Source organism: Topomyia yanbarensis, chromosome 1 (genome assembly GCF_030247195.1).
Source record: "Topomyia yanbarensis strain Yona2022 chromosome 1, ASM3024719v1, whole genome shotgun sequence".
Taxonomy (NCBI): Eukaryota; Metazoa; Arthropoda; class Insecta; order Diptera; family Culicidae; genus Topomyia; species Topomyia yanbarensis.
In genome coordinates, this window is record NC_080670.1 from 149,404,280 (window position 1) to 150,291,349 (window position 887,070).

The window sequence follows — 887,070 nt, forward strand, 5'->3', positions numbered from 1 at the left end:
TTGCGCCCGTTGACACGTGCCGTACGTCAAAACGTCCCGTGCCGTTGATGTGTGTGAATGCCTCCATTTAACCAACGACACGACTAGACACTGGAAGGAAGTGTATCGCAAATCTGACTACCCCTCAGTGACTCAGGTAACTGGTACTGTCAAAATTGGTATTTGATTAGAAAATGCATAAAACTAGCAACGCTGATGAATCTGTTGTTAAGGTTGTTATTTTTTTCATACAGCACACCCTTTCAACCCATGGTTACGGTTTGTTGTGGCGATGAGTTTGTGCAAAAAAGTGAGATGTTTTTCTCTTTGTATCGTTAGAGGATGTTCGCCAAGATTTTCTAAATTTTATGTACTGGAGATGTAAACCCCAGAAAGGATTTTTCTCTTGCGAGATATCCTACTTGGTATTTTAATCTAGGTACGGTAAGTGTACGTGAATTTTCGAACTAGAATGTTTCATTTTTGCTTTTAAAAACGACCCTGCAGATCAGCCCGGAAACGTTTGCAGAAAAAAAAAAACTTCGATGAACTGGGTGTCCCGTCGAAAGAAGTGAAGACAAACATTAGCCGGAAGCTAAACTCAAAGCCAAATAGTGGCCGAATTGTGACATAAACAATGCTAATAGAAAGTCAGGTTTTTGGTAATAATCTTAACATTAAATCTATGTAAATAATGATAGGTGCTACGTACAGCCGATAAGTAATGTACAATGGGTATATGTATTGTACATAGGTTGTTGAGGCATCCCGAGCGCATGCTGAAAAATTTAAACAAAGCCTTCCAGTGAATAAAGGTGGATTTATTTAAAGAGTGAATACACATGATTCAAATTTGTTTTATTATAGAAGGACGGGTGAACAAATTTATTTTTGAATTTTGTATATTTACGTACGCTTTATAATCGTGGGTGAACAATCCGGGTGTTTCTAATCGCGGCCGAATGTATAACAGAATTCCAAGTTGTTTCGACAGTCACTTCCATTTTCACCACCGTATATTCCTCGATGATCCCCATAATTATTATTTTGCTTGTTCGCAGGATCCCATGTTTGGTTTACCACTAGACGAAAAGCATGATATGGTCTATCAAGTCTGTGTTGTACCGAGCTAATCGAATAGATAGTAAATTTTTTCTAATTGTGCTAGAGAAACGAAACGCAGAGTGTGCAAACGAGTGGTAGTGTGTTACGAATCTTCTATTGATTGCATGTAAGATTGTTTCTATCACCTACGATTTCAAGGTGCAATTTGTGCCTCAAGATCTTTCCGTGTCACACTTCTGTAACAAAAATAAGGTAAAATCTCAAACATACCAGCGCGGTGATTTGAAACAATAACTGGTACGTTCAAGAGGCATGATGACTGAACCAGATCTATTTTGTATCATATATTTCATTTCATACTTATTTCTAATATTTCTTGCAACTTCTACCCTACGGCCACAATAATTTTCATCTAAATTTCTCATTTAACCTTGTCGCAACCGTTGCTTTGATGGGTTTATGCTGTCTTTGCTTGAGAAAAACAACCAGTTTTAAAACTAATTCTGTTTCAACTCCTACAAAAACAACTTTCCCTAATAAACACACTAAAACATATTATTGCCTCAGTAGATCTGCAAATTTTTGTGTTGAGATACCTAAAAAAGATAAAAGTTTGAGCCATCATTACGTTCGATGTATGTAAAGTTTTATTTCATTCGAGACATACCCGATCTTTGTCTAGAAAAAGTCCTTTTGAGTATACCGTTAACTATCTCTTCCGTACTCCTACAATCCAACGAATTATGAAGTTAATTGGGCAAAGATACAATTTTATTTTACATAAAACTTACGGTTCTATTTCATTGAGCAAACTCTTCGTAATGGCACCTTTTTGAAGATTTCGAACTGTTCCAATGGATCTATTTGCATAATCTAACACATTTGACTCATTGTTTGAATATGTTTTTCATAATTCTATTAGTTTATAATCCGTAATGTGCCAGTTTTTCCGCGCATCTCTGGCCTTGATATTTTAATCAAAAATGCTTTGATACGGTGATAACAGGTCCTTTGGGATATAATTGTCTAGTTTACGTCGGCTTTGTATTTTATGCGCTAGTTAGTTCGTACAGCTGAAGTCCGCAAGGTACACTTTTACAAGATCGGTTTTTATTCATCCATTGCACATTAAAGAGCTGAAACGCAGAAAACAAAACCGTGTTTGCTAGGCGTATATATATATATATATATATATATATATATATATATATATATATATATATATATATATATATATATATATATATATATATATATATATATATATATATATATATATATATATATATATATATATATATATATATATATATATATATATATATATATATATATATATATATATATATATATATATATATATATATATATATATATATATATATATATATATATATATATATATATATATATATATATATATATATATATATATATATATATATATATATATATATATATATATATATATATATATATATATATATATATATGTTATTGGCATCACTGTTTGCTATATTCCGGTCGTCAGTAGAGCTGATAGTTTTTTTTTTGATTTTTTAGTGTTTTACACTCGCGATTATTTTTATTCTCGTTTTGTCTGTATATCGTTTTATTCGGTAGTACGTGTGTATTGAAATTTCGTGACTTCAAGCACGATTATATCTACCGGTGTGATTCGTGAAAGTGATTGTTTTTGGTTGTGATTTTTGTTTTCACTTGACATTATCACTGCACAGACGTTACGCTCAATTTTTTCGCCAAAAGCGACATCTGCTGGTGGGTAGTTGAGTTGTCGCACGTTGCGTGCAAGTTCGCTTCCATTGACGCACGTTACCCGTTAGCGTTTTCCTGCGCATATTGCATACCCGCTAGGCGTTATTTCTACATCAACAGCATGGCTTGTAAGAACTGCTCGAAAGTGGTTAATGATTCTGATCGAATCACATGTCGTGGATACTGCGGAAATTCGTTCCACATGATATGCGTCAAGATGGATTATGATGTTCGTGACGTTCTGGGAACCCACCCACGGAATCTATTCTGGATGTGCGACGGCTGTGCTGACTTATTCTCGAATGATAATTTCCGTAGAATGGCTTCGCGTTGTTGCGACATAGTGCCTGACAACAATTCTCTGAAATCTATAAAGAACGACATAGCTGATTTGAAAGATGTCGTCAAAGCTCTCTCGGTTAAAGTTGACTCAAAACCGCTATCCCCAACTATAACGCCTTGGAATCGAATTGCTGAATATAATCCAGTTTCAAACACGCCTAAGCGCAAACGGGAAGATGATTCGCTCAAAACAAAAATTCCAAATATTCGTGGATCCAAAGCTGCGTTTGAAACAATAAAAACAATTTCACCACCTGAGGAGCTGTTATGGGTTTACTTGTCAGCATTCGATCCCAGCACGACGGATGATGAAGTTTCTACCCTTGTGAAAGATTGTCTGGGGGAGAATCTGCAACCGAGAATAGTTCGTCTAGTTCCTAAGGACAAGGATCTCTCAACTTTGAGCTTCATTACTTTCAAAGTTGGCGTTAGCAAATCATACAGGGATAAGGCTCTGTCCAAAGACTCTTGGCCGGAGAACATCTACTTTCGTGAATTTGTGACCAATTCAAAAATCCAACGACCTATCATCAGGATTGCGGCGGAGAAGAATCCATCTGGTGGTGGACAGTAGCGCCAAGCTGTTCCGGATAAACTCATCTGTCCAACTTCTTGTATCCCGGCGAGCGATTTAGGTTTACCTGGCGAATCGGCGACTTCTTCTGTGTCAGGTAAAGCCAAGAAGGGTATATGTCCTTCCGAAGCAATACAAGATGCTGCACGCCCTCAATGTAAATTTCACTTACAGTCTGCTGATGAACACAACTCTACCGCCGCTGTGAATCTTCAATGTCAAAAACAAAATTTGGATCCCATCGTAACGAGCACGTCTCTTCATAGCACATTCGGCTCTACAACGATCACAGAAGGACTAAGCACTCTATGCTATGCTGGTATGACTCATCGCACCCTGGGACGCACTGCAGCTAGCACTATGGAAGCCCTAGATCCCCCTGCCATAGTCGAGCCATTGCAGCCAGCGTTCACCAGTCGTCCCGGTCCTGTGTGCAGGAGTGGTGAAGGGGTCTTCCAAATCGATACCAACGGCAATCAATCGCGGCATTCAAACCTACAAATATATTACCAGAATGCCGGTGGTATGAATTCAGTAATCGAAGATTATTTGGTAGCAAGTTCGGATGAATGCTTCGACATAATCGCCCTCACAGAGACGTGGCTTAGCGATAGCACTCTGTCAGTGCAAGCATTTGGTGCCAACTACGATGTTTTCCGAACTGATCGCAGCTCACGTAACAGTCTCAAGGCTACCGGCGGCGGGGTACTTGTGGCTATCCATCGTCGATTGAAAGCGCAACTGATTGACGATACTTTGGGGGTCTGTGTCGAGCAGGTGTGGGTGCGAATCAAACTGGCTGGCTACGCACTTTTTCTTTGCGTGGTTTATCTTCCACCGGACCGCACTCGCGATTCGACATTGATTGATTCACATACTGAGTCACTGGAACGGATTTCCGCTCAAGCAAGCCCGGTTGATGAGATCCTGATTGTTGGTGATTTCAATTTCTCCGGATTAAAATGGCGCTCTGCTTCTGACGGATTTATGTTCGCTGATCCCGAATTGTCATCTTTTCATGCTGGTATCACCAGTTTGCTTGACTGCTACAGTCTAAATCTGCTGCGCCAAACGAATAATGTGGTGAACGAGAACAACAGAATCCTTGATCTCTGTTTTTCGAGCAAATCTGACTACGCGCCAAAAGTTACCGCAGCACCGTTCCCCCTGGTAAAGACTGTTAGACATCACCCTCCCCTGCATATATTGCTTGAAGCGATTCGAGTGAAGCATGACTGCTATGCTTCTGACACCGTCAGCTATAATTTTAGAAAAGCCAACTATAATAGCATTATTGACTTCCTGTCGAATATCCACTGGACTGAAATTCTCGACAATGATGATGTCAACGTTGCAGTGCAGACCTTCTCCAATGTTATGAGCTATGCTATCGATCGCTATGTACCCAAAAGAAGTGGCCTTCAATCTAAGCACCCAGCGTGGCAGACTGCCGAGCTGAGACGGTTAAAAGCGACTAAAAGAGCCGCTCTGAAGAAGTACTCCAAGTTTGGGGGCTACGTGCTGCGACAACACTACGTTCATGTTAACCAAGTCTATAAAAAGACATCGAAGCGTTGCCATGCCGATTACTTGCGAAACGTGCAACGTAAGTTGAAGTCCGAACCTAAAACATTCTGGAAGCATGTAAACGAGCAAAGAAAGGAATCCGGGTTGCCTTCAACGATGAGCTATGGAGGACGTATGAGCTCTAGTTTACAGGAGATCTGCCAACTATTCTCTGAAAGGTTCGCGAGTGTTTTCTCCAACGAGAAACTGACATCGACCCAGGCTTCACGCGCGGCTCTCAATGTACCTCAATCATACCAGTCTTTGAACTCTATCAATATCGACAATAATATGGTACAACTGGCGATTAGGAAAATGAAGGCTTCAACCTCGGCAGGCCCAGATGGTATACCAACTATTATTCTAAAAAAATGCTCTGCCGGTCTAATTGAACCTCTTTGTCATCTGTTTCAATTGTCGCTAACAACCGGAGTATTTCCCGAACTCTGGAAATCCTCCTTCATGTTTCCAGTTCACAAAAAAGGTGATAAAAAGGTAGTTGACAACTACCGTGGTATTACAACGCTAAGCGCAGTTCCTAAGCTGTTTGAAATGGCTGTGTTGGAACCCATCTCCAGCCACTGCAAACAGTATATCTCCGAGACTCAGCATGGATTTATGCCGAAACGTTCAACATCTACGAATCTTCTGTCGTTCACAACATATGTTACAGATGCTATGTCGGACGGCCTTCAAACTGACGTTATCTACACGGATCTTTCCGCTGCTTTTGACAAGATAAATCACGCTATTGCAGTGGCAAAATTGGATAGACTTGGCTTTGGTACTAATATTCTCCGTTGGATGCAATCGTATCTCAGTGATCGTCGTCTAGCAGTCAAGATAGGTGATTGTGTATCCGAAGAGTTCTTTGCTTCATCTGGTATTCCGCAAGGCAGCCATCTCGGTCCATTGATTTTTCTTCTGTATTTCAACGACGTTAACTTTTGTTTAGAAGGACCACGGTTGTCTTTCGCCGACGACCTCAAGTTATACCATAGAATACGGAATACTGATGATGCAGCTTTCCTTCAACGCCAACTGGAAACGTTTGCGGAATGGTGCGAGATCAACCGAATGACCCTAAACCCCAAGAAATGTACGGTCATTACGTTCTCGAGGAAAAAAACGCCAATTCGATTCAATTACTGTCTAGCTGAATCCACAATTGACAGAGCGAATTGCGTCAAAGATCTTGGAGTTTTTCTCGATGAACAACTGACGTTTAAACAGCATATCAGCTATATTGTCGCAAAGGCGTCACGCTGTTTGGGGTTCATAATGAGAATATCTAAGCACTTTTCAGATATTTACTGCTTGAAATCTCTCTACTGCTCACTCGTTCGATCAACTCTGGAATATTGTTCAGTTGTGTGGAACCCTCATTATCTCAACGGTGTCCATCGAATTGAGACAGTACAGCGCAGATTTGTTCGGTTTGCCCTTCGTCGATTGCCTTGGAGCAACCCTCACCAGCTGCCAAGTTATGAAAGCCGGGGTTTGCTTATTGGACTCGATACATTGCAAGTGCGACGGGATCTATTCCGTGCTATGACGATTTCGGATATTTTGCAAGATCGAATTGACTGCCCCGAGCTTCTCAGTGCGATAAATTTGAACGTTCGCCCTCGCGCCCTTCGCAATAATTTATTCCTCCGATTACCTCTTCGCCGGACTAACTATGGAGTAAACGGTGCCATCATTGGTTTGCAGCGGACCTTCAACAGAGTGTCATCCGAGTTCGATCTTCACATTCCACGTAGCAGATTACATGTTGACTTTTTAAATAGATTAAGAAATTATCATTAGGACCATACTGTGTCTGTTGATATTAATTAATTATAAATAAATAAATAAATTGAATGGAGTAATATATATATATATATATATATATATATATATATATATATATATATATATATATATATATATATATATATATATATATATATATATATATATATATATATATATATATATATATATATATATATATATATATATATATATATATATATATATATATATATATATATATATATATATATATATATATATATATATATATATATATAATTCGATCCCCTCCTTTTGGTATCGGAGTGCTATTTAGGGGAGACTGAGGAGACTTGATCCCATCATTGTAACTCAAAGGCGGATCAGAATACATTAATCGAATATACTATAAAGTTGCATAGTTTTATCTAAACATAAATTTCATAAACACAGAAAAAAGAAATTGGACTTTTGTGTAACCGAATTTTTACCGATTTAAAAAAAAAGTCTCAGAAGAACTGAAGAAGATTTATTTTTCAAATTTTCAAACTTTTATAAAATTGATAAAATCACCCACTACATACTCTACTTTTGCATACAGAATTACAGGAGAATGTCAATTATATGAATACGTTATGATTGAGCTGATTCTTTTGTTCAACTATATTTTTACTAAAGTTTGCTGAAATATATGCTATGGGTTCACTTGATCCCTTCAAATTCGTGGAGATTTGATCCACTTCGCCATACTTCATACACACCACTGCAAATTACCAAATTCACACCAGAACAATTGAAGTCATTGTTCACATAAAAAAATGTCAAAAATGAACACTTCATCGTAAAGTAACATAACTGTAAATGTTTACTACAGTATATGTAGCAATCATTCATCCCATATTTGACGTTCCTCAACCATAATAAAGACAGCTTTCAAATAATTGCACGGAGATTTGGAGAATTCGTAAAAAAATCAGGTGAGAGATGCGTAATATGTAGTAACAAAAATAACAATATCTAATCATAACAATTTAATCAATACTACAATCCATTTATAAAATTGAATGGGGTAATTTACCCGTTTTTGCCCTATTAAGAAGGGTACCACATTATTACTACAATAATTTTATTATTTCAGTTTCTTTGATTTGTTATTAAGGTCCATTTTTTTATTTCAATTATAGAGGTTTTAACGTTAAGGTCATTCGCCTCTTATTAAGAGCCAATATAATAACAAAATTGTCTTGAGAATGGTGAAAATCTTCTGTTTGAGCGCAGCAAAATCTCTAATCGAGTACCCCCATTATCGCAATACCATTTGAGTCAATGCGTTGAGCAAAGATGGCAGATGCTGCTCTAACCAAAGGCTTCAGATGGGTAGGATGATAGTAGAAACAGGGCAGAAATAGGCTTTTACCCTACATGCTCTTTTAAACACGTTTTCATAAAGGAATCAAGTGTCCCCAAATTAGGGATCGAGTCTCCACTAATCTAAGAATTTTCCATTTTTTGTTGTGTTCCAGAAATGCTCATAGCTCATATCCAGTATAATATTTCCATGTAATTTTTTTATGATTATTAGTCATCCCTAGAAACAATATAAAACTACAAAAAAATACATAGTTTTTTATCATTCCACGGAGTTGGACTGAAAAATAAAAAAGGGGATCAAGTCTCCTCAGTCTCCCCTACTGATTTGTGTAATATAAGCCAAGATCCTCGGTTCCGTATTTAACCCAACATGCTTTTTCATAGGAACTTCTTCGTTTTAACTTCCTTTGTAGATAAAATTTGTTACCTTCCTGTCGCTAAAAGGTTGTGATAAACAAACATAATATTAGGTTTTACACCAACCGACATAACCCCACAAAACGAGCCGGATGAACTTCTTTTGGCAATTCTCGGTGGTTTGTTTACATGGAAGTTACGTGAGTTCGAATGTAACAAATGAGCAACCGTTGCGCTCGCACTCACGCATCTGACAAAGTAAACAAACCACCGAGAATTGTCAAACATGAACTTCATTCATTATGAGTTCATTCGTGCCGTCATCTTGTAGAACTCAATTGTTGCTATGTAACAACTGAAAATCAATAGAAGAATGGTTGCTGGAGAAATTATTTTTCTATCCGTATCGAGGGGTCACTCAATTGTGTGGTAACTAGCGGTAAATGATTCGGACACTTTTTTTTTCGAAATGTTTCATGAAGTTTCAGGTCGTGTCGTTGATTTAACTGCTTGTAACTTATCCTAACGGAACGGTGACGTTTCGTTGACGTTGACGGAAGCTGACGTATCGTCTGGATCGTCCTTTAGACGTCAAATACTATGGGAAGTCAATCAGAATTCGAAAACAAATGTTTGGGACTTTGGTAAATACAAAACGGTTTGCTTTGCTCAAAATGAAATTCTACAACCGTACTTGCCGAAAAAAGTTTATAAGTAAAATTAATATGAGGAAACCTTTGACTTTTGTTAAGTCCTACTTTTCAGTATCGCATATGAACGATGACAAAGGGCCCATTTATAAATTACGTATCGTAAGAATTGCCCAAAATTAACTCTCTTCCCGCATGTAACAAATTGTCACAAATTTTTCTATCCCTATATTACGAAACTAATCCTTTGAATTTTTTTTGTTCAGTGAAAATATCTTAAGTAACGTTCTAGCTTGCTCCCACTCCCCAATATGAACCAACATGGGGAGAGGGTGCGCCCCGATTAAAGGGTTGCGTAATTTATGAATTTTCCCTTATCGCACCGGAGTTCTGTCATTTTCAAGTAGGTATACTTCATTTTATTGGATATGGGAAATATATTCTCTACCGCACCCACAACCTTGTCGTTGTACACGTAAGATGGTCTGTTTTGCGAAATATTCTCAAAATAAAACTTTTGGGCACCAACACTAAGTGTCCAATTCTAATGAGATGAAGTCGAACTTCTTTGATATCAATATATCAATAAATTCGAATTTCTGCAATTTTAACAACACCCTACAGAGTTACAAATGATTGAGCGAACCATTTTTTGGAATACTTCTTTCCCCATTGCGATGCCCTCAAAAACCCGAAACCCATAGCCCTTACCCAATGCAAATATGCATACAGGCGGAGTTTTCCACCACTGGTAAAGCTGGATGTAAAAAAATCCAGCGCGTTGTGATCAACGTCGGGGAACAATCTATCCCATCGAAGCGTTAGTTGAAGCATCAGGGTGTGATGGTCAACGAGTGGGTAAACTACAACAGCCATGTTGTTTATTGTGTATGTGAGAAGGCTGCGAGGATAACTAACATATTGGCGAATAGTGGAGAATCAATATGCAGCACGAAAGGTCTCCTGGCGGGTGTCTCATCCTCGATACTGAGGCATGACGTGCCGGCCTGGGCTGCTATGCTAAACTCAAGAGGAATGCGCGAACTGCACGGAGACTGGGCAGTGCGGACTCGAACTAAGTGGCAGCAAGAGCTAGACAACGCGAAGAATGGAAGGTGGACCCACCGACTCATCATAGATATGTCGGCTTGGATGAATAGGAAGCATGGAGAGGTGAATTTCCATTTGACGCAGTTTTGTCCGTGTTCGGATGCTTCCGACAGTACTTATATCGGTTTGTATATGCTTCGTCACCCCTTTTCCCGGAATGTGTGAACGTGCAAGAGACGCCTGAATACGTGGTCATCGAATGCCTTACATTCGAAGAGGTTCGAAGGGGTATGTCTGGTGTGGCAATATCGTTAGATAGTTGTGCCACGTCGAGCATATCTGGGATGCTGTCAACAGAGTAGTTACCAGTTTACTCTCCGAGCTGCAGAGAAGGCGATGAAGAGACCAATCAAGTACCGCCACCGGCTACGAAGCCGCCGTGAGACCACAACTCGGGTCTGAGTAGTGTTAAGTAGTGCGCGACTTAGCACCGGATTCGGGTCGTCGGTGCGCCAGCGAACCGGACATCAGGTTTCACCGGAATCACTGGACCGACCACGACACGCTACCGGGTAGCTCGTGAGTAGGCTAGATTCAGCGAACTAGTGCAAGTAGATCGCGTCGAACAGCTAGCAGTGGGTCGTTGAACATTGAACCGGAAGCTACGCTCCACCCGGAACCGCTGAACAGACCTCAGCACCTACTGGTTGGACTATTGAGTAAGCAAGGTCCATCACTGGTGACTAGATCGAGTAGATCGGGATGAAGTGGGGAGCTAAATGGTTCATGGAAGCGAACATCAGTACCTACTGCCGGGGAATTTACAGTAGGTTAGATTCACCGCCGTGGACTATCCGACTATACCGTGACAAAAATGGGAGCCCATTGGCTCACGAAACAGTCTCCTGGACCGAGAGAAATTCCGCCGCCAGGGATCCTTCAGTCGGAGTAGGGTAAGTACACCGCCGGGGACTAACCGAGTAGAGCGGGATAAGGCTGGGAGCTGCATGACTCACTGGACCAGGAGCTAAATATCAACGTAATAGATGGAGACATAGAGTAAAAGGAGATTCGAGTTTAATGGCTCAAAGGTTGAGGCTTTTCATGGAGCAAGTGAAGCTCCGGGATAACTGCGGAAAACTCGTGAGCGAAAGAAAGAGGTGCGACGAAAACACAACGAGCCCCCACGAAGAAATTCCTCGATGTAGTTCCATGGGGAAGAAGGGCAAAAAAGAGTAAGGGTATTTTAGTGTTTAAGCACGAAAGTTAGTTGAGTCCTAAACAGTGCCAATGCACTACAGACCAGCTTTTTAAAGCTTTTGAAAGCTTTTAACCTTACTATAAAACAACTATCTAATGCTAACATAAAAGTTTCAACTTATGACAATTTTTGAGGTCGAGCATCTCAAAGGTATGTGCAATGATTTTGGAATTTATTAAATAAGGTATCCAGAGATCTCACTACATAATTCTCGTCCATGAGGGAAGAAGATGACCTGGGTTTTTGTCTCATTCAAAACAATTTCACAGCTCGTGAAATGTTCAGTTATCGAATTCAGGCCCCCCTGTAATCTATTCTTCAGAGCGTTGATGATACGACCATTATACAGGATAGCTGTATCGTCAGCGAACGGTGACAGGACTCCAGCCCCGTTAGACTTCGGACTTGTACAGAGTGGATCTATGGATACTGCATTGTGGCAAACCAACAGGGATGAAAAATATATCCGACGGAACATTTTTGAGATAAACCTGAAATGCTCTATTTAAAAGATACTTTTTATGATCTTTGCCAGTCAAGTCGGAAAATTGTATCTTGTTTAGGCACCAGTCCATCACGCCACATATTGTCTAATGCCTTTGTCCAAGATCGCTATTGCGCCACATCGACTCGTTCCGCTGAATGATGTTGATGAATGGTTGATATTCCTTTGTGGAACCCATTCCTTTGTCCCCCTTGAGGGACAAAGAAAACACCATGCTCATTGTCGAAGGAAATCAACTCTTCTTCGGATTGATTTCACAGACAGTTGGGAAGAGCTGTCTAGCTTTTAGAAATAGAACGATCTTTTTCCGGGATCCAGACTGTAATAACTTTTTCTACAGTTTCTGCACTGAACGTGAAGGGGAAAGTGCCCCATATTACGAACTACTCGGTGCGGTTGCAAGGCGAGACATTGTACTGCAGTGAAGGACGGAGGAGGTATTTTGAGGGCGATATGGCTGATTGTTGACTGTCATCTTTTGGTGAATGTCGATGAATTCCGCACGTTTTTGCGGCTGCAGTTGGCAAATAATACGCAGTTCACTTCAATTAATATGCTTCGAGTCGTTTTCCTTATTTGGAGTGAGTCTTTGTTTTTTCCCTTCTTAAGGATTTTTTATGAACGTGTCCACTGGAAAACAGACAGAGAAAGAATTACCGGAACGGTGAGAATGAAGAAACGGTGAAAACTCACCTTTATTGAAAACACTGAGAAAAGATATGTCCTCAAGCAGGAATCGAGCCTGCGATCTCCCAGTCTCTAGTTGGGTGCGTTAACCTCTCCGCCATCGAGGAACTGTGATAATGCCATCACATGTTCCCAACAGTTTTTGTGATCACCGCTGCAGCCTCCAATACCTCCTAATTGACCTATCGACCCCCAATGTCTCCTATAAGCAGATCGTCACCTCTTCCTCTCACCGATCGGGCCAAATCTCTCTCGTTATCTATTTTTAGGTCCAGTGGACTGCGCTCAAGGCTTGAAATATTTATTATCACTGTTTGCCCCATTTCCTACTTTCAGTCGCCACCAGACAGTTCCCTAGAAAACGTAAAGTCCATAATACCCCCATGCTCATGGGGCTTGACATGGGTGTTTGAAATGGGTTCAACCCATGAAAACACCATCACCATGGTCCGGTAGATCCCATATAAAATACCATATGTTGGTATATTCATGGGTTATTGAGACCATTTTATGGTGTCTTGATGGTTGTGAATTTTGGCACGGACCATGTTTAAGATCTTTTCAAGGGGCTATGTGGTGTTTGAACCCATGAGTATTTGCTCGGGTTGGCAGTGAAAGAGCTATGGAGGGGCATGTTGATGTCTGCCCTCAAGCCTATCGGCAGAAGCTAACGACAAATCCAGCCGTTGGTGGAATTTTATATTTTCCTTGTTTGGAGTGAGTCTTTGTTTTTTCCTTTCTTAAGGATTTTTTATGCACGTTTCCACTGGAAAACAGACAGAGAAAGAATGACCGGAACGGTGAGAATGAAGAAACGATGAAAACTCACCTTTATTGAAAACACTGAGAAAAGATATGCCCTCAAGCAGGAATCGAACCTGCGATCTCCTCGTCTCTAGTTGGGTGCGTTAACCACTCCGCCATCGAGGAACTGTGATGATGCCATTACATGTTCCCAACAGCTTTGAGCGCAGTCCAGTGGACCTAAAAATAGATAACGAGAGAGATTTGGCCCGATCGGTGAGAAGGAGAGGTGACGATCTGCTTGAAGACATTGGGGGTGGATAGGTCAAATAGGAGGTATTGGAGACTGCAGCGGTGATCACAAAAACTGTTGGGAACATGTGATGGCATCATCACAGTTCCTCGATGGCGGAGTGGTTAACGCACCCAACTAGAGACTGGGAGATCGCAGGTTCGATTCCTGCTTGAGGACATATCTTTTCTCAGTGTTTCCAATAAAGGTGAGCTTTCACCGTTTCTTCATTCTCACTGTTCCGGTCATTCTTTCTCTGTCTGTTTTCCAGTGGACACGTTCATAAAAAATCCTTCGAGTCGTTGTTATCGGATTTTCCACATGCCTCAGTAAGATGATCCTTTGCATAATAATTTTAGAGTAGTTCTATGGCCAAATTCAAGACCGTTTGTGCACTGCATTACGTTGCAATACTGCGATCAGTATGACTCCCACGAGACGTTTTCTTGAAATAAGTCCCAAATACCTCCCAGAGCGCCGATTGCAGTGCACTAGAAACACATGCTCGCAGTAGCTTTTGTGGCCATCAGCTAGCGGTTTTTGACCTCAGTTTTGACAGCTGCTGCATCGAATGATGGCAATCCAGAAACACTTGTAGATGCTTTGCCAATGGTAAATCGTGCGTAGAAAACTGCATGTCACTTGTCTTGAGCAATCTTCCATCTTTTGCGTACTCCTCTAAATTGGAAGACACAATTTCGTACCAATGCTACAAAACTCCAAAAAATGCTTGAAACTCTGCTAGTCAAACTCACTGCTGAGTATGGTAATGTCTTTCACGGGAGTAAGGAGCGGAGAATCCGCTCTTTTCTTGTAATGATTTCGCTACTACCTCTGGTACACCCAAAACTCGGTCGTAATACCTTTATGGTAATAAGAAAAAATGCTCTAATAGCAAGGCGTTTCATGCAAAAATAGTCACAACAAAAAATTCCTCAAACGGCAATACCAACACATTCAAATCTTCTCTGCGTCGCACTCATGTTTCATCAATTCTTATTCAATAAATATTATCGCGTCGGATTGTCTGGAAGTGGGTAGCACTTCGCTTGTCATTGTATTGCGCATCAAGTGAAGTGAACACTATGTGGACAAAGACGAGATTCGATTTTCTCTACACGACACATTCCGTATTTGAAGATCGGCTCACACTCGGCTAGCTTCAAAGCACAGTCAGAAAAAATGACTCGGAATAGTGGTGGGGTATTTCGGCTGGTGTTAAATTGAAATTTCTTTTCTAACACGGACGTTAACAGCAAGATAGCGACTGCACAAAACATAAACAGTCCTTCCCGTTATGTACGGGAAGCAAGACCTATGGTTGGGATCCACGTATCTTGGTAAGGGGAAAAGGGGATGGGCTAGATCCGGGTACTGGTCCGGGAGCTGGTTCGGATCTGGGCACGTGTCTGGATCCGGGAGGTCTGGATTTGGGGACTGGTCCGGATCTGGTAGCTAGGCCGGATTCGGAAACCGCCTAAACTTTTTATTCCACTATCCAACCTACCCAGTAAAAAATCCGTAATTCTGGCTGGTTTCTACCAATATTGGGGCATATTCCAGCCTGAATTTGGTCAGAGATCCGGCAGGATTTCGGTTGGTTTGACTCGGTACTAATACTATCATAGCAATCGACCGAACTATCCTACATCCGAACAGAGCCGAGGTTGACACATACTGAAAAAGTGTTTGATTGTGTGATGCGCATACATGAACAGCAACCGAAATTCGTCATTCCACCGTTTACTACCTTTGCGGGAATATGAGTTTAATACCGCAATGAGCAATTGCGTGGTCTGTTACCGAAAACAATAGAATCTTACCCAAAAGTAATAGAAACATACCCGTCGGATTTTGGGTGTAGTATCTCGTTCTGGTTGCACTGCAGAAGTCGCTTTCCCGCATCGTTTGAAAATGCATTGTGCCACCAGATTCCTCGCTGAGATGATCACCTCCCATGTTCTTATCTTTGAAGAGACTGATCAAGCTTACCAAAGCGCACGATCCTGACGGTATTTCTGCGTTGGGAAATCGAGCGGACTAGCGAATAAAACTGCGAAGGAGTTAAAAACACATCTGAACTGCTCGTGCTAAACATGAAGTCAGAATTATTTGCCAATATGCTATTTTTATATGCGAGCCAACGTACGAAAACATCAGAAGGAGCGTTGCTAACATACTGTAACCATGGTAGTCTGCCGATCGAATAGTACGGACTAATCATGGCGCTGTTAATTAATGTTTTTACAAAGTCCATTGTTTCGGTAATTTATAGTAGTTATATATCTGAAGGATTTTGATACAAAATGGCTGCACATGTTCAGATCCGATGGTGCAAAATAATTTATATCGTTCAGTACAGCGAAAGTTATTCGCATGCAAAAAACTGGGAAAGCACTCCAGCAGAATTTTTTAAAATGTCTATATGGAAACGATAAAAGTATTCTACTTGAAAAAGTGAATTTGATTACCCATTGAAAAATATTTTCCACCATTTGTGCATAACAAACAATTCACAAACGACTAAATAGAGTAATCTATATTCGAACGATTATTTTTCCAAACTAACAAGCAAAGAGTCATTCCAAATCATAAAACACATTCAAACTGTGCACAAGTCCCCACCAGCTGTCGGAATATAACATTTGAGCCTTTTTTTACATTGGCAACACCAGTTCGACGTTACGAAGCTTTGAATACAAATTGACACTAATTAGAGCGTACGGTCGAGTGAAGAACACCGGAGGATAGTTCGTCCCTGAAAATACCTTTCTAGGTCACACTTTTACTACCTTTGCGGGAATATGAGTTTAATACCGCAATGAGCAATTGCGTGGTCTGTTACCGAAAACAATAGAATCTTACCCAAAAGTAATAGAAACATACCCGTCGGATTTTGGGTGTAGTATCTCGTTCTGGTTGCACTGCAGAAGTCGCTTTCCCGCATCGTTTGAAAATGCATTGTGCCACCAGATTCCTCGCTGAGATGATCACCTCCCATGTTCTTATCTTTGAAGAGACTGATCAAGCTTACCAAAGCGCACGATCCTGACGGTATTTCTGCGTTGGGAAATCGAGCGGACTAGCGAATAAAACTGCGAAGGAGTTAAAAACACATCTGAACTGCTCGTGCTAAACATGAAGTCAGAATTATTTGCCAATATGCTATTTTTATATGCGAGCCAACGTACGAAAACATCAGAAGGAGCGTTGCTAACATACTGTAACCATGGTAGTCTGCCGATCGAATAGTACGGACTAATCATGGCGCTGTTAATTAATGTTTTTACAAAGTCCATTGTTTCGGTAATTTATAGTAGTTATATATCTGAAGGATTTTGATACAAAATGGCTGCACATGTTCAGATCCGATGGTGCAAAATAATTTATATCGTTCAGTACAGCGAAAGTTATTCGCATGCAAAAAACTGGGAAAGCACTCCAGCAGAATTTTTTAAAATGTCTATATGGAAACGATAAAAGTATTCTACTTGAAAAAGTGAATTTGATTACCCATTGAAAAATATTTTCCACCATTTGTGCATAACAAACAATTCACAAACGACTAAATAGAGTAATCTATATTCGAACGATTATTTTTCCAAACTAACAAGCAAAGAGTCATTCCAAATCATAAAACACATTCAAACTGTGCACAAGTCCCCACCAGCTGTCGGAATATAACATTTGAGCCTTTTTTTACATTGGCAACACCAGTTCGACGTTACGAAGCTTTGAATACAAATTGACACTAATTAGAGCGTACGGTCGAGTGAAGAACACCGGAGGATAGTTCGTCCCTGAAAATACCTTTCTAGGTCACACTTTGTCCCTTTTGCATTTCACAGCCATTTTTTACATCTCCACTCTGCATAAAAAGCACCCATCACAAGCCAATCAAGCTGGCAGGTTTACTGTCACTGCTGACTGATTAGAATAATTTCGCGATTCGGATGATTGCTGCTCAGGGGTGGATCAATTTAAATTAATTCAGACCGATTAGACCAGTCCCTTCATTCCAGCGCGCACGACCATCTCGCCACGTTCATGCTGTAATCTAACAGCAACTCTTCCACTTTTTCTTATTATATCTCTTGTCATAGTTGAGGATAGGACATTTCATGCTGTTTCAACCATTTTGAAATGATTTTACAACTGCTTTGTACCGCACTCGCTGCCGGAGAAGTCCCTGTGCCAAAAGGTAAAATTAAATCAATTAAGCCGTTGCAGACCATACATCTTGATCCGCGTGAACAGCGAGAAGCCCCACTGCTGAGACAGTTACCTTTTCGTAGACGGTGTTATAGTCCTAGTCATTTGTAGGGTAATTATAAGCCGTTTGTCTTTTGTAAGTTCTGCCTGTTCTACCTTGAAGGCCCTTTGTTCTGTTTTGGGAAGTGGTAATAAATTTAAGGTGAAGGAAAATTTCAGCCAAGATGAAGAACGATATTTTAGTTGTTAAATTGCTTGTTTCTAGGCAATCTACAAGAAATCTAATAATTTTGTTTTTCTTATAAAAGAAATGTATAACATTCTTTCATAGTTTTAGCGAGTTCCGGAAAGCTGAGTTATATATATTCTAACCGACTTAGTTCAAAAACTAAGGACAATATCTGTATGTAATTCTCAGACGTGTATCTTGGGAATGGTTGGACGTACCTTAGTAGAAGCTCCTTAAAATATGTAAATGTTTGCGAGACGACATGTTCAAAGACGTTACACCTTTGCCGCCAAGTCATTTCTTCAATTTTGAAAATAAGAAGTCACAGGGGTAAATTTGATGAACACAATGGATGTTATAATTATTGAAACCTTTATTCCACAATTTAAGTCATATCAACTGAGCACTTGTCTTGATGAGACAACTCCATTTTGTCCAGTAGTGTACAAAAACATGATTAGGGCGTATAAACCAACTGTCAAAATTGTCTTTGAAGGAAAATTTCAGATAAACCGTTATTGGCCGAACACTGTTCACATCACACAATTTTATGAAAAATGTGATTGGTTTATCTGTAATTTCCACTTAAAGTGAATTTGGAGAGTTGGCTCATACGCCCTAATCATATGTTTGTCGCGAAACGTTTCGTGTAAAAGTGGCTGCGCTTTGTAATATGTCTGTGGCCTCAACGTACACTGTAGATTTTGTCAATCTTTACAAGGTTAGACAGGTTGTTCAAAGGCCGTTCATCTTTTGTGGCCAAACCAAAGTTCTCATCCAGTTATAAACTGTTGCAAGGAGATGTGCCATGAACCTCATCCGGTGGATTCCATCGGCGATGAATCTTTTAAACACAAGTGGTTAAACCCCGCTTGAAAGTCACTTTTGTCCATTGTCACAACCAAATGACAGTTTTTTACTTCAATCGACATGAAAAAGTAAAAATGAAGTTTTGGGACGGTGACCTTGGTTCAGTGGTAGGTGTGGCAACTCCTCACCCCAGTGGGTCTGGGTTCAATCCCAGACATAGTCGTTGAGATTTTTTTGAGATGGAAAATCTGTGGTCGTGTGTTCATTCGGAAGGGAAGTAAAGCAGTTGGTCCCGGTTCATGTTCTGATGGACCGATAAAAATGAAAAATTGACTTTCGATGTTTACATGCCAATTTCTCGAACTACTTTATTAATAATCCTCGTATTTTGAAATGAAATGTATAACAATCGGATAGAGGATGTAAAAAAGATAGGTCTTCGGAATCTGTTTCAATTGAAAAATTTGAGGAGTTTGAGGATAGTTTATTTTTCTTGCACTCTACTATAAATTTCATTTTCTATAGCAAAACAACTTCAAGTAGGTTGTTTTCTTTATTATATTTTAGAACCTTTTTTCTGAAGAAAGGCTACACAATCACTCCAAAAATAGACTTTTGAACCGAAGCCCGTACGGCCGAGTGGCATATACCATTCGATTCAGTTCGTCGAAATCGGAAAATGTCTGTGTGCGTATGTATGTGTTTTTAGTGAACTTCAAAAAGCTTCAAAAGCTTTACTTGCACTGTGTGGGACTCACTACTCACGTTCATGCCACTTACTCCTTACTTTTTTACGCCCTTAGATAATCTCCGACGGGGAACTCACCCTACTCCGACCGATAGTTCCCCGATGGAGGAATTTCCCCCGACACCGATACCCGCTTTCTTGAGCCATTTAGCTCCCAGATCGAGATAAACTCGGATATTGATCTACTCCGATTGAGAGTTCCGTGGCAACGGAGTTTCTTTCGGTACGGTTTGTTTCGTGAGCCAATTAGCTCCCATTTTCGTCATGATTCTGTCGGGTTTCGTCTGTCACGGCGGCGAATCTACCCTACCGTGATTTTCCCAGCAGAAGATTACTCTCTATACCGATGTTCGTTTTTGTGAGCCATTTAGCTCCCCGCTTCGTTCCGATCTACTCGATCTAGTCCCCAGCGATGGACCTAACCTACACAACGGGCCAGTCAGTAGGTGCTCAGGTCCATCCAGCGATCCCTGGTGGAGCGTAGTTTCCGGTTCACTGGCCCTCCAACGAATCACTGCTAGCTATTCGACGCGGTCTAATCCCCAGCAGTGGATCTAGTCTACTCACGAACTACCCGGTAGGGTGTCGAGGTCGGTCCGGCGATTTCTCCCACATGATCCAGTGCACGTTTCGATGTAATCACGTGTACTTCGATTCGTCGATTTGCATCCGCTGCGCACTTCCGTCTTGTGGTAAGCTACTTGTAGCTTTATCCCGTTCATCCAGCTCTCGATCGCGTCTATTGTCTCCGTCACCGACACCTCCACTTCTTCAAGTGTCTCATCCATCACCGTTAGTGATGCGTCGTTCGCGAAACTCACAATTTTCACTTTCCTGAGCAGTCACAGTGCTAAGACCCCATCGTACATTCCGTTCCAAAGAGTTGGACCGATAATGGAGCTCTGAGGAATGCACGCTGTAACTCGCTTTGACTTCTGCCCTTCGCTCGTCTCGTACAGCTGCACTCTGCTCTGGAAGTAGTTCTTCAGGATCTGGAATAGATAGTCGGGAACCCTCTATCTCAATGTAGCGCTGCAGCGGTGACTTGTCAGCTGGCGTTGTCAAATGCTTTCTTCATATCTATCGTGACCACAGCGCATTGTCGATCTCCTCCCCGTTTCTGTTTAGATGCCTTCTCAGCCCTCTCGAGCTCTGTTCGAATTGCATCCACTATCGATGCTCCTTTGCGGAATCCGAACTGCATCTTGGACAGTCCGCGCTCACCTTCCGTGAATTTCGTCAACCTGTTAAGGATGTTCCTTTTCATGAGTTTTCGCGTGTATCCAGCAGACATGTCTTCTCTGGCTTCAGCAGCAACACCAACTTCTAGACCTTCCATGTTTTGGGGAAGTTGCCTTCATTTAGACACTTCTGCAGCACCATTCTAAACTTGTCCGGAAATACCAGGATGGTATCTATCAGTACCACGTTTGGAATTCCATCCGGAGCGAGGGCTTTCTTTGATTTCAGGCGCTTCGATGCTTCTCGTTAATCATTTGCCGATCGTCCGTGCTGGCTCCTTTTTCTTCGCCGTACGGTGTTGGTGGCCAGATAGTTGGGTCATGCTTCAAGAAAAGATCCTCGACGATTATCTTCAGCTAACTCGGGCACATTTCGGCTGGCGTCGTCGAGCCCTCCATTTTCGCCATCACGACTCCGTACACGTCACTTCAGGGATTGGCGTCTACTTCTCGGCATAGCTCCTTGTGGCAATCTGACTAAGCTTTTGCAAGCCCCTGCAAAATGTGTAAAGCCCAGTTGAAGCAGTTCTCCGCTTGTTTATTTACTCGTGGGGCAGCTCTCAATAAACATCTCGACCATCCTACCGTAACTTTGCCTACCTCCAGTGCCTTGTCTGCAGCGGTTATGGTAAACGAATCCCTGTTTTAACCGAATCGTCATGTGTACCTCCCAAAGTTACATTGCTATTTCAGTGCACCTCTCAGCTCGTCTTTCGTCGTGATTTTATACAGGTCCTTGCATACAGTCACCATCTCCGGGTTTAAGGATTTAACTTCTGCCTTTTCACCCATTGATTTGGTGAAAATCATCTGTCGAGCTGCTAGTCGTGGAATTCTCCTTCAGCTCAAGGAGCATCTCGTCTTTTTGGGTACGCCTGGCTCTTACCACTTTTTCCCCCAAATCCATCAGCTCCGGGTCCTCTCTGACCTTCTTCAGCAGCGCTGCATACGTTATCGCGTCATTGGCTGAAATCATGATCATCGTTTAACTATCGGCTGTGTATTCTCAAATTATGAACAAAAACTAAACATGTCCAGGGAACAACATAAGTAACCCAACCAAACATTCGAATGTAACGCCATGTATATATCCGGGGCGAACTAGTTTTTGTAAACACAAATAGTTTCAAGAATTCGAGTTTATGATTTATGAACATGGTTATGGTTGTCGTAAATCGTTCAGTTCACGAAATCGTGATATTTTCTTCCTGAATAGTGAGAAAGTGCGTTTCATCTGCTTTATCGGTATTTTTGAGGTGGGAAAGATCCGAAGCACGATTCGTCAGAAATACTACACGAACGTTTATTCCAGGCGGAATCAATCGAGTCGGGTTCATAGTTCCGTTAACATAGTCCAGTCCCGCTAAAGAACTTTTGTCTGTTGTGACACGAGTGTGAGTTTGGTCAAACGAATCAAGGCGGTAGCTGCACTCGAGAAGAAAGGCTTGTATCGACTAAATCGAATGGCAAGTATAAGTCCAGCGAATAACCTTTCAACCTGCGTTGCGTTGTTGTACTGATGAGTCTCTCATTCTACTTTCGCTCTTACCTGTTAGATTTTGTGAAGAAGAAGATATTTAGATTTTTGTCAAGATCTTGCGACGTGATCGATAAATCTCAGCTATGAATATGTATGAATCTTTAGAGTAAATTCACAATAATAACATAAAGAGCGAAAAGCAGTTCTGTTACACTTAAACAGCGACCAAATTCTCCTAAAACATTGAAACAAACAATCGGGTTTTAATGAGCATAGAGTATCAAATTCGTTTGGATCCGTCGTACTTCGTATACTTACTTCAGAATCATTAACTTGTCATTTTCTGGGTAACTGTCTTCCCTGACTCTTCTATTTACTTTAGACTATCCAATCCACAAGAGTTAATCTCTTCTATAGCACCACTCAATCTCGGGAGTGTTTTCCACTTTTTCCCTTCTAGGTCGCTTGGTAAATCTGGATTGACAAAACACAAACTCGGCAAATAAATCCACTTGGCAATGCCAACGAATTCGTTTCCTTTCATCAATGGGACACAGGTTAGGAAAAAACTGGATTTTTCATCTTCTTAAAATGGAATCTCAGCGGACAGGACGCTGGCACGGTGAAGTGAAGAAAAATGATAGATTTCCAGAAACGTTGCCGGCAGCAATGAAAAGAAAATGTCAATGATCTCTTAAGCAGCTTTCAGCGAAATACACTTTTTTCAATTTTTCAACATCCGTTCGGACCGCTTACTTTCTTCAGGACGAGTTTCACCCATCAGTCACCGTTTTTGCCAGCACTTCTTGAAAACAGCAGCTTTATCTTCTTCTAGTTGCGTTATAAAAATCTGTTTTTCTTTGCAGTCCTACTGAGAAAATCAGTCTCGGAGGCTCGGTGAAAACTTGAACAGAGCCCAAAGTCCTGATATAAAGCACACAGTTCCATCGAAAATATTTTCCAATCTGTCTTCCTTTTTGGGCAGATTCGCACCAGGCGAAAACGCTCGACGGAAAGCTCGGTTTTGTAGAGCAACCAGACTGATCATCATGAAGTGATTTAGTGCAGATCTCCACAAGTTCTTAGAGCACCGTCGACGTTGCTACTAAATGCGAGCGGTTTTGTCATGGATTATATTTTGCTTTCCCCGCTCATCTGCCGAGAAAACTGCAAGAGGAAATGAAAGTGTCGCAAAGTGACAACAAATCTGGTGAAACCACACAGACAGGGATTAGCAAATGGGATAAAACTTGTTTGTGCCCAATGGTGCAAAGCAAAAGCGAGCTGGGGTCAATCTGGTTTTCGGGTTGCTGTCGATTTTGGAAGCGGAAAAGTTTTCGTCGGTTCCTTCAGGATAGGGTATCAGGCATTTGATTCACTGTAGAAGTTTAAGCTGTCTGGCGGAATTTTATGCGAGAGCTTTAATTGTTCATCAACTTTTCATGATTTTGGCTAGAAGAGTGTAATGTTACGCCATTTTTGTGTTGATGAATGTTCAAATATGAATTTCAAGCGAGTTTAGCTAAAACTGCAATCGTTGAAGAAGATTGCAACTTACAGTAAACACATGCCTTCAAATTTCCAGTTCATAAAGAATTTCGTGCGACTCCTGCAAATCATTCAAAATTAGAAATTCTGTAGACTCTGATCAGTTATTCTCATATGTGCTTCTAAACAAGCGCTATTTAGGGACAACCGAGCTCGTCGCTATTAGGCAATAACCCGCATATGACTATGCAGAGTTCAGAAGAAATCAGCACCTGAAAATTTTTCCAAGCGCCAACGACACCGAAAGTTACCTCCATTACTGCAAGTGTGAGATAAGGCAAAAGTTTTCCAGTCTTAACTATCCTGTACACCTGAAACAATCTTCGGTGTGATGTGGTGCATCCCTGCACTGCTACATGCTACCGTATTTATGGTGAGCTTGGGAACAACTAGTGAGTTTAATAATTTATTCAGGTAATCGAGGTGAGATTTGCCGTCTCAGGTGATTGTGGACAAAGTTTTGCTGACTAGTTGAAGGCGAAACATTCCGTGCAGTGCTGTGCCCCAGCTTTTGTTGAATCGAGACAGTCATATTGCTCTACACAATAATAAGACTGAACACGTTAATAAATAATAGCAGCATGAGAAGTTGAAATATTGATTATACACTACATATTGTCAGAATTTGTTTCAACATAGAGCTCTGAGAAACGTGTTTAATTAATGCATTGTATCAATCATTGTCGTTATAATCTGTTAAATGAGATCAAATTTTATATACCGGTCAAAGTGGTCGGTTGCAGGATGCTAGATGATGCACCTGGTTCACAGCATTACTCTTCGTCTTGTATCAGAATTATTTCAAAGGTGACGTCTAACTAATTTCCTTTCATCATTCTGATGACCCATTCCAGTTCATCGTCGAGTTAACATTATATACGTTCTATACTGAGGAATTTCAACATCGTCTAGTTATGTTTAACACAAAAATTCTCAATCAGTCCGCTATAAGAATTTCCGCTAAAAAATCACACATTTAAATGGCTTCTGTCCTATTTTTAAAAGATTTTTACGGTGTTTTTGATAGAAAAAATTTATTCAAAAAAAAAATTTGGCCTATTTAAAACTTCAGGATATGAAAGAATGTAGTTTTTCCTTTCATTTGCAATTAAAAGTAAACTAATCGGACAACGTTTAATCGACCACTACATGCGGGATGTTAGCTTGGGCGAACATCCGCTGCATACAATGCAACATGCATATCAGCAAGGGAAGTCTACAAACACCCTGTTACACGATGTTGTCTACAACATTAAAAAAGCTTTTCCACAAAAGAAATCAAGTTTAGAAATTCTTCTCGATATTGAAGGTTGTTTTGACAACGTGTCTTTCGAAACCATTTTGAATCCAGCACGAGGTTATGAAGTATCTTCATATATCACGAACTGGATAGACGCAATACTTAACAACCGACTCAAGGCGATGTGCTGTCACCACTTCTTTTCGCCGATGGCTTGTTTAGAAAACTTCAAGAGCTAGGGTTTCCGACATATGGTTTCACCGATAATTATTATATAATGATCACCGGTATTTGCATGAACACACTTTTTGATTTGATGCACAAAGCCTTATATGTTGTTGAGCAATGGTGTCTTCATGTTGGATTATCAGTTAATCCAAATAAACCATCAATAGTACTTTTCACGCAACGAAAGATTACAACTGGAGCTCGGCCATTGCAGTTTTTTAACTCTGAAATTATTGTCGCAGATCGAGTTTAGTACGCTGAGGAAATTCTTGACTGAAAACTTAACTGGACAGCTCACATCGATTTCAGGATCAAGAAAGCTTGCATGGCCTTCAGCCAATGTAAACGGGTTTTCTGCAAATCTTGGGTACTCAAACCTATGTATATTCAGTGGATTTACACAACAATTGTTAAACCAATACTGGCTTCCGGGTGCCTTGTTTGGTGGCAGACGGGAGAAGTTATGACAATCCAATCAAAGCTAAACCATTTTCAGAGGATGATTTTGACGGTGATGACTGGTGCGCTCTCGACAACACCTACTGCTGCTCTAGAGGCACTCTTGAACACTATATGTGTTTCTGGAATAAGAAGCACTTTCTGGTGCATACCGTCTTAAGGTTAGTGGGCTCTGGAACAGTTACCCAATAGATCGTGCAACTAGCCACACAAGACTGTGGCCCCAAATGGAAACTTGGGATGAGTATACACTTGCTCCCAGCGACACTCACATGTAGTTTTCCATTTAAAACTTTCATTGTGAGAATTCCTTGTAGCGATGAATGGCTGTCAGGCTGGAAGGAGCGACAACTTGGAGAATACATAGTTTGTTATATTGACGGTTTTTTATTGGATGGCGGTGCTGGTGTCTATTGTCGTGAAATGGGATTAAACCAATCTCATTCACTTGGTAGATACTGTACCGTATTCTAAGCAGAAATATTAGCGATTCTGCGTGGCGTACAATCGGATCTTCAACAGGTAATTTGCGATAAAATAATACATTTTTGCTCTGACAGCCAAGCTGCCCTGAAAGCACTTAGTTCAGTAGATTCGAGATCGAAATTAGTAATCACATGTCGAACTCAAATCGAAGAACTTAGTATTTCAAATACTATCTACCATCTGTGGGCACCCGATCATTCCAGTATTACTGGAAATAAACGGGCTTCATCCTTGGTTAGAGCTGGCGCTGTGACTGATTGCGTTGGTCCAGAATCAGTTCAACCACTGTCCATAAGTTGGATAAACCACAAGATTCGCTCTTCGGCTGCATCCGAATATGTCAACTATTGGCCTAGCTTGCAAACTTGTGTTCAAACAAAAACTTTTCTGCCGGATGTGAGTGCGAAAATGTCAAAGAATTTTTTTCGCATTTTTCCAAGAACAACAGCAGTATTCTAGTCAGGGCACTGACTGGACATTACAAATTCAATTATCACAAGGCTACTATTCAGCGTGCTGAGTATTATTCATGTGATCTTTGTGAATCCAATTACGGAACTTCTCATTGGATATGCAGCTGCTCTGTAGTACTGCAATTACGTATCCGAATTTTTGGTTCTCCATACATAGATTTACCTATGTACAGAAAGCTAAAACTCAAGGATATGCTATTGTTTCTGACCTAGTGCGGTAAAGAGCTATAGTTTAAGCCGTATTTGAATGACAGTATCTCTTCGAGGGTGTTGTCGTTCTGTTATCTCAATACCCCCTCGGGGGTGTTGATATATCCGCCCACTGTTTAAATAAATATTGTAAATCCCTACGGAGGTAGGAAGTTTTATTGCTGTTATTGTAGCACCGATAAAGCGTTCAGCATCCTTCCGGGGGTGCAGAATGCTCTGTTTTAATTGTTCTACGTCGTTATTTCTTTTACCCCAAACTTTACCACTGTCCCAGTCCTTCCCATCAGGGAAATGATGAAAAGACGATTCATGGCAAGGCACAATTCTCCGATCTACATGGGGAACGTGCCATTTGAATCAGACGCTACTGATTTCTGATTCCTGTTCATGATACATTTCGTCAAAGATAGCCATTATAAACATTACTACTCTGACGGCCGTTCGGGACCTGTTCCGAGTCATCATGTTATGGAAGCCATACAGACTTCATCATCGCGATATAACACAGTGCACGAACTGCCTTGAGTTTGGCCACCGAACAAAATAATGTGATATGAATCCACGCCTCGACAATTGTACGAAGGTTCATGTTACAGGGGCATGTGGGCAACCTGGAGACACCAACCGGAAATGTGTAAATTGTGGTAAAACGATTATGCTACGAACCGCAGCTGCCAAAAAATGTGCGGAATTCTCCAGCATCCGTAACAAGGCGACAGTTAAGAACCAGCTTGGTCTTCGTTGAAATGCCTTACAGGTACCCGCCTTACAGGTACCCCGAGTAGTTTCGAATGTGGAGCCCTTTCCCCTCAACAGCTAACGAGTGTCCAATGGTCAGACACGTTGCACGGCTCAGCCTCGCCTCACAGCTGCAGCTACCCGGGGTTATCGTATGCCGGTGCTGTATTCAATAATACCGGCGAATCCCCACTGCGGACGAGCTAAAGACTTTGGTGTCCAAGGTCGTCATCAACTCTGTAATCTGGCACTTAATCATATTCATCGAATGTAAGTCCTTATCTGTTCAAGTCTGTTCAACTATAGGAGCCACTTCGTTCAATAAGGCCCAAGGGCCCCGAGTGCTCTTAAGATGGCCCTGCTCTGTTTATGTTATCAACAGTGCTATTGACTGTGACAATAAAACTATCGCGAGTTGAATATAAGACATGCGTCTCTTCACAAGAATTTCACGTGGATTTGCCATGCCATTTTTGTTGAAAGCTAAGAGGACGGAGTTAGGTAGCTTTCAAATAAGAAGTTTTTCCTTCCTGCACAAGGCGATATAGATTCATAATTACTGTACGTTTCTAGTGGATATTATTTTGTGCTGCTCTAACCATGGTTGATCAGAATACTAAACATTTCATCGCCAGCACTTATTATACAGCCACTAGATGACACCAAACATGTTTCGCTTATAACCGTGTATAGCCCGAAATTGGTATTAGGGACAAGATCATCATTTGAATCGCATAGGATTTGCGAAACATAAAACATCCATTGTGTCAGAAATTCGCTTGACATAGCAACTGGCATATTTTAGTCCAGCCAACCATTCAGTCTTCAGTACGGAGAAACACCTTGACCTGGAGACCCCCGTTTTTAGTCGCCTCTTACGACATGGGTGCAGGCACCCAGTGGATCAATGCTTCGTTGAGATACTTCAACCCGGCGGATGCCACACGGACTCTTCTGGGCTGGTTTTGTCCAGAGAAAGATAAAAGGCTGGTATCAACTTCCTAGTGAACCCCAGCTAGGCAACACTCCCATTTATTATGATTTCAACAATAGAATTTTGACAATTGCATCCGCAGGTTAAACACCTATTACTTTTGGTTTTTGGTATATTTAGACAAGAATTGCTCCCAAAAAAACAAGTAAGGTTAATAAATGTGACTATTACCTTTGATTTGAGAACTAACAGTTACAAATACTACCTATAGAACTGAAGTTATTACATTTAGTCTGATTGGAGTCTGATGGAACAGTGCTGCTAGGGACAATTTACGTTGATGATCAAAAATTAAATTTTGGCATATCTTCGAAATTTTGCAATATTATTGAAAAATGATAAAACCTATTAATTTAGATTGTCTTCGACTACATATCGTAAAAATTATAGGAAAATTGCATCAAGCATTGAAAGGAAAAACTTGAGCCGCTTCTAGCACTGCGATGATCTATCTTAACACTCGGAATACCAAGGGGGTAAAAAAATGGGAACGCTTACTTTGACCGGTCATATCTCAGCCGCTACATAATCGATTTTAAATCTGTCTTCACCAATAGAAAGATATGTCTTTTGTGAATACGTCAAATTAAAAAATAGAAGAATAGAGTTGCCTACCGTAAGTTACAGTAAAAAGAGTATAACAAAGTCAGTGAGAAAAAAATGGGAACGCTTCTTTGACTTGCCATATCTTAGCTGTTTGCTCACCAATTTTAATTCTTTCTTCACCATTGGATAGGTAAATCTTTTATAAAAACAGTGAACAAAGAATGATGGAAAACAAATTTGTGTATCTGAAGTAATTGTAAAAACAGTAATTGAAAGTCAGTACAGACGAAATGAGTTTTTCTGTTCAAACAATCGTATCACGACCGTTTGTCAACCAATTTCAATTTTCCTTACACCAATGCAATCCTTAGAGCTTCTAGACTTGTAATATATGCAATAAATAGTAGATTTTCAAAAATTACTATACTTTTTCGAGTTTTTAGGAGATAGGATTTTTACAATGTACGTAGCATACGGTTGATTGAAATTCTTTGCGACTTGTTAGTTTTACGGTTTGAAAATTACCTGTTTACTCAATAGTTCTACATATTATACATGGATATTATTATATCAAAATGATTGCACGAACGTGGAGAAGCACATTATTGTATGTAAGTTACTAAATAATAGAGTGTGTTAGGACGATTCAGTAAATACGAAGAAGCTCAGAATTTTAAAATATTCGTCATATAACTTTGAATTTGAAGCGATGACCTATACATTTTAATACACCAGTCGATTGTAATTGATGGCGGCTACAATTTCTGAGAAAACACATTTTTATATTTTCACAAAAAATAGCCAAAAGTACGTAGAAGTACAGAAATTTCATTTAGTTGGCAAAAAACGTCGAATTAAAAGCGATGGCCTATACCTTTTTATATACCAATCGATTATAATAATTTGTTCCCCCTTTTGTGTACCAAACTATATTGTTAGTTTTAAGATAACTGTAAATATTTCCTAAAAAACTATTACTATTGAATTCCTTGTTTTAAAATTTTTCATAAAAAAAATCTTTTGCTCCCTCTCTTGTATATAGAATCTTATTTCTAGTCTTAAGATAGCTGTAAAATTTTTCTTTTAAAAAAAAAATATTTCACCATTGTAACCTCCTAGTTTTAAAATATCCAAAATGTAAAAAAAAATATTTCACCATTGTAACCTCCTAGTTTTAAAATATCCAAAATGTAAAAACAAAAGAATTTGGCACCGCCAAGCTAACGCATTTGTGCCTATCAAATAAACGAAATGAATAAAAAAAAAATCGATTATAATTGATTTTGGTTACAATTTCTGGAAGAACGATTTTTATATTTTCTCAAAAAATAGACAAAAGTACGTAGAACTACAGTAATTTCATTTAGTTGACAAATAGCTTCAAGTATTCAAAGCTATCACCTATTCCATTTATACACCAATCGATTGTAATTGATTTTGGCTACAATTTCTTAAAGAACAAATTTTTATATATTCTAAAAAAATAGCCAAAAATACGTACAAGTACAGAAATTTCATTTAGTGGGCAAATAACGACGAATTCTAAAGGCCTAAACGCAATGGCAACGGAAGCGGAACGGCAACGGAAAGCGGCTGTCAATTATAATTTTGAATACATGCAAGTTAATGCGGTTGTCCACAATGATGGCGGAACGGTAAACGCGGCGTTGTACTAAAAGAACAAAACCGCGTTTTTTTTTTGAAAAAATTCAAAAAGAGCGGCAGTCGAAAACGCGGTAAACAGATTGTTTTAATTCAAATTCACCGGATTCCATATTCAGTGAATCTAACGTATTGTATTGCGGAGATTTAGGTTGGACCACAGATAACAGACGTTTAGGCTAGAATAAAATTTCTTCAAAAACCTGTGTAAACTTTCAAATTGATATGCGTTGAAAATCCGTGTTTCACTATTGCCATCTGCGCAACTGTTTGCTACACGTCTTTGACAGCTGCACTCTAACTGCATTATAGGGATCACTGCGCCATCTGCAAACGTTTGCCAAACATGTTTCAGACGTCTGATTTATTCGGAATTTCAGTAACGGGTATTTACACACGATTCAAATCGAGCCTAAACGTCTGTTATCTGTGGTTGGACAGAGAGTGAACTTAATAGCTGCTTTTTTGTTTCGTTCGTTTTAGAGGTTTTAACCTTAGGGTCATTCGTCTTTTTTGGGGTAGAAAAAAGCTACCTAAAAATCTCCAATCATATGTGCGGGTTTGGGAATCGAACCCAAGTAAGCAATTTTCGTGTGCCGTACTAATGGACCAGAAGAAATTCAAAGATGGCGGCATGAAAAACATGAACGAAATTCACTGTTGAAACTGTATGCATTAGAAAAGATCTCTGTTACTTTTTGTTCTTTTAACGAACAGTTTTGTGAATTAGTGCATACAAAAGATAATAAAAAGCTGGGAAAAGATAAGAAACGATTGTTTAACAAGAATAAAAGATAGTTTGTTTGTTCTAGCATATCTGGTATAACGTCAATACACTTTGGATTCTGCGTACTGTTGATTTATCGACGTCTACCAAACGAACCATTGTACAGATGCCACTAGTGTAACAACGTATTTTAATTTAAACAATTAGGACAACTGGCGCATTAGTTATTCTCTTTAGTACGTCGGTGGGCATACTATGGACCCGTGGTTATTTTATCTACTAGACAGCTACGTTTCTTGTTACTCTATAATATATACGCGAACGGAGGTCTTAGTGGAATGTACGTAATGTTTCAAAGGTTTTCTTCCATTTAATGCCACTATGTTTTTACAGTTAAATGCACTTGCACTTCACTATTTAACAGATACCGGTATTTCGATTACTACTTGTATCTTCTTTAGTGTTCATAGACTGATACAAACACTGAAAAAGATTACAAGTAGTAATCGAAATACCGGTATCTGTTAAATAGTGCAGTGCAAGTGCATTTAACTATAAAAACATAGTGGAATTAAATGGAAGAAAACCTTTGAAACATTGTTACTCTAGTTTTGTTCACAGTTTACGTTCTGACGAATGCGAAAAATCATTTGGATGCACAGACCAACTTCGTAAGCCACTTTGCCATCAAGTGTACAAAGCAATCAATTGACGCTATCCATAATTTATATTTTTATCCAAATCTACATTGCGACCCCGCAGCAGATGAAGCGATTGCAATCAATCACCAGATATCTAATATATTCCCCCTTCAGTGAAAGCATCAAGGACAGTCTAACAAAAATATTTCACATGATTAAACCAGGTTTATATTATTCGAGCATGCAATGATTAAACCAATTTTGTATTAGAATCCGTGAACAAGGTTGTCGCATTGTAGTTCGACTATCGGACGGATAGTATCGGTATTCCTGCACTCTTAGAAAAAATGAAAATTACATTTGACTTAAACAATGTAGCGACGTATTTTTCTGTCTGATACTAGGATTTTACATACTCTGATATGTAAAATTAAATTTTGTGACTCTTTTGATGTAAAATTCAGACTGACTGACCCAGGGAAAGCCGAACAACTCACATTTTTACATGTAATTAAATGTAAATTGATGTGAATTGGGACGCTCCTTTTATGTGCATCTGGAAAGACGTAAAGTTACATGATTTTTTTTTTGCTGTGTGTGCCATTATTTACTACATCATTGCTGTATTAATCAAGGAATCGAGTGGACCAACCACGATTCATAAAGCAGACATTCACTGCGATGAGCTTTGTAAAAGGAAAGTCGCTTTGGTTTGGTCCAAATTTGTCAACAAAGAAATGTCAAGCGCTAACCGCGCTCTAACCGCTGATGTTCATTGCGTTTTGAATACGCGGCAATGGTCGCGGTTTTTTTTAGTACAAACCGCAACAATTCCGCGTACCGTTGCCGTTCCGCTTCCGTCGCCATTGTGTTTGGGCCTTAAGGGATGATTTATACTTTTTTATACACCAATCGATTGTAATTGATGGCGGCTACAATTTTTGAAAGAACATATTTTTATATTTTCTCAAAAAATAGACAAAATACGTAGAAGTACGGAAATTTGATGTAGTTGGCAAATAAGGTCAAATTCAAAGTGATGACTACACATTTATATATATATATATATATATATATATATATATATATATATATATATATATATATATATATATATATATATATATATATATATATATATATATATATATATATATATATATATATATATATATATATATATATATATATATATATATATATATATATATATATATATATATATATATATATATATATATATATATATATATATATATATATATATATATATATATATATATATATATATATACCAATCGATTGTAATTGATTTCGGCTACAATTGTTGCAAGATAAACTTTTCATATTTTCCCAAAAAACGACAAAAATACGTAGAAGTACAGAAATTTCATCTGATTGGCACATAACTACAAATTTCCGTACTTCTACGTATTTTTGGCTAATTTTTGAGAAAATATAAACAATTGTTCTATCAGAAATTGTAGCCGCTATCAATTACAATAGATTGGTGTATAAATAGTGTAGGTCATCCCTTTTAATTTGCAGTTATTTGTCAATCAAACGAAATTTCTGTACTTCTACGTATTTTTGTCGTTTCTTTAAGAAAATATAAAAAGTTTAACTTGCAACAATTGTAGCCGAAATCAATTACAATCGATTGGTATATATATAAAAGTGTAGTCATCACTTTTAATTTGACCTTACTTGCCAACTAAATCAAATTTCCGTACTTCTACATATTTTGTCTATTTAAAAAAAAATGTGCCCTTTCAGAAATTGTAGCCACCATTAATTACAATCGATTGGTGTATAAAAAAGTATAAATCATCCCTTAAAATTTGACGTTATTTACCCACTAAATGAAATTTCTGTGCTTATACGTAGTTATGGCGATTTTTTTTAGAAAATATGAAAATATGTTCTTTCAGAAATTGTAGCCAAAATCAATTACAATCGATTGGTGTATAAATTGCATAGGTGATAGCTTTAAATACTTGAAGTTATTTGTCAACTAAATGAAATTACTGTAGTTCTACGTACTTTTGTCTATTTTTGAGAAAATATAAAAATCGTTCTTCCAGAAATTGTAACCAAAATCAATTATAATCGATTGGTATATAAAAGGTATAGGCCATCACTTTGAACTCGACGTTGTTTGCCAACTAAATGGAATTTCTGTACTTCTACGTACTTTTGGCTATTTTTTGAGAAAATATAAAAATGTGTTTTTTTTCAGAAATTGTAGCCGCCATCAACTACAATCGACTGGTGTATTAAAATGTATAGGTCATCGCTTCAAATTTAAAGTTATATGACGAATATTTTAAAATTCTGAACTTCTTCGTATTTACTGAATCGTCCTAACACACTCTATTATTTAGTAACTTACATACAATAATGTGCTTCTCCACGTTCGTGCAATCATTTTGATATAATAATATCCATGTATAATATGTAGAAATATTGAGTAAACAGGTAATTTTCAAACAGTAAATCTAACAAGTCGCAAAGAATTTCAATCAACCGTATGCTACGTACATTGTAAAAATCCTATCTCCTAAAAACTCGAAAAAGTATAGTAATTTTTGAAAATCTACTATTTATTGCATATATTACAAGTCTAGAAGCTCTAAGGATTGCATTGGCGTAAGGAAAATTGAAATTGGTGACAAACGGTCGTGATACGATTGTTTGAACAGAAAAAGTCATTTCGTCTGTACTGACTCTCAATTACTGTTTTTACAATTACTTCAGATACACAAATTTGATTTCCATCATTCTTTGTTCACTGTTTTTATAAAAGATTTACCTATCCAATGGTGAAGGAAGAATTAAAATTGGTGAGCAAACAGCTAAGATATGGCAAGTCAAAGAAGCGTTCCCATTTTTTTTGCTCACTGACTTTGTTACTCTTTTTACTGTAACTTACAGTAGACAACTCTATTCTTCTATTTTTTAATTTGACGTATTCACAAAAGACATATCTTTCTATTGGTGAAGACAGATTTAAAATCGATTATATGACGGCTGAGATATGACCGGTCAAAGTAAGCGTTCCCATTTTTTTAGACCCCCTTGGTAGTCCGCGTAACTTTTTACCACCTTGGTATTCTGAGTGTGAAAAAACCCTTCTCGTGTTTCTTGACTTGACTATTTTTAAGGAAAAATAGTTTTGGATATGTACAAAAAAAGTTGGGATGAAAGGGTTAATGCTCAGGATTATGTTATAATTACCAAAAATAATTACCAAAAATTTCAACTGCATCGATTTTTTGCTATTTTAGACAAATTGAAAACTAAGAGAAACAAAAGATATGAAAATTGAAAACCAAATATGATATATTCACCTTATAGACATAATTTGACAAAGAATCTTACGAACATTTAAGTTCATGTACGATTGGATGTTCAATACTTCCCTTCCGTTGAATTAGCTATAAACAATATCTATATTTTACTTTCCACGATTGATCTGTACAATAAAGTATTATAAGACTTGTTTCACTTCCTATTCTCTATCCTAAACCATTTATACGTTTCACAGGATCAAACCTTATTTCGGAAGTAAAGTGATGGGGAAACAATGTTTTATCACAAATCTGATTTAGAGATTTGGTCGCACTAGAATACTCGTTTAGGGATTTACTCAAATTTATTTTGCATATGCAATTCAATGCGTAGACGCTCGTGACAGAGATCGCCTGCCTAAATTACTGCGGTATTTGTAATATGTGTCAGACGCACAAGAACATATATACCAACAAAATTTACCGTCACATGCGATTTTTCCACCACCCGGTTTGATAGCTGTACCTACTAGGTGCGACTGAGTTGTCCCGATTCGGAAAATTCATTTCAATACACGCACAACGGCAGAGCTCACGCACCGACATAGCTTCACCTGGTTGGTGTGGATTCTTCTCTAGGTTTCTAGGTGCAGACCGACAGCAGGAATCGGTATTTTATCCGCAGTTGGGCATGTTTTGGAGTTAGCACTTTTTCATTCGAAACGTCATCGTCCTTCGCATTGTGTTTGGATCCTTTTCGTGGCCAAACTGGAATATGTTGCGCTAACACAAGCCAATGAGTCCTCAACAAGTTGGGCATCGAATCCAGTTTGCCGAAATATGGAAGGATGTTCTGTTATTTGCTCAATTTTGTTCAATTCTTTGGGGTCGTTCTATTGCAATAAATTATTTGGTTTTAGCTGACATAGGAACAAATGCGTAACTAGTTCGCGAAGCCGAGTAACGAATTTCAACAAATGAGTGGTGAAAGATTGCCAAATTGATACACCAGATTATAAATATTTGTATGATGCGAAGCCACTAATTGCATGCTAGTTGCTACATATTTCACCATTATGTGATAGAAATTGAATACATCAAATTATCTTGAGCCAATCGAAAATGAACATATTACGTAGAAAAACTTACTTTGAATAAAACTAGGAATGTTTATTTCTATCATGCAAGAATATTAACTTTTTTACCTCGCTTTCTCTATCAAGATCATTCAATTACCGCATACATAAATTCTAACTTATCGAACGTCCCAAATTATGGCACCCACAATTACCCATTGCAGCTGCGAACTTCCAGCGTTTATCCAGGTTAATAGCGCAATAAAATTATTATTGCCCATTCTGAGGTGACAATTAAGCAGTGCGCCTGCTAAAGTACAGCACCCACGGATCCCTGCTTCTAGTACCGGGATCACGAGGGTGTTATCTTTCTGCACCCATTATGTGCTCTCGAACGACCAGAGGTAAATATGGTATCGATAATGGAACTAATAAAGTAATAATTGCATTTAATCGAGCTCTTGCTGCTTGACCTCGTCCAGATAGTGGCGGATAGAAATTAGATAAAGCTCACAAGGATCAATCAACGGAATCGGCAATCAATATTGTTGCCCCACGCAACTGGAGTAACTATCTTGTGTCGTAAATTTACTCGTTTATCAGGATAAAACAAACTAGCAATCAATTTAAGTGTTCGGCACAACCAATGTTATAGATGAAATTTAATGCGGAGTTCAGTTTATCGAACTGGAGCAAAGTTTATAGAGGACTTAAACGAATTTTAGTTGCACACTTCCAACTTGTCCAAATATGTTCTTCGTTCTAGGGGAAAGTGCGATACGATAGTAGGAAAGTACTATATGGATAGGACAGATAGACACTTTACGTATCTAAATCTACCATATTATAAAGTTCAATCAAAATTCGATGATGAGACTAAATCGACATGTGTTAAACATATTATAGGTATTGCGCTTTTCAAACTGGGGAGTTAAATTCATTTTTACCCATTTTTTTCTGTAGCGACCATTCATAAATTACTTTACGTAAACATTTGTTCCCCCGTTCTGTCACAGAATGACTTCTCAAAGGGCCAACTTGACAGCTCCTATACAAATCGTTGAAACCATTTATTTGGTCTGTGGATCTAAAATGGCGGATCAATCTTTATTCAAGACCAATTTCAAAAAAGCGTAAACTTGCTTGTTTGCAGTTTGCAGAAAACGCACAATTCTCAGCGTAAACTAGTTTGCAGTAAACATTTTCTTATCACATTTTTTTTACTTTCGATAATTCATTTTTGAAGACTTTTTAGGCGTTTGGTGTTGTTTTGTTATAAAAATAATGCATTTGTATTCCCATCAATCTGCTGCCGATCTGCTTATAGGTGACATTAGGGGTCTATGGGTCAATTAGGAGGTATTGGAGGCTTCGGCGGTGATCACAAAAAACTGTTGGGAACATGTGATGGCATCATCATCGAAAAAATAGTAATTTTTGGTTGCAGTGCTGCCAAATACGCTGTATTTCCAGTTTATAGCTTAAACGGCATTTTTTCACTATTCGTGAATTTTTATTTAGAAAATGATTATGCTATTGTGTTCCTCAAATAGTTTTAAACAGAAAAACGTTTCATACATCAAGATAACTTGAGCCAATCCCCAGATACAGTCATTGGAAGCAGAAAACGCACAATTTCTCAGCACTCACTATATCTCAATAACCAAGCAGAATGTAAAAATTCTGAAATCGCGACTTTGTAGAGATTTTTCTGACAAGTAATGTGGCATATCTAACTCAGTTTACCCCAAAATGGCGTTTGTCAAAAGCTAGCACAACAGCGACGAGTTGTAGTGTAGTGCTATCAGGGTGGCTCTCCGCCAAAGCAGATTTTGTAAGTAAATTATTTCTATAGACTGGACCAGTATCGAGGTGCTCTCGACGGAGATGTTGTGGAGACAGTTGGTTTTGCTGCTGGTGTGGTCGGGAATTGGAGCATCCTTTTACCTGCATGACCATGTCGGTGATTTTCACCGACGACCTTCAAAAGGTATTTTTAGCAGATCGAACTGTTGCCTCTTAGGGTCCTCAGCAATGAGGAGCGCAAGGCGGAGAAATTTACTACTGAATGCCAGCTGAAGTACTTGCTGAGGATACCGTTTCTCGATGGGCTTTGTCCTTATAAAGCCCCAGAAATTCTAAAAAAATAAAATACAATACAATAAAATGAAATAAAATTGTCTGATTAGTGTGTACTCTGCTTCTAGAAGTTGCACAGTAGAGAGAAACGAAACCTCCTTTCGATCGTGCTTTTCTTTACGAAGAAGCTTCATCAACTGTAGTCAGTACGCAGCCCGACAAATCACATCAGTCCAGTTCGATTCATTGCACCAAAAGTTATTCTCCAAGATGCCTTCTGGCGATATTCCCCTAGAAATGAAGTCTGTCGGATGTTTGACTCTAGAACCGTGTACACAGGAGCATCTTTCGGTTATGGTATGTATTTTTGCCACACGATTAGCAACACGGGTGACCCAAGTTGTTAGAGTGGCTTGAATCCATCGTTGGACGCACGTAACATTCGTCCAGAAGTAGGTTTTCAAACTCATTTTGATTGAATTGTAGTCCTTTTCGTAGAGCGAAGCTGCTAGGAGAGCATCTCAAAGCTCTAACTTTCGTGGAATAGTTTGGCTTTTCACTAGGAAAACCTTCGATTTTGAGGTGAGAAGTCGTCCCAAAAGTTCTCTCTGTGAGTGCCAAGCTCCGCAGATACAGGCATACTCCGGAAATCTCTTCTGAAGCACCATACAAGCATTGTATATCAACCGATATGTTCCTCGAATGATCACCAATCGTTATTGAATAGCGATAGTTGATCATGGTACTTTCTCCAAACTTCACCTACTGTGGAAGATAGCGGCTGATTCCATTCCTGCTTTACACTATTTTAATCTGTCTGTCCACAGTTACAGCATAAATATTTTGCCGTACTGATGGCTAGAGATGGTCGGGTTCGGGTTTTTGGACCCGAAACCCGGACCCGACCCGTAGCCGACGGGAGCTTCTCGGATTCGGGCCGTGTGCCGGGTTTTCAAATTAGAAATTATCGGGTTCGGGCCGGGTTTTTGAAATTTTGAACTTCCGGGCTCAGGTCGGGTTCGGGTTTTTCAAATTACAAATTATCGGGGACGGATCGGGTTCGGGTTTGAAACAAAACAACCCAACCATTTTTTGACGCTGTTTGCGTCTGTGTACAAAACGCAGTCTCTTTTTGTAGTAGTGAATTATACTTCGTGATACGAATGGATGACACATAAAACCGTACCAAATGTTAGCACCTTTGAATCGCTAGAAATCGTCGCATATTCTGGTGTTCAAATATTGTATTTTTTCATTCTTGCATAAAATTCCGTCTCTTCAGATTCGCTGAATTATTTACTTTCGCGCATTCAACAATACGCGTTTCACGTATCTAAAATCTCTGCGATTTATTTTCCATGATAATTAGTAATAAACCAAGTCAACAGGAATTTATCGGATAATATCGGTTCTTCAACTTTCTATTATGGAATATAAATTTCGACAGGTACTTTAAAACCGACACTTAGATCGCGGCGACTTTTCCTCTACGTATACAGTTTTGTGGGGTACATTCGTACAATATGCTACAATCGCTTTAATATGTCTAATTTTTATTAAATTTTTTATTAAATTGGATAGTTCTATTCTAAAATCATTCGTAAAATAATCTGTTGTGTTTTGATTATTTAATTATGTAATATGACATTTACATACGTCAAAATTCCCTTGCTATAACTACGGTAGTTTCAAACCGCTTTTGACTATCTATACGGCGTTGTAAAGCTTATTAAGTTTCCTGTTGAACAAAATTATTGTGTTTTTATTCCGATGCTTTTTTGAATACCAAACACCAATACAAACGGTAAAATTATAGCAATAAACAGTAACGGAGATGAAACAGGAAGGCGTCAAAGAAACAGGTAGAGCCGGTGCATTGTACGTGTATATAAAGTAAGTATGATCCAGAGCCTGGGCTGCAGAAGATGATGAATCGAATGGTGCGTCTTACATACTATATACAAATCATATTCGTGAATGTGTTTTGCCTCTTTCATCCGCAAATGCAAAAATTACGATACCGATCCAAGCCCATTTTCTAGTTACTTTGCTATAGTGCTTTGTTATATCAAATAACAGATTCTATTATTCGGCAGAGTTGGAACTTATAAAATTTTACACAAGTTTCTCGCTTACTATGTGTCAATATTTTGCTTTTAAAAAAAGATTTAATAAATTTTCCGAATTATGTACACATGACAAAACACTAACGTGTGTACCCCAAAAAAACTTTAAGCGAGCACTGTTAAGTTGGTCAAATGTAACAAATAAGTTGTACCTGCTTTAACGAAAGTTTTATAATCAAATTGATTTATGATAAAGATTGCTTGCAATTAAAATGAACTGTAACGAAATAACAAGGATTTGAACTCACAAGTTTGGTGGTACTTTGGTGGCATTATGGCGGCTTAAATTTAAAAAGAATACAATATTTTTTTAAAAGCAGATATTGTAAGCCAATTTATTTTCTAGAGACTATCTTTGTTCCATCAGACCTAAACCTAGCTTTTAACGGATTGGAGATGTCGAAGCATCTCTACTGGCGCGCTTACCGTATAATCTGAAGCATAAAATAACTTAGATACCCCATCATAGATCGTCCTAATGATGGGACATCAAGAACACGTCAGAGAATCTTGATACAAGTTTGACCGTACCAACCAGTAACGTGGGTGACGTCATTTAAACTGTCGAATACGAATTGCCAATTGCCGACGGGCAAGGTTGTTTGAAACTGTGATCATTAAGCTTTCTGTTTCCCCATGAGTTAGTCACCGATTTAACCTAATTTCCGTTTAAGATATCGATGATTTATAAATTTCTCAGAACATTACAAATTCGGCGTTCAATAATAGTAAATATAAATGCGGATTCTACTCGCCAGTGATTCGTTTTGCCATAGGCAGATATAACTCAATGCGTATGGTGCTATGTCACATTTTAATATCTATCTGTTACTTATGTTGGGAACGCATTTTTCCAGCGTTGGGACGTTCTAATTAAATTTTTTATGTGTGTGCTAGAAATTTTGTTTTGGCACAAGGAATTTTTCACGGGTACACTATTAACACTACTCAACGATTGCCTCAAAACGCTAGAAAATGCGTCCCTAACAAAAGCGACAGATAGATATTTTCCTTGAAAAAGGCCGCCAAAAACGGCCGAAACGTCGGATCATTCAAAACCAAGTCGTTTGATTTATATAAATACAAGACTTAGAAAGCCAATCATTAAGCAGGAATCATAACAGTCGAACAATTTAAAATTTTCGGGTTCGGGTTTTCAAATTTTAAAATTCTCGGGGTCGGGTCGGGTTCGGGTTTTACAAAATTTTCATTCTCGGGTACGAGTCGGGTTCGGGTTTTTAAGTTTTAAAATGTGCGGGCTCTGGTCGGGTTCGAAAAAATTGAAGCCCGGCCATCTCTACAGATGGCTGCTCCTAGCAATGTCAACGGGTGAAATATTGTAGCCATATCTGACGCTTCGAAAGATCGGAATCTTCTTCCAACTCGAGAATGTTGAATTCGAGCCTTAGTCAATCGAGTTTTGGCAGGCACGTTAGGCTTAGATTTTTTACGAACGGCATTGGATCCAGAGAAATCTCCTAGAAATCTCGAATAGCCAAACCATCTGGTGGGACATCGTCTAGTAGCTTGAATAGTTTGAAGCCCATTTTCTGAGTCTAATTCCCACCCTTGACACCATCTTGTCCAGTTTAAATTGCTGTTCATATTTTCGTTAGCAGCTCTCGCTGCAAGTGGAATTCATTCTTCCTCCTCCGTTGCCTACTTGCTCTCCGATATCAGCACGCCATAAGATGCACTGAAGCTGTTTGTCTTCCGGACTGACGTTGATCTGGCGGAACATTTTCTCAGCATTTGTTGAGTTCGACACCGCAAGACTATGGACCGTAAGTCGTCTTGCATTACTGGCCAAGCATCACGTCGTTCAATGACCTCCCTGAAAAAAGTACATGAAGCAGTAAAGACTGCTCGCACCGTAATGGTGGTACTGGCCTCTTCGACCAGTGCAGTGCAGAGGAGCTTATTCGACGTTCCGCGTGCGACCCAACTGAAGATGCTCATCTATGACAGCGTTATACTGCTCACGCAAAGTGGCGTCCTTTCTCGATCTGCGTTCCGTTCCCAGAAGACGTCGGAAGGCTATGTCCCTTAACTCGTTCAATCGGAGAAGTACGCCTTCATTTTATGGGAGCACGAAGGTGTATCGATTACTATCTTCGCACCAAATAATTTGCTGAAACAGCTCCTCACAACGGTTTTGCTCCAGAAAATAGGCTTTGCTAGATTCCATAACTTCAATGGTTCAAAAGCATTCCATCAAGGCGTCTAAATTTTCATGGGAAGCTACGTTGCCATTAGTGCGAAGTGAATTCAATGTACTAGATACACCACCGCAAACAACTCAACCGACTACTGTATGATTGCGTTTTGCCTGTTGCTCTCTCTCTCTGTCTCTCTCTCTCTGCGAGATCCGCATTTTCAGTATCGAAGAAAACGAAGAAATTCTCGATTCCGAGTACCATATCCATCCACTTGGATTCGGAAAAAGTGGGATCGAGCAGCTCGATCGCATTTGGAATTGACCATGAATCAAATTTGATTTCGAACTTGGGGAGTTGCAAAAGATCCAAATCTTTTAAGAACTTGGAAATCCGCCAGCGTACCATAGTTTGAATCCTGTGTTTGACTATTGTCGCCGCTAAACCACCACCTTATCTCGAATATCCTTCGAATGCTGACACTAACGTTCCGTGATAAAATTGCTCTCAGATCCCAAATCTAAAAGACAGTCTTCATCGTCTTCCAGTAGAATACGGGAGGAATATTTGTACGCAGTATTGCATGTTCAAATGCTGGAGCTATATTGGCCACTTGAGAGAAAGTTCAAGTAGAAGGTTCCTTACTAGAAGATGAATTGTCCATTGGATCGTTGGCTTGATGACCTATTTGGAAATAGCTCCGGCAAAGGGACAAGTGGGTCTTCAAAATGGCGTCTCTATCTAACACAGACATTCGTTGAAAAACTGCATTGGAAGAGCAGATGATTGGATGAGCAAACCACACAGCGTCCCCACACTTGAACTGTATTGAAACTAGTCAGTAATTGCGGCTGGTACAGTTTTAGAGGTTGAAGAGGCTACTGGAAACCCCTAGTGTCCATGGGATTTGATGAAGCGACGATCAAAAAAGTTTATAAGGTCTGTCAAAATGTTCTGCTCATTATGCGACAAAAACTCCTCCAATCTTCTACGATTCACAGTATCGAGACGTGCTGTAAGGATGTTTTCCAGTGAAATGGTTGGACCACCTGGTCAAATGTTTGCCCAACACGCTCGAAACATTTTAAGAGCCCATGAAATTCACTGGCAGATTCCTTGAGGAGCGTAGGTAGCGCTAACAACGACTGAACTTGCCGCTTTTTAAACTGCTTGCTGTTATTGTAGCAGTTTAGTAGCATTTCTCATGCTACTTCGTAGTTCACCTTGGTTTACACCAGAAGCTAAATACACCCCGCGTGTTTATAGCAAAGCACGCGTGTTGCTTGGTTTCTTAAATACGCCAGTAACAGCAAAGCCTCGGGGTTCGTGTAGTTAAAATGCAACTGCACAACCTATTCCATCTCACTTTTTTTTAATTATTTATTTGGCACGGCTCAATGCGTTAGCTTAGAGGAGCCATGGGTCTTTTATATATTTACAAGAAGTAAAAAATAAAAATAACAATAAATTTTATTTTGAGCCTGTAAGATCCCGTGCGCGCAACTTGCTATTGCAAGCGGAGATCTTTTTTTGCGTCGGGAAGATGTTCCTTCTTTCGTCAACTTCGTGGTTACCCATGTTTGTCTCGTTGTTGCTTACGTCGGTATCCTCATCTTGATCACTGCCGTGATACTAGCGATCAGATCTTCTTTCTGGCTTCTTGCCCTTGCGGGTCCCGAATGTGAACATTCCATCCTTGGTGGTAGCTTCTTCACTGGTGGTATTAGTTAAGTTTGAAGCTTTTGCAGTTGTCATTATTGCTTTAACTGCAGCCACAAATTTGGCAACCGATTGTGGTTCAGGTAAAGATATTGGGGCTTGGGTGTTGGCATTTTTTCTGCAACTGAGCTTTTCTTAGCAGTTTCTGGGCAGGGTTGGCCGTAGTGCGCCGTTCGTTCACAGAATTGGCACGTATTAGTTTGTCCCTGATATGTACAAAGAGTTCGCTGTGTAATGGTATCACCCCCTTCTGTGTTGTACTGTAGAGTAAGGTAGGAGGGAATGGGTTGGTCTACCCGCATTCCACAGTGGTCCAGATCGCTAATTTAGGAGGAATTTTTACTTTCTGACAAACCTGTATAATTTAGCCGTATCATGTCTTAGGATGAATTTGTGTACTTTAGAAGATGCTTCTTTTTATTGGAATAGTTATTAGGGTGGTTCTAATTTATCTAAAATACGAAAATAAACTTTTTACTGATGAAAGATAGAGCTCCACAGTCTTCCACAAAGTTGTAAAGTAACTTATTTTGAATAAATTTGTTGAACATATTAAAGCTCTATCTCTTTTAGTTTTTGTTATACAAGAAATTTAAAAAAAAAGATTAGGGTGTTCTTTCTTTAAAAAGTTATGGACACTTTTCGTTAAAAAAAATAGCCTATTTCAAGGCTCAATATCGCTGATGCGGGCACCTAAAATTGAATTCTGTTTCCACCACATGAAAGACCATACTTATTAGTATATTTGAGCAAAAATTGGCGAATACGATATTTTTTTAAAATTTGCAATTTAGATTTAAAATTTGTAGTTTTGCAGGTTCAACGCATTAAAGCATTTACACACATATCGTTGTATTATGAAAAAAGCCACTTTCAAATACCATTCTCTCATCGCAGCAAGCTTTGCATAAGTGAAACGACTGTCAAAAAAGGTTTCTGATTTTATTCGTTTTAAATAAAACTAGTAAATATGGATATTAGTCGAAGAGAGTTGGCGAATTAAAATGGTTAAAAGACAGATGAACTGCTTAAGTTCATTACAAGTAGTAATCCAAATGTAAAATTGAGACTTGTTAGTGCTCGGAAGAAAATAAAAATCTTCATGTTGGAATTTAGAAGGTTGTGGATTCGGAGTAAGCGCACGCAAATTCGGTTTGAGCTGGAAAATTTTGTGTGGCTTGAAGGAAAGCTAAGATTCGAAGTCGAAGGTAAAGGTAAAGGCCGAAAGAGGAAACCATTTTCCGAAATATGTCGCAGAGCCAAAATAAAAAGATTAGGAAAGTTGCGCGATAAGTATTCCACGGAAGAACTTGGTTTAGCGTCAGCCGTCAACGCTAATTCTACTGGTTTCCGTTTAGTTGGCAGACAAATCGAACGATTGTCGAAAAGTCCCGTCAGATCTACCGTAGAGAATTTAGGATCTATGGCTGTCCCGATTGCAGAAGCGTTTACTGCGGAGGAGGCACTTAGATTTATTTGTGAAAATGATTTTTCTAAGGCGCAGTACCAAACCATACGCAGCTCAGTTATGCAGAAGGGTTTGGACATTTATCCCGCGTATAATAAAATAGTAGAAGAAAAGAAACTATGCTATCCGATCGGTATGTACTATTCTCAAAGATTCGTCCCTGAATCAACAATTTTTTTCAGGAATTTCTGTTCAGCCTTCTTGTGCGTATGTTCCCCTTCAAGCTCTTGTTAACCATACCGTGGAACGACTCATCTCGTTTCTGAATATTGGAGTTCTACCACTGCATCCTGAGGATAATACGTTTGTTATCTTTAAGTGGGGCTGCGATGGAAGCAGCAACCATTCCCGGTAGGCAACATTATTTTTCTTCTAAACTTTGACTGACAGTCTCTTTTCCACTTGAACATAGATACAAGCAAATGTGCGTTGACGAAGATGAAAATGGAGAACTATTCGAGTATAACGATTCGCATATATTTGCTCTATCTATAGTACCTTTACGTGTAGTTAGTCTGTATGGTTGGTACGCTCTCTCACCAACCGTGCATAAACTCCTGGTCCATGGAGGAAGCATTATTCAACATAACATGCTGCCAGTAGGTATGTGCAGTGAAGAAGTTCAAGAAACCAGGAATAAAAGTATTCGCAGATTCCGAGAATTCCACGCACGCAAATTCGATCGACTCGTCAATCTTGATGACGTTTTCAAGAGACTTCTTGTTTCATCAGATCCTATAATTTCTCTTAAATGTAAACGTCGAATTCAACGAGCACCGCTGGATATACCTGAAAATGCAATGCATCTACTTTTGAATTAATTGGCATTGAATAAATTCTCCTTATATAAATCATAAATTGTTGTCATAGCCAAATTATTTTTAATGAACACATTGTTGATATGTAAGCAAAACAGAAAAGGAAATACAAAGGCTTTAGGCAATTTCTTTTATGTCGCTATGCGATAAAATTTAAAACTTTGGTTAGTAAATTTAAAATTACATGCTTAAAAAAAATAATATTTTCCAATTTTTGCTCAAATATACTTAAAAGTATGTTCTTTTCTATGGTTCAATCCGAACTTACTTTTATTTGCCCCAATCAGAGATAATGACATTTGAAAAAGGGCTATTTATGAGCGAAAAGTTTCCATAACTTTTGAAAGTATAAAGTTAGACTTTCAGAGTTATGAAAAAACGTGGATTGAAGTTTTCTAAAAGCTGTTCAAAGGTTGTTTTAACAAAATATAAAATTTCTTTCGAACATTAACAAGTCTCAATTTTACATTTGGATTACTACTTGAAATGAACTTAAGCAGTTCATCTGTCTTTTTACCAGCAATAAGCAAATTCGCCAACTCTCTTCGACTAATATCCATATTTACTAGTTTTATTTAAAACGAATAAAATCAGAAACCTTTTTTGACAGTCGTTTCACTTATGCAAAGCTTGCTGCGATGAGAGAATGATATTTGAAAGTGGCTTTTTTCATAATACAACGATATGTGTGTAAATGCTTTAATGCGTTGAACCTGCAAAACTATAAACTTTAAATCTAAATTGCAAATTTTAAAAAAATATCGTATTCGCCAATTTTTGCTCAAATATACTAATAAGTATGGTCTTTCATGTGGTGGAAACAGAATTCAATTTTAGGTGCCCGCATCAGCGATATTGAGCCTTGAAATAGGCTATTTTTTTAACGAAAAGTGTCCATAACTTTTTAAAGAAAAAAGTTAGACCTTCGGTGTCTTGGAGAAAAATACTCGGCTTGAAGTTTTCAATAAGCTGTTCAAAGGTTGTGTTAACAAAAAGTAAAAGATACGAAAGTTATACTAAAAAAACGTTTTTTTCAGGAACACCCTAATCTTTTTTTTTAAATTTCTTGTATAACAAAAACTAAAAGAGATATGGCTTTAATATGTTCAACAAATTTATGCAAAATAAGTTACTTTACAACTTTGTGAAAGACTGTGGAGCTCTATCTTTCATCAGTAAAAAGTTTATTTTCGTATTTTAGATAAATTAGAACCACCCTAATAACTATTCCAATAAAAAGAAGCATCTTCTAAAGTACACAAATTCATCCTAAGACATGATACGGCTAAATTATACAGGTTTGTCAGAAAGTAAAAATTCCTCCTAAATTAGCGATCTGGACCACTGTGCATTCTCACCACAAGGACGCCATTTGACATACCTGGGAAGTAGTTTCTCCATGTATCCTCCGTAATAGATTCCACTGCTCCATAATGCGACATGAATCTTTTAATTGCCACTTTGCAAGTAAGTGGAGATAAATCATGTAATTTCACTTCAATATTCCCTTTATCCATGTATACAGGGATCTTGATTTCAGCGTTGTCACAAATAAGCACGTGTTTTAAGTTGTTCTTCGAAATGAATCTTTTCGCCTGGGCGAATTTGTTGAAGGTTATCAGCACCGCATGCCTGACGTGCTCAAGCTGTATGCAGGTGATTTCTGAAAACCGAAGCTGCATTTTCTCCTTCAGCAGATGTTCCACATCACGAATACTTGGTCTTATGCGAAAAGACCTGAAGTCAATGGCCACTGTATTAGGCCGAATAATCACGTTTTGTTGATGAGACTCAGTCATCTTGATAGAACACACAAGAATAAAAATAACGGTATCCTTTGTTGTTCGGACAATGCACACAAGTAACTGTTTTTTTTCGTTCGCTTTGCACTGGCTCGGACAGAAGCAGGAGCACACTGGATATTGTGACCGATGCCTTTGATGGTGAAAATAGACTGATTCCATCTCACTTGACCTTCGAATGCAAATCCGCTCCAGGTATCACCTACATTCAAAGAACCCATAACCCGGGCAGACGCCCGCTTGACAATTATGATACCAAACGGCACACTGCGGTAAACCATGCGCCAGAACTGCTAAGGATAATGGAACTACTACTTCCAATGCTAAACCACAGATGGTCCAACGATAATCATCGATAACCCTAAGCCAACATTCAGTACACCCAGCGAAGGAATAACCAAGACCGATACACCAAAGTCACTCAGAAATACAAGAAGCATCAAATAAAAACCGAGAACAACAACTGCTCTAGCAATAACGACATGGACGTACACAAGAGGGAGGGAGAGGACACACACATCAACCAAGAAGCAGCAAACGGTAAAGGCAATAACGCTTTGCCTCTAAGAAAGATTATGCGATACAGCAAGCAGTGGGCCCAAGGTAGACGATCGCAATAATTTTCACATATTTTCGAATTAACAATTTGAAATGTATATTATCACTGAAAGGGTGAATTACCCTTGCTTGCTATTAAAACCTTTACAAATAAATATCAAATCTCGAAAGTTCTTAGGCTCCTCTTTAAGTGATACTTTTAAATAATGGAACGCTTCATCCTCGGAGAATCGGACTTCAATGAATGAAGTAGGTGAATAGGTCTTGAAAGCTCAACCAATCTTCGATATTCCCACTGAAACTCTGCACGTGGTCTGAGATTTTTCCCAGCAGTGCATTAATCTTACATAACGGCTGACCATGTTTCTATCTGATAGTTTACTTTAATGAAACTACCTTCATATGCATACTTTAATTTGTTGGTTCAACTTAGTTGTTTTAACTGATACAACTCTTCAGTCAATAGGAAAATAATTAATGATACGCTCTAGATGAAATTGTAGTCTTTCTCAAGTATTCTTGTAAAATTTTCTCATACAAACGGATGCACGATGGAGTGGCTCGACATATGCCATTCTCCAGCACAGAACTTTTTGAGTTTCTTGTTTGGTATATTGTGTAAATTTTGGTGGCGGTTGGTTGCGCTCCAATTTAGTGCATTGCGTTTAAAGTTTGTATGGAAATTAGTATGAGAAAAATTACTTTTCCACACGTTCACTCAAATTGAAAAACCAATCCTATAACAAATTTAGAATGTGGTTATCAAGTTTGCCGAAAACCATAGCTAGAATTTTTCATAAAAATATTGAAACGATTTTTTTTCCTTTGCTGAAATTTTATATTTCTGAAAACATTGCAAATGTACCACCAATTTCTGCATTTCAAACCTAAATATCTCAAAATACACTGAGCGAAAAAAATACAAGGACAAATTTTTAATGGTTATTATCCTATAGATAATAATTGCAACCATTCTACTTACTTTGAATTGACAACTGTAAACAAGGAACTACACAAGAAATGCAATGGTTTGGAATATTTTATTATAGTTCAGTATGTATTTAAAAATAAATGAAAAATCTTTCGTTATAAATAAGTAAATAAAAGGACAAAATTATGTTTTCAACAAAAACACTTGATTGAGCAAATGCAAATATCACATGTAATGTAATTCATGAAATGTAATTCCGACACTATTGGAATAGTTCGATCTCACTGTAAGCTGAGTTAAGTCAGATTTATGACTTCCCGACTACGTTTATGTAATTCAGAAATTTTTTCTGAAAAATGTTTTCGATGATTTTAAAAACTTGGTGGAAAACAAGTTTTGAGATATTTAAGATTGAAACGTAAATGCTGGTTGTACAATTGCAGTGTTGGCAGAACTAATAAATTTCATCGATTATTTTGATCACTCTTTCTAAAATATTAATAACATTAAAAAATGCTAGTAAGTTACAGTTTTCGGCAATGTTGTCAATCATATTTTTTTATTGCATTGATTTTTCACTTTGAGTAAAAAAGAGATCTGTGTAGGCAAAGATGCTAAAAAGTACACTTTTCCTTATTATTTCCCAGACAAACTTTAAACCTAATGCGCAAATCACATTTGAGACTGCAAATAGAACTCAAAAAGTGCTGTGTTTACTGATTAGGATCATTTTCAACTATCCATTCAAACTTGAACCAGTCTAGTGCACATGTACCTATTACTATTACAATCGCCGTCTGCCTATGACAACCGTACAGAAGTTCATCCCACCGGCTAAATGAGCCCTGAAATTCTCCCAGCATTCACACCCTGGGTAGCCGCGAAGGAATGTAGAGGATGCTTCCAGCGGTGGTAGCTTTCGGGTAAAACTTTTTGTTTATTGCTATTTCAAATCATAAAGCTCGCCGAAAACGTGCCAGATACTGTAAACTGAATTACAGCAGCTACAAGCGTAAAAGTTTCTCCTTCTTGTTAGTCAAAATTGTTTTCCTTCCTCAAGAACATAATCCCATCTCTGCTGCTTGATTGTCTGCAGAACTCATCCTACCCCACCGCCAGAAGGCAGCGTTTTGCAGGACGTTGTTTCGTCATGGATGGATTAATTTCATTTCGGAAATAGTTTCCATTCTTTCCATCAGCTTTCAGGTATGCTTTTTGCTACAGGAAGAAATTTAATCCCATTTACGTTTTACGGCAAGTTTAAATCAAGTGTGGGAACATTATCACAGTTTGTGGCACTTGGTCGGTTGTAGTTTGGTTTAATTGTCAGTGCATGAATTTTCCAGATGTGGGCTGAAAGTTCGGTGTAAACCATGTGCTTCAATTCAGAAAAGTCGTTGGGGATTTTAGCGTAATTGTAGCTCTTTTCAATTTACTCTGCAGTAAGAAATAAAGGTGAGTATGTGACAAAGTGAGTGATTGATTGTCCATTGATTTGCAGGTATGATTTAGTCGAAATGTTACATGAACTGGATACACCAAGTGAAGAAAAAATAACAACCATCAAAACAGTAAGTCTCAGGCTAAAGTTCCAAAAAAAAAATTTCAAAAATTTTGTTACCATAAGACAATTATAAGATATGTTTCCAAAAGCAAAAATAATAATAAATAATCTCAAGGTTAGTCACAATTAACCGCTCAGCACTCGCACCGTTGCATTTAGTACAACGCCTTCAGAAACTGACGAAAGCTCTTTGAGAATCAGCGGCTGCTTATTAGGGGAGCCATTCACGCGTGTAAAATCGAGATAAAAAATAAAATATTTAGCGATTATTTTTTTAATTTTTCTTCACTCAGAATTAATGGACACAGATCATAAGCTGGATTTAATGGGTTTATTATCCGTCGGCTTCTGTCTGCATTGAACTTCTATTACCGACGGTAGAGAAGTGACTCCCCCATCTGGACCCCCGATATCGGCATATCCACACATGGATCGGGGCCAATGTCTTTACTCCCCTTCCGAAGGAAGACACGAGCACAGATTTTTTGCTTCAGAAAATCTTAATGACCTCGCCTGGTCATCCAAGCCTACAGGCGGTCCAATAGTTTGTTAAGCCTTACAAAATATCATATTTACAGTTACTTTGGGAACAAAGACATTTTTGATAGCTTGAACGAAAATTCTAGAACGCACCAAATTTGCATGAAGTAAAAAACATTTCGAAATATCAAAAAGCTTTGAAAGTGGCTGAAACGAATTCCGTAAAATCGCTAAATTTATTTGATCGCAATGGAAATGATGACAATGCAATTTAAACATGATTTTTCAATATTGCTTAACAACGTCCATGAAAAAGGTAATGGGAGAATTAGTCACTGAAAGCAGATGTTACTTCGACATAGTTATTATCAATTTCGCCGTCATTTACAATGAGAACAAATAAAGGGTGTTACGACAAAAAATTGGTCAATTCCAACTTGGCACACAGCGCATTTAAAAAACTGCTCATCCCTCATTTTAACCCTCCGGAAGTCGCGCAAATGGCCCAGTGAACGAACCGCCGCAGGTGCGCTAAGACGATTTCGCTAGATTTTCAGAGCAACGTGCACTCAGTGCACTAGCACGACTGTCGGAAGGTTAAATATGTATGTGTGTCATATATTATGCCTCCTGTTTTTTGCTCACGCGTCGTGAAAATCCGAACTACTCGCCCGTCAAGAAATTGGTGAATATGGCCAAATCAGCTGTCACTAAAAGTTTTCAGAAAACGTTTGCCATCAACCAGGAGACTGGATCGGAGAGAAATCAAACGCCAAGAAAAAATACAAAAAAGTAGCCACCTGTTTCAAACGGAATCCCATCCTCTTCGTCCGAGATGTCGTAAGCAAGCTTGGAGTGCTGTCTATAACCGTGCATTGAGCTAAAAATGAGCGGCATTATTGACTTACATGAAGGTGGTGTTCTCATGGGCTGTGCTAAATTTGATAGCAGGAGTCAAACGAAAGTCCCGCCAATTCGCATTCACTAAATAGAAAGCTTGAGTGAATATTTTTTCATTATTCAATATGAATTGAACCCATTCTTGTTTGACCAATTTTCAATCCTAGCACCCTTTAGGAGTAGGGGTACTCATCCCAATAATTGTCTTCACAACGCGACGCTGGTTTCAGGCGAGAAATTGTAACGTCCCAACGTAAGGTCATAACACGACACCGCACCGGCGGTTGGGAAATGGAAACTTATCGTTTCGTTTTACAGCGAGTGTCTATATTTGGTAACTTCTTCCAACCGACGCCAACGTTGCTATTCGCAGAATGGAGGCAAAACAAAGGAAAATGTAAAAAATAGGATCTCGCGATAAATGTTATGCAAAAGTGTTCTGCGTGAATTTTGATTCGACTCGTGAAAGATTTTTATTTTAAATAAAATTATGGATTGAGCTCAATAAATAAAACTATCTGTTGTGAGACAATAAATTATTTGATTGAATTCAATAACATTTTTTTAAAGTTTACAGAAATTAAAACAATTATTGAAATTAAAAGTTTATTGTAACTTTAATGAAAATATACTTTCAAACCTCGATTCACACCAATTATTTTGTCGTTTGATACAATTAACAGTATTTGTTTGTATTCAATTACCCACAGTTTTGATTTTGCTCTATGTTTTCTGCGTGGAAGTAAAAACTAGTGCATCTAAGCAGCTTTGATTGAACTGGAAGATGTAGCATTATGTCAAGCTGGGCATGATGTGTCCCAGGATCCGATTGATGGGATACTAGCAAGAAGCGGAATTTCATTGGCTTTGAAGCTTGTAAAAGCCCGAAAATTTTTATATGTGGAAGCCAATACGAAAGCTAATGATAGTGTCCAACGAAAATCGAATATCGCTGCGAACAAATGGTGATGATTGTGGGGACTGTGGAAACTAAGATTCGAGAAGAAAGAAAATGCGTGTATTTTTCTCGCGCAGTTTTTAATTCAGGACCAGTAGTAAAAAGAAGATCACAACGATAATGGTTTATCATACACTCTGCAGCGCTTAGTTCAAAAACGCTTGATTTAAATGCTAATAGGTGGTACGCATGGCAGGACACAGATCACACCTGTTACATCATCACCATCTCATTTCATCCGGTGGTTCATCATATTGTCGAGGGATAATATTGTGTTGTGGTGTACAGTCGTGATTCGCTGGTTGGACACTTTTTAACTGGACCGCTTTTTAGTTGGACCTCCGCTAGTTGGACCATTGTCCAACTAAAAAGCATCTGAACGTCAAAATCTCTTGCCAAATTTACTTTGACAATCAATCTGACAATATTTAGAGATAGGAACAGATGCATTTACACTGCCAACATCTCCTTTGAAGAGTTTTTCACATTTGTCAGTCGGTCCAACTTGATTCGCTAGTTGGACCGACTGACAATTCGTTAGTCGGACAAGGCTGTGGCCCAACCAGCGAATCACGACTGTATACTACCCAAGATCGCTTATTTGCCCCGTTTTCTATGGGATTTCCTATCTTCATGGGACTGACTTGCGATCATAGGCAGTATAGTGAAATGTATGAACGTGAATGCACTTGGAATTCAATTCACTTAGTCTGTAAATAAGGGGAGGGCGGGAGTAGACGGGGTTGGGTGGTTGTACTTAACTTATAAAAATGATATTTTTAATACATTTTAACATTTCTAATATTGTTCTTAGAAACAGTAACACGAAATGCTAATTAACTTTATAATTTATTGTTGGACAATGAAATTGCTTGTTTCAAGACGTTTATTATAAATTTACTAAAAGTATTCCGCGTCGAACAATGTGGAAGTGTCCTATAATTCTAGGATAGCCACATTTGTTAATTCGTTGCAATAGTTTTTGACTTACTCCGACAATTTTATGCAAACTGTGGATACATGGATGTGGATTTGATTTGGTAAGCAGCGAACGTCACGTTCAAAAATTTTCGAACGTTCCACTGTTTAACCTACCTATGATTAAGACCCGTGTCAGGCCATGACAAACACCTGATGATGCTTTGGTTCGTTCTAAGCACAGACAAACAAATATTACAATTCGAAGACTGATTTGGGAAATACATCGATGATATTCAAAAGAGCACTTCTAAACATTACATTACATTATTTTCGCTTCAGCTCATCGCATCGATGCTAATGCATTTGACAGGCGAAGATCTAATAGAATTTCAAATTATTTGAGTTAAAAGTTGGAGGCACAGTAGGGGACTGAAGATACTTGATCTCCTTTTTTATATTTCAGTCCAACTCCGTGGAATGATAAAAATCTATGTATTTTTTGTAGTTTTTAAAAAAAAAGTAGCGTATGTAGTGGGTGATTTTATCAATTTTATAAAAGTTTGAAAATTTAGAAAATAAATCTTCAGTTCTTCTGAGATTTTTTTTCTTAAATCGGTAAAAATTCGGTTACACAAAAGTCCAATTTCTTTTTTCTGTGTTAATGAAATTCTTGTTTAGATAAAACTACGCAACTTTATAGTATATTCGATTAATGTATTCTGATCCGCCTTTGAGTTACTATGATGGGATCAAGTCTCCCCGGGGATCAAGTCTCCTCAGTCTCCCCTACGCTACTTCGAATTATGAAAAAAATCTTATCGCTGACGCTCGGAATTTGGCACTACCCCGCAGGACCGTTGTTTGAAAACAAGATTCCGTGTTATGTCATTTGCCATACTGATAAATTGGAATCAAATTTATAATTTTTGAGCAATAACTCATTATTTGATTCCATCTTTGGAATTACCGTATCGACGACAAAATGATGAATTCAGTTAATATATATCTGTATTAACTTGCCACAAATTCGTGTGTACCAATTTGCTCCAGGGTACGCACTTAATGTTTATTTCTTGAAGTAGATGTAGTTGTAGTTAGTATTTCAGCTCCAGCGATACAACCGATTATAATTAGAATTAGTTGTGTTATTGGCGCCGGAATACTACACAGTTAAGCTTTTTCGGGAAATCAGCCGGAATACGAATTACGAATACGAATTAGAACCAACCAGAATTTCCGATTGAACTTTGCTTTACCCATAGGTGCACGCAAAGTTCATATATCGATTACTGGAAGCCTATTGGCCGATAGTAGCGCCGGCTAGCGGCTACTTGTTGTTTATGTTATAAAGGCTCGCACAGAGTGAACCCAAATCTACCTATCAGTCAGATGGCTACCTATCGTGCAAAGTAAACAAATATTCTTCTTTCGGAGAACATGCAAGAAATGTATTAGTTAGTTAATATCATGGCGAAATATTTCAATCGTCGAAACAAGACACTGTATTCAGTTTATTATGCTTTTTTGTATCAATGTAAAATAAATTACATGGAATAGTATCAAGAATAAAGCCACGAAACAGTGGGTTTTCAATTCACTCCATATTAATTTATAGGTTTGTTCCAGTACATGGAAATTACTCCCTGTTGCTCCGAAGCAAAAAATTCTTGCTCCTTTTCACTCCGGTTTGCCACCAGAAGAAGAAAAAAGAGAAGAAGATAGTACAGGAACGATTTTCTCCCTGTTTGCTCCGGAGTACTTCCAGTTTCTCCTGGTACTGGAACAAACCTTATTGTGTAACTCGGTTGAAGTCACTCAAAGTTACAGCAAAAACTATGGGTGCCAGAAACAAAGAAGATGGCATCATTTTAGGCAGTGTTGCGCATTCCTCTGTACGGGACTCTATAATACTACAGACACTAATTGTTGTTTGCTTAAAAATGATAGTTATATGTTTTACACATACAATCTGAATTGGATGTCATTTATTAATAGCAAAAGTAAAATTACTTTTGGTATGGGTCAAAATCTAGGGGCAGATCACTCTAGGAATGTATAAAAAATTTGCATCAAATTAGAAAAAATGCATTTAATTTCCATTTTTGCATCAACTTTGCACTCCCTCGCAGAAAAGTTTGTTCAAAAAACGTCCTACGCTGATCCACTTTGTTCGACGTTTTGTGGAATGTAGGGCAAGTTTTTTCGTAGGGTTTTGACGTCTTACACGCAACTCACGCAACGCAAAATGCATTATGAATTTCTATTTTGATGGAAATAAATGCATTTAATTTCGCTGATTTTTAAAAATGCATCACAAGTGATCTGCCCCTAGGTCAAAATCCACATTGAGGGGAAATTCCGGAGAAACTATTGTTGGTTCAGCGCAATTCAAAGCAGTCACGAAAGAGTTGACGATACTCCTTTTGTTGACGAGCACTAGATGTGTTTGGTGAATATTGGTTTGGAACTTCCTCTCAACGTGAATTTTGATAATTGTCTTTTAAGCACAAATCTCCGATCAACATGGGGAACGTGCTATTTGAACCAGTCGCTACTGATTCCTGATTCTAGTTCTAGGTTAGTTAGATGAGATATGATTACTATAACAACGTGCTCCGTGTATCAACCTAGGAAAACAACGCATTTTACGCAAGTTAATATTATTATTGAAGCCACACATAACATACTATCACTTCATTATTTTTGTTTTACTGTATACTGTTCTGCCCAAGTTGTACAGTAATGTTTTCATTTCGAATGGTTACAGTCCAGCGTACCAACTATTCATGAATAAGCCCACTATTCTGCGATTCAAAATTGCCTTTAAATATACTTAAAACCCAGATATGTTTACCCGGCTATGCTGTCTACAATATGACCACAGCTGATGGACATTTGGGCTACAAAATTTATGTAAAAATCAGTGTAAACGTGTATTACCTGGGGTATGGCAGTATTCTCACATCCATTAACGCGCAATTTTTCTCCCATCCGAATATATTTGACTGCAGCGTCTGAAGGACGTACGTCAGATGGCTTCCGTATAATTTGGTAAAACCCAACTTTCTCTGGCTTTTCAATATAGTATTAGCTCCTCTTCAAAGGCTTCGAAATACATAAAAACGAAAGCGTATTCTAAACTGATCGTTCGTATAAACTGTTTCCGCAAAACAATCGTTGAATGGTCGTAAAGGTTCCTTCTCCGCAAGTTTATTTGTAATGTCTAGCATGAGATCCTTTTCATTACACTCCTGATTCAGAGCGGCCGTAGTATGTGCTTCAGACAATAACTTCTGGGTAAATATTAGTTATTAGAATTCGTTGTCCGTTCCGAACCCATAACATTTCTTAGAATTTTTATTACATAGAGAATTTTAGCATATTTGAACAAAAAATGTCTTATTCAATTCAATAATACAATGTTTATTACTTCAAATTAATGGTATGAGCATTTTTTCCTTGAAACAATAATTAACTTTTAATCTCAATAAACATTTCCAGTTTGAATAATTTTACAATCATTGCAATAAAATATTTTTAGAAAAGAGAACGATGTTTGTTACTGAAATGGTTTTATTGAATTCAATAAATAAATGTATTTGCTTTCTAGCAATATTTTTTTCACTGAATAAAGTCCATATCATTAAAAAAACGATTATTTTATTGCATGATTGCAAAAAAATGTAACGTAACTATAATAACAACTACCGGTGTAAAAACAGATTATTATTTTGGCAACCTATTTACCAACGACCGGTGCCAAAACGGGTGCCTAAAAAAAATATTATCGTTTAGCGTAATCAAAATACACACGCATTTGCTTACGCACCGGTGCTGATAGTCTAACCAATGATCTTCATCGAGGTAATGGATCATTGCATGCAGCTGCTAAAATTAAACGCAAACCTGTGCAACCTGTTTTGCGAGTATCGCAGGGACCCTTTAAATCTTCCAGTACTGTATTGTACGGGATCGACGGTATTTTCAATTGATCGCGTGATTATCATTGCGCTGGTACCAAAGCACTATAGTGCACCATGGTTCGACGAACAGGACTACAATAGGGCCATTGTTCACTAGAGTGGGACATGGTTATATGAAAAAAATAAAATTTCGCTCCGAGTAACTTTTCGGGTCCCATTTAGCTCCCAGAACAACTCTGTAAATTTTTAGTTCGATCGGTGAAACGATATTTTTGCGCCCATGGTTAAAAGTTTACATGGGATTTCGTATGGGGAAATCTACTTTTGCAAAATAATTCTTCCAAGAGTCTCCCGTTATCACCTAAAAATATTTATGACTTATGATGACTGATTTTTATAGGAAATTTGTCAAGGAAACAAAGTCTAGAAGACCACGAAACGATCTGATGCTTGTGGAAAAAGTTATTAAGAAAAAACCGATTGATGCCCTGAAGATCGATGAAATTTTCACTTTTCATAGCATCACTGCTGCTCAAGCATGGCAAAAGCACCGAACGGTGCTGCACGGTGGGCACTTCTACCAATACACACGCCACCAAGAGCATTGAAGTTGGCACGCCGTACCGGCGCTCAACAGCAGACACCGGTCGCCGATACCAAGGCACCGGTGTCGGTGCCAGCGCATGCTATTTAACCACCGTGCTCGTTGCTTCGGCAAAGCACCGACCCGAGTGTTTCTGACTTCGGTAGGCACCGTAACTGAGGTGCATCTCACATCGGCAGGCACCGCAACCGAGGTGTTTCTGACATCGGCTGGCACCGTACCGAGTGTTTTTAAATTCGTAAAACACGGCAGCTTATATTTCGGTAGCGATTATCGCCGCGCTATTGCTGTCGCTTGGTAAGTGGCTCAAAGCAATTTGGTGCGTTCATATGCATGAACGATCTTGGTACTTTGTGAAGAATCTGTAATGCATTATACAGTAAGGAAGGATTAAGTAGGTATGCAAGTAGGAATTATAAATGGATAAATGAATGGATTCAAAAATGGCATTGGTACTGGAGTCGAATTGTACATCTTAGCCAACTCTTACATCAAACAACCTCAGGCCGAGTATTACGTCTGAAGACCATAACTGACTTTTATTCAGTATCAAAATTAAAAAGATTTTTCTGCACTTCGAAATTTAAATATCGTCCGGTCATTTGTACGCTTTAAAAATAAGAGAAAATTCTCTTCCAAAAACTAAAAAAATTAATATTGCGACTATCTATTTAACGATTAATAGCGATTGGATTGTAAACTCCACATTTGTATTACTAAAAGTATCATTGAAAGACTAAAGTGTCAAAGTTTTCCGCTACTTAGTACTAGATAGCTCAGTTTGAAAATTTTATTCAGGTATGGAAATACATATGCGCCTAAATTAAATTGAAAAGCAAATTGGAAAGCGTGATAGAAAAAATGTTGATTTTAAATATTTTTATTCGGTCAACACCTTTCATATGTTTTGCATAATTTTAAGACTTTTGACTCCAAATTGTTAAAATTATAATTACCGCCAAATTTACATTAGCAGAGGAAGTCAGAATTGTTGCAAGTTCCCAGTTTGACGGTTGTATTTTTTTATTTGTCTCGAAATGCTCAAAATAATGTCCCGTCATTATAAAATTAATAAAAATATGATTTCTGAAAATGTAGTATAAGTCAAGGTCGTTAAGTATCCTGTAAAGTATTCAGCTTTAGTCATAATTTCAAAAAGAAATTATGTTTCCAGCCATCAGTCTGGAAAGTGAATATGTCACTGATTGAGAAAACATATTAGTTTTTAACTCTAGGTACAAAGATCAATATTTAAAATCTATGGAAATAGTGAATTCTCTTTGGTTTCCGCATAGGTAAAATCAAATATGAAATTGTAGTATTTTAGTAAAATTTCTAAAGTGGCGGCTTCAGCTACCATCAAATGACTTCATGAGTGCCGTGTATGAATTAAACAAAAACTTTAGTACCAATATTTTCAGTCTACCTTTCCGGCAAATGTGAGTGGATCCAACTAGTTTGTATTACAATTTTTATATCTTGGTTTTTGTTCAATACAAATTATCATATTTTGTCATTCTAATAAATTCAATCAAATATACTGTTCATTTGTCAAAATTTACAGTAAAAGTAAAAAGAAACAACTTATCATATGATAATATGCAAGCGAATAAAGTCAACTCGCGTGGGAACATATCATTTACATACGCGTTTAAATTTCTATGACTTACACAAACTCAACACAAATTATACCGATGGTCTATTGACGAACCAAGGCAAATTCAAGTATCATTTCTTAAGAATGTTGTTCACATCTTATAGATGCAAAGTATGCACACATATTTTTTTTTTGATTTTGCTGTGAAATAAGGGAAATTTATTCCAAATAATAAACAGGTCAGATTCGAATATCCGGGGATTTAAAAAATCTTACCCCGGGTAATCGAATCTAAAATAAAATATGGTAAATATAAATGTATCAATTTGGCTCTATTCAATTTGGAAAATTCCAAGGTGTGATTTGTCTTTTCAGTTGATTTTCATTTATTTAATATATTGTTAACGGGTTCATGATATATTTCCGTTTTGTATAGCTATTTGTGCATGAATTCTCAAACAAACTTAAGGTGTATTTAATGCATTACAGGTCGCGTTATCCGGGAAATCATTTGTCTGTTATTTGATTTTCTGGTGTAAGTCAATTAATTTTTCAACTACTAAAAAAGTAAAGTAAATTAAAGAGCTGTTCGTTGTTGTTGTGGTGTTACATGCTTTAACTAACTTCTCAACGTTCAAGTGAGAGGAGTTTCTTCATGTGCGTAGTGCTTACACAAAGCATAGCTTCATTGACCAATATTGTACTGGATGGTCTAGTGGTCAATATGCTTTTAGTTTACACAAACTTTCCAACTCATGTTTGCCATCTCCGACGGACTATAAAAAGTTATGTCGATGATAGATGCCCGACCATATCAGCAAACATCATCGCATATCCTTACATCGATCACTGTTTCCAGTACAGTTATACTCTCTATGATTGGTAAGTCTACTTACCCACTATACCATGCAAGAATTGAAATCTCCTTAGAGAGTCAAAAAAAATTATGCATCTAAAATGCATGCAGAAATTAAATTTTGCCGAGCAAATTGTAAAAACCTATTTGAAGCTGGCTTTTGTATACCTTAAAGCAGAATAGATATAAAAAGGACAAGGTATCGGATCAATTATTAAAAATGCAGAATATAGCAAGGCAACAATCTAGTCTTCAGAATGTGGTTTGGGTGATCACTTACCATCTTGTCAACTAAATTTGTCTTTGTTTTATTGAGTTTACATGCGGAATGATGAATATAGCTTATATAGTATAACTATCGAAGAACTGATAAGGACTAGGACACTAGCTAGCGATATTTATGATAACGTAGATTTTTCTAAATTAATTCTCTATAAGTCTATAAGTACAGCGAACCAAACGGCACGTCAACACACGGACGCCGTTGGATGTGCCAGAAACGTAATGAAGTCCGGCCAAAATTCATTTCTTTGCATTGTGCTGAGTTAGAAGTTTTGTAATGGCACTGGCAATGACGTATAATGCGGCAATAAATCGTATGGGCGCACTCGATTGTGCCCTAACGCCTTTACATACGATAACGTGTTTCAAGTAATTTTGAAAATTGAAGTTCTCTGCAGTAGGTAACTTGCTACAAATGATATGAACAATTCCAGTTCCATTAAGGGACCATTCATAAATTACGTAACACAAAAATTGCCCAAAATTGACTCCCCCTCCCCCTATGTAACAAATTGTCACAAATTTCTCCATCCCCCCTTCCCCTGTTACGTAACAAATTCCAAGAAAAATTTTTTTTCTTCGATGAAAACATGTTACGTAACGATCTAGTTAACACCCCCTCCCCCCTATGTCACAACTTGTCGTACCCCCTCCCCCCCTAAATGCGTTACGTAATTTATGAATGGTCCCTTAGAGTAAAGCAAAGCCTCCCTCCCTTTTGACTTACCAGGCCGGGGTGCTTGGAATTAATATAAAATATTTGAGAAACATGATCATACATGACCTTGTTTTAGCGAAGGGCCACAATTTTATATGAGATTAGCTCCTCTGAAAATACGTTTTATTACCGCAATGATAAAATTAGTACTGTAATTTGACATTCTAATTGAAATTAATTCTTTTTTCAAAACAACCTGGTAACCCATTCACTTTCCCAGAATAATCGACTTACAGGTAATAGCATCACCGGACAAACTGATTTTTTCAGTGTCTCCATTTTGTCAGCCTAAAAAGCACTATGAGGCAGTTCATCACTATTTTAGCTAAATATTGTAATAGAGTTTGCGACACGAAATGACTCAATACTTTATTATTACGACCAGCAATAGATAGAATATATAAAAATTGGTACCAAAGTTTCGTATAATAAAAATTATCCAAATGCTGTGAAATACTTGTGATTGATTGATCGAAAATTCGAAACATGTGCCCAATTCTAACGCCATAATAAGATTGAGTTGTATAGAAATACCAACTAAATGGCGCCAATAGGAATAGATTCAAATTGAGCTAAGCACCATATGTGCGTTATCCGTATAGATTGGGATCATAAAAAAAATAAAAAACATGTTTATCGATGGCAAAGTTCCTATCTTTTGCTTTCAATTAGATATACATTTGCAAGAAGATAAAGAAATAGAATTTTCATTGACTAGTATTTCCAAGACGCAAAATTAAAAAAAATCCACTATCCGCGATCTATACTTGTATCGACTTTGGATATTTTCTAATTACATATTTAACTAAAAATCAAACTGCCGTGATTATAGAAGTATATTTTGTGTTCTCTTTTATTCCGTCGCACCGAAAAATCTTTCTTTCTTTCTTTTTGTGCATATGCTAGCGGACTTAAACATTCTCGCTTTGATACGGGTGCAAAGTCAAAGAGTTTCCGAGGTGTTATCCGAAGTTGAAAGCGCTCGGCTCCGGTGCTTCAGAAATTTCAAAGCACCCGGCCCGAGTGTTTTCCGAAGCATCCAAGCACCGGGTCGAAAATGTAACACCGCCACCGACACAGGTGCTTCGTTTATCGTGCATCGGTGCTTCGCATCAAGCACTGGCTTGGGGTGCTCATTTCAATACACTCGGTTGTGGTGTTAAAATGCAGCACGCGGTGCCGTGGCGTGTTTGGACATGCCTGTGCTGACGGTCGAATTATATACAAAAATTTTAACTTTCTCTTATTATGTACAAAAGAAGCCCCAATTTATCCCCCAAAACCCTTGCGAAGTGGCCAAACAGCATAGATAAGTAATTTAAACACATTAAGAGAAGATCAAAACAAAATTGCATAGAATTGGAAAACCAACAGAAAAAATGAACATTTTATCAATCGTCAGAGCATCAATCGGTTTCTACTTAATAACTTTTTTGTCAAGCGTCAGATCGTTTCGTGGTTTTCGAGACTTCGTTTCTTTGTTAAATTTCCTATAAAAGCCACATAACGATTTATTTTTAGGAAGCAATGGGCGACTTCCGGAGGAATTATTTTGTGAAAGTTAGTTTTTCCATGCAAAATCCCATGTAAACTTTAAACAGTGGGCGCAAAAATATAGTTTCAGGGATCGAGCTGGATTCTATTTTTTGTCCCACCCTATTGTTCACTGCGACGACCCTAGCTGTGGCAAGTTCGCCTGCTGAGCTGTAATACTGCTGCTGACGTATTCCCGCTAGTGGCAACCAATGCTACATTTCTGCTGCTGATCGAACTCGGTAGTGTTACTGATGACTCGATATTTTCGTGTCAACGCTTTTCGGGAATCGTCGCAGGCTTGTACGATTTATCACTCTACGTAGCTGTACGGAAGGTACTATATTTGGTTTATGTTGGCTGAAAAAATACAAAGCACATATTTGTAATGGAAAAAGTGAGTCTCTTTCCCAATTTTTTTCTATTCCTCCTGTGGGTCTACTGTTGTATTTCGTTTTGCAGGTTATTTTGTTCCTGGTTTACTACGTGCTTGATACCTGTTAATCGATTTCCCCTCGTATTTCTTCTACTCTTTCTGCCATCAAGCTATCAACAATTTCTTTGCTTGATTGCGATGGTGACTACATGTAATGGCTTTCATTCCACGATACTTTCTTGGCGTTGATTCACACGAACACTGAAGTCCCCGATATTCAGAAATTCAACTAATTGAGGGTAGCTGTCAAAAAGAAAGCTGCTCAGCTGAAGGAGCGTCAATTGTCGACAGTGTTGGACATTTCAAGAATTAAGAAATAATATGCTGCTGCGCTTCACGGGCTGGTGGACGAGCCAAACACTAAGATTCTTCCACACGAGAGTACTATTTTAGAACATCTGCTATGCATACGTTTGCAGGATGGCTATTTGAAGACATGGAAAGACCATTAATCTACCGTCGATAATCCGGATTACACTTGTCTCATAAATTTGTTTTAACGAATAACTGGATCCTGACCCAACAGCTCATTCGTCGACGAGACCGTTCTATTCCCAGCTTCGTCACTCTTCTTGTAATTACACAGCGAGTTTATCAGTAACAAATTTTGGGTGAGAAATGTGTACTCTGCAGCCAATCCCATTTACAAATGTGATGCCAGTCAAATCAAAACGGTTGTGCCATAACTGATGCACAAAGTAACGGTGAGCCTTTCATCGCAAAGACTTGTTTTTGTAGATCTTTATTACAAAAAAAGTTAGCTAATCGACATAGTTCTAGGTTCTTGCCGAGGGCAGCCCACTTGAAGCTGGGCAGAAACTTTTCTCTACTTATAAACTGAAGACACTCGTTGGATTATATCGGTTTCAGTAAGCCATGATTCCCATCCGCAAGAGCCACCATCCACCGCTATGGTTGTTTCGATGATTTTTGAAGGACAACATAGAGTGTTTCTGGAGAACTAATGAGCTGACTACCAAGAACCACTACTCCGTCGAAGAAATGCACTGTGAATCGGTCTACCAATTAACCGTATCTCGTAATCCTGCAGGACGCTACATCGTTTGGTATCTCGGTAAACCGAATTTAACGTGATGCTTGGTGGGATGAAGAGCACCGCGCAGCGTTACTTAGGACTTCTTGAAGAGTATGGACTCGTTCCATTTCTTTACACGAGAGTATCTCTCTCCTTTGGCGGCTTGTCCAAGTGGCTAACAAACGTATCTCTCAAGCCTACTGTCTACCACACCACCCCGTAATTAAGAAAACAAGTACGACGACCAAGGATCGGATCCTATTTAACGGCTCTGCTCCTACTGGCTTTATTCTCGACGAAACTGTTTGCGTAGATCCCGTGGTACAAGACGATCTTTTGACCATCATTTTGCGGTTTCGCGCCTTTTCGATCGCCCTGTTCAAGAACATAGCCGAAATGTACCAATATGAACTTGATCACCCATACCAATCTTCTGTACAACTCACCATTCGGAGACTTTCAGTTCAAAATAAAACGCTTCTACGTGGACGATTTATTCATGGAGTTGAAACCGTGGAAGAAGCGATCCAACTTCGCCTATAACTCGGCGAGTTGTTCGAAAAAGAAGTTCTACAGGACCTTACCGATAATTAGATTGGCACGCAATTCGCTTTGCATTTCTGTCCAAATAAAACCATCAAGACATTAGGTACTAGTTGGGAATCTGAAGCTGATTTGCTCCGATTTGATGCCTAGATTCGACATAGCGATGACCATCCGGCAAAGCGGACAATTCTCTCCGACATTTCAAACCACAATTCCTACACTAGAATTTTTGCTCGGACAACGACCGGGGCAATTAATCCTAGAGGGATTAATTGCCGCAGTCGTCGTCCGACCGAAAATTCTTATGCAGGAATTTTGGGGGTCAATCGTGAACATGAGATAATCGTGTGACAATTGACCGTCAAGTTCAAGTGGGAAAATACCATCGAGAGATTATTTCAAAGATTTCGGGACACTGTGTAGACAGATATTATCACACGACTGATTACAAAAATCTATCTGTTACCTTACTCAACGGTGGCCCTAGAAACAAAAGAATGGCCAACAATCGGCCCATCGGAGCTCGTATACATCTATAGAATAAGCCGAAAATATAAAAATGTTTAAAAGAAGTGAAAATTCGTTTTAAATGAGGCCGTCATGCAAAGTATAGTTTTCGGTACAGTTAATGCTCATTTTGGGCCGCCCAAAATTATTTCAAATTCTCTTCATAAATAAAACCGAGTGTTTCTCTTGTAGCTTCGATTTGTTTACTATCCTCGATTATTTTTTTCGATACTGACTTTGCTAGTTTTCGTTCTATAAAAATATTTCGAAAAAAATATCGATTGAGTATGTTTCAAGACATTTTCTTGCTATTTAACGTGAAGTTCAAGCTTGACGAAAACTAAAACAATCTGAAAATGATCATTGAAGTGTAAGTAAAATGTAATACTCCCAATGGCCGGCTGTCCGAAGTCAAGTTACTCTTTTACATTCTAGGAAATTGATTGTCTACCAAGACATACCTTCTGATCTTTTCCCTTCCCTACTAACGCAATTCCTTTCCTGAGATGCTCGTGGAGATGCAGAGGTAGTCTCGGTCTCTGTCAACAGCGAGTATCGAACTAACATTCCTTTTCGTCCCTGGTAAAACAGCATTGAACGTGACCGGCGTTGTTATTGGCCATTACATGAAAATGCTGGGTGAGTGAAACATACCTTTTTTGGTTCGTTGTGCATTTTCATTCATTCGCTCAATCACGAAGTCCAGCTACGGGTAGCGTATCTAAGCTAAGCTAACCTAAGCTAAGTGAAAATCTATTTTAAATTTAGCTTGATGTATTTTTCCGGGCAATGATAATGGAGTTCGTGTGGTGAAAATTTAGTTTGCCTGACCTTTGGGAACCCTGACTTATTGGTATTTCCAATCATCTAATTATCCCAGGTTGCGAAAATAAGACCACAACGTGCGAGTTCTGTGCACAAACTATTCTCTGCGGATTCCGCTGAGGAAAAAACGAAAGTACATTAGAGCACTAACAGAGATTTGCCAACAATTTGTATTCACCGTTAACTGTATTCATCAGTCATTATACAGAATTTCTTTAGATAGGCAATAGGTTTTCAAAAACAATCAAATTTGACTCAAAAATACACTGCATAATGGTGTGCAGACATTGTTTATAGTTATGTCAAGTGCCGCAATCAGACGTTGTAATTCTCTCTCACTCACGCGAGAAGAAGCTTGTGCGATGTCCATTTTTTCCGAGATAAGATGAGTCGCAAAATTTTCCGTCTCCACAAATAGCCTGAGAATAATTTTCCGGCTAAAATTTATTTGATTTTTTCCTTCTCACCGGAGAAGGTGATAATAGTTTTGTGGAAATCAATGAAAGCGTCAAAATATATACTTAATTTCAAAGAAGTACGATAGACTTGTTTTTCGCGTTTTGGAATAGCAACAGCAAGGCATCCAGCGCAAAAAGGATATCGTGATAAACTCATTCGCTCGGTTTTATTTATCCGGAGAAATAACATGTTGTATTTATCCGGAGAAGTTGCGTGACTGCCAATAACTTTTCGTGTGAAAATGTGAGTTTTTATTGTCGCAGTAGCAAATTATCCGGACGCATTTACTCATATGAGCGACAAATGCAATGCCTGGCCACAATAAATACCAACTATTCACTACACAATTATTTTTTTTGCCTAATGCGCAAAATGCTTAGTGTGGAAATTACCCAACACTTAACTTTTTATAGGGGACCATTAATATATTACGTAACGCAAAAATTGCCCAAAATTGACTCCCCCTCCCCCCATGTAACAAATTGTCACAAATTTCTGCATCCCCCCTCCCCTATTAATTGCAAGAAATTTTTTTTCTTCGGTGAAAACGTGTTACAAAACGATCTAGCTAACTCCCCCTCCCCCCTATGTCACAACATGTCACAACTTGTCGTAACCCCTCCCACCCTAAAAGCGTTACGTAGTTTATGAATGGTCCCTAGGTCCCGATAATATAATACACTGTTATGGTATGCCGAAGTTTAGGGCACACTACTTGAAAAATTATCTCGAAAACTCAACGCAGGGATTAGACATTTTTTACATATAATGTGCATGCAAAATTATAAATATTTCATTAGGTGGTTTTTGAATGGCAGTTAACACCGCAAATCGTGCATTTTCCAGAGAAACTCCACAGAAAGCTTCGTCACCGAGTCGATATTTTTATATTGAAAATTTACAGAACGGCAATGAAATGATACATAATAATATTCAAAAGATTTGGTCAATTCATTTCACCCAAAGTTCTAAAAAAATTCACAAAAAAGGGTTTTTATCACGCTGAAACCCTGCCTCTCCCTCCTTTATGACTCAAAATTGCGTGGAACCATATTACGTGCACGCAATGTATTCCGTCCCTTTCTAATGGTGCATTCACTTCGGTATTGTATTTCTAAGAGAGTTTTTTCATCATTTCGAAATATTTAATATTTTGCACATGTTTGAATATTTTGCAAAGCATAATGATTTCATTTATTGAGAAACATACCACATTCTCGCGACATACCCAACCAAAACATTCAAAGAAAAATTTCTACTCAACATTAATATGCCCGCCACGCATCACTGACTCCGTTTCAAATACGTATGACCCACATCACCGGATCAGAATTCCTTTCGTATCGCGGAGAATTCACACAGCCATGTTCCCACCTTTTCCGGTTCACCCAGATTACTTGCCATTTTCAATCACACTCTATACTAGAGCGGACTGTAAGGTGTAGGTACCCCTGTTCTCCTCACTGGCTGGTTGGCTGCTACGCCGCTATAGTGATGTGCTGCCTCACAATCTGTGCAAATAAATGTTGACGGGAGAAGACGGTGGCGCCATATCCAAATATAGAATTTCCCATGCTTCACCGCATACTTCCACAAGTGGCGCAGCTGTGAGCTTACTTGTTTCACGTACGATCAGAACGGGTATGGTTATTGCACTGGCCGATCATTTCATGGCATTATTCACCGCATCATCCTCACGTGATAAGCAACGGAAAACAAACGGGAATCGGGTTACGTCCATACCTCTACTACACACTATGCTAGGTCTAGGGAAGAACCTGTCAGAGTCAATTACAGAGATGTTACCTGAAGCAGTTGACTATCCCAATCAAAATGCATTTGATTTTCAATGATCTCAAAAGTGGGGAACGTGGGGTTACCTATTTCGACGTGTGTTTATTTGTAATTGAAACTAGGTGCAATTATTATTCAACCAATTGAAATGCTTACTGTCCAGTTAACTAAGGATGGTGAGTTATGCTAACAACGAGAGAGCCTTTCAATCTTTTGTGCGCAGTCCTGCGGGAAAAGTACTTCAGTTCATCGCATTATGCTGGTCGTAATTTTGCGCAATTATTATTTTCTGTACCACTTCCTTCGCAGGCCAGGCAGCGCCGATCTATGTTAATTCAGCAGTAATAAATTTGTTGGTGGAATTACTGCAGCAAGTGCGAGCATTCGTAAAAGCGCGGGCAAGGGTAATTGGTGCTGATACTACAATGCTTTTATCAATTAAAGTGCAGGAAACTATTTTTGCCTTCCTCAATGGAAAGGTATTGCAATTGCTCTGAAAACCGACTTTTTAACGGAGACCCTTTTTCAGTTCAATATTTCCGTGGCTGTTTTTTCTTTTACAAAATTTTAGAACTCGAATAATGATTTTTTTTCTTGTATATTTGTCATGTCATGTATAATAATAAAATGTAATATATGCAGCTTTTAATGAATATAAACAACGCAAACATTCTCGTGTTCATGATTGAGAAAGGCACACTTGCACCGCTAGGTGGATTAGACAGGTTTTTTGATCTGAGTAATGCTCCTCATTGAATACGATATCTGCTCCATGTCTATACTGTTGCGGATCCAAATTTATATGCTCAAACAGTTAAAAATAAACCGTAGGCTTCTTTTCACATCTATTATTTTTCTATGTAAATTGAACGTAGTTATAAAGTAATGGGTTTTCTAAAATTTCGATATTCGGTGTTATTCAAAAGTTTTCGAATAATTTGGATTTTCGTTGGTTGATGGTTGAATAATTTCCTTTAATTTTCTATTGAAAATAATTGATATTCTACCGGTAGGTGATAGAAATATCAATAAATTTAAAAAAAATCGATTCATTTGTATGGGTCAAAATTAACAGTTATGTGTCCAACAAAAAAACATACCTTTAACAGGCCAACGAGGGTATCCGGGTACCCACAAATTGAAATGCTCATAACTTTGGCTTCCTTTAACTGATTTGGACACTTAGATGTTTTGGTTTCAGAAACTCGTCCACTCTTTAATTCTGTAAAATTGGACCGGATAACAGATTTGTTTATATTGTCATTCATATTGAACTGTCTAATTCGAGCGGAGCATCTCCTCAATAAACTGTTCCATAACGAGAAAAAAATATTTGTGATCAGCGCGAAGCAAAAAAAAAATAAATAAAGTATTCAACCGAAGCTTGTTCGATAAAATTTTGGTTCTTGGTTTCCATCAATTTCATGCACCCAGCTGCAAATATTGAACTTAATAATTCTTATTTCAGTCGAAGCCTGCTGTTCAAGGTTTGTTTCCAAAATGTAGTGAAAGTTCAACTTAAGCGATCCTAGATAATTTGGCAAAAAGTATCATTTGACCAAAATAAGTCTATGATTGTCTATTTTTATTGCAGGCATATCTTAAAATAATAAAATCCTAAGGTCGTTGATTTAAATTCGAAATAGCAACGCTTGGATTCGGTGATATGATCTAACGTAAAGCGTTCCAGTTTTTTATGTTCACGAGCAAAGTGCACTAGCGATAGCGTTAATTTCTTAGTAAATCAAAGTCATAACAGAAGTGACGTAGAATACACACCCAAGTGACAATTGAAGTTTTATAGCATGCTACAAGTGCGAATCTAAGTTTTATGAGTGGCTATAAAACCACTATAAAACCTCGATTGTTACTAGGGAATTGAGTTGTTGATTCGAGTGGTGAAACGTTTAGGTATATATTATTCGGAAATGTATTATTAAAATTAGATATTTCGGAATTTTATAGGTTCATCGAAATAGAAAATATTCAAACATTTTCTTTGGTTTCTCATATGGTAGCCCTGAATAGGGTATTCAAAGATAGTTATCGATTATTTTCAGCAACAAAAGAAAACTCTGGGTTCGCATTCGATTTCAAATGGCATTAGCTATCCAGCTTTGCTATGTGCCACAATGGTCTGCCAATGTCATACATCACATCCCATATCCGGGTGATTCACAGTAAAGATCAATCTTATGAGATTAGATCATTAAAGAAACCGATGCTCAAAATGAGACGTATGAGTACTCACTTCGCAAAGTCTCAACGGGTTGATGAATTTGAATTGGAAAATCCTTGCAAACAGAAATACTACGAGCGACGTCATCAAGATGCATGGCAATGGTCAAAAGCAATATTAAAACTTCAGAACGTCAGGTGGGTTATAAAATCTTTCAATCCTTCCAGATAACTGTGCATGAATGGAATATTTCCAGTACTGATTCCTAAATGGTTGAGAATTTGTGTACCACATCTGGTACGGATTTATAAATGAAGTTATACCTTAGCATACATGCCGGTATGCTGGAGGAGAGTCAGAGTAGAGTTGAAGCCAAAGGCAGGTAGGTCAACCAAAAGCGCACAGACCAATCAGCCTTATGTGATTTCTTCTGAATAGTATGGAAAAAGTATTACACTCGCATATAACAATTGAATCGCTCTTCATCGATATTAAGAAAGCCTTCGACAATACTGCTTTCGATTCGATACGGCATACTGTCGAATCAACAGGGATAGAGCGTTCTACTTATTATTATTATGATTTATATGATGTTACATCAATTAATTTGATAAAATCTGATCAACAATTCTTCTACATAAAACTCGGTTCGCGGCTGTCTCTCTCCACCCACGGTTGCATCAGATACCTTCCAGATCTTGCTGCACCTGATCAGCCCACCTAGCCCGCTGTGCCTCTCGTCGTCTTGTACCTGCCGGATTTGAGCAGAACACAATTTTAGCAGGGTTGTTGTCCGACATTCTCGCAACGTGCCCTGCCCGTCGTATCCTTCCGGCTTTGGCTACCTTCTTGATACTTGTTTCGCCGTAGAGCCTGGCGAGCTCGGGGTTTATCCTTCGCCTCCACACACCGTTTTCCTGCACGCCGCCAATGATATTCCTAAGCACACGGCGCTCGAAGACTCCGAGTACTTGCAGGTCCTCCTCGAGCATGGTCCATGTTTCGTGCTCGTAGAGGACCACCGGTCTTATCAGCGTTCTGTACATGGCACATTTAGTGCGTGGGTGATTTTTTTTATCGCTATTTCTTTTGGAGCCCATAGTAGACACGACTTCCATTGATGATGCGTCTTCGGATTTCTTGACTGTTATTATTATCAACCTTTAGCAGAAGTCCGAAGTATATGAATTCCTCCATTACCTCGTATACATACCCGCCGATCGTAGCACTGCTACCTAGGCGGGATCTATCCCGTTCGGTCCCTCCTTTTAGCATGTACTTTGTTTTAGACGCGTTCACCACCAATCCAACTTTTGCTGCTTCTCGTTTCAAAGCTCAGGCACCGTTTCAAATGTTCTCCCAATAAGGTCCATGTCATCCACAAAGCATACAAATCATTGCCGTTAAAGTATTCAAAGCAGTGTTGCTTCCACCTTTCAGTCACCTCTCGTCCAACCGTCCGAATGTTTCCATCCTTAGCCCTACAGATTTCGGCTCGCGGCACGAAGCCTTTACGGGATGCGTTGAGCTTCTGATAGAATTTTCGGGTTTCTTGAGAGTGGTACAACTGTTCCATTTCCTCACACTCTGCTTCTTCCAGACGGCGTTTTTTTCTTCTGAAATAGGCGGGTCTGTTGCTTCCGCTTCAGTCGATATCGTTCTACGTTCAGCCGCGTTCCATGCTGCAGCATCTATGCCCACGCTGTGTCCTTCTCTTCTAGAATCTCTCTACACTCCTCGTCAAACCAGTCGTTCCGTTAACTTCGCTCCACATACCCGATGACGCTTTCAGCTGTATTGTTTATGGCTGCTTTGATAATGTTCCAGCAGTCCTCAAGAGGGGCCGCATCGAGCGCACCCTTATACGGCAACGCTGCCTCCAGATTCTGCGCGTATTTTGCGCCGACTTCTGGTTTGTTCAGTCGTCCAAGATCATACCGCGGTGGCGTCGGTATCGTACTTTGTTAGTTACGGAGAGTTTTGGGCGCAGTTTTACTATTACCAGGTTTTGACGTTGATGATGTCAGAGAAGTGCCGTTCATCGATCAAAACGCGGTCGATTTGTGATTCAGTCTGTTGTGGTGACCTCCAGGGGTACTTATATGGGTGGCTGTGCTTAAAATAGGTACTACGTATGGCCATATTCTTGGAGGCGACGAAATCAATTAGTCGTAGACCGTTGTTGTTCGTCAGTTGGTGTGCGCTAAACCTTTCAATAGTCGGTCTAAATTCCTCCTCCTGGCTAACCTGAGCGTTTAGATTACCTATGATGATTTTGACGTCGTGGCTTGGGCAGCTGGCGTATTTGTGCTCGAGCTGCGCGTAGAATGCGTCGTTATCATCATCAGTGCTTCCGGAGTGTGGGCTGTGCACATTAATTATGCTGAAATTGAAGAACAGACCCTTGATCTTCAACCTGCACATTCTTTCATTGATCGGCCACCACCCGATCACGCGCTTCTGCATTTCGCATATTACGATTAAAACTGTTCCCAGCTCGTGTGTGTTGCCGCAACTCTGGTAGATGGTGTGATTACCTCTAAACGTTCACACCATTGATCCTTTCCAGCAAACCTCCTGCAACGCTACTATGCCGAATTCGCGATCCTGCAATCGGAAAGTATGCGGGTGCTTCCGATGAAGTTGGGAGACCTACAGTTCCACGTCTCGAGTTTCCAATCGATAGTCTTTATTCTTTGCCTTGGTCTTCGCCGATTGTGCCTGTCCGTATAATCTCGTTAATTTTTTTTATGGCTAGCATACAAAGCCTGACACCAACCCCCTAAATTTCCGGGAGTCCATGGTGCATCGTTTAGCTTAGAGTCCCTCGCTATCACTCGGACAATGATCAGCCACCCCTAACATGGGGAACAGACGCTGTTGTGGGCCGCTCCTAACATGAAGAACAGACGCTCTGTTCCAGGTTTGCCAAAGCAAACCACCTCTTTCCTGTCTGCGTAGGACAATAGTTTCCACTGGGGTAGGTTACCCGATCTCCACTATAGTTGCTCGTACCCCGGCCAGTACCGCACGGAGGTAAGGATAGGCGTAAGCTAAGGACCACGTGTGGAGTCTATTTTATTCATTCAGATACGCAATACCCAGCCCTTTACCAATCATAGCGTTCTACTGTCGAATGAATTATTGAAATTTTGTGTTGCTGAACTGTCACAGAATCGTTGGGAGGCGAGACTATAACCACGACAATCACTAGAAGCTGTCCTCGAAAAGCAGTGCTCTCACCCTTTCAGCAGTTCATGGTAATATACGGACTCCTGAATGAACTAGAAGGTTTAGACATTTGAAGTGGCAAGTTCGAGATTCTCATCACTGTTAGGGGCAAGGATGATCATGACGTGGTAATGGGTGTAAAAGGGAGAATCTTGGCATAAATCCCAATCACCACAATCCCATTTAAAAGAAAAGGAGAGTCAAAATGAAAGTACGAAAGTAAAACATCTTGGAGTAATAATAATAGATCCGAAAATTGATTTTCAAGAGGCGTAAAGGTAGCCAAAAAACTGCTTTTTCGTTTTCAAAGATAGCTGCTTTGTGATGCTTTCTCAGTTGAACCTTAATTTGATGATATTAATGAAAGCTGAAAGTGATGATGTTAACGGAATTGTTTACATTTATAATTTTACCAATTCGTTATTCTTTGTCAAGGATCTCACGAGGCACGAACAATCTAAGTGACTTTACGCATCTAAATCAATCTAGTTAGCTTTCTATCGTCGAGTCGTAAAGAGTTTATGTCGATCCACATCACCATTGCACTCTGCTATTTATGGTAAGCCGTACCTTGAACTTTTAACCAGCTCGACAGGTGTATTCGCTATCAGAGTTTGCTATCAAATACAGCGAGAAGTTAAATTGCTCAAGATAAATTTTAAAAAGCGAACAAAATCTGTCTTCTCCTCTTAGCAGTACCAAAGCGAAGTTAGGTGATGGCTATCTTAATTATTAATTGTGCTTCTTAATCGAACCCATGGGCAAATGTCTAATAGCCATATTTTATCATACGTTTCTCTAGAGATATAGAACTGGTTGCTGCCAATTAGCATCGAGTGTCGGCGCTTGGTAGTGCGCATTTTGTTGACTGATGCTGCTTGTCGAGAAGCGTTGGACCGGACAGAACGCAATGGTAAATGAAAACAGGATCTAGATCAGTCAAGCAGCAGCCTGACGATGCCTCTATCGTGATGGTTTCCACTGATAGACTGGAGTTGGTCTTTCCTAGTGGAAGACATCACGTGCGTTCACGTTTGATAAATCTGTTATCTGAAAAATCCATTTAAATCGCGCATATAAACAAGTGATAATTAATGGGCTAGGCGGAAAGATTAATCGCTGGTAAATGCCGATCATATTATCCCACGTTGGCCTAATTAGGAAAACCTTTCACTCTTTTAAAATATGTTCAGAAATAAACACTAACCAACATCAACATAAATAACGAAATTTGCGAACCGTTTGAATAAAGTGTTCTATCTGTCAAATAAATCAGCATGTTAATAGCAAAACATGAAATAAATTAATAAAAACGAACCAATCTAAATGTTTGTGGTTCAAACACTACCGTTAATTTGAAACCATCAGTTCGTGTTAGGCTGTTCTGCGAAGCAGACGTGATTTCGCAAACTTTACTTTGAAAAATACTAAGCTATTGCCGTCTATTGAAATAATAGTACAATAGGAGTCGGTTGAATCTAAATTACTATCGGAACCTGAAATGGCTGATCTCAATCCTTACGTTTACGTTTTGAGCGTGGTAGTAGGGTTCGTCGCGGTTGCGGTAATTACCGCAACCGCGCGGTTTTTACCGCATCCGCACCGCAAAATGTGCGGTGCGGTGAGACGCTTTTTCCCGCAGATGCGGTGCGGGAAAGAGCTTTTACCGCGCGGTTTTACCGCAACCGCACCGCAAAAAATAATTGATGAAGTGATAATTTTGATTATTCTAAATTGATAAACAGACTGCTATTACGAAAGAAAATCTAGCTGTGTCTGAAATATTTTGACGCTATTATTTTTACGACATATTTTGGACTAGTTATTTGATACTTCTAAGTAAAAATTCACAAACTAACCATTTCAAATACATGAAATGCAAGATCCAAATAGAGACAAAATTATTAGATCATTTAAAAACAATAAATTTGTACTCTTAAATCCAATTTAAAAGTGCATCACTTCTCCCGATTTCTGTTGGTAATCGTGGATTTATGAATCGTATACGATATCAATTTTTCAGTTGCGAATTTTGACTAATTTAAAGGAATTAGAAATCAACTAATTATGCTGGGACTTAAACACAATCCAAAGAATATATTTATCTTCGTCAAACCAAACGAATTTGCAATAATTGGCAGTAAAGGATACAAATGTATGAAAGCGTCCAAAATAAGGAGGGATCCAAATTTGGATGATTATTCTATCATTCGATCCTCAACATCGTATTTCTATCTTCTTTGATTGCTGTGTAAATTCAATGTAAATTTTTCTACAGTCAATTTTAATGGACTCTTTCTCAAAAAGTATACTACATAACTTTTTTTCGCGTACTTCCATTCAAATTTACTATAATTTTCTACCAAAATAAGTCCTAATATTTTTCAGTTAAGACTATTTTGTAGCTTTTTTGAAGCTTTTTTTTGCCAAATACCACATAGTTTGACTCCCGTTCACTGCAATTGAAGTTTTTGCCTTTGGCTTATTGGTAAAATATTAGAGAAAAATACATTAAATGCTACTTTCGAACTAGCCTTAGGAAAAATATACTTCATACATTTTTAAAGGGAGCAATCTTAGTTTTTGAATGAGAATACATCTGTTTCTTGAAGAAAAGCCGTGTGGTGTCCGGCGGGCTGAAATCTTTTTGCACTATTTCAACCAAGAATAGAACCTCTGGGAACTGCTCCCATGTCGTAAGAGGCGACTAACAACATGCTAGGAGTTCCTAGGCCGAGGTTTTGTTCCGTACCGAAGACTTAATCTGGGCGGACCTTAAGGTTTTCCATATTACCCTCTTTCCAGTCTGTATTTAGTGAATCACTGACATATACCTTTTCTGATTCGCCTTTCTTGATTGTGTACCAACGTTTTAAGTTTCTTCTGGCGGTTGTATATTAGCCGTAAATGACGAAATCTAATTCTACACTAAGTAACAGAATATATTAATATACCGGCACTTCCACGCCAAGGTTTAACTTCCAAAGCTTTGGCTTAAAAACCGTTTTTAAAAAATGGAAACTTTCATGCAGGAAATTTATTGAATTGGCCTAAGATGGAGCTGTCGAATTTCACAAAAAGCTTTTTATGTTGCAAGTGATCTGTAGTTGTGTTAAATTAGGTATTTTTCTATTATATTTGGAACCGTCTACCGACAAATCTACATTTACAAATACCTCCAAAAGTGACTTCTTGAGGTCTCATGAAGGCCTGACACTAGCTTTATGATACTTTTGCTTTTCTAAACAGTAATAAAAATCTCAACATTCAAGAACTTCACTTTGTCAGAAAATGTAGGGCCATCGGAAGCTAAAACTTCGTAAAATCGCACTCCTGGTCCTTTTTTCAGTGCAGTACTCTACGTCACTCGTTCAAATTTGCACCGCTCTTATGGTAGTCGGTATTTGCTAGTATTACTGTTCTCCCATCCATTCTGGTAGTCAAACGGTGGGATAGCAGGATTCTTACAGGTTTCCTGTTTCATGCCTCCACGCGATTCTGGGTCTATTGATGACATTTGGTCCTTGGACCGCAGAATGAGAGGGTGCGAACAGAATGAGAGGGTGCGAACGGATCTAGTCGAGAAAACATTGCCGTGGGGATGAATAGTTGATCGGAAGTTGGCCCCAATACGACTGATCTGACTAGTATCTATGAACACGGCTCAATACGTATTGAAAATTCGCCGCGTCTGTTTTTATGAACCTAATTTAAAGCTCCGTTATTACTAACAAGCCCGTGCATCAGATTAACAATCCTTTATATTTCCCTTCAGTGTTCGGTATTATCGCTCGTATACTTGTATTCCACAAACAATCCGATATGGAAAATAAGAAATACTTTCCTTGATTTATAACATCTCGCGCTATTTTTGCCAGTATAATATGCTGTCACTTGGTAGTTTTCAAGCCAATAAATATATCGTAGAGGAGAAGTAGCGAGTTCTGTCCAAATACTGTTGCAATAAATAGTGATCCGGCCCATTACGCAGATAAGATTAGCTTTTCCAGGCAATGCTCCCACGATCGGCTGTGTGGAGTTCAAATTGTTTTTGTTTAGGGAACATAGTATACTCTCGGTAGCCGGCTGCCCAGAGTTTAAAAATAACCAAAAACTAAACAAGATCATCTCTTTTTCGAGTGATCGTGCACTCGAAGACTAACTAAACAACTACCTAATAAAATATGCTTAACAGGTCGCATCGTTTGCTTGGAGCGAATCCTAGACCTGATACCCTTCCAAACCACCAACTCCGCGACACCTATGGAAGAGTCTTATGAATCGTCGTCCTTCCGTTAAGTAGGTGGAGCATCAACACTTCCTGTCTACCTTATCCTTTATCCTTCCCCGTGAACGATGGAGATGGGGGCGGCCGGCAATGATGGCTATCATGCTGTTGAGGTTTTAATATGGGTCGGATTGGTATGAATTCCTACTTACCACTTCCTAAGCAACTCTTATTAGATAATCAGCAGTCAAACATGATGAAGTCAGTGTGCAATCCGCCAAAATCATCGTCACAACGCAACGCAACGCAACGCAACGAGAATACATATGTTTCTTGAAGAATGCGGAAGTTAGAGTTTTGAGATATATTGTCCGTAAAACCCCCTATTTTTAAAAATCATTTTTGCTGTATGCTAAATCATACATTTTTTGCAGTTTTTCTAATGTTCAATAATTCTGTAACGGTTGAGACCGGACACCTGATTAGATGTAATGTATAGAGCAATTTTTTCGTCAAATATGGCGTCGTTCTTATTGATGAAATACAATATGTTTTTAATTCACTGTATTGGAATATACGCGCTACTATATAGAAGTACTGGTATTTCGACTTTAAATTTTTGTTGGTGAAATTCCTTTAAGAATGAAAGATGGTTTTACTACGTAAATGCGAAAATCATCCATTTTATTTTCATATGTCAAAAGAATTGAAAATTTAAAGAAAAAAATGTGCAACTTCATTTCTTATTACATTTTTATTCCCCTTTTTTCAATTAACTGAAGGGTTGCTAAAATAAAAGTTTTCCTATTACTGCAGTAGAACCTTTTTTGAATGTATAATGTTTGCCTTAAAATGAACGGAATTTTATTAATAGAAAATGCAAAAGTTGATTTTTTCATAAACATTACATTCTGAGGAGTCTCTTAAAGTTAAATTTCGTGTGAATAAAAATAACATTTTATTATATATGGTTACACAAATGAACAATTTTCCAACACTATTTTTTAAAAACATAAAAATTTTACCGCATTTACCGCATTACCGCGCGGTGCGGTGCGGTAAATAAAGTGCGGTTGCGGTAAGCGGTGCGGTTTTATTATTTTTTTGCGGTTGCGGTGCGGACAATCCATTTACCGCCCACATCCGCACCGCGACGAACCCTACGTGGTAGTGCTGAACCTACAGATACGGATATTTTCGTGTTCATGAAAGATAAAATGAAATTGCGGAGCGATGATCTATTATCCATGTACAAAGACAAAATCTCGATGTCAGTGATTATAAAGTTTAAAACAGAAGAGGACATGATGAGGACACTGGACAGTTTACCCGGATCAATGGATTTTGCATATGACAAGGATCGAAGCTGCACAGTACAATTATCAGCTGCGAACAGTGTGATTAGGTATATAAGGCTCTTCAATTTGCCGCCGGAAGTTGAGGACAAGGACATTTGGGATGTAATGGCCAAGTATGGAAAGATACAACGTATGATACGAGAGAAATATGGTGTTGAAACCGGGTTTCCGATATGGACCTCAGCTCGAGGGTTGTACTTGGAGCTAAAGGAAGGAGCAGAAATTCCAGGAATTGTGAACGTAAGAAACATGCAAGCATGTGTGTATTACGAAGGTCTGGTGAATAAGTGTTCCCAATGCGGTAGTCCGGAACATATCAAGATGGATTGCCCGGCGCGCCGGTCAGTTAATGAGAGGCTTCGAGTAAATCAAAGCGGTTCATACAGTGCTGCTTTGAAAGGGAACTGGTCCAAAGCGCAAAAGAAACATGACTATGAGGTTGGTGACACAATGACGAATCTGAACAAGTTGCTTGCATCGAACTCATCGCAACAAGAAGATCAATCAACGAGGGAGAATGTTAAGCCTAGCGTTGATCAGTTCTTAACTTCTAGCAGCGCGAGCCCTTCATGCTTGCCTAAACACGTGGTAGACAACGAGATGGGAAATAGGAAACCAGGAGACATCGAACAAACGCGCATGGAGGCAGACAACGCGGTACACGCATTGAGACCGGAAACAGATACATCATTACGCACACAAATAATTTCGATGGAGACGACTGACGGATCACACACCAGTCAATGCAAGAACTTTACACATACACAGATGGAGACGGATGAGTTTTCACTGAAGCGATCGAGGGATGACGGACAGCAAGGAAATAAAGGGGAAAGCGATGAAAGCTCGTTGTCGGACACATCGGACACTAAGTCCCATTCGACTAGTTCTACTATCAGCGAGTGGCAGAAAATCATAACGAGAAATCGGAGCAAGCAGATAAAGCTTTCTAAAGAGGAAAGAAGAAGCAGATCTGCTAGTAAAAAGCGGTCTGTTGTTTAGCTCTAATTGGAAGGTAATTGCTAGTATTTGTTATATTAAGTATATTCACGGTAGTGGTATTATATCTCAAGAAAATGAACTTTGTAGTTAGCGTTGGGTCAATTAATCTGAATAGCTCTACTAATACAATCAACAAATGTCTTTTGGGGGATTTTGTGAAAAATAATGATATTGATATAGTTTTTTGCAGGAAGTTTGCTATGCTAATTTTTCGTTTTTTCCGTCTCATAAAAGTCGAAAGTCGTTTGAATTCAGTCAGCCTTTAATGGATCCGAATGGGAGAATATCCTCTGTGATAGTTAACAAGGTTAACTATATAAACGTATACGCATATTCAGGTAGTAATAGAAAGAAAAAAAGAGATCAATTGTTCGTAAATGATTTGACTGTGCACATTAGCAAAGGTGGGAAACACTTTGATGTTATTGGCGGAGATTTCAACTGCATTCTGAATAGCTTTGATTCAAATAGTTCAATGAAGAATTTTTCCACGGGATTAAAGAAACTTGTAGATATGTTCCACTTAAAAGATGTTGCTTTGGAGTTAAAGAAGAACGCGCCCACGTTCATAAGAAATGGTTCTTCAGCAAGGTTAGATCGATTCTATGCCCGTTGTGTCTCGCGAAGGATGTTCATAGCTTTTCCACGATTCCTGTAGTTTTTTCGGACCACTTCGGGATTCTAATGACTATTAAAGGGACGTTTGATGATGTTGCGCCTGTAGGTAGAGGATACTGGAAAGTGAATAGTTCACTAATAAAAGATAACAGTATTTGTGAGCAATTGGCGGTAAAATACGATGGATGGAAAGCGCGTGAGTGTTATTGGTCGGACAGAAGTAGGTGGTGGAGCGAGGTGGGAAAGTATAAAATTAAACAGTTTTTTAAGCGGGTAGGCTTTCTCTTAAACAGCCGTATCTCCAGTGAGAAAAAGTATTTCTATGGTAAAATGAATGAGTGGATGGATAAACAAAATGCAAGTCAGGAAACGCTGTTGGACATAAAATTAATTAAATCGCGGCTGATGGAAATAGAACATGCAAGGTTGACACATTTAGGAAATCATATGGAAGGGTACAGTTGCATGCAGGGTGAAATGATTAACATATTTCAGGTTGCAGCGCAAATTAAACTTGTTCAAAGTAATGGAAGTATCAAAATCCGCAAAGATAACATTTTAGTTATAGATCCCGTGCAAATTGGGAAATTAGCGTTCGATTACTTCTCAAAAGTATTTCAACCAGATTTGACAAGTGCGGTTGAACTGACTGATGTAGAGTCATGTTAAAAGATTTTTATCAGATGATGATCGTGCTGACTTGGTGAGACAAATAACAGAGGAAGAATTAAAAAAAGTTCTACTCAATTGCAGTAAGAAAAAATCACCTGGACCTGATGGTCTTACATATGAGCTTTATCTGAATAATTTTGATACTTGCAAACAGGATTTACTCCACATTTTTAATTTATATATGACAGGCACAGTTAGCCCCCCAAAAGTTTTGCCGATGGTATTATTACGTTGATCCCCAAAAATAACAGTAGTCGGACAACTTTCGATGACCCGATAAGTTTGCTTAATTGTGACTATAAAATGTTCATGAAAATATTAGCAGGCAGGATAACGAAGTTTCTTGATAAATTGCTGGGACCAGAACAAGCTGCCTGTATATCGAATATGTCATGTTTAAATAATTTAAAAGAAATTAGAAAGTTAGTTACTAGATCGATTGAAACGAAAAAATTTAAGGGTTGTATAGCAAGTTTAGATTTAAATAAGGCCTTCGATAGAGTAAATCACGTTTACTTGTGGAAAATACAGCAAAAATTTCTGTTTCCCCAAACCTTCATTGATTGTTTGAAGAACATTTACATGAACGCATCCTCTCGAATTTCAATTAATGGATTTCTTTCTCAAGAAATTAAAATTAATACTTCGGTTCGTCAGGGATGTCCCATGAGTATGGTGCTCTTTGCTCTTTACATTGAGCCCTTAATAAGGCAAGTAGCAGATAGCATTCCAGGAGTACTTGTATATGACAAGTTCATCAATGTAATCGCTTATGCAGATGATATTGTTGTAAGGAATGATTTTGAATTCGATCGATTGCTATCAATCTTTGATTCATATGACAGATTTGCTCAAATTAGACTTAATTTAATGAAATCATCATACATGCGGTTGAATAATGTTAGGGTGGGCCCTCAAAAAATAAAGGAGGTGTCAAACGTGAAAATTTTAGGAGTCTGTTTTGAAAAAAGCTGGAGTTCTATGGTGGAATCAAACTATAGAAGACTTGTAACAAATGTTAAAGCACACTTGCAGATCCACAATGTTCGCCAACTGCACATTTTTGAACGTAGCGTAGTGTTAAATGTATTTATCTTATCCAAGCTATGGTATGTGGCACAGATTATTCCGCCATCAAACCGACATTTGGCTCAATTAAAGTCGGCATGTGGAAAGTTTATTTGGAACGGTTTTATTTTCAAATTGGCCAGGAATCAGCTGTATTTGGATTGTCAAAAAGGAGGTGTTCATCTTGTTGACCCTGAAGCTAAATCGAAAGCTCTATTTCTCAAAAATATATTCGATAATGGTAACCACATGAAGGAAAACTATCTATTGAACAGCCAATTATATGCGAAGTTTTCTCGTAACGCTAGAGAGTGGATAAAGGAAGGAATAATTCTGAAGAACGATTTTAATTTGCAAACAACAAAATTATTGCATAGTTATTTTATTGATAATAACAAGACAGTTCCTGCAATTGAAGCTAAATATCAGCTTGATTGGATGAACGTGTGGGAGAACCTAAGTGTAAACTTCTTGCCACTTCAAGACCGCGCGTATCTGTACATGTTCGTAAATGACCTTATCCCAAATAGAGAAAAACTCAAGGCTTACAACATCGGAAACTTGAATTCAACCAAATGTGAGAAGTGTGTTTTGTCTGATACCAATGAACATCGAATCAAGTATTGTACGAAAGCTAAGATAATATGGGATTGGTGCAGCCAAACCATTATCGAACGAATGAAAGTTAATGTAGCGGACATAGAGGATGTTCTCCAACTAAAAATCCCACCTTCTTCGAAGCAATTAAAAGCTGCTTTATGGCTGACTGTAAGGGCGACTTCGTTTAATTTGAGGGCACACGAACCTTCTCTGTATGTTTTAAAAAAGAGATAAGAGAGATGAGATGGAACAAGCGAGAGAGGTTTATTGTCGATTTCGGAAATTTTTTTAGACATTTGTTGATCCAAAAAAAGCTTTGAAATTTTTTTAGACATTTGTTGGTAGTGCTACGTAGACTAATTCTTTGTATTTTTTTGGCTAAAAATGAATTGTATTCGACTGCTTAATATTAAATAAATTTAATTTAAAAAAACCTATTTTAATCCACCTAGCGGTGCAATTGTGCCTTTCTCAATCATGGATCACGAGAATGCGTGCGTTGTTTATATTCATTAAAAACTTTTAAATGCATATATTACATTTTATTATTATACAACACATGACAACTATATACAAGAAAATAAATCATTATTCGAGTTCTAAAATTTTGCAAAAGAAAAAAACAGCCACGGTAATATTGAATTGAAAAAAAAGGTGCGAAATCGGCAAAGTCCCAAAAAGTCGATTTTTAGAAAAAAAATTTTTTTTCGAGATAACATAAAATCTCGACGTTTCATGCATTTTAAAGATGTTTGGCATCAAAAATACGAATTCGATTTCTGAAATTTCATGAGGTCCCCCCTTTGAAAAAAAAAATTTGAGTTCCGGCTTATATGGGAATTTCATATGTGACCGGACGATTTAGTCTATATTTCCGGACCCATATAAGCGATCCGTGCGAAATTTTATTGACATCTATGGGGATATTATAGCTATCATTTAGGACTAAGTTTGTGAAAATCGGCCAAACCATTTTCGGGAAACTGATGTGAGTTCGTAAATTTTGAAAGATGGCCGCTTTTCCCGGGCACTTCCGGAACCGTCTATGGTGGTCGATGTAGTCAACGAAAGTTTCGTTGGCCGTCGGTGACCTAGAACAGCAAATTTAAGTTGTTTGAGAGACATTTTAGCGAAATTTTTACCTTTTTTGCTTTCATCGGAGTATCGGTTTGAATCACAATTTGCTATGTGATCGCACGCCACAACCTGTAACTCCGGAACCGGAAGTCGGATCGGGATGAAATTAAATAGCCATTTAAGGGGACGCAATACCTTTCATTTGAGGCCAAGCTTAGTCGAATCGGTCTAGCCATCTCCGAGAAACCGATGTGACTGTTATTCTGAATTTAGATACTTCCGCCGGGGCTTCCGGAACCGATGATGGTGGCCAATGTGGCCAAATAGACTTTGAATGGATGTTAGTGACCTAATACTACAAATCGAAGCAGTTGTGGTCATATTTTGGAAAAAAATTCACCTTTATACATTCATTGCAGAATTTATTAAAATCGACATTTTCTGCGTGTTCGTACTCATCACCCTGTAATTCCGGAACCGGAAGTCGGATCCATTAGAAATTCAATAGCAGTCTATGGGAACGTTGCACCTTTCATTTGAGACTAAGTTTGTCAAAATCGGTTCAGCCATCTCTGAGAAAAATGAGTGACATTTTTGGTCACATACACACACACATACGCACATACACACATATACATACATACATACACACATACATACACACACACAGACATTTGCCGAACTGAATCGAATGGTATATGTCACTCGGCCCTCCGGGCCTCCGTTAAAAAGTCGGTTTTCAGAGCAATTGCAATACCTTTCTATTGAGAAAGGCAAAACCATTGTTACGAAGAAAATTAATGATCAAACAAATTGGTCAAAAGCTTTCACGAACTTTTTTATATAACATGAAAGTCTGTTTAAAATTAAGTGAAAATGAATTAGTTAACCCTTTCATGCCCAACTTTTTTTCTGGTGCATGTAGGGTTTCAAAACTATATTTCATCGAAAACGGTGAAGAAACTCGAAAAACTTTTTTTTAATAAAGGTAGGTGCTTTCCTTGCAGTGCTAGAAGCTGCTCATTTTTTACCTACCAATGGTCAGTACAATTCTCCTAGAGTATTTATAGTAGTCCAACTGCGTGGAAAACGTAACCAAAAAGAATCTAAAATGATAAGTTTTATCAGTTTTCACTAATATTGCAACATAACGAAGTTATATGAATAATCCATTTCCGTCCTAAACGTACACGGTCCCTGGCAGCACTGCTTCATCGGAGTTCAATCAGACTAATTGCAATAACTTCAGTTATAGAGCTGCTCTTTACAACTGTTACTACTCAAATGTAAGACAATAGTCACATTTATTAGTGTTACTTGTTTTTGTGAGCAATTCTTGCCTCAATCAAAAGTTATAGCTGTTTAAAAACTTTGTTGTCCACAAACAACATGGACATGAATGGGTGAAAACAAGTGAAACGTGACAATATGAACTGGATCATGAAAGAGTAGCCGATTGTCGATATCCTGTTTTGTGAACTACATATTTCACGAATAGTATTTGGGATTCTAAGTGGCGTAGCAGCGGGAGGGGTTTTGGGGACAACCCCCCCCCCCTAATATTTTGAATAAATTTAAAAAAAGTGAATATGTTTAACAAAAATATGTCTAATATTTTAAAAGGATTTCTCGAAGTTTCTTGTTATATTTCCTTGTAGTGAAAATTGGCGACAGACCTCGACACCTAACGGTTGGCTCGTTTTGGAGGCTAGGTCTACCGGCCGGCAAGCTAAAGTGGAAGACGAAAGTTTTTAACAAAAACCTCTTTGTTCAGTCCCTTCAACGAACAGCGGAATCAAGTACGTTGATGCTGCTGATCTAACTAGAAGGATTGTGACGTTACAATACCACGAAAACTAGAGCCATGCAGTAGACGGCGTGCAGCTTACTGGTTAAATGAGTAGCTCAGTATGCTACACGCTGCTTGCCTTAGAAACAGAAGGCGAGCTCAGAGAGCAAGATCGGAGAGTAAGGCAGAAGCGCAAGCGGCGTTTCGAGAAGGCAGGGACGCTTCGAATCGGGAGATCAAACTTAGCAAGCCAGTATGCCACAAGTAGCTGTACTGAGAAGTAGACGCAAATCCCGTAATGACAAAGATGAGGGCTCGTCGACACCAGCTGAAATATGCCCGGATAAGCTAAAGATAATCGTTGAGGGTCTCTTCTCTAAGCACGATCAAACTACTTGGTCACCGACACCGTACGGCGAAGAAGAAGAAGCAAACACAGCCGAGTGGCAAGCGGCTAACAACGAGCTCAAAGAAGCGTCGATGCGAAAATCAAAGAAAGCCCTCGGTCCGGATGGAATACCAACATGGCGCTGAGCGCTGTGATCCTGGCATATCCGTCCGGACATATTCAGGTGCTACTGCAGAAGTATTCAGATGATGAAAATTTCCCCGAAATGTGGAAGGTACAAAAGCTGGTGTTGCTGTCAAAGTCAGGGAAGTTACCGGGCCATGCAGCCTCATATAAGCCAATGCCGATGCTACAGCGCTGCTCATGAGAATGAGCCAATTTCCTGAAGAGCTACTTCCGAAGGGTCCGTACACAAATGACGTAGCTTTTTTTTGGCGATTTTTGAACCATCCCTCCCCCCTCGTAGCATTTGGTCACAAAATTCTAACCTCCTCCTCGTAAACAACGGAGCATTTACCTACCCCCTCCACCTCGACCCATGCAAAGCGCCCAGATGATGAAAAAAAAATTACATATGTTTTTCAATTATTTTAAATACATTGTCCTTTCACAATGTTTGACGACTTTTATCAACATTTTCATTATAACAGCAAATTGCGAGCAAAATAAACCCATTTCATGACAAATGTAGTGTTGATAGTTTTGTTTTGAATTTTATATGTCAGGGGGACCATGTAGACAAGTTCTCTCAGTTCACAATCGTGCAGCTGCCAATGATTCTCAGAACTATACGTTCATCTAATTTTGTTTGGTTGAATCTGAAGTGAAATTTAATTCAGCTTCCAAATTAAGTCTACTGGTTAGCAACATTAGCTAACTAATGTAGCAAGTTAAATCCGCATACAAAATCTTTTCATATTTTTGCGAACTTGCAAATCGTAAAATTTACCTCATGAAAAACCGCATCAAAAGTAACTTGTTTGAATTTAAATTCTTTTCTCTTGGGAATGGAGGATCATTAAATTATTTTCTCTAAGCTTAATGCTACGTCACACAACTTCTGACCCTACCCTCCCTCTCGTCACACTTCGTCACAAATTTGGTATACCCTCCCTACCCCCCAAAATGCTACGTCATTTATGGATGGCCCCGAAGTAGATTACTGCTGAACGGGACGAACGAATGGCAGAAGTCAATGCGAGTTGCAGTGGGCGTTCCTCAGGGCTGCATTCACGGTCCAACTCTTTGAAGCGGGATGTACAATGGGGTCTTAACACTGCGGCTGCCCGGGAAATTGAAAATCGTGCGTTTTGCGGACGACGTGTCACTAACGGTGATGAGTGAGACACTTGGAGAAGTGGAGGTGTCGGTGACGGAGACAATAGACGCGATCGATAGCTGGATGAACGGGATCAAGCTGCAAATAGCTCACCACAAGACGGATGTGTTGCTGGTCAGTAGCTGCAAAGCGGTTCAGCGGATACAGATCGTCGTCGAAGGGCACGTGATTGTATCGAACCGTGCACTAAAGCAATTGGGAGTAATAACCTTGATTACACCTGCGAAAAGTTGGTCTGTTATCTAGTGTTTCGTCATCGACACTGCGATATGAGGTTTCTGTCCGGGGTGTGGCGTTGAAAACCAAGCGAAACCGCGAAAAGCTGAACAGGACGTTCCGGCTGGTGGACGTGCGAGTTGCGATGACGCACAGAATAATATCTCCGGAGGCAGTATACGTTATCACCGAGATGATTCCCATCTGCATCACCCTGGCGGAGGATACCAAGTACTACAATCAGTGAAACGCCTGAAACGTGAGGAAAATTATAAGAATTGATTCGATGGTGACGTGGTAGTAGGAATGGGACAATACGGAGAAAGGAAAGTGGAGGGATGACCTTCCATCTGAAACAGCTCCTGTCGGGCCACGGCTGCTTCAGGAAGTATCTTCATCTGTTCGGGTTCGCAACGTCACTACTGTACCCGGAGTGTGAGAACATCGAGGAGAAACCGGAGGATGTCACGCCGGGGCTCCAACGAACCGGACGCCCTACTCCAGCGGAATCGTTGAACTAACCTCGGCACCTAGCTGGTTAGCTTGCTTTCGAACTCTTCGTCGGAGTAGACTAGATCCATCGTCAGGGACTAGACCGAGTAGTTCGCGAACAAGTCGGAATTTCAACGAGGAAGTGGTACTAAATGGCACAAGGGAACCGAAGGGCTCAGTAAATTAAACAGTCTGAAGCTTGCCGCCCAGCTTGTCCCCGTAAAGGAAGAGCACTAATTCTAGACCCACATCTAACTCTCCTACTACCATACAGAAATTGCCACGTTGTGTGGACAGTCAAAAACTGGTAGTGTGTCGAGGATGGGTGCTGTAACCCTACTGAAAATACTAACTACTAAGTAGTTGAATAGGAGTGTGTGCTGTGTACACAAAAAACTTCTTCCCGAAGTAATTACGTTAGGTAATGCCTCGAAGGAATCAGGTTCCGTGCAAGAGTACTTGTATTATCGGGTCGGGTGACTACCCAAACCCGTTCCCTGAGTTGTGATTTTTTACATTTTTTTTCCTGCTCAGGTTGTTTTTGAACATTTTTACTGCTATCTAAAAACATATATACATGCATATACATGGTATATTTTTAAATATTACAATATATATTACAAAAAATATTCATATCCCCCCACCCAAACATTTTATTACTACGCCACTTCTCTAATGTATTTTTGGCGCTCAAATCCGTTTTCGTTTTTTTTCGGATATCCTACTGAACCTTAAAAATGAAAAACGATGTTCAAGGCTCTAGAAGTTTTGCAGTATGTATTGGACACAACAATGCTATATTTCATGAAACAATTTACTGAACATCCCCATGAATGATTTTCGAAATTTTGTGAAATGGTTCACGTGAAAATTTTTAAATCAAGTGTAGAGTGTGAATGATTTGGAATGTATTCCAAATGTATCGAGCACGTAAGATATTATGATCGTCAATTATTTACTATGAACCAGTCCACGATTTCATGAATATTTTATGGTTTAGTAAAATATCTCAAGAGTACTAATAATGAGTTGGTTTACGAATCTATGAATAACATCATGAATTTCTGAACCACTTGACTAGTGCGAATGGCATGTCGTGACTAATATACTAGAATTCATGAACCTGTTCACGCCTACTTTACTAATATTGTGAGTTGAGTCGGGCGAAAATATTAGTATCATGCACAAGTAATATATTTTTTGAAAACATAAACATATCACTCTCTGAAGTCACAAAATGTCTTACTGTTATGATTTTAAAATTATACTGCGTTGGTTTTTTTAGATCAGAAAGGTTTTTGCGACATAAGTTGTTTTATATATTAATTTATTAATTATTATTTTTTTGCTGTTAAAATACACAAATTTGTCAAATCAGAGGCTCTTCCCATATAAATATTTACGTTGAAAATTGTCTAATTCTGCCAGCAATACAATACAAAACAAAACTCGCCTTTGTTCGTGCATGTTCGAGTTGAAAACCTATTTACTTCACATATGAATTGAAAATCATGTGAGAAGCAACCCGAGGTTTGTGAGAGTCTGAGTGTAAGTTTACGAATTTGTTTGCAGATTTCAAACAAATCCAAAATGTATTCAGTATTCGTAGACATACACTTCCTTATATACATTTTCCCAAAGAACTGAACCGATTTTGTACACAAAGTCAGTTTTGCTTTAGTTATCCAAATCTGCTATAATTTCAGAAAAAAAGTTTGTGCAATCTCTATTATGATTGTTGACGATGAATATTCATAGGTTTATGCTCTTATAGCCTTACAATTCCTTCTTGATACTTTAAAGAAATTTTAGAGTTCTCATTTCATATAAATATATTTGTAAAAATTTAATCTATTTACGTAGTACATCGATAGAAAGGTCTAAACCACTTCAAACTAAGCCCGCAAAAATGCACTCTCAAATTCTAATTTTGAATTCTAAAAAAACATCGGAATTAATCTGGATATAGTATACTGTTCTTTTGGATGTGCCTATGGGTCATTCCACGCCAGATTTACAACCAATATTTTGACACCTTCCAAATTTTTTTCTAGCATGCTTTAGCTAAAAATAATTGACACATATTTTTTATTTTGACTGAATATGATATTTTTTCAGGTTATTAGTTTTTGAACTTTTGAAGTTTAATAAATTAAACATTTTTCAATCACTGAAAACTCAGAAGCCAAAATTTTTTTTAGCGCATCCCTAAAAAAATTTTGCTTGTAGCATTTGGAGAATACATAAATTAAATAACAAAAACGAAAACGCAACTTTTATTATGTAATGCTTTTTTCTACTAATCTAATAGTTTCTAAGTTATCGGGGATAGGAAAATGTTCAATTTTATTAAATTTATGAAATTTAATAAAATATTTTATAAAGTTCCAAAACTCATAACTTGAAAAACGTATCAAATTCAGCCAAAGCTAAAAATTCGTGTCAATAATTTTTAGCAAAAGAAAGCAAAAATAATTTGGAGGGAACCACAATTAAAGTTGTAAATTTGATGTGGAATGACTTGTAGTATGCAAATATATGAATTAAATAAGCAAAATAGACACATTACGCTACCAATTTATTTTGATCCTATATTTTTGTCGGTCATCAAAAGCCGTCTGCCATAAAACAACCATCACCGTAAAGCTGGTTTCGATGTTTCGTTGATTCATCGCAATGCTGCGTCTGCCCAGTTCATGAAACATTCCCTGGCGTTTGTCTTACGATGGTAGCGAGTTCATTCTCTCCACTCCACACAATAACAGGTTTGTTTTTGGATCAGTTCCTCTACTTCTCGTTTGCTGATTCGCATCATCGGTTGGCTGGAATCAGCGACCGTCATCGGTATCATTGCAACTTGTTTCAGTAACTAACTGCAGCATTCAGTCTGCTGCTTCACCCCCACAACACCCCCCGAACATGCGACGGCCCCAACGGCTGACTGGTAGCAAAGAGCGATTGTGTTGGTGAGGTTCGGGGCACGCGCAACTTCGACTGCGATTCGGGTCGTGTGCTACGATGGTGGCCAGCCAGACACGAGCGCCTGATTTTCGCAGCTCTATGCCCAGAGATTATTCCGACTGGCTGGCTGAATGACGGACGACGAGCAGCTCAGCTCTATGACTGCCGAAGGCTTCCCCCAAAAACTCGGGGTTGACGCAGTTCAAAATCTAGAGCATAATTTAGTTAGCATACAACTGTCGATGCAATGAATTTTTGCTCGTACTCAGTGCCCGGACAGACAGGACCTGTAGCAGCATAGCTAGACGAGGACATCGCCAAGGGGACGGAGTGATTTGTGTTTTCAATGGTGGGTCCCAAACCCGTGGTCTCGGTCGTCGCGCGTGGTTGTTCGCGTCAATCGATTTCCCCCTTCAGTTTTCTTTCCCTTTTGCTAAAGTTCATCGTCCATCGTTTAGAACTTACACGACTGTAGGATAGCAGCATAAATAAATTGTACAGTACAAAGAGGTTCTGTTCGGTCTATGTTGCTGCCAATTGACTGTGGGAAAAGTTTCCCTTTCGTCATTTCAGTGGGTCAGACAATAACTCAAAATAAAGTCTGAGACTTGCAAGGTTTTATGTGACAACACGGCAAAACGTACTGGTATGAGAATCAGCTTGCAGTTTTCAGAGGATAAAGTTAAACAGACTGTAGGATTTGTTGTACGTACGTAAGGTAATCCACACCACTCGTCGCTGCAGTGTACGTCGCAGGGGAACTACGGAAAAAGTCCCATGGGTGCAGTGTAATTAATTATTAAACGCTCTTTGTAAGGATTTCCGAACCTCGTTCCGCACGTGAAGGACCGCTTTACCGGCAAATGTGCTACGGCCGTCTAGTGAACAAGAGGCAACGAACCAGACGAACTACGACCGAAACATTGCACTAAATGATGGCGTTCCTTTAAAAGGAAACTATGTAACAAGACCACATGTGCGTATCTGGTTGTGTTCGAGGGTGTGTGTGTGTATGTGTGCTGAAGAGAATGTTGTGCTTATCAAATGGAAATCGTCCTTTGCGTCGGCAGTGGATAAACCTGGTGTAAAGGGGTTAGTGGAGGAGCTAATTGCTGTTTTCCTTGAATCTCCTTTCACAGGAGTGGCGACATCGTCCTAACGAAATCGATTGTTTTCCTGGTTCATTATGCTGATTGTATGACAAGATTGCACAGACGGAAGAGAAGATACGTATCTCATCAGTTGGAGGAAGTTGTTCACGTGCAATTGGCTACGTAGTGTGCACAAATTATGATGCGATTCAAGTGATTCAAGGAAACGTGCAGTGCATGAAATAGATGAATGGATTAGAAGTTGGAAGTGGAACGAGGCATTGATTGGGGAAGCTCTAGTGAAACTACATCATCAATTGATGCTATTCGGGATGCATTATTGAGGTAAGACGTTTGTAGCATTTAGATGTGATATGGGTTTTATCGCGTCATCCGTTTAATTTTAGCACTTCGAACACAGGCAATTTAAAACAAAAACTCGTTTTCTGTACCATTTGATAATTTTATCTTTGAACTAAACTTTTGCGACTTTGCGATAGTTGACGCGGTTTGTTCGTATTGTGTTGTTATCTTTTCCGATTGGCCCTTCATTACTTTTTTACATGGGTACGTCGAGGTGCGGATGTGGGTAACTTCTTCCGCTGTAACCACGAATAAATTATTGAAGACCTCACCGCATTCTGCAACTACTCTGTGTTTTCTGCGAGGCACTATTATACAAAAAATATGTAATACGAATATGATTAATCTCAGCGAAAGGAGTTGTAATAATGCCTTTAGTTTTTGAAGCATGCCTAATCTATTACACTCGGTTCATCTTCATGTGCCTGTTAGGCTACTAGAGAACATTTACAGATTTTAGTTGCCTAAAGAGTATGAAATATTCAGAACTATGGTAATTTAGAACCAATTCCTAAACTTGTGTATGTTTTGTGCTGAAGTTCTACTAAAGTGAACCGGATGAGTGTGCCTGATTCCCAAAAATTGTGATATCTGAGACATATCACTATACTATTGGTGAATTTCATTTGAATCCTAGTAATAAAACTTTAGAAATTGCTTCAGAAAATGGCGTCTTATGATGGGGCTATCTAACGATTTAACCCTAGAACGATATATACAGAACTAGTTCCGGTGGGACCATACGTGAATCTTTAACTACCTAAGTTGGATCATTTTTGTTATGCTAGTATTCGGGTAGGCTGGTCTGTTAAAAGTATTTTTGTTGGACACATAGCGATTAATCACTATTAAAACTGTAATAAAGCCAGTTTTTCTTTAACCGGTTGTAGTATAAATTATGCTTTTGTGAAAAACTAGTTATTATACAGTCCACTACACCGCACAGTTGGCCAATAACGGAAACTCCAAACTTGTTCAATATTCCGCGGGCTTGTACACCAGAAGGAGGTTTTTGTTTTGCCTTATTTTGGTATCACAATATTTTTTCCTCGATTCGGTAGTGTTTAAACCATTGAAAATTATGTAATCCAACTATTGACATTTCGACAAATAGTTGAAAAATATATAGCAAAGTAAGTTGAATTTCACGGAAAATGGCACCTAAATTATTGACTTCTAAGAAAAGTTCTATTTTATGAAACTATTATTGAAATTATTATCTGTTCAAAGTAATTTGTTCGTTATTGAGTGTAGAATAATAAAACTAGAAAGATTTTTTTCTTGATTTGACCACTAATACTTTTTGAACTAATAGAAGTTTTGGTTGTTTCTGCGTTGTAACGTCACGAAAAATGCCTATTTTTTAATTTTATTAAAAAACTGAAATTTTGTTTAAATTTATATTCCGGATTCTCTTTGTGTTAAAAAATACTTTTCTAAAAAGCCTACAATTTCTTTTATTGGATGTGGGGAACTAAAGTTAGAACAGGATACACTTTGCGTTGTAACGTCACGTAAATTAAATTTTATCAGACGCTTGAATGATTTATCAGATATAGTGTCAAATTTTACTTCGTATGGTTTATTGAAACGCTTTAATGATGTTTCGTGAACAGGAAATTATACTAGCATGATATTCATAAATTCAGAATGTATATCCTTAAGTGCTTAAGGTGTTATATACCATCGACACATTCTTTCGTGACGTTACAACGATTTGACCATCCTTCATTCTCTGTTACAACTTTTTCAAATGAACTCTGAACTGAATAGGTTCAGAAAATAAAGAATATTTTATATAAGATTTGATCTACAACACTGGAGGAGGTATTTTTAATAAACGATTGAACAACGTCACATTATATTTCTTTAAAAGTCCACCTACGCTGTACTCTCCTAAACGCTGGCCATATGGTACGTTCCGATGCAATCGCGCTAACAGTAACGTAGTCCAAGACATGCGATGGAAGGTTGTGAGGGAATGTCCGAACTTTATTCTCGGGTTAGTATTTAGCCATGAATAATAATGCGTTCCCTGAATATTTCTTTCCACACTTCGCCATCATCGACGAGACGCCCGATATAAGGTTATCCGCAACCTTCCGATCAGAATGAAATAACAAGATTATAACAAAACACAATTTTTGTAACATATTGTGTTATAAATTAGTTATTAGTTAAAATAACAGAAAATAACAAGTAACAATGCGAGATATAGTTTTGAAAGATTTCTGTTATGTGTTTCTGATCGAGCTCCGTTGTAGTCGCACGTGCCGTCATTTAGTAACTAACATATACATCGTCAAAGCAGCTACATTATCGAAATGCCTGAGGTATTAAATCCAATATAGACGGATATCTATTCATATTTACGGGAGGTTGTAAAGATATAATTGGGTCTACAGAGACATATCTGGGTGACCGCACTAAATCGTCTGAATTGCTTAGAGTGGGATAAAAAGTCTTTGGCACAAATGAGCTCAAAAAGATAGATGAGGGAGTGTTTATTGGTGTTTGCAGACATTTAAAAACCCGTCGAATTTTCGATTGGATGTAACACATTGTTTCGTAACATCACGGCGATGTGACGTGTTCGTTATCTTTGAATCTTTGCAACTATAATATATACAATATTTCAGTACACTTAGGGACCATTCATAAATTACGTAACGCTTTTAGGGGGGTGGGGGGAGGGGGTACGACAAGTTGTGACATAGGGGGGAGAGATCGTTACGTAACATGTATTCAGCGAAGAAAAAAAAATTTCAATGAATTTGTTACGTAATAGAGGAGGGGGATGGAGACATTTGTGACAATTTGTTACATGTCGATTGTCTGGCGCTTAAATTGTGCTCGCATTATCATATAAATCCACTTGATTAAGCCCAACAATACAAATATCATACTATAAACTCGGATCGGGAAACTGATTCCTTACCAAATTAAATAAAGCAATACTGCCAGTTTACTTTGGTTGTGAAATATGTGTTAAAAGCTGCTATTCTGGCTCCGTTAAACTACCAGATTCAGCCCTGTCAAATAATTTAATGTGTCAAATGTCTCAAATCTATCAACAACATATATGAGAACAAATTTCTTGGCTTGATCAATTATTTTTGCTACAATTAAAAAAAATAAACTGTAGCGTGATTTTTCGACTACCCCATATTGTAATTCGAATAAATTATCATTAAACGGTTAAATGTGATAAATATTTAAAATTTTGCTCAAAACAATAGCACCAGCGTAACTTACAGAGTTATAGATAAGTTGAAGATTTTCGTGACGTTACAACGCAATGAGATATCGCTTTTCTGAAAAAGGAGTGTTGTAACCTCACGAAAGTTAAAGGATGCTTAATAAGAAACAAAACGATAAAAAATATTTTTAATAACACCTAGTTATTCGTATGCTATTTATTACATCATAGAAGATTTGTACTTGATAAAAAATCTTATAGAGCAGATATTTTGACTTTTATAGAAATACGTTGGAAGTTCTAATTTATGACGCGTTGTAACGTCACGTTACATTATCGGTCATAAAACAATCCTCTTCCAGTATATTCGATTTATGTTTATTGAATCCTTGGTGAAATTTTGTCTACTTTCCGAATCTGTAATAAGTTTTGATGTAGGCGTTCATTTGATAAAGTTATAGCGTATTAATGGAATGAAGAATCGTCAAATCGTTGTAACGTCACGAAAGAATGTGTCCTTCTAATCCAACATGACTTGCTTTGGACATGAATAGCTACTACATAGTTTGGAAGCCTTATTTTATTAATTTATTTCATCTACAACAAGCTTGAGCTGTCAGAATTAGAATAAAATAAAAGCGATGAATTGCCGTCAAAATGTCAAGATATTTACCTTCTCTCAAGTGAATCAATATTATCTATCGGCTAGTCGTAAAGTATCTGCTAAATCCATTGGTATGTATATTGAAAAATCGAAATTAACCACATAGTTAAATGAATATGACACAGTGGCGTAGTCAGAGGGGAGGGGGGTTTGGAGCTTACCCCCCCCCCCCCCAACCAAATTTAATTGGACTGAAAAAATGACTTGCTGGCAAATTTTATAAAATATTGTGCAAAAATAATTTTGGAAGCAAATTTTTTATCCTTACATTGAGAACCTATTGTATTGAGCATCATATCATTTGAAAAATTATGGGAATTGGATCTTATAACTGATCTCTCAGCCGAGGTCCATAGTTGTCATTGTCATTATCATGAGCTCTTTTTTGTAGAGATGTTCTGGAATATGGATTAGTGACAATGATTCGAAAAAAACCTATAAGAAGGGTTGGAAATTTTTTTTTTTTTAAATATTTCAAGTTAGTTGCCACTAATTATGTATGCTTGAGTGTTGAATTGAATGGTGTAATAATTTTGTATATAAGGACTCGTTCGGGTTGTGAGCTTTAGTAGTGAAAACAAGTAAAATTAATGCTCGAAAACATTTGTTTACGGCCGCGATCACATTAATTCGAAACAGTCAACTTTAGATGTTTAGTATTTTCGAAGAATATAACAACGTTAAACAGCACCTCTCCTAATAAAATAATTTTGGCGATTAATCCTCCTAGAATTAATTATAAAGTATTTATTCTACAAACAAATTTGGTTGGAGATTTAATGTCTTCAGTAAAGTTTTCGAAAATGCTATTTCAAGCAACTTTTTTGAATAAGGTGGGCAAACCGCAATTGGTGAGCCGATTGCCTTGTACACAGCTCACCTAGGTTCAATTCCCAATCCCCGTTAGAAATTTATCTAACTTAAAAAAAGAGCCAAAAGTGCTTAAGGTTAAAGCATCAATAATCACAATTAAAAAAAACTTTGTTGAAGACATTCCATAATTTTGTTTTATGACATGAATACTTCGTATATTCAGAACATAGAAATATAGTAGGCTATATGTAAAAGAAAACCTTTAAAACAAGTTAGGGACCATCCATAAACGACGTAGCATTTTTTGAGTGATTTTTAGCACCTCCCTCCCCTATCGTAGCATTTCGTCACAAACTTCTAAATACCCCCTGGTAATTACGTACCTTGACGGTAACTCTCCCCCCCCCTTGTCCCCGTATTTTTTAAATTAAAAACGACGTTAGTTATTCCCCTTTAAAAAGACACATGACCCCCTACCCCCCTGTCGTCACACATCATCACAAAATACAAAACTCTCCCCTCCCCCATATAATGCTACGTCATTTATGGACGGTCCCTTATTCTAATATTAATGTAATTAATATATCTCTTCTGCTCTATATAAGCCGAGGGGAACGACACTCCATGATTTGTTGATGAAATCAACTTATAATTTAAAAGCCTGATTGGATTGATAAAGAATGGTACTGTTTACTTCGAAATGGAATCGAATTTCCAACATTACTTGATAATGGTTTGAAATTGCCGAAGATTGTTTGTGATGGCGTCGATGGTTGAGTGGTAAGCGTGACCACCACTCTTTTCAGTTGGTCTGCGTTCAATCCCAGCCGAGGTCGTTGAGATTTGTCAGTGGTGGAAAAATCTGTGGTCACGTCTTCCTTCGAAAAGGAAGTAAAGCCGTTGGTCCCCGATCCATGAGTTGATGGATCGATATCTAGTTCAGATAATGGAGTCAGCTCTCTGGCGTCGGTAATGAAGAAGTAGAATCCACCTTCTATATTTACTAACAAATATCCCACTCCCGTGATACTTGTGGAGTGCGCAATAGTATATAAGCAAGTATCCATTATAACATTCCTAAGTAACTGCTTTTTCAATTTATTGAATCGATTAGTCTACTTTCAGAGAATATCTGTGCAAAATTCGAGCGTTTTATTTCGAATGTTTTAAGTGATTAAGAGTTTTGTAGGAAACAAACGGGATACGAATCACGGGCAGCAAAACGGCATCCTTTTCTCGGAACGATGCTTTCGATTCATTCGGGTACTGTCACAGAATGTTACAACCGCATTTTAACCCTCAAAAAGGCAAGGGGAGAGGCCCGACTAGTTACGGTTTTCTAGTTTCAATGGACTTGTAATACAAATGGACGAGCGTTTCCGGGCTTTCGATTCTCTCACTGATAAAACGACAGAAATGAGGCTTTTGATTACTTAGGGTCTTATGGGCGTTTCTTCTTGTAGTCATAATTTGCCTTTTTGAGGGTAAAGATGGCTTGCCTATAGATATTCGTAATCTTTGTGAAATAAGTAGGCAGCAAACTTATTTCACATTAATTAGGGGAGTGTTTTCAGTTTTCATTTTTTTACCGCTTTGATTTTGGCAGATCTTGCAAAATAGAACACGTTGCATGAAAGCAGAGAAGAGAAGGGCCACTCAAAATCAAAACTTCTCACAATTCTTTTTAAAATCACTAGCGGCACGTGGTGTCGAAGCCCTGCAAAATACACTGTTAATCAACACATTAGCTCAAAATTATACGACGTTACTGGTATAAAATATCTAGCAAATTCATCCCCGATAATCCGACAAGTGGTCAGAATATGTTCTACCAAATAGAAATTGTCATGCAATAATTAACCCAGCTTTCAAACATTAACTGCGTTTTTGGGTTGCAACGGATATTTTACTTTAAAAAATAACCAATCTTTTTCCATCGAAAAACTCTCTGATGAAAGGGTAGACTGTTGGCAACATCTCTGAATTTTACTGTATCGATTTTGTTGGCTATTTTCGGTAAATTTGAGACTAAGAGAAACGAAAGCAATGAAATTGAAAGACGGATAGGTATTCTAGAGCGAATCAGTTATAAACTTAGAACGGAAAACTAGAACTAGGCAGGCTCATATTGGCATGATCGAAAGGAAATGTGAAGACGCCGGCAAATGTAGAAATAAAGAGGCTCTTTAGTGTGTATCTTGGTCCCACGCGCACTTAAGTAGAGAAGGCAACCAAAAAACATTTTTAAAACGTTCTTCCGGTCAAACTTTATCTGAATTGTAGTTTGATTCGCCTTCTTACCTGCTTTCCAGTGAGGGGAGGCACAAAAAAGTGGCTCTTCAAGGTGACTCTTTGAACGAAATTGTGCAACTCTTGGTGCACAGATCTTACTCTTTTTCGTTTTCAAGTGTCTCTTTGTGCGGTCGTTCTGCACATCGCAGAGTTTTTGTGCTGCTCTATTTTCAATCGGTGTATTTCGCTCTTTGTGGCTCATTGTGTGAGCAAATAACAAGCCTGCTAGAGACAAAAATATGTGACGCGGAAAAGAGTAACGCTGCAAAAGACCGTGACTGACGCATAGTGTTTAGCCAGCAGGCGAAGGGGAAAAGCAGTGGCAGACGGAAAAAGAGAAGGAACAGGAGAAGAAAGAAAAACGCAAGCCTGCTCGGAAGAGACACAAGGGCATCGAAGCGAATGAAAAGACAACATACAACAAATCCATAATCGACGTAACATTTTAGTGAACAGTTCACATATAGCGACTACCAAGCGATCCATTACACCAGTCGTTTGCGGAGATGTACTGTAGTACTGGCGAGCGAAAGTGGACGATAAACGGCTTCGACCATGACCCTTTTTTAAAAACACTTCATGCAGACAGCATCGCTCCAATTCTGAAGGCCTATGAGCTGTCAGAAACAGTAATGTTGGCGTGTGACGTAACAATGAAGAGGAAAATGGAGCCTAGGAACTACCGATGTCCAGTGTATTGCTGGAACGAGAAGCTTCCGTGCTGTCTGTCTAAAAGCCTGAAGACGCGTTCAGAGAGTAAGATCTGAGGCAGCCAGATTTCAGGATAGTTCGAAAAACTACCTGGACAAAGGCTATTTCGCGGATAGATGAAAAATCCAGAAACTTGTGTTGCTACCAAACCAAATCGCATCGGCCAGTATGCCTACTGAATATTTTTGGTAACCTGCTGGGTTAGGGTTATCCTCAACAGGTTGGCGAACTTCGCTGAAAGCGATAACGGTCTACCGCAGAGGTAGTTTGGTCATCGCGAGGGCGGAAACTCGAATCTCTCGAATCAAAAGAGAAGGGGTACTACTGTACCGTGAAAACGTTTGACACCAGTTGGGTGGCTATCGCCGTAGCGCTCTACAGAAAGCTGGTTCTTGTGGTATCCGGCCTAGAATTGAGCCACTGGAGTCCTGCTCCCATGTCGTAGGAGGCGACTGAAAGTAGGAGACCCTAAGTCAAGGTGTAGTTCCGTGCCGAGGACTTAATGACTGAAGGGTCTAAAATATGCCAGTCGGGCACGGAGCATTTTGGGTTTTGCCCTTACTGTGTTATGCGAATCTCTGACACAGTGGACCATTATTTTCTTCGCAAATCGTGGGAATTAAATTATCATGTCCCATTTAAACCTGATATGGCTCGCTATATGCGTTAAAATGTACAGTTCTCTAATCAACAATGGTTAGAATAGCACAAATCAATCTCCAACATAAACGTACAGCAACTATGAATTTATCTCAACTCATGCAGGAAGGTAAAGCTTCCATAGCATTGGTTCAAGAACCGTATTTCCATAAAGGAAACTTCTATTTTCGAAAGTTACTTAACACTGCCTTCATTGCTTACAACAAGACAGGCATGACTAACCCACGTGAAATGCCTCGTGCATGCATTCTTGCAAATAAGGCTATTGATGCGTGTCTCATATCGGAGCTCACAACTCGTGATATCTGTGTTGTCACAGTTACACTGACTGTCGGAAACGTAGACAAAAAATATATATATATTGTTCAGCATACCTACCGCATAACGAATCATCTCCTTCTGATGATTTCAAAAGCGTTGTATCATATTGTAGCAGAAATGGGCTTCCGCTCATTATCGGCAGTGATGCGAATGCTCATCACATCATTTGGGGCAGCCCGGACATCAATCTGAGAGGCTCTGAACTGATGGAGTACATAAGTAGTACAAATCTCCATATTCTGAATGTGGGAAACCGACCAACTTTTGCGAGGTCTGGGAGGGAGGAGGTGTTAGACATAACACTTTGCTCTGATAGAATTTTGCATGAACTGGGAAATTGGCAGGTTCCAAATGAAACTGAACCGTCTCTATCCGATCATAAATATATATTTTTCGATCATTTTGATGTCACCTTCAATGTGGTGACATATCGTAATCCTAAATCTACAAACTGGGACCTCTTTTTGGAAAACTTGGCGACTAAATTTCATGGATATTTTCCAACAATTAGTCAACTAGACGACTTAGATGACGTCGTGGATACGACAAACTCATTCATATTAGCATCCTACGAAGAAGCTTGTCCACTTCGTACTGTTAAATCGACTAGGGGAACCCCTTGGTGGAGGGCTGAGCTTGAAAGAATGAAGAAAGTTACGAGAAGAGCTTGGAACCGGCGTCAGCGTGATGACTCCAGGGCTTTCAGGTCAGCTCGTAGTGCATATAAGAAATGTCTTAGATCTGCAGAACGGGCTGGCTGGCAAAGCCTATGCACTAATGTCTCTAGTCTGAACGAGGCTAGCAGATTAAATAAAATTCTCTCCAAATCGAATGATTTTCAGATGAACTCCTTAAAAACCAGAGATGGTGTTTATGTGACGGACGAAAAAGATGTTCTTAATTGTCTTTTCGACACACACTTTCCAGGTTGTATCGATCCGGAGTTGAACAATGTTCACAGATCTCTTTCTGGTGATTCGGACTCGTGGGCGTTAGCACGCACATTGGTCTCCACTGAATCGGTCAAGTGGGCAGTTGACAGCTTTGCTCCATACAAATCACCCGGAAAAGCTGGAATACTTCCCGTGCTACTACAAAAGGGATTTGATATTCTCAAACATGTCTTGAAAAAGATTATGCTTTCCAGTCTTGCTACCGGGTATATCCCGAAAGCATGGCGAGAAATAACTGTTAGATTTATTCCCAAAGGGGGGCGCTCAAGCTATGAAGAAGCCAAGAGTTTTAGGCCTATCAGCTTAAGTTCTTTTCTTCTGAAAGCTTTGGAACGGATAATCGATCATCACATCAGGAACGTTAGTTTAGTTGAATATCCACTGCACAAAATGCAACATGCATATCAGTGTGGGAAATCCACGATCACTCTGCTTCACGATGTTGTTTACAACATTGAGAAAGCCTTCTCGCTCAAGCAATCTAGCTTGGGTGTATTCCTAGATATTGAGGGTGCTTTTGACAATGTGTCCTTCCAGTCTATTCTGGAAGCGACGCGCGGTCATGGGATACCTGCATGTATCTCAGGTTGGATAAACGCAATGCTTAGTAACCGCATACTTTGCTCGTCACTGCGACAGGCTGAGATACAGAAGTTGAGTATTTGCGGTTGTCCTCAGGGCGGCGTTCTGTCACCTTTGTTATGGAACTTAGTAGCTGACGGCTTGTTGAAGAAACTCAATGAGCTTGGATTTCGAACCTACGGGTTTGGTGACGATTACCAAATACTAATTACTGGATTTTGCATCGGAACAATCTTTGACTTAATGCAACAAGCATTAAGAGCCGTCGAACAGTGGTGTCGACAAGTTAAACTATCAGTTAACCCAAGCAAAACTTCAATGGTTCTTTTCACGAAGAAGCGAATAACAACCGGGGTTCGTCTCTTGCAGTTCTTTGATTCTGAGCTACTGTGTGCAGATCAAGTCAAATACGTTGGAGTCATATTGGATTCCAAACTGAATTGGTCTGCTCACATTGAGTTCAGAGTCAAGAAAGCGTGCATGGCCTTCGGGCAGTGCAGACGAACTTTTGGAAAGACCTGGGGTCTCAAACCTAAATACATCTATTGGATTTACACGACAATTGTACGTCCAATACTGTCATACGGATGCCTTGTGTGGTGGCAGAGGGGAGGGGTGGTGACAGTCCAGTCAAAGCTAAACCATCTGCAAAGAATGGCGCTCATGGCGTTGACTGGTGCTTTCACCACGACTCTGACTGCTGCTCTTGAGGCACTTTTAAATATCAAACCATTACACATACACTTAAAACAAGAAGCACTATCATGTGCATACAGACTGCAGGTTACTGGGCTTTGGAACAGTAATCATGTTGATCTTGCTACCAGTCATACACGATTGTGATCACAAATGGTTACATGGGGTGAAGATATTCTTGCTCCCAGCGATATTACACTCACTTGTAGTTTTCCTTACAGGACATTCCATGTGAAGATTCCCTCTCGAGAGGAGTGGTTGTCTGGCTTTATGGAAAGACAACAACAAACGCAAGTAGTCTGTTACACTGACGGTTCTCTGATGGAGGGACGTGCCGGTGCCGGTGTCTACTGTCGTGAAATGAGATTGGAACAATCTCACTCACTAGGTAGATACTGTACTGTATTCCAAGCAGAAATCTTTGCGATTATGTGCGGGGTGCAATCGGCCCTTCAACTGAGTTTGTCCGGCAGAGTTATAAACTTCTGCTCCGATAGTCAGGCTGCAATCAAGGCCCTTAGCTCAGACAAATCCCGGTCCAAGCTAGTGATCGCGTGCCGAACCCAAATCGAAGAACTAAGCATTGTCAACACTATCTACCTTGTCTGGGTGCCCGGACATTGCGGTATTACTGGAAATGAATGGGCTGACGAATTGGCCAGGGCAGGTTCAGCGATTGACTTCGTTGGTCCTGAGCCCGCGCTGCCAATTTCGACAAGTTGGATACGGGAAAAAATACGGTCCTGGGCTTCGTCCGAGCACCGCAATTATTGGAGAAATTTACAAACGTGTCGCCAAACAAAGGCGTTTCTAGAACAACCATGCCCAGTGGTTTCGAAAAAATCTCTTACATTTTTCGAAGCTCCACTGCGGCATGCTGACCAGGGCTTTAACCGGCCACTGCAAACTCAATTATCACATGGGAACTATTCAGCGCGCTGAGTCTTTTTCATGTGATCTTTGTGAATCCGACTATGGAACCTCATATCATCTGATATGCAACTGTCCAGCGGTAGCGCAATTGCGATTTCGAGTCTTCAGCCGTCCTTATATAGACGAAACCATGTTTGGTCGACTGAAACTCAGAGACATACTAAAGTTTCTTATCCAATGTGGTAAAGAGCTTTAGGCTTATTCGCAGGCAAGTTGAACTACTTGTGAGTTTAACTTACCTGTTGTTTATTTTTGTTTTGTGCTGTTATTTTTCCCACCCTTCCAATTCTACTTCCCCACACCTCCTTGTCCTTTCCTTCCGCTCAGGAAATGATGAAAACACACGGCAAGGCACAAATCCCCGACTATGTACGGGGAACGTGCCATTTGAGCCAATATATTCTGATTCCTGATTCCTGAAGGTTCTGAAAAGTTACTTTCAGAACCGTTTACTGGTATACAAAACAAACATGTGACAGAGCTCGATTAGGGTCATGTCGGGAATACCTAAGGGCTCCATACTCGGTCCAAAGCTGTGGAATATTTTAACACTGGAACCCGCCAGCTGAATCGAGATCGTCTGTTTTGCAGACTTTGTTCTGGCAATAACTGGCGAGACTCTGGAGGAAGGGAAATTGAATGGCTGATATCAAATTGCATGTGGCTCATAACAAAACGGATGTGGGCTGCTCAGCAACCGTAAAAAATTCAGCACGTCGTGATCAGCTTCGTTGGACACTCAATCCCATCGATGCGGGCTCTGAGGTACCATTGTGTGATGGCCGAGATCAATTAAATTGCCACAGCCATGTCTAATATGTATGTGAAGAGGTGTGTACAGAACGAATCGTCGGAGGTAATATACGTAAATACCCTGATGAGCTCCATCTGAATCACTCTAGCTGAAGATATAGAATGGTGGTAGTAACGGAGGAATACACGAAATGTAAGAAGACTGGTCAGAGTGGACACGCTGACTAAGTGGCAGTAAGAGTGAGGTCCACTATACTATTGGTCAGCGGCTAGGATGCATGGACAGGTGTAGGGGAGAGAGGGTAACAATGAAACACATTTTTTCTACAATTTAATTTTGATGATAATACATGTTATTTGTGTAATCTAAAGTGATACATAGTGCCACTATGTTGTTAACTAATACATATATTTTTTCCAGCTGGTAAAATTCACGGGAAATAACATTTTTTGGATAATAAACAGTTGGTGGTAAAATGTATCAGTGTGCCCCATGGGTAGGAACTATGAAACACGATGTCATGTATAGTGAAATATTCTACTTATAAATTTTATTCTTTTGTTTTGACGAAGAATGATCCTAACGCTTTGAATTAAAGTTATATTGAGGCGAAAATCGTTTGTTTACGAAAGAATCCACTATATCATCGCGTAACATCGAACCACCATATATGCATATTAGCTGCAATCCTGAAATAAGAGACAATTTCTACAAAATTTGGCCAAATTTACTAATTTTGCACTATATGAGTAGTATTTAGTGTGGAAAATCGGAACCCGTTGACATTTTGAGACAGACCACAAAAACAAACAAAAATCACTGTTCCCCATACGCCATCGTTTCACAGTTACCCAATGGGTCTATTCATGAAAATTGTGAAATCACACAGAACCATGAGTAGTTACCAAAAAACTTTGTTCGCGGCAAATGTTGAGCATAAAATTTGCTATAAATAGCAATAGACTAAACATTTATTCAATGAATGGTAATTCATAAAGATGGAATAATGTTTATCATTGCAAATTTACTCTGGCTATCACAAAACAAACAAATATCCATTAAAAGAGATAGAGTTATCAGATCTCTTCCAAAATATAGCAACACGTGTAAAGAATTAGAAATTGTGAAATATGAGGGAATTAGACGATTCCGATCATGCATTGTGATTTTATTGCGAATGTTTCATAGTTCCTGCTGATCCACTGTTACCCTCTCTCCCCTACTTCCATTTAGCGTAGATTTTTGTTCGGGGAAATTTAAGAATGCGCAAGAGACACCGCCGGAACACCTGGTCTTTGAACGCCCTAAGTTCAAAAGGATATGGCCGGCACACCGTGACAGTCGGCAATATTGTCGAAGAGATGTCCCACGATGAGCATATGTGGAATGCTATCAACAGAATAGTGATGAGTATACTCCTCGAGCTGCAAAATAAGTGATTAGTAGCAAGGCCGGCTTGAAAACCGTCGTGAACGAACAAATCCGGTTCGGTACAAATTCACTCGACGGGGAACGCTCCGTTGAAGTAAACTAGATTCACCACTGGAGACCAGTTGAGTATCGCGCTACGTAGCACCAGGTTTGGGTCGTCGGGCGCCAGCGAAACGGACGTCAGGCTCTACCGGAATCGTCGGCCTGATCTCCATATCTTACCGGGTAGCTAGTGAGCAGGTTAGATCAACTGCCGGGGACTAGAGCGAGTAGATCGCGCCAAACAGCCAACAGCGGGTCGTTGGGCGCCTAGTAGATCTCGATGAAACTGAGCGCTCAATGACTCAAGAAAACGGATATCGGTTTCGAGGTAAATTCCTCCGTCAGAAAACTCTCAGTAGGAGCAGAGTAAGATCACTGCCGGGTGCTATCATGATAAAGCTGGGAGCTAAATGGCTCACGAAAACTATTGACAAATGGCTCATGGAAACCGGAGCTAAACAGTTTGCGACATTTTACCGCTTGGGTGCATCCGAGTGAATTTCGGGGCTAAATGGTTCAAGTACGCAAAGGATCTAAGAGGCTTATAGAAGGAGACGGAAAGCTGGAGAAGAGTGAGGAGTTAAATGGCTAAACAAACTCGCGAGTCCAAGAAATTCGAAGCATAACGTTTGTAACTGAGATATTGTATAAAGGAATGTAACCCCGTAAGTTGTTTATATTACTCCAATTTATCTCTGGATTGTAGAATAGTAACAATCTAGAAATAAGAATGATTTAATAAAAATCGTGAATTCAATCTTGTAAATGTCTAGAATTTATTGGTTCCTTGAGTACATGCCAAAACCTAAAAAAACAATCCTTTATTTCTTATTGAAAAAAGGAGTTCTAGGAGTCGAATTAGTCAGCGCAATCTCCTTCACCCTTCCAGCATTCGCATCGTTGTACTTAGCACAACGCCTCAAAAAACTGAAAAGATATATTCTTCGAGCTTCAGCGGCTGCTCAGTTTCGTCACGCGGTACAATTATATATAACTTCAGTTCAATTTTTTAGAAATGAGATAAATACCATAAATTGGTTATAATAAACCCCGCATTCATAGTATAACTATTGAATATATTTATTTGCATAGACAAATATTTTAAAAGCTTTTTCCTTTTACCTTTTGTCTCAACTTTCATTCATTTGGCTTTATTTTTGGAAGAAAATCCGGGTGTCAAAAAAACAACACCAGGAATCAGGAATCAGAATATATTGGCTTAAATGGCACGTTCCCTGTATGTAGTCGGGGATTTGTGCCTTGCCGTGTGTTTTCATCATTTCCTGAGCGGAAGGAAAGGATAAGGAGGTGTGGGGATTCTACTTTCCCACACCCTCCTGGAAGGGTGGGAAAAATAACAGCACAAAACAAAAATAAACAACAGGTAAGTTAAACTCACAAGTAGTTCAACTTGATATGAGGTTCCGTAGTCGGATTCACAAAGATCACATGAAAAAGACTCAGCGCGCTGAATAGTTGCCATGTAATAATTGAGTTTGCGGTGGCCGGTTAAAGCCCTGGTCAGCATGCCGCAGTGGAGCTTCGAAAAATGTAGGAGATTTTTCGAAACCACTGAGTATGGTTGTTCTAGAAACGCCTTTGTTTGGCGACACATTTGTAGATTTCTCCAATTTCTCCGCATCCATTGAATAACTATTGAATAAATCTATTTGCATAGAAAAATATTTCAAAAGCCTTTTCCTTTTACCTTTTGTCTCAACTTTCAGTCATTTGGCTTTATTTTTGGAAGAAAATTCGGGTGTCAAAAAACAACACCAAGGAGTAGTTAACCTGTCTGCCTTCGCCCTCTTGAAAGGCTCGAATACATACGATAAATACTCGACTACCAAAGCGCGGCTTACAAAACTTTCTAAATAAACGTATAGAATCTCTACAAACTTTTGGAGTCACTTTGTTAGAATACTCGTTACGATAGAATAAGCAATGGGAAAAAACTTTTCACTTAACAAATTGTTCAAAGGCACGACGTCAATCACTTTCACGAATGGTCTCATCCTCACCCTTGCTCATGATGGGTCATTACATTCACGATACAAACATCCAGCGTCTAATTGAAGCGATTGAACTTTTCCGGGAAATTGAGCAAGCAAGAAAACAGTACATAGGTGAAAAAATAACCTTGAAACCTCAACAGACAGCTTTGATGTTCTATGTGTTCAAATTAGATGGAAGGAGCGTTGAGTTTCACCAAACTTCCATCACGTCTACAAACAACAAGAACATCCAAATGGAAACACAAACCAGGGGCTGTGAACTGTGTCGACGAGGCGAAACTTCCTGACGCTACCTATTTATAAATTGATTCTTGCTTTCCGAGCAATGTAACTGACGAATCATCATTATATGTATAGCAAACTTTCACTTCATCATCAAGCACACCCACACTCAGTATGTCAGCAATAGGAGCAAAAGCAAGCAGAACATGAAATTTTAACATTGGCAGCGGTACCGACATAACCACCGCAATAGATTCACTCCATGTTCGTCTTCATCCTATATACACTTTAACGCTTCCGCCCGTCTCGTAGAAAAGAAGGTCACATAGCTGAGGTGTAAGCCACATTCGCCCCAATAGCAAGAACAGTCAGTCAATAGAGAAGTGCTCTTGGTGAGGCATAGGTATGCGCCATAGTTCACTTCAGTGACAGGCGGAGAAAGGCCTGCGGCTTCCCCAAAGTGACGCGGTGTTGGAAATTAATTATTAATAATTAGAGGAAAATTAGTAGCTAAACAACGTCAGTTCAACGCGGAATACCGTTGAGGTAGTCGAATGCCATCAAAGCATTCTAAGAACGATGGGGGTGGCTTGCACAGTCAGTTGGTGCGGAGCGGAGTGGCAGCTGATAATAGCATTTATTCAAACATAACCGGGGGGCGAAGCAGCTACACAATCGTTTCGTGTCCTTGGTGACTTGTGTGCGAAGTTGCAGGAGAATGATTAAGAAAAAGGTGCTGCCCACCTCGGACAAAAAACATTCCCACCTTGTTTTCTCCTACCCACCTGTACCGATGCGATGTCTGGCACTCACCCCATCTAGTTCAAGTTAGTTTTTCGCCTTCATCGGAGAATGATTTACCGCCGCTTGAGCTGATGTAACAGCAAAAGCGCTTCCTGTCAGGGCAAAGGTGTTGCTCGGAAAAGGTGCAACGCTCTTCCTGACTTGGATCGATTTTTCTCGCAGTTCGTTTTTCTGTGTATGATTGATTAGCGCTGGCGTTCGATTGGCACGTTAGGAACATCCATTCGGTTCACAAGAATGCATGTTGGGTCTTGGGTTTGGTGGGCTAAAATGTTTGAATCGACAAACAGAAACAGTCTTTTTTTTCGGTGAGCAGAACCTATTCCATCGATTGATGCTTGTTTATTTTCTTTGTGCTTTCAATTCGACGATGTGATCAAATTATTAAAGGTCGAAAAGGTAAGGAAAAGGCACAGACTAACAGGTATAACACTAGAAATAAATTTTCTAGTTACTCATATTCCATTTTCACTAATTTTTTTACAACTAAGCGATCGCGACGGTGTTAGTGGAAACTATCCAATTAATGAATTTTAGGTATAGAGTGAACGATGCATAAAGAGCGTAGTATGCTTGTTAATCTATGGCAAAGGTCTAAACAGAATGCTTACTTTCGCAGCGTCAATTTCGGTTTGAAAACCACTTTATCCAGGGATTGTTTATTGTATTGAGTAAAGCAATATTATTCACACAATATTATTTCTTGATCTCAACGTTGAATTATAGACGGAGCATGTTTTTCTATGTTTTTGCATGAAACTTTAAAAAAAATATGTGTATGTATTGCTAAATAAATTCACTTATTACTGATAAATATTCCATTAAGGTACCGTCAAACGAGGTTACTTGCAATGCTTCTCAACTTCAAAACAGAATAACTAAAATACTGAAATTTTAGAATAATATGTCATATGTGGAAGCTCTAATGGAAGTATGAATGGTAACTTGCAATACACGATCTTCGTTAAAAAAAATTTTCATCGCTAAAAGTTCAAACTTCACAATACAAACCGACACCTTTCACCTAATTTCACAACAATTCAAAATTTAATCATTGAACGATTCTTCACTAAATTCAAAATTTAACCATTGAACGATTCTTCACTAAATTCCGAAGAAAACATTCACTTCAATAATTTGAAATAGTTTATTTACGATAAGTAAATAATGAGATGATTTTGTTTTAAATTTTTATTTGATTTTTCCATTTCAAAATACTAATTACACACACACTACAAAGCAGTAGTTTTCAACCCTTTCGTCACTTACGAATACCTTTTAGAATATTGATCTCCACCATGTACCCCTTTCTGAAAATGGCTAACCCCCACTACTGTCAGCAAAGAAGAAATGATTTTCAATTGGATTTACTCCATATTTTTGTCAATTATTAACCTGTTCCTGAACACTCTCAACTAGCACCTTCTTGGCACCTCGCAACAATATGTGAAGACATATATCTGACAGGAATATCAGAATAACAAGGTAGAATTTATCACACATAATTCACCCATTACACAAGTCTAAGGTTAAGACCGTTGCTCTAAAGCATGCAAAATGTTGCCAAAGTGATATGATATACGATCCCAATCAAAAAGGGCAAGTTGCTGGCTAACGGGGGGCTATTTGCCATCTTGGATGCGCTAATTGCCCTTCAATTTGCCAGCAAATTGCTGGCAATTGGGGGACTATTTCAAATGCAACATTTGGGCGATTTGCCGCCGTCATTTTCTTGACGCCCAACCCGCCCTTACATCGCCCCCAAATCGCCCACAGAGCGCGCCTTTTAATCGCTCTTAATTGCCTAACATGAAAATTAAAAAAATAATACTTGTTTTCGGATTCATTATCTACTCACATATAATTACCAGTATACTAGGTAATCACCACCAAATTATAGGAAGAATCAATGGTGAAATTTATATTGCATTCCAAAACTTACCACAATCTGACGTTCATTAAGACTTTAAGTCAGAGATCTTGTTCCACTATACTTACACACGATTCCACAATTTCGCACATTCTTTGGCTAAATGAAGTGCACTAGACAAACAAAGTACAAGGGAAAACACACCAATTGTTCAAAAAACAATTTCAAGCTTAAGTCAAACATGAACCGCCATGTTTGAAAAACGCGAAAAACAACCAAGTCCATTTCAGCCGCCAAAAAATTTGTCTAAGTATTGAAATTGCCTTAAAATCGCATTCGCAAATTGTATTTGTTCCGAGGGGCAATTAGCACAGGCGAGTTGAATCAAACGTCATACGCCTGACCATGTTCGTCCGCATTTTTTTGACAGGGATTGTTGATTTTCGTCAACAATTTCAAACAGCATGTCAATAATTCACTTTTTTTGGTTCAGTGTATTCTTACCGATTAGTTGTTTACATCAATCGTTCCAGCTATTTTTAATTGTTGACGAGATTTGTGAAGTTTTATCGTATTATTTGACTGGGAATTTGGTTTTTACCGTTGTTATTGTGTAGTGTAAAAGTGTCTCCAGATTACTTTTGTGTTATGGAAAATCAAGCGAAGAACGCAATTGAGTGAACTTCTGCGACTTAACCACCAAAACATTCCACCGAACGCAGCGTCATCTATATTTCATTGTTGGCATTCTCAGATCGGTACGCATTATGGCAAGTCGTTCTTGAGAAAACTTGCGCAAAACCCAAATTTATTTTGGATGTGCAATGAATGTGTCATTCTGATGAAGTTTGCTCGCTTTCGCGACACCGTTTCTTTGCTTGGATGTGTTATCGCTGGGAAAACGGCCTTTGCGAAACTAAAGGTTGAGCCATCCAAAAATTATCAGCAAATTTTACGCCTCATTAGAAAGGTTTCAACAGCTACTTCAGTCCGGCCAAATAGCGGTACCTCTCGACCATCTCAGAAACGTCGTCACGAATATGGCCCTGATTCGAACAATATTGTTGTTGGCGATGGAAAGCTAGCCGATAATAGAAACATTATTACGGTCCCACCTCCCACGCCGTTGCTCTAGTTGTATCTTTCCTGTTTTCCTGACTGTTGAAAAAATCCTAAAGAAGGACTAAATTGCAACGAGGAGATAAAGGTTATTCCGCATGTTAAAAAAGGCATCAACGTCATTACTTTGAGCTTCATATATTTTAAAGTTGGAGTTCACCCAAAGTATCGTTATACAGCTATTAACCCTGTCACATGGCCACAAGGCATACTGTTTAGGTAATTTGCGGATAGCCGTACCCAGAACATTTCGTGCCCGTCGACTTATTTTTTTTTCTTGCCTCCAGAAGAAGCATGTACTTCACTAATGCAACCCGGCCCATCAATGGTCCTGCAGAGGACTCCGTAACGATTGGCAATATCACTATAGCAAGCTATACCGCCATTGTGAAGGAGTCTATCGCATACTGGGACGCAACGCAATTGGTCCTATAGAAGTCCTAGATCCCCCCGCTACAGTTGGGCCCTTGTCGCCAGCGTCCAGTAGTCGTCCCGGTCCTGTATGTGTGGGTGGAGTAGGGCTCTTCCAAGCCGTATTATACAAATTGTAACGATACAACGGATGAACCGATTCACGTTTCTAGCTCATTATCTGACTCTCGCCGTAAGCTGCTATCGTCCCGATCCTGCTCTTTGTATCGCACCATCGGATTTCAACGCATACGACGCACCACAGTTAGCACTATTGAAGCCCGCGATCCCCAAACCGCAGTCGAGCAATTGTAGCCAGCGATCATCAATCGTCCCGGGTCTGTGTGGGATGGGTGAAAGGAGCTTCCAATTCACCACAAAAGGCAAGTATACATCTGATCCGAACACTTCAAGCGCTGATGTTTTCTTCGCTTCCAGTATTTTGTCTTTTGCTCCGATATGTTGTGATTAGATGTCAACTATTTCTCTCGCCATATTCTGGGGCGCGACGCAGTTGATTCGGGATGCCTCCAATCTCCCACCACAGTCAACTAAGTGACCGTGAGCCGTTCTGATACTGTTCGTGGGATTGACGAAAGGATCTACCTACATGCTCAAAACGACAACATGGCTTCGCTCTTTGCTGAATTTGATCCGTCCTCCAACACCATCGAGGTTTACTACCAAAATGTTGATGGCTTAAACTCATCAACGGACAGCTATTTGCTCGCAACCAAGGGCTGCTGTTATGACGCTATCGCCTTGACCGAAGCGTGGCTTGACAACCGTACTCTGTCTCACCAGGTGTTTGATTCAACATTCGATGTCTACCGCTGTGACCGAAACACCCTCGCGAGCCACAAGACATCAGGTTGTGGTGTGCTCATCGCCATTCGCCATGGTATAAAAGCCAGAGTGATCAACGATGACCGGTGGGCGAGCTCCAAACAAGTGTGGATTCCAGTAAAACTTGTCAATCGCAAACTGTTTCTATGTGTCGTGTATTTTCCACTTTGTAGAATTCGTGATTTCAGTCTGATCGATGTACACCTGTGGCGTATCCGACATTAACGCCATCATACTGAACATGAGGGTAACCCTAATAAAACCCAACACATACACATTATCGATTACACATCACACGATACTATATATTGTAAATATATTTTAGTTCTGATAAGACAACCGAACGCGACAGTCTATATCGTCCGAACGAAGCCCGTAAACCCTTCGAACTGTGTATCTACAACTGGTGACCCCGACTTGATTTTCGCGTAAGTTATTCGACCGGTGAATTTATCGACGTACATATCGAGCCGCGAACGCGAAAGTTTCGTTACTTACGGAGAAAAATCGAGAAATTCCGACGCGAACCGCGTGTGTAAAATCGCAATGGCGACAGGTAACAATGGCGAACAGTCCGGCATCGTGAAAGCCGAAAATGATGACGCCAAAGAACCAACGGTTATCGCCAAAATTAACTTTCCGGATTTTGATCCCGATGACATTGAGACCTGGTTCATATGTCTCGAAGCAGCATTTAGCTTGAATTCTATTAAAAATGATAAATTCAAGTTTAATGCAGTGATTGTCGCTCTCGGCTCGCGCGCTAAATTCGTGCATTCCGTTATAGCAAGATGCAATGAAGCCAACGCTAACGATAGGTATGATGTCCTCAAATCTGCCGTAATAGCACATTTCCGACCGTCGGAAACGTTACGTTTGACCAGCCTCCTATCAGGAATATCGCTGGGAGACCAAAAGCCGAGCGTCCTTCTATCTTAGATGCGCCGCTTGGGCGGAGCTGGTTGCACCGACAATGTGCTCTCGAATCTGTGGCTGCGAGCCCTTCCCAACACAGCTCGATCCATAATCGCTGCCATGCCTACGGCCACACTCGACGAGCAAGCAAAAGTAGCTGACAAAATTTTAGAAGCGCCTCGTGATCAAATCTCCGCTGTACAGACATTCGAAGCACCAACCACATCGTCAGTCGAGCAGAAAATCGAAGCCCTTTCGCGCCGCCTGGATGAAGCACTATCAGGAAATTTTCGTGGACGAGATCGACACAATAGCCGTCCGCGCACTCGTTCATTCAGCCGACGCGATGGAAAACCAGCAAGAAGTAAGACGCCACGTCGATGGATTTGCTGGTTTCACTATCGTCACGGTGCGCAAGCTCGAAAGTGCGAGAAGAATAAAGGTGAAAATCCAAATATCAAATGTATTTTTTTCGATGGGAATATCGAGGTCTACACACGACCGAGAGAAGATTAGAGCAAGACGCCAATAACAATAAACCACCCGCATCTATCAGCGAACCCATTCACGACCTGAAGACCAGCAGTATCCCGAGCAAATCAGCAAACGTCCAGCGAATTCACATACACGACCTGAAAACGTCAAATCGATACCTCATCGACACCGGAGCAGATATATCTGTCATACCATTCTCAGCAAGAGAACGTCTCAACCCAACTGCATCACACCAGCTTTTCGCCGCTAATGGTACCGCCATTCAGACATACGGCACCAAACGTCTAACCGTAGAACTTGGCCTACGAAGACCATTCGTATGGGTTTTCGTCATCGCTGATGTGAAATCGCCTATCATTGGTGCGGATTTTCTAAAACACTACGATCTACTCGTGGATCTGCGGAGAAACAAGTTGATCGATAACACTACCCGATTGGTAATCGAAAATATCAATGCATCATCGGAACCAACTATCACCACGTTCGACATGAATTCACCTTTCGCCGAGATTCTCGCAGAATATCAAGATATCACTATCCTGAATATAAAGCACAAACCAACAACAGCAAGCACCGTGCACCAGATCATCACTACCGGCCAACCTGTATTTTGCCGACCGCGCCGGCTACCTTTGGACAAACTGAAGGAAGCAAAGGCTGAGTTCCAATTTCTCATTGAACAGGGGATTTGTCAACCCTCAAAAAGCAGCTGGGCCAGCCCGCTGCATTTAGTTAAAAAATCAAATGGCAAGTGGCGACCATGTGGTGATTACCGCAATCTGAATGCCATTACTGTTCCAGATTGGTACCCCGTGCCATACATTCAAGATTTTTCTAGCATCTTACACGGTAAGCAAATATTTTCGTGCATAGATTTACAGCGCGCATACCACCAAATCCCAGTTGCGCCAGATGATATTCCGAAGACAGCAATCACAACCCCTTTTGGGCTTTTTGTGTTTAAATATATGACCTTCGGATTGCGAAATGCCGGTCAAACTCTCCAAAGGCATCTACACGCCATATTAGGTGACCTTGATTTTGTTTATCCCTACATCGACGACCTGTGCATAGCATCAGATAACGTGGAACAACACAAGCAACATCTTCGTACGGTGTTCGAGCGATTGAGACAAAATGGACTTGTCATCAATGCAGCAAAATGCCAGATTGGCAAACCTACCGTTGAGTTTCTGGGCCATCTAATTACGCCGGAGGGAATCAAGCCGACACCCAGCAAAGTGCAAGCCATCCTGGATTTTCCGAGACCAACAATCGCCAAGCAGCTAAAAAGATTCCTCGGTACAATTAATTTTTATGGACGCTTTATCCCACGAGCAGCAGTAAATCAGCAAATTCTGCAGGCAATGATCGCTGGAAATACTCGCAACGACACCACCATCCTTGTGTGGGACGAAGCAGCAAACACAGCATTCGAGCAATGCAAGCAGGATTTAGCAAATGCAACCCTTCTTGCTCATCCTTCTTCAGAAGCAAAACTAGCCCTGGACGTCGACGCTTCGGGCACAGCCATCGGAGCAGTTTTACACCAGATCACGAAAAATGGTCCTGAACCCCTTGCTTTCTTTTCTCGCAAGTTGAATGAGAGCCAACGGAAAGCCAACAACGTCTCGGATCGATTCATTTGGCCTTCGCTTCGCCGTGACTGCAAGCAGTTCGTCACTCATTGTATTCCTTGCCAAAAAACAAAAATTCAACGGCACAACAGAACACCGATATCCAGAATAATCGTGCTAGATACCCGTTTCACACACATCCATATGGATCTGATCGGTCCCCTTCCACCGTCAGAACAAAATATGTATTGTCTCACGATCATCGATAAATTCACACGATGGCCTGAGATAGTACCACTACCGAACATGACAGCCCTCACAGTAGCTCGTGCCTTTATCAACGTTTGGATCGCACGGTTCGGTGTCCCGACAAATGTGACTACTGATTGTGGTAGGCAGTTCGAATCAGAACTGTTTCGCACACTAACAAGGATGCTCGGAATTACACATTTACGTACAACGCCTTATCACCCGCAGGCAAACGGTCAAATTGAGCGAACACACCGTCAGCTCAAATCATCGATCATGTGCCATCAACATTCTCGTTGGACCGAAATTCTTCCCATCGTACTTCTTGGGATCCGGTCGTCGCTGAAGGAGGATCTGCAAGCAACAGCCGCTGAGCTTACATACGGTACATCACTTAGACTGCCAGGTGAATTCTTCATCTCCGACAGCTGTAAAAAACCAACGCCAGAGTTTGTCACCGACATGAAGGCAACGATGTCAAAACTACGACCAACGCAAACCACCAACCACTCCAACCAGAACGCCTTCGTACAAAAGCACTTGTCTACATGCAGCCATGTCTTTGTGAAGGTGGGAGCTATCAAACCACCCCTTACACAACCCTATGATGGACCGTATCGGGTGATCCGCCGAAGGAAAAAAGTTTTCATAGTGGATGTAAACGGCAAGTCCACTGAGATATCGATCGATCGTTTGAAAGCTGCCTTCACACAAGCCGACGAACATCACCTCGATACAAACCAGCCAGAGCCAACAGTAGAGCAGACTGCCTACACAACACGTTCAGGACGTAGAGTGAGAATCCCCCGCCGGTATTGGTAAATCCACGGGGGAGTGATGTGACGTATCCGACATTAACGCCATCATACTGAACATGAGGGTAACCCTAATAAAACCCAACACATACACATTATCGATTACACATCACACGATACTATATATTGTAAATATATTTTAGTTCTGATAAGACAACCGAACGCGACAGTCTATATCGTCCGAACGAAGCCCGTAAACCCTTCGAACTGTGTACCTACACACCTTTCGTCCGTTTCTTTCATCATCCTGATCGCCGCCCCGTCTGACCAAATTGTTACCCTGGGTTACTTCAACTTACTCTGACTTGGTGCCAGGCAAGTAATGGATTTCTACGATTGGATATCGAAAAATATCCTCTTATCAACAATTCCAGTTATATTTTGGACAACTACAGCAGCGCATTTATTCGGCAAATTATAATGTCATCAACGAGAGTGGACGTACCTCCGCTTTGTAAGTACCGGGACTACGCTCCGTACTGCTGCACTGCTCAGACTCCTTTAGTCCAGCATGTGCGTCATCATCCTCCACTACATATTGTTCTCGCTGGAAACCTAGGAGTGAATTTTGCAGACGTCTCAAGCTCTATTGTCTATGATTTTAAAAACCTCGATTAAGCGAAGTAAAAACTGCCAAACGAGCTGCATTCAAAAAATCTCGAAACATAAGACACTTGCATTACGAAACCACTACTCTTAACTCATACATTCTTGCAGCAAATTCTAAACTATCGCCGTAAAATTTTGAAATAACCTAATTTAAACTTAGAGAAAACTAAAATAAATATTTGCAAAAGAATAAGAGAAATTTGCTCGCTTGAGTTTTATCACACATAGTGCCACTGTGCGCGGAGACACCAAGCACGAATTGCAACATCAACTCTCAGTAAACCATTAAATGTTGACTATTTTGACTATTCTTACACCGACAACTTATCTCTATTCAAGGAAATAAATGTCTTAAATAAGCAATCCTTGCCGGTGCCTTAGTGGTTACCCCTGCACTGACCCTTGACTGGGTCGGACTACGATAGAAAAGCTTTGGTATATTGCATAGAAAACTATTACGATGCGATGACAATGTTGTCTCTGCTATGGATTCTCCTACTGTTCTCGCAATGAGAGAGAAAGTGGAAAAAAAGTTTGTGTCTATATGCCGGTTTAAGGAAATTCGTCTGTAGGCGGTTGCAGGCAGGAATGTGGTGGGAAATGAAATAAAATTATCTAAATTAAAAATCTTAATTGAAAACTGAACGATTTCGTCTCTACTGGATGCTAGCTTCGATGAAGCACAACTCACTCTCTAGCGACTACAAGCAAGAGTTGCAAAAATCATTGGCTACACAATCCTCTATATTCCTTTTTGTCTCTAGCAGTAAGTATTTGAAGAAAGCGAAGCTTCCGGTTAGGTAATTGCATGGTGGCTTCTTCGTCTGAACTTTCGTTAAGGATGGAGCAACTGCTTTGCTGAGAAGTAGGATACATAACGTTATAATCTTGGACATCATTTTATGAATATTGTATAGAAGGTTCAGGATATTTCCTAAGGACTGTCGCTTGTGCAAACAATTAACATAAATTAGTCAAATTAATGGTTCACAGTGAGAACGGAAGCATTAGAACAAAATTGACACAATCCGGATTATCAGTTCAGAAGAAAGTATTCTACTACGAAAATGAGAATGAGCATGATAACCATACAATTTGTGTTTGCTACTCCGTGATTGATCAGAGCAAGCGAAATTGCAACGAATGAGACCTGGGAGTACCTAACCATTCTCAATGTGCAAGTCTCGAGAGTTCTATACATACTTTAAAATGGCGTTGGTCACGTCCTTATTATTTAGTAAGGTTTAAAAAGCTTCAAAAGCCTGTCCTGTAGTGTATTGGCACTGTGTGGTACTGGACTCACTTTCGTGCCTAATCACTAAAAACACTCCTTGCTCTTTACGCCTTACTTCCTCACGGAACTACGTCAAGGTATTATTTCGTGGGGGACCTCGTTGTGCTTTTGTCACAACTCTTTCTTCTGCTCTTTCTCGAGGTTGGTTCGAGAAATGGTTCGATCTTTGAGCTTTGATTTAACACTCGACTCTTCTATTGCTTCTTGTCTCCATCTATCACGTCGCCGTTTAGCTCTCGTCCCCATGAGCCGTTTAGGTGCTGGTTCTTTAGTCATTTAGCTCTTGTTTCCGTGAGTCATTCAACTCCCGATAGTCCCCAACGGTGAACTGACCCTACTCCGACCGATAGTTCCCCGACGGAAGAATTTCCTCCTGCAACGATATCTGCTCCTTTGAGCCATTTAGCTCTTATCTATATCGAGATCAACTAGGATATTATCAAACTTTGACTGAGAGTTCCCCAGTAGCGGAATTTCTCTCGATGCCGGTGTTTGTTTCGTGAGCCAATCAGCTCCTCGTTTCGTCACGATTCTGTCAGGTAGTCCACGGCAGCGAATCTTCTCTACAGTGCATTCCCCGGCGGTAGATTGCTCCCGATACCGATTTTCTTTTCTGTGAGCCATTTAGCTCTCCGCTTCTTCTACTCGATTTAATTCCCGGCGGTGGACCTAGCCTACTCAACGGGCCAGTCAATAGGTGCTGAGATCCCTCCAGCGATTCCAGGTAAAGCGTAGCTTCCGGTTCACTGGCGCTCCAACGACCCACTGCTAGCTATTGGATGCGGTCCATTTGGTCTGATCTCCGGCGGTGGATCTAGCCTACTCACGAACTATCCAGTAGGGTGTCGAGGTCGGTCCGACGATTCAGGTGAAGCCTGACGTCCGGTTCATTGGTGCCCGACGACCCGAACCAGGGGCTACGTTGCGTACTACTCAACTGGTCCCAGGCGATTTATTCAGTCTACACCGTCGGAGAGTTCCTCGGCGGCGGAATTTATCCCTAAACCTGATTTGTGGCGGCGGTGTTCCAACCAATGGCGCTACTTTGTTGGTCCCTTCGCCAACTCCGCTGTAGCTTGGAGAGTATACTCGTAACCACTCTGTTAACAGCGTCACAGATATGGTCGTCGTGGCACATCTCTTCGACGATATTATCCACTGTGATACCAGGCATACCCCTTCGGACTTCTTCGAACCAAGGGAATTCGAAGACCACGTGTCTTTTGCACGTTCACACGCTCCGGGCAAAGGGGTGACGGAGCGTGTCCAAACCGATGCAGGTACTTCTGGAAGCATCCATGCCCGTACAAAAACTGCGTCAAATGGAACTTCACCTCTCTATGTTTCCTATGTACCCAAGCAGACTCATTTGGAATAAGTTGGTGGGCCCAACTTCCATTCTCCGCGTTGTCTCACTCTTGCTGCCACTTAGCCAACGAGTCCGCGCAGACCAGTCTCCTTGCATTACGTGCATTTCTCCGCTGGTAGCATTCCACGTCCTCAGCCAGAGTAATGCATCATCCCGGCAATTACGCATACCGCCTCCGACGATATCGTTCTGTACGCGCTCGCATCTCGAGCAGCCATTAGGTGAAACGGGCTTACCAACATCGTCCGGTTGCTTTGAGTTCTGCGCATCAACCCAGGTCGAAACGCCATACCTCAGTATTGGAGATAAGACACCCGCCAAGAGACGTCTCGTGCTGCCTCTTGCTCCTCCGTGATTCGACATGATCCCTGCCAATGCGTTTGTTGTCCTTAAAGCATTCTCACATACATAGTCGACATGGCACACACATCGATGAGATGCATTGTCCTCCGATGCTGATCTCGACATAATGAAATATACACTGCTTGCCCAACAATGATTGTATCGATGATGGTTTTATCTTTGCAGCCATATGTGTTTTTCTTTCATCCCATCTGCTCCTCTTTAAGGAAAACTATTCTGCTCACAACGTGACAATTCGTATGTGGTGATGATCGTGCTTAGGATCTTATGCAGACTTGATAGACTACCTGTCTTGGTCTCTACTTTGATGGGTTGGACGTATTGCTATCCTTGGGGAGGAGAATTGTTGGGCTGATGAAATCAGTAAGGCAGTAAGCGTGGCTTGCGTAACGTCCCGTTGAAACAGACAGCCATCATGGGATATGCAACGACACCGCCCGGTCCAGGTCCAACCAAATTCCAAGGATACAGCTTAATCTAGCCTACATTATTCGTTTCGACGATGACAGCTGGCATCTTTTCAGTTTTTTCCCTCCCAAATATCGGCCTAAAAGCTTGTGACATCGCCGATATTCGGAAGACCTGCAGTGAAATCGGGCTTCTAGTAGCCGATTTTGTCATTGAACGTTCGCTGGCTATCAGTGAACATCCGATTTTATTGTTGTCGCTTCGCAGGCTCAGTGTAACGCCTTGATCTTTTTGATAAGACACTTAATTGCACTACTAGTCTGTCGAGTTTCCCCGTCAACTCCCAGCATGCAAAGTTCAATAGGTGCAATGATCGCAGCCATATGACGGCATAATTCCGACGATCTTTTACCGTCTTAGTACGCGATTAGTCTTCCAGCAACGGTACGTTTGTTCCAAATCCGACTCTTCAATCTCCACTACCATGGAGTTACTCGTCTTTTCCGGTGATGTTGGTTTGCATCCTAAACAGCTCGATGTCAGAACTGTGGCCCAGTACACTATCAGCAGCAGATCTTGCAGGTCCAAACAAACCCCTTCTGCATTGACAGAACGTTTCCATTCATAACTTGAAGTGGAAGGTTCTCTTAAAAGAATACTACAGCTTTGAGATCCTGGTGCGACATTGGGTTCGTTTCGCGATACTGTGCCACTGCTTCGTTCATATTCAAGACCAAATCGTGTAGTTGGTACCGATCAAGGGGTGGGTTTTCTGCTACAGAAGTCTCCACCAGCGCTACGGGTTCACGGCCTTCACTCGCAAATGACACGCTCAACCTTATTAAGGCGACCATCGTAGTTGAGTTAGAAAGTTTCGAACCACCGTGATTGAACGACGTAGTGTGTTTTCGTCCCGTTCAAACATTTTTCCGCTGGAGCAATCCGGCCCGTTTTAGTATGCGGATTCCCGTGAAAGTGCTGGCTCGTGGTTCGAGAACTAGTGTTTTGGTGTCGGGTCGCCGGAAAAGGATGCTGAACGCTAAGGAGCAACTCGTAGACCCAGAAGACGTCATTCCGCTCTCGCTGTGAAGGATCAGCCGAACGAGCCTAGCTCTCCTTCACAGCTAAACGTCATGGAGAGCGAAACAGGGCTACCAAAGGTTCCCCTAAGATTTCTCGCGGGAAGCGAGAAGATCTTGCGATAATTCGGCATCGTTGCTAGGGTGGGTCCAACAAAGGAGCAAAGCTCATCTCCCTAGCTAACAGTGAAGGACCGCTGCCGAAGCAGTCGATGAAAACCGAAAGACGCGGCCGTTGCTAACCCGACCAGTCGGAAGGAGTCACCCACCTGCCCATCTTGAACGGTATCCAGCGATCACCAGAAGTTGTTGACAGCAGAGGGAGTAGGTGAATATACACAATGAAATTTATATGTTTGTTGTGTTACGAAAATCCGAAATTCCGGTAGAAGATCCTAGGGCGCCCTGACAAGAGTCCGCTGGAAAAACAAAAACCCAAGTAGTGGGCAACCCGATACTTACACACTACGCCTTGCGTTCATCGCGTTCTGGTACAAATCTCCGACTACATGCGGAGAACGTACCATTTAAGCCAATATATTCTGATTCCTGAAGCCTGTGTTCCCGTGATGGTCAGTGACTGGCGTCTCCTAATCGCAGTGTCCTTTACAGGTACATCGTTCCTTGCTGTGTGTTGTCTATGGCAAAGCATTCTTCCTTTCGAGCATGTCCATATGAGCCTGCTTTCATGAATTATTAGAAATAGGCCATGAAGGACGCAAACGAAAATAGCTGACCACCAGAGAGTATTCTACTACGAAATTTTATTAAAAGGAATCACGAGAACAATATGAAATACCTACTGTTTGTCTTGACGGTACAACAAAGTACAATGCGTCTCCACCAACAAAGTAAATTAAGATTACAGTTTTGTGAGACTGTACTAAGTTTTGATAATTTAACTTATATTCTAATTAAAGGCAAGTAACATTTATTCATCACAACAAGTGAACCCAATCGGATCGAACTGACACGAAGTGTGCCAATGTTTGCTATATCGATTTCTCGTTTTTGGCTCTTCCATCTGACTGAATTCGAATTTTACTGATGCTATTCACCCGGAAAATGTATCACGGCTGAGTGAATAAATACCCACACATTTTCGAGAACTGAAATGAAATAAAATATATACAACGCAAACTTGCTGATAGTGTATCCCTTTGTGGACTTACTAAGATTTCCCTCCCATAAACGAAAAAATCAAACATTCAGCACTCATTCAATTTAATGAAATTCTTCAATATCATGTTTTGAATGGATTGAAATGAAGGTTAAATCGTCGAAAAAAAAGCTTTCAACTCTCGATCCGAATAAAGCAGGTTTCTGCCATATTCACCGCGTATACTGCAAGGGGGTAATGTAAAATTATTTTCGTTTCCTTCGGACGCTGGCATTTGTGACAGCTCTGGGGTTGTGAGTTCTTTCAATAAAGAAATACACTAAAAGTCACGTCGAACACTACTGCCGGCACGTGTGAAAGTAGGTACTTGATCTCTCCTGTGGGACAGCTAACAAAGCGGAAAGGATTGCTTTTTAAAAGGGGAACTTTTGCCGGTGAAATGTGCCACACGTGGCTGCTCTCGCTTTGAATAGGTCGTTTGACTGCTTTGAATATGTGCGTTGCAGTCCCATTTTTCGACGGCCGATTCCCATCAGCGCAAAGTTCGATACAAGGCAGATCTCGGATACTGCTGGCTCATCCGACTTGAGGCATTTAGAGATTGCTGTCAGTTTGAATTTTCTTATAATCTTTATAAGGAATCGTAGCGATGTACATGGTCCAACACTAGTATAGCGCACAAGGGACGTTATCTCCGAAGAGATATTTAAAAATTATCACTAAGCCTTTCACGACCATTACTTATAAACAGCAATAAAATTGCCATGAATCTGATAGTTTACTCTTACTCATAACAACTGGCAAGATCAGTAACTGGAAGCATTATCTTCGAATTGATTACCAACGGTTATTAACATTATATGTAGATCTGTAGTTTTTGATTTTAATTTGATTGGTTACTTATGTACTGTCCGAGAAAGTGCAGGAAAAACAAAGCATTGATATAATTTTAATATATTGTAATATTAATTCAAACTAGTAACGACCTTCGCCTTACTTTTTGTTTACATTTGGACTATTCTAAATAGATTAGGAAAATTGTAATTAGCATCGGATAGCGAAAATTGAGCAGATTCTAAAACGGCGATGCACATATATTTAGGGTTCGTCGCGGTGCGGATGTGGGCGGTAAATGGATAGTCCGCACCGCAACCGCAAAAAAATAGTAAAACCGCACCGCTTACCGCAACCGCATTGCATTTACCGCACCGCACCGCGCGGTAATGCGGTAAATGCGGTAAAAATCATGTATTTTAAAAATTGATGTATAGCCATTATTTGTATAGCCATATATAGTAAAATGTTATTCTTATTTACACGAAAATTATCTTTGACGGACTCCTCAGAATGTAACATTTATGAAAATATTCAACTTTTATTAAGAGGGGTAAGGGTTTTGGCGTGTAAAAAACACTTTTTTCTCGATTTTTTTAAAACTTTGCGTGAAGCGAACTGATCAAAACTTTTGTACATTATAGTGTATCATTTCAATAACATGCTGTAATTTTTTCATGCAAAAATATCGACAAACGACTCGGTGACGAAGCTTTTTGTAGAACGTCTCTGGAAAAACATGATTCGCGGTGTTACCTGCCATTCAAAAACTACGTAACCCCTACGTTACGTTTCGAACGCGAAAAAAAATTCTTCCAAATTCGTTTGGTTTGATGATGATAATTACATTCTTTGGATTGTTTTTAAGTCGTAGTATCATTAGTTCATCTCTAAGTTCTCCAAAATAATCAAAATTCACAGTTGAGAATATGTCATCGAAAACGATTCATAATTCCACAATTGCCAAGAGGAATCAGGAGAAATGATGCATTTGATAATTGGATTTGACAGTAAAATTCAATTGTTTTCAAAGATTGGATTTTACGTTTTATGTATTTGAAAAGGTTCGTTTCTAATTTTTTTCTTTGAAGTATAAAATAAATAGTTTTCGAAATATGTCGTAAAAATAATGATGCCGACACAGCTTATAGATTTTTTTCTTAGTAACAGTATGTTTTATCATATTGGAATGACCGAAATGTAAAAATCTAGTAGCTATAAGTCGAAAACAGATTATATTCGGATTTCTTTTCAAATCATTATCAAGTCTATGGAAATTAGAGCAATTAAATGTTTTTAATGTTTCTCTATTGTAGGGTAATAAATAAAACTCGAACGTTCTGATAGAGAGATTCCTAATAATGACATTGCTAAGCATTCGTTCAGAAAATAAATCTAGTTACGCCTTTCTCAAATGGTAAAAGTCATAGTTTTAATTCACTTTTTGAAGCAGACTGTAGACTTTATCAATTATTTTTTTAAGTGCGGTTGCGGTAATACCGCGCGGTAAAAGTTCATTTCCCGCACCGCATCCGCGGGAAAAAGTTTCTCACCGCACCGCAGTTTTTGCGGTGCGGGTGCGGTAAATACCGCGCGGTTGCGGTAATTACCGCAACCGCGACGAACCCTACATATATTGCCATTTTGTTGTGTTTTTGACTCTATAAGTGTAAGATAAAATATTTTCGGAACATCCTACAAATCGTATAAGAAATTGAACATGAAATGGTCGAATTTTCACACATGTTGATTGCAACCCTGATCATCTCACCATTTAAATCGTACAATTTTCACTTCTACATCCTCAGCAGGATTCTGTTCTGATTTTCTTCGATTATAACAGTATTAATCGAATTCCTCAATCCAAATCTTGACTAAATCGATGAGAATCGACCTAGGTATCTTGAACAACTAAGAAAGCAGCAAGCCGGGTCCGGTATCATAACGTATTTCTCCAGATTTCGATTTCTGCCTCCGAGGAGCTGTTTCCCCGTTGGGCACTCATCCGGAGCAAATATGTGCCAGACCCCCGCAGACAGACAGACACTGCTTTCGATTAGACTGTTTGCTTATTGGTGGGGGCGTCCCTGGAATTGAAAGCGGAAAAAAAACATTTCTAGCATCCGAGAAGACTAAGAAGATGTAAATTGCTCCGGGATATTATACACCCAGAAGCTTTTTTTCTTGTGTGTGCTCTACTAACACCAGGACAGCGAAACGAGAAAATTTCCGTTTTTTGATTTCACTTTTATTACCCTGTGGCACTCGATCCGTCCGTTATTTTATATTCGAGCCCTTTTATCTGCAGTCTTAAACACTCGCCAAAGCAGACTATCTGGGGAGATATCTTCTTTCTCACACTATGTGTGATGGTTCAATTTTCCGACTCATAAATGATGGTTAGGTTGGGAACAGGAAAGGGGTTTTGTAAGAAATCTACAACTCTCGGTTGCACCAGGAAGGGGCCAGGAAGCTAAAGGCCACGGCGGATGAGCAAAAGGAAACAATGCCAGCATCGTGAGACTCTTCATTCCCTTGTTAGCATTTTTATGTGATGATTTTACATCGTTTTGCTTTCTATTTCTTACTCTGTGTAGCGGACAAAATTTTCCAGGACGGAAACTCTTTCGTCGCTCTTCCTCGCGGTAACGGCGCAGGGAAAGTAATAAATTAATTGGAAGAAAAGAGTGCTTCCTTTCGAAAACATGATATCATCATTCTGCGAGTTTCCAGAAATGCTTTTATGAGCTGAGTTTACTTTTGACCCATGCCGTGAGTGACATGGCCTGTGGTTTCGTTGACAGTGTCCTGTAGTTTCCACATCGATGTAATAACAGCCCGCTGGCAAAGGCCTTCCTGAAAATATATATCTGAATTGCGATTAAGAAACTAACAAAATTATGTAATGTAGAGTTTTAAAAATTCATTCTCATGCATGAGACACAGAAACTGTCCATGCAGCAAGCATTTTTGTAATAACACGTCGAGAAATAATTATTTTTCTCGCAAAATCGAGTGATTATATTGTATTGTACAGACATTATGCTGCCACCTACAATATTTAACAGTTTTTGTGCTACAAAACTACAACTTTAAAAAGATTTTTAATAAAAAGTTGTACGGTCTGCAAAATTAATGTCAAAAAGTTATCCGAAATGTAGGGAAACCCGGGGCTATTCGGACCTACCTAAGCTCTTTTAGATGGATAGATGTGAAATAATTTATCAGTCAAGGGTACCAATTGTTAGTTCGAAACCTTAGCTACGTTTTGGTGCCAAAAAATTAATTTGGACCACTCCATGGCAGCGCTAGGCGACGATTTGCAAAACTCTACGGTTTTCCACCCTTTTTCAATGTATGGGTAATTCAAACCTCTCTACGGGACAATTCAGACCGTTAATTTTTCCTTATTATTACGATATAATTATGTTTACCTATGAAATATTTGTTGGAGAAACTCCTTAAGAAGCAAAACAAATATAAATAGCGTAACAAAAAATTTAATTTGGTTAGTCACAGCTGTCGATAGGATCATGATGTATTTAATTTGCTATGGCGTGTACAATCGTATGCGTAGCTGCAAGCCGCTGAACGGTGGTTGATGGAATAGCGGGTCCGAATAGCCCCGCATGCTCATTTCGCACAAAAGTATTTAGCGTCTTGAAAATATCGGTGCTTTCACCCAAACAAAAATTATTCCTTCAAATAGGAGCCCCAAGCTTTCCAAATTACTTAGCAATGTTTTTTCACTTTTATTTGTTGCTTTAATCGTGATTTTACAGTTATAATGATTTTTGTTGGATGGCAAAAAATTGACTTTTGTTGACAAAAAAAAATTAAACACGTTGCATCTCCTTTTCAAAAAAATAGATTCAACTGTCAAAATTCATTTTTTAGAATGGCGGTCCCACAAATATATTCGACAGTCAGAAAGTCTTACAATTTTCTGAGAAATCGAGGGGGTCCGATCCACACAGAGAGGAGAAGTGGGAAATAAGGACCTTTTTGTGAAAGAACTTTGTGCTGACAGCCGCGCTCGAATCTCGAATGCCGATGAGCTGGTGGAAACATTAGAGCGACGTTTCAATGCCGAGGAAAATGAGCCGAGAAACTTCCGGCGTCCGGCATATTGGTGGAACGAAAAGTTCAGCATCCTCCGTGCTGCCTGCCTGAAAGCCAGAATACACAATCAGAGAGCAACAGCTGAGGCAGTCAGAGAAGAGTAACATTCCGAGCGGCTAGGTAAAAGGTTACCAGGTCATCCTCAACAGGCTAACGAACTACGCTGAAAGCGAGAACGGACTATTGCAGAGGCAGGTCGGATTCCGGGAAAGGGATCTCGACGGTAGACGCCATTCGCACAGTCATGCGAATACGGGTCCCGGACTATTTGTGCAAGAATCTGAAAAGTTACTTTCAGAATCGAGTACTGGTCTACGAAACGAACATGGGGCAGAGGTCGATTAGGGTTACTGCGGGGGTATCTCAGGGCTGCATACTCGGTCCAATGCATTGGGTGCGTTGCCACGCTCTGGGCGGAGGGTTTACACTGAAACTGCCCAAGGGAATCTAGATCGTCGGCTTTGCGGATGACGTTGTGCTGACGATAACCGGCGATACCCTTGAGGAAGTGGAGATGTTGCGGCAGTGACAATCGGCATCATGGTAACCTGGATGGCTGATGTCAAGTTGTAACTGGATTACCTCAAAACGGAACTAGTGCTGGTCACTAACTGTAAAAATAATCCAGCGTGTCGTGATCAATATCAGCGGACACTCAATTCCAGCGACACGTGCGCTGAAACACCTGAATGTGGTGGTCTACGATCAGGTGAATTACAACAGCCATGTCGACTAAGTATGTGAAAAGGCTTCGAGGACAACTAACGTAGTACAGATTGATACCGTCGGAGGAGGTATCCTTCATTGCCGGGGTGATACTTATCTGCATCGATCAATCTGGCTGATGCAAGGAGAGTAGTCTGAGCGGACTCGTTGGCTAAGTGGCAGCAAGAGTGGGAAAATGCAGAGAAAGAAACAAATGAGTCCGCATGGGTGCATAGAAAGCATGGAATGGTGAATTTCCAATTGACGCGGTTTTTGTCCGTACATGGATGCTTCCGGACGTACCTGTATTGCTTTGTCCGGAATGTGTGAACATGAGAAACACGCCGAAACACATATTTTTCGAAGATTCGAACAAATTAGAAGAGGTGACAGTCGACAATATCGTCGAAGAGATATGCCAAAATGAGCATATCTGGGATGCGATCAACAGAGTAGTGAAGAGCAGCTGTAGACGAAGTGGTGAAGGGACCAACAAAGCAGTGCTACCGAGTAGAAAGTTGCCGTGAAACAACAAATTGGAAAACATTTCACCGGAGTAGACTATAGCCACCGCAGAGGACCTCAACATTCTACCGGGTATCTGGTTAGTAGGATCTACCGCCGGGCACTAGTTGGAGTAGATTGCGTCGAACAGCCAGCAGAGTTACTTTGGGGCGTCAGTGAACCGGAAGCTACGCGCCACCTGGAATCGCAAGACAGACCTCATCACCTACTAGCTGGCGCGTTGATCAGGTTGGGTTTACTGCCAGGGACTAGATCGAGTAGATCGAGATGAAGCAGGGTAGATTCTAAGTAGCTGGGAGCTAATTGATACAGAAACAAACATCGGTACCGAGAGAAATTCCGCCGCTTGGGAACCCTCAGTCGGAGTAGGGTAGTTTCATCCCTGGATAATTTCTAAGAAGATTTCGCTAAAGCTGAGAGCTAAATAGCACAAGAAAGCGAGTATCGTGAGATTCTTCCCTCAGGGAACTCTCTATCAATAGAATGAGTATATCGTCGAGGACTATCCGAGTAGATCGTTATAAGGCCCCGATCAGAAGGGCATAACTGATTTATAGCAACTGGAGTTATTTATTTCAAAAATATTTTGAAACAGCATGTGTTATAAATCCGGCTGGTTAGTTGTTAAAATAACAAAAAATAAAACAAAAAACTGGGTAATGATAACAAAATTGTAACAAAAGAATTATTAGAAATAGAGGGTTCAGGAAAATGCTCCTATTGAAATGCTAAGAATGGTTGCTTTAAACAAAGGTATAAACTGTAATTTTCCGAGTGCTATTTCAAAAGTTATGGCATTTAATAGATTTTTTCCTCGTATTTTCCCATAGTACCAATGTCTAAAATTGCATTTTGATGTTTGTCACGATATGATAAATGTCAAAGTAAGCTTACTTTGAGATACAACTTTTTTTTTTGATATGCCCTCGTGCACTGCTGGGCCCCATGCAAAACTGACTCATACATCACTTCGCTAAAAGTTCAATAGCTTCTTTTAACAAAGTCGGATTGGCCAGCAGTCTTCGAGAAAGTAGTAGACAATTAAATTATCTTCTTTTATTATCACTTACAGTGTTAATACGATGTAGATGATGATGATGTTGTTTATTATAGAGGATTTAACCCTAAGGGTCATTCTCCTCCGGCGATGTAGCTAAACTTATCCGATTTGCTTCAAATTTGATGCTAGTACTCCTGGTGGGACCAGGAATCAACTCAGGGGTGGACCGATAGGGATAATTTTTTTCTTCTCACTCTAATGTACACGCTATATAAAAGTTATGCTTTGGAAATTCTTCAAAAATGTTTCGAAATCATCAAATTGAAAATGGCTTGTAAAAACTAACTACATCAATCAAAACGATTATTAATTTTCAGCAAGAGCACATTGGGGTTGGTTGTTAATACATTACCTACCAACAGCAACCAATCAGATTTAGAATTTTATGTAATCATTTACCAACAGGTTAGTATGTCCCATCTGGTGTACTCATGATGAAGTAAATCAAACAAATCGGTATTCAAACGATCCGCTCACCTGATCTAGCTACAGGTGAAAGCTCCCATATATTCACAATTGCACATCACACTCCTGGGAGTGGTACAGTTCACACTGTCGACAGATTACTTTCATCTCGCAGAGCAAACTAAATTTGATCGTGCTGAAAAAGCGAAAATCTCGCCCAATCAAACTCAAAACTAACAGTTCCAGTTACCTTCAGCACCTTCATCCAGTCTATACAAACCATCAGAAGCGCCACCCCACAATCATATCTCGCCTCTTCGACCAACCCTTCGAAATTGCTTCTGTTGTTCTGTTTTATGCTTTGTCCTACTCTCGGTCGCCACAATCTCTTGTCGCTCTACGGTCTGCTAAATTGAGTGTGAACTGTGTATGGAGAAAACACTGAACCAGGCAGCTTACACCAGACTATGGTGTTGATGAGGATGGCAGCCGGCCAGAAGATTCCACGAGAGCTCGGTGCAAGATGAACGAGCAAAGTTATCCCGATTTTCCTCTTTGTTATTCAAATGTAATTTCCACCGGGCGTGAATATCGGAGAATCGGAGAATGCCATAATGTTGCTGGGGCTAGTTCTAATACTTGAGATATGGATGGATGGTGGATGTTGGAGGCAAACTACACGACACAGTTATTGGTGGGTGGGGGGGGGGGGGTTCAACGGATGTTCGATTCATAGAATATTTAGTTAGCAACATCGAGCACTATTTATTTTGTTTTGTGCTGTTCGGAAAAAATAATCTTTTCCTATACTCTTTTAACTTTCCAATAAAGTTGATAACTGATTTGCTCAGTTTCATGATAAATTTTTCTGCGTTTAGAACCAACAACAAGCGAATCACTCGAATAAACAAGTTACCAACATTGCTATAACATATTGACTGACTGCTGCTGAGTGTGGTCCTGTGAAGTGGAAATTGTATATTCAACCAGGCGGTGCAGTGAAGCGTCACGTCAGTGAGCAGCAAAACAAAACAACCAGCGTGATGGAGAAGGAGGAATCGTTATTGTTTGGCCCTTGAATAAATAAAGGGACGTTGTGAAAAACGCTAGCATATCGTTGTCCTCCCACTATTTACAAAATTATTGCCAGCGAGGCGAACGTGTGACAGTTCATGGGTTTTATCGATTCTCGATAATTCTGTGGCTTTAGAATATTTATATCCAGACGAATCAAATGTTGGAGGATGATGTGATAAAGCCACACGCCGCCGTGCATGAGCTCACAACTGTGAAAAAGAGGAATAATGTTCTTTCAACTACAAATTGCAAATAGAACATATTGATTTTAAATAAAATTCTGTTAGAGGGAAAATAGATTGGAATAAAATACCGTACGCCTCCATGAGTGCTGAGCTTTGCATTGAATATTTCTCAACCAATGTTTAGTGAAAATTTATCAGAAACAAAATAATAAAATTAACAAATATAAAATTCCACGTAACGGTGCATGAATTCGAATTTGAGTTACTGTAGCTATTTGGGAGCTCAAAAAGAAACTAAAATAATATACAATAAAGGTAAGCAAAGCTACCTAGCCCTAATTTCATTGCAAACGAGTGAAAAAGAATACTTCCTATTTTAAAACCGTAATGCAATTGAAAACTATTCTGCGCAAAAGTTCCTAACGAATGCTCAAGTAGAGAATAAGCCTAATGTGCGACTTTCTTCCGCACCCGGAAAAATCCAAAAACATCCACCTACAGCTTTGTGTTTTCGCGTGTGTCGAATCTCCTGCCTAGTTTAGCTGTTTTGCCATTCAGTTATCCTACCACCGCCGCCGCCGCCGTGACCCTTCCCCAACACGATCGGCAGCTCGATCCATTTCCCTTCGAGACTGAGCAGCAGTTTGAGCACGAGGCATTCAAATTTTATCCATTAAAAGATTAGCCCCGGTTGAAACTTATTCCAATCGGCTTATGTAAATTTTTTACGCTTCCATTACCACCGAAATACGGTGCACGAACTGCCAGGCTCCGTCCGACCGATGACGGTGCGGTGGTGGGTAAATACTTTTTCGCTTGCCAGATCTCGCCTCACCAGACCAGCCACAGTGTGTGCCAGCTACCTTTCCCCACAAACCATGGTAAAATCTGTCAAGGCTGTGTTCATAAAGCCGCTGTGTTGACTGTGGTTGAGGCGAAGGCTGAGTCTTCTAGCTTTTCGTTGATGCAAAAATCAAGCGCAGGGAGCTGGATCGTACGAGACGGTTGGAACAATGTCGTACTTGAATTTTTTTTAAATAGATAAAGTGCTGGTTGGTTAGTCAAACTATATGGTTTATCGGAATCTTCCGAAAGAGTGACTAAACCGCATGGATCGATTATTTCCGAATAATCGATACTGATTATTATGGTGCGCAAGTGTTTCCCATCGTTAGAGAAACGCCTTTGCATGGTGCGATGAGATGCGAGTTTCTTTTTTGAAGTACCTACATTTCTAACATAGAGTGTTAATGTTCTTTTATGAGTATTACATATTTAAACTCAATTGTATGTAAATGGTTATGTAATACACATTACAATAAATTTAAAAAAAATGGTAGTATTTGCAATTGCGTAACGTAAATGTTACAATTCATCTGAAAACTCAAATTGTGGTGATGTGACGGAATTTCCTGCAACACTTTTTTTTATTTTGAGTACGATTTTACATACTTTAATGTAAAAAAGCGGATGACTGAGATTGACTCTGTCGTTATTAAAAGACCATGCGTCTCCGTTGCAATGCACTCCTATTCCTATGGTAGGATGCACGAATGGAACTTTTAGGTTTCCTCTTAGCAGTGCAATCGCTTTACCGTGATGCATCGAAATCAGGCCACTTTAGGAAACGCCCTGCATTGGTTGCATGTAAAGCATAGTTGTTTTCTACTTTGATAAAAAATGGTACGACAGATTTACTACCCTATTTGTAATTCATACGAATATTTTTACTCCTTAGCGAAAAAATCGACACTTATTGTTTTGCCTTTCTCATATAAAGAAAGGCTATACAATCACTGTAAAAATCGACTTTTTAACCGATGCCCGGAGGGCCGAGTGTCATACACCATTCGATTCAGTTCGTCGAGATCGGCAAATGTCTGTGTGTATGTATGTGTGTGTATGTGTGTGTGTGTATGTGTGTGTCATTTAAACTCACACAATTTACTCAGAGATTGCTGAACCGATTTTCGCAAACTTAGTTTCATCTGAAAGGTATAACGTTCCCATAAGCTGCTATTGAATTTTTAGTTGATCCGACTTCCGGTTCCGGAGTTACGGGTTGAAGAGTGCGGTCACACAGCAAATTCCCATATAAACTGGTACCACCATGATGTTCAAATGATGTAAAACATATTACAATTGATGTAACATTACTCTAGTTTGCGGGTCTGGATCACTAATGATCAATCAAAGCAGCTTTGACCACATTGGCCACCTATGACGGTTCATGACGCCCCCGGGGAACCCGCCAAGTTCCTAAGCTAATATCACACCCATTCCACAACGAATTCTCTACCGATTTTTACAAACTTGATTTCAAATGAAAGATACAGTAATACCATTGACTTCTGCTGAATTTCATTCGGTTCTGACTTTTGCTTCCGGAGTTACAGGGGTGTTAGTAAGGATGCACTGGAATTTCCCATATAAATCGGTACAATCGTAATACCTCAGAGGCTAAAAACTATTGAAATGGTCATCAAATTACTTCTAATCGCAGATCTAGATCACTGATTACCAATCAAACATTCTTTGAATATATTGTCCACTATCGAAGATTCCGGAAGTCCGGAATTCCGGGCATATTCCACAATTAAAGTCACATCGGTTCTTCGGTGATGACTGAACCGATTTTCTCAAACCAAGTCTCAATTGGAAGGCAAAATATGCAATTGAGTATTGTGTCGCCGTCCCTCCCCCCGCCTTGCCATTACACCTCCCTCCTTCATCACTCCCCTCCTCTTGGACCACCCTCACGCCCACATTTCCTTCATCCACCCCGTATACCGAAATAAGATGAAGGATTTCTGAGGCATCCTCCACTCCCACTCTACTAACCCCCCATTCCATACATGTTCAAACCCATTCCACCAACCTTTCCAAATTATAATCACATGAAGATAACATTGAACTCATGCTTATTAAGCTAATATAATATTATTCTTTTTCCTTTCTTATATAGAAAGGTTATGCAATTGCTCCAAAAACCGACTTTCTAACCGAGGCCCGGAGGGCCAAGTCTCATATAACATTCGACTCGATTCGCCGAGATCGCAAAATATCTGTGTGTATGTATGTTTGTATGTATGTATGTATGTATGTATGTATGTATGTATGTATGTAGGTATGTGTGTATGTGCAGTTCGAGCTGGAGAGCCGATATGAAAGGTTGTTTTTTGCTGAGCGGTAGTGTGTTTCTCTGTTGCGTGAAAGTAGCAGGGCTACGCCATCCGCGCGTCGGGAATTTTTTTTATTATGTTAGTGATAGAGTTGGTGGTGATATGAATCCTATGAATGTGAAAATTGTGGGTTCGAGTAGTTTCTTGTGAATATTAATGAAAGATAGAAAATCAAGAGAAGTCCCAGGAGTAATATTACTTCGTTGTGCCAGTTGCTACAGAGAAAATGGTCGAGTATGGATATTCGGGTGAGCTCGTTCTAATTACTTAGTACCTTTCTATCATTAATAAGATTATACATGCGCAGTCAGCCTTTTAAAAATAATATGAAACCCGACACAAATTGCATATAATTTTCCAGATAGCTCTTGTGAATAAATTGCTTGTATGTGTGTGTACTATGGCAAATGACGGCGCTGCTTCCCAGTTAAACTCATTCCGGAACCGGTTCGGATTTCTGAATGGAGTCATTATGGATTCCGGATCAAATGCAACAACCGATTCCGACTCAGAATCGGTTGTTGCATTTGATTTGGAATCCATACTGAATCCATTCAGGATTCCGAATCAGGTTCCGAATGGTTTGACCGGGTTTCGGCTTGCTGGGATTGAGTACACATCATTCAAATAGGCATTTAGTGATGTTTACTCGATCCGTCAGTTACTCGTCAGCGGAACGTCAACGTTAGTGCAGTTCTTTTGAAGACATCTACACACAACGTCAATGACGTGGAACGTTTTAACGTATATGGAAAGGGCAAATTCGAGCACGAAAAAATGCAGTCAATTTACTCTAATCTGACGTGATGACTATGATATGCTGTTCCGTCGTTGGCGGCTAATGTAACGTATGAATCGTACTTGGATGTAGTGCTGTGTATAGTAGTGAGTGTGGGTTTTTTTCTGCGTATTGACCGTATATACCCGGCACGGTGCAACGCGGTCCGATTTGGAGTGTGGTTTTGCGAGAGAGCTCATTTTGGTGAGCGTCCGTTCGGCTCATCGAAGTAGGCCGAGTGCAGAGTGGTTGTTTTGCTGCCAGCATACATCTCTTAGGCATACATTTGCACCGTTCCTTTTCTAGTTGTATTCTGCGAATTCTTCGATGGCGGGACAGGAGGGGGTGAACGGGAGAGACCCACGTGGCAGACATATTGACAATAAGGGTATTGAAGTGACTACATCAATACGTCAGTCCTACTTGCTTTCTGTTTGTTGAATGTTTTCAAGTGGGTATTACAATATAGTGATCAATAGTTGGATAATTGTTAATGTGTTTGCTCGTGTAGCGTTCTCTATAGTCTTTTCAGTCACTCTTTTACGGACCGAAGATAAACAGAAGACGCGTCATGCTCGTGATATTAGGAATTCCTTGCGTCTGTTTGTGTTCGTTGAGTGCATGCTTTCTCACTCTTTTATATATAGATTTGTATGTTTGTATGGCAGATTTACATCGTATACTCAACGTGTCGTTGATGTTATTTTTCAGCTTTTTTCGCTTCGTTCGCTGCCGAGTTTGTCTACTTTGACTATTAACCCTTAAATGCATACTGTTAACGCCTCAACAAGAGGCATGCATCGTGTCCATCATCCATCTTTGCAATCATGATATATTTACTAAATGCACTAGGGTGATGTGCCTATTATGGCAGTAGAGCCTATTGTGACCCTATTTCGTACCCCTTGGTTTCGAACCAAGCATATGAGATAATGACACTATCGATTTGGCTAAAGCAGGTGAGAAAAAATAAGCTCAAGTTATATTCTTTATTTGTTGTGCACATATGTATTTAGAACTATCCTCTAATTCCAACTTTTAATTAAAACAAAATCACCTTATTGAAATATCTACTAATCCGCCTCACTCACGTAGTGAACCGAAACTGGATGCAACGGCGCTTAGCAAAATAAACACTTACGAGCCAGCATTTACCGCCTCATATCTCGTTATTCCGGCACAAATATACTAAACATTGCACTGATACATACCTTTAATTTAGCTGGAGAATCTTTTTACGATAATTTCACTTTAAAATCACTCGTCAAACACTAGAATAGGCCTAGTGTTATAATAGGATAAAACTAAATACGGGGGTTCCTATTATTGGCATGTTTTGCTGATACACTACCACAATCAAAACCAACTTTTTGTATCCATCATACAGAAAAAGAATCACCAGTGCGGCCAAACCAAAACATGAACTTGTAAATATAATGTAATGCAATTTCAGGTATAAGTAATCAATTACTTCAAGTTATTCAACTAATTGTTGATTGCAGATATTTTGTTTTCATCTGCACATACAATTCGGATCGGGAGAAAGCAATGTGTGATGTGAAATTTGTCATTCCAGTTACTAACCTTCGAATGGTTTTTTTCTGCGTGCGCAATTCTGGGCGCTCTTCTACTAACAGCTGATGAGTTTCATTGATGTGCGTGATGTTTACGTTTGTTTTGATCGGCTGAAAAAAGCAGAATGATTCGTTTTACAAATCACACGTTGGCGTCCATGATCTGGATACCTAGTTAGAATCGACGCAATTGGAATATGAGGCATTGCGTTTCAACTAGATTGTTTGTCGATGAGGTGGAAATTGGCACACCCATGAGGCGATAATTGGATCGTTGAGGTGGGAATAGATGCACAGAATGGAACATTTATTTTCATTTATGCTGAAAATCGAGGCAATTCTGCTAAATAAGCATTATGTAGATGTTTAAGAAACAGTACACTGATACTTTATGCTGAGAAAGGTTATAGATAATATGGCTTCTTTTAAAGTTGTTCAAAAAATAGTGCGATCCTCTCCCTAATGTGCCAAAATAGGCTCATCACCCTATATAATTTACGTTGAATTCATCGATTTCTCAACTGTACATTATTTTTATTCAATTCAACATTATTCCTATTATACTTGTTATACGTATTATATTCATTATTTTCATTATATTAACATGAAATACCATTAGGTCATTAGGCACCAGATTATCATTCTAGTTTCAACTTGGATGTCGTGGATCGCCAGCTTCTAGTCACAAGATAAGAATAGAGTATTCACTGATCGCATAATTCTTTGGGATAATGCGGTTGTTGTTAACATTCTTAACTGACAAGCGGTAACAGGATTAACGCGCTTTTCTCACACAAATCATCAGGCAGTGCATTTAAGCATACTGGCAGGGTTCGCTTTGGGCGGAATTCCGGACGGACCGTAAATCGCTGAGAACGGATGCTAGCATTTTATGAAGGAGAAAAACTTTCACTTTCGTTGACTGCTGTGGTCTTTAATCGGCGAGTAGTGATTTGCTCGGCATTTCTCCTCGGGGTGAATTTTGGCAGTGTGCTTGATGGCCCTTTTCGGGAAGCGCGTAAATTGTACCTATATTATTTACATCTAATAATTAAAATTAGGTTTCCCGGTTCTTATAGTCTGATGGCAATAATACATACGTTTAGCGGGTCATGCTGAGCGAATAGATTAAATTAGCACCTATCCTTTTTTCAACATATTAATTTATATTTTCCGATGCACCCAACATGTTTATTATATGCCTTGTAAATATTATTATTATATTTATGTATTTATAATATTCATTATTTTAATTAAGTGTCATTTTTTACAGTTTTTATTATTTATTTCAATTAGGTATGAACACAATATATTTATCGATATTGAGCTTTTTGTCCACTATGCTATATTATATCATATACAATAAATTTAATGCACTATATAACATTGAAAATTGGGAGGGGCTGGGAGCACCAGGGTATCATATAAATTGAGGACTGGACGAAGGAACATGGATAGCCAGCCTAAGTCACTTGAAGAAAACTTGTTTTTTTCAAAAGGTCTGATATGAGTTTGACGCACCCTTCTCAAAACAAACCATCAGGTGGGTAAAGCAGGTATAGCGAAATTTTTTATCTTTTGACTGGAGTATTATTGTTGGAAGGGACTCTTTTTTACCAGCGGGGTGCGTGTATGTGCTTCTGCTTACGGACACGCCCAAACCTTTTGATTTCCCTTCATTAACAGCAATAATGCAAAGGTTTCACGATAAACTATTTTGGGGCTACCGTAAGTCTACCCGCATTCATTGGAAAAACCTTGAGCTGATGGTGGCTTAATATCACATCACATCACATCATGTAGGTATGTGTGTATGTGCGGATTTGTTAACAAAATATACACATCGGTTTCTCGGAGATGGCTGAACCGATTTTTACAAACTAAGATTCAAATGAATGGTATAATATTCCCATAGGTTACTATTGAATTTCATTTTCAACCGACATCTTGTTCCGGATTACGAGTTGAAGAGTATGGTTACAAAATAATTTGTCCACATCGGTTTCTCGGAATTTTCTGAACCGATTTTGACATACTTAATTTTAAATGAAAGGTCCATCAGCTGCTGTTGAATTTTGTGTGGATCCGAGTTCTGGTTCCTGAATTACAGGGTGATACGTACGATCACGCAGAAAATCCCGATTCTAACGAATTCTGCGATGAATGTAAAAAGGTGAAATTTTTTCCAAAATGGAAACACAACTGTTGAATTTGTAGATCTAGGTCCCTAACAGTCATTCAAAATCTCTTTGGCCACACTGGCCACCATCGACGGATCCTGAAGTATCCAAATTCAGAATAACGGTTATATTGGTTTCTCGAAAATGGTTAGACCGATTTGATCAACTTAGTCTCAAATGAAAGGTGTTGCGTCCCCGGAAACTGATATTAAATTCCATCTCCATCCGACTTCCGGCTCCGGAGTTACGGGTTGTGGAGTGCGATCACATAGAAAACTCCGATTCAAACCGATACCGCGATGAATGCAAAAAGGTGCTCTTATAATATAAGAGTATATTATATATATATATATATATATATATATATATATATATATATATATATATATATATATATATATATATATATATATATATATATATATATATATATATATATATATATATATATATATATATATATATATATATATATATATATATATATATATATTATATACTTACCAAGTGTAATAAGAATGAAAGACATTTCCATAATGTTATATTGTACGAACCAGCTATTATATCATAGTTTGGAGAAATGAGAAAGGCACAATTGCACCTCTAGGTGGATTAAAACAGGTTTTTTAAAACACTGATAACTCGTAAACTAATTGATGCATGAAAATTTTGTTCAGTTAATAAAGGTTGCGATTTCAAATGAGCTTACTGGAGAATTGCTTGAGATATTTTTTTGTTGATTAATTTATAAATTATTCAATTGTTAAGTAAATATTTTGAATCATTCTGAGATAGTTAATTATGTGTTAATTTCAAAGCGCTCTTCGAAATACTTTACGAAACATTTCAATTAACAGTTGCGGCGCGAGGCTTTTTGCCCCAAGTTTAGTTTGCCCCCCATATTATCAACGAACCAAGCTACCTTATAAATGCAGATTGCAAGTATTCAAACATTGTTGCAAAATAGATAATAACTAGAAATTTATCTTGTTTTTTTTCACTGTATTGTTCTCATGAAAATTAATAAAGAAAAATACGAGATTTTCTCGAAATATTACTGGATTGTAAATTCTTTGATTCTTTGGCGGTGCAACCACGAATTTCATTTTTGGCAGATTTTTTGTAACTATTTAATAATCTTACGGAATTAAACCATTTCCTGTCATTTTCACAATAATACAAGCTGTAGAGCTAGGTTCTAGGAACGGCTTTCCGTTAGAATAATTCACTACAATTGCAAACGAGACAGGAAATGTCACCTACTAAAACACTGCTAAAGACCATTTGCAGCAAACCGTGATTCTGAATGTGATATTCATTGTACGGTTGTGATATATGCGGGTGTATTATCGCGAACGACTCGAGCGTTTTTACGTTAACGTGTTCGACCGCGTATGCGTTTGTATGTCACGTGTGCTAACGTGTTTGTAACTTCGCATGTGTAAACTCTATTTTAAAATCGTGTGTCCATTCGCATATTCGCGTGTGTTCTTGGCTGATAGCGCGCGGATCGTGAATCTGATACCTGATTTTCAGTGCGGGATTAAGATACTAGAAGTAAGTAAGATCTTCCATATCACTAGAGCACCCAATCATGTCGCCATAAAATGTGGATATGTGCATAATTTTTTTCTGATTGGTGTAACTGAAGGCATTGTATTTGTCCCCAGTCGAAATTAGTATTTGTATTTGTATATGTATTTAAACAATTTCAGTCCAATTGACTCTGAGTCTTATTTAACTATAACTAAACTATACATAGTTAACTTAAAGTGTTGCGCATTTTAGTCAGCAGCAGTGTTCGAGGACGAAAGACACGGGTTGGTGCGTACAGGTTAATTTGTAATAGGAGATCGAAAACATCATATTCATCCAGAAGAAGTTTAGATACGAAGGTAGCTTGAGAGGCGTGTCTACGATCTTTTAAGGAGTGTAGTCCTAACAGTCGACAACGGTCTTCTTATGGTGGCAAGTTCAGCGCATCATTCCAAGGTAATTGACGTAATGCATATCGTATGAATCAGCGCTGGATTGCATAATTGTGTGGTAGGGGCCCCAGACGTCGTTTGCGAATTCCAGCTGTGAACAATATAACGCTTTGAAATATAAATTCGGAATTCGTTGAATATTTTGAACATAAAACCTAGTAGACGATTTGCTTTGTCAATGATCACTGAGAAGCAGTGTTTCAAAAATCACTCCAATCAGCATGCGTTAAAAAAAACCATAGTTTGATAAATCATAAAAATCCATGATTTCATCACTCATGGTTTTTTTGGCTCCTGAGGAGTGAAAACCGCCAAGGAGTGAAAACAGGTTACTAGATTATAATTGCATCATACAGTTTAAAAGTCCGAGCTCAATTTAATTTTTCAATTTTCATTTCATCAAGCACAAAAGCAAAACAGATCCTTGGTACAGTTCATGGCGAAAGCTTCTTTTCGATAGACCTTGAAGGTCAGCATTCAATTGTTAGCGTACTAGTCTAGCCTCGGGCCATTGCAGTAATAAATAGTACACCTGCTTTGCAACCTTCCACTATGCATTTGAACTTTTGGATTTCATCACTTCAGCCGAAACATTTTTACACCGGATTTGAGATATGTTTGCCCGTTATTATTGTTATAATAATATATTTGTTAAAGAAAATTAAATTGAAAACAAATGACTTGTTTCAATATATACAGGGTGCGCCATCTGGATGTATCCTATTTCAACATTGAACAACTCCGCCATTTTCCAGCCGATTTTGACAGATAAACACATGTCTGAAACATCATTTAGTGCCATTTTAGCTATAAGTCGTTTTACACCAAAAGAACGCACTGAAATCGTAGCGCTTTACATTGAAAACGATCGTTCAATAGTGAAAACTGTGCGTGCTTACCGTAAAAAATATGGCAGGCTCACTTCACACTTTCCGGCGGAATAAATAAACAAAATTGTCGAATTTGGGGGACACAGAACCCGCTCGTTATACATCAAACACCACTTCATGACCAGAAAGTAACTGTTTGGGCCGGAGTGTGCTCCAAAACAATTGCTGCGATTAAGCCCGACATGCTGTCCAATGTCATGCAAAATGCCCGCAAAAGATCTACTTTTTGTGTATAAAATGGTGGTACGATAACTGGTCATTTAATGCTCATTTAATGGTCATTTGGTCATTAAATCGACGTTGTATTCTAAACCTGGTTTATAATAAATTGCAAAAAATGTACTTATTTAGTACATTTTTGCAATTTGTTTTTTTTAAACGGTTAAAAAATGGCGGAGTTGTTCAATGTTCAAAAAAGATACATCCAGCTGGCGCATCCTGTACCTTCTGCTGGCATAATTGAGAAATTATACATACAAATTTTGAAGACCTGTTAGCAAAGTTTGAAATTAAATTAGGTCTATAAGCGGCGACAGAACAAGAATCACAAACCGGAGCCAAAACTAGGAGTGAAAACCTAAGAGTCAAAACCCACTTGGATTGCTTTGATTTTTTTACTCACTCCCAGAAACGTGCATAACAATGATTGGTTTCCACCGCTCCTTTGGAAACAGGCTCCTTGGTGTGAAATGTGTGGTTTATTTGAAACACTGCTGAGAAGTGATGGGTGTACGTTAGTCTTTCTTCTAAAATGACGCACAAATCTTTTACATGATCAACGCGTTGCAGCTGAGTTCCAACAATGTTGTAGTTAAAAGTAAACATGTTCCTCGTTCGATAAAAGCTAATATCAAAGCATTTAGCAACACCGAGATTCATCATATTTCTTTTACACCAACTGTAAAAGGTATCAACGAGATACTGTAGCTCACGGAAATCGGCTTCTTTCCTTATAACTAGAAATATTTTAAGTCATCGACGAAGAACAGTTATCCTCCACACATAAAGATGAAAACCACATCATTCACGAACAGTGAAAACAGGAGAGGACCAAGCGTACCACCTTGAGGAACTCCAGAATTGTTGGAAACGGATTAAGATACATTGTCACCAATTTGAACAACGACTTAACGGTGAACAAGGTATAGTCGAAGCCAACGGCAGAATCGGGCAGTTCATCCAAGTTTATCAAGCTTGGTTAACAGTATCTCATGGTTAACAGTAAGATCTATGTAGATCGTGTCCACCTGCAGTTGTTTGGACAGTTGTTCTGTGCTGAAGGACTTAAAAGAAACCAGCTTCGTCTTAACCGATCTACCAGGGAGAAGCCGTGCTTACAAGTGCTAATGTAGTGTCGGCAAGCTGAGAAAACATTTGACTCGACTTGGAATGAAGTAATTCCACGATAATTTTCAATGTTGTATGTGTCACCGCTTTTGTACACCGGAAACATCACCGAACACTTCAATTCATTAGGAAATTTTTGCTGCTGAAGTGACATGTTGGAAAGGTGTGTCAGTGAGATCGCCTAAATATTGGAACATTTTTTCAGTACAGTAGAGGGTATAGCACTTAGGCCTGTAGTAAACGATGATTTAGTTTTCCGCATTGCAGAGAGAATCGATTGGTCTGAAATTGTGAATACATCCATGTCCACAACATCAACGGGAATATTACGAACCGCATTTTCGACCTCGATAACAGATGGCATTTCAGTCGTCAACAAATTCGAGAAGTAACTGGCAAATAAGCTGCATTTTGTCGCAGTTGTTGTCGCTATTTCGTCATTGCAAACCATCTTGGATGAAAGACTACATTCTTTTCTTTTTGTGTTAACGGAAGACCAGAAGCCTTTCAGATTTTTTCGTAAGTTTTCTTGGATTCGATTCACTTATCCTTTGTACAGCAGTTTATTGTAACTAACTTGCAAAGAAACGCTTAAGAAAAGGACATCGTCGATTTGTGTACGCACGAACAGCGTTGGCACGAGTACAAACGTAGATTCCGAAGCATGACGTTTGACCTTGGAGGCTTCCTAGGAGGTTGGCTTTTTCAATGTTTCAACACAGTCAAGCAGTAGTCGGTTGTAAAAGTCAACGGTAGCATCTACATCCACTTGATCATGTAGTACACTCCAATCGATCAGCAACAGGGAGCGGTGCAATGTAGCTAGATCAGTTTTGCGAATATTACGACGATCCACAACTAGAGCTTCTTCGTATTGCAGGGTGCTACTGGTAGAAAATGTTATTTTCAATGCGGGATTCCAAGGGAACGATCACACTAGAAGCTTCACTCACAGAACACTCTAGCTGAGCAATCCCATTTACGAAGACGAGATCATGAAAACGAGATTGGTGGTTGGAGATCGTGCTTATTTGATTTAGTCCGTGGAAATCCATCCCGTCCAGTAGTAAATGGCTGGCAGGATTAGTTGTCGAAAATGACGGGCAAGGGTAAGCGTATCCACACCCAGAAGCTACCCACATAAGTCCTGGTTGGTTGAAATCACCAAGTACTATCATAAACTTAGGCTGCTAGGGATAAAAATAAGAACTTCCACATGAAACCAATTTGCAATCGCGCGAATACTCGTGTTTGTAGGTTCATTCTGAATCCCGCGCTTGTAAATTTATAAACTGTAAAAACGGTCACTATGTCACTGGGTCACCTGTTTGCGAGACCGTGGGCGCGTGGATAACCGCGAAAGGCTGACGCGTTTGTATGTTAACGTGTTTATCCCGAGTGCTACCGTGTATGTAATTTTATAACTGTGTGGCCATTCGCGTATTTGCCTGTATTCTAGAATGATCGCTAGTGGACCGTGAATCTGATACTTAATTTTTAGCGTATGGTTCCGAAGCTAGAAGAGAGAAAGTTTCCCCATATCACTAAAGTTCCCGGGTATGTCGCCATGGGACGTGTTGTCTGGCTGATATGAGCGACATTTCTTATTGGGTCATTCGCACGTGACCGATTCATGATCGCGCTTTAGACCGCGTTTGTAAATTTAGAAGTGCTAAAACTTAATTACCGCGGCGTTTTTATGTTGGCGAGATCGCAGGCTAAAGTATTTGTGAATGTTTGCCATTGCATGTTCGCGTTGATGGCCAGCTTTGTGTTATCGCGAAGGCCACGAGCGTTTTTTTTTCGTTTGGAATGAGAGAGTAAGTACATATGAGAGAATATACAATTGATTGTGTTAGTGTGTGTGTAAGTATGAATCTAATTTAAGATATAGTAATAAAAGGAAAAATAAGATTCCGAATAAAGCAAAATAGATTCAATGAGATTAAGTAGAAGCGTATAAATTGACTAAATGCCAGCATTAGACAAGTTCAAGTAGTCTAGTCTTTACGAGTAGCGACAATTGCCTTCTGTTAGAATTTTTTAATGATATACTAACCGAGAATGGATGATTCATTAATCGTACCTTAATTTATCCAATCAGATCTTCTCGAATGAGTCGAGTCGAATACACGAATTGAACACCGGTAATGAGTGAGCAACGAATCCTAGCAAGGGTTACCCACTGATCTATCATATACATAATATCTAACAGCTATGCTCGTGCTATACGTGGAAATACGCGCAGCAGCTAGAGACGGCACTACCAACGGAAGAATAGCTCGGTGTGGCAACTCTTGAGGATGGCGAACCACCATTGGTTGCACTACTGACTTGAAGAGATGGTTACAGCATGGGCGAGAATGGAGCAACGCCGTATGAAGGTGAACGAGGAACGATACAGACAAGCGCGGATCATACATAACTCGATATTCCGATGAAAGAAACGGTAAATCATGATAACGAGGCAATCCCGATCAGAACATCATAACAGAAAACTATCAAATTTATATCTCATGTTGATATTTATTACTCTCTGTGTTATCTTTATGATATACCGATCAGGAATGCAAGGAAACTTATATCAAGATTATATCTTCTGGTGCTATCATTGGTTTAATAATATGATGTTTATATACGCATACAACTATGATGTTACAGTAAGTTATATATTATTTCACAATTATCTTTGAACACTAACGGTTACACAAATGACAGTTTATTTGCATATACATTGAAGTCTCTTTTTATGCGTCGTAATTCAACTTTTTAAAGTGAATTTTCGAAGGTTTTGATTTGTGTTTTGCACATGGATTTTCAAAATTCCGCGTATTTAGTATGGATAGTTTTAGATGTAAGTGGTCGGAGAACGTGTCAATAACGTGTTTGATTGACTTACTTGGTTGCAGTTGGATTAAGAGTTGTTGGGGTTTTTTTTAACATTCCAAACTTATCCAGTTTGTGGGTTTCTAGTTTGCGCATTTTTTAAAATTTTAAACTATCGTGACTTTTTTGTTTAATCCTCCGCATAAAAAGTGTTTGAGTTTACTTGAGTATTATATCTTTTTATTCCCCGTAAGATAAGTTTGATATTTAATGTTTGCACTAACAAGTGATTTGAATGCGTTTTAGATAATCCTTGAAATATCTAAAAACTTCAATGCAAAATTTTTGTTAATTTCCTCCTTAAAATTTAATCAAATTTGGATTTTTGTTTAGTTTAGTTTTATTTACGTGACTTTAAATTGGAATATTCATTCGTCACGTAATCAAATTTGGAAGAAAATGTGTAACAGAAAAAACATGAAATATTCTAGAATTCGTCCCATCGAAGAAGCATCAACAATTTCTCGAATTTTCTCATATATCTGTTACATTTGCAGTTGATAGATATAACTTCTGTGGAAGATTTGCATTTCTAGCAATTTATTAGGTGCGAGATAATTATACTGGTTTGTTTAGTCTTCCCCATATCAAAAATGCCAATAACAAGTCCCCAATTGTTGCTTTGAATCTATGCGGAATCCTAAATAAGATTTGTCGTATTCTCCGTAAAGTAATGTACGTAAAATATCCGATCAATGTTACCATGTCGCATCGACATTATTTCTAAAAACCATGTAAAACACGTTAACGTACAAGGCAAGCGCCAAAGCGCACTATTTAGAATCTAAAAATAGCCCCTCTTTCCTAATCTGAAAAGATATTATAAAGCTATTCAGTCAATCATCGTATAGGCAGCTGTATTAGTGAGTAAAACTGAAGAAAAACAAAGCGTATGACACCAGGAAAACAAGCAGCACTTAGGCTTGGGCAAAGTTCAATGTGTGCGTTCTGGAAACGTCTTCTACATCTATAATCGTTTTGCCCTTGACGGATGCGTGGAATATTATGCTAACATTAAACACCAGTCGAAAACAACGTCGTTGGTTCATACAGGAAACTTTCCCATCAAACTCGGAATACCCAGGTTCAAAGCGGGGCAATATCGACAAATAATAATCTGCGTGTCATATATATATTCACTATAAAAATCAGCCAGCAAGTATGCAATCATTTGGCAATGCTATAAAAGCTTTTGCTTGCATGAAGCTTTTTGCTCCCAAGCAAAAAGCGCCCTAATGTATGCTTTATTTTTCTCGTATTCTATTTTTAGACGTGCACGCTAAAATCGTTGATATTATACAATAAGTAATACACGCTATGTTGGGTTTAATTATGCTATCTCAAGTTGTTATGATCGTGTTATATTGCTATCAACGTTTGTTATAAATGTGATATTCGTAGAGAATTTTTTGTTAGAATTTTTGTTATTTTAACACCTAACGGTTTCTACTTTATAACAAAATTTGATAGGATTTTTTTCGTAACAAAATATCAGCATGAGTTATAATTGTGTTTTTTCCTTCTGATCGGGAATGGGGCTATACCACTATATTGAGACATGGAAGTTGTACGAGACGGTGAATCTTTCTCGCAATGGCAATGCAAGTGCATAAGTACAAGGAATGGAAACCTTCTAACGAACGAGTTTGAAGTGAGCGATAGGTGGAAGCAGTGTTATGACGTACATCTAATTGGCAAATCGGTTGACGATGAAAGTAAGGTGCAATTCAACCCGTGGACGCACGTGCAGCCGACGACAGTTTCCCAACACAGGATCTAGTTGAGGTTCAGGAAGAGATCCGTATGGTTGAGGAATAATAAAAATAAACTAAAATGTGATCTGCTGTAACACGGAGAGTGCTTGGGGTTGCAGCGCTCTTCGCTTTCTCCTAGCGCCACCATTGTAACTCAGTGCTAAACTTACGAGAAATTGGGAGATTCAAGACTATAACGTTCCCAAACTTCATCGTCGATTTAGATTGCCACACCGTCAATTTTAACTAAGTGATCGGGCATGTAGACGCGGCAGTCCTTTATAGAGGACATGTTCGCCAGTAATGTAATTTTCTTGTTTTAGACGGGATATCATAATTCTACGCTTATCTGCGTGAACTTTCGATATATGTGTCAAGGCTGAACATTTCTTTAACAGTTAGCGTCAACTGATTTCACGAAATAACAGAACCAGATTTGCAGCTGGAATTTACATGAAATGAGTGACAGTCTATCACAAACGTGCTTCGGTTGATTTTTTTTTTTTGAAATGGGTTTTTCAGTGTTTTTTACAAGTTTCCAAACATAAACTTTTCAAATTGTTGTAAAGTAAACCGATCTGCATGTACAAATCCTCCGTTCATAGCCTTCAGACACCTAGCGTGAACTGATTTCACAAAGCCTTCCGTAAAAATGGTAAAAATCGCCGTCAGACATTTAATTTCGAATAATAGTGAAGACAAATCTGCAGTGAACTTATCTAAAGCATGTCCTAATCCATATTACTGGTTTAGATTTTCAGAACCGCTTTCTAAAGATTTTCTCAAACCCAGCTTCCGTGTTTTTTTTATAAAAATCATTCATAATTAATTGGAAATTAAGTGAACGGTGATTAAAGTTTCGCCGACTGATGTGTTTATTCGGCCTAGCGATCTGCTAGTGACATCATTCCCATCGTGCTGTACGCCATACAATTTATTCGTGTGGAAGTACTTCTTGAACTTGTGTGCGAGATTTTCCCATAGGAACTCATTTACAAGGTCTAGGCACACTTGTACAGAAATAGGAAGTCAACCGGGCAAACACGATGAAAAGGAAATGGATACGAGTGCTTGAGTTCAAGCGTGGCATATCGAGTTTGTACACATGTTTGGACATCAACTTCATCTGGTTTTGCTCGTTGACCGATGAATCATAAGACAGTTGCACGAGGTCCCTTCGTTGTAGACGGATCTTTGTTGAGAATACCCTTCTTTGATTCAAATACGGCGACCTGCGGTTTGTGATCGGTATGCTGGGTGAATTCCCTTCCGTAGATAAACCGATGAAATTTGGTAATCTTGAATATAACTGACAGTACCTCCTTCTCCACCTGACCGTAAAGTTGTTCTGCTGGAGTGAACGTTCGGGAGTCGTGACATACGATCTTCACAGAACTGTCTGGATACGGATGCATAAGGCAAGCTCCTACACCGTTGTGTGATGCATTGTAATTGTAATGTAGCAAGATGCAAGTCCGAACGAAGTAGTAATTTGAATTGTTCAAATAAGTGGTGGCAACTTTCGTTCCAATCCCACCTTGACTCTCTTGTTAGGAGAGCATCCAATGGACGTCGACGGTCAGACATGCTGCGAACAAACTTGACATAATTGTTTATAGCGCAAGGTACTCACATTGGACGGAGGCGGTATGTAACATATTGCTGCTGTCTTCGATGGGTCAGATCGGATTCCTAGATGGTTAACGATGAATTTCAGACAGCGGATGCGATGCAAAAGCTTCAAGATACGACTTTGATATTTCTTGCCGTGTACCAGTACGTCATCGAGATAGGTTTCGGGTGCCTCCCGACAAGCTACTGCTTTGAGGGGCATGTTTGACGATAGGGGACAGATGATTGAACTCATACAAGCCACGACAAGTATTAGCGAACTTAAGATATCGTCCGGAGTCTTTCTCGACTGGTATTTGCAAATAGGCATCCGTCAAGACCACTTGGCGACAATCTCAGGTGATAATTGGACTGAATGTCACCGTTAAGGCCGATAGAATAGTCAGCGCACTCTCTTACCTTTGATAGCAGACCGTCGACTGCTTTCTTCCGGATAGCCAAAATTGGCGAAGCCCAGTCAAAGAATGCTACCGACGAAATAATTTCCAATCGGTTCAACTCGGTCTTGATCGATTCCAATGCAGCAAATGGGACAAGTGTATCGACGCGGAAAACTGGTTGCCACAAGTACAATTTCGCTTTTGTCTTATTACAACAACCTAATGAAACGGAGAAAAGGGCGGGGTACAATGCTTTCAGACACTGCACAGTGGGACAGAACGAAAATTAGCAAGACAAAACCTTTAGCGCTTTTGGTGTGCGTTTTTTAGTCGCTGTGTTCAGCAAAAAGTAATGGTTTTATCTGCGCTTTATTTTAATGATGTGAATTAGTTTGTATTTTCACTGCCTAGGTGGTGCTGCGACACAAACTTTTTATTTCGCTTCCCAGAGATTGGTGTCTTCGGTAAAGTTTTCGAATGTTCAAAACTATAACAAGTTATCGAAGATAGTCAGTGGCGGATCCAGAGGGGACCCCCCGAAATTTTTTAACTTCATGAGAAATTTTTAAAGTAGTTTCTATTTTAAATTCATTCTAAATTCTAAAACATTCCAAATCAGATTCGTTCACCAAAGCTGATTTTAATTAAATGAGGGTATTACATATTACTTATTTTACAATGAACATTTCAAAATCGAAATTTCGGACCCCCTCCGAAATTTTTTTCTGGATCCACTCCTGAAGATGTCTTAAGCTTAAGAAGTTAAGCTTTATGTCTTCTTCAAGTAACGAAGTTATAGCGATTACTATAACATTTCACTAAAAATCATGTCTTTTGTACTATTTTCTTAGTATTCGTTAAATTTATCACGTTAACTTAACGATAATTTACGTCTACTATAAAATATTTTGAAGACGTTCAAGAAGCAGAAAAAAAATGATTAATTCAAGCGCAAAACACATATCATTACCACAGCTCATTTCGCTCATCAACTTATTTTATTTATTCAACCCTTATCGCCGCCTTAGGGGTTGTTTATCCAAACGGAATAGAAGTAGATAAACCTATTAGAAAGGATTGAATCCAAGATTGTTTGTATTCATTTTTCCAACCATATCTAGATCTGTCCCAGCTGTCAATACTTTTTGAACTATTCCAAATAAAACTCACGTTTAGAACCCTAACAATCTTGGGATCAAGAGCATAACCTTTTCTTTTTTTCCAGTAATGTTACTTAGCTTCGAGGATTTATCTGACAACTTTCACTTAGGTACGAAAACAGTGAGTTTTTAAATTAATGAATTAAATCTCTGAGTAATCAATACTTTCAAAAATATATCAACGTCGGTTCTCCCGTCAATTCCAGCGATAATCATGAAAACTTCCATCCGTGATTAATTACCATTCACAATTTGTACTTCGCACATTTCACGGTGTGTTGCCACCTACCGAAAGTCATATATACCTGGCAACCGGTCTCATTTGTTAGTATCTCAGCACTAGCTGTGCACATCGACCAGATGGCACAATAAACGCACCTCGAAAATTTTCCGTGCCTGTTCACCATTACTCATTCCCAGCTTCGATCTCATCTTGATTTACCTCATCAACCGGGCGTGTTTGCAAATAATGGGAACGTACCGGGAATTGCTACACCGGTTCTCTATATGAAAATTAACACTCAGACAGAACTCGGTCAAAATTTATTTTTGTTTTGTTTCTCCTTTCTCCTGCCATTACTGGGCGAAATAGTTTCCAACCCTTTGAATTTGTTTATTCGTGCGGGGAAAGAGGAATTTACATGAAATTATGTTTCAAATGTTTTCGTTGATTTTTGGGGCAAGGTGAATATTTTTTTACTATTTAGAGAATTACACACCTAAACGTTTAGATGTTTTCAGCATAAACACTACTCAAATACTCTACTAGTCGATCGTATCATCTAGTTGTTAATTACAGGTGTTGTTTGATAGCAACTTTTGCATCAGCATTCATCATTGGACATGCGGGGTCGTTTTTCGGTATATGTGACCAAATAAGTCAATTGAATCCGGGATTGTGCCATCCCATCCATCCATTGGGGCTAGCCACTATAATCTAGACATACAATGTTAGTCAAAACAATAAGACAACTAGTTTTAGCATTGCCAACCTCCACATTATGGTTAAGATGTTGCCATATTGCGGCGCTAGTACTGATAAACCAGCAACCTTGTTGCATAAAGAATAAAGTAGTGCAAGCGAAAGTCACACGTGCGCATCGCCTGCCTAATAAACTATTTTTTTCGGAAATTGACTGATTTTTCTGCTTGACCTTGTCCTTTATGACGCAATCAAAATTGTTCAACAATGATGTGTTCATTTTACGCTGTGTTTCGCTTGTCATCTTGATTAGGTGTCGCTCTAATTGAACGTTGACAGCTTGGCTCGTTTTTGGCTCTTCGCACTCAGTTGTGAAAGGTTAGGATTTCGTTGGAAAATTCTGGCCACCCTATTTCAGGCTACTGCGGCACTCTGATTTTTGTCAAATCAACAAATAATGACACAACGATTAGAGACGGAATTTAAAGAACACTGAAAAGTCGACTCAGGACTTTGCACAAATGGCCGATTTTGGCGAAAAACTCAAAAATCTATTCTCGTGATCAAAACAATTTCGGTCACGTTTCTGGTTCTTTGGAAACACTGTGAGCTGAGGTTAACTAGTCCAGTGTGCGGAAAATGATGGCAAGAACTCCAAAGGAAGTCCCAGAATTGAACCGAACGCCATCAGATTAATCCTGCGTTTTCTTTAAGAAAGTTCCATGAAATGTTTGATTTCATTCCATATTATATTATTAAATCTTGTCTTATTCTATACCAAAAACATTATGTGGTACTTTCGATTGAAAGCACACTGATTCTTAATTGACAGAGCTTTACTTGCTTTGGAAACAGAAGAAATATCATATCAAGTGTAATCAATTGATTCTCGATGTTCTGTGGTATAGCTGTCCGGTACCAGAAGAAAACATCGTTAAACTGTTTTGATGCGCTTCGTTACAATTCTAACTAGCAAAAACATTCATTACGCTACATACTTTCAGCGTTCTTCATTTAATTGGTTTCAAAACCATCGCGGAATTGTAGCAGTGAAACTCCCTGCCTGAACTCACAGCATCGAAAGCTTTCAAGCGATTCAATTCAAAAAGATTGTTCGGTATACCTGGCACCGGAGGGAGTCTTTGGCTTTGAACGTCCGGGAAATACTTACCTGCTGCTGTCTGTCTGTAGGAAATCGCTGCTTTCACCATTGCGTTAGGTCGTAAATAAACGGTACATGAAGCTGGAAAGAAAAAAAGGAAACAGAGCAAGAGTTGGCTCCAATCCAACCCAGCCGGAAGGTGTGTACAACACATCACAGCGGGAGGATCATTACAACGGAAGGTGAGAATCGAGCGGGTAAAAAAAACGTTTGTGTTTGATTTTTCCTCAGCCAACCCCCATCCCAATCGTATTACCACCACCGGAAGGGCCCGTTGGATCTACGAAATCGTTTATGGTGTAAGTGGAGAGAAATAAGAAATCAATTCCTGTCTGTTGCACAGAATTCACCCGGATTCCATCGACAACAACGAACAAGGGTAACGGAATCAGTTCTCGCCACGGACCGTTTTAATCATTACTCATTCTAATTCCGCATAAATCGTGCAGATCTAATGTTAGCATTTAATTTAAAATAAGAATCGAGCGAGTTAAATGTGAAAATTGGCACTCCACCTTACCAGCTGTACTGCGACGAAAAAAAGTACCGTGGATAGAAAATCTCTTTCCTACGTCATATTTGATTTGGCGCTGTTTTCCTTTCCAATGCGATCGTTATTTCCACCAGCTGATTTCCCCTTGTCGAATGACCTGTCTTGTTTGCGCACTAGGAAAACATAAATTGATAACACCCCAACCGTTAGACGGATTATTCCACGATGAGATGAGAATTGGTGAGGACGCTTCCAATGATGGCGGTGATATTTTGCGAAAAGCGAGCGAAATTTTAAACGGGATAAAGATTCTGCCCTTTCCTCCTTACGGCTGCTGGTTCGGTGGGTTGATATTCGATATCGCTTTTCAACTGAGGGAAATTTTGATCAAATTTGCACAATTAACTACCTGCAGGCAATCTGTCTGCTATGTATACTATGGAGTTTGATCATTAACGTTCGAGTGAAGAACATTTTCGATCGGAGCATCAATTAATTCGATTTCTGTTATATTTGGCTCAAGATTTAATCAAATAGGAAAAGGATTACTAGCTTTGATAAAATTTAATATTTGTTTGTGGGGTATTTGCACTTTTCAAAGCATTCTGATATTACAAATCTCATCATGAACACTTATACTACCAGCAATAATTGTAAGTAGCGGTTTCACAATCGTCTGAGCTCTCGATCGAAGCAGATCGTTTTTCTTGTGCTGTGCATAGAGGAAATCACTATATATACATTGTGAAGGTCAACCATTGTTTGAGGCTGGCTTTGTTCGCCGGTGCCTAGGTTGGTGAAGTGAATAGTGGAATAACCGGACAAGCCGCTAAATAAGCTAAGTATCTTTTTTTTTTTTCATTTCCCTTTCCCCCGATCGGTCGCTACTTCTTAGATCCCTTTCCCCTGAATATAAGTTTCATCTCTCGTTTACACCACGTGCTATCCTCGTGCCTAAATGGCCGAGGGCGAAGTAACATTGGATGGGAATGATATTCCCATGGATATACCGAATAAACCCGAAATTACTCCCTCCCCTGATTCCCCCAGTCCTCCTCGTATTAAAACATACCCAGCCAGTTCGACTGGACCCTGGGTGGTCTATTTCCGGCCCATCACGAAATCGCTTAATATTTTAGAAATCTCACGGGAGCTGACTACTAACTACCCGGCCGTAGCTCAGATAACACGTGCTAGAGGTAATAAGATACGCATATTAGTGAATGACCTCGACCAGGCAAACCACATTGCTCGCAGCGAACGTTTTACAAAGCAATTTAAAGCGTATATTCCTTGTTTAGCAGTGGAGATCGACGGGGTCGTCGCCGAACCGGGTTTGAAGTGCGAAGACGTGTTGAAGTTCGGAGTTGGTTGCTTTAAGGACCCCTCACTTGAACATGTGAAGATTCTGGAATGCAAGCAATTGTATTCCGCAAAAACTGAGAATAATAAGACAACTTATTCATTGTCAGACTCGCTTCGGGTGACTTTCTCCGGGTCTTCCCTCCCCAACTATCTCCTCCTGGATAAGGTTCGTCTACCTGTTCGCCTGTTTGTACCGCGGGTAATGAACTGCAGCAATTGCAAGCAGCTGGGCCACACAGCCACCTATTGTGGCAATAAGAAAAAGTGCGGCAAATGCGAGGGAGAACATGAGGATGACTCTTGCGGTGGAGAAACTGAAAAGTGTATTTACTGCGGGGGCCTTCCGCATGATCTTAAATCATGCCCCGCGTACAAACAGCGCGGGGATAAAATTAAGCGCTCCCTTAAGGAACGCTCGAAGCGCTCTTATGCAGAAATTCTTAAGAATGCTTCGCCATCTATCCCTTCCGAAAATTCCTTTGCTCTTTTGGCTGGCGTTGAGCAAGAATCTGACGACCCACAAGAGGGAACATCTTTGGTTGCCTCAGGGGAGTCCAGGAAGAGGAAAAATTTAGCCTCCCCTAGATTGCCTCGTAAGGGTGCCAAGGTGTCGTCCACTCAGAGTGCGCCAATTACAATCAATAAATCCAATGGAAATGATGCACTAAAGCCGAAGCAAGTTGCTCCAGGACTTGGAAATTTTAATTCTAACAAGGAGTATCCACCACTTCCAGGGGCACCAAAAACCCCAAGTGTTCCCTTTTTTCAAACAGATACTCAGTCCAGTAGCGGACTAATGAAATTTTCTGATATAGTGGACTAAATTTTCACAGCTTTCAATGTTACTGATCCTCTTAAAAGCATTCTGATACATTTTCTCCCTATGGTGCAAACATTTTTGAAACAGTTGACTGCTAAATGGCCCCTCCTTGCAGCGATCGTATCCTTCGATGGCTAAGTCATCAAACGAGGTCACTGATTCGATCACTGTCCTACAGTGGAATTGCAGAAGTATCCTCCCGGAAATCGATTCCTTCAAATTCTTACTAAACAGTTTAAAATGTGATGCTTTCGCATTATGTGAAACCTGGTTAACTTCTGATATAAATCTCAACTTCCACGACTTTAATATAATCCGCCTGGATCGAGAAAACCCTTATGGAGGAGTACTTTTGGGGATCAAAAAGTGCTATTCTTTCAACCGAATTAACCTCCCTTCGACACCAGGCATTGAAATTGTCGCTTGTCAAGTTTTAATCAAAGGTAAAAACCTTTGCATTGCTTCCATCTACATTCCTCCTAGAGCCTCGGTAGGGCACCGAACGCTTTGTAATATCACGGAATCTTTACCGGCACCGCGGCTAGTTCTGGGAGACTTTAACTCGCACGGTACGGTATGGGGCTGTCTTCATGATGATAATATATCAACATTAATCCAAGATCTTTGCGATAATTTCAACATGGCCATCTTAAACACGGGAGAAATGACGCGGATTCCTACACCACCAGCACGCGCAAGCGCGTTGGATTTATCGCTTTGCTCGACATCGCTACAGTTAGATTGCAGGTGGAAGGTGATCCCTGATCCCCACGGTAGCGATCATTTGCCTATCGTGATTTCAATTGCTAACGGTTCAAGACCATCGGAAACAATCAATGTCTCGTATGACCTCACACGGAACATTGATTGGAAGAGTTACGCGACCGCGATATCCGTTGAAATCGAATCCACTCAAGAACTTCCTCCGGAGGAAGAGTACAGGTTTTTGGCTGGCTTGATTCTCGACAGTGCGAATCAAGCTCAGACTAAACCAGTACCCAGCGCGAATACCCATGGACGGTCTCCCACCCTGTGGTGGGATAAAGAGTGCTCAGAGCTGTACGCGGAAAAGTCCACTGCATATAAGGCCTTCCGGGAAAACGGGTTACCCGCTAGCTATCTACAGTACGTGTCGTTAGAAAGGCGAATGAAGAGTCTAATGAAAGCCAAAAAACGCAGTTATTGGCGCCGGTTCGTCGACGGGTTAACGAGAGAAACAGCGATGAGCACTCTTTGGGGTACGGCTCGACGTATGCGTAACCGTAATAGTACCAACGAGAACGTGGAATATTCAAACCGTTGGATATTTGCTTTCGCCAAGAAGATCTGTCCGGACTCTGTCCCGGTACAGAAAACGTACCGCGCCGCGTCTCCTCACGATACCGCGAACGAAACACCGTTTTCGATGGTGGAGTTCTCACTTGCTCTCTTATCGTGCAACAATAACCCCCCAGGGTTAGACAGAATCAAATTCAACTTGCTGAAGAATCTACCTGACACTGCAAAAAGGCGCTTGTTGAATTTATTTAACAAGTTTCTTGAGGGTAACATTGTCCCTCATGACTGGAGGCAAGTGAAGGTCATCGCCATCCAAAAACCAGGAAAACCAGCCTCCGACCACAACTCGTATCAGCCGATTGCAATGCTGTCCTGTATTCGGAAGTTGTTCGAGAAAATGATCTTGTTTCGCCTCGACAATTGGGTTGAAGCAAATGGCTTACTGTCAGATACACAATTTGGCTTCCGCAAAGGCAAAGGGATGAACGATTGCCTTGCGTTGCTTTCTACAGAAATCCAAATGGCCTATGCTAACAAAGAGCAGATGGCATCAGTCTTCTTGGATATTAAGGGGGCTTTTGACTCAGTTTCTATCAACATTCTGTCAGAGAAGCTGCACCAGCATGGTCTTTCGCCAATTTTAAATAACTTTTTGCTAAACCTGTTGTCTGAAAAGCACATGCACTTTTCGCATGGCGATTTAACAACATCGCGATTTAGCTACATGGGTCTTCCCCAGGGCTCATGTCTAAGTCCCCTGCTCTACAATTTCTACGTGAATGACATTGACGATTGTCTTGCCAATTCATGCACGCTAAGGCAACTTGCAGACGACGGCGTGGTCTCTGTTACAGGGCCCAAAGCTGCCGACTTGCAAGGACCATTACAAAATACCTTGGACAATTTGTCTGCTTGGGCTCTTCAGCTGGGTATTGAGTTCTCCACGGAGAAAACTGAGTTGGTTGTTTTTTCTAGGAAGCGTGAGCCGGCGCAACTCCAGCTTCTATTAATGGGTGCAACGATCAACCAGGTTTTCACATTTAAATATCTCGGGGTCTGGTTCGACTCTAAAGGTACCTGGGGATTAGGTATCTGAAACAGAAATGCCAACAAAGGATCAATTTTCTCCGAACAATAACTGGAACATGGTGGGGTGCTCACCCAGGAGACCTGATCAGGTTATACCAAACAACGATATTGTCGGTGATGGAGTACGGGTGTTTCTGTTTCCGCTCCGCTGCGAACATACACTTCATTAAACTGGAGAGAATCCAGTATCGTTGCTTGCGTATTGCCTTGGGTTGCATGCACTCGACCCATACGATGAGTCTCGAAGTGCTAGGGGGCCTTCTTCCGCTAAAAAATCGATTTTGGGAACTCTCATATCGATTGCTCATCCGATGCGACATTCTGAACCCGTTGGTGATTGAAAACTTCGAGAGGCTCGTCGAGCTTAATTCTCAAACCCGATTTATGGCCTTGTACTTCGACTACATGGCACAGAGCATTAATCCTTCTTCATATACTCCCAACTGTGTTCGTTTCCTAGATACTTCTGATTCTACTGTATTCTTCGACACATCCATGAAGGAAGAGATTCGTGGAATCCCGGACCATATACGCCCGCAGGTGATCCCCAATATATTTTATAATAAATTCCGAGAAGTCGACTGTGACAAAATGTTCTACACTGACGGATCAAATCTCGATGGGTCCACTGGTTTCGGTATCTTCAACAATACTATCACCGCTTCATTCAAGCTCAATGATCCCGCTTCAGTTTACGTCGCAGAGTTAGCTGCAATTCAGTACACCCTTGGGATCATCGACACTCTGCCCACAGATCAATACTTTATCATTTCGGACAGCCTCAGCTCCATCGAGGCTCTTCGTGCGATGAAGCCCAAACAGCAATTCCCATATTTCCTGGGGAAAATACGGGAGTCCTTGTGTACGTTATCTGAAAAATCTTATCAAATTACCTTTGTTTGGGTCCCCTCTCATTGCTCTATCCCGGGCAATGAAAAGGCCGACTCATTAGCAAAGGTGGGCGCATTAAATGGTGACATATACGAAAGACCAATCTGCTTCAACGAATTTTTTAGTATTTGTCGTCAGAGGACACTCAACAGTTGGCAAACCTCGTGGAGCAATGGTGAACTTGGACGATGGCTACATTCCATTATCCCAAAGGTATCAACGAAGCCTTGGTTCAGGGGGATGGATGTGGGTCGGGATTTTATTCGTGTAATGTCCCGACTTATGTCCAACCACTACACCTTGGATGCGCATTTGCGGCGTATTGGGCTTGAGGAGAGTAGTCTGTGCGCTTGTGACGAGGGCTATCACGACATCGAGCACGTTGTCTGGGTATGCGCCGGGTACTTGGACGCCAGGTCTCAGTTAAAGGATTCCCTTCGGGCCCGAGGTAGACCACCCAATGTCCCAGTCCGAGATATAATGGCAAATCGTGATTTCCCCTATATGTCCCTTATTTATACTTTCATAAAAACGACAAATATCCCATTTTAGCCCCTCTCTTTTTATTTCTCGTTTTAGAAGCTTTCTCCTGCCTTGTGGGACCGATCAGCTCCAGACTGCAACTATGTAACCGCCGTCGCACTTACCACTACGGAAACTGAAGCGAGAGCGACTCAAGGTCCGATGACTTTTGAAGGATTCCCCGCGGGTCCGAAGAATACCATCCGCCAATCCGACCTACTAGACTAAGGCGGTAATCTTTCGCTGATCTCCCGTTTGCCCGAAAGTTGCAAGTTTTGCTCTTCTCTCCCGGTCACCATCTACGCGTTCTCTCCCCTGTCCTTGATGCAACTGCTTCTACAGCCCCCCTCTGAATATCTTGACCAAGCATAAGTCTCCGCTAAAAAAAGTTCAAATTTGTATTCTGTATTCCTAGTTTTAAGATAGTTGTAATTTTACCTCTTTGTTAAAACTATTGTCTCCCATCTTGTAAATAGAATTGTATCCCTAGTCTTAAAACACCTGCGAATTTTCTCATAAATACTTGTTCCCCCTTTTATGTACCAAACTATATTGTTAGTTTTAAGATAACTGTAAATATTTCCTAAAAATTATTACTATTGAATTCCTTGTTTTAAAATTTTTTCATAAAAAAATCTTTTGCTCCCTCTCTTGTATATAGAATCTTATTTCTAGTCTTAAGATAGCTGTAAATTTTTTCTTTTTAAAAAAAATATTTCAACATTGTAACCTCCTAGTTTTAAAATATCCAAAATGTAAAAACAAAAGAATTTGGCACCGCCAAGCTAACGCATTTGTGCCTATCAAATAAACGAAATGAATAAAAAAAAGTAGCGGTTTGCCCACTACTCGGGTTCCTGTTTGCCCGGCGGACCCTTCTTTTCAGGGCGGCCTAGGTGCTCCTAACGGAATTTCGGATTTTCATATATAAACAAACAACAAAGAAAAAACAAATAAACAAAATTTTTACCGTGTTTTTTAACCTCCGATCCACTCTCCCTTCACTGCTCTATACTGCTGCTACTCGAACTGCTGCTACTGGCGAAGCAGGGCGAACAGCGCAGCGGCTCCCCCTGGGAAGAATACTGCTGTGTCTTGCGGGTTTCTTTGCGGGGAGCAAAGAATCCGGTGATTCGTCACCACCGTCGCTAGGGAGGTTCCAACAAATGAGCCTTGCTCACCTCCCTAGCTAATAGACAAGGACCGCTGCCGGAGCAGCCAGCCTAAGATACGACCGAAGGAGAACGGGTTACATAATAAAGATACTTAATTCCAAGTATGTTGACCTTTTTGGACGGTTCCAGAAACCTAGATGTGGCCCAGTATTATGTTTATGTTTATGTTTATTACCTTCACCAACAGGCCCCTTGGCCCCAATGGTGTTTTCCTAAACTAATTACATTTTAAAATTGCTAACATTTTCGCTTTTATCGCATTCCGCGTCTGGTTGAAATCAAAGGCCGTCGCAACACTGTTAAAAATTCGCTGGAGTCCGGTAACAGTGCTCTGGCAACCATAGTTGGTTCTCCTGAACGGAACTCTCAGAAAAGAGTTATTACGTAGAGCTCGAACGCGGGCTTGAAGATCCAGACGTCCAAGGATTGTAGGGCAATCCACTCTGGCAGAGAGTAAGTCCGAGACGAACAAGGCTCGAGAGCAGTCCCTCCGAATGCTGAGTGTATTGAGGTGTATTAGCTGGCAACGGTTTTCATAGCTCGGCAGCTGAAATCTGTTTCGGCATCTCCCATTTGCCGAAGGGCGAAGCGTATAAACCTGCGTTGAACAGCCTGTCAATCCCGTTCTGGTAGTACGGATTCCAAACAGCCGAACAATATTCTAACGTTGAGCGGACCAACGCACAGTAAAGCGATTTAAGACAATATACGTCCCTGAAGTTTTTCGCTATTCGGAAGATGAACCCAAGCTGTCGTGATGCCTAATCCACAATGTATGAAGTATATGGTTTGAATGTTAGTGCCGAATCCATGATGACTCCGAGATCTTTGATGTAAAAGTGTCTTGGAATACTCGAGCCGAAGAAATGGTAGTTAAACTGAGTCGGATGGCGTTTCCGCGTGAACGTAACGATTGAGCATTTGCTCGGGTTTAAAACCATTCTGTTTAGATCACACCACGTACTAAAGCTGTCCAGTTCCCTCTGAAGAAGCTCGGGATCGGTTTTATCCCGTATTTGTTGAAAAATTTCCATGTCGTCGGCGGAAGAAAGGCGGGGTTCTTGTTATGTGAAATTGACGTCATTAAAGTAGAGGAGGAATATTACTGGACCGAGATGGCTTCCTTGTGGTATGCCGGATGGACAGTCCTTAATGCTGATTTGGAGTTGCCTTCCATAGAGGTAGGAACGAAACCAACGCAGAAGTTGTCCATGAATGCCGAGTTTGTCCAGCTTCGCTATTGCGATATCGTGGTTGTTTGTTATCCGGCGCAGACGCGCGATAATATATTTAATGCCTATTTAACATTTTTACTTTTCGGGCGTAAGCGTGTTGAAACGTGGTATCGGGTAGCAAACCGTTTGCTTCCACCCAATTGTAAAGACGTCGTAGAATAGTTTTCTTCTGACGCTTGATAGCATTATAAGCAGATGATGCTCGGATGCTAGTTTTCCCGGATTAGGAACGATAACTTTCTTTTGTGTTCAGTTACGTGGTATCTTATTATGTCCAAGTAATCTGCTACCATTTGGCCATTAAGTCGCGTTCGCGACTCTCGTGATAATGATTCTGTACGTACTGCTCAGTTTCCTTCGATTCCGTTGTGTTTCCATTGCCGAAACCCGAACGGAACCTCTGTGTCGACGATGCTACGCTAGACAGAAAACGCCTCTTGCTACTACTTGACCCGGTGCTGGTCGACATAGTTCTGGCCAGAGCGTTGATAGCGTTGGTCACCTTCTCGCAAGCATAGTCAGCCTGTCACCAATCAATACACCTGGCTATTTCAGCGCCCACTTCGTGACTATTATATGTCCCTTCATTGATTTCAGCGCACTGCAGCGCTTTGTAGTTGATGAACAGTAGCACCTTCGTTTTGTGGTATACTATCTGCAACTATTGCATCAAGTTTCCTATAATGTCGATGGTCGAGCAAAGCCAGTACAGCTCGAATTGGAACGAGGCCGAAGGGAATTGTTTAGCGAAGATCTTACGCCGTAATACTAGACACACGACCAGATGATACGTTTAATGTCGCAATAACCGTCACCACAAGCGCAAAATCTACTCTTCGCGACTCATATACACCGCAGATGCGCATCCAACGGATAATAATTGGTCACGATCCGAGATATCCCCCGAACGAAGACACTACCCTCATCCATCCCCTTGAAGCAAGGTTTGTTGATACTTTCGGGACTCCTTAATTTTCCTGATTTCATCCTTTTTTTTCAATTTTCGAGCATCCTCTGACAAAGTAATATTTTTAATGTCCAAGTGTCTTCTCATTATCTGGAAAGGATAAATGCAAATGAACCCAAAATTAGCAAACCTGGTATGGTGGCAACACCGTGTGTAGTCGACTCCCGTACGAGGCTGATGTGTTTTTTCGCCGTGCCTTCAAAATTGTGTAATTTGCGCTAATATTAAGTGATCGAAGTGAAGCCATAAGTCATTCGGGAAATATTGTTAAATTGTCAGTTGCAAGAAGTTGTTTTGTAGAGATCTTTTCCGTGTAAAACCGAAAAAAGAATCATTTGCAACCTTTGCCTCTACTAGCCTATTATAGACAATAGGAACGAACCACTTCTCTCTACCAAAGCCGCCGAGATGATTTGCAGAAAATGCGCCGTATGTATTACACCGGTCGAGCACAGTATTGCGTGTGGTGGTTTCTGCCCAGACCGATACCATGCTGAATGTGTTGCGTTAAGTATCTCAGAAGTGACGAGTTGTAATAAGCATCGCAATATTCACTGGATGTGCACACCATGTACCGATATTTTGAGCGATGTTTGTCATATCCAAGCGTTTCGTGATAAGCGTGAACTGCTGTCCGACGCTGCTGCGATTATTCCTATTCGTGCCCCTTCTATTGCTTTTCATGCACAATCCCAGACGGAAGATTCAGCATTGCTCGAAGAGGTTTGTAAATTGAAAAAGCAAATTGAAGATATTCAACAAACTGTAGCTGTAATTTCCCGCTCGCACACTGATCTACGCACACGAGAGGACTCTTTTTCCGTTCAATCATCTCCTTTATCTTCGACGAGACTGCTGCAAGGCACTGGAAATGGATCTAACTATGGCCACTCATCAATGTCAAGTCCTTCTTTATGTTGGTTATTCTTTACAAGAGTCAAAAATTCTACGAGCGAAACAGATATCTCCAATATGGTTGCTGCCGCACTTGGACCTACCGCAGTAGTAGTGAAAAAGTTAGTGCCAGATTGGAAGGAAGAAACTTTGATGCCTTTTATTTCGTTCAAAGTGGGAATAGACGCTAAACTAAAACAAATCGCACTACGCCCATCAACCTGGCCACGGGGAATTTGTTTTCGCGAATTTCACGATCAATATGGAGTGTGGAGTCCGAACGATGTACGCTAAAACAAATGTGATATGTAATTACCAATTTTGTAAACTATTCCGTAGAGTTAACCGTTATATATTGTTTGTTTTGTGCGCCTTTGTTAAATAATATTAAGTTTGAGTTCTATATTTTAAGTTGTAATCTGTATGCGCTTGTCGCAAAGATGAAATAAATAAATAAATAAATAATTTTTCAGATAAAGCCCTTAAGAACTCCCATATTTTCCCAGGAAATACAAGAAGTGCTTTTCACTCTCCATCGAACGGAGAACTTTCATGGACCTGTAACGGCGTAGGCATGGTCGTTGATAGATAAATATAAAACAATCAGTTTTTATGGAGAATGTTGCAGCACAGCCTCTTTTAGGGTAACCCTTACCACTACCGTCGTAATAATTAGCATCGAAGCGATGCGTAACTATCATCATCTCACGTACGTTACAGTGATATGCGCACTACATTGCTTAGCGTGAGCATCTTTACTGTCCGATAAAATTGTGTGTTTAAAAAGTAATCATTACGTTAATATGTGGTAATATCTTTTCATCGTGAAACGTGATTTGATTGTGGTTCTACATAGAATGCTTCTGCCTCCGAAGTTTTAAGTTTTCATCAAGTGTTTCATTTGCGTATCTGACATCGAGTATATTCGAGCGATCTGACGTTCAAGAAGTCCTTGTAGGACTTTTTCGCGTGCATATCTAAACACTCTCTGTCCCATCACGGTGTGGCAGACCTCCACTGGTGCTTAAGCCGGGTACTCGTTTCGTCTGACCTTTAATCGCAGTTTCGATAATCAAGGCAACTAAAACCTTGAGTTCTTCCACCGGATGCATTTCTTGTTTTCAATGGTTTCAGATGGAGTGGTCTTGTAATTTTTTCCATTAATTCCTCTCCACATTTTCAAAATTGTTTTGAAATATACATGGGTCAGCTAAGATTTTTGTTCTAGGTGTGAATTTAGATTTAGAAGTGTCTCCAATCAAAAATCGTGATTTTGCTATGTTTCCATAGGAAAATCACTTACACTCTGATTTAATAGGCCCTACATGCTCGTAAATCATTAAAGGTTGTTCTTCAGACATATCTTAACATGTTATAACAAGTGAACATAGCTCTAATCGCAATAGAAAATTAGTTAACTGGATTTTTATGTAGAAAAAAACATCAAGACCAAGAAAAACTACTACTAATTTTCCTTGGTTTTGATGTACTTTTCTGTATAAAAAAACAGTAAACCAATTTTCTATTGCGATTAGAGCTATGTTCACCTATTAAAATATGTTAGGATATGTCTAAGGAACAAGTGTAAGTGATTTTCCTACGGATACATAGCAAAAACACGATTTTTGATTGGAGACACTTCTAAATCATGTCCAAATTAAGTCATTTTTGGCGAAAGTTTTTAAAATCACACCTAGAACCAAAAGTTGAGTTGACACATGTATATTTCAAAACTTTTTCAAAATGTGGAGAGGTCTAATGGGTACACTCTAACTGTAGCGAGGTCGAGTACAATAATAAATCTAACGCACTTGGGTGCCGCTAGTGTTGTAAAAATTCGTGAAATTTCTCTCGTATTCAAGATCATTCGAGGTAATATTAAACTTGTTGCAAATATCATGCGTCAGGTAAATCGGTTATCATCGTGAAGACAACTCTATGATAAACTGTGGGAGCTGAAGTTCTCTAGAATCATCTGAGGTGCGAGTAGGGTTTTGGTGCTGCCTGGAAGGCTTCGGCGGAATGTATATGGTAGCAATGCAAAGGATTTTACTGTTGATCCAGACTAGACAAGAGACAACTTTAATACCTGGTACCGAGCAAAAATTAATTCGATTGAAAGAGAAGTCGAGGGGCAAGCAATCTTCAATACCACGCAGTGCCAGAAGTCTTACATAATTAGTTACTTTAAGTACCATTAAGTACATTAAGTACCGCAAAGATTTAAAAAAGTACGCGTCAAATTGATAGTACTCAATTACTGAAACGATTTTAAGTACATCGCCTACGTACTTTAAACACACAAAATATTTTTATTACCGAGATGTACTTTAAGGACGTACACATCGACATTAATTACATTAACTGCCTTATTGAGTACAACAGAAGTATTTTTAAATACTTTCATTACATACTTTACTTATATTCAAAATAAGTTGGTATTTTCAATACGACGCACTTAAACCTGCTAGTGCTTGCCCCTCGAGAATAGCACATTTTGATCCCTGAAACCGCTCTTTGATAGTGTTTTCTCGGTCCTGGTGAATAATGTTAACATTGTGAAAGTAAAGACCTACATCGGAAGTCAACCATATTCCCAAAATGAAAATGCTGCAAATTGTTTATTAAATGTTTCAAAGAATCGATTATACTTCTGTAAACAGTGCTGCGTAGACTGCGTTCAATGAATTAGCCATCTAAGGATACGATCACTCAAGGAGAGACATTTAGTAGGAAAGTCCTAGTTTCTAAGGCTTCCGAACCACTTTCTTCCGTTTTGTAACAGCGTTTACTCGAGTTAATATATTTGGAGGCCCACCAAGGGACACCCTCGGGCCTTTACGAGGGAGCTTAAGGCAGTACCGGAGCGAAAAAAATCGGATGGCGACCTTGTGCTGGTTAAACTCATTTTTCACAAAAACTATAGCAAATTTCTTCTCCAGAATGACTCATTCCCTAAGTTAGTATATTGCGCAATTTTTGAGATCTTTTCCGCATAGATTGGTTCAGTATAAGTCCCGGCGTGTTGTCGCGAAATTTGAACATCAATAGTCAAAATCCAAAATTCTGATTTTGTATGGCAAAACAGGACAGCGCTGTGTTCCGATCGCCTTAGCTAGTAAACGGTAGCTCAGATCCACACCAAAATGCTTCATTCCCTAATTGAGACATTGGGGAATCCGATAGAGTGAATATCACATCGATATATTGTTCCGAATTCAAGATTTGTTGTCGCGAAATTTTGTAATCAATAGTAAAAATCTCTGCGGACATTGGCAACCATTATTTCAACAGATTTTGTTGCGAGCACCATGCGTGAATTGCGATAAATTGGTCAAAGAAGTAATCAACCAGAGCAGGTCATGCTTTTTACCGCCTATTTTAGTCATAACAATGCACGTTTATTTTTGATTGTATGCAACTAGTAAAAGGTGGGATATGGCGTCCATTACTGACTTGAGAAACATTGAAAAAATAAAGAAACAGAAAACATTTTGGTTTGGCCAATTGTACAGAATTCATTTTGGTGTGCATATTAGGTCAGATTTCATGCGTGCTACATTGCGGAGTAACATTGCGCAGTTGTTTATGTCGCATTGTTATGTAGTTGTTGTGCATATGACTATCTTTAGGAGTAATTTCTCGGCATGAACGATAAATAAGAAGTCATTTAGGAGATTATCTGCGTTTACATAGAATAGTTTTATGAGTAAGCAAGATTGTTATTGTACTTTATGTTGTACATATCAGTAAATATTAAATAATAGCTGTCATTGCTAAAGACATTCATTCAAGAACTATTATAAGATTATGATGAATTTGTTATACTAATACTGCGCGGTGAAATAAGTAAAAATAAAAAGCAAGAACAAAACAAAACTATTTATAATATTATATAGCTATTATCACTAGCACATACAATGTATTAGATTTTGGCCACTTCCGTCAATTATTTTGGAATAACCTGAAGTAGCTAGGGAATAATTAGCTGAAGTAGCTAATGTTGAATATTTTTTAGGGATTTCCAAGAAGTAGAAATGGTAATCGACTGCAATTTTTTTTGACTAGATTTAGAAATTTGTTAAATTTATTGATGCAGTGTGTTGATGACGCATTGCTTCGCAAATTTTTGATAAGGGAAGTTATGAATCGATCTGACAGACAGCAACCCAATTGGCTCTATCGATTACATACCCGCATGCCATACTGACTATTACATTGACTTACGGCAAGAACATCGAGAAAAGCCGGAGGGCTGTGCGTTCATAATGCTTCCAAAGCGGCATGGCAGTAGTAGGTTGGTCGGCCGAAGTACGAATGTTGGTCTTTCGTAATGGTTTTATTTTGTCATTGCAAATCAGACTATTTTTCATCTCTGGTTTCATATACCAATAAGATGATTGTATCCTATTGCCTTTTATTCACCCTACCTATTTGATGACATTTGTTAGAGCAGTTCGGTTCAACGCAGAACAAATTTTCGAATCAAACACGAATAAATATATTACATTTTTACGCCAGTTTTATTATGGCGTTTTCGTTTCCACCTGGCGATACATAGACATAGATGCAAAAAAGAGATAGACAGATTACACCCTGGTTTGAGTCAGTGTAAGATCGACTACACCGGTGCAGTGCACTGTCAATAACGAAAGTCAATTTCACCGAAAATATGCTATAAACCATCATCAAACTAAATGGCCGCCGATCGTATCGCTAGCTAATTTTAGATTGCTACTTGTTGCTGTTATTTCAAAACGACAGTTATATTTCTTACACTTATTGAAAACATTAGTCCTTAGTATAACTTATACTAGTCAAAAAGTCTGGGTTTTTTTCCGAACAATGCTCGAATGCATTGCGTATTTCCAGATCTTGTGTCACCACTCCCTGCATTCCTGCTTACACACGCGACCTTCTGGAGACAGTGAGTTTAGGAATGAATGGTAGGAAGCTTCAACACTTCAACGCTTAGATCAAACTCAGTCGAGCACGGAACCAGTAGAGCACCATGGCACACTCTACAGTATCTTTGCCTTTACCCTTTCAAGTGGAGCTCTGACGTGTTTTTTCTTGTTTATTTGACACGGCTCAATGCATTAGCATAACTGAGCCGTGGGTCTTTTATGATTTTTACAATATGTAAAAAATAAAAATTAATTTTCACTAAGGCTATCCATCGGGTCTTGTTCACGCAGCTTGCTGCTGCGTGTTGGGATCTTCTTCCTAGGCGGTGAAACAGCTGCATTGTCTATCATAACTAGAGTCATTCAGTTCGCTTTCTCTCGCGTTTTCGTTCACGTCCATGTCGTTATCGGTACTACATTCAAGTTGCTCACGGTCGGTTTTTCTTATTTGTTATTTGTGCTTATGGGTCTCTGTTGTAGATCGGTCTTCATCGGCATCTGATTTATTTTTGGTAGTGTTGGTTATCGGTTTGGAAGCATCTGGTATAATCGTTGTAATTTCACTGTTCGTAACGGTAGTTGGTTTAGTGGTCCTGGACCATATCGTTGAGTTAGTGTTTGTTAATGCGCGGACCGCAGTCGTTGGTTTACCAACCGGTTGTGGTTTAGCATACGACGACTGTGTACTGGTCTTGGTCGTAGCATATTGACTTTCTTTAGCAGCTTCCAAGCAAGGTTTTCCGTGGTGTAGCGGTTGATCACAGAAGTGGTACGTAGGAATCACCCCTGGGCACGTGACCAATGTTCGCTGAATAAATGTAACACCTTGTGTTTTGCCATAAATGGTCAGATATGAAGGGATAGGTATTGTCGGCCGCATTCTCACCACAAGCACTCCGTTGCGGAGATCTGGGAAGAAGTTCCTCCATGTGTCTTCCGAAAAGGATTCCAATTCACCGTATTTTGGCATGTGTTGTTTGATAACAGCAGGATTGGTACGCGGGGCCAAGCCATGCATTTTAACTTCAATATGCGTATGTTGGGATGCTGTATAAAATGTCATTACATTCGACAACGTGCTTCAAGTTGTTCTGCGTAGCAAATGATTCTGCTTGTTTTATGTTTTGGAACGTAATCAGTACCTCATGACGTAGATGATCGAATTACACATCATTGACTTCTGCTATGTTGAGCTTCATGTTCACCTTCAACAATTGCTCTACGTCACGGGTCGCTAGTCTTACCGGACATTTAGAAAAGTCAAAATAGTTCGGCCGAACTGGGCTATAAACTGGCTTGGCATTGTTACTCATTATTTGATCACGTTTCACACACTAGGTAGTAGATATCGAATTTTGTTTTTGCAACTAGATAATGTAGCGCACGGGTAAACTTTGATTGCCTGTCCTGCTTGTATTGTATTCGTGGAAACTAAAGGAAAAAAACAACGGTGAAGATAAATTAAGGGATGATTGCAACGGTGGAGGTAGAAGAATTGCGCGGAAAAATTTGTTGAGCTAAGTTGCTAGAGAACACAAGAGTTGCGATCAAGCCCTGGGAAGGCGTTATGTTGGAGGTTGTTGGGCATTATTACATTGGCTATTTCCCGGTAGCATCGAGTGGTCAGACTACTGAACAGAAGCGTAGTCCTCAAAACTGTAGAGGTCCTGTTTCAGTACCACTAGTAACTTCCCAGAACAATCAACAGATCTACGTTTTGAGAAGAATGCGCCAGCTGAAGGGAGCACCGGTCTTCGCCGAAATAGACTAGACTCCCATGGGTGGCCAATTGCGGACAAACCAGATCTCTGCTCATGGCAAGCTTGCTGCAACGGTGAGGCGTGTATCCTCAACAATCGCATTACGCCTAATGGAAAACTTCACCTTCCTTCCTTTATTCATTGTGCCATTCGACTAGCAGCCTTCCCTGCAAAACCGATAAAGCTCTTCTGCATACGTTGATCCATTTAGCTACCAACTTTGACGGATAATTCCCGGCGGCGTATATACTCTACTCCAATGAAGTTGAACATTTCTATGGAGACCGATAACAATTTTTATGAGCCTAACTTGGTATCAATCTACTCAGATAGTTCTCGACGACGAATATTCGACTTTGTGTTGTTCATTCGTCTATGTTTTCACTCCTCGTTCATATGTCCTTGTTGGTTGAAGTTACTATTGCTGTTCGTTTCGCCATTTTCGCTGGAGTTTCGATAGTATGAGTGTCACTATTCTACACAAAAAAAAATGTTCCCGAAATCGCGAATGATGTACTTTCATTCTGGAACAATCACGTTTTTACGTTACGAAAACAGGATCATGAACAAAAATCATGTATTTTATAATATTGTTCAATTTATTTTCAGTAATGCATAACGCCTTTATTAGTGGAAATATTTGTTTTTATATTGTAAACTGCAGTCATGGTTTTCTGTACATGAACTAGTTCACAACTTTATTAACATTATTCGTAAACCAAAGGTTGACTCGTGATTGTATTCATGGATTTAGGAAGATGATTCCGAGTCCAACTATTATTCATAAATACTTACATTCCTCGTGAACATTTATCAGTCCTAATTTAATAGTCATGATACAATATCCGTGCTCGTGAAATAGTTCATAAAATATTATTCATGGATTAGTGCATTAGTTCATGATTCCTAGCGTATTAGTCACGTCTCACCATTCATGATCATGAAATAGTTCACATAATCATAAAATATTAATGAATTAGTGAACTGGCTCATGATTTATAGTACGTGATTCACGATCTATCTTGTGTGCTTATTTTGTTTAGAAAATATTCCTAATAATTTTCAATTTCATGCAACTTTGCACATGCTCATGGAATTTTCACGTGAACTATTTCACAAAATTTGGATTATTGTTCATGGAATCATTTTTGTTCTAAGAGCTTTTTCGTGAAATATGATATACTTGTCTCCAGTTACAGCGACCAGTAATAAGTACGAGCAGCAGATATAAGAAAACTGCCAGAACCTCGTTATTCATTTAATAAGGTTCGGTGTGATGTCCGAAAGAAAGCGAAAACTGCACTGAACACCAAAAATACATTAAAGAACCACAAATCGTGTTCGTGGTAAGGTGTACAAAACAATATGCAGTGAATCAGTAATGATGTTCATAGTGTTCAATTTCTCCGCGTAAAAAATCCGATAATAGCAATCAAACAGGGGCGGCGAAAAACTTTACGCCCGAGTGGGTAGAAAGCATAAGGTGAGGGGTCCATTAGTAATGATTTTTCCCTTTTCGCAATGCACACGCTTACATTAGATTCACATTAAATCACGTTCGTTTATGCAAATGGAATTGTGGTACATCGATGTTTTCAAACGTGTGTAGTGCGAGATACATGCGTTGCGCATCTAAATTTTTTGAAATGGTTCAAAATTTCGAGTGGGTAATAACTCACTCGGTTATTTTCGGTATGGGTAGTACTACCCATACTACCCACGGTTTCCGCCGGCCCTGCAATTAAATAACATATGACGATAAGGCGAAAAGAAATTGCGAATATCATGATAAACCACATTCGTACGATGACTCTCGGAACGAGCATTCGATCTTTCCAGTCCGTGCGGTTTAAAGCGATAAAAAGTGGTGCTAATCCGCTTTTATGGTTAAGTTGTGTATTCTTTGCCTCTTCGAGGTTTTGAACTTATTTCTTCTTTTGTGTGTGCGCGTTAACCGCCAATCGACCAGCAGAGCATTTGCAGTATTTCGTTTCTTGTGAGCTGCCTGGTTACTAAAATCCAAGATAGAAAGAAACGTATACAATTCATAAATGTTAACTCTTAGACTATATAATAGTGATATTTTCATGATCGAACATTACTTAATATCTTAATAAAACAACGAAAACTTACTTTTGCTAATTTTTTGTAGTGTGTTTACCGTAAATACTCAACCACTTATTTAACGTAGTTGGCTTGTATTGGAGGGTTTATGGGTACGATATAAACAAAACAAATGCATTATTGTTTTACCCCTAACGGTACTGTTTCGCTAGTAATCTCCTCTGTTTCAAATCTCCTCGGCTTCCCCTATATGATAACTATCGGCCAAACTATACGTTGGAAACCCAAGCTCATTAAGTTTCTCCAACAAGCAATCGGCGACAAAGTTCCATAGAAGTAGTGACAGTACACCACTTTGAGGACATCCGTAGACACTCAGTTTCCTTATCTTTACTTGTCTTAACGATGAGCACAGATGTCGGTTGCTTAGCATTGCGTGTATCCAGTTCGTGATATATGAAGGTACTCCATGACCTCGGGCTGCTTCCGAAATGAATTCGAAAGATACGATCAAAAGCACCTTCAATATCGAGAAAAACTCCTAAACTTGATTACCTTTGTGGTAAGCTTTTTCAATGTTGTAGACAATATTGTGTAACAGGGTGGTAGTAGACTTTCCCCGCTGAAATGCATGTTGCATTGCATGCAACGCCCAAGCTAACATCTCGAATATAGTGGTCGAATAAACGCTCCACTGATTTGAGAAGGAAGGAGGTCAGACTGATCGGTCTACAACTCTTTGCCTCCTCATACGTGAAGCGGCCACCTTTGGGAATGAATTTGACAGGTATTTCCCGCCACGCTAATGGAATGTATCCTGTTGTAAGACTATAAGTAAGAATCTTTTTCAAAATATGCTTGAAGCGTTCATATGCTGTTTGTAGTAGAAATGTAATGATTCCATCCTTTCCAGGCGACTTATACGGAGCAAAACTTTCAATCTCCCGTTTGGTAGATTCGGTTGTCACGGTTGGTTGTCGAGCAAATACCCAAGAATCAGAACTACCTGAAAAGAACTCAGAGGCAGTCGTCAGTGATGGCTCTGTACAGCGTGGAAAGTGTGTGTCAAAAAACAGCTGAGTACTACATCTTTGTCAGACAAGTATTCACCATTAGCAGTTCTAATCGAACTGACATCAAAGTCTTTCGATTTCGAAAGTATCTTATTTATGTTACTATGAGTGAGCTTGTTTTATCCACGACCTCATCCAAGTCACTTGGAGATAACGACGGTTTGAGCTCGTTCGGTACGAGCCAGTTTACCAACTCATGCGTAATACCGTCAGAGCAGACAGGTACATCTAACACTTCTTCTCTGACAGCTCGTGCAAAGGTTTGGCGGTTTCATGCATTAAGTATGTGCAGTTTTGTGCTACTTAAGTATTCCATTAATTCGGTGCATCTCAAATTGATAACTGAGTTGTCCCAAATTATGTGGTGGGTGATTATGAAAGGAAACCCATTTCTGCCACAATATGATACAACCCTTATATGATACAACCCTTTTGAAATTATCAGTAGGCGATGGTTCATTATCCGGCAAATATGCCTAACAATAGACGTATTTCTTTTTTATGTTATCAACAGTCGTATTTACCGTGACACCAAAAATTTGCGAAGAAAAAAACGTCGACTGTGTCAGAGATTCGCTTAACACAGCAAGGGTAAGACCCACGACACTCTGTGCGCGACTGGCATATTTTAGTACTGCCAGCCATTCAGTCCTCGGCACGGAGAAACACCTTGACTTGACGACTCTTGTTTTCAGTCTCCTCTTACGACATGGGAACAGGAACCCAGTGGCTGGCTTAATTCTCGATACTGGACATGACTGGAGGAAAGTGGAGGTCCGCGCCATAAAAAAAAACCAGGAAAACCAGCCTCCAACCACAACTCGTATCGACCGATTTCTACTGTCCAGCATCCGAAAGTTGTTCGAGAAAATGATCTTACTCCGCCTTGACAATTGGGAAGCAAATGGCTTACTATCAGATACACAATTTGGCTTCCGCAAAGGCAAAGGGACGAATGATTGTCTTGCGTTGCTCTCAACGGAAATTCATATGGCCTATGCTAGCAAAGAGCAGATGGCATCAGTTTTTTTTATTCAAATCGTTTATTTGATAAGGCACGTTGCGTTAGCTTAAAGGTGCCATTTTTTTTTCTTTTTCATTTTAATTGCTTAAAACTAGGGGATTACGTATTGATTTTTTTAAAATGAAACTAATGCGATTTTATAGCTATCTTATATATCTACACAAGGGGATAATATTATTTTCGTAAGGGGTCATTTAGTTTTTGTGGCAATATGGTTTGACATTTTTATCAGTGAGATTATTGGAGCAAATAATGTTTAACTAAGGGGGACAATTTTTTACGACTATCTTAAAAGTAGGAATAACTAGAGGGCATGATTGAATTTTGTAAAGATTCGTAATTATAGTTATTTTTGTGGGTAGTAGAGTTGGGCATTTTCAACGAGATTATATAATATAATAGTTAAAACTAGAAGAGACAAGAAGAGCTAAATGCTTCGTGATGATATTGGGGGGGGGGGGGTAGGGGTGTTACTTCTGGGTATAAGAGTCAGGGGAGGGAGGGTAGACAAAGATGGCAGGGAGAGAAAATTATTTCAGTTTCAGGCATCGTGAGATCAACGGATGGATTACAAACTCGGGTGGCTTTCATCAGGGGAATCATGTACTGGGACGCCGGATGGTCCTCCTCAAGATGGCAGGGGTTTTTCCAGACGATTTCGTAGTACGGCTCAGATGTGGATCAGCTACATTTCGAGTTAAGCGTGTTATGTTCGTGCCGTAGGTCCCGTGTTTGTTGGCTCATTCGATACAGATGCTTTGATACAGGTGGAAGAGAGTTCTGAGAATGATAAGGAAAATAAGAAGGGGTAGTTAGACTTGTATGTTGATGGTTTTGAGGAACGTGTATATAAGGGACATATAGAGGACATCGCGGCTTGCCAGCACGTCTCGAACCGGGACGTTGGTTGGTCTTCCTCGGGCCCGCAGGGTATCCATTAGCCGAGACCTGGCGGAACTGTACTCGGTGCACGCCCAGACAATGTGCTCGATGTCGTGATAGCCGTCGCCACAAGAGTAGATACCACTATCCACGAGCCCAATACGCCGGAGATGTGCATCCAGCGTGTAATGGTTTGCCATAAGTCGGGACATCACACGAATGATGTCACGACCCACATCCATACCCTTGAACCAAGGTTTCATCGATACCTTAGGGATTATCGAATGTAGCCACCTTCCCAGCTCCCCACTGCTCCACGAAGTTTGCCAACTTTCGAGGGTTCTCTGATGAGTAGTAAACGTCTCCTTCTAAGGCACCCACCTTAGCTAAGGAGTCTGCCTTCTCATTGCCCGGAATGGAGCAATGAGAAGGGACCCATACCAAGGTAATCTGGAAAGAGTTGTCAGATAAAGCACTCAGTAGCTCCCGTATTTTCCCCAAAAAATACGAGGAGTGCCATGTTTCATCGAGCGAATAGCGTCAATGGAACTGAGGCTATCCGAAACGATGAAGTAATGGCCTTCGGGTAATGATTCAATGACTCCAAGGGTATACTGAATGGCAGCTAGTTCTGCGGCGTAAACTGAAGCAGGGTGTGGCATCAGTTTTCTTGGATATTATGGGACTTTTGATTCAATTTCTTTCATGATTTTTTTCTGAGAAGCTGCACCATCATGGTCCTTAATCGATTTTAAACAACTTTTTGCCAAACTTGTCTCTAATAAACTCATGCATTTTCCGCATGGTCCCGAATTAGTTGCATGGCTCTTTCACAGGGCTCATGTCTAAGCTCCCTACTCTGCAACTTTTACGTGAATGACATTCACGAATGTCTTGCCGATTACTACATGCTTAGGCATCTTGCAGATGACGGCGTGGTCTCTATACAGGTCCCTAAGCTGTCGATTTGGAAGGACTATTGCAAGATATCTTGGACAATTTGTCAATTTGTTTAGAAGTAGAAAAAAAATCGTTCTCATTTACGCTATTTTTTATAGATTTGATTTTTATTTTTTATAGTTTTTCAAAACAATGGTTCGTAGGTATAATTTGCGCACAGTAACTGCTGTAACAGTAAGGGTGCGTGTTACTAATGTATTACTGGCCAGAAATAATTTTTTCATTGCAATTTCCGCTCCATTTCTTGGTATTTTCCAAAACCCGATTTTTCTTCCTTCACTCTTCCAAATAATTGCACTTTTTCAGAAATATCGAAATTCCATTGTATACCGTTATACTAGAAACATTTGATTTTTTTCAAATCGGTTGAAAATTCGCAAATTTATAGTAATTTTTGTGAAAAAAATCAAAACCAGAAAATTTAACTTTTTTGTTCAATCTAATTTATGTATCATTGATTCAATAAATTTCGATAGATTCAATAAATCTCGTATATGACTGCACCCGTAGTTGAGTGGTCAGCGTGACCGCCACTCATTCCATTTGGCCTGGGTTCAATTCCAGCCTATGTCGTTGAGATTTTTCTGAGGTGCAAATATCTGTGGTCACGTCTTCCTTCGGAAGGGAAGTAAAGCCGTTGGTCCCCGGACCATGAAATTGGTGGATCGATGTCTAGTACAGGTAGTGGAATCACTTCTCTGACTTCGGTAGAGAAGAAGTAGATCCACCGTCTACACTCTTACTAACAAAAATATCCTCCCGTGATACTTGTGGAGTGCGCAGTAGTATATACGGCCTCTAGCAAAATCAAGTATCGGACTAACCATTCCTTCCCTTTCCTTCCGCGATCTACGTTCGGGCCTGGCCGGCATCGGTATTGATCAAAAACACTTTAGGATTACCAGGAGTTGCACATTGAAAGATGTTTCGCTACTACCAAGCATAATTATCTACTGATTCCTTGTGCAACTTCAGCCAGTACCGATCGATAACGGAGTAGCAGCCAGGGGTTGTCGCACAAGCTCAATCTCAAGCTCATTGATTCAATAAATTCCGTACATTCAATTTCACAGCTATTTTCGCAATTAAAAAAGAATAAAATGATATATATATTTCTTTCGTTTGCATTTTTACCTGCGAAAATTGCAATCAAACGCGTGGGGTACGTTTGTACCCCAGTGCAATGTTCTAAGGTAGAAAAAGTAAGTGTAACGTTCTTGTGTTAATGATTTGTAACAGATGTGCCAACAAAGGATCAACTTTCTCCGTACAATAACCGTTACATGGCGGGGTGCCCATTCAGGATACCTGATCAGGCTGTACCAAACTACAATATTGTCGGTGATAGATTACGGGCGTTTCTGTTTTCGTGCCACTGCGAACATACACTTCACCAAACTGGGGCGAATTCAGTATTGCTGGTTGCGCATTGCTTTGAGTTGCATGCATTCGACCCATACGATGAGTCTAGAAGTGTTGGCGGGCGTCCTTCCGCTGAAAAATCAATTTTGGGATCTCTCATATCGAATGCTCATTCGATCTAATATCTTGAACCCGTTGGCAATTGCAAATTTTGAGACGCTTGTCGAGTTCAATTCCTACACCAGATTTATGTTCTTATACTTCGATTACATGGCACAAAATATCAATTCCCAAACGTGTCAATCTCACTCATGCTTTTGATTCAACTGTATTTTTCGATACATCCATGAAAGATAAGATTCGTGAAATCCCAGACTACATACGTCCGTAAGTGAACCCAAACATCTTTCATAGTAAATTTCGAGAAGTCGACTGCAACGATATGTTTTATTTATTTATTTATTTATTTATTTATTTATTTATTTATTTATTTATTTATTTATTTATTTATTTATTTATTTATTTATTTATTTATTTATTTATTTATTTATTTATTTATTTATTTATTTATTTATTTATTTATTTATTTATTTATTTATTCATTTATTTATTTATTTATTTATTTATTTATTTATTTACTTACAGTTAATATCAACAGACACAGTATGGTCCTAATTATTATTTCTTAAAATAGTTTAAAAAAATGTTTGTATTCTACTACGTGGGATGTGAAAGTCAAATCCGGATGAAACTCTGTTGAATGTCCGCTGCAAACCAATGACGGCACAGTTGGCTCCATAGTTAGTCCGGCGAAGAGGTAGTCGGAGGAATAAATTATTGCGGAGAGCATGAGGACGAGTGTTCATATTAGGGCATTGCAAAAAAAAACTTTTTTTTTAATTCTCAAAGGCCCCCCCCCTCCCATATTGTGACAAATGTCAAAGTAAGCTCAGATGCCAAATTTCAGATCATTTGGACAATTCTAGACCACCGTCCACTTCGCTTGAAATTTTTGAAATTGGTACTATGGGGAACTATAGAGGAAAAATATACTAAATGCTATAATTTTTGAAGTAGCTATCAGAAAATTACAATTTATACCTCTTTTTAAAGGAAATGACCTAAGTCTTTGAAGGGAGATATTCCTCTTTCTAGAAAAATAGGGGAAAGTGGAGTACTGGGTCATTTTGGCCACAAAATCCCCTATTTTTCATAATTTTTCTGCTTTGTGATGCAAATCATACATTTTTTGGAGTTTTTCTAATGTGAACAAATCTCAGAAATCGAATGGAACCATTTTGACCCTTGTCCGAATACGGGTAGTTGGGGTTATAGGACCTTTTGTCATTAATATTAAATTTTATAATTTTCTCGTGCATATATCTCTATTATTCTTCAATCAATTTTCATGAAATCTAGCTTGTTGAACGCGGAAAATTCTTATGAATACAACAAAAATAAATTCGTTAGTGGTAAAATCAAATCAAAAAAACCTGTTTTAATCCACCTAGAGGTGCAATTGTGCCTTTCTCATTTCTCCAAACTATGATATAATAGCTGGTTCGTACAATATAACATTACGGAAATATCTTTCATTCTTATTACACTTGGTAAGTATATATAAGAGCACCTTTTTGCATTCATCGCGGTATCGGTTTGAATCGGAGTTTTCTATGTGATCGCACTTCACAACCCGTAACTCCGGAGCCGGAAGTCCGATGGAGATGGAATTTGATATCAGTTTCCGGGGACGCAACACCTTTAATTTGAGACTAAGTTGATCAAATCGGTCTAGCTATTTTCGAGAAACCAATATAACCGTTATTTTGAATTTGGATGCTTCCGGATCCGTCGATGGTGGACAGTGTGGCCAAAGAGACTTTGAATGACTGTTGGTGACCTAGATCTACAAATTCAACAGTTCTGTTTACATTTTGGAAAAAATTTCACCTTTTTACATTCATCGCAGAATTCGTTAGAATCGGGATTTGCTGCGTGATCGTACGTATCACCCTGTAATTCAGGAACCAGAACTCGGATCCTCACAAAATTCAACAGCAGCTGATCGACCTTTCATTTAAAATCAAGTTTGTCAAAATCGGTTCAGAAAATTCTGAGAAACCGATGTGGACAAATCAACAAATTTTGTTTTGTAACCATACTCTTCAACTCGTAATCCGGAACAAGATGTCGGTTGAAAATGAAATTCAATAGCAACCTATGGGAATATTATATCTTTTATTTTAATCTTAGTTTGTAAAAATCGGTTCAGCCATCTCCGAGAAACCGATGTGGACATTTTGTTAACAAATCCGCACATACACACACATACATACATACATACATACATACATACATACATACATACACACAGATATTTTGCGATCTCGGCGAACTCGACTAATGTTATGTGAGACTCGGCCCTCCGGGCCTCGGTTAGAAAATCGGTTTTTGAAGCAATTGCATAACCTTTCTAAATGAGAAAGGCAAAAGAATAATATTTAATTAGCTTAATAAGCATGAGTTCAATGTTTTCTTCATGTGATTATAATTTGGAAAGGTTGGTGGAATGGGTTTGAACGTGTAGGGAATGGGGGGTTAGTAGAGTGGGAGTGGAGGATGCGTCAGAAATCCTTCATCTTATTTCGGTATACGGGATGGATGAAGGAAATGCGGGCGTGAGGGTGGTCAAAGAGGAGGGGAGTGATGAAGGAGGGAGGTGTAAGGGCAAGACGGGGGGGGGGGGGGGGGGGGGCGACGCAATACTCAACTGCATATTTTGCCTTCCATTTGAGACTTGGTTTGAGAAAATCGGTTCAGTCATCACCGAAGAACCGATTTGACTTTAATTGTGGAATATGCCCGGAATTCCGGACTTCCGGAATCGTCGATAGTGGACAATATATTCAAAGAATGTTTGATTGGCAATCAGTGAACTAGATCTGCGATTAGAAGTTATTTGGTGACCATTTCAATAGTTTTTAGCCTCTGAGGTATTACGATTGTACCGATTTATATGGGAAATTCCAGTGTATGCTTACTAACACCCCTGTAACTCCGGAAGCAAGAGTCAGAACCGAATGAAATTCAGCAGCAGTCAATGGCATTACTGTATCTTTCATTTGAAATCAAGTTTGTAAAATCGGTTAAGAATTCGTTGGGGAATGGGTGTGATATTAGCTTAGGAACTTGGCGGGTTCCCCGGGGGCGTCATGAACCGTCATAGGTGGCCAATGTGGTCAAAGCTACTTTGATTGATCATTAGTGATCCAGACCCGCAAACTAGAGTAATGTTACATCAATTTTAATATGTTTTACATCATTTGAACATCATGGTGGTACCAGTTTATATGGGAATTTGCTGTGTGACCGCACTCTTCAACCCGTAACTCCGGAACCAGAAGTCGGATCAACTAAAAATTCAATAGCAGGTTATGGGAGCGTTATACCTTTCAGATGAAACTAAGTTTGCGAAAATCGGTTCAGCCATCTCTGAGAAAATTGTGTGAGTTTAAATGACACACACACACATACACACACACATACACACACATACATACACACACACACAGACATTTGCCGATCTCGACGAACTGAATCGAATGGTGTATGACACTCGGCCCTCCGGGCCTCGGTTAAAAAGTCGATTTTTACAGTGATTGCATAGCCTTTCTTTATATGAGAAAGGCAAAACATCAAATTTTTGGACATTAACTCTACAAATCACATTTTTTTTTCGTTAAATGTCCTAATACCTCAACTTCTCCTATTTTTCCAGGATGGAAACTTTTCTCATGCGATCCTCAAGCGTATTTTACACTAAAAGTAGTAAATTTAATAAGAATTTTGTTGTTAAATGGAGTTAATATGTGCAATTTTATGATAAAAATGTGAAATCGAGACTATATATAAGATAATTTAATGTTTCTGAATTTTACCGATAACGAATCTATTTTTATTGTGTTCCTAAGGATTTTTCACGTTTAACAAGGTACATTTTATGAGAATTGATTGAAGAATAATAGAGATATATGCATGAGAAAATGGTAAAATTTAATATTAATGACAAAAGGCCCTATAACCCCAACTTCCCATATTCGGACAAAGGTCAAAAAGGTTCCGTTCGATTTCTGAGATTTTTTTACATTAGAAAAACTCCAACATATGTATGATTTGCATCATGGAGCAGAAAAATTATTAAAAATAGGGAATTTTGAGGCCAAAATGACCCAGTACCCCACTTTCCCCAATTTGTCTAGAAACAGGAATGTCTTTCTTTAAATACTAAGGTTATTTACTTTAAAAAGAAGTATAAATATTAATTTTCTGATTGTTACTTCAAAAGTTATAGCATTTAATATATTTTTCATCCATATTTTCCCGTATTACCAATTTCAACAATTTCAAGCGAAGTGGGCGGGGCTCTAAAATTGTCCAAATGATGTGAAATTTGGCATCTGAGCTTACTTTGACATTTGTCTCAATATGAGAGGGGGGGCCTTTGAGAATTCAAAAAAAATTTTTTTTTGCAATGCCCTAGTTCATATTTATCGCACTAAGAAGCTCGAGATAATGATTGCACAGGACAGGTCCCGCCGCACTTGCAATGTATCGAGTCCGATCAGCTGTCCGCGACTTTCGTAACTTGGCAGCTGGTGTGGGTTGCTCCAAGGCAACTGGCGGAGGGCAAACCGAACAAACCTGCGCTGTACTGACTCAATTCGGTGGACACCGTTGAGGTAATGAGGGTTCCACACAACAGAGCAATATTCCAATGTTGATCGAGCGAGTGAGCAATAAAGAGGCATCAAGCAGTAAATATCTGAAAAGTTCTTAGATATTCTCATTATGAACTCCAAACAGCGTGATGCTTTTGCGACAATATAGCTGATATGCTGCTTAAATGTCAATTGTTCATCGAGAAAAACTCCGAGATCTTTGACACAATTTGCTCTGTCAATCGTGGATTCTGCTAGACAGTATTCGAATCGAATTTGCGTTTTTTCCTCGAAAACGTAATGATCGTGCATTTTTTAGGATTTAGGGTTATTCGGTTGATTTCACACCAATCCGCAAAGTTTACTAATTGACGTTGAAGGAAAGCTGCGTCATCAGTATTCCGGATTTTGTGGTATAACTTAATGTCATCAACGAATGACAACCTTCTAGGAAAAAGTTAACGTCGTTGAAATACAGGAGAAAAATCAAAGGACCGAGATGACTGCCTTGCGGAATACCAGATGTAGCGAAGAATTCTTCGGATACACAACCACCTATTTTGACAGCCAGACGACGATTACTGAGATACGATTGCATCCAACGGAGTACATTGGTACCAAAGCCAAGTCTATCCAATTTTGCCACTGCAATAGCGTGATTAATCTTGTCGAAAGCAGCTGAAAGGTCCGTATAGATTACGTCAGTTTGAAGGCCATCAGACATGGCATCTGTCATATAGGACGTGAACGACAGAAGATTCGTAGATCTTGAACGTTTCGGCATAAATCTATGTTGAGTCTCAATGATGTAGTGTTTGCAGTGATTGAAGATGGGTTCCAACACGACCATTTCAAATAGCTTAGGAATTGCGCTTAGCGTAGTAATACCAAGGTAGTTGTCAACATCTTTTTTATCTCCTTTTTTGTAAACAGGCAACATGAAGGAGGATTTCTAGAGCTCGGGAAATACTCCGGTTGAGAGCGACAAACGAAATAGATGTCAAGGAGGTTCCAATACACCGACAGAGCATTTTTTAAGAATAATAGCTGGTATACCATCTAAGCCTGCAGAGGTTGAAGCCTTCACTTTACCAATCGCCAGTTGTACCATATTATTGTCGATATTGACAGAATTCAACAACTGATATGACTGTGGAACATCAAGTGCCGCACGGGAAACCTGGGACGGTGTCAATTTCGTTTAAGATAACCCGGACTCCTTTCTTTACTCGTTTACATGCTTCCAGAATGTTTTAGGATCGGACTTCAATCTGCGTTGAACGTTCCGCAAATAATTAGCATGGCACCGCTTAGCTGTCTTTTTATACACTTCGTTAACATATACGAAATGTTGTCGTAGCACGTAACCCCCATGCTTAGAGTACTTTTTCAGTGCGGCCCTTTTAGTCGCTTTTAATCGTTTCAGCTCGGCCGTTAGCCATACTGGGTGCCTAGAGTGATGGCCGGTACTTTTGGGTATATAGCGATCAATAGCATAGCTCAATACGTTGGAAAAATTCTGGGCTGCTGCGTTGACATCATCATTGTCCAGAATTTCGTTCCAGTGAATATTCGACAGAAAATCAATAATGCTATAGAAGTCCACTCTTCTAAAATTATAGCTGACTGTGTCGAAAGTGTCGCAGTCATACTCCACACGATTCGCTTCAAGCACAATATGCAGGAGAGGGTGGTGTCTAACAATCTTCACCAGGGGGAACGGTGCTGCGGTTAATGTTGGCGCATAGTCAGATTTGCTCGAAAAGCAGAGATCGAGGATTCTGTTGTTCTCGTTCACCACGTTATTCATTTGGCGCAGAAGATTTAGTCTGTAGCAGTCAAGCAAACTGGTAATGCCAGCATGGAAAGTTGACAGTTCGAGATCCGCGAACATGAATCCGTCAGTTGCGGTGGACCATTTCAATCCGGAGAAGTTAAAATCACCCACGATCAAAATCTCGTCAAGAGGGTTTGCCTGAATGGAGATACGTTCAAGTGACTGAGTATGTGCATCAATCAATGATAGATCGCATGTCCGGTCAGGTGGAAAATAAACCACACAAAGAAAGAGTGCGTAGCCAGCCAGTTTGATTCTCACCCAGACCTGTTCGACACAGGCCACTAGAGTATCCTCGAGCAGTTGACTTTTAAACGACGATGGATCGCGACAAGCACCTCGCCGCCGTCAGTCTTGTGACTGTTGCGTGAGCTACGATCAGTACGGAAGACGTCATAGTTTGTGCCAAATGCTTGCACTGAAAGAGTGCTTGCACTTAGTCTCTGTGAGGGCAATTATATCGTAAAACTAATTATTATTTGGTAGCAAGTTCGGATAACTTGCTACCAAATAATTATCAATTCCGGTGTTCATACCGCCAACGTTCTGATAATATATTTGCAGGTTACAATACCGCGATTGGCTGGAAGCAAGGAGCGGATCAGTGCTCGCATTGAAAAAATCGGTTTCGTACTTGCCGTTTGCATCGATCTGGAAGATCCCTTCACCGCTCCCGCACACAGCACCGGGACGACTGGTGAACGCTGGCTGCAATTGCTCGATTGTGGCGGGGGGATCCAGGGCTTCCATAATGTTCGCTGCGGTGCGTCCTAGTGTGCTATGAGTCCTGCCATCATAGCATAGAGTGCCTCGTCCGTCTGTGCTCGCTGTCGAACCGAATGTGCTGTGATGAGACGTGCTACTTGGTATTGCAGATTCCGGGTTACATACTGAACGTGCTGGGTCATTCGACCTCAAGCTGCAGTCAAATAAATGGCTATGGGGGAAGCACATTTCATTATTTTTTTGATGTTCATTAAAACAAAGTAACATAACTGGTCCACCGGTGGTTGAGTTTTTAATCTTCTTGCGAGTCCGTCACAAGCAGTGCTGAAGTTGCTGCCGTTTGGGATGATAACGGTGTCTCTATTCGGGGTACCTTCGATGCACTCGGTCCCCAAATATCCTGAAAACGCTGTCCATCATGAAATGCACGAAAGTATATCCCTTTTGGCCAAATCGAGGAGTCCAGAGCTTTGTCCCTATATGTCAGATCGACGCCGACTTTGAAAGACACAAACGCTAATGTTTTTAAATCAGTGTCCTTTTTTACCAATTTCTTCACAACAGGCTGGAAGTCAGGTAAACACTCGCGAACCAAGGCAGCAATATCATCCTATGAAACCTTCGGTGCAATACGGGATAGGTACACCCAATACTTGTCCGCTGGTTTTGGTACTGTTTCGATGACTTTCGGTAGATTTTCAATTAACCGAGTTTCACTAGTAAGGATGAGCGCAGGTCTTCTCTCCGGCAAATCCTTGGTGACAAGTTCACGAGGGCGCTTTATATTCGGATAAAGTGATCTTGGAACATTTACACTTTTACACCGACGAGTCAGGTTTCGACGGCTCTTTGGCTCCAGTATATTCAATCAAAACCTCACCGCCTCATTCAAACTCAATGATCCTTTTTCAGCTTACGGCGCATAACTCGCTGCTATGCAGTATATCCTCGGGATTATTGATACTTTGCCCACAGATTATTATTTAATTGTTTAGGTCAGCCTCAACTCAAATACCTTGAAAGCACATTGTATATTTTCTGGAAAATTATGAGAGCTTCTGCGTGCTTTGTCTGTAAGGTCGTATAAGATTACCTTAGTTTGGGTTCCCTCGTTTTGCTCCATGCCAGGTAATGAATATTTTGAAGGAAGGCGAAGCTTACAGATTTTCGGTTCAAGAATATTTCCAAAAGAAAATCTGCAGTAGCCTGTGATATTTGGGATCTTACGACAGTTTGACAACTTGACCCTTTTCTGATGGTGGTGTAACATTCGCGCAAGACTGTCCAGCAACACCGATTCCAAGGACTATTTGATGGTTCACTCACCAAGTAAAAGGCATGATTCCGTGCAATATCATGTGTAAGTTCGGATTAGTCCTATGTTCCTCAGATTTATTGATAAAGGATAAAAAAACATTCCAATATTCACTAAACATTCCAATTTTCCATTTCCAGTGTCTATTGGTAGTTCCGGTTCATGTTTTATACGTGACCGCAATTATAAATTCTTATTCATGTAATAAGGACTTTCCTATAAAAAACATTGCAGCTTTCGGGGTTGCTACAAACTCATTTGTGGATATATTTTGTTGAATGGAAATACGCGCTAACGTACCTATGTAACATATTTCTGCATGAATTGGGTTATAAAATTGAGTTTTGTATTGATTGCATAGCCGTTGTAGTACAAGAAAGGTATGAAATAAATTTGAAAATACTACGGAAAAAAACGAAACGTAGGTAGCAACAAGTATTTCAAATAAACTTCCTCAGCCGCTTCGCCCACTTTCATGGGCACACCATATATGATATATAACATGCGGTCATAACTGACTGAAAAATCAGCAGATGTTCATCAACAATATATATTTGATTGAAGTTCATCTTTCGTTCCATAAACCAAACGAATTATCTATTTCGTTTTCCAAATCAATGTAACAATTCACAAGTAAAAGTCACTAAGTAAAGTCTACATTTTCAACAAATATCATCCATTGACCGTTTAGAAATGATTTCTTAACAATGTGCTTGTGCAGAGAAACTAGTTTGTCTCTTACAGTCGTTCTATACTAAGTCATTCCATACTAAGTTGGGTCAATGGACTATGGAATGCCACAAATTTCTGACCAAAGGGTATCTTTCTGTGAAGTATATAATATATTTTATATTGTGTTGCGAGCTTTCGTAAAAAATATTCAGATTGCATTTTGATATTTTTGTACAGGTACGAAACATTTGCATTTTTCCGTACAATCATTAGCCACACTAAGTGCAAGCTTATTGCATTTCTCACTGCGCACGCAACATTAGTGCAACATGTGCTGAATATACATTTAGGCGTTTATTGTCAGCAACATTTTGTTTGAAGATTGTTCTGTATTAGCATATTCCTAGCGATCTGAATATGTAAAATCTCTGAAGAATTATGGAGATTTGATAGCTTCAAATCAATATGAACATAAATCATTCATGATGAATGCAAAGTTTTCCAAAGTTTTTTTTTCTTTTTACGCAAATTCATCTCCTCTTCGTTGCAAATTTTTGGGTCAAACTGAAAAGTGGGCACATGACTGTTGGTTCATTGAGCATGTTTACTCATTCGGTCAATCACGAAGTGATATTACGGGCAGTATACCTAAGCTAACCTAAGCAAACTGAAAAGTGGGCACATGGTCTTCGGAAATGAAATCTTATTTATTTGATGAGTTATTTATAGGCAGTGTATAACGATACACTGCCTATAATCGCAAGACAGTCCCATGTTTTACGAGATCCCCTATCTACATGGGACTGACTTGCGATTGTAGGCAGTGTATCAATATACTTACTAGGACACTTAGAAGACGTTTGGGTGCTAAACGCTTCCTGGACTGATGGTATCAAGGAAAAATGGTCTCATATTGCCACGAGGCGAAATCGCTATGTGTTTTTAGTACAAATAGGATTGTCAGGAGAAGATTGGAGTTCCACAATGAAAGTGGTGAATCAAACCTTTGCTTTATCTCCGTGATTGTTCCAAATTTGGTAGATCAACTATTTATCTGACCGATACACCATACCTAATTGTTTTTCCTGCTAGCAATCATGATTTACTTAGAATCGCTACTGGAGTAGTTCATACATTGGCGGATTATTTGGTTTCTGTTATAATATACTATGTAGCAGATGAACCTTGTATAATGAAGCGACTCTACAAAATCGATGAATCTAGCCTGTTCGTTGCATACATATAACACTTGATTTGTATAACCAGTGGTTTACCTAGGAGCCAGCACTGATAGGGCGCCATCATCACAATATTGATTCCTAAATAACATAACGACATACTTTTTGCAAGCAATTCAATTCATATTTCATAAAATCAGAAGCATGCTGGAGTATTTCTGAATAGTTGAAACTTTGCAATGGGTGAGTATTTTACAGATTTGTTGTATAGAAACATTATAAAATAACGCTAATCAGATCTGATGAATGAAACTTTGTTATCGAGAATATTGCATTTATGAAAGAAGACTATTCATGGGTCTCTATATCGCTGATAAAAATGTGTTATACTTGTTGCATTCTTGCTCTTTTTACTCACGACATACTCTACAACATTTAGTATGTTGCGCAACGTGTCAAGTGATGCTGGTTTATTTTATTACTTTTTATGCTCATTTCCCACTCCGGTACTCCCTTAAGAGAGGAAATCTTTTTTCCTCTTTCGAAAATGTATAGGTACATTAGAAGATGTTCCGTCAATGGGATTGTCAGAGTCACGCTCATTCGTGAACAAGGGAGCGTAGAAATTGATTGTGGTCGGTTGCAAAGCTCTTCTCAGCATTTTTTCTCAGAGCTTTCCTTTGTAAGTGGGATATATCAAGAGATCATGTGCAGAGTCTCTCCACAGTAGAAAGACTTTTAAGCATCCCCATTGCAGCAATAATGTTCATGAACCGTGCCTTGTATCTCAAATTGGTAGTTGTATGGGCCAATTGTTTTAAACAATGCCAGTTCATGCCCCATGTCACAAAAAGACGAACAGGTAGACAAGCCAGTTCAAAAGTACAAAGTTTGGAAGAGCAGATCCGACGAAAGGTTCGAAATGAGGTTAATGAAAAATAAGTCATTTTCTTATATATCTCAATTTTTTCTGAACGCGATTGCTTACAATCCAGAATTTTCACTGACTGAAGTAGATGGTTTTTGAAGGATACAATTAAGGCCCATGTCGGAGACTACATCATCAATCTCTACGTCTCAGGCGCATCCGTAGACTAGGTACTTCTTCGTAAAAACCTTTCAGCGAGCAAGCATATTTACCTGTTTAAGGTTGAATAGAGAATTGGCAAAAATCGATAACGAAGAAAGCAGTTTTTTCTACACCGTGTCTTAGATCTTCATAAAAATCAATCAGTAGTACTGTAACTACATTCTACATAAGCTGATTGATTTGTATGAAGATCTAGCACACGGTGTGGAAAAAAACTGCTTTTTTCGTTTTCGATTTTTGTCCATTCTCTGTCCAACCTTAAGGTTGCTCACAGATCACTTATGTCCATCTGATCAGACCATGGCGATATCGGTCACGGTCGAGTATTGTTTAGTTAGATATCGCGAAATATCGATGTTGTTATAGAGTTTATCTTTGGTCCGGAAGTAGACAATCCAGGACCCTTATCGGCATTATTTTCGCCAATATTTTTCAAGAGGAGAGGAATACGCTCGCATTTTTACATTTTTTTTAATAAAAAATAAAAACTCACGTTTGTTCACCTTTAAACTTGAACACGTATAAGTCGAGAGGGCCTGGTACTTCAAAGCTGTATATCAACTATTAGCGTCACGAAGTGAAAGTCAAAGAGCTAAGCTTTCCGAAGGTTTTATTTCATGTTTGGCAATTCTATAAGCAAGATGCTTCAGTAAACACTCAGTAAATAACATAGAGCATGTACAGATTTTTATTTACGGAAATTTATTTATTCGTTTTCATTTATTCGTTGGTTGATATTTCGAGATTGCCGTCAAAACAAATTTATCTTGGCACTACTTTGCCGATAAAACCTGCGAGTGTACATGCAATCCCTATTTGTTAAACAACACAGAAAACGACTTACGCCTTTGGGAATTGCATTACAAAACACAACTATTGCAAATTTTGAATTACTTTTCTCACCAAAATGACGCCATTAGCTTAGAGTTTAAAAAAAATAATAAAGCGTATTTTGAAAAATTGACGGTAATACGACTTTGAACATCCACCCTTCATTTATCGTCACTTGGAATCCCAGTGCTTGCTGGACATAATTTTGGGGTTCATCCATCGACACGGGTCGCATCACGCATTGAGTTTGGGGCAGACTAAGGGCTCGGAATGGAGTTGGAAGGAATACTGCTAGGAGCGGAATAGGATATGGAAGGCGTGGTGGAATACAGCTAGCTTAGAATATTTGTAAGCTAAACCCTTAAAAGAGGCAGATTTGTGCTGATGCTTTGTGAAGCAGGTCACGGATTCGTCACTTAGAGGCCTGCTGAACGGCATTTTGGTATCTCGCAACTAGGAGGCATAATCAATAAAATGGTACCCTTGAACACAAATTTCTTAAAAATATAAATTTAAAAGTATATTACTGAATGTGGGGTCCGCTATACATCTAGATTAATACGCTTGTTGTGATATTGAACACAATTGTACAGATAAAACTGTTGAATGCCGAATGTTTACCGTGATACGAGAAAAGTCCTATCCCATGATTAGGTGAATTAAGTCAAACTTAAATTATTTTCATCGAGTTATGTTCGCGAAACATAATACATTCAAAATACATACTAATACTATACGAATACTAATTGTTGCGGAAGGGTACCCAAGTAAACTAGAAGCTCATAATACCCCCATGCTCATGGGTTTTAACATATATGTTTAAAATGGGTTTAACCCATGCAAAACCATCACCAAGGGTTGGTAGAGTCCCTATAAAAACGATATTTTGGTGCATTTATGTGGTAATGAGACCAATCTTAGGGTATTCTGACTGTTGCGAAATTTGGCAATGACCATCTTTATATTCTTTTCAAGGGGTTTTATTGTGCTTCAACTCAACTTTGAACCCTTAACCCTTGGCAATGACCATCTTTATATTCTTTTCAAGGGGTTTTATTGTGCTTCAACTCACTTTGAACCCTTAAGAATTCAGCTTTGAACCCTTGAGAATTTGATCGGGTAATAAGTTTATTAGCGGAGGTGCGGAAACTCGAAACGAGTGCCCCAATTTTTGCCCCACCATTTGAGCTCTAACCAAAGGTTACTAATAGAAAAGAAAATAACAGCAACCGCGCCAAAATAGGCTCGTGATCCTATATTCTACCCAGAATATCATCTGAAATGACAACACTAGAACAGGGAGAACTCGAACGGAGTAGATTGGGCATACCTACCGAATTAAATAAAACAACTACCCACACACGGGCAAGCAAGAGCCCAATTTGAATTCAACCAATAAAATAAATTAAAAACCAACAAACCCACACGGAGCCACACCTCCACTTTGATATGTCATCTCTAAAGCCCAATCTGGAAAACCGCATCAGACGGGGGCACGGGCGAACATGCCGCGACCGAGTGCGAGTTCAGTGAAAGAACCGACGATGGTGCCCAATTTCCATTTGTGCAGCCAGATAATTTGGATATGATAACACTTCCTCTTTTATGATTTCACGCTTGTTTCTCCTGACGTTTGGCAAGTCAAACAGGTTCAAGTATTTTTTTGTTCGATCGAACTGACAGGTAGTCAGATAGGGTTTACACTCTACCAGCGCAAAAAAAACTCGGATGCGGTTCTAGAGCAGTGGGAGGTAAAAAAATGCGCGCTTTCTTGTGTTGATGCGAGCATAATAAAATTAGGGGCGAAATATCAAAGTGATGTCGCTCGTTTGCGGTTGACGTCGAAGAAACGGTACCTGTTTATGGTGGAGAGGGGGGGGGGGGGGGGCTCATTCGCTGTTAAAAGCCGGGATCGTGTATGCATACTTAGTTATAGGTTTTTATTTGATATTTGCCTGATACATGACACCGGAGCCGGAGCTGATCAAAATTGTTCGATATATCGTCATAATTTGCATAACGTAAAAAGAAGAAGGTAAATATTTGGAATCATTTTTTTGAAAACCCTGGAGCGTGGGTAGGAACAGTCAATTTCTTCTATTTTTGAGCACTTTTTTGTTTGTTTCGAAAGGAATCACGTTTAGAACAACACTTTGATGCTTTCGGATTGCGATGTAACCTGGAGCAGGATGCTCATGTTTGTTTTGTGAACGGATTGGACTCTTTAAGGAATCGAGCCATGTGAGAACCAATATGGATCTATTATGCCTTTGAAACTTAAACACATTAAAGGTTTTTTTTATTTGGTGATATATCAATGATGTGGTTGTGAAATTATTATCTGAGCGGTCTAAATTTACCAGTTCTGCCTTTCTTATACATTTTCAACTCAAACAGACGAAAATTTTTTTTTGTTTAAATTGTGTAAAAATATTTTCACAATTTAAACAAAAAAATATTTTTTTTTAAACACTACTACGATAATTCTGAAATGTTTTTCACAATGTTGTAAAAAATTCTTTGCGCATTTAAGGGATGATCTATGAATAAGAATAATAGTCTTCATCAAATTTGAGAGTTTATAGTGCAATACAATTACACCAGTATCCTTTGAAATTTTAACTCACTTTAAGCAACTGGTTAATAATTCAATGACCTCAACGGTACAAATGAAGCAATTTTCGAAACACGCCGGTTTGCCATTGTTTAATATTACGGCAATAATGCCTAACATAATGAGAAATGTGTTAAACAAATTGATACGCTTATCCTTCTGCATCTCTGTACAGCACTCTTACGATCATCTTATCATCAAGTTATCGCTTTGATGTTTTGGGTACAGGAAGTTCGGTTTAAAACTAACTTAATAAAAGGAGAATTATGGTTAAAACCGACACCTAACGCTTAACACTTTTTCTGGGTTGCCACAAAACCAATAAAATTATAATTTCTATGCAGAATTCTTTTTCAGAAAATTCTTAACAAGGCTTAATTTTGTCAGCGATTCAAAAAATTAATTTTATTAAAAATTATTGGTTGCAAAACTTGGAAAATAAAGTGACTTCTTGTAGGCACTGCGAGTAAAACCGACACCCCCGAAAAAAAGCGAGTAAAACCAAAAAGTGTCATTAAGAAAAAAATAAAAATTTTATTTCTAGGGAAAATTGTGGGGTGTCGGTTTTTCCCACAATTCCCCTATACCGATAACCAACTTCATTAAGTACCGTAAAACGGGGAACATTGGTCATTTTAAAGTCGTTTTCCGAACAATTTTCCAGAAATCAAGCAGTGGTAATAGTTTGTGTTTTTTTCAAAACATGTACTGGTAACCACAGATTAAAAACGTTCCAATTATTGGGTGATTCATTTAGGGTGATTCATTCAAGTTTTATTATCAATATAAATAAATTTTCTTTTCAAGTTTTAATTTGGTACCTTTGATCAGCACAAACCTATTTTAATCCACCTAGCGGTGTAATTGTGCCTTTCTCAATCATGAATCACGAGAATGTGTGCATTGTTTATATTCATTAAAAACTTTTAAATGCATATATTACATTTTATTATTATACATCACATGACAACTATATACAGGAAAATAAATCATTATTCGAGTTATAAAATTTTGAAAAAGAAAAAACAGCCACGGTAATATTGAACTGAAAAAAGGTGCGAAATCGGAAAAGTCCTAAAAAGTCGATTTTTAAAAAAAATAATTTTTCGAAATCACATAAAATTTCGACGTTTCATGCATTTTAAAGATGTTTGGCATCAAAAATACGAATTCGATTTCTGAAATTTCATGGGGTCCCCCTTTGAAAAAAAATTAGAGTTCCGGCTTATATGGGAATTTCATATGTGACCGGACGATTTAGTCTATATTTCCGGACACATATAAGCGATCCGTACGAAATTTTATAGACATCTGTGGGGATATTATAGCTATCATTTGAGACTAAGTTTGTGAAAATCGGCCCAACCATTTCCGGGAAACTGATGTGAGTTCGTAAATTTTGAAAGATGGCCGCCTTACCCGGGCACTTCCGGAACCGTCTATGGTGGTCAATGTAGTCAACGAAAGTTTGGTTGGCCGTCGGTGACCTAGAACAGCAAATTTAAGTTGTTTGAGAGACATTTTAGCGAAATTTTTACCTTTTTGGCTTTCATCGGAGTATCGGTTTGAATCACAATTTGCTATGTGATCGCACGCCACAACCTGTAACACCGGAACCGGAAGTCGGATCGGGATGAAATTAAATAGCCATTTACGGGGACGCAATACATTTCATTTGAGGCCAAGTTTAGTAGAATCGGTCTAGCCATCTCCGCGAAACCGATGTGACTGTTATTCTGAATTTAGATACTTCCGCCGGGGCTTCCGGAACCGATGATGGTGGCCAATTTGGCCAAATAGACTTTGAATGGATGTTAGTGACCTAATACTACAAATCGAAGCAGTTGTGGTCATATTTTGGAAAAATTTTCACCTTTATGCATTAATTGCAGAATTTATTAAAATCAACATTTTCTGCGTGTTCGTACTCATCACCCTGTAATTCCGGAACCGGAAGTCGGATCCATTAGAAATTCAATAGCAGCCTATGGAAACGTTGCACCTTTCATTTGAGACTAAGTTTGTCAAAATCGGTTCAGCCATCTCTGAGAAAAATGAGTGACATTTTTGGTCACATACACGTACATACGCACATACACACACATACATACATACATACACACACAGACATTTGCCGAACTGAATCGAATGGTATATGTCACTCGGCCCTCCGGGTCTCCGTTAAAAAGTCGGTTTTCAGAGCAATTGCAATACCTTTCTCTTGAGAAAGGCAAAACATTAAATATATCGAAAAGAGAAATACCGCTTAAAATGTTGTGTAAATCGTATACCTATAGGCAATTTCATGCCCATTTATTATTACGTCCCAAAAGATAACAAATTTACCTGGTAGGATACAAAGCATTTTAACAAACTTTTTTGGGTAAATAGATAGCAAACATAATCGAAATTAAATAGATAGCAACCATTATCGATAGTTTTGTTTGAGGATTATTTGACAAGAATATTTAGGGTTTCCAAAAAACAGACCAGTTCAGTTTTATAGTGGCTTGATTTCAAGAATATGAAAGGCATTGTTTGAACTGATCGAAAAGATTTTTAATTCGAGTTTGTGTTCATAAAAAGTACAATAAATGACAAAATAATTACTGTTGATAGATGGTGAATGTATAGAAGCGACTTATTGTTTTGCCTTTCTCATATAGAAAGGTTATGCAATCACTCTGAAAAACGTCAACCTAATCCCGGCCCGGAGGGCCGAGTGTCATATCCCATTCGACTCAGTTCGTCGAGATCGGAAAAAGTCTGTATGTGTGTATGTATGTATGTATGTGTGTGTGTATGTGTGTGTATGTGTGTGTGTATGTGTGTGTGTATGTGTGTGTGTATGTGTGTGTGTATGTGTGTGTGTGTATGTATGTGCGTATGTGTCAAATAATGTCACTCATTTTTCTCAGAGATGGCTGGACCGATTTGCCCAAACTTAGTCTCAAATGAAAGGTGCAACCTTCCCATCGGCTGCTATTGAATTTTGGATCGATCGGAATTCTGGTTCCGGAATTACGGGTTTCAGAGTGCGGTCACACAGAAATTTCTCATATAAACTATAGGAAAAATTAAAAATAGAATCTTTATTTTTGATACTAAATGTGTTCAAGGTGCATGAAACGTCGAGATTTGATGCAAACTCAAAAAAAAATTTGACTACGATTCACTTTTTTGGATTTTGGCACATTTTTGCCTTTCTCATATAGAAAGGTTATGCAATCACTCTGAAAAACGTCAACCTAATCCCTAAAATTTTTTTTCGACTCGTTTAGGGTTTCTGGATTTTAACAGGGGCGTAGTTGATGGTTTTTCGGAGAGGGGTTACACCCCCCATCTACTGTTCGCGCCCCTCCTTTAAAAATCTCCTTAAATCACCCCTCAGACCACCACCCCATCCAGCCCTCATACTCCTCCCTTTCAACCCCATCATCTTTAAACCACCACTATATCACAAAGCATACCAATTTAAGCTGGGGAGTCGTTCGTTCATGGGACTTTCGCCCTCTTCACATACCCAGCCCCGCATGACAAAATGAGTTAGCAAGCAGATAACATTGATCTAATGCTGATTAGGCTAATGGAGTATGATATTTTTTTGTTTCAAGTGTTTCACCGTCGACACGTAGCTCATCAAGTTCGTGGCTGGCATGCCATTGTGTATAAGTGCAAAGTGTACTAAGAATGTAATGGACATTTCCACGATTATGTTGAACATAAAAAGCCTCCGTGCCATAGTTTAGAGAAATGAGAAAGGCACAATTGCACCGCTAGGTGGATTAAAACAGGTTTTTTTGGTTGGTTGTGTTTCGGCTTTATTGACTTTATTGAAACATACCAAACCAAACCGATACCAAATTTATGTCATTTCTTCTTCCGTGATCCTGCAACCTGGATCTGTTTATTATCAGACCACGCTGTGTACTTATGGCAATCAGTCTCCATAGTTTAATAAGGTAAACATTCTGCAAACTATGGAATACGTTACACGGGAGTACCTACGATTAAAAAACCAACTGTAGGTAACCAGAGCCGTCTTAAGACCACGCGGGGCCCCTGGGCACAATTGAGTTGAGGGGCCCCTATAATTGAACAGGCATATACCGTTGTAGAGTAGGATGATCAAAAAATGATCCTCAGCATCAGGGAGCCATATATGCCAACTTGAGATTTATTTTTCAAATTTAAGCCAAATCATTCAACCATGTGAAAGTATAAAAAGTGATAGATCTTAAAAGATATTAGCATCTCTGACCAATCTTACCAAAAGTGACAAAGAGCACAACATACTATATGCGGTTATGGGAGTTCGAACTCAGGTGAGCTGCGTACAGTGTAATGGATTTACCGGCTGCGCTATTTCCACCCCATATGATATAATCTGATCTTCATAGTTGTAAAACGTTGTTTGAGGCTGAAGAGTGCCTCCGTCAATAATGAGGAATGATTTAGTAAGGAGAGTTAAACGTCAACTTTACACTGTCGACGATTCATTCAATCATTGTCCTGACACTATGACAATCTAAGAAAAATATTTAGCAATATTCCAATAAAATTCAACTTGCTAATAGATGACGACTACATGATTTACAAAAGTTACATTGATTCGTACAAAGTTGTTCTCAATTTCTTACTGTTCCGGATACGATGCAGTTGGAAAAATGCAATTCCCAACGTTAAAAAAGCCACACTTTTTTCAATCATAATTCAACTATATTTACAGATGATAATATTGAACATTACAGCCATTGAAATCAATCGATATTATATCGAATTTAAGTGCGCGATTCGAGGTTCATTCTTTTTAGATATTCGTATATTTCGCTGCAAGATTCTTTGAAATAGTGTCTCTTCATACACAAATTACCGGTGAGGTAGATTTTTGTTATATATTTTAACAGAAGTTTTGTTCTTTCTTTTATAGTGAACGGTTCGGAGAGGTGAAGATAGCAAACAAATACGTATTTTCATATTCAACGAATTAGTATCTCAAAGGTGGCGCCGGTAGTGGCAAATGTAGGGTTTTGATGGTAGAGTCGCCTCTCTGATGTCGGTGATAAGCACTCAGTGCATAAGACAGAAAGAAAACAATAACAATAATTAGCCTTTTCAACTTTCGAAATTACTCGAGCCTATTAATATGAACAACACAGTTCATTCCAACAATTCACTACCACAACTATTCGCAGCTCATTCACAATCAGCCACAAACAGAAATGCAACCATCTACCAACGAAGCTCTTCAAATACTCAAAGCAAATGCTATCTCACTTTGACTGCAAAATTATACAAAATGTAAACCCAAACTTAAATGAATAAAAATTTAAGTTACAAAAAATTCATTTCAATACCAGTAATGTAAAACATTCAAAATAAGAAACACATCGAATGCACGTGGCCGTGAGGCACAAATTCTCGACTACTGATTCCTGATTCTGACGGCCTAAAATATTTTTGATAAGGCGGAGTGTCGTACAAAAATAACACAATTGATTCTGTACCAGACTACGACGACATAGTGGAAAATGCCTAATCTGGACGCGAAACTATCGTGAAATCTTAGTTTTAAGATAGTTGCCAAAAAATTAAAACAAACCTATTGTATATAGCATTGAGTTTCTAGTTTTGAGATAGCTGTAAAATTTCAACGTCTTCTTCTTCCACTTTCTGTACAGCCTCCTTGTGCATCCCAGGAGCTTAGAACCAAAGGATTGACATTAACCTTTTTAGCCAAATCACTCCCAACGATTTACCAAATCCCCATCAAATTGAAACGGTCGGGGGCCCTAAAAGCCCGGGGCCCCTGGCCCTGGCCCAATGGGTCCATGCGTAAAGACGGTACGGTAGGTGATGACAATAAATACAAAACTCCATCAGAAACTGTTTTGTACATTTTTCTCATTTATACCGGGTTTTCGATGAAGGAAATATTTTGAACCAAAAATAAAAATTTAAATCGGAAAGAATGGTTAAAGAGCATAAAGGATATCACGTGTCCAAATTGAAGAAATATTTTCCGGCTAATCAGGAGTCAGAGTATATTGGCACGTTCCCCGTATGTAGTCGGGGAGTTGTGCCTTGCCATGTCTTCTCATCATTTCCTGAGCGAAAAGAGGAGGAGGGAGGAATTAGAATTTGGAAGGAAATATTTTGAAATCAGTGCCAATTGCGAGAGAAATTTCAAATGTATTAACTCGAGTAAATACGTTGTTGTAGAAGTTTAACTACACCACTGCTTAAAACACCAAAATTAATAAACAAAAAATAAAAAAACAATCCACTTATTGTTAACAATCGTGTGTTTTAATGCTTAACTTTGACCATTTATGAACTTTTAAAGGTTCATGCATTTAATGGTCGTTGTATGTCTGCTAACTAGTGGTGACTCAGATGATAATTCACGATTGCGTCTTTGGAGCTGTTATTTTGGGATTTACCTAAAAAAATTCATGAGCTCAAAACTATATCTAAATATACGCAAGGAAAAACCATCTGTCAAGTTGCTTTTTTTGTCCAAAAAAATACGTGGGTTCTGGGTTAAATGGTCGCTTAAATAGTGGTTACCTCAGTAATGTACTAGCTGCGAAGTGTTTGTACAAATACATCTAGCCGAACCGACTAGTATTTTGAGAACCACTTTCTTTAAATCCCACTTTTAATTAAAAATACTAGAATAACTAAAAAAGCAAAGTCTACGTAGACTTTTGCATATAAAACCCTCCCTTCTCGTAGACTTTTGCTTCGTCCTTCATGAGTCTACGTGGTTTATGAACGGCCCCTAATGGGCATTTCAACTCTTCTCAATTTCAACTCACTTTGGCTTCTCCTACTCAATAAACACCTGCACTGATAATATATATTCGTAAGTATAATAAAATCGATCATGCAATGCACGAATTCATTCGTCGTTTTCTGCAACGAAGTATTTTCGTGCATTCTAAATAGTAGGTTTCGTTCATTTCATAAACAAGAATGGTCGCTTGGTGAACGAAAGCTTTCGTAAATTTTACACATTTAATGTACATTGCACGAATGTTATCGTTGATAACGAAATTATTTTTCTTGAATGAAACGAAATGTTTTGTTTATTTTAATAAACGTTTGTGTATATTGCGAACAATCTCGTTGGTCGTTTCGTATTAAGTAGCAAATTATTTTGGCTTTGCTCAGACAGAGAAAACTCAAACTATTTCATACAAAACCAACGAGCAGTTCGCGATGGCTCAACTGAATCCGTACTACTCCGGATTCTGGAACAACTGGAAGCGAAAGAAGTTCAGGAAATCTTCCTGAAACCGACGAACACGGATACGGCTACTAAATAGTCAGACCGAGACCGTCGTGATGATCGTATAGCAACAATAACTCCATATTGAAGCTTTTTGACGTTGACGGTTTGACGAATAATGCTCGTAAATATTATATATTATATTATATATTATGATATAGATATTATTCAGAAGCACATAGACTCAGCACTTGACATCGCAACTTCCATTCAACCGAACATGGCTCATCTACTGTTTGGTGACTATAATCAGCCAGGACTTCTTTGGAAGAGTACACCCTCCGGTTATGCCTTTCCAGATCCTTCTGAATCTATCTTTTCGAGAGCGAGTATTGCCTTATTGGACGGAATGTCTATATTGAACATGCTGCAAATGTGTACCGTAAATAACAGACGAAATCGAACCCTGGATCTCCTGTTCGTAAATGAAGAAGCTTCTATTAACTGCGCCGTTTCAGAAGCCCTTGAGCCATTAGTTGCCTGTGACGCATATCATCCTCCTCTTCTAGTAACGCAGATTTGTCCCCAGTTGGTTATTTTTGACGAAATTCTGGATGTCAGGGAGTTCAACTTTTCGAAGACTGATTTCTCTAGGCTTCAAAGTTCACTACAGGCAATTGATTGGGAGACTTTGTTAAATTCCGCGATCGATGTAGATGTTGCCGTAGAAAAACTTTCACTGGTCCTGAAACAGCTATTCAGAATAACAGTTCCCGCACCACGTCCCCGACCAAAACCGGCATGGTCCAATCGTCAGCTACGTAAGCTGAAAAGATTGCGAGCAGCTGCGCTTCGGCATTACACCAGCCGACGAAACCCTATTACAAAACGAGAGTTTATTCAAGCTAGCAACAGTTACAAGACATATAATCGGTTCCTCTATTCAAGACACGTAGCACAAACCCAATCAAACCTGAAACAAAATCCAAAGCAGTTTTGGTCTTTCGTTAACGGAAAACGCAAAGAAAATGGGCTTCCTTCCAGTATGTTCCTTGCAAGTGAAACATCAAGCACTCCAAGTGGCATCTGTGACCTATTCGCTCAACATTTCTCGAGTGTGTTTAAAAAGGACTCGGCTAACTCCACTCAGGTGGAATATGGCCTTCAGAATGTCCCTCATGATGTAATTAATGTAGGTAATATCCAATTTACTGACGAAGACATTCTAACTGCCATTAGAAAGCTAAAGTCTTCAACATCAGCAGGACCAGATGGTATTCCTTCCATTATACTGAAAAGATGCGCAAGCGCACGGTGTACGCCTTTAAGGCTAATTTTCAATCAATCACTATTGCAATCGGCGTTTCCCGTGTGTTGGAAAAAATCAGTTATGTTTCCCGTTTTTAAAAAAGGTGATAAGCAAAATATTGCGAACTATCGTGGCATAACCTCACTCTGTGCTGGATCAAAGTTATTTGAGATTTTAGTAGGAAACGTGCTGTTTCGTGAGACCAAAGCATACATATCGAAGGATCAACATGGCTTTTTTTCAGGCAGATCGACAACTACTAATCTAGCCCAATTCACTTCGCTCTGTATTAAAAATATTGAAGTTGGATCTCAGGTTGATACTGTATACACGGATCTCAAGGCGGCATTCGATCGTGTAGATCACTCTCTTCTACTGGCAAAGATAAAGCGGCTGGGCGCTTCGTCAAATTTCACAGGGTGGCTTAAATCATATCTCGTAAATCGTTCTCTATCTGTAAAATTAGGAAATAGCGAGTCATACAGCTTCATTAACTTGTCGGGAGTGCCTCAAGGGAGCAATCTAGGACCGTTGCTTTTTTCGTTGTTCTTCAACGACGTTTGCTATGTTATACCTCCAGGGTGTAAACTTATATACGCTGATGATCTCAAACTATTTCTCATTGTGCGGTCAATAGAAGATTGCGTGGCACTGCAGCGACACTTAGATGCTTTTTGTAATTGGTGTAGTCGCAACTTGCTGGCTCTCAGCGTGGCCAAATGTTCCATAATATCTTTTACTCGCAGAAAAAATCCAATACTCTGGAGCTACACCATCTCAGGGGAATCGCTAGAGAGAATGACAGTTATCAGAGACCTCGGAGTACTCCTGGACTCACAACTGACATTCAGAAATCATTACTCTCATGTTATAGCACAGGCAAATAGAAACCTCGGCTTCATTATAAGAATCGCCAAAGAATTCACTGATCCATATTGTTTACGGGCACTCTATTTCTCACTAGTTCGATCTGTCCTGGAAGCTTCAGCACCCATTTGGTGTCCTTATACGAACATTTGGATCAACCGAATAGAAGCAGTGCAGGCAAGATTCCTCCGTTTTGCTCTTAGAACTCTCCCATGGCGTAACCCAGCAGAGCTACCACCGTACATCGATCGCTGTCGTCTGCTCGATATGGAAACCCTAGCGAAAAGGCGGAACACATTTAGAGCAGTATTTGTTGGGAAGATATTAACTGGTCAAATAGATGCCCCAGATATTCTCTCACAAATAAATATCTATGTGCCCCCTAGAAATCTCAGATCGCATAACTTCTTAAGACTGGAATTTCAGCGCACAGAGTATGGTCAGAACGAACCCATTAGGGCGATGTGTAATGTTTTTAATAGTGTTTATGACCATTTTGACTTTTCTGTATCTTGTGATGTTTTCAAAAATAGACTAAGAAGGTTGACTTAGATTTTAAGATTCCATTTTTGTAATATTTGTAATTTTTGTTCTTGCAATACTGTGTACTATGTGATTAAGTTTAATTGTAGTGTAAAATCATTGTAATCAACTGTGAAAAATTTGAAAAGATGATGGGTTTTTACGCCCATTTGAGGATTGCTTCTGAAGCATATCCTGAAATGGGCTTTTCCCATTCTAGAAACATTTCATGTAGACCAACACAGGTCAGATGAAAAATAAGAATAAATAAATAAATAAATAAATAAATAAATAAAGATATTCGTATATAACAGCGAACAATTCGTTTGCCGAACGAAGCGGTTTCGTAATAAGCCAACGAAAGTCGTTTCGTGGTTTTCACGAAAGATTAGTAACAAAAAATAAATGTGTTTCAATAAAACTATGAACGATTCATGATACGTACGAAAAATTCGTATATTTTATGAAAATTTTCTGTACGAAACTAATGCCTAGCGATTTACGAATATATTCTATCAGTGTGTACACTTCATAATGATTTCAAAAAAAGTGTCAACGAAAGGGTTTCGCACTACGACGGGCACGTTACCTTACCACCGGGCCTTGCCTTCGAGCCGCCAGTACCCGGGCAATTGATCAATTATTACCACATTCAGTATAAAAAGCACCTAAAAGAAATCTGAATGTTCATTCAAACTGTAGCTTGGGAGAAATTTATTGTAATGGCAAACGAAACCGAAATACATTTGCTCAAAGCAGCTGAAACTATTTTAACATGTTTATGTTGAAAGTCTAAATGATAAAATTCATAAAACTGTGTCCTTGACATACATAGTGTACTCGTTCAATTGTATTTCTTTGCTTTGCTCTCAAGAAACAGTATAGAAACCAACGCGGTGAAATACCTATTTGTGGTTGAACGAAATGAAATATGTATCACATCGAGTACATAGTTTAGGCCAATTCGTTGAATGCTATTCTAACTGACTGCTTCGAAAGGGTTGGTATGGTGATGATATGAACAGGGTAAACATTGGATCAATACCCCACTTAACTATTTATTTAACCTTAATGCTTTCACATTTACTATTTCCTGACATCGCACTGTCAATGCTATAAAACCAAGAGAAGTATCATGCAAGCCCGATCGGAGCCTTATTCCACCAGCCCAAATATTTTCCTCGATATTATTGCCATGCGGCAAATGCTTAATCGCTGCTAGTCCTGACCCACGTCGTTATTGTCATTTATTCTGAAGACACAACAATCAATCATCCGCGAGGTCGTTTTTCTCCAGCCACTCCCACTTTGCGTTTTGTGTCCTGCTTTCCAACTTTTTGTTTTCACTTCAATCTTCATTTCAAGTCCGACCTCCCGTGCCTATCTCACCTCACATGATAACGAACGAAATGACCCACAGTTGCGATTACACAAGATTACGATATGGTAAAGCTTCATCCACAAGTCTTCTCTTTAAGAACACAGCCATCGAATTGTGGTTCAATATTTAATTTTAAAACTCGAAGATGTAGACTGCACGTCTCATTTTTCAAAGTTAAAGGGTTAAAATTAAAGCCGACCGAACTTACTGATGCACAATCTACCCTGCTTACCATTTACAAGCAGTCCCTCTTACCCCGAATGCAAAGAAATAACCTGTTTGTTACCTTGTTCGTACAACGCACCCATTAACATCACATTACGACCGACTGGAGACCTATTCGAGCACTGCAGTAATTTGTTAATTAAAAGGTAAATTTATCTGGATACCGCATTCTGCCTGCAAGGATATACTTCTTGTTCGATAAAGGGGCCAGCATAAATTGGACTCTGCGGTAGAGTGTATTTCTAGAATTGTGAAATAAAGGAACGTTGCTGGCTCGATCAGATACATAGTCAAAAATGGATTTGTGATAGCTTGTGACAATAATAGAATCTGCTACAAAAATACCACACTTTAAATGTTAGAATTTAATGAGATATATCATTAAAGCAAAAATTTATAAGAACAAGACTTCTAGTAAATACCAACTCTACTCTACATTGATGAGCGACAATATAGGTTTTATTGAGACTTGATGTACTCTGTTAAAGTCATCATAAGAATAGAAGTCTTGTTAATGTGCACGTAGAAAATATGGTGCGTTACGTCGCCTCGGTTTGTTTTTTATATATCTTTGGTTAAATTCTTGAATCTCTCAACACATTTGAGAGCTGCGTTTTTTCGGTCACTCAGATGTATTGCCTTCTGCAGTATAGTGGCATACATACCTAGTTATAAGAGAACTGGAAACGCAAATACTTTTTCTCCTCAAAGATAACGTGCGTGCCGAGTCAAATATACGAGGGGGTTCGGGACAAACTAAATCAGAGTTCCTGAAATCATTCATCTCATATTTTGGTCATTCTAAGCTATGTGTTTTGAATTGCTGAATTTAGTAATTTGTGCTGAATAAATCGAGTGAAAAACAGTCATGAATGCACATACGATAAGTGCTAACCATTAATTAAACTTGTTAATTGATTTCACTACTTAAGGGGAGCGTCTTGTGTAAATTGCTCAAAACGAAAGTTTTTTTGTTTTACGATTTTGAAGACAAGGCAACAATAGATCTTTTGTGTAATATTAGGATTCTTTGTAGTTAGTCGATGAACCACAAAAAATAGAAAAAAAAGTTCGAGTCTCGGAAAATGGCTTCATGAAAACCAAAAAATCTCATATTTTACTATAAAATTCGCTCGTTTTTCTTCAAGAGAACAGGGGGAATTTTTTTTTAAAGTTTTCTGTGGTACATCGACAGGCTACACATATTGGGCATCCTCACAAAAAAAACAAATCAATCCGTTGATTAGTTTTTGAGTTATCGTGTTTGCCAATTTGAAAAACGCGGTGTCGAGAAAAACGCTATGAAAGGGTGTCCCACATCAAATTGCATCACAGAAAAAACGCTGTAGAAAATGACCCATTGGGAATTTTCTATTGAAAATTTGGGTAGAAGTAGTTTAGGGTGTATTGTTTAGGGGAATTATGGTTAAAACCGACACCTTAAGCTTAACACTTTTTCTAAGTTGCCACAAAACCAATAAAATTATAATTTTTATGCAGAATTCTTCTTCAGAAAATTCTTAACAAGACTTAATTTTTTCAGCGCCTCCAAAAATTAATTTCATTAAAAATTATTGGTTGCAAAACTTGAAAAACAAAGTGACTTTTTGTAGGCACTGCGGGTAAAACCGACACCCCCTAGGGGTAAGATCGACACCCCCTTTAATTTATTTTCTCTCTACTTTATTAAAATCTTTATCATTATTAAAAATGAGATATATGCGTGATTAATAAAGTGTGAGTATGTATGATGCAAATATGTGCTTTTTGTTGCTTCATCATCTAGTGAGGGGAAGAAAGTTCGAAAGCATAGTACTATAAATAAGACTATTTTATGCTATAGGATTATTTATTGAGACGAGTATTTCCAAATAATCATTGCAACATCCGGTGTCATTTTATTTCGTAAGAGAATAAACGCAAGCGTTCTACGTTCTGCTAATTGGATTCATTCACTTATAAGTGACACACACACTTCTTAGTAAAACTATCTTTTTCAGATTTGATTTTTCGGACTCTGATCATCAACGATCTATTGGGGTATACATAAGATCATTGTCTCATTGTGATAAAGTTCGTCTATGACAAACCAAGAGAACACTAAAAATTCGGTTTCATGAGCTTTTTGCAGAAATAGCAAAAGCTTCGACAGAACCAGGTAAGCAAAAATTCCAATTTTTGATTTTTAAAGAGACTTACAAGAAATAAACACAGTAAAAGTTTTTCTGTGTATTTCTGCTAATACTATAGTGTTCTAATAGGCTAATTGCAGTGCCATAAAGATCCCCAGTATTTTGAAATTAATCGCAAGTATACACAACCATCTTAACAGCGTGTCGGTTTTACCCTAACCATAGGGTGTCGGTTTTACCCCAACAGCACACATATTTTTATAAAAGCAATTAAAAATATTGAATTTCTCAAACTCGTCTTCAATGTACCTAGTTGATCATAGGAAATGCCGATAAAAATAGGTACTGAAAAATGTGGTGATTTGAAAAGCTTTTGTTCGGTTAAAACCTTGAAATCTACCAACGAAATTTAACATCCAGACGAGTATGAACGCTGCTGTCGTATGTTTTGTTTATTTTTATGGCATTCGGCGCACTAACGTAAATCCATTTTTTCTTCAAATACTCTAAATAAACGTACTAATAATAATGTATCATTATGAAATGAATAAAAATTTGATTTCTAGGAAAAGTTTTGGGGTGTCGGTTTTACCCACAGTGTCGGTTTTTCCCACAATTCCCCTACACTGTATTTGTATCGCTGTCAGTTTTTCGAATCTGCGTGTGTTATAGCAAATTCGCGCGTGGAATGCATGGCTGTTTAAAACAAAAGATGTTCAGCATGGCCACCAATATTGCAAAAGACCTTTCTAGAGGTTCAATACTAACAATTAAGCGGATTAAAAAGAAGTTGATTATTTTTTCCCTCTGCACCAGACGCCCCCTTAAATGGATGATTATGCTGCTTGATTATTAGGAAGTTAAATGAACTATAAGAAATGTAAAAAGGTCTACAACGTATTTGAATTTTCGACCAGCAATAGCAAAATTAAATTGTTAGTGATGTTTACGAAGGAAAACGAAATCTAAATATTGACATTTAGTTTCGCAAATCATGCAAAAATTTCGTTGCACCAATTTGTGAACAACAAGTTTTTGCTCAACATTAGAAAATATGATACAGTTCAATTTGTATCAATTGGAAGAAAATATGACCGGTGCTTTCATTAATTTGCTTTCAAGATTCTTCACAGTTGTCCCTGCTGACACCGCTTCAGATAGCCCAACAAAAGTAGAGACAGAAACCACCAGAACGTGACGGCCAGTCACTTGCTGTTTATAATCATGTTTTAAACTCAGGCGCTATCGACTATCCCACTCACTAAGAAACTGTGAGCCATTCGTATACATGAATCGATATCGACGTGACATTTCTCGATGCAACAGCGTGACTGATGGAGCTAAATAGCAACGAGAAAAGAACCAACTGGCGTTTACTCGCGAGGCACATTTTTTCCACTCTATCCGTTTACTGATTGTTGAAGTTAGGGTAACGTACTTTACCAAAGCAACTACTTGCAACATTCATTACGAGTAATACTTGCAAACGGTCTACCATTGACCGGTTGGCCCTATTTCGCTACGAATATGCAGTAATCCGTCTCGAATCGAACATTATGGCCACCAACTGCAGTCTGTTGGTAGCGATGGCAGCTGATAGTTTGCTAAACCCAATGAAGATAGGCAACGGAATAGCTGGAAAAGGCCTGATGCTGCAAATCACAGCAGCAAAACATCAATTCACGATACGCTTGATAAAGTAGCTATATCGCACTTCACCGTCGGGCACCGATAAAAAGACAGATGGACGGACCACGCAGCAACGGAATGTCTGCCTTAGCGGATGCTAATTGTGAATGCAGCTGCTGTCGGACCGAGTCGGATTCTGTCCACAGCACAGCAGGACGACTTCATCAGTCAAATCAATGCAGGCAAAGTGAAGGCAGTCAGTGCGATACGATCCGATACGAGATCAATGCTTGCTGTCTAATGGTGTCGTTGTTTGAGTTAAGAGATTCTGTACTTAATTTCGGAATGCTCGTTGAGATTGAGGAATGATTCATGTCCTGCGCTACAAGCCGTTAGGCTCTTTATGTCGTCATGATTGAAGAATTTTTCCTTTGTTTGCTGGTACACGCGGAAATGGTTTAACGGACAGTTTCGCGAAGAATCCACTCTCAGTGATTGCGTATGGTTGTTTTCGAACAGAACACTCGTTTTCTCGGAAATGGCATCACCGATTTACATATAGTAGGTATGTCACGCAATAAATCGGTGGACGGTGGTTCATTCATGTATGCATCTAATCTTATATCTACCGTAAAGATAGAAATAGTTGGATGTTTTAAAACCGCAGTTTCTCGGCCAATGTGATATTAAGATCAAAGTAAAATATTTGCACAAGAGGAAGGATAACCCAAATAGGCGGTTCCACGCTATCTTGACAAAACATATCTTAGCTATGATTCAAAAACTAAACTTCGCATCTCGTATAACATGGCACGGTCCATATTCAAAAAAAGGAAAACGAATAATTAGATAAATAACACCGTCCTCGCACAAAAAAATATATTGTCTTTTCGTCATGGAGTCTAAGTTGTTATTATTTCTTTTTGCCATGGATACTAGAGTTGATATCTTTTGATGGAGTGTATTAAGATGCTAAAAAAGCTTCAATTTACATATAAAAGATTAGCTTATTAATCAATAAATTAAAATAAACATATTAGAGCGAAAAACAAAAACTTTCTTCTGACTGAATAGGAGGCACGTTCCCTCGTAAATTCGTAAATAGTGAATAAACTACGCCACAAAACCTGCAAAAGGTAAAGAAGTGAAGAACTCCGCAAGATCCAATAGTTGCATTTCTACAGATCCTACAGATGTGTGCCTCCGTTCCAATAGTTATGCTACCATGTGTTTCTTATCTACATGAAATATTTAGTATATTTTAACAATGCATTGTATTTTTAACAATGAAATGTAGTAATTAAAACATTCGACATTGTGATATTATTAGGAAAATAATTTGCAGTTATTTTGAAGTAAGAAGTATAAGGTAGACTGCCCTTCAGTTGCATAAAAAAAACGCAATGTAAGGTAGACTGCCCTTCAGTTGCACTTCGTGATTGACCGAATGAGTGAAAATGTACAATGAACCAAACAAAATATGTTTGGGATGAGCAAAACATTCTCACTTTGCATGTTTTACTGATCTCACATTTTCATAAAGTGGTCAGCAATTACGCCATCACGTCCAATGCTGTTCTAAACCGGGGAAGATCTGGAATGTTAGCTCGACACTCGCTGCTGATAGAGACCGAGACTACCTCTGCATTGCCACGAGCATCGCGAGAAAGAAATTGTGTTACAGTTAACTCTCTCTATGTCGATATTCTCTATGTCGATATTTTCTCTATCTCGATATCTCCCTATCTCGATGTACCTAGTTTTGTATTTGCCTGAATTATTCTCTCTCTATGTCGATGTGTTTTTTTTTCTCTCAGGACATCACAAAGCATATACATAATGAAATGAAAATTGGCGATCAGGGCGCAAAATCCTATATCAATATTCTGCATGTAGGGGCTATTAAATACATGATTTAGGGTAATGTGGATATTCAATGTTTTCCTACGAAAATTTTTAAAACGAATTTATCTTAAACTGCATATATCGAGATTTTCTAGAAATTATGAATTTTTAGGTTCAAAATTTTAACTTAAAAGTGCTATAAAAATATTTAAAATGCAGCCATCCGTAGCACGGAAATCATTCTACGTGGTCAAAACAATCTCAATTAGGGGAACATGGAGAGACTTGACCAAGCGCAGAATTCTATTATTGGCTGTGACGTATTCTATTAGGTTCTTTAAAAAATTTCAAAAATATTTTTATAGTAGTTTTGGTCCATCAAGGTAATTTTTAAAGTTTGGAACGAAAAATCCTTTCCTTATAGAAAATACTCCGTATTTAATAAATTTGCGTTAAATGATGTAATTTTGTATCAAACTTTGTATGGATATACTCGCTAAATAATTACTTCTAAAGTACTCATACATTTTTGCCTTTCTCAATAGAAAGGTATTGCAATTGCTCTGAAAACCGACTTTTTAACGGAGGCCCGGAGGGCCGAGTGACATATACCATTCGATTCAGTTCGTCGAGTTCGGCAAATGTCTGTGTGTGTGTATGTATGTGTGTATGTATGTATGTGTGTGTGTATGTGTGTGTGTATGTGACCAAAAATGTCACTCATTTTTCTCAGAGATGGCTGAACCGATTTTGACAAACTTAGTCTCAAATGAAAGGTGCAACGTTCCCATAGGCTGCTATTGAATTTCTAATGGATCCGACTTCCGGTTCCGGAATTACAGGGTGATAAGTACGAACACGCAGAAAATGTCGATTTTAATAAATTCTGCAATGAATGTATAAAGGTGAAAAATTTTCCAAAATATGACCACAACTGCTTCGATTTGTAGTATTAGGTCACTAACATCCATTCAAAGTCTATTTGGCCACATTGGCCACCATCCTCGGTTCCGGAAGCCCCGGCGGAAGTATCTAAATTCAGAATAACAGTCACATCGGTTTCTCGGAGATGGCTAGACCGATTCGACTAAACTTGGCCTCAAATGAAAGGTATTGCGTCCCCGTAAATGGCTATTTAATTTCATCCCGATCCGACTTCCGGTTCCGGAGTTACAGGTTGTGGCGTGCGATCACATAGCAAATTGTGATTCAAACCGATACTCCGATGAAAGCAAAAAAGGTAAAAATTTCGCTAAAATGTCTCTCAAACAACTTAAATTTGCTGTTCTAGGTCACCGACGGCCAACCAAACTTTCGTTGACTACATTAACCACCATAGACGGTTCCGGAAGTGCCCGGGAAAAGCGGCCATCTTTCAAAATTTACGAACTCACATCAGTTTCCCGGAAATGGTTGGGCCAATTTTCACAAACTTAGTCCCAAATGATAGCTATAATATCCCCATAGATGTCTATAAAATTTCGTACGGATCGCTTATATGGTTCCGGAAATATAGACTAAACCGTCCGGTCACATATGAAATTCCCATATAAGCCGGAACTCAAATTTTTTTTCAAAGGGGGGACCTCATGAAATTTCAGAAATCGAATTCTTATTTTTGATGCCAAACATCTTTAAAATGCATGAAACGTCGAGATTTTATGTTATCTCGAAAAAATTTTTTTTTTATAAAAATCGACTTTTTGGGACTTTGCCGATTTCGCACCTTTTTGCCTTTCTCAATAGAAAGGTATTGCAATTGCTCTGAAAACCGACTTTTTAACGGAGGCCCGGAGGGCCGAGTGACATATACCATTCGATTCAGTTCGTCGAGTTCGGCAAATGTCTGTGTGTGTGTATGTGTGTGTGTATGTATGTGTGTGTATGTGCGTCTGTGTGTGTGTACGCGAACACAATCTCACTCACTTTTCTCAGAGATGGATGAACCGAATTTTACAAACTTAGTCCCAAATGAAAGGTGCAACGTTCCCATAGGCTGCTATTGAATTTCTAATGGATCCGACTTCCGGTTCCGGAATTACAGGGTGATGAGTACGATCACGCAGAAAACGTCGATTTTAAGAAATTCTGCAATGAATGTATAATGGTGAAAATTTTTCCAAAATGTGACCACAACTGCTTCGATTTGTAGTACTAGGTCATTAACAGCCATTCAAAGTCTCTTTGGTCACATTGGCCACCATCATCGGTTCCGGAAGCCCCGGCGGAAGTATCCAAATTCAGAGTAACAGTCACATCGGTTTCTCGGAGATGGCTAGACCGATTCGACTAAACTTGACCTCAAATGAAAGGTATTGCGTCCCCGTAAGTGGCTATTAAATTTTATCCCCAACCGACTTCCGGTTCCGGAGTTACGGGTTGTGGCGTGCGATCACATAGCAAATTGTGATTCAAACCGATACCCCGATGGAAGCAAAAAAGGTAAAAATTTCGCTAAAATGTCTCTCAAATAACTTAACTTTGCAGTTCTAGGTCACCGACGGCCAAACAAACTTTCGTTGACTACATTGACCACCATAGACGGTTCCAGAAGTGCCCGGGAAAAGCGGCCATCTTTCATAACTAGCAAACTCATATCAGTGTGTGTGTGTGTGTGTTAACCATCCTATCTCCCACTAGCTGGTAGTGATTTACAGAAAAAAGATGTTTGCATGTATATAAACATTCATGCAAATAACTTGGTTCACGGATTAAGAAAGGTGTTAGCTCAATTGACTTTCCGATGACCCATTTCGTGTACAGTGCCAGACATGTTCCGAGGTCATCGTTCCATCAACTAGCCCCGCCTTACTGTAATGTTTGTATCAATTGGATTGTAACATTACAGTAAGACTTTCGATTCCATTTAAGCAGGAAATCGACGCGTATTTAGTATATTGGTTCAATTTGTATATATAACATAACACATGTGTATTAGAAAACTTACCATTTTTGCAGTTTTCTACCTTCATTTCTATCTCCCATTTATGTTTCCTTTGACTCTCATCCACATTTCTTGAATTCCTGCTTATTTAAAAAAGAAAAGGGGAAATAATAAAAAAGAACCAATAGACTCCGTGTTTTCCTCAATGCTTTCGTTTCTCTTAGTCTGGTGTGACTGCCTGTTGGACTTGTGTAAGATGTTCCATTGGAGATCTCCAAGGGGCTGTAATTGGAGGAAGATCTGACTTTTATCCAGAAGTATCAGTTTTTCACATTAATATATTATATGTGTGCACTACAAAACAATCCCGTGTATAATGCAACCATTTTTTGAACATTTGTACATATACCCACATATACACATACACACACACACACACACACACACCAAAAAATAATGAAATTTAAACGACATGTAAATCAATACGAATGTAAACATACAAAGCTTGAAACAAAAATTTGATTGACAATTAAGTTGAACTCGATGCACTCAATGGGATCATCAAAAAGCATATGATTTTACACTTACGTTCGTGTAATATTACATGTCATTTATTTTACAGCAATATTGAATTAAAAATACATTAAAGTGCATTGGTCGGTGTCAAGTTAGACCGGACTGAGCCGCAAAACATCAAAAAATGAGTTAATGATAGCACTAGATAAAGAATTTCTTCAGCTACATTCCACTTTTACCAGATTTGAAATATGAAACAATAAACAAGAATTATGGCAAAAATTATTTTCCAACTATAATGTAAAGGATGCTGCGATTCAAATTTTAAACGCGTTTTTCTCGAAATCATTGCATTGTCACTCAGTCCGGTCTGACCCAACACCGACCAATATGTGCACGAAAATAAATTTAAAATTACAAAATATTTTTTTTTCTGTGCATATATACATACATAGATACACACATGTATACATAAAAAATATACACATACATTCATACACACATACATATACAAATACCTACATACATATACGCATTGTAATACATGTATACATCCATACACCCTTATACACAATTACATACATATACTCGAGTTGAAGGAGGACCCCCATTTAATGCATCTAGCATTATTTTCCATTTTTCTTTTCATCCAACCGAGGTTATCAAACGGTGCTGCTTGAACAATTATGATTTGAAATCCATCCAGTTCTATTTCTTCAAGACACGAGACAGCGTCGTGTCTAACCTTCGACAACTTTCAGATCAACGGAAATTCCAGACCATTCCAAAAGCCAAGAAAATATTTCATGAAACTGTACAGTAGGCCCACTGATTCGACAACTGCAACGAAGCTCAGTGAAGTTTTAAATGGAATAAACTCCGCTGACTCCACGCCTGCTACCCGTTTTTTTATAAGAAGACCCACTTTCCACCGGGCTGGAAGAAAAGGCTTTGTAAAACTGATTGTCTCAGGCCCGCTACGCACACCCCTCAGATGGCAGACCCTGAACAAAAAACCCCTAGCAAACTCATATCAGTTTCTCGAAAATGGTTGGGCCGATTTTCACAAACTTAGTCCCAAATGATAGCTATATTATCCCCACAGATGTCTGTAAAATTTCGCACGGATCGCTTGTATGGTTCCGGAAATATAGACTGAACGGTCCGGTCACACATGAAATTCCCATATAAGCCGGAACTCAAAATTTTTTTTCAAAGGGGGGACCCCATGAAATTTCAGAAATCGAATTCGTATTTTTGATGCCAAAAATCTTTAAAATGCAAACGTCGAGATTTAATGTTATCTCGAAAAAAATTTTTTTATAAAAATCGACTTTTTGGGACTTTGCCGATTTCGCACCTTTTTTCAGTTCAATATTACCGTGGCTGTTTTTTCTTTTTCAAAATTTTAGAACTCGAATAATGATTTATTTTCCTGTATATAGTTGTCATGTGATGTATGAAAATAAAATGTAATATATGCATTTAAAAGTTTTTAATGAGTATAAACAACGCACACATTCTCGTGATTCATGATTGAGAAAGGCACAATTGCACCGCTAGGTGGATTAAAATAGGTTTTTTATACTTTATGAACTAGTGAAATGATTTTACATAAATCGGAACATTGAAATAGTTATTATTAAAATTTGCACGAGATTGAACGCAATAACTAATATTGGGGAGACTTGACCAAGATTTTATGGGGAGACATGACCAAGTGGCAATGAGCCGAAGAAGTTTTTCTGATATTTACTATGCTGTCGTACCTACTGTTAGTGTTAATCACGTCACAAAAAAATCCCACATCAAAAATCAGTCTATATCTTTTTCTACTAGTAAACAAAGTTAGTAGTTATATGACTGCTTTAGTGACGTGTTAATATGCAATGTAAGCAGTACAGTTGATCCTTAAAAGAAAATGCATTAAACACAGTCGAAATTTATGAAATGCAACCCTTTTATATTTTTTACTGCTACCTAATGACCTCGATAATATGGAAAAAAAGGATTACAGTATTATTTGTCATTATTTTTTGTTCTGATTTTTCAAAATTCTCTTGGTCAAGTCTCCTCAGGCCTAGGTCGTCTTCCCGCAGTGGGGAGACTTTACCAAAAAAAAAACGATCTCAGACAAACTTTTACAATTTTTGAAAAAGTAAATTAAAAATTCCGCGAAAAATTATGAACTCGAAACCTTTTTACATTATATCTCAATGACTTTGGAAGGATTGAAAACTTTTTTAGAGATTTATGCAGGTTTAGCTGAAAACCTGGTCAAGTCTCCCCATGCTCCCCTACATGTGGGACAGAATTATAAACTGCAAATAAGGGATTCCTTCTCAAACAGCAATACGTGCATCTATCTTCATTTCCCGGTATGCATTATGATGTCCTGAAGGAAAAGTTTGTCTCAAAGAAAATCATTGTGTTCTATATGTCGATCTCTCCCTATGTCGATGGTCCCTTCAATATCGACATAGAGAGAGTTAACTGTAGTAGGAAAGGAAAAAGATCAGGCAGTTTGTTTTGGTAGACAATATGATCATTGCAATATGTAAGAAAGTCGCACGCAATCAGTTTCCGAGAATTTAAAACGAGTAATTTTAACTCCGGATATCCGGCCATCGGGTGTGTTGCATCTTATTTACACTTCGATGATCATTTCCATATTTTTTTAGTGCTCGTTAATTTTGAGCTTGAACTCCACATTAAATAGATAGAAAATGTCTTGAAACATACTCAATCGTTTTTACATTTCTTATAAAAGAAATGTATAGAATTCGCTCAAACTTTCAAGATTTTTTCCGAGGCCCGGAGGGCCGAGTCTTATATACCAATCGACTCAGCTCGACGATTTGGGACAATGTCTGTGTGTGTGTGTGTCTGTGTGTGTGTGTATGTAACGGACAAATTCTCATTCGTGTTTCTCAGCAATGGCTGAACCGATCTTATCCAAACCAATTTTAAATGAAAGAACTAAAAAACAGTATGAACGCTATTAATTTGTTTTTGATTCTGATGTTTAGTTTCCAAGATATGAATGTTTGAATGCGTAAAAATGGCGTTTTTTGCATTTATATGTTTTTAGACAGCTTTAACGAATACCTTTCGAACAAGCTATAGATTGTTGAAATTGGACTATTATCAAAAGAGATATTTAACATTAAATGCGGACGAAAGATTTTTATCATTTCCCATTGCCAGAAATATGACCAAAAACATGTAATCTATTTTTAACGCCAAAACGGCTTATTTTAGGTCAATAGTATCTTCGGTGAATTTAATGGAGGCAATATGCCCTTTCTTTTGGTATTGTGCTTTTGCTGATTAATCCCCCTATGAGTGAGATATTTTCCCAAATTTTCTTGGAAGTGATTATATCGAAATGATGCCTTCAGCAAATTTGTAGCTCTTACTTTTGCAAATAACTTTACTGAAGTCTTCAAATATCTATTTTGAATACTTTAAAAGTTATGGCTTGTTGTTTGTGGATTACTCTTTGTCGCCTATTTATTGTTCAATATAGTAATAATACATTGAAATAAGCCAAACATTATTTCGATAAAACGAATTTTGTATTTCATTTTTCTATCTACAACCGCTAGAAATAATCACCGAACACTTCCAAGTTGTCTGGAAGGAACTTGATAACTTATCAGTGCAAAAATGTTCATTTGTGCGAACCTTCTGACTGCAATTTTTCTAATTCATGACCATCGGATCGATCTGAAACATATTGGAAAATGAAAAGCGAAATAACTAACTCCAAGCAACGGCGTAGCCAAGGGAAGGTTTTGGGGTTTAACACCATATAATGCCCCCCCCCCCCCCCCCACCACACCCACAAAAAAATTGGATTGAAGTTGAAAATTTATTGATGCAGACTGATTTAATTCAATATTACAATAACAATTATCTGATCCGTACATTGATATTCTGTTGTTGCAAACATCATGAGGACTTTTGATAAATTGTCGGAATGGGGTCCTGATATGTAACTGATCTTTTGGTCTTGATTTCACAGTTGTCTAATTGCATCAATATCAAAATCCTGCCTGAAAACATTCCAATAGAAAATTCCAGAGTTCTGTTTTCAATCATGATCCTCAGATTTCTTTTCAAATTGAGCTCGTTTTTGTAGAGATGTACTGTAATAAGGGTCTTTATTTAATAGGAAGCGAAGTAAAAATTGATTTAATGGCTATGGAATATAGAACTGCGCACCAAAAAATGCATAACTTTCAACATTTGCTAAAAATGTTTTTGCCTTTCTCATTCACTCTAAAATTCGTCAATCTAATCCCGACCGGGAGGGCCGAGTGTCATATGCCAATCGACTCAGTTCATCGAGATCGGAAAATGTCTGTGTGTATGTATGTGTGTATGTGGAAAAATATGTGTCTTCTGTTTCTCAGAGATGGCTGGATCGATTTGCACAAAGTTAGTCTCAAATGAAAGGTACAACCTTCCCATCGGCTGCAATTGATTTTTTATTGATTGGACTTCCGGTTCCGGAGTTACGAGTTGAAGAGTGCAATCACACAGAAAATTCCCATATAAACTGAAATGAAAAATTTTCTAAATCAAATTTGTATTTTTGATGCCAAATGACTTTATAATGCATGAAACATCGAGATTTGATGTAAACTCGAAAAAAAAAAATGTTTGACAAAAATTGATTTTTTTGGACTTTGGTACATTTTTGCCTTTCTTTTTTTTATTTCGATTATAGAGGTTTTAACCTTAAGGTCATTCGCCTCTTCGGGTTAGAAAAATCTCTTGTGAAAAATTTCTAACCCTATGTGCGGGGTCGGGACTCGAACCCAGGTGCGCTGCGTACAAGGCAATCGATTTACCAACTACGCCACGCCCACCCCCTTTTGCCTTTCTCATACAGAAAGGTTATGCAATCACTCTAAAAATCGTCAATCATACCGGCCCGGAGGGAGTATGCAGTGAGTGGTTGCTACTTTAAAAATAAAACTAGTTTAAAATTTCTTAACAAGTTGAAAATTTTCGGCAGGACCCGGACCTCCCGCTTACTATGTGATACTGAAACATCGCTTGAAACCAGCGGCGGTCAAGCGATGTTTCAGTATCACATAGTATCTCAAGATCGTGACTGTCGATCCATTGTATGTATGTGCAAATCGTACTGAACATGAAATATTCATTTCCACCATTTTATTGAACATAACCATAGTAGTCTGGACAAGTGAGACAAGCACAATTGCACCACTAGGTGGATTAAAACAGGTTTATATGTTGGGAATATGATTAATAACGAGGATAACACTTTCCGAATGTAGAGAGAAATTTATGAAAAATGACGATTTCCATTCGATTCTAGCAGGTCCTGATCGATTTTAATGAGAAATTGATTTTTATTGCATGACCAATTATATGTATAGGTCAAATGTTCAAAAACAGTAATTTAAGGTCAAGATAACATCATTTTTAAGCCGCCAATTTCGGAGGTTTAGTATCTTCGATGAGTTTTACAAACGTTAAACAGCGCATCATTTGATAAAATAATTTTGGCGGTATATCGTCCAAGAAGTATTTATGGTGAATTTTCTCAGGTTAATATTCATGACTACAATAAAGTCTCAACAAATTCGCTAAAAACACGAACTCTGTTACTATTTTCTGAAAAATTAATTCTGCATAATTTTAAAACTTCAAAAATTACGGTTTCGGAATTATGCCGTTTGGACAGTTAGATCGATTTTCACCAAACCCCCACCAATTGTAAAATTGGTATTGTAAAAAAAACGTAAGGGCGATACTTCAATGCTGATAGGTGGGACCGAAAAAGTAAACAATCGTCAAAGGGGCGATACTATCATTTTGTCAATTTCAATAGCAAACAAATTTTAATTTAATAATTACAAATACTTCATGAAGTTTTGGGTTTCGATCACTGAATCATGCAATCTAGGATGTAAAAAACACAATAGTTCTTAAATAGGAAATAAAACCAAGTCTGGAAATATTCACTGTTGATTTTCTTCGAATGGTGTCACTGCTAGTGTCGCTTTTTTCCAGAAAAAGCGTTGATTTTTAGGTCTCAGTCGCGTTGGAAATTGGAGTAAAGTATAAACTTCATTTCGATTCGAAAAAAAAATCAATTTTTTGGCTCAGTACAATATACATAACCCCTTTAGGAAAATTCAGTTTTCCCACCACAATGCATTGATTGAGGAATTTAGATATTTTATTAACAGAGCATTAGCAATAATTCGTTTGTATGTCTATTTTATGGGCCATTTTTTCGCTTTCCCATTGATTTGGTTTGAGATTTCTAGCACTGATGTTGTCCTATGCTGATTTGAGCGATTCTCTGAGTCCTGCCACTATCCCATGTAGTATGTGTTATCAAAAACATCGCGAAGCATCAAGTTTTAAATGTTCTCATACGATATAATATCAGAAGAGAGTGATAAGAGTTATAAGAAATGTCTCATCACACTGTTAGGTGGATTAAAAGCGTTTTTTTTAAATATTTCAAAATTATAAATATAAAATTAACGAAAGAAAATAATGATAGTCTCAAAAAAAAATTCGAGGGCAGTAAACAGACTGAAACTGCAACAAAAAACTACTTTATTTGTGAAGAGAATATGAAATAATTTCAAGCGGCCCAAAATGAACATTACCTGGACCGAAAGCTTTACATTGGATTTTCACTTCTCGTTTTGTTTCTATTTTCAACTTATTCTAAAGGTGTATCCGAACTCCGCTGGGTCGATTGTTCACCATTGTTTTGTTTCTAGGCCACCATTAAGAAAGGTATCACATAGATTTTTTAATCGGTCCTGTGATAATATCTGCCTACACGGTGTTCCGAAATTTTTGCTAACTCTCGATGGTAGTTTCCTCACTTGGACTTGATGGGCTCCGGTACAAGATCATCTCATGCATAGGATGAAAGCCGCAATTACTGCATCAGAATTTTCGCTCGCGCGGCGACGGGTCAATTAATCTAAGAGGAACCTTACTATGTCGGAGAGAATTGTTCTCGTTGTCGGATGTTCACCGCTATATCGAATCTAGGAATCGAAACGAAGCAAATTCGCTTCGGGTTCCCAACTAATAACCAAAGCCTCAATGGTTTTATTTGGACAGAAAGCGGATTGCGTGATAATTGGTAAGGCCCTGCATTACTTCGAGCCAATTGGAGATCCGATTGCGTAGAGTGATTTCTTCACAGGTATCAATGAAATACTGTAGCTCAAGGCAATCGGCTTCTTTCTTTATAACTAGAAATATTTTCAAGTCGTCCCTCAGAAAACCACATCATTCACGAAATTTAAAAAACGTAGCGGACCAAGCGTACTACCTTGAGGAACTCCAGAATGGTTGGAAAAGGACTCAGATACATTGTCACCAATTTGAACAACGACTTCACTGTAAACAAGGTATGATCGAAGCCAACGGCTAAAATCGGGCAGTGCATCCAAGTTTATCAAGCTTCGTTGGCTGGTGTCGAATGCAGTCGTGGTTAACAGTGTCGAATGCAGCCTTAAGATCTGCGCAGATCGTGTCCACCTGCTGTTGTTTGGACATTTGTTCTGTATTGAAAAGGTGTGCCAGTGAGATCGCTAAAATATCGGAATATTTTTTCAGAACAGCAGAGGGTATAGCACTTAGTCCTGTAGTATATGACGATTTAGTTTTCTGAATTACAGAGAGAACCGATTGATCTGAAATTGTGAATACATCCATGTCCACAACATCAACGGGAACATCATGAACCGCCTTTTCGACCTCGATAGCAGATGACATTTTAGTCGAGAAAACACTCGAGAAGTAATTGACAAATAGGCAGCATTTTGCCGCAGTCGTATTTCGTCATTATGAACCATCTTGGATGGAAGACCAGCTTCTTTTCTTTTCGTGTTAACGAAAGACCAGAAGCGTAAGTTTTCTTGGATTCGATTCACATATCCTTTGTACAGCAGCTTATTGTTACTGCGATACTCATTACTGACTATTGCAAAGAAGCGCTTAAGAAAAGGACATCGTCGATTTGTGTACATACGTAGAGCTTTGACACAGATGCATTTCAGATGCGACACGGATGCATTCGACCAAGGAGGCTTCCTGGGAGATTGAAAATTTGGAACGGAGTCTAGGAGTAATCGCTTATAGAGATCAACTGCAGCATCTGAATCCACTTGATCAAATAGTACACTCCAGTCGATCAGCAATAATGAGCGGCATAGAGCTAATAGATCAGTTTTGCGAAAATTACGACGATTCACAGCTAAAGTTTCTTCATATAGTGGTGAACCAATGATGGAAATAAATATTTCTAAAGGGGATGATAGTTATCCAAAGAAACTATAACACTGGAAGCTTCACTCACAGAACACTCAGGAGAAGCATTTTCATTAACGAAGACAAGGTCAAGAAAACGAGATTGATGGTTGGAAATCGTGCTTACTTGATTTAGTCCGTGAAAAGCCATCCCGTCCAGAAGTAAGCGGCTGGCAGGATTTGTTGTCGAGGATAACGAGTTAGGGTAAGCGTACCCACGTCCAAAAGAAACCCACATGAGTCCTGGTTGGTTGAAATCGCCAAGAACTATCATCACATCGATTTTGATTTTTTTAACGTTTATTTTAAAAGAAACGTACATAAACCCTCAAATTTTGAAGATTTTTTCAGATGCCTGGACCTAGTCATGTGAACCAAACGACTAAATTCAACAAATTGGGTAAATGTTTGTTATCGTGAAGGAGTCATCAAAAGACACCGCCGCATAGTGGTCGGAAGGCCCAAAAACGTGAACTTAATTCACTAGAGGTTGTAACAGGTCAGGGTAACAATTTAGCACTGAGTGGAAATATATCTATTTGTGGGTATACACTCCGTAGAATGTATTTGTTGACATGTAAAATTATGCTCACCGTTGTTCGATACCGTTCACTTTTTCATGTAAATTTTGTTCATTTTCGCGTAGGTGAACGGATTTGTTCGTGCAGCTAGGTTAGATGATTTTTGTTTTATGTTTGTAGATAAATAACATAGGGATTAGTTAAGTCACCGTTCTCATTTTGCTGTTCAATTGGTTGCTGGATATACTGCAAGGGCGATGACAGCTATGCACCGAGGCGGTTCGTCGGTTTTGTTTTGGTCGGGTGGAAGTTGGCCACCGCGGTGATATAGTTGGTGACAGACCACGGTATATGCAAGACGTCCTCGCTAAACCGTTCCAGGACAGTTAACAGCCACAACAGCAATTGTATGAAGTGCGCGTGTATGACGGAAGATATTCGTCTGAAAGTGCTGGCCCAAGGTTTGGGCACTCATATTGTGTGTGGTGCTGGATCGCCGTCGGGGGAAGCTAATTATAAAGGTGTTTTCGCTTCCCCGGTTAACCGCAAAGGATCCGGACGCACCATTCCGTCCTCGCTGAGAAGGATAAGCCGAACGAGCCTTGCTCTCTTTCCCAGCTAATAGCCAAGGAGGGCGAAGCAGGGTGGACAGCGGCTCCCTCTGCAAAGAATAATGCGATGTCTTCCGGGATTCTTTGCGGGGAGCAAAGAATCCGGTGATTCGTCACCCATGTCACTAGGGCGGTTCCGAAAAAGAAGCAAAGCTCCCAGCCGATTGGAAGCAACCGTCCGCCTTCCCACCATCGTCACCAGCAGCGGACCGTAAGAAACGACCAGTGAAGTGTTGAGGAAGAATACACGGTAAAAGTAATTTATTTATTTGTTCACTTTTTTGTTGTTACGAAAATCCGAAATTCTGTAGACGCACCTAGGCCGCCCTGAAAAGAAGGGTTCGCCGGGCAATCAGAACCCAAACTGCTACTTACAAGGTCAAACCATCGATTATATTCACAGGGTATCTTTGGACGAATTGTTTGTCAGAATATTCCCCAAAAACTGATAAAAATCAAAATTAGGCATGGCTATCGTAGTAAGATAAAAAAACTTTTTATACTGACGGGGTAGAAAGTTGGTGTCTTCGACAAAGTTTTAGAAATGCTCGTAATGAAGAATTTTGTTGAACAACTTGAACTTGTAGGACTTAAAGTTATCGATTTACCTCAAATTTGCCTCATTTCAATTTTTATCAGATTGTGGAGAATATTCATACGAACAATTCCTCCAAAGACACCTTGTGAATATATTCAATGGTTTGTCCTCTAGTGAACGTTTTTGGTATTTACGACCACTGTGCGCTGCCTGCTGGCTCGTGGTGGATTTGTAATGGTTTGTAGTAATTGTTAAGCCAACCGACTAAACTTAAACCTCTTGTATCTCGCAAATCTCATCCATCCAGGGTAACCGTTAAGTCTTACTTATTTTGTTTTGTGGTAATCATGTTTTTATCCATAGCTACTTTTCCTTACTTGCAGTCCAAACTTCGCGATACATCTGACCTGCTCAGATCTGCTGCAAATATCGTAACCTGTTGAGACATGAACCGATCCGGAGGTGTCGTCCAAAAGGATTTACATCTGTTTACAGCCACCTTCGCCGGGCTTCGTACCTTTCTTGGTGCAAGTCGTTTCTATTTATCTGCTAGCTGGTGCTGAGAACTTCTCGGCGGCGGTATTTCACCCTATACCGATGCCCATTTTCGCGATCCATTTCGAATAATGATCGGCGGTAAAATTTCTCTAGACTACGATATCCCGATTTTCTCCAACTTCGTGTTTTTTCCTCCTTACCTGCCGTTGCTAGCCGGCTGACCGACATCTGCTGTCTACTCACTACTGTTGCTAATATCGAAGCTTGTCGAAACGTGAACCGATCCTTCAGAGAAGCCGTCCAACTTGACATACATTCCTTTCCAGCCACCCTCGCAAAGTTTCGTCCTTGGTTTCTTCATTGACTTGTTTCTAGAGTGAACTAAAATGACATTTTATTTGTCAAAACGGTTTGCAGTATATATGAACAGGAAGTTAATACATTTATAAAAGTAATTCAAAACCTTCATGGGGGGGGGGGGGGTTTGAACCCCCAATCCCCCCTTGCGCACGGGCCTGGCGTAGTTGGTAAATCGATGGCCTTCAACGCAGCTCAGCTGGCTTCGATTCCCAACCCCGCACATAGGGTTAGATATTTTTCCAAAAGAGATTTCTCTAACCCGAAAAGAGGCGAATGACCCTAAGGTTAAAACCTCTATAAACAAAATAAAAAAATCAAACATATTTTCATATGAGGCTGATGCAATCGGTGATAAACAAAATCAGGGGCAGACAAAATCAAGGGCTGATAAAATTGGGTCTTCACTGTATCTCGTGAATTTACGATGGATTATCTACTGACATGATTTGAGGTAACGCTGATCTTTAATAATAAATCGTCTAAAGGTACAATGTGCCTCCCTTTTAGAGGATCGATTAGGACCAAGCAAATTGAAGCAACCAAAAAAGAGCACATCCAGCGGGGCAACATTCCCACGAGCAACCGAGAATTTGCTTCGGGGGTATCTTAACCCTCCGGCACTCGCGCGAATCGCTCCACGAATGAGCAGCCGCTGGTGCTGAAAGAAGATTTCACTAGATTTTCTGAAGGTGTTGCACAAAATACAACGGCGCGAGTTCCGGAGGGTTAAAAAGATACCTTCAGCAAACTATTCAGAAAGTTAATCGTTCTAAAACTTATTTGAATATAATATGGCTCTATCAAGAATGACTAAAATGACAATTTAATTTAAAATTCAATGGATGCAATGGATACGCATTAGAATTATGTAATACAATACTCAGGTTAAACCTTATCCGGTGATTGAGATAATGATCGATACACAGTTGAGATTATATTTATTTAAATAAAATTATCTTTTCCATGCGAGCGATGCCTACCGCATAATTTCATAATCATACAAAAAATACTTTATATTCATCGTAGGCTTAAAATTCCACAGAACAAAATAATAACTCACCACGTAAAAACAATCTCATAGAAAAGACTTGCGTGAATGTCGTCAATACGACGTTCCTTCAATCATGCATCTGCAATCGCATTAATATAGACACGCCGAGTTCCATTTCCCATTTCAGCAAATACTCTTCTTTGCGAACAGTATACAACTCTTTTGAAGGAATCTCATTTTACCGTTCCGCAAAGCTGCAGCCTTATATCGAAAGTTATTTTCTTTGTGAACTTCTACATAAGACTCCGCGCAGGTTGAAAACACAACTGAGATTCTGTTATTCGAAGAAAATTAGTTTGCCATTCCGTGCCACTCGGTGCTACATGAATATTTAATTATCAGCAAAGCATCAGGCGCCCGTGTGACGTTCAGAGTCAGGTGCTAATCCATCTACAGCTCTCGAATCTCGAAATCGATAGTCTCCAGGCGTAGCTTATTCGTCTTGAGCACAGGCAAGGTAATGGTTACGTGCACCAGCAGCAGCCCCAGCATCATCTACATCTGCCTGTCATTTTTCATACATTTCTTTCGCCCGAACTACCTATCCTTAATCTTCCAAATTCACCTGCACTGATTGAGTACCTGCAGGTGCATTGGCAGTGATTGAGTTGCCTTTTTGTTGCCGCTCCGCAGTGAAGCTGTTTTCGTACTCTACAAATAAGGGGAAAAGCGAAAGAGTGATGGACGAAAATCAAGAGCATTTGCTTGAAGGTGCAAATAGGATGTTTCTTGAATCGATATTATGTTTTATGGCACAATTTTGAGTATACATACAATATTTCAACGGTTGTAGTTGCAACGCATAAACTTTTGACTAGGTTGCACAAAAATGTTTATTCCTGTTTTTAAAATGTGTTTTCGTCACCACTGTTTATGCAAAAATATTAATCAAACAGATTTTACTTTTATATACCTATCTAAGGATCGTTGACAGCATACCACAATCTCGTTTTAGTTTCATTTGCATTTGAATTCGTCTTCCTAGACAAGACTTGTGGTTGTAAGACTAGTAGCACGTCGTTGGATGGATGGTTTCAACTAGTGGATTGGATGTGGAGAGGTGATCAACAAAAGTGTTCCGTTTCCAAAAAAAAGTTTAAGTTTCCACACAAAAATATATACATAGTGGTGACTTCCTGTTGAGAGCAATATTTTGAACTATCCACAAAGAAAAAAAAATGAATATGTACATTGTCGGTATAAGTGGATTATTTAACAAAAAGTCGACGAAAGTTTGTTTCGTGCCGTGGCACAGGCAGGGATGAGAAGTGAAAATTAATAATTCACAACCTCAAGCTAAAATTTTCGGAGAGCATTTGCAACCTGGTGGGTTCTGCAATACTCCCAGCTACGATGAAGCTTGAAAGGAATAGGTGTCTTTCTGGTTTGCTGGCTTTGTGGCTCCTTTGGCTGTATGTTCATTTTTTCCCCTGGAATATGGAAAAACTTGTAAAAGGCTATGAGTCTGAAACACGGACGAAACTTTGATGAGCCGGTTCTGTTGGGTGAACATTTCAGTTTGACATGTTTGACTAGGAAAATAGAAAGGATTAAAGAGGGAATGTTTCAGTTGTATGTATAATACTGTAGAATTTTATTACCGTGAATGGGTAAGGTAGAGGCTTGGGTACTAGCAGAACACAACGATGCCATTCTAGTAGCTACACTGCTGTGGACTGTTTGCGAACGGATTTACTGGAACAGGAGCATTGGGTTGATATTTGCAGAGCAGTTGACATCGATGATCCGATTAATTAGTAGAGTAGCTCCGAGTGTGTGTTGACATAACGATTAATGCGCAAATATACAGAAGTCAGTTTGAGTTTGTCAATCAGATGCGACGTGATTGATTTTGATGTTCAAATATTGACTGCTAGTAAATAATCATAACACAGTCGTTAATGATGATGTCATACTACGTCTAAGACTAGACATTTTGGTTTGGTTGAATGGAGAGACATTATGGACAAGACCGACGACTGAATATGATTCAATTATCAATCATATGGGTTTTCTTCAAAATTAATTAAGCAATTAAATTTAAATTAGAATCCTACTTAAATTCACCTAAGGGGGAGAATTATGAAAAAAGCTTTTGTTAGCGTAAAATAAGATTTCTCAAAAAAAAAAGCGACAAAATTTTCCAATCTGTTAAATGGCCGCTTAAGTAAACCGTAGTGTACTAAAAGCTTTAAATACATTTTTCTCTTAATCAATTTTTTGAGTTGAGACTCGAACACAAAGTTATTAAATATGAATAACTTCTGTTCTACCTACTGATTAAAATTGCAATATTTTTGCACTATCTGAACGGACATACGTGCACGTGTTTTGTATCAATTTAGCAAACTATGATTTAACTAGAAACGGATTGCCTGAAAATCTTTTGAAAACGACGAGTAAAATGCCTATTACAGGCAGAGCCGTCAAAAGGGAGCACCTAAGCGTTTCATCCAAAGACCTGCTAGGCACCCATTTTTCCTGGCCAACATCTGCTTTGGTAACAATCACAACAGCCAAAGTAAAGGCATGGGCTAACCCGCTCGGTCCACCATTTATCAACTACTGTCAAACGCTGTATATTGGCATAGCTTTGAGAAACAGAGAGCTCAGGAGCGGATCCAGAAAAAAATTACGGAGGGGATCAGAAATTTCGATTTTGAAATATTCATTGTACAATACGTATCATGTAATACCCGCATTTAATTAACATCAGTTTAGGTGGTCTAATCTGGTTTGTAATGGCTTTCAGTTTAGAATGAATTTAAAATAGAAACAATTTTAAAATTTCTCAAGAAGGTAAAAAATTGGGGGGCGTCCGGACCCCCAGGACCCTCCCCCTGGATCCGCCACTGAGAGAGCTGGTTTCATCACATAATGGAAGATTATTTATACAAGTTCAGCGTGTCCGCTTTATATCATTTGTCGCTTACATGCCAAACCAGCAACATGTTGACTTATTTTCCGGATATGGTACAATAAGCGGTAGACGATATTGGCATTTGTACACACTCGCACTTAAGTGACTCATATTAAATGCGGGTAGTTCACCAATAGAGGTGCAGCGTGATTGTTCCAATTATTCGTCAATCGAATGCCAAACGAGCAACATCATGCTTATATCGTCCGAACGGCTTAAGCTGGTGTTCTTATTTGTTTGAAATTCATACCACGTCATATTTTAAGCGTTACTGGAGCAAAGAGTATTGTGTTATAGTTTGTTTTATAATTTTGTTGTATGCCATAATGTAACAAATGGGAAGAGAAGAGTAAGCTATACCGTCACGTAGCATGTTCTTATTGCTACAATGGGTGGCTCTGTGTCCTAATTGTTTGCAATTAATTAATGTGACTGATGCTAAAAGCAAACTTTTGCAGTCCACTTTCTTCGCAAGCTAAAGCAAGGGATTTTTAAAGACAGTCAAACCCGTATTTCATCAGATACACATAATTCATACTCGAATCGGAAACCACGCCATCTCTTTCGATCCGGTTTGCTGTTACATATACTCTGTACTACTTCGCAAAAGACCCGTAGTCAGCATTGACAACATTTGTCTGCTTCAGACTATTTACCGCCACCCCAAGCTTATCTGGGTGAGTTCGATTAGTTTTTCACAGTCGAATACTACAATGCCAAGACCCTTAAAATTTCCAATAGATTCAAACACTTTTTCTCTCTGGACCGAAAAAAGGTCACGATTGAGGAGCATAGACATATTTTCAGCCAGGGAGTCGATTTCTTTCGACATCCATTTCTTCTTGATGCGAATTTTTTTCAGGGGAAGTTTTTTTGCATGGACCTAGAGCCTAGTGCAGGATGATAGGAGAGACAGGATTGAAGAAGGCAATATAATAGCAGTACTTTATGTTGTATAACAGTTTCAGGCGGCTCACAAGAAAAGAAGCACTGCTGCACGAGGTACGGTTACACACATGTTAGAAGAAGACGGAGATTTCAAATAATAACCTTGAAAGCGTATTACCAAACTTTACACTCTACATTGCAGCGTTACACTGCACGAACTGGGAAGCAGTACCATCTTCACGTGATTTTGGAGGCCCCGCGATAAAAACAAAAAAATATCTGAAAATTTGAGAAGAAAAAAACAGCCAAATATCTATTTGTTTCGAAAAATATTTTGATAAGCATTCTTCCTTTAATATACCGATCATAAGTAGAATATTCTTTGGCGGCTGATTTCAGTTTTGGTTAAACCGGACTACTGTCAAACGCAAAGACAAATTATGAATCACGGCGACAGGCACTTTTTTATTCTCGTTTATTTTCCGTCGATCTCTGTCTACACTGTGTGCCAATCGTCGATGTCAGAGAGGTGACTCCACCTTATAATATATAACGAAATAGAAAATCAAAAAAAAATATTTTGGATATTAGCCAGGAATTTGTTCTAGTTACTCCTCTGTGTGCTGCTTCGGATTCGGTATCTTGCCTAGATTTACTAAACTTCCAGGCAGTTTGATGTATTGTAGTCTAGGAAAAAAAATATCTCAATGATTGTATAGAACTCTAAAAATGATTTGCATAGGGCAAGATTTCAAATCAGGCCGAATCACCGAAGAACTACAATCTTTTCCAAAAGAGGTAGTCGACGTATTTGAAGGTACTCTTTGTGGTTAGTTTGTATTTCCGGTTGGGACATAAATTTGATTCCGTTTACCACAGCTGCTGATTGCTTTGCCAGACAAGATAATCCTGGCCAAGTTCGAATTATTGTTTGTTTATTTGATAGTAAAATTATCTCTGGCGGTTAAATATCAGGCACTCTCGTAACCATGGCATTCATTGCCCCGAATCGTTTCTGAGTTTGCGACGAGGAAATTTGCAATTCTTGCGAGGTGCGAGCAGAATTTACTTGCGTTTGCTTGGCTTAATTGTATGGTTATGTTAATTTATAGAAAAAAAAATCAACTAATTTTACCAGTTGCAACCTGTAAACTGTATTTCATCAAAATTTGGTTATTCGGAGAAGACGGACCTGCGGAGCAATTTTTTCCGTGTATTGCTTAATAGGGAAAAACCAAAAAAATCTGATGATGTAAGAACAAACAAAAATCAAAATGAACAATTATGACTTGTTACCGTATTTTGACAGCATTGAATGCATCATGAAAAAATTATACTTCAGCGGTGGACTTCTAAACTAGTAGTGTTCGCCCATTTATTAACATATAAAAGCATATATAATATGTGTTGATATATTTACGCAGTTCTACATAGCCGAGCGCATTGTTTACGCAAACAGCCTTAACCGTATGTATCCGACGCAGTACCCGGGTACCAATATTTGCGTTACCTAATTTATGAATGGTCCCTAAGAGAAACGCAATGCATACTTTTATTCCTGATTTGTTTCTTTATCTTTTCAATTGTCATTACAAAATGTCTCATTTTGGATCCTTTGTACTAAAATACGAAATGCCGATGTCAGCTCTGTGATGTGATGCTTAGTCATATTCATCGAATGTTATTCTTAATCTGTTTACGTCTGCTCAACTATAGGGGCGCTTTAGTTCAATAATGACCCCGAGGGGTCTTAAAACGGTCCTGCTGGGAAGAGCGTCCAAACGGTTCGAGATTGATGTACGAATGAGCGGAAGGCTTATAAATGTAAACTTCTCCGCCAACTGACCCTTGTCAATGCTTGTAATTTCCATCGTTCCTCCAATGCATATTGTCCTCGAAATGCTAGTTTATATAGATCATATGTACTTCAAATGCAGACTAACCTACGATGAAAAACTCGATATTTCAAGCAATATTAAGAAACTTACCGTGGCGTTATCCAATGAACTTGTCTCTATAGCCGATTATAGAAAACGACTGGGAATTGACACGTTACAATGCCATCGAAAAATACAACAACAAAAAGAATATAAAATTGAATATTGCGGAATACAACCATGCTTCAGCACAGATTCTGGCAACAGGTTTAAGCTATAAGAAATTGCCCAGAATGGAGAGTTTTACAAGCCGGACCTTTGCACCACTCGGCATGCGCAGGACCCCTATGTTAGTAAGTTTTTAAAATTAAGTTTACACAAACCGACATAACCCCACAAAATGAGCCGGATGTCCTTCGTTTGACAATACTCGGTGGTTTGTTTACATGGGAGTTGCGTGAGTACGAATGCAACAGATGAACATCCGTTAACATAAACTTTATTCATCGTCATGCTGTAGAACTCAATTGTTCAATTGTTTATTTGTGAGCGTATAAATTCATCTGGCAGATTGTCCTAATGAATATAAAATTGAAAAACTAATTCTCACGAACAACACGAACATGGTCAAGTAGTGGTTGACGAAACACGTTGGACGTCACATGAAAATCAAATGAATCTACAAATTCGTTGAGTCGCGAGCAAATGAATTTAGGCAGATTATACCGACCAAAACGCATTCACCGCGAGTCTTACTGTTGTTCTGGAGGACTGATCTATTCTAAAACTGATGTCCAAGTAACTGTGCGGAATAGATTTTGGTCGTTCAACCAACTTTCCGTTAGGATGATTATGCAAGCCTCAGCTTTCCAAACAGTCAAGAAAAATGCGTTTATTTTGGTCCTTAACCCACGTACGTTTTGGTAGTAAACGTGGGTACTGCTTGGACCACCACTGCTTGAATGCGAAAAAACGTCAGGTGCGGTTTAATACTATTATTATTATTATTATGGGATAGCAAGCAGGCAGTCTCCTCTGCTATCACCAACTTCAGGACCGGGATTATAAAGAAAAAGGTTAACGGAAGGCTCGTCTGTGTCACGAGGCGCGGAGGTTTCCTCAATGATTGTTAGTGGTTCTTGCGGGTTCATTGCATCATTCGCGTTAGGACTGCGTACTCAATGATAAGCAGCATCGAGTATAGCGTCGGAATGGCGAGCAGTGTTGTCGTCCAAAAGGTGAGCATGCTATAATATGGAGTGAATGAGTTTTAGAGTCGCAAGAAAAAAAATACAATACTTGCCTGTGATCCATGATATAACGCCTTGATTCAATGTTACTCATGAATAGTGATGTCCTCTGACTCCTTGAGATGTACAGGCGTACAGTGGCTGGAGGCTGGCCAAAACCTCAAAAATTTATTTTTGAAATATTGATGTTTTATATTTTTCCCAAATTTCCCATGTATTGAATGATGTATATTCAAAATTTTATGATCATTGGATAAGAACACGATTTTTAACATGAGTTTAAACGAAGCAAAGTCCGGACTTTTTAATGATTTTCATTTCCGAAACCACTTTAAATGCATGTTGCTCTTTTGATTTTGGTCCGATTTTAGCACAACTAGTTTCATTGTGTAGAGGAACAAAAGATTGGTTTGTGAATAAAATACATTAAGTAAATTTGCTTGGTTCTATGACTTTTTAGTTTAAATATGTTTGAGATGGTCAAATCAAAAATACTTTTTTCACTAATGTATTCTGTACAAATTTCGGAATCATTTCGGAACGGTCACATAGTATACATTCTATGGGAAATAACCACTACTTTTCGAATATCATGGTCTCGTTCTGCGCCTAGGTGCGCAAAAAGGTTTAAGGCGATTTTGAAGCTTTGTTGCTGAAATGGAGGTGCATGGTGTTTTGTGTAAAAAAGTTAGACAATCTACAGTAAACCAACACGTTATACAATGGTTTCAAAGTAAAGTTCTTCATTTTTATGATATTGCTGACATTGGTGAACAGTAACGGAAAATCTATCATGAAAAGGGTATCATATCTATAAGAAAGGTTCAATGACACTGTATGGAAAAATGCATTGAATATTTTACGACTATTGACATCAAAAATGAGCTCAGCACCTCAAAATTAGCTTACATTGTGTTTTTCAGCCAAATTAGGTAACATTTGAGGTTTTGTCCGACTTTTGTTTGAAGACCTGCCACTGTGCGGCGTAACGTTCACAAACGAAGATTTGCGAAATTTTGAAACAGAATATTCAGCAAATTGCTGAAACATAATCCCATCAGTCCAAGTCGATGAAACAATATTTTTCATTGTTTTCGCTTCAAGCTTCTTATATACTTTTTAAAATAATAATAATATAAGACAATTGAAACAGCAGCTCAAATCGTGCAGCGTCAAAATAACAATTCAATACACATGCTGATACGTCTAGGCTCCAGAAAGCGGATCATGAATCACTCCACATTAAGTTCCAGTCGCCCCAAATGTTAGCAACCAAATTGCAGGATTATCATTCGGTTGTACTGGGACGTATGAACACGGAACGGAACCGTTGATCAATGCATGCGAATCTCGTGTCTGGCTGACTGCGGCATAAGCGTAACTCAAGAAGAAACCCATTCAATGCCCAAAGCCGGAGTAAATGGGGGGAACAAGTCGTATAACAATGCTCATAAATACTGATTATTATCATTGAACACCCTCACACTCATCGGACAGTGTGAGAAGCCGGCTGCAGCAGACTGAGGCTTCCTATTGTTACCGGAGGATAATTATGCCGATACGACACGATGTCGAAGGATGGCAGCAAAATCGCCATTCCTGGCTTGTCCGTGTGTATGTTTATGTTTATTGTTCGGATTTCTTGTACAAATGTTGCGCTGTTGGAGTGGGAACTAGTAAATTCAATATGGTGAGACAGGTCCTTAACGATTATTGTATCAATAATAACAGACCAGTGATTTCTTCAGGAGGCTTTTCAAAGATTTACAGGATTGCTAAAGTGTACTTAATAATTATGGTTTCGGCTATCAGAAACTTTTCCGGTTTGTTTGGAAACTTTGTTTCGTGCAGGATTTAATTGAATTCGATAGACAAAGTTTCCAACTGATTTATTCAATAATTTTTTATGTTCATGTATTGATCGAAACGTTTCTGTACGGTTGCTATACTAATCCTGTAATTACCCTGTACGCTTAAACAACGGTCGTAAAGTTTGTCGACGTGATGTAGAATCAGTTTTGAATTATTGAACATTTAATCCTATTTTCATTATGCTAGACATGTTTTATGCACGTCATTATTCCGATCAATCAACTTCGGCTGCAAATAATACTTTGTAGCATCATTTACTATCGAATCATCTTTTCGGAAGATCAAAAGTTCCCATGGAAATGTGCACACACACTAGCTGTCATGTGACTTGATTTAGCACCAACAACTAACCAAATCTGCATTCCCCAAATCTGGCCGGCGTGGGGCCACCGACAACCACCGAAAGACCCCAGCCGGGAGTAATTATTTATTGCTCGGAAAAGCACAATCCGACAGTAAATTTCACACCACAAACAAATTTAATTAGGAAATTAACACACGTGGGCCACACTGTTTCAGGAGGACGCTGCTGTGTGCGTTCCGCATATTCGACCCGACTGTTGATTTGATTGGTGCGGTTGCACTGCGTGAAGTGGTGCAAACAACAATCGGCGATTTAGCATGGAATCGGCTACTGGACTGCGTTATTCACCAGGGTGTTGCGGCGTAAATACGAGTGAACCGCAATTTAATCGGGAATGTTCGATTGGATGGTACATGTATATTGCATATGAGCATTCTAAGGGTTATTAGCATCCGATATTGTTCGCTGAATGGCTGAGATTTGATTAGGGTTGACGAAACGTTTCCTGAACAGTACATACTAATATAGGTGTGATTTATCTCGGGAATTCAATGCAGCCACTATTGTAAGGCAATATCGTAAGTTATCAGGACTGTTTTTAATGAACCTGTCGCATTTAATTTCTGATCCGTACATTTCAAATACTTGCTCCCATGCTTGAGGACTATCGGTGTAAAATTTTCATAACTTTCTCCACTTAGTAACCTCTAACAAACTGAAGATCGTTGGAACAATAAATAAGAAAACCACGATTTTTTTCACCATGCTATATTTCTTCCTAAGGAGAAAAATTATAAAAAAAAAGAATGTCTTCACTAACTAAGTTAGAAATTCGTACAAAACCATATTCGCGCGTGAAGGAATCCAACAAAAAAACACCTTTAACAGGACAACGAGGGTACCCGGGTACCCACAAATTGAAATGCTCATAACTATGGTTTCCTTTAACTGATTTGGACACTTTTAAATATTTAGGATTCAGAAACTCGTCCACTTTTTAATTCTGTGGAATTGAACCGGATGAATGGATCTGGCTCTTGGGAATTCGGATTTTTCGGAGTAATGTTCCAGTACTAGGGCATGATTTGTAAATTTTAAAAATGTCTTAGCAATAGGAGTATCAAAACTCTTCAGATTGTCTCGGAAGTCTGTTATTTGTTGTTACGGGACCCTATGGCAGTTTGGAAAAAGGAATTAGAATGGAATAGCCACTCACGGTCCCACGGGAACCTACTCCGGAATGTACGTTCCGGGGTCAAATCATCAAAGGGTTCCAAAACCACGAGATATTGCCTACTGATGTAATTCCGAGAATTTTGATACCCATATTGCTAGTATTCCATTGAAATTCACGAATAGTATCCCAGCACTGCAACATGCTTCCGGAAATCCGGATTATCGGGCACCGAATCCTGGCATTAACTTGGACTCGGATTCTGAATTGACGACCAAATTCAGCCACTAATTTAGTAACTAGGTGTGATTGTGGTATATGGAGGAAAAGAGGAGTAAGAGAGAGCTTTACACAACTGCATATTATACATTATATTTGATACTTGGTTGGAGAAAATCCATTCAGTCATCAGCGAAGAACCTATGGGATTTTAATTCCGGAACATACTCGGAATCCAGGACTACCGAAATTATAGATAGTGCCTATATGTTCAAAGCATCTCTGATTGACCATCAGTGAACCAAACCTGAAAATCGAAGTAGTTTGTAATCCATTTTCTAAAGGTTTTCAATGTCTAAGGTATTACGATGTTACCGGTTTATATGAGAAATTGCTCTGTACCTGCAGTAACCAACCTGTAGCTCTGAAACCAAAAGTACGATCTGAAATTTAATAGCAGTCAATAGAAGTATTGTATCTTTCGTTAGAAATGAAGTTTGTAAAAATCGGTTAAGAGTTTGCTGAGAAATAGGGCTGACAATAATTTAAGAACTCAACAAATTTCCCGGGGCATCAAGAACCGTTAAAGGTGGCTAATGTGGTCAAATCAACTTTGATTAGTCTTTAGAGATCTAGACCCGCTAATTCAACTAAAATGCTAATATACAATACATCGTTTGGGCATCATGGTGGTACAAGTATATATACTCCGAAACCGGAACTCGGGGCATCTAGAAGTTCAATAGCAGCTTAATTTTTAATTTAATTTTTCTTTTATTCGAAATTAAGTTTATGAGAAACATTATGAGCAATAAATTCCCAAAAAGAAAATCGGACTGAACCGTTTTGCGCGTTAAGGGCACAAGACCAAATTTTAATTAAGTTTTGTTTTTTTTTATATTTTTTTGTGTCTAACTAGTGCTAATTTGGGTACTAGTTTAGATACATCGTCTAACTAGACACCCAGATGGTGCTAGTTACTGACGAGATAAATTCGAAACACAAAAACGGGACTTTTATGAGTTTAAATAACACTCACACATGCAGGGGCAGCAGGGACAGGATATCAGGCCCCCGGATCTGCTACGATCTGGAGAGTCTTGCTAGAATTTGGTGGGGTTTGGGCAGCATTGGGCTCTGCTGAACCTCTAAAAGCACCCAGAACTCCAATAGTAACTGCGACGGATCGAGTCTATGACGCTTCTGCTAAGATAATAACAAAGACCAAAGATCTTAGCAACAAAAGCACCCTAGCCCAACTGGAGTGGCAACATTAGGATCAATACCACTAAGAATCAAATTATGGCATACTGGATTTCATCTAAATTGAACCACGAACGGACAGCCGCGCCATTCCACTACCCTAGTAAGGATTGGTAACGCTTCCCCGAAACGGCTAGTGGGTTAATAGTACTGGTAACCCCCCGTTCCGTTAAAACACTCCGAGTACGTTCGAAACACGGCTCAGTTGAACGTTCCTGACTAGCACCGATCCGGCTCTGCTCGTGGTACCCCATGAAGGACCGCGTCAAAAATCTCATGCGACCTCGCTACTTGCAAAAGTGGGTTAATGAAGAGGCGACTACTTACTACTGGCGTGGATAACAGCTTATAGTTGGAATCCATAAAGCGTGGAAGAAGTTGAAAATAACAGAAATATAAAAAATATAATGCAGCAAGTGTGGTAAATCCGTTCGCCAAAGCAATGTCGTGCAAGAGAAAAAGATAAATCATTGATCGATCTCAAGCTTAAGGAGCTGAGAGAGAACGTAGTAAGAACCAGGCGCACTCAGAAAGCTGAAATGAGGAGTGTGCTAATATAGCAATGCAACTTGGAGAAAGAGATATCAATCAGGTTGAGGAAGGCGTATAGTGACACACAGACAGCAGTGATACGCTTATCACCAACCGCTGCCAACCAACTTATGTTGACCGGTAAGATCAAAGTCGGGTGGGCGGTGTGCTCGCTGCGATAGATTCCAAAAGTTACTAAACAAACGAAAAGGTGTTTCAGGTGCTTGGGTTTCGGCCATCACGCAAGAAATTGCAAAGGCCCGGACAGACCTGTCTATGCAGAAAATTTGGGAAGAAGGAACACATTGCTGGAGACTGCACAAAGCAACCGCAGCTCTTGTTCTGTACAAAGGAGGGCAGAAAGGAGCATACGACGGGGGGTTTCATATGCCCAGAGCACAGAAAGGCGAAGGCAGGCCAATAATGATGGAGATAACTCAGCTTAATCTCAAACATTGCGACATTGCACAGCAACTGTTGTGGCAGTCAACAACGAAGTGCGACGTTGCAATTATTGCCGAGCCATATCGTGTTACTTCCGATAACGATAACTGGCTGGTATATCGTGCAGAAAGCTCCCTGTCCAAGAGGGTGTAGATAACACACACGAATACTTCGTCATCGCCAGTATCAATGCCGCCAGCATCATCGTATTCGAACTAACCGGCTCGTTAGTCGAACAAACGGCGATTGTTATAGGAGGAGATTTTAGCGATTGGGCCGTGGAGCGGTGTAGCAGACTGACCAACGTAAGAAGTTTCAGCGTATTAGAAGCCCTGGCGAAACTGGACGTAAAACTGCGCGATAGAGGTTCCGCTATCACATTCCGTAATGACGGTCGGGAATCCATCATCTATGTAACATTCTCTAGTCCGTCGCTTATGGATAACATGAATTGGCGAGTTGGTGAGCAGAACACACATAACACCAAGAGATCCACTACAGAATCGGTCGGTGGAATTGAACTGTTACGCGGAGAGTGAGGACTGGTGAGCGGAAGTGGAGGATGAATGACCTCGACGAGGCCCTTTTTGTGAAAGCAATTCTTGTTGACAGCCTTGCTCTAATTTCGAATGCCAATGAGCGGTCGAAACGTTACCGAGGGCGTGTGACGTAACAATGCCGAGGCACTATCGACATCCAGCGTATTGGTGGAACGAAAGACTCAGCTTCCTCCGTGCTGCCTGCCTAAAATCCACAAGACTCGTTCGGAGAGCAAGATCTAAGGTAGTCAGAGAAAGGTAAAGTGTCATTCCGAGCGGCCAATGCCACTTTAAACGTGGTGTGATGCTTAGTAAATCCTCCTGCTACAAGGAGCTGTGCAGAGAATTAGACGCTAACTCACGGGCCTACGGTTACCGTGTCGTGATGACCAAGATCAACGGCTCAACGACATCAGCTGAAAGATGCACTCACAAACTGAAAATTTATCGTGGAAGTTCTTTTCCCGAAACTCGACTCAACTGCATGGTCATCTACACCGTACGTTGATGTAGATGCTGGAAATATTGGTGACGATAGAGTCTCCACCGACAAGCTCCTTATGATAGCAAAAGGTCTGAAAGCGAAGAAATCTCTTGGTCCGGACGGTAGCCTTAATATAGCACTGAAGACCGCGATCCTGGCGATTCCGGACATATTCTGAATAGTTCTTCTGAAATTCCTGGACGAAGGCTACTTCCCAGATAGATGGACAATCCAGAAGGCGGTGTTGCTGCCAAAACCAGGGAAACCACCAGGAGATCCAGAATTGTTTAGGATATATTTCTGCTGGACACTCTTACTAAACTTCTTGAAAGGGTTATCCTCATTAGGCTGGCGAACTATGCTGAAAATGAAACGGACTATCGCAGAAGCAGTTCAGATTCCGGTAAGGGCTGTCGACAGTGGATGCCATTTGCACAGTCATCGGGAGCGTGGAGAAAGCATCGAAGCAAAAGAGAAGGGGTAATTTTCACTGCACCGTGGTAACGATCGACATGAAGAACGCGTTCAACGGTGCTAGCTGGGTGGCTATCGCCGTAGTGCTGCATGGAATGCGGGTCCCGGACTATCTGTGCAAGGTTCTGAAATGTTACTCTACGAGACGAACATGGAGCAGATGTCGATTAGGGTTACGGCAGAGTACTTCAGGGTTCCATACTCGGCCCAACGCTCTGGATTATGATTTACAGCGGAGTGTTAACCCTGGAACTGCCCAGAGGAGTCAAGATTGTCGACTTTGCAAACGACGTTGTCCTGACGATAACCGGCGAGACCCTCGAGAAAGTGGAGATGTTGACGGTTGAAACAATAGGTATCCGGGAAACTTCGTGAGTAGGCTAGATCCACCGTTGGATCACCAGTGATCCGGTAGCTACGCTCCATCTGGAACCGCTGAACAGACCTCGGTTCCTACTGGCTGGCGCGTTGAGTAGGCTATGTCCACCGCCAAGCACTTGATCGAGTAGATCGGGACGAAGCGGGAAGCTAAATGACTCACGGAAAATAGCATCGGTTCCGATACACCACGGTGAATACACCGACGAGGAATTCACAATAGGGTAGATTCTAATTGTCTAGGAGCTAATTGGCTCACGAAACAGACATCATTACCGAGAGAAATTCCGCCGCCGGTAAACTCTCAGTCGGAGTAGAGTAGTTTCACCTCCGGAGAATATCCGAGTGGATCTCGATAAAGCTCAATGGCTCAAGAGAGGGGATATCGGTGTGGAGCAAAGGTCGAGCAATTTCATGCATCAAGTGTGGCTCCGAGATATCAGCGGAAAACTCGTGAGCAAAAGACAGAGGTGCACAAGAGAAGAGTAAGGTTTGTTTTAAGCGGTTAGACACAAAAGTGAGTCGTGAGTCCCACACAATACCTATACACTACAGGCCAGGCTTTTGAAGTTTTTTAAACCACACAGACATTTTCCGATCGCGATGAACTGAATCGAATGGTATATGACACTTGGCTCTCCGGCCTGACCTTTCTCTTCGTATGCAAACAAAAATTCCTTATTTTCTTATCGAAAACATGCAATAGGCGAAATTAGCAATAGGCACACTTGCAACGCATGTCATTATAATTTATCTTTCTTGCTAGCAATTTTTTGAAAGTTTCTGCAAACCTTGGAAATTAGAGTGTTTTTGCGTAGAACTGGATCTTGTCATTGAATCTATATTCAGAAATTTTGAATCTTTTATTGGCTCCTATTCTAATTTGGGGCCTTGCATAAATGACGTAGCATTTTGGGGGATAGGGAGGGTATACCAAATTTGTGACGAAGTATGACGAGGGGGAGGGTAGGGTCAGAAGTTGTGCGACGTAGCATTAAGTTCAAAACCCATTGTTTAGAGAAAATAATTTAATGATCATCCATTCCCAAGAGAAATAAATTTAAATTCAAACAAGTTACTTTTGATGCGGTTTTTCATGAGTTAAATTTTACGATTCGCGGAATTGCAAGTTCGCGAAAATACAAAAAGATTTTGTATGCGGATTTAACTTGCTACATTAGTTAGCTAATGTTGCTAATTAGTAGACTTAGTTTGAAAGCTGAACTAAATTTTCACTTCGGATTCAACCAAACAAAATTTAGTAATTTAGATGAACGTATGCTTCTTACAATCATTGGTGGCTGCACGATTGTGAACTGAGAGAGTTAGTGCTCCCTTTGAGTTATAAAATTCAAAACAAAACTATCAACACTATGTTTGTCATGAAATGGGCTTATTTTGCACACAATTTGCTGTTATAATGAAAATGTTGATAAAAGTCGTCAAACATTTTGAAAGGACATGTATTTAAAATAATTGAAAAACATATGTAATTTTTTTTCATCTCCAGGGCGCTTTGCATGGGACGAGGGGGAGGGGGTAGGTAAATGCTACGTTATTTACGAGGGGGAGGTTAGAATTTTGTGACCAAATGCTACGTGGCGGGAGGGAGGGGTCAAAAATCGCCGAAAAAAAGCTACGTCATTTGTGTACGGCCCCTTTTTTCATTCTAGTTCTAGTTAACCCTAGAACGGCACTACTTGAAATCCCTATCATTCTGTTACGGTTTATTTTACAACAAGCCTCCTGTACCTTATATCAATTTGATGTTAATAAACTAATCAGTAACACCGTGGTAAGGCGGTACCCCTCTCAATAATCTCGACATTGATATAAAGAATGATTATAACATTTGTTGAATATATGAAATTACGCTAACGCCGCCTGGTGGAACAATTCCGAATTATTATATCCCTCGTCTAGAAGCACTTGACTTCCTAAACAAGTTTTCTTGAGAACATCTTTCAAAATAATTTCAGGATTTCGTTACATTTCATGTTAATCTTTGTGTTATGCCCATTCAGTGATAATAGCATATACAACGAGAGGTTCGATTTATTTACTCTCTCTCAAAAAAGCACACTGGCGGCTCCTCAATCAATTGGCTATACGATTGCTCTACATTGTAAATCTAAGTAAGAACAACTTTTCTAAAGAAGGTATGGCGCTAAATGTTGACGCGGACGAAATATTCGGCCACATCCCCAGTTAGACTAATAAGTCTACTAGACGGATACCGCGCAGTAGGAATCCGCGTAATAGGAGACCCGTCTGTACACTTAACGTAATCTTCCAATTATACCAACTGATGTCTCTCTTCAATCTTTCAATGTTCCCTCATTATTTCTTATTTCAATTTCCATTTCTTAGATTGAAAAGTTAAACGAGACATGAATGGGATTTGTTATTGTTCTGGGTTTTTACTTGCCTGATCTGGCCACCCTACAACTTTTTCCAGCGTTTTCACAAAATTAATCCTGCGGTTCATTTTTGTCAATTTTTTATCCCTATCTTCAATCCCATTTTCGTCTTATATTCTCTATATTCGAAAATTCTGTGAGATTCTTAATCAATCCCAAAAGTGCCAATTTAGAAAAACAGTTCACCCGCTCCAGTTTCGAAAAATTCTGGCAGTCCTCATACCGGATCAAATCAAATAAAATTTAAAACCATGTTTGTCCAAATTCACGTGCAATCTGTTCAGTCACTATCCGGGTATGAATGGAACCGGCTGCAAACGACACGGAATCAGTTCCTAACCACAAACCATGGTCAGGGCAAGTTTGGCACGCGAAAAGCTGTATGATCAAAGGAACAGAGCTCGTTGTCAGGAGCGCGAACACAAACATGGCGCTGACGGAAGCGCCGAAAAACCACACTCACTGCTGTCTTGCGACAATGCAATGTGTTGATTCAACGAGCGTCGTGGATTCGTGAATGGTGACTGCTTTTGCCCGGGGGGGGGGGGGGATATTGAGGGGGCCTGGTAAAACGTGTCGAGCGGCGAAGAAGAATAATTGAATGCCAGCGAATGCGACAAAGAAAGAAACGAGGCGAGAAAAACTGTTGAAGTTTGAGAACAAACAGTGACAAACAAACATCCTGCCAGCGGATGGCATCGTGCTTGGCGGCGGAAGCGTGGTTCCAGAGCTGTGCGTGTGATATGCCACAGAAGAAAAACACGTTGCCGTTGTTGGTGGAGCGAAACGCGTGTAATCCCCCGTCACTCGCTGAAATGTTCGGTCTTTTCGTCTTCTGCTAAGGATATGCTTGAAATCGGGAATGGAAAGTACGAAAGGAGTATACGTATTGTCATGAAAAGTCTAACCTTTATTTGATTCCTTTCTTTCATGTTTGATTATGCGGTTTGTGCAACCTAATTTGGCAGAAAGCAAATCATAGCACTGTGTTCTATCACGCATCCGTGTGAAATGATAATAATCCAAACGTTTCACATAAACACGTAGCGTTATCCGATATATAAATGTAGGTAATTATGCATTCTTCGATTATCACCTAGGATTCATTAGTAATCGATTGCTGTTCGATTTCGTTTGTTACGTTCATCCGAATGACCAGCTTCGGTTATTATCAGGCGTGAATCGTTGACACTAATAAGCTAATTACTCGATTAATTAGTGATAATTTTCCGCTAAACTCATCAAAATGCCACTCACAGATGCGAAGGATTCCGTGACGGGAATCAGACATAGTCCAACAACTATTAGTATGTATGAATGCAGTTACACCCAGCGGACCACGGCAACCATGGTAGTTTCCCGGTTTGCCATTTTGTACCGATTTGATGCATCTCATATCGGGTGGTATCTATTGTAAATTGTTTATTACATCATACACACCACCACGCTACAACAGTACGTCAATTAGATAATAGTTAATGGAGGAAATAATCGTTAAGTTTTACGTACCTGCCAATATAACGTTAGTTTTAGTAATACGGCAGGGGAAATATAAATAGGAATGATGTAGTTAGTCACAATTTAAATAGTATGGGGAGTTCGTGAAATTGGATCGGTATAGCCTACAGAATCGGAAGCATTTGATTGCGAGCAATATAGAAAATGCTAAATCATATAATTTCGGGAATTTCACAAAATGAACATAGTGTAATAAGCCAACACTGATATAAGTAATCAAAACTAGGGATTTCCTTTACCGTATCTTTCCGTTCCACCTAAAGCCATTGCAGGGTGCTGCAGTAACTAGTATTGAACTTTTCAATTGAATAATAAGTATATATTCCGTTTGTTAAATATTTCAAAGATTGGAAGCCGAACATAACCCCTATAAAAAGAACTCCACCAACAGTCGTTAGTTTTCTCACAAACTCAATCGAATTTCTTTATCAGTGAAACTAGGACGTGCCTTTGGAAAAATGCTGCACCATTAGCATATTTTTCATGAAAAAATCCCAAAGAACCAGTAATTTTCATATTGTTGTCCTAAGATCGCACATATTTTCTCATAAAACTGTTTAATAAATCATACCATTAGAAAGGTCTTTTCTTCTTCTTTCCATAAAAAAATCCCAAAAAATGGTTTATTTACTCTAAATCAAAGGTTTAGGGGTATATTAAACTGATCAAACGTGGTTTTGTGTTACATTTTGCTAGTCCTATTGCTTATACAGTAAGATTCCGTTTTTGGCACGTTCCGATTTTTACAACAAATGCGTTCCGTTTTTGGAAACATTCTTGTTTTACATAATAAGTCTTTTCAAAATGTGCAATATATATTTTTTTTCTATCAGATGATAGCACATTCGACTTTATTTCCAAACATGGGAGTCATGTTAACCCTCAAAGGTGCAAATCATTTTTTTTTTTCAAATTTTGTGAAAATTGTCTCATAGTTTCAATACATTACTGTGATAATTTTGAGATGTTTTTGTAATGTTGTTCTAAAACAGCGTTATGCATTTAAGGGTTAACTATATTTTACACTATACGTGTTGTATTTAATGATTACAATAAGTATAGAAATGTATTACTTACTTGATACTCGATGGGCAACAATTCGCTTCGTTGAATCTACGCCGAGTGAAGAATTCTCCTCCACTGAATCCGGTCCAGGGCCAATCTCTTCCAGTCACCCTGGACATTGAGTGCTTTTAGGTCCTCTTCCACTGCAAACAGCTATCGTGTACGCGGCCTGCCGCAAAGTCGTCGGACTCTTCCCGGTTCTCTACTGAATATTATCTTCGCCTGTCGTTCTTCCGGCATTCGTGCCACATGACCAGCCCACTGCAGCCTGCCGTTTTTTATTAGCTTGACAATATCCACTCCTTTATATACTTGGTATAACTCGTGATTCATGCGACGCCGCCAGATGCCATTTTCTTCTTTACCGCCGAGTATTGTTCGCAGCACCTTACGTTCGAAGACACCGAACGCTCTACGATCAACTTCCTTTAACGTCCACGTTTCATGGCCGTGCAAGGCAACCGGAACTATCAATGTCTTGTAAAACGCGAATTTTGTCTTCGTCTGCAAACTACGGGACTTCAGCTGGCTACGAAGTCCGTAAAAAGCCCTATTTGCAGCTGCAAGACGCCTTTTCATCTCGCGGGTAACATCATTATCGCACGTCACTAGAGTTTCAAGGTACACAAATTCTTCCACTACTTCAAATTTATCACCACCTAGCATCACTTCACCACGAAAATCACTATTAGACCCACGTATTCTTCCAGCTATCATGTACTTCGTCCTGCTGGTGTTGTTTGTGAGACCAATTCTTGCTGTCTCCCTTTTAAAAGGCACGAATGCCTCTTCCACGGCTCGGCGGTCGATTCCAATGATATAAATATCGTCCGCAAATCCTAGGAGCATATGCAACCGAGTGACGATGGTACCGTTCCTTTGCACTCTTGCTCTCCTGATGGCACCTTCAAGAGCAATGTTGAACAGCAAGTTTGACAGCGCATCACCCTGCTTCAATCCGTCTAAGGTTACGAAGGACGTCGAAATCTCATCCGATACCCGAACACTTGATTTCGATCCATCCAGCGTTGCACGAATCAGCCTAATCAGTTTCGTCGGAAAACCATTATCTGCCATAACTCGTTTCTTTTCACTGAATTGTACGCCGCTTTGAAATCAATGAACAGATGGTGTATCTGCAAGTTGTATACCCGCAATTTATCTGAGATCTGTCGCAGGGTAAACATTTGATCCGTTGTTGATCGGCCTTCACGAAAACCACCTTGGTATTCGCCGACGAAAGACTCCTCCAACGGCCTCAATCTGTTGAACATAATACGTGGCATAATTTTGTACGCCAAATTGAGGAGCGATATTCCTCGATAATTGGCGCACTCCAGTCTGTGTCCCTTTTTGTATAAGGCACAAATGACGCCCTCTAGCCAGTCAGCAGATAGTTGTTCTTCTTCCCATACCTTCAAAAGAGTACGGTGAAGTATTTCGTGCAGCTGTTCACTACCGTGTTTGAAAAGTTCGGCCGGGAGCTCGTCCGTTCCAGCAGCCTTACAGTTTTTCAGCTCTTTGATTGCCTTTTCCACCTCTTCTAGCATTGGAGGCTCCACAGCTTGTCCATCGTCACTTATCCTTATTCTGTTCGTTGACGCGCTAACATTCTCTCCACTCAACAATGTCTCGAAGTGCTCTCTCCACCTGGCTGCTACCATAGTTTTATCTGTCAGCAAGTTACCTGTAGGGGAGACTGAGGAGACTTGATCCCCTTTTTTATTTTTCAGTCCAACTCCGTGGAATGATAAAAAACTATGTATTTTTTTGTAGTTTATTATTGTTTCTAGGGATGACTAATAATCATAAAAAAAATTACATGGAAATATTATACCGGACATGAGCTATGAGCATTTCTGGAAAACAACAAAAAAATGGAAAATTCTTAGATTAGTGGAGACTCGATCCCTAATTTGGGGACACTTGATTCCTTTATGAAAACGTGTTTAAAAGAGCATGTAGGGTATTAAGCCTATTTTTGGCCTTGTTTCTACTATCATCCTACCCATCTGAAGCCTTTGGTTAGAGCAGCGTCTGCCATCTTTGCTCAACGCATTGACTCAAATGGTATTGCGATAATGGGGGTACTCGATTAGAGATTTTGCTGCGCTCAAATAGAAGATTTCCACCATTCTCAAGACAATTTTGTTATTATATTGGCTCTTAATAAGAAGCGAATGACCTTAACGTTAAAACCTCTATAATCGAAATAAAAAAATGGACCTTAATAAAAAATCAAAGAAGCTGAAATAATAAAATTATTGTAGTAATAATGTGGTACCCTTCTTAATAGGGCAAAAACTGGTACATTACCCCATTCAATTTTATTAATGGTTTGTAGTATTGATTAAATTGTTATGATTAGATATTCTTATTTTTGTTACTACATATTACGCATCTCTCACCTGATTTTTATATGAATTCCCCAAATCTCCGTGCAATTATTTGAAAGCTGTCTTTATTATTGTTGAGGAACGTCAAATGTGGGATGAATGGTTGCTACGTATACTGTAGTAAACAATTACAGTTATGTTTCTTTACGATGAAGCGTTCATTTTTGACATTTTTTTATGACAACAATGACTTCAATTGTTCTGGTGTGAATTTGGTTATTTTCAGTGGTGTGTATGAAGTATAGCGAAGGGGATCAAATCTCCACGAATTTGAAGGGATCAAGTAAACCCATAGCATCTATTTCAGCAAACTTTAGTAAAAATATAGTTGAACAAAAGAATCAGCTCAATCATAACGTATTCATATAATTGACATTCTCCTGTAATTCTGTATGCAAAAGTAGAGTATGTAGTGGGTGATTTTATCAATTTTATAAAAGTTTGAAAATTTGAAAAATAAATCTTCTGAGACTTTTTTTTAGATCGGTAAAAATTCGGTTACACAAAAGTCCAATTTCTTTTTTCTGTGTTAATGAAATTTATGTTTAGATAAAACTACGCAACTTTATAGTATATTCGATTAATGTATTCTAATCCACCTTTGAGTTACAATGATAGGATCAAGTCTCCCCGGGGATCAAGTCTCCTCAGTCTCCCCTACGGTCATTATGGTACGGTTACACCTCCGTAATGAGAGACATTGTACTCGAGAAGTGTGCGAAGATTGTGAAAATTCGACTGGACAACGACTGAATTTGATGAATTTGCATGAATAAAATTGAATTTGCTTATTTTCTCTTTCTTCTCATTCCATTTCACAAACATTTGAAACATTTTTAAGTCGTAAATTGAAATTCTAAACTATAAAAATAAGGTTATATTTTTGGCATTGAAAAAAAAATTGTTGCCAAAAATGGAATCCTACTGTACTTGAGAAGTTCATTTAATGAGGCGTCTTCAGTAAATGGCCACGTGAACAAAATAAAGGAACTCAAACTATACCCTGTCTTGACCAGAGTTCAGGATAAAATGAAGGCTAAATCGAACTTCGACATTTCACAGGGCCGGCGAATGAGGTGGGTAGTACGGGTAGAACTACCCACTTGAGAATATTCGAGTGTGCAATTATCCACTCAAAACTTTGGAACAAATCTAATATTTACCACAAATGCATCTCGCTCTCAATGCACAATGCGCTCCTCTGGAATCCTCGATGTACGACGATTTCAATCTGGCCCGTGCCCGTGGTGTCATTTGACCGTCAATCTAAAGTTAGTTTCTCGTACTATTTTAGAATTCTGATGATATGTTTCTCAGGATTTTGACGGAATTATGTTTAGTATTCTGATATAATCCTTCACAGGAATCTGCTTGACTATTTTCCACAATTCTTAAAGGGATTCTGAAATAATCCTTGTTAGCATTCCGATGGAATCACCCTTGGCATTCCGATGGATTTCTTATCCATTTTTCTGTTCAGAATCTCGATAAATTCCTCTCGTGATTTCTTTCAGGATTCTGTTTACATTCATTTCAAAATTCCTGTGAAATTCTACTCAAGAGTAGTAGCCTGGTAGTAGCCTTTGCAGTATTCTGTTGTAAAACTTGTCAGAATTCTAGTGGAGCCCTTTTCATGATCACATTCTTTTTGGAAATAATGATTTACTCAGGATTCGGATAGAATTATACTAACATTGTTAATGAAATCCTGTCAATCATTCTGACGAAGACAGCGCCGGCAGTTGAACAGTAAGCGAGACCGCCAATCACCCCAGTAGATGTGGGTTCAATACCAACCGAGGGTGTTGAGATTTTCTGAGGTAAAAAATCTGTGGACACGTTATTTTCGGAAGGGAGGTAAATCCGTCGGTCCCGGCCCTTGTGTTGACGGACCGTTATCTAGAGTCCAGATGATGGAGGGGCCTCTCTGACGTGGATGATTGGCACAAAGTGTGGACAAAAGCCGATGTAAAAAACGAGATTCTGGCGGATATTTAATCATTGTTTCGACGACACACGATTCTGACATTATCCCGTTCAATCTTTTAATGAAACCCGAATCAGAATTTGAGTGTTATCTAGCTCGTGGAATCCTGCTCAGAATTTGTATGCTGTCTTCATCAGGGTTCTGATAGAGCAGGTTAATTTGTAAATAGCATAAAAACTGAGAAGGATTACATCGAAGTGCTAAGTAGAATTCCATCAGAATGTCCGGAAAGGTGCTCCAAAAAATTCTGGTTGAGCGTCACTTCCCTAGTATAGGTAAGGTACAGAATTGCTGCTGCTAAAACCAGGTAACCCTCCTTAGTAGTATTAATCATTATACTCGCTGCTATCGGGAAACTCATGAAGAGGATTATACTCAACAATATTATGGACACCATTAGGACAATGATCGAAAGAACGGAGACGTTGCAAAAATAGAGGAGAAGGAGAAATCGACAATGTACCGTGAAAACAATAGACGTTAAGAACGCATACAACAGCATTAATTAGGTAGCCATTGCTGAATCATTGCACAAAATCATTGTCTATAGGTACCTATGCAGAATTTTGAAGATATTCTTTCAGAGTTGGATTCTGGTCTACGAGACAGAGGACAGACATCATATAGATTCGAACTTGGATGCAAAGAGAGAAGTTGCACATAACCCACTACAAAACGAAAGTTCTACTGATCGGTAAGTGCAAAGTGCTGTAATGACCAGAAATAACCGTGCATTAAACCAGCTGGGTGTGATGATCGATGATCAACTGAAATTCAGCACTAGCTATGCCTGCGAGAAAGCAAGAGGCGTCTTTTGGACAGTATATCCTCATCGATACCGAGGTTCTGTATGGGCTTCAGTGCTGAAGACATAGTGGAATCGACTGTGGTTGCGCAGTACATTCAAGCTAACGGCCATGCGAGTCACGGTAGCGTATAGAATTGCTCCCGCACTAAATGATGAACACTGAAGGCTTAGAGCATTATTCAGGACTACTCGTAGGTCTAGAACAGATAAACTCAAACGAAATGGAAGCACAAATGCCTTTCCCCTCCCCCCCCCCCCCTTTATTCTACTCAGCTCGCTATAGAGCATACCAGAAAGAATCGGTGGTTGACTTCCGACTCAAAAATAAACCGCGCGGGAACTGACAAAACGGTACACGGCCGTGGCTGAAATTAAGAAGATACCTTCAGATCAGTGGTGCAAATTTTCATTTTCAAATGCCAACTTTCAGCTCAATCAAACCCAACCATGATTCAAATTCAAAGCCTCCCTTAATCATTCACTTTCAAGTTGGCGGGATTTTTATAACCGAAACGTACGTCTTCATTTCAAATTGATGCTTTTTCATTCACCAGCCAAAGTTGTTATCTGCTCTGTAGAGGCCAGTTTAAGTTAAATGTTGACATATTTTGCGTTTTCAAGCTTACATGAACAGCAAGAAGTATGTTCAGAGTAGTTTTGCTTGAAAAACCTAGTCAATATCCCATTACAGAGATATTCACAAGGTAAATGAAATCGAAAATGAATGGAAAATGATTGAACAGCTCGGCTGATGAATGAATGATGTAAACGAATAACTGCGAATTGAACATAGTAGGGCATGATGATTTGTTCTTCCTTCAAGTTCAAAACAACCTGGTGAAAATTTGCAGCTCTGCTTCAGATAAACTGCGCGTTGTCGTGACTGACCTGAAACAGACAGTAGCCTCTTCACGATGGAGTATCGCGTCTATATTCCTTTTCGCAATGTGGAGATTGACGGTGTAGTCAGTGATGCGGGTTCAACTGTCGATGTTCTGATGAAAGATGGAGTCGGCCGCTTTGGGAATTTTGACCTTCAATCAGTGAAGATATTAGAGTGCGCATAAATGCATTAAATGTCAACCGATGATGGGCAGTAGTATCCATCAGGCGCCGGATCCGCTTTGCCGAACTATGTTGAAGAAGAGTGGCTCGTCTACCTGTTCGTCTATTTATACTGTGGGTCATAAATTGTTCCAATTGCAAACAGTTAGGACATACGGCCACCTACTGTAGCAATAAGCTGCGGTGCGACAAGTGTGGGAAGACTATGCGGATGATGCCGACAGGAAGGATGCTGAAAAGCATATTTACAGTGGGGAGAGTCCGCATACACTTTTGACATGACGAACGGAGAAATGCTTAAAAGAGCTAGCCCACTTACCTTTGAAAACCCATACGTTCTCTTTGCAACTGGCGATAATACCTCTTACGACTCTTTCGAGGGGCATTCCTCGGCTCCGCGTGGCAACTCCACGTAACACCGAGCTTCTTCGTAAGGGTCAAAACAGTGGTACCAAATAAAAATCATTCAACGATTAGAAGTGCTGCTACAAATCCGAAGATAATACCTCCTGGTTTTTGAAATTGAGATAAATCCAGGAGTTTCCTGCACTTCTCACGGCACCAAAAATCTTAAATGCTTCCATCTTACAGTCAGAAACTCAACCTAAAACGGGATTCCTTAAACTTTCTGACATGGTGGACTGGATATTCACAGCTTTCAACATTCCTGATCCTCTGAAAAGTTTGCTGGTTGCTGTGCTACCAACAGAGAGATCTTTTTTTTAAACCGTTGACTGTATAATGGCACCTCCTTGCAGCGATCGTATCCTTCTGTTCGAGCGAGAGACTAAATGTTCAGTTAGGGATCATCCTTGATCATCCTCAATGTGATCCACACGTTGCGATCAAATCTCTCTCGCTTTCTCCCATGAGATCCTTTGGCCTGTTTCACTCCACGAGTGTAGGTAGTAAACTATCCAGTGCAAATGGGCCTTTTGACGTCGTGCTTTATCCGTCAGCCGGTCAGCTGGTCTATGTACAGTATGAAGAAGGAAAATCAGATCAAATAAACCGTCGTGACGATAAGATTATCTACCTTTCGTTCCGTGAAAATATAATTAGGTTTCGTTCGCGCAAATAAAGTTTTTTCCAGTAGTGAAAAATTATAGCTTCAAAGTGTCCGAAGAACCCGGTATAACGCGCGCGCGAGCACCTTCCATGGCTAACTTGTTAAACGGAACCACGGATCTGATCACTGTTTTACAGTGGAATTGCAGAAGTATCATCCACAAAATTGATTGATTAAAGCACTTGCTAGATTATAATAACTCATTAAAACACTTGCTAGATTATAATAACTCGATTCTATAAAACACTTGTTAGATTATAATAACTGTGATGCATTCTTCCTATGCGAAACATGGCTTATTTCTAATATTAACCTCAACTTGCACGATTTTAATATTATTCGTCTGGACCGAGAAGACTCCTATGAAGGATTACTTTTAGGGATCAAGAAGTGCTATTCCTTCAATCGAATCAACCTCCCTTCGACGCCAGGCATTAAAATTGTCGCTTGTGTATCCACAATCAAAAGTAGAGACCTCTGTATTGCTTCTATTTACATTCCTCCAAGAGTCATGATAGGGCACCGAAGTCTCCAGCCCGATTGAACTCCTTCCCACACAATGGCAGCTTATTGGAGACTTCAACTCCCACGGTACAGGATGGGGCTGCCTGTATGGCGAATATCTCTCTTCGACAACTCGAGATATTTACGACAACTTCCGTATGGCAATTTCGAACACAAAGGAATGGACACGGATCTCTAGACCGCCAGTGTAAGCAAGGGCGCTGGACATATCTCTATGCTCGACCTCGCTACGGTTAGATAGCGGTAGTGATTACCTGCCTATCGTGATTGTAATTATAAGAATCAACCAATGTCTCGTATGATCTCACGCGGAATATTGACTGGAAAAGCTAAGTGACCGCGATATCCGAAATTATCGACTCAATATAGGTACTTCCTCTGGAGGAAGAGTACAAGTTTCTGTCCGACTTGATATCGATACCGCGATTATATCTCAGACGAAACGAGTACCAAGCGCGAACACCCAAAATCGTTCTCCCAATCCGCAGAGAAGGCCGCCGCGTATAAAGCCTGCCGGGACGACTGGTTCGTCACTAATTATCGACAGTACGCGACCTTAGTAACGCGATTAAAGCGTTTGATGAAAGTCAAGAAACGTAGTTATTGACACCAGTTCGTCGACAGGTTAACGAGAGAAACGTCGATGAGCACTCTTTGAGGTACTACTCGACGTATGCGAAACCGAAACAGTACTAACGAGAGCGTGGAATATTCAAACCGATGGATATTCGATTCCGCTAAGAAGGTTGTCGGAACAGAAGATCCACATCACGCCGCATCCCTCCACAATAGCTCAAACGAAACACCTTTTTCGATCGTAAAGTTCTCATTTGCTCTCTTATCATGTAACAATAAAGCCCCGGGGCCAGACAGAATCAAATTCAACTTGATTTTATTCTAGTTATTCGCAGCAACGGCGTTGGAATAAGTAAAACAAAATCCTTATTGAATGTTTTTGTGGCATGTGTCCTGTCGCATCGTGTGCTTAATAGCGACAGTCGGGAGCAGACCAGCAATACGACAAAGGCTGAACATCGAACCGGTATTAGAATATTTGCCGCCATGGATCTATTTTTCGGAGTAGCGTAGAATCGTAGACGCAAATTATTCGAGTAGAGTTGGTCCAATCCCGAAAACAAACATCGGCTTCGAGAGAAATTTCGCCGTTTGGGAACTTCTCATTGAAGCAGATAGATTCACCATCAGGGACTATCCGAATAGATCACGAACAACCTAAGAACTAAATGGCTTAGTATGATCAGAGAAGATAATTTGTCCACATATGCAGGATACCTTAACTCTGCCCAAATTTTTGCTTTTTTACTTATCCTCAAAGCTTCAAATTTAAACCTCAAAGTCAGGGGCTGATCCAAATGGAGAATTCTGGGGGAACACTCCCGAGAATTTTCAACTTATTGAAAAAATTTAAATTAAATGAGGTTATTACGTATTACGTATTGTACAATGTTCATTCCAAAACTGTAATTTCCGATTTCCACAAAAAAACGGGAACAGTTTCTGGAAAATATCCACCGTCGGGGATATCTCTATCGTAGTAAGATAGATTCACCACAGAAGACTATGCTAGTAGATCACGCAAAAGTTGCACATTAAACCGGGCACCAGCTTGCAGAAAAATGGAACTAGTAATACGCAGCAGAATCTAGTCTGTCTCTAGCCTAGTCTCAACTTACGCAGAGGAGGCATATAACGCCACGTACGCAAAGGAGTTTAAAGAATAATTTAAGAAAGCAGAGTGCTAAATGGCACTATGGATGAAGTGCATTCAGTACACTATGGAACTGGATGGATCATAAAACGAGAAAAATTTTAATGCCTCAAGAGTATACGAGTTTATTGTAGAAAATTCGAGAAGATAACGAATATGTACAAATACACGAATTAGAACAGTGCCTAGCAAAGCGGTGACATAATATGAATGTTCAGTGTTTGTAATATTTTCTTAACTGGCTAAACTTTGACACATTAATAATGTTTACGTTTCGCAAATCGAGTTCACTCCACGAGAATTCGTCAACTAGTGAAAAAACACTGCCAACAACTAATAAAAAATATACTTCTTCACTGCCATCATAGTTCGCATGTAGTAGAAAGTCCTAATTACAATGATAGGTGAATTTGGATAGCTTTTGTCTCATTTCCTCACTCTCGACCAACAGCTTAGCGTGAAAACCTCTCCAAAGAACAAAAGCCCAGCTACTCAGTGTACGCTTTGTGCTTCCGTCGCTCGGTTCAGGCGTGAACCACCTCGCAGTCGGGAAACACGAGCAAGGCTCTCGTTCTTCTTGCACACTCATCTGATTGGCACTGTTGGTCCCGAGAACGGAACAGTGCAAAAGTTTCTCAATCACAGTCAGAAACTGTTGGTTGTTCTACTCTGTCGACGCTCGTGGCGTCTGATTTTGCCTCACTTGTAGGCTTTCGAAACAATTTCGCATCGACCTCGCTTTGAAATGTGTAAAGTGAGCCATTTTACTACAATGGCAGCATAGAGGAAAAATAGAAAAAAAGGAAACAGCTTCGACTCGGTCCTCCTAGAAGCAAAGCGCAAGTGAGAAGAGGCATTAAACTTGACATAAATAAAATCGCTTCATGGAAAATCATAATTTCATTTCGAGTTAATGCGAGGTATGAATTTTCATTTTCTCAAAACGAAGGAAAATTGCCTTCATTCTCGTTTTCACTTTCCGGGTGAGTTGCGTATAGAAAATAGGCAAAATAAGAATGTCTCGGTTCAGCAATTTCACGGCGGAAGGCGGAATTTGTGCGGATACTGAATCTTGATCCTGATGCGGCATTTTTATCGTCGCTCTTATGCTGGAGTGCTTTACCCATCATACCCGACGACGAGAGCGGAAGGCTGGTTGCTGCATTTTGGCCAATCATCATTGCTTTCCAACTGTTTGTCGGATTTTTTTTTCGAATAGAACCACAATGATGCCAACAGTGGGAAACTAGACGGATAAGGATTGGCAGGACGAGACGACCCGAAAAAAAAGTCCCGGCTAATGATATTGTTATTTAAAGGTAACGTAAAAGCAAAACCTCATCGAGGAAAATGTTTTTGTTCGCCTTCGTGGAAAATTACGTTGAATTTGAAGGATGAATTCTGGATGTCGGATTAGTGATGTTGATGCTACTTCGAAAAACACTTTTTGATTTGCACAAATGGATTATACTATGATCACAGTTTATGGAGGTTATTTGATCATTTGCCCTTTTGAATATGCAAATCGGACTGGTTAGAAATTTGGGCATTGGAAATTATCATAGTTTAGAAAAAAAATGTGGGCTAGGGTTGAGATGCTAGTAACGGTCTCCCTTCTAGATGTCTATAACAAGCAGAAGGGTTAAAATACTCATGAGCGAGCAATACATGATATATAATGGTTGATTTCAGGTAGCTTTCAAATGCTTTACAATATCGCGGCACTTGTATTAGCCTTTTGAAAAACCTATTGTTGTTGATGGCGAAATGCAAATCACTTATGAAAAGGTCGTAATAAAACAATTGTGTTGTTAAAACAAAATTGAAAATATCTCGAGAAATAGGACATTTCAAAAAAAAATGTTAGGAGTATTTCGATTTGAAATGGCGTTTGAAGTGATATTCAAAAAGAAAATTGAATTTTTGACTGCAAATAATATGAATTATAAAAATATGTCAAAAGTTGTTGTTAGGAAAAAAAAATTCACTGAAAGCTTTTCCATGGTCCAAATACACCGAATAGCTTCTTCCAAATGATAAACATTATATTTTGACATTTTATGATGGGAAACGCGAATAACTTTTAATAAGGGCATAATTACACGAGTTAATTGTTTTGTTGGAGCCAAATTCAAAATATCTCGACAACTATCGCATTTTGGAAGTTTTTTGTTAAATGTATTTTGATATAAAATCTAGAATCAAATTCTGTAATAAAATTATAGTTTTGTATGTCAATTAGTATGAAATTTAAAAACATATATAAAGTTATCGTCAGAAAACAAATTATCAATAAGTTCTCCATCATGCAATCACATTCAAAATCTTTCCTTTCTCGTTTGATGTATGTCGACAAAATATAAAAAATTAAAAAATAAATGGGTTTTTTCGCCATTTAAATTTTTAATGTAAATTTTTATTTTTGTGTGAAATGACGCAACATTTTTTCAGTTTATATTTTTTTCGTACAGAAGTGATAGCGTGTTTGTTGAGAAGGCCAATAAGCATACTGTCAAAATTCAATTTGAGAGGAAATTCTGGACAAACCATTGATCGTCGATTATAAATCACAGCAACAGATGAAAGAGAAAACTTTTCTCTTTCATAAAATATTAACCTCGGCGAGTTACGGTTTGTCCGGAATTTTCTCTCAAAGTTAATTTTGACAGCATGCTTATTGACCCTTCTCAAAAACATGCAAGAAGTATTCATTCCCTGTAACTCGTTCTCAGAGATTTTTGCTGTTTAAAATAAAGTAACAGAACAAAAAATTAAAATTAATGCACGCTCGAATGTCTACGCCCTTTTGAAAAATTGCTCTTGTATCAAAATATTATAATATTATAAAGAGATTTGTATTTCGATCGAATCGGCGATAGTCATATTTTGCGGTCGGCTGGTTTCTCATGGAATCCCTCACGCGTTACTGTAAAAATAACTATAAAAATAATTTTGTAAAACGCTCTCATAGTTGCTTGATCAATAATGTAATGAATAACTGTGCAAAATTTCAATGCGGTTGGTCCAGGTGATCTGGAATTTTGGCGCACACCGCAGTTTTTCGAGGTGCGTCCTGAAGATTCACTGTCAACTAATTTTCAACATTTTGCAATGGAAATATTAAAAAAAATATTGTTCAAATGTTGTTTGTTGTTCGGAAATTGAATGGTAGACTAACATTTTCTGTATAGCCAAAATATTTTCTTTTGTGAATGATATTTTTTTTTCAACGAAAATTTGAACTTCGGGAAGCCGGCCATCTGGTATTTTACTTCTTATTTACACTTTAATGATCATTTACAGATTTTTTCAATTTTCGTGAAGCTTGAGCTTTAACTTCACGTTAATTAGCGAGAAAATGGCAATAGCTTGAAACATACTGAGAATTTTTTCACATGTATTCTATAGAAGGAAAACTAACAAAGCAAAAGAATGAAATGGTCTCGAAAAAATTAATCGAGGATAGTGAACAAACCGAAACTACAACAGAAAAGTCGATTTTATTTGTGAAGTGAATCTGCAATAATTTTAAGCGGCCCAAAACAAGCGTTAACTGTACCGGAAGCTTTACTTTGTATGACGGATGTATTAAAAGTTCCATGCACTCGTCATTTGTTTCTCTTCTCTGACAGCATATGGCTCACAGATATTCACAAATGCACAATGGCGTAGTACGAAAAATTGGTGGGGGGATATATTTATATACATTTTGTGTAGGTACATAATATATGTCAATGTCAAAAAACCTTCAAACACTCTGATCTCATCACTCAGGAAGTGGGGTTGGCAGAAGCTTGACCTCCTAAAAACTCCACCCAAGTACTTCTGAGTGGTTTACTTGAATTACTTACTCTCCTTATGCCTCGGAATCACTGGAAGTGACTACTTCGGAGGAGAGTTGTGCTCATGCATTTACAACTCTCAATTCCCAGCTGTTACTGCTAGTTCATTAATTCCCTTCCCGCTCGTATCTGTACTGTGCACATTGTTTGTGCTAATTAGATTCCGAACGTTCACTCAACTCGCTTCGATAGAGAAACTGATGGCAGTTTGACGACATTTCACTGCACCGCTTGGACCAGTAATGCCATTCTCAGAAGCCTTGCTACTACTCTAAGGCATTCGTTCTTGCAGCAGCATTCTATGCCGAGGCCTGCAATTCCGGATGAGCAGTGGCGGAGCTAAGGAAGGGGCGAAGGGGGCAAGCGCCCCGAGCGGCAAAATCAGGGGGCGGCATTTTCTGCTCAACAAATTTTAATATTTTAATAATCGTTCAAGTTTCATCAATCTCGATAAAAATCAAGTGCGGGTGAAACGCTTGAATGTACGTTATTGTCGCGTCTGTGGACGATTAAAAAGGTAAGGGATCGGGACTGACGGATGCGATCGAACAAAACTATACACATATTCCTCAGTCTCAAAAGATTCAACTGAGATGAGTTTCCGAGCGCACTTGTAGTTGTGGGCATATGCAGACTAATTTGCTTTTGCTGGAATTAAACCAGGAAGCTCTACCATATACAGGGTGTTTGGTTCATCGTTAAGAATCTCTCGAGGGGTGATAAAGAATCATATTTGGCGTCAAAAATCATTTTACACAAACTGTCAATTCTCAACTGCTACAAAGTTATTCAACTTTTTCGGTAAACAGCTTCTTTGTCTATTAATGTCTCTAACTAAAAAATATACTTTGTGTTTTCAATCTTTTAATTCCATTGGAAAGGTGTTTCCTTTCCTGTTACGTATAACAGGTACGTTGGTCCAGCATAGTCGATAAGACAACCGGTCTAATCAGTCTCTACGCATCGCTCGATCGAGATAGAAGTGTTTTGTTTTCGGTCTGTTGGAAAAAGAACAGTGCAGTAATCCGCGTTCAAGGTTATTTTGCCATTCTCTGCCTCTTCGAGGTTTGGACTTTTATTTTCTTTTGTGCGTGTGTTAACCGTTAGGCCACATTCCTCAACCTTTTGTTCGTAAAGCGAGGATTGAACAATAACCAGCTATTTAAGCTGGACTGGTGCGTCGTGGGAAACGAGTATACAGATAAGTGAAATCTACCTTTTTGATACATTTACGGCTTTTTCCCGTCTGCGCGGGTGCTGACCCCGTGCGTTGACGGTGTCGATGGCTTCCTCCCCGGATGGCCAAATGGAGATCGAGTCGACTCCTAAGGCTCTCCCCCGACCCAAACAATATCCAGAGCTCTCGACCGGTCCCTTTGTGGTCTTCTTTCGGCCCAAAACAAAATCGCTGAATCTATTACAGATTTCAAAAGACCTGACGGAACGGTTCTCGGCTGTGATCGAAATAAAAAAGGTCCGCTCAGACAGGCTGAGGGTCGTGCTGACTAACTCAAAGCAGGCAAACGATATTGCTTGCTGCGAGCACTTTACGAAGGACTATCACGTGTATATTCCAGCTGTGAAAGTACAGTCTGAAGGCGTTGTCACCGATGACAGTTTGACATGCGAGGATCTGCTGCAGTACGGGGTTGGCCGTTTCAGAGACCGCTTACTTCAGCCAGTGAAAATACTCGAGTGCAAGCGTTTGCACTCAGTAGTAGTTGCGGGGGATGGTTCAAAAACTTACCCCCAATCAAACTCTTATCGGTTGACCTTCGCTGGTACCGCTTTGCCAAATTACGTCCTCTTGCACAAGGTTCGTCTGCCTGTGCGTCTGTTTGTGCCGCGGGTCATGAATTGCACAAAGTGTAAACAATTGGGTCACACAGCCACCCATTGTAGCAATAAGGCCCGCTGTGGAAAATGCGGGGAGAATCATCTAGATGATTCGTGCAGTAAGAATGCTGAGAAGTGTCCTTACTGTGCAGAGAATCTGCATGATATCTCGGCATGTCCCGCGTACAAACTACGCGGGGATAAACTAAAACGTTCCCTTGCTGGACGATCCGAACGTTCTTTCGCAGAAATGCTAAAGAAAGCTACACCACCAACCTCAACAAACATCTATGCTCACTTGCCTCCTAACGAGGGCGAGGCTGATGACCCACAAGAGGGAACATCTACTAGGGCGCCTAGAAGTTATAGGAAGAGGAGGAACATTTCCTCTCCTAAAGTTCGTTGTAAAGGCCAGAAGGTATCCCTTGACGGGACTCAGAAAGTCACATCTATTGGAAGTGTTGCAACCAAACCGAAGCAATTAGCTCCTGGTCTCGGAGGATTAAACTCAGAGAAGGAGTTCCCAGCACTTCCCGGAACATCAAAAATCCCAAGTGTTCCTCTGTTTCAGTTCGAGAATAATCGCGGCACTGGAATTATCAAACTCTCGGACATTGTGGACTGGATAATAAAAACTTTCAATATAACTGATCCTATTAAAAGTCTTATGTTAGCTTTTCTCCCTACAGTAAGAACATTTTTGAAGCAGTTGACTGCTAAATGGCCCCTCCTTTCAGCGATTGTATCCTTCGATGGCTAACTCATCGAACGAGGTCACGGATTTGATCACTGTTCTACAGTGGAATTGCAGAAGTATCATCCCGAAAATCGATTCCTTCAAAATTTTAATAAATAATTTGAGTTGCGATGCATTTGCATTATGTGAAACTTGGTTAACTTCCGACATAGATCTCAACTTCCACGACTTTAATATTATTCGCCTGGATCGAGACACCCCCTATGGAGGAGTGCTTTTGGGGATCAAAAAGCGCTATTCCTTCTACAGAATTAACCTTCCCTCGATAACAGGTATTGAAGTTGTCGCTTGTCAAGTAACAACCAAAGGCAAAGATCTTTGCATAGCTTCCATATATATTCCCCCCAACACCGCGATTGGGCATCGCCGGCTACATGACATCATAGAATCCCTGCCTGCACCGCGACTAGTTTTAGGCGACTTTAACTCTCACGGTACGGAATGGGGTTGCCTTTATGATGATAACCGTTCCTCTTTAATTCACAATATTTGCGACAACTTCAACATGACAATTCTAAACACGGGTGAAATGACACGGATTCCTCCCCCACCAGCGCGCCCAAGCGCATTAGATTTATCCCTTTGCTCGACCTCGCTAAAGTTAGAATGCGCGTGGAAGGTAATCCCTGATCCCCACGGTAGCGACCATCTGCCGATCGTAGTCTCAATCAATAACGGCTCAAGGCCATTGGAAACAATCAATATTTCGTATGACCTCACACGAAATATCGATTGGAAGAGCTATGCTGCCGCGATATCCGACAACATCGAATCTACTCAAGAACTTCCTCCGGAGGAAGAGTACAGCTTTTTGGCTGGCTTGATTCTCGACAGCGCGAATCAAGCTCAGACTAAGCCAGTACCCGGCGCGAACGTACAAAAACGTTCTCCCAATCCCTGGTGGGATAAAGAGTGCTCAGACGTGTACGCAGAGAAGGCCGCCGCGTTTAAGACCTTCCGGAACGACGGGTTACCCGCTAGTTTTCGACAGTACGCGACGTTAGACAAGCGAATGAAGAGTTTGCTGAAAGCCAAAAAACGCGGGTATTGGCGCCGGTTCGTCGACGGATTAACGAGAGAAACATCGATGAGCACTCTTTGGGGAACAGCCCGACGTATGCGAAATCGAAACAGTACTAATGAGAGCGTGGAATATTCAAACCGTTGGATATTCGATTTCGCCAAGAAGGTTTGTCCGGATTCCGCCCCGGCACAGAAGATCTACCGCGCCGCGTCCCGTCACGATAACGCGAACGAAACACCTTTTTCGATGGTAGAGTTCTCACTTGCTCTCTTGTCGTGTAACAATAAAGCTCCAGGGCCAGACAGAATCAAATTCAACTTGTTGAAGAATCTGCCAGACTCTGCCAAGAGACGCTTGTTGAACTTATTTAATAAGTTTCTCGAGGCTAACATTGTCCCACACGATTGGAGGCAAGTGAAGGTCATCGCCATCCAAAAACCAGGAAAACCAGCCTCCGACCACAATTCGTATCGACCGATCGCAATGCTATCTTGTATCCGGAAGTTGTTCGAGAAAATGATCCTATCCCGCCTCGACAATTGGGTCGAAGCAAATGGCTTACTGTCAGATACACAATTTGGCTTTCGCAAAGGCAAAGGGACGAACGATTGTCTTGCGTTGCTCTCAACCGAAATTCAAATGGCCTATGCTAGTAAAGAGCAGATGGCATCAGTGTTCCTAGATATAAAGGGGGCTTTTGATTCAGTTTCTATCAACATTCTTTCAGAGAAGCTGCACCAGCATGGTCTTTCAGCGACTTTAAACAACTTTTTACTAAACTTGTTGTCGGAAAAGCACATGCATTTTTCGCATGGTGACTTATCGACATCACGATTTAGCTACATGGGCCTTCCCCAGGGCTCATGTCTAAGCCCCCTGTTATACAATTTTTACGTCAACGACATTGATGAATGTCTTGACAATTCCTGCACGTTAAGACAACTTGCAGACGATGGCGTGGTGTCTGTTACAGGACCCAAAGCTGTCGATCTACAAGGACCATTACAGAATACCTTGGACAATTTGTCTGCATGGGCTATTAAGCTGGGTATCGAATTCTCCACGGAGAAAACTGAGCTAGTTGTATTTTCTAGGAAGCGTGAACCAGCACAACTACAGCTTCTATTAATGGGTCAAACTATAGCTCAGGTCTTCACAGTAAAATATCTAGGGGTCTGGTTCGACTCGAAAGGTACTTGGGGATGCCATATTCGGTATCTGAAACAGAAATGCCAGCAAAGGATCAACTTTCTTCGTACAATAACCGGAACGTGGTGGGGTGCCCACCCAGGAGACCTAATTAGGTTGTATCAAACAACGATACTGTCGGTACTGGAATACGGATGCTTCTGCTTTCGATCCGCCGCGAACATACATTTCATCAAACTCGAAAGAATTCAGTATCGTTGTTTGCGTATCGCCTTAGGGTGCATGCAGTCGACCCATACGATGAGTCTCGAAGTCCTGTCGGGCGTTCTCCCGCTGAAAAATCGATTTTGGGAACTCTCATATCGATTGCTCATTCGATGCGATATCTTGAACCCGTTGGTGATTGAAAATTTCGAAAGGCTTGTTGAGCTCAATTCTCAGACCCGTTTCATGTCCCTGTACTTTGACTACATGGCGCAGAATATTAACCCTTCTTCTTACAATCCCAACCGTGTGCATTTCATAAATACTTCTGAATCTACTGTTTTCTTCGACACATCCATGAAAGATGAGATTATTGGAATTCCGGACCATATACGCCCACAAGTGGTTCCAAATATTTTTTATAATAAATTCCGAGAAGTCGACTGTTCTAAGATGTTTTATGGCATCACTGTTTGCTATATTACGGTCGTCAGTAGAGCTGATAGTTTTTTTTTTTTGATTTTTTAGTGTTTTACACTCGCGATCATTTTTATTCTCGTTTTATCTGTATATCGTTTTATTCGGTAGTACGTGTGCATTGAAATTTCGTGACTTCAAGCACGATTATATCTGCCGTTGTGATTCGTGAAAGTGATTGTTTTTGGTTGAGATTTTTGTTTTCACTTGTCATTATCACTGCACAGACGTTACGCTCAATTTTTTCGCCAAAAGCGACATCTGCTGGTGGGTAGTTGAGTTGTCACACGTTGCGTGCAAGTTTGCTTCCATTGACGCACGTTACGTCTCCTGCGCATATTGCATACCCGCTAGGCGTTATTTCTACATCAAAGCATGGCTTGTAACAACTGCTCGAAAGTGGTTAATGATTCTGATCGAATCACATGTCGTGGATACTGCGGAAATTCGTTCCACATGATATGCGTCAAGATGGATTATGATGTTCGTGACGTCCTGGGAACCCACCCACGGAATTTATTCTGGATGTGTAATGGCTGTGCTGATTTATTCTCGAATGATAATTTCCGTAGAATGGCTTCGCGTTGTTGCGATATAGTGCCTGACGACAATTCTCTGAAATCTATAAAGAACGACATAGCTGATTTGAAAGATGTCGTCAAAGCACTCTCGGTTAAAGTTGACTCTAAACCGCTATCCCCAATTATAACGCCTTGGAATCGAATTGCTGAATATAATCCAGTTTCAAACACGCCTAAGCGCAAACGCGAAGATGATTCGCCCAAAACAAAAATTCCTAATATTCGTGGATCCAAAGCTGCGTTTGAAACAATAAAAACAATTTCACCACCTGAGGAGCTGTTATGGGTTTACTTGTCAGCATTCGATCCCAGCACGACGGATGACGAAGTTTCTACCCTTGTGAAAGATTGTCTGGGGGAGAATCTGCAACCGAGAATAGTTCGTCTAGTTCCTAAGGACAAGGATCTCTCATCTTTGAGCTTCATTACTTTCAAAGTTGGCGTTAGCAAATCATACAGGGATAAGGCTCTGTCCAAAGATTCTTGGCCGGAGAACATCTACTTCCGTGAATTTGTGACCAATTCAAAAATCCAACGACCTATCATCAGGATTGCGGCGGAGAAGAATCCATCTGGTGGTGGACAGTAGCGCCAAGCTGTTCCGGATAAACTCATCTGTCCAACTTCTTGTATCCCGGCGAGCGATTCAGGTCTACCTGGCGAATCGGCGACTTCTTCTGTGTCAGGTAAAGCCAAGAATGGTATATGTCCTTCCGAAGCAATACAAGATGCTGCACCCCCTCAATGTAAATTTCACTTACAGTCTGCTGATGAACACAACTCTACCGCCGCTGTGAATCTTCAATGTCAAAAACAAAATTTGGATCCCATCGTAACGAGCTCGTCTCTTCACAGCACACTCGGCTCTACAACGATCACAGAAGGACTAAGCACTCTATGCTATGCTGGTATGACTCATCGCACCCTGGGACGCACTGCAGCTAGCACTATGGAAGCCCTTGATCCCCCTGCCACAGTCGAGCCATTGCAGCCAGCGTTCACCAGTCGTCACGGTCCTGTGTGCAGGAGTGGTGAAGGGGTCTTCCAAATCGATACCAACGACAATCAATCGCGGCATTCAAACCTACAAATATATTACCAGAATGCCGGTGGTATGAATTCAGTAATCGAAGATTATCTGGTAGCAAGTTCAGATGAATGCTTCGACATAATCGCCCTCACAGAGACGTGGCTTAGCGATAGCACTCTGTCAGTGCAAGCATTTGGTGCCAACTACGATGTTTTCCGAACTGATCGCAGCTCACGCAACAGTCTCAAGGCTACCGGCGGCGGGGTACTTGTGGCTATCCATCGTCGATTGAAAGCGCAACTGGTTGACGATACTTTGGGGGTCTGTGTCGAGCAGGTGTGGGTGCGAATCAAACTGGCTGGCTACGCACTTTATCTTTGCGTGGTTTATCTTCCACCGGATCGCACTCGCGATTCGACATTGATTGATTCACATACTGAGTCACTGGAACGGATTTCCGCTCAAGCAAGCCCGGTTGATGAGATCCTGATTGTTGGTGATTTCAATTTCTCCGGATTAAAATGGCGCTCTGCTTCTGACGGATTTATGTTCGCTGATCCCGAAATGTCATCTTTTCATGCTGGTATCACCAGTTTGCTTGACTGCTACAGTCTAAATCTGCTGCGCCAAACGAATAATGTGGTGAACGAGAACAACAGAATCCTTGATCTCTGTTTTTCGAGCAAATCTGACTACGCGCCAAAAGTTACCGCAGCACCGTTCCCCCTGGTAAAGACTGTTAGACACCACCCTCCCCTGCATATATTGCTTGAAGCCATTCGAGTGAAGCATGACTGCAATGCTTCTGACACCGTCAGCTATAATTTTAGAAAAGCCAACTATAATAGCATTATTGACTTCCTGTCGAATATCCACTGGACTGAAATTCTCGACAATGATGATGTCAACGTTGCAGTGCAGACCTTCTCCAATGTTATGAGCTATGCTATCGATCGCTATGTACCCAAAAGAAGTGGCCTTCAATCTAAGCACCCAGCGTGGCACACTGCCGAGCTGAGACGGTTAAAAGCGACTAAAAGAGCCGCTCTGAAGAAGTACTCCAAGTTTGGGGGCTACGTGCTGCGACATCACTACGTTCATGTTAACCAAGTCTATAAAAAGACATCGAAGCGTTGCCATGCCGATTACTTGCGAAACGTGCAACGTAAGTTGAAGTCCGAACCTAAAACATTCTGGAAGCATGTAAACGAGCAAAGAAAGGAATCCGGGTTGCCTTCAACGATGAGCTATGGAGGACGTATGAGCTCTAGTTTACAGGAGATCTGCCAACTATTCTCTGAAAAGTTCGCGAGTGTTTTCTCCAACGAGAAGTTGACACCGACCCAGGCTTCACGCGCGGCTCTCAATATACCTCAATCATACCAGTCTTTGAACTCTATCAATATCGACAATAATATGGTACAACTGGCGGTTAGGAAAATGAAGGCTTCAACCTCGGCAGGCCCAGATGGTATACCAACTATTATTCTAAAAAAATGCTCTGCCGGTCTAATTGAACCTCTTTGTCATCTGTTTCAATTGTCGCTAACAACCGGAGTATTTCCCGAACTCTGGAAATCCTCCTTCATGTTTCCAGTTCACAAAAAAGGTGATAAAAAGGTAGTTGACAACTACCGTGGTATTACAACGCTAAGCGCAGTTCCTAAGCTGTTTGAAATGGCTGTGTTGGAACCCATCTCCAGCCACTGCAAACAGTATATCTCCGAGACTCAGCATGGATTTATGCCGAAACGTTCAACATCTACGAATCTTCTGTCGTTCACAACATATGTTACAGATGCTATGTCGGACGGCCTTCAAACTGACGTTATCTACACGGACCTTTCAGCTGCTTTTGACAAGATAAATCACGCTATTGCAGTGGCAAAATTGGATAGACTCGGCTTTGGTACTAATATTCTCCGTTGGATGCAATCGTATCTCAGTGATCGTCGTCTAGCAGTCAAGATAGGTGATTGTGTATCCGAAGAGTTCTGTGCTTCATCTGGTATTCCGCAAGGCAGCCATCTCGGTCCATTGATTTTTCTTCTGTATTTCAACGACGTTAACTTTTGTTTAGAAGGACCACGGTTGTCTTTCGCCGACGACCTCAAGTTATACCATAGAATCCGGAATACTCATGATGCAGCTTTCCTTCAACGCCAACTGGAAACCTTTGCGGAATGGTGCGAGATCAACCGAATGACCCTAAACCCCAAGAAATGTACGGTCATTACGTTCTCGAGGAAAAAAACGCCAATTCGATTCGATTACTGTCTAGCTGAATCCACAATTGACAGAGCGAATTGCGTCAAAGATCTCGGAGTTTTTCTCGATGAACAACTGACGTTTAAACAGCATATCAGCTATATTGTCGCAAAGGCATCACGCTGTTTGGGGTTCATAATGAGAATATCTAAGCACTTTTCAGATATTTACTGCTTGAAATCTCTCTACTGCTCACTCGTTCGATCAACTCTGGAATATTGTTCAGTTGTGTGGAACCCTCATTATCTCAACGGCGTCCATCGAATTGAGGCAGTACAGCGCAGATTTGTTCGGTTTGCCCTTCGTCGATTGCCTTGGAGCAACCCTCACCAGCTGCCAAGTTATGAAAGCCGGGGTTTGCTTATTGGACTCGATACATTGCAAGTGCGACGGGATCTATTCCGTGCTATGACGATTTCGGATATTTTGCAAGATCGAATTGACTGCCCCGAGCTTCTCAGTGCGATAAACATGAACGTTCGCCCTCGCGCCCTTCGCAATAATTTATTCCTCCGATTACCTCTTCGCCGGACTAACTATGGAGTGAACGGTGCCATCATTGGTTTGCAGCGGACTTTCAACAGAGTTTCATCCGAGTTCGATCTTCACATTCCACGTAGCAGATTACAATTTGACTTTTTAAATAGATTAAGAAATTATCATTAGGACCACACTGTGTCTGTTGATATTAATTATAAAATAAAATAAATAAAAAAATACTGACGGATCAAACCTCGAAGGGTCCACTGGCTTCGGTATTTTCAATCAAAAGTTCACCGCCTCCTACAAACTCAGTGACCCTGCTTCAGTTTACGTCGCAGAACTAGCTGCTATTCAGTATACCCTTGGAGTCATTGACACATTACCCGCAGACCATTACTTCATCGTCTCGGATAGTCTGAGTTCTATTGACGCTATTCGCTCGATGAAACATGGAAAGCATTCCTCGTATTTTTTGGGGAAAATACGGGAGCTACTGAGTGCTTTATCTGACAAATCTTTCCAGATTACCTTGGTGTGGGTCCCTTCTCATTGCTCCATTCCGGGCAATGAGAAAGCGGACTCCTTAGCTAAGGTGGGTGCTATTGAAGGTGACGTTTTTGAAAGACCAATTTGCTTCAACGAATTTTTCAGTATTACTCATCAGAGAACCCTCGAAAGTTGGCAAACCTCGTGGAGCAATGGGGAGCTAGGAAGGTGGCTACATTCGATAGTCCCTAAGGTATCGACGAAACCTTGGTTCAAGGGGATGGATGTGGGTCGTGACTTCATTCGTGTGATGTCCCGACTCATGGCGAACCATTACACGCTGGATGCACATCTCCGACGTATTGGGCTCGTGGAGAGTGGTATCTGCGCTTGTGGCGACGGTTATCACGATATAGAGCACATAGTCTGGGCGTGCACCGAGTACAGTTCCGCCAGGTCTCGGCTTATGGATACCCTCCGGGCCCGAGGAAGACCACCCAACGTCCCGGTTCGAGATGTGTTGGCAAGCCGCGATGTCCTCTATATGTCCCTTATATACACCTTCATAAAAACCATCAATATCCAACTTTAACTGCCCCTTTTCCTTATCATTCTCAGAAGCGCTCTCTTCCACCTGTACCATACACCCACGATGGTTTGATGCGACTCCAAGGCGACACAAAACATCCCTGTCGAATGAGCCAACAAACACGGGACCTAAAGCACGAACATCACACGCACAACTCGAAATGTAGCCGATCAACATCTGAGCCGCACTACGAAATCGTCTGGAGAAGCCCCTGCCATCTCGAGAACGACCACCCGGCGTCCCAGTACATGATTCTTCCTGATGAAGACCACCCTGATTCTGTAATCCATCCGTTGATCTCCCGAAGTCTGAAACTGAAATAATGTTCTCCCCCTGCCATGTTTGTCCACCCTACTTCCCCTGACTCTTATACACAGAAGTAACACCCCTTCCCCCCCCCCCCAAATATCTTCATGAAGCATTTAGCTCTTCTTGCCTTTTCTAGTTTTAACTATTATATTATATGATCTCGTTGAAAATGCCCAACTCTACTACCACATAAAATAACTCTAATTAATGTCTCCGAATCTTTACAAAATTTAATCACGCCCTCTAATTATTTCTACTTTTAAGATAGTCGTAAAAATTTTCCCCCTTAGTTAAACATTATTTGCTCCAATAATCTCATTGCTAAAAATGTCACACCATATTGCCATAAAAACTAAATGACCCCTCTAATCTTACGAAAATTATACTACCCCCTTGTGTATATGTATAGCTATAAATTAGCCTTAGTTTAATTTCAAAAATCAATATGTAAGCCCCTAGTTTTAAGTAATTTAAAATGTGAAACAAAACAAAATTGGCACCGTTAAGCTAACGCAAACCTGCCTTATCAAATAAACGAATTGAAAAAAAAAAAAAACAACCGGTCTAATAAGTGTTCTATAGAAGGCTAGTTTCGTGCGGTAGCGTACGTTTTTCGATCGAATGGTTTCTTTTTGGAACCGACGATTAGCAAAGGGGGGAAAAAAAACCAACATTTTTTGTTCACTGATTTCTAGACGGAAGATCTATCCATGAGCTTAAAAACGACAAGGCCGTTGGAAAGACAAGACGCACCCGGTGTTTGAATAAAATTTCTTTAGAAATTACTTTATAAATTTATTCTCAGTTCGAAATATCATATTTGAATTCAAAAACAAGAAAATATTTGCTATTTTTAGATTACTCAAAAATTTTCAAACCAACTAGAATTATTTCACTTGAATTATTTATTTTTTCCTTATTTTATGTTGCTGTAGAAAAAAAGCCCCACCTTGTCCCACATATTTCTCTTCGTAGTTATAATGTTAAAGGTACTACTCGTCACAAACAAAATTACAAATTGGGTTATTACAAATTTTGGGGAACATTTTTTTTTAATATTTATGATGAAAACACACTTTAAATGTCATGATAATATCTATCACTCTTAGAAACTTTTTCTATTATTGTATATTTTCGAAGATTTTGGAATAAAATATTTTAATCCAGAGATTTTTTGATAAAAAAATGTTCAAATTCATTTTCTCGAGTATTTTTCAATGTCATGTAGCGCCATCTACATAGGTTATAATGCAAAAGTGTCTTTGGTACATATGCAAAAAATATCAATACAAACAAGTTTGCCGAAGAAAGTTTTTTAATAGAACTCCTCTGTCAAAAGATAGAATTGATCTATATCAGTTTCTACTTATCATATCCATCCAAGATCCTTTACTGAAGACACCAATCCTCTAGGATACGCACCCAGGGCGCTAGAGTGTTTGAGCGTAGAAAATTGCATTCTGCCCCACTGTGTGCCGCCTACAAGGTAGTCCTCGTGTTCCAATGTGCTGGATTCTAAGGTGTGACAATGCTATTGCTCTCTCGCTCGGTCTCTGTAAAGCACGTGGATATATGGAAAATATATGGGGTCGAAATTTATTACGTGATAAATTTACAGAAATTGAGCGAGAGAGCAATATAGCATTGCCACACCATAGAATCCAGTACATTGCTCGTGTTCTGTTGAGGAGACTGCGCCTGTTGGCGAATATCAAAGCAACGGACCAAATGCGTCAAGTTCTGGATATATTCCGGGAATACAACTTGCGGACTCACTATCTGTTTGTGGATTGCACGGCGACATACGATTCAGTAAAACAAAATGAATTTCGATCAATATCGACATCATTGGCGTTGATCGCAAATCAGTGGAAGAGGCATTGTTGCCTTTTAAAAGGGAAGCTTCAAGAATCGGTCTGACTATAAACTTTGACAAGACAAAGTACATGGTAGCTGGTAGAGAACGTGCAGTCGTGTTGGGTTCGAGGTGGAAATCGATGGGGTACGCTACAACAAATTCATATATCTTAGAACACTAGTGACATATGATAACGATGTTAGCCGCGAAAGAAAAATTCGTGTTGCTGCTGCGAATATGGTTTACGTAGTCAGCTAAAGTCCCACAGTCTAAGGATGCGCGCAAAATTTGCTCTATTCAAATCGCTGATACTCCTTGTTGCTCTGTACGGCTATGAGGCATGGATGTTGTAGGAAGCAAGATATCGAGTGCTCGGTTTGTTTTGAGAAGAATTTTGCGTTCAATACCCGGCAGCACACCAGAAAATGGAGAATGGGGCAGACACATGAACCCCCAACGGTACCAAGTATACAACCATGCTGACATTGGAAGGCTATCAGCATGGTTGTATACTTAGCAGACTACAGTGAACTGGGCTTGTAGTGCGGAATGACCAAAGAGAAACCTGTTAAAGTTATGACCTGGAAGCAATTGTCGACTTCGGGGCATCCCCCGCTCTCGCTGGCTGTGCACAATTGAGGAAGATGCGCGTGCGGTGGGCGTCCATGGAACTGGCGGTCCATGATCGAAAAACCTTGAAATCTAAAATACATTCAATTATGATTCGGATTATCCGGATTGTTCGATCACTAGGTCACTAAGATAATGATGACGATTGTTAGTTTGTTTATGTAAATTCAAAAATATTACAGGCGCATCTTGGCCGCTCTTTCACCTAGGGACGTTTGGGAGCATATAGGACTCAATTTGTGACAAGCAATTTTTTACAAAGCTGAGGCACGAGGCGAATACTGGGAAGTATTCACCATTCGGCGACCTTGTCATTAGTATAAAAATACTACAAATACTATTAAAAATTTATCGACTCTTGTACTATAATGAATAATTACACGGTACCCCAAAATAAAAAAGAATGTAACTTTTCAAGTGATCCAGAAAATTTGTCAACCGTTTTTTCGGCATTTAATTAGCAAGGGACTGGAAGGTGAAGTATATTTTTCAATATTTAGAGCCATAGTACTCAAGGGAGAGCAAGGTGTTGAAAGGAGAAGGTTTAGAAAAGCGTGGAAGGATCATATATGCAAGCTTAGAGCTCACCGGCGACTTAACCTTTTGTCTGCTACCGTAGGGGTCAGGGTCTTTTGGCATTTGAAATGCGAATCACCTGAGTCTACGGCATGTCCGAACAAGCGTAAAGTAACTTGTTACTTCATGCTGTCGGAACCGACAAAAAGTTAAGTCACGGTAAACTTCCACACTAAGCATTTGCGACGTTGAAACTCATTGAATGAGCCAGTTTTGTTTGTTCCCTCACCAATTGCCTGCCTGAGTGATTTTATTTTATCGACTATTGTGACTGTCTCAGCGTGTGTGACAATATGGTCACATGTGTTGCTGATTTGCACGGTGTCGGCAGCTTTCACCCAACGCTGCAACGATGAATCCCCATCACGGTAAGTTCTATTTTTACCATTTTTTTGTTAACCATTTTTTGTTAACGACCTATTGAGTCAATTTGTCAACAGTTTTTTCGGCATTTAATTAGCAAGGGACTGGAAGGTGAAGTATATTTTTCAATATTTAGAGCCATAGTACTCAAGGGAGAGCAAGGTGTTGAAAGGAGAAAGTTTAGAAAAGCGTGGAAGTCAACAAGTTACTTTACGCTTGTTCGGACATGCCGTAGACTCAGGTGATTCGCATTTCTAATGCCAAAAGACCCTGACCCCTACGGTAGCAGACAAAAGGCTAAGTCGCCGGTGAGCTCTAAGCTTGCATATATGATCCTTCCACGCTTTTCTAAACTTTCTCCTTTCAACACCTTGCTCTCCCTTGAGTACTATGGCTCTAAATATTGAAAAATATACTTCACCTTCCAGTCCCTTGCTAATTAAATGCCGAAAAAACTGTTGACAAATTGACTCAATAGGTCGTTAACAAAAAATGGTTAACAAAAAAAAATGATCCAGAAAAGGTTGCAGGTCTGGTCAAATACAATACAAGCCTACGTTTGATCAAATTAATATACCCTTAATATATTGATTTATAGCAAAAAAATATTTCTCGGGTCTAAAAAATTAGTTGCGCGGTGGGCGTAGCGTAGTTGGTAAATCGATTGCCTTGTACGCAGCGCACCTGGGTTCGAGTCCCGACCCCGCATATAGGGTTAGAAATTTTTCATAAGAGATTTTTCTAACCCGAAACGGCGAATGACCTTAAGGTTAAAACTTCTATAATCGAAATGAAAAAAAAGTTACGCGATCATTTGTTATGTTTTTTGTTGAAAGTATTATGCGGTATTTTTCATAACAATCAGTTGAAAAATTCCAGTGTAACTGATTTTTTTCCAAATTATAAACTTGCTCGCATGAACTTTTAACGGGACGGTTTCATAATTTTTTTTTTCAAAAGATCGATTTTTTGCTCGATTACGTATACATTTAAAAGTATGTGTGTAAACTTTGAAGTTAAAATTAGGGAGAACAACGGATGTTATGATTATAGGATCCCATAGTGCGCGCATTGCCTCACTAATTTCTTAAGAGTTCATGCAAGCAAGTATCTAATTTAGAGAAATTAATTTTACCATTTTTAACCGGATGTGGCGATAAACAGATCGTTAAATGCAGAACCAAATCTCTCTAAATTTTTAATAAAATAAGAATGTTGAGAAATTTTCCTAATTTTCATGAAAAAAACGCAAAATATTGATTGTTGTCCCAAACCCGCAGAGTATTTTAAACGAAACAACATAACTTAGCATACCGTTGGAAAAGTCTTTTCTTTAGAACACAGAAATTGAAAATCGGTAAAAAATGACAGTGTAGAATTATTTTAGCGACAAAGGTCCGGAAAATACGATTTTTTTTTGCAATATATCAAGATTTTGAGGGAATACACAATTTTATATTACATTATTTTGAATTGCATTTGATGAGATCTACAACCTATTCTAGGTCACTTGAAAAGTACAAAATCTCTATAGCACTATCACTATTCATGTCCGACTTTTCCCTGGAGCATATACGGCTCCAAAACAATGTTTTATCAAAACTTTGGGGATCAAGGAGCATGAAAAACCTGTTTTAGGTTCTTCTTTCGCAGTGCTGCAAATTGCTCAAGTTTTACCATCCGATGCTCAATACAATTCCCCTACAATATTTACAATAATCAAATTGTATGGAAAAGGTAGTCGAAGACAGTCTAAATTGATAGGGTTTATCAGTTTTCAATAATAATTCGAGTCAACATAAATATATCAAAAATTTAGGTTACGCCCTTAACAGAAACTGTCCTTGGCAGCACTGCTCCAGCGGGATCTGGCTAGACAAATTACAATTACTTCAGTTCTACGAATAATACCTGTGCTAGCGCTCAAATGAAATTTAATAATCTCAATAATTGATTTTATGAGCTAGTCTTGCCTTAGCCTAAACTTATAATTATAGATAGAGATGGGTTTAATGGGTTAAAGGTATATAAAGATCGTTTTGCTAGAGAATTTAAAAAAAGACATCGCTAATCGGCAGTAATTCACAAGAATTACATTTTACAATGTTTTATCCCATCCGTTGATCAGTGCATTTAAATATGTAAGTTTTGAAAACACGTTAATTTTTTTTTAATTATTGTGATGTATTCAATAGGAACTTTATAGTACTTCGCGATCTTGCACTTCATACTTTGATTTTATATTTAGAGTAATTATAACTAATATCTTATATTTTATAGAGGATCCTACCAATAGCGTGGTGCGGACATGTGAGCGGAGTCGTAGCGCCACCTTTTCCTATGAAATTTATGCGCAGCACTACAGCCATGAAAAAATAGTGACAATAAAATGTGAAAAAGTTCATTTTCATGTAGACATTTTCTAATACTTTTATCATATATGTTTCATATAGGTGGGAAAAAATCGAACTCTTTTGAAAATTCATTATAAAAGGGGCGGCAAATTTAATTTTTGGCCCCGAGCGGCAAAACACCTCGCGCCGCCACTGCGGATGAGGCGTGATTTCCGGTATGCTGACGCCCCGACGATCCGTAACTATTACTTCGTCTCACTCCGCTAATCTAGTCTCCGGCGATAAACTTAGATTACACCGATGAAGAGTTTCCCGATGAGTCTGCTATCATCAGTTTCCTTGCATTTTGTGTATTTCTCCACATCCTCAGACAGAATGATTCAATGACGCATACCGCGTCCTACGGCATCATTATGTACACACTCGCGACACGAACAGTCATTAGGCGAAACATGCTTGTCAACTTCGTCCGGTTCCGCTTTGATTTCAGCGCAGCAGTCAGAGCCGGAACGTCATACCTTAGTATTGAGGATGAGACACCCGCCAGGAGAAGTCTCTTACTGCATCTTCTGCATCTTGCTCTGGATGTTCGGCATGATCCTTGCCACTGTGTTAGTTGTCCTCGCTGTTTTCGCACATAAATAGTCGAAGTGGCTATTGAAGCTTAACCGATTGTCGGTCATCCCACCCAGGGGATTCAGCGCACGTATCGATGGAATTGAAAATCCACCGGCACTGGTCACGGCATGTTGGATTTTTTATGGCTGTTGACCAGCACTATCTCCGTCTTGTTTTGAACAAGCTGCGACAGTATAGTATTACGGTGAAAGCGACTCAGCTGACGCTGTTAAACACATTCTTCATCTCACTCTACCGTTGAAATCCTTTTTCGGAATTCAAACTGCCTCTGCGATAGCTCGTACTTACTTTCAGCTCGCTAGCCTGTTGAGAATAACCCTTTCCAGAATTTTATTAAGAGTATCAGGCAGATATTTAGGCTGATATGCCTCCAGGCGGTTTCCCTGGTTTTGGCAACAACACCATCTTCTGAATCTTTCATTCACCTAGTAGATACCTTCGTTCAGGCTTTTCTTTAGTACTATCTTAAACATGTCTGTCCACGCTAGGATCGCGATCTACAGTGCCAAGGCAGTATGCGTTATCGCAAGGATGGTCTGCATTTGCACCACCTTGACAGAGGAGACCGTTGGGGAAACCGTCCGTACCGGGAGCTTTCTTTGCTTTATGGCCGTTTTCCACTGTAAGAAACTGTCTGTTGGAGACCCGATTGATACCTACACTTCCACCGTCTGCATCCGCGTTCGGTGTAGGCAACCATGTCGTTCGTTGGGTCGTTCGGTAAGAGACCTTCCACGATAGTCTTCAATTTGTCAGCGCACCTTTCAGTTCAGCTTTTTATAACTGGAGGACTTGCTTAACACTATCTGACGTTTAAAAGTGACCATTCCCGCCTGGAATATCACCTTACGTTCATCTCTAACTGCCCCGATCTTGCTATCTGAACACGTCATCTGGATTTTAGGCAGACAGCATGTAGGGTGTTGAGCCTTTCATTCCACCAAAAAGCTGGACGCCGGGAGTTCCTCTAGTGCTGCTTCTCGGGCCGCCAACATTTGACATGATTCTCGCTATTCCGTTCGTTGTTTTTACCCACTTCTTGCAGGCATAGTCGACGTGGTTGTTGATGCTGATCCGGTAGTCGGTTATTACTTGCATTTGCTTCAGATCACGATTCGAAGCAATCACGTGCCCTCCGACGTCGATCTACATCTGTGCTGTGTTTGCTGACCAGCAACACCTCCGTCTTGTGGAGAGCTACCTGCAGCTTGACACCGTTCATCCAGGTCTCGATCGCAGCTATTGTCTCCATCACCGATACCTCCACTTCATCAAATGTCTCTCTTATCACCATTAGTAACACGTTGTCCGCAAAACCCATGATTTTGACTTTTCTGGGCAACCGCAAGACCTCATCGTACATTCCGTTCCAAAGAATTTGCACTGAAGAACACTCGTCGTGCCTCGTATTGACTTCTGCCCTTCGTTTGTCTCGTACAGCAGTACTCTGCCCTGGGAGTAGCTGTACAGAATCTTACATAGATATCCTGGAACCCTCATTCTGTGCAGCGGTGCAGCGATGGCTTTACAGCTGGCGCTCATTAATGCATTCTTCACATCCATCTTGACCGGAGCGCAGTATCGATCTCCTCTTCGCTTCTGTATAGATGCCTTCTCAGCACTCTCGAGCACTGTCCGAATAGCATCCACTTTCGATGCTTCTTCGTGGGATCCGAACTACATCTTGGGTAGTACACGCTCGCTCTCCATGTATTTCGTTAACTTGTTAAAATAGTTCTTCCCAGTAGTTTTCCGAGTGTATCCAGAAAATATATAGACTTTACGAGGCCGGATCGCTCGGTGACTTTCCTGGCTTTGGCAACAACACCAGCTTCTGTACCTTCCACATTTCGGGGCAGTTACCTTCATCTAGACACTTCTACAGCACCATCCTGAACGTGGCCCATTATGCCAGGATCGCAGTTTTCAGCACCCATTTGGAACTTCATCCGAACCAGGGGCTTTATTTGATTTCGAGCTCATCGTTAGGCCCTTGTCGATCATCCGTGTTTGCTTCTTCTTTCGCTAGTAAGTTGGACACCGTATACTGCGTGGCTTCTATTTTCTCGGCATTGTGGCATCACAAGCTATCGCAATGCTTCTTGTAAGATCAACCGCATCAACGTTCTCGATATCGCAGTCCGGCCGAACTACCTTTGCGAAAAGGACTTTGTTGAAGGATTTTGTCTTCCATTTTCTCTAGCCGGTCGTCCTTCTCCGTGCTGTTACAGGGTTCCGTTGACCGATAAGCTAGCGAAACGCCTGGTGGTAGCTATTGGTATACTTCTCGCATACTGTCCAGTCAACGTTCGCCGTCAGTAAAGGACTGCAGAATGTGATGTCGATGATGGAACCTTCATTGCACAATCGCACGTCTAACTTTACTTACCTCGTGTGTTTATTACTCTACTACTCCACTCCAAATCACGGGCATTGAAGTTAAGACCAAATACTACCGGCTTTCGGCCGATCAACTGTTCGGTTACTGCTCCAGCATTATACTGAACTGTCCCACTGTTCACCTCGGCGTACGTAACAGCCGCATACGAAGACACCGTTGATTATGGAGAGTTTTCTGCAGTCAACTCTGAGCCTCACTTGATATATGAAATGGTTCGACCTTTCATCCATTTAGTTCCCGTTTTTGTTCTCATCACACTGAGGCATTTAGCTCCGGAATCTGTTAGTCATTTAGTTCTCAGCTTTTGATCGATTTATTCGGGTATTTTCCGCCGATGAAACTACCCTATGTCCGTTTCGTAAACCAATTAGCTTCTAGTTTTGTCACGATACACGTGAACCATTTAAATCCCCGCGATCTACGCAGAGTAGTCTTCGGCGGTGGACCTAGCCTCCACAACGAGCTAACCGGTAAGTGCCGAGGTCTACCGCCAATTTTCACTACAAGGAAATATTGTCAGAAGATAACTTTTACCAGAGAAATTTAGACCATTTAAAATGTTAAACTTCAAGATTGTTGTCTTGCATAGTCAATTTCAATAAATTATAAATAATGCAACTGATAATTTTGTCGCCATCCCGAGCACATTCACAGGGGGCTGAAACACCATACAGCGCTATAAAAAGACCATGAATATAATCCGAAGCAAATAACGAAACCACCAAAACACCATAAAATAGTCTCAACATTCCATAAATCCACCAACACATGGTTTTTATAAGAGATCTACCAGACCATTGTAATGGTGTCTTCATGGGTTGATTCCATTTCCACCACCACACACTGCATAGGTGTGAATTAGGACCATTAACATGGGAGTAGTATCGGTCTTCCGTATGCTCGGGATGGGAAAGGCAGAAATTGGTGCTGTTGCCGAAGCCCGGGAAGCCGCCAGGCGACCCATCGGCATACAGACCAATCTGCCTGATCGACACGACTGGCAAACTGCTTGAGAGGATCATCCTCAACAGGCTCACCCCGTACGCGGAAGGTACGGACGGTCTGTCAAGCAACCAGTTTGGCTTTCGGAAGGGTAAGTCCACAGTGGACGCTCTCAACTCAGTGATAAATACTGCCGAGATAGCGATCCAACGAAAAAGGCGAGGTATTCGATACTGTGCGTTAGTGACACTTGAAGTGAAGAACGCATTCAACAGCGCAAGCTGGGATGCCATCGCGCTCTCGTTACACCGGCTTAGCCTACCGGTGGGTCTGTACCGGATCCTGGAAAGTTACTTCCAAAACCGCGTACTGATATACGAGACCGATGCCGGTCAGAAAAGGGTTCCGATTACCGCCGGAGTCCCGCAGGGCTCGATCCTAGGCCCGGTGCTATGGAACCTCATGTATGACGGGGTTCTGAGACTGAAGTTCCCTCCTGGGGTCAAGATCGTCGGCTTTGCCGACGACGTAACCTTGGAGGTCTACGGGGAGTCAATTCCTGAGGTAGAACTAACCGCAGAACACGCGATTAGCAGGGTGGAGGAATGGATGAGCGCGAGAGGCCTGGAGCTCGCTCATCATAAGACGGAGGTAGTTATCGTCAACAACCGCAAGTCGGCACAACATGCAGTTATCCATGTGGGAGAAGTCGCTATCACTTCACAGCGAAGTCTGAAGTCTCTCGGAGTCATTATAGACAACAAGCTGACCTTCGGCAGCCATGTCGACTATACGTGCAAGAGAGCGTCGACTGCTGTTGCGGCTCTATCGAGAATGATGTCCAACAGCTCAAAGGTGTGCGCCAGTAGACGTAGGTTACTGACAGGCGTTGCCGTATCTATCCTCAGGTACGGCGGCCCGTCATGGTCAAAAGCACTGAGGGTAACCAGTTACCTACAGAAACTGGAGAGCACCTACCGCGTGATGTGCCTCAGAGTGATATCTGCCTACCGCACGGTATCACACGATGCATCCTCCGTGATAGCGAGCATGATGCCAGTCGGGCTGGTCATTCGTGAAGATGAGGAGTGCTTTGAGCTACGTGGAAATGGGGGAGCCCGCGAGCGTACCAGGGTGACCTCGGTCGCCAGATGGCAGCGTGAGTGTGACAATTCCTCGAAAGGTAGGTGGCTCCACCGGCTGATACCTAGCATATCGAGCTGGGTGGGAAGACCCCATGGGGAAGTTCACTTCCGCCTGACACAATTCCTGTCAGGCCATGGCTGTTTCCGTCAGTACCTCCACAGGTTCGGGCACGCGGAGGTCCCAGTCTGCCCAGACTGCCCAGGTGTAGATGAAACTGCCGAACACATACTGTTCGTATGTCCTCGGTTCGACGTCGAAAGAAGAGCAATGCTTGACGTTTGTGGCTGGGACACAACCCCTGATACCCTTATTCAGCGGATGTGTCAATCGGTGGAGAAGTGGAACGCAGTCTCGGCTGCTTCCATCCAGATTGCCAGAAGGCTACAGGTAATCTGGCGAACCGAGCAACAGACGACGGGCACGGCGAACTAGTGGAGCGAAAAAGGCTAAGCGCAAAAAAGGGAGTGAATGGTCTGTTCATGCCGAGGCAGGTTTGGCGCAGCGAATGGCAACCGCGTAAGGGGTAAAGCCAGCCACCCCGAAGCAAGACAGAAGAGTGAGTGTATAGGCGTATAAGTGAACTGCCTCATGCCAAGACGGGAGGGTCGTAGCGTAGTATGTTGGAACTTAGCTATCGATGCCTCATGGCGTGGCAGAGGAGTGAAAGGGTGAGCATCCAAGTCAGTCTCATACGGCATGTTAAGGGTGAGCACAAAAGTCAGCCTCACATGGTATGGTAGAGGCTAGCACAAAAGTCAGCCTAGCAAGGAATGCAAAAGGTGAGCCCACAAGTCAACCTCGCATGGTATGTCAGAAGTGGGGCCTAAGAAAAATGTCCCACATGGGATGCCAGGGGGAGTGACAAAGGTACAATAGAGTGGCACGATTGAGAGTGAATCAGGTGATAGGGTGAGCACACAAGTCAGCCTCACATGGTATGGGTGGGGCGAGCACAAAAGTAAGCCTAGCAAGGAATTAGTAAGGTGAGCACACAAGTCAGCCTCGCATGGAACGTAAAAGGTGAGCACAAAAATCAGCCTCATGTGGGAGTGTTTGAGAGTGAATCAAAGTGCGATTGAGAGAGCACCCAAGTAAGCCTCATACAGGATGTATGAACGCGTGAGTGAGAGTGAATGAGTACATTTAGTACAGCCATCCCCCCAGAAGTAATACCGAGAGGTAGTTCCTGGGAGAAATGATGGCGGAGCCCAATGGAGTTTAGTCGGTATTAATGGCTGGTCACCATTCGAGCCCGACACGCCCCCAGTGCACCCCGTGTGGTAGATTGGACCCTACCAATAGCACGTGTACTGGGCTAGGACGTAAAGGTCTTCTCCATTGTAAAAAACACACATACACACACACACATACAGACTTTTTCCGATCTCGACGAACTGAGTCGAATGGGATATGACACTCGGCCCTCCGGGCCGGGATTAGGTTGGCATTTTTCAGAGTGATTGCATAACCTTTCTATATGAGAAAGACAAAATGCCTATTTATTTCGATTCCCATTTCTTTATTTTATCTTTTATCTACTTCTTCCTCGAAAAAAGGCTTATGAAAAATTATATTATTTAAAAACTGATAACTCCGTTGTTCCAACAGTTTTTACTTTGAGTCAATCGCAGTTTATTTGCAGTTGCATATCAGACGATACACCCAATTTATTTTAACTTCCAACCACTTTGGCAAACAAACTTCATATCGATAAATGTTTCGACCATTTGTATGTAAAACATTTGAGAATTATCTATACTCAAAATAGCACACGTTAGGCAAGCAAAAATGCATATCTTCGAAAATTGGCTTAGAAAGGTCGAATCAAAAACGCACAAGGATACTTCAGTGTTTTAGCAAACAGATGATCATTTTTAAGATCTAACAATCGTTCAAAGCTTACCGTTAGTGTTCTAAAATAATTGCGAAAGAGTCTAACTCTTGATATAACATAATCGTTGTATTCGTTTAATATTATATGAATAATCCAATGATATCTCCAGGGGATTTAATTTCAATATATTTTTACTTTCATTGCAGATCGGTATATCATAGAAATAGTACAGTGAGTAATACATATCAACATGTATAAGTTTCTTTGCCCTAAAACTTTTGCGTTATTTTTGCTTCATTTTTAAATTTTGTCTCTGTGTATCAAACCTACATTGTTATGCTAAGTATGTGTAATAAATATTTTTTTTAAATAACCTACGAACCCAATACTATTTTTCCTGTGCTCTTGTCAAAACAAAGTAATGTATCACCAAATGCCCATTACATCGCAATAAATACAAGCTAATCCAGCTGACCAAGTATGCGTAAAAGAGGCTAGCTTTCCTACGAACCATCGTCTTATGGCTCATCGACCATTTCCCAGCCTCTGAGCAAACAATGTGGATGATAACATTTTATTACTATTGTGCCAGCAGACCATCTGTAAAAATTTTTGTCTAGTCTCCTCCCAATGTCAGCTTGATCCCTTAGAATAACATTGTCGAATTTATTCTGACAGCACTAATTCTGTCCCTCCCTGGGCCCGGATAACGATTACGACAATGACGATGACAACGATGACGATGATGGCGAGGAAGATGGTCCGGTATAGACATTACTTTCGCATTCCTCGTTCAATAGCCCAGCCATCAAGCGAACGTTGTTGGATGAAGCGTATTTTCATTTCCTTCGTTATTTCCGGGTAGCGCATTGAATGTCGGATCCCTTTCAGTGCTACAACAGTGCGATGATGTTTCTTCACAAAGGACATGCCCAAAAAGACACGTCGACGGTGTACTACACAGAAACTGATGATGTATCGAACATCAATCAGAAATGTCTGTCCGAATGCTGGATTTATTGGGTCACAAAGAGGCGAACGTGCGGCATAAGCAACAAAAGGATTTTCTGAGATATTTATTGCCCCTTCACTCTTTCTTCGTCAGTGTAGAAACTTGCAGGAAGTGCGCTTCGGGCCTCCACTCAATGCGACACGCTGACAGCGCAGAAATTCCTGCGGGTCGACTACACATTAAAAGTTTCGATTAACAGTGTTAAAGGACAAGAAGTGTGTCACACACGTGCACACAAATTTCTCGTTTCCCCCCAGAAAATTGCACGATAACGGCACAACCGGTTCACCACAATTAAGCACGTAAGCGCAAATTGATCGGTTGTATTGTTGTTCCATGCCATTTTTGGAAACGAGCTATCATATTGACCTTTATTATTACGACGTAATACGAAAAGGAGGGTCACATTATTTTGACTGATGTTTTGGACAAACACGTATCGTTGCGCTGTTTAAAATTGCATAACCATGAACATTGGTTTCAAAGTGTTTTTTTTTAATACTTGCCTATCAATTTCAAAATATTATTGACAATACTTCAGAGGATAATAAAAATTGAATTATTTTAACATTGGTTTTGAATGAAGGTTAAGGTGACTTTTGCACGACATGATATGCATCCCCTAATTGCATAACCATGAACATTGGTTTCAAAGTGTTTTTTTTTAATACTTGCCTATCAATTTCAAAATATTATTGACAATACTTCAGAGGATAATAAAAATTGAATTATTTTAACATTGGTTTTGAATGAAGGTTAAGGTGACTTTTGCACGACATGATATGCATCCCCTATTACACGAAAAGGTAATTTGAACGAATGGGTAAATAATATTTCATATTGGTTTTTTTTGGCAACCATTCGATTGCCATACCGATTCTGCAGTAGCTTTTTATGTAAACATTTGCCAACGGCACCGATTGATGATCAGTGTTTTGTTTTGCTTTCGTCTATTCCGACCACAAAGCTTCTTTGCATGCACACTCTGGTTATTGGAATGTAGCCAAATGTCAAGCTACTAAGCTACCCAACAAAACGACCGGAAGAATATTCCTATATGTATGCTTAATTTCACATTTCGCGGCTTATTTCGCCCCAGATAACGAAATAACTGACCCGAATTTGTTGAATTAAAAATAAATAAATAAAAAAGTACTACCTACAAATTATTTTACGAAAGGCGGATGAATCGTTTCCATCTATTAATATGTTTATCGTGACTATCGACTAACCTTTCCATAAGGATCCATACATAAATGACGTAGTTTTGTTTCGGATATTTTCAAAACTCACCCCTATGAACATGTTATTATAAAAATAATAATAAACAGTATTTTTAAAAAACTCTTGTAGTTACCTGAACAATGAGAAAGAACTATACAAAATTTCAGAACGATTGATCTAGGAGATTTTGAATTATGGTCTACACTGAATTTTTTCGACGTGCCTCCTGAATATTTAACTCAATTTTCAATCTTTTGCATTGAAAATTTAGGCAATTATTGTTCAAATGTTGCAATATTATATAGAATAGACAAAGACATCATCCAAAAAAAAAAATTGACGCGATTTTTTTGACGCCGAACATATTTTACAGCACAATGAAAGTGCATCCTGCAATAAAGCCATGAGCTTTCCACATATGAATATATTATGGCATACTGGCAGTAGAACACAACTAATTATAGCATACTGGCGGCAGAACACGGATTTCATCGAAATGAACCCCGGACCGACAGCCATGCCATTCTTCTACCATAGTAACCGAAACAGAGAGTGGGTTGATGGACCTGGCTGCCCCCCGTCCCGTTAAAACTTTCAGAGGCCTCCAAGTACGTTCGCAATCCGACACCTTAGCCGGATGAAGTAGGTTCAGGTGAACGTTCCTAACTAGTGCCGATCCAGCTCTGACACTGCTTGCAAAGGTGACCATGCGATCATAAACAGGCGACTACTTACTACGGGCGTAGATAGTGGTTAGGAGTTGAGACCCAAAGATCATGGCAGAAGTCAAAGCAACAAAAATTTAAAAAAAAAATTACATATAATGAAACAAGTGTGGTTAATCCGCCAACGGTGGGTTAGTGAGGTCACCGACCTACCAAACGACAGATGCGCACTAGAGTGACAGGAAAAAAAATTCCCCTATCGGCCCACTCCTGAGACGATTCCTAGTCCCACCAGGAGTATTTGCACCAAATTTGAAGCAAATCGGACAAGTCTAGCTACCGGACCAACGTGCCTGAAGTTTGTATGGGATTTTCCTACAATTTACATGCAGAAAACCCACTAGCTCGCATTTTCGCCGCTAGGTGGCACTGCATGCATCGTATTATCACTGTAAGTGAAATTAAGAAAAATAATTAAATTGTCTACAACTTTGCTGTAGACTGCTCGTCAATCCGGCTTTGTTAAAAGAAAGTATTAAACTTTCAACGAAGTGATTTGTGTATGTATAGTTCGCGGCCAGTTTTGTGTATGTATAGTTCGCGGGACTCGAGTGCTAATACACAATCATGCACTGCTAGGCCCCATGCAAAACTGACTCACACATCACTTCGTTAAATGTTTAATAAGTTCTTTTAACAAAGCCGGATTGACTAGCAGTCTTCGACAAAGTTGTATACAATTAAATTATCTTTCTTATTTTCACTTACAGTGACAATACGATGCAAATAGTGCCACCTAGCGCCGAAAATGCGAGTTCGTGCGTTTTCTCCATGTAAATTGTCGAAAAATCCCATACAAACTGGGACTAGGAATCGAATCAGGGGTGGGCCGATTGAGTTTTCAAAAAATCATTATTTTACTAGGCAGTCTTATGTGCACGCCAAATCAAGTATTACTCAAGAAGACCAGCAGTTTGGGTGCTCTACAAATTAATGCAAAGTAAGGGCCACGTGGACCGACAGATCAGAGTAGGGTTCGTCGCGGTTGCGGTAATTACCGCAACCGCGCGGTATTTACCGCACCCGCACCGCAAAAACTGCGGTGCGGTGAGACACTTTTTCCCGCGGATGCGGTGCGGGAAATGAGCTTTTACCGCGCGGTATTACCGCAACCGCGCTTCAAAAAATAATTGTCTGCAGTCTGCATTAAAAAGTGAATTAAAACTATGACTTTTACCATTTGAGAAGGACGCAACTAGATTTATTTTCTGAACGAATGCTTATCAATGTCATTATTAGGAAAATTCTTCTGTCAGAACGTTCGAGTCTTACTTATTACCCTACAATAGAGAAACATAATAAACGTTTAATTGCTCTAATTTCCATAGACTTGACAATGATTTGAGAAGAAATTCGAATATAATCTGTATTCGACCTATCGCAATTTGATTTTTTACATTTTGGTTATTCTAATATGACAAAATATACTATTACTAAGAAATAAAATCTATAAGCTGTGTCCAATATAATTTGGCACCATTATTTTTACGACATATTTTGAAAACTATTTATTTAATACTTCAAACTAAAAATTTACAAACGAGCCTTTTCAAATACATAAAACGCACAATCCAATCATTGAAAAACAATTGAATTGTGCTGTCAAATCCAATTAAAAATGCACCATTTCTCTCGATTTCTCTTGGAAATCGCGGAATTATGAATCGTTTTCGATGACATTTTCTCAACTGTGAATTTTGATTAATTTGGAGAACTTAAAGATGAACTAATAATACTTAGATTTAAAAACAACCCACAGAATGTAATTATCATCATCAAACCAAACGAATTCGGAGGATTTTTTTTCGCGTGCATCCATTGTTCGTCCAACTGGGAATTTTTTCTACCAAATTAATATTTTTCAGTTAGGAGTATTTTGTAAATTTTTTAAAGTAAAGCTTTCGAAGTGAGAGTAGGGCATTGCGATTTTTTTGTGTTTCTCAAAGCCTCGCCTCATACTGTGAAAAGTGTAAAAATATTCCCAGATGCCAAATTTTGCATAGTTTGGACAGTTTTTGCCTTAATTGAAAATTTATCTTGAAAACTCAGCGTAGGGGTTAGGTATTTTTTACATAGAATGTGTATGCAAAGTTTGAATGAAACCGCTTAAGTAGTTTTTGAATGGCAGGTACCACCGCAAACCATGTTTTTCCAGAAACGTTCTACAAAAAGCTTCGTCACCGAGTCGTTTGTCGACTGCATGGATTACAGCATGTTATTGAAATGATACACTATAATGTACAAAACTTTTTATCAATTCGCTTAACGCCAAGTTTAAAAAAATCGCAAAAAAGTATTTTTTTGCGCCAAAACCCTTACCCCTCCCCCCCTTAATAAAACTTTCAAAGTTGAATTTTTTCATAAATGTTACATTCTGAGGAGTCCGTAAAGGTAATTTTGGTGTAAATAAGAATAACATTTTATTATATATGGTTATACAAAATAAATGAATAATTTTTAAAAATATATGATTTTTACCGCATTTACCGCATTACCGCGCGGTGCGGTGCGGTAAATGCAATGTGGTTGCGGTATGCGGTGCGGTTTTATTATTTTTTTGCGGTTGCGGTGCGGACTATCCATTTACCGCCCACATCCGCACCGCGACGAACCCTAGATCAGAGATCTAGTGATTAGCATCAAATCCGTCATAGCAGCCGTCGAATGTGCTGAAAACAACGAAAAGACACTGAAGACCACGGAAGTAGCGAAAGCAGAAGCCTATGAAACAACGAAAGGTGGCCGCTATTCCCGCTCTGTGAAAAGAGTAAGCGAAACAGCGGGAAAGAAGAAGAAACCGGAGAAACCCATGAAGGTCGGTAAAGAACAGCGAAAAAGCCAACAAATGGAAAATAGATGGTGAACCGTAGAAAACGTTGAAGAAAGAAGAAAACAGAGAGAAAAGGAAAAAAAGAAGAAAGAAGACCTTGACTGCACCAGGAGAGGTATAAGGAAGACACTTAAGTCGTTAAAGCAAACGACGGCGTGACATACGGTGCGATCCTCAAAAGTGTCAGAGGGGATCGCAATCTGACGGAGCTGGGGGAGAACGTAGTAAGAACCAGGCGCCCTTAGTAAGATGACATGCTGTTCGAGCTGAAGAAGGATCCATTGATCAAGAGTTCGACCTATCGAGAGTTTTTGGCAAAAGCGTTGGGAGCAGAAGCGAACGTGGGAGTTTAAGTTCACGAAGCAATGCTCGAGTGTACACAAAAACTAAGGCAGGCACACAAAAAATAAGGCAGGCTAATGATGATGTAGTTAACCCAGCTTAATCTCAATCGTTGCGACATTGCACAGCAACTGTTGTGGCAGTCAACAACAGAAACGAAATGTAATGTTGCAATCATTGCAGAGCCGTAGTGGCGCTAATCCAAGTGATGGGCGGCTTCCATGTCCAAGAGGTGGTGGATAGCACACAGGATGCTGTTATGCTCCCCCAATGTGGGCACCAGAGCAGTACAAGCGGATATTGGACGCACTAACCGACTCATTAGTCGGACCAACGCCGGTGTTTATAGGAAGAAATTTTAACGCTTGGAGTGGTGTAGCAGGCTGACCAACGCTTGAGCTTACAGCCTGTTAGAAGCCCTGGCGAATCTGGATGTATTGCTGTGCAACAAAGGTTCCGCTAGCACAATCCGTAAATATGACCGGGAATCCATAATCGACGTAACATTCTGCAGTGCGTCGCTAATGGATAACATGACATGGCGAGTTAGTGAGCAGTACACACGTAGAGACCACCAGGCGATCCACTACACCATTGGTCGGTGGAATTTCACTATAACACGGAGCCTACTTGCTACGAGGAGCTGTGCAGAGAAGTAGACGCTAACCCCTGGAACAGCACTTACCGTGTCGTGATGGTCAAGATCAAGAGTCCAACGATGTCAGCTGAAATGTGTACCGACAAACTGAAAATTATCGTGGAGGGTCTTTTCCAGAAGCACCACCCAATCGCATGGCCGCCTACACCGTACAATGGAAATGCTGGTGACAATCGAGTTTCCAACGTCGAGCTACTTATAGTGGCAAAGGAACTGAAAGCCAAAAAAGCCCCCAGACCGGATACTTTCCCCAACATAGCACTGAAGACCACGATCTTGGCGTTTCCGAACATGTTCAGGATAGCTCTACAAAAATGCCTAAACGAAGGCTAGCTCCCGGATAAATGGAAGATTCAGCAGCTAGTGTTTCTGCCAAAACCGAGAAGTCACCAGAAGATCCAGTATCGTATCGGTGTACACTCTTGATAAAATTCTGTAAAAAGTCATTCTCAACAGGCTGACGAACTACGCTGAAAGTGGCAACGAACTATCACAGAAGCAGTTCGGATTCCGGAAAGGGATCACGGTGAAGGATGTTTTCACAGTCATCGCAAGCGGATAAAGCATCGAAGCAAAGGAGAGGGCATAATCGTTATTGTGCTGTGGTAATGATTGACGTGAAGAACGCATTCAACAGTGCCAGATTGGTGCCATAGCGTTGCGCAGAATGCGGGTATATTTTTGCAAGGTTCTGAAAAATAACTTATAGGAGCGAGTACTGATCTACGAGACAACATGGAGAAGAGGTCGATGGGGAGCACGGCGGGAGTACGTCAGGGCTTTATACTCGACACAACACTCTGGAATATAATGTACAACGGAGTGTTAGCACTGGAACTGCCCAGGGGAGTCGCAATCGTAGGATTTTCTGATGACATTGTCCTAACGATATCCGGCGGCAAGATAGGGACAACACGAAGAAAGAAAAGTAGACCCACCGACTCAACCCAAAGGAGTAGGCTCGAGTGCATAGGAAGAATGGAGAGGTAAACTTACATTTGACGCAGATTTTGTCCGGCCACGGATGCTTCCGGAAGTACCTGTTTCGGTTTGGATATGCTTCGTCACACCTTATCTCGGAATATGTGAACATGCAAGATACACTGAAACAAGTGGTCTTCGAATGCCCTAGGTTCGAAGAAGTTTGCAGGAGTATGCCCGGCATGGCAGTCGATAATATCGTCAAAGAGATATGCCACGATGAGCATATCTGGGATGCGGTCAACAAAATAGTGACGTGTATACTATCCTAGTTGCAAAGGATTTGGCGAATGGACCAACAAAATAGCGCAGACATCTAGAAAGCAGCCGTAGGAGGAGTTCATACTAGGGTAGATTCTAGTTGGTTAGGAGGTAATTGACTCTCGCCGGGTAACATCCGAGTAAATCCCCATAAATCGGAGAGCCAAATGGCTCAAGGAAGCGGATACCGGTGTCGGAAGAAGTTCCTCCGTCGGGCAACTCTCAGTCAGAGTAGGGTGAGTTTACCTCCGGGGACTATCCAAGTAGATAATGGTAACACTGGCATCTGAATGACTCACGTAAGTAGAAGCTAAATGGCTCAAGAAATCAGCACCTAAACGGCTTAAGGAGACAAGAATGAATTGGCAACATCGTAGATGGAGATGAAAAGCAAAAGAACAATAGAGAGCTCAATGGCTCAAAGGTCGAGAAATTTCATGGATCAAATCCGTTGATCAGAGCAGCTGGTAAGCGCTAGGATTAAATGTTATGGTAAAAATTGAAACACTCGATTCGAGCTTTCTTAGCTTTCCATCACGAAAATTTCATCATCTTCAGGATATTTTTGTTGCTATACTGGCTCTTTGAAAAGATACAAAGATATTGATTTATACGCATTCCATCGATTGTATGCCGACTAATTAACGAAGGAGTGCGGCATCCTGCATAATAGTACCAGCCAAAAATAGTACTTACAAAAAACACCACCTGTATCGTGAGACTGATTTTCGTTTGTTGAAAACATTAAAAATTTCCAACAGAGCAGAAGTGTTATTTAACAAACTTATTTACTTAATATCTTGAGGCCGCTTAATTTGCTCCATTCGGGTCTGTTTTCTGCCAGCCTTGTCGATATCCGGTTTCTTGAATGCGTCGCAATTAAAGCTCATTAACGCCAAATAATAATTAGGCTTCGCGGCATGCAGGATAGCATCGGAAATTCGTATCGTATTTCCTATCCGTCACCGATTCGATTCGACATTCAATAGCAACAATAAGAACCCATTTAACGCCTCTTGGTTATCGATTCCTTTTTTTTCGTTGCTGAAACCCCCGTTGTCGCCCACCTTCGCTTCGGCTTACATCGAATAGTGTCGACAGACGGAGCCAGACTGGTCATCGTACCAGCGAATTTATCGCACACCACCCTTCCAGGACTGCCGAAGCAAGCTGATATTATTATATTACGGCTTCACTGGCCATTTGGGGATATAATTCGATCGACACCGCACTAAGCTGAAATTCGTTTGAGGGGGCAACATTCCGAAACGTATCGCACGGGGAACCTTAATTCGCCATTGATGTGCCACATCTGCCATTAACAAAAGATGAATTGGTTTCAATGGCTTTTTCGACTGATTCGATTCGCACTGCTCTCTTTATTGCCCCGATCCATGACTATCATTTCGGTGGAACGTCTTCTCGATTTAAATCGTATCGATTCTTCTCTTGTTCAGGCTCTGTGGGAAAAAAACAAACGGTTCCCATAAACCATCCGTTAGTGTTTTTCTGGCACGGAGAGGGAACTGTCGGTAATTACAATGTACGGAAATGGTGAAATAATTTAGCTTGAACTCATTACCGATGGCGTGTTAAAGAGAGAAAACATAGACGGAGTATAAGTCTATCTAAAGATCTAGCAATATTCTTATCGAGGCGCTCTACGCTGTAGGAGGGGGGGGGGGGGGGCGGGCAGTTCATGTTTTGTGCTTGTAGCATCAACGTGTTTTTATTCGTAAATTTCAATACGATAAATGTTTTCCTTGCATAAATCTTATATAGAAGATAAACCGATTCAATACTCCTAAGGTTGACTCATTCATTATTATTTGCCTGAAATTTATATTAAATTGTTACAACTGTTTGGATTTAATTCATTTTAGGTTAACTTTCCAAATTTAGTTGCCAAACTTCATAATTTTAAATTCATTATAAGATACTCTAACACCCTAATAGCTGAAATACTAATAATAATTTACACATACATATGGCTAAACGTACACTCCTAATCAAATTATGTCGTATGTCTCAAAGCAATATAAATGCATGAAAAGTCGAAATTATATGATGTAGAGTGTGGAGACCATTTTCGCTCTATTTCCATTATCGCCCTACCCATTTGAAGCCGTTAGTTAGAGCAGCGTCTGCCATCTTTGCTCAACGCATTGGCTCAAATGGAAGTGCGATTCGAGTTTTCGGGGCGCTCAAACAGAAGTATTTCCCCATTTTCAGGACATTTTTGTTATTATATTGGTTCATGGGAATGAAGCAAGGATACTGATGCCAATTTATGCGCATTTTAGCATTGTAGGCTGCGTAATTAATAGAATAGTGTAGTTTCTCCCTAATGGGGCCAAAACTAGATCTTTACCCTACCAAAATAGTTTTTTTTTGACGAAAATCGATAAAAACTTTTTCAGGAAAATTTCTCCAAAGCATTATTTTTAGTGCCTGCTTCTGAGACGGGCTATATCCTTCTTCTAGGTATATCTGCAGTGCAATCTTGAACACTATCGGTTACGTCACTATAGCGCTTTCCAACACCGCGTTAAGAAGACGTTATGACCGATGATACATATCACCAATCAATGAACACTTCGGAACATGGTATAAGTGGTGTTAGAAGATTCCTTAGCCATTATTTCGAAGCATTTGTTTTTCTAAAGCAAAACTTTTTGAAAGTGATCGCTTCCCGTCCCGTTGTGCAGCTTTATCCGACTCAAAAAGTGTAGTAAAATAAACAAAACATTCATTATCAGACGGAAGTGGCGATCCAGTTACAAGAGCTATCGCATAGAACGCGACACCGCTACCAGATTCTGATTACGTCACGGATTGCTTCAGTAGCTGCTGCCTGTTTAAACGTGATTAATGTTGATTTGTTTTACCTTCCTTTAATTCAGCAGCCATCGTCTATTCGAAGAACAGATAACTTGGACCTTCTGTAGCGTGGTCGTCGCACGCTTTGTTTCTACAAATTAGATATTTCGCTGATTTCTTAATAACCCGTGCTTTGTCACACTCTTCACTGCATTTTTCGTACAGGTTAGCTGTTTACAGTGCTGCGCTAGATATTAATATTTGTGGCAACTGAAACACATATCTGGTTGCTTGGAGATGCTTAGCGGGCAGACCGACCAACCGATATCGATATCTCCCAACGCGCATTACACTCTCATGGTTGTCTTCATCTTGACTTTGGATAAAACCTCGTCCAAATATTCATAATGTAGGATCGCTATATTTACCATGTCGCCCACAAATCTCTCAGGTATGCTAATTATTTGCATTTGCATTATCTTTGTATGCTAATTATTTGCACGTCGACCACAGAACTGTGAATTCCCTCATAGTCAGTAGCACTTCAGCAGTCAAGTACTCACTCGCTTTAACAATAAGCTTAACCTACTTGTTATCAGAAATGATCCTCCGGTCCATGGCATTGTTTTATATCTTATGCTTCCTGGCTACCCGGCAGTGTGCGGTGCTATTATCGTCTTCTACTTCTTTGCGTCCGCCTTTAAAAGAGAGTTATTTTACACAATTGACCATTTCCCTTTACCTCTCTTGTTTGTTTTCAGTACACCATCAGCATAACTCGGGCGTCTTGTCCGCGGTTAACTCTACATCAGCGATCTGCATTAGGGTAGCCTGCTGCTTCTCAACCTCAACCAAGGGTAACTTTGTTATTCCTTAATATTTTTATGCATGTTGTTTGTGGAGGTGGAGGGCTTCATGAGCTTATTCGGTTTCGCAGTTTCGGGTTGAAGAGAACTGTCATACCTGAAACTCCCCAATTTGTTTACTTGTTGTACCTTCGCCAACAGACCCCTTGGCCCCAATTGGTGGTTGCTTAAACTAATTACATTTCAGAATAGACAAGATTTTATTGAATTCATCATCAGGTTGAAATCAAAAGCAGTAGCCACACTATTAAAAATACTCCGTTGTTCGGGTACAGCGCTCTGGCAACATAGTTAGTTCTCCTGAACGGAACTCGCAGAAGAGAGTTTTTGAATAGAGCTCGAACGCGGGCTTAAAGATTCAGGCGTCCGAGGATTGCAGGGTAATGCACCCTGGCAGGCAGCAAGCCCGAGACGAACAGGGCTCGAGAGCAGTCCCTCCGGATGCCTAGAGTGTCGAACTGTATTAACTGACAACGGTGTTTTGCCAAGGAAGATGTCGGAGTGCAAGTCCAATGAAGCGACATTGGACGGCCTTGATTCTGTCAACGCCGTTCTGGTACTACGGATTCCGAACAGCAGAACAACATCCTAGTGTTGAGCGAACCATTTAGAGTCACCAACAGAGTCATTTTAAGCAGAACGCGTCCCTAAAGTTTTTCGCTATTCGGAAGATGAACTCAAGCTGTCTAGATGCGTTATCCACGATATATGAAGTACGTGGTTTGAACGTTGGTGCCGAATTTATGATGACTACGAGACCTTTGACGTGAGAGTGCCTTAGAATGCTTGAATCAAAGATATGGTAGTTAAACTGAATCGAATGGAGTTTCCATGTGAAGGTAAGTATTGTGCATTTAATCGGGTTTAACACCTTTTTGTTTAGATCACACTACGTACTAAAGCTCTCCAGTTCATTCTGAAGATACCCAGCATCGGGTTTATCCCGTATTTGTCGAAAAATTTCATGTTGTCGGCCAAAGAAAGGCGGCGTCCTTGTAATTTGATATTGACGTGTTTTAAAGTAGAGGAGGAATATTACTGTGCCGAGATGGATTCCTTGTGGGATGCCGGATGTAGCGAAGAATGGTGAAGATAGATAGTCCTTAATGTTTCTTAGAAGTTGCCTTCCATCGAGGTAGAAACGAACCCAGCACAGAAGTTGTCCATAAATACCAACTTCGAACCCGCATCAACAACTTCGAACTCCAAACCATTCGTAAAACTAGGAGTGGGATCCGAAGTGATGACAAATACCAAGCCCCGCACGGAGCCTATGGGGAACCAGGGTGCACCCCACTCTAGCTATTCGTGAGAACCAAATGAAAAACACTAAGAACACTGCAAACATAAGTTTGGAGGAGATTGCGGCGATGGAGGTGGAAGAGATGAAGGATTACGTGGAAAGCAAACTTGGCGACTTCAACTCTCTAGATAGAAACGAGGACCGGACAGTGGTTAAGGAAGACACAGACCATACCGGCGGAACAACCGCGAAAAAAAACAAGAGGAGAACTCGTCACTTAAGCGAAGCCGTGAAGAGACGGTATGAGTTACTGCTGAGAAACTGGCATAAATCCGCGGTAGCGCTAGAGTTAACAAACATCTCAATAGGGAAGGCACCATCCAAGCGACAGCATTCGACGAACACGAAGTCGCCGAACAATAGTGAGTGCAGGAAGAAATTGCAAGCGAAAGAGATCAAGAAGCAAGGTCCTATACTAAAAACTGAGCAGAGCTCAACCTTCAATGAAATGGCCATATCGTACTCGAAGGCCATCATTCCGGTTTGGTACCCAGCGAATACCATCAGCCATGAACAGCTGAGTGCTACTCGATGTGGGCTGATCGATAGCGTCATGGAGCAGAGCTCAAGCAAAACGAGACACATGTTTAGGCAGTGCACGAGGATATCTCGAAATCGCCTGTGTAGATCAAGATAAAGCTAAGTGGCTGCAGGATGCCACAGCAGTGATCCAGCCCTGGGAAAGCGCTTCGTTGGAAGCCGTTGAAGCATCGCAGATTACAAAACAAGCGCTTTACATCGGGTATTTCCCAGACAGATTCGATGGGAACACTCTCCGCCTGATTCAGAATCAGAACGACATTTCTGCACAGAACAGGGTCGTAAAAAGAAACTCGGTCCTCAGAACGGGATCAATGGCGGATGATGCTAATTAGAAAAATTTGACCAATCTTCGATGCCATACATACGCCGTCTCTTTACATGTCAGTTTTATAACAAGAAGGCACACTGCGGAAGTTTGCTTTCTCATCTGGGAGAGATCAATAGTTAAAAAGCGCATCACTCACGAACAGCATAAAAAGAAAAAAAAATACTACCCACGCCGCGTATACATGTAACATATAGACACAGTAATGTTCCGTTCCAACGGCGAGCGAAATGAATGAACCACAAAATAAATTTTGCTTATTCTGGGAGAACACAATCGCGATTGACTTTTCGCAGACCCGTCTTAGACCTGCAATGCACGAGGTGGAATAGTTGATCAATGTGAAAATAAAACTTGTTCTTACAGAAGTTTCACACATACAGCTACATCATACGAGATAAGGAGTACTAATAACTCCTTAGTCGAGACAGAAAGCTTCGTAGCGAAGAACCACATGCAACAAGATGTCGAATATGAAAACGTCAAAGCCAAGATCCTAGCTTATGTGGACCTTAACCTAATGAAAATTCGCCTACAAGATTTGGCACCTCGTACTGGCAGGGGTTATATTAAAAGATCCATGTCGGGAAATAGAGGAGTGGAATTCGTCACTTGGAGAATTTTTTCCCTGGCATTTTCAGTAGTGTCCGGGTGGCGCAAATGCGGCTGACCCAACCAATAGCGTCTAACTTGACCTTCGAGGTCATTTCAAGGTTTAATCTATATACAAAGAACCCTTTGCACGTACTCTGGGCCGACGTCAACGTGCCAGTTCTGTAAAACATTTAAAGAAAATTCATCTACTACAACCAACACCATCAAACAACCTTCGACATCTGCTGATACACCACAGACAGCCAATCAAAAAATAAATGTCGAACAAATAATATTCCCAAACCAATAGTTAACATACCTAGGGATAAAAAAACAGAAATAGGACGGATATACCAGAGTCACTCGAGAACACCAAAAAAGCACCAAACATGTAATAGCGAAAATCAAAAGTCTAGCGACGATGACATGGACACAAACACAAGCGAGGGAGAAAGCAGACAGAATGATCAGCAAGAGACAGAGGGTGAACCTGACCATTGCTCACAGGGCCGGCGGAAAGCGTGGGTAGTATGGGTAGTACTACCCACTCGAAAATAACAGAGTGGGTAATTACCCACTTGAAATTTTGAACCATTTCAAAAAAGTTAAATGTGCAACGCATGTATCTCGCACTACGCACATTTGAAAACATCGATGAACCACAATTCCATTTGCATAAACGAACGAGATTTAATGTGAATGTAATGTAAGCGTGTGCATTGCGAAATGGAAAAAAATCCTTACTAATGGACCCCTCACCCTATGTTTTCTACCCACTCGGGCGTAAAGTGTTTCGCCGCCCCTGATTGCTCACCACCAAGAAAGAAAATTGACACACGATGTGGAAGCAGTACGTGAGGGAGAGACGACAGAAGCAATTTTCGATTTGTTTTCTTTTTTTTGCAAAAGCGATTCTAACGATACACCATGAACTGCAAGAAAATCTAACACGTACCCCTCATCAACTTCGACTATATTACACACAACCGTAGTTCCTACTAAGGCACCAACGAATGCCACAACCAAGGTGCTTTTATTTTCAGGTGATAATACGATACTCAAAAACGCCAATCAGTCATGTTGGTTTTAAAAACGACAGCTAACAACATTTTTTACTAGTTACTAGTGATGAAACATTCATATCGATATATGATAGCTTGGATTTCAGTTTGCACACAAAATGTATTCCATAAAAAAAAATTTCGATTTATTTACATGTAAATATTGAAAGACCCACGGCTCAGTAAAGCCATTGAACCGTGTTAAATAAACGAAATAAAAATAAATCGTTTACGGCTCCAAAATATATAACAATGTTTATATGTAACAATGGCACATCTATAAATAGTTTTAAAAAACTTTAAAATATGTGGAATAAATTATTAGTTCAACAAAAAGAACCACAGTTACAAGTTATTAGAGTAAGGTGGGGTGAAAGTGCGCGTGAGGCAAAAGTGCGTATAGGACTTTTAGAAGCACACAAGCGCTAGACCCTGGCAACTCTGTATGCATTTAGTGTATCATTAAGTCAAAATCGCACATATGAGCATGAAAGATTTGAATATAGTGGTTTGAAATTAAGAAGGAAGGACCATTTTTCGCTGCTATAATGTAATTTTTTGAATTTTGGGAATCATAAAGTGGCTATTTGAATAAATCAGGATCTATAAAACTACAGTAACCTAAAAATTTTCAACATATGGTTCGTTGCGAGATATATTTGATTTGATGAAAAAAATTCAGTAATTTTCGTAACAATTTAATAAGTTAAAAAACTGATGGGGTAAAAGTGCGCATAGCATATCCGCTCAATAAAAAGACGCGAATGAAGCTTTTTATATAAAAATTGAATTAATTCTTCCATGATTTAAAGAATGGACTAGCATCTTCAATAAATGCGAGCTCACCGGTCAAATTACAAGATATGAGCGGTTTAGGAACAAAAGCATCAGCATAACCGGTTTCAAGTAAAAATATAAAGTGCCGAAAGCTCAGAGTAATTAAAATAGAAACAAAAATTATGAATATGTAAATAAAGATGAATTTCCAATATAAATAGCATAATCGCACGAATTCTTGTAGTGATCTATCTAACCATTGCAAATAATGATGTTACCAGAGGTGACAGTTTGATCATGAACGATATTGTCTAAAAGATGAAACATCCAAGTTTTTTCAACATAATGGAACTGAACAACATCAACCGAGTCAGAGGGAGGGGTACTTTTTAGTTATGAAGGAAGAGTAAGAGGGGATGGATATCCTAAAATTGATTAGTTTAATTTATGGGCGGCTCTAGTTCGCTCTAGTTCTGTGCTCATCCTACACCATCATTTCGTGTGCAAACTCGAACGCGCTAATGCGTACCAAAACACGAGCACATGTACGTCTGCACAAACGAACCCCATGTACGTACGCGGTGTTCGTACACACAGGTTCTTGATACTAGTTTTCTCTTTCTTTCACCCATCATAACTAGCATTGACTCATTCTGTTTTGTGTGTGCCTTTCTTATGTACGCACACGGTGTACGCACACGATGTTTACACCTAAGTTTGCACATCGTTCACTTGGGTTCGGTGTTCGATGCGAACCTGTACACAAAGGCAAAGCATGTTTGAGGTTGAACGACTGCACGAAATTTTGTACACGGGTGCAAACTTGTCGATGTTCATGGGAATACTGACGGGCGGTAATAAATCGGCTATTTAATCAGTGCGAACTTTTGCCCCGTGATATGCGCACTCTTGCCACGACCATGGGGCAAAAGTGCGCATTTGAGTATTCATAAGAAAATAACTATTTCTCGGATTACAAGCAAAACCAAGAGATATCTAGTATTACGTTTTGATGATGTGCGATGAGAGTATTAATTTGTAACCATGCCGCTTTTCTAGTGCTTTTCTACCAATAGTTCTTTTACGAAAACTGTTATGTGCGCACTTTTTCCCACCTTACTCTACGCTTTATCTGTAGATATCAATACAGCTCTGCATTTTCTCAGTCCTCGTTATTTATTAATTGCATGTAACGAGCGTTTAATATTGTTCACCACCATCTCGACGGTGACGTACATCAAGTCAGATCACGATACAACCAATAACGAGAATGGATGACCATAAAAGCACGATGCGCATTAGAGTAACCAGAAAAATTCACCTCCACTGTTTCACCACTGAGTCAATTTCTATTCTCAGCTAGAGTGCCGGTCCAATTTTGAGCCAAATCGATCTACCGAATAGCTACCGGACCAACGTTTTAAAAATTTGAAGGGGATAATAATCTATATGAAAAAAAGTTACTTGTTCATCTTTGTTATTTCTGCCATTATGATACACTCTGGGATTCTAAACATCACCCGAACTGAGAGTCCGCAAAATAATTGTATTGCCTTTATTCTGCAAACGTCATTTAAGTTTAACGGAATAGTGTCGGCGTTAGTTCGGTACAGGGCAAATCACGCAATGTTACTTTAAGCTGAATGGTATGCTCGAAAGCATTTTAGTGCATGTTTTCAAAATGATTTTTTGATTCTTAAAATCCAGGGCTCGGATCGACAAGTCATCCCCACAAAAGCAAAATTGATGCATTCGCACTCGTAACAACACCGGTCATTGAAATAGCGGTTAATTTACATTGAAAAACTCCTGAGTCAAACCAAATAAAACCAGGAAGGAAAAAACTCACTAGAATCAGTCCTGACGTAATTATGTTGAAAACATATCTAAATCAGAAAATATATTTAAAAAATTGAACACTTTCATTAAAAAATTATACTACTCATAAAACATTTCCGCTACTACAGTAGGGGACATGGTTGGACCACAAATGTGCAGCGCCCGTTTTTACTTCTTCCTGTCGGTTAAATTAAATTTCTACACTTTTTGCTCCCACTTCCGGATAAATATTTTCATTTTTGTAATTGCCTAGGACCAAGCGTCTTTTCTTGACATTATTCGTTTCTGAGCTTCCTCGACACCATACAGCGCATAGTGCTGATGCATACTATAACGTTTCCTTTCCCCGGTACAGAACGAAACGGATTCATGGCCCAAGAGCAGTCAAACCCCGGAACTCCCGCATGTGAGGCAAAGTTATTCCCTCCCGCCTAAAGCCACCCGCTACATGCTCCTCACGCTATATCCAAACAACCCGAAAGAGTTGCTGACGCGATGAGCTACTGTACCTGCTGTAGTTTGTTATACAGAGCTACAGAATTTCCGCGCCAGTCCGAGAGTGAAAGTTATAGCAGGAAGTTTTCTAGCAATGAGCTTTTGGACGTTCAGCGTTGCCAGAATCTAGAAGCAACATTTAATTCCAAGCATAATATTATATCGATATATCTTCCTTATTCTCTTCACACGGCATGATTAGAACCGTACCTATGACCCATTTTTCACCAACTGTTGAACTAATTTGACGGCTTCCAAGCTTGGCAACACCGTTCAAACTATCCTTTCATCATCAAAAACACAGATAGACAGCGCTCTAGTGCAAACGCGATAAAGCATTTTTCAAAGCTCATGACACTCCGACGAACATACTCAGAGCTACTCAGTAGAAGCAGCAGAAACAGCAGCGGCTATACAGCAAACAAGGCAGAACGGGATCACACAATAACCCCCTTTTGATAGTGGATGCGATGCCATGAGCTCACGCAATCCGGGACAAGCGGAACTTTTCACCGAGGAAATGTGCTTCATGTTTGCTCAACCGGAGCATTTCCTTCTTGAACTATTTTTTTCTACTCCGCTCTGCGTTTGGTAAAATATAGAGAAATAAAAGCGGAAACTATTCAAGTTGTAAGGAGGGCCATGGGTGTTTCAAGAGTTGCCTGGATCGACTGACTGACGAGCTGACGATGCCTTTTCAGACGCTTCAAATTTAAATGACATTTGTTCCAGTTTGGGATTTTCGCTGCAATTAAAAAGTTGTCCGTTTGATAATCAAGTAGCAAACCAAATCTTACACTTGCTTTTTCGATAGAATAGAGTACAATGTTCGGCATGTCATCGTTTAACTGTATCAGTCTTCATTATATACCGGGTAAATATTTTTTTTCTCCAAAATGCGATAATACGAAAATATTTCTTTACAAGTTTCTTTTTCAAAAAACCCCGCATTTAGCTACATATTTTTATTTTTACCCCTTGTACCTCTGTATCCTCTTCCTCCCGGGGGCACCGTTAGGTATAACTTCGGGAGAGTGTCTGCGTTTTTATAGTAAAGTTTAAGAAGTCTGGCCTGTAGAATATTGGCACTGTGTGGGACTTAGGATTCACTTTCATGCTCAAAACACACCTTACTCTTTTTTCGCCCTTCTTCCCCACGGAACTACATCAAGGTATTATTTCGTGGTGGTTTCGCCGCACCTCTTTCTTTTGCTGACGAGTCATCGCAGCTATCTCAGAGCCTCACATGATCCATGAAGTGGCTCGACCTTTGAGCCATTCAACTCTCGACTCGCTCTTGCTTTCCGTCGCCATTTAGTTCAGTGAGTCGTTCAGCTCCCAGCCCTATCCCGCTCTACTTGAATAGTCCCCGGCGGTGAACTCACCTTACTCCGACCGAAAGATTCCTGATTGCGAAAGTTCTCTCGGTACCGGTGTCTGTTTCTGTGTCGATATAGTTGGATAGTCCACGACGGTAAATCAACCCTACTAGAAATTCCCCACCGGTGAATTTCTCGCGATACCATTGTTCGTTTCCGTGAGAGATGTAGCTCCCCATTTCGTCCCGATATACTCGATCTAGTCCCCGGAGGTGGCCTAGCCTACTCAACGGGTCAGCCAGTAGGTGCTAAGATCCATCCAGCGATTCCGAGTGGAGCGTAGCATCCGGTTCTCCGGCGCCCCAACGACCCGCTACTAGCCATTCGACGCGGTCTACTCGGTCTAATTCCTAGTGGCGGATCTAGTGGATCTACGTCGCGTCCTACTTAACTGTTCCCCAACGGTGGACCTAGTTTACACCGACGGAATGTTCCGGCAGCGACGGAATTTCTCTCTCATCCCGATTTGTGGTTTCACAGCGGCATTCTAGCCAATGGCGGTACTTTGTTGATCCCTTCGCCACTTCCTCTGCAGTTCGGAGAATATACTCGTAACCACTCTATTGACGCCCGTCGTGGCACATCTCTTCAATTATATTGTCCACTGTCACACCTGGCATAACTTCTTCGAACCTAGGGCATTCGAGGTGTTTCATGCACGTTCGCACACTCTGGCAAAGGGGTGACGAAGCATGTCCAAACCGATGCAAGTACTTCCGGAAGCATCCGTGTCCGGACAAAAACAGCGTTAAATGGAAGTTCAATTGTTCATGTTTCCTATGCACCCAAGCCAACATATTTGGGATGAAAACTCCGGTCGGTGGGTCCACCTTCCATTCCCCGCGATGTCTAACTCCTGCTGCCACATAGCCAACAAGTCTGCTCGGACCGGTCTCCTTGCATTACGTGCATTTCTCCGGTGGTAGCATTCCCCGTCCTCAGCCAGAGTGATGCTGGTGAGAATCATCCCGGCAATAACGCATACCGCCTCCTACGATATTGTTCAGTGCGCACTCACTACTCGTACGGCCATCAGCCGGAATGTCCTGTTCAGCTTTTCATGATTCCGCTTGGCGTTCAGCGCCTCATCCCAGGCAGGAACCTCATATCGGAGTATCGATGACGAAACAATAGATAGCGGACGTCTCGTGCTGCTTCTCGGACCGCCTACGTTTGGCAAGATTCTCGCTATTGCGTTCGTTGCCTTTGCCGAATTTTCGCAGGCGTAGTTGACGTGATTGTTGATGCTCAACCGATCGTCGCTTATCTCTTCCAATTGCTTCAGTGTGCGGTTCGATTCAATCACTTACCCTCTTACGTCGATCTGCATCTGATGCACTGCTTTGCAATTGCTGTCCAACAATATGTCCGTCTTGTGGTGAACAATTTGCAGTTTGACCCCGTTCATCCAGCTCTCAATCGCATCTATTGTCTCCTTCACTTCTTCAAGTGGCTCACATATCACCGTCAGTGACACGTATTCCGCGAAACCCATAATTTTCACTTTTATGAGCAGCCGCAGTGCTAAGACCCTATTGTACATCCCGTTCCAAAGTGTTGGACCTAGAATGGAGCCCAGAGGAACTCCCGAATTGACTTCTGCCTTTCGCTCGTCTCGTACAGCAGCACTCTGCTCTGGAAGTAGCTACTCAGGATCTGGCATAGAATCCTCATTCTGTGCAGCGCTGCAGCGATGGCTTCCTAGATGGTGCTGTTAAATGCATTCTTCACATCTATCGTAACTATAGCGCGGTATCGATCTTCTCTTCGCTTCTGTTTAGATGCCTTCTCAGCACTCCTTTGCGGAATCCGAACTGCATCTTGGACAGTCCGCGTTCATTCTCCGTGCACTTCACCAACCTGTTAAGGATGATTGTTTCCAGGAGTTTTCCGAGTGTATCCAGCAAATATATGGGCCTATACTAGGCCGGATCGCCCGGCCAGCTTCTGTACCTTCCTCATTTCGGGGAAGCGGGCTTCATTTAATCACTTCTGCAGCACCACCCTGAACATCGCAGCTTTCAGCTCCACGTTTGGTATTTTATCCGACCCGCATGCTTTCTTTGATTTCAGGCGCTTCGATGCTTCTGCGAGCTCGTCGTTAGTCACTTTCCGTTCGTCTGTGTTTGATCCTTCTTCTTCGCCGTACGGTGTCGATGGCAAGACAGTTGGATCGTCCTTCGGGAAAAGACTCTCGACGATTATCTTCAGCTTACCCAGGCACATTTCGGCTGGCGTCGTCCGCCTTCATTTTTGCCATCACGACTCGGTATGCGTCCCCCCATGGATTTGCATCTACTTCTCGGCACAGCTCCTTGTGCCCGCTGGTCTCAATTAATATCTCTTCAGCAAACTGACTTGCCGAGTGTTAAGGTTGGTCCGGCGATTCAGGTTGGAATGTAACGTCCGATTTATCGGTGCCTCGACGACCAGAAGCTCTGGTTGCTGCTTGTTGCTCTTCACGCCATCTTCGTTGCAACGCTGACATGATCTGAACGACTGTTCTGTTCACCACGTTGCATTTTTCTTCGGCCGCACACGTTCTTCATCTGCAGTGCCGTTATCCCTGCAGGTTCTGCGTATCTGATCACCGATGTGGAGACACCCGCCAGTAGTCGCCTTTTACTGCCGCTGATCCTCGAATTGTTAGGCATGATCCGAGATCATATTCACGGCCCTCCCGCATACGTGATCGAGGTTTAGCCGATCGTCTATCATCACTCCCAGTTGTCCAACCCCCCGCTTTGAGTTGATGATACATTCTCTGACCGGATTTATCGCCTGCTGCATTGCCTTTCGGTTAATTATAAAAACCATCTCGGTTTTGTGGGGAACTAACGCCAGCTTCTTCTCGCATATCCAGTCTTAGGGTGCTTACAGAGTGGCCGCGAGAAGCTGAACTGGCGCTGGAACTGACATTAGAATGCGTGATGCGAGAAACCTGCCTGCAGCAAAGTAAAGGGATGATGTCAGAGTGAAAGCGGGCAGTCGGTGCAGATCCGCTCGGCTTTCACTCTGACATCACCCATTTGGTTTGCAGTAAGCAGGCTTCTCGCATCTCGAATTCTAATGTCAGTTCCAGCCCCAGCTCAGCTTCTCGCCGCCACTCTGTAAGCGGCCTTAGGGTGCTTACAGAGTGGCCGCGAGAAGCTGACCTGGGGCTGGTACTGACATTAGAATGTGAGAAACCTGCTTGCTGCATTTCAAATGGAGCATGTCAGAGTAAAAGCAAGCAGTCGGTGCAGATCCGCTCGGCTTTCACTCTGACATCATCCCTTTGATTTGCAGTAAGCAGGTTTCTCGCATCTCGCATCTCGCATTCTAATGTCAGTTCCAGCCCCAGCTCAGCTACTCGCCGCCACTCTGTAAGCACCCTTACACAGCATATATCACCACGTGGCGACTACTTCTATTTGCTCTAGTGATTCACCAGTCACTAGGAACACCCCGTCGTTCTCAAATGCATCAACGGTTTCCTCTTCTCTTTTGCTTCTGCTTAGCCTTTACAGTTTCCACGACTATTCGTATGGCGTCCACAGTGGATCTACCTTTCTGGAAGCCGAACTGCATTCCCTCCCTCCATGTATGTTGTAAGCCTGATAAGGGGGGCGCCTGGTGTGGCGCGCAAAAATCACCGACTTTTTTTTATCCGCTTAATTTGTAGTATTAAACCTCTAGAATAGCCTCCCGCAATCTCGGTGACCACGCTGAATTTCTTTTGCTTTAAACAGCCATGAATTTCTCTCGCATATTCGCTATACCACAGGCAGATTTCAATCTATCGGCAGCAATTTTCGAAAAACTGACAGCGATAGAAATACAGTGTAAACAAAACACTCTAAACTACTTCTACCCCAAATTTTCAACAGAAAGTACTCAACGGGTATTTTTCTACAGCGTTTTTTTCGTGATGCAATTTGATGTGGGCAACTCTTTAATAGCGTTTTTCTTGAAACAGCGTTTTTCAAATTGGCGAACACGATAACTCAAAATTTAATCAACGGATTGACTTGATTTTTTATGAGAATGCACAATATGTGTAACCTGTCGATGAACCACAGAAAACCGAATAAAAAATTTTTTCTCCCTATTATTTTGAAGAAAAGTGAGCGAACTTTACAGTAAAATATGAGATTTTTCGATTATCATGAAGCCATTTTCCGAAACTGGAACTTTTTTCTATTTTTTATGGTTCATCGACTAACTACAAGTCCAAGCTTTACAAAACTTAGTGAATTTCCCGTATCAGACCATTTTATCGAGAGTTATCGTGTTCGCCGCGGCGCTCCTCGACGTGGAAATGGTTGGACGTCTACTCCTGGAACGCTCGTATGTGTGGCTCCGCGTGACTGAAAATATTTTGTTTTTGTGCGCTATGATTGTAGAAATAAATCATAACATTGCAAAAAGGATCCATTGGTACCTTGCCTTCAATATCGTAAACTAAAATAACCTTCGGTTTGAGCACTTTGCATCAGACGCCCCCCTTAAGGATTACTCTTTCAAGCACATTGCTGACTGTATCCAGGATGTATATCGGCCTAGAGTGTTAAGGCATTGTCACACGTAAGTTTAGAAAAACCTACATATTGATCTAAAACCTAAACTATGAAAACTAAATCGCTAAATCAAACTTAATATTCTAAATAAAACTAATTGAATTGCGTACGGGGGTGTCCGTGTGTTTTTTTTTTTTTTTTACAATGGAGAAGACCTTTATGTCCTAGCCCAGTACACGTGCTAACGGTAGGGTCCAATCTACCACACGGGGTGCACTGGGGGCGTGTCGGACTCGAATGGTGACCAGCCATTAATACCGACTAAACTCCATTGGGCTCCGCCATCATTCCTCCCAGGAACTACCTCTCGGTATTACTTCTGGGGGGATGGCTGTACTAAGTGTACTCATTCACTCTCACTCACGCGATCATACATCCTGTATGAGGCTTACTTGGGTGCTCTCTCAATCGCACTTTGATTCACTCTCAAACACTCCCACATGAGGCTGACTTTTGTGCTCACCTTTTACGTTCCATGCGAGGCTGACTTGTGTGCTCACCTTACTCATTCCTTGCTAGGCTGACTTTTGTGCTAGCCTCTACCAACCTGTGAGGCTGACTTTTATGCTCACCCTTAACATGCAGTGTGAGACTGACTTGGATGCTCACCCTTTCACTCCTCTGCCACGCCATGAGGCATCGATAGCTTAGTTCCAACATACTACGCTACGACCCTCCCGTCTTGGCATGAGGCAGTCCACTTATACGCCTATACACTCACTCTTCTGTCTTGCTTCGGGGTGGCTGGGTTTACCCCTTACGCGGTTGCCATTCGCTGCGCCAACCTACCTCGGCATGAACAGACCATTCACTCTCTTATTTTGCGCTTGGCCTTTTTCGCTCCAACTAACCAATCACTAGTTAGCCGTGCCCGCCGTCTGTTGCTCGGTTCGCCAGATTACCTGTAGCCTACTGGCAATCTGGATGGTAGCAGCCGAGACTGCGTTCCACTTCTCCACCGTTTGACACATCCGCTGAATAAGGGTATCCGGGGTTGTGTCCCAGCCACAGACGTCAAGCATTGCTCTTCTTTCGACGTCGAACCGATGACATACGAACAGTATGTGTTCGGCAGTTTCATCTACACCTGGGCAGTCCGGGCAGACTGGGACCTCCGCGTGTCCGAACCTGTGGAGGTACTGACGGAAACAGCCATGGCCTGACAGGAATTGTGTCAGGTGGAAGTGAACTTCCCCATGGGGTCTTCCCACCCAGCTCGATATGCTAGGTATCAGGTATCCACCTACCTTTCGAGGAGTTGTCCCACTCACGCTGCCATCTGGCGACCGAGGTCACCCTGGTGCGCTCGCGGGCTCCCCTATTTCCACGTAGCTCAAAGCACTCCTCATCTTCCCGAATGACCAGCCCGACTGGGGGGGTGTCCGTGTGTGTATGTTTGTGTATGTATGGGTGTATGTGTATGTCAAGTAATGTCACTCAATTTGCTGAACCGACTTGCACAAACTTAGTTTCAAATTAACGGTATAACGCCATAAGCTGCCATTGAAATGAAAGTTAATCTGACTTCCGGTTCTGGAGTTACTGATTGAAGAGTGAGGTCATGCAGCAAATTCCCATATAAACTGGCAACACTATGATGCAACACATTTGTTATGAGTGCATGGAATATTTTTTAAATGGCTGTGTGATCAAGATTATCATCTCCGTTGGCAAGAATCACTTTGGCGACCTGAACTCGAAGTACTTTTTGGGAACAGCTGAGTTTTAATATTAGTGCAGTTATTCATTTTATTTTATTTTCAAAGCAATTTTCTACATGGTTTGATGGGATTAAAAATATGGCCATATTCAATGGTACCTTCCTTACTGAACATCCCTAGTTCTCTATATAAACTTTGGGTTTAAATTACGAAGCACCGATCCAATTTATTAAAAGATCCAAAGAGATAAAATTTGTGTTTTCTGCTCACAAAAATTTTTCTACTTTCTACAACCTACATCGTAAAATAAAAAAGAAAACGTGTTGAAAATCCATTCACTTGAATCCAATGCAATACCATTAATCTAAAGCTTATTTCGGAAAACGCATTTCCTCGCACATGATTGCCTTAACCATGGGTCAAATAACTACAGCAAGTATCGCAAACTCTAGAGAAAGGAAGCACCTCCCGACGTCAAAGCATCGGAACGAGAACAGAAAAGGGCCCGGGGAGAGCACATGCACAACCGCTTTATGACCATTTTCAAGCTTACACAGAGCTACAGAGGCTGCCCCGTGTAAGTCGTTAGCAAAGTTCCCACGAAAACCTCCGGGGCGCGCTTTCCGAATGATGATGAAAATAATGCATTTTTCATGATTTACATATTTCAGCAACCGTGCAGAATAATGTATGGCCCGCTCGTATGGTCGCCATATTCCCTTTTCAGAACATGTGCCAGCTTGGTCTACGATCGAAACGTGGCCACTCGTGTACGTTGTTTTTGTTCCTATATGTAAAACCAGCCTTTAGCTACATTCTTACTCGGTTCACTTCGGATGGCTTTAATTAAATTTTCATGCGTTTTTTTCTAATTTCCTATTAAAATTGAAGCACCGGAATTTTTATTCGCCGGTTGCTAGAAGATCGTCTTTCCTTACGTGAAATCTATGCCCATTATTATAGGTAAGCGGGAAATTTATCTCTATTAGAAAGAATAAATTCCCCCCTTTTTGATAACTTTCCTCTGCAAAAAGAAATAAGAAAAGAGCTTCCTTTCAAAAAATTTAAACTTTCTACCTCTCAGCGGAAACAAATAGATTATGTATCATCTCTCAACCGTATGCAAAACGTAAAGCCACAGCTGGTGTCCCCGAAGGTAGCCCTGCTATGTATCTTACCGAAGATCGTACTAAGAATTTAACGTTTGCAAGTTTAATACGCCTCCAAAGAAGAAAAAACTCCGTGGCTCCTGTAGTTCATTGTCTAGAACATTTGCATAGAAAAGGATGTCCCCGCAGGAGCTTAGCGTCGGTTCCATGCACTTTTCTTTCCAGTATACAGTCTTAGCCTGGGACGGTTCAAAAGCGAAACAGTTGCTTTTTTATGGTGTTTGCAATTTTGTTCATATTTTAGATACTTTGTGCAGAATTATGTGCGAAGTCGACTTGGTGGTTTTACTGCTGGGCGATCCAAGCAGATTGTATTTCTAGATAAGATTATTTCCTGTTTTGGTGGATCTTTTTAAATGATTTTAAAATTGTAATAAGCTTGAAAACGAATGATTGAATAAGAAAATATCGAAGTTCTGACGTGATTAACGTTTCAAAAATCGCTATGTAAAAAATCGTATACGCTAAGGTAGTTTTAAGGTTTTCTAACTAGATGGGACAATTTCATAGTTATCTCAAAGCTGGAGTGGTAGCAATGGACTTTCTTCCTTGATTAACTTGTCTTTGTCATTGCTTTAAGGGGAAAAGGCAAACGGGTAGACCCGTAAGAAGATACATTTACGCGCTTTCTGGGAACAAGCATGGGAAAAATCGCATCGTGAACCGATCGTTCGCGCTTCGCAAGCAAGCTTTCTTCAGTTGAGATGCATTCTGTTAGCTTCGAAAATGATACATAGCAACCTGTCGTTACGGACACATGCGATTCAAAGCTATAACAACCAACGAAGAAGCACATCAGTTATGTTTTAATTCTTTCCTTCCCCAACGCGGATGCCTTCGTTCGCGAAGCTCTTCTCGAACGGTTCGCGGTTTGCATAGGATTTTCATTATACAGTTTTATTTCATTTTCATATTCGCACAATATAATTAATACTTGGAAAACCATATACCATTTTAAAACTAGCTGATAATCAATGGTTTTAAAAATTTGCAACAATGCAATGCTAAAAAATAGGCCGCAAGGAACTTCAGTAGATCAAATTGCTAGTAGTGTGTCATCAAACTACCCATAACGCGATCTGTCAGCAAAAAATCCAGTGCAAAAATAGGTACTATGTTTTAATCATGCATGAAGAAACCTTTGTGAGCTTCGCAAAGCTACGTGACAAACATTCACGAGCGAAGAATTGACGCTGCTCTTAATTTTTTTAAGCTTCACTTTTGATTCGCAGTTTGCCCATCTAGTGACCTGCTCTGAAGTTATTAGACTTTTCCCTTCGTGCGTTGATTATAGTTAATTAGTGAGCACAAAATTTTGACTACTTTGTGATCCACAGTTAGCAACCGTCGCGCGAGTGAACGAATTTTCCCATGCCTGTCTGGGAATATTATAAAAGATTCTTCTTCAAACACCTAATGCCACATGTGAAGCAAGCCATGATATAGAGAGATATCTCAATGAACGCGAAGACGAGCTTGCTTATTCTCCATGCATTGTTGAAAATAAGGAGCTATCAATCGCCTACTTGCATAACCACCTTTAACCATAGTTCCTTCGATATTGTTCTTCTATCATTATTGAATTCAGCTTTCTCGAAGATTTAGTATTTTTCTACAGGATAAAGCTCGAATTAATTCTGGGAGTTCAACTTATCGAAGAAAAGGCTTACAACATACCTCGCAACAGATACTAACTGTGCAGAGAAAATGTAGAGATGGTATGCTCCTTCGAACCGCTAAGAATCCCTCCTAGTGAGGGCTCAGTTACGACTTCTGGTTTATTGTGTGATGGATAAAATCCAAACAAACTTTGTATTGCACATAAATAAATAAAACAAATTAATTTTCCTGAAATGTTTATATATTTAAGTAAAGTTCCTCATTGGCACAATCCACAATAAAAATCATCTCCATACTGTGTTGCTTTCCTAAGTCTTTCAAGTAGTACCCTCTTATTTATTTATTTATTTATTTACATTTAATATCAACAGACGCAGTATGGTTCTAATCATAGTTTCTTAAAATAGTTAAAAAAGTTTGTTTATATTTTACTACGCGGGATGTGAAAGTCAAATCCAGATGAAACTCTGTTGAATGTCCGCTGCAAACCAATGACGGCACCGTTGGCTCCATAGTTAGTCCAGCGAAGAGGTAATCGAAGGAATAAATTATTGCAGAGAGCGCGAGGACGAGCGTTCATATTTATCGCACTAAGAAGCTCGGGGCAGTCAATTTGATTGTTTAGAATATCCGAAATCGTCATAGCACGGGACAGCTCTCGCCGCATTTGCAATGTATCGAGTCCGATAAGCTGCCCGCGACTTTCGTAACTTAGCAGCTGGTGTGGGTGGCTCCAAGGCAACTGGTGGAGAGCAAACCGAACAAATCTGCGCTGTACTGAGTCAATTCGATAGACACCGTTGAGATAATGAGGGTTCCACACAACAGAGCAATACTCCAATGTTGATCGAACGAGTGAGCAATAAAGAGACTTCAAGCAATAAATGTCTGAAAAGTTCTTAGATATTCTCATTATGAACCCCAAACAGCGTGATGCTTTTGCGACAATATAGCTGATATGCTGCTTAAATGTCAATTGTTCATCGAGAAAAACTCCGAGATCTTTGACACAATTTGCTCTGCCAATCGTGGATTCTGTTAGACAGTATTCGAATCGAACTGGCGTTTTTTTACTCGAAAACGTAATGATCGTGCATTTCTTAGGATTTAGGGTCATTCGGTTGATTTCACACCAATCCGCAAGGTTTACCAATTGACGTTGAAGAAAAGCTGCGTCGTCAATATTCCGGATTTTGTGGTATAACTTAAGCTCATCAGCGAATGACAACCGTGGCCCTTCTAAGAAAAAGTTAATGTCGTTGAAATACAGGAGAAAAATCAAAGGACCGAGATGAGTGCCTTGCGGAATACCAAAAGTAGCGAAGAACTCTTCGGATACACAAACACCTATCTTGACAGCCAGACGCGTATGAACCGCCGTTGGATGGCCTCGATTCTGTCAACACCATTCTGTTAGTACGGATTCCAAATACTAGAACAATATTCTAGTGTTGAGCGAACCAGTTCGCAATAGAGTGATTTTAAACAGTATTCATCCCTGAAGTTTTTCGCTATTCGGATGATGAGCCCAAATTGTCTTGATGCCTTATCCACAATGAATGATAAATGTGGTTTGAATGTTAGTGCCGAATCCATGATAACTCCGAGATGATAACTCGAGAAGAAAAAAGGGTCTAAAACAACCAGTTCGAATAGTTTTGATACGGCACTTAAACACGAGGATCCCAGATTGTTATCAATGTCCGATTTATTAATTTCTATGAACTGAAACATGTGCGCTGCCTTCCAGCAGGAAGGGAATTTTGCGATAGTGAGTGATGGCACGAAGACTCGCCGAAGTGGTTCAAGAAAGCCGCTGATGCACTTTTTGACAAAAATCGACGGAACGCCATCTAGGCCTGGAGAACTAGATGATTTCAGCTTGGAAGTTACTGCAAGAATGGCAGTATTATCCAAGGAAATTCGATTGATGGTTCGTCCTAGAGCAGGAGTTAGATTGACGGCGGCAGAGACTTGTTGTGGTGGAAAGCTTTAAAATTTGTCGGAAAAAAGTAGGCAAATTTCCTTAGTGTCGGAACCTACAACTCCATTAAATGACATACAAGATGGTAAGCCGGATTCTATTCACTACTCATTCACATTTCCAAAATGGATTGGGCTTAGATTTCAGTTGACGCTCGACTTTTCGCTGGTGTGTAAAAAGCGCGTCTGCTTGGCTGTCTGTATTCGTGGCTGAGTTAAAAATAGTTGTTTCGCGTCTTATTTTCCGAGATTTTTTTAAATGTAGCACGTAAGAAAGTTTTAAATCGTCTAAGGACGGTTGATTGTCAGGAAGGGTGTTCACTCCTAGGTTACCAGCGAGTTCAAGATGTAGCGAGGAATGATGACGCACAAGCTATAGGAGTCGGAGCGGTGCAGCAGTACGGAGCGTAGTCCTGGGCACATACAAAGCAGAGGTTCAATGTACGTCCATACTCGTTGATGACATTATTAATTTGCCGAAAAGTTACGCAGCTGTAATTGTCCAATATATAACTGGAATTGTTGATAAGCGCAGATTTTTCGATATCTAATCGTAGAAATCCATCACTTGCCTGGCACCACGTCAAGCCAGGTAAGTTGAAGTCGCCCAGTATAACAATATCATCAGACGTGTCAGCGATCGAGGTTATGAAAGAAAGGGAAGAAAGATGTACATCAATCAGGATAAAATCACTACTTCTGTCAGGTGCAAAATACATGACACACAGGAACAGATTGTGATCGGCAAGTTTCACTAATATCCCCACTTGCTTGGAGCTCGCCCACCGTTCATCGCTCATCGCTCGGGTTTTTATACGATGGCGAACGGCAATAAGTACAGCACCACCTGATGTCTTGTGGCTGTTGGGGGCGTTGCGGTCACATCGGATGTCGAACCAAACACTTGGCAAGACAGAGTACAGTTGTCGAGCCAAGTTTCGGTTAAGGCAATGACGTCATAACAGCAGCCCGTAATCGCGAGTAAATAGCTGTCCGTTGATTAATTTAAGCTACCAGCATTCTGGTAGTAAAGCACGATGCTATTGGATGACGGATCAGGTTCAGCAGAGAGCGAAGCCTCGTTGCCGTTTTGAGCGTGTTAGAAAATCCTTTCTTCAATCCTACGAACGGTATTAGAATCGTTTACGGTCGCTTGGTCGCCTATGGTGGGGGATTCGAGGCATCCCGAATCGATTGCGTTGTGCTCCGGAATGCGACGATCGTCGTCGGCGAAAGAAATGTTTGACATCTGGTCACAAGATGTCGAAGCAAAAGGCAAATTACTGGAAGCGAAGAATACATCGGCGCTTGAAGTGTTTGGATCAGATGTATACTTGCCATTTGTGGCGGTTTGGAAGACCGTTTCATCAATCCAACACACAGGACCGGGACAACTGATGATCGCTGGCGGCAATTGCTCGACTGTGGTGGGGGATCGATGGCTTCCATAGTGCAAACTGCAGTGCGTCCCAGTATTCGTTGAACCCCGATGGCGCGATGCGGAGAGCAGGAACGGTGATGATAGTAGCTTACAGCGAGAGTCGGACTATGAGCTGGAGGCGTGAATCGGTTCAACCGTTGTATCGTTACAATTTGTATAATACTTGACAAGAAAGGTGGCTTGGAAGATCCCTTCTCCACCCATACATATAGGACCGGGACGACTGCTGAACGCTGGCTGCAAGGGCTCGACTTTAGTAGGCGAATCGAGGGCTTCCACAGTATCAACTGCATTGCGTCCCAGTATGCGTTCAGCATCGACACTTCTTCACAATGGCAATTTAGCATGGTATAGTGGCATTGTCAATCGTTGCGGAGTCCTTTGCAGGGTTGTTGATGGGCCGGATTGTGTTAGCGGGGTACATTCTCCTTCTGGAGGTGAAGGAAAATCAGTCGGCGGGGACCAAACGTTCTGGGTACAGCTATCCTCAAATTCCCTGAACAATATGCTTTGCGGCCATGTGTCAGAATTAAGAACTGCATCACGGTACTTTAGGTGGATTCCAACTTTGAAGGATATGAAGTTCACTGCTATACCTTTTTTACAAGCGAAATAATCTTTACAAACCAGATACAACTAGAACAACGGTGTGGGAAGGTGAACCGTGAGAATGTTGCTATTATCGACAAGCTTTCGACCACCGACAAGAATAATGCTCGAATCATGACCATCATCGCAACGACGTTTCTGAGGTGGTCGAGAGGTACCGGGATTTGGCCGGACTGGAGTAGATGTTGAAAGCTTTCTGGCGAGGTGCATAATTTGCTGGTTGATTTTTGATAACACGGCCTTTACTTCAGTACAGATGTCATCCATTTTCCCAGCGATAGCAGCGATAACACATCCAAACAAAGAAACGGTGCAAACTTCATCAGCTTGACACATGTATTACCCATCCAAAATAAATTTGGGTTTTCCGCAAGTTTTTTCAAGAACAGCTTGTTAAGTTGTTTCCCGCACTGCATATGCACCACATTTTTACAAAATCCGATAAAGTCCTCGTCCGATTTGACGGTTTTCGCGCAGTTGTCGCATGCACTTGCATAATGCGTACCAATTTACTACCCGCCCTAGGTCTGGATTATAAGGGTGGGCGAAACTTTATTTTTTCGCAAATTGTCGGAACGAAACGAAACGAAACGAAATTTTTCGCAAACTTTGCGAAACGAAACGTTTAGGAAAATTTCGCTTAGGTTCGCAAATTTCGCCGAAATTTTGCGAATTTTTTTTGCCTGTTTCGCAAAGTTTGCGAAACTTTTCGAAATTTATCAATATTCAATTAATTTTGGAGTTGTATAATTGTTTCTTGGTTAAATCTATTTTACACAAAAATAATAACGAGTTATCTATTGAAAGGTGAACCGATGCATCCGAAGTTATTCTCAATTCTTAAAGTCGACTTGCGATGACTGGACAGATTCCGATAACTGATCGGAGCAACGATTTACCTGATATGGCATGCACATGGTGCACTAATGAAAAATTTATTCAAAGTAGACCTTACTCATTTTATACAATTATATCACAGAGAAAAGCTGTTCATCTCGAGCGTTAACGGCCTATTCAAAGGTCTGCACCAAGTTGACTAATTTACAAATTTAATAACACTAGTTTACAAATTTTGGGATCAGCTAAGCTACACTGATAGAATATATTCGTAAATTGCTAGGAATTAGATTCGTACAGAAAATTTTCATAAAATATACGAGTTTTTCGTACATATAATTAATCGTTCGTAGTTCTATTGAAACACTTTTATTTTTCATTACGATTGTTTAGTGAAAACCACGAAACGACTTTCGTTGGCTTATTACGAAATGCCTTCATTAGGCAAACACATTGTTCGCTGCTATATACGAATGTCTTTATTATATTTACGAGCACCATTCGTCAAACCGTCAACGTCAAAGGAGTTTCAATAGAGGTAGAATATGGAGTCATTGTTGCTATACGTCAGATAATTGTTGATCTTCACGACGGTCTCGGTTTGACTATTTAGTAGCCGTATCCGCATCCGTAGATTTCCTGAACCTCTTTCGGTTGATCCAGAATCCGGAGCAGTACGGATTCAGTCTAGCCATCGAACTGATCGTTGGTTTTGTATAAATAAGTTTGAGATTTTCTCTGCAGGAGCAATGTCAAAATAATACGCTATTTATTCGACAAATTCTCTTAGATGAACGAAATGAATTCGTGCGACCAACGAGATTGTTCGTAATATACACAAATGTTTATTAAAATAAACAAAACATTTCGTTTCATTCATGAAAAATAATGTCGTTTTCAACGACGACATTCGTGCAATGTACACTAAATTAGTAAAATTTACGAAAACTTTCGTTCATAAAGCGGCCATTTCTTCATACCACAATAAAATCGATCTGTGTCTTTTATTAAAAAAAACCGGTGTTGTCAAACATCGATCCCAAAAGGTCGAATGAAAAAATAAGAGGATAATAAATACGAAAACTTTTCTAAGATAGACGAAAATAATTCGTGCGACCAACGAAATCGTTCGTAATATACATATGCGTTTATTAAAATAAACGAAACATTTCGTTTCATTCACGAAAAATGATGTTGTTATCAACGATAACATTCGTGCACTGTACACCAAATAAGTAAAAGCTACGAAAACTTTCGTTCATCAAGCGGCCATTTCTTCGTACCACAAGAAAATCGATTTGGCCACATCGATTGTTTTAAATTAAAAAAAATCGATGTTGTCAAACATCGATCCCAAGAGATCGACTGAAAACAAGAGGCCAATAAATACGCAAACTTTTCTAAAATAAATAAAAGAAATGAATTCGTGCGACCAACGAAATCGTTCGTAATATACACACACGTTTATTAAAATAAACAAAACATTTCGTTTCATTCACGAAAAATAATGTTATCAACGATAACATTCGTGCGGTGTACATTAAATGTGTAACATTTACGAAAGCTTTCGTTCAGCAAGCGGATATTCTTGTACATGAAATGAACGAAACCTACTATTTACAATGCACGAAAATAATTCGTTGCAGAAAACGACGAATGGATTCGTGCATTGCATGATCGATTTCATTATATTTACGAATTCATATTATCAGTGTAAGAAAAAAGTTTTCATAATCGAGTTTGCGTCGCTTAACAAGAAAACAATACCCGTTTTCTTTTAAAAAAGGCGTTTTCGAGATTTTTTGAAAAGCTTTGGGTAACCTTTCCATTTATTCGTCAATATTTTGTTAAAAAAAATCAGATGAAACAGACTCACAGCTCGAAAGGTAATAATCTACCCTTTCCAAAAATGTGTAACGTGGGTAGATCAAATATAAATTTATTAAGGTTTCATGCAACTAAACTGTAGCAAGTATAATTTTTGATTATTCTTAATATTTTTATTTCGACTGTGGTCGCTTGTACAACTACATGTGATTTTATATTATTGGGAAGAGAACGTGCTTTGAACAGTTTATTGATTATTGATCGGGCAATTTTCACACGAAATAATGACCAAAAACCAAAGATATAATGAAATTGAATATTACGAAATAATTTTGTTTTTGTGCTCAGTAACCTAAAATGGGCCTAGAAGAGACTAGTACAATGAATGATACATATTTGCTGTCTTATAATTTCTGGGTATCTTCTATTTCTAGGTCTTGTTACTATAATAGAAGTTCCAGTAGAAATTTTCTACAAAATGCCGTTCAAACCTAATCTTTTTATGCTAAGAAATTTCATTTTTCGCATGTGGAGTTATGATGTGCGGAAAAGGTAGATTTTTCGAGTTGTTTGTTTTTTAATCTAACAATTATTACCCGAAAACGAATATTTGTTCCGTCATTAAATTTAGGTTGAGGAGCTTGAGCCTCAAACAAGGCTTAGATCGGGGCGGGCATAGCGTAGATAGCCTTGAACGCAACTCACCTGTGTTCGTGTCTCAACTTCGCGCATAGGGTTAGAATTTTCTCCAACCCGTACAAGAGGCAAATTACTAAGATTAAAAACTCTATAATCGAAACAAAAAAGGCTTAGATGTAACAGTTCAGAATTCGCTAGAATGCAAACTAAATGAGTTATAATTTTTTTTGCTAAATTGCTTCTGTGGTCCAGTAAGCCCGAGGCTAACTCGAAAAGAGATATTTGCTCTAATAATGTATATGGATTTTCTTGACTATTTTTTCAAATATGCTGTCACACATTTTTGAAAAATGTGTTTAATCTCCGATCGCTTATCATGAGTTAAAAATATTGTTCATAATTGGACACATTCAACTATACAAAAGTATTAAAAAGTACTAACTTTCCTTATATCATAAAATCTTTGAAAAATTTCGCAATAGTTCGCAAATGTTTTTGTCAAAATAGAATTTCGTGTTGCGAACAGCATCTACTATTACAATTTCGTTTCGTTTCGTATCGTTAAGAGAATACGGAAGAGTTATTCGTTTCGTTTCGTACCGTATAGACCAGAATCGCGTTTCGCCCACCCTTACTGGATTATCGTTTTCGTATCACTGTTCGCCAAGTTGTAAATTGTGAAAGACTTTCCGCTACCTGCGTGAGATAGCGAAGTGAGCGCGTGAATTTGTTGTGGGTAATTACACATAGGTCCAGTGATGTAAACAATCTGGAATATTCACTGGATCCTTCATGAAACAAAAAGAAACAGGAAACACTTTAAACTTCACAATATCACAAGCAAAGATAAAACGCTGAAACGACTGATGCGATAAACGACGATTAAACGGCACAAATCACGTCATATAACAAAAAATAACTGGAGCGATCAATACAAACCACTAATCGGTGGAGATACACTGAACCAAAAAAAGCGCGATGTAATGAAAACGAAACGAAATTAACTCGTCTTGCTGAATGTTAGGCGTTATGCTTGTAGTGTACAAAACGGTTTAATTAAATTATCTGCTTAGAAATAAAGTGGTAATAATTTAATTGAAATCATCAATGCATCGATAATTTGTCTCATATAATATCATAATAAGTGTAAAACTAACAAAAATGTTGTTACATACCATTGAATCAAGTTGTTTCTGGGAGCATAATTCATATCAGCTTATCTTTTGCGAGTTAGTACGCATCATTGAGTTATCTTAAGATTTCATTATGATGATTTATGATGATTTTGTACATCATGCATCCCTGTTACGAATCCGCGATAAATCCTTCCTTCATCGAAGACGAAGCCACTCCACCACGGTTGACGGTTGCTATTGTGTCATTATAAATGTTCCATCATGTAAAACCACACGTCTTCTCAGTATATCCAATCCTAACGAACAAACGAAAACATACACTGAATTGTGGCACATTGTGTGAATATGACGCGTTCCAGACGGTCCTTTCTTTAGCCGCAGCATAGCTCATAATCGTCACCACGTCGTTACGTCTGTAGCATTCTCTCCGATAGGGTTACTCCATCATCTAAAAGCAACGTCACATAAAGGCAAGCGTTTAATTTCGGAACTAGCGTGGATGTGTTATAGTAGAATAAAGCATTCGTCCGATGTGAATCAATTTGGGTTCAACAAAAACTCTTCAACTATAAAATGTTCACCAGAACCACACTAACGCGGTATAATTTCCTTTTGCTTTTGCTCTAACACTTTTCGTCCAGTTTTTATCCATCTATCTCAATGCTAGATGTACATATACGTAAACATTGCATATTGTCTGAAATATCAGACATCTTTGTGTTAATACTTTGGTAGAAGAGAACAGAGATGAGACTCAATCGGATCAAGTGCACGCATGCTTCCAACAGTGATAATGGCTATGAAAAATGATATTGATATAAGTAAAAATAAGAGATCTGTGAAATTGTCTGGCATTCCTACACCAACAGGAAAATTCGTCCTATACGAAAATGTTATTATTGACCTAATTGAAACAGCTTCTTTTCTTCAAATTGGGTAACTAGCTTTGGGAAACAATCTTGAAATCGAAATTCCTACCAACCATCGATTTATCACTCGATTGCTGAAATAGTGTTCTTTGACAACCCTTGCCGCAACTTCCAATGAATAAAAATGTGGAAATGATTCAATTTAGCCATCCGTCGACGGTAATGCCTTCCCATTTTCTGCACATCCGGACTCTGTCGCAACTTCTATTCTGAAGAAAAGCCATCTCCCCCGAGGCTGTGTTACAATCCAGCAAAACCAAACCTCAAATCCCAACCAGTGTCTTTTGCTCCGTGCGATTCACATACATATATCGAAATACTTTCCACTCCTGTGCACCGTACACGAGTTCGAAGCATAGATGGCGAAATTCGTGTTGTAGGGCACCGTCCCCCCCGCCACCAACCGCCATCCAGTAGTTATCTCTTTCTGCCTATGCTCGCTCCGGTTGGCACCCCACACTCGAGTGTGAAAATTTCCGAAGAATGCAAAAATTATTCTCAATTGGAAAATTCTTTCCCTTTTATTTCCGTCTCGTGTACGGTGCAAATCGTTCGCCAAAGTCGATCTGTGTATGTGGAACTATACATTGTAATTCAGGATGAAATTTTTCGGTACACAGTCACACATTGTTGTGCGCCATAAAATATGTACCCCGGGCGGAAATCTTCTTTATCTTTCCCGCTCCATCGTGTTCGAGGCAGGAATATTGAACATTCAGATGTTGGGATGTATGAAAAATCAATAAAATTTACACCATATCTCGTAGTCAAAAACTTGGTTTTGGTTTTTTTTCGTTGGTGAAACATGCGCTTGTGCTCAATTCATGTTTGTCCTCTTCTCTGATTTTTTCATCCCTCAAAGTGGCTACCCACATTGTGGCTTTTCACATTGTTCAGGTCAACATGGTTTATTAAAATCGTAGCTCGCATACGGAATGTTTTCAAATTAGTGAGTTACTAACAAATTTCTTGACCACTAACCAATTTTGCCAGTTTGAATCTCTGCGTAGACAAGAAAACTGCCCATAAAAGCATAAGAGTCCCATATAGATTTTTGTCGAAAATGAGTTATCTGTTGCATTGTATTCTGTATCACCACTGAATCACAATACACAAATAAGATTACCAGGTTTGTTTGAAAAATATCGTAAAAATACCAAAACATGGTTGTTCCATCCATAAGACTCAATGAAAATGTAAATTTTTAACATTGTTTTTCTCGGCTTGCTGTTTTTCCATATGGGACTCTTATGCTTTTATGGGCAGGAAAGTCGACTGTCAAAAGCCGCAATGCAACCGCCGTGATAACTATTAATTCAAACACTATACCGTTATTAAAATGGGGAGCATGTTCCGTAAAAAATACAGATAGAAATTATTTATTTTTTTAATTTGTTTATTTGATAAGGCACGTACGTTAGCTTAAAGGTGCCATTTTTTCATTGTTTTACATTTTGAATTTCTTAAAACTAGGGGGTTACACATTTCAATATTATTTTGTTTTATATAATGAAACTAAAAAAAACTTTACAGCTAACTTATACATATAAAAGAGGGTATAATATAATATTCGTAAGATTTGGGGGACGGGTCATTTTGTGTGTTCTTTTTATAGTAATTCACTTTATGATTTTTAGAAGGGAGATTGTAGGAGAAAATAATTATTAACTAAGTGGAACTAAGCTTATTAACTAGAAATAACTAGAAAGAGTGGTTCAAGATTAAGGGGAATTAATTAGGGCTATTTTAAAGTAGTGTTACTGTTGTGCATTTCTTAACGAGATTAAATATTGATCAACTAAAACTAGAAGATAGGGGGCACATAAGTTTTGGGAAGATATTCAGGGGGAGAAGGGGGTGAAGTCATACATCTGTGTATCAGAGACATGGGAGGGAGGGTGGACAAGGCTGAACGGGGGGGGGATATAAACTTTCAGTTTCCGGCATCAGGAATCAACGGCCAGGATTACAGATTCGAACGGATGTATCAAGTATTGGGACGCCGGGCGGTTTTCCTCGAGCCGGCAGGGGTTCCTCCAGACGATTTCGTAGTACGGCTCAGATACGGATCGGGAACACACCGCGCTGCGCGTGTGATGTTGTACTGTAGATCTCGTGTTGTTGGTTCATTCGACAGATGTTTTGTCTCATCTTGGAGTCGTATCAAACCATCGTTGGGGACGGTAGGCGGAAGAAGGCACTTCTGGGAATGATAAGAGAAAAGATAGGGGCATTTAAATTTGGATATTGATGGTTTTGAGGAACGTGTATATAAGGGACATGTAGAGAATATCGCGGCTTGCTAGTACATCTCGAACCGGGACATTGGGTGATCTTCCTCGGGCCCGAAGGAAATCGAATAGTTGAGATCTGGCAGAACAGTACTCGGCGCATGCCCAGACAACATGTTCGATTTCGTGATAACCGTTCCCACAAGCGCAGATACCGCTATCCACGAGCCCAATACGCCGGAGATGTGCGTGATTGGACATGAGCCGAGACATCACGCGAATGAAATCCCGACCCACATCCATCCCCCTGAACCAAGGTTTTGTCGATACCTTAGGGATTATCGAATGTAGCCACCTTCCCAGTTCACCATTGCTCCATGAAGTTTGCCAACTTTCGAGGGTTCTCTGATGAGTAATACTGAAAAATTCGCTGAAGCTAATTGGTCTTTCATATATGTCACCTTGTAAAGCGCCCGCCTTAGCTAAAAGTCCGCTTCTTCATTACCTGGAATGGAGCAATGCGAGGGAACCCAAACTAAGGTAATCTTGTTCGATCTTACAGACAAAGCACGCAGGCGCTCCCAGATTTTCCCCAGAAAATATGGAATGTGCTTTCTAGGTTTCATTGAACGGAGAGCCTCGATTGAGCTGAGGCTATCCCAGACAATAAAGTAATGATCGGTGGGCAAAGTATCAATGATCTCAAGGGTATAATGAATAGCAGCAAGTTCTGCGACGTAAACTGAAGCCGGATCATTGAATGAGGCGGTGAGGTTTTGATTGAATATACCGAAGCCAGTGGAGCCGTCGAGGTTTGACCCGTCGGTGTAAAACATCTTGTTGCAATCGACTTCTCGAAATTTACTATGAAAGATGCTTGGGATCACTTGCGGACGTATGTGATCCGGGATTCCACGAATCTCGTCTTTCATGGATGTGTCGAAGAATACAGTTGAATCAGAAGCATGAAAGAGATTGACACGGTTGGGATAGTATGAAGAAGGATTGATATTTTGTGCCATGTAATCGAAGTACAAGGACATATCAGAAAGTATTGGCTTAATGGCACGTTCCCCATGTTGTTCGGAGATTTGTACCTTGCCTCATAATACTTATGGTTTCATCATATTCCTGTGGGAAAGGATGGAGAAGGATAAGGGAAATCAGTGAATAAGGTCGAGGAATGGGAATATGACGCCACACACATGTAAAAACAGAAAAGATGTCAGTTTTCCAAACAGAGAAAGAAATCTTTCTGAAAGAGACTGCTACCGTGATACGCATAACAGTCCGCGACATAGGAAAACCATAGTTACGCGCATCACGACAGACATGCTCTACCACAATTGGGTTGAAATCAGATTTAGAGTACATTCATTTACGATGATGACGAAGACTGATTATCAGTCAAATCAGGCCCATAAAGATAGGAAATCCCACCGAAAATGGGACAAATATGCAAATATGGGCAGTATAGGTGGATTCACACACACACATACACACATCTCACACGATTTGGAGCAGTTAAACTGAAGCTGGAAGATCTATATTAAGAGAAAAATTATTTTCAAATCCAAACAATGTAGTCATTCAAAATATTTATTTCAATCATATGTTCGTTCAAAGAAATATTACAGTGGTAATCTGCCGTGATACATATAACAGTCCCACCTGCATAGGAAACCCATGGCAAATGGGACTGTTATGCGGATCACGGCAGTAATGTGCAGTGAAACTTAGTTTCTTTCGAAAATTTTCACGAAAATTAGCGACAAAGCATAGAATATGCGATTATTTTGATCAGATATCTGGGAAATTGAAGTTTCATCCAGTCCTATGATGATTTGCTGTTTGCCGTTTTCTGGAGGCAATACTTTTATTACCTTCCAATACTTGACGTTCAAATTTTTGTTCAACCTTGCGATCAAGCCAAGAACGCTTGCTTGTGGATTCTTTCCTAATCGAGGTACGACTGGAAGCGATATCAAGGCGCGACGAAGTGGAGGCACAGGTTTAAACGGCATAACCTCAAAAAGGGGTAAAGTACCCTCGTTTAATAGATTTGTTAACGACTTATTTAGCCAATTGTAGCTATGTTCATTCTTTGCAGCGAACCACGCAAGTCCTTGTGAGAACCCGGAACTGGTAAAGAGCGGTTGTTGCTCATCAAGCGGCACTACTTGCTGCAGAGTTGCAAGCTTTTGAGAAAGCTTGTTGAAGAAATCAGCATCAACATCACAATTGGGTCTCTTTATCGATATCTTCAATGCGTTTAGCATTTGAAAGCGCGCTCTTTTGTCTTCATTGAAGATAGGCGAGGCATGTGCCCGCTTCGATGATCCTTGTTCTAAAGATGAAGGAGTCTGCGTCCCTGTTTCTTCTTGAACAATGGCCAGAAGCTCATCTTCATTGTCCATAATCACAGGTGGGTACCTCTAAATATCGAAAAATCACTCGTGGCACACAAACCTCGCCTTTCGTTTATAACAGACTAACCACGAATAAAATTAACGTTTCCAATACTTGCTATTTTCACCATTCCTCTGTATAATGCTGATGTGATACAACACAACGATGACAACGTCTCACTACAAGCACAGAAGTCTGCACCTATCCTTGGACACATACAGAAACGACGCACCAGATCTAAAGCATCACGCACCCAAGCGCCAAGATCAAGCGATACCGATCACATGGATGTCGCACTCAAAACATCTCTCGGCCAGAGTGGTTACTGACTGACAGAGATAGAGAGAGCACTCACTCCACGACACAATACAAATACCGAAAGATTTGCATGCATACTAGAGTAGTTTCTAAATAAATAGGTTGATAAATTAAGCCGTTCAAGAGTAATGCTACCTATGAGTTCCAGACAGGGAGAAAGTGTTATAGTTTGTATCCATATAACTTGCACGATCAAACGTTGCCGATGTGTACCCTTCTTTAACTATGACCGCAGATGAGGCAACAGGACACACGCCACAGAGAAACATTCACTATGGATTTTGTTCCTGCTATTCACACGCTGTTGCCGTGGCCGCGTTAGAATAGCTAGACGAAAATCCACAGCGAACCCTCCCTGTAGCATGTGTCCTGTTGCATCCTCTGCAGATAGTTTAGACCTCCAACGCACAGTGCACCCTAAAAACAACACGATGGAAGGAAACCTCAGAATGAACGGTGTAAGAACGATCATCCATATTCTTCTCGCAATGCCTCTTTAAAAATGAGAGACAGGGCAGCACGTTTAAATTACGATCAAGTAGCTGCCGCCAGGGATATCACAAACCAGGGATCACAATACAGAAGAACAACATGTCTGATTGTATTTGAGGGTTATACACTAATGTAGATCAATATTGTATGCGTGTACTTATCTGAATAATTCACTGGACCATGGCGATCTCCGAAATGCAGAACGATATCGATGGTTTATAACTTGTTTAATTCCGATCAATGTGACAATTAACACTGCACTGATGAAAAGTCGCTAGACCTCACGATATGAGAAAAGTTAGAGAAAAAGAATCACTAATTCACTAGGGAAAACCGAAAATAACCGGAGCACATTATTCGTGCTTGGTATACACTAATACCAATTCGACCATCGAACGTCTAACTGAAGAAACGTATTGAAGATACGCAGCTCCGTTGACCTCCAAGCCCATCAGTATGATACTGTATCAATGATCTCAAGGGTATACTGAATAGCAGCAAGTTCTGCGACGTAAACTGAAGCCGGATCATTGAATGAGGCGGTGAGGTTTTGATTGAATATACCGAAGCCAGTGGAGCCGTCGAGGTTTGACCCGTCGGTGTAAAACATCTTGTTGCAGTCGACTTCTCGAAATTTACTATGAAAGATGCTTGGGATCACTTGCGGACGTATGTGATCCGGGATTCCACGAATCTCGTCTTTCATGGATGTGTCGAAGAATACAGTTGAATCAGAAGCATGAAAGACGCAACATAGTATAGGAGCATGAAAGAGATTGACACGGTTGGGATAGTATGAAGAAGGATTGATATTTTGTGGCATGTAATCGAAGTACAAGGACATAAATCGGGTTTGAGAATTGAGCTTGACAAGCCTTTCGAAATTTGCAATTACTAACGGGTTCAAGATATCGCATCGGATGAGCAATCGATATGAGAGTTCCCAAAATCGATTTTTCAGCGGAAGGACGCCCGCACTTCTAAACTCATCGTATGTGTCGAGTGCATGCAACCCAAAGCAATACGCAAACAACAATATTGGATTCGCTCTAGTTTGATGAAATGTATGTTCGCAGCGGAGCGAAAACAGAAACTCCCGTACTCCATCACCGACAATATTGTTGTTTGGTACAGCCTGATCAGGTCTCCTGGGGTGGCACCCCACCATGTTCCGGTTATTGTACGGAGAAAGTTGATCCTTTGCTGGCACTTCTGTTTCCGATACCTAATGTGACATCCCCAGGTTCCTTTAGAGTCGAACCAGACTCCGAGATATTTGAAAGTTGAAACCTGAGCAATAGTTTGACCACTTAATTGAAGCTGTAGTTGCGCTGGTTCACGCTTCCTTGAAAATACGACTAGCTCAGTTTTCTCCGTGGAGAACTCGATACCTAGCTGGAGGGCCCAAACAGACAAATTGTCCAAGGTATCTTGCAATGGTCCTTGCAGATCGACGGCTTTGGGACCTGCAATAGAGACCACACCGTCATCTGCAAGCTGCCTTAGCGTGCAGGAATTGACAAGACATTCGTCAATGTCATTCACGTAAAAGTTGTAGAGAAGGGGGCTTAGACATGAGCCCTGGGGAAGACCCATGTAGCTAATTCGTGATGTCGATAAATCACCATGCGAAAAATGCATATGTTTTTCAGACAGCAAGTTTAGCAAAAAGTAGTTTAGAGTCGCTGGTGCAGCTACTCAGAAAGAATTTTGATAGAAACTGAATCAAAAGCCCCCTTTACATCTAGGAAAACTGATGCCATCTGCTCTTTGCTAGCATAAGCCATTTGAATTTCTGTTGAGAGCAACGCAAGAGAATCGTTCGTCCCTTTGCCTTTGCGGAAACCAAATTGTGTATCTGACAGTAAGCCATTTGCTTCAACCCAATTATCGAGGCGAACCAAGATCATTTTCTCGAACAACTTTCGGATACAGGACAGCATCGCAATCGGTCGATACGAGTTGTGGTCGGAGGCTGGTTTTCCTGGTTTTTGAATAGCGATGACCTTAACTTGCCTCCAGTCATGAGGGACAATATTACCCTCAAGAAACTTATTAAATATATTCAACAAGCGTCTCTTGGCAGAGTCTGGCAGATTCTTTAACAAGTTAAATTTGATTCTCTCTGGCCCTGGGACTTTATTGTTACATGCTAAGAGAGCAAGTGAGAACTCCACCATCGAAAACGGTGTTTCGTTCGCGTTATTGTGAGGGGACGCGGCGCGGTAGATCTTCTGTGCCGGAGCGGAATCCGGACAAACCTTCTTGGCAAAATCGAATATCCAACGGTTTGAATATTCCACGCTCTCATTAGTACTGTTTCGGTTTCGTAAGCGCCGGGCCGTACTCCAAAGAGTGCTCATCGATGTTTCTCTCGTTAGTCCGTCGACGAACCGGTGCCAGTAGCTACGTTTTTGGCTTTTATCAAACTCTTCATGCGCGTTTCCGCCATCGCGTACTGTCGGTAGCTAGCTGGCAGCCCGTCGTCCCGGAAGGTCTTATACGCAGCGGCTTTCTCCGCGTACACGTCTGAGCACTCTTTGTCCCACCATGGATTGGGAGGACGCCCGCGTGAGTTCGCGTCTGGTACGCGTTTAGTCTGAGCTTGAATCGCGGTATCGAGAATCAAGCCAGCCAGGAACCCGTACTCTTCCTCCGGAGGAAGCTCTTGAGTGCACTCGATTTTGTCGGATATCGCGGACGCGTAGCTCTTCCAATCAATATTTCGTGTGAGGTCATACGAAACATTGATTGTATTCGGTGGCCCTGAACCGCTAGCAATATTAATTACGATTGGCAGATGGTCGCTGGCGTGGGGATCAGAGACTACCTTCCACATGCAATCTAACCGCAGCGATGTCGAGCAAAGGGACAGATCTAAGGCGCTCGGTCGCGCTGGAGGGGCAGGAATCCGTGTCATTTCACCCGTATTCAAAATAGTCATATTGAAGTTGTCGCAAAGCTCATGGAGTAGGGTAGATCGATTATCGTCATGAAGGCAACCCCATGCCGTGCCGTGGGAGTTGAAGTCACCTAAAACTAGCTTCGGTGCGGGGAGGAGTTCCGCAATATCGCAAAGCCGTCGGTGGCTAACTAAGGCTCTAGGGGGGATGAAGGTGGAAGCAATGCAAAGGTCTTTGCCTTTAATTCTGGTTTGGCAAGCGACAACTTCAATGCCTGGTGTCGAGGGAGGTCGATCCGATTGAAAGAATAGCACTTTTTGATCCCCAAAAGTACTCCTCCGTAAGAGTCTTCTCGATCCAAGCGAATAATATTAAAATCGTGAAAGTATAGGGTTATTTCTGAAGTGAGCCATGTCTCGCATAGGGCAAATGCATCGCATTTCAAATTATTTAGTAAGATGTTAAACGAATCGATTTTCGAGATAATGCTTCTGCAATTCCACTGTAGAACAGTGATTAAAGCCTTGACCTCGTTCGATGAATTAGCCATCGAAGGATACAATCGCTGAAAGAAGGGGCCATTTCGCAGTGAACTGCATCAAAAATGTTTTTACTGTGGGGAGAAAGCTTATCAATATACTTTTAAGGGGGCCAGAAGTGTTTAACGCTGTAAGAATACGGTCCACAATGTCAGAGAAATTTATTAAGCCAGCACTGTTTTTTTAATGTAGAATACATTTAAGTTCAATATAGGGGTCCCGTTTCAAAATATCGGCTGCGGCGCCGCGTCAGATTTTGAACGTTAATAACTTTTATCATACTTAACAGAATGATTTGATTTTTAGGCCAATATGTTGCAAATATGTTCCTCTATGCTGTATTAAAATTTGAAGTATATATAACATGTACTAATAAGAAAAATTGTGTTTTGAAAAATCTTTCGAAAACGACTCGGAAAAGTGAAAATTTTCAGCCCATCCCGCACAGAGCCGTCATTATGATAGACCAACCGAACAATAAAATAATGAAAAGTTTATATATAGGTCCACTACATGTTTGTTCCTATGATTATTCGCATTGGGTTGCTTGACGAGAGCAGTTGGTGGGGGAAAGACGGCATATTCCTTTGGTTAGGCCATTAGAAGCCGGACGGAAAGGAAAGGCTCATGCACGGCACGAGAACGAGCGAGAAAGCGATAGTAGTGCATATTAGCGCGATTATAAAAATATCTGTCGGTTGGTTTTTCTCATCATTCGTATTCGTTCAAGCACTAGCAAGCAGCCAGTCCACCGAAGGAAAGCAGTTGGCGATGACGACGGTCGGAAAAAGTGCCCCAGCTACTGGTCACTCATCGCAATCCGATCAGGAACTGTCGCCCTGCAAGAATTTCGCCCCAACTAAAGGGCAACAGAGAAACTAATCTGTGTTCTAATAAGAGTTAAACTGGCTCACTGTGTCCGCGGGGAGTGCGTCTGAATTATGCTCCCGCAATAAAACAATAAACGGTTCTTTACAGGACCAATTAATTGTGTTCTAATAAGAGTTAAACTGAAATTTACATTTTATGGTGTATAACAAATAATTTTCAGAAAGCTATTGACCATTGTATGAAATGCCTTAACCTCACAAATTTGACAGGTGCTGGTCCTTTTGTTTACAGTTTGTACTTAACAAATTTGAATTCCATTGAAATAAGCTTAGTGCTAATAATTAATTACCAAGAAATTTAACCGCAAAACTACTTCCCGATTCAGAGAACACTTGAAGTAATTGAAAAACAAATAATTAGTTCACTTATTAGATCTTTCATATACATTTTCGCACAGTAGGGAATAGTACAATTTAATTGTAAGGCGCTCTAGAGAACATTTATACTTCTAAAAATATGATTCCCAATATATTTTAAATGCTTCATTTTGAGAATACGAATAATCTCTAAATTCAAAATGTAATCAACAGGACCACCACCTGTCACATTTAATGCATGACGTCACTGTGCAGTGACCAATATAAGAAATACGATGTGTGGGAAGAAAGAAAGAGAATTTAAATTATCCTCCCTCGCTCGTTTTCGTGCACTGCTTTTCCATTCCTTTCTGCTGCTAATACCATCATAACAAACGAATGTGCGTATTCTCCCACCATCCCATGGCCAGTATCAGCGCTAACAAATAACACAAAAGAATTTAAATTTGTGAAAATCTTTTCCTTCCTTCTTTTCAAATCTGCAACATTCTTTGAAAATATTGTTGGAATGTTGTTATTGAAAAACTGAACATGCAAGTTTACTAGCACTGGCCACTAGATTGAAGGCGATTGAAAGACAGAATATTCGTTTTGGTTATGCTAGTATTGGTAGCCGAACGGAAAGGAATGGCACGAAAACGAGCGATATTAGTGCTTTTTCGTGTTTTCATATATGAATATTGGTCGGTCGGTTTTTCTCATCATTCGTATTCGTTCAAGCACTAGCAAGCAGTTTGTGGATACAAAATAGTGCGCCAAGTACGTAACTTTCTCGCAAAAGAAATCAAACTGGCTCACAGTGTCCGCTGGGAGTGGGCGTAAATTAATATAAAAGCAACGGTTCTTTTCAGGACCAATCAATTGTGTTCTAGTGAGAGTTAAACTGAAACTTTCATTTTAAGGTGTAACAAATTTTCAACAAGCAACATAATACGTTGTGTGGAAAGAAGTAGCTTGCACACGGAACAAAAATTTAAATTATCCTCTCGCTCGTTTCGTGCACTGCTTTTCCATTCCTTTCTACTGTTATTATCAGTATTACCAAAACGAATGTGTTATTGCATGTGTTTAAGAGAAACGTTGAAGTCGCATGCTTCTATTCGAGCTTTTTGGCAGTCTCCGTGAACTAACTGCATTAAATGATTTTTTTTGTGCAGCTCCGTGCTAGTAGCAAACAAAATGGCCCTACCAGTGTCTGATTCGTGAGATTGTGCAGGATTTCAAAGTCGAGCTAAGCTTATAAAGTTCAGCCGTAATGGTACCCGAATAAGCCAGTCTTGTCGTTTTGTTCGAGGCTACAAAACAGTTCGCCAGGCACGTAACTAGCATGCCAAAAATATCCAACGATCCAGCGCATCACCATCAACACCAACGCCGATACCAAAGGTTCTTTTCAGAACCACCATTATTACCATAGAGAATTATTTGAAAATTTCCAAAACGTGATTCTGTTGAATATTATTATCAAACGTGATTCTGTTGAATATTATTAGATTTAAATTAACGTCTCGAATTGAAATCACGACGCTCCGGTTATGTGACAGACATTACCCACCCATCTTTTTTTTATTGTGACCACGACTAACGGTTTAATATAGACACCCCATTTCAATATTTCTGAAGGAACAGAAGGTCGAGTTTGGAAAGTTTGTAACTTTCATTGTACTTAACCAAATTACACAATGGTTGCACTAATGATTCAGAAATATGATCAGGAATCTTCTATTAGATTTGTAAGTATGTATATTTTACATGAATAAAGAAAAATTGATTTTCAGGATTTGTTCTTCCATTGGCCAGTACTACGCGACTTCCTCATGCTAACAATTCATTTCATCGTTAGCTATCTCCCTCACCAAGGCCAACAACGCCAACAAAACTGGTCCTTTTCAGGACCACCATAATTTTTGTAAAGAATAATTTGAAATATTCCTCGCCCAAATCACTTTTTGTCCGAAAATTCCAATGAGTATCAACATATTTGAAGAACGTGTTCCTTATGTATTCTACATCTCTCCGGTTATGTCGCAGACATTACCCACCCATCTTTTTTCTCTGGCTGAGATATGGGAACACTTGTGGTTTTTGATGTTCCTGGAAGTGCTGGGAACTCCTTTTCTGAGCTCAGGTTACTGAGACCGGGAGCGACTTGCTTCGGTTTTGCACCAGTACTTCCTTGAGTAGTTATTTTAGGGGGACCATGAAGAGACACCTTCTGGCCTTTACGACGAAGCTTGGAAGAGGAAATGTTCTTCCTTTTTCTACTACTTCTAGGCACAGCAGAAGATGTTCCCTCCTGGGGTTCATCACAGTCGCCTTCGTCAGTAGACAAGTTGGTAAAGATGTTCGTAGAGACAGGTGGCGTAGCTATCTTAAGCATTTCTGCAAAAGATCGCTTAGAGCGTCCCTGAAGGGAACGCTTAAGATTTTCCTCGCGCTGTTTGTACGCGGGACATGAAGGGAGATCATGTGGGTTTCCCCCACAGTAAAGACACTTTTCGACATCTCTACCACAGGAATCATCCGCATGATTCCCACCGCATTTCCCACAGCGGGCTTTATTGCTACAATGGGAGGCTGTGTGTCCCAATTGTTTGCAATTAGTACAGTTCATGACCCGCGGCACAAAAAGGCGAACAGGTAGACGAACCTTGTCAAAGAGGAGGTAATTGGGCAGGGCAGAGCCGGCGAAGGTCACCCGATAAGAGTCTGAGTTGACGTATATTTTCTTGCCGTCAGCTGCGACTGATGCCGAATGCAAACGTTTGCATTCCAGAATCTTCACTGGCTTAAGCATGGGGTCTTTGAAACAGCCTGTCCCATATTTTAGCAGGTCCTCGCAATTCAGACTCGAATCGGAAACGACCCCACTGACTTCAACCCTGCTAGCTGGAATATACACCCTGTACTCCTTCGTAAAGGGCTCGTAGCCAGCAATATCGTTTGCCTGAGTTGAACTGTTAACCACCACCCGAAGCTTATCAGGGCGAATTTTCGATATTTCTGTCACGGCCGAATACCGATCCGTCAGAACTCGAGAAATCTGCAACAGATTCAAACAATTTTTTTCTTTGGTCCGAAAGAAGATCACAAATGGCCCGGTGGCCGAGCTCGGATATACCTTGAGCCGGGGAGCCGATTTTATTTCGACGTCCATCTCACCTTGAGATGAACCGCCGTCAGGGGAAGTCATTTTTGCACGGGCCTATTGCCCAGTGCACGTTATTAAGACAACCAAGAAGGGGAAACGAAAACTAATACTTAGCTTGTGTAGGTAACGGTATCCAGACGGCTTACTAGAAGAACACTGCTTCACTTCACTGACCGGCTAACGGTACACAGAAACAGAAACACAAAAGAAGGGAAAAAATACTGAAACCTCAACTAGGCGTAGAGTGTGCAAATAACCTTGAACGCGGATTAACACTATTTGTCGCTATAGAGTGTACGGACCGATGACAAAAGACTTCTATCTCGAATGAGTACTCGATAACGAATGAGATAGAAATACTTAGTTTCTTTAGAAGGAAAGCACGGATTCCAAATGGTCGGTGTTAAGTCAGACCGGACTAAGTCGCAAAACATCAAAAAATGAGATAATAATAGCATTGGATAAAAAATATCGTCAGCTACATTCGACTTTTGCCAGATTTGAAAAATGTAATAATAAACAAGAATTATGGCAAAAAATAATTTCCAATCATAATAAAGGATGCTGCGATTCAGACTTTAAACTCGTTTTTTTCGAAATCAATATTTTGTCACTAAGTCCGGTGTGACTTAACACCGACCAAATGTGCTGTTAGCTTTAAAATATGACTCAAAGCATGCAGTACCGTCAATACGCGTGGGCACATTGGGCCAGGGCCAAAGCCAGGGACCCACAATTTTAGGGGCCTGATACTAAGGATGAATCTGTTCATACTAAAGCCTGTGTTCGAAAAATATAAACACTCTTTAAAGCCTTGCAGAAGTTAGTTTATAGTCTAATGAATATGTTGTCAAAGTTTCATCAATAACTAGCAGCTTCATACCGAGGTAACGTGGTCATGACGTTCAAACAGCACCTGATAACTAAACGAGACGATGGAGGCGGCAGGAAACTCAGAGCAAAAAGGCCAGGATAGTATTGCACCAATTAGTCTGTCGAGCCAACATTTCAACCTTTTGAACTCCACGTTACGTCACGCTGCGTTGTGACGCTGAATTTGGCTGATTGCACACTGACTTCATCATGTTTGACTGCTAATTATCTAATAAGAGTTGCTTAGGAAATAGTATGTGGCAATTGATACCTATACGACCCATATTAAAACCTCAACAGTATGATAGCCACCATTACCGGCCGCCCCCATCTTCATCGTTGACGGGGAAGGATAAAGGATAAGATATACGGGAAGTGTCGATACTTCACCTATTTAAAGGAAGGCTTCTTCCATAGGTGTCGCAGAGTTTGTGGTTTGAAACGGTTTAAGGTCTAGAATTCGCTCCAAGCAAGCGATGCGACCTGTAAAGCAAGTTTATTATGTAGTTGATCAGTTAGTCTTCGAGTACACGAACACTCGAAAACGAAAAAAACCTTGTTCAGTTGTTGAGCTTTTTTAAGCTCTGGGTAGCCGACTACCGAGAGTATCCTATGTTCTCTAAACAAAGGTAATTTGAACTCCAAACAGACGACTGTAGGAGTATTGCCTGGAAAAACCAATCTTCTCCCCTTAATTGACTGGATCACTATTTATTGCAACAATGCTCAAACAGATTTCGTTATTTCTTCTCTACGATATTTTATTGGATTGAAAACCACCGAGTGATTACACGTAATGTAATCTACAGTAAGCCTATATTGTGCGAGTGAAATTTTGTAGTTCATTACGATGAGATCAGAGCTCACTGATATCCATTGGAAAGCAAAAGCAAAGCAAGATAATCAACGATTTCATGTTCTGAGTCTGATAAATTCTGTGAAGTATCCCAAAACTCTTAGGCCTTTGTAGCTTGGATTTCGTTGAGTTCTGAATTGTGATCGAGTTGAGCGGGTGTGTGGGTCTATCGGTTCGAAAGGCTCGTGGTTTGGTACACCCAGTTATTGATGGTTTCTGTTGATACTCACCCGTGTTACAGCTCTGCAGGCTGATCAAGACTGCTATGTAACGAAACTATGTAAGGTTTGCATGCTTATAACTCCGCTATTACAACAGATGGAGATGACTTTTGGTCACGGTTTTAGCAAATATTATTTTACTTTGTCTATCGTCTACGTTTCAAAGGTCTACGCTTTCATCTTCAGAGAAAAACTACATTTAACAACTTGATGACATATAACAATCATAGATCTACAAATAGTACAGAATTACTTACAACGGTTACAATAATATCATAGTCAAATAATTTTGGACATGGAATCTCAAAACGCAACACGCTACTCTATACTGTAATATCATTAGGTTTGTTTGAAATTAATTTTAAACGGAAACATTTAATTTATCGAAAAGCTTACATAAAGAAACAGTGGAGTCCATCCTAAAACTTGAGTTCCTGCGAAAATGCAGAAAATTTGGACTGCATCCAACACACATCCAGAACAGTTTCCGCTGCATCAACGCACTTCTTGAAGATGCCAGCCCATACCGAGGAAGCTTACAGAAGGCCATGGATCGCTTCAACAACCTAAGGAAACGTTTTGGAGTGACTCAGTTTTAGATTCATAATTTTAACAGTTCGATAACACAAAACAGAAAATTTAAAATTAGAACTTACTCTCCCCAGCTGTAGTTTGTTTTTTTTTAAGTTAAAAACTTTCATGTGGTGTTAGTATTTTATTCATTATTTAAAAATAATATTAATATTTACAAACTTTCTTGCAAGTGTCTACATTAAAATTATGTATTCATCAAAGTTGTAGAACAAGTTTTTACCAACAACTTCGCTGAAGACACAAAATCTTTGTTTTTAATATCTTCAACATTATTGTTGGTTGTTTGTGGATGATCCTTGTGAAGCCAATTTAGTAATATAACTTTTTAAATATATTTCTGGCAAGTTCGGTATTTTATTACAACAATGGCTTAACTCGTGTATTTTCAAAGTAATTTTATAGTTTTTGAAACATAAAGTGTTTCAAATGGTGACTTGTTGTTAGCTTGGAAACGGCAGAGTATGCATAAATAGTGTTTTCGAACAACTCATCAAAATAGCAATATTTGTCATTTTCTACTATGATCTTCTTGATTAATCCTCACATAAGTAAGATTTTTAAACATTTTTTCATTAAGTAAAAGAAATGAGTTAACGACAACCATGCCCAGTGGTTTCGAAAAATCTCTTACATTTTTCGAAGCTCCACTGCGGCATGCTGACCAGGGCTTTAACCGGCCACTGCAAACTCAATTATCACATGGCAACTATTCAGCGCGCTGAGTCTTTTTCATGTGATCTTTGTGAATCCGACTACGGAACCTCATATCATCTGATATGCAACTGTCCAGCGGTAGCGCAATTGCGATTTCGAGTCTTCAGCCGTCCTTATATAGACGAAACCATGTTTGGTCGACTGAAACTCAGAGACATACTAAAGTTTCTTATCCAATGTGGTAAAGAGCTTTAGGCTTATTCGCAGGCAAGTTGAACTACTTGTGAGTTTAACTTACCTGTTGTTTATTTTTGTTTTGTGCTGTTATTTTTCCCTCCCTTCCAATTCTACTTCCCCACACCTCCTTGTCCTTTCCTTCCGCTCAGGAAATGATGAAAACACACGGCAAGGCACAAATCCCCGACTACGTCCGGGGAACGTGCCATTTGAGCCAATATATTCTGATTCCTGATTCCTGATACATAACTTTTATTAACGCACAACTTTTCTTATCTCGAGTATTTTCGGATATATTGCACATTTTTTTACAAATGTTTTTTTTTTCAAATCATCTATAACTCTATTGGAGATAAGGAAACTGTATTGAGTTTTATAGCGTTGATGAACCATTTCTAATGTTGACTAGAGCTGGCTGCCCGTTCAAAAGTCATTACTTTCAAAATTTTTGCTAATTGTTCCAAAAATTACGCAAGAAATTACCTCTTCTGGAGAGATATGTATCTTGATAATACGAACAACTATCTCGAATATATTGAAATAGTAGATAACGATCTACGGTATTTAAAAAGTTATGCTGATAAAATGTTTTTCGGGGGTCATTTACAAATAACGGAGATTTTTTGGTCCACAGTCAAGATGTTCGCAAAAACAAGTTCTTTAATACTTTTGAATACTTCATCTTGTTTTTCATACTTTAAAAAAATTGTATCAAATATCTCATTTCAAGGGGAATAAATCACTATAACTATTCTATCAAAATGAAGGTCTTTGATCGTCATAAAAATTCCCAGAAGACATAATTGCTGTACGCTTTACCGTTTTCGTGTGAATAATTTTCACGCGTTTTTGGCGAAAAAACCCACTGTGCATATGGGTGCAGGAAAGAAAGCTATAACGTGACGTAGCACTGAAGACTATGTAGTCGCCAGCCCTGAAATGAGTCAATAGTTTTGATAGATTCAAATTCATTCGCAAATTATATTGCATGCTCTTGAAAGAAGTTATATTTTTAATGTTACCGTGGTCGTGTCCTGTATAGTATACAACCCTTTAACTTTTTCCTCGACGCTTTTCTCACGTTTGCAAAAGCGGCTTATGGTCACCCGTTGTCTACCTCAAATAAGTTGATAGGGTTCGTCACTTCACACGCACAGAGTCACTAGCTATTTTTCCCTACACTTAAATAGTGATGGGAACGCTTGGTAGTATAAGTTTGAATTTTGTGGGGAAAAACTTTCGAAGAATCGGTTTGTCTGGTATTTGCTATTTTGAAAATTTCTATTTTACACTCAATTTACGCGGGTCGGACCAGGAGCCGGCACTGCTTGTCACCTAAACAATTGTGTAGGTATTCTTGAATGACGCTAAACTTCTCACAGAGATCCGACTGGCGTAATACTGGTTTTCGGATAATTCAAAGAGAACTAGAGTTGAGAAGTAACTGACTGATCGCTACAAAAGCTTCGATCTGACTGATCACGAAATCCTCGAGTGACAATTTCAATAGTGCGTACAAATTTTACAATAAATTCTACAAAATGAAAACTGTACAATTGCGGATAGTGTATAAATTTATTGATATAAGAAAAGACTGTTCACACTGCTAGCTGAATTGAAATCCTTTTTATCTATCAATTGCACATCATTGAAACAGACCGTTTGCAAATATTCTCATGGGAATGGTTTTGATTTTATTGCTAAATTCATGAATAATATACCATTAACTGTGGAATAATCATGTTGTAACGTTACAAAAACAAAATCGTGAACAAAAATTAAGCGTGTTCTAAGTACGTTCAATTTTTTCTTCTAAACGCATGTTTACTATCTAATTAACAATTTCATGATCGTTTTTCAAAAACGTTAATTTTATTCACAGCTTTAGTAACATTATCCATGATGCCCAACTATACGAAGTGAACCGATTCATGTTTTATTACATCTTAATCATCATCAGGTTTTTGTTATTGTGAATTAGTTCAAGAAATCAAAACTGTATTAATATTTTCTCATAAGCTATTCCAGAAATACTACGCATGGATCCATTGTTGCCTCATGATCTGGCTCCTGATTCATATTATCTTAGCCACGATTCACAATTCATGCACGAGATATCTATCTATCTATATATCTAAAAGTCAATGTTTGTATGTATATGATTTATGGACTCCCAAACGGCTTAACCGATCGCCGTCAAAATTTATACGTAGAAGGCATTTGTTATGGAGCGTGTTTGTGTGCTATTGATTGGGAAGTTTCTGCCCGACAGATGGCGCTTCAGAACAATTTTATATGCTCGGTGTTTAGTCAGACCGAACTAAGTCACAAAATCTCAAAAAAGTGAAGTAATGAAGGACTGAATAAAAAATTTCTTGAGCTACATTAGACTTTTGTCAGATTTGGAGTATGTTATAATTCGTCGCTGTTGTGCAAGAACAATGGCAAAAGTGCATTTCGAATTATAACGCTACTGTTCAAATTTTAAACTTGTTTTTTTCTTGAAATTAATACAATGTCATCTAGTCCGGTCTGACTTGACACCGACCACATGCTAGAAAACTATCGGAAAGTTTTATGATAGCGTGTTAAGGTTGCACAGAGAAAGGGTAAAATTCGCAAACGAAAAAAGCAGTTTTTTTCCACACCGTATGTCAGATCTTCATAAAAAACAATCAGCGTATGTAGAATGTTGTTACAGTACTGCTGATTGATTTTTATGAAGATCTGACATACGGTGTGGAAAAAAACTGCTTTTTTCGTTTGCGAATTTTACGCTTTCTCTGTGCAACCTTAATATTCGAAGGAGGTTGTAAAGAAAAAGAGGTGCTAATCCGTACACATGACCATATCATAAAAATCAACAATTTATGTTCGTCTAGAATTGCATTGACTTTTTTTTCGCAAGTCTCGATTAAACGCCAAGATTATACTTTTTATCGCTTCGATACAATGATATACCTTCGCTGAATGCAAAACTTCAAACGAATGATATTCGATTAAATTGTCGACTGCGCCATTAAGAAGATACGTCGAATTCGATGGGTTTTGATTTATCGTTATGATTTTGTCGGCTCTGTACTGGTCTCAATAAAGCAAGTTGCAACGTATTCCTGCTTTTACTAACATACAATTTTACATGTCGTTTAATATTATTGTTCATTATTTTCGGATCACGCCTCACAAAGATTGTCAAAATATCCCAATCCGTTGTTGACACTTTTTCTTCAATCGACCCTACCATAATCACCCACCTTTTGGTCACCAACGAGCGGCGGTCGTACGCGGATACCACTTGTGTTTATGTGTGTATCGCTGGATAGGGTTGGTGTGCCCGGTTCTCTCTAAATCCATTTACGACACTTTACGTTCGGTTCCTTTATGAGCTGTCGTTAATGTTCGGGCATAGACGGTGAAGATTTTCGTTGGATCGGATCCGTTGAAGCACGCATTGGTGACTCTCGGCTGTCGTACAGTTCAGTGAAAGTCACCCATTCTCGAACTTGTTATGCCATAACCGTACATTGGCACCCGCATATGGCAATAAGCAATTTGCGGAAATAATAGAGGAAATAAACACATAATTTTATTATCGTTTACGCTTTTCATTCTCCGTAGTATTGTTATACGATTTCTAGTGAAACCGGGAGCAATAGACGCCAATCTTTCTATGAGTTGCTTCTTGTGCACTCTAATGCTTGGGAAATCGATTTTTTCAGGTTGAGACTTTACTAGAGACAATCTCGGGCAGTTATACCCGTTCACATCGAAGGAACCACTAAACAGTGATGACACGATTTGACTAGTCTTTTGTTTTGAATTCAACAAAATTTGATGTCCCTATGCTATTGAACGGTTCAATTTATTGAATTTGGTGTGATCAAATGGTTATTTTGATTGGCATGGACATCCATAAACAACTGCTGGTTTAACTGAGACAGTCCTTTTAAAAATTTTCAGCACACTTTGTGGTCAAAACTTGATAGAAACAACGGTATCATGGAACACAGTACAAGAATATTTAACTCAAATGAAAATACGTATACATGCTCATTTAAAGTGGTACAATCGTAACCCACGAACTGAGTAACTCAATTTTTTAACGTCCAGAAATTGCAAGACCGACTAGCTCGCAAATACCAATGGTTGACAAAATCAGGCCGTCACCACAGTCTATGTCTTTACTTTCCTCGAATTTCTCGATCGAAATCTGCCGCATAAAGTTTAATGCTTTCCATTTGTAACGCCGAATGGTTACGTTCGATAAGGGTCCGAGGCGCACGGTCCGGCCTCTCTGCCTTTCTTGTTTGCAAAACTAGGATACCGGTTGCTGCAAAGGGCTCCAAATACGAACGCACTTTACACTCACTACCAGACTGTCATTGGGAAAATTATAGCTCTGGGAGAATCCATGTGTTTACAGTCTGGATCCGTACTGCAGAAAAAACAATGGAGTCGTAAATTGTAATTTTGTTCCGAGTTTTGCGGCCATTTCCTCGATTGAACATGAAATCTACAACACCTGCATATTCTAAAGTCAATCGCATGAATCAGATAGATTCTTTACTAACTCTGCAAATTCGCTAGAAAATCTTATAAGATGTTAATTTAGCTTTGGAACGAATTAAAATTCTTTCGATCAAATGCTGATCTAATTCACCTGATAGGGAGTTCATATCGTAATAGTTTATATATTTCTTTACTTATTTAGCCCTTTGCTACACCACTTCTGGTTTACACGTAGTTACACCGCTCACCCGATTTGTTCCCTTTGTTTTTTTAAATAGAAGACCTTTTGTAAAGCGCTACTGGATTAGGCCAAGAATTAGCTTATTTACTTATTTGTCTATTTATTTATTTATTTATTTATTTATTCATTTATTTATTTATTTATTTATTTATTTATTTATTTATTTATTTATTTATTTATTTATTTATTTATTTATTTATTTATTTATTTATTTATTTATTTATTTATTTATTTATTTATTTATTTATTTATTCATTTATTTATTTATTTATTTATTTATTTATTTATTTATTTATCTATTTATTTATTTAATTATTTATTTATTTATTTATTCATTCATTCATTTATTTATTTATCTATTTGTTCCAAAATAGCTGGGACAACTAGATGACCTTGCAAATAGTCTTGCGGTATTCGTTGTGACGTATACAGTATGTCTTTTTTTTACAATGGAGAAGACCATTACGTCCTAGCCCAGTACACGTGCTATTGGTAGGGTCCAAGCTACCGCACGGGGTGCACTGGGGGCGTGTCGGGCTCGAATGGTGACGCTGCCATTAATACCGACTAAACTCCATTGGGCTCCGCCATCGTTCCTCCCAGGAACTACCTCTCGGTATTACTTCTGGGGAGATGGCTGTACTTAATCTACTCATTCACTCTCACTCACGCGTTCATACGTCCTGTATGAGGCTTACTTGGGTGCTCTCTCTATCGCACCTTGATTCACTCTCAAACACTGCTCACCTTTTTCGTTCCTTGCGAGGCTGACTTGTGTGCTCACCTTACTCATTCCTTGCTAGGCTTACTTTTGTGCTCGCCCCACCCATACCATGTGAGGCTGACTTGGGTGCTCACCCTATCATCTGATTCACTTTCGATCATGCCACTCTATTGTACCTCTGTCACTCCCCCTGGCATCCCATGTGGGACATTTTTCTTAGGCCCCACTTCTGACATACCATGCGAGGCTGACTTGTGTGCTCACCTTTTTCATTCCTTGCTAGGCTTATTTTTGTGCTAGCCTCTACCATACCATGTGAGGCTGACTTTTGTGCTCACCCTTAACATGCCGTGTGAGACTGACTTGGATGCTCATCCTTTCACTCCTCTGCCACGCCATGAGGCATCGATAGCTAAGTCCCAACATACTACGCTACGACCCTCCCGTCTTGGCATGAGGCAGTCCACTTATACGCCTGTACACTCACTCTTCTGTCTTGCTTTGGGGTGGCGGGGTTTACCCCTTACTCGGTTTCCAGTCGCTGCGCCATACCTGCCTCAGCATGGACAGACCATTCACTCACTTTTTTGCGCTCGGCCTTTTTCGCTCCAACTAACCAATCACTAGTTAGTCGTGCCCATCGTCTGTTGCTCGGTTCGCCAAATTACCTGTAGCCGACAGGCAATCTGGGTGGTAGCAGCCGAGACTGCATTCTACTTCTCCATCATTGCTCTTCTTTCGACGTCGAACCGAGGACATACGAACAGTATGTGTTCGGCAGTTTCGTCTACACCTGGACAGTCCGGGCAGGCTGGGACCTCCGCGTGCCCGAACCTGTGGAGGTACTGTCGGAAACAGACATGGCCTGAACCTAAGGAGGTACTGTCGGAAACAGCCATGGCCTGACAGGAATTATGTCAGATGGAAGTGAACTTCCCCATGGGGTCTTCCCACCCAGCTCGATATGTTAGGTATCAGCCGGTGGGTCCACCTACCTTTCGAGGAGTTGTCCCACTCACGCTGCCATCTGGCGACCGAGGTCACCCTGGTGCGCTCGCGGGCTCCTATATTTCCACGTAGCTCAAAGCACTCCTCATCTTCCCGAATGACCAGCCCGACTGGCATCATGCTGCGGTAGGCATATATCACTCTGAGGCACATCACGCGGTAGGTGCTCTCCAGTTTCTGTAGGTAACTGGTTACCCTCAGTGCTCTTGACCATGACGGGCCGCCGTACCTGAGGATAGATACGGCAACACCTGCCAGTAACCTACGTCTACTGGCGCACACCTTTGAGCTGTTGGACATCATTCTCGATAGAGCCGCAACAGCAGTCGACGCCCTCTTGCATGTATAGTCGACATGGCTGCTGAAGGTCAGCTTGTCGTCTATAATGACTCCGAGAGACTTCAGACTTCGCTTTGAAGTGATCGCGACTTCTCCCACATGGATAACTGCATGCTGTGCCGACTTGCGCTTGTTGACGATAACTACCTCCGTCTTATGATGAGCGAGCTCCAGGCCTCTCGCGCTTATCCATTCCTCCGCCGTGTTGATCGCGTGTTCTGCGGTTAGTTCTACCTCAGGAATTGACTCCCCGTAGACCTCCAAGGTTACGTCGTCAGCAAAGCCGACGATCTTGACCCCAGGAGGGAACTTCAGTCTCAGAACCCCGTCATACATGAGATTCCATAGCACCGGCCCTAGGATCGAGCCCTGTGGGACTCCGGCGGTAATCGGAACCCTTTTCTGACCGGCATCGATCTCGTATAATAGTACATGGTTCTGGAAGTAGCTTTCCAAGATCCGGTGCAGGCCCACCGGCAGACCAAGCCGGTGTAACGAGAGCGCGATGGCATCCCAGCTTGCGCTGTTGAATGCGTTCTTCACATCAAGTGTCACTAACGCACAATATCGAATACCTCGCCTTTTCCGTTGGATCGCTATCTCGGCCGTCCTTACCACTGAGTTGATAGCGTCCACCGTGGACTTTCCCTTTCGAAACCCGAACTGAATACTTGACAAGCCGTCCGTACCTTCTGCGTATAGAGTTAGCCTGTTGAGGATAATCCTCTCAAGCAATTTGCTCGTCGTGACAGTCAGAGAGATTGGTCTGTACGCCGATGGGTCGCCAGGCGGCTTCCCGGCCTTCGGCAGCAGTACCAGCTTCTGCCTTTTCCATCTATCCGGAAAACGGCATTCGTCAAGACATCTCTGCATAGCCAACCCGAACATGTTCGGGTTCGCCATGATTGCTGTCTTGAGAGCGCTGTTTGGAACTCCATCAGGCCCTGGAGCTTTGTTCGCCGCTAGAGAATTAGCTACTGCTCTTCATTCGTCACCGGAGCCACCATGTCGTCTGTACCCACCGTGCCTTGCGGCGCCGGGGGCCAGCGACTTATGGCTCGGGTCGGGAAGAGTACTTCGATAATTCTCGCCAACCGTTCTGGCGACCGTTCGGGGGGTGAGGAGCCCCCTTTGGTCTTTGACATCACTGTAGGTATCCTGTAGGAATCGGATTCACGTTGGCCTCCTCGCACAAATTGTCAAAACACGCTCTCTTGCTGCTCTTGCGATTTCGCAGCACGAAACACTTCACGTCGATCCACTCAAACCTCCTCAGTGCGGGCTCGCTGCATCCTACGTCTAGCTTGTAGGCAAGCTGATCCTAGGGCTGCGATCTCTGCACTCCACCAATATACCGAACGTCTGCCATTTCTTGGCAGGGGTTTCTTCGGCATAGTGGCGCAAATAGTCTTGCGGTATTCGTTGTGACATATACAGTATGTAAAAAAAGGAAAGACACCCCTTTATCGCTTCAGTATTTTTGTTCATAGTAAAGGTTTGTTGCATTGTACGATGAGCATAGGGGAGCCCGGGGCTAGTTGGCGGTTGTTGTAAGTCTGTGGAATTCCTTTTCCTCTGTTTCTATTAGACATATAGCGCTGCCTCTTCTTGTGTACCTCAAATTCAGTCTTCCCATGAACATCGACAAGTTTGCACCCGTGTACAAAATTTCGTGCACGCGTTCAACCTCAAACATACTTTGTTTTTGTGTACCGGTTCGCATCGAACACCAAACACAAGCGAAAGATGTGCAAACTTAGGCTTAAACACCGTGTACGTACACCGTGTGCGTAAAATAGAAAGGCACACACAAAACAGAATGAGTCAATATAAGATATAAATAAGAATGAGTCAATGCTAGTGATGATGGATGAGAGAAAGAGAAAACTAGTATCAAGAACCTGTGTGTACGAACACCAGGTACGTACATGAGGTTCGGTTGTGCAGACAAACATGTGCTCGTGCTAGCGCGTTCGAGTTTGCACACGAAATGATGGTGTAGGATGAGAACAGAACTAGAGCGAACATGGTGTTCGATGTTCATTTGGGAAGACTGCTCAAATTATGTAAAACCCGTTATCCAATATGTTTTTGTTGCAAAACGATTTATTTGGTGGAAGTTGTGGGTGATAATGTTTTTTCGAGCATACCAAGTAAATTTTCTAAATTTTAAATACCTTCCGTTATTTAGGGTGATTTTCAATCTATTTCCCGCATGATTATATTTTTCGAAAGCGCATGAAAAGAGCTTTCAGTATCCGTATAGATATTACATCTATCCACAAACAAAAGTTATTTTTTTAAAAGTTTTTAATAAAATATGCGGTTGGGGTAAATTGGCGGTGCTGGACGCGGGGCAAGTTGGCGATACTAATTACAGTGCAAAAAAGTCATCAAAAAATTTATTTTTGGAATTCACTCCAAAGTAAGACACTCTTTTTCTTGTGTATCTCGCCAATGTAGGAGACATTTATGCTGGCCAATTGCATGAAAAATTTCGAAAATTTGCTTTTGAATAGGGAGTACACGTCAAAGTCGAAATGCCGGGGTATTGAAACTGAAATATAATAGCAAATGTCGGTTAATATAGTTTTCTCGAAAAGACATTCAGCACGTTCCAAAAGTAATTCAATCTCCATTTGATTGCTTAGTTTTTGGCGTATTCTCACATACCGCCAACTTACCCCGGGGCTGGGGTTTTCGCGTCACATATTTTTGTCTCTAAAAATGAAGACAATGCATCAAACACTTTAAAAAAAATCAGAGATGTTGCCAACAGTCTACTCTATCATGCCGTGTGCTCTATTTTGCAAAAACTACTTACATCAAAGCGGTAAAAATTGAAAACTGGAAACACCGCCAACTAGCCCCGGTCTCCCTTACTTTTCGATTTTGGTTTATCGTTCCAAAACCAACGAATAAAAAATTAAATAAGTTTGTCGTCGTAATAAAGTGTGGCAGTCGAGTAGTTGCAATGGGATTAAAGAGGAAAAAACGCGGTCTTTTATTATTTTACATTTGTAGGGGATCCAATTGAATCAGTCGACACCGGTTTTCATAGCTAGGTAGTCGGGAAAGATCTCTCCACGGCAATCTACGAAGCGCGAAGCTTAAAAAGCGATGCTGAACGGTCTCTATTCTCTCAATGCCGTTATTGTAGTTTGGGCTCCACACTTCAGAGCAATATTCTAGGATTGATCGCTATAAAGAGTAGTAGAGCAGTTTGAGACAATAGATATCCGTAAAATTTTTTGGCTATCCTGAAAATTCATCCCAGTGTTAGAGATGCTTTACCAACTACATAGAAGACGTGTTGTTTATTTATTTATTTAAAGCGATTTATAAGCCACTTAGGATTATTTCAAATCTATTTAAAAAGTCAGATTGTAATCTGTTACGTGGAACATGAGGGTCGAACTCGGATGACACTCTGCAAACCAATGATGGCACCGTTTACTCCATAGTTAGTCCGTCGAAGAGGTAATCGGAGGAATATACTATTGCGAAGGGCACGAGGGCGAACGTTCATATTTATCGCACTGAGAAGCTCGGGGCAGTCAATTCGATCGTGCAAAATATCCGAAATCGTCATAGCACGGGATAGAACCCGCTGCACTTGCAATGTATCGAGTCCAATAAGCAAACCACGACTTTTGTAATTTGGCAGCTGGTGAGGGTTGTTCCAAGGCAGTCGAAGAAGGGTAAATCGAACAAATCTGCGCAGCACTGTCTCAATTCGATGGGCACCGTTGAGATAATGAGGGTTCCACACAACTGAACAATATTCCAGTGTTGAACGAAAGAATGAGCAGTAGAGAGATTTCAAGCAGTAAATATCTGAAAAGTGCTTAGATTTTCTCATTACGAACCCCAAACAGCGTGATGCCTTGCTACACTGTAGCTGATGCTCTGCTTAAACGTCAGTTATTCATCGCGAAAAACTACAAGATCTTTGACACAATTCGCTCTGTCGATCGTCGATTCTGCTAGCCAGCATTCGAATCGATTTTTTTTTCCTCGCGAACGTAATGAACGTGCATTTCTTGGGATTTAAGGTTATTCGATTGATTTCGCATCATTCCGCAAAGGTTACCAGTTGGCGTTGAAGGAATACTGCGTCATCAGTATTCCGGATTCTGTGATATAACATGATGTCGTCAGCGAATGACAACCGTGGTCCTTCTAAACAAAAGTTGATGTCGCTGAAATACAGGAGAAAAATCAATGTACCGAGGTGGCTGCCGTAACGTAAGATGAGATTCCAGAATCGCTCCCAGATCTTTAACTTGATTGACGCGTTTAATGTCTGTTTCTAGTAGACGGTAGTTAAAATGAATCGAATCCTTCTTCAGCAAAAATGATACTTCTGATAACTTCATCGGGTTTACACATATGCGGTTCGTGTTACACTAACCAGCACCAGCTGCTGTCGGAGAAATCTACAATCTTCAATGGACGAATCAGACGGAAAATCTTGAGATCAGCCGTGAAGTACAATCATGAATTCTTCAGAACTAGATGTACATCATTCAAGTATAGCAGAAACATCAACCGTCCCGTCAGTTTGAGCACATACTCTGTCATGTAGGATGTTAAACACAACAGAATAGACACAGCTGACAGTTCGGACGTAAAGCCGTGTTGATCGTCACTAAGGTACAGCTTACAGTGAGCCTTTTTTGTTAGGGGTAATTTGCCACTGCGACCACTATTCAGATTATCTTTTGTGGCTGCCCCTATTTGATCTACATGTTACAAATTGCCCGAACCCAATGTAGTTGAAAGCGAGTTGTTTGTTTGTCCACATGTATCATCCCCAACGGGTAGTACATCATTAATGTAGCTGAGGGTAGGGGACCATATCTCGTGAGGCGTTATAAGATGTCTTCCGAAGTATCTCTCCCTTCGAAGAAATAGTACTGCGCAATGACAGAGAATATGTTCCGAGCTCTCTGGCTCGTAGTTACAGAATCGACAAATGTCATCTTTACTTTTGCCATTTTTTTCAGGACAATGTCCCGTAAGTAAACCTGTGAGTCTTTTTGTTTAAGATCCATTAGTTTTTTTGGTTTCGTTGTATCTGGATGTTTGACTTTCTTAGCTTAACGTTACCCCAGTTGTTTAGTAGTTTGTCTTTTCTCCAAGCCAAGTTTCGCTTAAAAGGATAGGTAGGCATATCTAGAAATGGCTCTGGTCCTACAAATATGTTTGATGAACCACGTCGGGCACTTTGTTACCAATGATTCCTTGGTGGCCAGGTATCCAAAATATCATTACTTTATTCCGTGTTTTTATATTATAACGGTATTGGCAAGGGACTGGAAAGTGTGAATGAATTTTCAATATTAACGCATTAATGCCCATGTTGTTTGTGGACAACAACGTTTTTAAACGTTTTTTCTCTTGATGCACATGAGCTGTCGCAGCGTTCTCGTTAATCATTGAGGGCCGGTTTGTCGATGGTGAACTTTCTTCAGAACGTGCCTGTCACTAACGTACACCAGATCGTAGGAGTTTGAACTACGGTTTCGACATCTTCGAGGTACAGAATATTTTCCCAATCGATGGAAAGAAGGTATGTGATACTGCGATAGTCAGCTTTACGAAAATCGTAGGAGATGGAGAGCGGTGAAATCATGCATCACGGTGCTATCAATCGTGGCGATCAATGGAGGATGATGCGCCACTGGTTTTACTAAAGGACAGGAAGCCTTCACTATTCATGTGGCGGAAACCTGATCGCAGACAAAACAAAGGTCGAGGTGGCGGCATAGGCTAACAGACATAACACTATGAGGGAATTCCCTCAAAAACGTCGATCCGGCAATTTTCCCACAACACTAACTCCACCTTTTTTCACGGTCCCAAACACTCATTTGCTGGTGGGTTACCCCTCAGGTTTGGGAATAATTTTTTACTAGTGGTCTATCCCCCATATGTGTGTTCATATGTCAGTAGCGCCATAAATGCAAATGTGGCCACAGTCCCAACTACAAATGTATTTAAAATGACTAGTAAAGCGGCGAAGATTTGTTTTCGAGTGTTATGTCTGTTAGTCTGTGGTGGCGGCTATTCTCATTGGCAACAGGATTGAAAACGTAGTAACGTTGCTGAGCTGTAGCTGTCAAATAGTCTTATTGCACCTAGATATAGTCGGAATCCAGTCAAATAAATCTATTTCGGAAAGATTTCCATGAAATGCTAGAGAGATAAAAATCTCCTAGTACCATGATCTCATCAACTACATTAGCATCTTCGAGGATCGTAAAACATATTCGATGTCACAGGCGCGATAGAATTGAACGCACAACCTCCGGTCGCCAAGCTCGCTAATTGTGCAAACCTGCTCAAGGCAAACCCAATCAATGTTCTCTACAGCTCTTGCCTTTAAGCTGGAATTAACTGCTACTAATACGCCAACTCCAGTATATTTTCGGCTTTTGCTAGGTAGCCGGTACCGAACGTCTGACTGGAAAGCGTGTCATCGTTCAACCACGTTTCGACAAGAACAATGATGTCAAAACTCTTATCAGAGACTGCAACGCAATATTTTTCAACTATCCAACATTTTGGAAGTATAGCAGCAATTTGTCTTGTCGTTGACAAAGGCTGGAAGTCGAACAGCTTTCAGGCAAGAATGAGCTCAACTCTAAGGTCTTCTTCATGACTGGTGGCAATTGTGCGCCACGGTGATCGAAGATACAATATTTCGTGGAATGCAGCTGGACTATGTGCCTCTCGTAAACAACTGGGGGTCGGTGCAGGCCCGTAGCCAGGATTTTGTTTCGGGAGGGGCTTGAAAATTATTGCATAAATGTATAAATTCTGATGACTTGAGATAGTCACAGTAAACTGAATGTAATTATGAAATTTTCTTAGTGAAAACAATTCCATAACTAAGACAATAGACACTAAAAACCCTAAAAATATGTTGTCTGTTACAAGAAAAGCTATAGTGCATCGACGAATTAAATTTGATTATTATTAGTTTATAAGTTAGAAATTTCTCTCAAGATTCATCAAGAGATCAAAGTATTTAGGGCTGGTTGAAAATGCTACGCATTCTAGACTACACGTTTACAAGGTGTAGAAGACGCTAAATTGGAATGAGTACAAAAATATCCAAAAACCCGCCTAACGAAACTTTACACGCATTTGCTAAACAGGAGAACGAAACCAACGTTAAGGTTGTCTCCATGGATAGGAATATATCAGTGTGAAATCCAAGTTTATCGTTGCAAAGAATGTCCGAACAAAGTGAACTTCAACTCCTATTTTCATGATCAGGTTACTATTACTAGTTCTGTGACTTCATCCGAAGTATGCGTTAACTCAACTTTATGAAATTTCTGTTTAAATGATACTGATCATGTCGTAATTATAATCCTGAGAAAAACACATGTTTTTTCATTTGACTCTCGTGGGGAATGGGTTAAACGCTATCTTCGACAATATTATCAGGCAACTGAGAATAACTATCTATTTATTTATTTAAGTAGATTCTTTTTAGATACTTTCATATCATTGGACTTACGAATTAAAAATATCGTAGACTGATTTTCCTAGATCCCTGAAACTATAGTAAAAGTCAAAATGTAAAGTGAGTGCAAAAAACTACTTATTCCACTACAATGCAAGAATAAGATCATTAGCTCATTGACGTTCAGAATTTTGCAAAACCGTTGGAACTTGAGAAGATTACCTAGATTAAGTAAATATTATATTTGAACATTTGAAGGTATTATTTCGGATTTCATGGGTTTTTGGACAATGTAAAATATATATTTCAATGATTTAATCTACTAATGAAAACTACCCAGAATTTAATCTACTGAGCGAAACTGCTCAGAACTTGTTCACTAATCGAAAGAAAATTACTTAGCACTGATTCTGAATGCTTCTAATTTACGTAAAATTAGGTAAATATATCACCACCAAAATAACTAGAAACTATAAACACAGGTGAGCTTAATAATTTCAGCATCACTTGCTTCCGACACATGGAAGAGAACACATCGCACTTACATCTAATTTTCAAAAGAGGCTTTCTGTTAGAGTTGTCTGTTTTCAAATCACAGCAAATTATCCGTTTCCTGTGAAACTTTTGCAAAACTTTATGTCAATTTGTCAATTTTGCCTTTATGTTTGCGAATGTCTGATTTGTTACTCGATTCTCGCTCTCAATAATTATCCTTCCGAATGGATTCCATTTCTCCCAAATATGACATTAATCTGCGAGTAAGCGATATCCGATCTTGTAGCGGAACATTGATGTTCTCATCGTCCATATATAGAAGGATCTTAATTATAGCATTGTCACTTTCAACCACGTTTTTTAAGTTGTTCGAAATGAATGGTTTCATCTGGGCTAATTTGTTGAGCGCTTAATGCCTGACATGGTAGAACTCGCTTCCGAAAGTCCAACCTCTATTCACACCTTCAGGAAATGTTTCACATTATGAATACTCGGTCCTAAGCGAATCATCAATAATTTTATAATCACCGTATTTGGCTGGAGCACCACTTCTTGCTTCTCGACAGATTACTACAGCAACAATTATAGTAACAGTTTCTTTTATTCTTTAGGCAAGACACACAATATAAAAGTTACTATTTTTGTCGTTCGCGTCGCACTGGCTCGAGCAAAAGCATAAAGTGACTGAATTTCGTGACCATTGCCTTTGGTGGTTAGAAATAGCCTTCTTTAACTTTTTCTCAAAGATTTGTTCAAACCAAATGAGCAACAAATTTTGTTAAACATCGCCGGTTTTTGAAATTCATTTTTGAAAAATTTCGGGAGGGGCTTTAGCCCCCTAGCCCCCCCTCTGGCTACGTGCCTGGGTCGGTGACAGGAAATACGGCATCTGGTGCTGATATGAAGTAATTAACGATGAACTGGATTCGGGGAAATTCTAGCACTTGCATTATTCAAATGTTTGGAAGATCCTTTCTCCACTCCCACACACAGGACCGGGAGGACCGGTGAACGTTGGCTGCAGTCACAACTGTGCGGTGGAATCAAGGGTATACATAATACAAGCGGCGGTGCATCCCAGTATTCCATTAGCGAAATCTATTCTGCTTGGGCCGGTCAAAATTGAATTCCCGAACGAGCACTTCCGTCGGCCAATTGGACGCTTTTAGTGCGGTGTCCTTTAGTTCGCTCGGAAGCTTAACTCGGAAAGAAACGAAGTTGAATTTCGTTAGATCGGTGTCCTTCTTGACCAACAAAATTACTTTGTTTGTGTTCTGATTTCCCGCTAAATGGCTCTAGTACCTTGGCCTGAAAGTGAGTTTCAATGCGAGTAGAGAGATTTTAGACGACCGCGTTCAAATTACCTACAGCCTCACATAATTTTTCGTGTCCACAATGGGAGCAGCACAATCGGATTTCCGCACCCACTCGTTGAAACAGCGAGCACAATCGTCACACAGCCCGTACAGGTTGTTGTTGAAACTAGACAGCAGGTGTAGTTCCGATCGCAGCACACCGGAAATACAGGTACGGTGGAAAACCGATCCGCAATGGCTACGGTATACAATTTTCTCAACCCATTAACGAGAGAGTCGCGCAACTATAATTCATTGTTGATTTCAACCCACCCTATAACGGACTTTTTATTTCGTTTCGCTGTGCGCCAAGTTGAGAACACTTTCCACTACTCGTGTGCAGATGGCGAAGTGAGCGCGTAATGTTTTTGTGGGGAATTACACACAGGTTGCAGTGTCACAATTTCTCCATAGACTGGCAAAGTTTTCACAAATAAAGCACGTTTGCACAACAATTTTACTGGTAAGCAGCATTCAATTCAAAAAATGCTGGAATTTTTCAACGAACAAAGGGTATGTATAACACGTATAAAATAGAACTTTCACTATAGCCAAAATATGTTGTAAACAAACTCAAACGCTCAAAAACGATGAGATATATTTTTGGTTATATTCGAAAAACTTCCTTTAAAAGAAGTTATTTGGAAATTACTGATTGTTTGGCCTTGTTTGGCCTACAGCAACGTTGTTTAGAATAATGAAATACACATTTTCAACTAACAATATAAAATGTTTCAAAGAAAATAGGATTTCATAAAATTTTGTATTATTTTATACCTCAATACCCATAATACATAGAGCATTCTGGTCTTTGGAAAATATGTCTCTAAATAATGCATTTTGATGAGTAAACGCCCAAAAAATATTTTTAGGAAGATGAATTACCAACATGTGTTTTTCAATAGATTTTCTGTACAATGGTATAAAAATTCTTCGAAGACACTAAGCCTCCAAAGTTGACGGTTTCGAAATGATGCAATCTTGACCGTAAAAAAACTGCTTTTGAACATTAAATTTAGTATAATTGCTTTTAGAAGTGCATATCTTGCGAACGCACCCATCTATACAATATGAACTATGCCATCTATACACAATGAACCTACTATGCTTTGTTTATTTTGCTTAATTTTCAATCCCAATAATTTTTATGATTGATTATACAAACGAGTTAGAAACGGTAAACGCAATTTTGCATCCTTTATCTACTACTTTCCGAAAAACCATACCAAGTTGTTTTCTGTCGAAAGTGTAATTCGATTTTCTAATTTAGCCTATATTTACACTTGTTAAATAAAGTGTAGATATACACTATGTGAGTATAGGTAATGCTTTTTATTCGAACATCAAATATCTGATTTCTAATTCCATGCCTTTCAGCTACACAAGAAAACTACTGATGGCACATATTGATCATCTCATGTTGAGCCCTACCGTATATATTGACGCTTCTACCTCAAGTCACCAGCGAGGACAAGATGATGGCGTATTTTCTACAATCTCTTTAAACTGGCACATTAATTAGGGTAGACTTGTGAATTTTAACAAATCTCGTTATCTTCTTATACACGGTTGCTGCGCATGTTGCCTACATATTTTAGCAGGCAGCGGCAAATTGGATTAAATCAGGGGATTATTCTGCGGTAATGCCGTTCCTAAGTGATGACCCTATTTCAAACAAGATTGCAGAAGGTGTTGATTTTCTTTACTGAAAACGAAGGAAGTATTTGTACGTCGAATTCTTACCATACAATAGCTCGAAACAAAATTAAGCTTATTATTGTGCTTAGTAGTCATACAATAAGTGGAATGGGCTCACAACCCTGAGGACACTAAAATCACACGAGAACGAAATAGCACACAAATGCACCGCGCGCTCTGCTCATATATTACCGACGCTTGTACGATATTTCCCCAAAGCAAGCAAATTGGTGGATTTACCTGATGCTGTAGCGTTCGTCATAAATAAGCTATCTTTCAATCGGAATTTGATTTATCATCGGATTGGTAAGCTTAATTCAAATTACAGATTCGCCGATGATACTGTACCTATATGTAGCAGCAATTGATGTTGCTTGAATACATTCTCTGGAAGTTTAGTGTGATGACTCGACGGTTTCAAGCGATAGTTTATCGCCAGTAACTAGGTTCAATGTTGGTGTCGACGAATCTATTTAGCTACACAATTTGAATTATATCTAGATAGAGATATCCTAGTGTACATAGAATTGAGAAAATCACTATATCGTCGAATATCTTTGAAACTAGTGACACTGCGCTTGAATTGAAATCAATTTCTGCCTTGTCACACACCACGATGGAAAAGGAGTAGGTACATGGAAGTTTTCTACTCAGTATGTTCCGTTTCGCGATATACGATGTCCAGTAAAGTTATATATGTATCACTTAAATTATAATTAATTCTACACAGTAGCGTTGCCAGAAAACTGTCTTGCGGGTAGACTGAAGAAACCAAATTTATAATAAATTTTAAAACATTCGATGCAAAAAAACAAGTCTAACAGTGATGATCGTCGTAAACTCGTAAACCTGAATTACTAATTTAGAAGAGCTCTTTATTTCATTATACAAAATTTTATACCTAATATATTTCAAAGATAGATCAGTGGGTCAATAAAGATTTTCTACGAAAATTCCGTCCGAGAACAGGTTTTTAAAATTTTGATAACGCACAGAACAATGCATCGTACAATACATTGTATCCACTGCCGCCGTATTTCGAAGCAACATCAGTTATACAGCGGCAGTGGATTCAATCTAAGACAAGACGTGACAATCGGCTTCTTATTTTTCCTTCGACGTTCTTCATTTCACACATGTTCACCCTGCCGAAATCTTCCGAACAGTGTTGCTATTTTTAATAATGAAAATGGAGTCTTGTTTATTTACTTTATGGCGACAATATTTTGTATCTTTATTCCACTATATTGATAAGGGACACCGTTTTTCCATGTCACGGGTGTTTAGTAAGGTTTGATGAAACCATTTACTGAAAAATTATGGCGTGGTTTCTGTCTTATTTTTGTTAAAGTTAATCAACCAAGTATACGGTAAATGCATGATAAATACTTGTTTCACTTTGCCACACATTTTCTGTTCAATTTAGTCATTTTTACTTTTTTAACTGTAATAGTTTTATTTGTCAAAAGTAATGACAATCTTTTCCTATAAATATGGCAATACTGCCAACCATGATTTCGCTATCCCTGCAGTAACATTGCGTACGGTGCAAAAACTCAGAATCAACCAATCTGAAGCTGGACCATTCTGACGTAAAATTGGAACAAAAACGCCCTCCCCTCCTATTGTCTCGTTTTGTCCTAGGATTCAATGTGTTACAAGATGCATCCTTCTCCAAAGGTTTTGTCACGTCTGCATTCTGACAACTCGAACGCCGCTCGGAATATCGATGAACAAGTTTATCCAATTGTCTTTCGAAATAGATTTCACTTCTTCTTATTTCGGCATAATTTGTTTAATGTATGTGATTTGTCTTATTGCGCGGTGCTAGATTATGTATATGAATATCCGCCTTATCGTCTTACACTGGGTTAGATAGAACTAACAGCGCCGGCAAAAAATAAGACCTAAAGTTAGTGGCGCAAAAATCCTAAGAACCAATGATACCTAAAGGACCGTAGGAGATTTTTTTTTAGTTTTTGTTGATGGCTAACATATTTGATATTTAAGTGACACAGAATATTTTTTTCATCTTTAGTAAGGGAATGTAGTCTAGGTTGGGACGGGTTTGTTTAGAGGCTGATATCTTGTTTCCATGATAATATTATTTAGCTTGTAGTACACCACTTTGTTATTATGTGGCTTAATGTCTACGAATGGAAGATGTTTACTTGCAAGTTTAAATAAGACTTAGGATCAAACTTCTGCATGACGGCAAAATAGCCAAAAAAAATTGTATCGTATAGGTTGAAACACTTCAAACAATTTAAATAATCAAAGACAATTTAAACTTTAATGCATTAAATTTATTTTTTGGTTAATATTTTTTTGTTAATTGGTATTTTAGAATAAGAATAAGTAACTGAAAGACTTATTTACTTCCATTTGACAAAATTAATCTGATTCACAGTTTTTACGTGTAAAACTTGTACGCAATCTTGTACGCATGCGTAATTGCATGGTGTCCCAACCTATACGACACGCTTGCCCCAACCTATTTTCCAATTAAACTATTATTAAAAATCCAATGATTCACACGCAAAACCCTGATCGGTAATAACATTTCAGTTACTTAACAACACGTTAAAATTATTAACGTTACAATTTCGATGAAAAGATTCAATTTAAGATGGAACAAAAATCAGTAAAACAAAAAAAAATCGCTTGTTTTTGGACACTACTCAGCGCAGCTGTGACAAGAATAAACTATAACTTCAACTTGGCTTCAAAAGTGAGCTACGACCGAGTCTAGTATGTGCAAAAAATAACAGATGGCAACACTGAATAGGAACGAAAATATCGAGCTGTCCCAACCTACACGGATACGAAAAGCTACCAAAAGTTGAGCTCTTTTGACTCAATCTCGGGGTATTGTAGAATAAGGTAAAATTAGGTAAACCGTGTTGAAGATAGTTTCCCTTTAATTACGGCAAAAACTGCAACTCATTGACAGGTTTTTTATACTCAACCTTGAGTTAAATATGCCTAAATTTAAGTAGAATCTACCTAATTTTGAGTATATCTCAAACAACTCAAAAGTACCTTATTCCATGGAAGGCCTCGACTGAGTCGAATCTCTCTCTCTCTCTTTGTTTTGACAACACTAATAAGTGCGAAAGCAAGACTAAAAACTACCTAAATTTAAGTTAAACGAACTTATTCTGCGGGTTGTTTTATTTTTCCGTGTATACAGCGTCCCAACCCGAATAGAAATGTACAGTAACAAAACCATGATTTTAACTGTGACAGTACAGTAATTTTACAATAATTTACAGTAAGTTTTAGTGTTATGCTACAATACAAAAACAATAAACTTTAACGTTTTTACAGTAAATTTCAATGTAAAATAGACTTTTACAGTGAAAAAGGGGGGTGGTTATGTATCTTAACATTAAAAAAATCAATTCTTCTCCATACATTTTTTTCTCGAATACAGTAAAATTTAATGTGAATGCACTGTATCAGTTTTTTTGCTGAACAGCGTAATTTATTGTTACATGAAATTTTATTGTAAATCTACTGTGAGAACTTGGCATCGAACAATGTCTTTTTTTGGCAGCACTGCTCTTTGGTGGTTAACGCAAGTCATTTAGGGTTCCTACACTTTCGTTAATTTACGTGTGTTTTTTAAGTGTTTTGTTGGTGAAATATATGTCAATTAGTGTTTCATTATTTTCTGCAGTGATAGGAATAGGAGGCTGGTGTTATTTTGGTCGGTAAATAGTGTATTAAGTGCATGAATATCGGTTTCGCATTCGGCGTACCGCAATTCAACCATTTTTGAGTAGTGCGATAGTGTGATAGTGTATCTGTAGCGATCAGCTGTGTCAATTTGCCTATATTTGCCTCTCATATGAGCGGTCACAGTGGCGCAATCGGTGTATAGTGTAAGCGCTCATCTGCCGGGGTGTCTCTTGTATTCAGCCCGTACACATCTCATACTTGTGCTCTACCATCTGGCTAGGGCTTGCTCGCTACATACAACTAGCCAACTAGCCGGTGTGTTTTTGGGTTGGTTCTGGGTCAGCTCTGTGGATATAAGCAGGTAATTTGTGTATAAGGGACGGTTTCGGTGCGGCTAGGACTGTTTTCGCTGCGTACTGCTGTAATCAAACAGTTAGTAGGTGTGTGAGTAATTCTCTGTCGTTGTGCCAGACTGTCTCAACGTAGTGACTGTTATCATTTGCCCCCGGTGTTCAGCCATCATCGCAGCTGATTGTATCGCTCTGTGAGTGGCAACGATATTGTTATTTTTTTTCAGATGCATGTTATTTTTTTTCTGATCGGTGCAGGTGGGTATCGGACATCGCTTGCTCAAACTGGGCACTTCTGCACGGAAACCGAAATTGCATCGTGCCTGTTATTACTTTTCTTTCCAGCAAATATAGTGAAGTTTTTTTGTGTTTTGATGTACAATTTTAGTTTATTTGTTTAATCTAGTGTGCCTTGTGCTTTATTATTGTATTCTTTTTTGTCTTAATTGCGATGGATACTGATGATGTTATTTGCGTTGAATGTAAAAAAAGGGAGACTGACTCGAACAAACTGGTAACCTGCTTGTACTGCTTTAAAAGCGCTCATTACAAATGCCGCAATATCATTGGCAATGCCGTTCGTCGCGTAAAAGAAAATATGTACTTTTGCACACCCAACTGTTCGGACATTTATAAAAAGATTATTGAAATGAAAACTAACAAAAGTGATATTGTAGCCGCTCTCGGGTCAGAGCTGAAAATAACAGTCGCGAGTGCTGTGGCTTGTGAAATGCAGAACCTGAGGGCAGAATTTAGATCGATTACCTCTGCTATTGAAAATTCGCAAGATTTCCTATCTACGAAATTTGATTCAATTGTCTCAGACTTTCGAGATCTAAAATCTGAAAACGAGGCCCTAAAACAAGAGATAAGTTCCTTAAGAAAAAAACAATCTTGCCTTTATGAAAATGTAAACAAACTTGAGATGAACTTAGACAAAACTGTTCGGGATAACGTCTCAAACAATGCCATTTTTCTGGGAGTCCCCTTCCTCTGTAATGAAAATACCGTTGAATTAGTTATCAAAATTGCTCATTGCATTGGTGCTAACCTAGACCGTTCCTCAGTGGTGTCTGCCGAAAGGTTGTCACCAGGTAAAAAAGCAACAAATAGTTTGGTTCCCATAAAAGTGGTTTTCACAGATAGGACCGTGAAGGAGATTTTGTTCACCAAAAAAAAGGAGTTTGGTAGACTGATCTCTACTTCGATCGACGATTCCCTGGTCATCAATGGCAAACCTACAAATGTTGCGATTCGCGATGAGTTAACCCCACTTTGCTTAGAACTATTGAACGAAATGCGCGAGCGTCAGGAGTTTCTCAACATTAAATATGTCTGGTCCGGTCGAGGAGTTGTTCTTGTTAAGAAAAATGAAAAAGCAAAACCTGAAATAATTAGAAACCGGAATGATCTAAACCGCATAACTAGCCTATATTCAAATGGTTCTTCTGACGCTGCAGACTCGCTACCTGCGAATATTTCTCCATCACCCAAAAGAAAACGAACAAACAATATCCCGAGGGAATAGTGCTTCTTGCTTTTATAACATTTTGCTCTTTTGCATATAATTTACATTTCATTTCAATGGCTTATATAGAAAATTTCTTTCACGATGATATAGACAGTTATAATGCGAGTGTTTCAATGAATAATAGTAAATCGCTGAATATTTTGCAATGGAATATAAGGGGTATGAATGAGCTTTGTAAATTTGATCAAATCTTGCAAACATTGGATCGTTGCAATAAATTAATTGATGTGCTTGTTATCGGGGAAACGTGGATCAAGTCGGGCAATGAAGATATCTTTAAAATTAGGGGCTATAATGGGATTTTTTCCTGTAGAGAACAATCGAACGGTGGAGTAGCTATCTACGTCAGGAAAAATATTTCTCATAGAGTAGTGCTGAACACTGTTGTTAACGGCTTTCATCATGCTCACATCGAACTCTGCATAATGCAACATTATTTCGATGTGCATTGTTTTTATTGCCCTCCATCTTACGATATTGGTCAATTCCTTGCCAAGCTTGAAAGTGTTCTCGCTTCCGCTTCAAATTCGCGCCCCTGTTTCATTGTAGGAGATCTCAATATACCGGTTAACCTATCGAATAACAATGTCGTCTCACGTTATAAAACTCTCCTGGAATCGTATGGTTTCATATGTACGAACACATTTCCGACTCGCCCAGCTAGTTCAAATATTTTTGATCACGTTGTTTGTAGACTGGAGGATGCTGCTCGCTTACGAAACGACACGGTTTACACCATAGTTAGTGATCACGTTCAAATTATATCTTCATATAAACTTGCAGTAAAAAGAGAACCCGTTAATTTGACGAAATCAATAATCAATCATGAAAAACTCAATAACGACTTCCAAAATTTCATAGAAAACATCGAGTTGATTGATGATGTAGATGTATGTCTTACAAATATCATCACAACCTACAATTCTTTACTAGCGGAAAACACTAGAACGGTCTCCAAAACTTTTAAATGTAAAGGCGTTTTTTGCCCCTGGATCAATTTCGATTTGTGGACACTGATTAAAATCAAAAGTAATTATCTGAAACGAGTAAAAAATAACCCCAATGATGAAAACCTCAAAGCTCTTCTGCAACACATAACTAAAAAAGTTAATGTAATGAAAAAGTGGTGCAAAAAGGCCTACTTTGAAAACCTTCTATCCAACACAACTCATTCAAAACTTTGGAAAAATATTAATACCATTTTTGGTCGTTCAAAGTCGGATGTTCCCATCAGCCTAATTTCCAATGATATCAGAGTCACTGAGACTAAAGAAGTATGTAATGTTTTCAACGAATATTTCTCTAGTATTGGCAAAAAATTGTCTGACAATATTCCCACGAGTCCCAACTCAAATCCTATTACAAATATACAACGCGTCCAAGAAACAATCTTCTTGCGTCCTGCAACCATAAACGAAGTGATCCTTTTGATTAAAGGCCTCGAAAAAAATAACAGTTGTGGTCCTGATAAGATCCCCGCTAGTGTTCTTAAGAATAACTGTACCACTTTTGCAAATATCCTAACCAAAGCTTTTAATTTAATAATCCAAACCGGCAGGTACCCAGACTGTTTAAAAATAGCCCGAGTAATTCCAATTTTCAAAGCTGGTGATCCAAACCAACCTTCCAACTATAGACCAATTTCAACATTGTGCGTTTTCAATAAAATTCTTGAGAAATTGCTCATCACTCGACTACTCGAGTTTTTGAACAAACACAACATAATTTACAACTACCAGTATGGGTTCAGACAGAGCTGCAGCACTTTAATTGCAATGACCGAACTAATTGACTCCATCATTAGTCAAATTGATAGCAAAAGAATTGTTGGTGCCCTTTTTCTGGACCTAAAAAAAGCATTCGATACTCTGGATCACTCAATCCTGCTTAAGAAGTTAGAATGCTATGGTATCAGGGGATTAGCAAATCATATTATTCGTAGCTATCTGTCGCATAGGAACCAATTCGTATCTATTGGAGACTCGTGTAGCTCTTATAGACCAATAGAAATAGGAGTGCCCCAAGGCAGTAATATTGGGCCACTGTTATTTTTATTGTATATCAATGACCTAGGTAGACTCGGGTTAAAAGGGACTCCTCGTCTATTCGCGGATGACACCGCGTTGTTCTACCCGAACAACAACTGCCTGGATATTGTACGCGACATGGAATCGGATTTAAAAACACTAACGACGTATTTCAACGAAAACCTTCTTTCCTTGAACCTATCAAAAACTAAATATATGCTGTTTCGTTCATCTAGAAGAGCTATAGGCGTGCATCCAGACCCAAGAATGGGACAGTCTGTAATTCAAGAAACTAACTGCTTCAAATATTTAGGACTTCACTTAGACCCCACACTCTCCTGGATTGAGCATATAACATCTATAGAGAGAAAAGTTGCATCGTTATGTGGGGCTATGCGTAAAGTATGCTCTTTTGTTCCCCAGCATGTACTTCTAAAATTTTATTATGCGCACATCCACTCATTGCTGAACTACCTTGTATCTGTGTGGGGCCGTGCCAGTATTTCGAATCTGAAAAAGCTACAAACGCTTCAAAACAGATGTCTTAAAATTATTTATAAAAAACCATTTATGTACCCTACTATTTTGTTATACAATAATAATGCCCATAACATTTTACCTTTGCTTGGGTTGACTAACTACCAAACAATAATGTACATCCACAATGCTTTGCATAATACTATTGCTCATAATAATCTAGAATTTACGACAGGAATTCGAGCTCACAGCACCAGACAAGCCAATCATTTATTATACTCCAGAGTATCCACGAACCTTGGTCAAAGACGCATTTCTTTCATCGGACCTAAGCTATTCAACCAGCTTCCTACGGATTTAAAGCAAATAACATGTCGCACTCGTTTCCAAGCAAAATTGAAACTAATTTTAAAAAATAAAATAGGAGAATTTTTAATATAAACTTCGTTCACCACCAATCGAGCTTATTCCTTTAGCTATAATTGATTAACATTTTTTAAATAAAAACAATTGATAAATGCATTTTTTATAGCAATAAGTAATAAATAAATTTAAATTATTATGAGCTTCCTGCAAAGCTACGATGGGACCCTTAAAAGGATTCTTTTCCGCTGGGTACTCGCCGTAGCTTCTTGTCAAATTTTGTGTTTTGTCGGTCTCGTATTGTTTTTTTTTGTTCTCAGCGTTTCCGCGATTCATAACTTTGTTTTGTTGTGCTGACCTTTTTTTTTTGTACGCTGAGAACTGATGTGTCCACTACCAGGGGGCTCCGTTTGTGAGCTTTTTGGTGTGGGGGTAAGAGGCGGGCTATTAAAAAAAAAAAATAAAAAAAAAATAAAATAAAATAAAAAAATAAAAAAAAAAAAAAAATGTTGAAACAGTAATAACTATAATATTTATTGTTTTATGATTGTTTGTAGGGTAAATGCTATTGTAAAATTCTATCCGGGAACCTCTACAACAATCCCTTACTAGCTATTAGAAATTAATATTTAGAGTTTTAGACTAATTTGTCTTGAATAAGATGGACTACCTTGGTGGAATAGGTTCGTTGGTCCTTTAGACATTCGGATCTCTGCTTTATATCGAGATCTATTCGGATATTTATCGACGGTAAAACTTCTCTACGGACTGAGACTGCGGCGGCGAAATTTCTCTCGATGTCTGTTTCGTGACATAATTAACTCTTAGCTTTGCAATGATGTAATCCCCGGCGGTTGGCTTAGCCTACTCAGACGATTTCGGTCCGGCTAAATAGCGAAGACACCATAGCAGTCAGCCTTCTATTGTTTCCTGGACCACCAATGTTCGGCATTATTCTAACCACTGCGTTGGTCATCTTCGTCGCCTTCTCATATGTCTATCGACGTGGGTACTGTAGTTTAACCGATCGTCGATCATGACGATCGCAGTTCACGTTTCCATGCTAATGTTTTGTCTCCTACGGTGATCTGAACACGCTAAAGCACTTTGCAGTTTCTGACTAGCACCACCTCAGTCTTGACTCCATTTATCCAATTTTCGATTGTGTTGGTGCCGTCCGTTGAGAGTATTTCCATCTCATCCAGCGTCTGACCTGTTATCGTTAGAATAAATGTCATCGGCGAATTTTGACTCCTATTGGCAGCTTTAGCATTAGAACACCATTATATATGATGTCCCAAAGTGTTGGGCCAAGTAGGGAGCCTTGTGGTACTCCCGTCGTGATCCTCGTCGCATTCGGCCCCGAAACGGTTTCGTTGACCAGTTGAAAGCAGATCTTCGGAATATTGTACCGGTGACCAGTATTACGGGCCGGAGGCTCCAGCGAGATCGTTGTTTTGACTTCTATGTTTCTCAAATCCTATATTTTATCTATCGTGGTTGAGTCTATCCCTGTGAGTATTCTGACGGGCAGAATCACTTTGTTTCTTATGATCACTGTTGTAACTCCATAGTATGAATTCGAGCAGCGAGTTCAACTAATCTTCCTACACGGCAACATGGCTTCGCTCTCTGCTGTACCTGATCCGTCCTCCAACAACATCGAGGTTTACTACCAGAATGTTGGTGGCCTAAATTCATCAACGGACAGCTATTTGCTCGCGACCACGGGTTGCTCTTACGACGTTATCGCCTTGACCGAGACGTGGCTCGACAACCGTACTCTGTCTCGCCAGGTCTTTGGTTCAACATTCGATGTCTACCGCTGTGACCGTAATGCCCTCAACAGCCACAAGACATCAGGCGGTGGTGTGCTTATCGCCGTTCGGCGTGGTATAAAAGCCCGAGTGATCAACGATGACCGGTGGGCGAGCTCCGAGCAAGTGTGGATATCAGTGAAACTTGCCGATCGCAATCTGTTCCTGTGTGTTGTGTATTTTCCACCTGACAGAATTCGTGATTCCAGCCTGATCGATGTACATCTTTCCTCCGTTTCTTTTATCGCATCGATCGCCGCCCCGTCTGATGATATCGTTATACTGGGCGACTTCAACTTACCTGGCTTGACGTGGTGCCAAGCAAGTAATGGTTTTCTAAGATTGGATATCGAAAAATCTGCGCTTATTAACAATGCCAGTTGTATTTTGGACAACTACAGCAGCGCAACTCTTCGGCAAATTAATAATGTCACCAACGAGAATGGACGTACATTGGACCTCTGCTTTGTAAGTGCCCGGGACTGCGCTCCGTACTGCTGCACTGCACCGACTCCTTTAGTCAAGCAGGTGCGTCATCATCCCCCACTACATCTTGTATTCGCTGGTAACTTAGGAGTGAATTTTGAAAACGTCTCAAGCTCTATCGTCTACGATTTTAAAAACGCTGACTACGACAGCATCGTTAGCACGCTGTTGGATATAAACTGGGACGAAAATATTAACAATGACGACGCGAACGAAGCAGCGAAGACGTTTTCTAGTATTCTTAACTACCTTATCGACCGCCATGTACCAAAACGAACAATTAGTACCGATGAACACCCTCCCTGGCAATCAACCGTCCTAAGACGTTTAAAATCTGCCAAACGAGCTGCATTTAAAAAATTCTCGAAGCATAAGACACTTGCATTACGAAATCACTACTTTGAACTCAACCACGAATACAAACAACAAAGCAGACGCGCCTTTTTTAGACACCAGCGAAACGTCGAGCGTCAACTGAAATCCAAGCCCAAGTCGTTCTGGAAGTATGTTAACGAGCAGCGAAAGGAATCCGGTTTGCCATCTTGTATGTCGTTTAATGGAGTTTTAGGCACCGACACTAAGGAAATTTGCCAACTGTTCTCCGACAAATTTTCAAGCGTTTTTTCCAACGAGCGCTTGCCACCACAACAAGTCGCTGCCGCCGCTAATTTAACTCCTTCTCTAGGACGAACCATCAACCGAATTTGTGTCGATAATGCTGCCATTCTTGCAGCAAATGCCAAACTGAAAGCATCTTGTTCCCCAGGTCCAGATGGTGTTCCCTCGATTTTTGTCAAAAAGTGCATCAGCGGGCTTCTTGAACCACTTCGGCGAGTCTTCGAGCTATCACTCACTACTGGTACATTCCCTTCCTGCTGGAAAGCAGCGCACATGTTTCCAGTTCATAAAAAAGGAAACAAATCGAACATTGACAATTATCGGGGAATCTCGTGTTTAAGTGCTGTATCAAAACTGTTCGAGCTGGTTGTGTTAGATCCTATTTTCTATCACTGCAAACACTACATTGCAGATGACCAACACGGTTTCATGCCTAAACGATCGACAACGACAAACCTGCTCTCGTTCACAACATATGTAATGGATGGATTCGCTGACGGATTGCAAACCGATGCTATTTATATGGATCTATCTGCGGCCTTCGACAAAATCAACCATGATATCGCAATAGCGAAGCTGGACAAACTCGGCATTCATGGACAACTTCTGCGCTGGTTTCGTTCCTACCTCGATGGAAGGCAACTCCAAATCAGCATTAAGGACTGTCTATCTGCACCATTCTTCGCTACATCCGGCATACCACAAGGAAGCCATCTCGGTCCAGTAATATTCCTCCTCTACTTTAATGACGTCAATTTCACATTACAAGGACCCCGCCTTTCTTTCGCCGACGACATGAAAATTTTTCAACAAATACGAGATAAAACCGACGCCGAGATTCTTCAGAGGGATCTGGAAAGCTTTAGCACGTGGTGTGATCAAAACAGAATGGTTTTAAACCCGAGCAAATGCTCAATCGTTACGTTCACGCGGAAACGCCAACCGACTCAGTTTAACTACCATTTCTTCGGCTCGAGCATTCCAAGACACTCTCACATCAAAGATCTCGGAGTCATCATGGATTCGGCACTAACATTCAAACCACATACGTCATACATCGTGGATAAGGCATCACGACAGCTTGGGTTCATCTTCCGAATAGCGAAAAACTTCAGGGACGTATATTGTCTTAAATCGCTTTACTGCGCGTTGGTCCGCTCAACGTTAGAATATTGTTCAGCTGTTTGGAACCCGTACTACCAGAACGGGATTGACAGAATCGAGGCTGTCCAACGCAGGTTCATACGTTTTGCCCTTCGTCATCTCCCATGGCGAAACAGATTTCAGCTGCCGAGCTATGAAAACCGTTGCCAGCTTATACACCTCGATACACTCAGCATTCGGAGGGACTGCTCTCGAGCCCTGTTCGTCTCGGACTTACTCTCTGCCAGAGTGGATTGCCCTACAATCCTCGGACGTCTGGATCTTCAAGCCCGCGTTCGAGCTCTACGTAATAACTCCCTTCTGCGAGTTCCGTTCAGGAGAACCAACTATGGTTGCCAGAGCGCTGTAACCGGACTCCAACGAATTTTTAACAGTGTGGCGACGGCCTTCGACTTCGACCGGACGCGGAATGCTATAAAAGCGAAAATGTTGTCAATCTTAAAATGTAATTAGTTTAAGCAACCACCATTGGGGCCAAGGGGCTTGTTGGTGAAGGTAATAAACATAAACATAAACTAGTTGCCCTTTTTCCATTGCATGGGGACGAGCTTTTTTGAACAATTTTATAACGACTTGTGGGACTGACCCTGTGCAAAGATCCTATAGGGGTACACACGAAATAACCAGTTCAACTCAAACCGTGCGTACACATAATTATTAATCATAATTTTTCCATAAAGGATTTTTCTATTGTATAAATAATCAGCTACGTGATACCCGAGGAGAATCACGTATCTCTGCTTCCTATTAATAATATATGCTAAAATATTGAAAGTCATTCAATCAAAGGTTATCTCCAAATGATAAGTTGACGATTTTTAATAGCTTTAGAGTTACTTTTGGATTTATTACCTTCATTTTTCCATTTTTACCCTTGTGATGCGAGATTATAAAATTTTTGGAAATATTTATCAGTTTTGCTAAACACTAAATGATTTTGATTTAAAGGGGTTTCACTCCATACCCCTCCCACCTAGATACGCTACTGATTATTCGCTATCATATTCTATGTTCCTATGTATTAGAATGTAGAGCAGGTCATCTAACATGTATTTCCTGTATGCTGAATGGACGAAGATCTAAAAATTCCTACGACAAGGCCTATGATAATTATAATTATACATAGCATTGTATCACGAATCATATATTCCCTTTAATAATTCCACGTTGCTACCTTAAAGATACTACGTAGCAAAGTTGGTGATATCATTTGAAAAAGCCAAAATTATCATTAAAACTTAATGAACCATAATCTAGTCTTTGTACACCATCCGTCGCTTTTTCAAATCCACGCGGAAGCGAACAGCTTGTCTAGTCACCGCCATTATTCACCAGCCTGTTTGTGCACGGCTCATTGTTAACTGTCTGCAAGAAAAACGCTATGAAATATTAGCTTTAAATGATGTATTCTACAACCATCAGCACCGAAGAGTTCCATGAGGCACGCGACAATTTTTCTTGATCATGAATATTTTTGCTCTGGCATACAGTGAATGGAGGTCGTTGTATTCGTTCTCTTGTGTGATTCAATGTGATTTTATTTTAGATATAGAGCACTGTGTTTATATTTTCTTTATATGGATTCACAAAAAGGTTTAAAAAGTAAAAGTAGTTTGATTGCGTACGCTTATAATTATGCAATTTCACTTTGTTAAAAAAATTTCACCTTGACTTCGCTCACAAAAACAATAATATGCAATTGAAAATCTGATTCACCCCTTCCTATACATAGTGTTTATAAACAACAACGTTTTTAAACATCTACAACTGTTGCTTTAGACAAGTATTAATAACAAAAATAAGTAAGGCCAGCAATATTAATGACGACGATGATGCTTTATTCACTTGTGCTTACATCTTCCAAAGAACATATTGCTAACGTAAATACAACTTTTTTCAATTGAACCTCACAATTAACTTAAAAACTCCAATGTTTAACTAGCTACACAACCATACATGTCATGAATATTAATCTCGCTAAATTCAATCTTCCGACACCCCGTCATATCAAATACTAATTACTATTCACCGTGCATAGCAAATATTTGCTTCCTTAAAATATCGTGGATAGTAAATATACCGGTAGTAGCGCCGTAGTGGATAGATCAATAAAGTATAGTATTAATTTCTACTAATAATTCATAATAGGCACGCAACCATGAAAGCTTTAAACATTTCATTCCCGGTAGAACGCTTTTCTACACACATTGTACCTTAGTGACCTGAAGTAGAGGAGATCGGGGCGGCTTAAAAAATTCGGTCATGATAATACGGCCAGCAATAACTTCAATTCAAAACCACGCTTCCACGTCTATCACTTGTGGGTTAACTTAAAATACTCCAATACTTTTGCACGCTGATGAATCAGTTTAGTTAAAAATAGCTTTTACAGAACTTACTTTTTTCCCTTCAATTACCATGTGGAAAACGAAGCGATAAATCACATTTTGAAATAAGCGGTAAAATAAATAAATAAAATAAAATGCGATGAAAATCCTCGGATTCAATGAGTGCCGCGATATCCAAGTCAAGTTCTCAATGCATGTAAGAGAAATAACTTGCCTCTAGTCGGCGCTATGGTCGGCCAACAGAATTCCATCAATTGACTTACGGAAGTTGCGTGCAAACTTGGATACAGTGGTTATTCGCGTATGCGAAATTGCATGCGATGATGATTTGTAACGTATTTTAATTCGAATATTTACACAGGTTTTCCGGAAATAATTGATCTAACATATATGTCTGTTCTAAATTAAAGCTAATTTAGCTGTACGCTCTACGTTTAATCTCATTACACGCCACACATCTCTCGAAAACACAGAGAATTCGTCTGAGACGATACAGTTGCCTACAAGCTTATAACCTGAAAAATCAAAGCAGTATAGATTAGCCCCGGTACACCCTACATGTAAAATATGGATATACTGTTACGCAAACCAGGCTAATTTGAGGAAAGCTGCACAGAAAAAAAAACTCATTTACATATCGGAAGCAAACTGAGAGGACATTTGCTGACACTTCTACAAGTCACTGAATAACCGAGCTTTTCGCGCTAATGCGGCTTAATACGTCACATGCGAAACTGTCGCCTTTCCTTGCTAAACCAGCACACGACACCTCCGTTATAAATCTGTCAGTTATTATTTTATATTGTTACAGTTATTACGCATAAAATAAGCTTTATGCTTTCAATATTGTCACCAGAGCGCGGCTTCGCAAATGTCTGCAGCCACATTATCCCCTCTCGGTGTTGTTGTTGTTGATTGTTATGCTGCTACTGGTTGCCACCACCGCGGAAGCGCGTTTGTTTTCCTCGTGTATTTCTGTGCGATGGTATGCGGTATCGGTTCCCCCCGACGAAGAACCTCAAAACCGGGCCGCATCATCGTTAGCTTTGCCCCTTGAGTATAGGAACTGAAATGAAACTGGATAACCTCAACCGTGCGTCGTCGGTCGGGTTTTGCTAAAAGCTCAGGCGATGGATTCACGTCGGCACCGTTGGTTGGAGTGATAGAAGCTCAAAGCGCGCTGGTTTATGATAAAAGCGTACCATGATGGGCCGGTAATTGGAGAGTACAAGCCTTCGGCCATCTAATGTGTTTATGACAACCTCTACAATTTGCATTTCCGTGCGGAATTGGCTTCCCTTAAATAGTGCCATGTAATTTTAGCACGCGAAGCTCATGGTCACCTTTGCCGTAAACTGAGCACATCTTTTTATGGCTCTAAAAATTACACATACAAAAATTTTGGCGACGCACTAAAATAAGTAATTTTCATTATCTCACCGCATAAAGGGGATGGCGGGAGGTCAGGTTAATTCGGCAAAAAGGTACATGTAAAAAATGGTGTTGGCAATACAGAGTGTTATTATAGTATATTCATTCAATTTCCATAAAATAATGCCACAACTAAACAACTTTTTTTTTAATTTTCATAGCAAAATATTGAAAACTGGCTAATACCCGTCGCGCGTTGCTGCGACTTTCGTTGAAATATGAATAGAACACAATTTGTTCCGAAGCGCCATTAAGCCGTTTGAGAGTCCATAAATCATACACAGATATACCTAGTACGTACCCTCGTTAGTACGTACCCTCGATAGTACGTATCCTCGATAGTGTTTATTTTGCCTCGATACTGCATACACCCAACAATTTTTTTTTGTTTGATTTTGTAAACTTCAACAAAATGCGACAAATTTTATAGAAGTTTTACGGGTTTCAACTAAATTCTGCATACTTTAGAAAGGTTATGTCAGGGGTTATGTGCTACAAATTCTTAAAAGTCTTATAAATTTCGAGAGCTTGCTAGCTTACAAGGAGATTCTTAGAACTTCAGACAGTTTGTACGAAATTCTGATCGTTCAGTTTTTTGTCAAATTTTAGAGAATCTCAATGAACTTTAAGGAAGACACTTCGAAGGTTGTATGAAATTTAGGAAATTACTTCAAACTTCAGAGTATTTTTATGCACACAAACTACTTCAAATAAATAGCAGAGTGTTCACGATGTTTAAGCATATTTTACTACACTCGTGGTAATTCTGCGAACTTCAAAATATCCTACAGCCTAGGGTGAAATCTTTAAAATTTTTGGAAACTTCTCGAAGCTTCGAGAATTTTTAAAGGATTCCTGAAAAATCTTTCAAACATCAAGGGGTGCCTGCAAGTTTTACAAAAAAAGAATCAAACTTTAACGAAATTATTACGAACTTCAAGTAAATTTCCTAAAACTCACAGTTAACTTCAATGAAGTATTTCGAGAAAAACTTACAAATTAGGAAAGTTTGACCAAAAACTTCTGCATGCTTTGTCCCACAAGTATCAAAGAAGTATTACTTACTTTAAATTACCTGTAAAATTTAGAAATTTTTTCCGAAGTTCAAACAAGATTTTAGCAACTTTGAAGGTATACCAACTATCTCGAGCAATGATAAAACGAATTTTGCTAATTGATTTTCAAATATTATGTACATAAAATGTGAGTACCAAATTGTTTACATTCTAGCACTGCGGTTCTCAACCTTTTTCGTACCACGGACCCCTTAGAAATCACCCTGGGTTGCTGTGGACCCCCACGGATAAACATCGAATTTGTATGCTATTTTTAGTTTGTTTTCAAACAATACTTAAAATTTCATTCCGCACTCAGAAAATATATGTTTCTTCGCGGATCCCCAGCAACGTCTTCACGGCCCCCTAAGGGTTCGCGGACCCCAGGTTGAGAATCACTGTTCTAGGAGATACCATGTTTTGAATGGAATGTCTTTTTTTCGGATCAAGCACGCCTAGCGGATTCGATAAAGGCTCATATATTGTGTTTCGATAGTACGTACGATTCGATAGTACGAACACTAAACGAAGCGAAGGTGTACGTACTATCGAGGTATGCCTGTACACTACCCGTCATAAGTTTGGAATCGCTTCAATAAGTATTGCAACACCCGTATTGAATATTGTGACACCCCCCGAAAAGTTTAGCAACACCTAGGAAAGGGTCAATTCATGAGGCTGTATATCGAAATCCTGATTAGCTTCATTCTTACTCTCTTCTGCAGGGTTGTACTTTAGTCCAAGGGGTCTAGTAGAAACATTTTTGTTTAGAATTACGTCACTGGATGACACTAGTGTATCTGTGAAGTGGTGCTTTTTATCTTGTTCCATCTCGTTTTTCTAAAAGCCTACATTGTTAGACTATGAGCTTGAAAAATATAACAGTTGCACTCTACATCTTGCAAAATATTTAGTATTGGGTTCTGATTTTTTTGTAATACATTTTTAGATTGTTTATTTTTTAAGTAAACAATTAAAAAAACATATTTTTTTCATCTTGTGAAGCAGACCACATTATTAAGCGTACTCTACTACAGGCAAGAATATCGCCAATAACATTATTGATAAAACTGTTTCAATACGTCAATAATAACATATTATTCAATAATCGGTTTATTGTGATAGAATATTTGCAAAATGTTTTTTTCCTATTCAGTAACTGTACATCCAAATGATTTTCACTCTATTTTTAAGTGTTTCTAGAACTTAATATCTATATCATACAATGCTCGAGATGTTTCGTTTAGATCCAATTTATTTAAAATGTATTTAAAATTTCGTACGTTCACACGAACACTGGTGCAACATAATGATCTATCGAGCGCTTTTGAACAACGTTTAACTGAAGACGCGAACTTTCTAAATTTCCAGGTTCAACATAACAAGTTTAAAAGTTTATTATTTCTCATGTGCACTAACGCCCCGTAGTGACAGAGTTCCAATTGGAGCAAATGACTATCCATACGACATTCGCCTTCCTTTAATTTTATCCGCAGCATTGATCATTCCGGTTAATCACTTAGCAAAAAGTGGCAGAACGTGTTAACCATATGTATACTAGCACCACGTGGTGACTGCGTTTCGAACCAACATGACTATCATCCACACGACCATTTCATTTTGAGCAGCTTTGAAGAAGACATTATCTCTGCAAGCCGTTAGGAATGAAACAAGTTGAAAACGCACAAGTTTGCATGTACACTAGCGCTACGTAGTGACAGAATTATGATCTAAACTGTTCACCTAATGGACTCCATGGTCTATTAGAACAACTTCGCTAAAGAGAGTAGATACAGGCCAGATTCGATTATCCGTAAGGTGCTTCGGATAATCAAATCACTCGGATAGTCGAATCAAAACAAAGGTTTCTTTTCTTCATGAATTATATTAGTTATATGTTGGAAAACAGTATCTAAGGTACATGCATCAATGTTTGACTTATGGTACATGCATTAATGTTTGACTTTTGGACGAATATCGATCACTTTATATTCTCTAAAGTGAAAGTAAGACATGTAATAAGTTATATAGCCAACTTGTTTTATTTTAAAGTATTGTGTTTAATTTGGATTAATATACTTATGTCTGGTCTAATAATCAAGACGCATAAAACTAAATGCTCTGCGTGAAACTTCAGTCAACTTAATACTAGTTTTGATAAATTCAGACAGAAATAACCACTGAGTTTGAGATTACGCACCACTAGGTTGAATACAACAAAAAAACTTTGCGAGTCATCTAAGAGAACATGCTAGATTCCACTGAGAAGCCCAAAAATTTGTTTCAAAGCCATCCAACACAAGCCCAGTAATGGAAGCCTGCTGAGCGTCGCCCAATGTCGATCCAATAAAGAACCAGCATTCGACGATTTTGAAATATGGATTTCTAAGGGGGATGAATTTTGCACACGTTACAAGTAGGTATAAAAAATGCACAACTTTTTATGCGCACGATACCAAGAAGCGTGCGTTGTTCAATCAGCAGCAGTAAATATCATCATCGTCATCATGCGCTCTAGAGAGATTGTTTAGCGAGCTAATCAGAAACTAGCTGAATCTTGGTTGTTGGATATTTTAGCTCTAAATATACTTGTTCAAACGCATTAAGTGATTCAGTTTGTTACACATCGTGGCACAGTAAACTTTTTTCTCTTGTTTGCTTAGTGGAAACATCATCCAGGATGTTCATTTGGCCATGGTTCGGTGTTCTACCGAGTCGCTTATAGGCTCTTCAGTGCAGCTACTTCGTAAAGAATTATGAGCGCTGTTCTTTTCAGCCCGTTGCAAAGAACTGACTACAGTGAAGATCCTATTTTATTAGTCCTCATGTTTGTCCGCTGTCGAATTTTTCTACAACACACTTTGTCAGCTTTTTGACCCGATTTTGTCAGCTACATTTAAGAAAAAGTCTTCTGATTTAATTCCCCTATGTTACACGATGGAATTAAAGCGAAAGCCTTTGCGTAAGTGTGTTAAGAACTCAAAATATCGATGTTCTTAAAGTATTTATTTAAAAAACTACAAGAGGCAGCCCTATGGGGTTGCACGACCTGTAGACGTAGGACTGTACTACTTAATGCAAAATATTTATTTTATTAGTACATTTATAGCCGTAAGCTCAAACGCGTACTAACTATATTTAAACCGGACTAACTTTTAAACCGGCCTAAACTATTTTGTAAGCTTTAACCCAACGATGCTGTCATTTTTATGGCTGCGTTCTGATCTGCGATACACGACAATGTTAAAAAACAACAAATTTATGTTAAAGAAAATGAGTAAATTAGACAACACGGAGAATTGTTTTTCATTCCGATATTTTCTTGCAGTAAAATAGCTTTTCTTCGTCATATGTCTCGTTCCATAGCGTGTGAGAACAATTTTGTCACCATGTAACTGTTATGTTTCTGAACTTAGAACTTTAACTTGGTGGATAGTTTATAGTTGGCCGATGATGTACAGCTTTTAGTAGTGACATAATAATTAACGCACAAAAGAAAATTAGTTTGAAGTGGTTGAACAAAAGAGATTATAACTACTAGAGGGAGCAAAGCGCTACTGTCTCCATGTATTCACGGACTGAAACATGGGGTCTCGCTCTAACATATAGTATCCCATTACTTTGTCAGGTTTAAACCCGGGCAATATCAAACTAATGTGCCTAGCATATGTAAGAGCGAGATGATAAATTTTCAGTGTTAACAGCGACATGCGACCTCTAGTAGTTATAATCTCTTTTGGTTGAACCATCGTTTGTAACTGGTGCCATGATAGTTATTTTAAACTTTGATTAAAAAATTGGTTGAAATATTCCAATTTGAATTCAAAATAAACTGTGAATATCATTTTAATTGAACACGATACATGTCGACACGGGGGAGAATTTATATTCGTTTCAAGCTAATTTTCACAAGTTTGGAATAAATATCAATTATAAATAAAGGTTAGATCACACTCTGCGAATTAAAATTGTACACGTTTTTTTCAGCGAAGCTTAAATAAAAAGTAAACAAAGGTCAAACAAAAAATTAAACTTTGACAGAATGATCATAAGTGTTATATTTCATATTGTTGATTGAATATTTCTGTAATGCATCAATGCAGATTGGAACGATTTTATTTGCTAACAAAATTTCTACGATTTTATAAATAAACAGAAATGAAAGTTTTGAGCATACTAGTAATATATTTTTACGAACAAATATATTGATCGCCGTTGCGTTCGCAATCAATTATAAAATATTTTTATTTGCATGTTTTATATGAGTTTATTCATATAGGAAAAATGCGTATATTTAAAATCTTTTATTTAATATTTGCTTAGGGTATTTATAGAGTTACTTTGTAAGCAGTTAACATAACATTCTGATTCAATTTGTGAACTGGTAGTGAAAATAAGAAAATTTATAAAATAGTGCATTTTACGATCTACATCCGATTGTTATTTATTTGGATATATCCAATGGAAAAAAACTAATTTTTTCGTTATTCACCTTCTTTGATGTGAGATACGACGAGTATATGGGCAATAATTCGTGATAACATGTTATTGATTTATATTAAGGAATAAAATGATCCTACTTATTCTCACAGCGATATATAAAAGAAAAACAAAAACAATTCTTATTGCAGTTTTGATTCGAATTCGCAAAAACAACTTTGATCTGAATATGAGATAATCGATTCGATTTATCCAAATGCTCTCCTGTAACTCTTCGATGAGCAATTGGAATCAAGCGTGTAGAGAGAAGGAAAGAACAGAGAAATTAAAATACAGGTAAATATAGTTTGACGGTGCTTGCCTTTCCTACCTGTTAAAACTGGCTTATTGATTGCCATCTCTATTGCGAGCAAAGAGAGTCATATTGATCCAGAAGAAAGCCGAAGAAAGGATTGAAAATAACGAAGTATGCGCAAGAGGAGCATGTCATATTTTTGTCTTTTTCCGGTAACATAATGCTGCCATTTACATTACTGCGTTCTGATCGGCAGTTCAATGTTAAAAACCGTACAATGAGGTTAATAGAAAATTCACTGTTTATGCCATTTAATAGTCTGACGTATTTATATTTTGTTAAAATAATTTTGGAATCCTCGATTTAGCTTAAACAAAGTAACATAAGAATTATTTAAGATTCAAGTGGCTAATACTACGTTCACACAACAAGTAAACACGTGTTTTAACGCTATCTCGATGACATTTTTATTGTTGCTAATTATTATAACATGTTTTAACTCTGTACTGTGAACATGGTATACAACGTTATTTCACTATTTTGCTAATAATGGTGCATACTATCGTAAACTTTATAAAGTTGTTATAAAGTTGTAAACTAACAAACGAAAACAATTTTTATTTAATGCAGCTCTGCATCCAATTATAAAATTTCGTTCTGCGGTAAGTTTCAAAATGATTCGACTTCTGCTAACCTGCAATATAACTCTTCGACATGGCATTTTCAAATGAGCGTGCAGCACCTTATGGATAGGACGATAAAGAATATCAAAAAATGACATTTAAAACTCGATTATACCTGTTTTTCGTACGGGATAAAACTTGCTTACTTGCCCTCATAAGGTTTGTGTGCAACATGGGCCATAATATTGCACATAAAGGTCGAAAAGTTGATTCAAATTATTGAGATGTGTGCAAGAGGAATATGGCGCCCCTTTACACTGTTTTCATTTGGCTTCAGGATGCAGCCATTTCTGCAATGACAGGTACTAACGTGTTAGACCGGACTAAACTCAGGCCTAAAATCAAAGATAATACCGTGCGGCGGTACCAACTAGCTTCAAGCTTACCGCTATTAGTGTAATAATAAATCAAATATATTTCTTACGTATAGTTTAAGCACAACAAATCAACATCGAATGTTACATATTGAACCAAACATTCTTGGTTATCAGGTCATTTCATTTGTAGGAGGTGATCGAATCCGATTAAACTTATTTGAGAAGATCTGAAGAAAGAAGACAGGAAACCATGACCGAACTAATATCTGGAACTAAATCTTTATAGCATAACATTAGCTTGTAAAAACTTTTCGATTGCCTGTGGTAAAAAACCCGGACCAGTGAAGAAAAATCAAATTTTAGACAATATAATCACATTTCATGTATAGACCAAGCATTCTAGCAACATATGGCTTTTGGTCACGGTTTTAGCAAATATTATTTTATAGATAGATAGACAAAATAAAATTTGCTGAAACCGTGACCAAAAGCCAACGGTTTTTCAAGTGGCAGTGTATTCATTCATAAATAGGCTTTGTAGTATGTACCTATTAGTAGAATCAAAATACTATAGGCTGAGTGGAAATGAATCACGTGAAAGAGAAATTAATCAATGAATTGATCGAACGTAAATAATAAACTTTCGTTGTGCAATTTAGTAACAAATTAGATCTACCTATCTACACATTCGCTCAAACATTAAACCCAAGCGCACAAAGCAAAATGAATCAACGCTGATGGGTATAGCGAAAGAGACAACTAATACCACGACACTATGTTAACCGTGTTTGCAAATGGAGCTCGCATGTACAAACGATTTTGTGTACGAATAATTATACATAAAAGTGTACTGGAAACGAGCAAAAATACAAAAGATAGCAATACAAAAGCAGGCAACTGAGCTGGTTCGGCGAAATCCGTCCGTTTAAATAGTCGATGATGACGTGATTCATAGAAGCGTAGCGCGCTAGGTACACAAATCTGTCGTGCTGGACTAGGGAAGCGCTACCTTCTGTGTGTAAATGCGCGATATTTTGACTATGTTGTTCATTATTTAAATTTTTAATGCCATGATATCAAAAATCTTTGGGTTTATCTATTGGAATCTATTCTTAGAAGTATTTCGGGGCGATATGCGCAAAAAAATTTAAAATTTATCGTGAGATGGCTGAATTATATGCGTTTAAAATTGGACCACTTTTCGTTACATACCATTTTTGTAGAATTTGCAACGTGCACCCCTATATCGAAAACAAAGACGTAGTCCTATGTCAAAAATTTCGATTGTTTTTCAAACTGATACGATAATAGAGTGATTCTGAAGAGTATTCTAGGGTTTTATTTCATATCTTCGATAGTCTCAATACTGGATAGTCTCTGAAACCAATATGTTCAGATTTCGTCAGTCTTAAATACACAATGGGGTTGACAACATCGTTCATTGTATTCATTCTAAGAATTACAGAGAAAATAACAGGCATCTACAGAAAAATGCAGTTTGTAGCCAATCGATTAGGTGCATCAAATTGTATAGCACACTGCATTGAATTGAAATATTTGTTGATAAAATGAACCTCTTTATTTTCTTTATTGTAATTTTCAAAAGTTTAAAATTTCGTGCTTCCAGGAAATGTAGCTGATATCAATTTCAATAGATTTTAGTATTTAAATATTGGGATAGAAAAAAAAGATTTTTTTAAAATGCGAACATTCTGTATTTCCTCATATTTTTGTGAATATATTGTGAGAACATAAAATTCTGGTTTTCCATCAATTGTAATTGATTGGTGTACAAAAATATGTAAGTCATCGCATCGAGTTCAAAGTTATATGCTAATTAAGTAAAATTTCTGCATTTCTATGAAGTTTTCATAATTTTTTAGAAAATATTTATTCTTTCAGAAACTGTAGTTGTTATCAATTACAATTATAGGTGTATAATGTAGCTTTAGAATAAATAATATTCGAATAATTGAAACAATTTCTTCGGACTACGGATAATCGAGTCATTTTCTACGGATAATCGAGTCTACGAATAATCGAGACTACGGATAATCGAATATGGCCTGTGAATACAGATAAAACAAGAATTTGGAGAATGAGCGTCCGAATTTATCACTTTTAGGTGATGCTAAACTTATCGAGGTGTTGCAATACACAGTATGGGCGTTGCAATACTTATTGAAACGATTCCAAACTTTTGCCGGGTGTTGTATGTACACTAGCGCCATGTGATGACAGAGTTCCAAATCAAAACAATTATCATGACCATTTGGATGCTATTTCAGAAGTCACGTACTTTGTAGGTAGTTAGAAAAATGAAACGAAACAAGTGGAAATGCACAACTTCACATGTACACTAGGGCCATCCAGTGACATAATTCGAAACTAACATGATCACCTGCTGGATCCCCTGGACTTATAGAACAACTTTCCTGAAGAAAGCAAATATGAAGACAATCAGAATTTCGAGATACAGCCTCATTTCCTAGGTAATTCTAAACTTTTCCAGGTGTTGCAACATTCAATATGAGTGTTGCAATACTTTTTGAAGCGGTTCCAAACTTTGGACGGGTAGTGTACATGACAGCTTCGATAATTATAATTAATAATTATTAGACACATTCCACGCACTTGTATCGCTTACCTCATGAAAATAAATCTGCTAATATAAGTAAAAGTTGTTCTGAAATATGTTGGTATAGGTTTAAGGCTCCCAAATCATAGATATATATAAATTTTTTAAAAGAATTTTATGACGCTCGTCAATAAAACCAGTAATACATTTAAGACTCGTTTTTAATAATTGAACAGATTTTCCCGTGCCACACCGATATGCTCGTAATTAAAATAATTTGGAGTAATCTTAAATGCCATTTTATTGTATACATATTGTACAAAGATTTCATCTTTGGATGCAGATTTTTTGAGTAAATGTATTGCTGGATAAAAGGGGGGCAAAAATTGACCATTTTTGCGTTGTCCCCTAACGCAAAAATCATGTTTTTTTTTAAATTTTTCACGAAAACAAGGCACGATATCTATGAAATATTTTCAGAAGCTATTAGTATCAATACCTTTCTAAAAATGTGCTATTTGTATATAACAAACTTTGAAATCGTTCTTTCACAGGGGTGCACTGAAGTGTTGTCCCCTAACGCTTTCCGTTACATTACGGTAAATCCTTCTGCAAAGAGCCTACAGAACAGGATATAGACATAAAAGATATAAGCTACCTATTTCAGAAATATCGCAGCCATGCAGTGGTATGAGTGGCCTAATGGGTGGAAAGAGAGGGGGGGGGGGTTATGCCATTAAGGGGAGGCCTACCTTATAATATCACAAAATAATCGAGTATTTATTACATTTATCAATGGATAAACTATCTAAGAATAAATCAACAATTTCAGAACAGGGTTCAAAGATATGGAAGGGAACGCAATATGCCAAACAAGTATGAGAGCGCATGGAAGAATTTGGTCATAGGGAATAAAACTCACTTGTCCTCCTTAAATATTCTTTCAAATTGACGGGATAACACTGCTCAACATACGATCGGGGAGCAGAACCAAAAAAAATGGCGAAAGTTTTGGGTCCCAGGAAACCCCTGGCGAAGAAATTTTTGAAAAAAATTGGAACCGGGCTTCACAGTTTAAAACCAAAGTTTGTATGGAGAACTGGGGGTGTTCAGGAGGCAAGATATCAATGAAAATGGTCACCTTAAATTATCGCATAAAGTCTTACATAAAATGCTTATTAAATCGAAAAAGTAATCTATGCAAGTTTTTAGCTCAATCGGACATCATTAAGGGGTGCTGCGTTTGAATATTGTTTTCATAATACAAGAAAAAATCCAAAGGGGGAGTACATGAAATGTTGAAAATCGAAAAAAAAAAATTTGTCGAAATATGTCTGAAAATAGAATGAAGCATCAGCATCTAGCAACTGTTTTGAACAAACGAGAACCGCTGAAAACAAATTATAAATTTTTTTAGATCCAAGGACTTGGACTCGAAAATTTTACTGTAAAGCCCTACGATTGAAAAAAAAATTACCATCGAACTGGGCTTGGTAGCAGCACAAATAAAAAGATGGCAGGGATTTGGGGTTCCAACTAAATCACCGTGAAGGAGTTTTTGAAAAAAAATGGAACGGGACTTCACAGTTTAAAACCAAAGCTTTGTGTAATTGTTGAAAATTTGCATCTTTTAAGTGAAATGGACATTTTTGATCGAATTTTTCCAACGTACTAGGCTTGGGAGCAGAACAAATAAAAAGATGGTGGAGATTTACGGTTCCAACTAAGTCACCGTGGAGAAATTTTTGTAATAAAAATGGAACGGGACTTCACAGTTAATAATTATTGACCACTTGGAACAAACCACGGTTTGTCTTTTCGGAATTGATCTTCTACTACATGAACCAAACATCGTAGTTCAACACAACTTTTTAATGTTTTTATAGCACGTTAAAGTCAAAATTTTACTGAGGATACGCATTTCTCAGAATTCGCAAATAAAAGATACAATTTCACGAAATTCTCCAGTTTTCTATCATTTAGATAATTCAGTGACAAGCCGGCCAGCTGACCCATAAGACCGCAATTGTGTGCAAATTTTTAACAATTTTTTCATACTTAATATATCTAAATTTTCAAAAAGCTGCGTCCTTCCCTTCTTTTCCAAAAATCGCGTAAAACGGATGCATTTTGATTAATTTCCGCAATCATTACTATTAAGTGCCTTCTTGCAGATCTATTGTATACATAGAAACGGTTGAACAAACGCCAGAGGTTGAACTGGAAGGGCGATATTCTATTTCGAAATCTTTACTTCAACCGTATTACTGATTTTTCACGACATTATATACAATATGTAAATATCATAACTGCTTGACTGAGACTGAGTATTACCTTTGCTGAGTTGCTTCAGTGTCACATTTGTTTATTTTTAACGCAACAAGAAAATAAATATTGAACCACACTAATGACGTTTTTTGATCTGCCCTAATCAACAGTAAATTTTATTTTCAAGATTTTGTAATGTCAAAAAACAAATCCAGCGCATTAAAATTGCATGAAAAAACTTATTTGATCAACAAAATAAAAATTTGTTGAGTCACCCTAATAAACAGTTAATTTTATTTAATATATTTTCCAATGTCAATAATGTATTCAACTTGAACTTGAACTACTTGAAACCACCTTTTTCGAACCATTAGAAAGTGGCGATTATGGTCTACAATCTCTTCTATACCGGGCCACACTGTGGTATGCGGTGTGGCCTGTTCTCAATCCATATTAATTTGATTTCTAAATATCATTTGTAAAATACACATGAAGGTGAAACTAGAATAACATCTAGTTTGGCATTTCAAATCTTTGTTTTGAGTTATTTACATGTCTAGCGGTAATATACTTGGCTTGTTTGAGCTTCTACAAACACTTCGGTCGCGTTAGGGGACAACACTTCATATGCGACCGTTTGTGTTCATTTTGGTGTTGTCCTCTAACACAGCGTTTGCAACGGTCGTGAAAAAAATTTCATGAAAGCACAAAAATCTAACTATACAGTATTGTTTTGTGACTATCGATGATCAAATTCCTAGAACAAATAGATGCTCTCAAGTTTGAGATAGAGCAGGTATTTTGATAAATACAAGTGTAGGTTGGAAAATCAATATTTTGCTCTGTTGTCCCCTAACGCGACATTTTCACCTCTCAGAATGAAATGACAACCTGAAAAACATCGAACCCATAACATTAACGTTGTGTTAGGACTTAAAGAATTCAATTAGGTGTTTTGAGCGTACATCGTAGGATTTTTCAAACGACAAGCTGTTAACAGTTGCATAATGCGTGCAAACGTTGTCCCCTAACGCTGGAATGTGTCATTAGAGAGTTAACTCAAAATTTCGTAACTGTTTAACGCAAATGTCCGTTTGACAATACGATTTACTGAATAATCTATTGTCAAATCTGAAAATAAAGTGTCATGTCAGTTTGTCTGTGGTTAAAGATCGCTTATTTTCTGTTAGCGTATATGTACAAGTAAATATGCAATGAATGGAAGCATGTAGCATTTTAAATCAAACATCACGCGTCTCCATTAAAGGCGCATGACCCATGCTGTCCCGCGATATCGCATAAAACGAGCCACAACTATTGACATTTACCGCTGTGGGATTGGTATTTTCGCCAGACAGTCATCAAAACAATAACAATAATTGTATCATGGTTTTTACTCGTGCGTTCCGGAACATAAAAGAACTTTTTATTCGCTATCTACTCTCGCTAGGCATTCATAAATATAAAATAGGGATGTCCCTTCCAGAATGGCTTATTTCAAGAGTAACCACCAGAGAATGTTGGGGGAATAAAACACCTATAACAACAACAACAACAGCAGCAGCAGCACACACAAGTACCGTGTTGCTACTGTTTATTCGCTAAACAAAAGTTCGTAATGAGTGCAAAAAGTTGTGTCTTCGCCCAGCAGTCGTCCCTTCACAGTTTTACGTAATCCATTCTAGGCTGGAGTTCCAGATGAATTCACGTCGTCATGCTTATTGTGTCCGAACAGTCTGATGTAGCAGTCATGGGATAAAAAGTGAAGCAAAAGCACTCCCAGACGGTGCTATGTGGGGCGATAAAATGTCAGAAAATCAACTAGACAACAATTTGCAGGGAAACGCTAAGACAAATGTGAACGTAGCATGTGTTTTCTGTTTTCAGTTATCTGGTTGTAGCTTAGGGTGAAAATCAAAGACTTTGCGGGATTATATTATTGTGTTATTCTTGGTTATATGATGTAGAAACGCTGGTAGATAAATCTTATCAAATTAGACACTAAATATCAGTGCTACCCCACCCTCCAATAAGCGAAGTCTGGGACATTTTCAAGCATTGCTGTAATATCCTACACGGTCCATGAACAGCTATTCAAGAGCAAGTCTTCGACGGCCAGACTCCGTCCGGTGACCACACAATCGATTATCACGTAGCGACTATGCACATATTCGCGATATTCCCAAGAGAAGAACCTGCAACAAGCAATTTCGTTTGCTTGCCTCAGGTTACCGCAAACGCGTAGTTCACCTGTGCGGACCAAAATAATTCAGCCGGATACCGCAATGATTGCAACAAGAAGTATAAACTAGTTACAAACTCTCTATACTATGTAATATCTAATACAACAAAAGCATAAACAAGTAAATCACAAGTTCCATCCACCGGCTATATCCGTTAGTCGCCGGGGATACAGAAACATGTTTCAATTTGTAACATCCCCAGAGACAGAAAACTCGATGACTGGGAACCAACTTTCTGGCATTTATATACTTTCCTGAACTCTCCAAGAAAGTAGCAATGCAGTACAACTTCGACCGAAGATAATCAGAAAGAAATTATGACACATATTTCGCTGTCTTTGTTCGCTTGTTTTTCTATACGCACAGTTTGACTTCAATTGGTCTTCCGGAGCGTAGCGCCTCTTCTGCGTGGCCTCGAGCCCTAGCGATTCGCTAGCACTGTTATAAATCTGTGCTCTGGAGGCAAAACTTTTTCCCATTTGGCCGTACTTTTATTTGTCTTTAGTTACACCACACCCCGTAATCTGCTCGGTCAAGTGATGGTCAGAGGGAAACTTTCGAGAAAGGATTTGTACCTTCCTCTGGTTTAGGTTTGTGTGTGTAGCGATAGACATACAGTCAGGATTCGTTCATAACGTTGTTAGTGGCAGTGGTAAATTATGTCCTACGGAATCCGTGTGCAGGTGTTTACACCAATACTTTGTTAATAATCCACTCTAGGAATGATTTATTCCACGACAATAGAATCCGTTATCATCGATCGCACTGAACGGTTCCTGACTGTTCGAGTGCAAGGGATAGGGAAAAGTTTGCTATCTGTGGCTATTTCAAACATCCAGCTGCAGGACGAAGTGAAATTCTTCACTTGTGGTACCAAACTGCGGTTCCGTAATGGTGATAATAAAGAAAACTTGACTTTTGACTTGATGAGGAGAATGCGAATGCCATGTTTTGTGGTAGACCAATCCTGCCACGTACATTAATACGGATCTGTTGTGCTCTGCAGCCTCTCTAAATTGACTTCCGTACTGAAACGATTAGACAATTGTTCAAATAACTGTTGTGCTGCATGTCCGGATTATTGCTGGTGCAGTAAATACAGAAACTTTAATTGACACAAGGAAGGTAATGAGAAATCTTCCAAAATTGTTAAGAGAATAGATTTCATTTGAAACTAGCAAAAAATAAGCTGGTTTTAATCTGATAAATAAATAGAGTCGTTTGGCTTCAAAAGTCAATCGCTTCAGTTACTGGTTCTACTTGGAAATTTTTTCCCCACCACATACCAGTATAAAAGAGTAGCTAGTCCGTTGGAACTCGAAATCGACTTAATTAAAACCAGCTTTCTCTGTGATGCTTCCATAGTTTTATTTTCTCGAACAGAACCAAGTAGAGTCGGATGGCAAGTCGACAGAATAATTGACTAGTAGTAGTAGTAGTAGGAGAAATTTGGCATCTAGAAATTGGGTTGATTAAATTCCTTGATACGAAGGCTGCACAATCATTGTATGGGCGAGGTTTTTTGGAAGAATATAATTACAGTTTTCGCCAAAAATTCATCTCTCGCCATCAATTTCTTGCAGTTGTTGCGGTTCTATTTTTTTGTTTATTTATAAATGTTTACCGAAAATCGCTTATTTGATATCAAAACTTTTTTATGACACTAATTAAATTATTTTCCGTTTTTTGCAGATTTGAAGATGCAAATAATAATCTAACATCGAATATTGGTATGTTAATTTATATTATTAACAAAGTAGCTATATAATACATGTTTACATGTAAATTCCGATTACATTCATCAAACAATGCGCTAGGGCATTCATATGTGAAGTATATTATTTATTATTGTATCTGAAAATTCAACATAAGAAAAGAAACACGTCAAGCTTGTAGACTCACCACAAACCGGAGCAACTGGTGGTGCTCTACGCATTAATAGAATGTTACCATCGTTACCAGCCTTTCATTGCTTCTCGAGGTTTGCCAACTTTCTAGCGTTTTTTTTATGAAAAACATTGCAAAAATCATTTAAGCAAAATTGTTTTCCTATAATATAATATAATATAATATAATATAATATAATATAATATAATATAATATAATATAATATAATATAATATAATATAATATAATATAATATAATATAATATAATATAATATAATATAATATAATATAATATAATATAATATAATATAATATAATATAATATAATATAATATAATATAATATAATATAATATAATATAATATAATATAATATAATATAATATAATATAATATAATATAATATAATATAATATAATATAATATAATATAATATAATATAATATAATATAACTGACTGGCAACAAGGTTAGTCAATTCGGTTGGTTGTTTTTATTTCTCTGTGCTAATATTGTGTTTTATCGTTTTTTTCGGATTTATTCGTTGTGGATTATTTCATATCCGACGTATTTTTCATCACTGCATCGGTGTGGCTTGGAGTACAACATTGTTTGTTAAATTACATCGACAAATCGCCAAAAACTGCACCGCATTCGCTCTGTGTTGAGATCGTACGGAAAAAAGCAATGGAGCCTTTTTGTTGTGCTTGTACTCGCAGTATTGACGAGGCAGATGAAATAGTTTGCAATGGCTTTTGTAAATCATCTTTCCACCTCAAATGTGCTCACCAGTCAGCGGAAATTCGTGACGCTGTATCTGGATGTTCACAATTGTTTTGGATGTGCAAAGCTTGTACAAAAATGATGGCAAATGCTTGCTTTCGTCAAGTTATTGTATCGACGAACAACGCTATGCAGTCAATGGTTGAAGAGCAAAACAAGGTGCTGGACGAACTGAGGAATGAAGTTGCACTCAACACCACGAAAATCAATACAATACTTCAGCGAACGCCCTTTCCCACCACACCACGTAGAACACAACTAAACCCAAATTCACGCAAGAGACCACGGCTATTACTCCCGGATGAACCACCGCACCGCGATAACATTTTTGAAGGTACTAAAGATATCGAACCGGACGACGCTATACCATTGGTGGCAGCTAAAAAGGATAAACAGTTTTGGCTGTACTTATCTGGTTTCGATCCTCAGGCAACAGTGCATCAAATCGAAAAGCTGATCAGGAACAATTTGAAAACAGACACAGCTGTGAACGTTGTTAAACTTGTACCTAAAGGCAGAACACTTGATGAACTTTCATTCGTATCGTTCAAGGCTGGTATTGATTTGCAGCTGAAAGATTTATCCCTATCCAAATCAACATGGCAGAAGGGAATTGTTTTCCGACCATTTGATTTCCAGCCATCGTCGAACACACGTAATATTTTTCGCTTCTTGCCAACACCAGCAGACACTAAATCACAATAAGCCACTCTTCGCACGTTCCTACTGTCACACAGAAAGTTCTACTGATGCTCAAGAATTACCAGCGGATTTAACCTGCATCCGCACACCTCCGTCTGCACATCAGTTTTCTGCTACCAACTCCAACAGACGTGGTCCGAATCGTGAAAAAAGTTACCGTCCAATCTCGCTTTATTATCAGAACACTCGTGGAATCCGGACGAAGACAAATTTATTACTATTAAATATTTCTCAGTGCGATTATGACGTTATTGCCTTTACTGAAACTTGGCTGAATAACGACGTTTCAAACTCTGAGCTAGCTCTGAACTATACTATTTACCGTTGTGATAGAAACCCCCAAACCAGCCAGCACAGACGAGGAGGGGGGGTCCTGATAGCAGTAAAAAACGGCCTTCAGAGCTTTGCTATTTGTATTGCTGACTGTGATCAATTGGAGCAAATTATCGTTCGCATCTCATCACCAAACTTTGATATGATAGTGTGCTGTATATATCTGCCGCCCAACAGTGAGCCCCTGTTGTACGAGCAACATGCAATATGTGTAAAAAAATTAATTGATCTTGCGGGTGATCGTGGTGTGGTTTTGACTGTTGGGGATTATAATCTCCCTCAATTACGTTGGATGTCGGATGAAAATTTAAACTGTATGATACCGGTAAATGCTTCATCTGAACAGGAAATATCCTTGGTTGAGTCGGTTTTGGCAAACGGAATGTCTCAGATAAACGATCTCGAAAACGTAAACGCGAGACTTCTTGACTTAGCGTTCATTAGTGACACTGATTGTGTTGAATTGTGTGAGCCACCGTTACCATTGCTAAAGATCGACCAACATCACCGGCCTTTTATCTTGCTATTCGAGCTTGACGTTATTAAGCAAAACGCTCCTGGTATTGTTGTTGATTCCCTTGGCTTTGATTTTACCCGCTGTGATTTCGAGAGGCTCAACACATTGTTCGCCGAAGTTCATTGGGAGGAATTTCTTGTTGGTTGCAGTGTTAATGAAGCTGTGACAAATATGTATGACAAAATGTATGCAATATTTCGTGATGTTGTTCCTGTGAAGCGACCTCGTCGTCCGCGTGGTAAAAAGCAGCCTTGGTGGAATAATGAGCTACAGAATCTACGGAACCGTCTTCGCAAGGTTAGGAAACGATACTTTCGCTGGAGAGATGATCGGCACAAAGCTGAGCTGCATGCCATTGAGAGCGAATATAACTCTTTGCTTGCGCATTGCTTTCGTTGCTATATTCATCGCACGGAGGAGAACCTGAAGCAGGACCCAAATTCATTTTGGTCATTTGTAAGAAGCCGTAAGCAGTCGTCCGGAATCCCACAACGTGTTAGTTACAACGCAATTACAGCCGAGTCCCCGATTGAATCGGCAAATCTATTCTCATCCTTTTTTCAAAGTGTGCAAAGTAATAACCGACCACCTTTGTCTGAAGCGTATTTGAATAGCCTGCCGTTGTTCGATTTGAATATGTCGCTGAAGTTGCAGTCTATTGATGGTTCTAAGGGTGCTGGTCCGGATGGCTTACCGCCTATCTTCTTCAAGAGCTGTGCTGTAACGTTGGCTGTTCCTGCGAGTATAATTTTCAACAGGTCATTGTCCGAAGGAATTTTCCCGAGTGTCTGGAAGACAGCATCTATTACACCGATCCACAAGGCAGGTAGCATCCACGATGTTGAAAATTATCGAGCCATTTCAATTTTGAGCTGCTTACCGAAAATTTTTGAAAGCCTCGTTCATGATTTGCTGTACCCGAAGGTTCACCACATCATTTCCGAGTGGCAGCATGGATTTGTGAAAAAACGTTCGACGAGTACTAATCTTATGGCGTACGTTTCGTCACTTAGTAGCGCGCTTGGAAAACGTCAGCAGGTTGATGCCGTTTACGTTGATTTTGCAAAAGCGTTCGATAGGGTGCCTCATTTGTTAATCGTGGCCAAATTTGAGCGCATGGGACTTCCTGAGTGGTTGACACGGTGGATAATGTCATACCTCACCGAGCGTAGTGCTTTTGTGCGCATAGATGAAACGAGATCATCTCCGTTTGTGATAGAGTCGGGTGTGCCTCAGGGTAGTCATTTGGGCCCGCTACTGTTTATTTTATTCGTAAACGATTTGTGCTCCGCTATACAGTCTCCTAAGTATATGTTTGCTGATGATCTGAAATTTTTCCGTGTAATTGCGTCGGCAGTCGATTGCTGTGCTATTCAAGCTGATATTGATATGCTGCTAAATTGGTGTACTCATAACGGGATGGAAGTAAATGTGCAAAAGTGCAATGTGATATCGTTCTGTCGAAACAGGCATGTCCTGACATTTGATTATAGAATGGCAGAAAGCAGTATCAACCGAGTTAATACGATAAAGGACCTAGGCATTCTCATCGATAACAAACTAAATTTCGCGCAGCACATTGCAATGACTACAGCCAAGGCCTATGCCGTGCTGGGGTTCATTAAGCGAAACACGCAGCAATTCAGCGATATTTATTGCCTAAAAACGCTATTTTGTGCACTCGTGCGTAGCATCCTGGAGTACGGCGTGCTTGTGTGGGCACCCTACCATGCTGTTCAAATTAATCGCATCGAACGAATTCAGCGTCACTTTGTTCGTTACGCTCTGCGGTTACTACCTTGGACTGATCCTATTCGTCTACCGCCCTATGAACATCGATGCAATCTTCTACGTTTGCCAACTCTTGCAAGTCGGAGGATAATGCTGCAACGGCTCTTCGTGTTCGATCTTCTGGAAAACAATATAGATAGCCCGGAGTTGCTGAGCCAGCTCCGATTCAACGTACCACCTAGACCCACCAGACGAACTGATTTCTTTCGGTTACCGATGTATCGTACTCTTTTTTCCGTTCCGTTCAATGTATGCTGTCGTAATTTTAATGATGTAGCTGACAAGTATGATTTTAACATTGCTAAGACTACCTTTAAACATAGAATTATTATTAATTAAGGACCTGTCTGTACGAGAAAATCGAAGACCAGTATAAATAAATAAATAAATAAATAATATAATATAATATAATATAATATATAGATTCTATATATATATATATATATATATATATATATATATATATATATATATATATATATATATATATATATATATATATATATATATATATATATATATATATATATATATATATATATATATATATATATATATATATATATATATATATATATATATATATATATATATATATATAAAAATCAATGTATGTTTATATGTATGTCCGCTAACTACTTCTAAACTACAAGTCCGATCTTGATGAAATTTGGCATACGTATTCTTTTCCCCAAGAACATGTTCATGGCATGGTTTTTTTTGGGAAGGGGGGGGGGGTACACTGAGTTTAAGGGGGATGGGGTGTTTTTAGGCAAATAATTATTTATATCTCCAAATTTAGTAGTATTTGATATATGTATTTCTCCCACTGAGCAAATAGTTGAGAGGAGTGGACCACGAAAGGGGGGGCGGGGAAGAGAGTTCTGAAGTAAACCTTATCTATTCATTCAATGCGATTAGCGATGAATAAAATTTTGACATAAGTATTTCTTCCACTAAGGAGATGGTCATTGGGTGGTTTTTGTGCACGACGGGGAGGGTGAGTCGAGGTAAGGGAGAGAGAGGGGGGGGGGTGTACTGAAGAACTTTTTTTAGCTGTATATATTATATATGATCTGGCATAAGTATTTCTTCCACCAAGAAGGTGGGCATGTTGATTTCGGAATCAGAAGGAAAGGGAGAGTTTCTGATGCAATATCTATCAACTACTTCAAAAATCTACAATTTTGTTGCCAGCACATAAATGGAATGGCAAGAATTTATTTGATATAGATCTATTACGCGAATGCCAATATAATGCTGATAAATAGCATGAATTTATCGAAAATTGAAAATTAAGTTGAAAATTGTAATTGCGATCGCTTCATCTGAAGTTAAATCGACATTGCTGGATTATGGACGAACAGCTCTGCCCTAAAACAGCCACTAAATCTTGCGCTTGCGGAAAATGTTACTTACAATATCAATCAAAATTCGGATGTAAACAAAATGCTGAAAGAATGCAACACTGTTATATAGGACGAATTCACGAGGACCATAAAAGGAACTAATCGAATATTTGGTGGCGTGGTCCACGATCTTCGTTAAATTTTATCCGTTATTTTATTTTATCAGTTCTTGCTTAAGGGAGAAAGATTATTGTTGAAAAAAATATCGCACAAAAAAAAATTTACGATACCGAGAGTGTTAGTCTATTCAGTCAATAATGCAACATTTAAACAATATTTTCCTAAATGTTCACAGCAAAATATTGAAAATTGGGTGTGTAACAGTGAATCTTCAGGAGACACCTCGAATAAATGCGATGTACAGCATAACTCAAAATCTACTGAACCAAATTGTTTTAAATTTTGCACAGTTCTTCTTCATATCATAACATCATTAAAGATCATAACTTTGTTCTCAAAAATAAGTTTCATGAATTCTTTTAACGAAAATTGCATTTTTAGCTGCAGAATGCTACGAAAAATTCAAATATCAAGAAAAAATAGAAGCTTCGATCAATACCTGGAGATATGTAAAAGAACTGTGCAAACCTTGAAAGCGATTGGTCCAATATATTTTGATTTATGATGTACACTACAAAGCAAGTTTTCAACGAGATACCCCCAGAGATTCTCTGTCACTGGCTCAATTTTCAGTATGACATTTGAAGAATTATTGTTGAATTGTGCAGTGATTATATGGACAGTGAATGGATATAGGGGAACCCGGGGCTATTCGGACCTACTTAAACAAATCGCTCTTTCAGGTGGATAGATGTGAAAAAAGTTACCGGTCAAAAGTCCAAATTGTAAGTTTAAAATCTCAGCTACATTTTGGTGCCATAAGAAGATTATTTGCACCACTCAATGGCAGCGCTAGGCAACGCTTTGCAAACCTCTACGTTTTTCCATCCTTTTACAATGTAAGGGTAATTCGGACCTCCCTACAGGGCAATTCAGACCGTCATTTTTCTTTAATTTTTTAAAAATGGAATTATATTTACCTATGAATTAGTTACAAGAAACACTCCTTTAAAAGCGAAAAAAAAATTGCTTTACAAAAACCTAATCTGGTATGCCATAGTATGTCGTTTGGCGGACCATGTATTTGATTTGCTATGGCGTGTGCTATGGTGTACGCAGCCGCAAGCCGCTAAACGGTTGTTGACGGAATAGGGGGTCCGAATAGCCCCGTACGCTCATATCGCTCAAAAGTGGTGACCGTCTCGAAAATATCTCTGTTTTCTCCCAAACGAAAATCATCCCATAAATTAGGAGCCTCAAGCTTTCCAAAACACTTTTTCATTTTTATTTTTTGCTTTAATCACGGGTTTTCCATTACAATCATTTTTGTTTTGAGAATGGCAAAACAACGAAACGCGTTGTATCTCCTTTCTACAAAGAGCAAAGAATCAACTTCAGCTCTCGAAATTAATGTTTCAGAATAGCGGTTCCACGAATATGTACGATAGTCAGGAAGTCTTGCTATTTTCTGAGAAATCGAGGGGGTCCGAATTACCCCCACTGTCTTAATAGCCCCGGGTCCCCCGACTAACACTCTCTGTATCGCCAAAATATTTTTTTTAAATCTGCCATTTTTTATGAATTATTTTTATCCATGTCCGTCAGCACTCCGTTAGGTCTTCGTATCATTGGAAATATGTTTCGAAAACAAAACTTTCCAGTATATGTGCATTCTTTTATTGAATGATTGTTATAGTCACCTTCGTAGGTCAATTCCCAAAAAATGAAAGTAAAAGTTATATTAGAAAAATTGTTTTTAAGGGGTTTATCTCAAGCAAACCTACATATCTCGCTACTGTTACTATATAGAACTTCAGTATCCTCAGTAAAGTTTTTCATAATAATATTTTCTAGAACTTTACTGAAGACCGCGAACTTCTAGCTAAATTATTTGGGGACATAAATCTTCTATCTCACTTTTAGGGGGATTAATCACTCAATTCATTATATCAAAAGATGCGTCTATTTATGTCTAGAAGCTTTTTCGAAAAAATCCATTCTCCAAAACCAATGGTTCAGTAGTTATTGAATTTTGATCATGAAAACGTTGTTTTGTAACACTGTGCACCGCATGTGTTGCAATTGAAACTTTGTGTGCCTATTATATTAGTTACCGCGCAACATCGACCCACCACAACTGTGACGTGGTTGAAAAAATTCATTTAAGCGACCATTGTATCTACAAAATATAAAGGAGCAGATGTACTGCTACCTCGAATTCGAATGATACCAAGGGATTTCAAACGATTGTGTACAGGAAAATAGACCAATTTATTTAATTGTGCTCCAGGTGATCAAACCAAGAACATTGTCTATCTGCGAGAATTACAATAAGTTTCTTCTTTGTAACAAACATATTTGTTATTTTTGGTATATTTAAACTATTTTGTTTAGTCCTGATGGGTGTAGCGAAGCGCACCGGGTTATAGCTAGTAATATAATATAATATAATATAATATAATATAATATAATATAATATAATATAATATAATATAATATAATATAATATAATATAATATAATATAATATAATATAATATAATATAATATAATATAATATAATATAATATAATATAATATAATATAATATAATATAATATAATATAATATAATATAATATAATATAATATAATATAATATAATATAATATAATATAATATAATATAATATAATATAATATAGCTGAATAAAATATATTAATTTGAGCAAATGAATAAAAGCATGAACTTAAAACAACGCACAAAATAAATTAAATGGAAATGAATACAATGCATGACCAGAATGAATCCAAAGAAGTAAACGAAAATAATATAAAAGATGAAGCCCGATGAAGAAAATGAATAAAAAGTATGCTGAATAAAATAAATGATTAAAATGAAATGATCAAATATTGAAAATTAGCCACATATTCAAAATGAATGAAACGGTAAAAAAGATATATAGAATGAAATTTAAAGAAAGATTTAAATAAAGTAAATGAATAAATGAATTGCACGAAACCTGAAAGTCTTTGTTTCAGATAGTTCTGATTTTTTTTTTTGAAAATCCCATTATTTGAAAACGGCTAATCAATATACAATGCACTTCCTAGCGTTTCCATCTTTTTTTTGTTTTCACCTTTTCGTTTTGGTTCTTCTTTTCTTGCCAGCATCGCCCATGATAATCTGGTGCTTCTACTTTATTGTTGGATTATCATTAGTTAGGTGTGTGAGTTGCGGACAAAAAGAACCACATACCACAACCACATACATGCCACATACCACAACCACATACTACTTTTAGTACACTGAAACCTCCATTTACGAACTCTTTTTTTACGTAATATTCGATTTACGTAACTTTTTTTACGAACTAAATTCGAAATAACGAACTCTTTTTGGAAAGTTTGAGTTCGTATATTACAGCATGAAGTTATATACTTATGTATTCTTAGTTAATTCTTACTAATATAAGTTGAGTATTTTCGGAATGGGGTTGACGAGTGCATGACGGACATCGATGTCTTGAGCCATTTTGGAATCCAGGATAGCGATTTCCGGTTTAGATAAATTCTCTACAACCTCAACAATATGGGTATTTTAGGAATGGGGTTGACAAGTGCATGACGGAAATTAGATGTCTTGAGCCATTTTGGAATCCAAGATGGCGACTTCCGGTTTAGATAAATTCTCTATAACCTCAACAATATGGGTATTTTCGGAATGGGGTTGACAAGTGCATGGCGGAAGTCGATGTCTTGAGCCATTTTGGAATCCAAGATGGCGACTTCCGGTTTAGATAAATTCTCTATAACCTCAACAATATGGGTATTTTAGGAATGGGGTTGACAAGTGCATGACGGAAATTAGATGTCTTGAGCCATTTTGGAATCCAAGATGGCGACTTCCGGTTTAGATAAATTCTTTATAACCTCAACAATATGGGTATTTTCGGAATGGGGTTGACGAGTGCATGACGGAAATCGATGTCTTGAGCCATTTTGAAATCCAAGATGGCGACTTCCGGTGTAGATAAATTCTCTACAACTTCAACAATATGGGTATTTTAGGAATGGGGTTGACAAGTGCATGACGGAAATCGATGTCTTGAGCCATTTTGGAATCCAAGATGGCGACTTCCGGTTTAGATAAATTCTCTATAACCTCAGCAATATGGGTATTTTAGGAATAGGGTTGACGATTGCATGACGGAAATCGATGTATTGAACTATTTTGGAATCCAATTCTCTATAACCTCAGCAATATGGGTATGTTCGGGATAGGGTTGACGAGTGCATGACGGAAATAGAACCCATATTGTTCGTAATCAAGAATAATGCTCAACCGGCAATCGTCATATTGAACTTGGAAAAGTTTCCAATTATCCATTTTCAGCATCTACTTGGCAAGCCCATTCCAAAAATACCCATATTGTTAGGGTTATCGAGAATAATGCTCAACCGGAAGTCGCCATCTTGGATTTCGAAAATGTTCCAATTGTCCATTTTCAGTATCTACTTGTCAAGTCCGTTCCAAAAATACCCATATTGTCAGGGTTAACGAGAATATTGCTCAACCAACGAATATTAATAAGAATGTAAAGCAAACTTTTTTACGAACTAAATCCCAAAAAACGAACACTTTTTTTACGAACTAATTCAATTTACGAACCCCCGGTTTGGTTCGTAAATGGAGGTTTCAGTAAACCTAACAAAATAGGGGAGCCCGGGGCTAGTTGGCGGTTGGGGTAAGTTGGCGGAATCCCCTTTTCTCCGTTTCTATTAGACATAAAGCGCTGTCTCTCGTTGTGAATCTCAAGTAATGTGAAACGCATAATCCAATGTGTTTTTGTTGTAAAACATTTTGTTTTGTAGAAGCTGTGGACAACATTGTGTTTTGAGCGTACTTTGTAAATTTGCTTAATTTTAAATATTTTGTGTTATTTAAGGTGGTTTTCAATGTATTCGCCGAATGATTATATTTTTCGATAGTGCGTGAAAAGAGCTTTCAGTATCCGTATAAATATTACACCTATCCATACACATAAGCAATTTTTTAAATCCTTTTTTATAAAAAGTGCGGTTGGGGTAAATTGGCGGTGACGCACACGAGGCAAGTTGGCGGTACTACTTACAGTGCAAAAATAGTCATCAAATATTTTCATTTCTGGAATTCACTCCAAAGTAAGAGAAACTTTTTCTTGTGTCTCTCGTCAATGCAGGGGACAATATTTCGGCCAATTGTCTGAAGAATTTCAAAAATTTGCTTTTGAATATGGAGTACGCGTCAAAGTCAAAATGACAGGGTATTGAGACAGAAATATAATGAAAAGTGTCGAATAATTAACAGTTTTATTTCATAAGGAACATTTCATAAGGACCACTGATATAATCGAATTTCCATTTGATTGCTTATTTTTTGGCATTCCGCCATCTTACCCCACACATACCGCCAACTTACCCCGGGACTGGGATAAGTTGGCGGCTTTTCCGCGTCACATATTTTTGTCTCTAGAAATAAAGACAACGTATGAAACATTTTCATAAAATTCAGAGATGTTGCCAACAGTCTGCCCTTTCATGCAACGTGTTCTATTTTGCAAGATCTACCAAATTCAAAGCGGTAAAAAATGAAAACTGAAAACACCGCCAACTAACCCCGGTCTCCCCTACTGGTGAGAAAAAAATGGTTCGCTTTTTGTAACTATGTTAATCCACGCCGAACTTCACCACGCATGGATTTTTAATAGTGCACTATGGAGTGGCTAGAACAAAAAGTTTAGCAAAATAGGGATATTTTTTTAATTTTTGATCTAGCTATATTTTTAAAATATTATTTTCTGCATAGTTAATCTTTGAAATAATAACTAAAAAGTGTGATCTAAATTTGTGACACATCATTAAAAATGAACACTTTTTTTGCTACGACATCACGCAATACGAAACAGCCTCCACTACAATTGAACAATTCAACCAATGCAGTATTATTATACTATAAAACGTTGACAATGAACTATTTTAACTACTCTCATGGTGGAAATATCGAAATAATAAAGTTAATCTGTTTTGTTTTAAAAAATAGAAGTATTTGTTTATTTTATGATTTTAGTACTATTTCGCCTTATTGTGACTGTAATATTGAATGCATGCATACAAAGCTCTAGTATCTACATAAACAGTTAAAGATCACCAAGCTTTTGCCTTGAGAAAAATAACATAACAATGTTGTTAACAATCAAACAAGGTAGCTTATGTATTGTCCCCAATACCAAGACAAATATAAACTAGAAACTTATCCTACAAATGTATAGTTACCACCAATCACAATGGTTTCATTTAGGTTAGGTGTTTGAAGAAATATTACAAAAAATCAAATTTAACACCGTTAGGTGGATTTTTTATGGAAAATGCGCTCGACATCAATTGATTGAGCTTCCCTTGAATTGTAAATGCATAATAATACATACATTCAGGCAAAAAATACAGCGAATTTCATAGGTATTTCGCATAATTTTTAGCCACAAGTACTACGTGTGGAAATCATAAGATTATCTTATGAAATGGCATTTATTTTGTCAAATCGGTTTGCTATGACTTCATGTTCCATAAGACATCTTTGATTTATCATAAGGCAAAATTATACATTTCTCTTATGTTTATGAGAATCATAAGATGCTCGTATGAAATTCAAACAACTGGCATATGCTATACCGTATAAAATGTTAAGATAATCATAAAAGTTGTATGTTTTTCATATTAATCTTATGAAAATATAGTTTTTGTACTTTTCTATGCATCATAAGATAAATCTTATGAATTTCGCTATACGTTTTGATAAATCTTATGAATTTCGCTAAGACAGTGGCGTAGCCAGGGGGTTTTTGGGGGTTAAACCCCCCCCCCCCCCCCCAAACCAAAATTAATTGGATTGAAAAAAAAAATTGATGCTGACGAATTTAATTTAATATTCCACAAAATATTTTTGGAAAAATATTCTCTGATCACTACATTGGGAACTGTGTTAAAAGCGTCATGAGAACTTTTGGAAAATTATGGGAAGGGGATCTTGTAACTTATCTCTTAGCCAAAATCCCATAGTTGTCAAATTACTTCAATGTAAAATAAAATAACTGTCTGAATTATTATGAGCTCATTTTTGGAAAGATGCTTCAAAATATGGATTAGAGACAATTTTTCGAATGTGAATCTATTACGGGTATAATGAGCCATTTGCTAGTATGTGTCGTCTATTCAATCGTTGTTCTAATGTCTTTGATTTTCACTTGTCCCGAGATGTTGTAAAGCGATTGTTCCATAATACCCTGTCATATCGATAATAATCTCAGTGTTAGTTTGTAAGCGTAAATATTGTACTCGTAGTATTAGTTATAGTGAATCGTTTATATGTATCATTTGGATGTTTATAATCTGTTGGTAGAAAAGATGAGGAGGTTTTATGCCTGCTGGAGAACGAGATTGAAAGGATTTCAGCTCCAGCGGGCTTTTCCCTGCTCCCAAATAAAACAAAACAAACAAATAAATTTGAATAGGTTGATTGCATATAAAACATAAGCTTGTTTACCGAAAACTTACATACATTTCAACATTTGCTGAAAATGTATTTTTTTAGATTGTGTAGAGTTTAGACAACAATTCAATATGGTTAACAACAAGAATAACATTTCAGAAACTAGTTGAAAGCTGATGTAATTTTGTCTCTAGCAGGTCAGGATCGGTTTTATGAGCATTGGATTTTTGTTGTATTATCAACTATATGAATAGCCTCTTAGCAGGATGCAATGAATGGCGTACTAAAATTTTGTGTGCTACGTACTAGTACTGCAAGTTGTGAGGTTGACTAATGAAGAAAAGTAAAATTAATGCTCGATAAATTTTTAACGGTCACGATCACATTCATTCGAAACTGCCAAATTTCGATGATAAGTAACATTGAAGAATTTCAAAACGTAAAACTGTTCATCTGCTGATAGAATAATTTTGACGGTTAATCCTCCTAGAAGTAATTATAGACAAGAATTACTCTTCAACCAAATTTGGGTCGAGACTTAATGTCTCCAGCAAAGTTTTCGAAAGTGCTATTTCAAACAACTTTGTCAAAGACATAAATATCCCACATGTTCAGAGTATCGAAATATAGTAGTAGAAAACCTTTACAACAAGCTATTCTGAAATTACTGAAATTCTGCGGTAATTAAATAATAAATTCACATTGCGTTCAAGGTGCCTTTGAAGCTTACAAAAAATATAAGGGAACTGGATATAAAACAAATAATTCCCAGATATTAAAAGGACTCAAAAACACAAAGAGTGATTCCATTTTCAGGAGCTAGCATCAATTCGGCGCAAGCTTAGTCCGCCCACCAAGTTAGTGTCGGATTCTGATGAGATGAAGTCGAAACGCAAGTTTCAGTTCCATCCATCCATAATTTAGTTATAGGTTTTGTGTTCTCAACTCGCAATGATTGTTTCAAACAATTTTATCCGTAGCGCAGAAAAAATATTTTTCACCTAAATTTTTCTTCACTAAGAAGAAATATAACAGGCCCAGTCCATTTAAATCCCTATATGTTGAATTCATGTAGCCTTCATATTTTCAACAAAATTGTTTGAAATGACATTATCAAAAACTTTGCTGAAGGCACCATGTCTCTTAATATTTTTGAAAAATTAATTCACCATAATTACCTCTATGAGAGTTAATCACTAAAATTTCTATATCAAAGCAGGCGCTGTTTTATGTTGATAGCTTCCCGAAGTTGTCAAACCTGCAAAGTCAAGGATTATATTAGGTGATCTTGAACGTTGAAAATTTTTTAGATCATTTATCCCACTTTAAAAGATCGCAATTTTTGACTTCCTTCACATATTATACAAGAAAATAACCTATAGAGGTTAGAAAACTGTTCCAATGTGATTCTTCTTGTTTGTAGACTGGAATGACATCTGTTAGACTACTTATGTTTTTGAGTTTTCAATAATTTATCAAACTCATATTAAATTTTAGCATTTTTTCAAAAAATTTGCGATTTTCATCAAAACCCCCTCCAAACCAAATTTCTACCTACGCCACTGCGCTAAGATAAATCTTGTGAATTTCGCTATACGTTTTGCGTGAGTGTACAACAGCAGCAAATAATGTTGGCCAGCTTTTTGGCCTAGTAACCCCATAGTGTAGTGGATTTAAAGCACAAACAATTTGCGCACTCGCGATCCCGAATAGAGCAAAATGTCTGTTGCAGATTTTGTCGCACTGTCAAACGAAAATGAATGGCAAGCAAGTGTGGTAAACATTTATTCAGTCTGAATTCAAAATTCGAAACGATGATTTGTACATATCTATATATCGATCGATTGCGATTAATGCAGATTATAAGTTATGGAAGAAAGTTCTATGAAATTTATTGAAAACAGTCTAAAAATTAAACATATATGAAGAAGTTAAGAATTTTGACTTATTCAGCCAATATCTTATAATTCAACGCAAATAAATAGATCGAAATTATATAGCTCGTGAATGTAGTAAACTATACCACGCATATGATAGGTGATAAGTGTACCTACTATCAACGCAAGAATATTTATCATGTACAGTCATAGAATAATAGTTGAAAAAATGAGGCACAATTACACTATTAGCTGGGTTTGAATAATGTTCCTGTTTCATTTGACACGACGCAAATGAGCTTAACGGCGCAGTTTATTTATTATATATTTACCACAAATAGAACTGGTATCACTTTCCAACCACTGTTCCATTTTACTGAAGTGTAAAAATGTCAGTTAATTAGTTCGCCAATTATAGAGATATGATTGAATTAGTCTTTGAGAATATTTGTGAGTGTTCCAACATTTCTGAAATTATTCACGTTGCAACCAAATCTATCATTTTGAGTTATTTTGACCCCGCACTACATGGACGACGAACATGTGCGGGCTCGTTTCGCGTGTTAACTATGTTGTGTTGGCGGTGTGAAAAAAATCGATCCACATTTCAATGTCATACCGTGCTGCATAATACACGCAGCGCACAAAAGGCAGAGCCGGTCACTCGATGTAGATTGCAAGATGCACTAAACTTTTCAAAGTTCAATTGATACGCAATAAGATTTGTTAAAATATAAGATAGGTAAAAAGATTGGATGAAAGCATTACTCTGCGAATATCTGTTAGAAAAAAATCCAAATTGGAAATACGGAGAGATGTCTCCTTTCCGCCGTTTGCAAATATGCGATTAATTGTTCATTTTTGTTCGCTTTTTTGAGGATTCATTCATAAGATCTGAGTATATAATATATCTAAGAAAATTCAAATCGAAAATAAATCAAAACAATAATTAGCAGGGTTGTTCTTGAAAAATGAAATAAAAGCCATATTGAAATCCTATCGCGTTTGCATAGTACTATATTAATATTAATAACTAGAACTCGCTAGCCTTATTATACATTATTTCATCATTTTTTCAATTTCTGTTAAAGAAGAATGAAGACCAGTTAACGATCTATCAACAAAATCCGACCCTGCCCGTTAGGCGAAAGCAGAAAGCACCCCTGTTCGTGTCAGTCGTGAGAGGGAGGTGTTTGTGATTCATACCGTGCCAGTGAACCGACCAGAGCGTAGGATATGTAGAATGCAAAGGTTTTAACCCGTAAACCTCAGGTATGTTGGCATGGATGAATTGTTGAAAGCACAGAGCAATGACATTTCATACACACGAATTTGCGTGTGTGCGGGTGGGAGGGAAAGCATAAGGGAAATTTCCTGAGTGGGTTTGACTATGGCTTCTGTGCAGGACTAATTCGATCGGCTTGAAATTTGTAGCGTGCCGTTATCCTATTTGTAAAAAAATAGAAAAATGAAGAGGTGGTTCTACGTGATATGAGTGTTGGCAGTTGAGTGCATTGACTGCTGGGAATCTCGGAATCGCCCGTATCGTTTGATGGTGAAACAAAATAAATGATTTGTGAGAAAGTAGAGTTCATTGCGGTGTGGATGTGGGCGGTAAATGGATGTACCGCGCAGCAACCTTATCAAAATTTCGAAACTGCACCGCACGTCGCACCCTCACTGAATTTACCGCACCGGTAAAATTGATAAATGACCTATTTGGATAGTAGGAGCAGAGTTTTGATAATACCTGTACACTCAAATACGCTCTAGTTCACCTACAAGAGGTTTAAAGTTTCTATAGTAATATATATATATATATATATATATATATATATATATATATATATATATATATATATATATATATATATATATATATATATATATATATATATATATATATATATATATATATATATATATATATATATATATATATATATATATATATATATATATATATATATATATATATATATATATATATATATATATATATATATGGAAACTCGGAAATAAAAACTTAAATTCCAATAAAAAACCTGTGTTTTAATCCACCTAGCGGTGCAATTGTTCCTTTCTCATCTCTCTAAACTATGGCACGGAGGCTTTTTATGTTCAACATAATTGTGGAAATGTCCATTACATTCTTAGTACACTTTGCACTTATACACAATGGCATGCCACGAACTTGAGTTGACGGTGAAACACTTGAAACAAAAAAATATCATACTCCATTAGCCTAATCAGCATTAGATCAATGTTATCTGCTTGCTAACTCATTTTGTCATGCGGGGATGGGTATGTGAGGAGGGCGAAAGTCCCATGAACGAACGACTCCCCAGCTTAAATTGGTATGCTTTGTGATATAGTGGTGGTTGAAAGATGATGGGGTTGAAAGGGAGGGGTATGAGGTGGTGGTCTGAGGGGTGATTTAAGGAGATTTTTAAAGGAGGGGAGTGAACAGTAGAGGGGGGTGTAACCCCTCTCCGTAAACCATCAACTACGCCCCTGTTAAAATCCAGAAACCTTAGGCGAGTCGAAAAAAAAACTTGGCCGGGATTAGGTTGACGTTTTTCAGAGTGATTGCATAACCTTTCTATATGAGAAAGGCAAAAATGTGCAAAATCCAAAAAAGTGAATCTTCGTCAATTTTTTTTCGTGTTTGCATCAAATCTCGACGTTTTATGCACCTTGAATACATTTAGCATCAAAAATAAAAATTCTATTTTTAATTTTTCCTATAGTTTATATGAGAAATTTCTGTGTGGCCGCACTCTGAAACCCGTAATTCCGGAACCAGAATTCCGATCGATCCAAAATATATATATATATATATATATATATATATATATATATATATATATATATATATATATATATATATATATATATATATATATATATATATATATATATATATATATATATATATATATATATATATATATATATATATATATATATATATATATATATATATGGGAAGGTTGCACCTTTCATTTGAGACTAAGTTTGGGCAAATCGGTCCAGCCATCTCTGAGAAAAATGAGTGACATTATTTGACACATACGCACATACATACACACACACATACACACACATACACACACACATACAGACTTTTTCCGATCTCGACGAACTGAGTCGAATGGGATATGACACTCGGCCCTCCGGGCCGGGATTAGGTTGACGTTTTTCAGAGTGATTGCATAACCTTTCTATATGAGAAAGGCAAAAATCACAGTAACTCTGCGTACCTCAACACTTACGGTCACGAAGCATATTTTATAACGAATAGCTTTGTTGAAGATCGCATATTGGTTGGAGGTTCCCCTAAAAAGTTATTTAATTTTGAAGACCAAATAATTTTTCTTTTAATTTCCTATTCTAAGCATGTGCGAGAAAGAGAGGAAACACATAACTTTATAATTTTACTGCAAAATCGAATCAATTTGCAGTCTTCGACAAACCTTAAACGTTGACCCTTAAACCTTAAGCTATATATCTGCAGATTTATAGATGCACAAGATGATATTGGCATTTTGTACTGAATTAATTGTTTCAATTTCCTATTTTTCATATATTTTCACATGCAAACTTGAAAACTCTTGTAATTCATTGTCATTCATTCATTTTAATCATTTCATCCAAATTTGAAATTTGGCATAAATAAATTTATTAATATGGCTTATTTTTTATAAAGTAATTCATTTTATTTTTTCTTATCTCTTCTTTTATATTCAATATCATTTCTTTTCATATTTTTAATATTATTCATTGTATTCATTTTATCGATACCTATTATTAATTTTGTCCATATTATTTATTTGATTCATTCATATTATACATTTTGTTTATTTTTAAATTTAATACAGTTATTTTTAGCTTTATATAGATTTCCGGTGTCGCTGATTCTGATTCTGAAGTCGAAAATCTAAAATTCAAAATGGCGGATCCAATATGGCGACTGTGTTTGGCTAAATTTCATGTTTTGCCTTTCTCATATAGAAAGGTTATGCAATCACTCTGAAAAACGTCAACCTAATCCCGGCCCGGAGGGCCGAGTGTCATCTCCCATTCGACTCAGTTCGTCGAGATCGGAAAAAGTCTGTATGTGTGTGTGTGTATGTATGTATGTGTGTGTATGTGTGTGTGTATGTGTGTGTATGTGTGTGTGTGTATGTATGTGCGTATGTGTCAAATAATGTCACTCATTTTTCTCAGAGATGGCTGGACTGATTTGCCCAAACTTAGTCTCAAATGAAAGGTGCAACCTTCCCATCGGCTGCTATTGAATTTTGGATCGATCGGAATACTGGTTCCGGAATTACGGGTTTCAGAGTGCGGCCACACAGAAATTTCTCATATAAACTATAGGAAAAATTAAAAATAGAATTTTTATTTTTGATGTTAAATGTGTTCAAGGTGCATGAAACGTCGAGATTTGATGCAAACTCGAAAAAAAATTTGACGACGATTCACTTTTTTGGATTTTGGCACATTTTTGCCTTTCTCATATAGAAAGGTTATGCAATCACTCTGAAAAACGTCAACCTAATCCCGGCCCGGAGGGCCGAGTGTCATATCCCATTCGACTCAGTTCGTCGAGATCGGAAAAAGTCTGTATGTGTGTGTATGTATGTATGTGTGTGTGTATGTGTGTGTGTGTATGTATGTGCGTATGTGTCAAATAATGTCACTCATTTTTCTCAGAGATGGCTGGACCGATTTCCCCAAACTTAGTCTCAAATGAAAGGTGCAACCTTCCTATCGGCTGCTATTGAATTTTGGATCGATCGAAATACTGGTTCCGGAATTACGGGTTTCAGAGTGCGGCCACACAGAAATTTCTCATATAAACTATAGGAAAAATTAAAAATAGAATTTTTATTTTTGATGTTAAATCGTCGCTGTTGTGCTATCTTATGACAAACGCCATTTTGGGGTAAACGGAGTTAGATATGCCACATTACTTGTTTAAAAAATCTCTACAAAGTGGCGTTTTCAGATATTTGAAATTCTACTTGGTTACTTAGATATAGCGAGAAACATGATGAGAAATTATGAGCTTTTTGCTTCAAATCACTGTATCTACGAATATGCTCAAGTTATATTGAAGTTTTAGATGTTTTTATGTGTGAAAATGTCTGAGAAACACAATGGCTTAAACATTTTCAAAAGAAAATTACATGAGTTGTGAGAAAAACACAGTTTTAGTTTTAAACTGTAAATAAAGGATATTTGGCAACACTGTAACCAAAAATAACAATTTTTTCTAGATTCCCTGACTCATTTTCTTCAAAATGCATTTCACCGATTGTTTATAGGCCGTATGAACGCAAAGATATGAATAAAAATTAAAAATTGATGATTTTTTTCTATGGAAAATTTTCCATGTACGATTATGACACGTCATATAAATTTTGTCACCAATACACGCCTATGACACGTGCGAGTGCGACTTTTGTTTACATTCATAGTAAAAACTCGCAACATAGTCAACCGATCTTCGTAATATTTGAGAGATTAATGCAGAAAAGATAGAAGCATCGATTGTCTTTTTTGGATTGTTTATACCATTTGTAAGTTTCAAGATATTCAATTTCAAACTTTAAAAATCGTTTTTCTCGAAATGTGTTAAATGGCGCGTGTCATAAGATAGCACAACAGCGACGAAATGTGTTCAAGGTGCATGAAACGTCGAGATTTGATGCAAACTCGAAAAAAAATTTGACGACGATTCACTTTTTTGGATTTGGCACATTTTTGCCTTTCTCATATAGAAAGGTTATGCAATCACTCTGAAAAACGTCAACCTAATCCAAAATTTTTTTTCGACTCTCATAAGGTTTCTGGATTTTAACAGGGGCGTAGTTGATTGTTTACGGAGAGGGGTTACACCCCCCCTCTACTGTTCACTTCCCTCCTTTAAAAATCTCCTTAAATCACCCCTCAGACCACCACCCCATCCAGCCCTCATACCCCTCCCTTTCAACCCCATCATCTTTAAACCACCACTATATCACAAAGCATACCAATTTAAGCTCGGGAGTCGTTCGTTCATGGGACTTTCGCTCTCCTCACATACCCACCCCCGCATGACAAAATGAGTTAGCAAGCAGATAACATTGATCTAATGTTGATTAGGCTAATGGAGTATTATATTTTTTTATTTCAAGTGTTTCACCGTCAACTCAAGTTCGTGGCTGGCATGCCATTGTGTATAAGTGCAAAGTGTACTAAGAATGTAATGGACATTTCCACAATTATGTTGAACATAAAAAGCCTCCGTGCCATAGTTTAGAGAAATGAGAAAGGCACAATTGCACCGCTAGGTGGATTAAAACAGGTTTTTAATGTTGGCCCCAAACTTCTGACAAGGGGGTTTTCGGGGTCGCTGATTCTAATTCTGATGTCGAAAATGCAAAATTCGGTATGGCGGATCCAATATGGCGACCGTGCCTAACTAAATTTTATATTTTTGCCTTTCTCATACAGAAAGGTTATGCAATCACTCTGAAAAACGTCAACCTAATCCCGGCCCGGAGGGCCGAGTGTCATATCCCATTCGACTCAGTTCGTCGAGAACGGAAAAAGTCTGTATGTGTGTGTATGTGTGTGTATGTGTGTGTGTATGTGTGTGTATGTGTGTGTGTATGTGTGTGTGTATGTGTGTGTATGTATGTGCGTATGTGTCAAATAATGTCACTCATTTTTCTCAGAGATGGCCGGACCGATTTGCCCAAACTTAGTCTCAAATGAAAGGTGCAACCTTCCCATCGGCTGCTATTGAATTTTGGATCGATCGGAATTCTGGTTCCGGAATTACGGGTTTCAGAGTGCGGCCACACAGAAATTTCTCATAAAAACTGTAGGAAAAATTAAAAATAGAATTTTTATTTTTGATGCTAAATGTATTCAAGGTGCATAAAACGTCGAGATTTGATGCAAACTCGAAAAAAAATTTGACGACGATTCACTTTTTTGGATTTTGGCACATTTTTGCCTTTCTCTTCTTTTTTTTCGACTCGCATAGGGTTTCTGGATTTTAACAGGGGCGTAGTTGATGGTTTACGGAGAGGGGTTACACCCCCCCTCTACTGTTCGCGCCCCTCCTTTAAAAATCTCCTTAAATCACCCCTCATACCACCACCCCATCCAGCCCTCATACCCCTCCCTTTCAACCCCATCATCTTTAAACCACCACTATATCACAAAGCATACCAATTTAAGCTGGGGAGTCGTTCGTTCATGGGACTTTCGCCCTCCTCACATACCCACCCCCGCATGACAAAATGAGTTAGGAAGCAGATAACATTGATCTAATGCCGATTAGGCTAATGGAGTATGATATTTTTTTGTTTCAAGTGTTTCACCGTCGACAAGTAGCTCATCAAGTTCGTGGCTGGCATGCCATTGTGTATAAGTGCAAAGTGTACTAAGAAATTGTGGAACATAAGCAGCCTTCGAACCATAGTTTAGAGAAATGAGAAAGGCACAAAACAGGTTTTTTTATATTGGCCAAAAACGTCGTACGGTGTTTCGGTGTCGCTGATTCTGATTCTGATGTCAAAAACCTAAAATTCAAAATGGCGGATGGTGCTTGGGTAAATTTCGTGTTTTTTATATTGGTCTAAAACGTCTTACAGGGGGATTTTTGGAGTCACTGATTTTGATTCTGAAGTTAGAATTGTCAAATTAAAAATGGCGGATCTAAAGGGCGACTGGGTTTGGCTAAATTTAAATTTTTATGTTGACCTATAACGTATTCTAGGCAGTTTTTTGGTGATGGTGACGGTGACGATGGTGACGTTATAACTGTAAATTTCATGATGGCTGAGCGTCGTCGAATTGTAATTATAATATCAGAATCGAAATCAGCGACCAAAAAAACCTGCGTGAATCGAGTTTTAAACTGACTGTAACAAAAGTTGCCTATTTCATAAAACATGGCTGCCATTGTGTAGCCGCCATTTTGAATTTTCAAATTCTGTTATCAGAATCGTAATCAGCCACCTAAAAAACCACATGATCTATTTTATGCTAGTTGAGAAATTATCCCCATGCCTTAGATTCTTTTATAGACCAACATAATAATAAACTCCATTTATGCATATTTTGATAATTTTTGACGTAGAACTACGTCTTTGTTTTGGATACAGGGGTGCACGTTGCAAATTCAGCAAAAATGGTATGTAACGAAAAGTGGTCCAATTTTAAACGCATATAATTCAGCCATCTCACGATAAATTTTCAATTTTTTTGCACATATCGCCCCGAAATACTTCTAAGAATAGATTCCAATAGATAAACCCAAAGATTTTTGATATCATGGCATTAAAAATATAAATAATGAACAACCTAGTCAAAATATCGCGCATTTACACACAGAAGATAGCGCTTCCCTAGTCCAGCACGACAGATTTGTGTACCTAGCGCGCTACGCTTCTATGAATGACGTCATAATCGACTATTTAAACGGACGGATTTCGCCAGTGCAGCTCAGTTGCCTGTTGAGCGGCAGACGAAGCAGGTCACTGCGTTGTGTGTTTTCACAGCCAGTGTAGCTGAGTTAAAAGTCCGTTACACTGCTTGTGGAGGTACGCTACCCAGTGAATGCGACTGTGCTTGCCGTTTAAACGCTATGCTATCTTTTGTGTTGTGCTCGTTTCCAGCACACTTTTATGTATAATTATTCGTACACAAAATAGTTTGTACATGCGAGCTCCATTTGCAAACACGGTTAACAGTGTCGTGGTATTAGTTGTCTCTTTCGCTCTACCCATCATCATCAGCGTTGATTCATTTTGCTTTGTGCGCTTGGGTTTAATGTTTGAGGCGAATATGTAGGTAGGTAGATCTAATTTGTTACTAAATTGCACAACGAAAGTTTATTATTTACGTTTTATCAATTCATTGATTCTTTTCCCCTTCACGTGATTCATTTCCACTCAACCTATAGTATTTTAATTCTACTAATAGGTACATACTATAAAGCCTATTTATGAATGAATACACTGCCACTTGAAAAACCGTTGCAAAAACGCATCTTGTTCATATATAGAAATGTTTTCGATTCTTGTATATTTATAGTTTCGATATAAGTTCAATCCAATTCGATCACCTACTACAAATAAAATGACCTGATAACCAAGAAGGTTTGGTTCAATGTGTAATACTCGATGTTGATTGGTTGTGATTAAACCATACGTAAGAAATATATTTGATTTATTATTACTATAAATGTACTAAGAAAATAAATATTTTACATTAAGTAGTATAGTCCTACGTCTACATCTCGTGCAACCCCATAGGGCTGCCCCTTGTAGTTTTTTCGATAAAACTAACCTACGAATTAAAAATTCTATTATTTAGTTCAATGTTTGAGATACTTGCGAAAAAATAGTTCTCCATGACTTTAGGTACAGACACAGCCGAATTTATTGTAAAAAAACGAGATTTTCGAGTTTTAATTGTTTATAACTAATAAGTAAATTCACGTAATATTTTGTGCTAGTTGTACTCCTTACATCCCCAAGAGTTGAGTAAAAGATTGTTCGTATTTATATGTCAACGCTAACTAGAAATTCAAAAAAAAAAACTAGAGGGTGGGACGTATAAGTCCCACTGCGTCGCAAAGGGTTAATATGGACATGAATCCTCCTTACTTCAAATCAAAATCAAACAAGTAATTCCTTAATTTATTTTAATTGAATCACTGAATCCTTAAAGAGTCGATTATTTTGTGAGTGAATCGGACATGAATCGCTCATTAAACTGAAACGGTTTGTCCATCTCTAGTACACACTCGCCGTCTCCTGCAGTATTGAACTCAATCGAAACCCACCCTACCCTACTTATCCACGTTGCTAGTCATTGTGTGTACATGACTGGAACCTATCGCATTTTCATTTTCACGATTTTTCGCACCATGAATTTTGCACGAAGCAAGAAAACGGGTGCAAGTTATGCACGGCTCAATTGTGTGCGGGTTGCAGCAATACCCTAGCGTCTGCCGGTTATTGTACTATCCGGACAATATGGTCATGATGTTGCTCGTTTGGAACGCAAGCATCGACGGACTCAAACATACACGCTGCCCCTCTATTTATAATCTCTTGGTATTTTACGTTTATTGATTCGCTAGATGCTTCCTTTTGAGGGCTCTGCCAGGAACAGATTGAGTCATGCATGGGAGCTTTCACATTTTCTGATATCTATTCATTTCTACAGATTTTTCAATAGTGTACTATTAACATAAGCTATATAGCAAGAGATCATAATTTAAGTCCATCCGATTTATATGGAGGAAAAATACCATCCATAAATAACAGAGATATTAGCGTTCAAAAGAGTGTCGCAAAAACGACATGATTCGATTTTAGACTTTAGAATTACACCCAGCCCCAGTGCTGAAAGCTATTTTCATTGCCAAAAAATCGGTGTTGTCTAACGTCAATGCTAAATGTAAAAATGCGAAAACTTTTGTTCGATGAACAAAGATGCAATCATGTTACTAAAGAAATGTTCGTACTAGATTCAAACAATTAGAAAATGAACGAAACATTTCGTTTCACTCTCGAAAAATGAACGACAACTTTCGTGCAACGGAAACTTAATATGTAAAGTTACGAAAATTTTCGTTCATCAAGGCGCCATATTTTCAGGCCGTGAAATGAATGAAACCAACTATTTACAATGCACGAAATTACTTCGTTGCAGTAAACGGCGAACTCGTGCATATAGTTCATTTCTGTTCTATTTACGAATTCATTTAATCAGTGTAAATTTGGTACTCGCGAAATTGAATCTATGTGAAGTTAGTTAAGAATTTTAATAAATTTTCACTAGTTCGGTACGTTTATACGGTTTATTTGAAAAAAAGTACTCCGTCGAGCTGGTTTCTTATACCAGTTTCAAATACCGTAAGACTAAACGACACTAGTCTTTCCTCGACTGGATTGCAATCTTGCGAGCCCATACACGACGGAAGCTCGCCTTGCTTCCGACGAATATTAAATCATAAACCGAGCGTAAAAATCTAATATTCTCAACGCACTCTTGCATGCCATCTAAAGTCGGATTCCCGTCGAATAAAGCTATAAAACAATTCCACCGGTCATAAAAACTCATACTAACCAGCCGAAGCTCATATCGTGGTGTTGTACATTTTTTTTCTATTCCCAGTATCCTCCACGGCTCCCGATGTGAAGCTGAATATGATTTAGCGAGGATCCGTTTACCTCGTGCAACCTTCTAACCCACCATGGCAGAAGAACAGCGGTCGATCGTACTAGTTTCGCATATATAGAACGTGTAACACTGTTTGGCCGCGCCGCGCTGGTTCAGTAGGTGGTACGCGTATCATATTGTACACACGTCACTCTCGTGCTAGGAAGCTGCTCCTTGGAGCATGAATTATTGTTTTCAATATTAGGTTTTTGCAGCTTCGCATAACATCCCCTGGCTATATGAAACTCCATCATGGTGAAGCAGCCTGACAAGGCGTGACAATGACGAGCAACTCCACTAGCGAAAAAAATAGTTTTTCTTTACAATAGTGCTTACCAAGGATTCGACTTTAAATGAGGCAGATTGTTTTATAAAGTGTTATTACTTGAAGTAGCTAAGTGAAGAGTTAAAAGCTTGAAATAGATTGTAATGTATATTTCATGCCATAAATGGACTAAATTCAGTATGGGTTGCTGTTGAAGCATTGTGGTAGTTGTTTTGCTAATACATACTCTAGAAGGTGAGGTTAGTCTTGGTTGCGATAATTTAACAATAACATATAATTGGAAGAAGTTGATCGCAAAGAAAAATGAGACATTATGATGAAAATATGGAAGATATCCATTCGCCGCCCAGAATCGAACCATATCGAACCTTTCCAGAAGAATCAACATTCAGATTCTTTCTCTACCATGCTCAAAAAGTTGTACATTGAAGATTTTCAAATTTTTCATCATTCTGCTAGTGTATTTATTTTACATGAAATATTACCCCGTAGGGACAAGGGGGAAATATCCATTTCACTCGTCTGTCATTCTGTCGTAAGATGTTGACCACCTTTACCTCTATATTGTGGTTGTGAATATCTTCTTAGACACATCGCCATGCGACCATTGTCTATGTAAGAAGCAACAATTCAAATCTAACCAGAGCAACCACAGATTCCAAACACCAATTGGCCACCGTTCTGCTGGTCCAATAATCTCACCAAATAGCATCTCCCAAACGAAATGAGCATGGGCACCGAAACAAAACCTCATAACGTTCTTCTACGATTTCCCATCATCTATTTAGGCATCATTTCGGACATTATCATTATCGTCGCTTAAAGCGCCCAGAGAGCTACACCAAGCATATCTCGTTTGGCCACAAATAGCGCCAACTAAGCAACCTCTCGAGTAACCCCATTTGCCATAACAATGCAGGTCCTGTTGTACTATCTACCCTCCAATAAAACAGGCTTCCCTAAGCACGACACTCACTCATCGCAAGTATGCCACTATACCATCCATGCTGGTTCTACTTACACTGCCAGAGGTTTTGTTGCTGGGAATCGGAACAAGTATACATATCCAGAGTGAAACACTCTGACAGTGAATTGGCCAACTGCCTAAAAGCCTTTTCAAATCTAGTAAGGATACACGCAGCACGGTACGGTTTTGTGCATTTTGATACGTGAACAAGTTTGTTGTTTTGTTTCAATTAATCTACACTCTCAATCAAAAGTGTGGAATCAAGAGTAACGTCTTAATTAAATTCATCAAAAATATTGCGCGCCCTAAAAAACAAACAACTTGAAGTTAGTGGAAATAATTCCAATAAAAAAACCAAGTTCGAATTGCAATGTTAAGAACAGTGCCGTAAACCCTTAATTCTGAAGTAACGATTACTACCATCTTAATGTCAGACATGGTTGTGCAGAAAAGCCTCTTCCAGGACAACATGACCAACAAGTAACCTGATCGCAACCTGAAACACGAAACAAGGGTTCAAGTGAGCAATCAGTACAAAAGATGAATCCACATTCAATCCGTTCGGCTCGAACGTACCCTGCCGGACATCGTGCTGCTGTACGCCCTCTGTTGGAAAGGGGGTTTGGCTGACAAACAGCAAATAGAGCATCCCCATCAACTGAAGAATGCAGCCTGTCGAGAGAAGATTGTGTGTAATTGTCATTGTTGTCGAGCAAGCCGCATTTTGGTTTTTGAACTCGGACAGGGCGGCCACTTTGAATGGTCAATACAGGAAAGCTCCGGCAGTTTCTCATTATATGCGATGCATCGGCAATGTTCTGTGGTTGGGGCATTCAAATGTACAGGTGAGGTTTGGAATAGATTGTGGCCATTGAAGAATTGTTCAATTTGGTTGGGTTTGGCATACTGTACGTTGGCTGTCGAAAACCAGCATGATGAGCGTCATTCTTGCGCAAATAACGTTGATGGTTTTCTGAACGCTTGCATAAATTTTCTCTGAGACCCGTTTAAAGTAAAATAAAATCCCAAAAGTTACGTCAAAGTGTGCTTAAACTAATTTACTAAACGTTATAGAGCTTGGAAAATACAATCGATAATGGAACACGTACGATGGGAGAATAAAACAGAACATATTGTGTAAGGCAAACCGGAGCAACACCATACAAAGTTTGAGAGTTGCGAAATTTTCCAGTCGACCGACGAAATGCGGTGCTTCGAAATCGAACGATTAAATAACAGACTAAGTTAGGTATCGTCGGTAAACAATTTTCGCCAGCATATTAATCGCCAGATATAATTGGTGTAAAGCTGAATAAAATTCTAAACTAACAACTAATGGATCGATTTAGTTATTCGAAATAGACCGAATTCAACAGATTTCGTTGTTCATATTTAATCGGTTGTCGCGGATGCGCCGGCGCAAGCTGATCCAGCCAGTAGTCAAAAGGGAACGGAAGTCTTTATAAGAAAAAATCAATCATCGAAATTATTTTTTCCAGAAAAAAGGTTTCTTTAAAATTACATTTTGAATACCATAAGCGTAAATTCAAAACATCTCAACGAGCCCCACACTTTTGTTTGTTTTTTTGGCGAAATCAAATGCTTCTTTTTTCCTAACCAGGTCAATCGATCCAAAAATGTTATGGCTGTAGATTTTTTCAAAAATGTTGCATGTTAAAAATCATTTAGGGACCATCAAGTGATTTTGAAATGTCTGGTTGGTAACCAAGGTTATTCTTAAATTTCTAGCGTTTCAACATACCCCTTATTTTTACGCCCTTTTGGGTAAACAGAACTGCATACAGAGGGGCAATTTGGAAGGACGTTGTTTGTTTTAACATCCATTATTGTCTGCTAGAAGCCGACCAAGCAATTATTTTACCAGTAGTTACAAATATAATTTATGATTGTCTGTAATTTTCTGGGCAGCAGTGGTGCAAAATGTCAAACTCGTCGGATTATTTCTGTGTGAATTTATCGAAACCAACATTCATTCTCAACACTTCCTTTATTAATTCATTTTCAAGCTGACTGAAATTACACGCGGAATCGAATGCATTCAGAACAGAGAAAATATCAATTCATTAAAAAATATATAAACTCATTCACCTACCAAAGCATTGTTATATGTGGAGATCTTTTACATTTTGGAGGATAAGTAAACTCAATATATTGCCAGCATAGAAAAAAATCTAGTTTCTAATTGAAGGTAAATTTTATCCGAAAATAACTGAATGAATGCACTGCGGATGAAGCACAATACAACCAACTGGAACATTCTCTTCACGGCGGCGGGCGTGAGTTGAATTGTGTTGCTCATTGAAGCTTGTTACCGAACCATTCAAAACATTAAATCAGAGCCTGGAAGCAAGAGTGGATTAAAAGTTTGTTGCGAGCAAACACGGAATACGTTTTAAGCAAAACCGATTCAAGTACTAGTAAGAGCATAAATAGGATAAAAAGCAAAGCACGAAAATGGCTTATGATATGAGAAAGAATTCAGAAATTATTTATCTCACATCAGTCAAAAACATTATTAATATGGGTGTTATTTGGAAGGCTTTGGTCAGTTCACATCAGAAATAGATGATTTGCACCATTTTGAAATCCAAGATGGCGACTTCCGGTATCCAAAAAAATAGAGAGAACCATCATCAATAATATTCAAATGGTTCTGACCATGATTCATTATGAGGGTTTCCAGAGTTTTATAGTAACTGGAAGTAGAATTCCAAAAAGACATTAATAATCAATTTCCTTTTTATGGCGTCTACTTGCCACTCCCTTTCAAATGACATCCATATTGAAGACGGTTCTCGCTATGTTCTGGTAACCAGAAGTCGCCGTCTTAGATTTTAAATGACACTCATATTAATATTGGTTTTCTTAGTTTTTTTGGTAGCAGAAAGTCGCTATTTTGGATTTCCAAACGATTTTAATTATCAATTTCAGATGTCTACTGACCACCGCCTTTCAAATTACATCCACATGGATGATGCTATTCAGTACTTTGTGGTAACAGGCAGTTGCCATGTTGCGTTACACAATGGCGGTTAACCACCAATTTCCTATGTCTACTGACTATCCCCTTTCAAATGACACCAATATTGATGATGCTTCTTTCTATTCTCTGGTAACAGGAAGTGTTCATCTTGGATTTCAAAATGGTGTTAATCAATAATTTCCGTTGGCTACAGACTTATACGATTCCTAGGGCGTCGAAAAATTTACTGAAATTTCATCGCCTACAAATCCGAATAAGAAATATTCCTAATGCCTGTTATGAGCCTATGTATTATTTTCTTAACTCATAAATGGGTTAATACACTATACCTTTCTTGCCCTGAAAATTTTGTCGAACCATTTATGCTATAATTAATCTGGGCTGAGATTGTAATAAATATACCAACCATTTCCAATCTAACAGAATACTTTAACCCACGTTTAGTCTGTACAAAATTTTAACCCACTCTTACTCTCAGCCTCACAAATCATTCCTCATTAGGAAGGCCAAATTATACTTTCCGAACTCCCTTCTCAGGCGAGTATTTTGCTGTTTATGACGATCTGCTTCCCGAAAACCATTTGGTTTCTAGCTTGCCATTGAGTACATTACGTTCGGATAATATGCCGGGACACCTGTCTGGCGTTGACGGTTTGCGGTTGTACTATCAAAAGGTCAGAGGACAAAGGACGAAAATCGAGGACGTGTACTTGGCTGCAGCTGACGGCGACTACGATATTTACGTTCTGACAGAAGTTGGCTTGATGATCGTATTACATCTGTGCAGCTCTTCGGGGATGGTTACACGGTTTATCGTGCGGATCGGTGCGATAGCAACAGCATTCACGGTCTCGGCGGAGGAGTTTTGATAACTGTTTCTTCGCACTTGTCTCCTGTGAATTTGGTGTGGATTGTTCATCATTCATCGAAGCTGTTTATGGACGAAGATTACAACGTCGATGAAGTGCTACTTTATCTGTGCTGTTTACATTCTTCCAGAAAAACAATTTGATTACTCTATTACGCAGCTCCATCTAAACTCTACAGAATGCATTTCTTCTCAGGCAAATGCAAACGATGTGATGATAGTCCTTGGCGATTTCAACCAACCAGGACTCATGTGGGTTTCTTCTGGACGTAGGTACGCTTACCCTAGCCCGCCATCCTCGACAACTAATCCTGCCAGCCGCTTACTACTACGCGGGATGGCTTTCCACGGATTAAAAGAAGTAAGCACGATCTCCAAACACCAATCTCGTTTTCTGGACCTTGTATGCGTAAATGGGATTACTCTGCCTGAGTGTTCTGTGAGTGAAGCTTCTAATGTGTTCGTTCCTTTGGATAACTATCATCCCGCTATAGAAATAACAATTTCTACCAATAGCACTCTGCAATACGCAGAAGCTTTAATTGCGGATCGTTGTAATTTTCTGTTGATCGACTGGAGTGTACTATTTGATCATGTGGATGTGGATGTGAATGCTACAGTTGACCTTTACAACCGACTACTGCTTGACTGTGTTGAAATATTCGTGCCTAAATGCCAACCTCCTAGAAAGCCTCCATGGTCTTACGCCATGCTTCGGAATATAAAACGTACTCGTGCCAAAGCTCTTCGTGCGTACACAAATCGACGATGTCCTTTTCTCAAGCGTTTCTTTGCAGTAACCAGTAATGAATATCGTAGTTACAATAAACTGCTGTACAAACGATATGTGAACCGCATTCAACAAAACTTACGAAGATATCCGAAAGGCTTTTGGTCTTTCGTTAACACGAAAAGAAAAGAGACTGTCCTCCCATCTAAGATGGTTTATAATGACGAAATAGCGACTACGACTGCGGCAAAATGCTCACTATTTGCCAGTTACTTCTCGGTTGTTTTCACGACTGATGTGCCATCTGTTATCGAAAGCTCGAAAATGCGTTTCGTAATGTTCCCGTTGATGCTGTGGACATGGATATATTCACAATTTCAGAACAATCGGTTCTCTCTGCAATTCGGAAAACTAAATCGTCACTGGCACACCTTTTCAATATGTCACTTCAACAGCAAAAATTTCCTAATGAATGGAAGTGTTCGGTGATGTTTCCGGTGTACAAAAATGGTGACAAATGCAATATCGAAAACTATCGTGGTATAACTTCATTACGTTGATGAGCGATTCGAAGGTTTTCGAATCGCTCATCAACGAGGCGCTGTTTTCAGCTTGCCGACACTACATTAGTACTTGTCAACACGGTTTTTACCCCGGTAGGTCGGTTGAAATGAACCTGGTCTCTTTCACGTCCTTCTGCACAGACCAAATGTCCAAACAACTACAGGTGGACACGATCTACACAGATCTTAAGGCTGCGTTTGACACTGTTAACCATGAGATACTGTTAACGAAGCTTGAAAAACTTGGATGCACTGCTCGATTCTTCCGTTGGCTGTGATCATACCTTATTCACAGTGAAGTCGTTATCCAAATTGGTGACAATGTATCTGAACCCTTTTCCAACCATTTTGGAGTCCCTCAAGGTAGTACGCTTGGTCCGCCACTGTTTTCACTGTTCGTGAGTGATGTGGTTTTCATCTTAATGCGTGGAGAAAAACTGTCCTTCGCGGCGACTTGAAAATATTTCTAGTTATAAAGAAAGAAGCCGATTGCCGTGAGCTACAGAATCTCGTTTACAGTTGGCGTAAAAGAAACATGATGGTTTTTAGTGTTGCCAAATGCTTTGTTATCAGCTTTCATCGAACGAGGAACATGTTTACTTTCAACTACAACATCGCTGGAACTCAGCTATAACGCGTTGACCATATAAAAGATATGGGCGTCATCCTAGATGAAAAGCTAACGTACACCCTTCACTTCTCCGCGATCATTGACAAAGCAAATCGTCTACTAGGTTTCATGTTCAAAATATCCAATGAATTCCGGTATCCTTTATGTTTCAAAGCGTTATGCAGTTCACTGATGCGCTCACAGTTGGAATTCGCGAACGTCGTCTGGAGCCCCTACCATGCAACTTGGAGCCAAAGAATTGAAGCAGTCCAGCGTAGATTCATACGATATGTGTTACGTCAATTGCCTTGGAATGATCCGCTGAACTTGCTACATATGAAGACCGTTGTCGATTATTAGGACTACACACCTTCAATGACCGTAGGCACGCCTCGCAAACCACCTTCATATCTAAGCTTCTTCTAGCTGAATATGATGTTCCTAATCTCTTATCGCAAATTAAGCTATACGCACCAACCCGTGTCCTTCGTCCTCGAACACTGCTGCAGACTGAAATGTGCAACACTAACTACGCTGCCAACAGCCCGATATTAGCAATGGTCCGTCGCTTCAACGATTTTGCCGACAGCTTCGACTTCGTCATTAGTTCTGCACAGTTTCGGAACCGTTTGTTGTCACTTTAGGTTGATTATGTATAGTTTAGTTATAGTTCATTAAGACTCAGTGTCAGTTGGACTGAAATTGTTTAAATATAAATATAAATAAATACCATAGGACTAAATATTGCATTGTAATCAGCAGGATAAATTAATTTGTGGTAGAAGAAAGACACGTAGCTCTGCAAACCCACTCCGTTTGAACCCTAATTATAACCACGCTTACAGGATCCGCATATACGGCTCACATCCCTGCCGTATCTACATCACCTACACACCTAGAAAAAATAGTGTAAATTTACGTCTCCTGAGCCTGACATATACGAGCATCAAAAATGACTTCATTTTACGTTTGATTTTAATTTTACATGACGTTTAATTTCGGTAATCATGTAATTTTACTCCACATACAGCGTTTGTTCTGAATGGTAGGAAGTGTAATTTTATGTTATTGGGTATGTAAAGTATATGTTTCATGTAAAATTAAACGGAACACGGTAATGTTCCGTCATTTCGTAAATTACGTGTTGTTGAATTGTGTCATGTTTGCAATTACGTCAACGATAAAATTCAGATTTTTTTTATTCAGATTCAGGTAGCCCTGAACCATGAAGAAGCTGTTATCGATTGAATGCTGCAATGTTGTAGCGGTCATAAAACCAACTGGAAAGTTCATCTCATTGGATGCTCGTAAAATAAACGAGAGAACTGTACGTGACGCATATCCCTAGCCCCATCCAGGTCGGATTGTTGGACAACTGTCAAGGGCCAAGTACCTTAGTACAATAGACCTGTCGAAAGCATTTCTTCAAAATTAGTTGTAGAAGAGCTATACAGCGTTCGGTACCCAGGGCAAGGGCATGTTTCAATTTACCAGGTTGCCGTTCGGACTTGTGAACAATCCAGCTACTCTTTCCCGTCTGATGGACAGAGTCCTCGAAAACGGTGAATTGGAAACGAACGTCTTCATATACATTGGCGATACAGTTCCTTGTGGAAGTAGCGAAACGTCTGACAGAAGCGAACCTTTCTATAAACCATTGAGAAATAAAAGTTCAACGTTAATGAAAAGCCGTTTTTGGGATGCTTGTTGTGAACCGAAGGCCTTAGGACCAACCCGAAAAAAATCCGAGCCCTTGTAGATTAAGACTGGCTCAATACTGTGACTAAACTTCGACGGTTCCTAGGAATGGCAAATTACTATCACCCATTCATAGAGGACTTAAGCGAATTCACATCCCCTCTGACAGACTTGCTGATAACAAAACAGATGATATTGGGTTGGAAAGAAGCGGTTGAATAAGTAATCCACCTAATTAAGGCAAAGCTAATCTCATTCCCAGTGCTGACTTGTCCTGATTTCTCTAGGGAACCACCATTCAAACCGATGCCAGCGATGTTGCTGTCGCAGGAATCTTGACCCAAATTCAAGTGAAATTTGAAAGGGTGATTTTTCACGCAAGCTAACCACTCCGCGCAGGCGAAAAAGAAGCATTGACTGTCCTGTTGTCCATTGACGGTTTTAGAGGTTATATCGAGAGCTCCTCCATTTTACGCTTTAACACTAGTTTACAAATTTTTGGTTATTTGCATGAAGTTAAGAAAAAAGGTGTTTTCTAAGTCAATTTTGGGTCGCTAAGCACGAAAATCATATTCATTTTCTTTTTCAAAGAACCGTTTTTGTGATTTTTTAAAAAAGGTGTTTTAAGCACTTTTTGCAGTTTTTGGTCAATATCTCAGGAAAAAATCTTCCGATTACCACAAACGACTCACCATTCGAAAGGTATTGATGTGCCCATTCCAAAAATGTATAACATGCTAGTAATAAAATATCAATAATTTAGGGTTAAGAGCAACCAAAGTCAAAAAAGTAGTGTTTGGTAAAATTACAAATTTTTAGTTGATTTTTCATAAAAAAATAAATCAGCGAAAAAAATCTTTTAAAATCTTATGTGACAGGCAAACTTCTCACGTGAATTTTAAGCCTAAGATAACGAAAATCCGACAAAAACTGGTTATGTTATTAGGTACCGAGTGAAAATTGCTCTATTTTTCACATATCTCTTTTGGTCTTAAATAAGATTAGACTAGTTTACAAGAAAAATGAAGTTACGAGAAAAAGTGCTTTCTAGATTAATTTTGGGTCTCTGAATACGAAAATAATACTTTATTTCTCTTTCAAAGCAGTTCGAGCTTAAAAAAAATTTCTTTTGCTTCCGCTTTATTGTTTTTGCTCTATTTTTTATTACAGTAAAATAATTTTTCATATTTTCAGAATATAATGTGAAAAATTTTAACAATTTTAAGGTAATCGCGATAAGCTAAGAAGAAAGGTGTTTCCTCAGTTAATTTGGATCGCTGAATACGAAAACCAAGTCCATTTTTTTTTCAAAGAAGCATTTTCAAGATTTCTTTGAAAAAGATGTTTTTGGGCACTATTTTAGTTATTTGTCAATATCTTGTTCAAATAGGATCCGATTGAAACAGTTCGAAAGGTATTGATGTGCCCTTTCCGAACATGTATAATATGCGTAGATCAAGTCTCGACAAACATATGATTACAGCTTAAAAGCCAACTGTCAAAATTCTCTTTATAGTAAACAAAAGAAAAACGTTTTCTCTTGCATTAACTGCTATGAACTGCGTTTAGCGAGTAACGGTTTGTCCGGAATTTCCTTTCAAAGAGAATTTTGACAGTTGGTTTTTAAGCCGTAATCATATGTTTGTCGAGAAATGTACATTTATTATGATTACAATCGACCAAAGTAAAAAAAGTTCGACCTTTATTAAAAAAAAGCACATTTCTAGTAAATTTTTAATAAAAAATCAAGGACAGAAGAAAATTCTTTTAGAATCTAATTAGATAAATAATCTTATTGCGTAAATTTTAATCCAATGGTCACAAAAGTCGGGTGAAAAATGTAGATATGAAGGTATGGTGGTATGAAGCACTGAGTTAAAATTGTAACTTTTTATTTTTCGCACATTCATTCTTTCAACTTAAATAATCTTGTATACTTGATAGTTATTGTTTGTGTTTGATACTGTCTTCTCGAGCTTGCATCCATCCATCCTGCGGAATTTGAATGGTTTTGGATATTTCATTGTACAACTAAGTGCTCTTTTTAAAATGTGGAAATATCGTTGGAAAAGTTTTGTTTTGTCTGTTGTGAGTACATATTTTACAAATTAAAGGAATTTTAGCCTTCTGCTTCAACAGACTTCACAGCAGATTCTCAGTTCACAGAAAATTACGTGGCTAGTGCTACGATCCCACTGAGATTCCTTACCGATAGGGACTCGAATATTTGACGACTGGCTTATGAGACCAGTGCTACACCCTCTAAACAGCCGCACCAGGGCAGGTCCGCTAAAATCATACAATTTCTATTTCGCTCAATGTGCCATAGCATCAACATTTTTCATCCGATGTTAGTGATATTAGACTTAAAATTAACGTAATCATATTATTTGTAATCTTAGATTCTAAAAGGTCCGAAAAAATTGTTTTTCGGTAAAAAAATCATTTAAAAATGAGTAACTTTTGAAAATGGTCAAAAATGCACTTTTTTTAAACTTTGGTCGCTTGCAGCACTAAAAAATTTACATATGATCGACACATATTATATGTTTTTGGAAAGGGTATCTCGGAACCTTTCAACCTGCATATTGACTAAATTAATTGGATGATTTTGACACGAAATATTGACTAAAAACTACAAAAAGTGCTCAAAAACGAGATTTTTGAGAAAATCACAAAATCGCTTCTTTGAACAAAAAAATAAATATTGTTTTCGTGTTCAGCGACCCAAAATTAGTATAAAAAAACTTTATCTTGAAGCTTCATTTTTCTTGTAAACTAGTGTTATGATACCGAAGTGGAAAAACAGCTCGGTGTAGTCGATGGTGTCTGGAGTTACAGCATAACGATATGACGATTTGTCATCGTTGGGGCCATAAAAATGTGGTGACAGACACACTCTCACGAAATGTAGCAGTTGTCGTTGCAGACGCTGGTACAAGTACAGTCTCTCCTTCGTCTCCCACAAACAAACTGAACTCAAATTCTTTAAACTCAGCCGAGACGTTACATAACGATCTGCTGGAAATAGATTTCAGAGGAACCAGACGGAAATGTAGATTTTCAGATTCGGCAAGGGGTACTATACGAGTACGTCGCGAATCCTGGTGAACCGCACGATGAATGGTTCGACTAGAAAATATTCTTACATCATGCTGAAGGTCATCATTATATTCGAATGTCTGAATAATTCCGGCAGCACTGTACCAGATGGGGTATGTTCGCACTAGCGACAGCTTGTCAAACGACTGACGTCTCATCGAGATACGAACGGACTGTCAAGACGGAATTGGAAATCGAGAAAGATCGGTGAACACGTGCGGATTCTAGTAATATTTGCCAATTTCATTTTCTAGTATTCAATATTTATTTCATGCAGCCTTCATTGCTGTATACTATTCCATTGATATAACTAGCTTCAGGTACAGGTAAACTAACCCAATGAATTAAATATGGTAGCAGAAAGTATATACCATTTGCATTACCCCTTAGGTTATAAGCCATTATATTTGGAGAAAATAGAATTAACTGTAGTCTGGATTGTTCAGAAGACGAACGTAATTCGACAACAATATATTTTCCAAACACTATAATCACTGCAATAAAACTTTTATAGCTTTGAGCTTCTTAAACATAAACGGTTACTGCAAAGGGCTTCTTTCATTTCAACAAAACCCTCAATCGAATCCATCTGCGATATCATTGGCCTCGTATGGTACTTGACGTTGTCAGTAGGGTTCGTCGCGGTTGCGGTAATTACCGCAACCGCGCGGTATTTACCGCACCCGCACCGCGAAATCTTCGGTGCGGTGAGTCCATTTTTCCCGCAGATGCGGTGCGGGAAAGAGCTTTTACCGCGCGGTTTTACCGCAACCGCCCCGCAAAAAAATAATTGGTGAAGTGATAATTTTGATTATTCTAAATTGTTAAACAGACGTCTATTACGAAAGAAAATCTAGCTGTGTCCGAAATATTTTGACGCTATTATTTTTACGACATATTTTGGACTAGTTATTTGATACTTCTAAGTAAAAATTCACAAACTAACCATTTCAAATACATAAAATGCAAGATCCAAATAGAGACAAAATTGTTAGATCATTTAAAAACAATAAATTTGTACTCCTAAATCCAATTTAAAAGTGCATCACTTCTCCCGATTTCTGTTGGTAATCGTGGAATTATGAATCGTTTTCGGTATCAATTTTTCAATTGCGATTTTTGACTAAGGAATTAGAGATGAACTAATTATGCTGGGACTTAAACACAACCCAAAAAATATAATTATCTTCATCAAACCAAACGAATTTGCAATTATTGCCAGTAAAGGATACAAATTTATGAAAGTGTACAAGATAAGGAAGGGTCCAAATTAGAATGATTATTCTATCATTCGTTCATCAACATTGTATTTCTATCTTCTTTGACTGCTGTGTAAATTCAATGTGAATTTTTCTACAGTCAGTTTTATTGGACTCTTTCTCAAAAAGTATGCTACATAACTTTTTTTCTCGTACTTCCATTCAAATTTACTATAATTTTCTATTAAATTAAGTCCTAATATTTTTCAGTTAAGACTATTTTGTAGCTTTTTTGAAGCTTTTTTTGCCAAATACCACATAGTTCGACTCCTGTTTACTGCAATTGAAGTTTTTGCCTTTGGCTTATTAGCAAAATATTAGAGGAAAATACATTAAATGCTAGAACTTTCGAACTAGCCTTAGGAAAATTACACATCATACATTTTTAAAGGGAGCAATTTTAGTTTTTGAATGAGAATACATCTGTTTCTTGAAGAATGCTGAAGTTAGAGTTTTGAGATATATTATCCGTAAAACCCCCTTTTTTTAAAAATCATTTCTGCTGTATGCTACAAATCATACTTTTTTTGCAGTTTTGCTAATGTTCAATAATTCTGTACCGGTTGAGACCGGACACCTGATTAGATATAATGTATAGAGCAATTTTTTCGTCAAATATGGCGTAGCTCTTATTGATGAAATACAATATGTTTTTATTTCACTGTATTGGAATATATGTGCTACTATATAGAAGTACTGGTATTTCGATTTTAAATTTTTGTTGGTGAACTACGTAAATGCGAAAATCATACATTTTATTATCATATGTCAAAACCATTGAAAATATGAATATTTATAGTAAAAAATATGCAACTTCATTTCTTATTACATTTTTATTCCCCTTTTTTCAATTAACTGAAGGGTTACTAAAATAAAAGTTTTCCTATTACTGCAGTAGAACGTTTTTGAATGTATAATGTTTGCCTTAAAATAAACGAAATTTTATTAATAGAAAATGCAAAAGTTGATTTTTTCATAAACATTACATTCTGAGGAGTCTCATAAAGTTAAATTTTATTATATACTGTTACACAAATGAACAATTTTCCAATACTATTTTTAAAAAATATAAAAATTTTACCGCATTTACCGCATTACCGCGCGGTGCGGTGCGGTAAATAAAGTGCGGTTGCGGGAAGAGGTGCGGTTTTATTATTTTTTTGCGGTTGCGGTGCGGACAATCCATTTACCGCCCACATCCGCACCGCGACGAACCCTAGTTGTCAGTAGAAGTTTCCTCACAACTTGGGTTCTTGTTTGCCCAGCAAACCCTTTAAACAGGGCAGCCTATATACCTCTACCGAGAATTTCGGATTTTCGTTACCACAAAGAAAGCACAAAGGAAACAGACTAATTCAACTAATCTTGTCCAAATCCTCTTCTCCTTCATTGGTTGGCTTCGACCGACCGGCCGGCACTTCTGTAGAAATATATGTTGGCTTCCGCACATGCGGGTGGTTTCACAAGCTTCAATTTCACTCGTGGGCTGGTATCTTCCAGCAAAAACAGATTTCGCCGGAGTTCTCACTATACCGCGACATCGCATTGTTTTGACCACGGAAAAAACGATTTTCGAGCTATAGTGTCTTCTGCAAAGTTTGTCTATAAAATATTCCGTTTCTTATTAACGTATTAGTTTGGTGATTAGGCACTCTTGCGAAAAGAGGGCTAACTTTTTCGGTTGAAACTGCTGATTAAACAGCGGCATTCAACTGAAATCACAATCCATTCTTTTCAAGTATTACGGCTCGATGCATTTCTGTCGGATGTTTTAAAAGCGAACTTTTCGTTATATCTGCTACTTTCCAACCTTCGGAAATGAAAATAATCGTCTAGTAGCGCAGAACGACACAAACCAATTCTTATATTTAGGGATTGTACAGTACCTTGAGGAGATGCTTCGCTCACTTCAAATAGCTCAATAAGATTGATAATAGACACAAATCTTTAGCGGATCTTTCTTTAAAACTTTTCATCATTTAAGTGTTAGGTTGGTGTTTCATATTGCCGGCTCTGACCGGGATGGACTGGAAAATTTCCAGCCGCCTTCAAAAAAAATTTTGAAACACAGTTTACCGTTGATAATGCATGTCATACATATTCTAAAATTTTAAACATATTTTCGACAAAATGGCAAAAAATTGATTAATTTCATTCAGTACTACAAAATTTTTTTTGATACGTCGCACAGAGGCGTAACTGACTTCAAATCCTGGCCAAAATAGAAAACATATTCTTTTTGTTTATTTGTCCATATTTTTAGCTTGAATTATTCTTCGAAACATACTCTAACGTTTTGCTTAAAAAGAAGAGCGTTTTCGTTTGACTAGCAACTCTAGCAACTACAATCAATTGGGGTCAATTTTAGCTTTTCTTTGTCATTTTTGGATAAGTTTTATTTTGCTCACTTTTTTCAATTTTCAACATATTCGTTAGTTAAAAAGTAGCTTGTCGAGCAATGTCGTGTAAATCTGTTAAAAGGAGAAGATTATATGCAGTGTATTCTCACTGTTCCACAAAGAAAACATTCCCAATTAGTCCCATTCGGTTTTTTACAGCTGTTTGAAAATGGCGGTGAAGTGGCTTGGGGGTCATTCAGTCTGCCATCTCTCGCGTTATTGTTCCCGTCCATGTCATCATCGGTACTGCTTTCTTGCTGTTCACGATCAGAGGTTCTTATTTGTTTCTTGTTCTTATGGGTCGCTGTTGTAAATCCGTCTTCATCGGTATTAGCTTCTTTATTGGCGATGCTAGTTGTTGGTTTGGGAGCGGTTGTCGTGGTAGTTGTACCTGCATTATTGGTTAATGGATCGTTGTTTTTGGTTTATCTGATGGTGTTGGTGGCTGCTTGTCAGAGTTGGCTGTAGAAGATGAGTTTTGACTAGTTGCTTCGGCGCATATTTTTCCGTAGTGGACTGTATGGTTACAGAATTGGCATATTGGTGTCTGCCCGGGATATGTGATTGGCGTTGTTTGCTTATAGGTCACGCCATCCTTCGGTGATTTGCATTCGATAGTCATGTAAGAAGGTATTGGTTTAGTCACTCGCATCCTCACAATACGAACGCCGTTGGGAATGCCGGTGAAAAAATTTCTCCAGGTGTCATTCGTAATAGATTCTACTTCTCCATATTGCGACATGATTCGTTTGATGCAATCTTCCTTCGTACGCGGGGCTAAATCATGGATTCGCACGTCCACCATGTCGTTTTACATATGCACGGGGATCTTGATTCTGGTGTTATTAAATTCGACCTCGTGTTGCATGTTGTTCCTTTCAATGAAGTTTTCTGCCTGTGCTAAACTTCTAAACGTGATCAAAACACAGTTTTTAACGCGATGTAGCTGAATGTACGTAACTTCAGCGAGATTAAGCTCCATTTTAACTTTAACTAACTGCTCCACTCTCTGAACTGTGGTCTAACACGAGTTTTATTAAAGTTGATCGAAATCGCGTTATCCCGTAGCATGGGCACTTTTGTTTCATTTGGCAAACTCTTTTCACTTCGCAGCCGGGGCAACAATACAATATTGTTTGTGCACTGATATGATATGGACTGCTTGTTCGATAGGCACCGATCGGCTTGTAGGTAGAATTTGTTTCACTTGTGCGGGACGATTTTTAGCTTCTGCTCAGGGCGAGATGTGAAGACAAAACTGAAAATGTAGTGTTTTTTGCTCAAATTTAAGAGGTTGCTATTTAAAAAACCTGTTTTAATCCACCTAGAGGTGCAATTGTGCCTTTCTCATTTCTCCAAACTATGATTTAATAGCTGGTTCGTACAATATAACATTATGGAAATGTCTTTCATTATTATTACACTTGGTAAGTATATATAAGAGCACCTTTTTGCATTCATCGCGGTATCGGTTTGAATCGGAGTTTTCTATGTGATCGCACTCCACAACCCGTAACTCTGGAGCCGGAAGTCTGATGGAGATGGAATTTAATATCAGTTTCCGGGGACGCAACACTTTTCATTTGAGACTAAGTTGATCAAATCGGTCTAACCATTTTCGAGAAACCAATATAACCGTTATTCTGAATTTGGATGCTTCCGGATTCGTCGATGGTGGCCAGTGTGGCCAAAGAGACTTTGAATGACTGTTGGTGACCTAGATCTACAAATTCAACAGTTGTGTTTACATTTTGGAAAAAATTTCACCTTTTTACATTCATCGCAGAATTCGTTAGAATTGGGATTTGCTGCGTAATCGTACGTATCACCCTGTAATTCAGGAACCAGAACTCGGATCCACACAAATTTCAACAGCAGCTGATGGACCTTTCATTTAAAATCAAGTTTGTCAAAATCGGTTCAGAAAATTCCGAGAAACCGATGTGGACAAATCAACAAATTTTGGTTTGTAACCATACTCTTCAACTCGTAATCCGGAACAAGATGTCGGTTGAAAATGAAATTCAATAGCAACCTATGGGAATATTATACCTTTCATTTGAATCTTAGTTTGTAAAAATCGGTTCAGCCATCTCCGAAAAACCGATGTGGACATTTTGTTAACAAATTCGCACATACACACACACATACATACATACATACATACACACATACATACACACATACATACACATATACATACACACAGATATTTTGCGATCTCGGCGAACTGAGTCGAATGTTATATGATACTCGGCCCTCCGGGCCTCGGTTAGAAAGTCGGTTTTTGGAGCAATTGCATAACCTTTCTATATGGTCGGTGTTAAGTCAGACCGGACTAAGTGACAAAATATTGATTTCGAGAAAAACAGGTTTAAAGTTTGAATCGCCGCATCCTTTACATTATGATTGGAAATCAATTATTGCCATAACTCTAGTTTATTGTTACATATTTCAAATCTGGTAAAAGTCGAATGTAGCTGACGATATTCTTTATCCAGTGCTGTCATTATCTCATTTTTTTTATGTTTTGCGACTTAGTCCGGTCTGACTTAACACCGACCATATGAGAAAGGCAAAATAATAATATTTAATTAGCTTAATCAGCATGAGTTCAATGTTATCTTCATGTGATTATATTTTGAAATGTTGGTGGAATGGGGGGTTAGTAGAGTGGGAGTGGAGGATGCGCCAGAAATCCTTCATCTTATTTCGGTATACGGGGTGGATGAAGGAAATGCGGGCGTGAGGGTGGTCCAAGGGGAGGGGAGTGATGAAGGAGGGAGGTGTAAGGGCAAGGCGGGGGGGGGGGGCAGGTGCGGCGACGCAATACTCAACTGCATATTTTGCCTTCCATTTGAGACTTGGTTTGAGAAAATCGGTTCAGTCATCACCGAAGAACCGATGTGACTTTAATTGTGGAATATGCCCGGAATTCCAGACTTCCGGAATCGTCGATAGTGGACAATATATTCAAAGAATGTTTGATTGGCAATCAGTGATCTAGATCTGCAATTAGAAGTAATTTGGTGACCATTTCGATAGTTTTTAGCCTCTGAGGTATTACGATTGTACCGATTTATATGGGAAATTCCAGTGTATCCTTACTAACACCCCTGTAACTCTGGAATCAAGAGTCAGAACCGAATGAAATTCAGCAGCAGTCAATGGTATTACTGTATCTTTCATTTGAAATCAAGTTTGTAAAAATCGGTTGAAAATTCGTTGGGGAATGGGTGTGACATTAGCTTAGGAACTTGGCGGGTTCCCCGGGGGCGTCATGAACCGTCATAGGTGGCCAGTGTGGTCAAAGCTGCTTTGATTGATCATTAGTGATCCAGACCCGCAAACTAGAGTAATGTTACATCAATTTTAATATGTTTTACATCATTTGAACATCATGGTGGTACCAGTTTACATGGGAATTTGCTGTGTGACCGCACTCTTCAACCCGTAACTCCGGAACCGGAAGTCGGATCAACTAAAAATTCAATAGCAGCTTATGGGAGCGTTATACCTTTCAGATGAAACTAAGTTTGCGAAAATCGGTTCAGCCATTTCTGAGAAAATTGTGTGAGTTTAAATGACACACACACACATACATACACACAATGACATTTGCCGATCTCGACGAACTGAATCGAATGGTGTATGACACTCGGCCCTCCGGGCCTTGGTTAAAAAGTCGATTTTTACAGTGATTGCATAGCCTTTCTTTTTATGAGAAAGGCAAAAAAGAAAATCAAAATAAACATATGAACTTGAAACAAAATGTTTTAATTTATGAAAACAGTTGAAACAGACTAAATCTCAATGCGAGGTTTCCTCAAACTGATAGATTACTCTAAAAACACGTTTACATTGAAAAATAATAATGCTCGTGGAATTCTTTAATTTTCGGTTTTGCATTACACTGCAAGGAGGTTTAATATTTACATATTTTGGTCATAAATTGTCTAAAACCATGAAAAACCATTTTTCATCATTTGTTATCGTATAAAAAAGCTTTAAAACACGTGAAATAATTTTGGCCATGGATTTGATATAGTTACGCAACTGTGCGTCGTTCAAGTTTTTTGACTTTCTGAGTTGATCTAGTACTCCGAACCAATCACGTGGTCGCACATTTGCACGTAAAGGACACAAAACTTGTAACTAAATTAGTTATGGAATTTGCGTTCCGACTTCGTTTCATTAGAATCCAACACTAACTATGTGACAGAACTACCCGATTTTCTTCTTAGTGGTTTATTCTCATTAGTAGTGAAGTTTTTATCCTTAGGGAGAAATAAAACTTGGTACAAAAGTTATAAAACTAAAACCATTTTAAGAATCACCCCAATTATTTTTTGGAAATTTTCTTGTAACATGAATAGTGACATAGAGATTCAGTGTGTTTCACAAAGTGTTTAAAAATTAGGTTTTCTTCACTTTTCTGAAAGACTGCGAAATTGTATTTGGAACCATTAAAATGCTAATTTTCAAATTTCAATGAATTTAGTTCCACCGTGCCAACGATTTAAAAAAATAATAGAAAAGTCATGCAAAGTGCAAAATTTTATTGAGAAAATGATAAACTATCTCTTATGTTGCCCACCGTGAAAATAATACAATCACATTACCAATTCATGAAAAAACAAAATTTTAATATAACTTTTGCTGTTTTCATTTTTACTAACATATTTTTCATGCTTGTTGAACACGATTATTTTCTTCTAATTATTGACCTTAAATCATGACCTTATTTGTAGTGGTACATAAATTATCTTTCATTTGTCCCAATCAATGATATTGGCAGTCACATTTTTAGAAAAAAAAGTACGCATAACTTTTCAGCGATAATAGTTAGATATGTGGTGCCATGGAACGATTCATTCGTCCTAAAACAATCCAAAAATTGTCTGAAGACTTCAGATCCAAATCAATTCCTCAAAAACCATAAGAATAAAAAAGCTTTTCTAAGAAACATTAATATACACCGTTAATCTTGATTTTTAATTCCTTGTAATATGAAAAGTATGATAGAGCTCACATGTCTTCTGCAGATTGTTCTAAAATTTGTCGTGCTACAACTTCACTGAAGATGGTATGGTTTCATCTACAATGATCGAAAAGTTAATTTTTTGATATTGATGAAATTAAAACCACCCTAACTACTGTTTTGCCAAAAAGAAGCTCATAAACTATGGAAACTGTCCCAAAGACATTATAAGGCTAAATTGCATAGTTTTTGTAAATTTACATTCTGAACCACTGTGCAGTGTAATAACTAAATAATATTTATATACTGCCCATTATCGCATATCGGTCACGTTTTCTACGCGATTTCCTATCTTTATGGGACTGATTTACGATCATGAGCAGTATAGAATGTAGCAAATCATGGAATCCTAATATCCTAATCCTTTCAAACCTTAAAAGAGACTACTAATTGAATGGTTTGAGCATTGCCTATAATCAATGCAAACCTGGTTTTGGGTATGAAATTCCATGAACTAGGTTCAACAACCAAACGAAAAACCTGAGAATGAAATAAAATATACGCAAAAGTTTGTGACGCTCAAAATGATTCAGTGGTTACATTGTTTGCTAGTCTCATATGCTTCCAGGACATTGCAATAAATTCCAAATAAATGCCTATATCAATAAATCTTTACCACGTTTTGGACTTTTTATTGGTTTAGCTTTACACACCACTCTTCACCATCACTGACAAACAGTGTGGAGCCGGCATTAATTGAATACCCACCAACCTGGCGGCTTCCGAGCGGACAATTTCTCCGAACAGCCTATTTATCGTGGAGGCCTAAAAGCAATCACTGCTATCTTCCGGGAAAAACTTCACCATAACTGTATACAATAAGCTGCTAGTCATCCTCTGGTGGTCCCTCGTCAAAGGGTCTCGGTGCGGACAAGATCCTTTCCCAGGCAATGCCCGCTGTAATAGAGAAACAGATTGTTTGAATTATGTTTGGCCATTTATTTTTACTTGGCTTCTATCCCCAACTTGAAACTGGGACACATCTAGCAGGGCTGCAGGACTATTCCAGCAGGTCCTATGACGGTAACATTGAAGTACTTCACAGGATTCGTTTCTACAAATTCCGACCAAAAGTGTGGGTGTGTGAATGGAAATGTGTCCCCTATGTTTCGAATAAACATGAAAGCACATAACCCAGCACAATGATCTTTCACCTTCCTGTCCGGACGTAGGACCCGATAGGCTTTTCCTCGCCAGATTTGAATAGGATTTGGCACGTGAGTGTCAGTGTGCTTGGGGTGTCACCTAGATCTTTCTACTCATCCTCTCGATGCCTTTGGGTTTGAAAATTATTGATTCACTCAACGTACTTTCAACAGGGCCAGCCATCATCACAAAACCGTGACAGTCTCGAAAGGAGAGGTGGTAACAGCAGGGACAACACCGAAAAGGATCATCGTCACACTGCTAGCTCAGATGCTACCAGCACGGACAGCATTCATCTTTCGGCATATACGCAGTAGGACAACACAAAACAGTTCATCTACTTGGTCCCCGTATCTGAGGATAACATTTGTTTTTCCCTACACTGCTACTTTTTCCAGCGAAGAACAAGACCATTTCCTCTCGTCTTGTTTTCTTGTGTTTTTTCCTTCTTTATTTCCTGCCAAAGTACCCGAAAAAGGCTGGAAAATAACCATTAACAAGCAATTTGAGGGAGACTTCACACACTTCCCGTTCGGGCTAGCAAAATGGTGAGCCAGCTGTGGCAGCCCCGAGGGCTAAAAAAGCATCCGGTTAGGACGGACTGCTCGGATTTGGGTTTGGAGAAAGCAAATGTTTACCTTTCAGGCTGTGTGGACCAATGGCAGACAAACGGTGCCAAGGATGATAGCAGGAACAGGGATAGATACACGAGAAGGAAGAAAATTAAAACTCACTTTGTGGCCAAGAGGGCAAATTTCTAGTTGTGTAAAAACCGATTTAAAGGATATTGAGTAGAATCGCATTTGGTGCGGGATCCGGATTGTACGAGTCAGCAAGGTTGTTTTGTCACACAAAGTGTTGGCTAGTTTCTGGTGGTTGCTTGTCAACAAGTTGAAAGCTATTTCTTATATAACTCGGGTGCAATGGTAAAAAATCAAACTAGACCGAACAGGTTCCACAACAATAAAATCACTTTAGTTGATCACTTTCTTCTCTATAGGTGATTTAACGGGTCAAATATATATAAGCTAAATTAATTTAGTGGTGTAATTGTATCTTTGCCAATGAGGCAAAATGATTCGCATTGATTTTTACATTAATTTTAAAATTCATACTAACTGGCCTCCTTGTAGGAAATACGTTTGTCTCTTGGGGACTCACAGATTCTGTACAGTAGAGATTAAAAAATGTGGTTAAATACAAAATGGTACAGATGTCAGTCTTACTAAAATTGTGAAACGGAATCATTTTTTGGCATTTCAAGTAATATCGTAGATTTACTGAAAAAGTGTTTTCAAACGAAAATGTTTTGGCAGTGAAATTTAAGGCAAGCAGCCTTGATCAAAAAACTGAATTGAATAACAACGTAGTTGGATAAGCAGATGCACAGTTCCATGTCCTAGTGAGGCCTTCTGGAACTTCTGTGGGTAGTCAAAACGCCATTTGGATGGGCGGTCTCTGGTTCCGCGTCCAATAGATCTACCTGCATTCCCCAGATCCGCAATCTCTCTATTACCAATGAAGATTTCGAAACCTCACTTCAGAAATTTCAGGAGTTAGAAACGATTTCCACTGGTTCTATATACTCCCCCGAAGAAAATCACTGTGAATAGTTGTCCTCAATGGAGGAACGTGATTCGACTGGAAGATACATGGTATGTCTTCCTCGCCTCGAAAATCTAGAAGGGCCTTCAGAGTAATCGTAGAATGCCGTTTTCACAGCCTGGAGCACCGTTTGCAACGAAATCCTGCAATCAAGGAATCGTATCATCGCTTCATGGACTCATTGTTCTCTCCCACATCATCTCGTTTTCAAGGAGTCGAGCTTCAACACGAAGGCTCAGTCCAGCAAGACGGCGTCAAGATATGCCACGGTTTTGCTCGGACTCGTAGTTCAGCAAAATCTACTCTCCATCATGATGAGATTTCGAATGCATCACATCCCTATGGTTGCGGACATCGAGAAGATGTACCGGCAAGTATCAACCTTTTCAGTGAATTCTTTGGTGTACAGGCCCAGACGAACCCATCGCTACCTATGAACCAGTGTTGCCACAATTAAATCTGTACCGGGAGTTAAAAAACTTTTTTTTCTGTACTCTTCTATAGAAAAATCTGTACCTGATGCTGTACCCAAACAATAACAAGGTTGTTTTGAAAAAACATTTTTCTTATACATATTTTTCATCCGGGGAAATCAAATCAGAAATTCCGACTCGGATCGTTTTTTAGTTGAGCTGGAATTCCGTCTGAAACCTGCTAGAAAACCCAGTCAAGTGATGTCAATATCAGCTCCAGCTCGAATTCTCGCCGCCACTTTGTTTGCAACCTAAGGCCGCTTACAGAGTGGCGGCGAGAAGCTGAGCTGGGGCTGGTACTGACATTAGGATGTGAGAAAACTGCTTGCAGCAAATCAATCAATGGATCATGTCTGAGTAATCGCAGGAACTCCGAGAAGATTCGCTTGGCTTTCACTCAGATATCATGCCTTTGAATCGCTGGAAGCAGGTTTCTCGCATATCGCATTCTAATGTCAGTTTTAGTTCAGGCTTAGTCAGTACCAGCTCCACTTCAGATTCTCACCATCACTGTCAGTGGCCTCTCAACGTTTACCTGCTGTATACTGGGATGCATCGCAAGGTTAAATTATTTTACTCTTCTGTCATGTGAAGAAATCTGTACTAATCTTTACTTTATTACAAAAATCTGTAATCTGTACCGTACAGGCGGTGGTCAGCTATTTTCGTCCGCGTCCCTTATCACCTATTTTTATAAAGTGATTCATCAGCAGTGCTATCTTTGAAAATGAACCACCTTGGTTATGCAACTAATTTTTCCGGTCTTTTTTTAAATGCAAATAATTAAGCAATCTTCGTTATATTCTGAATTGCACATATTTTGTCGTATGTAATTTTAAATGTACTTTCATTTGATGGCATTGTAAGGGAACACGTATCCGCCGGTTGATGCTAATCGAGCTGACATTTCTTTAGACTGAGCAAACTAAGTTATTTGTTTGTTTAGTGTTTATTTGACCAACTAGGTAACGAATCCACTGGGTCTTTAATGCGTGTGGGAAATACGCATGGTCTTGTCTGAGTGTATGACTTTTGAATTATGTATGAGGGTGGAGAATTGACAATTCGCAAGATCAATTCAAATCCAATTACCAATTTGCGGCAATCATTTCAACATAAAATTTTTTTTATTGTCATATATAATGGTTTACTTTTAGTCCATTAACTCATCAGTTAATTATACTGAGCTGAGAATAAGTACGTACTATTTGGAAACGGGGGGTGTTTGATTCGTGCATCATTAATATCGTTTAGGAACGCAGCATTTATTCGAACGAGGTGGAAAATTTCAAGTTACGGGATCACAATATGCTTAAGGACGATTTATAAATTCTGCCACGCTATTAGGAGGAAGAGATATGACTAATTGTGACATAAATGGGAGGGAAGCACGTCATGTGCTTTGACGCAATCGGCCGTTTTACGCACGATTGCGCCATGTATATAGGAAATTCCATGGAACATGAACACTTTTGCAAGTAGCGGCATTAATGTGCTACTACAAAATGAAGGAAAAACTAAAATCATTTGATTCGTATTAGACCAAGGATAAAAATAACGTGGTAATATGACAGAGACTTAGTTAGTGTTGGGTAATCTTTGCGTGACATAATTTATGAATGTTCCACAATACCACTTTTAAACTCATTGTTTGCGGTCCATTTTACATTGTCGACAACACTCCCGACAGCCGGCTGTTCGGAGTTCAAGTTGTTTTCGATGAAACAATTTCGATAGACGATTACCCAGAGTTTAAACGCCTAGAACATTTACGTATCCTTCAGTCAATAAACTATTGAAACATCTTATGCACGAAAGTATATTCTCAGTCGCATCGCTTGCTTGAAGCGAATCCTGACTAACAACCCACCCACTACCCAATCCGTGGTACTTATGGGAGTGTCACTGAGTCGGGGCCTTCCGTTAAGTAAGTACCACATCAACACTTCCTTTCTCATCCCAAGTTACGGTAAAGATGGTCGTGGCCCGCAATGGTGGCTCTCAGGCGAAATTCTCGCTTGGACTGGATCAATTGTTATTCCCAAACAATGCTCCTCAAGTAGTCTGGCTGGAAATGAGAGTCATCAGTCTGCAATCTACGAAGTATACCGTGCTTACGCAACGCAACGCAACGCAAAATCTGTAATCTGTACCGTACAGAATCTGTACCAAAAACGCTACAAAAATCTGTACCTTTCAAGATAAATCTGTACTTGTGGCATCACTGCTATGAACCGCAAACAACCAACGTACGGAACAGCGAGCGCTCCGTACCTGGCTAAATGTAGTCTGCAGCAGATTGCACTGTATACCAGGCAGTCATATCCAATCTCGAGTGGGCCAGTCATGATGTATCGGAAATGCTAGCTTCTAATGGATTATCGCTCACGAAATGGGCATCCAATTCTCCTAAAGTTCTTGAGGATATACCACCTAATGATTTGGCAATTTTTCCATTCCGCAATTTTCAGGATGACCTGGCCGTCTCCACACTAGGCCTCATTTGGAAACTCATACATACTTCGGTTCAAGGTTCAGTTGCCGCTAGCCACATCCGTCCTGACAAAACGCAAGGTGATATCGTACATCGCCCAAACCTTTGATCCACTCGGACTCATGGGTTTAACGATCACCAAAGCTGCAGGCGGCTCTGGTCTCTGAAGCAGAATGGCGAAGCATGTGAATGAGGCATACCGCTCCCGTCAACACCCCAAGAAGAATGGAAACTGATGCATAACACAACTGTTAAGTAAAGTTCGCGTACCGTGCTTTATTTAGTTGCCCGACGCCGTCAGCATCCAGCTTCACTTCTTCTGTGATGCGTCTGAGCTGGCATATAGGACAGGCTGTTACAATAGAAACGAAGCACACGGTACAGTTTCGGCCCAGTTGTTGGCGTCTAACTTCAAGGTAGCTCCGCTTTCTATTCGGCATACAGTCACCAGATTGAAACTCTACAACGCGCGTCACCAGATTGAAACTCTACTACCCAGCTGTACAAGAAGCAGAACGCAACGCTGAAAGTTCCTGCAACTATCCTTTTCTGGACAGATTCCACTACTGTTCTCCAATGGATTCACAGGGACCCGAGTCACTGGAAGATTTTCGCCGCAAACCTGGTCTCGCAGATACAGTTACCAACCGATCTCAGCCAATGGAAGAATGTTCCTGGAGTCGACAATTCTGCTGACGACACTTCCCGAGAATTGAGTCCAGACAAATCTCCTGAACTACCCCAACTACCCGCCGAGTGACAGGTGACGGTTTACCGCACAAGAGCTCCAACACGCTAAGCTTTCGCTCTGTCATCTCGCGCAGGATAAACTTTTCGCCGAGAAGATTTCCAATTTCGCTAGTGGCGAACGTACTGCAAGGTTTTCCACGCTGAAGTGGTCAAACCCGTTCGTCGATCCCGAAGGCACCGTACGTGTTGGTGACTGGCTTCGCAAAGCCGCGCTATCCAATGCAAAGAAACACCACATCGTCCTCTCTGTCAAGTATCCACTCGATGTTCTGTTGGCTAATTTTTATCACACACATTCCCTCAACTCCTGCTAACCACTCTCCGCCCGAATTTTTGGATTCTAGGCGGAAGAAATTTCGTGAAATCCGTCTTTCACCGTTGCGACACTTACTTCCGTAGCAAGCCCACACTAATCCAACAGAACACGGCAATGTCTCCAACTCGGCCGTTTTCCGTCCGCGGAGTCCACTATTGCAGATCGTTTTACTTGAAGTACCGTAACCGTGGCCAAGGTGTACGTAGCCATATTCGTGTGCTTCTTTACGAAGGCAGTTCACATCGTGCTAGTGAGCGTTAGTAAACTCTAGCGTACCCAGCTGCACTCCATCGTCTGATCGTCCGTAGAGGAAAGGTGGTACAGTTACACTCTGACCACGCTACCGCTTTCAAAGGTGCTTCAAATGCGCTTAATCGTATCTACTGCATGCTGAAGGTCGATCAGTCTGATTGGAATCAGCTCTTCGAGCGGTGCTCCGATAATAAAATTCGGTGGAAGTTCATCCCAACTCAAACACCGCACTTTGGCGATCTTTGAGAGACTGTAGGGAAGTCATCGAAAACACACCTGCTGAATGCAACATGAACGTTCGTACGAGGACATACTCACACTGCTGGTGCAGATAAAGATGTGCCTCAATTCTCGCCTGGTGACTCCAATACCGGACGATCCGTCCGATCTCGAGGCCCTCATGCCAGGATATTTTCTCGTCGTGAGTAATCTCCAAGATGTTCCGGAAGCTGATTTGAAGGAGACTCCTGATAACCACTTGTACCACTAGGAATTGACCCAGAAACGACTGCAAAGAATATGGTCTCGCTGGTGCCCGGAATATCTGCAACAGCTACAGTCCCGTGCAACGAAGGGTTGAAACCTGCCTGCCTCCGTCGATGTTAGCAGGGTTGTCATCGTGAAGGAAGCCAACATCTCGCCAGCCAATTAGCCTCTCGGCCGCATCATCAGATGTCATCCCGGAGCCGATGGCATCGTCCGTGAGGTCACACTATGAACAGCTGCACTCAAGGAGTTTGTACGTCTCGTGACGAGAATCGCATTATTACCGACACCACCACAAATTCAACGAATCGACTAAGTGTTGTCATCCAAGTAGAGAAACTCGGGCGGGAAGAAATTGCTCGATGCGCACCTGCGAATTAGATAGGTAATTGCAATTCCAATTCCCTAACTCCAATCGTTTGATCTACCTGGTTTTTATTTTTTATCGGTCGATGCCAATGAACTCCAAGAGCTGGACTGGGCTGGACATTTAACGTGACCGTTCCAGCGCAAAACATACGCAATCTCAAGGTTCACATCCCCGAGTACCATCCGCTATCTTCAACCGAGTTCGCCAATATCCAACAACTGGAACACAATTACCAGCAGAACAAACACTCCTTTGAATTTTATTTGAAACACCGTCATGTTTCAAGGTGGCTGGAATGTTCGGCACATAAGCTAATGCTAAAGTTGTAAAGTATTAAATACTTAATGAACCTAAATTGCCTGAATTGCCTAAACGATGTACAACCAAATGAAATTCTAGTGCACTTCGTAATAATCGCCTTGCATTCAAATTATTATGCCAGCTACTCAGTCTGTGTAAATCAAAACGAATGGTACTATATGTATATACTGCAGTGTAGTTGGCAGAAAATGTGCGAAGAGAGCGAGAGGAGCAAAAAACCATCGTCGCGATCACGACTGATCGTATAATGGTATATAGTTAGTTATAAAATATATCTGGAGGTAGAAGATCGATTTGTAGGCAATTTGCACGTGTGGAAAGTTCGTGACAAACGAAATTGGAAAAGGACACGTGCACTTAAAAGAATGCCTCCAAAAGCCTTTACTTCGACTTTTGAGGTCTCACGATGGCCCTGGCGGGATTTAGTCTGGTGCTATTACTCGAAAGATGTTCTGGACTGGTACAAGACTAAGAAGGTCAATTTCGTGCCACAGGATCCTAATCCTCCGAATGCATCAAAATTGGTAACAATAACGAAATACTAGGTCATCATGAATATCCGTTAGGGCTAACGCCCATCATGTCTAACGTATATATGCCAAACGTCCGTAAACCTAACGTATTTATGCCTAACGAGGTTCACCGTCGCAAGACCTGTGGGAGAGTTTAAGGAATCGCCCACTTTCCATTGAATAAATGAAGCATTATCGTTTCTTCTCTGCAAAATCCTCAATTCTTTACTGTGTACGATTGAGCGGGGAGAGAGGGTGGAATAATGGTAATAATACTGTTGAGGTTGCCATATGGGTTGAAATGGAATTAGTTCCTAGTTACCACTTTCTAAGCAACACTACTAGTTAAGATTTAAATTTAGATATTCCCATTGCGTAAGCTATGTGAACTTTGTTAGCATTTTCTACTAGGACTTAGTAATAATGAGTGCTCGAAAACTCCAATGCAGTTATATATACCTATATAAACACATTTCGACCTAAAATGATTCTTAAATGATAATCTAAGGTGAATATACCGTTCTGCAACCCTGTCCCCTCCGAACGATTCGACGATAAATTCTAACAATCGATTTAATTTCGAATTTAGAGCTATATAAATTAATTTCGTCAATGAAGCTAAAAACCGAGGGCGACCACTCTACCTCAACAAAACTACTCAAACTATAGCAGCCAGCGATTAGTGCTGCGGCAGCATCATCGAAGAGCGCATTCTGGACCATACGCAATACGCCAGTCGGTGTCATCCTGCTACCATCCTTCCGCTTCTTCTCCGGACCATTCCATCAATACGATACTACCATACAGGACGACAACGGATCCGGCTAATAGCTTCGATGCCCCATTTTCATTACAGAAATCAATTAAAATAATACACGTTTCATCAGATTAAATTTTATGCACGGCTGTCCTGCTAGGACTGCACTGCCCCTCTGCAATAAGCGACTTTATCTTTCTCTCCCTTGTTCCATTGGAGTAATTCCGCTATCAACCTCGTCGATTCCATTCGAGAGGGTATTCCAACAGTCCGGACACTGCTGCTCTCTGCCACTTTTACTGGATCTGAAATATATACATAGCTAAATGCTTGGAATGGAAGAAATTTGCGACAAATTGAGTAATGAGGTAAGGCTGCAGTAGTCGTTGATTGGTGAGGGTCAGACAGGGGGGAAGATTGGGGTGGTTAATTACCATGCCCTTCCGGGTGTCCTTCAACTGCCTCACTGTATGTATAGGATAGGACACGATTCGTTGATGGAATAAAGATAGCTCAAATAATGCAATTAAATGTTACGGGGCATTGATGGCATTTATGGCTCTCGAAGTCTGCGTTTGATTCGAAACGAGACGATTCAAATGAACTTGGAATGTTTGACCGTCGGAATATGCGATTTATTAAATTCTAGGTTTTAGTATTCGCGTGATAACCTGACAACTGTTTTCGTTCGCGGCTAAAAAATATTCAAGAAGAGTTTTTGGAATATTACAGTCATATGTTATTAATGAGCGTTTCCGAGTGGAAAAGATAACAAAACACTATCTACTTTACACTTGTTAGTAAACAAATATCATTGGTTCTGTAGAAATCTTGTATTCTCAAGGTTTTGTAGTACGTGGTATAGGTCGTAGTCATCGGCGAAAGACAGTTTCTAATAGTTAAGGCTCTGATCATACAGTTAGAGAAGGAATATGGAGAGGTATTAGATGGCTGCCCTGAGAAACTCCAGCGCTGACGCCGATTGTAGATGTGTTGTAGTCCCAAAATTTACTGCCGCTTCGTGACATGTCAGATATAACTGAATCCAATTCACCACAGAACCACTGAATCCAAACTTATATATCTTTGATAGTTAGTCTTGACGAATGCTACAGAGAAATCGGTGTAAATAGTCAATCTGTTGAAGTCCATATACATGGAGTGAATAATAAGATATATGTACGATAATAGGTTCATGGGAGTTGATCGATTAGATACACTGGAAATTTTTTTCGTTATTTAGGATTTAGTTTGTAAAAAAGAGTTCGTTCTTTGGGATTTAGTTGGTCAAAAAGTTCGTTTCACATTTTTGTTAAATTTTGTTGGTTGAGCAATATTCTCAGTAACCCTAATAATATGGGTATATTGGAACGGGCAAGCAGATGTTGAACGTGGATGTTTTGAGCTATTTTGAAATCACAGATGGCGACTTTCGGCTCAGCAATATTCTCGATAGCCCTGACAATATGGATATTTTTGAAACGGGTGAATTCAAGATGGCGATGTTCGGTTGAGCAGAATACAGCGATGACCTGATTTTATCAACCCCGATTTAGTCTGCCCTCAATTTCGTCTACCCCTGTTTTTATCAGCTTTTTACCCCGGTTTCCTCAGCATCCTATTGATGATTTTCCAAGATGAATACGAGTAAATCCTTTTTTGAGCATATTTTTCTTATCTCAAAGATGTAAAATATGCAAAAATGAAAATTTCAATTTTTTAAACTTTGCACTGAGAGACCCCCTTAGGAGAAATTAATACTAAATAATCAGAAAACCCGACGTGACCGAGTCCGTGACATCGAATATGTTGACGCGCACTGCAGCTCAGTTTTTACCTTCCTCGAAGACGCTAAATCGGTTGATGAGATCATCGTACTAGGAAATATAAATCTCCTCAGCATTTCGTGGAGATCGTCTCGCGATGGATTTCTTTACCAGGGGCGGTGAGGCTTCTTGACAGCTACAGCTCAGCACGTTACTACAAATTAATCCTGTTGCCAACGAGAATAACCGCCACCTTGATCTTTGTTTTGTCAGCGATCAGGTTTCTGCTACATCAGTAGCGATGGCTCCCTCTCCTCTAGTGAAACCAACAGCACATCACCCACCATTGATCGCCACGATCGATCGCACCCTGGCGCACGAGTACAATGATCCTCCGGTCTCTGTCTCATACGACTTCCACAAAGCTGATCATCGCAGTATCGCAAACCTCTTCTCCACTCTCTATTGGCGAAATATTCTGGACCCCGAAGATACGGCAGTTCAAACATTTTCCAACGTTTTGGGCTATGTTATTGACAGGCACGTCCCGAAGATAGTTCATCATCAACAAATCTGCCCTCCTTGGCAAACGAGAACGATGCGACGGCTGAAGTCCATTAAGAGAGCTGCTCTGCGGAAGTTTGCCAAATATCGCACAATTCCACTTAGAAACTATTACGCCAGTCTCAACCATGCTTAAAAACGAGCTAGTCAGCATTGTTTCTTTCGATATCAGCAAAACATTCAGCGTAATCTCAAGTCGCACCTAAAACGTTTTTGGAAATATGTGAATGAGCAGCGCAAGGAATCCGGACTGCCGTCGTCTATGACTTTCAACGGCCGCACAGCTACCACATCCCAAGATATGTGCAGCCTTTTGACATTAAAAATGTCTTACTCCACTATCTGGGGCTAGGTGTCATTCTAAAATCTAAACTATTTCCCATGTAACGAAACTATGTAAGGTTTGCACGCTTATAACTCCGATATTACTAGATGGATTTTAATCATTCATACACCAACCGATTCAGAAACACCTAACTTAAATATTGGTAATAATTTAATATCTCCCCAATAAAAGTAGACTTTTGGAAATTGGTAAAATTAAAAAGTTCACGAAAAACGGGAAAAATACCATTCGTATGGCAGATTTCTCAGACACAGCCGTCAAAAGAGGGCAGCTTAGTTGCTCAATGAAACACGAAAAGTCATAAATAGAAGCAACGCATGTCCGTTTAAATCAGTTGTTGCTCTTATCCCACACGAGCAACGTCGTCTCCGGGCGATGCAATAAGCGCTTTTGATTTTCGGCAACGTTAGCATTTGCACACACTCGCACCTAAGCTAAGTGACTAAACCTAGGGGCAGATCACTTGTGATGCATTTTTAAAAATCAGCTAAATTAAATGCATTTCTTTCCATCAAAATAGAAATTCGTAATGTATTTTGCGTTGCGTGCAATGTATTTTGCGTTGCGTGTAAGACGTCAAAACCCTACAAAAAAATCAGCCCTACATTCAACAAAACGTCGAACAAAGTGAATCAGCGTAGGACGTTTGTTAAACAAAATTTTCTGCGAGGGAGTGCAAAGTTGATGCAAAAATGGAAATTAAATGCATTTTTTCTAATTTGTTGCAAATTTGGTATACATTTCTAGAGTGATCTGCCCCTAGGACTAAACCATATACGGTTAGTTTATAAATAGAGGTGACGCGTACCCGTTTGAATCAGTTTTTGTTCTTATGTCGAACGGGTAAGATCATGGCTGCAGCGTCTGGGCACTACAATAAGCGGTAGACGCTATGCATTTTCGGCAGCGGTGGTCGTGTGCGGATTTTTCGGGTACCAGCACGGTGTCACAGAATGATTTGCAAAGTGGGTGGGCGGGGTGGTTTGGATTTAATTCAATACGGTGTGTGCTGCTTAAGAGTGTTGCGTTTGAAAAAAATATATTTTTATGCATGCGTGTGCGTTGTAACTTGTTAATCCATGTTTACGGCGCTTTGTAGCTGCGTAGGGTAAAGAGCCTATTGGTTTTCATATTTCGGTTATATGTTTTTTATCAGTAAGGCATCTGAAAACGTGCTTCTGTAGTTATTGCACTGTTCAGCAGCGTAGTATTTTATATAGGAGAGTACACTCAGGTTTTTTTACGCGGATTTTGAAATTTACGCGGTTTTCATTAACGCGTTTTTTTTTAATTTACGCGGTTTTCATTTACACGGCCTCTATCCCCTGCGTGAAAAATCTGAGTGTAATTGCATCGGAAACAATCACATTCCCAGCAGAACTTTTTGTTTTCTAATTTCAAACACTTTTGTTTCGTACTGCACACAACGGAAAATTTTAAAACAGAACTTACCGTCCCAGCAGCAGTTGAAGCGGGTGTTCTTTTTCGATTCAAATTCATGCCATGTCTTAAGCGTTACTGGACTTAAAATTGTTTTCCCAGTTTAACCAGTCAGAATATCTGTCCTACCCTATGTATTTAAAACACAGTTCTAATTGCGTTTTAAGGTATACAACAAATACGGTTGGGTATACTAATTTAAATTTTAAAATAAATCTGTTTTAAATTATGAAACAAACCGCTGTACTGAAGATATAATTATGTCAGTCCTATTACCACATAAAACACCTATATAACATAAAACGCTGCAGAATTGGTTTAATAATACAATGTTTACACTACAGAGTTATAACACGTTTTAATAATTAGCAACAAGAAAAATGTCACCAAGATGGCATAAAAACCCGTTTTAACTGGTAGTGCGAACGTTGCATAACAATGTAATTTATCAAATAATTTCATTTTTCCACCACTAATCGATCAAGAAATACTTAAACTTAAGATTGTTTACTTAAGTTCATTGAAAATTTAAATGGAAAATGAAATTTCATATTTTATGGAGAATCTGTATATTTCCGTTGGCGGGCGTGGGTTTCCTCATCACAGCTCTCAATATGGAACTTTTCTTTTGAATATATTTTCTGGACAGACCAGCCTATTTTTACTAGATGGATCAGCCAAATAATGCCAATCACCTAGTGAGATACTTGATTAATTAATAGATTACCGTTAAAAGACCTTCAATAAATTATGTTTTAATGGGGAGGGTATATAGCAAATTGTAACATATGAAAACAGGCGAGTGAACAAGAACGTGTGTCGATATGTGTGATAGATAAAATTCATTTGCACGCTCTTGAAAAAAGCTATATTTTTAATGTCACCGTGGTCGTGTCCTGTACACAACCCTTTAATTTTTTTCGGATAAATTCGCGAATGTGTTCAGAGATGAGGCCTTAACAGTAGATCAAATTGAAGTCGCTGTTAGCCAAGTTCCGGTTGTGAGCCAAACTCTAGGCGCTATCGATGTCAATGAAACCATGATTACCAGAGCTTGCTCTCGGTTAAAATCGTCTTTCAATCCAGGCTTCCCTTCAGTTCTTTTGAAAAGGCACATCGACGTTTTAACGACTCCACTTCTTCGCATCTTTAGAGCATCTATTGCCAGTGCCATCTTTCCATCCTGCTGAAAGTCCGCGAATATGTTCCCAGTCCATAGAAAAGGTAATAAGCGAGACGTCGATAATTATCGGGGAATTACTTCATTGAGTACTGTCTCGAAGTTGTTCGAGCTGGTGATTATGGAACCTCTTCAGCCTCACTGCAAGCAGTACCTAAGTGACGATCAATATGGCTTCACGTGTGAGCGTTCGACAACGACTAACCTGCTTTGCCTAACATACTGCATAACAGAGAGTATGGAACGTCGCGCTCAAACCGATGCTATCTAGACAGAACTATCTGCCTCTTTTGACAAAGTGAACCATGACATAACAATCGCTAAAGTGGAGAGATTTGGAATTAACGGTAGTCTGTTGCAGTTATTTCGATCATACGTTTCAGGTCGAGTGGTTGTCATTGGAGATTGTCAGGCACATTTACTTCTACGTCAGGAGCCCCTGCGAAGGAATACAGCAAAGGCTTTGTTCGTTGCTGATGCTTTGCGAGGTCATCTGGATTGCCCAGCCATCTTGGAGCAAATTGATATAAATGTCGCACCTCGAACAACGCGTAACAACCTCATGCTCCGATTGCCATTTCGACGCACTAATAATAGCATGCACTGGCCTACAAAGGATCTTCAACCGAGTCTCATTAGCTTTTGACTTTAATTTGTCTCGCCCAACTCTACGTCTACGATTTTACAGAATCTTCAACGGACCCGCTAAGTTCGGCTGATTCCTGCATTGTTGTTTTTTTCGCTGTATTGTTATTATTTTTACCAAAATTTTTACCGATTTGACTGTTAGCAATAAGTTTAGCATTAAGACATCGTTGGGGCCTTGAATTGCCTGTTGGTGTATATATGACAAATACCAAAAAAATACAAATACAAAAAAAGAAAAGGTTATAAGGCTATCTCTACACACCAAAAAAATTAAAGGGTTGTGTACAGGACACGACCACGGTGATATTAAAAATATAGCTTTTTTATCTATCACACATATCGACACACGTTCTTGTTCACTCGCCTGTTTTCATATGTTACAATTTGCTATATACCCTCCCCATTAAAACATAATTTATTGAAGGTCTTTTAACGGTAATCTATTAATTAATCAAGTATCCCACTAGGTGATTGGCATTATTTGGCTGATCCATCTAGTAAAAATAGGCTGGTCTGTCCAGAAAATATATTCAAAAGAAAAGTTCCATATTGAGAGCTGTGATGAGGAAACCCACGCCCGCCAACGGAAATATACAGATTCTCCATAAAATATGAAATTTCATTTTCCATTTAAATTTTCAATAATGTACTAATGAACTTAAGTAAACAATCTTAAGTGTAAGCATTTCTTGATCGATTAGTGGTGGAAAAATGAAATTATTTGATAAATTACATTGTTATGCAACGTTCGCACTACCAGTTAAAACGGGTTTTTATGCTATCTTGGTGACATTTTTCTTGTTGCTAATTATTAAAACGTGTTATAACTGTGTAGTGTAAACATTGTATTATTAAACCAATTCTGCAGCGTTTTATGTTATATAGGTGTTTTATGTGGTAATAGGACTGACATAATTATATCTTCAGTACAGCGGTTTGTTTCATAATTTAAAACAGATTTATTTTAAAATTTAAATTAGTATACCCAACCGTATTTATTGTATACCTTAAAACGCAATTAGAACTGTGTTTTAAATACATAGGGTAGGACAGATATTCTGACTGGTTAAACTGGGAAAACAATTTTAAGTCCAGTAACGCTTAAGACATGGCTTGAATTTGAATCGAAAAAGAACACCCGCTTCAACTGCTGCTGGGACGGTAAGTTCTGTTTGTGTTTGAAATTAGAAAACAAAAAGTTCTGCTGGGAATGTGATTGTTTCCGATGCAATTACACTCAGATTTTTCACGCAGGGGATACAGGCCGTGTAAATGAAAACCGCGTAAATTTAAAAAAACGCGTTAATGAAAACCGCGTAAATTTCAAAATCCGCGTAAAAAACCTGAGTGTACTCTCCTATATAAAATACTACGCTGCTGAACAGTGCAATAACTACAGAAGCACGTTGTCAGATGCCTTACTGATAAAAAACATATAACCGAAATATGAAACATGAAAACCAATTGGCTCTTTACCCTACGCAGCTACAAAGCGCCGTAAACATGGATTAACAAGTTACAACGCACACGCATGCATAAAAATAAATATATTTTTTTCAAACGCAACACTCTTAAGCAGCACACACCGTATTGAATTAAATCCAAACCACCCCGCCCACCCACTTTGCAAATCATTCTGTGACACCATGCTGGTACCCGACAAATCCGCACACGGCCACCGCTGCCGAAAATGCATAGCGTCTACCGCTTATTGTAGTGCCCAGACGCTGCAGCCATGATCTCACCCGTTCGACATAAGAACAAAAACTGATTCAAACGGGTACGCGTCACCTCTATTTATAAACTAACCGTATATGGTTTAGTCACTTAGGTGCGAGTGTGTGCAAATGCCAACGTTACCGAAAATCGATAGCGCTTATTGCATCGCCCGGAGACGACGTTGCTCGTGTGGGATAAGAGCAACAACTGATTTAAACGGACATGCGTTGTTTCTATTTATGACTTTTCGTGTTTCATTGAGCAACTAAGCTGCCCTCTTTTGACGGCTGTGTCTGAGAAATCTGCCTCACGAATGGTATTTTTCCCGTTTTTTGTGAACTTTTTAATTTTACCAATTTCCAAAAGTCTACTTTTATTGGGGAGATATTAAATTATTACCAATATTTAAGTTAGGTGTTTCTGAATCGGTTGGTGTATGAATGATTAAAATCCATCTAGTAATATCGGAGTTATAAGCGTGCAAACCTTACATAGTTTCGTTACATGGGAGATAGTTTAGATTTTAGAATGACACCTAGCCCCAGATAGTGGAGTAAGACATTTTTAATGTCAAAATATGAATTTTATCGTTGACGTAATTTCAAGCATGACAGAATTTAACAAACCATAATTCACGTAATGACGAAATATAACCGTGATCCGAGTAATTTTACATGAAACATATACATTACATGCGCAATGACATAAAATTACACTTACTTCCATTCAGAACAAACGCTATATGTGGAATAAAATTACATGATTTACGAAATTCAACGTCATGTAAAATTAAAATCAAACTTAAAAGTAAATCATTTTTGATGCTCGTATGTGTCAGAGTCAGGAGACGTAAATTTTCACGATTTTTTTCTAGGTGTGTAGGAACAAAAGAATAATATATTAACAGCTTCGGTTTATTAAAGAGAAAGAAAAAATATGTCCCGATTTCGTCAATGTCCCTATTTGGTCAGCCTAAAATACACCATTGAGCTGATAAGAACGGGTCTTCACTGTACTCGATAACCCTAACAATATGGGTAGGGGAAAGTGGTCAGTTGTCGGCACCCCGACGTAACTATTTACAGAAAGCAGATATTCGCACGATATTTTTGTACCGATAGTTGAATCAAATAGACTTGTATGTTCTGTTCTACAACCAACATATATTTTGATCAAGTCAAAATCTTCTCCAAAGTATTGACTTAGTGTTATAAAAAGAACTAAATCTATCGAAAAAATATGCACATTAAATGTTTAAAGTGAAGTGAATTTGTTCTATAATGTGATTCAACATTAAATGGCGACGAAATGTTCGCCACAATTTTCGTTTCAGTTTTAAAAAAGGTTACTAAAATCGGTTGTCGACATCCAAACATGGTCGGTTGTCAGTATCTAATTTTTTGTGGCAAATGCTGAATCTATCTATCTATATATATATATATATATATATATATATATATATATATATATATATATATATATATATATATATATATATATATATATATATATATATATATATATATATATATATATATATATATATATATATATATATATATATATATATATATATATATATATATATATATATATATATATATATATATATATATATATATATATATATATATATATATATATATATATATATATATATATATATATATATATATATATATATATATATATATATATATATATATATATATTTATATATATATATATATATATATATATATATATATATATATATAAAAGTCAAAGTTTGTATGTATATGATTTATAGACTCCCAAACGGCTTAACCGATTTCCGTAAAAATTTGCACACAGTAGGTATTTGGTATGGGGCGTGTTTGTGTGCTATTAGTTGGAGATTATCTGCCCGCCAGATGGCGCTTTGGAATAAATTGTGTTTTCCTCCTATTTCGCAGAGTGTCGCAGCAACGCGCGATGGGTATTAGCTAGTCTATATATATATAAAAGTCAATGTTTGTATGTATATGATTTATGGACTCCCAAACGGCTTAACCGATTTCCATAAAAATTTATACACAGTAGGCTTTTGTTATGGAGCGTGTTTGTAAGCTATTAATTGGGAATTATCTGCCCACCAGATGGCGCTACAGAACAAATTGTGTTTTCCTCATATTTCGTTGCAAATCGCAGCAACGCGCGATGGGATTAGCTAGTTCTCTATAACCCAATCAATTTGAGTATTTTCGGAACGGGTTTGACGGAATTCTCTATATCCCAATAAATATTTATATCAATATGTTCCGACACGGTTTCATGAGTCGATGCCAAAAATCGATGTCTGACGCCATTTTTAAATCCAATATGACAACATCTCTATTCTAAAAGTATCCAGATTAGAGCTTTTCAGATTTGTCTATAGAAAATAATCCATCATATCTAAAACAGTTTTTAAAAAGCATCATGCCTTTTGGTTACCTGGGTGACAGCTTGACTTTTAACCCTTCGGAAGTCGCGCAAATGGCCAACTGAAAGCCGCTGGTGCGCTAAGACAATTTCGCTAGATTTTCAGAGCAGCGTGCACTGAGTGCACTAGCGCGACTTCCGGAAGGTGGATAAAAAATCTAACACTGTAAATAAAGATGTAAGTTGGTAATGTTCGAAAATCTTCAGGAAAATGGCACGGTTACGTTTGTCGTTGGACACACAGCTAGCCATGACGCTGTAAGGGATTTCTTGAAAATTTACATGGAGTAAACCCATCTAGTTGTATTTTCATCGCTGGGTTGTGCTGTATACACCAGATTGTCAAGTCCAGTGAGATTATCCTATTGTTTACAAATTTCAGTTTTTAGATTCGCGTCCATTTTTAATTTTTTCATAAAATTTGGGAGTGGGAGGGGGTACCCCCTAACCCCATCCTCCTCTGACTGCGTACCTACGTGGACTTTTGTATTATTTGTCTGAAGCTTCTGTCAAAAAACTGACCGTCTGAAACTCACTCAATTGCAATGAATGCGATCCGTCAGTGCGTTAGTGGCGCGTAGTATGCCTACCAGCTTTTCACATATACACATTCTGCTTCTGATGAGGAATGATTTTAAAAGTGCCTTTGATAGCTGTTGAAATAAATAAATTTCATTTTCTCTTTGAATGTTGGTGATTTTTCTTTATATTCTGCCATTTTTATTAAATTTTCTTTGTGAGTGACAACCGACCAAATTTTTCTAAATGTCAAAAAAGGATAATTTCGCTAAATTGTCAGTAACATTTTTCATATTGACGGAATAAATTAAATTTCTTTACCAGTTATTAGCTAAGGCATTTAGCTTTCCATTAGTATGCTTATATCCCTACATTACGCAATTTGAGAAATGTTATGAGCCAAAGGCAAAAAGGTGCCGACAACTGACCACATTCTCCTATTTTTGAAACGTGATTGACAAATAGATGATGGAAATGGATATTTGGAACCTTTTTGAAACCCAAAAAGGCGAATTACGCAAGTTAAGCAATATGTTCGATTACGCTAAAAATATGAATATTTTTGGAACGGGTTTGACGACTATATGATGAAATTGGTAGTTTAGTGCTATTTTAGAGGTCCTAGATCGCGGCTTCCAATTCAGCTAAATTTGGTATAACTTGGGTACTTTAGAAATAGATTTGATAGACGAATGACGGTATTTTGAATCATCACTAATCATTATATCTATACTGCCTATGGTCGCAAACCAGTCCCATAAATATAGGAAATACCATAGCAAATAGGACAAATATGCGACGATGACACGTGAATGTGGCGGCACCCCCTTGATAGTTATATAGGTATAACAAGAGATGAAATGATTTTATATAACTGCAAAATTTCAAGGAGCAAATTCATTGCAATCAACTAAGCAGTCTTCATTTTAATGTTCAGAGTTGCACATATTTTGTCGTATGTAATTTTGAATGTTTTTAACCCTCCGGAAGCCGCGCTTATGGCCCTCTGAACGAGCAGCCGCTGGTGTCCTAAGACGATTTCATTAGATTTTCAGAGTAGCGTGCACTCAGTGCACTAGCGCGACTTCCGGAAGGTTAATGGCACTGTAAAGGAACACGTAGCCACCGGGTGATGCAAATCGAATTGACATTTCTTTGGACTGAGCAAGCTCTGTTTGTTTTCTTGTTTATTTGACCTACTTGGGAACTAATTTAGTGTATGCAGAGAATACACATGGGCTTGTTTGAGTGAAATGATGACTTTTTAATCAGGTATGAGGATGGAGAATTAACAATTCGCGAGCAAAATCGAAAGCTCGGTTTGCAGTAGTCATATTGTCATGTTGTCATAATTGTATCATTGTCATATTCATTGGTATTTTTGGTCAATTAAATCGCTATTCAGTTACAATAATTGTTCTCATTGTATTGAGTACTTTCGTATATTTTGGAGTAGTATATACACTATATTATTGTCTTCATGAGTAGGTATAAAAATATTATAGCTTGATTATTGATGTGAGAATGAACTTAACTCTTCTTTATTGCTTACATTTGATCCATTTTATGGGCACATAGCTGTTTTAAATTAAATTAGTTTCTTTTCGTTCCCATTGCCTTCAATCTTGATCTAGTAATTAGCCTAAACAACTCGCGCGCATGTCACCGGTTATATATCCGCTTACAAAATTAGTCGTTTCAGGTATTTCGTTAGTGCTTATTTTATACCAGTTAAAATGCCCTCCAGTTAGTATAACAGCACATAACGAATACTGATATTATAAGAAGCGACACCTTATTCATAGGTTTGCGGAGAATTGTCACTTCATTTCGTATAACAATAATAGTAATGTGAATACACGATAAATAACACTTACATTAAATCTTTAATTACACAGACATTAGCATATCGATTTTGATGAATGAGACAGAACAGAACATTTCCAAATTAATTCAAAAACGATAAATCTATCAAATTCACGGCAGCCGGCTGCTCAGAGCAATAAACAAATGATAACACTTCTGACAGTCGCAAAGTCCATATCACTTATCAAGGTGAAACCAGATTTGTGTAACTTTTTAAATTATTTAACTTTAAATAAATGTATCTGCCATACACGAGCGGTGAGTGGCAAGTCTAGTTTACACTTGTATAACAATGGAACTATTCAAACAGGGTTGCTATGATTATTGATTGATTTAGTTAATAACTTTTCTTAGCGAATTTTCACAAACTTATAATGTTCCACGTATGTGTTCAGTTTTAGAATACCTTTAGAATTATATAGTGTTCTCATGAATTGATTGATGATATGATTTTTTAAGAATTTATTTACTTTATTTCACCGATTTTCCATACTAATTTCCATATAAACTTTGAAATTTTTGGAGGGTCCGTAGACACAACCGATCGGTAACAAAATTTGCACAATAGTCAAAAATTGAACCAGTCTACTGCATAACCCTAAAACATCGTCGGATAATGCCGAAAATCTCCGCTCGCACTGGTAAACTGGGTGCGAAGGATTCAATGGTAACACATTAAAAATCTTAGTTTTTATTGTTCAGTTTTTGTAAAAATATAAAAGACTCACGGCACTTTCAAGCTTATGGATCAAAACGTGCCACATAAACGAATTTAAAAAACTATCGTCCAATTTCTTTTTTATCGAATTCTAAACATTTCTAGATTGTTATAGCAAATGCAATCGAAACAGACCTGAAGTTTATGTTCAATAATTTTTCCCGTGCATCATAGGAGTGCAACTGTGGAATACGAAATGAATTGAATTCAAACCAAGAAATCCCATTTCACCGTAAGGTTGTTTGTTTTGACTCTGACATACAAAGTGTCTCCATCGGAAGTTAAAACCCCCGTCCCACCTGTTTGCAATGAAGATTTAACGCGCGCAGCCTGCATGACAGGAAAGTCCACCTCGTTTGAACAGCTGCGGTTCCTGCTGCTAGCTACCGAAGGCATCTGGTCCCTTGTTCTCATTATTTCCGTGCGTCCGCTTGATTAATGAGCGGAAGGGCGATGACTGAATGCGGGGCATTTTTTACCACCTTCATCTAGTTATGTACATATATACGCGCCAGGAATTATTACGACGAAATACTGAGCACAGCGAAAAGGTTCACGAGGAGGGAAGAAACTGTGATCCGCTCTGTGGGATGATTGATGGGAAAACTGTGAGCTGCTGCCTTTTCACCTTTTCCATCGGTTGACTGCGCTTGGTCGGATGGTTGTTGCTGCCGAACAACTTCCGGTCAACAAACCTTCATCATATTCTACAAAACGGAAGCCTTGATCCCGAAGAGTTAATAAGGTATCAAATACAGGAATTCGGGTACGATGGAGGTACACTGTTGCTAGAGGTAAGCACAAGCATTATAGAATAGCAATGCGGCAAAATTTAGAGCGAATTCTAATTAATTCAAAAAATGTACATTCACGCCATAATATTACCCAGATGTCTTAAAGGTCTAGCAGCTGTCACCTCATCAGCGCGAAATCGAAACGTAGAATGTGTTTTGGTTTCATTCAGGGGAGGTGATAGTAATAAGGATTATTTTTGAAAGCATTACCAACATTAGAGAACAATATGTATGGGCTTATTCAAACAAACATAATATTCTATGAAACTAGAATCGAGCAATGTTTCATTTAATTACTGAATGGAATGAGTATAGATTTTCAATATTGAGTGGTATGTATCAAATATAACAAATATTGAAACAATTACACTTCAACTTCCAGGAAGTACAATGTGAGTTGTTTTTTTAGTAACTCGTTAAGAAGGCTAATATAAAATTCTATTATTTCTCCCGAAGCGTGTGTACAAAAGCCCGACTCAAATTGGCCCATCTACCAGCCACACACACGCACATGCCATGACATGGAGCAGATTATGCGTGATGAGGGTGGTGTTTCTGTGGTTTGTGTGTTAGAGGTTCACACGTGGGGCCAACAGGACCAGTGACAGTTGTTGAAACTGAGAAGGGTATTCACACGGACATAACGGACCGGAAATGTGTGATTTTTTCGCATAGTTTCATCCCGATGGAACGCTGATGCACCGCTTCGGTGCTACGATTTCACATCCATACAACCGCCGTACCTTGATGGTTTGCCAGCCGACACCGGTTGGAAATACCAAGCACTTTGGCGGAGCTATCATTCCTGGACCCAAATAGCAAAAAAAAATGTAGCGAGTAGTTATGCACAGAGATGAATTCAGTTGGAGCATCATGGTTGAATGAGTTGATTGGTTTATGCACGTATCGAAATACCCTGTATCCGAAACATGAATTTACTGTGTCACTTTTAGGTTGGCTGGCAATCTAGCAACACACAGCAGGGATATGGGTTGTAATTCGTTCTAATTCACCCGTGCACTACACATGTGAGAATGGATATGAATATTGTTTTAGCCTTCCGATTGACAGCAATGATATGTCCAGTTTCTAAAGAGACAATGGACTGCTTTGACTATATTTCATTTATCATTAATAATTTTTCTCCAGTTTGCGACACAATTTTCATCAGTGGAAATATCTACTCACAAAATCTGTTCAATGACACGGTGTCAAGAGCGTCCTAAATGTCAATACAATCTTCTTTGCAATATATGTTCCTAAAATATATCTACTAAGGAGAGCTTCTTAAAACTATCTATCAAAATTAAAAAATCTTTTAAATGCGTAGCTTAATTCCGTATATTCCCGATAATTTATACGGAGCAAAAGCTTCCATCGTCATGATTATACGAATTAGAAATCCAAGGAATCCAAGGTCGCTATGTATTTACACAGCCTGGAAAGAGTACGTCGAAAATTCAATTCATTACTTAATTTGAGGTTTATACGCTTTTTGCAGTTCTTGTTAAGCTAGCACTATATTTCGATATAAACTTATTTTAGGGTCGATCATAGCGTTGTTGATAAGTTGATTGCTTTGTATGCAGCGCACCTCGGCTCGATTCCCTATCCCGCGATTTGGGTTAGAAATTTTAAGATAACGGAACTTATTTAATCTAATCGTCTGTCATAAAGACAATATAAATTAGTACACAGGTTTTGCGATTGGTCAATAAAACAATATCACTTTTGGATTCACGAATTGACTCCTCAAATTCATTGGTGATTTCAAGTCTTTCTGTAGCGGTTTTGAGTCCAGCGAATTCGGTATCCGACAGAGAGGCTCTATTCGAAGCATTTAAGCCTCGTTAAATTGTAGAAAATAGCCATGAAATCTAGTTTGAACCCGAGACCAGCGCTGCAACTCCACGAGCATCATGGGAAAATAAATATGCTAGTGGGACAGGGAAAAGATCAGATTGTATTTATTTGTAGACAACACGGTCTATCAATATGCAAAAAAGTCGTGGAGAGAGTCAGCATGATCTATTACCATGCCCTGGGTACAAAAGTGCGAATCTGAAGCGTTAGCTTTAAATACGCTCTGAGTACTCTTTTGCAAAAATTCCCAAAGAATCACCGCAACTCACCATCTGTCCACTTGCTTTAGGAATTTAACTCCGACTAACTTCCTCTCGTTTGGACCGCGTATGCATCTTTATGTTCGTATTGTTTACTTTATTTATATGTTGTGTTACCTCGTTGTGTTTTGTGTTTGTGTTATACGGATAATGTGCCTCTAAACAGTTAGTTCATATTCGTTCTATTTTCAGTACTTCAAATGTGAACTATTATAATTGACAGTTTTTAAGAGTGCACAAGAACTATTTTTCAACCTCTTATGTTGAATTTCATTCTTGTGGTTATGTAGATGCCATGTGTAATAACAATGTGATGAATATTTCTAAAATTATAATGAATATATCCACCCATGAAATAGTAGATCGAATAAATGAGAAAAACTCAATTTTTAGATTTCTTCCTGTTAGGGGAAGCTTTTTCATTTCGACCACTAAATAGATTTTCTTTCACGACTGCCAATGATTGCTATATATTGCTTTCTATACAAATTTGTGAAAAGTTGAGCGGGGAAATATTTGTTTTGTGTTTGATGTTAACCTTCCTCAAAAAAATCCCCTCTTGGAGTAGTGGTAGGTAACAATTACCTAGTTTTCTACAAGAACGCAGCCAACCACACAGCAGGCTTTTACCTTTACGCCAATGAAATCGAAAACATCGCGGGCTGTCAATGAGAGTGGCGATAAGCGCGAATAGGATGACTAATAAACCATCGATGGAAATGCTCGCTGTATGCACTGGGCGAGGGCAATGACCAACGGGATAAGAGAATGACCTCTTAATAAGATCGAAGTGATATATATGGAAAAACTTGCTTCTGATTCAACTGTATTCTTCGACACGTCCATGAAAGACGAGATTCGTGGAATCCCGGATCACATACGTCCGCAAGTGATCCCAAGCATCTTTCATAGTAAATTTCGAGAAGTCGACTGCAACAAGATGTTTTACACCGACGGGTCAAACCTCGACGGCTCCACTGGCTTCGGTATATTCAATCAAAACCTCACCGCCTCATTCAGACTCAATGATCCGGCTTCAGTTTACGTCGCAGAACTTGCTGCTATTCAGTATACCCTTGAGATCATTGATACTTTGCCCACCGATCATTACTTTATTGTCTGGGGTAGCCTCAGCTCAATCGAGGCTCTCCGTTCAATGAAACCTAGAAAGCACATTCCATATTTTCTGGGGAAAATCTGGGAGCGCCTGCATGCTTTGTCTGTAAGATCGTACAAGATTACCTCAGTTTGGGTTCCCTCGCATTGCTCCATTCCAGGTAATGAAGAAGCGGACTCTTTAGCTAAGGCGGGCGCTTTACAAGGTGACATATATGAAAGACCAATTAGCTTCAGCGAATTTTTCAGCATTACTCATCAGAGAACCCTCGAAAGTTGGCAAACTTCATGGAGCAATGGTGAACTGGGAAGGTGGCTACATTCGATAATCCCTAAGGTATCGACGAAACCTTGGTTTAGGGGGAGGGATGTGGGTCGGGATTTCATTTACGTGATGTCTCGGCTCATGTCCAATCACTACACGCTGGACGCACATCTCCGGCGTATTGGGCTCGTGGATAGCGGTATCTGCGCTTGTGGCAACGGTTATCACGAGATCGAACATGTTGTCTGGGCATGCGCCGAGTACTGTTCTACCAGATCTCAACTATTCGATTCCCTTCGGGCCCGAGGAAGATCACCCAATGTTCCGGTTCGAGATGTACTAGCAAGCCGCGATATTCTCTACATGTCCCTTATATACACGTTCCTCAAAACCATCAATATCCAAATTTAAATGCCCCTATCTTTTCTCTTATCATTCCCAGAAGAGGCCTCGTCCGCGTACCGTACCCCAACGATGGTCTGATACGACTCCAAGACGAGACAAAACATCTGTCGAATGAACCAACAACACGAGACCTACAGTACAACATCACACGCGCAATGCGGAGTGTTTCCGATCCGTATCTGAGCCGTACTACGAAATCGTCTGGAGGAACCCCTGCCGGATCGAGGAACACCGCTCGGCGTCCCAATATTCCGTTGATGCATCCGTTCTAATCTGTAATCCTGGCCGTTGATTCCTGATGCCGGAAACTGAAAGTTTATATCTACCCCCCCCCCCCCACCGTTCAGCCTTGTCCACCGTCTCTCCCATGTCTCTGATACACAGATTTATGACCTCACCCCCTTCTCCCCTTGAATATCTTCCCAAAACTTATGTGCCCCCCCTATCTTCTAGTTTTAGTTGATCAATATTTAATCTCGTTAAGAAATGCCCAACAGTACCAACAGTAATAGCCCTAATTAATCCCCCCCAATCTTAATAAAATTGATCCACTCCTAGTTTATAAGCTTGTAAAATGTTCCCCTTAGTTAATATTTAATTGCTCCAACAATCTCCCTTCTAAAAATCATAAAGTGCATTGCTATACAAAGAACACACAAAATCTTACGAATATTATATTATCCCCTCTTGTATATGTATAAGTTAGCTGTAAAATTCCTTTAGTTTCATTATATAAAAACAAAATTATATTAAATGTGTAACCTCCTAGTTTTAAGCAATTCAAAATGTAAAGCAAAGAAAAAATGGCACCTTTAAGCTAACGCAAACGTGCCTTATCAAATAAACGAATTGAATAAAAAAAAATTGGAAAAACTCAAGCCAAAAAGTCGTAAAATTGGACAGCTTACATTAAATTGTACGGTATATAGTGCCCTGTACAGTGAGTGCTGATCATTCTCCATCCGCCATTATGCCCAAATGTGCCCTCGCCAGACAACTTATGCATCGTTGCAAACCAACAGGACACCGTTATTCTGGTTATACGCCCTAACAAGCCAACCATCGCGGGACTGCCATTTAAAAACGTGCTCATTATTGCCGGGAATCATTGGCATTGGAAAGCTACCCTCAAGCCGCATTACGAACGAAGCAGATCAAGTTTGGTAACGGTGGAAGGGATCAGCTGAAACGACGACCGGAAAGCGGAAAGAGACAACGACGCAGAAGATGGAGAGTGAAAGGTATGTTGCAGAATACAACGGACCCGTCAAGAAAAAGGTTAGCTCGAAATAAGAAAGTGGGAAGAATTATCAGTGAAAGCGAATAAAAGTTGTAAAAAGTGAAAGGCGAGGGTTTTAGCATCGGCAAAAATAAGCATTTCCCTGCTACCCACGAAAATTAAGCATAAGCATACCGACGCTGAAGTTGTTCCAGGAAGTCCCAGTAGAGTTCGTGGCTGGGACTGAACGGTAACACACGTCTCAAAGTTGGCTCGAAAGAAGAAAATGCCAAAATTTTCCCACAAAAATTTCTGATCGGGAAGGCAATTTCAAGATGTGGCGCAACAGTTCAACTCTGATTTGGCCATACTTTTCCATTCAATATTCAAGGAGAAAAAAATATTCAAATTATTGTGGCCGTTTATTGGGCGCGCTGCTTGCTGTTGCGCGTGGGAATCGTTATTTCCATCATGTACTGCACGCTCTGCCGTTTGTTGGTTTTTCGGTCTGCCCTCGCCCTCCCTTGTATATCCTTGTCTTTATCGCCAGAACAGTTTCGGTTTTCACTGTTGGATGCTTTTTGACGCTTCTTGTGTTTCTGAATGACTCTGGCTTCTTTTTTGATTATTCCTTTGCAAGTTGTACTGGATGGTCATTTAGTATTGTCGAGGATTATTGTTTTAGCGACTGTCTACGGTTTAGCAGTCGAAAACTATTTGTTAGTGTCTGTTACAGTAGATCAGTTTTCTTTAGCAGTTTTGCAGTATGGTTTACCGTAGTTTTCCGGCTGGTTGCAGAACTGGTGGGCGTCTGTCCAGGATATGTGCATAGTGGTCTTTCAATGTGGGTGATACCTTAAGATAATTTGAATTCAAGGGTCAAATAAGAAGGAATAGGTTGGCATTCTAACCAGACTTCTCTTGAACGTAAACCAATTTGTACCTGTGTACAAAATTTCGTGCACGCGTTCAACCTCAAACATGTTTCGTCTCGATGTACAGGTTCGTCTCGGATATGGAGCCCAAGCGAACTATCTAGAAACTCTAGTTCAAACATCCGTGTACGTATATCGGGTGCGTACATGAGAACGATTCGCACAAGGAAAAAAGGCTACGCTAGTGATGACGAGAGTGAGAAAGAGAAAGCTGGTTCCACGCAGGGGCGGCGAAACACTTTACGCCCGAGTAGGTAGAAAGCATAGGGTGAGGGGCCCATTAGTAAGGATTTTTCCCTTTTCGCTATGCACACGCTTACATTACATTCACATTAAATCACGTACGTTTATGCAAATGGCATTGTGGTACATCGATGTTTTCAAATGTGTGTAGTGCGAGATACATGCGTTGTACATCTAATTTTTTTTGAAATGGTTCAAAATTTCGAGTGGGTAATTACCCACTCGGTTATTTTCGAGTGGGTAGTACTACCCATACTACCCACGCTTTCCGTTGGCCCTGGTTCCACGAATATGTGTGTACATACACCGTGTATGTACATGGGGTTCGGTTGTGCAGGCGAACATGTGCACGTGTTTTGGTACGAAATAGCCTGTTCGAGTTCGTACAAAAAATGTTGGTTTAATATGAGCATAGAACCAGGGTGAACATTGTGTACGATGTTCATTTGGGAAGACTGATTCTAACCACTCGAACCCCTTCAGGATGCCAGGGATTCAGTTTCTCCAAGTGTCATTCGTAACAAATTCCACTTCTCCGTATTTCGATATGAATTTTGTTAATGTGCTCGGCGTTGGTGCGCGGTGCCATATCATGTAGACAAATTTTAGTAATATCTTTGTTCATATATACGGCGATCTTGGTTTTAATGTTATCGTATTCGACGTTGTGGTGGTGTTTATTACTTTAAAGAGTTCTGCCTTAAATAGCCTATTGGACGTTATCAGTACCCCATTCCTTGTTTGATGTGGTGAGATATGGAACACTACCAGGAGATCAAGCCCCACTGCCACCTTTATCAACTGTTCCACCTCGCGCATTGTAGGTCTATTTTGAGTTTGCGTAAAGTCGGTTGCGACTGTATTTTCCATTAGTGGGTAAAGTTTGTTTTACGATTCACTCATCTTACTCACCGTAGAAAAGCAACGACATTTTTCTGACGAGTAATTTTTTTCTTGTGTTTTGCTGTAAACTAGTGGTGTATTTTAGCCTCTGGTCTATGCGAGATCAAAGGCTAGATTAATCGTGGTACTAAAATTTCCTTCCATAGATCCTCTTTTCAAATTGTTTTACTTTTCATTTCACTCAACTTTCGATCCCTGCAACAATGACCAGCGGCAGGCTTTATTTACTTGAACTTAAGGAGTATTACAAAGTGTGCGTCCTAACAATACCATTTTTTTCGAAGCGAATATGAGCACATTAGCTCTTTTGGCTTTGAACAAGACCAGTTGCATACTATTATAGTGTGTGCATTGTCTGAAGTGGTACGTCAGCCAAACATTTTGGCTATTGACTTCCGACTTTGTTCGCGTAAGACCACGCATTCGTCATGTAGCATTTTTAGTGTAGATGAAATGAAAATTAACGATGAAACGTCTACTTGTTCAAAAATGAAAAAATAATTACCAAACAAAGCCAACAAACCATTGAAATATGGCCTTTTGAAGTAAACATTCCGACTTTTATCCATATTTTTAATTTAGACATTATGTTTAACGTTTGGTAGACAACCCTATTTTCATATTTTTTTCATTTTACCATATAAATAACACCTTTTGTACATTATTTTTATGTATTTAAATGGTCAGGTTTAAAAACCGCGGCACGTATAAACGATCTAAATAGTCAATGGACAAATATGGATTCACGCTTGAAGTCTGGTAGAAAACCCATTTATGACCGCATACCACATCCAAACCGTTATAAATTTCGATTCCGTCAATGAAATATTTTCAAACTGGCAGGGGATATACTTGATTACTATATCTTTCGAATGTCATGTACTAAATAAGTAGACAAAAAAAATTTTGTTTGTAGAGATAGGAACAGGACCCACGGGGGTGTTTGCTGGTAGCCTTATGAAACGTGTCATAAAACTTCAAATTGCAATTTCTCTCGAATCCCTCGATGGATCATTTTGAAATTCACTGAGAAGATGCTTGGATACTGTATCTTTCGAATGCCGTATAACAAATTTATAGTCATTTTTTTTGTTAATAACGGATTTAGGAACACCGTGATCCACTTTTGTTAGAATTGTTACGACATGCTCAAGCGTATTAGATACGCCTACCGATGTCCTCAAGGTAGCCACCTATATACACTTATCTTTCTCTTATTCATTAACGATTTTTGCATCTTTTATGATCTGAAAATCTTTCATTCAATTGCATCAGAACTCGTTCCTGTTGTGCTCCAAGCTCATATAGTCAATATAGAGGGATAGTGCTTGCGAAATGACGTGCAGGTTAACGTTAAATGCAAAGTGATAAGTTTTGGGTGCTTGACAATTTTAAGGCAATGCGAAAATAGCGTTAAAGCCTGTACTATCGAGAGGGTCGATTCTAACCTTTTGCAACATTGACGTTTTTGAAACGAAGCACTGCTGGTTTTGAGGATTTATTTGCACTGAATTCTGTACACTGCGCACCAATCCGGAGCTTTTTGGAATACGCTGTACAAGTATAGGTGTCGTTCGAAGGTTCCGGGCGGAGCGAGTTCAAAGAAGCTTCATATGATTTTCTCTAAGAAAAGTTCCTTGGAACGAACCTATCTGTCTTCCGCGATAGATTTCTAGCAAATAATATTCATTTTGTCATGTTAAACTATATTGACTGCCCCGACCTTTTCTCAAGGATTAATTTGATTGTCCCTCCTCGTATTATAATGAATTGCCTGTTTCTGTGGTTTTTAGACACCATACAGCTTATTACCAAAATAATCCGGTAAACAGATGTTGTAAATTCAACGAAATTTCGTCAATCTCCAACAGCCGTACTACTAAATCTAGTTTCAAGATAGCAATAATTTAATATTTAACGTTTTGGTAATAGCATTAAGTGTAAACTGTACGGTATCAACCGAAAACGAAATAAATAAATAAATGGAATATAAATCCTGATAATAAAATGTGCAGTTCTAGGCAATGATTAACATAGCACAAATATACGTACAGCAACTAGGAAAATATCTCGCCTTGTGCAGGAAGGAAAAGCTTCCACAGCTTTGGTTCGAGGACCAGATTTCCATAAAAGTTCTATGCTGGAATGCTGCCTTGCCCCGTCTTTGTCGCTTTCAACAAAAATGGCATGACAAATCCAGGTGAAATGCCTCATGCATGTATACTTGCGGATGTTTGCACTTACCTTATATCATACTTCACCACATTTGTCCATATGACTGTTGATAACATAAATAGGAAATATTTTTTGTTCGTCATATTCAACGCCTATTGAATTTATTTTTATTAATATCAACAGACACGGTGTGGTCGTAATGATAATTTCTTAATCTATTTAAAAAGTCATATTGTAATCTGCTACGTGGAATGTGAACATCGCACTCGGATGACACTCTGTTGAAGGTTCGCTGCAAACCAATGATGGCACCGTTGGCTCTATAGTTTGTCCGGCGAAGAGGTAATCGGACGAATAAATAATTGCGAAGGGCGCGAGGGCGAACGTTCATATTTATCGCACTGAGAAGCTCGGGGCAGTCAATTCGATCTTGCAAAATATCCGAAATCGTCATAGAACGGAATAGATCCCGCCGCACTTGCAATGTATCGAGTCCAATAAGCAAAGCCCGGCTTTTATAACCTGGCAGCTGGTGAGGGTTGCTCCAAGGCAATCGACGAAGGGCAAACCGAACAAATCGGCGCTGTACTGTCTCAATTCGATGGACACCGTTGAGATAATGAGGGCTCCACACAACTGAACAATATTTTAGAATTGATCGAACGAGTGAGCAGTAGAGAGATTTCAAGCAGTAAATATCTGAAAAGTGCTTAGATATTCTCATTATGAACCCCAAACAGCGTGATGCCTTTGCGACAATATAGCTGATATGCTGTTTAAACGTCAGTTGTTCATCGAGAAAAACTCCGAGATCTTTGACACAATTCGCTCTGTCAATCGTGGATTCAGCTAGACAGTAATCGAATCGCATGGGCGTTTTGACGTAGGACTACGTCTTTGTTTTCGATATAGGGGTGCACTCTGCAAATTCTACAAAAATGGTATGTAACGAAAAGTGGTCCAATTTTAAACGCATATAATTCAGCCATCTCACAATAAATTTCCAAATTTTTTGCACAAATCGCCTTGAAATACTTCTAAGAATAGATTCCAATAGATAAACCCAAAGATTTTTGATATCATAGCATTAAAAAATTAAATAATATGCAACCTTGTCAAAATATCGCGCATTTACACACAGAAGATAGCGCTTCCCAAGCCCTGTACGACGGAATGGTGTACCTAGCGCGCAACGCTTCTATGAATGACGTCATCATCGACTATTTAAAGAACGGACTTGGCCAGACACGCTCAGTTCCCTGTTGAACGGCTGGCGAAGCAGATCACTGCGCTGTGTTTTTTACAGCCAGTGTAGCTGAGCTAGAAGTCCGTTACACTGGCTGTGGAGGGACGCTACCCTGTGTCGTCCAACAGGCGACCGCTCCAACTGCTTCCTAAATGCCGCTGTAATGTTGCCAGTAAATTTTTGGTTTAACTAGCACATGTATTTGCTATTTGCGCTTGAAATTAAGTAATGTAGTGGTAGTAATAAGCTTCCCATTTTAGTTTAAACGCAAGGACAGTTTTTTTTAAAACAGGATTTGATTAATTAGTTTAGCTCATCTAAGCAATTTTATCAATTCTGTAAATTAAAATGAATTTTACGGAACTTGGTGAATTTGGCCCCACTTGCAACTGGTATAAGGGACCATTCATAAATTACGTAACGCTTTTAGGGGGGGGAGGGGGTACGACAAGTTGTGACAAGTTGTGACATAGGGGGGAGGGGGTGTTAACTAGATCGTTACGTAACATGTTTTCGTCGAAGAAAAAAATTTTTTTCTTGGAATTTGTTACGTAACAGGGGAGGGGGGGATGGAAAAATTTGTGACAATTTGTTACATAGGGGGAGGGGGGGGTCAATTTTGGGCAATTTTTGCGTTACGTAATTTATGAATGGTCCCTAATCAACCTGCACAAAGTGTTGCATAACGCAGGGCTGTTTTTTGGAACAAAAAAACATTCAGCCCTTCGCTATGCAAAATCACGATATTATGACAGATGGGCTAAGCGCGGCCGTTTCTTTCAATCGGGAAAGGCCGCGTGGAATTTTGGTGAAACGCGCTAATAGTGGCACTAGTTGTCTCTTTCGCTCTACCCATCATCATCAGCGTTGACTCATTTTGCATTGTACGCTTGGGTTCAATATTTTGGGCGAATGTGTTGGTAGGTAGGGGAACCGGTGGTAAAATGAACACGTTAAACAAAGTCATTATTTTCTAACTAATAAGTGAATGAGATGTTACAATCACCTTATGTTTCTTGTTAGACATGTTTTGTACATATCTGGTAAAAATACTTCGTCATAAACACATTTTTTCAAACATGATTCTTGATTTCTAAACATGTCCAAAAATGAGACATGTTTATAGCGAGTGGGTAAAATGAACATGTGGCGGTGGTAAAATGAACAGCTTCTGGTGACCTGCAAAATGTCCTGTATGTATGCAATGCGCAGCGTTGGAAAGCATTTTCCGATCAATGCTAATATCCCAACAAAACATGAGCTTTGCATACACACAGGGCATTTCGCAGGCAAAAAATTGTCACGGAAGAATTGAATTTTCATGACGTAATATTAACCATTTTACAATCCTGCGGCATCGAAACACATCTACAAACTTGGTGTTATCCATGGGTGTTTGAACTTTTAGGATCTGTTTGAGAGCAACTAGAAAGCTTGTTCTATACATGAGATGTGATTATATTGTTTAAAATTTGATTTTTCTTCACCGGTCCGGGTGTTTTTTCCCACATACTAAGTACTAAGAAAATAAATATTTTACATTAAGTAGTATAGTCCTACGTCTACAGTTCGTGCAACCCCATAGGGCTGCCCCTTGTAGTTTTTTTCCTCGAGAACGTAATGACCGTACATTTCCTGGGGTTTAGGGTCATTCGGTTGATCTCGCACCATTCCGCAAAGGTTACCAGTTGGCGTTGAATCATCATCTTCTGATGATTTCACAAGCATTGTATTACACTGCGTCCGAAAAGGGTTTCCACTCATAATCTAAAGTGGTGCAAATGCTCAGCATGTAATCAGCGGTAGGTCAGATATTCATTTGAGAGGTACCGAATTGATGGAATACTTAACCAGTACAAATCTGCCTATACTCGATAGAGGAACTCGCCCAACTTTTCCACGGTATGGCAGGGAAGTGGTGTTAGATGAAACTCTCTGCTCAGAGAGTATTGCGAATGTGTTGGTAAATAGGCTCATCTGAACCTAGTAATTGGGACCTCGAAGATGGCTTGGCGACTTGATTTCACGGGTATTGACAACGATTAGAGCTCCAACGATTAGAGCTGGTCATGGATAAAACAAAATTACGCATAGCAGCAGCATACAAGATGCTTGTGCGCTTCAAGTTATGTGTGCTCGAATAGTTATGTGAATACTCGTTTGACGAAGATAAAGCACTACTTTTCAACATACACTTTCCAGGTTGTACGGAGCCAACATCGATGACTGTCCATGAATTTTTTCAGGTAGCTCTACTGCCCATGATCGCACTTTTCTCCCGTTCTCTTTGGGATTTCCTATCTTTATGGAGCTGATTTGCGATCATTGGCAATCTAGTTCTTGGGTATTTGCTCATAGAGTTATGACAACCGAATCGATCGTATAGGCGCTTGAAAGTTTTTCTACGTGTAAGTATACGGGAAATATGGATGAAGCACAAGATTCGCTCTAGGCCTGTATCCAAATATTGTCGTAGTTTGAAACTTGTTTTCAAACGAAAACTTTTCTGCCGCATGTGAGTCCGAAAATGTCATAGAATTTATTGCTTTTTTAAGAACAAATGCACTATTCTAGTCATGGCTGGACATTGCAAACTCAATTATCACATGGCAACTATTAAGCGTGTTGTGATTTTTTCCTGTTATCCGTTTACAGAACCTCGCACAATTTTATATGATACTGTCCTGCAGTAATGCTATTGCATATCCGGATTTTTGGTTCTCCATAGCTGAATCTATGCGTAGAGAGGTAAAACTCTAGAATATGGTATTTTTGCTAGCCCAGTGTGGTAAAGAGCTATAGGATTTATCAGTAAGAATCATTATTCCTACGGGAGTTAAGTATCCAGGCTGTTTACAGTTTTGTGTGGTTTTGTGCAATAGTTTGATTTAGTTATGCAATTTTCTGCAACATAAGAGCAGTCTACCAAACATGTTTAGAAAATATAGATTGACTCTACAGTATTTAATACTTACTTTTCTATCCAAACAATGCGTTACCCAAAATTTCGTGAATTGAAAAACCAGTTTTCTGTTCAAACAACCTGTTCAGGAATCTGCATAAAAGTATATAAGTGTACAATAATGAATTCTGATTGTAATTTTGATATTTAATTTTCTTGCGCCTAAACTATTGCAAAATCATTATTTATGAATGAGGCGACAACGAAAAAACTGCAGTTTTGACCCTTTCTGCTCAGAACAGTTCACTGAGTACAAAGCCAGCTAGGTCGTTGTAGAATTTTGACGAAATTTTTCGACAACCTTCAAAAAAGGATCTTAGGAATAAGGGATTGTTCATTACGAAGGAGAATATATTGTACAAACTGGAGCGTTATTTTTTTTCGGTTCTCGGTTACTACGCGAAAATAAGGTAAAGGCTTCTCGTTGTTGGGCTTCAAGAACATTACTACCTAAAATTACGCTCCATGAAAGATCGATAGCTTTAGTACCTACCACCTCTTATTACCTTCGACAATGTATTGATATGCAAGCTCTCACAATAAAAGTCGTTTGTGATTTGCTTCATTCATTATTTTGCTTAGTGCATTGACATAACCCACAAAAATCTTCAAAAACATTTGGTCATAAAATATTAGGTACCCAGCTTCTAACTCAAATAGCTTCAATGACAACTGCCACCCTCTGGTAGTTCAGAATCCATTCGCCGGAATAAGAAAACAACGCTGTAGGAAAAATCAACACTGAAAAGGAACAGTCATTTATCACCGCCAAAGTGGAGCGGTAACAAAAAAAACTTTCTCCCGAGGTCGGCTTACGCTTCCTACCTAACCGCGCCCGTCTCTAGGTCGAAGTTACTGGGTGCCGATAAGGACAATGTAGAACAAAAGTATTAGGTGTGCCATTTTCTTGCCCGTGTAAATTGTTGATGCTTGCATCCGCGGGGGTTCCAGACAAAGCATCCCTTCGCGATTCACGCGATACCTAGTTCAGTCCGTTGATTTACTACTGCGTTGGAGAGGAAAGGGAAAAGAAAGATCTTCATTCAGTGTCACACTTTTCCGGCACACCGGGAAGAACATGCTGGAAAAATGAAAATAAAATCGTGGTAACAATCCATCATCACCCCCGTTTTGAAACGAGATTGGGCGGAAACAGATGGTTTTGGGGGTCACGGTCTTTGAGACACAAGAATGTGCCAAATTTAGGGCCCCGTTAACACTCTCTTCAGCGTTGTTTTCGCCACCAATCAATCATTTTTACTTGGATATTATTCTAGATTGTCACAGTTGTTTCCCAGTTTTAACAAGCCGTGATTGTCTGTCGTCGTTTTTTCGATTCGCGCACTTGGAATGGAACTCAGTCCATCTTAGGTGAAATGTAGAACCATAGCGGTAAATTATTGTAAACATGTTGCACGGTCAATCGTTATTTCAAAAGTTCATGCATTACTCTGTACGGCACTCGTAGGGTATACAGACTCTAGTTGGTACATTTTTGAAAAAAAGTAAGCGAGATATGAACACTCAAACAGTGTTAGTACATAAATGGGAAGTGGGCGAGGGAATCTTTTTTATTCCGTTTACGAACAGTCCTCGTAGCGCAATCGCTGAACCGATGATCGGTTCTGGTTTCGCTAGCTAGCTACCCCTGTTCGTCTCGTCAGCATACATCAAACAGCCAGCTCAGCATAGCCCCACTAAATGTGCTGCAAGCTTTCATTCGTTTCAATTTGTTTCCTCAATCACATTAGAAACCTGCCAGAGTTTCGGACCGAGGACGACGCGGACGTAAATTATGGTCTCAGTGCGGCTACACTTTCAATCCGAAATATAGTCTCAAAACACATTTCAATGTCTGAACATGCCTGCGGGCCGGTGGGCCAACCGAATGAGTGTAGTAGGAGTAGCACGAAGAAAAAAAAACGGAAGCAGCTTTTATTGTTTCCTGTTCAAATCACCGTCATGCTTCGGTAAATTTACTTTTTTCACGACATCTGGGCATAAATTTTGAGGTATCGCACCAAAAAAGTACGTGCAAAATTGTGGCACCCGCCTGCCACAACTCAGTGCTGCGGGGGAAAGCCACCGGATGGGGGTCAGGTTTTGGCTTGTTATCGGACAGCTCTTATAACCAATCTCAAATGAAAAGTGAGGAAAACATGACAGAAGCGGAAACAGTGAACTTTCTCGTTTCTTAAATTGAAATTAAACAAGAAAAGTTGCAACTATTTTCTATACAGCTGCATGAGGAATGTTCTAAACCAACTCGAATTTCTTCCGGTTGCTTGTCCAAACGAGGGGTTGGTCCATGACATTAAATTATCATTTACAATAATGCCTAACCTTACGCTCTTTTCTACCATTACAAGAAGCCTGGCTCATAGCTGCCAGCCCGAACTTAATACCTCGCCGAGGTTCGGAATAACCATTCTTTCCAAAACAAACAGGAAAGTCAATAAAAATAAATCTCCGAAAGGAGTAACATGTTTGCCATGTATCTGCTTGCGATGGACCATTTGGAGGATATTGTGATGACTGATGATAGCGATGTCCTTTCAAATTTTAGTTGCTTTTAGCTTTTAGCTAGAAACTATAGGTAACATGCATCAAATACAAAAAGATTTTCTACGATTTCACGGTTACTGTACTGATAGACACGTATTTCGTTTACTATTTGTACTTGCTATGTCCATAAAACTTCATCAATTGAGATTCTTGGCTTACCAAATGCATAAAAAAACAGTAGTCGGTAAACGATTTATAGTTCATCGGCCAATTTGGAAGCATATGTCTACTTTAAACTTATAATTTGACATCACAGGAAAAACTACTCTACTTGGTGGGCTGGTTGATTTTGCATCTAGTACAACTGTTAGTGCAAAATAAGTATTTTCTTCGAAAATCATTAGGGGAATTATGGTTAAAACCGACACCTTAAGCTTAACACTTTTTCTAAGTTGCCACAAAACCAATAAAATTATAATTTTTATGCAGAATTCTTCTTCAGAAAATTCTTAACAAGACTTAATTTTTTCAGCGCTTCAAAAAATTAATTTCATTAAAAAATATTGGTTGTAAAACTTGGAAAACAAAGTGACTTTTTGTAAGCACTGCGGGTAAAACCGACACCCCATAGGGGTAAGATCGACACCCCCCTTAATTTATTTTCTCTCCACTTTATTAAAATCTTTATCTTTATTAAAAATGAGATATATGCGTGATTAAAAAAGTGTGAGTATGTATGATGCAAATATGTGCTTTTTATTGCTTCATCATGTAGTGAGGGGAAGAAAGTTCGAAAGCGTAGTACTATAAATAAGAGTATTTTATGCTATAGGATTATTTATTGATATGAGTATTTCCACATCCTTGCGCACATCATTGCAACCTCCAGTGTCATTTTATTTCATAAGAGAAGATTTTCAAGCGTTCTACGTTCTGCTAATTGGATTCATTCACTTATAAGTGACACACCCACAGTTCTTAGTAAAACTATCTTTTTCAGATTTGATTTTTCGGACTCTGATCATCAACGATCTATTGGGGTATACATAATATCATTGTCTCATTGTGATAAAATTCGTCTATGACAAACCAAGAGAACACTAGAAATTCGGTTTGATGACCTTTTTGCAGAAATAGCAAAAGCTTCGTTAGAATCAGATAAGCAAAAATTCCAATTTTTGATTTTTAAAGAGACTTACAAGAAATAAACACAATAAAAGTATTTCTGTGTATTTCTGCTAATACTGTAGTGTTCTAATAGGCTAATTGAAGTGTCACAAAGACCCCCAGTATTTTGAAATGAATCGCAACTATACACAACCATCTTAACAGGGTGTCGGTTTTACCCTAACCATAGAGTGTCGGTTTTACCCCAACAGCGCACATTTTTTTATAAAAGCAATTAAAAATATTGAATTTTTCAAACTCGTCTTCAATGCACCTAGTTGATCATAGGACAGGCTGATAATAATAGGTATTGAAAAATGGGGTGATTTGAAAAGCTTTCGTTCGGTTAAAACCTTAAAATCTACCAACGAAATTTTACATCCAGACCAGTATGAACGCTGCTGTCGAATGTTTTGTTAGTTTTTATGACATTCGGCGCACCAACGTAAATCCAATTTTTCTTCAAATGCTCTGAATAAACGTACTAATAATATTGTATCATTATGAAATGAATAAAAATTTGATTTCTAGGAAAAGTTGTGGGGTGTCGGTTTTACCCACAGTGTCGGTTTTTCCCACAATTCCCCTACTGTAAAGATAATACAAATTACTCGCATTCGCAACAAAAATTTGTCATCGTTCGCGTGTCTCATATCGGAAGGTTACGCCATTACTCCAAACTTCGATTATCTATTGGAAGCCCTGAGAGCTGAGTCCTATATAGCATTCGACTACGTTCGACAAAATAGAAAAACATATGTGTGAGTGCATGTGTGTTAGTTTTATGTATGTGATAAAAACGGTCACAAATTGTTCTCAGATGTGTCCCAATCGATTTGCACAAGCAGTTGTTCCAACAAAAGGTTAAGAATTTCCATGAGTTACGAATGAATTTGACTTCAGTTGAAGTTTCCAAGGGGTTTCCAACATCATTGATTACATGTCACTCCCGAAAAAAATTACCTAGATTACTTTATGGTTATAAAGATTACTACTTCTAAAAACGATTATTAATGAATTACTCGATTACTGTAAAATTCCTCGATTACTCTGGATTACTTCGAAGCAAAGCGAGTTCCTGTTGGAATTACTTTGGATTATTCAATTATTTTAAGCTGAAACTGTTCATGCTTAGCAAATTTATTGCTATTTTATTAGATGCAGTCTAGTTCTGTTGGATTATTCTCACAGTAAGAATCCCAATGCATGTGAACCGACAAAAAATTCAAAGCGACGATTCAGATAAATAGAAAGATTTCTTGTTCTTTTTTTATCATTTCACACAATTTTTATAATATTAGAAATGGCAAGCGGCATGCGTCTTACTTAGGGGTCATCACTTCGCCCCCTTTTGTACATTTTGCTTGTAAAAGACATTTATGAATATCTTGTAAATTTTAACACGCTAAGGCAACTTTCAGATGATGGAGAGGTCTCCGTAATAGGATTCAAAGCCATCGATCTGCAAGGTACTTTAGATAGTTTGTCTGCTTGGACTTATCAACCGGGTATAAGGTTTGCCATGAACAAAACAAAGCTAGTCGTATTTTCAATAAAACGTGATTCAGAATGAGTACAGCTTCTTTTAACGGGTCAAACTATCGATCAAGTCTCCACAGTAAAATATATTGTCATCAGGTTCGACTCGAAAACCACATTAGAAATTTGAAATAGAAGTGGCAACCAGGGATGCCATTATGTCAGATTTATCTGACACACCCAGAGTTTCTTGCAGCTTCCAGACAAAAAGACAAACCTCTCATTCTGCCAGATTTTTGAATTATAGAAGTGTTTGCACTCACATTTTGGAAATTTGGACATTTTTTCCCAATTTTTTTAAAAATCTGTTGAAAAATTTTGATGACTTTGAGGTCGCTGTTAAGTGACAGATTTTACCAGAAATTTTTAGATGATCTGCCAGATATTCTTTGAAAAATAGTGGCAACCCTGGTGGCAACATAGGATCAAATTTTTTCAATTCAATAACCAGAATATGGTGGGGTGCTCTGACTCATCAATACTCGTTGAGTCTCCTGACTTCGGCACATTCAATCAAAATTTCACCACTTTCCACCAACTGCTTCAGTTTATGTCTCAGAATTAGCCGTTATTTAGGATATCCTTGGGATCGTTGAAACCCTTCCTGTAGACCATTATTTCATCGTTACGGATAGTATAAGTCGTATAGAGTTCCGTTCGATGGAGCGTGGAAAGTACTCTTCGTATTTTCTGGGGAAAACACGGAAACTCCTGAGTGTTTTATCTGAGAAGTCATATCAGATTATCTTAGTTTGGGGCCCTTCCAATTGCTTCATTCCGGGTAATGAGAAGGCGCAAACTCTAGCTAAGGCGAGTGCATCAGAAGGTAATTTTTATGAAAGATCAATTCACTTCAACGAATTTTACAATATATTTTTCACTTCAAGGGACACTCGAAAGAAGGCAAAGCTCGTGGAGCAGTAGAGACTTAGGAAGGTGGCAACTTTGTTTAACCCTAAAAGTGTCGACGAACGCCTGCTTTAAGGGGATAGATATGGCTTGTAATTTAATTCGGGTGATGCCCATGTCAAATCATTATTTGTTGGATGCGCATTCCCGGTATATTGGGCTTGTGGAGAACGGTTTTTGAACTTGTGGGATTATCACGACATCGAACATGTTGTCTGGTCATGAGGCAAGCATTGTGGCGTCAGATCTCAGATAAACAATTTTTTTGGTTCTGGATGTGCTGGCGATGAATATCCAAACATAAGTTATTTCTTCTCTTTTTCTATCATTCTCTGATCTCTACTACAAGACTAGCAGAAAATCTATTGCTGCACTATTAAAAACCGAATGCAAATAATGGACTGGAAGTCGGGCTCCAGCCGAGTTGTCTTCTGTGTGCCATAATGATGCAAGTTTGTGTTCGTCTTGTTTCTGTCATCGTTGTCCGCTATCTCTTTGCTGTTTCTAATATGCTCTCTACTACTAAATTCCCCGAATGTCGCTCTTATGAATGACCCCGTTGTGAATGTATTTCCAAAGAATTGATCCCCGATGTGAATGTCTTTCCAAAGAATACTTTGCACGCCTACCAATTGCTGAAAAGTGTTTCTCCTAGTTTTAAATGTTAAATCTTGTTAAAATGCTAGGATGTATTCAATTGTTTATGATTGCCTCGCTAATTTTTAAATAAAATCAGTAGATATCTTAGGGCCTAAGAAATTCAGTTAACAATTTATGTATATTACCGATATTCTTAGTTTTAGAACGGCCATTGTATTAATATTAAAAAAAATTAAATTCCAAAAATATTTGGAGCTGAAACGCACTAGATTTAAAAATATTGAATTGTAAAACAATAAAATTGTTGGCACCGACTTTTTAACGTAAACGTGCCCGTTGAATAGAGCACTCATGGTGACATTATTTAATATGCTACCGATTGTCTTCATTGTTGCGTTGTTCCCAAATGCATTGTCAAAAGTTGTAATTATCTAGAAAAAAATTAATAATAGCTTGAAAATCTGAATACACCGTATTGTTTCGTACACATCTGCAACGTGGTAACATTCTGAAACTTTAAATAAATCAGAAATATTGATGAATGCAAGAGCAAATAGTAGATTCAATATATTGCTATGTTGTCCCCTAATGCGACATTTCATCACTGTATTTGTTACTTTCAAAACACCATGGAGTTATTGGAGACGAGTTGTTAAAAGTAGCATGAGGTGTGCAAACCTTTTCCTCTGTAGTTTCAAGGATCGAAATCAAGGGATTAATTTTTTTCCTAGAACTTTATTGAAATAGGTACATAGATAAAAATGGCCGAAAAGTTGTGTGTAAACACGAGAATAATGAGAATTAGTGGGTAAAACATTTTAAAGTAAGTAATTTTTATGTGACAACAGCCCGAAATGATGCGAAATTGAAAAACACAACGGGGAATGCATGTCAGAATGACCCATTAACAATTTATTTAATGCAAAATATGTTAAGTAAGCACAATCCTGTATTTGATCACATTGTTATATGATCCAGTTTATCATTAAACCCTTTCTGCCGACGATATTTATAAACAATAACATTTCTACTCTGGGAATTCCCCGAGAAATAATATAGCCAACGGGCGTAGTCTGCTAAACAGAACACGAAAGAGTACCATGTAGGCAACATTGAGGATCATTATTCCTCAATAATCATAACGCTCGAGTTTGTGGCCCAATTATTTTGATATACTCTGAATTAAAGGTTCCGACTGAAATTGAAGTAGGGGAGAGTAGACTAAGAAACTGTGGGTAAAATGGACAACTTCCGTTTCTTACAAACGGGAAAAAAGTTAAAATATACTGAAACTATATAATTTTTAGAGGATATCAAATGATTCTGAAAGATAATGCTATTATCTAATACGTGAATTATCAGATATTTAAGAAAAACAATACTGGTGTCATTTTGGATATGACAGACACAGTAGGGTAGGGAAATATGGGCATATTTGTTGGGTGAAACACAGCGGAATGCTGTTAAATTGTTTCAATCTTTACCAACGCCGTATGTCCATCTTACCCATGCCAGGTGTCCAACTTATCCATAGCACTTTTGAAATGACGATTTTGTGCTTCATTTTCACAACCACTTTAAACATCTTTCAGTTTGAATTTTTATTAGCATCAGTTACTATGTTGATGCAATATGATCTAAAATTACGGTTGGTGTACAATTTGCGAGAACTGCATCAATCGATGAGTCGAATTTGCTATTTAATCATAAGCTGTTCGTCTTAGGTACAGTTCCCCTAAGTCGCAAGTATCAGGAATCAGGAATCAGTAGCGTCTGGCTCAAATTTCACGTTTGTCGCAAGTAAAAGGTATTGTGAAATTCATATGTGGAATACCAAAAAAAAAATATTTAAAAAAGAAAGCAAAAATGTGAAAATCAAAATAGAATTGATCTTGTAGTAATGAATTACTTTGTGATTACTTTATGATTAATTGATTACATTGTATTTATGGTTGATTACGCGAATTATTTTAAGAATACAGACAATTACCATGCTTATTATTGATTACCAATGTAATCGACGGATTACCGAATTATTTCGAAAATCGAAGTAATTCTTAATTAAGTGTCACTATTTTGGCTTAATGGAAACCCCTTGGAAGTTTCACAAGTTGAAGAACTAGGCCGCTTAAAGAGTGGCCGCGAGAAGCTAAGCAGGGGCTGGTACTGACAATAGGATGCGAGAAACCTGCTTGTAGTATATCAAATGGACCCTGTCAGAGTAAAAGCAGGCTGTCGACGCAGATCCGCTTGGCTTTCACTCTGACATCATCCCTTTGGTCTGCACCAAGCAGGTTTCGTACATCTCGCATTTTAATGTCAGTTCCAGTCCCAGCTCAGCTTCTCGCCGCCACGCTGTAAGCAGCCTTAGAGCCGTAGTGTGGAGTTGACGAAATATGAACTTTTTTACCCAATGGTGTTTACTTTGGCTTTCCTTTTCAATTTGATATTCGAAGAGTAATTTAGAGTGTACCGTCAAATGGCATATTTTTCCTGACTCAGTACCGCATATGTACGCATGGGCACAATGGGCCTGGGCCAAGGTCCCCGCACTAATAAAAATCATATAGGGTGATGAGCCTATTTTCACCATACTAAGCAAGGTGCCGGTAATTTCTTGCTTAACAATCAATGCTTTTCTTCGTTGTTAAGAACCAGTATAATAACACAAATGCGTTGAAAACAGTAAAATTCTCGTGTTTGAGCACAATGAAAACTCGAATCGAGTGCCCCTATTGTTGCGCTATCATTTGACTCAATGCGTTGAACAAAGATGGCAGACACTGCTCTAACCAACGGCTTCAAATGGGTAGGGTGATAATAGAAACATAGCGCAAATAGGCTCGTCACCCTAACATTATATCAATGAATCGATAGCAAATCAGTTCTGAATCGCACATTGATTTATATCCCAGTGTGCAAACCATCAAAAAGCATCATATGACCAAGCAAAATGACACTAGCAGCAGGAAACGCATCACAGCTAGGTCAGGATAGCAAATTGATTTAGGTTTTTATGACATTTGGGACTAGGGTTACCACCCCTCCAGATTTGACCTGGACAATCCGGCTTCTGGAGGTAATCTCCGGACCTCCGTGTTTTTTCAATTTCTCCGGGTCTGGCAAGTCGACAGAAAATGTAATTTTTCTTGTACTGAATTTGTTTCATTACAAATATACAAACCAACTTTTTTACAACTTAAGAAAGAACATTCCGCTTTTTGCTAAAATTGAAAGGTTACATTCCACTAAGCTGCTCGAATGGTTTAAAAAAAGTAGACTTCCTTCAATTTCGCCAAATCATCTGACTGTTTTTGAGTTGCTTATTTGCTGTTGCTGCTTTTTAATAGGGCGGTTGTTCCAATCAAACTGGCTACTTCAACAGTTCTTCTGGTGATAAAATTTGCTGATCCTGCGGCGGACCTTGATTGTTGCTTAGAGAAATGCTTACTTATCTAAACTACAATCAAGGGTGCTGCTGTTAGCATTTGGACCCTTTGCCCCATACACCAGCACAATCGATGGGAGCAAAACGCGAGCAAGAGAGTTTGTTATATTGCAGTTCGATACGAACGTGCGCAACTTATAATGATGTCATAATGTATATATGGGCGTATAACAGTTAGGAGGAACTATGCGTCTTGGATAAAATGTATATAACGTTTCTTTTTATGTATAAATATTCTTTGTAATAATATAATAGTATTTAGGAGGAAAATTTAAAGTGAGCACAAGTAAATTATATATGAACGGTCTCAATAAATAATTAAGTGGTCATATGTAACACACGAACTCAAAACAAAATTCACACGCACGTTAGGAAAATTGAAAACGCTCTGGATTGAGACTCTATTGGAAAGTAGGAAATAAAGACTAACGGGAGAGGAAAATTGATTGCGAGTGAGAGGGAAACTGCTGGGTTAGGATAGACAGACTACAAATCGACTGCTTAACACGTCAAGAAAGGCAGACATCAAAGTTCAAAGTTAAAAGAAGATAAACCATTAGAAATATTTAAATAAAGGTGAATAATAGAGGAGTGATACAAAGTTAATTAAATAAACACCGAGAAGGAATCAGGTATGAAATGAAAATAAGAGCTTTCCCAGTAGCAAGCCTATGAAATTTCCCTCCCTCGTCAATATTATCCGCTTGCAGAACCCATTTTATTAACTCCTAAAGCCATCGGAGTAGCTTATAGTCCGAGCGTGGTGTCCCTGAACGGCCCGTCGTCGATAGTGGCACCATCATCGCTAAAAGCACATCCAAAGTGCCCACGAGCTCACTGAACCAGCCACGAGGTTCCATCGAGACCTCCGAGTCATCAGCTGGTAGCTGAAACCAGCTACGAGGTGCCAGAGTGCCCTTGAATCGCCGGCCTGTCGCCGAAAAACAGCCGTTAGAAACAGCAGTGATCGCCTATCGACGCGCCTGCCAGAAAGTGGCATCGCTGGTCGCATTGGACCCAGCCACCCAACAGCCCACGTGTGGCATCGCCACACCAACAGCCGACCATCGCAGCAGCATCCCGTCGTAGTAGACATCATAACAGCAGACGACCGTTTAGTTGTTCAGAGCCTAGAATCTCGGAAGACACTAAAGTGTGCTACCCAGGTAATACCACTACATCACTTTTCTTCTGTCGTTAGCAGTAGAGCAATGCTCATTTAGATTATTCTCCACAGCGAGAGTGGCTGGTGCTTTTAGATTCTTTGACGGTTAGCCGGAGAAGTGAAATTAAACACCTAAAACTAAACCGATAGTCCCGTTCACAAACGCAAAAAAAATGCATTTATGCTTTTCCAAAACACTACGATGAAGCAGTTCTAACTTTAGCACTGGTTTTTCCAACCAGTGCTAAAGTTAGAGAAGGAATGGTATAGGGTGTGTTTAGTTGTCCTTTTAACTCATTAGGCGGTACAAAGCGATTAAAGTGCACTAAAACGTTGAGGAATCTTTTAGAGTTGAGTTTCTGTCCGATTTAAACGTATACTCCTATTTTTGTTCAAGTCTACCCCCGTGACAGTCAAAATCTCCGGGTCAAAGTCACACTAGAAGTGGTAACCCTATTTGGGACCGTCAACGGACAAAAGTAAACCCTTCTAAGTTCCATTGTGTTCGAAACCTCTTAAACTAATACCGAATCAATAATGTTGTATTTGTTTTAACAGAGATCAATCTTCAAACATTCTATAACCTCGTCTTATCGTGCTAAAAAGGAGCGACCCCATTCTTTTTGTCAATAATAATAATATTTTTACTGATAATAAGAAATCTTGTGATACTGAAAAAAATTATTTAAATTTTATAATCTACTTTATATAAAACTTTTTAGTGGTATCCGATGGGGCAACTGATCGAAATGGTAAGTGAAGCGAAAGGAAGTGAAAAACATTCCCCCAAAGGCAGGATTCGAACCTTTGAGACTCCGGTCCAATGCACTAACCTTTATGCTATCCCTGGGCTATAATTACGTCCCAGAAAGAACATATGATTATCGCACTGGCTACAGTGATCGTACCCGGCCTGCAAAGCGAGATCACGCACAACCGCTAACCAGCACATTTGATCTATTTAATTTCCCCCGCTGGATACCAAGAGCCTAGTTTGATTTTCGTCTAATGTCTCCATTGGATACCACCAAAAAAGTCTTAGTGAAGCTATTACCGCTTATGTCAAAAACCAAATAAATGAGTTATTAGTATAAGTATTATAAAGTATGAGTATTATAAAGGTTAAATTCGAAACCTCAGTTTACGGTCAAACGAAGAATGCGATGTCAAAATGTGAGCCACTTTCCTTACGGAGGATGACTTGAATTTTTCATCTTAGAAAATCTAAGCGTCCTCTGCTAGTATTAAACTTAGACACGCTGGGGTAAGCAGAAATCAGGTATATTAGTTAACCACCGGTGCTCTGTATAAAATGTGATTTGGTAGTTGTTATTATTAAAAATGTATAATTTAGCTCATTTTCTGAATACGTCTTCCCAAGCCGTTATTTAACAAAATAAAACCTACCTCGACAAAAAATTCGTACACGTAGGAAAAATATTGCAAAGAGCCGTTATTTCTATTCCTACAGCGAAGATGGAACATGAATGAACCTCATGGCAATATGCGCACTTAGAATCAACATTATATCGATTGATTTCAAAGATGACAAGATTTGGCGAAGTGGAAAGTTCATTGGAAGAGAATATGTAGCGTTTCCGAAGTTGGATATCGACTCTGACCAGTTTCATTACATCCGGAATGCTGCATTGCTTATAATCAAGAAATTTTAAACAAATCTAAACGAGCCAATAGTACTGCGTAATATTTTAACCCTTGTAGTTTAGAAACTAGTTATCTTGATATTCTAATTTATTGTTTGCCTTTTAGGACCTACGGTCTATATCGTGCACGGTCAAATGGTCTTATTGCCTACTACTACTAGGCAAATGCATTTCCAATTCAGTTATATTAGCTCGCAGCAAAACACATCATTTCTTAATTCTTTAGCTTGAAATGAAAACTCCGAAAAAATAACGAAATAATAACCCGAGCAAACGAAAAGCCCATAATACCCCCATGCTCATGGGGTTTGTCATGGGTGTTTGAAATGGGTTCAACCCATGAAAACACCATCACCATGGTCCGGCAGATCCCATATAAAATACCATATGTTGGTGTATTTATGGGTTATTGAGACCATTTTATGGTGTTTTGATGGTTGTGAATTTTGGCACGGACCATGTTTAAGATCTTTTTAAGGGGCTATATGGTGTTTGAACCCATGAGTATTTGCTCGGGAATACAATAAACAATATACGAAAATACAAACATACAACGGTTAAAAATAAACAACAAATACTTCTTTCTATATTTTGTCAGTTTCTGTGCGAATTAGAATGTGTGATTACTTTACTTTACTTTACTTAATCCCCTAAAATATTAACATTCGCCCTTATATTAATGACGTTTGGCGCCTATAGTCTTGATGTTAAACAGTTCAGATTCAACATGTGAAAATCGCACCATTAAAAATAATTAATAAATAGAAACATTCGCGGTTTGTTTACGAAAGCCGCCCTAAGTTCATTTACGGAATACAATGATTTTTTTCTGGTCAAAACAGCCTTCACATGGTGGTACCCGCCCTACCTCAGCATTTCCCCTTGGCCAAATCACTTTTCATCCTCAAACAACGTCATGCAACTATGAAGATCAGATTACCACATGTCAATTCTGTCAGGTTACTGCTATATTGTGCAACTGCTAATAAGAGAAATGTCACTCAATATTTTTTTAACCTTCCAAGGTCCTTGTATCTTTCCAATAGATTTTACAATATATCTCTTTTTTGGAAATCTTAGATTGAAACAAGTTTCTTCTCTGCCATATTCTGATTTACCATTTTAAACGCTATTAACTCTACCTTAGAGTAGGGTTCGTCGCGGTTGCGGTAATTACCGGCGCGGTATTTGCCGCATCCGAACTGCAAAAACTGCGGTGCGGTGAGACACTTTTTCCCGCGGATGCGGTGTGGGAGCTTTTAACTTTAAATTGGAAAAGTTGATTTTTTCATAAATGTTACATTCTGAGGAGTCCGCCAAAGTTAATTTTCGTGTAAATAAGAATAACACTTTATTATATATGGTACAAAATAAATGAATAATTACAACACATTTTTTAAAAATGCATGAATTTTACCGCATTACCGCGCGGTGCGGTGAGGTAAATGCAGTGCGGTTGCGGTAATCGGTGCCGCAACGAACCCTACCTTAGAGTGTCCGGGATTTTGCTTTTTAAGGAAATTTAGTGCATAATAGTCTCACTTACCAATACATTTTTAGATCAACTCTGATCATCTAGCATGTATAATGTCACCTGGTGGTGGAATCTATAACCATGTTCTCTATTTATTTTGATCGCTTGTTGGCCTACTTGGCTGAAATTTGGAAGTCTTAGAGTGGCTTGGAGAACTATGCTACTACACAGCTATTTACACTTGTTCAATGGGGGGGGGGTTCCTTAGTTCAATAGTGCCCAGCGGCTTTAATAAGGCAGATCAAAACTTCTGCGCCCTCTTTATCTAATGCCCTTGGCATTGGTCTACGGCACGCTGCACAGTGGCACCTGTTCATATGAAGTTGTGACAAAATTATAAAAATTGGTTTTTATGGCTAAAAATCGGGTTTTTAACTAATTTTGTGTCGCTGAATCCATTTCTGCTATCCGTTTTAAAATGCCACAATTCTTCTTTTCGACTACTTTTACATAAACCCATTTGAAGGCGTTCGACGTTAAAGGGTTAATATACACGTTAATAATAGTAGTCAATCACAACGGATAGCAGAAATGGTTAACAAAACTAGTAAAATCTCTTTTTTCAGTAATATGATGTTCTTTAGGCAAGCAATTTGTAAGAAAATTTATGAGCTACAGGGCGTCTCCACTTGGGTATTTTCAAAAACATAGACATAACAACTTCGACGCAAAAATGCGCAAGATGAGGTTTTCATATCTTGAAACTAAACAAAATTTTGAGTCAGATTGATTTATTTTGTTAAAATGTCAGATTGATGATAAGTGACCATCTAAAAACTTGGAAGATTTATAAAGCTAAATTAATTAAATGACAGAATTTCTCAATTGCTTTTCCTTGATACAGAACAAACGAGAAACATTTTCGCACAAAAAGCGCACATCTGTAGTTTCTGCTGTCATTCTGCTTTCCAAAAAACTCAAAACTACCCCAATCGACCGTGTAGTTCTTGAGATATCGCCATTTGAAATTCGAAGGTACGAACAATTCTAATAAATTGAATTGAACAGAAATCCTCGACCTCACCTGCTTCAACGACATGTGAAAAATTCAGTATTCATCCGATTGTGGTAAAATTTTCAGATTCATTTATTGAAACTGGAAGAAAAATAAAATAAATAATTACAAAAGAATTACAAGACATTCATTTTTGGGGATTTGTCACTCGTCGTGCCAATGTGCGCTGTAGCCAAACCAAAACCGTTTAACATTTACAGCATGTTTGTGGCACGTTTACTATGCCAAAGATTGATATTTTCAAAAATAATTTGAAACAAAAGATTTTCAATTCAAAACTCTTCTAAAAATAGTTTTAGTTTACGTTAATTTATGACTAAATGAGTAAGACTAACAATTTTAATTGTATGTAGAATGCAAAAAAATGATTTCACAATGTTTTCCTCCACTCTATTAATTACTCCTACGGTTTCGATTCGATTGACCGTTTTTGCACAACTAGTTTTATAAGGTGTTTCTCAACATAACTTGGTTGCGTTCTTCAAGTGTTGTATTTTAATGAGCATCCAGCGTGCCTCATATGATGGAATAGGAAATGGGAAAATCTGTTTTTCCACCCCTTAATAGACTGGCCCAGATGCTCGCAAAACCGAAAATCTCGAAACTATGGTATTTTTTATCCGATCTGGACACATTTCAATGTTTTGGATTCAGGTACTCAACTACTTTTAGGATCTGTCAAAATTCATCTGCTTTCCAGTCATTCCGATTTCCGGAGCTATGCTCCAATACTGAGATATCATTTGTGAATTTCCATTGACTAGAAAGTGCTGCATTTGTGATTATTTACACCTTTTACCCACAAATAAAAAAAATTTAAAATTTGCTTTTGCAAGATATTCAAACAAAAGAATTTCAAACTTAGGAATTGAATTGAACATGATAGATGTTTATGATTGAACACTAATAGTCACCATCAACTTGAACCGCATACTCCACATTTGCCATAGATAAAAACTACAAGGGGCAGCCCTATGGGGTTGCACGAACTGTAGACGTAGGACTATACTACTTAATGTAAAATATTTATTTTCTTAGTACTTAGTATATGGGAAAAAACACCCGGACCGGTGAAGAAAAATCAAATTTTAAACAATATAATCACATCTCATGTATAGAACAAGCTTTCTAGTTGCTCTCAAACAGATCCTAAAAGTTCAAACACCCATGGATAACACCAAGTTTGTAGATGTGTTTCGATGCCGCAGGATTGTAAAATGGTTAATATTACGTCATGAAAATTCAATTCTTCCGTGACAATTTTTTGCCTGCGAAATGCCCTGTGTGTATGCAAAGCTCATGTTTTGTTGGGATATTAGCATTGATCGGAAAATGCTTTCCAACGCTGCGCATTGCATACATACAGGACATTTTGCAGGTCACCAGAAGCTGTTCATTTTACCACCGCCACATGTTCATTTTACCCACTCGCTATAAACATGTCTCATTTTTGGACATGTTTAGAAATCAAGAATCATGTTTGAAAAAATGTGTTTATGACGAAGTATTTTTACCAGATATGTACAAAACATGTCTAACAAGAAACATAAGGTGATTGTAACATCTCATTCACTTATTAGTTAGAAAATAATGACTTTGTTTAACGTGTTCATTTTACCACCGGTTCCCCTACCTACCAACACATTCGCCCAAAATATTGAACCCAAGCGTACAATGCAAAATGAGTCAACGCTGATGATGATGGGTAGAGCGAAAGAGACAACTAGTGCCACCACGACACTATTAGCGCGTTTCACCAAAATTCCACGCGGCCTTTCCCGATTGAAAGAAACGGCCGCGCTTAGCCCATCTGTCATAATATCGTGATTTTGCATAGCGAAGGGCTGAATGTTTTTTTGTTCCAAAAAACAGCCCTGCGTTATGCAACACTTTGTGCAGGTTGATTATACCAGTTGCAAGTGGGGCCAAATTCACCAAGTTCCGTAAAATTCATTTTAATTTACAGAATTGATAAAATTGCTTAGATGAGCTAAACTAATTAATCAAATCCTGTTTTAAAAAAAACTGTCCTTGCGTTTAAACTAAAATGGGAAGCTTATTACTACCACTACATTACTTAATTTCAAGCGCAAATAGCAAATACATGTGCTAGTTAAACCAAAAATTTACTGGCAACATTACAGCGGCATTTAGGAAGCAGTTGGAGCGGTCGCCTGTTGGACGACACAGGGTAGCGTCCCTCCACAGCCAGTGTAACGGACTTCTAGCTCAGCTACACTGGCTGTAAAAAACACAGCGCAGTGATCTGCTTCGCCAGCCGTTCAACAGGGAACTGAGCGTGTCTGGCCAAGTCCGTTCTTTAAATAGTCGATGATGACGTCATTCATAGAAGCGTCGCGCGCTAGGTACACCATTCCGTCGTACAGGGCTTGGGAAGCGCTATCTTCTGTGTGTAAATGCGCGATATTTTGACAAGGTTGCATATTATTTAATTTTTTAATGCTATGATATCAAAAATCTTTGGGTTTATCTATTGGAATCTATTCTTAGAAGTATTTCAAGGCGATTTGTGCAAAAAATTTGGAAATTTATTGTGAGATGGCTGAATTATATGCGTTTAAAATTGGACCACTTTTCGTTACATACAATTTTTGTAGAATTTGCAGAGTGCACCCCTATATCGAAAACAAAGACGTAGTCCTACGTCAAAAAATTAAAAATGCAACTTTTGTTTGTGAGCACTTGTAGCCAGTACGGATACATAAAAGCCTCCTCATGCTTCAACGAAAAGAATACCCGATCAGAAGAGCATAACAAAACAATAACACTATTATAACTATGGTTGATATTTATAACAACTAGAGTTATATTCAGATAAATGAATTGAAAGTGGATTGCGGACAGTTTTCTATACTATCAATATAATATAACATAATCTATTATGAGACCATCAATTTATGAATTGATCGTTTGTTACTAGGTCAGTGTCATTAGATGATTATATCTAATACAGTCCTTTTACAGAGGACGTATATGCTTTTGGAAAAAAAATATATCTCATTTAGTTTTAACTTTGATAAAATCATATCAAATTTTGTTACAATTTTGTTATCATTAGGTAGGGTTTTGTTTTATTTTTTGTTATTTTAAAAACTAACCAGCCGGATTTATAACAGGCTCTGTTTCAAAATATTTTAGAAATAAATAACTCCAGGTCTTATAAATAAGTTAAACCCTTCTGATCTGGTATTCATTCGTGGAATAATTTGAAACTCACCATAAATATCACAAACAACGTGAATTAAGAAAACTTTGCTTACAGCACTAGAAAACTTAATATCACCCGAAACTTCTACCGAATAAATCACAACAGAAACATACATTGGAGATTATATTTCAATATAACTAGAAATGCACAACGAGTACCACCTGCCCAAGACAAACGAAGCAATAAGGAACCCGCCAACTTTCCTTAACTGCCTACTAACCCCCGAACCTAATAACTTACAACGATTGCTGTTACTTTGTCCAGAGAAAATACTGCGATAAAATGTCAAATTACTTTTTTTCGACAGTACCCTCGATTCGGAAAGATGAAATTTCGAAAGACCAAAACGAGTCAATCAATCAACGTTCTGTCTGGCTTCCTCGCTAACCTGTTGGAACAATTGCTCATACCTGTGGAAAACCCATATTCGATGCTTACCGTACATCCATGCTGTATCTGTCTCTTTTTCAAACATACTAATACTGAATAGTCACGGAATGTATTTGCAATCCACTCAATCAACTCAATAAAAAAAATTGTAATAAAACCAATCGATTGTTGCCTTCGACACAGTTATTGAAAATTTAAAGCCGAAAGTTATCCTCTCCCAGACTGTACTAAAGGCGAAGCTTCCTTCAACCAAGTCCATACGAATAGCACCACCGCCGTTCGCTATCTTATCGTCTGCGAAAATTCACCTGAAATACACTTTATTTTCGCGTCGGTTCGGTTGGAAAATTGGGAAAACAACCGAATCAGTCCTTCGCAGCCAATTTCGCTAATGCCTACTCGTAAAGTGTCTGCCTTTGAAATCGTAAATAAGTTTCAACGAGCCGATTGGGACCAATAAAAGCAGGCACTTTGAATTATTATTATAATTATTATTTTTATTACTGCCATCACCGTCGTCTTTCGCGCGTTAACTAAAGTGAACCGATTCTGAGGATTCCATTTCGTATTCCCTCTCTCGTATCCTCAGAGATTCTAGAATATTGCTGTTAAATGAATGTTGAACTTCGTCCGATAAGGTTAGTGGAAAAAGTTTTCATTTGAGTACTACCGCTATATGCATAACTGTCCCATATTCTATGGAATCCCCTATATACGTGGGATTCCTTATATTCAACCGGCAATTATGCGTCGAACGGTAGAGTAAACATAATTAAATTTACCAACAACTTCTTGGTTTAAGTACAATGTAAATTGTACATACACAGATCGAAGAAATGTTGATATTAACACAATTTTCATGTTTTTTTAAACAAATCATTAGTAAAATTCTGTGCAGATTTATATTTCATGTGACATCCTGAGTTTCCTGAAGGCAAAATTATGTAGTCTCCGACCTGCTAAACTATAAAACAAATATCGTGTTTGGTTAAGAAAAAAATGAAAAAAGAGATGTGACAAAATTGGTCAATTTTGCTTCACTTATCTTTATTCTGTGACTGCAAATCAAAACATTTTCCCAGTAAGATATAAAAAATTTGGAAAATACAAACAAACATGCATTATGTGGAGTTTAATGTTATGAGTTAGGGTTTATTTTTACAACATTATAATATAGCACTTTGACTCTAGTTCCATATAATCTACATAAAACAGTACTGAAACGTACCGGTGACGGGGATTAAATTCTCTTCTCCGTGAAATATGACGGAAATTTATGCGATGATTTAAGAATAAGGTTAAAACGAGGCCTACCGCAAACCCCACACTATTTAGCGCAAGCAAACACCCCGGGAACGATCAAGTAACAACCCTCATTATTTAGCCTGCCCACCAGAAGTATCTGATAAGCTCATTACCATCGAAATTTATTAAATTCCAGACCAGGAAAGGCTTTCGGTCCGTTTGATAAGTCAACAAACCGCTATCCTGCAATTAAAACATCCCAACCACATTCCACCCTTCGACTCGCAATAATGTTTCCTGCCTCTTGGTCTTTCTGCTTTCCGGTACTGGCTGCAGTAGCGCGAAAGAAAATTCTAAGCTTTGGCAGTAGCATTAGAAATCTGTTGATGAAAATGGAAACGCTATTGTCGGGCAAATATTTTCTAATTAAATAGAAGTGACCGGACCATTTGCTGTGGATAAGCATTCGAAATTAATTTTAGTCCAATTGTGGAAGATGGTACATTCCTGTATTGCAGGCTATCAATAGACAAAGGCAAAACAATGGAGTTATACTTTTCCGAATCGGTAAACTAGAATATTGCCATGACAAGAGAACTGGCTTCATAAGTAATGAAATTGGTTTAGGTATATTTTTAGTCTGGAGTTTTTAATCGAATTTGAACCGTTTTAGAACCATTGTGGTTCCTTGTGATATCCTTTTCTTAAAATAATTTCAGCGCATCGTCTTAACGAACTCGATCTGGTGGTGAAAAAGTGAGCCATTTTGATAAAAAATTTGACAACGAAAATGACACGATTTGTAAAAAAGTAGCTACGTCTTTCCCAGTAACGTGATTGATTTGGGAATAATGCCAGAAAAGTTCTAGTATCCTTCTAGTAATACCACAATAAAAATTGTAAGTTCCTGCTAACAAAACCGGAAGCGGCACTGCACTCGGTCGTCTATCGCATCGTCAACTTCTGCCGGTGGAAAAGAGAAGAAGAAGCAGAAGTGGTAGGATAAAATCAACGGGATGGAGCCTATTGAACTACTAGTCCACCGGAGTGTTCCGGTAAAAGGCAAGGTGACAAGAATTTTTTCTAACCTGAAAAAGCGAATGACCCTATGATTAAAACCTCTATATACGAATTAAAAATAATAATAAAAAGAGCGACATCGGTTGGTCAGTTGTTCCTTCCACTCAGTTTTCTCAACACTTTCTGCTGAATAATGTCGATTTCCGCGAGTATCCGGTCGTCCGAATATGTCGGTCTCAAGCACTGTGCAGAGATATTAGGCGGGGATAACGAATTTGTTCGTTCTCCATCGTCCACATGATCCTACGCCTGTATGTTCCCGCGAGGGTGAGCGACTGGCGTCTCCTAGTCGCAACATTCATCACAGGTGCAACGTCCCTTACTGTGTGTGTGAATGGCTGCTCTCCCCGTCCGTTAGTAGCGGTAGCTCTTGGGACTCCTCCCTCCTGGAAGCCCGCTGTCCCACTTCCAGTCTCCGGTCATTCACATTGTGTCCCATACTATGATCAACAGTAATTTGGGGTGCCTTCTTCAGATGATCGCATGGCCAAAATTCTTCTTGTTCGTAGCCCCATAGTTGGGTTGTTATCATAAGCCGTGACGTAGATAGAGGCACTCACCCGATTCCCCCTTCCATCTCAGCGTACTACCATAGATTCCACAAGTCTATTCCAGTGGTAGGAATAAGGCTCAGAGGTGAATGACCGCTTGTAGGACTTCAAATGACTCAATAATACAGCTTTACCAGTCTATTGAGCTTCGCATGCCGGGAACTCACCAGCCGACGAAAAAACTCGACACACTTGTCCAGCAAACCAGTGTCTTATCAAAAACGCTGACTCTGTGAAGCATCGACAACAGAATTGGATGATCAGTGAGAACAAGCGAGCGTTCTATGACCAAATAAACCACGAGAAGCCCGATTTCAGCGAAGGTCTACCGGATATTTCGCAATAGCACTAGCACTTGGGAGGCGCCCGTATGTGGCAATCGTCGCTAAGGCGCGAGGAGGAACGGAGAGGTGAAGAAATTGACAATATGGCAGCTGTCACCGTCAAAATCAATGATGTACGCGAGGCTACCTAAGGTACCAAGATATTAGGCTGCACTTGGACCAGACGGTGTCCAAAACTTTTAGTACAAGAATCTGACCATTGGATATACCAAGATGGTTGCATATTTCAACAGGGTGTTACACAAATCACGCTTAATGCCGAATTGAACTTCATCACCCGTAGTACCACAATTCACCTCCAAAGAACAGTAACATGTCCAATCAATCAATGTACAATGCAATAACCTGTCTATCAAATCTGTATAAGATCCTGACCACCATCTACACCACATACGTATGGGCCCATTGTGAACAGAATACTTTCCTGACTGAGGAGCAGAAGGGAAGAAAGAAAAACACTCACGGCCGCACATCATTGATGCAGTTATTGTTGGACAAGCAATGTGTAACCAATGGAACCGTAGAATGGCCTATATCGATTACAGGAAGGCATTCGACTCCATACCTCACTCGTCCTTCATCAAAGTGTTAGAGATGTATGCAGTCAATCCTGTGGTCGTGAGGTTTCTGCGGCAGGCGTTGGAAATGTGGACGACTACATTACAGCTCAGAAGTGGAGAAGACGTGTTGTTGAACACTCCGCATCTTAAGGGGAGTATTCTAAGGCGATTCAGTCAGCCCGCTTTGATTTTGGTTTGCGATGATTCCTCTCAGTAGGACAATCAATCGAAACGGGCATGGCATGGCTATGAGATAAGTCATGAAGTAAACTCACCGGAACCCACCTTACAATGACGATCTCAGATCTATGCTAATTCGACGGAACGACTGGGTGTAGTCATCAAACTAGTCGAAAGTATTAGCGACGACATCGGCATGGAGTCAGGTCTAGAGAAATGCCGTTCTGTTCAGCTATCATCTGGGCAATTGATCGACACTGGGGGCTACGAGATCTACGAAGCCGGGATTAATCCGGGCATAATTCGTGGCGAAACGTATAAGTATTTTGGATTCCGGCAGCTCCCCGGGGCTCGCCACAGAAACATCCGAGCTCTGAGATAGGTTCTTTAGTCGAGTGAACTGTGTCTAAAAATCTTTCTTGAATGCGGGTAATAAGGACATAGCGATCAACACGTTTGCTGTCGCCATTTTGACCTACAGTTTCGGCGTCATCAAATGGAGCCGGACTGACCTGAAAAATCTTCAGAGAAGATTGAGGAAGGCGTTTACACAAGCAGGAATGTGCCAGTCACAGTCGGTATTGGAAAGATTAACATTGTCGTTGGATGAAGGAAGACAAGAAATAATCGACATCCACGTACTATGAGTAGCGCAGGTGAGACGACTGCGAGAATACTTTGTGGGGATGCTAACTGACATGGAGTATATCAAGCAGTTTGTGCTGCGGACCGCAACTATAGCGCACTTCATCTAACGCAAGCGAACTACCACCTTAACTACAATATGCAGACTGCAGAGGGCAAGATTACAGAGGGAAGCAGAATGCCGTGCACAGTGCCCACCATCATATGGAGCAGCTGTACGTCGACAAGGCTGCATCGAATCTCAGGCTCAAGCGAAGTGAGATCTTTTAATTATTGAGGCCGACATTACAGCCATTCAGGACAGGATAATGTCGACGAGGAATTGCAGGAGATGTTGTTTGGCACCAAGACGTCGAGGATATATGCCGGATATGTCATTCCATGCAAGAGACCATCGACCACATTATGGCAGGCTGCTGCTTAATAGCCAACGCAGTCTATACCAAGCGTTACAACAGCTAGCAACTAGCTAGATTTTGCAGCAGCAATTGATGCTGCAACATGTTCTTTTAAAAAAGATTGTGCCGAACTACGTTACCTTCCTGTACTTGTTCTGGAAAAGCCCATTTCAAGCATTACTGGGATCGCACTGTTCTATCGAATTGAACAACAATCTGATGGATACTCACGTTGAAAAAATTGCCAAATCTCTCCCACTGGCCGTAGAGATGAAAAAATGTGATGGTTAGATGGAGTTCCGAGAATTGTTACTGTTGTACTTTCGACGACTGGAGTCGTTTCGAGGTGGCTACTGGAGGCGCTGAAAGAGCTGAAGTTGGAGAAGGAGCTGACTGCTACCCAGAATTCGGGGGTGTCAGCACCTGCGTGATCTTCCGAGAGCTTTTGAGGCGGGACGATATACTGCTTCTTGAGGATTAGCTCAACAAAGTTTTAATGTATTTTATGTAAAATTTTGAAATGTTTGTGCTATGTAATCGGGGCGTTAACGAAGAAGCTGCAAACAGCTTAAAAGAAGTTCTATTGCTATTTATGAACTCATCCCTGCTTGGTAACTATGGATACCTGACAAATGTTACGGCATGGAGACCATCTCGCTCGATAAGTGGCTGATTGCTATGATTTACGCGCCAACCACGAATACAAGTCACAGTTTTTGGGATGCTTCAACCGTTCATCATGCATGAATGGATGTGCATCAACCACTAAAAATGCCGAGCTCACGTTCGATGTTCAATATTTGAGGATCTGATAGATATGACATCCGATTCCCCTGCAGGAAAGTTCTACCATCTGCATAAATAATTGATGGGCTGGTCCTATTAACTTTGCTGTTTTAATTTACGCAAATAAAAATATAGCAAAAATTACTGCATGGGAAATTCTAGAGGAATGGAAAAAACCACATGTACGTACTTTTGAATTCTAAGACCAAGCAAAATCATCCATTGATCGACGTCACATTTTATTCAATGCAATAACCACAAAAGGCAAGATGAAGCACTGAATCCAAGTTTCTGTTTTGCTTGCGAATATTTTATTAGTTACCGCACTGTTTCTTCGGAACGAAGCATATAAACTAATACCAGTTTTAATTATTTTAAGCCTAATATCTAAGAAATAGTTATTCTTATTAGGATCAAAATTGGTTCACCATTCAAAATAAATTAAAAGGAAACATGACAATGGTCACGATACTCAGTGACCCTTCTACTTCTGCTTAAGCCAGTGCAAATCGAACGACCAAAACCTGTTTTAATCCACCTAGCGGTGCAATTGTGCCTTTCTCATTTATCCAAACTACATAAAAAATAGGCTCCCTAAATCACGATGTGCCATGAATCCTGGAACAATCACGTTTTTACGTTATGAAAACAGGACCATGAATAAAAATCATGTGTTTTATAATTATGTTCAATTCCCCTTGAGTAACGCTCGCATAACGCTTATTTTAATGGAACTATTTGTTTTTGTTTTGTAAACTGTAGTCACGGTTTCCGCCAAGCCATTCCTAATGCGATTTTCAGTACGCGAACTAGTTCACAACATTAGGAACATTATTCATAAAACCAAAGGTTGACTCATGATGATTTTCATATATATAGGAGCCTTAGCTCACAAAATCAAAATATTCTAGATATGTTCTCGTGAACTATTTCGCGATATTCAAAATTGTATTCATGACTCCATTTAATTCTCGTGAACTAATTCATGATCTCTAATATATTAGGTGCGATTCAATATCCGTACTCGTGAAATAGTTCAAAAAATCATCAAATATTATTAATGTATTCGTGAGCTGATTCAGGATTCCTAGTATATGTCACTATCCAATATCCGTGCTCGTGAAATAGTTCACGAAATCATGAAATATAGTTCATGTATTCGTTAACTGGTTCATGATGCCTAGTACATGATTTACAATCTATTATGCGTGCTTTTGATATTTGGAAGATATCGCTATTCATTTACAATTTCATGCAACATGATAATGAAATTTTCCCGTGAACTCATTTACATATTTATTCCACGCACTGTTTTATGAAATGCCCAGCTGCTAGCGACCATAGCAATAGACATGAGCATTAGATACAAAAAAAAAACAATTAGGACCTCGAACATCATTATTCGTTTGATAAGGTTAATGGTGACGTCTGGATATAAAATAAAACTGCGCTAAAAATCTCAAATAGTGCGCGAGATATAATTCACAGAACAAGATATCAGTCACATTTTTATGATCCAGTTCATACTTTCACGTTATTCCGAATAAAAAACCGATAGTAACCAAAAAGTAATAGATCACAATTAGGCGAAGAGAATTTACGAATACCATGATAAAACTGCTGATATCATAAACAATAGTCATATTACTCTTTGTGTCAAATCTGGCGGAAAGTTTTAAAATAAAACATTACAATAACAAGAACAGAAATTACTAAAATCATTACTAAGATCGTGAAATCATGAATTTAAATCCCGCTAGTCTGACAGAAAAATGCGATAGTAAACTCATGAATAAGATAGCACAGTAACGTGATGAGAAATAACAAGAATCGCGAATAAGCTCTTGAAATCATGAACAACATTTGACCGTCGGTTGTATGTTCCCAAATCATGAACTAGAATCACAAGAAAAATTGAACATGTCCAGGGAACAACGACAGTACCCTACCAAACATTCTAACGTAACGCCATGTATATATTCGAGGCGAACTAGTTTTTTGAAAACACCAATATTTCCATGAATTCGAGGTAAATTATTCAAAATTTCAGGAACTTGGTCATGGTTTTCGTAAATCATTCAGTTCACGAAATCATAACCTTTTGTTCATGCATTTATGACTGGTTTTTTCGTGTACGATTCCATGGTTGGTTATGATTAATATAATGGTAGAAATATCCATTACATATTTAGTACGATTTGCACATACATACAACGGATCGACAGCCACGAACTTGAGAAGCTATGTGTCGAAGCTGAAACACTTGAATCCAGGAGGAGGGTTCGGAGGGTCCGGATCGCGCCAAAAATGTTCAACTTGTAAACAAATTTTAAATTAGTTTTCAAACTCAAAATCATTCAAAACCAAATTTTTCACTTGATTTTACAGACCTACTAGGGAAGTTTATTTTGGAGGAACTAGAAAAATATTGTTCGGGGGGGGGGGGGGATTGATCAGGGTAGGTAGGTTTAGAAAAGGGTGGTGTAAGATGGGGGGATAGACCGGGATTAGGTTTGCGATGTTCATAGTGATTGCATAACCTTTCTATATGAGAAAGGCAAAAAAGTAAGTTGAACTTATAAATATAGAACATCACTACTATAACAAATGAACAAAACGCACCAGTGGTTCTAAATTTCGAGAAACATCGTTGATTAAGCTTCAAAACAAACGCCAAAAATTTCGTGCAGTTTGCTTGAACAGAAAAAAAATATTCTGAAAAATTAGGGTGAACGTATAAGTAGGGGGACACACTGTATATTTCCATGGAACTAATGTCAAAAACTTTAAGTGGGCGGAGGTCTAAAGTTGTCCAAATGATATAAAATTTGGCATCTTAGCTTACTTTTCTATTTGTCACCATTGGAGGTTTTTGAGATTTCAAAAATGAGTATTTTTGCAATGCCCTAATGCCGGACAGAGGGTGGCCGTGGGGGGGGGGGGGGGGGGTTGATAAAAGGTGGAGGTATTAGAGTAAGTAGGGGCGATACTACACCAAACTACATATTATACCTTCCATTTGAGACTTGTTTTGAGAAAATCGGTTCGGTTATCTCCGAGTAATCGATGCGCAATTGTTGGTAACACACATACACACAGGCATACATACATACGCATACACACGTTTACCGAACTCGACGAAGTAAGTCGAATGGTATAAGAGTGTCGGCCAACAATTGCAAGCGATTTGTAACTCATTTTAATTATTTTTGCATCATTTATACATACATTGATTATAACGGTTTATATGGGAATTTCGCATATACTTGTATACTTCAACCCGTAACACAGAAACCAGAACTCCGATTCAAAGGAAATTTAATAGCATTCAATAGTAATGTTCTAGCTTTCATTGGAGACTAACTTTGTGAAAATCGAGTCAAACATTTCTGAGAAGCAGATGTGAATGGATTTGATTGGGCATCAATGAGCTGAAACTATAAATCCAAACATTTTCGAACACATTTTAAGAAGTTTTGCATCTTTTAGATACCATGCTGATTCCGATTTATATGGGAATTTCATGCGTGACCCCGTGCACCTTTCATTTGAGACTAAATTTGAAAAAAATCGGTTTAGCCATCTCTGAGTAACCGATGTGTTTATTTTTGGTCACATACATACATACACGCACACACAGACATTTGCCTAACTCGACGAACTGAGTCGAATGGTATAAGAGACTCAGCCTTTCGGGCGTCGGTTAAAAGTCGGTTTTCAGAGTGATTGCATAGCCTTTCTATAGGAAAAAGGTAAAAAACAGTGCATTTCATATTGTATTCATCGTCTTAAGAACAAAAAAACTCTTAATTTAATTCTCGTCGTGGTGGTCTGTCGAGACAAGTGAGTCGCAGAAGCAAGAAGTTGTGCTTCGTCCAAATATGATGGCTATTGATTTCAAGCCTTTTCGCATAAGACCGAGAATTCGTATTGTGAAACATTTGCTCAAGATGAAAATGGAGATTAGGCTTACGGAAGCCACCCTTATCGCGTTCTACCTTGTCAGGCATTCAGTGCTGATAGCGTATGCAATTGTACACAATATGAATTTATGTATTAGGTCGGTGAATTGCACTGTTAGTATAACTTCCAGGCATTATACTGAATCGTGCTAGGCAAAAAAATATTCATTCGAAATTTAATCCAGAAGACCGTAATATTTATTTTAACAATAATACAATAAACAATACACGTGTAAACGTATAAACAGAGCAAAAAGTGCCAAAAAAGTGAGATACGAATTTATTTTCCTACGAAATTAATACATTCGTATATTATTAACATTGATAATGTGATAAAACTTGCACGGTAGCAACAGCATTAACCGATTTTGTCCTTTCTTTCAATCGAATGCCAATTGCTACTAAATCATATATCAGTCAATCAATCATGATGAACTTCATTTTTTTTAGTCGTTTTCTATGACATCGGATTCCAACGTGACGATACAGCGATCAAACACCAATGGGCAATCACATAAAGCGACTAAAATGTTGTGACTAGTTGAATCTATTAGCCAATAAGTTGGGATTAGCGTTTCAATTTCATGTCTTCAATATGACAGTCTCTCATTCTCTGTTGTTAGTTATGGAATAAAATAAGAGAGATGATCATAAATCACGAAGAAAAGAGAGAAAAAAGAATTAATCAATTGAAGTCATCACTAGAACAACTCGAGTGCTTTCGGAATCGCGCTTTGATCATCTCATTTCGATTTGAATCAAACGACATTTTCGAAAAAAAAACCCTTACGAATTCGCTATCCGTACGACAAAGACTTCAATTGAAACAGTTTCCTATATTGTGGTAAAATGAACATACAATAAAACAGACAGCTTTGTTAAGGTATCCGAACATCTCTTCCAATCTTTGTGGTGATTGTTGGAAAAATCAAGGTCTAATTATTTTTATTCGAAAAACAAACCTATTATTAAACAGATAAGCACCAATATATTTGTTTAACAAATTGACTAATAGATTTAGAACATGTAATTTAAATTATCATAGCAAATCCAACTCTCAGAAGAAATTATAAAGTTGGAAGTTGATACACGCTGCCATTGACAATTTCTTGCAAAATTTCATAGGAATTTGATAAATCGCAGTAATTACAATCCAACTCCAAAAGAAAGTCCCTTCGACAAAGGGAAAATAAGTACAATGTGTTCTTCTTCATGTCGAAAACAAGTGGTACTGAAATTATTGAGCTTATTCTTATTCATAGATTCTAATTAATTGTAATTACAATACAATAATACAGTGTTGTAACTAGAGGAAATTGTAACTTACAAAAAAATAAAAAAGTTATTCAAAATCAATAATTCGTCGTCGTAGAAGAGATAATTTGTTATAACACAAAATATCTTTTTAGGTTTTTTGGTTTCTATTGTCTTAGCTTTAAAATTGTTTTACAAAGATTTTTTCAAAATTTAATGCAGTTTCTAGTTACAATCTCAAGTCATCAGAATTAATACATTTATGTAATAATTTTTTAAGCCCATCCCGAAACGAAATCTTACGTTGGTCTATGAAATGTAATAAGTATAAGTTTGATTATTATTATATACTTACTTTATGCCGAAAATTCACCACACCGGTGTATCACAATAGGTTTTCTTTTAAAATTTACATGTCCTAAATATGTTATGAACGGTACAATTATTTCCTAACATCTTGAAAACTTTTCTTTTTATTCCAGTTGGCGAAAATCGTTCCCACTGTCGACACATCCCATACGCGCTGCCCTGGTAGCTATGCTGTCGAAAAGAACTAAACACAATCCGTTCATGTAGTGCCCGAAGTATTAACCGTAATTAAAAGTACTTATCTGCTCTACTCAGAGCTTGGCTGCAAATCCAATCGTTCAACTTCCCGTGGAACTTTCCCTTACCCGAGAAGAATGTACATTGCATGTTCCACTTTGCTATAGTTGACCGGCCAATTAAGCGCACGGAGCATGGATCAACTGGATAGGTTGGACTTAATCAATTCCGAAAATCATCACCCGGAGGAAAAATCGTGTCGCAGCCAAAGTTGGAGCAAACGGAGACGACGGAAATGGGTGCTGTCCAACTGTTGCGCTGTACCGTTCCGATATTTTTATCTCTTCCTGCTAATACGAATATCAGCGGTAGCGGTGAAAAATCCTTCCAGTGTCGGTAGCAGCAGCAGTAGTAGTGCCATTGGGGAACGAATCTACGAACAACATCAGCGCTTTGCCATGGAACCTCAGGACCAGACCGCGGTAGTTGGATCACGGGTGACACTGCCTTGTCGGGTGGTGAACAAATCGGGACAGTTACAGGTCAGTAGCACAGTAGTATTAATTACTAATGGAATAATGAAAATTTTAGTTCATGGTGGAAAGTAACTGGTAGAAGATGTGACTGACCTGATTGTACATAGTTTCTTCTTTTTCATCATGTTAACTTAATTTTCTGGGTACATGATTAACCTCCAACATTCGAAACGTTATTTAAGAAAAAATTATCAAAATGAGCCAAAACAAACCCCCGACAAGATCAGTTTCATCTTCTGCTGGCCTCAGCTTTAAAGACCATGTCAACAAACGTTCTAGAGAGTCGTTTAATAACCGTAAAGATGGTGGTGGAGCTTCTCCGAAATAATGTTGATAGAAACTGAATCAAAGCACCTTTAATATCCAAGAAACATAATGCCATCTATTCATTGGTAGCATAAGCAATTTTAATTTCTGTTGAAAGCAACGCAAAGTAATCGTTCGTCCCCCACGTCCATGAAAGAGGAAATTCGTGGAATCCCGGATCACCTGCGCTCTCTGGAGATCCCTAAAATATTCATAAGTAAACACCAACACATTGACTGTCATAAAATGTTCTACACTGATGGGTCACGAATCAATGAGACCACTTGCTTCGGTATTTACAACAATAACACCTCCATCTCTTTCAAGCTTACAGAACCTGCCTCTGTTTACACAGCCGAACTAGCAGCAGTTCACTATAGTCTGGAAATCATTGATACTTTACTCCCGAGTCATTATTTCATCCTCACAGATAGCCTCAGCACTATTAAATCCCTAAGCTCATTAAAGCTTGATAATCACGCTCCGTTCTTTTTGAAGAAGATACGAGAATACTTGACTAAATTAACTAATAAATCTTATCAATTCACCTTAGTGTGGATTCCCTCTCAATGCTCCATACCGGGTAATGAGAGAGCTGATAATTTAGCCAAAATAGGGGCACTATGAAAGACCTATTGCCTTCAATGAATTTTACAGCGCTTCTCGTCAGAGGACGCTTACTAGTTGGCAAACATCATGGGACAATGGAGACCTGGGACGGTGCTTGCACTCAATTATCCCTAAAGTATCAACGAAGGCATGGTTCAAAGGTTTGGATGTAAGTCGAAACTTCATTCGTGTGATGTCTAGGCTCATGTCCAACCATTATACGTTGAATGGGCATCTCCGCCGTATTGGGATCGCAGAAGATAATCAATGTGCTTGCGGAGAGGGTTACGAAGGCATTGAACATGTTGTTTGGTCTTGCACTGAATATCGTGAAGCCAGATCCAAATCAATTGACTCCTTACGAGCCAGAAGAAAACCACCATATGTTGCTGTTCATGATATCCTCGCATTACGAGATCTTACATACATGGGCTATATTTATCATTTCCTGAAAACAATAAATATTCAAATATAATTATCCCTACTATGTTCCTAGTTTTTTCCCTTGCTACCCACAAACAATTTAGTTTGGCTTCGGAGTTAGTTAAGTTAGATCAAACAATATAAATAAAGGAAACAAAATAAACAAAGACTACAGAAAAACTATCAATAGGTTTACATTGAAATTCAAGAAAATAGAATAGAAATAAAAATATTTAAAATGATGATTATGATTGAGTCTTAGCATTAGAAAGTGAATTTTTATTAAGAACTTTTGTAACATGTTATGTAAAAAAGAAACCCCGGTGTAAAAAAGCTTTTGCAAATGCCGTGTCAAATAAACGTTTTATGAAAAAAATCGTTCGTCCCTTTGCCTTTGCGGAAGCCAAACTGTGTATCTGACAGTAAGACATTTGCTTCGACCCAATTGTCGAGGTGAGACAAGATCCGAACAATTTCAGTATACAAGACAGCATTGCAATCGGTCAATACGAGTTGTGGTCGAAGGCTGGCTTTCCTGATTTTTGGATGGCGATGACCTTCACTCGCCTCCAGTCATGAGAGACACTGTAACCCTCTAGAAACTTTTTTTTTTAATTTTTTTTATAGCCCGCCTCTTACCCCCACACCAAAAAGCTCACAAACGGAGCCCCCTGGTAGTGGACACATCAGTTCTCAGCGTACAAAAAAAAAGTTCAGCACAACAAAACAAAGTTACGAATCGCGGAAACGCTGAGAAAAAAAAAACAATACGAGACCGACAAAACACAAAATTTGACAAGAAGCTACGGCGAGTACCCAGCGGAAAAGAATCCTTTTAAGGGTCCCATCGTAGCTTTGCAGGAAGCTCATAATAGTTTAAATTTATTTATTACTTATTGCTAGAAAAAATGCATTTATCAATTGTTTTTATTAAAAAAAATGTTAACCAATTATAGCTAAAGGAATAAGCTCGATTGGTGGTGAACGAAGTTTATATTAAAAATTCTCCTATTTTATTTTTTAAAATTAGTTTCAATTTTGCTTGGAAACGAGTGCGACATGTTATTTGCTTTAAATCAGTAGGAAGCTGGTTGAATAACTTAGGTCCGATGAAAGAAATGCGTCTTTGACCAAGGTTCGTGGATACTCTGGAGTATAATAAATGATTGGCTTGTCTAGTGCTGTGAGCTCGAATGCCTGTTGTAAATTTTAGATTATTATGAGCAATAGTATTATGCAAAGCATTGTGGATGTATATTATTGTTTGGTAGTTAGTCAACCCAAGCAAAGGTAAAATGTTATGGGCATTATTATTATATAACAAAATAGTAGGGTATATAAATGGTTTTTTATAAATAATTTTAAGACATCTGTTTTGAAGCGTTTGTAGCTTTTTCAGATACGAAATACTGGCACGGCCTCACACAGATACAATGTAGTTCAGCAATGAGTGGATGCGCGCATAATAAAATTTTAGAAGTACATGCTGGGGAACAAAAGAGCATACTTTACGCATAGCCCCACATAACGATTTTCTCTCTATAGATGTTATATGCTCAATCCAGGAGAGTGTGGGGTCTAAGTGAAGTCCTAAATATTGGAAGCAGTTAGTTTCCTGAATTACAGACTGTCCCATTCTTGGGTCTGGATGCACGCCTATAGCTCTTCTAGATGAACGAAACAGCATATATTTAGTTTTTGATAGGTTCAAGGAAAGAAGGTTTTCGTTGAAATACGCCGTTAGTGTTTTTAAATCTGATTCAATGTCGCGTACAATATCCAGGCAGTTGTTGTTCGGGTAGAACAACGCTGTGTCATCCGCGAAAAGACGAGGAGTCCCTTTTAACCCGAGTCTACCTAGGTCATTGATATACAATAAAAATAATAGTGGCCCAATATTACTGCCTTGGGGCACACCTATTTCTATTGGTCTATAAGAGCTACACGAGTCTCCAATAGATACGAATTGGTTCCTATACGACAGATAGCTACGAATAATATGATTTGCTAATCCCCTGATACCATAGCATTCTAACTTCTTAAGCAGGATTGAGTGATCCAGAGTATCGAATGCTTTTTTTAGGTCCAGAAAAAGGGCACCAACAATTCTTTTGCTATCAATTTGACTAATGATGGAGTCAATTAGTTCGGTCATTGCAATTAAAGTGCTGCAGCCCTGTCTGAACCCATACTGGTAGTTGTAAATTATGTTGTGTTTGTTCAAAAACTCGAGTAGTCGAGTGATAAGCAATTTCTCAAGAATTTTATTGAAAACGCACAATGTTGAAATTGGTCTATAGTTGCAAGGTTGGTTTGGATCACCAGCTTTGAAAATTGGAATTACTCGGGCTATTTTTAAACAGTCTGGGTACCTGCCGGTTTGAATTATTAAATTAAAAGCTTTGGTTAAGATGTTTGCAAAAGTGGTACAGTTACTCTTAAGAATGCTAGCAGGGATCTTATCAGGACTACAACTGTTATTTTTTTCGAGGTCTTTAATCAAAAGGATCACTTCGTTTATGGTTGCAGGACGCAAGAAGATTGTTTCTTGGACGTGTTGTATATTTGCAATAGGATTTGAGTTGGGATTCGTGGGAATATTGTCAGCCAAATTTTTGCCAATACTAGAGAAATATTCGTTGAAAACATTACATACTTCTTTAGTCTCAGTGACTCTGATATCATTGCAAATTAGGCTGATGGGAACATCCGACTTTGAACGACCAAAAATGGTATTAATATTTTTCCAAAGTTTTGAATGAGTTGTGTTGGATAGAAAATTTTCAAAGTAGGCCTTTTTGCACCGCTTTTTCATTACATTAACTTTTTTAGTTATGTGTTGCAGAAGAGCTTTGAGGTTTTCATCATTGAGGTTATTTTTAAATAAATTCAACAAGCGTCTTTTTAAAAAGTCCGACAGATTCTTCAACGAGCTGAATTAGATTCTCTGGCCCTTTATTGTTTCACGGCTAGAGAATCTGAGAACTCCACCATCGAAAAAGTGTTTCGTTTTGCTGTATCGCGGGGGGAAGTAGCAGATCTTCTGTGTCGGGGCGGAACTCGGACAAACCTTGTTGGTGAAATCGAATATCCAACGGTTTTAATATTCCACGTTCCCGTTAGTACTGCTTCCGTTTCGCATACGTCCGGCTGTGCCCCAAAAAGTATTCATCGATGTAACTCTCGTTTATCCGTCAACGAACCGGCACCAGTAACCACGTTTCTTGGGTTTCATAAAACGTTTCATTCGTATTACTAACGTCACGTACTGTTGATAGCTAGCGGATAACCCGTCGTTGCGGTAGATCTTGTATGCGGTGACCTTCTCCGCGTACACGTCTGAGCACTCTTTGTCTCACCACAGGTTGGGAGACCGCCCGTGAGAGTTTGCATCTACTACACGTTTGGTTTGAGCTTAAACCGCTGTGTCGAGAATCCAGCCAGACAAAAAACAGTATTCTTCCTCCTGAGGAAGATCTTATGTGCACTCAATTGGGCAAGATATCGCGGACGCGTAGCTCTTTCCATCTATATTTCGTGTGAGGTCATATGTAACATTGATTGTATACGGTAGCAATATCAATTACGATTGGCAATTGGTTGCTGCCGTGGAGATCAGGAGTTACCTTCCACATGCAATCTAACCGCAGCGATGTCGAGCAAAGAGACAAGTCTAAGGCGCTCAAGGAAGGAAGCTGGGGAGAAAGAAGGGGTGGTGCAGGGATCCGTGTCATTTCACCGGTGTTCACCATAGTCACATTGAAGTTGTCGCAAAGTTCGTGGAGTAAGGTAGATCGATTATCATCATGAAGACAACCCCATGTCATGCCGTGGGAGTTAAAATCACTTAAAACTAAGTACGGTACGTGAAGCAGTTGGCCAACTGAGGCTCTAGAATGAATGTAGGTGGAAGCGATGCAATGATATTTGCCTTTTATTCTAGTTTGGCAAGCGATAACTTCAATGCCTGGTGTCGAGGGGAGGTCGATTCGATTGAAAGAATAGCACTTTCTGAACCCCTAAATGGACTAAGAGTAAGAGTCTTTTCGATCCAAGCGAATAATTCGGAAAACGTGGAAGGTGAAATCTATTGCTGAAGTAAGCCATGTAAGCGCATAATGCAAATGCATCGCACTTCAACTTATTTAATAAAATTTAAAAGGAATCGATTTTCGGAATAATGTTGTCAAATCCGTCACCTCGTTCGATGAATTAGCCATCAATGGAAACAATTGCTGAAAGGAGAGGCCATTTTGTAGTCACTACATCAAGAATGTATTTACTGCGGGGAGAAAGCTTAAAAGGATACTTTTAAGAGAGTTAGAAATGTTTAAAGCTGTGAAAATACCGCCCACAATCTAAGAGAATTTCATAAGGCCAGCGCTGATTTTTTCTCTGGCTGAGACATAGGAACACTTGGGGTACTTGATGTTCCATGAAGTGCTGAGAACTCCTTTTCTGAACTAAAGTTTCTGAGACCAGGAGCTGCTTGCTTCGGTTTTGCACCAGTACTTTCTCGAGCAGTTATTTTTGGAGGACCTCGGAAAGACAGCTTCTGACCTTTACAATGAAGCTTAGGGGAGGAAATGTTCTTCCTTTTTCTATTGCTTCTAGGTGCAGCGGAAGATGTTCCCTCCTGAGGATCATCAGAGTCGCCTTCATCATTAGACGAGTTAGTATAGATATTCGTAGAGAGCGATAGCGTAGCTATCTTTAGCATTTTTAAAAAAAAATCGCTTTGAGCGTCCCTAAAAGGATCGTTTCAGTTTCCCTTCTGCAGGAGCCGTCCACATGTTTCCCACTACATTTTTTACAATAAACCATATTGATACAATGTTCTGTGTGGCCAAATTCTTTCAATTTGTGCAGTTCATGACTCGCGGCATAAAAAAGCGAACGGATAGACGAACTTTGTCAAAGAGGAGGTAGTTAGGTGGAGCAGAACCGGAGAAAGTCACACGATAAGAGTCTGACTTGATGGATGTCCTCTTCTCGTAAGCTGCGACTGATGCTTAATACAAATGCTTGTAGTCCAATATCTTCACTAGCTGAAGCATGGGCTAACCCTATGTTTTCAACAGATCCGCGCAAATCAAACTCGAATCGGAGATGACCCCCTCACGTTCAACCCGATTAGATGGTATATATACTCTATACTCCTCCGTGAAGGGCCCGTAGCTAACAATATCATTTGCTTGCTTCAAACTATTTACCACCACACGAAGCTTACCAGGGCGAATGTTGGATAATTTCTGCCACAGCCGAATATCGCTCCGTCAGAACTCGAGGAATCTGCAATAGACTCAAACATTTCTTGTGTTTAGTCCGAAAAAAGATTACAAATGGCTCAGTCGGGAAGGCGAGTTTATTTCGATATCCATCTCGCCTTGATGAAAATTATTATCAGAGGATGTCTTTTTGCACGAGCTTTTTGTCCAGTGGAGGCTGGTGTTATAGACAAGAATGGGGAATGTAATATTATTGCGATACCTAACTTGTATATAGAACGGTATCCAGGCGGCTTACTGGAAAAGAAATACTGCTGTATAAATGCTCTGCTTGTCGAATAACAATAAACGCGTACACACAAGAAAAATAGAAAAATTCTGATACCTCCGCGAGGCGGAGAATGCGCAAGATAACCTTGACAGCGCATTAGCACTACTCTTTATAACGTTACACTACACAGACTGGAAAAATCGACCTATTGGTCCAAGAGTCACCGAACGAATAGCGTAGAAAAAAATTGAAGCAGAAGAGTATTTCCAACTTATAATGCATAGTAGAAACTTTTTTTAATATATACTATGAAAATATCTAGAATCGTATTCATATTGTAAGCTTTTAAAAATTTGGATTGCTCTGGTAAACATAACTCAATACGAAAATTTTACATAATATGTATTTATTTAGAATAATAATTCATTATATTATTCCATCAGTTTCTAGTGTACAGTAATTATTTAAGTCAAAAACGTTCAAAATTGCATACTGAGCTCATTGTAATACCATAAAAATAGTAATACGTTCATTGTTGTACATTATTTACCCCAATTCGAAGTTAGTCAATCATAATTTAAATCATACAGTGCATTGACCCAAACATTGTCCTAGTTCTTCGGTATATTATGCAAATGAGCACTCAATGAATCACAAACCAAGCAATAAATCAGAATCCAAAACTGTCAATATATCATAATCAATATGACTGATTCCCGCATCCGGAATAGCATTCCGAATCTGAAGTGGTAAAAAGCATTCACAAGTACAAATTAGTCGCTTGACTCATGCCTTGCGCTAAGCATGCCTTCTGTCGCATCTGTTCTAGTAGGATACTCTCGAGAATATTTGTTGCCAGTGTCAAACTGATGGGCTCTATCGAGGCTTCCTCCATATTGATAAGTAAATCCCAGCTTAAGTTGTACTCAAGGATACGACGCCCTTCCATTCATGATGTATACATCTATGAATAATTGATGAGCTACGCTCCCATCCACAGTCTGCCGAATGCCCCTGTGGCCAACACACACCCCGGCGAGGGCTATTTGCCGGGTCACGAGAGTGTGATAAAGGATTGAGCTCTTTGGAACATTTTCTTTTCCTATCATAGATGTACATACAGTCACATGGGCGGATTAATCGCATCTATTAGCTTCCAAACAACCATCACACATCGGTCTCTGAGAATGACGTTGTCAGCTGTATGCTGGCTCGATGATGGCAATAATGAAGATGTAAATGTGTAATAAAGAGGGACAATCAATCAAATTCCTCAAGTTCTCTCTGTTTGTCATGTCTTGCTGATGTCGGTTGACGTTATTCAAGTTATCATCTCTGCAGCAGTCCCTAATGGTTCCACTCTGCTTGTTTCAGTGGACAAAGGATGACTTTGGTCTGGGAACCAACCGGATTCTGGCAGGCTTCGAGCGATACTCGATGATAGGAAGCGACGAGGAAGGAGACTTTTCGCTGGACATATTTCCAGTGATGTTGGACGACGATGCCAAGTACCAGTGCCAGGTTGGTCCGGGCAAAAAAGGTAACATTCGATTTTCTGCATTAGAATCATTTGAAGAAGAAGACGGATTAAAGATTTTCTGACCCAGAAAACTAGTAGCTTTGTATATAAGAACCAAATTCGGATGCTTTTCAGCTCCCCGTGTGAATTTCATAGTTTGAGTTTAGATTTGTTGGTACTTTTTCCAAATGGAATTATATTAGAATATTGTTTGCCTTTTCCACAACAAATCCACTAAGGTCTACTTTTTTAACCGCAGGGACTCCCGGCATAAGATCTCGCTTCGCTGCGCTGACAGTACTGGTCCCACCGGAACCACCGACAATTGTACAAGGAGATTTCATGGTCACAACTGAAAATCGGGAAATCGAACTGGAATGCGTATCGGTCGGAGGCAGGCCAGCAGCAGAGGTAATACTATGGATTGTATTGATCTTATCTTGACATCTTTGTTTTGTGTGTAATTTACTCTGCGGAATATAACATTTATTAAAATATTTGCCTTCAATTGAGAGGTAATTATGTCCATAGTCCACAATATTGATCATATAATTTTGGTTGTTTTATTTGACTATAGCGAAAATCGTTAAATTGTTTATACAAACTCTTAACAAATGCCTTCCAATGCACGAAAGACAATATTTTTTTATCCATTCGATAAAAAATGGCCGCTTCAGGCAGGATAGGGAGACCGGGGCTAGTCGATACGGATTTGCTTTTTTACTGAAAACTAAATACAGTAAATAGAAGCTGACCTTTGAATTTTATAACCGTTTCAAAATTATTAGCACCTTGAAAAAAATCTCTATGCAAAATTTCGGGCACGATTGAACGGACGCACAAAACGATCAAAGCGCATATATTTCTGTCGTGAAAAAAAATTGAACTCGTATTTTAAATGAGCGACCGATAATAAAAGTCGCAAGGACAGAAATTGGTTCGTGAAACCCACTACAACTATACTACAATATAAAAACCAAAAATTTGACTGCGACTTTCTTCCGAGTTGGCTAAAAAAACCTTCAGTATAAAACCGGAATAAATCTATCCGATTCTTAAAAAGTAGTTTTCGTTAGCCAGAAGCTCCTGCGAACGAATTACTTTTAGCTGATTTTTACACTGGAGGTGCATTCATGCCGAGTTTTTCAAGTGAACAATTTTAAAACGATTCTTATGCTGAAGGATCTCTGTCCGATTTTTACGTTTGAAATTTATTTCCGATTTTTATATTCTAATATTCTAATGAGTGATCACGGCATAAATCGACTTATTTTCGTCATATCGTTCGTCCCGCTCCCATTGAATCGTGTGAACGCTATGATGTCGACCCATTGTGCTTCTGGATTGTTTACATATTTTCGGTTGCCAACCCTCGCAAAACGTGTGTTCCACATACCTAAATATACCACATTGGTTCGGATCGAGTTCAATGCAGTAGGGTGCGACTTGTGTGTGCTGCTTGAGATATTGCGTTTGAAAAAAAATAATTTATTTTTATGCGTGCGTGTTCGTTGTAACTTGTCAATCCATGTTTACGGCGCATTGTAGGTGCGTAGGGTAACGAGCCTATTGTCATACATGTTTCATATTTCGGCTATATGTGATACGCTTTTATCAGTAAGGCATCTGGCAACATGCTTCTGTAGTTATTTCTAAAGCACTGTTCAGCAGTGTTGTATTTTATATCTAAGTGTAATTGGAACGGAAACAATCACATTCCCAGAAGGACCTTTTGATTTATTTCTTCAAACACCTTTGATTCGTACTGCATATAACTGAAAATTTTAAAACAAGACTATACCGTCCCAGGAGCAGTTTAGGTGGGTAATCGTCTCTGAAAACCGGAGTCTCCGGGTCAAACCCGGAGGGGTGGCAACCCTAAATAGAACGGTTGTGTATACCAATTTAAATTTTAAAATAAATCTGTTTTAAATTATAAAACAAACCGCGGAACTGGGGATGTAATTGTATCTGTTCTAGTTCCATATCAAAACACCTGTATAACATAAAACGCTGCAGAACATGCAGCTCATTTTTTTAGTTTTAAACTGGAACCGGTTTAATAATACTATGATTACACTAGAACCGGTTTAATAATACTATGTTTACACTACAGAGTTGTAACACGTTATAATAATTAGCAACAAGAAAAATATCACCAAGATAGCTTCAAAACTCAACTGGTAGAGCGAACGTTGTATAACACGGTACTTTATCAAATAATTTAATTTCTTCGACTATTAATCGATTAAGAAATACTTAACCTAAAGTTTGTTTACCTAAGTTCATTAGTACGTTATTGAAAATTTAATTTGAAAATGAAATTTCATATTTCGTGGAGAAACTTTATATTTCCGTTGGCGAGCGTGGGCTTCCTCAGTTCTCAATATGAAGCTTTCTTTTCCATATATTTTCTGGACAGACCAGCCTATTTTTACTATATGGATCAGCTAAATAATGCGAATCAGCTAGTGAGATACCTGATTGATTGAAATAATAGATTACCGTTAGAGGACCTTCAATAAATTATGTTTTAATGGGGAGGGTGTATAACAAATTGTAACATATGGGAACAGGAGAGTGAGCTAGAACGTGAGACGATAGTTGTGATAGATAAAATTCACTTGCACGATTATGAAAAAGCTACCTTTTCAATGTCACCGTGGTCTTGTCCTGTACACAACCATTTAAATTTTCAAATGATTCAGCGTAGCTCATCAAGTTCGTGGATGGCGATCCATTGTATATAGGTATTCCAAGAAAGTAATAGACATTTCCACCAGTGGCGTAGCCAGGGGGGGGGGGGTTTTTGGGGGTTAAACCCCCCCCCCCAAACCAAAATTAATTGGAATGAAAAAAAAATGATGCTGACGAATTTAATTTAATATTCCACAAAATATTTTTGGAAAAATATTCTCTGAACACTACATTGAGAACTGTGTTTAAAGCGTCATGAGAACTTTTGGAAAATTGTGGGAAGGGGATCTTGTAACTTATCTCTTAGCCAAAATCCCACAGTTGTCAAATTACGTCAATGTAAAATAAAATAACTATCTGAATTATTATGAGCTCATTTTGTGAAAGATGCTTCAAAATATGGATTAGAGACAATTTTTCGAATGGGAATCTAAATTTGAATAGGTTGATTGCATATAAAACATAAGCTTGTTTACCGAAAACTTACATACATTTCAACATTTACTGAAAATGTATTTTTTAGATTGTGTAGAGTTTAGACAACAATTCAATATGGTTAACAACAAGAATAACATTTCAGAAACTAGTTGAAAGCTGATGTAATTTTATCTCTAGCAGGTCAGGATCGGTTTTATGAGCATTGGATTTTTGTTGTATTATCAACTATATGAATAGCCTCTTAGCAGGATGCAATGAATGGCGTACTAAAATTTTGTGTGCTACGTACTAGTACTGCAAGTTGTGAGGTTGACTAATGAAGAAAAGTAAAATTAATGCTCGATAAATTTTTAACGGCCACGATCACATTCATTCGAAACTGCCAAATTTCGATGTTAAGTAACATTGAAGAATTTCAAAACGTAAAACTGTTCATCTGCTGATAGAATAATTTTGACGGTTAATCCTGCTAGAAGTAATTATAGACAAGAATTAGTCTTCAACCAAATTTGGGTCGAGACTTAATGTCTCCAGCAAAGTTTTCGAAAGTGCTATTTCTAACAACTTTGTCAAAGACATAAATATCCCACATATTCAGAGTATCGAAATATAGTAGTAGAAAACCTTTACAACAAGCTATTCTGAAATTACTGTATTTGATAAATCTCTTCTGCGGTAATTAAGTAATAAATTCACATTGCGTTCAAGGTGCCTTTGAAGCTTATACAATAATTCCCAGATATTAAAAGGACTCAAAAACACAAAGAGTGATTCCATTTTCAGGAGCTAGCATCAATTCGGCGCAAGCTTAGTCCGCCCACCAAGTTAGTGTCGGATTCTGATGAGATGAAGTCGAAACGCAAGTTTCAGTTCCATCCATCCATAATTTAGTTATAGGTTTTGTGTTCTCAACTCGCAATGATTGTTTCAAACAATTTTATCCGTAGCGCAGAAAAAAATAGTTTTCACCTAAATTTTTCTTCACTAAGAAGAAATATAGCAGGCCCAGTCCATTTAAATCCCTATATGTTGAATTCATGTAGCCTTCATATTTTCAACAAAATTGTTTGAAATGACATTATCAAAAACTTTGCTGAAGGCACCATGTCTCTTAATATTTTTGAAAAATTAATTCACCATAATTACCTCTATGAGAGTTAATCACTAAAATTTCTATATCAAAGCAGGCGCTGTTTTATGTTGATAACTTCCCGAAGTTGTCAAACCTTCAAAGTCAAGGATTATTATATTAGGTGATCTTGAACGTTGAAAATTTTTTAGATCATTTATCCCACTTTAAAAGATCGCAATTTTTGACTTCATTGACATATTATACAAGAAAATAATCTATAGAGGTTTGAAAACTGTTCCATGTTGATCCTTCTTGTTTATAGACTGGAATGACATCTGTTAGACTACTTATGTTTTTGAGTTTTCAATAATTTATCAAACTCATATTAAATTTTAGCATTTTTTCAAAAAATTTGCGATTTTCATCAAAACCCCCTCCAAACCAAATTTCTGGCTACGCCACTGATTTCCACAATTATGTTGAACATAACCAGCCATAGAATCATAGTTTAGAAAAATGAGAAAGGCACAATTGCACCAATACACAGTGGTCAAAATGAACAATTTCATGCTTTTAATTATTTTGCGGCTAAACCATAAGGTTTTGAGTTTTGGTGACTTAGGACAAGTTTTTGGAGTTATTAAGACAGATTTTCAGAAGTAGACGACCATGTTCCAAAATGAAGTGTAAAGGCATTTTTGGAATGTAAGTTTTTACTGGAAGGAGATAGACAGTTTGAGTCTTCAGAAAAGTTGCAGACAATGTTATTTTTAGTAATTTGACTGAAAATACTAACTCTCTATCTACAACCGTTTCGTTGTTATGAGAAGTTTTCCAATGAACCCCATAAAAATCAGTTTATTTAAAATAACTTTTGTCGTATTCATTTCTCTACACCAATGTTCTTCACAATGTTTTAGATATTATAAAAACCCACAACTTTGTTGAATATTTTAAGACGATCCGACGTTTATAGAAACAGTTAAAGCTGTTTCTTTGATTAAAAATGTTATATTTCTTAACAGGTTTTCTAAAAAAATTGCATAAATATGCAAATGAAATAATGGTATCTTGAAAGTATTAACAATCTACTACAAAATCCTAAAGGAGTGGTTAGTATCTGTCAGTATCCAAGAATGTTATAAAAGAATGAAACGGCGAGCATTTGAGTTTTTTCTTCAGCGCTATCTGGCTTCATTATATTCAACCATTTTATATGTACTGTATTCAAAATTATTTTAGTTATTATAATCAATTAATGAGTTATTGCAAAAGTAATACCATAATTTAGTAAAAAGTACTCATAGTTCCATTAAAAGAAGTAGTGTAAAAAATTTTGAAATAATTCGTCCAGTAGATTCTGAGTTATGATGCACACCTATTTTCTTAAAGTCTCCTCCACAGATTCACTCTCAATTATTTTCAATATTTTACCACGAAAATTTAAAAAATTAAGTTCAAATGTTGCATTATTATATGGAAATTGACTAACGCTTTGTGTATCATCAAAATCTATTAAAAGCAATTTTCACCGAATGAACCTAATCTCTTACCCCCCCTCGTCGATATTTACATGAATATTTGCTTCATACGTCTCCCAACCTTTGAACGGAACGGATCGTTATATTTCACAGTGGTGTTCGGTGTGTAAATTTTAGTGAGTCAAGGTCATCCTTTGTTCGTTCGTTAGCTGCCGTTCTGCTGGTGCCGAAAGTAAATCCAGCACATTGTTTTCGCTGGTGCGGAACAATCGACGTTGTTTGCAGATAAGTTTTGCTTTATTTTTTTTCCCTCGTTTGCTTTCTTTCCTTTTCCCTACTTTTACTCTACCTTGTAATCAAATAATAAGACACATTCCCGTTTATATAACGCTCTGCCCTCGTGCTTAAATGGCCGAGGGCGAAATACCATCTGATGTAATCATGGAAGTCCCTGATCCCCCTAATACTCGCATTGCTCCCCGTATAAAGCAGTACCCAGAAGGTTCCTCTGGGCCATGGGTGGTATATTTTCGGACCGGAGAGAAACCGGTTAATATATTAAAACTTTCTCGAGATCTGACTGCTAATTACCCGGCCGTAACTCAGATAACACGTGTTCGGGCAAACAAGATACGTGTTCTAGTGAATGATCTCGGGCAGGCAAACGCGATTGCTTGCTGTGAGCGCTTTACGCGGGAATTTAAAGCGTACGTGCCTTGTGTGGCCTGTGAAATCGATGGGGTAGTGTCCGAACCGGGCCTGAAATGCGAAGAACTGTTGGAGCACGGGGTTGGCTGCTTTAAGGACCCCTCTCTTGAACAGATTAAGATCTTAGAATGCAAACAATTGTATACCGCAAACACCGAGGGAGGTAAGACTACCTACTCTCTATCAGGCTCGCTTCGGGTGACATTCGCCGGGTCCTCTCTTCCCAACTACATCCTCCTTGACAGGGTTCGCCTACCAGTTCGCCTGTTTGTACCGCGGGTCATGAGCTGCAGCAATTGCAAGCAGTTGGGCCACACAGCCACATATTGTGGAAATAAGAAACGATGCGGCAAATGCGAAGGAGAGCATGAGGATGACTCTTGCGACAAAGAAACTGAAAAGTGTATTTGCTGCGGGGGCCCTTCACATGCTCTTAAATCATGCCCTGCGTACAAGCAGCGCGGGGATAAAATTAAGCGCTCCCTTAAGGAACGCTCAAGGCGTTCTTATGCAGAAATGCTAAAGAATGCTTCGCCATCTGTCCTGTCCGAAAATCCCTATGCTGGTTTGGCTAACGTTGAGCAAGAATCTGACGACCCACGAGAGGGAACATCTTTGGTTAACCCAGGGGAATCCAGGAAGAGGAGAAATCCAGCCTCCCCTACATTGCCCCGTAAGGGTGCCAAGGTGTCGTCCACTCAGAGTGCGCCATCTACAACCAATAAATCCAACGGAAGTGATGCACAAAAGCCGAAGCAATTTGCTCCAGGACTTGGAAATATTAATTCTAACAAGGAGTACCCACCACTTCCAGGGACACCAAAAACCCCAAGTGTTCCCTTTTTTCAAACAAATACTCAGTCCAGTAGCGGACTAATGAAATTTTCTGACATAGTGGACTTAATTTTCACAGCTTTCAATGTTACTGATCCTCTTAAAAGCCTTCTGATACGTTTTCTCCCTATAGTGCAAACATTTTTGAAGCAATTGACTACTAAATGGCCCCTCCTTGCAGCGATCGTATCCTTCGATGGCTAAATCATCGAACGAGGTCACCGATTCGATCACTGTTCTACAGTGGAACAGCAGAAGTATCCTCCCGAAAATCGATTCCTTTAAATTTTTACTAAATAGTTTAAAATGTGATGCTTTCGCATTATGTGAAACTTGGTTAACTTCCGATATAAATCTCAACTTCCACGACTTTAATATAATTCGTCTGGATCGAGAAAACCCCTATGGAGGAGTACTTTTGGGGATCAAAAAGTGCTATTCTTTCAACCGAATTAACCTCCCTTCGACACCAGGCATTGAAATTGTCGCTTGTCAAGTTTTAATCAATTTGCATTGCTTCCATCTACATTCCTCCTAGAGCCTCGGTAGGGCACCGAACGCTTTGTAATATCATGGAATCCTTACCGGCACCGCGGCTAGTTCTGGGAGACTTTAACTCGCACGGTACGGTTGGGGCTGTCTTCATGATGATAATAGATCAACATTAATCCAAGATCTTTGCGATAATTTCAACATGACCATCTTAAACACGGGAGAAATGACGCGGATTCCTACACCACCAGCACGCGCAAGCGCGTTGGATTTATCGCTTTGCTCGACATCGCTACAGTTAGATTGTATGTGGAAGGTGATCCCTGATCCCCACGGTAGCGATCATTTGCCTATCGTGATTTCAATTGCTAACGGTTCAAGACCATCGAAAACAATCAATGTCTCGTATGACCTCACACGGAACATTGATTGGAAGAGTTACGCGACCGCGATATCCGTTAAAATCGAATCCACTCAAGAACTTCCTCCGGAGGAAGAGTACAGGTTTTTGGCTGGCTTGATTCTCGACAGTGCGAATCAAGCTCAGACTAACCCAGTACCCAGCGCGAATACCCATGGACGGTCTCCCACCCTGTGGTGGGATAAAGAGTGCTCAGAGTTGTACGCGGAAAAGTCCACTGCATATAAGGCCTTCCGGGAAGACGGGTTACCCGCTAGCTATCAACAGTACGCGTCGTTAGAAAGGCGAATGAAGAGTCTAATGAAAGCCAAAAAACGCAGTTATTGGCGCCGGTTCGTCGACGGGTTAACGAGAGAAACAGCGATGAGCACTCTTTGGGGTACGGCTCGACGTATGCGTAATCATAATAGTACCAACGAGAACGTGGAATATTCAAACCGTTGGATATTCGCTTTCGCCAAGAAGATCTGTCCGGACTCTGTCCCGGTACAGAAAACGTACCGCGCCGCGTCTTCTCACGATACCGCGAACGAAACACCGTTTTCGATGGTGGAGTTCTCACTTGCTCTCTTATCGTGCAACAATAACGCCCCAGGGTTAGACAGAATCAAATTCAACTTGCTGAAGAATCTGCCTGACACTGCAAAAAGGCGCCTGTTGAATTTATTTAACAAGTTTCTTGAGGGTAACATTGTCCCTTATGAATGGAGGCAAGTGAAGGTCATCGCCATCCAAAAACCAGGAAAACCAGCCTCCGACCACAACTCGTATCGGCCGATTGCAATGCTGTCCTGTATTCGGAAGTTGTTCGAGAAAATGATCATGTTTCGCCTCGACAATTGGGTTGAAGCAAATGGCTTACTGTCAGATACACAATTTGGCTTCCGCAAAGGCAAAGGGACGAACGATTGCCTTGCGTTGCTTTCTACAGAAATCCAAATGGCCTATGCTAACAGAGAGCAGATGGCATCAGTCTTCTTGGATATTAAGGGGGCTTTTGACTCAGTTTCTATCAACATTCTGTCAGAGAAGCTGCACCAGCATGGTCTTTCACCAATTTTAAATAACTTTTTGCTAAACCTGTTGTCTGAAAAGCACATGCACTTTTCGCATGGCGATTTAACAACATCGCGATTTAGCTACATGGGTCTTCCCCAGGGCTCATGTCTAAGTCCCCTGCTCTACAATTTTTACGTGAATGACATTGACGATTGTCTTGCCAATTCATGCACGCTAAGGCAACTTGCAGACGACGGGGTGGTCTCTGTTACAGGGCCCAAAGCTGCCGACTTGCAAGGACCATTACAAAATACCTTGGACAATTTGTCTGCTTGGGCTCTTCAGCTGGGTATTGAGTTCTCCACGGAGAAAACTGAGTTGGTTGTTTTTTCTAGGAAGCGTGAGCCGGCGCAACTCCAGCTTTTATTAATGGGTGCAACGATCAACCAGGTTTTCACATTTAAATATCTCGGGGTCTGGTTCGACTCTAAAGGTACCTGGGGATGTCACATTAGGTATCTGAAACAGAAATGCCAACAAAGGATCAATTTTCTCCGAACAATAACTGGAACATGGTGGGGTGCTCACCCAGGAGACCTGATCAGGTTGTACCAAACAACGATATTGTCGGTGATGGAGTACGGGTGTTTCTGTTTCCGCTCCGCTGCGAACATACACTTCATCAAACTGGAGAGAATCCAGTATCGTTGCTTGCGCATTGCCTTGGGTTGCATGCACTCGACCCATACGATGAGTCTCGAAGTGCTGGCGGGCGTTCTTCCGCTAAAAAATCGATTTTGGGAACTCTCATATCGATTGCTCATCCGATGCGACATTCTGAACCCGTTGGTAATTGAAAACTTCGAGAGGCTCGTCGAGCTTAATTCTCAAACCCGTTTTATGTCCTTATACTTCGACTACATGGCACAGAGCATCAATCCTTCTTCGTACAATCCCAACCGTGTCCGTTTCCTAGATACTTCTGATTCTACTGTATTCTTCGACACATCCATGAAGGAAGAGATTCGTGGAATTCCGGACCATATACGCCCGCAGGTGATCCCCAATATATTTTATAATAAATTCCGAGAAGTCGACTGCGACAAAATGTTTTACACTGACGGATCAAATCTCGATGGGTCCACTGGCTTCGGTATCTTCAACAATACTATCACCGCTTCATTCAAGCTCAATGATCCCGCTTCAGTTTACGTCGCAGAGTTAGCTGCAATTCAGTACACCCTTGGGATCATCGACACTCTGCCCACAGATCACTACTTCATCGTTTCGGACAGCCTCAGCTCTATCGAGGCTCTTCGTGCGGTGAAGCCTAAAAAGCAATTACCGTATTTTCTGGGGAAGATACAGGAGTCCTTGTGTACGTTATCTGAAAAATCTTATCAGATTACCTTTGTTTGGGTCCCCTCTCATTGTTCTATCCCGGGCAATGAAAAGGCCGACTCATTAGCAAAGGTGGGCGCATTAAATGGTGACATATACGAAAGACCAATCTGCTTCAACGAATTTTTTAGTATTTGTCGTCAGAGGACGCTCAACAGTTGGCAAACCTCGTGGAGCAATGGGGAACTTGGACGATGGCTACATTCGATTATCCCAAAGGTATCAACGAAGCCTTGGTTCGGGGGGATGGATGTGGGTTGGGATTTTATTCGTGTAATGTCCCGACTTATGTCCAATCACTACACCATGGATGCGCATTTGCGGCGTATTGGGCTTGCGGAGAGTAGTCTGTGCGCTTGTGACGAGGGCTATCACGACATCGAACACGTTGTCTGGGTGTGCGCCGGGTATTGTGACGCCAGGTCTCAGTTAAAGGAATCCCTTCGGGCCCGAGGTAGACCACCCAATGTACCAGTCCGAGATATGCTGGCAACTCGTGATTTCCCCTATATGTCCCTTATTTATACCTTCATAAAAACGATAAATATCCCAATTTAGCCCCTCTCTTTTATTTCTCGTTTTTAGAGTTTCCTCCTGCCTTGTGGAACCGATCAGCTCCAGAGTGCCACTATGTAACCGCCATCGCCCTTACCACTACGCCTGCATAGAAGGAAACTGAAGCGAGAGCGACTCGAGGTCCGATGACTTTTGAAGGATTCCCCGCGGGTCCGAAGAATACCATCCGCCAATCCGGTACTCGACGACTTACTATACTGAGGCGCAAATTTGATTCGCTGATCCCCCTCCCCCCCCCCCCCCCCCGCCGTTCGAGCGAAAGTTACAAGTTTTGCTCTTCTTTCCCTGTCTCTCCCCTGTCCTTGATACAACTGCTGCTACACTGATGCGGAAATAAGCCACCCTTTGAATATCTTGACCAAGCATAAGTTTTAGTTAAAAAATTCAAATTAGTATTCTGTATTCCTAGTTTTAAGATAGCTATAATTTTTACTCTTTATTGAAACTCTTGTCCTCCATCTTGTAAATAGAATTGAATCCCTAGTTTTAAGATTTCTGTGAAATTTCTCATAAATATTTGTTCCCCCCTTTTGTGTACTAAACTATATTGTTAGTTTTAAGATAACCGTAAAATATTTCGTGAAATACTATTACTCCCCCTCTTGTATATCAAAGTGAATCCCTTGTTTTAAATTTTTTCATAAAAAATCTTTTGGCCCTCTTTTGTATATTGAATCTTATTTCTAGTCTTAAGATAGCTGTAAACTTTCTTTTCCTTTGTAAAAAAAATATTTCAACATTGTAACCTCCTAGTTTTAAGATATCCAAATGTAAAAACAAAAGCATTTGGCACCGCCAAGCTAACGCATTTGTGCCTATCAAATAAACGAAATGAATAATGAATATTTGCTTGGTATATTGTAAACCGTGTATAAGTGCGAAATTGAAGTAAAGCAACTTCAATATTCATTGTTCATCGGATGCTTCTATTCTATTTGATCTATATATTACTGACAATAATTTGTTGTTAGGCATTCCAGTATGCTTTCAGTTTTTCAAGCATTTTCATGCAGCCGTTTATTAGTTAGCGATTTTGTTTTTCGTCGAAATTTGTTGCAGTTTTCGTATGTTGTTGCAGTTTTCGAGCAAAACTGAGGACGATCCAAATAAAAATTTGCATAACAACGCAGACAACAGTTCATCGAAAAAGGATAAGATGACTAGATCATCAACATTCTATTGTAGACATTTGCTACTTTCCCATTATTTAAGATTGAATAGAATATAAACGCCGTTAAAACTCAAATACTCGCCATTTCATTTGTGCGCAACATTCTTGGATACAAACAGATACTAACCATTCCTTCATGACTTTGCAGTAGATTGATAGTACTTTCAAGATAATACAATATCACCTGCATATTTTTGCACTTTTTTAGAAAACTGGCTAAGATTTTTAATCAAAGAAACATCTCTAACTCTATTTATAAGCATCGAAGCGTCTTAAAATGTTCAACAAAGTTGTGGCGTTTCACAATATCTAAAACATTGCAGAGAACACTGTTGTAGAGAAATGAATATGACAAAAGTTATTTCCAAAAAACAGATTTTTAAAAAATGCTAACGAAAACTTCTCATAACAACGAATCGGCTGTAGATAGAGAGTTAGTATCTTCAGTTAAATTACTTAAAATAATATTCTCTACAACTTTGCTGAAGACTCAAACCGGCTATCTCCTTTCAGTAAAAAGTTACATTTCAGAAATGCCTTTACATTTCATTTTGGAACATGGCCGTCTACTTCAAAAAATCCGCCCTAATAACTTCAAAAACTTGTCTGGAATCACCAAAACTCAAAACCCTATAGTTTAGCCACAAAATAATTAAAGGCATAAATTTGCTCATTTTGACCACTGTGCACTAGGTGGATTAAAAAAAGGTTTTTACATTTAGGTGCATTCACAGATGCGTTATTAAATTAGAATTCATGGATTAAATTTTACACTTATATAAAAAACAGTTATTTTGAGAGGCGCGTTTAAATATTGGAAGTAAATTGCCATGTTTTCCAGTAAATATAGACTTCGTTCGTTTTCCCTGTACTGAAACCATGTTGACTGCATAATATGAAATATATTTTCTTGATTTATACATTCAATATGAATTCGTTGTGGTATCAATATTTCTTTCAATTAGACAATCAAACTTAGCTAGAACATGTTTTAATGAAATCTTGCTCAATTTGTGTTAGCAGTAAACTTCCTGCCATTGCCGTGTGAATATGTTCTATTCAGCAACTTTTGGATTGTAAATAATATTGCTTGGCAAGCATCCTGGACAAGTGAGTACAATATTACTGCATGAGAACATATTGAAAAGACAATTTGTTCTATATCGCACCTCAACGTGCGCTTTTTGGGTCGTACAGTAAGTAGTGATTTGGGTATTCACAAAAACATTCTCTGTTCCACATCCAGATAAGAATACTGCATACCAACAAAGTGTGTTACTTGGGACATACCCGGCGGGTGATTCCAATCGAGCTGACATTTCTTTGGACTGAGAAAACTAATGGCTATGTTTGTTTAGTGTTTGCTTGACCAACTAGGGATCCAATTCACAGGATATTAAATGTGCATAGGGAAAATACATGGTCTTGTCTGAGTAGAATAATGGCTTCAATCATGTAAGTGTTTTGAGAATTTACAATCCACGAGAAGGGTTGAAGACCACTTACCAATTTCCTTGAATCGTCTCACCATGAAATATGAATATTTTATTGTCATGTTCATTGAATTGCTTTTACTTCTTTAAATCATGTTTATTAGATTTTTTCTTCTATTGTATTGAATAATTTCAATTCTTTTGATTAGCATATGTGCTATATTATTATTAAAGAAGCTTTATCCAGAGTCATTCACCTCTTTTTTCGAGTTAGAAAGACCTCTAACCATATGTGCGGGGTTGGAAATCAAAACCAAGTGGGCTGCTTGAAAGGCAATCCATTAATTATCTACGTTATGCCTGTCCCAATCAATGGGACAGTTTTTGAAATCAGTAGTTCATGTACTTTTTGAACATGTGAGTCCGAATTCTGAAATTAACCCGTTTCTAGTCATAGCTCAAAATTTACATCTTAGAGATCTTCAAATGGCAAATTTTTTTGCAGGCTGCACCTTTAGAATCAGAAGGAATTTTTTTTTTGCTGATCGAGAATGAAACCAGTTTTTGAGATTTTGGTCAGCTTTGGCATCATTGTACTCCATTTGCCAATTTATATGAATCCGAAACATATTACTACACTGACAAGAGTTAAAAGAAGAATAATATCGAAAACAAAAAATAATCTTATATTCACAGATGACCTGGATCGACGGACTGGGCAATGTGCTCACGAGTGGAATTGAGTACATGAAGGAGCCGCTTTCCGATGCCCGCCGTTTCACGGCCAAGTCGATTCTCAAACTGACACCTAAAAAGGAGCATCACAATACAACGTTCACCTGTCAGGCACAGAACACAGCAGATCGCACTTATCGATCGGTTAGGCTGAAGCTGGAGGTCAAGTATGCTCCGAAAGTGAGCATCACAATCATTAGCAGCAACGACGGCAGGATTTTGGAAGGGAGCGAAGTACGGTTGCACTGTCATGCCGATGCCAATCCACCTGACGTTACGTACCGATGGTACGTTGGCAACGAAATGCTGATTGGAGACTATTCTACTGAACTGGTAAGTAACAGTACGCCTAACCAGAACAATCCCATAGACCAACAAAGTCCATTGCAGGTCATATTGAATACCTCTAAAAAGTACCACGGCACAGTTGTGGAATGTGAGGTGCGCAATGTTGTCGGTAAGAGTGAGAAAAGTGAAACATTGGATATCAGTTATGCACCGTCCTTTCGCAGCCTCCCGAAATCGGTGGAGGCTGACCTAGAAACCATGGTATCCTTGTTCTGCGATGTGGATAGTAATCCCTCGCCGGATATTGTTTGGATGCATGATGGGTCTGGTCGAGTCGCATCTACTTTGGCCAACTTTACACTTACGGTTATGCACTCGACAGCCGGCCGCTACGTATGTAAGGCTTCTGTTCCCGGCTTTCCGGAGGTGGAGGCGGAGGCGACCGTTTATCTGAGAGGGCCGCCAAGTATCAGCTCGCCGAGACAGCAGTTTGGTAGCATTACCGATACCGGGCGACTCGAGTGTGAGGCTTTCTCCATTCCGAAGGCGAAACATATCATCTGGGCGCACAATGGGCACGACATTAACACCAGCAGTGAGCACGACGAGTACACCGTCATCGAAAGCCACCAACCGGAAGGTGTCAAGTCGACTCTTATCATTCACAACAGCCAACGGCAGCACTTTGGCGGCTACAATTGCACCGTAATCAACGACTATGGTCTCGATTTTGTGGAAATTGAATTCATCTCGAAAGGTACGAATCCGATACACTGGACTGGATGGTAATGAATTATACTTTCTGTAGGCTTAAATCGAACATGGAATTCATCGATGCGGATGATACTCTGCACATGGGTTCTGTATAGGGGATTAGATATTTTTCACCGCTTTCGGTTACCCATGATACCCTTTTTTTCTGAAATAGAAATTTTTCAAACGATTCGGTAGAAAATTCGTCAACGACTGAACAATATGGATTTGTGAAAAAGTATATGAAATAATAATATTTTGTGCAAAAACTATAAGGGAAGTCAGTTTGCATTCAAACCTAATGATTCAATTATTTCATTTAAATGCACACGAACTTAAGAATAGAGAAAATATGTTCAAAACTAACAGTGTTATTAATAGAAGGTATTAAATTATTAAATGTATTTTGTTTAATTTGGACTATTTTCTAAGGTTAATTTTTTTTAATAAGAGAATAATTCTTCCATTTCCTTAACAGCTGCTAAACATTACAGGTTATCCGATTTAACATACACTATTGTTGTTGATATGGTAGGGAATCTGTATTAGTATATGGAAGACATGAATATACACAAATAGATTCTTTTGTGGTAAGAAAATGTGAAATCTATTGATAAGAGCTGTTTAAAATTCTTCGATTATCAAAAATTGAAAAACAATTTAATGGCATAATATCTGTTTTAAGGTTTTTAAATGAAATGCAAAACAAATAGAAGATTACAAGAACATGTAAATTTCGCAAAGTTTTTTTGGTATACTGCAGTGTGCTCAGAGCTCTTACTCTTTAACAGCCTAAAATGTTTTCTTCTCAGCCATCTTTTATCCATTTTCAAAATTTCTCTATTTCCTGAAACTTTCTTTTCTTTTTAATATTTTATTTATTTGTCACGGCCTTACGCGTTAGCTTGAGTGAACCGTGGATCTTTTAATATATTCACGTCACGTACAATAAAAAAATAAGTTTTCGATTAATCCAATCGCACCACTTACTGTTGCGCGCGAAGACTCTCTTTCGCCATGAGGAATCATTTGCTAACTCATCTCCTGTAGCTTGGATGACCACTCTGCCTCTCTCAAGTTGTCGTACATATTCAATCGTCGTCGCTTCTGTTGTCTTGGAGCTTATTATGTATCTGACTATGGTGCTAGGTTTTTCACTAGCGGCTATTGGAAATGCCTGGATAGAAGATTCATTGGAAACTGATTACATCTCCCAGTTTTTAGCCTGTTATTACTGTTCGGTAGTACACGGTCCCGGAACATGTAGTCGAATTTCGACTTTTCCATATATACGAGAGTCTGAACGTTGACACATTCGACAAAATATTGCATGTTATTCCATTATTTCTACGGTTTAGTTGTAATTTAATTTGAATGAATGTATGTGAGACTGCAATAAGTTTAAGTGCCATGTTCACTTTTACTAATTGTTATTTGCCGAATCATAGGTCTGTGGCGAGTTTCGTTAACCCTCCGGAAGTCGTGCAAATGGTTCACTGAACGAGCAGCCGCTGGTGCGCTAAGACGATTTCGCTAGATTTTCAGAGCAGCGTGCACTCAGTGCACTAGCGCGACTTCCGGAAGGTTAATGCCCAACAGAGTGGGCTTCAATACAATATACAGTAGATAAGCAACAAAGCGGCAGATAGAATGTATTGCTTCTTTATTTTAGACGAGACGAGAAGATAGACTAAGATTAATTTAAATATTATAGTCTGATATTTTTGTCAAAAGATTCGTGTTTTGCCGTAATCGAAAATCCCTATCAAATCGTTTTGAATCGCAGCAAAATTATGATCTTTTGTTAAAACCCAAAGTTTCACTATCATACTTATAGCCGAACAATCCGGGTGGTCGAATAATCCAGACATTGCGAATAATGACCGTATTGCGAATTTTCTGGTTATTCCAGCCACGGCCATCACTATCCAGTCTTGTTGAACGTCCGCCGTTCAAGCATCTTCTGACTTACACATAGTTAGCGAGTACGAGATCTGCTACGAAGTCGACGAATTCTTCCAAGTACTTTGTCGAACATATGGCCTTTGTTAAGCCAAATAGGACCAAGCGCCATTTGGAGGTATCTGTCTAAAAATCGCTATCGCATCCAATGTAGCACTATAAACACCTACATCAATTTGTTTCTGAGAACTTACATAGTAATAGAAAGCAAATAAGTACCCTCAAACTTTCTATGATAATGGTAAATGAATTTTTTCATTACAAATACCAGAACAAATTATGGCGCTCAGTTCGCTTTGGCTTAACGCAGGTCATATCAGCAAGGAGGTAGCCAGCCATATGGGTCAAACGCCCCCACTGAAACCAAATTAAAAATATTGAACCCGCATAAAAATGCAAACAACCCGAAGTTTAGAGGTCGTAAAAACTCGTGGCAAGATTTTTAAAAAAATGCACGGTGGCTTCACAGTTTAAAACCAAAATTTATATGGTTATGTTCGCAATGGTTTGGTAAAATCCCTATACCACTGGTAATGTTTAGTTTTATTCTATTCCGTAGATCAGTTCGTTCGGCAATTCGATGGTCGATGCTAGAAGTTTGGTATACGCAGAGCTTCTGCGAATGATTGGTTTGGTACTGGTATTGTATTAATTTCCCAGGTTTCAATCATTAAGCTATTTTTTAATTTGATAATTTGATGATTTATTTCGTTTTATAATACTTTCTTCGGAAATTTAACTGCTTTAATTTTTCATTAAGCTTTAATAATTTTATCAATTTTAAGTCGGGTTTTCACATATTGAATTTTATTATATGCACTTAATCTGTTTTATCAATTCGTTTTTTCCATTTAATTTTTTTTTACTTTTGTATTGTTATTAATTTTATACATTTCAATAATCTGAAAATCTGAATGAAATAACCAGTTTTTTTAGTTTATTATTTATGTTTAGCTTAGGGGACGTTTAATATAGCGTGCCTGTTTAATATAGCGTAACTCCGAATCACCCATTGCTTGTCTATCAGGCGAAACTGAGAATAATTTGGAGACTTCAGCTCCTTTAGTATAAACTGTGCTCTATTGCCGTTGATCCATTATCGCAAGTCTTAGCTATAATCTAGCGACTCGCTAGATCTATTTGCGCCTCAGGTTTTCATCAAACAGTTCTATTTTGTTACCATTTTTCCACTATCTAATAAATACTTGGATAATGCCAATCATCAAAATACCTTGTTGGCCACAGTGTCATCTCGCCAATGCCGGGCATATCGTAGAGCTCCATATTTGTCGGCCTTGGATGGCGCCCTTTCACTTTCCTCGCACGTTCAGGAATCTCAAGTCCTGCTCGAAGACTCCGAATACTCTCCTATCTGCCTCCCGTGGCAATAAAGAACGACAGAGAGGATTAGTGTCTTGTATAACGCGAATTTGACGAATGAATGACGTTTGCGAGTTCTTTGTATGTAGACCGTAAAAGGCCCTGTTGACAGCTGCAATACGTCTTTCCACCTCACGGGAGTCGCAAGTCACAAGTGTACCAAAATAAACGATTTTTTCGACCACTTCAAACACTTTTCCATTAAGCATTACACCGAAACCAACACCACCAGACCTGCCTCTCTCTTTACCTGCGACTATGTACTTTGTATTGACTGAGTTGATGACTAAACCTATCCTCGCTGTCTCCCTCTTAAAATGCACAAAGGCCTCTTTCACTGCTCTACGACCGCTTCCAATTACACCAATATCATCCACAAAACCAAGGAGCTTAAGCGACTTTGTGATGATACTTCCGTTTCTTTGCACATCAGCTCTCCTGATAGCACCTTCAATAGCAAGATTGAATAGAAAATTAAAGTACATCGCCTTGCTTCAGTCCATCTAAGGTCACAAATGAGATTGAGATCTCACCTGCAATCCGAATACTTCATTTTGAACCATCTAACGTCGCACGTATCAGTCAAATCAATTTCGCCGGAAAACCATGTTCTGACATACGTCGCCTTAAAATCAGTGAACAGAAGGTAGGCCTGCGAGATGTACTCCCGGAATTTGTCTAGGATCATCCGCTGGCTGAACATCCGATCCGTCGTTGATCGGCCCTCAGAAAACCTGCCTGGTATTCGCTGATGTAGGACTCCTTAAGCGGTCTTGGCCTGCTAAACAGGATACGCGACAGTATGTTGTACGCCGAATTAAGGAAAAATATCCCCCTGTGATTGACGCACTCCAGTCTGTGCCCTTTCTGGTAGATGGGGCAAATGAGTCTATCCAGCCAACTAGCAGGCAATTCTTCATCTGTCCATATTCTTAGAATAATGCGGTGAATTATTTGGTGCAGCTGTTCAATACCATGTTTGAGAAGTTCAACCGGATGTCGTGCTTCCCAGCGGTTTCACCAGTTTTCCGCTCACGTATAGCGTTCTTAACCTCGTCTAGTGCTGGTGGATCCTCAGCTTGTCCGTCATTTTCAATGCTTATCCTATTCCTAGATACACCTTCACTTCCGCTAGATAATCTTTGCTACTACGAGACAATAATCCGAGTCGATGTTTGGGCCTCTGAAAGTCCTTACATCAATGACGTCGGAGAAATGTCATCCATCTACCAGTACGTGGTCTATTTTAGAACATGTACTGCCACTTGCGTGTCTCCAGGTGATATCCTAACGTGCAAAATAGGTACTACTGATTGCCATCCCCTTAGCAGCAGCGAAAGTTACAAGCCGACGGCCATTATCATTGGTAGCGGAATGAAGGCTGAGGGACAGACATAGCGTAGTTGGTAAATCTATTAACTTGTACGCAGCTCATCTGGGTTCGATTCCAAACCCCGCTCGTAGGATTAGAAATTTTTCCAAAGATATTTCTCTAACTCGAAAAGAGGCGAATGACCCTAAGGTTAAAAACTCAATAATCAAACGAAAGAAAGGCTCTGCGTACCAATATTTGGGTGAAAGAACTGCTTCATCCCAACCTGTGCGTTACCATCTCCGATAATTATTTTAACATCTTGTCTTGGATAATCGTTAATCGAATATTGGATATCCGATAATCGTAGCATCTGGCTGCAGAAACCAAGGGCTGAGCCACTGAGAACCTATTCCCATGTCGTAAGGAGCGACAAAACAGGAACCCCTTACTCATTTCTTGCATCTTACAAAATGTCTAATATTTTGTATTAGATCAGTAAATCATTTCTTATCATACCTCTTATCTCTTAGTAACAAACCCACTAGCTTCTCTTTCTAGTAGCTTGAATAATAAAAACCACGAGCGCATGAAATTGCTAGCATGTCCGTCATGCAAAGGAAGGTTTTCACTAACACTTATTGCTTATTTTGGGCCGCACAGTGGTCCAGATCTGGGAAAAGCTGGCCAAAAGTCAATATCTCACGAGTGTTACATTTTAGGCTAGTGATGTCTTCAGGGAAATTTCTGTACATAAGCAGCCCCTGCTTTTGCCATTAACAGATCAATGATTAATCGCCCTAAAAGTGAGAACCGAATTTTATTTTTTCAAATATTCAATATTGAAGATCGGCATCTTCAGCAAAGTTTTAGCAAATATCATCACAAGAAATTTTGCTGAAGACACTAAGTGTCTTTTTCTTGAACTGATTGAAATATCATCCGTTTTTTACCGAAAAACCCTAAACAACGGTTTTTACTTAATAATACTTTTTCTGTAACATTCACATGTTTGAAATGTTCTACAAAATTGTTCCATGCTATAATACACAACAAATCTCTTCACATTTTAGTACACTATATCGTGGATCTGACAAGGTATTATTTGTTCTGATCGAAAAATTTATATTTTAGTCATTAAATTAAATTAAATAACTTCTGTTCCCCTCCGTACCCCACGACACAATCGATTACCATAGAATTGTTTAAGTGCGTTTTATTCAAAATATTTGAAATTTCTTTCAGTCGAGCTGTGCAGAAAGAACTCGTTACTCGCAATATTTTATACATTATTTTATACCCGCAATATTATACTGCATTTGTGCATCAAATGTAACAAATTCGACGGATTTCATTATTCAATATATTCGAATTCGAATTTCCTCATTTTGTGGTTTATTTGGAATATTAACACCCATTAAATTTACCTTAGTAAATAAACAGTATGAACATTGGGTCAAATGCCACAGGAAATTATCTACCTTTGAAGCGAAATTTGCTTCAATATCGAGGGCACTTCAGTGAAAACGGAGGAAAAAGTAGTGAAGACAGGTCGGCCACCTGTGACTTTCGAGGGTTTGTCAGCTCTCAATAAGCGGTGGAAAACAGGGATGTTCAGAGATCAACATAGTGGTATAGAGCTACTACATGCAGCGTCCATGCAGTTCAGAGCTGATGGCAATGAGTGTGCAGCAAAGCATCTTCGATTTTCCGTTGAAAATCCTTAAAAAGCCTGTGATTGCTTTGAGGCATACAAGAAAACAGAAATGCATTCATTACCAATCAAGCTTACTCCCGAGGAGAGCGTTTCGTCAGTGATTGAAGCTGGTTTTAGTAAAAATCAATATAATTTGATGGGATCTATGGGAAAGCGCACCATGCGGGCGTTTTTCCTTTTAATAATTTGATACTAGAGGCCATGAAAAAAGCGTACCCACCATCGGAAGCTATCGCGATATCTGGAAGCAGTGCTGAATTTGAGGTGCCGGATTTGGTAGATTTCGTCGCAAAGAGGATCACGAAATACTTGGAAACGGAAAGAAAATTGGATAGAATAATTGGGATGGAATTTGAGTTGTATGAAACTCTATTGGAAACCAACCGATTTTTGTTGTTTTTCACATATAATTCGCGTGTCCGCATATTTCTGCATGAAATGTAATTTTTTTATAAAACACGCTTAAACAATTCTATAGTAACCGATTTTGGCATGGGGTATGGTGGGGAACAGGAGTTATTCGTAATTTTGTGGCTAAAATTTTTTTTTCTAATATAATAATAATAACTTGTCAGTTTCACGATTTAGTGTACTAAACTGTTAAGAGATGTTTTGCGTATTATAGTATGGAACATTTTTGCAGAACGTTTCAAACATGTGAATGTTAAAGAAACATAATTATTAAGTAAAGTTGTGTATAGATTTTCTGTAAAAAACGGTTGATATTTCATTCAGTTCAAGAAAAGGACACTTGGTGTCTTCAGCAAAATTTCTTGTGTTGATATTTGCTTAAACTTTGCTAAAGATACTGATCTTGAATATGAAATATTTAAAAAAATAAAATTCGGATCTCACTTCTAGGATGATTAATCATTGATCTGTCAATGGCAAAAGTAGGAGCTGCTTATGTGCAGAAACTTTCCTGAAGACATCACTAGCCTAAAATACAACACTCGCGAGATATTGACTTTTGGCCAGCTTTTCCCAGATCTGGACCACTGTGGGCCGCCCAAAATTATTTCATATTCTCGTCACGAATACAATCGATATCTTTTTAGTTGTAACCTTAGTTTGATTAGTATCTTTATTTATTTTTTTCGAGATTAATTTGTACTTTTCCTTGTTAGTCTTCTTTAAAAATAATATTTGAATTGAATATATTTATCAGGACATTTTCTCGCTATTTGTTTATGTTTTTAAAACGTGTTGTTTGTGTGCCTAATAAGTCACCGAGTTCCAACAGAATTTTTAAACGTATACCTATTCCTACTCTAAATCTTCCTCCTCCCACGACACTTGTGGAGTGAGCAGTAGTATATACGGGCTCTAGTAATAACATGTGTCGGACTAACATTTCTTCTCGCTGCGTTATATGTGCGGGCTTTGCAGTTGCTAGTATTGAACTTTTGATTACCAGGAGTTGTACATTGAATGATAATTTATAACTCCCCTCAAATGCGCTGCGTTGATATGTAATGAACATTCGCGAGCAAAGATTCTGCGCTGCTCTTAGCAGTTGCAAGTTCATCGTTTGTTCGCAATTTGCGCACCTCTTTGACGCTTTTAAACCCCTGTCGCTTGGTATGCTATTAGAGTTATCAATGAGCGCCTCTTAATGCAGTTTGCTGCTAGTTCGTAAACAATACAACAGGGGCATAGCTCACAATACTATCTTCCCAGTATACCTAGTACAACCCTGGAGTTAAAGCTTTGTCACATTTAAACAGCTAGTTACAAATGATGGTATAGACATATATCGAAACGCGGATTTGTATAAAAAACCGTATGATCTGGAAAATCAGTATTATAGAGTTGCATAAATGGCGGCATAAAAATAACATAAAATATATTTCAGTGTAAATAGAAATACCGCTTTTGGCAGATGTTTTGAAAACCTTCAAAACAGATTTGGCAGATGTTTTTTACTTCAAAACTCTTGGGCCCCTTCTCATTTTTTTCTTACTACGTTCTTGAATATCAACGATTATGTCCGAGCGAGTTTTGTACGAATTTGTACGCTACAAGTTTTAACTGACTGCCAAAATCGGAGAAAATTCTCTTCGCTGCTACAACCTGCCATTTTGCCTGCACTTATAACGAATCATCGTAAAAGCATCTGATTCTTCCGCTCTCCAAACTGTCCCACTTGTAAACATTGCTGCAATGATGAGAAGCTTATATATCTCATTCGAAGAGCCAGTAATCATGCCTCGTTATAGTTTGGGGTGTAAAGAGGTGTTGTTTAGAAGTAGATGTCGGTCGATTCTAGTTCTGATGCTACCCAATAGTCTATTTTTTCCAAATAAGGCTTAGTTCCCAACAAACGCATACCAACGGGATATTATTACCAGTGGAAAAGAGTATCCCCATGGGGACCAGCTCCGAAATGACCGTGTTGGAGACAAACCATCAAATATTCTCATAATAATGTTACAGTCTTCCAACAATGTTGCCACCTGTACTACTAGCATACCAATTAAATTCACAAATAGCATCTCATTACTGGAATATAGCATGAGTTTATGTAAGGCATTTTTCGAATAAGCAACTGTGTGTCGGTATGGCCCAGTTAGTGAAGAGCCATGTTCAGTCAGTAAATGGTTGCGGTTACCGTTTCGAGTTCAAGGTTTGTTTGTCTTTTTCTCTAGCGATGGTTATGTAGTTTTCATATCGCCCGTAACGTTCCGTTTAATTTTATAGACACTTTTTGTTACAGCTGATTGAATGGAAATGTACAGGTTTCTTTCGAACTGTGTATGTTTAGCCAAATCTGCGTCTCAGTATCACTGCTTTCCAGAGAAGCTACAGAAAAGACCTTTTAGAATGGGATTGGAAGTAGAATTCAAATAAAGTTATTACGTAATCAACCGATCACTCCCGGCATCACTTTTTTTTTTGGTCTCTATCTAGAATTCATTTGGGTTAAAATTTCACCGAAACTATGAAACTATTAAAAATACTTCTCTTATAGCTGGATTTAATTTATTCATATGAAACTCAGTTATCCAAATCAACCTGGATGTCTCGTATCCTAAGTAAAGTTCCCTTGAAATTTATTCACTTCCACCCTGCATCGCAGTATCTCCCGGTGATTAGAATACCGCACCGATCGAATGTTCCGATTCTAGTAGGATGATTTACCGACGTTCGAACGAAAAATTCCTACAGACCGATACCATCTGGCCCATTGCCTTCGATTGTTCCGGAAGAGTGATTTGCCCCCACATATGAAAATCTAATTTCGAATTCTTGTTACTTCTCATCCGGTGCTACCCACCCGTCGATAATCTCGCAATCGTTGAACGGAGCAGAAAATATTTTATTACCAGTCATCATTTTCGGTTCCCTTGGCGGACTGACACTTTTAATCATCATCGTCCTGTTGGCAACGTGCCTTTGGAGTAGAAAGAGCCGAAAGGAGCTCCCACCAGCGGATGTGATACCGAAGGTAAGTCCTATAGACACACGTTTTCCGATGGTGCATGAACATTTTATGTTATCCCCACTCTGGAGTGGAATTTAATTTCCTACTTCACATTTTGCCTCTTCCATAATCTATTGCTTTTTTGCCACTGTCGACAAAAAATCCATAGCACCACGTTTCTGAAAAGGACTGCAAGGAGTTGGACCGCCGTACATCGAACGTTAGTGACCTGAAAATCGATCGTGATAATGAATTTATGGAAACCAACCTTGGATCCGATGGTATGACAACTCAGGTGAATGTGGTTCTCGGGTCAAGCACTACAATCGCCAACCCAAATCACGCAAGGCAGTTGGATGAAGCTGTTGGCTCCATTGGAAGGTGTACTGATTTCCGGTACGTAACAATGTTCATGTAGTTCCATTGCGGTACATTTGAACAGGTATCCTTTATCCCTCATCAGCGCTGCCGAATATTTCACTGATAGTTTCAACCAGTTGTCCGGTAAAAGTACTGGGAATAACAGCAGCACCTACGCACCCTTTATGGATTACTCCCGCGAATACAATGCACCTGCTACTCATCTTATGCAATTCCGAACGAGCACTAGCAGCAATAACATCAAGAATGACCTGAGCCCTCAGAATCACAACCCCATCACCAGTAGTGGACCCACGACTCTTGGACGCCATCGTATGCCTGTCCTAAGACAGGATAACGGGCTTTCCAGCATACAAGGCAGCGTGGTTTCACTATCCAATAGTCTAATCAGTAAGTAAAACTTTCCAGCCATTTTCAGTAAACGAACTGCTTGCTTGATGTCGTATTTATATAGTGAATTTATCCGGATGACCAGTTAACTCGCCTATTTTGACGCCTCCAACGGAAACGAAGGCTGCAATTTGATCGTTCACACAAACCAAACTCTTTCAAGCTGGCAAAAGTTCTACATTCAGGAAAAATCTATTATTTTAAAACTATATAAATTTACAACTTCCTGCACTTTCGCCGCTTCCTTCGACATGCCAGTCGAGCAGAGGGTGTTCCGGAAGACAGATGAACTTTTCTCGCCCGGGCAGTTTTAATAGATTTCTGTTTACTTAAACTTTATCACATTGCATCCGATCGGGACAAACGCGTTCTACTGGCTACGGAAAGTTGCTGCCAGTCATGGCACAGAGATGAAGAAAAGTTTTGTCTTGCTTGAAATGGGGCCTTTTGTTGGAACATAGTTTTAAAACGTTCCGCTCGCTGTGTGACTACATCAACTGGTGCATCGAATGGACATAAATCAGTCTATAGAAATCAAAAATAGATTTTAACATATATGTATTACGTTTCTTTTATTTCGACAGAGCCACCACTACTTCATGGTCATCTTACAATTGACTATCGATACGGCAGCAGTTATGTCAATTCTAATCACCGTACAGCGAATAGCAACTCGTCCATCACCATTCCTCCTGCTACAGCAAATCCAGCTGTTACACCAGCCCCACCGCCGTATAATGTTGCTACACGATCTGCGCAAGGGTTGGGTGCTGCTACTACAACGGGAAACCTAACAACTGGTTCCGGTTCCAGCCCAGGAACAGCGGGAGCAGATTCTACTAGTCCGAGTTCTATACAATCAAGTTCTCTGTCACTTTCTCTGGATTCCCAACAGTCTCAAGTGCTTTCTTCTCTACCAACGGGAGGTGGAGAGACGAATGGAAGCAGTGCCGCACCGCTGCCTGGAAGTCCTTCCACTGGCACTGGCCAGTTCATTCTTCCCAACAGTTCGCTCATCAAACAACAGGGAAGCCATGCAACACACGTCTGAAATTGTACGAGTAAGTTCCAAAACGAAAAAGTTTTAAAAAACCAATTGAATGTGTTGTCACACAAAAATATCGATTTACCAACATAATCCACTCAATTGAATAGTTTTAATGCTGCAAAACATGCAGGAACGCGCTATCTCGTCTGCATTCAAAAAGCGAAGCACACAAAGGAAATATTTTCGTTTTCGTCAAAAGATCAAAAATTACTAACACATAATATCGAAATGCGCCGAAGTTGAACAAATAATAGTGATGACTCAAGTCAGGCAAAACATCTTACAAACCCTAGTAACAATTAATGCTTTATACATAGATGTTCTATAGCTAAGTATGCACACTCAATTCGGCTCGGTAACTTCCCAAAAGCCGTGTAATCAGCATGTTTAGAAACTGATATCTCAGTAAAGTGAGACTTGTTAGCTGATTTTCGGTGAACTATTTTCCGAGTATCAGCTATGAAACGTCACTTTTACGGAGATCTCAGTCAAAAACTTGTTTACTGAGATTCGGCAAAAAAAAATTAAGTGTGTGATGAGATTTTACTTGCACCGTACTATAAAACTTTAATTGTTACTTGGAAATGTACACCATCAATTACGTTTTAGCTTGTAACTGCAGTAAAAATATTTATAATTGTGATGCTACGTTATGAACAATGTTATCGATTGCGGTTCAAGTTAAAATCTATCTATGTTCTAATCAAATGTTCGTAAGATACTGATTATTTGGGCATAAATAATCCCAACACTAACTATTATTGAGTTTTTGAGCGAATTTAATCTATTATTTTCATGTTGCAGATTCATATTTATATAGTTTTTTTGTTTTTGCGTTTTCAATTACTAATTCTTAATTTTTGAACGCTGAAGTACTGATACTTTTATTGTATTAATGCCATTAACTCAGGCATTTTTTCAGAATGCTAATATCATTCTAATAATATCAGACAATTCCCAAATAACCAATAAGCATTGTAACGTAGTCTATTATTTGCTTTAGATCCACATAAAGGGCAGTCTTTAAGAGCCGCGAAGCCCTAAATACTGATATATTGCTGGTATCATGCCAGAAAAGGCGAAATATAGTACTATTACTGTGCAGAAAGTAACTGCTCGTTTTTCAGTACTAATGCTATTAAATAGCACCAGAGTACAAATGTCAAATTTGAAAGCCTAATATTTGCACTACTAATGCTATTAGAAAGCTTCAGTTGGCTGTCATTTTCCGCGATAGATTTAAAACCATTTCTTATGTTTCCTTTCGGTATGATGAGTGAAAAGGAAAAAAATTAAAATGAAATGTTCTGTTTAAAACCGTGATTGACTCTCTTCTAAATGCATTGTAATGACTATCCTTAGTGGGTTTTCGTTCTCACATGATATAAATGTTTTTAGAAAATTACCATTAGTAAGTCTCGAACTGAGGCACCTTGCCTCGTCCTTCACGGTAAGTGCGCTGCGTTTGCTGCCTGAACTATATTGCATATGTTCGATTGAAATGAAATATGCCGAATATAATTTTCAAGAAGAGCTACATAACGAATAAACCCACAGAATTACAATAGAATTATATCGGCTTTCTATTTGCTCTATAATGGCACTAAATGCACAAGTAAAATTTACATGCTTTAAAAATTCTTACGCGTTATATCTGCTTTATATACGCATATAGAGCAAGCGATAATGCTATATTTCGGCTGTGCATTTATGCATTACTGATGCTAATGTAGAACTTTATTGCATTGTTAATGCTGTAATGGAGTTTTAATGCAACATTTGTGCAAATGTATAGCCAATATAGTACAGTGGCTTAATGCTTATGGTTACTTGGGTAAGGCTCAATGAAAATGTAAATCTTCAACAACGTTTTCTCAGCTTGCTGTTTTCCATATGGGACTCTTATGCTTTTATGGATAGTACAGTCGGGTCCTCTACTGTGCGAATTCCTACTACGCGGGATACTATTATCCGGATTCATACAGCGCGGTATTCACGTAGTAAGGATGGCATAGCTTGTGGGATTTCGACTAATTGGGGCTGTGATCGATTATTTTGTCCGCACCAACACGCTGTGTCGTGTTAGTCTACTCCGCCAATTGCCATACAATAATGAATCAGTTGACAATTTTTTGCTAAATTACAAAATATAACACAAAATCTCTTGGATCAATAGTTTTGATTTTTGCACAGTTTTTCTACCCAGGGCCAGCGTCCTGTTTGTACAATTGCAATCCGACCTTTTCACTGAATCTATTCATGGGGGGTGCTACCTTTCTCATTAAAAATGGAGTATATACCAAATTATTCCACGATCCGGATCCGACAGTTGCATTAATCACACGTGCTTTTCTCCATAGCTACTGTTTCTTGTTCGTTGTCCAAACTTCGTAGTATAACTGATCTGGTCAGGTCTGCTGTCAATATCCCTGTCGAGTCGCCAACCGATCTGAATATGTCGACTAACTTCACTCACATTTCATCACGACATCCTCCGACATAGAAGAACAGCTAGTTCGTTGTCCTATCTGCACTTTGTTACTGTACTTATCCGCCGGTAGATTTTCTCCCGAAATCGATCCTGAGCCATTTAGCTTCCTACAACAATTGTCCGCTCTACGAATGTCAAACTGCAATTGGGTTCCGCCGAAATCACCACACACATTACTTAAGTCATTGTCGATAGAACCCGATGAAGGACTTTACCTCCTGTTTGGAAGTCTTCACGACATCCTTTATTTCTTGCGCCATTCAACTACAAGCTTTCCTAACGTGAACGGTTAAGCGTCCTAGGTTAAGTTTCAACGTAAAACTATTGAGCTCCTAATTTTGTGGCGGTCTACTCGGACAGCTCCTGACGGCGAATCTACCTTACCACGACGGAGAGATTCGAAGTGATGCCTATTTTTTCGCTCGACCAACTTACATTACTTTACAGTCACCCTCACTTAGGTTATTCACCACCTTAGTATTACACGTCCATATTTTACTGTTAATATGTGCTGCTATCTCACTGTTCGTTAAGTTACTTCACAGTATTAGTGTAACAGCATTGCTAACACTATTCCATGTGCCCTCATCTCGACACATCCCAGCAATGATGTTCTCTAAGCTAAGTAAAGGAACCTCCTTTCGGGCTGCCGCCAATCAAGGACAGTTAAGAACCAAGGACTATGATATTTTCCAACATTTCCACTGTTTGGACAGAAGAACAATGAAGCGTATTCGAACCTACCATGCTTCCTATTTACCCAGATCGAGAGACCATTTTTCACTACTTGGCCATCCTTGTTTCCTTCCGTTTGTAGCTTGCATTTCAGCGGCAATACATACCATATCCGAAAAGATGGTTCTGTACGCTACCGTGACTCGCATGGCCATTATGCTGAATGTACTTCGCAGCTACACTCAATTCCGCTGTCTCCAGCGTTGCAGCCTAGAAAGAACCTTCATACTTCGGTATCGATGAGGATACACTACTCAGAAGACGCCTCTTGCTACTGCTTCACCCAGCGCTGTTCGGTATAATTCTAGATAGAGCATTGAAAGCGTCGGTGTTGAAGTTCAGTGGGTTATCGATTATCACACCCAGCTGGTATCGGGCACGATTATTTCTGCTCATTGGAGCACTTTTCACTTACCGGTCAGTAACACCTCCGTTTTGCAGGTGGGAATCTGAAAACTATTCTCCTCTAGCATGTACAGACGCTAGTACGTCGTTATACCTTCCATTCCGAAAGGCTTAGGTTCTCGACGTCTATCGTTTCACGGTAAATTATCAATTTCTCCTTCTGCTCAGCTTGTGTGCGTCTCGACTCTTTCGATTGTTGTCCGAATAGTACCCATCTTTTGATATAATGAATTGAGTGATTAATCCCTTTAAAAGTGAGATAGAAAATTTATTTTCCCAAATAATTTAGCTAGAAGCCAGCGGTCTTCAGTAAAGTTCTAGAAAATATTGTTGTGAAGAACTTTACTGAAGACACTAAAGCTCTGCATAGCAACGGTAGCGAGATATTCAGGGTTACTCGCGACAGGTCTTTAAAACAGCTTCTCTAATATAACTTTTTGCGATTATTTTTTTTTTATTTAAAGGATCTTCTACAAAGTTGTTAATACACATTTTTGATGAAGACGATGAATCTGTAACTCTTGAAACAACAAAATTATTGTCAATTTTCGAAAAATTTTAGGTCAACTTACATCTTAAGCAATTTCCTTAGCAATTAGCAATCAATCGTATTGGGCAACATATTATCGTCAGAAGGTCGAGGATGGCCGAATAGTGTGTGCCGCCACACTGGAGTCGTTGGCTCCTTCGTGCTCAACAGAACGCTTGTGTTCTCCAATGCGGGTTTGACCTATGTATACTGCGTGGCAATCTTAGCAGGGAAACCTTGTCTTTAATGTTACACAAGAAGTCCTTCAGCGTGTTACCACTTTTGTATGCCACTCCGTAACCATGGTGTTTTAGGGTGAGTTGAACAGAGCTAGTGATTTTGGGGCAAATCTGCTTGAGTCTAGTTCCTGTTTTCTATTCGATTCAAACGTTGTCGCGTTCTTTTTGTACTTTTCCCTTTCAGGTTTCCTTAGTATTTTATTCACAAATTCCTCTTCATACCGATTCGATGTGAAGTTTTTATCGTTGTTTGTCGTGTTAATCGACTCAGTATTTTGTTTTTAACATTGTTATTGTGCAGTGTGAAAGTGTCTCCTGTTTGCTTTTGTGTTGCGAAAAAATCAGCGAAGAACGTAATTGAGTGAACTTCTGTGACTTAACCACCAAACTTTCCACCGACCGCAGCGCCATCTATATTTCATTGTTCGCATTCTCAGATCGGCACGCATTATGGCAAGTGCATGTGATCACTGCGCGAAAACCGTCAAATCGGATGACGACTTTATTGAATGCATGGGTTTTTGCAACAATGTGGTACATATGCAATGTGGGAAACAACTTAACAAGTCGTTTTTGAAAAAACTTGCGGAAAACCCAAACTTATTTTGGATGTGCAATGAATGTGTCAAGCTGATGAAGTTTGCTCGCTTTCGCGACACCGTTTCTTCACTTGGATGTGTCATCGCTGCTATCGCTGGGAAAACGGATGACGTCTGTGCTGAGCTAAAGGCCGAGTTATCCAAAAATAACCAGCAAATTTCGCGCCTGGCTAGAAAGGTTTCAACAGCTACTCCAGTCCGGCCAAACTCCGGTACCTCTCGACCACCTCAGAAACGTCGTCGCGAGGATGGCCCTGATCCGAGCAATATTCTTGTTGGTAGTCGAAAGCTAGTCGATAATAGCAACATTTTTACGGTTCCACCTCCCGCGCCGTTGCTCTGGATGTATCTTTCGCGCTTTCATCCTAGCGTTAGCAAAGAGACTGTCGAAAAAATGTTTAAAGAAGGACTAAATTGTAACGAGGAGATAAAGGTTATTCTGCTTGTTAAAAAAGGCATAGACGTCAGTACTTCGAACTTCATATCCTTCAAAGTTGGAGTTCACCCAAAGTACCGTGATGCAGCTCTTAATCCTGACACATGGCCGCAAGGCATACTGTTCAGGGAATTTGAAGACAGTCGTACCCAGAACATTTGGAGTCCGCCGACTGATTTTCCACCGCCTCCAGAAGAAGCATGTACCTCTCTAATGCAACCCGGCCCATCAATGGTCCTGCAGAGGACTCCGCAACGATTGGCCATGCCACTATACCAAGCCACACCGCCCTTGTGAAGGAGTATCGATGCCGATCGCATACTGGGATGCAACGCAGTTGGTACTATGGAAGCCCTCTATCCCCCCGCTACAGTCGAGCCCTTGCCGCCAGCGTTCATCAGTCGTCCCGGTCCTGTATGTGTGGGTGGGGAAAGGGTCTTCCAAGCCGCCTTTCTCGGCAAGTATAATAAAAATTGTAACGATACAATGGTTGAACCGATTCACGCTTCTAGCTCATCGTACGAATCTCGCCGCAAGCTGCTACCACCCCGTTCCTGCTCTCCGCATTCCGCCATCGGGTTCCAACGCATACTGGGACGCACCGCAGTTGGCACTATGGAAGCCCTCGATCCCCCCGCCACAGTCGAGCACTTGCAGCCAGCGATCATCAGTCGTCCCGGTCCTGTGTATGGGATGGGTGAAAGGGTCTTCCAACCTGCCGCAAATGACAAGTATACATCTGTTCCGAACACTTCAAGCGCTGATGTATTCTTCGCTTCCAGTTTTTTGCCTTTTGCTCCGACATCTTGTTATCAGATGCCAACCATTTCTCTCGACGACGACGATAGTCGTATTTTGGGGCGCGACGCAGTTGATTCGGGATGCCTCGAATCCCTCACCACAGTCGACCAGGCGACCGTGAACCGTTCCGATACTGTTCGTGAGATTGACGAAAGGATCTTCCTACACGGCAACATGGCTTCGCTCTCTGCTGTACCTGATCTGTCCTCCAACAACATCGAGGTTTACTACCAGAATGTTGGTGGCCTAAATTCATCAACGGACAGCTATTTGCTCGCGACCACGGGTTGCTGTTACGACGTTATCGCCTTGACCGAGACGTGGCTCGACAACCGTACTCTGTCTCGCCAGGTCTTTGGTTCAACATTCGATGTCTACCGCTGTGACCGTAATGCCCTCAACAGCCACAAGACATCAGGCGGTGGTGTGCTTATCGCCGTTCGGCGTGGTATAAAAGCCCGAGTGATCAACGATGACCAGTGGGCGAGCTCCGAGCAAGTGTGGATATCAGTGAAACTTGCCGATCGCAATCTGTTCCTGTGTGTTGTGTATTTTCCACCTGACAGAATTCGTGATTCCAGCCTGATCGATGTACATCTTTCCTCCGTTTCTTTTATCGCCTCGATCGCTGCCCCGTCTGATGATATCGTTATACTGGGCGACTTCAACTTACCTGGCTTGACGTGGTGCCAAGCAAGTAATGGTTTTCTACGATTGGATATCGAAAAATCTGCGCTTATTAACAATGCCAGTTGTATTTTGGACAACTACAGCAGCGCAATTCTTCGGCAAATTAATAATGTCACCAACGAGAATGGACGTACATTGGACCTCTGCTTTGTAAGTGCCCGGGACTGCGCTCCGTACTGCTGCACTGCACCGACTCCTTTAGTCAAGCAGGTGCGTCATCATCCCCCACTACATCTTGTATTCGCTGGTAACTTAGGAGTGAATTTTGAAGACGTCTCAAGCTCTATCGTCTACGATTTTAAAAACGCTGACTACGACAGCATCGTTAGCACGCTGTTGGATATAAACTGGGACGAAAATATTAACAATGACGACGCGAACGAAGCAGCCATGACGTTTTCTAGTATTCTTAACTACCTTATCGACCGCCATGTACCAAAACGAACAATTAGTACCGATGAACACCCTCCCTGGCAATCAACCGTCCTAAGACGTTTAAAATCTGCCAAACGAGCTGCATTTAAAAAATTCTCGAAGCATAAGACACTTGCATTACGAAATCACTACTTTCAACTCAACCACGAATACAAACAACAAAGCAGACGCGCCTTTTTTAGACACCAGCGAAACGTCGAGCGTCAACTGAAATCCAAGCCCAAGTCGTTCTGGAAGTATGTTAACGAGCAGCGAAAGGAATCCGGTTTGCCATCTTGTATGTCGTTTAATGGAGTTTTAGGCACCGACACTAAGGAAATTTGCCAACTGTTCTCCGACAAATTTTCAAGCGTTTTTTCCAACGAGCGCTTGCCACCACAACAAGTCGCTGCCGCCGCTAATTTAACTCCTTCTCTAGGACGAACCATCAACCGAATTTGTGTCGATAATGCTGCCATTCTTGCAGCAAATGCCAAACTGAAAGCATCTTGTTCCCCAGGTCCAGATGGTGTTCCCTCCATTTTTGTCAAAAAGTGCATCAGCGGGCTTCTTGAACCACTTCGGCGAGTCTTCGAGCTATCACTCACTACTGGTACATTCCCTTCCTGCTGGAAAGCAGCGCACATGTTTCCAGTTCATAAAAAAGGAAACAAATCGAACATTGACAATTATCGGGGAATCTCGTGTTTAAGTGCTGTATCAAAACTGTTCGAGCTGGTTGTGTTAGATCCTATTTTCTTTCACTGCAAACACTACATTGCAGATGACCAACACGGTTTCATGCCTAAACGATCGACAACGACAAACCTGCTCTCGTTCACAACATATGTAATGGATGGATTCGCTGACGGATTGCAAACCGATGCTATTTATATGGATCTATCTGCGGCCTTCGACAAAATCAACCATGATATCGCAATAGCGAAGCTGGACAAACTCGGCATTCATGGACAACTTCTGCGCTGGTTTCGTTCCTACCTCGATGGAAGGCAACTCCAAATCAGCATTAAGGACTGTCTATCTGCACCATTCTTCGCTACATCCGGCATACCACAAGGAAGCCATCTCGGTCCAGTAATATTCCTCCTCTACTTTAATGACGTCAATTTCACATTACAAGGACCCCGCCTTTCTTTCGTCGACGACATGAAAATTTTTCAACAAATACGGGATAAAACCGATGCCGAGCTTCTTCAGAGGGATCTGGACAGCTTTAGCACGTGGTGTGATCAAAACAGAATGGTTTTAAACCCGAGCAAATGCTCAATCGTTACGTTCACGCGGAAACGCCAACCGACTCAGTTTAACTACCATTTCTTCGGCTCGAGCATTCCAAGACACTCTCACATCAAAGATCTCGGAGTCATCATGGATTCGGCATTAACATTCAAACCACATACGTCATACATCGTGGATAAGGCATCACGACAGCTTGGGTTCATCTTCCGAATAGCGAAAAACTTCAGGGACGTATATTGTCTTAAATCGCTTTACTGCGCGTTGGTCCGCTCAACGTTAGAATATTGTTCAGCTGTTTGGAATCCGTACTACCAGAACGGGATTGACAGAATCGAGGCTGTCCAACGCAGGTTCATACGCTTCGCCCTTCGTCATCTCCCATGGCGAAACAGATTTCAGCTGCCGAGCTATGAAAACCGTTGCCAGCTTATACACCTCGATACACTCAGCATTCGGAGGGACTGCTCTCGAGCCCTGTTCGTCTCGGACTTACTCTCTTTCAGAGTGGATTGCCCTACAATCCTCGGACGTCTGGATCTTCAAGCCCGCGTTCGAGCTCTACGTAATAACTCCCTTCTGCGAGTTCCGTTCAGGAGAACCAACTATGGTTGCCAGAGCCCTGTAACCGGACTCCAACGAATTTTTAACAGTGTGGCGACGGCCTTCGACTTCAACCGGACGCGGAATGCTATAAAAGCGAAAATGTTGTCAATTTTAAAATGTAATTAGTTTAAGCAACCACCATTGGGGCCAAGGGGCTTGTTGGTGAAGGTAATAAAAAAAAAGAAAAGAAAAAAAGATTCTATTCAGTAGTTTTGTATATTTAATGGAACTTCCATTCAATTTCCTTCTCTACTCTAAACTTTATTGTGCTGTAACGGGAGTTCAACGGGTCAAGGGTCTGGATCAGGTAGCGTTCTTTGAGAGCTTCGAAAATATCGTTCACGTAGCGTCTCCAAACTCGTGGGAAGCGCTTTTTTGGCTAAAGCTACCTCGAAGTCGCTCGAGAAGACGTGTGCTAGCAGAGGCGAAAGCTTGCTGCCCATGCCAAAGACAAATATTTGCTTGTAGAGCTTCCCTCTAAATGTGAAAAAGTACTGTTTCATACAACACTCTGCCACTAAAGGTAAGCTTCTACCTGATAGACAGTGCGCGAGTTCGTTCCAGATGTCGCCAAAGTCTTTCCAAAGCATCAGCTACTGGTAAGTTTAGGAATAAAGCAGTCACAACAAACCATACAAGAATTTCCCCTCAAAATCTTTCAGTAGCTCCACCACATCTATGCTATTTTCACAAATATTGCAGAATCGAGGATCCTTTTACAGAATTAGGGAAATAGTTGAAGCGTTGCCGAGCATGACTGATTGTGTCTTTATGATTTTTGTTTGCTATAATTCGTAGGACTACTTATATTCTTTGTAGGTATGTTGAGTTTTTATTTTTTATCGAAATAAAAAGTTAATACTCTCAACTGTAATCAACACACCCAAAAAATCTGAATTTTATCGTTGACGTAATTGCAAACATGACACAATTCAACAAACCGTAATTTACGAAATGACGGAACATTGCCGTGTTCCATTTAATTTTACATGAAACATATACTTTACATGCGCGATGACATAAAATTGCACTTCCTACCATTCAGAACAAACGCCGTATGTGGAGTAAAATTACATGATTTAAGAAATTAAACGTCATGTAAAATTAAAATCAAAGGTAAAACTAAGTCATTTTTGATGCTCGTATATGTCAGGGTCAGAAGACGTAAATTTACACTATTTGTTCTAGGTGTGAAAGTCATAGGCGAATTTTTGCGATTAAGGAAATTGCTTAAGGTGTAAGTTGAGGAATTCCACGAAGATCCGTCCGAAAATCTTTAAAATCGTGACCGACCATCTTAGATTCCAATGAAACTTTACACGTTTCACCGTCATGCAATATTTTCCACAGATAATATTATTTTGACTCAAGAGCAACTTTTCAAAAGGGCGTAAACCTTTCTACGTGTATGAATTTCAAATTTTTTTGTTCGATTACTGTATTTTATACAGCAAAACTATCTGAGAACGAGTTACAGGGAATGAATACTTCTGTCTGAAAAAAATATACACTGAAAAAAATGTTGTGTCATTTTTCAAAAAAAAACAAAAATTTATAATAAAAATTTAAATTGCGAAAAAAACCCTTTTTTTAAATTTTTTATATTTTGTTACCAAAAATCTAAAGAGAAAAGAAACATTTTGAATGTGATTGCATGATGGAGAAAAAATCGGTAAAAAAGTTTTCCTAACAATAACTTCGTACATGTTTTTAAATTTCATACTAATAGACATACAAAATTGTAATTCTATTACAGAATATAATTCTAAGCACCATTTAAAATCAAAATGCATTTAACAAAAATCTTCCAAAATGCGATAGTTTTCGAGATATTTGAAATTTTGCTCCTTCAAAAACAATTAATTCGTGTAATTATGCTCTTTTTAAAGTTATTCGCGTTACCCCATCAAAAAATGTCAAAAATTTAATGTTTATCATTTTAAAGACGTAAAAGCAACTTTTTTAGTGTATTTTGATCCTGGTGAAGCTTTCAATAAAAAAGTTTTCCTAACAACAACTTTTGACATTTTTTTTTTATAATTCTTACTATTTGCATTCAAAAATACAATTTTCTTTTAGAATATGATTCTAAATGCCATTTTAAATCGAAATGCTCTTAACAAAAATTTTCTAAAATGTAGTAGTTCTCGAGATATTTTAACTTTTGTTTTAGCAACACAATTATTTTGTTTTATTACGACCTTTTCATAAGTTAGTCGCGTTTCTCCATCAACAATAATAGGTTTTTCAAAAGGCCCGTAAACTTTCCTGCAACTTTCTCTTTGACATCAAAGCGATATTGTGAAACATTTTAAAGTTAAAATTTTGGCCGGGATTAGGTTGACGTTTTTCAGAGGGATTGCATAACCTTTCTATATGAGAAAGGCAAAAATGTGACAAAATCCAAAAAAGTGAATCATCGTCAAATTGTTTTTCGAGTTTGCATCAAATCTCGACGTTTCATGCACCTTGAAGACATTTAGCATCAAAAATAAAAATTTTATTTTGAATTTTTCCTATGGTTTATATGAGAAATTTCTGTGTGGCCGCACTCTTAAACCCGTAATTCCGGAACCAGAATTCCGATCGATCCAAAATTCAATAGCAGCCGATGGGAAGGTTGCACCTTTCATTTGAGACTAAGTTTGGGCAAATCGGTCCAGCCATTTCTGAGAAAAATGAGTGACATTATTTGACACATACGCACATACATACACACACATACACAGACATACACACACACACACATACACACACATACAGACTTTTTCCGATCTCGACGAACTGAGTCGAATGGAATATGACACTCGGCCCTCCGGGCCGGGATTGGGTTGAAGTTTTTCAGAGTGATTGCATAACCTTTCTATATGAGAAAGGCAGAACTGTTCTAGGGGTTATAAACTGTCTATCGCGAGTAACCCTACATATCGCTCTTCCGTCGCTATGTAGAACTTTAGTATCTTCAGTAAATTTCATTACAACAACAATATTTATTTCAATATATCAAAAGATGCGTCTATTTACATCTAAGAGTTTCGAAGAAATTCAATCTCCGAAACCAATGGTTCAGGAGTTATTGAATTTTGATCATAAAAACGGCGTTTTGAAACACTGTGTATCCGACTTCTGAGCAAAATTCCACAAGAATTTTTATATGGATGTCAACAGAATCATGAAAGAAATTCCATCTAAATTCTAAACTGAAAAATGGATAAGAATCACACCGGAATGCTAAGGAAGATTCCATCGGAATACTAAGAAGAATGTTATAAGAATTTCAATCAGTATTCTGGAAAATAGTCAATCAGAATCCTGTGGAGGATTATAATATATATTATCAGAATCCTAAATAGAATTCCGTCGACATCCTGAGAAGCATATCATCAGAATTCTACCCGTAATTGCCGAGATAACTATGGGAGCGTTCAACAAAATATTTATTTATTAGCTAAATTCGGATTTTTGGGTTTCAAACTTCCACAAAAAATCCAAAAATCGAAAAACTAATAAAAGCTCCAATCTCGGACTGGAGAATGATATAAAAAAGAACTGTGCAAAATTTTAAAACGATTGATCGAGTAGATTATTAGTCATGATGTACACCGCATCAGGTTGATCAGGTGATCTCCAGGTGGCCTTGTGGATACCTAAGGAGGGAAAGAAGGTATTTCGCACTACCACATCGTTGGCCGTTGTCATTTGTAACAGTGTATGACCTGCTTGGTTCGACGAACGGTTTATCCGTTGCTTTCCGGCCTATCTGTGTATGCGTGTCGCCGATGACTTCCAGCTTAACATCCCACTGCATGTAACTGTCATAGACACACTCCAACTACACGTAACATGCATCTTTCTCGTCCTTGAGTCTCGCTTAGTGGGGGAAATGTAGGCTGTAGTCGAAGAAACGTCCTTTGATCGTTACTGCACACATCCTATCGCTGATCGCCTTCCACATGTTCACGCGTTGGAGCATCTTGTCCAGCGATACAGGGTCCGGCACTCGAAGTGTACCCAACCTCAGACCGTTCACGTATCTGCCGCACTGACATCTATAAATTGGCTGAATGATAGTTTGGAGCATTGTTTAAAAGCGTACACATGCATCTTGCCAAATGTGAACGCAAAAAAGTAGTCTGGAATGAAATTCAAAAGAAGGCGTTGATTCGCTTGACCGAAGGCCGTCAAATAGTGTTTATTGACGATTTTTTTTCAATTGAGCTATTTGTAAACTCTCAAAACGATAGGGTTTACTTGACTCACCGTTCATATGACAATTCAAGTCCGCCATTGACCACCAGGAGGTAGCACTCGCCCCCAAATAATGATGTGGGCCGCTGTAACCGCAGATGGGATTGTTTTCATCGAGCCTAGCGTCAATGTAAATGCGAATGTCAATGACGTTCCGAGCTTCGTTTCGACCACACAATGGCTCTCGAATTCACCAGATGCGAATCCAATGGATTATACTTTCTGTGTCATTTGGAAGAACAAGTAAAAGTAAAAAAATACACCAACCTCGAGACGCTGAAGAAAGCCATTGCCTGTAAATGGGTCAAAATACCGGCAAGTCACATTTGGTCAGCTTGCGCTTCGTTTTTTTACGTCTTAAGGTCTGACCAAGAAAAAAAGGTAAAAGGTCATATCGAACAAAAGCGACTTATTTTTGATTTTTTGATTATTTTCACACATATCTGCACTTTAAAGTGAATAAAAATAATTTTCCCAACCAAATTTATGGACTTTTCAATTGGTTACACTTCGAGTTCCAGCCCTTATATGAAGCCGGTTCTCAGCTTGTTTGTTGTGCTGTCGCTCTGTTAGAATTCGGTAGAGCCCAAGGAAGCATGTTCAAAGTTTCTAATCGTAGTTCCTTTTACGTGGCGTGGGTCTTTGTCGATATTTCCTATGCGTATTTTCTTTCTGTTTGCTCGTAGCATGGTGTTTTCTGGACGACTTACTGGGCATACACCAACCCCTGTCTGGTCCGATAAAAACAGTTTGCATGCGGCATTTTAATCACACGCTAAAATGTTTCAGGTAGTTGCTACATTATCTACAAGGGGGAGGTTAGAAGTTTGTGACAGAATGCAACGAGGCTGAGTGAGGGGTCTAAAACCATTAAAAAAGCAATGTCATTTCTGCACGGTCCCTTTATTGTTTTTAAGAGTAGTAACAGGTGTCTGCACATGGAGATAGTCAGAGTGATACTCTTCCTGAACCAAGAGAGCATAATGGTTTGTCGTGGTGAGTGGCGTAGCTTTTTTAGTATTTCGTGGAACGCTGTTTTTACACGCGGCCTGGAAATAGATCATCTGGACTCTCCCACAATAGGCATTATTTCCAGCATTCCCAATACAAGAGTCATCCTAATGGTTCTCTGCGAAATTCTCATACCGAACATTATTATCACAATGGTCCATTTGTTTGTGTTTAGTGCAATGCTGCAATGTATGTAGAGCGGTGCAAACACCCGAACAGGCAGATAATCTTTATCGAAGAAGACGTAATTGTACATCAAAGTTCACCTGATACGATTTTGATTAGTCATGCAGTTTTGTCCGTTCAGTGCGATTGCCATTCAAAAATCTTCGCTTAATTGAGCAAAGGGACCTTGAACCAATGCCGTGTTTCAGTAGCGTCCACAGATGACCCCGCCGTCGATGTCAACTTTGTGAGCGGATATGTACACGCGATAATACTTCGCCCAAGCCATGCCACCACTAACGTCATTTGCTTGCTTTAGAAAGAATATCGCAATTTTGAGCTTATCTGGGCGAACCGTTAGGATGTCAGTTATTTATTGACAGCCCGTTTCATTTCATGACTCTTTGATGTTTTTGATGTTCCCAAATTGTTTCCGACAAACTCTAATGGAAAAGTTAGAGTTAAGTTTGAAAGTGCTCGCAACACTTCTTCTATTACTGCGGATTTCTCTCATCGAGTTTTTTTTTTTTTTTTGATCGCAGTTTCCTATTAGTTGTCAAACGTTTCTAGAACACAAATTAATTACGTTTGTCCCAGTCAATTTACAACGATTTTGCCAATCCGCGTGGAGTTTTTGGATTTTTCTTATGCGCAACAAAAATTTTGAAACGCTGTTCTCTTGCTTCGACGCCAATTCGACATCTAGATGAGCAAAAACAAAATAAAGGCAGATTTCTTCACGCACACATTTACAAAATAAGGGATGTGCAAATTTTTAACGGTGCGATTATAACAAATATAAACAGTTTCAAGATGCCCAACCAAAGAGCAGATTGTCGTCCCACTTTCTCTCATTTCTGTCATTTACCAGAAGATTATAGACGGGATGCAATTACCAATTTGCTAGGATGGAAAATGCAGCGGGTGCCGAACAATCAACACCACCTGTTCTATAGTAAGTTGGAAGTAAGTATTCGCATCGGTCGCCGTCATCCTGCTGGTTCATTTCCTTCAATGATGGACAAAGAACACATTTTCGTGAACGCGCTGCTGATGAATGTGTTGAAACCTGTTGATGAATGGTAGTACTTTCGAGTTGCAGTATTCGGCAAAGTTACTCCAAAGGAGATAAATTGCGAAACTTGGCTAGACTCCACTTAATTATTCGATTGAAAACTATTATATGAAAACTTTTTCGTTTTTAACTGCACAAGTCTATTTGTTTTTTATTTGTTTTAGAAATAACGTGCCCATAAAACTAACAAAACAAAAATCATCTACTGACGTTAACTTCATAACAAATGAGATACTGGAAGCTGTTCCCAAGCACCTCGTTTGACGGTATCATACTACTAATACTGCTGCAAAGCTTTCCCCTTAAAATAACAGATTTCGAAACAAATTTTCGTCCTTCCTGCATTCCCCCGCTACAGCACCAATGTAAACCCATTTCGAAAAGTGTCAAGAACGAAAAAATAGCGTTAAAAGAACGAACGCAATTTCAACTTTTATCGGTAAGTTTTCCTTCGGGCAGAAAGAAAAATGTGAGTTCGCGTTTAAAAAATTGTGCAGAACAAGTGCAACAAAGTAGGTATGCTGCAACTGCTGGCTGGAGTGAAGTGTCGTTCGCTGTCATCCGATAAGCAACAAGCAGCGGATGACGAAAGCGATGCAAAACAGAGCTCTCGGAAAATAAATAGCACAGCCCATTTATATCTAGGGGCCAGTAGGGTTGTATTATGACGAAGGTCTGAATTGTGAAAAAGGACAAAAAACGAAGAAAAAAAACACAAAACAAATGCGTGAAGTATGCAAAACTTCGACTGATAAATACATAAGTATAGTAAGTAAAGATAAACTATTACGTCGTGAAGTGAAAAAAATAGTTCAACTTTCAAATATTTTAACTTAATTTTCAAAGCTTGTTATCATGAAAATTTACTTGTTTAATATTGTATTGCTTTTCTCCTGAGCAAATAATAAAGCCATGTGCTTAGGGTTACGCTAGAACCCAATGCCTTGGATATTAGTGTTTCGCTCAAAAAACTAACCCATTGTAAGCTATGTATTTTGCTTATGTCGTAACTATAGATAGAAAATTTGACAACCAATATTTTGACTAAGCTAGTGACTATGCTGTAGATATATATTCTAAATCATTAAGCGGAAATGGTGGTAAAAAATATTAATAAAATATAAGTAAATCAACGAAAATCGCATTAGTTTTTTATACCATAGAAAAAATCCATATTTTGAAAGAAAGCTTAACCAGCCACATTTGCTTACTCTTGATGATGACACACTCCTTGCTGTCACCAAATATGACAGGTATGGCCGTAATGATATAGAGGTAGGTACATCCTAGAAAATTTAGATGCTCGTTTTTTAGCAACACTGCACAGTGGTCCAGAATGAAAATTTAGCAGCAATGTTAATCTTTTACTAATACTAAACAACTTAACCGTATTGTGTCCTTATGGGAGAGTATTTGCAGTTTGTTTACCAAGATCGCACAATTCTAGTAAAGTTGTGAAATGACTAATTCGAGAAAAGTTTGTTGAAAACGTATATGCTCCGCCTTTCATACTTTTCATATGAAAAGAAATTTGAAACTAAGATTTAGAGAGTTACTTAGTAAAATAGTTTTTTTCATATAATTATAACGCCATTATTTTTCAAGTCGCAAATATCTAACTATTATAGATGAAAAATGTTGAGCTTTTTTGTCACAAATCGGGTTTTGGGTATTCTAATATGACTAATTGAGACATACGAAAAACAATTCTCTTTCAAATACATTTTAGGTTTTTATTGAAGTTATAATTGAGGAAAAGATTGCGATGACGATTCTTCCAATTTCGCTGCCTTGATTAAGAAATATCAATTTTTGAAATTGAAGGTACTTCTAACATTTCAATAATACAAGCTAGAGTTATGAGCTGTTAGAAGAAAATATTCGTCTTCAAAAACTATGAAAGTCATCTCAAGGATACGTTAACAAATAATGGAGATTGCCAAAGTAGAAAAAATTTAGCTATTTCATAAACTGTAGTATAATTATATGTTTAAATTACTCTAACGAAGGACAATATAAGCGATATAGTTTTGCTCGCAAGAAAGAAAAATTAAAGCTGAGCAATTTTTTGACGTAGGACTACGTCTTTGTTTTCGATATGGGGGTGCACTCTGCAAATTCTACAAAAATGGTATGTAACGAAAAGTGGTCCAATTTTAAACGCATATAATTTAGCCATCTCACGATAAATTTTCAATTTTTTTGCACAAATCGCCCCGAAATACTTCTAAGAATAGATTCCAATAGATAAACCCAAAGATTTTTGATATCATAGCATTAAAAAATTAAATAATATACAACCTTGTCAAAATATCGCGCATCAACACACAGAAGATAGCGCTTCCCAAGCCCTGTACGACGGATTGGTGTGCCTAGCGCGCAACGCTTCTATGAATGACGTCATTATCGACTATTTAAAGAACGGACTTGGCCAGACACGCTCAGTTCCCTGTTGAACGGCTGGCGAAGCAGATCACTGCGCTGTGTTTTTTACAGCCAGTGTAGCTGAGCTAGAAGTCCGTTACACTGGCTGTGGAGGGACGCTACCCTGTGTCGTCCAACAGGCGACCGCTCCAACTGCTTCCTAAATGCCGCTGTAATGTTGCCAGTAAATTTTTAGTTTAACTAGCACATGTATTTGCCATCTGCGCTTGAAATTAAGTAATGTAGTGGTAGTAATAAGCTTCCCATTTTGGTTTAAACGCAAGGGCAGTTTTTAAAACAGGATTTGATTAATTAGTTTAGCTCATCTAAGCAATTTTATCAATTCTGTAATTTAAAAGGAATTTTACGGAACTTGGTGAATTTGGCCCCACTTGTAACTGGTATAATCAACCTGCACAAAGTGTTGCATAACGCAGGGCTGTTTTTTGGAACAAAATCATTCAGCCCTTCGCTATGCAAAATTACGATATTATGACAGATGGGCTAAGCGCGGCCGTTCCTTTCAATCGGGAAAGGCCGCGTGGAATTTTGGTGAAACGCGCTAATAGTGTCGTGGTGGTACTAGTTGTCTCTTTCGCTCTACCCATCATCATCAGCGTTGACTCATTTTGCATTGTACGCTTGGGTTCAATGTTTGAGGCGAATGTGTTGGAAGGTAGGGGAACTGGCGGTAAAATGAACACGTTAAGCAAAGTCATTATTTTCTAACTAATAAGTGAATGAGATATTACACCTTATGTTTCTTGTTAGACATGTTTTGTACATATCTGGTAAAAATACTTCGCCATAAACACATTTTTTTCAAACATGATTCTTGATTTCTAAACATGTCCAAAAATGAGACATGTTTATAGCGAGTGGGTAAAATGAACATGTGGCGGTGGTAAAATGAACAGCTTCTGGTGACCTGCAAAATGTCCTGTATGTATGCAATGCGCAGCGTTCGAAAGCATTTTCCGATCAATGCTAATATCCCAACAAATCATGAGCTTTGCATACACACAGGGCATTTTGCAGGCAAAAAAAAATTGTCACGGAAGAATTGATTTTTCATGACGTAATATTAACCATTTTACAATCCTGTGGCATCGAAACACATCTACAAACTTGGGGTTATTCATGGGTGTTTGAACTTTTAGGATCTGTTTGAGAGCAACTAGAAAGCTTGTTCTATACATGAGATGTGATTATATTGTCTAAAATTTGATTTTTCTTCACCGGTCCGGGTGTTTTTTTCCACACACTAAGTACTAAGAAAATAAATATTTTACATTAAGTAGTATAGTCCTACGTCTACAGTTCGTGCAACCCCTTAGGGCTGCCCCTTGTAGTTTTTTTAAATTTAAATAATTGGTAGTGTGGTTTTAATTTTACTGAAATCTGGAAATCAACTTTTTCATGGTTCGAGATAGAGTTTCACTGTCTTTCATAAATTTGAAGAAAATTATATTAAAAAAAACTTTGTCGAAGACAAAAGGTTCATTTTATAAGAAATTTACCAATAATTTATAGGGTGTTTCTTAATCAATACTTTTGCAGTTTTGATTTTTCGTAAGGATGGTTTCAGAAATACTTTCTGATATTTTGAAAGAGATATACCGAACCAGTTTATTGCTTTAGAAATTTATAAACTCTTTTTACAGAAAAATACTATTTTTTCCTTTCTTTGAAATCGCCAACTCAATCTCGGTACAGAGAGCTGTGTGCCATGTACCATATGACACAGTTCGGTGAGATCGGAAAAAATCTGTATGTGTGTATGTGTCAAAAATGTCACTCATTTTTCTCACAGATGGCTGGACTGGTTTGCACAAATTAGTCAAAGGTGGAATAAAGGAATATTTCAAAATCGATTTTGTATGTTTGATGCCAATTGCCTTCAAAACGCATGAAACATCGAGCTTTGATCTAACCTTAAAAAACTTGATGAAAATGGACTTTTGATTTGGCGCATTTTTACCTTCCTGATATACAAATAATATGTAATTAATCTGAAAATCGTCAACCTAATCCCTATTTTTCGACTGACATGCATTATCTGGATTTTAACAGAGGCGTAGCTAGAGGTGTGCGACGATTCTCAAGCAACCAGAAGTTCGGATAATACTTAAAAACACACTTTAAAGTTCATATAAAGTTCTTGGCAAACTTTCAAGTTGCTTAAGCTTTAAAGGAACTTGAAAGCTGCTTAAGCCGCTATTAGAACATAAAATGGATGGCCAAATTACTTAAAACGGGAAGCTTATGCAGCACCCTTATAGGAACTCTTGGTTGCTTGGGTGGGTTCCCAATCAGAAACACATAACAAGAATATTTCAAAACTATATCTCTCGTTGTTACTTGTTATAATTTGCTGTTATTTTAACTACTAACGAGATAAATTTTATAACACAATTTGTTACGAAAGTTGCATTCTGTTACAATCTTGTTATTTCATTCTGATCGGGTTCTCTTCACGTATTACCCACCCCTTCAAACTCCCCTCAGACCGACCCTCTTCACACGCGAAGCTTAGGTAAATCTCATGCTGAAAGCCCTACTTGGTCGAAAAGTCGAAAAACGCCATTTCTGCAGGTTTTTTGATAAATGTTTTTTTCTGGCCACATCACGGAGTAATATCCCCACTAAATTCAAGTCTGTTTTCGCCAGTAAATTAGTCCCAGAAACGGATGATCTTGGAAAGAATTAGTAGCTGTGGACTCAAAACCAATTTTTTCAGAATATAATGGACTCAGAGCTGTATAAGCAATAGTGTCTAGAGAAATGTATAAATTCTTCCATTAGGGCTCACAATGGTCCAGGTGGCTGCACGACTAGGTTCGATCGTATCCCGTTCATCGTCAAGTTGCTGTTTGTATGGGCCCTGCTCAATCTAAGATAACTCTGGAATTCCTCAAAGCAGTACACTTGGACCACTGCTATTTTGGCTCGTTGTTAAGGACATTGCGGATATTTTATGTTCTCTTTAAATATATTCCGCCATTCGTAATCAGTGAAAGCTCCTGGTACTACAAACAGTTCTGCATAATCTCAACGATTGGTGTTTGCAGAACATTATGGTTTTGTGTATTCTCAATTGCATTGTCATCAACTTTTGTCGCACTGGAAACGCCATAAAATTCATGTCAAAAGATCATTTAACCAAATCTTGAATAACTCATACACCATTAGTCGTAGCTATAACCTTTTTTTTCAACAAAATTACGCTCTAAAATCGGCTCATCTTTCTGAAATGTTTTTTATACTTTTGAAATATTGTAGATACTTAGTTTTGAAGAAACATTTTAGAAAGGTTTGATATCTTTGTCGCTCTTATAATAATAATCTAATAATTGCTCAAAATAAAATTTTCCATCTGAATTTCAGATAAATAAAAATTAAAAAAATCTATGAAAGATCCGGTGCACTTCAACAACCATAAATTTGAAATTTTACCCAAAATCGACCAATTTTTCAAAAAATCAAGAGTCGTCACCAAAAGGGAGCGTTTTAGCAAACTCACTCCGAAGAAGAAAGTGGTCATAATACCCTGACCTTTCATTTTAGAAGTGTGCTAATGTTGATCAGCCCCAGTAGTGAGCACTGCTGAGACTCCCTGAAACAAATACCTCAGGGTCGGCCACTTATCCGGGAGTTTCGCAGGTAGCAAGGAAATGCCTGCTTCTTGGATGCAAACTCTAGCTTTATTTTACTCACTTTCACAAACTTTTTAATTCTATCTGAAACCTTTTTGTTTGCTGCTTCACCACCTGATTCCTCTACTGTCCAACTCCCGTTCTCCTTTCCGTCGCGTCTAGGGCCTTTTCCATCCGATGGACTGGAACCGATGAAGGGGTGGCGATCTACGGTTTCGTTAGGTCCCGCAACCATCCTTGGTGGAGGATGATTGCGGCCTTGGTCCTCGCTATCTGTCGTGGGCAAGCCAGAATACCCGGAACAATGGTGTGGCGGGATGTAAAGGCGTACCACCAACGTACTGAGCGCAGGGCCGCCGAGAGGGAGGGACGGATAATTTCTGTTAAAAATCCGTGCCTCCTTCAGAACCCCGGCCCCGGGGGAAACACCCGGGGCCGGAGTTCTGAAGGGGGCCCGGATTTTTAACAGAAACTAAAATTTTGACAAATACTTTTTCGACAAGAATTTATTTGAGAATGCAATTAAAAATTCTATATCTTGTGTATAAGGTAACTAGAATAGCGAAAATTCTAAACAAACTGCATATTTGGTATCAACTATGTTTATACCTAATCAGAAGATCAGGCTCGACCGGGCATAGCGGAATTTGTACATAGAATGTCATGTACGCAGCTCATATGGGTTTAAATCCCAACCCCGCACACAGAAATAGAAATTTTTTATAGAAAAATTCCTAACCTGAATGAAGAAGCGAATGATCTTAAATGTCTATAATCGAAACAAAAATATGATCAGACTTGTAAGGGTTAAACAATTAAATGGTTTGATTGAAAGTCATTTGGTTGTCTTCAAATTTCATGTGATTTTCCGACTCGTGTTTGTTTACTGCTGAGCAGAGCAAAGCTCACTCGGGTTATCGTTCACAGCGAGAGTGGCTGGTGCTTTTAGATTCCTTGTGAATATCCGAGAAATCGAAGGTCTGCACCCCACTAAAAATCAACAAAACTGTTCACAAATGCGAAAAATACAACTAAATGTGCACGGCACAGAAAAGCGGAGTGCTTTACCAACACATTACACTCTACGGTGAATGTGAAGAAAATAAGATATTTTTTCTCCTAATGCTACGACCTAGATAAGAAATAAAACAGTGCATATTTATTTGTTTTTAAGCGTTTTATACAATAAAAAGCAATGGAAGCGGTCCAAAATTCTGTCGAGTGATCACTTTAATTCGAAATTCTAATTAATTTCAACGCATACCCATTAGGGTGTCCCAAAATGACATCATGTTAAAAATGTCATCGGGCTCACTTCTTAAATGAAAGGTTAGGGTATTAGGACCACTTTCTTCTTCGGAGTGAGTTTGCTAAAACGCTTCCTACTAGTGGCGACTTTTGATTTTTTGAAAAATGGGCCGATTTTGGATAAAATTTTAAATTTATGCCTATTGAAGTGGTCCTGAACTGTCTTAGATTTTTTTCAGCATTTTTTTATTTTTTTGGAGATCCAAACGGAGAAGTTTGGTTAGTTAGTTTGTACACATTTGGAATTATAAGAGCGGCAGGGCCATTAAAACTTAGTAAAAAGTGAAAGTTTTGGTGTTTTTCAGTATTTTTTCTTTAAAACTGGGTATCTACAAAATTTTAAAAGTACAGAAAATACTTTATATAGTAGAGCCAAATTCGGGGGCGTAATTTTGCTGAAGAAAGTGTATAGCTATGGCTAATGGGGTATGAGTTATTTAAGTTTTTGGTAGATAACCTTTGACATTTTTAGCAATTTATCAAAAAAAATTCTGTTCCAAAAAGTAAATCAGTTCAAATGTGCTTTGACCACACATTGTTTTTCGAAAAATAGAAGGAAAATTATGAATAATGACGTTTTCTGTACGTCTTTAGTATGTCAGGACGAGGTTTAATGAGCAACTGATGACTTTTTTGTAACTTAAATTATAAAAATAATAACTTTGCTAATGACGCCAAGTCTCTAATTATTTTTTGAAGAGTTAATTCTCCATAATTACTTCTAGGAGGCATCTTCAACAAAACGATTGTGTCAGAAGATGCGCTGTATTCTGTTGTAAAACTTTTTCGAAGATATTTGCCCCAAATTTGACTATTTCGGAATTATGTGATCTAAACAGTAAACATCAGTTTTTCAGCACTCACCTCACTCTTCTGCATTTTTCTCCACTTCAAAGTTCCTAACATGAAAATAAGACTTTATATACAAAATGTAAGTACGTTAATCAATTCAGCCTTCAAATCTACGCCATAACTTGCCATTAACTCGACAAATTTGTTTAATTTTAGTGATTTTCAAACCCGCTAGGTGGCTATTAATATAGAAAATATTTAAAAAAGATCGTCAAATGCTCATAAAAACCGATTCTGATGTACTAGAGACAAGCGAAAAAAGCCATTTTTCATCATTTTCCTTCTATTTTCCGAAAAATAATATGCGGACTAAGCCTACTTAAGTTGTTTTATTTTGTAGAACAGTGTTATTTTTTATGAATATCATAAAATGTCAAAAGGTTATTTAACAAAAACGTAAATAACTTATACCCCATTGGCCGTAGCTATACACTTTCTTCAGCAAAATTACGCCCCTGAATTCGGCTCAACTATATAAAGTGTTTTCTGTACTTTTAAAATTTTGTAGATACCCAGTTTTGAAGAAAAAATACTGAAAAACACCAAAAATTTCGCTTTTTACTAAGTTTTAATGGCCATGCCGCTCTTATAATTCCAAATTTGTACAAACTAACTAACCAAACTTCTCCGTTTGGATCTCCAGAAAAATAAAAAAATGCTGAAAAAATCTAAGACAGTTCAGGACCCCTTCAACAGGCATAAATTTAAAATTTTATCCAAAATCGGCCCATTTTTCAAAAAATCAAAAGTCGCCACCAGTAGGAAGCGTTTTAGCAAAATCACTCCGAAGAAGAAAGTGGTCCTAATACCCTAACCTTTCATTTAAGAAGTGAGCCCGATGACTTTTTTAACATGATGTCATTTTGGGACACCCTAATACCCATGTGTCCCTTGAAGTCTATCCCCTGCTCAGTAAAATTCTTTTGGTCAAAGTACTACTAGAGGCTCTATTTGAGAGCTCAATTGACACAAACTCTTGATATACTAAAAGAATTCGAAATTAATCCAAAAATTAAAATTTAAAATTAAATATACCTACATGGTTTTCCGTTCATTGTTACAAAATTCATAAAAAATCATATTCAGCTACGAGATGATACCGAAATATTTTTGTCAAGAGGTCGTACACAAATGACGTAGCTTTTTTCGTCGATTTTTGACCCCTCCCTTCCTCTTCGTAGCATTTTGTCACAAAATTCTAACCTCCCTCTTGTAAAAAATGTGGCAACTACCAATCCCCCCTTGCAAAGAGGTCAGGGATAAAAAATAAATTCAGTTTACAATTCTTTTAAATACAGCTTTTTATCAAAATTTTCATTATTACAGAAAATTGCGTACACAACAACCCCTTTTCTTGACGAATATGGTGTTGATATTATATGTCATGGAGCATTAAGAGCAGATCTCTCAGTTCACAATCCTGCGGCTGCCAGTGATTCTAAGAAGCATACATTCAACTAAATTACTAAATTTTGTTTGATTGATTTCGAAGAGAAAATTTAACTCTGCTACCAAACTAAATCAACTAGTTAGCAAGATTAGCTAACTAATGTAGCATACAAAATCTTTTTTTATTTTGTTAAAATTTCATTGATCTATTTTTTCAAGTAGGGGTTTTTTTTATTTCTACAATTTTAAGATTATGCCTTTTTATCTATTTCCATATTTTTATCCATTTTCACGTTCCTTATTTTTGCTTTTTTTCTTTCTATTTATATCACTATCACTTATTTTAATTTATAGTTTTTTCTCTGTTATTTCATTTTTATTCGCAATTTTTTGAGGAAATTCTGCTTTCTTTATTTTATTTTTCTTATTGCTTCATATTTTAATACACTGCTTTTTCATTTGTTTCTTTTGTCATTTCGTCCAATTTTTAAAATTTATCTGTTTACTACAATTTTACTTATTTAAATTTATTCCAATTTGTCTTATTGTTTAATTATTTACCTTCCTCGTATTTTTTCTCTTATTGTCTAGTTTTAAGCTTTGCGTTTTTCGTAGTTTTATTTTTTCCCATTGTTAATTTAATATAATTTTATTTATTTTTTACACATTTTCCTTAAGCTTTAATTCGTTATTGTTATTTCTTCATTGTTTCCATTTAAGCTATTTTGAAAGTACTTTTTCTGTTGACTTTGAATTTTTTTATTTTTTTTTGGTAGCCCTAAAAACATTTGATTTATCTTTTTTGACACTATGCGCACTTTTTCTTCATTTTACATTTAGTTCGTTGTTTGTATCTATTTTAAATTTCATTTCTAATGTTTTTTTTCAATTCTTGAAATAATTTAATCCATTTTATTAATTTTCTTCATGTTAATTTCTCCATTGTGTGTGTTTCTATAGTATACCATGTTAGCTTTTTTCTACTATTTTTTGTTTTCCATTTTGTCCGTTTGCTCCGTTTTTGCTAAATACTTTCAATTTTCTTTACTTTTTCGTCTTATCATCATTACAATTTTCAAGTTTTTCGAAATTGTCCGATTCGTCCATTTTTTTTTAAATTTCTCTATAGTTATTTTATTTTTGTTTTTTGTATATACTCCTCTAATTTTTAAATTCTTCACGTTTTATATACTTTTTTTATTTCTTTAAATATGTCTTGTTTTTAATGTTAAATAAATTTTATTATTCTAGATTTATCGAGTTTTTCAGCGTCATGCATTTTTTTATTAATGTTTGTATTCTTTTTAGTAGTTTTTTTTTCATTTTCATTGATTCTTAAAATCTTCTTACTTTCTTACCGATTTTTCATTATTTTCTCCATTTGTTCAATAATGTTCAACTTCTTTAATCTTTGCAATATGTTTTTCTAGTTTCCTGTCTTCTTTTATCAGTTTTTTTATAGGTTTTGATTTAGTTTTTCTCGATTTAACATTTTTTGACAATTGACATTAATTTGTTTATTAGGTAGATTTTGTTGGTTTCCTATTGGTTTTTATCTTTTTTCGTTAATCGCTGTTTACATATTATTAACTTTTGTAAGCACTACATTTTAAATCTTTCCTTTCTTTTTTTTTCATTTACAAATACTTTTGACAAAAATGGCGCTTTTCAAAGTCACCTAAACTGTCGAAGAGTTATTAAAAAACTCCTAAAGTATAAACAGCGTTTTTTTCCTTAATTGGCATTACAAACAACTAGAGCAAAAAACTGGTACATAAATATAAAATTTCAGTGTAATATACATAATATCAGTGAACTCCAATGGATTTCAAGCATTAACTTTTTTGAACTCAGGCAATACACAGTGGTGGGGGCCCGTACGTTTCCTCCCCGGGCCCGTATTTTCTCTCTACGGCCCTGACTGCGCGACCTACACATTTTTTAATAAAACTGCGGGGTCCTGTGGGTAACAGAACACGAATCATAATTTAGTTACCTGACGGGCTATTCGTGATTTTTCTGAGGAATGACCATATATTAGGACTTGACCTGTGTCCACTTGAGCTCCTCTTAATTAAAATTTCACTTTTCTTATAACTTTCAGATACAATAGCTTTATTTTCGGTCGCTCATATAAGTCAAACAAAAACTTGAAACAATGTTTTATTAAGCGTTTGGTCATTGCTGTATTCACAGAATTTTATGAATGAAACAAGTCTAGTATTTTCTGATACTGTGTGTCTACTAATTAACCCCCTAAAAGTGGGATATCTTTGGTTCTGAACCATTAATAAAAATGATCTTCAAAAGAGAAAAAGAAAATATTCCAGAACTCTCAATAGAACATATCAAAATTAGTCCTTTATCAAAGAGGAGTGTTTCATCGATTCAGATTTTTTGTGATAATATTGTTCTACCAGAGACTCTGTAATAATCGTTCAAAGTGAAGGATGTCTTGTGCTGTAGTTAAGGTCCTCCGACGAAAACTAGAATATATGAGAATTGAGACTATATTCGTAGAATTTTTATCGTCTTTAGTTGTTTGTGTTGTTTCCCTGTCACAAACGGATTAATTTAAAATCGTTCATCGTAAAATTTAATTTACTTGCGATAGCCGTGCCAGCAAACCGTAATCCAAAATCCGGTGCCCGTCAATCCAGCTGGCAGTCAATTCACTTGACTTGATGAATGTGCGAATACGAAAAACCAAACCTTACTGGCTATCGTCTTGTTTATGATGAAATTTCTACTAATCCAATCAACAGCTTCGCCAGCACGTACCACCTTCATTCTTCTGTGGTCATCTTTGCAGGTTACCAACAGCCGAATCGGAACTGAACGGCGGATGTGGCGTCAGTCAGGGTAGTTCTATGGAGAACTAATGAAAATTGATCGACCGGAGATGAGTTGCGATACGCACAATGAAATTGGACGAACTGTTACGGTTGTTGATTGCAATAAGCTTAAACACCCCAATACCTAGAATCGAAGAAACAAATTGAAATTATTCTTTATTTGGACACAAGCTTACGCACAAAACGATGTATGTTCGATTTACCTTCAGTAAATATCTATTGCCCGATGCGAGTCTAAGGATTCGCCAGATAGGGTAATACGCCTATTTTCGCCCTGTTTCTATTGTCGCCATATTCATTTGAATCTGCTGGTTAGAAGAGTGTCGGCCATCTTTGAATTGTCATTGATTTATATCAAAGAGAATAGGGAAAGAGGCGAATAGTGTGAAGCCGAAAATACCTTATTGAGCAGACCAATCGTGCAATGTAAATAAACATTACTCATGCCTGAGTTGGGGGAGATAAGTATTGTACATCTATCAAAAAAGAAATTTGAATTTTCGTCAGAATTTAGTTCAATCATGATTTTAAGGTGCATTCTAGAGTATATGTATTAGTAAAAACAAGCTTTAGAATTATTTCATCTCTTTGTTTCAAAATGCACATCATTTGATAAACAAATCCAACGATCGACATACTGTTTCTTTTCAAAATATAACAGGAGTCATTTAAAGTGCTGCCTGCGGAAGCGGTTGCCAAAATTCTAGTGTTGAAATCATCATAAAGGGAGTGTTGCCGTTTTGACTAATTTTCACTCTTCGTCTCTTTCCCTATTCTCTTTGGTTTATATGGCAGGGCGATAACTGGAGTTTTCATTGCGCTCAAACACGAATATTTCGCCCTTCTCAAATCATTAGGGCCAAAATAGGCTCTTTAACCTACATACTGTTCCTCACGCAACTTTGTGTAAGATTTTTGCCACGATACGAGCGGAAACAACATTATTGTAATGATAACGCGCCTGATTGCTGCCGCATTGATACAGTTTCTCCCATTTCAACAAAATTGCGAAAATGCGAATCTCGCCTCGCATTTCAACAAAATTGCAAAAAACCTTTATCATACAAAAAAGTGCTTAGAAAAGCACTCGCTCTCGTTCGGGGCTTTAGTTGGTATTAGACACACAACAAAGACAAATATGAGAAAGTTTTGATTTGGTTTTCCTTTTCGCTACTTTATTTTCGTTTCCCAATTCCCAGGAATTAAGCGCATACATACAAGTGGGAGTAGCAGGAGTAAATCTGAAATTTAGCAAATTTATGCCTGACAGATCCAAAAAGTACACAGAACCAGTGGGCGGCCGTCGGACCGATAGTATACAACAGTAAGCCGCTGTCTGGACGAGACGAGCAATACATATTTTATCTCTAGTTGTCGCTTTCGACGCCACTTCCATTCAGCAAGTTCAATAATTTATGAGATTTTTCTTCCATCGTGCTCTCTCCCGGCCTGCAGATACGTAGCCCGGTGCTTTCGCTGTATTCGATATCGTTTTAGCGCTATGCCGACGGTGGCACTATTGACTCGGGTTTCGGTAGCAATGCTTTGTCGAAGGTATTAAAAAGTTTCCCGTTTACATTGCTTGGTTTGCTAGCAGTTCCTGGCTTCTCGTTGAAGTTCCAATTTTGGTTCGTAGTTGTACAGAAGCATTTGCTACGAAATAGCTGCCATGATTAATGTCGTGTGGTCTGTGAGGCAATACTTTTTAAGCGGTTCAACTACCTCCGGGATATATTTACAACCGACGATAACCATTTATTATTGCTATAAAGAAGAAACGCTACTGGAGAAAGATAATTATTGGCAGAAACAATGCCACGATCTCGTAAATTCACTAAAGACGTTTAATCAGACATTTGATAGTCGCATTGTGCCGATGTAGGAATAACACATACAGTTACACCTTTAACCTAACAGACCTACAAACGTTGCCCTATTCCATCTGTAGGAAATCAAGCCAAACTATAAATTAAATTACAAGCACTACATTTATTGGACGTCTACGTAATAATTGCTACTACATGTGTATCCATTTCATCACCACCCTGGGAGTCAAGACTCGGTCGGCTTTCATCGAAACGGCAATGCACCAGAGCTACATAGACGCTGAGGACCATCGCATTTCACAGCGCCTTGCCGGTGAAAGTAATAAATTACTCACTTTTTACACGCACAAAGCGACCTGGCTGCTGGTTGACTAATCGAACTGGGGAAGCCACGAAACAGGTACTCTCCAGCCCCCCCCCCCCCTCTCTCTCTCTCTATCTCTCTCTCTACATAGACCATCGGTCAACCAACGTTGTCGAGCTGATTCATCCTTGTTGGAATAGAAATCGCTTTAAACTGAGGCTGGACGCTTTAGACATTTCGGGTCGGCTCAGCAGGATGTATAAACTGAAGGATGAGAAGGGATGGCCATTGTTTACATTAATATTTGTGGTGATAGCATTTCATCATTATTGAATGGTGGAAACTGTTTCTTGTACATTTAAAAATAGAAAATCATCATCACACAATTAATATGACGATAATCCAATTCACCAACTGATTAAAATTTGATCTTTTATCTAGCAGTTTCGGATTAACAGCCGGCTTTGTTATCAGAGTTGTAGCATTTCCAAAGCTGTGTTGGCTAAATTTTTAAGTAAATCGTTTGAAAAATAACTTACAACATTTGTTGCGGCTAGTTTTGGAAGGAAACACCGTTTTGATAGTCCTGCTTTACAGCGGCTTCAAAGCTACAATATTTTTATTAATTAATTTACAAATTCATATTAAGGGTTTATTTGGTAAATTACATTTCAGTGTTCTTTCGATTCCCTCAACTAGTTCCGCCAACAATTCCGAGGACTACGGCATTTTTCTATGCCGTCTTTGCTCCGTCCTATATCACTTCTTGCACTCGATAATCAACTATCCCATTTTGACAGATGCGCGAGGGAATGAGCGTTAGTTTCACTGCCATATAATTGCGCATAAAGGGCGTCGCAACAACATTTTTTTTAACTTAAGAAGGTCTTCAAAATCTACAAGAATTTTAGGGACAAAAAGTTGTTGTCCGCCCTAATTCAGCTGAGGAATTCCACGAAGAACCGTCCGAAAATCTTTAAAATCTTAGATTCCGATGAAACTTTACACGTTTCACCAGCATGGAAGATTAAACGTTTTCACAGTCAATAAGATTATTTTGACCCAAGAGCAATTTTTCAAAAGCGCGTGAAAGTTTCTACATGTAGCATATTTGAAAAACTACAAGGGGCAGCCCTAAGGGGTTGCACGAACTGTAGACGTAGGACTATACTACTTAATGTAAAATATTTATTTTCTTAGTACTTAGTGTGTGGGAAAAAACACCCGGACCGGTGAAGAAAAATCAAATTTTAGACAATATAATCACATCTCATGTATAGAACAAGCTTTTCAGTCTCTACGCATCGCTCGATCGAGATAGAAGTGTTTTTTTTTTATTCAAACCGTTTATTTGATAAGGCACGTTGCGTTAGCTTAAAGGTGCCAATTTTGTTTTGTTTTACATTTTAAATTGCTTAAAACTAGGGGATTACATATTGATTTTTTAAAATGAGACTAATGCGATTTTATATCTATCTTATATATCTACACAAGGGGATAATATTATTTTCGTAAGATTAGGGGGGTCATTTATTTTTGTGGCAATATGGTTTGACATTTTTATCAGTGAGATTATTGGAGCAAATAATGTTTAATTAAGGGGGACAATTTTTTACGACTAACTTAAAACTAGGCATAACTAGAGGGCATGATTGAATTTTGTAAAGATTCGTAATTATAGTTATTTTTGTGGGTAGTAGAGTTGGGCAATTTCAACGAGATTATATAATATAATAGTTAAAACTAGAAGAGACAAGAAGAGCTAAATGCTTCGTGATGATATTGGGGGGGGGGGGGGTAGGGCTGTTACTTCTGGGTATAAGAGTCAGGGGAGGGAGGGTAGACAAAGATGGCAGGGAGAGAAAATTATTTCAGTTTCAGGCATCGTGAGATCAACGGATGGATTACAAACTCGGGTGGCCTTCATCAGGGGAATCATGTACTGGGACGCCGGGTGGTCCTACTCAAGATGGCAGGGGTTTTTCCAGACGATTTCGTAGTACGGCTCAGATGTGGATCGGCTACATTTCGAGTTAAGCGTGTTATGTTCGTGCCGTAGGTCCCGTGTTTGTTGGCTCATTCGATACAGATGGTTTGATACAGGTGGAAGAGCGTTCTGAGAATGATAAGGAGATAACAAGGGGCAGTTAGACTTGTATATTGATGGTTTTCACAAAGGTGTATATAAGGGACATATAGAGAACATCGCGGCTTGCCAGCATATCTCGAACCGGGACGTTGGTTGGTCTTCCTCGGGCCCGCAGGGTATCTATTAGCCGAGACCTAGCGGAACTGTACTCGGTGCACGCCCAGACAATGTGCTCGATGTCGTGATAGCCGTCGCCACAAGCGCAGATACCACTATCCACGAGCCCAATACGCCGGAGATGTGCATCCAGCGTGTAATGGTTTGCCATGAGTCGGGACATCACACGAATGAAGTCACGACCCACATCCATCCCCTTGAACCAAGGTTTCGTCGATACCTTAGGGATTATCGAATGTAGCCACCTTCCCAGCTCTCCGCTGCTCCACGAAGTTTGCCAACTTTCGAGGGTTCTCTGATGAGTAATACTGAAAAATTCGCTGAAGCAAATTGGTCTTTCGTAAACGTCTCCTTCTAAGGCACCCACCTTAGCTAAGGAGTCTGCCTTCTCATTGCCCGGAATGGAGCAATGAGAAGGGACCCATACCAAGGTAATCTGGAAAGAGTTGCGTTGCGTTGCGTTGCGTTGCGTTGCGTTGCGTTGTGACGATGATTTTGGCGGATTGCACACTGACTTCATCATGTTTGACTGCTGATTATCTAATAAGAGTTGCTTAGGAAGTGGTAAGTAGGAATTCATACCAATCCGACCCATATTAAAACCTCAACAGCATGATAGCCATCATTGCCGGCCGCCCCCATCTCCATCGTTCACGGGGAAGGATAAAGGATAAGGTAGACGGGAAGTGTTGATGCTCCACCTACTTAACGGAAGGACGACGATTCATCAGACTCTTCCATAGGTGTCGCGGAGTTGGTGGTTTGGAAGGGTATCAGGTCTAGGATTCGCTCCAAGCAAACGATGCGACCTGTAAAGCATGTTTTATTAGGTAGTTGTTTAGTTAGTCTTCGAGTGCACGATCACTCGAAAAAGAGATGATCTTGTTTAGTTTTTGGTTATTTTTAAACTCTGGGCAGCCGGCTACCGAGAGTATACTATGTTCCCTAAACAAAAGCAATTTGAACTCCACACGGCCGACCGTGGGAGTATTGCCTAGAAAAGCTAATCTTATCCGCGTAATGGGCCGGATCACTATTTATTGCAACAGTATTTGGACAGAATTCGCTACTTCTTCTCTACGATATATTTATTGGCTTGAAAACTACCGAGTGATAACACATTATACAGGCAAAAATAGCGAGAGATGTTATAAATCAAGGAAAGTATTTCTTATTTTCCATATCGGATTGTTTGTGGAATACAAGTATACGAGCGATAATACCGAACACTGAAGGGAAATATAAAGGATTGTTAACCTGATGCACGGGCTTGTTAGCAATAACGGAGCTTTAAATTAGGTTCATAAAAACAGACGCGGCGAATTTTCAATACGTATTGACCCGTGTTCATAGATACTAGTTAGATTAGTCGTATTGGGGCTAATTTCCGATCAACTATTCATTTTACGGCAATGTTTTCTCGACTAGATCTGTTCGCACCCTCTCATTCTGTTCGCACCCTCTCATTCTGCGGTCTAAGGACCAAATGTCATCAATAGACTTAGACTCGCGTGGAGGCATGAGATAGGAAACTTGTAAGAATTTTGCTATCCCACCGTTTGACTACCAGAATGGATAGGAGAACAGTAATACTAGCAAATACCGACTACCATAAGAGCGGTGCAAATTTGAACGAGTGACGTAGAGTACTGCACTGAAAAAAGGACCAGGAGTGCGATTTTACGAAGTTTTAGCTTCCGATGGCCCTACATTTTCTGACAAAGTGAAGTTCTTGAATGTTGAGATTTTTATTACTGTTTAGAAAAGCAAAAGTATCATAAAGCTAGTGTCAGGCCTTCATGAGACCTCAAGGAGTCACTTTTGGAGGTATTCGTAAATGTAGATTTGTCGGTAGACGGTTCCAAATATAATAGAAAAATACCTAATTTAACACAACTACAGATCACTTGCAACATAAAAAGCTTTTTGTGAAATTCGACAGCTCCATCTTAGGCCAATTCAATAAATTTCCTACATGAAAGTTTCCATTTTTTAAAAACGGTTTTTAAACCAAAGCTTTGGAAGTTAAACCTTGGCGTGGAAGTGCCGGTATATTAATATATTCTGTTACTTAGTGTAGAATTAGATTTCGTCATTTACGGCTAATATACAACCGCCAGAAGAAACTTAAAACGTTGGTACACAATCAAGAAAGGCGAATCAGAAAAGGTGAGTATATGTCAGTGATTCACTAAATACAGACTGGAAAGAGGGTAATATGGGAAACCTTAAGGTCCGTCCAGATTAAGTCTTCGGTACGGAGCAAAACGTCGGCCTAGGAACTCCTAGCATGTTGTTAGTCGCCTCTTACGACATGGGAGCAGTTCCCAGAGGTTCTATTCTTGGTTGAAATAGTGCAAAAAGATTTCAGCCCGCCGGACACCACACGGCTTCAAGGTAATCTGGAAAGAGTTGTCAGATAAAGCACTCAGTAGCTCCCGTATTTTCCCCAAAAAATACGAGGAGTGCTTTCCATGTTTCATCGAGCGAATAGCGTCAATGGAACTGAGGCTATCCGAAACGATGAAGTAATGGCCTGCGGGTAATGTTTCAATGACTCCAAGGGTATACTGAATGGCAGCTAGTTCTGCGGCGTAAACTGAAGCAGGGTCACTGAGTTTGTAGGAGGCGGTGAACTTTTGATTGAAAATACCGAAGCCAGTGGATCCTTCGAGGTTTGATCCGTCAGTATAAAACATCTTAGAACAGTCGACTTCTCGGAATTTATTATAAAAAATGTTTGGAACCACTTGTGGGCGTATGTGGTCCGGAATTCCACTAATCTCGTTTTTCATGGATGTGTCGAAGAAAACAGTAGATTCAGAAGTATTTATGAAATGTACACGGTTGGGATTGTAAGAAGAAGGGTTAATATTCTGCGCCATGTAGTCAAAGTACAGGGACATGAAACGGGTCTGAGAATTGAGCTCAACAAGCCTTTCGAAATTTTCAATCACGACCGGGTTCAAGATATCGCATCGAATGAGCAATCGATATGAGAGTTCCCAAAATCGATTTTTCAACGGGAGAACGCCCGACAGCACTTCAAGACTCATCGTATGGGTCGACTGCATGCACCCTAAGGCGATACGCAAACAACGATACTGAATTCTTTCGAGTTTGATGAAATGTATGTTCGCGGCGGAGCGAAAGCAGAAGCATCCGTATTCCATTACCGACAGTATCGTTGTTTGATACAACCTAATTAGGTCTCCTGGGTGGGCACCCCACCATGTTCCGGTTATTGTACGAAGAAAGTTGATCCTTTGTTGGCATTTCTGTTTCAAATACCGAATATGGCATCCCCAAGTACCTTTCGAGTCGAACCAGACCCCTAGATATTTTACTGTGAAGACCTGAGCGATAGTTTGACCCATTAATAGAAGCTGTAGTTGTGCTGGTTCACGCTTCCTTGAAAATACAACTAGCTCAGTTTTCTCCGTGGAGAATTCGATACCCAGCTTAATAGCCCAAGCAGACAAATTGTCCAGGGTATTCTGTAATGGTCCTTGTAGATCGACAGCTTTGGGTCCCGTAACAGACACCACGCCATCGTCTGCAAGTTGCCTTAACGTGCAGGAATTGTCAAGGCATTCATCAATGTCGTTGACATAGAAATTGTATAAAAGGGGGCTTAGACATGAGCCCTGGGGAAGGCCCATGTAGCTAAATCGTGATGTCGATAAGTCACCATGCGAAAAATGCATGTGCTTTTCCGACAACAAGTTTAGTAAAAAGTTGTTTAAAGTCGCTGAAAGACCATGCTGGTGCAGCTTCTCTGAAAGAATGTTGATCGAAACTGAATCAAAAGCCCCCTTAATATCTAGGAACACTGATGCCATCTGCTCTTTGCTAGCATAGGCCATTTGAATTTCAGTTGAGAGCAACGCAAGACAATCGTTCGTCCCTTTGCCTTTGCGAAAGCCAAATTGTGTATCTGACAGTAAGCCATTTGCTTCGACCCAATTGTCGAGGCGAAACAAGATCATTTTCTCGAACAACTTCCGGATACAGGATAGCATTGCGATCGGACGGTACGAATTGTGGTCGGAGGCTGGTTTTCCTGGTTTTTGGATGGCGATGACCTTCACTTGTCTCCAATCGAGTGGGACAATGTTAGCCTCGAGAAACTTATTAAATAAGTTCAACAAGCGTCTCTTGGCAGAGTCTGGCAGATTCTTCAACAAGTTGAATTTGATTCTGTCTGGCCCCGGAGCTTTATTGTTACACGACAAGAGAGCAAGTGAGAACTCCACCATCGAAAAAGGTGTTTCGTTCGCGCTATCGTGAGGAGACGCGGCGCGGTAAATCTTCTGTGCCGGGGCGGAATCCGGACAAACCTTCTTGGCGAAATCGAATATCCAACGGTTTGAATATTCCACGCTCTCATTAGTACTGTTTCGATTTCGCAAACGCCGGGCCGTGCCCCAAAGAGTGCTCATCGATGTTTCTCTCGTTAATCCGTCAACGAACCGGCGCCAGTAACTACGTTTTTTGGCTTTCATCAAACTCTTCATTCGCGTTTCTAACGTCGCATATTGTCGATAGCTAGCGGGTAACCCGTCGTCCCGGAAGGTCTTATACGCGGCGGCCTTCTCCGCGTACACGTCTGAGCACTCTTTGTCCCACCACGGATTAGGAGAGCGTTTTTGTATGTTCGCGCCGGGTACTGGCTTAGTCTGAGCTTGATTCGCGCTGTCGAGAATCAAGCCAGCCAAAAAGCTGTACTCTTCCTCCGGAGGAAGTTCTTGGGTAGATTCGATGTTGTCGGATATCGCGGCAGCATAGCTCTTCCAATCGATGTTTCGTGTGAGGTCATACGAAATATTGATTGATTTCAATGGCCTTGAACCGTTATTGATTGAGACTACAATCGGCAGATGGTCGCTGCCGTGGGGATCAGGAATTACCTTCCACGTGCAATTTAACCGCAGCGATGTTGAGCAAAGGGACAAGTCTAAGGCGCTCGGGCGCGCTGGAGGAGCAGGAATCCGTGTCATTTCACCCGTGTTTAAAATTGTCAAATTGAAGTTATCGCAAAGATCCTGAATTAAGGAAGACCGGTTATCATCATAGAGGCAACCCCATGCTGTACCGTGAGAGTTAAAGTCTCCTAAAACTAGTCGCGGTGCTGGCAGGGATTCTAAGATGTCTTGTAGCCGTCGGTGCCCAACCGCGGTGTTGGGGGGAATATATATGGAAGCTATGCAAAGGCTTTTGCCTTTGGTTGTTACTTGACAAGCGACAACTTCAATACCTGTTATCGAGGGAAGGTTAATTCTGTAGAAGGAATAGCACTTTTTGATCCCCAAAAGCACTCCTCCATAGGGGGTGTCTCGATCCAGGCGAATAATATTAAAGTCGTGGAAGTTGAGATCTATGTCGGAAGTTAACCAAGTTTCACATAATGCAAATGCATCGCAGCTCAAATTATTTATTAAAATTTTTAAGGAATCGATTTTCGGGATGATACTTCTGCAATTCCACTGTAGAACAGTGATCAAATCCGTGACCTCGTTCGATGAGTTAGCCATCGAAGGATACAATCGCTGAGAGGAGGGGCCATTTAGCAGTCAACTGCTTCAAAAATGTTCTCACTGTAGGGAGAAAAGCTAACATAAGACTTTTAATAGGATCAGTAATATTGAAAGTTTTTATTATCCAGTCTACTATGTCCGAGAGTTTTATAATTCCAGTGCTGTGATTACTCTCGAACTGAAACAGAGGAACACTTGGGATTTTTGATGTTCCTGGAAGTGCTGGGAACTCCTTCTCTGAGCTTAATCCTCCGAGACCAGGAGCTAATTGCTTCGGTTTGGTTGCAACACTTCCAATAGATGTGACTTTCGGAGCCCCCTCAAGGGACACCTTCTGGCCTTTACAAGGAACTTTACGAGAGGAAATGTTCCTCCTCTTCCTATAACTTCTAGGCACCCTAGTAGATGTTCCCTCTTGTGGGTTACCAGCCTCGCCCTCGTCAGGAGGCAAGTGAGTATAGATGTTTGCTGAGGATGGTGGCGTAGCATTCTTTAACATTTCTGCGAAAGAATGTTTGGATCGTCCCGCAAGGGAACGTTTCAGTTTATCCCCGCGTAGTTTGTACGCGGGACATGCCGAGATATCATGCAGACTCTCCGCACAGTAAGGACACTTTTCGGCTTGCCTACTGCACGAATCATCTAGATGATTCTCCCCGCATTTTCCACAGCGGGCCTTGTTGCTACAATGGGTGGCTGTGTGACCCAGTTGTTTACACTTTGTGCAATTCATGACCCGCGGCACAAACAGACGCACAGGCAGACGAACCTTGTGCAAGAGGACGAAATTTGGCAAAGCGGTACCAGCGAAGGTCACCCGATAAGAGTTTGATTGGGGGTACGTTTTTGAACCATCCCCCGCAACTACTACTGAGTGCAAACGTTTGCACTCAAGTATTTTAACTGGCTGAAGTAAGCGGTCTCTGAATCGGCCAACCCCGTACTTCAGCAGATCCTCGCACGTCAAACTCTCATCGGTTACGACGCCTTCGGATTGTACTCTTACAGCCGGAATATACACGTTATAATCCCGCGTAAAGTGCTCACAGCAAGCAATATCGTTTGCCTGCTTTGAGTTGGCTAGCAACACCCTTATCTTGTCCGAGCGGACCTTTGAAATTTCGGTCACAGCCGAGAACCATTCCGTCAGGTCTCTAGAAATCTGAAGAAGATTCAGTGATTTAGTCTTGGGCCGAAAGAAGACCACAAATGGACCAGTTGAGAGTTCTGGATAGCATTTGGGCCGGGGGGGAGCCTTAGAAGTTGAACCCGATTCAACTTCCATTTGACCATCCGGAGAGAGAACCATAGAAAACGTCAACGCACGGGGTCAGCGCCCGCGCAGACGGAAGAAAGCAATAAATGTGTTACAAAAGACAAAAACCACTTAGCTTTAAACTGGTGTCCAACGACGAACCGATCCAGCTTATACAGCTGGCTATTGTTTAATCCTCACACGCGAACAAAAGACTGAGGACCGAACCGAACTGGCAAAATAACCTTGAATGCGGATTAAAACTATTCTTTATCGCCTCACACAGCACTACGGACTAGAAAAAAAACCTCTGTCTCGATGGAGAGCTCGAAAACGAATGAGAGAAGTGTTTTGTATTCGGTCTGTTGGAAAAAGAACAGTGCAGTAATCCGCGTTCAAGGTTATTTTGCCATTCTTTGCCTCTTCGAGGTTTGGACTTTTAATTTCTTTTGTGCGTGTGTTAACCGTTAGGCCACATTCCTCAACCTTTTGTTCGTAAAGCGAGGATTGAACAATAACCAGCTATTTAAGCTGGACTGGTGCGTCGTGGGAAACGAGTATACAGATAAGTGAAATCCATCTTTTTGATACATTTACGGCTTTTTCCCGTCTGCGCGGGTGCTGACCCCGTGCGTTGACGGTGTCGATGGCTTCCTCCCCGGATGGCCAAATGGAGATCGAGTCGACTCCTAAGGCTCTCCCCCGACCCAAACAATATCCAGAGCTCTCGACCGGTCCCTTTGTGGTCTTCTTTCGGCCCAAAACAAAATCGCTGAATCTATTACAGATTTCAAAAGACCTAACGGAACGGTTCTCGGCTGTGACCGAAATAAAAAAGGTCCGCTCAGACAGGCTGAGGGTCGTGCTGACTAACTCAAAGCAGGCAAACGATATTGCTTGCTGCGAGCACTTTACGAAGGACTATCACGTGTATATTCCAGCTGTAAAAGTACAGTCTGAAGGCGTTGTCACCGATGACAGTTTGACATGCGAGGATCTGCTGCAGTACGGGGTTGGCCGTTTTAGAGACCGCATACTTCAGCCAGTGAAAATACTCGAGTACAAGCGTTTGCACTCAGTAGTAGTTGCGGGGGATGGTTCAAAAACGTACCCCCAATCAAACTCTTATCGGTTGACCTTCGCTGGTACCGCTTTGCCAAATTACGTCCTCTTGCACAAGGTTCGTCTGCCTGTGCGTCTGTTTGTGCCGCGGGTCATGAATTGCACAAAGTGTAAACAATTGGGTCACACAGCCACCCATTGTAGCAATAAGGCCCGCTGTGGAAAATGCGGGGAGAATCATCTAGATGATTCGTGCAGTAAGAATGCTGAGAAGTGTCCTTACTGTGCAGAGAATCTGCATGATATCTCGGCATGTCCCGCGTACAAACTACGCGGGGATAAACTAAAACGTTCCCTTGCGGGACGATCCGAACGTTCTTTCGCAGAAATGCTAAAGAAAGCTACACCACCAACCTCAACAAACATCTATGCTCACTTGCCTCCTAACGAGGGCGAGGCTGATGACCCACAAGAGGGAACATCTACTAGGGCGCCTAGAAGTTATAGGAAGAGGAGGAACATTTCCTCTCCTAAAGTTCCTTGTAAAGGCCAGAAGGTATCCCTTGACGGGACTCCGAAAGTCATATCTATTGGAAGTGTTGCAACCAAACCGAAGCAATTAGCTCCTGGTCTCGGAGGATTAAACTCAGAGAAGGAGTTCCCAGCACTTCCTGGAACATCAAAAATCCCAAGTGTTCCTCTGTTTCAGTTCGAGAATAATCGCGGCACTGGAATTATCAAACTCTCGGACATTGTGGACTGAATAATAAAAACTTTCAATATAACTGATCCTATTAAAAGTCTTATGTTAGCTTTTCTCCCTACAGTAAGAACATTTTTGAAGCAGTTGACTGCTAAATGGCCCCTCCTTTCAGCGATTGTATCCTTCGATGGCTAACTCATCGAACGAGGTCACGGATTTGATCACTGTTCTACAGTGGAATTGCAGAAGTATCATCCCGAAAATCGATTCCTTCAAAATTTTAATAAATAATTTGAGTTGCGATGCATTTGCATTATGTGAAACTTGGTTAACTTCCGACATAGATCTCAACTTCCACGACTTTAATATTATTCGCCTGGATCGAGACACCCCCTATGGAGGAGTGCTTTTGGGGATCAAAAAGCGCTATTCCTTCTACAGAATTAACCTTCCCTCGATAACAGGTATTGCAGTTGTCGCTTGTCAAGTAACAACCAAAGGCAAAGATCTTTGCATAGCTTCCATATATATTCCCCCCAACACCGCGATTGGGCATCGCCGGCTACATGACATCATAGAATCCCTGCCTGCACCGCGACTAGTTTTAGGCCACTTTAACTCTCACGGTACGGAATGGGGTTGCCTTTATGATGATAACCGTTCCTCTTTAATTCACAATATTTGCGACAACTTCAACATGACAATTCTAAACACGGGTGAAATGACACGGATTCCTCCCCCACCAGCGCGCCCAAGCGCATTAGATTTATCCCTTTGCTCGACCTCGCTAAAGTTAGAATGCGCGTGGAAGGTAATCCCTGATCCCCACGGTAGCGACCATCTGCCGATCGTAGTCTCAATCAATAACGGCTCAAGGCCATTGGAAACAATCAATATTTCGTATGACCTCACACGAAATATCGATTGGAAGGGCTATGCTGCCGCGATATCCGACAACATCGAATCTACCCAAGAACTTCCTCCGGAGGAAGAGTACAGCTTTTTGGCTGGCTTGATTCTCGACAGCGCGAATCAAGCTCAGACTAAGCCAGTACCCGGCGCGAACATACAAAAACGTTCTCCCAATCCCTGGTGGGATAAAGAGTGCTCAGACGTGTACGCAGAGAAGGCCGCCGCGTTTAAGACCTTCCGGAACGACGGGTTACCCGCTAGTTTTCGACAGTACGCGACGTTAGATAAGCGAATGAAGAGTTTGATGAAAGCCAAAAAACGCGGTTATTGGCGCCGGTTCGTCGACGGATTAACGAGAGAAACATCGATGAGCACTCTTTGGGGAACAGCCCGACGTATGCGAAATCGAAACAGTACTAATGAGAGCGTGGAATATTCAAACCGTTGGATATTCGATTTCGCCAAGAAGGTTTGTCCGGATTCCGCCCCGGCACAGAAGATCTACCGCGCCGCGTCCCGTGACGATAACGCGAACGAAACACCTTTTTCGATGGTGGAGTTCTCACTTGCTCTCTTGTCGTGTAACAATAAAGCTCCAGGGCCAGACAGAATCAAATTCAACTTGTTGAAGAATCTGCCAGACTCTGCCAAGAGACGCTTGTTGAACTTATTTAATAAGTTTCTTGAGGCTAACATTGTCCCACACGATTGGAGGCAAGTGAAGGTCATCGCCATCCAAAAACCAGGAAAACCAGCCTCCGACCACAATTCGTATCGACCGATCGCAATGCTATCTTGTATCCGGAAGTTGTTCGAGAAAATGATCTTGTTTCGCCTCGACAATTGGGTCGAAGCAAATGGCTTACTGTCAGATACACAATTTGGCTTTCGCAAAGACAAAGGGACGAACGATTGTCTTGCGTTGCTCTCAACTGAAATTCAAATGGCCTATGCTAGCAAAGAGCAGATGGCATCAGTGTTCCTAGATATTAAGGGGGCTTTTGATTCAGTTTCGATCAACATTCTTTCAGAGAAGCTGCACCAGCATGGTCTTTCAGCGACTTTAAACAACTTTTTACTAAACTTGTTGTCGGAAAACCACATGCATTTTTCGCATGGTGACTTATCGACATCACGATTTAGCTACATGGGCCTTCCCCAGGGCTCATGTCTAAGCCCCCTGTTATACAATTTCTACGTCAACGACATTGATGAATGTCTTGACAATTCCTGCACGTTAAGACAACTTGCAGACGATGGCGTGGTGTCTGTTACCGGACCCAAAGCTGTCGATCTACAAGGACCATTACAGAATACCTTGGACAATTTGTCTGCTTGGGCTATTAATCTGGGTATCGAATTCTCCACGGAGAAAACTGAGCTAGTTGTATTTTCTAGGAAGCGTGAACCAGCACAACTACAGCTTCTATTAATGGGTCAAACTATCGCTCAGGTCTTCACAGTAAAATATCTAGGGGTCTGGTTCGACTCGAAAGGTACTTGGGGATGCCATATTCGGTATCTGAAACAGAAATGCCAACAAAGGATCAACTTTCTTCGTACAATAACCGGAACGTGGTGGGGTGCCCACCCAGGAGACCTAATTAGGTTGTATCAAACAACGATACTGTCGGTACTGGAATACGGATGCTTCTGCTTTCGATCCGCCGCGAACATACATTTCATCAAACTCGAAAGAATTCAGTATCGTTGTTTGCGTATCGCCTTAGGGTGCATGCAGTCGACCCATACGATGAGTCTCGAAGTCCTGTCGGGCGTTCTCCCGCTGAAAAATCGATTTTGGGAACTCTCATATCGATTGCTCATTCGATGCGATATCTTGAACCCGTTGGTGATTGAAAATTTCTAAAGGCTTGTTGAGCTCAATTCTCAGACCCGTTTTATGTCCCTGTACTTTGACTACATGGCGCAAAATATTAATCCTTCTTCTTACAATCCCAACCGTGTGCATTTCATAAATACTTCTGAATCTACTGTTTTCTTCGACACATCCATGAAAGATGAGATTATTGGAATTCCGGACCACATACGCCCACAAGTGGTTCCAAATATTTTTTATAATAAATTCCGAGAAGTCGACTGTTCTAAGATGTTTTATACTGACGGATCAAACCTCGAAGGGTCCACTGGCTTCGGTATTTTCAATCAAAAGTTCACCGCCTCCTACAAACTCAGTGACCCTGCTTCAGTCTACGCCGCAGAACTAGCTGCCATTCAGTATACCCTTGGAGTCATTGACACATTACCCGCAGACCATTACTTCATCGTCTCGGATAGTCTGAGTTCTATTGACGCTATTCGCTCGATGAAACATGGAAAGCATTCCTCGTATTTTTTGGGGAAAATACGGGAGCTACTGAGTGCTTTATCTGACAAATCTTTCCAGATTACCTTGGTGTGGGTCCCTTCTCATTGCTCCATTCCGGGCAATGAGAAGGCGGACTCCTTAGCTAAGTTGGGTGCCATTGAAGGTGACGTTTTTGAAAGACCAATTTGCTTCCACGAATTTTTCAGTATTACTCATCAGAGAACCCTCGAAAGTTGGCAAACCTCGTGGATCAATGGGGAGCTAGGAAGGTGGCTACATTCGATAGTCCCTAAGGTATCGACGAAACCTTGGTTCAAGGGGATGGATGTGGGTCGTGACTTCATTCGTGTGATGTCCCGACTCATGGCGAACCATTACACGCTGGATGCACATCTCCGACGTATTGGGCTCGTGGAGAGTGGTATCTGCGCTTGTGGCGACGGTTATCACGATATAGAGCACATAGTCTGGGCGTGCACCGAGTACAGTTCCGCCAGGTCTCGGCTTATGGACACCCTCCGGGCCCGAGGAAGACCACCCAACGTCCCGGTTCGAGATGTGTTGGCAAGCCGCGATGTCCTCTATATGTCCCTTATATACACCTTCATAAAAACCATCATTATCCAACTTTAACTGCCCCTTTTCCTTATCATTCTCAGAAACGCTCTCTTCCATCTGTACCATACACCCACGATGGTTTGATGCGACTCCAAGGCGACACAAAACATCCCTGTCGAATGAGCCAACAAACACGGGACCTAAAGCACGAACATCACATGCACAACTCGAAATGTAGCCGATCAACATCTGAGCCGCACTACGAAATTGTCTGGAGAAACCCCTGCCATCTTGAGAACGACCACCCGGCGTCCCAATACATGATTCTTCCTGATGAAGGCCACCCTGATTCTGTAATCCATCCGTTGATCTCCCGAAGTCTGAAACTGAAATAATGTTCTCCCCCTGCCATGTTTGTCCACCCTACTTCCCCTGACTCTTATACCCAAAAGTAACACCCCTACCCCCCCCCCCCCCCAACCCCCCCCCCCCCAAATATCTTCATGAAGCATTTAGCTCTTCTTGCCTTTCCTAGTTTTAACAATTATATTATATGATCTCGTTGAAAATGCCCAACTCTACTACCACATAAAATAACTCTAATTAATGTCTCCGAATCTTTACAAAATTTAATCACGCCCTCTAATTATTTCTACTTTTAAGATAGTCGTAAAAATTTCCCCCTTAGTTAAACATTATTTGCTCCAATAATCTCATTGCTAAAAATGTCAAACCATATTGCCATAAAAACTAAATGACCCCCTAATCTTACGAATTTCAAAAATCAATATGTAATCCCCTAGTTTTAAGTAATTTAAAATGTAAAACAAAGCAAAATTGGCACCTTTAAGCTAACGCAAACCTGCCTTATCAAATAAACGAATTGAAAAAAAAAAGAACAAGCTTTCTAGTTGCTCTCAAACAGATCCTAAAAGTTCAAACACCCATGAATAACCCCAAGTTTGTAGATGTGTTTCGATGCCACAGGATTGTAAAATGGTTAATATTACGTCATGAAAATTCAATTCTTCCGTGACAATTTTTTTTGCCTGCAAAATGCCCTGTGTGTATGCAAAGCTCATGATTTGTTGGGATATTAGCATTGATCGGAAAATGCTTTCCAACGCTGCGCATTGCATACATACAGGACATTTTGCAGGTCACCAGAAGCTGTTCATTTTACCACCGCCACATGTTCATTTTACCCACTCGCTATAAACATGTCTCATTTTTGGACATGTTTAGAAATCAAGAATCATGTTTGAAAAAATGTGTTTATGGCGAAGTATTTTTACCAGATATGTACAAAACATGTCTAACAAGAAACATAAGGTGTAATATCTCATTCACTTATTAGTTAGAAAATAATGACTTTGCTTAACGTGTTCATTTTACCGCCAGTTCCCCTACCTACCAACACATTCGCCCCAAACATTGAACCCAAGCGTACAATGCAAAATGAGTCAACGCTGATGATGATGGGTAGAGCGAAAGAGACAACTAGTACCACCACGACACTATTAGCGCGTTTCACCAAAATTCCACGCGGCCTTTCCCGATTGAAAGGAACGGCCGCGCTTAGCCCATCTGTCATAATATCGTGATTTTGCATAGCGAAGGGCTGAATGATTTTGTTCCAAAAAACAGCCCTGCGTTATGCAACACTTTGTGCAGGTTGATTATACCAGTTGCAAGTGGGGCCAAATTCACCAAGTTCCGTAAAATTCCTTTTAAATTAGAGAATTGATAAAATTGCTTAGATGAGCTAAACTAATTAATCAAATCCTGTTTTAAAAACTGTCCTTACGTTTAAACCAAAATGGGAAGCTTATTACTACCACTACATTATTTAATTTCAAGCGCAAATGGCAAATACATGTGCTAGTTAAACTAAAAATTTACTGGCAACATTACAGCGGCATTTAGGAAGCAGTTGGAGCGGTCGCCTGTTGGACGACACAGGGTAGCGTCCCTCCACAGCCAGTGTAACGGACTTCTAGCTCAGCTACACTGGCTGTAAAAAACACAGCGCAGTGATCTGCTTCGCCAGCCGTTCAACAGGGAACTGAGCGTGTCTGGCCAAGTCCGTTCTTTAAATAGTCGATAATGACGTCATTCATAGAAGCGTTGCGCGCTAGGTACACCAATCCGTCGTACAGGGCTTGGGAAGCGCTATCTTCTGTGTGTTGATGCGCGATATTTTGACAAGGTTGTATATTATTTAATTTTTTAATGCTATGACATCAAAAATCTTTGGGTTTATCTATTGGAATCTATTCTTAGAAGTATTTCGGGGCGATTTGAAAAAATTGAAAATTTATCGTGAGATGGCTAAATTATATGCGTTTAAAATTGGACCACTTTTCGTTACATACCATTTTTGTAGAATTTGCAGAGTGCACCCCCATATCGAAAACAAAGACGTAGTCCTACGTCAAAAATAAATGATAAATAGAGCTTCGCTGTTTGCAGCCAACTTTTCCAACATGTGTTGTTATACAACTTTATAGAAGACAGAATGACTTAGTTTAGAAATATTAAAACGTAAGTCTGTAAAATAAATAAAGTTCCTCCTAGGCACAAAATCATTTCAAAACATATCATAATCCTACATTGTTTTGTTTTAGTAGATAGTACGTGGCTTCTACAAATCAAATGAAAGAAACAGGTATCGCTTTTATTTCGCATTGCACCACAAGAAACCCATTCGAACAAAAACACACATTGAACCACAAGAGGATATCAAAGAAAATCTCTGCAGGACACGTGACTAATAAATCCCATCCCTGTCACAGCGAATCATCAAACCTCAAGAATTGCTTGACAGAAATTTCCTTTACAAGGAACAACTCTCCTTATGTCCCCCAACGTAACGGAGAACTTTGATTTCTTGCTATTCTGTTATGTGGTTTGCACTTGGATCACGTTTCATAAAACTCAACACAAGAGAAGCCATTATGTGTGGAGGAGGTAAACTCGTGAAAATGGCAAAATTAAATTAGGCATTCCCTCGCGCCGTGCTTTTGCTCACGCTAAGGTAGGCGCGTGGTGTTTGAAAGATTTTCCGTAAGTTGCTATTGAGTTTCCATCTAACGATGTTCAAAGTGCATGGAATGCTGTCAAAGCGCCAATGTGTGTTGCAAAGATGACTGAGGTGTTTGATTTGAATCAAACAGTTTAAAAATATAGAAGAACTAACATTTTTAAAAAAGCACCTAAAAAGGCGTGGTCATATTTTCAGTTTTTGTGCTCACATTCTAATTCCCAAAAGCAGTCTTTTTTGAACATTGAGCTGATCGCGCACAGTTCGAGATGAGTGCAACGCTCACGAACAAAATCGAGTCACTCATACAACGAGACTTTCTTAGTATTTGGTTTCGTATCAAATTGCTGCTTACGTAGCTCACAAAAGATTTCCTCTCTTTCTTCTACATTATTCCTTACATTATTCCTACCCATTCTCACACATAATCTCGTCATTGCTACTGTGCTGCACTGCATTTTGTTTTGTTTCATTCTTTTCTCCGCTGCTCTAAATATCTCATGACCTGAATATTCTAAACCCTTGGAAAGTCAAAAAACCCATATACTTCACCTAATACTGAGATCTAACCATACTATTCATCACATATGTTACTGTTATGTCATGGTCTGTTGATACAAGCACCATAATTAAGCCGTTATTTATTCGAATTCTGATAAAAAATTATTCTCAATATCTGAAGAAGTGATGCATTGTATTAACCTCGTGGTGGCCCAAAGTTCATTTTAAATCTTCTGGGAAGTTATCACGTAATGTTGTAAAATGAATATATCGAAGATCCTTGCAGCGATAAATGGATTTACTTCTTGTTTCTAGGAATAAATAATGTTTCTATTAATCGTATACTATTAGTCAATAATATGCCACCTAGAAAGTGTCATTAGTAGATTGAAAACTTAGCTTAGCTCCAGGAGGCTTATTCCTGCTCAAAATATATAGATAAATAAATTAATTATTTTATAAATAAATGAATAAATGGACGAATAAACAAATGAATAAACAAATAAATGAGTAAATAAATAAATGTATAAATAAATTTATCAATCGGTTATTTACTTATTAATTATTAAATAAATGGATAAATAAATTAATATACATTGTACTACTTCTCACGATATCTGATGAATCAATCCCAAAATCGAACTAAATCTTCGAGGTCTGCCAGAAAAAAATCTGGTTCAATTCCAAAGAACTAGAAACATATTTTGATTAATTGGATAGCGGATAATTTTTCCAATCCCATATAACTGATCATTATAATTATAATCACCCCTCTCAGCAGAGAACGTGACATTTTTTTTTATTTTCGTGGAAATTGAAATATCAACTCCATTAGCATAAAAACGGAAAACACAGTAGAATGGACTTGTTTTATCTTGCTAATGATGAGCGCCAGAAAGAGAGTGAGCACAATAAGGAATACCAATTAGCTCATTCTCCAGCGGATTTATCTTGCTAGAGAAACTATGCGTTTTATTTTTTTCCGAAGATCTATTCCTAGTAATAACATATTTTTATGTGAAAATGTGAGCCTTTATTGTCGATGTGCTGTATTATCCGGATTCCTTCACTCATATCAGTGATAAATTTCAAAGCCTGGTGCACTGCCAGTCTCAATGTACCATCTCAACTACCGTGCCGCGTTCTACTATACCGAAAATCTCAACCTTAGTTCACCAGTTTACGTGTAAACTTGATTTCCTCGTGGGTGCCTTGAATAGAGTAGATTCTAAAGCTTAACATCGTTACCGAGAGAGTGATACAATTCCTGCGCAAACTTTGACCCTCAGCGTCCTATTTTTTATAGTTTCACAATATGCTCTAGCGTACGATTTAATCAAATTTGCTCCATCGTACCTGTTTTCACATGCACGCGGAATTGGCACTGCTACTGCGCCAAGGATGTTCCATGAAATAATAGATTTCCCTAAAAGTAGGAGAGTGCATTTTTTATACCGGTTCTCACCTCAAGAACCTATGTCGACCCTATACCGGCTCTGATTGCTTGGTTGGAAAGCGTGCAAAGCGCTAAAGGGTCAATCTGTAAGCGAGCACAAGGTTCGGCGACGACCATCACCATACGACAGTAGTGGGTTAAAGATGACATTTTTTCTCACTGCTGCCATCGTACTGGCGTCTCCATTCCCGGGGAACGTTGGCCGTAGCGGCCAGCTGTACTCCTTATCTTCGGATGCGGATAACGACGAGACAGAGCGGATTTTTAGCACCGAAGCAAAATAATATTTATGCTACCTCAGGAAATTTAATTTTGTTTTGCATTATTACGCTAGAGCACCTTGCGATGCGATCGTTAAGTTTAAGTGTTACTTTTTGCCATTTTTTAGCATTTTCTGTGCACTACAGTATGCAGCTGAACGAGCCATGTGTTCAATCTGTTCTGTGTCCTTACATTTTGCTTGGAAAGTGCTTCTTTAATCTTCATTGCTGGGTGTAACTTGACACTTAACCACAGTAATTGAAGCTTATCATTAGCAAACGATAATTTGACGACAAGGAGCTTCGTGTTTAATTGTAGCTCCGCGTGATAAGATTGGGCTAACTATACAGTAACTCAAAGCCGTATTCGTACACCTTTTGTGTATATATTTAATACTGTTTCATAACTACTATTTTGTAAATATGGAAGTGAGATTTTGGTACATATTATTGGTACAGCACAGCATGCCCAAGTTTTTCAAAATTATTATTGATTTATCTCATATAACTAATTTAAAATATAAATATATCCATGCACTTACAATAACACGTGCATCAAGCATAGTATGCATATAGTATAAAATCACAATGGAAGCCCTCTCGACACCTGCCCTAGATCTTGCGAAGGGATTGTTCTTAGAAATCGTTCAGCAAAATAAAACTACGGATCTTGTTACCCGATCCACAGATTCAAGTGGCTTCTTTATTGCATCTAACAAAGTCCCTGGCACTTGAGTAGAAGGGTCTGAGATGTACTGTTTCAGAAGACATTCCGTTTGTCAAAGCGCAGTTCATCACGGTTAACAATGGGAAAAACTTGAAACAATAGCAAACCATGCGAAGGGCATATATCCCCATCCATGTGCTCGTACAAAAGTCGATGGATGGATGTGCATTTTTCCGAGTAGGACTCAACCCGGTGAGTGGGGCGCATGTAGATTCAAGTGGTTACAGCGAAAGTATCATTGTGAAAACTTCCAATTGTACCTTCGAAGCACTTTCTCGTGGCTCACGCTTAGATAGCGTAGGTGTACTAGGTTTGAATAAAGAAGGAAATTTAGTTCCTTTTTTAGTGAAGATGGCTTGCTGAGGTGGGGTTTGAGAATATGTTTCGCACATGAAAAGATCTGCTGCTGTGTGTGAGTTCAAGAGGTACTACAACTGCTGGCGATGTGCCATATAATAATGAGGGGAGCTATCTCTCCTTGTTCTAGGTTTGCACAGTTGAATATGGATTCGAGCCAAATTTATTCTGATTCCTGATTAAAGGTACAAAAACAGTAACTATTTAGCTCGTGTTGCTACCGTCGATATAATTTTATTCTGCATTTTCTATATTTCAAAATTTGAGACAAATGACTCAAGAACCAAAAAATACTGCCAGGAATTCAAATGAGTTTGCAATGTCTCGTTCATCATGAATTTCATAGCTGGTTTGAGCTTTTGGCATGAGATCAATTTAAAAACTTGTTACAAATTATATCAGCTCGATATGTATGCTGTATTAATGAAACATGAATCTTTAAATTATCGCTTCATACACAATGATTCCATAATCATTAATCGGGTTATTAAATTAAGAAAAAATATTGAAGAGGATGGATACAAAATACGCTCATTAGAAGAGTATCTATTCTTACCAGCGAGATATCTTACATTTTTGTTCTCCCTAAAATAAAGAAAACAATATCGATCAACAATTGAATTCTTAGTCATGATTGTCACAAAAATGCGAATTGTGTGCATGACACGACCGAGTAAATTTATGGATTGCTATTTGCAAGAAAATTATAAAACCAAAGGATTCTTATTCAATCGTTACGTATTGCATTCTTTAAGAAGAACAGTCAGTAAAACTTTTTTTATCAAGACAGATAGATATTTTGGAAGATCGCCATAAATTCATTCAAAACGTTAACGGTGATATGAACATTACCTAATTACCAATTACCATTACCTACATTAATTGTTTTTGTTAATCAGAATTCCAGCTATAAATTATTTCAACTGACGTATGTTAACCCTCTGCTGCCCAATCCCGTCGTTTGGCGGGGCTTCGCAGTATCGCTGTAAAATGTACAATAAACGATTTTGTGTTGTCAATCCCACTAAAACCTCTTCAAAACATTCCCATCTATAATACAAATGCGTTTTCTGCTTTTTTTTATTCAATTCGTTTATTATTATATTATTTTGTTTTTATATAGTGAAACTAAAGAAATTTTACAGCCAACTTATACATACACAAGAGGGGACAATATAATATTCGCAAGATTGGGGGGTTATTTTTGTATTTTTTGTATATTAATTAACATTATACAAGCATATTAAAACGAGAAATAACTAGAGGGAGTGGGTCAGTTTTACTAAGATTAGGGGGATTAATTAGGGCAATGTTTAAGTATTGGTACTGTTGGGCATATTTTAACGAGATTATATATTGATAAACTAAAACTAGAGGACAGGGGGGCTCATAAGTTTAGCGAAGATATTTAAGAGAGAGAAGGGGGAGGGTGTGTGAAGTCCTACATCTGTGTACCAATATTTTCTGCTTGTTGAAATCATTATATAAAATGAGGTTTGAGCTAAAAGCTGGAAATTTTAAAGGAAACGAGAAAAAACTATTTTGCGTGCACAATTCTATTGGAAAATTATCACACATCAGTTTCGGAAAAAAATAAAATTATGGGTAAGTTAATTTATATTAGTACTATACCTTGAAATTCGAGTTTGGCCGTGTACTATCTTATAACTACACTTATGAGCTACAGAAATTACTCCACCAAAAGGCGGTGTTGGGCAGCCGGGCGATAAAAATTGCGCCTTCAAAGTACTTAGCAGGTAAAAATTTGGGTGTTTAGTTAGCTCCACTTCTCTCAATTTTCGACCGAATTCAACTAAACCACTTGCATATGATCGGGTAATTTTTCAAAAAAATTTAACTATACTTCTTGGTCATTCCAAAAAACCGCTTCTGGCTTTACAAAGAAATCCCGGGGGTCTGTTAAGGCAGTGGCGTAACCAGAAATTCGGTTTGGTGGTGGTTTTGATATAAATCGATGATTTTTCGTAAATGCTAAAATCTGATGTCTTTGATAAAATAGTGGCGTTGCGTTGCGTTGCGAAGCACGGTGCTATTCGTAGATTGCATACTAACGATTACCATGTTTCCTATAGGTAGTTCAACTTATCTTGCTTATGAGATAAATGATCGGGAATGAACTTTATCTCTTTTGAGTTCAGTAAACCAATAGCATGAGAAACGTCATTGCCGGCCACGACCATCTTCACCGATACTTAGGATAGGGTAGGAAATGTTGGTGTAATACCTACTTATAGAAGGCCCCCGACTCAACGACGCTTCCATAGGTATTACGGAGTTGGATTGAGGGGCAGATAGAGGTCTGGGATTCGCCACAAGCAGGCAATGCGACCCTAAAATGAATTTGTTTTAATGCGGTGGGATGGTTAGTCTCTGAGTACACGTATACTTAGAGCAAAAATATTTAGTTATGTGTTTCATGTATTTAAAGTCTGGATATCCGGCCATCGAGAGTGATTTACTTTTTCCCTAAACTGCAGCAATTGAAACTCCAAACAGCCGGCTGTTGGAATATTGCTGAAACTGTGAGCTTGCCTGCTATCTATAATCGTTTGAGAATTAGGTAGTAGGACCACGAGAAAAGAGTATTTTTAACACTCTTCAATCAAACCGCCACTTAGTCTTTCGTATATCGAGTCATAATAGCACTTAGCTCCAACCTCTTAGGCACAGTTTCGCCAGACCGCCGATCGCCATTTCGATCTACTATCAGATGTTCCGTGTATATATATACATATATATGCATACATAAATACATACATACTCACACACATTCACACTAGAGATGGTCGGGTTCGGGTTTTTGGACCCGAAACCCGGACCCGACCCGAACCCGACAAGTTTCGGGTTCTGTAAATTTAAGCTTCTCGGGTTCGGGTCGGGCTCCGGGTTTTCAAATTTGAAATTCTCGGGTTCGGGTCGGGTCCGGGTTTTTGAAATTTTGAACTTTTGGGCTCGGGTCGGGTTCGGGTTTTTCAAATTACAAATTATCGGGGTCGGGTCGGGTTCGGGTTTTGAACAAAACAACCCAACCATTTCATGACACACTATACACAAAACGCGGTCTTTTTTGTATTAGTGAATTATACTTCGTGATACGAATTGATGGCACATATAACCGTACCAAATGTTAGAACCTCTGAATCGCTACAGTTCGTCGTATTTTCTGGTGCTCAAATAATGTATTTTTTCATTTTTGCATAAAATTCCGTCTCTTCAGATTCGCTAACTGCCTGAATTATTTAACTTTTTAAACGAACATTCATGAAAGAGCATTCACAATACGTGTTTCACATCTAAAATCTCTGCGATTTATTTTTCATGATAATTAGTATTAAACCAAGTCAACAGAAATTTATCGGAAAATATCGGTTCAACTTTCTATATTGGAGTATAATTTTCGACAGGTACTTTAAAACCGATACTTAGGCCGCGGCGACTTTTCTCTACGTAAACGGTGTTGTAGGGTACATTTGTCCCCCAGAACTAAAATCGCTCTAATATGTCTAATTTTTATTAAATTTATAATTAAATTGGATAGTTTTATTCTAAAACCATTCGTAAAGCAACCTGTTTAAAAATCTTCGTGTTTTGACTATTTAATTATGTAATATTTCATTTTGTATAGAACAAGTCTTTAAAATACGCCAAAATTCCCTATAACTCCGGTAGTTTCAAATCGATTTTGACCATTTATACGACGTTGTAAAGCTTATTAAATTTCCTTTTGAACAATTTTTTTTCAAAAGCCGGTCAAAAAGTTAATTTATTCTGATGCTTTTTTGAAAACCAAACGCCAATACAAACGTTAAAAATACAGCAATATGCAGTAACGAAGATGAAACAGGAAGGCGTCGAATGAACAGGTAGAGCCGGTGCATTGTACGTATATATAAAGTATGTTCCAGAGCCTGAGTTGCAGAAGATAACGAATCGAATGATGCGTCTTGCATACTATACACAATTCATATTCACGAATGTTTTTTGACTCTTTCATCCGCAAAAGCAAAAATTACGATACCGATCCAAACGCATTTTTAGTTACTTTGCTATAGTGCTTTGTTATGTCAAATAACAGATACTATTATTCGTCAGAGCTGGAACTTATACAATTTTACACAAGTTTCTCGCTTACTATGTATCGATATTTTGCTGTTAAAAAATGATATAATATTTTTTTTGAATTATGTACATATGACAAAACACTAACGCAAACGGTTTTGTGGGGTACATTTGTACCCCAAACAAACTTTAAGCGAATACTGTTAAGTTGATCAAATCAATCAAATAGGTTGTACCTGCTATAATGCAAGTTTAATATTCAAATTGGTTTATGATAAAGATTGCTTGCAATTAAAATACACTGTAACGGAAAAATAAGGATTTGAACTCACAAATTTGATGGTACTTTGGTGTCATTATGGCGGCTCAAATTTAAAGAGGGCACATTTTTTTTTTTTAAAAGCAGATACTTCAGGCCAAATTTATTTTCTAGATACTGTCTTTGTTCCATCGGACCTAAACCTAGCTTCAGTTTCGCCAGGTTTCGTTGTTCATGACACTCATATGGTGATGGTATAATAGCACCACTATCAAATCAGTGGTACATATATGAAACAAGCACTTTCTGTCAGATTGTTCCCGGGCTGAGCTGTTGAATGATCCGGATTCCTTCATGAAAATACATGAATTTCCACGCACTTAAGGAATTGATCGCAAAAATTTTCTGTGTTCTGTTGAAGCCATTAACGGATTCGACGTTCAATAAAAGTAAATATAAATGCGGATTCTACTAGGCAGTGATTTGTTTTGCCATATGCAGATATAACTCAATACGTATGGTGCTACCTCAGATTCGAGTGATTCTACTATTCTTAAAAGAGCCTAGGGTCCAGCTCGGGTGCCTAGAATTAAAAATCTTCGAGATCTTTGGTTGATTCTCCGTATTAGCAAGTTGGATTCGGATCGGGCTTCTCAAATTTTAAATTTTCGGGTTCGGGTCGGGTTCGGGTCGGGTTCGGGTCGGGTTCGGGTTTTCAAATTCTCGGGTCGGGTCGGGTTCGGGTTTTACAAAATTTTCATTCTCGGGTACGGGTCGGGTTCGGGTTTTAAAGTTTTAAAATGTTCGGGCTCGGGTCGGGTTCGGGTTTTTCTAATTTTATAATTTCGGGCTCGGGTCGGGTTCGGGTTTTTAAATTGTCATGCTCTCGGGTTCGGGTCGGGCTCGGGTTCGAAAAAATTGAAACCCGACCATCTCTAATTCACACACATATATATACACGCATACATACACATAAACAGACAAAAACAAAACTCTCTCGGTCCAACTCTTTGAAACACACAAATGAGATGTTAGATCGAATTTCCACGGCTATGGCACCACTGTCATATTTGGTACTCCTTTCTTTAGTTCAATGTTCAGAATAGCACTACTACCAATTCAAATAAGTGAAGATTGACGTCTGTGTGAGTTCCTCTATCTTGCCATACGCCCCTAACCTTCAAAGATTTTTCAACTACTACACTCACATAATCTTCGAACAGCGACCATCTTAATTTGGTTTCACTTTCGCAGTAGACGCGTTTACAATTTGATCAGTTTTTGGTAAGAATAAACATGAAGCCTCTCTGCTGCTGAGTGAGTTTCTTCGAAAAAGTGATGGTGGGACAATTTTACGGATACAGGCTATACCCGGCGATGGCAGTTGCCTCTATGGTAGTCTGGTCCATTAGATCTTTCAGATACATCTTTCAGATTTTGAGTTTGTTAGTGAGACGTCACGAATGCGTGCAGTTCTCGCTGCCCACCTTCGCAGACATCTAGACCGTTTTCGCCATTTTCTGCTACCTTACGCTGAGGATTATATTCAAGCTGGCTTCCAGACTGTCGACGAGCGTCTTGATATGTATCTGGATTTATTGGCTCAGAACGGGTTTTGGGGTGGGGAAAAAAGTATTTCTGCTTCTGCCAAAGTGTTTAATGTGCGCGTTACTGTGTAGAATGAGCTGACTCATCAGTCCCATAACTACCCACACGATGGGCGCGGAAATCTACAACCAGTAATGCTGTACAACACTACGATAGTGTGATTCGTGTCGAACCTCGATCAGCTGAACTTGTTGGGGATGTGGTCCCCAAGTCAATAGAACATTCTCCTTCATCAACTCGACCGTCACAGGTATAATAGTTTTTATTGTATCACTGTTTCCACTTTAAGTGCTATAAATTAAACACAATTTTAGGATCGCTATCGACATACAGAGAGCACTTCTCTGGAGCATCATGACATCTCATGCCGCGGAATTTCTGTTCTTCCACGACCTGGTAGCTCGGTGAATATCCCAAGCCATTCTTCTGATAAGACAAAACCTTTGGTTTGCACCAAATCCTTCGCTCGACAGTATTTTCCGTCATCCCAGGTGAAGAATACTACACATCTCTACCTGTCTGATCTATATATCCATTCTTATCCATAGTAGAACTCCCACCTTATTGTGAGGAAGCCAGCGAACTCCGCTAAGCCGGTGTCTAAACCCACCATCGATCGTTCTGTTAATCCCGACTAGCGAACTCAGCTATCTGTTGAACACGACCCGATCAGAATGAAATAACAAGATTATAACAGAACACATTTTTTGTAACATATTGCTTTATAAATTAGGTCTCGTTAGTAGTTAAAATAACAGAAATTTATAACAAGTAACAATGCGAGTAATAGTTTGGAAATATTTCTGTTATGTGTTTCTGATCGGGGAACCAGCACTTAAAATGGCATCATGGGATGTTTCGGGTTGCAGAAATAAGGATAAACGGGAAGCTATAGACAAGGAACTTCATCAGAGTGGTGTTGCTATTGCACTCTTGCAAGAAGCCAACATCGATTGCAGGCAGGCATTGTAATTCTCTCTCACTCACGCGAAAAGTAGCTTATCCGATGTCCAACTTTTCCGAGATAAGGTGAGTCGCAAAATTCTCCGTCTCCACAAATAGCGTGAGAATGATTTACCGGATAAAATTTATTTGACTTTTTCCTTCTCACCGGAGAAGGTGATAAAATTTTAATTTCGTGGGAATCAATAAAAACTTCAAAAAATACACTTAATTACAAAGAAAAGCGGCAAAGAAGTATGATAGACTTGTTTTTTCGTGTTTTGGAATAACGACAGCAAAGCAGCGAACGCAAAAAGAATACCGTGATAAACTCATTCTCCGGCTGAGTTATTTATCCAGAGAAATAACACGTTGTATCTATCCGGAGAAGTTGTGTGAGTGCCAATAACTTTTCGTGTGAAAATGTGAGTTTTTATTGTCGCAGTAGCAAACTATCCGTGCGCATTTACTCATATGAGCGATAAATGCAATGCCTGATTGCAGGGAATCACAGACCAGTAATTATTTCTAGCATACTACTGATATTTCTATTAATCGCAAACGCAATCTAGCAATTTTGGTGTCTAAATGGTACGGAGTTAGAATTTCGAACATTTCTAAAAAGAGTCCGAACATTATGGCTGCTTAATTAACGTACTCTACTCATTTGATAGAACGCGTTATATTTTTGGTTACTGTGCATGCTCCCAATAAGTCTCGATGTTCCTTGCCAGACTTGGGTAAATTATGAATACTTGCAGAGAAAAAAAATTAATCCAATTACCGCTCGTGTTACCGGGTGACGCGACCCTATTACAGAAGCCAGACGTTAAGAATATCTATCACAAGGCGCTTAAATGAGTGGAGACAACTCGTGGCATATCTTCGGTCACCCAACGCAGGATGTGTTTGGTGCGAAAGACGAAACTATCTGCTATGAGGTCGTTTCGAAAGCGAAAACTCCCTCATGATAGCGCTAGTCGGAAACTGGTGGCAAATATTTGTAAATGAAAGATCTGGATACCATGGCGACCATCTCTGAAGGTTGCTGCTAGCTTGCAAGAAGCTGTCGCTCAGCTAAGGATTTAGGGATAGCGAAGAGAAAGAATGTGAACATTTTTTCAGAGATCTGGAAAAAATTCCTGTAGGTGATCTGATCAGGCGAACCCATAAATATCTTAAACGGTATCGTCAGAACAAGGGCCCGCTTCGGTATTCATCGATTCCCATAATAAGTTGGCAACATATTCATTAGCAGGACGAGGATGGCTGAGCAGAATCTTTATTGGAAATAGACAATCGACACCTACCCCTTGGACCCACTCTTACTGATGCCCGGCGTCTACTCAATATCATGCATAATGGTAAACACCGGGTCAAGACCGTATGCCTGTCGAGTTTTTGAAGTATGCAGACGAGGCCGTTTTGAGAGAGCTACATGACATTATGTCAATCGTGTGGGACACCAACGAGCTTCCTGACGCCTGAAGACAGAATTTCATTATCCCGATACCTAAAAAGAGCAGACCTGTGTCTATCCATGATTACCGCCGAATTTGTTTGAGCAGTACGGGGTATAAGATGTACGCGTTGTGGGTTCTTGAGGTTTTAAAGAGTTATGTTATGTCTGATGTCTTTGATAAAATAGTGAGTCTACAAACAAAAAGAATCAATACAGAATAGCTTTCGAATTACTTCCATAAATAACTTTTCTTTATAATATGTTGACAAAGTAAACGAATTTGCGCTTTTGCAGTGGAATAAATGTTCAAACACTTTTCTTCCTGTCAAATTGACATAATTCCGAAGCCGTCATCTTTGAAGAAATTTTCTAACATTAAACAGCGCATTTTCTAATATAAAATTTTAATAATTAATTCTTCTAGAAGTAATTATGGAGGAATACATCTTCAAAAAAACAGTGAGAGAATTCGTGTCTTTAACGAAGTTGTTGGGCATATCATTTAAAACAACTTTGTTGAAGATATGAATGCTACATGTATGGAGCATAACGGGATATATCCTCAAAACAACGTTTTATTTAAAAAAAACTACAAAGACTCATGCCTTGGACATAATTTGAATTTTATTGTTTATAAACTGCAGAAGAGCTTAGTCATAGCCGGTTATTTCAGAATAACCCTTTTTAGAGGTTTTCTTTCATAAATAGCTCAATATATTTCGATAACCTAAACCAAGGGAGAATTGATGTCTTCAACAAAGTTGTTCATAGCAGCTCTCAAAAACTTTGCTGAAGACATTAAGAGGGAGGGGGTCTGGTGTAAAGTGCTCAAACCGAAAGTTATTTTGTTTTACGATTTTGAAGGCAAGGTAACAATGAATTTTTTGTGTAATGTTAAGATCTATTTATGAATTTATTGTGCACGAAAAAAAAAATTTTTCAGTCGCAGAGAGCACGACACGTGTGAGCGTTTCGAGAGTAGACGTCCAACTATTTCCGTCAAGGAGCACTGCGGCGAACACGATATCTCTTGATAAAATTGTCTGACACAAGAAATTGAATAAAATTTGTAAATGGTTAGACTTACAGTTACTCGATGAACCAAAAAATAGAAAAAAGTGCAAGTTTCGGAAAATGGCTACATGAAAAATCTCATACTTTACTGTAAAATTCGCTCACTTTTCTTCAAAATAATAGGGAGAAAAAAATGTTTATCGGTTTTCTGTGGTTCATCGACAGGCTACACATATTATGCTTTCTCATAAAAAATCCAGTCAAATCGTTGATTTGTTTTTGAGTCATCGTGCTCACCAATTTGAAAAACGCGGTTTCTAGAAAAACGTTACTAAATGGTGTCCCACATCAAATTGCATTACGGAAAAACGCGGTAGAAAATAACTCATTGGTTATTTTCTCTTGAAAATTTGGGTAGATGTAGCTTAGAGTGTATTGTTAACACTGTATTGTTATCACTGTCAGTTTTTTGGGTGAGTTTGTTTTCATAGATGATGGCTGTATTCTTAAGGAAATAGTTAAAAATCGAAAAGAACTAGGTAGGGTTGACGTACCATTAATCATCTCATTAGTCACGATGTCACATTATTTCGCTGATAACTCGGCTTACACGGATTGGATTGCACCTTAATAGGTATCAACATCTTTGCTTCACTCTTAAGAAGCAGATGAATAAAAAAATTGGTTTGGAAAATGTAAAATACTCGCGCTAGAGCGAAGCGAAAATCGGGTACAACGCACCCTTATTGATCCTGCCATTTGAGCAAATGCGTTGAATAGAGATAGCAGACACTAACTAATGTGTTCAAATGGGTGGGATGAATAGAGGTGCTAAGACGAATTAAGGCACAGTAACCCTGTGTACATACAGTAAATACAGAACACTAGATTAGGATTTTCGCTGGTGTTCCCGTTGTTTTCGCCTCGGAATATGTTTGTTTTGCTCTCGGTATATATCTGTCAAAGTATCGAAAGTCTCTCTAGTAAAAGTCTTCGATCCCCACTTTCGGTACACGCAGAAAAATATGGCCTACTTGTAACCACAAATCGTTTAGTTGAACTTCAAATTAGTGAAATGTAGAATTTGCTTATTTTTCATTTCAGTCTCGTTTATTCTGCTGTGCATTCAAGACAGAAAACGTCCATTGCATAAAATTTGCAGCAGAATAAACGAGAGGCAAACAGAAAAATTATGTGTTATCTGCTAAGAAACAAATTTCTTTGCGGCATACTATTATAATTTCATTAATTTTCACATGATATCTATGCGTGACGGATAATTTTTATGTGATACTACAAATTGCAAAAACATATGTGTGAAATCAACATATTCAATATAACGAATTTTCTCGGTGTAAATTTTCGACTGTTATTGTTATTAAATGAAAGAGTTTGTATATACCGCACCACGGCTTACATATACTAATACTAGGCTAGCTCGTTAAAGTGTAAACATTTGACGAGCGCGCGTCATAGAAATCGTCGGCGAAAACAATTACATAAAATTCATTTATTGTTTGCTGCTAACGAATGATCGACACCTGATAAATTTTGTGAGCCGTGTACCGCACAAGGAAATGAAAATTTATCAAAATTCACAAATTTAAACAATTTGTGCATTCTAATTAGTGAAAACACATCAGCCAAAAACGACCATTGTTTTTCTGGGTAAAAGAAACAAAAATGATTAGTCGCTATGAGGATTTTTTTTGCTTTTTCTATTTGGCCCATTGGGCAGGTATATCCCGGAATCAAAACAATGATGTTCCTACCACTAATGCCAGCGACAATCCCAATCTAGTGTTCTGTATTTACGGTACATACGTAACGCACAACGAATTTTTCAGCATTTACTAATTCTCTGCGAAACAAGGACATTGCATACATACAGTACATTTTGTGGGCAAAAAACTTGTAACGGGAAAATAGAATTTTCATGTTAATCATTACTATACTTTCAATCTTGTGACATCTAAACACCTCTTCAAACTTGGGGCATTACATATGTATCAAAAATGTTCGGGTTTGTTTGGAGAACAGCGAGAACAGCGGACATATACCAACTCAAAATAGCGTTACGACTAATTTTGAGGCTTGAGCTTAGAATAACAACATGCTTCTTTGAGCTATCATAATAACGTAACGATATAATTAAGCTACCACTGGTTCCTGTATTCGATAAAAGCTTGCAAAACTTGTATACGTATAACAATATAAAAAGGTAAGAAAACTGCCAGCAAAGCTTGTATGCAATTCCTCACTGTGCTGTGGGTAACCTCGTCTTCTCTATGCTCTATGCTATACTCGTCTTCTCGCCAAAATCAGAGAGAATAGTAAGAGAGACGAAAAGTCATAATCGGCCAAAACTACCCTTTTATCATGATTTCTACAATTTTTGTCAACCGGAATTATGTACTTTAAAAAACAACAAATATGTTGAAATCATTTCGTATTGCGATCGTTTGATTTGTTTTACAAATTGTCAAAGAAATTCAGAAACTTGTTTTAATAATAAATACAGAATGTAATTTATAGTAATATTAGCAAAAAACTTAAGTTCAGTACTTAATGTAGGGTGACCGACCTAATTTGGACCCCTACATACTTTGGACCCTATTAATGTATTTGCCTCCTGCACTGCCAGCTTTCTCTGCATTTGTTTGGTTTTATCGAAGACTACATATTAATATTGATATGCAGTCTTCGTGCATACATAATGTTATTTCTTTTGACCCCTAATATTCAACTTCTTGTTATACCGTTCTATCATAAAGAAGCTTTTAGATGTACCCATACTTATAGCGATACATATTGTCTAATTCAATTCAACACCATTCTTCTTGTGGGTGGGTCTAGTAGGATATTGCGTTAGGGATGTGTAGAATTTCACCAACATCATTCTGAGTGATGATAATAACGACAAGGAAGAAGCGAAAAATGGCGAACCAGACAAATAAAATGAGTAAAATTTTTATTCTACACACAGAAAAAATGTTGGTAAAAATAAGAGTTTTTCACTCTTAGCAAAAAACAACCAACGCATACTCTCAGTTTAAAAATAAAACTTTTGTTTTGAGTACTACTCTTCATTGGCTTAAAAAGAAAACTTTTACTTTGATTATTATTCTTGAATAATTTAAGTTTTACTTTCAACCTAATAGTTGGCGTTGGTTGTTTTTTGCTAAGAGCGGAACACTCTTACTTTTACCAATATTTTTTTTTCTGTGTAGTATGTCAAGCAATATAGAGAAAATAAAAAAAGAAATCTAATGGCTGACATATCATTCATGGCAAGGTCGACATTGTACTAGAATAAAGTAGAAGAGACAACATGTAGAATGCAGTCATTGCTCAATCTACGATTTCTGTCCTTGACTTGAAATGGAAACTGGTTGAAAAAGGTTCAGTAGATAAGCATAAAGCTTTCGTTATACGTTTCGTTATTGGTTGCACGATCGAACGTTTTTGACTATTGCTTTACCACTATCACATGAGTTTTAACATAGAACTACGTTTTTGTTTTTGATGTGGGGGTGCACTTTGCAGTCACTAAAAGTGGTGTGTAACGCAAAGTGGTTAGGTACATTTTCGATATCTTTGAACATTGCGCTTAGAAATATTTATAAGAAAAGATTCCAATAGGTAAAACTACAGATTTTTGATATCACGGCATTGACATTTTGAATAATGTAAAACATAGTGAAAATACTATGAATTTTCACACAGCAGGTTGCTTCTCTAGTTTGGGTGGACATATTTGAGCATCCGGTACGCTATGCTTCTATCCTCGACTATTTAAGGAATTAAATTGCTCGGACTAGCTCATTCTCTCGTCAAACGCTGGGACGGAAATACCAACAGCAGCAGCCAGGTATATTTAGAACAAGAACTGCAATGATTGCTTCATTTGAATACCACTACCGAGGCTGTTAACGAAGGGAACGACAAGTGTAGGCATCCAGCCGGCCAAATGCTCGTGATGTTTTTCTTCTATATTTCTGATTGGCTCTCATCCATAGCTGGAAAATGTCATGGTTATGACCAGTCATCTGGTGACTGGTCGCATGTTTGCTCGTGACATGTACAAGTTGCGGATTCTTGCGACATGTGACACAAGCGCGTGTACTATGACACGATACATTTTCCCCGTGACATGTCAAAAAATTTGTACATGTTTCAAAACAAAACTGGTTTGTCAAGCGACTGTACATTTACTGAACTGTGACATGTATGTTCGTTTGCGAACGGTCGCGATAATAGAAAAACAGGTTTGCTTGTTATGTGACATGTCGACAAAGAACCGGTATTGAAAATGGGTAAAATATTGAATACCGTACTTTGGCGGATAATTGGAAATATAGAAAGTGAGATATTTGTATTTCTTTCAACATTTCACAAATAAATATTGTTTGTTATTACTAGTTACGAGGTATTGAAAATCAATAGTTTTGGACATTTTAAATAGTGGTATGCGACGCGCCGCGAATATCAGTTAAAAAACGGAGGCGCGCCGGGCCGGGCCGGCGTGCTTACTGTTTTTACCTGCAACCGCCGGCACGGCCCGGCGCGGCGGCGTTGGGCATACCTCTAATTTTAAACGCATATTTAAATTTCCATTTTGTCGAAATTACTTTCCGTTGTGCATTTGAAATGTTCAAAACTTTTGATTTTCAAGTCCTAATAACTCGAAAAAACATGCAACATTCATCTGTAAAAAGTAAAAAGCGAATTTTGCGATTTTGACGCATTTACTTCCCCATGTGCGTTTGAAATGTTCAAAACTAGTGATTTTCATATCCTAGTACAGTAGGATTCCGTTTTTGGCAACGATTTAATTTTTGCAGTTGTTAAAACCGGAACCGTGCCAAAAATTAAACCTTATTTTTAAAATTTAGATTTTCAATTCACGATTTCAAAAATGTTTCAAGGATTTTTAATCATATGTGAAATGGAATTAGATGAAAGGAAAAAATAAGAAAATTCAATTTTATTCATATGTTTATCAAATTCAGTCTTCGCACAGTGATCACCTTCCATACAAAAGTCGGTCAAAACCTCAAAAGGGATCCGAATTTGATGGAAACTTCACATTGGTGTAATTTTACGTCGCTGAATTCATATTTGGTGTTAATTTATTATTTCTTTTTACCAGAAAATTTTAGCACCTAGGGAGGTTTGCAAATTCAACATTTACGAATATAAAGTGCACTATATCTGAAAATTCATTTTCAAAAAACTTGGTTAAGTGAATTTTCAGCAGAATACACTGTTTTCAATTGTTGATAATGCTAAGAGATATTTATAAATTATATTGCGAACCCGGGGTAGTCAAACACTACCATGCGTCTCCTTCAGACACATCATGAAAAATCACCATTTCGGGGCAGAAAATACAGCCACTTGAACATTATAATTTTAATTTAATGCACGATTTATTATTAGTTCTGAGTGCGAAAAGACCTTTTAGCGACTAAATCGAATGCTAAATATAAGTCCAGTAAATAACCTTACTAATGAAATCAGTTCGACCCTAATCGTAATCTTAACTAAAAAGATATATTCTTTTAAATAACAAAGGTTGGAACACATTTTTTTCAGAATTGATCATCTATTTCACCTTTGAAGTTCTGTAAAATATCTATCTTTTGTCCTCAAGACATAATATTTTGAAAAGACTATTCAACTAGAGGTGTGCGGCACGCCGCCGATTTCAGGTATAGGACGGCGGCGCGCCGGCGTCAAGCCAATGTGCTTACTATTTTTACATGCAATCATCGGCGCGGTGCGGCGGCCGCGGCGTGGCGCACACCTCTATATTCAACCCGTTTACAAACAGAGAAAAAGGTTAAATCAGGAAAAATCCAAAATAAAATTTTGAGGTTTTGTAAGGCTAGGCGACATTGTGCATCGTTCAGTAGAATTCTCACAACCTTCGCGCACTTCTCGAGTACAATATTCGTCATTACGAAGGTATAACATATAATTTAATTCGAATCGCTTTTCTTCGGCCCACTGGACGTCAAAACACAAACAATTCACTGCATGGTAGTGTTGGTTTCGCTCCTGGGGCTGTGATCTCTTCTTTATGAAAATTCAAGATAATATAAGCAACCCGATTTTTCAAGAGCCACCCTACCTCAAATCATTTAAAAAAAATCATAACAATTCAACCATTAAAGATAGCCTTGTTTATTCAGCAAACTTGCTTTAATTTATTTGTGTTATATTGTAGGGCATTGCGCAGGTAAACTTCACAGATCTAAACAGTCGATACTTTGAACACCCTAACCACCCTAATTCCGATTATTTGAAAAAATCGCCAAAAAAACTAACAAATTTGCCAAAGACGTCGTAAACTATTTGGGAGCTATCATTTTTTTATTCCTAAATACGGGCTTTCGATATGTACTGCAAATTTAGTGCCAAGTTTTGTAGTGACGTTGTATTATACCGTGTAGCGCATTCATCTGCATTCGAATATAAAAATTGATTCCGTCTAACACTAGTTACACTGCTATCAGTTGTATTATACATAAACAATACATTTCTATACTTATTGTTATCATTAAATACGACACATATAGTGTAAAATATAGTTAACCTTTAAATGCATAACGCTTTTTTAAAACAACATTGCGAAAAACATAGCAAAATTATCACAGTAAAGTATTGAAACTATGAGACAATTTTAACAAAATTTGAAAAAAAAATGATTTGGGCTTTTGAGGATTAATATGACTCCCATGTTTGGAAATAAAGCCAAATGTAATGTCAATTGATACAAAAAATATCTATTGCACATTTTTAAAAGATTTATTATGTACAACAAGAATGTTGACAAAAACGGAACCCATTTGTTGCCAAAATCGGAGTGTACCAAAATGGGAGCATGCCAAAAACGGAACGTGCCAAAAACGGAATCTTACTGTAACTCGAAAAACAAAAAAAAATAGCGAAAAGTTGAAAAAGTTTCCGTTTTGACGCATTTACTTACTAATGTGTGTCTAAAAAGTCCAAAACTATCGTTTTTAAACTTCACGTAACTAGCAATAACAAATAAAAATGTTGTGTGAAAGTTCATTTTTTCCATTATGACGCATTTACTTTCAAGTGTGCGTTTAAAATGTCTAAAACCATTGATTTTCAACTCCTAGTAACTCGCAATAACAAACAATATTTGTCCGTGAAAAGTTGAAAATTTTTCAATTTTGACGCATTTACTTCCCAGTGTGCGTTAAAATGTCTAAAACTATTGATTTTCAAATCCTCGTAAGTCGCAATAACAAACAATATTTATTTGTGAAAAGATGAAAATTTTTCGGTTTTGACGCATTTACTTCGCAGCGTGCGTTTAAAATCTCTAAAACTATTGATTTTCAACTCCTCGTAACTAGCAATAACAAACAATATTTGTCAGTGAAAAGTTGAAAATTTTTCAATTTTGACGCATTTACTTCCCAGTGTGCGTTTAAAGTGTCTAAAACTATTGATTTTCAACACCTCTTAACTGGCAATAAGAAACAATATTTGTCTGTGAAAAGTTGAAAATTTTTCGATTTTGACGCATTTACTTCCTAGTGTGCGTTTAAAATGTCTAAAACTATTGATTTTCAAATCCTCGTAACTAGCAATAACAAACAATATTTGTCTGTGAAAAGTTGAAAATTTTTCAATTTTGACGTATTTACTTCCCAGTGTGCATTTAAAATGTCTAAAACTATTGATTTTCAACTCCTAGTAACTCGCAATGACGAAAAATATTTCATACTATGTTGCGTTTCGGCTTCGCCTCATCAGAAACCGACACTAACACATTGTCGGAATAGATTAGCGCCGGCTTGACGCAAATCCCTTAAAACTAAAACACACTATGTGTTTCAATCAAACGACTGATCAAACGTGATGTCCCGTTCGAGCAGAAGTTCTGTTTATGCCGATGAGACACAAGTGAAGCCGAAACTTGTCTTGGCTTAGCAGGCCTATGCGAAAGCACTATGCTATGCGCTAATCTATTCCGACAATGTGTTAGTGTCGGTTTCTGATAAGGCGAAGCCGAAACGCAACATAGTAAGGATTTGTGCCCTCCTGTACAAAGACTGGTTTTTACCAACAAATTTTCACCCTAGTGAGAAATTTTGGTTTTTACCAAATTTTCCTCCTTAGGGTGAAATATAGCATAGTGAAAAATATTTGTCTGTGAAAACTTGAAAATTTTTCGATTTTGACGCATTTACTTCTCAGTGTGCTTTTAAAATGTCTAAAACTATTGATTTTCAACTCCTAGTAACTCGCAACATTTATTATCAAAAAGTTGAAAAAAGTTCAAAATAATTGAATTTATATAGCGTCTACCATTTCGTTTATCTGCCACTGCACGGTACTTAAACGATCAAGAATAAGAAACAGGTCAAACTAGCAAACCATAACAAAATGTTCATCTTTGTACAGGTTCGTAAACTTTGTGACTGGTATCGCCTTACGCGCGCCACGTAAATTATCCTCATGACCAGTCCCAAGACCAATGACGCATTTAAATTCCATGACATGTCACGAGACCAACCATCGAGGCTTGAAAGCTAACCTGTTTGAGACATGAGACATTTTCAGCAGAGCGTGAATGTACGGGTGGCTTGACATGTCGCGAAAAATGTACACAGGTTCCAACTATGCTCTCATCATAATTCTATCAATGACGTCATCCTCGGCTATTTAAGTTTCAGCATTACTTATACTTTTTAAACACTGCACAGCACGTTATATTCGAACACCGCATCCGAATGTATCTATTGAAAACGGCACTCCGTGTCAGTCAGTTAGTTGGAGCAGATTGATCTCAGAATAACTTATATAAAACATTACAAAGAGGCCTTTTCAAACACGTAACATGCACAATACCAAATCAGACAAGGTAATTGAATCAATAAGAAATATTATAACTGTATTTTTTAATCCAATTTGAAAATGTCATCCTTTTGGCTATCGTTGAAATATGAAACGTTTTCGGTGATATTTTTTAAAACTGTGGATTCTGTTTAATTTTAAACAATTATAGATTAACTAATGATATTGAAACTTAATAGACAACCCAAGGAATGTAATTGTTGCATAAAACCGAAGACTGCATATCAAGAAGACTGGCAACTGTGTCCAGAATCTGGAAACAGTAACAGTAACGCCACTTGTGGTAAAGGTAATGCTTTCCATAGACATATGCTCACTCATAATATGTATATCATACACTTTTACATTAAGCTACGATAGAAGTGCTGTAACTTTTGTCGCTTCTCGATTGAATGGGGGAAGGAAAGAGATATCAGTCTTCTGAATACATAGTTTTCGGTATGCAACACTAGACAAAACGTTACAATATCGTATGCAAATATGCATGCAAGTTCGTTTTAGCTTTCATTGAATGCTATTTGAAGCACTTAGGTCATAGCTTGCATGCAATCATTTTCTGGTAACGAAGGTAACACTCGCCACCATATTTTATCCAGCGTTGCCAATGTTCCAGATTGATATGAAATCTTCGTGATTTTTCTCACCCAAAATTTTCCGTTTGTAATTTTATTGAGTACGATAATCTGTTAGCACAGACTAACAGACATAACACTCGAAAACAATGCTTCACCCGCTTTAACGGTCATTTTAAATATATTTGTAGTTGGGACTGTGGCCACATTTGAAATTATGGCGCCACTGACATATGAACAAGCATATGGGGGATAGACCACTAGTAAAAAATTGTTCCCAAACCTGAGGGGTACCCAGTTAAACTCATTCCGGAACCGGTTCGGATTTCTTAATGGAGTCATTATGAATTCCAAATCAAATGCAACAACCGATTCCGACTCAGAATCGGTTGTTGCATTTGATTTGGAATCCATAATGACTCCATTCAGGATTCCGAATCAAATTCCGAATGGATTGACCGGGTAACTCATCAGTAAATGAGTTTTTGGGACTGTGAATAAAAGGTGGAGCTAGTGTTCTGGGAAAATTGCCGGATCGATGTTTTTGTGGGAATTCCCTCATAGTGTTATGTCTGTTAGTCTGTGCTGTTAGTACCAGGGCCTAAAATTCTCATACCCATTCCATGAACGATGAAATTCACTGAATTCACCTTCGTCTTTTCGCTGCCTCCTTCGTTACTAAATTCACACAAAGCAAAACAATAAAGGCTACGCCCCTTCTTCTTTCGATTCTATGCAAGCGAGTAGCAGAAGTAGTGACTTTCGTTTTCCTATGACAATACGAAAATTCAATCTCGTTTTAATTTCAAATCAGTAATTTTGATTTTTATTTTAATTTTCATTAAATGAAATTATAGCAATGTGCATCAAAAATGCAACTAGAACGCCGCAAACACAGGAAATATGCACACCAATAGTGCTTCAGTCGTCCAATATCATCGCTAGCTTGTAATTCTCCCAAATCGAACAACGACAAATAAATATCGTTACTAGTTTCTTTTCGTTTGGCCAGCGCTATGTGCAATATCGAAGAGACTAATGTCGTTCTCAATTTCGAAGCGAAAACGAATGTGTGGAGGAAATAATGAAATTGAATTTACTCGCATGCTTTGTCGTAGGCCGTTGTCTCATTTTCGGTTTCGTAATGTTCTAGTGGTTTAGAAAGTAGCATCGCTCGCTCGTCATTTTCGTCAGATTTTGGTAAACGAAAAAAACATTTTTCGACTCTGGTTAGTACAAACTTTGAATCAGGTCAAGGAAGTTTTTGGATTGTTGGAATTTTGCCAGATCTTTTGAAACATTCAGAATTAATTCAGTCCGTTTTACTTCAATAAGGTGACTTCTACTGAAAATAAATCGTCTCTCTGAAAGATAAAGTAGTATAGATTAATGATGCCTGGAATGACCATTCAAACAACTAGTTCTCGTTCTGGGTCTTCGTATTAAGATTTGTGCCGCATTCAGGGGCATATCCAGCAAAAAATGCGTAATAACCTTAATAAATTAATAAAAGTTTTGTTGGTCAAATTTGGTTTCAGTTTGAAACTAATTTAAGCTTGAAACTCATTTAGAATTTCTGAACGAGTTAAAAAAAATTCGGAGGACGTCTGGACCCCCAGGACCCTCCCCCTGAATCCGCCACTTGCCGCATTGAATAACGGACAATTCATAAATTACGTCACACTGTTAGGGGGACAGTGGGAATGACAAAATGTTACATTGTGTTATATATGGAGATGGGGAGCAAGTTACAACGTGACATATCATGTTTTGCCGATGCAAAAAATGAAAACCTGTTTAAATCCACCTAGTGATACAATTTTACCTTTCTCTTTTCTTGAAGCTATGATCCATGACTGGTTATGTTCACTATAATTGTGGAAATGTCTATTATATTGGGTTGTCTATTTTCGCCATGTTTCTATTAACACCCCGCCCCTACCCATTTGAACTCGTTGGTTTGAACGGCGTCTGCCATCTTTGTTCAACGCATTAGCTCGACTGGCAGGGCGACAATTGGAACACTCGATTCCAGTTTTCGTTTCGCCCAAGCATGAGAATTTCATCATTTGCAGGGCAGGGTTTCAGCGTGAAAAACAAAAGACCTTTTAGCGAATTTTCTTAAAACTTTGCGTGAAGTGAATTGATCAAAACTTTTGTGCTTTATAGTGTATCATTTCAATAACATGCTGAAATTTTTCTATGCAAAAATATCGACAAACGACTTGGTGGCGAAGCTTTTGTAGAACGTCTCTGGAAGAACATGATCAGCGGTGTTACCTGCCATTCAAAAACTACTTAACCGATTTCTTTCAAACTTTGCATACACGTTCTATGTAAAAAATACCTAACTCCTACGTTGAGTTTTCGAGATAAATTTTCAATTAAGGGGTTTTTTACTCATTTTAAATAAAATTTCTATTTTTCACGAAAAATTCCGCCTTAATCGAAAAATCCGAATGCTCTCCTATCTGCCTCCCTCAACGTCCACGCTTCGTGGCCATTAAGAGCGACAGGGAGGATCACTGTCTTGTATAAGGCGAATTTTGTTGACTTTTGAAGGCTGCGAAACCTAAACTGGTTTCGGAGACCGTAAAAGGCTCTGTTGGCAACTGTAATACGCCTTTCTACCTCACGGGAAACTTCGTTGTCGCAAGCCACAAGATAAAAGAATTCCTCGACCACTTTGACCGTTATGCGTCCGGCGCGGTACCCGGGTACCTTTTTGGGGTTCAACTAATAAAATCCCAATGTTTTATCCATAGCTGGGAATTGAAGCTTTGTAACATCTTAGAACTTCGCTAAGTCAAGCTTTTGGGTTAATAATATTGTTCATATAGTAAGAGAAGGAGAATTTTTTTACTCGTAATAGGCTGAAATGCCCTATAACTACGGCAGCTTCCAACCGATTTCAATACTTTTGGGTAGTAAGGATTCAGGACCTCATCCACTTTTATACTTGGTATAAATGAATCGGGTTACTTCATTCGGTTCCCGGATTTCCGGAAGCATGTTCCAGTGCTGGGATACTATTTGTGAATTTCAATGGAATACTGGCAATATGGGCACAGACTAACAGACATAACACTATGAGGGAATTCCCTCAAAAAACATCGATCCGACAATTTTCCCAGAACACTAGCTCCACCTTTTATTCACAGTCCCAAACACTCATTTACTGGTGGGTTACCCCTCAGGTTTGCGAACAATTTTTCACTAGTGGTCTATCCCCCATATGCTAATTCATATGTCAGTGGCGCCATAATTTCAAATGTGGCCACAGTCCCAACTACAAATATATTTAAAATGACCGTTAAAGCGGGCGAAGCATTGTTTTCGAGTGTTATGTCTGTTAGTCTGTGATATGGGTATCAAAATTCTTGGTATTGCATCAATATGCTGTATCTCGTGGTTTTGGAACAATTTGGTGATTTGACCCTGGAACGGACATTCCTGAGCAGGTTCCCGTGGGGCCATATAAAATTCTTCAATGATACCTAACATCGAAATTTGACAGTTTGGAATGAATGTAGACATTACTGCAAAAAAGTTTATTTTATTTTTCTTCAATATTGAAGCTCACAACTTAACAACTAGTCCTAGTACATACGACACAAAATTGTATTACGCTATTCAATTCAGCACTCAAAAACACACCAATAATTTGAAATATTTTTAAATGTTCTTTAATTCCAATCCTGCTTAGAAGCAATTCACATAATTGATATTACAACAAAAATCAAGTACCCATACAAGCCCATTCTGACCTGCTAGAAACAAACTGTACACGTCCTTTTTCATCATCTTCCATTTACTTTCCGAAAAGTTATTTTTCTTATTAATCATATTGAATTTTTTGTCGCAACTCTACGCCATCTAAAAAAAATATTTTGTAACAACTCCCAAAAAAGAGTACATAATAATTCAGGAAATTAGGTATTTTATTTTATATTGATGTAATTTTACAATTATGGGATTTCGGCTAAGAAATAAGTTACCAGATCCCCTTCCCACAATTTTCCAAATGTCATAATTATGCTTAAAACAATAGGCTCAATGTAATGATTAGACAAAATTCTTCCACAAATGTTTTGTTCAATACAGTAAGAACCGATTTTATCAGCCCCCGATTTTATCAGCCCTCGATTTTGTTTACCCCCGATTTTGTTAGCCTCATATGAAAATTGATAGTTTGATGGACAGACGAACCAAGTTGAATTCGAGTAAATCCTTTCTTGAGCATATTTTTCTTATTTTAGAGATCCCAATAATGCAAAAAGAACATGTTTTTTTTTAATTTCGCACTGTTAGACCCCCTTAAGGGATATTTAAACTAAATAATCAGAAAACGCTAAGAGGCTATATCTAGAGACAAAGAAAGAATATTTTAAGAGTCTCGGTTTATTAAAAAGGAAGAAAATTATATGTCACGATTTTGTCAATGTTCCCGTTTATCAGTCTAAAATTCACCAAGGGGCTAATAAAAACGGGTTTTCACCGTCAGCATCTATTAATTTTTTAATCCCATTAATTTTAGCCTTTGGGAGTGGATAACACCCAAACCTTCCTCCTGGCTACGCCACTGTTTCTTAAACATTATTAAGTGACTGCTTGACGTGGCGTTTGTGAATGACTCAAGCATTGAGCTCATTGATCCGCCATCACCCAGTTAAAAATTGACCAACATCATATAGGGGAGACTGAGGAGACTTGATCCCCGGGGAGACTTGATCCCATCATTGTAACTCAAAGGCGGATCAGAATACATTATTCGAATATACTAGAAAGCTGCGTAGTTTTATCTAAACAAAAGTTTCTTTAACACAAAAAAATAAATTGGACATGTGTTACCGAATTTTTACCGATTTAAAGAAAAAAATCTCAGAAGAACTGAAGAAGATTTATTTTCCAAATTTTCAAACTTTTATACAATTGATAAAGTCTCCCACTGCATACTATACTTTTGCATACAGAAATACAGGAGAATGTCAATTATATGAATACGCTATGATTGAGCTGATTCTTTTGTTCAACTATATTAACTATATAAGTTTGCTGAAATAGATGCTATGGGTTTACTCGATCCCTTCAAATTCGTGGAGATTTGATCCCCTTCGCCATACTTCATACACACCACTGAAAATAACCAAATTCACACCAGAACAATTGAAGTCATTGTTGTCATAAAAAAATGTCAAAAATGAACGCTTCATCGTACAGAAACTTAACTGTAATTGTTTACTACAGCATACGTAGCAACCATGCATCCCACATTTGACGTTCCTCAACCATAATAACGACAGCTTTCAAATAATTGCACAGAGATTTGGGGAATTCGTAAAAAAATCTTGTGAGAGATGCGTAATATGTAGTAACAAAAATAGTAATATGTAATCACAACAATTTAATCAATACCACAATACATTTATAACATTGAATGGGGCTAGGTACCTATTTTTGTCCTATTAGGGAGGGTACCACATTATTTCATTATTAATTTTATTATTTCAGCTTCTTTACTTTGTTATTAGGAGCCATTTTTTATTTCGATTATAGAGGTTTTAGCCTTAAGGTCATTCGCCTCTTATTAAGCGCCAATATAATAACAAAATTGTCTTGAGAATGGTGAAAATCTTCTGTTTGAGCGCAGCAAAAACTCTAATCGAGTACCCCAATTATCGCAACACCATTTGAGCCAATGCGTTGAGCAAAGATGGCAGACGCTGTTATAACCAAAGGCTTCAGATTGGTAGGATGATAATAGAAACAGGGTAAAAATAGGCTTATTACCCTACATGCTCTTATAAACACGTTTTCAAAAAATAATCAAGTGTCCCCAAATTAGGGATCGAGTCTCCACTAATCAAAGAATTTTCCAGTTTTTTGTTGTTTTCCAAAAATGCTCATAGCTCATGTCCAGTATAATATTTCCATGTAATTTTTTTATGATTATCAGTCAACCCTAGAAACAATATAAAACTACAAAAAATACATAGTTTTTGTATTATTCCACGGAGTAGGATTGAAAAATAAAAAAGGGGATCAAGTCTCCTCAGTCTCCCCTACCGTTTGTTTTAAAAATTTACACGAAATGCGAATTTTTTAGTCCTGTTGACGAACAATCGGAATTCTACTTTGATCATTAGCAGCTTTATGAACTAAAATCTGACCTTCTTGCCATCGTCTGGGATAGTCTGTTCCACGACACCGTAACAGACGAAATAGTGTCAATTTTCTATGAGAAGGTTTTTGAAATCATACATTCAAGAGCGTTTCCGGACAGTACTAAACCGAAATCAACTCTGGTGGACTCCCGAACTTTGACAATTGCACAATCGCGTCCGTAAAGCTCGAGTACGACTTTTTCGACGCAGATCTTAGGGGAACTGAGAAAATCTGAGTTATGCAGAAATGCGATATAACGAGTGCCTTGTAACCACCCATCGAGCATATGTAAATCAATTGCAACCGACCTTTAAGCAGAACTCATTATCCTTCTGGGCCTTCGTAAAAGGTTGTAAAAGAGATGCTCAAGTTCCAAATGACTGAACACAGTTTGCCGATGTTTCTGCCAATTCACCGTAGGAATCAGCAAACGTTTTCGCAATCATTTTCCAAAGCGCATTCCTACGAATTACTCAGCCACTCTGAATCATATACCATTTCACAACATCTGTCTGGCGCCACTTATCTTTGGAACAATGACGTTTCGTATGTCTTGAAGAATGTAGATGCCTCAAAAGAAGCAGGGCCCGACGACATTCACCCAGCTATTCTTAAAATCTGCGCTCGTTTATTGACCCGCCCTCGATCAATTTCGGAGGGAACCCTTCCAGCCACTTGGAAGACAGGTTCTATTGTGCCGATTCACAAAATTGGCAAAACATTCGATAAAGTGCTTCACTCCATGGTGATTGAAAAGTTTAAAAGGTAGGTTTCCCAGCATTGTTGCTGAAATGGCTTCATTTGTACCTCTCAAATCGAACAGCCTCTGTCAAGTTAAATGGTTCACCTTCACACTAAAGGACATTTTCAAATTTCTTCTGAAGTACCGCAAGGTAGTTTATTAGTACCACTTATCTTTACGCTTTTTATCAACGACATCTGCTTAGTTTTGAAATCTGAAAAACTTACGTACACTGACGATTTAGAAATCTACAAACTCATCCTGTTTGCAGCAAATTGTTACATTCTTCAAGAATACATTAACGTACTGATCCGGTGATCTCTCGTTCCCGAACTGTCGTCAGACTTGAATACTCGATGATGAACACGTCTCTGGAAAGTGTTGGGGCAATCTGCGATCTAGATGTAATGATCGATCATAAGTTGAGGTTCAACGATAACAGCTTTAATTACCGTGAAAGCATTTTCCGTCCTTGGTTCTAGTCGTAGAAACGCCACACTTTTTGATGACGTGTATGCGTTGAAGATTTTATACAGCTCTCTAGTTCGCTATATGGGGGTTATAGGTACCGTACTGAGCAAAACATCTTGCGCGTATGGAAAAGTACAGAAAAGTTTCGTTCGATATGCTCTTCGGGGCTTAGCGCGGATTGACCCACTCAACCTCCCAAATTACACCGAACGATGTCAGCTTATCCGACTTGAACCACTTGCGGACCGTCAAGTAAACCTGCGGCGTCGCTTCATATTCGACATGTTATCTGGCAACATCGATTGCCCTGCACTCTTGCAGGGAATAAGCTTCAACATCCCGTACCGCCATCTTTGAAACGACCAGTTTCTAGTTACGAGTTCCTGTGTCTGATAACTACGGGTGCTATCAGCCTAGTATTAGAACTTGTCTGTCTGCCTTTGAGTCAAAGAATAAACAATAAATAAATTACCTGCAACCACTAACACCAGTACACCCCGGCATATATAATATTGAGCAGACGGTGGCCAGAAAACTTATCCAGAATTGGTACGCATAAAAATGAAAGCGATAACCGTACTATCCCCACCGTTACGTTGCAACTAAAATTGCATAAATATTGTGGCAGTTAGAAAGGGACATTGCGCAAACATACTGAATTACGTGCTGTTAGCTGTTTGGGCATGTGCAGCATGTATACGTGCCCATTCATGTAGTTGAGATCGATGGTGTGGTCACCAATATGTTATTTATTTATTTATTTATCTCCGCCATACAAGATAAACTGCTTAATACTAGCTAAATTAGGTTTCTTATTCTACTCCAAATTTATATGTCCAAACACATAAAAGTCGAACTTATCACAAACTTCATTAAAAGCACGAAGACACCGTCCGTAGTTAGTCCGGTGTTAAAGGCTGCCAATAGAGGTGAGCTTCGGAATCGACGCGGAGGGACGTATACCTTTATCTGTTCAAGAGGGCAGTCAATACTTCCTGTGGTCACATCGAACACGAAGGTTCTAATGCTGCATTCTAATGCGTCTTGCTGACAGACTTTCCGGTCGGGGTCAGAAGGAAAATTAATTGGGTCATTCCAAGGGAGCTGGCGCAACGCAAAACGTATAAACTTCTTCTGTACTCGGTCAACTGCAAAAACGTGCGTCACTTAGAAGGGAGCCCATACAGGAGAAGCATATTCCAGGATGCTTCGCACCAGCGAACAATATAACGATTTCAGGGCGTATATATCAGTGAAATCCGAAGCATGTCGACGAATAAATCCGAGTGTGGAGAAAGTTTTGGCTTTTGTTATAGCCATATGTCCTTGAAGTTCATTTCAGATATAGGGCTGAATTGTGAAAATATTGCTACTCTTGATTGCTAGCAATTACGTTCACTAAAAATTTGAACATTTCGTTTGGCATACGCCCGATATTGTGCCGACATCAGTTCGATTAGGACTATTGGCTTTACATTCTAGCTGACTTCAGCTCGCAATGTTTTATCCACTGCATCTTTAATTTTCTTGTATTATCTCTATGAAGACGCTTTTTATATTGTATACATGGATATTTCTTACATTTCAGGCATTCCTTGCCTATTTTCCAAGTGATTCTGGAATAATACTGCCATATTTTGTTGAAAACAATGAACTGCCCTTTCTTTGTTTGCTTGATCTCTTAATTATTACACCGATATTATAATACTTTCCAATGATTTTCCAGCATATATAGCAAGTGGATGGCCATTGCTAGCATTTAATGTAAAAAATTAAGGAGTAAACGTCAAAACTATCGACGTGATTCATACTGGATTGGTTCTACGTTATAATTATAATTTTAGTCATATGGACAGTTGACTGAATATTTGTTCCACTCAGCACGACTCGCAGCGGGCTCATTGTAATCAGCACTAAGCAGTATTTGTAATTCTGCTCTACAGACAGAACACCACTGTTTTACGTAGAAGTGAAACATACACGTTTGCATTATAAGTCTGATTTGATTGAATAATTATAAGAATTTCATAAATTAAATTCTTGAAAATGTTTCTGGTATCACGATATCATAGGGCAAAAATACATCCGAGAACAATCAGTACCGTTTACGAATCGAAACCAACCACAATATGCTGGAAGGTATAATCAAACATTACAATTTCATAACAGAAAAGGCCAAATATTTGTTTGCTCGCGAGTGGAAATTCCTGAATACGAAATTGCGTTTTCCCCTCGCATAAGCCCGCTGGCAGCAGTCTCACTTTGTAAATTTTACATTACACCAGCAAAACTTTCCGAGAAATTTTCTGAGCTCCCTGGCGGGTGACACGAGGCGAGGCCAAACTCAATCTATACAGTTCGCTAGACATTTTTCACTCAACATTGTAGCTACGAGGGAAATTTATCAAACTTTCATGTTCTTTTCTCTTATCTCTCATTCCACATGAGCAACCGAAAAGCGAGCCTCGCCTTTCATCGATTTTTACGCCCGCAAGTGCTATAGCAAACCCAGCTTTGCATTCCACGGAACCTGGCCGAAGCTGAACCAGCTTCCCTCAGGGGAGTTTGAAAAGAGAGCACAATTTCTACCCATTCACATCAACAACCCCAGCCCACAGGTTGCCCACCGCTGTTTTTCCCAACATTGGCAGTCAGCATCCTTGTTTGGTCTGCCGGCGAAGCAAGCTGGGAAACGAGAAGATGCGCGGGCGCGAACTCTGAAAAGCAATTTTGCTTGCTGCGATGTAACCAGTAGTCGTCTCATTTACCCATTCGCAGCGCTCGCTCTCGCTTCTTCCTCCGTCCCACCCTTGCGGAGGAGGAGTCAGCCAATAGAAGATGCTTGCCAGATCGCCATATTGTAACGTCGCCGTCGAATCCAAAGACATTCGGACCGGTTCTAGAGAAAGACACAGCACAGTAATAACCGCTGCATATGTTCATGTGTGTGGGCGTGAAAGAGATGCTATTCGTGCAAGTGGCGGTTGATTTAGTCTGGCTTGTGTATGTCGGATGCGTAGGCAAGAGTGATAAAGCAGTACGATTTTTCTCTGCTTCGTAGTCGCAGGCTAGAATAGAACTGCCTTTGCACGCGCTTTTCGCCGGGTGGCAAAAGACGGTCCAAATCCAATGGAGAGACGTGAAACAATTTGGTAATAAATTTGAATATTTATGATTGTTTCTGCCCGGCTCTTTTATGTTTATTTATGAACGCTGCTGGCTGTCATTTGGGTTTGTATTTATTCGAAGTTGTATGTTTACGAGTACACATTTCTTGGCAGGGATGTGGAACAAAGAAAAATTAAAATCTTAGAAAAAAAGTGTTTGGAAAAGTTGAAAATAAAAACTAATATATTTTGCTTTATTATTCGAATGTTTCTATCTGTCAGCGATTCGCCAAAAGCTAAAGGCGGATCTGGATTTATTCATATCCGTAATGCTGCTTTTTGTTTAGTTATAGCCAATCAAAATCGTTGTTTGCATAATATAGGAATTCTTACTCTCAGTTTTGGGACATAAACATTTGAAGAAAAATTTACATTTTGTTGCTATTTTTCGTTTATCGGATGAGCATTGGGATTTGATTTTGTATAATTTGATTGCATCGATTCGTGGTAGAGCAGTAAACATGGCTTCTTCTCCAGTAAACATCAAGTCCCATTAACATTTCTTGCATTTCTGCTACCAGTTTCAGTTCATTATAGGATCTAAAAAAATCATATTGTATATATTGAAATCATAGTTAAAATATCCAAACTATTTCACATCGGGCGGCCAATGCGTTATCACTTTCTATCGCATAAATTCAATATCTTGATCGCATCCAGCCCGCTGGAAAAGGAGGTTTACTTGTCTAAGAACACAGGTATGTATATCTATACCAATCAGCAAATCGAAATTTATTGATCTGGTTTTGCAGTGGAAAGTTTTATGTTGGCATTTTTCCAATTTTCGAAAAAGTATGGGTAGACGCAATAGGAATATCGTAACTGCAATTAGTTCTAGGCCAGAGGGGGGTTTGGCTTAGAGATTTCGATTTTTTTGGGTGGTCTGCGGGGCTCCATGTTTTACGTCAATTTTTCCAAATTTGGTGAGACGTATCTAACTTAGTACTGAATTTACTATTTTACTACTAAATTTGTTTGAATTCAGGACGACACCGTAGCGTGCTTCCGAGACAATGCCGCTTTCCTGTCTGCTTCACTCTCTTTGGTTAACAGCTTTGACGAAAAGCAATGGCCGTCCGATTTAGCCTTAACAGCGAGAATGGTTGGTGCTTTTGAATTTTATGCGGTTGGGCAGAGAAACGAAATTCTACTCTTATTTAAATGGCTGTGAATATTACTAAAATTTGATAATTCAGTTTGTCTTCACATCTCGCCCTGAGCAGAAGCAAAAAATCGTCCCGCGCAAGTGAAACAGTCAATTCTACCTAAAAATCAATCGGTGCCTATCACACAAGCAGTCCATATAACAATAACCTATACCTACTGTGCGATTTAGTGATGAGTGACGGTGCCCAGCAAAAAACAACCCAGATACGGCCGAACTGTGTTGCTGTTGATTTTTCGAAATGCCCCGTAAGACCAGCCATTCGGGAAGTGGAACAGTTATTAAAAGTGCAGATGAAACTCAATCTGGCTGAAGTGAAAACCCTACAAATGCATCATATCAAACATTGCGTGCTGATTTCGTTCAACAACATTAACCAAGCTGAGTCATTCGCCTCGCGAAACAACATGCAGCACACCGCCGAATGCGGCAATGTTAAATATAGCATTCCCGTATACATCGAGAACGGCGCTGTAGAAGTTCGTGTCCATGATTTGGCTACGCGTACCCCTGACGGCGCGATTAAAAAATGCTTGCAAAAATACGGAGAAGTAGACTCCGTTACACATGAGACTTGGAGGATTTTTTTCCCGGGAATCCCTAACGGTGTTCGTGTGGTGAGAATGCGTGTGACCAAGCCAATTCCCTCATACATAACCGTCACAGCGTTAGGAAGTGACGATGTTCTCATTCATCAAACATCACTAGTCACGTACCCAGGGCAAACTCCTACGTGCCAGTTCTGCACGAAGAAGCTGCACCTCGGAAAACCTTGCGTAGAAACTGTTAAGGAAAACTTAACCAATCCAACTGAAATCTGCCCAGAACCATCTTACGCTAACCACTAACAGCTGCAAAACCAACATCTTCGGATCAAGCACCAACAACCAGCAACAACAACAACGAAACGAATGCCGAAAAATACGAACATACAATGACGACCGATAAGAGTAAGACACAAACTGGAACATCTGACTGCGAGCAGCAGGAAAGTAGTACGGATGAGGACATGGACATGAACGACAACGCAAAAGAAGACAAACGGATCGAACCTCAAATGGCAGTGGACAACACTGGCAATATTTCGCCCCCTAGAAAAAGGATCTCAACACGCAGCAGAAAGCTGCGTCTAAACGAGACAAAAAACGTAACATAGTTGTTTTTTTTATTTATTGTAAAAAACGAACAATCGGCCTCGTCGAGCTACCGCATTTGGGCCTAAATAAATTTAATAATTATGAAAAAAAAATTGATAATTTTTCCTCCAGATAAATAGTCAGTCATTTTTTGTGCTGTTGTAGTCTTTTACTTGCAAAGAGGGACAGCCAATTGAAACAGTTTTTTCAAGACAATGCTGTACATAAATTTCCTGGTTTCGGTTGCTATGTAAATGTCGCTCTTCGAACCACAGGCACGTGATATTTCTTTGCAAACTTCGACAGATTAATGTATATGAAAATCTCTAAACCTTTCCAGTTCAAGTCAACGTGCAATATTTCTGTCCAGATAGCTGTTTAATGTCTTCTTTTTTATTTTGATTATTATGGTTTCGTACCTTTTTTCGGTTAGGAAAAACTATACCCCTATGTGCGGGGTTGGGAATCGAACCCAGGTGAGCTTCGTACAAGACAATTTTCCAACCTGCCTGTGCTGTGCCTGCCCCCTGTGAGTTGTTTAAAGTCTACGTTGACGTAGATTTCGTTTCGTGTACCACGCAATCAAACTTCGTCAGCATCTTCATGTACAGCCTCCGCGATCGTTCTCTGACCGACTTGTTTTGCTTATTGTCAAGATTTGGAGTCAACATCTGCTTGTAAATCAACAGTCCGGCTCGTTGCACGGTTGCAGACGACACTCCCAGCTTGCTTGCGCCATCTCCGACAGAGAGGTTGGTGGAATTTGAAAGAACTTGCCTCTATTTTGATGGTTTTCGCGGCCTCCGACTTGTGGTTTTCGCCCATGCAGTCTTCCTGGGTATCCAAACACTTTTACTATATTGGTGATAACTACTTTGCCCTCCTTCAACAATTTCGCCAACTTAGCGTGCCGTAGTTTGGATTATCGCAAGCTAAATTTTGTTCCGTTGCTCCTCTAGCTACGATGCTATTCTCATAACTGAAGAGCAATTATGATCATCAAGCAGTAGGCATGATGCGTCAAGCACATTTGATCAGCATTTTATCGTAACACCCTTTACTTCAGAAAAGAAGATTCAATCAATTCAAAGAGATGTTTCGCACTTTAGTTGATTTTAGGAGAAGCAAATCATTCTCACTGTCCATAGTTCACTGTCTCTCACTTTCATAAATTGGCTAATAACAATGCCGGTCACGGCCTACGCTGTTCTATCGGGGAAGGAAATACATATTAGTCCGCTATTGATAGACATTCAACTCAGCACTCAAATATACACAATAATGACGTATATTTATTAATTCGCTTAGTTTCAGTCCTCTGGGTTGCTTTTTTATAATCGATAATAGACAACATCTTTAAATGCGCAGATCCTGGCGTGCTAGAGCTGTACGGAAAACATCAATTTTCATCAATGTCCTTCTACTTTCCAAAAGTATTACGCAGCCACAGCGCACCCAAGTCGTTTTTTTTTATCGTCCAGTGTCCTATGAACGATTTCGGCTGTAGTGATATATTCTAATTTACAAATATTATGACAAATCCATATCTATTGTTATTTGACCGAGCTCAGGCCCCTCTGACGTTGGTTTCAGGCATTCTTTCAGGATTCAGATGGCATGCTATTCAGGAGCCTGACGAAATCTCAACCCGAGCAACACTGGTTGTTGACTAGCAGTTTCAGCAACATAATTAGTAACATAAAGGTTTATGGCAAAGATTATTGAGTGTGTTTAGCAACCAAAAAGCGCACGTATAAAAGCTTATGCTTATGCAACTAATCGCAGTCGTTCCTTGTTACAAGTGCCACTTGGGAAGTTACTTTATTTGAACATGTGCAAGAAATAGCAGTAGGTAGTATTTGTAGGAAAAATTGTGTACAGCTTGGCCACCGGTTTAGGCATATAAAGCATTTATCAAACTCTAAAAGAAGAATATTAGTCGATTTATTAGATTATCATGATTAAAATGATGCAAAATAGTTGTCGGGAAACAATTGACCAGGCGGATTGGTGCTTTTGAAAAAAATGGCTGTGGTTTTTTCATTAGGGGCCGTACACAAATGACGTAGCTTTTTTCTGGCGATTTTCGACCCCTCCCTCCCCCCTCGTAGCATTTGGTCACAAAATTCTAACCTCCCCCTTGTAAATGACGTAGCATATCTCTAACCCCCCCCCCCCCCCACCCACGCAACGCGACCGGGAGATGAAAAAATTTCATATGTTTTTCAATTCTTTTAAATATATGTCCTTACAAAATGTTTGACGACTTTTATCGACATTTTCATTATAACAGCAAATTGCCTACAAAAGAAGCCCATTTCATGACAAATATAGTGTGGATAGTTTTGTTTAGAATTTTACATGTCATAAAGCACGAAGAAAAGTTCACAATCCTGCAGCTGCCAACGATTTTAGGAAGCATAAGCTCAACTAAATTACTAAATTTTCTTTGATTGAATCCGAAAGAAAATTCAATTCAGCTATTAAAATAAGTCTACTAGTTAGCAATATTAGCTAACTAATGTGGAAATTTAAATCCGCATGAAAAATCTATCATTTTCTTTGCGAGCCTGCCATTCCGCGAACAGTAAAATTTACAAAATGAAAAAACCGCGTGAAAATCAACTTAGGAATGGAGGAACATTAATTTTTTTTCTCTAATTAATGGGTTTTGATGCCCGCCAAAAAATTAAAACTTAATGCTACGTCGCACAACTTCTGACCCTACCCTCCCCCTCGTCACACTTCATCACAAATTTGGTGTACCCCCCCTACCCCCTAAAATGCTACGTCATTTATGCATGACCCCTTACGTACGATACTTTTTCAAAAGCACCACTCAGCTAGTTTGATGATTTTCCCAGCAGCTATTTTGCATAATTTGAATGGTGATGATCTAAAAAATCTACTAATAGTCTTCTTTTATAGGTTTAGAAAGATTTTTCATGGATAAACCGGCGGCAAAGCTGAACACATTTTTTTCCAACACATACTACCAATCGTTCCATGCTTATAGACCCTCAATGATCTTTGAACCTTAAGATTCGGATAAAATCGTTCTCAGGTTTCTGTTTGAATTTATTTCAGCATTCTCGTAACATTAATCTCAAGATTCTTGTGGAATCTTACTCTACCTCGGATGGTATGCTGCTCATTACGATTACGATGTAGTACGCAGAATACCGGTGGTATTCTTAGCAGAATTCTAAAGAAAAAGTTTTTAATGTTCTGGTAGAATTCTTCTCTAAACAGGATTCTGCTGAACGTAAGCTCAGGATATGCTCATGTTTCTAATGTAATCCTGTCGAATATTCTGATGAAAATCCTTCTCAAAACTCTGGCGGAATTCTGTTCAGTATTTTGACGTAATATTCTTATCAGAAGACACTATCCCCTTCAACTTTATAGTGGAATCCTGCTCCAAATGTTGGCTCATGAAATCCTGCTCAAAAATCTTATGACATTTTTCAGAATTCTGATAGAGCTAGGTAATCAAAATATTGGGATCTTTTCAAAATTTTTAGAAGGGCTCCATCGAAATTCTAGAGTCGAAATTCGATACAAATTTATTAGAGTTTTTGGAATGAAAATGGAATATCCTGCGTGAGTTTACATTAAAAAAATAATCAGGATTCCCTCAAAACATAGAGTCAGCTTGCACCCGAATATGTAACAGGATTCCGTAAGACTGCTATGTTGGATTCCGTCATAACTCCTGGTCAGATTCTAACAATAACCAGATATTGACCGAGAGAATGAACACTGTAAAATGACATTCTATGGATCGAAAAATGTTGTAGTTTTTATTAAATAACATTTATGTCACACAAAGAGTCTCCATTAAGTTGTCTAATATACCATTGTAGTAGTAACCGAAAGTTCAACTTGTACAAGAATGAATGCTCGGCTATGAAATGGGACCACCGGCAAGATTTTACGTAGAGATTTACTAGGAATTCATCATTGGTGTATCTTTTTGTGGCCCGTTGCTGGAAAAAAAACATGATTTGAAGAATTGGCCTATACTACACGCAATTTGACCATCAGTCCATGCGGTATAGCATTGGTGAATGTCTCTGTAGATACTACGCGCATATAGCGACTTTTCTGTCTTGAATGCGGTAGGGTTACAAGAAAAGTTAACGATGACATGTGACGTGTGGCGCAAGCTGGAAGATCTGGAACACAAGATGAACCAATACGTAGTCTGCCGAAATATTGACACCAACCCCCGGGACGATAGTTCTCATGACGTCTCAGGTAATTCTTTTGAAGCTAGTTTTGTTGCCAAAGGGTACTGAAAATCTTTCGTTGTATAGACCAGGATTATCTTCGGTATAGAATAATCTTCATCAACATTTACGGAGAGTTTATCGAAGAACCATTTCGAATTCCAGAACGGGAAATTTACAGTGGACGCCCGTCGGACAACTATCAAAGAGTCGAGCTGGCGATCGAACAGAGGAGAAGGGGAAAGCGATATTACGGCAGGGTAACGATAGACGTCAAGAGCGTTTCCAATAACACGGGCTATTGCAGAATCACCGCAGGGACTTGGAGGTATGCCAGTAAAGGAGGTACTGCTGACGATGGAAACGCTCGATATGATTCGAATGTGGATGCAGGGAAAAAAGTTGCAGATAGCGCATTCAGCCCGATGTTCTACTGGTCAGCAACTGCAAAAAACTGCAGCGAGCAGGAATCACAGCTGGGTTATGGGTATGATGTTCAATGACCGATGTAATTTCATCACCTAGCTCGGCTATACCTGCTACAAGAGCTTTAGCTAGAAATGTGCCGCTGGACCAACCTGTTGCATCTTCTGACAAGTGTATCCTCATAGATTCTAAGATAAATGCTGATAACACAATGGAATCGAGTGAAGTTAAGTAATGCATTCAGACTCATTACCATTACCGAATGGACTGGAATACGTGGTCTTGTTCACAGCAGCCCGACGGGAAATGCCTTCGCCTAGCCTGGAGTGTGTCATTGCAGAATAGTATCGAAACGAGGTCAGCAAAACAGTGTCAATAACACCAACTATAGAAACTAAAGCTAATGTGATGAAACGAAAGCATTACCAAGTGAATTAAGAAACTCTGTGAGGGTGTCTTGCACGGATGTAAGTTTGTCAGAAGAAAAAATAGACGAATTAGTTACACAAAGTCGGAGAGAAACGTGACATAGGTTCATGAAAAAATCTGACTGAATAGATCGCGACCAAGCCGAGAGCTAAGCGATTCTGTTATGTTATCGGTCATCTCTCACTCGGGGTAGGGTAGATTCGTCACTGGGAATTATTCGAGCGCGACAAAATTTGTCGCTAAATGGTTCAGCGTACGATGAGGAGCATAATCGTTCATACCAAGTAAGCTGGATGTTAAAAGATAAAATAAATAAAATGCGTCGTAATGGGTTACAAGAAAAAGGTGAAGTGTTCGATCAGGCTCTATTAATAGTGCCCTACGTAATGTGAAAGTGGTAGTTTCGGTGGGATCTTCGTGTGCTTTGACACTCGTAAAACGGAGAGCCGACGCAAGATAGATTGGATGCCGGAGAGTCTCTGAAGCAGAGAGCAGTATAACTCACATCGGCAACACAGCGAAGATAGGATGGCGTGCTAGCAACACCTCTATGTCGAAAAAGAAACCAAGAGAGGGTGGCTTTGAAGGAATATGAATCAAGGTGATCGACACATCCAGATCAGTAAACGTCTCGACAGGCACCGATAGTTACTGCAGACCTGAGCAGAATGATTTAAAATATTTAAATATAGCATCAATATAATTACCATCCAGAAATCATCTCACTAAACTACACTGTGTACAATATTTTAGATTAAATTATAGGGATAAACCTACCATGATATGGAAATTTTGTGTTATTTAGGAATCCTGGCTATCGTTGTGAATTTTTAGCCAAGAACGAAACATGTTTTTGAAAATATACTGTAAAATGGGGGAACATTGATCATTTTTTTAATAGTTTTTCGAATAACTATATTCAATTCAAGTAGATGTAACTGTTTGCATTTTTAAAACAAGTACTGGTACCCATAGATTGAAAATGATCAAATTGTTGGGTATTTTATTTCGTTTTACTATAAAAATAAAATTACTTTGTTGTAAATTTTCATTCGTTGGTTTCGGGGTAACTTTGATCAGCAAAATATGTGTATCGAAAATGATACTCCGTTTTACGGTACCACAGTTGTTCATGCATCTACGCACAAATGACTTACCAAAATCTAAATACTCAATAAAAGTTGCCATTGTACCACCTATAATAGCTTTCTCTCAACTCTTTGTCCTTCGGAATATGGATTCTTCGATGTTGCATACGCTTTTAACATTTTCCAGTTACTTTCTGATAAGATTCTGCCATGGTTGCCAATCATTCAAGATGTGCAGAAAAATTATATTTCAGAAACAAAACGAAAGAATATCTAACGAATTGTACACCATCAATAAAATTTATTCGAATGCAAAATTATAGACATTTTTTGCAGAATTCCACGCTTTCATTTCTGAACCTATTTAAATTATTCGCAGGTTACAGAATACAATGTCATATCATCACATGTAGTTTTCCGTGACGATACGACAGTACCTAAATCCTGGTTTATGCAAAGCGTCAAACCTTGGCACACTTTTGACTTCAAGTTGACTTGACATAGTGTTTCCCAGAGGCACGATTAGCCAACTGAACTCCTTAATTCGATTATGTATACGCATGAGGAGGTCACAGTTTGTTCAGCTCTATCCTCTGTCTCTGTGTATGTGAATGTGTTATTTTATATCATCACCTCTAATGCGTGCAGCCATAGCGATCACGAAACACCCTAAAATGTTATTATTTTTGTCATCTAAATCCAAATTGAATTCTGATGATGGAGGTTGTGTCGCAGAAAAAGGAAAACACGAGATGAGAAAAGGTGGCTGTCGGATCACGCAGCGAGCGTTCCTCAACCCTGCCGCAGCTGGTTTTGCAACGAAGTTCAGCAGGACGTCCGTCGCAGCCGTTTTCTCCATCAAGCAGAGAGCGTTGGCGCTTCGATTCACACACATAAAAAATCGTATTTTGGTGACTGTGACAAACGTGTGTCTCTCTAGCCAAATATGCAACATTGCTGGCTGGATGAAGCCGTGCGTCTGTGTAACGATTTTCGTGCAGCTGGCTTTTTACTCGCGAGAGCTCGGTCCGGTCTGAAAGATGAAATTGATGCGGATCACACGGGTTGTAGATAGGAACAAAAAATAAAATTATTTTCATGCATTGCAGTAACTTTTCAGAGTCAGTTAAACCATTCTAGGATCCAAGCTTTAAATATGTGTTTTAGTGTTGAAATGCTTATTTCTACAATCTGGATTTATGCGTTATTCTAAGGATTGCTATACAACTTATAACTTTACATTTTACTAATAATAATAGTTTAAGCTCTTATCGATCCACAAAATTTCTTGCCAAAAATTTTGTTCTCCAAGAACCCGCCTACATCTAGGTATAAAAGGATTGTTATTGTCTGTGTGTTTATCGAGGATTCTACAATCGAAAATTTGGCTCTCTCCGAATCAAGAGGATTACGATGGTTTAAATTTTCCGTCGTCTCAAGTAATGGATAAATCGCGTAATTGGTGATAGGATTCCTACTATCTAAAACATGTAGCTCAAACAGGTTGCCGACGGAAATGAGACGGTTACAGCAAAATCATTGCAGACCAATAAGAAATAGGCTGACTTGCTAACCTGTGAAGTAGAATTGAAAATACCTTTCTTCCTAGTTGGGATTTCAATAAGCTTGTCAACAATGACGGCAATTTGATTGTTACGTCGGATATAAAATCATCAATTCAACTAATCCAATGAAATTCAATATCATTTGAACCATGTTTCGAGTACTTCACGTACGATATCGCACTTAGTAAGCCACTGCAGTCTTTACTACGCAAGCGGATATGCTAGCGAATGAGTCTTACAAGCGTTCGAAAAGACTAAATGAATAAATGCCAAAGAACTCGTCACCACTGTGCCAGTTTTCCGAAGTCCCCGATTGTTTTATTAAAATATCTAGCTTAGTTTTTTTCAGTAACTTGACTAATGAAAGCCTGTTGATCTAGGCAAGAATGACATATTATTACGCCATGGAAAAAAATCTCAAAATTAAAGGGAGAGTTGCCAATTAATGCGACGCTTTCAAACTTTTTTTTTCATAGCTGACTGGAATTCATCAATTTGCCCAATTTTTCTTTAGACTATATTTTTTATATCCGCTATGTTTTTCAGTAGTCGGTGAGATTCCGGTTGAGATGGAAGAAAATCGATAAACCGTTTGCAGAAGGATTTTGTTCACCCACATGCAATATCTTGGGTTGTCGCATTGCGTCTTCAGAAAACTGACGGATATATATTCTTCGACCGTCTCAAAAGTTCCCCGAAGGTCCTAGGAATGGATGACAGTGTGACACAAGTCAGGAGCTGGACGAAAATCGGGAACAACACATAATAAACCGAGAATGTGCTGATTGCTCATTTCATGTGGAATTCGAACACTTCGACGCGGGTCTTGGCGGAAAAACTTCATGTTAGGCAAAGTTTTGTCCATTGGGCCATGAAACGATTCTGACTGAATACGCACAAGGTACAGAACTTCCCAAATCGTGACGAATACCAACAGGGTGTTGCCAAAACGCGGACTCGGAAACTCACTACATGAAGCAACTAACGAAATACTGATGTTGAGTCATTAATGACGAGACCTACATCAAAGCGGATTTCAAGCAGTAGGTAAGAGCAAGTTTTCAGTGGCTGACCGTTTCAAATGGGAAAACTGTCGAAATTCGCTTCGAAGTACTCTATTTGGCAGGCCATGAGCACTTGTGGTAAACGTAGTTAGCCAAAAGCCAAAGTTACCAAAGGAACCATAAACAATGAAATTAACAAAACAGTGCTTTTGCCGTTTTTAAGTTAGACATGATCAATAACAGTTGTTTTGGCTTGATTTTGCTTCAAAAGACATGAACTTACCAAAATGTTTTGAACTCTGTCCTTTCAAAACCTATTGGGCCATGATGAAGCGCGAACTTCGAGAGACCGAAGAAGTGACGAAAAACTAAAAGGAATTACTGAAGTGAAAAATAACTTAGAAAACCGTACCGGATTTATTGGTATCCCAGTCGACGACACAACACAAAATAGTCCAGAAGATTGATTTCGCTTCCGAAACCTTGTCTGTTACTAATTTCTGTATTTTCTGTAGAGCCGAAAGATGAAATAACAGCTAATATTGGATTCCAAACTGAATTGGTCTGTTCATATTGAGTTCAGGGTCAAGAAAGTATGCATGGTTTTCAGTCAGTGTAGACGAACTTTTGAAAATAGCTGGGATCTCAAACCTAAATACATCTATTGGAATTACACAACGATTGTACGTCCAATATTGTCATACGGATGCCGGGGAGAGGTGAAGACGGCACATTCAAAACTAAACTATCTGTAAAGAATGGCGCTGATGGCTCCGACTGCTGCTCCTGAGGCCCTTCTAAATGTCAAACCTTTACACATACAGCTTAAACAAGAAGCATTATCATGTCCATACAGACTGCAGATTAATGGGCTGTGGAACAGTAACCATATTGATCTTGCAACCAGTCTTACACGACTGTGGTCATATGGCTATATGGAGAGGCAACAACAAACGCAAGTGGTTTATTACACTGACGGTTCCTTGATGGACGGACGTGCTGGTACTGATTTCTACTGTCGTGAAAATAGTTTGGAACAGTCTCACTGACTAGATACATTACTGCATTCCAAGCAGAAATCTTCGCGATTACGTACGGGGTACAATTGGCCCTTCAACAGATCTTGTCCGGCAATGCTACTATGATAGTGAGGTTGCGATCAAGGCCTTTAGCTTAGACAAATCACAGTCCAAGCTAGTGATCGCGTGCCGAACCCAAATCGAAGAACTGAGCATTGTCAATACTATATAACTTGTCTGGGTTCTCGGACATTCAGATATTACTGGAAATGAATGGGCTGACAAATTGGCCAAGGCAAGTACAGTGACTGACTTCGTTGGTCCTGAGTCCACCCTGCCAATTTCGATAAGTTGGATAAGAGAAACATTACGGTCCTGGACTTCATCCGAGCACCGAAATATTGAAGAAATCTACAAACGTGTCGCCCAACATAGGCGTTTCTAGAACAACCGTGCCCAGTGATTTCGGAAAATTTCCTACATTTTTCGATACTCCACTGCGGCATGCTGACCAGGGTTTCAACCGGCCACTGGAAACTCAATTATCACATGACAACTATTCAGCACGCTGAGTCATGTTCATGTGATCTTTGTGAATCCGACTATGGTACTTTCTTTTTCTTCCGCTCAGGAAATGATGAGAAGATACGGCAAGGCACAAATACCCGACTACATACGGAGATCGTGCCATTTCAGCAAATATATTCTGATTCCTGAAACGGCCAGCAGCAACCTTCTTCATCCACGGTACAACAACATCCTGCAGAACATTCAATCTTCAAAGAGACTACGTCAGTTGCACCTGTCGAAAACCGTTTCGGTCTGGACGAACGTTGTTCGGCATGCAGCATTACTGATGGACTTCCGGGGACAGTACGAACCACAGATATCACTAACGACGACTTGAGATTGGATATATCCGTCGGTAAAAAACCGATTGCGTTTCCGGACCAGGTCCGAGAATGGTGCCGTGTGCAAAAACTGTGGCTAGCGTCTTGATTCATTTTACCAAACTCGCACTCGCGTCATTCAGAGAAAAGTTCTTCGCGGGACCGGGCTATTGTAACGAAACACTGACTGACTGCCACTCGATTGCCCCTGCCAGGAGTAAACATCCGTGTAGTGCTTTTGGCGTATCGTGCTTCGAATCTTTCATATCTAACCTCAACAATACCGATAAAGCAGATAGAACCCACTATCTCAATATGGCGAAGGGACTTCGCTAACACGGATCTTCACTCCTTGGACCGGAACTCACAAATTGTTTTTCATCCGGAATCTCCGGGGCAGTAAATCGATAAAAAGGTTATCCCTTTTAATCGTTTTTCTGCCCCGTAAATTATAACCACTCTCAATTGATGACATCTTGTAGCATCCTAAGTAGCACTTGCAAGAAGTAACTACTTCGATTAGTTGCATAAGCATAAGATTTTATACGCGCGCTTTTTTGGTTGTTAAATCAGCACAATTATCGTTGTCATATATAGTTGAGTTCGCCCCGTAGAATCACTGTTACCAAAATCATGTCGATACTCTCGTTTGGTGATGACGAGGTTTGCATGCCATGCCATGTTATGTTGCAGATGTCGGAGGGGAATTTGGAGTTATTGGATCTGCTTCCGAGCGCCTAAGCGTTCCTTTAAACTGGGTCCGTTGTCCAAGTACTGTCGTCCTGACGGTGGCGTTGTCCCGATTAGGGATAATGTTGGGTTGGTTCTCTGCCAAGGCGGTCTTCGCAACCCCTTCACCACTTTTATGACTATGCGTACGACACGAACAAAAACTAGTATGCTGCTGCACACAACTTCGGGAATATGCTTCTGATCACGCCTTCGAGCGGCTAACGATTTTGTCACCTTCTAAATTTTCCGTGTGGACCGTTCTCAGGTTGAACATCGATTAGCTTTTCTTATCTCTGCATCATCCATCTCCTCATTATCCATCTTCCTTTCTGCATCTCTTTAATACTCTATCCCTCTCTCGCTTTCGATGAAATCAGGATGCAGTAGTGACGAGCTGTCAGAATATCCCACTGATGTGGTATAATTTTTAGCTGTTCAATCTTTTAGGATTTTTTTAAAGGGTTTAGATTTTAATGTGGTCTTTTTCCGTCTTTTTTATCATTGTGGTTTTTCCGTTACAAATTTTGAAATATATACTTTTTTTTATTGCCGTTTAAGAAGCATGGCAGACTTGGACCCAGATAATTCATTCTGGTTCCATAAGAGAACCTAGGCTAAGCCCCAACACCTGGTTTGGATGTTCCGGGGTGGACGTAGAAGGTCTCTTTTGGATTTCTAGGTCTCTTTACAGCAGTGGGCCCATGGTATCTTAAACGGTAATGTTCACATGAATATATGTTTTCCGAAAGTGTACGTTGCTTAATTAAATGGTAGTAGTTTTATTGAAGTTAGTATACTTAGACTAGGTTAAAAAATAAAAAAATATAAACATTATGCACAAAAATAAACTAAACTAATGACAGTAAATGAAAAAGAGCCAGATAAACAAATGAAAAAATTTAAGTTAATGCACTTACACGCTAAATCTTAAATACTAAACACAAACTCATACATAGACGTCTCTCAATCGTTACCGAACCAAGGCGACGGTAACAATTCGTAGAACTGAAGTTATTGCGATTGATCTTATTGGATTACGCTAAAGCAATGCAGCCAGACACAATTTCAGTTAAAAGTGAAAAATGAAATTTTAATATATCCGCGTTGTTTTACAATATTATCGTGAACTGTTAAAACCAATCAATTTAGATTGTCATCGGCTGTCTTTTTTCTTGTAATTGGACTATTGCACATATTTTTTTTATTATAGAGGTTTTAACCTTAGGGTCATTCGCCTCGTAAGTATTGTAAATATTCTTTCGGAGAACTGTATTAGTATCAGAAGATATAACTTGAGCAGCTTTGCGTTGTGACGATAATTTTGACGAATTGCACACTGACTTTATCACGTATGACTGCTGATTATCTAATAAGAGTTGGTTGGGAAGTGGTTAGTAGGAATTCATACCAAACCGACCCATATTAAAACCTCAACACATGATAGCCATCATTGCCGGCCACCCCCATCTCTATCGTTCACGGAGAAGGATAAAGGATAAGGTAGACGAGAAATGTTGATGCTCCACCTACTTAACGGAAGGACGACGATTCATCAGACTCCTCCATGAGTGTCCCGGAGCTGGTGGTTTTGAAGGGTATAAGGTGTAGGATTCGCTCCAAGCAAGCGATGCGACCTGTAAAGAATATTTTGTTATGTAGTTGTTTAGCTAGTCTTCGAGTACATGATCACTCGAACAAGAAAAGATCTTGTTTAGTTTTTGGTTCTGTTTAAACTCTGGGCAGCCGGCTACCGAGAGTATCCTATGTTTCCTAAACAAAACCAATTTGAACTCCACACAGTCGACCGTGGGAGTATTGCCTAGAAAAGCTAATCTTATCTGCGTAATGGGCCGGATCACTATCTATTGTTACAGTATTTAGACAGAATTCGCTACTTCTTCTCTACGGTATATGGGTCATTCCACGCGAAGTAATCAAAAAAAGATGCAAACTTGAAATTAAGTTTGCATCTTTTTTTGATCACTTCGCGTGGAATGACCCATAAATAAAGCGGGCAGCATCAAAGTGAGCGGTACGCTGAAAGAGCGAACCGTCACACATCATTTCATACAACTAGATATAAGCAAAAATGAAATTTTGTCAACGCAGATTTTTAGCATTTGCACCAACCGAAGCAACATTACAAAATTGGCTGGGTTAACTTCGTTTGACAATTCTTGGTGGTTTGTTTACATGAGAGGAAGGTGAGTTCAAATGCAACATATGAACTTCCGTTGTATTTGAACTCACATAAGTCTAAAGTAGTTTTCGAGATATAAAATTTACCATTTTATGGCGTAATAAAATTTAAGGGTTGATATTTTAAACCAAAAAATAGTTTTAACAAAATATTTATATCAGAAGCCATACAAAAATACATACTTCATGAAAATCGGCGATTCAAGAAAAATTTTCGAGGATCGCTTGGCTTTACTCACTTTCTGTTGTGAAGCTCTGAGCGGGTTAATATCATTTTTTGTCGGTACCTTAATTTAGCTGACAATGTGCTCATTTTAAACTAGCAGCCATATACTGCATTGAAATCGCCTGGTGGCTAGTGCTATAGCAATGCTTTCAGTCAGTTTTGGGTGTGATTTATAGAACACATAATTACTAAATTGATTCATCTTATGAACACATCTCATTCTATTCAAAACATTCACAAAAGGAAGCCAATCGGGTTCAAAAAAGACACACAATCGACATGACAGACAACCGATGCACCGACAAACGACGCCTACTATCTTATTTCAAATTAGTCAAAATTGAATTGTCAGAGCAATCTGAGATAAAAAGGTATGCCATCCCGCCCGATATAGCAGGCAGTTAGCGGTGAAATGGCGCAAAGAAAACGAGAGCACGTGTGCAACCAGTCCGACTGCTGCATTGTCACCGTTGTCGTTCTGAACAATCTTCTACAAAAGACTACCATATTCAGAAGCACCTCGCTTGACTGTGCTGAGTGACACGCGACGGTTCTGTCATGATCATTGAAATGCGAACACATGGGGTGGTTCTGGGATATTCTAGTAATGCAAAACTCGGTAAAAATATCTTTTTTTTAAATTCGTCTATAGAAGTTTTAAGCTTAAACTATTTTTGAAGATAGCTCTAATCTTATGGGCGGGGTGAGTATCATTTTCATATAGATTCATGTGGACATTTGGGAAGCAAATTTTAAAAATGAACCGAAAGAAAATAGCCAAAATTGTCGTAAATAAAGAAGAGAATTATAGCTTTGAAATTCGTTTATGTCGCACAACTAAACACGTGAGCCTAATTCAGCTGATAATGTGTAATCCAATTAAGAGTCATTATGAAAACTTGAGCAATTTCTGTGCGATAGTTGCTTATTCTTTCATATTTTGTAAAGGCTTTTTCGAAATTTGAGTCGTGTATAAACCGAAAAGCCCTTATAAAATAAATTCGACAGTCAAGAGACATTTTCAATTATTGTTTCATATACATTCACGGTGTTTCATAAAGCACGATGGCAAAAACCACCCCATCCTATTATATTTAATAAACTCAAGTAGACTTCCTCTGCCTACCACATAAAACCCTCGAAACGTTCACCACTTACCGGGCGCAAGCTCAACCTGCAGAGACAAAAACTAATCATAATCGTATTTCTTATCTAAATATTTTCGGTAGGACGCAAACCTTTTTGGTTTGATGCGAAACAATTTTGCGCTATCATCCGAAGCACGCGACCAAACGACGTTCGATTAGGGCCATCGCAGCTTCAACGCTATTGTTGTCGTTTTGATGCTGCGCTACCATACAAGTTACCATAAAACATTAACCCTCTAATGATGGCTCTGCTGCTATGGGTGCCGGATCATAAAGATTAATCAACAAGCAACCTACCCACCAGGCGACCGACGGTGGCTGACAGTAGTTTCAGTAGGCTGTGCCAACAACGAGGGCCTACAATTGTAGATACGTGCGGTGGTTTGTTCAAGTACCTACCCCGAGCACCATCTGCCACATGGACGAGCAGCACGAGCCATTAAGTTGTGTTTTATAAACGTCTTAATTAAACGGCCAATTAGCGAGCGAGGTGCGATGCGAACTTTGCTCTGGCTTTCGTGTACCACCGACATTCATGCCATTACAAACGTAAACTGCTTATCTACTGCATGACACTCAGTAGTGCTTTGGGGGTGCGAATTCGCGGTGAACCCAGTTTATGTTGCAGTTAGGAGAAGAAAGTTTGATTCAAGAAAGAAGTTAGTTTGTCCGATTTTAACAACAATTGTTTATAGATATCATATTAGCATAAACAGTTGAACTAAAAAGCATTAAAGGTAAGTAGATACTACCATGTATGTTCGCCGTATTGATCTTTACTTGGGACGATGACCGTATGAAGATTTTCGGCTTTTGCAGTCAGTTTTATTAGAACAGGCCTTTTTCAAGTGAAACTGTAATTTATTCAAGGCAATCGTTGCCTTTGTTATCAGTCCTTGATTTTGCCAGCTTTTTAACCCAATTTTGACAGCCTCATATGGAAATCTGTTTGATGGGCTCATGAACAATCGATATAAGAGGACCCAAAATCGACTTTTTACAAGAAGGACGCCCGTCTGCCCTTCTAAACTCATTGTGTGCAATGTTGCACGCAATCCAGCACAAAGCAATACGCAAACAACAATATTGGATTCGCTGTTTGATGAAATGTATGTTCGCAGCGGAGCGACATGCTCAGGTACCTTAGAGTCGAACCAGTACCCGAGATATTTGAAAGTTGACAGCTGAGCAATAGTTTGACCCATTAATTGAAGATGTAGTTGCACTACCTTGAAAATACGACAAACTCAGTTTTCTCCGTGGAGAACTCGATACCCAGCTGGATGGCTCAAGCAAACATTCCAAGGTATATTGTAATGGTCTTTGCTAATCGACAGCTTTGGGACCGGTAATAGAGACCACACCGTCATCTGCAAACTGCCTTAGCGTGCAGGAATCGAAAAGAAATTCGTCAATGTCATACACGTAAATGTTGTAGAGAAGGGGGCTGATGTCGATAAATCATCATACGAAATATGCATGTGTTTTTCAGACGACAACTTCAGCAAAAAGTTGTTTAAAAGACCATGCTGGTGCAGCTTTCCAGAATTTTTTTTGATAGAATCTGAATCAAAAGCCCTCTTATTATCCAAAAAAACTGATGCCATCTGATCTTTACTAGCAAAGGCCATTTGAATTTCTTTTGAGAGCAACGCAAGACAATTGTTCGTCCCTTTGCCTTTGCGAAAGCCAAATTGTGTACCAGACATTAAGAAATTTGTTTCTACGTAATTGTCGAGGCGAAACAAGATGATTTTCTCGAATAACTTTCGAATACAGGACAGCATTGCAATCGGTCGATACGAGTTGTGATCGGAGGCCGGTTTTCCTGGTTTTTGGATGGCGATGATGCTCACTTGCTTCTGGTCATGAGGGACAATGTCACCCTTAAGAAATCGATTAAATAAATTCAACAAACGTCTCTTGGCAGAGTCTGGTAGAATCTTTAACAAGTTAAATTTGATTCTGTCTGGCCCTGGGGTTTTCTTGTTACATGATAAGAGATCAAGTGAGAATTCCACCATCGAAAACGGTGAAATCTAATATTCAACTGTTGGGTGTTGTTACGACTGTGATTGTTTCAGCGGAATTTATTCGGTTGTTCAGTCATGTAAATTTTAGCGAACACTAATTTTGGTAATGTCCAAACGTTTCGACCGTTGGTTCCGGTCTTCTTCAGTGGAGATTTTCTATAATGCTCTTGTTACTCGCTTTTTCAAGGCGATCTATTGTCATTATAACTGCCTTCCAATGATTTGGCGCTAGAAATTGGTTGCGCTGTTTCATTTGATACTCGGGAAAAATTTTCTTGTCACCGGAGGAAACACTATTTTTGGATACGGAGGTAAAACTGTCCATTGGGTTTGTTTCAGTGGCTGGTGGTAGCGGGGAGATACGGTACGATGCGAGAATGAGAATTGTGGTCACTCAGACAGGGGGGATTTGAGATGATCAGTGGTATGCAGTGACGATGAGTGTTCTAGTTGGGTTCTATTGATCTGGAGCGGGATGGTGGGACGTTCGAGCTCGTTAGCTTTTCCGAATTGCTTCTAACTGTGTGGAGTACTCCAGCGTAGGTAGCACTTATACCATCTACATCGGTTCGTCTGTTCACTGTGATTTTGATGTTGTATATATGGAAGCACTCTAGTATAAGTAGGGTGTATAGGTTGAGGTTATGATCAATTATGAACACCGTTTCCGATTAGATCAGACCAAAATAATTGGTGCTGAGCTCAGATTTCTGAGACCGGAAGCGACTTACTTCGGTTTTGCACCAGTACGTCCTCGAGTAGTTATGTAAATGTTCCTCCTTTTTATATTTCTTCTAGGCACAGCAGAAGATGTTCCCTCCTGGGGTTCATCACAGTCGCCTTCGTCACTAGACAGGTTAATATAGATTTTCGTACAGGCCGGTGACATGGCTATCTTTAGAAGGGAACGCTTAAGATTCTCCTCGCGCTGTTTGTACTCGGGACATGTCGGGAGATTATGTGGGGCTCCCTCACAGTGGAGATACTTTTTGATATCCCTTCCACAGGATATCATCCGCATGATTCCCACCGCATTTCTCACAACGAGCCTTATTGCTACAATAGGAGGCTGTGTGTCCCAATTTTTTGTAGTTATGTAGGGCAGCCCCGACGAAAGTCTCTCGATAGGAGTCTTAGCTGACAAATGTCCTCTTTCCATCAGCTGCGACTGATGCTGAATGCAAACGTTTGCACTCCAGTATCTTCGCTGGCATGGGGTATTTTAAACAGCCAGTGTCCCATGTGTCAGCAGGTACTCGCAACTCAGACTCAAAACGAAAACAACCCCGCAGACATCCACCCTGATAGCTGGTATATACACTCTGTACTCCTTCGTAAAGGGCCTGTAGCCAGCAATATCGTTTGCCTGATCCAAACTATTTACCACCACCCGAAGCTTATCAGGTCGAATTTTCGATATTTCTGTCACGGTCGAATGCCGTTCCGTCAGAGCTCGAGAAATCTTTAGTAAATTAATACATTTTTTATCTTTGGCCCGGAAGAATATCACGTAAAGGCCCGGTGGCCGAGCGTGGATAAACCTTAAGCCGTTTTTGTTTCGACATCCATCTCGTCATTGTTAGGGGAAGTCATTTAAAAAATATTCTAAGCAATAAAATATCAATAGATTTGTTATCGGGTAAATTCAGAGACATTAGATTTCTTGACATTTATTCTCGATTCCACGTTTTGCCACTAAAGTGCGGTAACGAATCCATTTCCATGTTCAACAAGGTACATGAATATGTCGTAAAGGTTCCGTTCAATTCCTGAGATTATTTTCACATTAGAAAAACTGCAAAATATGTATGATTTGCAGCATAGTGCAGTACACAAAAACAGGATATTTTGGGGCCAAAATGTCCCAATACCCCTAATTTACAGTATTTTTCGAGAATCGAAAATATCATTCCAATACTAAGGTTATTTCTTTTATAAAAGATATAAACCACAATTTTTCGAGTGCTTCTTCATAAGTTGGCATTCATTCATATTTTCCTTGTTTTTTTCATAGTGTTATGTAAAAAACTTCAAACGCAGTTGGCGGGAATCTAAAATGGTCCAAATAATGTGAAATTCGTCAACTGACCTTTTTTGACATTTGTCACAATATAAAGGGGGGGGGGGGGGTCTCTTCGAGAATTTAAAAATGAGTGTTTTTTGCAATGCCCTAGTAGTCATATCTAGTCTAGTCTAGTCTACACATACGCATCCAATACATGTAGGAATCCAGGAAAATTGCAGACGTTCGCCTACAATTTTTCTTGTCTATATTAATGTTTGTGGCACATATGTTATGTGACACAACCATTAAAGCGGCCAGACCAACTGTGCAGCGTATAAAAAGAAGCTAATTCAAAATTATGCGGCCATCAAATTATTCATTTAATGAAGAATTTAATCAATGAATTATTTTGAACCTTGAAGAAGAAAGAAACGTGGACAACCGTACCGACCATTTCAATTTGACAGGGGTTAAATAAATCGTTGGTAGTGAATTGGCTTAGAGGGTTAATGCCACTCTTTCGGTTCTTCGGTTTCTGGGATAGGACATAGGTATTTAGTCCCGTCATGACTAATGATCCTAGATTATGGCACATTTACTCGCTCTATAATGTTTTAGTAGTAATATAACATAAAACATCGAAACCACGTGAATCAGTGGAACGGTTTAATTTTTTATGCTCTAAACTCTAAATTAATAACACATTAATTTTAACTGCAGAACATGAAGTGGGTTGAAACCCTGGCGTAAGTAACGACGTACGATTGCTGTTACTATGAACAAATGTGACAGAGGTAAACATACTGAACACAGCGCCAATATTAATAACTAGATCAATCTACTCGCTGCTTCAACACCATTTCATTTAGGCGATACATTTTCAGTCACTAGTTTTCCAATTTATCGGAAGCATACATCAGCGACTAGCACAACTTTAATATTTGTAGCCCACCAAGAAAAAGCTGAGCTTAATCCTTCATCCTGTTATCAGGTTGCAAGTGGTGACGCATAGTCGCGTCGCGTGGAATGTTCGACTTATGAAATGTCACTCAACACTTTCACGCCCGTCGCACTCGGCCATTATTTCACAGTTTCCTTCGTGTGCAGCCGTTCGTGTTCGCAGTAAGCCAGAATAGAGTCGGTGGTAGCACTATGGACGTATTAATCGGATTTGAACTTTGACCTAGAATTTTAATAATCCTATCATGCTGTATATTTTGACAAGTTCGTCTGTATGTTTTTGTTCATTGTCTGTGGGGCCCGCCATCTATGTGAGTGTATAGCTGAGTAGCCGGTGCTGGGGATCATGTTTCGACGCTTCGTTTTCCTCAGTTTCTTGTCTGGTTAAATCCCGAAGGATTAGTCTGGATCGAAAAGTTCGTCTCTTTAATTTGTCACTTACATGATTTTCTAATTTATGCCCTTAAAGGTTTCGTGTGCTCATTAATGTTTACTATGAACATTTTTGTCAGAAAAAATTTTTTCAATATAAATCATAGTCCCCCGCTGGCAGCAAATACAAGTCGCCCACAATGAATCAAAGCATTTTACCGACAGAGGATGCACCCGATAATAGTCGTGTCAAAGTTGCAGAAAATCGAGAGGAAGCACAACAAATCCGCAAACATCATTGCGTTGGTTAGGTCTTTCATTCATTCATTCAATTCGCTCGAGTGCATTATGAACAGTTCGGGCTGTGGTTTACTTGTACGACCCTCTTCTTCCACGAGGTGCTGTCGGTCTGGAAAGGCCGTGCTATCAACACTAGCCCGTATTATGTTTCAACATTGGCTTTGTCTTACGCTCCTTTGGGATTGCCCTGGAATGCCAATTGCAAATATGCACTACACTACTCACGTTGGGCTATAATCGGTATCGGTCACTAATTGAATAGCGACGAGGGTGAATTCCCGTAGGACAATGCTATGACAAAGGCGAGATGGTTGGCGTTCCCAGTGGCTTTTTAAACTGTTGTGGAAATATGGGTGCTAATGTTACTGGAACATTGCTTTGAAACAAATTTATTCATCTACATATCATATATCGAGTACAACAGTATAGCCAGGAGCTGGTGAAATCGAATGTAGTACTACAGTAATGTTTCGATTATATCACGCCTAGTTATATATATTAAAATAGATGTATATATGTATAAAACAATTTGTGAGTGCATGTCTATATATTCACTTAAATATATTCATACTGATTTACATGTGAATACATAAATACGTACCTCAACATATGTATATGCAAAGATACATGCATAAATATATGGATATATAAGCGTGATTTAATCGAAACATAACTGTACATGTGAAAGTTGATTGAAATTATTTAGTGTAGGGATTTTGTCAGTCTTCCCATGAACATCGACAAGTTTGCACCTGTGTACAAAATTTCGTGCACGCGTTCAACCTCAAATTTGCTTTGCCTTTGTGTACAGGTTTGCATCGAATACCGAATCCAAGCGAACGATGTGCAAACTTAGGTTTAAACACCGTATACGTATACTGTGTGCGTACACAAGAAAGGCAAGCACAAAACAGAATGTGTCAACGCTAGTGATGAAGAGTGAGAGGGGGGGGGGGGGGGGGGGGTGCAAACGAACACGTGCACGTGTTTTGGTAGACATTAGCGCGTTCGAGTTTGCAAACGAAATGTGGGTATAAGATGAACACAGAACTAGAGCGAACATGGTGTTCGATGTTCATTTGGGAAGACTGGTTTTTTTTCCTGAAACCTATGATCTTAGTATCCGATCTTAACACGAAGTTGCAAAAACCACACTAAATTCAGTACTACATAATCTATACTATTACATAGTACACATTACTAATACCGTCTATTCGCGTGGGCACAGTGGGCCCGGACTTTTGAGGGCACCGTACTGAGAATGGGTATAAATTCATACTAAAGCCTGAATGCGAAAAAATAGACCTGTCAAATTATTTGTATCTCTTTAGCGCATAGGTAAAAATGATAGAAATATGTATGATGTGAATTAAAAGTAGGTTATACTTCTGCCCAAATTTTTGATTTAGTCTCATAAAGTTATCTACCACTTTCAAAATGTCAAAATCGAAAAACATATTTCCAGTTAGTTAATGAAAATGATAAATTTTTCGATTAAACCTCAAAAATGCCCAACATTGCCATTTGATGAGATAAGATTTTTTGCTAATAACTTAAAATTCTACATCGTTCACACAACAGAAATTCACATCTATAGAGGTGTAATACCGCCTAGCAACTCAGAAATATTTTTTTATTTTTTCTAAAAAAATTAAATGCTGTGAATATCCTTTAACTAAAACACTGCCTTTCTTTCTCGTTTTCTAAATTTACGTTTTTCGGCGTTAAATGTACGGGGATTTCAAATAAATAGTAATTTCTATGATTGGCAGGTATGCTGAGAAGATGTTTTCGTGGTAATGGTTATGGTAGATAGGTAGATGACGTGGTAGATACTATCGTGTTTTAGATATTCTACAAAAAAAATCCGCAACTCGCCAAAAGGCAGGATTGAGCAACAGGGGGTTAAAGTGCACTCTTTGTATTGATTTAGAATCAATATTCGATAGATATGCAGTAGAGCAGCTCAGACACTTTACATCTTAACTGAAAAACTGCTAAAATGAGTCAAACCAAAATAGCCGGAGTTGATGTTGGCAGTAGTGGTTCAATTAAGCAATGATTAACAAAAACAAATGCCTTATTTGGAATACGATTGTCTACATTGGTTGCGTCATGGAAACTGCAAAAAATGCGACCCCATTCTATTTGTCACCAAAAATATTTTTATTAAAACTCTAGCATTATAGGGGATTTTACACCCAAAACGGCGCGCTCAGATTTTCTGTTTTTGGGCTCTCAATCTCACTCCCAGAAGCAATCCTTTTTGAACATTGAGCTGTTCGCGCACAATTCGAGATGAGCGCAACACTCACGAAAAAAAAATCGAAGGCACACACTCACACACAAACAAACTTTTTTAATATTTGGTTTCGTATCTGCCTTCTACACCTTACTTAAAACCCTACAGCCCCCCCCCCCACCCGACCACTACGAACAATCTCATTATCATTGATGCTGCACTGAATTTTGTTTTTTGTTTCATTCTATTTTCCGCTGCTATAAATAGCTCATGATCTGAAACTTCTCGTACAAAAAATGAGTTGTAGTAGTAAAATGGTATATATAAGCTTCACACTAGTGATTAGTGAGATAATATCGTTTGGCTCCACGCCGCCGCGTCGGTATTTCAGCATCATCATTGTACCATTTTCCCGCTGTTTATTAATATTTCGTTTGTATGTATGCGATGAAAACTAAGCCTTAATAGAAAAAAAAGATTAACGGGTAAGCATCAGGACTGGAACCGAGAAACATCTGCTTGCTAAAACGCCTATTTACACCTTTGGTCACAACGACACATGACCAGCAGTAGTGTTGTGATACCGGTAATACCGGTACCTAAAAACCCGGGAATACCGACCCATTTTTGGTACCGTAATACCGGTACTGAACAAAAGCCAGTACCGGTATTTTCGGTACCATACAATTTTTTTATGAAAATTATGTGGACTCTCTAGGGGGACCTTTACCTTACCTTACCTTCTATAAGTTAAACATTACTAGCTCCCGTTGTACTGAACGGTATGTTTAAATTCCTGTTTTATTTTGTCGAAATTAAATTTAAACGATCTTGTACTAATTTTCAATATATTCACATCTAGCGTAAGAGACGTAAAAATTTGCCTTTAATTTTTTATTAGCGACATTCTGATAGGTTTCACTATTCACTGGGTGGCGCGTAATAAGACTATGGTCTAAGTCGTGTCTTTGGTTTGCTCTTTAACCTTTATTTATAAAAGAACGAACAGCGATTTAGTAGCTAACAATTTTAGACTTGGTGAACTACTACAAATGGAGCGATTTGTTATTATTGGTGATCGGAAAATTTAGCAAAACTCCATAGTTTACAGGAAAGCAAGGAGCCTTGGTATCCAGGTCGAAACCAATTTACAGAAAATCAAGAGAGGAAATGCGAATAACCTGCTCGGATTTACTGCCATTCTCGCTTTGATTTACTGTTGTTAATAGTGCTTCTTACATTTACCATCTGTTGAAGTCGACAAAAGTCGCACCGCTTAGCAGTTATTGATTTCAAAGTGGCCTAGATTTCTAAATAAAAGAAGGTGCCCCATGCGAAAAATATTTTCTGTTGAAATGAGTCATTTCATTCCGAATCAATTGAAAACAATAAACATACTTTTTTGATCAGTACAAATCAATCATCTGAGAATAAGGTCATCAATTTGAGCATTCAATTTCACTTTGAAGCTTATTTCGAATTTTTAAAAAAATACTCGAGTACCGGTAGTTTACCGGTACTGAGGGCTTCAGTACCGTAGTACCGGTTCTCGCCAAAAAGGGTCGGTACTGCGAACCCTAACCAGTAGTTGTTCGAATGAGCTATATAAACTTATCATCATTTCAGCAGCGACCACAAGTGGGACAGCATGGAGACGTTGGTATGTGTTATTCAAGCTATCTCTGCACTGTGTAGCCAACTACATGTAGCTATGGGAACGATATTGTATTGCACAAGTATGAGGTTAGTTGAACACCAATGCAGCATTTGGGAGCTTTTCGCTCACAGTTCGAGAGCGAAAAAAACAAATACATTTCGCTCCCAAAGATTCGTTTTGGGAGAAGAAATCAGTTTACCTGTGTTAACAAGCTCCCCACGCGTGATGTCATATGACATCACCAGACATGACCTGTTCAATTTTATATTGGTGACTTGCTTGAATCTATTTGAACTGGTTCTTGTATTTGATGAGAAGAGCACAGATTAGGTTGTTTTTCTGTAGTATAATATGTCACAATTCGTTTAACTACCATGTCATAATCATAAAAAATCTTCGAAAATTAACATATCTGGCACTGAAATCAACGGAAATGCTGATTTTCATAGCTTTGGGTAGTTTTAGTGTTTCGATTCGAAAGCAATTTGAAATAAGCTTTACGTATCAATGAAGGCTTTGCAAACTTTTTGCGATTGGTAAATTTTTTTCGTGTATTTTGCTTCGATCTCTGTCCACCCTAAACCAGAGATACGACGATACACTAGCGCATCATTTACGAGCTTTTCGCTCACAGTTCGAGAGCGAAAAAAACAGATGCATTTCCGCTCCCAAACATTCGTTTTGGGTGTACAGCAAATCTAAACCGTTTTTGTTTCAGTACATGTTGGAGCACTCGGAACTGATTTTCGAAGCACTAGTTTGTCAAATCTCGGGACGCCAACTACATCTAGCTAATCAGCGTGCTTTTTGGTCCAATAAGCGAGTTAGATAACATGGCGACATGCGGACTTTGCAGACCACGTAATAAGCGGAAGAGGGCAAAGCGTAGTTAGTAAATCGATTGCCTCGTACGCAGCTCACCTGGGTTCGATTCCCAACTCCACACATAGGGTTAGAAATTTTCCAGAGAACCTGAAAAAGAGGCGAATGACCCTAAGGCTAAACCTCCATAATAAAAAAAATAGCTGTCGAATGACATCAGGGATACTCGAGAACTATTATTTTGTTAGTAAAGCATAAAATAGGACAAAACCAAGTTCACAGTGATTGCGTTATAAATACCAGCTATTCTTTTTTTTTTTTTCTAATTACCGGTTTGAACCGGTTTTATCGGTATTTTCATTTCCACTATCGAAAATTAAAAAAAATGACTCGGCTTTCCCAACTTTACAATTCAAAATAGATTAAAAAATATAAATTAATAATCGAATATTATTTCTGTCGACTATCGTGGGCACACTGCTTTCTGCTTCTTGTGTTAATTTTTTTTGTTAGTGGTGAGCAATGGTCAGGTTTACGCTCTGCCGCTCGTTTGTCATTCCGTCTGCCTTCTTCCTCGCTTGTTTTTGGGTTCATGTCGTCGTCGCTAGAGCTTTGATTTTCGCTGTTACATGTTCGATGCTTTTTGTATTTTCGAGTGACTGTGGTATAGCCTTCTTCTTTCTGGTTTATTTCTTCACTGGGTATGTTAACTATTGACTTGGGGATACCGTGAAATATGGTGTGTTCGGTATATATTTTTTCGTCAGTTGTCTATTGTGTATCAGAAGATGTCGAAGGCTGTTCGATGGCGATGGTTGTAGTAGATTAATTTTCTTTTGTCTGGTTACAGAACTGGACACGTAGATCTACTCAGGGTATGTGTATTGGGATTTTTGTATGTAGTTAACACCTTGAGATAATCTGCCCTAGAACGTCAAGTAAGACGGTTGATATTTGGTTGGTTTCTCCAATTGTCGTTTGCGACGGATTCCATTTCTCCATACTTCGACATAAATTATTCGATACAATCCATGCTAGTACTAGTTCCGAGAACATATAGGCGATTTTCCATCAGATTAAGGTCCATATACACGGGGATCTTGGTTTTTATGCATTCATATTCGACATCGTGTTGCACGCTACGAAGCGTTCTGCATTTAACGTTATTAGTACTAATTTCATCGTAAGAACAAATTCTATTTTTACCTTGATCAACTGTTCCATCTCGCGCGTCTATGACGGGCCTGCGTAATTAATCGTGGTTGTGTTCTCTCGTAATGGGCGGAATTTATTATTCCACTTGTAGCTGTTCCGTTAATTGAACGTCCACAGCAGTTTTTATTTATTTATTTGAGTGCCCACACAACCAGCATGAAAGATTCTTTGTCACGTGCCCGCACACTTCCACAGGCAGGGCCGTCTTAAGACCTCTTGGGACCCCTGGGCACTACTGAGCTAAGGGGCCCTTATTATTGAACAGGTATAAGCTACTGAAACTGTAGAGTAAGACGAACTAAAATGATCCGCAGCGTCACGCAGTCATTTCTCCTCCATGCCATCCTGTGAGAATTGAAATATAGCACTATAGGTATCGGTGTAAATGAACAGATACGTGCGAAAAACAGAAGATGGTTTGAGTAGATCCCAAAATGTTATTAGCACTTCTAACCGATCTGACCGATAATGGCAAAGCACGTTGTGATCTGACCTTCATAATTTTAAGACATTGTTTGAGTATCTCCGTCAAGAAATGGAAATAGTGGAGTAGGGCGGATTGAAAGTCCATTAGTTGAATGTTATCCAGACTAGTGAAAATATCGTCGGACATACATCACAACCATAACCTTAAACGAATCGCACTGCTGATATTAATTTCAGGTACACTTCATGTAGTTTCCACATGTTAAATCTGATTTTCTCAACACTGAGGCCATTTTTCGTCAATAACTATCAAACTTCGTTAACAGATGGGCAAACAGTGCTATTTTCGAAGATTATCACTAAATCATCAAACGTTTGAATCGACACGTAGCTTAAAAAACTTATGACCGTTTTTCGTTTGTATTTTTAATAGATTTTTTTGAGTATTCTTCTTTAAGGCTAATAGACCACTATAACTGTCCTGACATTAAACTATGAGAATTTATTAAAAATATGTAGTAATATGGCAACAAGATTCAACTTGTAAATATATGTTTTGTTCACGATCCAAACATTATAATTCCAGGAAGCGTATGAATTTCAGAACTTAGACTACGAGACTTACAAAAGTTACATTGTTTCGTTAAGCGTTGTTCTCAACTTCGGAAAATGACACATTTTTCTTTCAATCAAAATTCAATTACGTTTACATTTGAAATCAATCGATATTATATTGAACCTTAGTGTGTGTTTCGTCTTGAGATTCATTAATTTTAGATGTTCGCTTTTTTGCTGCGGGAACAGAACTAATGGTTCTTTGAAAGATTGTCTCTTTTTGGTGTGGTAGATTTTCGTTACATATTCTGTCAAAAGTTTTGCGTATTCGTTTATTCTAACCGGTTTGTGGAGCCGAAGAAAGCGAACATGTACATTTTAAGTAATAATATCAGTCTCCATATTCAAAAAATTAGCATTTCGAAGACGGCGCTGGTAATTCAGTGGTAAGCCTATTGGTGTTAATGGTAGGCGGAAAGATACTGGCGGAAGATAAACTTGCATAATAACAATAACACTAGTTTACAAATTTCAAAAAGTTGTGATATCCTCAACTTTTTTTTATCATTTCCGTAGTAAAATGGCCCGCTGAAAACGAAAATGCGATTGAAAAAATTCTGTATGGAACAGATTTTGAGATATTGCGAAAAAATCCGTTTTTGTATTTTAAAAAATTGGCCCTTCACTTCATCACAAATATCTCCAGTTGTACTCTACCGATTTTAATGATTTTAATATCATTTGATCGACAATTGCAAGACCTATCAATTATTCCTAGAACATTTTATGATCACTATTACAATTAGATCTCTATTCAGTAATTAAGTAAAAAATTATGGCTATTTCTTGCAAAATCTTGGAATTTTTTTTTATTTGACGGTAAATTACTCAAAGAAGAACGATTTATTAAATATTTTTTATTCGTGGGTATTGAAATATGATCAATTACGAAAATAATGAGCGGTTGTTCATTGGAATCTAAATAAAAATATAGAAGTTATGAGTATTTTTGTAAAACATGGAAAAAGTCAGTTTTTTAGAGTTTTGCGTTTCTCATATAGAAAGGTTATGTAATCGGTCGGAATTTCGACTTTTCAACCGAAGCCCGAAGGGCCGAATATCTTATACCATTCGACTCAGTTCGTCGAGATCGTAAAATGACTTTATGTGTGTGTATGTGTGTGTATGTATGTATGTACATGTGCATGTGTCAAACAATCTCACCGACTTTTCTCAGAGATGGCTGGACCGATTTGTACAAACTTAGTCTCAAATGAAAGGTACTACCTTTCCATCGGTCGCTATTGATTTTTTATTGATCCGATTCCCGGTTCCGGAGTTACAGATTGAAGAGTACGATCACCCTGCAAATTCATATATATACTGGTACCACCATGATGTCCAAATGATGCAATATATATTAAAATATGTGCAACATTACTTGTATTTGCGAGTCCAGATCGTTGATAAACCATCGGAGTCGTAACCGGAAGTCGAATAGAAATAAAATTCAATAATAGTTTTAAGTGACATAACACCTAAGTTTGGTCATATCGGTCCAGTCATCACTGAGATTTGGATGTACCTGTTATTCTGAATTTGGATTCTTCCGCCGGGGCTTCCGGAACCGTCGATGGTGGCCAACGTGGCTAATGCGACTTTGAATGATTGTTAGTGATCTAGAGCTACAAATCCAAGCAGTTGTGGTCACATTTTGGAAAAAAAAATTACCTTTTTACATTCATCGCCGTATACGGGATTTGCTGCGTGTTCGTGCTTATCACCGTGCAATTCTGGAACCGGAAGTCGGATCACTTAGAAATTCAACAGCAGCCAATTGTACCGTTGTACCTTTCATTTAGACCTGTGCGCCGCCGCGCCACGCCGCCGCCGCCGGTAATTTTTAACGTACGCCGACGCCGAACGGTAGACCGGCGGCGCGCCGCCGATGCATTTTTCCCGCGCCGAAAATTCGCGAACTCTAAAATTGTTGACTCATTATTTTATCCACAAATCTAGGAACATTGTCTATGGACCGAATATACGACGTTAACTGATTCATGATTTATCACATCTTGATCATTATTTGGTATTAGTGGTCGTCAATTGGATTACAAAATTAAAATAATCTTGATATTTTCTCGAAAACCATTACACGACACTCGTTATATAATTCAAAGATCCATTCTTGCTTCATCAACTGGTTATGATTGTGAGCATATAAGTTTCAATTAACCATTCGTGTGCGTGAAATGGTCCACAAATTAAAAAAAACTTCCACTTTCAAGATATATGTGCCTGAAATTTACGATTATGTACCTAATTCTAATCTTTGCACGTAATCAACTGGATTCACTGGAACGCAGTGTATTATTCATAGATTTTTTAACCGATTCTTAATTCCTAATATGCTACACACGATTCACCAGTTGAGCTCGTGAAACTGTTCATGATGTAATTCATGAAGTAATTAATTTTCCACATAATCTTATTATACTTACGTAAACAATTACAAGGTACTCAGACTATTATTCATGGATTATTCGCTCTGCTTTTTGGTTTTAAAAATTTCTATGTGAGCTATTCTGTACAACTGCTAGCAACCAGTCTCATAGGCACGAGCATTAGATACAAAGACATTACTAGGACCTGTAACCCTGTTATTCCTTTGTTAAAATTCAGAGAAATGTTCGGAATTAAATGAAACTGCGCTGAGCAAAATACATTACCTAGCCACAATTCATGTCCGTGAAATAATTTAGAAAACTATAAGACGCATGACTCTGTGTAAAAAATCCAACGGTAAGCTCAAGACTAAAATATCACGATAACACGACGAGAATTTACGAAAATCGTTGCACGTCGTTAAATTCTTGACTGTTTTAGTCAATAAAGTTAATACAAACCAATGTTTCATCGAGTTATGAATTAGAATCATAAAAATATTAAACATATTCAGACACAACCACCTACTAAACATTTGAGTATAATGTTATCTTTTTTTTTGCGTGAACTAGTTTTATGAAAACACAAAAATTATTTTCAATACGAGGTTTATTTATAATTGATTGAATCGTGACCTATTTTATTTTTTTTTCTCGAAGAATAGTTGAGAAAAGTGATCTTGACTTTTCGCGACGATGGTGCACAGATGTGGCGATGCAGAGGGTAAGATTTCTAGTCTCATAAATTATTCATCGTGTGATCTAGCCCCACTCAAGAAAGATTTTCAGTGTCAGTTGCACCAGCCCGGTATCACAGACAAATAAGACGTAACACGAGATGAATTTTCATCACTCGTAGAAAAAACGGTCGATTTCAATTACAAATCGGTGGCGTCGGTGAAGAGATTTTGACACATAGCTAAATGCATTACTTAATTTCCGCGCCCACCCGAAAACGTTACGGTCTTTTTAATCTCATGCAAACCAAAACAAACAATATGGGCCGGAAATGTAAAATTCATTCTTGTCGAAGTGCCAAAGGTGGGAGTTGTTCACAACCATTTCTTAAGTTACAACACAATGCCGATCGCACAGTGGCACGACTTAGAACAAAAGGTGGACTAAAGTCCAAACTTTACCCTGTCGGTTCATATAGGACGTTTTTATGTAATTTTGGTACGCTGAATTCGTTTAAGATATTAAAAAATTTCAAAAATGAACATTTACTATTCATTAGAGTGTCTCAATTTTTTTTTTCTAAATCATTCTTAAAATTTGTGTATGTTAATTTTCGTGTGCTAAATCGTTTTTGATATTAACATTTGCAAAAAAAATTCATTATACATTAGGGTGGCTAAAAAATAATTATTTTGTTGCGAAGGTTCAAAAATTTTTTAAAGACATTTTTGTGCGCTGAATTCCTATGTTGGTTGTAGAAAATAGAAATTAACTTTACTACTTATTAAAGTGGCTCAAAAGTAAATATTTTGTCTTTTTTTTATTTCCTTCAATTGTAATTTTGGAATTTATTTTCCGTATTGAAACGAATTGATTCTCAATATGTGGCTTTAGAAATGACTATATTATTTTTAAGGATCAAATAAGATGTGATCGACTAATTTTGGAACGTTTAATTCATTAGTGGGTTGCTTGGTATGAAAACTACATTTTTTTCATTTTCAAAACAAACATTTTGAGCGTCTTAGTGGAATATTTATTTATATTCACCAATCAACAAGATGATTAAAGATTTTGTTTTCGCTGGTGTGTTTTAAGTTGCTTAGATTGCTTATTTCATACCTTAAATTAAAATAAATCCAAAATCCTTTTTTCGCGTATATGGTTCATTTAAAAATGGTCTTATTTTATTAGGATAATATCGCATACCCTTAAGCTATATCAGCGCTATGCAAACTCGGAAAAAATAGTCTCACCAAATGACTAGAACTTAACTGTGTTCACTCAATTTGACAGTTATTGCGTAAGTTAGCAAAAATAGTTCATGAAACATTTTATGACACATTTCAGATGGTTGAAAATATTTACTGAATTTTAAACATTCTTAATTCCTTTACCACTTAAAAACCATACTTCCCATTCGGTTCCTTACTCTTGATCACTAGTAAAACCCTTGTAGATCATGCTCTAAATGCTATTTGAAAGTTGTGCATAAATTAGTGTCATTATTCTAGTCATAAAGTGAATATTCAAATTAAATATCAGTAATTACCATGCGTCTCCATTCAGTTTTTTTTTTTAAATTTTGACTGCTTATCGCAAGTTTTCGCAAAACTAGCATAGGCTGATTTTAAAGAGAAAATGAAAAGCTTTCGAATGAGCATAGTGTGATCGCGGGCATTCACGGGCGTCATTGTTGTTATCGCTTTAGAAGTTCGAATTCAATAAAAAAAAATCATGACAAACAGTTAGCTAAACACTAACTTAACCAACTAGTGACTTATTTTTGGCGATTTTACGATGTAATTTTATCACACGGATAATTTTGGTGAAATAATACAATTCATAAAATCAACCGTTTCTTTGAAAAACGAGAATAACCGTATGTAGTTCCTATGGTCAAATAATGCAAAAAACACTTGAGTTATGCCCTTCAAAAAGCTGTCAAAAATTCATTTTGCATTCAAATCACCTAAAATCTCGCGAAAATGTCTGTGATGGCTTAGCTGATATGAGAAATACTAGTGAGAATATCGCATAACCTTCATAGGGTTACTGCGCCCTAATTCATCTTAGCACCCCTATTCATCCCACCCATTTGAACACATTAGTTAGAGCAGTGTCTGCTATCTCTATTCAACGCATTATTTCAAATGGTAGGATGAATAAGGGTGCGTTGTACTCGACTTTTCGCTTCGCTCTAATGCGAGTATTTCACTTTTTTCAAGGCAGATTTTTTATTGATCTGCTTCTTATGACCGAAGCAAAGATGTTGGCTCCTATTTAAGCGCAATCCAAGAATTGTAAGCCGAGTTTTCAGCGAAATAGTGTGACATCGTGACTAATGAGATGAATAAGGGCACGTTAACCCTATATGGACTTAAGTCCGGGCTCGTCCCACTGTGGATCAGTGAGTAAGCACATAACAGGATGTTAGTAATTTAATTGATTCGGTGTATCGAATGTATGCAATGGATTAGAATTTGTTGGTCTCCGGAACTGCTGGAGAAATCAGCGGGGTGCAGGTGCTACGAAAACTAGAGATACGCTCAGATCATTTTCAATCAGACTTGTTTAGTGATTTGTTTCAACCTAACAGGAGCTAACACTAGGGGCAGATCACTCTAAGAATGTATAACAAATTTGCATCAAATTAGAAAAAATGCAATTAAATTTCCATTTTTGCATCAGCTTGGCACTCCCTCGCAGAAAAATTTGTTTAACAAACGTCCTACGCTGATCCACTTTGTTCGACGTTTTGTTAAATATAGGGCTAGTTTTTGTGTAGGGTTTTGACGTCTTACACGCAACGCAAACCACATTGCATGCAACGCAAAAACATTGCACGCAACGCAAAATACATTATGAATTTCTATTTTGATGGAAATAAATGCATTTAATTTCGCTGATTTTTAAAAATGCATCGCAAGTGATCTGCCCCTAGAGCTAACACGTCAAGTCGTGGAATGATTATGATTGATAGTAACTGTATATTTAGGTTTCGTCAGTGTGTAGATCTGTATGATTCCAGCACATCGAGCATACTTTGCACTCAAGATAGAAGAAGATCGTACGTTGTAAGAAAATGTAGTGCCAGGGAATCGTATTCCTTATCATCGTGGGGATTTTGTACTTACAAGAAGTAAAAGTAAACACCAGCCTGGAAAATGAAGTAATGTGTCTACCTTGAAAGGTGTCCTTACACGATCATTAAAAGTTAATTTTCTCAAACAAAACAAAAACTGTTTTACCATTGCTTAATTTCCCAGATATAGAACAATAAATAATTATTATGAGTCATTGAAATACAGTCGTTACTCTGCATTCTTCAAATTTGTCCATTGCAATCGTTATTTCATGCGAAGTCGTAGTATGCGACATCGACAATTTTTCTATTTCGTTCTTCAAATTTTACAACTGTAAAAATAGTTCCACCTTTCATTTATTATCTTGCATTTGGCAAGCAGGGTGGGCACTATTGGAGCTTCAGTTGAAAAAAAATTGATATGGTTGCGAGAATTACATTTTGTGCAATGTGTTCAATAGATGTCGCTAGTACATCGTGGGCGATGATTTTTTTAGATTTTCTTTAAGTTGTAACGTTTGTTTGTATGTGCTGTGAAGTCTGTTATAATAAAAACCGAAATTTTGGGAAAGGAATTGTACTGTCAAGAATTTTTTTTAGTTGCATAAGCGTCAATATTCGTCACGCCGACACACGCCGGCGCGCCGCCGCCGATAGGGTCCAACGGCGTGACGCCGCCAACGCCGCCGCCGCCGGCCAAAAATGTCGCTTACGCCGCCGCCGATTAAAAATGCATCGGCGCACACCTCTACTTTCATTTGAGACCAAGTTTGTAAAAATCGGTAAAGAATTCGCTGAGAAATAAGTATGACATTAACGTAGGGACTTGGTAAGTTCCCCGGGGCATTAGGAACCATAATAGGTGGCCAATGTGGTCAAAACGACTTCGGTGGGTCATCAATGATCTAAACACGCAAATCCTAGCAATGTTGCACACATTTTAATATGTATTGCATCATTTGGACATCATGGTGGTACCAGTGTATCTATGAATTTGCAGTGTGATCGTACTCTTCAATCTGTAACTCCGGAACCGGAAATCGGATCAATAAAAAAATCAATAGCGACCGATGGAAAGGTAGTACCTTTCATTTGAGACTAAGTTTGTTCAAATCGGTCCAGCCATCTCTGAGAAAAGTCGGTGAGATTGTTTGACACATGCACATGTACATACATACATACACACACATACACACACATAAAGTCATTTTACGATCTCGACGAACTGAGTCGAATGGTATAAGATATTCGGCCCTTCGGGCTTCGGTTGAAAAGTCGAAATTCCGACCGATTACATAACCTTTCTATATGAGAAACGCAAAACTCTAAAAAACTGACTTTTTCTATGTTTTACAAAAATACTCATAACTTCTATATTTTTATTTAGATTCCAATGAACAACCGCTCATTATTTTCGTAATTGATCATATTTCAATACCCACGAATAAAAAATATTTAATAAATCGTTCTTCTTTGAGTAATTTACCGTCAAATAAAAAAAAATTCCAAGATTTTGCAAGAAATAGCCATAATTTTTTAATTAATTACTGAATAGAGATCTAATTGTAATAGTGATCATAAAATGTTCTAGGAATAATTGATAGGTCTTGCAATTGTCGATCAAATGATGTTAAAATCATTAAAATCGGTAGAGTACAACTGGAGATATTTGTGATGAAGTGAAGGGCCAATTTTTTAAAATACAAAAACGGATTTTTTCGCAATATCTCAAAATCTGTTCCATACAGAATTTTTTTAATCGCATTTTCGTTTTCAGCGGGCCATTTTACTATGGAAATGATAAAAATATTGTGAGGATACAAATCACTGTAAACTAGTGTAATTAGCATTTTCACCATTCGAAAGTACAGCATACCTTAACTATTACTCAAACAAATTTTAAAATGTTTTCATAACAAAACATCGAAAACCCTCGATGCTTCATAAATATGTACCCAATTACCGTGAGCCACAAATCCCCGACTACATACAGGGAAAGTTCCATTTGAGCCAATATCTTTTGATTCCTGATTCTGATTCTTGCACGCCATTGTGACACATGATATGCTTCTGTGTTTGTCATTTGTCCGTTAACTGATATTTTGAGCTTAGCAAAGCAAAAGTGAATTTCAAATTTAAAATTATTTTATTTCTGCAGTACAAGAATTTTTGTGAAAAAATATAAGAACCAATCGAAACAAAATGTACACACAACATAGGACACCAAATGCTCGAGGTTCTTCAAATATTTTGAAAGGCACGTACATTTACCTTGACTCTTATAAACAGATTTAGGGTAAAGGTAGGGTCGATTGGGGAAGATTATTTCAATCCCACTTTCACAAAGGAATGTTTAACCTTTTTTTTTGGTTTTACACCTTCGTGACGGCCTAAAACTTTTTTGTTAGGGTAATGTAGTAGAAAAAAGCATTGGTTTCGGTACCAGTCTAAAACGGCATAGTTAAAGATACTAAATCCGGCCAAGAAAGTATCGAGTCTTCGTGTGACCTCAAGAAGTCCAGCAGTCACTTTTTGAAGCTTCCATGTAGATTTGTTCGTTCACTGTCCCTGACCTGATGAAGAACTGAATATTTACCACATTCGCTAATCGCTTGCCAAACAAGGATTTTGTAGCGAATTTTGACATCATCTTCTTCTACTTTCTGTATAGCTTCTTGTGTAAGTTTTCCCACAGTGTTCTAGTTGCCACTCCTTCTCAGTGCCTTTCGAACCTTGTATGCGTGTTGTATAAAACATTTAATTTTTTTGGCTCAAAACAAATTGAAATTTGAATTGAGATGCAGTGTCTCATTTTCTCCCGCTACTGATACACTTTAATCACTTGAGATAAGGGGTAATGCGCGATTGCGAGCTGCTACTGATCCATTATTACCCACACATTTGAGAATTATAAACAATTGAGTGCGACTACTTTTTAGAATATGTATAGCCTTTAGAATGATTTTAACTCATCCTAAGTTGGGGGCCTCAAAATCCCGGGGCCCCTGGTGTAAAGACAGTGCTGTCCACAGGTACTTGTTATCACTAATTTCGCTCTTGCTTAAATTATTTTTCCATATAGGCATGTTCTGTTCAGCAACTTTTTGATTGTAAATACAAATATACTGAAAGAATACTGAAAGAATACTGGATTTAGGTTGGAGATGGATAAAAATTTGCGCACTGTTTCTCTGAAACAAAAATTTCGACCCAGCAGCATTTTATAGAAGAAATAAGAATATTTTTATGTTACTTTTGTCCAAAATCGAGAAGCAATTAACCAACATCGGTAGCGACTTCTTTGCAATATCTCGTTTTAACCATTAACCTAAAACATAATTCCAAGAAACCACATCAGTCATAAATCCCGCGTCCAACCAATCACCTACGCACCCGTCTGATGTTTACCTAACACGCCACTGGTTCTTTTGGCCATGCACGACACCCAGTAGCTGAAACATCTGCCAAAACTGAACTAACGATGCAGTAAACAATGACTGGCCACGTGAAACGACAAATCAATTAACTAACACTGGTATGAGCAGAGTCGCAAATGGGTTCTGCATAACTAGAGAAAAACACAATACTGGTATTAGGCCACCAACTCAGTTAATTCTTTAATTTATCACAACCTCTCTCTAAATCTCTCTCTATCTCTCTCTTCTTTTATGATGGCGCATAACCCTCGATGATTTAAACCGGAACTAGTCACTTGGACGCTGCAGTACAGAATCCGCGTTGATTTATGGCAAATTGTTCCAGCACACACCGACCGAATCAAAACAATGACAGGCAGATCCAGGAGAAACCGAGAAAAATCGGCGATGAAATATTGATTAAAGTATGTACAAATCGATTCAGGAAAGAATAAAAAATAGATGATTTTTTTAATCTTTTCTTCCTGTCGCTTGTTTGCCTCCATCCCATGACGTAAGTTCGCTAGATTGAAACTTTTATTTTGGTGATTCGCCTCCAGTTCTATTTTTTTCCCACGTGACGAGAGACGTGCCGCTCAAAGGAAACGAATTCCGTACTGTACTGTGGGTCCGTGTGGGCTTTCTGTCACGGTTCCTTCCACCGGGCTAGCATTGTCAGCTATGAGGCGCAACCAATTTTCGTTTCCTCGAGCGTGCATCGAAAAAATGCGCTGCGAGGTAAAAATGTCGGTAAAAAGGAAAAGTTTGGACAAAGGGCTTAGCGATCTATTCAGCCACTGTTGGATCGGTCGCCTCTGTGATGGTGGTCGGTGTGAACGAGGGAGGAGAAGGTGGAATCTATTTGTGTCATATTATTTAAGATCGGAGTAAATTTATTACAGCACTATTTATTATTACAATTTATAGGGTCGATGTCGGTGTTGTTCAATTTAACGAAATACGGATATGCTCGCATACACCTAAGAATGAGCCGAAGCTTTTCCAGCGTAAACAACTGACCGAAAGACTGAAGAATCCATTTCATATCAACAACTTTTCCCAAACAAATCAATAAAATACTTCCAATAGAGCAAGCATTCATTTATTTCTCCCACCCAAATTACCGGAACCACCAAGTGCCGACTTTATTAGTCAAATATTTGTTAAATCATTCCTCACCCCTTATCGGAAGTTATCACAAGCATCCAATATCATTTGTAAATGATACATTTTATCATTCCATTTCCACCCTAAACTAAATCAAATCTTGTCGCCGGAACGCACCGGGGGAAAACTGCCGGAAAATCCCATAAAAATCAAAAACACTCGTTAGTTTGCTTTCAATTAGGCAAAAGTCTCGCCCTCACAATTCCAGCCTCAACGAAAACAAAATAATTTGTTCAAGCTTCTTCAAGGCAGCAACGTTTGCGACTATGATAAACCCTCTGTATAGCATCTCGAGAGTGATAACGACTATTCGAATGGTACGATAACTGTGTGGGACATGGTTGTGAATTTGCCACTGATGACTATGGTGACGGAACGGAACACAAATATGTATGTAGTTATGGCCTTCCGCCGATTCCCAGTTCTATCATTGAACCCCATCTTCCTCATACGGACGGACTGAACCGTACTTGTGTCGTGTGTAGGGTGCTCAGTTCGGGGAGATGCACCGCTGGAGATAAAGAGCAGATTTTGATCCCTTCTAGATTTCATTTAATTTAGTCAAAACGGAAAGTTGCGAAGCCGACTATCTACCTAACCATTCAGTAGGGGAACACTGTTAGGCTGTCTTCTTCTCTCGACCACGGTAGCAGGCGGCAGCGACATGAGGTAACCGTCAGTCGAGAGGCGAGGGTGGAAAATTGAATCAACTTGCTGCCACTTGGGGAGGAATCTGAATAAGCGATTTCGGGCTTTGAAGAGAGCGGAACGAATAGAGTTTTGATACTGCTAGTTGGGCTGGTTGGTAGGCAAAATTGTTACTTTAATTTCTCGCCAATTAACGAGGGACATCTGCTCGGAATTTAGGCTGTGTAAACTGGAATTAAGGCTCAGTCGATGTTGCAACGAGATACGCATTCGGTAAAGCACTGATTAGAGGTGTATGAAATGTGCATAGCGGACAGAGATGGAAATGAAAGAAAAGTTTATGCGCAAACTGTATCGTGCAACTATTCGTAGGTACCAAAAGATTTTTTTAATTAAGCATTTAGAAGAACATTGTGGCTATCTAAATGGATTCCAGATTTTTCATTGTAGTCAGAGCGTGCGAAAATGCATCATTTGTTTTATTTGGAGGATTCAGGAGAAATCAAAACAATCGTTTCTCAAACTGCTTAGGAAGGAACTCAAAATTTCTCCTCCAAGCGATAAATTTCATCGAGAGCCAAAAAAATCTCTCCCGGTTGCACAATTCAAACGCCTTTACTGGAAATAAAATTCCGACGTTCTCTGAACCTCGACCGGAAGTAGGATTATTGACATTTTAGGAAATTGTTGTCTGTAATTTCAAAGCATTCAATAGTTTCAAACCACTAAAGAGCTTACTATGCTAAGGGTCCCAATTCGTATGAAGCTAAAGACATCGCTTGCAAGCATTTTTGAAACGAAGATGAAGTACATGTGGGAATTTTGAAAAAATTATGATTTTGCAACATAGATTTGACAGTCTACGTCGTGCCAAAATTGAAGTCGTGCTAGTTATTGAAGATTGAAGTTGATGGATTGTTTAAAGAAATATCGCTGAATAAGAGAACCCGGGACTATTCGGACCTACCTAAGTAAGTCGCCCTTTTATGTGGATAGATGTCTTGAAAATATCTGTGTTTTCACTCAAATAAAAATCATTCCATAAAACAGGAGCTTCAAGCTATCCGAACCAGTCAGATTTTATCATTACAATGGTTTTTGTTTTGTGGATGGCAAAAAAATGAAAAACATTGAAACTCCTTTAAAAAAAACCTGCAGAATGAGTTTCATCTGTCGAAATTAATGTTTCAGAATGGAGCTTTCACGAATATGTACGACAGTCAAAAAGTCTTACGATTTTCTGAGAAATCGAGGGGGTCTGAATTACCCCCACGGTCTTAATAGCCCAGGGCTCCTCTACTCTTACAGCCAAAAGAATGAAGAATCGAAACGTGACTAATAAAAGGAAAGATTTTTCGAATCGTAGGATATTTACTTTTGCCAAAAAAGTTTGTCTACATTCTGCTCCTGTGAAGAAACTCACTCGCGATACTCCTACAATTAACGATTCTATATATTGACCCTTGACCAGAATCGGAAAATGTTTTCTTCATTTGCCAAAATCAGGCGAAACTGACGAAAGAACGAAGCTTCTTTCCATGCCACTAGCACTTTGCGAAATCGAAAATGGGACAACGGGCTAGGACAAAGCAAGCATGTAGCAGAGCGTTTTCATTATTCTCTTCGCACGCTAGCTTTCGCTTTGAGATTCAGAATGATATTGGTAACTTCGATATTGACCTTACTGCTGGGGAAACGAAAATACACTAGCAATGATATTTATTTGTCGATGCTCGATTCTGTAGATTTGCGAGCTAATGATGGTATTGTAAGACCGAAGCCTGATCGGTGTGCATATGACTCATTTTAACTATGTTCTAGTTGCATTATCAGATGCACATTGCATTAATTTCATTTAATGAATGAGAATCGCAAATTACTGAGCATGCATCAAAACGAAATTGAAACTTCGGATTGTCATAGGAAAACGAAAGTCGCTGCTGCTGCTACTCGTTTTCGGAGAATCTAGAGAGAGGAGGGGACATCGCCTTTATTGTTTTATTTTTTCATGCATTTAGCGATGAAAGAGGCAGGGAAAGGACGAAGATGAATTCTCTGAATTTCGTCGTTCATTGAATAGGTATGAGAATTTTAGGCTCTGCCCTTGACAATGATAAAATTTTCAATTGCGCTCCTCTCATAGAACAAAGATGCTTCGGCTTCAGACAGAATTAAATTCAACTTGGTGCGGAATCTGCCTGACCTTGCCAAAAGACTCATGTTGAATCTTTTCAACAAATTTCTTGAACAGAATATTGTCCCGCGTGACTGGAGACAAGTCAGAGTTATCAGCCATTCCAAAACCGGGAAAACCAACCTCCGATCATATCGCGTATCGTCCGATTGCAATGCTGTCTTGCATCAGGAAGTTGCTAGAAAAAATTATCTAACGACGTCTCAACAATGGGGATGAGTCGAACGGCTTGCTATCAGATACCCAGCATTATTTTCGGAGGTAAAGGGAACAAATGATAGTCTGGGACTATTTTCGTCAGTCAGAAATCCAACTCGCATACGCAAAAAGTGTTCTTAGATATAAAAGCAGCATTCGACGTAGTTTCTATTGATGTTCTCTCACAAAAATTTCATCAATGGTAACTTTCACCAAAATCAAACATTTATATTAAATCATTATTTATACAATGTATTGTCAGAAAACCTCATACATTTTTCGTATGTCGATTTGGCAACATCCCCACTAAATTACACGAGTCTTCCAAAAGGCTCTTATTTAAGCCCCCTTCTTCGCAATTTTTACGTGAATGACATCGATAATTGTAATGCGCTTTAAACCTACTTGCAAATGAAGACGTGGTTTCTGTTACATGATCAAAAGCTATAAATTTACAACAACCATTGCAAGATAGCTTGGATAATTTATCGATTTGGGCTTTGAAACTGGGCATAAATGTGGCAAGAAAAAAATGACATCTATCGGCTCTGAGTCGATTCCTAGTCCCGCTAGCAGTATCTGCTCCAAATTTGAAGCAAATCAGACAAGTCTAGCTACCAGACCAACGCTTTGCAACGTGCCTTAGATTTTCATGGAATTTTTCGATAGTTTACACGGAGAAGACTTAGCAGCTCGCTTTTTTCAACACTAGATGGTACTGTATACATCGATTATCACTGATTATTATGTTCCATGCAAAACTGACTCAGACCGGATTGACTTGCAGACTTCGAAAAAGTAGTAAAGAATTAAATTATCTTTCTCATTTTCACTTGCAGTGATAATCTCATGCATTCAGTGCCACCTTGTAGTACAAATACGATGTAGTTGGTTTTCTCCATGAAATTTGTCGAAAAATCCCATACAAACTTGAGCTAGACATGCTCGAATTCCTTCAAATTTGAAGCAAGCGCTCCTGATGGGACTAGAAATCGACTAAGGGGTGGACTGATTGACTTCTTCAAACTTCATTATTTTTATGGGCAGCCTGATCCAGCTTAGCTTCAGCTTCAGCTGGTTAGTAGAACAATAGCCCAAGTCCTGACTTTCAAGTTGTTGGACTTGGGCTATTGGGAAGCCACATTATGTATCTGGTAACGAAGTGCCAACAAAGGATTTTTTCGAACAACAACTGGATCCTGGTAGGGTGCTCATCCATGTGACCTGATAAAATTTTATCAAACAACGATTGATTCAATAGTGGAATATGAGCGCTTCTTTTTTCGTTCAGCTGCAAATATTCATATTTTAAGTAGGAACGAATACAGTATCGTTGTTTACGAATCACCTTAGGTTGCATGCAATCGACACAAGCGAGATACTAGCAAAAGTTCTTCCTTTTAAAAGACCAATTCAGCTATCGCTCTTCTCGTTGACTTATTCGATGAGAACTTAAGAAACCGCTTGAAAATTTTGAAAGGCAGGACATAACACCTTCTAGTTACGTTCCCCCATGTTCCAGTATACTAGATATTCCCGCTTCCACTTTATCATCCGACATAGAATCCCGGATTCCCTAAGCTCGCTGACGATTCATAGATATTCACAAGTAAATACAAACACATTGACTGACATTACATGTTCTACACTGATGGGTCACGAATCGATGAGGTCACTGGTTTCAGTATTTTCAACAATACACCTCGATCTCTCTCAAGTTTCCAAAACTAAAGGACGAACACGAAATTATTGCGATACATTCAACAGGGCATAACTTTTTTACCATTGGGTAAAAATCAACAAAATTTTGCACACTTTCTCATTGACGTGTATTGTTTACATGCTGTCGAAGTCGTGTTTTTCGATTCAACGAAAATGGAGGTGAACCAACGCGAGTCGAGAGAATAAATTCTTTCCAAACACCTGGAATTTCCTGACCTGTCACACCGGCAGTTGTTGAACATTCACCATTCAACCGTCTCCAGAGTGTTGAAGCGGTTCCAGGAGCGGTTGACGTTGGACCACGGCAGAGGAGCTGGAAGAAAACTGGGACCGAAAAACAAAAAGACGAAGGGAAAGGTGAAGCGGATGATTAAAGCAAATCCCAACGTCTCAAGCCGTGATTTGGCTAAAAGATCGGCTTATCGCAGAACTACGTCCAGAATGCAAAGAAGAGAGCTACATACAAGGTACAGAACTTCCCAAACCGCGATGAGCGCCAACAATCGACGGCTAAAACTAGGGCACGGAAGCTCTTCGAGAAGATGCTGACAAAATATGGCTGCTGTGTGATGGACGACGAAACGTATATAAAAGCCGATTTTAAACAAATTCCGGGGTTAGAGTTTTTCACCGGCAAGAGCAAGTTCTATGTGGACGACAAATTTAAGAAGAAGAAAATGTCGAAGTTCGCCTCCAAATATTTCATTTGGCAGGCCATCTGCTCTTGCGGACTTAGGAATGAGCCTTTCGTGACAAAGGGCACATTAAATGGCGAGATCTAGAAATCTGAGTGCCTCGAGAAGCGCCTTTTGCCGTTCTTGCAGCAGCACGACGAAACTCCGCTATTTTGGCCAGATTTGGCATCATGCCACTATTCTAAAAGTGTTCTGGAGTGGTATGAGGCCAATTCTGTCCATTTTGTTCCAAAGGACATGAATCCGCCAAACTGTCCGGAGCTGCGCCCGGTGGAGCAGTACTGGGCAATTATGAAGCGGGAACTTCGGAAGAGCAAGAAGACAGTCAAAGACGAGAAGGACATGTTAAGAAAATGGAAAAAAAAACTGAGAAACTGGTACCGGATGACACTGTAAAGACTTTGATGGAGGGCATCAAGCGAATTTTACACTCAAGGCTCCATCGATTAACTTTTCTTTTGATTTTTGAGGTAAATATATGTATAAAACTACCCTAAAATTTTGGTTTGATTTTAAACATTATAAGAAAATTGGCATGACATTTTCGGTGTCGCAATAATTTCGTGTTCGCTCTTTAGCTTCTCTTTAGATAACCGAATTAGCAGTAGTTAACCATTGTCTGGAAATCATTGATATATCACTTCCGAGTCATTATTTCATCGTCACTGATAGTCTCAGCACAATTAAGACACGCAACTCATTGAAGCTTGATAATCACGCTCCGCGCTTTTTGAAGAAGATACAGGAGTTCTTAACTAAGTTAACAAATGAATATTATCATTTGCCTTAGTATGGATTACGGCAAATTACTCCTTAGCGGGTAAAGTCAGAGCGAACAATTTAACCAAAATTGGTGCACTACAATGAACTTCAATCAATTTTCAGCGCTTTAGAGGACAAACGTCATGAACAAACGTCATGGACAAACGTCTTGGGACAATAGAGATCTTTGGCGGTTGCTACACACAAGTGTCAACGAAGGCATGGTTCAATCGGTTGGATGTAAGTTGAGACTACTCGTGTGATGGCTGGGCTAATGTCCAATCACTACACGTTGGATGCGTATCTACGCCGTATTGGGCTCACAGATCATCAATGTGCTTGTGTTGAGGGTTACCGAGACATTGAGCATGTTGTTCGATCTCGCACTGAACATCGTGAAGCCAAATCCCACCTAGAAGATTCCTTGTGAACCCGAAGAAAGCTATTCCATATTCCTGTTCGTGACATCTTCGCTATACACGAGCTTACATACATGCCCCGTATCTATCCTTTCCCAAAAACAAAAATCCTTCAAATATAATTATCAACGCTATATTCCTAATTTTATATTCGTTGCTACTCATAAATAAATCAGAATTCTTTGCTTTGATAGTTAAGTTAGATCAAACAATATAAATAAAGAAAAGAAAATAAATAAAGACTACAGAAAATCTATCAATAGGATTACAATCAAGAAAATAAAATGTAAATAAAAATGTTCAAAATGACAAGGAAAACTTTTGATAAAGAATCGATGAATATACCTATGGGCAATGTTAATACGTTAAACGAAAGCTTTCAGTCCCTACTTCATAAGAAAAATATAAAGATGGTTTAATAACCAATTTATGTATTCAAAACCGCTTGTACCACACATGTACCAATAGTGGTGCAATCGCTAATTTCGGTTCCTATTGTTGCAAATCCCATTGCTTTCTAATGGGACTTGCAACTATAGGTACACTATATCAACTATCGGTGCAATGGAGCTCAAAATTCTAAGAAAATCATTTTTTTCAATAGTTATTTGAGCAAATTTCAAGGATAACAGTTTTATTGTCGCATAATTTTAGTGCGATGAATCGATAAAAAAAATATTTGTTGATGGTTGGTACCTTAGTTAGGCGTATAACCCACTACTGCAACTATTGGTACACCTCTACTATAGGAGCACCCACCCTAGTAGCTTAGAATTTTAATTGACGAATTTTGCGCCAACTCGAATAAATGTTGGCAGCACCCTCTAAGATTTTAATGAAACTTTCTGTACATGAAGACTTTATCACAAAAAGCCACTTTGCATATTTTGTTTTTTTCGAAAATGATCTAGACTGTTTTTTGAAAAGGGCCAAACTTTTTTTACCATTTTTTTTCAAATGGCTATAGTCTAAAAACGACAAATCCTACAAAAAAAATGTTGTAGGAGTGGTTTTCACAAAATTAGTAAAATTTTCGAATAAAAATATTGAAAAAAATCATCATTGACTCCTACACTGAAAAAAATCGATTTTAAAAATTTAAAGTCGATTGACAAAAAAAACCATCTTTGATTTGGATGAAATTTTGTTCCCAGATAGATAATTATGTTCCCTACCTACCGTCAAAAATTCATGTTGGGCACTTTTGAGGAATTAATTCGAATTTGAAAAAAAATTTCCTTGCCCAAACTTAATTTTTTTTCTTCAGTGTATTTTTATCGAAAACTAAACCGATGAATCATCTCAGATTCCATTTTCCCAACTGCTAGTTGCCTGCAAAAAGTATCAGTAACAAATTTGGTATATATTCATAACAAACTTGAATGAAGACTGAAAGATTGGAAGACTAAAAGACTGGAAGACTGGAAGACTGGAAGACAAGAAGACTGGAAGACTTGAAGACTGCAGTTCATTTAATCCTCTCAAAATTGATAAATTTTATGAAACATTTGCCAAACTTTTCTAAAATTTATTTAATGTCTGATGGAGCAGCAGCACAATACAAAAATAAGAAAAACTTTGCAAGCTTATGTAGATTCCAGTTAAAGTATGAGTTAATGTTGGAGAGAGAGAATGGGCCAAAATCGAAAACTAAAAAAGCAGTTTTTTCTACACTGAGTGTTAGATCTTCATAAAAATCAATCAGCTTATGTAAAATACAGTACTGCTGATTGATTTTTATGAATATCTAGCACCCGCGTGTGGAAAAAACTGCTTTTTTCGATTTTTGCCAATTCTCTCTCCAACCTTAAGTGCAGAATGGCATTTGGTTGCAGCATCCCATGGAAAAGAACCATGTGATGCTATTGGTGGCACTCTCAAGCGAATGGCAAAAAAGCTAGTCTTGCTCGCGACTATAGAAATACCATAACAAGTCCCCAAGAGTTATATAACTGGACAGTTGAACAAACTGATAAAAATATCACAAAATTAATTTTCTGCTACATATTCACTGAACAGCACAACAAAATGTCAGAAGAACTCTAAGAGCTGTATAATAACGCCAAAACAATATCTGGAACACAAAAATTCCACAGTTTTGTGCCTATTCCTGGGAGCAAAGTAGAAACGAAAAGGTATTCTAATTCAGAAGATGAACTAAAAATATTTTCCTTCTATAGAAATAATACAAAATAGCATGCATGAAGATAGTTTTAAGACAAATGTAATATATAAATTTTTTAAAATAAATATGTAAAATTCAATACATAATGTTGTCGTGGTTATTTCTTTCTCTGATTCTTCCTCAGCACTAAACAAGAAAATAAAAAAGTAATAATGGAATATTTGTTTAACGACATAAGCTCTTTTAAATGGGATTCTTGATTAAGGGGTTACATACGTTTTAGTGATAAAAATGTCAAGAAAGTTTGAATTTACGTAAAGGAATAAAGCAATGATTTCATTACATCAAACTTATAATATTTTGGTAGCACATTTTTCAGTAAAAAAAAATAAGTTGATAATTGGCGGATTTTTCCCCGAAACCATTTTTTATTGAGGAGGTATGCGGTGATCGCGGAGACCAATAGATCATCTAAAATCCCAAAACTCAAAAAATTCCATTAGTATATGAGTATTCCTCGTACCTTAACGATTAGTTGAATAAACAATAATTTTGTCCTGCATTCGAGAACGTTTTTAGTAAAAAATCGTTGTTTTAAGCTCTAAAAATTGTATTAAAAAATACTTATCCATAAAACAAAAATTTATGCATAAAAAAGGAATTAGTTACAATCAATTGAAAAAATTAAGAAAATTGATTGAGTAGTTTTTCGGCAATCGTTGTCACGGAAAAACCATTCATAGTAAAACGACATTTCGAGATAATCGAGTTTAAATTTTCAAATTACTACTGCTCTTGGCAGACGAAGCGCGCTTGGAAGCGCTGTAACTTTCGATCTATTTCTTGGATCTTTACAAAAATTTGGGAAATTATTCGCAAGGAGTTGTACTTTGAGATAAAGTAATAAAAAAATCTTGATTTCATGAAAAATTAAAAAAGTAGACAATATATTCTCACAAACAGATTTTTATTGGATTCTGAGAAGATTATGACTTTCATTGGTTTAGCTTTCGATAAAAATACACTGGAAAAAAAATTCAGTTTGAACAAGGAAAAGTTTTTTCAAATAACTTTTTTCCTCAAAAGTGCCCAACATGAATTTTTGACGGTAGGTAGGGATCATAAATATCTATCTTAGAACAAAATTTCATCCCAATCAAAAATGGGTTTTTTGTAAATCGACTTTAAATTTTTAAAATCGATTTTTTTCAGTGTAGGAGTCAATAAAGAATTTTTTCAATATTTTTATTCGAAAATTTTACTAATTTTGTGAAAACTACTCCTACAACATTTTTTGCAGGATTTGTCATTTTTAGACTATAGTCATTTAAAAAAAAATGGTAAAAAAAAGTTTGGCCCTTTTCAAAAGACAGTCTAGATCATTTTTGGAAAAACAAAATATGCAAAGTTGCTTTTTGTGACAAAGTCTTCATGTAGAGAATTTCATTAGAATCTGAGAGGGTGCTGCCAACTCTGAATATGTTTTGGCGCGAAATTCGTCTTGTAAGTGATAGTCTTAAGCCTTTTTTGTAACATGTGATGTACAATGTGGATTCTACATATATTCCTTGTTTTGACGTAAGACATGTTTTTCATTTCTTAGTTTTACATTGAAAATGACCACCAGCTTATTGAATTCAGAAATGCCGGAAACTAGTGTAATTAACACTACATGTAGTATTCTATCGAATTCCCATCTTATTTGAATGCAAATTTCATTCGCTTCAACATTCAATCATTAAGATTTTCTTTATGTCCTGCTCTGAGCTGTCTAAGGATGATTTGATTGCTTTCTTGAACTTCGCAAGTGACGAATACGGCTTTGCGTTGTCATACACATCGCGAACCATGATACTCGAAACATTTTCGATCGGTTTAACGTCCGGAAGAACTCAGTATTTGAATATCCTCCGATGTGTGACGACGCGAAGCAGTATTCGTCAGTTGTAAAGTTCGAGAAAGCAATCAAATCATTCTAAAATATGCCGAGAACAAGAAATATAGAAAATCGTAATGATTAAATGCCAAAGGGAATGAAACTTGTATTCAATAATGATGGGAATTCGATTGACTAATAAATGTAGTGTTGCTTAGTACTTGATAATAATTTGAATAATTCGTAAAAAAGGCAGGGCACCACAAACAAACAAAACGCACTAGGGTTTCCAAATTTTGGGAAATGTCGTCGAATAGGCTTTGAAATAAACTCAAAAAAATTGGTGCAGTATGTTTGAATAGAAAAACAGTTATTCTGGAAAAAAGTCGTGTGAACGGATGTATGTGGGACACATTTTTTACTTAATTTCCCAAAACTAACAAACAAAACGCACCAGTATATTCATATTTCGAGAAACATCGTCGATTAAACTTTAAAATAAGCTTTGAAAATTTCGTACAGTTTGTTTGAAAAAAATGTTAGCCGGAAAAAATTAGGGTAAACGTTTCCAAATTTCGAGAAACATCGCTGATTAAGCTTTAAATTAAAATTTGGTGCAGTTCGTTTGAGTAGAAAAAAGTTATCCTGAAAAATTAGGGTGAACATATAAATATGGGACACACTGTAGAAGTGCTTCATGCACATCATTTTGAATACTAGAGACACCAATCTGAAAACATTCAAACATCATATAAAGTTTACTCACCCCTCCCTTCTATTTATTATTGTTGATGTAGTGTACCGTGCTTTATCAGCATGTTTATATAATTGGTGCAGCATGTCAACCTTTAAGGTTTGACAAGGATTTGAAAGAAATATGATTTTTTAGTTCATTTCGTTTATTTGATAGGCACAAAAGCGTTAACTTGGCGGTACCAAATTCTTTTGTTTTTGCATTTTGGATATCTTAAAACTAGGAGGTTACAATGTTGAAATACTTTTTTTAGAAGAGAAAAAATTACCGCTATCTTAAGACTAGAAATAAGATTCTATATACAAGAGAGGGGGCAAAAGATTTTTTATGAAGAAATTTCCAAACAAGAAATTCAGTTTGATATACAAGAGGGGGAGTAATAGTTTTTTACGAAATATTTTACAGTTATCTTAAAACTATCAGTATAGTTTGGTACACAAAAGGGGGAACGAATATTTACGAGAAAAATTCACAGATGTCTTAAAACTAGGGATACAATTCTATTTACAAGATGGGGGACAATAGTTTTAATAAAGAGTAAAAATTACAGCTATGTTAAAACTAGGAATACGGAATACAAATTTGATTTTTTAACGGAGACTTATGCTTGGTCAAGATATTCAGAGAGGGGTTTATTTCCAAAATCGGTGTAGCAGCAGTTGTATCAAGGACAGGGGAGAGAAGGCGTAGATGGTGACCGGGAAAGAAGAGCCAAACTTGCAACTTTCGGGCAAACGGGAAATCAGCGAAACAAATTAGCGCTTCAGTCTAGTAGGTCGGATTGGCGAATGGTATTCTTCGGACCTGCGGGGAATCCTTCAAAAGTCATCGGACCTCGAGTCGCTCTCGCTTCAGTTTCCGTAGTGGTGAGGGCGACGGCGGTTATATAGTGGCACTCTGGAGCTGATCGGTTCCACAAGGCAGAAGTAAACTTCTAAAAACCAGAAATGAAAGAGAGGGGCTAAAAAATATGAAACATTGTTACACTATTTGAATTGACTGAAGTAAAGATTTTTTATTTAAATAAACATTTTGGGTCCTACTAACCGACGCCATTTTCTCAGCGTAGTTGGTGAGAACTTAAATTTTTCACTAGAGTAGTTTTGAAAACGACGTATCAAACATATATTATTACACTTTTGCCCTAATTATGAAAGTATGCAAAAAACAAAATAATGTAGGGATGCCAAAAATTAAGATATCGTTATAACTCAGCTCGTACATTCCAAATTAGTCATTTTTTGGGTTTACTGTAATTACCTTGTTGTTATAATTCGACAGTGTAGATGCGATTTATTAATTGATTTTTATATTTTTGTGAAATTCCCCCATCTGGTCTGCGGTAACCCCCGATTATTATATTATGGCCTTGCACAACATGGACCCTTCTAATCATATTACAGTTGTATGGTGGTTGTGGTGCATATACGGTTTTATCAGTTTCATGTGTGTAGTTTTATCGTGGTTTCTACAAAATCCGGCATAAACCAGTGTCAAAACAAATTACTACTGAAGCTAGCTTCTGGACATCTATAATAAACGAACACGGCGTAGAAGACATACAACTGGTATAGTGCGCTGGACCACGAAAGAAATGATCAAAACCAAAATTCTTCAGCTAACGCCACAGCATCTTCCTTTTATAAATGAATCGAGATTAAACAGTAGTAACGACCACCGATCAAATTGATCCTGCTTAAATCAATAAATTTATACGCGGAGCGAGGCTGATGCTATTCATCTGATTATGTGAACCTTTAATCAAATGCAATCAAATTAGTCTCGCTTCTTGCTACCAGGTTGACTGTGCTGCGGGAGCTGGTTCGAAAGGAATTCCTTTTCCAATTTTCTGTGTTTGCACGCTCAATGACTTCCACTGAAGATTTATACATTTATTGTTTTATGACATTTTTCTCCCCGCACTGGTTCCTTGTCTTCGACATAAGCATTTATACGTATGCATATATTTTAATTCCCCGCCATCATTGGGTTCTCTTGCAAGCTGATTGAACTTTCCCAATCGCTTTGACATGGAGGAATAAAAATCAACGTGTAACAGCAGTAGCGATGGGATTTCAGCTCCATTTTTCAACCTCCTCTCGTGTGATTCAAGCAGTCGTGATCTAATGCTTACCGTGCTTGCTGGAGGGCAGTTTCAGTCCTGCAAACGAATTCTGTCTTTTTTCTACCATGAACGAAATCTTACGTTGCAAACATAGGGAAAAAAAACTCCCACGAAATCGAGTGCTCTCCGGACAGTAGTGAATATTCCATTCGGTTTGCAGCGAACTAAATAAAAAATACAAGCAAGCTACATTTTCCACTTTCAGGGGCTTAACAAATTTCAAAACATGCTCCAGTAGAGGAAAATAATGGGCGAGGAGCTAGACCAAAAAGCAAAAAAAAACAAGAAGGATAAAAAAGGTTGATTTCAATTGCATACAGAATTTATAGCGTATGGGTAGATGTACGAATGTTTGTCTTTTACTCCCGAACTCAAGCTCATCATGACAAAGAAAGAATGAAACACTAAACGGTGGTGCATATCAAGTCGTACTTGTATACACAGTTGTATTTGAAGCAATCTTCTGATCGGATAGCTGTACATGGGAGCTTCGAAAATGTTTCACGGAATGATCCATTATAGTGAACGTTCATAAACCACGTAGACTCGTGAAGGGAACAGAAAAAGATCTAGTAAAAGTGCTTATGATGGGGAGGGATGATCCCAGAAGTCTACTTAAACTTTGTTGTGCTATTTTACCAATTAACTGTCACTGCTTAATAATAACTTTTATTTCTATTAACCCTTTCATGCCCAACTTTTTTCTAATGCATGTAGAGTTTCAAAACTATTTTTCCTTGAAAATGGCGAGGTCAAGAAACACTAAAAATCTATTTTCATAAAGATAGGTGCTTCCCTTGCAGTGTTAGAAGCTGCTCAATTTTTACCTTCCAATGCTCAATACAATTCTCCAAGAATATTTACAATAGTCCACTTGCATGGAAAACGTAGCCAAAGACAGCCTAAATTGATAAATTTTATCAGTTTTCAAAAATATTACACCATAACGAAGATATATGAAAAATCATTTTCCGTTGTCAACGTAAACTGTTCCTGGCAGCACTGCTCCATCGGAATCCAATCACACTAATTGCAATAACTTCGCTTCTAGGGCTGATCCTTGTAACCCTTATTACTTAAATGAAAGGTAATAGTCACATTCATTAGCCTTACTTGTTTTTGTGAGCAAATCTTGCCTCAATAAAAAGTTATAGCTGTTTCAAAACGTTGTTGTCCACGAACAACATGGACATGAATGGGTTAATTACACATGTATCGAATTAATAATATGGTGGATACGGTAACTACATATATATTTCTTAGATGAAGATATAAAAAGTAACTGAACTTGACACGAGATACTAGACGAACAGAATGGAAGGTTCCTGTTTCCGTCATGGACGACATGACAGCTGTCAAAGATCACGACGTCGTGTGTAGGGCTGGGCGTAGCAGTTGACTCCAGGGGGCCAACATCTCCCCCTTTTATTTGGTTTGTACCTAGTGTGAGTACTCTCTAAGAGGGATGCCGCGAACTCAGGGTCGTTCCGTAGGGTGAGGGATATTTACGGTTTCTTTACACGGCTTCATCAATACAAATATTATACTTTTAATTTGTGGCTTATTCCTGGCCTATTAACTATCGGTCTATTACTAGAGTCACTTCATTCACGTGCACGTGGTCAGCGGCTGTGGAGGTGGTGAATGAGGAGGGCTCAAGGTAGTTCAGCTGTTCGGTGTCTAGGTGGCGGTTACTTTATGCTCGGGTTGTTCGGGGGCTCAATGAGCTTGACGAGCCTGAGTGGGAAGCTGACACTTGGCAAATTATCAATTTTTAAATGGTCTGCACTAATGCGGTCGTCAGACCCTTCTGAACTCCTCGGTTCTTCCCTGGCACCGTCTCCCCCTTTCCTGTCACTCCCCATCCACCTAAATCTGCGATCCTCCCCATCCGGAATTTTCAGCAAATCACTCCCACTAGCCACATTGTCGTTACAAAACATTTCCTTCTTTCCTATCCCTTATTAATCTAACAATCTCCACAACTCCTACAACTTTACCGCCCGATAATCTCACAATTCATTAAAAATTCGCCACTACTCGTATCAACAAGCCATCTATACCTGACCTTTGAAACCGTTCGGTAACACTGGTAGGCATCCGTCGGATACGCGTAGATCAACGAAGGACAGGAGCACGAGTTTCTCTGGGCTGATGTGATGTAGACGGAACTAGTTGATCTTCATGTGCTGGTGAATCTTCGTTGAGCTGAAAGTCCTGCAGTAACACGTGCACGTTCTTCCGGGTACGCCTCGACTTTAGTGTTTCCTTCTGAGCACGTAGTTGATTGGTGTAAGATCTCATAAGTCTGCTTCCATCTAGAAGCACGTTGTAATTGACACAGCCAACTAATTCAATGGTGATATCGGCGAGCCCCACAAGCCTTAGTCATTTGAAGGTGGGCACGAAGATGACGGGTGGTTTAAGCAAATCTAGCGTTGTGTAGTGCCCCCCCCCCCCATTATAATTTCAGCCGAGGATAGCCCAGCAGGCGCCGACTTGTTTGGCATTGAGCGATATGTGGACAAAAAGATTTGCAGTGACTTGGGTATGGAATTATGGGTTTCTGGAAAAATCTTTCTGAGGTGTATTCCTGAATTTAAGTGTATCCAGTGTATTAGGCTGTGGATGGTATGATGCAGTACGAATGTGGACGATGCCCAAGGATTCGCAAAATTCCTTAAATTGGGTACTAGAAAATAGCGTACCATTATCGCTGACAATGGTTTTAGGTAGCCCGTACCGCGCGAACGTTTCGAACAACAATTCGCTAGTGATAGTTTGCGTACGTATGATCTCCGGTCACTTGCTGTAAGAATCTACAATAATTAGAAAATAGTGACCTTGGAAAGCATAATCCACGTGTAGTCGTTGCTAGGGATAGTTTGCTTGTGGGCATCAAGACAATAATGTTTTTGGTAAAGTTTTGGGCACAAATGCGCAAGCTCTACACGATGCGGTGAAATTTTTCATATCTTGGTCTACGCCGGGCCAGTAAACGTGACTTCTCATAATTGTTTTCATCCTTTCTTGAGCAGGATGTCCTTTATGGACTGATGGCTGATACATTTTCGAGACTACAATTCGAGCAGCGCGCGTGCGACCACCTCGCATAACTGAAAGGGCTTCCTTGCGAGCGTAAAGTGGACGAAGTTCACTATTGACTTGCTTGCTTGTGTTTGGTCAACCAGTTTGCACGTACGGGATGACATCCTGAAGTTGTTTATCTTGTTTGTGGTAGCTTGAAAATGTTTGAACGTTATCAGGGTAATCAATGCTGCATGTAGAGCATTGACGGAATCTTCATCAGGCTTTGCTCGTGGATCGATGAGTTTTGATATGATATCTGCGTAACCATACTCTTGGGTAAAGATGTGCTTGATTTCGAAGTCGTAAGACAGTAGCACAAGTACACTTCATTGTAGACGGTTAGTTGTGTGAATGGCCTTACCCTATACCCTTCTTCGACCCAAATACTGCGACCAACGGTTTGTGATCGGTATGTAGAGAGAATTTTCTTCCGTAGGAGAAACGATGAAATTTGGTAACAGCGAATATTAGTGTCAGTGCCTCTCTCTTCACCCGACCGTTACACTGTTCTGCTGGAGTGAGCATTCGGGAGGTATGGCACATGACCTTTACAGAACTGTCTGGATACCGATGCTCCTAAACCGTTGTTGGATGCATCCGCTACGACGATCGTTTCGAGTTGAGGGTCGTAATGAACAAGAAGCAAATCCGAACGAAGTAGTGTTCAAATCAGTGCTGGCAACATTCGTTCCAGTCCCAGTTCGACTCTTTCCTTAGAAGATATTGCTGCTGTCATCGATGGGTCAGGTCGGATCCTTTGATGGTTAACGATGAATCCTATGTAGCGGATCTCTGGCATGAAGCAATTCTCAATACGCAGTGTGAAGCCCCACTCCTGAATGCGATCCAAATGCTTCAAGTTCTTTGGTTTCGGCCTTCTCCCGATGAGCTACCATGGCATCAATAATGTTTTAAAATGTACCAGGGACAGATTTGGTGCCTGATGGCAGACGATTGAACTCATATAACCCACGATGAGTGTAGATCGCAAGGTATCGTCGTCGATGTGAGAGAAAACTTTACTGCCAGACAACTGGCGAAAATGTCCTCCGTAAGGGGAATCGGGTGATGATTGGGCTGAATGGCACTATACAGACCGGTAGAATAGTCAGCACACACTCTTACCTTCGATGGCTGTCCATCGACTGCTTTCTTTCGGACAGCCAAAATTGGCGCCGCCAAGTCACAAAACGCTACCAGTGAAATGATTTCCAGTTTTTCTAATCGGTTGAGCTCGATCGATTCCAATCCAGAAAACGGGGCAAGTCTTTTGCCGCGGAAAACTGGTTGAATGTTTTGCCTCAAGTATAATTTCGCTTCTGTTTTATTACAGCAAGCCAGTGAATCGGAGAAAAGTGCGGGGTTCTGTACATTTTCGGTTGCAACGTTGACGTTGTTGCATACCGTGCTCAGGGGGACGTTCCACAGTTCGAAGAGTTCATCACTTGTTGTGACAATAGTTTAGTTGGTGGACGTCCGATTCGCTCCCAGTGGCGCTCGGTGATGAGAGTGATGTCCGAAGCACTGGAAGCAAGAATCTAACTGGAGCCCAACTTCTACGTTGTGGATGAGCACGGTGACGTATTTTCTCCTATCACGAGCAGCAACTTGCCGAACCGAGTAAATACCTTTAGTTTAAAATGACTTTCGTTTCTAGTGTCTCTTCTTCGATGACACACACTGACCATACCCCTCTTTGTACCCAATATTATTACAGTCCCGGTATCGATGATCGTGGAATGGGCACTCACGCACGTAATGAAGCTGTCCACATTTCCAACACGGCGCACAGAGGAGTAACTAGAACAAATTCTTGGCCGAAAACCAAATTTTTTTTTTTCGATTTTTTTGTTTCGTTATATTTTTTTTACATACCTAAGAACCTACTGTACAACGTGGCAAAATTAGGAGTATATCAAAAATTGTTAAAGAATGTTTGCATGTATGCCAAATGGTGATATTTTAAGGGATATTTTAATCGTTTTCGTTATATATTCAGCAAAATCGCTTTCTAGTGATGATGACTGTATTAAATAAGATAATATTATTACAAACGTAGTTCAACACAACCGTTTGTTTAACTTCAGCTTAAAACTAACTAAAAAAAGTAAACTTGCTGTGTATTGCACCAACTTAAAAAAATTCCTTGTTTTAACATTTTATTCCAAATTTGAATTATAAAAAAGTTACATTATACGGCTAGATCCGGCAAAGTTGTTGAAGCAGTATTACAATACAAGATTTCAGCTATACAAAAAATATTCGAACTCTTCCGATCTTGTCCGATCCACCAATACCAAGCGATTTGAAAATATTGAAATTTTGACTAATTTGAGGTACACCGAAATGCTGTAGGGCCAAATATTATGTTTGCCAACATGTATCTCTATGAAAATATGCACAGGCGTCCCTTTTCTTCTCCCTTTCCCACTGATCAAATGTTTATGCAACTGGAAAAATAAATGTATTCACAAAGATCACCTAGAAATTATGTACTAGTATTTGAAAGGATATAGAAAATTGACCTCTGCACTGGTAGGTGGGTAGATGCCAAATTGTTCCAAAAAGTAGTAATTGTCTATTTTTAGTTCATATTAAGGCATAATAACAACAATTGCAGCAGCAAATAATTTTGGCCAGGATTCGATCCCAATTACTCCTCTGTGCGGCGTCCTTGGTATATTGTGCCACCACTATTGCGAACATTTTTATTTTTGTGTGAAGACTGGGATTTCGGTGTCGGTTTGCTAACATTTGGTTTCTCAGGATTCAAGGTCGGCTTAATAACATTATCGAGAGTCATTGTTTTATATCCTTCTAGTTTGGCTAGCAGAGCAGTACAAATTTCAGCATCTTTGGCTGCGTGTAGGCCACAAATGAAGATGAGGACACGATGCGATACCAAAATCTTCACAAAGTCAAATCCTGCATACGTTTCGAAATCATCAGTGGTCTTCTTACTAAGCGTGAGACATCTGTATCGCTTGCAGAATAGTGAAACACGGGCACTGAAGAGCTGCTTCAACTTGGTTACAGACTCGTCGAATGAAAAAATCTCGTGTCGTGTTCGGGAGAATGTGGTTGACGTACTCCGCATGAGTAGCATCGTTAAGTTTGCGGAGTAGGAGACATATTTTAGTAGCGTCATTTAGGTTAGCTTCATCGACCAGAAAACTATCTTCATGATGGCTATACCAATTATAGAAAGTGAGGCAAGATTCGGGATCGTAATAGAACATTGTCATTGAATTTGCGAGATTCCATGCGAGCATCAGTCAATGATGTACCTACGGCGGCTGTCGACATTGATCGGACCATGGTAAGCTCGGGCTGAATTCTTGCGTGTTCATCATTTCGAAGAACATTTTCTGTAGGCAGAAGCGTACCCAGAAAAATTTTTTGGAGGAGGTCCGAAATTTCTATTTTGAAATATGCATTGTACAATTCGTAATACGTAATGACCTTATTTAATAAAAATCAGTTTTGATGGTCGAATCGGATCTGGGATGATTTTGAGTTTAGAGCGAATTAAAATGAAAGCTATTTTAAAATTTTTGGGCAAGTTAAAAAATTTCGGAGGGGTTCGGACCTCTAAGACCCTCCCCCAGGATTCGCCACTGGCTGTAGGGCTGTGTTCTGATGGAAAAAACGTTATGATCGTTTTAATGCGGGTATAAAGACTAAATCTTTGATTTTTACCAGAAACGTGACATTGGTACATATAGAATATTTTAATCAGAACAAATTAAGTTTTGGACACGACCGAAACAAAACAAATATTTTGGCAACATTGGTCGGGAGGGGTGTGTCATTTTCAACAGAGATTAGCAAAATATATGAAAAAGCCAGCTGGCGGATCCTATCCTAGCTTGACACGAGATACTAGTCGAACAAAAAGGAAGATTCCTGCTTCCGCTATGGACGACATGACAGCTGTTAAAGATTACGATGCCATGTGTAGGGCTGTGCGCTCCAGTTGACTTCAGGCGTTCAACAATATCAAACAATATGCTTTTCAGTATGATTGATAACAATATAGTGGAATAAGAAGCTGTTCCCAAACTTGAAAATAAATATAGAAATTGTTTTATTTGAAATGTATGAATTTGCGTGAATTTTGAGAAAATAAATAGATCGAATCTTAGTTAAATACATTTTGAATATAGAACCAATCGCATAAAAAATAAGGTTGGCCAAAAAGTGGCCAATTTTAGTAAAACAGAGAACGTGTGAAGAATGGTAAATGATGCTGATTTCCGTAGCACATTTTTTATATATTGCTTGGTGATCTGTGTATTAATATATTATCCAACATCTACCTCACGGGTGAACGCAATGCTTAATCCAAGTAAATCCGTAATCCAAAGTTACATGAACTTTGGAAAAATCACTTTTAAGTTAACTTACAAATTATTTTGTCTTTGAAGTGAACTTACATAATGATATTTGAAAAATAGTTTATTTACTATTTGGTTAATTCACAAAATGATTTCGGAAATGAAATCCTTGAATCACGTAGAAGCATCTCCATACTCCGATATTCAAAATCAGTGAAGTTTTGCCCCTAAAGCACCTGTAAAGGGATAGTCTGTATGTAACGGTTTCAATTTTAGAAAATTTTGATGCCATTGCGACAACTGTGCATTGCTCTAAAAATAATTCTCGAGACTCCAGGACGTAGAACATAAAGATTCCATATACAATTTGAACGAATAGACCAACTCCGACATAAATAAACTCAATAGCTGCTTCGAAATACCGAGTCGCATCCCCTCTATATTAACATGCACATTCAAAAGAAACCTCAATAAGCAAACAGTTCCTCGAACCAAGCAATCACTGCCTGTATCTCAACCAAGCGCACCATGACTGCAGATCGACAAATCAAGTTTAAACACTTTGAAAATTTCACCGTTTAATTGAGTATGAAATTTTCAAATCAAATTTTTATCCTTTATGTTTGATTTGAAAATGTTGCTCCACAAATCGCTTGATGTTGCTTGCTCGCTATTAATCGATGAAAAACCGTCTAGTTCTACTGCAAGATAATTCGATTTGGACATTTTTGCTTCTTTCCTCTATCCATCCTCAGGCGCTACTTTACGTGCATCTCGCCTTTGTCTGCTTCAAAGGGATCGCGGTTCGTTTACGCTCTTGTTTATCAATTTCGGTGGATTACCACTGGAAAATCCCGTTTTATTCGCTCAGCAGGATGAGTGCGCGGTTGTTTGATTTTGATTGAATCGACGTTATTAATTTGGAACAACGAGCGGTCTAGTTACGAGCGTTTCGTTCAGTCCAATGGAAGCGGACAGCAGAAGTTCCAGGGATATTTGAAGATTCGATGCAGACCAATCCCAACAGGTGAATAATCGAGATGCTTTCACATAACGTGATTAGCCTGGCTTGAGAAAAGGTTTGCTTCACATACCTAATGTTTGCATCAATCAAATCATTTAAACGGCTGAACTAGGTTCCTAATTTTAATAGTTCAACTGTTCACATTCATGTGATGTAGCTACCCAACGAAACCGGAATTCGTTATGACAAGAATAACTTCAATCTATGGAAGATGTTCGTTGATGAAGAAATTCGTTTTTTTTTTAAACATACTGTGTTTGCATGACAATACCGTCTCGTCCATTTATCATCGGTCACTTTTGGTGGCTGGTAGAAAAAAATAACAAGCTATTGTTAGCCTCATCGATTTTTGAAGTAGCTACGAGACGAGAAATATTCCCGAGTAAAATTAACCGCCACGGATCATTATTGGTAATTTATTCTTTTCACCACGCAGTTGGTGTCCGGAGGCAGGTTGACCAAGTAGGAAATGTGTTTCTTTCAACTTTTGTCACCTTTCGACTGCTAACATGCGCGTTTTTTTTTTCAGTTTGCGTCTGCTGAGGCGAGTCATCGAAGGGCGTCGTAAACAAAAGAAGCGAAAGATTTCTCGGTAGGGTAGGTAAATATGATACCACCGAGCGGCTGGAATGAGAGCAAATCGACTCTCGTTTAGAAGGCCAATGGAATGTTAGGAATTTCAAATGGTAAACTTCTACACGTTGTGAAACGGTCTGATCGAATGGCTTGACGGCCATCGTGCAGGGATCGAACATATTGCCCACGCATGGATTTTGTCATGATTCAGATATGTGAATAAATGCCTATTAAATTTCCGCTATGTTTTCCATTTGTTATTTTTTCAATTTATTACTTGAATCAAAATACTTATAGAATCATCTTATTCGAAAGACTATACAAATTTGACAAAAATATGTCATTCATACATATGTGGAATTTTCTGAAATTTCTATTCTAAATAGTGTGTATTTCCGAATAATGTAACATTATGTCCAACTGCACTAAGTAAGATTTGGGGATATTCCTCCCATCCAGGGCGACGTGAATGATGTAAAAGAAACCTAACCTGTACGTTATAATCCGTTCCAGGCTTGTCATTTTGTACTCATCTTAAGGGGGCACTTCCTCAAGGCATTTAAAAAAATATATTTTTTTAATCGATAGATAGCCTTGAGTTATTTTTCCAAAGTTTCAAAAGCCTGTTCTCGGAACTATAACTGCAGTAAGGTTCTTTTTTTCGTGACCGAAAACTTTAAACGACGTTTTCTCAAAACGGCGTTTTTTAAATTGGCGGAAGGGATCAAGCATGAGCATGAGCATAATGACCGTACAATTCGTAGTTGCTACTTCGTGATTGACCAGAACAAGCTAAATAGCACAGAGATTCAAAGAATGGGGCCTGGTAGTAGCTATCCATCTTCATTGTGCTCGTTGCGAGAGTTCTATACTTTGAAATGCCAATAACGGCGCCGGACACGCCCTTGCAGTCATCGGGGAAGAGAAGGAATGTTAGTGTTACAAATGTTGTTATGGAGACCATGTAATTTATTGTATATTGTTGTTGTAACAATGTACAATAAATTACATGGAAGAGTATTATAAATAAAGAGCTCCAAGCCACGAAACAGTATGTTTTCAATTCACTTCGTATGAATTTATTATGTAACTTGGTTGAAATCAATCAATGTTACGGCAAAAACTGTGAGTGCCAGAATCAAAGAAGTAGTCATCATTTTATGCAGTACTGCGCATTCTTCTATACGGGACTCTACAATATATTCTACTGTAGACCAGCAATCAAATCACAGCTAATGACTGCCTTTACAAGATCATTTTTATTGTTATTTATGGTAATCTTTCCTCTACGGAATTTGGTACATAAATATGAGAACATGTTCTAAAAGATCGCGGTAAAGTCTACTAATTCCATTCAGTACAGCGGCAGTAATTGGTGTTGAATAATCCTTTGGCAATTTCAGCTGACGAACATTTAGAAATGGTAGAAGCATTTTCCCGCAACGGTAATTCTTCCGATCTAAATTATTGTATGTGTTTTCTTACTTATGTTTAATTAAATTAATTAATTAAATTGATTAGTATTTTCAGAAATTGTTATAGAAAATAAGGAGCCGGATGAGACGAAAGTAATTTATCAAAATAGGAAACGATATTTTTAATTCAAATTCTGGTTTTGTGGTTTTATAAGGACCATTTGCTGTGGATATTTTTACAGCTCGCCGTTTCATTGCCAGTAACCAACCCGCGGACAACTTGACAGATAGTGCTTGTTTCATATATGTACCACTGATTTGAGGGTGGCACTAGTACACCTCAGGGCCGGCGCAATGCGTGGGTAGTATGGGTACTACTACCCACTCGAAAATTACCGAGGGGAGAATTACCCACTCGAAAGTTTGGAACCAATCAAAACCTGAGATTAACCATTTATGTTTCTTGCGCACAAAATTCTTGCGTTGAAAATCCTCGACGTAAAACAATTGCATATTTTTATTCAGATACAAAATTCTTTGCTTTAAATTTATTGAGAATTATTAGGATATGTTTGAATTTTGGAATTATTTATTATATTTATACTCATGGGAATACATTTTGACACATCTACATCTTAAAACAAGAAGTTCAGATCGTAGACAAAAAAATATTAATACATAGAATTTTATGCAGATTATGGGATGCAGTTAGAAATATGTTTAGGGACAATATAAATAATTTGTAATTTTTTAACATGAATAATCATTTGATTAAAAATTGAAGCAAGGAGAAACAATCACTAGACAATCAGTAGACTTTTATAAGGAAGGCAAAAGATTGTTGATCCCAACATCAGTAGCAGAGACCGTATCAGAGAACAATCAGAGAAAAATGACAGGGAAAAAATGAAATTAAACTTGTAGCTTTGTGGCAAACGGAAGATCACTATCAGGACATCATGACCTGGATCGCCAACTGGCCTCCTTGAATCCGCTGGGAACTCTTGGGATCACATTTGCAGATAGCTGTTAGTAAGTCAACCAAAAGAGTAGATATAAATTAATTTGAAGAATAGCCAGCATATCTCGGACTAAAACCAGGCCGAAGGGATTCGTTTAACGCAGATCTGGCGCTACACAACTAGAAAAAATCGTGTAAATTTACGTATACTGACCATGACATATACGAGCATCAAACATGACATAGTTTTACGTTTGATTATAATTTTACATGTTGTTGAATTTTTCGAGTCACGTTATTTTACATATGTAGAACACTAGGCGCACGATCAGGCAACATGTTTAATGTCGCGATAGCCGTCACCGCAAGCGCAGAGAACGCTCTCTACGACCCCAATACGCCAGAAATGGGCATTCAACGTACAATGATTAGACATGACCCGAGATGCCCACAACGGAGTGGGCAGCCGTCCACGATTGTTCGCGCCGGGTATTCGTTTCGTCTGATCTTTAATCTTAGTGAAGAAAAACAAGCCAGTCAAAACGTTGAACACTGCCACCGGCGGAATTTCTTATTTTGATTCGATTGTTTCGGATATAGTGGACGCGTAGCTCTTTCAATCAATGGGCACACTAATGAGGTAGAATACAACGACAAATCTAACGCGCTTGACCGCGCTGGTAGGCATTCGTGTCATTTCCACTTTATTTAACCCACAGGCGAAAAAGTTCTCTTGATCCTCTCTGCATTTTGCACACCGCGCCTTATTTCTACTATGGGTTCATTGTTTGCAACGACGGTAGTTCATGCCCCGCGGTACAAAAAGACGAACAAGTAGACGAGCCCCGTTCAAAAGAACAAATTTTGGAAGAATAATTCCGGCGAAAGGCTCGAAATGAGGCTGACGGAAAATAAATTTTCTAATACTCTTCGATTTTTGCTGTACACAATTGCTTGCAGACCAGAATTTACACTGACTGAAGCACAGAGATCTGGAAGGAGCCACCCGCTATTTCACAATTAAGGCTCCTTTCGGAGACTACACCATCAATCTCTACTTCCCGGGCGGATACGCAGACAAAAAAAAAATCGTGCGCGTGTTGTTTAGTTAGATTACGCGATATATCGATGACGTTAAATGCCTTGTCTTTGATCCGGAAGTAGACCATCCAGGGGCCGGTTGTATTAGATATAATTTGTATCGAAAATGATACTTATCGGTATTATTTTTGCCACCGAGGGATGGGCTAGATCCAGGGCCTGGTCCATTTCCGGGTACTGGTCCAGATTTGGGAACTGGTCCGGATCCGGAAACTACTCAAAATTTTTGTTTCACTATCCAACTTACCCTGTAAGAAAATCCGTAATTCCACCTATTTCTGCCAATATTGGTGCAGATTCCTGCCTGAATTCGGGCAGAAATCCGTCGAAATTTCGGCTGGTTTGGCTCGATACTAATACTATTATAGAAATCGACCAAATTGTACTGCATAAGAACAGAGCCGAAGTTGACACATACTGAAAAAGTGTTTGGTTGTGTGATGCACATACATGAACAACTACCGAAATTCGTCATTCCACCGTTGCGGTAATATGAGTGTAATATCGCAATGCGCAATTGCGCGGTCTGTTACCAAAAAGGCAATAGAATCTTATCCAAAAGTAATATAAACATTTTCGTCGGATTTTGGGTGTAGTATAAAACAAACATATTTTCCTGAGTCGTCGGACATACAGCCCTGTTAACAAAGAGTGTTTCCAAATAGCCATCAGATATTATCAGGGAATTTTCATTTTCACTTACCCACTCGGGAAAAAGGTGTTCCGCCGGCCCTGGTATACCTTCTCTATACGAGTACCACGGACAACGAAACAAAATAGTTTCAAGAGAAAAGCTTGTTTCTTTACGTGTGTTATGAACGATGTCAATGCAGCAAGAATAACATTTAGAAAAAGCGTAGTCCATAATGTCGATGAAGAAAACTATTAATTGAGAACAAATTTATCCGTAACTTGAAACCGTCATCAAAATTACGTAAATCTTATTATAAATTTAGCTGAAAGTCGTTATTTTTAGCAATCGACTCTCTTTCTTCCTAAAAATGTTTTGGTTTTATTGTTGTGAGAAATGTGAAATTGGTAAATAATTGGTGCTTTTTACTCGAGAAATATAAATGAAAAACATTTTGGCCAATGAAAGTAAAAAGAATGATAATAATTCTAGTATTTTGGTCGGGAATATTAACAATATATGTAGGATTTTCTACGCATTTAGAAAAATTGGCTTTGGATGCAATTTTGTTCGACTCCTGCAAGAGTTTTGTTTGACTTTTGCAATAATTCTGTCCGGAAGATATTGCGATGGTTTTAGTAGGGATCCCTTCAGAATTCTTCTCGCATTTAACTCAGTTCCAGTCTGACAGAAACATAACGGAACAACTTCCACCGGAGGATTTCTTGCCTCGGGAGATGTTAGCTCGATCCCGAAGATTTTCGAAAATTCCAATATAAGTGGAAAAGGCTCATTCTTCGTGTATTTTCGAAAATCGATTTATTTTATTTCGAATTTTTTAGATTCAAAATGGAGTCTATGTTTGTGTTTAGGTACGGTGAAACGAGGTCAGCTTCCAATTTAAACACCGAAATAAATTTGGTGATAAAAATATTTAAATTATCTAGTTTTACAAATATAATAAATAATAAATGGGATGCTTCTCTTTTAAATTTTGCTCCATTTGAGCCGCCATAACATCACCAAATCACCACAAAATTCGCTTATGAGTTCAACATATGGGAGCTGTCAAGTTGTTCCCGGGTTGCCAGTAAGAGTGGGGCTTCTTAACACGTCTCGTGGCGGAGGCAATTTTGAGAGCGCTTTTTGTTGGCTACTGTCAGCATTCCTTAAGTTTCATCGGCAGAAATTTACCGAAAAACTATCGTCTCTTATTAACAGATGTTTATATATATTTTATACGACGAATTCGGTTATAAAATCGTTTTACTGAATTATAATAATATGATACGCTAACGAATAGTCCTCCGTTAATAGCGCGATTATGTCCAGTACCGTCTTTACATATGGGCACACTGGGCTCGGGTCAGGGTCTCCAGGATTTTAAAGGGGCTCCGCGATGAGAACAGGCGTCCAAATCACACTAGCTGACACAATATTAATTTATTTCACGGCCTTCTGTTAGCTAAGTGGAATATTTATTAGAAAACAAAACGTGGCTTCTCAAAAACTCATTGTTTCCAGTTTCACCACATCAGAAACATGGTAATGCTCACGTTAAATTTGTTAAGAAATTAACAGTTCGAAGTAAAACGTATCAAACTGAGCGTAATTGATGTAGCTTATAATATGTGTACTTCTAGTATATTAGATATTTTTTAGCATTAAAGCTAAAGGTAGTCCACGAAATTATTGCTCTACGTAGAAACCGTGGCCAAAGATCAATCCGTAAGGCAAATTAAGAAAAATATTTAGTTTTAAATATGTAATATTTAAAACCAGTTTTGACAAAGCATAGTCATGTTTAAAAGAGGCAGTCGACGTTTTTGAAGGCACTCTTTACCTGCCTCGTTCATAATTCCGTTTGGAACATAAACCTGACTTTTTTACAACAACTGCATATTGCTTGCCAGATCAAAAAAATCCTGGCAAATTTCCAATTATTGTTTGTTGTTTTAGCGATATTAAATTTATATCTGACGGTAATTATTAGCCACTCTCGAAACCGTTGCGTTCACTGCTCCGACTCATTTCTAATTATGCTATTGGCTAATATCGAATTTTGGCGATATTCATGGTCAATTTTCTTACTTTTGCTTGGCTACATTTTCAGGATATGTTAATTTATAGAAAAAACTCTCACCCAATTTACCAAACCACACAAACGTAGTTCATTAAATTTACAGAATAACAATAGGAGATCATGGGGAGACTTGACCAAGCACTGAATTATTGGCTATGACGTGTTCTATGAAGTTAAACAATTTTTAAACATATTTTTATACTTGTTTCGACCCCTTAAGGAAATTTTAAAAGTTTGGAATGAAAAATCCCTTCCTTATATAAAATATTCCGTAAATAATAAATTTGGGTAACATGATGTAATTTTTTATCAGACTTTGCATGGACATATCCACTCGACTAAAAATAACTTTTAAAGTACTTATATCACGTTTTATTCCTTATGAAGTAGTGAAATGATTTTGCATTAATCGGAATATTGGAATACTAAAATTTGCACCACATTGAACGTAAGAACTAATGTTGAGGAGACTTGATCAAGTGGCACTAAGCTGAAAAGAGATAAAAAATCTGATATTTACCATGCTGTGGTACCTACTGATTAATCACGTCACACAAAAATCGCACCTAAAACAGCAGTCTATATCTTTTAATACTAATAATCAAAGTAATATGGCTAATTTTGCGACGTAGGAACATGGAATGTAAGAAGTACAGATAATCCTTGAAAGGACTTTCATTTAAAAAATCGAAATTTATTAAACGCAACCCTTTTATATTTTTACTGCTACCTAAAGATCTCGACAATTTGGAAAAAAAGGATTACAACATGTTTTATGTCATTATTCTTTGTCCTGGCTTTCCAATTTCTCTTGGTCAAGTCTCCCCGCTGTGGGGAGACTTGACAAAAACGTTAACAGAACTTTAAAAACTTTTGCAAAAGTAAATGGAAAATTCTGAAAAAAATCATGAACACGCACAATACCTTTGCACATCATAACTCAATGAGTTTTGATGGATTGAAAACTTTTTTTAAAGATTTATGCAGATTTAGCTGAAAACCTGGTCAAGTCTCCCCATGTTCCCCTACACGTTAAACTTTATTTCAACAAAATTTGGTTATTCTGTGTCGTTCAGAGAGGCAGTTGTGGTACAATTTTTGCGTGCAAAAGCATTGCAACCTAAAAATCGGATGGTAGTATGAATCAACAAAAATTTAAATAGACTGTTTTGAATTATTCTCGTCTTTCGTCCTCATTTAATATATAAACAAGTTATATAGTTCAGCGATAGATTTCTACACTAGTAATGTTCGCCCATCTAACAATTAAGTGCAAATATAATAGATGTTATAATATTTACGCAATTATACATAGTCAAGTGCACTGTTTAGAAAAACTCCTAAACGCATCATGAAGTACGAAAAATTCTTTGCTAGCCTCGGTAAGGAAGTTCGAATGCAGAATTTGCGGTAATTCACGGCCATACTCCATTACTTCTCCTTCTTGCTCTAGTAACAATTGAGGTTTTACGGTGGTTTATAGCCACTTAAAAAACTTGGACTGCACTTGTAGCATGCTATAAAACTTCAATTGTTACTTGGGTGGTCAATAAACTCTTCATGCTCAAGCAACGCAATGTACTGTGAACTGCGGACTCAACTATATGTAGGAATGCTATTAAGAGAAACGCAACGCATATTTCTAGTTTCCAATTGATTTCTTATCTTTTCATTTACCATTGCCCATTTTAAAACCCTTGAAATATAGTACGATATGCTAATTTCATCTCTGTGATGTGACGCTCGTAATCATCGAATGTTACTCTTAATCTATTCACGTCTGTTCAACTATAGGGCCCCTTCGTTCAACAGTGCCCAGGGGCCCCGAGTGGTCTTACAGCGGAACTGGTTACTGGTCCGGGACATTACCCACCAGTAGTCCTTTTTGTTTACAAAAATTGTTCTCAAGTATGCAACTATTGGTACACACTAAGCCAGCCAAAAGTTGTTCGGTTATTTCTTTTGACGACTACCACAGTAAAGTGATATTTTTACGGAGCTGTCAGCAAATTATTTAAAAAATTGCGGTAATTTTTTGATTTTTTAACGATTTTCAGTAATTTTTCGAATAATTTTCTGAAACCCGCAATATTTTTCACTGAATTTATCAGCACTTCTGTTTTTTTTCGGTACGTAAACATTATCCAATAAAAACTGATTGATTGTTCGGCAAAATTGTACCAACATTACCGAACCTCGTCAAAAACTCACAAAACAGGTACAGCAAATCATCTGTCAAATCGCCATTTTCAGAGGAAACTACTGACTGACCAGTATATTTTGACATTTGGATAGAACGGATTGCGGAGAGTTCGGTAACCGAATTGTTTTACTGAATTAATTACCGAACGGTTTGCTGTTCAAAAACCCAGTAAAATTTTACTGTATCCAGTAATTTAAATTAAGTGTGTACATCGACCCTTCTGTGTGTTTTGGAACAAACCGTATCATTCATTTTGGCGGTACAGAAAGTGTTAGTCTCCTGTAGTCAATTCCCGTACCAATATTCAACATTTGAACAAAATTCTCCTAAATTTCCGTTGCAAAATATTGGAAATTGCATGCATCGTAACTCAAAGTATCCTGGACCAATCGTTTTTAAAATTTGCACAGATCTTCTTCAAAAATTGTCGAAGTAACTAAAGGTATTTTTTGCAAAATTTTCAGTATTATTTTTCTTACAATAATATTCTAAACGATTTCTTTTTAGTTTAAATCTGACTTCTAAGCGCTATGAAAAACTTTAAAAATCAAATGAAAAATAAAAGATCCTTGAGTTACCCGGAGAACGGTGTGAAGAATTTTTTTTTAAATTTCAAAGTGATTGGTCCAGTAGATTTTCAGTTATCGTGTACACCGCAAAACAAGTTTTCGACAAGTTTGAATGGGTACACTGATACTCTTTGTGTCACTAGAACATATTTTTGAATAATGAGTCTTTTTACCGAATTAACCTTACCATTCCCTTAAATTTAGTCTATTCAAATAAATGTCGTAGTTATTCATTTCATTACATATCTAGGAACATTTTTCGGATAGTAGTCGTTTGGCGTGTCTGTAGCCTCAGTGAATTTTGAAGACACCAGCATGCGAATAAGGGTGACATTCATTAAATGATCGTGAAAGCATTTCTAGCTCTGGTGACGATAAGATCCAGATCGTTCGATGGAATTCACGACTCAAAGCACATATTGTTAATGATTTTTGTATGATGTTTCTCGCTTGCATACAACTATCAAAATCTGCAGATCAGTGCTACATTGTAGATCGCACAAAACATTTGCTGTCTTACCAAGAAAATTAGTAAATACCTACCCATATATATTCTTACTTTACTTACCCGTTCTCCAATCATTATCATCAACAAATACGGCATTTAGATAGCATTTCGGATTTCAGCAAAAAATCGGGCAAGTTTGCTTTCATTCTTTTTATTATTTTTGAGATAATATAATTATATAATATTTCGATTTACTATGTACAATTAAAGATTGTTTGCATCTTTTCATTTCATAATCAATAATTTTGCAATCAACTTCTCGATACATGACCATTAAGTGGCATATCTGTGTCCTGCAGTTCATGTGTTTCGATTATCTCTTGTTGGCGCCCTCTCTTCATGATTCGGCAGAGCGCATTTGATTACTTACTCTAGATCAGCGGTCCATGTACAACTATGTAGCTTTTTTTTAAAGGGCTGTTTTAATTCATTTATTTGTTTAATCTTATGTATACCTAATCTTAACGTGTGTTTTGCTCTTGTTCACCTCATTTGGATTGAGTTAAAAGTTTATACTTCAATATAAAATATATACGACTGGAAAAGATAACTTTTCAGCAAACAGTGAAAACAAATCGAGTTCCGCTTGAGTATTTCGGCTATGTTGCAAGGATAATGCTTGCTGACTCTCATTTTTTCGTCTTCGAAAACATAAATTGCACAGATTCTCTCACCTCATTCAGTTGGCTTATCTATTCTATACAGGTGTGTGTGTGTGTGTGTGTGTGAAATTTTTTAATACCTTTCTGTGTATCGTTTACATTTTACTCCCTTTTTTTCTTGAACTCTTCTGGTAACGACTTTTTCCGGCATCTTGCATGTCGCTTCACACTTGAACCTACACCAGTCGATAATTTGTAGCTTGTTCTATCAAAAGAATAGCGTTTAGTTTCAGTAACACATTTGGCGCTGGTAAGTCGATGTATGTTTGAATGTTGTCTGAGTTTCAACCAAGCGTTCACGCTTTTCGATCCTAGCAAAAATACTGATATGAACAGTTTGATATCGATTCTTCCTCATTTTTATTGATTCCGGCTTTCTACACACTGATTTCAGAATCAGAAAAACGTTTGTCTAACGTTTCGTGATAATTTTCCCTATGGCAGACTAATGAATAAATTAGTTTTTTTTTTTCTTTTGTAGAAACCTAAAACAAATTCGATCGAGCACAAGCGAACGAAACAACCGGCGTCCGTTTGGGTATGATATGATTGCGAAATTCGCGAAAACTAGCTTCGAATGGGGATAACAAAACTTTTTGACGAAGTTGTATTTCAGATCTCTCGTGAATTAAGTGGAATGAACTAAGGCGTGAAGAAAATGTCCCCCCTGATCGTTGTCGTTGGATTGTCAGATATTTATCCAACCATATTTACATATTTGTCCTGGGGATTCATATAGTCTAACCCGCTGGGACTGAAGGTCTGACCACCCATCGGACCGGTGAGTGCCGAGGTCGAGGCAAGGCCAAAGTTGGCAGACGTCGTGTAGCCTGAGTGGCCCATGTTGTAGTTGCTCTGGTTTTGATTCTGGAAGTAATCCATCTGACTGTAATAGGATGATGTGTTGTAGTTATTAGGATACTGTTGGTACTGGTTGTGCCAAAAGTTGTACGTTTCGTGGTTTGGCACGTACGAAAGCGGATTGTGTGAGGTTTGCGGGGTGATGGGAGGTGAGGGTGTAGTCATGATGGAGGAATTAGAACCGAGCGGAGTCAAATTGCCAGCGGACGGGCCGTTTGACACTCCGGCACCACCGGATCCGAGCGATTGACCTAACCGCGAGTTAATGTTCACGTAGCCCGGTGTGTGATGCGAAAGACTCAGATCTTGGTCCTTAAGTAAATCGTAACCGGAGGAACCCTTCATTGAATCATTACCGGCGCCATGGTGGAAGGACGGTTGCTCCTTTTTGCAGATCACATTTATCGGTGGACTCACCGAGGTCGACGGTGTTATAGGTAGGATCGGGGAGGCGTTACTATGTGTTATCCCTAAGCTGGCACCGTTGTGACTACTGGTATTATTGTTTGCACTGTTACTTGGCCCACTGGCACTGTTAGTTCCGCTGTTGTGGTTGTTCATCGGTGTGTGTTTGATCGTTGGTTTGTTGTTTGCGTTTGCTATCGACGAACTCTTGTTACTACCGGTACCGCCGGAAGTGTGGTTGTTGTTGTTGTTTGATGACGATGAGCCGGTTCCCGTGCCGGATTGCCGCGTGGACGAACTGGACGTATTGCTGGACGACTTGCTACTGTTGAGGTTGGAGGAGGTCTGATGCTGTAGCTGCTGGCGACACTTGGCCCGTCGGTTTTTGAACCAAACCTGGAATGAGATAGAAAAGAGCTCGAATTAGAAAGGGGATTTGGCATTATTATCACGTGAGAAGTAATTTTGCATACGGTGCTACATATTAAGTTCCAAATGACAAAAAGTTGGCAGCCATACAGCACAGATGCCAATAATAGTCAATACTGTCCAACATAAACACGCATTGAATACAAAAACTGCTGCAGCGGCAGCAAAAAAACTGCCACACGCCACAAATGAAAGAGCAATTCGAACCGTTCAACTCCTGTCAAGTCTGAAGAACTCTTAAAAGTACAAAGGTAATTCAATATCTGCTATATCCGAGCACTTGTTCGCTATTTACCACCGTTTCTCCTCCCTTTCTTGGGCTACCAAGCGAAAACCGAGAGTTGAACCCACTTTGACAGGGCTTTACTCCCTCTCAAGCAGTGAAGCGTTCGTTCGTACCCCTCGCCCGCACCGAGCAGTGATTTGTTTCAATTCATTTGATTTTATTACGTTTTCCTCCCCCGCCGGAACGACAACTAACAACAGATTTCGATTTCCCTGCGCTTTTTTCCCTTCGTTTTCGTGAAGGATTATTTGTTCGGGTAATGAAAACGTGATTACGAAATCATTACCTTTTTCCATTTGGTATCCCCCTCTACTCGACCGCTGTGGTTTCTCGCACAGCTGGAGTTTTCCGCAAAAGTGACTTCCATGCTGTGTTTTCACTGCCTTTGTTCTACATGCGCTGCGACAGCAGGAGGGTAGAATTCTCCAAGGACTCGGTGGGCGTTATGTCTCAATGAAGTTGCTAATAGTTGCTGATGAGCTACATAAATACATAATCTGCTATCTGCAGTGAGGGAGATTCTAGGAACAGCTGAACGAATATTTTCGCAAGCAGTTTACGAATGTTGGTACAAGTTATATTGATTCAGATCTAGATTGTGACATAATTCACCTTAAAATACAAATCAAAAACAGGCAGCTGACCCAGTGTTATGCTTTCGAGCAAACAAATCCAACAGCAATAACAATAACTGTCAGTTTCCGCAAAAACAAACAACCCGCCCGAAATATCACAGCTCAATCTGTTTCGAATATCCGACCGTCCAGCCGCTAGAGATGACCTAAACATGATCAATCACTTTGGCCTGACTCGGCAGAAAACAGCAATTCCGGGAAAGCCCTTAATGAGACAGCCCATTATCACCTTTCTGCCGAAAAGTGCTACCAGATTGCCGAGGCTTTCTTGTGTGTGCGAGTCCGAGATAAAGCACGTAACATGATGCACAGAATAGGTCCCTATACGATTTTCGCAAACTCACTCCTGTCTATTTTGATCTTTGCTCTTTTCTTTCGATTCATATCTCGGGTGCGGTTGTGTTTGCCCAAGCAATTATTACGGCTGTTCCCGGGTGATCTTTTGTAGGCTTACCCTGTTTTCCCAAACACCAGAGGCAAGGATGAATCGATCAATTGCGAAGTGATCCGTTGCGCAAATACAGCCGCCGCCAATTCGGCAGATGGTGGTAACAATAAAACACGGAAAGCGATATTTGGCAAACCAAACTGCCGACTGTCGAGTGTAATAATTTTGGTTTTGAATAATTTCGGAGTTAGTCGAAGCGGGTCCGTAAAAGGAGAAAAACAACGGTCGATCGAAGGCCATGGGAAGGGTGGTCAACGATGATCGGTGCATGTTCGTGGGAATTCAATTTCGATTAACCGTGTGTTCAATATATTCGGATACATTTTCCTGTGTATTTGTAAGTGTTATATTTTTTGTATATTTTTTGATGTGTTGGTGACAGTTTTACCTATTTATATGCGCTAACGAATGCGTGTGGAGATGATATATTATCAGTTGGTTTTTGCTTGTAAGACGCGTTGAAGCAATTTCAGATTTTTTTTAGTCAAGCTAAAAACCGCTGCAATCCCGAACGCAATGTTTAAATATTTGATATCTTTCGAGGTCGAGAATAACTTTTTTCACAAGAAAATCAAAAAGTACAATTACACGCCTACTTTGTAGGATTGTGAACGACCCTATTCGGCAAGAGTCAAACACCCTGGAAAAAAGATTAGATATGAACCAAGATAAACCTAACTCAGCAGGCTGATCCTGATTTTTTTCAAAGAGATTTGTTCATTTTGGAGCATAATAATATCAGCTAAGAAGATCGTTCCTGAATTACAAAAATGTATCACGATTCCAGAATACAGCTTCAATAATGGTTTGAGGCTAGTTCACAATTGTGGTGATCTTGGCGTTTAACGATAATGGGATGAAAACCTAAACAAATCTGCGGCACTGCGATAAAGACATACCCACATCCACACAATTTACTGGCGAGTGGTATCCCAGCTCTCCAAAGTTGCCTCTGAAACTTTCAGGAAATCAATTTTGAAGAGTTTAAAGCAGCTATTCTGGATATTGGGAGCGCCACTTGTATGTATTTAGCAAAACTGTTGAAGATAGTTGTTTATTGTTTAGTTGATCGGTACACTCATCAGATAATTTTTGTCCTAATTAAAAATAAATTAATCTAAATGGTGTCATCAAATTGCATCATGGAAAAAAATGCTGTAGAAAATATCCCATTGGGTAATTTCTCTTGAAATTTTGGGTTGAAGTAGTTTAGTGTGTAATGTTTATGCTGTATTTTTATCACCGCCAGTTTTTCGCAAATTGTAAAAAATGGCGTCATCCGAAAAGCAACGACGCGAATTGATTTTGCGACAGCATCTGGAAACTAAACCTCATTGTCTCATCATGCATGATGAGACTTACGTCAAGGCGGACTTCCGGCAGCTTCCGGGACACCTATTCTTCACCGCCCATCACAAGTTTGATGTTCCGAAGAAAGCAAGGAAGCAGAAATTTTCAAAGTGTGCCAATAAATACATGATTTGGCAAGCGATCTGCTCATGTGGCAAACGAAGTGAGCCGTTCGTGACCACCAGGGCTGTAAACGGGAAGATCTCCCCCAAGGAGTTACAGAAGCGTCTGCTTCCTTTGTCAAAGCAACACGGGGCCGCACAATCTTCTGGCCGGATCTAGCTTTGTGTCACTATTCAAATGTTGTCCTGGAGTGGAACGAAGCTAACGGAGTATCCAAGGCCATGAACCCCCCTCCCAACGCACCGGAACTAAAACTCAACTAAGAAAAATGCTGGGCAATTAAGGAGCAGGCACTGCGGAAGCATCCCAAGGAGGTCAAGGAGGAGGAAGACATGAAGAAAAAATGGATCTCCGTACAGAAGAAGCTGCATCTAGATGTTGTACACAACCTAATGAGTGGGGTTACGCGTAAGGTGTGAGTGTACGGTTATGGTATTGAAATTAAATGAAAGAAATCTACCAAAAATTTACTAATGGGTTATATTTCAATGTCTGAAGTCTGGAAAGGATCGGTACACTAGGTAATTTTGTACAGCGTTTTTCCCGTGATGCAACTTGATACAATCTTTAATTGTTAATAGTACGATGAAAATTGAAAGCTCCTTGACGAAAATAGTTGATCGGAACTGTAAAATCGAATAATTTGCTTCGTTGAACCGAAGACGTCCTTTCAACGGCATACATATTGAATTGAGAAAGGATCGAGGGATTATCAATTTCACCAACGAGGAGCTTAGAAGCAAACACGGTTTGTGCGACTAGGCGCCTCTGGTCGAGCGTTTAAATTTTAAAAATATGGCACAGATTAAGCGGGTTTTGCCGCGGGAGAAAGTGATAAGCATACCTTACGATTCCTATCTGTATGGACTCGATCATTGAATCCAGTTTGATGGAAAGGACACCATACAACCGCATTAGTGTCTAAAATAAAACGCTAGAGAGAGCAATACAGCAATTTAAGACAACAGATTACGGGAGCCGTTGGCAATTTTGAATATAAAACTTAACTGGCTACTAGCTCTGGCAATAATGTCATTGTGGTGAATCCTGAACGTGAGTTCGCTATTCAGAATAACACCTAGGTCCTTAATGTGTTGCACGCGTGTGAGAGAGCAGTCGGATAGAATAGATGAAGGTGATTGGGTTCCGATGGTAGGAAATAGTGTGACATTTGTCTATGTTTAACGTCAGCAAGTTCGACCAACTCAAGGCAACAAAAATATCCATGATACGCCGAAGTTCCAAGCAGTTCAGCATGACCTTGAATAATTTTGTATCGTCAGCATAAAATATACGGCATTTAGGTGGCAGTATCAAAGCAAAATCATTAACAAAGATTGAAAACAGCAGCGGTTCCAAGTTATTGCCTTATGCCGAAAAAGGTTCCGGGGATAATGATCCATTTTTTTCTCACACAGGCAGTGCTGTTTGTTATGACCTGAACCATGCAATGATTACCGAAGACGAATGTAATAACTTTAACTCTTCAAGCAGAATTCCGTGGTCAACTCTAACGAAAACAGCCATGAAGTTCCAATCGATAGCATCGGTTTGAGTACCGACATCCATGTTATACAAACAAAGTTATGTGAATAGAACTAGATTTGCTGCAACTGATCATTTCGGGAAAGAGATTCAAAGAAGGAGTCATTCAAAACATATGCTCACTATAAATGGTAATCTCACATTCTCCCATTCTCAAAATATGAAATAATAATAATACATTATTTAAACATATTTTGAAAGTCTACCCGGACACGGTTAATAAGAAGGTACAATATGATCGCCGTCGGTACACCCCATAGCACGGAAAAAATCCTCATAAATCTAAGAAAAAATCGTAATTTCGTGAAATGAATCGTTTACGAAAATCGGAATCGAAATCATGAATAATTAACCTCATATTCATGAAATTATTTGTGTTTCAACAAAGCTCACGCTAAAAACTACATGGCGTTACACTTACATGTTTGGTAGATTTACAGTGACTGTGTCCTGAATGGTGTCGGGCCATTAGGCCGAAAGCAGTTAGACCGAATGCTGAAAGGCCGAACGCCATTAGGCTGAATGGGTCATAAAGCCAATTTAGATAAACAGCAGATGGGTGCGCAAGTGATTGAGCAGCCGCGGCTATGTGAATGTAATGATTGTTTGGTAATTTTTTGTCTACATAGATATTTTTTGAATGTTGGAGATAGCAATATAACACTGATCCGCAAAAAACTAAACCTGAGAAATTCGATTATATTCAACGATCCGTAATTGCACGAAAATTATTTCGTATATTGCGAAAATTAACTTCCTAATTGCTGTAGCTATATAATAATGTTATTGAGTATTATGCGATAGATGACAATAAACAGAATCCAAGTAATAGAATAAATCAAGTTTACATGTCTGTCTATCAATTTAGTACGTGGGTCATTCCACGTCAGATTTACAACCAAAATTTTGATTCCTTCCAAAAAATTTTCTTTAGCTAGAAATATTTGACACGTATTTTTTGTTTTTGTTGAATATGATATTTTTTTCAAGTTATTAGTTTTTGAACTTGTGAAGTTTAATAAATTGAACATTTTTCATTCAGTGACAACTCGGAAACGATTTGATATATGGAAAAAAAATTATATAAAAAAAGTTGCGATTTCAAATGAGCTTACCAAAAAAATATTGCAAAATTTTTTTTTGTTTTATAACTTATAATTTTTCAATTATTTGAAACAAATTGAATTTTTTAAAACTGGACCAAATTTTTGGAAAGAATCAAAATTTTGGTTGTAAATCTGACGTGGAATGACCCACGTACATTGCTAATGCAAAATATACGAAAATGTGAGTTTTTTCCCAAACACTTATGAATTTCACAAAGCTCATTCTAAACATCTACGCAAGGTACAAATCTCTCACTTTCAATTACCAGGCCCCAACGGTTCGTGAAATTCAATTTCCCTTGTCAACCGACGGTGAAATGAAATTCAATACCGCACTGTTTTCGCATAACCTCGCCCCACCTACTCGTTCCGCACATTTTCCCCATGAATACCAAATCCTCGATTATCACTTTGTTATTCACCCTCTCTAGCAAGAGCACAGTTGCCACGTTTCGGGAAAAGTCTCGGCAGAATAATGGACTATGTGCACTAGGAGCTCACCCTCACGAGCCAGAAACGGAAAATTGATTAAAAATTAAAATTAAATCAACATCACACGCGCCCGACCATCTTTCGTTTCTTTCCGTCACCATCCGCCGAAAGATGACAGTATCAATTTTTCATTCGAAAATCATCCCGAGTAGTGTGGGAAGTTACATGTGGTACCCGATGGAAAATTTCCCATCGATCTCCGAAACGCGCTTTTCCGATATTTTTGCACTTGCTTTTGTTTTTCCAAGCGGTGTGGACAGCTTGCGGGAAGGCACCGGCACTTGTCGGTGGTAAATAACATTTCGGCAAACCGCCGTTGGGCTCTTTACGGATCAGCCCAACAATAATAATGGCACCCGTTTGGTAAATGGAAAAATTGCGTCGCATGAGACACGTTTTTATATCGGAATATTTTCACTGTCGACAAATTAAACGGGACTGACCTGTACTCGCGATTCGGGCAGGTTAATCTTCATGGCAACCTCCTCGCGCATGAAAATGTCCGGGTAGCGCGTTTTGCCAAACAATCCCTCCAGGACGTCCAGCTGGGCACGGGTGAAGGTCGTACGCTCTCGTCGCTGTTTCCGTGGGTTCACTCCTGTGGGGAAAGAATCGAAAGGAAGAAACAAAAATCGTACCTTAATTACTAGCTCATTAAACCTTTTACCAAATGCTACGTTGAAATTCTAACGCTTCAATTTGTAGGGTTCAGTGTGATAGTTTTAACTTGTAAATTTTAGAGGCACGTTTTGGCAATTTTAAAAATTAAAGTAATTTTACCGTTATTATTATTATATATATTTAAATGAGTCAGAAAATTACAGAACTAGCAAATTCAAATCACATATTAAATGTCCTAAATGTGCCGCTCTAATTTAATTAATGTACTTGCCAAATTACTCTACTAAAATTGTACTATTACACTGAAACTTATTTAAAATATCATTTTGCAAACATTTAAAATTATCCGAAACTGAAACATGGTGCCACTTTCATTCGATTAGTTTTTCTCGACGCATGGTGAATGTCTTAAAAATACTTTAAAATATTGAACCAGTTGACCATTTAGACACGCAGCAGTTTATAAGCTGAAACTAGCTAATGATTTATTTAATCATATATGAAAATAAGACCACAGAGAATTGGTTCCAATATATGCTAAGCTTATGAGTTATGAGAAATGTTTACTTATAAAAATCATAGATCATTCAAAATTGAGGTCGTCGAACTACGGCTGTCTGAATAGAAAAAAAACTCCGTCAACCAAGGCACGACACAGAACGTGCATTTATCGATCGGCCAAGCCAAATGAGTGCCAGACAAAACCATACGGAAGCCCCCCGTGGTACGTGGTACGCTTCCAGCGACGGCAACCACACTTACCAAATCGGAAAACTATCAAGTTTCAATTTTAAGGTTCACTTCCCCTTCGAGCGCACGTCCTCCTCAGCGCGACGGTGGCCGTTCGAGTGTAGAATTAGCTTACACTTGATTTCCGTTCGTCCTGATCCACATCCACCACACTAGCACCAAGTTTGTGTTGCTCTTTTTTTCGTTTCGATTTTCTGTTTAAATATCAATTACCGATTCGAAAGCTAGACAAACCGTACAAATAAGCTTGAGACACGTGACTTGCCACCCCCTAGAAAAGAGTGTCGTCCTTGCATACCGCTGCTGATGGCGAAGAACTCGAACCAGCCGCAGTCACCGTCGCCGTCGTCGCCGCCACCGTCGCATCGTGGGTGCGAAAAGCAAATATTTACACATCAATTCTACCACCCTCGATTTTCTCAAAACATTTCCTAAGAGGAAAAAAATATTGCATGCAGGGGCGCTCGTCTCAATTAGGCTGGAAAAATTAATTGCTACGAAAACATGACACCAAGCCGCTGCTGCCATTCGGGCTGTCCGAATGGGAAAAGTTGTGCCGTCGGGCGTTTGGCAGATTATCCGTTGACTGCCAGGATGCTCCTGTTGCAATCGTGGCGGAAAGTTATGTAAATAACGGTCGACCGTCGACGTCGTTGTCGAACTGAGGGTGTGATGGTGAGAAAGTATGAGGATGAAGCGTGATTCTGGAGGCAATGCGCTGCGGGACAGGCTTTATGTTTTGGTTTGTTGAGAACATATTCATTTTAATGTTTTATAGACCTAATTGTTGCTCATAGTGGAGAGATCCGGGAGAAAAAAAGTCAAATGCAAATATTTGTACTATAAATAACAATAATTATTAAATTTCAACGAAAAAATGGAATAACTATTAAAAGGAGGAACAGTACTTCTTGCTAAAACGAAAAATCGTTTTTCCAGAATTCATTATCACCCTACCAATATTTTCTATATTGATTTATATTTTATATTTTATATTGATATTTATATTTATTGAATATGTATTTCTTTTTTATGAGTGTAACATGTTATTACGTCAACTAGAAATTACCAATAAATGAATATTGTGAATACTTTATTGTAGAATACATCTGAATTAATTAGTAGACTATGGGCCGATTTCTTCACCCTCGCTTAATTTTTAAACCAGGTTCACCAGTACGTTTAAACCTACCTTAAGTGCTAAGCGACGGTGAAGAAATCGGTCTTAAATCGGTGTTTTTTCGATTTACTTAGCAATAAAGGGAATACAGTAATGATCCGATTTTGTCACTCTCTATTGCGTTGTGGTACCGATAATACCGGCACGGAGAATCCAGAGAACACCAAACTGTTGTTGGTACCGAAATACCAGTGCTGAATAACAATGCGTACGGGTATTCTCGGTGCCATGAAAAACTTTTTATTCGCCCTCCAGCAATCGTGTCATTATCTACTTAAGGCGACCACTCTGGGATATCTCCCGAATTTCAAAACGTTGTGCGCGTTATTTTTAATCTTTCATAAGCGTTTGATTCCCATCATTCACTGTGTGTCGACACAATTTGTTTGGGACATAAGCCATTTCTATATTCGGATTGCTGCTAAATTTGTATCTATAAAAGAGCAAACGCTGATTAAGTAGCTAACTAGTATGATTTTTGCTAGGCGCACGAATCGCTTCGAATGACGCGATATATGATTTACTAGCGGGCAGAGAGAGCTATAGTGTATAGGTGAGGAAGAATTCCTGGTGTGCAACAGAAAGATACAGATAAACCGTTCAGATTCATTGGGCCTCTGTTGAGTGAATAGCGATGAATTGTACTCGATAGATAGTAGAAGTGAGGATCCAAGTGACAGAACCGGGACCGAAAATCATTGAGAACAATATGTTTGGTTTTGTCTATCACTCTCGATTTATTTTACCCTTGGAAATAAAGTTTCTCGCATCTGCCAGCTTACGAAGCCGGAGAATGTCACGTCACTAGTAAGAGGTTAGAACCAATAAAACGTATCTCGGCTTCAAAAAAAATATAAATGCATTGAAGTGATTTCGGATTGTGAGAAATCGGCTAAACCGCTCTATTCCCTCTTTCGTAACCCTGGAACATGACACCCTTTTTGCAGAGACCTCGTGGTGCACCTATAAAAATCAAACTAACCCGTGATAGTAATATAAACAATCTGCACACAATGGAAAATCGCGTGCCGTAGCAGTTTTAAAACGTCAACTACAACTAAAAGAAACACCCTAACTTCGACATCTATAGGTTAATCACAGACAGTTCTCCTATAAATCAAACGACCTTTCAATGATCAACGACCACATCAATTATTTTTGTAGCAACAACTAGGAACATCAAAAAGGATGCAGATAACACGGAAAGTTTCACGATACTCAGAATAGTTAAACAGAAAAACAAAACAATCGTGCGTGATTGTTAAGTAATTTTCGCACACAGTGATAAATTGTGTGTGCCCATTAAATATGTTTTTTTCATTTATCTATATATATAGAAAAAAGGTTCAGTTGGGCTCTTCCATTAAGAGATAAATGAATAAAAAACCAAACGTTTGTTGCATACAAGCTTGTATGAAAATGTTGTTTTGACATGCTTGCTTAACCCTCTAGATCCAAACACCGCCTGTAGGCCGTCTCTATAAAAATCTAAATAAAACTACTAAAACATGGTTGCATGTTGACACCCGTGTAGTGTTCCATATACAATAAAGAACCGTTTTTATCAGCCCCTTGGTGAATTTTAGGCTGATAAAACAGGGACATTGACAAAATCGGGACATTTATTTTTCTTTCGTATTAAAAAAAACCAAAGTGTTAAAATATTCTTCTTTAGTACCTAGATATAGCTTAATAACCCTTTCTGATTATTTAGTTTAAGTTTCCCTTAAGGGGGTCTGACAGTGCAAAATTTAATAAAAAATTAAGATTTTTATTTTTGCATATTTCGGATCTCTAAGATAAGAAAAATATGCTCAAGAAAGGATTAAACGAATTCAACGTAGTTCTGCTGCTAGAGCCCATCAAACTACCATCTATCAATTTTCATATGAGGCTGACAAAATCGGGTCAAAAGCTGATAAAATCGGGTGCTGATAAAAACGGGTCTTTACTGTATTAGTGGCAGCGTAATGATATACGAAGCGGCAATTGACGGCTTGAATTTGTGAGTTTTGCCAAGCAAGCTTGTATGATGTTTTTTCACAGTGAGAATAAAGTGAAATAGCGGATATTTTGTTTGTTCGCGAGAACTATTTCGACTGCTAGCAGTGGAAAATTTAGGTCCAATAAGGTGATTGAATTTTTTGAAGCAAAAAGTTATTGTCTTAATATTTGCGCAAGATAGCTTTTCTGAGTCAGACGACGCCATCTTGAAAACCTTCCATTCAAAAAACGTTTGTACTTGTTTTGATAAAGAGGGGAAAATAACCGTATTTAGTAGTAGTTTGACTGAGTAATAATCCTAAAACTGTGTTCGAATTTTTGAGTGAGCGACATTTAGGCTTCACTGCATAAAACACACAACACTCTAATTGTTCCGAATCACGAAAATTGAGTTATTTTCAAATAGGCAATAGTTCCACGCGGCCAATTTTACAAACAACTAAGAAAAACCGGGAGGAAACACTAAAATAATTTATGCTAAGAAAATGTATCAACTAACAGTTCTCTCGAGAAAGTGTCGCCGCCAAAGACGTTGCTTATTTTTAACAGTGCGCGGACAGTGAAGCTAAATCTACCTATCGAACTAGATACTAGAGTAACAAAGAGACGCCATGTTTCGTTTTGAATTCCAATTTTACTGCCAATGTCATTCCAAACGTACATGAAAGTTATCAATCGCAAATGTCAATCATGAAGTAGTATTGTTGTCTAATCCTTTAAAATGATTAAATATTTCTAAAAGTAAATTTAGACCCTCAATTAAAATCATTAAAATATTATCGTAATAAACGCTTGAGTGAAAATGTGATGGGGTTTATAGGAGAAGCACGAAATTCAAGATGAAGTTACAAAACGATGCAATCATTTAAAATGGAAGCTGTTCCATTATTAGTCGAAATCAGCGGTTCTCAACCTTTTTCGACCCCTTGGAAATTACCCCGGGTTAGTACGGACCCCAACGGTTAAACATCGATTTTGTATGCTATCAATGTATCATTTTCAGTCTGTTGGGAGATTTTTTCACATTAGAAAAACTACAAAATATGTATGATTTGCATCACAGAGCAGAAAAATCATTAAAAATATGGGATTTTGGGGCCAAAATGACACAGTAGCCCGCTTTCCAGTATTTTCCTAGAAACAAAAATATCTTAATTCAAATACTAAGATTATTTCCTTTCAAAAGAGGTATAAATTGTAATTTTCTGATTGCTACTTCAAAAGTTATAGCATTTAATGTATTTTTCCTTCATATTTTCCCATAGCACCAATTTCAAAAAAATTCAAGCGAAGTGGGCGGGGGTCTAAAATTGTCCAAATGAAATTTGGAATTTGGCATCTGAGCTTACTATGACATATGTCACAATACGAGAGGGGGGCCTTTGAGAATACAAAAAAAAAATTGTTTTGCGATGCCCTAGTGAACATGCATGAAAAGCATTTGTGTTGATGGAAATTACATTATTGCAAATTATTTCAATCGACTAAACAACCATCTTTATTCGTTTTACTATGTTCCTTTGTAACAATGTACATGCAAGAATATTGTAAATAATGTGCTGTAAGTCACGAAACAGTAACTTTTAAATTCACTCCAAATGATTTAATTGTGTAACTTGATCGAAGTTGAGTATCCCTATGTCCGAGTGCGCCGGGCACACGAGTGGATCACAGGCTTGCTTCCGACGGCGACTTGTGGCAACCTCGGTTTGGACTATGCTATGAGGCCAAACCTTTGCCCATAACTGTACTGTGTCGTGCAAGTAAGGTTAGTTGGAATAATTTATTTCTTGTTCTCCGAGTAATTTTCTATGCGGTTTTGAGAAAAGACCCTTTGGAACTATCTCAAATTAACCCATTATCCGCAAAGGCAACGATTCGGAACAATTTTCGAATTCATGTTATACCCGAGCGATATCGTGGTTGTCTTGCTTAATCTAGCAATAAACAATTGTGGCAATTCAAAGAAAACATAAACACTGTAGTCATTACCATTTAACATACTTCTCATCGTCTGTCTTTATTCTAGTAGCCGGAAACATTGCATTCATGTTCTGAGTAATTATATGGTCAAAATAAATCACAGCATTTCTTTGGCGTTCCTTTCTTTTGTTGCTATATTTTAATTGGAAGAGGATAAATACAGAGTTACCTAATTTATGCGATTACTTTGATGCTGACAGTGATCTGTAAAGCTAAATGAAATTCGTTAAACTTGAAGTTTTCATTTCTGAATTGAATTGAATTATGAAAAATTAAAAAAAAAATGTCAAATAAAATGTCAATAAATTGTACGGTATACCGTTTTAATTACCAAGAGAAATGTATAATCAAGCTGAAGAAGTCAGTTAGTTCATCCAAAATTTTGAGTTACGCCTTTCCATTGTTGTTATTGTAAAAAATGGTTTGAGAATAATCAAATCAATAAAAATCACACATCAAACCGCTGATAACCATCATCATCGTGCTCCGAATCCTTACCCGAATGTATTTCTCCAGACTTCCAGATTGCTCGATATTCACCCGCCAGTCTCGAGTCTCATTATACTCCAGCCGCACTTTTCCTCGATTGCAAACAACCAGCAAGTGCGGGGTCTGCCACGAACTTGACAAGTTATTCCAGGTTCTCTGTTGGCCATAAGAAACCATAGCTAAATTCTTTTCCGCCATTTACGCGTCATGCCCAACCCAGCTGTAGTTTGCAGTACATACTTTGTTAACTTTCCTATTATAGTATGTTCCTCGTTGTGCCGACGGGTGATGAGCACAGAATTCGTTTATTAAACAAACCGAGCACACGTATTCTACTTCAACAACTACAACCGTATATAATAACAAAAAGTACCAGCGATTTGAACAGAGCATTGTTTATCTTACATTTCAAAAGAGTCGGATGTCTGTTCGACTGTCCTGACGCTTGATTTTGAACCCATCCAGCTTCATATGAGTCAGCATATTCAGTCTTGTCGGAAAACCAGATTCAAGCAGTATCTATCCCAGCTTATTTAGTTTCACTGAATCGTACAAGTTGGGTTCCCGAAATTTATTCAAGAATTCTTTCAAGCACCGAGCCAATCCATTGCTCCTCCTTTTCAAATCCCACCTAGTTATTCTTCGACAAGTCCAAACTCAAAACGGGTGTAACTAATAAAACTTCCTACATCCTAGATTGGCAAAACGAAACAAACTTGATTGTGCTAATGGCGTATCTGTTCAATGTATTTTTTTATTGCTTTGAATTCGATTATTTTGCATTTACGACGGAACTCAAAACTTTGTCCGATGAGTTTTTTTTTGAAAATATTCTCGGGGAGAGCAGGATGAGCCAACTGTTTTTTTACATTTTTTTCTAGTTACAACTTACAGAAAATCCTTTTTCCTTTAATCTTAATAGCTATACCATACAAAAATATAACCCTGAATTTTGAAAGCCGTTCTGAGAATAACGGCATGGAGTATCCATCTAGGAAGACGGAACCGCGTAAAATGCTTGTGCTACACATCTCGTGCCTTGACGGGAAAAAACTGAAGTGCGCGTTTTCTCGAAACCACAAAAGGGAACGAAACGCATAAAGATCAACCTGCAATAATATTTCAACTCACCGCTTGTGCTTAAAACTCTGATATCAGTAAAAACTAATCAATTTCTCAGTCGCTAATACCATAAAAGTGTAAAAACGTCTTCTATGTTGGATAAATTGTTTATAAATTACATTGTTTAATACAATTGCGAGTTTTAAGCACACAGCACAACCCTTACCTATAAAAAGAAAAATGTTTCATGTGTTTCAGATAAAAGGGCTTGGACTGTAGCGTGATTACCGCAAAAATAATTTAACGTAGAGCTTTCAGAAGATGGCTGCCATAGCTGTCATTTTGAAAACAAAATAAGGTGTTCAAAATCAAAGAGTAAAGCTCAGACATTAATCTTAACCTTAAATCTCAAATGACTACTTTGCTGTCGCATTATTTACTTGTTCAAAAAATTACTTTTGATTATTACGGCGACATTATAAAACATTCTACTATTTTTCAGAAATAATCGAAAGACAATGGTGTCCCTAGATTTTCGAGCAAAAAGCGGGGGAGGGGGAGCTGATATAGAAGAGGTCTAAAGCAAAAGAAAAAAATAAGAAAATCAGACAGCTTTGAAAACGAAAATACCACATTCAGTATATTGCATAAGAATATTGCTGATTGATTTACATAAAAAATAGCAAACGATGTAGCAAAAACTCTTTTTCGATTCAATTATGGCAAATTTTCGTAGCTTGCTCTGTAGAACCTTAACGAAAGATAAAGTAAATCAAAATATGCTTGCTTATGCAGCTACCTGATATTTAATATGTATTTTTTGCAATTATACATTTACATTATGCAGACCAATGCGCTTTGTGGTGATCAATTTGTTACATGTAACTATATCCAAACATGATCACGAAACAGTAGTTCTGAATTTGCATAATCTGACAAATTATTAAGCCTAAAGAATGTGTTGACATGAGTACGCAAAATGTCCCAAGAAGCCCGTCACGACATTATAGAATTAGTTGAAGAAGGTGTTCTATTACCTCCTTGGTCACTTAAAATAGCGATCAAAAGAATTTCTATTACCTAATCGGGTTCACACAAATACACAATTTATGGCATTTGAGCATTCCAAAGATATTTTTTTGTCTGAAAAACTGAAAAATAAGTTCAGCATGTAGTCGGTCATTCAAAACAAACTGAATAAAAAAGAATCCAATATGTCACTTCTATTTATACAATCACGCAGTAGCAGGAAACATCTTCTGTCAGAATGTTATTTCAACACACAACAATTCCTGTCAGCCCCGGGTGTCAAAATGGCGAATCCATCCGATAGGACGAAAACCGCTCTCGCCCTAGAATCGCGGATATGTGTGATTCAGCTGCCATAGCATTTCATCTGTTTGGGAAATCGTAAAATAACCCACCGCTCACCCAAACGCCATATTCTTTGTGTCGATCACGATCGCCCATCTGGCCCCGCTTGGTTTTCTATTGTCTTTGTTTCCCAGACCCTAAACGTGTACCGAGGCGTGATTCGGAATAAATTCAGCCCTTCAAAGAAGGCACATCCGACGGACGGGCAGACAGATGGACGTCCCACCGAGAACGGAACGACCCTTGCTTCGGTGCGTTTTGATCGGTGACAAATTGTAACTGTCACTCGGCAATTTCGCAGTAGCTAAAACTGAACCATTTCGAGGGCAATCTGGGACTGTTCAACGTTACTGCCAAACAGGATCAGAAAGTTGTATTGTCTATTTTCCGAAGGGTGGTTCTTGCTTAATCTAAATTACACACATACAAGCGACGAACCTTAGCATAATAGGCAAAAAATGAGAGAGAATTTTTACTATAGTCCCCCATTATCACTCGCAGGGAAGGGTGCATGGCAAATGGAAGGGAAATACAGGCGGTAATCGAATGTGACCGTGGCTGAGACAGGCGCCTGTGTCGCGCGGGACCAAGCAGTAGACGCCATTGGAAAGGATAATGCTGATTTATGACTGTTTCAGGCATCGCGCGCTTATAAATGGCACTTTTTATGTTCAACTGCTGTTGTTTTAGCAGATTTACATTAGAATAAAAAAGAAATATACAATCGGCAATCGATCGGTCGAGAAATAGTGTGCCTTGTTAGTACAATAACTTAGATTTTAGTAAATGTTTTTCGATTTTCCATATATTTGAAAGCATTTTATTTTCAAAGAGCATGCCAGTCCTTTTGTTCAGGTCGAAATCCATGCACCGCTTGGACCGTTGTCAGAATACTGTAAACAATTCTATTGCTAGCATTCCGGTGAATAGCAAGCACTCGAAAACTGGTAAGCACTTTTGCTGCTTGCTATGTTTGCGCTCAAAACAAAGGCCACATAGTATCCCTACCCTGTAAACACCCGACACAAGCTCACATGTTGAATAACTCTGCTGCAAACTCCAAACACGCAAACACTCACACACACAGTCGTAAGAGCAAGCTACAATAAAACATCTCTGGACGTGAATCTTCCCGGCATCGCTCCATTTACCCCATACTATTTTCCCTCGTTCGGGAGAGCTCTTTCGCATTCATTATAGATGTACCCGGAGGGATCGAAAAATGGTTTGCACCACGCTGCCAGGAAACCTCAAACGGCATCGGTGGAAAAGGAAAAACACTCGAAAAAGGCAGCAGCATCCACATTATCATCACGCAGGAAGCCTGCAAACAGTAAGATAAACCGCTTAACGGGGTGGCAACCAAAATATTCCCCTCCCACTCGAATTTTTACCTTCTGCTTTGGTAGCCCGGCGGGTGAACCCCGTCTCTGCAAGGAGTTGTTTTTCCCCCACAAGAGTCACCAAGCAAGCGGCAGCAGCAACAACAAATGAATATACACACTACGGTAACTAACGAGACTGTGCAGTGGAACCTATTTCAGAGTCCCCTCGAGTCGTACCTACTATCTTTGCGCCGCAACAGAATCCATTCTCCATTTTTTCACTCCTGCGCCCCATCAGTATTGTCGACGAAGACATTCGCCAAACATTCACGACAGATCCAGTCGCCAGGGAACGCACAAGAAAAACGTCATTTATATTTTATGGTGATGCTATCTGCTCCCCCGGTACGGTGGAAGAGTGGGAAACACGGGACGACAAGGACGAGAAGTGGTTGCTTTTTACGATGTTGGCAATTTATGGGTTCTTCTTCGAGGTGGTTTCAAAGACCCTCAACAACCACCCCGCCCCCAAACTCCTCGTTGTCCCACATCTTCCAAGCCGGGACCATTTTGGCTCGTGCTTGATTCGGTTCCTTGTTGGGTGCGCCTTTTGCTCCTTTCCAGAAGGAAGACACGTTATTTGTTTTGCTGCATGTTTGTGTCTTGTATATTTTTCTCTCGTGGTCCTGGAGTATGTTGAAACGAGTTTTCGAGCAAACTCGACAGAAGCATTACAGTTTACGTCGAATGAAAATACTTTTTTGAGCCAGTACGCTTGTGTTTCTGCTCTTCTCAAACGGGAAAAAGTGCTTTAAAATGCAGAACTTTCATGAAGGTTTTGTCCGTTAATGTGTTTGGTTTTAGCATTAGCAGCGGTAGCTAGATCTGATTTAAACTACGAATTTTTTAGATCGGCCGAATAAATAGTTCTGTTGTCTTAAAACCAAAGAATTTTTAGCTACACTATTGGGAGCTCATGGCGTCAAGAGAAGGACACTACTATAGATAACTTCTTATTTGAATATCGATTAGGGCAATCAAACAAAGTTTCAAGCTTTAAAATCCAATATTTTTTTCTGCAAATCGTTTATTTGATACGGTATTTTACAAATTTAAAAGAAGGAAAGGATGCAAAGAAATAAACGAATAAAGGGTCATTATTGCGATGACTTGGAACCTGTGTAACTTTTCTCATACTTGAACGAAAATAACCAAAATTTGCCCAGTTTATCGGTAGGGTGCATTGTTTGCATTCGCTAAGTTTAGCAGTTGTCAAAGAAATCCCTGTCAATATACATCGTTTGGCCATATCAAAGGTCCTTCTAAGGTTCATGGAACGGACGACAGTGGACCACAAATCAGGAGCTAGACGAAAACCAGGAATAATGCGTAAAATAGCGTTGATAGCTCATTTCAAGCGGAATCCAAATATTTCGACACGGGACTTGGCCGGAAAACTACATGTTTCGCAAAGTTTCGTATAGCGGGCCAAGAAGACTGAAAACGTATAAGATGCAGAACATCCCAAATCGGGACAAAAACCAGCAACTTGTTTCCAAAACACTCGCCCAAAACCGTACTAACAAAATACTGGTACTGCATGATTGATTATGAGACCAACATTGAAGCGGATATCAAGCAGTTTTCTGAACAGGAATATTTCGCGGGTATGGTCTGCTCTGGGCGACCGTTTCAAACGAAAGAAGCTGTCAAAATTCGTTTCGAAGTACCTGATTTAGCAGGCCACATGCACTTGTGGAAAACGTAGTGAACCATTGGTTACTTAAAGCTCCATAAAATATGAGATTTGCAAAATCGTGTGTCCCCAAAAACGCCTTTTGCCGTTATAAAGAGAGCACGATTAAAAACAATTTCTGGCCTAATTCGGCGTCATGCCATTCTTTCAAAGCCGTACAGGAGTGGTACGTGGATAGTTTGGTGGATTTCGTGCCCACCCACCAAACTGTCCCGAACTCCATCCGATCGAAACCTATCGGTGGTTAGGGCTAACCCAGAAACTCGTTGATGTCTGTTCTCAATGTATCTTTTGTGGACACCGACGATTATAAATAGTATTAGTATGTATATACCCTCTCATGATGCGTTCGGGTATTCCCAATACAGCGTTAATAACTTGATTGGAGCAGGAGCATGACGAGCGTAGTCGTTTCAGGAGTTGACAGTTCACTCAACTTCCAAATCGTTTACTTGCCCGTAGACGGAAGATCGCCTAGACCCCATATTATAACTCTCCATACGTGCTACTTTCAGATCATTCAGAATTGCTTGACGAAGAGCAGAGTGTATTACTACTCTGCGTTGAAATAGTAGACTGCCATATGGTGCCTTGTGTCCTAACTGCGCAAGATTATGCCTTGATTCCAATTGTTATACTTATTTTACCAAATAAAAATCCTTTCGTGTTTCGCGAGATATCTACTCAGTTCGTACTGGCAGTATGTATTATTAAGCAGTACCGTCATAACGAATGGACACACTGGGCCAGGGACAGCGGCCCGAGATAATGGGGGTCCCGCTCATTGGGTTACATATAATATAATAAAGTGTTTTAAATCCGATTTTTCCTCGACCCTCTGGTAAGATCGAAACATGAGTACACCCAAACTTGCTAAAAAAATCGAATTGCAGACGCCTTGTCAGCAACGAATCGAACATGGGTTGGGCTTGTGTGATGAAATAATGTCATTAGCCTAAGTTAAAGTGCTCTAATCCCTCCGTATTGTTACGTTTGCGGTTGCCTGCTGAAAGTAGCATTAGAGCGTTGGTCCTGTCTGATTTTTCTTTAATCTGGTTTTTCGCTATATAACAATACCAATTTCCGAACATAAAAATACATATTATTGTCGGTAAATGAAAAAAACTAAATCTATAATCTCCCATGTAGTTCTATAAAGAGTTTTTATATCAGGAAAGTAGTGATTTCATAACAGAAGAAAATGCATTAAATTTTGTGGTCTGTCTATAACACGGAACAGAAAAATTAAAATTGACGATCGACTCCTACCAGCAGAAGACAAAAGATTAGTCCGTGGGATTTTAAGTTTATAATGACCCTGCCACTTCTAGTTTTCCGATCTGTATATTTCACATCCTTGCTCTCACTTGAGTACTATGGCTCTAAATTATGATAACTTTACCTACTCAGTAACCTCTAGCTAATCGAATGGCGTTAAAAAGTAAACAAAGAACAAAAAAATTAAAATTAATTTCATCATTTTAACAGCAAACAATTCAGTCTAGTCGGATCTCCAAATAGTGGTTGCTCTGTATTCCGGTCCTTGTGTACAGTCCCACAGCAGCAGCTTAGTAGCGTTTAAACCGTTAGCTACAAATAAAGGTACCGGCAAATACGGGTGCGCGACATTAGGCATAAATACGTTAGGCATAGTGCGTCTGTCTTACAAACGTTAGGCATAATTTACAAAAAAACGCAAAGATTCCATTTATATTATTGTAGAAACTTTTAACATTAGTCTATGCTATGGTACACCATTTTCTCGTATACTTTTATCAAGCGACTGCAAAATTAATAATACTACGCAAGTTATTTTACCCCTAGAGGCACAGAATTTGTTTTCTTTTTTTTTTTTTCATATTATTGCCAAAGTACGGATAGAGAGGTCTTCGCTTAAGTTAACGTTAACATTAAAATTGTAACCAAATGTTGATACATAACGCACAATGAATAACATAAAAATTAGTTTATGTATTTATTTTAAAAGCCAGTTTTAAGCTGGTTCGGCTATGAACAACAATTAATTTTCGCAACTTATGAAAATTTGCAATGTTCTGGATAGGCTAAATATTGGGTTACGGAAGTTATGTTCGCGACGACACCTCGTTTGTTTCGGCAACTAGTCAGAATACAAGGAAAAATTCCTCTTTCTCGCATGAGTAAGTTTTCGTAGTCTTTGGTGGCAAAAAGAATATAATCATTAAACTAGCAAACATGGAAAGAAATTATTGTGGAAGCAGCTATATTTTTATATTTCATTAATGAGTAATAATTAAATTTTTCATTCTTCATTTCATGAACTGTTCTACAAACAAAATATTTTCTTTTTGGAAAGTCGCAATATGCATGTATGTAACCATTAATAAAAGTATATGTGTATTTTTCATGCTTAAATACAAATGAGTTTTCTCATGCTAATCGATGGTTGTGGATCGAGTTTGGTCAGCTTACAGCGTATTTCTACTAGATAAAAATAAATTGAAGACATTCACACTCTTACTACCCGACGCCAACGCCATAAAAATTCGTTTCTCTTAGTTATACATCAACATGATAATTTATGCCTAACGTCCATTATGCCAATAGTCCACTATGCGTGACGTCCATTATGTCTATCGTATATTATGCCGAACGTGCATATGCCTAACGTCCGTATGTCTAAGTTATCTATACATAATGGGATACACCCGGCAAATACCAAGCTCGATTCTCTTTATACATCTCCCTGGACTAGTTGCATTGCACGTTTGTTGAAATCTACACTAACCGAATACAAGGAACGAAAATAATTGGATCTCTTGGGGAGCAACAGAATATCAATTGATTTCAAGGGTTGCAAAGTTCGACCCTCTGTTAGCGAAGTAGAATGTTAAATGAATGTGGCTTTTGCTGGAGTTGGAAGTCGACTTTATCAACCGGCCTAGTTTATGTTCTTTTGTTCATCAACAAATATCGTTTTGGAACCGTGCATCGAATTATCGCGTGTTAATTCTGTCAATAATTGAGCTGCAACCCTTCCAATTTTACGGCAAGGGTTGGAAGGAAACCTTGAAAACTATACGTGAATACTATTATGTCATTGTTGAATTGGACGACCTTTCCCAGACATTGATGCAACGTTTCCATTAGACACTGTTAAATGGCAGATATATTTGCAGATTCATATACAGATCTCACAGGACAATTCAATCCATGCGTTGTAGTATTGAGCTTCAGCGCTGAACGCAACTCTTCATCAATTGGAAGGCGTTATCTATAAATGCATCAGACACGTCCAAATGACAGAACAGAGTTAGCCCCTTTCATTTTGTTGAAAATCGCAACGATCTTCGGTTTTACGATCGGTTGGTAGTTGCCAGTGATCCGTAAATTTCCGTAGCAATTCACGACAATGTGTGTTGGCGACGATCACACGAAGTAAACTACTTTTTCGTACAATCTAGACGCGATTTTATTATCAGTGTCTTCTGCATAATGACCAGGTACAGCAAATGGTACGTCGTGAGCTTTAGTGAAGACTGGAATTATTCCTGGTATTAGATGTACCTTAGTTGGAGCACCTATCAATTTACCAAGAAGGCAAAGGAAGATGGCATTGAAGTTGTCTAACAGTACTTGTTAAGCGGGATGCTTGATTCAAGGAAAGTTCGATGCACGTAGATGAGTCAATAGACGTATCTGAAGATTCGATTTGGATTCATCTGATTCATGAAGTGAGAAATCCATTCACGTCCAAAGAACGAGCTGGATTATCCGAATACTACATATAAATTCTACCTGGGTGTTGTCGATCCCATGGATACATTTACAGTGTATCTCGAAGACTTTCTGTCTGTTTTCTGCTGCGATAGCTTCGGTTTGATGGCTATTTTTAATTTCGATAATAGAGGTTTTTACCTTGGGGTTATTGGCCTCATTTTTCGGGTTAGAAATATCTCGTTTTGAAAAATCACTAACCCTATGTGCGGGGTTGGGAGTCGAACCCACGTACAAGGTAATCGATTTACCAACTACGTATCAAGTTCCTCTATGCAACCATCGTTTTCAACGTCAATCATTATTTCCCCGAATTAAAAATATCGTTGATTTGTGTCGTCACCAGTACAAATCCGGAACTGGGTTTTTCTAACTGTACTAGGTCGGTTGAGGATTTTTTCGATTTCGCAGTGTTCTTGCTTATCACAGCTGAGGCCGCCGACGTCACGGAAGCGGTAATGGTTTCGTAAAAGTTGACCTCCATAGCCAATACAGGGGCCTATTCCATTGTTTCGGATGTTTCCAGTTTCTTTGCCATCATTTCATCACACATATCTCGTGCATCAAGTCCGTACAAGAGTTCTGCGATCAGCATCCGATCCAGGAGCTCCCAATAGACGTAGTAGACAGAACTTTGATTTAAACGCAAGACAAACTGTGCGACCGATTCTTCTCTTGCTGAACTATATGCTTGAAAAAGGTATCAACCTTTTCATGATTTTTTTCTGATCCGATCCAAATGAGCTCGTTGGCAATTAATGTCTGGTGGACTTCAAGGCTTCATCAGAAATTTCAAGACATTGTAAACTACGGCGTAGTTCACTCATTGCGGTTCAGGTACTTATGAGATTTCTTTGGACTGCTCGCTCAAATCTATCTAAATATCGGATGATTCCTTTAATGAACGATACTCGGAAATAATGAATAAAAGAATTGACCGCGAAGGAGCAGAATAGTCTCCGAATGGATTATAACAACCGGCGTTTAGTTGTGGTATACCACTTCCGACAGCCCTTTAGAGGGTTTTCGCAATCATAGCGGAGAGCACTGTCATTATTTCATCATTTGCTTGTACTATTCTTAGAATCGCAACAATCGATCGTGATTTCGCTTTTAGATCAGAGACGCTCTGGGTTCGCTAGGAGCTGTCATTTTTGTAAACATTTGAGCGAACCTAGAGCACTGAAAACTGACATACAAGTAACGTTTTCAACTGGTGTAATATATTAAACTGTCCCCTTGAAATGACAACAGCAAGTAGCAACTTACCACAAGCCGGCGCTTCGATCGGCCAGCAATCGCTATACGGGGCTTGTATGCCAGCTTGGATACAATGGCGACTCACGCATGCGAACCTGTATGCAATGGTGATTTTCAACGTATTTTCATTTAAATGTTTACACAGTTTTTTCGGGAAAGTTTGTTCTAGCTTATATGTTTGTTCTCTGTGCCTAGAGCGACTCCAATCCAAAAACGAAATCAGCAAAACTGATCCCACTTCTGACACCAAAATTGTTGTGTATGTGGGTAAACCACCAATTAATTATTGTAAATTTAATCGATTACATTTATTACAAGTTTATTCGATTCTAATATAATTATATATAAAAGAACGTAAGTGCTTTTTAAACTGGCTTGTAAACATTAGCGTATGTAAAACTGAACTAAAAAGTGTAGTTCTCAACTTATGAAGACCTTAGCTCATAATACTGATAAATGACATACAAGTCATGATTCCAGCGTGTGTGTGTGTGTGTAAGAAAAATAACTCGTTTTTAATGCAAGCAGCAAGTCACAAGATGCCGCTAGCCGGCACTACGAACGACCAGCAGGCTTCCAGCAATCGGTGAACGGACTTTGCGTGCAAACTTGGATACAATCATTATTTACGTATGCGAAATTAAGTGCGACGGTGATTTATAACGTTCGAATTTTGTTCTAGTTTATGATTTTTATTATGATATAGGCAATCATACTTTTTCTTAGTGTTCCCCGAATTAGTGATAAAAATGCCAAATAAAGTTTTTTCAGATGAAGATAATACAAAAATTCCTTGAATAATAAATACATGACATTAAATATGTTGACTGCTTCGTTCCAAGTCTGTCAATTTTTCTATCTCTACTATCTTATTTTTTATCTTTCACAACTACCACCTTGTTCATAACGTAACGAATGCAGCGCCTTAGCTACTCTTTTAAGCTCAAATCGACAATTTTTTTTTCTGATGGGGTAGTTTTTGAATGATGGTACAGGATGCGACAACGCGGACAGCTGTCCGCAACCGTTTTTCGAAAAAGTGTAATAATCCGCTCCACATTGTGTACTTTTTTGTTTAGTTTATATTTAACCCTTTCATGCCCAACTTTTTTCTAGTGCATGTAAGGTTTTAAAACTATTTTTCCTTGAAAACGGTTGGGTCAAGAAACACGAAAAGCCTTTTTCCATACAGATAGGTGCTTCCATGGCAGTGCTAGAAACTGGTCAATTTTTACCTTCTAATGCTCAATACAATTCTCCTAGAATAATTACAATAGTACAATTACGTGAAAAACGCAGCCAATGACAGTCTAAATTGATAAGTTTTATCAGTTCTCAATAATATTGCACCATAACGAAGATATATGAAAAAAAAAACATTTTCCGTCGGCAACGTAAACTGTCCCTGGCAGCACTGCTCCATCGGAATCCAATCAGACTATGTGCAATAACTTCTGTTCTAGAGCTGATCGATGTAACTGTTAATACTCAAATTAAAGGCAATAATCACACTAATGAGCCTTACTTGTTTTTGTGAGCAAATCTCGCCTCATTCAAAAGTTATAGCTGTTTAAAAACATTGTTGTCCACAAACAACATGGGCATGAATGGGTTAAACAAATTAACCGTTTTGTGGCGCTTTACAACTTTTACATATTTTTAAAACAGAATTGATATATTAATAGCTTAATCACCCACTTGTTAAAATAAAATTATTCTCTGAATGTGTCAACTATTTACAAAAAACTCTCCCTATTTACAAAAAGCGGATTCAACGACACATACTTATTCATTCAGAAGCCAATACAAAATCAATTAAAAGCCAAAATTTCGGCGTTGACGGTCGTCCCTATAAGACAAACAATAAGAATAAGAATAATTAATCCCCTGCAGCATTTTGAAACTAATTTGAATTCGATGTAACATTTAACTTCCATTAATGTCTGCCGTCATTTCGCGTGTCGGGGTATACGAACTCGCAACCGAAGTAATTAGGGACAAACATGACTACCGTCGTTTGTCACGGAGCGGCCATTTTCTTTCCATCTCACTGCTATACGCTTGTCTCCGATCGCATAAAACAGCAGCACCGCAAACCGTGGGAGAACTGAAGAAACGCATCAAAATCAAATCAAAATCAAATTTATCAGCCATTCGTGCGTTTGCAAAACCAAACTTGTCAACGTTACGGGGCACTCTCACGTTCCGAAGGGTGAGGGGGAGCGACAGCCAGATCAATTAAAAGCACGGTAGCTTCGTCTACGGCAAAGAAAGTTGATACGGCTGAGCTTGACCGGCCGCCGCTCTAATGGAATTAACGAAACATTAACGCAACCATCTCTCGCAGATCGTGTGAACATTTCATAACACCACGAACCGTCGCGTCCCTTTCGGCGGCAGTGGAGCGGCGGCAACAACCCGTCATCGCCATATCAAAAACCGATCTTCTTCCTGCGCCATCCATCCGCGCTCGGTGAACAAATTTTCCCGCCGCGATACCGTTTTGGTCTTCGACCGTGTTCGGCCTGATGTATCATCGGGACGGTATCAATCATCTAAAAGCCGCTGGACCCCTCGTCATTCGGGGAATGCTTTTAGCCAAAATGACAGATGAATTATTGTCAGCAAAGTCACTCGAGCGTGATCTGATGCTCTCCGACGCTGAGTGGCCGAGACGCTGCCGGTTGGTCTCGTTTTCGTGTGCTTCAGTTTCAGTTTCAGATAAGAGCAACCGTGAAAGGGCACGGGGAGCTTACTTTTAAATGGATTTCTAACAAAACAAGAACTAAAACTAATATTACATATCAATCACGAACTCTTGTTGTATAATTAACGAAACGTGTAGTGCTACTAGTTTTGAACCATTGCAGTGGCAGTGAAGGCTTCCGTGCCCGAGGTCGCTGAAGAGTAGCTTAATCCTCTTCACAATTTTGTGACTACCGAATCGAATTGAGAATCGCCGAACACTTGGCTGATGGCAGTGCCCGCTGGAGCTAAATACCTTCCAACGGCGGGGAGTGCCTTCCACTGCCTGTGCCTACAATAGTCAACATTTTTCTTTCGTTGATTATACAAACCATCTTACCAGCTAGCGGATGAATAAGAGAGAAAAAGCGAATATTTACCCCACATACCTTGCGGGAACCCTACAGCATCGAGCCCGTGGGGTAAGCCAAACGGAGCTAGCGATGTCATAGGCATTCCGGGCGGCAACGGTCCGTGCGGATGGCCATGGTGCGGATGATGCGAACCACCGTATCCGTGCGGACCGTGCGGACCTAGATCGGTCGACTTAAGAAAGCCCGCCATCAGGGCCTCGGTTGAATGAAGCGCCACGGTGCTAATTTTTTGCTGATGCTGCTGATCTGGAGAACCGTTGATGGCAGGCGCTGGTGCTGTAGGATTTCCGGGGCTGTAAAGAGAACGGGAAAAACAATGCCTAATATTAGATGGTATCTGTACGATCACGGTTTTTGGTCGGCTTTCGATTCAAGAGTTCTTGAGCTTTATGGTACACCACCACCAAGTGCGAAAAATTAAATTTCTGCCAGTGCCCTTGATCTCGAAGGGCTCGAACAAAGGAGACGAAACGAACAAAGGCGCACAATTTTACGCCTCCCTGCTACCGAATTGAACTTTCGAAGAGAAAGAAACTCTTCTTCCAACATTGGGTATAGATCAGCTAATTTAATCCTGCCAGTACTTTACCCACACACCCGGCTTACGTGAGCCTTACGAGCAAGAATTCTCGAACAAAATGAAGAAGTAAACCCGAAAAGGACAATGAACAGCCTAATTTCGATCACGGAGTATACCCGAAGCAGGATCCCTACCACCCCCAGGAACGGATTATCCTGCTCGGTCCTGATGCTCGCCGGACTCCTGTTGTTTGTTTTCAGTATGCATGTTAACCGAAGCTCCCTCAATGGGAAGGCAGACATACAACGATTCCTTCCAGTCCATATTTGCCAAGAAAGGTCGACAAACATGCGTGCAACGATAATAAGTGATTGAAAAGCTGTACGATTGAGTGAGGCACTTTGTTTGGATGTTGGTTTTTTGTTGGAATATTTCGGGAGTTGCGGATCAATGCCCGGGGTTGCTTCGGCAAACCGAGCATTGCTAGGAAGAAAATGAATAATAAGAGGAGAACGATGAAGCGAGAATGTGATAAACTAAAGAGACAAACCTAGTCGAGATAGCTTCAACCGCAAACAAGCTCCGCAGTAGAAATGGCAGCGTACAGCAGGATAAGAGGTGAACGGACAGCAACATAAATAATCCATTAAAAGGCACCGAAAATTTATAGAATATTTGTCACTATTTTGCCTTTCCCCTTACTGCTGCCTGCCGGAGCAGTCTGGGCCCTGGCCGGTTTCGTCTCTTTCAGCAGTTCAGTCAGATACGACGAGAAAGATAGAAGGAAAAAGCATTCCTAAGCCTCAATAATCATCAGCTTCAGCTGATATATGTGAGCAATTGTGGTTATAGATTTTTAATATTCCATCTAATATCTACACGAGTTTATTGTGCTCATTTTAACGGAAACCTTTCTCCGGGCGGCCCGAATAGTCTAGTATCGTTAAGTCCGAAAGTTTATGCTTCGGCAATTTTCCTTTTTTGTTCGCTGTTGGTTTTTCTTAAACAGTTCAGCCGACAGACAATTGAATAAAAGGTTTATTTCATAATTTAGAATATTTCGACTTGCACCTTTCAGGCGGCATGTGTTTTTATTTTTGAGGTTCCGAACGGCAGCGCGGTTAGCACATTTGTTGAATGAAGAAAAATGTTCACGTTTTCCTTACTTCGCCCGTGTGAAATTGCTGATCGGTGGCACCCACTCGTGCTGTGCGATAGAAATCGTGAGAATCTTCGTACATCGCGCGCGACGCGATTAGATACGTTTCGTGGTTTCGATTGAACGATTTATTTCAACCTACGTCGGTTTTTTTCGGTCGAACAATGCTTTCCGAAATGGTTATGATTTTAAGAAGCTTCTACCGCGCGAGACGTCTGACGGGGATCAATTGGCGTGTAAATATTTCTATTGGATTAAGGGATCAGTTATGTGGTTTGGGAAAATGATCAACTGGCAACTAACCGGTGGGTTGGGTTGGTTTGATAATGACTAACATTTGAACATACATTGATCAATTGGAATCTAAGAATAAGTTTAAGTCAAAAATTTTGTTTCTTGGAAGAAGCAAATGTTTGCTACCATTCCACCTAATCCAAACCATTGAGTAAAAATCAGTGAAATACACTGATACTCCCAGTAGCATGCATAATAATCAGACAGTTGGTGAACACTTAATGAAATCTAATTTGTATCCAAATCTAGGTAGAAGTAATAAAATACCAGCGCTTCAAATAAACCAAAAGTACTGGATCGAAAATAAGTTTTCCCCATATTTTTCTTTTATATCATATGAAAAATGAAGTACAAGATAATCAAATGTTTCACGAAAATTAATTTGAACATTGCTAAGACCAGATGAAATTAATATAACGCATTTCGCCGTCGTAAAATCCATTAAACACAGTCACTGGATAATACGCTAATCATATAAAGGGTCCCTGTCAGAGTCACTTACTTCGATTGCAGATGAAACGGGCAATATCATCCACTAAAACACAACTTATGGGCAATTGAAGCAGGCCATAACTCTGATTGTGATATTGAGTGTGAGATTCAGATGGGGGAACGTAAATGATCGCGTTGGAACGAGCCCCTATATATCCTAACTTGAGACCGCGTTTATAAATTTATAGGGCTAAAATGTTCACTTAACCAACGAGGTTTTTCTGAGATCGCGGGTGTAAATGAGTGTGATTAATTGCGAAGCGTTTGAGCGTTTGTATGTTAACGTGTTTGACCGCGTAGGCGTTTGTATGTTGCGTGTTCTAGCCTGTGTATAATTTTGCGCGTATATCTTCGATTATATAACCGTGTGGCTATTTGCATATTCACGAGGGTTCTTGAATATCCGTACAGACCGCGATGTTTAATTCTAGGTGCACAGTTCAGATGCAAGAAGAGCCCCAATACAACTATAGTTTCCGACAATATCGCCCTGAAACTTGTTATCTAGGATGTATGAGCTTCATATTTTTTTATTGAGATAGTTAAACTGTATAATCGCATTTGAAACCGTGTTTATAAATTATTGGTGTTATCACTGGCGTAGCTTTGCGTAGATGATCGCATTTATGACCAGCATTGTATTATCACGCAGGAATTAAGCGTTTGTATGTAAACGAGTTGGCGTGTGTGAAGCACGTAAGTAACTTCGCGTTTATAAAGTCGTTTGTATATCCGTGTAACTGCTTGCATATTCGTGTGGTCTTTTAAATGTTCGTGCGAACCGCGATTTTGAGTGTCCGGTGCAGATCTAGAAGGGAGTGAATTTCCCCATATCACTAGAGTATACAGTCATAGCGTCTAGTTTATACAAGTGTGTTTTCTTTTAGACGAAGACTAAAGGCGACCCGATTCATGATCGCGTGGAGCGGGCGTTGGGAGAATCGCTCACGAGACTGCGTTTCGTTTCGTTTTTCATAAATGCTAACGCATTGGCTTGATCAACGGAGTGTTTTTATGCAAACAAGATCGAGGACGTAAGTGTGCGTGGATGATCGCTATTGCATGGTCGCATGCGTGACCAGTCTTATATTATCGCGAACGGCACAAGTGTTTGTATGATAACGTGTTTGATCACCTGAGCGTTGATAACTTGTGCATAAATTCCCGTGTTTGAATTGATTTGTATAACGTGTAGTAGGTTGCATATTCTCAAGGGCTTTTGAATTATCGCGCGGGGCGTCATTCTGATGTTTAATTTTAAGTGTACGCTTCAGATGCTAGACTAGAATCAGTTTCCCTTGAGTTCCTGGTAACATAGTTCTGAAACGTGTTGTCTATTTAATATATATATGAGCGTAACTTTTTGTTTTGAGGTGAATTCAACTGAAGACATATACCTAGGCTGCTAGGATCGGGGGTAGGGGCTTCCGTACGTGGTCGATTATTTTTTTCGCTTATTTGTTGTATCAACACTAACAAACCCCCTGGCCTCAATGATGGTTCTTAGTTTAATTACATTTAAGGATAGACAAAAATTATATTATTTTAATCGTACTTCTAGTCCAATAGAAGTCAAATCCTGTGGCAAATCTGTAGAAAACCCGCTGAAGAACGGTAACAGCCCTGTAACGACCGTAGTTGGTTCTCTTGAAACGTAATCGTAGTAGAGAGTTGTTACGTAGTGCTCGACTTCGGGATTGGAAATCCAAGCATTCGAAAATTATACAGAAATCCTTTCTGGCAGAAAGTAAGTTCGAGACGAGTAGGGCTCGAGAGCAGTTCCTCCTCATACTGAGTGCATCGCGGTGTATTATCTGGCAACGGTTTTCATAGCCCGACAGTTAAAATCATTTTCGCCATGGGAGATGTCGAAGGGCAAGGCGTATGAACCGGCGTTGGTCAGCCTCGATTTTGTCAATCCCGTTCTAGTAGTACAGATTTCAAATGGCAGAGCAATATTCTGATGTCAAGCGAACTGATGCGTCATAAAGCGATTTAAGATAACATACGTCCTTTTTTTCTATTCGGAACTGTCTTGATGTCTTATCCATAATGTATGAAGTATGTGGTTTGAACGTTAGTGTCGAATCCAAGATGACTTCAAGATCCCTGACGTGAGAGCGTCTTGGAATGCCCGACTCGAGCAAACGGTAATTAAATTTGATCGGATGAAGTTTCCGCATAAACATGAGCTTTTCCTCGGGTTTAGAACCATTCTGTCCAGGTTACTGTGAAGGAATTCGGTATCGGTTGAATCCAGTATCTGTCGAAAAATCTTCATATCGTCGGCGATGGAGAAGCCGGATCATTGTAGTTTGATATTGTCGTCATTAAAATAGAGTATAAATATTACTATGCCGAGGTGACTTCCTTGCGGGATGCCGGATGTAGCTAGAAGTGGTGAAGATAGATAGTCCTTAACGCTGATTTGCAGTTGCTTTCCATGGATAGTGATAGCATGAGCAACACACCACTACCTGGCATGTCATGGCTGTTGAGGGCGTTGCGGTAGACATGAAATGCAGAACCAAACACCTAGTAGTACACATAGTACGGTAGTCAAACCAAGTCTCGGTCAAGGCAAAGACGGCATAGCAGCAACCCATAGTCCTATGCTATATTTTGCCTGCTAAGCCAAGACAAGTTTCGGCTTCACTTGTGTCTCATCGGCATAAACAGAACTTCTGCTCTAAAGTACATTTCGGGCAATTTTTGTGTTATGTTATTTATGAATGGTTCCTTAAGAGGTTTTGTCAATACGTCATATCTAATAGTGAGAGACACCCTTTGTTGACTTTCTCGATTTTTGCGCCCCCGCTATAGCATTTTTCACTGCTTTCACAATACAGATCAAAAGACGGCGATTTAGACTAGTGCATTATACAAAGAGCTGAGGTATAAATATTTAAGCGACCAAGTAATTAACAGAAGAGAAAGTAAACAATAAGAGCCTCTCTTTGTTAGACATGTCTTTTTGAAAAAAAACTCGAAATATGCAGTTTTCATTTTGACATATGCTGGAACCTTCCTATAGAGGGACCCTGGGTAGTATTCAATTATAATAAAAGGTGGGCTGTGTTGGCGCCCTCAATGTGGTAAAATGTGGAACTAAAATGTTCTAACCAAAACATGGCTCGTATTATTTACTACAATTCTTCTGAACATACCATAGAGCTAAATCTTATGGTAATTTCACAAAAATGTTAAGTTCGCGCGAATCGAGTACTGATACACAACCATGCACTGCTAGCCCCCATGTAAAACTGACTCAGACATTACTTCACTAAAAGTTAATGACTTCTTTTAACAAAGCCGAATTCACTAGCAGTCTTCGGCAAAATTGTAGACAATTAAATTATCTTTCTTATTTTCACTCACAATGATAATGCGATGCATACAGTGCCACCTAGCGACAAAAAAATGCGAGTTAGTGGATTTCCTCCGTGTAATTTGTCGAAAAATCCCATACAAACTTCAGGCACGTTGTTCCGGTAGCTAGACTTGTCCGATTTACTTCAAATTTGGTCCAAGTACTCCTGGTGGGACTAGGAATCGAATTAGGGGTGTGCCGATAGGGGTCATTTTTTCCTGTCACCCTAATGAGCATGTCAAACAAACCTAAAGTAGAAAAAACTTTCAATAGGACGTAAGTAACTATGGAAGATTCTCTTTAATTACTTTTTCTTCTGTTATTACATCGATTGCTCAAACGATGACCTCGTTACTATTTGCATAAAACGATTACCACAACTGTCGATATATGCTGAGAAAATATTCGACACTCAATTATTGTTTTGTAAATATAGAGAGAAAAAATGAACAAAGACAGGCTCAATAGTATTTGCGTCCTATTGAAACATATCCCCAGAAAACTATAATTTTTAGGCATTTTTAACCGCAAGTTTTTAAGGGTAAAATTCCTGAGAAAATAACCATTCAACTTTCTAAAAACGTGCAGAAACAATCTCCAAGACTGCATGTGATCTGGATAACAACATAATATCGTCATTTTAGACTATGTCCATGTCATCACCAATCGGATTAGTTCGCGAAAAAATCTTCCAATGCGAGTGAATTTGTTTAGAGTACACCTGATCAATGCAAATCCTATCAAAACGTTAAAATTGCCCCAATTCTAGGTTACCATCTGTCTGATGACCAGGCTACCAAGTTCACATATCGTTTACCGTCTCGTGCGTGTGTTTGATTTCAGCTGATCAGATTAGATAAAATTAATTCCACTTCCTAACGATATTAATGACTGGCGTTGGTTTTGTTTTGTTTCATCCTCCGACGACTCCCTTGCAGAGCGCCTTGTCCCAGGGAGGGATCGTTTATCTTTCTCACCTCCGATATCTGATTCAAATTACATCGATTTAAATACATTCGGACGGATTGGGGAGGATTGATTAAGTGATTATCCGCGTCTGCTCTTTCTTGCGCGCGTTGCCCATCACCTGAAGCCGACGGTCGGTTTGTGTCGGGAATGTCTGCGGATGGGCTCTGGAAGTCTTCCCAGCTGCCGCTGCCAGTACGAGAGCTATGTGAACAGTCCAACGGCGAACGGTGGAAGTTATGATAAAGCGAGGCGCCGGCAAAGATTTACGATGGTCCGAGGCTGAGTCAGCACGATCCAACCGCAGCATTGCGACGAGTGAAAAATGATACCATTGTGAAGGTGATTGATTTGTCCAGCAGGAGTCATTGGTCAATGATTGAAGGTACTGGTTATCAGCTAAGGGCACTCAAGACTCTGTGGACAGTTTTGTTTGTGCGTGTTTGGAAATCCCTTAAATGATCACAGCCATATTTCTTTGCCAAAATTACACCATCCTCTGCGTGTGGGCATTTCTTTTTGGCAGTCCCAGAAAAGGATAAGCCTTCAAGGAACGTGATGAATCCTGCATTCTTTTCAAACGTCAACGCCCTGCTAGCAAAACGTGAGTACATACACCGAATATCTTTACCTGGCTAGACCACCCGGCATCATTTGCAAGGTAACTTCGAGCTGTGAATGGGTGTAGCGTCCGTACATACTCCCATCAATCGGTACTAACACACTCGTTTGCGGCCAAGGGGTCACCCACTCGAGGGCGCAATCAAAATCGTTATGCCAGAGCAATTTCGCTTTGCTCAATCACCTGAACGCAAAACGTAAACAAACGTACACAAACATTGATCATTGATTTGTTTTCTTAACCGAAGAACAACCACTCGACGTGGGCCTCTAGTGGAAACTTTGACAATCGCCCTAGACCGGCACGACAGTGGATGTGTTGTGGTGGGCTCACTTGGTTCGATCTGAGCACGCAAGTTAACCAAAACAATTTCATGGATACAAATTGTACTCGAGTTGCGATATAATTGGCTGGTACATGACACTCCAGTGGGGAGTCTGGGAACATGCGAGTGGAAATATTTGTTATAATATTCGTACCAGTTTGATTGCCCGGTTTAAACATAGCAACAGTGCTTAGCACACAAGTGTAAGCTTTGTTGATAATAAACTGTTATCGTTACAGAAATATTGCATATAAGGAAAACTTTAAATTTTTTTAACATACTTTCCTACAATTTTATGGTTCATCGTCTATTTCAATCGAATCAAGTCTTCATTCTCCATTCTTTCATCATCTCACGTAATAGCTCTCTGGGCCGTCTCAAATTTCCACACAGCCATCATTTATGCATAAAATTTATGTTTGTTTCTGGTAATGAGGTGTGAAAAGAAATAAATACGATTTTTTCATCCACATTTTTTCCATCTTCCGTAGTTTGCCTTTTGTTTTAGGCTCAGGTTCTGGTCATTAGTTTCCTAACCGATTAGCCGCCCCCGGGGTTGATTCGTGATCTGTTTTCGGCTGCTCGTCCACTCAGAGGATTAGTGGAAAAGCTAACCCGGCGAGCCTGACTGATTTCCCCGGTGAAATCGGTATTCAATGCACCGCTTCCTACATGAAACAATGCACGGAAACAGGGCTACCGTTTCGGATCGAGTGAATAACTAGATCGGTTCGACGATCGACGTCCCAGAGGGTGAAAAATCTCTCTGGAAAGCCCACTCGTTTTAATTGAATTATACACGCAGTTTGAAATGAACTTGATTCCAATTTGGAATCTTGATTTTGCTTCTCCTCCTCTGGTCCACCCACGCCTACCGCATGCCTTCGCTACCTGACAGCCGCGGTCGGTGTAGAAACCAGACTGCAGAAGTTAAAGCAAACAACCAGCCACGAATCCGTAACGAATCAATAAAATATTCATGAAAAATATTTCCCTTCTTATTCCCTCTTCTTAAATTCCAAAATTATCAAAGTTGTTTTGCTTTCGGCTGCGGCACTCTTTTCGCGTCGAAGCTCATCACGTGTGTTGTCAGAACAGCAGGGGTGAACTCAGTCGGTACTCGGGCAGTGCAAGGTCACTCCGAGTCCACTGCTGCCGGTCCATCCCTGGCGCAGCGATCTTTCATCAATCGACAGTGGAATGAATATTGGACATTAAAAAACTCTATCAATCGCGCTTTATCTATAACCAGTCTTGTTGGTGCGGCCTTTGAAACACTGAAACCAGCAGCCACGGCAGTAGTGAGGACGACCGACCGGCCGACCGATCGTGACTGTAGCTACGCTATGGCGAGCGTCGGAAGAAAATTTCCAAAATCTCCAACCGCAAGATTACGCAATTCGTCCTCCAGTGCGACTCGATTCGGTCCTCCCGGTTCGAAAGACTGTAGAAGTGCGATCTCATGTAGACGATTCTGATTAGTACAGGTGGGCATCAATCATACATGTATGTCACTCTAGACTCTATAACTAGGAGAGATAAAAACTGGAATGTTGTCACACATCGTCTAGCTTAAAGTCACTTTTAAGTGATTTTTTCCGTTGTTTTTAGTTGATTATAATACTATTCACAAACGTAGTTGATAAAGTAAAAATAAACATCAATATGACACACGATTGGCGTTCCCATTGCTTGAACTAGTTTTGATTGTTTCGCCTTGAATTAAAGAAAAATGCACAGCTGTCTAAATAGGAGGTGACAAAATCAATCTTTGACAAAAATAAGAGTTTCGCACACGCTAGAGCTCGTGACCTGGTACCACCGTGTTGTTGTGTCTAGACTACGTAACAGTAAACCAGTTTCGCCTATACGTGATTTGTGACACATTTTTCATTTTTCTGTAAACCGTCTGGTGTTCCAATTGATTTATCTAATTCGTTGCAAGTAAGATTGGATATTGTCTATTTGAATCAATCGTTGGAAATCAAATACTAGAACTCAAATTATAACTCTTAATAGCACGCTTCCTTTCAAATTGAACCATAAAAAATATCTTCGCAAAACCCTTCGTTCATTCACTGACCACTGCTATAAACTATGGATTTTAAAAAATTCCATAATTTTCATTTCAGCCATTTGTGAGATATCATGGGCACCGCAAGCAATGAAAAAAGTAGCATTTTCAGATGAAGCTCATATCTCGTTGATTGTGAAAATGTTTCTATGAAAATTTTCTGTGGGTATTTTGTAATACAGACAAGTTTACAATGAAAAGCTAGTTTAATAAAATGTTCCTGTGTTGTATAGAAAAAATGATGGAAATTCGTCAAATTCTCGATCGGTAACATATGTAACAGCCTCAATAATATACTATATGACTATATGCAACACCATGAGTTGATTTAACTTGGATAGGAAGGTAGAGGTCGTCGGACGTTCTTTCATTACACGAACACCGTTGGGAATACAATAATTCTCCATATATCTTCTATAACGATATACAATTTCATAACTCTATTTTTGGTTTTGGCATAAGTGCCAATTCTTAATTATAGATTTATTACCATACCAAACGGAAAGCAGATTAGCTTAAAATAGATGAGATGTGTTCGTAGGGGGTAGGCGATAATATTTCTAATCTGGATATCCATATCCCCGTATTCCGAGAAGAGGTGTTTAATAACGCCTTTAGAGGTTCATAGCGCCAGGTCGCGTAGACGTACGCAAATTTTGTCATCATCTGTCGTTGTGGGAATACACTAATCTGAGCGTTCACAAAATTGAAAAAAATCATATATCGAAATCCAAAATAATCATATTCTTTAATTTTCAAATTATTCGAGCCCACATTCGAGGATTGTCATACGATATTTAGGAGGGGGAAATTATTTCAGGTAGTAAGCGAAAAACAGGTACTCTTCTCCAGTTCGACATATAGAACAGGAAACTACTCCACGGAAAAATTATAGGATTAAAGTTTGATTAAAATGTCATTAAATTAGAATGGAAAGAGTTGAGTAATGTTCTGAGAGATTTTCCATTGCCTTTAATGGACCGCCTGCATCACACTAGGTTACTCTTCAGTGTACAGTAGTTTTTTTGTGCCAAAACCACGCGATCTATAATTAACGCCAAAATTGTTAAAGGGCGGTCAATGGCGTTTTCGGAAGAATTTGCGGATATTATAAGCCCTTTTATTTTGTGCTGGGATTTTAATGAATAATCTCCCTAAAAATGATATATAATTACCCACTTATTGCAAGTACATATAAAAAGGTTTTTTCTTCAGCAAAATTGTAGCGCATGATTTTGCCAACAACTATGCTGAAAAAACAAAATCTTTATAATGTCTGCATCATTATTACTTGTTGTTTGTGGATGACCCCCAGCAAACCTTTTGATGTAACTTTTTCAAAATGTTTCTGATAAGCTCAGCTGTGTTTCCAAAACAATTCGGCAATTTGTAAAAAGTATTGTAGCTTAAATGGTGATTGGTTGTTTGCATTGAAACGACTGAGTTTAAGTTTAAGTACCGTCAGAATACTTTAGATGGTCTGCCATTTGCTATTAAAGTTTTAGTAATTAATCCTCCTAAAAAGAGAGATTTTTCAATTGATTTTTCGTGGCAGAAATGGACTGATTTGTTTGGAAAAGTTATAAAGATTGCTTTCACGATTATCTTTGGTACACCAACTATGTCTCTTCTTTAAATACTTTAGAAGTTATAGTCGGTTACATTTCGATGATATCATTCAAATCGTCAAAATACACAACTTTATATGCATAAAAAATTCGTATATTGTGTGAAAAATATATTTACTAATATATTCTATCAGTGTAGAGATGCCTTTATTAGGAAATATATTCCGATAGTTGTTTACCTAACTTCCTTGTTTCAAATTTAGATAGAATCATTGTAGATAACAACGCAGTTGGTAAACAATGTTCAATGGGTAATCTCCATAAAAGTGAGATACAGAATTTATTTTTTGTATATGTATATACAGAGAGTGTGTGTCGCAGTAGCAGTTGATTTTTTAGTGTTGCATGAAATCTGCATCTGTATCCAGTTTCATCATATACGAAATGTGGTACTGATTTCAATAGAAACGTTAATTGCTACAGAAAAATTCATTTTCCCGTCACAATTTGAAACACTGCAGTGAGAAAAAAGGTATTGGATTTTACACCTTGGTGAACCGGTACAAAGCAAAATCCTTTTCATCAAATCACAATTACAAGATTCAGGCTACTATAGAGAGAAGAATATCGCTCCATTCTTTTCTGACACTGATTCATAGCAATCGTTATGCTTGAACTTACTGTATGTAAAAATTCTGTATTTGCCTGTACTCAATGCAAAAAGGGAAGGATTATAATTTATGTCAATTCAGAAGTTTAAAGCATTGTTTCATTAATATATTACGGTTTTTCCATAAATTAACGCAATAGAAGCTATTTCAACAGAAAAACATTAAAACAACCTTCATAATTATGATTTGTCAACAATGAGACCTGAAAAAACCGGTAGATAGAGTGATGGCACCAAAAATAATTTTATAAATTCATATTCTCTGTCAGATATTTGCGTTTGAAAACCTGTATAATATAGATTTGGCAACTCGGTTGACTACACTGAAGTAAGCCAGAATTTAAAAAAAAACTGATCCAATAGTAGTAAGCGCGACGAACTTCTGGATGAATATTGAAGAAAATGCTGAAAATGCCTTTACACTGAATTAAATATAAAGCATCTTCGAGAATATGCTATACTAAAGAGTAACTCTTCGGGTTTTGTTAGATTTTTGAGTATATTATTAAAACCCTTAAGTGAAGCTATAGAACCTCGAGACATGAATTTCAAAACGAGTTGGAGAACATACAAATAATATATTCTGCATGGTGAAATAAATTCTTATAATTAGTCAGCTATAGAACCTCTGGACCGTAACTTCAGAGTAAGTTGGAGAAGGTAATGATTTTTATTTAGAAATGTATGCCTACTGCATAGTATAAGTAGATTCCCCGAAGCTAAAGAAGTTGCACTGATAATATAAATTCGTAAATATATTGAAATCGATCATACAATACACGAATTCATTCGTCATTTTCTGCAACGAAGTATTTTCGTGCATTCTAAATAGTGTGTTTCGTTCATTTCATGAACAAGAATGGCCGCTTGGTGAACGAAATCTTTCGTAAATTTTACAAGTTTAATGAATACTGCACGAATGTTATCGTTGATACCGACATTATTTTTCGTGAATGAAACGAATTGTTTTGTTTATTTTAATAAATGTTTATGTATATTACGAACGATTTCGTTGGTCGCACGAATTCATTTCGTTCATCTAGGAGAAGTTTTCGTATTTAATAGCATATTCTTTTAACATTGCTCCGGCAGAGAAAAACTCAAAAAAAATTCATACAAAACCATCGGAATAGGTTTAAAAAATCTTTCTAAAACCGACGGATACGGATACGGCTACTAAATAGACCGAGACCGTCGTGATGATCAACAATTATCTGACTATAGCAACAATGACTCCATATTGAAGCTCTGTTGACGTTGACGGTTCGACGAATGGTGCACGTAAATATTATAAAGACATTCGTATATAGCAGCGAACAATTCGTTTGCCGAACGAAGCTGTTTCGTAATAAGGCAACGAAAGTCGTTTCGTGGTTTTCACGAAAAACTCGTAATAAAAAATAAATGCGTTTCAATAGAACTACGAACGATTCATTCCAGACTAACCACGACATTATAAACTAGTTTCCCCTGAAGATGATGTCAAGAAGCATCGAAACGTCGGACACATATTAAAACTCGTTCTATTAGTCAACATAAGACTGTCAATACCGCTAAAAAACTTCAAATAAATATATATGTTTTTTGTTGATCTTTATTACTTAAAAGATGCCTATAGAGAACGAAACCAGGATAAATGCCAAAATGTAGCGAAAATTAAAAATCTAACATCTGCTAAAATGCTATCACGTGTGACAAAACCCTGAAATCTGGGACTGTCTCGCCTGATCCGGGACGTCTGGTCACTTTATATTAGGCTAGATATTAGTCTTTTGATCTTTTCAACAGGAACAGTAAAACAAAATATTCCTTCTTCAATTAGCTTCCACCAAAGCGTGTTGAAGCAAAACTGATAATACTTCCTATGAAAAAATCTATTGCAGTCGCAGTTTATAGTAGTGCTTAGTAATTGTAGCTCACAACGGCCAATTATGAACCCACTTATACTACCAATTCGGAACAAGGCTAATAATGATCCCATCGATCGGGATAGGTGCTATAATTTCTATAACAATCAATGTTTCAATGGAGAACTACGGTGTTAAATTTTTCCTCCATGCCGGAGGCTATTTAAAGTAGGTTTGATTTTTTCAACTTTTGAGGATATCTAATGTGCATGTTGTTGTTGTTACCGAATGATTATACATATACCCAATTATAAGACCAAACTTCTAAATAATCGAAGTTTTTTGTACATCGGCACAATTCCTTTCATCGTAGTTAATTATAGTTAATAGTTACTCTTTAGTATAGCAAATTCATGGATGATAATTAGCCTAGTTTGGCCCTGTTTCTATTAGCACCCTACTCAAGCGTCTTCCATCAGTGTTCAATGGTAAGATGAGAATTGGGGTACTCGATTCGCGTTTTCGCTGCACTCAAACACGAGTCACAAGCCATTTCCAGGCCATTTTTGTTATTATATTGGTTCTTAAGAACGTATCAAAGATGTTGATGCCAATTTCTATGCATCCCATCGATCGTAAGTCGAGGAATGAATGAAAAAGTTCGGCACCCTCCCTTGTAGGACCAAAATAGGCTCTTTACTCTATTTCGTTCATTTTTTTCTTAGCATGTTTTCAATCACCAAACACGATCAGATACCACTACCCGTGTATACATGATAGCGCATCCCTAGTTTCTAATCTCCATTGCGTGTTACCCTCTAAAATCCATCACCATATCGCTATTGACGATCACCATCGCTGTAAAACGGGCCAATTTTCAACACAACCGACTGATCGCGCGTGAGAACCCTCTTCCCCGAAAAAAAACAGTGTGACGAAGGGAAACACAAGGAAACAAAAAGTTAGGGAAGTACTACAACATGGCAACGGTCTGAACCGCGAAGTGTTTGCTTCCTCCTGGTGGTTCGCGCTGCCCGACTGTACAGTCATTAGCTGTAATTACACGTTAGCTCCAGCAAGTTGAAAGCCGACGCAAAATGGCGGATGGCTGAGTCAGCTGCATTACGCGCTGCACGGGCGCAACCGAATGATGGAGTATTTTGGACGTTTCGTTCACTGTAGGCGAGTTGTCCGTGTTTTCGCTCTCTCTCGTAAAAGCATTATTAATTAAACCTGGCCGAGTTGATGAGAAAACTTTTCTTTGTTCGGTAATTTGGGTGAACATCTCTCGGTAGCTCCGAAATGGTCCGAAATCAAAATTTGAATGAATTGATTAAATTTTACACGCTTCATTAATTTGGTTGCTTTGGTGTCTGAAGAAATTGCGGGACGGAAGCGGCGGTACGGCATCCAAGGCGGCAGCAGTCCGGGGAGAACCGAATCCGAACAAAATTGTTCAATGGCCCCATGATCTCTTTTTTCGGCCGCAGCTCGCTGGAAAGAAATGAATCTGAATCATAAAAGCAAGAGCTACATAATTAATTATAATCCTCAGTAGCAGCTCGAGATCATAAATATTTATTTATTTTTATTTTTATTTATTCTTTCACTCGTTTTTTTTTCAGCCGCCTGCTTACTTCAACGTAGGGTCCGCTATAAGCGCGAATGTTCACCTTTTTGGTGCACGAGCAACACCGTCCGACCAGAATGTGTCGGTATAGATGATCAATTGCATTTAAATTAATCTTAATTATTAGATATTTTTCTCCGGCTTCTTCGCCGTCATCGAGACACCGCCAAACGCGGAAAGCTTTGAGGAATGAACATTGGCGGACACCGCCGCGGCGTAGTTCGGTCTTAAACAAACAATTGTGTTCCGGCGGTATGTGACTACCGAGTTTTGGAGCGCACATTTTTCGGAATACCGAGGTACACAAATGGGGCCACCTTTTGTATGTGAGAAGGCTTTCTGGCCTGTCATCCAATTTAATCGGCCGATGAGGCAGGCCATTGAGTCTAACCTCAATTAACGGAATGCTGCCGTTGCTGTGGCTGCTGAGAAAAACGACATCTACCTACTATATGCCAACAAGTGAAAGCTTCTGTATTCGGGGGGTTCATCGCTGGCGGTCGTTGATGTCACTGGCATTAGTTTTCGTTGAGCCGACTTATTTATACTGCTCTTCTCAGCACAATTGTCAACCGGTAGTACATTTGATATGGGGTCAACCCGGGAAATCAATTTTGAAACCCCTCGGTTGCAGTAAGGTCGTAAGGCACTAGCAACAGTCGACTGCGGAAGGCAGCAAACTGAAAGGCCAACGAAAACAGATAATACAACGAATGGCAGCCCGCAGTCAGCGTAGAGAAAAATGCGGCGAATGGGCAAGATATGCCCCGCGAGGTGCTTGACAGTAATCAAGAAGATCGCGCGTCGGGCGAGTGTGTTTGTGTGTGACGGCAGCGCGGTGATTTTCAAAGACCTCTGTGGCAAAGTGTCAGCGGCGGCTACAGCGCACTGTCCAGTGGCGGCAAAGCAATGAATATATCCACACGCGAAGGGAGCCAACGAGGGAGGGAAAAAGACAGACAGACAGATTCAGAGAAGGAGAGATGAAAATATTATAAATATCCATATATGAAAAATATTGTTATTATTATTATAATTTCAAACTGGTTTTATCAAAGTCCTCGCCTCAGTGCTCGCTCCATCCAGCCAGCCTTCGGTAGAGCTTGGAAGATTCTCAAATCAAGAGTATAGCTCTTGCTCTTGCCTGCTTATATCAAAATATTCTGCCATTCTCCCGTTCGCCAGTCTGCGTACCCGGGAAAACGCGGGGAAGAAAAAGCTCTGTCTACATAAATAATAATAAAAACGAGAAATAAATTAAGAAAAATATGACGATATTATACGCTACTGTATTCAAAGTGTTATTGAACGAAAGGAAACAGCAGATGAAGGCTAGGGCGAATATTTTAACTGCAAAGCTGAAGCTTCTGTGGTTCAACAAGCAATCCAGGAGGTTGCTAGAAGCTTAACGAAACAGCCCAAAGAGAAAAACTGTACGCGAGGTGTGAAGCTCTAATGATATAAAATCCAACATCCAGAAGCTGTACCGGGAAATTAGAAATTCACCAATGCCGGTTGCCGATCCCGAAATGGCATAATTGGATATTTTTATTATGCTACCCTTCCACACACAAGCCGCGGTAAAAATGGGTAGCTCCCAAATTCCCCAAAATCCGTCGAAATCGATGACCACAAAGGCGAAATACCGCCACGAAGCAACGATGCGATCGGTTGCGGTTCCGATTGGGAGAGAGAGCGATAAAAATAATCGTAAAAATAATCAACGACTATCAAGATTCGGTAGATACAAATTTTTTATCGCCTCGAAACTAATTTCAGCCCGCAACGGCCATCCGTTAAAAGTCCCGAAGAGGAAAAAAATGCGCAGGAGAAAGATGTGAAAAAAGTAGTAGCACCTTCTTTGCATATTCTAACGATTTAACAGCAGCTCGTCTCTCGATCGGAAATGCCGACTAAAGAATGGTATGCACCCTGCTGTGACCTCCCGGTAGGGGTCCCGTGAGCTGCTCGCCAGCGTTTGGAAGCTGCCAAAAAATTCACCACGGTCCAGAGGAAAACTTGACAGTCTTTTAATTGAATTTATTAACGCTGCTTCTGGTACTGGGTAGCTGGTTGGCAAAGTTGAAGGTGCTTCTGCGCAATGCATCGACCGACCGACGCGTTTGCCAATGATACCTACAGTTGCGCTTGCTCCAGCCGGTTTTCGGCGGCACTTCCAGTAACGGGGTGTCAGGGTGATGACGCCCGTAGAAATTATGCCCTCGGTGCGCCGGGAGTAAATTGAAATCCACTATAACTGGCTCGCCGCGGTTCAAAATGTGTCAGCTGGTTTTGGAGTAGCATATGGTCGGTAGTCATTGTATGGTCATATCTCCACTCGTGTTTGTTATATATTGTTATTGTATATGTTAAATTAATTTAAGTAACAGTCTGTATGGCAGAAATCTCCGAAGACGAAATAATAAATAAATAAGAAAATTGGCAAATTAGAATTTACTCTAGTTGTATACAAAAAACACAACTGCAGTTTTAGAGAACTGTTGAAACTGCTCAAAAAGCTACGATTGCACTTAATTATATTATATTATTGTTTTGTGGGTGTTATCCAAATCTTAGCTTATCTTTCAAACTCGCAGCATCAATTTATAGAAACTATTTCTCCATCATTGTGTTGCCGTCGTGGATCTAGCGGCAATGTAATGCTACGTTATTCCAGTTTTAAGCTAGTTTTGGACTTTGATGAGATGAAGTCGAACCGCAACATATGGATATTATGGGCTATTAGACAATTCTCGTGCATGCAACTTGCTATTGTGTATGGATTTTTCCCAACAGAGACTCATCTTTTGTTTGGGCTAATTTGTTGAACGTTATTAGTAGGACGGAATGCTTGACATGATTGACATAACTTCCGTAAGTTTAATGCCCATTTTTATCTATCGCAAATGTCTCGCTTTGCGAATACTTGATCTAGTACGGACATACCAAAAGTCAATGGCATTCGTATTTAGCTCTTGCTTTTTGCTCCTGAGCCCCACTCATCCCGACAGATAATATTGTTCTATTGGTCTACTCCAGTGATTCTCAACATGAGGCCCGCGGACCCCTAGGGGGGGCGTGAAGTTGTTGCTGGGGACGCGGAGAAAAATATGATTTCCGAGTCCAGATTGAAATTTCAAGTCTTGTTTCCAAAAAAAACTGAAAATAACATATTGAAGGAATACAACATCAATGTTTATCCGAGGGGGTCCGCAGAAACCCAGGGTCCGTGGTACGAAAAGGTTGAGAACCGCTAGTCTACTCTATTACTCACTAACTATATTAACCCTTTCATGCCCAACTTTTTCCAGTGGATGTAGGGTTTCAAAACTATTTTTCCTAGAAAACGGCGGTGTAAAGAAACACGAAAAGCCTTTTTTCATAAAAATAGGTGCTTCCCTCACAGTGCTACAAGCTGCTCAATTTTTACCTTTCAATACTCAATTCAATTCTCTTAGTATATTTACAATCGTTCAGTTGAGTGGAAAACGTAGCCAAAGACAGTCCAAATTGAAAGGTTTTATCAGTTTTCAATAATATTGCAACATAACGAAGATACATGAAAAATTAATTTTTCGTCGTCAATGTAAACTGCTCCTGGCAGCACTGCTTCATCGGAATACAATCAGACTAATTGCAATAACTTCGGTTCAACAGCTTATCCTTGTAACTGTTAATACTCAAATGAAAGGTAATAGCCATATTTATGACCCTTACTTGTTTTGTGAGCAAATATTTCCTCAATCAACAGTTATAGCTATTTAAAAAGGTTGTTGTTCACAAACAACATGGGCATGAATGGGTTAACTGATCTGTATCGTTTGCGTCGAGCTGGATCGGGCTAAAATTATAACTTAACTGTCATAACAGTTGTCTGCGGTAGTTGTAAGCAGACTGAGCGTACTATCATTGTTCAATGAACATTCGAAGTTGATTGAAAAGTCTTTGTACTACAATACACTGAATTCTTTTTTTTTTGTACGAAACATGATTTTACACTGCCTGTAAATTCCATTTTAATTAAAAACTCTTTTTTTGAAAGTTTAATTAATTTTTCTATTGACACATTGGCGGACCCTACGTGCATTGAAAATGTCCGAAACTATTGTATGCATCTTTTAACATAAAAAAAATATTTCTCACTAATGCAACACAGCTTTTTTTCGGTTTCTCGAAATAATACGAGTTTTTCGTATTTTTTTTCAAAACAGAATTCCATATAACTCATTTCTTATTAGATTCCACTTACTCTGTAATGTGTAGTTTGTTAACAAAATTGGCACGTAGCAATCTGATTTGCATAAATACACAGCGTGGTTTGAGCAACGTGGCGTTGGTTCCAAGTGACATAGGAGGGGCAAACCATTTTTCACCCCATGAACTTCGGTATTGTTTGCAGTATCATACAAATAAGGTTCGCGTATCACCTTTGTATACAATATCTTGTTTTTATTGGCTTACATGTAAGATATAACTCATACCATTGTAAGCTGCGAACAAAAGAAAACAATTTAACTAAATTTAACAGTTACATCATGAGAAAGTGGTCTCGTAGTCGTGATTTGTACCATTTTACCATGGGCCACAAATCGATTTTTTTGGTCGAAAATCCAGAACTTATAAACCGTTAGTACTAGACTTTCAGTGTCTTTGGAACAAATTCTCTACAATAAGTGCCCTTCATTTTAGGGAAAACAAAATTAGGGTGGCCCTCTCGATTTTTGAAATAAAAAAATTATCTCCGGAATGAAAAAAGATAGAAGGATATGACCTTCCAAAGAAATGTAGAAAAATCAATTATGAGTAACTTTACTGAAAACGTCGAAACTCTATCGTTAGCGGTTTTTATTTTACAGCGATTTCCCTTGTTCCGTTTAGGGTGGCTCTTAAAATTTCAGTTTTTTTAATATAACTTCTTTGAAGTTGATTTCTCGTGAATGTCGACTTCAGACAAAAGTTAGCTCTTACAAATGCGCACATTTCTTCTTCAGACACCAACTCATTAACTTTTGTATAAACAGAGTTATTGACGATTTTATGCTCAAAATTCGACATTTTCTAAGCTAAATAACTCCGAAGGTGGCAAAAAGTGGCAATCAATGTTATGACCATCTAATAGTACTTTAAAAACACTACAAAATAAGGTGTTCATGGTTTGTCTCCTAGCTACTGTTCATGTGAAATGTTTGCTTATAAACTACCTCTGTTCCATGGGCCAAAAATCGATATTTTGTTGAAAATCCAGTTCTTATATCCCGTAAGAGCTAGACAATCAGTGTCTTCAGAAGAATTTCTTCACCATAAGTGCGCTTCATTTCGGTGTAAAAAACTGGGTGTTCTCCTTGATTTTTGGAATGAAAATAATTTCTCCTGAACAATATCAATAGAAGTATAAAGCCCTACTGAAAATTGAAAAATAATCATGTTTGAGTAACTTTGTTACTCAATTCCTTAACTATCGTCAGAGGCTTTTATTTTACGGCTTTTTCCATTATTTGGTTTGGCCTGACCTTTAAAAAAATAGTGTTTCAATAAAATACTTTTGAAGTAAATTTTTCAAAAATTTTGAAATTTTGTTCTGATAAATGCCTATTTTTTCTTTGGAGACCAACTTATTAGTTTAAAAAACTAATATATTGATTTTTTTCAGCGGTAAATTTTTTTCTCTGCGTTTCAATTTCTACACTGATGCGTAGAAAACTGCCCATTTTGAATAAAAGTGGAATAACCCACTTAATGGGTAAAGAGCTTGTATGTCAACCTGGTTACGTCTTACCTATTATTTCTCGTGGACAACTTACAACGAAATGCGTAAAAAAATACCCATTAATGAAAATCGTCCCAGAATGAAAAATACTGCAAATAGTTTTTTTTTCTGAATTTAAAAAAATTATACAACACCAGTTTTACATTATTTCCCTCGGTTAAAAGTATAAGAATCCTGATAGAATCTCTATCCTAAAGCCCAAAATCAACATAAAAACTGTCACTTGACAGAATCCCTGAATCTTCCAGGGCAGTGTAAATTGTTGAATTATCGCATATTTGCACCATCCTAAATAGTCTAAACTGCCGTTTTTAATAAGTAGGTTATCTCGCTTGAAGTAATTCATTATTAGCATCAATATATACATTGGCATAACTTCATCGAGTTATTATGAAATGGATTAGAAGTACTCATTGTTAGAAGCAAAAAAGTACCCATAGATGACAGCTCGAATAACTTCCGAAAATAAGCAATTTATATTGATATCATTGATAAAGTTTTTTTGCCGCGTTTGGAAAATAACTTCGAAGGGGGAGACAGCCAATCTATCCGTTGGATAATAATAAAAAATACTATTAATGAGAGCTGAACAGCTTGTCCCCCAACGTACATTCACGTGGATTTTTTTTGTTAATTTCCAAAGGCAAAAAATGGTATTTTGGGAAACTATTAGGCTAAATTACAGTGAGCTGAAGCATAGGAGGTAATATAATTAATAAAAGACAAATAAATCATTAATGCTAAACAAAGGGTTCTTCTTTACGGTAAACCTGAGCTTTCAATATATTGTAATATATTCATAATAATATTCTTTTTTGCCATGCGAATAAAACGTATGCCATGCAAATACTCCAAACATTCATTTTATAAACCGTAGTCCGAAAACCACATGTTTTATGTACAATTTCACTCCACGAAACAAGTTTAGAATAACATCTTCCGAGTATACCGATTTGCATCAGAGATCCGGATATGTGTGTATATAAGAACGGCGACTATGTATGATAAATATATATTTTAAGTACGAATTTAGATGAATACCGCATACATTCTCTATAACAGAGGGAGTTTATAAGCAAACATTTCACATGAACAGTAGCTAGGAGACAAACCATGAACCCCTTATTTTGAAGTGTTTTTAAAGTACTATTAGATGGTCATAACATTGATTGCCACTTTTTGCCACCTTTGGAGTTATTTAGCTTAGAAAATGTCAAATTTTGAGCATAAAATCGTCAATAACTCTGTTTATACAAAAGTTAATGAGTTGGTGTCTGAAGAAGAAATGTGCGCATTTGTAAGAGCTAACTTTTGTCTGAAGTCGACATTCACGAGAAATCAACTTTAAAGAAGTTATATTAAAAAAACTGAATTTTTAAGAGCCACCCTAAACGGAACAAGGGAAATCGCTGTAAAATAAAAACCGGTAACGATAGAGTTTCGACGTTTTCAGTAAAGTTACTCAAAATTGTTTTCTCTACATTTCTTTGGAAGATCATATTCTCCTATCTTTTTTCATTCAGGAGATAATTTTTTTATTTCAAAAATTGAGAGAGCCACCCTAATTTTGTTTCCCCTAGAATAAAGAGCACTTATTGTAGAGAATTTGTTCCAAAGACACTGAAAGTCTAGTACTAACGGTTTATAAGTTCTGGATTTTCGACCAAAAAAATCGATTTGTGGCCCATGGTGCATTTGTTTAAGTCGCATTAGAACTGTTCCGGTGAACAGTAAGAAGAGTTTTAGACCGAGAAAGATGTCCTCCTGGTCATCCGAAACCAGCTCAGATTCCAAGAGTTGTCGCTGCTATCAAAGCAAAAATTCAGTCTAATCCTATAGGTTCCACGTCGAGAATAGCGAAGAAACGTAGAATCGGCCACTTTACAGCACGAAAGATCGTAAAAGGAAGATTGCGGTGGGAAGCCGAGGATACGAAAAAAACGCACATGATAACTAACCGCGTCCGGGAGCTACAAGTCGAACGGTGTAAGAAATGTTTGAATTTCGATAAAATGCGGTGATACTGTTCACAGACAAAAGCTTGTTAACGGTCGATCCCGTGTTCAATTCCAGAACTAGCCGTTACGTTAGCTCTCTTTCTGTAAAAGACGTGGTGGGCGAGTGCAAAAACGTATACTTGACAAAGCCTCCTGCTACTGTTATGGTATTTGGCTCCTGGCGGTAAAAAATGCATCCGGTGCTCAATCCAGAAACCGACAAAGTGAACACGGAGGTCTACACCGGCATTTTAAGTAAGTATATCTTTGCATGGATTAAAGAGCACTAGGAATCGAACCCTAATGTGGTGTTTCAACAAGATGGGGCACCGTGCCACAACTCAGAAATGGTTGCGGGTACATCTACCATTCAGGGCGAAGGATATGTAGCCAGCATCTAACCCCGATCTTAATCTATTGTAGTACAAAGCGTCATGGAGTCCCAGGTTTGTTCTAAACACCACTCAAGTAGTGCAAGTCTCAAAAAAATTGACCCGAACCTGGAGATATATGAACCTAGACTTCATTATTAGAACCTATTGTGCGTTGCGGAGACGTATTGAGGAAATTGCAACAAATCGAAACCCGATCGACAAACGTAGTTTAAGATTCTAATGTCAGTCTGCTCTCTCATCTCGATTGGATCAGAAGTTAGAATCGCCTGCATGTTAACTGTACAATGCAGCAAACGAATCAGGAGTTCCTACAAACAGTTTGCTATCTACATTTATCATGTTATTACTATAAGCAATCAAAGCTATCGAACAAAAAAACGTTTACCCCAAGGCAGTGTGAACAATAATGCACTGTTACTTCCATCGTTGCGGTATCGATTGTTTAATTCAAAATTATGACGAAAAAGCCCTTACGTAGTATAAGTTTATTTCATAAGGCGTGAAAATCACTAACAAAAGGTGAACAATCTTTCGTACAATACAGTGGCGGCCTATTTTAAATCTTACCCAATCCGCTCTATTGAACGCGAAGCGGAACATTTATTAAACGTGCAAGTCGTCGTCATCCAATTTCACCATACACGCAATGCTGTATTGATAATGTTCAAAACCCTTACCATGGCGGAAAGTTTTGCCATGGATGGCAACATGCAGCACCTCGTTGAGCATGACAATATTTGAATCAAAATACCAGTTTATATAGACAATGATAAAATTGAGACGCGTCTGCCCGATCCCCGCGTACTAGCAATCAGTTCATGACCAGCGATTAGTTTAATACTATTAGTTACCATTAGGTTTCCTGGTATTGACCCTTTTTAGCGAGAAGCGGTACTGCGGTACTGAAGCCCTCAGTACCGGTAGTACCGCGTGAGTACCGGTTCTCGAATATTATTCTCAAAAGAATCGAGAAACGCGTCGAAGTGAAATTGAATGCCCAAACTGGTGGTCTTAATCTCAAATGATTGATTTATTCTGATCAAAAAAGTATATTTAAAATATTTTTTGTATACGGCACCTTCTTTCATTACGAGATGTAGGCCCCTTTGAAATGAATAACTGCAAAGCGGTGCGACTTTTGTCGACTTCAAAAAAAGGTTGCAAGAATGAAAGAATCCATATTATCAACAGTAAATCAAAGCGAGAATGGCAGAAAAATCGAGCGGGTAGTTTGTGTTTCCTCTCAGAATTGGTACATTGCTCTAATTTGGTTTTGACCTTGATGTGGTTATCCTGCTATTCTCTTATGTATGCCGGGGCTTCTTACTTTCCTGTAAACTATGGAGTTTTGCTGACTCCTGTCTTTTCCGATCACCAAAGAATAACAAATAGCTACATTCGCAGCAGTTCATCAACTCTAAAAATGTTAGCTGCTAAATAGGTGTTCGCTTCTAATTCTATAGGTGGTAGTAGTGTTTATTGGTGTGTTTACAAGTTGCCGGAATGGCCTAACCCACAAATTTAGTGATCTCGTGAAAGCATTGTGAGGTTTTCGAAGAAAAATGGGAGGACTCCACAAATATAAATATTTAACTTTTTTTATTCCGCCATATAGAAACCGCCATTTTGAATTTGTAAAATTTGACCTCAAATTCGTGTTCAGCGACAAAAGTTCCATTCAAATTGATATATATTTCACTTCTAAACCTTTCTAAACCTAACCTCAAAGTCGTGTTTAGTGACCTTAGAAACCAATAAATTCACTTATTTTTAGACAAATAGATCGAGTAACTTAAAATGTACACGAAAAACTGCTTTCAAACATTGACACGCGTTTTCTCGAGACAAGATTTTTCGAATCGGCGAGCATTCTCGTTTTTGAACCATACAACCAATTAACTTCGCGTTTTGCTCACCTAACAGAAAACAACATTTCCCGGTGCTGTAACCTACAAAATCGCAATATTTCTATCATTAAAGATTTTTTAGTGGAACGAATGTTTTCATGCTTTTTATTTTATGGAATGTAATCTTCTAGATTGTGTAGGTTTTCTACTTGTAAACGACGAATTGCGACCTGTATCGTGCCCGCAGATAAGGTCGGTATTCAAAACACGTTTTGCTGGAGCCGCCATACTGGACACCATTTTTGACACCTTACACTCGAATTTTTTGATTTTATGGATGAAACCTTAATAAACATTTCGCAGAATAGCGCACAAGTCATTTTACTTCTTCAAAACAAAAATCAAACATTGGGTATTTAATAAAAAAAATTTAATTAAAAGCCACCTTGCAGGCCGATAATTTGAAGCGGGTCCCTACAGAAATGCACATATTTTTCGTACAAAAATTGGAAGGTAGCAAAAATACCGGTACTGGCTTTTGTTCAATGCCGATACCACGGTACTAACAATGGATCGGTATTTCGGTACCACAAGCCTAGTCGCCATCATGTCGGGATATAGAACGTTAAGTTTGAAACCTAGAATTTTTCTAGTTAATATCTAGATCCAACGGCGTTTGAGTAGTGAAAAAGCGAGTGACCAATTCCTTCTTATCTGAACTTAAATACGAAATTGAAGGTGTTACCAATGCTCAAATCACGCTGTACACATTAGAAGGGCAGACTTCTACGTTCTAGTTCTGAAACAAGAAGACACACTACTGAAAACCATGTACAAAAACCTCTAACGAAACAACGTCAACTGGAAGCCCTCATTGCCCAAATAACAAACAACCGTAGTTGCTACTCAGGCATCAAGGAATGCCGGACGAACAGAACCTAAGCATAGCGTTTCCGATCACTGCATTGAAATGTGCCTACTACTTCCAAATCATAAATCAGTACCACCAACTATAGAGTAAATTACAAAAAAACGCGGATACACAATCACGTGACACGTAGGTCCCACAAACAACCTAAATCAGTTCCTCGTGGAAATCTATGCAACCTGCGAAGAATTAAATCTCAGACACATAATCCGACGGAAATATGATTAAGTGCGATTTATTTATTCTTATTTACGCATTGTGAATATTTTTTTTATTTCGATTATAGAGGTTTTAACCTTAAGGTCATTCGCCTCTTCGGGTTAGAAAAGTCTCTTATGAAAAATGTCTAACCCTATGTGCGGGGTCGGGACTCGAACCCAGGTGCGCTGCGTACAAGGCAATCGATTTACCAATACGCTACGCCCACCCCATTGTAAATATTAAGAGATCCACGGCTCAGTTAAGCTAACGCATTAGGCCGTGGAAAAGAAACGAAAACCAAAAAAAAACTTAAAGAAGTTTATCCCTTTTAAATAAATAAAGAAAACAATAATAATCTTTTTACAATTTTATTAATTTTTACATTTATTATAGGGGTTCTCATCTCTCGAAGCCCGAAATTGAGATGCTCTTGGGGGATAAATTTCAAAGTATCTACTGAATAGATCTTGAATTTTTAATTTTTTTATGTTTAAGCTACATGTTTTAACTTGTAAATTTTAATTTTCTAGGTCAGAAAAAATCGACTGTGAATGTAGACAACCTCACCTAGATGTCCTTTGTAGTAACAGCTGTCGATAAAATTAGAGTTTAAACTAAACTATTAGGTTGATTAGGATAGATTTGGCTCTTATATTTGCGAAGAAAAAATCCGAGGTTCGTCTGTGCAAAAAAAATCACCATACCTACTAGTTATGATGAGCCATAGCAATCTCCTACAATTCTATTATTATTCCCATGGTCCTAACTGTACATTTACGGTTAGAAGTCCAAAGTAGAACCCTAATTTGGCCAGCACACTCGCACCAAATTTGCAACGATCGATTACTGTTCTGGAAATCTGAGATGGCCTATTGCTGCCCTGTTCTTCGAGTTAGAGCTAGCGACCTTTCCGGAGGTGTCAATTGATCGGCCACCTCGTCTTTCGGTATTCATTTTCCACAGCCGACAGATCATCCCCTTCGATATGGATCGCAAAGGTTGAACTGTAAAAAGCCGTTTCGCCTTTTCGGGTTGGAAGGAATGTGTTTCCTACAGAGTTTGTTTGCAGCATCGGATCTCGAATTGTGAAATTTGAGGCAAGGGATCTTATTTTCGAAATCGAGAAATTGAGTGATATTACGAAACTCTGACTCACCGCTCCGAGGATGTGATGTTTCTGTTAGTAATTTAAAGCTGCTTTTGTCGAATCGTCAACGGGGCAAGAAAAGGAAAAAGGTCACCTGTGCCCGTCCGTGGATCAAAGCATGAGTGACATTTCCAATTTCATATCATCTTTTCAAACTCGGAGAGGCATGAAAGGCCAACGGTTGACATTCCGACTGGTCCATCAAAGACGATTCTTATCTAGGCCTTGCGTTGGCATTTATAATTTCGGAGTTTGAAATCCATTAAGGTTCCAGAAAATTCCCGTTCGCTGCTAAGTTTAATCATCAAATTTGACATCGATTGACTGTTGAGTCAGAATGTGCTGCTCGACCATCGGAGAGAAGTGGAGGATAAAAAAAGCAAATTGACAACCAACAGCCGGTCTTGTTTCAAGGGTTGAGACGACAGCGAAAATACAGACAGGAAGGAAATGGAGGAAATTTTTGTGTGTGATATTTTGACATCCAGCCAATAATTGATATCAGGGCAAATTACTGAAACGTAAGAAAACAGAAAGATGTGGTGTGGGGTATGGGGATTCGCGACGAGTCGGGCCACTTAAGTCCAGAAACACTTAAAGAATCATCTCGAAAAAGATACTTACACCTCTTGTGACATTTCTTCGCTGGCCCGTCTGATATACCACCGAGTGCAAAACGGGCGGGAGAAACAGAGGAACATCGAACGAAAAACCACCAACGATGTCTATTTTTATGATTTTTGATAAAGAGAGTGAAGTGGAAGTGAATGATTCGAGTAAAAAGCTCTCGAGACTGAAGCTTTTTTCCTCTTCACTATATGGCTGGACTGTCGGTCGAACTGTCCAACGAGAGGAGGAAGGGGCGCGGTACAAAAATAAATATATCCATTAGACAGCCGATCAGCGAACGATTAATAGCTGCTAAAAAAATACGGTGATGGAAGAGTTGTATCCAAAGAGGCACAGTCTGGGTGCGAGGGGATTGAAAGCAATGAACCGCAAATGCGGACCTTCAAAAGCCAACACTTTGGCGACACTTTTTTGTGGTTGCTGACGGCTGCTTCTTCGCGAATTCCGAAAAAAAGAACACCTCTGCAGTCAAACGATGTTTTCTTTTTCTCCCGATATTTGTTAAACATGATTGTAAAACGTGGCTCGGCGAGCAAATGGACACATGGACACAGCGAGAGAGCCCAGATGAAAACAAAAAATCCAAAAGCCGCTAGAACTCGCATTTGACAAATGTTTCTAAGGATTCCAAACCACCCTCCCCGGTTTAGGCGTGTCTTGGGCTCCGGTGCCATCAAGAGCTGTTATCTTATTCGCGGATCTTAAAGAACTACAAATTGGCTGGCTGTTTCATCTTCGCTTAAAAGCATGACTCGTGCTAGCCGTCCGACGGTAGGACATTTCGGGTGATTTAGTTTTCCGCTGTGTTCGCCCGAAATTCCTGGAACACTCATCGTCGCGCTGCCCGTTCCCTCGATGGACCCGGGATAATATAGTCCGGGATGGGTACTGAAAAATTGATGCCATTTCGTGACTCGTGCCTGGTTTTAGCAGTTTGGTCATCATCTGCTGGTGAGTTGGTTGATGAGTTGTTGGTTGAAATTTGCCTAATGTTTTAAGCTTTTTCGGGCACATTTTTCATCTAGTTTTGTGTGGGACTGATATCGCCATTCGTTTGTTTATGTTGATTACAATTTAAATTTCCTGAATCTACTGTAGCGTGCCGACGTCAACATTGGAGTCGGAGAAATAGACATAACTGCAGCTGTAGATAAAATGAGAACGCTTGCTGTTTAGTTGATTTTTGTACTGCTGCGAGCAGTGTTGTATTGGTGGGATGTGATAATTTTCTTACGAATGTATTTAAGTTTGTGCATAGTGGTCAGATGGACTTCATGTGAATTTCTGTATGTGCGTACAACATAATTTTAAAATTATTTTCGATCATCATAAAACAGTTATCGCAGTTTGATTTTACTATGATAATTGATGTTTATTTAATTACTTTGAATTCATTGTGAAATTATCCATCTAATGGTGGCTGATTTTAATTATAATACTTCGATTAGTTATGGAATTTGCGTGTCGACTTCGTTTTATCAGAATCCGACACTAACTTAGTGAAAAGACTAAGCTAGCGGCGGATTGATGCTAGCTTCAAAAAAATGGAGACACAATTTGTGTTCCTGAGCAAACCCCTAATCAAGCGTGATGCCCCGCATGAAAAGAAGCTCATTTTAAGATGATGAAAACTACTGAAATGGAAACATTTGGTTTGGCTTAGCAAGCCAATGCAATGTAAGATGCACTATGCTGTATTTCTCCTTAGTGGAGAACAATTTTGGTAAAAGCTATTTTTTCTCCATTGAAGAGAAAATTGTTTAAAACCATCATTCTTTATGATCGTGGAAAGGTCATGAACAACGATGGCTGTCATGGTTCATATATAATGGATGGCATAGTACATATATGAAACAAGCACTTTCTGTCAGATTATCCCCGGGCTGGACCGTTGCATGATTCGAATTCCTTCATTAAAATACACGAATTGCCACGATCATAAGGAATTGATCGAAGAAATATTGTATGTTCTGTTCAAGCCATTAGAGAATTTGTTGAAGTTTGGAAACGACACAAGTTTGACCGTACCAACCAGTAACGCGGGTGACGTCGTGTAAACTGCCAAATACCAATTTCCATAGCTTAATTTAATACATGTAATAAATTATACAAAACTACTCGTGTAGGAATGGTTTTCGATAAAAAAAATGAAAAAGTGAAATTTTGATTAAATACGAAGCAAGGGTGTTTGAAACTGTCAACATTAGGCTTTTTATTTTCCCAAGAGCCTACTTTCCGGTTAAGATATCGACGATTAATAAATTTCTCAAAACATTACAAATTCAACGTTCAATAATAGTAAATCTAAAGACGAAATCCACTTGCTAGCGATTCATTTTGCCATAGACAGACATAACTGGACGCGTGTGGTGCTAGTTCAGGTTCGAGTGATTCTATAATTCTAAGATGAGCCTAGGATCCGACTCGGGTGCCTAAAATTAAAAATCTTCGGGATCTCCGTATTAACAAGTCGAGTTCGGATGGGGTTCCTCAAATTATAACTTTTCAGGTTTGGGTCGCGTTCGGGTTTTCAAATTTTGAAATTCTCTGGTTCGGGTCGGGTTCGGGTTTTACAAAATTTTTAATTTCGGGTTCGGGTTTCTCAACCTAAAAATGTTCGGGCTTGGGTCGGATTCCACTTTTTCAAATTTTAGTATTTCGGGATATCGGCCGTTCAAAAGAACTTATTCGGCAGAGTTACAATCTTGAGCTGCGATAGTCAGGCTACAATCAAGGCCCTTAGCTCGGACAAATCACGTTTCGACCAAGTGATTGCATGTCGAATTGAAATGGAAGAACTTAGCATTGACAATACTATCATACTCGTTTGGGTGCCCGTATTACCGGTAGGAGATGAATTGGTCAGAGTAAGCTTAGAAATTGACTTTGTTGGTCTCGACACTGCTTTTAAAACATTGAATAAAGGAAAATATCCGGTCCTGGGCTTCAATCGGGCACTACAACTATTGGCGTCAAGCAAAAGTTTTGTTGGAAAAATCGGGCCCTGTGATTTTGAAAAACCATTCACACTTTTCGAAATAACACTGTGACAGGCTGATCAGGCTACTATTCAGCGCGCTGAGTCATTTTCAACTGATCTTTGTAAATGCGACTAGAACCTCATATCATCTTATACGCAACTAACCAGCTGCTATACAATAGTGATTTCGAGTTTTCGGCTATCCTTACATATACGAAACAGTGTTTGGGTGAATAAAAGTTAGTAACATAGTAAAAATTTTCAATTCACTGCGACAAAGAGCTTTATGCCTTCTCGCAGGCGATTTAAGGTACTTGTGAGTTTAACTTATCTGGTGTTTGTTTTTGGCTGTCTTTTTTCCACACTTCCTACTTTACTTCTCCCTCCTTCTTACTCTTCTTTCTTTCCCATCAGGGAAATGATTTTATTGAAAAACTTTAAGTTTCTAGAGCATTGAAATTCATGAATGAACACGAAGTTCTCTATAAATTTTAGCACGGATTTAGATAAGGTTTCGTCATCCAAGCCGCTGTAATTGAACTTGCTGAATTTATAATGAACGAAGTCGATCGAAAATCCTTAACTTTCTTTAGGTGTTAACTTCTTGTAACGAATAAGGTGTTAGCGGGTCATATTGACCCCGATTTCGAACTCAGTTTTAAGACGCATTTTCAACCAAATCTATATGAATTGGTACTTAAACTGTTCGTTAGAGTGTAAATTTTCAGTTTCTGATAAATAGTACCGTTTTTCACCTGGTTGGTAAGTGGGAATCGGTGCCGAATGGGGTCATGTTTGGCCGATTCCGGCGGTATACTATTGTATTGTATATTATTAGTATTCTGTCAATAAACCTGTGATTTATGATGACCGTTCTGCATACATCTATGGATGCCAAACATGACCCCATTCGGTACCGATTCCCACTTACCAACCAGGTGAAAAACGGTACTATTTATCAGAAACTGTAAATTTACACTCTAACGAACAGTTTAAGTACCAATTCATATAGATTTGGTTGAAAATGCGTCTTAAAACTGAGTTCGAAATCGGGGGCAATATGACCCACTAGCACCCTATTCGTAACTTTTTTTGTACAGCCCTTCAGGAATGAGCGAACCCTATTGAAAATCGTTGCTCTTCATGAAAGAGGAAAAGTCGAGAAATTCTGAACTTCTAGGTGGAAAACTTAAAAAGTTATCACTTTTTGAAGGTTCATTTAGGGTAATATTGACCCCAACACCTAAAGAAGGTTAATAGTGCCTTATTGCTAGATCTTAAAATAACATTTGACTCATTGAACCACACTTGAATCTTACGATATTGGAGGCATTGCTATTCTGTTATTCATAGTTACTTGACAAATAGAAACCGATTTGTATCCGTTTATGGTGAGCATTTCAAGGTTACTGCCCATAGACATTGGCGTCCCACAAGGTAGTAATATAGGACTTTTGCTATTGATTTTGAATACCAACGACTTAAGTAATTTGCGACTCAACGGAACTCCGAGTCCGAAAACGACACAGCTCAGTTTTATTTCAACATTGATGTAAATACAATTATTAACTCAATAGTTAGCAATTTAAGTGTTCTGGAGCAATATTTCATTGCAAATTTACTGCTACTGGATCATAATGATCTTCCGTCCCATACGAAAAATATTATCAACACATCGTAATGCCAAACTTGGACATTATAAAGTTGAAAAAAATAATTTCTTTTAAATATTTAGGATATTCACTTGGATCCTTCGTTGATCATATAATATTTTTACTAAAGGCGAGTGGCTTCCTTTTGTGGTATTTTGTTGCGAATTAAACAGTTTGCTCACTCTTGTACTACTATTTTGTATACATTAATTCATAATTTAACTATTTAACATCGGTATGGGGGCGTGCTCCAAACTCTCGCCTTGAAAAATACAAGCACTACAGACCAGAACGTTGTAATAAATCTCTGTTTAAGACTTCTTTGGTGCTATCCTACGGGGAAAATAAATCGAAATTGCGAGTTAAACGAAAGCATTTATGTGAAAAAATCGCCCTACGAACAGGATTCGAACCTGCAACCCTTGAGACTCCAGCCCAATGCACAAACCCTTTTGCTATCCCTGGGCTATAATGACGACCCAAGAAGAACAGATGATTATCACATTGGCGATAATGATCACCTCTAAAGCCAGATCACACTGAGCTCAGAGCCAATGGAGACTGTCGATTTCTGGCCCCTTGCCCAGTTAACAGAGGTGTTACGGGAGTGAACCCGCCGTTTTTTCGATGTTGTCAACAGTGTTTTTAAAATAGTCACGTAATTGAATTCATCTTCCCGAGATCTTTAGAATTTAAAATTGCTCTTAAAATTTTAATTGCACTTATAGTGTTCTAAAATCTCTAATTGTAAATTGGTGATCTAACGCTTAAAGGCCACAAAACCAAATTCATTGATTTAAGACAAATTTGATAGTCCTATCGAAAAAGGTTACCATTTCAGTGTAAGTCATAATAGCATTGGATAAATCAGTCTCTGAGAAGGGTATCGTTCGTTTCATGTCTATAAGCAACGTAATAGGATGCTGAAACATAACCTGGTCACCAACACATGGTATTGGAAATTATTCGACGACCTTGTTCCAAAGAAACAAGAAGAATATTGTTCAGTCTACTTTCTAATTCTGCCAAATCAGAACTATAAACTAATAAAGTTTGCCTAGTAGATCTTAGTGTACATTGTCCGAAAAACAAAAAAACATTGTGTTTATTTTTGACGTCATGAGTGAGTTGACGGAAAGCACTGCTCCGGCCCAACACTACGGTCGTTGAATTCAAATATTGTACTAGATGACCGATTGTTCTTGAGGTGCTATATTTTTTACTAAAGGTGAAAATGAAGCTTATGCTTACGGAAGTCGCCTTTCTGCTTGGATTCCACTGATGCTAAATCATTATCTGCGCTATGCAGTACTGTTATCATTCAACATGCTAAACCAAGCAGAAAAATCTATTTTACAGAATAAGCTAAACGTGTAGTTGAAAGTGACAACGTTGAATTTAAGATTCCCGTGTTTATGAAAAATAACACTATAGATGTGAGGCTACGTGACCTGTCTCCGCTGAATTTTTCATGGACTCTGCGCTAAATCCACTGGTTAACATTTAACCTTAACTCATTCATGCCCAACTAGCGTACATAGGGGTTCAAAATTATATTTTATTAAGATGTTGGTACTAGCTAGCTAGAAACGAAACAAACCTATTTCGATCAAGATACGTGTTTATTTCGCAATTCTAGAAGCTGCTCAATTTTTATCTTCTGATGCTTATTACTATTCTCCTAGAATAATCACAATAGTCAAATTACATGGAAAAGATTATTAAAACAGTGTAAATTGAAAGGTTTGATCAGTTTTTAACAATATTTCAGAATACAGAAGATATATCAAAACTTCTAAATTCACCGTTAACTGAAACTGACCCAGGTAGCACTTCTCCAGAAGAATCCAAAGAAGACTAATCGCAATAACATGAAGTATAATAATAATATTAAAAACTGCTTGTGCTCAAGTCAAAGGTAATGGACATTTCCAAAACTATATTGAGCATGGAATCATAATTTAGTGAAATGAGAAAGGCACAGTTGCACCACTAGGTGGATTGAAACAGCTTTTTTATTAAAAAGTGTGCTATGTCGCGGAAAGTTAAAATGTCGATCAAAACGCCATACGTCGCTTGCTAACGTTCTAAGGGATCGATTAAACTTTGGTTTTTGATTACTTTTAAAACTTGTAGTATAACCCTGTTATCAAAGATGGCCGTTTTTTGGGGCTTAACCTAAATGTAAATGCTATAAGTATAAGGAAGCAAAATTATCTCGCATCCGCCTAGAGAGAGAGAAAATTGAGAGAGACAGTGGTTGTAAAAAGAGAGAAGTGTACTTTACAACTGTTTAAAACGCTATCTAGCAGTTCTCAAATGAACATCAAAGTTAGCATAATTACATAATAATTAGGTTTTTAAGAAAAAAAAATAGAAATCTGTTCTATGTGTATTTTATATTCAATAAAATTATGAGTTTATAGACAATCAAATAATTTGAAGAGTGATTGGTACGAATATATAGCACTGCACATTTACACATATGTGACGTAGAATTTGCATTCTTCACCTGTCAATTAGCTTACGGATCTACGATACAAACAACAATGACCGATTTTCTCGACTCCCCAATCTAGAATACCCCGGTATGGCTCTTTGAGGAATGGTCCATTGCATTCGATCGCACATATGTCAAGAATGCACCGCTCGACCTAATGTCTTATAAATCGTCCAAAGTGAGACCAGTCAGACCGGGGTCCATCCGTCGCGGGAAGAAGAATCACTCGCTTCAAGCAAACGATGGATTAAAGAACGCCGGAAGAAGACCGGAGCTCGATCGATCCGGGACCGTCGTCCATCGTCGCCGTCGTCAGTGGGGCACACACAGCGCACTGGAAGCCCCAAGAAGTTTGGAACAAATTTTTCCATTTCAGTATCGTGTCTCAAATGACATAATTATGCATAAAGATAAGCGCAGGGGGAAAATGGAATAATAATGATGTTGTTCCATAAGTGTTTTAACATATTATACCGTAGGCAAATGTGTGTGCTTTCATGTGTGCAGTGATGGATCTGCTAAAAAGGGAAAGAGAGTGGGGAGCGGGTTAATATTCCAATTATTGATATTTTTACGATTCTTGCTGGCACACTTGGTTCCATCTCCTGCCGAACGGTCTACCGGAGCCGGTGATCGCAACGTTTATCTCCGCGACGCACTTAGCGATCGTGAATCGTGAAAAATTAAGAACTCTGTCTGCCATAAACTGTGGCTGTAAAACACTGATGTCGTGGACACCGCTTCGATCCAGACGGTAGAGACGAGGACGCAACCGATCGATTCCCGTTGCTTGTCAACCGATGACTATTTTTTGAACTGGCACGCACCATAAAAAACGAGAGTGCGATTTTATCGTAGTTTCTCATGAATATGAACACAGAACAACAATAAAAAATCGTCCGAAATAGCTCGACTTGTGGGTCCGAGAATCTCTCCGCTGCGGGTCTCCACAATCGGCAGAAAAGTACTTCACTCCGCGGTTGATGCGGTGATGTGTTTGATTCCGTTCACTCGCCTTTTATTCTGGTTTTCGTATGTGTGTATATAAATATATATTTTTGATAAAGAGCACTTAAGCACTCATAAAGATTCGTGTTTTAAGAAATTTCACGATCCAACGAGATTCATTCGCTTGGATCTTTGCCGGACACTTGGACTGACCTCGATCTCAGCAGTGACGCCCTGTTGACCCTTTTAGCGGACCTGGACTTTGACGGAATCATGTCGCTTGATTTGGACTTTTTGGTAGATATGCGAAAAATGACTTTTAAGTCCATCATTCGAATACGTTCGCAGTTTAATTCCAGCAAAATTGAAATGTTCAAACATTGACGAAGCGGAACGAAAAACGGTGGCAGTACCGAACCTCTAATTGGCAGTCAGCTCGTCGTATATGTTTTTTACACACGTTTCCAACTCAAATCAAATTAAAGATCAGTGATCCCAATATAGCTCAGCGAACCGATTCATCTGTCAAGTTCGTTTCATGGCGAAACAGATTCCAAACCCTAACAATCAATCTTGACAATGAGATCCAAAATTTTTCGAGATGCTGTCGAATAGTCCACGCATTCCAGGCCCGCAATCGCCCGGTCCCAGCTTTTTTATGAATGAACACCATACTGCCGCCGCCGCCGCAAGGTGAAGAGGAAATCAAAGTCATAATTTTTGAAAAGTGTGAAACTAACAGACGGGACTGTCCAGTAGTGTAAGATCCCAGAGCAACAAACGTCCGAGTGGTGCGTGGCGATCGAGGGAGTAGCAGTAAGAAGAGGAAGAAAAAATCTGATTGATATTTCATTGATTAAGAGCAGTGCAAAGGCAGCACCAGCAAGAAGAAGGGACCGTTCGTCGGGCAATGGAACCAAACTAGGCAGTCAGGTATAGGTTTGAGAAGTAGGTGTACTGTCTATTGTGAGTCACACGATCTCAAAAACAGCTAGGCGAAGAAACGAAACTATGAGAAGTAGAATTTTGATTCTATGGCTAATATTTTCGAGACAGTCAAAATCGGTCCGAGCTTGAATTGAGAGGAAGTTGGACCAGGGAGAAGAATGACTCGACCCGTAGCAAGGTGACCGAGGGTTCGCTGGACGTGATTACCTGTATGGATGTGACGTACAATAAAAAAGAAACAAGAAATATTGAATGATTTCTGACACTTTGGACGCATTGTTGGGCTGTGAGAAAATCTTCCGGCAAGGGATCTGTGAGAGAAATTGTGAATTGGAAGGGACATTTGAGCAGGTGAATGTTTCCTGTTTCGCGATGATAGTGGGAAAATTTACTGTGCTGTTGTGGAAGTCAATTTCGTTCCGATATGATGCTGCTAGGGAGAGGCTATGCCAACGTGGCTACATAAAAAAATGTTCTATGGGAAAACTTGACCCGATATTCGATGTCGTAATATGAAATAATGTAATTCGCAAAGGTGTCAAAAATTTGCGCAACAATCACCAAGATTAGCTAATACTATGTACACACTACAGAGTGAAAACATGTTATTATAATTAGCAACAAGAAAAATGTCACCAAGATAGCGTTAAAACACGATTTAACTCGTAATGTGAACTTATACTACGTTTTCACTACAAGTTAAAACCTGTTTTAACGCTATCTTGATGACACTTTTCTTGTTGCAAATTATTATAACGTGTTTTAAATGTGTAGTGTGAACATAGTATTAGTGTAAGACAGCTTTGTATAATTTTATCATATCTTGGGTTGCAATGCCCGGTGTGCTCCGCAAATCAACTGATGATTACAAATTCCGTCCTATGACCATGTGAGGAAATAGTTTTGTGTGTATAATATTCATGGAATTATTTTGCAAGAGAGCAATGGTATTTTTGTATCAAGATCTCCTTATTATGCTCTGCCTTCTTGCGGATACGTAAGTTGTAGGGAATTGACCCGGTAGTGAAACCAATTTTAAGCACTCATTGCTGTTGATAGCAAATCATACAATTTCGTTGTACTTTGATTTTCGCCAAAGAAAGTATATTGATACCCGCTGAAGCTTACTTCGTTTTGTTTGTAAACCACCAATAATTGCATTCAAATTGATCCAGTTTATGTGAATTTGAGAGCTGCATTAGATAGAATCGACAACGGTATTCTGATTGCAAAGCAAGGTATGCTTGTTGTTTCGCCTGGTGTGGCGATTGAGATAGATTAATACTTATGACTTCGCAGAATGACTCTTAAATTAGATGAGTATACTCTTGACTAGTTTTGCAGCAGTTATTGGGACACCGCAGGGAAGCACGCTAGGCCCATTTTTACTCAGGATATTTTTCAATGGCTTTTTCCGTCTAATTTCACCGGGAATTCGTTTGCTTTACACTGACTACAAATTTTTGTATTAGTTCTAAAGATGTGAACTGTAAAATATTACAGAATTTCATCAGTTGTTCACTGAATGGTGCATGTATTACAAGATGATCGTGAGAATTCCCAAATCCCTTGTCAACAGCTTCCATCATAAGAAAAATCGTCGTTCGTCCAATAACAACATCGATGTAAACCAGTTTCTCCGATTCAGTAATGAGAAAAGCCGTGCTATTACTCGGATTTCAATGATACTGAAACACAACGCGATTCCCTGGTAAGGCCTATGTTTGAAACAAGTAGGCTTCCATACCGTTTAAAAAATGACTCATGGTTTTCACTACAGTAAAAATGTTTACGCCATTCGATGAAATATTTTTGCTTGTTGGAAGCCCGTTTTTATATTTTAATAAAATAACAAAATTCAACAAAAAAACTGCAAATCCAAAAATACGATTATGCGTAATTATAATAAAATATTTCACAAAAATAACATAATGTTTCATGTGAAAAAAACAAACTTTTCGACTTTTTTACCGTCACCATTCTGTGTTAATTATGAAAAAATGCGAATAATAAGACTACATGTGGACAAACGTTCCATAGCACAAGATAAATACATGTGGAAAATAGCAGCTGTTTAATAGAACAGAGATATACCCTAACTGGTCATGAACTATTTAATAGTACTGTGAATTAAACACAGCATGCTGACATGAAAATAAACCTCATTCCTTCTGTCAAATACTATATTGTAACAAAAATATGCTTTATAAGTTATAGGTAGTAAGTACATTGCACAGAACTTGGATATTATTGTTTAGTATTTAGCTATTAATTTTCTTTCCGGACTGTTTGGGTCACGAAACTCGAAAAACCTGTTGATCAATATGGGTGCTTCCCTCGCAGTTCGAATCAATTGCTCAATGCTTAGAATATGTACAATATGTACAAATGCTCGGAAAAGAAATTGGAAGGCAGCCTAAATTGATAGGTTTATTGAATTTTCAATAATATTGCAAGATATCGACGATATATCAACATTTAATTTTTCATCGCTAACTGAAAATAGTCCTGGCAGCACTGCTCCATAGGAAACCTATCAAACCAATAGCAGGAACTTATATTTGTAAGCGCTCAAATGAAAGGAAATAGTTCCAGTTGCTACCCGATTAGAAAGGCATAGCAAAAACATTTCAAAAAAAATATCTCACTTTGTTTTTTGTTGTAATTCTCCGTTTTTAGCGACGGCCAGATTGATTTCCCGGTTTACTACAAAAATATCATTCTATTATAATTTTGTTATTTCATTCTGATTGGGTAGCCTTACCCATTTTCTCGTGCAAATCATGTCTATAAAAAGTTATCGCAAACTAAAAACATTGTATTTAAAAACAAGAAGCGCATGAAGGGGTTCTTTAAAAAAATTAATTTCTGTATATTGGGAAATTTAAATGTGTTTTATATGAGTGACTGATTGCTCATAAACCATTCAAAATCTTTTACACAATAACAATAAATACAGAGCGATATTTTCACAATCCAGTATTACAAGTACTGCTGTATCTGGAGCAATTTTATTTCTGGGCATTTCTATAGGCAGTAAAGAACCCATTCTTTCTCTTAATATTCCTGGCCGATTTATTCCCGAAATTCCAGGGCTATTCTGATTGACGTAAAGTCTAAATATGATTAGGGTTGACCTCTTGCATATAAGGGATATTAACAATTAAAAATGTACCCAATATTAATCGCGCGAATAATTTAATAATATTTAAACGAATGATTCCTATGCATTTTCTGCATTAATACAAACATACTACTGATATTGCATCATTTGATCAGTACAAAACGCACAAATTTTGGAAACAGGAAAATGAAACTGGATTTCGTAGAACTATTGATAGAATTAAAACATATAAAACTTTCAAAAATAAATTTTATTAACTAACCATCTGTTTTGCAAAGTCATCTTTTTCAAATTAGTTCCGGAAAATGGATTCTTGCAGTGAAATAACATGATTTTTGTAGATATGCGCTAGCTGTTATCAACATTCTAAGTTGCTTCTCCTTATTTATGGGTGTAAGTGTTAAAGATTCACGGCTCTGACAATGGAAACAACAGCCAATTTTTTCGAATTTTGCGCCAAATTGCTTTTATTCTATCTTTATAACCTAAAACAATATGAATGAAAAGCTTAAAAAATGTCCATACTTGACGCTTATTAAAAACTTATCGCTCCTTGCGCGACCTAAAGATGGCCAAAAGATCGCAAGTAGCTAAATAAGTTAATAAAAAGAAACTTTTTGGTTGAAAACACATTTTTTCATCATACCCTAATTTAAATTTGAAAATGTCTCTCGAGAATTCGATCGGTTACAACACGTTAGAAATTCATTTTTTATCTGATTATCGTAGAATTTTTAGATAATTCTCTTCTTAAGTTTTGTCACATGTTGTGCCACTATGTATCGCCTTGAAACCGTGATTAAATTTTAGTAACTGTCATGAACAGTTGACAACAAGCAAATTAACATTTTTCCCTATAATTCAGCTGCACCTTTAAAAAAAAAACATTCCGAACATTCGCTGTAGTTATTGAAACATTCATCATTATCTTCAATTGTTTTTTTAGATGATTAATCCTTCATCACAGTGACAATTTTGGGTCATTATGACAATTATCACGAATTTTTTTGATACGGGTAACTTTCTTATTCCGATTTGTTCAAACACAACATCAATTCAAAACAACTGTCATAGTATTTTGGTCACGAAAATTGATTCAGTTAGCAGCTGATATTGTCTTATTACCATCACTTTCCAGGCTTAGTAGCAAGTTATTAAACTAAGTGGTACCTGAGATGAGAGCTCAAGCTCACATAGTAATTTCCGACTATTCCAGAACTCAGCTATCTAGAGGTCGAAATTAATGAATACAACATTCGTACACTGTAATAAACTATATATTACACACTATTACATGGTTTATTTAGTCAATTAATGCACATATAAAACACCCTGTTCTCATAGGCTAGTCGCACATGTTCTAGTCCAGGAAAGATATTCGGTGTTGATTGGATAGCAGCACTAACCATGAAATTGCTCTGTAACGCTTAAGAATTGGTCGCGAAGTCTGTTGAAATAGAAGCCAAGATTTCGCAAAGGGATTGTAGTGCCATGACGTTACTTTGCACGTACAAAGCAAAGCGTACTTCATTCCGTCGTGGACTTTTTTTTACTACTGAGCATGAACCTTACATGAGTCATGCAGAGTGGAATAAATATTTAATAAATAGTCCGTGTTACCCATTCAATTGAATACCGCACAATTATGCTGGATTCACTAAACATCTACGAAAATGTTTTCCAATGTTGATAAAACATGTAAAACAATAGTTAGGCCATTGCAAATCTTTTTTAAAAATTATGTCACCTCCCCCCCCCCCCCCCCTTCAAAATCGCTGAAAAAAATCAGGGGGCAAATAAATTTTTTAAAATAACCAACATTCAAAAAATTTTCACGTTTTATAGAACAACAATAACTTCCATAGAGTTTTAATTTTCGTAACTGAAAACTATTATGGTAGTTTTAGAAATTACCATCCCATGATAATTTTTATTTTGACCATTCTCGGGTAAATGTGAAGTTTAAATGAGATCATCGATCCAGTCCAACATCAAATGAAACGTTTGCTGGTCGCGGAAGGAAGGGCCCATCTGTGTATTATCAAACAAACATCTCATGGAAAGGCTAATACTTCTGAATCGATTTCATTTTAAACGCAACAGTCGATAGAGACAGAATCGATCGTTGCATTCGAAAATAATTTCGATAAAGAAACAATCTGAATTCAAATCAGACTCCTGGAGATTTATATGTGGTTCAATATTCAATATACATGAGCTTTACCGAAAGGTTTTTGACATTTAAAGATTTCATATGGGATCGTAGTATTCATACCGTATTTCCGCAGCCATATGTGCGATTCTTATGAACTTGATCAGATCAAAATCTGCTACCAAACCTTTAATTTAAGGCTAAGCTTGTGAAAAACGAATAAGCCGTTTTCCAAGAAGCCGAAGAGACATTAATTCTGAAATATTCCAAGAACCAGAAACATGCGAAATTTTCGAGATAGACGCTGGAATCAAAAAAACTTTGTCTGGCCATCAGCGATCAAGAATGCTCTAGCAAAGCTAAATATAGATCTTACAAATAGTGGTATCATCGGCACTTACCGCAGGGAGAGCCGAGAATTCATTATCGATGTCAATTTTTGTAGCCTTGGAGTAACCGGAAAGATGGACTGAAAAGTGTGCGAGGATATATCCACAGCGACCTCCAAGCGATCTGGTACAGCATTGATAACAGGACACGGTTTGAATATGTGGGAGATATATAAACGAGTGAAGTTGGAAAACACCGATCTTTCACAGGAAGGTGTCCGTCGAGGAACTTGAATTTGAGGGTATCCTCTTCAACCTAAATGCGAATGAATTCACGGCACTATTAACAAGGGCGTGTATTGCGACCATACCAAGGGATGGGAAACCGAGAAACGGTCCCCGGGTGCAATACGACGATTATCGATCTACGTATAAGTTGCCTCCGAGCTTGGAGAAGAAGTCGGAGATCACTTTGGTTTCTCATCTCGCTCAGTTCAGAAGCTAGAAATCGCTCCGCTGCAATAGCAGGGCAAGTAATCAAATTTACCCGCGCGACGTTTGGCAAAAATTGATTCCTTCTGCCTAGTGTGTGATACGTGAACAATGAGTGACAATGCCAAGCAAAAGTATATCATGATGCCGGCAAACTGTGTTGCTGTTGACTACACGAAATATCCGGTAATACCATCAATTCATGAAGGGGAGCAAATGTTGAAGGTGAACTTGAAGTTCAACGTAGCTTGCGTACTTTATGCGGTGCAATTACACCATTTGCGTCATGCGGTACTGAATATGTTAAAAAATATTAGTCAAGCAGAATCATTCGCTTCCCAGAACAACATGAAACACGTCATCGAATGTAATGACATTTTATACAGTATCCCAACGTATATAGATGTTGACAGTATTGAAATAAAGATACATGACCTGGCACCACGTACTAGTTCCTTCGCTATCAAACAAATCCTGTCAAAATACGGAGAGGTGAATAGTGTTAAGGAAGATAGTTGGAGGAACTTCTTCCCAAGACTCCGCAACGGAGTTCGTGAGAATGCGTCCGACAAAACCTATTCCCTCTTACTTGACTTTCACATGCAAATCACCTCATGGTGTTGAATATTCTCAACGAACACTAGTCACGCACCCAGGACAGATTCCTACCTGTCAATATTGTGATCATCCGCTACACCACGGGAAACCTTGCGCAGAGACTGCTAAAGAAATTCCACCTGATACGACCAAAGCCGGTATACAATCATCGTATGTTAAACCACAACCAGTTGGTAAACCAACGACTGCAGACCGGGCATTCACAAGCACCTGCTCAACAACGATCGGCCCCAGTACCACTAAACCAACTGCCATTACCAACATCGAAGTAACAACGATTACAGCAAATGTTTCCAAACCAACAACCAACACCATCAATAAGGAATCTAATACCGATGAAGATAGGATTTACAATAGCGACCCGTAATCCGACGATGAGCAAGATGAATGCAGTACCGATGATGACATGGACGTAAACGAAAACGCGAGAGAAGACGGACCAAATGACCCCCAAGGTGCACTCCACGGCTCAGTTGTGCTAACGCATTGAGCCGTGTTAAATATATTTAAAATTAAAACAGAAGTTAGAAAGCTCAAGGGAAGCGAGCTGCAAGAACCGCTCTCAACAAAGCAGTCAAGCTGTACAAGAAAGCCTTGCCACGAAGCCAACGCGAATTTCCTTAAGAGAGACCTACAAAGGTGGCATAACTAAGATAAAAGGCACAGCTGCACCACCTGAAAGGTGCCCGGAAACGATGGAGGTCACTATCGAAAGGTTTTCCCCACAACATGAATCTATTTTCGCCGTACAGTAAGGAGGATGATCACAAAGATAAAGATCGATTTACCAACAAACAGCTTATCGAGATGGCGAAAGTCATAAAAGTGAAGTGATACATGAGTGCCCGGATATGTTCAAAACGATCCGATAATTGGAAGCGACAAAAGCTGATGTTGCTTCTGATGCCGGGACAACATGGAGATCTTTCAGCGTAGTCAATATATCCCTTAGAGAGAAGGAGTAATCCTGAACAAGCTAACGAAGTACACGGACCGTGAGAACGGCATCTCATGTAATTCGGCTTCCTTATAGGCAGGTCTACAGTGAAATCCATCCAAACGGTTGTGTGAGCTTTGGAGACAGCAGAGATAAGGATATCGTTTTTGCGTGGTGGTTCCCTTAGACGTGAAGAATGCTTCAATAGTACTAGCTGGGAAGCAATCGCCCATTCGCTGTACAGCATGAGTAACTCTCCAGGATATTATAGAGCTACTTTCAGTACCGAACACTGATCTACGAGACAGACAAGGGAGAATCACAACTACAACTGACGTTCCTCGACTCGACGCTGTGGAACGCAGTGTACGATGGAGTATTGAAGCTGAACCTTCCCAGAGATACAACGATTTTCGGCTTCACGGATGATGTGGTGTTCCAAGTAATCGGACAACCGCTAGAAGAGGAGACACTCGACACGGAGACGATTGCCCATCATAAAACAGATGTGGGGATGACTAGCAGCCGAAAGACAGCGCGGTCGGAAAATATATCATCGATTTGAACTTTTAAAGTTACGATGATTATGTTAAGGGGAAGGCTGTGAGAGCAACCACAGCTTTGCTTGAGGCGCCAGTGTATTGGGCACCACGAACCAGCTGGAATCGCCGGACCGAAGCATGTGAGCAGACTAGTTTCACTGTCAGGGACAAGATCGAGTAGGTCGAGTGAAGCACCAGCGGTGGGTCGTCGAGTTTTCAACGAACCGGAAGCAGCGAACCAGAAGCTACGCTCCATCCGGTATCGCCGAACCGTCCTCGCCAAGTACTGGTTGGCCCTTTGAGTAGGATTTATGGACTATGCGAGAAGATTGCGACAAAACTGGGAGCTAAATGACTCACGCAACAGGCATCGGTATCGGGAGAACTTCCGACGAGGAATTGAGATGGTTCGCGAAAACAGGAACTAAATGGTTCACAGAAACGGGAGCCAAATGGCTAACGGAAGTTCACCACTGCGATTAGCCGGATATGTGTTCGGAGCTAAACCGCTCTAATGTATCATTTTGTCTTAAGACTGAATCAGCCTCTCCACGATATAACACTTCGATGCAGTCTCGTGGAACAAAAGGAAGGAAGAGAAGTAAGGACTATTAGTAGCGGTTACGCACAAAAGTGAATCCCACCTAGAGCCAATGCACTTTTCAAGCTATTCAACCATACTATAAAACATACAGACATTTTCAGATATCGACGAACTGAATCTAGTGGTATAAGACACTCGACACTCCGGGTGTAGCTTAAAAAATCGAGTTTCAGAGTGATTGCACAGTCTTCCTTATATGAAAAAGGCATAAAATGAACTGATGATTGCTATACATTTCATAAATCCGTACGAATATCAAATGAATTTCTCTGATGTGGCTACCTACTGCGCAACAAGAAGGAGAAAAATGCAAAGATTTCGAAGATGTACACGGAACCGAGCCGAATTACTATCATGTACCAAACAAACAAATCTACAAGTCTTCAAGCACAAGCGATAAACCAAAGCTAATGTTTCCACTAGAGTTCGAAAAAGTATAGTATGCACAGGATGTACGTTCGCCAGGCTACTGTATACGAAATACGCAATAGAAAAAAATATCAGAGAAAACCATATCTGAGATGAATAATTCCATTGACGCACACTTTACCTTTGGATTCATTCCAGAATGTTTTCCAAAAGTCCATAAGTGAAATGTTGCAATCCTGTTTCTGTACATTGTTATCAAGCAGGTTCACCTTTGACCGATTTTCATGCCTTGTGTGTACAGTTGGTCCATGTGCCGCCACAACGGAACGAAAACTATTCAAGCAACCAAAAGTTAATACCTTAAAGTACTCTTAAATGTTTACATTAAGTTCTTAGAGAACTTTCAAGCTTTTATTGGGAATTTAAAAATTGCACTGTTGGGAAAATTTTTTAAAACGAAAACTTTAGCATCCCTTTCCTATGTGAACTTTTGATTGATTCAGTAATGTTTGCTTGAATTTTTCTAGTAAAACAAATAGCTCAACCCCGCTATACGAAATCACCCTGCGGAAACGTCCACGAGAACAATCGAAAGAAAATGCAAAAAGAAAAAAAATGTGTTTATTAAAATAAATATTTATTTTTTGTTTGCCCCCCCCCCCCCTTCAGAAAAAAATTTGTACTTGGACATAATTTTTAAAAAAGATTTGTAATGGCCTTATTATTGCTTATTAAATGTTGATAAAACATGTAAAACAATAGTTATTATTGCTTACATTGGGCCGGGACAACATTGAATTTTTGTTACATGTTGTAGCGAATGAACGCATGAATTATATGAAAGCGCGGTTGCTTTATTTGACGTTGTCAGTAGTCACATATTGTAGAGTAGGTAATCCAGGCCTATCTAAGAAACCAGCCTTAACCAAATATATTTTTATTGGTTCATCACACTAAAATCATTTGACAATAAAACTGTTATCCTTGAAATTTGATCAAACAACTATCGAAAAAAAAAATTCTTGAATCTTGAGCTCCCTTGCACCTACAATTGATCTAATGTACCTATAGTTGCAAGTCCTAAAAGATATCAATGGGATTTGCAACATAGGAACCGAAATTAGCGATTGCATCACTACTGGTACATGTGTTCCTATAGTGGTACAAGCGGTTTTGAATACATAAATTTGTTAATAAACAATATTTATATTTTTTTCTATGGAATAGGGATTTAAAGCTTTCGTTTAACGTATAAACATCGCCCAAAGATCTATTCATCGATATTTTACCAAAAGTTTTCCTTAAGTATACGACTATCGGTACATCAATCCTAGTGTTTTATAATTGTGTTGCTTCAAAAATATCCAAGTTGTTTTTGGATGCATTCAGTGTTGTAACTTTTACCTGATGTGACTGGCTACACTTTCCATAAATAGAACGCCAGATAAGGTTTTCAGGAGTATTTCAATTTTCGACATTTTTTTTGAAACAATCGTTGTTCAGTTTGAATTTATCTGTTCTGGTGTAAAACTTCTGGCTTGGTATCTGTTGGAAGTCAGCATTTGCTTGTATATGCTGTAAAAAGTATGATTCGCTTAATGAGTGTGCGCAATATTTGCACGCGTCTTTAATTGGCTCATGTTAATCTTGGCTGCAATAAAACACACCATTACTCATTTTTTTCTTACGTGTTGATAACGCGTTGGTTTAAACTAAGATTTATGATTTGAAATTAAATTCAGTTTACAATCTGACTAGTGTTTTACATTAGTGATTATCTACTAACATGTTCATTAGCCCTTTTCGCCGGTAAATACGATACGTGCACTCACATCACACGAGCTGGATCTGTTGCACTCATCTACCAGCTTGCAATCTACACGCATACGAAAAACTGAGTGCTTTTCACTCCATTTTGAAGTAACGTGGAATATGGTCAATGTAGGCAAACCGTGTTGAAGGTAGTTTCCATTTAACCACGGCAGAGATCGTTACTCATTGCTGTTTTTTATACTCAACCTATACTCAAATTTGTGCTCAATTTAATTTATTTCGAGTAAAGCTCAAAGTACATTATTCAATGGAAGAGCTCGACTGAGTCGAGTCTCCGTTTGGGACAGGTATGCCATAATTCGCGAGGCATCATAAGATGTCTTCCGAAGTATCGCTTTCTTCGAAAAAATAATGCTGAACAATGGCAGAGAATACGTTTCGAGCATTTGGGCTCGTAAAATTATCAAATTTAATCTTGACTTTTGCCAATTTTCTTCAAGTGATACTTGGCAGGACAATGTGCTGTAAATAAACCTGTGATTATACGTAAGTCTTTTCGTTTTAGATCCATTATTTTTTGGCTCTCGTATCTAAATGTATGAATTTCTTGTCGAGCGTTACGCTAGTCGCTTGATAGTGAGTCTCTTGCCCAAGCTGAAAGTTCAAGTTTGATAACACAGGTAGATATGCCTGGAAATGGTTATGGTCCAACAAACATGTTTGATGAACCACACCTGGCTAATTCGTCGGCCACTTCGTTACCTACGATTCCTTGATGGCCTAGTACCCAGAATATCATTATTTTGTTCCGATATGCTAGTTGTTGTGAAGATTTCATTTGAAATGACATTTAGGATTTTATTTTGAAACAAAATAATATACTTTTCTGGCATTCTATATGAAAATTATATATTTCTTCGGCAAATAATACGAAATTTAAAGCGTGTTTAATAAAACTTGTTTACTGAAAATTTACTCGACAATTTAAATACAGTTCAAATATTTTAGTTCGCTTATAGGCTTCCGCTGGCAAAAAAAAAATCTTTTTTTGTAATTTTTTAACTTGATGTTTGGTATTTTTTGAAATGTATATTTTTCCGAAGAAAGATTATATCCCTGCAACTCATTTTCAGATAGTTTTGTTATACAGTTTAACTTTTGTAACGTACCAGATATTTTGTGCAGTTGAGCAATCCAATCAAGATTGACCCAATGACGTCAAAAATCGGTTTTACGTTTCATCTCTATGGGAGACCAATTATTTTCCATAGTCAATCAAACCATTTTGACTCGAGAGTATTTTTTTAAAAGAGCGTATAAGGATGTTAATTAACTTAAGTTAAACACAAATTTCGTGTAGTTTGTGCCTCATCTTGGGCATATTTCGCCAAAGCATTCATATGCATGTTTTTGAAAATACCATTATGGAGACACCCTGTAGCTCATAAGTCTACTTACAAATTAGTTACCTACACCACTACATATTGTTGAAATTTTTTGTGCTTTTTATTATTTTGGAAATCATTTCTGCTAACAAATGTAATTGGTTACAATTATTGACGTGAATATTAACCCTTTAGCGACCATCACCTTTAAATTGGTTTGCATAAAAATAATCGAAAAATATGGATTTTCAAAATTGATAACTGAAACACATTCAGTAACCCAAGTTAAGATTCCGATTTGCCATATAAACTATTATCGTAGTATTGTAACAAGTATTGTATAAAGAGGTGCCACAGTGTGGTATGGGCTCTTATCCGGGGTTGCATTTTTAGCATTGTAAATGCTCTACACGACACAACTTGGTGTAAGTCTGAACAAATATCTTAAAGGAATGTACGTAACACTTTGCACAGGTTTTGTACCATTTAAATGTTACATAGTAGATTTAAATGGTAGAAAACCTGTGTAAAGTGTACGTCTGAAGTTTGCAATTCGATCCGCGCCACGAAACTAAACGATTACAACGTTGTTGATTTAGAATGGATTTTCATTACTCATTACAATTTGACAATTCCAGATTCAAAACAGCAGCAAAACATTATTTTGGTGTTACAACAGTACACTATTGAAATTCCGAAAAATTGGGAAATTGTGGAATAATATCAAAAGTTTTCGCATACGTTATGTTAATTGTACGTGAGTTTTCATAACGCGACTTGCAATTGATTCAGAATATTCAAAATTGTTTACAAAATTATTGATGTTTTCCAATATTACACAATCGAAAAATACGTGAAATTGTACAAAAAGTGCAATACGGCCCTTTACACAGATATCTTTAGTGTGATCAGGAGTGTCATTCCTATCTCATCAACGTTTCTGACTATCATTTTCATGTCTGCTCTATTGAAAGTATGAGCAATATTTTTGCTGTTAGGGTAAACAGGTCTAATACGCCCCCTTAAGCAAAAATAGCTATATTTCACCGTTCGACACTATGATCTCCGCACGAACTACTCTAATTTATTGTTATATTAGTTAGAAATTAGTACCCGTTTCCTTTTGTATTAAAAACTTCCTGATACAAGTATTATTAAACATTTTTCAAAGATGCCTAAATTCTAGTTTTATCTTTCACTCAGGGCAAAATGCCCCCGGTTCAAGTGTAATATGCCCCACAACAATAGGATGGTATGCCCCACAGCAATCGGTGAGTAATAATAATAATAATAGTAATACAAGTGTAAACTAGGCTTATTACCAACCACTCCCGTATGGCAGATGCAGCTATTCAAACAGGGTTGCTATGATTAATTATAAAATCCACTTGTTTTGAAGTCATGCTTCTTCTTTAGTTAATAACTTTTCTCAGCGAATTTTTACAAACTTACAATGTTCCACGAATGTGTTCAGTAGAAAAATACCTTTAGAAAGTTCTCGTCAATTGATAGATGACGCGATTTTTTAAGAATTTATTTTCAATTTTAACCGATTTTCCATACTAATTTCTATATAAACTTTGAAATTTTTGGAGGGTCCGTAGACGATTGATACCAAAATTTTCACAATTACTAAGGGCATAAAAGGAATCAGTAGAGCTGTGGAGCCAAAAGTCAAAAATTGAACCAGTCTAGTGAGTATGCCCCACAACAATGGGAGGGGCGTTTTAACCGGTGATGAGCTGTTGTGAATGCATGAATATTTCTACACGCAGACATAGTTTTAAACCAAGCTAAAAACTATGATAGTAACTATAATATTCTAGTAAGCTACTTGAAATAGTTCTATCAAATCCGACTGTTTCTAATTGGTTGTTATTATATTGGAAAACGTGGGAGATTACATCAAAGCAGCTCTTTTGAAACTTTTGTAAGTATTGTTGTTTTGCAACATATTAAAAATACCAAACTTACTTAGTACGTTTATTTCATGAAACGATACTGTTATCAGTCACTTTTACTTTTTAGATAATTCAGGAATCCTGGGAATTGAAGAGGGGCATTTTGCCCTGGTGGGGCGTAATATACCCTTTTACCCTACTGGTAGAATTTCGCAGCTTAAAACTACCAGCGGGTAGTGAACAAAAATAGAAACGGCTTGGAATCGTATTGGTATCTACAAATCCAAGCCGTTTCTAGGGTAATTTGTTGTCAAGTAGAATAAAGAAAACGCTCCAATCGAATGATGAGCCATGCTCTTTCAAGAGCACGCAAATGTTTCCATAAGAGTGAATTGACATTTTTCCTAATAAGATAAAATCAAATTTGGATTTATTGTAACTTTATTTGCATTGTGAAAAAAGTAGGAGTACCGCGCAGAAAATACTTAATAATGTATAAATCACATATGTGCGTAGATTTTGACACCTTTTATCTATTATTCTATTCTATTGACCTGTGAAACTGTAAAAACGTCACAGGAATCTGGTTGCTTCGAAAAATTGAGTGTAAATGCTTTCGAAATTTGTTCTTCGGGTTCTTAATCCGGTTAACTGTATATTTTAAATCACTTCGCTAACTGGATATCTATTCATATATTGAAATTTGATTGAATAAACTTAGACTGGACAATAAGTTGCCAGGTGGGGTACCATTAAAAGTTATTTTTCATAGCGTAATTTTAACAATACACATTCAAAAATTGCGTTTGATATCAGACCGATGAGGAATGTATGTATATCAATAGAAACGTTCAAACAGAATGCTGCGGCACTGTGTTGCAGTGTTATGCCCCATTTGAAAAGATTCAATGTTGTTTTGGCGGCATCACTCCGCTCGCAATAAAAATAAAAACAACAATTCATAGTTTCGCACACCCTTAAAATCAGGTTTTGGCGCTCCGTCAACGACGAATCATTCTGTTTCATAGTTAATTTATTTTATTTAAAATGTTTTAGTGTGACATTTTGGTCTAATGACACTATAGGAACTACCGAAAAACTGACAGATCGTATTAAACGTACATAAAAGATTAACAAAACCAGAAACCAAAATTATTGATGCTTGTGGAATTTGTAGTTAGTATTTCCGACTAGAATGGTTTATTTCCAGTCTTTAGTAGGAGATTAAAATCGTGACCATAATACCATTCCAATTTTTTTCAATGCCATAAAGATAAAACTTGCCAACTTTACCCACAAACAGTATGTTTAGGAGTTATTCATTTTAAGATTTAGAATTTAGGGCAGTTATACAATCAGGAACTAAGAATGTTAAAGAAACACCAGTTTAATGGGGTGTTTTAATTTGTTTAAAATTATTACCATGGAATGCCTTGAGTGTTCCTTAACTCTGTGCAAATAATTCTGTGTATGTAAAGCAGATTTCTACACGTAATAAAGAAGAGCATATAACAAGATTCGAAATTTAAATCAGAACTGTTAGGTACCATAAAGCGATTTGCTGAAGATACAATTGTTTCAGATTCCGTTTTACTCCGCAATTCCTGTATAAAACGGTGCATTCTGTAATCAACATAAATTTCAAAAGGACGAGAGCGATTATTTAATAACTGTAGTGCCAAATTTGGAACCTAGGTTGACTTTGCGGAAGGTTCAAACTCCCCCTTTTTGCAAACATGATGAAGATCAAATTCTCAGCGAACAATTCTGTACCGAGTCAACTGAAGAAGAATTCTGGATACAGCAGAGAATATCACGGCTTTAAACTAAGTGGCAAGGTAGGTAAGCATAACTTTTCGTCACTCAAAGTATACCCTAAAGACCAAACGACCTGGTACCATACTGAGCAGATAACGGCTATCCCGAGTGCCGACGGCAATACACTAATCGATCTACTATTTCCACTCTATACTACCAAATCTCACTAGAAACACGTTTATGCGAACTCACCTCCCGATCGACGAATGCAGCTCTCCGAAGGAAAAAATTTTCACAATCTTTTGGGCACCGTTGGAGATCAAACAAAGTACTTTCGCTAGTAGTACACTAGTATCACGAAACCACCAATTACACCAGTTCACACACTTTTCCAACAACACGTCTGGGTTTTAGCCACGCATCTACCACGTCATTAAACTCCGAATTCTCTCTTATCTCCGAATGTTGTCATCAGACACTTCACTCGTTAGTGCACCTTCCGCGGGTGGGACCGACGACAATCGGTCAGACAACAGGTAATGGTCACTAGGTCAACGTAATCGGTCCGATCACTGGCACATTGCAACCACAAGCTTTGTTCACTTCCAAGTTTAATCCAAGTTAATCAGTCACCACTGGGCGAATTCGGTGATCGACAACGTGTTCGCTCGAGCCACCGGGAGTAGGCAACACAACTCGCGGGAGAGCTTTAATCAGCTGATTCCTACCGGAGCGGATCGGGTGTGACGTTTAAGCCGGATCAATGGACGCACGAGACTCGTTTGCTTGATGCTGATCAAGCTCGGCGGCCGCGTACACCAATCTACTCTCGCGGTTACAAGCTCTCACACGACACTGGCCTCGCGCGCTACGCACTACACCTATTATTGTTATTAATTAAACAAACAACAATAAAAATTATAATTAATGTTAATCCGCTGTGCACATGTACTCCTTACGAATGTTTATATCTAACTAAGTAGAAAAACAAACCATACCTCATAACTTTTCAATGAAAGGCTCCGGAGAAGAGGTGTAGTCTCGCACACACACCGAACGCCAAGTCAGCGAAAAACACATCTACACTCTCGCAAGTCAACAGGTCGATGCTATGGTTGTCTCTGTTTACCTTCCTTCCATCTCTCGCTGGGCTGCCCGCAGGCCATATTTCCATCTCTACCAGTTCTTGTGGGTTTTGCTATTACACAGAACCCGTTTCGATCGGCCGCTGTGTGTGTGTGTGTTAGTGCATCATCAAGAGTTCAAATCTTTTGTCTTGTCACCGATTTTTCTCTCCCCCGGATTTCTCTCACACAACCAGTTTATTTTTCACGAGAGAGAAAATTCCGTCCGCACCAAGAAACAAGGAAAAATGCGGTACCCGCGCACCTTTGAAAAATCAATCGCTGGAAGGGCACTAGAAAAGGGGGCAAATGTAAGTAAAGTTTGGCGGGTAATACTGTAACTTTTTGCAATTGTATGCCTCTTCCGAAAAGTTCTGTATATAGGGAACAGTTAGTTCAGATAATTAGATTTTTCAATCATTAATTGAAGGGAACTTTTCAGAGATGAGACTGATTGGAAAGCAGACGAGAAAATCAATAATTCATTTCACGAATTGCCTTACTATTATAACTTGCAACTCGAGCAGCATGGTTTCTGGCCGTTTCAGGACGCGTGTGGTGCCGAAGACAGAGTTGCTTGTCGTAAACAGGTAACGATGATTAACCAAAGTAGGTTTACCTGTACGGCAAGGAACAATGCGGCTTTGCTGAGCAGCTTCACTGCGACCACGCCTTTTGCGGTAACTGGTGAATCTATAGGTTAAATTTTACCTAATTATCCACCAGAAGATTAGGGACATTCGTATTTGCTGCCATGTGAATGTTTATCTGTGCACAGGCAAGCAATGTTGAAAGCTGCAACGGTTATGGCTTTACACGATCGAACGGTTTTGCTTCAATCCAAGCCAGTTTGGGTCGTGTCCGAATGAGCCTCGCGCAGACAATAAACAATCGCAGATCGATTGTTTTAAGGTTTCAGACCAATAAAAGGGCTTCAGATCAATTAAGGTTATGTAACTTAGCGCTTCTATGAAACGTCTGACCCCAATTGCGAAATTCCCTGAGCATAAAGTAATATTAAACCGTTCGAAAAAGAGTTATTTTTTTCAAAAAGGGCTTTTGCACTGCATCAGTGACGGATGTTGATGTGCGGAATGTTATCATTCTTCACCTTAACTTATTAAAAGTAGTCTGTGTTGCTTTGTCTAAACTATATTTCAATTTCGTTTTTAGTTAGAAAAGAATAATGAGCCTGACATTTGTAGAGAAGGCGCCGTGCAATTTCATTGATTTCTCGGCCTGCAATCAATGGAATGCGTAAACATTAAATAATAAGTAAATCGGCATCACATCAATTTTAGGAAACTTAATTCCATAGCTTGTGAAAGCCGTTACCAAATTAAATAAAACCGTTCCAGATGTAACGAAGAAGATATGTGTATTGTTATACACTGCAACTACACAATTGCTTTTGAAACATGAAATTAAGCATCAGTTTATATTTATATAGGTTATTAACCTATTTTCGCATTATTCCAATTGCGGCTTTAGTTATATTACTCGCATACTGGGATGCAACGCAGTTGGCACTATGGAAGCCCTCGATCCCCCCGCCACAGTCGAGCACTTGCAGCCAGCGATCATCAGTCGTCCCGGTCCTGTGTGTGGGATGGGTGAAAGGGTCTTCCAACCTGCCGCAAATGGCAAGTATACATCTGTTCCGAACACTTCAAGCGCTGATGTATTCTTCGCTTCCAGTTTTTTGCCTTTTGCTCCGACGTCTTGTTATCAGATGCCAACCATTTCTCTCGACGACGACGATAGTCGTATTTTGGGGCGCGACGCAGTTGATTCGGGATGCCTCGAATCCCTCACCACAGTCGACCAGGCAACCGTGAACCGTTCCGATACTGTTCGTGAGATTGACGAAAGGATCTTCCTACACGGCAACATGGCTTCGCTCTCTGCTGTACCTGATCCGTCCTCCAACAACATCGAGGTTTACTACCAGAATGTTGGTGGCCTAAATTCATCAACGGACAGCTATTTGCTCGCGACCACGGGTTGCTGTTACGACGTTATCGCCTTGACCGAGACGTGGCTCGACAACCGTACTCTGTCTCGCCAGGTCTTTGGTTCAACATTCGATGTCTACCGCTGTGACCGTAATGCCCTCAACAGCCACAAGACATCAGGCGGTGGTGTGCTTATCGCCGTTCGGCGTGGTATAAAAGCCCGAGTGATCAACGATGAGCGGTGGGCGAGCTCCGAGCAAGTGTGGATATCAGTGAAACTTGCCGATCGCAATCTGTTCCTGTGTGTTGTGTATTTTCCACCTGACAGAATTCGTGATTCCAGCCTGATCGATGTACATCTTTCCTCCGTTTCTTTTATCGCCTCGATCGCCGCCCCGTCTGATGATATCGTTATACTGGGCGACTTCAACTTACCTGGCTTGACGTGGTGCCAAGCAAGTAATGGTTTTCTACGATTGGATATTGAAAAATCTACGCTGTTGTATTTTGGACAACTACAGCAGCGCAACTCTTCGGCAAATTAATAATGTCACCAACGAGAATGGACGTACATTGGACCTCTGCTTTGTAAGTGCCCGGGACTGCGCTCCGTACTGCTGCACTGCACCGACTCCTTTAGTCAAGCAGGTGCGTCATCATCCCCCACTACATCTTGTATTCGCTGGTAGTAGCGTCTGGCTCAAATGGCACGTTCCCCATGTTGATCGGAGATTTGTGCCTTAACGAGCCAAGCCCAAGTCGTTCTGGAAGTATGTTAACGAGCAGCGAAAAGAATCCGGTTTGCCATCTTGTATGTCGTTTAATGGAGTTTTAGGCACCGACACTAAAGAAATTTGCCAACTGTTCTCCGACAATTTTTCAAGCGTTTTTTCCAACGAGCGCTTGCCACCACAACAAGTCGCTGTCGCCGCTAATTTAACTCCTTCTCTAGGACGAACCATCAACCGAATTTGTGTCGATAATGCTGCCATTCTTGCAGCAAATGCCAAACTGAAAGCATCTTGTTCCCCAGGTCCAGATGGTGTTCCCTCGATTTTTGTCAAAAAGTGCATTAGCGGGCTTCTTAAACCACTTCGGCGAGTCTTCGAGCTATCACTCACTACTGGTACATTCCCTTCCTGCTGGAAAGCAGCGCACATGTTTCCAGTTCATAAAAAAGGAAACAAATCGAACATTGACAATTATCGGGGAATCTCGTGTTTAAGTGCTGTATCAAAACTGTTCGAGCTGGTTGTGTTAGATCCTATTTTCTATCACTGCAAACACTACATTGCAGATAACCAACACGGTTTCATGCCTAAACGATCGACAACGACAAACCTGCTCTCGTTCACAACATATGTAATGGATGGATTCGCTGACGGATTGCAAACCGATGCTATTTATATGGATCTATCTGCGGCCTTCGACAAAATCAACCATGATATCGCAATAGCGAAGCTGGACAAACTCGGCATTCATGGACAACTTCTGCGCTGGTTTCGTTCCTACCTCGATGGAAGGCAACTCCAAATCAGCATTAAGGACTGTCTATCTGCACCATTCTTCGCTACATCCGGCATACCACAAGGAAGCCATCTCGGTCCAGTAATATTCCTCCTCTACTTTAATGACGTCAATTTCACATTACAAGGACCCCGCCTTACTTTCGCCGACGACATGAAAATTTTTCAACAAATACGGGATAAAACCGATGCCGAGCTTCTTCAGAGGGATCTGGACAGCTTTAGCACGTGGTGTGATCAAAACAGAATGGTTTTAAACCCGAGCAAATGCTCAATCGTTACGTTCACGCGGAAACGCCAACCGACTCAGTTTAACTACCATTTCTTCGGCTCGAGCATTCCAAGACACTCTCACATCAAAGATCTCGGAGTCATCATGGATTCGGCATTAACATTCAAACCACATACGTCATACATCGTGGATAAGGCATCACGACAGCTTGGGTTCATCTTCCGAATAGCGAAAAACTTCAGGGACGTATATTGTCTTAAATCGCTTTACTGCGCGTTGGTCCGCTCAACGTTAGAATATTGTTCAGCTGTTTGGAATCCGTACTACCAGAACGGGATTGACAGAATCGAGGCTGTCCAACGCAGGTTCATACGCTTCGCCCTTCGTCATCTCCCATGGCGAAACAGATTTCAGCTGCCGAGCTATGAAAACCGTTGCCAGCTTATACACCTCGATACACTCAGCATTCGGAGGGACTGCTCTCGAGCCCTGTTCGTCTCGGACTTACTCTCTGCCAGAGTGGATTGCCCTACAATCCTCGGACGTCTGGATCTTCCAGCCCGCGTTCGAGCTCTACGTAATAACTCCCTTCTGCGAGTTCCGTTCAGGAGAACCAACTATGGTTGCCAGAGCGCTGTAACCGGACTCCAACGAATTTTTAACAGTGTGGCGACGGCCTTCGACTTCAACCGGACGCGGAATGCTATTAAAGCGAAAATGTTGTCAATTTTAAAATGTAATTAGTTTAAGCAACCACCATTGGGGCCAAGGGGCTTGTTGGTGAAGGTAATAAACATAAATTAAAGTGAAAAAAAAAGTGAAAAAATTACTGCTTCTATGGAGCAACGCAAAGAGATTGGTACAAATTTTGTACCAATTTTGTATATCTGAGGAATTGGTGTAGGAATTTGTCCTATAGAACGGTGCGATCCCATTACAGCTTGAACTGGGCAATTTCCAAAAAAGGCACAGGCAGATACCTGTAGTTCAACACGGTCTCTTCCAAAAGACCATGTTTCAGCGTCAATTGCTGGTGCAAAATCTTATCAAAGCTGTTGTGATGCTCGGTGTAGGCTGCGTGGACTAGTACGCAGCAATCTGCCATAATGTGGTCGATGGTCTAATGCGGTGAATGGCACATCTGGCATATATCCTCGACCTCTGGGTGGCAATTATACCTCCTGCCTTTGCTTGTCGGCATTATCCTGTCCTGGATGGCTATTATGTCGGTTGTAGTTCGCTTGCGCTTTGGTTGCGATTCGCAGCACAAGCTGCTTGATATATTCCATGTCGGTTGTAATTTTCCACGAAGTATTCTCGCAGTTGTAGCTAGTGCCTGGATGTCGACCATTTCTTGTCTTCCTGCATCCCATGGTAATATGAATCTCTCCAGTGCTGACTGAAGATGTCACAGTCCCGATTGTCTAAACACCTACCACAGTTTTCGCTCAAAATCTTCCAGGTCGGTCCAGCTGCATTTGATGATGCCGAAACTGTTGATCAACACGGGGACAGCAAACGTATTCATTGCTCTGACTTTATTCCCTAAGTTCAGGAGAAATTTCGAAACACAGTGAACTCGATTCAAGAACTTATCTCGTAGTTTATGCTTGATGTCGGTGTGGTGAATCCCGGGAAGCTGCCGGAATCCGAAATACTTACACGATGCGCCACAAACTATGTCCCGAATCAGTTCGCCTTCGTCGATCTCGCAACTTCCGATGACGACCAATCACGCTGGTAGTAGCTGAACAGATCGGCATTTCTCTAGGACAAACGCCATGCCGATGTCGCCACTAATCCGTTCGACTAGTTTGATGACTACACCCAGTCGCTCCGCCGAGTCAGTATAGATCTTGAGATCGTTCATTTAGAAGGTATGGGTCACCTCTTCCAGTGATCTTTCTCCAAACCTTATCTGATAGCCATGTCATTTCCAATTGCGTGTCCTACTGAGCTGTCCAAAGGAATGTCCCCTCAAGATAAGGAGCGTTCTGGACTGCAGCACGTCTTTCCCACTTTTGAGCTGCAGTGTTGTCGTGCCCCTTTCCATCGCCTGCCGCATTGGACATGTATAAATCTGTATGCATCAAGCCGGTATTGGAGATGTATAAAGTTGATCCTATAGTCGTAACGTTCCGACTACAGGATCAACTTTATACATCTCCAGTACCTTGATGAGGAACGAGTGCGGTATGGAGTCATACACCTTCTTGTAATTGATATAGGCCATACTAAGTTTCCGTTGACAACAATGACTGTCTCGATGATGGCCTATCTTTGCAGACATATGTGTTTTTCTTGCATCTCTTGTGTTTCTCTGTCAGGGTGCTATTCTGCTCTCAGTGGGCCCATACGTATGTGGCGATGAAGGTGCTCATGATCTTGTACAACGGTCAACTTCATGCACCAAATGTTTTGGCTACCGACTGGTTCAGGTGCCGCCCAATTCCAAAGGTACCGCCTTAGAAAAGGTTGCTCTTCGCGATGTTATGTTATACGGGGACATCGCCGATATCCGGTAGACCTTCGCTGAAATCGGGCTTCTCGTGGCTGATTTGGCCATTAATATTTTTTTATAAGACACTATATTGCTATACTAGTCTATAGAGATTTTCCTGTAGCTGGTGAGCTCCCACTATGCGAGAATCAGTAGGTGCCATGATCGCAGCCATATGACGACATAATTTCACAGATCTTTTGCCGTCTCTGTATACGGCCAGCCTTCCAATAACGGTACATTTGTTTGAGATTCGACGGTCCAATCTACGCTACGCTAGAAGCACCTCACTATTCATGACCTGAAGTTCACAGGTCAACTTAAAAGCATATTACAGCTTCAGTATACTAGGGCGCGTCATTGGGTCAGTGTTGCGATACTGCGCAACCACTTCCTCCTTATTGATGACTAAATCGCGTAGTAGCAGCCGATCAAGTAGTGGGTCTTCTGGCAATGATTCTCTTTTTTCCTTTTTATCAACGACTAAAAGCGAGTCAATTTTTTCTTTTTATGTTGTAACAAGTAAAACGGCGAAGGAGGAAATTTTGAAAAGCGTGAAACAGGGTCATATGAGTAAGCTTAGAGTTTCCCGACGACTTAACCCTTCTTCTACCAGAAGTACTATAACTAATAGTTTCGTCGCAAATATTAATGTCTAGCTTTTTTGGATTTTGTCTCACTGTGCGGCGGTGGATCAGGCCTACTACACGCCCACTACCCGAGCAAATGAAAAGCCCATAATGCCCCCATGATCATGGTCCAAATACACCCCACTGCATGGTGTTTTGATAGTGTTTGAAATGGGTTCAACCCACGAAAGCACTATCACCGTGGTTGGGAAGATCCCATTTAAAAACCATCTTCTGGTGTATTTATGGGTTTTAAAGACCATTTCATAGTATTTTGATGTTTGTAAAATTTGGCGCGGACCACGTTCATGGTAGTTTTACGGGGTTGTATGGTGTTTGAGCCCATTAGAATTTGCTCGGGTAGTCGGGTGCACCTATTCGATCTGTCAGCCCTGGACACTAACTACTCTATAGATGCTAATTCACTCTCCTCTTTACATCACTCTTGTACCACGTTCTACTTTATGAAACAGTCGTAACCTAATAGCAACTCTCTCTGTGTTTTCTGTTCGCCCACAAAGACAAATTCGGTATTTGACGGTGGGTCCATAATTCGTTCTCCATGTCATCCTCATCCTGTTGCCAATTGGTCATCGAGTCAGCTCTCACCAACCTCCTCGCTTCCCACGTAGCCCTCCGTTGATAACACACAATATGCTCGGTTAGATTAATACCGATAGGAACCATCCTGGCGGTGATGCAAAAAGCCTCCACCGGGATCGTTTTTTACACGCTGACCATAAACCGAAACACACTATTCAACTCATCTCGTTTTCGCTTGGGTTTCAGCGCAGCCCGTCAAACTGAACAAGACACCTCAGTATTGAACATGATACACCAACAAAAAGACGCCTATCGCTATTTCATGAACCACCAGAATTCAGCATTCTTCTAGACCACGCGTTGATCACTTTCGTCTTCTTCTCACATGCATAATCGACATGGTTATTGAAGTTCAACTCATCGTCAACTGTTACTCTCAGCTTTCGACGCTATTGTTACGTCTCCTACGGTGATCTGAGCCTATTATTTCAAAAGACTTTGCAGTTGCTGCCTAGCACCACATTTGTTTGCACATTGTCAGCATTCTCACTCCTTCTAGGGTCTCGCCTGTTATCGTTAATAGTTACGGCATCATCAACGACTCCCACAATCTTAACTCCCTTTGACTAGCTTTTGCATTAGAACCCCATTATAGATGTAGGGCCATGTATAGATCCTTGTGGCACTTCCGCTCCACGTCGACTTCTACCCCGAACTTGTGTCGTAGACCAGCATGCGGTTCTGAAAGTAGCTCTTTCGTTGTCAACATCAGGCTTGGTTCACGAAGTCGTACTTTAAGTTTTTAACTGATTTGACCGTTCTACACTTGTTTTCTGTTCATTTTCCGTCGGCCTCTGTCCGCACTGACTGCCAATCACCGACGTCAGAGAAGAGACTTCACCATCTGGACTCTAGATATCGGCCCATGACAACCATTAGCATTATTTTCCATCCGAAGGAAGACGAGATTCTCCTATTAGAGCGGCAACTTTGCATTGATCAACGTCTATTATCATGTTCACAAGGTCTATGGGTTTGCCGATTTCAGATTTGCACTTTTCGTACCGATCGGAGTTGATCATGGCAAGAATGTGACGATCGCAATCTTGTTTATTCTTAATAATAACCGCGCCATCCAAAATCCTAGAAAAACGGTTATTGATCAAAGCTAGATACATTTGGCTTTGGTACTAATATTCACAGTTTAATGCAAAAGTATCTCAGCAATCGTCGTCTAGCTGTCAAGATAGTTGATTGTGTTTCCGAGGAGTTATTCACTTCAGCTAGTATTCCGCAAGGTAGCTTTCTCGGTCCTTTGATTTTTTCCCCATATTTAAACGAAGTCATCGGTCGACGAATCCGGAATACTGACTACGCAACTTCCCTTCAACGTCTACTGGTAACCTTGAAAATGGCACGATCATTACGTTCATGAGGGAAACACGCCAATTGGTTACAAAAACTGAATCCACGATTGACAGTTCGAACTGTGTCAAATATCTCGAAGTTTTTTTTTCCATAAACAATTGCCGTTTTTGCAGCATATCAGCTATATTTTCGCAAAAGCATTACGCTGTTTGGTGTTCGTGAGGGGATCTAAGCAGATGTTCCGGCGGATCGATTCAAGTATTTGAAAAAATATTAATAATGGATCTTGTACTTGTTATGTCAAGATTCTTGTCGAAGTAGACTATCGTTTCTTCGAATAATCAATCAGAAATGATTGAAACGTTATATCCAAAATTAACCTCTCATGATTCGCGATATTCGATGATAAGCTAACTTTCTTGACATTTTCTAGTAGCTGTGCAATACGTATCAGGGACAATACACTACACAAGTGCGTAGTGCTCTATAATTTTTAAAATAGCGCACATCAAAGCGTACAAGATTTTATACAAGTAGCGTAGGGGAGAGAGGGTAACGGTGGATGAGCAGGAACTATGAAACAATCGCAATAAAATCATAATGCATGAACATAATCGTCTCATTCCCTAATATTTCATGGTTTCTAATTCTTTACACGTGTTACTATATTTTGGAAGATTACTGATAACTCTACCTCTTTTAATGAATATTTGTTTGTTTTATAACAGTCAGAGTAAATTTGCAATAAACATCATTATTCCATTTTTATGAGTTAACGTTCACCAGACAAATTTGACAATCTTCATAAATAGACCCATTGGGTAATTGTGAAACGATGATATTTGGGGAACAGTGAAAATTTCTTGTTTTTATGATCTATATTAGTATGTGAATGGGTTCCCATTTTCCACAATAAATACAACTCATTAAATGGAAAGTATGTCAATTTGGACAAGTTTTGTAGAAATTATCGCTTCTTTCAGGATTGCATCTTATATGCATATATGGTGGTCCGATATTACGCGATGATTTAGTCATATCTTGCGTAAACAAACGATTTACGTCTCAAAATAACTTTAATAGGAAGCTTTAGGATCTTTATTCGTCAAAACAAAAAAATGAAATTTGCAAGTAGTATATTTCACTGTAGACGACGTCGTGTTTCATAGTTCCTACCCATAGGGCTCACTGGTACATTTTACCACCGACTGTTTATCACCCAAAAAAAGTTATTTCCCGTGAATTTTACCAGCTGGAAAAAATATATGTTAACAACAGAGTGAAACTATGTATCACTTTTAGCTACACAAATAACATGTATTATCATCAAAATTAAATCTTAAAAAAACGTGTTTCATTGTAACCCCCTCTCCCCTATTTCGCTCAGGAAACATCCACATTGGGTAGTTACCGAACCTCACCATCATTACCTACAACAAGATTCGCATGATGAGTTCGCATAGATGCCTTGTGCATGCCTTCTTAGTGCGATTGGCGTACATTTCAATTCGTGATTTTTGTACTAATATCACAGATTTGATAGGATAGTCCTGCATTTGGTCTTTTCGCCCTCATGGCAAATGTTCTTTTTAAACAGATACTACCGAAAGCAAGATACGGCAGATGATAGAACAAACTAGTCCCTGAAGAGTATAGTTGGATAGGAACCCTTACAAGAGGTGACGATAATACGAAATAATGCTGAGATACTTTTAACATTTAACTTTGATTACGCTGAACCAATGCTGAGATCGAACTAAATCGAAGACGGGTTTTACCTTAGCGAAATTATACCATGCCAACTTTCAGCTTTTTTCAAGTGACTATAGAATATAACGAAGTTATCAATCTCGTATTTTTTTTATATCGCTAGAAAACCGCCAGTTCAAAAACAGAAACAAATTCAATTCATCTCAATATTTGACGACAACTTCGAAGGGTATGTTCTTTTCCACAACCACATTTAAACATACTGCAATTTGGAAGCAAACGAAAAGTCACATTTTGTCACACCCGAAAAGATGTCTGCTAAAATTAGGGTACAGGATGTGCAATGTGATACCACCCGTACCGTTTTCTTTGCTAAGTGTCTGCATAAGTTATCCTTTGAACAGGGTAGACCATTTTACTACCTCTCCGGTAAAACCGTAAGAGATGCAATAAAATTCAAACGATTTCTGTTACATACGCCCACCACCGATCCGTTGGAGGCTACGGCTGTTCGCTTAGCCCCATCTATACTACTGAGGTAGTAAAATCTGTAGCCTGACTGCGGTCTCATAATAAAGCCAAGACAATAGGGTCGATAATGATTAAGCTGAAAAATTAGGACAGAAAGCATCTCGGTTTACGAGCGGCTTAATTGGTAGGACGAGCCGTGGGTTTTGAAGTTAAAAGTGACGATTTTACAATGCCAGGCTAATATTTGCCTTACAATAGTAGCATTACGCGCCCAAAATGGTTGAAGAAAGGTGACTTATAAATCTGCTTAAATCTTTTGATTGCAATTAAAGGGTACTTAAGAAGTCAAGATATATTTTAGCACTCCACCTCTAATACTTTCTTGATGAAATAGTGTAAAATTTTCTGTAGATTTGCCTCAAAAATAAGTTTTTCAAATGAGTAAAGGACGTGATAAGTTGCCAACCAAAAAATATTAAACTATTTATTTTGTTTATTTTAACTAGAACTTTGCTTGTTTAAACTAAATTTTGTAAAGTAATGAACGTGTAAAAGGCGGAAAAAGTTTGTTTCATTTAGTTTAAAAGATGCGGGATTCAAACAGAAGCCTTCAATCGTGCTGAACCCTAATATATGACAAGAATACATCAAATTGGGGTAGTATTATCTGTGGAATCTGAAAATGAGATGATTTAGAATTAGAAACGGGTTGGAAAGGAACGCCGAGTAAAAATATATTCTGAAAGAAAGAAGTTGTAATATTTGGCAAATTTTAAAATACTTGAAAAAGTTTTTACAACAAGCTTATAGTACTAAGTTCCTCTAAAATTCATTCGTATAAACCTACACTCAATTATGTTTTTGCATAAAGGTTTAACGTTTCAAAAATTGTCATTTTCTTAATGTAAAATATATTTTTTTTTCAATGCATCGATTCCAAATTGAAAAGGTATATCCCATTTTCAACACCATTTAAATGAAGAGATGAATCGTTATTCTATAAAAAGGATTTTAGTATACTAACTGTGAAGTAATGTTTCAAGAAATTTTCACACAAGACGGCGGCTGTGCTAGTTTGTCCCACACACTAAATTTTGATTGCCGAATATCCAGCGACAAATATTTCGCTGAAATTACAGCAATTCAAAACTGTTAAAATTCGTTGAACTGTCTGTTTGATTTGCTGGAACTCAGCAAAATTGCCATTCTTTCACTGATTGTTTCAGCAATCAAATTCTATAGATTTGCTGATTTTCTTTAAAATAATGGGCTTTACTAAAAATCAGCGGAACAAAAATTGCAAAGCTGAACTCTTAGCGAATCCAGTTTTTCTGAAAAGTTTCAGCAAAATGTTTTGCTGAAACAAAATACAAAAAATTGGTGTGCACGAGCGCTTTTTCGAAAGGGTCCATGGTTGGGTATCTATATTCCGCAATGTTCGACCTCGAGCCAACATCTAAAGTTCTTTCGATTCTGCAAATCAATAGCAAGTGACGTACCGGGGATATTTTTGACATTGTGATTCTTCGTAAAATTGCGCTTTTTTAAATTAAAAGTAGTTAAAAATTTTGTGAGAATCGAGCCAGTTATCTTTGGGAGACAGGTGTCGTAATATTAATATATTTTTCAAATTGTAATTAATTGAGGTTTGAAATCTGTTCTATATAGATTCTTTTTGTTTGTAAACTGGAATGGCATCTATTAGACTGCTTATGATTCTGAACTATCAATAATTTATTTTAAATTTACATTACATTCAAGTATTTTAGAAAAATCAACTCCCCCAATCCATTTTCTGTCTACACTACCGCGTCAGGAAGTTTATTTATTTGGTAACATCGTCATACAAAATGCTGTTACTTGTTCTCCACTAACTCCATGTATTGACTCATCTACAAAAAGCTTGGTGCCTCAAAATTTAGTTAAACATTGGTTTTTCATAGTACCAAACTATGCAGGAATTCGGCGAGTGATCATCATCTGCTAGATGAAGTGATCTTAAATTTTAAAGCTGTGCGTTAAGGCTTAAGTAGGTTGCATTCGTAAACTAGTGTAGAGATGACACCGAAACAAAAACATTTTAATCTCGAACAGAGGAATGAATCATGACACGCAGGATGCAAAACCAGTTTTTTATAAGTTTGTTGACCACTGCACGGACCAATGATTTATGATGATTTATTAATTTATTTCATGATTAATACTGATCATCAACTAACAAAAAAGCGAAAACCGAAAAACAAGTTTGGATTTTTTTCCATTATGACACGCATTACGTAACGGTTAACTGTCAACATTATCTAAAGTATCTTGAAAAGATATGTTTAATTAAAATCGATTTGACAAAGCAAAGTACTACTGAGTTACGCGAATGCAGCTCTGATTTCAGTAGCTACAACGCACGCACCACCGAGTGTTACCTTCACGTATTCACATATAAGTTAGGGGATTAAGATCTGGTATTTAGTGTCTTCATTCTTCGGTTCGTTAGCGAGAATGGTCGCTTACTGAACATATGGGAGGCAAATAAATCTCCAGCTCCAGCCAGTTCGGTACAAGCCGCGCATCAACAATGAAGATGATGACCATACTAGGTTTTGAATTCTTGCGTCTATCGGTGGTTGCCTATGAAGGCGAAAATTACTCGGTAGCTAAGATGAGTGGGTCTGCGTCCTACGAAACAGAACACAGCATCATTTCGAATCAACTTGGAATCGATATGATTCAAACATATTATCTAGGGAGGAATTTTCCAACAAACTGCAGATCATCCTAATTATTGATTTATTTTTGCTGAATGTGTAGTTGATTCAAGTTTATGCTATTAGGGTTCGTCGTGGTTGCGGTAATTACCGCAACCGCGCGGTATTTACCGCACCGTAAAATCTGCGGTGCGGTGAGACACTTTTTCCCGCAGATGCGGTGCGGGAAAGAGCTTTTACCGCGCGGTTTTACCGCAACCGCACCGCAAAAAAATGATAAAGTGATAATTTTGATTATTCTAAATTTACAAACAAACTCCTATTACGAAAAAAATCTACCTGTGTCCGAAATATATTGACGCTATTATTTTTACGACATATTTTGGACTAGTTATTTGATACTTCTAAGAAAAATTCACAAACTAACCATTTCAAATACATAAAATGCAAGATCCAAATAGAGACAAAATTATTAGATCATTTAAAAACAATAAATTTGTACTCTTAAATCCAATTTAAAAGTACATCACTTCTCCCGATTTCTGTTGGTAATCGTGGAATTATGTCTCGTTTTCGATATCAATTATTCAATTGCGAATTTTGACTAATTTAAAGGAATTAGAGATGAACAAATTATGCTGGGACTTAAACACAACCCAAAGAATATAATTAGCTTCATCAAACCAAACGAATTTGCAATAATTGGCAGTAAATGATACAAATGTATGAAAGCGTCCAAAATAAGGAGGGCTTCATAATTTTTATCGCGTACTTCCATTCAAATTTACTATAATTTGCTACCAAATTAAGTCCTAATATTTTTCAGTCAAGACTATTTTGTAGCTTTTTTGAAGCTTTTTGCCAAATACCACATAGTTTGACTCCCGTTCCTTGCAATTGAAGTTTTTTCCATTGGCTTATTGGGAAAATATTAGAGGAAAATGCTAGAACTTTCGAACTAGCCTTAGGAAAATTACACTTTTTTTGAACATTTGAACATTTTTGAACAGAGCAATCTTAGTTTTTGAATGAGAATACATCTATTTCTTGAAGAATGCGGAAGTTAGAGTTTTGAGATATTTTGTCCGTAAAACCCCCTGTTTTTAAAAATCATTTTTGCTGTATGCTACAAATCATACATTTTTTGCAATTTTTCTAATGTTCAATGATTCTGTACCGGTTGAGACCGGACACCTGAGTAGATGTAATGTATAGAGTAATTTTTTCGTCAAATATGGCGTCGTTCTTATTGATGAAATACAATATGTTTTTATTTCACTGTATTGGAATATAAGCGCTACTATATAGAAGTACTGGTGTTTCGACTTTAATTTTTTTTTGGTGATATTCCTTTAAGAATGAAAGGTGGTTTTACTACGTAAATGCGAAAATCATCCATTTCATTTTCATATGTCAAAAACATTGAAAATATGAAAATTTAAAGACAAAAATATGCAACCTCATTTCTTATTACTTTTTTCCCCTCTTTTTTAAATTAACTGAAGGGTTGCTAAAATAAGTTTTCCTATTACTGCAGCAGAACGTTTTTGAATGTATAATGTTTGCCTTAAAATGTACGGAATTTTATTAATAGAAAATGCAAAAGTTGATTTTTTTCATAAACATTACATTCTGAGGAGTCTCTTAAAGTTAAATTTCGTGTGAATAAGAATAACATTTTATTATATATTGTTACACAAATGAACAATTTTTCAACACTATTTTCAAAAAAAATCAAAAATTTACCGTGTTTACCGCATAACCGCGCGGTGCGGTGCGGTAAATAAAGTGCGGTTGCGGTAAGCGGTGCGGTTTTATTATTTTTTTGCGGTTGCGGTGCGGACAATCCATTTACCGCCCACATCCGCACCGCGACGAGCCCTATATGCTATTAACCTTCGGGAAACGACATGTGTCGAAATTATGGTATCTAATGTCATTTGGCACATTTGTTTTATTGTTTTGTTTGTTTAACGTAACTAAGTATTAGGCAGAATGTACAAATTTTGCAAACGAAATCCGACGCAATCGACAAAAGATATTCGTAGTTTTCTGGGCAGCCCAATCTAGTTATCTCCCACACAAATATTTTTTGAGCTGTTATTCGTTGCAGTCCCTGTTCATTTCAACATAATCCAATCTTCAATTCATATGTTCCTATGTTTTAATTGTCGCAAGGTTCTACTGCATCGATTTGTTGGTTATTTTCGGCAAATTTGAGACTAAGGGAAACGAAAGCAATGAAATTGAAAGGCGGATAGGTATTCTAGAACGAATCAGTTGTTTATAACTTAGAACGGAGAACTAGGACTAGACAGGCTCATATAGCCATATATTGAAAGCATCTACATTAAAACCCGAATATCAATAAAAAAAGTCGCATAAAAAGATTTCGGTGTAAATAGTAACATCGGGAGATCTTCGGAAATTTGTTTTAATATTATGCTGCCATTTTTTTTTTTAAATTTTGATTATAGAGGTTTTAACCTTAGGGTCATTCGCCTCTTTTCGGGTTAGAGAAATCTCTTTTGGAAAAATCTCTTTTGGAAAAATCTCTAACCCTATGTGCGGGGTTGGGACTCGAACCCAGATGAGCTGCGTACAAGGCAATCGATTTACCAACCACGCTATGCCCGTCCCCGAGCCATTTTTTCATGTTAGTTAAATTAGGGTGGTCCTTGTGGTTAGGTTGCACTAAGTATCAACTTTGTGCATATATAAAATTATGCTACGCATGTTCTACAGAGTTTTTAAACAATCAAATCCTAGCAACTTTGCTGAAATAATTTACTATTTCTAATGGTACATGTGTTATGGTTTTTTTTCAATATTTAAGGTAGGGTGGCTCTTCAAAAATCGGTTTTCTTACATTATCTTTGTATTACGCAACCTGCGAACGCGCCTCCGTCACGAATTTCTACTCAACGGGACCAGCCGCCTAGGATGCAAGCGGGACAGCAGGGAGCTGTCATACGAGCAGTGGATAGAAAAATAAAAGCAAAGAAGTAAGAAGTCAATTAAAAAAAAGATTAGTTCGCAGCAGGTTTGAACAGTTTAACAGTAATTTAATTAAAAGCTTACAGTGAAAAACACGGTATTGTAAATCCTTATAGTTAGAAGTACAGTTGTAAAATTATAACTAGTAGTACGGCTGAGTAAAATTAAAGCTAAAGGAAAAATGTGCGATAAAAATAACAGGAATGAATTTAAGCTAGAATTTATCACAGGATTATCACAGCTAGCTCATGTTATCGTAGCAACGCCGATAACACTAGTTTACACGATTTCTGAACTAAACAAGCTAGTGGTCATTATCAATGTAAAATCGTGCTCTGAATCCGAAAATGAGGTCCAAAAAATTTACAGTAGAACAGTTTTCGAGTTACAGTGAATAAATGAATTTTACCTTTAAAATTAAAAGTACGTTCAGTAAAATCCAAATATCTTCCGTTGTAGTTCATCGATATGAAATATTATTATATTGAATTAAAGGTAACTGAATGCACTTTTGATCGCTAGAACATTTTGTATAAGTGTGACTACTTGTTCTCACGTTATATACGAATCTATTGATATTTTTCTTAATTTTTCGTCGCTTTTTGAACAAAAATGAGCGTGTGGTTAATATTTTCGGCAAGATAATGCAATCCCAAAAATTATATTTTTATGGGAAATTAAGCCTGCTAATAACCAATGAAAATAAGCACTTGTTAGTTTGAATCCGATGAAAATTGCGAAAGTTATTCAATTTTTTGTAAAATGTCAATTTTTGTGTTTCTCTGGGTCAAGTTATTGAACCGTCTCGATTCCCATTTTTTCTAGGGCTTGTTTAATAATATATAAGGGACTCTCTGTAAGAATTCTGTTAAACAAGTAAATGGAAGAATTTTGAAAGAATTTAATGTGGGGTAATATTCGAACTCGTTTATCCAAATGATTAAGGACTTCTGATAACAATAATTTCAGCCTCAGTGGAGTAATGTCATCAAAAATTCGGCATTAAAAAATACGCATAATATTTACATGTACATAATCGTATATGTACAAAACACATTGTAAACTGCATGCTCCACAATGCCTTGAAACACACATCGGAAGCTTAGGACTGTGCAAAATGCTAAATCGGACACTAGCTTCACGAATGATGACATATCCACCTGTTTCGTCACGTTTTGTTCTTCTAACAATTTATTTTACGATATTAAAACGTCTAGAAGTTCATAATTTGAAATTATATTGGATACATATTGGCTTCTATGATGTACCGATTTTACTGTACTGGAACCGTTGTATTAACGAGTGCTTGTATGGTCAATTAATCATAATCTCCAACTAAAATAAACTCCAACTAAAATAAAAGTATATATCAGTGCCATGTTCAATCTACTTTTAAAGGAATAGATTAATATGTTCCAATTCACTCTAAAGATATTTCAAGGAGGTAATTTTATTCTAACCAAAACTTGGATTTAACTGTTAGTTTTAAGTGAATATGTGTATCACTACAGAAGAATATAACTTGAACTTATTTTTAGCCAAACAGATATTGTCATTATCTCATTTCCTTCGTTCGAAACCAAGAGGTGCGAAATAGAATCTACTGCCATAATAGCCACATTACCCTATACTGCCTATGATCGCAAATAAGTACCATAAAAATAAGAAATCCCATAGGAAATGGACAAATGTGTGATCAAGGGTAATATATAGGTGTTGAACTATTTCAGCATTCAACAATTATTGACAAATTTTCTTTTTAGTAGAACCATCATTTTTCGACTGGACCAACCTAACTGACTCTAATAACAAGACGGCATTGCACAAATGAAAAACCCTACCTCAATCCCTATGACATGAATAATAGATTCAATAACCTATACCCATTTCCAGATTTCGAATTCAAAAATGTTGAACAGCTAATAACAATTTACCATTCAACCGCAACATTACCATTATCGACCATACCGCTTTCTATCCAGAATCAGTAGCAACAAAGTTCAGTTGAAGCCAGTGTCCAATAAATTTTCCATCCATCATCATCGTTATTATCGTGATGACCTGTGTTGACACAACACCCCCACTGTGAGGGTGATTGGCCACAGGCAGGTATTCGTGAACCCGTTCTGCCTCGCACTGATCCGATTTTCTGGGAAAACTGATCACTCGGACTTAATGAGGACTACCCGAAAGGTACAAGAAGTGCAGAGATAATACAAAACAATGGCATCAAATGCATTATACCTACTGTCCAATAATGCAAGCTGTTCCAAAGTATGGATTTTTGGTCTCCTCTGAGATCGATATGATATACATAGAATAAATTTATGAGAAGTGATTATGCTTTAGATGTTTATTTTGTGAATTAGAGATAATAATTTGAGACGTACTCAGACTGTCGAAAAGGATTGACATATTGTAAAACAGCCTGTGCCGAATATTTCGCCGGAATGTTAACACTGAAACTTTATGACTTAGATATATAATGTCTTAATTTCGTGCTTTAAAGCATTTTATTGTTTGATTGTGGTGGATCTAATTACATCTAAATGGGAAAATTATTTTTTTTTGCCTCTAAAATAATTACGTCCTTTTAAAACTTTGTCAGTTCGCATGTCACAACAACAGACATATTTTATCTTCCATTAAAACATTTATATTCGCAACAGAACCGTACTGGTGCGTAATGTTGGTAGCATTTTTTAAAGTTGCATGATGACGTTCGTTATCGAAGAAGGAAAAAAAAAATCTACGATAGAAGTCCGAGAAGTCAAGCCGCAACTATGGTATCTTTTGCCTGTGTTCATTACGTACAGCAGGTTATCGAGTTATGTGGCTGAGAATAGTGGTGGCTACCGACTGGACATAATATCGACATTGGAGCTTGGGGCTAGGGAAACGCTCTGTCTCGACGCTTCGGCGGTGCAAAATAACCACGCAAGAAAAATACACATGCACGCGTACTTTGAACCTTGTCGTCGGGTTCGTCACGCAAGTGAACACCTTCGCCAGGACCTGTCTCGTCATTGGGGTTATGTTGACAGTCGGCCAGTTCGTACTGGGAAACCTTTTAGTTTTATTTTATATCATTATTACATTAAACTCGTATTTACGGCTTCTTTACTAGCACAAACTGAACGGTAACCTGAACAGCTTGAGAAGTGAACTTACTGACAAGGAATTCTGTTGATAGGTGAACCGATGGTAGGAATGAAAATCTGGGTTTCCTTTTCCAGTTTGTTTTTAGTAACGTGAAATTCAGGTTGTGCATTGTTTATTTATAATGTATAAATGTGGGTAAAGTATAAATGTGAACAAAAGCTGAAGTAGTTCAGCACCAAATGAATCCAAAAAGAGTAACATAATCGCTCAGTTTGAAAAGAGCAACCCACGCAGACTAAATATCATTTATTGCGTAGCTACCACCATACTCTGGCAGCCTACACAAAGACACGAGCTACATAATCATCGAATGAGCCAATATTTTCCAAGACAATCCAATAATTTATTGTTATCAGATATTCTTTGAAATGCCACACATATTCAAAAAATAGGAACTGTTCCAGAAGCAGCCAATAAAGTGCATCGATATGTGAGTATTTGAGAAGAGCTCCAAACAGTAGCAGTGTTCGGAAGCTTATTGGCCGCAGGATTAGAGCTTTATTAGCTCGCATCAGCTACACGGGAGATAGCTTTAATCTGATTTTATGAACCACGAAAATTCACCATGAGTCGAAAGTCGAAAAGTTTTCGCCCTTCACATGAGATGTGCTGCAACTACTGTCTCTGACTGTCGAGTTTTCAACAGATTGACGCCGAATTCTCGCATCGGTAGACGGTTTACTCTTCTCGGCTAATCCCAAGTGCCATGGCACGGTGCTCGGAGTGCTCATTGAGGCTGATCGGAGGCGATAGAGGGAAGGTGCGGCAATCAAAGTTTTGCTTTAATTTATTCAAAACTGCTACCGTGTGCAGCTTTTCTAGACCCACAGTCACGGACCTAATTCAACAAGCATGATTGGGAGCTGGGTTGGTCTAAATCCGCCCCAAAACGAATGCGCAAAGTCCACGTCCGAAAAACGATGCTCAAATGCTCAGCTGGGTTCATAGCCGAAAGGAACCGATCACACGGTACATGAGTTAAATGTATTGAGGATAGGAGCGGGGATTTGTAAAGAATTATAAAATGTTTATAACACTTTTATAGGACTTGGTCGCAAATGTTCGACGATTGGAAGTTGAATTTAATTGCCAAAACCATAATTGTCCATGTTTTGACTTTCTCATATAGAAAGGTTATTCAAGCACACCAAATATCGATTTTTAGATGAAGCCCAGCCGAGTTTCATATACCATTCCATACCCATCCCAATTTTGCAATGGCTGCTTTGAATCTCTTTTCACAACTATTTTAAATATTTTTCTGACATTTATTTTCATTAGACATTGATTATACAGTGAAGACCCGATTTTATCTCTCCCCTATTTTGCCATGGCGGAAAGTTTTATTATGCATAACAAGATGTTGTTTTACTGTATCGATTTTGTTGGCTATTTTCGGCAAATTTGAGACTAAGAGAAACGAAAGCAATGAAATTGAAAGACGGATAGGTATTCTAGAGCGAATCAGTTATAAACTTAGAACGGAAAACTAGAACTAGGCAGGCTCATATGGGCATGATCGAAAGGAAATGTGAAGAATTTTTTGCCTTCTGCAGAGTAGGAGTTGGGCGTTTCACCCAAGTCTACCGCATGGTCTATGGTAGAACATAACTCATCATCATGTTTTACCGCCGACGCCGGTATCGGCGGTAAAACATGATGATTTCTTTTAACATGATCATTTCTTTTACTAATTCAGTTGAAAAATCTCACTTATAGGACGATTAATCACGAAAATCATAGCAGCAAATGATAAACCTTGCGATTTTTGATGAGTGGTCCGAAAACACTATTGACGTATACACAGCCATTTTCCCGTTAATAACCAATCACCATTTGAAACACTTTATTTTTCAAAAAATGTCAAAATACTTTGAAAATACACGAGATAACCCATTGTTGTAACATAGAAAGTTTTTCATTTTGAAAATTTAAATCGTTTTACTGAACATCTCGAACTTGTCAGAATGATATCTTCATTTTTATTAAATCTAAAGTTTTATTTGAAACGGCTCAATGCGTTAGCACAACTGAGCCGTGGGTCTTTTAATTTTTTTACAATAAATAAAAATAAAAAAAATAATTCTAAGAATGTCGGTCTACCAGATCTTGTTGACGCAGTTTGCTGCTGCGTGTTGAGATCTTTTTCCTTGGCGGTAAAGCCGCTTGGGGGTCATTCAGTCTGGCTTCTCTCGCGCTATCGTTCCCGTCCATGTCGTCATCGGTACTGCTTTCTTGCTGTTCACGATCAGAGGTTCTTACTTGTTTCTTGTTCTTACGGGTCACTGTTGTATATCCGTCTTCTTCGGTGTTTGCTTCTTTATTGGCGATGTCGTAGTCGTTGTACCTGCATTATTGGTTAATTGGATCGTTGTTTTTGGTTTATCTGAATGTGTTGGTGGCTGCTTGTTAGGCTTGTTGGCTGTAGTAGATAGGTTTTGACTAGTTGCTTCGGCGCATGTTTTTTAGTAGTGGGCTGCCCGGGTTATATGATTAGCGTTGTTTGCTAAGAGGTCACGCCATTCTTCGATGATTTGCATTCGATAGTCATGTAATAAGGTTTAGTCACTCGCATCACAGTCACACAATACGAACGCCTTTGGGTATGCCGATGAAAAAATTTCTTCAGGTGTCATTCGTAATAGATTCTACTTCTCCATATTGCGACATGATTCGTTTGATGAAATCTTCCTTCGTACGCGGGGCCAAATCATGGATTCGCACGTCCACCATGTCGTTTTCCATATGCACGGGGATCTTAATTCTGGTGTTATTAAATTCGACCTCGTGTTGCATGTTGTTCTTTGCAATGAAGTTTTCGGTCTATGCAAAGCATCTAAACGTGATCAAAACACAGTTTTTTACGTGATGTAGCTGAATGTACGTAACTTCAGCGAGATTAAACTCCATTTTCACTTCAACTAATTGTTCCACTTCCTGAACTGTTTATTAAAGTTGATCGAAATCGTGTTATCCCGTAGCACAGGCACTTTTGTTTCATTTGGCAAACTCATTTCACTCCGCAGCCAGGGGCAACGATACAATTTGTATGTGCACTGATATAGAACAATAGCTAACTTGATTCACTGGTGCCTATAGCCTGCTATAGCATAGCGATTTTTTTGCTTCTGCTTTGTGCGACGTCAGGAGATAGACTTCCCCTAAAGATATGTTAATTATTTGGCTCATCCACGAACAACCAGCCATAATGTCGAAAATATTAAAGATAATGACTTAATGGCCAATTTGTAAGCTTCGCGGACGACACGGACATTATCGCCCGAACATTTAGAACGGTGACAGACCTGTACAGCCGCCTGAAACGCGAAGCAGCGAAGGTCGGACTGGTGGTAAATACGTCCAAAACAAAGTATATGCTGCTAGGCGGAACCGAAAACGACAGGATCCGGCTAGGAAACAGCGTTACGATCGACGGGGATACCTTTGAGGTAGTGGAGAATTTTGTCCACCTAGGATCCTTATTAACGGCTGAAAATAACGTGAGCCGCGAAATCCGAAAACGAATCATCAGTGGAAGTTGGGCCTACTATGCGCTCCAGAAGAAACTGCGGTCAAGAAAGATTCACGCCCGCACCAAATGCACCATGTACAAAACGTTTATAAGACCGGTGGTTCTCTACGGGCACGAGACTTGTATCATGCTCGAGGAGGACCTGAACGCGCTAGGAGTTTTCGAGCGACGGGTGCTAAGGACGATCTTCGGCGGTGTGCAGAAGAACGGTGTGTGGCGGCGAAGCATGAACCACGAGCTCGCTGCACTCTATGGCGAACCCAGTATCCAAAAGGTGGCCAAACCTGGAAGGATACGGTGCAAGAATGCCGGACAATAATCCTGCAAAGATGGTGTTCGCTAATGATCCGATTGGTACAAGAAGGCGAGGAGTGCATAGAGCACGATGGGCGGACCAGGTGAAATGTGATTTGGCGAGTGTTGGACGTAACCGACGTTGGAGAGCTGCAGCTACAAATCGAGTATTTTGGAGGCAAATTGTTGATTCAGTGTTATCATGAAATTGATGCTGAACTAAATAAATGAATGAATGACTTAATGTCTTCAGCAAAATTGTTGGAAACTTTGCTGAAGACATAATTTTGAAATATGCGCTTGTAAGAAAGTTGGTAAATATATCTCACTTTTCGGGAGATTAATCATTAAAATAACAACACCATATGAAAGGGCTTATAGTGTCAACAAAATCTTCCGAAGACGTCATTGATCCAAATTTAACGATTTAGGCGTAATTAATAGATGGCACGATTTTGGTGAAAAAACTACTGTGAATCCTCTCGTTTAGCTTTAAGAGTAGGGGGGTTAAGGGCTTCAGCAACAAAAAAAAACTTTTCTTGCTGATTTTTTTAGAACTTTGGGTGAAGCAAATTCACCAAAACTTTTGTGTACTATAATGCATCATTTCAATAACATTCTGTAATTTTTTTCATGCAAAATATCATCAAGAGACTCGGTGATGAAGCTTTTTATGGAACATCTCTGGAAAACACACGATTTACGGTGTTAACTGCCATTCAAAAAGTAATCTACCGATTTTTTTTTTAAATTTTGCTTACACATTCTATGTAACACATACCTACGTTGAGTTTTTGAGATAATTGCCTTCTTTTACCAAAGCCGGATTGACTAGCAGTCTTCGACAAAGTTGTAGACAATTGGGTCATTAAGCTATTTATAGTTTTCCATTCCATTCGATAAATTTTAGGTCCAATATACATGATGTAACATTATTTAAAAAAATTTCGTTGTAGAACATAAAAACGATTTTTTGTTTTTTAAGATAAACCTTTTGTACACATAGACCATACATAGGAAAACTGCAGTTGTTTACATCTGGCCTATCAAGACAACACCCATAATGAAAAAAAAACTAAATACATTGAATGAAGTTTATGTCAAATAAAAATAACCCTGCGGGAAAACCGGGAAAACATGTATTCATGTTCTAAAAGGGCATCATTTGTCGTGAAATTCGATAAGTCAAATGCACGCATGCATGCAGTGAAGCTAGCGACAAAAATGCGAGTTAGTAGGTTCTCTCCATGTAAATTGTCAAAAAATCCCATGCAAACTTCAGAGACGTTGGTCCGGTAGCTAGACTTGTCCGATTTGCTTCAAATTTGGTGAAAATACTGCTGGTGGGACTAGAATTCGACTGAGGGAACTGAGGGTTTTCAAAAATTCATTATTTTTCTGGGCAGTATAATACACACAGGCATGACGAATCAGTAGCGTCTGGCTCAAATGGAACGTTCCCCATGTTGATCGAAGATTTGTGCCTTACCAAGAATCATCTTTTCATCATTTCCTGATGGGAAGGATTGGGGAAGTGGTAAGGTTAGGAGCAAGGAAAACAACGACACAGAACAATTAAAACAGGGCATTCTGCACCCCGGAGGAATGCCGAACGATCTGCAGGTTCGGGGATTAAGAATTTTATATATATATATATATATATATATATATATATATATATATATATATATATATATATATATATATATATATGTATATATATATATATATATATATATATATATATATATATATATATATATATATATATATATATATATATATATATATATATATATATATATATATATATATATATATATATATATATATATATATATATATATATATATATATATATATATATATATATATATATATATATATATATATATATATATATATATATATATATATATATAAATAAATAAATAAATAAAGCATAGTAATGAGATTGGTTTGATCTCATTTCATGACAATAGAAACCAGCACCGTCTCAGCCCTCCAACAAAGAACCGTCAGTATAACAATCTACGTATTCTTCAAGTTGTCGCTCCATCCAGCCAGACAGCCATTCCTCGCGAAGAGGAATTCTCATATTGAAAGTTCTAAAAGGAAAACTACATGTGAGTGAAAGGTTACTGATGTAGAATCTCGACGTATTACCATTCCCGGTTTCCGTGAGTACTCCGAGTTGCTCGGTTACTTAACACTTATTTATTTATTTGGGAGCAGGGAAAAGCCCGCTGGAACTGAATTTAATTTTAACTCTCTCTCTCCCAGAGTTAAAAATAATCGAAGCTCTTTGTTGACGGGTGAAAATGATCCTGTTGCGACTCGCGGTGAATAGAAAACATATTCATTCAACTATCCATCTTATTCATTCAGTTGAATATCGTACAATATATTCATTACACTAATTATCTAGGAAAATGTTTTCAAATGTTGATAAAGCATATGAAACAACAATCATCATCGCTTACATTGTGCCAGGGCCTACTTTGATGCGTTTGATTCATTTCTGCAAGGTCGCTTCGTGTAATAATCGGAGCCAAATGAAAATCTGCATGGATGAATGGGCGTTTTGTTCGTTTGACATTTTCAGCTGCGTCACTGAATATTGAAAATGAATGCAGCTGAATATGATCAATTTTCATTCAATGAATTTGAATATTTTTAGCTCTGCTCTCTCCAGTAGGCATAAAACCTCCTCATCTTTTATATCAACAGATAACAAATATCCAAATGATACAATTTAACACCAGGGCCGCAGAGAGAAAAAGCGGGCCCGGGGGGTCCAACATACGGGCCCCACCACTATGTATTGCCTGAGTACAAAAAAAGTTAATGTTTGAAATCCATTGGAGTTCACTAATATTACGTACACTCATGTTTTTTACGCGGATTTTGAAATTTACGCGGTTTTCATTTACGTGGATTTTGAAATTTACGCGGTTTTCATTTACGCGGATTTTGAAATTTACACGGTTCTCATTTACGCGGTTTTTGAAATTTACGCGGCTTTCATTTACGCGGATTTTTTAATTTACGCGGTATCCATTAACGAGGTTCCCATTAACGCGGATTCTTACATTTACACGGTCTTCATTTACGCGGATTTTGAAATTTACGCGGTTTTCATTTACGCGGATTTTGAAATTTACGCGGTTTTCATTTACACGGCCTGTATCCCCCGCGTAAAAAACCTGAGTGTATAGTACACTGAAATTTTTTATTGATGTACCAGTTTTTTGCTCTAGTTGTTTGTAATGCCAATGAAAGAAAAAACGTAGTTTTTTACACTTTGGGAGTTTTTTAATACCTCTTCGACAGTTTTGGTGACTTTAAAAAGCGCCATTTTTGTCAATAGGCAAACTAACTATTAAAAGAAAGTACAAAAGAGCTAAAAACAACAAAATCAACCAAATAAACAAATGAATGTCAATTGTCAAAAAATGTTTATTAAAAAAACCAAAACGAAACCTATAAAAATTGATAAAAGAAAACAGGAAACTAGAAAAACATATTGCGAAGATTAAAGAAAGTAGGAAAATTTTAAGAATCAATGAAAATGAAAAAAAACTACCGAAAACTTTAATATAAAAATGCATAAAACTGAAAAACTCGATAAATCAAGAATAATAAAATTTATTTAACATTAAAAACAAGACATATTAAAAGCAATAGAAAAAGTAAATAAAACGTTAAGAATGCATAAAATTAGAAGAGTGTATATAAAAGACAAGAATAAAATAACCATGGAGAAATTAAAAAAATGGACGAACTGGAAAATTTTGAAAACTGGAAAAATGGAATGATGAAAAGACGAAAAAGTAAAGAAAATTGGAGGTATTGAACAAAAACGGAGCAAACAGACAAAATGGAAAACAAAAAATAGTAGAAAAAAGTCAACTATAGAACTATAGAAACACAAAAAATGAAGAAATAACAATAACGAATCAAATCTTAAGAAAAAGGTATAAAAATAAATAAAATTATATTAATTAAACAATGGGAAAAAATAAAATTGCGAAAAACGGAAAGCCAAAAACTAGAACATAAGGAACAAAATAGGAGAAAGATAAAACATTACACTATAAGACAAATTTGAATAAGTGAAATTGCTTTTGGAAATGCAAAAAAATAGAAAGAGGGAAATAGAAAAAAGCTATGATAAGAATAAATGTAGTAAATAGAAAAATTCTAAAAATTAGATGGAATGACAAAAGAAACAAATAAAAAAGGGTATTAAAATATGAAACAATAAGAAAAATAAAATAACGAAAGCAGAATTTTCTCGAAAAATTGCGAATAAAATGAAACAACAGAGAAAAAACTATAAATTAAAGTAAGTGATAGTGATAGCAATAGAAAAAAAATCAAAAGTAAGTAACGTAAAAAGATGGATAAAATAAAAGTATGGAAATAGATAAAAAAAAGCAGAATCTCAAAATTGTAGAAATACAAATACAATCCACAACTTGAAAAATAGATCAATGAAATTTTAACAAAATAAAAAAAATCCAAGTTGGAAGAAAAAAATGGGAAAAAATGAGACACATGGATCAAATTTAAATAAGGGTTGTGGTTGGATTTTACGCTATGCTTGTTTCGAAAACATTCATAATCCTATAAAAACATGAATATTTTTTTATTTGTGTTGGTGTGTTAGCACAACTTAAAATATTTTACAAGAATGTTGTAACCGATTTTTAGTAAATAGCTCAAAAATAAAAATAAAATCGTTACGTTCAAAATGAAAAGATTTTGTATGCGGATTTAACTTGCTACATTAGTTAGCTAATCGTGTTAACTAGTTGATTTAGTTTGGTAGCAGAGTTGACATATAAAATTCAAACAAAACTATTAGCACTATACTCGTCATGAAAGGGGCTTGTTGTGTACGCAATTTGCTGTTATAATGAAAATGTTGATAAAAAGCCGTATTTGAAAGAATTGTAAAACGTATTTATTTTTTTTTTCTATCCCCGGCCTCTTTGCAAGGGAGAATTGGTAGTCGAAAATCGCCAAAAAAGCTACGTCATTTTAGTACGACCCCTTGCAAAAATGTTTCAGTATCATCGCGTATCTGAATATGATTTTTTATGGATTTTGTAACAATGAACGGTAAACCAAATATATTAAATTTTAAATTGAAATTTTTGGATTAATTTCAAATTCTTTTGAAATATCAAGAGTTTTTGATGACTCATTTGACCAATTGAGCTCTCAAATAGAGGTAGGGTTACAGCCTCTAGTGGTACTTTGACCAGCAGAGTTGTACTGAGCAGGAAAAAGACTTCAAGTGACACGTGGGTTTACGTTGAAATCAATTAGAATTTCGAATTAAAGTGATCACTCGACAGAATTTTGGAGCACTTCCATTGCTTTTTATTGTATAAAACGCTTACAAACAAAGAAATATGCACTGTTTTATTTCTTATGTAGCTCGCAACACTAGAGGAAAAATATCTTATTTTCTTCACATTCGCCGTAGAGTGAAATGTTTTGGCAAAACACTCCACCTTTCTGTGCCATTCACATTTTGTTGTATAATTTTGCATTTGTTAACAGTTTTGTTGATATAGTTGGGTGTAGTACTTCGTTTCCACGGATATTCACAAAGAATCTAAAAGCACCAGCTACTCTCGCTGTGAAGGATAACCCGAGCGAGCTTTGCTCTGCTCCCCAGTAAACAAACACGGGGTGTGAAATCACACTTCAATTTTTTCTAGAATCTTTGTGAGGAACATTGATCCATTGAAGCGAAGGTTCAATGGAGTAAAGTAAACCCAAATGGCACTTTTAAAATAATATTTGTCAACGCCAAAAGGGGCCCTCCTTAACAACTAGGGCCTGCAACCCGAGGATGATGTTTATGAGGACTGGGTGCGGGACGGTTCCTGGTAAAGAAAAGGGCAACGCAAAATTGCAAAATAATCCAATGGATTCTTCCGGGCGAATTCGGATTTACCTGAACGAAGAGACGGAGTTCGCCCAAAAAACGGTGTGGCAACCCTAAGCAGGGTTTTTTCTTTCAATAATTACTTTCGATACTAATCCAGCGCTTTCAAAGATTGGAAATTCAATAAATCAAAAAAATCAAATTCATATTGGGGAAATTTGAAGACAACCTCATGACTTCTAATCAAACCATTTTATGGTTTAACCTTAACAAGTCTGATCAGAATTTTGTTTCGAGTGCATTTTAACCTTAAGGTCATTCGCTTCTTCATTCAGGTTAAGAGTTTTCCTATAAAAAATCTCTATTCCTGTGAGAAAGGATTAGATTCGAACCCAGGTGAGCTGCGTACATGACATTCAATGTACAAATTCCGCTATGCCCAATCGAGTCTGACCTTATTTCGATGCGATAATTAGGTTGGTATAAACATATTTGATATTAAATATGCAGTAGTTTACAACTTTCGGTATTTTAGTTACCTCATACACAAGATATTAAATTTTTTAATTGCATTCTCTAAAAAAATTTGTCGAGAAAGTATTTGTCAAAATTTTAGTTTCTGTCAAGAATCCGGGCGATGAAAACTGCTTTCGAAGCATCTAGGCGTACAGACAGGAGATCGAGGTCAATAAGCTTACAACGATCTATGTAGCTCGGTAGGGGCAGTGGGTCCCTCCATGGGAGTCTACGAAGTGCGAAACGAACGAATTTGCGCTGAATGGCTTCGATGTGTTGAATATCATTATGGTAATAAGGTGCCCAGACTACATTGCCGTATTCGAGTGTAGAACGGACTAAAGCACAATAGAGTGCTTTTAGAAGCTCACGCACTCCTCTCCCTATTTCACATCTCTCTCTCTCTCTCTCTCTCTCTCTCTCTCTCTCTCTCTCTCTCTCTCTCTCTCTCTCTGTCTGTCTCACTTGCACGTTTATTATACAGGGGTGAAATTAGTATAGCAGCAAATCGCTTCTAGGGTAAATTTATTTATTAAACTCTAACAACTAAATTTATTCTAACATTATTTAATTTCTCGACTCTACAACTGGGAGCAAGTGTATACTCATCACAAGTTACCATTTGGGGCCATTGTCTTGTGTGGCTAGTTGCACGATCTATTTGGTTCCTCTGAAGATGGTTTAGCTTTTATTGGATTGTCATGACTTCTCCCTTCTGCCACCAAATAAGGCACCAAGTATGCCAGTATTGGTATAACAATTGATGTGTAGACCAACTGAATGTTCTTAGGTTTGAGTCCCCAAGATTTGCCGAAAACCCGTCTACGTTGGCCTTGCAAGTTTTTTTGATCTTGAAATCGATGTGAGCTGTCCAATTAAGTTTTGAGTCAAGAATTACCCCAACGTACTTAACTTGATCTGCGATAATAGCTTCAGAGTCAAAGAACTGCAATGAACGAGCTCCACTAGTAATCCTTCGTTGCGTGAAAAGCACCATAGATGATTTATTTGGATTAATTGATAGTCTAGCATGAAGACACGATTGCTCAACAATACATAAGGCTTATTAGATCAAATCAAAAAGTGTGTTAATGCAAATACCGGTGATCATTACAGGATATTAATCGGCGAAAGCCCAAGCTCAATAAGTTTCCTTAACAAACCATTGGCGACAAGGCTCCATAGAAATGGTGACAGCACACCACCTTGAGGACATCCGCGTACACTCAGTTTCCTTAATTCTACCTGTCTTAACGATGAGCATAGATGTCAGTTTCTAAGCATTGCGTGTATCATGTTCGTGATATATGAGCAGGCCCGTCGAGAGGGGGGGTCAGGGGGGGCAACTACCCTGGGGCCCGGGTCTGTTTTGGGGGCCCGCATTTTTAACTGAATTAAATTTATTTTAATTTAATTGATGAAGTTTATTGTTTCTGTCGACACTGCAAATATATTACAATCAACTACTTCAACTTTAGCGGCATTAATTGGGTTCGCAATAATACATCATTTCTGTACCCAGACTCATCACACTCATCAACTAACACGTGTATCACTTAGCTACTCGACGGTTACAGCACCGCGGGGCTAGTTCAACTATGTGACGTCACTAATGACAACAACTGTATTTTGGATCTTTGGTTTGGAAGCCAGGAGCTCTCCGATCACTTTGCCGTTTGTCGTGCTCCAGCTCCTCTCGTTAAACTATGCCAACACCACCCTGCTCTTCATTGTTTTCTCCGAAAATGTGTACCTTGTACATTCGAAGACACCACTGAGAAACTGACATATGCCTATCGCAAGACAGATTTTCGAGGAATGCACCTTTTCTTATCTCGTATCAATTGGAATGAAATCTTGTCACAATCTGATGCAAACGCAGCGGCTGAAATTGTTTCGAACGTACTGATTTATGCTATCGACCAGTTTACTCCTAAAAAACTCAATCATGGCTGTGAATATCCTCCATGGTCGAATCGTACACTAAAAAAGTTTAAATTGGCCAAAAGGTCAGCTCTAAAAAAGTTTTCGAAATACCGAACCGATAGGCTAAAGAATCAGAATCTTTTTAAATCATTGTTACAAGAGACTTAATAAGTCTTTCTTCAATTCCTACCTTCATCGTATTCAGAGCCACCTTCGTAACAATCCAAAAAAGTTTTGGAATTACGTTAATGAACAGAGGCGTGAGTCAGGTTTACCCACTTCTATGTCGCTGGGTGATTTAGAAGCGACTTCATTGCCGGACATATGTGAGTTATTTCGCCAACAATTCAGCAGTGTTTTTACCAATGATACTCTTAATAATCAACAAGTCTCCGCAGCAGCCGACAACATTCCCCGTAGGACTAGTATTGGACCTCATTTCACGATATCTTCCGATATTGTACAAAAAGCTTGCACAAAACTCAAGTGTTCTAACACTCCTAGACCTGACGGAATCCCATCATCTATCATTAAAAAATGCTCGTCGTTGCTTTGCCTACCTCTGTCCGTCGTTTTCAATATATCGTTAAGTTCCGGAGTGTTTCCTACCATCTGGAAATCATCTTATGTTTTTCCGGTTTATAAAAAAGGATCCAAAAGCGAAGTTCCCAATTACCGAGGAATCGCATCTTTATGTGCACTATCGAAATTATTGGAGCTCATCGTTCTCTAGTTTTTGACACATTGTTGTTCTAGATACATCTCAGAAACTCAACACGGTTTCATTCCCAGGCGATCTACTTGCACTAATTTAGTAGCATACACCTCATTTATCGCTCGCTCGCTACAGGATCGATTGCAGGCTGATGCAATATACACCGATCTGTCGGCCGCCTTCAATAAAATCAACCAATGGCTTCGATCTTACTTGTCAGGCCGTAAAATGTCTGTTAAAATCGGGAATCATTTATCCTCATCCTTCGACGTAACGTCCGGCGTACCTCAAGGCAGCCATATCGGTCCTTATATTTTCCTTCTATACATAAACGATCTGGATTCATTGATTAAGTGCTTCAAGGTGTCTTATGCCGATGATTATAAGTTATTCCATATAGTTAAAAGTTACTCTGATGCTTTGTTTTTGCAATCTCAGTTAGACATTTTCGCTAATTGGTGCATGACTAACAGGATGGTTTTGAATGCCTCGAAGTGTTCTGTGATTACGTTTGCACGAAAACGCTCCATCGTAACATTCGACTACACTATCTTGCAAAACAAATTAAAAAGAGAAACTACAGTGAAAGATTTAGTGGTGCTTGTGGATTCAAAGCTTACATTTAAGGATCACATTGCTTTTATCTCGTCTAAGGCTTCGCGTAATCTAGGAGTTATTTTTAGGGTTACTAAGCATTTCACTAACGTACAGTGCTTTAAAACGTTGTACTGCTCGCTCGTTCGTTCCACACTGGAATACGTCGCCGTTGTTTGGGCTCCTTTCTACAAGAACAGCATTCAACGCATCGAGAGTATTGAGCGTAAATTTGTGCGTTTTGCGCTGCGCCACCTGCCTTGGAGCGATCCCTACAATCTGCCCAGATACGAAGATCGTTGCAACCTCATTGGTCTTGAAACACTGTCTTTGCGCCGCAATATGACCAAAGCGTCTTTTGTCTCTGATCTGTTATTGTCTCGCATTGACTGCCCTGATTTACTCCGTCTTCTCAACATTGATATTCGCCTCCGAAACCTTCGTTCCTACTCTTTTGTCCGTCTTTCAGTGTCTCGTACTAATTATGGCAAAAATGAACCCGTCAGTAGCATGTGTAGAGTGTTCAATCAATGTTACAATGTCTTTGACTTCAATTTGTCTCGCACTCTTTAAAAAAATTGTTTTCGCGCACCCTTTCCCAAACCTGATAGTGTTAGCCAATTTTTTATGTTTTTTAAGTTAATACTTTACCTATGTAAGATAGAGTTTAAGAAGTGTTTATTTTAAGCAGTGTTTAGTGTTAGTCATTGTATCATTTGATTTGTTTGTTAAATGTTGATACCTAAAAGAGGTTTTGTGCCTACGGGAGAAGGAGCTTTTGAAAACCCACTCCCGCGGGTTTTTCCCTCTCAATAATAATAACTACGTTCCAATCGTTCCAATGGTTTTCTGAAGTACGTGAACGTAACCCAATTAGATTCATTCAACAGTGCAATAGAACCATTCTGGTTTCATTTATCGCAAGTGTTTGTCAAAGTGTACAGTATGAAGTTGTTTACAATTTATCATATTCTTAGCTAATGTTACTAATAAAAGTTGGATATTTTCGGAATGGGGTTGACGAGTAGATGACGAAAATCAATGAATGAAGCCACTTTGAAAACCAAGATGGCGAATTCCAGTTAAGACATCTCTATAACCTAAAATATTGACATTTTCGAAAAAAGTTAATCATAGAATAGATATAGGTATATTGATTTGTGATGCGGATGATATGATTATAGAAAACTTCTCTGAACCAGAAGACGCTACATTGGCCTTCAAAAGGGCATCGCTCATCTACTCGGCAAACCCGCTTAAAAATACCCTCATAGTTTATACAGATATTGTTTGAAATAGCTCCAAGGTACCATTTCTATCATCTACTCATTAAGCCCGTTTCAAAAATTCACAAATTGTTAGGGTTATCGAGATTATTGTTCAATCGGAAGTCTCCATCCTGGATTTCAAAAAGGTGCCAAATATCCATTTTCATCATGTACTTGTCAAGCCCGTTCCGGAAATACCCATATTGTTAGGGTTATCGATAATGTTGCTCAACCAACGAATTTTGATAAGAATGTGAAGCGAATTTTTTATGATCTAAATCCCAAAAAACGAACTAATTCAATTTACGAACCCTTGGCTTGGTCCGTAAATAGAGGTTCCAGTGTACACATTTGATGCAGAAAAATGTGGGAATTGAACTAGATACTTATTCTACCTATTAGTATTCACCAAAAGTTGAAACTCTTTCTCACACAACTCTCTGTCTCAGTCTTTCTAACAGCAGACTTCGCTGTTGGATCCCATTCATCGCATTCGGAATGTTTTCTCTCTGAATGTTGGCGCAAATGTAACAACTGATTCCAAAACCGATTTTACCATGTTCAGAAACCAATAAAGAAAATTCGTTCAGGTCATAGTGACAACTGCAATAGCTGCATCCAGTGCCTCAAAATCATCAACATGTACCAACAATAAGAAACAAGGCAGCATCAGTGGTGCGAAATTTTACATTCAGTTGCCTATTTCTGATTAATTTGCTGAATTCAATATTCAGTTTCAATGCTTCCCTCATTCATTCACTTCCAAACTGACTGAAATTTTATGCAGAATCGAATGGTTGAGTGCAAAGGAAATATAAATTCATTCACAAACCAAAGCATCCATTTGTTATTATGTGGACAGTTTGAAAGCAGAAGTTCTTTTACATTTTCGAGCATAACTGAACTGCATAATCTATATCTAGTGCACTTTTGCTTGATGATCTCAGAGCGGACGGACGAGGAGAACAAACAAACCTTCGATTCATCGCGGCGGGAATAAATAGAATTTTATTTCTCTTTCAAGCTCACGAAGGGATGTCAATTTTTCTAAGCTCGGATTCTGAGCAGCATTAACGATGGTAGCATTAACGTGCGTCAAGGGAGTATGAACGATGGCGATATGGACTGTATGGCAATGTCGCAAAAAAGGTTTCCAATTGCAATGGCAAATCGGACGCAAGTCATTCTAATGGCCAGCCACAAACAAATATTCCTTTATTATTTTTATTTTTTTCATCTATTACTTATTTAAAATACTGACGACTCTGGTAAGCTAACGCATTGAATCGTATCAAATAAACAGTTTTCATAAAAAATAGTTTAATTGAAACGGTTGCATTTGTATAGTTCCTCTAATCGATGTTGAAATAAGAAGTCATATATGGTACGGCCCGTCAGTACTTCGAACCCCGGGGCCCGGCGCGGCTCTCGACGGCCCTGTATATGAGGCACTCCATGACCGCGTGCTGATTCCAATATGGATTCGAAAGACACGTTGTCAAAAGCACCATCAATATCGAGAAAAACTTATAAACTTGATTGCTTTTGTGAACAAGATTTTTCAAAGTTGTAGACAACATTGTGTAACAGGATGGTAGTAGACTTCCTCCGCTGATACGCATGTTGCATTGCATGTTGCATTGCATGTAGCGGGTGCTCGCCCAAGATAACATCCCGAATGTAGTGGCCGATTAAACGTTCCACTGATTTGAGAAGGAGGAAGTCAGAGTGATCGGTCTAAAGCTCTTTGCCAAAAGTGACGCGGAATGAATTTGACAGTTATTTCCCGCCACGCTAATGGAATGTATCCTGTTGCAAGACTACAAGTAAGAACTTTTTTTCAAAATATACACGCAGTGAAGCTAGCGACGAAAATGCGAGTTAGTGGGTTCTCTTCACGTAAATTGTCGAAAAATCCCATGCAAACTTTAGGCACGCTGGTCCCGTAGCTAGACTTGTCCGATTTGCTTCAAATTTGGTGAAAATACCGCCGGTGGGACTAGAATTCGACTGAGGGGTAGGTCGAATAAGTTTTCAAAAATTCATTATTTTTCTGGGCAGTCTAATATACACACAGACATTGTCCCAATTCGTGGAGCTGAATTGATTGGTATATGAGACTCGCCCCTCCGGGGCTCGGAAAAAATTTTCAAAGTTGAATTCATCACTACTTTTCCAATTGTCGGATTATGTATGTTTCTACGGTATAATCGCAGCATAGTGTATCTATTTTTGTTTCGTACCAATAACGCTTTATCTGCCAGTTATAATGAATATTTCGCATTAGAATCATTTGCATGTCAATAATACGGCTCGTATTTTGGGTGTAATGAGTATGCCATCATGATTTTCAAAACTACCCATCGATTTTAGAAGCTTCCTATACTTATGACCAACCGTGAATTTATTTCATCCGTATGGAAAAAGATCACATCTGACTGCTTCGCAATTACGACAAACCACTAAAAGATATGTTAATATTGCCGCAGAGATGCGTGGACTGAGTGGTGCGCAGTGGCAATCATAAAACATCAGGTTTACAAGTTTTCTGCGGTTTCGATATGGCTGTCAGGCCACATGCCATAAAGTAATTTACGACTATTTCCCTTCCACGTCGCACGTCTCGAGCGAACTTTTCGAACAAAACTTCTTAGCAAAAAACAATAAAACGGACATTTTCATGCTCCATAAAACGATTCGACAAATTTCAGAGAAAACCACGAAAAACACCCAGTAGACAATGATCGGCAAACGAGAAACATAAAAACAGTAATGATGTTAATAAATAAAGATACGCCTACATCGACGATTGAGTTGCCAAAGTGTAGAAAAAGATCCAAAATTGGCATCATCTCTTGCTGCAAAGACCGTTGAATCAGCAGGATCACACTTTGATCCTTCTTTGCACCATCCTCCCGGCAAGCGGTCGAAACAGACACTCGCAGATCACAGAGGTAAACAAGGCAATCAAATTAGCTACTCTTCCTCGACTGTTGATGATTTAGACAGGAGGATTTGCTAAGCCTAACCAAGCTTTCTACTGATTAGTCCACCACTAAGTCTGCCACGTTCGGAACGCCCCCCTGAGAGGCATCAAATCCCTTCCTTTGCGTTAACAATGTCTAATCCTCTACCCTACACAAGGTATCTCGTATGCTACTACCGACAGTATCGAAAGGGTAATAATAATAGTTTTATTGTTTTACAATGCAAACGAAAGAAAACGGAGTGCTTCAAAGCCGGGAATTGACCTGGATGAACCTGTCCATATCTAAGTCTGAAAGTTGAAACCAACGAAAGTTGATGTCAAAAATGCCTGTGCTTTTCAACATCAACGCCAAAGAAGGGCAACCATACAGAGTGTGATAATCATCTGGTTTGGGTAGCTTCTTGATGAATTAGCGGTTGTAATCACAGCACCATTTACTGAGCTAAGAAACACGACCTTCATAGGCCAGTGCCATTAAAGTATCGAATTTCAGTGTAAAAATTATCCTCGCGTATAGAGTCGGGTTTGACGGAATATCAGGAATGAAACACGAAAGCGAATACGAGGGATGGGAAATCATCAGCATTTTTTCCAATGGATGTGAGGAAGGTTTATTTTATATGTGTTTTTCAAAGGTGTCGAACTGTTTGCGCATATTCCTTTAGGAATGTTACTATATAATACAGAAATCAAATACGATTGTAATGGTAACTTGGCATCGAATTGAATGTATCATAATTGAATTTATTTGACAAGAAAAATAAATAAAGCTTAGGAATTCGGCTAATTCACCATGCAGACTAATGATATCAAAGTGATTGCATTACTGTGCTTTTAAGAGAAAGTGCCCAATAAAAAGATGTAATGTGACCGCTCTTCTCTAAACTTTAATCCATTATTTTCTTCTAAATAGAATCATTCGTCAACCATATATCTAAGCAAATCTATGTGCTGAGATATGTGACAACACCCGTTCTAAGCGTTCATTACTATTTGAAACTTAAGTTAAGTTACACATTCCGAACTCATCACTCGGCAGTTGGGCGCTCTGACTATTCTTTAGTTATTGTGAAACAACGTAAAAAATACACAATTTGGATGAAGGTTAATTCCCAGTTGAGATGTAGAATAGGTCCCTAACCATGTCATCATTTTCTTTCAATGTTCTCTATGATTGCCGTGGGTATAGTTGTTAAAAGCATTTCATTCAATGAAATTCAATCATATCGCCGTTGGTTGCGCAGGTTAACCAATGCCTAATACTCATCCTAGTGTTGCAGGAATACGTAATCGTGACAAGCACTGCCGACCCCAGGCGGTAGCCATAACAAAAGAGAACAAAGCATCCGTCACATGTACGTACACAAATCCGATCTCTCTGAAACAGTTCCCCAAGGAATTACTAAGTCTCTGGTAGGGATAACCACTCCCGGGGTTAAGAAAAACGTGGGTGGGCCTGTTCATTATCAGTCGATCATCCTTACCGAGATGAATGTTACTTTTTCAATGGGGAGAAGCATTGTTGGTTGAATGTATATTGAATTTTTGTTCCTGCCGAGCTGTGTATTCATTGTGTGAGCACCAATTAGTTTTTCCCTGTTACTTGAAACGCTATCGTAGCTACTCGACAGAGTGCTAGGGCTTCCCAAATCGATAATATTGATTCGGTGTTGGCCTGATGGTGGTTGAAAATAACATGCACACCTGTACATTGCTGGACTGTAAATTGTAATGGATAATGTAGCGAAATGATTAAAGATTTTACTGTTTTCGGTTCCTTGATTTTTTTTTTACAATCGCACTATTTTTATTCACTTCGTTTATTTGATAAGGCACAAAACCATATTTTTTTTCATTTTACATTTAAAATTGCTTAAAATTAAAAATTACAGTACGAATTTGTTCAAAACTACTTTCTAAAAGTGGACCAATTTTTAGAATATCTTAAAGATAAGGACAATTTCTAGACTATCTAGGAATAAATTTCAATGTACATGGAGAATTAATTACTAAGACTAAATGGGGGGACTAAAGATAATACTATAAATACACTTTGATTTTAATTAACCTTCCGGAAGTCGCGCTAGTGCACTGAGTGCACGCTGCTCTGAAAATCTAGCGAAATCGTTTAAGCGCACCAGCGGCTACTCATTCAGTGGGCCATTTGCGCGACTTCCGGAGGCTTAAGAGAATGGAAATAAATAAATAAAATTTTACAGCGCATTTCAGCCGCGCTAAACGAAAAAACTGGCCGTAAGGGTAGCTCCAGCAGCTCCCGTAAACGTCCCCGCTTGGACGGCGATTGTGATCAGTCCTCTCCTAATGTTAATGAAGGCACCAAAGACATCGATTCGAACGTGAAAATTCAACTGGCAGCAAAAAAATCAGACGAAGAATTGTTTGGGCTCTGCCTGTTTGGTTTTGACCCGACAGCTACGAAATTTAGTGCAGCAAAACCTGAACACCAGCGAGACTGTTGACGTCCGTAAGTTAGTTCCCAAGGGCAAAAATCCTAAATAACTTTTCTTTTGTGCCGTTTAAAGTCAGAGTTGGATTACAGCTGAAAACCGTCTCCCTGTAAAAATCCTCCTGACAGAAGGGAATAATCTTCCGTGATTTTGATTTTCACACGCGATCTACGTTTCGGTTCCAATCACAACAGCAGCTATGAAATAACAACAATCAGCACTATCCGGCTCACTGCATGTATCTCACCAATCGCTAACACTAATCAGACGGTAAACTCGCAATTGAAATCACAGAGCTCCGAATCCGAACCGACTACCGATAACGTGATCAACCATACTAAGCGTTCACTCACGATTTGCTATCAGAATGTCTGCGGATTGCGCACGAAGACTCAAGAGATCTTTAGAGTCTTATCTGTTTCTGACTATGACGTAGTAGTATTAACAGAAACATGGCTTGACGACGATATCCTCAATGCTGAGCTGACCGATGAGTATGTGATATATCGATGCGAATGATTTCACGAATATTACCCCAAATTTCATTACCATTCATTTCATTACCATGGAATATACTTTAAATATTACAAGCACACAAAATATATCGTAAATCATGTACTATGAATCATGAACTAGTTCACGAATCCATGAATAATATTTCATAATTTTGTGAGCTATTTGACGAGCACGAATTGTCAAACGTATACTAGAAATCATGAACCAATTCACGAATACATGAATAATATTTTATGATTTCGTGAATTGTTTCACTATCACGAATGGTAAGTAGGGCCTGTTATGTTAGGTATCATGAAATAGCTCACGACTACATGAGCAATATTTGATGATTTTGTGAACTATTTCACGAGCACGAATGGTAAGTCGTGACTATTTTACTAGGATTAATGAACCAGTTCACGTATACATGAAAAATATTTTATAATTTTGTGATTTATTTCACGGGCACGCATGATCCGTCGTGACTATTATACTAGGAATCATGAATTAGTTCACGAATACATGAAAAATATTGCATGATTTTGTGAACTATTTCACGAGCACGGATACAAGATCATGACTAATATATTAGGAATCATGAATTAGTTCACAAGGGTTGAAGGGATTCATGAATAAAATTCCGAGTTTCGTGAACTAGTTCACGAGAAAATATCCAGAATGTTTTGATTTTGTGAACTAATGTACCTAAATCTATGAACAACATCACGAGTTAACCTTTGGTTTTATGAATAATATTCATAAAGTTGTGAACTAGTTCACGTACAGAAAATCGATTTGGTAGTGAAATGGCGTAAACCGTGACTAAAGTTTTCAAAACAAAGACACACATTTTGTCTACACGTTGTTGGCTACTCAGTACAGAGAAAACTTGAAGAACACATACCAACGTCTCCATTTTGTCCCGCATAAGATCGCTGCTACAGTGATGAAAAGTTTATATAGCTCATTCGAACAGCTACCCATCGTGTGTCGCTATGGCCCATGGTGTGAGTAGGCGTTTTAATGAGTAGATGTTTGTGAATTCGGGATCAGATGCTACTCGTTAGCTGTTTTTAGTAAGGCTTAGCTCCCAACACATACATACAAACAGAATAAAACTGCAGGAAAGTGGTACAAAACAAAAGGCGTCAATATCGATACTGAAATACCGGCGCGGCGGTGGGGAGCCAAATCATATTATCTCACTCATCATTAGTGTGAAGTGTATATATGCCATTTTACTAGTCAGCGAGTACATGTCGTCATGGAACGGATTGTAACGAGGTGTTTTTAGCGAATAGATGTTTGTCGGCTCCAATCTAGGAATCTGACAGCGGAGAAAAGAATTGAACAAAACAAAATGCAGTGGGTGGGGGGCATGTGAGGTGTAAAGTGGAGAAGAAGGGAATCTTTTGTGAGATTCGTAAACAGCAATTTGATACGAAACAAAATACTAACAAATGCTCGTTGTGTGTGAGTGTGTTATCGATTTCTTACGTGAGCGTTGCGTTCTTCTCGAACTAGTTCACGAATCCATAAATAATAGTTCATAATTTTGTGAACTATTTGACGAGTACGAATTGTCAGACGTATACTAGGGATCATGAACCAATTCACGAATACATGAATAGTATTTTATGATTTCGTGAACTATTTCACGATCACGAATGGTAAGTCGTGACTATTATGTTAGGTATCATGAACCAGCTCACGAATACATGAACAATATTTCATGATTTTGTGAACTATTTCACGAGCACGGATATTGGATCGTGACTAATATATTAGGAATCATGAATTAGTTCACGAGGATTGAAGGGATTCATGAATAAAATTCTGAGTTTCGTGAACTAGTTCACTAGAAAATATCCAGAAAGTATTGATTTTGTGAACTAATGTTCCTAAATCTATGAACAACATTATGAGTTAACCTTTGGTTTTATGAATAATATCCATGAAGTTGTGAACTACTTCATGTACGGAAAATCGATTTGGTAGTGACATGGCGACAACCGTGACTGAAGTTCACAAAACAAAATTAAATGTTTCCACTAATAAAAGCGTTATGCGGGCGTTACTGAAGGGAAATTGAACATAATTATAAAACACATGATTTTTGTTCATGGTCCTGTTTTCGTAACGTAAAAACGTGATTGTTCCGGAATTCATGGCACTTTATTCACGATTTTGGGAACAATTTTTTTGTCGTCGCTGATTGAAAAATTGGAAAAACGACAACAGATCGATGCGGTGTACATCTATTTCTCGAAAGCTTTCGACCGTGTTCCTCATCAGCTTGCTGTGGAAAAGCTAAGGAGGACTGGATTACCGGACTGGCTGACTGATTGGATCTCTTCGTACCTTGCTAACCATAGCGCTTAGGTGCGACTTGGAGCTACACTATCGGATCCTTTCCACATTACATCGGGTGTTCCTCAAGGAAGTCATCTTGGACCTCTTCTTTTTATGCTCTTCGTGAACGACCTCTACAGTGAATTGTCATCGACCGAAGTCATGTATGTAGATGATTTGAAAATGTACCGTGTTATAAAAACTATGGTTGACTGTTGCGCTTTGCAAATGGATTGGTGTGACAGAAACGGCATGAATGTGAACCTTCAGAAATGCAGCATAATCACTTTCGCACGAGTGCAATCGCCCATTGTTTTCGAATACTTGATGTGTTCTGCTCCTATAAAACGAGTCGCATCCGTTAAGGATCTAGGTATCACTCTCGACTGTAAACTACGGTTCACCGCACATGTTTTAGTTAAATAGTACGCTGTACTTGGACTCATCAAACGCAACACCCGTGATTTCACTGATGTTTACTGTCTAAAATCGCTATACATCGCACTGGTACGTGGTATTCTGGAATATGGAGTTACTGATTGGGTCCCGTATCATATCGTCCACATTAATCGTCTTGAACGGATACACAAGAAGTTCAGCAGGTTTGCCCTTCGTCGGCTGCCCTGGCAAAAATCGATTACAACTACCTCCATACGAAGATCGCTGCGCTCTCATCAATCTCCTTACGCTGCGTAATAGGCGAATCTTTCTGCAACGACTCTTCATCTTCGACTTGCTTACAGACAACATAGATTCCCCTGCGCTCTTAGCAAGGCTTAACTTCAACGTTCCAGGAAGATCTTTTCGGAGAAATGATTTTTTCCGGTGCTCAACACATCGTACGCTATACGGCCAGGATAATCCTTTGGATTTTTGCTGGGAACTCTTCAACAGTGTCTATCATTTGTTTGATTTTAATATTAGTAAAGAATCGTTCAAAATAAAAATAGGTTTAAGTTAGTGTTTGGTCTAAGTCTGTTAGATGTAACTTTTTTAATCGAAGGCAATACAATACAAGAATGTAATTGAGAATTAATGGAAGGCAATAAGGAGAAACAGCTTTAATTCGTTTTTTTCAACGGTCTATTCGCTTAATGGAGACATTTTAACGAGGGTTTGATGTCAGCATCGAAGTAACGACAATATCAGATACAGGGTAGAGAAAGTTGACATCAATGACAGAGAAGAGAAGCATTAAGCTTACATGTTATGGCAGATCGTCGACAATATCGATAGCGTTGTACTGCAAAGATTGCACGTAGAGGGACGTCAGGTAATCATCGGAACCGTGGTTAATCCTCCAAATTGAATCAGATTTTCAGGTTGTTTCGACTCCAATTTTGGTTTATGTGGTGATAATGAAGACAATCACGTAATATCACTCTGATGCGAGTCGTCGTCATAAAAGCACTACATGAGATTACTGAGAACAAAAAAAAGATATAAAGAGAGACTGAAGTCCTACACTGATTGATTTTAGGAAGAAATAAATGAGGTACATATGGGGGAAATACCGAGTTACTATAACATCTCAAAACGGGACATTGAGTGGTGCCGAAGGGTATTAGTAATTAGTTGAGACCTGGCGGAACTATACTCGGAGTACGCCCAAACAATGTGTTCGATATCGCGATAGCCAATGCGCAAACAGCACTAGCCACGAGCCCAACACTCCGGAGATGGCCATCCAGCGTGTAATGGTTGGCCATGAACTGGGACATCACGCGAATTAAATCACGACTCACATCTATACCCTTGAAGCAAAGTTTCGTCGATATCTTCGGGACTATCGCATGTAACCACCTTCCTAGTTTCCCTCTGCTCCACGAAGTTTGTCAATTTTCGAGGGTTCTCTGATGAGAAATGCTGAAAATTCGTTGAAGCAGATTGGTCTTTCATAAATGTTACCTTACCGACAGTCTCGTTGTTTGATACAGCCTAATTAGCTATCCTGGATGGGCATCTTACCATGTTCCGGTTATTGTACGAAGAAATTTGATCCTTTGATGGTACTTCTGTTTTAGATACCCAATATGGCATCCCCAGGTACCTCTACCTCTACTCCTGGTAGAGTCGCAGATCTCTAGGTATTTTATTGCGAAGATTAGCGATAGTTTGACTCATTAATAGAAGCTGTCGCCGTGCTAATTCACACTTATTACAAAGTACAACTAGTATAGTTTTATACGTGGAGAATTCGATACCCAGCTTAATGGCCTATGCAGATAACTAACGGTCCTTGTAGGTCGGTAGCTTTGGGTCCTGTAACAGAAGCCACACCGTCGTCTGCAAGTTGCCTTAACGTGCAGGAATTGTCAAGACATTATCTATTATCATCATGAAGACAACCCCATACCGTACCGGGCGAGTTAAAGTCTCCTAGAACTAGCCGCGGACTGGCGCACGGTCAGGGGAGGACACTTTGGCACCCTTACGAGGTAGTCGAAGCGGAGGCTAGATTTCTCCACTTCCTGGGTTCCCCTGGTTACAAAAGATGCTGGATCGTCAGAATCTTGCTCAACATGAAACAAAAGAGCAAAGAAATTTTCGGAAGGTACAGATGGCGATGGCATTTCTGCATAAGATGCATTAATCCCCCTATGAGTGAGATATTTTCACAAATTTTCTTGGAAGTGATTATATCGAAATGATGTCTTCAGCAAATTTGTAGCTCTTACTTTTGCGAATAACTTTACTAAAGACTTTAAATATCTATTTTGAATACTTTAAAAGTTATGGCTTGTTGTTTGTTGATTACTCTTTGTCGCCTATTTATTGTTCAATATAGTAATAATCCATTGAAATAAGCTAAATATTATTTCGATAAAACGAATTTTGTATTTCATTTTACTATCTACAACCGCTAGAAATAATCACCGAACACTTCCAAGTTTTCTGGAAGGAACTTGATAACTTATCAGTACAAAAATGTTCATTTGCGCGAACCTTCTGACTGCAATTTTTCTAACTTATAACCATCGGATCGATCTGAAAATGAAAAGCGAAATAAATAATTCCAAGCAACGGCGTAGCCAAGAGAAGGTTTTGGGGTCTAACACCATACAACCCCCCCTCCCCTCCCCACCACACCCAAAAAAAAAATTGGATTGAAGTTGAAAATTTATTGATGCAGACTGATTTAATTCAATATTACAATAACAATGATCTGATCCGTAGATTGATAACCTGTTGTTGTAAACATCATGAGGACTTTTGATAAATTGTCGGAATGGGGTCCTGATATGTAACTGATCTATTGGTCTTGATTTCACAGTTGTCTAATAGCATCAATATCGAATTCCTGCCTGAAAACATTCCAATAGAAAATTCCAGAGTTCTGTAATCAATCATAATCCTCAAATTTATTTTCGAATTGAGCTCGTTTTTGTAGAAATGTACTGTAATAAGGGTCTTTATTTAATAGGAAGCGAAGTTAAAATTGATTTAATGTCTATGAAACATAGAACTGCTCACCAAAAAATGCATAACTTTCAACATTTGCTAAAAATGTTTTTGCCTTTCTCATTCACTCTAAAATCCGTCAATCTAATCCCGACCCGGAGGGCTGAGTGTCGTATGCCAATCGACTCAGTTCAGTCTCAAAAGAAAAAGGTACAACCTTCCCATCGGTTGCTATTGATTTTTTTATTGATTGGACTTCCGGTTCCGGAGTAACGAGTTGAAGAGTGCAATCACACAGCAAATTCCCATATAAACTGAAATGAAAAATTTTCAAAATCAAATTTGTATTTTTGATGCCAAATGACTTTAAAATGCACGAAACATTGAGATTTGATGTAAACTCGAAAAAAAAATGTTTGACAAAAATTGACTTTTTTGGACTTTGGTACATTTTTGCCTTTCTCATATAGAAAGGTTATGCAATCACTCTAAAAATCTTCAATCATACCGGCTCGGAGGTAGTATGCAGTGAGGGGTTGCTACTTTAAAATTAAAACTAGTTTAAAATTTCTTAACAAGTTGAAAATTTTCGGTAGGACCTGGACCTCCCGGATTCTCCATGATCCGCCGCTGGTTTCAAGTGATGTTTCAATATCACATAGTATCTCAAGATCGTGGCTGTCGATCCATTGTATGTATGTGCAAACCGTACTGAACATTAAATATTCATTTCCACCATTGTATTGAACATAACCAGCCATGGAATAGTAGTCTGCACAAATGAGACAAGCACAATTGCACCACTAGGTGGATTAAAACAGGTTTTTATTTTGGGAATGCGTCAGTTGAGACGAAAACGTAATATGTATGATTGATAACGAGGATAACACTTTCCGAATGTAGAGAGAAATTTATGAAAAATGACGCTTTCCATTCGACTCTAGCAGGTCCTGATCGATTTTGATGAGCATTTGATTTTTGTTGTATGACCAATTATATGTATAGGTCAAATGTGTAAAAACAGTAATTTAAGGTCAAGATAGCATCATTTTGAAACCGCCAATTTCGGAGGTTTAGTATCTTCGATGAGTTTTACAAACGTTAAACAGCGCATCATTTGATAAAATAATTTTGACGGTATATCGTCCAAGAAGTATTTATGGTGAATTTTCTCAGGTTAATATTCATGACTACAATAAAGTCTCAATAAATTCGCTAAAGACACGAACTCTGTCACTATTTTCTAAAAATTAATTCTGCATAATTTTAAAACTTCAAAAATTACGGTTTCGGGATTATGCCGTTTGGACAGTATGATCGATTTTCACCAAACCGAATTTCTGGCTACGCCGCTGTTTTCAAGTAAGTAGAAACAAAGTCGTTCTACACTCGTTCAAAAGAACCTTCTTCGAATGCTGAATATCTATTATAACACATTGAAACCCCGATTTTATCAGCCAAATATGAACATATGTTTGATGGGCTCTAGCAGACGAACAAGACTGAATTCGAGTAAATCCTTTCTTGAGCATGTTTTCCTTATCATGAAGATATGCGAATTATGCGAAAATAAAAAGTTCATCATAATCAAAAATAGTTATCAGACTACATCAAGGGACGAGAAGAATATTTTAACAGCTTCAGTTTTTTTATAAAGAAAAAAAAAATTGCCCGATTTAGTCAATGTCCCCATTTTATCAGCCTGAAATACACCATGAGACTGATAAAAAAGGGTCTTTATTGTATGTATTATTCGCAGTGTTTCACATTAATAGGTACATTTCTTTTTTTGGAGATTTTTTATTGCATCGAACTACAACAATTTTTAGGTAGTTTTCAAGGGGTTATTTTATAGACTTCTCCCAAAATTTGGCGAACCTATTCCAATTCGTATACCAATTAATTGGTATACTTAAGGGTTTATATGTTGCAGATAGAATTTTCAGCTTTTTCCCGACGCAATATTACGAAAGCTTATTAAAGAATTTTTCCTAATAAGTTTGTGAAAACTATAAACTATTTGAAATTTTTTAATAGTTTAATTTTTTATTTAACCGTGATTTTTTAATAAATAGTGACCATCGCTTCACAACGTAGTCTATTTTTCATGGCTTGCGGTGAGCACGATCTCTCGAGTTGCTGAACTGAAAATTATGGAATGGAAATTAATTTTTAGTATTCTTTACAGATCCGCTGGTGCCCTAAGACGATTTCGCTAGATTTTCAGTGCACTATGCACCCAGTGCATTAACGCAAGTGACGGAAGATTATCGAAAAGTTCCGTGAAAATGAAAATTCCAGTAATGATGATGATTTTCCCAAACGGTCCGTTTTCGAGAGGTTTTTATTTGTTCTTTGGCATTAGGATTAGCGATAATAATTCAAATCAAGGATACTACTGGGAAATCACCTTTACAAAAAGTCGATGTCGAAGTAAAATTTGAAACTATGCACGCATGCACTTCAGAGATAGCGTGATATCAGGAGCTGCGATTTCATTTCAACGCTTTTTTGTGAAAAGGGCGATACTTACAAATGTAAACATAGGGCTTTTTTCATACATGCGAATGAGGGCTTTGAAACGCAACAAATTAACCTAAAAATTTTGATTCTACGATATTGCTTTCTTAAACTACAGCAAAATTTATTTAAAGTTTCAATTTCCACGCTCCATGCAAACAAACAGGGTGATACTCTTTTTGCTAGCAGTTTAGAGGCGAAACTATTATTTTCGTATTTTTTTAGGATTAACAAGCTGATACCAGCTGTAAATAGTAACAATGATCTCTACTAAAAAAACACGGACGAAATCGGTGGTGTAGAACGGTAGTTATTGTAAAAAAACTGTAAATTTAATAATTTCAAATACTTTATGAAGTTTTGGGTTTCGATCACTGAATCATGCAATCTAGGATGCAAAAAACACGATAGTTCTTAAATAGGAAATAAAACCAAGTCTGGAAATATTCACTGTTGATTTTCTTTGAATGTATCATTGCTAGTATCACCCTTTTCAAGAAAATGCGTTGATTTCTTAGTTCTCAGTCGCGTTGGAAATTTGAGTAAAGTATAAACTTCAAATCGATTCAAAAAAAAATTTCGATTTTTTTGGCTCAGTACAATATATAACCCCTTTAGGAAAATTCAGTTTTCCCACCACAATTTAGATATTTTATTAACAGAGCATTAACAATAATTCGTTGGTATGTCTATTTTATGGGCCATTTTTTCGCTTTCCCATTGATTTGGTTTGAGATTTCTAGCACTGATGTTGTCCTATGCTGATTTGAGCGATTCTCTGAGTCCTGCCACTATCCCATGTAGTATGTGTTATCAAAAACATCGCGAAGCATCAAGTTCTAAATGTTCTCAAACGATATAATATCCGAAGAGAGTGATAAGAGTTATAAGAAATGTCTCATCACACTGTTAGGTGGATTAAAAACGTTTTTGCTAAATACAATTGCTTGCATTACAAAATTTTCACATGTTGAAGTGAGGGATCCTTAAAGCAACCAACCCCGTACTTCAAAAGGTCTTCGCACTTCAGACACAGTTTTGTAAAGACCCCATCTATCTGTACTGCATTACAAGGTACATATACCCTAAATAGCTTCATTGGTCGCGGTCATTCACTATAATGCGTATCTTATTAGATCGAACACATGTTATCTGAGCTACGGCCGGGTAGTAAGCAATCGGCTCCCGTGAGATAAAATATTGAGCGAATTCGTGTTGGGCCAGATATAGATCACCCAGGGTCCATTTGAGCTAGCTGGATTTTATGCGAGGAGTATTGGAAGAATCAGAGGAACGAATATGGTATATCCATGGGAATATCATTCGCGTCCAATGTTCTTTGGCCATATAGGCACAAGGATAGCACGTGTTGCAAACGAGAGATGAAACTTATCTTTAGGGGAAAGGGATCAAAAAAGTAGCGATTGATCGAGGAAAAAGGCAATGATAAAAATACTTTGCTTCTATAGCGGCGTGTCCGGCTAATCTGCTATTCACTGCACCAGGTTGGGCACCGGCGAACAAAAAATCAGTCCTAAACATTGGTTGACCTGCACAGGTAATATATATCTATTAATTACATACACAGCACAAGAAAATGATCTGCATCAATCAAGAGCGTGGAATAAAATGATTTTTAGTGTTATTCGAATATCTTAAGCACCATCTAGAGGCAGCAATGGTAACTAGTCCCAATATAAAAACTTCTCACGATGAAAAACTTCGAAAAAAAAAATTTGCTCTGGACCCCGCGATGGATTATTTGGATGTTGGTAGTAAATAAAAGGGGAATGTTCATTCTGTCATATCCCGATGTTTCAGAAATACTGATTTTTTTGCATGAAGTTGTTCTACCAAACACACCATGAGCAGAATTTCAAAAATCCTTAAGCGCCACTTTGTAGTGATTTCAACATTCAGTAACCTTGGCATATCTAACCCAGTTTACTCAAAAATTGCTTATTATAAGATAGCTCTACGGTGACGTTTCTCCATTTCAAACCTAAAAAAACTTAGCAATATGTGGTCTTGCATCGTTTTGATGGTATTAAGTTTAACTTAGGGAGATTTATCTGATTTTTATGCTATACATCAATTTGTTGGCAGTAGAAATCTGCAATAATGGTTTGATTTCGTCTTATAATCTCACCAAATGCATATAAGTCGCATCTCCGTGAATATAACGTTTCCTTACATGTTCTGGCGTACCGTCTGTATCTAAAAATTGTCGTTTGTTCACATCAAATTCAATTAGGTTAGAATTGACAAGAAAATAAGACCGAATCAGTTTTTATTTCGATTTCAACATTTTCTTATATCGTACATTCAACAATCAACTATCGCTAGATTACAATAGTTTGGTCATAAACATTTTTATCTTTTTTCCCACCCTACACATCACATCAAATCTCACCTCAACTGAAGGGCTCCGTCCAAACACGAGCACGTATTAAACGGTAATTCCAGGTATCATCAGTGCATAATCTCTGCTACTTCGGTTCGCTTTCTTTTCTGGCCTTCCTTTCTTTAAAGGCCGCTTTCGCGAGTGCGACGTTCTCGGGCTGTGGCCGCAAGCACTTTCGGTCGCTCACACCCATCAGCACTGTTTGTGATGCGTTAGCCAAACCGATTACCTCCTGCTATAAGCCAGCCTATATCACTTTCACGCTTCTGGTTCGCAACAAGTTCTTAATCGGGGATTTGCAAATTGAGAGAAGAGATGATCACTTTCACCTCTTTCCCATTCTTTTGTTTCTTGTTATACACCGCCGGGCGTCCAAAAATTTGTCTAATCTTACCGGTGGCTTTTGTGCGGGATCACCCGTCTCTGAGAATGGGTTTGATCCCTTCAGGTAATGCAAACCAAATACATTTTTCGAAACTACAAGCTTTGTACATGTTATTCAGCATTCTTATGTTTCATATTATCATTAACACTAGACTAAGCATCGTCTTGAACTCAGCGAGATGCAAACGAAAAAAAAAACATATTTGTCTAATGACTCATACAACACAACTGGTTCCATAGTCCACTGAACAAAACGAAGGGGCAAGAACACAAATATCCAATTTTCAGCCTCCCGTGGAACTGTTACCGAAAAAATCAAACGCCTCAGCAACGAGTGAAAAAATGACTTAATCCGATGCTGATGAAACGTCGAAAATGGTATCCGAAAGGTGATGGAAAAGGGCAGAAAACTATCAAATTTTTTTGACTGAAGCCTGTAAACACACATGAAGGCTAATCTGTGATTTAGATCAATAATATAATCGAAATTCGAACGTCCAATATGTAGTAGGAGTAGCGACGAACCTTCCATTGCCTGAATGCTGACCGGAAATATCTGTAAAACACATTTCAAATCAACGCACAAAGGAAGGTTGCTTTTCTATCGGTGCTCAGCTCTTCGAAAGCAAATAAACGAATCGGATAAACGGAACAAAAGAAATCCGTTTTGAGAATGCGAGTAAAAAAGCGATATTGAATGAGGAATGAATGAAGAAACAAACTTCACATTTCTATGATAGAAATTAAGATCTGACAAATTTTGACAGATGTTCCTATGACTTGGGACAAATATTACGCCTTCTTTTCCGTCCTCAATCATATCACACTCGTTTCGATCACACCTAATTCACCATTCCCGTAAACCGAGATGTGAGTATGTGAGATGATGCTGCTAATGGTATGCAAGAAATTCACGGTAGAAGAGTTCAACTCTTCTATTTTGAAATATGTTATTTTTCGGTAACGTTAGATTATTTGCCCAAACGATGAACTTTTCCTTTAATTCAAATAATTGCTTGTTCATCTCGTACTGGCTTGAAAAAAAAAATTGTTGTCCCATTTAGCTATTTTTTAAAAACATTTTCCTGAATATTTTTTTCTGGGTTTTGACATAAGTGCTAATACCTTATTTAAGTCTTTTTTGGTGGTATCCAACGGGGAAAACAGATCGAAATGACCAATTAAATGAAAGCAATTATGTGAAAAAAAACAGCACAGAAGCAGGATTCGAACCTGTAACCCTTGGGACTCCGGCCGAATGCACAAACCCTTATGCTGTCCCTGGGCTATGATGACGTTCCAGAAAGAGAAAATGATTATTGCATGGGCGACAGTGATCGTACCACTGCCTCTAGCTGAGGGTATCAACAGAGTGCCGAACCGGAGTAACGGCAATTGAATTTGACTATTGTTTGGCGACTTGGTATCCGTTAAACGCTGTAGCATGGCTTGGAATTTTGATCAGCTGTATTGCATCGGTGGATTTGTGGTCGTTTCTTAACAAAGACCTAATAGCGTTTCTTTGCCGTACCACTTATCTGATCAGTTCTGTATGACAAATTTATATTATTTATGAGGCCTTCAGAGTCGACTATGATCTTTTTGGTTCTGCTTCAGGTTTGGATACAAAAAACTGTTTATGTGAAAACTATTTTCCTCCATAAGGGAGATTGTTTAAGATGACCTTTTCCTGCGAAGGACACAGAACCTATAACTGGAATTTTGATTTTTGTGTTCCTGAGTAAAATTCTAGTTTGCGTGACATCACGCAAGATCTAACTATTTGGATCAATTGATTTTTGACGTAGGACTACGTCTTTGTTTTCGATATGGGGGTGCACTTTGCAAATTCTACAAAAATGGCATGTAACGAAAAGTGGTCCAATTTTAATCTCATAGTTCAGCCATCTCACGATAAATTTTAAAAAATTTTGCGCATGTCGCCCCGAATTACTTCTAAGAATAGATTCTAATAGATAAACCTAAAGATTTTTGCTATCATGGCATAAAAAATTTAAATAATGTTCAACCTAGTCAAAATATCGCGCATTTACACACAGAAGATAGCGCTTCCGGCACACAGATTCACAGATTTTTTTTTTCACAATTTTTGATAACAATTCTTTTTACTGACGACAGATTTTTTGAATTTTGATGAAAATTTGACAGATTTTTGGAAATGTTGTGATTTTTCACAGATTTTTTAGAAATTTATTACAGATTTTTTTTCTGTTTCAGTTATCACATATGGTAAAAAGATATTTTTGGCCGAAACACAGATTTCAATGTGGCATCCCTGTTTGTTAGCGGTTGCCTGCGTAACCTGCATGTAGCAATCTGTGCTTTCGTTGCGCAAAGATAACAACTTTGTTAGCAAAAAAATTACACGGATCGATGGAAAGCACAACGAAAGTTTATTATTTACGTTTGATCAATTTATTGATTCATTTCCACTCAGCCCATCCTATTTTGATTCTGCTAACAAGTACATACTAAAAAGCCTATTTATAAATGAATACACTGCCACTCGAAAAACCGTTGCAAAAACACATCTCAAGTCCATATATAGAACTGTTTTCGATTCTTGTATATTTATAGTTTCGATATATGATTAAGACCACTGCGATCACTACATTAGTATGCGTACTTTAGGAAAGATACAATAATGGCAAAATATAACTAGAAAGCTTGGGGGGGGGGGGAAGTTTTTACATTTTTTAACCCATTATTTCCCAAATTGTTATATATAGTAGGTGCTAAGAATAACTCCTATTACTCAATCAATAACGCAGAACAGGCATTATCAATGAGTTAATATTGTTTACGTTTAGAGAAGTTAAAGTGGTTAAACCGGTGTATATGTTTATTTTTTTATTAAATTTTCCCTTAAGGGGTTACACATTTTTGTCAGGATTAAAAGAATCGAATTTTTGAAAATTTTTGAAAATTAGATATACGCTGAGGAAAATTTTCTCAAAATTTTATGAAGATCGGAATACTACAACTTGAGTTACATCTATTCATAGACCGCTACCCATTGACCACTCGTAGTCGGTGCGTAGTGTTTGATACGCTAGACTGTTGACTCGCTGCACCGACAGTAAAACCCGATTATCTCGGAGTTGAATTTTATTGAAAAGTTCATTCGCGGCGATCACGATATCTCAGAAACCAATTTATCGATCAATCTGAAATTTTCACTGGTTGTTCCTTATTATATCAGCTACTTTGCGCACAGAAATAATTTCACTGGAATAACCGTATTATTTTTTTCCGATCGGAAAACTTAAATTTTTGATGCGCGTGAAAAATAAGTTGGGCAATAATGGGTTAAAAGCTGATCTTGTGCTATAAAGATTTAGTTCTAGACATTTGTTCGGTTGCGGTTCTCTGTCTTCCTTCTTCAGATCTTCTCACTACAAATGAAATGACCTGATAACCAAAAAGGTTTGGTTCAATATGTAACATTCGATGTTGATTGGTTGTGCTTAAACTATTCGTAAGAAACATATTTTATTTATTATTACTCAAAATGTACTAAGAAAATAAATATTTTACATTAAGTAGTATAGTCCTACGTCTACAGTTCGTGCAACCCCATAGGGCTGCCCCTTGTAGTTTTTAATTGAAATAATTATGTAGCAATACGCAGAAGAAGAATCCGTTGCAATTGAGACTTGAATATTATTATTTGTTCTAGCATACATAACAAATTATTCCATCCTAATCCATATTTCGTGACACTGACTCACGGCACTCCTTTTGCTCAAACCACGCTTTGTGCCTAAGAGAACCCAACAGGTATGTGACATTTCAGGAAACAAAAATCCACTCCGTGGAATCTTCTAAATGAGAGGCCTTAAGACTATCCTGGCCGAATAATTCGCGTGTTTCCGATGATAACGGACTATATTGCAGACTTCGTCATTCGACCACGTATCCGCCACCTATTCAACGTTAGGAGAATCTCATGTCGCCATGTCGTATCGTACGCCTTTGAGAGGTCCAAGGTAGCTATTAGAATATATATTCCTTGTTTTGACGTGAGTCTTTGACAGAGTCTGGCGGCGACTGAGTTAGCTAAGGGAGCAAACAGTCATAATAAATATCTCAAGCCTGAGCGCAGTCCACTAGACTTAAAAATAGATAACGAGAGAGATTTGGCCCGATCGATGAGAGGTTTGCTTATAAGAGACATTGGGGGTCGATAGGTCAATTAGGAGGCGTGGCGGATATCACGATACTGTTGGGAATGGCATCATCACAGTTCCTCGATGGCAGAGTGGTTAACGCACCCAACTAGAGACAGGGAGATTGAAGGTTCGATTCCTGCTTGAGGACATATATTTTGTCAGTGTTTGCAATAAAAAGGTGAATTTTTACCGTTTTTTCATTCTCACCGTACCATTCATTCTTTCTCTGTCTGCTTTCCAGTGGACACGTATTATACTATGCTCGTCTACTGATGGAAGCGATCTTTCCAGCTCAGCCAAATACGTACCCGTACCACACCCGGAACGAAAAGCGTGTTGTCGTCTATCAAGCCGCCCACTTGATTCTAGCTCGGTTATCAGACGTCGGTTAATGATCCGTTCAAACAGCTTTGCCGTGCATCTTGTAAGCGATGTCGGCCGAAAGACAACTGATCCGATGTCTTTATAGTTCGATTTCGGGATAAGAACGACAACAGCATTACGCCAGCAATTAGGAAATTCAACGCTTCACCAAATTTTGTTTAGTAGCTCAAGTAGGATCAATTTCACGGATAACGGGAGTCGTTAAAGTTGGGTTGGAATTCATACGATGTCGTTCGGCCTTATGCTTTTGCAAAAGTGGTGCGTAGCAAGATGTCGAAGATATATATGTCGCTGTAGGCTCTTGCCAGTTCTTCCGCTCCTTCTTTGGGATTGTCTGTAAAACCGTCCGCTCGTTTGAATGTCAAGGTGTACTGATGTCTACCGCCACGTAAGGTATTTACTGTACGCCACAGCTTAGTAGTTGTGCTGTTCGGTGAGATTTTTTCCACAAAGTTCTCCACAAATTTTCACTTGGCTGCTTTGATGGCTTTTCTCGCGTTGGTCTTTGCCTCCTGGAATCTTCTCGAGGCTACGGGTCTTACAGGATCGAAGTTCTGCATACGTCGCAGGGCAGGTATTTGCGTCGTTGTTTTACGCTTTCTTTCACCTAGGGACCTCACCATTGAACCGCTTTTGGCTCAATTCGACCGTTTGTTCTTGTTATGCACTTGAAGGCTGCTGCAAAGATCCTTTCCGTGATTTTTTCGATATCCCACTCGTCGCCTGGGGGAATTGAATTGGTTATCTGCTCGTATAGAGGCCAGTCTGCTTAATCAACGAGCCACTTACGTCGTGCTGTCGTCGTATATGCCCATCCAGGAATGGTGACTGTTATTAGAAAATTGTCGCTACTACACGTGTCTGGTAATGATCGCCAAGTAAATTTTCGAGCGAGACTCTCGGAGCAAAATGATAAATGGCCAACATATTTCCTGTTGCTGGATCTACGCAAGTAGGAGAGCCGTTGTTCAAAATTACAAGACGTTTTGTCAGGGTGGCCTCTGCATTAAATCGACAAAGTGCGTTTGTCGACTGCGATCCCCAATTAATGTGGTGGACGTTGAAGTCTCTCAAAAAATCATTGGACCTTCCAACTGTTCAAGGAGATCACACTGTTGACACTGCTGGGCGCTTGGAGGGATATAAATACACACATTTAAAAGCACACATTTAAAAGCGTTCAAACCGTATGCCCTCTCGATTCGTTAGTCCAACACCGTGTTGCCAGTAGTCGTCACTTTTAGATTTCAAAATCAAATGGTAGTTCCTGCCCATGAAGTCCGGTGCTATAATTGATTTATTGAGCTTTGTCTTTTACAGTGCAACTATCCACGGATTATACTGGGTGGCAGATGAGATTGCCGATTCGATGGTGATTCACCGGTGGAAAGTCGGGAGGAGAATCGGACGGTACATCCGGGCGGTAGGGACAGTCCTTTTCCCTCCGATCGGCCCCTTCCAAGACATGAAGTGGGGAAGCGACTTTCATCTCTTCTTCCCCAAACGACATGGTGTAGTCGTCGTATCTGGAACGCAGTATTTTCCGTTAACGGATATTGCAAGAGAGGACTGACATGTGGGATGTCTCGCCCTACAGTTCCAGCCACTGTCGAAACTACTACATGACTATCTTTGGAACTACCGACAATGACCGGCACCGGGGAGAGACTTTGTGTAGTATGATGTCGGTGATTCTGTAGCTGTCGAATCTCCGTGTCATGGAGTGATCGTCTTGATGCATCTTCACGAGGCAAGAGGAACGAGCGATTGAGTGGTGGTTGGACGTTACAAACTGGAAAAATTGTAGGGGGGTTGCTTCCAGAATAACCGACAACGTCTGACACTGGGGAAAAGACTTTGTGTAGATCGCTGTCGCTGAGAGGCTCGGCTTTCCAGTTCACAGAGTGATATGTTTGTTAGAGTTGCATCAGGAGAATGGATGGGACAACTGGTTAGTGAGTTTATGTCAGGAGAATCATTTCCAGAGGGCTATCTCGTTGGGATGGTGTTGGTGATTCTATCGGCCACAGAGGAGAAATCCCAATCAACGGGTTGGAGTTGAACGTCCCGGAAGGTTTTTTGTGATGCATTGCTTGCATTGCAAGGGGAACTGCACATTCCCCACTTCCAAACTGATTTTTCTCATAGTCCGTGTTCGTATTTAGGACGTCATTGTATACGAAAGTTTACTGAAATTGAGATTATCGAAGGTGCTAGTTAGGAGGAGTCTCCTCATGGTCCAAATTCACCCCTCTTTCCCTCCTGTATGGTATTTGATAAAGAGCCCATGTGTTGGATGCTTATGAAATTTTGCTCGAACCATATTCGAGGTCTTTTTAAAATGCTGGTAGGCTCAACCACCAGCCTATGAGAATTTGCTCGAATCAAACTGTCTCCCGCTTCCAACAGTTTCGTGGGTCTTCTTCAGGTCTCACTTGAAGATGACCCTAACTCTTACATGTTAGGAAGTTTCCTTGGGCACTACGTTCAAGTTGTTTGCGGCAAACCACTTTTTTCAATCATAGCAGGATGCCAAATCCGGCCAAAACAGCATGGAATAGTGGGAAAAAAGCAAACGTTTTTTCACAAATTCGTTCACGAAAATTTCCTGGTTGACGATCCCGGTTGCTTTAAAAATGTCACTTTTCGAGCAACGGTCTGCTCCCGGAAATGATTTTTCCGATAAAGCAATACCCCTGGCTCCGGTTGCAATGGAATCGGCTTCTTCATTCCCGCATATGCCAACGTGATATGGTATCCAGCAGTTTGAATGGGACGATTTCGTAGCATGTTGTTACTGTGGCGTGTCATGCTGATGTATGTCCTCCGAATACTTGAATAACATGACGAACAATTTTAATGGGGTCTACGGCACGTGTTTCTTGATGACTCTCACGGTCTGTGGTTTAGAATCGTACCACTTCCAATCAGATTATTGCGGTCGAACATAAATCTCAATAAACATATAATTAATTAATAAACATATGATTAGCCAACTGTCAAAATCCACTTTGAAATGAAATCCCGGACAAACCGTTACTCGCCAATCACAGATGTTGGCAGTAAACAAAAGAAAAGTTTTCTCTTTCATAAACTGCGAAGAGCTATGTTCCGCCAGTAACGGTTTGTCCGGAATTTTCCTTCAAAGAGAATTTTGACAGTTGGCTTTTACGCCGTAATCATATGTATATCGAGAAATGTTGTAAGTAGCGATTTGGCCACTACTTGGGTTCTTGTTTATCTCGTCAGGGCGGCCTAGGTGCCTCCTCAGGAATTTCGTATTTTCGAATACAGCGGCCGTGTATTCGTTTTGTTTCCGTTGGCTGCTCTGGCAGCGATTCTTGTCTTTTAGCTAGGGAGATGAGCTTTGCTCCTTCGTTGGAACCTCCCTAACGACGGCGGTGACGAATTACCTGATTCTGTGCTCCCCCGAAGAACCCCGGGAGACCCCACAGTGTTATTCCCAGGTGGAGCCGTTGCCCTACCTGCTTCCCTCTCCTTGACTGTTAACTGTAGAAAAGAGCAAGGCTCGTTTGGCTTATCCTTTACAGCGAGAAGGGCAGAAACTAAGGACCTTTGACAATCAGCCAAGAAAGCGAAAACTCCTTGGCACTTGGCTATTCCACTAAGGCGATCCAGCACCACAGTTTATTGAGTACTTGGACCACGAGCTTTTTACTGTCACACGCGTGTACTTCACCTCACTGGTTGGTCGTGGTCGTGGAAACTATTTTCCAGACGTCTGTTCTAAACCGTGGTCCGTCACTTTCTATCGATGGCTGCCTTCCTCACGACCAAAACAAGCACCAAAAACACAACGCCGCATAACTGTCATCGCTGTGGTACAGCATAGTCAGCCCACTTTTGCAGCGAGAGGAGAGCGGTAACCTAACTAAACCCTATGCCATTTACTTACAATGACACAACAAAAATTACTACACCTATCTGGACTAGTGACAACGTTCATGGACTATTATTTAAACAAAATTTTGCATCAAAAACATGAACGAGTATAATGAACAGTAGTGAGTTATGTTGCAATAACAAATACACTCTACGGAGTGTATAAAAAGTAATGGGTAAACTTCCATCCAGTGCTAAGTTGTTACCCTGACGGGTTACAATGTCAGAAAAGGATATTCCAATCACATCTATCAAGCGTTCGGTTAATCGATGTACCAGGAGAAGTTGAACATAACCCCAATGTGTTACTACGTTATCCCAACGTACTGGCAACAAATTAGGCTGTAGTTAAAAGGACAAATAAATCGATTGGCAAGGTAAGTGTGAAGTTGAACTATCGGTTCAGAGTAATATCTTCTTACCTGCGTTAATGTCAGAACGGTTACACTAGAAAAACTCATAGTAAGAGAACTGCGGAGAGAAAAACAGAATTTTTGGCAACGTATGCCCCGGCATTGTATGGCAACACGTCCAATGTTATAAGGATAGGCAATGTTCGATTGGATTCGTTTTTTGACAGCTAAACGCGAATCCAATCGATCCAAAATGGAGTCTCCGCAATTCTCTTTCTAGAGTTTTTCTAGGTTACACCATCTTTCGCTTGCATAGTTTCACGGCTGTCGTGAGGACTACAACATTAGATTTGCATTGTTTCGCAGAATGTTGGGGGCTTTACTTACATAGGCCTCATGGAAATTGTTACTGAAACTAAAAAAGATATGTTCACTACAAATTATCAACTGCTCAAAATTCAATCAACAAAAAATAAACTTTGTTATGTTATTTACATTGAAATGCCTCCGTTGCAACAATACATGCATTGATGAAGCAACCTGAGTTTCACCGTAACGACAAACATAATGACGATGGTTTGTCCTTACCTACAATGGAAGGAAAAAGAGAATAACATTTTCGAATGAAATCAAGACAAACATTATTAAGTGTGTGCCCTATTTTCACTCTATTCGAATTGTTCCCATCCACTTGAAGCAGTTGGTTAGAGCAATTTCTACCACCTTCCCTCGACGCATTGGCTCAAATGAAAGGGCGAAAATTAGGACGCTTGGTTTAACTCATCAACGAATATTTCCCAATTTTCACGCCAGTTTATATTTTTAGATATAGTTTATCTTAAATCGGCAAGGGCAGCATCATCCTTGATAGGGTCAACATAGGCAAATCACCCTACGTTATAGCAAGTACCAATCGGTAAAGTCTCTCATGCGTTCAATCGATTCGAACAACGGAATTCAATTATAGAGTTTACGTTCTGCCACCCCCGCACACCCGTCAGCATAATCCTCACAGCCTTCCCAAAACAGCGGAGCAAGTTGTGCATAACGGCTGAGAAGTAATTCACCAGGCCAAAAAAAACACTGAACTTGGGAAAACGACAAAAAACCTGAATTGGGAATCGGCTGACAGACAATAAGTGAAGGTAAACACAAACTTTGTGCAACGGAACGTTCGAATTGGAACAAAAAGAAGTGAAAAACAAATACCCAAGATCTATAAATTGCTTCATTAAACCTATGTTGAAATGTGTCAAAAAAGATTACACGAATATTAGAAGAAAAATAATCAGGAAATAATTCAACAGATTAGTTTCGGTTTTCCCTTCTCTCGGTATCGATCGTTTGCCAAGCGGTAACAGACCGTCGCACGGGAAGTGCAGTCACCCGATTTTCGGTGGAAATTCACGCGAAACAGCTGCCCAATTAGAAGCTGCGTAAATCACACAATCAATTATTTTGAGGCCAAACAACAAAAAGTCAATCCCTAACACGCACACGCACTACCGGCTAGCTTGACTTTGTTGGTTCGAATCGATACACGTGCCTCCGCCAGCACCGCGGCGCAAGTTTTCCATACCTAATTCCACAAGTAAACAGAAAAGTGTTGTTCCTCTCGTGGCGATCCTCCTCCCTTTTTGTTCGATTTGGCGGTTGGTCAATAGAAGGCAACTGCCATTTTTAATTCAGTTGCGTTTCCGCAGTTTTAATCAAGTTGTTTAAAATAACAAATGGAATTATTATACTTTGAACCAACGCTTGTTTCAGAGAACTTTCGATTGGATAAAACCCCTTTCGGATATCATGTTGTACATTGTATATGGATAATTCCACGTTAGATTTTCAATTCATTTTTTATTCTTCTACAATTTTTTTCTTGTCCTCTTTAGTGAACAGTAATCGACACACGTTTATTTAAGGCAGATTTTTTTTCCAAGTCATTATCTGTTGAAGTTTCTAAAATTGAACATTAAATATTCGATGTATGTAATTTCATAAAATAAATACACTTGCGTTTTCGTATGAGCTCTTCGGAAACATTTTTTTTGTTTGTTAAATTTAGAATCATGTTGTGAAGATTATGTAAAAATCTCTGATTGGTTCTCTAGATATGAAGTACGTGAGAAACAATGTATTGATAACATTTAAAAGATTAGCTCAGGCAGAAAACTTCGTTGCGTAGAACAATATTCAACACGGTTACGAATATGACAACGTTAAAACCAAGATTACTGTGTACGTGAATGATGATAACATTGAAGTTCGCCTACATAACTTAGCAGCACGCACTAGACCAGAACGCATTGAAAGATTCATGAAATACGGAGAGGTGGAAGCGGTTTCAAACGATACTTTTTCACTAGCAACCCAAATGGCGTTCGTCTAGTGAAAATGCGGTTGACTAAACCTATCTCTTCCTACCCGATGTTGGAAGCCAAAAAAGTGGAAGACATTGACTAGAAGCAAATAACGCTATGCACCTTCTAAGAAATATCAACCTACTTCAACCAATACGAACAAAATATCATCTATATACACTGCTATACTGCTAATATGCAATCAAATAGTCAAGCCAATAGAGAATCGAATGCCGATTAAGACGGATTTACAACAGCGACCCGTGAGAACTAGAAACAAATTCGAACTCCCGACCGTGAACAGCATTAAAGCAAGGGCCACATTATGCAACCAATTCGAATCGACTTTTTCATGCAAGCTTGTATGCAAAAAACCTTTCGTTTCGAGATGCGCAATGTCACCCCAGTTCCGATAACGACATGGAGGTGAACGACATTTGTAAAAAAAGGCAGACGGGTTGACCTCCACAGTCTCGGTGGACAGTGCAGCTAATACATCACCGCCAAGAAATAGGATCTCAATACGCAGCAGCAAGCTGCCTCAACAAGAACCAATGGACATACAGTAACTTCATGTGTTTTTAGATATTATAAAACATGAAAGATCTACGGATCAGTTATTCAAACACATAGAGTCATTTCAAATAAATTAGAAGAAAAAAGGGTATATACTGATAATGTCGTTATATGAATAGACAAACTATGTTTCTTTTTGAAGTTCAGTGACTACAAAATACTAAAAAAAAATCTTGTGATAAGCCTTCCAAAGTCCACGTTGCGAATCGGCCTGTAAGTTTCACACCTTGCATCAGATTGTGATCCACTGTTGTGTCCACTTTATTTGACACCGAACTCCATTTTGCTTTGAATTATTTCTCATTTTCAACTATTTTCTGAGTTTTTTTTGAGATCCCGCCCGATAGTCCGATTATACACAACCCTAGCGAGATCCTGCATCATGTCAAGACCTGTTCGATTCTAAAACTTCTTTAGAAATGGGTGATCAAGCAAACATACAACACAAAAGTAGGAGTCAGTGAGCTTCTTAGGATTCTTCGAGTTTAAGTCCAGTTGTTGTAATGGCATTGCGCTGATCAGTGAAGATAAGCCTTAAATACAACCACAAGCTCTGTGAATCGATTTTATATGCTAATCGATGTAATGTTTTAAATACGATGGTACCATCGCAAAGAACAAACAAATACAATTTCAGCTCATCAACATAAACAATCTTGGCTTCAAATTATAATAACGTTGTTACGTTGAAGAATATGGTGAACAAAAGGAGTATCAAGTTACTCCCTTGCGGAACTTCATATCTACTGGAGAGCGGCGACAAAACGCTTTGTCCCATTTAAACACGTAGCAATTTTCAGAGATTTGTGAATTCAACCAGATTATGAACCTTTCTGAGGCTTCCAACCGAATTAGTTTATGGAGAAGACTGTTTGATCAAACGCTGCATTCAAATCAACATGCATCACCTAAATTCGGAAACCAGTTCGTACACCTTTTTGGTTTCCTTTTATTCTAAAACGTAAACCGCAAGAACGTTATGAACTATTGTGGCTTCACAAAGATCGTGTGAATACGTAGCGAGAAGTGTTCTATTTCAAGCTGTACTAAGCTATTCCGTCGAACAACTTGGATCAATTTCTGGCCATCTAGTTACAATAAACATACTAAATATTAGCTTCAACTGCATCTCAAATATAAAGCGCAGCATAATTTGAGGTGTTGCACATCGATTTGGAAACATCGTTCTATCGAATGTTTTCCGCATATTAAACTGAGATCGCAGGGTACCGATTCGATAAGATTCCTTCTAATATAAAGAGGTTTGGCAAAATCAGAGATGTGGTCTCGTTTAAGGGGGAAGTATCGTTGTAGCTAATGTGGTAATAACCCAATCAGAAGAGCATAACAAAACAATAACACTATTATAACTAAGGTTGATATTTACAACAGCTGGGGTTATATTCAGATTACGCAATAGAAAGTGAATTGCGGACTATACCAAGGAGTTTTTATCCTCAGGTGATTCGATGCTCAAAAATGCCGATCGGCCATGTTGGTTTTAGAAACGACAGCTAATAACATTGTTTACTAGTTCTCTCCATATGTTTGCTTGGATTTCAGTTGGTAAACAAAGTTGTTCGCTGTCATTTTTCTTCACCTTGGACTATACTATCAATATTATAACATAATTTGTTATGAAACGATCAATTTATGAATTGAACGTTTTTTACCAGATCACTCTTATAGATGATTATATCTAAGATATCTAATCTAATCTTTTGGAAAAAAATTATATCTCATTTAGTTATAATCATAAATCATATCAAATTTTGTTACAATTTTGCTATCATTTGCCAGTTTTTTGTTTTTGTTATTTTAACAACTAACTAGCCGGATTTATATCAGGCTCTGTTTCAAAATATTTTTGAAATAAATAACTCCAGTTATTATAAATCAATTATGCCCTTCTGATAGGGAAGGTGCAACTCAAGGATAGGATAAAAATGCAGTGGGCCGGGTAGCCAAAGGTCGCAGGTTTGAATCCTACCTCTGAATTTTTTGTTTGTTTCCGTTCTATTGGTTTATGTATTGATGTGTTATAGAAATCAACTTTTGTTTAGTTACCATCTGTATAACCCTAAGATGTTGCAATCAAATAAATTCAATCAACGGATGAAAATTTTTTCTCCAGAGAGTAAAACAAACCATCTCAGATAGAAATATAATAAGTCGATTTTAGTCAGTGATTTACTGTTGATACGTACTTCGAAATGATGCACTATTCTACCACGAAACAGCATAGGGACAAATCATAGATCCGTTCACAACAATCACTACACTATGGATGAACACTGTGAATAAATACTATAGTGGCTATACTGTTTAGAAGTAGAATAGAGGATCATTCACTTTCGTTATAAACCAGCATCTTGCTGAAAATTCAGTTAATAACCAAATATAAGAAAAGATAGAAAAATTTTGCCTTGTCGTAAACACACATATCTATATTGCTTTGAAATGAGCAACTATTGTTCAAATTTATCAACGATAATGAAATCTACAAGCGTAATGACCAATTTCTTGCAAATTTATGTATGCAATACACATTTATTTAGACACCTACAATTAAAATGAATTAAGTATTGTATCGATATGAGGTTCTAGGTTATCCAAGAACTTTTGAAGTTCCGATCAAAAGATCAGCATACGTTACCAGTAACCTCCTTGACCTTTAATTACGATTCATGCTCCTCTGATCTTTATGGGCTCAATAACATATTAAATTTTCGCGATACTCGAGGACTCCGAAAAACTGTTCGGAATAAATGTGTGAAGATCTACGAGTTACCACGACATAGAGCATGTTGTTTGGTCCTGCACAATATCGTGAAGCCAGATCACAATTAGTAGATTCTTTACAAGTCCGAGGAAGAAGTTCCTGTTAGAGATATCCTGTCGTATCGCGATCCTCTATACTTGGAACTTATCTATCATTTTCTAAGAACAGCGTCTGTCAAAATTTAATTAAATTCATCTCCTCATACTCTCATCCAAGGCTAATCATTCACCAATTAATGTGTCCTATAAAATTCAGTTTTGTTTTAAGTTCAGACAATAAGAGAAAAAAGTAAATAAATACGCTCGAAAATACAAGATCATTATGAAATACAAGGAAAAAAGCAAACATTAAAGTGATTACAGTGTTAGTTTTAGACAAACTATTAGTATAGTTGAAATTAATCTCAAGGATTTTTGTAACATGCTATGTAAAAAAAGAAACTGGCGTAAAAAGCTTTCGCAAATGCCGTGTCAAATAAATGTATGGAAAAAATAGACACGTGAAGGTGGTGGCAGAGTTAAAAATATTCGAAGCCCTTTTTTGACGGCTGAAAATGAACATGTTGCGACTCGCGGTGAATAGAAAAAATATTCATTCAACTATCCATCTTATTCATTCAGTTGAATATCGTACAATATATTCATTACACCAATTATCATGGAAAATGTTTTCAAATGTTGATAAAGCATATGAAACAACAATCATCATCGCTTACATTGTGCCAGGGCCTACTTTGGTGCGTTTGATTCGTTGCTGCACGGTCGCTTCGTGTAATAATCGGAGCCGAATGAAAATCTGCATGGATGAATGGGCGGTTTGTTCGTTTGACGTTTTCAGCTGCGTCACTGAATATTGAAAATGAATGCGGCTGAATATGATCAATTTTCATTCAATGAATTTGAATATTTTTAACTCTGGGTGGTGGTTATCCTTCGACAGTGTGTTGAAGAAACGATGTACGTATAGCAAGAGATGAAATGATTTTATATGCTTGCAATAACTGAAAGCGGCTTGCACTGCAAAATTGCAAGCGATGCTAACATTATTTGCAAGTGATTGTCGCTTGCAACTATTAGGTTCTTTAGTGATACAGTAAACCTCACGTTTCTTGACAGTTTACATGGACTTAGAAAAAATTGTGGACGACTAGATTTGCTGGAAGCAAATCGTAAAGAATTTTTCTAAGTCCATGTAAACAGTACAAGTGAACTGTCAAAAATGAACACTCAGTTCATTTGTGACGTCACTGTAAAGTATTCAATTGCAAGAGATTTTTGTTTTGGGTGCATGAACTATTAAATTTAACCGACTTCTAGGTCATCCAGAAATTTCATGGAGTCCAGGCCTGTACATCTAAATAATTAAATCTGATTTCTTGGTAGTTAATAAATACGGTATATACTCATAATGCCTCAAACAACTAAGATGTTTAAGGTATTGCATACTTTGAGCCTCCTTTGATATGTATGTATCGCGAAGAAGATCACCTGTTTCGCTCAACGGTTAATCAATTAGTTATCTATATCCCTAATAATGTTAGTATTTTCGAAACAAGCATGACAAGTAGTAACTGGAAATTACTTACAAGTGGAAGACAGATATCAATGACTTCCGTCATTTCACAATCCAAAATGACGACTTCTGGTAGGGTAAAACTATATATAGCCTTAATAATATGAGTACGGTACATTCATCGGGCTTCCATGAGCTAACATGATTTAGATATTGAGTATTTTGAGTCTCCTTCAATATGTACCGCATCCATGCACTACTGAAGGGAACATGACAAGTAGATGTCGAACATTGATGTCTGACAATATTTTAAAAACCGATTGAGTAATATTTTCTAGAATACTAACAAATAACAAAACGGAATGGGCCTGTCGAGTAGAAGACGAATATCAATGTCTAACGTCACTTCGAAATTCAGAATGGCGGTATCCGTTTTTGGCCAAAAGTCTCTATAATCCTTCAAATATTGGTAAACGGAACGGACTTAACGAGTACATGGCGAAAATCTATAGGTGACGGCATTATAGAAAATCATTATGGCTACTTCCGGTTGTGCCAATTTCTCAACCCTAATAATCATGTTCGGTAAAATTTTTGGACCTCTAATTAAAACCGCTATTTATGCCGTGTTTTTTAAGCTGAATATATTTAATCACATCACATCAATTATAATATGCCCTACAGTTTTTTTGCTGCTGACTGTCGAAGCTAACTTGCATTAAGGTTCAACTGAGAACGCCTCAATAAGCGGCCATCTTGGAAAACTAAAAAAGCAGTTTTTTCTCAAATCGTTGAAAAAATCTTCATGAAAATTAATCAATGTATTCGGGGCATTGGTAGAGTATTGCTGATTGATTTTCATGAATATTTTCTCAACGGTGTGAGAAAAAACTGCTTTTTTCGTTTTCCAAGATGGCCGCTTTTCCGAGCTTTCTCAGTTGAACCTTAAATGCCCTTTTTTCCTGTTGATGACGTTTCGCTAGTTGTACCTGACAGAGCTAGTAACGTTTCTAGCCGGCCGAATTCGAACGCAGACTAGCGGTTTCCGGCCGATGGGCGGGAGGGGGGGGGGGAGGAGCAGTAGTTCGTTATGTGCTTTGCCGTCTGTGCTGCCGGGTTTGGTAGCAGACGAGTAGATGTTGGAAATCGATGTGTGATGCCATTTCAAGACCTAAAATAACATCTTTCGGTCGAGCAAATTTCTCAATAACCCTAACAATATGGGTAATTTCGGAATAAGGTAAATGAGTGTATGGCAAACAATATTTTATTATGAAAAATTGCTAGTTCTCATTAGGTGCAATAGTTCATAATGTTGAAAATGTTGCTAATTTCTTATCACAATAGAACTAAATACTTCTTGCTGTTGGTTGTCTCTTATGATGTCTAGCATTATTCTAAAATCCAAATTTGCGACTTCCAGTTGAGAAAAATTCTCAACAGACTTAATCGTATGAATATTTACGTAACAGATTTTGTTAATCATTGTCAGACACCATTTTTCTACTCATGATAGGGACTTGAACTTGAACGAAAGTTTCTGTAAAAATACAATATGAGAATTTTCGGCGCGGGCTTTATGGAAATATGATTTATTCTCCCTAGGGAGCAAAAGAGGGATTCCATGAGAAACCGGCCGACCACAAAATATGACCATCGTCGATTCGAACGGTTTATAAATCTCCATTATTTTCTCTGACAATTGCAATATTTTGATGCAAGAGCAATTTTTCAAAAGGGCGTAAATATTTGTTCGCGCATTTAATTCAATTTTTTGTTCGATTACTGTATTTTATACAGCAAAGCTTTCTGAGAACGAGTTTCAGGAAATGAATATTTATGAGCAAAAAATATGCACTGAAAAAAATGTGTCATTTTTCGCAAAAACAAAAATTTGCGTTAAAAATTTAAATTGCAAAAAAAACATTTTTTTTAAATTTTTATATTTTAGAACCAAAAACCACAAGAGAAAAGAGATATTTTGAATGTGATTGTATGATAGAGAACTTATCGGTAAAAAAGTTTTTCTAACAATAACTTTATAAATGTTTTTAAATTTCATACTAATTGACATACAAAACTGTAATTTTATTACAGAATATAATTTTTAGTCATATTTTAAATCAAAATGTATTTAACAAAAATTTTCCAAAATGCAATAGTTTTCGAGATATTTGGAATTTTGTTCCAACAAAAATAGTTAGTTCGTGTGATTATGGCCTTTTTAAAAGTTATTCGCGTTACCCCATCATAAAATGTCAATAATCTGATGTTTATCGTTTTAAAGACGTAAAAAAACGTTTTCAGTGTATTTGGATCATGGAAAAGCTTTCAATAAAAAAGTTTTCCTAACAACAACTTTTGACATATTTACAATTTTCTTTTTGAATATGATTTTAAACGCTATTTTAAAGTAAAAATGCTTATAACAAAAATTTTCTGAAATGTAGTAGTTCTCGAGATATTTCAAATTTCGTTTTAACAACACAGTTCTTTTGTTTTCTTACAACCTTTTCAGAAGTTATTCGCGTTTCTCCATCAACAATAATAAGTTTTTCAAGAGGCCCATAAAATTTTCTGTAACTTCCTTTTTGACATCAACGTGATATTGTAAACCATTTGAAAGCTATACGAAAACAACCAAAATACGATCGAACTATTTAGTTTAATCATAAGACCCTATGGTTGAATAGTATTTTGATTGTTTTCGTATTGCTTTTAAATGGTTTACAATATCACCCTGATGTCAAAGAGAAAGTTACAGGAAATGTTATGGGCCTTTTGAAAAACTTATTATTGTTGATGGAGAAACTCGAATAACTTCTGAAAAGGTCGTAATAAAACAAAAGAATTATGTTGTTAAAACAAAATTTGAAATATCTCGAGAACTACTACATTTCAGAAAATTTTTTGTTAGCATTTTGATTTAAAATAGTGTTTCGAATCATATTCAAAAAGAAAATTGTATTTTTACTGCAAATAGTATGAATTATAAATATATGTCAAAAGTTGTTGTTAGGAAAACATTTTTATTGATCCACATACACTGAAAAAGTTTCTTTTGCGTCTTTAAAACGATAAACATTAGATTTTTGACATTGTATAATTGGGTTACGCGAATAACTTTTAGAAAGCGCATAATCACACGAATTAACTGTTTTTGTTGGAACAAAATTCCAAATATCTCAAAAACTATCGCATTTTGGAAGATTCTTGTTAAATACATTTTGATTTAAAATGAGAGTTAAAATTATATTCTGTAATAAAATTACAGTTTTGTATGTCAATTGGTATGAAATTTAAAAACATGTATAAAGTTATTGTTAGAAAAACTTTTTACCGATAAGTTCTCCATCATACAATCACATTCAAAATGTTTCTTTTCTCTTGAGGTTTTTACTGACAAAATATAAAAAATTAGAAAAAAATAAGTTTTTTTCACAATTTAAATTTTTAACACATTTTTTTTTCAGTGTATATTTTTTCGCACATAAATATTCATTCTCTCAAACTCGTCCTCAGAAAGTTTTGCTGTATAAAATACAGTAATCGAACAAAAAAATGAAAATTAATGCACATAGAAATGTTTACGCCCTTTTAAAAAATTGCTCTTGAGTCAAAATAATTTTACTGATTGTGGAAAATGTTTAGTCTTTTAGGCCGATGAAATGTGAAAAGTTTCATAGGAATCCAAGATGGTCGATCAAGATTTTAATTATTTTCGGACGGATCTTCGTGGAATTCCTCAAAAGTTAACTCCCGAAATTATTGTAAATGTTCACCATTTACATTGATTTCGGGGGTTGACTTATGCTACTACCTTAAAGTTAAGTCAATTTTTCGTGTTTCGGATTCTCCTCGTCAGTACCTAACAGTCTACTGGGTCGCTAGCTAGATACTAAAGCCAAAAATTTCACAAAACTTACGAGTATGTTTGAAATAACTGGTCTGGACTACCCCACCCTAGTAACAATTGTGGTTTTATTAAGTTTTTATAGCCATCTTATAAAACTTAAATTGCACTTGTATCGTGGTATAGAATTGAAATTGTTACTTGGGAGATATCCCTGATTTCTAACTTTTGAGGGCTAAATTGAATCAAAACCAAAGTATTTATAGCGCCAAGGTGGCGATATGTATAGACTCCTTGGAGAATTTAATTGGGGCAACTCCAGAATATATTCATCTGACGTTTCGGTTGCATAAATTGTGCCGAAACATCGGATGAAAAGCACATAGTCCATTGTTTAGAGTTTCTATAAGACTGAAAACCGACACATAACCTCAATTCGATCAGTTATATCCTTTTAACTCTTTAGTCTTTTAACTTTTAACAATGACTTAACTTTTTTTATTATTATATTCTATGTTCCACAAATTTTTATTCTAAAATTATATCAATTTCAGCTAGTCGCGGTCAGTTTCGGAATATAAAGCATAAACTTTTCGTCGTTTATTTTTCAGAAACTTTTATTCGATGGTCACTCCAAACGATACGACATAAAATAAGAAAAAGGTAAAATCTGCTTTGTTAATGTACTTTTCACTATCAAACACTCCAAAGTAAATTTTTAAAAATTTTAATTTTTATAACCCAAACAAATATAACCTTTTAAACTTTTGTGGTGCTCGGCTCATCTCTTTAGGTGAAACTTCAACAAATTTTGCGACGTGACAACATGAAAAAAAATCCCCTTCCTAACTCTAAACATGACTACAGTCAAATAAAAGTATTACCGAAATTAAAACTATAATAAAATCAATTTTCCCGGTGAGAGGGCAAATCTAACTCGTAAAAGAAACGGACACGAGGGAGCCGGTTTGATCCTGGAATCGTGATCGGGACTGTATGGGCAAGCGTTGAATGTTTCTCTTGGTGGTGGTTTAATCCTCCCTCTCGGTGCAGTTCACACTGGAGTGATTCGGTGCAGATGTTTAACTGTAACGACGATGGCGTGCGCGAAGTTCGTTCCGCTTGGATGAAGTTACAACAGGCTGTACGACTGCGTACAATTCCCCATCTCACCATGGAGTGGCCTATAAGCGAGCGTTCATGGATTAATCCGTCAGTTCGCGGCATAATACACACCGAAGGGGTGGCGAGAACTAATATTTATTTTTACTTTCTGCAAGTTACCGTGTACAGAAGGTGCGTAGTTCTTACAAAATTACCATTGATGGCTAACAGTCACAGTTTTCAAAAGCTCACCTTGTGACGGTTTTTCCCAAAACTTTTACTTTTCAGAGTTCGGACCATCTAGCGGAAAAAAGTCGAAGAAAAATCCTGTATCCATCTGTACGATATCATTCACACAAGATTAGGATGCTAATACCCTTTTTGTTTGCTGCTGCCTGAAACTATATTATTCATTGCCGAGAATAGGATCGACTGGGGAACGAAAGACGGGAACGAGGAGGAGAAACGTTCAAGCTGCAGCGTGTTTTCGGGATGCATTTCGTCAAACATTGATTCAAAAAGGATCTGCTGACAGTTGAAATGAATAGGCGACCTACAGTCAATGAAAGAAGCTTTAAGCGGGCATGAGAAATTAATTGCCAAGGTGATTTCGCCTGCGGAGGTTTTGGGCTGAATCTTTGTGCAGAGCTATGAATGTAGACAAATTGGAAGAATCAATAAAATTGCAATTTTCCTAATTGAGTGTAGGGGATCATTGCGCTTCACCTTTATCGCAGGTAGATTGGGAATTGGAGAAAAAGCACTCTGAGTTGTTAGCGAAAAAAAATAAATAGAAGATTAATTTATTTTCTGGTAGATTGATAAAATATTTTCTTGAAAATGTATGGAATTCCTTTGTTTGCTGGCTGAGATTTTTTGACATTGAAGAAACTGCAAAAATGTATTTTTGCGACAAAGTGTGAGAGTTCATCAATTTGCGAAATACTACGACTAGGCAGGCTCATATGGAGATGAACGAAAGGAAATGTGAATAATCCTTTGCCTTCTGCTGGTAGGAGTTGCAGAAAAATGTAGAAAAAGTTTCGAAATCACTGAGCACGGTTGTTCTAGAAACGCCTTTGTTTGGCGACACGTTTGTAGATTTCTCCATCAGTTGCGGTGTTCGGACGAAACCCAGGACCAGATTTTTTCTCTTATCCAACTGGTCGAAACTGGCAAATCGGGGTCAGAACCAACGACGTCAACCGCTGCACCTACTGTGGCCATTTCGTCAGCCCATTTATTTCCAGTAATACCGAGTATGCCAGAGCACCGAGACAATACAGTGTGCTTAGTTCTTCGATTTGAACTGCGATTTGTCCGAGCTAGGGGCCTTGATTGCAGCCTGATTATCGGAGCAGAAGTTTATAACTTTGCCGGACAAACTCTGTTGGAGGGCCGATTGTATCCCACGAATATCTCTGCTTGAAATACAGTAAAGTATCTATCTAGTGAGTGAGACTATTTCGATCTCATTTCAGGACAGTAGACACCAGCACCAGCACGTCCCTGCATCAGAGAGCCGTCAGTGTACCAGACCATTTGCGTTTGTGGTTGTCTCTCTATATAGTCAGACAACTCGTCTCGAGTAGCAATCTTTATGTCGTGTAACACAAACTGCATGTGAGTGTAATGTCGCTGGAAGCAAAAAATATCGTCACCCATTGTAACCATTTGTGACCACAATCGTGCATGACTGGTAGCAAGATCAACACAGTTACTATCAGAGTCGAAAAATGTTTTTTTCGTTTACCAAAATCAGGCGAAAATGGCGAGAGAGTGATGCTACTCTCTAAAGCACCAGAACTTTGCGAAAGCGAAAATGAGACAACGGTCAGGACAAAGAATACGTGCAAATTCAATTTCGTTATTTCCTCCGCACACTCGTTTTCGCTTCGAAATTGAGAGCGACATTAGTCCCTTCGATATTGAACCTAATGCTGGGCGAACGAAAATACACTATTGACGATATTTGCTTGTCATTGTTCGATTTCGTAGAATTAGGAGCTAGGCGATGATATTGAATGACTGAAGCACTATTGGTGTGTATATTTCCCGTTGTTGCCGCGTTCTAGTTGCAGTTCTATGATGTACATTGCCATAATTTCATTTATTGGAAATTAAAATGATTATCAAAATTGCTGATTTAAAATTAAAACGAGATTGAATTTTCGTATTGTCATAGGAAAACGAAAGTCGCTACTTCTGCCACTCGTTTTCATAGAATCTAAAGAAAAAGCCGACTTTGTCTTTTTTATTTGGCTTTGTATGTATATAGTAATGAAAGAGGCAGCAAAAAGACGAAGGTGAATCCAGTGGGTTTCATCGTTCATTGAAAGTATATGATAATTTTAAGCCCTGGTTACTATACCAAAGACTAGTAACCTGCAGTCTATGTGCACATGATAGTGCTTCTTGTTTAAGGTGTATGTATAATGGATTGATATTTTGAAACGCCTCAATGACAGCAGTCCTAGTTGTAGTGAACGCTATGAACGCCATTCTTTGCAGATGGTTTAGATTTAACTGGACCGTCATTACCTCTCCCCTTTACCACCACACAAGGCATCCGTATAACAGTATTGGACGTACAATTGTCGTATAAATCCAATAGATGCATTTGGATTTGAGACCCTAGGTCTTTCCAACAGTTCGTCTGCACTGCCTGGAGGCCGTGCAAATTTTCTTGACTCTGAACCCAATGTGAGCAGTCCAATTCAGTTTGGAATCCAATATAACTTCATCGTATTTGACTTGATCTCAACACAGGAGCTCAGAATTAACGATCTGCAAGAGACGAATCCCGGTTGTTATTCGTTTCATCGTGAAAAGAACCATTGAAATTTTGTTTGGATAAACTGATAATTTAACTTGTCGCCACCATTGTTAAATAGCTCTTCTTGCATTAGCCCAAAGATTATTCCGATGATAAGTCCAGTAATTAGTGTTTGATAATCGGAAGCAAATCCGTAGGTTGGAAATCCTTTCCTCAACAAGTCTTCGGCAATTAGGTTCCTTGGCAAAGGTGAACGCCACTCTGAGAACAGCCGCAAATATTCAAAATATCCATATATCTGCCTGTCTCAGTAGGTAACGAGCAAAAACGCGATTACTAAGCATTGCGTTTATCGAACCCGAGACATATGCACGGCCGCGCGTAGCTTCCAGAATAGACTGGAAAGACACAGTGTCAAAAGCACCATCAACATCTATAAATACACGCAAGCTAGATTTCATGAGCGAGAAGGCCTTTTTCCATTATGTGAACAACATCGTGAATCAGAGTAAGGGATACCTGTGGAGCATAAACTGGTTGGTAGGAGCCCCAGAGAAGTCCTTGTAGACACCTGGAGACTCAACTGTAGTTTTCCAAAGAACTACTCAAGTGGGTTAGATCCGAAATTTAAAAAAAAATCTGGAATTAAAAATAATATTCTGGTCCGATGACACAAAGGTGTAAAATGATTGGATTTGATGGGAAACAATATTACAATGCATTCAAACATGGGAGAGAGAATATTATGATTGGGTGATTGTTTCTCTTGGTACGGAATTCGTCCGATTTGTCGGATCAAAGATATTATGAGAAATATGAGCTTTACTAGCAGATACTACTGAAAGAATTTTCAGACTAGATCATTAATTCATTTCATTCATTTTTACAGTAATTCTGTAGAGTGATCTTATTGTTTTGCAGCCAATTTTCTTTTATTTTCAATATAAAGGCGACTGATATGTTCTATTCTCATATTATTATTAAAATAAACTAATTCAGTTGCGTGGTGATATTTTGATATTCAATGAGAGAAAATTTAGAAAAAGACTAATTTTGCGTTTTGTATAAGGTGATCTTATTGTTTTGTTCGTCACTGTATAAAGTTTATATTAAAAGAAAACGATTGTCATTAAAAATGAACCTGGTACTACTTGATACTTGATGGACAACAATTCGCTTCGTTGAATCTGCGCCGAGTGAAGAATTCTCCTCCACTGGACCCGGTCCTGGGCCAATCTCTTCCAGTCACCCTGGACATTGAGTGCTTTTAGGTCCTCTTCCACTGCAAACAGCCATCGTGTACGTGGCCTGCCACGGGGTTGTCGGCCTCTTCCCGGTTCTCTACTGAATATTATCTTCGGCTGTCGTTCTTCCGGCATTCGTGCCTCATGATCAGCCTGCCGTTTTTTATTAGCTTGACAATATCCACTCCTTTAAATACTAGGCATAACTCGTGATTCATGCGACGCCGTCAGATGCCATTTTCTTCTTTACCGCCGAGTATTGTTCGCAGCACCTTACGATCGAAGACACCGAACGCTCTACGATCAACTTCCTTTAACGTCCACGTTTCATGGCCGTGCAAGGCAACCGGAACCATCAATGTCTTGTACAACGCAAATTTTGTCTTCATCTGCAAACTACTGAACTTCAGCTGGCTACGAAGTCCGTAAAAAGCCCTATTTGCACCTGCAAGACGCCTTTTCACCTCGTGGGTAACATCATTATCGCATGTCACTAGAGTTCCAAGGTACACAAATTCTTCCACTACTTCAAATTTGTCACCACCTAACACCACTTCGCCACCAACATCACTATTGGACCCACGTATTCTTCCAGCTATCATGTACTTCGTCTTGCTGGTGTTGATTGTGAGACCAATTCTTGCTGTCTCCCTTTTAAATGGCACGAATGCCTCTTCCACGGCTCGGCGGTCGATTCCAATGATATCAATATCGTTCGCAAATCCTAGGAGCATATTCAGCCGAGAGACGATGGTACCGTACCGGTACCTTCAAGAGCAATGTTGCACAGCAAGTTTGACAGCACATCACCCTGCTTCAATCCGTCTAAGGTTACGAAGGACGTTGAAATCTCATCCGATACCCGAACACTTGATTTCGATCCATCCAGCGTTGCACGAATCAGCCTAATCAGTTTCGTGGGAAAACCAGGTTCTACCATTATCTGCCAAAACTCGTTTCTTTTCACTCAATCGTACGCCGCTTAGAAATCAATAAACAGATGGTGTGTCTGCAAGTTGTATTCCTGGAATTTATCTAGGATCTGTCGCAGGGTAACGGCCAACGGCCTAAATCTGTCGAACAGAATACGTGGCATAATTATGTACGCCGAATTGAGGAGCGATATTTCTCGATAATTGGCACACTCCAGTCTGTGTCCCATTTTGTATAAGGGACAAATGAGGCCCTCTAGCCAGTCAGCAGGTAGTTCTTCTTCTTCCCATACCTTCAAAAGAGTACGATGAAGTATTTCGTGCAGCTGCTCACTACCGTGTTTGAAAAGTTCGGCCGGGAGCTCGTCCTGTCCAGCAGCCTTACAGTTTTTCAGCTCTTTGATTGCCTTTTTCACCTCTTCTAGCGTCGGAGGCTCCACAGCTTGTCCATCGTCACTTATCCTTATTCTGTTCGTTGACGCGCTAACATTCTCTTCATTCAACAATGTCTCGAAATGCTCTCTCCACCTGGCTGCTATCATAGTTTTATCTGTCAGCAAGTTACCTTAACGGTCATTGCACATGATGGGAGACGGCTCTTTTTTTCTCCGTACGCCATTGGCAGTTTCATAAAAATTTCCGCATATCCTTTTGTTCCATACTGTTTTGCGCCTCAGTAATGACGTTCTCCTCATACTGCTTTTTCTTTCTGCGGTGAATTCTTTTTTCGGCTCCTCTTGCTTCCTTGTACCGCTCTCTGTTCTGCCGGGTACCAGACACTAACAACTGGCTTCTGGCAGCATTTTTCTCATCCATCACTCTCTAGCACACCTCATCGAACCAACCGTTTCTTGGTCGTCTCTGAGCAGTACCTATTACTTCTCGCGCTGCTGTGATCACCGCTCCGTGAATTGACTCCCACAGACTGTTGAGGTTGTCGTCTACGTTGATTCCCCTTATCCGCTCATCAAGCTTCTGGCGGTACTCGTCCGTCACACCTTCTGCTGAGAAGCGCTGAATATTGAAACGCAACGGTCGCTGAGTTCTTGAGTTCGCTACGGTTGCGTGCTCGAATCTTACTGACAACGAGATGATCAGAGTCGACGTTTGGTCCTCTGACGGTCCTCACATCTATAACATCCGAGAAGTGTCGGCCGTCTACCAGGACATGGTCTATTTGATTGCAAGTTTTGCCATTCGGGTGCATCCAGGTGTGCTTACGGATGTCTTTGCGTGCAAAGTAAGTGCTGCTGATGACTATCCCTCTAGCTGCAGCGAAGGTCACTAGTCTCAGGCCGTTGTCATTGGTTACAGAGTGAAGGAAATGATTGGACGGAAAAAGTCCTCTCTACCGACCTGAGCGTTGGCGTCCCCGATAACAATTTTCACGTCATGCTTTGGAAACTCTCCGTAGGTTTTGTCGAGACATTCGTACAGGTCCAAAAAACCAATGTCATTCAGAATCGTGAAAACAACAAGATAGAAATAATAGTAGAAGTTAAGAATATTTATAACTAGAATTATAATAAAATTATTAATTAGAGATCCCACGATTGATGCAGACTAGAGATAGACGATTTCGAGTTTTTCGAATGCAAATTCCGTATCAAACACCAGCCCGTCGGGTTTCCTCTCCAAATTTAAAAAGTTCGGATTAATGCCTGTCTAAATTTTAAATTTTTGGGATGCTAGTGTGAAAATGTTTTTACAGAGTCAGTATGAGGGCGTTGGTCAAATTCGATTCTTTTAGCATAGGTCGGAAAATAAAGTAATTTCAAATTGGTTGACATATTTCAACACTGTGTATCAGAATAAGAATAATTTATTTTGTACTTGATACTAGAACTACATTTGGAAGATTTTTTTTCATCCATGAACAAAACAGTTGTAATGTATTCATTTTCAGCACTATTTCGAAAGAATAACATTAGGAGATTGACAAATAGGCTCATAATTGGGGTAACAGGGAGTTTATAAAATCTGGCAAGAAATAGCAACCAACCGTCAGAAGAAAAATTGTGAGCTATTCATCAGGAAGGCTTTGAGAATCGATTTATTTTTCTATTTCATAGCTCATAAAACCTTACGATTCTACAGAGCAAGCAGGGAAGGTCGACGGTCATTAGAAGCGAACGAAGTGTGTTTTTATTCCACCGCTTCCAGGATTTTTTATGAAAATCAATTTGCAGTACTTCTACAATAATATGTATACGCTGATTGATTTTCATAACGATTTAGCAAACAGTGTGGAAACTGCTTTTTTTCATTTTCAAGGTAGTCCGATTTTCATAGCGTTCCCTCTTCCCCTTACTAGGTCCGAATTGGACCAGGTCCCCCTATCATACAGAGTAATACAAAAAATACCACAACTCATTATATTGAGTAAAAAGCACCCGCCTAACCCCTCCTTTGATAGACCTACCTTCGAGCAAACAATTTCCCTGAAATATAATTGAAGTGAATTACGAGATTGCCATGAAATAATTTCAAACTATTAACTACCAAATTGAATATGGCAAAGCAAAGTAAATCAGCAAAAACTCTTCTGACCTGTAAATAAACTTTCGCGGTTACCGTGTGCGTGCCACAAGCCCCAACAATCGACGAACGGCGCGTGTAGCCACTCAAAAAAAACTTCGAAACCATTGTCCGGCCAGCTACCACCACTCGATTGGCCCCAAGCATTGGATGTATGTACAAAAAAAGTACCCACGAAAGAACAAGCACCGAGCCCATACATCGGATCGAACAAAATTGTTAAAAACTTTGCGTGTCGTGGCTCAATTTGTACCAACTGCTTTTCAAATGGGTTTACCTCTCGACCAACAATGCGCTATCGGTAGCTCCGTACCGAACCGTGGTATAACCTCTGCATTGGTTTACACGCAAACATCCATAGTAAGTCGGTTCCGTTTTTCCTGTCAACGCGTCCGTCGAGACAACGTCTTCGTTGTGGCGGAACCAATACTACAAAAAACCTGTCTACGTTTCGGGCGTCGAAAAAATGTATAACACGCCCTTTAGCTGGGCGGGGATCCATTTCGATGTATCGCTCTCAGCGCTGATCTAGTTGTCTTTGTTGCACTTGCTCTCATTGCAGCGTTTCTCGCTCTAGCGACAGATGTGTTGAAATGTTTGGCTGGGACGAGAAAGATGAAAACGGTTTACCAGCAGTCGTCGAATTGAGGGGCGCGGAAGCTCTGGTGGGAAACAGCGCGGAAATATCGGTTAGGATAAGAGCAGGAGGGCAAAGTAACAAATAATTCATTCCCTTGATGCCTCTTGGTTCTTTTGTTCTAGTCCATTTTGTGAAGCAATTTCTATGCTCACATCTCCAGTGTTTGCTGATGGTGCCGTTGTTGTGAAGGCTCTTCCGTTTCTAGGAATACTTACCGACCGATATGGCACACACAAGAGGATGTCTACGTTGTGAAGTACCAGTCAGCATTAACCTGTACGTACCACGTCGATTGGGCTAGCACGGGTTCTGATGGGAACGGTGGGAAGGGCAATTTAAAGTTGAATTCACTGGAGCGAATAAATTGTTCTCTTGCAGAAATCCTTTTAGAACCAGTTATACATTTTTCCATTAGGAACGTGGAAAAATGGGTGATTCTAATGCGTCCTTGAAATATTTTAGTTTTTCCGAAAATGAATTCGTAGCTTGATAAACTTTGGATAACGATCTCAAGCTTATCATCTGTGATAATGTTTTCGAGTAAAAAATCATAACAAGACCATATCAATCAAGAGCGCATCAGTCAACGCTTAATATATGCAATTGCAACAAGATGGGCGAAATAATCTCCGTAAATATTGGGAGGAAGACAAATTTGACCACATCGAGTGAGAGCAAATCTGTTTTTGGTTCCATTTGCTGCCCAAATGACTGCAAAATTCGGGGTCCATTCATTATGTTCCGGTATTCTGCGGTGCTCAACAACTCAAGCTTTAAAATGTGTTTCCATATGCAATTTTTTAAATTTTGTATAACTAGAATACATGCAAAACTTTCAAATACCATTGAAAGGATGATCTATCTATGGACAAAATATAGTAACTGAGTGGATAGAATGGTCTCTTGGAAGGTAAAGGTATTCAGATTGTATAAAATTCAGTAAATATTTCAACCTCTTCAAATGTGTCATTAAATATTTCTGGAACTATTTCATGACAATTGTCAAATTTAGCAAACACTGATGAGTTCCCGCTTACTTTATTCTACTCGTTTAGAAACTCTATTTTGAATTTTAATTGTACTGATTCGTTCTAATGATAAGCAATATAACTAAAAAATATTTTGAATTAACCACGTGCACAAAAATACATATTAAATTATGTTTTATCTAAAATATGAAATAAGTATCCTAAATAACTTGAAAACATAATCGAACCATTCCGAAAAAAATAGTTGTTAACCATCCTTACGATTAGTGAAGGTATGTTTTCATGTGAAGTAAGCCAAAACAAAATGAACGTTCCAAAATTGTTCAAACACATCTTCTTGACCCGTTAAAACAAAATAATCATTATTGAAGTATCAAAATAAGATATAGATTAATTCGCTTCGACATTTTAAATAAATTCAGCATTCCATAATTACACATTAAAATTATTGTACCCGTTACGACAAAATACTTATTTTTAAGATAACCTAGTTAATAGTAAAGCTAATTTCTAATATATTTAAAGAAAGAGTTGAGCACATTTCTTTAAAAAAAAATTTGATCCTTCACGACAAAATAATTATTTTCGAGCCACCCTAATGTGTATTAAAGATTTTTTTTAGGTTTTATAATCGATAACGATTCAGAGTACAAAAACTACTAACATAAATTCTATGAACAGTTTCGACAAAATAAATATTGTTAAGCCACCCTAATGAACAGTAAAGGTTAGTTTTCAACAGGTTTTGATATAAAACGGACCTAGCCTACTAACATCCCGTAATAGGTCCCCGTGATTGTTACATATATTTCAACCCTCAAAGGCGCAAATCAATTTTTTTCAAAATTTTTCTATGAAATATATGTCATAGTTTCAATACATTATTGTGATAATTTTGAGATTATTTTCGCAATGTTGTTTTAATACAACATTGTGCATTTAAGGGTTAAACTAATTTAAGGTTAAACATTTCACTACGCCATTTCATGAACGCCATAATTCACTGACATAGGCAAACATGGGGAAACTTGACCAGGTTTTCTCTTTCACTTCACCTACTACTTTAGGAATATAGACTGACGTCTAAGGAAGGATTGTTTGTGACGTGATTACCATTCGCAGTAGGTACCACTGTGTAAATATCATAAAATATATAAATACGACCGAATAGTGTTTATTAATTTTTGTTTTTTATTCCTCGGCTTTTGGGTCTTTTAAATCAGAACGGGTATTATATACTGCCCGACATTCCGGCCACCGGCTTTGGCCTTTTTCAAGGGAAATATATTATCGCAGACGTATAGACGTAGAACGATAACATACACACCAAAAAATAATGAAAATTAAACGACATGTAAATCAATACGAATGTAAACATACAACGATTGAATCAAAAAATTGATTGAAAATTACGTTAAAAGCAATTGGAGCATCAAACAGCATACAATTTTACACTTTCATTCGTGTAATATTACATGTCATTTATTTTACAGCAGTATTCGAGTAAAAATACATAAGAAGCGCATTGGTTTTCCGTTTAAAGGAACTATATTTTTCAATCCACGTGTAAAATTATAATAAAATTCGTTGAAGAAAGCACGACAAGTCGTGTGTGTTTGTGGTGGAACTTAATTTTACATTTATATTCATGCTCCAAATATGTGCATGAAAATAAACTTAAAATTACAAAATATTTTTTTCTGTGTATTTCCCTTGAAAAAGGACAAAACTAGTGGCCGAAACATCGGGCAGTATATAATACCCGTTCTGATTTAAAAGATTAAAAAAGAATTAGTAAATATCATAAAATTTGTATCTTTCTTCAGCTTATCGCCACTTGGTCAAGTCTCCCCATAAAACCTTGGTCTCCCCAACGTTATTCCGATATTCCGATTAACGTGGCATGATTTCCCTAATTCATATGGAGTAATATGGTATATGAGTTCTATAGAAAAGAGTTAATTACGATAGGTCCAACACCTTGACTTAGGGACTATTATATCTATCGCCGTCTACAACATGGGAACAGGAACCAAGTGGATCAATTATTGAGTGAGATACTTCATTCCATCGGATACCACATGGCATCTAGGAACATTTAGTCCGGCGAGAGACAACAGACTGACACACAAGAGCCGCACTCTTGTGTAATTTCAAATATAATAATTTTAAGACATTTAAAAAGTAACCGTCACTGTCAAGCTTACGCAAACATGCCCATCTAATAATCGAATCGATTAGAAAAATAAACGCTGGAAATTTTGTGTTTAGTAGGGTTCCATTTTTCTTGCTTTGCCTCTTTCTAATACTGATTAATTTAGTTCCAGGTACTGATGAAACGAAACCGAAACGCTAATTCCTCGACTTACTAAAGGTAGATAATGTACTCTTTTTCCACAAAAGAGCTTTATCCAATTTCTCATTTGGGAAAAATATTTTAGGTCAGAAATTTGCTTTAAATGATAAAACTGTTTGCGTGCAAACGTTTATTTTTGATATATGCTGTCTTTGGCAAACTTGCAGTACTTCTTTTGTCGATTTCTAAATATTTTTTATTGAGTCTACGTTATAAGCTATAAAGTAAATCAAATTAAGCAACTTTGCTAAATAAACCATATGGCTTCTTGTGTTAGGGTTGTTTACATATTTAAGATAGAACAGCCCTTGAAAAATTGGGTTCCTATTAATAGTCTTTCATATGTTAATTTTTCGCAATTGCTTTGTTCTAGAGATTTCTAGAACTCTAGTACACGTATACTTTTTCACGAAGCAACTAAGTTTCAATCTCCTTCTTCTATTTGCTTGCACAGTCACAAACGATTTTCAAAACAAAAATTGCACCTATTATTTAAAATTAATATGTCTTCAAGAATTGCAAATAGATGCAATATGACAAATTGCAATATGACAATTTCTTTTGAAAGATAGGTATTTTGTTCGTTTTCGCTGAAAAAACTACGATAGCTTAATTTCTTTTAAAAAATATTTTTTTAAAAAGGTTTGTTGTGCAACAAGTCTTTCATAACATTTTCAAATAAACAAGGTAAAAATTTTGATACTTCTGCAAAAATATGCTGTACAAAGTTCCAAAAATGCTACGAACTAAGTACTTCCGATAAATCAGTGTATGTACTGTGCTGTACTATAAATTCACGCATCGCATTTAGATATGCGGTAGACTGTTCTTTCAAATAGTGTCCTATATCTAATCGAATTGACGATGACATTCAGTATTATTAAACAAAATTACTTTTAATGTAGAATACATTTAAGCTTTCAATATAGGGGTCCCGCTTCAAAATATCGGCCGCGGCGCCGCGTCAGATTTTGAACGTTAATAACTTTTATCATACTTAACAGAATGATTTGATTTTTAGGGCAATTTGTTGAAAATATGTTCCTCTATGCTGTATTAAAATTTGAAGTATGTATATAATGCACTAATAACAAAAAATTGTGTTTTGAAAAATCTTTCGAAAACGACTCGGAAAAGTGAAAATTTTCAGCCCATCCCGCACAGAGCCGTCACTATGGTGGACCAACCGAACAATAAAATAATGAAAAGTTTATATATAGGTTCACTACATGTTTGTTCCTATGATTATTCGCATTGGGTTGCTTGGCGAGAGCAGTTGGTGGGGGAAAGACGGCATATTCCTTTGGTTAGGCCATTAGAAGCCGGACGGATAGGAAAGGCTCATGCACGGCACGAGAACGAGCGAGAAAGCGATAATAGTGCATATTAGTGCGATTATATAAATATCTGTCGGTCGGTTTTGCTCATCATTCGTATTCGTTCAAGCACTAGCAAGCAGCCAGTCCACTGAAGGAAAGCAGTTGGCGATGACGACGGTCGGAAAAAGTGCCCCAGCTACTGGTGACTCATCGCAACCCGATCAGGAACTGTCGCCCTACAAGAATTTGGCCCAACTAAAGGGCAACAGAGCAACTAATCTTTAGGCTATCGTTCCAGCGTCTGGGTCTGGGTGAGATTGTGCAGGACTGCAAAGTCGAGCTACGCTTACAAAGCTCAGTCGTAATGATGCCCCGAGAAGCCAACGATGCCTACTTGGTCGGTTTAGTCGAGGATGCAAAATAGTGCGCCAAGCGCATAACTTTCAGGCCAAATACATTAAACTGGCTCACCGTGTCCGCGGGGAGTGCGTCTGAATTATGTTCCCGCAATAAAACAATAAACGGTTCTTTACAGGACCAATTAATTGTGTTCTAATAAGAGTTAAACTGAAATTTACATTTTATGGTGTATAACAAATAATTTTCAGAAAGCTATATAAGAAATACGATGTGTGGAAAGAAAGAAAGAGAATTTAAATTATCCTCTCTCGCTCGTTTTCGTGCACTGCTTTTCCATTCCTTTTTGCTGCTAATAACTAAAACGAATGTGCGTGTTCCCCCACCATCCCATGGCCAGTATCAACGCTAACAAATAAGACAAAAGAATTTAAATTTGTGAAAATCTTTTCCTTCCTTCTTTTCAAATCTCCAACATTCTTTGAAAATATTGTTGGAATGTTGTTATTGAAAAACTGAACATGCAAGTTTACTAGCACTGGCCACTAGATTGAAGGCGATGGAAAGACAGAATATTCGTTTTGGTTATGCTAGTATTGGTAGCCGAACGGAAAGGAAAGGTACAGGAATGGCACGAAAACGAGCGAGAGAGCGATAGTAGTGCTTTCTCGTGTTTTCATATATGAATATTGGTCGGTCGGTTTTTCTCATCATTCGTATTCGTTCAAGCACTAGCAAGCAGCCAGTACACCGGAGGAAAGCAGTTGGCAATGATGACGGTCCGCAAAAGTGCCCAGCTACTGGTGGCCCATCGCAACCAACTACCGATCAGGAACTGTCGCCATGCCAGTATTTCGCTTCAACTAAAGGGCAACGGAGCAACTAATCCGCTGGCCAACATTCCAGCGTCTGGTTCGTAAGGTTGTGTATTACTTCAAAGTCGAGCTACGCTTACAAAACTCAGCCGTAATGAAGCCAGTGATGCCTACTTGGTCGGTTTGTTTGAGGATACAAAATAGTGCGCCAAGTACGTAACTTTCTCGCAAAAGAAATCAAACTGGCTCACAGTATCCGCTGGGAGTGGGCGTAAATTACAATAAAAGCAACGGTTCTTTTCAGGACCAATCAATTGTGTTCTAGTGAGAGTTAAACTGAAACTTTCATTTTAAGATGTGTAACAAATTTTCAACAAGCAACATAATACGTTGTGTGGAAAGAAGTAGCTTGAACACGGAACAAAAATTTAAATTATCCTCTCGCTCGTTTCGTGCACTGCTTTTCCATTCCTTTCTACTGTTATTATCAGTATTACCAAAACGAATGTGCGTGTTCCCTCACCATCCCGCTAGTGATCAGTGTTGCTTCAATTGCATGTGTTTAAGGGAAACGTTGAAGTCGCATGCTTCTATTCGAGCTTTTTGGCAGCCTCCGTGAACTAACTGCATTAAATGATTTTTAATGCAGTTAGTTCACGGTGCAGCTCCGTGCTAGTAGCAAACAAAATGGCCCTACCAGTGTCTGATTCGTGAGATTGTGCAGGATTTCAAAGTCGAGCTAAGCTTATAAAGTTCAGCCGTAATGGTACCCGAAGAAGCCAGTCTTGTCGTTTTGTTCGAGGCTACAAAACAGTTCGCCAGGCACGTAACTATCATACCAAATATATCCAACGATCCAGCGCATCACCATCAACACCAACGCCGATACCAAAGTTTCTTTTCAGAACCACCATTATTACCATAGAGAATTATTTAAAAATTTCCCATTCAACCGTGATTCTGTTGAATATTATTAGATTTAAATTAACGTCTCGAATTGAAATCACGACGCTCCGGTTATGTCACAGACATTACCCACCCATCTTTTTTATTGTGACCACGACTAACGGTTTAATATAGACACCCCATTTCAATATTTCGGATGGAACAGAAGGTCGAGTTTGGAAAGTTTGTAACTTTCATTGTACTTAACCAAATTACACAATGTTCGCACTAATGATTCAGAAATATGACCAGGAGTCTTCTATTAGATTATGTATAATTTACATGAATAAAGAAAAATTGATTTTCAGGAATCAATTATTATCTGTTCTGCCATTGGCCAGTACTATGCGACTTCCTCATGCTAACAATTTATTTCATCGTTAGCCATCTCCCTCACCAAGGCCAACAACGCCAACAAAAACGGTCTTTTTCAGGACCACCATCATTTTTGTAAAGAATAATTTGAAGTATTCCTCGCCCAAATCACCTTTTGTCCGAAAATTTCAATGAGTATCAACATATTTGAAGAACGTGTTCCTTATGTATTCTACATCTCTCCGGTTATGTCGCTGACATTACCCACCCATCTTTTTTTCGTAATATTTTACCATAAGAGATTGGATGACGAAAGCGTGACCATTAAATATCACTATTTTCGATTTGTCGTTCTATACATTAAATTATCGTAAATACTTTGTTCGCAGTACTTATAGAACTCTTAATAGCGCATATTCTTGCTGAAGTAGCAAAGCTGTTCCATCGTATATTTGAAGGGTTATGAACTTTTTTTTGTTGAAAAACAGACAATTTAAAAAACATGTTTTGCAAAAATAACGCTGACCAAATTTTATCTTAAAAACTAACAAAGTTCAGATCTTTCAAACCGAAATTAATGTTTGCAATCCTTGAAAATGCTTCGACTAAAAACTATATTTGTTTTGAAAATATGACTGCGGAAACAAAAAAGATAGAAACTCGGTTATTTCGGTAAAAATATGTGACTTCTAAAAATCTCTAGAACTAAGTACTTGCGATAAATTAACACATACAAAGATATTAAAAAACAATTTTTGGACAGCCACCCAGCTAACTTAAATATTTAAAAAATTATATCACATGAACAATTAAAGATAGCAATATGACCCACTCAGCCAAGTTACTTCAATTGTTTTATAATTTTGTAGAACATTACGTAGCCTAATTTCACGTATATAAAACGTTCATACTTTGAACACCCCAACTACCATCCCAATAAAACTAATTTAAAAAAAAATCGGCAAAAACGTAATCTTTTTGTCGAATATACCACATATCCAAAACTAACGGACTTCCTAAATACGGCTTTCGGATTATAGTGCAATGGGTCAAGTCACATTGACCCAACAAAAAGATGATGGTTGGATGCAAGGTGTGGTTGCATTATTTCAATTTTTATATTCTATGATTATTATTTTACGAACAGAAAAGTTATAAAAAATAAAAGGTTTTGTACAGGACACGACCACGGTGACATTCAAAATGTAGCTTTTTTAAAGAACGTGCAATATAATTCATGAACGAATTTCAATCTATCGACTCACGTTCGATAAACAGACATTTCTCCTGAGGGCAGTTAAGGACGACCAAGCTCCGTACTCCATTCACCGTGGAGATCTCCAATAGATACCTACACAACCTCAACAGGCGGTGATATTAGGTTCAGTGAAACGATAGCGCTGAGGGAGATACGGATTTTAATCAGTTCCAGAGGTTAAAATATTCGCTCATTCTCACGACAAGCAGTTTATCGCACAGCTTTTTCATCCTTAGTAGGCACGGACCCAACTTTTCACCTTTCAAGAAATTGCGAGAATTTGCTGACAATGCAGTATGGAAGCGTGATAATTTCGCTGCTTCGAACCTCGTGATAAATTAAGTTCAAGAAAAACCATTAATATATTACATTATAGAATTTATTTCCCCACATTATTGCAGTATTTTTATTCTAGGGATCTGTATCTACTCATTTTTGTGAATTTTTGCGAAACCATTAGTTATTCGGCAGTTTTACATTAGGCGCGAAAATATCATCTCATATTATACCGCGAAAAGATAAGATCCAATGCTGTCGGGAAAAGTTGGAGAGCAAACAATGTTACATCGTATGTTTGCTTTTTTATTGCTGGTCGAAGTAGGTGAAATATCGCCTTATTCTGTTCACGAATGCGAAAATTGTAAACTCTGATTCAGTTCTTTTTGTTTTCTCTTTTCTTTCTTCAATAAACAGAAAATGTTGATAGGAGTAGAATGAGACATAAATGGGAGATAGGAGAGAAGATAGGAAACTGAAAACTGGTAAGTTTTCTAGTATACATGTGTATATTTATATATACAAATCAAAGTAATACACCAAATACCATTTCTTTCGATTTCTTCCTTTCTGAAAGTAATCGAAAGTTTTACTGTAATGTTAAAATCCAATTGGTGCAAACATTACATTATGGCGGGGTTGCCTGAGGGAACGATGACCTCGGAACATGTCTGGGGATGTTTACGAAATGAATCATTGAAAAATCAATTAAGCTAACACCTACCTGAATCCGTGAACCAAGTTATTTGCATGAATATGTTGTAATACATGCAAACACATTATTTCTGTAAATCACTACCGGTTAGAGGGAGATAGGATGGTTAACGCACACACACGTTCTAGCTTACTCTCCTACTCCCGTAAGTTATAATTTGCTATGCACCCTCCCCATTTAAACATAATTTATTAAATATCATTTAACAGTTACAAGATTTTAAAATTAAGTACATCATGCTCTCTGCTCTACTTTTAAACTAATCTCTTATTAATATTATCTCACTAGCTGAAAAATTAATCAATATTATCTCACTAGCTGATTGGCATTATTTAGCTGATCCATCTCGCAAAGATATGAAATTTCATTTTCCAATTAAATTTTCAATAATGTACTGATGATGTTATGTAAACAATTTTTAGGTTAAGTATTTTTTAATCGATTAATTGCCAAACAAATGAAATTATTTAATAAATTATACTGTAACAAAACCGGCACCAGTTTGAAACTAAAATGAACTTAGTGCATGTTCTGCACCTTTTTCCTGTGGGAATATAATTTTTAGTCAATTAACATTCAAGACATGGTATGAATTTTAAACATGAATTTTAAACTAAAAAACACACCCACTCAAACTGCTGCTGAGAAAGTAAATTCTAGTTTTAAAATTTTCAGTTTTATATTATAGAGTTATCAAAAATTTTGAATATAGAACTGAACCCGAACGTGTTCTTAGATCGTTACATGACACGAGATTATGTTCCCCAATCCATCGAACCTGAGTGTATATGCTTAATAGTCCTTGTATATTCAAACAGCTCCAACAGTATTACAAATAAAGTAACAAAGAGAATGGCAACGTATACCAGTTATACAGTTCGTAACAAAACTATTCGAAATAATAAACCAAAAAGGTCTACTGGGAATGTAACTGTTTCCGTTCCAATTCCATTTTAAAACTCCCATATAAAATAATACGCTGCTGAACATGCCCTAAGAAATTTAATCGAAATAAAATAATAATGCAAAACTGTGATTAAAATTAATCAGTGCTTTCTCTTGATCAGCTGGTAATACTACTACTAAAAATCGCTATAGATTGTCTCGCAACTTTTTGAAAACAAAGCAAAAGTAAAACTGTTCTAGCATAACCAAATCTCCTCGCCCAGCAAAATCTCCAACTTAGCATTTCTGTAGGCGCGAATGCAGTTGAGTCTGCCCGTGTTTTAGAAATAATTACAGAAGCATGTTACAGTTTAACTGTGTGCGACGCCACCGCTGCCGAAAATCCATGGTATCTACCGCTTAATGTTGCGTTGCGAAGCACGGTTCTATTCGTAAATTACATACTAACGATTATCATGTTGCCTATAGGTAGTTTAACTTATCTTGCTTGTGAGATTAATGATCGGGAATGATCTTTATCTCTTTTGAGTTCAGTAAACCAATAGCATGAGAATTGTCATTGCCGGCCAAGACCATCTTCACCGATACTTAGGATAGGGTAAGATATATTGATGTAATACCTACAAAGGCCCCCGACTCAGCGACGCTTCCATAGGTATTACGGATATAGGTGGAAGGACAGGTATACAAACGATATTTATTTATGTTTTTCCTGTGTTTAAACTCTGGATAGCCGGGGTTCTAGAGTGATTTACTCTTTTCCTAAACTACAGCAATTTGAGCTCCAAAAAGCCGGCTGTGGGGAGTATTGTTAAAACTATGAACTAGTCTGCTATCTATAATCGTTTGTGAATTGGGTAGTAGGACCATAAGATGATCTTGGCTATATGCACGAAAGTCATTCGAGATCGATTTCCGAAATTGTTAAATCTTCGCAACTTCAACTCCGAACAGCCGACCGCCGGTAGTGTTTGCTTCTTATTTATGATAGTAGTGTTGATTTTACTGTATATTTAGCTCGTGCGTTGCAACTTCGTTATTGATCTGGTCTTACTGCAATTATTGAATCCGTCACAGTAAATAACGAGAAAATGCTAACAAAATTTCAGTTTTTCAAATATTTTTAAGGAAGAAAAACTTGCAACAGAGAAAAAAATGCCCATATAATCATTAACTGCACCGAAAGTTTCACACTAAACGACGGATACACTAGCAGTTTTACGCGCGCATCGTTTGTCCCCCATTCCCTGTTAGCCTACGACCACAGATCCGAGCCTATCTTCACTAATGCCACTCCCGCTGAAAACGAAACTGAGACAGGCTCCAATCCATCAACCTGTCGAAAAGATTGAACTGACAGCGGTTGGGGGTAGAACCCGATAGGTGTTGCCTACACCCCGGTTGGCACCGTGGGGATGTAAGGGATAGTAGTTCTGTATCAGAGGTGAATGGCGACATAGTTTGGCCTTATGGTGCACGATAATACATCTTTGCCAACCCTATTGAGTCTACCGCTTATTGTAGCGCCCAGAAACTATAACCATGATATTACTCGTTTGGCATAAGAGAAAAAAATAATTCATACTGTCACGCGGTATCTCTTTTTATAGCTGTTCGTGTATGATTGAGCCACTTGGGTGCTTCCTATTGACGGCTCTACCCTCTACCTTTTATCGTGAATTTTTTTCAATTTTACCGATTTTCAATAGACTGCTTTAATTGCACTAATAGGGTTGCCACCTCTGGAAAGGTTTTGACCCGGAAATTTTCACTGACTGGGGGGTGGTGGACTTTGAGTTGAACTAGGCAGAAATTGGAATCTAAGCGATTGTTCTGCATTTTAGAGCACTCCAATCGCTTTTTATTTCTACGTTAAAGTAAAGCTCTGAATTTTGCACGTTTTCCGATTAGAATGCAATTTTCGCAGTAAGCTATGTTATAATTCTGGCCTCGATAGTAGTTAAAATAACAGAACAAGCAATAGTGCGAGGTATGATTTAGAAATGTTTTTGTTATGTGTTTCTGATCGAGTTGAGAACGGTTTTATCGGTTTAATCTGGTGTAGTATTTCACTTCTCCGACTAAGGACCAAGAATAGAAAAGCACCAGCTACTCTCACTGCGGAGGATAAGTCGAACGAGCATTGATCTCCTCCATAACTAACAGGAAAAGAAGAGCAAAGGAGGCAAGGCAGGGCTGCGACATCACATGGGAAGCACTATGTGGTGTCGGTTATTCATCACCAGAGGTCGCAACAAAGGGACAAAACTTACCTCCCTAGCTAAAAGTTAAGGGCCGCTGCAGGAGTAGCAACAACACCGGAAGAACTCGTTTGATGTTGACCTAGTCAATGGGATTAGAACAAATCTGCCATACCTTGGTGCAGCTGGCGCTAAGAACCACTAACAGCAAAGTGATTTGGTCAAATTGCAGCTAAATAACTTTTTTATACCATTTTGAGCGACTTAGTTGGATCCAACATTTCAATTTTAGCATATAGCGAAATATTACTTTCCTTAATTTGAAGTAAAATAGATTTGTTTTTCATTTTCATTGCTCTGTGAAAGAAATCAGCAATATTCGGTGAACTCATCTTCGCCATCTTGAAACGAAGGGTTAGTCGGGCAAAATAAATCTGAACCAGAGTAATAGTTAACCTAGAGTTTTTAAATATTTTGTAAATAGTCAATTATTTGCAAAAAATTATATCATGCTTCTTCCAACCAAACCTGGAGAAATTGATGTAAAAGCTGGAGGCCTGGAGATCGCTCCCGAACACTGGAGTCTCCGGGACAAACCCGAAGGGGTAGCAACCCTATGCACAAATAGTAAAATATTGTCAATATTCAAGTTGAGCGTTTCTAATTTGGCTGGTGCATAAATGATTAAAATCCATCTAATCAGTTTAATTGGTTTAACGTTCTAGCACTTTTTATTCATTGACATTTAAAAAACAGCTTCTCTTTTAAAAAAAGCCTGTCAAAAATAATTGGAAAAGTCTACGCGAACATCTTACAGTAGGTGGGGTATGTATACACTGAAAGCCATTCGATGAAGAAAATAACAAAACAAATTTTTGTTTCCCTAATTAGTTGATTTCAACAGAAAAATGAATAACGTAACTAAATTTTCTCTTAATTTTGAGAGATTCTCAAATAATAGTTATTGAAAATTATTATTGATTTTGATTCAAGACGCACATCATACGAAATGACAGCAAGTAGCTAAGATGCACACCTTACTGAAATACATCAAGGTAGCGACAGCAATTATGTTCATACACGCTGGGCATAACGGTTAAGCACGTAGGTAGTTGTCTCAGCTTGGAAAGCTTGTTTTATCCTGGACGCAACTACCTGAACCAGTACACAAAAAAAAACAGAAATTCAACTGACCTCATTTTGGTTTTACCTAGTTTTTCTTTAAAAACATTTCAATAAAGGGATGATTTTTATTGACATTTTTTTCAATACATGTGCACTGAAAATTGAAAGTATTGTCGAAAATTGTCAAAATCATTTTATTTCGGATTTAGTCGATTATATAGTAACATTTCAATTAGTAACCAATGTAATATGTAATATGATAATTATTTTTCATCGTTTGAGATTCCAAACTAGATGTGGAATAAGTATGAAGTTTTTTTTTGTAGTGCTGGATAGTGTTTGTGACTAAATAGAAAAAAAATATACCTTTATTCTAAAATTCAAATCAATCAATTTCCAACAATCCTTAAATACCTTTGGCTATTTCGTCTCATTTAAGATTGCAGTTTATAAAAAGATAACATTATGAGAAACATAACTCTGTATTATATTTACGTGTGAATTACTGACATACGGAATTTTTCAACAATTTAATTCCATACCTTTCATCCATCGGTCGGTGAAACAAAACGTTTGAAATATCCTATGTTGTATTTTACGATGAAGCAGTTTAATTCAACAATGAGATTAGTTGAATTCTAGTCGTTTGTGTCTTGGCTGAAAAGGTAGTGTAACGGCATATGCAATTGTGTCTGGACTAAAACAAGCGTTAGAAGCTGAGACAAGCGTTTCAAGCTTTAGCTCATGTAGCTTTTCAAGTTTTGTGCTTTAGCTTTTTAAGTTTTGTGCTAGGATGAAACGTTCGTGTCCAGACTGAAACTGACAGCATCAAACCAACAACGTTGGATTATTGTTTTCAACAAAAATTTAGTTCGCCCAAATATTAACTAGACGAAACCAAAAACTCAACTAATTTTTTAGTAGAAATTGTGATGAATCGGTTTTCCGTGTACCAAAATTGTCCATGGTTATTCACTAACACAAGTCAATTAAAAATATTGCAATTTTCACAGTTTTAGTGAATTAACAATGTTTCATTTCAATGAAATCTATCGAAAACAGTTGTAATTGTTGTTTATAACATTGAGAATTATTGATTTGAACCTTTTACATGCTAACTTAGTTTGTAATAACCTTCAAATGGTCAAAATGCACCAAAAATGACAATTTTTGGGTTTTTACCAAAAGTTGTTTGACTATTGTGCGGATTATTACAATGATTATATTGTTGTTTATTGCATGGTACTCGATGCAATAAACAACCAGTATTAGTTTCAATACATTCAATTCGCTGAAATTGTGAAAATCACGATATTTTCAAGTAGCTTGTGCGAATGTTTTCGGTTGGTAATTTAATGAAAGCAACAGCCAAAATTTCTTGTTTCTGCTTAGCAAAATCCGGTTCGGGCATTACCGTAGGAACAACTTTTTTTTCTTTACTCTCGTGAATACGTGGCATGTAAACATCCCCTCATGTTTGTCACAAAGCATCATAAAGGTTGAGCAAAATGAAAGCAAAATTCCCTGAAGTTCAATTTAATTAGAAGTGAATTTCTGTCGGAACGAAATCCCACGGAACTGCAATTCTCGGTAGCATTTTGCTGCAAGCATCCGAACGCTAATTTGATTGGGGTAGATGAGATGAAAGTGAAACGACGTTGGAGCTGCTTATAATGACGTAAGCTGTGTTGTTTGTAAGGACGATTTCCAACGAAGAACATATTTGTGTTCAGAGATTTCGGGTGGTGCATCGATATGTGTTAGATCGGAACTCATTAATATGGTCAATTAACCATAAATGATGATTTGTTTATATTTTGTGTACTCAACCTTTTAACTGTGTTTAAGCAATGAAATGTCTGAGTATAAATCTATAATATGTACTACAAAACTAAAATAAAACATTTACTGTGAATTGGAACATACTCTGCCCAGAAAGTTTCTCAAATGTATTTAAATTTATCTGACACTCATCGAAGAATTTAGGTTTTCATTCTGCGAATATAACCAATGCCAAACTATAAATTCGCTTTGCTGTAAAAGTGTATAAAAATAAACTATTTAGTGCACAAATATTCATATTTTCAGGGATATTCAACATTAGTTTAATTAAATAAACGTCACAACCACAATTTTACAGTGAAATTTAAACAACGAACCGCTGCTACTCGGCCACAATGCAACGCCTGGACTAAAACAACAAAATAATCAATAAACCACAGCGCTAGACCACATCAAGTGCAGCTCGACCTCATCTGTTCCTCCTCCTGCCAAAGTACCTTCATTGTGGTCGAAAACAAAAACCTGTTTCATTCATTTCAAACGACCATGCACCATGCAATACTTTTCACCACGTGGGATCCCCTTGGACAGAAGAACCACAATTACCCATTGTAGTACCAGCCGTCAAGTATTTAATATATCGCATTGATATAGCATTTTTGAAGTCACAGCTAGTAGCACTCAGCAGGAGTCAGCAGAAATCGAATACATAGTTCCTTATCGGGTGTTGAAATATCCTTGGGATAGTCCTTCAAAGCTCTCACTGCTGTTTGAAATCGTCGTTTCGCGTCGCCCGCTTGGAATCGCAACCGAACACGAACGAGGGTTGCTGGCCGCGAAATTCTAATGCTATCCGTACGAAACGGAACAAATGTTTGATTAGGGCAATATTCGCTGTTTACATACGTACTTATCTCGGAGGGTCCTTCTTGCTTTCAGTAGCGCTTCACCCGATATCGTTGTACAACTTCTTTTGATTTGAACTCACTTTCTGATGGGGAAAATATGCGCCCACGAATAAATGAATCCCAAATGAGCAAATAAAATGCGGTAGCCATATGCGGTTTAGATGAAATTGCTTCATTTTCTGTGCTCGATTCCTGTTCTCCGTGGCTTTATGCGAACTGTGCTGCCTTCTCAGGGGAGTTTATTGCCCGGCGCTGTTCGATGTAAGGGGCGATGGAAGTATGTCGTATTAGATTTCAGCGTGTTTATTTCTCGGTGGAGGTCTTTTAGTGCTTTGATTCACGCACAGCGTGCTATGTCGATATTGAGCTAATAACGCAGTACGAATTAATAATATTCCGATGAAAGGGTCGTTTACAAGGAACGCAACCAAAATTGTTTTTTTAAGCTACAAAACTCTTGAAAAATGATATGAACACGCCTAGGGCCACAAAGTTCTGGTCGGAGTTAAAGTGAAATTTTTCATTGGCATTTGCACCAAAGTTTTTTTACGCGGTTTTTTTTGCGCGGTATTTTTTACGTGTTTTTTTACGCGGATTTTGAAATTTACGCGGTTTTTGAAATTTACGCGGTTTTCATTTACGCGGATTTTGGAATTTACGCGGTAACCATCAACGAGGTTCCCTTTAACGCGGATTCTTAAATTTAAGTGGTCTTCATTTACGCGGATTTTGAAATTTACGCGGTTTTCATATACGCGGATTTTGAAATTTACGCGGGTTTCATTTACGCGGATTTTGAAATTTACGCGGTTTTCATGTACGCGGATTTTGAAATTTACGCGGTTTTCATTTACGCGGCATGTATCCCCCGCGTAAAAAAACCTGAGTGTATTAACTTTTATATTCTTTGTGAGGATGCATTTGACTTTGAGCGCTGTCGTCTCAAATCTCTCGAGCTGTATTAAGACCCATTTTCCAGCAAATAATTGTTCTATAACTCCAAGGAGGTTGTTTCGTAAACGACTTCCGAGCGATTTGCTCTCTCTAAAATGAAGTTGCGCGTATAATGCTAAAATTCGTGCTACTGCAGCAGCTGTCTATGGTATTAGAACCATTCAGCAGGAAATCAGAACAGTTGCTGATGAGCGGGACCAATTCTGGGTCCTACAGGAACTAAATAACGTTGCACCCAAAGCGTCTACTAAACCGACTGATGTACTTGTTCGTGAAGTCTATTTCGACCGGCAAAAGCAAGATAGCTTTCACCAATAGGCTACCAGGATTCACCGCCGCTTGTATTATGGAAGCTCGAGTCTCAGTTCAGCTACTGTAGCCAACGTTCATCAGTCGTCCCGGTCCTGTGTGCGGGAGTGGAGAAAAAGTCTTCCGAACATCCCGATTCCAGTTCATCATTAATTGTTTCGCATCAGTACCAGATGCCGTAAACCTGTCACCGATCAACAGACGTTTCAGAGAGGCACCTAGCCCAGCTACATTGCTCACATTCCAATAAATTTCTTCTCTCGACGCTCACTAGCGGCTAGTTGTTAGGAAGCCCTTATTCCCCCAATCACAGTCGAGACCTTTCTGCCAGCGACCAGCCATCCCAGCCTTCTGGTGGAGTTGGGACAAGGGGTCTTCCGCAAACCAACTACACACAAGTTCAATTAATATGTGAGCTTTTCCCTGCCTCAAAGCTCTTCGATTTCCAGCCTTGATCAACGACGGGACAAGCTGCTGCTCTACTACAAAAATGTTGCTAGTGTAAATTCAACCGTTGAGGAAAGCGACCTCGGACAAAATTTTCGACATCATTGTCTTCATCGAAACGTTGTCGAACGATGTCACGCTTTGATTGTGACCAGAGTCCTAGCCTAAAATCAACTGAGGGTGGCGAATTAGTATCTGTTAATTCCTGCTTGAAGATAAGAGCTGTCGAGAACACTTCTCCGGTTTGCCTTGAGAAGGTTTGGACGGTTATCGAGCTTGGCTACCGTAAAATGCTTTTTACCACTCGACCGCGCTCGTGATTTCGTATATTACTAAGCACACTGTAGTTTTGGAAGATGCTAACATATCTGATGAAATCATGGTAATGAGTGATTTTAATCTTGAGAGCATATCGTAGAAATCTTCTTGCAATGGATTTCTTTATCCGGAGTCGGGTCATTTCATTCTCCATCCAGCTGCAGTGAGGGTCCCCGAAAGCTATGTTACTCCAAATTAATTCTATTGCCAATGAAAATAGTCGCCACGTCGACCTTTGTTTTGTCAACAATCAGGGTTCTACTACATCCATAGTGATGGCTCCCTCTCCCCTAGTAAAACTGGCAGCTCTATTTCCTGAGCAAGGGTCAGGATCTCGTCCAGCGGCTCTGTTCCCAGCGCAAGGGCCCTTATCTAGCGTTGGCAATGTGGGCCTACTAGTCGGTGAGGGACTTAGTGCTACGTTGGATGGTACAACTTTAATCGGAAGTAAGCAGAGCTTCGGGATGGCATGTTGGATGATACCGAAGATCGACCTCAAGAAGGCGATATAAACGAGACCATCAGGGCCGGGATAAACAATGAGTACGCATTTCAATTGTGGTGCTTTCTCATCATTGAGAGCAACGATGGAACCAACGGCTACTTTTTCCATGGTTTCTGTCTAGTGGGAGCGATTCTGGATTTAGGAACTTCGCTGCATTCTGGATCGGGTATCGCATTCAGCGGACCAATCAGGAAACGTTTCGGACTCATCAGGAAACGACAAGTTCATCGGAAGGATAAATCGACAACGGCGTGATAGGGCCCAATCACCAATGAGCTGCTGCAACGGTTTAGGTTTGGCACATGCACAGACCATGCAGCTTTGGACAATGTTGGAATATGGAATGATCGGTCCACGGTAGCGGTAATGTTTTTACTGTCCTGAACTTGTCTCAGAAGTCTGGACAGGAGTTGAGCTGCTTGTATCTCAAGGCGTGTTACTGTTTGAGAACCCATCTGAGCGACCTTGGACTTGGAAATAAATAGGCGAACTTTACAAGGTCCATCGGCAGGTATTGACCGGAGATAGATGCATGCACCATGTGAATTCTTGGCGGACAGCAGGTTCCGCCAACGGAAATTTTGCCCTTCATCATCAGCGAGTTTATGCTGCACCCTGGTTGCCAGAAATGGGGCACTGCATGTGCCGTAGGTGACGTTGCGGAACAGGTAACTCTTCAGAGGATCCTCAGGATGGTTGCGCAATTTTTTTCAATGTTCGCAGTTATTACGAATCGATGGATTCGAAAACGGATGACAACCTTGGCGATAGCATCCTGGATGGTGGGACCAGGAAGCAAAGCATCGGTCAGCGAGATACCGGACTTCGAGCGGAACGATGCGTCGAATACGGTACGAAGCTTTGTTGCTTCTTCTAGCTGCCAACCAATTTAATAATCATACATGAAATATTTAATAATCATACAAGAAATACGGAACTGGAATTATGTGGACCGCTGTTATTGTGTTTCTTCAACAAACACTCTCTGGTGTCGACCCAACCGAATTCTGTATTGGCGGTAACTCTTCTCTTGTGGCGGTAACTCTTCTCCTAATTATATTCTGCTGAATCGAAGAAGTCAAATAAATTGGGCAGCTCCCAGAATCATGTCGATGTTGCCGGTAACAAAGAAAGTTGGATCTGCAAGGTCCACGAGCTTTGGGATCGGTCAGTGGCGGGCTTCTACCATCGATTGGGGCACCTTCGCGGCAATGGAAAGCATAACGAGCATGGAGCGAATTACGGAGAAGGGAGTGACTAGGTAGAAGATGGTTATCATGACCTGGTGTTCAACCAACGTTGTAGTGTGTCCGAATCGGCTTATCGAAATTGTATGCGGCAATCAGATGGAAAGAAGATGCAGTTGTTCGCAGAAAGTGTCGGAAAAAAAGTTTTGTTGGGAAACAGCAAGCAACGGATAGTGACGATGCGACCTTTACCGTTACGAGTATTTACGAGCGCAGTTGGAAGAGAAACGGTTCCAGAAATCACTTCAACAGAGTGTGATACGTGGACAGTCTGATAACTCATGGTATTGCATGAACGTGAGCTACATATGCGACTGAGATAGAGGTCAGTTACTGGATGGGAGTTTGCGAAACAAACTGTGACGACTGCAAGTTTGGAGCATGCAACACAGATGTTACGGTGAGAGTGCGTTGGATGTCTGATTTGGCTTAGTGTGAAGAGGAGCAGTTTTCGAAGTGACCACAGAAACTGCTTGCAAAACTCGAGCGTGATTGTGGAGGAAGTTGGCCAGTGCCACGTATGATGGCATTCAAGTTGTCGCACAGGAGTTTGTGTCCCCTGATGTGACGACGGTTTCTCCCACAACAGAAACGATCTTGTCAGCATCAAGTTTACCACAGTGGTTCTTCCACTGTATTTACTGCATTTACATTTCAATTGTAAAGGGTTAGTTTGGTTCACCTATTCTTGAATCTTAAAGTATTTACAAAGCATAAAATTACATTTTCTTTCAGGCTCATGTTGCAAAACAAAGGTAAGTATTGAACACTCCACTTGTGAGCCATACTCTGAATGCTATCGATGTCGATGCAACAATGATTACCAGAGCATCCCCTTGACTTGAATCATCTTTCAATCCTGTACTCGACGGTTTCCCTTCCCTTATTCCGAAAAACACATAGACGCATTGGTTACTCCGCTACTTAACAACATCTTTCGAACATCTTTTACCCGAGATATTTTTTCACCTTGGTGGAAATCCGCGAACATTTTTCTAATACATAAAAAGTGTAATACTCGAGATGTCAATAAATATTGTTAAATAACTTCATTGAGTGCTGTATCGAAGTTGGTAGTTACGAAACCTCTTAAGGCTCTCTGTGTGCAGCGTCTAAATAGAAAACTGGAGAGATTTGGAGCAAACGGTATTGTTTTGCGCTGATTTCAATCCTACCTCACAGACCTTCATTTCTAAGTCAGGTATACCACTTGAGTCCGGTGATGATTTCGATATATACTTCAGCTCTATAGACAGCACGATTTTTCGTCTGATTTGCTCAATTGAAGATTGCATTGTAGATTTCTCCAACATCAGTTTCGAGTATTTGCTGATTGGTGTAACAGGAACCGCCTCTATTGATATCCGAAGATTATTTTGTAACTACCTTTTGCTAGAAACAGAAATTGAAAGTATCATTTGAAGGATCTGGAAGTGACTGTGGATTTTCAACTTACGTTTAAACAATACGTCTCCTATGCAGGTGGTAAAGTATGTCGAGTACTAGGATGCATCTTCAAGGTAGCCAAAACTTTTATGGGAATGTATTGTCTCAAATCGCTGTACTGCTCTTTATCCCAAGCACTCTTCGCATACTGCCCTGAAGTTCAGAGCCCAAATTACACTAGCGGCATAAAGAGAGTTGAGGCCGTGCTGCGTCGTTGAATCTGCGAGCCATATTGAACCAAACCATCATAAACGTCGCAGCTCGGGCATTACGTAACAGCATTATGTCCCGATTGCCATTCCTACGCACTAAGGGATTATCCATAAATGACGTAGCATTTTTTGAGTGATTTTAACACCCCTCTCCCCCATCGTAGCATTTCGTCACAAACTTCTATATACCCCTCTGGTAATTACGTAGCTTGACCGTAACCCTCACCCCTCTCGTTGTCCCCGTAAAAAATTTAAAAAAATCAAAAACGATGTTAGTTAGAGGAAACGGGTATGATTCTCGTGACATCAGGTCATTCCCTATTCCCCTTTAAAAAAGCTACGTAGCATGGCATGACCCCCTACCTCCCTGTCGTCACACATCATCACAAAATACAAAACTCCCCCCTCCCCCACATAATGCTACGTCATTTATGGATGGTCCCTAATGGAGCATGGAGCCATCACTGGTCTACAAAGAATTTTTAATCAAGTTACTTCAACTTTCGGTTTCACTGGTCTTAACAATCTCAGCGCCTGCAATATTTTTAGATTTTTAATGGATTTATTAACAAGATTTAACCTTATTTTATCGTTATTGTTTTTTTTATGAATTTATGACTCTCATTTTTGTGCACGACTTGATTGCTAGAAATGAGATTAGTATTAAGACCAACATCACTGGAGATTTGGTATGCTTGTTTATTTAATAATCCGATTTAATTTGTAGCCTAACAAGAGTAACATTAAAATGCAGAAATTCGATAAATTAACTTTATGGAATAACAAATAGCAAATCAGTTAGAACTGATTTTGAATTATCCGACTACTGGCAGAAGTGTGTTCATGTTTATAAGTGAACCAATGTAGAATATCTGTCTTTCAATTTCCTAATTTTTTCTCAGCGAATTTGGTGCAAACACGGTAATCAAGTCAAAATAACAATTAAAAATGATTGATCAGTTTTGCTTTGCTTTTCAGATCCAGTCAATTTGACCACATTGGTTACTTCGCAAGGTACCGGACTATTATTACTTCCGGTCGCCAACTATAAAACTCATAGTGTTTGCGTGAATAATTCTCCGCTAAACACCCAGAGGCATACTGAAAAATATCACATAATCACGGGAACGCTTTTATCAGATATTTCATTAAGTTTGCATATCGCCCTGATATCAATGAAATCACCCGGCATCCGCTGTCATGAGAACCTTTTTAATGAAGCTGCTCATTATTTGGCTCTCCAATCGAACCGACCCAATCATATCACCAGGCCATCCCAACGCCGGGTAACAAAACGAGCAAGAGATCTTCGTTACCCTTAATTAGCTTTTTGATCAAATGAAACTCTTCTCATTAAAGTGAGTGGTTCATGGCTTCCTTTTGCGAAGCTCCTCTCTACCAGCCGACAGGCAGCCAATTAGATTGATAGACCAGACAGTGCAGCAATCAGGCGGTGGAGGAATTGATGCCGGTCGGGATACTTGTTCAACTTGTCTAGTCAATATAATGATTTTAAAATGGAGGTGAACGTAGCTACCCTAACAGAAATAAAAGCTGAAAGATCACAATCGACCATGTAAGCCATTAATCGCGCGCGATTTGTTTAGCTGAAAAGTTGACCAGCCGGCAAGGCACGTGTAGTGGGAAAGAAAATTGCCACCGTATAATTAATTAGTTTCAGTTTTTTTTATTAGGAAGCAGTTAAAATATGAACTCTAGTGTTGTTGTGCTTTTGTGCATCCTTTATACTCTAATTGAAATAATACTTAACTGATGCAATAGTTGTTTTTTATTTGAAAGAAAAGGAGGCTGTTCATTATCATTTCATGAATTTTTAGAGCACATTGAAAAAATATGATTGAAAATTTACTCATTTCAAATGTCACGTAAAGTTAGTTTGATTATGCCTTAAAAATGTTTTAAATCAATATTGTTGGAGATTTCTTTAAACTACAATACAAGGAGCATGAATTGAATCTGTTTAAATAATAGAAGAGACGTGTTTTGTTTTTCAGTCATTGGAAAAGCATTCACTTATTAAAACAGGAAAATCATCAAAAGTCAGAATAACAACAGTACTAAGGCAAGAGAAAATGTTTTTTAAATCACAATTGTGGAAACTTGCGGTAATATCACAAACTAGAACATCAATATTTTACTCGGAATTATGAATTGTACCAAACTGTTACGGCAAGGGATAGTATTAATTCATCTTGTTAAAAAATGTTCCACAGGTAAAAATTACCTACAGCAGTTAATTACACTTATTTAACGCAATTTAATATGATCCGAATGTATTTTATTAAGCTTTCCTGAACTGCTAACATTTTTGCAAATGTTAGTACTTGTTCTGAAACAAACATATGGCACCTAGCTACTCAACGGATTATATTGTTGTTGTGATAAAATTTTTCTTGCTATTTCCGTATTTATCGACATTGGATAATATTCCTTTATTTACAGCATGATTTTGAATAGAGGTAGCTGGAGTGAGTTGCTGTTACCTGAAAAATGTACTTCTTTTTTAAGTTCTAGTTATTTTTCGTCCTATTTCCGCTATGAGGCCAAACACCGACACAAGAGAGGTGACTCCACTATCTGGACTATATATACTCATCAAACTCACGTACCCCGGGACCAACCGAAGGAAGGTGTGACCTCAGATTTTTTTCTCAACAGAAAAATCTAAACGACCTCCGGCTGGGATTGAACCCAAACCAACTGGGGTAAGTGGCGGTCATGGTTGCTACTCAACTGTCACTGCTTTGGTACAGTAAATACACTAAATTGAGCTACACAAAATCTTACTTAATTTTTTAGAAGAAATGCCAGATTTAGGATTGCCATCTCTTGAGAGGCTTTGACCCGGAGATTTTCACTGACCTGTGGGGTGGTGTATTTTGAGTGGAACTAGACAGAAATTGGAATCAAAACGATTGCTCGGCATTTTGGAGCACTTTAATCGCTTTTTATTACTATGTTAAAGTAAAGCTGTAATTTCCCCGACTAAGTGCCACGAATACAAAAGCATCTGCTACTTTTGCTGTGGAGGACAAGTCGAGCGAGCATTGCTCTCCTCCACAACTAACAAGAAAAAACGAGCAAAAGAGGCAGGGCAGTAGCAACACATAGGAAGCACTATGTGGTGTCGATTATTCATCACCAGAAGTCGCAACAAAGGGGCAGAACTCACTCCTCTAGCCAACAGTTAAGGATCGCTTCAGGTGTAACAACAACACCGAAAGAACTCTTTTAATGTTGGCCTCAGCCCTGGGACAACTTGACAGCTCCCATATATTGAACTCATAAGCAAATTTTGTGGTGATTTTGTGATGTCATGGCGGCTCAAATGGAGCAAAATTTGAAAAAGGCGCATCCCATTTATTATTTTCCATATTTGCAAAAAATAAACAATTTAAGCATTTCTATCATCAAATTTATTTCGCTCTTCAAATTAGAAACTCCTCATTCCACCATACCTAAACAGAAACATTGACGGCGCCGGTGGTTGAGTGATAAGCGTGACCGCCACTCATTCCAGTTGGTCTGGGTCAATTCCAGCCGAGGTCGTTGAGATTTTTCTGAGGTGAAAAAATCTATCTCGTCCAGATAGTGGAGTCACCTCTCTGGTGTCGGTAAAGAAGAACTAGAATCCAACTTCTATACTTACTAACAATTATCCTCCTCCCGTGATACTTGTGGAGTGCGCAGTAGTATATACGGCCTCTAGCAAAAGCAAGTATCGGGCTAACAATTCCTTCCCATTCCTTCCGCGATCTACGTTCGGGCCTGGCCGGCGCCGGTATTGATCAATAAACACTTTAGGATTACCAGGAATTTCACATTGAAAGATGTTTCTCTACTCCCAAGCATAATTATCTATTGATTGCCTGTGCAACTTCAGCTAGTCCAGATCGATAACGAAGTAGCAGCCAGGGGTGGTCGCACAAGCTCAAGCTCATTCCACCATACCTAAACAGAAACATAAATTCCATTTTTGAATTTAAAAAATCCAAAATAAAATAAATCGATTTTCGGAAATACAAGAAGATGACTTTCAAAATCATGCCACTTCCACTTATATTAAAAAAAATCTTCCGGATCGAATCAACATCTCCCCAGGCATGAAATCCTCCGGTAGATGCCGTTCCGTTAAGTTTCTATCAGACTGGAGTCGAGTAAAATGCCAAAATAATTCTGAAGGGATCCGTACCAAAACCATCGCAATATCTTCCGGACAGAATTATTGCAAAAGTCGAAAAAACTCTGGCAGTAGTCGAACAAAATTGTACATTTCTGGCAGCATTCATGCTGAAACCGTGCACTGGCCAGAATTCTGATAAAAGCACACAAATTCTATTCAAAACCAATTTTGCTAAATGTGTCGAAAATCCTACATATACTGCTTATTTTCCCGATTAAAATACTAGAATTCTTGAAGTTCTCAATGAACTTGAAACAAGGTCGTAGGTTTACTTTCATTGGCCAAAATGTTTTTCATTTATATTTCTTGAGAAAAAAAAATTACCAACGATGAACCGATTACAAACTTCACACAACAAGAAAACCAAAACATTTTTAGGAAAGAAGAGAGCCGGTTGCTAAAAACAACGACTTCCAGCTAAATTTATAATAAGATTTATGTAACTTTGCTGACGGTTTCCAGTTAAGGATAAATTTATTCTCTAATAATAGTTTTCTTTATCTACATTTTTGAATACGCTTTTTCTAAATGTTGTTCTAGCAACATTGACGGCGTTTATAACACACGTACCGAAACTCTGGTTCAATTCGCACCAATCAATTTTTTTATAATAGAATTGAACACGAAATACTCCTGTTTATACTTTACCCAATTTTCAATAATGAAGTTGAACGTTATGTTCGAGATGATAATTTTTTTTAAATAAATCAACCAAATAGAGTGGTAGGGTGTTGAGCCCATTTTCGCCATGTTTCTATTATCACCCTACCCATTTGAAACCGTTGGTTAGAGCAATGTCTGCCATCTTTGTTCAACACATTGAGTCAAATGGTAGCGCAACAATAGGCGCACTCGTTTCGAGTTTTCGTTGCGCTTAAACACGAGAATTTAACTGTTTTCAGCGCATTTGTGTTATTATATTGATTCTTAACAACAAAGCAATGCTGTTGATGTAAATTTTTTCGTATTCCATTGATTGTAGGCCGAGAAATTAATGAATTAGTGAGGCACCCTGCTTAGTATTGTGAAAATAGGCACTTTACCCTATATTGGTCCAAATCAAACCTAAAAAGGCGGTTAAGAGATATAACATAGAAGTTTGTCAACCGATCTGCAAAAACTTATCTTGCTGAATTGTGTCTA

At 38.9% G+C, this 887,070-nt stretch overlaps 2 protein-coding genes and 1 long non-coding RNA gene across 14 annotated transcripts; 2 read left to right on the plus strand and 1 right to left on the minus strand.

The window, feature by feature from the left end:
- The first annotated feature begins 93,949 nt into the window (after positions 1–93,949).
- On the plus strand, positions 93,950–662,981 carry LOC131677035 (irregular chiasm C-roughest protein-like). Of its 11 annotated transcripts, none has more exons than XM_058956588.1 (13): positions 93,950–95,244; positions 287,015–287,039; positions 391,656–391,693; positions 506,319–506,924; positions 515,130–515,295; positions 515,534–515,685; positions 529,694–530,065; positions 530,123–530,777; positions 540,456–540,592; positions 540,738–540,964; positions 541,032–541,339; positions 541,924–542,400; positions 662,813–662,981. In XM_058956588.1, exons 4-12 carry the CDS (start codon positions 506,577–506,579, stop codon positions 542,388–542,390), a joined length of 2,832 nt encoding a protein of 943 aa, XP_058812571.1. In that variant the 5' UTR covers positions 93,950–95,244; positions 287,015–287,039; positions 391,656–391,693; positions 506,319–506,576; the 3' UTR covers positions 542,391–542,400; positions 662,813–662,981. The 11 variants fall into 11 exon arrangements, with proteins under 11 accessions (XP_058812571.1, XP_058812562.1, XP_058812580.1 ...); XM_058956579.1 differs by lacking the exon at positions 662,813–662,981 and adding an exon at positions 298,423–298,518 and having other exon boundaries at positions 541,924–542,405; XM_058956597.1 differs by lacking the exon at positions 662,813–662,981 and having other exon boundaries at positions 93,950–94,784; positions 94,948–95,244; positions 541,924–542,405.
- Positions 662,982–695,848: 32,867 nt separating this feature from the next.
- On the minus strand, positions 695,849–779,146 carry LOC131677079 (homeotic protein ocelliless). 2 transcript variants are annotated; one of them, XM_058956666.1, is made up of 4 exons: positions 778,438–779,146; positions 724,740–725,017; positions 704,489–704,643; positions 695,849–698,027 (listed from the first exon to the last, which is right to left on the minus strand). In XM_058956666.1, the coding sequence occupies exons 2-4, from the start codon at positions 724,912–724,914 to the stop codon at positions 697,062–697,064; spliced, it is 1,296 nt and encodes a 431-aa protein (XP_058812649.1). In that variant the 5' UTR covers positions 724,915–725,017; positions 778,438–779,146; the 3' UTR covers positions 695,849–697,061. The 2 variants fall into 2 exon arrangements, with proteins under 2 accessions (XP_058812649.1, XP_058812641.1); XM_058956658.1 differs by having other exon boundaries at positions 724,731–725,017.
- Positions 779,147–852,011: 72,865 nt separating this feature from the next.
- Positions 852,012–852,586, plus strand: LOC131677182 (uncharacterized). Its single transcript, XR_009303296.1, has 2 exons — positions 852,012–852,080; positions 852,177–852,586. It is a non-coding gene; the product is annotated as an uncharacterized LOC131677182 (long non-coding RNA).
- Positions 852,587–887,070: the final 34,484 nt, after the last annotated feature.

Excerpts from the sequence above, each read along its gene's own strand:
- LOC131677035 (XM_058956588.1), top strand. The coding sequence starts at position 506,577 with ATGGATCAACTGGATAGGTTGGACTTAATCAATTCCGAAAATCATCAC. Across the intron at positions 515,686-529,693 it reads GAGGCAGGCCAGCAGCAGAG|ATGACCTGGATCGACGGACT; the intron begins GTAATACTATGG and ends TTATATTCACAG. Across the intron at positions 540,593-540,737 it reads CAGCGGATGTGATACCGAAG|CACCACGTTTCTGAAAAGGA; the intron begins GTAAGTCCTATA and ends AAAAATCCATAG.
- LOC131677079 (XM_058956658.1), bottom strand. The coding sequence starts at position 724,914 with ATGGCGGGCTTTCTTAAGTCGACCGATCTAGGTCCGCACGGTCCGCAC. Across the intron at positions 704,644-724,730 it reads GTTCCCGCAAGGTATGTGGG|GAGTGAACCCACGGAAACAG; the intron begins GTAAATATTCGC and ends CTTTCCCCACAG. Across the intron at positions 698,028-704,488 it reads TGCCCGAATCGCGAGTACAG|GTTTGGTTCAAAAACCGACG; the intron begins GTCAGTCCCGTT and ends ATCTCATTCCAG.